The 1,153,433-nt window shown below is 42.3% G+C and overlaps 16 protein-coding genes, 9 long non-coding RNA genes, 11 other non-coding genes and 3 pseudogenes across 73 annotated transcripts; 22 read left to right on the top strand and 17 right to left on the bottom strand.

Moving 5' to 3' along the window:
• Positions 1–7,613: 7,613 nt before the first annotated feature.
• On the bottom strand, positions 7,614–16,410 carry LOC125408461 (uncharacterized). Of its 3 annotated transcripts, XR_015003733.2 has the most exons (4): positions 16,259–16,410; positions 13,368–13,500; positions 9,861–9,991; positions 7,614–9,195 (listed from the first exon to the last, which is right to left on the bottom strand). It is a non-coding gene; the product is annotated as an uncharacterized LOC125408461 (long non-coding RNA). The 3 variants fall into 3 exon arrangements; XR_007234468.3 differs by lacking the exon at positions 16,259–16,410 and having other exon boundaries at positions 13,368–13,580; XR_015003734.2 differs by lacking the exon at positions 16,259–16,410 and having other exon boundaries at positions 7,614–9,191; positions 13,368–13,580.
• LOC125408595 (U6 spliceosomal RNA) lies at positions 7,983–8,088 on the bottom strand. Its single transcript, XR_007234508.3, has one exon. It is a non-coding gene; the product is annotated as a U6 spliceosomal RNA (small nuclear RNA).
• Positions 10,023–11,732, bottom strand: LOC148120822 (uncharacterized). Its single transcript, XR_015738777.1, has 2 exons — positions 11,043–11,732; positions 10,023–10,593 (listed from the first exon to the last, which is right to left on the bottom strand). It is a non-coding gene; the product is annotated as an uncharacterized LOC148120822 (long non-coding RNA).
• Positions 16,411–37,985: 21,575 nt separating the features above from the next.
• LOC125408592 (U6 spliceosomal RNA) lies at positions 37,986–38,088 on the top strand. Its single transcript, XR_007234505.1, has one exon. It is a non-coding gene; the product is annotated as a U6 spliceosomal RNA (small nuclear RNA).
• Positions 38,089–54,807: 16,719 nt separating this feature from the next.
• On the bottom strand, positions 54,808–59,019 carry LOC146893238 (uncharacterized). Of its 2 annotated transcripts, none has more exons than XR_015738775.1 (3): positions 58,886–59,019; positions 56,568–56,742; positions 54,808–54,922 (listed from the first exon to the last, which is right to left on the bottom strand). It is a non-coding gene; the product is annotated as an uncharacterized LOC146893238 (long non-coding RNA). The 2 variants fall into 2 exon arrangements; XR_015738776.1 differs by having other exon boundaries at positions 58,639–59,000.
• Positions 59,020–59,116: 97 nt separating this feature from the next.
• Positions 59,117–71,121, top strand: Rnft1 (ring finger protein, transmembrane 1). Of its 2 annotated transcripts, none has more exons than XM_048446774.3 (9): positions 59,117–59,274; positions 60,676–61,126; positions 61,306–61,382; positions 63,561–63,661; positions 64,852–65,005; positions 65,874–66,032; positions 67,327–67,392; positions 69,702–69,803; positions 70,392–71,121. In XM_048446774.3, exons 2-9 carry the CDS (start codon positions 60,727–60,729, stop codon positions 70,524–70,526), a joined length of 1,194 nt encoding a protein of 397 aa, XP_048302731.1. In that variant the 5' UTR covers positions 59,117–59,274; positions 60,676–60,726; the 3' UTR covers positions 70,527–71,121. The 2 variants fall into 2 exon arrangements, with proteins under 2 accessions (XP_048302731.1, XP_048302732.1); XM_048446775.3 differs by having other exon boundaries at positions 59,120–59,274; positions 60,679–61,126.
• Positions 71,122–75,086: 3,965 nt separating this feature from the next.
• Positions 75,087–113,774, bottom strand: Rps6kb1 (ribosomal protein S6 kinase B1). 3 transcript variants are annotated; one of them, XM_048446769.3, is made up of 15 exons: positions 113,544–113,771; positions 104,385–104,434; positions 103,044–103,164; positions 101,951–102,019; positions 92,144–92,291; positions 89,886–89,943; positions 88,436–88,536; positions 85,758–85,848; positions 85,506–85,596; positions 84,548–84,655; positions 83,592–83,654; positions 83,359–83,436; positions 79,643–79,750; positions 77,120–77,232; positions 75,087–75,994 (listed from the first exon to the last, which is right to left on the bottom strand). In XM_048446769.3, exons 1-15 carry the CDS (start codon positions 113,682–113,684, stop codon positions 75,757–75,759), a joined length of 1,578 nt encoding a protein of 525 aa, XP_048302726.1. In that variant the 5' UTR covers positions 113,685–113,771; the 3' UTR covers positions 75,087–75,756. The 3 variants fall into 3 exon arrangements, with proteins under 3 accessions (XP_048302726.1, XP_048302727.1, XP_048302728.1); XM_048446770.3 differs by lacking the exon at positions 113,544–113,771 and adding an exon at positions 112,876–112,982; XM_048446771.3 differs by having other exon boundaries at positions 75,876–76,012; positions 113,544–113,774.
• Positions 113,775–113,986: 212 nt separating this feature from the next.
• Positions 113,987–143,213, top strand: Tubd1 (tubulin delta 1). Of its 4 annotated transcripts, none has more exons than XM_048446764.3 (9): positions 113,987–114,091; positions 117,992–118,211; positions 118,493–118,640; positions 120,684–120,900; positions 122,798–123,029; positions 126,198–126,362; positions 132,151–132,291; positions 135,911–136,094; positions 142,904–143,213. In XM_048446764.3, exons 1-9 carry the CDS (start codon positions 114,071–114,073, stop codon positions 143,196–143,198), a joined length of 1,623 nt encoding a protein of 540 aa, XP_048302721.1. In that variant the 5' UTR covers positions 113,987–114,070; the 3' UTR covers positions 143,199–143,213. The 4 variants fall into 4 exon arrangements, with proteins under 4 accessions (XP_048302721.1, XP_048302722.1, XP_048302725.2 ...); XM_048446765.2 differs by having other exon boundaries at positions 114,064–114,192; XM_048446768.2 differs by lacking the exon at positions 142,904–143,213 and adding an exon at positions 137,777–138,390 and having other exon boundaries at positions 114,073–114,091.
• Positions 143,214–156,547: 13,334 nt separating this feature from the next.
• On the bottom strand, positions 156,548–256,784 carry Vmp1 (vacuole membrane protein 1). The gene is made up of 12 exons (XM_048446779.3): positions 256,638–256,784; positions 243,297–243,398; positions 241,974–242,109; positions 240,385–240,475; positions 238,147–238,257; positions 221,344–221,511; positions 207,819–207,950; positions 183,350–183,430; positions 179,381–179,497; positions 173,897–173,958; positions 158,304–158,406; positions 156,548–157,344 (listed from the first exon to the last, which is right to left on the bottom strand). Exons 2-12 carry the CDS (start codon positions 243,370–243,372, stop codon positions 157,201–157,203), a joined length of 1,221 nt encoding a protein of 406 aa, XP_048302736.1. The 5' UTR covers positions 243,373–243,398; positions 256,638–256,784; the 3' UTR covers positions 156,548–157,200.
• LOC125408601 (U1 spliceosomal RNA) lies at positions 189,114–189,275 on the top strand. Its single transcript, XR_007234511.1, has one exon. It is a non-coding gene; the product is annotated as a U1 spliceosomal RNA (small nuclear RNA).
• LOC125408591 (U6 spliceosomal RNA) lies at positions 191,437–191,543 on the top strand. The gene has a single exon (XR_007234504.1). It is a non-coding gene; the product is annotated as a U6 spliceosomal RNA (small nuclear RNA).
• LOC125408470 (uncharacterized) lies at positions 231,633–238,110 on the top strand. The gene is made up of 2 exons (XR_007234470.3): positions 231,633–231,988; positions 237,962–238,110. It is a non-coding gene; the product is annotated as an uncharacterized LOC125408470 (long non-coding RNA).
• Positions 256,785–256,851: 67 nt separating the features above from the next.
• Positions 256,852–267,323, top strand: Ptrh2 (peptidyl-tRNA hydrolase 2). The gene is made up of 2 exons (XM_048446663.3): positions 256,852–257,015; positions 266,691–267,323. The coding sequence occupies exon 2, from the start codon at positions 266,712–266,714 to the stop codon at positions 267,234–267,236; it is 525 nt and encodes a 174-aa protein (XP_048302620.2). The 5' UTR covers positions 256,852–257,015; positions 266,691–266,711; the 3' UTR covers positions 267,237–267,323.
• Positions 267,324–271,955: 4,632 nt separating this feature from the next.
• Cltc (clathrin heavy chain) lies at positions 271,956–333,367 on the bottom strand. 2 transcript variants are annotated; one of them, XM_087910140.1, is made up of 33 exons: positions 333,073–333,367; positions 311,703–311,910; positions 308,427–308,695; positions 307,585–307,746; positions 305,715–305,828; positions 305,184–305,357; positions 303,820–304,017; positions 302,623–302,823; positions 299,455–299,607; positions 298,895–299,017; positions 297,597–297,734; positions 296,687–296,851; positions 296,417–296,597; positions 294,964–295,127; positions 290,431–290,556; positions 289,734–289,876; positions 289,280–289,514; positions 286,542–286,664; positions 284,880–285,025; positions 284,467–284,650; positions 284,064–284,256; positions 283,162–283,319; positions 282,283–282,447; positions 282,049–282,156; positions 281,801–281,968; positions 281,532–281,681; positions 281,313–281,444; positions 281,108–281,218; positions 280,220–280,390; positions 279,760–279,981; positions 278,596–278,616; positions 274,680–274,755; positions 271,956–272,981 (listed from the first exon to the last, which is right to left on the bottom strand). In XM_087910140.1, the coding sequence occupies exons 1-33, from the start codon at positions 333,112–333,114 to the stop codon at positions 272,857–272,859; spliced, it is 5,049 nt and encodes a 1,682-aa protein (XP_087766266.1). In that variant the 5' UTR covers positions 333,115–333,367; the 3' UTR covers positions 271,956–272,856. The 2 variants fall into 2 exon arrangements, with proteins under 2 accessions (XP_087766266.1, XP_087766267.1); XM_087910141.1 differs by lacking the exon at positions 278,596–278,616.
• A 70-nt stretch (positions 333,368–333,437) lies between these two features.
• LOC146893239 (uncharacterized) lies at positions 333,438–363,832 on the top strand. 2 transcript variants are annotated; one of them, XR_015738773.1, is made up of 4 exons: positions 333,438–333,699; positions 352,812–352,912; positions 353,259–355,820; positions 362,736–363,832. It is a non-coding gene; the product is annotated as an uncharacterized LOC146893239 (long non-coding RNA). The 2 variants fall into 2 exon arrangements; XR_015003737.2 differs by lacking the exon at positions 362,736–363,832 and having other exon boundaries at positions 353,259–354,547.
• Dhx40 (DEAH-box helicase 40) lies at positions 345,967–385,222 on the bottom strand. Its single transcript, XM_048446778.3, has 18 exons — positions 385,041–385,222; positions 384,064–384,231; positions 381,807–381,952; positions 379,586–379,705; positions 378,450–378,677; positions 377,996–378,062; positions 376,570–376,701; positions 370,456–370,555; positions 366,615–366,701; positions 366,295–366,477; positions 364,611–364,691; positions 361,583–361,740; positions 354,477–354,591; positions 353,449–353,557; positions 351,638–351,732; positions 350,016–350,085; positions 348,881–349,109; positions 345,967–347,264 (listed from the first exon to the last, which is right to left on the bottom strand). The coding sequence occupies exons 1-18, from the start codon at positions 385,150–385,152 to the stop codon at positions 347,125–347,127; spliced, it is 2,340 nt and encodes a 779-aa protein (XP_048302735.1). The 5' UTR covers positions 385,153–385,222; the 3' UTR covers positions 345,967–347,124.
• Positions 385,223–437,633: 52,411 nt separating this feature from the next.
• Positions 437,634–439,324, top strand: LOC125408471 (T-complex protein 1 subunit epsilon pseudogene; annotated as a pseudogene).
• A 63,484-nt stretch (positions 439,325–502,808) lies between these two features.
• On the bottom strand, positions 502,809–559,444 carry Ypel2 (yippee like 2). 3 transcript variants are annotated; one of them, XM_048446783.3, is made up of 7 exons: positions 559,185–559,318; positions 545,609–545,790; positions 544,888–545,046; positions 538,721–539,034; positions 511,376–511,419; positions 509,991–510,099; positions 502,809–507,248 (listed from the first exon to the last, which is right to left on the bottom strand). In XM_048446783.3, the coding sequence occupies exons 4-7, from the start codon at positions 538,835–538,837 to the stop codon at positions 507,159–507,161; spliced, it is 360 nt and encodes a 119-aa protein (XP_048302740.1). In that variant the 5' UTR covers positions 538,838–539,034; positions 544,888–545,046; positions 545,609–545,790; positions 559,185–559,318; the 3' UTR covers positions 502,809–507,158. The 3 variants fall into 3 exon arrangements, 2 of the variants coding, with proteins under 2 accessions (XP_048302740.1, XP_048302741.1); XM_048446784.3 differs by lacking the exon at positions 545,609–545,790; XR_015003738.2 differs by lacking the exons at positions 502,809–507,248; positions 544,888–545,046; positions 545,609–545,790 and having other exon boundaries at positions 510,006–510,099; positions 559,185–559,444.
• A 3,415-nt stretch (positions 559,445–562,859) lies between these two features.
• LOC125408599 (small Cajal body-specific RNA 3) lies at positions 562,860–562,997 on the bottom strand. The gene has a single exon (XR_007234510.1).
• A 25,452-nt stretch (positions 562,998–588,449) lies between these two features.
• On the top strand, positions 588,450–591,489 carry LOC125408385 (uncharacterized). Of its 2 annotated transcripts, none has more exons than XR_015738674.1 (3): positions 588,450–588,594; positions 589,401–589,513; positions 590,069–591,489. It is a non-coding gene; the product is annotated as an uncharacterized LOC125408385 (long non-coding RNA). The 2 variants fall into 2 exon arrangements; XR_015738675.1 differs by lacking the exon at positions 588,450–588,594 and adding an exon at positions 588,762–589,008.
• A 4,748-nt stretch (positions 591,490–596,237) lies between these two features.
• Positions 596,238–598,857, top strand: LOC148120821 (uncharacterized). Its single transcript, XR_015738673.1, has 2 exons — positions 596,238–596,559; positions 597,818–598,857. It is a non-coding gene; the product is annotated as an uncharacterized LOC148120821 (long non-coding RNA).
• A 1,818-nt stretch (positions 598,858–600,675) lies between these two features.
• LOC146893240 (uncharacterized) lies at positions 600,676–610,519 on the top strand. The gene is made up of 3 exons (XR_015003741.2): positions 600,676–601,120; positions 603,229–603,403; positions 610,053–610,519. It is a non-coding gene; the product is annotated as an uncharacterized LOC146893240 (long non-coding RNA).
• Gdpd1 (glycerophosphodiester phosphodiesterase domain containing 1) lies at positions 608,034–641,917 on the bottom strand. The gene is made up of 10 exons (XM_048446785.3): positions 641,638–641,917; positions 633,787–633,829; positions 629,282–629,417; positions 626,299–626,344; positions 620,604–620,722; positions 619,976–620,065; positions 618,562–618,695; positions 612,833–612,892; positions 609,814–609,865; positions 608,034–609,436 (listed from the first exon to the last, which is right to left on the bottom strand). Exons 1-10 carry the CDS (start codon positions 641,777–641,779, stop codon positions 609,314–609,316), a joined length of 945 nt encoding a protein of 314 aa, XP_048302742.2. The 5' UTR covers positions 641,780–641,917; the 3' UTR covers positions 608,034–609,313.
• A 2,952-nt stretch (positions 641,918–644,869) lies between these two features.
• Positions 644,870–652,469, bottom strand: Smg8 (SMG8 nonsense mediated mRNA decay factor). The gene is made up of 4 exons (XM_048446786.3): positions 650,681–652,469; positions 648,908–649,053; positions 646,468–647,340; positions 644,870–645,280 (listed from the first exon to the last, which is right to left on the bottom strand). Exons 1-4 carry the CDS (start codon positions 652,437–652,439, stop codon positions 645,083–645,085), a joined length of 2,976 nt encoding a protein of 991 aa, XP_048302743.2. The 5' UTR covers positions 652,440–652,469; the 3' UTR covers positions 644,870–645,082.
• A 1,550-nt stretch (positions 652,470–654,019) lies between these two features.
• Prr11 (proline rich 11) lies at positions 654,020–677,495 on the bottom strand. Of its 4 annotated transcripts, XM_048446797.3 has the most exons (11): positions 677,084–677,494; positions 673,416–673,511; positions 672,720–672,852; positions 670,656–670,806; positions 670,303–670,425; positions 667,879–668,151; positions 666,153–666,251; positions 664,542–664,657; positions 662,949–663,008; positions 662,565–662,661; positions 654,020–658,009 (listed from the first exon to the last, which is right to left on the bottom strand). In XM_048446797.3, the coding sequence occupies exons 3-11, from the start codon at positions 672,845–672,847 to the stop codon at positions 657,941–657,943; spliced, it is 1,116 nt and encodes a 371-aa protein (XP_048302754.3). In that variant the 5' UTR covers positions 672,848–672,852; positions 673,416–673,511; positions 677,084–677,494; the 3' UTR covers positions 654,020–657,940. The 4 variants fall into 4 exon arrangements, with proteins under 4 accessions (XP_048302754.3, XP_048302755.3, XP_048302753.3 ...); XM_048446798.3 differs by lacking the exon at positions 673,416–673,511 and having other exon boundaries at positions 676,995–677,495; XM_048446796.3 differs by lacking the exon at positions 673,416–673,511 and having other exon boundaries at positions 677,084–677,486.
• Positions 677,496–677,603: 108 nt separating this feature from the next.
• Ska2 (spindle and kinetochore associated complex subunit 2) lies at positions 677,604–702,181 on the top strand. 6 transcript variants are annotated; one of them, XR_015003745.2, is made up of 6 exons: positions 677,604–677,747; positions 684,529–684,615; positions 688,595–688,771; positions 690,295–690,325; positions 697,322–697,416; positions 701,781–702,181. XR_015003745.2 is itself a non-coding variant. In XM_048446800.3 (5 exons), the coding sequence occupies exons 1-5, from the start codon at positions 677,715–677,717 to the stop codon at positions 697,336–697,338; spliced, it is 345 nt and encodes a 114-aa protein (XP_048302757.1). In that variant the 5' UTR covers positions 677,604–677,714; the 3' UTR covers positions 697,339–697,595. The 6 variants fall into 6 exon arrangements, 4 of the variants coding, with proteins under 4 accessions (XP_048302757.1, XP_085551748.1, XP_048302756.1 ...); XR_015003744.2 differs by lacking the exon at positions 701,781–702,181 and adding an exon at positions 697,803–698,464; XM_048446800.3 differs by lacking the exon at positions 701,781–702,181 and having other exon boundaries at positions 697,322–697,595.
• LOC125408481 (uncharacterized) lies at positions 700,352–704,226 on the bottom strand. Of its 2 annotated transcripts, none has more exons than XR_007234472.3 (4): positions 704,009–704,226; positions 703,534–703,895; positions 703,046–703,142; positions 700,352–701,150 (listed from the first exon to the last, which is right to left on the bottom strand). It is a non-coding gene; the product is annotated as an uncharacterized LOC125408481 (long non-coding RNA). The 2 variants fall into 2 exon arrangements; XR_015738772.1 differs by having other exon boundaries at positions 703,792–703,895.
• A 136-nt stretch (positions 704,227–704,362) lies between these two features.
• Positions 704,363–835,632, top strand: Trim37 (tripartite motif containing 37). 7 transcript variants are annotated; one of them, XM_048446788.3, is made up of 25 exons: positions 704,363–704,688; positions 707,179–707,280; positions 709,682–709,722; positions 713,403–713,519; positions 716,696–716,783; positions 720,290–720,412; positions 721,803–721,926; positions 726,558–726,613; positions 734,478–734,602; positions 739,965–740,015; positions 743,461–743,542; positions 747,102–747,178; positions 750,037–750,216; positions 754,690–754,804; positions 759,894–760,112; positions 761,828–761,964; positions 765,006–765,091; positions 768,738–768,932; positions 774,509–774,817; positions 789,230–789,352; positions 790,222–790,411; positions 793,383–793,501; positions 802,248–802,358; positions 804,106–804,184; positions 835,356–835,632. In XM_048446788.3, exons 1-25 carry the CDS (start codon positions 704,554–704,556, stop codon positions 835,498–835,500), a joined length of 3,129 nt encoding a protein of 1,042 aa, XP_048302745.1. In that variant the 5' UTR covers positions 704,363–704,553; the 3' UTR covers positions 835,501–835,632. The 7 variants fall into 7 exon arrangements, with proteins under 7 accessions (XP_048302745.1, XP_048302744.1, XP_048302746.1 ...); XM_048446787.3 differs by having other exon boundaries at positions 726,558–726,625; XM_048446789.3 differs by having other exon boundaries at positions 726,558–726,625; positions 802,248–802,384.
• Ppm1e (protein phosphatase, Mg2+/Mn2+ dependent 1E) lies at positions 809,397–954,098 on the bottom strand. The gene is made up of 7 exons (XM_085695620.2): positions 953,497–954,098; positions 833,842–833,960; positions 827,259–827,458; positions 823,835–824,023; positions 820,132–820,275; positions 819,819–819,912; positions 809,397–814,271 (listed from the first exon to the last, which is right to left on the bottom strand). Exons 1-7 carry the CDS (start codon positions 953,940–953,942, stop codon positions 813,220–813,222), a joined length of 2,244 nt encoding a protein of 747 aa, XP_085551746.1. The 5' UTR covers positions 953,943–954,098; the 3' UTR covers positions 809,397–813,219.
• Positions 897,229–897,351, top strand: LOC125408597 (small nucleolar RNA SNORA70; annotated as a pseudogene).
• Positions 909,674–909,786, bottom strand: LOC125408596 (U6 spliceosomal RNA; annotated as a pseudogene).
• A 16,686-nt stretch (positions 954,099–970,784) lies between the features above and the next one.
• Rad51c (RAD51 paralog C) lies at positions 970,785–991,461 on the bottom strand. 2 transcript variants are annotated; one of them, XM_048446802.3, is made up of 9 exons: positions 991,274–991,461; positions 989,970–990,228; positions 989,004–989,170; positions 985,536–985,669; positions 982,875–983,006; positions 979,012–979,078; positions 977,192–977,252; positions 972,586–972,646; positions 970,785–971,007 (listed from the first exon to the last, which is right to left on the bottom strand). In XM_048446802.3, the coding sequence occupies exons 1-9, from the start codon at positions 991,389–991,391 to the stop codon at positions 970,906–970,908; spliced, it is 1,101 nt and encodes a 366-aa protein (XP_048302759.3). In that variant the 5' UTR covers positions 991,392–991,461; the 3' UTR covers positions 970,785–970,905. The 2 variants fall into 2 exon arrangements, with proteins under 2 accessions (XP_048302759.3, XP_048302760.3); XM_048446803.3 differs by lacking the exons at positions 977,192–977,252; positions 979,012–979,078.
• An 832-nt stretch (positions 991,462–992,293) lies between these two features.
• Tex14 (testis expressed 14, intercellular bridge forming factor) lies at positions 992,294–1,148,318 on the top strand. Of its 8 annotated transcripts, none has more exons than XM_087910131.1 (31): positions 992,294–992,420; positions 1,018,467–1,018,603; positions 1,066,780–1,066,894; positions 1,071,024–1,071,189; positions 1,072,366–1,072,502; positions 1,077,065–1,077,146; positions 1,079,071–1,079,201; positions 1,080,144–1,080,257; positions 1,082,602–1,082,725; positions 1,083,275–1,083,453; positions 1,094,703–1,094,854; positions 1,096,279–1,096,469; positions 1,096,969–1,097,119; positions 1,099,798–1,100,714; positions 1,104,491–1,104,597; positions 1,107,430–1,107,518; positions 1,108,534–1,108,815; positions 1,110,791–1,110,891; positions 1,120,770–1,120,836; positions 1,125,798–1,125,879; positions 1,127,376–1,127,438; positions 1,129,247–1,129,374; positions 1,131,151–1,131,356; positions 1,132,826–1,132,913; positions 1,134,301–1,134,369; positions 1,136,768–1,136,845; positions 1,137,562–1,137,655; positions 1,143,400–1,143,492; positions 1,145,503–1,145,612; positions 1,147,358–1,147,409; positions 1,147,958–1,148,318. In XM_087910131.1, exons 2-31 carry the CDS (start codon positions 1,018,468–1,018,470, stop codon positions 1,147,992–1,147,994), a joined length of 4,341 nt encoding a protein of 1,446 aa, XP_087766257.1. In that variant the 5' UTR covers positions 992,294–992,420; position 1,018,467; the 3' UTR covers positions 1,147,995–1,148,318. The 8 variants fall into 8 exon arrangements, with proteins under 8 accessions (XP_087766257.1, XP_087766264.1, XP_087766259.1 ...); XM_087910136.1 differs by lacking the exons at positions 992,294–992,420; positions 1,018,467–1,018,603 and adding exons at positions 1,064,733–1,064,880; positions 1,065,404–1,065,513; XM_087910138.1 differs by lacking the exon at positions 1,108,534–1,108,815.
• Positions 1,006,944–1,007,107, top strand: LOC148120820 (U1 spliceosomal RNA). The gene has a single exon (XR_015738966.1). It is a non-coding gene; the product is annotated as a U1 spliceosomal RNA (small nuclear RNA).
• LOC148120819 (U1 spliceosomal RNA) lies at positions 1,011,163–1,011,326 on the top strand. Its single transcript, XR_015738965.1, has one exon. It is a non-coding gene; the product is annotated as a U1 spliceosomal RNA (small nuclear RNA).
• Positions 1,028,863–1,029,079, top strand: LOC148120818 (small nucleolar RNA U3). The gene has a single exon (XR_015738956.1). It is a non-coding gene; the product is annotated as a small nucleolar RNA U3 (small nucleolar RNA).
• Positions 1,034,487–1,034,703, top strand: LOC148120817 (small nucleolar RNA U3). The gene has a single exon (XR_015738957.1). It is a non-coding gene; the product is annotated as a small nucleolar RNA U3 (small nucleolar RNA).
• On the top strand, positions 1,046,003–1,046,219 carry LOC148120816 (small nucleolar RNA U3). The gene has a single exon (XR_015738955.1). It is a non-coding gene; the product is annotated as a small nucleolar RNA U3 (small nucleolar RNA).
• LOC148120815 (small nucleolar RNA U3) lies at positions 1,064,926–1,065,142 on the top strand. The gene has a single exon (XR_015738958.1). It is a non-coding gene; the product is annotated as a small nucleolar RNA U3 (small nucleolar RNA).
• Positions 1,148,319–1,153,433: the final 5,115 nt, after the last annotated feature.

Raw genomic sequence — 1,153,433 nt, 5'->3', positions numbered from 1 at the left:
AAGGCAGTTTCTTTATTTCATTAAAGAAAGCAACACATACACAGAAGGATCTCCTACACCAGAAGATAAGAATTTCTGTCAGGATTTAAGATGGCCGAGGATAAATGAGAAACTCTTAAGAAAGCATTTAAACAGGATGTTGAATTTATAGTGTGTGAAGTCAACTTGGTAGTTTATGAAAAACATAAGTTCCAGAAGACAGAGTCCATATCTCAGCCATCATTGCTTGATGCACCTCTGGCATAGCAGATGTTCATAGACACATGAATAAAGAAAGGAATGACTAAATAAATAAAATTACTTTTAGTAGAGATATGTTCCTGGCCCTGGCTCAGATATATATAATTATTCTAGGTTGGTAAAATCTTTCTGAATGCTAATGTCACCAACCAGCATTTATAGTTCCTTAACTCTAATAATATTTTTTTAATATAATAGTACTTCTGAAATCACAATGCCTCTTATGGGTGATTTATTTAGGTAATGTAATGGTTTTTCTTTTTTCTTTTTCTGAAAACTGTTATTAAATCAGTGGTGATCATTGCCATCCCAGAGCCGAGGGAACTAACTTGTCAATAGCTTGCTGTAAAAGTTTTGTGATCTCAGAAGATGCAGGAGGCGTCCATGTGAATCATTTGAAATGTTGGTCATGTGGAAGACAGAGTCTAACAAGGATAAAGAGAAGAGCCTCACAGATCCAAAACTCACCTGCATGGGTTCAAGATTCAAGGTTCAATGGCAGCATGAAGGCAAGAAATGTAGGAGTTTTGATGATGTGCAAGGTTGGTAAAATCATTGATGTAGCCAGACATGGTGATACACTCCTGGAATCGCAGTGTTCAGGAGGGTGAGGCAGGAGAAGCCTGGGTCTGAAGTCAGCCTGGGCTACAGAAACAAATCAGTGCTCTGGAATGGATTTGTAGTCAGTTGGTAGAGTTCTTGTCTGCCATGCATAAAGCCCTGGTTCTGTGCAGCATTGCATGAACGGAGCATGGCATGGATTACACACCTGTAATCCCAGTAGAGACAGGAGGATCAGAAGCTCAAGAATATCCTCCAGTATCCATAGTCTCATACAGTCAGACTCTGTATCAAAAAATAAAATCATGTGGTATCACTAGGCCAAAGTTGTCAATAGGAAGAGGTTCCAATGCAAATGCAGACTCATCTCTGGCTGGGTGTGGTGGTGCACACCTTTACTCCCAGCACTCAGGAGGCAGAGGCAGGAGGATCTCTGAGTCCGAAGCCATCTTCTCTGCCTCCTGTCCAGAAACGTGCTAACTACATCTGCCCATATCTCATGCTTGAAGAGGGAAATATGCACACAAGCACGCAATGAAAACGAAAGGGATCCCAAACCTACGTTCTTACGGTTCCTTTGACTATGGGAGTCTATGATCAGTGTGAGATGACCGTTTGTCTACAAGGTTGTTCTCCAAAGACAGTGTTCAACAGAGGGGAGCCAATCACCATCGATGGCCTTTGCTGTGTAGATTCTTACCTCCACGGCAGCGATGAGGTCTGATCTCTGCGGAATGGACCTGCAGGGCCGGCAGTACTCCAGTCCCCGAGGTCCTGCAGTTCAAGCATGAGAAGAAACACTGGTTGGAAGGTCTGGGCACAGGAAGAGCCACACTGAGGCTCCTGGGCCTCTGTCCTGCTTGCCGCCTGCACTTGTGCCCTTTCTTTCCCTGTAGTCATGGCTGCTTGCTTGCTCCTGACTTCTTCCTCCAGAAGTATATTAATCCTCTCGACAACCCCAGAACGTAGACATTGGTATGTTCCATTTTCGAGGTGGGGGTGGGGGCATCAATTCTTCACTTGCTCACCCATCTCTCCCCCTACTGCTCCCTGTCATACCCGCTGCTGCCTGGGCCTGTTTATTTATCTGTGTTTGCTTACAGGGAGGCTTTGCCCGGCCCTGCCCTGTCAGATCGGCCATTCCTGCTGTTGCCTTGTCCCGTGTTTCCCAGGAATCTTCTACTTCAGCCAGTGTTTAACCCAGCCTCTCTCTTCTTGCTGCCCTGATCACCTCGTTTTGGCTTGGAGAATCTGACAATACAAAAATGCTGGCACATTTGGAAGACTTTTTGCGGGGTGGGGGGTGTAGGGCTGTCTCAGATCTGCGTCCTTTTAGGTAGGGTGTTGTTTCTACAGCACCTGCCCAGGGAGAGACAATAACTCCCCCTCCTCTGAGACAAACCGAGGCATGATTTCACCAAAGTCGACTCTGGGGAACCATTGAGTTTGGGGGGCTTAATAAGAGAATATAGAAAGGGGTTTCCTACAGGAGCATAGGTACTCCCGGCCAAAGGTCACACCAAAAAGTCTTTACCCAGCAGGGTGGTGTCTGTCTCATAGGCCCACAGAGGGACCCGCACACACCCCTAGTCCTCCCCAGCCTATACATTCTGGTCCCTCCCCAAGGCCACGTGCAGTTAGGGCAGAGGAGCCCACCACAGGCTGTAGTGAGCAGCCGGATGTTCAGGTGAGGCCCCAAGATGGCATTTGTTTGTGTCGGAGGACAGTCCTGTGCAACACGTGGCCATCAAGGCTCACTTCGCCCTGAGCACTCGAGATCGGCTCTAAACCTTCTGTAGATCCTGGATCTTTCTTTCATTTAATATTGCAAATGATTATTTAAGGTCTCTTCTCTGACAGAGAATCACGGAAATGATGTTTGGATATTCGCCTATATAACCACTCATTTATAAAAAATTTAAAAGTCTTAGAGCTAAGGCCCTGGGCATAGCTTCAGGCTCCCAGTGTGAGTTGATTAAAGGGGTGCTCTGTTCCCTCTTTCTTCCCCTCCCCTTCTTCCTCCTTTTCCCACTCCTCCCCCTCTCCATTCTTCCCCTCCTCTTCCTAACGCTCTCCTTTTCTTTCCCCTCTCCCTCCTCTTCCTAACCCTCTCTTTTTCTTCTTTCTTTTTTCTCTTTGAGGATAAGGGTCTCATTCTATTGCTGGACTGGCCTTAAACTCCCAGCTCTCCTGCTTAAGCCTGAACTGGGATTGCACACATCACTCCTGGCTGGAGTACGTCTAATGGTGCAGAGCTGAGCCAGAATGAGGCTCAAAGTGCTAATAAACACACCAAGACCCACTTTAAAGTTGCTAATCCCAGAATCTGCTTGCCTTGGCAATGGCCTCCAGGATTTATGATTTCCCGCCTGACAGTTTTCTCTTTTATTCCAATATGAAGGTAAGTCAGGCAAATTCACAGCCTTTTAAAAAGAGTCTTGGACAAAACGTTTTGACGAAACCAACAGCCGCATCAAAAGCAGAAGATGAGGACTGACTGGGGATGTACCCACAAAGTACTCCAGGAAACTGTGACCGGTGCGTTCAGTCAATCGCTGATCCTCTTCATCGGCTGCCCTGATTTCCATCTCCCTCCTCATCAGCAGGATTCACCCTGTCCATAGAGAAAAATCTTGCAGAGACCTCAGCAATCAAGGAGCGGCTCCACGGCCTTCTAGCCGGATTGTTCTATCTTATTTTAGCACCTTACATTTTCCTGCCCCCGCCGGCCCTGACAGTCCCGCATTGAAATCAGTCTGTAAAGTCACTCCGCGAAGGGAAGCGCTTGTCAGCCTCAGAAGATCTGAGCGGTCCCACACCTGGGCCTTTGCAGTGGGCACTTCAAAGGCAAAGCAATCTAGTCACAGAGGGAGGAAGGTTAACAGAAATTATGACTTTTCGGGGTCTGGACTACTTTGAAGACCAAAGCGTGTTTGATCCTCGCTCTGATACCGGCTTCCTGATCGCACCACGTGGAGCGCATTGAGTGGCAAGTGCTTCGTTCTCTCGTTCTCGCTCACGCCACCTTCCAATCAGCATAGCCTCGAGACAATGCTTACCAAATGCGGGGCCAGTACAGACCTCCTCTTCAGGGCAGAGTTTCCAATTCATCTCACTAAGTAAAAGACATGGGCATTCGTGACAGAAAAGCTTTAAACTGTCAAAAATAAGAAATCTTAAAGATCACGTTTACAGATATCATCCAAAAAAGATATCTCACCGCATCCCCTGTGGGGCTTTATTTATACACTTTTTAACAGCACTGGGATCATTCTAAAAATATACATATAGTGAGTATATATGGTTGTGCCCTATTTTCACTTCTAATTATAACACGAGGAAGAGGCGCATACTTTGGGAGCTGATGTGAGTTCAGGGTTTAGTGAAAATGCGCCTCTCATTGGAGCTGAAATTTGGGACTGTGTTATTCCGCAAGCCTCGTCATTCTGCCAGTTCCTTTCGCCTTAGTAAGTTGAATATTACATTTTCCCTAGATTTTAGAGTTAGATTTTGATTTTAGATTTTGAACAGTGAATATGATTGCTTGCAGTTAGACTTTATGACAAAATAAACCTGAATCTGAGACATTTTGGGAACCAGGTGTTGTAGTGTACACACCTTTACCCCCAGCACTCGGGATGTGGAGGCAGGAGAATTGCTTTAAATTCAAGGCCAGTAGGGCTGCACAATGAGACTTAGTCTCAAAAAAAAAAAAAAATGCCTCGTGCTTGGTGAGACAGCTCAGCCAGTGAAGGTGCTTGCCACCAAGACTGACAATTCAGGTTCAATGCCCAGGACCCTCCACGGAAGAGATGTGATCATCTACCTCCATGCATGTGTTGTGAAATGCGTGCACACGCACACACAAGATAGATAAACTAATTTTAGAGTTGTATTTTCTTCCAGTTTGCACTGGGTTCACTACTTATAAAATATGTTTATTTAATTCATTAGCACGTTACAGACATCTAGCTCTCCATTCGGTACACTCAGCTTCCCTGAGGCAATGATGTAGAGATTCCATATTACAAATATTTATTAAACTTTTCCATGTTATATCAGTTTTCCTCCCACACACCCATACTGCAGTCCTGGTACAAGACACACGAGGAGTGGTAATCAAGAATTAAATCTCTCTTTTCAAAAACTGTCAAAAGCTTGCTCCATCAGCACCCAGCGACAGGAGGAGATGTCTGCAGTCTACACGCCCCTGGGAGCCAGGTTTTAATTTGTTGAGAACGAAGGCAAGAGCCTATAAAAAAAATCTTGGCAAAACACAGAACTGCTAATTTAATCAATTTTAGTAGTTAAAGCAGTGACTCCAAGCGCTAACACAATCTGTTAAAGAACTACTTTCCAAGGTAGGGGAGATTCATTTATTTCTGCGTTTTCTTCCCAGTTTTCCAATCTCAGGCTAAGTGGGAAGCCATGGCTCTCCCACTGAAAGCCTCCTCCGCAGACAGCCGAGGAGCGGCTCTGCCGATCCCCTGAAGGGTTTGCAGGGACAGAACCACAGCTGACTGACCCTGAGGAAGACACCCATCCACGAGCACAGGAAGACGTGAAACTGGAAAGAAAACCATCCCAATATGTCACATAAAAAAAATTAAAATAAAATAAAATCCAGCGGGAGAACCATGAAGCTTCAGACATAGCAATTGTTTGAGGTTATAATTTTAAACTGGTATATGGGTTAGATCTCTTGATGGTTTTGATGCTTTGGAAAAAAGTCTAATTTGCTCAGAATAACCTGTAAATAAGGTCGTCCATTTAGCTGTAGTGAAAACTGGAGGCCAGTTACGTTCGTAGAAATAGAAAGTGGAATTAGAATAAGTTAGAATTCACTTTTTTTGTGTGTGTGGCATGGGGGTTGGGGTGAGAAGACAGGATCTCTCTATATAGCCCGGCTATCCTGGAACTCACTCTCTAGTCCAGGCTGGTCTCTGCCTCACGATTGCTGGAATTAAAAGCCTGTGCCACCATGCCCAGCTAAGAATTCACTATTTTTAACATAAAACATATGAACTGTGCTAAATACAATTTAGAGGCTTTAATCTATGTGAACTAAGTCTGACCTAAGTGTGCAAGGTGTACTTTTGTCCCAAGTAGCACCATTTGCTTCATTGCCTTGATTTCAAATTCTTTAGAAAAATAAAAGTTACTTATTAAAAAGAAAATAAAGTGCAGCCTGGTTTCCTAGTGAGTTCCAGGACAGCCAGAGCTACATAATGAGACCCTGTCTCAAAAAAGAAAAGAAAGAAGGAAGGGAAGGAAGGAAGAAGGAAAGAAAGGAAAGAAAAAGGGGAGAAAGAAAGGGAAAGAGAGAGAGAGAGAGAAATTGCCCTGAACCTGGGGAAGGGGCTAAGGCTTCCTGTGCCCCAGAAGGCTCCACCTCTTGCTGATTTTGACATTTCCCTGTTCTCATTGCCTCTCAACTGGATTCCTTCGGCCTCAGTATAGAAGTGCTAGGTTCCAAGTATGTTTGTCATTCCTGGTACATCCTTTGTACCCTCACAAAAAGCTGTACTCTCAATGAGACTCAGTACCTGGGCAATGGTTGCTATAGCAGAGAAAGGCTTTTGGGATACAAGAAATCAGAACACTGGCACTCTCAGAGCATGATCTTTTTGCAAGATCTATGTGTCCCCTGAGCTGGATAATGCGTCCTTGGACCAGAGGAATGAAGAACCACGAGCTAAGAAGCTTAGACAGTAGTCGTCAAAACTACGAGAAATCTAAGAGTAGAGAGATCCGTGTTGCAGACCCAAAGAGAGCCCCTGGGGGTTCAAGAACCCAAGCTTCTTACCCAGACTACCTAGGTTGGGAGACCACAGGGAGAACAGAGGTAGCCCTGAAGCATCCTCTTGGCGCTGGTGTGTTATGTGGAGAAATAAAAGGCTTTCCAAACATCTCCGAGTAACTCAGACTGAGGGAAGGGACTTGGGCACCCCACCTGGTTCTGTCCAGCTCAGGAAGTGTAGAACATTAAGGTAGAAAGAGGCTGTAACAGGACACTCCAGTCTGAAAACGCAGACAACACTATCTGAACAATGACGAGGAATCAGGAGATGCCAATGAGGACCGGTAGAAAGGGTGGGGCACTGTCTACCTCACTCTGACACTGTAGCATCAGTCCCTAGGTGTCAGAAGAAAAAGCCATGGGAATTCTAAAGTGACTAGATGGCACACACACACAAAAATTGAATAAACAGGGGGCTGGAGAGATGGCTCAGCAGTTAAGAGCACAGGCTGCCTTTCCCAAGGACCCGGGTTCAAACATTCCCAGCACCCACATGGCAGCTCACACCTGTCTGTAACTAAGTTCCAGGGAATCTAATACCCTCACACCAAGGCACATAAAATTAAATTATTCTTAAAAACAAACAAACAAACAGGGCCAGGTAGATGGTTCAGTGCATAAACATGCTTGTTAAGAAAGCGTGAGCTCTGAGCGTGACTCCGTAGAACATTAGTGATAGTCAGATGCCGTAGCAACAAGTGTCTATAATCTTAGGGCTTCTACAGGTGGGATGTGGAAACCAGAGAGCCCCTGGAAATCTGAGGGACAGGTAGCTTGGCGTATGCAGTAGAACAACAGCAAAGGGACCCCATCTCAGACAAGGTGGAAACTGGGGACTAGCATCCTGGGTTGTCTCTGGTCTCCAGAAATATGCTGTCGCACACACGTGTCCATACTCACACAAGTGAGTACACATGTGTGTGCGCGCGCGCACACACACACACACACACACACACACACACACAGAGAAATTTTTAAAATATATTTTTATAAAAAAAAGTTGAGAGGCTGTAATGATGTCTTAGCAGTCAAGAGTGTTCACTGCTCCATCAGAGAACCAGAGTTCAGGTGCTGGCACCTACAACAGGAGGATCGCAATGCCTGTTAACTCCAACTCCAAGAGATCCAGTACCCCCTTGTGGCCTTAGTAAGTGATTGCACCCACACGTACTACACACACACACACACAGAGAGAGAGAGAGAGAGAGAGAGAGAGAGAGAGAGAGAGAACTCTATTTTAGTCTTTTATTTTTTGAGACTGAAATCTACTTACATCATTTCCCACTCCCTTTCCTCCCTCCAAGCCCTCCCATATACCCCTCCTTGCTGTCTACTAAACTCATAGCCTCTTTTTACATTAATTGTTGCTACTTCCATCTATAAAAATATTGAACACTTTACGAATTTGCATGTCATCCTTGTGCGGGGCCATGCTAATCTTCTCTGTATCACTCCAATTTTAGGATACATGCTGCCAAAGCAAGCACTAAAATAAATACTTTTTTAATGAAGAAATCGAACTGGGGAGGAGTGGAGCCAGGTCCGTTTCTGCAATACTGGTGTAAACCGTGACATTTGTGCCAGGATGTGCCTCCTATAGATCCCCAAGGTGGTTCACTCCTGGAAACTGCTATGTTTCAGACTTTGACTATGAGTTGGACACACCATAGGATGAAAAAGAAAGATAAATCTTTGCTGTCTCTGGTCAGAATCATCCTCAGATCGGAATCACAGTCTCCTTTAGGGGTGGGGTTAATTATCTTAGTTTTTTTCAAGAACAAGTCGACTGATTCATCAGGATTCTAGAAAGAACCAAAGGATTGTCTTATGTCACCTGCTCTCATGAACTGCTCAGTTGGTTTGACAGAGTGCAGCGGTCATTTTTCTCCATTCCTGGGGCAAAATAACCCCACATGTCACTGTCATGGCTCCCCACCAGCTCTGACACCCCTGATGCCTTGGGATGCAGGCAGTGGGAGAGGCAAGGGACAGCAGAGGGGCTCCAGAAGTGTACTGGCTTCTCCTATTGCTTCCAAGCTGGTCTGTATCAAAACCATTCAAGATGAATGACCACATCCCATTCGCTTTCCCCCGGCACTGGGGATCAAACCAGGTCCTTGCACAGGCAGCTCCCACAGCTGAGCTACAGCCCCAGCCCTGTGGATTCTATTTTTAAAGATTTTTCGAGGAAGGCAATCTCCAATAACCTGTCCAGCACATGATCTATATTTTTTAATGTTCTTCCTTTTATCAAATCTAAACCTCAGCTTGTCCCCTTTTGCTCCCTTTTCAGTGAATTGTGATTTTTAAAGCTATAACATACAATTTCATTTTGAAATCCTATTTGGAGCTTAAACATTGGATTTTGGTTTATAGATAGCATTTATTCTGCCAGAGATGCTGGGCCATTTGAAACATCTCTGGTAAAATGGGGCTTCATGGCTTGAGTCTGAAAGGCAGGTACTGATCACCAGTGTATTGACTTGATCGGAGTCCGGGATAGGTGGATGCCGCTCCCAGTGTCTGTCTGTACTCGGAAGCTGTCTCCTGTGCACTCCTGTGCGGTGAGACCAGGAGATAACAGAAGAAGCTAGCTACCCCATCAGATGTGAGGAAGGGAAGAAAGAATAGGAAGCAGAAATTAAGCTCTGTGTGATGGCCGTTTACAGTCCCAACATTTGGGAGGCTGAGACAGGAAGTTGGTGCGTTCGAGGCCAGCCTGGACTACAAAAATGAGACACTGTCTTAACATAAGGAGAGCAGCTACCACCTGAGGCAGAACACCCCACGCAGGTCAGAACAGAAACAAAGTATGATGAAGAGCCGGGCGGTGGTGATGCACACCTTTAATCCCAGCACTTGAGAAACAGAGGCAGGTGGAGCTCTGAGTTCAAGACCAGCCTGATCTACAGAGGGAGTTCCAGGGCAGGCTCCAAAGCTATACAGAGAAACCCTGTCTCAAAAAAACAAAAAGAAAAATAAAATTGTGATGAAGACTATCCTATAGTCTCCACGGGAATCTTAGACGTACAGTTGAGACAGTAGGCGAGATGAGTTGGAAATGAGTGCTCCATTATAGGCTGATAAGACAGCCAGAAAGATGCTTAAGCGACAAAGGGTAAAGGTTAGTGTAAAGTGAGCATTAGGGCTTAGCTTTGCCAGTGATACTTTAAATTGCACGTGTAATATCAAAGCAGATTCTCTTTGTATATAGCAGAGTAAGCATGAGGATTATGGCAGCGTTGTGCTTGCTACTCACCCGCCATGTGGATGGTTTCTTACACAGGGTCGGTGGTGATGGCCGTGGAGGGGCAGACAGCAGGAGTGAGCAACTTCCTGTTCTTGGACACGTAGGTGCTCTATGGAGGATCACGGGGTGTTGCAGTCCAACTAAATCATGGCAAAATTCGGAGAAAGAACATACTGTTTTGCAAAATATTTTATTTTTTAAATTTGCAGTGTGGCTAGCATTTTTTTTATTACATTTATTTATCGTTACTCATTTTGTGCTCGTCTGTGCAGGTCAGAGGACAGTCTGTCAGTGTTCACCTCCTATCACAGGGGTCCTGAGGGCTGAGCTGAGTTCATTGGGCTTAGAGTCGAAGGGCTTTATTCACAGAGCCTCCTTGTCCGCCTCTAATCTGTCGTGTGTCTCTTCACAACTTCTTTGTTGTTATTCCTTTGGTTTTGTTTGTTTGTTTTGTTTTTGTTTTTTGAGACGGGGGTTTCTCTGTGTAGCCCAGACTGTCCTGGAACTAGCTCCATAGACCAGGCTGGCAAGGAACTCAGAGATCCTCCTGCCTCTGCCTCCCAAGTGCTAGCATTAAAGGCGTGAGCCACCATTATCGGACTTTTTTCTTTCTTTCTTCTTGTTTAACGTTAGGTCTTGGTGAGATGGCTCAGTGCGCGAGAGCAAGCAGGAGGACCTGAGTTCAGACTCCACACTGGGAAGGAAGCGAACTGCAACCACTTGTGAATCTTTGACTCCAACACTGTAGGGAAGAGAAAGGACCGCTGGCCTCTGGCTTACTGGTTGCCAGCCTCACTTCATGTTCAATGAGAAACAGACTTGTTCTCAAGGGTGAGTGGTAAATGTCCCCTTCTGGCTTCCATGGGCTCCTGCGCACACATACCCACATGTGCCTATGTACCACCCCCCAACACACACACACACACACACTCACACACACACACACATGTGCCTATGTACCACCCCCCCAACACACACACACACACACACACACACACACAAAGTGAAGAAAAAGCGTATGAAGACGAAGAGATCCACCCCTATGAACACTGGATCAGTTTGCTCTTCTATCTCTAGGCCGCTATGACAATTTCCAAATGGAATCCCTTCTTCCCTAAACCCTCGCCTACCCGTCTTCTCTTCCCCTCAATTCCGTCCCCTCTTCCTCCTCCAAACAGCTGTGAAACTTACTTTGTGAGGCCCCACCCTCTCATTTACTGAGGAATGAAGTCCCGATTGTTCCAACTGGCTCGTCCTGGAACACTCTAGAAAAGTCCACCAATCTCTTTGGTTCTAGCACCTTTCTCCTATAGTAGGTCCAGTGGAGACACCTGGGATATCACGTGCCTTGACCCTGGCTATTGATCTTGCAGCCCAAGAAGAGATGTCTTACAGACAGTAAGAACTGTCCAGCAAGGCAGAGCCCTCCTCAGGAAAGGACAGATGGCTGACGCTTACAGGGGTGGCCTCCTTCTTTAAGGGCATTGACCCAGGGGACTGTGAGTTCAGTGATCCAGATGTCCCTAGCCTGGTCAGAGTCCTAACTTGGTGTAGCAGAGCTGACTGGCTAGAGAGCGGCCTTCTTTGGAAATCCGCTGTGTGAGAATGAGGTCCTGCTCCTAGGCCTTCTGGCCCGCTGCAGGCGAGGGAGTGTCTGTTTTTGCTGCTTCACCTTGTTTAGGTGACTAATGATTGTTAGTTCTCCTTTTTCAATGGCACCAAAAGCCAGAGGGAGGGGCTGCGCGGCAGGCTCAGTGGCTAAGAGCACTTCCTGCTCTTCTGGAAGGCCCAGGCTCAGTTCCCAGCATCTATGTCAGGCAGCTCACAACTGCGTATGACTTCTGCTCCCGGGATTGCAACACCTCTGGCCTCTGCAGGCATTGGCACTCCTGTGGACACCGCACACGCACACAATTAAAAAATTAAATTAAATTAAATTCAAAAGAAAGCCAGAGAAAGCAGCCATTCAAATCCCAAATTGTTATAGAAATGTAATTTCCCTTGAAACTCTAAGTGCCTCTCCAGTTCACCTATTCTGGGTTCATCCAAGCACTCAGAATCAAACCCGGCACATGCCAGGCGAAGCTCTCTTAACACCTGAGCTACCCTCTCAGCCTTCTGCTGTCAGAAATCTTAGCGATTACACCACAACCTCTTAGAAGCAACGTTTATTATTAGTGACCAGGTCTTCATTGTAAGCCAGGAAGGACATGATCTTGTGCAAGACAGTGCACTGCAGTTGAAGGCATTTCTCAGCGAGGGGTCCAATCCCAACATAACCACGCTTCTTCAGTACACATACTGAGCCGGATTCTAACACGAGCTCCCCAGGATGCCTCTGCCTAGCAAAGTTCCAGAAACATGGGTGTAGTGGTGAGCTTACTGTCACTCTTACATGAGATACTGGATGCAGACAACCTGGATCTCATGAGGAGGTTTGTTTCGGATCATGGTTTTGGAGATTCTAGTCCAAGATCAAGTTGGCACATTGCTGTGGGCCTTGAGCAAGCCTCACAGCCAGGAAGTATACAAGTACCAGACTGGGGGGGGGGGGGGGAGAGAGAGAAAGAGAGGAAAGAGACTATGTCTCTCAGCGACCTAAAAACTTCCCACAGGGCTCCTTCTCAGGTACCACTACCACAGGGACCACATCTTTCCCACGGGGACCACATCTTTCCCATGGGGACCTTTGCACATAACCTTTGGAGGAATCTTCAATATACGAACTATAGCTATTGATTTTAAGCCAGTTCTCAAACTTGTGTGCCAGAACCACCTGATCAGCTCCCTTAAGCCCAACTTCTTGCTCTCCCCCCTCTGAATTTCTGATTGCAGGACTAAGTTCTAAGGCTGATGTTGTTGGTAACTTCTAGGCACTGCTGAGCTGTTTTTATTTTACAACTTCTACCTGTAGGAGGACTATTAACGGGACCTGGCAGCACACACCTTTAACCTCAGCACTCAGGCAGGGGCAAGCAGATACTTTGAGTCCAAGGCCAGCCTTGTCTGCAGATTGAATACCAGAACAGCCAGGGCTACACAGAGGAACTCTGTCTTCAAAAACCAAGTAACTGCTGGACAGTGGCAGTGCTTGCCTTTAATCCCAGCACTCAGGAGGCAGAGGAAGGCGGATCTCTGGCAGATCTTTGGTGGATCTCTGTGAGTTCGAGGCCAGCCTGGTCTACAAGAGCTAGTTCCAGTACAGGCACCAAAAGTACACAGAGAAACCCTGTCTCATAAAACCAAAGCCAAAATAAAAACAACCAAGTAACCAATCAAAAAATAACTCTCTCTCTCTCTCTCTCTCTCTCTCTCTCTCTTATATATATATATATATATATATATATATATATATATATATATATACATACATACACACACACACAACTATCTAAGTCAGGCATTGCTGGGAGTTTGAGGCTAATCTGAACTACATATTGAATTTAAGGTCAGCCTGGGCTATGTAATAACACATAAATATAAATATGTTAAATACTTAATGTATACAAAACATACCTGGAGATAACTAGGGTTGCCGCTGGCTCCCTTCTCTAAGGTGACATCAAGGACACTGGCTTTGCCTGCTCTGCCACCATTAGTGGACAGTTCACTTCTGGTCCCCAAGTAGCCATATCTCCAGTTTTCACACCTGTGGTCAAGGCAGGCTCTGAGAAGAGGGCCCAGCTACAGTCTGTTTCTGTTAAGAGGAAACAAGAGCTTCTTTGGAAGTTCCCCCGCTCTTGCAGACTTCTAGTTTTACTTTCATAAGTCCATATCACTTCAGTTATTGCAACAATGTCTGTATGTAATATATTCTTTCGAAAGCCAGTTTATGGAAAGGGGTCAAGACAATCCAAAGTCCTCCCTGAGAGTATCACAAAAATCCAGCAAATGAGGAAACACCCTTCACAGTGCTCACGTGTTCCTTCCTAGGAAGGAAGCCAGATACTTTATTTATTTATTATTTTTTTTTGGAGACAGGATCTCATGCATCCCAGGCTGGCCCCAAACTTGCTATATAGCCAAGACAACCTGGAATTTATAATCCACCAGTGCTGGGATTATCGGCAGGTTCCTTAGGATTTCCATTGCTGTGATGAAGCACCATGAGCAAAAGCAACTTGGGTAGGAGAGGGCTTATTTGGCTTCCACTTCCACACCACAGCTCATCATTAAAGAAAGTCCGGACAGGGTTAGGGACCTCCAGGAGCTTGGAGGCGGAGCTGAAGGAGCCATGAAGGTGCACTGCTTCTCTTGCTCATGAAGGAGCAAGCACTACTTGCTCCTCACCGTTCTCTCTGTTCAACCTGCTTGTTTGTTTTTTTTCTCTTTTTTTTTGTTTGTTTGTTTGGTTGGTTTTGTTTTTTGAGACAGGGTTTCTCTGTAGCTTTGGAGCCTGTCCTGGCACTCATTCTGTAGACCATGCTGGCCTCCCACTCACAGAGATCCGCCTGCCTCTGCCTCCCGAGTGCTGGGATTAAAGACGTGCACCACCACGGCCCGGCTCTTTTTGGTTTTTCAAGACAGAGTTTCTCTGTATAACCTTGACTGTCCTAGAATTTGCTCTGTAGACCAGGTTGGCCATAAACTCATAGAAATCTACCATCTCTGCCTGCCAAGTGCTGAGATTAAAGGTGTACACCACCATCACCCAGCCAGTGTGCTTCCCTATAGAACCCAGGACCATCAACCCCAGGGGAAACCCCACCCACAATGGGCTTGGCCCTCCCCCAACAATTACTAATTAAGAAAATACCATACAGGCTTACTGACAGCCCGTTGTTATGGAGGGAATTTCTCAATTGAAGCTCTCTTCTTCAAATGCTGTGTCTAGCTGACATAAAACTGGTAAACACAACAGGTGTGTGCCTCCGTGCCTGATTTATGAACTGGATTTTCTCACTTAAAAAGGAGGACATATACACTAATGAATCAAAACTGCGTTCAATGGAAACTACTTCTCTCTTCCATCCTAGATCCCTAGCGAGAGGAGGGAGGAATCTGAACCCATTCCTCGGCTACTGTTTCATTAGATCTCCAGGCCTGTGTTTAAGTATCTGAGAAGAAGACAGGGAAGAGTTAAAAGTGGGAGCTCTGTCTTCACTGAAGTTTCTGAAAGCATCTGGAGAGACAGCTAATCAGAGGGACCGTCTGGGCGGCCTGAGATCAGAGTGTAACTCCAAGAGTGTGACATTCTACCAGCAGACCTCACAGGTTTATGACAGTCGGCGGGCTCTGAAGGGCAGGGTAGCTTTGATACCACAAAGCTTCAAGGTCATGAGTGTCTTGGGTGGTAAAAGTCCAGCTCTGAGGCCCGGTGCCACCAAGCGCTTTTAATCAGATGGAGTGTAGTAGCACTCCTGGTGGAAGCAAAAGAGGGCTGTGGATGGCTGTCAGCTGGCAGAGTGCTTGCCTGGCATCTGTGAGACCCTGGCTTCAATCCCCAGGACCACATTGAACTGGACATGGTGGAGTATGCCTTGAAATCCCAGCATCGGGAGGTAGAGGCAGGGGGATAAGACATTTAAGGTTATCTTTGGCTACATAGTGTTCATAGCAAGGCTGAGGTAAGTGTGAGCCATATAAGACCCTGTTTCAAAACAGAGCAGGGCGGGGAGGGAGAGGAAGGGGCGGAGAGAGCAGAATCTGTACCTCATCCTCAGTGGTCACTGCAGCATGAGAGGACACCCCCACGGAGTGGCAGTGTGACTTTGGGGACAGGGTCCCTGGCCACTTAACCGGTTCCTACAGATGCCATCTCCTCCGGTGTTGTGAGGGTTTGCTCAGGTCACATGCTTAGCCATAGAGCCTTGTTCATGGCTGTCTCCCATGTGGGATTCAACCGGGTGTGGAGCTCCCAGGAAACCACCTTAGCAAAGGACAATGGATCAAGGGGAGGGAAAAAAGTCCAGCAATAGCAGATGCATGCAGGAGAGGGGAAGGGGTGGCCCGAGCCAGGAGAATGCTGTTTGTTTTCATGGAGGCAAATAGATGTCTCTGCTCTCAGGCCTCAGAGGACATAAACCACCCAGGCCAGACAGGGACTGAAGCTGGAATTCATGGAGGGTTTTGCCTGCTTAGCAGAGGAGATTGGACTTCATTTCAGGGGTCCGGAGAACAATTAGAACTCTATGAAGATTAATCCAGAGCTCTGTGCAAAGGAGTCAGAAAGGGGGTGCTCCGAGGAAGAGAGGGTAATTAAAAAGATGATGCACGGACTGTGGGAGAAAGCAGATGGCTCTGGAATCCGATGGTAGCACCGAGAATGGAAACGAAGAAACAGATGTGAAGGAGACGCTTGGCAACAGAGCCATCCCAGGCTATATAAAGCACCTGCCTGCCCAAGGCTTCCGTGGTTTCAAGTCCAAACACCAGAGTTTCAGAGACTTTTACCACAAGCGCCTTACCGTGTGCAGCCCACAAGCCTCTGGCCTGTTCACGGTTGCTCGTCGATACCGTTCTAAACAACTGAATGCTGCCCTGTGATCGAAGTTCCGATTGTTCCGAGCCACACACTGGACGGTGCTTTCCCCAGCAGGAGTATCTCCACTGATTTCCTGCTCCCCAGCCACTTTACATGTGCGGATTCTGTGCTATTTTACCATCTGCTCATGTTTAGAAACCAAATAAATAATTAATAAAAGTACACAATACGTAGCAAACTGACAAGCTATCGTTTCTGTACTGTCGCTAACAAATGTTCATTCTCACATCAGTGATTGATTTTCCATAGCTATTGATTTAAAATATTTATTCTCCATAAGGAAGATAGCGTTTAAAAATTGGGGGGGGGGAGTAATGTGCAAATAAATTCACTAAAAAGTGATAACCAGATCCTCCCCAGGATTTGAAGAAAACCTGTAACATGGTTTTGTTCTTGCCACTACCCTGGAATTCAGTTTTTTTCCTCATGTGCTTGTAGGTGAGTGGGGGCTGGGATGTGCGTGTATGTATGTTTGAACTTGTGAGTGTATGTGTGTGTATGAGTGTGTGTTTGACACTCAAGTTCCCCACTATCACTCTCCTCCTTAATCATTAGGGCAGGGTCTCTCAGTTGAACCCAGAACTTGTTAACACGGCTAGTCTTGCTGGCCAGCTTGCTCTGCGGATGCCCTGCCTGCCTGCAGAGCGCTGGGCCGCCACACCCACCCAGCAGTTACATGGTTCCTGGAGATCCAAGCTCCAGTGTCACGCATGTGCAGCCAAGTGCTTTGCTCATACGCCATCGACCCAGATCCGGGAAATCAGAATTCGGATGCTAAATTCAGAACCAAAAATTAGAAACCCGTAAGTCAGGAGTAGGGGCACACGCTTGTGATACCAGAGTGCCAGCGGCAGTAAAAACAGAAGACCGCAAGTTCAAAGTCAACCTCTGCTGCATAGAGAGTGGACAGTCAACCTGGGCACTTCTTGTCTCAAAAAAAAAAAAAAATTAGAAACACTTAAAATGATAGTATAAATGAACAAGTCTAAGGTTATAATTTATCTAGTAGCCCCAAAATAATACTACTTAATAGTTAGGTGATATTAAGCTTGATTTTTAAAAATATTTTACATCTTTATCTTCTGTGAATGAATGCTGTATCTACATGTACATATGTGCACCCTGTGCATGCCTGGTGCCCAGGGAGGCCAGAAGATAACAAAGGGTCTTCTGGAAGTGGAGTTACAGACGCCTGTGAGCTGCTATGTGGGTGCTGGGAATCAAACTCGGGCCCTGAAAGAGCAGCTCTTAACCAATGAGCCATCTCCAGCCTCTAACCCCGACTTCCTTGCTCATCTGTTAGTGGAGGGGAGTATTGCCTCCCTTTCTACGCTAAATGAAGCAATTCCTACTTAATTATACAACATGATACAAGTATTAACATGCTATTTTCCCGGTTATCTAAAATGCAGATACTGAGTGCATGTAACACTACCATTTATTCAGAAATCTAATTTTTTAAAATCAAAACACAAGTAAGGGTGTGGGAGGACTGGTGACCTGAATTCTATCCCCAGGATCCACAGGACCAACTCCACAACGGTAGTCTTCTCCAAACTCTCACTGTGGCATGCCTTCCTTCCCCATCACACACACACACACACACACACACACACACACACACACACACACACACACGGAGAGAGAGAGGGAGGGGGGAGGGAGAGAATAAATTCAAATTAAACAATAATAAAGTAGAAAAGCAAACTAAAGAGCACCCATGGATGTCCTCTGCTGTTTGCACACAGATGCAAAGATATGCACCCAATTTTTTTTTTTTTTTTACATCTTACTACATGCACAGATATCTGCAATGACCCAACAGAGCTGTGGAAGTTTCTGAGGGAGGGATTTCTCTAACTGGGTAGCAGGAGTGAAGAGGAAGTGTTAAGTCGAGGCTGTTGTTTGTTTATCTATTCCAGGCTCACCAGGCTGACCTTGAACTGACCTTCTGCCCCCCTCCTGAGAGCTAGGATGACAGGCTTGCACTATTGTGAAAGTTAATAATGCCAGCTGGACAGCATCTGGAATCACCTAGGAGACCAGTTTCTGGGCACATCTGTGAGGGGTAAGGAATTGTCCAGGTAGGGTCAATTGAAGTGGGAAGACCTGTCCACTGTGAGCGGCACTATTCCCTCGACTTGGATCCCAGACTGAATAACAGGGAGAAAAAGCTCTCTGAGTGCTAGCACTCAGCGTTCCCTGCTTTTGGACTATGTGGGTGAGGTGACCAACGCCTGCCACCTTGAGTTCCTCACCGTGATGGGCTGCACCCTAGCTCTTTGCCGTGATGGGCTGCACTCTAGTTCCTCACCGTGATAGGCTGCACCCTAGCTCCTTGCCGTGATGGGCTGCACCCTAGCTCCTTGCTGTGATGGGCTGCACCCTAGCTCCTTGCTGTGATGGGCTGCACTCTAGCTCCTCACCGTGATGGGCTGTACACTCAAACTGGAACTAAAACAAGCCTTTCCTTCCTGAAATCCCCTTTTCCAGATGTTTCTTTTTTTTTTTTTTTATCACAGCAACAGCAATCAAGACAACCACTATGCCTGGCTATACACATTTAAATGCGCTTAGAATTTTAGATCATGCTCATGTGTGACCTGTTTAAATTCTAAATCAGTCTTTGAGGATTTCACATTCGGTACAATTTACATCACAAGTGAAATGGGTTGCTCAAACAGAATCCAACAACAGGTTCTATCATCAATTTTTAAAATACTATTATTTAAAATACTATTAGTTTGACAGTCCTTTGTTCCTCCTTGGAAAGCGTCTTAGAGAAGATTCAGCTGGCTGAACCTGGAGTTAAAGCAATGTCACTATAGACATCTCCCTTTCGCGTACTAGGATATTCAAAACATCTCAGCCTGGCGGTCGATGGTGGTGCACACTTCTAATGCCAGCACTCAGGAGGCAGAGGAAGGAGGATCTCTGTGAGTTCAAGGCCAGCCTGATCTACATAGTGAGCCTCAGACCAGCCAGGGATACTAGTGAGATCCTACTTAAAAATAACAATAACTTTTTTAAAGCCCTTGTCTTATCCTGAGTTTACCACTCCCCTCGGATCTGCACAGCTCTGTGACTGTATTTGAAATTGAAAGTAGCAGAATGTACCATGTGGGGCGTGTGGCAGAATGTAAAACACAACTAATCTCAGCTCTCCAGGGAGTAGGGAGATCACTAACTCCCATATTCTTTTCAGTTTTCATAAGTGTAGTAAGCAATGACTTTTTAAAAGATCTCCCGACAGGTTACATGGTTTTCCATTAGAGATGAAACACTGGGCCTGGCTGCACGTTCCTGTAGTTCCAGCCACTTGGAAGGCCTGAGACTGGAGGACAGGCTAGAGTCCAAGAGTTCGGGTCCAGCCTGGGCAATATAGCAAGCTCCTTAGAAAAGGAAGTAAGGGCTGGGAATGAGGCTCGCTTAGTATGCACAGGGCCCTGAGTCTCCAGCACCACATGAACCAGGCATGGTGGAGCATGCCCATAGTTTAGCACTGGGCAAACCAAGGCCAATCAGAAGTTCAAGTCTCCTCGCTACCTGGCAAAGTTCAAGGTAAGTCTCAGACACTGTCTCAAAATAAAGCTTTTCAAAAGTGCAAAACTTTATGTTTTGTTTTGGTTTGGTTTGATTTGGTTTGTTTTTTCAAGATAGGGTTTCGCTGTGTAGCGCTGACTATCCTGGAACTCATTCTGTAGACCAGGCTGACCCCAAACTCACAGAGATCTGCCTGCCACTGCCTCCTGAGTGCTGAAATTACAGGCATATGCTACCACTGCCCTGCTAAAACTTTATGTCTAAATACTAATCAGAGCTGTATTGGAGAGACAGCTCAGCAGTTAGAGCACTTGCTGCTCTTTCCGAGAATCTGAGTTGGGCTCCCAGAACCCATGTTTGGCAGCTCACAACTACCTATAACTTCAGCACCAGAGGATCTGATACCCTCTTCTGGCCTCCGTGAGAATCTGCACTAACAGATACACATTCACATAAATAATAAATAAAATCTTTTTTTTAAAGAAAATATCATTCATGCAGGGCAGTGGTGGCGCATGCCTTTAATCCTAGCACTTGAAAGGCAGAGGCAGGTGGATTTCTGTGAGTTCAAGGCCAACCTGTTCTATAGAGTAAATCTCAGGACAGCAGAACTATACAGAGAAACCCTGTCTCCAAAAAACAAACAAGTATTAATCAGTGGATAACACATTAGACAGGCAGGCATGAGGACCAGAGTTCAAATCCCCACCTCCCATATAAAAACAAACAAACAAACAAACAAATCAGGCAAGTTTGGTGACCTACCTATAATCCCAGTCCTCGGGAATTAGAGCTGGAAGATCCCCAGAGCAAGCTGGTTAGCTAAACTCATTAAATAAACAAGTTGGGTTGTTAGATTAGGAGAGCTGATGAGCTCCAGGCTCAGCAAGGGGGCTCAGCAAGGGATGTTGCCTCAGTCAATAAAATGGAAAGTGATTGAGGAAGACCCCAGATCTCAAACTCTGGGCTCTACATGCGCACACACGCACGCGCACACACATACACACATATATATGCACATTTAAACCTGCACACATATATGTCCGTACACATGCATGTCCATACACATGCATGCACATGCATGCATACACATACCAAAAAAGTATTTTTATGAAAGTGTTGGAGAACTAGATGCTTTATTCAGGGACTGTGAATAGTTTCTTCACAAAATGTTGAGCTAGAATGAGGTTTATTTAAACATTATTGAAATGTCAGCTTGCATTATTAAATTGGGCAGCATTTTAAAAAAAAAAGAGAGAGAGAGAGATATGGAACTGGACTTAAATGGTGGCAAATGACTTTAACCCAGACAGAGGCAGCTTATCCTACATAGTGAGTTCCAAGACAGCCAGGGCTATGTAGAGATACCCTGTCTAAAAGACAAAACAAACAAACAAAACAACAACAGCAAAGACAGATGTGTGAAATTATTTCCCAGAAATTGTCAGATAATTGCAACAGAGCGATAATGAGATTGACCAGATTACAGAAAATACTCTTTTCCAACAACTGCAGTTTGTGCCCATCTGAGAGCCTTTCTGTCAGATGAGAAATACTTGAACTCTTTTTCTTTCAGATAAATTAAGGAATTGAATCTTTGCAACTCTTTTTTTTCTGAAAAGAAAAAAATGTGTTAAAATACAAGATTGCCAAGACAGATACTGGCTTTTGAAAGAATACTAATAACTTTTTTGTGGCTGAGAACTTCTTTTTATATACAGAAGGAAAAAAAAAACAACTCCTGCTATTCTTAAGTGTTTTGAAGATCCAAAGAAAGACTTTTGATTGAGGCTTGTACACAATGCCGCCGCTCTTTCTCGTGATGCCAGCGCTGAGGAGGAGGGTACAGCGCACGTGTGCTCTAACCAGCCTCTGAAGGGCTCTGCTTACAGCGGAGTTTCCAGGAAGAAATGATGAATGCCTGCCACATAAGGATATTGTGAAAAGAAGGGCAAAACTTGGTGGTGAAGTGGGCCCACTGGACCAGAAAAATGTTAAGTGGAAAAACACTTCTCGATGTTTGTCTCAGTCAGTCTCGATTCAGCAGAAGGAAGAAAGGTGACGCGGTGGGCGTTTGCTGGTGTCCTGGCTGCCTGCCTTTCTTTCTTCCTATCCGCGAGGGCTACTCCTCATTGTCAACTTGAATGCATTTAGGAAACTGGATGTGTCTGAGGATGTTTCCAGAGAGGTTTAAATGGCATGGGAAGACCCAACCTGATTATGGCCAGCACCATGACATGGATTAAGGTCCCAAATTGAATAAACAGAAGGAAGGGACAACATGGCTCACTGGGTAAAGGCACTTGTTGCCAAGTCTTATGACCACAGATCAATAACCTGAACCCACGTGGTAGAAAGAGAGAAACAAATTCTGCAGGCTGTCCTCTGATCTCTGTGTACATGCCTTGGCATGTAGACACACACAAGCATAAAACACATACATAAATACAGGAGAAAGTGAGCAGAGCACCTGTACTGTCTATCTCTGTGTCCTGATTACAGGCAACATGGCTGGGCATCTCATATACCTACTAGCATGTCTTCCCTGTCATGGCAGACTGCATCCTAAACCCAGGAGTCAAACAAACCCCTCTGTTATACACGGACTGTGAAAAGTCCCCAGAGGTGCATGCATTCTTTTTTTTAAAAAAAAATATATATACAGTGTTCTGCCTGCATGCATGCCTGCGTGGCAGATGAGAGCACCAGATCTCATTGCTGATGGTTGTGAGCCACCGTGTGGTTGCTGGGAATTGAACTCAGGACCTCTGGAAGAGCAACCTTTGCCTCTAGAGGCTCATGCATTCTAACATTTAGTTTCCAGCAGAAGTGCTGTTTTAGAAACTCAAAGAACTTTGAAGAAGCGGAGCCTCCATGGAGAATGTGAGTGACTAGAGGCAGGCCTAGGGGGTAACCCCATCACACTTCCTGTCTGCCTTCTGTTCCCTCATTGCCAGTTGTCATAGTCAAAGTCCTGTTGTTGTCAAGAGACACCATGACTATGGCAACTCTTATAAAGGAAAGCATGGAATTGGAACTGGCTTATCGTTCAGAGGTTTAGTCCATTGTCATCGTGGCAGAAAGCATGGCAGCATGCAAACAGACATGGCGCTGGAAGGTAACTGAGAGTTCTATGTGTGGGTCAGTAGGTAGCAGGAAGAGAGAGGCACAGGACCTGACTTGAGCATCTGAGACCTCAAAGCCCGCCCCCAATGACACACTTCTTCAAAAAGGATCATTTTATTACTCATATTAGGACTTGTGTTTGTTTTGCAAGGACATCAAAGGGCAGGTGAAAGGCCTTCTACTTCTGTGTGGGCATCAGAGAGTCAAAGACCAGGGACATCTGGGAGTCAGACTGCCACCAGCAGCAGCAGAGTGTCACGGTACTGTGAAGTCTGTGATCTCAACTCCACAGCTCTTTAGACCCAACTTTTTTCAAGTTTGTCATTTTGTTGGGCCCCTAACACTGATTTGTACATTGAGGTAGGGATTCAGATGTTGGAGATGTTTCAGCCATTAAAGGCTAGGTTCACAACCAAAATGTCAAGAGAAATGGATTCAGGTACATGTAGAAGAAACCAGCAACACTGGGCACTTAAGGCAAGAGTCTATTTTTCAAATGGGTATTGTCATTTAGGATGATAACCTCCCTGAGTGCTTCTAGATATCTGCTTTGCTATCCTGATGGTACAGACCACAAAGGTCCCACAAATCATGGGAAAGGGGGAGAAGTATATAATTCTACTCTTGAAGAATAAATCTAGGAAACTGTACATACTATTTGTACTTCTACTCCGTTGGTTAGCCAGACATAGCTGCAAGAGAGGCGGGGAAATGTGGCCTTCATTTTCAGAGGTCAATGTAAACTCTTCTAGTACTGAGTTTAAAAGGGAAGAATAGAAGCTAAATATTAACAAGAATGCTCCCACTCACCTTCTTTTCCTTCCATTTTATATGTGTGTGATGTATTTGTGCATATTTACACATATATGGGCATGTGTATGTGTTCATGCATGTGGAGGTCAGAAGTTGATGTCAGGAGTCGTCCTGGGTCACCCCTCCACCTTATTCATTGAGGCAGGATCTCTCATTCAAAACCCAGAGCTTCCCAATGTGGTGGTGACTCTCCCAACCAGCTTACTCTGCAGGTCCTGTCTCCACCTCTCAAGACTGGAAGTATAAGCAGGCAACCTGGCATTAACATGGGTTCTGCAGATCTGAATCCAATCATTATTCTTTCATGTCAAAGCGTATTTTGTTTGTTTGTTTGTTTTGTTTTGTTTTGCCAAGACAGGGTCTCACTATGTAGCTCTGCCAGTTCTGGAACTCAGTAGGTAAACCAGTGTACCTACTGAGATCCACTTGGCTCTGCCTCCCAAGCGCTGAGATTAAATGTGTGCATCACCACGCCTGACTCATGTCAAGGGCTTTAATCAGCCCTCATGCATATTTCAGAATTCCTTTTTTTTTTGGTTTCATTATTGCTGGTTTTGATTTCTTATTTGTTTGTTTGGTCGGTTTGGTTTTCCAAGACAGGGTTTTCAGTAGCTAAGGAGCCAGTCCTGGAACTCGTTCTGTAGACCAGGCTGGCCTCGAACTCACAGAGATCTGCTTGCCTCTGCCTCCTGAGTGCTGGCATTAAAGGCGTGCGCCACCACTGCCCGATTTCATTGGAGTTTTTGTTTTGTTTTGAGATAGAGCATCATGTAGTCCACGGTGGCCTCACACTATGTAACTGAGGTTGGCCTTGAACTCCTGATCTTCCTGCCTCCACCTCCCAAATGTGTCACCCCATTAGCCCACAATTACTTTTTTTTTTTTTTTGCTTAAATATCCAGAGATGGTTTCTGTTACTACAGACAGGGATGATGCATGACTCCATGAGAGAAGCCTAAGGTGACACAGAGAGGCAGGACTGGTTGGCCATGTCTGGCGTTGCCACAGCTCCCAAGATATATATCAGAAACAAAGCATAAATCACTGCCTCTGATCCTGAGTGCTGGTGTTATGAATGTGCCTCATACATTCAGTTAGTCTTTGATTCACCTTCCATAGTTTGCCACCCACTCAAGCATTCACTAGGCCGAGGGTTCAGTCCCATTAGAAAGAAGGGGGCTGGGGAGCTGATTCAGCGGCTAGAAGCACTGCCACTACTCTGAAGAGGACCTCGGTTCCGTTTCTACACCACACCTGCCAGCTCATAGCCATCTAGTATACACCCAGTTCCGAAAGCTGGCCTCCATGGGCACCAAGCATGCCTGGAGTGCACAGACATACAAGCAGACACTTACACATAAAATAAATTAACTTTTAAAGAAGAAAAAGGACCTTAATTCTGCACGCCTTCCTTCTCTTCTGTACTACTGCCACAGCCCAAGCCCTGGGCCACTCCCTTCCACTTCCTGCTTCTGCAACTCCTCCAGACACTCAGTTAATTCTGCTGGCCTGGCCTACACCCTTGGAAAACCCAACTTAAACCAGAGTGCTTCTTTGATTTTCACAAATAACTGATTCTTCTTCAAGACAGAATGTAAATGTGTGTGCATGACTGAGTGCCGGGGGAGGCATTCAAGGCCCTTTACCGTGTCCCTTTTTCTCTCGTGTCTTCTTCATTTCCTGTTTCCCATATGCCTGGTACCTTGGCCATCCTCCTCGTTGCTGAGGCCTGCTTCCTCTTGTTTGCATGTAGTATTCAAATAATCTGGTACTACAGGTGATTCAGCTTGGCAGGGAAAGAGGGAGAAAAAGCATGCTGTCTAGACAGACAAGAAATTAAGACTAGGCTGTGGCACACTCCTTTAATTCCAGCACTCTGGAGGCAGAGGCAGGCAGAGGCAGGCAGAAGACCTCTGTGAGTTTGATGCCAGCCTGGTCTACATAGCGAGACCCCGTCTTGGTGGCTAGCCCCTGGTGTCCTCCTCTCCTGCTTTTCTTGCCCTTCCTCTTCTCTCATTCGTCTTTCTCCTTCGATTTCTTCTCTCTGCCTGACAGCCCCACCTACCCTTGCTCCTGCCTCGCTATTGGTCATTCAGCTCTTTATTAGATCAATCAGATAACACAGCTTCACAGAGTTAAACAAATGCAACATAAAAGAATGCAACCCATCTTTGCATCATTAAACAAATGTTCCACAGCATAAATTAATGTAATATCTTAAACAACAGTCCCTGTCTTAAGGAGTATTTTATGAACGGAAAGTTTGAGGCCAGCCTGATCTAGAACAGCCAGGACTGCTGCACAGAGGAAAGAAAAAAAGAGAGAAAAAAAAAGTTAAGCCACTAGAAAGGATATTGACAATATTCTCTAAGAAACATCATTAAACATAACTCAACTGCAAATCATTTATCTATGAGTTCAGCTTAATTTTTTTTTAATTTTATTTTTTGTTTTGTTTCATTCATTTATTTATTTTCTTTATTTTTGGTTTTTCAAGACAGGGTTTCTCTGTGTAACAACTCTGGCTATCCTGGAATCCGCTCTGTAGACCAGGCTGGCCTCGAACTCACAGAGATCTGCCTGCCTCTGCCTCCTGAGTGTTGGAATTAAAGGCAGGCGTGTGCCACCACCGCCTAGCCCAGAGGTCATTTTTTGCTTTGCCAATATTCTGCACCATATATAGACATCAGTTAAATGGCCAATGCAATAACAAATCATTATACTCCGATGAGGAGAGAAAGCAGAAGAAAGAAAACAGTTAATATTCACAAATAGTGCTAATGATGAATATGAGATGAAGTGATGCTTTCTCATCAGGACCAGAGAGAGTAAAAGGAAACGACGGCCTGAGGACATTCACCGCAGAAGCCTTACCATGAGAAGAGCAACCACGGAAGTCAGAGGAGCTAGGATTCGAGGGAAAGGAAAACCCTAGAAGTCGATGTAATGAAGTTTCGGGTGGGAGATCGTTACAAGAACGGATTGCTGAGCACACGCAGGCTTTCCTTGGGATGGACGATTACCTGCCTAGGATGACTTAATTATGGAGGTGCCTAGAGGCCTGAGGCTGAATTCACAACTTCTGCGCCAGGGTTTTATAGTTCTATCGCCAAGAATGTAAAACCCACACAGTTTTAAATTTAAATTTATTGCATGGCTTATAGTTGAAGGCATCCATATAAAGATCAAATTGTTGATTTACAGACAGAAAATCTATAACCTGGATTCTGTGGCATCCAAGTTCTATACAAACTTTATAGAATGCTTCCCAGTAAAACGCCTGATATAAAAGGAATCATAAATTTGATAGGCCTTGGCAATCTAGTCCTTTCCTTCGCTTAAAGGTATACTACATTGAATTAATATGATATTGCACATAATTGATTTAAGTTGCTCTCTTATGCGCAAATATGAAATTAATCATCTATAAACCTAGCATTTCTGTGATGGGCGTGAGTGGGGTACAGTCAGAATTCTCCGTTCTCTTTAGGTGGCTGATGACATCGAGTGAGTAATTATTTATAAGTCAGATTCACGCGAGGGCAAAAACAATGTCAACATGGAGCCAGGGATGTTGGGAGTTCTGGGTGGGCATGGGAGAGGCCCCACGTTCCATCCAGCATGTTGGGTTTGGTGGCCTAAGCCTGTGGCGCTGGCACTCAGGAGGCAAGAGCTGGAGGGTCAGGAGTTCAAGGTTGTCTTCGGCAAGGCAGTAAATTCTAGGCCAGCAGAGGATGCTAGAGATTCTGTCCCTAATCAAAAACAAAACCATGGGTGATGGCTTTAATCCCAGCACTCAGGAGGCAGAGCCAGATGGATCTCTGTGAGTTCAAGGCCAGTTTGGTCTATGGAGTTCCAGGCCAAGGCTAGTTAGTGAGGCTTTTCTCCACTAAGAAAGAAAATAGCAAGTAAGGGGGTAGGGGATGCTGGGAGGTCTGGGATTGTGGATCCATGGAAGAGTGTTTGCCTGAATGTCTGAGGCCCCAAATTTGATACCACATAGAATCAAAGAGATAAGAAAAGGAAGTCAGTTTGTTTATATGTGCTAAAATGACAACACAGATGAGCCTGTTTAAGAGTCATAAACATGGGACTGAGGAGAGGACTTGGTGGGAAAGTGCATGCCATGTGAGCCTGAAGACCTGAGAGGCTATCCCTAGTGCCCACATAAAAGGCAACACGGTAGCCTGTGCCTGTGATCCTGGTGCTGGGGTGGCTGAGACCGAGGACGGAGGACCGCTGGAGTTGGTCAGCGGGTCTAGACAACTGGTGACCTCCAGGTTCAGTGGCAAATTGTCTCAAATTTAAAAAACAAGGTAGCCAGTCATGGTAGGTCACAGTAGCACACACCTTTAACCCCAGCACTTGGAATGAAGATCTCCATGGGTTTTAAGCTAGCCTGGTCTACATACTGAGAGCCAGGCCAGTCAGGGCTATGTAGTGAGGCCCTGTCTAAAAAAAAAAAGAAAGAAAAATGAGGTGGAGAAGGCCAGAGGGAGACACCAGACATACCTGACATCAACCTTTGGCTTCCATTCTGCATAGATTCATATCTCAATACATACATGTACACACACACACACACACACACACACACACCACAAACACATGCACACATACATACATACATACATACACACACCAAAATCATAAATATTAGGATTCATAGACATTACATACCAAGTATCACTCAAAATCTTTCAAATAAATAACCTGGCCTATTTCTCCCCAGTCTTACATACTGCTCTCATTTCTCTCTCTCTCTCTTCCTGTTTTCCTGAGACAGACGCACTTGTGTGGCCCAGGCTGGCCTCAGATCGCTCTCCTCCTGACTCCTCAGTCCCAAAGGCTGGGCTTAGAGTGCATCAGGCTTTCCTCCATCCTCCCCTTCCCTCCTCTCCCATGCCTCTTCTTAAAGATTTCTTTATGTGACTGTCATGTAATAACTAGAGAACTATTAATAATTAAATGATCCTCCTGCCTCCACTTCTCAAATGATGGGGTTACAGGCCTGCATCAGCTCGTTGAGCTGCTAGTATCCGATATTGATTATGCCTTACTGAAAAAAGCTGGGTCATATTTTGTACTTGGTTATACCTTTGTCATTTTATCTTCCTACATTTTTGAGACAGAGCATAGCTCTGCTGACCCCCAGCTCACAGAGATCCACCTGCCCCTGGTTACTGAGTGCAGGGAAAGCCATTTGCCTGCATAGCCGGCGGGTTATGTTTTCATTTCTTTAAAAATGTTTTCAATTATTTATCTTATGTGTATGAGTGTTTTGCCTGTATCATGTCTGTGCACCATGCTGTGGGAGTTCCTTCCTCTCCTTCAGCCAATCGCTGCTGAGTTACCAGCCCATTGGGGCGTGGTCTCTCTCTCTCTTTAAAAAAAGCAGCGGCTGTCCTCCACTCCCTCTTTGGCTTCTGGCTCCGCTTCCGGCTCCTGGACTCCTTTCCTGTTCGCGCAAAGGGGCTGTTGTCTGGGACGGTAATCTGTAAGTTTTTTCCCCTTTGAATAAATAACCATTCTATTAATCATAATTCCAAACTGGTGTGGGATTGTCTGTGACTTATGCCTTCAGCACCATGGGTGTGTCAGATAATCATGGAAGTCAGAGGAAGGCACTAGATCCCCTGGAACCGGAATGAAAGATGGTTGTGAGCCATCAGGTAGGTGCTGGGAACCAAATCTGGGTCCCACATAGGCAAACCTGGGTCCCACATAGGCAGTCAGTGCTCTTAAATGCCAAACCATCTTCTCCAGCTGGTTTTTGATTGTTTGAGATGAGGTTTAGATGTTTCTGAAGCTGGTCTTCAAATCCTGGGATCCAGTGGGTTGATTCTGGGTGTTTTGTTTTGTTTTGTTTGAGACAGGGTTTCTCTGCGTAGTCCTGACTGGCGTAGAACTCACTCTGTAGACCATACTGACCTTGAACTCACAGAGAACCACTTGGCTCTGCCTCCTGAGTGCTACAATTAAAGGTGTGTGCCACTATGTCCAACACACTGCTGGGGGACAATGGTCTGTACCCTGTCACTTGTATTTTAAATAAACGCTGATTGGCCAGTAGCCTGGCAGGAAGTAGAGGCAGGGCAAAAAGAACAGGAGAATCCTAGGAACAGGAAAGATTCAGTCTGCAGTCATCACCCAGAGGGAAAGGAAGCCAGACACAGAACAAGCAAGACGTGACTGCCTCGCCAAAAAAGGTACCAAGCCATGTGACTAACACAGACAAGAATTATGGGCTGATATAAGTTATAAGAATTAATTAATAAGAAGCCTGAGCTACTGAGCCAATCAGTTTATAATTAATGTAGCCCCTGCGTGTTTATTTGGGACTAAACGGCTGTGGGACCTGGTGGGACAGAAACCTCTATCAACACCACACTTATTTATTTGTGTGGTGGGGGGCACACATACCACAGAACACATGGAGGTCAAAGAACAACTTGCAGGGACTGGTTCTCTGCTTCTACCATGTAGGTTCTGGGCATTGAACTCAAGTCCTCAGGCTTGGTAGCAAGCGTCTTCACTTCCTAAACCATTTTGCTAGCACTATTAGGAACGATTTTTAATGTTTTAAGTATTTTGTTAGCTGTTGGCTTGAAATGTGTTTTTAATAATGCTAACGATATACTCTTGATCTGTGTGGTCAGAATCTGAGGGTCAGGTGGTAACTATCACCATTGTCAGCTAGTGTAACAGCAGGCGGCTGCGTCAGTCGTACACTACACACACCCAAGGGTATCAATCGCATTGCAGACCAAGTGCTGGTAACCCTGGAGTTGTTCAGTGCACTCTGCAGAGGAGTTACAGAAAACTGGCAGAACTGGTGTCCCTCTGTGGTGCACTGCTGTCCCTCCACAGCCAGTGCGGTCCGATTGCCTGCTGTCCCAAGCCCTGGGGTTAGACTGGCGTGCCCATTCCTGTGGTCTCTGTGCCCATGGCCAGCACATCAACTAACCCTAAACTAGTCCAGTCCTTTGCATGGTAGGACTCTTTGATGGGAATGCATATTCTTATAAGGTAATTTTTAAACGAAACCCTGATTCTTGCCTCTAATGGTACCTAAGGATGGAAATAATTACTGATAAAATTTGTCAAAATGAAGGATTTACACTTTTTCTTTTCTTTTCTTTTTCTTTTCTTGAGACAGTGTTTCTCTGTAACTTTGGAGTTGTTCTGGAACTCACTTGGTAGACCAGATTGACCTCGAACTTACAGAGATCCACCTGTCTCTGCCTCCCAAGTGCTGGGATTAAAGGCATTCACCACCGCCACCCAGCAACCACTGTTGTGTTAGTGTTCTTTAGAGAAACAGAGCTTATAGGATATATATCATATATAATATTTTATATCTCATATATTACATATAATGATGTTATATATATATATATATATATATATATATATATGTATATACAAAGGGGATTTATTAGAATGGCCTATAGGCTGTGTTATAGCTAGTCAAACGGTGGCTGTCTACCTATGGAAGACCCAAGAATCCAGTAGTTGCTCAGTTCATGAGGATGGATGTCTCTGCTAGTCTTCAATGTAGTCCAGAATCCTAAATAAGTATGCTCTAATGCCAATGAAGGGGTGGACTTGCTAGGGAGAGCAAGCAGGCAGGGAGGGAAAGAGAAAGAGGGAGAGAGAGATTGAGACTGATTCCTTCTTCCATGTCTTCTAGCAGAAGGTGTGGCCCACCTCAAAGATCTGGATTAGAAGAGGATCTTCCCACTTCAAATAATTTAATTAAGAAAAAAATTCTTCACAGGTGTGTCCAATCATTTGGGTTTTAGTTAACTCCATATGTAGTCAAACTGACAACCAAGAATAGCCACCATAACTGTCTTACATGGTCTTTCTCGGGCTCAATAGACACCGCTGAACTGAAGCTGCAGAGGGTTTACGAAAAATGCTCCCATGGCTGGACAGTGATGGCATGCGCTTTAATCTCAGCACTCAGGAGGCGGATCTCTGTGAGTTCAAGGCCAGTTTGGCCGAAGGAGCAAGTTCCAGAACAGCTAGGGCCACACAGAGAAACCCTGTCTTGAAAAACCAAAATAAATAAATACATTTTTAAAAAGTAAAACACAAAAACCAAAAAACAGACAGACAAAAAAAAGTGGTCACATGAAAAAGGCAGGGGGTATGATGTGAAATTCCCAAAGAATCAAGAAAAATAGGGGCTGGAGAGATGGCTCAGCGGTTAAGAGCATTGCCTGCTCTTCCAAAGGTCCTGAGTCCAATTCCCAACCACCACATGGTGGCTCACAACCATCTGTAATGAGGTCTGGTGCCCTCTTCTGGCCTGCAGGCATATATGCAGACAGAATACTGAGAATACTGTATACATAATAAATAAATAAATCTTTAAATATTTCTAAAATATTTAAAAATTTTAATATATATATTAAAAAATAGAAAAGAAGGGGCTGGAGAGATGGCTCAGAGGTTAAGAGCACTGACTGCTCTTCCAGAGGTCCTGAGTTCAAGTCCCAACAACCACATGGTGGCTCACAATCATCTATGAGATCTGGTGCCCCCTTCTGGCCTGCAGGTGTACATGCAGGCAGACCACTGTATATATAATAAATAAAATCTTTTTTAAAAAAATAGAAAAGAAAAAAAGAAAAAGGTTTCCTTGCCTTTAATCCAAGCACTCAGGACAGGAGGGCAACATAGAGAAAAGATGTCTCTGGAAGAAAGGAAGGAAAGAAGGAAGAAAGAAAGAAAAAAAGAAAGAAAGAAGAGAGAAAGGGAAAGGAAAGAAAAAGATACAGCTCAACGTTAAAGCTCTTTCTAGCATGTGCAGGATCTTGTATTCTATCCCAGCAATAAAGGGGAGACAGACAAACAGACACAGGGGTGGGGTGGGGTGAGGCGGAGATTGAGAGAGAGATTGAGATGTACCTGACTGAATGCAGGTTACTACAGCCTCAAAGCGACCAGTCAAGGGAAGAAGAAAACAGACAGAATATCAGGAGGTATGAGCTCCCATCTCCGTGTTTGGTGGCTGTGCCCACAGCCCACACAGTTGGTTTATCAGGTCTGGGGTGAAGAAGATTTAAATGGCCATTGGGAGCCTTAACAATGAATTCCATGTGGGCTTTTCAAGTAATAAAGATATTCAAACATGTGCATACAAACATGTGCATGCAAACATGTGCATACAAACAGAAACACGAATTACGTAGGCTGTGATCCCGGTTTTATCTTTCTTTGGGGGGTGGAGTTTGCAAGACTACGAAGGCCCTCTCATTTGAGGGCATCGTTCAACTCGACCACAACGCCAGAGCTTTGGGATTGTGAACCAGAATCTCGGGGGTCTTCTGCACAACATTGTGGAGATGTTCTTTTCTTTGTGCATTGTTATTTTTGTGTGTCTAATTTAAAAATTTGACAAACGCCTCTCCCCATATATTTTTCCCATGTAGCTATTGAGATAGAAGGAAGTACAGACACTTTTTTTGTGTTTTGTTTTGTCAATCACGGCTTTTGTTGCCCTGATTTATTTACAGATTGACAGTTTGTTGCTTCTCAGAGTTTGGAAATTAATGCTAAATCAATACTTTATATAAATTTATTCTGGTTTTTACTGTAGATTATTTCACAGCCGATTATTGGACTGGTGTAAGACTCCACCGTACGTAAGTGACAACATTAGGCTGGAGGTGGAAAGTCAGCCAGCGCCCTTGCATAGCACCTTTGCGTGAGAAGCCACACAGCATTTGCATGCAGCATATGGGGAATCCGTGCAGCCTGGGAGTTTGGAGCTAACGTGCCTGTCTCGGATCCAGCCAGACTTAAGCGTGAAGTTTACACCGCTGTGCTGAAGGCTGGAATCTGCCAGGGTGGTGCTCCAGGGCGCCATCTTCACGGAGCGAGTCTAGACTACTTAGCGTCTCTACACGGAAACGCTCCTAACTACAGGGGACTCCAAAACGCAGTTTTTCTTCACATTCCAAAGCTGTTCCAAAATCACTCTAACGTTTTGAGCAATCTATTTTTCCCCCCAACACAGGGTCTCTCTAGGTAGCCCAGGCTGTCCTGGGACTCACAGAGATCCTCCTGCCTCTGCCTTCTGAGTGCTAGGATTAAAGGTGTTCACGACTACGCCCAGTTCTGAGCTTTATGTTCTAAGACTGTGAGGTACTTTCAGTATAGAAAAAGACTTAATTTCTGACTTATGAAATGTAAACCCATTCGCACAGCCAAATGCATTTCCACGTTTAAACTGAGACATACACACAATGTAAGCATTGGCAAGGGTAAATGGGACACCAAGCTCATAAAATTCTACCATTCCCATAACCTCGCCCTCAAAGAAAGGCACTTTGTATCCAGAGATGGCTTTTGTTCAGTTTCGTCATTTACTTTGTCTTTTTGTTTTTGAGGCAGGGTTTCTCTGTGTAGCCTTGGCTGTCCTAGAACTCACTCTGTAGAGCAGGCTGACCTTGAACTCACAGAGATCTGCTCACCTCTGCCTCCCAAGTGCTGGGTTTAAAGGTGTGCGCCACTCCCCGCCTGGCTTTACTTTGTCTTTTTTTTTTAATTAATAAAACAGAATTGCATCATTTCGCACCATTCCCCTCCCGTCCTCTAGCTCCTCCCATACCCCAACCATACCCATGCACTCCCTCTCAAATTCCCGGTCTCTTTTTCTTTGTTATTTGCTGAATCCATTTAGTATTGTCCAGGATTGCATGGCTCACAACCTGGTATTGGATGGACTATGGGCTTGCCTGCGGGGGGGGGGGGGGGGGGGAGGACAGGACAATACTTCCACTCAGTGTCCCTCAGTGGCCTGTAGTTCTTTGTCTAGGGGCAGTGCCCTGTGAGACTGTCCCTTCCTCTTAGCACCTCTATTGGTGATGTCCTTGTTCAGATCTTGTTTAAGTAGCCACATTGTTAAAGTCACGAGAGAAGCCTTCCTGTCCTTCCTAGGTGATACAGTTTCACTGCAGGTTTCCTGGTCCCCTTGCAGCCCTCCACCCCTTCTTCTCTAATGCTCCCTGAGCCTTAGCTGCAGGAGTTGTGCTGTCGATGTGTCCCTTAGGGCTGGGTATCCCATCATCAGGTTCCTGGGTTTTGACCAGTTGTGGTCTTCTGTTATGATCTCTCTTTCCCAGAAAAGCTTCTTTGGTGAAGCTCTGGAACAACTCTTACTGTGGGTCTAAGGATGAGTATTTAGAAGGCATTTAGGAACTACGCTGTTTTAGGAAAGCAACAGTTGCAGGAGCTTCTTTAAGAGCTGTGATTTCACTGGCTCCGGTTAAGTGGCTAGCTTTCCAGTACTGGGCATGGTTTCCTTCCTGTTGAACAAGCTTAAGTCCAATAGACAGCTGTTGGTTACTGCCCAGATATGAGAGCCACTGTTGTGGCTCTAGGGATGTCTTGCCTTGCTGGTCATGTTCATAGGCCTCACAACTGTGTTAACTATTGGTAGCTTCCCTCCCTTGGCAGCTTACATTAGTACCTTCAGGGACTGTGAAGGTTCATCCTCAGAGAGGAGGATTTCAGTAGACCCAGCTCAGATCCTGCAAGCCCTGAGTCCACAGTGCCTGCGCCTTTAGCTTTAGGGCCTTACCTTCAGCCTCTGGGAGGCAACCAAGGGGAACAGTAAGAGTCTGTATTTGGGGAGTGTCTTGGACTCCCCTGACCAACAATTCGAAAGTGAGTTTTTCATGCCTGGTACTGTACAGTTGTTTTTGTTTGTTTGGTTTTTCAAGACAGGGTTTCTTTCTATAGCCCTGGCAGTCCTGGAACTAGCTCTGTAGACCAGGCTGACCTTGAACTCACAGAGATCCTCCTGCCTCTGCCTCCCAAGTGCTGCCATCAAAGGCACGCACTACCACCACCAATGGTACTGGGATTTTTATTAGAAGGTCTATGGCTCATGGAAGAAGTATTGTCAGCCCAAACAGCTTAACTTCATTTAAATAATATATGTTTACTTAGATGTATTATATGTAATTTGGGCTCAATAAAAATAATATAATCCCTTACAGCTTTTTCAAACACCCTTAGTCATGTTAAATTTTTTAAAGTTTTTAAAAAATATTTTATATATATGGGTATTTTGACTTCATGTATATCCATGCACCATGACTGAACCTGGTGCCTACTGAGGCTGGAAGGCATTGGAAGCCCTGGAGCTGGAGTTACAGATGACTCTGAGCCTCCACGCGGATGCTGGAAACCAAATGTGGGTTCTCTGAAGAGCAGTCGGGGCTCTTTACTGCATGGCCATCTCTCCAGCTCCTTCATTTAAATAATCTGATTTTATAAGGAAAAAAATCTTTGAAACCGCAGAAATGGGGGGACAGATCGGTGGCTGCTCCTGCAGAGGATCCGGGCTCAGTTCCCAACATCTGCAACTCCAGCTCCAGGAGACCCAGCTCCCTGCTTTAGTGTCAGGGGGCATAGCACGTGTGCGGTGCACACACGACATGCAGGCAAAACACTCATACACATCAAGTAAAAATAAACACTTTTTTTTTTCCCAAAAAGAAAAAGCAGAAATGGGCCAGGAGTGATAGCACACGCCTGTGGTCGAAACTGATGGATCTCTGTGAGTTTGAGGCCAGGCTACATAACCAGCCAAGGCTACATGAGATGACTCAGTTGTTCAGAGTACTGGCTGGTCTTGCAGAGGACCTGGGTTCAATTCCTAGCACCCACACGGGATCCCAGTCCCAGGGGATCCAGCACCCTCTTGTGCCCTTTGAGGGCATTGCACTTACACACAGAGAGACAAACTTAAAATATTAAAACAAAAAAAAAAAGCAAAAAAGGAAGGGGTGGAGGAGGCTGGAGGACAGATAAGCAGTTAAAGGACCTGAGTTCAAATCTCAGCACCCGCGTGGGTCACAGCCACCTGTAACCTCAGCTCCTGGGGGGATCCAGCCACTTCTGGCCTCCACTGGCATTCATGTGCACAGACCCACACAGAGACACTTAATTAAAGATAATAAAATAGATCTTTTGGCGGGGGAGATGGAGTTGGCAATGCAGAAACGTGGACCTGGACACTCGCTGGTGGAAGGAAGCAATCCCTTTCGTGACAACAGTGTTAAGTTGAAGAAATTCTGCCTGCAAAACAAATATTGTCACATGCAGATTAATGTTTGGAAAAATAATGTGTGTTCTATAGTCTCATCATGGCTTGCCCCTAATAAAATCTCTGTGGGCATTTACGGGCTTCTTCTAGCAAATCTATAGGTGGCCAGGTAGCTTTATATTTGCATGAGAGTCAAGGGATGATCGTCATAAGCCGGAGATGAGAAAAAGACTACAGTCATTTGGGGTCAGAGTCAGTCATAAAAGGCTTTCCCACATTGCACATGGTAGAGGAAAGGTCAGAAAAATAAACGTTTTGTTTTTTTGTTGTTGTTGTTTTACAATATTGGGGTTCAAACGTAGGGTCCCATTCATTCCAAGCAAAGACTCTTCACTCAGCTGCTTCTTGCCACCCATAAATGCTATCAACCAACTCATTCAAGATTTAAATACATCATTCCGGGCCAACAGTAAATGTTTCAAATAAAGATTTGCCAAAACAACAGTCAAATTCTCCAGTACAAATTCATTAACCAGGGACTGCACAGACTCCTTTGGAACCCTAGCGCCCAGCTCACGTTCCGAGAGCAGAGTCTGTTGACTCAGCAGCCTTCATGTTTCCGGCTGTGAAAGTTCAGCACAGCCTATTGACACCTCACAAACCTAGCTCAGCTCGAACCGACCGTTTCTGGCCGATGATGGCGCCCCCATGTGTACCTTTGTTGTAACGTCTTCCGAGTCTCAGGAACAATACCGTTTACAATACCTCTGTTCTCCCATCTGGGATTATTTTGAGAGAACACTGAAGAAAATGATTAATCCGATTAACGTTACCTATCGACTTGCTTTTTATTTCTGGGTGCGTTTTGTTTGTCTGTGTTGTTTTTGGGGACAGAACCACAAGTATCCCAGCCTGCCCTGGAACTCCTTGTATAACCTGAAGATGACCTCCTGCCTCCACCTCCCAAGGATTACAGGCTTGGGCCATCGTGTCTAGTTTATACAGTGGAGAGGATCCACGGCTTTGTGCATGCTAAGCAGGCACTCTACCAACTGACCTATAACCGCCCCCAGGTTGTTTCTATAAAATTTTAAAATTGGTGCTCGCTTCGGCAGCACATATACTAAAATTGGAACGATACAGAGATTAGCATAGTCCTGCGCAAGGATGACACGCAAATTCGTGAAGCGTTCCATATCTTAAAAAAATTTAAAATTGTTTTAAAATTATGTGTACATGCCTGTGTGTGTGTCCACAAAGCCAGTGCAGATGCCTGAGGAAGTCAGAGGCATCAGATCCGCTGGAGCTGGAGTTACAGGCGGCTGTGAGCCACTTACATGAGTGCCGGGGCTTGAACTCAGGTCCTCTGCAAGAGCAGTATGTGTCCTTACCCAGAGCCATTTCTCCAGTACCTACTCTGAAAAATTTTGGGGGGGGGGTGGTAAGTGAAGAGGGTAAAGAGGGTATGGGTTAGTTGGTAGCCCAAACTGGTGTCAAACTCACAATTCTCCTGCCTCAGCTTCCCAAGTGTGTAGGCCACCATTATTAACAGTCAAACATTGTACTTAACGAACTTTTCCCTGAGAATTGAGGGTACACTTTTTATCATAATGTTATTTTATTCTCGTGCCTAGAAGAGAAAGTAGTCAGTTAACTCATTGCTTTTAACACATGAGTGCTTGAAGCAACCTTTTAGAGGTTGCTAACAGTTCATGTGCTAATTCTAACTCATCTTTTTCAAATAAATACGAACTTACTTGAATCATTGTAAAGACACTTCTTCCTCCTCACAAAAAACTACACTGGATACGAACAGAAGGGACCTTGTTTCCTTTTTAATTGTATATTAAAAAAAAACACCTCATTGTCTCAAAACTCCACACACATATAAAGGAACCCACATTTTTTGAAGCCCCACTGTGTGTCAAGATCGTAAAGCCAAACTGGGAAGACTCAAGTTGCTAAAGAAAAACAAACAAAACCAAAAAGCAAACCAACCTATTTTCTTTTTCCTTCTGTGAAGCAGTAATGACTGCCTCACTCATGAGAGCAGCCATAAAAGCATAGACTTTGAAGGGTGCAGCACCTTAATGTTTACGAGGGAAGCCTTGGTGACTCCCAGCATAGATTTTATGGGTTGCTTTGTATATAGAAAAATCTCTGAATCTGAGATTTTTGCTGATTGGTTTTTTTATTTAAAATTTTCCTCACGGGAAATGAAGTTAGAAGACAGGACCATCACTCCTGAAGGAAAGCCTGAACTTACTAAAACCAGAAGGATCAGCTGAGAGGCCAGGCAGGCTACACTGGATGAGACAGAACACAGTAACATGTCTCCCCTGGCAGAAGCCAGTGTTTTTCTCTTCCAGCAGTTTCGAAACTGGACACCAGCAACCCGTGGGTTTCAAAGAGGGCAGCAGGAGAGCGCCTTAGAGGCACTCTGGTCATGGGGCCCTAAGGAAAAGAGAATGCTGTTTTAAATTTGTTGTGTGTGTGTGTGTGTGTGTGTGTGTGTGTGTGTGTGCACGTGTGCACGTGTGCGTGTGTACATGTGTTATACTCAGAAATGCCATGCTGGCTGCTGTGTGGAGGTCAGAGAACAGCTTGTGCACGTTGGTTCTCTCCTTTCACCAAGGGGATCCCGGGAATTCCGCAAAGGTGCTGAGGCGTGGCTGCGGGTGCCTTTACCGGCTAAGCCACCTCACTGGCCCTGAATACTGGCTTTGGTGTCTTCCCACCAGAGAACAGAAGCTGTCTTGGGCTTTCTGATTATTCTTTCCTGTCACCTGAGCACCCATGCTTCTCTTCCTGCTTTCCTTTACCCACCCAGAAGCCTCTACTCTTTCCAAGGAAAGCTGCAGGCCCACAATTCCCTCTGTTTTCCCCGTGACCCAGTTTAAACTCCCACGTTCTCACACTGCTCTTCTCATCGACCTCATCAAAGCTTAGCGATGCCCCCGCCAACTTTTTAACTTACTCTTCTTCTCCTCCTCTTCCTCTTGCTCTTCTTCTGAGACAGGATCTCACTGTTCGGCCCTGGCTGACCTGTAACTCTCTCAGTGTGCCAGGCTGGCCCTACACCTGCATCTGCCTCCTGAGCGCTGGAACTAAAACTGTGTGCCATTATACGCAACTTTGTTGGGGGTGGGGAGTAAGGCGGATAAAGGGGATGGAGCTGTAGCTCGTTTGGTAGAATGCTCACCTGGCAAACAGGAAGCCCTGATTTTTGTCCCCAGCACTGCATAAACTGGGTGTAATGAATGGCCCACGCCTGTAATCCCAGAACTTGGAGGGTAGGATCACAAGTTCAAGGGCATCCTTGGCTACACTAGTGAGCTCAGGGGCAGCCTGGTCTAGGAGATAAGCTCCACATGCCCACATGCCATCTCCTGGTGTCAGCATATGAGTTAGCAGGAATAGTGGTGAGACCCAGGAACGATCTCTAGTGCATGATGCTCAGCTCCCCAGTCAGGAAAAACAAACCAAACACAGCTGCGCTCTCCGTCTCACAGACTGGCAAATATTACAGGAACAACAACATCAGCAACAATGCTGGTTCCTGGAAAGGGTTCGCAGAGGAAATGCTACACAGGGAAAAACAGAAATCGCTACAATCAACCTGGAAGGCATTTCAGCTAGAGGTCCACTTAAGGTAAACACTTAAGGTTCACTTAAGGTAAACACTGCAGACACACCCTTACTGTCCCCACGGCAGCTTTTCTAGGCCTCCACCCATGTATGCCACTCTTGTGTGATGACATTTACTCTTGCTCACAAAAAGCCATGAAGTCTGTCTATCCACTGTAGTGATATTTGATTGTAAAATAACAAATAAAGCTTGCCTGAAGATCAGAGTGCAGAGTTAAACCACTAGTTAGCCATAGAGGCCATGCTAGGCACATACCTTTAATTGCAGTACTTGGGGAGACAGAAACAGATGGATCTCTGTGAGTTCAAGGCCACCCTGGCTACGCGAGATTGAGCCAGTCTAAAAGAGAAACAGAGCCAAGTGGTGGTGACTCACACCTTCAATCCCAGTACTTGGGAGTCACACACCTTTAATCCCAGCACTAGGAAGATGGGGACAGGCGATATGGCTGGTCAGAGAGAGGAATATTAGGCGGGAGTAGACAGGCGCTCAGATGCAGTCTGAGGATGCAGTCTAAGAGGCAGTCTGGAGATGCAGTCTGAGGACAGGACTCAAGGTAAATCCCAAGGTAAATGGAGAATGGTGACAGATCTAAGAGCTGTCAACAAGGTAATTCAACCTATGGGTCCGCTACAATCTGGAATTCCTTTGCCTTCTCTATTACCAAGAGGATGGCCTCTTATAGTTATTGATTTGAAAGATTGCTTTTTCACTATACCTTTGCAAGAAAAGGATAGAGAAAAATTTGCCTTCACAGTGCCTACTTATAATAATTCTCAGCCTACTAGGAGATATCAATGGACTGTCCTCCCACAGGGGATGCTCAATAATCCCACATTGTGTCAATATTTTGTTAATAAGCCATTGGAAATAATTCGTAAGCAATTTCCCAAGTCCATAACTTATCATTACATGGATGACATTTTATTATCTGATTCAAATAAAGATATTTTGGAAAGTAAGTTTGAAGAAGTAAAGAAAGTCTTGCCTAGGTGGGGATTACAAATCGCCCCTGAAAAGATTCAAAAAGGAGATTCTATTAATTACCTAGGTTACAGAATAGGGTTAGAGAAAATTCGAACGCAAAAGGCACAAATTAATGACTTCCAAAGATTGTTAGGAGACATTTCCAGTCTACGACCAGCTGTTGGGATAACACCTGATCTAATAGTTCATTTAAACAAAACCTTAGATGGTGATAAGGATTTGAATAGTCCCAGAAAATTGACAGTAGAAGCAGAAAAGGAACTGACAATGATTGAGGAAAAATTACAGGAGGCACATGTGGATAGGATCACCCCGAATCTTAGTTCCATCCTAGTCATACTGCCTTCCAGAATTTCTCCTACAGGGATTTTAATGCAGAGGAAAGATATTATTTTAGAGTGGATATTTAGACCTCATAAACCAAGTAAAAAATTAAAAACTTATGTAGAAAAGGTCTCTGAATTAATTATAAAAGGTAAACTGAGACTTCGTCAACTAGCAGGTATAGACCCAGCAGAAATTATAGTGCCTTTTACTACTGAGGAAATAAGAAAGTTATGGGAAGATAATGAACCATGGTAAAGAGCTTGTGCTAATTTTTTGGGAGAAATTAACAGCAACTATCCCAAAAGTGATAGACTTAACCTCATAAAGAGAACTTCTTGGATTCTTCCTAGAATTGTATGTGATGCTCCAATAACTGGAGCCCGGACATTTTATACCGATGCAAATAAATCAGGGAAAGCAGGTTATAAATCGGAAGAATTGAGTAAGGTGGAACAAAGCCCTTATAATTCTGTCCAGAAGGCAGAATTATATACCATTCTTATGGTGCTAAGTGATTTTAAAGAACCTCTTAATATAGTTACAGATTCACAATATGCAGAAAGAGTTATCTTGCATATTGAAACCGCTGAATTCATACCAGATGACACAGAGTTGACTTCATTGTTTATCCAGGTACAGGACATAATTAGGAATAGGCTTTGTCCAATGTACATAACACACATCCGGTCCCATACCGGTCTGCCTGGCCCTCTAGCACAAGGTAATGCTGAAATTGACAAATTATTGATTGGAAGCATTCTGCAGGCCTCAGAATTTCATAAAAAACATCAAGTCAATAGTAAAGGCTTAAAGAAAGAGTTTTCCATTACATGGTAACAAGCTAAGGACATTATAAAGAGATGTCCTACTTGTTCTTTCTATAATCAAACACCGTTGCCTGCAGGGAGTAACCCAAAGGGTACTCAAAGGAATGAAATCTGGCAGATGGATGTGTTCTACTTTATGGAATTTGGTAAATTAAAATATGTACACCACACCATAGACACGTATTCAGGTTTTCAATGGGCAACTACCCTGAGCTCAGAAAAGACTGATTCGGTAATCACACATTTATTGAAAGTTATGGCCATCATGGGTATACCTGCACAAATAAAGGCAGACAATGGTCCAGCATATGTATCTAAGAAAATGAAACGCTTCTTTGCTTATTATAATGTAAAACACATTACAGGTATACCAAATAATCCTACAGGTCAGGCAGTTATAGAAAGATCAAATCATACTATAAAGGATATGCTGAACAAACAGAAAGGGACAAAAGATACCCCCAGAAATAGATTGCATAATGCTTTATTAACCTTGAATTTTCTTAATGCTAATGAGAAAGGAACAACAGCAGCAGAGAGTCATTGGATAATGGAAAAAACTTCTGAACTAAACCAACCTGTTTATTTCAAAGACGTGCTGATCTCTCAATGGAAGCCAGGAGATGTGCTACGTTGGGGAAGGGGTTTTGCTCTTGTTTCCACAGGAGAAGAAAAATTGTGGATACCATCAAAATTAATAAAGGTTCGATTTGAAGAGGAGAAACCTCTTGGAAAGGAGAAATGACGGCTCATCTACAATGATGATATTTATACAGTTGGTAAGAAAAACATATAGAATGGGGGCAGGGTTCTGTTCTTATCTCCACAGGAAAACACTGATCTTTGAAAAGTTCAAGGGACCCTGGATATTTGAATACTGACAGATGGAAAATAACGGCCCAATAGGGACTATCAAGAAAACTGAATAGGTTCTGTAAGTAAAATATACTAAATCATATTTCTAAATTTATAGAGCTGGTTTTGGAGTTGGACTCTGGCTCAGTCCCTCTCTAATTCCAAGCCTGTTGTTAAAAGAAAAACCCAGAGTTTCTGGAGTTTCTGTCTCATGTCAAGAGCCATGATATGGGACAGAAAGAAATATGAGTTTAGAAAACATCTTTACTTTTCTTCATATCTATCATACCTTTCATTAAAGATATCTATCATGCCTTTCATTGAATATATGTATGTCTGTATATGTCTATATGATTACTGTTTAAGTTTTCCACAATGAACAATGAGTTTTTCCTGCAGTGACATTTGAAGTTTCCAGGAAGAAGATGGGGCCCCATAACAACAACTCCACCTGGTTGATACGACGTCATGATACTGATAGCGCTACTACAAGACCTGTTTTGGGTACCAGCTGCACAAGACGGTTCCAACGTGGTTAGCTGAAATGGTGCACATCTTGTACAACATTCTGGCCAGACCTCCACAAAATACTCAGAGACTATTTGCAATTTTAAAAGACATTGATCTTGAAATTTAACCATCATTTTACTTTTACAGGATCCCCCAGAAAGAACGTTGCCCCCATGACAGCTGGAAGTAATTCTAGAGAACGACGTCCCCTCTCCCAGTAAAGTTTGTCCCTAAACCCAAGGATTTGGTCTGAGCATTGGTAGAGGTAAGAACTCTCTAGTGGCTGACCACTCTGCTTCTCTGATCGGTCAGCTTTCACCTCCTAGTATCTGACTCCGAGTTTTTATTATTAAGACCAATTAAATTCTTGCTACAATCCACTTGGACTTTCTTAGGCTCACAGACCAACACAAATGTGGCACAATTAGAAGGCTCTAGATAGTACTGACACTCGCTCTTGTTTCAGAGTGCCCTTCCATTCCCGTATAATGGGAAGCATCCTGTCCTGGAACCTGAAAAGGCCCTGTGGGCTGCCTGCCACCCCAACCATCTCAACTGAGGTCCCAGTTAATGAGTGAGGCCACTCTCCAATCTGAGCCGAACTGGTCTAAAGATTACTAATGTAATGGTTAACCTGCTTTGGGGTGTGTGTGTTTGTGTGTGTGTATGTGTGTGTGTGTACATCTGTGTGAGCATCTCCTGGCATTGTAAATCAAAACCAAGCGTCCTTCCTCAAGTGCCTTTTGTCAGACATTTTGTTGCAGTGAAAACACATGTCATTAATCCACCAGTGGGCCCTTCGGACTGAGAGAAATAATAAAGATTTGAGGTTTTAAGACATTATAGTTATAGAATTTCATTCACTATAAAAGATACTTGATAAGTCAATAAAACAGAAATAAACCTGCAAAAGCCTCTGATGTAATTAACAGGGAAAAACAAATGAATGACTTTACCATATCCTGCCTATAATGTGGCAGTTAGTAAAGCTGTGTCTTCAACTCTAGTTCACAGACTTGCTATGTGGAAATTTCAAAGGAGCCACCTGTGTACTTTAAACATTTTTTGAATGGTCAAATTAAAAGCATGTTAATTTTAACACTGTTACTTTATTTAACTTAATTTACTTAAAATATCATTGCAACGTGTAGCCAATAAAATCCTGAGGTGTTTCACATTCTCATTTTTCTTGACTTTTAGAAATCTGGTGGGCAGCTCTCACAGCACAACTCAGTTTAGATTAGCGGTTCAGGTCTCTCCAAGCTGCAGGAGAACCGGCCAGGAAGGAGCCTGGCAACCCCAGCACCAAGGAGGCTGAGCAGGGGACACAGTGAGCTTGAGGCCCTGTCTCAGAAAAGAAGGAAACAGAGATAAGAAATAGAAAAGAGAGAAAGAGAGAGGGGGAGGGAGAGAGAGGTCATACATTGGGTATAGCTCAGCAAGACCATGCTTGCCTAGCATGCTCAAGGCCCCGGGTTTAGCTCTCAGCATTGAAGAAGAAAAAAAAAAAAAACACATACAGAAGAAAGAATTTCCCTAAGACCTATGGCAAAATCAATATCTTTAAACATTTTAGAATTAGATGCTAAAAATAAGTAGAAAATTACAGGCATTTTTTATGTATTGAAATATAAGTTCCATGTGGTGACTTTAAAATTATGTGAAATGGGTCAGGTAGTGTTGGCTCACACCTTTAATCCCAGCACTCAGGAGCTAGAGGCAGGCAGGACTCTGTGAGTTTAAGGTCAGCCTGGTCTACAGAGCGAGTTCCAAAGCTACACGGAGAAACCCTGTCATGTATAAAAAAAAGGGGGGGGGCACGAGTATTTTGTCTCTGTTACTGTGATACTTGTAATTATACAAATGGTACAAACAAACAAGGGAAAAGTGGGAAAGCAGGTCTCCCTGTAGGGACAGATGGGTTTGTGAGCACCCCAACAATAATCTGGACTAGCCATGCAGAATAAGGAATAGTACATGCATCTTGGCTTTGGGTATTCAAAAGCTAACACGGGTTTAGTTGATGGTGTGATGTGGTTACTGTGGTGTCATTAGTGTGGTATGGTTTGTGTGGTGTGGTTGGTACGGTGTGGTATATACTGGTTAGTGTTGTGTGGTGTGGTTGGTACGGTGTGGTATATACTGGTTAGTGTTGTGTGGTGTGGTTGGTACGGTGTGGTATATACTGGTTAGTGTTGTGTGGTGTGGCTGGTGTGTTTGTTTGTTTTCTGTCCTGCGCCATTCTTTCCCTTTGGGCTCATCCACGGCAGACACTCGAGTTCCTGTCCTCTACAGTGAATATCTGCACTATTGGCTGGCAGTGATGGTGCACACCTGTAATGACTGCATTTGGAAGGCGGGGACAAGGGGATCAGAAACTCAAAGTCACCCTCAGCTAGAAAGGGAGCTCACCGCCTGGGCTACAGAACATCCTGTCTTAGCATTAGATGCGCAACTATTCCTTCCATCCTGGGAAGCAAACACACAGGGTCTGATCTGGGCTTGTCTGGCCAGACTTCCCATAAGACTTCAAATCCCGAGTGAGGTTCCCAAAGGCACATTTTTGCTTAGTGTATTTTTCTTTTGGAGATAGAGTCTCACTCTGTAGCCCAGATGGCTTCAAATGTGGGACCCTTCTGCCTTAGATTCTCAAATGCTGGGATTAGAGATGTGTGCCTCCACGCTTGGCATCAGAATCCAGTTTTGATTGTGGTAGCCAGGGTCTACGCGCTGAGGTGGCAGGACCTTGCCACACTGTCCCGATGACACACCCTTGCGGTTTCCCACAGCTAGCCCTACTTCCTCACCATATTTTCTAAGCCTGTTTCTCCAGGTCCCGGGTCACCTCATGTGCTCTGCAACAGGCTCTCCTTATTTGCCTGGCTGAAAAGTCTCTCAGTAGATCCTTCACTGTCTACCTAAGACATCTATCAACTAACCCCTTAGCAACACAACTGGCACATCTCTGCGCTGGGGATGTGGGCCCCTGGTAGACACTTGCGCAGCGCATGTGCACTCTGATGGGGGTGAGGGGCAGATGATAAATGGCGAAGAATGTGAGAAAAACTGGAACCCTCACACAATCTTGTCCACGTGGCCGGTCTGCTGGGGGCATACCTACAGTGTTTCTATTTGGCAGGAGGATCATGAGTTTGGAGCCAGCCTGGGCTACCCGGCGAGAACCTGTCTCAACATAAAAACAAAACAAATGGCAAAAACCATTATACATGCATATTAATAGTCTCATTAACAATAATCAACAAGCGAAAACACCCAAATTCCCATCATCAGTACTGGTCCATCTATCCTATGGAATATTGTTGTACACTAAAAAATGAGAGATGTACTGGTAGGTCAGCATTAGAAAACCTGAAAACATTGTGTCAACTGAAAGAAGCCGGTGACATAAGCTCGTTGTTTATGACTGTTTATGTCAAATGTCTAGAAAGGGCAAGTCATAGGAAACAAAGTAGTGGCTGCCAGTGCTGGCGGGGGGGGGGGGGTGAGGAGATGGAAAGGGATGGTTTCTGCGAAAGGAAGAAAATATTCTACCTTTGTGACGAGGCTCATTGGACAAGTCTGTGAAAATAAAACGCACGGAGATGGGTATTTCTCCAGATGCAGGTTATGCTACATGAATTATAAACTGTTATTTAAAGACATACACGGGGTTCTGTCGTCTGGTACACAGAGGTGACCTTCAGATTCCTGCTGGTGGCAACAGCGGGGAGGAGCAACTGCCAGCAGAGCCTGCTGCTCAAGAAACGCCAGCGGTTTCTAATTTTAGCCTGTCCTATATTTGTTGCTTTTTGGAGCTTTTGACTCAGTGTATGAGCTGCCCAAACAGAAATGCCTTTTATGTTTTATTACAACGACTAAACTGGGAAATCAACTCACCAATTGCTTTTTTACAAAAGGAAATGAGCTAAAAACAACATAGATGTAACGCAGAGCCCAGTGGGATGAATGTGTTTGCGGGGGAGGGAGAGTCCACTAGCAAAAACGCGGGGTTTTGTTATTTTAAAAAGCATTTCGTTTCATTTACTGTAAATGGCCAGACACTGTTTGGAAGGCATGGTAAATCTGCTGGATGGTAAAACATGACGCGTATCTTGTTTCCATTTTCTTATTCCTTCCAGTTCATCTTCTCATTGTAAATCATTTTCCATTGTGGGAGGATATTAAATTTAAATCAAATTGACGGTGGAAAAAAATGCAGTGGCTGCATTAATCAATTCATTTCTCTTAGTCGCCCTGCCTCCTGCAACCCTTTTTAGCAAACACTATGGTCTGAATAGCTACAAAGCTACAATTTTTTTTTTTGGGGGGGGGGAGTTTCAAGACAGGATTTCTCTGTAGCTTTGCTGCCTGTCCTGGAACTAGCTCTTGTAGACCAGGCTGGCCTTGAACTCACAAAGATCCACCTGCCTCTGCCTTCCAAGTGCTGAGATTAAAGGTGTGCTCCACCACCGCCCAGCCAACTACAAATTTTAAAGAGTTTTCAAATTGATCTATCCTTCCTGGATCTGAACAAACAGGGAGTTTCTTTCCTTGAGCAAAAAGTTCATTTTAAGGTCAAGAAAAATTTTTACTGAATTATGATATGAATATTTAAAATGCATTTGAATATTCTCTCACAAGGAAAGCTATGGAACTAGTAAGCATTTGAGGGAGTGGCATTATAGCTGCTTTGTAAACATTAATAAAGTGTGCTCACCACGTCCTTAGGCTGGCCTAGGTGCTCGGCAGGAGGGCAAACACAGGCATCCCTGCAATTAGCTAAATAAACCAAAGTTCATCACCAGCCCGTGAAGATTCAGAAACGGAGACACAGCAAGGGCAGATCACAGCCCTGACTGAATCTAGGGGAGTTCAGCGCTGGCCTGCTGTCCTCTGTGAAAAGCTCTGAGAACTCTCAACAGCCACAGGAGCCCACCGCCTGTTCCCTACAGGCAGAGAAGCCAAGTACTTCTCCAGATAGGTTACATCTGCCTAAATTCTAGCGCTACGTAAAGGTCTAGAAAAGGGGGTGTCTGGGCTGGGTATGGTGGTATATAACTAATTCCAACAACCAGGCAGACACCAAGTTCTGGAACACACGCACACTCACACATGCACACACACGTGCACACACGCACGCGCGCACATGCACATTCACACACATGGGATGGGGAGCTGCAGGGAGGGGCTGTAAAATATAACTAAATCTGCTTTGAGCTCTCCTGACATAGCAAAACTCTTCAAATTTAATGACTAATTTTAACACCCTAGGGCTGGAGAGATGGCTCAGAGGTTAAGCGCACTGACTGCTCTTCAGAGGTCCTGAGTTCAATTCCCAGCAACCACATGGTGGCTCACAACCATCTGTAATGAGATCTGGTGCCCTCTTCTGGCTCTGACACATTGAGGCTGAACACTGTGTACATAATAAATAAATAAATCTTAAAAAAAAAAAAACCACCCCTTTTTGGGTCTGGGTTACCTTACTCAGTAAAGCGTTTTCTATTTCCATCCATTTGCATGCAAAATTCAAGATGTCATTGTTTTTTACCGCTGAGTAGAACTCTAATGTATATATGTTCCACACCTTTTTTAACCATTCTTCTATTGAGGGGCACCTAGGTTGTTTCCATGTTCTGGCTATTACAAATAGTGCAGCTATGAACATAGTTGAACAAATGCTTTTGTAGTATGATAGAGCATCTCTTGGGTATATTCCCAAGAGTGGAATTGCTGGGTCCTGAGGGAGGTTGACTCCCAGTTTCCTGAGAAACCGCCACACTGATTTCCACAGCGGCTGTACAAAGATTGCATTCCCACCAACAATGGATGAGTGTTCCCCCTCACTCCACATCCTCTCCAGCATAGGCTATCATTGGTGTTTTTGAGTTTAGCTATTCTGACAGGTGTAAGATGGTATCTCAAAGTGGTTTTGATTTGCATTTCCCTGATCGCTAAGGAGGTTGAGCATGTCCTTAAGAGTCTTCTGGCCATTCGAAATTCATCTGTTGTAAATTCTCTGTTCAGTTCAGTACCCCATTTTTTAATTGGGTTAATTAGAGATTTAGTGTCTAGTTTCTTGAGTTCTTTGTATATTTTGGAGAAAAAGAGGAATATGGTATGTACTCACTCATAAGTGGATTCTAGCCATAGTTAAAGGTCTGTGAGTCTATAATTTGTGATCCTAGAGAAGCTAAATAAGAAGGTGAACCTGAAGAAAATCATATAGTTATCCTCCTGGATATTAGAACTAGGCAAGAGTGCCAGGCAAACTCAGGTGCATGGGGGGTGGGGGGATGGAAGTAGGGGAAGATGGTTGGGGAGAGGGGAGAGGGGAGAGGGGGAGGATTGGGGATGGCTTGGGGGAATGGGAGGGGGGAGGGAGGAAGGATGGTTCTGGGAGCAGGGAAGTTTATATCTTAACTAAGGGAGCCATTTTAGGGTTTGCAAGAGACTTGATTCTGGAGGGGATCCCAGGCCCAAGGAGAGGTCCCCAGATTGTACTCTGGGCAGCAGAGGAGAGGGTGCCTGAACTGGCCTTGGCCCATAACCATACTGACGAATATTTTGCATGTCACCACAGAACCTTCATATGGCGATGGATGGAGATAGAGACAGAGACACATATTGGAACACTGGACTTAACTCCCTAGGTCCAAATGAGAAGCAGAGGGAGGGAGATCGTGAGCAAGGAAAGCAAAATCAGAGGGGGCCTTCATCCGACGATGGATGGAGATAGAGACGGAGACCCACATTGGAGCACTGCAAGTCAGGACCGCGAAGGGTGCGTTCACCCACTGATACAAGGGGACTGATCGAATGAGAGCTCACCAAGGCCAGCTGGACTGGGACTGAACGAGCATTTGATCAAACCGGATTCTCTGAATGTGGCTGACATGGGGGCTGACTGAGCCCCCGAGGTCCAAATGAAGACTGAGAAGCCATTGACAATGGCACTGGGTCTTGTTGCGTCTGCATGCACTGGCTTTTTGGGATCCTGGCCTGTTTGGATGCTCACTTTCCTGGACCCGGAGGGAGGGGGGAGGAACTTGAATTCCCCACAGGACAGGAAACCCTGACTGCTCTTGGGAATGGTGAGGGAGGAGGAGAGGGAGTGGGGGGAGCGGGAGGGTATTGGGAGGAGGGGAGGAAGTGGAAAGAGTGTTTTTGGATACTTGAATAAACAAACAAACAAACAAAAAAAAACCACCCTAAATGTTTCTTCAGTCGTCAGTAGGTGAGCTTAGGGTCATGTGTAAACACATCTAAAAAGATGTGTTGAAAGGTCAGGCAATTGGGAGCCAGAGGCGGGTGGATCTCAGTGAGTGTGAGGCCAGCCTAGTTTACATAGTAAGTTCCAGGACAGCCAGGGCTATATAGAGAGACTCTGCCTCAAAAAACCATAAATAAATAATCAAATACATAAATAAATCGTGTCTCAAAAAAACTATGAATCAATGCATGCACGCATGCATAAAATAAATAAATAAATTCAACTTGCCAAAGTGATGCCTACCTGCAATTCCAGGATTCTGAAGATGAGGCAGGAGAATTATGAGTTTATAAAGTATATTGAACATATTTAACAAGCCAGGCAGGATGAGAGACTAGCAGTCTTAAGGGCAAAAGAAGCCATTTTCACCCAAATGTTAACATGGAATGTTTCTGGTGCCATCAGGAAATAGACTCTTAGACTCGTAGAGACTCCGCTTCAGGTTGCACTTTGTTATTAGGAGTTCTTAAAGCTCTGAAGTGCCAGAGCTGGTCAGGTTCTGATTCCTCACGGAGATGATCTCTCTGTTGCCAGTCCTTTGAACACCATGGCGTCTGTTCTCCAAAAGTCACCAGGAGTGGAACAGCTTCAGAGCGCTCCTAGCGCGTGTGTTCTAAGAGCTCTGCCAAGGCCCAATCAGACGGTCTGATTGTTCTGTTGTCTTCAGTCAATAGACCTGGAGGTTTTCAGGTCTCTGTGAAGAACACAGTGTGGAGAGACAGAACACAGTCCCTTGAAGGTTTTGGTACGAATGGCTGGCAAGAGGGATCTGTGAACTCACGGCAGAGCCAGAACCTCAGTTCTTGAGGTCCATGAAAAGAAGTCTGAAGGGAATATAACCTGGAATCTTACGTCAGCACATCCCGAAGACTGTCTACATTTGGATTCTGTTGCTCTTTCAATAGAGGAATGGCCCGAATTGTAGTACTGGGTATGCCTTCCTGTTCCCTTTTGCGTCTGATGTCTCCACGGTCACCACCTGACCTGTAGTTTTATGTCAACTCTATACACAGCTGTAAGTGCCTACTTTGATTTTCTCTGGGTGCACAGTCCCCTGACAGGTTAGGACCCGCCCCACTTACTGTGCCGCAGCCCTGGCAGCTGCTGGTCTGCTCAGCGCCTCATGGAGCCACACAGGAGCGGGGTTACAGGTTCTTTACCATCTTTTCCTCGGGTGCGGGGATCTGAACTTGGTAAGATCTTACCCACTGAGCCGTGGCCTCGGCCTCCGCAGCCTTGTTTCTGAAGCTGCATGGTCATCCCGTCAACCTCCCCCACCTTGTTGTTCTCCCATTGGTTCCTGGAGACAGAGTCTCACTTTGAGGCCCAGGCTGCCCCGGAACTGAGTATGTAACAGTCGGGATTAGACTTCAACTAATAGTGATCCTCCTGTCTCAATCTCTCAAATGCTGGGATTATAGTCATGAACCACCATGCCCAGCTTGTTTCCCCCCACCACCACTATTCTTTTTTTGAGACAGGGTTTCTCTGTGTAGCCCTGGCTGTCCTAGAACTCACTCTGTAGACCAGGGTGTCCTCGAACTCACAGAGGTCCACCTGCCTCTGCCTCCCAAGTGCTGGAATTAAAGACATGCACCACCACTGCCTGGCACCCAGTTTGTTTCTTTAAGACAAGGTCTCATTATGTCACCCAGCCTGGCCTCAAACTCAGTTCTCTAATCTCGGCTTCCTGGATGCTTAGATTACAGGTATGTACCATTATTTCCTGTTTCCCACGTACAAAAAACAAGTCCTGGCCAGACACTGTGGTCTATGACTGTAACCCAGTATTCAGGAGACTAAAGCAGGTGAATCGCTACAAATTGGAGTCCAGTGTAGTTTATAGTACAGAACTTCAGGCTGGTCAGAGCTACACAGTGAGACTCTGTCTTAAAAAACCAAGGCCCAGGCAGGTGGGGATGGCACAGGCCAGCACTCGGGAGGCTAGAGGCAGGCGGATCTCTGTGAGTTCAAGGCCAGCCTGGTCTACAGAGTGAGTTCCAGGACAGTCACTTCACAGAGAAACTCTGTTTTGAAAGAGAGAGAGAGAGAAAGAGAGAGAGAGAGAGAGAGAAAGAGAGAGAGAGAGAGAGATGCACCAGTGGAATGGCTCAGCAAGAAGAGGCACCTGCCATGAAGCCTGCCAACCTGTTCATCCCAGGAACCCTGTAGTAGGAGGAAAAGACCAACTTCTTCAAGCAGTCAGTTCACACCCACACACTCACTGCAGCGTTCTCGCGTGCCCATGGAAGATGGGCGTGGCACACACTAAATACGTGTAATCAACAGTTTTAATTGGGGCCAGTGAGGCGGCTCAGTGGGTGAAAGCACCTGCCACCAAGCCAGACGACCTGGTTTCTATCCCTGCTCTAGTTTGCTTTTCGGTTGCTATGACAGAACTCTCTGAACAGCAGCTTCAGAGAGGAAGGGTTTATTTGGCTAGACTTCTAGGTCAAAGCCCACCACCCCCATCAGAAGCCAGAGCAGGAGTGCAAGCAGGAACTGAGTTCAGCAGCATGGAAAATCTCACTGCCTACTGACTTTCCCATTGGCTTATGCTCAGCTTTTTAAAAAATATAACTAAGCTTCTTTTTAATACATAGCCAATTTTTATTTTATGTGCATCAGTGTTTTGCCTACATGTATGTCTGTGTGAGGAGATCAGATCCCCTGGAACCAGAGTTACAGACAGTTGTGAGCTGCCATGTGGGTGCTGGGAATTGAACCTGGGCAGCCAGGGGTCTTAACCACTGAGCCATCTCACCAGCACCTCAGCTAGCTTTTTTTATACAACCCAGGCCCACCTGCCCAGGGATGATGTCACCACAGTGGGCGGGGGGGGCCCTCCCACATCAATCAGCAGTGAAGGCACTCTCACACATGGCTATGTTCTGAGCTCATTTGGGAAATTCTTCACCTGAGGTTCCCTCTTCCCAGATCTAGGTTGTGTCACATGGACAAAAGACAAACGAACAAACAAACAAAAACAAAAGCAAACAAACAACAAACACAAACCTAACCAACACTCCAAGGAACTCACTTGGTGAAAGGAGAAAAATGATTTCCTCAGCCGTCCTCTGACCTTCACATGTATCTCCACACAGATGCGCGCGCACACACACACACACACACACACACACACACACACACACACAAGCAAATAAAGAAAGACAGGGCTGAAGGGATGGCCAAGCAGTTAAGAGTTCTTGTTGCTCTTCTCAAGGACCTGAGTCCGGCTCCAGCACCCACTGTGGACAGCTGCAGGGGACTTACCACCTTCTGGCCTCTGCAGGCACTGGGCATGCGTGCCCACCTGGCACTCCACACGATATCATCAGTTATTCATTTATTCTCGTATGTAGAGTTTCCTAATGCTAACTTTCTCCCGCCACCCAAGCAAGGACTCATCCCTTTCCACCCCACATCTAATGGGTCACTACGGATCGGGTAAGTACTATTATGACACAGAGCTGGAGCTCTCCAAACCGGAGGCTTAAAATAAATGGTTTTTATTTCTTCGTATGCGCATGTTAACTGGTTGCTCTTTCTGGTCTGAATGACCTCGGTTGGAGCTGAGTCAAGGGTAGCCTTATGTATGTTTAGGGCCCCTAGGAGGAAGCAAAGAGAGGCAATCAGAACAAATCAGGACTTTCTCCAAGTGGTCCCTTGTCTAAGAATTGACTTCATTGGATCTCAAGGTCGCAAACATTTGCCAGCAGTAAGTTCTTGACACAATGTCCAAGAAGCTTTCAAGAGTCATTCATATAACCGTTATGACCCCAGCGACCAGTGCCTTTTGGTTGTCAACCTGACTGCACCCGGAAGCCAGTGAAGCGCAGTTGCTACGCTGCTTGCCTTCATCCTTCCGGCAAGTTCCTCTCTCCACGGTCCTGCATCAGGATCAGAACCGACTTCTTTGGGCTTCCGACGGAAGAAGTCCAAACACAGAAAGAAGATCAGCAGCTCTCTGGGAACCCTCCAGGCCTTCAGTGTGGGACAGCTGGGACATTCAGCCCTGGGGGCTGAGCCACTGCTGGAGTCTCAGTCTCAGCATGAGACCAGCATTATTGGACTACCCAGGCCGCATCCTGGAAGCCACTCTAACAAATCCAGCCTGATTTACAAGAGCTAGTTCCAGGACAGGTGCCAAAGCAACACAGAGAAACCCTGTCTCGGGGGGGAAAAAAAGTCTAGGTTTTAATTCAGAGGACCTGCAAACAAGCTTCTGGTCGAGAGAACATTTTATGACAATGCCAGGCGGTGTGGCACACGCCTTTAATCCCAGCGCTCGGGAGGCAGAGGCAGGCAGATCTCTGTGTGGTCGAGGCCAGCCTGGTCTACAAGAGCTTAATGTTCCTGTATGCAAATCTCGTTCTTCAGCCGACATCTCAAATGTCACAACTGTAAGGAAGTGCTTCTTGCCCGACAAAGTAAAGGCTCCTACGTCTTCCACGGCAAAGAGAACAAGCCTCGATTACAGTGTTCACTCCAGTACACTGTGACTGTTTGCAGGCCTGTCTGATGTCTAACCACTCACTTCCCTGTGGGGTTTGGACTATATCATTTTTTCTTTTTTTCTTTCTTCCTCCAGTAGTTGGAACAGTTTTTTCTTTTTTTTCTTCCTCCTTTTCTTTCTTTCTTTTTTCTTTTTCTTTTTGATAGTTTTTTTTTTGTTGTTGTTTTTTTGAGACCCTGGTTGTCCTGGAACTCACTCTGTAGGTCAGGCTGATCTCAAACTCAGAGAAATCTTTCGGCCTCTGTCTCCCAAGTGCTGGGATTAAAGGCATGAGCCATGCCAGCCCTTAGGACAATTCCTGACAATAAATATAGCAAATGCCTTTCTGTTTATTGGTTGGTTGGTTTGAGACAGGGTCTCACGCAGGGCTGGCTTTGAACTCCGCCTCCCAGTGCTCAGATTACAAGTTTGAATTTACATTATTTATTTTTTAGTAGACTATTTTTTATTATTTGACAATTTTATACACATAAATAGCACATCCATTCCCCACAAGGAGCCCTCAACTCCTGCCTGCCCTCTCCAGGCGCCTCCAGCACGTCTCCTGCCCTCTTCACAGTCACTTTTTTTTTGTTCTTGTCAGTAACCCATTGAGTCCAATTAGGGCTGCCTATTAGTTAACTACTCTCGTTAACTTGATCTTGATCACAGCTGCCTGAGTTCACGGTGCAACGACCACGTCACGTCCCCAAAACAAAATCTCACGCGCTCACCCCCTCCCATTCCCCGGTTTTTACCTCCTTTCTGCTCTTCTTCCCGGGCATCTCCTTAGCCTTGCAGGGAGAGAGGACTGATACACGGGACGGAGCAATCACCAGTCTCAGCACACTCCACCAAGTTATGAGTCTCATCATTAACTGCTGACGACTGCAGAGAGAAGTGTCTCGGGCCCAAGCTGAGAGCAACACTAATCTGCAGATAGAAGCATAAGCATTATTCAGAAGGCAGTTTGACAACATGTCCCTTAACAGAACGGCAGTAGGTTCCTCCTCAGGTCAGTGACTTCCTGAGTCATGGGGCTTCTGACGAGATTGACAGTCACCATTTTCACGGTTTATGCCCCGGCAATGCCAAGCATGCATGGGCAGCCCGTTTATGGCGGGTCTCCAGTTGTTCCTATCCTGGGCAGTCCTAAATGCTTGTGTTATTGTCATACTCAAGGTTCCACAGTCTTCCTTTATGCTGTCTGTCCAGTGTTTTTTGGGGGGCCTTCCTCTTCGCCTAATCCCGTGCATTCCTCCAAGCAGTGCTACCTTTGGGTATTTGCCCCAGGTTGATATACCAGATCTGAATTCCCTCCTGTGGAAGCGGCCTCAGATCCAATCCAAAGCAGTTAGTTATTCCCATAACTTTCATATCACCATTGCAATAGTGGGTACATCTTGCCTGGCACTAACCGTGCTTGCTTTTTTAAATAATTAATTAAAATTTAAATGTCCTTTTTGATATTCCAGATTCAAGTGGAAAGAAATCTTATCACAGAAATCAAATCTCAACTCACTGTTCCTCAAGTATGTGACCTTTTAATCAACTTATTTGAATAAAATATACTATTAAACTGCCAGTATGTACTCATATGCCTTCAATGTGTTACATGTCAAAATGAGAATGTAAACACTAGATATATTAAATTTATAAATGTGTCATATTAAAACAAACTGTTGTTACAATGTAGTTGGGGCTACATTATGTGGAACATTATGTGGTGTTCCTTCTTCCTAAACTTGCATTTTTATGTATGTGTATTTTTCTGAGACAGAGTCTCACTCTATACCCCAGACTGGCCTAGAACTCACAGCAATCTTCCTGCTTTGGCCTCAAGAATTCTGGGATTACAATTATGAGCCACCATACTCATCCTCCATTCATTTCCAAGCTTCACACAAACCTGGCAACCTTGGATGGATCCCTGGAACCCAACATAAAGGTAGGGTTGAAGAAAATTAGTTGAAGAAAATTAGAAAAGGCCGGGTGGTGGTGGTACCCTTCTTTAATCCCAGCACTCGATAGGCAAACGAATCTGAGTTCGAGGCCAGCCTGGTCTACAGAGCAAATTCCAGGATGGCCAATGCTACATAGAGAAACGCTGTCTAAAAAAAAACAAAACAAAAATAATTTTTTAAAAAGTGCTTTTCGACTTGAGAGAAATTTAAGTATAGTCTTGAGGTGAATGATTGGGGCTGAAAACAGTGGCTTCAATCATACTACTATGAAATAAAGTAAGACGACATTTCGCCGCTAAGGTGTCACACCAGTATCTGAAAGGTTTAAGCCAGGTGGTGACAGACAAAAGACAAAGTATACCTAACTCACAAAATGTCGCCCAGGTCCCTTCACCTAACCTCCCACGAAACACTTCATTTCAGGAAATCATAGGAACCCTGCTATTTACTTGATGTGTTAGATTTTTCTAGACGGACTTCTTTTTGTTTATAACTCCTCCACCCCACGCCCCGTCCTTTCTTTGTTTTGTTTTGTTGGGTTATTTCGAGACAAGGTTTCACTGTGTAGCTCTGACTATCCTGCTGACTATCCTGGAACTCGATTTGTAGACCAGGCTGGCCTCGAACTCACAGAGATCCACCTGCCCCTGCCTCCCGGGTGCTGGGATTAAATGCGTGAGTCACTACGCCCGGCAATTTTTCCCCTTAGTCTTTTAGGAGTCGAGTTCCCTTTCGTCAACAAGGGGTTTTCTAAATCTACTTCCACCGCCTCGCAAACTCCCCGGCGTTTCTGATATCCGGTTCTGGGACGAACTAGTGCGCTCTGGCCATTTTCAGGGTTTGAATGCGAATCCAGGTCACTCACAACCTCGCCCAGCCAGCCCAGTGGGTCTGAGTGGCTAGCAACAGGCAGCCGGAAGCCCGGGCATTGTCGTCGGATCCTGGCTCCGGGGAGGCGAGCAGACCCGGAGAGGCGAGAGCAGCCCCGAGAATGGAGCGGCCTCCCGAACCTACTCCTTCTCAACCTCAAGTCCTGCAGGACTCCGAGGAGTATGACGGATTGCAAATCCACGCAAGAAGTGACGGGCACGCAGACTTAATTTAGTGCATACATCTGCCACCTCGCCACTCGGAGAATAGTAGCAGGAGCTACGCGACTGGGCCGGACCAGAATGCTTAGACCCCGCTCGCCCTCCTCCTCTTCACCCTCCGAGTGGGGGCGGAGCCTAAAGGTTTCCGTCTCCGCCCGGAGAGGGCGGGGCCAGGATGAGCGCGGGGCGGGGCCTAAGGGCGCCCGCCTCCCGCGGGCGAGGGCGTGGCTTGGCGAAGGCGGGCCGCGCACGACGACGTCTGGGGAACGCGCGCGCCTCCGCGGGGCCAGGCCGGGCGTCGCTGCTGCTGGTGGCGTCTGAGTCTGAAGGCTTGGCGAGAAGGTCTTGCGGCGGCGTGTCGGGCTGTTGGTATCGTGGCTGCAGAGGCCACCCGCCCCTGGTCATGAGAGGTCAGGCCTGGGGAAGGGCGGTGAGGCGGAGGGTTTCCGGGGAGAAGAGCCGAGGTTCGGACGTGGGTGGAGAACTCGGTCTTCGCAGATTCCGGAAGAGTTGGCGTTTACTTTTCTTTCCCTTTTCCTTTCTCTTGTTTATGTATGAAGGAGGACAGGAAGGTAGTTGTTTGGGTGTCCCCCCCCCCTTTTTTTTATAGCAGAGACACAAACTGTCCTGTCCCAGGTCGCTCTTCAGAGAGTGAGGAGATCCGGCCGCCGAGGCTTCGGAGCCTCGCCGAAACGTCACACAGTAACTGCAAGGCTCCCGAACAAGCCCCGGCCGCAGCTTGCTCCCTCGCGGGAGAAACGGGAGAGGCCCGGCGGTGTGAACTCTGTGACTGGCACGCTCGTCCGAGATCCACTCTGGATCACGTAGGGATCTTGCCCTGCCCACAGCCTCCCTTCTGACACCCCTACCCCCGCCACACACCGCCCATCGTGGCATTTTTCTTCCAGAAGCTAACTCCTTATTCAGACTAAAACATCACTTAGCAATTACGTGATGACTCCCCCTAAGGACCCCATTTCAAAGGTATCTGAGTAACATTCTTTTGAGGAGTAACAAGACTATTAATTACTGGAAGCCTTATTAGCTTTGGAAAGGCTTTCCAACATAAAATGAAATGTCTAGTAGGTCACCCAAATGAAATGCTTATCTTTTGATGCTTAATAAGGCACTGATTTTTTTCCTTTTAAGCATTAGTGAATCTTTTAAAAATTTGTTACATTGATTTAGTGTGTGTGTGTGTGTGTGTGTGTGTGTGAGAGAGAGAGAGAGAGAGAGAGAGAGAGAGAGAAAGAGACCCCGAGAGACCGAGGGAGACCGAGGGAGGGAGGACAACTTGTGGGAGTCAGTTCGTTCCTCTACCATCTGGGTTCTGGGATTTAACTTCAGTGACTGAGCCATCTCACCTACCCTTAGCAAACTTCTTAATGTGGGCTCTTCTTTGGAGTCCATGTGCCTACATACGTACTCGGTATGAGTGTACTGCTCCTCATAGTGCTATCAGCTGGACACCCACTCTTGGACTTTTTGCTTATGTCTTTTGGCATTAGAGAAATCAAGACATCTGCGGCTCAAAAGCAAATGTTCACTAAATATGCTTTGTATTTTAGTAACCCCTAAATAAGTTAAACACATTGGTTTGCTAGATTGACTTTGGGGTTGGGGCTGTTTAGGATTGGGGTTGGGGGAGCAGAGCCTTGGCAGTAGCAGAGATGGAAGGAGTAGTGACAACAAACCTGAAAGACCATCTGTGACTAGCAGCTCCTCCCTCAGTGAGTAAAGGACACCTAATCACAGTATACTGCTTGTGATTAACTGTTAACTCACAGTGCTCTTTGATTTTATTTTTTAAGAAGACAGAGTCCTGAAGCAGAGACATCTTAGAGAAAAACTATTCCAGGGCCATGCAAGCCAGCTGTAGTCAACTGCATGATCCTCCAGGCACGGCAAGTGATGATGCGCCAGCCTCCCAGTGCGTTCACCCATCAAGATCAACAGAAGGTTCTTCTTTCCACCCTGGAGACATACATATCCAAATAAACTCCGGACCTAAAGAATATCCTGAAAATCCGAGCTCTAGAAATGCAAGGTCAGGTGCCTGTAGCTGTGCCCACGGATGTGCACATACTCGCTTCCGGAGTCACTCCCACAGTGAAGCAAGGCCACCTGAGGACTTTGCCACAGAATCTGGAGAACATGGAAGTGGCTCCTTCTCAGAGTTACGCTATCTCTTCAAGTGGCTGCAAAAAAGTCTTCCTTATATTTTGATTCTTGGTATTAAACTTGTTATGCAGCATATAACAGGTAGGAAATGACAAAATATTGACTAAATTATTGAATTCAGTTTCTCTTTTTACTGATAATTTTAACCTATGTATTTTGATTGCTAACTTTTAAAATTATGTTTTAATTTATATTATTAGCATATATAATCTTGGTTTTTTTTCTTTTCTTTCAATTAACTAGAACTTATTTTCTAACAGGAATTTCTCTTGGAATTGGGCTGCTAACAACTTTTATGTATGCAAACAAAAGCATTGTAAATCAGGTTTTTCTAAGAGTAAGTATAACAAGCAACTAAATTATTAACTGTTTCTCTCTACAGAATTAGAGATAACTTTGAGAGAAATAGAAATAACTTTCAAGAAGACTGGGAAGCAACAGGATAAGTTCTGATGTTCACCACATACTTAATTTGATTTTCTAAATGACTTGGAATAAGTTACCTGTCCTAATGCTTAGTTATCTCACCTTTTGTTGTTCAATTCTTAATAAGTAGATAAGAGGATTAAAAGACTTAGACCACACTATTTGATCTTGCTTGGCAAGGGCCTTTATACTTCATGAGTTAATTGAAACATATTAAGTAGTATGATATCATTAAAAACCTTAGTTGTTGTACCATAAGATTGAAAAAATAAGTAAAATGGAGCATTGAATGAATGGGCACTGGTCATTTTATGTGTCTATTTGTTTGAGACAGGGTCTTACTGTGTATCCCTGGCTGTCCTGAAATTCACAGTGTAGACCAGGCTGACCTCAAACTCAGAGACCCACCTGCCTCTGCCTTCCGAGTGCTGGGATTAAAGGCATGCCCTACCATGAATGGCAGATGTCTCTTAGTAAAAAAAAAAAAAAAGCTCAATTTTTCTAGTAATAAAAGTTTGAATCATATAAATCCTTAGAAGAAATTCCAAGAGTCTACACAATTTTAGCTCAAGAGCATTTTCTAAAAATGGATCATATCTGGGAATTTATAGTATAGCCTATTAACAAAAATTTAATGCAAAGTTTAAAACTAGCACAGGTTAATGCTGGGTATGGTGGTTGTGTTTGTCTAATTCCAGCACTGGGGAAGCTGAGGCAGGAGGAGTGCTGTGAACTTAAAGTCAGTCTGGACTGTGTAGTGAGCATCAGGCCAACGTGTGTTATGGTGAGACCCTGTCTTTAGAAGAAAAAAAAAAGAAACAAATAACAAAAATATTAATACAAGGTTGGGCATGGTGGCACATGCCTTTAATCCCAGCACTCAGGAGGCAGAGGCAGGTGGATCTCTGAGTTCAAGGCCAGCCTGGTCTACAGAGATTCACCTGCCTCTGCATCCTGAGTGCTAGGATGGATTAAATGTGTGCACCACCATTGCCCAGTGACATTTTTTTTTATTTAATATTTTTGGGGGGTGTTTCTCTGTGTAGCTTTGGAACTTGTCCTGAAACTTGCACTGTAGATCCGGTAGTCTCGAATTTACAGAGATTCGCCTGCCTTTGCTTCCCGAGTGCTGGGATTAAAGGCGTGTGCCACTACCACCCAGGATTTCTTTAATTTTGTGAAGTTTGCCTGAACATAATGAGGTGTCTTTCATGTATGTCTGCATTATCCATATAGTCTAGAGGCAGCTTTATATAGTATTAGTGTACTGGGTTTTGACTGGCAGTGAAATCAGGTGAGGAACTTTCCACATGGGCCATCATGTTAGTGCTCAAAAAGTTGGATTAGGATGCTCAACTGTAAAACTTTGAATTAAACGAGTAATTAAAACTTGAATTTCAAAGATCAAAATTATAGCATATTTATGAACTTAGTTACTTCAACATTCATTTTTTTTTTTAATTTCTGTTTTATGGAAGAGAAAGAAGCAGCAAAGGTAAAGATTGCTTTGGGCAGGTCCTTTATGTCAGTGCTTCTTTGACTTCTAGGTCTTGTGTTTTTAGATTCTTTGTGGGAGTGGTGACTTGAAACAGGGTCTCTCAACACATTCTTGGCTGTCCTGAAACCCTGTAGCTCAGGCCTCATACTCAACAGAGATCATCCTGCCTCTGCCTTCCAAGTACTGGGATTAATAAAAGGTCTGTGCCACTATGCCCAGCTTGTATTCTGTTTTGTTTCATTTTGAGTTTTTTTGTTTTGTTTTTCGAGACTTTGCTTTGGAGTCTGTGCTGGAACTCACTCTGTAGACCAGAGTGAGTGGCCTCAAACTCACAGAGATCCACCTGCCTCTGCCTCCTGAGTGCTAGGATTTAAGTATGTGTTACCACTGTCCAGCCCAGCTTGTAGTTTTAAATTTTGTTTATTAAGGACTAATTAACAAAAACAGTGGTTGTGACAATGAACAATTTAGCACATTAAATAATTTTAAAAAACATTCTAAAGTAATAAATTGATCATCAAGTTAAAATGATACTAGTAATTCTGGCCCAACATAACACTTACATAAATTACAAAATTGTTTCTTTTTCAGGAACGGTCATCAAAGATTCAGTGTGCTTGGTTATTGGTGTTCCTGGCAGGTTCTTCTATTCTTTTATATTACACCTTTCAGTCTCAATCACTTTATTACAGGTAATTAGAGATCCTAGTATACTTCTGTTGTTTATCATTTATTCCATGGCACTTTGACTGTATAATGAGTATTACAGGTCAGTCTCCTTTCATGATTGACAGGTGTGACCTTGGCACATAGCATGTGTTCAATAAATACTTTTTGATAAGTGGATTTGTTTGATCATTTTTTTTTGTTTTGTTTTGTTTTTTGAGACAGGGTTTCTCTGTGTAGCTTTGGAGCCTATCCTGGAACTAGCTCTGTAGATCAGGCTGGCTTCAAACTCAGAGATTCTCCTGCCTCTGCTTCTTGAGTGCTGGGATTAAAGGTGTGCGCCACCACCGCCCGGCTTGTTTTTTGTTTTTGAGGCAGAGTCTCACTGTGTAGTCCAGGGTGCCCTCCACCTTACAGTCCTCTTGCCTTGGCCTCTTGAATGCTGAAAATATAGGTATGTGCCATTTACAGTTTAATCAGTGTTTATTTAGTATCATTAGGTGGTTATTATCAACGTTTTGTTTCTAAAAATGAGTCATTAAAACACGTGGTTAAGATGCATTTTCATGACAGATATTCTGAATTTTCAGCTTTAATCAAATAATTAGAAGGCCTAGGTTCAGTGTAATCAATATGAACCAATCTGGGCTGTAAGGAGTGGTAGAGAGTGTGAACCTAGATTGAGTGTGAAACAAGGATGACCTCAGGCTGGAAAGACAGTGCCATGGCTAAGAGCATCTGCTGCTTTTCCAGGAAACTCCAGTTCAGGGGCTCAGTGATCTGATGCCCTCTGCACCTGCACTCAGACACGCACATCCCATCCCCACAACACACACAAACACATACTTTTAAATTTGTGTTTCCAGAACATGTCTAGTACTTAAAAAAGACTGTCTGGGCATAGCCTGTAATCCTAATGAGGCCTGCCTAGGTGGCAGTGATACCCGTCTGAAGTAACACACAAAACAAAAGGAGCTCACAGACCTGCACAAAATCAACCAGGAAAGGAAGATGGAGAAGAAGGCCCAGCCCGGACATGAAAGGCACTGCACCTCTTAGAGCTGCTGTAGGAGTGTATTGTTAGACGCCAGAAAACACAGACTCGGGGGTTGTTCACTGGTAGAGCACTTAACTGTATGTAAAATATGTAAAGTACTGCAGCAAGCTTTACATTTGTATATCACCTTCATAAGTGTTTATGCTTTTCTCTTGGTAGCTTAATTTTCTTAAATCCTACACTGGATCAGTTGAGCTTCTGGGAAGTTCTTTGGATTGTTGGAATTACAGACTTCATTCTAAAATTCTTCTTCATGGGTTTAAAATGCCTAATTTTATTGGTGCCTTCTTTCATCATGCCTTTTAAATCAAAGGTAAGAAACTAACTAATGCTTATTGGAATGATGTTAGCAAAACCTTCATTGAAATGTCTCTTTGAATGTCTCTTTGTCTTCATTCAAATGTCTCTTCATTTAGAGGCCAGAAGAGAGCATCAGATACCTTGGGACTGGCGTTAGAAGCATTTGAGCTGCCTAATGTGGGTGTTGGGAACCCAACTCAGGTCCTCTGGAGGAGCAAGAAATGCTGTTGACTGCAGCGCCATCTCTCCAACACAAAAATATCCCTGGCAACCATTTGTTCAAGTACTAACTTAATTGGCTAAAATCAGGATTACATTTGCTTCCGGCATAATTGAAAACTCAATCTTCATATTATATGTGGGAAAATTCTAGATTTGCACTTCTATTTTGCTCCAAGGCATTGCCAGTTTATAAAGCGATTACATAAGCAGTCATTTAATGACTTACTGTTACTATTAGAGACAAGGTTTCACTCCATAGCCTGAGCTACTCTGGAACTCACTGCAGTCCTACTACCTTAGCCTCCCAATTCTGGGGCTATGAATGTGAGTCACCAAACCCAACTTATACATCAAAACTTTTTCTTTCACATTTATTTACTTTGTGTATACTCTCCACCATGTGGAGACCCACTGAGTCATCTCGCTGGCCAACATTTGGGAAATGAGCCAATTTTGGAAATACTTGGAAAGCAAGCCATGTGATGACAATGGTATGTGATAGTCAATTTGAATTTGTCAGTGTTAATCATTATTCTGAAATATAATTTCATGGGATTAGTGTATTATATACTCGTGATGTTCTCCTTCAATATTAAATATCTACTGTGTGTTTAATACCTTGGGTGGCTGAATTTATTTCTTTTTCCTTGCTTTTTTAGGGTTATTGGTACATGCTTTTAGAAGAATTATGTCAGTGTTACCGAATTTTTGTCCCCATACCAGTTTGGTTTCGGTACCTTATAAGTTATGGGGAGTTTGGTAATGTAACTAGATGGAGTCTTGGGATATTGCTGGCTTTACTCTACCTCATATTAAAAGTAAGTAACATTATAACCCTGGCAGAGTGACTCTTCTGATCACTGATTTTATATTGCTACTAAGTTGCCTCAAAATTTATGTTCATATCACTAACTGAAAGTTATAACAGACTCTTAACTATTTAGAAATGTAGAGCTGGGGTATACTTGTAATCCCAGCTACAAAGGAGGCTGAGGCTGAGGCAGGAGAATCATGAGTTTGCCAGTGTTGGCAACCTACTAAGACCTTGCCTCCAGAGAGGTCCAGAAAGGGTAGGAGAAGGAACCTAGTGGTCTGGGGAAGCAGGTACCGCAGTGGTTCTTGTTCTGCTGCTCATGCATGGTGTCTTGGCCTCCTGAGCAACAGAGATTAAAAGTACCTGCCACCATGCCAAGCTCTGTGTCTCCATTTTTGCTGAGTTGCGGGGTAGACTTCCATACCTGTGTATCTATGGGAAATGAGTAGAAAACACACAAACCCTCACAGTACCGTTTGTGATACATGTAGTTCTCAAACCCGTGGGATATCTTGTCCTCCTCCCTTTATGCCCGATCTCTTCAATTTATTATTTTATCAATCTTTTTTTGGTTTGGCTTTTCAAAACAGGGTTTCTCTGTGTAGCCTTATGAAACTTTTTTTTTTTTCTTCTTCCAAGCAGTTTATTCAGGACCTTGTTACAACTTATGAAACTTTTTAATTGTTCTGTTTCTGGGGAGGTTGAGACAGGAACAGCTCTGGCTCTCCTGGAACTCATATAGACCAATGAAACTTTGTGGTTTTTTGAGACAGGGTCTCTGTGTATCCCTGGCTGTCCTGGAACACTGTAAACCAGGCTGGCCTTGAACTCAAAGATTCTCCTGCCTCTGCCTCCCCTGGGATTAAAGGTGAGTACCACTGCCACCACCTAGTGAAGCTTTCAAATCTAAATGCCAAGAGTATTTGAATCAAATTGATTTATTTTTTATATATGAGTGTTTCCCCTGTGTTTATATTTGTGTATCACATGAGTGCAGTGCCCGCAGAGGCCCGCAGAGGTGACATCCTGGGATTGGAGTTAGAGGTGGTTGAGAGCCTCTGTATGGGTCCCAGGGACGAATGGGAGAGCACTGTTAGTTTGTCTTCATTAGATTGTAGCTCTAGGTTAAGAGGTGGCTCAACTCTGCACTAGTCTGTTATGTTGAAATGACATATAATTGTCTGCCTCGCTGTGACATACAATGAATATTAGGTTAGGTGGGAACTGAATTTCACCTTTGGTCTTTAGATTTAGCATATAGAGGTTTTGAATTAATAAACTGTCTTTTCCTCTTCTAGCTTTTGGACTTTTTTGGACACTTGAGAACTTTCAGACAGGTTTTACGAGTATTTTTTACACGACCAGTAAGTACTTAGCAGTTAAGAAAATACTTCTGCCTTGCTTCACTCTCGTTTCTTCAGTAGTTTTACAAGTAGAAATTCAGATGTTTCTTTTCTACTTTGAGATTATTTTCTAATATTTTGGCACTTGGGATTATAATGATAAATTTTAATTCCTTGAGCCTGTCCTGGAACTCCCTCTGTAGGACAGGTTGGCCTCAAAGTCATAGAGATCCTCCTGCCTCTGCCTCTGAATTAAATGTGTGCACTACCACCGCCCGGCCCATGAGCAGTTTCTTAAATTTCATTGTCCACCAATGCTTATGTACTGAATGCCTGTTTGCCCTTTCAGTTTGTCGTTCTGGAGCTGAGGCTCAGTGGTAGATACCTCACATAGCCTGTACTAAAGCACAAAAGCAAACAATTCAGTCCCTGGACATCTTTTAGGATTCATAAATACTTTTAAAAATCCTGTCATAGACTTCTGTTGTTTTTTCTTTTTTAATCCACAGTGTTTTTTTTAAAGTATTTATTTATTTACTTATTATGTATACAATATTCTGTCTGCAGACCAGAACAAGGCACCAGACCTCATTACAGATGGTTGTGAGCCACCATGTGGTCGCTGGGAATTGAACTCAGGACCTTTGGAAGAACAGGCAGAGCTCTTAACCGCTAAGCCATCTCTGCAGCCCTCCACGGGTGTTTTATATAGTTTCATTAATACTTTCCCTATCCCACTTCAGCATACTTTTATTTTGAAGACAACTCAGTAAAAATCATGTCCCTTGCAGTTTTTTTTTTTTGTTTTGTTTTGTTTTAAGTTTTATTTATTGGTTATATGCAACATGTTTTCCTGCACACCAGAAGAGGGCATCAGATCCCATTACAGATGGTTGTGAGCCACCATGTGGTTGCTGGGAATTGAACTCAGGACCTTTGGAAAAGCAGTCAGTGCTCTTAACCTGTGAGCCATCTCTCCAGCCCCCCTTGCAGTTTTTTTTACTAATGAAAATTTCCTCTTACTCAATTCAGTATTAGAAAATTAAGTTTTCTAGGCAAGCATTCTACCAACAACTGTATCTCCAGTTCATAACATACTATTAAGACTTTTTTTTTTTTAGGGGGAAAAAGGATGGGTAGGGAAGAGCCCCTGATCCCAGGATTAAGTGATCCCAGCCTGAGTGATTTAGGATTTAACAATAAATCTGAAACAAGTAAATGGAAAAAAGTATCTACAGAGTAGTTCAAACTAACTGGCCAAGATACCTTTGCTTTAAGGTAATTGATGATATGAAAGGAAATGCTAGCTGGCTATGGTGGCGAATGCCTTTAATCTCAGCACTCAGCACTCGAGACAGAGGAAGGCAAGTCTCTTGTGAATTCAGTGCCAGCCTGGTCTACCTCGTGAGTTCTAGGACAGCCAGGGCTACATAGTGAAACCTGCTAAAATACAACAAAAAGAAAGTAAAAACTACAATAAAATTCAAGAGTTAAAAGCGTCAGCCATTTCACTTAGTTGAATCTAGTAAGATTAGTGCTGAAAATAACCTCATGAAAATGTCCTGTGGCTGTAACTCATAGCATGCTTGTCTGGCACATGTGTGAGGCCCTACATTCAGTATGCAACACAGAAGAAAAACAAAATATCAAACACCCTCATTGATATCTTCACTGTGAGACAAAGAGTAAAGAATCAGTTACTGATACAGATTTATTCTTGAGTCTCCCTAAGATATCCCGAGTACATATATGCATACATGTTGGGGTCTTCATCTAAAGGGATTCTCCAAACCACAAAAATAGTTGGTTTGTGATAGGGTTTCTCTGTGTGGCCCTGGCTATCCTGGAACTCGCTCTGTAGACCAGGTTAGCTGCAAACTGAGAGATCACCTGCCTCTACCTCCCGAGTGTTAGGATTAAAGCCATGCACAACTACCTCTCCAGCCCTAAAAAAAAAAAGGTATTCTAAAAACTTCAGGATAACTACCTGTAGTGTATTCTACTAAATAGCATTTTATTGAAGGGAAATTGACATCAAGACCACTAAACAGTATCCTGACTTGATTATTGTTTACCACCTTTCCCCTTCATATCTATAGAGAGCTTTCACTGTTATGGTTAACAATTAAACCCTACTGACTTTAGTAAGAAAGTCAAGACCTTAAAGAACTCAAACTATTTTTAGGACTTTTGAAGAAACTCTTTTTATTGGCACAGTACTGGGGAGTGAGCCCTGAGCCTTGCACGTGTGCTGCCACTGAGCCATACCCCAGCCAATTCAAAACCAGACTGTCCAGAGGAGCTTCTTCTAATGGAATTTGTCTTCATAGAGTTATGGAGTGCCTGCCAGCAAGAGACAGTGTTCAGATGCAGATGGTATTTGTTCAATATGTCAAGCTGAATTTCAGAAGCCAGTTCTTCTCATTTGTCAGGTAAAATTTCTAAGCAAACTACATAAAGCATTTTTCTTCTGACTTGAGAAAATTATGTTTATTATATGACAATATAAGGAATATAATATAAGGAATATTTAGTGGAAGATTGCATTCTGGGTACATATTGTTAATTTATTCGGGAAGGAGGATGTGATAGATTGTCTAAATCATGCCCCTTATGATGATGTTTTGATGATTTTTGTGCAGAGGAACCTATGAGGGGCGGGGGTAACCTGGTCAGTAACTTAGATACCAGAGCAGTTAGCAAACAGGTTCTATTTCTAACTGGATACTAGTCTTGATACTCAGTGGCAGCATTTGTTACTAAATATATAAGGAGGCTCCTTGCCATATTTCATAGTAACTGCAAGTAAGTTTCCACTAAGCAGGTAAGTGATCACATTTAAAAGGCAACACCTAGCAAAATAGTTCAGTGGCACAGTCAGAATACTTGTGATGGCTCTACCATTAAGAAAGTCACTTACTCATTTGTAAACTTCTGGGCCAGATGCTCTCTCAAAAACTTTAAAGAATTGGATCCTCTAGAGTGTGATATGTAAGATCTGGTTCTTCATTCCTTTACAGCATATATTCTGTGAAGAATGCATTACCTTATGGTTTAACAGAGAGAAAACTTGTCCACTGTGCAGAACTGTGATTTCAGATCGTATAAACAAATGGAAAGATGGAGCCACTTCATTGCACCTTCAGATATACTAAGTTGTATAAACTGTTAAGGCTACAAAACATTAATTTTATCTGGTTATGGTAACTATTGATAAAGGCATCATAATTGATTTCCAGGAGTAGAAAAAATGTTTCCAGATGGTTTTACGGTATTAAGAGACATGTTTGTAGTTCAGTTTCTTAAAGATTAAGTGCAAGAGCCATGTGTTTTTGGAGTATATATTAAATTAAAAAGTATACAAATATATTCCACTTATTTGACAGATAATTGCAGTGTTAAATTAGAAATGTTTTTTCTTGTTAATAATACCAAAACAGCAATTAGCAACTAGAACTAGCCACTTTAAAGGGGTGCAGGTCCTGTTTCCTGACATGGTTTTCAGAGTAAAGATTTTGCCTATTTTAAGATACATAATATCTGAAACAATTTTCTTCATCAGACTTTTGTAATCCCCATTCTAAAATTGCTTAAATTTTTCAGAAAATTGTATTTTTCAATGAAAGTTCTAAATGCTATATTTTACCTATATCACATTTTCTAAGTGAAGATTTATTGAGGATGATATATTTTAATACTGTATTATGCTCTATGACAAGCAATCAGTGAGAATAAATGATTTAGATTCAATCATTTTGTGGACCTCATATATGTGCTTCTTGCCGTCACTTGTACTGTTCAGTTTTGTGTTGACCTCTGACCTCTACACACATGTAGTGATACATACACAACAGTATTTTAAAGAATGGTTCTAATGTAGTGACATGTACCTTTAATAACAGGACGTAGGAGGCAGGGGCAGGAAGATCTCTGAGCACCAAAGAGAGAGCGATACTATTATATTTTATAAACTGGTAACTTCTGGGCTGGCAGATTAGCTCAGTAGATAGAGATGCTTGCCACCAAACTCAATGAATTTATTCCAATCCCTGGGACCCACATCATGGAAGGAGAGAACTCTTGTCTTCTGATGTTTACATGCATGCAGTGGCCTTTGCAAGCCCACAAACCTATGTGTAATAACTTTTTTTAGAGGTAACTTCAGTTGGAGAATTTCTGTACACCTTAGTGTGATATGAAGGCTTCAGAGATGGTAAGTTACCACCCAAAATGGTTATCATATACTAGACATTATATTTGCTACATTTCAGCACTACATTATTTTGTGCGTGAACATTACATTGTCAAAGGTAGCTATGAGGTGTAGGTAAGCAAACTGTTGATTATTAATATATAAAAAAGTATTCCCATGATTTTTATGTGAACTTAGATTCCACATAGCTTATTGCATATTTTTAAAAGGAAAGAATTCAAGTATATTCAAAATAACAAAGATGTTTAACATTTACTACATAAAGTCAACACTAAAATTTGTTATATATTTAATAGCTCTAATTTCTCAGGAGAAAGTTTTATAACTAATTGTTTCATACAAAAGTAGTTTATTAAATATGAGACCATGAACATATCTAACATGTTAATGAAAAATGTACATCTGGTATGTATACTATGGTAAATATGTATACTAATTTTTTCCTTTCGGGTAATAAAAAAAATCACTTCTATTTTATGTTCATTCAAATTTGCATTTAATTTCTATTTACATTCATTCAATCTGAAATCAAATATCTTAATACAGTAAACTAAATACAAGATGAAAAGCAGAAAAGGTGTTGCCCTTATCGCACTCATAATAAGGCAGCTGAAGAACTATTTAATAGATGCAAAGCCAACTTGGGGTAGAAGCAAACACAGTTTAAAGAGCAAACACTGTCAGAAACCCATCTTCCAGATGCTTCTCCAGAGAATCCAGGGAAATAATACTTGTGCTGTAGTGTTAAGAGTCACATGAGGAAAGTACTGTATTAATCAGCAACAGACCACAGGTCCTACGTGATGATTATGACTGTTTTGTCCAGCTAGCTAGTATCTGTCCCTACAACAAAGGCAGATGTTTTGGGTATTGACTCTTTTAGATACTAACCATTTTCAAAGCCTCAAAATCCATCCTTCATAAATTCAACAATTCTTGTGGGAATTATCTTCGATCTAGCCCTTGTAAGCTAGGAAATACAACTAACTGAATAGTTTTAAAAAGGTCCTATATTAATTATGATATCCAAGGCTCACGATATTAATACTAAGATGTTTTGTTTATAATTATTACCTATAGTACAGAATGTTGAATTTATGGAGTCTCACACATGCATCCTCCTGTCCCCAAATCTCAAACTATCTTCTAGCTCAAAAACAGTATGGAAAAAAAAAAGTCCTTGAAGTTAAGATCATAAAAGGGGAAGAAATAACATAATTTTCCTAAAGGTCTGGTTCAAGTTCAATAATTAATACACTGTTAATCACAGCTGGTTTATAAATCCCAGTTTAGTTATTCTGTAACACTACAAACCTTATAAAACAAATTTAGTAAACTTCAGTTCATTTTAATTAAAAAAATGGCATGTAGAAAATAAAAAAATATCCTGTAATAGCTGATTTTAAAGAAAATAATCAGGTAATAAAAGAAAAAGCACTTCATCTTTATACACTTACCTGGTACAAGCATGAACACCTCTTATAAACTCAAACTAGTATTAACATATACTTTACGCTTCAGTTTTTACAAATAAATACAGAGTAGGCCATATTGCATAGGCGTGTGCTTTCTGTCTGTGACACTCATGTGACACCTGACATGTTTTCACAGTCATAGTAGGGATATCCATTTATGAAACAATTTCTCAATCAACTTGTCACAGCATGAGAAATCAATTTCACTTAATGTTGTGATAGAAAAGCTATACATTATTTGTGTAGATGGAAGGTGTATAATTAATGCTTTCTATGCAAAAAAGCTGCAGTATTTGCCACTATTGCTGACACTACTACAGTTAAACAGTTTAATTAGGGGCAGTCACAGTGCACATATTACTAGCAACTAGGGCTGAGGAGGAACTGTTTGTAAAAGTTTTATGGAATTTGGCCAGGCAGTCAACGCTAGTCAGTAAACACATCTGGAAACAGATATCAGAGTAGCACAAGCCATTTGCAGTCTGAAATGATTCCTATATGCATCACCATAGGTGGGGTTTTGGGGGGAAGGGGGAGACTGTTTTTAAGGATATCACAAACTGTCAAAAAACAAAGAACTTTACAATTTCTGCTTTTAATCATCACCGCAGCTCTTCAGTTACTGCTGCCATTACAAGGTACTCACAAGCAGCTGCAGTCAGAAATCCAGGAGGGAGAATCAGATGATATAAAGCTTTTCTGTCCAAAGATGGATTTATCAGTTCTTTCATTTACTGCCACAATTGAAAGATTGTATTTCTAATCATCTGTCATGAGTTTTTTTTAAAAAAAAAAGATGTTTTATGTATTTCATGTATGTGGGTATTTTGTCCATAAATTATGCACACCAGAAAGGGCATCTGATTCCATTGGACTGCCGTTAGACAGTTGGGAACCACCATTTGGGTGCTGGGAATTGAACTCGGGACCTCTGGAAGAGCCAGTGTTCTTAAGCTCTGAACCATCTCTCAGCCCCTCAAGGTTCTATTTTTGCTCACTGTTAAACTTTCCTCCCATCTCGCTTCAATTGCAATTGAAAGAAACAAGCTTGGTCTCTCCTGACTGACTCTGACGTGCATAAGGAATTTTATGGCTTGGATCCTATGAAGAACATAGCAAGAGCATCTACGTAAAGAAACCCTAGGGCTGCAACTATACCAAATGAGCTGCACAGACTGGAGACATAAAGACCAACAAAGCGAAGTGACAAGACTCGCAGTGTGACCATCTACCTAGACCAGTATGCACTGAAGCATATTTTATAAAGCTCTGCAGTTATTAAACCGTCTCACCAGCTAGTCATGGAAATGCTCCTTAAGGCAGGAAGTATTTAAGAAAGGTAAAGTTACCTTTATTTTTATTCTTTGTACCTGTAAATCACTTATGTAGATTTTGTTACATTTTCAAAAACAATGTCTGGTTAACATGTTTCCTAAATTAAGCCACTAAGTTTTCTTATTCACTATGGAAGACATTCATCAAAAGGCCATCAAATATTTTTACAATTAAAAAATGTAGCCCCAGAATAAGAGGGAAAAAACACCATTTTTTCTTTTAAACTCTTGAGGGAAAAAATGTTAAGGAAGGTAAACAGCAAAAATAGTACAAAGTAAAACTGAAAACCTTCCCCATATGCTGAGAAGAGACTGACTGAGGGTGGACCATGGCAACCCTCTTCCCTGCAGGTCTCTATCTCTCCTGCTTACTGCCCTAGCTATGCACTTTAGCCTGACTTTCTTCTGTCTTTCCTCGGCCGTGGGCTTGACCCAAATACTGGCATAAGAACAGGTGGCGATTTTTTTCCAGTGCAGTGCAGGCCCAGGGCAAGGATGCAATGTAGAACATATAACTTCTGCCTTTCCCAAGGCTTGCAGTTACGCCTAGCACACAACAGTACTGCAAGTAGAAATGATTAAACAGATTTTTTTCTTCTAGTATTACAGAAAAGTATTGCAGCTAGGTTACTAAAACAAAAACAAAAGACGCCCCAGGTTTACCCCAAGCCCTCGTAAGAGCCACAGCTGTGGTTAACAATGGTTCATTTGTATTTTATTTCATCAAGAGAAGAAACAGAAGCTGGCTTTCTTCATACCAACCAATAATTTTGCATTTTAAAGTTTGGGATGTTTTCCATAATGAGCTGAATCAAAAATCTATTTGAAAAATATATATTTATATAAAAAAAAGATTCAGGTTGTTTGCACGTAAAACATCAATCGATAAGTTTCTTTTGTCTTTGATTCGTGTTGCTGGAAAAAGTTTGACAAAGCTTGCATGCTAATTTGTCCTTAGTTGCAAGTATTACAGGCAATCCCATACTTTGCCTATGAAAGGATGACCCTTCTTTGACATCTTCAGGCTTCAACGGGTGATTCAGAAGCAACATCCTACCCTTAATACTGTCGGTTTGGAGCCATCAACGTGAAAACCCTTGCTAATGCTGAGATGTCGCTAGATAGGAACCAGTCAATCGATGTGTCTGTGGGTTCCACAATACTATTTTGCTTGAGTTTTTTTTGTGGGTTTATATTTTTGCACCATTGATTGATTTTTTTTTTAATCCATGTGTATTTTTTCCTCTCTCCAAAGCATTCTAGGTAATAGCGCTGACTGCCATTTTGATTCTCATCTTGTAGGATGCTCAAACATCCTTCCCCGAATTGTTTTCTTTTTTGCATCAATAAAAGCATTGTTTTGTCATAGATTCATACGCAGGTGCTCTGGCCGTTTTGAGATCATAGGAAAAGCTTGTTTTTTGTATGGCCCAGAGTTCGGCTGTCGGATTGGAAGTGGTGCTGATGCTTCCCCGCTCACTGTCACATCCATCTGCTCTATTCCACTTGTTTCCATTGGGTACTCCACAGGTGTCTGAGGGTTTGCCGTGCTGGCTGAAGCACCTCGTCCCCAGAAATCCCCAGGAGAGAATTTGACCGGGCTTTAAGATAAAGAAGAGCTATCATTCATTTGTCTCAAGGATCATCTTAACAAGAAATATTCCCATCGTGTTTAAAGGGAGGGGCAATGTGACTTTTTTTTTCTTTTTTTGGTTTTTCAAGACCGGGTTTCTCTCTAACTTTGGTGCCTGTCCTGGAACTAGTTCTTGTAGACCAGGCTGGTCTCAAACTCACAGAGATCCGCCTGCCTCTGCCTCCCAAGTGCTGGGATTAAAGGTTTGCGCCACCACTGCCCAGCTGTGACTTTATTTTTCTAATTTTATTTTCAGGTGCCCTGTCACAAAGGCAAAAGCTGAACCATCTTACCCCTAGACTAATCACTAGTGTGTCCAATCAAGCCTCTCTGCCTCTGCACTTGACCCCTAAAGCCCTTGATGACATAACGTTAAGTCATTTTCTCTCCCACTTAAAACAGCTTCCCATTGTATTTAAAATAAAATACTTTCCCAAACCTTTGCCATTTTCCTCATTCACCACATTCCAGGAACTCTGACTTCTTATTTCCAAGAAAAGGCATGTTTCTCTCCTCAGGGGCTTTTGTACCAACTGCTGTTCTAACTGCCAGTACTTCTGTAACTTCTTTCCATAACGAGCTTTCTCCTTATTCCTAGAAGTTACTTCATCAGGGAGGCCATGCTGACCATAGTTAGTGAAAGCCTCCGCGTTTTTCCTTGCTTTCTACTACAACCTTTTTTGTTTTTTAATGTGCACACGTGTGTGCGAGTGCACTTGGCATAACTTGGTAGGTACATACACATTTGTGTATATTTCTATCTTAGTTTATTAGGCAAAATATGACAGTCTTTTTATTTATGTAACTTACATGCATTTCTTAAGCTATATTCTTCTAGGATTAAAAACTGTTTTCCGTGCAAGCACAGGATCTCAGCTTAACACCCAGAATCCATGTAAGAAACCAAGTGGGTGTTGTGTGTGGCACATGGTTGTAATCCCAGCACTGACTAACATACCAGACTAGTTCCAGGCAGTGAGAGAGAAACTGCATGAGGAGTACCACCCAAGCTGTCCTCTGTACGCAGTTACATACACATGAACATGCATACAGGTACATAAACATGAATAAAGAGTAAGAGAGTCTGAAATACCTGACAGGCGTTCGTGGGCTACCAATAAATCTTCGAGGTGATCGGATTTTTGGTTCAAAAGAAAACTTTTCTTTCACACTTTCAAGTACAGATGGAGCCACATATGTAAAACCCTGAAAAACAGCAACAGTGTACTACAGGATGACATTTTGTCATGCATATCAAGAAAATGGCTTTTTAGTCTGACATATCAACACAATGATATACAAAGAATATACTGTGTATATATTTCCTTATCCTTGATCTCACTTTTGTACCTTCTGATTTTAGCAAGACAGGGTCTCTCTACGTACTACTGATTGAACTGCAACTCGCTATTGTAGACCAGGCTGGCTTCAACCTCACACAGATCCACCTGCCTCTGCCTCCTTAGTGCTAAGATTAAAGGTGTACACCACCAATCTGCATTTTTATACCTTTTAAAGCCTCATATGTTAGCTAACAAAATTTTACCCAATTGTTGGGAGTAGGGAGGAAAAACTCAACAAGAAAAATACAGCTTACATAGTAAAATGCTGACTATAAAGAAAAACAAATAATTGGGGCATTGTCAGCCACGCATTGTCTATACACATATATTACATATATACACATATGCACACACATATATCTACATTTATAAAATCTGATAGGATTAATACTTCCAAGAGTTGCTCAAAACTAAGCCAAGGTAAAATCAGAATTCTCTGATTTACCATGTGGTGTTAGAGGTTTTTCTGTTTGTTGCTGCTTTCATTGGTTGAATAAAGAGATTGCCTTGGCCTTTTGATAGGGCAGCCTTTATGTGGGCGTAGCAGACAGAACAGGATGCTGGGAAGAAGGGCAGTGTGGCAAATGCCATGATTCTCCTGCCTGAGACAGAGGCTGGTTAGAATCTTGCCGTTAAGCCACGACCTCGTGGTGATATACAGATTATTAGAAATGAGTTGAGTTAGCCAACAAGAGGCTAGAAATAATGGGCCAGGCAGTAATTTAATTAATACAATTTCTGTGTGGTTATTTTGGGGGATAAGCTAGCCAGGCAGCGGGAGGCAGCCCGCTCCTCCTTCTACAAGCACGTGTGACCGACCTTTCCACTTTCACACCAGTAATTGTATGGAATTAATTTTTAAAATTTTATGAATGCATATATGTCTGTGTGTATGTGCACATGAGTGCAGATGCCTGAGGACACATGGCATCAGATCCTGTGAAGCTGCATTAAATGTAGTTATGAGCCTCCCAACATAGGTGCTGGGAGCTAAACTCGGGTTCCTCTGAAAGAAGACACACTATTATTCACTGAGCCATATGAGTTTCTTTTTGTTTTTGTTTTTATGGCCAAGTGCCAACATTATGAAAATCCCAGTGTACAGGGCACAGTTGCTGTAGTATTGGATTCAGTTCTGTTTTGAATCTTGCTATTAGACCCCGACTCTCATTTTCTTGCTGCATGTTCCTTTGTTCAAACCATTGGTCCTATTGCCTACCTGCTTTCCTCCTCATTATGTGAGCATTATGTATCACAGTAAATGGTACTCAGCAGGCTATGAGTGAAGCTCTAAGAGGAAGGTATAGTTCTGTATTTCAGAGGCCATTTCTCTGTATGTTTTGGTGGGCTAAAGACAAAGTTGCATTTTATTCAATTTTTAAATTTCCATTAGTTTTAATGAGACCTCATCATAAATTAAGTATCTGTTAAACCTGAGGTTGTTAAAATATACAAATAAGTGGGATCTTAATGGGTTTATTTAGTTATTTTTGGCTGTTCTGGAGACTAAATTTTTAGATTAATTTCTAAAGAGGCATTGACTAGAGATAGAGCCAGACACCTCTCCAATGAAAAAAAATAATACATTTATTATCAAAGATGAATCACTGTTTTGCTATCAAATATTAATAATTAACGTTATAGCTAGGTGGTGGTGGCACATGCCTTTAATCCTAGCAGAGACAGAGGCAGAGACAGGTGGATCTTGTGAGTTCAAGGCCAGCCTGGTCTATAAGAGCTAGTTCCAGGATAGGCTCCAAAGCCACAGAGGAACCCTGTCTCGAAAAACAAAACAAAACAAATTCAACATTACAAATTCCCTGCAGAGTCAGGCTGATAGTCACCATAATTTTGTTTTGTTTGAAACAGGGTTTCTCTGTGTAGCCCTGGCTGTTCTGGAACTCACTCTGTAGACCAGGCTGGCCTTAAACTCAGAGAACTGACTGTTTCTGCCTCAGGAGTGCTGGGATTAAAGGTGTGCACCACCACCACTCAATGATTAGTATTCATAATGAAATAGTTCTTGTGATGCTAAGCCAAAAATCATTTTAAATCACTAGCACTGAACCAAACACGAATCACTCCAAAGAGTCAAACATTCTTATTGTAATTTCTAAAACTGAATGTTAGATTATCAGTTTTTTTGCAGGGACCAGTTAAGTTACCAAGGAAATGGCTTAAAAGCAGAGTCACCCAGGTTTCCCACATGAACTTCTCATTGATCATCCTCATACTTAAATTTCCTATGGCAACTCAGAAATTCCTTCACTTACCAGAAAAACCTGGTTGGCACTTTCACTGAGAGTTGAGTCATCGGGGCTGTCAACAGGTGTCTGACGTGTAAACTTTGAATCAAATTGACTCACATCCTCTTCAGATTGCTTCATAAGAACAACATTATTAGAAAATGGTGACTAGTCTATATTATTCCTATCAATCAAAGGTGCCACAAGCCCTATAGACACTCTGCACAGAATAATCTTAGCAGCTACAGACAAGAAAAAAGATGAAGGTGAATGCCAATTATTTTAATCTTCAGTGTTTATTTTATGCATGCAGGTGTTTTGTGTATATCTGCATATCATATGTGAGCCTGGTACCCACAGAAGCTAGAAGAGGGTGTCGTATCTCCTAGAACTACAGGTACAGATGGCCGTGAGCCACCATGGGATGCTGAGAATCTCTCCAGCCCCACATCATCTTTTTGTGTGTTTGGTATCAGAGTTCAAACCTAGGGCTTTATATTTGCTAGATGAATACTCTACCAGCGAGCCAAAGCCTACATCTTCAAATTTTATATGTGAATTAACATAGATTTCGATATATATCCTTATTAAAACTCTGAATATCAGTCTCCCCCTCATCACTCTTTGGTATATCTAGTTCAGTCAATAAATTCCTAGAAATAATTTGCTTTATGGTCACTGTATGTCTACAGTAAGTATGGATACCTACTGAAGAAGAGTCCAAACACATCACAGAGATGTAGGTCAGTGGTAAAGCACTTGCCTGGCACATGTAATTCCCTGGTACAGGCGCCCCAGCACCAAACCCTCCCTAACCCACAGTGTCCTGAATTCTTATTGTGCATTACTTCACCCCTTATAGCTCTAAAGAAGTAGTTTATTCTGAGTATATTTTCTTGTTATAGTATCATATAATGACCAGATTCTTTTAATGTCTTCACTTTCATGATGTGTCTAGTCAGACTCATGGGAGCAATATAAGAAATAAATATCAATTTAAAAATATGATTTATGTAAGCATGGTGGTACATGCCTGTGATCTCAGAACTCAGGAGGTAGAAGCAAGAAGATCACCATTAATTCTAGGCTACCCAGGGCTATATAGTGAAACCTTATCTTAAAAACAAAAAACAGAAGCAGCAGCCAGGTGGTAGTGGCATGAGCCTTTAATCCCAGCACTCGGGAAGTAGAGGCAGGCCTGGTATATAAAATGAGTTAGTTTTAGATCAGTCATGACTACACAGAGAAACCCTGTCTCAAAAAGGAAAAAAAAATATTGCAAATATTAATATATTAAAACATCTGAGCTCATGACACTAAAACAAACAAAAAACCATATAACTCATTGTTCAATTTGGAAGATACTAAGGAACTATTTCATTACTCTGAAGATTAGTAAAGAGTCAAACATTTAGCCTGCCTTCCTGGTACCAACTATACCTAGGGTAACAAAACAATTGATAAGTTTGCTTTATGGAAAAATTCTGGCAATAAAGAATGAATAAGAAAACTGAATTGTGTAAATCCTGAATGAAAACAGAGAACTGGACTGGAGTTTTTCACCTCGGCACTACTGACATTTTGGACTTGATTTAATTCTTTTAATTTTTTATTTTATGTATCTATGTGTTTGCTTGCATGTGTGCATCACATGCATGCCCAGTGCCTGTAGAGGCCCGAGAGGGTGTAGGATCCCCTAAAACTGGAGTTACAGACAGTTGTGAGATACCATATTAGTGCTAGGAATTGAACCTAGGTAACTGAATGACAGTCAGTGCTCATTTTAACTGATGAGCCATCTTTCCAGCTTCTGTTCTTGATAATTTTTTTTATTGTAGGGAGCTGTGTGTGTACTGTAGTATTAGTAGCAGGGCCCTCTTGCAACACAACCAAAATGTTTCTAGACTTTGGTCTCAGATTAAGAACTACTAATTGACAGGCATTAGTTAATGAGTACTAACAACCTGATAGAAATAAAACTGTACTGTAAGTTAGGCCTCCTTATCAAAGCATACAGCATCAAGAGTTCCATCTGTATTAAATAATTTCCTTAATTACCCAGATTTTGGAAATAGATGAATATAGGATATGACACTATGGGGATAAAATTAGCAAAATGTAAGGAATTTGGGAATGGAAAATGGGTCAGCCATTAGGAGCACTGGCTACTCTTTCAAAAGACCAGGGTTAGGTTCCCAGTATCCACATTGTGACTCACAATCATCCATAACTTCAATTCCAGAAGATCCAATGCCCTCTTCTTCTTTTATTTTTTTAAAGATTTATTTATTTATTATGTATTCCATGTTCTGTCTGCATGTATTCCTGCAGACCAGAAGAGGGCACCAAATCTCCTTACAGATGGTTGTGAATGCATGTGGTTGCTGGGAATTGAACTCAGGACCTTTGGAAGAGCAGGCAAAGTTCTTAACCACTGAGCCATCTCTCCAGCCCCCCAATGCCCTCTTCTGACCTTCACAAACATCAGACACACACACATCTACTACATATCATGTTTGCAGCAAAAATAGTCATACATATAAAAAAACACAACACATTTTTTTTTAATCTGAGGAATTCTACAGGACAGATGATCCAGTTTCTTCAATTAATCACCAGAAGACATGAGAAGAGACATCTATATATATAATAAGGAGCATCTAAATTATGTATAGACTATGAATCCTTACTGAGGGGAAAAAAAAAACGGGTAAAAAAGAAAAATCAAAACATCAAAACAAACCAATGGAGAAATGGTCAACCTTCTAGATGTGATGATGGCTTAATTGTTATGTTTATGTTTATACAAGATGACCTGGTCATTTCTGAAGTTGGGCAGTAGGTATCTGGGTTAATTATCGTCCTTACAATTGTATATGCAGACATTTTAAGGTTATTTTATTTTATGAGCATTTTCTGTGCATGTGTGGCAGTGTACTATGTGTATGTCCTACCTAGTGTCCTTGGAGGTCAGAAGAAGGTGCTGGATCCCTTGGAAGTGGAGTTAAGGATGACTATGAGCTATCATATGGGTGCAGGTGCTAAACTTTGGTTCCTCTGCAAGAACAAGTGCTCTTAAGCAATGAAGCTATCTCTCCAGCCATGTGTATGTTGACATTTGAAAGCAGGTCATCTTATGCTCTGTGACAGAATAACCAGCCTCATTATCCTCATTTTCCACCTACATCCCAAGAAATGGAGAAAGTATATTTTCTCAATTTCTGAGGCAGAATACAGAAGCTAAATAAACACCAAGTTATAGACTGAACTATGTTCCCTTGCCCTCATATTCATGTTGACATTCAAAGCCCTGGCTCCTCAGAAAGTTATCTTACTTGGAAAGGGTCATTGCAGATGTCATTATTAAAGACACTGTCAGCTGGGCACTGGTGGCAGATGCCATTAATCCCAGCACTCAGGAGGCAGAGGCAGGTGGGTCTTTGTGAATTCAAAGCCAGCCTGGCCTACAGAGCTAGTTCCAGGACAGCTAGGGCTGTTACACAGAGAAACCCTGTCTTGAAAAAACCAAATAAATAAATAAGCAAACAAATAAAGACACTATCATACAGGAGTACACAACTATACCTGGTTTCTCTGAGACCTTTCTTATTTTAAAATTACCAGCACTCAGGTGTAAGTGTAGAGCATTTGCCTGGCACGTGGGAAGTCCTAGGTTCAATCCCCCAGTACTAGAGAACAAGGGTTACTGATCTCCCATATCACACACTTCCGTATATACATACCAACAGAGGCTTAAAAGGAGGCTCCACCTTCCGAGCTAGAAGTTCTTCCCAGTTAATGTGTCTGAAGAATGGGTGAGCCTAGAAAAGTCAAAGGAGACGACTGACATGGCAAACCACATTTTTAAGCTACAAATCACAAAACAAGCTAAACATATCTGAAGACACACATATAGCCATCACAAATAAGCAAAATTAGCATTGTTTTCCCAAACACCAAACATCTCAATTCCTACTTGGACTTCTCCAGCATCCCCAGGACCAGCTCCAAGACGAGAAGCAGCATTTCTTTTCAGCAGCTTTAGGGAAGAAAAGAAGCACTGGTGAAAATCCTGAATTAATCAAATTGATTTTTTCCTTTAGAGAATGTGGGCACAAATATGCTCCAGAAGATACAATTTATTAATACCAAATAATGTTTGAGAACAAAAGAAGATCTTGTAAATCTTTAAAAATTTACAAGTCTTCTGTATAGTATCTCTAATCAAAATATATGTTAAATTCTTAGATGGGGGAGGGACTTATGAAGCCCCACCTTTCATGAAGGATCTATTGGCAGTTGATGGTTGCATGGGAAGGCCAGTTGTTTTTCTTTGGGGCATAGCCACTGGTATATTGCCCATGCTCAAGTAGATGACTCCACACCCAGTTATACAGGCACCACTAACTGGACTGCATAGGTTATTTTAAAGGGGGGTGGGACAGTGGTGGCGCACACCTTTAATCCCAGCACTTGGGAGGCAGAGGCACACGGATCTTTGTGAGTTTGAGGCCAACCTGGTCTACAAAAGCAAGTTCCAGGACAACCAGGGCTACAGCGAGAAACCCTGCCTCAAAAAAACAAAAAGGAAAGCATGAAATTGGGGGTTAAGTGTTGGATGCATTAAAAGAAGTTGAAGAATAAGGATGGAGGTGTGACTAGATACACATGTAAGATTAAAAAAAATTATTACATATGAGCCAGGTGTAGGGGTGTACACCTTTAATCCCAAGATTTAGGAGACAGAAACAGGCAGGTCTCTATTGTTGAGCCCAGTCTGATCTATATAGTGAGACATAGTGAGTCTCAAAAACAAAACAAAAAACCAAACAAACAACAGGTGTGTGTGTGTGTGTGTGGGTGTGTGTGGTCTTTTGAGTGTGTATGTACATGTCTGTGCTGGCTGTTAAGGTTGCCATTTAAGAACCCTACCTTTTTAAGCAGATCTCGAGCTTCTTGTGTGAGGTAGGGAGGCAAATTAAGTTTACATTTGAGGATTTTGTCAATTGTTTTCTTTCTATTCTCTCCAGTGAAAGGAGGCTAAGGGTAAAAAAGAGTGGAAAATTAGCATATAAAAACAAATTTTAAGTAACATTATTATCTAGTTCCTGAATTGGACAGCTACACATTGCGATAAGAAAACATGTTGGGAACCAGGAGTGGTGGCACATGCCTTTTAGTCCCAGCACTCCAGAATTAGGCTGATCTACATGAGTTCAAGGCTAGCCTTATCTACAGAGTTTCAGGACAGCCAGGGATGCTATACAGAGAAACCATGTTTCAAGAAAGAGATAGAGTATTTTTAAAAGTATGGAATCCCAGGGCTTGAGAGATGACTCAGAAGTTAAGAGCATTCTGGCTGCTCTTCCAGAGGACCTGAATTCAATTTCCAGACCCATATCGTGACTCAAGGATGTCTGTAATTCCAGACATCCATGGGATCTGGTACCCTCACATAGACAAACATGCAGGTAAAACACAAATGCACATAAAATAAAAATAAATAAATCTTTTTTTTTTTTTAGTATAAAATCTCACAAAATCATAAACTACCACTAATGCTAAACCACTAATAACAGCCTGGTGGTGGCGCATGCCTTTGATACCAGCACTTCGGAGGCAGAGGCAGGCGGATTTCTTTGAGTTCAAGTCCAGCCTGGTCTACAGAGTGAGTTCCAGGACAACTAGGGCTACACAGGGAAAACCTAACTCAAAAGATCAAAACCAAACCAAACCAAAACCCAAAAAACTACTGATAACCAATTTGTAGGCTTTAAAAATAACTCTACTAGGAACATGTTCTGGAAGCATAGTCAAGTTCTCTTACTAAAATGTCCTAATAACTGTTCAGCACAGATCATGAAACATGCAACTTTTAATGTGCACCTACTGCTCCAGTCAGCATGTCATACATTAATGCTCCCAAACTCCACCAATCTACAGCACGATTGTGGCCACTTCTCATCAAGATTTCAGGGGCCCTAAAACGAAAAAAAAGGGGAAAAAAGTCTTAAAATTTATCCACTTTTATATCATTTGAATAAAACTATTAAACTAAGAAAACTAAGACACTATTTTAAACCAGGTAAAGTTAGATATTACCCCCAAACCAGTTATATTTCTTTTAACATGCAGCTCTCACATGTATTCTATTGTTCCACAAAATGTGTGTGTGACTGTTCCATCATGAATAGATTCTTTGCATAGTCCAAAGTCTGTTAGTTTCACATGACCTATAATGAAATATGATACCATGATTATTCTGAAAATTTCAAGTATCTGAACATAGCAAACAGATAATTCTTCCTTCAATTTAGCTTTTCCTTTATAAAACTTATCTTGAAGATGTCCTGCTCTACTATGGGGTAGTAACTACTTAAAGGCAGAGAAGTGGACATGATATAATCCATGCAGTAAGGAGAAAATACAGAAAATAATGAAGCTGTCTAAAGCTCTGGCTCTTTTCCTACACGCAGAATTCTGTTCCATACTGAGAAGATCTCTTTGAAAGTCTAGTTTAAGTAATACATACTCCTAATAAACATTCTGTATTTAAACAAAACTCATGGCATGCTTAAGCTCTACTGTTTCTTCACAGTGTATTTAAGTGACTTACAAACTCCTTAGTCTGAGAAAGTCACTGTATCGCTTACTATGGAAGCCAAATGCTATCAGTTAGCAAACAAATTAAATTATTTACTGCCAAAAGCTGCCAGTGAAGGGGAAGAACTAAAATTTGCATCAGATAATCATTTCTGTTCCAGAAGGTGGAATTCTACCTTACACAAAGATCACTTCAGATAAGTTTCTCTTGGTTGTCATTTAATTCATCAGTGGTTCCACAACACCAAAGCCCTATTATTCAAGGTCCCTTTCAGACAATGGCTTTTCAGGCAATGACTCATTTATTCAACTGTGAAAATCTACATTCTGGTACAAAAGAAGAAACAGGGCTATATTATTTATCTTTTATTTTCTCAAGTTTAAAAGTTTATGTGTGAATAATTTTGCCTGCATATATGTAAGTGCAATATATGTTTGCTTGGTGTCTAAATAAGCTGTAAGGCAGTTCAGGAACAATGAAAGTAGGGTTTCCAATGGTTGTGAGCCAATATGTGGTGCTGGAAACCCAGGTCTTTTCTTCTGCAGCACAGCACATGCTCTTAACCACTGAGCCATCTTTCCAGCCCCTGAGAACCCTTTTTAAGACAGGATCTGTTAGGTAGTCCACGTGGCCTGGAACTCAACTACCTATTCAGGCTACTCTTGAATTTGATCCTCTTTTATTTATACGGTGCAGTGCTGGAATTATAGGTGTATGCCACTACACCTGGCCACAGCCTTTATTCTCAAAGAACCAAATGGTATATTCAAGTTTACATGTTAAAAACATTATTTTACTATTGCACCATTCCTTTATTCTATCCTTTGCCTTAGAACTGAGAATCAGAAGGGTTGGGGCTATAGCTTGGTGGTAGCATGCACAAAGTTCAGTTCCCAGAACAGAAAAATAATTTTAAAGGAATACCTCAAAATCAACAACAAAGAATTCAGAATCAAAATCCTGGTCTGGAATGGGAAGGTAGGAATATAAACATGGTTCCCACAATGCACTCTGTCAATTCTATCCTTTTTCCATGAAAAAAAAAAAACAAGTTTTGCTTTTTTAATTTCACATGTATTAGTGTTTTGCCTATATGTATATATGAACACTACATGTGTGCCTGCTGCCAGCAAAAACCAGTTTTAGATTCCCTGGACAGACATTATAAGACACCACACGGTTACTGGGAACTAAACCCAGGTCCTTTGCAATAACAGCAAATACTTTTAATCACTGAGCCATCTCTCCAGCCCCTCACAAACAAATTTTTAAAAAACACTATTTGGAATATTTATATACGCTCCACCATTCTCTGTCTAATAACTATCTCATAAATCATTCTATGGAGATCTGGATCAGCAGCTGTTCACTTGAATATGTCTTGGTCTGCTAGTTTGTTCCTCGAGTAAACTGCAGTCTTCCCCAGTTCAGACTACAGCAGCAGAAATGGGAGCTGCAGGCACATGCAGCTGCAGCAGGCACTCACTTGGCTGTACCGAGAGATGTACAGAATGTTAGTCCCTCTGATTAACCTATGCTTAATATTTTGTTACTAGGGCTACACCAAATAATCTGGTTCAATTTTAGTCTTTCTCTTCCTCAGACATTAGTTAAAATTATAGAAAGTTTTCTTTTTAGCTGCATGGTATACACAAGTAATTCCAAAACTTGGGACACTGAGGCACGAAGACCCTAAGTTCAGTGTTAGATAGCTACGCAGCAATACTATGTCTAAAACAAGTTTTGCTTTTACAACTTACACATTTATGTCATTAAAAAAAATAAATGGCATAAATTAAAATTAACATTTTAATTGTTTTGGGGGGTCACAACATTTTTCCAAGTTGTAAAGAATGGCTAATATATTTGACTGGGTTTTTAAAAATAATTTATTTAAGTTTATCTTGTGTGCATTGGTGTGAAAGTGTCAGATCCCCAGAACTGGAGTTATAGTTGTGAGCTGCCATGTAGGTGAACTCAAGTCCTCTGGAAGAGCAGTCAGTGCTCTTAACATCTGAGCTATCTCTGCAGTCCCCTTTAATTCTGTTTAAGCTCAAATATAAATACTAAATAATTCAAAGTACCAGCAAGTATTACAGTGTTATATATTCTGTGGAGGAAATATGCAACAAGAGAGAGAGAGAAACATGGGAGCCTTGAAAATGGAGGGCTATCAGCGGATTATTTACTACAGAATGTTCATGATATAGCTCCACCTTGGTGATTAAGCATGATGTTCTCCGGCTTCAGGTCTCTGTAGATGATCCCCTTTTGATGTAAATGCCCCAAAGCCATGGAGATTTCAGCCAAGTAAAAGCTGGAAACAGAAGTGATTTAATAAAAATTTAAAAATCAATCTACCCAAAGAAGTTTATGTATGGAATAAAATTCCTTGAAAGAAACAGACATGCACCAAAGACCAAATTAGTGGGGGTGGAAGAATGTACTGGGAAAAGAGATGGCACAGGGGCATTTGTCACTCATTTAGTCAAACTATACCATGTTTTATTTTTCCATTAGAACATACTGCTAAAACTGCAAAGGTGTCCCATCTATTCTAACTATTATTGATTAAGTTCTGCTCTCTCTGTGTAGGAATTAGGCCAACAGTCATTCAGATCAAACAAGTACCTCCCACCCTCCCCCAAGTTTAAGATTCCACAGGAAATAGGGACTTTGTTATTCTTAGAGATCAAGTCTTGGTCCTTACAGCCTGACCTGTGGAAGCCCACTCATCCCTTACATAATATAGTTGTGCATTTACAAACAGCAACGCCCACAGTATCTGCCCACCCTCTTGCCAGCCAGCCCACAACTATAAACTGTGTGACACTCAAATTTATCTACCTCAAAAGAATAAAGGGCTGAATCAACCCTGTCTGGATTCGAAAAGCACAAAGCACTGCAATACTGGCTGTGTAACAATGTTGCAATCCTGCAGATTACTCCAGGATGGAGAGGGTGTGTCCTAGAGGACTGAGGCAGTTTCACAGCCAGCAGGACCACAGCCTCCAACAGGGCTCAGAGAGCCTCCTCCAAAAAAGGGCACTTCATCCCTAAGGTTCTTAAATGCAGCTTCTGTGTTAGAAAAGGCCTGAAATTAAACAATGGAATGCAGTTTGGTAATTAAGATAGAAAAAACATTTACGTGTTTTCTATTCAATTAATGTGTAGGTCAAACTGTTTACTGTTACCCAATACAGTCACTTCACAAAAGGATGTGTATATTTTTAATTTGAAGCAGATGCCATCTTACGAATAGGAGGGCAGATCCCATTCTGGCTATAAAATCAATCCACAGATGTGTGCTCAGGGTTATCACCTCCCTAAGACTGCACCTTGGGAACTGGAAAGTCTAAAAAAAAGAGGAGATGATTTCTGATACTTTCCATTGCTCCACATACAAAATTTCACTGGAAAACCACACTCACCCACAACCAAGACAGGCAGCTTACCAAGTCAAGGAAACTCTGCAGTGAAGAGCGGTCCACCCAAGTCCTGGGGGCAAAGGAATCATGTGACCTCCAATAGCTGCCCAGTCCCCCCTGGACGTTCTGAGTGACTGACTGGCTCCAGATCAATTTATGGAACAGTGTGGAAATGTAGTTTTGCCTTTAATTACATGAATAATTACCTGAATTCATACAGCCACAAAACTTCACTTACCAAGCTGTGTCTTCCATGAATATTCCCTCTCTTTCTAACTGCATAAATAGTTCTCCTCCTAGAAGGGAAAAGTATTAGAAATAAATATCTTACTTTCAACCCTCTTCTAACGAATCTTCACTTGTTTTTTGGAATAAATATCTTCCAACTCTCTTCTAATGAGTCTGCACTTTTTTCTATCTGTAACATTAACTCCTTAAAATTTTAAAAAAAAAAATCCTAAAATTGGAATGGGATTACAGCTTTTACACTTCAGGCCTAAAGTTTAAGAAAGTATTAATTAAAGTCTTTCCAGCACCTTTCAATATGTAAAAGAAAATGTTAGTACACAATTAAGTCTCCTAAATTTTAGTGACTGTGACTATTCCCCATTTTCAGAACCTTTATATAAACTGAATAAACCTGATAGTGGCATAATTTGAATATCGAAATAAATAATAATAAAGGGTTATACTGTCTGGAGTTATCTTAAAATCCAGGAACCCAAAATGATGTAAATAACTGAAGAGAAAGGAAAGCTCTGTGTAAGTGAAAGTGGAATGATGGAGTAAGAACACCCACTTGGCAAACACCAGTTAACTGTTATAGTCAAGAGTCAATGGATGCCAAGACTGGACCTGAAAGCATGATGAGATGAGACACTTCTAATTCCAAAGGGGACCTGGCAGACACCACCTTACACATGTGACACAGTGAACACCAACAGCAGTGGGACAACGATCTAAACACCACGCACCTCCTTTCTGAACTGCTGAGAAGGAACACAATGTCACTTGGACAGTCCTGTCAAAAATGCATAACTTGAATCTACTCCCAAAGATATATCAGATAAACCCAAATCGATGGCATTCTACAGAAACTGGGCTATATATACTCTTTTTAAAAATGTCAACATAATGACAAAGATAGACTAAGAACTGTTACAAATTAAAGAAAACTAGAAGATATATTATGTTAATTTCCTAATTATCTTATAATTCTAGTTATATAGGAAAATGTCCTTGAGTATAGGGAGTAAATGTTAGCGTCTTAGTTACAAAAATCTTTGACTGCCGGGCAGTGGTGTCGCATGCCTTTAATCCCAGCACTTGGGAGGCAGAGGCAGGCGGACCTCTGTGAGTTCGAGGCCAGCCTGGTCTACAAGAGCTAGTTCCAGGATAGGCTCCAAAGCTATAGAGAAACCCTGTCTCGGAAAAAGAAAAAAAAGTTTGAATAGCACAAAAAAATGTTGACTGTGTACGTGTGCATACGTATGTACACACATGCATATGCATCAAGGGGGAAGATAGGCACATGCAATGAGATGACAGAATGTGGAGGATCTATGTGATGGGCGCAGAAACTCCACAGAACCACAGAACCTTGTACTACTCAGAAAATCTTCTATATAAATTTGAAATTATAAAGTCATAAGCAAGTAGTATTAACAAAAAAAGTGGGAAATTCTGCAGCTTTCAGGTTCAGGTTAAGAGCTATGACAAAACCTGTTTCTCAGAAATCACAGGTATGCCAGGCTGGTGGCAAATGCCTTTAAGGCAGCACCCAGGTCCATCTCTGAGTTTGAATCCAGCCTGGTCTATGTAGTGAGTTCCAGGATAGCCAGAGCCATATAAAGAGATCCTGTCTTTAATAAAAAAAAAAAAAAAAAAAAAAAGACTGCCAGTTGTGTCTGCTAAAGATGCGGGCATATCTGTGATATAGATATGATATGGGGATGAGGATAGAAGGCTGAAGCAGCACTGCAAGCAGCTCAAGGCAGCATAAGTTATGCAGTGAGCTCCAGACAGCCTGGTTTGCAGTGAGATTTTAACAAAAACAAAAAACAAACAACAAGCAAACAAACAAACAAACAAAAAAAGACATAGGGTTGGTAAGTGTTGGTAGGTTCCCAGCAGGGAACAGTCTGTTGAAAATATGACTCAAAAACTTTCAATATCTCATAATACTCTCAGTAAGCATTCCCATTTCTATATAGGAAGGAATATGTGAACTACAGTAGATACCCCAGCTTATTAATGTGCTAAATAACTGGTTACAAAGAGATACAAATAAAATTTTACAGACAGGAAAACACCTTCCAAGTTTCTTTCATATTTGTCTATAAACAGAACCATTTGTTCACGTATGAATTTCCTTCTTCAATGTATCCATCAATTTTAAGACTTGTTCACAACAAGAAAAGCACGTTTCACTGGAAAATAATGTTTGAACCCAGTTTCTGGAGCAAATGTAAATAATTACATGAACTATGTACTAACCACTGAGATACTCAAGGATGAGGTAGAGTTTTCCACCGGTCTGAAAGGCATAAATTAAATCCACAATGAAGGGATGCTTTACTTCCTCCAGAATATTCCGCTCTGCTTTTGTATGAGCTGTATCTTTAGCATTTCTTACTATCATTGCCTAAAGGAAAAGAGATGATCTATAAGAACAAAATAGTGAACATTTTTATCCTATGGTAATTGGAAAAATCTATTTTATGCTTTCCTGGCCAATACAGAATGGTTCCTACTAGAAACTGAGATGGGGGTAATGGAAGCTAACTCACTACTTATAAATATCTAAACTTGTTAGGGCTTTGTAGTAAACATGTAAATGAAAACCTAGATGTGTTTCTTTAGCAATCTGTATACAGATCAAGTTTATGCGTATATTCACTTACAGTTCAGGGTTTAGTGTGCTCCCAGCTTTAGGCCAAGAGAACAGAACTAACACAAGGAATCCTGTCCTTGGAGTAAGAGCATCAGGAGAAAACATAGCAATGAAGGTAAGCACAGAACAAGTATGGGTAAGTGGGGGAGCTGCACTCAACCTGGCAGGAAGCCTTCCTCAAGATGATGATAGCATCCAACTGTAAAGTTAAGGTGAAACGCAAAGGTTAAGAAGCACCCAGGAGAAAAAGAGGCACGACTGAACAGGATGTGTCAAAGGAATACAAGGTAAGTATGTTCAAGAGTGCTTAGAGGTCCAGCTGGAGGTGGAGACAACAGGCCAGGAAATGGAAGGCTGTGCATCTCGGCAAAGGTGCTGAGATCTCAGAGGCCAAGGAGAAATACTGAGATGAGTGTGATGAATACCTCAGCTTTCAGTGAATTGTGGTGTGTAGGGAAGAAATGATACAATGCAGGCAGCCAGAACAAGAAACTAAGGAACGTGTCTTGTAACTAAAACAAAGAAGAAACAAAAATTAAGAAGGTTAAAGGTCTGTCGTTGGCACTTGTGGCCTTAGTTTTAAGAAATAATGAAAGATGGGTGTTTCAGCATACTCCTGACATTTCAGCACTTGGGAGAGACAGAGGCCAAAAGATCAAGAGTTCAGGGCCAGTTATGGTTATTAATAAGTTTGAGACCAGTCTAAAGTATGTAAGATCTTGGCTCTAATAATAATAATAACAATAACATAATAATAAAAGTATTTTTGGAAAAGAGTACAAATATAAGCTGGGTATGATGGAAAAGGCCCAGAATCAAAGGCAGAAGCAGTGGAACAGTAAATTTGAGGACAGTCTATGCTGAGCCAGCAGAACACAGTAAGACCTTGATTCAGAAAATAAGAACAAACATATATATGCTACTTGTATCCATAAAATTAAACACAACTAAGAAAGCCTCAAAGCTAACAGTAAAAAAAGAGTGGTCAGAGAATAAAACTTTAGAGTATATTTCCTGAAATAAAACCCCAATGATTTGGCCATCCACCATCTTGCTGAAATTCTTTATTACAATTACAGATTTTTTTTTTTTTTTTGGTTTGTTTTCAAGATAGCATTTCTCTGGGTAGCCCTAGCTGCTCTGGAACTCACTTAGTAGACCAAGTTAGCCTCAAACTCACAAAGATCTTCTTGTGTCTGCTTCCCCAGTGCTAGGATTAAAGGTGTGCGCCACCACCACCTGGTAGTAATTATAGAATCTTTGGTTTCTGAATGTTAATAATTTTATATATTTAAAGAATAAGATGAAACAAGGACAGAAATTTAAAAGAAAACTAAACACAACAGAAATACACAAATTTGACCATGCATGATAATGCACAGCTTTAATCCCAGCAGAGGAAGGTGGAATCTTTGAATTCAAGGCCAGCCTGGTCTTCATAGTAAGTTTCAGGATAGCTAAGACTACAAGAGAGGTTTTGTCTTAAAAAACAAAACAAAAATGAGTTAAAGACCAGTTTGGGTCATCTGAGACCCTGCTTTCCAAAAGGAACAACTGGAAAAGTCTGAACATAGCCACTACATTAAGAAACAGCATTGAACATTAACGTTAATATTTCCAAATACAATAATCATACTACAGCTAAAGTATGAAAACACCCTTATTCTTAACAGAATTTAGGGTGAAGTATTATAGTGTCCACATGTAACTCTCAAAATATATGGCAAAAACTGAATTAAAAAACTTGAATAGGCCGGGCAATGCTGGTGCACACCTTTAATCCCAGCACTCGGGAGGCAGAGACAGGTGAATCTCTGTGAGTTTGAGGCCAGCCTGGGCTACAAGAGCTAGTAGTTCCAAGACAGGCTCCAAAGCTACAGAAAAACCCTGTCTCAAAAAAACAAAACAAAAACACAATCCAAGACAGCCTGGAATCTTGCAGAGAAACCCTGTCTCAAAAAACAAAAAATTATTTTAGAAAACTTTCTAGACAATCCTAATCAATCCTAATACCAAAAAAAAAAAAAGAATAGAATAGATAAGAGTATTTCTTGCTTGCTCATTAAGAGGACCGAGTTCAGTAATGAGCACCCACCAAGGCAGCTCATAATCAATCCTCTGTAATTCCCATTACAGGGATTTGATGTGCTCTTGAGCGGAGTGCACACATGTGATGCACAAACATGCATGCAAGTAAAATATCATACACATAAATTAATCACTTTTAAATAAAATTTAAACATAGACCAACTCAAAAATTGAACGATTCAGGGACAGAGAGAAGGCTCATCAGTTAAAATTACAGGCTGCTCTCCCAGAAGAGCCAGGTTCGGTTCATAGCATCCACATGGTGGCTGACTCCAGTTCCAGACCTGACGACACTCTCTTCTGGCCTCCATGTACCAGGCATGCATGTACACGCAGGCAAAACACCCACACAAATAAAATAATAATTAAAAAAATGTCTCGGGGTGGAGAGATGGCTCAGCAGTTAAGAGCGTTGCCTGCTCTTCCAAAGGTCCTGAGTTCAATTCCCAGCAACCACATGGTGGCTCACAACCATCTGTAATGAGATCTGGTGCCCTCTTCTGGCCTTCAGGCATACAAGCAGACAGAATATTGTATACATAATAAATATTAAAAAATTTCTTCAAAAAGTTGAACAATTCCTCTTAAAAACTGTATGAACATCTGAATTTGGTGGTGACAGCAGAAAAGAACGGAGGGTGGAAAGACCAACTGTAGCAAATTGTCACCACTGTGGCACTGGGGGGGGGGGACAGCAATAGCTCTGCAAGCACAAGAACCTGAGGACCAGAGTTCAAATTCTCAGCACCCACATAAAAAGCTGAGCACAGTTGTGTGTCTTGAAGTCCAGAACTGAGAAGCAGGGACAAGTGGATCCCAAGAGCTTACTGCCCAGTCAGCCTTGTAAGAAACCATGAACTTCTAGTTAAGTGAGAACCCATACCAGGTCTCAGGACATTAAGGCCGGTAGAGAAGACACTGCTGGGCCTAGTGGCACATGCTTTAAAATCTCAGCACTCAGGAGGTAGAAGCAAGAGGATCTCTTCAAGTGTGAATGAAGCCTGGTCTACATAGGAGGTCCAGGCCAGCCAGAGCTGCATAGTGAGACCCTGTCTAAAGAATAAAAAGTAGAAACAAAATGCTGTGATTAGTGTGGCTGGAAAGACAGCAGAGTGGTTAAGAACAAGCACCTGCTTGTTACTGTTACAGAGGATCCAGGTTAGGTTCCTAGCATTCACATGGCAGCTCGCAGTCATTTGGAACTCCATGAGATCCAGGGTTCTCTTCCAGCTTCACAGGCACCAGGAATGCACGCTGTGCACAAACATGCATACAGGCAAATGTTTATACATGTAAAATAAAATAAGTAAATCTTCCAAAAAAAGACTTGCGGTCAACTGCTTCAGAGTCACTGATGACTTAGGGACAAGAATATCATTGAAATAGTAGAGTAACAAGCCAAAATACTATGAATAAAAAAAAAAAAAAACAGAAACAAAAAAACCAACAACCTGAAAAAGGTGGAGCTGGAAGACGGCTCAGCAGTTAAAATTACTTGGTGTCAAGTCTGATGACCTGAATTTGATCCCTGGAACCCAAACCTGGAAAAAGAGAACCAACTTCTACAAATTGTCCTGAGCTATATACATACTCCATGGAATGTGCACACACATATGTACATGCACATAATATGCACAGGTCGCATATAACGAATGAGAAAAAGAAGAAAAAGTAGAGGTGATAATGTGTACCCTACTTCTCAAGTTCTGAAGATCTAAAAGGAGATCTTGAGTGAAAGAAGGTTTTGCTTAAGCATGTGACAGGCATATTTAAAGAAAGAAAGACATCAAGGGAAGCTGGGCGTGGTGAAATGTGCCTGTAATCCTGAGGAGACTAAGGCAAGACGGACAAGTTTGATGCCAGCTACAGCAATTTAACAAACTCTTGACATACAGAGAAGTTCAGGGTCTTTCTGTTGACTCTTCAGGTAAAGGGCTTGCAATGTAATCCTGAAGCTTCAATTCTTGAAACCCAAATAAAAAAAGAAACCAGCTGTAGTAATGTACACTTCCAATTCTAGCACTCCCACTTCAAGATGGGAGGTAGAAATAGGAGAACAGACTGGAAGCTTGTAGGCCAGCTGCCTAGACTATGCACTGTGGCAGAACCAAGATGAAAAGATAGAATTGACTCCCAAAAGTTATCCTCTGACATTGACACGTTGTGGTGCCATGCATGAGTCCATAAAAACACAAATAATAAATAAATGTTTTAGAATAAAAAAAGAAAGTCAGGACAGAGGAAGAGTGATTGAATAACAGAGTAAAGTGTCCAAACAGGCTGAAAGGATAGGATCTAAAACAGCAGTTAGCTCCAGAAAAGAACACACTTCACTACAGAAAACATACAGGTAGGACAGTGCTGGAATAGGGACCAGGATGGGTAGCTGAAAGAAACCATAGATGACTGTCTCATGGGACGGACGGTTCTGGCTGAATAAATGAAAGGTCGAGAGTAAAAGCTCTAAACAGTAAAAGAATGAAAGGATTTGTGCAGGGAGATGTCAAATGTTGTTGGACACTCGGGGTCTAAACAAGTCATAAATTAGCTGGATTTTATGAATTTTTCCCAAAAGCAATCTATCGATTTATGTGATTTCTGCCAGAAAATGCTCAGCAGCAGAGAGAAGACTACAGGAGCAGTGAGAAACAAGCAGATTCAGATTAGCATTTTGCTGAACATAAGGTTAGTGGGGTAACAACTAAATCAAGTGGCAGGCTATGTTAACTTGGATGGTCTCTGGAACGGAAGTGGAAACTGTGGAGCTGACTGAAGGCCAGACTGCTGCTTAGGTGAAACAAAGGCAATGACACCCAGAATAACAAGACTGGACACAGAGGAAAAAGACTGAGCTACATCTTTCTGAAGTTGAAGAAAAAGACAATGAAACTAGGCACGTATATATGTATATACAAATGCATACCAATCTACCTACCTACATAGAACCTACCTAGGTTTAAACTCAATGGAGAAAGGGTTGACGGTAGGGTGGCTGAGTAATTTTAAAAATAAGCTTATTCATTCTTCCCTTGAAAGACAGAGCAAGTAAATTAGAAACAGAGAATACATTTCATCTAAATGAAGAATTTCACATCCAGTATTTCCACACTAGTTTAATAAAAGGTGGAACACAGGCAAAAGCAACCCTGTGAATAACAAAACTTTGGCCAAAGTCTCTAGCTAGAAAAATAGTTTGCTTCCAAAAAGGGCTACTGATAGTCTTTTCCTCATTATTCTGAGTAAATAACCAAATGACACCATTCCCACAAAGAGTAAAGTCTTATAAACCCAACAGAATTTCCAGACGTGAACAACTCACTGAAAATAATGGGACACCTCACTCTCCCCTGATTACATCCTTCAGTCTGTGAAGAATTCTTTCGACACACATTTAAGTCTAATAGATCAGGACTCTGCCTCTGTGATGCAAGAAAAACACTCTAAAGAGCCTACTATCATTTCATTTATGGGTTTAGGAATTAAAACTCTAGCTGTTTAAAGAAGCATGCTTAACCTGATTTAAATATTATGTAACACATATGTGCCCTGGGAGAGTACACGCGGGCCATGACGGCAGGTGACACGGCTCAGCAGGTAAAGGAGACTTCCACCAAGCCGGACAATCTGAGTCTGATCATCAGGACCACATGGTAGAAGGAGAAAACCAACTCCCAAACGTTGTCCTTTGATCCATATAAATAAAAACACAAAATTTTAAAAATGTAATAAAAATTTAAGATAATAGGATACTTATTAAGATAAATAAATTTTAGGGCTTTTGTTTGTTTGTTTTTGAGATAGAATCTCTCTATCTCAGTAGTCCTGACTGTCCTAGTGTTCACTATATACACCATTTTAGCCTCAAAACTCACAAAGATCCACATGCCTCTATCTCCCAAGTGCTGTGATTAAAAGTGTGTGCCACCACCCAGCCAGTTTAATATTTTTTTTTAAAAAAAAATTCATTTTTGCCAGGCGATGGTGGCGCATGCCTTTAATCCCAGCACTGGGGAGGCAGAGGTAGGCAGATCTCTGTGAGTTCGAGGCCAGCCTGGTCTACAAGAGCTAGTTCCAGGGCAGGCACCAAAAACTACAGAGAAACACTGTCTCAAAAATAAAAAAATAAATAAAAATTTTTAAAAAATTCATTTTTAAAAACACCAGTAGTTGAGTGGTGATGGTGCACGCCTTTAATCCCAGCATTTGGGAGGCAGAGGCAGGCAGATCTCTAAATTCGCGGATAGCATGGTCTACAAGAGCTAGTTCCAGGACAGGCTCTAAAGCTACAGAGAAACCCTGTCTCGAAAAACCAAATAGGAAAAAACTGAAAAAAAAAGGAAGTAAACAAACAGGAAGAGAAACAGAAGTTAAGAAAATCAGCTATTAGTCCAGGATCCAACATTAACTAACTGCAATTCCAATAGGACAAGACTGTGGAGAGGGAACTGTCAAAGACCTCACAGAAGCAAACTCCACAGGGCTTCTCAAGGAGCCTCACTTGGCTGGACACCTCAGACAGTGACTGGCTTTGCTTTACTCACAGGACTATTCCTGCTGTCAGGAGAAAATGATTAATCAAATACAAAAGAAGGTGATGGCCGGAAAGATAACTCAACAGAAGGAGAAAACTGACTCCTGCAAGCTGTCCTGACCCACCCATCCACCCCATACAAATAAATGTAATTAAAAATCGTAACTATGTAAGACATACTAGTCTCTTTTACCTTGGTTATTAGTATAATCACAAACCCATAGAATTCTTCAGCATGACATTTTGGATGAATGTGATCTAAACTCTAAATCCATTCATATTAAGAGGAAGTGGGGAAAGGCTAAAGATCTCAGGAAAACTTTGAAGTGGTCACCAGCATATTCATAATTGAACAGGAATGGAAGAGGACACATGAAAGAAGTATGGACTCATAGGACAACAGATTAGGTACCAGTTCTTTTAAGCTTGGAGGTTTGAGGCCAGCTAGGGCACAGAGAAAGATCCTGTCTTCAAAACAAAACAAAAGAAAGGACAGGCATAGTGCCTACACACCTTTAATCTCAGCACTCAGAAGGCAGAGGCAAACAGATCTTTGAGTCCAAGACCAGTTTGGTTTTATGTAGAAAGTTCTAAACTAACCAGGGTTGTGCAGTAAGACCTTACCTGAAAAAAAAAAAGTAAACTAAGATTTAAAAAAAAGAAGAAGAAGAAGAAGGAAAAGATGAAGGGGGAAAGAAATTAGCATTGCTCCCATTATTTTCTTTTTTAAAAAATATTTATTTATTTATTTATTTATTATGGATGCAATAGTCTGTGTATATGCCTGCAGGCCAGAAGAGGGCACCAGACCTCATTACAGATTACCTCATTACATGGTGAGCCACCATGTGGTTGCTGGGAATTGAACTCAGGACCTTTGGAAGAGCAGGCATGCTCTTAACCACTGAGCCATCTCTTCAGCTCCTGTCCTCATTATTTTCAACACCAAAAATATTCCCAGGGACTAAGCAGAGAGTGCAACACAGTAATAGCTGGCCTGCTTAGCAAGTATAAGACCCTTGGTTCAAACCCCAGCGTGCACACACACACACACTCCCTCCTTCCCTCTGAACAATCAAACAAGTACAAAGGTAGCATAGGACAGAAAGGAAAATTGCAAATTTGAGGTCAGGTAAGGTTACATAGCAAGACTCTGTCTCAAAAATATAATTCAAAAAATATGAATCTAAAGGAATGGTTCTAATTCTAGAACTCTAGAATCTGGAAGCAGAGGCAAGTGGTTTTATGAATCTAAGGCCAGTCTGGTCCATATAATGAAGTTCCAAGCTATAGTGTATCCAAAAAAAAAAAAAAAAAAAAAAAAAAAAAAAAAACAACCAAAAATATCAAAGGCTGGGGGGGTATGGCTAGTGGGCAAAACCCTTGCCTCACAGGTATGAGAACCTGGGTTTGACTGCCCAGAACCATGTCTGTAATCCCAGTGCGCTGCAGCAATGACAGAAGGCAGAGGACAGGAACAGCTCAGAAGTAGATCAGCTAGTCTAGTGCATACAGTGGAAATAACAAAAGACCTTCCCTTGAATAGGTGAAAAGCAAAGACCAACACCCAACATCTCCCTGTGACCTCCATATGAATGCCATGGTACATGAATACTCGAACTCACATACATAATCACACATTTGTGTACACAAAGATTGAAAATAAATAAAAATGTAAAACATGAATCAAATTTGTTCTAATGATATTAATGTAATACTAGGAAACAGAGTGAAGACTTAGGGCTCAAGAGCTCTTCCCGAGAGTTCCAGTAGCAGTCCTACCACCCGCTCCCAAACACAAATCTCTCACAGGACATCCCCCTCGACTTTGCGCCATACTTTTCTATCCAACATTCTGCTTGATATTGGTTTGGTTATCAGCTATATGGACTCAGCTATGAAAGAAGAAACATACCTAGCATGGTAATGCACACTGGTAAATTATGGCTGAATTTGGAGGCAACACAGTCATGAGTTCAAGGACAGCCTGGACTATATAGTGAGCCTGTCTCACCAACAACAATAACAAAAAACAATTACAAGCAAAAATCTTCAAGAATGTTTCCTCAAGGCAAGATGGTCACTGCAAGAAAATGGGGTATAAATAAAGAAATACAGAGTCACGACACGCAGAAAACAGAATGGAACAGTGAAGAACCAAGATGAAAGGACTGTGGCAAATGGAGTCTTTTAATGGCAGACATGTCTAGAGAGCTAACAGTATAGACTGGAACAGGGAATAAAAGGCTCCTAAGGAAGCTGGGCATAGTAGTGCACACCTGTGATCCCAAGAAAGAAGGGCCAGAAGTTCAAGGCCAGTCTTGGCTGTGTGAGACCCTGTCTCAAAAACAAACAAATGAACGAACAAACTAGAGACCACAATAGTAGTCAATAAAAATGAACCAAAAGGGCACAATAGAAAAAAGTTAGGATAGAAAAAAATTTAAATCTTTATCTTAATAGAAAATTACTATATAATCTAGAACTGCTGTATAAAAGTAATATTATGCTTACTACTTAGAAACATGGAGACCAGAAGCAGCTGTGTCCCTCAGAGAACTGACAGTGCTCTCCATCCTCATCAGAAATAAAACAAGTATGAAACAAAGCACATCTCACAATGTCCTTCCATTCTACAAACAGAGCTGTTATAATACCCTCCTTTTCCAGAGAAGAGGTGCTCAGATTAAACATGCACTCCACCTCAAGGGCCTAGAGACACAGTTTTCCAACTAAAATTTTTATAACAAGTAAGATATAGCATAGAGAGTGAAAAGGGGAAAGGAATCACCTTTTTAAGCACCTTCATGGCAAATATCTTCCCAGTATTTGCTCCTGTTACTTTTCGTACTTGAAAAACCTGGATAAAGAAAGGAGTGTTGACATGTTACCAAAAGCCAAACTACGCAGGCCATCTTCCATAATACCCATTTGCAAGAAACATGTCATACTATTGTTTATACTGTAAAAAGTATATCACAAAGGACTGTGCATAAAAAGGGTCAATTAGAAAAGGCCACATTTTAAGATTTACTAGAGAAAACTGTTAAATGTGAGACTTTGTGTGGTTTTCTGTCACCTGATGGTAGTGTTGAAAAATATTCAGCTAAACAGCACTCACAAAATCACTTAACACAAACTATCAGTGTCCCCAACTTAAAACGCAAATTTCTCAGTTTTTTACATAAATTTATACCAGGGATACAATTGTTATTATTTCGCACAGTACTAAACTAACCAACAGATTCTCACTTGCTGCATTAAGATGTCTACTAACCCAGCACTTTTAATCCACATGTAAGCTTCGAAGGGTTGCACATTCCAGCGTGCCTTAACCTTAAAAATAAACTAAAAAGTCACACTTCTAAAAAGTAACATTAGAATGGTATAGATAGTCCTTAATCTAAACAAGTTGCTAAACTCTCTTAGAAGGGAATGTCTGGAGTACAGTTGTCTTGGGCAGACATATAAAGATAAGGTCTTAAATTAGAAAGCCTAGGGCAAAACTATGAAACCCCTTTCTTACAGTCTTTCATCTATCCTATTTCTTAGACACTGCAAGTCAAAGAAAACATATTCAGATTCAAACCTCAGGAAGAGATAATTAAACGTGCATGAAGTGAGGAGTAGTCTACCCGTGTTTAAAGTGGAATCCTACACAAGGTGCCATTAGACCAAAGAACAGAGCACGGCTTCAACAGCAGAACTGGCTGGCAATATTAAGCTGCTAATATTAAGGGCCGACATTATGTCTGTGTGAGTGGTAGGAAAGGCGGGAACTCAACTTACACCCTCAAATTATACAAGTCAGAGTTAGATCCTGCACTGATGAATGGAATCAAGCCACCCAAGTCAAAGACAGCTATTTCAAAAACACTTCCTACCTTTCCATAGCCCCCTTTACCAAGTACCCGAAGTAGCTCAAAACATTCTGGTCTGATTTTTTCTGGCCCTCTGTTCACACTAGTTTCTGAGATTTCAAATTTCTCACAATGTTCCATGCCACTGGGAAGAAAAGCAAAACCAGAAGTAAATTTGCAAAAAGTTCAATTATATCCAGCACATTGTTAGAAAGAAGAAAAAGAAATATAATCCAATTAGGTAAATGACAGTAATGAGTACCTGATCTAAGTGAAATGATAACTGAGTCAATGACACAGGCTGGGTCAAGGTCAGGATGGACTGGAACTGTTCATCTGCTTGCCCACATAATATGATATTATTATTTATTTTCTTAAATATCAAGCACCTCAGCTAAACTAATAAAATTAGAACATGTTTACTAAGCTGATGAAGTAAACAAGTCTTCTGGTTATTCAAATTTAGTTCATTCAAAATGTTCATGGGATCACTTATTACCTAGCAGAAAATCTAGGATCTTTCAGAAATGACTCAATTAGTTATTATAGAACCCAGGCCTATCTCAAACTGATTAAGTAACCCAGGCTAGCCTCAAAGTCATCCTCCTGCCTCAATCTCCTGAATGCAGGATCATAGGCACTCACCACCACACCATGGATTGTTTTGTTTAAAATTCTTGATAATAAAATAAATCTGCATTTCTTCCTATGTCTGGCTTTTCGACGTTACTTGCTTAAAGTCTCCAAAAAAAGGGGTAGCAATTGTGTAGGTCACGTACACGCTTATGTGAGCAGCCGGTCTTCTGGCTCTCGCCAGGCTCTTTACTGAGGTAGGGTAAGGAGCCTAACAGAATCCGTTCAACCTGACTTAAAATTGCATTAATCTCTCTGTCTGAATATTGTATTAAAGCATTTTGGGGGCACTGTCATAATTTTTTCAATAAGAAAAAGTTACAAATACAGTTTTCTATATTAAATGAGTAAAAAATTCACTGGGTAGTGGTGGCACACATCTTTAATTCTAACACTTGGGAGGCAGAGGCAGATGAATGAATCTGAGTTCCAGGCCAGCCTGGTCTACATAGTGAGTTTCAGGGCAGCCATGGCTACACAGCAAACCATGTCTTGGAAAAAAATAAAACAAAAATTCCTAACCAACTTGAATCCCTACTTAGTATACTTTGAATTTTCATCTTTTTCTACACACAGAATATTAAAATTCTCATGTTATATTCAGCAACTAAACAAACAACTTTGTAAATATGAGCTGTGTTTAAAAACAGATTATTAGCTAGAATCCTTTGAGGTTATCAGCAGGTACAACCTACTTTAAAACACAATGGAAGTTTATTCAGATACACTTACAGTTCATATGGTCCAACTCCCCCATGGTCCATGCTTTCATTTAACTGACCCTGAAAAATATTTTAAGTTTTAGAAATAAATAACACCAGAAACTCAAAATTTAAGTTGTACAGTGCTTTATTTCATAATTCAAAGAGAATAAAAGAAATAAAAACATCTTAAAATTTCTACTTCACTATCAAACAAACATGCTACTAAACAAAATACTGTACACAAACAATACTATGGAGTATTTTAAAGTTTTTGAAGTTTTTTCTTGTTTGTTTGTTTGTTTTGACACACGGTTCCTCTGTGTACCCTTGGCTATCCTGGAACTCAATCTATAGACCAGGCTGGCCTCAAACTCAAAGATCCTCCTGCCTCTGCCCCGGAGTGCTGGGATTAAAGTGTGCATTACTACCACCTGGCTAAATGTTTTCATTTTATCCTGCTAACTACAACAGCTACTCATTCATAACCTAAACAAAGCCAAGTGAGTTTTCCTTCAGCAATTATACTTATAAGCTATTAAAAATATGATTTTTATTCTGAAGCCAAAGGCATTACATTCTAAGAGACTAAGTCAAATTATATGCTTCTGTTGGGTAGACCTACATGTCATGAGCTCAGCCTAAGGCAACCAACCGCAACTAGTCCAAGATATATAATGTGCACTGTGACTAAACAAAGCAAAATAATTGAACAGCCAATCTAATGATTAAACATCACACTAGCCACCAAGTAAGTGAAAACTGTAATTAACCTACTGTGTATTGGCAATGAACAACCCTAAAACTAAACTGAGAAAATGCTACTCAGAACAGAATTAGTAAAAATAGCATAGATGCCTTTGATACCAACACCTGGGAGGCCGAGGCAGATATTTCTCTGTGAATTCAAAACCAGCCAGGTCTACATAGGAGACCCTGTTTCACAAAACAAACAATGGCAAAACAAAATAAAAAAACACAACTTAGATGATGTGGGGCTGGAGAGCTGGCTCAGGAGTAAGAGAATGAGTGTGCTGTTTTTCCAGAGAACCCAGAACCAATTTCCAGGACCCAAAACAAGCAGCTCACAACAGTTTGTAACTGCAGCATGGGCAGGACTGGGGGAGAATTTGAAACCCTTTTCTGTCTTCCTCAGGCACCTCCAGTCATGGGCACAGACACACACATACACAAAATTTAAAATTTAAAAAATATATATGTACATGTATTTAAGTATAGCTTAGATGTTGAACATGGTACTGCACACCTGTAATCTCAGCATTTGAAAGATGCAGAAAGGAGAAATGCTTAAACAGTGAATTCCAGGCCAACCACGGTGAAACAGCAAGACTCTAAATAAATAAATAAATAAATACATGAAAAGGGTAGGGGGGAAAGCCACACCTGGCATAACAGGCCTGTAATCAATTCTAACTACTTGATTAAGAGACTGAGATCATAAATTTAAGACCTGCCACAGAGTACATTTACAGCCATCCTGAACAACTTGGTATATCAAAAAACAAAAGGTCTTGGGATATATCTCAGAGGTAGAGCACTGGGGTAGAATTTGCAAAGTCCTAGGTTTGATCCCCAGCACATCTAACTCCTCTACTCCCCTATAAGAAAAGATAAGAAAACCCACAGAAAAGGAATAAAAAGATAACAATTTTGAAAAACAAGTTAGGCTCTGAATAGGTTTTTTTCCAAAGAAGACATAAAATGAACAATAACCACACAGATATTCAGCATTAGTACTAGAAGAAAGATGCATAGAGACATAAGCTACATCTTCCCATTTACTAAGATTGTAGAAAAGGGAAGAGACGAGAGGGAAGAAACCATCATACCCTGCTAGTGTCAATGTAAAATGGTGTAAGTACTTCAGAAAATAGTCTGGCAATCTCTTAACAAAGACAGAGGGGCTTTGGAGATGGCTCTGAGGTTAAGAGCACTAACTTTTTCCAGAGGACCTGAGTTTAATTCCCAGCAACCACATGGTGGTTGACAACCGTCTATAATGAGATCTGGTGCCCTCTTTTGGCCTGCAGGGATACTGCATACATAAAAGTAATCTTTAAAAAAAAGTTCAACATAGTCTGATTGGACAGATGGCTCAGCAGTTAAGAGTACTGGTTGCTCCTCCAGAGAATCTAGGTTAAATTTCTAGCATCCACATAGTAGCTCACAAGTGTCTGTAATTCTAATTCAAGGAATCTGACATTTCCTGGCTTCTGGGGGCAATATACATGCAAGTGGCACATAAAACACTTTTTAAAAAGTTAAACAGCCAAGCGGTGGTGGCGCAAACCTTTAACCCTCGCACTTGGGAGGCAGAGGCAGGCAGATCGCTGTGAGTTCGAGGCCAGCCTGGTCTACAAGAGCTAGTTCCAGGACAGGTTTCAAAACTACAGAGAAACCCTGTCTTGAAACACCAAATAAAAAAAAAAGGGGGGGGTTGGCCAAAGTGGTACACCTTTAATTCCAGAACTCTAGATGCAGGAGAATATCTGAGTTCAAGGCCAGCCTGGTCTACAGTACCAAGACCCTATCTTAAACAAACAAAAAGATTAAACATAACCAGTCAGAGCTGGAGAGATAGCTCATTTACTAAGAGCAATGGCTGCTTTTCCAGAAGATCAGGGTTCATTTCCCAGAATCCATATGGCAGGTTTATAAGCATCAATAATTCCAGTCCCAGGGCATACAATGCCTTCTTCTGGCCTCCAAGCTACACACAAGTGGCGTGCAAGCAAAATAGCCATATGCATAAAAAAAAAAAAGTTGGGGGCTGGAGCAATGGCCTTAGAGGCTAAGAGCACTCCCTATTCTTCCAGGGCTCCTGAGTGCAATTCCCACCAACCACATGCTGGCTCACAACCATCTACAATGAGATCTGGTGTCCTCTTCTGGCCTGCAAGCATGTGCACAGGTAGAACACTGTATACATAATAAATCTTTTTTTAAAAAAAAAAGTTGTGCATGGCGGATAAAACTTTTAATTGCTACTGGAAGGCAGAGGTGGACAGATCTCTGTGAGTTCCAGGCTAGCCTGCTCTATACAGAGAGTTTTAGGTCAGGCTAGACAAGGCTTCATAGTCAGACCCTGTATCCAAAAACAAATTAAAAAAAAAACACCAATAAACCAGGGTTTTAATTTCTGGCCTCCATACAATCATGGCTGCACTTTAAAGACAAATGACTAACTTCTCTCAGATGTGATAAAACTGGTGTTACATAATTGTCTTTTTCTTTAATGTTGGCTTTACTTAATTCTAAATTAAAGATCACAGAGTAGTTAGCAGAGAGCCTCCTTGGAAACCACCTCAGCAGACATGCCCCCAGGCTGTGGCTCATTTCCGGAGCCTGCTCCACCACCTGCACTTGCACCTGCACTAACTTCCTACCCCTACCGTTACTTTCTAGAACACAGACTTCAGTGACACAATTTTTTTCTGCCACTCACCGTACTTCTACAAAAATCTCTATGGCATGTAGGTACACACTGAAATACACATTGACAACATTCTTTCAAATGAAATTCTTCCCTCAGAATTATTTCCGGCTACTGTAAGATTCACCTGTGTGGAGGCTGATGGCTCAGTGGTTAAGACCACTGGCTGCTCTTCCAGAGGTCCTGGGTTCAATTCCCAACACCATATATAACTGCAGTTCCATGGGATCCTGTAGTGATATTTCATTTGTGTTTTAATAAATAAAGCTTGCCTGAAGATCAGAGAGTAAAACAGCCACAGTGGTCGGCCTTACAGACCAGGCAGGGGTGGTACACACCTTTAATCCCAGTAGCCACACTAGTATGCCATAGAAGCTGGGCAGTATTGGTGACACACACCTTTAATCCCAGCACTAGAGAGGAATACAAAACGGGAACAGACAGGTCTCAGCTCAATCTCATTACCAGATGCAGGATTACCATTTCGGACTGAGGTAGAGGTAAAAGCCAGTAGGTGGCTGTTTAACTTTTCTGACCTTCAGGTTAAACTCAATATCTGTCTCTGGGTTTTTATTAATCGTGCTTCAGAATCCCATCCCATACCCTCTTCTGGTGTGCAAACATGCATGCAGACAAAACACCCACACACATTAGATAGATAGATAGATAGATAGATAGATAGATAGATAGATAGATAGATAGATAGATAGATAGGCCAGTCAGGTAGGCAAGCAGACAGATCAATCTTTTTGGGCAGTGGTGGCACATGCCTTTAATGCTAACATTTGGGAGGCAGAGGCAAGCAGATCTCTGAGTTTAAGACCAGCCTGGTCTACAAAGTGGGTGCCAGGACAGCCAGGGCTACACAGGGAAACCCTGTCTCAAAACACACACACTCTCTAAAAGATTCATCTGTATCAACTAGAATCCTGTTACGGCAAAGTATTATACAAGACAGACTGTGTCATATTAGCCTACCAGTGAATCTTTGCAAAATTTTAAATTAAAAATGTTATATAAAGAGGGTGGGGGGGTGGCGTGCGCTTTTAATCCCAGCACTTGGGAGGCAGAGGCAGGCGGATCTTTGTGAGCTCGAGACCAGCCTGGTCTACAAGAGCTAGTTCTAGGGTAGGCTCCAAAGCTATGGAGAAACCCTGTCTTGGGAAAAAAAAAATCAAACGAGTGCTTCTGTGCGCATGTGCATGGGTATATGTATGTGTACTTGGGCAAGCTCATGACATGGTACACAAGTGGAGGTCAGGGGTCAACTTATGGAAGTCAGTTCTCTCTTTCCATCATGTCGGTTCCGGGAATCAAACATTAAGCTTAGGTTGTCAGTGTGGCAGCAAGATCCTTTACCCACTGAGCTGTCAAGCTGGACCCTAATTTTTAAAAAATAAATAAATAAATTCTCTTCTGAGACTGGATCATTCTATGTACCCCTGGCTATTACTTGCATACTAGGCTGGTCTTGAACTCAGAGAACCCCCTGACTACTAGGATTAAAGGCATGCGCCATCATACCTGGCAGAGCAATAAATTTTTGTCAAACAAAAATCTGCTATCTCATTCTAAAATTTGTGAAGTATGTCTCAGCAATTATTTCAAATTTTTAACTGGCAGAAAAAGGAAAGACACAGCCAACATTTTCATAATCTAACATTTCTCTAGAGGAAAACTTTGCCTTAATTTCAGCTTATTACCACAGAAATATAGACAAATAGGAAGAAAAAACTCATCAAAGCCTTTTATTCATTCATGTGATTATTCATTACTTTATACTTTTAGGGCTTTTATTCTGTTTTTTTTTTTAATTTGGATAGTAGCCACTCAGTTTTATCTATAAGTTATTTATTTAGTTTTATCAATTACTGTCTGAAGAATTGACTATATAAATGCCTATACTAATATAGATTCACCCAGTACAAAATATCTACAAAGGTGTTATCTGTGTGATCAATCATTTAAAAAAATACTACCATTCTAAAAACATGCCAGTTCTGGTTTACATGCATTTGATACTGAGTGGCTAGGAAACGCTGAAGGCAAATTCTCATCACTCAGAACTTAGCAATGACTGGTGCTGATAAGCTACAGCCCATGAAACAGCAAACTGGACAATAAGTCAGGGTGTCTTGAGATACCCTCACTTTACAAAGAAGAAAAAAAATATCAGCTTACTGTAGATTCCATAGTTCATGAGTATGGCCAAAGAGATCTGTATTCCCTATTTTTCTTTTACTGAATTCTTTTACTGAATTCAACTTGACATACAATAGGCACACTGTGAATGAAGCTAATATAATATATGCAATCAAGAATGCAGGGCTGAGCCAGGCGGTGGTGGCCCAAGCCTTTAATTCCAGCACTTGGAGGCAGAGGCAGGCAGATTGTCCATGAGTTCGAGGCCAGTCTGTTCTATAAGAACTAGTTCCAGGACAGTTAGGACTGTTACACAGAGAAACCCTGTCTTAAAAAAAAAAAAAAAAAAAAATTGCAGGGCTGTGAGATACTTCTGTGTGTAAAAGCTTGTCACCAAGCCTGATGACTGAATTCATTCCTCTAAACCCACATACAGACAGGATGGAAGGAGAGAACCAACTCCCACAAGTTGTCATCTCACCCACAATGTGCACTATAGCACAATGCCACACACACACTCAAATGCATGCATACACGCACGTACACACACACACACACACAGAAATGTGTCTGCACATATAGAAATGCAGTAAGAGTCAAGGAAATGGCTCAGCTGGTATCAGTTGGTAAACACCCTTGCTGCCAAGTCTGTGGACCTAAGTTTGATCCTCAGATTCTCCACATGATGGAAAGAGAATTGACCTCTTCCAAACTGTCCTCTGACCTCCTATACATGTACTACTGCACACCTTCCTCATCAAAATAAATAAATGTGAAAGAAGGAATCCCTGTGCAAGCCAGATTTGGGGGGTGCAAACTTACAACCCAACACACAGGAGAGAGGATCAGGAGGATCAAGAAGAACCACAAGTTGAAGGCTAGGATAGCTACAGAGTAAGCTCGTGTCAATCAAATTTATCAAACTCAAGTCTTCAGCACAAAACTTGTTAGCAAGTGCCTTTACACACTGGGCCATCCATCTGGTCCAAGATATTTAAAGCTTATAATATAATCTACTGAACTGAGTCAGATGATAGTAATTGTGGGCAATCACTTTTCTGGCCTATGCCTCAGTTTCCTCATTATATAAGAAAGAAATGGGGCTGTTCTGACATGCCACCAATGTCAAAGAAAGATTTACATAAGAAACTAAAAGCTGCTGGCTCCATAGCTACTGAGAAACCCTGTCTTGAAAAGAAAAAAAAAAAGAAACTAAAAGTTGTACAATCACCATAGGAAACATAAGATTTTCTAAGAATCTAAACTGTTATCATACTTAAAAATTTTTAAACTTTTTTTTCCCCCAAAGTAATCTAGACTGATTCTCTTTAGGCAGCTGACCCAACTCCATACAACTCTTTCCCTTTTCCCACCTTGAGACGTTAAGACATCCTGTAGTAACACAATGAAGGCCTGGCAGGTGCACCCAGCCTGTATTCTTGGCACTCAGGAGGAGAATTTGGAGTTTGAAGCCACATGGCTACACAGTGACACATTGTTTTTTTTTTTTTTTTTTTCTTTTTTCTTTTTTTCACCTTAGTTTTTCGAGACTGGGTTTCCCTGTGTAGTCCTGACTATCCTGGCACTTACTTTGTAGACCAGCCTAGCCTTGAACTCACAAAGATCCACCTGCCTCTGCCTCACAAGTGCTGGGATTAAAGGCGTGCGCCACCACTGCCCAGCTCTGGTTTTGGTTGTTTTTTTTTTTTTTTTTAAAGAATGCACTCAAGAGAAACATTTCAACTCTAAAAGTACTCCTCTTCAAAATCATCTGTCATTACTTCTGCTCTTCCTCCTAACCCTTTCCCTAAGGTAGTGGTCACATTTCACTCTCTTACCCACTTTTTCTGCCCCAAGAGTAGGCCAGACCTGGAACTCCTACTGCTCTTGAAGTACATTAAGAAAGTGAAAAAAAAAAACAAACAAGGCTCCAGAGTTCATTCCAAGAATCACAATATTGTACTCTCAAAAAATGATGAACCCACAGACTGAAAATTCCACCAGTAACTAATGACAATATTCACATAAAGCCACTCTCCTCTGCAGTTCACTCTCTGGCCCGACTCCAAAGCCACTGCCATATGGAAACAATGTAACTGAACAGTGTATCATATTTATAATTAAAGTAATACTGTATTTGTTTCAAATTTAGTATCCACCATGTTTGATTAAAAGGTTAGCTGGAATTCCGCATTTAAAAAGTGTGTGTCTCAAAACCCACATTTGGACCTGTGTAATTCTGAGAGTCATTCAATTATGAAAAGAGCAATACTTTGTTGGCCCACTTAATTTCATAAAAGGTTCAGAGTCCTTTATACAAAGCCTTTCAATCTTTTGCCAATTTATTTACTAAAGAAGGAAAACTGGGGATGAGAAGAGAAAGAGCCCTTATGCAAATACAGCAAATACCTAACATTAGCCATAAATCCATATTCTTATACAGATAATGGCATGAAATCACTATAAGGTTTTTACTGAGGGCATTTGCCCTGAATCGGTTCTTCAGTTTGCCATCTCATTTTTTTTTTTTTGGCCCTCGGTGTAATATGTGTATGTTTCAATAAATGTTACTTTAGAAAAGGTGATATTCCATAAATAACAAACTCCTAGGACAGCAAAGGTAAAACCAAGATGTGCGTTAGGAAAAGTGATTCTAAATTTAAACTTCAGCAAGGAAAGCCCTCACACCACTATTCACAAGTCTCTGTTCAAGCAATTTATTTCGGGCGAGACAAATCACAGCTGTCAACGCTGGGTTTTTTCCCCACCCTACAATTACATAAATTATTCCGAAAAAAAAATATAGACATCTTCAACTTGAGGGAAATTAACTTACAAATGCCGTGTGTCATTATGAATGGTTTTTTTTTTTCCTTTAAAATGTCACACGGAAGGGGAGTTAAAAATAAAAGGCAAACAAACAAACCCTGGAAGATGCAGCAGGGCCCCCTTGCTCCCGAAATAAAACTTCTGGTGGCTGTAACAGCAGCGGCAGTGCTACTCCCGACAGAAGTTTTCAGCTGTCACTTCTAACAGCTGAGCGCTTCCTAGGAGAGAAGCGACAGGCCGAGAAGAGAGGTGGTTGTGGGGCGTCTGAAGAGCTCGAGACTTGCCATCTAACACTCCAGAGGGAAGCCCTTCCGCGCCTCACACCTGCACTTAGGGGACACCCAGCAAGAGCAGCTCCCCCCGCCCCACCCCGCAGCACACACTCGCACCACCCCGGCCACATTCAGGAGCCGAGCGCGCGCCGTTCCTCCTCGGCGGTCCCGAAACACATCGCTCGGGACTGCGCTGCTCTAGGGACCAGGGCGAGACCTGCACCTGCGCGCCCCGCAGAGGCCTCACACCTAGGGCCAGGTCCGCCCAGCCCGCCCGCCCGCCCGCCATCCCGCCTGCTCCCTCTCCCTCTCCCTCGTCCGCCGCGCGGCGCCTCGGCTCCTCCCGGAGACCGCTCGCGTTCCCCCGGGTCTCCGCGCCCTAGAACACACCAGGCTTCCCGGGCCCACGCCGCCACCCCGGCCCTGTCACCTCGTCGTCCCAGTTCCCCCCCACCGCACCCCGCGCCACATCCCCGGGGACCCCGGGCCTCACCCCCTCCTCCAGCTCATCCTCAGAGCCTGCGTCCTCTGGCTGGTCCAGGTCTATGTCAAACACTCCTGCCATGTCCTCAGCTTCCCTGTCTCGGAAGTCAGGCGCTGGGTAAAAGCCGTCCCGCCTCCGTCGTCGCCTCATGGGCCCGGACCCGCCGCAGACTCCACTGCTGCTGCCGCCATCACCAGCTGCTTAAGCTCAATGCGTCTGCGCCTAGGCCCCAGACTGGCTCCTCAAGTTCAGCCCCGGAGCATGCGTACAAGGGTCTGTGAAGCCAACTGTGGGCAGCGGACATGCGTAGCACTATCTCCCGGCTCCAGGTACTGGCAGAAACATGCGCAGATCACCAACCGAAGCCAAGCCCGGAAAGTGGAGCATGCGCGTTACTGTCTAAGGCGTTTTACTGGACACCGAGCATGCGTACCATATCTGAAATTCATGAATTAAAATTGAACATGCGTGATTAACTATTCTAAATAGGGGGAAAGAGAAAAAAAAGCCTCAGCAGAGCGATTTGTATAAGGAGCATGCGCATTAATTCATTCTCGGTAGTTCTTTTAAGAAGTATTTGAAGTGAGCATGCGCTGAGTGAGAGGGTTGGTCTTCTGAAGTTTGAACCGAACTGAAACTGCGGGTCGGAGAGCTGTCAGTGAGTGTGGGGCTAATGGGGAGCTGATAGGGCAGAAAGGCAAAGAGAACGTCTTGGCCTTGCTATTTGCTAATTCAGTGGCTTTGGAAAGTTTCATAACCCTTTGGTAACTCAATTTTCTTATCTGTAAAATGAGAATAGTATTACCTACAACGCAGGCTTTGCCGTTAAGTTGAAAATCTGGTCTGCTAGCCTCTGCTCATTTCCAGGGCTACATAGGATTGATGCATTTATCAAAAACACTCTTTTGCCGGGCATAGTGGCGCACACCTATAATCCCTGCTCTCAGGGAGTCTGCTTGAACCCTGCTTAGACTAAATAGCCAGTCCAGATCTGATTGGGCTACATGGGGGGGACCCCGTCTCAAAACAAAGAATGCTCTTTTGTTGTATGAAACTAATAAGACTTACTTTATTATTTTATCTGGCCTTATTCTAAGCTCCAACTTTGTTTTTGTTTTTTTTTTTCCGAAGCCAGGTCTCACTATGTAGCCCAGAATCTGCTGGAACTCACTCTAGACCAGGCTGACCTTGAACTCACAGAGATCCGCTTGTCTCTGATTCCCAAGTGCTGGAATTAAAAGCATGTGCCATTATGCCCGGCTCCAACTTTGTTTTAATACTGGAATTAGACAAAACATTCCTTACTGATCTTAATTGTACTTACCAGGCCAGAAGCTGCCTTGTGGAAAAAGAATAAGTCAGGAAGACAGAAAATTAATGTTCGATGGAAGTTAAGCTAACTTCCAGTGTCCATGTGGTGTGAAGTGAATACAAAGAATTCCTTCAATCAACATTATATTAACTTTAGATAATTTATGTGTGAGAGTGTATGTGCACATGCGTGTAGATCTGAGCACTTATGCAAATGCAGAGAAGAGGGCATCCAGTTGGTTATCACAGTATTCCCTTTATTACTCCTCACATATGCCTTTGAGAAAGTCTCTCTCTCTCTTTCTCTCTCTCTCTCTCTCTCCCCTTTCTTGCCCACCCCCATCCCTCCCTCCCTCTCTGAACCTGGGGCTTCAGCTTCTCAGGCAAACTGGAAGCCATCCCCAGGGGTCTTTCTGCCTGCACCTGCCTGGACCTGGAACTACAGGCCTGCACGGGACACTGGGTTGGTTGTGTGGATGCTCACATCTGAACTCCGGTTCTCATGATTACACATCCCCCTCAACCAACATTTTGTTTTGGTTTGGTTTCTTAAAACCATACTTGGGGAAAACAGTGAGTACAAATCATATTTGGAAACTATTGATCTATGTGTGAATGAATTTGAGTACCCTAGGTTCCCGCAAAATTATATAATGTAAGAGGATGTCTTTAAATGACTAGATTCTTAGATGGAGACAGGATAGAAAGATAGGAAAAATTATGAACATGGGAAGGTCAAGAATGGGATACTTTACCCCAGAATCTAGTGAGGTCTCAGCACCTGAAGGTCAAGATTGCAGCACAGGGGACAGGGAAATGGCGCGGGGGTGAAGCATTTGCTGTATAAGTGTGAGGATGTGAGTTCAAATCTCAGAACCTATTTTAAGCCAGGTGCAGTAGCACACATCTGTAATCTCAGCACTCCTGTGTAAAGATGGGGACTCACAGGCCACCTTGCCAGATCCACAGCTGCAAGCAACCAGAGAGTGACCCGGCCTCAAACCCCACAGAAAACAAGAGCCGCATACATGCACAGAATTAGCAAAAATCTCTGTGCAAGTTGCCGATGTAGAGACAATATTCATTTTATTTAGAGCTATCTCAAGTAAGAACGTTAAAATAGTAAGGAGCCATGTGTAAGGCCTAAGATTATACGAGTCTCCGGTGCAGCCTTAGCACAGCCTTTGTGCTGTACTGTTTTACCTTAGCAGCCTGTCGTCCTCGCCAGTGCACACTAGGAACCAAAAGAGAGGGAAAGAAAAATAATTCTCTTAGAAAGTCTGGACCGTGCAATCCTAGAAGACAATAAAATCCAGCTGAAGAGAGGCCTCAGCAGTTAGGAGAATTTGCTGTTCTTGCAGAGGATCCAGGTTCGGTTCCCAGCATCACATGTAGTTGATAGACATACAGGCAGCCCTAAAATATTCTCATTAAGAATAAAGTCACAGATGGGCAGTGGTGGCGCACGCCTTTAATCCCAGCACTCGGGAGGCAGAGGCAGGCGGATCTCTGTGAGTTCGAGGCCAACCTGGTCTACAAGAGCTAGTTCCAGGACAGGCTCCAAAGCTACAGAGAAACCCTGTCTCAAAAAGAAAAAAAGAAAAGAAAAGAAAAAGAAAAAAGATAGAAAGAAAGAAAGAAAAGAAAAGAAAAGAAAAGAAAAACCAAATAAATAAATTTACAGCCGGACAATGGTGACACACGCTTTTAATCCCAGCACTCGGGAGGCAGATGCAAGCGGATCTCTGTGAGTTCAAGGCCAGCCTGCTCTCCAGAGCTAGTTCCATGATAGCCAAAACTGTTTCACAGAGAAACCTTGTGTCAAAACAAATAAACAAACAAATTTACAGCACTCAGGAGAGAGAGGTAGGTGGATCTCTATGAGTTTGAGGCTAGCCTGGTCTACATAGTGAATTCCAGGACAGCCAGAGCCACACAGTGAGGCCCTGTCTCTATAAATAAATAAAAGGTAAGTAAAAAAATAACGAAAGCACATTAACATACGCAGTTATGGCTAAGTTATGGCTATTTAATGTGATTCCTTCTTGAGCAGTCCACGCCCCACACTGGGGATGCAATATCCTTTTCTTAAGTGCCTCTCTTTCCATCAACACCGTTACTTAAATCCGCTAAAATCCCTTCTTAATAAACATCAACACTGATTTCCTTCGCCTCTTTCTGAAGTGCTTTTTGATGGCAAAGTAAGAATCCTAGATTGCCGAGCATGGTGCTGCGTGCCTTTAATCCCAGCACTCCAGAGATAGAAGCAAACTGATCTCTGTGGATTCAAAGCCAGGCCAGCCGGAGCTATGTCATGAGACCTGTCTCAAAAACAAATGTATAAACACACAAACACATTTTAGACAGTCTCATGAGCTGACCTGGAACTAACAAAACTCTACATGCCTCTGCTTTCTGAGTGCTAGAATTAAAGGTCCAGGCCCAGACAAAAAGTTACTTGTTAATGTACATATATATGTTTTTCTTTTTTCTTTTTCTTTCTTTCTTTTTTTTTTTTTTTTTTTTTTTTTTTGAGTAGTCCTGGCTGTCCTGGAATTGACGTTATATAGACTGGGCTGGCCTCAAACTTAGGGATTCATGCCTCTGCCTCCCAAGTACTAGAATTAAAGACAAGCATACTACCACCTGGCTGATTTATTTATTTATTATGTATACAGCTTTCTGCCTACATGTATACCTGTATGTCATAGGAGGGGACCAGATCTCATTGTGGATGGTTGTGAGGAGCCACCGTGTGATTGCTGGGAAGTGAACTAGGGACCTCTGAAAGAGGAGCCAATTGTCTTAACATCTGAGTCATCTCTCCAGTCCCCATGTACACATATTTTTAATTTTCTAAAAATTTTATTTATCTTTATATTGTATGTGAATACCTATGTATCTGTATGTGTACCATGTGTATGCAATGTCTGGGAAGGCCAACAGGGGGCATTGGAGCCCCTAGAACTGCAGCTACAGGCAGCAGTGTAGGTGCTGGGACCCAAACCTGGGTCTTGTGCAGTAGGAGCAAGTGCCTTAACCACTGAGCCTCCCTCCAGCCCCTTCCATCTGTCTCATGAGCACATGGCGAATTGCTTGCTCTTGTTGGTAATATGGTGGTTTCTTATGTCTGTGTCTTTTTGCAGGTTATCCATTCCCTTGTGTTTTCGACTGGGCCTAGTCTGTGGCTGGGGATGTCAATAGTAACAGTGCAGCTTGGACAGTGTGGCAACCAGATTGGCTTTGAAGTGTTTGATGCTTTATTTAGAGACTCACACTGTTCCCAGGGACTCTGCTCTAAGAGAGAAAATGAGGCATATCAAGCCTCCTGCAAAGAAAGATTTTTCAGAGAGGAAGAAAATGGAGGTAGGTGTGGTCCACAGTCCTCTCCTTACCCTCCCTTGAACATCTTGAAAGTATCTAAGCCCATCCCTTCCAGCCCTCTAGGGAAGGCCTTTGCTTTTCTTTCCCCACCCCATGACCTCAGCAGGCTATGCAAGAACTCTACCTGCAGCCCCTGAATTAAAACAAAGCACAACAAAAGCACAAACAACTGAATCTAGGACTGGCAATACCGTTCAGGGACTTAGTGTGTGCTCTGTGGTACTAACATACAACACACGATTTCCCCCTTTTCCCTACTCTAGTTCCAGTTGCCCGGGCTGTTCTTGTTGACATGGAACCTAAGGTGATCAATCAAACGCTGTCCAGAGCTGCCCGGTCTGGCCGGTGGACATACGGTCAGCACGCGTGCTTTTGTCAGAGACAAGGATCCGGGAACAACTGGGCGTATGGGTAAGAGCAACGCCTCATGACGTCAGGGAAGGTACAGCTGTCCAGTTGCAGTCGACACAACATTTAATTGCCTGGCTTACAGTTTCAGAGGTTTAGTCCATTATCGTCATGGTGGGGAACATGACAGCATGCAGGCAGACGTGGTGCTGGAGAAGTAGCTGAGATTCTACATCTGGATCCAGAGGCAGCAGGAAGAGAGAGACACAGGACCTTGCTTGGGCTTTTGAAACCTCAAACCTCCAACAAGGCCACACTTCCTGCCACAAGGCTCCAGCTCCTAATGCTTCTCAAGTAGCGCCACGCCCTGATGACTAAGCATCCAAATGTTTGAGCCCAAGGGAGCCATTCTTCTTCAAACCACTTCATAGGCCACCCAAGGCTACCTAGTCAAATCTTGTCTCAAAGCAAAACTAAAATAAAATTAAGAATTTAGGCCAGGGAAATGACTCAGGGTAAAGACACCCCTGCCAAACCTGATAAACTCCGTTCAGTTCCCAGAACACACATAGTAATAAGGAGACACCTGACTCCTTCTGACATCCACACATGCGCTATGACACAGGTGCATAATATAAATATACGTCATAAAAAATTTACAATTTTGAATGTGTCAGAACTGATGATGCAAGCCTATAACCCCAGCTAATTAGCAAGCTGAGGCAAGAGGATCTCAAGTTTAATGTCTGCCTGAGCTATTTTTGCAATTTAGCAAAACTCCTGTCTCAAAATTAAAAGTAAGAACAGCCGGAGCTATTACATAGAGAAACCCTATCTCGAAAAAACAAAAACAAACAAAAAGAAAAAAAGAAAAGAAAAGAAAAAGAAGAAAAAGAAAAGTGGAAAAAAAAAACCCAAAAACCAAGACTTTCTGGGCCGGACAGTAGTGGCACACACCTTTAGTCCCAGCACTCAGGAGATAGAGGCAGGTGGATCTTTGTCAGTTCAAGACCAGCCTAGTCTACAAGAACTAGTTCCAGGACAGGCTCCAAAGCTGCAGAGAAACCCTGCAGAAAAGAAAGAAAGAAAGAGAGAGAGAGAAAGAAAGAGAGAGAGAAAAGAAGGAAGAAAGGAAGATCAAAATTAAAAGTATATAAGCAAAGGGGCCAAGGATATAGTTCAACAATAGAACCCTCGCCTGGTGTTTTTGAGGCACTAGGACCAACTTCCATTACCACCAGTAAATAAATAAGTATTCAGAATTTGATCTCATTAAAAACTCTTACTCTCTGCGTGCCTGTGCTCAGGTCAAGGTCATTGTTGAAGCCAAGGTCCTGGCAGTCTCCTTCTTATCCCGCTGCACACTTGGATCGGGCAGTGGCCTTACCTCGCAGGCTTCCAGCTCTAAAGCTGGTACAAGGCAGTAGTTCCTCAGTTTTGCTGTGCTGTAGAATTTCCAGAGGGCCAGATAATCCCAGCGTTGGGAGGCTGAAGCAGGAACTTGAGTTCCTGGGCTGCTCTCACAACATAGGTGAGGCCGGAGGGTGACTCAGGAGGGAAGGACAATGGCTGCCGAGCCCGAGGACCTGAGCTCAGTCATGGTAGAAGGACAGATAGATCCCATGGAGTTGTCTTCTGGTCTCCATACATGCACCATGGCCCACATTCACACACTCACACGCAGAACACACATACGATGATATTAATAACAGTAAGGAAAATAATTCCATTGTTCTCAAATTAAAAAGAACTTTCAGCCAGGTGGTAGTGGTGCATGCCTTTAATTGCAGCATTTGGGAGGCAGAGGATCTCTGTGTTTGAGGCCAGTCTGTTCTATGGAACAAGTTCTAGGACAGCCAGGGCTGCTACACAGAGAAACCCTGTTTTGAAAAACACACACACATAACAACAACAACACACACACATATAGCCACTCTATTCACCTGTTGAATATGTTTAATCTGTCTCTATTAAATGTTGTCAATCAGGGCCTCAGTCCCGTAGCTTTGAAAAGACCTCTGTCTCCTAAATGACCTTACTCTGTTGTACCACATCCCATTGGTTAAACTGACGGGTGCCATGTTTGTTCCTTCTGCTGTGGCTTAGCTACTCTGTGCATGGACCAAAGCATGAAGAATCTATAATGAACTTAATCCAGAAGGAGGTGGAGAAATGTGACTCTCTGAGTGGATTTTTCATCATAATGAGTATGGCTGGGGGAACAGGATCAGGGCTGGGAGCCTTCGTTACACAGAAGTTACAAGATCAGTACCCCAGTTCCTTGAAAATGAATCAGATTATATGGCCTTATGGAACTGGTGAGGTATGAACATGTTAATTAAAAGTTATGTATTTATTTCATGAGTGTTTTGCTTGTTTGTATGTATGTGCACAAATACATGCCTAGTTCTCAAGGAGGCTGGTAGAGGGTGTAAGAGTTCTGGTATTGGGGTCATAAGGTTGTGAGCCACCATGAAGGTGCTGGGAACCAAACCAGGTCCTTTGGAAGACAAGCCAGCACCCTTAACCATTGAACTATTTCTCCAGCCTCTAATCAAATGTTTTATGTTGTATAGTCTTTGTTCTTTTTGTTTGTTTGTTTGTTTAATCAAGGCACAATTAGGACTCTGGTATGGTCATATGCCATTTCTCTTTGATAAATACTTAATAGTAGAATAATTAAATCATAGTATGTGTTTTTAAATTTTATTTTTATTTTATGTATATAAGTATTTATATGAATGTATGTCTATGCACCATGTGGTGTCAGATCCCCAAGGACTGGGGGAGTTCGGTAGCTGTGAGCTGCCATGTGGGTGCTGGGAATCAAATCCTGGTCGTCTGGAAGAGAACCCAGTCCTTGACCACTGAGCCATTTCCCTCGTCCCTTAATTCTTTGATCTTAAAGTGAACATGGATAAATAATGGATCTTACTTTTTTGGAACTACTGAGTTCAATTTATGTGAATAATTCATTTAATTTTGGTTAAATTTCCCCAAATATATGAATTATTCTTTGTTTTTAAGTCTTTCTGTTTCATTATGGTCTTAGGTTTTTTGAGACAGTCTTAATTGCAGTTCAGACTGACTTCCAGCTAAGACCCATCCACCCAGTCCAGCAACAGGCATGTGCCACCATGTATAGCTGAGGTGTCTTTTCTTTTAACCCCAGTTCTCAGGAGGCAGAGACAGGTGGGTCTCTGTGGGTTCCCTGGCCTATATCTAGAACTCCAGGACAGCCAAAGCTATATAATAAAAAAAAAATCAAAGATGGCCAGTGATATAACTCATTAGAGCATGTGCTTAGCTCGTTTCCAGTCCCGGATTCTATCCCCAACACCAGGTGGTAGTAGGAATAACAACAAGGAATTTCAAAGATGACTGCACATCTTTCGGGAGCCCATTTTTTGAGTTGGTCCTTCTGGTGCTGCAAGGGGGGACCTTAAACTAACTCATATTGGGGTTCATGGTATTGTGGCTAGCCTTCAAATTTTAATTTATTTAAGTAAATTATCTTAATTTCTTTCTATTGAGACAAATTTGTTTGTTTGTTTGTTTTATTTATTATGTATACAGTGTTCTGTCTGAATTGCCTGCAAGCCAGAAGAGGGCACCAGATCTCATTATAGATGGTTGTGAGCCACCATGTGGTTGCTGGGAAATGAACTCAGGACCTTTGGAAGAGCAGTCAATGTTCTTAACCTCTGAGCCATCTCTCCAGCCCTGTTTGTTTGTTTTTTGAGGCAGAGTTTCTCTGTGTAGCCCTAGCTGTCCTGGAACTCAGAGATCCACCTGCCTCTGCCTCCTGAGCGCCAGAATTAAAGGTGTGCACCATGCCTGGCCTTAGTGCATGCTCTACTTGCATTATATCCTGCATCTTTCAGAGGCAGATATTTCCATCCCCATCTTACACATGAGGAAAGTAATGCCCAGAGGGATTAAATAACCTCAAAGCCATGCTGCTGAAAAGTAGCAGACCTTGAAGCCAGGCAGGGTGCCTTTGGAATCTACACCCTTTTGTTTCTGTTGTTGTTACTGTGTTAACACGGGGTCTCACTGTGTAGCCCTGGCCGTCCTGAAACTCAGTATGTAGACCAGGCTGGCCCCAGACTGAGAGACCTGCCTGCCTCTGCTTCCCAAGTGCGCCACCACTCACAGCTGGAGTCTCTGGTCTTCGTCATTCACCTCCCCTGTCCTGTCTCTGACCCCTCTCTCTCCAGGTTATCCTGCAGAATTACAACTCCATCTTGACGCTCTCTCACTTGTACCGGTCCTCAGATGCCCTCCTCATCCATGAAAATGACGCTGTCCACAAGATCTGTGCCAGACGGATGAACATCAAGCAGATCTCCTTCAGAGACCTCAATCAAGTTCTTGCTCACCAGCTGGGGAGTGTGTTCCAGCCCACGTACTCTGAGGACGGCTCATTTCACTACCGCAGAAATCCACTAGGTACCCGACCCCTCTGCGATCTGTAGAAAACCGTATGTTCTGAAAGTCCCAAAGTTATTTTCACTGTCTCCTCCCCTTTACCTAGAGCTACTGCCAAGATACACCCAAAAATCTGTCTTCAGGCCCGCCTTCATCTCTGAACTGTCTTACTGAAAATCTCAAAAAAGTTACTAAATTTCTCAAAAATTTCTCAAAAGCATACAATGTGAATTCTAGGTCAGTGGTTCTCAACTTGTGGGTCAAGATCCCTTTGGAGGTTGAATGACCCTTTCACAGGGGTCACCTAAGGCCATCAGAAAATATAGATATTTACATTACCATTCATAACAGTAGCAAAATTAAGGTTATGAAGTAGCAACACAAATAACTTTATGGTTGGGGGTCCCCACAACATGAGGAGCTGTATTAAAGGGCTGCAGTATTAGGAGGTTGAGAACCACTGAGCTAGGTGCTCCCCGCTGACCACACCGTCTGTGTAACCGCTATTCTCCCAGGATCTAGAAATAGCGAAAGAGAAATAGTGAGCACTTGATAAAATATTCACTGGGTGGAAATGCACGTTTTACACAGCTGGGGATAGAGGCTACGCTGTTACACACACTAAGCAAGTGTTACACCACTGAGCTACATCCAGCAGATAAAAAGTGTATAGATCTGGGGTTCAGGGAACTCATGTGGTTGGGCTGGGAAGACGACTTAGTGGTTAAGAACACTTGTTCTTGCAGAGGACCCAGGTTCTGTTCCCAGCACTTACAGTGGTTCACAACCATCCATAACTCTAGGTCATGGAGATCTGGCTCCTTCTTCTAACCCCTGGTGAACCAGGCATGCACATGGCACACATACATACATGCAGAAAAAGCATCCATACATATAATATATAAAAAAAAAAGAATCAATGTGGGGTTCTAATGGGAATTGGCATTATGTTTAAGGATTGAGAACCCAGAAGAGGGTTTGCTGCTACTCTTGACAGTGTTCTCTGACCTGTACTGTCATTTTGTTTGGATAAAGCATCCTTGCTCCTTTCAGTAATGAAGGGGGCGGGAAGGAATAGTAGGAAGATGAGGATGAGAAAAGAAAGAAAATTCAGGGCTGGAGAGATGGCTCAGAGGCTAACCGCACTGACTGTTCTTCCAGAGGGCCTGGGTTCTCTCTGGAGATCTCGTGCCCTCTTCTGACATGCAGGTAGAACACTGTATACATACGTGCAAGACAGAGACAGAGACAGAGGGGAGAAAAAGTCAGAGCTTCCAGGCTGCCATGTGGTGTCATATCTTATAGTGCTCTCATAGGAAAGGTGGGGAGTAACTGGCCCAAGATTAGGAATTTGCCAGAAAGAGGAAGACAGGCTGTCTGAGAAGGGAGGAAATCAGTGGATAAGGGTCTCAATCAGGTCCAAGGGTTGCTAGGCTAAGTCAGAGTCAGAGAGCTGCCTGCCTAGAGAGCTAGAGAGGTGACTTAATGGGGGATGGGACACGGACCCCAAAAGGCATGAATCACAGGTTGTTGCGACCTGTTCGCTCTTCTGGCTATTCTGGATCTTGCTCTGTTGGCTGGCTAGTCTTGAACTCCTGGGCTCACAAGATCCTCCTGGTCTTTTGCCTTAGTCTCTGGAGCAACTAAACCAGGCTTGCCTCATCCTGGGTGTCATGGTCTATTCTGTCCCTTTAAGAAACAAGCCCCTCCCACCCACCCCTCCAGGCAAGCGGATCTTCCTTCCACTTCCAGCCTCTCTTTTTCCATCTCTCCTCCAAAGACACAGCTTCTGCCTCACTCCTTTCTCCCCACTTCTCCCCTTCCCCCTTTCCTCTCTCTCTTTCTCTCTCTCTGGTTCTCTTTCTCTCTCTCCCTCTCTCTTTCTCTCTGCCTCTCTTTCCTTCTCTCTCTCCTCAATCCTCGTCCCCCTTCTCCCTCCCTCTCCCCTTCCCCCTTCCCTTCCGTAACCCACTAAATAAATACCCACTTTCTCCGCTCCACATGGGACTAGCTGCCCTGCTGAGGCTCGCCTGCCACGCCGCTGCCGCTGCTTACTGCCTGGGACTGGCTGCCTTCATGGCCCGCCATGGTCTTGTGGCCCGCTGCCGCCTCTCAGGGAACAGCACTGGCACCATTTTAGTTTTATCATAACATTTGGTGCCAAACCGAGTCGTGGCACCAAATGTTATGGTAAAATGCTGCAGGGAGTGGGTGGGGCTTCTCTCTTAAAGGCACAGGACAGATCATTACACCGGGAAGGTCTGTTTGGTGGCTTTCTAACACAAAACTATGTGTCTGTCTCCCAAACAGGTTTGATTGTCATTTAGCTAGATAAATACAAGATCTGGAACATGATCTAAGGAACTTTAGTTAATATAGGCTGACAAGAAAAGCAAATTAGCTCTCATAGCTTCGTGATTAGTCACTCTTGTCTCTATTCATATGTCTTTTGGCAAAGTGTAGGGTGTTTCTCTCTCTCTCTTTCCTTCTGTTCTCCCTCCTTCCCTCCTTTTCTCTCTTCATCCCATCTTCTTTCTTTGAGGCAGGGTCTCACTATGTGGCTCTGGCTGTCCTGAAACTCACTATGGAGACAAGACTAGCCTTATTTTAACTTATAGAAATCTGTCTGCCTCTCCCTCCTGAGTGCTGGAATTAAAGGTGTACACAACCATGTCTGGATATCTGTTTATGTTTTGAGCCTGAATCTTACAATGTAAGCCCTTGGGCTGCCCTGGAACTTGTGGGCCATTCTTCTGCCTCTGCCTCCTAAGTACTGGGATTACAAGTGTGAGCCACCATACCCACACCCCTTGTAAGTGTGCTTTTTCAGCCATGTAAAATGAAGCAAAGATCTGGGCATGATAGTACACTCTTTAATCCCAGCATTCCAGAGGCAGAGGCAGAAGGATCTCTGTGAGCTCAAGACAAGCCTGATCTATAAAGAGATATCTAGGTCATTCAGGGCTCCACAGTGAGGCCCTGCATCTACTACTACTACTATTATTAATAATAATAATAAGTAGTTTGTATCAGACATAGTCTCTGAAAATTCATCATTGTATTATTTTAGTAATTCTGGAGATGAAAAAGACATATTTGACTCAGAACATCATCAAGTCACGGTTCTGTAAAATGCCCCACTATGGATGAAGTAAATTTAGTTCACATTTTTGTTTTGTTTTCTCACAGGAGACTTAATGGAACATTTAGTTCCCCACCCTGAATTTAAAATGCTGAGTGTCCGTAACATTCCACAGATGTCTGAGAACTCTCTGGCGTACAGCACATTTACCTGGGCCGGCCTCCTCAAGCATTTACGACAGATGCTTATTTCCAGTGCGAAAATGGAAGAAGGTAAAGGGATATTTTAAAAATAGACAACCCACATACTGGGAAGGCGCCTGTCCTGGAGCCCTGAGTATAAACTTGGGCTGGTTGAAATAAAGGCCCCTTCTTATAGCCAAGGGGCCTTCTTCAGAAACTCCAGGGACATTTTGAGGAGGGCTTCTTGATGGCCTTTCAGTTTCACTTCAAAAGGACATTTAAGACAAGTGTCATGTTATTTCAAATCTTTATTTTAATCAAAGTAATATCTGAATGTAGCTTTAAAAAATCAAGTAGTTAGGGGCTGGAACTATAGCTCAGATGGAAGAGTGCTTGCCTAACATATAACATGTTCAGTCCTTAGCCCCATAAAAATCAGGGGCAGAAGTACATGCCTGTAATCCCAACACTCTAGAGGTAGAATCGGGAAGATCAGAAATTCAAGGCCTGATTCCACTCCATAGCTAGTTCCAGGTCAGCCTAGAGTATATTAGACCCTGCCTCAAAAGAAAAAGATCACGCCCCCATGAGGTGGCTCCAGGGTAAAGGTGCTTGGATCCAACCTGAGGACCCACATGGGGGAAGGAAAGAACCAACTCTACAAGTTATCCTCTGACCTCCACACGTGCCCTGTGGCACACATGAGCATGTGCCCACATGCACAAACACAGACTCACACACAAGCAAATAAATTATTTTAATTATTTTAAAAAGCCAAGTAATAGGGCTGGAGAGATGGCTCAGTGGTTAAGAGCACTGGCTGTTCTTCCGGAGGTCCTGAGTTCAATTCCCAGCAACCCCATGGTGGCTAATAACCATCTATAATGAGATCTGGTGCCCTCTTCTGGCCTACAGGCATACATGGAGGCTGAACACTGTGTACATAATAAATAAATCTTTAAAAGAAAAAAAAAGCCAAGTAATAACCCAGTAGTGGTGGCATACACGCCTTTAATCCCAGCACTAGGAAGGCTGAAGCAAGTGGTTTTCTGTAAATTCAAGGCCAGCCTGGTACACAAGCGAGTTCCAGGACATCTCAGGAGGTTACACAGAGAAACCCTGTCTTGAGAACAAAAAACAAAAACCAAGCAATTGTGTTATTAAAATTCACTTAAGCCTGATGGTAGTACAATTTTAAAATTTTTATTTATTTTATATGCATGATTGTTTTGCCTGCATGTATATCTGCACATACATGCTTGGTGCCTGTGGAGGCCAGAAGAGGGCCTTAGATTCCCGGGGATCAGAGTTACAGAGAGTTGTGGGCCATGGATGCTGGGAATAGAAGCTGGATCCTCTGGAAGAGCAGCCACTAAGTCACTCCGGCTCCAAGCAGAGCTTTTGCATGTGGGAGGTCCTGCATTTGATCCTAGTCGCACTAAAGACACATGTATGTGTCTCCAGCCCCCATATGTACAATTTTAAGAGTTTATTTCTCAGCCCCAGGGCTGGAGAGATGGCTCAGAGGTTAAGAGCATTCATTGCCTGCTCTTCCAAAGGTCCTGAGTTCAATTCCCGGCAACCACATAGTGGCTCACAACCATCTGTAACTAGGTCTGGTGCCCTCTTCTGGCCTGCAGACATACACACAGACAGAATATTGTATACATAATAAATAAAATAAATATTTAAGAAAAAAAATTTCTGTATGTGCATGTTATGTGTGGTGAGCATGTATGTGGGGGGGGGGGTTCACATGTATGTGTATCCATGCATGTAGAGGCTAGTGCTAGTTCACATGGTTGACATCAGGTATCCTGCACAGTCATTCACCGAAGCGAGATCTCATGCTGAGCCCAGGACTCACAGTTCGGCTAGGATTAGCCAGCTTGCCTCTGTCTCCCCAATGCTGGCATTGCAGGCAGCCCTGCATGCTGACCCTGCTTCCATATGGGTGCTGGAATCTGGACTCCAGTCCTCACACTTGGGTGGCAAGGGTTTTATTCAATGGTCCGTCTTTTTGTGTTTCTGGTTTTGTTTTTTTGAGACATGGTCTCATGTATTATGGGATGGCCTCAAACTCTGCTGTGGCTGGTCTTGAGTTCTCGATCCTCCTGCTTCCACCTTCCTGTTGGGATTACAAGATTATAAGTGTGCACCACTGTGCTCAGCTTTCTTTATACCTTTCTGTGACAGTGTCTTGCCATGTCCATCTTGGTGGCCTGGAACACACAGTGTGATCTTCCTGCCTGAGCCTCCCAAGTGCCACCCTGCTCATCCATTTGTTCCTAATATAAAAACTGCTAATTGAATCTTCTTATATCCTCTTTGCACACATGCACGTGCGCTCACGCGCGCACACACACACAAAATCATCACTCACTTTTTTTTTTTTTTTTTTTTTGTCTTTTGAGACAGGATTTCTCTGTGTAGTTTTGGTGTTTGTAGCCTGGCAATACATTCTTCTTTCTCTTATCACCTAACTATAACATACTTTCCATCAGCCTTTAGTATAAATATTACTAACAGTTGATCTGTGTGCTGTGTTCACAGGCCACTCTTTATTTCATGTATTATTTATTTTCCCCTGTAGAAAAATTAATGTTTCCTTTGGTTTTGTTTGTTTGTTTGTGGCAGGGTTTCTCTGTGTAGCCCTGGCTGTCCTGGAACTCACTACATAGATCAAAACAGGCTGGCCTGAACTCACAGAGGTCCATCTGCTTCAGCCTCCTGAGCAGTGGGGTTTAAGGAATACATCGCCGCTACGGCCTAAGAATCATTTTTCTAACTATTTTCCTTTTCAGTGCTGAGAACTGAACCCTGGGCCTTGTCAGCAATAAATAAATACTCTACTAAAGATACATCCCCAGTCCTTCTTTTGTTACTTTGAGATAGGCTCTCCTTAAGTTGCCCAGGATGGCTTTGAGCTCATTCTATAGCCTAGTAAAAATGTGGATTTGGGATCCTCCTGCCTCAGCTTCTCAGTGGTTGGGATTATAGGCCTCTGTCACTGCTGCTAGGTCCAGCTTCACCCAGTATTCTAACTTTTCATTTATATATGTTTAGATTATGTGTATGAATGTTTGCTTGTATATGTGTATGTGTAACATGTGTATGCAGTACCAGTTAAAGTGAGAAGACAGCAACATATCCCCCTGAAATCAGAGTTACAGATGGTCGTAGCCAACTGTGCAGGTGCTGGGAGCTGAACCCAGGTCCTCTGCAAGAACAATAAGTGCTCCTAACCACTGAGCCATCGCTCCAGCCCAAGTCCACACTCAGCACTTTATAGGCATTAGTCCAACATCTTCACTTCTTTTCTTGGTTTCTTGAGACAGGGTTTCTTTGTGTAGCCCTGGCTGTCCTGGAACTCACTCTGTAGCCCATGCTGGTCTGGAACTCAGAGATTCACTTGCCTTTGCCTCCCGAGTGCTGGGGTTATCGGTGTGTGTCACTACTGCCTGGAGCGTCTTCTCTCTTTATAGTGTCGTTGTTAAGAAGTCACATTCAGCCAGACAGTGGTGGCATACTCGGATCTCTGTGAGTTCAAGGCCAGCACGGTCTACAGAATGAGTTCTAGGACAGCTAGGACCATTTCAGAGAGAAAACTTGTCTCAAAAAAACAAAAAAGAAAAGTCTCATTTACTTTTTTAACTGTGGTCCTAGGGACAAAACTTCAAAGATTGGTTCCTTGACAAGGAGTAACATTGACAAGTAATATCTCCACAAGCTAGTGACCTGCTTAACACACTGAGAAATTCAGATAACATTTTATATACTTCATAGCGCTCTTATCGATAGAGAAGGAAAAATTAGGTAAATAAAAGCTAGAAAGGGTTGGGGGTGTGGCAATACCTCTGTCTCAAAACAAAACAAACAAAACCAGGCTGGATCTATTCTCAGTGGCTAAGAGGGCTCGCTGTGCGGTCGTGAGGACCATGGTTTAGGACCTGGTGTCCACAGTAGGCCCTCCTACTCATGCCTCTAGCCCCAGCCCTGAGAGGAGCAGAGACAAGAGAATTGCTGGGTCTTGCCCCAACCTGGGGGACAGGAGGAGAGGGATGGAGGAGGGCACCAGATGCCCTCTCTGACCTTCCCTCAAATGTGCACCTGTGCACATGCTGACATGTACTACATACATCACAGGGAAACTTCCCTGCCCTTGTGTATGTCCTCTATGTTGATGAGAGGAATCTCAAGGCAGCATCAGATAACGCATGCGGACTCAGCTGTAGGTTGGTGGTAGAACATTGGTGAAGCAGGCACAAGGTCTTGGGTTCAAATCACTGTCCAGACTGCAGTCTTCTCAGAGTTGGGGTAGGTGGAGCTTCCACACAGTGACCCAGTTTCCCATAGGATGTTAGGCATGACTGGGCCTAGAGACGGAAGCTGGCCTCGGTGGTTTAGCTTTCTCAGAGCAGAAATGCCCCTGTTCTTTTAGAAATGTCTGTCTTGCTCCCAGGACTTCTACAACCGTCCTGGTTGCTCAGTCAGCAACCAAAGTTATCCTGATGCTGTCTTCTCATCTGCTGCTCTTTTCCTGTGAAGACATCCTTTGTTGTGAAAATGGGAGTGGGAGAGACCATAGCCAGTGTAATCACTGGATGGAATTTAGCAGCAGGTACTATAGAGAAATGTAAATTAACAGATAGATTTTCTTTTTCTCTGCTCCAAACAGCGCATGTGTTTTGGATGGCAGTGCCAGAGTTTGGAGAGACAGCATTTATTAAAGAAATGTTTTCCAATGTTTTGGCCCCAGTGCTTGTGGTCCTAGCAATACCTGCTAATATCTCATGAAGCAATGCTCTTCAAGGGCGCCCTGCACTAAGCTCCCTCAGGTCAATAAAATGCAGTTTGCTTAGTCATTTTCCCAAATGGAACTGTAGGGTGTCAATGGTTTGTTTTTGATTTTGTGTTTTTGTTTTTTCAGTTTGCTATAGATGGACTTTAAGCATATAAAACGCTTTTGTGGTGCAGGGATTGACTTTAGAGTTACATACACTAGGCTAGTTTACTACCATTGATTCACATAGCCAGCCCTGAATGGTTTCCGTTTCTGAATACATGACTAAGGAGATGGGTAAACATATTTATGGCACAAACCAAGGCGAAGGATCTAGGTACAAACTGTTCGTGTTATCAGGTTGCTCTGTATAAAGACTGGCCCTGTTTCTGTCACCACCACTGTCCATCTCCACATGTCCCAGCAACAGACCAACAGGGAATGAAAGACTGAAGAGAATAGACTGCCAGACAGGATAGCTAACGCCTTCACTCCCAGCACTGGGAGGCAGAGACAAACGGATCTCTGCGAGTTCGAAGCTAGTCTGGTCTACATAGCGAGTTCCAGGACAGCCAGGGCTACTCAATAGGTAGAGCCCGGGGAGAAGGGGGGCGCAGAGAGATACAAAGAGAGGCAGAGCGAGGTTACAAGTGTCATTGCATACCTAGCCTCAAAGTTGAACATGGTTGTGTATGCTTGGAATCTCAGCATGTTGAGACAGGAGGATTGTGAGTTTGAGGCTACCCTAGAGCCACACAGTAAGACCCCATCCCCCCAAAAAAGTGGACATGGTGGCTATTACCTGTAACCCTCGCAACCTTGGCACTTCAGAGACCAAAGCAGAAGTTCCAGACCAAGCTGGGCTACATTGTGCGTTCTAGGCTACAGAGCGTGGCTCTGCTTCAAAAACAGACAATCAAACATATACCTCAATGTGCGGTGAATTTTCTAAGGGCCTTAAACTCCTGACTCCAATTCTCCTGCATTACCTGCCAAGTACTGGGTTTATAGACATGTGCTACCACACCCAACCTAAACATCTACATTTTTCTCATGTTGTTCACAGCTACTTATAAACTCTTTCTTTTGTGCTAGGTATTGACTGGCAGGTGCAGCCTCCTTCCTCAGGCCTTCCACCTCTTGGCAAAATGTCTGCCCACAAGGATCCTCATTTTAACACTTCCATTGCTAACTTGGTCATTCTCCGTGGGAAGGATGTGCAGAGTGCCAACGTGGGTAAGCATAACTCCAGGTAAAAAGTGAGGCGTATGTTTCGGGTCACGTGAGTGTTCAAAAACAACTTCTGGGACTGTCGGGATATACGGTGGGGAGAGGCACTTAGCTTATAAGCCTGACACACTTGAATTTGGCACCTGGAACTCATTCCTGTAAAGGTGGCTGAGGGAACCGACTCCACACACACTAAATACAGACTTAGTCATTTCTAGCTTTAACCACCTTTAATCCCAGAAGCAGGCAGATCTCTGTGAGTTTGAGGGCACCCTGGTCTACATAATGAGTTCCAGGCTATCCAGTGTTACATAATGAGATCCTGTCTTTAAAAACAAAACAAGACAACCTAATTTAGGGGGTGGAATACATAACCCACTGAGCCATCTTTACAACCAAGCCAGTATTCTTAACTTTGGAATTCAATAGGAAGAGTTTCAAGACTGTGTGTGTGTGTGTGTGTGTGTGTGTGTGTGTGTGTGAGAGAGAGAGAGAGAGAGAGAGAGAGAGAGAGAGAGACAGAGAATTTGTTGATCCTCTGCCCACTCTGTGGGTCCCAGAGATCGGATCCAGTCGTTAGGCTTGGAGCCAGTGTCCCTGCTGAGCCATCTTGCTGGCTCAAGAAGACATTACCAGCATAGGCTTAAGCACCGGGGTTTATAGAAAGAGAGGCATTTAGGGAGAGGATGTAGGCGTGAGCTTCTCAAGAGAGTCTTTACAATACCATATGTACAGTTTTTTGTAGGCAGACTTTTCTTTCCTGCTAACCACACAGAGATTTATTATTAATAAATGCTTGGCTAATAGCTTAGGTTTTTAGCTAGTTCTTATAACTTAAACTAATTTATTTCTCCTAGTCTGTGTGCTGCCCCAAGGCTTGTTTCCCTCATCTGCATACTTCCCACCCTGCTTGCTCTGCCTCTGGTGACTTCTCCCTGCAGCTCCCTCAGACTCCACCCTTCTTCCCAGCATCCTCCTAGTCTGTTCTCCTACCCAGCTATAAGGCAGTCACCTCCTTACTAACCAATGAGAGTAGTAGATATTTGCAGTGTAAAAAGAATGTTCCACGGCATTTTTTTTTTCAAGACAGGGTTTTGAGGCTCTACTCACACTCATTCTGTAGACCAGGCTGGCATTGAACTCACAGAGCTCCACCTGCCTTTGCCTCCTTAGTGCTGTGATTAAAGGTGTGTGTCACCACTGCCAGGTTTATGTACAATTTTTTTAAAGGTTTATTTATTTATCCTGCCTGTAGGCCAGAAGAGGGCACCAGATCTCATTACAGATGGTTGTGAGCCACCATGTGGTTGCTGGGAATTGAACTCAGGACCTCTGGAAGAGCAGTCAGTGCTCTTAACCACTGAGCCATCTCTCTAGCCCTTATGTACAATTTTTTAAAGGCTTATTTATTAGTTATGTATACAGCATTCTGCCTACATGTATCCCTGCAGGCCAGAAGAGGGCACCAGATCTTATTATAGATGGTTGTGAGTCACCATGTGGTTGTTGGAAATTGAACTCAGGACCTCTGGAAGAATAGTCAGTGCTGTTAATCTCTTGAGTCATCTCTCCAGCCCCCATATGTACAATTTTAAGAGTTTATTTCTAAGTGTGTGTGTGTGGTGTGTGCCCATGAGTGTGTGGATGCATATGCCCGTACATGTACATGCAGAGACCAGAGGACCTAGCGTGTCTTCATCTGTTGCTGCTCCCTGCCTTATTCCTCCGAGACGGGGTCTCTCACTGAACCTGACGCTTACCCTCTCAGCTCTGCAGGCTGGTTGGCAAGCTTCTGGGGTTTGCCTATCCCTGCCCCACTTATACATTAGTCTCTTACCCACTGAGTCTTCTCTCAGCCCTGTGATGTGTACAATTTTGGTGGCTTCTAAAGTCCCATTTCAAAGGGTTGCCTAGGGACCTGAGTGAGCATATACAGTGGGCCCGTGCACAGTGGGTCAGAGCTGACAAGGTAAGTGTACGGCTGGCTAGAAGAGGGAAATCTGGGGACTTAGGAAGGAAAGAGGGCCTCTCTCACCACCCCAAAACTGAGGGTTCCTGCATGACCAGCATTTGCTGTGAGACGGTCAGCACAGACGCGGTATTTTATACAGGAGCGGGCATAGTAAAGGAGTGGTGACCAGGTTAGGGCCTTCCTATCGTTGTTTTCAGTGAAGATGCCCTACCCTCCTTCATCCCTGCGATCTGGAGTTTCTCTAACCACCGTAATCTGTCGGGTACCCTGTGGCCTCATTCAAGTTCCTTAACAACTTCTTGAAAACTGTAACTTCAGAAATCACCAAAGTACTGTATAGACAATGGGGCCCAACTCTTTTACGGGTCCACACGCATGGGAATGTGTGTTGGGGTTGTGTGCACATAGCCTACATGTGTGTGGAGGTGAGAAACAATTTGTGGTTCTCTGTCTGCCCTGGTCTCTGCCTACCCAGTATTCTTATTCTCTGCCCGAGGACCTCATTCTGTTAAGCCTTGTACTTAAGCTCTATATGAGAAACATCTTTCATAAAGCCTTGCTCTGCATCCTGGCTCATTCTGAGAATTTTCTCCCACAAAACCAAGGATCCACTTTACCTAAGGGGTCTCCTCAGACTGAACTGATAAGACTCAAGATCAGGGAGTTAAGACTTGCTTTGAGCGTCCACAGTTTACGGTCTTGTTTGTGACATCCCAGAGTGCAGGTTCACATCTGAGAGACATACCTCAGCACAGCCAGACGCTTGGCCTCAAGCTTCATTTCTAGTTTAACATTCCTATCTGAAAGAGCTCTTCACAGATAATCTTCACAGCAAATTTTGTAAATTGTACTGATTTATTTTATTTCATTTACTTATTTTATGTGTTATGTTTTGCTTGCATGTATTTCTATGTACCGCATGCATGCATAGTGCCCAAAGATGCCAGAAGGTGTCAGATCCCCTAGGACTGGAATTACAGACAGTTGTGAATACCTCTATAGGTGCCAGGAATTGAACTTGAACCTGGGTCCTCTGGAAGAGCAGCCAATGTTCTTTCTTGACTTAAGCACTGGACTATCCTTCCAGCCCAGAAACTCTATCTGGAGTCTAGAGTGAGGGCCTCCTTGGCTTCTCCTCTCCTCTTAAATTTCCCTGTTGTTCTGTCCTTCTTCAGAATTACTGGGTGTTTTTCTTTTTTTTTATATTTATTTATTATGTATACAATATTCTGTCTGTGTGTATGCCTGAAGGTCAGAAGAGGGCACCAGACCTTATTACAGATGGTTGTGAGCCACCATGTGGTTGCTGGGAATTGAACTCAGGACCTTAGGAAGAGCAGGCAATGCTCTTAACCTCTGAGCCATCTCTCCAGCCCGTTTTTCTTTTTTTAACATGTGCATGTATCTGTGCTTGTGTACATGTGTGCTTGACATAACATGCACACATGTGCTCCAGCACACACGTGGCAATCAGAGAACAACTTGCAGGAGTGTCAGTTCTCTGCTACCGCCGTGTGGGTACCAGGACTTGAACTCAGGTCATCAGGCTGGGCAGCAAGCACTCTTCCTGAGCCATCTTGCCAGCCTCGTTATAACATCGTCACGCATACGTAAAAGGGACTTTGCTCATGTGTATGGCGTTTCTAATTCTAGAAGGATTTAAAGACCCAGCTCTCTACACTTCTTGGCTGGAGCCTCTTCATGCTTTCAGCACGTGGAAAACCCAGCGAGCCTTCGGCAAGTATGAGAAGTCTGCGGCACTGGTCAGCAATAGCCAGCTCTTGGTAAAGCCGCTTGACGTGATCGTCGGCAAGGCGTGGAATATGTTTGCATCCAAGTAAGTAAGAGATGGCCCTAGACTGCCTCGCCTCAGCCAGATATGCTGGATAAAGCATGGGGTGTGCTCTGGAGCTGCGAAGCCTTGACACGAGACTTAAAGGCTGCCCCTCATCCATGCAGCACGGATCCAATCAGATAATCATACAGAACACCTAGTGCACCACTTGGCTAGCAAAGGGCTCAGTCATTGTTCTGTGCTGTCATTTTATGTGTAGGGACACATGTGTGCCTGCATGTTGTCTGTGTACCATAGGCATGCCTAGAGCCCTGCGGGGCCAGAAGGTGTTGGATGCTCTGGGACTAGAGTTACAGACAGCTGAGAGTCTCCATGGAGGCCCTGGGAGTAGAACCCGGGTCTCCTGGAAGAACGCCCAGCGCTCTCAAGCACAAAACTGCTGTTACGCTGTAGGACTTGTTTACCAAGTGAACAGTTTCTAGGCAACATTCAAATTTTCATAAGATTTTTAAAAAAGATTCTTGGGAGTGGAGATGCTGCTCAGGAGAAGAGCACTTGCCTGTGTCTGTCCCTAGTACTGAGAGGACAAGAAAAAGGTCCTGGGGAGCGGAGGGGACTCTGGTCCTCCTTGGTGACAGACTACAATTCCTCAAATCACAGAACAGGGTTAGGATTCCCCAGGCCTCGCCACCCTCCCAGGCTGGTGCAGTCCGTCTCCTTACCTGGATCCCAAGTCCTCTTTTGGCTCGTCTTACTCTTGCTATGATGTCAATTTATCTCGGGTTGCCCTCGCTGGTCTTCTGGGTGCTGGGTTTCTCCTGACTCAGAACATTTGGGTGGGAAGGTGTTGTGGAAATTTTACTCTTTTGGCTCTTTTGAGGGGCCCACCACCCAGCTCCCAAGTAAATCACACACACAGGTTTATTCTTAGTTATGAATGCCTGCCTGGCCTTAGCTTGGCTTGTTTCTAGCCATCTTTTCTTATCTTACGTTATCCCGACTACCTTTTGCCTCTGGGTTTTTATCTTTCTCTATTTCTGTATACCTTCCTTTACTTCTTTCTCCGCGGTTTGCTGTGTAGGGGATGACTGGCCCCTGATGTCCTCCTCTCCTTGTTCTCTTATCGATCCTCATTCTCCCTCCTCCCAGGTTTCTCCTTCTATTTGCTCTCTCTGCCTGCTGGCCCCGCCTATCCCTGCTCCTGCCTCGCTATTGGCTGTTCAGCTCTTTATTAGGGCCATCAGGTGTTGTAGACAGGCACAGAACCACAGCTTCACAGAGTTAAACAAATGCAGCGTAAACAAAAGTCACACGTCTGAAAATAATATTCTCCAACAGGAAGGGTCTGAGAAAACCACAAGGCAGAGCCCTAGATTCATTTCTAATGTCAAACCCTCAGGGAAACTTCTGGGCTCCTTTTAGAGTTGATCTGGAGGCATCACCTCCTGTAGTGAACTGAACCTGTTTGCCTGGACTGCAGTCAGACATGCTCCCCCCCCCCCCCCCCCCCCCCCCCGACAGCAAAGGTAAAGGGAGCGTGGTGATAGGCTGAAAGTTTACTAATGCTGCTCACTGGTTCTGAGTAAACAGTGACCCACACATACGGTCCCTAAGAGGTTCTGTGAGCTTTGAACGCTCACAAGCCAGGAAAGGTCTACTTATTGTTTACAAATGTTTCTCATTTGCCTGGATTTGCTGATTTGACCATTTCTGCTTTTCACCAGAGCCTACGTTCATCAATACACAAAATTTGGAATAGAGGAAGAAGATTTTCTGGACAGTTTTACATTGTTAGAACAAGTTGTTGCTAGTTACGGTAACCTCTAACCCTAAACCAAGAGGGAAAACATCTCACAGGAGTTTCGAACTAAAATATTTTCAAAATTGAGCCATGTTCAGTGGAGGTCATGTGAGATCCCTGCGCTCTGGAAGAAGCCTGAGAACCAGAGCAAGGTCATCCTTAGCCACGCCAAGTATTCCAGGCCAAGCCTCTGGTGGCGCACGCCTTTAATCCCAGAACTCGGGAGGCAGAGGCAGGCAGAACTCTGTGAGTTCAAGGCCAACCTGGTCTACTACAAGAACTAGTCCCAGGACAGCCAGGATCCCTGTGAGTTCAAGGCCAGCCTGGGCTACAGAGCGAGTTCCAGGACAGGCTCCAAAGCTACAGAGAAACTCCGTCTCAAAAAAACTAAATAAATAAAAGTGTGTTCCGGGCCAACCTTGGGTCCATGAGACCGTCTCAGAATAGATAAATAAATATAAATACTTGTTCTAAAGTTCAGTCTGTTAAAGTAACAAACTAGAATGCTGAATTTAATAAATTGTTGCTGAGTCTTTTTTTCTGTTGCCAAAAAATTGCTTTTCCACTTATACGGCAATACTTATAAATGTGTGATTTGGAGGAATTGTTTCAACTCCTTTTCCTAATTTTTCTTCAGAATAGATTATTTCAACAAGTGATTTGTAGTGATGACCGTGTTGACTTCAATTTGGAGAGTAGTAGTTATGTTAAAGAGTAACCATTTGAAGTCAGGCGGTGGTGGCGCACGCCTTTAATCCCAGCACTCAGGAGGCAGAGGCAGGTGGATCTCTGAGTTCGAGGCCAACCTGATAGCTAGTTTCAGGACAGCCAGGACTGTAACACAGAGAAACCTGTCTTAAAAAACAAACAAACAAACAAAAAAAGAGTAACCATTTAAGGCTGGGTGGTGGTGATGCACACCTTTAATCCCAGCATTTGGGAGGCAGAAGCAGGACAGCCAAGGTTACACAGAGAAACCCTGTCTCAACAAAACAAAACAAAACAATGAAGTCTCTGTGATTTGGGAGCTGATTGGTGGCCCAGAAGAAAGCCTGCTACAAGCATGTATGTGGTATTTCATTTGTAAGGAAAAAAAAGCAATGATTCTATAAAGAACATCGTTTTGTTAGGACAGGTTCCCAAACTGTTGGGTTCAAGAGATCCTTCTGCTTCAGCCACCAGAGGCAGCTCTGTGCCCCTCGGAGCCTCATTTAAGAGAATTCCAAAACACTTGACAGATAGAGCTGTACGAATCCAAGGAGTTCTCCATGTTTCTAAATCTTCCCTCTTTACGCAAAAAAGACTTACTAAACATGACATAAGCGTTCATAGTTCAAATGAAAGCAAAAAAATTACTTTTAAGTATTCACCCGGGATTTAAAAAAAAGATTTGTGTGTGTGTGTGTGTGTGTGTGTGTGTATGCATGCACACTTGTGCATGTGCTGTGCGTGGCTGTGTACATGCATAAAAAGGTACCCGTGGAAGCCAGAAGGAGAAGTTATGTCCTCTGGAGCCAGAGATGGAGGTGCTAGTTCTGGGAACTGAACCCCGTTCTCTGCAAGAGCAGTAAGTACTCTTCACCCCGAGCCATCCCTCCAGCCCTAGCACGGGTTTTGTTTGTTTTTAAGGCAGGGTCTCTGTAGCCCAGGAAGGCCTGAAACTTGCTATGATTCTCGAGCCTCGGCTTCAGCCTCCTAAGTGTTAAGCATCAGCCACTACTTGGGTCTGAGAACTACAATTCTGTAAATGTATTTTACCTTTGGAAATGAATGCATTGAGCCACAAGAGGGAGATGTTGTCAAACACTACAGTGTGACCATCGACTCTGAACACAGTAAGCTACTTTTACACAGCTATTTAAAAATGAACATTGGAGCAGGGTGGTGGCCTTTAATTCCAGCACTCAGAAGGCAAAGGCAGGTGGTTCTCTGTGAATTCAAGGTCAGCCTGGTCTACAAGAGCTAGTTTCAGGACAGCCAGGACTATTAGAGAAACCCCTATCTCAAAAAACAAAACAATAATAATAATAATAAGGAACATTGGGGATATTTATTTTATATTTTTTCAAAATTTATCTGAAAGTAGAAAGGAGACCTAAACAGAAGTTCCAAATCTAAAACAGTAGATGCAAATGAGAGAGAAAATCTCCCTGGTACTAGCCCTGGCAACATTTCTTTATCAGAATAAAATCTCACATAAAAACAAAAGCAAAAAAGAACATTGGGTCAAGTGCAACTGCGTGCCCTGTACTTCCAGCACTCTGGTGGCTGGGGCAGGAGGATCTTATCAGTCAGGAGTTCAAGATGAGGCTGGGTCAAAAAGTTTAGACACTGTTGCAAACGGTTGAAATCCTAGCTCTTGAGTGATGGAGGCACGAGGGTCAGCTTGAGCACACACCAAGTTCCAGGTCAGACAGGGCGATACACACGGCAAGACCTTGTCTCAAAAACCAAAGCCAGGACTTGGAGGGATGCCTCAGCAGGTTAAGGCACCTGCTGCCAAGCCTGACAACTGAGATCCATCCCTGGCCCACATATGTACCATGACAAATGCATGCACCCACACATTAAATATTTATTTTGAAACAGGGTCTTACTGTGCAGCCCTGGCTGGTTTCAAACTCACTATATAGACCAGATGGATCTCAAATTCACAGAGATCCAATTGCCTCTGCCTCCTGAGTGCTGGAATTAAAGACTTGGCCACCACACCCAGCTTTTTTTTTTTTTTAATTAAAGTAAACAGGTAAATGTACTAATTGCTTTCCTTCAACCCCCTGGGAATGAGTGAACTAAGTTCACTGTCAGTTTGGCTGTGGACTGTAGAATGTCAGAGCAGAAACTGACTTTATTCAGCTGCTGTTCTAAAGACTACTAGATTTTGAGTTGCTACAGTCGGCAGCTTATATGTTTTTCTGTAAATCTGCATTATTTATTATTGTTTGTGTGAGTGTGTGGACATGCTTGTGCCACTGTGTGGATTCGGGAGTCAGAGGGCAACTTAGAGAAGTCGGTTCTGTGTCTGGAGGAGGATCACCCTCAGGTCATAAGGCCTGGTGGCAGGCACCTTCACCAGGCAAGCCGTTTTTGTTTTTGTTTTTTTTTTTTTCGAGACAGGGTTTTTCTATAACTTTGGAGCCTGTCCTGGAACTAGCTCATGTAGAGCAGGCTGGCCTCAAACTCACAGAGATCCGCCTGCCTCTGCCTCCCGAGTGCTGGGATTAAAGGAGTGCATTACCACCACCTGGCTCAAGTGAGCCATTCTTGTGACCCTAAAGTAAAAATACCACTCACCCATAGGTTTTTTGAAATTGAGAAAATTATCACACAGCCTATACAGTACTGAAATTAATAGAGGAGGATGTTGGTTTCACTCTGAAGAACCACAGGCACAAAAAAATTTGCCAGTATGTTTGAAGGAAACATTGTGTTTCAATGAGATACATCACACACACAGTGTATCAGCAAACATAACTAGGAGCATTGGCTATTTCTGCTCCGTATACCAGTAGGAACTTATTTTGCTACATGGAAAAACAATGGTTCCCAGCTTTGCTGCTTTCTTGCTTTTCTTTCCATATGGAAATGATTACCTTTCTGCTGTTTTTCTTATCAACTGTTGCTATGGTTTAAAATACTGGACTATATCTTATTTCAAAGGAATGCAGAAAGTGGTCTGTTTGGCTGTCAGAAGGCACACCCCACTGGCTGCGTTTTGTTAACTCAGATATACTTGAGAAATAATTAGATCATAATTCTCATAAGACAGAATTCTTCAGGACTTAACTTCCTGGACGAAACCAATGTTCATGAAGACCCGTGGCTGCATGAGCTCACTGGGGCAAGCTGACTCAGGGATATTGCTAGAAGGAGTGTGTGAGAGAAGTCAGCAGTTGAAATCACTTGATATTGGAGACAGGAATTCAGGAGGTACAAATGGGGCAAAGATATTTTTATCTGAAATCCATATAATCAAGAGCAGGTGAATATTAGAAGGAAATTCCTACAAGCACTCAGGCCCCATCCAATCCATATGCTTGAATATTTCCTTCAAGTACGCCATTATTTGACATATGTGGATATCAAAATATTTTAAGCTTGTTTTAAACATTTACACGGAAAATAGGGTTTTCAAAAAAATTTGTAATGATCTTTTTTGAGAGTTGCAGTTTTAACAAAAATTAACACTACAGGCTAGGTGTACTTAGAGTCTCAACTGTATGGGAGGCTGAGGCAGGAGGATCATTCGAACCCAGGACTGAGGTCAACCCTAGCAATATGTTGAGATGCTCCTGCCTCAACCAAACAAACACAATCCATGAGGAAGCTGAAGTCAAAGCTTTGGAATTTAAGATGGTATCAGAATTGCTCCTGTCAGAGAGAAAGCAAAGACTGGAACTCCCAGGTAGATTGAGAAAACTTGGAAATGTAATGCTGAAGTCAAGCATAGTGGCGCACACCTGTAATCCTGAGGCTTCAGGAGACTCAGGAAAGGAGGGCCAGCCTGGACTACAAGGACACACAGGTGAGGGGACAGCCTATGGCCAGTGGGTGTGGTGCAAGCACAGGCTGCTTTTCGGGCTTTCGCATCACCTTGTCTCCTCAGCCTTTTCCTCTAAGCTGCAGAACCCATCCCGTCTCTTCCCACTTGGCCCTCTGCTTCCCTTCCAGCTCCGGACTAATCCCCGTCCGTGCCCCCCCTCCCCCGCAGTCACAGTTCCATCCCTTCCAGCTCTGGACCCCCGCCCCGCCCCCGCCAGCAGCAGTCGCAGCTGCATGTAAAGTCTTGTCTTTCACTTCACCCCCATCAATCATTTAGAGTCCCCTGCTCTCAGCCAGTTCATTCATTCATTCAGCGATGTCTTCAGTGCTTGGTAGGCATCCATGGAGGTGTTCTGTATGGATGCTAGATCAGTACTGCAGGGGGATGGAAGAGCTCACAAGGCAGGGTTCCTTTTTTTTGTATGAAGCTATGATTCTGGCTTCCTAATTATTGCTTTTGACTGTGTATATATTCAACTTTTTTTTTTCTTTTTTGGTAATGGGAAAGAACACAGTTCCAGAAAGAAGAGCAAATGGGAGTGCTGGCCTGGGCTTTGGATGTTGCAATGTCTCTTCTGGCCTGGGACAACTCTGCAGCATGCATACCAGCGATTCCTCTTCTGACCACCATGTTTATCACACTTGAATACTTGTCCAGTGTTTTGTTTTCAAACATGCTCCATATGTCCCTCTCCCACTGTTCCCTTCCCATGAGCCCGCATCTGGCAGTCCACCCTAGCTTCGTCCTCCATCTTCTTACTAAATATGGGTTTCTCAGCCGACATGTCATTTTTGATGACTAAATATCTGAAAAGGCACTGTCTCATCCCTCATCAATCAAAAATATCTTGTGTGTGTGGGGTTAGGAATGTGAACTAAAAAAAACAGGGTCTGTATTTTTTATTTAATAATGTCCTGTTCCTACAGCCTGATGCGAGGTCACCCTTAGCAGCAGACAGAACTCCACTTCTACAAGCAGGAATGCATACACAGGGAGCTGAGATAAACCATGCGGATGCTTCCAGTTTCCTGGGAAACTGTCTGCCGGGTCGGGTTCGAGAAAATAGGGAGTTCAAGCCATGGAAACAAAGGAGAGAGGGAGAAGATGCCCCCAACTGCAGCTTACAAGCATTTCAAAAGTAATTTGTTTTTGTTTTGGAGACAGGGCCAGGCTAACCTTGAAATCACCGAGACCTGCCTGTCTCTGCTTCCCAAGTGCTGAGATCACCAGTGTGCGCCACCACGCCTGGTCTTTAAATTGCTGGCTTTACCTAAGGGCGAAGTCTAGGACTAGGTACCAAGAACAGTTTAAAAAAAGGCAGAGCCTAAGTGTTGTGGCCCTGTGAGAGCAGGAACAGAAACATGGGGGATTAAGAGGCGGCCTGGGCTCTATAAAAAACAAAAACTAAGAAATTATTTTAAACTCTTTAAAAGCTTTAAATGGCGCATCTCTGAGCAAGTAATTCTGCTTTGTCCGAGTTCTCTCTTGCCAGTGAAGTCATTGTCATAGATGTTTCTCTGGCTTTCTTGTTCTCCGTAACTTTAAGGTTTATTTTTATTTTATTTATTTATTTATTTATTTTGAGACTGGGTTTCTCTGTGTAGTCCTGACTGTCCTGGAACTCACTCTGTAGACCAGGCTGGCCTTGAACTCATAGAGATCAGTCTGCCTCTGTTCCCGAGTGCTGGGATTCAAGGCATGCGCCACCACAGCCTGGCAAATTTAAGTATTTAAGTGGTACACAGTTTCCATCTGTCCAGCAATATCACCACTGAGCACACGTGGTTAGTGCTATGAATGTAGGCTATGCATCAGACTTCTGAGACAGTACTGTAAAGGGGAGGCAGTAGACAGTTGGGATTTGGCCAGTGTGTGCAAGGCCCAGGGTTTGATCTCCCATGCTACAAGGGAAAAAGACTTGAATAGAAAAATATGAAATATTAATATTTCAAAATTCTCTTACAATGATTCTTTACATTCATTCATTTTAGTTTTTCAAGACAGGGTCCCTCTGTAGCTTTGGAGCCTGTCCTGGAAATCACTCTCTGGACCAGGCTGGCCTCAAACTCATAGAGATCTGCCTGTTTCTGCCTCCCAAATGCTGGGATTAAAGGCATGTGCCACCACCACCTGGCTGATGTTGTATTTTTATATGTGCATTGATGTCTTGCCTGCATGTATGTCTGTGTGAGAGAATAGGATTCTCCAGAACTGGAGTTATGGTTGTGGGATCTGGGAATTGAACCCAGGTCCTATGCAAGAGCAGCCAGTGCTCTTAACAACTGAACCATCTCTCCAGCCCAAAACATTAATATTTTAATTATTGTAATTTTATGAATATTAGGCTGGTAATAGTAACTGTATCTATTTCTCCTTAAAATTTAAAATTAGGCAAATCCTTTCAAATTAGGTTTTAAATGAGATATGCAGGACTGAGTTGTTCTAGATAGTTCCAGAGCAAAGTTCAGGAACTTGTAGAAGTGTGAAGAAAACTTCCTTATACTTACTAGGTGAGAGGGCAAGAGAGTAAGAAACCCAAGCCAGGCAGTGGCAGCACATGCCTTTAATGCAGGCAGAGAGGTGGATCTTTGAGTTTGAGGCCAGCCTGGTCTACAGAGCAAGTTCTAGGACAGCCAGGACTACACAGAGAAACCCTGTCTGGGGGAAAAAGGACATGAGGCAAAAGCATGGAGTTTTCTTTTTGGAAAAAAGGGCTTAGGCTGGACCTCTGAGATCAGTATGCAGGGGCAGGATGTGAGCTGAACTCGACAAACATCCACCGAACACCTGCAAGGAAAGACTGCTGAGTGGGGGGTACAGAGATGAGTCTAACCTGCCTCTGTCTGGAAGACACTCACCGCCTGCTATGTTCCATGCTGTCGAGCATATTCCTGGCTCACAAGAGACTCCACATTTACTGGACAGATGGATTTAGGCCTCTAGCTCCAGCTGTCAAGCGCCAGGGACATGGGGAAGCCTGTTAAGGTCTTCAGGACTGGACAGCAAGTGCTCCCAGCTGCTGACTCTCCAGCCTCACAACAGAATTAAAAATCACCCTGGTCTGGTGATGCAGGTCTGTAATCCCAGCACTTGGGAAGTGATGGCAGGAGGATCCGGAGTTCAAGCCTAGGGTTAGCTACATAGCAAGTTCAAGTCCGACCTGGGCTACAAGAAGCCCTATGTCAAACAAGTGGCTAAGATAGCAGAGCACTGGCCTACCATGTTTGAAGTCCTAGGTTCAACACCCAGCACTACATAAACTGAGCACAGTATACCTATAATCCCAGCACTCTGGGATCATCCTTGGTCGCATAGAAAATTCCAGGCCAGGCTGGGACATATGAGATCATGCCTCGCCTCTAAAACAGAACAGACCAGCAATGTAATTCAGCAGGTAAAGTCATGACCACCAACCTCATGACCTGAGTTCAGTTTCTCCAATCCATGGGGTGAAAGGAGAGAAATAACCCCCGTAAATTGTCCTTTGGCTTCCATGAGTATTAAGTAATAAATAGAATTAACAACCAAGTGTAGAACTGAAAAGGTAGTTCAGCAGTTAGGAGCGCGGGCTCTTCTTCCAAAGGGTCCTGTCTCCATGCTTAGTGGCTCACTCTGTTACCACAGTCCCATGACATCTGAACCTTCCTCTGTGGGCTCAGACAACATGCAGGCAAAACACCATTTGTATTTTTAAAAATTAAAACAAAAATTAGCTGGGTGGTGGTGGTGCACACCTTTAATCCCAGGACTTGGGAGGCAGAGGCTGGTGGATCTCAGTGAATTTAAGACAAAGTGAGCTCCAGGACAACCAGAGCTCCACAGGGAAACCCTGTCTCAAAAAAAAAAAAAAAAGTTAAAACAAAAATAGTGCCTCTGGGGCCATCTTACACACACACACACACACACATACACACACACGCACACACACATACACACACACACGCACGCACACACACACACACCACACACACGCACGCACACACACACACACACCACACACACACACCACACACACACACACGCACACGCACGCACACACACACACACGCACGCACACACACGCAACTGAAGACAGGTTTAAAAACATGAGAAATTCAGCCAGGAGTGAGGGCACACACCTTTAATCCCAGCACTCAAGATGCAGAGGCAGGTGGATTTCTGAGTTTGAGGCCAGCCTGGTCTACATAACTATTTTCAGGACAGTCAGGGTGACATAGAGGGCTATTTGTGTGTGGAGGTCAGAGGACATTTTGTGGGAGTTGGTTCTTTCCTTCCACTTCGTGAGTCCTGAGGATAGAACCCAGGTCATCAGCCTTCAGGGACAAGCACCTTTTCCTACTTAACCATCCTCCCTCTCCTCTCACTTTTGTCTGGAGACAAAAGTTATACCCAGGTTTTTCTTTTCTTTTCTTTTTTTAAAGACAGAGTTGTTGGGTCAGCAACTAAGAGCACTGGTTGCTCTTCCTAAGTACCTGGGTTGGAGTTCCAGTACCCACATGGTGGCTTACAACCTTCTGTAGCCCCGGTTCCAGGATCTAATGCCATCTGGCCTCCTTGGGCATCAGGTCCACACATGGTGCGCAGACCCACAAGGACAAACTGTCCACACATAAAGTACTTCACCAACTGTGTTATCTGGGATCACAGATGTGCACTGCCTTGTCTAGTCTAGGTGGTGTTAGGGAGCCCAAGGCTTCCTGCTTGCTAGGCAAACACTGTAATAATTGAGTTCTATCCCTGACACCTTGCCTCTCCCCGTGCCCCACTTGCTTGCTTTTGAGACAGAGTCTTGCTGTGTAGCTCTAGAACTTGCTATGGAAACCAGGCTAACCTCAAACTCACAAAGATGCGCTTGTGCTGTAGAGTCAAAGGTGTGCACAACCATGCCTGCCATCTTTGTTTTTGCTATCTTGCTCTGAACTTCTGGCTCCAGATGAGCTTCTTTCTGTCTCAGTCTCCCAAGTAGCTGAGACGTCAGGCTCAGGAAAATAATTTATTAAAGGATGTTACACCCACATGGAAACAGCCTGAAGAACAGAGACTGAAGTCTAGTGAGTCAGAAGCTTTAACAAAGGGTAAGAGGAGTTAATTAGGAAAAAGTACACCTCAAAGGACTTTTTACTTCCTTCTGCAGGGACTAGGGAGTTCCCCCTGCTGATAAGGTCTCAGGTATTCCAGGCTCATCTCTGATTTGCTGCGTCAGGATGACCTTGAATTTACTGTACTTAGGTGATGGATGTAAATGTGTGCCAGGGGTGCCCAGGTGCCTGTGAAGATGGAAGAGGGTACAGATTTCCTGGAACTGGGGTTACCACCACGGGTGCTGTCAGACAAACACGGGTCCTCTGGAAGAGGGGGAGGTGTAACCGTGAGTTTGTGATCACCTCCTCAGTCCTGGGATTCGGGCAGTGCAGGACAAGGGGTCCAGGGCTTCCTGCATGCCAGGCAAGCCCTCTACCACATACACTGCATCACCAGCCCTCCATGGATTCTTTGTACAAGTGTTTGGCTTGCAAGAATGTGTACCATAGCCATGCCCAGTGTTCATAGAGGCCGGAAGAGGACACTGGGTCCTTTGGAAGAGCAGCAGGTGCTTTCAAGAGCTGAGCTGGCACTCCATCTCCGGACTCCTTTACTTCTGAAACAAATGCAGAGAATCTGATAACTGACTGCTTCATTCGGAAAGGATTACGCAGCATCCCTCCTCAGAAATCCTTGTACACATCTTCACAGGAGCAGCGGCTACTTAGGCCAGGTTTCATGAGAACCCTAGAACAGCGATACCCCAATCCTCCTTGTCTTTGAAAACAGGACAGGAACCTGCAAGTGGAATTCGCTTTCACCCATTCTCCACCACGAGGGCATACACAAATCACACCGCTCCTGCTGAAGCCAGGTGCTCCCAGAGTGGTGTTGTGGTCACCTGCCATTTATTCTGAATGCCCAGTCGGCCAGCTTCAATAAGCAATAACTCATTTACTAAAGCATGTAAACGACCTCAGCACCAAAGCAGCCAAGTGGAAAACTGCCTTCACCACACACTCCAGAAGACGCTGCCTTTGGTTTTGGCAGAGGCGGCTGGGAAAAGCCCTCACTCTGCCTTGGAAACACATCTGGGCTCCTGGCTGCAGCTGTGATCCAGGAGAAGACAGCAACACCCGGCACCAACTTTTCTCCTTATATAGAAAGACCATCCACCCAGGGATCACCACCCTCCAGCCTCATAGGGAGGAGCCAGGGACAGACAGGAGAGGGGAAGTTTCAGTTTCCTGTGACTCAAAGCTCTACTCACAGTGGCATCTTTTCATCAAATGCTATACAAGTAAGTGAAGGCTGCTATGCTTACCGGAAAGCTCAGAGGACATTGGCTCAAAGTCACAGTCTCTCACGGAATTCACTGACTATCTGGGTTAACTGGACAGTGAACTCTGGGGACCCTCTGGTTTCTGCTCCCCTAGTGCTAGGGTCCAGATGTGGACGCTGGGGAATCCACTCAGGGCCTCATGCTTGTGTGACAAGCATTTGACCCACCCAGCCATCTCCCCAGCCTTTCCTCTCTTCTCTTGCTTCTTTTACTCCAGCCCTGCCCCCACACCCTGGCCTCTAACAGGGCAGTAGCTCCTAACTGGACAGCTGCGGCACCCACTCAGCACATGCTGTTGGCTGCACACACAATGGACCCTTAGAGATAATGTTCTAGGGGCAAAAGCAGACCCAACACTAGAAAATGGACAAAGTTAAGTACCCTTCCTTTTGTTGGTGGCTCTAGAAATTGAATCTACAGCTTTGTGTATGCTAGGTTCTACTATAAACCATGTCACGGTCCAGAGGACCCGCAAGAAAACAGACTGTAGTGAGGAAGAGATGATCCCAGTTGGTACACCCACTGATCTTGCCTCTTCTACACAACCCCACACAGCCCTACTATTATTGTTTCTCTCAAACTGGGGATTTCATCTAGGCCAGGTTGGCCTTCAACTCCTGGTCCTCTTGCCTTTCCCTCCCAAGTGCAGGGATTACAGGGCATGCCACCACACCTGGCTTCGTCCACTCTGGGTATCTGCTGCCAGCACTCAGGAGGCAGAGACAAGTGGATCTCTGTGAGTTCGAGACCAGCCTGGTCTACAGAGTGAGTTCCAGGACAGGATCTAAAGATACAGAGGAACCCTGCCTTGAAAAACCCAAACCAAAAAACCAAAACAAAACAAAAACCACCGAGGAGTACCACCATATTCTGCCCTCTCCCCTCTAAAGTGTGGCTAACAACATGCCATGAGGAAATTAAAAGAACCATTCAAGGTGTGAGAGCATTCTGAAAATGAAGAACGTTACATGGCTTTAATCCTAGGACTCGGAAGGCAGAAGCAAGCAGATCTCGGTAAATTACAGACCAGCCAGGGCCACAAAGTGAGACCTTGCTCTAAAGTTGGAAAAAAAAAGGCCTATATAAATACGAATTGTTTAGTAATCATTGTTACCACCCGAGCACTCTGGGAATCAGACCAGACAGGAAGGCTAGGGAGAGGAAACACTGCCTGACTTCTGAGGCAGTGGCCTTGGTTTTCTGCTGTCTTCCTTTCTCCACCAATTCAGTGATCACAAGATGCAGCTTGAACTTTTGCCCTGATTTCTACACAACAGGGTGCGTGAGCAGGGCAGTGCCAAGGCCTACAAGGCTACTTCCTCGTCCGTGCCCTCACCACCCACAAACTGCCGAACCTCCCGTTCTTAATGCCCTCCTGGGTTGCAGTAAGGATTAAATGATTAAGTACAATACACTCGACAAGACACTGAAAAGTGTTCGGTACAAAGCAAGCAATCATTATCAGTTAGAGCAACTCCCTGCTTCCTGGTTCAGGGTGTAGCAGAGAGGTCCCTGGGAGCCCTCAGACTGCCGAGTGTAAAGTGCCACGGTGGCCTGGGAGAGGGAAGGGGCCATGTACCGGGCAAAGCAGGTCCTTGGGGAGAGCATTGCCACACTGTAGGCGACTGCTGGAGGCCCAGGCGGGGCTTACTCTCCAGCTGGGAGGGAAGGAGGATGCAGGGAGAGGCTGTCTCACTTTATTTTTGGCCTTTTTGAAAAGTGACTGGGTCAGGCAGTGGTGGAGTACATTTCTAATCTCAACACTAGGGAGGTAGAGGCAGGTGGATCTCTGTGAGTTCGAGGCCAGGCCTGATCTACAGAGTGAGTTCCAGGACACCCAGGGCTATACAAAGAAATTGCCTCAAAAAAAGAAAAAAGCCAAAAGTGACTGGGTTGAGAATATGGGCCTGGGGACATGGCCAGCGAGCCAGGCTCAGGCCGAGGAGTCACTGTGCTGTTCTTTGTCCCCACACATGGTGAGAAGCTGGAGGACAGCGACAATCTAACCTCCAGGGAAAATCATGGTCACCCCCTTTTTCAAAGGCCTAACTGGCCTTACTACCTCAAAACATTTTTCTTTTTGATCTGAAACAGCCTAGAACACAATTAAGCAATGCTGGCCAGCTGGGTCAGTACAAAGAGGCCCACAGGAAAAGACTGTAAATGTCACATTGGGATAGTGGGGGAGGGCCACAGAGGCCTCCAGAAGATCATCAACTGTCTCTTGGCATAGATGGCTGAGAGGTCCAGGAGGCTGGAGCCCCCCAGAATTCTGGAATGCAGTTTCCAGTGCAAATAAGGGTTAGTTTGTAGGAATGGTGCTGGAATGTGTCCAGGCACTTCCTGTCTGTCCTTTGAGTCACTTGGAAATGGCTAACAAATAGGTTGGACACCTGGCTTCAAATGGAGAAGGGGATTTCCATACAGACCCTGCACCGTAAAATTCTCTTCCTTCCCGAAGCAACTGAGATCAGGACTGAAATGTCCCCTAAAGACTCCAGTGTCCTACAGTGGCTCATGGCGAAGTTAGACCAAATACTAGACTCAAGGGGACAGCTCTACACGTGTGAAAAATGCTGCTTGAGAAGACTCGATGTCCAGGTTTGAGAGCCACTAGCTGGTGGGTCTGGATAATGAGCATCCAAAGCTGCATTTCTGTCTGTTCCTAGGTCAGCCAGCCACGTGCAAACTGAGCATGCTCACTGGATTTGGGTCAGCCTCCGGACTGGAGAATTTAAGTTCAGCTCGGAAGTGAATCCTGGCGGAGAGCAGGGGCCATCTAAAACAACCTCCCTTTTATTTTAATATTAACACCCACACAGAAATCTGTGCAGGTCAGAGAGCAAGGATAGTTGGCACCTGCCTATCAAGCGCCGTGCAGTTCTCAAGGCCGAGGCAGCCCGGTAGCGCTGGCTTCAGTGAGGTCTTTTCCCAGAACAGGTTAAATATGCAAATACACGCTGGTGGGTATCTGCTGCAGTTCCTGGCCGCACCTCCAAGGCAAACACATCATTACCTCAGGTGGACTCTTGGCCCTGCAGGGAAGGGACTGGAACCCAAGCCCCTGTCAATCAAGCAGGACTCCTAAAATTGCCGAACTAGCACACTGCAGACTACAGGTCCTTTTGGGTTGTCTGAGAATAAAGGCAGGAGTGTTTTCAGACACAATAGTTCCCATAAAATATGGCAGAATGGCAGAGGAGGTTGGCTAATTTGAGAGATAGGAAATTGGCTTTAAAAAATAGTCCTAAATTCTTACTAGATTAATTCTTAGCTGCACATTCAAGGTAACAATTCAAGCTAGGTAATGTGTTACCTAACTATGATCGGAACAGTCCACAGGCCGAGGCAGACCAATCTCATATGCTACACTACCGCCAGCACTTGCACACGAACCAAGTTATTCATGAAGAAAATGAGTAGCTTTTTGTGTCTATTAAAAAAGATCAGGCTGGGTGTAGTGGTGCCTGCCTTTAAGCCCAGCACTTTGAGTTTGAGGCCAGCTTGGTCTGCAGCATTACGGGACAGCCAGGGGCACACAGAGAAGCTCTGCCTTGAAATAAGCAAAACAAAAAGCTCTGACATGCCGCCATCAAATCTTTATTTTTAAAAAGTGGTTTTAAGCAGGTTCACCTAGTAAGCCGTACCAGATAACCTGGATTTAGTTTATTCTAAGGTTTCTGAAAGCTGTTGCTTCTGTTTCAAACTCTTCCTAATGTTTACTTAAGCTGCATGTGTCTGCGGAGGTTCAAGGATAATTTGCAGGCATGTAAGGTTCTCCTTACACCACGTGGGTGGGTAGACTCAGCAGTGAGCACCTTATTTGCTCAGCCAATATGCAGGCCCTATGCCCTTTTTTCCTACCTTCTAGTAAATTCTTTTACTTTCAAAACCCCTCCCTACCCCCTTCCCTTCTTTTATTCTTTTCTTTTCTTTTTTTTTTCAAGATAGGATTTAACTGTGTGGCCTTGGCTGTCCTGGAACTTTCTCTATAGATTAGGCTGACCCCAAGCTCACAGAGATCTGCCTGCTTCTGAGTGCTGGGATTGAAAGCATGTGCCTCACACTGCCAGGATTTCTCCCTTTTGAGCTAGGGTCTTACTGGCATCAACTGCAAGACTGCAAAGCCTCAGATTCTCTGGCACTGAGATCATAGGGACGAGTCACCAAGTCTGCTTATTAATTTTGCTGTTTTCTCTTGATACATTATCATGTAGTCTTGGCTGTTCTAGGGCTATGTAGGTCAGGATGGCTTCAAACTTGGCAAAATCCCAAGTGCTGGGATCAAAGGTGAGTCACCATGACTAGCCTAATTTGAACTTTTTTTTTTCCGAGACAGGGTTTCTCTGTGTTGCTTTAGAGCCTGTCCTGGAACTAGCTCTTGTAGACCAGTTTGGCCTTAAACTCGCAGAGATTTGCTTGCGTCTTGCCTCCTGAGTATTGGGATTAAAAGTGTGCCCCCCCCAGGTGTTAACAGTCCTGGCTTGAAGAGTGGACTACTCTGATCTTGAACTCACTAAGATCCACCTTCCTTTGCCTCTCAAGTACTGGGATTAAAGGCGTGTGCTGCCATTGCTCGGCTCGAATTTAAACTTTTAAAAATACTTTTCTGGGCTTTGTGACAGAGGTGCCCAGCACCAAGACTGAAGACCAGAGGTGATTCCTGAGACTCGTGCAGTAGGAAGAAAGAACTGATACCCATAAGTTGTCCTTTGATTTTCATGAACTCACTGTGGTATGTGTACACTCACACAAAAAATAAAGTGCTGTTTACAATAATAAAACACTTCAGGCTGGAATGAAGTTTACAGGTATCATGTATGTAGCAAGACAAGGGTCCATCCCCAGCACTGGAAAGGAGGAGACACACACGGACACACAATCTCCAAAACATGGTACCCCTCAAAGCAAAGTAATAACTGTTTGGTCAAATACACTTTTTCACTTACTACAAAAGCCTGTCTAAGATGACATAGGCTCCGAGAGAGAACGTGAAAATGAGATGCAGCTCAGCAGCAGTGTGTGTGCTCAGCAGTGCCAGAAGTCTAGGTTTTACTGGGCAGAGACAGGAGGATCACTGTGAGTTCGAGGCCAGCCTGGTCTACAAGAGCTAATTCCAGAACAGGCTCCAAACAAAACCTGTCTTGGAAAAAAAAAAAAAAAAAAAAAGTCTAGTTTTTAATTCAGAGGACCTGCAAACAAGCTTCTGCTGGAGAGAACACATTATGACATTTCTGCATGTGTATGAGATAATCTTTGACAATTTAAAAACTGAAGACAAGAGCTGGAAAGCTGTTTAGGCCCCGGGTTCAGCTCCTAACACCCACAGAGTAGCTTACAATCACTTGGGATTCCAGGTCCAGGGCACGCAATGCCCTTTTTTGACCTTGTAATACATGCTCACAATGCATTAATTAAAAATAATACAGTCTTCTTGATGATAAGGTCATCTTATTGATGATCAGTCTATAAATCTGGAGCTAAGGTCAGGTGTGGTAGTCCTAGCACTTGGGAGGCTGAGGCAAGTAGATGTGTGAGTTTGAGGCTAGCCTGGTCTACCCAGTACCAAGACAGTCAGGACTACACAGAAAAATCCTGCCTCCAAACAAATGGATAAGCAGAAGAACAAAACAAAAACTGAAGTTTAGGGAACATTTACAGCAGGCAGCTCACTTAGCTTAATGCAGTGTTTGTACTTGAGGGGTGACGGCTGAGTGACTGGTGAACAGGATTCTCTTACCGTCCTTATGCCACAGAAGGCGAAGCATGCTGGGGACAAGGCCGGGGCTGGGAACACTCACTACAGGATGCACTCTCATACCTAGCAGGCATGAAAATGCCATTTGCATTCTTAACTTTTTCTAGACTGTTAGGAGCCTGTGGGACTAGGCCAGTAGTTCTCAACTTTCCTAAAGCTGTGATCCTTTAATACAATTCTTCATGTTGTGGTGATTATTTCATTGCTTCTTCATAACTGTAATTTTGCTACTGTTACGAATTGTAATGTAAATATCTTTGGAGACAGAGGTTTGTCAAAAGGGTCATGACCCACAGGTTGAGAACTACGGCACTAGGTGCCCATTATCCAAGCAAATGAAAACATCCTTTTCCAGAGCTCTGCCATTCAGAGCATGCATACATGCAGATTCCAGAAAGCCATGAAGTCGGGCCTGATGCCTCCCATTCTCATGGTAGTGCTTGGGGGAACAGACTGCTGCTGGGTCATTTAGCTGGGATGCGGTAAGGAAATGAGACTTATGTAGAAATAGAGTTGAGATGCCCAAGCCCACTCATGTTCCAGGACTATCAAGTCATCGCACTTGCAAGTCTTCTGGGCTCCTACTGGCTGGAATTAAGTAGTAATGTATTTTGAGGCATGTAGCTGTATCTAAGTGGTTAATGGAACCAGGCAACCACTGGACAGAAGGGTTATCACACTGCTCCAGCTGGGATCCAGGGCACGTGAACAGGGTATGGGATCTGATTAGTCTCCTAGACTTTGAGCTCGGGAAATAGTTTTTCTTTTTCTAATATTCTACCCTGAATCAAGTTTATAAAGAAATGCCAAAGATTTAACAAAGATTTAATATAATACAAATATGGTTCATATTCAGCCTCCTTTTTCTTCAAGAAAACACAAAATAAAATAGTGAAGGAGATAAAACAACAGGAACCCAACATGGGGATTCTGATGTTAGCTAGCCAAGAGTATCTAAGTTATATTGGTCTAAGTCCAGCATTTTTGAGTTCAAGACTAGCCTGGACAAATAGTGAGACCTTCCCTCAAATAAACAAATAAGTAAGTAAGGAAGTAAATAATCCATCTGTTAATTTGGGCACTGCTTTTCAAGTTTGGTCAGGCAACAAACTGTTAGTCCCTGAAAAAACCAAAACCAAAAAAAAACCCCAACCAAACAAAAATCAACCAGTCAACCAAGAACAAAGTTCAGTAACAACCTTTCCAAAATCCACGAGGCAAAATCACTTTTCATTTTGTTTATTTAGTTTTGATTGTTACTACCCCAATTTCCTAGTTAGTCTTCTCTCGATACTGCTGCAGTATCTTGGCATAAAGACTTCAAGTGTCATTAGATGTAGGGACCATATTATTGACTGTAAATCATGATGCTGGGTTATGTTTGAATGAAAACATTTGATGTGGATGATCAGATGAAAGATACCAAAATGTCAGACAGCCCATCGACTGCTGTTGCCATGAGATTCAACAGTCAACATCAGTCTGATAAGCTACCCGACAAGGTGGTACAGCCATGCAGATGTCACGACGGTTGGCAAGCAAGAGGTGCCCAGGCAGGACTTAAAGCAAAGCAAGTATCTCTGGCCTGCCGAGGCTTAACGCCAGTTCTAGGAAAGAAAGTGGTTTATTCTCCTACCAAGCAAAACAAAATGAATAGGGTCAATCAGAAAAATGTCAAAGGAAAATCACATTAAGAATAAAACACAGAAACACACAGAAGTAAACTTCCACCTGTTAATGTTAGATACAAACAGCTAAAACAAACACGAACATGAAAAAGTGGTTCTTGCTAGTGTCCTTTGATTTATACATCACTACTTCTTTTTTTAATATAAAGTAAGAGATTCCCATGCTAGGTGAACCTCACTCTCTGGGTCCAGCATAACAAGGTATCTTGGTGGTGGCTCTTTGAGGCAATCAATTAAAGCTTGGGCAATTCTAGTTTTAAGTATATTTGGCAAGGCTGCAACTCACTTGGTAGAAGTGAAAAAGAAACAAAAAACCATAGCACTAAAGAAAACGGACACAATTTCGGAATGATCAAAGATGTCTTTATAAAGTTTTTCACGACTTCATTCTAAATATACAGAATAAAAAATAGTGTACTCATTTGTGAGACACCAACCAGATTTTCCTTATACCTGTCTCAAAATTTAAAGATCAATTTCCCCAGAGGGTGTGCAATGCATCATAAAATGGCCTTTTTTGAGGGTGGGAAAGGAAGGCATATTAAATTGTTCCATGATAGACATGCAAAACTGCTATCCAATATATATAACTTATATACATTTGATGACTTAGAAAAAAAAAACAATCATTTGTGACAAGCCTAAAAAGCCTGTCATATTTAACATACTTTAGAACGTTTAGCGTGGCAGGAGTTCTCCAATTGTACCATGTGGGCCCTTTGAAAGTAACAGAAGGGCAATTCTTGTTGAGTCTGCAGCATAGCATCGCATCCACCCTAAGGAAATACAATGTGGATTGGACGGAGGGTGGAGACCTTACCTTAACACATAAGGAAAAGTATGTCAGTGTAAAATACGGACTAAACTGCTTCGGGAATAATGTTTTAAAAATCAATACAAGCTGGAAAAGGGGATCTTCCTTCCCGGTTAAAGCTCTCCCAATGTGAAGCAGGACCCCTCCATGCTAACTTATGGAGATAAAAACTTTCTCTGCTTATTTAGTTTTCTCCTCTGAGTTCAAGCGCTGCTGGACTCGTTTGGCGTAACTTTGTGCCATGGAGTTAATGATAGACAGGATAAAGTAACACACCATGACCACGACCAGCTTCTCAAACATCCAGGACAACCAGTTTTCTCCCTGCAGGAGAGAAAGCAGAACAATGCAAGAAAAGGCTTTCCACCGCTCACAGCCAGAAGGCATTACTTACATAATACTTCAAGAGAGATGTTGAGAACTTGAGGGTTGCCTAGACAACCCAAACAATTAGATACCGTTCTCTAGGTATCCTGAAATTTACACTTGGTCACCCTGATTCACTCAGCTGGATGCATAGCTGATGCTAACTTGTAGTTTAGGGAGCAGGTGGGGAGGAGGATGGGCTATTCTTTTATACTGGACCCTGGGAACAGTGGTTTGGTTAGGGTCTACTCTCTACAGCTGCCTTGCAGTCTTGCTGGGAAGGGGAAAAAAATAAGTTAGAGCTGCTTTTAAAACATAAATGGGAGCCGTGTTTGGACAACTGACGGCAGCAAAGGGCTACAGGAAGAGTCTAAAGTCAATGAAAACAACCGCGTTCCTCCGGGCTTCTTAGTTAAGGTTGCTCCTTACTTATCCCTGTTGGTTCTTTCCTCTCTGCCTCATAACTGCTGACAAAATGGCCAGGCTTAGTTTATTCAAGTTAGAAGGTCAGCTGTGGCAGGAGCCTAGCTTTATTTGAAAAAGTAAAAAGAAGAAAGCAAACAGTGGCTTTCTCACAGCAGAAATGAAAAAGGACATTCATGTTCATGTTACCTAATACTTGGTGATGGTAAAATCTATAACGTTTTTACCCGATCTGGAAGTGCATGTAATAACTCAATTAAGATCAAGACTACACTGTACACAACAGAACCACTGTCTTCCATTACCCTAGTCTTGTTTCTGAAAACACCCGAGAGACACAAAGACACATTCCCCAGTGGAGAATACACAGTGCCTCAACTCCTGCTACTACACTGACAAACAGCCTCACTCACTCTGTCTAGAAACCGGGAGAGAAGGGAATCTAATTTGAGTCTGAAGCTGTTGAGTGGGGGAAGCCAGAAGAGGATCCTCACCTGTGGGCTGCCCACTTCACTTCGGTGGTGGAGCTTCTGCCGCTGCGCCTCCAGGTACTCCTGAAAAGGTTTCTGCAGAGATGGACCTATGCCGGGGACAGCACTGAAAGCGGGTACCAAAGCACGAGCAAAGACACATTTGGGAAGAAAAGCAAGAGAAATGTTAAAGAAAATCCATTTACCCCTCAGACAAAAAAACAAACAAAAAAAACAAAACAAAAAAAAAACGGGGACTGCATAAAAAGAATAAACTACAAGTAGAGCAGAAACAATCCCCTGAAGTGTAGCTAGTGGATAAAATCCTCCTTCAAACAACTTCAAACAACATTAACATATCTGGGAGAAACTAGGAATGCAAGCCCAGAGCCACCGCGAGCGAGCGCAGCAGAGACTGCACGCTGGTGTGGCACAAAGAATAAAATGAATGACTTCTGAGAAGTCCCACATTTATCACCACTAGTTCCTGTAAGAACTGGTTTAAACCGATTAATAAGGAAATGACTTATGCTTGTGTCATCTCTAGTTAAAAAAGAAACTGCCCTCCCTCCCTCCGACTGTCCCATCTTCTCAGGGGGGTGGTGGTGGTGGTGTAGTGAGTGTGTGTGTGGGGGTGGGAGGTGCTTTCTCAATCTAAGTCCTTATTAGGACAATCCCTGCGTCATCCTTATCCAAAAGAATGCATTAGCACATTCGGAAGGCACCTCCCCCTCCCCAGAAGTCAGTGATTAACAAAGGAACAAAGAAGGAAGTACGGACCTTGAATCATTTCACGGCTTATGATGGATGTTTGCACAGAAACTTCTGTACACTACTAAACAGCCTGTTCCAAGATGTCTGGATAGCTCCCTCTGATAAGGCTCTGGACCAAGCAAGCTCCCCAGAGTCCGCGGAGCCAGGGCTGTAAAACCGGTCTAGCAACTGAAGCTCCCAGGCTCCCAGGTCTCTTTTTTCTTTTGATAGCTAACAGGCTTTTTAAAATGGGACTGTGGGGGCAGTTCTGAAAAAGTAAACATCCTTATTTCCTGTACCCTTTACTTTCTCATCTGTCTTATTTGCTAACAGGCAAACAAGCCTCTATTTTCCCTAGGGCCAGCGAGAGTACGGAAGGCGCACGTGTGCGGTGCACAGTGCTACTGGGAAGAGTACTGACTCCAATGAACTCTTTTTTTCTGGAACAATTAAGTTGCTGTTTACAAGAGCAGAAGAACAAAAGAAGACTTTTCTTCTTTCTTTCCTTCTTTCTTTTCTCTCTCTCTCTCTCTCTCTTTCTCTCTCTCTCTCTTTCTCTTTCTTTCTTACAGTAACAGCTTCCCAGCTGCTGGACATTCTATTTCTTTCCTTTCATTCAATTATCTATCAATCACTGAACACTTAAACGAGTCCCTGCTTTGTGTCCATGCTACAGAAAAAGGATAATCAAATCAAAACAAACATCTCAAAACAAAGTGCAGCTGGGCGAATTTTCCCACTCATGTAGTTCCAGCACTCAGAAGGCAGAGGCAGGTGGATCTCTGTGAGTTTGAGGCCAGCCTGGTCTACAGAGTGAGTTCCAGGACAGCCTTGTTTCAAAAAAGGAAAAAAACAGAAAAAGAAAATCTGTGGACAGATTCACTGACTTTGAATGAAGCAGGTGTGCAAGAACTGGGAGACTCACTCCTCTTCATGGGTCAGTTCAGGCAGGCTGCCTTCCTTTCCTTCCTTCCCCTTTTCTTTTTCTTTTTTCTTTTTGGGTTTTTGAGACAGGGTTTCTCTGTCCTGGAACTAGCTCTTGTAGACCAGGCTGGTCTCGAACTTACAGCTGTCTCTGCCTCCTGAGTGGGGGGAATCAATGACATGCTGTGCTACCACTGACTGGCTAATACAGAGCATTCTTGCCCCCCCCCTTTTTGGTTTTTAGAGACAGGATTTCTCTGTAGCATTGGAGTCTGTCCTGGAACTCACTCTGTAGACCAGGCTGGTCTGGAACTCACAGAGATCCACCTGCTTCTGCCTCCCGAGTGCTGGGATTAAAAGTTTGCGCCACCACCGCCAGGCTGATACAGAGCATTCTTAAAAAAACTTTATTATATTTTTATTTATTCATTGTGTGTATGTGTGCGTGTGTATGTGCATGTCAGAGGATAACTGTTGTTCCAGATTTATTTTATTTGTTCATTTATTTATTGGAAATGAATCGTGTGCTTCCCCCCCCCCCCCCGCCCAGACAGCATTTCTCGGTGTAGCTTTGAAGCCTGTTGTGGAACAACTCACTTTGTAGACCAGGCTGGCCTTGAACTCAAAGAGATCTGCTTGCTTTTGCCTCCTGAGTGCTGTGATTAAAGGCATGTGCCACCACCACCCAGCTTAAATGAGCGTTTTACCTACATGTATATATTTGCATGTGTGTATGGTGCCACGGGAGGCCAGAAAAGGGCTCTGGATCCCCTGGAACCGGGGACACGGATGGTTGTGAGTCAGCATGTGGGTGCTGGGAACTGAACCCTCTACACGCCCAACAGGGCTCCTAACTTCTGAGCAATCTCACCACCAGTCCTTTCTCCCTCCTTTGTTAAGATAAAGTTTCACTAAGAGCCCGGGATGGCCTGAAACTCACAGAGACCTGCCTGCTTCTGCTTTCTGAGTGTAAGGATTATGTACTAATATATGTACTAAAGATATGTACTAACATGCCCAACAGAGGACAACTCTCGGTTCTTTCCTTCCTCCTCCTGTGGGTCCTATCATTCTAACTCAGGTTGTTAGGCATCTCAACCTGCTAAGCCATCTCACAGGTCCCTACAAAGCTTTTTTTTTTTTTTTGGTTTCTTGTACTGGGTTTCTCTGTGTAGCCCTGGCTGTCCTGGAACTCAGAGATCCTCCCACTGCTTCCCAAGTGCTGGAGTTAGGCATGTGACACCATGCCCAGCATCACAAAGTATTCTTGTACCAGAGTTTTTGAAAGAAAGACAAAAAACATTGCAGCAAGTACTTTTACCACCAAGCCATCTTTCCACGGCCCACTTCCCCTACCTCCCCACCTTTTCAGACAGGGACTCAAGCAGCTCAGGCTGGCTAGAACTTACTATTCAACCTAGACTTAACTCTACCTCCAAAGTGCTGGGATTACAGGCCTGCACCACTACACCCTGTTTATTCAAGGCTGGGATTGGATTCCTAGCTTCATGATGCTAGAAAAACACCTACCAACTGAGCCACATACTCAGCCACAGCTCTCACTCTAAACACACATGTAAGACAAATTATAAGTTCATTCCTCAAGTTATGTGTGAGCAGGAGACCAGAAGCAAGAGTCTATTCTGACACGCTAGGAATAGGCGTGTGTGCATGCATGTGTATATGAGTGTGTGTGATCGCGTTGATTTATAGTTGTCATGCTGAAAGCATTAAGTTCAGGGCCCCCTTGTGCACACAGCTAAGAACTTTTTATGTCAACTCTCAGGAGTGGGTGAAGTCCTCCACCAGCCATTTGGTGGTGGAGTTCAAAGTGTTCAAAGAACTAGTTTGGTGATACAGAGGAATACAACGTTGAAGAAGAACAAATACAAACAGAACCATGCTTTAGTTCTTAACTTTAACTAGCTTTATAAATAGCTATTTGCTGCTGGGTGATGGTGGCACATACCTTTAATCCCAGCATTTGGGAGGCAGAGGCAGGCGGATCTCTGTGAGTTCGAGACCAGCCTGGTCTTCAAGAGTTAGTTCCAGAACAGGCTCTAAAGCTCCAAAGCTCCAGTGAAACCCTGTTTTTTCCTTTTTTTTTTTTTTTTTTTACAACAGGGAGAAAAAATTCTGTGGATGACTTGGGAGGCAGAGGGAACTTCCAAGATGGAGGTCAGCCTGGTGTACAAAATGAGTCCCAGGGTAGCCAGGGTTACACAGAGAAACCCTGCCCTGAAAATAAATAAATAACCCGCCCCCTAAATTAACTTTTTCTTTTATGAATGGTAGTATTTGATATTTTGTTTCTTGTTACTGACTTTTAGAACAACGGAGTATAAAAAAACAAAACAAAACTGAACTAAACAACAAAAACCAATCATAAACTCTTAAAAGAAAACCTCCAAGAAACTCTAACGCTCAGGACTCAAACTTGATTTAAGGTGTTTGACTTTTTCCCATGGTTTTGGACCTAAGTATATGTTAGCACAGACAGAAGTCAAACTTCTTGGCAAACAGTAATTACTGTTATAAAAAGAAGAAAGAAGAGGAGAAACCAGCTGTATGTAGTGTCTCACACCTGTAATTGCAGCACCTAAGAGGATGAGGCGGGATAAATGCTCGAGTTTGAGGCCACAGCAGCCACAGCCTGGACAATAGTGTGAGACCCCATCTCAAACCAAACAACAAACACAAATAATAAATACACTCAAAATAATATGAGGGGAAGAAAAGAGTCCTGATCAGTTTGTAAGTAAACTTTTATTTTTAAAATAATTTTTGGAGCACATTTAACTCTATTCACGTCTCTAACAAGACCGTGCATTCTGAACTCTCTTATATCTCCTCAGAAAGGCTTGCATTATTTTCTGTTCTCAGATATACCAGGAATGGTCAGTCCTGAGGAAGCCCCAGAGCTGGCAGAGATTGGGGAAGAGTGGGTAGGATGCACAAATTTTCATTTGTTGCTTAATACAGGTCCTATACCTTTTCCAGGTACACTAGAATCCCTCAGTTATTATTATTATTCATGGGCATTCTTTTAAACTTTGTTTCAAGTTGGTCCACCACATATAAAACCACACCTAATTACCTCTGAGCTACTTCTCCATCACGGGGAGAGCAACCAAGCTAGACCCTGCTATGAAACTGAGCCTTTCCTTACACTCATGACTCTGTTTGGACTTTCCTAGTCAGATGTGCTTTTTGCTAGTGTATTGTTGCGATATGGGGGCACTGTACTTAACAGAAATATGAGCTGAAAAAAAATACTGTTTTGCTGAAAATGGGAGAACATGCCTATAAAACCTGCACTGGGCAAACTGAGGCAGGAGGATAGCAAGTTCCAGATCAGGCTAGAGTACATGGTGAAACCTTGTCAAATAAGGCCATCCAGGCTGCTTAGCGGGCTAGGTGCTTGTCCACAAGCCTGACAGCCCATGCTTGGTCCAAGGTGGAAAGAACACGGATTCCTATAAATCTCACACACACACACACACACACACACACACACACACACACACGATAACCAACAGATGCTGGGCATGGTGGCATAAGCCTTTAATCTCAGCACTTGGGAGACAGAGGTCAGCCTACTCTAAATAGTGTGCTCCAGGACAGTCAGAGCTAGAAAGAGAGACCTTGTCTGTCTCAACCTGTCCCCACCAAAACAAACAAAAAACAAAACAAAAAAACCTCCAAACCAAATCAACAAAAATGTACTATCTTGTTAAGCAGTAGAATTTCCTCTGACTACTGCAGGGGACATGAATGAACTTCCCCCAGGATCTCAGCATATAAGTTATATCTTACTGTAAAAAACATACTGACATGGGTCCGAAATAGGAAATTATGGGTATAAGGTGATTTCTCTGTGCATCACTCTGAGGCTAAGTTATTTAGCAGCCCTCTGCTGAGTATCAGACAGTAATCATCTCAAGGTCTGAATATGGGGGTCGTTGAAAACTCACAAATGGGTCTTAGGGACACAACTTGGGCCATCATGTTTGGCATCAAGTGCTCTTACATACTGAGCTGTCTTACTGGCTTGAGACACGGTTTCATGTAGCCCAGATTGGCTTGGAACATAGCTAGGAATGCTCGTGAGCTCCTGATCCTCCTGTCTATCATATCCCAAGTGCTAAGATTAGAAGAACGGGTCACATCTGCCTTCTAAAATCCATCTTTTTTGTTTTTTGTTTTTCAAGACAAAGGTTTCTCTGTGTATCTTTGGCTATCCTGGAACTCAACTCTGTAAATCAGGCTGGTCTTGAACTCAAAGTGATTCCCCTGCCTCTGCCTCCCGGAGTACTGGGATTAAAGGTGTGTGCCATCACCACACGTTTCTAAAATCTATTTTAGGCTTAATTAGCAGACGAAATGTCCAGGAGGAGAGCAAGCTATTCCTACAAAATCAGTCTCCTCTCTTCCCCTTCCCTCTATATAGGCTGTCCTGCTGGAACTCGCAGAGACCCGCCTGACCCTGCCTCCAGAGTGCTGAGATTTCAGGTGTACTGTCATGTCCAACATTATCTTGTGTGTGTGTTTTTTTTTTCCTGGTTTTTCGAGACAGGCTTTCTCTGTAGCTTTTGGAGCCTGTCCTGGAACTAGCTCTTGTAAACCAGGCCTGCCTCTGCCTCCCGAGTGCTGGGATTAAAGGTGTGCGCCACTACTGCCCAGCTATCTTGTCTAACGGACAGCTATGAAGAGGTTTTTAGGAATCTGGATAGTCAAACCTGTGCTTACAACCTGTGCTCGAACAGAAAGCTTTTGTCTTAAGAATTTTCTGGATTCAATTAGTAAATTTCATTAGTAAATGAAATTTATCCTCTGGCTTCAGAGAATTCTTCCTTGCACTTTTTGTTTGTTTGGTTTTTGAGACAGGGTCTCAAAAAACAGTCTAGGTGGGCCTTGAATACACATCCTCCTGCCTGGGCTCCTTAAATGCTGGGGTTAGGGGCATATACTTGGATTTTCTGGAGAATTCTTTTATTTATGATACAGCTGGGATGCAGTCCAGAAGCATAGGAACACCGCCCTAAGTAGAAAACTATCTCCCTTTTCTTCTTCTTCTGCATGGGTGATGGTGGTGGACAGGATCTCCATATTGAATGCAGGCTAGCCTAGAACTCTCAAGTCTTCTGAACAGAATGAACCGGACATTTAAGGGAACAATGGGATGTGCTTGGGGATAAATAGGAGGCCCTTTCCATTCTGCTTCCATCATATGCAGACCTGTCTTCTACATAACGAGGAGCTAAGTCTCTTTCTTGGTAAGAGACTTGTAAATAATTCTGTTTTTAGAAATAGGTACACTCTAGTCAAACACTGTAGGGTTAAATTTTCCTCCTCGCCCTCCCCAGACAGTGAGTGCTCTAAACAGGCTTAACGGTTAGTATTTTAATGAGTTGTCATTTCCTGTCTGATAAAGATTCTCACAGTATTTAACCACCAGTTTCCCTGGGGACCAACCAATACTAGAGCTCTATTCACAGTGACTCAGAACCGACCTCAGACTCCTGGCCTTATTCAACAATGACAGATCCTCCTATGAGTGGGGGAATTTATCAAGAAGCCTTGTGAAGAGGCCAAAGGCCATCTCCTAGGCCTGCATTCATATTTACAGCTGTCCTGCCCTCAGAGATTAGAGGGAGAAATCAGAAGACCTCAGCTATGACCTAATAATGCAGGAGTAAGAGTGAATGGGCACTGACTGAAAATCAGGACTGCTGGTTTGGTGTTCTGAGGCAGGGTTTCTCTGGTTGTCCTGGAACTCACAGATATCTATCTCCTGAGTGCTGGGATTAAAGGCATGTGATGCTACTGCCCAGAGAAAGATAAGCATTTTAACCTAGTAAAAAGAAGGCCTAGTAATCCTGAGTATCTGGAATGAAAGGGTTACTATGGTTACAACCTAATTGAACACAGAATATAATCTATGAAGCTGATATTGTATGGGGAAATTGGTGACTTGTATATTTTACTTCCTTTTGGACCTGAACTGTGGTTTCTTTATACACCAGGATTTTGGAAGAGTACTCCAACATAAAATAAATCCAGAGTGAGGATTACAAACTACACTGAAAAACGCAGGCCTTCTTGTATGGCTTGTTAGGACTGATAGTCTCTGGCACCTTCTAAAATTTGCTGTGATTCAACCTCAGGGTTTGGGATTAAAACATCTTGAACTGCATTTGCATATGTGCCCCTCTGTAACAGTTAAAACTTCTTTTGTAGGGCTGGAGAAATGGCTCAGCGGTTGAGAGCATTGCCTACTCTTCTGAAGGTCCTGAGTTCAATTCCCAGCAACCACATGGTGGTTCACAACCATCTGTAATGAGGTCTGGTGTCCTCTTCTGGCCTTCAGGCATACACGCAGAAAGAATATTGTATACATAATAAATAAATAAATAAAACATTAAAAAAAACAACTTCTTTTGTATTCAACTTAGCTCACTGTGTCCCGGTGCTATTATTTATACACATGAAAACACCCTTTCTCCAGGCTGAAAGACTGCTCTACCTCATTCACAGACTTCAGAAGGATGGTTGCTACTGCCTCAGTGAGTTTCTAGCACACAGGGTTTTTTGCTTTTGAACATTTGGGATTGTTTCCTGTAAGAACCAGAACATTAGCTGCTCCTCTCTCCAGTAGAATGCAGACCCGAGCATGGAGGACAAAGGGGACTTCTGTCAGTAAATGAAGAAGGAGTTTACGGAGTGGTCTGCTGTGATGGGTAAAAACAATCTTCTGGCCCTATTCAAACAGCTGATTGAGACCGGCCCTCCACTGCCTTCTATTGTGCGGCCTCAGCACATCTTAGAAATACATCTTCATTCCAGTTTTCAAAGCACAGAAGCTAACCAATGCATCAGGTTGTGTTTATTGGAGACAGAGTAATATTCTGTAGGTCAGACTGACCTGGAAATCATGGTAATCCTCCCGTCTCAGCTTCCTAAGTGCTAAGATTACAGGGGTGAGCTATCAGGCAAGAATTCTGATCTATTTTTATTGGTATTTTCTCTTTATGTTGCTCTGACTATCCTAGAACTTGTTATGGAAACCAGGCTGGCCTCGAACTCAGAGATCCACCTGCCTCTGTCTCAGGAGTGTAGCGACTGAAGGCATGTATTCAGTATCAAACCTAGCTAGTTTTTATATTTTTATCATTTCTTTCTTTCTTTTTTCCAACCTCCTTTTAATTCCTCCTTTCTCCCTCAGGTGTATACCACCATACTCAGTTGCAAATTATGTTTTCTTTATTCTTGAAGTTTTTTTTTTTTAAAATATGTATGTGTGTGTGCCTGAGTGTATGTATGTATGTATGCACAGGTGCCTAAGAAGGCATGAATCCCAGGAAGATAGTTACAGACAGTTGCGCCTTGCCCAACACAGGTTCACCTGGGTCCACTGAAAAAACAGCAAGTGCTGTTAATCACTGAGCCATCTCTCCAGCCCTGTATGTATCTAAGAAGTATTTAAAGGGTAATTAAAATGTGTCAGGAAGTCCCTTTACCCTGTAAATTTGACACCATCTAACAAAACTGGTTTTCAGCTGTGCTACTCCACTGAAATGCTGATAGCTGTTTCTCATTGACAGTCTAACTATGCCACACCCCAGTGTCTATGACAGAAACACTGAAGGGTTTCTCTAGACTACCGCAGGGCAGGCATGAGAAGGGCTGCTCTTGTCACCTGCAGAGGAAGGTCACTTTAAAAGCAGTGGGTCGAACTGGATCCCCAACTTTGTTTATCCTTTCCCAGAAATGAATGCTTGTAGTCATTCAATAGCCTTTTAAAAAATTATTTCATAATTATAAATGTCAAAAAGAATCAGAGACACGAACTAGTTTACATTTTAGATTGAAAAGATAGTCAAGAAAGGTGGCCCACGCCTTTAATCCCAGGCAGAATTCTAGTGAGTTCCAGGCCAGCCTCGGCCACACAGGGAGACCCTCTCTCAACAACAACAAACTTAAACAGAAACAACAAAAAGAAAAGGTTGTGTTTTTCCTCCCATGGTCTAAATAGACTGACATAGCTCATTCTAACTACTTTCCATACAGGGAGGAACAAGAAACAACATTCCGATTTCAGCACTTAATTACTAACTGGTTCAAATGATCTCTCTTGCCACAGGCAAGCCTGACTCTGAGGTCAAACACCAAGTTAACTCAAAAATAGGAGACAGCAAAGAAGAGCATGGAACATTCTGTATCTGGTAAAAAGTCCCTGTTCCAGCCAACCCCATCCCCCAGCCCTCGAGTTCAATGACTGAGTTATGGAAACTTCTCTTGTGTGGTAAAACTGGGGACTTTGTCTTCCAATAAGACCCTGGCAAGCTGACAGCAAGCCAATGTTCTGCATATGGCTTGTTGCGAGTCATAGACTTAATGTTATTTTCTGGGAATTCTTAGTCTCTATTTGGTGAGAATTCTGGAACATGTCATTTTATAATTACAATTTTTATCATTTGGTTCTGTACTTCAAGAAATATGTCTTGTGAGAAATACTTCTCACAATGGAGAAAGTCTATAATTAAAAAAAAGCAGTTTTATGTCATCATAATAATATTCAGGCCACAAGAAATAGAATAATGCCTTTCAAGTTCTCAAGTTTCCTGGTGCTTTGAGGCTTTCGTCTGACTTTCTTCAAAGAGTGCAAAACAACATACAAGAAAACCTTTAAAAACAACTATAGAATTCTGTCTCTATCCCGCTAAATACACCTTAATATATCTGCTAAACACACCTTAAATTAGAAAGCTGTTCTCTGCATCCTAACTCTCAGAATATGTAAGTGACCCAGTACATCTGATTATTTACATGTATAAAAAGATCAGTCTATTGATTTAGAAGTTGATAATAAAGACTCTTTCCCTTAAACCTAGTGATACTGACAACTACTTTCTAGAATTGTTCTAAAAATAAATCTGTTAATTACAATTGGAGGATGGGCACTATTTAAATTAGGGTATCATATTTAGCTAGGTTACTCCATACTTAAATTATTAGGAATAGCAGTTCAAGCCAGGCAGTGGTGGTGTACTCCTTTAATACCAGCACTCAAGAGGCAGGGGCAGGTGGATCTTTGAGTTTGAGGGCAGTCTCGTCTACAGAGGGAGTTCCAGAACAACACAGAGAAACCTCGTCTGGAAAAACCAAAAACCAAACAATCAAAAACAAAAAAACAGACAGGAATAGGGGTGAGAAAGGAAGTATTCAAGAGCATTCTCAGCTATACAGCTAGCACCAGACAAACCTGAGCTACATGAACCCATGCCTTCATTCTTTAGTTTTATAGCAGTGCTAACACACACACTTTAGTTTTATAGCAGTGCTAACACACACACTTTTTTGGGGGGGAGGGATAGGGTGTCCCTGACTATCCTGGAACACACTCTGAAGACCAGCCTTGTCTCCAACTCAGAGATCTGCCTACCTCTGCCTCCCAAGTACTGGGATTAAAGGCGTGTACCAACACCACCACTTGAACATATATTTAAAAACATTTTCTATTTCAGTCAGGCACGGCAGTACAGGCCTTTAATCCTAGCGGAGGCGGATGATCTCTGTGAGTTTGAGGATGGCTCAGGCTATGCAGAGACCTTGTCTCAAAAGAGAAAACAAAACAAAAACAATTTTCTATTCCAAAACTTAGGAAATCAAATACTATCATGTTTGATTAGAGACTGTGATTATAAATTTATCCCTGACAAAATACTAAAAAGCTAGTTTTTGGCATCTGATAATGAAGTCAAATCTAACTTACATTATTTAAAGATATTTAAAATTTGTTTTTACTTGACCACTGAGCCATCAATCCTGTCCTATACTTATATGATTAAATAGTTAATCCAGAAGCTGAGACAATCCTTGCAGCTATTTCTTGGAAAAAGACAAAGATATCAGGAAATTCTATGTCTGAAAATAGTTTAGAAAACTAAGACTACCTATCTGATTCAATAAAAACACAAATCTAGTAACTCTTGAATGTATTAGAATAAAAATATTTTTTTTTTAAAAAAGGCAGTTTCTTGTAGCCAGTCTGGCCTCAATCTCTGGTAACTGCAGATGACCTTGAATTTCCAGCCCTCCTGAAGACAACCTCCCGAGCGCTGAAATATAGGGCAGCAGATACTACACCTGTTTCACACGGTGTTAGGGACCGAACCAGGGCTTTGTGCATGCTAGGCAAACATTTAAGCTACATTCCCAGATTTTCTAACTTTTAGAGAAAATAATCTTTGGTTTTTTTCAAGACAGGGTTTCTCTGTGTAGCCTTGGCTGTCCTGGAACTCACTGTAGACTCACAGATATGGCCTGCCCCTGCTGCCTGACTTATATGTAACTTTGATAATGTGTATGTATATGTCTGCATGTAGGTATGTGCACTAGTTAAGTTGCCCATTGACCTGGAGTTGCAGGTGGTTATGAGCCATCACTGTGGTGCTGGAAACCAAACTTGGGTTCTCTAAAAGTGCTCTAAACCAGAGCCATCTGTCTAGCCGCTCACTGTGATTTTTTTGAGGGACCAGGCTAGTGCAGTTTAAAAGAAAGGAGTTGGGGACTTGGAAAAACAAAATATATTACACTTTAACTAAGTTGTCCAAAGGCACTTCAGCTTCTATATACTGTAGAGAAATGGCAAAATTTCTTAGAAACTCCAAAATCTGAGGAAACAAATAAAAAAACAAGGGGTACACAAATGACCTGTTGACTTTTCTATTTAGATAGCATATGCTCATTTCTTGAGTACCTGCTATGTGTCAGTCAAGTGGTCAGATGCTCAGGCCAATGAACAAGAAAACATGCTCTCTGGTATTAGGAAGCTTACAGAGCTAGACATGGGGGCATATGCCTTTCATCCCATCACTTGGGTGGCAGAACAGGGGGATCGCTGTGGGTTGGTAGAAAAAAGATGCATCAGGGTTAGGAAGGTAGCTTGTTGGTAGAGTGCTTGCCCAACACATATAGTCTTACATTTGATCTTCAGAGCCACACAAAACTGAGTTTTGTGGGGAACGTTTATAATTCCAGCATTCAGGAGGTGGAGGCAAGAGGATCACAAGTTTAAGACCAGCCTCAACTCCATAAGAATATTTGAGGTCAGTCTGGGCAAGATAAGACTCCCAGAAAAAAAAGGGGGTGGAGTGCATCAAGACAAGTAATCAGATATTCATAAACATAAAAACAAAACTATAAGTGTATGTACTATATGTTGCTGTGCAGAGAGGTTCCTAGTTCAGAAATACTTGACCAAGTCAGAAGATTTTCTGAGGATAAAAGCTGCAATCTAATGGACATTCTAACTGTGGATGATGGATGGGGTTTATCCTACACACAACATTTGGCACCAGTGTGGAAAACACATGCACTTTTTGTGGTGCTGGGGAGCATATGTGGGACACTATACATGTGAGACCTATACTCTACAATTGAGCAATCCAGGCCTATAGAGCCTCAATATGCTGCCCAAATGGTATTCTGCTGAGCAATATCTTTAGGCCTTGGAATGACGTGTCAGACTGAGAGCTGCTAAGAGCATATAATGTGTAGAGGACAAGGGCATTGTTAGATGTTTTTTTTTGTTTTTTGTTTTTTTTTCTTTCGAGACAAGGTTTCTCTGTAGCTTTGGAGCCTGTCCTGGAACTAGCTCTTGTAGACCAGGCTGGCCTTGAACTCATAGAGGCATGTGCCACCACCGCCCAGCAACATTGTTAGATGTCTTAACAATGCATGGGGCAGTCCCTCATAGCAAAGAATTATTTGGCCTGAAACATCACGAGTGCAAGGTTAAGGCTTCACCCTAAGGCAGATGACTGGTGGGAATTGCAAGCTTCTGTGACACAGAGCAGGAGACAAGACACTCAGCTCTTTTTTAGGAGCTTTGGTTTTAAGAACAAAAGGAAAACAAGTGAGGGTGTTAAGCAAAAAAGAGTAGAGGATTGAGGATACTGTTGGTAACATCCCGGACTAAGAATTTTAGAAAGTTACTAATAGTGGTACATTGTAACAGATGGGGAAGGACAGGAACAGCTTCAGTAGATGTGACGGGAGCTCTGTAATACAAGCTTCTAGAAACTCCAATGGCGGGAGAAACATGACAATGGTAATAAAGCTGAAACCATGACCGAGGAAAGGAGAAATCAAGAAAGTGGGTGCCACATGCACTATCATTCTACAATGTGTAGGCACATATGACAGCTTACAATGTTATCATTCTACAACGTGTAGGCACGTATGACAGCTTACAATGTTATCATTCTACAACGTGTAGGCACGTATGACAGCTTACAATGTTAACATTCTACAACGTGTAGGCACGTATGACAGCTTACAATGTGTCTGCTCTTTCAGAACTGTCTCAAGGAAGGTGGAGTCATCTCCAAGCATAGGTGAATATTTTCCTCATATTTCAAAAATAGGAGACAAGAACATCTAGCTCTCCCCCTCAACCACATAGAAGACATACCTCAGGATGGCCTCAAACTCTGGACCCTAACTGAGCCTCCCCTAGGGCTGGGATGACAGGCCTGAATCAACAGGCCCACCTCCCCTTGTTTTGCTTTGAAAGTGATATAAGGTGACATATGAAGGATTTTGTTTATATAGATTCAGGCAGTAAAAAAAAAAACCAGAGAGGGTTCATATATAAATTATACCTATTATATATTATATATACATATTAATAATCAGAAACTTAAGAATTAATAAACCAATATTTGGTTCTACTTAATATAGTCAAGAATATATTTTTCCTTATTTTATTAGAGATGAGATAGAAAATACTGTAAAAACAATTTTTACTATAAAATATAACACATAACAGTAATTATGCTAGCCAGGCAGATCTCTGGGATATTAAGGTCAGCCTGGCCTACAGAGTGAGTTCCAGGACAGCCAAGGCTACACAGAGAAACTGTCTTGAAAAATCAATAGAGTATGCTATATAGTACACAGTTTAAAGAATAATAAACCACACACAAACTCATCACCAAATAGCAATTCATTTTAAATGGTAGAAAATTTCACAAATATCTGGTTGTGTCAGTGACTTTTAAGATGAAGATTTACATTAAGAATAAGCGAAATGCACTTCATCTTAGCATGCTTCCATCACAGCGCCACTCCATCTCTAAATGAAAGGAAACTATCTCTTGCAGAAAATGATTAAAAAAAAAACAAAAACAAATGAAGGATGAAGTAAGCAACTAAGAACCCAACAAGCCTTGGTTTTATTTCTAACACCTGACTTTTCAAATTCCAAAATTTGCATTTCTTTACTGTTTTGAAGACCCATAGCTGACAACTTTGTGATATTACCATTCAAACTGTATGTTAAAATATTATATTAACAACTTGTTGACCTGTAGCCAATGATTTTGTGACATTATCATTTGAATTGTAGGTTAAGACTGAAATCAATCAATCAATCAATCAATCAACAAACAAAAGCACTGGATTTTAGCACTTTAATTGGCCTAATTTTTCACTAGTAAAATAACAGCTTCCTACTTCATAAATTTTGAGAATATTTTAACATGCCACTGCACGCCCTTTAGTGAAACACTAAAACTTTATGATTTATATTCAACTTAACATGCAACTGTGTAGTTGGCCTAAAGCCCCATTAAACTGTAATGACACATGCATGCCTTTTCTACAAAGAAAGGCCACAGACTTTAACCCCAAAGCTCTTTGAAATCAAGATTTATGTGAACTGATACATATTTAGTTTTCAAAGAAGTGGAAAAAGTGAGCTTCATTCTTCCTTCAGTTGGGCAAGAATGTCTTTTCAATAACTAACAATAGGGCAAACACTTTTTGTTTCTCGAAAACAGTCGTTTCAAAATTTTTTATCCTACTTTCCTCTTCCACACACAATATTAATATTAAACCACAATATTAATATTAGTCTTTAAGGAATTACTCACCCAATGAAAGCCACCATCTGCTCCACAATGTGCTTGCTGAAAGTTATTATAACAAAGATTTTCTGTAAAGAAAACAGCAGTTAAATAGTCATTTAAAAGAACTACCTGTAAATTCTAAAGTGTAATTGTCTAAAAAAGACAAAGAAGTGATTACTGCCCCTAACAGTAATTTCATTACTTCTTTTAAAATAAGAGACCATTTAATTCAAGTGGTCCTTGGTATTTTAAAGATGCTCTTCCTTAAGCACAGCTGCAGTCTTTTACTGGGATACAGGAGTGTGTCTCAGAGGAATTGTGCGTCATGAAACCCGAGCCTGGGAGGAAATAGTGGAGACGAAGCTGCTCTGAGCATCTTAGAATCCAGTACCGAGCAGAAGCCACCAGCTGCCATACAGCTCCCACCAAGGACTAACAGTAGGAGCCTGGCCTAAGTCTACTTTAGATTTTAGAAAGACTGTCTATTGTCTTAGGAAGGTTTTACAGCAACCAGATCAAAGTGCCCAAAACCTGAAACAAGCCTGGCCTTCCAGGTTTAGGGCTAAAAGTTCCTCGTGACTTTCCAAGATTCTAGTCTGGTAGGTATGAAGTACTCTATTAAAGATATCGATACCTGACATTAAAGCAACAATACCAAAATACCTTTATGGCTAGAAGGTAGCAAATATTCTCAGCTTGATTCAACACATGTGAGCATAAAGTACTTAGTATGGGTAACATTAAGAAATATTAAGGGTTTTTAGGAAACACAAATCTGAGAACACTTCTTCAAAATCTTGAAGAACTTTCCTCATTTTTCTACAAATGGTAGAAAGGTGGTAATTACAGAAACACAAACTTTCTCTCTCTTTCACTCTCTGTCTTTCTCTCAAATGCCACTAGTAGTTAAAAGAAAAGAAAAAGGGAAAAGAAGCCAACAATGTAACATGGAATGACAGGCAAGGCAAAGGTCACATTTAAGTGTATGACTGATTAGGATTCAACAGCCTCTGTTTAACTTTAGCTTTTAAGGTCACACAATAATTCTCTAACTAAATATGCATAAAGTTGGGTTCCTGGAGTTTCTCCAAATTCCTGATAACAAACTCTTTAGTGCTCTGTTGCTGTTAAATGATTACTCTAGACAGTGTGACCAAAGGGGAGGGGTGAAAATAAAACACACAACAACAGCTTTCCTTTTTTTTTTAATCTTTCACTATAAAAGTGAAGAAGAGTAACACATCAAGATTATAGAAATGGTGGAAGGGGAAGGGGGCTGGAGAGATGGCTCAGTGGTTAAGAGCACTGGCTGCTCTTCCAGAGGTCCTGAGTTCAATTCCCAGCAACCACATGGTGGCTCACAACCATCTGTAGTAAGACCTGGCGTCCTCCTCTGGCATGCGGGCATATATGGAGGCAGAATGTTGTATACATAATAAATAAATCTTTAAAAAAAAAAAAAGAGAGAGAGAAAGCTGTCCTAATAAGACAACTATGGAGTAAGTTAGAGGGAAAGCACTAGCATAGGTGTCTACACCAGGGGCCGGCTGTTTGGAGCCCCAAGGCTTTCACTCATCAACAGAAATAATGGTGTGACTTTCAGTGATTTCAACACCACAAGCTTTCCCTACCATCATTGCCTAACAATGCAAAATCAGCCAGTGCCCGATAATTGCACAACTTCATTGCTTGAGAAACAAAACAAAATTTCCTTTTTATATGCAACAGCTTAAAAATTCACTGTGCTGGTAGGACATAAAACGTGTCAGCCATTTAAGAACACATGTCTCAGTCTACAAGGCTGGAGGTCTGAGTGGGGATTTTAGCTGGTAAACACAAGGCACAGATCATCTTTCCCACTCTTGTGCATACAAGAAACAAAGGAAAGGGCTGTGAGGGATAAAGGAAGTGAGCAGAGGAAACTAGCTGTGCTAGAGCAGACAAAGAAGGAAACATGTGCTAAGTGCCCTTAGTGGTCAAAGGTTAAACTGACCAGTTGTCAGATTGTTAGTGTGTGCCTACTACACTCCAGAGGCTACTCAGTGTTAGAAACCCTCAGCGAAAGTCAGGCCATGGTGGTGCAGGCCTTTAATCCCAGCACTCTGCCAGGCAGAGGCAGGTAGATCTCTGAGTTCCAGGCCAGCTAGTGATACACAGAGAAACCCTGTCTCAGGAAACCAACAAAACATCTCAGGGATACAAGGAAGAAACCTTTCTGGGGCTCAGAATCCACAAATGTAGATCCCCTTTCTTGGAGATGCAGACAGGCAAAAAACAAACAAAAAAAACCAAACACAAACAAACAACAGTCATGGTAAGTAAGTCAGATGAACACAGATAATCATGTTAATTTTCTTCATCGTTTGGTAGCAAGATGATGTCTGTAAGGATCCCGCTCTAGGCAGAGAAGCTGCATCTCCCTAATAAACAGGAAGATTCTAACCCAACACAATGGATGTGCTGATGGGAACCCTTTCTAGGAAGACTAACAGAAAGACATTCATAAAAATAATTTATTGAAAGGCTATCTAATGTTCAGCTGAGAAAAAAAGGGGATGAAAGAAAAGCAAATGAGAAGATATGTTTTAGTACAGCACAAAAAAGTTTGTGTGTGGGTGTTTCCCTGGACTTTGGAACTGGTCAGAATGTTTATACTACTCATTAATACTGCCTACTCAAGCAAAGAGAAAGACTTGTTCTCCTAAGCTACATCTGGATGCACATCAAGTGACATGCCTTTATAAGCATGTTACTATGTACAATGGAACACAGTAAACATACCCACAGTCAGTAGTAAAGGAACCAGATTCTTGCCTTTCAGAAACATAAATGGATTTTCTTTCTTTTGTCTCTACATAGCAGACAGAGAACAAACTTCAACTTCCAGAGCTTGTTTTGATTACCAGGTCTTAAGGCAAGCCTTTTTGCTCTAAACGTAAGCTTGTTCTCTATGAGACCTGCAAAACTACCTCATACCTGCAATCGGTCTGATAAACAGCAGGCAGTAAAGCCATTCACTTTCCTTTATCATATCAATAACTTTGTTAGGACAAGGCAAAAGAAAGAACACTGGACAGGTCACACAGCTTGACCTGGGTTCAAGTTCTAGCTGTCGGCACTCTCATAGACATGTATTACTTATTACTTATTAGTCACTCTAAGTATGACCATTGTACTCAGAGCATTTCCTTCCACTGAGTATGAGGAATTTAATTTCCATTAAAGTATGAGGTACAACATTAAAAAATATGAACTGGTATATCTTAGAAGAAAATCTTCTTAGGATGTTTAAAAACAATTTTGACCCTTTTTCTGAAACAAAAGGTTTGATTAAGCTATGTATCTACAGCTATAGACAAGTGCTCAGCATTGAAACTTTACAATAATTTTCTTTATGGGTGTGGCCCCTGGTAAGTCTACCATGCTCAAAGGAAAGGCCATATATTGATGAGTACATGGGCAGCACAAATTGACATGATGAATTAAAAATTAAAAAAAATAATTTAAAGTTTGGTGAGTATTGAAGGTGGTGGGGAGGGGTGAATGGGATAAAATATATTGCACAAAATTTTCAAAGAACTAATAAAAAAGAAACATGCAATAAAAAAATTTATGATAATCTAAAGAAAGTTACTTTACTATAGCAGAGTTAAATAAGACAGATAAAAATTTACAAATTATGGGGCTGGAGAGATGACTCAGTAATTAAGAGTTCTTGTTGGTCATGAAGAGGCCTAGAATTTGGTTTCACAGGACAGCCTCTTTCAGTCTCCTTGTGCACCAGGCATATGTATAGTACACACACATTACACGCAAGTAAAGCATTCAAACACAAAACAAAAGAGACTACAATTCAAACTGTTAAAGTAAGAATTGAAATGACTGGCACTTCCGTACTTACAACTCAAAAAGCTATGCTATCATTCTTTATCCCCCACACAAAAAAGGAGAGAAAAACCATCTTGAGAAATATTACAAAATACTACTAGTCAATAAAATATTTTATTCTTACATTTTTAATATAGTGATTATATTTTAAGCACGTTAAGTAGCACCGCAGTATTAAAAAAAAAACAAAACTTGTGTTCACTGAACTAAACATTTTTTTGGGGGGAGGTTTACAACCCCTGTAGCCTGAATCCTGGAACTCACTCTAGACCAAAATGGTCTCATACTCAGAGGATCCAACTGCCTCTGCCTCCTGAGTGCTGGGATAAAAAGTGCGTGCCACCACACATGACACTGACCTAAACACTTAATACAAGTGGGAAGAAATAAATGCCTGGAAGTAGGAAAAAGATATCCCTGATAGTTGAGTGATCATTTTGACAGCAGAAGACAGATGCAATGAAGCTCAAAGGCATGTTACTGTCATCGGTACCCTACCCCTTTTTGAGACAGGGTCTATCTATCTCTGGCTGGCTTGGAACTAGCTATGTAGACCAGGCTGGTGCTGAGCGGACAGGGAGTGCAGAGATTAAAGGCATGAACCAATATGCCTGGCACTCCTCCCTCCTTTTAAAAATTTTATTTATTTGTCTATGGGTGTTTTGCCTGCATGTATGTATGTGAACTATGTGCATTCAGTGTCTACTGAGGCCAGAAAATGTCAGATCTCCTGAGATTAGAGCTATACATGGTTATTAGTAGCCATGTAGGTGCTGTAAAATGAACCAGGGTCCCCTGGAAGACCAGTCAGTGCTCTTAACTGTTGAATCATTTCCCTAGCCCCTCATCCTCCCCTTTAAGAACCAGAGCCAGGGAAGTGTTAGGAAGAATCAATGAGGATAAATTTTTATTTTCAGAGACATCATTCCACTGTTCCTAACTTTCTTTTAGTAAATTCTTATTTGTTGTAAACCACACTGATTAAAAACACATTCTTTCCAGGTTAATTTTTATCAGTGAGAATTACCCTTAGATGAGAGAATTCACAGTCCAAGACACAATCATTTTTCTCTCAATTAGGTTCTTAGCCTTTTTTAATTTGTGTATCTTAAAGATAAAGGTAAGAGTGGCTTTGGGGGCTAGCAGAGTCTCACTTCCCTAACCACACAGCCAGCATTTCCTCATCTCCTCAGTTACCTCTCCCTCCCTCACACTAACCTCTGTCTGGTTTTGGGTAAAGGGTATTGGTGCCGAGAGGAAGTGCCATGTAGAGTATGTGACAGAAAATAAGAATCAATGAAAGGTGGCATGGCACCCTTTCATGTGGTGGTCAGGAAGGAAACTACGGTTTTTTGACTGTGTATAGGAAAATGATGCATTTTCTCACATGAGAATAATACTTTTATTTGATAGGTTTTAGATAGTTTCATGGAACAAAAAATAAAGCAAAAAGAAAAAAGGAGAAAGAGGAGGAGGAAGAAGAAAAAACAAACAAGGAAATTCACATATTTCTATAATTACGAGCTCTATTATCTAAGTAAGCAACTAACTGAGAGAAGCAGGAACTAAAAGTGCCTTGGTTCCATCAAGATCATTAAGCAGTGACTCAGCTCTAATTACCTGGATATGCATTTTAATGATTGCTTTTCCAATCAAGGTTGCACCAAAGAAGGTCCAGAACGGTACAAGGAAGTGTCCGCATGTTATTCCAGCCAGGTCAAACAGGGGATTTGGAATCTGGAGTGGGGAAGAGGGGAACAAAACAAAATTTTCATACATAATTCAAAGAAAACTTTAATTTGGTATGTGGTACTCTGCTTTAATCAGTACTTACTTACCATGTGACACAGAGAAGGTTCCCTGGTCAATGCAAGACAACATTTAGAAGACCATATGAGTACTCTGCATGTCTAACTACAGGTCAGAAGAGGGTTTCAGGTCCTAGTAAGATGGTTGTGAGCCACAATGTGGGTGCTGGGAATTGGACTCAGGACCTCTGGGAGAGCAGTCAGTGTTCTTAACTGCTGAGCCCCCTCTCCAGCACAACTGGGTAGGAATTCTAACATGAGTCCCTAAACTGGGACTCACATCCATAGTAGACTGTCATTCTTGATGGGGAATACTATTTTAAGGTGTGTGACTTGTTTATGCTGCATTTGATTAACTCTGTGAAGCTGTGTCATTTTGCCTGTCTAAAACACTTGATGGTCTAATAAAGAGCTGAATGGCCAATAATGAGGCAGGAACATGGATAGGCGGGGCTGGCAGGCAGAGAGGATAAAAAGGAGGAGGTGATGACAAGGATGATGATGAGGAGCAGCAGAGAGAGAACATGGAAAGGAGGACGCTAGGGGCCAGCCACTCAGCCAGCCATGGAGCATATACAGTAAGATATACAGAAGTAAGAAAAGGAAAAAGCTGGCAAGAAACAAGCTGAGCTCAGGCCGGGCATTCCTAACTAAGAATAAGCCTGTGTGTGTGATTTATTTGGGAGCTGGGTGGTAGGCCCTGCAAAAGCCAAAAGAGTAAGAGCAAAACCAACCAACAACACATTCTATAAGATCACAGCAAACTAAGCTGCACACTAACACAGCTTTTAACAAACAAGAAATGGATAAACCCATGGATCTGTAGAAATTTAATTCCTTTTAGTAGACTTCTGCTCATTTGGTGGCTCTTTTCTATGGGAAGGAATGAAGACAGTCTTAACATTATTGAAGATAGCCAGGTGGTGGTGGCGCACGCCTTTAATCCCAGCACTCGGGAGGCAGAGGCAGGTGGATCTCTGTGAGTTCGAGGCCAGCCTGGTCTTCAGAGTGAGTTCCAGGACAGGCTCCAAAGCTACAGAGAAACCCTGCCTCAAAAAACCAAAAACCAATGCCAAAAAACAACCAAACAAAAACAAAACAAAACAAAAAACCCCACAATGTAAACAAAGAAACAAACTAAAAAAAAATCCTACAGAATTGTTATAATTTAGGAATTTTATCTAAGTTTAAAAGCAGGGCAGTGGTGGTGTGTGCTTTTAATCCCACCACTTGGGAGGCAGAGGTAGGTAAATGTCTGTGAGTTCAAGGCCAGCCTGGTCTACAGGGCAAGTTCCAGGACAAGTTCCAAAGCTACACAGAGAAACCGTGTCTTGAAAAATCAAAACAAATTAATAAATTGTCCCTTTAATCTTAATTAAAAACATTTTAGAAAAAATTTCTAGGCAGTAAAACTTATGTTAACTCTTATCTGTACATAATCAAGAGAATGTCTAGAATGGAGGAGTGAATTTCCAACACACAGTTAAAATGAGTACTAATAAAGTTCATTTTCCCTAGGAATACTGAGACAACTTTTACCAAGTGTTCTGGACAGTTAGGTTGTTCTAAGCAGTTTGCCTTACCAACACACCTAACTCCATATGAATCTATTACACTTATTTTGCAGAGAAAAATGTTTAGGCAGAATAAGGCATTTCCCCTACAAAAAAGATCCGAACCCAGGCACTATAGCTCTCAGCTTGTTCTCTTGGCCTCCAATCAAGAACATTTTATCCAATAGGCTCCTCCATACCATAGTATTTTTCACTTAACATAATATCTTCCTTCTTTTCTTCTATCTCTTTCTGCCCCCACCCCCCAAAGAGACTTGGTTTCTGTGAGGCTCTGGTTGTCCTGGAACACACTCTGTAGATCAAGCTAGCCTTGCTCTCAGAGATCCACCTGTGTCTGCCTTGAGAAGTAGGGCTAAAAGTGTATATACCACCACAGCAGGCTAAACTTTTAAAGATTTATTTTATTAATTTTTCTGAGACAGGGTCTCTCTATGAACCTTTGGAACTCAGTGTATAGACCAGGCTGGCCTAAACTCACAGAGATTTGCCTTCTTCTGCTTCCCAAATTTGGAGTTTAAAAAGCAAGACCACCACACCTGGCTTCTAATACTGTATTTCAACTATCTGTACTCATTCTTCTTACCCTTTGAGATAGCAAACACCTTTCCCTTCTCCTTTCTTTCATCTGTTAAATTTTGGCCTATGCTACATGAACACTCTACCATGTAAGTACATACCAGAAACATTTACTACTTTGGTTCTTGAGGTTATTGTTTTGATTGACAGAGTCTTTTTGTGTAGTCCTGGCTGTTCTGTAACTCACCTTTACTTGGATTCTGGGGGTTGAGCTCAGGCCACAAGTGCCTTTACTTACTTATTCAATCATCTCATCAACTCACAAGCTGCTTTTGGAGATAAAGCCTCACGTATGCTAGGTGTAACCCTCAAGCCTGCTACGTCACCAAGGAAGACCCTGAACTTCTGATCCTCCTGTTTCCACTCCTCAGCTATGGCTGGGCTGTAGCTGTGCTCCACATCTGGTTTGTCACAGATCTCTCAATGTGCCATTTTTATTTGTCGTATCACTGTGATAGAAAGAAGCACACTATGAAAACTTCTAGTGTGTCTAGGATCAATATCAGTAATTTAGGCACATGGACATTATAGTTTAAGTGTGAGTGTGCGAGTGTGTGTGTGTATATCAGGGATCTGTCTGATTCTATTTCCCTCCTTGCCACTGTTGAGATTATAGGTACATGACACTACCTTGACTTTTTATGATTCTGAAAATCCCAACTGAATTCCTCTTTCTTCCAAGACAATGGCAACAATCTAAATAGGAGGTAAGATGTCTTAAGTCAGGTTTATATTTATGTGAATCTTCCTGTTAATACTCAAAACGCTGGAAAAAGACTTATCTAATTCATTTCATTATTAATTCTTTGGAGAAATAATGGATTTTATTTCTTTTGTTCTCGCTGAATCAAGTCTTTCAGATCTGAAGTCATTATTGCATGATGAAATGCTTGCAGTCAATAAACAAGACTGTGAACCTGTCCGATGCAAATAAGCTCAATTAATATACTCAGCAAAGGTGACAGCAACTGGGTATAGTGGGGCACACCTTTAATTATAGCATTAGTAGGTAGAGGCAGGAAGATGATTTCTGTGAGTTCCAGCCAGGAATACATTTTAAGATTCTGTTTCCAAAAGAAAACAAACAAACAAACAACAACAAAAAACAACAAAATTGCACAAACAACATTTTTGTTCACTCAGGAGTGTGTCTTTAAAAACAAACTGAGGGGGCTGGAGAGATGGCTCAGAGGTTAAGAGCATTGTCTGCTCTTCCAAAGGTCCTGAGTTCAATTCCCAGCAACCACATGGTGGCTCACAACCATCTGTAATGAGGTCTGGTGCCCTCTTCTGGCCTTCAGGCACACACAGAATATTGTATGCATAATAAATAAATAAATATTTAAAAAAAAAAAAACTGAGCTGCTGAAGGGACGGCTTGGAGTTCCCAGTTCAGTCTCCAGCACACACATGGAGGCTCACAACAGTCTGTCACTCCAGCTCCAGAGGATCTGACCCGCTTCTGACCTTAGCTGGCACCAGGAATGAATGTGGTACATGGACATACTTACAGAAGCACAAAACACTCATACACACAAAAAACAAATTGATCAAAATATATTCGCATCATTTAGTGAGATTTATATATGATTAATTAATTAATATATATTAATTAAATATAACCTACTTACAGAAGCACAGGCCAAAATTCCAAAAAATCCAACTTTCTGTACTAGGTTTTGAACTGCCAGTTTTGCCCGTGATGCAAAGTCCTGTGAAAACAAAGATTTAAAACATATCATTCAAGTTGGGTGGTGGTGGCGTACACCTTTAATCCCAGCACTCGGGAGGCAGGGCAGGCAGATCTCTGTGAGTTTGAGACCAGCCTGGTCTACAAGAGCTAGTTCCAGGACAGGCTCCAAAGCTACAGAGAAACCCTGTCTCAAAACAACAACAACATCAACAACAACAAAACATACCATTCATGTATTTGTGATTGTGTGTGTACATGTACACACATGTCTCTCTGAGTGCCAAGATTAAAGAAATGTACTTCCACATCTGGCTCATGCTGATTTATTGAAGGAACAGCGGGTTTCATGGGAAAACATACAAACAATTCTTCACAAAGTTTCACACTCTTAAAAGTCCACATTTAAGAATGAATTTCTGTATCTCTGGGGTTCTCTCTAGATGCTGTAAAGATGAACAGGATATTGTAAACCACATATCCCAAATCCTTCTGCTGGAAACCCTGGCTTACCCTATCTTTTTCTTTTCCCTTTATAACTTGACAGACTTAATGTCCAAATCACAGCATGGTAGAAAGCCAGAATTTCTCAAGACAATGAACACACGGAGGCCTAAACTAGTGACTTTGAAATACTTGGTTGTTGTACCACGCTACAGAATCTGGAAGCTATCCCTTTTACCCTATTGTACCCATCAGCTCTTCATCTCTCACTCCCCGTGCCCAGGAGAAAATGTAATCACTACACTTCTGCCTTCCTTTAGACCAACATTTTAGCTTCCACATATAACATATAAGTGCCAGTAGGGGTTATTTATCTTTCTGTCCCTGAACTTTTGTTGTTTGAGACAGGGTTTCTCTGTGTAGCCTTGGCTGTCCTAGAACTCAGAGATCCACCTGCCTTTGCCTCCTAAGTGCTGGGATTAAAGATGTGTGCTACCACTGCCTAGCTTCTGTCCCTGAATTATTTCACTCAACATATAATGTCCTCTGGCTGTTCATATTGCCTCAAAAATCCAAAATTATATTCTTTTCTATGTCTGAGCAATTTTCTGTCACAAACATCAAATGTTCTTTTTATATCAATGAAGACCTAGGTTCATTCAGTTCTATCATGGTATTTACATAATCCCCGATTCATAAAACTATACAAAATTAATTTTTGTACTTGGTGATTTAGACAAGATCAGCAGATTTAAACTAGCTGGGCAGTGGTGGCGAATGCCTTTAATCCTGGCACTCGGGAGGCAGAGGCAGGCAAAGGCAGAAGCTAGCTTGGTCTACACAGAGAAACCCTATTTCGAAAAACAAAATAAGAAAAAAAAAAACCAAAAAAACAAAAAGACTTAAACTGGTAAAGAGACATGCTGACACAGTTTATATAAATAAACAAAGGTTAAACATTATAGATACCATGCTATAGATATCACACTGGCCTATCATATTTAAAACTTTCCTTCTACAAAAGATAGGCTGGCCTGGAACTTCTGATCCTCCTGCATTAACTTCCCAAACAGTGACGATTATAGACATGGATGCCCAGCAGTTTTTTAGTTTGCAGAAATTGTCACTGGTCCTATTTTTGCTTTTTAATTTGAAGCTGACATTACAAGCAAAAATAAACAAAACATATTTTTAATGGGAAGTTTTTTAATAGTAAAAATAATCTATTAAAAGGATATTTTATAAGCTTTATGAATTTAACATATATATAGTCCTTTCAGCTCTTCTAATAGGTCTCAGGTCTTCTGTTCTAAGAATTAAAGTTACAATTATATGCCAAATAATTCATAAACATTAACTGGAGTCAATGTGAAATCTGCACTGTGTTTCATTATAAGAAACAATTAGGTGAATTAACATTCAGTTTCATGGACTCAACTATTCCCCTGCCAATGTATTAGTACTTGACCAAATCTAAAGTACTTTACACTAGTCAGGAAATTCAGGCTGGAGAGACGGCTCAGTGGTTAAGGCTGCTCGTTCAAAGGACCTGGGTTCAATTCCCAGCACCCACGTGGCAGCTCACAGCTGTCTGTAACTCCAGCTCCAGGGGATCCAATACCTTCACACCAGTGCACATAAAATAAGTTAAATAATTATATGAAAAAATAATTAGAAGCCGGACGGTGGTGGCACATGTCTTTAATACCAGCACCCGGGAGGCAGAGGCAGTGAATTTCTGTGAGTTTAAGACCAGCCTGGTCTATAAGAGCTAGTTCCAGGACAGGCTCCAAAGCTACAGAGAAACCCTGTCTCGAAAAACCAAAAACCTAACAAACAAACAAAAAACCAAAGAAGCAAAAATAAATTCGAAAAAAAATTCATGGTTATATTTCATAAACATAGTTATGTTACTGTATTTATTTTAATCTTAAAGCCACACAAATGGAACTTACTGATAATGTATGCATGCATACCACACATACAAGTGTGCTTCCCTGTGCAAGTATGTGCACAATCCATGGGTTTCCTGTTGCAGGCACCTCCCTCTATCATGGTTACTATGGCTACTATTAATACTGGAGACAGTGTCGCTCACTATTCTTCCTGAGATCTACCCATCTCTATCTCCCTAGTGCTGGGATTATAGTTGTGCATTACTATGCCTTTCTCTAACCTGTGTGATAATTCTCTGTACTTAGGTCCTCATACTTCCTCACTGAGCCATCTCCCAAGCCACACCAATTAAAGGTTTAATGGATTTATTTTTAATTTTGAATAGTCTTAATGATCAAACCCATGGCCCTCAAGTGCTCTACAACTGAAATATCCCAGATGTAAAAATCCAATTGGAACATCATTCTTTTACTTCCCCACATGTTCTACAACATAATGTAATTTTGCTTCCTGGTTGTCATATAGGTTAAAAGCCATGTATTTATTTGAGACAGGGTTTCAATGTATTACCCTGGCTGGCCTGGCACTCCCAGAGATCACCCTGCCTCTCTCTTCAGTGCTAGGATTAAAAGCATGTCCAACCAAGCCTAATGTATTTTTTTTGTTTTGATTTTATCAATGTTGTAAGTTATTTATTTTTTTTTCTTTTTCTTTTCTGAGACAGGGTTTCTCGGTGTAGTTCTGGTGCCTGTCCTGGAACTAGCTCTTGTAGATCAGGCAGGCCTCGAACTCACAGAGATCTGCCTGCCTCTGCCACTTCCTCCTGGGTGCTGGGATTAAAGGTGTGTGCCACCACTGCCTGGCTTAATTAAGGCATTTATTTATTTATTTGTTTGTTTGTTTAGTTTTTCGAGACAGGGTTTCTCTGTAGCTTTCTAGCCTGTCCTGGAACTAGCTCTTGTAGACCAGGCTAGCCTCGAACTCACAGAGATCCACCTGCCTCTGCCTCCTAAGTACTGGGATTAAAGGCATGCACCATCAAGTCCGGCAATTAAGGTTTTTTAAAGATGCCATTATGACCAAGTTTTTCAGGGTAAAATTTAGTTTAATAAAATCATATTATATAATATAAATAAATATGAATAAGAACAAAGTCTGGATTTCCAGTTGTTTGGCTTTTTGTTTTGTTTTGATTTTTGGTTTTTCGAGGCAGGGTTTGGAGTCTGTTCTGGAACTAGCTCTTGTAGATCAGGCTGGCTTTGATTCACAGAGATCCGCTTGCCTCTGCCTCCCAGTGCTGGGATTAAAGGTGTGCGCCACCACTGCCCAGCTGGATCTTCAGATTTCTCATTACAGTTTTTCGTCCCTTAATACTTAGGTGTGTGTTTGTGTCTGCCTCTGTCCCCTGAGTGCTGGTTCTAAAGGTGTGGATCACTATGACCAGCTAACTCTGTGGTTTAAATACTATTTAAGCTATTTCAGTACCAAATCCAAGAAGATCAGAAGATCCAAGATCTATTAGTTCAGAGTAATTTTTAGCATATCATCATTTTAGCATATAATCTTTACATAGCTAAAGAGGGTGGGTAGGGCTAGAGAGCTAGTCCAGTAGTTAAGATCACTTGCTTCCCTTCCGAGGGACCCAAGTTCAGTTCCCAGCACCCTGATCAAGTGGCTCACCAACTGACTGTACCTCCAGCTCTAGGGGAGCTAGTAACCACTTCTGGCCTTTCACTTGTACATATTTACATGCAGAAACACACACATACACATAAATAAAAATAATAAATCTTTGAAAAACGACAGGTTAGAGGCTGGAAAGATGGTTCAGCAGTTAAGATCATTTGTCCTTCTTACAGAGGGCCAGGTTCAATTCCCAGCACCCACCATCTGTAACTCCTATTCCAGAGGATCCAGTGCTGCCTGCTAGTGTCCATGGCACCAGAAACACATGCGGGGCATTGACATACATTTAGGCAGAACACACATCTTTTTTTTTCCTTTTTTTAAAAAATTCAATTAAAAGAAAAGAAAGCAGGTTACTCAAATTTCCTTAAGATTCTAAGACAATATACAGTATTTTCCTCCAGGATTGTTATATTCACTTAAATGCTGCTTTTGAAGAGGTCTTTTCCAGCTAGGTATACCTGGAACTAGCTCTGTAGACCAGGCTGGTCTTGACCTCACAGAGATCCGCCTGCCTCTGCCTCCCAGTGCTGGGATTAAAGGTGTGCGCCAGCATTAAAGGCCGGCTCTTAATCATATTGAAGAGCAGAGGCGGAAACAGGTGGATTACTGTGGATTCTATGCCAAGCTGGCCTGCAGAGCAACCTCCAAACAAACCAAAACAGTTAATAAAGAGGTCTTTCCGTGTGACAAAAAGTTTGCTGTTAATGTTTAAAGATAAATATTATTTAATTTATTTATACTTAAAATGTTAGAGTCAAAGATTAGCATTTTGCAGGCTAGTGATAATCAGCCCTGTAGTTTCTCTTCTCTGACAGTCCTAGAACCCTTCCTTAGAAGAAGTACAGAGCAGCAGTGACCTGGGGAATGGTAATTTAAAACTCTGTTTCCTTGTTTCTCCTTGAAGCCTCTGAGAGAAATAGCAGTCTTTTTTTTTTCTCCTTTGTTTTCTTGCAACATTGGAGAATTTGTGGCTCATATCTTTAGCTGTTTCAAAAGTGCAATTGGATAGATGCATGGTCACTATGGGTGGGGCTAGGAAATGGAACTTTCCTTATATTTGGTTTATAACTGAGAAAACCAGAAAATTGCGAATGTATGTTATTTATTTAAGTAGAGCTAGAGAATGATCATGTCCTTGCAGGCTCTTAAATTATGAAATAGATAAAGGTTATGAAATGTGAATACAGAGAAGTGAAACTATAAAAAGTTTTTTTTTTGTTGAACAGATTTTTTAATAAAATGACAATTAAAGAAGTAATCAAATTGAACTCTCCACATTTTCCCCATAAATACCACAAGATTATTAAAATGAAATGCACATTTCCTTTTATATTTAACTGGACCATGGAATGCCTAATATATAAGTTTCATTGGTAATCTTTCCCTTCTGTTTTTATTTAAAAAATATTATTGGTACATATTTCATTTGACTTATTCATTGTATTTGAAATAAAAGACAGCAACTTTGTTGAAAATGTTCAGGAGCTGCTTTAAAGCTTTAGGAACCCAGGTGTTTTCTGGTGGTATTGGTGGAGCTTCTGGGTTTTTACAGTGAGTTAATTGCCGAATAACATACATAGAATGAGATCTCTCACTTGATGTTTTAAAGGCAAGTTAAAATACATGGGCAGCATTACTCTAAAATCAACATGAAAAGAACTGTCGCCTTATATACAGTACTTAGCCAGCTAGGGACACCATGATCATGAAAGTGGTTTTCCGGGGACGAGGAGTCTCCATTGCACTCCGGGTGTGCTGACCCCTGCGATTTCCCAAAATGGAAGAAACTCAACTGCAAAATATGTGGTAGTGAGGGACTATGTTTGTACTTTCATCTGAATGAAAATTTATTTTTAAAAAATTGTATAAATGATAAAAGTACTAAGGGCTGGAGAGATGGCTCTGTGGCTAAAAGCCCTGGCTACTCTTGTACAGGACCCAGGTTTGTTTCCTCACACCCACATGATGGACCACGTGTTACTCCTTTGGCCCTGCAGGCACCCTGAATGCGCACGATACAGTTTCAATGTATAGACAAAAAGACCCATACACATAAAATGAATACATTTTAAAATATAAAAAGCAAATAGCTGTAAAGTTAAAAAAAAGAAAAAGGCAAATAACTGCCAGGCAATGGTGGCACACACCTTTAATCCCAGCACTCGGGAGGCAGAGGCAGGTAAATCTCTGTGAGTTCGACGCCAGCCTGGTCTACAAGAGCTAGTTCCAGGACAGGCACCAGAACTACACCGAGAAACCCTGTATCAGAAAAGAAAAAGAAAAAAAAAGATAAATAACTTACAACAATGATAAAATCAAAACAAAAAAATACATTAGGCTTGGTTGGACATGCTTTTAATCCTAGCACTGAAGAGACAGAGGCAGGGTGATCTCTGGGACTGCCAGGCCAGCCAGGGTTATACATTGACACCCTGTCTCAAATAAATACATGACTTTTAACCCTGTCTTGAAAAACCAAAAGAAAAACAAAAAACCAAACAAAACCAAAAACCCCAAACCAACCAGCCAACCAAACAAAAAAACCTTGGCATCACAGTTAACTGACAGTTGTGAGTCATCATGCAGGTGTTGGGAATCTGAACTCAGAGCCTCTGGAAAAACAGTCAGTGCTTTTAAAGACCTACTGAGCCATCTCTCCAGTCTCTGATACCATCTCCTTAATGAATAAAATAAAATAGAATAAAAATAAGATTACACACATGACATAAATATATACTGTGAAGCCAGGCGGTGGTGGCGCACACCTTTAATCCCAGCACGAGGGAGGCAGAGGGATCTCTGTGAGTTCAAGGCTAGCCTGGTCTACAAGAGCTAGCTCCAGAACAGGCTCCAAAGCTACAGCGAAACCCTGTCTCAAAAAACCAAAAATGAAAAGAAAAAAAAATATGCCGGAAACTTAATCCCCAATGCTAGAGTGTGGAGAGAAGAGCTCTTTAAGAGGCGATCAGCTCATGTAGCCCTGCATCCCTGTGAATGGGATCATCATAAAAGGGGAGTTACATTCCCTCCACACTCTATATTTTATTATATTTTTTGAAATTAAAATATAATTACATCTTCCACCTTCCCTTTACCCCCTCCAACCCTTCCTATATTCCTTCCTTTGTTCTCTCTCAAACTCATGGCCTCTTTTTCTTTAACAGTTTACACATATACTCTTGTGCATATTCCTAAGGATATAAACACGACCTGCTCAGTCCATATAGTATTACTTGTAGGAATACAATTGCAGAGCTAACCACTTGGTCCTTCCCTCTCTTTTACCAAGTGATATACTCTAACATATTCCCTGGCAACAAGGAGACCCTCATATGGTCTATGGCCCATCTGTCTTGAACATCCCAGCCTCCAGCTATAAGCTAAATAAAGTATTGTTGTGCATAACTTACCCAGTCTGTGTCATTCTGCTCTAGCAGGAGAGAACAGGTTACAATAGTATTTCTACAGATATTTATTCCAGTTACAATATGTAGGCTCTATAATGCAAAGTATAAAATTGGTATTGTGGGCTATAGCAAAAAATGCACCTAAACCATTGATCAAACCTCAACTTTGCCTATAGTGTGCTTCATGGCATTTTGCCAAAATCACACCTTCAAGTATTATATAAAAACTGATCATTTTTAATTTTCCCTGAAAATAAAATACACATGGAGCCTGTAAGAAAGCTCAGTGGATAAAAGGAATTGTGGCCATGAGACAACCTACTTTGATTCCCCAGAACCCAAATGGTGGAAGGAGAAAATCAACTCATGTAACTTGTTTCTGATTTCCACATACTAGTTGTGGCCATGTATGTATCTTCCCTGCTAATAACTACATGTGAAGGTGAATGTAGTGGTATACATTGTAATCCTGGTATTTAGTGAGACTTTGTTTCAAAAAAGAGTATGTAACCAAATTTACTTTTGTGCAGGTGCTGGGGAGACAGCTTGGCGGATAAGAATACTTGCTGAACAAACATAAGAGTTTAAATCTGTGCTCGCTTCAGCAGCACATATACTAAAATTGGAACGATACAGAGAAGATTAGCATGGCTCCTGCGCAAGGATGACACGCAAATTCGTGAAGAGTTCCATATTTTATAAAAAATTTAAAAAAAAGAAAAAAAAAAGAAAAAAAAGAGTTTAAATCTCAGGCTATAAAAGCCATGTGAGGCCTCACTGTGGGAAACGGTGGATCACTGGGGCTTGCTGCTTACCAGCAAAGTCCAGATTCAGGGAGAGATGCTGTCCAAAAGGAATAGGGCTGAGAGTGACAGAGTCAGGCCATCAGATACCCTCCTCCGGCCCAACACATACACAGGGGTGTGTACATGCACCTGTCCACACAAATGTATACACACACAATTTTTTTTTTGATACAGGGTCTTTCTATGTAGCTCTGGCTGTTCTGAATCTATGTAGTCCACACTGGCCTCAAAATCAGAGAGATCTGCCTGCCTCTGCCTACTGAGTGCCAGGATTAAATGTGTGTGAGACCATTTCTGGATCACATAAAATCTGTTCAAAACTGTACAACATATACACTATACAAATTGAAAATACATATTTTGGTTGATTTTATAAAAACACACCAATGTTAACCATCCACTGAGTGGAGAGAGAACACTACCGCTAAACTGACTCTTTTCACCAGAATAACCATCCTTCTTACTATTTAATGCGACAGATTCAGCTTTCCCTATTTTTGAGCTTTACATAAACAGGATTATTGCAGTATGTCCTCTTGCAGGTCTGGCTTCTTTAGTTTACTATTAAATATATCTAGTTGCTTGTTTCATGCTATCTATGTGGAATAAACCAATTTGCTGAAATTGATATGTGTTACTCTATTGTATGGATATACTACAATTTATTCTTCTTTTAGTCTAACACTTTGATTATTGTCAGTTTGGTATAATTATGAATAATACACTTGTTAAATAAAGTACTAGTCCAAAAGATTATTATTATTTTAGACTGGGTCTTACTACATAACCCAAGCTTGTCTTGAACTCTTGACCTCTGAGCATCACGTTCCAAAGTGTGTGGAGTATAGGCATGTACTGCCATGCCTGGCTTACTCTAGCTTACTACTCTTTTTGTTTGTTTTATTGTTTGTTTGAGACAGGGTCTTACTATACAAGCCTGACTATCCTTCAAACTCAGAGATCCATTTGCCTCTGTCTCCTGATTAAAGGTATGCACTTGCATAGTGTTTTAAATGCGGGTCTGAGAGGCTGCAGAGATGGCACAGATGTTAGGAGGAGAGCTTACTCTCAGAGGACCAGAGTTCAGTTCCTTGAACCCATGTTGAAGAGCTCACAAACTCCCTAACTTCAGCTCCAGGGGATCCAATACCTTCTATTGACTTCCATGACACCTGCGTATATATGTGCTTACATATACTCAAGCATACATTAAGAAAAATAAAATAAATCTTTTTTTTTTTTTTAAAAAGTCGGGCAGGGAAGACGGCTCAATTTGTAAAGCACTTGCTACATTTCAATTTTTAAAGATTTGTATCTAAGAATTTATTTTGGTTTGGAATGAGATTAAAATACATTTTTAAAAGTTATCCAGTTCATCAGCCCTAAAATAGTTTTGTTGTTGCTACATTTGTTATAAGTAAGGTTAATATTAGTTCTCATATTCAAGGAATTAAAAAGAATCCACAGCCAGGCGTAGTGGCACATGCCTTTAATCCCAGCACTTGGGAGGTAGAGGCAGATGGATTTCTGTGAGTTCAAGATCAAACTGGTCTACAGGCTAGCCAAGGCTGTTTCACAGAGAAACTCAGTCTCAAACACACACACATATGCACAAAGTGGTTGAATATGATGGAATACATAATTGTAATCTTGGTGCTCCACAGCAGGACTGCAAGCACAGGACTACACTGCACTACACAGAAAAACCCTGCCTCAAAAACCACCAAAGCAACACACACCTATGAATCCTCTATGCCAATAAATAACAGTACCAGCTAGTCAGTGGGGAAAAGAAAAAAGGTCACAATTGGTTCGGATGATCTTAAACACTCAAATGTATGAAAACTAAATTACAAAACAGCCAGAGACAGGAAATTTAGACTGATAAAGAGTAAGGCTGTTGAGTCTAGTAGCACACAGCTCTAATCCCAGCACACACGAGGCAGAGGCAGTGGGTCTGTGGAAACTGATGGAGAAGGACCACTCAGTGAGGCTGGTATAGGCTACATAGCAAGTTTAAGCTTGTACAGCAAGACTTTGCCTCAAGAAAACCAAAGGGTAAAGTAATGAAACGCATTATTCTAGATAATTAATAATGTTCACTAAAACACATACAAAAAAAAATCAAAGACATGGAGATTTGACAAAGAAACTCGAAATATAGTCACATACTCCCTAATGATAAAGACATATCTTGAGAAAGGCATAATTAGTGAATTCTATCACCATATAATTTGAATACCACCAACTAGGTTTATATGGCATCACCAAGTGATATAATCTTAAACTGTTGGACACACCATTATGTGGCACATGGCTGCACATGGCTCTGTGTGTGCACAGGCATGTACGTTTGTTCTAGGGGCTGAGTGAGGAATTTCACTGGTGCTGAGACCATGCTCTGCCACTAAAGCACACTCCAACAATTTGTCTGTAGTGCTAGTGATCAAATGTAGGGCCTGCACATAGTGTCTCAGTTTAAAAGCAGGACTGATGCGTTTTACATTCCAAGATGCAAAAGAGGTAAAAATGGAAAGAAAACTTAAAAGAAATTCCTAGCATGCCTAGCAAGAAAAGCTTCCAGATCTCTCACGCTAAATCAAATACCCTGGCTAACTGAAAGTCAACCCAGCTTTGTCATAGGAAATGGGCAATGAGAGTTATTCACTGTCCTTCCTTCCATCTAATTCTGACCTTGAGCCACAACTCCCTTGTGTGCTTAGCAGTTAGAGCACAGAGTGGACTTTCACTTTTAGTAGTATGGTACTGATGTAAAAACCCATCAGCAAAAACACAGAGCCACATACAGTCGGATCGTCCAAGTTTCAATAAAAGGGAACTTTCTAGAGGCATTTTACAAAAAGGTGTTTGAAATACAAAACCTGAAAAGAAGCCATTTGTAAGTGAGTTAACAAAGGTAACCTAATGCTTACCCACTACATAATTTTTTCTTTCGTATCCGTAACCAGGTGTGGAGATGAAAAGAACAAAGCAAACACAAAGCAAACATTCCACTCCGACTTCCAAAGAAAACCTTAACCTCCTGTGCTCCCCACTGACTGGGTTCTATCAACCTCTTATTTTTATTTGAAAACCATATGGTTTCAATTAGAAATGTTTCACCACTAAAACAAACAAAACTTTAAAAAAAATTAAATTTATCCCGAGAGTTAAGGATATGACTAGAACACAATTTTAAACATCCACTATTCTCTATTCTTTCTTGTCAGAAACAACTACTTCAGAATTTTCTAGAACATTTTCTCCTGTGTATATATTGCTGTAGAAGAGTAAGCAGAAAAAAATTATTAGAATCCATGTTGAGCATGAGATTCACAACTGCCTGTGACTTCAGTTTCAGAGGATCTAACACGCCTAGCACCTGAACACACGTGTGCATACACACATCCATAATTGATTGAAGATGACAAGATTAAATTTAGAAATGAACATGGAAGTCATGCGTGGTGTCAATGCCTGTAATCCTGGCATAGGGCTAAATTAAACCAACTCTCAAAAACAAAGCAAGGGCTAGTGAGAGGACTCAGTGGGTAAAAGCACACGCTGCATGAACCTGATGGCCTGAGCTCAGTCCCAGAATCCCATTGGGGGAAGGAGAGTTGTCTCTCATTGCCATACACATGCTGTGGCAGACATGTGTCCCAGCCTCCATGAGTAAATAAAAGGAAACTAAAACAAAAAACACACTAAATTAAAAAAAAAAGCAACTAAACTAAAATCCATAAAACTAGCATACAGAGAAAAGAAACTCAGGGACACACTAGAAATACACCAGGAGCAGACAACCTTCCCAGTGGCTATTCACTCTGCAGCTTAAATTAAGTCACAACTATATTTCCAGTACCAGTGAATACAAGAGTCAGAAAACCAAGAAAGTGTCAAACCTGGGAATGGAAGTGGCTGAAGAACAAGTTAGCATCAAGCAAACGTTTCTTGAGACAACAAATAAAAGAGGCCATGAAAAATCCTGGTGGCAGTGCATGCCTTTAATTCAACCACTCGGGAGGCAGGGACACAAGGATGTATGTGATTTTGAGGCTAGCCTGGTCTACAGAGCAAGTTCCAGGACAGACTCCAAAGTTACAGAGAAGCCCTGTCTTGAAAAACAAAACAAAACAAAACAAAGCAAGCAAGCAAACAAACAAAAAGCAGCCATGAAAAATTCAAATAAAACATGCTGTTTGCTCAAATGACAATTACCAAACATTAATATTTTTAAATTTGGTTTTGCATTGTTTGGGCATGCATGATGTGCCAGGCATCTCTGTTGGATCCCTGGAACTGGAGCTGCCATGTGGGTGCTGGAAATGGAATCTGTGTCCCTCTGGAAGAGCAGCAAGCACTCTCAACCCTCAGTCATCTCCCTAGCCCCCACTAGACATTTTTAGCGTTACCTTTTTTCATAAATAAAACACAATAATCTTTGGCACGCAAACTTAACAGCCCTAATAGTTGAGGTACTTTATAACAGAATCTCTCTAAGAGACCACTTAAGGGAGAGATGGCTCAGCAGTTAAGAATACTGGCTGCTCTTCCTCTGGCAGAAGGTCTGGGTTCAATATCTAGTACCCAAATGGTGGCTCACAACCATCCATGACTAGTTCCAGGGATCCAGCACCTTAATCTGACCCCCTACTCGTATGAAGTGCACACGCATTGCAAACAGGCAAACACACACTTAAAATAAAAATAAATAAATTTTAAACAACAGTAAACCCCTAAATGTTACTTTGTGTGTTTGGCTGAATCTGAAAGGAGAAACTACAGAAGGCTTGGTAGCTTTGACAAGTCTCTAATGACAATGTGCCTCAAAAGAGCATTTCTAAAATACTTCATCAGTTTAACTCAATGCAGATAAGCAGGAGCCTAGGAACTCCAGACACAACACAAAGGTAGCAGTTGCTGCAAAGCTTAATGCAAACCCTCCAGAGTCCCACGTTGACAAATTCTTTAACAAGCCCTGTGGTTACAGGGAAGCTGGTTTCATTCTGACTCACGCCTGCTCAAACAGTTTACTGGAAATGAAGGGGAGGGGGAATTTTCAGAGAAGTCATGTGATGGCCAGACAAACCACAACCAGCAAAAGGGTTCAACAGAGTCAAAAACAGGTCCCAGCAACAACTGGCACTCAGTGTTCAAATGACATTAAACGCCTATGAAAATGACCCTTGTTTAGTTTCAGATCATCTATACCATGAGCTCTTTCACAAATCTTTGTATGAAAAGGAACAGATACTTCACAGGGGGAAAAACCAGCAGTCACTGACATGGTGTACGCAACTGCAAACACTTCACAGGAAAATGTGCTCAGCAGAACAGAACAGAAATGCAATACTGAAGCACTTTGGGTGTCCAAATAACCATTATCAAATGCTTTCCCACAATCTCCAAACTCAAAAGATTAAACAAATATTCTATCATTATCAACAGAAGTCCAAAGAAACCCTCATTTACACTTTGTTCTTTGAAAGGGGAAATGTCTTTTCCTGTCTAATAAACCTAATGCAAGTAACTTGAAATTCCTGACAGAATAATGATCTTACTAGGTAAAATATTCTTTTAAGTCTTTAATACAAAGTAGTAAGGGAAATATACAATTTATATTTAATATGGGCATTTAGTTTCAATACATAGATTAAGGGCAAATATTAGTCAAACACTGTCAGCTAAAAGAGAATATTTTCTTGAAATAAGACAAATCTAGAAACTGTAAATTAGTCTTTAAAGAGATGTTCAATATAAGTAGTCACCAAGTCTGGGCTAGTGGCAAAGGCATCTAATCCCAGCTGCTGATATAGGAAGAATGACAGCCTGGACAACTGAGCTGAGACATTGCCTTAAAACTAAATCAAACCCAAAAGAAACAAGAGGAACTGGGAATGTAGTTTAGTGGTAAAACATATGCCTAGCCTCAGGCTGACTCTCCACAGCAAGGACAGGCAGAAGAAGACTCATGCATGATAGTTAACAGAAAGAAAAGCTGACTAGAATGAATATGGAGAAAAAAAATAGTCTACTAAATGGTGAAGTTAGTCTTTTACATTTCTGATTCTGGTAAGAATACAAAACAACACAGCAGAATACTGAAACAAATACATAAAAACAAATTTTACAAAATCAGCAATTCAGCATTACCCACCCCAAACAAAAACAAAAACAAACAAACAAACAAAAAACCCCCACAAATGGTAGGTCCTTTGGACAGATGGTATCAGGCAATCTGATAGACAGCAATCTTATCCAAGTAAAAATGCACAACATTCGTATTCTATTGTTTCAGCTGTACACACAAGAATAACACAGCCTGGCTAGACTCCCTTTCTATTGCCTTTGTAGTAGCCAACAAGATAATCTTTGAACACATCAAGAAAATGAGTTACCTCTGTTTCAAACTCTGCCTTGTACACACCAGGCAACTGCTCTAGCGCTGGGCTACAGCCTTTATCCTCTAAGGTGGTCAGCCTCCTTGTTATGTAGCTTATAGAATCAACAAATTACTATAAGAGTTTTCATGTTTCTTCAACTTTAGAGAGGGGGTGGAGATGGTAACTGTAACCAGGGCCTGGAGCAGGCTTAAGCACACTATCATTAAGCTACAAAAGTTGTTTTATTCAATATGAACTAAAACTTCCAGAAGCTGAAGTGATGGCTGGCTCAGTGGCAAAGACCACTAGTCTTCCAGAGGACCCACGTATGGTTCTCGGCACCCACGTCAGATGGTTCTCAACCACCTGTAACTCTCCAGCTTCAGGGGATTTGATGTCTTCTTCTGGCCTCTAGTGGTACCCAACACATATGTGTACAGACACACATGCATACACACTTAAAAATTTAAAGAAAACTGTAAGATATTTAAAAAAATTTAAAAAAGTTCTTACAGGGGCTAGAAAGTTGGCTCAGTGGTTAAGGGATTATGATCACTTGCTACAAAGGACCCTAGTTTGATTCCCAGCATCCACATGGAGGCTCTGTAATGATTTAGATAAAAAGTTCCCAGAGGGGCAGCCAAGACGGGTGGCCAGGTCCCACCACCCGAAGCTTCTGTGGGCCCCAGGTGGGCAGGTCCTATGCTGATCCTTAGTGATGTGAGAAACTGATAGACTTGCCACGCAGAAAGAGGGTTTGGATACAGTTTATTCAGTGGATGAAGGAAGGAAAGGGAAGTGGGAGAGGGGGTGGAGAGAGAGGAAGAGAGGAGTGGAGGCTGCAGCAACCTCTTAGGAAGAAAGACAGGGGCAGAGAGAGCACAGGATGGAAGTGGAAGGAAGATCCACTTGCCTTGGCAGAAGGGGGGAGTGGGTGGGGCTTGTCTCTTCAAAGGACAGGACAAGTCAGTAGCAGGTCATAACAAGCTCACCACCTCTTTGCGCACCAGGCATACGTATGATGCAGATATTCATGCAGGAAAATACTTAAACACACTTAAAAAAAAATGCCCTCACAGGCTGGGTAGGGTGGCACTTTAATTCTGGCAGAGGTTGAGGTAGGCAGAGCTCACAAGAAATCATATAGTAAGACCTTGTATCAAAAAACAAAAACCTTACAATTTAACTTGTTACCTTATATGTAATTTTTATCCCTCAACCCTTGCACCATAAAACTCAAAGATGCTGCCAGGTGGTGGTGGTGCACACCTTTAATTCCAGCACTTGGCAGGCGGATCTCTGTGAGTTTGAAGCCAGCCTTGTCTACAAAGTGAGTTCTAGGATTGGTTCCATAGCTACCGGGAAAACCTGTCTCGAAAAAACAAACAAAGAAACAAAAACAACAACAACAATCCTCCCCCAAACCAATACACACACACACACACAAAACACCAAACCAAAAAACACCCTCAAAGTTGCAAAGCCAGGCATAGTGGTGCACACCCCTCACCCAGCAGCCCAGAGGCAATGGCAGATACATTTCTGAGTTTAAGGCCAGTCAACACTATATGGTGAGTCTCTATCTTAACAAACAGTTAAATCTTCACGAGAAAATGACTTCAGTGCTCATCTAGGTTTACAATATGTGTTGTAAACCTGAATTTTATGTGAACATGTTTCATGCAGTGCTACTTTGTCTTAATTGATAGCCCACCAATTCTTCAAGGAATCTACTGAATAAACAAATATGTATACATAGGACTAGGCAGGCTCCTGTTTACAAACTCCTGCAGAGATAGAAGTCCATAAACAATTTTAAAAGAAAGGGATAAGTTACCCAAGAAAGACGTACCTGTGACTCCAGTGGAATTCAGAGATACATTTGGAGGAATGGAAGGGATAAATAAAATAAAGAATGAGAAGGAATCAAAAAAGATATTTCAGGGGGCTGGAGAGATGGCTCAATGGCAAAGAGCACTTGCTGTTATTGCAGAGGACCTGGGTTCGACTCCCAGCACCCTCATGGTGGCTCACAACCAGCAGTACGTCTGCTTCCAAGGGAGTCAAAGCCCTCTTCTACCTTCTGAAAACACTAGGCATGGAAACAGTACACATATGCACATGCAGACAAAACACAAATACATCTAAAACAAAAGAAAGCAACAACACCAAAAACCCCCAAAAGCAAAATTAACAGGTAGTTCAGGAAGAAAGGCCCCAACCCTAGTCAGCCATGTTGGCAAATGACTATAATGTCAAGGCTTGGGAGGTTAATGCAGAAAGACTCTGAGTTCAAAGCTACCCTGGGCTATTACAGTGAGACCTTAAAAACCAAACAAAAACAACAGTAACAACAATCAATTGCCTGGCATGGTAGTTTATACCTTTAATCCCAGCATCCATAGGGTAGGGCCAGAGGTGGACAGATCTGAGTTCAAGGATAGCTAGCTCAGTCTACTTAGTGAGTTCTAGACCTAGATACAGTGAGACCTTGTCTCAACAAACAAAAACTACCACCATTACAAAAAACTCCAATCAGTTGACCTACCAATCACACATGAAGCACAAAGAAGCCCCAGTATAGGAATTTGATTGGTAAGAACGAGCAGAGACACATGCAGCTGAATGGACATGACGCCCTTGCAAGCAGGTATGAAAAAGTGCTACATCACATGGCAGGAAAGGGAGGTGAAGGATTCTAATTCCTCAGAGCAGGGTAATGTATTTACAAGTTTAATAAATCATTACAGTGTATTTACTAAGAGCACTAAGCTCTGACCTCAGAAACTCCAGAGCTCGCTCTTTTCAAAGAAATTTAACACATGTTAAACAGGTATTCTAGAAAACCGATAGCCACTGCTGTTGGGTGGCAAGTGTAGCTCAATGGGAAATGGGTTTGATAGCATGTGTGAGGACCTGGATTCCATGTAAGTAAGCATCAATTAAACAAAACAGCGACAAAACCAAAATCAATGTAGCATCTAAAAAAACCGTTAAAGAGCCATTAGATTGCTTTTGTAGGTTTGGGCCAAGAAAAGTGTTATATTGTCTGGATTTTACACTGCATACAATTTGAGCAAAACCCAAATATTTCTGAATAGTCAAGTTCTTTTTTCTTTTGTAAAAGGGACTCACATTGCCCAGGCTAACCCCACGCTTTCAGTAGTGGAGGATGACCTTGAATTCCTCCTACCTGTACCAGCAGGCAGATGCTGCTAGGGGACCAAGCACAGCGTCCTGTGAAAGCCTTAGACAAGCACTCTACCAATTGAGTTCCACTTCTATGCCTGAGCAGCAAAATTTCAAGACAGGTTATTTATTGTTCAGAAAACTAGTTTTCTCTGGATGGTGCTGAAAAAAATTAGGGTGAAAATTAGTAAAGAGCAAGCCAATTAAGAAGCCACTAGGAAGCCAGGCAGTGGTGGCACACACTTATAACCCCAGCACACAGGAAGCAAAGGCAGGTAAATATCTGTCAATTCCAGACCAGCCTGGTCTACAGACTGAGTTCCAGGACACCCAGGACTATACGGAGAAATACTGCTTTAAAAAACCAAACAGCTGGGCTGGAGAGATGGTTCAGAGGTTAAGAGAACTGACTGCTGTTCCGGAGGTCCTGAGTTCAATTCCCAGCAACCACGTGATGGCTCACACCCATCTGTAATAAGATCTGGTGCTCAGAACACCATATAAACAAACAAACAAACAAACCACAACAGCCAGGTGGATCTTTGAGTTTGAGGCCTATCTAGTCTACAGAGCTAGTACCAGGACAGGCTCCAAAGCTACAGAGAAACCTGTCTCGAAAAACCAACCAAACAACGAAACAAACAAAAAAGAAACCACTAGAAATGTAAAGTAGGTACCGAGACATATTTGAAAGAGTCATTCAGAAGCAAAGGAACAGAGAAACGGTGAGGATGCTGTGGGAGTCACCCTTATAGGATGACTGGAGATGGAGGCAAGCGAAAAATTCAAGTGGTTGAAATAATATTAATCTGTTAGCAGCTTTCAAATTTTTATTTTTTTAATTGTATGAGTTTTGCCTGCATGTATTTTTCTTTTTAAAAATCTATTTATGTCACGTGTATGAGCATTTTGCCTAAATGTATGTATGCACAATATCTGTGTGTCTGTTAAGTGAGGAGGCCAGAAGAAGGTGTTGGATCCTCAGGAACTGGAGTTACAAATGGCGCTAAGCCATTACCTGGGTACTGGGAATTGAGCTAAGATCCTCTAGAAGAGGCTAGAACTCACAGAGATCCTCCTGCCTCTGTCTCCTGGGTGCTGGGATTAAAGGCATGCATCACCACCGCCCGGCTGAGACAGGGTTTCTCTGTAGCTTTGGAGCCTGTCCTAGAACTCACTCTGTATGCTGGCCTCAAACTCAGAGATCTGCTTGCCTCTACCTCTCTGGAATTGAAGACATGTGCCACCACTGCCCGGCAAGACCAATACTCTTAATGCTGAGCTATCTCTCCAGGTTCACTAGTTATATTTTTATTTTCTCAGTACTGGGAAATGGACCCAAAGATAAATCAGATTTAACTTGAGGTAACTATGGAGATGACAATGAGGTTACAGACGGGGGCTGGAGAGACGGCTTGGTGGTTAAAAGCACCAGTTACTCTTCCAGAGGACCTGGGTTCAATTCCTAGCTCCCACATGGCAGCTCAACATGTTTTGTAACTTTAGTTCTGGAGATCTTATCCCTTTTCTGGCCTCTTTGAATACTTGTCACCCACATCATTAAGCACACAGACATGCATGAAGGCAAAATACCTATGTAATGAAAATAAATAATTACAAAACAAGTTAAAGACAACAGGAACAAAGACTTATAAAGCTGTTCATGAAGAGAAAGATAAAATCGTGCATGAAAAGCCATCTAGAACATAACTGGAGGGAGACACTGAACATAAATCTGTGTGCTTGTGTGGCAAGTAGTATTCCTTCTCAGACTTTTTATTTTGAGATGGGGTCTCACCAAGATGCCCAGGTTGGCCTTAAACTTATGAGCCTTTAGCTTCAGCCCCCCCATTACTAACAGGGCTACAGACCTACATTACCAGCTTAGTTTAGAACTCAACTTTTGGAAACACTGGATGCTCAAGGCCATAGGAAGCTGCCCTCATTCATGCCTATCTCCCACAGACACAGAGTAAGAACAGCACAGAAAGCCAAGAGCAAAAGGAAGTCAATTTAGTGGAAAAATACTGTCTATTTTCAATACAGCACCCACAAAGTAACTGAGATAATTATAAGGAATCAAAATATAAATCAACACATCATTGTTCTTTCTCTCAAAACAGCTATTACATGAATATCCAAACATTAGTCAGAAGTAGAATTTAAGTAAATATGTAGCTTGAACATTGTTACTGAGCAACAATTTGAGTAAAATCTACACGTTCCCTTTAACCCACTTGGAAAGAACACGACAAAGCAACCAGTGCCAAGGTTATATATGTGTGTGTTTGATTTATTTAGACTTCCTGCTGATAAATTTATGCCACTAAAGTACTTTACCTTTAAGAACTAAAAATAAAATTTTAAAAATATTTCAAACAATCTTTAAATCTTTAAGTCATGTTTTACAGCTATTCATTTTACTTTATTGTTTTAATTATAGTTGATTCCCGTTCCGTTTACTGGTCCTATCAAAAGAGATGTTCTATATCTGTCTATATGAGCTGTCCAATGTTAGAGACGTTGTGTAATCATTCTGGTGTGATTACCAAAAAACTTTTAAACCACCATCAATAAGGCACCATGGAAGGCATGTCGGGCTAGCATGTCTTGAATATGTCATTAATAGCTGCTTAGTCAAAACATGAGGTAAAACTAAATCACCTGGAAGCAAGGCTGGTGGTACAGGGTTGTAATCCCAGCGACTCAGTGTTTGCGGCAGGAATGTAGCAAGTTCAAGGACTACTAGGGCTATCCAGAAAGTTGAAGGCCACTATGGGCACCTTAGTTTGACATCACCTCAGAATAAAAAGCAAAGAAGAGGGCTGAAAATACAGCTCAGTGACAAGAGTACTCACCCGGCACGTGCAAGGCCCTAGGATTGATCGCATTACAGAAAAGTAAGATGAAAATACCAAATTCATTTGGAGAGAAATTAGGTCCCTACATTGCATCACAGGTAGAATTATTTTGATGCTTAAACCTTTCATTTTACATGGTGTTCTCTGAGACAGTCTTGTTATTTAGCTCAGGCTGGTCCTGCTTGGCCTCACTGGAGCTGGAGATGCAGGTGGCTGTGAAATCAATACAGGTGTTAGGAACTGCTCTGGGTCCTCTGGGGGAACAGGAAGTGTCGTTAACTACTGAGCCGCCTCTCCAGCCCTTAGTTCTTCATCTTTCATTACACCTAGTGAAATTATTGCTAAATTGTGGTACGGTAAACACAACGCTAATCCCTAGAGCCAGAAAATGGGCTTGGACTTTGGCTAGGTGAGCCACTGATCCTGTGATCTTGAGTGTATTTCTTTGCTCAAATGAGGTATAGGCCAAGTGCAGTGGAACAATACCAGCTACTAGAGAGAGAAAGTCAGTCAGATTTTGTGTCTACTGCAGAAATGAAACAAAATTTCTTGTGCCTATTCTTTCTAAGTTGGGCCTAGCAGAACGGCCCCCACAAAGAAGGGTGGCAAGAAGACGAAGGGCCATTCAACCATCAAGGAGGTGGTCACTCAAAAACACACAATCAAGTTCACAAAATGTGCAATGGGCTTCCTGGAGCATGCCCCTTGTTCACTCAAAAAATCTGGAAATCTGCCATGAAGGAGATGGGAACCTCAGATGTGCACACTGATACCAGGCTCACTAAAGTCATCCGGGCAAAGGAGTAAGGAATGTTACATATCACATCCATGTACATTTGTCCAGAAAACATAATGAGGATAAGGGATCATCAAGCAAGCCCTACAGATTGGATTTACACGTCTGTTACCATGCGCAAAAATGTGAATGACAGCTAACCTTCTGATTCACAAAGCTGCAGAACTGCTAACAACAACAAACCAATAAGAACCAGGGATAAAGCCTTTTACTTCAGAGTATGGCAAGGTAATTTATTCAACTGTTTAATACACTGGTTTTTATTGATCTTAGAAAATAGTAAAAGCACAGTTATCATGTATGAGTTAATATTTTTCTTATTATTTAACTAAATCATTTTCCAGTTTGTATGGCAATTGATGTTAGCTATAAGTAAGATACTGAGTAAACATTTCAAAGAGATCACTCTTGTAGACCTGACTGGCCTCAAATTCAGAGATTTGCCTGCTTCTGCCTCGCGAGCGCTGGGATTAAAGGCGTGCACCACCACGTCCTGGCCTCAGATGGAACATTCTTAAAGAGCACAAGGCCGGGGATGTAGTGCAGTGATACAGTGTGTGTCCAGCAATGAACAAGGTCCCAGATTCGATCTTCAGCACAGCAAGAGGCAAAAGCTCTAGGTGTCCAATTTCTGATTTAAAGGATAAATAAGATGCATATAGTTTGCTTTCTTCACTTTTAAGATAAGCAAATATGAAGTTAGAGAGTAAGAAATGCATAGTTATCCTACAAATCATGTTTGGAATTACCGGCATAAAGTCAAAAAAGATTAAAAACAGCCCAAACCTCATAATCATTGAGTGCCATCTCATCTAATTTTCAAGGCTCAAAACAGATGAAGTCGAATTAGAAAAGATCCAATCAAAAGTAACAGAAATACTAGGGCCACATGAGAAGAATGGAAAGACGAGCACGCTCACGGTGGGGAGGGAAAGCCAAACTTGGCCGAGTCTTTAAGAACTTCAATTAAAGACACAAGATAAAGTATGACTGCTGTTTTTCTTCATCATATTCCAGGTCTGAAGTTTTGAAATTGAGCTTTTCAATGGCAGTAAGTGTATGGAATGCATTATCTCCAAATAAAAAAACTGCTAAGAATGAAATGAGCCGTAAGTCCGCTGCTCTAGTCAATGTAGGGAGTGGTAGGACAAGGCCTTTGAAAGGTTTTCCAGAGAAACAAGGCCCTCATTACACATCTGTGAGCAGGATGGACAGGTGTTCTTTTTTGAAACCATTAACTATTAATAGGGTGACTGTGTTATTTGGTTAATCAGATAACTGACAATAAAACAATTCCTACTTAAAAATAACCCAGAGATGGGTGATAGGACAACTGGTAAGGCTGGTAAAGCACTGGCTACAAGCACGGGGATCCCCGGCACTCCTGTGGAAGCTCAGTGTGGTGGCACATTGTCCTAATCCCAGCTGGAGATAGGTGGATCCTGGGACTCACTGGTCAGTCAATCCACCCTACCTGCTGAGCTCCAGGACAAGAGACCCCCCTCCTGGGTCAGTGAGATGGCAGCAGGTAAAGGAGCTTGCTACCTAGCCTGACAATCTGAGTTTGAGCTCCTGGACCCACACAGTGGAATGCAATCTAGTTGCCCTTTGATCTCCACATAGGCACAATGACATGCCTTATTCTGACCCCCGAACTAAATATTTCAACGCCAGAGCCTGAAAAATGCCTTCCATGATCAAGTACAATAAATGATTTTTTTTCTCTCCCAAGTTCCTCCTGTTTAATGTTTTCTTTTGGAAATAAGATTATTTTCTTAAGTTTCTGTTTCCTTTAATTTGAAATCAGAAAAATTCTAAATCTCAGTCATATGAGGTTTGTTAGACACAACTGTAGAGGGAGGGAGCAAAACGAATTCACTTAGCACAACGGTCACTGCCTTAATTCCTTTTTCTGTGGTGTTTTCTAAGGCCATCCTTTAAAGGTTCAACATTTGCCGATGTTCTGAGGCATTTTCCTACGACTAAACCACTGCTCCTTAGATTGAGCAAAAAGGTTGGCACATAGGCTCTATGAGAGGGGGGAAAAAGCTGGCCTAAGCCTGGAATTTGGGTTTTTACTGACCTGGCTCACCCTGTCTATACTGAGGATGATCTGGAACATTCAAAGGTAAAGAAGGACTGATTTGAATCGCAAAGTCCAATAGCAGAAGTTGCTTACTCACTTGATGCTTTCTAACTGTTCAAGAACATTACAAAATGTTTAATTTCCCCCAGCAAATACCTTCGAAGCTGTAAGCACTGTGTGTTTTCACATCGGGATAAAATCCCAAGGCTTGTTTTCAAGGAGGAAATGGCCACGGCAGAGCCAGCCAGAGCTGCAGTATTCACTGTACACCTGTAATCCTTACGAGTGCAAGTCATCTCAGGCTACAAAACTATCTTTATCTCAAGAAATAAACAAAACCCAATAGTAACTTACAAAAAGAACCTGGGTGTGGCGTGCACATGTACACAAACACACAGACACACATACACACAGACACACATACACTTTTTGAAGCAAATAAGTGACATTTATCTGTTCCTGGAGGGAGAAAAGTGGCTTTTGATTTTCTAACTACCAATCTGTCAGGAAAAAACAACCAACAAAGGCAGTGTTTAGGCTTCTCTCCTCCAAGAAGTAGGGACAGGACCTAGGGTCCCTTGCATGCTGTGCAAAGATTGTACCAGGAACCTATACTCCCAGTCTCTCTTTAGCATTTTTATTTTCGGTATTTCTGCATAGCCTGTCCCAGGTCATATTTTGTTTTGTTTTCACTTTGGCAGTTTTCTTTCTTACAGCAACTACTAACCATTAGACATTAGTAACAGCTGAGTCAGGGACTGGAGTCTATTCTCCCATGGTTCTTACTTGCACACCCTTAGCAGTAATAGCTGAGTTGGGGACTAGAATTCCACCCCCCAGTTGTTCTTACCTGCGCACCCTCTGCATGTTCCAGCATCTCTTCAAATTCCTGGTACTCTTCATCATCTGGTTCAGTTCCTGAAAGACGAGCTGCCCTGGCCATGAAATACGGAGGCAGCTCTCCAATGGCTGTACCAATACCCTGCGTGGAAAGACAAAAACAAAAACACCCAATGTGAGGTTTAGTTTTAGCACAGTGACACAATAAAACAAATTATTGTTTCTATATTTCCAAAAGCATTTGAGATAGAATGTGTACATCTGCTATATAATTCAAAGTTTGAGAGTCTGAGTCCTAGCCATAATTCTGACTTGTAAGCCAGGTAAGATAGTAAATAAATAGATTTGGAGACACTCCTGGGCACACGACAGTCTCAAATAGCGTCTTTCCTTAAGTTCTGGTGTTTTTCTTAGAACTTCCTTCACTTTTTAATCCAAATGATGTGATAAGAAGACAGTTGCTATCACTTGGAAGACACAGGCAAGAAGATCAGAAGTTGAAGCTAGTTTGGGCTACAAAGTAAAATCTATCTCAAAAACAAAACCAAACAAAACCAAACCCTTCAAACATGAAACAAAAATCATCAGTAAAGCTGTTAGATTAAAATTCTCTAGGATGTTTCAGGTAATCTTTTTTTTTCTTTCCTTTAAAAAAAAACACAAAAAACAAAACAAAACAAAAAAACAAAAACCTTGAGACAAACTGCTGCCAAGAAATCCCTGAAAACTTAGCATCAGGATGGGCCATTGTTACGACAGGATTTACAAATGTTTCACTTCTTCACAGTGATTCACATTTCAGTCACTTTGTAGACTTATGTTTTTGAAGAAAAGGTTTTCACTGTTGTTTTTCCTTACTCAGTTCAGGACATAAAGATGAAAACAAAGTTTAGATTTAAGTGGCTTAAATACCAGACAGGCCATAATAGGACAGAGACAGTCTCTGGAGAAACCTTCACCCTGAGCCAGACAGACCTTGTCCTCAGCTCTGAGTCACAGTGAATAAAAGGGCTTGCTAGCTCACAAAACAAACTTAACTCTTTCAGCTTTCTCTGCTTTAAATGCACTGGAAGGATCTTGAAGCGACGGAGAGATAGTTCTGTAGTTAAAAGTGCATACAACTCTTGTAGAGGCCCCAAATTTGGTCCCCAGCACCCGCATCAGGGACTTCACAACTGCCTGAATCTCCACCTTCCTTTGGCTTCTGCAGGCAACTGCACTCATATGTGCACACATCCACATATATACATATGATCAAATTATGATTAAAAATAAATTTAAAAAAGTCAGGTGTGGTGATGTACCCCTTTAATCCCAGTAACTCATCAGGCAGAGGCAGGCAGATGTCTGTGAGTTTAACGTCTTGTCTAAAAAGAATCCTTGAAGGAAATTATCAAATTTAAACATTTTGTGTCATTAGTGTGTAAAAACAGCAGTCTCCAAGTATAAATACATTATCTACATGTGAAATAAGAAGTTTGAAAAAGTCTTATCAAAAGCAATCTACAAATTCAATGCAATGCCCATTAAAATCCCAACAAGATTCTTCACAGACCTTGAAAGAACGGTACTCAACTTCATAAGGTAAACCAAAAATCCAGGATAGCCAAAACAATCCTGTACAATAAAAGAACTTCTGGAGGCATTACAATCCCTGACTTTAAACTCTACTACAGAGCTATAGTACTGAAAACAACCTGATATTGGCATAAGAACAGACAGGAGGACCAATGGGACGGAATAGAAGACCCGGATATCAATGCACACATCTTCGAACACCTGATTTTTGACAAAGAAGCAAAAAAAATCAAATGGAAAAAAGAAAGCATATGTAACAAGTGGAGTTGGCATAACTGGATTTCAACATATAGGAGAATGAAAATAGACCCATATCTATCACCATGCACAAAACTCAAGTCCAAATGGATCAAAGACCTCAACATAAAGCCAGCCACAGTGAACCCTATAGAAGAGAAAGTGGGAAATACACTTGAACGCATTGGCACAGGGAACCACTTCCTAACTAGAACCCCAGCAGAACAGACACTGAGAGAAAAAATTAATAAATGGGACCTCCTGAAACTAAAAAGCTTCTGTAAAGCAAAGGACATGGTCAATAAGACAAAATGACAGCCTATAGAATGGGAAAAGATCTTCACTAATCCTACATCAGACAGAGGTCTGATCTCCAAATACACAAAGAACTCAAGAAACTGGTCACCAAAAGAATACATAATCCAACAAAAAAAATGGAGTACAGACCTAAACAGAGAACTCTCAACAGAGGAATCTAAAATGGCTAAAAGACACTTAAGGAAATGTTCAATATCCTTAGTCATCAGAGAAATGCAAATCAAAAACAACTCTGAGATTCCATCCTACACCTGTAAGAAGGGCCAAAATCAAAATCACCGATGACAACTTATGCTGGAGAGGTTGTGGGGAAAAGGGAACACTTCTGCATTGCTGGTGGGAGTGCAAGCTGGTACAACCCCTTTGGACGTCAGTGTGGCGATTTCTCAGAAAAATTAGGAAACAACCTCCCCCAAGACCCAGTAATACTACTTTTGGTTATATATCCAAAGGATGCTCAATCATGCCAGAAGGATATGTGCTCAACTATGTTCATAGCAGCTTTGTTTGCCATAGCCAGAACCTGGAAACAATCGAAATGCCCCTTGATCGAAGAATGGATTAGGAAAATGTGGTACATTTACACAATGGAGTACTAGACAACAGAAAAAAATAATGACAGCTTGAATTTTGCAGGAAAATGAATGAAGTTAGAAAACATTATTTTGAGTGAGGTAACCCAGACCCAGAAAGACAATTATCACATGTACTCACTCATAGGTGGTTTTTAAACATAAAGCAAAGAAAACCAGCCTACAAACCACAATCCCAGAGAACTTAGACAACAATGTGGACACTAAGAGAGACTTACATAGATCTAATCTACATGGGAAGTAGAAAAAGACAAGATCTTCTGAGTAAATTGGGAGCATGGGGTCCTTGGGGGAGGGTTGAAGGGAGGAGGGGAGAGGCAGCGAGGGGAGCAGAGAAAATGTAGAGCTCAATAAAAGTCAGTAAGAAAAAGGAAAAAAAAAGAACTTTGAAAAAGAACATGCTTAAGTGCCTCAAAGTAAATCTGTGCTGAAGAAGAGAGGAAGAGAAAGGGGAAGGAGAAAAAGGTCAAGAGTATGGAGGGAAACAAACAAGAAGTTAATGTTGGTTAACTCTGTAGGACAATAGAGAAGCCATTAATTTTTAAAGTGCAAAGGATTAAATATTTATCCTCATTTTCATATATGAACTAATCTCAAGGTAACCAAACTGGTTAAGAGAAAATCTTTTCTATGAAAGTTTCCAACCTGGGTATGGAGGCACATGTCTGTAGGCCTGCCTATGAAGAGGCTGGAGAAGGGTACAGGAATTTGAAGACAACCTGGGCAGCAGAGTAAGACACATGATCAGAGGAGAAAAAGGTATTTTAGCCAATAACAAAAGAAAAATCAGATACTTGGAACAATACTATTTTTATTAACCATATTAAATAACAGACATAAATAATGGATTGCTGCCAGTGCTAATGACACAAAGGAGTTATTATTGCACGTTGTGACAGAAATACCAAAGCTATTCCCGTTAAAAACAAAGTATGTCTGGCCACTGTGGAGCACACCAGGCAGGCGGATTGCTCTGAGTTCCAGGATAGCCTGGTCTACATAGTGAGTTCCAGACAGCCAGAGCTACATAGTGAGATCCTGTTTCAAAATAACAACAACAACAACAACCAAAAACAAAACAAAAAAACAACTCAGCCAGGCGGTGTTTGTTTTTAATACCACTGCTTGGGAGGCAGAGGCAAGTGGCTCTCTGGAGTTCTAAGCCAGTTTAGGCTATAGAGCAAATCCCAGGACAGCCAGGAAAAAAAAAAGATTTTGTCTTGAAAAGCCAAAACAAACAAACAAACAAACAACTCTCATAAACTTCAAGGATCTGAATGTATCAACTCACAGAAAACACAGGGAAAGAGAAACAGCCAGTAAACTTGGCACTTGGTAAACCATTTGACAAACACTTTTACTCAATGAACAAGCTTGAAAATAAAAATAGCAGTTAAGAAAATTTAACCAGTCAGCATGGTGGCATATGCCTTTAACCCTAACACTTGGGAGGCAGGCGGATCTCTGTGAATTTGAGGTGAGGATGGTTTATAGAGCAAGTTCCTGAATAGCCAGGGCTACACAGAGAAAACCCTGTCTCGAAAAGCCAAACAAAACCAAACAAAAAAACTACTACTAATCCCTTTTAATATGTATATTAAATTCCTGTGATCTATTCTTTTAAGCCCTAAGGGTAATATATTCACACATAAAATGTATGGGACTAGTTTGAAGGTAACAGCGGGCCAAGCTAGGTGGACATAAAATATTAGTTGAAGTTTGGTAAAAGCACATTAAGTTCATTTTATTACTTTCTGTACTTTTTGGAAACTTAAATTAGTAGCACTGACACCTCAGATAAACCTCATTGGCTACACAACTGCCAATGTACAAAGCTGAACTTTCCCATAATAGAAAGTAGAAGAAGAGTTCATTACAACATTTTAGCTCAAATGTGAACTTCTTTAAATTCTAATGTGGAGTCAAACATCAACCATTCTGAAGCAATCTTCTGATTCAAACATGTGACCAATTTCCTGAAAGCTGTGAGGAAGTAGCATATAGAGTTAAATCGGGAGTTGTGTCTGCTATTAGTTGATCACACCGATTCTATATTCTAATACTTCATATTTTCATAATAGAAAAAGAATGGTAGTCATGTCACTAGTCAACTACTGTACAAATAAACAGAAAGAATATACTCACCCAGGCAGGCTCTCAAAACATATTACGTTAGACACAAAATTAGTTACCTCAAATTAGGCCCTGAGGACTCAGGCTTCTTAAAGTAATTGTATAAGGTTGAGGCTGTAGCTTACTTTGTAAGGCCCTGAGTTTGACCCCCAAAATAGGATAAACTGGTAAATGCCTATAATCTAAGCAGTTGAGAGACAGACAGACACAGGAGGAATAGACATCAAAGTCATCCTGGGCTATATCATGGGTTCAAGTCCAGTGTGGGACACATGAGACCTTGTCTCACTAATAACAATAATGATGGTAGTTTTCTAATTCCTTTTTGAAAGATTTATTTATTTTTAAATTGTGTAGCTCTGGCTCACATTCACTGGTCTCTCCAGTGCTAGGGTTTAAGGCATGCCCCACCATGCTCAATATTTTGAAATTAATTTTTAAAAATTAATATATATACAAAGATGGATATTAGTTTGAAATGGCCTTAAGAATGAAGTTCTGTTAATTCTAAGAATGGGCTAAACTTGAAAATATTACAAACTAAGGACAAAGGAGGCACAAACCTATGATTTCATTTAAGATATGCACAGCAGGCAAATCCACAGAAATGCAAAGTAGAGCAGAGGTTCCCAAGGTCAGGAAAGAAGAAGGAATAAGAAATTATTTTAAGAGAGGGGGGAGGAAGAGAGGGGAGCAGAGAAAAATACATAGCTCAATAAAAACAACTAAACAAAGAAATTATTTTAATTGTTTCAGAATTTCTTTCAGGAGACAGAAAATGTTTTAGAAATGAATACTGGAGACGGTTAGATAAAAATTGTAAATTTGCTTTTATGCCACTGAATTATATGGTTAAAATAGGAAACTTTGTCATGTATATATCCCAAAACGTGAAGCTTTTTGAGAGATGATGTGCATGTTGAACTCCCCTGCTCTGATAACATAGCAACCTCACTCCCACCTCCTCTTACTGCATTATCTGCGATCTCAAGTGAACTCAGATGAGGGCAGATTCCACTACTACACCATAAAATTCTTCATGGAACCTAGCACAGTTTCTGCTTACACTAAAACCTCCAGCCCTAGCTGGGCGGTGGTGGCGCACGCCTTTAATCCCAGCACTCAGGAGGCAGAGAAAGGTGGATCTCTGTGAGTTTAAGGCCAGCCTGGTCTATAAGAGCTAGTTCCAGGACAGGCTCCAAAGCTGTTTTTGACAACCCTGTCTGTCTTTTCTTCTTCTTCTTCTTCTTCTTCTTTTTTTTTTTTTTTTTTTGAGATCCAGGTATTTGAACAACCCTGTCTTGAAAACAAAAAATAAACAAACCCTTCAGCCTTTAAATGTTCAGTAACTATGTGTGGAATTCATGAATGAAAAGCAAATTTGAGAAGGCTTGAACTGGTATAAACATACAAATTATAGGAGTTCAAAAAGATGCTGATGGCAATGCCCATGCTACTACAAATGACCTGTCATCCATGCTCCTGTATGTAACAATAATAAAACTCCCTCCCTCCCAAATGGGGATGTGAAAGGGGACCTAGCTGGGTGGGGGGGAGATTGATGGGAAAGGGATAATGTTCTTGTACACAGTAAAGATTTGTCACTCATATTAGCTTTAATAAAACACCGGCCAGCAGCCAGACAGGAAGTATAAGTGGGGTGACCAGAATAAGAGAATTCTGGGAAGAGTTAGTCACCAGCCAGATGCAGAGGAAGCAAGAGGAGAATGCCTCACTGTGAAAAGGCACCAAACTGTGGGGTTAAATATAGACAAAAATTATGGGTTAATTTAAATTGTAAGAGCTAGTTAATAACAAGCCTGAGCTAATAGGCCAAACAGTTTATAATTAATATAAGTCTCTGGATTTCTTTGGAGTGAATGGCAGGGGGACCAGGTGGGGCAGAAACTTTTGTCTACAGGGGAGGTAATGTAGGGGGAAAGATGTAATTGAAATATATTAGATAAATGTATGAAAATGTAATGATGAAACCTACTATGTATCTACACTAATAAATACATTAAAAGAAGAATACTGACGGGGCACGGTTGTAGCTCAGTGGAAGAGCACTTACCTAGCATGCATGAGGTTGGTACTGTGTTTAGCACCACACCACTCCCTACTTCAAATGCTGCTATATTTTTTGACCTGGAATGGCGTCTAAAGGCCTATAAGGCAAGGGCTTGGCCCTAGATAGGGACTATTAGGAGGTGGAACCTTGATGAAGTGATGACTGCTGGAAGGTTTTAGATCACTCTAGTCTCTTTTGGTTTGATTCTCATATGCCATGAAGTGAGCGGCATGCTCCCACTTCATATGAACAAGGTAGAACCTATGAACAAGGCAGAAGTGAGGTAATAACTGTAAATGACATAAATGATAATGGCTTTGTTGATTTAACAACTCACGATAGTGAAGTCTTTAAGGTCATCTAAAATGATAACGGTTTTATTGGTACAACATATTCATGATAGTGAAGTCTATACTGATATTTCAATTTGAAAATTAGATTAAAAATATTAGCCACATATGGCCTCAGCCTTCCTCTCTGTCCTTTTGGCCCTATGAATTCAACCCATCTCTTGCTTTGTTTTATTTGAGATAGGGTTCCAATTCCTAGGAACTGAACATCTGCCTCCCGAAGAGGCAAATTCGGATGCCAAGATTCTGGAATAATAATAGTCACATCTGCAACTGTGTCTAATAATCCTTCCATTATAATGCTATTTATTAGTACCCTCAGCTTTGGTCTCTATCTTTTATAGTTTACCAAATATACATTATATACATACATACATACATACATACACACACACATATATATATATATCTTTTTTTGGTTTTTCGAGACAGGGTTTCTCTGTGAAGCTTTGGAGCCTGTCCTAGAACTAGCTCTTGTAGACCAGGCTGGCCTCGAACTCATAGAAATTCACCTGCTTCTGCCTCCTGAGTGCTGGGATTAAAGGCATGTGCCACCACTGCCCGGCACATTTTATATCGGAATTTTGATTCATCCTCCATGGTTATTCTATCATCTAGAGCAGTATGGAATTTTACAACAGGTACTGGATTTGCTAAATTTCCTGGAGTGGTGTGTCCTCCATAGTGACTGAGAATGGCTGAACCACTTTTGACCTGGAGTGTGTGAGAGACCACCCTCAAGGATTTTTTCAGTGGTAACTGGTTGTCTTGTTTGTCTCTTTTTGATCACATTCATTGATCCAATCTCAGCTTTTGATTTTAAGCAGGACATCATTAAGGCAAGCAAGACATTCTTTTTTAAAAAAAATATTTATTTATTTTGTATACAATATTCTGTCTGTGTGAATGCCCTAAGGCCAGAAGACCTCATTACAGATGGTTGTGAACCACCATATGATTGCTGGGAATTGAACTCAGGACCTTTGGAAGAGCAGGCAATGCTCTTAACCACTGAGCCATCTCTCCAGCCCCCAAGCAAGATATTCTTTAAAATAAAAATAAATAAATAAATAAAAATAAATAAAAAGAAGGAAGAAGCTAGCACTCAGGAGGCAGAGCAGGTGAATCTCTGTGAGTTCGAGAACAAGCTCCAAAGCTACACAGAGAAACCCTGTGTTGAAAAACCAAAAAAGAAAGTGAACACAAAATCAAACCATAAAATTAGGTAAACTCTCCCACTGTACATTCTAAATTAGGTTTCCATACCTAGGAACTATTGCTAATTAGTGTGTGCCACTAATAATAAAATTCATTGACATTCATTGTATTTACTAATGCTAAGTAATTATCACTGCTTTTAATATTTTTTCATCAAATAGAGATTCAGTACTTGGGGGTTGAGAGATGGCTCATTAGTTAAAAGTGCCTGGTGCCAGAGTCCAATTCCCAACAACCATGGGGGGTGGCTTACAACTGTATATAAATCCAGCTCTACACACTCTCCTGGCTCTCTCCACACTCTACAGTGATCACACACACACACACTCCTAAAAATAAAATTAAAAAACCTTGTCCTCATTAAGCATTAATAAAAAAAATTAAGTTAGCATACAAAGTAATGGGTTTCATTGTAGCATTTTTATATGTATTTTTCCCCTCAGGTACACTCTCTCTTTTTATTATATTTTAAAGATTTATTTATTTTAGTTATGTGTATAAGTGGTTTACCTACATGTATGACTGTGCATCAAATGTATGCTGGTGCCCACAGATATCAAGAGGGCACTGAAACCTCTGGAACTGAAGGATGATTGAGAGAAGCAAGGGCTCTTAATTGCTGAGCCACCTCTCCAATTCCTAATATAGCATTTTAAAGGGCTATCTATATTCAGCACTTACTGGAAAAAACTCTATCAAATGTCATGTCCTGGTCATATTCTACTGTGTACATACATCATATTTTGCTCATTCATTCATTCATTCATTCATTCATCTATTGAAGAATAACGGGTTGTTGTCCTACTTTTAATTATTGTGAGAATGCTGTTAACAATGACGCTCAATGGGCTGGAGAGATGGCTCAGTGGTTAAGAGCACTGGCTGCTCTTCCAGAGGTCCTGAGTTCAATTTCCAGCAACCACACGGTGGCTCAAAACCATCAGTAATGAGATCTGGTGCTCTCATCTGCTATGCAAGCATACATGCAGGCAAAACACTGTATAATAAATAAATAAATAAACAAACAAAAAAAACCAGTGATGTTCAAGTGTCTTGATTATTCTCATTTCTTTTTGGTATTTACGTAGATACAGAATTAGAAGAGAGTCATTAAGATCATTCTTATTTTAATTATTTCTCTGCCAATTTATTGCACATAGCAGCTAACAACTTTACATTTCTGCCACCAATTTCTTTACATCCTGGAAGTCACTTATTTTCCATTACATTGCTATCATCATCATTAATATTAGTAAAACCAACATTTTTATTGGTTTTCTCAGATAAGGTCTCACTCTGTAGCTCAGACAGTCTCAAGCTCATGGCAATATTCCTGCCCTAGGTTCTTGTGCACCACCATGCCTGACCTATTATCAATTTATTAATAATCATCCTAGTGTCATTAAGAAGGGATACCTCTTTATGGTTTGGATCTGCATTCCCCTAGCAACTAATTATGTTGCTCACCTTCTCATATACTTATTGACCATTTATGTATTTTCTTTGGATAAACACCTATTCAGATACCCCTACACAACACACTCTTCCTATGCTTTTGAACCTAAGACATTGCACATTCCAGGCATGTGTGCTATCACTGAGTGAAATCCCCCGCTGACTTTTTTTGGAGGGGGGGCAAGGGGAGTTTCGAGACAGGATTTCTTTGTGTATCCCTGGCTGTCCTGGAACTTGCCCTGTAAACCAGGCTGGCTTCGAACTCATGATATTCACCTGCTTCTGCCTCCCAAGTGTTGGGATTAAATGTGTGTGCCTCCAATGCTCGGCATTTGGATAGTTTTCAAACCTCATCACCTGCTCTGCAGGTGATCTTCCAGTCTCTTGGCGGTATCCATTGAGTGGCATATAATATATGACTTTAAATCTTTTCTTCTCTGTGCTTTTGTTATAAAATATAAGAAATCACTGCCAAATTCAGCAGCATGAAGCTTTTCTTTTTATTCTTTGTGGTAATATTCTGTTTGTGCTTTAATAAATAGAGCTTGCCTGAAGATCAGAGTGTGGAACTAGTCACACTAGTTAGTCATAGAGGTCAGACAGTGGTGGCTCACACCTTTATTCTCTGCACTTGGGAAATAGAGGCAGATGAATCTCTGTGAGTTCAAAGCTACCCTGGGCTTCATGAGATTGAATCAGTCTAAGAGAGAAACAGCCAAGTGGTGGTGGCTCACATCTTTAATCCCAGCACTAGGGAATTGGAGACAGGAAGTGATACCGTTGGGCAGAGAGAGGGATATAATGTGGGAAGAGACAGGAGCTCAGAATTCAGTCTGAGGACTTGTAGAGACAGGAAATCCCATTCAGTCTGAGGATTTTGTAGAGGTAAGAACTATTGGCTGGCTGCTCTGCTTGTCTGATCTTTCAGCTTTTACCCCCTAATATCAGACTCCGGACTTTTATTATTAAGACCAATTAGGATTTGTGCTACATCTCTTAGCTCAGCTTTAGGTTTCTGATATTTTTTAGTCAATTCTCACACATGATAAAGTAAAGGCTTAATTTCATCCTTTCAAATGTGGGAATCCAAATATGCAACAGCATTTAATGAAAAGGCTCTCTTGTAAACACCGAGGAAAACAGGCACCAATTAAAAAACAAAACAAAACTAGATATTAGCTGGGCATTGTGGCACATGCCTTTAAATGTAGTAGAAACAGGCACGCTGTGAGTTCTAGGCCAGCCGAGTGTCACACAGTGAGAGCTTGTGTCAACAGTAACAACAAACCACACAAAACCCACCAAAAGGAAAAACAAAGCCACAGTTGATATGTACTAGATTTTTATAAGACAAAAGACAGTTCTGACGAGGAAAAGAAAACACACATTAGATAAACCCCGTACTGTGGGTAAAGCATGGTGCTGATTGATGGCTGTGAGGAAACACTGAAGGCAATGTCTGTTTTCTTCAGGAGCCACTTGGTATCTAGCACGAACCTGGCTGAAGCAGCACTTCAGACGACGCACACAAGAAGAAGCTGAACAAGGCCAGGACTGCCAACCCCGATGGAAGCTTTGTGTTTGGCATTAGTATTGATCTAGCCACATAAATAACTTTTAAAGGACAAAATTAAATAGGGGCTGGGTGGTGGTGGCGGCGCACGCCTTTAATCCCAGAACTTGTGAGGCAGAGGCAGGTGAATATGTGAGTTGGAGGCCAGCCTCAGCCAGGGAGGGCTGTTACACAGAGAAACCCTGTTTTGAGGGGGAAAAAAAAAGAAAAAAAAAAAAGAAAGAAAGAAAAAAAAGAGCAAGCAAGGAAGAAATTGTATAGGTAGCCTCCTTTCTTCCTTCTTTCCTTCTTCTTTTTTCAAGACAGGTTCTCTGTCTGTTCTGGAACTAGCTCTTGTCGACCAGGCTGGCCTTGAACTCACAGAGATTCCTCTGCCTCCTGAGTTCTGGAATTAAAGGCCTGCACCACCACTGCCCAGCTGGTAGCCTCCTTTTTAGCATGTTCCAAATGTCTTCTGTTATTCTAATAATAATTTTCATAATAATCTCCTCAAATCTATAAAACATACAACTAGCATAATGAATCTGTATCTAATGTTTATAAACGCGCAACAGGAAGCATGACAGCTCTTCCTGCCTTTCACAGTCAACAGACTTAACAAATAGCATTTCCTTTAGAGTTTCTTCAAAGCACAACATGATTGCTGGGCTGAGGATGCAGTTTAGTGGAAGAACACTTGCTTTTAGCAAGTGCCAGGCTCAGTGTTCGATCTGTAGAATCACCAGTGGAAAAAGGCACTATCATGTGACTTTTAAAACTCTCTCTTCTACAGCTGGACAAAGGTTTAGTGGTTGAATGCTTGCACTTCTTTCCTAGAGGATCTGGGTTCAATTCCCGGAACCTACATGGTGACTCCCAACTTCAGTTCTGGGGTTCTAATGCTCTCGTTTAAACTCCACTGGTACCAGGTACACAAATGGTTATACATCATACTTGCAGGAAAAATACTTACTCACATAAACATATACATACACCCCAGAACCAAAAAACTTGCTTCTAAGTTATGGTGCCAATGCCTGCTTTAATGAATTAGAATTTTAATTTAATTTGTTTGTTTTCTTGAGACAGGGTTTCTCTTTCTCTGTGTGAGAGCTCTAGCTATCCTGGAACCGGCCTTGTAGACCAGGTTGGCCTCAAACTCAGAGATCCACTTGCCTGTTCCACCCAAATTCTGGGATTAAAAGTAAAATTAAGAATTTTTAAAAACTTTATTTGCTTATTTATATGTGTGTGTGCTCATGTATACACACCCATATGCTCATGTGTACATGCTTGTGTGTCCGTGCAAACGGATGCCATGGTATGGGTGTGGTCAGGGGCAGAGAACAATGTATGGCAGTGGCTCTCTCCTTCCACCACGGAGGTCCCAGGGACTGACTCAATACATTAGGCTGGGCAGCAGACACCTTTGCCCAGTGAACGATCTCACTGACTCCTGAGGTAAAATCTGTATCTGATCTTTTCTATATGCCTTTATTTCCTAAGAACCTTTGAGGAAAAGAAAAGTTAAGGGAATATAAACATAATGAAGAGTTTAAATTACACATGCACTAAAAGGAAATTTAAGTAAAACAGCAAGAGAATGAGTAGGACAACTGAGAAATAGGATTACTACGTAACTACGTAGTCTGAAATCAACACAGCAAGGAAGCTTGGTTTATACAAAGAATGGTGGATATTTTCACTAACAATGCTGAAAATGAAATAAATTCTCTAAGAACAAACACCGTGTTTATTTAATCTATTTGTGAAATACATGACTGCTTTTTTTTGTTTCTGCAGTCTAGTTTGACTGGGAACTTACAATCCTTCTGCTTAAGCTTCGAAAGTACCAAGATTACAGGCACGGGACACCATGTGCAGCCTTGTAACTACTTAAGGAGTCTTTGCCTTGGAAGTATGCAGCAAGTGGCCTCACAAATTCTTCACTGAGTCATATTCTTAAAAGGTTTGACATAGCATCAAGGTGGCAAGATTAGTTTAGTCAAATATGAAAACGCAGGTCTTACCCACATGCAGGCTTCAACTCTAACTTTTGAGATGATACTCCACAAAGAAACAGTTCCTTCAGTGCCTTCTTCATCTGGACAGATAATCTGCTCAGGGTACGGTGGCTCAGGGAAATTAACTGAATTGCATTCATAAGCAGCTAATGTAACTGAAGCGATATGTGGGCCCTAGAAAACAAATGTAAGAAACCTTTGATGAGAAATACTAATGAAAAAGGAATTCTGATGCATGCTATTTCAACATCACATTAATCACTATGAAATACAAGGAAAACAGTGTTTTCAGAGAACAAGATTCTGCATAAACACACATTCTAAGATGCAGTTAGTAATTGGGTAAAAGAATCTCTCCCAACCCAGCTCTAGGCAACCTATCTAATTTTTCACTTGATTTATATATTATTTATCCAGAATTACTTGTCAAAATGTTATCCCTGGGGGGCTGGAGAGATGGCTCAGAGGTTAAGAGCATTGCCTGCTCTTCCAAAGGTCCTGAGTTCAATTCCCAGCAACCACATGGTGGCTCACAACCATCTGTAATGGGGTCTGGTGCCCTCTTCTGGTATACAGGTATACACACAGACAGAATATTGTATACATAATAAAATAAAAAAATAAAACTTCCTTAAAAAAAAAAAAAGAAACCCTGTCTCAAAAAGGTTATCCCTGTAATAAAATTTTATGCACAATTTGAGAATACCTACCCTTTCCAGTGAGTTCCTAAAAAAGATGAAACATGTAACCACTTATCAATAAGTTGTACTTTTAAAAGTATTTTCCTATAGCAACTCTAACTCCAGCTACGGTGGATCTGATGCCCTCTCCAGTCTTCTATAGGTACTTGCACGCCTATATGCACGTGCACATGAGCACACACATGCACATATACACAATTACAAATAAAACAATTTAGAAAATCAACTGTAGGATTCGTAAAAATAGGGGGCTGGTGAGATAGCTCATGAATGTACTTGTTGTGCAGACCCAACGCAGTCCTCTGACTTGGTCTTTGTCTCTCTCTTCCTCCCTTCCTCCCTCCCTCCCTCCCACATTAATAATAAATAAAATAAATACAAGAATTGGCAAAACTGTAAATTCCCACATGTCCTAAGCATAGATTTGGTGGTTGTCTGTTAGTATATAATATATAGTAGTCATTATCTGTTTAAAGAAAAATACTTTCATTGAACAGGATTATATACACATGACATTTTGTACTGACCATATTGTGTGACTATTTCTGAATGTGAAGGTTTCTAGCAAAGATTTTTCCACTGACTTTTCATAAGTGATTCAGACCTAAAAAAGGTAATCATTATGTATCAAAGCCCTTTAAGGTCAGAGAATAAATGAATTTGTGGTTTAAAAAGTCAGCTATATAAGATGTATTGATGAAAATGAAGCATTTCAGGGGCTGACAGAATGGTTCAGAGGGTAAGGACACTTGTCATCAATTCTGATGTCTTGCGTTCCACTGCCAGAACCTACATGCTAGAAGGAAAGTGACACCTACTAGCTGTCTGAGATAGCCACGTGCACACTGATACGCGCGCTTGTAAACAAGCTAAAGTTCTTAAGAGAAAATAAATTATTACAGAAGTCCTACTTATTACAAAGATAACAAATTATTCACTTATTAAGAATTACTCATCTTTTTTCTTTTTTAATGCACACGAGTATATTGCCTGCATGCATCGGTATGTGTCTGGTGCATGAGAAGGCCAGAAGAGGGAGATGGATCCCCTGGAACTGAGGTTACCTCCTGGTTACCTCCTGGTTGTGAGGTACCATGGGGGAGCTGTCAAACAAATCTGGTCCTCTGCAAAAGTAGCAAGTGCTGCTAACCGCTAAGTTATTCTCCAGACCCCAAGATTTATTTCTATTACTTTTAATTATTTGTACTTGTGTGTGAGTATTAGCACATGAATGCAGGTGCCCAGAGAGGCCAGAGGCAAGGGACTGTCCTGGAACTGTGTGCCACCTGATGCGTGTGCGAGAAACCAAGCTCTGGAAGCACAGCAGACACTCTCCAACACCTCTCCCACCACTCCTTCCATGTTTACTCACTTGCTTGTTTTTTATACGTTGGTTTTTAAGAAAGATGTTTAAAATTCTACTTGACCTTTTTACTTTTTAGTCTTTGCTTCTTATTTTTTTCTTGGATTTTAATTCTTGGAAATTCTTATATAACAATATTCAAAATTTAAAATGTTGATGGTTTTAAAGACAATATATTTTTTTTTGTTTGGTTTTTTGAAGACAGTATATCTCACTATGTAGCCCTGGCTAACCTCAAAATCACAGATACACTTACCTGCCTCTGCCTCCCAAGTGCTGGGATTAAAGGCCTGTGCCACAACCCATGGCTAAAAAAAAATAATATTTTTATTTTGCCCCTTTATTTTAAAAATTTATTTATTCTTTGGCAATTCCAGACATGAATACAATATTCCGATTATATCAACATCCCAGAAGTCTTCTTAGGGACCCTCAATTAGGTTTTTAAAAATCATGCTTAACCATAAAAACAAAAACTTGGGTTTTTGTTGTTCTTTAAAAAAACATTAAATTTAGAAAATAGATTCCACAGTTGGAAGAAAAAGGATTATTTTCTGATCCTACCAAAAAGAAAACAAACATAACAAAATTTTGAATTAAAAGTTTAGATAGCCTTAACTCCAGAGTAACAACACAATGACATCTAGCAAATCCACTATAAAAACAGTAACTACAATCAGGCAGAGAGCTTCACCCTGAATTCTAGGGCAGCCCAGGATACATAGTGAGATCTAGTTTCAGAAACAGATTTTTTGTTTTGTTTTGTTTTGTTTTGTTTATTTATTTATTTATTTATTTATTTATTGTTTTTTGAGACAGGGTTTCTCTATGTAGTCCTGGCTGTACTGGAACTGACTCTGTAGACCAGGCTGGCCTTGAGCTCACAGAGATCTCCCGAGTGCTGGATTAAAGGCGTGCGCAACCACTGCCAAGTCAAAAACAACACTTATAACATAAGAAATCACAAGAGACATATGATGGCAGTAATTAAAAAGGAAGAAAATGCAAAAGGTGACTGTTTTTTCCTTTGGCTACAAATACAGCTGGACTTTTTATTTTTAAGGGGTGATGGGCGAGTGTAAATCAGAAAATAAGGCACCAATGGTTTAGAAGTGGTCCAGCTTCCCAACACCTGGGAGGCAGAGGCAGGCAGATCTTTGTGAGTTCGAGGTCAACCTGGTCTATAAGAGCTAGTTCCAGGACAGGCTCAGAAAACTACAGAGAAACCTGTCTCGAAAAAGGAAAAAAAAAAAAAAGTAAATTCTCACCAATTTCAGACTTTTCCCTAAAGGTGACTTCCAGGCTGAGGTATAGGAAAGTTGCTAAAGGTCTGCCGAGAAGGCACAAGGCCCTGGGCTCCGTCTCTACCATAGAGCAGGTGTGGTGACTCACAAGACTGCAATCCAGCACTCAGAAGGTGTAGGACAAAGGACAAAAGGTTTGTTTATTCCCAGTTACCTAGCAAGCTCTGCAACAATAGCCAGGCACAGTCTACTAAGGAGTTTCAGACCAGCTGGGGTCACATAGTGAGACCCTTTTTGTTCATTCATTCAACAGTGGTTCATACTTCCCATAGCCATTCTATTAAGTCATGATTACTCAGTTAAGAGGCAGATGTGGTGGTTTCCGGACAAAATGAAAGCTACAGCTTGGCTAACAACTCTATCCTCGCCTTCGTTCATTTTCACAGGTCTTTTGTAGCCTACACCTCGACATTTTAGGTTAGACGGCGTTTACTGAGAGGAAACCTTACACTTCTCAACTTTATACTTAATCGTTGCTAACATAACTAACTGGAATGAAGTTTACAACAAACAAGCAAGAACAAATGTGTTCTGAATACAATACTTCAGAAAATTACATATGTTCAAGTCACTCATGCTCTCTTTATAGAGCTGGGACTGAACTAGGGGGTCTCACACATGCGATGCAGGTGCTCTATCACTTATCCTTCTAGAATCCCTGGACCCGAAACCATCTTTTAAGCATAATTTTTAAAAAGTGCAGACCTTGAGGGAGGGGAAACTGTGGTCTGTATGTAAAATTAATTAAAAAAATATTTAAAAAAGTGCAACCCTCACCAATGTATTACATGAAAGTCATACTTTAGCTATATCAAAGAAATAAGTGAGCCAGACTAGAAATTATAGCACAAGAAAGGATTAACTAGATATAACCAGTATAAAATACAAAATAGGTCAATAGAAAGTACCCAACCTAAAGGATGTAGAGAGAAAGCACAGGGAAACAAACACTCAGTGGCCTGTGGGATAAAAATCAATCAGTATAATACACATATGGGAGATAATGGGTTTCAGAAAAGCACTAAAAGAAATAATGGTCAAATATTTTACAGATTTTATGAAAAACAACAACCCATGAAAACAAAGATCTAGGGAATAAAACAAACCTAAGTGAGAATCAATGGAAAGAAAGCGAAACAAGATGACGGAAAGAAAAGTGTAACAGTCAAAATGGCAGGCTCAGCCACCGGGAAAGCCTTCGAGACCAGGAGGGGAGACGGGGCCAGACTACAAGCAGATAATGGGAACGAAAGACAACAGAATTTACTTTTGTAAGATGCTGAAAGAACAAAGGAAAATACATGTAAGCTAGAATCCATGGAAAACATACTTCAAAAATAACATGTGATGTGGAGAACACTGGTAACACAGATCTTCCTCTTTATTGACTCTTTCATAAGATAAGGAGCTGTTTGAAGTGAAGGCTGGGCTGGTGTACAGCTCAGCTTACAGCACTTGCTCTGCATGGATGAATTCCTAGGGTGAATTTCTAACACAGGAAGGAGAAAAGTGTGGGATTACAGCAGCCTTTGGGGCCACGACCTCAGCAGAGGGAAAAGGGAGATAAGAAAAGCACACAGAGAAGAGAAGTGGAGAGCACAGCTCAGGTTATCACACCACACAGTTTAAGGTGCATCACCCGTCACAAACCTCACAGCAATCACTACAATTTTCTTTAAAGCTATGGTAAGTAGGCCAATAAGTAAGATGCTACTACCAATGTCAAGGAGACAAGTGGGGAAGAACAAAAGCTGACAAACCCTGAGAGCACTGTACCTAACTTCATCCAATCAGCTTGAGAACTGCATTAGTTGGAAATAGACCAAATCCACAAGTAAAAAAGGTAAGGATTCTTAGACTTGATTAGTTAATCCCTCTGACAGTCAGAGGGATGGCTCAGAAGTTAAGAACAAGGGAGGCTCTTCCAGAGGACCCTAGCTTTGCTCCCAGGACCCCACAGCAGCTTGCATCTGTCTACAGTTTCAGTTCCAGAGGATCTGACACCACCTTACCTCCTCAGGGAACAGATGCACACACATGTGCAGATACACACATGCAAGTGAAACACTCATACACATAAAATAAAATTTTAAAAAATCTTTTGAAAACTATATAGTTATAAATAGGAGCTGAGTAAAGTAAAATGGAAGCGTCAGCAAAGACAAACCTAAATACAATCATAAAAGATGGAGTGGCTATATTAATACTAGACAAACTTAAGAACAGAATAGGAGGACGTTTCATAATGATAAGAGTTAATTTTCAGGAAGCTAAAGAAATTTTAACATGTATATATTCAGTAACACTGGCAAATACAAAAAGCAACACTTGACAACTGAACAGAGGAATAAACAGCTTCCTGGCTACAGTAGGATTCCCCTCACCTTTTTTGGGATGGGGTGGTGGGATTAACAGACTTGGTTTTGAAAGTGTCACTAGTAGCCCAGACTGCCCCTGCACTCCTGATCTTGTTATTCTTCCTTGCAAAAGCTACTATTACAGTGTCCATAACTACGCTTAGCGGATCACTGAAAATTTCAACACCCAACGTGGTGGCCAGTTTTATATCAACTTGACAAAAACTAGTGTCATTTTGGAAAAGGGAACTTTGGGCAAGCCTGTGGTATATTTATTGATGGATGATTGACATGAGAGGAGAGGATCCAGCTCTTTGTGGTGTCACTCCTGTGTTGGTGTTCCTGGGTGCTACAAGGAAGCAGGCCGAGCAAGCCATGAGGACCCAGCAAGAAAGCACTCCTCTCCAGCTGCTGCCTTAGTGCCTGCCTCTGGGCTCCTTCCTGCAATGGAGCATGAGCTAAGAATTGCAAAGTGAACTAAACCCCTAAACCCTTCCCTTCCCAGTGTTTTTTTTTTTTTTAAAGACAAGGTTAAGTAGAATAAAAATTCAAATGGACACAGGAGATTTGAGCAACAAAGATGATAGAGCAAGGTCAGTACAGGAAATAGTTTTAGGGAAAAGTGGTAAAAAGATTTTAAGGTTTTATTTTGTTTTCTTCCAAACTCAAAATAATCTTTGTAATCCAACAAGAAAGTTTAGCTATTTGTGACACTGGACATCTGGATTTGCTTCATTTTGAAATTCCATATCTAGTCTCATAAATTGTATTTATTACACAATATTTCCCAAAGTTTGATTAATGAAATAATTCTGCTTTGGTCAGGATAATACACATAGCACTTGCTCAAGCAAGTCCATTGGGGTGAGAATACACCAAACTTAGATAGGAAGGTAGGATTTCTAACAAGAGCGGACATAAATATTTGTCTGTGAAAAAAAGTATTTCAGTCAGGCAGTGGTGGCACACGCCTTTAATCCCAGTGCTTGGTAGGCAGAGACAGGCGGAGCTCTTTGAGTTCAAGGCCAGCCTGGTCACCAGAGTTCAGGACTTCCAGGTATTTTAGGTTGTTTTTGCAGCTATGGCTCAGACTGACCTCTGACCTCAAATGACAGACTCTCCCGCCTCAGCCTCTCAGCTCTAAGACTACAGGCATGTGCCACAGACTCAATTCTTTTTACACAAATTTTAAAAAGTTACATTCCTACAGTTTATATTCTTTCCAGAGTAAAGTACAAAGAAAAAACTTACAACTTAGACAATTTTGTGGGATCTCTTTTTACTCTGGCTTTAGTAATAGGTACTGTTAGTTCTAAATTAAATTCAGAAAAGAAATTTAAGCCTTCATTTTTGTTATTTAGAGACAAGTTTTCATTGTGTAGCCCAGCCTGGTATTCACTAGTGAGATTAGGATGGGTTCCACCACATCCTAAAGAGTAAAAATCTAAAATAATAATAATAGTAAGAATTTAATTTTTAAAAAATTCCATGTATAATGGAGCGGGCTAGAGGACAACCTGTGCGTGGTGCTTTGTTCCCACCACGTGGTCCCGAGGCTCGGTGGTACAGTACACCTTTACCAGCTGAGACGTTGAGATGGCTCAAAAACACTTCCTTCTAAGTGATTGTCTCTAAGGTCATGTCAAACAGAACTACTGTAACCTGGGGGAAAAAGAAAGCTAAGTTATGCCTGCTGTCTATGGGACAGCTATACAAGTCCAGAAAAGACCTTTTGGTGTCACAACACAAATTAGGTTTTTCATTAGGAGGTATGAATATATTCATACTTCAATAAGTTAAAAATGCTATAATTATAAAATTATGAAATAGTATGTGTATTTCTACTTTAGTTCAAACAAACAAACTTCCATTTTCTAGGTTTTAAAATTTCTGAGTTCTTTGTATGGACACCAGAGCAGGTCATAACTTACTACAATTACACCCCTCCCTTTGGTGTGGAAGGCCATATTCTTACCAAGTTTCATTACACAGAATATGTAACCCTGGAAACCACGGAGAGCTGGAGATACCTTTGTGTTTACTTTTAGGGCTGGCTATCTTTTAAAGAATTATAAATTTAAAATGGTTATATGAGGTAACTAGGAGCTAATTTAGTCAAGCCTCTTTGTATGGTGTGTGTGTGTGTGTATGTGTGAGTGTGTGTGTGAAAGTACTCCTAAGAAGACAAGCTGACAGTCTTACACTCAAGGTGGCTGTCTTAAAACTGATAAAACATTCCTAAAGAGTGGCGTCGCTCCATAACATCTGTGAAGTCAATCATAGCTGAATCTATCATCTACATACAGAACTTAAGTGAGATCCCAAAGGCAAAATTTCCAATTAGTCTGTCTGGAAAACTCAGGGCAAAGGTAATAAAATTGAGTCCTGTGCTGATTCACTGGGAAAGCATGTGTCTCCTCACCGGTTCACTAAAGAACAAAAGGCCAGGGCTGGCCCGGACTCTTCGTCAGGGCTATCTGGGAGATAAGGAAGTGCAAGAGGATGATCAGTGGTTGTCTGGATGACTTGCAGCCTTTTCCTTCTTTTCTGAAGTTCAACTTTTAGGGGCCTTTAGAAGCCCTTTCTACACAGGAACTCTACTCCCCCAAAGTTGAAAACTAGTTATTGCTTTTCTCATCATCATCTATTCATCAGTCAGAAAACAACTTACTTAAAGTTATGATTGCTCTACAGCAAGTAGTTCATGGGTAGAATACAGAACTAATTTCTTTTTGTTTGTTTGTTTGTTTTGAGACAGAGTTTCTCTGTAGCTTTGGAGCCTGTCCTGGAACTAGCTCTTGTAGACCAGGCAGGCCTCGAACTCACAGGGATCCGCCTGCCTCTGCCTCCCGAGTGCTGGGATTAAAGGCATGTGCCACCACCGCCCAGGAACAACTAATTTCAAGTTGATGCCAAAAAGCTGACCTGCTCTTTTTTTCTTTTTAAATTTTATTTGTTGGGGTATTTTGTGTGCATGCATGCTTGTGCCCAGAGAGGTCAGAAGAGGGTTTCAGCTCTCGTGGGACTAGAATTACAGGGGATTGAGAGTCAGCTGCCATGTGGGTGCCGAGCCTCTGGAAGAATAGTTGGTGCTTTTAACCACTGAGTCACCTCTCCAGTCCTCAGACCCATTCTTAGATTCTTTTGGTCAAGTCTCAAGCCAGGCCCCAGGTCTCTATAAAATGCAGTATGGTATCTCTAAACACAATAACCTAGGCATTAGTTAATGTGAATGCCAGGTCTTTACATATGTTAGTAATTTAACAAGGTATAATTAGAATTCTGTCTTATCTTCCTAATATAACAAAATGTTTTAAAAAATGTAACAATGGCTGTGCTACCTAGGACAACAATATATAATTATATTTTAAAAGTATAAGTTCATAGTTGCTAGCTAAAACAAAAGAAGTGTACGCTATAATATTAGCTCATAAACCTTTTGGAAGTCATTTGATTGTAACGGATTAGTACATATAAAGGCAGACTTCATGTAACTCACAACAGCCTCCTCCTTAGCGCAGCTGGCAGCAGGGTCAGTCTCATAAAACCAAGTAACTTAAAACTGGTTTTAAAGATTTACAAATAATTGAATAGCATTAATTATAGTATGATGTTTTAGTATATTTATACATTATATATTGATAAACTCAAGATTTTTAACAGATACCTCACCTCAAATATTTGTCAATAAACCTGAGAGGGCCGACATGGCGACACCCACCTTTAATCCCAGCACTAGAGACCAGCATGGTGAGCTCTAGTTAGAGTTAAATATGAGACCCTTTCTCAAAACAAATAAACAAACAAACAGGCAAAAAACAAGAGAAAGCAACAACAAAAACTTAACTGTTTTGTTTCTCTTGTTGAGGTTTAAGCTAAGGCCCTCTAGCATGCTAGCGACAAGCTAGCGACATGCTGCGACATACTCTGCTGCTGAGCTTCATCCCTCTTCTCAGCAAGTTTTGATCATAAGTTGACTTGAGTATTCAGAATAAATGAACTACATATTTATCAGAGCTATTAAAAAAAAGTCAGTGCAAGTTGTTTAGTAACCTACTCTTTTAAGTACACAATTATAGATAATGGCTTAAGAGCGGGAAGCTATCCAGTCTGCACAAATCCCTATGTCCTAGAGACCTTGGTTTCCGCCTTTGATGTGGTGATGCTACGAGAGTTAATACACGAGTCATTCCTTGGTGAAAGACAGGGAGAAGAGCTATCATGCCCTCGTTCATCAAACAAAGGCAAATAGCATTTTTTTTTTTTCTAAAAAGGGGCTGCTGATCTTCCAGGAAAAGTTCTGACTCAGAGTGTTCATGATCAGTCACCATACCTATAGAAGTCAGTATTAAGGGACCCCAAAATCAAATGTGGGAAAATTTCTTCCTTATCTGTATTGAAGAATAAGCAGGTGACCAAGCTCTACAGTAATTACGGGAAGCAAAAATGAAAGTGAAGAAGAGAGCTAACGGTTTAGTTTTGAGAGAATCACATGTCAGGGTATTAACAAAAGAGCATTCACTAAATGAAACTACATTCCTACTTGGTTTTACTCCATATCAGTGATTTTTCCCAAATACTGATTTTTAGCAATAAGGAATCAAGAGTCACAGGATGGTGGTGACACACGCCTTTAATTCCAGCACTTGGGAGGCTGAGACAGGCAGATCTTTGTGAGTTTGAGGCCAGTCTGGTCTACAAGAGCTAGTTCCAGGACAGGCTCTGAAGCTACAGAGAAACCCTGATTTGAACACCCTGCCTACCCAAAAGGAATTAAGAGTCAAAAGGCTCCAGAAACATCTGTACCTAAGGAAACACAGCTTTAAAGGAGTCAAGGCTACTGGTAGGCACTGCCACTGAAGGAAATACAGAGCCATTCACAGCGATGTCTATCCATGAGAAAACAACAGGCCAGACTTCTAAAAGGTACAATTTCTGCCCCATTTTAAAATAAAACTGCTTAAACTTAAACATAAACAGGCTTCTGGCAGCAAATCTTTCGCATCTTTTTAAATTTAATTTCTACCAGAGTTATAGGTTTTTGTTGAAATGATGATATTAAGAATATGTCTCTTAAGTAGACCTTTTCAAAGGACAGCACCTTTTGGTTATTATTTCTAATAAAAGTTGGGTCAATTTTATAATATACCCCAGTTGTTCCAAACTTTCCTCCTTCCACACTGCGTTTAGAGGGAGAATGCTAATGCTTCTGGCAGATAGAATTTTTCCTACTTCGATCTCCAAATGTTAAAATAAAAGCCAGAAGTGAATTATGTTAAAGAGCACTTGTCTGTAAAGCTAGCGTCTCCTTAGAGAAGGATCCATGTCTTACAGACAGTGTGTGGAACTGGGCTGTGTAAAGTCTTTCTGCAGGAAACTGTGCCACCTAGTGTCAAAAACTGTCCATACATCACACAAGATAAGATTAAATTTTAGCCAGTGGAATTATTTCTTTTTGCTGTTGTTGAGATAGGGGCTCATGTAGGTTAGTGAACTCTAGGACTTCTCATGTAGCTGGGGGCCTTCAATGTGCTGAGATTACAGTCATGTGCCACCATACTCAGTTTTCTTATTTAAGTGTAAGACTTTATAAATCCTTAACAGCGCACAATAGACTACATAACCACCTTCTTGTCTGATAATTTAATTAATATAATTTCCCTATATATGAAAGAGTGTGTTTGAGATACATTAGCTTAAAAGAGTGGCTGGACTGGACAAAAGAAATTCTAAGGAAATAAGTCAGATTACTGGAACTTAAACTGCTTTTCACATGTGAGCTTTTAGAATTTAAAAGTTGGGCACTTCTCTCTGAATTTTCTATTTTTCCCCCACTTGCCAGGACAGGGTTTCTCTGTGTAGTCCTGGCTGGCCTTGAACTCAGTGACTTGTCCGCCTCTGCCTCCAAGGTGCCAGGATTAAAGGCACGCACTATTACTCAGCATGCATTTATTTTTATTTTTAGAGACAAAGATTCATTAAGCAGCCAAAGCAGTTAAGAATAGCTAAGGGCTGAGAGCTGGAGAGATGGTTCAGTGGTTAAGAACACTGGCTGCTCTTCCAGAGGACCCAGGTTCAGTTCCTGGTACCCATGCGGCAGCTCACAACTGTCTGCAACTCCAGTTCCAGGGATCTGCTGCCGTTACACAAACATGAAGGCAAAATACCATGCACATAAAATAAAACAAATATTAAAAAGAGAATAGGTAAGGGTGGACTATGGATGTAGTCAGTAGTAGATCACTTGGCAACCATGTTTAAGGCCACTGGTTTGACCCCTAGTACTTCGAAGGCAAAAAAACTGCTAGCACAAAGATTGAAAATGATTGAGAAGCCAGAGATTGCTTAGTGTTGGCAAAAGCACCTGTTGCACAAGCATGAAAACTTGAGTTTGGTTCACCGAATCCGTGTAAAAAGCCAAAGACAGCGGTGTGCATTTATAATCCAAGCACCCTGGTGAATAGGAGGTGAAGGTGGAGAAAGAAGAATTTGCTGGAAGCTCAAGTATGCAGCAAAGCCATAGAAACAACAAAACCCTGCCTCATAGCCAGGCTGTGGTGGCACACACCTTTAGTCCTAGTACTTGGAAAGCAGAAGAGAACAAGAGTAATAATAAAAACAAAAATATAAAAAAAAAACCCTGCCTCAAAATAAGGTGAAATGAGAGAACTGACTGCTGAAAAGTTGTCCTCTGACCTTTGCACACACACCGTGACATGCAAAACCCTCAGCGGTCTCCGACATTTCTCTTTCTTATACTCTCTCCTTAAAAATCAAAAGCCAAAACCCTGCAGCATAATGATATTAATTAACATAGCTGCAATACTTTTTTATTGACTAGATATCATGCTGGAAAAGAAACGTGTCATTTAACCCTCAAAACCATCATATGAGACAAGCACCATCACTATTGGAGTAGACATTCCGACGTAGCAATTTGCCTGTTTTTCTCATAATCAGAACTTCTGCATACTCTTGACTATTAATGGATGGAAATTCAAGGGATGTGGTATACACCTATAATCCCAGTATTTGGGAAGCTGTGATAGGAAGGATGCCGTGAGTTCAAGACCAGCCCAGGATATATATATCTATATATCTATATACACATCTATAGATATATAGATATAGCTGTGGGAACTAATTCATATGTATAAATATGCAAGTCAATGGGGAAAAAGGCTAACTGTAAATTACTATGTTGAGGACTGTGGAAAACTAGTAGGAAAAATTAACACTTTTAACTCTCATGCATTCACTGATCCTTTAAAAAGCTGTTTAGATTTATTCTGTATGTATTCGTGTCTTGCTTGCATGCATGTCTATAACATGTGCTTGCCCAGTAGTCAGGCCAGAAGAGGCACTGGGTTCCCTGGAATTAGCGTTACACACAGCCCCATCCACTAGTCTTATGTAAGCAAAATGTATAGACATGAATACAGAAAAACAACAAATCATGTCTCTGAGCTAAGAGAGTCACTTGATGGCTTGGGCTTTGGGTAAAGTTGCTCTATTGGCAAATATATAATGTATGACTGTGTTAGTGACGCCACCTAATGGCGACCATATAGATGCACTCAGACAAAAAAATTCTAGAAGAATGGCTTTCTTCTCTTTTTAAAAAGATCTTAAGGTTTATTTTATTTTATATGGATAGATGCTTTTCGTGTGTCTGAGAGACTGACGCCTGTGGAAGCCAGCAGAGGGCAGTATACTCCCTGGAACGGGAATTATGGATGACTGTGAGCTACCATGTAACCCAGGCCCTCTGCAAGTGCACAAGTGTTCCTAACTGCTGCGCCATTTCCCCAGGCCCCTCGAAGAATGATTTCAAAACACTTATGGATGACAGTCTTTGGAGCCATGTGACGACTGTAGGCTTTTCTCACCAGGAAAAGAAAAACAAAACAAAACAAAACAAAAGCTTATTCTTCTAGACACACAAAGTACAGTGTTTAGGAAATTAGTAAGCTGATTCACTGATGATTAAAATAAAGAGAACGAGCGACCTAACCTAGTGTTCCTACAAACCACGGAGCCACTTTGAGGATATGCATTTGCTTTCCCTTAATGACCCTTAGTTTTGTAACCACTTAAACAGCAACAATGCTTTAAGAATGATGAGGGTTCCAATACACCCCAATTTCAAGTAAAAACCTTTCAATTAAAATTAAAAATAAGGAAATCATTCATTAACTGAAAAACATGACTTTTAGTCTTTTAAGTGACCATTTAGTATAAATTCGATCATAATTAACAAAGTATAACCCTCAAAAGATAACTTTCACTGTGGAAAACAGTGGATATGAAGTACATAGCATTTTCATATTACTTTCAAGCCATGACCTTTAATAGATGGGATTATGATAAAGAATGAATTTAATATTTAGTCTTTAAAATTGGATTCTTAATCGCTTATTTTACTACAAAGTCTGCACAGAGGCTACTTTCCTACCACGGTTGCTTGGCCTCTAGACTAAGGGTTTTATGAGTGTAAGATGGAGGAGTCTACTTCACCAGCACTAGAGTAGGACACACAACAGCAACGTCATCACTTCGAAGTGAGGGCTCCCGAAAGGGCTTGTAAAAGAAAGATATGTAATCAGGACCTTCCCAAACACAATTAAATTCCATACATAGAATAAAATAAATAGGCCCAGCACAGTGGTGTCTGTCTTTGAGGTGGAGGCAGGATAATTTCTATGGGTTCAAGGTCAGCCTAGTCTACGCCTGAGTTCCAGGACAGTCAGGGCTACACAGTTAAACCCTATCTCCAAAAACAAAAAGAAAAAACCAAACAACAACAACAACAAACAACAAACAAACAAACAAACAAAAAACCAAAAGCCAACCAAACAACAAATGGAGATTCTTTCTTTTTTCTTTTGTACTTTTGAGACAATTTCTCTGGAGCCTGTTCTGGAACTAGCTCTTGTAGACCAGGCTGGCCTCAAACTCACAGACATCCGCCTGCCTCTGCCTCCTTAGTGTTGGGATTAAAGGCAAGTGACACCACTGCCCGGCTCAAATGGAGATTCTTAAATGTAGAAGGCTCAGAGGTCCTTGTGCTCACAGACAAGCACTAAAGAAACTAGGAATGTTAAACAAGCAGACAAAGATTATAACCTGTTTTCAGAGTAGAGGTGGTTAACAGTCTGGTGACCTTTGCACTGTGTGGCCCAGGCCACACCAGATCCTCCCCCAGACCCTTATCATAAGATTATTTTCCCCAATCACTCTACAGCACCTATCTTTATGGAAGATGTCACATGTACTTTACATAATTTCAACATGGGATTGAGATAATTATCACCAGGAATACTATTTCAACAATTGTGCTGTGCTTAAATATGCCTGAAAGAAGTTTGAATGAACACCAGCTACTAAATTGTGCTAAACAAAACATCTCATGTGCATGGACACTATTGGCCATGGTGGTCACAGAGACCCCCTGCAATTAAGGATAAGTCTGTTATGACTCAGAAAGGAAATAGCAAATTAAAAAATCTGCCAAGCGGTGGTGAGTTCCACAACAGCCAAGGCTACAAAAGACGCTTTGTCTTGAAAACCAACCACCCAAACAAACCAAATTTGATAAAACTAGGGGCTGGGGAGATGGCTCAGCGGTTAAGAGCAAGTGTTGCTCTTGCAGAGGTCCCAGGTTCAGTTCTTAACTGATTGCTCACAATCATGTGTAACTCAGTTCCTCCACAGGCACCAGACAACCATGATGAAGATACACACGCAGCCAAAGCACTAATATACATTAAAAATTAAAGCTGAGGAAACTCTAACCACATTCCATTAAACAGGCACACTGATCGAGGGTAGAAGTGCTGAAAACAAAGATTTTACTTTTCCTTTACATTAATTCTGAAGTAAACTTCATGGTTACCTTTTTTTTTTTTTTAAAACCTGGAGGGACAGCCGTGGGTGCTGGGAACCAAACTAATATATTTTTGGTTATGAGCCTAGCCTTTAACGGCTGACCATCCTTCAGGCCATTGTTACTTTTTATTATTATTATGTGGGTCTGTGTGAATGGGTATGTGTGTGTTATCGCACATGTGTGGAGGTCAGAGAGTAACTTGAGGGAAGGGTCAGTTCTCTCCCTCAACCATCTGGGTCTCAGTGAAGAACTCAGGTTTTCAGGCTTGAACTGAGCCATCTGGGTGGCTTTGTATGCTTGTATGTTTCTAGATCTTTTCCTGAGTACCTAGATCAGAGGAGAAATAATAATGCCCTCATATAAAAACATTTTACAATTTATTCATGTTTTTAATGCATATACAATAAGAAATAAATTTCATTGCTTCAAATTTACTTTTTAAATAAAATCTAGGCAGCTGGGTATGGTGGTGCACACCTTTAATCCCAGCAGAGACAGATGAAGGCAGATCTCTTTGAGTTTGAGGCCAGTCTGGTCTACAGAGTGAGTTCCAGGGCTACACAGAAAAACCCTGTCTGGAAAAACAAAGAAACAAAGAAATGGGTATGTCTTTGGAGGGTGTGTGTGCATGACTGCTATGGTGCCCATGCAGAGATCAGATGAAAAAGTCAGGTATTGATCCTCAAATTTCACGTTGCTTGAGACAAAGTCTATTATTTTCTGATACACACTAGCTGGCCTATGAACTTCTGTGAATTCTCCTGCCTATTGTCCCACAGAAACACCGAGATCACAATACTACCCCATCTAGCTTTTCATGCAGTCTGGGGATTCAAACTCGGGTCTTTACCCACTGAATTATCTCCCCAAATTTATATTAAAATAACAATTGTATAGGTGAAATAACTATTACTTCAAAATCAAAAACTGAAAGTTCTCTGGTTGAACTAATTTTAGCAAACAATCATATCTGCTTAACTGTTTCCCCCTTTTCTCTTTTAATTTTTCAGCTCCAAAGGAGCCGCAGAGCAAGACAAGCAGCTGAATTTCAGGCACTGGTTTTAGGATCACAACATTTACCAAACACTGAAGCAATTAAACACAGATTTTAGGGCTGCAGCTTCTGAAGAAAAAGCACCAATAAAGACAGAAGAATCTCCTTTGTTCTGATTCATTGACAGAAAGTCATTCTTACCAGATAAAGCAGAAAGGTGTGCAATCCTGTTCCAAGCCCAACCGAGGACAGAATTCCCAAGCCTATCCAGTAGGCATACAACAGAAACTGCTTCTCTATCCGCTGCACATACTGGAAAGAAAAGGGAAAGGAGATAAACCTGAACACTCTGTCCAGAAACACGCTACAGTAACCACCACCCACTGACCAGTCAGCTCAACAAAGCTCGGAGGAGGTAGAAAAACATTAAGACAAAAAATTCGTTGACGAGGTCTCATACTGTTAGTGTACTATAGCAGAGAGGACACAAATCAAAACACCCCCAAAACCAAACGAAAACAAAACCCCAACTCATTCAGGCAGAGTAAGTTAGCATAAGTGAAAATCAAAAAACAAACTATATATTAAAGTAATTTTTTTTTTTTGTCATTTCTTGAGACAGGATCTCATACTGTAGTCCAGCCTGGCCTGGCATTTTTTTATGTATACCAGGCTAACCTTGAACTTCAGTTGATCCTCCTACTTTTACTTGCTGAATGGTGTGATTATACATATACGCTATCATGCCCAGTCTAGTATACTGGTGCTAAGAATAAATACTTTAAAGTGACTTAAAAATTACAAACTTTAAGAAAAACATAAGACAGTGTTAAAGGAACAGTTATACAATATTTGTGAAGAGAAAACTTTAGGAATACACAAAACACAATGGTAAAGAAAAGGGGTGGGCTGGAGAGATGGCTCAGAGGTTAAGAGCACTGGCTGTTCTAGAGGTCATGAGTTCAATTCCCATCAACTACATGGTGGCTCACAACCATTTATAATGAGATTTGGTGCCCTCTTCTGTCATGCAGGCAGAACACCATGTACATAATAAACAAATAAATCTTTTTTTAAAAAAAAAAAAGAAAGAAAAAAAGCAAGCAAGCAAACAAGCAAGCAAGAAAGAAGGCAATGAGCTAAGTGTGGCGGTGCACGCCTTTAATCCCAGTGTTCGGGAGGCAGAGGCAGGGACATCTCTATGAGTTTCAGGCCAGCCTAGTCTACATAGTGAGTTCCAGCCAGGAAGGGCTATGTAGAAATCCTGTCTCAAAATACGGGCGGTGGAGTGTGTGGAGTGGGAAAAATCACACATTTTGTAAATAGAATACATTTTTCATCATTCAAGCAAATTTTTAACACCAGGTTTTTAAAATGTTTCAAATATGGGCAAAAATAAAGCACAGTGTAAGAAAGATACCTTGAAAGAGTTGATTTATTTCTAGACAAATTTCTAAATGTAAGTTAAAAAAAAAAGTCAGGGAGCTGATTACAAAGTGTTTTGTCTCCTTGGCTTGCTTGTTTGTTTATTTATTTATTTAAGAGGCAGAATTTCATCATGTATCCCTGGCTAGCCTGGCACTCTGTAAAATGGGCTAGCTTCAAACTCATGGTGATTTTCCTGTCTCTGTTGGACTTAGTGGCATGTTCCACCATGGTTAGCGTGACTGCAAATTCTTATTAACATATAAAGATTATCTACAGGAAATGCATTCAAAACTATAATAATAAAAAATACCTTTCCTGACATTAAAAGTAAATTAGTGGCACACACCTCTATTCCTAACACTTGGGAGGCAGAGGCAGGCGAATCTCAGTGAGTTAGTTCGACGCCAGCTTGGTCTACAAAGCAAGTTTCAGAACAGCCAGGGCTACATAGAGAAACCAACCAACCAAACAAAAAATTACTTTAAAATGATAGCTTTTTAGAAACGTTTCCATTAGAATAGATTAACATTTTGCCATTTTAATGAAAGGTGCTAACAAAATGTTAATCTGTTATTTTCCCATCAGTGCATGACTATAGACTACAGGGAAATGAAATGACCTTCCATAGAAATAAAATCTAACTCTCAATCCAGGATGCAATCTGTTGGCTGGATCATTATAGACATTATAGACATTATGAAGGTTTTGTGAGAGATGAAAGGATTCGTAAAGTTAGCATTCATACTGTTTTGACTGAATACTTTAAATCTTTTAAGGTAAAGAGGAAACCTAAATATTGAAATAATGTTGAACAGGTATGAAACAGTGCTCAGGTATTTTTAGTGTATGGAATAAGACATTAAGATACCAAGTCATCAGATAAAATTAAAGACACAAAAGTTTACTTATAAGTATATAGGGCATAAATTCTATGAAACTTACATTAGTCCCACTTTGAAATGTCATGTGATCACAGAATGCCGAGGAGCAGAGAATTACTCAGTGTCTTACCTGTTGATGGGCTCCTTCCACATAATACGTAGCTATAAGCATAGCAAGCAGCAGTAAAAAAGTCAACACAATGCTTTGACGATGCCATAACCTTAAAAACAAATAAAAACATCTCACATTAATCTTGCAATTTGCAGAAACAGCCTTTGGGATGTAAAAAGGAACCAGCAAAGGTACATGGGCCCAGAACCCGAGTTATCACCGTCTTACCACAGCCCTCCCTGTGCCCAAAGCCTGCTCTTGCTCATATCTCATGTTTTAATGTAGAGAGGTATTATAGTGCAACAGGAAGAACATGGGCTTCACGGGCTTTAAAGCCCGTGGGCTGGTTTGGCCACTTAGTGCTGCATTTTTAGCAGGACACTTAACCTTTCAGATTTTGGTTTTTGCTTTTAAAATAGTAATAATTATATATTTGCTTTTCCTTCTTCATGGACCTCCTACAGGATTAAATGAGCTGAAAATTGTTACAAAATGTTTTATAACTTTTAAGGACAACAAAAATGTAAGATAAGGGCTGGAGAGATGGCTCAGTGGTTAAGAGCATTGCCTGCTCTTCCTAAGGTCCTGAGTTCAATTCCCAGCAACCACATGGTGGCTCACAACCATCTGTAATGAGGTCTGGTGCCCTTTTCTAGCCTGCAGACATACACACAGACAGAATATTGTATACATAATAAATAAATAAATAAATATATTTTTTTAAAAAGATGTAAGATAATAGTATAGATAATTTAGAAGAACAAGAAAATAGTAGGGAGGCTGGAGAGATGGCTCAGTGGTTAAGAGCACTGTTGCTCTTCCAGAGAACCCAGGTTCAGTTCTCAACAACCAACTAACTCTCTCTAACTCCAGTTCAAGGGATCTGACACCCGCACACAGACATACAAGCAGGCAAAACATTAACGCACATGAAATGAAATAAATAAATAATTTAGAAAAAAAGAAAATAATAGGGTATGAAAGTTCAACTTGCTTTCTTAGATATTTCAAACAGGCAGGACACACTGCATGGCAGGGTTCTTTTTCACTGACTGTCAGTGAGCACCACATGCATCTTGAACCTGCTGCAGGCTTAGTGTATCTGCTGCATATAAGCCTCATTCCATTTCAAGATAAAAATCAGGAGAAAAAACCCACTATCTTCTTAATCTTTTCCCTTGGAAGACCCAAAGTGAAACAGGAGTCAACTGTAATAACCTGTCAAGTAAATAACGTTTCCTCCGTCATTTTTCTTCAAACCAAACACCCCAACCTATTGCTCTCCCTTTGGGGAAAGGGAGATAGTGGGGTGACAGTCTTTATCTAACCCAGGCTGATCTTGAACTATATAACAAAGGATGACCTTGAAAATTGGTGTGCTTGGTGTTGGCTTTGCATGAGAGACAAGGCCTCTTAATGAGCTACATCCCCATCCCCCTAGTCGAATTCTTTTTAAACTATATGAAGGAAAACACATGTTCCTACGATAATATTCTAAATTTAATGAATCCATTTTGGTGAAACAGATGGCAGGGAGTAGGAGATGGCTGAGGACTTCTAAAATTAGTAAATACGATTTATATAAAAAGTAACAGAAAACTCTTTACTTTGAGGTCCATTCCTTCAAAACTATAAGAGTTTCCAGAGAAAAATACTGCAAGGTAGTGAGTGGCTGTCTCCACAGGACAATGTTCTGTCTTTCCTCCCGATCCCTTCTCTTCTTTTCATGTACTGAAGAGGGGTCTGAAAAACAACAGCATGGACGTTAAAACACAATTCCTACCATCTGTGCCACATTTTCAAAGAATAAAAATAACACACCTTCCCATCTTATATCTCTAAGACTACATAAGAAAAATCTCAAAATAGAAAGGAGGTTTAACATTGAGACTGGGCAAAATGAAAGGGTCCAAAGTACTAATCTGAGAGGAACAAAATTACAACAAGTATCTAAATCTCTAACAAGAAGCCAAGGACTGTAGTACATACTGAATCCGCAACGGCTTCTCACATGTCTGTCCATGCCTACCTCTTTCCATCAGTGGCAACTTTGCAATGTATTCTTCTTAGCTATCATGGAGAGGGACAGCACAATGCATGGATGGATGAGAAAAGTTTCACCCATGTCCCAGGTAACCACTCACAGCAAGTCCTAGGGTCCCGAGACATGGCAACTGGTCCAAACTCATGAACTAACTGCCATGGTTGCCACTCATGTTTAGTACGGAGAACCAAATCCAGGACTTCACACATCCTGCGTATGCCCCTCTACCACTGAACTATATTACTGTCCCCAGGGCTGTTATTTTTCCCATCACTGTTACTTAGGTAACAACAACAAACACTGCAAATACAAAACAAAACATACAGTCCTATTCGTAGCCAGATGAGCTGTGGTGCTCATCTTTCATCCAGACACTTGGTAGGCAGAGGCAGGTGGATCTGTGAGTTTGAGACCAGTCTGGTCCACAAAGTGAGTTCTAGGACAGTCATGGCTACACAGAGAAATCCTGACATCTTGTCCCCCAAAAGCAAACAAACAGAAAAATAAAAATACCCAACCAACCAAAAACTCTTATGTACCCTCCTCTCCCCCACCCCCTAAAAAAACCAAGAATCCAGCAGAATGAAACATGTAGGCTAGGTATTTCTGCTGCAATATGTCTGTCTGTTTTGAGACAGGGTTTCACTATATAGCCCTGCTGTCCTAGAATTCACTATGTAGACCAGGGTGGCCTCAGAACTCACAGATATACATCTGCCTCTGCCTCCTGAGTGCTGGAATTAATGGCCTGTGGCATCTCCAATGTAAAGACAAACTACTTGGTCAGTGAAAGGATTCAGTGAGGAAATTTATGGAAAGCCCCAGAAGAATGACAGTCACCAAATACCCAGGCAGTTTGCTATTACCGCTACCGTAGATTCCTTACCTGGGAAACTCCCATTATGTTGCTCCTTACTCATTGCTACACGTCTCTGGTCACAATTTTTTCCATTCTCTGCCATTTCATAGATCAGTAACTCTGGAGGAGCTAATACAGAAAATAAATCCCAGTAATGCATTAGAGTTGTTTGCTTTGCAGCTGAGACTAAAACTGAATACAGGAGCAAAATGGCGTACATCCCACATGGTAACTGTATGATGTGTTCACACTACTATTTCCTTTTATAACCAAGAGTTGTATAAATAATTTATATAATTTCATAGAAAATCTTGTGGCTGTAAACATTTTCTAAATAGTTATTCCAGTGATTTGTTTTCCAGAATAAAATTTGGGTGCCTGGATGTGGTGGCACATGCCTTTAATCTCAGCACTTGGGAGGCAGAAACAGGTGGATCTCTGTGAGTTCGAAGACGCCCTGGTCTACAGAGTGAGTTCCAGGACAGTCAGAACTGTTACACAGAGAAACCCTCTTTCAAAAAACCAAAAATAAATAAATAAATTCACTGTAGTCACACAAATATCACAGGTCCAAGACCACAGGTCAGCTTTATGTAGAAAACACTGATTCAAATGGGAATGTGCACAGAAGATAAAATTTTCATGTTTAAAATATATTAGAAGTTCAAAGCCAATATGGGCTACATGAAAGCCTATCTCAAAGTGGGGGGTACATATCCAAATAATGTAATTTATTCACTCATAAGAGATAAAGTAGAAGCCACGCTTCATACACACACACACAAACACATGCACACAGAAAGGAGGGCACAAAAGAGCTGACATTATGAAGCAAACTTTCTACCCACCTACACAATCATACTGCTAACTGAACTCATTTCCCCTATTTATCCTTTCCCTTAGTGTCATCTTGAATGGACAAAACAGCTTGGGTCCATTTGTAACAGAATTTTTTATTTAAGCAAATAATCTGTTCTTATACAATATGCTAAAAATATCATATTGACATTTCTTTCTCAAAAATGCTCTCTATCAAACTTAAAATCTGAAATTTTATTTGTTAGAAATAACTGAGAGAAAACAGTTTTTTGTTTAGTTGGTGTGGTGTATTTCTTCACAAACAAAAAAATTCAGTTTTAAAAATAAGTTTCTAAAAATGTTTATTATTTCCAAAAGAAGAAATTACAACCTAAAAGCAATAAACTAAGAAAGAAGGGTTTGCACATCAGGTTATCAAAGCATCAGAAGCTCTCGGGTGTTAAGTTCAGTGATAACACGCAATGCAAGACCTTGGGTTTGCTAGCCAGTGCCACAAGTAAACCAGACAAACACCCTTTTGCATTTTGACCATTTAGGAGAGGCTAGCTGTGGTGATACACACCCGTAATCCCAACAACTGGTGACTGAAGCAGTAGAATGAAGACAGTCCCCACTGTCTTCCACATACCTAGATCTTGTCTCAACAGAAATTAATTCCTAATTTAAAGCATATTTTCTTTTGTCACAAAACTGTAGGACTAACTCTGCAAAGCTTCCATTTTCCTGGAATTAATTCTGCATTTTGAGATGTGTCTGAACAACTGAGCACAGCTAGAAAAATAAAAAACAACAGTACAGCCACTTTAAATTCACTGACTCAATGAAGATCTATCAAGTGTTCATTGGCTGCCAGTTATCATCTTAGATGCCAAACCTCAAACTTTAATTGATATTCACCCATTTTCCCAGCTATCAACGGAGTTTCATTTTTTTGGCGCTACTGGGGATGATCTTGGGACACCATGCATGTAAGCAGCTATTCCAGTGAGCCGCAGTCTCAGTCCCGGAGAGCCTTCAGTCCTATTAAGACACACTCCCACACAGGAACAGACCCTGTCAGCAAACACACATCCACACTAACTCTCTTTCACATTTCCAGGGACTTAGCTCACTTAGCTCATTCGGTTCTCTCTGTGCCGTCAATCTGGGCTTCTTTATTCTCTCTGGCAGATAAACATCATCCAGTACTCCGCATTCCCGTCCTTCACAGACACTGTTCTCCACAGCTGCATGCAGACAGTCTACACACACACTTCCTCAGCAGCACTGCGGGGAGCCTTCTGATTCCACGGATCAGGGAATCAGGAAATGTCTTTCATCAAGAGCACTAATGAATGACCTCCGTGCTGGCAAATGCAAGAACACACACCTTACTGAGCCTCTTACCTAGCTGGGTGCAGGTGAAGGGTCAGGTCTCTTTCCTACTCCTCTGGCTACTGACAGCTCCTTCTGCTTCTACTTCTTGAAGTTATTCAAAGCCTGGTCCTAGGTTCCTTTTTGTGTTCTCTTCACACTCTCTCCCTAATGATGTCATCTAGTCACTCAGCCTTAAATACCCTCTATATAGTGACAATTCTTTCTCTCTCAAAAGCATAATGTTCCACATGACAGTGCCTTATGAATATTCTGTAAGAATAATCAGATCACAGAAGGATCCCACAAAGTATTCAAGCCCAGACCACTCCTGTGATGCACACACAGGCAAGCAGAAGTAAACTGACTCAGATAATGTCACAGAACAAGTCACAACAAATCCAAAAGCAGCACCCAGACACAACTGGCTTTACAGTACAGAGTGTGCTGACTTGTTGGCAACACACGTTTCTTTCCCCAAACTAAATACAGATTATTTCTTAAAGACTTTTGAAAGAAACAATCTCAATTTACATATTTCTTTTGTAATATTAGAAAATTGAGCCAAACTCAGGTGGTGGCGGCGCATGCCTTTAATCCCAACATTTGGGAGGCAGAGGCACTTGAACCTCTGGGAGTTCAAGGCCAGCCTGGTCTACAGAGCAAGTTCTAGGACACCCAAGACCACACAAAGAAGCCCTGTCTTGACAAACAAATAGTCAAGAAAAAAAACATTGGTATTGTGATTTGTAAGGCTGGTTGGGATAATTCTAATTCTTAGTCTACTAGGCTGTATGTTTACTCACTCAAATTTCTAAACTACATAGCTGAGGCTCAGCCCCTGAACCATGGCATCATATCAAGTTCCAGATGCCCTGAGAGGACATTAAGCAGCTACCTACCTTTTACCTGAGAAATACACTCTGTCCTTGCTTCCTGTGTTTCTAGCTGCAGGTGGTTACCCAATACAGCATTAGCACACCCTATTAATCTCACTCATTATCATATTACTTGTTAGAGTGAAGGGCAATTTGTCCTTGAAAGTTACCAATACGTCCTGATTGAGTTGACGCCATCAGGACAAGGATCATTTGGATTACATATCCCATGCCCACTCCCTAAGACAGAGTTTACTTATTCCCTACCCCAATTCTGCTTTCCTTCTCAGCTCAAAATTGTTTAATTTTTTTACAGCTGTAAAAGAAAAAAAATTATCATCTCCACTTAAGTCTCCCTCTTCTAATTTTTTTTTTTTTAATTAAAAAAGATTGTAGGTGTATGGATCTTTTGCCTGCATGTATGTCTGTACTTCACCTGTGTGGAGTGCCTACGGAGGCCGGAACCAGAGTTACAAACGGCTGTGAGCCACTATGTGTTCTGCAAGAGCGGCTGGTGCTCTCAACTGCTGACTCATCTAGCTCTTAGTTTCTCTCTTTCAATGTTTCTTTAGGTAATTTAATCTTTTGCATTTGAGCATAATTGGATAACACCCCCATCTTAATTTTCATTTCATTCTTAAATGTTTTTCTTTTGCCTTCGGGGATTGTCATTAGTTTAGTTTTTCTATCTCAAGAGGAAGTATATAGATGTAGGCATCCTGATTTACTTGCAATCCCAGTATTTGAAAAGCTGTGGCAGTGGGATTGCCATGAGATTCACAATGAATTCTAGGCCAGTATGTACCACAGTATGAGATCCTATCTCAACGAAACAAAACAAGACAAAACACATGATGACACAAACTTGTAACCCTAGCACTCAGGAGGCAAAGCCTGGGTGATTCTCACAAGTTTCAGGCAGGCGAGGGCCAGAGCCCACACTAGAACCCATCACACACACAAACCAAAACCCAAAAACAAACAAAACCAATCAAATCATACAGGGAGATTACATTTAAGTGGCTAGCACTACTTCTCCATGCCCCCCCCCTTTTTTTCATGTGTATTACCAGGAGGTGGTGACACACACCTTTAATCCTAGCACTTGGGAGACAGAGGCAGCTAGAGGCAGGCAGATGAGTTCAAGGCCAGTCTGGCCTACAGAATTCCGGGACAACTAGGGCTACACTAAGAAACCCTGTCTTGAAGCCCCACACCCACTACCCAAAAAAGTTATTGGAGGGTAAAAGTCTAAAGTTGAATGCTGGAGAGATAGCCCAGTAGTTAAGAGCACTGGCTGCTCTTCCAAAGGATCCGGGGTTCTGTTTCTAGCACCTATACATCAGCTCACAACTGCCTATAACTTCAGTTCTAGAGGATCCAATGCCCTCTTTCCGATTCCACGGACACTAAGCCCACATGGTTCACAAACATACATGCAGGCAAACACCCACACAGATCAAAAAATAAGCCAAGGGTGGTGGTGCACACCTTTAATCCCAGTATTCAGGAGGCAGAGGCAGAGGCAGGCAGATCTCTGAGTTTGAGGCCAGCCTGGTCTACAGAGTGAGTTTCAGGACAGCAGGGACACACAGAGAAACCCTGCCATGAAAAACAAAAAGAACACAACAAAAAAATCTAAAAGAAGCCCATATAAGTAGGATAAGATGAAATAATAAGCTGCTTTCCACAATTCAATGCAGTAGGATCAATTTCAGCCACGTACCATGAAATACTGTCAAGTTCATGAATATGGAAGTAAATCCCAAGTATTCTTGTTCTGTTTAAAAGATGGAAATGTCCTCAACCTAGAACCTAGCACAAATTCTCGACCTTTAGTGGAGCCTACTTTGCAGTGAGGGTGCACAGTATAAGTTAGTCTTGCTTATAAGAGTGAGGCTGCTAAAATAAACCTATATTTCTTACAATAATGCAATTTTTCGATTAGGTCAAAAGGCAGAAGTAGAACAGAAGCATAACCCAGAACAAACAACATTTCAGACATGAGAAATGCCTTAAAAGGCTGTGTTTGAAATAAAGGTTAGTACTGAAATTTGTGCTGTTTTGTTTGTTTCTGGCAGGAATGCTTATAAAGCAACGCTAGGTCAGCTCACAAAGGTTCTCTGTAGGCTGGACGTTCAGTGCTAAGACTATAATACTCCATTCATTTTAAACATTAGCTCCATTTAGAACACAAAAACAAAACAAAACAAAATTATTTAGTCCCACAAAGGGACGGGGAAACCTACCAAGTTAGTAACAAACTTAATAGAAGCAGTACCCAGGTACAGCACGGCCCCAAATAACTGCCAGGAATATGCTGTTGACAGGGCACTTCTCTATCCCAAAACTAAAGCTTCGTGGGTAAAGGCACCTGCCACCAAGGCTAATAACCTGAGTTCAATTTCAGGCCTCACATGTAAAAGGAGAGAACCGACTCCTGTAAGTGGGCTCCTGACTACCACATGCTTTGGCATGAACGTGTACAGACCCATATGCAAACAAATAAATAAATATTATTTTTGAAGCAACGGTGTGACGACACAACAGCAATTTCCTTAGGTAAACGTTTCTGGGAAAATCAACAAGACAAAGGATAGAAACGTAAGAGCACTAAACCCACCAACTCTCATTTTCTTGGCAACATTATTCCACAATAAAATTAACATCCTTTCAAGTCAGGTTTCTTAATAACACATGCGAGCCATCAAAGATGTCAGCTTAGTCTCACCACCTTTTTTGCTTTCCAAAGTATTTGAAAGTGGAATGCTTAAGCATATATAGTTCTAGGCTAAGCCGGAATGGCTGCTGACTCCATACAGCTATAAAGATTAAGGACCTGCAAATCTGAGTGTTACAAATTGAATAAGCAATCTGGGTGAGCAATAAACCCTGACTCAATGTACAAAGAGATTACCAGCCCACCAGACTGAATAGGTAACAGAAACCATCAAACGGTGATGTCAATTAAAGAATGTGTTTTCTGAAAATACATGATTTGAGGGGGAATGCATGGGAAATCCCTTGAATGTTTTTGAACTTAATTTCTTAAGTCTTGGGGGTGGGGTGAACTCTCAAACTTCTAACCATTATCCTGCCTCAGACTTCCTCCTGAGTACTGGAGTTCTATGTATGCATGTATTTTGGTATCTGACAGGGATCCTGAAATCTGTCCATGTAGATGTAAAGGATGATTGTACCATAATGTTTACAAAGATTTTTTTTAATTTATCTTTTTTTTTATTTTATGTGCATTGGTGTGAAGGTGTCAGATCCCCTGGAACTGGATTTTCAGAGAGTTGTGAGCTGCCATGTGGGTGCTGGGAATTGAACCCAGGTCCTCTGGAAGAACAGTCAATGCTCTTAACCGCTGAGCCATTTCTCCAGCCCTACAAAGATCTTAAAACACTACCAGGGTCATGGAACTTTGAGTATTCTCTCTCCTATCAGTGCCTTTTGTAACCTACACATAAATATCTAAAGGTTTCTGGAAGAACTTGGGGTGAAGTGGTCCATGAAATGAGACAGCAGCATTTGACAAAACTGACTTCTTAAAGATATTCTGAGTACAAAAAAGCTTCCATGTATATAAGAAAATCTTGCTCCGATCTGTCCCTTACTTAAGTAGTATTCTCCTTGTACGATATATCCTTGTACGATAACTCTCCATCCACTGGGGGATGGAGAGATGGATCAGCAGTTAAGAGCATTGGCTGTCCTTCCAGAGGACCCGAGTTCAATTCCCAGGAACCACATGGTGGCTCACAACCATCTGTAATGAGATCTGGTGCCCCTTTCTGGCCTGCAAGCATACATGCAGACAGAACACTATACATAAAAAGCATGAACCACAACACCTGGCTTAAAAAAAAAAAGATATAACCACCGTGTCAGCTTTTTAAAACACTATATTTATTCTTTTTTAGATTTAGTTATTTTATACCTGCATGTATGTATGTGTACCATGTATGTGCCTGGTGCCAGCAAAGGCCAGAAAGTGTCAGATCTTCTGGAGCTGGACTCACAAACAGTTGTGAGATGGCATGTGGGTGCCGGGACCTGAATCTGGATCCTCTGGAGAGCAGCCAGTGCTCTGACCTGCTGAGCCATCTTTCCTGCCCCATCACCATAAGACAAGGCAATAAACCTCACTGGAAAACGATCTTTCGATGCAAAGAAAGTGACAGAAAAAACTGTTTGATGTCAAGATAGTTGGCTTTAGCTTCTAAATTCCATGTTATGACTTACAAATATAAACTGTTAATAGGGACTGGGGTGCAGTTAAGGGATACAACACTTGCCCAGCACGCATGCAAGTGTGTTAAACTCAAGCCTGAGTTCAAACCCATTGAGTTCAATCCTCAGAACCCATGCGGGGAAAGAACCAACCCCCTCCAAGTTAGACTTCTGCAGAAACAAACATAAAATAACTAACTAAATACAAAAATAAATGTTAAAAAGTCAAATTTTAAAAAAGAAAATAGCTGAGCCTAGTGACACATGCCTTTAATCCCAGCACTCACGGACAGAGGCAGGTGGATCTGACAGCCAGGGATACACAGAGAAACCCTGTCTCAAGGAAATAAAACCAACCAACCAAAAACAAAATAAAATGAAACAACAAAAACCAAACCCAAACCTGTCAACAATACAAAAAGGACAAATGAATGACTACAAAGATGGTTCTTTTCAACACGAGTTGTCAAACATTCAGTTGGGAAAGCGTCCTCAGCAACAGCTCAGAGTGCCAACAGATGGTGCCAACCATGCTAGGCCCTGTTCTCAATGCTTTCAGAATCTATTCATTGACCATTAGCAGAAAGGGCACTGACTTCACAGCCTATGAGGAAACTAAGACAACAAGAGGCTAAGTAACCAGCTCAGGAGTCAGGTAATAGAGCTGGAATTTGAACCAAAGCTTCAAATCCCTTTTTTTGTTGTTGTTGTTGTTTTTTTCCTGAGACAGGGTTTCTCTGCACAGAACTCTGCAGACCCAGACAAGGTTGGCCTTGAACTCAAGAGATCTACCTGTTTCTGCCTCCCCAGTGGGGGTGGGCACCACCATGTCCAACCCTCAACTCCGCATTCTGTACATTACTGATGTGGCTCTTCCAGATAAGACATGAAGACTACAGCTACACTGAAAGAATCCCACAAAGAAGAGAAAACACCACAGCAATCTACAAAACAGTCAGAGGACACTAGCAATTCTAGTAATTATAGGTAGATAAGCTGGAATAAAAGTACTCAAGGGATTGTCACCACTTAATTTAAACATGTGGGTGCTGGGAATTGAACTTGGGTCCTCTGGAAGAACAGCTAGTGTTCTTAATCTCTGAGCCATCTCTCCAGCCCTTCAAGGAGCACATTTTAAAATAAGCTTTATGTAAGGATTTATAAACTACATAATAACTTCAGTTAAGCAAATTCTATCCAAAGTTACCCTCCTAAACAAAATAGAGACTTTCGCCGGGCAGTGGTGGCGCACTCGGGAAGCAGAGGCAGGAGGATCTCTGTGAGTTCGAGGCCAATCTAGCCTACAAGAGCTAGTTCCAGGACAGGATCCAAAGCTACAAAGAAACCCTGTCTCGAAAAACCAAAGCAAACCAAATAGAGACTTTGCATTGTTGGTGGGAGTGCAAACTTGTATATCTACTTTGGAAATCAGTATGGCAGTTTCTCAGAAAATTGGGAATCAATCTACCTCAAGACCCAGTAATACCATTCTTGAGCATATACCCAAAGGACACAGACCCACACCACAACAACATTTGCTCAACTATGCTCATAGCAGCATTATTAGTAATAGCCAGAACCTGGAAATGACCTAGTTGCTCCTCAACCATAGAGTGGATAAAGAAAGTGTGGCATTTACACAATGGAGTACTACTCGGGGGTAAAAATGACATCTTGAAATTTTCAGACAAATGGATGGAACTAGAAGAAACCATCCTGAGTGAAGTAAGACTCAGAAAGACAAACATGGAATGTGCTCACTCAAAAGTGGATATTAGATATGAAGCAAAGGACAACCAGCCTACAGTCCACGACCCCAGAGAAGCTAGGTAACAAGGAGAACCATAAGAGAGGCACACATGGATCCCCTTGGGAAGGGAAAATAGACAAGAAAGCCATTATGGGGCTAGCAAGAAACCTCAAACCAGGAAAATTCCCAGGAATCCATAAGGATGACCCAGCTAAGACCCTAAGCAATAGCAAAGAGGGTACCTGAACTGGCCTTCCCCTGTAATCAGATTGATGACTACCTTAATTGTCATCACAGAAACTTCATCCAGCAACTGATGGACGCAGATGTAGAGATCCACAGCTAGCACTGGGCTGAGCGCCCAGAATCTAGTAGGAGAGGGAGGAGCAATGATAAGAGCAGAGGGATCAAGACCATGATGGGGATACCCACAGAGACAGTTGATCTGAGCTAGTGGGAGCTCACTGATTCCCGAATGACAGTGGGGGAACCCGCACAGGCCCAAATTAGGCCCTCTTAATGGGGGTGATAGTTGTGTTGCTGGGGCAATCTGCGGGGTGACTGGCAGTGGGACCAGGATTTATCCCCAGTGCTTGAACTGGCTTTTTACAAGCCATTCTCTTTGGAGGGATACTTTGCTCAGCCTAGATATAGAGGGGAGGGCCTTGGTCCTGCCTCAGAGTGATATGACAGACTTTGTTGACTTCCTATGGGAAGCCTCATCCTCTCTGAAGAGTGGATAGGGGTGGGGTGGGTGAACGGTGAGGGGAGCAGGAGGTGTAAAAGAGGGAACTGGAATTGTCATGTAAAATGAGAAAAGATTGTTTTAAAAAATTACAAATACAAAAAAGGGATAATACGTAAAACAAAACAAAAAAACAGAACAGAGAGTTTTTAGAGACAACACACTCTTTAAAATTTACTCTAGCAGGGAGCGGTAAAGCGCACCTTTAGCCCTAGCCGTCAAGAAGCAGGCAGAGCTCTCTAAGTTTCAAGCCAGACTGGTCTATATAATGAAGTCCAGACCAGCTAGGAGAGCGCTCTCTATAAAACAACAAAAACAAACAACCAAAAAAAAAAAAAACCCAAACAAAAAAGTTTACTCTAGGTGTTGGGGTTTAGCCAGCAGCTGAACCTATGATAGTTGGCACAAGGCTCTGGGTTCAATCCCAGCACCACCCCCACCCCCAAACAAGTTTACTCTGAAAGAATACTTGCACATCCCTGTGAAAGCAGACTATCAACATTATGACTGCTTCAGTGTGTCCGGTTCCCAGAGTTGCACTACCACTACTGCTTTCCGCGCAGAAGGAGCGAAATGCTGCTGTGTAGCCGGTGGAAGTAAAGGATCAAAACAAAGCATTTATTCTTCTACAAAGGCTCTTTACTTAGAATGACAGTTAGACAAATGGCCTTGTTTGTGAAAATTAATAAAATAGAGTTATCGGTATTCCAGCAGCTCAAAAAGTTCTTTATATCAGGAGGAAGGAAAAGAAAAAGCTCTCCCCTATGCATTGGTAACATCAGTAAGAGGCACATTACAGAGCTCCTGTCATTTCCACTTAAATGATGACATTTCACAATACCTGATACAATTGATGGTGAACTGAGACTATTCTGGAAAACATAAGTAATTTCCTTTCCTTAATACATCTTACTGAACAATTTTTAGAAATTTTATTTGCAACAGGTTCTTACTATGTAGTCCATCCCAGACTGGTTTTGAATGTAGTATCCTTCCACCCCAGTCTGCCAAGAATTGTGACCACAGGTGTCCCCACCCTGGCTTTCCCTATGAATCTCAATGAGCAGTTTGTTTCCCTACAATTTACTGGATTAAAGAAGCAAAAGTAGGGAGGGAATCACAGACATATAACACGTGTCCCTCTTCCATACATGAGAAAACAGTGTTATGCAAACCAGGCTATTACCAAAGCTCACCAGGAGGTCTCAGGACAACTTCAGAAGAATGGAAAGAGCCCTTGAGTCTACTCAAGATCTCAAGTCTACTCCAGGCTCTGGCATTACCTACTTTAGAAGTCCTGAGTCCAGCCAAGCACTGATAGTTTATAGGCCCTAATTTTCCCCTCTATTAAATGAGAAGGCACTAACTATGCATTAAAGAGTTAACTATAATTCTAAATATTGGTTTCTGGGCTCTTACTTAATGTAAGCAAAGATAGGCTACTTTTAATGACTAGTCAGTTATGCATACACACTAAAAACTTCAGTGTTTTCTGTACTTGGTAATTCTCACCTGACAATACATGATGACTGAGAAAGGTCAGAATTAAACTCTCAAATGCAAAGCTATGCATATCTGGTAGCCACTTACTTATTAACTAAGATGACTAATTTCAAGCTACTCTAGGCTAGCTTTCTTGTGTTCAAAAACAGGGCAAAGACCATCATCATAAGTACGGGTAAAAGTATATTCAGATTAATAAGACGTGATATAAATGGTTTAATTTTGAAATACTCCAAAGTAACATTACTCTCCACTTATGTATTTCTAGTTCCTGAATAAAAACACCATAGTTGAGCTTACAGAGAGACTTCATAAGGACTATCTCACCAAACACTTTGACAGTCCTACGAGACAGAGTGAGACCTTTAATCATCACAATCAAGAGGAGCTTGGAACGCTGGGTAATTTACCAATCACTACTTAGTAAGTGTTGAAGCCCAGACTTTAATCCAGGTCATCTGATTTAAAATTTAATGATCTTTCTGCATGCATTGGCCTTTAACCTCATGAGGCAGAGACAGGTGGATTGTGAATTTGAGGCCCTTCAGGGCTACAGAGTAAGACTTTGTCTCAAAATCCTAAAAGAGGGATTTGTGTCAAAGTTAGGAAGACAAAAACAAACAAAGGATAACACAACAAACAGAACATGAGATTTGGGCTGGGTGTGGTGGCACATGACTTTAACGAGACAGGAGGTTCTTTGTGAGTTCCAGGACGGCCAGAGCTACATACAAGAGTCTGTCTCAAAAAAAAAAAAAAAAACAAAACAAAACAAAACAAAACAAAAAAACCCAAGAGAAAGAAAAGGAAAAAAAAAGGAATTTGGTATTTGTGTAATCAATAAGTAAATTTACTAGATTTTAAAATTAATGATATATCAAACTTACAATTCCACTTGCCAAAAAACTTGTCACCTCGTTTCAAAGACAAGTGTCAACAATTTGTTAACTCAAAAACTACGAATAATCTGAGAAAATCAGATGAAACTAGCTGCAGTTAGATTGGTGAGCAGCATTGAACCATTTGCTAGAGTAGTTCAGACATGAGTTTATGTCTGAACTACTGCCACTTAATAAGTTAAGTTTCTCCCCTAAAATCAGACCCACTGACAACACAGTTCATAAATAGTAACAGCTGGAATACAGATGGGCCCAGAACTTGGGAGGCAGGCATGATATCTGAGTTCAAGATAGCCTGGTCTACAGAGAAACTCTGTCTCAAAAGAATAAAACAAAACAGTTGGAATGCTAAATTCTTCACTATGCCAAGAGAAATACCGGGAAAGATCTCTAAATGACCAGTCTGTCAAAATGTCTACAAACATCAAGGAAGAACTGAAAGTCAAGACAAGAAATTATACTGCCAATATACATGCACAGCGCCAATCTATGCATGATTTCTTTCTTTCTTTCTTTCTTTTTTTGATGGGGTAGAAGAAAAGCAAAGGATGGCTAGGAAAAATCAACTGAGAGTCAGAAGTGTTAGGTATTAGGAGACACAAGCCCATACACGCTTTTTGAAATTGTAAAGATTTTTAAGTAGACCACCCTGCCTTGCTGCAAAGTACTTCCAACTGCAGTGAAATACAAAATTTGGGGATTAGGGGTTTGGAAAGGGCAGAGAACCCTTTCTCTGACAGCTGGAAGAAGAGCCAAGGTTCACAGTAAGAGCTCTGAAAGACGAAAGCCCCTTCCTTTGGCAATTCTGTACCGTCAAGACACCCTCATGCCTGCGCTTCATGGGGACGAGAAACAGCGCATTGAAAGGTCCTGGAGAGGAGCTCGGTCATCAGCTCATTTCATCAGGACACTCCGGGAGGAGGGTGCTCTGGAGAAGCCAAGGGCAGCTTCCAAGCCTGGAACGAACGGTCGGGAGCGTCTGGGGCCAAGGTCCCGGTAACCAACCGCGGAGAGGTGTCCCACATAACCTGGCTACAGTCAGGCTGACACAGCCTGTCAGCAGTGACCTGAAACACTCCTCAAGTGGAAAACAGCGTGTTCTGTATCTGCACCGCCCAAGTGTGAGAGCCACGGAAGAAGTCGAGCTGGGGAGTGCGCCCCCGACTCCCGCTTTCGCCTACCTACCCGCTCAGACCCCGGCTTCTCCGGATCTCAGGATCCTGGAAGCGGCTCCCAGCACCGACTCTCACACCCGCCGCTGGGCTCCGGCCAACCGGAACTCACTCGCGTCACTTCCGGTCCTGTCCCCCGAGGAGCCCGCCTCCGAAAGAGAAATGTTCCACCTTCCTTGAGGCAACCCGAGAGGGTCCTCGCGGGATTTCGGTTCGGCTTTCTCAATTCGTATCCTGTGGGTGTGACAAGAGGAAGGATGACTGCGCTTTGTAGTTCCTGATCCGGAACTAGTTTCTCTGGAAACCCGGAAGAAGTGGTTGGCGCGCGCGAAGCCTGTTCCTTGTTCAGGAGCGGAGAACCACAAGGCGTGAACGACAAGTAGTGCTTCAGGTAAGTCTCGGTTCCTTCCAGGACGATAGAGAGGAGAGGAGTGCAGTTCTCTCTCTACCGGAACGTATCTTACCATCTTATGCCACAGTCTGCTCTCTTTTAGCTACCACATAAACTGTCTTAGTCTTGCCCGGTCTGCAAACCTTCCTTTGGAAGAAGAAACCAAGATGCTGCGAAGGGATAGAACCCAGAATTTTAGTGTCGAGCAAAGCCTTCTCGTTTAGGTGGCGTTGGTACGCTGTCCTAGCGTGAGAAAATGGAGAGCAGGCAGGACACTGTAAATACAAAATGTCCGTTTTCGAGTTGTTCAGCCTGCTCCGACAGGGAAAGAATTCTAAGGATGGATTCAAAAGTACTTTTATTTATTGGTATTGTGGTGCATGCACTTTGTGCATGCTAGGCAAGCGCTCTACATGGAGCTTGTTAATCCCATAGATGCGAGGAGAAAGACCATCGACCCATATCATAGCCAAATTAATTAAAGCAGGCTTTTTTAATTTGTGTACATGCGCAGTCTTTCCCTCGTGGAGTGACTCGGGAGATCAGCATTGGACTTGGGAAGAGAAGGAGCTTCACAGTTCAGGAGTCGAATGTTTCTAAGTGGGGCATTTGGCAGGCAGATAGTCAGGGGTTGCGGAAGCAAACCATAAGCATAAACCAAGTAGGTCCTAAGAGCCTTCCGAAACAAAGGCATGACTTCCATTTCCAGGAAGAGACAAGTACAGAGCCCTTTGTAGTTAAGGTTATAGGTGGGAGCAGGGCGGTGGTAGCCCAGGTCCTTAGTCCCATCATTCGGGAGGCAGAGGCAGGCAGATCTCTGTGAGTTCGAGGTCAGTTCTGGTCTACAGAGCGAGTTCCAGGACAGGCACTAGAGCTACACAGAGAATCCCTGTCTTGAAAAACAAAAACACACAAACAAAAAGTTATAGGTGGGCCACAGCTCAATCCTTGAGAGACAAATTTAATCATAAACAGAAACTAATATAGTTTTGTTTTTACTATAAGATGGCTTTCAAGTCGAAGATGGAGGCAGGCGGGTTTATCACTATACCTCATCAAGTTGCCCTGTCTGGTCTTGAACTTGGGATGCTCCTCCCTTAACAACTTCCCTCAAAGATTGGAGTTAGCAAAGTTAGAGGTTTTTGATAAGAAATAGTTAGGACACCGTCGATAGAAATAGTGGAGGTGGGCTTACAGCAATAAACACAGCAGGATTTGGTGACTGGTGCTATTGGAACACAGGAGGGAAAGTACAGATTTTTTTAAAAGTCAAGAACACAAGCCAGGGCTACACAGAGAAACCCTGTCTCAAAAAATAAAGGAAGAACACACAAAAGGTGTAATGCTCTTTACCCTGGGTTTGATGATCAGCAAAAAGAACTCAATCAAAACAAATATAAAAAATACTTGTAAACTCTGGGTGGTGAAATCTAACAGAAACTGGAGATCCACATGGTCAAAGCACCCTGTATGTGAAGGGATTTGGGAATAAATGAAATTGTTCATCTTGGTGCAGGATAGAAAGGAGACTGTAGGGACATGGGAAGAGGGATGAACCCCTCACTCTGGAATCTGGTCGAAGCCTTTTACCTGGGAGAAGCAAGCATGCTAACACAGCTAACAACTGCTTAAAGCCTGTGTCCCTCCCAGTTGTCTAGGAATCTCACGTGAAACCCCATTTAAAGGGAAAGAACTGTGTCCCAAGACTCTGTACAACCCTAGTGGCTTCTGATTGTTTCGTTGGTTAGTTTGAAGACAGATGTCTCTGTGTAGCCCTGGCTTCCCTGGAACTCACTTTGTAGACAAGACTGGCCTCCAACTCACAGAGATCCACCTGCCTCTGTCTCCCCAGTGTTGTGATTAAACACATTGGCCACTGCCACGCTGCAGACTTCTGTTGTTGTTTTTTTTGTTGTTGTTTTGTTTTTTAAGCAGGTTATAATTCTATCCAAGACACCTGTCCAAAGAGAGAAAGAGGAGAGAGTGAAAAATAATGTTTCTTGGCAGCCATCCTTTTAAGGTGTAACTTGAAAACCATCAAAATGATCTATGTGGCTAAGGCTAAGACAGTGTGAGTCTCCGTGCCTAGGAATGTCTTGCTTTCTGGGACTTTTTTAAGACAGGGCTTCTGTGTAGCTTTGGAGCCTATCCTGGAACTAGCTCTTATAGACCAGGTACTGGCCTCAAACTTAAAGAGATCCGCCTGCCTCTGCCTCCTTAGTCCTGGGATTAAAGGCGTGTGCCACTACGGCCTGACAGACTCTTCTTGAGCACATGTTCACATTTGGTTGTGTCTTAGGGAAGATACTGGATCTGTCTTGTCTGTCTGAGTGTTTCTGGGAGCCATTTCTAACTGGAGGTTTCTCTCCTGCCTGCCAGTTCCCAAATAACCACTCTGAGACTGAACATTGATTACAAACTAGCTGGTGGCTCAGGCTTGTTGCTAACTACCCTTTACATCTTAAATTAACCCATTTCTGTTATTCTATATTTTACCACAAGGCTCATGCCTTGTTACCTCACATCCTACTTCTCCAGCGGCTGCTGGCATCTCCCCAACTCCATCTTCTTTCTACTTGTATCTTTGCTTGCATTTCCCTCCTGGCTCTATTCTGCCTTGTTGTTGGCCAAATCAACTTCTTTATTAGCCAACAGTAATAAAACATATTCACAGCATACATAAGGGCATACCACATCATGTGTCTTTTTCTCTCAACCCTTGAGCTTGAAAGTCTATGTTTAATAAAATCTTGAGCTACTTTTGAAATTCTTTCTGTGATGAAGTCACAAATCCCAGTTTTGTTTGAGTTGAGTTCCCTAAAAGATGAAAGGAATTCCTGGGAGTGACAGTGTGTTGCGTGTCTCTGGTCCCTGTTTAGGGACAACCTGACTGACTTTATTGCTGTCAAGGCCAGCTGGAAGCAGGAGGAAGTCACCTTTGTTTTGAGAGCTCTCTCTTGAGGCTTTGCCACAGTGCCTGGAGCATAATGAGTCCTCAGAGAGTACTGATTGGCTGCTTGGTTGGTCTATTGATTGGTTGATTGATTGGAGAGGATTGGAAAAGAGCTTATAGACCAGTGCTGTCTTTATTGTGATTCTTACTTGGCCCCAAACACACACGAGGCTGTTGAAAGATGCATCAACTTGTCTGGTTTTGCAGGTTTCTTCAATAATAACAGTGTCCTCTCTCCCAGTTTGATGGAGTGGTCGCTAGCCACTTTGAGATTGTTGAACCTTAGAACTGAATATTTAACCATAAGTTGAATGTACCTAACTATATGACACTAGTGGCTACCACATTGGACAGCATAGATACAGACAGAAGGACCAACAATATAAGATTGTATAATATTATCCATATTTCCAGGCAAATACCAGGTAGTTTTTCTTAGGATACTATAAAAGTATCAGATAGGTAAGGTGAGCATTGGGTCAGAGTCATGTTAAATGATTTAAAGAGGAAGATTTAAAGTTTTAAAAGTCATTAGGGAGGGGTGCACAACACTCAGTGAAACCCAAAAAGATACAACTGTGGTGGCAATGACAATGTCTGGTTTTTTGAGACGGGTTTCTCTATGTAACCCTGGCTGTCCTGGAACTTGCTCTGTATACCAGGCGACCTTGGACTCACCTACCTCTGCCTTCTGAGTGCTGGGATTAAAGGTGTGCACCACCACTGCCTGGCAAATGCCTGGTTCTTTAGCACTTTTGGTAGCATAGGGGAAGAGGGGGACCAGTACGTGATGATTAGGAGAAGCAGATAATTGAGGTTGGAATTGAAAGAAGAAAATTATGCCATGGTGGGTCAAAAATTTTAGAAAGGAATTTTTTAAAAATATATTTATTTATTTATTATGTATACAATATTCTGTCTGTGTGTATGCCTGCAGGCCAGAAGAGGACACTAGACCTCATTACAGATGGTTGTGAGCCACCATGTGCTTGCTGGGAATTGAATTCAGGACCTTTGGAAGAGCAGGCAATGTTCTTAACCTCTGAGCCATCTCTCCAGCCCCAAGGAATTTTTTTTTTTAGGTTGGAAAAATGTAAAGAACCCGTGAAGTAGATCATTGCAAATAGCGTAGCCCAGGAAGTTATCAGAAGAGATCTGATGAAAACACTCTTGGTGAAGCAGGCTAATTAGAAGGCCCAAAGAAGAGGGTTTTATAGAGACACTTATTTTACTGGGTTGTTAAAGGTTGTCTGTGAGACTGACTATGAGCAATGTCAAACCCTGAGCTTATTGGTTTGCTTCTAGTGAGGATGCAGAGAAAGAGAGACAGACTGGAACACCCATGAGAGGAGTTAGTCTGAACAATCTGAGTTTTATTAGTGACCTCATGAAGTGTAGGGCCTGAGTAGGACGTTTTCATTGTTCTCTCCTTACCCTGCTTGTCACTGATGCACGGATTTTTAAATGAGATCGAGCAGCTTTTTGTAATGGCTGTTAGCTTTTTTAGAATTCAGCCATATCGTCTCTGATTGATCCTCATTTTCTCATCTTTAAAAATGAGAGTTAGAGCTTCCTTTTAATGTTCAGAACAATAAATATATCGCCCTAAGTAACTGATGGTCTGAAGATGGGTGAGCTTCTTTGAGAGTTTACATTGCTTTGGAGCTATGCATACCTTGGTAAATTGCATACTCATTAAAGGATATTGAGTCAGCTGTGGTCGAGGATGCCTTTAAGCCTTGCACCCAGGAAACTGAGGCAGGACAATCACAACATGCTAGGTTCAAACCTAGAGTCCTCCTGCAACTTCCTGCATGCTGGGACTACAAGTGTGAACCACCATGCCTGGGCCAAGGAATGAGTTTTGAGGAGACATGAACTACTTTGAATCCTAATCCTTGTCTACAAGGCTTAGTACCAAGTGTGATGTAAAGTCCAAGCTTGGGCAGGCACTTACTGAGCAGCTGTGCTTCTGTGTGTGCTTTTCATTCTGGCAGTCTTTAGTCATAGTTGGGAGATCCTCTTCTTTATAACCTCCTAGCTTTATTCCTAGTTGTGTACTGACAAAAGCAGTTCTATTTAATTTATTTATGTAGTTATTGAGACAGGGTCTATGTAGCCCTGGCTGTTCTGAAATGCTCTATGTAGAACAGACTCTACCTCCCAAGTGCTAGGGTTAAAGGCATGCACCCCCCCACACCAATGTGAATCCATTTTAGTTGACAAATGTATCGGTAAAGGTTGTAGTATATTACCCATCCTGTAGTAGACACTTTGTAGAGAGGTTAACTTTCCTTGGTCTGGTATATGGTATATTTGCTTACTTTGCCACCTAGAAATTGTGAGGACTACTAATTCCACCTGGCAGACAGCTACCAAACATCTGCTTTATTAGACTTCTCTTGGTTTTAGTTTCTCTGTTCCCCCACCCTTCTTTGGGGCTGTTGAATGCTTGAGTCATTAAAATCTGCGTACAATGTATACCTTGAAAAGAGTTATGAAGAGGGAGCTAGGTTTGTGGGCACATACCTGGAATCCCAGCTACTGGGAAGACTGAGGCAAAAGGATCGTGATCATGTTCAAGAGCAGTCTAGGCTACTTAGCAAGATGCAGTTTTAAGCAGCAGAAGCAGGGGTGAGTCTCACCAGTGCAGAGTCCTTACCTAATATGCAGGAGGCCCTAGAGCAGTGGTTCTTACCCTGTGGATCATGACCCCTCTGGGTTTGTACAACCCTTTCACAGGGGTTGCATAACAGATATTTATATTACGGTTCATAACAGTAGCTAATTTGCAGTTATGAAGTAGAAACGAAATAATTTTATGGTTGTGTGTGTGTGTGGGGGGGGGGGGTGTTCCACAGCGTGAGGAATTGTGTTAAAGTGTCAGTGAAGTTGTTTTTTTTTTTCTTTTTCTTTTCCGAGACAGGGTTTCTTATTCTCTCTAGTTTGGGAGCCTGTCTTGGAACTAGCTTGCGCAGACCAGGCTGACCTTGAACTCACAGAGATTTACCTGCCTCTGCCTCCCAAGTGCTGGGATTAAAGGCTTACCCACCACTGCCTAGCTGTAGTTGTTTTTTTTTTTTTTTACCCTAGCCCCATGCTGGAATGCCAAAATGTAGTTGTTGGTTTTACTCTTTATGGGCCCGCCACCCAACCCCAATTCAATACACACTCAGAGGTTTAATTCTACTTGTGATTGCCCGACCTTGGCTTGTTTCTAGCCAGCTTTTCCTAAATTACCCTATCTACCTTTTACTCTGGGCCTTTTCCTTTCTTTATTTCTGTATATCTTACTTTAGCTCTTATTCCAATACTGGCTGACCCCTAGCATCTCTCCATGTTCTCTTGCTCCTCCTCTTCTCTCTTCCCAAATTTCTTCTATAATTCTCTCTGCCTGCCAACCCCGCCTATCGTTTCTCCTGCATTGCTATTGGCTGTTCAGCTCTTCATTAAACCATCAGGTGTTTTAGACAGGCAGAGAATCAACAGTCTCACAGAGTTAAACAAATGCTTTAGAGGATGGGTAGTATACTATAACCTTTACCTGTAGGGTTGTCAGTTAAAATGGATTCACAACCAGATGGGTGGTGCGTGCCTTTAACCCTAGCACTTGGGAGGTAGAGGCCAATTTCAGGACAGCCAGGGCTACACAGAGACCCTCGATAATCAAATAAATAAAATCGAATTGTCTTTGCCAGTGAAAGGAAGAAAAGGGGTCAGTGAACTGCCACACTAGGAAAATGTGCTTGACCCCCTAGCCTGACAACCTGAATTCAACTTCCTGGACCCACACAGTAGAAGAGAACACACACTGGAGGAAAGTGGCCTCTGACCTCCATACATTCTCGTCCATGTGAGTGCACACCCTATCTGGAAAAAGAGAGAGGAGAGAGAGACACACAAAGAGAAAGGCATTGCTATTTAATTTCTGCTTTAATCACTGTAGACTTAGACTCTGGCTAAGTTGTGTGCGTTCTCTTTATGTATATTTCTATCTCTCTCTGATTTCCTTAGCTAACCTAATAGAAAAGTCAGGCTTTTATTTAATCATTTCCATTTATTTCAGCACTCTGAAAGGTCTGTGCTTCTAACCAAGTCTAATCCAGACATCTAGTTTGATGCTCTTTTTCAGGAGCTTGGTGCATTGTTACTATCTTTCTTAGATTCAGCACAGCACCACCAGCCCTGGATGGCTGCATCCCTGAAAAGTACTCATGTTGTAAATAATCTGACATTTGGATCAGAGTTTTTGTAGTATAAAGTCATCTCTCAGTTTGAGAGCTAATACTGACAATGTCATGTAATCATATGAATAATCAAAGCACGCATACTGACTCTTAAACGCTTGTAATTACTAATTCACTTGGGTTTAAATAGATAGCTGAACCATCTAAAGTTTCTACTATAAACTTTGACCTGCATTTCAACTACATAGTTCATGTGGCCACCTGATGTACAAATGAGCTTTATGGTATGTATCTCTTTAGTGACTAAGAACTGTAATTGAGGATTTGATGGAGTACTTGCCTAGCATCCATGAAATGATGGGTTTGATTCCCAGCATCACATAAAACCATTCATGGTGGCATATTCCTGTAATCCCAGCACTTGGGGTGTAGAGGCAGGAAGATAAGTTATTGGTCAGCTCTGTCTTCCTGTGGAGTTCAAAGCTAGCCTGGGCTATGTAAGACCCTCTTTCAAAAACCAAACCAACAACAAAACAAACAAAAAACTGTCTCTGAAGGAATCAGTTGTTCTAGGACATGCCTATAGTTCCAGCACCACTGAGGTTGGAGGGTCAGAAGTATGAAGCCAGCCCGGGTGACATAATGAGATCCTGTCTCAAAAAAAAAAAAAAAAGCCGATCCCAGTCTGTCATTGCTTAACTCAAAATATTCTTCATACCAATTCCCGTAGGAATATGATATAGATCTTGGTGGCTAGCTTCAGAAATGTAATCTAATAGTTTTGAGCAAGGCAGAGGGAATGGGAGAAAAGGCAAGGCCTGCCAGAGCCATGCTCTCTACGCTGGAGCTGGCCAGAGTCCCTTCACTTAGCATATGTTAACATGTATTTATGAAGAATAATAGGGAAATTTATGCTAAAATAAGTGTTCCTATCCATTTAGGTCGTGTATTGTACAGTTCTTAGAGTGTTACTTAAGTACTGTAAAAATGGTGGCTTCATGCTTGGACACTACACTAGAGGAAGAAACTGATGGTTGTTCCCATTACCATAGAAATCCAAGCCAGGCTGGTTGTTCAAATCCCAGCATTTGGAAGGTTAAGGCCAGAGGGTTGTGCAAGGCCTGTCTGGGTTCCAGGGCATGGTGTACTACAGGATGTGACCCTGTTAAAGGTGGGAAGGAGTGAAAGGAATTCAATGCCTCTAGGATAGCTACACTTGTAGAATTACTGAATTTAAGAACCCACTTCAAATACTTTGTGTTCAGATGTAACATGAATTTGTATTAGGATCTTGGATAAGTTTCCATCCATGCTCATTTCCAATGCTGAAACTTCGCTTATAGCATCTTGACTCATGGCCTAGTGCACCTCCTACAGGCTTACTATGACAGTGAGAACCACTGACTTATGAAGACAGAAATTTACATTGCTTTCCAGAGTTAGTTTTTATTGCTTTAGGATCCTTGAAGGGGGTCCCTATAGGTGTCATGCAGCACGGAAGCAAACCATGTCAAGAAATAAGAATGGAAACAGAGTGCAGATTGACCTCATCAACCTGGATCAGACTTCTGACAGTTCACTGTCAGCATATTTAAATACAGTACAATTTGGGGAAAGGTTTCCAGGCAACAATTAGTCCAATTCCAGGTGTGCGATAAAGCTTAAATTTGTGACTACATAGAAAGTCTTACAAAGTACATGTGACCGTGAGGGTGGGTTCTATAGCAAAAAGATCTAGAATCTAGTGTGGTCTCTGATTGATAGCATAGAGGTCAGCCGGCCATAAAGTACTTGTGACATCTATTCTAAGGATAGGGAATGGTCTAGGGAGGGAAGAGTCTGGAATAACCATTCTGGAGAATTAGGGTAAGGTCTGTCCCTTTGGTTAGCAGCAAAAAGGTCACCAGATTGTTGCTTTCTGGATGGAATGTAAGTATTTGGTTTGTATCTCTTCCATTGAGGAGACATGCACCTGTGTGATTAACATTCCTGGTTCTCTTAAGTGCTTCTCTGTGAGTACAAGGACCACTGGATCCCCAACAGTTCTTTTTTGATTTTTTGTTTTGTTTTTCGAGACAGGGTTTCTCTGTGTAACAGCCGTAGGTGTCCTGGAACTCACTCTGTAGACCAGGCTGGCTTTGAACTCACAGAGATCCGCAAGACTCTGCCTCCCAAGTCCTTGGATTAAAGATGAGCTCCATCAGTGCCCAGCTCCCTCAACAGTTCTTTACGCATATTGGCCAAGCCATCATTTCCTTTTCCCGTAGAATTTAAGGAAGACTGAATGGTAGGGTTTTTAACTGAAGAGTCTGCTGACTATTCAAAATGGCCCAAACTATTCCTTGTGGATCTTTGAATCATCTAGTACTTGGGGATGGATGGAAGCAGGGTCTGTGCATAAGACCCACAATGCATCTTGTCTTTCCTCTGTTTGACTTAGTGTGGTTCTCAAATATTGCTTGTTGCTTGTAGGTGGTTTATCTGAATAGCTTGAAACCCTAGTTTTAGATAACAGTTTTTTTCTTTTCCCTTAAGGTACTCTTCAAATTCTTGGTTATGGAGTATTTGGCTCATCCTGGTACACTCAGCTTGGCTGCTGGAGTTGCTTGTGGCATGTGCCTGGGCTGGGGCCTCCGGGGTCACATTGGCATGTTACCCCAGAACTCAACAAGTGAGACAAATGGAGACATCAAGACAGAAACCGAAGCAAGCATTCCTGGGGAGAGTGGGGAGTACAAAATGATTCTTGTGGTTCGAACTGACCTAAAGATGGGGAAAGGGAAGGTTGCTGCCCAGTGTTCTCACGCTGCTGTCTCTGCCTACAAGCAGATTCAGAGGAAAAACCCTCAAGTGCTCAAAGAGTGGGAGTACTGTGGCCAGCCCAAAGTGGTGGTCAAAGCCCCAGATGAAGAAACCCTCATTGCATTACTGACCCATGCCAAAGTGTTGGGACTGACTGTAAGTTTAATCCAAGATGCTGGACGTACTCAGATTGAACCAGGCTCTCGAACTGTCCTTGGAATTGGGCCAGGACCAGTAGAGCTAATTGATGAAGTTACTGGCCACCTAAAACTTTACTAGATGAGCTTTTATGTAATGGTGATTCTGTCTAAAAAGTATGAAGCCTGTCAGTAACAATAAAAGCTTAATTCTTGCTCCACTTTAAAATATGTTCCCATGTTCTTCTATCATGTACTGGACCATTAATATCTTGAGTTTAAAATACTTTTGACGGGCTAGAGAGTCGTTTCAGTGGTTAAGAGCCTTTGTTGCTCTTGCAGAGGACTCTGGTTCAGTTCCTAGTTATCGGGATGGCAGTTCACAACCACCGTAGTTGCGGTTCTCAGGCATCCAACACCCTTCCTCATCTCTTCAGTAACTAGGCATACATACAGGCAAAACCACTTCACACATAAATCTGAAGAGTAAACGCACGCCTTGCATCCCAGCTCTTTTGAGGCAGTGAGTTTGAGACCAGCCTGGTCTAGAGAGCTAGTTCCAGGACAGCCAAGGCTACACACGGATGCCCTGTCTCAAAAAAAAACAAAGCAACAAAAAAAGGAATAAAAATACACTTTTTAAATGCTCGAGTGATAGATGCTAGAACAATGATGACATTGGGTGGGAAAGGAGCCATCTTTCCCGTGTATAATTAGGTATCTGTGTGTTGATTACTCCAGTCAAACCATGCTGCTATTCCTGGCCTTTTTTGAGGACCTGGTTCAAGAATCATGGCAGTTTTTCCTTGAATGGCCGATAATCTTTTTTAATTAAGAGATCATTGCATGGACCCATCATGCAATACGTTAGACTTTATCTAGCTGAATGTTTTGGAGATGGCATTTCTCCTGCCTTGACCTCCCAGATGCTGGGACTGAAAGCATCAGTCATCATATCCAGTTAATTTCTATTTCAAAGTTGAAATTTTATGACCTGTGTAGCATTTTGATGCTTATTTCCGATCCGCTTGGATAAAGATACTTCACAGTAGTTCTAATATACAAGCTATAAAAATTCCTTTACATCAATGGTGAAACCAGTGAGTTTGTGAACTTTATGGACTCTGAACGTGGAAATGTGAGAATTTATGGTCACTAAAGGACTGTAGTTGTACGCAATCTCTCCTAAAATGTCAGGAACTAAATAATTTTATTACTTAAGGGCACTTTTTCTGACTAACCTGGAACTGTGTGGAACAGGCTGACCTTGAACTCAAGAGGTTCTCCTACCTCTTTCTCCCAATGCTGAGATTAAAGGCTTAGCCAGCATACTTGACTACATAAAGCTTTCTTGACAGTATTGCTAGAATCCATTGTTCTTGGTAGCTCCAGAAGATTGACAGTTATTTCTACGTTCACTATATCCTTTAATACTATGATGTCAAGGAGTGTAAGGTTGTAAGTGGAAACTAGGCAGAGTGATTAAACCATAGGCAGTTTCCAAGTTATAATGCTTGGCGCATTTTTATCATGCAGAAGCATAGATGGTTCAGGAGCAGTTTACACTGAATGATGCCACAGTAGCAACAGTTTCTAAACAGAATGTTTATACAGGAGTCGAGTGATGCAACCACCTGTAACTGAGTTGAACTCAACTTAAATACAATGGTTATGACTCAGGTAATTTATGAGACTTGCTGCAGACTACAGCATGACTCCACACTGACAGACTGCATTCCCAGCAGGATGTCTGGGGTAGCTGATTCAAGGACCTGTAACAGTGAAAATTGTTAATTCTGGTAACAAATCACAGTATTTGTTCACCTGTTCTTGATGCGTATTTCATACGCTCTTATCAAATAGCTCTCAAGGCATACTCTACAGAGCCCAAGGAGTCTTTATGTGACTGTATATTAGCTTGAATGAAAGGTATTGTCTTTTCTCTATCTAGTGTGCCCACTGATGGTCTACTTGAATGAGTAGTCATAGCTTACACAGTCCCACGTTGTAGTAGTCTCACTCGTCCTGAAGAAGCAGTTAAAAAGAGCAGTGCTTTTTCCTAGCATATGTAGGGGAGGGGCTTTGAGAACTGCAGAATGCAGGACAAGGGAGTCTTCAGAGAAGTCCTGGTAGGCTGCCCATGCTTCAGTAGATGGTCCAACATACAACTGCACATAAGCACTGACTTGGGAGAAAGTGGGGGTGTTAGGATCATAGTAAATTGAATACATGTATGAAATTCTAAATAAAAATTATTAAAATCATTTTTTACCCACGACTACTCATGTTAATGTCTGGTTGTCTAAAAGGCTAGTATATAGTGTCACTTATTTGTGAACTCAGTTTCATGGAATATTTTTACTTTTATAAGAACTGAAACAAGAGGCTGGGAAGTTAAAATCTTGAAAAGAACCCATGTTTGGTTTCTGGCTCGTAATGTTTCAGAGGATCCAGCATCCTTTTGTGGCCTCAATGGGCACCAACACTCAAGTTAACGTACTTATATAGACGAGCACACACATATAAACTTAGGGCTACTGAGTTGGCTCAGTGGGTAACTGGGTTTGATCCCTGGAACCTACAAAGCTGTCCTCTCATTCCTCTTGAGTGCCATCGCACTGAGCCACAGACAATAAAAAAATTAATAAAACCAACCAACCAGGAACCAGGTGTGGTGGCTTATTCTGCAATCCCAGCACTTTGAAGGCTGAGACCAGAGAATTTCTCCAAGTTCCAGGTTAACAGCAAGGTTCTTGTCTCTAGAATAAGAGAAAGGGATTATAATTGCCCCAAACCCACATGTGACAGTTGGTAAAAAAAAAACCTAAATGCGCTAGCCAATTCAAGAAAAACTGGAAGAAGTTTGGAGAACTTTTTCAGCCTCTCACACATCAGTGTTTGGGAACTGAACCATAGCAGCACAAAAGAACCCCAACTCGCTGCAGTGCTGGGGATCGCTCTCAGGCCTCACACACCAGGCAAAGCACTCCTCTGCTCCATACAGCAAATGAATGTTTTCTACATCGATATACAGAGCTTTGGTTTTTTGTTTTTTTTTCATTGTCACTGACAGAAATGACCAACTAAAGTCCAGTAGTTTGGTAGACAAGGCTCAGAGAAAGATGGTGGCTGTACTAGAAAAAGACCTAGAAGTGATACTTGCTGTTGCTCTAATATGTCCATGAGTACATAGTTGTTAACCACTAGCAGAGTTTGTTTATGTAGTGGCTATTTTTATATATCAGAAGATCAGATAGCTTGTCACAGAATTTCTCATTCGTCTTCTCATTTCTTAGTTCCAGCAACATTTAAGAACTGTTTAGTACAGTTTTACGTTTCTTATTCTAGAACGTACCCCAGTGATAAACTCAAGAGAATGTTAGTGAAGATACCTTGGCTGGGCACTTTATGATTTGAAGATAACCTGACAGGTGGTGCATACTTATAATCCCCACATGCAGGAGGCTTAGAAGAAAGGATCTCAAGTTCAAGGAAGGCCAGCATGGACTATATATGGAGACCCTGAATCAACAAACCAATAGGTTAGAGAGAATGTACAATTAAGAGCAATAGAGCCTGGTTCAATTCCAAGCACCCACATGGCGACTCACAACCATCTGTATGTAACTCCAGTTCCAAAGGATCCAGTGCCCTCTGCTGGTCTCCTTGATAATGAGGCACTGATATGGTGCATGAACGTAGAGGCAGGCAAAACACCCATACATATAAAATAATTTGCCCAGCAATTCTGAAAAGCACTTGGTACACTGATAAGAGAGTCAGCAGCCTGCTGATTGGCTGGCACATTACCAAGGTTTGTTTTATGTGTTGCCCAACACGGACAGTTTTAAGTGGCAACATGGCATCACAGGATAACACTACATGATTAGAACAGCGAATCTGTCGGGGAAAAATATCCTCAATAAAACAATTAAGAAAATAGAGTAGGGCTGGAGAATGGTCAGTGTTTAAGAGCAATGACTGCTCTTCCAAAGGACACAGGTTCAACAGGTTCAATTCCTAGCATCCACAGGGTACCTTAACTCCTATCTCAGGGGATCTGAGCTCCTCGAGGTTCTGGCTTCTGAGGGAACTATGCACATGGCATACAGACATACATATAGGCAAATCACCCTTACACATAATAAATACGATATTTCAAATTTCTTCTATTCAAGAAGGGAAAATACAACATCATTCCACAACTACAGGAAAAGTTAACAAACTGACTTATATATCTCTTGATTCCTTATGATGAAAGGTAGAAAGAGATCTGGGAACATCATGTAGCTCTGGCCTGAACAGGCCACATTTTCACTATGACAAACAAATGGTTTTCACGTTAACACAAATTTCCAATGGGTGTGTGTGTTAAAAAACTGTGAAGCTTAGGTAATTTGCCTGAGTGTTATAGAGCAATATAAGCTAGGCACTAAGGTAGAGAATTAAGTCATAATGAAATAAGTTTAATATTTTTAGCCATGGTAAATATTTAAATTTGGTACTCTTTAAGCTCATGATAAGAAATGTCATGCTAACTACTTTTAAAAAATACACTTTTATTTCAAGTTAATGTAACACGATTTAGTTAGGTGAAAATGCTTAAAACCTTGAAGTGCCACTTCATTAAAATGCTGGAAACATGACAAGTAGCCCAGTATTTAATTTAGAAACTGCTTTTAAGACTAAAGCATAAACTTTCTCAACTATACGCATGTAAATGACAAAATGCACGATTTTCTCCATAATTCCCTCTATGACACCCTGTAATGAATGCTCTTGCAGCATCCAGTATGAAACCATGGAAACCTCCGTTCTTCTGGTGTGAGATGTATTTAATTAAATACTGCAGTTCTACATGTTATTTCCACAGTCCAGTAATTTATTTTAAATTGGAGTAATTTCAAATTCCACAAACAAAACTGAAGAACAACAATATTTTGTTTGAATTCTCTCTTCTGTACACTCAGTGATCTAAAACACCACAATATCCAACATACACAAACCTCAGGGAAGGGTTAGTAAATACACACGTGTGGAATCATGGTGCTCTTTGTTCCTGAATGGAATGGTCCCACAGAAAAAGCACAGGATACAGCACAACATGAGGGCACCTGTTACACATGAAGTGAGCAAAACACACTAGCATTTTCTATATGCGCAATGGGGAAACCTGCATAGGTTAAAGGGCCTTTTATGCTCATTTAAAAATCATCAGGCAAGTTGTCTGTATGCATTTTCAAATAATTTGGAGAGCGCTGTGATCCAATGTAGCATATGCTGATTAGTGTTGTCTTTGTTGGCATTGACAGTCTTGCATGGTCACATACCAGTATTTTCACTTTAGCTTTTCTTTGAATAAAAGAGATTTAAATGCATTTAGACAATACATATTGAAAGCTGTTTACATACACTAAATTTAAGAGATTCAGTATTAGAGTTTCTTTGTTTCTTTAAACACTACAGAGTGCAAATCAGGTTCTTCACAAGAGATTGAATAGTAAGCAGTTCTTCAAAGAATGAGGGGGGAGAAAAAAGCCCACATGAATACTATTCCCCTTTGAAAAGAAGTTCTAATGATGCGGAATGTGAAAATAAGGTTTTAACATAGGCGATCCAAGTCTATAGTTAGAAACAAAAAAGTAGTCCTTCATGAAATAAAGGTTACGAGAACATGTTGCCTGTTTCCCCGTTTATAAACTGAGAAGTGGGTAGACGATGCTTCAGTATGAAAATAGGAGACTACAGGATCAGCTTCCATCTTACATGCTGTACCCAAAGCCAGGCTGTGGCTGCCCATATGGTGGTGCAGTGTAACCATAACCAAAAGGTGCCTGGGGAGGTACTGCCACACTGGGTCCTGCTGTTAGCATCAGCTGGGGCTGACCTAAAAGTGACACAGAGGAGGAGAATCTGTTAGCATCCAGGTTTAGCACTATAATCTTTCCCACTCTAGCAGCGCAATCACAATTCACTAAGTTGTGGGGGGGACTTTCGACTGTCCCGGTTTGGAATAGTCTCACCCTGAGAAGTTTCCTGTCTTAAAAAAAAAAGCCAATGGTGCAGGACTGAGGGCCACAACATCCTATATTTAAAGCAGTAACACATGCACATTTGACATTTATCAGGCCATACATCTGCCAACAAGCCTATTACATAATACACATTACATTTAGTGACTAAAATTTTAGCACAGGAAAACTTTACAAGTTGTTAATTTAAATTTCTGATTTTAAACATCTGAATGGTAATGAAACCTAATATGGTTCTAGCAAAGAATCCAGCGCTAATTTAGAGACAGCAATAGAAAAAACACATTCAAATATGCACTAGATATGCAATGCATTAGGCATGAAAAACATGAGAACGTATATACCTTCTATCAAATACTTGTTGATGAAGCTGAAATAGTTGCTGACCACATAGAGAAAACATGACATGTAAACAACTTTTAGAGAGAGAAACACAATACCTCCCTAGCCCTGCACATCATCTCCCGCTAGAACAGAAGCTATCTTTCTCCCAGCACAACAGGCTCCTTTCTTGTGGTACAACCAAAATTGTCTTCAGTAAGTTAGTTTTGGGGGTTTTTTGGAAACTGGCTTACCAAAGAATCACCCCTAGATTACCTTGAAAATTCTAACCCTAGTTCACTCAAACGCCATGAAGGCCAAGTCTGTGAATGCCTACTAAATAACCACAACTATCATTTTTTCCCTATTTCAAAGATGTCAAAACCTTATTTAACATGTTAGGTCTAACCAGCCCTTCATCAAAACTACCCTGTCCCCTAAATTCCTCCAAACAGTTTATCTGTAATAATAATAATAATAATGATTCCTATACTGTCATTTTCCTTAGTTGTCTGAGACAAAAATGATCATAATTTTATATTTCCTTCTAAAATACATCTGGCTATAAAACTTTTAATCATATTCCTCAACCCCAAGTTCACCAAGTATGAAATGCAAAGGGTAAGTAACCCGCACAGGCTAGTAGAAGAGGAAGTCAACTGCTTTAAATACTTTAGGGTTTGGACGTTCTACCTCTCTGGAAAGTTCTCAAATGGAAATTCAACCCCCATTCTCTGTCCTAGATAGATTTAAAGTGAGGATGGATTCTTTATGCAAAGCACACTGAAGACATCCATGGGATACTGGTTCTTCTAAAAAACGGAATTCATTGTTGTTTCTTTCTTACTGACTTAGAAACAAATAGATCAGTCATCAATCTAGCAACAGATGTTTTTTTTTTTTTTTTTGTTTTTCAAGACAGGGTTTCTCTGTAGCTTTGGAGCCTGTCCTGGAAGTAGCTCTTGTAGACCAGGCTGATTTCGGACTCACAGAGATCCACCTGCCTCTACCTCCCGATTGCCGGGATTAAAGGCGAGCGCCACCGCTGCCCGGCAATCTAGACCATCTTTAATAACTATTTTTGAGATATTCTATGCATGGAAAATTATTAGAGTGGAAAACATCAGAGAGTTTTAAACAGTCCTCAGGAGAATATGCTAATAATTGGAAGGACTATTCCTTAACTCAGCTTGCTACATTTAAGAAGGGTCTAACTTAAAGAGACAGATTACCATAAACGATGGGCTGTGTCTCTGTAGCTTGTTCTTCTTCTTTTCTCAATGACTCTGAAGCATCTAATTTATCCACCTAGAGAAAAAGAAATCATTTTAGTTAGAACCTCAAAAGCATTACAAACTTAGGTTTATGGCAGAGAGTGGAAAAGCCTTAGTATGTTAAATTCTGTCAAAATAAAACAGACTGGCAAGAACATTCTCAGGCCCCATCAAATTCAATGGCAATATTCATACTTCAGTAAGGGTGGTTTTCGGCACTGTTGTTAAAACCCCTCAGGCAGGAGGGGTTTATAAATGCATAAGAGCTCACACCAGGCTAAGACTGGACATGCTGGGATGCAGCCTGAGCAAGGGAGGAAGTAAGAAGGAAGTGCACACACTATCAGAGGTAATAAGAACTCACGAACCATCAAGACTTCCTTCCCCAAGGGAATAGGTTTGCAAAAAAGTGAACTGCGTCTAATGGCTAGATTAAGTACTTGAGCAGGATAAGCTGCTCTGCCAACTGTGCATAGCTCCTGCTGAGGCTTATATTTTACAGGCTGAGAAGTCTCAAGGAGCTCCATTTTCAATCTGACCATATAGTACCATTTTCTTTACTTGTCTGAGACAAAATGCAAAGATTAATGGCACATGTCTTTAAGTAACTAGGATTGCCTGACCTGGCTCTTTTAATAAAGCCAAAGAAATAAATGGCTTCTGTATACTAGCTAATCAAAGCAGGCAATATCACATAGTATCAGTCTCAGTGTACGACTGAAGGGCAGGATGGCTATTACCCAGCTAGGTGGGGGCTTAGCAAACCACTTTTTCATCCATTGGATTTCCTTCTCTAGAAAATGAGGCTGAAAGAAGCTAGAAGTTCTTTGTGGGGCTAACATAATTTCATTCTGTAAGTCTGGGACACACACTGAGAAAAATAACAGGATTCTGGCATTACAGAATCCTCTGTACCACTTAACTTCTATTGCCTTTACACTAGCCTATAATTATATTTCAAACTATATTCAAAAGTTGGCATCTGAACCAGTTTTTCTCTACAACTAAATTTCAAATCTTAGTGTTCTATGTACTGTTTTTAAGGCCAAAAGTGTGGTAAGATTGTGAGTGCAGAGAGGAACCTCATGTATTCTTCCAAAAGACAATGTGGAGAGGTGTGGTGGAGGAAGCACATGGGCAGACATGTACATCTGCGGAAAAGTTGTGAAAACTAGATCATTTTAAAATGCTAAAGCAGACCCCATGTTCTACTGGAAATTTAAAATAGCATCTTTGAGTATACACACAGGCACAGAGGGTTAGGACAGTACTTTTTGTAATTGTAAAAATTACATGTACTTATTTGGGGGCAAGAGGTGACAAACAGGTGCCATGGTGTGCATGAAGAGGGTGGAGGGCAGTTTGCAGAAGTCCGTTTTCTCATTGTACCATGTGGGTCCTAGGGACAGAATCAAGCATCAGTCAGGCTTGACGGCAAGTGTCTGTCCCAGCTGAAACAGCTCAAGACAATGTTTTAGACTTACTCTAATTGCTACACATTAAAAGCAATCTGAGTCTAACCCAGTCTTGTTAAAGGATTTCTAAGAAGTAAGCTTCAGTAGTTTGTCTACCTTAGGAAAATGGGTTTGTTTTGTTTTGTTTCAAGGTCTGTGGTTTGTTTTTTTTTTTTTTTCAGGGGAGGAGAAAGAGTTTCACTGTGTATCCCTTTTGTGAATGTGGTCTTTAAGTCAGTTTTTTTTTTAAAACTTTTAGAACTGGTTTAAGTCAGCATGTGGTGGTGGTTTGCTTTCATATACTATTTCCTTATTTTATAGCCTATATTATAATCATGTTACAAATTATCCTACTATCAAATTAAAGACTACCATGGAATGTAAAGCTCATGTGAAGTACCCATTATTTGGCATCCAAATTTACAAGAAAAATTATTCATCTGTAGAGTTTAAGAACAGCTATGCCATCAAGGTGATTTGGGGTTTGGTAACCTAGCTAATGTGTGAGACTAGTCTACAAAAGCTATACAGGAAACATGGATACCTGCATATAAATAATTTCTAAGATAAAGAGGAAAACTGAAACCAAAAAACCCAGCACTGCATAATACATCTCCAGACTTTCAAGGAATAAAAAAAAAAAACTTCAGTAAACAGACACATATAAAAGTTAATGTCTGATTAAATGTTGAATGCAGGTCTGCTAGAGAAATACCATGACTAAAAGAGCCAGCATTATCCAATTGCCCAGTCACTGACATAGGCAGGGAGGGAGGAGGAAAAACACAAATCCCAGAGGAGAAACACCAACATAAGCAAAAATGTTGATGTTTATATAATGGGACAGCCTCTGGCAAAGGAACATCCAATTTTTATTTAATAACCCAATTTAGATTGTACAAAAAGAAAAATCAGAGAAGGCTTTTTATGAACATAAGCTTTTGTTAAGAGCTGTAACAAAAGTTTCTGATCTTCAGATTGAAGAAGAAAAATTAAACATAATTATGTCACTGAAATCAGTTCCATTGGCAATATTGAAAATTCACTAAAATGCAAAAGGCTTTTCCACAAAGACTGCAATATGCTGCAGAGTAAAGTCAACATGCAGTCAGTTATTTCGGTGTATGTGTGCATGAAAAAAAGGCAAAAGTACTGAAGCAAGAAGTGAGATCTGAAGATGACTGGTGCCATACAGGCTCTCAAGAAACACACACAGCCCACAGCAATGCTCTATGTTTCAGAGTAGTATGATGTAATTGCAATGACTTGTACATGCTTGATTTAAAACAACGCATAACACTACAGTTCAATTACCCATTTTTCACACACACGCTTTCTAACTGCCTTGCTTACTAGCTGCTGAAGGGTCTCACACACAATGCATTTTACTCAGGTTTGCCCTAAGTTCCAGTGGTGACTCCAGTCTGATGAACAGAATCCCAAAGCATCAGACCCACCCAAGTTCATTTAAATTTAACACTCCTTTACTTCCCCACCCCTCCCTAGCCATAATTTTACACCAGGCTTAAGTTTTAAAGTTTGTTTTGTTTATACTGGGATGGAGACAAGCCAGTGAAGAAAGCAGCAACCAAACGGTGCCTAAATTTGGCATTCTTGGATATTGAGCCAACTAATCAACAAGACAGTAAATTTGAGGTGGTTTCTAAGGCAAGCCTTCTTACAGATAGGTATTAATATTGCCTTGTTATAAATATTAACAATCCATGTTGCTTAGCAACAGTTACAGCAAGCTTGGCTCTCTCATGATTGAAAAGATTTTGGTTCCTCTTAAAAATGGACTAGCACCATGAGAACTGGACACCTGGAGAAACATGAGGAAAGTCTCTTCTGAAGCAGCTAGTATCTCTTGTATCTACTTTCAGCAAAAAAAATTAGTAAGAATCAAGAGATCAGAAACTGGATCACAGTCCTTCAATACCACAAAAACCCCAGAAAACAAACAAACAAAAAAGCCCCACAGAACTCCAAAAGCCTCTTAGGGCATGTACATACAGATATAAATTCAACAACTGTCAGGCAAGCTCACAAAATAAAAAAGAAGATGTTTTAATTTATTTCAAATATTAAGAGAGTCCTACTATGGTCCAGATACCCTGATAGTTTGGAATTAGTATTGAAACTCACCATGCTCAGTTTTAATAATATATTAAAGAGAGACTGTGAACCAACTACTGATTAGCCTCCTGCCCTTCCTAAAGCCTATTAGCCGATTAGTAGCAAACATCTACTAATATCCTACAGCTCTATTATAGTTATGTTTCAAGGGACTTGCAGAGGCTTAGTGAAAATTTATTGGGGGGAAAGCAGCAGCAGCAGTGTAGAAAAGGAAGGAAAAAAATCATGCAAATTCCTTAGACTTAGTCCTCCAGACTTAAAGATGGAAAAGAATCAACTTTCACCTTTTCCTTTATTGCATCAACCTGCAAAGGAATTCAGAAGGTGCAGCTTAGAAAAAAAATCAAATTCCATATTGAGCATAAAAAGGTAGAATCAGCAACAAAGGTTCAAGGGAGAAACATGTACCCACTAAAAAAGGTAGGAGCGAAGTGGAGGTAAAGGGCATACGGAAGCAAAATTGAGAATCCTTTTTAACTTCAAAGCTCACTGCAGAAGTATTTATGCTAAGTCAGTGTGAAAGGAAGCAGTTTAATGGCTAGTAATGGACAGCACTTAGGTTAACAGCAGCCAAGTCTCAAAAGGTGGTATTATGCATAAGAAAAGAAGCTCGTCTCCCCTATGGCTAAGCTGTGGTAACTGTTTAATCACACTGAACTTACATATAAAATATTACTCCTTAAAAAAAAAAAAACAACAAAAAACTAGGTGCAACATGAGCTATGTGACCCCCTAAGGAAAATCTCTCTATACTGAGGGAGTTAGTAGTGTTTCCCCACTTGTACTCAGACACACTGAAGAGATCAGAAGTGAGACTTCAATTTTAAGCTTGATTTGCTCTGACAAAATTGATCTTTCAAAATCATTTACATTGTCTATGCATATCTAGTAACTCAGGGCAAGCAAAAACTATTCTAACATCAAAAGAAGATGCTAAAATGAACAGTAAATTTTATAAGGTGGCTGTATCTTCAGTTTATTTAATGTGTATTTAGGAAACATAGTTAACTGCAAATTACCTATGGTTTTTTAAAATTAGGTATCTGATTATCAAAAAAATCTGATGATTATTAGCAGGCTGTTTATACGATGCAGCTTTCCCATGGGAAACAGGTAAAGACATGAAGTCAGGAACTAAACAAAGGTAGTCTATAGAAGTATACATGGAAATCTGGGTTATAGGAGTTAATTTTAAAATGCTATTTTAAAAGATTTCAAACATTAAAACAGAAAGTGCTATTCACTTTAAGAATATAGAGGGTAAACAATGACAAATTTGAGTTCTCTTCCTAGCCATGGCATCTGTTATCTCTTAAGAAAAGTTCCATGTAATAAGAACATTTTATGATCAATAATTTCTACTCGAAAAAAATAAAAAATAATATGCATGTAGAATTGTAAATATCCTCAAAATTATTAGTTCTGAATATACTTCTGACCATCATTACCTTGGTCAAATATTCCTTCATAACCTGGATGAAATAGGGCATGGCGAAATCCATGATATTGTGCCTCCATGCAGTTTCCAGGACGACATCGGGCCTTAAGAGATCATAACAGGTAAAGAGACAAGCCCCAAAGCACTCTCTTTTTTCTTCCTGCAAAAACCACTGTAGGAGTTCTTCCGCCAATTCTGTATCTTTAGATTCAGAGGCATACTGCATTGCGTCCTGTTCAGAGGAAACAATGAAGGGCAGAGGTTAACCCAAATATGCTGACTTAAACCAGTCCTAAAAGTAAAAACAAAACAACAACAACAAAAAAAACCAAAAAAACCCCACTCACTTAAAGATCACATCACAAAAGGGATTCACACTACCAATTCTCATACCCATGACTAACAGCTCGATAACATCACTTGTAAGATACCATCTGAGTTGCTTGACAGCCCACCCCCACTTTATCAACCTTGTAAAGGCTGTCTTTCTTGCACAGCTCTACGCTCTGTTTCCAGCGATTGTTGCCTTTGAAGAGATAAGCAGCAATTCTTCTGAATTCAATGAGTTCATGTTTTTCCAAACGCTGAGCAAGTGAGATATTGTCAAAGTTGTCATATGCATCTATTGATGTTCGCAGAGCCTTAAGAGATGAGACAAAGTCATTCAAAAGTCAACTAAAGGCTTTCAGTTTAACATTTATTTTGCACAATTCATTTTGATGTAGGCAATTAGATGACAGCATGAAATATAGCAACATAGTTTCAAGCATCAAACTACAAAAGTTGTAGCCTATGTTCAGGTGTGAACTTTCTTCATCTACTTCTAAAACAATAAATAAAATCCTCAAATGCACTGTACAATTTTCTAAATGCACAATTTTCTTCAAGGTTTCCAGTATCTATATTAACTTGAATAGCTATGGAACTCAAGGAATATGTAATATGGACAAAAACTTATGCTGTCAGGAAACTATTCATATAATTTAACATGATATTCACCCTTACAGATTTGGCTCTGAGCCTAAAGGAAAATCATGGTGAGCCAGATGCCCAAGTCTGAGGCAAGCCTGGACTACCAGGCAAGTTCCAGTCAGGTCAACAATAAGTGAAACTAAAAAAGGCAATTATCTTAAAAGACAAATACTAAGATATTATGCAAGAAAAGTAATAATCAGTTAAGTCCACTTAATAGCAAGTAAGTTTTAAGGACTAACTGAAAGAACCTAGGCACCCACGCGTCTACTCTTTTATAAGCGTTAGGATAACAGGAGCTTTTACTACAGAACCTGTTTAAAGCCAACTTTAAGCCTAATCAGGACCTGATGTCTTAAGTATTTACAAGAATTCATAGGTTTTACCTGGTAATCTTCTTCTGTAATAAAGAGGTTGTTCAGTGATTCATTTACAGACTTGTTGTTATGGTTCTGGACAGAGCGCAAATATGGTTTCACCAGTGGTAGCTGTTTAACCTTTAAGATAAAGTTTATGTTGTAGAAGGTCTAGGACAACTGTTATCCAAGCATGGCAAAATCTTCACTATGAAACTCAGTTTAAAATGGTTACCTTGCTGAAATAATTGACTGCACGAGTGTGATCCAACCGGGGAGACAGCACCATGAGCAAGTCATTTAACAACAGAGGCTTGAATTCTAAGTAGAACTGGATTGCTCTGTAGTACAGTTCCACATTGGCCACCTAAAGTAGGAGAAACCCATGCATTAAAAATCAGTTGCTCCCTCAATGAGCCTTCTCCTTCCACAGCCCATACCTGAGGGTACATACCTTGGTGATGATATCTTTGAACTGCCCTTCCTTCCATGCATCGGTGGGATGATTCATCATGGTGATTATGGCATTATCATATTCTTCATACTTGTCATACAGGAACACCAGCTCTGCCCAAAGATGAGCTTGTTCTGCAGCTCTCAGCACCTGCATAAGAAAGACTGGTCGCTTAAGTTGTAAATCTAACTTCTGCTACCTATTAGCCTAATGAGGAGCATGGTGTTTTAAATTATTAGAGTTGCCTGGCAGTGGTGAAGACTGGTTACCTTAGGAATATTCACTCTCGACCAGAACAACTCCAGGTGTTCCCTCATTTTCTGTGGTTTGAATTTAGAATACAGAATAGCTAGTTCAGTAAACATTCCCATGTGAGCTCGCTCCAGTCCCAAGGCTGCTTCCAACATGGTGATGAGTTCTTCAAAGTATCCACGATCCTAAAAAGAGAAATAAACAATTAGAGGAGAGAACATGTACGCAAAGGTCTCAATTCATATGAAGTCCTGATGTTCATTACCTGATAGTAGTTGATAAGTTCCTCTAACTCATCTGCATGTACTACAATATGAAGTCCACACATCTGAGCAAGACGGAACTCTTTTCCATCTACACAGGCAAAGCAGACCTAGAATAAACATTTTTCATTATGAGAATCCAAATGTAAATGTAGACGATTATTCCAACTCAACAGTAGAAATAGAATTTTCAAACAGAAAACTTAAGTCAGCATTCAAACTTAGGTTTAGATTACCTCCTTCCAGGTCCGGGTACTATTAGCTTTTCTAGCACCATCAACTGCTGCCTGATATTCACCAAGGTGAACAAGGGTAGATGCCAAGCGTCCAAAGTTAGAAACATTATTGTACAACAGCTTTGCAGCATCATACATCTTTTCATCATAACAACGGTCACCAACCTAGGGACAAAGGCAATCCACGATCAATAAAATGCAAGTCTCAGCTCAATCCTTCTTTCAAATTCCTATCTTTGCACTGAACACATATACACTCTGTCTCTCTCTAAAATGTTGATTCTTCCAAAGCAACAAAGTTATTCAATCATTGATTTTCACATATGTTTAAAATCTGAAGGTAGTAAAATAATTCAGTTAGAAAAGTGCTTGCTTGCCTTGCAAACATCAGAATCGGAGTTTAATACCCACCACCCACATAAAAAGCCAGGTGAGGGGCTGGAGAGATGGCTCAATGGTTAAGAGCACTGACTGCTCTTCCAGAGGTCCCGGATTCAATTCCCAGCACCCACATGAAAACTCACAACGTCTGAAGATCCAGTTGCAGGGCATCTGACACCCTCACACCAATGCACATAAAATAAAGTTAAATAAACCATAAAAATTATTAAAAAAAAAAAAAAAGTCAGGTGAGATGGTGTGCTTGTGATTCCAGCACCGACACAGTGACAGAGCAATCCTTTACACTTGCTGGCCAGCTGGCCTAAACTACTTATTGACACCCAGGCCAACAAGAGACCCTGTTTTTTGTTTTGTTTTTAAAGTGGATAGTGCCTGAGAGGTAAAACAGAGCTTGTCTTCTGGCCTTTATATGCACCTACATACAAGCATCCCACTAAACACAAACACACACACACACACACTTAAACAGGAACCCACTTGCTGAATATGAGCGTTATTTGGCCCATTGATGAACTCTTCTAATTCTGCAAGGCGGTTTGTTTTAGCCAGCGCAAATATCAATTCTGTCTCCACATAGGACTCTCGAGCCTTCTTTCGTGCCATCTGCAAATACTTCACCAGTTCTTCCCAGTTTCCTAAATAAAGAGACAAATAAGTCATAAATTATCATCCTTATTTTATATTTCCAACCAAATATGTAAGATCTGCTATTTGTGCCCCCTACATTTTTTTTTTCTTTTTGAGAGAGTATCATGCTATGTTTATGTTTATGCTTACTGGCCAACTGGCCTAAATTACTTTATACCCAGGCCAACAAGAGAACCTGTCTTTTTTATTTTTTTAAAAGTGGATAGTGCCTGAGGGGTAAAAACAGAGCTTGTCCTCTGGCCTTTACAGTATCTACATACAAGCATCCCAGTAAACAAACACACACACACATTATGATGATGATGCCCAGGCTGTCCATGAACTTAAGACCTCCTGTCCCAGCTTCCCAACTGCTATGATGGCATATGTACATCACTTCACCAATTTAACTCCCTTTTCAAAGAAACAGTACACAGAACAACATATAAAAATGGATATGCCCAAAAGTATAAAAATTTCATCATATATGCCTGTATTATTATTGATCCAAAGAATATCTGATACCTTTGCCACACACTTAAAAGTTATATATATGAGCTCTATCAGACTTCAAACTAAAATTAACCTTCTCCATAGATCTTCTAAATTCACACAATGCAGTCAGTGTTAAGCTGGATTAAGATGCTGGGCTGCAAGTTTTCACAAGTAATTGAGAAGTATTGACCCTCTACACAAATACATGGCTTAGTAATTTTCTGAGGTCTGAAATACATAATGATTAGAAGTCATACCACTGGTGTTGGCAGCCTGAACAACTTCCATGTAGGATGAAGGATCATCAGCTTTGATGTAAGAATCAATGGCTTCCTTCACCATTCCTTTCTGCAACTGAGCTTTTGCAAGTTGACTCCAAACAGCAGGCTCATTGCAGCGTTCAGCAAACTCATATGCACGATCCAGGTTTCCAATATGTTCAATTAAGACCTGAGCAACATTTTTGAATTGGTGTTACAGTAAGATAGACCTTACATGTTTAAACCGATAGCATTTTATGATTATTTATGATTCTACTGTGATAGCAATCTGTACACACACTAATAGGACAATACACACACACTAATAGGACAATACATTCTTTACATCAAGAGAAGTTATTGTAGTTATTATATTAATTTACCTAATTTCAAGACCTACCTGAACTGCTGAAGTATTGACATCAAACTTTCGGAAAATAGCAAATGCTTCTTCAAACAGCTCGTTGCTGATGGCAATGTTTGCAATATCTGGAGCATCATAATTATCCAGGCGGTTAATATACTCCATAACACGTGTCCGATCAGCCTTAATTGCAGTGAGGATGAGGAGATTTTGCAGATTCCTTTAGAAACCAAGACATTCAACCACAATGTTTAAAAAGCGTATCAGTGGCAAGGAATAACCAGTATGGCACTAGAGGGTCATTTGTCTCAGGGGACAGGGTGAGAAGAGGGAAGAGTATTAGGAGAGTAACAGAAACTGCCTCTAATTTATTTTCTGTTCCTTCCCCAAACCAACAGGTCACATTGAAAGACTGAGCAGAAAAATCAGTGCAGTCCTCTGTAGCATACCTGTGTTCACTGAATACAGAGTTATCAAGTACAATTTTCTCCAGCAGTTCAATGAGTTCATTAGGAAGATCTGCTGTCATAAAAGCCTTCACAGTTACTGACACTTCTTCTGGGTCCTGAGTTTCAGACAAGGCTGTCTGTACAACCTACAGAGGATATACATGGTATAGTTATAAAAAAACAAAAAAAACCCAAGGTCTTCTTAACAATACATTGCCTAGTAAGAATAACTGATAACTTCTCATTAGAAAATGTCAAATAGGAGGAAACTACCTCTAATTTACTACTCAACGATCTTTGTACATAAATACACATGAACACATATTGTTTCTAATTATGCTACTAACATTAGCAATTACATAATCTTTACTTTCCCCTGATAAAACACTATCCATAATAACACTTATCACTATTACTTAATGGCTTCTTATTTTCAAGTCCCAGATGCAGATTATAAAATGAACAACCCTGGTTTTGGCTACTTTTATAAGCCCAGATGCCACAATGATTGCAGGAAGCTTTGTATCTATCTACTTGGGAATGTGCCTTGGAAATGCTTCCTGGGGTTAGTAAAAAACTCAGAGGTAGTAATCTGCTCTTCAAAATGCTGTACCTATTTGTCTACCACAAGAATTTAAGAATCATTATAATAACAAGTAATAATTAGCACTTTAAAATTCGAGATTTCAATATCATATAGGTATAAAACTTCAACTGTGGTGCTGTGGTTCTTCAGTTAGATTTACTATCATTGAACTGGGCACTGTGTGTGATAGTATGTACTATTCCTGTGGTTGTGTGTATGAATGTGTGTAGGAGCGTGTGCATGTGTCAAAGGTTGTTATTCCATGTCTTGCCCAGTTACTCCTCTACTTTATTTTTTTTTTATTTTTTTTTGATGAGAAAGTAATTTTATTAAATTATAAAAGTTTCCATTTCCGCCCCTCCTCCCAACACCCTCCCACTCCCCCCCTCTACTTTATTTTTGATCAAAGTCTCTCCCTGAAGCTAGGGCTCATCCATTTGCCTGGACTGGCTTACCAGAATGTACTAGAGGTCTTCCTATCAACCTACCACAGGGGCCCCTAAGCCCAGCTTGCATGTGGGTGCTAGGGATGTGAACTCACATCTTCACGCTTGCAAATGGAACCATCTCCATGATACTTACTTGGAGATAGGATCATGATACAGTCATAGCTCAAGGTGAACTCAAATTCACATTCTTCCTCTCTCAAACAACTAAGTGCTGGGACTTCAGGCATAAGCCGTATTTTCCTCCTCCCTCCAAAAAAATTACTTGGATTTTTTTTTTTGTATTTTGTATTTTGTATTATCAATCCTCATTGGGTGCTGACTTACATGAAGACGTATTTTAAATGTCTTCAATTTAGTCATGTGGTCAGGCAATAATTTGTAGTCAATCCTAATTTATTTTCTTTTAATTAAAGATGATGAATTTAAGGTAATTTTGTTTTAGATTTCACTTTCCTTATATGTAATATAAATCTGTATAATTTTACATTTACGTAGCAGAATTTTAATGTTCTTTCACTTTTTCTGCTTTCCACTATAGTTCTATATGACTCATTTGAGTATCTGGGTACATAGTGAAAGGAAAGTATTCCAAGCCAAAGAGAAGAGAAACACTTTTGCCATTTTTACCTGGTCAATTAGGGGTCTTCTGTACGGATTGCTTTCCAGTAGCACACTACCCCACAATTCTGGATCTTTTCGACGGACCAGGTAGCGGGAAAGGCTTTTGAAGAGGGAATTCTCATTACAAACCTAATTAAAACAACAAGGGTTAATGTCAACACTAGAAGTAAAGACTATAGAAGCCTGAAAGTTATCTGCAAACGAGATGACTCTTGGTTCTGTAAGACATCTATTACTTCTATAGAGTCTTGGGAATGGCACAGTCAGATGTACTCACTGAAACTCAACAATGGAAAAAAAGAATTTTTAGGGACTTTAAAAAAGCGTCCTAATAGTACATCATTTTTTTTTTTTTTGAGATGGTGGTTTCATATACCAGAGTTTCAAATTCCTATCCCCATGCCTCCATTTCCAAATGCTGGAATTACAGACATGCACTATCATACTCAGCTTATTTTCGATGTTCAAACAGTAGTATTGTATGACTTTAAGTTATAAAGCTTTGTGTTATACTTTAATACAGGGCTTGTTATCTCCAAAGCTTTCTTTTAGTATTTTATTAACTACTCTTACATTCTTACTTTCTATATATTTCCATATAGATATACAAAACTTTTGAAAGTATGTACATACATAATTAAGTTTCTTGGATCTGATCACTGAAATGATTCTAGAAACAAATATATCCCCAGTATAGAATGTGGTTGCTAATGGCATTCTTTGCTAGAAAGGGTGGGGGTCTCCTGGAAAAATGAGCAACTCTAAGCTTGGAAAGTTACAGAGTGATCCTGCTGTATTAATTATCAGAAATGAAGTGCCCCAACAAATCAGGCGACCATCTGAGTGTCAACAGAAGTAACAGTTGTTGCGGAATATTTGTTTAACCACTTAAAGATGTGTTGCTCTTTTAACTTGCCTGCCTAGCGCACCTGACTAGTCTACTATCAGCTGAATGGCCAATAGTAAGGGAGGAGGTGTAAATGGAGGCTTTACTTTAGTTTCCCAGCAGCCCAGACCAAAATACACAGGACATCCCATATCAAGGAGGTAAAAGTGAGACTTCCAGGCAAGATGAATAAGTAGGAGGAGGATTTAGGCTAAAAAAAAAAATAAAGAAAAAGAGACCAAGGAGAGGCCAGGGTCCTGGCAGGCAGACACAGAGGAAGCAGGAAAGTAGGACACACAGAATGAAAGGTAAAAAGCCCCGAGGCAAAATGCAGATCAATAGAAACAAGTTAAGGTAGAAGAGCTAGCGGGACAAGCCTAAGCTAAGGCCGGGCATTCATAACTGATATTAATAATAAGTTTCTGTTTCTTTATTTAGGCGCTAATTGGCAGCCCAAAGAAAATTCCAACTACAGCCATGACTATAAAGAGTAAAACAAGAATCTATGAATCCAGGCTGATAAATACAACAGTATTTTTTTTTTCCATTGCTAGGGATTATATCCAGGGCCTTGCTCATACCAGCCCAGTGTTCAGACAACCAGGAGAAAGGGCTGAAGCTTCACAGAGGCTAAGCAGAGTGGGGGAAGAAAATATGTGCACGGTCTACAGAGCATGCACATCTGTTTATAATGCGCTTCTGAATGCAGAAACATGGGACAACTGTGACTTAAGACACATCCTGAGTTGAAATGTATGATCTATATCCAAGCACAGAGAACCGTCACAGAAGCACTTGAGTACAGTCGACAAGTTAGGAAATGATACAGGGAAACTAAAATGAGAAATGTTTTACTTTTGGCCAGGCACGTGGCTCAGGTGATGCAGTCTCTCCCAGCATGCCATGAGGGGAAAGGAAAGGAGACTATATATCTATACAAAATGTATAGAGGTCAGCAAGATGGCTCAGTATGTAAAGGCACCTGTCATCAAGGCTGATGACCCAAGTCTAGTTCCCAAGAGACAACAGATTCCCAAAACTGTCCTCTGATCTCTACATACATGTGTACAAAATATAAATATTTTAGTTTAAAAAAATACAGAACAGGCAAATAAATCCACAAGGGTTGAGTGTGGTTTGGCATTTGAGAGGGTCTATGGAAATCGAGAGTATGGAGAAGCTTTACTGAAAAGAGGTGTCCTTTCTCAATGATGAGGGCCTGGAAAGTGGGAGAGAGCAGTGATTGTGTAACACTGTGGGTTTACTGATAACCACTTAATTGTTCTCTTTACAATGGAAAATTTGGTTATGCATTTTATTTCACCAATAAAATTGAGTTTTAGCAAAGGTATCTGTCATTAAAAAATACATTTCTAAGAACTGATTCAGAATAAAGACTAAAGAGAGAGGATACAATTATGATTACTGAACTACACACAAATCTGATAACACTGAAAGAAAACAGATTCTTCAAAGTACCCTGTTAATGTCATATTGGTTGTAGCTAGTATCTACGTGAAGATACTTTTCCATTCATAGAAAATAGACTCTAAACGGACACAAGTTCACGAGGTATGTAACAAAGAAAAAATGCTTATGTTCAGGATGTATGACAGTATACAAGAACATGTAAAGTTAATGGGGTTAACATGCCAAATCAGGAATGTATACAGACTTTACATTTTGGGCACTTTTAGGTTTATTTCTGTTTCCAATTAAGTTTTAAAAATGCACCTATCTGCCCAGAATTGCTCCGTAATACCTAAAATCAGACAGAAACTCAAATTCTCCTAATCAGATATACAATTAGCTGAAGAGATTCAGCTGCCTCTGCATATGCTCAGCAAACAGTACTTACATTGATGAGTTCCAGGTCACACTGACCACGTTCGTAAGCGACACAAGCCAGATGTGGGTCTCTCTTCTCACAATACTTTCCAACAACACGACTGTCATAATAGGGGTTTTCACGAAGAAATCTCTCTGGGTTGTTATTACTGTCGATGTATATTTTGGCTAATGCATTGTGAGTAGCAGGCTCCTCACAGCCCTCATGAATTCTGGCCTCAAGCCAAGGCAGAAGCAGCTTCAATCTAGTGAGAACAACAGAGCCCCACATACTATGTTACAGACAGCACAGTCCTCTCATAACTCCAGCGTCACATTATAGGAAAAAACAAAAACAACTCCTCCCAAAACCATTTCAACTCTGAAAGCTAGCTTGTCAGTGTCCCATCAGCTGTTGAGCAGCATCTCAACTATTACCGCACTCTCCAGACTCATGTCTTGTAATGGTGAAAACAGTACCACACCTGTTTCTCTTTTCCACTTCAGCAACAAGCTCATCAGTAGAGAATTGACCTCTCACAACAAGAATCAAATTTTTAATGACATCTTCAGAGCAGTCAACATCAAGCAACCCTCCAATAACCACAGGGAGTCGACTTGGATTTACCTGTATTTGGAAAAAAGAAATAAAAAAATATATATATCATTACATTAATAGGCAAAGCTGAGTTAAAACTTAAAGCCCAGTATTCAAAAATTAGCAATAAACTGTGCATCTAAATTTCTAGTCACATGAAGGGCTTTAGCACACGTCCAGCTAGAAGGGCTCGCAGTCTAGCAAGCACTGGAAGCACTTGCCCACAGTCTCCCATGCTTAATTAGCCCCACTTAAGAACTGCTCCAAATGCTAAGCACAAAAACAACAGCAATGATTACCAAATGCAAAAGCTTCAATTACGGCAAAACTGCCCAGCTAGAATATCTTAAGATTAAAGATAAAGTTTCTAATACATAAATCAAAAATTGTTACTACAGCAGTTCTATTCTCACGCTTCATATACTGGCATGGATATAAAATTTTAATCAAAGAAAAGACTGCTTGGACAAGAAACGCTGAAAGCTACTCTTGTAGACCATTCTTACCAGGCACAAAACCATCAAGAACAATTCAGAAAACTGTAATGATAAGGTCTAAATTATTTTAGGCATAAAAATATTTACCTTCTGGACATATATCTCTATATATTTTTGAAGATTGTTTCTATATAAATACAGCACCAGGTCATGGACAAAGTCAAACCGATCACAGACGATGATAAGTGGCAACTGATCTGTTAGTTTTGCCTCCTAAAAGAGGGGAGGGGGAAACAAACAGAAAGAAGCTTCAGTTTTCTGCTTGCACTAAGTAAAATATGAGATTCCTTTCTTTGCTGATGCTCAGAGATTCTTCTGTTAAAAGAAAGAAATGACCCCCAGAGCTGAGTATACATCTCCCCATTTCAATACATTTTACTAAGCAAAGTTTAGATTCACAAGCAAAATGCCAAGCCCTTCCCACACATCCTAAATAATAAAAAAAAAAAGACAAATTAAGATTTGTGAGCCACAAGTGAAGCACACAGGCTTTAAAATCTCTACATGGGGACGTCACTAATAAATAGCTGAATCTGGAAGTTGATATAGTCATTATCCTCACATTGGTGGCACAAATGCTCACATTTGTTTCAAGCTAATGATTTATTTTCTAGCCCTCCCCAATACCAAGCTATACACCCAGGCTCTAACAATCTACTATAATAAAGTCTATGAAAAAGTACTGTGATAATGGCCATGAATTAAAAACAACAAAGAATTTAAAGAAAAGACATATTTAAATTATAAACTGCTTTCACCATTACAAAGATGAAGGTACAGTCCTACTTAGAGACTGGCAAAGATGTTATAGACAGGAAAGGGTAAGACCTGTGTGGGGCAATTACCTGATACATGTCCTGTTATATTCCACAGATATACGGTACAGCACAAAAAACAACAGTTTCCATCAGGAATTCATTTATAACACAGACACACCCCTCAATAAATGATTCCTCTAAGAGTCAACTAAGGAAACAGAAACTAAGCAGGCTAGGACTTACCCAATGGTAGCCACTTCTTTTAGAGGTTAGAATAAAATAGTTCTTTTGTCTTTGTTTTTCTTTCTTTTTCTTTCCTCTAGTATTGGGGATTAGGCTGGAAAAGTGTTCTACCACTAAACAACATCCCCAGACAATAAAATGGATCTTTAGATTAGGCTCTAGCTACCCAATTATAAATTACATGAAGATTAGTCCATGAAATGGTCAAAAATAGCAGCAAAATTGAAGCTAAATTGAAAAAAAATGGCTATAAATTTGAAGTCAAAGTTCAACTGTAGGCTGTTCACATTAAGGAAAGTCAACGTTGAGTATTTACTTCAAAAAACACAGCTAACAGCTACTTCAATCATTTCTAGAAAGGATGTCTGCTTCTACAAATGCAAAGTTTCCAGGCCAATTTTCCCTCCTAAATAAATATTTAAAAACTTAGTGTATCACATGAACCTTCTGTGCACATAAAATACAGGCTGCATCACTTAGTGGAAAGCATGCAAGCGGATCACTTAGCTATTGCATTCTTGACAAGACTGTGGCAATTCTCCAGTTTCATGCTAGCTATACATTTTCAACTATTTACTAAGCTATTACCTATTATACTTGTTAGCAACCATTTTAAGACAAAAACTGGAATTGTGTAAATTCATATAGAGCTTTCCTACAACACGAATTTAACAATTATTTGCTGAGTATGTATCAGGCTCTTTAGCAAACAGTTCTGTGTCTCAAAGAAACTGCCTCAACGTGAGAAAAAAATGTATTTTCTTGAAGAGCAGAGGGTATTACAGCGAAAAGGAAGCAAGACAAGAGGAAAATCTGGTTACAAACATTCTATTGTTTGCCTATGTGATGTGGAGGCCAGAGGACTTGGGTGTCACTATTCATTTGTTTTAAGACAGTCTTTTCACTGGCTTGGAGCTCACCAAGGGATCTACCTTGCCAAGGATTCCCAGGCACCACATCCAACGTTTTCACTAGGGTTTGGGATCTAACTCAGGCCCTCAAGCTTGCATTGCAAGCACTTTACCAACTGAGCTAGCTAGCTCCCTAGCTCTAGGAGTTTCTATTTTAGGTTGAGTAACTTGAGAAAAACCTCTCATGACATTTGATCAGAAACCCAAAGGACAAGGAAGAAATCATGACGGTCTTAGAGAAAACCTGTCTGGGGCAGATACAAAGCTCCCAACAGGCTAGTTCCAGGAGCAGTGAGTGACCCGGGAGACTGAGGGCGTGCAAGAGACAAAGCACGGTGTGGGAGAAAGTAAGGTAACGGGGCAAGGAGTGGACCATGGCTCTGAAAATATTCCCACACTACAGTTTCCCACATCAGCCTGAAATGTTGAGGGGTTTTTTGTTTGTTTGTTTATTTTTAAAGTTTTTCAAGACAGTGTCCATGTGTGTAGCCCTGGCAGTCTCGGAACTCGTTCCATACACCAGGCTGGCCTCAAACTCACATAGATCTACCTGCCTCTGCCTCCCAAGTGCTGGGATTAAAGGCATGAGCCACCACTGTCTGGCTAAATGTTGTTTGTTAAACTTGAGAATGTCATACTTAAGTTGTGATAGTTTAGTTCTGTTTTAACATACAAATAACTCAAACATTATCTCCCAAGGTTGAAGAGAAATTAAAAGATGAGTGTAATTACAAAAAGAAATCTGACTAAGAATTTAATAATATTAAAAACCAAACCAAACCAAACCAAACCAAACAAAACTCAGATACTCAAGAGGAAGAAAGTTTTGTCCTGGGATGGTGTGGTACACTAGCAGTAGATCAACAGCGGACAACTCCTTGCATTTGGGAACCTAGAAAGTTTGACTTTCAGCATTATCGTGCTAGCTAGGTCTCCAGAAGAGTCACTTAGGCTAAGATGTGACTCTATTAAGTTTATCTTTCATTCTACAATGTAAGACAATTTCAGCACTTTGACTATTTTGTTACATTAAAAACCTCTATGAGTTCAGCTATAACACAGAGCCCAGATCAATTCAAGAGAACCAATCAATACAGCTATGAACTATCTCCACGTGATAATAGTTGGAGAGTAGGAAATGCAATTCTCATATAATAATAGTTTGTGCTCAACCTGTAATTCTCCCAGAAGACAAAAGTAAAATAATTGCATCTGTGTGACAGTGGGCAAGTGGTACTCTAAAGCCCTGCACTCTCTACTCCAGGATTCCCCGCCAGCACGTGTGGTCTCTGCTTCTCTCCAGCAGAATTCATGTCACACAGCCAAGTTTTCTTGACCCTTCTTGATTTATGAATCACACATGATTAATGTATTCTTTTCCGAATTCAGGCAGATTTGATGCTAGAAGTAAACCTGGATGTTTTCTTAACATCTAGTGAAGGATCCTGAAAATGATACCAAAGGTAAACTGATAAAAAAAGTAAAATAAAATCTAAGTCAGGGCTGCCAAGATGGCTTGGTAGTTAAAGGTGCTTGCCACTGAGACTAACACTGCGTTCTAGACTCCGGACCCACATAATGCAAAAAAAGAACTGACTCCCAGCAATTGACCTCTGACCTCCATGTGCTTGCCTGGGTACAAGAACAAGATCACCAACACAAAATAAAAACATATATTTTTTTTTTAAATAAAGAGAGAGAGTAAAAGAAAAGAAACCCAAGCCAGAACTGATGCACGTCGTTCAGCACCTATAGTCTTAAGCATCTGGAGGATGAGGAAACATGACTATAAACACAAGGCAGACTAGACACTGCAAAATGAGACTACAGCTCAAAAAATGGGAGGGCGGGTATGTGAGGACAGCTCAAAGGGTAAGGGTGTTTGTTGCCAAAACTGACAGAGTTTGATCCCTGGAACTCACATGACAGAAGCAGGAAACTAGCTCTTATACACATTCCTCTACCCACACAAAAAATTTTCAAGGCAGTAATAATTAAAAAGACAAAAACACCTGGGCCTTACCAATAAGAAAAAGAAAGAGAGAGAGAGAGAGAAAGAGAGAGAGAGAGAGAGAAGGGAGGGAGGGAGGGACAGAGGGAAAGAGAAGAGAAAAGAAGAGAAAAGAAAAGAGATGGAATCAAAGCATTCTAAGAACGAGGAGTTGGGATGATTACCTTCTCCCCCCATTTTGAGACAAAGTCTCACTATGTAGACCAGGCTGGTCTTGAACTCAGAGAACTGCTGCCCTCTGACTCCCAAGTGCTGACCTGTGTCTTTTAAAAACATTTTTCTTAAACTGGGCATAGTGGTGTGCACCTTTAATCCCAGCACTTGGGAGGCAGAGGCAGGCGGATCTTTGTGAGTTCGAGTCTAGACCGGTCTACATAGTGAGTTCCATGATAGTCAGGGCTACACAGTGAGACCTGTCTTAGGAAAAAAAAATTTTTTCTTTTGAAATTAAAAAAAAAGGAAATTCTTTGAAACTGAAACTGTTTTTCCTTCTTACTAACTTACTAATTTCCTTCCTTATTTCTTAAGAAACCACAGAGTTTTAGATTTGAAGCTCAGAAGAAAAAAAAAAACTAAGCATAGAGTTTGAGAATGCTAAGAGTTTCAAATGTAAGGAAAACATTTTCAAGCATAACTGAACCCTTAAAGAACTGCTGACCCTCAATCATACAGAAGAATGTTGCTCAACACCACCTACCTTGAGAAAGTTCTTGACGCGCTCAGGATCATAGCAGTTGCTTTCTCTGCAGATTCTTTCCACTTCTTTGATCTGCCCAGTCTTGCAAGCCGCCTGAATGTATTTAAAGTGCACATCTGGGTCCTGACTAAAGTTAACAATGGACCCCAGAAAATAAAAGAGACCTTAAAGAAACAGAAACAACTGAATTAAATGACATAAGCACACTCTCTCTTCTTATTTATTTGAGACGAGGTCTCACTGTGCAACCCTGAGCATCCTACTTTGTTTTCTGAGGAACTCTAGAGGCTGTGCTAGATTGTCCTGGATTCTGCTGTGTAAGCCAGGCTGGTCTCGAACTCACTATGATACTCTTGCCTCTGACTCCAAAGTGCTGAGATTAAAGATGTGTGCCACCAAGCCTGGCTACGTGGACATATTTGAAAACAATAAAACTAAAATTTAATTAGAAGCCATTGTTATGGTAAATGTCCCTAATATAATTGGTGATTTTAGAAGTTCAGTAAGAATACAAATTAATTCAGAAACCAGTTCAATAAAATAGAAAATTCTGTTTAAAAGTGTTTTTCTGTTTAGTTCCTTGGGAGGATATTGGAAAGATTGAGTTCAGGGTGTCCTTGAATCTGTGACCCTCGTGTCTCATTCTACTAAGTGCTGAAATACAGGCAAATGGCCCTAAAGTTTTCAAATAGCAAGAGATCAATAGTAAGGCGAACACTACATTCCATACGAGAGATTTTAAATGAAGTACTATACACCAGTGTTTTTCCACATAAAAGAGAAGACATGGAAAACAGTTTCAAAGGAATATAGTATGGTGCTGCTCAGAACTTTCTGCAAGGATGACAGTTACTCTCACCTAGACTGTCTGCTTCAGCCACTTAACCTCCCATGGTTCAGCTCAAGTTCAGTTAGACTGACTACACGTGGTCATAGCTGCTATGCGAAACAGTAAACTCAACATAGTCTTAGCACACCAATACCAAGGTAACTTAACAGAATCTAGCTCTTCTACCTAGAGCACTTATACTACAAAAGGCAGAGAAAAGGTTAGGGAGGGACCAGAGTTCAGCTAATGATCCTAAAAGCCACCTAATAAAGTGGTTAGATAATACAACTGCCAGAACTGATGTTACTGTGCAGTACCAACCCAGAGAAGCACTGCTGGGTTAATGAGGCACAAAATGCCCTTAAGAGAACTGCTATTACAAGAGGCAGACTATGAATGCAATATCACTATAACTAGTCATCAGCATTTTCATTTTACACAACACAAAGATAATGCATGTTTATCCAAAATTCTGCCCTTCATTTAAAAAATATCCAAGCAGATGGTCTTCTACACTGTATATCCATAGGATCTCATGTACCATAAAATTAAGTTTTTTAGAAAGACAGTTTTCAACAACTTGATTATGTCTCTCTTGTCTACCAATTCTTACATTCCTATTACCTTCAAAACTCTTGAACGATTCAAAGAGTTCAATCAGAGACTGAGTTGATAGTTGTTCATGATACTTAGAAGCCACTTGAACACAGATCTGTAGATTTTGACGAATATTAGCAGACAGCATGGCTCTGAGACATTCTAGGGAGTCTTCAACAGATAAGGATCCAAAGTAATTCACTAACCACTAGGGGGGAAAAATTTTAATTAATAATTTACTATCATCCAGCACCAACATACTACTTAATCACATCTAACAAATAAAAAACAAAATACCTCTGGGTTAAGAAGATGGGTATGAACAACTGCACGTTTTATATCATACAAATCGGTGAAGTGTTCTAATGCACGCTGAAGTAGGCCCGCCTTTTCACACAGCTGGGCGATATGCGCCCGGTCATAGTGGGTGAACATCTGATTCCCCAGAATAGCATCTGCAACCTAGAAAACCACAGAGAGGATGAGCTGCTCTCACCTGTTTTACAGCAGCATCCACAACACCCAGAAAACACATTAAGGTTCAACACTGAATGGATAAAACAAAGTATCAAAGAATGTTAGCTATTTTTTTTTAATTAACAATAAACACCTCAGCCTGGCAGTGGTGGCACATGCCTTTAATCCCAGCACTCGGGAGGCAGAGGCAGGCGGATCTCTGTGAGTTCTAGGCCAGCCTGGTCTACAGAGTGAGTTCCAGGACAGGCTCCAAAGCTACAGAGAAGCACTGTCTCGAAAAACAGAATAAACACCTCAAACTCTAAGTAACAATCTGAACTTCTGTATAATCAGTCACAAGAACAGGACTGGAAGCATGACTAAGAAGCACAACAACTGTGCTGGCTAGCTTTTACGTCAACTTGACACAGGCTAAGGTCATCTGGGAAGAGGGAACCTCAATTTTTAAAATGGCTCTAACAGATTGCTTATAGGCATGTCTTAGGGCGTTTTATTGACTAATGATAGGGTTGGGAAAGCCCACCAGGAACAGTGTCATCCTTGGACAGGTGACAACCCAATAAGCAGTGTTCCTCCATGACCTCTGCTTCAATTTCTGCCTCTAGGTTCCTGCCCTGAATTCTCAGTGATGGAGTGAAGAGTTTAAGATGAAATAAACCCTTTCTTCACAAAGTTGCTTTGGTCACAGTGTTTCATCACAGAAGCAGAAACCCTAAGACAGGACACATACTTGAGGTGCATGCATAAGGTTCATCTCAAGCAATCGTGTCTGTAAAGGACCTTCGGAGGGGCGATTGTTCTTCAAAGCGTCAAGTAAGAAGGCAGTACATTGCTGGATTAGATTGTATTCCATAAAGACATCCACAATCTATTAAAAGAGAAAAAAAAAATCACACAAGATATAAGATACTATTGAAGGGGGAAAAGGGGTACGACCAAGGAGTGTGATCCGCTTTTGGGGGGGGGGGTAAGATGAAAAACTACAATGTGTATGATGTAAAAAAATCATGCTAAAACTCATTTTTTTACATTAAAATTTTTAAAATTTCCAAAATATTATTGATAACATGTACACAAATTAACATTATCTTTTTATATATAAAAAATGTCAAGTATTAAGTACAAGGTTTACTTATTTCTAAGTCTTTTGATATTTACTTATTTCATAGGTATATCACATACACTCATATGTGATTTGAGTTTCTGCATGTATGAATGTATGTATGTGTATCATATGCGTGTCTGGTGCTTAGAGGTAAGAAGAGAACATCATATCCCCTGGAACTAGAATTAAGGATGTCTGTAAGCCACCATGTAGGAATCAAACCTGAGTCCTCTACAGGAGCAACAAGGGCTCCAAATTGCTGAGCCATATCTCCAGCCCCCTCCAAACACCAGATTTAAATAATATTATTTAGACAACCTGACCTCATACTTAAGTTCCAGACCAATCTGGTCACATATGAAATCCAGGCTTACAAAGTTACAGAGTAAGTCTTTGTCTCAAAACAAACTAAACCTAAAATAAAAGTTATTAAAAACGGAGTTACTTTGAGAAAAGGTTTAAAAAAAAAATCAAAGGAAACACAATATTGAAAATTGACTTACACTTGCTATATGCTCCTCTTTCCTCACCAGTGACAGACACCACTGTTTGTGTCATATAGTTTACATTTCACTTCTTGGCCTTTTGGACAAGATCATACATATGATTTTCATATATCCTTCCCTAATCAAATAGTACTTATTTTAAAACTGTTTACTGGACCAATGAAATAGTTCAGTGGACAGAGGCATGTGTGTGCTGGCCTAACTACCTGAGTCCAACCAGGTGACCAGAAAGAATGACTCCCCAAAGTTGTTCCCTGACCGCCATATACAGGCCACAGCACACATGTGCTTGCATTAACAGGCACAAAATAGTAAATATTTAGAAAATCTATTCTTCTGCAATACATTTTGTCCTTGTGAAAGTGAGACTCTCCAGAAGCTCCATCTGGATGAACTGCAGTCTTCCAGTGCCATTACCTGTGTGATATCAGCAAGCGGCTCTTCGTCCTGAACTAGCATCTGAGCAAACTGTTGTCCCTGATCTGGACTGATGCGCATTACGTTTCTCAGGAGAAAGATCCAGTCTGGAGTATAACCAACCTACAAATGGACAGACTTCAGTCATGCCTCAGTTTCATTTTTAAAGCCTTTTCCATAATAAAACATTATTAACAGAGAACTACTAATGAGGATAAAACATTATTTATAATTTACACATCCAATAAGACTTTTATAATGACATATCTGTCTAGATTATGTAACTATATTACTTCTAATCAGCAATGACCATTCCAAAAACTATACTAGCACGTTTAACATGCCTCTGCTATCTTAGAACTGTACTTGTTTTCATGCTAAAATTAACACTAGGTATGGACTCTACATATAACAGTTAAAGAATTTATTATGCTTTTCCAAGTAGGTCAAAGTTTTAAGGAAATTAACCAATAAAAATGAAGCAACTTAAGGCTAATTTCTTGTTTTCTTTCTTATTTAAAAAAATAATTTGTGTTGATAATTTGTTCCATTGAACTCACTTTTTTAGCATATAAAACAATCTTCTGGACTTGACCTGTCTCTGCAAAGCACTGGATGACTTTATTCGGGACATTGGCCCTGAGGTACACACTAAGTGCCAATGTTGGGTCCACAGACTTTACAAGATCACCCAGTTCTTCAGAACATTCCAGCTGTCCAAAAGAAAAAGAATTTGATTAGAGATCATTAAATGTTTTATAAACGAGTAGTTAATACTACTTCCCTATTAATATAACATATAGAAAATTCATACTCATTTTCTAAAAATATAAATATGCAAATATGCAGGGTTTGTGGTTGTTCAACTCTTGATACTGTTCTTACACTCATGGTTCTGTATAATTCTCCAGAATTCCTCCTTAACTAGGGATAGACAGCCACTGAGACTTTGTTTTTAGTAATTTCCCATGACCTTGTTGAGAACATACCTTTCCTTTACCCACAGAACCTTATGCATCTAACTAATAAGATTCAAATATAACAGTCATGTTTCAACTTCTCAAAAATAATGCCACTGGTTTTTCTACTGGTGTGTGTGCCTGTGGAGATCAGAAGAGGGGTGTCAGACACCCTGGAGCTGTAGTTTAAAATGATTGTGAGCCATATGACAAGGGTGCTAGAAACTGAACCCATGTCCCCAGGAAGAGCTTAATATATGCTATGAACCACTAAGCTATTTCTTTAGACCCCAGATAATACAACTTTTAATGTAGTATTGTCAAATAAAAACCAACAATGTCAATTAGCCTGTAATGTTAACACTTGGGAAGCTAAACAGGAGTTCAAGACCTGCCTGTGCCCCACAAAGAGACACTGTCTCTAAATAAGCAAATCATTAGAAACTGAGCTAAATGACAACCTTACTTACATAAGAGCTGTTCTAAAACTCTAAGGATAATTTTTAAACTAGTATATAACCTTTACATTAAACTCTGAGAATAATTTCTAAACTAGTATATAATGTTTACATTTCGAGAGCCTAAGATCCATCTTTTTATTTTTTTTTAATTTTAGGATTTGAGATGGTAGGTAGACACTAAACTTACAAAGTCAAACATACAAAATTTAAAAATTTCTAGTTAGTATACAGCAGATACATCTTCAAGATAGCTTCTTTAAATTTCTGCTTTGAGTCGAGGCAATGGTGACACACACCTTTAATCTCAGCACTCAGGAAGCAGAGGCAGGCGGCGCTCTGTGAGTTCCAGGACAGTCAAACCTGTTATACATGGAGAAACCGTCTCCAACCGCACCCCTCCCACACACAAAACTTTGCATAAGTTTCTATTCCCCCCCCCCCCTTTTTCTTTTTTGCAGTTTTGGGAAGAGAACCTACTAGGGCCTTGCAGATCCCAAATAAGTCGGTCCTCTACCATCAATCCACAGCTCCAGTCCACCTTTCTACTTTATTCTATATATACACATACACGAATGTCAGAGACTATGAAGGTCAGGCTATCAGATTCCCCTGGAAATTACAGGCAGCTGTGAGCTGCCTAGCATTTGTGCTTGGAATTTCACTTGATCCTCTGCAAAAGCAGTTATGTACTCTAAACTACTGAGCCATCTCTCAAGCCCCAATGGGAATTTTTAAAAGAGAGTAGCCCTTATAACTCAGCATTCAAAGAAGTTCTATCAATCTACACATCTTAACTGAACATGCTAACAAATGATTAATGAACTATTTTTACTACAAATGAGTTCCATCTGATTAACAAAAGGTAATGATATTAAAAAAGTTAATACCCTATTTCATAGGTAAACTCAGTTATCTGTGCTGTTCCCATTATGTTATTTTACCCCATTAAAACAGCTCTCAAATATGTGTTAGATTAGCTATTCTTTAGTAGAGAATGGTATGTGATCAAACCTCTCAAGTCTAAAGTACTATCCTCTAGTTTCCTGTAAGACAAGACTAGCAGAAGCCAGGTTAAGAAACATGAACTTAGACTCCAGAATTTACCAATACTGTCAATACACACTAATGTTGAAAAGTTTGATATCTTTGTATGTAATTCACTACAAGATTGCTACAAGCTAGGTGGTGGTAGCACATGCCTTTAATCCCAGCACTCGGATCTCTGTGAGTTCGAGGCCAGTCTGATCTACAAGAGCTAGTTCCAGGACAGGCACCAAAGCTTCAGAAAAACCTTGTCTTGAAAAAACAAACAAACAAACAAAACAAAACAAAAAACAGAAACTACAAGACTGTTATATCAGTTTTTGATAATGGCGTGAAACATGGTAACTCAATATTGTTACTTTAAGTAGGAAAGCTTTGTGTAACTCTAGAGAAATAATGATAAATTGTTTAAAAGCTGTTTGTTGCCCTTTAAATAATATTTGTTTGCTTTTCAGTCATTCTTCTACATTAAAAAAAAAAAATTGTGCTCTGCCAGACAATGGTATCCCACACCTCTAATCCCAGCACTCAGGAGACAGGGGCAGGCAGATCTCTGAGTCTGAGTCCAGCCAGGACTACAGAGTGAGCTCCAGGACAGCCAGAGCTACACAGAGAAACCTTGCTCTGCAAAACAATATAAAGTATGTGCTGAATGAATATAAAACACAAAGAAATTCTACAGTACAGAAAGCTAGTAAATATATTTTACAAAAGGCTTCTATATTTGAAGCCTTTTAAATACTTTTTCATGTAATACCATTTAGCATTTTATGAAATCACTGTCAGACTCTACCTCACTACATCAAATACAGCCAGCGTGGTTATCTCATAAACACATGAGTGATCTTACATTTTATATAACATGTTTTCCCTGAATACCCAAGTATATTTACTACATGTTGATGACAGTTTATAAATTCTTACAGAGAGAGACAGAGGGGACAGAGAGAGAGCAGAACTGCTAGGCATGCATGTCGAGTGTGTGTGTGGGGGGAGATTCACATGCCGGGCAATGTCAGATACACTGACAAATACGCCTGCACAAGGAAGCAAGCGTATGGAAAATTCTCCAAGGCCAAAAGGCTAGTAGTTTTAACTACCAAGCAATATTCCTGAATCAAATTTTAAAGTGGCAAGGTCTCTTCTCGTTCTATTTCCACAAACATTTAACAAATAACAGATGGAGATACTCGGATGGAAACTAATCATTTTAACTTGTTAGCACGGCACTTAATTAAAGGAAAAGTATATCAATATAAAGTACCTTATCTTCTTTCAACCACTTCTCCAAAAGTTGTTTCCGCCCTTGCTGAAGTACAGGTCTACACAATTCTAAGGATTCGTATTTGTTTAGCTGGCCCTGGTCCAAAAGGATTCCAAAGTACTGAAGTAGAGGTGACGTTTGACCTGGCTGAGCTGGGACACTCTGGAATCGACGGATGGTGTCTGGAGTACGAAGGATTCCCTTTAAGAAGAAATATTAAAGATTCCTCAATGGCCGAGTCACACTACTAACCCTACAGGTCTCTGGTCAATCTGGAGTGCATGGTTGATCCATGAACTCCACATTCCAAATATTCACCACATAGTGCAGATTCAATAAATGTCTGTCACACCTCTGGCTCAATGTCACAAAATTATTAATAACCAGATAATGATAAGGTAAATAATTATGCCAATGTATGAAACAATAAGCACAAAGAGTCCTTCCCAGGGAAGAGCACATCAATTGGTTACCTACTATCTAATGGTCAGCCCTGAAAACATGTACCTATAATGAGGATCAGACTAGGCAGGTTTAGGAACATGTTCATACACATATAGGTATGTGACAACAACTAATGAAGAGGTGAATGTAAAAAAGAGCAAGAAGAGACATATGGGAGGTTTAGAGGGAGGAAAGGGAAGGGAAATATGGTATTAATTTTAATTTCAAAAATTAAAAAGAAACTATAAAAAGAAAAAAGATAATCATGAAATGGTAACCGCTAGTCATTAAATCAAGTTCAATTAAGTACAAATTTTATAATTAACACTGGTTGGGAATGCAAGGCTTAAATTCAGTTTAACATAAACCAATGTAAAGTCTTATAGGAATAAATTCAGCTCATTTTCTGACAACTCTACAGACTACAAATTCAAAAGCATCTGTTTAGTGATTAGCTTTCCAAATTAAAATAGAAAGCCATCATTTTTGAGGTCAAACAGTGTTGTTCTTTAGTAACTGGATATGGTTGCACCTACATCTACCATAGGTCTTTATCTACATATCTTTTCTAAGATTCTGGGGTTTTAAACAACAACTCTAGAGACACTGAGAATTAGTTATCATATTCTATTAAAGGAAAAATATAACTGGAAAGTGGCTAGTTACTCTTACAAAGCTGGTTCCTCTTCTAGAAGTATCAGAAATAGAGAGTAAATACGTCGATCACAGCAACATCAGTCTCCTAACTTTTACCTTTGGTGCATTAGCGGCCACCTTTGCAGCCTCTGAGTAGTTTCCCTGGGCGAAAAGAGCATTAAATTTCCGGGCAAAGAGCTCTTCAGCACCAGCTAAGTTGTTGCGCACAGCCATTCTAAGGGCCAAATCAGGATTTTGTAGGACGTTGGTGATGTAAGGAATTATGTTTTCTTCTTCTACACAAACTGACAGAACCTGCAAATTAACAATTAGAGAATTGTTACACTGTGTTAAATCTTTTTAGATTACAACACAAAGGTAATCAGTTACTTTTGTGAAATTTTGACACTTCTTGTTTTGCCACCATGATTTCTAGAACCTTCACTATCAATGCTTACAGTTATGGTAAAATTACAGAAGGAATTCTAGGTTAACACCAACACAACAGCAGAAAGAAGGAAGCACTCCTGGCTCCACAGCTCCTGATTACCAAGTCACCCTAACCGACTTACTCTTGATTTCTTTCCATGAGAGACACATACAAACTGAACAGATAGATGAGAACTACTCATTTTTCAAAGATCATCTTTTGGTGGTGCTAGAAATATCATTAAACAAAAATAAGGCCCTTTCTTAAGGAAGACTGATGACAAAAACATCAACCAACTTCAATTCAGTATGGCAAAAATGTCACAAAGACAGATATTTTCAGGTCAGGGATGCAAAGCATCTGAGCCTAGAGCTGAGGAAAGAGACAGAATTGTCTCATGATAAAAATGCCACTTTTCAAAGACTGATTTTTTTAAAAATGGACACTACCAGGCACCCATGTGGTACACAGACATACATGCAGATAAAACATCCAGACATATAAAATAACAAAAACTAAATAATGACTCATACCATTTATTAGACCTAGAAATGATCAAGGTAAATATAATTAAGCCAATGCAAAAACAAATTAGATAACAAGATTATATCTTATTATTATTTTATGTTTTTTGAAACAGGTTCTAATTATATAGCCTTAGCTGCCTCCAAATCACAGAAATCCTTCTGCCTCATTCTTCCAAGTAGGAGGATTAAAGGCATGCATCCATGCCAGATTCTATATAACAATCTTTTAAATTATATTTATTTAGCAGGTGTTATGTGTGTATCCATGCATACACACACACGCACACACACACACACACACCTTAATTAATTTTATTAGCTTTAATGTTCTCCTTGGACAGGAGGCGCCTAAACTTCCATCTGCTATTTTATGTCCTGTGCCCTTTATCTCATTTGTCCTCTTTGCTTCCCCTTCCATGATGTACTCTTTTCTGATATCCAAAATTATCTTTCAAAGAACAAAAACAAAAAAACCCACTAATGATAACATGTTACTTAGATGCTTAATTTAAAGGCTTTCTTACCTGTCCCTTTCTGTTGACTCCTATTATTCCAGCTGTGGCTTCATGAGGCGCAGTAACGAAGATTGTTTCTCCACTGATTCTGTTCATGTAGATGCATGTGCCAGTCTCAAGGTCATAGAGGTGGATATAACCATACTTGGTAATCAAGAACACCACATCATGCTTTTCACTGATCTGAAGAGAAAACAAACACTTTCTATAAAACTCTGACACAAAACTTACAGAAAATATACTAAAGTAATACTAAGGTTTCCTTCATTACAGCTTGTTATTTATATGTGGGATACCTAAAGCTCAAACATAAAACACAAGAGTATGAATGAAAAATCTTACAGACAAAAGATAAGGTATATTCTGACAACTTAAGATAATCAAATTTACTTATTACATGAAAATAGGAGTGTCATTGTTATCAAATTTTACTAATAATTTTTATTTTAGAGTAATTCTTTCTTTTAAGCAACACTCATACCAACTATGAACAGGAATTAAGTTGAAATTTTTAAAAATCCAATTATTTTAATGAAATACCTGCATTGCAACAGGGAAGTCATTTTGTGCTTCTGGAGGAAAGAAAACATCCACTGCCTTCTTTGGAAAGGGCTGGTTCCCTGTGGGTGGTGTACCAACTTCAATGATATGCAACTGTTCAAAAGAAAATAAAATCTACTATCAACCTAAATCATTTATCAGTTGGTCATTGCAAGTTTTTTGAAACCCCCAAATGGAAATAGACAAAATGTCTACAATCAAAACTCTATTTGATCCATCTATACTATGGGACGTTCCTCCATAAATTAAAACTGACTAGGAGGAAGCTGACCTCAAAGTCACACATTTACTGTATGATTTCTGTTGCTGTTGTTGAAACGAGGTCTCACAATGTGTCCCTGGATGGGCTGGAAATCAATACATCAGAATGGCCTGGGACTCAGAAATCTGCCTGCATTTTGTATGCTGGGATTAAAGGTGTGCACCACCATGCACAGCAATATACCATTCTCGAAGTGGCAAAGTTATAGAGGTACGAAGTGGGTTTGACGCTAAAGTCATGATGGAGCTTGGCAAGATGGCTCAGCCAGTAAAAGCAATTATGGAATAGGCCTGACCCACTACTTAAATTCAATCCCTGGAAGCCATGTAAAAAGGTCAGATGCATCTGTAAAGCTCCCGCACTCTTAGGACTACTCGAAAGGTGACAGGAGAATCACTTGAGACTCCTGAGTGCTAGGATTTAGGTCACTGCAATCTTCTTCTTTATTCTTGAAAACTACCTACTAGGGTGACATGGGGTAGAGAACTGTAAAACAAAGATGAAGTTAGGGTTTTTCTGACTCTGGGATCCAGAGACAGAGGACAGTAGTCTACAAGTTCTGGAAGCAAGTAGAGCCACTCTTCCATTTTAGAAACAGCAAACGGTTGCTTTCCATGTCTCTCAGAGCTAGGATGCAAGCCATGTGACTTTGCCTATGTGGGACTTCAAAGAGGGAGCACAGGACATCAGGTTATTTTAAGATGGAGGGAGAGTCTACTCTGGAAGTGAAAATAGCAGCAGACTGAGTCACCAGGCATCCAGCAGTGCAGGCGTAACAAAAGCACAGTTCAAAGATCTGCAGCATGATTTCTGGCTGGCACCCTGGCTACTACCCATGCTTGCTCATTTCTTATTTCCCACACTTAGTGATACAGCTGTCCTAGCTACTGTCAGGTATCCGGTAACCTGTCAATAAATTTTTTATACTCTAATCAACCAGACCTTGTTTCTGCTGTCCTCAACTACGAATTCTAATACACAAAGTGCTTCAATCTGTCTAGGTAATTTCAATGTACAGCTAAGGATGAGACTCTCCAACTTAAGCTGCTGTCCATTCCATCGACATCAAGTCACCTAGGGGATTTAAAAAGGACAGCGCTTAACGAAATCAGACTTCATCTTGGACAATCTTAATGAATCAGACTTTAGACATGTAGCACACACACAAACAGGTATTTTAGCAACTCTAATGAGTCTATCCAGAATTAAGGGAAAGACATCAACAAAAAGCCTTTGATAAAGACAATCAAAATAAAGAATACAAAGAGCTCAAAGTTGGCACAATGGTATAAAGATCTATAATGCCAGCATTCAAGAGCCTGAGGAAAGAGGACCAACTTCAAAGCCAGTCTAGGTTATATAACAAGACACTGTTAAAAGTAAAACCCACAGATGGCAGAATAGGAAATAAAAATATTAAAAGAATGCCATCATTTTACACAAGTACTACCATACATACCATTTGTCAGTCACAAATCTGAATATTAATTATGAAATTAATGAGGAATAAAGATGACTATCTTGAACTTAGATAACAAAGAAGAGCAGAACAGACCCACTAAAATAATTATCACAGGCAAAACTTACCTTCCCTCCTGCCTGGCCCCGTACAGCAAAACAAAACAACGTTGATTCTTCTGCATTTCCTTCCATCTTAAATTGTGCAAAGCTAGCTGCATGTCCTTCGATAGGCTGAGACACTTTCCTATCTACAGAATAGAGCTGCATAGCTCCAACCACACGATTTTGCTACAAAGGATCAAAAATAAATAAATGAATAAATATCAGATTCAATCAGTGAAACGGTTATAATACTTTGCCATCTTCAGCATACTTGTTATTGAGTTTCTCAATGTAGAGCTGATACATCTTAAAATAAAGTTTAACTCCAAACATTATCTTATTAAAGCTGTGAATGTATAAAACATGCCTCATCTAATCATCTCTTTATGCTTTATCTTAAAAAAAAAAGATTTATTTATTTATTATGTATTCAGTGTTCTGCCTGCATACCAGAAGAGGGCACCAGATCTCATTATAGATGGTTCTGAACCACCATGTGGTAGCTGGGAATTGAACTCAGGACCTCTGGAAGAGCAGCCAGTGCTTTTAACCTGAGCCCTCTCTCCAGCCTCTCTTTTATGCCATCTTAATACAATACAGTAGTATTCACTTTGCAGTACAGACTCCATAATAAATTCTAAATCATTCAATCTCTACTTAATCTGCAAGAATTAAAAATTGGTTAAGAGTATTGACATTTTTATGTCAGGTTAAGGTTTAAGCCAGCAATCACTATTTTTAAAAAGAAAAAGTCTTTCAAAATCAGCCAAATTCAACAATATTGGGTTTAAAGACATAACTGAAGTGTGTGTGTCAACAGTCCCTTAGATGACTTCTTTATCAAAAACTAAAAAAAAAAAAGTTACCTGTGCAGATATGCCAGTCAGAAGCAACCACTTCTGCTTTGCATCTGTACGGTAATTGATAATCTGGCATCCTGCGAGGCTAGAATGACGATCAAACATTTTCACTGGCTGAGACTCTCCTTCCATACTCCAATGATAAACTGCATTATCCGTGACAAGAGCAACCGTATTCAAAGAGATCCATTTCCAGAAGGTGACATCATCAGTCATGGTATGTGCCTTCATTTTACTTTTCATTTCAATGTTAAATATCTGAAGAGTTTTTGCAGCTAAATACAGAATTAAAGAATGAGAAAAGCAAAGCTCAAAATGAATTAATACCTACCTAGACTAGCCCTTAACTTTCAAATTATGTGGTTCTATCCTGAGACTAAAAACTAACTACGCGAGTCACACTGCTAGAGCTACAGCCACTGAGGAGCTAATAGCTGAGACCAAGCAAACCAATCTACACCTACAACCTTAAGCAAAACTCTTACCTCTATGGACACTGTAACACTATAAGCACATGATTTCTACGGGATTCTATACCCCAAATGAAAACGAGACTAAGGAACAGCTTTCTTATTGATAAAAAGCAAACAAAGCTGTAACTTTCACTGCACAGCTGACGCATAAACTAAGGTAGCTGTATATACAAAGGACAAAGCAAGTCTATAGAAACACAAGGAGGAAATATCTACTTTTTAAAATGCAGTCATTTCTCATCCAATTCAATATTGTGGAAACTGCGTTTTGAAAAGAAGTTGTACTTCAACTTTGCCGTGTCACCACAATGCATGCTACATTGAACTGGTCTAAGATACAAAGGGAAAGAATAAGTGCTGGAGGAGAAAGGAAAGGGGGACAGGGAGGAGGATGGTTTCAGATGCTGTTAATATACTGGAGGTGAGAACAAGTTCAAGCTTCATCCAGTTAAGACAGCAAGCATTTAGTAAAAGGAGGGTGAAATTTGCCTCGAATGTTAAAAGTCCAGAGTCAGATGCAAAGGCTTATACCGGTCATGTGAAACCGACCACAGTCGAAAAGGTGATTTCACTGCAATGAACAGTGGCCAAAGCCCACAGCTATTATTAGGCTGTGAAGATTCATTCTTGGAGACTAAGGTAACTCCACTCCCGAGCCATAGACAATCTGGCTCCTAAAGGACAAAAGCTGTCAGAGTGGGAGAGTGACAGAGCTTTGTACCATAACCCACCTTACTTACTGCATAACAAAGCCTTCTTCTACAGGGCAGATTATAGGACTCCCATCCCACAGTTTATAAACCACAACCAGACTCAAGAAATTGTGAAAGTTATAGTCCTGTTTATAAAAAGAAGGCATGAAGTTTAAACTGGCTTCAGAGGAAAGCAGAATTTTGTAATGATTTGCTTTTCTTTGCTGTACCCACCAACCTCCAGATAACTAGACTTTCATTCTGTTTTACATGAAAGGGGCTGGAAAATGTGCAAGTTCAAGGGTCTGGGAGAGGAACAAGGGATAACAGTCATGATATAGACCAATAGACACAAAGTATAACATACTATTTTACAAAGCTTTAAAAAATTCTCAATGATTCTTTTTAAAGAACAGGACAATGACTAACACAATCTAATTTAAGGTAACTCACCATCTGCACACATAAGAAAGCATTAAGAAATATGATAAGATAACAGTAACATTAAAAATAGAAAAGAATTTGGCAAAATTTAGTTGATGCCCTTTAAAAAAGAAGTGTGATGGATGCTAAGCACTCGAATTCAAATTATTTAAGGAAGCTAAAGGACATTTAAAATGTAGTATACTTTTAGACAGAAGCAAATGTATACTGCCATAAAACATCTGGTTCCTGAAGATGAGACCAACTTTCGCCTGTGATAAATACTGATGATTTTGTTGACTATGCTATTCTTAGCTCACAACCTAGAATAGGTTAAATATTGACACTCCAAAATGTTCCAAAATCTGTACCATGAAACCAAAAGGTTTGGGTTTCTAATTTTCAACGTTCAGGTTAGTGATGCTCAAGAATAAAGTCTACGCAAAGATTCCCAAATGCAGGCCTATGAGATTGCTCAGCAGGGAGCTGCTGCCAAGTCGTCCCCAGGATCCACATGGTGGAACCAAAGAACAGACTTCCCCAAGTTGCCATCTGACCTGCGAATGTACACCCACATACAGAAACACACAAAAGAAACAAAATGTTATAAGAATTCTAAATAAACTCCCCAAAGCCAAAAAGCTCAATACTTCTAGAATTGAGCATTTCTAATAAGTTACTCAACATGTATTATTAGAGATTAAACAGGCGGGGCATGCTGCTGCAATCTAATTCCAGTACTACAGAGGCAGAGGCGGGTGGATGGGTCTTTGTGAGTTTGAAACCAGCTTGGTCTATACAGCAAGTTCCAGACCAGCCAAGGCTACTGTCAAAGAGACTTATCTCACCAAAAGAAAACAGAAAACAACCAAAGCAAGACCCCAAACAGAGTTTAAATGATGTGAAAGAAAGACTGGTTAAAAGTTCAGTACCTCTAAAAACTCATCCACACTTAGTTCAAAGGAAGAGAAAATGGGTTCTCAGATAATATGAGATTGTTCAACTCTATTTAAATTGATAAGCAGTATAGTTCCCCATGGAAACAAGTTAGTTTTGCTGGGCCTGGTTGCTCCCACCTATGATCCCAGCTACTCAAGAGACTTAGGCAAGAGGTTCAAAGCCACCCTGAAGAAGAGAGCAAGACTCAGTTAAAAATAAGTAAATAAATAAATGGGTAGATAGATAGGTAGATAAAAATCAAAGAAAACTGTACAGTTTGAATAAATGCAAACACCCTTGATTCCAAAGCTTGGTATGCATTCCTTCTCCTTCTTTCCCACCCTCTCTAACCAGGGTCAACTCAAGCCATTTTTAGAGCTTAATGATCTAAGAGGCCTAAAGGCACAGAATGGAGAAGCTGATTATCACAATAAACTCCGAAGTACTTAAGTCCTAATATTAAGCTATGACTTATTACAGAGTATTACTTTCATTACTCTATACAGAAATGCTTTTAGTTGTTTCATCATATCAGATATAAAACATAAATGTATTTATCCTAAAAACCTAAAATTATTCCAAGTACATCTATTCTAAGACATTTCACAGAAACATTCCATGTAAAAGTCATGAACACTAACTCAAGTTCAGGATTTAATTAAATTTACTCAACATACTAAAAGAGAACACCAATAACTATATTTGTATAAAATATACATAAGAATTTCAAGAAAAACATCCACAATTTTTTATACCTTTCAGGGCAATCACTTTGCTGGCAGGATTCATGATGGCACTGTCTGCTGAGATTGGTCTTCGAATTGGATTGCTTGGATCATTCATATCAATGATTACCACCTGGGCCTGTTCTCCTACTTTTTCTCTAATGCAGATGAACTTATCTGACTCCATAGTCAGGGTACTGAAGCCTATGTTTGCTGGGTTGATACCCAGGTTCTGGAGCTGAAAAGAAACATAGACCACGTTACCAAATATGAAAGTATAATTTGACATTCATATATTATCATCAATTTAAATCCTAGTTTAACCATCAATGCAAGGCCAACAGTGATGATGGGCAAGTAATAGACTTTCTTCATTGTCTGAAAAAATGTGGCATTCAACTGCTGCAGCTTAACTTCACATTACAACTAAGGAGCTTAGAGATGAAGTTAAAGGAAGAGCAACTTCTGAGTGCTGGTGTTTATGGTTCAAGGGATTTATGACCATTGTTTCTTGGTGAACTGTAAATCTTTGAACTATTGAACTTACTCTCTCTTACCCCCACTAACTTAGCATAATTATTTATCCCCCTGCATTAGGCTTCAGGTAAAATAATACTTTAAAAAGGAGAAAAAAATTTAAAATCACAGAGTTCTCAATCTGAAGAAGAAACATGGGACAGCAGGAGCAGACAAAGTTATGCTGTGCAAAGAGTCAGACAGGCTACGCAGAAGCGGCTGTCAGACGCCTCTATATAAGCAATACCTTCAAGAAACCAGTCCAGAGAATTCTCTCCAGGGGAAGCATGTGCTAATGCAAAGGCCTATGAAAATATCTGAAGGAGCTACAAGTACTTAAAATAACACAGAGAGTATAGACTAATAAAGGGTTGAGCAGGGAATAAAGATTATACAGGGAGGCAAGAAAGAACGGCTTGCCTGACAAGCTAAATTTACCTCCTAAGAATCCTGAACTTACAATACAGGTAAAAAGAACTACTTAAAAATTTTAACAGCTGAGCATGGTAGCACATGTCTGTAATCCAAACAAAAGCAGGAGATCTAAGTTGGAGGCTAGCCTGGTCTACAGATAAAGTTCCAGGATAGCCAGGACTACACAGAGAAACTCTGTCTTGAAAAACAAAAACAAAAATAAGGAAATTTTTGCTCTGTATGAATAGCAGACACTACAGTATTTATTCAGTAAATAGTTGCTCTATAGCTGGTACATCTTTGAAAGCAAATTAAGTATTTGAGTACAGAAGTCACCTGTGATTAGAATCTACTAGACTGGAACAGCAATTCTCCAGGTGGTCAAATCCTTCTAAAAGAGACTGCCTGAAAGGCTGGGTCTACTAGCCTAGACCAGAACATTCCCACACCCTTTTCTCCCTCCATGGTAGTAAATTGTCATGGTGTAAATTGAGAAAAAGCCCTTGTCCCCCAGCTACACAGCTTCCCTTCACTGCACTGGCTGAGCAATGTTAGTTGTATTTTACGGAACTCTTTCGTCAAACTCTTTCGCTACAAATAAACAGGCCAGGATCTGAAATAGATCCAGAACGAGCTTAAGAGCTTCTTTTACTTTCACTTCCCTTTAATTACTCAAACACTATAGTATAACCAGTTATAAAATGTAGTTCTAACTCAGACACAGCATTAGAGGGCAAAGAGCCAAGCAACTATCTAACCATTAACACACACACAGCATTAAAGTGGAATATTAACCAGCTTTATAAACTCAAGATATGCAACACCAGACAAATCAAAAGCTATATAATAGGTAACTTATAATGAATGTGGTTATAGTAAAACAGTATAAATTGATTTTTACTTCTTTTTGACATTAACCTATTTGAGGGAGGGGGTGGAGACAGAGTTTATCTGTGTAGTCCTGGAATTCTCTGTATATCAGGTTAGTCTCAAACTCACAGAGATCCACCTGCCTCTGCATCCTGAGTGCTGGGACTATAGGGTGTGCCACCACCACCTAGTTTCTACTTTTAACTTCAGATTTAGAGAAAGATGAATGGAAGTTGTCCCAATAAACAAATGGACCATGAGTTGGATTCTGAGACAAAGTCTTTTCTTTGGATACAAGTTATCCACCTAGTTCCCGAGGAAGAATACGCATCTGTTTTTCAGAATAGAAGGCCATTAGATTCTCAAAAGATTCATGTGGATAGTTTCTTTCTCAGTAGTTGGAAAAAGTGTTTCAATTGCTCAGAATTCACATAGCTATACACAGAAACACAGCACACTAGCTTCTGGATTACTTCATGAGAACTATGACACACACTCTCTATCCCAAACCTTCACCTACTGCACTTTTAAATTACAGATTATCATCGCTTAATTTTTTTTTCTGATTTTTTGAAAGTGTTTCTCTGTAGCTTTGGAGCCTGTCCTGAAGCTTGCTCTGTAGACCAGGTTGGCCTCAAAATCAGAGATCTACCTGCCTCTGCCTCCCGAGTGCTGGGATTAAAGGTGTGCGCCAACACCACCCAGCATGTTTAATTTCTTTAGTATCTAAAAAACTACAGACTTAAATAAAGTGTTAGTCAGAAACCAAAATTAAAAACAATATTGTAGGGAGGAGGACACAGTGGCTGCTAAGCTGCAATGATGAACACAGGATGAAGCAGAAGGACTGCCAGACTAGAGAGACCGGGTCTCAAAAAAGCTAAACCAGAGGCTGGAGGAATGGCTCTGCATTAAGAGAACTGACTATTCTTCCAAAGTACCTGGGTTTGATTCCCAGCACCTACATGTTAGCTCACAACCATCTGTCAACAAAAGTTCCAGTGAATCTGATGCCCTCTTCTGACTTCTGTGGGTATCAGAAATTCACATGATGCACAGATATACACGCAGGCCAACATCTAAATACATAATACTTTTTCCATTTAAAAAAAGAAAAATGATGCCATGCAGTAGTGGCACACACCTTTAATCCCAATACCTGGGAGGCACAGGCAGGAGGATCTCTGTGAGTTTGAGGCCAGCTTGGTCTTCCTTCAAAGTAGTTCCAGGACAACCTTCAATTTCAAAGGCAACTCCAAGACAAGAAGCCACTACTTGAAAAGACAGTAAAGCTAAAGAGCAGGCGGCTTGGTAGTTCCCTCTTGAAATCCCAGTACTTGTCTCAAAAAAATAAAGTGTAGTCAGTTTGAGAATGACATCCCTGAGGGTACTTTGGCAGGAAGTATTCAGATCTCAGAAAGGGGCTTAGTCTAGTCTCTTAGATTAGCACAGGTAAGGGCATTTTTATTAGGGGATCACTGGTAATAGGAAATTCATTATAAACTGAAGAATAGGTCATATAACTAAATATTTTAAGGATAAAGATGAAAGGACTTGAAAAGGACTCCAAATGGCTGAGTTTGGTAGCTTCTACCTGTGATCCTACTTACTTAGGAAGTTAAGGCAAAAGGTTCATTAACCTCTGTCTATGTCTCTTTCTATGTCTTGTGATATAGCCAACCTGAGCTATATCACAAGACATAGAAAGAGACATAGACAGAGACAGACAGACAAAGGGAGAACAAGAGAGCAAGCATGGAAGAGTGAGCATAAGAGACAGCATGAGAGAGAGCTTATGTGTGTGTAGGCAAGTGGATTAAATTGAAACTAAAACATCCAAATATGTTTAAAAACACATTTAAATTATGGCCATTTGTACAACTAAAAAAACTCCTCTTCCCTAGAAAGTATTTCCTGGATGTTAGCAAAAGACAGGAATTTCAAGGATCCTCCTAGTTAGCAGGAAGGCACACTTGCAACCCCCCTCTGCAGAGAAAGTTGGCAAGTTCTTTTCCCTTCCTGTTATCACCTGAGGCAATTATGCACCAATTCTGCTCATATTTTTCTATAATATAGGAAAGACAGAAAAATATCATAACAGTAACTAATAGGGTCAGCCACCATTAACTGTAATTCTGGCTTAGATGTACCCTTAGAGTAAGAGCACATAAAAGACTGCCATACTTGATAACTATGTTTAATAATATTTGTACAGGACTTAATCTTTCAAAATGTAGCAATATAGCTAAAGGTTTTATTTTCAAAACAACCAGAAAATATTCTTAAGTCAACTATAAAGGTGTAATGGTATATGATCAATGCCAGAGAACTGATGATTTCAGAAGGCAAATCTACAAATTTGCATCAATTTTCAGAAGACCCACAGCAATACCCAACTATAGCCGTATCTCAGTAGTCTTAGTTGACAAAACATTGCCCTTGAAGCTAAAGATATTCTACATTGAGATATGCTTGTCTGCTAGTTTTTGTTGTAAACCTGACACAACCTTGAGTCACCTCAAAAGAGGGAATCTCTATGAGGAATTATCTAGAACAGGTTGTACTGTGGAGGCTCATCCATATTGTTAAATGACCTGTGAATGGCACCATTCCCTAGGCATGGCATAATGAACTGTTTAAAAACAAAAGAAGCTAGATGAGCAGAACCAAGCAGTCAGTATCTGTGTGGTCTTTTCTCTGTGGCTATGGATGTGATGTGAGTTGCTATGTAAGTTCCTGCCTCCGTTTCCCTTAGTGATGTACTGTAACTTGGAATTGTAATCCCATAAGCCCTTTCCTCCCCTAAATTGCTTTCAGTCAGAGTACTTGATCACAGCAACAGAAATGAAACTTAGGAAAGCTTGAAAATGTCAATTATGAAGACATTTTTTTCTAAACTTCAAAGAGCTGTTTTGAGAATCTAGGAAAAAAATGCATTTGGATTCACATGCATATAGTATAGCATTCCAATAGCAAAAAAAGGTTCATTATAGTCCTGTAGTCCTGTGAAACCACTCACCCCATCAGTCTCTCATTCAGGCAATTAGGGATATTTTTCCCTAGTACAATTAAGAATATAATTCCATTCTAAGTTCTCGATCAAAAATTAATAGGACAATAAACAAAAACATACTAATTACCAACTGCTTCTTTCTGAGAAACACATGATCTTTGTAACCTATTATTTGGTTTCCAGGCTAGATTTTGGTTTGCCAAATGGCATTACTTTAGGACCTAAGCTTGAACTTAGCTTATAACCAACTCAAAACTTCTGAGTGCCCTGGAATTACCCAGTTATAAACAATATATAAACCTTTCCTTTATGCATAAGGCAGATGTGGTGGTGGAGCACACCACTACCCAGCACTGAGGAGGCAGAGGCAGGGGGATCTCTGAGTTTGAGGCCAGCCTGGTTCCAGGACAGTCAGGACTACACAGAGAATCCCTGTCTTGAAAAAAACAAAACCAAATAATTTCTTTGCTTCAAGTTGGATCAAACTGAGAGAGAGGGGCACTTCAGTCTTAAGATTCTGTAGTAGTAAGATATAGTATTTAAAATTTTCCATACTCTAGAGCGCAGACATTTCCTTAATTCAAGACAATTACAGTAAATTTTATGATTATAAAGTATCATCTAGAATTAATTGATTTTCTGGATTCCTCATAAAGAGTCCAAATCCTGGTTATTCCACTGAAATACCCATTTACGAGTTAGTATCTGTGTACAAACATTTGGAACTACAGTACATATTCTCAGAGTTGTGGAGACTTAAAGTGAAATACTAAAAACAATGCCCGACGCCACCAGGCCCTCAGTCAGCACTATCAGTGCAGCAGAACTGTGGGCCCGGCTCAAGCCAACTGTCTTTCATGGCACTTCATTATCTGCTTCGTTCAGCTGTCCATAGGTTGTGGGTGTGAATTTCATTTCACTACCTTGATAACAGCTAGAAGGCTCTCAAAATCTTACCCAAGACCCTGAAATTTTCTTTCTTTCTCCCTCCCTCTCCGTTTGTTTTTTTTTAAAACAAAAACAAAAACAAAAAAAAAAAAAACAACTTTGCTATGTAGCCCTAGCTGTAACAACATACTGTATACTCCAGATTGGCCTTGAATGGACACACAGTGAAGACTATGATTCTTCTACTTCCTGAAAGCAGACTGCAAGCATGTGTTCCCAAGTCTTTTTTTTCTTTCTTTTTGCGAAGGAAACTATACTCTAAGACTTGTAATTCTGCTATTTTGCTTATTAAATTCCAAAGAACAGAATCGTCAAAGCCATGCCACATATTCCTGATAAGCAACCCTATTAACTTTTTAATAGCAGACAGAACAGCATTACTAAAGTCTTCTATCAAAACTAACAAATGGCTCATGGAAGAGGAAGCTAGCAAAGCTAACGTCATTCAAGTAAACAATTACAACAAATTTCATAATTTGATTATGAAGTTCAAGTGGCATCTGAAATTAATTGCTGGAATCCTCATAAGAGTCCAAATGTCTGGTTATAGCCCTAGATTTTCCACTAAAATAATCACGGCTCAGTTAATATCTGTGTACTGTTTCTTCACTGCAAACATTTGGAACAACAGTATCTACTCTCAGAGTTGTGGGGACTTAATGGGAAATGCTAAAGCTAACATCAGGTTAGTTTCAAAGTTTCTTTCAACCTAAACACTCAAGACTAAGAAGGGCAAGTGGAAAGTAGGCACTCCTTTTTTCTTGTTGGTATACAAGAGTTGAGTGAAGCCACCGGTCCAAAGCCTAGACTGCTCCACACCAATTGCTGCCAGGTTTCCTGATCTGCCCATGCTCCACAATTCCAGGTTACCTTCAAAAATTCATCTTTAGGTTCTCCAAATAAAATAGCTTCTTTAGAAATCTATCATTGAGTTTTTTTCCTTATGTTTTCTCTGAATTTATGTCTGTGCTCCAAGTACATGCCTAAAACCCATGGAAGAGGGCAAGGGAGTTAGTTACAGGAGTGTAAATAACTAGAACTCTAAGTGGAGCTATGGATGGTTGTGAGCTACCATGTGGGTGCTAGGAACTGAACCCAACTCCTCTGCAAGAGCAACAAGAGCTCTTCTTAACTGCTAAGTCATTTCTCCACCCCTTCTACCACTGATTTTTAACATGCCTCTCTAATTAGTTTAGAACCTTCATTTCTCCACCCCTTCTACCACTGATTTTTAACATGCCTCTCTAATTAGTTTAGAACCTTCTTACTCAAAAAGACCCTCTAAATAAATTTTCAAGATAATTGTGGGTGGAAAGATAAAATCCAAGAGTTGACATTAAAAAACAAAAATAAAAAACTGGTAAGAAGGAAAAGCTGAGATGATTCAGTAGTTAAGAACACTGGCTGTTCTTCTGGAAGACCTGGGTTCAATTCCCAGTGCCCACATGGTGGTTCATATCATACATAACTACAGTTCCAGAAGATTCAATGGCCTCTTCTGGTCTCCAGAGGCACCAGACATGCAACTAATGCTCAGTTCTATGTGAAGGCACAACAATCATGCTTACTAAAAGGAGGGGGCTGTTATTTCTTTTTAAATGATTTAAATGATTCTTTTTAAAATGATTTATTTTTATTTTGTGTGCATTGATGTTTTGCCTACATTTATGTCCATATGAGGGTGTCAGATCCCTGGGAACTAGAAGTATAGACAGTTGTGAATTGTCATGTGGGTTCCCTGGAAGCACAGCCAATGTTCTCAATCACTGAGGCATCTCTCCAGCCCCTATTTCTTAATTTCTTATAGAAGAAAGCTAACTAAAAGGTGGCAAAATGGAGTTGGGTGGTGGTAGCACACATCTTTAATCCCAGCACTTGGGTTGCAGAGGCAGGAGGATTTGAATTCAAGGCTAGCCTAGTCTACAAGAGCTAGTTCCAGGATAGCTGGGGCTGTTACACAGAGAAAACCTGTTTCAAAGAACAAAAACAAAACAAAACAAAGTGGCAAAATAAACTGGACACATGACTCATCAAAAAGGTGCTTGCCACCAAGCTTAAGAATTTGAGTTTGATCCTTTGACCAACATGGCAGAAGGAAAGAACCCATTCCCACAAGTTGTCCTTCAATTTCCATATACATGTCACTTCACACATGCACATATACACAAAAATATATAAATGCAAATTTTTTATATTTATTTATTTATTATGTATACAATATTCTGTCTGTGTGTATGCCTGCAGGCCAGAAGAGGGCACCAGAGCCCATTACAGATGGTTGTGAGCCACCATGTGGTTGCTGGGAATTGAACTCAGGACCTTTGGAAGAGCAGGCAATGCTCTTAACCTCTGAGCCATCTCTTCAGCCCCTATAAATGCAAATTTTAAGTGGTGTAGTGTAGTAATCTCAGTGCACAGAAGGCCGAGACAGGAGGATCTCAAGGTTGGGGGCCAGTGTGAGCTTCTGCATAGTAAGCCACTCTCCCAAACGTGTGGAAGGAAAGGCAAAATTCTTTTAAATATAGACAACCATCACACTAACTGCTTTAGGAGAAAAAAAAAACAATGGATGCCAAAACTAAGGGATTTTAAGGAGAAATGGGAATCTGCAGACTCAACATTATCTTTCCCAGAAGATAACTACAGACGCAGAAAACTCAGCTCCAGCTTTCAGCAAGTTGTATCACAAGCAATGACTCGAACTGATGGCATATGCTTCCCACTTTAATGACACTGTGCCCAAATTAGACAACTCCAATCACAACCTACTAGATGGGCTCAAACTGAGGAACATTTCGCAAAATTATACACAACTATACCTTTCTAAAAATGTCTTGAAATACAGCACATTCTAGATATAAAAAATTTAAAGGCAAGTAGGACCACTAAATGTGACTGTTGTTTGAGCTATATTTTCATAGTCAACACCATTGGAAAAAATTGGTTAAATCTGAGTAAGACCTGAAGTAAACAAGTTCTGTTAATTCCCCGCTTTCTAAAAACTCTAACTGTACTGACTTACCACACCACACAGGACACTGTTATTTTAGGGAGTCCTGTCTTTATCGTTACCAAGCTCTAGAACTATAGCTTGTTTGATGCAGACTGTTCTGAAACAAACTGGTTTGGATGTCGTTCTACAATTTCCTAAGTAAACTTTGCCAGGACAACTGCTTTGTTCTTGTTTACTTGAAGAGATCAGGAAAACCTTGATAAGCCAAGGGACCAGGAAATGTGGTAGAGGTAAACCAGTGCCAGAATATAGTTTGGTTAAAACTGTGAACACACTGCTAAAGGACCACATGAACCATAACCATACACAATCTGGTAATACGCACACAGAACAAAATGCTAACAGAAGGCACACAACCAAACAAAACCACACTACGTCAAATAATAAAAGACAATTCCCCCACTAATACAATGGCTCAATTTCTGTCATCACTTGGAACTACATTTGTGCCTATTAAATAATAGGTTTGCTCTGCTTCATCCACCCAGCAGTTTTTACATGAATCACAAATCATCTTCTGTACAAGCACACCCAAGGAAGATGTATCCCTTTAACGCCTAGCAAACTTGGAGCAGAGCTCTTTAGCAGCTACATCAGCTGAAAAGTAAAATACAAGAAAGCTTGTGTTTCTGACAGCATTACTTAGGACTCATGTTTCACAATTATTGCTTGGCACCACACTTTTCGGATCCTTCTTCTTTGTTTCATCTGAACTGAGACAACGTCAGCAAGCATGAGATACTGTGTTCCAGACAAAGCTACTTTCTCAATGCTCTATGTACAGTTCCGCTAATTCTTGTAACATGAAGGACTTATTAAGATTAAAGGACTTATTAAGAATTTAAAGGTTGAAGTTTTAGAGACCTACAGTTGTTCTATAGTCATTATTCTACCATTACTTCCCGAGTACAGGTATTTTAAAGTATTTCATTCAGCCTAATTTCTTCTACCAACACCAAACGTCCTCTACCTTCCTCCAGCACTAAACACATAGAAAAAATGTTGAGCTGTCACTTCACTAGGATCTTCCTGGAAACTAGAAAGAAGAGTGTCAAAAACTGCAGTTGCTGTAGTCTGCAGGAAATGAGGAATGCTGAGAATGCAGCATGCCTGGGTTTATTCCATCAACAGGATGCCAGCCACTGTTTTTGTTGGCTCCACAAATTTCAAGCAACAAACAAACTTTTAAAGACTTTTAACCTTTGCTGATCCCACACTTAAAACATTTAGGTTTGTTTCTACTCTAGGTGAATCTTTGAAGGCATCACTATTTTTCTTGGGAGAACTTCTGACTCTTGGCAATAACTACAAATCGAATGCAATACAAGCGAAGATCTACAGACAGAGACAAGGACTGAAAAACATTAGCTTGACAGCACGAGAGTCTCCTAAATAATTTTTCCTACTGGTAACCTACTATTGACTGGGAGTTTTGTTGGCTTGTTTTGTTTTTCTTTTTCTGAAACAGGGTTTCTCTGTATAGCTTTGGCTGTCCTGGAACTTACTCTGTAGACCAGGCTGATGTCCAACTCAAGAGGTCTGCTGGCCTCTGCCTCCCAAGTGCTGGGATTAAAGGTGTGTGCCACCACTGCCCAGGTTAATGTATTGAATTTCTGTTTTGTTTTTTTCAAGACAAGAGTTTTTCTGTATAGCCCTGGCTGATCTGGAACATGACTGGGAATTTAAAAATGTTAAATTTGACTTATTCAAAGGAAAAATCCAATGATCAGATGAAATACTGACTTTGAAGACGGAAATGGCACACCAAGATTACGTCCTTTCTTGTATAATGGCCACTGTGTAGGCAAATAACACACCAAAGGGAGGGAAAGGGATTTATTTCAAGGCTCAAGAATGTAAAATTTAGTGTCAACATAAAGACCCTCAAAAGCTGAGACAGGACTGAGTTCAATGCCAGTGTGCAAGCGCAAGCATGAGGTCCTGGGGTCAGTCCCCAGGATTGTAAAAACCTTTCCTGTACAGCTGGGTAGACACCAGAGTTTCTTGGTATGGCTACCTGAAAACATTTTCTATGTCATAATTCCAACAGTACGCTGCTGCCTACACTCATTTAAATTTTCTACCATATGCTAACAGATCTGTTAAGAAATTAGATATCATGCTGTCCTACTCATTTCTGCTTGAATTACTAATTTATAGCATAACAAATTTACCAGTTTATCAAGTGCTACAAGTTACAAAACCAGAATCATTTTATTTTACATATTAATTACTGAAATATTTATTTTCTCGTGGCACAAATGCCGCAAATCTCAAGCTCACATAATGAATAAAATTGCATTCAACATCAAGAGTTAGTGACTAAAATATTAGCATTTCAAGGAGTTCAACAAGATTGTAATCACTATATAGTTTATTTGTCTTCATTTAATACCAACTGAGCACCTATTATTTTGAAATGATTTTTTTCTTTTCTTTTCTTTTATTTATTTATTTATTTTTTTGGTTTTTCAAGACAGGGTTTCTCTGTGTAGCTTTGGCACTTGTTCTAGACCAGGTTGGCCTCAAATTCACAGAGATCCACATGCCTCTGCACCTCCTGAGTGCTGGGATTAAAGGCGTGCACCACCGCCTTTTTCCTTCCTTCCTTCTTGCTTTCTTGCTTTCTGAGAAAGGATCTTAATTTGTAGTTCAGCCTGGCCTACATACTGAGACCTTATGCCTCAATCTCCCAAGTGATTTCCCCATGTTCATTTTCAATCCAGTATTTTAAGTATAACTTTTGTCAAACTTTTACTTTCATTAAATTCCAATTTTATCACTAAGGAAATTGAAGGGGGGAAAGTAGATTTTAGGCTTTTAGAAACTTGTATTTAAATTGTAGATCATGCTTTCCAAAAGAGGAAAAAAAAACATTTCAGTAAGTACAATCACTGGAACAGGTTTAAAAAAAAAAGAACACTGGTGTGGTGGAACACGTCTTTACTCCCAGCACTTGGGAGGCAGAGGCAGGTGGAGCCACACTGGTTTACACAGCAAGTTTCAGGCCAGTTAGGGTTATACAGTGGGACCCTGTCTCAAAAAGACAAAGAAGTATCTTGTTTTGTTTGGTCAAAGAGAAATCAAACTAATCTTGCTTCCTTCATGTAAGCAAAGCTTGTTTCCACAATCTAAAAATAACTTGTATTTATTTTGGTCACTTTAATTCCTAAATATGTAACCTGTTCTTGGCTAGGCATGGTAGTACATGTCTGTAATCCCAGCACTCAAGAGGCTAAGACAGGAAGAGGCCAAGCAAGTAAGCACCATATTGGGCTACACAGCAAAATCTTGCCTTCCCCTGCCCATACACACAGCAGAAACAAGATCAAACACAATGTATGATTCTTTTATATAAAATAGCCACAAAATTAAGTTCTTAGTGACAGAAAGTGGATTATCGGTTTGCCGTGCAATGGAAAGAATGAGAGGAAGATAGATTGATTGCTCAACAGGTAAAATTAACATCCCAGACAATGAAAATGTTCCAAAAATATACACCTAAATGACGTCACACTTAAACAAGTCGTTCAGTTTTTATTTGCTTAATTATTTATTTAGAAATAGGGTCTTCCTATAAAGTCTTGGCTGACCTCGCACTCAAATCCTCCTGCCTCAGCACCCCCAGAGCTGAGATTATAGAATGAGTGCTAAATTTCTCAGATTGTGCCACAAACATAGCACTGAATGCTGTTCACATTCATTATCATACTAAAACAGCTAATTTAGGTTTCCTGAATTTTAACAAAAACAAACAAACAATCTTGAAAAGGCTAGGGAGTTGACTCAGAAAACAGAGATTATGCTTAGCAGAGGGAAGGCCCTGGGCTTTACAACCAGCTAGTCAACACATATACACACTAGCATCACTTGCAAATGCTTAGCCCCTTTGAAAGCATAAACTCAGCTTAGACAGACTTAAATAATTCAGTCATTTGACTTTCTTTACATACAAAAAAGTAAACTTGTGTTGGAGAAATGGTGCAGAAGATGAGCATTCCTGCTCCTCCAGGGGACCAGAGATCAGTTCCCAGCACCCATGTTGGGTGGCTCATAAGTAGTGCCTCTAACTCCAGCTTCGGAGGCCTCTTCTGGCCTCATGGGTACCCCGAATCTATCCCCTACTTATTAAAATAAAAAAATAGCAACTTAAAAATATTTTTTATTGATTTTTATTGAGCTCTACATTTTTTCTTTGCTCCCCTCCCTTGTCTCCCCTCTCCTCTTCAACCCTCTCCCAGGGTCCCCATGGTCCCAATTTACTCAGGAGATCTTGTCTTTTTCTACTTCCCATGTAGATTTTTACACATCACATTTCAGAAACTTTAACTTTGCTATGCTTTGAATATAGTCCCCCCCCACACAAAGTTTACATATAGGAAACTAAAACCCAAATCATATATAAATCATATTGTTGTAATGGTGGGCCTTTGGGGGTATTATGGTTTTAATATGAAATGTCTCCTACAGGCTCACATGTTCAGTTACTTGATCCTCAGTTTCTTGGTAGCTTTATGTTGGAATTCTGGAGAAGTGAGGGGGACAGCACCCGCTTCTAGCAGTCATGACATGAAGAGCCCCTTCCCTCAATCATGAGGAGTAGACACCTACTGCCATGATTTTTCTTCCCAAGAATATGAACCCAAACAACCATAGACTGAACCCCAAAACCCATTTCAACCTTCAGGTCACATTCACAGATATCTTGGTCACAGCTACACAAAAAATAACACAGAAGGTAACAAAGATTAGATGAGGTGACATCGCTCTATAAGAGACAAGCCCAAAAGTTACTCTCCTCTTGCCATGTGATGCCTTCTGTAAGCAGACCCTTGCCAAATGCAATGTTCTTGCACTTGTCACCTCCCAGAATCATAAGAAAAATAAATTTCTAGTCTTTATAAATTACATGTTCTCGTGTGTTCTGTAATAGCAACAAAAATCAACAAACACTATTTTCATAAGCATTTTTTAAAATATCAGTGCTTTTATTAGTACCAGAAAATCATCTCTATCCCAAAGTGCTTTTTAAAAATCCATTATGGTAGCACCAAGTGGTGGTGGTGCACGCCTTTAATCCCAGCACTCAGGAGGCAGAGGTAGGCAGATCTCTGTGAGTCTGAGCCTAGCCTGGTCTACAGAGTGAGTTCCAGGACAGGCACCAAAGCTACAGAAAAATCCTGTCTCGAAAAATAAAAACAAACAAACAAAAAATCCATTATGGTTGCATTGGAGAGATTGCTCAGTGGTTAAAAGCACTAGCTGCTCTTCCAGAGGACCCAGGTTTGAATCTCAGCATTTGTATGGCAGTTCACAATCATCTGAGCTCTCTCTCTCTCTATATATAAATGTATAATATATAATACATATTATCTATTGATATGCTTATTAAATTTATTATGGTACAACCACAAAACTTTTAGACATGCTTCAAATTTCCATGTGCCTATCAGGGAATTTCCTCCCATTTGTCTTAGGATATAAGTTATCAGGGAATAGTTAAGATGTTTGTGACATCCAACATTTCCAATTGTGAGACCACATAAAAAAGAAGAAATTGTAAGATGTATAAAGTAGCCTTATTCAAATACGGGTGATTTCAGGCACATGGTAGTTTTTGTCAAATAATGTTTTGGTGTTCAAATAAGTAACTGTGAGAGGCTTAATAACAAGCAGAGTTCTGTTTTTCCAAACACAGTCTTGGTATATAATCATGGCTGGCTTGGTACTCAATACACAAGGTAAGCTGGTCTCAACTTGGACCATTCCTCCTGCTACCATGTCAGCCTCAGCAAGGCTCTTTTGCTGTAAAATCTAACTAATAGCTACAATAGCGCATGGGTTGAGTGTGTGCCTGTGTGCCATGACACCCGTGTGGAAATCAGAGAACAACTCTGTGGAGTTGGTTCTCCCCTTCCATTATGAGTTCCAGGGACTAGTGAGTCATCAGATTTCCACAGCAAGCACTTTTTCTTGCTGAGCCAACTTGCAGGTCCTCAGTAAGACTCTTAAAGCAATTCTTTCCCAAAAGATGTTTTAAGGTTAAAAGTCAAACAAACACCCAGGCGGTGGTGGCACACATCTTAAATCCTAGCACTCAGGAAACAAAGGCAGGGGATCTCTATGAGTTAGAAGACAGCCAAGGCTATGTAGAGAAACCTTATCTCAAACTCCACTCCCCCTACCCCACAAAAAAAAAAAAAAAAAAAAAAAAAACACCAAACAAACACAAATCCATCTTGTCTACATTTTGATATGCCCAAATACAAACTTGCAAAGCGGGGAAAGAGATGGGTTTTATAGACTTACAGGTTTCTTTTCACCTAATTAATCATCCTCAAATTAAAGTCCATTCAAAGTTCTATAAGCCTATATACTCATAAATTCTACAAGTTGAGCATGTGTAGTCTTTTGGTGGTTTCTCAGATGAGCCAGCTGATCAGAAATAAATGAAAGCAACTGTTAACCAACTCCCACTTTTCCTCTACTATGATTCCTGTTTCCGTAGATGAAGATCATCAAAACACTGTCATCTCTACGACCCTCTAGTGTGCATCACCATCGGGTTCTTCCCTTCCCTACTCCAGAAGTAGCCTAGGTATAGAAAACGGGAAACATTCTGGCAAAACTCCAAGATTTTGGCTACAATAACTGGGCAGACTGTAGTTTTCTCTTTCAACATGCCATGTATGTGTACCTTGAGTAGATAAAAGGACACTTCTCCAAGAGAGGTGAGAAGGATTAATATTTACAAGGTCTAAGTATTATACCAAACACACAACCTGTACTACAGTCTAACTTCACAGTTGCTGAGCAGTATGCTAATAAATGAGGAAGTTGGGACAAGCTAAAATCCTGACACAATCAAATAAAACCCAGACTGGCATTTTCCAGAACTGTACACTGCAGTTTAAAGTTTCAAGTATGATAAAATGTGGTTTTAATGAGTTTTGTTCCTATTCTTGCAGAAATAACCGGGGAAAAAAGCCTACTTTACCTAACTTAAAAGCAAGCAAATAAACAAATGAACAAAAACAACTTACCTATTAAGTCATAACAGGAAGTACTAACATAGCTGCCTCCAAAGCACAACCCGACAGATCTGCAACCATTTTCGTTCCTATCCCTATTCCTATGATACTCAAGCTGAGCAAGCATATTCTACTCTTCCCTCCCTGATCCTCAAGTACAACAAGGTCTTCTAATTCAAATTTTGCATTAGTATAAACCCCTAAGCATGAACATACAGTGATATAGACAACAGTGGCTTCTGAATGGAACACACTCTTGTCATTAAGAAAAAGGCAACAGTACTAAGTACTAAGTCCCAAAACTTCTACCTAATGAGGGATACAAATAATTCTGGTCACAAGTTAACTTGATCCTAATATATTGTGGATATTTTATCTGAGAACTTAGAGAAAACCTTCTTTAAAGTATCATTTAAATAATTAAAGCAAAGAGAAAATATTGGCTCATATAAAAACTATTATGCCCCCCAGACATGGTGGCACATGCCTGTAATTCTAGCCCTTGGGAGGCTAAGGTAAGAGAATGAAGAATTCAAGAACACTTAGTCTACATAAGAAGAAAGACCCTATCTTCAAAACAAAACCACCTAAACTAAAACTGCTGGGGCTGGAGAAATGGTTCCGCATTAAGAAGAAGCACTAGCTATTCTTCCAAATGACCTGGGTTCAATTCTCAGCATCTAAAGTGTAACTTTCAATTATCTGTACTCCAGATCCAGGGGACCCAAAGCCCTCTTCTGGCCTCTATGGGCATTGCACACATGTGGTACACATACCTACACACAGACAAAACACTCAAATGCATGAAAAGAAACACTACTAAATGTATGAATTAAAGAACACCTCAGTAAAACAAGCAATAGTGGCGTATTTTTTTTAATTTTTATTATGGTGTACATATGCATGATCACTATCTGTGTGGTCCCATAAGTTTACTGCTGTAACTTCAGCTTTCCTATCTATAAAGTAAGGGTAATCTCATCTATCCATAGACATAAAACATTTAGTAAGTTTTTAGTAAGTACATAGTAGGTATTTAAGTAGTGGTAAAAGTCAAGGGAGTTTGATTTTGTAGCTCAAATCTGTGGGCAATTATCCAAGCTTTTGGCCATTCCTACAAGTTAATAACATTAGAGTAGATGAGCTGATGGCAGACGCCTAGAGGTATGATTGCCCCTGGCTTATAAGATAACTTGATTTCATGTAGTGTTAGCATGGCAGATATGTAAAAGGAATTCATTCTAGTATAAAGGACTACCAACTATGAACATATTTCCTACTCCAGTGACTATATTCACTTCACCATTACCACTAAGACCATGAGCTTGAGACCAGCCTTCTTGACTACATAGCTAAGATACACCCTATCCCCTCCCCCACCCCCAAAAAACCACAAAACCAAAAAGCAAAAGAGTAGGGTGCAGTGGGGCAAAGGCTGCTATCACTCTAAATGGAACTATACAATTTCAGCAATTTCTGAGCTTGCCTGGTCTACAGTGAGATTTAAGGGGGTGGGGGAATACACTAATAAAGGCCTGGTTCTAATCAACTATCAGAACATCAAGGAAGTTGGACATGGTGGTGTATGCCTTTGGAATCCCAGAACTAGGGAATCAGAGGTAGGTGGATCTCTTTGAATTTGAGGCCAGTCTGGTCTACATGAGTTCCAGGCCACTTAGGGCTACATAGTAAAATCCATTTTGAATAAAATTTTAAAGAAAACCAAAATGTTCAAAAATAGCAAAATACCATGATAGCAAATTTATACTGATTACATAAAATAGCATTTTCAGTGTAATGAGTTAAATAAGACATGAATTCCACCTCTCTTTTTAGTTTTAATATGGCCACCACAGTGTAAAGCAAAGTGGCTCACTTTTCTGGTAGTCAGCACTTGTTTCACTAGCCTGAGCCCTGCTTTGTTCACTGTTATCACATCATGGACCACACTTTAAACAGGTAAGTTTAAAGAGCTAAGATCAAAGTCCAACAGGAACCAGCAGCAGTAGGAAATCTGAGGAGCTTTTTGCTCTCTTTTTTAAAAGATTTATTTATTTTATTCACAGGAGCATTTTGCCTGTATATGCACACTGTCCTCGGAGGTCAGAAGAGCTTCTGGAATTGGCGTCACAGATGACTGTGGGTTGTCATTTGCGTGTGAGGAACCAAACCCAGGTGCTCTCAGAGTAACAATCACTGGGCATCTCTCCAGTCCCTGCATAGCATCTCTTAAAGGCAACCACTGTAGCAGTGCATGGTGGCAGGCCTAGAACCCCAACACTGAGGAGGCTTGAGTCTGATGACACCCTGAGCAAATCAGCAAGATACTGCCTCAAAAATAGATGGTTTATGGCCAGGTGTGCTGGTATGTGCTGTAATCCCAGCACTCTGGAGCAAGAAAGCAGATCCCAGAGTTCAAGGCCAGCCTGGTAAGCATAGTGAGCTCCAGACTACTAGATAGTGCTACTTAGTAAGACCCTGTCTCAAAAAAAAAAAAAAAAGGAAAGAAAAGAAAAAAAAGAAAAAAAAAGGGAGAGGAATGGAGGGAAGCAGGGAAGGGAAGGGAAAAAAAAATCATTCCATGCTTCAAAATACTGTTTTTGAACTCCTAGGTATAGGTCCCGTTCTGACTACGGTCCTGAACACTACCTCAGTCCTCTTTCATTGTTAATAAGAGAAAGGGCCAAGGACTGAGCGAGGACAGGAAAGTGCCTAACAACACAAAAGGGACGGTCAAGAATCTGCTGTTCTTGTCACTCTCTGGTCCTCATTTATCATCACCATGTCTCTAAAGAGAGAAATCCCAGCTATGATCAGAAACAATTGCTCCAACAGCAAACTACCAAATTCCTAACACTACAAATTTCACTGCATTAAAATGAAAACTATAGTTTTACATACTTTAAAGTATTCCCCAATCCGAGCCCAAGTATTTTCATTAAAATTAGCTCAACTCCTTAAAGCTGAGAAAACTAACACTTAAGAAAATTTTGAAAAAAATCTGTCTTCAGTTGAGAAACTCTTTCCATGGTAGACTAATTCCAGGCAATGTGCTCTCCTAGTCCACCTAGCATTTACTTCATCCCAGCAAAACCCTGCTTTCTCTTTGAAAACCAAAACCTTAGCAAGAATCCTACTATTCAACTCAGCAACATACTGCATGCCTGCATTTATGGAAAAAAGGGAGAACAGAGTGGGGAGATTTGTAGACAAAAACTAAAAGTAAATCTGCAACTCTGACAAAAACTCCATCACATAAAATATTTACGTTTATAAAATGTGATGTGATGTGACGTTCCAAGCCTTGATGATAGATCTTCATGAAAATAAAGAGCAAGTTTTGTTTTGGTTTGGTTTTTCGAGACAGGGTCTCGCCTGTCCTGGAATTATCTCTTGTAGACCAGGCTGGCCTAGAACTCACAGAGATCTGCCTGCCTCTGTCTCCCGAATGCTGGGATTAAAGGTGTGCACCACCACTGTCCGGCTTAAGAGCAAGTTTTTATTTACAACATCTTAAAAGTTTAAACTTTTAAGTTTCACAAGTTAACTCCACACTCTCTAGTTCTTCATTTCCAATTCTCCTGTGTGTTTTAGAAAACTGTTTTCTGCTAAGCAAAATGGCTGAGGCTTGGAAATCAAAGACTTCAGATGTTAGCTGAATAATCCTTACAAGGATGTGTTCAAAGAGAGGGGATAAAAACCTGAGGTCAGGAGATACATTATCTTGGAAGAGAACAATGATTAGGGCTTTTGTTGCAATTGACCACTACCTACTGGAATGGAATCCTACCAGCCAAGCCTAAGCTTAAAGTGTAACATGGTCCTAGCCCCCTCCCCCAAAAAAATCAACATTCAAGAGCTTCAAGAATACTTGTAAAGCTATTTTATAAATATTCAAAACCTTCACATTTGAGAAGGAAACAGTTGCAACTATTTGCAGAAACTGCTACTCACATGACACACCTGCATCAAATCTATTTTAATTAAGGACAAGTTTGGATTCCAATCTGTAGGACCATTCAACAATTCTTGTCTCGTATTTAATAGAAATGAAAAATATTACTCAACCAACGATCAACAAATAAGATTTACCAAGGAGCAAACCATTGTCATGGGAAATGATTAGCGACTGCCTTTGCTTCTCTTGCGTATGGTTTATAAACATGTTTGCAGAAAAGTCTTTATTTCTGGTGCACTTTAATGCATACAAAACCATTGTTCACTAGGATGCAGGAACAGTGCAAAGGCACTAACTGTTCATATTCATTTTTAACAGAGGGAACCCAAACAAGTTTGAACTAAGGACAACAATTTCTTTCTTGATCAGTATTGTCATTTTTTAGACCTTTGCATAATTGTGATCTTATTGCCAATTATTTATTATTACTATTACCGGACCACTGCATCTTCTTTCAGAAATTAGCCCTTCAGAAGACAGAGCTGAAAGCAGGCTCCCTCAAAAGGATATTTGGGCGAGATACCTTAATATGAATAAATAATGATGTTAAAGAGTCAGGACAAGTGAACCAGGAAAATCAGCAGTTCTGAAGAAGCTTAATTCAGCGAAGCCCTCCAATGGTCACCTGTCTAGGCCAACTGCTGGCATGCTGCCAGGCTAGACAATGGTGTACTGACTGACTCCAGGATAAGGCACAGTGGGGGGAAGGACGCCCCAACCTACTAAAAAGAAGTCAGTTACAGATCAACTTGTTTGGTACTGACTCAGAGCAGGTATGCACTACCAGGCTCTGCCGAATTCCACACAGCCCTCAGAGACATACTCCTGCCCTAATCCCACAACTACCTGCTAGATTCCAAAAGGCCACAAATAGCCTCTAAATAGCACTGCCCACCTTACAGAATCAAAGTGAAGCTAAGAGCTAACGCACCCCACGAAGAAACCGAGAAAGGAAAAATGTGTACATTCCCCTTGGGACCTTGACCCCATACTCCCTGAGGCTGACACCGCCCCTAGCTGCCCCTCTATTCTATCTTCTTTCAGTTCCCGCAGTGAGTGACCTTCGGTTCCTTATAAATCCAGGGAAGGCAAGACACAAGACTCCAACCCCAAGGTGCCTTTCTCGGTTGCGAACTGCAGAGGGAGGATGAAGAAGGTTGCTCCTCCCCAAGCCACCCGCCACACAATTTCTGGGTGCAGACTCGATGTGGAAATGGGACTAGACCGGGGGAAGGTGACAGCCCTGCATCGGCCCGGGATTAACGAGAATTCGCGCTCCGGGAGAAACGAGAGACAGTCTCTCCCACCTACCCCCTTACCCAAATGAATGAACTGGGTAAAATGGGGAGGGGGTCTAGTTTAGTATGCGCAGTTCTTGCAATTCAGGAAGCAGAATAAGAGGCCGTCAGACGTAAGGCCTGGCCCCGCCGCCCTTTGCACTCCGATTCGTCATTTCCATCCTAGTCTAATATCATTTAACCCTCTAAGCTTTTAAGACAGTATCCCTTCCTCCATCTACGCCAAAACCGAACCCCCCCCCCCCACTTCTCTCCCCTCGATCCCTTTCGGGCCAGGCCACCAGCTTCTTTTTCCCACTACCCTCGGAAAGGCCCTCAGCAGCCCCGACCCACACACACCTGGAGATGCTCCTGAAAACGAATTGGCAGAATCTGGGCCATGGTGCTGTCGGGGGGTATGGTCTCCTCCTGTCACTGGGGCTACGGGGCAGAGCCTGCCCGGGCTCTCCAAGGGAGAGGAGGAGAAGGGGAAGGGGGGGAGGCTGGGCTCAGCTGGATACTCTCCGGGGACGCAGGAAACTGGCAGGCAGACGAAAGAGCTTGGGTCGGGGGCGGAGGCTTCAGGGGCCGGGAGAGCCGCAATGGCGGAACCGGGAGCAGCGCAGACTCCGGAAACGGCTGAGCCCTGCGGAAGGATCCCGGGGCAGAACTCCGCCCAGCCACCTCACCCCCTCCGCCTTATGTAGCCTTCCACGAGCGCCGCGCCGCGGTCGGGCGTAGGAATTCAGGGACGCAGTGCGCGGAGCGCTCTCCGCCGCAGCGACAGCGGGGAAACAGAGGAAGCCAGGGACTACTTTTTTTAGACTCATCACTTTCCCCAGGCTTCGATTGCTCCCTCCTCCCCTCCCCCCTCCCTCTTTTTTTTTTTTTTAACATTTTGCCACATCATGCGACTCGGGGCGACCGACGTCATTTCCGCAGGCGCTGTAGGACCCACCCACGCACTTCCCGGTGCACGTGATGCGGGTAGGGAAGGGTCGGTTGACGGCTGCCAGAGCGGAGGGCGAGGGCTAGGGAATGGCCGCGGCTTCTGGGAATGAGGTGGCGGTTGGGCCCCCTGCCGGCGTGGCGGCCGGGGAGTGAGGAGAGTGAGTTCCTGAGGCGGAGGCCGCGGCGTGGGCGCCGGGGTGACTCAGGAAAACGGCCTCGCCGCAGCGCTCTTCGGGCGGCCTCCCCCGCCCGGTTTCACGCAGTGGGTGGTTGCTGACACCTCAGGGAGGGGGACCATGCCGGCCCGCCAGCCTCCCTGTCCTGACGCACGCCCTGCTGACGCGGGAGAACCGGCCGGCTCTCCGAGTTCCACCTCAAAGGACACTGAAGGCCATGTGAGCCGTCTCAGGCTGGCCCTGGGGAGCGCTACCGCGGACATCTTGGTGGATTTAGATCCGCCTCGTGTAGAGATCAGCTCGGCCTTAGAGACTCAGATGACTTGTTTAGATCAAGGGGGGGGGGGCTGCTGCAAGAGACCTCTGGGGCTTTCTTGGAGCGGAGGGATTGACTGTCACATGCGTTAGGAGGACGTTGCCTGTAGGAGCAGTGTGGGCCCTGTAAGCACTGCAAAACCGGAGCACCATGTCTTCCCCCTCCGTTAAGGTACCTACCTGCAGCATCACTAGCGACTGACAGAGCCCTTGATAAACTAGAAGATGTAGTGTTTCACAATAGCACTAGTGTAAGAAAGGTTTATAGAGTTCAACCCCATGCCTTTCGTCTTTGTATTTTTTTAATTCCTCTGAAAGTTCTTGAGAAGACTATTTTCCCTGCCCCTTTCCCCTAAAGAACATAAGTCCCCACTGAGTATACAATAATTTCGTGTAAGCAGTTTTGCTTAGAGAAATCTGCCTAGTCATTTTAGTTGCTTTTAGTGTCTCCCAACACCCCACCCCACCCCCAGATCTTGTCTTTCATACCTAGGCTGAGAGAAGAAACTGGCCAGTAAGAGGGCAGTCGGAGATGGTTGTGAAGAACCTTGCCACCATATTGTAGGATGCTCTGTTTGCATAATTTCACTTTATTTTACTAAGACAAGCACTTGAATGGGCTTTGTCCTGCAGCGTTTGATATGACCATTTTAATACAATGCTTTAAGTACTTTTTTAGAAGTGGGCAAATTCTAAATTAAAATTCTAAGGTAGTTACTTTTTTATTGCAGACATGCCAGTAGCTAAATCGGATTGCATTTTCAGTCTCAGAATTTGGGATGTAAGAACTACATCATTAACAGATCACCACAATTTAATTTATTGACAAGAGTCTTGCATTTTCATACAGACCCTGTAATTTTAAGTATATTTACACTCTCCAAAGCAATTGAGTCCTGAGACTGTTGTGTCATCACACATAGAAATTTCAAGAATCGGTTGTTTTCAGAAATCATTTAGGAAGAAGAAAAGTAAATTGTGATATCCCAAATTATTTTGCTTATTAATAGAACTGCCTTCTTGCCTGCCTGAGCTTTCTCACATCCTAATTATGAAAGACAGTATTGGGGAAAAACACTAAAAGCAGCTAAAATGACTAAGCAGATTTCTCTCAGCAAAGGCACCTTAAATTTAAAAGTTAGTGTGCTTTTTTTTTCCCCAAAGAGAAAAGGGCCACAAGATAATCAGTTGTTACCCAATGCTGGGGGCATTGTGTTACACACCTTTAACCCCTACACTGGGGAGTTCTGAGGCAACAGGACCTAGAGTTCAAGATAACCCCATCACATAGCAAGACCCTGTCCCACAAAACTAAAACAGCCCCAAACTGGCATGTCTTTTTAAGATGAGTAACTTGTAACGGAAGATGTGTATTATGAGATTGTGCTATCTAAGTATTGATACCACATGGAGACAGGAGAAAGGCAGTTCCCTGCCTTCAAAACCAAGTCTCCTAACCTGTACCTGAAAGGCATGGTTTTAGGTCCTGCCTTAAAACAGAACCCAATAAGCCCTAAAACAAATTCTGCTATCCAGAGTAATTCTTCTACCCGGAACAGACTGCTGCAATGGATGACTCATCAGCCTGGCTTTAGTTTCAGATGATTTAGTAAAGAAGCCATGTTCCTAAATGATCAAGGTCTGAAATTAAAGCTATTTTTATAGTATTATGAATAGTAGCCCCTTTCATACTAAGTGCCTTAAAAAATACATTGCTTATCTATTATTTTGAGTAATTCTAGTTTCTCAAAACCTACACAAGAAAACTATATTATTTATTAGTACTTATATTTTATGCCAGGAACTCTGAAGTCTAAATATGTATAACCATCCTGGAAAAATAAAAATCTAAAAACACCACTTTTAGGATGGGTGTGGTGGTACATACATAGACTTCTTTAATCCCAGCACTTGGCACTTGGGAGGTTTCAGAAGGTGAATCAGGAATTCAAGGCTGTTTTTCTGTTTCAGTCAGGTTGAGCTACAGGAGACCCTGCCTCAAAACAAAAACTTTGATAGCCAGAAATCTGCACCTGGTTAGGTGAGGCAGGAGGATTGATGGCAGTTCAAGATCAGCCTAAAATAGGAACACTTTCTTTTAAAAAAAAGTGAATGAATGAAAAGACAACCCTTTTGTTGTAGGATTCCTTCCTAGTTTTTTACTTTTTTTCTTTTTTGGCTTTTCAAGACAGGGTTTCTCTGTGTAGCCTCAGCTGTCTTGGAACTCACTCTGTAGACCAGACTGGCCTCAGACTAACAGATCCACTTGCCTCTGCCTCTCGAATGCTGGGATTAAAGGCATGCACCACCACCGCCTGGACACAGTTGTTCATTTTAAGACAACCCCAAAACTAAAGTTTTTTTTCAAAAAACTGACTTTTTAAAAAGAACAGCTTAAGCTAACCACACTGTAAAAGTCACAGAGTAAAGGCATTCCTCAGATAGTCAAAGATTAATTTGAAAGCAGAACTCTAAAACTAATGCTTCATATCAAATATAATTCAGATTTTAATAAAATCATGAGACACACTTTGGAATTACACAGGTAAGATAACTGATTTTGTCATTTAAACAGCACCTCTGAAATTCCTCAGCCTTCTAGGGCTACTGATATAAATCCCAACAGGACTAGTCTAAGGCTTTAGCTTTTCATGCAAGATAAAAGAACACCATAGCACTTGCCTCTAAGAAAATGAGTATTGCTTGGGTCTCAGGAATTTGGTCAACATACTGTTTCAGTTCTTTATGATCAGGCAAAGTTCCTCAACAAGGATGAGGGTGGACAGAAACATTTGCAAAGCAAAGTTTAGTATGAAATGGAGTTTATAAGCTATCCTTCACTGTCAAACTTACTTTGAGCCACTGTATAGACAAGATTTATAATGTGTCAGAATGGCAGTAAGGTCTGAATGGAGTATTCACCTTATTAGCACGCGTATGTTGCAAGTGGGAGGCTAAGACTAGCTTGGTGGGAACCAACCAATCTGGTTACATTAAATAGGTCCCTTCCATATTTTCTGACACATCCTTGCAGAGGAAGGAAATAGCTTGGAACATTCTCTTACAAAGTTATTTAAGGCAGTGTGGTGGGTCACGCCTTTAATTCTAGCACTTGGAAGACTAATCAAGAGGAAGATCAGTCTTGAATTTGAGGCCAGCCTAGGCTATATAGTAAGTTCCAGATCAGCCTGGATTTACAGAATAAGACCTTATCTGAAAAACCACTCTCCCCCAAAGTAATCTTGGAACATTGGTTTAAATATAGAATCACAGACCATTGTGGAAACACTTTAACCATGCTGATCAATAAATGCCAGTCAAATCCCTTCCCCCACCTGGTAACAAGTCACAAAAGCTCGAGTGGTTCTGTTGAATGCCAAAGCAATGAGGGTAAAATAAAGGAATTATTTGTTGTTATTGTTTTGTTTTTTGAGACAGGGTTTCTCTGAAGTTTCAAAGCCTGTCTTGGAGCTTGCTCTGTAGACCAGGCTGGTCTCGAACTCACAGAGATCCTCTTGTCTCTGCCTCCTGAGTGCTGGGATCAGAGGTGTGCACCATCACTGTCAAGCCTAGGAGAGATTTGTTACAGGTCTTTCCCTCATGAATTTCTTATGTGTGTCTACACATAAGACAGTCAAAACGCCAATGTTCCTTAGGAACCAAACCATCCACCTTGCTTTGGTCTGTCACTGGGACCCAGGAGCTGAAGAGACAGCCTTCTCCCCCCACCTCTCCTCCAAGCACACACCACCATGTCTAGATTTTTTTTAAGATTCCCTTTAAAAAAAAAAATATGTGTGCTGAAGATCAAACTCCATGCTTGCATAGTAAGCATTTTATCTACTACCTCCCAGCTCCTTCCCCAAGTTGTAAATATGTAGAACTGTCTTTTTCATGCCCTAGAGGTATTACTGTTTCCAGGTCAAAGCAGAAAAGTTACCCACAAACATGTTCCTTCAAAAATCAATGTTGTCATACTGAAAGGTTAGATCTCAGTTGCAGTGTATATACCTTTTAATAAACTTTCACTACCTCAGGACAGAATAGTTAAGGACTGAAACTTAGTAAAGTTTTGGTTTATTAGTAATGACGGTTTAAGGAATTATAACCTAAGTTATGCTCTTAAATATTTTCCAGCATCTGTAAAGTCAAATATGCAGATGTTAAATTCTTTTGTAAAGACTTTTTAAAAAATTGAGATGGTGAGGTCTGTTAAGAGCCCTTGAAGAGGATCAGAGTTCAGTCCCCAGCACCCACATTGGGCAGCTCACAGTCATCTGTAATTCCAGCTCCAGGGGGTCCTATGCTAGCGTATATACTTAGACATTTTTAAAGTTCAGAAAATTGATAAAGAAAAGTAATTCTGAATCTTAAAGGTCTTATGTTCATCACAGTGGTGTTTTTATATAGTACCCCAACAAACATTATTACCTCGTCTCAATATGTACCAAACCAGGAGCACAATAGAAAGGAAACCTAGGGAGGGGACAGTGCCCTATCACTTACTTACATTCCCAACACTTGAGGGAGCAGAGGCAGGAGAATCAGTGTGACTTAGAAAAAGCTAGCCTGGTCTACATAGCAAGTTCCGGGCTAGTCACAAACATGGAAGACCTTTTCTTATCCTGTCACAACTTGTAAAAATGTATGCCTTTAATCCCAGCCTGTGAGAGGTAGAGGTAGGCGGATCTCTGTCAGTTCAAGGCCAGCCTGGTCTACAGAACTAGTTTCAGGACAGCCAGAGCTACACAGAGAAACCTTGTCTCGAAAAACCAAAACAAGAAAAAAAAATTTTATATGTCTGATGGTTGGCTTTTCCTGGTTGCTCATATTCCAAGTATTCGAGTTTAACATTATCCAAATAATACAACTATAAAACTTCCATTCATTCTGTGATACTGGAATGATTGAGAAATTTGTGGCATTCATGATATAAACTGTAGTACTTTGAATGAGAAATGCACAACTCATAGGCTTATACATTTGAATATGTGGTCCCTATTAGTGGTGCTATTTTGGGGAATTTTAGGAGGCACATTCTTTCTGGAAGAAGTATATCACTTGGGACTGACATTTGAGAGTGTATAGCTTCCCCAAATTCTACCATTCCACTTCAGGATTGCTATTAAAAGATTTGATCTTTTGGCTTCCTGTTGCTCCAGTGCCTGCGCCTTGTCATGCTTCTGTCCTGACATGATAGACATTTATACCTCTGAAGCCATAAATCAAAATAAACTCTGTCTTCCTTAAATTGCCTTTGGTCATAGTGTTTTATCACAGTAGTAGAAAAGTAACATACAGAGGTCTACTTCATACTGATATCAAATTTTTCTTTTTTGAGCCAGTGCTATTAACACCAAGAGTCATAAAAAGATTCTCTTTTATATCCACCACCCACACAAATATAACGAAGCTTTTAAATAAAAACCAACCTGACAAAACAGCGCTCTCTCTCTCTCTCTCTCTCTCTCCCTCCCTCTCTCCCTCTCTCTCTCTCTCTCTCTCTCTCTCACACACACACACACATATAATTTATGTATTTTTAATTACTATTTAGTTCAGTCTCCAGATCAGATCAGATGTGGTAAGATGAGACTCATTACTAAGGAAGACTTTAAAATTCTAGTTTTTAAAAGGGAAGTAAATTGATGAGCACACTGGCACACAGTGACAGACTGTAAGTACTACATACTACAAAAGAATAATCTCAGCCAAGGCTAACTTAAAAGTTTTCTCTAGACTGAGTGGCATTCAGGCTGGGCATATGTAGCTCCATTGGTAGAGTATTTACCTAGCAAACATGAAACCTTGTGCTGTGGGATAATGCTCTTGTACACTGAAAACTTGTATTGGTTTAATAAAACGCTGATTCGTCTAGTAAACAGGCGGGAACTAAGAGAATTCTGGGAAAAGGAAAGGCAGAGAGTAGTCACCAGCCAGGCACAAAGGAAGCAAGATGAGAATGCCTTATTGAGAAAAGGTACCAAGCCATGTGACTAAACATAGACAAGAATTATGAGTTAATTTAAGTTGTAAGAGCTTGTTAATAATAAGCCTGAAGCTGGGTGGTGGTGACACACCTTTAATCCCAGCATTCAGGAGGCAGAGGCAGGCAGATCTCTGTGAGTTCGAAGCCAACCTGGTTTATAAGAGCTAGTTTCCAGGACAGGCTCCAAAACTACAGAGAAACCCTGCCTCAAAAAACAAAAACAAAACAAAAGTCTGAGCTAATAGGCCAAACAGTTTATAATTAATATAAGCCTCTATGTGTTTCTTTGGGACTGAATGGCTGCGGGCACATCTTCCATCTACACCTTCTACACCCTGGGTTCAATATTCAGCACCACAGAATCAGTGTAGTAGTATATGGCAATAATCATAGAATTTGGGAAGTAGAAGTAGGAGCAGGAGTTCAAGGTCACCCTAAGCTACATAATGAACTTGAGTCTAGATAGATGAGACCCCAACTTCAAGAAAGTAAATGGCACTCAAACTATTACTTGACCTACTGAATGAAGACTGAAAACTGTAAAACCTTTTTAAAGCCCCTTCTCAGTACTACATTAAAATCTTTTCCATTGTTTAACTCTGGTTAACTATGTTGTAGAATATTAGTTAAAGATGTATTGCATTTGTTTATACTGTGGAACATTTGTTTAATGATGCAAAAATGTGTTGCTTTCTTTTATGTTGCATTTGTTTTGTTACTTTGGCTGTATAAAACACCTGATTAGTCTACTAAAAAGCTGAACAGCCAATAGCGAGGCAGGAGAAAGGATAGGTGGGGCTGACAGGCAGAGAGAATAAATAGGAGAAAAAGAGCTCAAGGTATGAGAGAGGAAGGAGAGGATTTCAGGGGCCAGCCACCCAGCTACACAGCAAGCCACAGAATAAGAAGTAAAGAAAGGTATACAGAAATAGAGAAAGATAAAAACCCAGAGGCAAAAGGATAGGATAATTTAAGAAAAGCTGGCTAGAAATAAGTCAAGCTAAGGAGGGGCGCTATAAGAAAGAATAAGCCTGGGTGTAATTTCTTAGGGAGCTGGGTGGCAAGCTCCACAAAAGCCAAGAGTAAAAACAGTTTGTTTCAGTTAAACCCTACTATTCCTAGATAACCTAGCTTAAAACTCATTTACTTTCTCTACCTGCTATTTATTGACTATTTTACCCCATTAACTTGACAACTATGTTAGTGTGCCAATAGCCACACCTGGACTTAACAGAACAAGCATTTACGTTTCCAGGGCCTTGGGGGTGTCTGTTAGTGGGTGTAGAGTGTTTGCCTAGTATGCACAAGTCTCAGAGTTCAATCCTCAGAACCACAAAACTGAGTATGTATGCAAGTGTTTCCCACAAACAAAACACCAATCTGATGCTAGAGTATAGTTTGGATTAGCCAATCCCATTTCATGTTTTAAATGAAAATCAAGTAACCTTACATTAGGGAACACAGGTGGATTTTATCTGAACACATTATTTTGAGAATCTTTAACAACTCACAAAGGACATTTTGTATTAATTTGTATTTTAAGTTTTAAGGAGCACTGAACAGTAATAAGGATTACTTTTAAACATCTTTGGGAGATGTTCAATTTAAATTTATTTTTAAATTTATTAGGGCCAATGAAATGGCTTAGTGGGTGCTGGTGCCTGCTCCCCAGGCTGATAACCCGAGTCCCAGTTCTGGTAACCACATACTGGAAGGAGAGAACCAAATCCCACTGTAGTCCTTCTGATCTCAATATGCACTCCATGGCATACACATGCCCATACACAAACACAAGCACACAAAATGAGAAAAGACATAAATTCATTTATTTCTGGTATCTCACTCACCCTGCTAAGAAAAAAAAAAAGACAGATTGGAAATCTTGCAAAAGAACATTTTAAAAGTTCATTCTTATTTTTAATGAAATGACTGATCATGTACTTTTTCTACTGTAACATTTGTTTCCTTTGTGTAGTAATTTGAGGCAAATTCTTATTCTTGCAAGAGCAAACCCTTCAACTATACTTTTACCCCCAGCTTCTATTCACCTTCATGCCTTAACTAGGTCAAGCATTCCCTTAATAGTCTTAATGGAAATTGAGATTTTTTTTTACTAATATTCTCATCACAATCATCTTAAAGATGTCATTTTCTTCTAACAAATGTTAGAATTTTGTTCCATAATTCCCAATCCACCGGTTTTCATGATCTGTGATTTCAGTCTTTTTATGTCATTACTTTCTTACATATATATTCTATGTACCAAGTAATGCTGTTAGTTAGTCACCCTTCTGAAATACCCCAAGGTTTTTGTTTTTTTGGAGGGACAGGATCTCACTGTGCAAACCTGCATGACCTGGAACAATTATGTAGACTAGGCCACCCTCAAACATAGATCTGTCTGCCTGCCTCTGCTTCCCCAGTGCTGGTATTAAGGACAGGTGCCACCACACTCAGCTTTCAGTCTTAATTATTAGTAGAGATATGTCTCTCTGCTTGGGTTTGTGCATTATGAGTGCATATGGAGGCCAAGAAAGGACATTGGATCCCCAGGAGCTGGAGTTATAGCTTATTGTGATCTACTAACGTGGGTGCTAAGAACTGAATGCTGGTCCTCTACAAAAACAGCAAGTACTCTTAATCACTAAGACATCTCTCTAGCTGGAATTTTTTTTTTAAATTGTGAGTGTATGAATGCAGATATGTGTAGTCCTTGAGCTTTCTAATTCTGTGTTAGTCCATGTTGTACCTAGAACTCATATGTTTACTGGAAGTTCTTTTTTTTTAAGGAACACACACACACACACACACACACACACACACCAATGTATACCAAGATGCCAGTATATACCAATAATATCAATACATACAATACACACACACTAAAAAATTCCCTGGAGCCAGAGATGTCAGAGGATAAAATGATTGTGTTTATGAGGCCCTGGGTTCAGTCCCCAACACTGTATAAAACCAGATCTGCTGGCAGATGTCTGTAATCCCAGCATTTAGGAAATGAAAGCAGAAGAATCAGTTTAGGCCAGTCTACGGTGTACATGAGACAATGTTTCATAACAAACAAAAAAAACTTCAAAAAAAAAATCCTTGAAGTTGATTCAAGCAAGAATCACCACCTGACCTAGATCTTTGTGTTTGTAATGTGATATTTTAATAATTCTAAAGTATCTTGCCTTCAAACTACTTTTTAAATTGAAAATATTTATTTCGATGTATGTGTAGGAATGATGTGTTTGTGTGGGCTTGTGTACCATGGCACATATATGGAGGTCAGAGAACAACTTTTTAGTATTAGTTGTCTCATTCCACTCTTTACATGGGTTCAGGGAATCATACTCGGTCTTCACTAGGCCAAATGCCTTTACCCAAAGAGCTGTCTTTCCAGCCCCGAAGTACTTTGGAATTTTTTAAAAAGATTTATTTATTTATTACATATACAACATTCTGCCTCCATGTATGACTGTGTGCCAGAAGAGGACATCAAATCTCATTATAGAGGCTGTGAGTCACTATGTGGTTGCTGGGAATTGAACTCAGGACCTCTGCAAGAGCAGCCAGTACTCTTAACCTCTGAGCTATTCATTGCTCCAGCCCTACTTTGAAATATTAAAAGTTGAAGAAATTTTGCGTAAAGACCATATAATAAAGATTAGTATCACTAATAAGGGCAAATACAATGCACTTTCAGCTATGATACCCTAGAAGAGATTCTGAGAGCTTAAGAAACATTCAAGTAAAACTATCTAACGGTGGAGCAGGGTAGATTTGTACAAGCATGAATACCTGAGTTCAGATCTTAGCACACTTGTAAAATACTGGTGTTGCAGCTCATCCCTGCACTGGTAGGTGGAGATAGAATGATTTCTGGGGCTTGCTGGCCAGCCACCCTAACTAGTTGGTAAGCTTTCAAAACAGTAAGGTGAAAGCGATAGACCTTAAGACCTGATGTCAACCTCTGGTTCCTCATGGGGTGGTATGCATGCACATACACAGCCTTAGGAAAGAGAGAAATCCAAACCAATGGTACCATATAAAATAACAACTCAGGGTTGTTTTTGTTATTGTTTTTAAAAATTAATTCTATAAAGTTAAAGACTGCAGATTTTTTTTTCAGATTGAAATGAGGGAAGGAAGAAGAAGAGCAGACCAAATATAGCACATGATCCTTTGCTGAATCTCAAACTGGAAAAAAATCTAAAAGATTACTAATAGTTGAGAGGTGTGGCACACACCTTTAATCTCAGCACTGAGAATCAGAGGCATGATGTGCGATTCCCCTCTGTATGCTGTGAATACCATTGGTGAATAAAGAAACTGCTTTGAGCCTATTGCAGAGCAGGGCAAAACTTAGGTGTGTGTGTGGGGGAGTACTGAATGCTGGGAAGAAGAAGGTGGAGTCAGGAAGAAGTCATGGAGCCTCTGCGAGAGACAGACATGCCGAAATTTTGCCAGTAAGCCACTGCCATGTAGTGATACACAGATTAATGGAGATGGGTTAAATTAATATGTAAGAGTTAGCCAATAAAAAGCTAGAGCTAATGGACCAAGCAATGATTTAAGTAATACAGCTTCTGTGTGATTATTTTGGGAGTCTGAGCAGCTGGGAAACAAACAAGTGGCCTCCTCCAATAGGCAGACAGATCTCTGAGTACAAGGCCAACCTGGTCTACAAAGCAAGTACCAGGACAGCCACTGCCATAGAGAGAAACCCTATCTCAAAATGAACAAATAACAATGAAAAAAGATTAGGCATATTTCTCCCTTAAAATTCCTCTCTGCTGAGAATTCCGCCATGTCTACTTTCATTCAACTTAAAAAAAAAAGAGAGAGATTATTTAGAACAAGTGATGAAATTAGAATGTGAACTATGATACAGAATTTGGTAGTTAATATTTACTGATTTAAAAAAGATTTTGGGGGAGGCTGGAGAGATGGCTCAGAGGTTAAGAGCACTGACTGTTCTTCCAGAGGTCCTGAGTTCAATTCCCAGCAACTACATGGTGGCTCACAACCACCTATAATGAGATCGGGTGCCCACTTCTGGCCTACAGGCAGGAGAGAGAGAGAGAGAGAGAGAGAGAGAGAGAGAGAGAGAGAGAGAGAGAGAGAGAAAGCTTTCAGGAATTAGAGAAATGGCTCAGAAAGTAAAAGCATGGGCTGCTCTCTTCCTGAGGACCCTGGTTTGATTACTAGCACCCATATGGAAGCTCACAATCATCTGTAATTCCAGTTACTAATGAACTCTTCTGGCCTCCAGAGGCACCAGGCATACATGGTACACAGTTTATGTGCAGAAAAATTGACACCTATACATATTAGATAAAAATAAATCTAAAAAGATTATAAAAGAGCTTGCATTCCAAGAATCCACCCATATCCCTATATCTAAGGATAATGTACTTATTATGTACCTGAAAAGAAAAACTGGAAGGACTAAATTATTTTAAAAAATAAATTAATAATGCTGCAAACATTCAAAGAAATTATCACTACTTACCATCAGTGAAAAGCAAGATTTGGGCTATCACCAATTTTCAGAAAGGCTTCAAGTACTTAACCACTGAACTTAAAACTTTTTAGATACCTAAGGATAGAATTACATAATAAAATAAATTTGATCCAATTTTTACACACACAAAAATATACAAAACTCTGCCAGGTATAGTGGCGTGTGTGTGTGATGTATGTGTGTATCACTTGAGAAGCAGAGGCAGGAGGATAACTCTGAGTTTGAGACCATCCTGGTCTATATAGCAATGTCAGGCCAACTAAGGCTATACAGAAATAAATAAATCCACATACTATCTATTGAGTTTTAGCGACACTAATAGCTTTATTTAACAAACACTGAGTGACTACTATGTGCAAAACACTATGCTAGTGCCATGAAAGATACAAAGGTGAAAAAGACATAAACCCTGCCCACCAGGAGCGTATAATCTAATGAGGCAGACAGACATATACACACATAACTACAATACAAGGCAGTAAACAAGAGTAGGCAAATGCTGAATGTGGCCTGAGTGTAATATTAGCCTTAAGGTTCAAATTTTAAATGCTAAAGTGTTGATTGCTTTGAAAATCCCAGATTAGCATAACAGGTGTTTAAATGGTCCTACCCAAACAGCGACCCAAACAGCTGCAGTCAGGAGTAGGCCTGGTGGAGGGGCTGCTTGAAAGCACTGTCACATCTACAGATACAGGGCTGACACAAGTATGTAGGAACAGGTGAAAAGAATTTGTGTGTTATATGTGTGTGTATGCACGTGCATGTGTATATATACATCTGTCCTTTGGTTAATGGCTATAGCTACTGTTTTAAACAATATACTTTTATATAAAAAGGAATTTGTATAATCCCAGAAAAATCAATTTAAGGAATAGGATTAATTTAAGAAAGAATCCTTCCATAGGCAATTTTATTTACTAATTGGGTCTTTAAATATCTATAAAGCTCTGGAGCAATTAAATGGTTAGATATCTAAGTATTGCTGAGTAAAAACCTCTTATGTAAGTTTAGCCTTCTGAAGGAAATGGTCACATACCTGATACAACACTATTCTAATAGCAATAAGAAGGCCTTGAAGAGATTTAAGGAAAATAATCTTTAATGCTTCAATGCAAATGGAATACACGCTGATTAAATACAATTCAGTGTTCTTTGAAAATAACTGTGACAGCATTTGATACCAGTTAAGGCCAGCAGAACAGAAGTGAGGAAAATATTGTATCATCTTTCATTGGTTTCATTACCATTGCCTGTGATTATGCAACCCAATCTTTTCTTTCAAAATGTCATTTGTTGGTATTGATGAGATGTGATTTATAAATTCTGATTTGCTTTTAGCTCACAGGCTAGGAACAGCGGCTGACCACTTCCTCTTGCAGTATTGTCTAAAATAACTGGCAAAACAGAAGCACATTTCCTGGCTGCTTTCCTACTTCCTGAATTGGATGGTCCACTGCTTAGCCTGTTTCCTTCAATGTGTCACTGTGGTCCTGGGTTCTCTGCTGCTTTCTCTCAAGGAAACGAGCCCGTGCATCTGAGATAGATTTGTCATCATTTCTTCTTTGCATTTTCTTTAGAACTTCTTTTGATATTCCATCTGAAAACAGTGCAAAGATATCCTGATTTTCAACATTAAGAAAATTGGGCTAGGAAGATGGTTTAGTAAGCATGTACTTGTATAGCAAAATCAGAGGTGGAGACAGACAAATACCTAGGAGCACCAAGCCAGCTAGACTAGAGCACATTGTAGCAAACAAAGACCCTGTAATCACCAATAACTGAGGCTGCCCTCTGACCTCTGTCCGCATGCACATGTTCACATATGAATACACACATCATAAACATACAGATATTATTTTTGGTTTTTCGAGACAGGGTTTCTCTGTGGCTTTGGAGCCTGTCCTGGACCTAGCTCTTGTAGACCAGGCTGGCCTCAAACTCACAGAGATCCACCTGCCTCTGCCTCCTGAGTGCTGGGATTAAAGGTGTGCGCCACCACCGCCCGGCTACAAATGTTTTTTAAAGAGAAAAGATCATCAAGGTAATTAAATGTTGTCTTGATTAAAGTCTGGCTGAAAGAGCACACAGGTGAGGATGCTGAGCTCAGTGGTACAATGTATACTTCACAAGAAGTCACAAACAAGACTCTAGGACTACCACTACAATAACAAAAAGTACATGGGCCGGCAGGTAAAGGTGCGTCTTGCCAGCCCTGCCAACCTAAATTTAATCACCAGGACCCATGTGACAGGAGAAGGCTAACTCTCACAAGTTGTCCTCTGCCCAAACTTACATAGAAAACACACACAAATAAATAAATGTAATAAATAACAATAACAAAAAGATTCATGAAAGGCCAACCAGTCAGAAAAACTAACCCTAATTCAAGCACATAGGACAGTATTATAATACTGCAATAAAACATCTAGTGATTACCATATTGAAAAACCTTTGGATTAGCCAGGCATGGTGGTTCGTGTACTTGGTGATACCAACACCTGGGAGTCAGCAGTAGATAGATCTCTGTGAACTTAGGCTGGCTAGGTCTACATAGCAATTGTCCAGTCAGCCAGAGTTACATGGTGAAGTTCTATTTCAACAAGAAACCTTTCTGTGACTTCTTGAGCAACATGTTCTACCATCTATTTCCCAGGGATGTTAAATATAATACAATTCATCATTCTGCCTCAAAAAGTTGTATCAAAAGGTTTTGAATGTATGTGAGTTAATTGTGTTTTATGCTATGGTTCATCACCACAACTGTTTATATCTTCCATCTATAGTCCTTACTGTTCAGAAAACCTGTTAGAAAAATAGAAGTTTGGAGGTAAAAAGTCACAAAATAAAAACAGTAAGTAAAACTGGGGAAAACAAAATTAAAAAAGTGAGCCAAGCAGTGGTGGTGTACATCTTTAATCCCAGTACACAGGAGACAGAGGCAAGCAGAACTCTTGAGTTCAAGACCAGCCTGATCTACAGAGCAAATTCCTGGACAGCCAGGACAATTCCTTGACAGAAGAACACTGTCCAAAAAAACAAAAACAAAAACAAAACAAAATAAAAACACTGGGAGAAGACGGTTTCAAAGTTAAGAGAACAATAATCCCAGGATTCAGGATGCTGAGACCACAGGATTACCACAACTTTGAGGCTACTCTGGTCTATAAAGTAAACCCCATCTCAGAAAAATAGTAGAACAAATGATTCACTCACCCTTTAGCTGCTTCACATTTTCCTTATTTGTCCATTTTCTTCTTGCATCTTCTCTCACTTCACGTCTAGCCACACTGCTTAAATCATGTGCATTAAGTTCATGTAACTTGGGTAGTAAGTCTCTCACCCATTCATAACGGATTGGACATACAATTCTTGCATAGACTTTGGTGGTAACTAATACTTCATGGAAAATAATCCATTCAAGTTTGGTTTCCTGTTCATGAAGCTATAAATAAATATAAGGCTTAAATGAATATAAAAATTTCATTTAAGGATAACTATTAGTAATTAGCCCTATTCTGCATTAGAGCAAGAAAATAAGGAAAGCCAGGACTATAGAGAGAGACTCTGGTTCCAAAATAAAAAGAAGATAATATCACGAAACCTTCTGAATGTTTTCTTCCTATAAAACAGAAGTCATAGCTGGGTGGTGGTGGTGCACGCCTTTAATCACAGCACTTGGGAGGTAGAGGCAGGCAGATCTCCTAGTTCAAGGCCAGCCTGTTCTACAAGAACTAGTTCCAGGACAGACTCCAAAGCTACAGAAAAACCCTGCCTCGAAAAGAAAACAAAAAAACACAAACAAACAAAAAACAGAAGTCATATGCCAACCAATACCCTTAAGCTCTACATAAAAGAGATGTAAAAATCTTAAAATGAAAACTAGAAGACACTGGTATGTTAGTACTACACTCTTATAAATGCCTACCTTTTTATTGAATATAAGATGCATTAGGGCTGGCAAGACCACTCAACTGACTAGAGTTGATTCCCCATGGTGGAAGGAGAAAACTGACTCCTGCAAATTATTTTCTGGCATTAACGTGTGTATGCCTCTCCACACTCCCCCAAAATGTAATTCTGTTTTTGTTTTTGTTTTTTTTTTTAAAAAAAAAGGTACTTTAAGGGCTTGGGATGTAAAGTTCCTGCCTTACATGTGCAAGGTCCCAGGTACTACAAGAGAAAACAGAACAAAAAACAAACAAAAATAAAAAACCCACAAAGGCAATTATTGCAAGGCAAGGTAGTGTAAGCCTGTAATCTGACTACTTGGGAGGTAAAGGCAAAAGAAGCTTGAATCTAGCCTAAGCTACACAGACATTCTATTTCAAAAAAAGATAAAAGTACTTACTGCTGAGGAAGGGTGAATATGAACTGGACTTCCACGCCCATCCATCGTGCAAAACGTTCTGCCAACAGATCTATACACAGAAAAAACAAAGGATAAAGACTAAAATAGCAAAGCAATAAGTTAACTGTTATATAATATTTTACTACTAAAATAAGCAGAAGTTTACCTGGGGAAGAAGAACCATTTAAGTAACAATATTGTCACAAGAGCTAGTTTAAAAGAGCCATATAAACATATAAGCTCAAATTATATATTCTCCTAATGAGTATCTATACAGTAAGAACATCTTTTTTCATCACAATTCTAAAGAAAGGAAGCTGTTATTACAGAAGAGAATTAACTAGTGGGTTTATACCTTATACCTTTAAAAATATATATTAATGCATGTGGGGAGGGGTGTATGCATGCTTTGTCATATGTGGAGGCCAAAGGACAACTTTGGAGTCAATTCACCTTCTACCTGTATTTCAGTTTCAGGGTTCAAACTGAGCTCATCAGGTTTGCAAGGCAAGCACCTTTATCCACTGAGCCATTTTACCAGCCCTACAATTATATGTTTATGCGAAAGTAACTTCAGAATGTTAGCTCATCTCAACATTCTCTTCAATAATTTAGTACGTGTGTGCATGTGTCCATGCATGTAAATAGGGAGACCAGAAGTCAACACACACACACACACACACACACACACACCTTTATAGCTGTCCACTTTATTTTTTAAGACAAGGGTCTCTCTCTGTACCTTAATCTCATTCTGAAATAAACTAAATTTACAGAAAATTACAAAGTAAAAGACAAAATAATTTTTTTACTAGAAGTATTGAACAGTAAATTGCCAACCCAATACCTCACCGTTGCATTATTACCACATGCTTTCCATTTTCCTTCCTAGTTAAGCCACCAAACCATAAAATTAACACTGATGCATTATTAACATCAAATCCTAAGACCCCACTGACATAGCACCACTGTCCTAATAATATCTTTTAAAGCAAAACGACTCAATTTAGAATCAGAACCACCTTTATTTTTCATCTCCTTCATGCTGGAACACTTGCTCATCCCGACTTTCATAGCAGTATCACTGTTCCCAGGCTCTCTCAGATGATAATGCCAGGAGACCAGGCATAAGCCACTATCCCTGCCAACTCTAAGTATATCTAACTCCTTTTGCCATTATCCTTACAATATTTACTTATGTGATCCATAATGAATTTCCCATTACCAGTGTTCTTACTTTCCTTACAAAGATACCCTTACTTTAACCCCTCTTAATTGAGTTCTGATATCCTGATAGTCCATGTATCTAAGCTTTGCCAGGGATGCCATTGTCTTGTTTGGCTCTTACACTCTACCTGGGGCCACAAAACTACAAAAATCCTTGTCATTTACTTTAGATGTTGACACATCTGCCTAGTATGTACTCTCTTCCTATCCTGCCTTGATTCCAGCACCCCAGTTTGAATAACAGTACTTCATTGTGCACAGATGACAATTATGAAAAAATTTCTTATAATTGTTATCATCACCACAGAATCTATATCAAACCTTCAATCTTGAAATATTTTATCACTGCAATTAGATACAGTAGTGTTTATGAACTCTCCAAGCATAATGCTCACCTTCGAGCAACATTTTTGAAGTAGCCTGCACAAAGACATCTTCGTAGTACTTCATGTTTAGGCCCTTCAAAAGTCTCTCTTGGGAAATCACTTTGCTGTAGAAAGAATATGTATTCAGTGATAAAGATCACAGGACAATATGATCTAATCTTTTTTCAAAGTTCACATTCCTAAAAGCTTCTGGGTAATATAGGATTAGATTTAGCCTTGTACCCAAAATAAAAAGAGACACAGTATAAAATAATTGACAGAATACTGTGTATCAGGCAACAAAAGGAGACATAGAACCAAGAGACAGGAAATTAATACCAATAAAAATTCTGACTATGGCATAAGAAAGAAAATCCAAAACCAGGCGGTAGTGATGCATGCCTTTAATTCCAGCACTTGGGAGTCAGAGATAGGTGGATTTCTGTGAGTTCAAGGCCAGCCTGGTCTACAAAGCAAGTTCCAGGACAGCCAGGGTTACACAGAGAAACCCAGTCTCAAAAAAAGAAAAAAAGAAAAAGAAAAATCCAAATGGAACCCAGAAGGAAACAGAGCCAAGAGTCTGAAAAGACCAAAGTGGCTGGAATTTTGGAGGAAAGAGTAAATTCAGGAGAGATATTCAGAAACAACACTGGAGATCTGCAGAAAATAAGTATCTGCCCAAGTAATTAACCTCCCAGAAAAATAAGAATGCTTGGAATCTCACAGGGCTAAGCATGATGCTATAAAACAAAACAAAACCTTCTAAGGCTTGGTTTTTGAATAGAGTATCTAGAAGGGGATTACCTTTAATACCAGCACTTCAGAGGCAGAGGCAGCAGATCTCTGACTTTGGGGTGGCCCTAAGATATATATGGAGTTCCAGGCCAGCCAGTGCTACATAATCAGACACATATACACCAAAAACAAAACAAAAAAATCCCAAACTGCACATACATAAAATATCATGAAACATTGAGAGGTTTTATTATTTTTAAAATATTTATTTTAAATTATGTAAATGTGTGTGTCTTCATGAATATGTGCAGGTGAGTACAGTAGAGAGGTCAGAGGCAATGGATTCCTGGGAGCTGGAGTTAAAGGCAGTTATGAATCACCTGATGTGGTACTGGGAACTCATCTGCAAGAGCAGTATGTGTACAGTCTGTCCTGCACTATTATTCTTTCTTCTTTCTTTTCTTTTTAGACTCTATTAAGCCTTGGCTAACCTGGAAACATAAACTAGGTTGTCCTCAATTAACAGAGATCCATCCATCTGTTTCTGCCTGGAAGGTGCTGGAATTAAAGGTATGCACCACCAAGCCCAGCCCAGCCCTGTTATTCTGATTTTAGTAATGCTTTAACAGGTATGTGCAGACGTCAAAACTCCGCAAACTGGGCATTTTTGTTAAGTGTTTTAAATGTATTCACATTTGCTTGGTGAGTGGACAGGTGGACATGCTCATGCCGAAGCATAAATATGTGTGGAGGTCAGAGAACAACTTTCGGGAGTTCCTGAGATCAGACTTGGGTCGTTAGATTTGGTGGCTTGCACCCCTACCTGCTGAGTCATCTCACCAGCCTCACACGTAAAGCTTACTATGTGTCAACTATTCTTCAGTACAACTATTTAAAAATATTTTCATTTCTTCAGATATATTTCTTTACTGCTACTAGGATTCACTGGGTCAGAAAGATGGCTGGACAAAGCAGCATGCAGATGGAAGGTGGCCGACTAGAAAAGGTGGCATAAATAAAATGGACATCACTGAAAGTTCAGTATGACATTGACAGGCTTAAAATGCATGTCAAGAAAACAAAACAATGCAAACTACAGCGATCACCTGTTTAAGTTTCCTGATCAGTTCCCGAAGTTGAGCTTCCACACGAAATGCAGAAAATAAGCACCGCCAGTGAATCCAATGCTTTTGGCACCACGAAGCTGGAGCTCCACTACAACACAAAAATACTGGTGTCTTGAAAATACCTTCTATAAACAAAAGACAAAAACGTCCTCATTTCCTTTACTAAAAATGGACAACATGTGTGGTATCAGGGTTAGGGTGGTTGCAACCTCAGCACTTGAGGTAAGGGCAGAAGGTTCAAGAGTTCAAGATCATCTATTAAATAGCAAGTCACTGCCAGCTTAGGCTATAGAAGACCATCTCAAAAAAAAAAAAAAAAAAACCAACAAAAAACAAAACCAATCAACCAACCAAACAACAATAACAAACCCCAAAAGGAAACCGATAAGCAAAAGAAGAGATCTGGACAAACACTAAAAGAAGCGTTTTAGAAAATATGACACAAAAAATTATCAGGGGCTGGAGAGACACTTGTTCTTCAATCTGGATTTGGTTCCCAGCACCCACATGGCAGCTCACAACCATCAGTAACTCCAGTTCCAGGGGATCCTACACCTGCTTTAGTTTCTATGGGCACCATGCAAGGCTGTAGTACACATACATACAAGCAGGCAAAGCACTCATATACTTAAATCTTCTCAAAGAAGGAAAAAAAATTGATAAAAAATAATGTCAGGCCCTCTGACTAAATTTTAAAAAATAATTTGTAAATGGGTTTCTTTTTACATATATGAATTAACAAATAAATATTTAATCTAAGTATTTACATTAAAAAATTCTGTAAAAATCATTTTCAGGAAGGATTTGAGAAAAGAGAAGAACTACCATTTTCAATAAACAGCTACTAAATGGCATGACAGCCTCCGGGAAATCTCACTGATGTTAAAAATACCTTGAAGTCAGTTTCATCCCATTGATCTTTACTGTCTAAGGTCATACACAGTAAATATGTAATGGAGCTGCAGAGCAGAGTGATGTTTTCCAGAACCAAGGACCAGCTCACATACCTTGATTTGCATTGTTCAAAAATGACAGCTAAAGTTGCAAAGTCATTAAATCCTCCAGCTTTTGCTGCCAATTCTCGATGTCTCTGTTCTGCTTCCTTCTGGTACTCTGGATCAACTAAAAGACAAATCAAGAGACAGTTTAGTTTTAAGTCAAGTGCCTACATTCACTTTGCTTTCCTTTTCACCATGTTCAACAAAATCTGCCTCACTCTTGAGGTAGAATTAAATTAGCTCTTCTTAGAGAGTCCAGTTTCTTCCATGAGTATTGTAATCATCCCGTGTCCTGACCCATTGTCCCCCACTTCCCCCACATTGTTTGCAAGACAGATTATCTCCCTAAATAGCTCAGCATGACCTGGAATTTGGAATATAGCCCACCATGGCCTTGAAATTCTCTTGCCCCTGCCTTCCAAGCACTGGGTAGTACAGAACTACAGAACTGTACCACCCACATAGCTATTTTTCTTCTTTTAAACGCATGCTAGAGATTTACAATAGTCAACATTACTTCTTTCAGTTCAGTTGTTTTTAAAATAGTATCTGGAATTTACTGTCTAAAAAAAAAATCATGGTATAAGCGTAGCCCATAGTTAAAAGGGGTATAAAGTTCCATGTCCAAAGTTTGTTACATAAGCAGTCTTCAGGGCTAACCACTATTAGAGATGGTCCCCAACTTAGAATAATCTAACTTTATAATGGTGCAAAAGCAATATATAATTTACATTCAGTAGAAACTGTACTTCCGATTTTCTACTTTAATCTTTTCCCAAATTTCAACACAACAATCTCTCCCAATGTTAGTACCATATTGAGCCTCTGCTCCTAGTCAGCCATGCAATTATAAGGATAAGTAAGATAAAAAAACAAAAACTCCATTACACCATGCAGCTTTGTTCAGTAGGTCAGTGGTTTTTTAATAATTTATTTAATTTTATCTTATGTGCATTGGTACGAAGGTATCATATAAGATCCCCTGGAACTGGAGTTACAGACAGTTGTGAGCTGCCATGTGGGTACTGGAAATTGAACCCAGGTCCTCTGGAAGAACAGCCAGTGCTCTTAACCAATGAGCCATCCCTCCAACCCTAGGTCGGTGTTTTAATGCATTTTTTACTTAGGATGTTTTCAGTATCACAAGAATTTAATTAGAATGTGTCCCATCATAAATCAAGGAAAATCTGTAGTAAATTTGTGCTCTGTCAAGTATTTTCTGCTTTTCTCCTTCTACCATGTGGATTCCAGGGATCAAAAAAGTGGTCAAGAGTCAGCAGGATTGCTCAGCAGGTAAAATTACTGGCCTCAAAAGCCTGATGACTTGAGTTCATCTCCAGAATCCATGTAAAGGTAAGAGAGAACTGACTTACAGTTTTGTCTTTAGACCTCTACATACGATGCCATGACAAACATGTACATTATACACATACAAAGAAGTGATCAAGCATTGATTGCCTAAATGTACAAAGAACATACACAATTTAACTAGACATTATATAACAAATTCAAAATAATATGTAATTAAACAGGACCTCCATATACATTAAGCATCCCTATTACAAGTATTCCCTAATTTTATAATAATGTATAACATATGTACAGAAAACTACTTAAGCTGTAAATGTATACCCCAAGAGGTAATTATAAACATAATGTAGCAGATCAACAACCATAAGCATCAGAGAAGCCTAATCACATAATAATATCTACTTTCCTCAGATGGGTAACCATAGCCTGACTTCTAACTCCACAGATGGGTGTTGCCTGTTTCTAACCTTTAAAAACATGTTTTTACATTTATTTTATGTGTGTGAGCATGCCACTGCATCCAATTTGGAGGTTAGAAGACAACTTTCAGGGACCAGAAACCAGTTTTCTTCTTCCATCATATGGGTCCCACTAATGAAGCTCAAGCTGTCCATCTTAGTAGTAGACACCATTGCCCACTGGCCCATCTTACCAGCCTTGCTTCTAACCTTTATATGAATGGAATCACACAGTATGTACTTGATGCATTTAGTTGCTTTTGTTCAACATTATGTTTTTAAGATTTAATTGTTTCGTTACTTTGATCCTATTTTTCTAAATCCACTACAAGACTGACACACTCTCTGGTCAAATTCCCCACCCAGAACTTTATCAGATTAATCTTCATTCTGCCTGGATCCCCTGGGTTATAAAGCCATAGAGAAGCTAACATATATGGCCTAATTTTTCTGTTCATTGTAGGCAATGCTACAAACCTTCAGTTGGCCTACTATAGTCATTTACACTCTGGCTCAGCCTCTTAAGGAGATAGCAGCTTCATTCTGCAAGTTCATAGTTGGTCTTGTCTATATGGGAAGTTTTAAACCAAGGCTACACAGACCCTGCCTCAAAAAACAAACAAATAAAAAATGCTAGGGAAATCAGTGGTATAGTGTTTGCCAAGCTTGGACCTAAGTTTGATCCCCAGAATCCAGATAATGAAAATAGACAAAATTTAAAGATTTAAATTAAATTTAAAATTTTAAATAATTTAATTCTAATTAAAATTTAAAAATTCAAATGTGGTAGTCTCTATTTGTAATGACAGTACTGGAGCAGGAGGCAGAGAGAGGTGGAACTTTGAGATTAACTGGCCAATCAATCCAAGTGCTGTGAGAATTTTTTTTTTTTTTAAGACAAGGTTTCTCTACATAGCCCTGGATATCCTAGAACTCACTAAGTAGACCAGTCTGTCCTGGAACTCACAGAGACATGCCTGTCTCTGACCCACCCAATGCTGGGATTAAAGGTATGTACCACCATACCCCACCCAGGGAGAATTCTTATCTCAGGAAAAAAAAAAAAAAGAAAAGAAAAGAGGATAATGCTTTAAGAATGGCACCTGAAATTGTTCTCTGGCCTCCATACCCAAACACACCTACACATATACAAGCATATAGACACAGAGTCAAAGGAAAAGACAAAACAAAGTCCATAGGTGGCACATACCTATAATTCCAGCACTTGGGAGGAAAAGGCAGGTGAATCTCTGTGAGAGCAAGAACAGCCTGGTTTACAACGTTCAGGCCAGCTATGGCTACACAGTGAGACCCTGTAAAATCTCTTGGTTAATCTACTAAATAAGCACATGAAAAACAACCATTATTTTTCAGGCATAATAGTTCACGCCTTTAATCCCAGTACTCAAGAGGCAGACAGAAATCTCTGTGCATTGCAGAGTTCCAGGTCAGTGGGGGCTACTCAGCGAGACTATGTTTCAAAAACAAAAACCTCATTATTAGCCATCACAAAACTGTAAAAGTGAAAATAAAGAAATACATAATACAGTGTATACAGTGCAATACCAATTGTGGAGGAGGATATGTGCAAGATAGTTCAAGCTACTTCCACAAACAGTATTTATGGAATATTTATTTTAAGTACAACTATTTTAAGAGTAAGATTTGGCTGTTTTGTTTGTTTTTGAGATCACTTTGTGGAGTGGGCTAGCTTCAAGCTCAAAGAGATCCTCCTGCCTCCGTGTTCTTAATGCTGGAATTAAAGGTACTAAATCCAGCTTGTTTCTTAATCATAAACTTGTTCAATAGCACAACAATTTCTTTCCCAGGTATTTTTTTTAAAGCTAAGCTAAATAAAAAATACAAAAGGCTCACACAAGAATTTATTCAAGAGTATTTGCAATATTTTACTCATAAACAGCACTAAATAAAAATAATACACATGTTCATAGACAGAATAATACATAATCAATTAATTGTTTATACAGTGGAAACTACTCAACAAAAGATCAAAATACAGACACATAAATAAAACAATACAGATGAATTTCACATGGAGTAAGTTCACCAAAAGTCTAATACACACCCAAAATTGCATACTGTATATTTCTACTTGTAATTTCAAAAAAAACCTAACATTTAAAGAATATTCCAGCTGGGTGGTGGTGGTATGCGTTTTTATTCCCAGCACTAAAAAGGCAGAGGTAAGTGGATCTCTGTGAGTTTGAGGCCAGCCTGATCTAAAGAGTTCCAGGTCAGCTGGATTTACACAGAGAAACCCTGTCTCAAAAAAAAAAAAAATGAATGAATGAATGAATGAATGAATAAAAAAAAATAAATTCCAGAAAAAAAACCAACTTGGAGCCAGGCAGTGGTGGTGCATACCTTTAATCCCAGTAGGGAGGCAGGGGCAGGCTGATCTCTATGAGTTTAAGGCCAGCCTGGTCTACAGATTAAGTTCTAGGACAGCCAAGGTTAAGAGAACCCTGTCTTGAAAAGCCAAAACAATCAAATCAATGTTTTTTCATGTTGGGGTGTGAGGCATGCACACACACACACACACACACACTACATGTCACTCTGCAAATGGAGCTCATAGGACAATGTGTAGGAATTTTCCCCTTCTACCCTGTGGATCCCAGAAATGAACTCAGGTTGTCAGTCTTGGTGGCAAGTGCTCACAACATAATTCAGTCATGTCACCAGTCGAAAACATTCTCTATCTTGATAGGGGTGCATGTTATATGGCTGTATTCATTTCACAAAATTCACTGAATTATACTAATGTGCATGCATTTCACTATATTCAAATTTTGCCTTTAAAATGTCAATAAAGACCTTCAAGATCACTTAATCTTGTCACCCAACCGGATTCTTTTTCTAGCCTTAACTATTGAACCCAATTCCCTGGTTTGCTACTGTTGTTTTTGTTTTGTTTTCTGAGAGAAGGTAAGAAAGTTTCAACAGAAAAACAGAGAAAGAGAGAGATGTTCATAAATTCACTATATAACCCAGGGTGGCCTCAAACGCCCAGAGTTCAGTCCTCCTGTGTTGCCTTATAAAATGCTAGGATTACAGGTATGTACCACTATAACTGGCTCTTTGGTTTTATAAATTAAAAACATGGGAGTCTGAGAAAGCTAGGCTCATAGTCAGGTAACAGAACTGTTAGAACACTCAATTCCTGACTTTCACTTCATACTCTCGGTAATCTTTAGGCTTGATATTCCCTAATGAAAGCCAATTAACATTATATATTGCACATACTATTTAACTGAAAAAAAAAGGTTGCAATTGGATATATTATGAGAATTAAAATTTTGTAAAAATTTGAGTACATTTTAAAAATTTATTTTGTGTTTGTGCATGTTCATTTGCCAAGACATGTATGTGGTATACATATATCAGAGGATAACTTATGGGAATTAATTCTCTCCTTCCATCATGTTCTGAATTCTGAGGAACTCAGGACGTCAGGAGTGGAGAGATGGTTCAGCAGTTAAGAGAATTACCTGGTTCTTTTCAGAAGCTACATGACAGCTCACAATTGTCTGTAACTCCAGTCCCAGAGGATCCAACCCCCGCTTCTGACCTCAATAGGCTCCAAGAAAGCACATGGTGCACAGATAAACATGCAGACAAAACACCCATACACATAAAAATGAATTAAAAACAAAAAACAAAAACCTCTGGACATCAGACTTGGCAGCAAGTGCCTTAACTCAATGAGCCATTGTGCGGGCCTAAGAATCAAAATTTTGACAGTTAAAAATGAGGTCTATTTGGGGTAGGCAGCAAACTGATTCAATAACAGTACTTTTACAGAAAAATGTATTTACCATTATAATCATAGCAATGACAAATCAGTCTGGACCCAACAATCATAACCAACAAAAGGAAAGGCCAGTGGAGTACGTAATCTATTGTTATAGCATTAGCTAAAGGTCTAGTGACTACTCTCCTTATGGTAAAAAGTTATGTCTCTAGATAAAAACAAAGCCAACACATGTTAAACTGTCTCATACTGACACACCAAGAAACAAAGAAAAAAAAGGAAAATAAATAAGGATATGGAAACCTAAAAAAAGAAAAAACGAATACCCTAAGGATAAAGGGCTAAACTACCTGTTCTTTTCATTCTAAGAAAACAAGTTAATATATTACTAATTTACCACAAGAGAACAAAGGTTCACCTTATTATCTAGCTTTATCCGTGAAGGGAAATTAACTTTTAGCTAAGAATGTTATATACTCCCTATGCCAAACAACTAAGTTAAAGGAGAACAAAATATAAAAACATTTACCCAGTTTCCTGCTCCACAGCTATATGGTTACCCCCCCTAAAAGACTCTGTGAATTACTGGAGACCAAAGTAAACAGCCAGACATCATGTACATGGTTAGAAACTCCATAGGGTAAGATGGCAGTTCTCCTAACTTGACCAGATCACACTACAATCCTTTTATGGACTTCAACTGACTCTGCAGTTCACGTGGAGAGGAAAAGAGTGAGAGCAGCCAGGGCAGTGTTGAAGGGGAGGAACAAAGTCAGGAACTCCCTTATCTAACTACAGAAGAGTGCTCAACAAGTTCAGTCAACTGCTCTATAACAGAGAAACAAAGATATTTCAATAGAGAAACTACAGTATTTTGACAAATGATCTTGAAACAAATGTATACCCAACCATTATATGACAACATTATGAGAAAATCTAAATGTCCATAGTATGGGAATGACCACATTGATATACTACCAAGAGCAAGATCCACAAAAGAAAACAGTTATATTAGACGTCATTAAAATCAAAATCGTCTGTCTGTCAAAGGCAATTCCAAAACAATGAAAGGATAAATCAAAGACTTGAAGAAAATACTTAACAGCTGGGTAGTGGTGGCTAATACCTTTAATTCAACACTTGGGAGGCAGAAGCGGCAGGATCTCTGTGAATTTAGGGTCAGCCTAGTTTACGGAGTGAGTTCCTGGACATTCAGGGCTATACAGAGAAACCCTGTCTCAGGAAAACAAAAAGACTTAACAAAATATATACTGGGGTAGATGAGGTGGTACATACCTTTAATCCCAGTACTCAAGAGGTAGAAGCAGGCAGATCTCTGTGAATTCAAGTCAAGCCTAGTCTACAAGTAACCATTCCCTTTAATAAGTGGATAAACAAATTCCATATAATAGAATGGAATACAATTCAGTGATAAAAAGAAATGAGCTATCATGCCACAAAAAGGGGGGAGGAATTACACACACACACACACACACACACACACACAAAATAATTAATAGATAAAATAATGTAATACAAAGAAAATCTTTAAAAATAAATAAAGTGCTTACCGGGTCTGATGAAGACATTTTCCACAGATAGCATTGCTGCTATTGGAAGCAGTAAATCTTCACAATCAAGAGAAGCAGCCTTGATCACTGCACATGTCAGATGTGGGGGGAGAGGAAACTCCACCATAGATAAACCCAATCTCGTCACATGACCACTCCTTAAGAGAAAGAAAAAGTTCTTAGGACTCTGGGACAATACAAATACAATGTTCATCATTCAGAATAAGTAAGATATAATTTAATTACTTAAACTCATCTCTAGAAAACCAATTCAAAGAATAAAACACCATGGTCACTGGTAAGAACAATGAAAAGTGGTTGGTGGTGGCCCACACCTTTGATTCTAACACTCCAGGAGGCAGTAGTAGGCAGATCTCTGAGTTCCAGGACATCAGGGCTACACAAAGAAACCCTGTCTTGAAAAACAGCTAAAAATAAATAAATCCTCCATTATTACAAGTTTTACTTTTCTTTCCCTTGTTGCATTCTTATTTATTAAATAATGAATATGTGCGCACATGAAGCAGCACGTATGTGGGGGTCAGCAGACAACCTGTGGGGATGGTTTTCCTCTTCCACCTGTGGTATCAGTTATCAGATTCAGGTCAGTCCAGATTATTTGTGTATTTGTTTATCTACTTATTTTTAATTTTTCAAGACAGGGTTTCTCTATGTAACAGCTCTGGCTGTCCTGGAACTGACTCTGTAAACCACATTGGCCTTAAACTCAAAGATCTGCCTGCCTCGGCCTCCTGGGTACTTGGATTCAAGGCAGGCACCGCTACCACATGGCCCAGAAAAATTATCCCCCCCCCCAAATAACTGTAATATAAAAGCTATAAACATTCAACAGAGCAGAGATATTCTTGAAGAAATGATGAGAAATGGTATAGATATGAATAATTTGCTTTGTTATGGATTTTAAGGTCAATTTTGTTATATGTATATATGTTTCTGATCTTGATTGAGGTATTGTGATTGTGTAGTTTGTTTAAAAATGCAATGTATAATTAAAAATATAGGTTGTTAATGGATAATACTAGCTTGTAGTAATGTTAGTCTGATTTTCTAGAAGTGCATAGATATATTTCAGATAGACATTCATATCTTTCAAAGACTACAGAACATGGCATTTAATGTTTTAATAACTTAGGACTTTTCATGACAATGAGACACGTCTGCTCCTGGCAGCACCAATCTACTTCAAGAGGAAGATGGGTATCGAAGAGGCTCCTTATGGAGTTGGTTAGCCATTTGGGCAAGAAACTGCTCTTGCCTGGACTGTTATATAAACTGGACACAGAGAACCCGCAGAGAGAGGACTGCTGAACTTGCCTAAAGGTGAGATGATCTTTCGGGGTTCCTGATTCATGAAAGAGTCTGCGAGACATTCTGGAGGACACAGCAGATAGTGACTGAATTGCCTTTGAAATTTCCTGCTTCATGGAAATGTCTCTGGATATTATGGGCCTGAAGGCCGAAGATGGGTGCCCCAACGATACAGAGGAACTTTGGGTGACTGTCCAGGCAGCAAGATGTCTCTGTCATTTCTAGAGTTTTGGAAGTTGCTTACTTCTTGTTTACTTAGGTAATATATCCTTCTGGAGTCTTTGATGGAGTTAAAGAATGGATAGTCGTAGTTATAGTTTTCCATTATTATGATAAAGATATAGTTATAAATATTGTGACTGTAATTCTTGCTTGATAACTGTTTTGTTATGTGTAATTTTACTATGTTAAAATGAAAGCCTTTCTTTTTTGTTTAAACAGAAAAAGGGGAAATGATGGAGAAGGGTTATCTGTCTATTGTGTTATTTTCATTGGTCAATAAAGAGACTGCCTTGGCCCTTTGATAGGACAGAAAATTAGGTAGGCGGAGTAAACAGAACAGAATGCTGGGAAGAGGGCTATGAGGCAGACGCCATGGAGCCAGCCACCAGGTCAGACATGCTGAATCTTTCCCGGTAAGCCACCACCTCGTGGTGCTATACAGATTATTAGAAATGGGTTAATATCAAGATATGAGAGTTAGTCAGTAACTAACTCTCTAGAGATAATGGGCCAGGCAGTGCTTAAATGAATACAATTTGTGTGTTATTATTTCTGGGACTAAGCTAGCCGTGCGGGAGCTGGGCAGGATAAAAAGCAGGCCTGCCTGCAGCCCCTTACAATAGAGAAACCAATTATCAAATCTTACCTCAACATACAACCATGACAATGAAGAGTCTTAGCATTCTTATGTAACTAGAATAATGCTTGGCACTGAGATGGTATTCAAAATCACTTGTTAACTAAAACCACATTTAAAAAGTGATTTAGTTTGGCCTTATCTATCTATCTATCTATCTATCTATCTATCTATCTATCTATCTATCTATTAGTTTTCAGAGACTGGGTTTCTCCGTAGCTTTGGAGCCTGTCCTGGAACTAGCTCTTGTAGACCAGGCTGGTCTCGAACTCACAGAGATCCACCTGCCTCTGCCTCTCGAGTGCTGGAATTAAAGATGTGCACCACCACTGCCCGGCTTAGTTTGGCTTTTTAAAATAAACTTTCATTTCTTCTTCTTGTTTACAGAGTTTTTCGGGTTTTGTTTGTTTGTTTTTTTGGTTTTGGTTTTTTTAGGCAGAGCCTCTCAAGGCTGGTTTCAAACTCCATACTACAGCCTCAGGCTCCCAGATATTGGGGTCACAGATTACAGGCACACACTTCCATTTCTGTTACAGGAAAATGTCTTTACAGCTCAGTGTTTGAGAACTGTGATAAAGACTAATATCATGTAAAACAATTCATCCACGTTGAAAAAAATTCCTTTCTACTTCTGAAGAAAGACTTAGAACCTTTTTTTAAATAACAAATCAAAAGCCAGGCACAAAAACTCACACCTGTAATTCTAGACTTGAGAAGCTGAGGCATGAGGACTATATTATTCAAGGTCAGCATGGACTATGTAATGACTTTCAGGTTAGGCTGAGCTACATAGCTACAAACAAAATAAGACTAACAATATGTTTACATTATATTATATACCTGTCAATAGCATCACACTGATAAAGCTGTTTAAGTGCTTCCAAAATAAGTCTCTCATTAGGTGGGTCCAAATATGGAAACCTGTGTAGGAGAAAGTCAAGATTATTCACAACAGAATTTAAAACACACTTGATAGAAACTTCCTTAAAAGGTTTTACTTATCCACTTCATTTTCTTTCATTTTGTTTTGTGGACAAGGTATCTTTTTACATAGCCCTGGTTGTCCTGAACTCAACCAAGCTGGTCTCAAACTTACAAACATTCCACTGCCTCTGCCTCCCAAGTGCTGGAGTTAGAGGTGTGCTTTACCATGCCCTGCCTCCATTTTTCAAGTCCTCCTCTCCCTGAAAACATTCTAGCACCATGGTCAGTATTCAAAAAGAGGAAAATTTTGCTTTTCTGGAATCACATTCCTCTCATTCAAAATATACCTCATTCTCCTTGGCTGCAATACTCCCATTTTTTATCTTTTTTTTTTTTTTTTTTTGAGACAGGGTTTCTCTGTTGCTTTGGAGCCTATCCTGGAACTAGCTCTTGTAGAACTCACAGAGATCTGCCTGCCTCTTCCTGAGTGTTGGGAGTAAAGGGTATGCCATATACATAAAATAAAATAAAAATCTAAAAAAAAAAAGCAAAAGAGTAGTAGCAATGTAGACAGTATTAAGTCATTTAAAATGGACCAATGCCTATTCATTCCTATTTTTCTAATGTGGTACTCTGTAGTTCTTTGAGAGTATGCTAGGAATTAATACCAAGCTTACTGGGCAGTTGCTTTCAGAGTCTCCTCTTCCTAAATAAGAATATTTCAAGACACTGTTTTGAAATCTAGATTTACATGAAAGTTTCCTATTTGGTCGTTTAGTTCTTTCAATGGCTTGTTATTTATTTCTCATTGGCATAATTTATTAATAAAGTTAAATTTTACATGTTCTCCTCTACATTCTTAATTAGAAAATCTCTTGTCTTGAGCCAGATATGGTGGTGCACACTTATAATATCAATAGTTAGAAGTCACAGTCAGGTAGATCACTGAGTTCAAGGCCAACCTGATCTATATAGTATGTTCCAGCCCAGACAGAGATGCATAATGAAACCCTGTCTTAAAGAGAAAAAAAAATCTAGTCTTACTTGAAAACATCTAAATTAGGCCAGGCGGTGGTGGCACATGCCTTTAATCCTAGCACTTGGGAGGCAGAGGCAGGTGAATCCCTGTGAGTTTGAGGCCAACCTGGTCCACAGAGTTAGTTCCAGAACAGGCTCCCAAGCTACAGAGAAACCTTGTATCGAAAAACAAAAAATAAAAAACAAAACAAAACAAAAATCAAAAACCTTAAAAGCAAGTATTAGTTTAACACTGTTTACTTCAAGATTCCTCAATCTTAAATTATAGCAATTTGAGACTGATGAAAATGTTCCGAAATTTGACAGTGGTAATAATCATGTAACGTGAATCTACTAACAACAATTTGTACTGCACATTTTAAAATGGCTAAAATACAGAGTTCTGTTTTAGGTAAATTAGTATTTTTGATTTAGTTTAATAGCAACCAACAAGAGAAGAAACCCTGGAAATAGATTAGTCTCAATTCCCAGGGACACATTAGTCAGAAAGTAAAAATGATTTCTGAGACATAACAAGGTTTCTTCCACTCTAGCCACATTTCTTTCGAGGTTGCCCACATACCTTATGACATCATGTATGGCAAGGCACTTTAATGTCAGAACTACAGATGTCAAACTAGTTCTCTTAATCTCTGGGATCACATGATCAGGCATACACTGGTTCCAAAAATCTTTACTATAAATCCGAAAGCATTTTCCTGAGGCAGTCCTGCCAGCTCGGCCACTTCGCTGTAATGCTTCACTTCTACAAAAGAAAACAAAAATAGTCCCCAAATGTTTTGTGGGTTTGCCAAGTAATTTACTTCTGATATTCAAACCAAGTAGAAATACTCTAATCAGCTAATTGTTCTTTGAATTTAAAAGCTTGATAAAGAGACTTACTTTGAAATAGGAACCACCTCCAGGATGTCCAACCCTAATCTGGGGTTGTGATTCAATTGCTTCACAAAGCCTCCATCCACTACATATCTAAGAGAACAAAAGCAAGTTAAATGTCTAGAAAATAAGGGGAGATGTGTTAATTTTTACTTTAATTTATGTGTATAGGTGTTTTCCCGTGTGCATTACTGTGCACCACATGCATGTCTGTTGCACAAAGTCAAGAAGAGGACCACTAGTAGATCTCCTGGAAATGGAGTTACAGACATTTGGGAGCTACCAAATAAGTGCTGGAAATCACAACTAAGCCCTCTGGAAGTGTAGCCAGTGCTTTTCACCACTAGGCTCTCTCTCCAGCTCCAAAACTTGTCCATTTTAACCACTTCAGGGTCTCCTTTTCTACCGCATTTACTGCACTATTTATGTTAAATATAAAAATTGGGATTCAACTTGGTGAGATGATTTGGAGATAGAAAAGGCACATGCCAACAATCCTGATGACCTGAGTTCAATCTTTGGAACCAGGATGATACAAGGCAAGAACCAACACACACAAGCGTGCACACATACACACACACACAAACACAAACAGTGTTAAATAATATAAATGAAAGTTAAAAAAAAAGAAAGAAAACAAAAAGGAAGTTGAAAGTCAAGAAATGGAATCATCATCATACATAGTTGATGACAAAGTAAAGTCCTCACAAACTAATGGTGGTAAAAGCCAATGAGGGAAACATTTTGGCATTTCTTCAAAAAGCTAAAATAGAATTACCATGTGATCTAGCAATTCCATTCCTAAGTACAGATACAAACGTACCAAAAAAAAAAAAATACAAACATTTGTAGAATTATCAGAAGTAATAACAAAAACCAAGAAAGTAAAAATTCACCAAATTGTTCATTAAAACCTTACAGACTGGAGACTAGAGAGATAGCTCAGTAGTTTCTCTTACAGATAAAATCACACAATGGCTCATAACCACCTGTAACTCTAGTCCAAGAGGATCCTACAGTCTTCTGGCCTCCACAGACACTGCATACATCTGATGTACAGACATAAATACAGGCAAAACACCCATACACATTTAAAAAAATCATTTTAAAAAAACCCTAACAGATTCAGAGCCAGCAAGATGGCCCAGTGGGTAAAGTACCCACTTAATAGACATGGGATTTTATTTTGAGTGAACAATATTTGGGAACTAGATAGAGGTAGTACTTATACAAAACTGTAAATGTATGAAATTTAATTTTTTTCCATTTTTAAATTTATTAAAACAGGGTTCAGAATGAGCTCTGAACTGTTGTAATAGATTCAAAATCTAATTCTTTAGCATCCTGTTTTAAGCCACTGTATAACAAGTTGGGTAAAAAGGAATAGCACCAAGTCTATCATTTTACTAAACAACAGGAAATATACAATTACAGAAGTCAATGTACTCTACTGCTCTAACCCTTTAGAGAAATCACTATATTTTAAATTTTATGTATCTATTTGTATTTTATTTTTGATACAAGGTTTTACGATATGGCCAAAGCTGACTCTGCAGTCACTACATGTACCTTAAGATGGCCTCAAACTCAAGATCTCCTGGCCTCTGTTTCCTGAGTGCTGGAATTACAGATATACTACAATTCAACATACCTGGATAAGAAACCATTATTTTTTGTTTTTATTTACTTTTTTAAAATTTGTTTTTCGAGACAGGGTTTCTCTATGTAGCCTTGGCTGTCCAAGAACTCCATCTGCAGACTAGGCTGGCATCGAAATCACAGAGATCCGTCTGCCTCTGCCTCCTGAGTGTTATTTATTGTTTAAAATTCTTTTTATGTATATAGATTTTTGCCTCTTTGTATATATGTGCATCATATGAAGGGACTGTCCACAGAAGCCAGAAGATGGCATCAGAACCCCTGGAACTGGAGGTACATACAGTTTTGAGTAGCCATGTGGATGCTGGGAACCAAAACCAGGTCCCCTGCAAGTACAGCAAGTACTCTTTTAAATCTCTCTCTGTCTCTTTCTGTATGTACATGTGTTCATCTCTCTCTCTCTCTCTCTCTCTCTCTCTCTGAGTGTGTGTGTGTGTGTGTGTACGTGTGTACGTACATGTTTTACCTGCAGGCATGTCTGTATACCACCTATGTGCCTGAGGCCTGCAGAGGCCAGAAAGGGGCACTGTATCCCATGGAACTGGAGTCACAGGCGGTTGTGAGTTGCCATGTGGGAGTTAGGAACTGAACCTGCGTGCTCTAGAAGAACAGCATGCTTAATTGCTGAGCTAACTATCCAGTCCATAATCATTATTTGTTTTTTTAAGTAGAAGAAATGTAATTTCTTTTTACTCATTCACCTAGAAGAAATATAATTGAGTCTTAGAGACTGTGACTTAGCTGTTGTGTGGCAGACAGTATGACTTAGTGAAAGATATAAAACAGATAAAGAATCCGAAAGGGATATAGCTTAGAAGCCTGAAGAATTTCACATTAGCTATAAATATGGAATTGAACTTTCCAGGTGATTCTCTACTAATTTTACTCAAAATCTGACTGCATTATTGATTGCATCCAAAAGCAATAGAAATTTGCACCATAATTCAATTTCACAAGGAAGTGAAAGAAACACTCCCTCCAGATAATCATTACATGGACAAAAGTACCAAATTGGGCTGGGGACAGAAAGGTGTATCAAACCATGTAAGGATTGATAATGACAGCTAGAAAAGCAGCTGGCTAAAACCTATGAAGCACTATAAATAATCTTGTATTTAGGAAAAAAAGGCTTCAAGTTAACAAATAATTAATTTAAAAGATTACACAATTCAGAGTGTATTTCCTACTCCATTTCTCACTCAAAGCAATCAGTAATTATAAAATATGGAAGGTGAGCTAGGTGTGGTGGCACATACCTTTAATCACAGCACCTGGGAGGCAAAGGCAGGCAGATCTCTTGAGTTTGAAGTCAGCCTGATCTACATAGTGAGTTCCAAGGCAGCCAGGTCTACACAGTGATACTCTTTAAAGAAAAACAAAAACAAAAACAACAAAGGTGAGAATAAGTTAAGAACATTAAAAAGAGGTTGAAGAGATGGCTTAGCAGCAGTTAAGAGCAGTGGCTATACAATCATGGGTATTTTAATTCTAGCACCCATGTAGCAAGCCAGGCACGGTCCTGGCATGCCTGTAACCCTAGCAGAGCAAGGAAAGACAGAATTGATGGGGCTTGCTACCTGCCAGCCTAGATGAAAAACAGGATCTCTATGTTCAGTGAAAAACCCTGCCTCAAAAGGAATAAGGTAGAGAATGAGAGAGGAGAACACCCAATGCCTTCAGGCCTCTGTGTATATGTACATACAACTAAAATTTTAAAAAAGAAAAAGTCGAGTGGTGGTAGCCTTTAATTCTAGCACTCAGGAGGCAGAGGCAGGCGGATCTCTGTGAGTTCATGGCCAGCCTGTTCTACAGAGCTAGTTCTAGGACAGGCTCCAAAGCTACAGAGAAAACAAACAAACAGATTAAAAAAAGACAAAATAAAAGAAAAAGGAAAGAAAACAAAACACTAAGAAATAGGTGAGAAAGGAATTAGTAAAAAAACAAAGGTTTGCAAACTCTGTAATGATTTATGTTAACTAAATGGTTTCCTTTACTTTTAGAGAATTTTCAGAAGTTTTAAACCTGGGCCAGCAAGACAGCTCAGTGGGAAAAGGAACTTGTATGTAAGTCAGGCCACCTGAATGCAATCTCCAATACCTAAATGGTAGAAGGCAAGAACCGGACCCTCAAATTGTCCTGACCTCCACAAGCATACATATGCACAAATAGGTTTTTAAAAAAGTTGTACCTTATTCCATCTATTGTCAAAGATGTTGCAGAAATATTGGTGGATATGACACACTTTCTAATTCCAGGTGGAGGTGGCAAAAATATTCTCCTCTGTTGATCTAAAATATACACAGAGAAAAAAAATACTAGTTTAAGACATGCTCTTGTCAACATCAATCTTTAAAAGAAATCATTTCTTTTCAGTAGAAGTTGTATTTTTATCACCTCTTCTTTCTTTATCTTTAGTATGTATTCCTGGATATTCTTCTATCCTGGTACTCTCTTCATAAACCAGGCTTACCTCCAATTTAGAGATTTGCTTGCCTCTGCTCCGAGTGCTGGAATTAAAGATGTGTGCCACTACATCTAGCTTATCACCTCTTAAATAAACTAGAATATAAGCTGAAATAACAAAAACTATTTCTTAATGTTTCACTATTAAGATTTTTAAATCTAGACTGGAAAGATATCTCAGAGCTTAAAGGAACTTACTGCTCGTCCTATGGACCCAAGTTTGAATCCCAGCACTGCATCTGTTGGCTCACAAAAACCTTTAACTGCAGTTCCAGAGGATCTGAAGCCCTCCTGCTTCCAAAGGTACCTGATCATGTGCACAGACCCACCTACCTACATACAATTAAACATAAATCTTTACTAACAGATTTTTTAAAAATATGGAATTATATACTGTTACTATTACAAAAATATCACTTACAGCTATGTCCTTTATCTAGGTTATAGCTCCATGTAAAAACATGTATAAAAGTATGAATTTACTTATTAAAAACCAAGGACATTCATACATACACACATATTCAAACTTCCTGAAGCTAATCCACAGATTCCAAACTAAGGATCTCTGTCATTCTTAAAGATTGATCAGCTAGCAAGTACCTTTAATCCCAGCACTTGGGAGGCAGAGTCAAGTGGATCTCTGAGTCTAAGATCAGCCTGGTCTACAGAGCAAGTTCCAGGACAGTCAAGGCTACACAGAGAAAGCCTGTCTCAGAAAAATAAAAAATATTGATCAGTTAAACAGTTTTTACTTTTGGGATATGTCTGCCTCCCTAATGTCTACCTCTCCGAAGAAGTAAGGCCACACTCATTACTAGTAGGGGTTGGGTAGCAATGCATATTGTACCTCCATGCTTGTGTCTCTGGTCTTACCAGGAATAAATATTTTCCCCTAAAAGAGTTGCATGGATGGATCATCTATGTCAATGACATCCAAAACAAGAACATGAGCTCAACTACTGGGACAAGAAGAAAATTTTGTTTGTTTGTTTGTTTGTTTTTTGAGATAGGGTTTCTTTGTATAGCCCTGGCTGTCCTTGAACTTGCTCTGAAGACCAGGCTGGCCTCGGACTCAGAGATCTGCCTTGTCACTTCACAGCTGAGTGCTAAGATTAAAGATTACACCAGGACCACATACCAAGAAGAAAAATTCTTAATTTGCATTTATGTTTTTCACATTCCTTTCAACTTTTTATGTTTATGATTATAAATAAGTTGTGTAATAGTTTCATTAAGACACAGCAATTATGGTTGCCTTCAACCCCCAACTTTCCTAATCACGGAATAGTCAGACACACCATAGCCCTCATAACCCAGCACCTGATAAGGGACTATAATAATCAGGAAGAAAAACTGGCAGAGGAAGAAACATTCCAAATCCTACCAAGAAATAAAGATGTACTTTTAAATATTTATTTGTTTTATGTGTACTGGTGTTTTGCTTGCATGTGTCTGTGTGAAGGTGTCAGATCCTCTGCGACTGGAGTTACAGACAGTTGTGAGTGGCCATGTAGGTGCTGGGAACTGAACCCAGGTCCTCTGGAAGAGCAGCCAGTGCTCTTAACCACAGAGCCCAAAATAAAGACTTTTTTAAAGAACCATTTAACACTCTTACTGAAATAAAGCTTCTGTGACAGATGTGATAAAAACTAATGGAATTCCCTGTCTAAATACTCTTACCAAAAGAGCCCAAAGCAGAAATATACTTGTTCAGGCATAGAGTATATGTGGATAAAAGGAATATAATTCAATGTAGTAAAACCTCAACAACTGCCAATCAAGAAGGAAAGAGTAGGATGACTGTGGAATGTAATATTTCCAAGTTCAAACTCTGCCCACCCTGAGAAGTCATCTGATGCATAAAAGAAATGCCTGGAGCATTTTTTTTACTGTTTTTTTTTAAATAATCAATCAAAATTTTCCCTCCCTACCCTGCCTTGAGCATTATTAACAACACATGAAAATCAACCTCCTGACATGAGAAAATCTTAAATAATTACAAAAATACATCTAAAAAATGATCAGAATAGAAAGAAACTACAGACATTTGAAGGACAGAGACTATGCAACATGAGAATGACTTATGCTAAAGAAATAGAGAAGCCAACAAAAGGGGCAGAAACTGCATTCAAAGACAAAATTCAAGAGAATTTCCTTGAAATGAAGCACTGAATCTGAAGACAAAGAGTACATCAGGGGTGTTTATCATGCTTGTGATTATGTAAGTAGACAAACTGCCAAAATTCAATGAATCATAGCTTTAAAATAATATTATATGTCTTATTTATTTATCATATGTAAATTATATCTCAAAAAGTTATTTTTAGGGACTGGAGAGATAGCTCAGCAGTTAAGAGCACTGGTTGCTCTTCCAGAGAACCTGAGTTCATTTCCGAGCATCCACATGGCAGCTCAACACTGTCTGTAACTCCAGGATCCAACACCCTCACACATACATACAGGCAAAACACCAACAAAATAAAAGCAAAATAAGAATGAGAAACGAAGCAGGGATAGCTGAGTTTGCACATTAATCAGTACTGCAGCAATTCCACCTGAATGCCTCTTTGTACTATTACAAGCTACTATAATTATGTTCATAATGGATCATAAGAACTTACACATGATAGTACTCAAAAGAAAAAAACAAACTGAAACCTCCAATAAGAGTTACATACATACTCATACAACATCATCATGTAGATAGACAGAAAAAATTGCATAGACCCAGAAATAAAGCTGAGCACAGCTTGTAGTCATAGTGAAACCAGAAGTATACTCTCAGACGGTATATTTACCACTGAAGCTCGATGGCAAATTAAATCAGGAAAATGAATTAGTAGACTACAGGAACAACTCAAAACACACACACAACTGTAGCAATGGTTAAAAAAGAAAGAAAGAATCAGCTAAAAGAACAGGAGCTCAGCGGTTAGGAGCATTGGTTACTCTTCCAAAGAACCTGGGTTCAATTCTCAGCACCCATATGGCAGTTCACACCTGTCTTTAACTCCAGTTTTAGGGAACCTGACACCAATGACAAAACCCTAATGCACATAAAAATTAAATATATATTTTTAAAAAGTGCTACTATTAAAAAAAAAACACCTCTACAAGTTGCTATTTACTTGGATTGAAAGATCTAGGTCGATAAATGCACAAGTCAGAAAGCTGACTTAGAAACCCAAGAGGCTTACAGCTCAAGAGCAAGAGAGAACTAGAAAAGGCTCTCAAGAGTCAGTCATGAAAGCGCAAAGTAAGGCTGACACGTTTGCCAAACAGAAACGGTTAAGAAAACAGCAAGTTAAAACTGAAACCTTAAGAAGCAGTCTCATTTCAGTGAGGGAAACAAAGCTGGGGAAGAAGGGCTAGCAATAGTCCCAGAAAACGAGTAGTCACAGGGGTTAGACACACATTGTCACACTTGGCTTTTAACCATGGTTTCTAAATTTTTTAGTTACAAAGTTAATTATGAAAGTCCAGAAAACAATGAGAACCTTAATAATTGCTCTTAAGCAATGGTGGAGCATACCTTTAATCCCAGTGTTCAGGAGGCAGAGGCAGGTGGATCTATGTGAGTTCAAGACCAGCCTGGTCTACAGAGTGAGTTCTAGACAGCCAGAGCTGTTGAACAGAGAAATGCTGTCCGGGGTGGTGGGAGGATGACTGCCTTTAAACCAGGTGGTGGTGCACACCTTTAATGGCACCACTCAGGAGGCAGAAGTAGGCAGATCTATAAATTCAAGGCCAGCCTGGTTTACAAATGGAGTTTGAGACAGAGAAACCTTGTCTCAAAAAAATCAAAACAAGCAAAACAAAACCAAAAACAAGTTGCTTAGTTTGTATATTACACCCAACAGTCCACAATCAGACAGAACCTTGTAACATCTAAGTTGGTCTATAGAAGTTGAATTAATTTTGGTATCTGTCCTTGAGACTTGGCCTTGGATTGAGTTGGAAGTTTCCAGACAAGTCTGGTTTATAGAGCAAGTTCCAGGATAGTCAGGGCTACACAGAGAAACCTTGTTTCAAACTCCCCTCCCCTCAAAAAATGAAAAGAAAAATAATTGCCTTTATGATGTAAAACGGAGATCACTATTTAATCTATGATCAAGAGTCTACTATCACAAAATAGTTCCAAAATAACACCTGGTCTATAGTTAACTACTAATGTAATTTTTAGCTTTTCTTTTTTTAAAATTATTTCTCATGGGATACTTTGATGACCTTGAGATGCTAAGGATTTCATAAGAAAACACAAAAGGGGAAACAGATAAATGTGGCTATTAAAATAAGAACTCTTGCTGCACAAGCATGCAGACCTGAGTTCAAATCCTCAGAACCCACATTAAGAAGCCAGTCACATGTGCTTGTAATCGCAGCATTAAGGACCTCCAGAGCTTGCCAGCCAGCCTACCCAAAAAGCTGCACTTCAAATTCAGTGCGAGACCTCTCTCTGGGTAATGAGGCAAGAATAAAATGTCAGTTGCAGAGGAAAGCAATCATAAAACATGATACCATCAACATAAAAAAATATGGGTAGAATAAAACAGAAATACTTGCTGAAGTGAATCAGGTACTGTTGAAGTTAGAGTTCTTAATTTAAACATTCTTTAAACCATATAGATGTACTTTAGGTCGAATCTGTTTGGATGGTTGATGTATTTCATTCAAAAATATAAAATAACTGAATTCTGTAGCAGCAAGATTAGGTGGAGGAGGGATTTTAAAAAATTGTTTCTATTTTTTTATGTGTATGGATATTTTGCCTACATACATGTTTGTTTACCTCATGTGTGTGGTGCACAAGGAGACCAGAAGCAGTTTTCAATCCTCTAGAACTGAAGCTACATATGGTTGTGAGCCACCATACGGTATCAGGTACTTAACCAGGGTCCTCTGGGAAAGCAGTCAGTGCTCTTAACTGCTGGGCCATCTTTCTTCAGCCACAGCACCCCTTTAAGTTTTATAAATTAACTCCAATAATAAAAGAAGTTTCACAGAAAAAATTCTAGGTCTCATTCAACAATATTGATTATAGCCAAATACCCAAATAAAAATTTGCATATCCTCTTTGAACATACACACGCACACGCACACGCACACACACACACACACACACACCAAATACATGACGATTCTTGAAAAGCAGCCAATATATGGCTACTTAATAGGGAATAAAAATCCACTCTTTACTGTAAGACATACCAGGACACCTAAGATTTCTATCAATTTTTCAGCAATGGCAGACTAAGTATTGAGAGACTATAGTCCTCATTTGAAAGAATGCCCAAAAGGAACTTTGTTCTGTTGGGAGACCACAAAATTCACTCTTAAAATACTGAGGAGATCCAAGGTTCTTGAAAGCTACCATGAAAGGACTTTAAACAAAATTGTTTCTCTCAAGGGATGATGACTCTCTTAACATTTTACTTCATGATTTGGGTTAAGACCTGGAAGTTACAAAACTGAGATCAGTTTGTGAAATTTTTTGACCCAAATACTAAAGATCTATATATGTTTTGTATATATACAGTAATTTATATACAGTAATTAATGAAAAACATTTTAAAAGGGCGCTGGAGAGATAGTTCAGTGGTCAAGAGCTTTTGCTACACTTTCAGGGGACCAGAGTCTGGTGCCCAACACCCCTATCAAGCAACATACTCCTTCCTGTAACTATAGCGCTAGATATGCAATGCCCTCTTCTGGCCCAGCTGGCTCCCACAAGCATGTACTCATACACTGACACACATAGAAATACATAAATAAAAAAACTAAATCGTTTTTAAAAAGTCGTTAAAAGCCTGTCATATTTTCTTTCATAGTAAGGAATTACCTGTTGTCATAGACCCATAACACGGCAATATCAATAAGCCATCTAGAGTGGTGTCTTGAACATCATAATCATAATCGACAGACTCAGCCATCTGAAAAAGCAGTTCACAACTCTTCTCTATTTCAAACTGACCTGGAATGAGAAGGAAGAACTTCAGGAACTGAACTGCAATTTTTTTGGAGCCTGTCCTGGAACTAGCTCTTGTAGACCAGGCTGGTCTAGAACTCACAGAGATCCGCCTGCCTCTGCCTCCAGAGTGCTGGGATTAAAGAAATACACCACCATCACACGGCCTGAACTGCAAATTTTAAAGATCTTTTTAAAGTCCAGTTTAAAATTAGCTTAAGGTTATGCTATATGACTTTTTTTTAATCATGTAAGGTATGCCCAACCTCAACAACAAAGTTCAAGCAGAAGTAAGTTTCTGATTCTAAAGAAGCAAAAGTGTTAATCATCTTCAAGCCCTCATGCTGTTGATACAGAGTTCAGGAAGATTACACACAGGAGAAACTAGTCCAGGGAATTACTGAATTCAGGTACATTGCAAAAACTTGAACTTAACTTTCAAACAGCAAAGATATAGTTTTAAAAGTCTCACTTCAGACATTAGTACAGGCAGAATAAGCTATTAGCAATGAAATAACTTGTTTCTGTTAGGATGCAGCTAGTTAAAAAGTTAAACTACTCTTGGTAACTGCTCTATTTTTGACACCCCAAATCTGCTACAGGCTTGTCTGTAATACATGGAATCTATATCGCATCTACACTGTGTTATTTCACCATTTCAAGGAATGACAGTTGAGATGTCTGAATAAAATAATTAATTATTCAGAACAAGGATTACTTAATCAAATTAGAGCTCTGACTATATTAATCCCCCCCACACACACAAAAAATACTTTCCAGACCTAATTTCTCTCTATGAAAAGGTGGTGTAGTTCATATGTTTTATTGGTGAGCCTAGTGTTCTGTCTACCTATTATCTAGCTGAGAATCATAAACGGATAAGGCAACAGCTGAGAAACAAGTCCAAATATCCTAGTAGAAGGGGCAGTCTGTCCACTCCAGTGTCATATTTCCTGCTTCCAAAAGAAAGACATCAACCAGGTGCAGTGATGTGTGCCTGCTCTCCCAGAATGGTCTGGGCAATATATCAAGAAAGACCTTGTCTCAAAAACCACAAAATCATTTCATTTACTTACTTATTTATTGAAGAATTGAGGATTTTGTTTGTTGTTGTCCCTCTTTGCTTTTGAACAGGGGCTTATCATATAGCTCAAAGCTAGTCTTGTATGTAGTCTGACCTATCTTTGAACTTGCAGCAATCATCCTGCCTCCGCCTCCAGAGTCCTGAGGTTAGTACCATGCACCACTACACATGGCTTAAAAACTATAGATATTATTAAACCTAGTAGAGAATGCTCACCAGTCAAGAAAACTAAAATGTCCCCAGCCATTTCATTCAAATGAATATCCATGGTCACTTTCACAATCTAAAGAAAAAAGCAAAAATACAATAATCATATGTTGGTATAAAATACTCATTCACTACCATATCTTCTTGTTCCACAAAACAAACAAAACAAAAAATAAGCTCCCTCAAAGTCCTAGCATTCATGAAGGCAAGATGGCTCAGTAAGCAAGGTGCTTGCCACACAAGCTTGATGACCTTAGTTTAATCTCTACAACCCACACAAAGGTAGATGGAGACAACAACCTCACAGAATTGTCATCTGACCACCATATGCATGCTATGGCATATGTGAACCCCCCGCAAGACATCATACACACCCGATAATAAATGAAATTTGTAAAAATAAGATAAATTGCCCAAGTAAAATCACATACACAAAAGACACAAAAAGATTGCTAAGTAATACCGCTTGAATATATGCAGTGTTTTCTCTGTCTCGTGGGCCAATCAAATTGCAGAATTTCTCTCTGACTGGATAGAGCCTTCCAGGTATATCAAATATGGGGCAGTTTCCAAAGAATGCAGAGAGTTTGGCTAGCTCCATAGTTGCTGACATCACCACCACCTTTAAATGTTCCTTCCTGTTAGGAGACTTGTCCTGAAACAGCTTCTTCAGTAAACCAAATAAGATATCCTGAAAGAAAAATCTAGTAAGCCACAAATGCTAGCATTTTATTATTTTACTTATTTGTTCATTTCTATTTATTTATTTTTGAAACCAGGTCTCACTGGGAAGCTCTAGTTGACTTAAAACTTACTAAGTAAGTTGAAGGTTGGCCTTCAACTCACAGGAACCTGCCTGCCTCTGTCTCCTGAGTATAAGGAATATTTATGTCTTTGAGACAGAGTTTCAAGTAGCCCAGGGCTGGTGTAGAACTAGATATATAATCTGGGATGACCCTGAATTTCAAATCCTCCTACTTCCCCTTCAAGAGTGCTGGGACTAAGGGAGTGTACAACCATGCCTATTTTTATGTGATATTGAAGATCAACCCAGGACTTTGTACATACTAGGCAGACACTCTACCAACTGAGCTCCATCCCTAGCCCAGCTAACCTATTTTATTTTATTTTTGTTTGTTGAAAAGGTCTCACTATGTAGCATGGGGTGGTCTGAAACTCGTCTGTAGACTAGGCTGGCCTCAAACTCTTAAGAAATCTGCTTACCTCAGCCTCCTGAGTGCTGGGATTAAAGTCATCTACCATCATGCCCAATCACAACCTATTTAAAATAGATTGCTACTATAACCAAAGAATTTCTATTTCAATAGAATAAAACGTAAGAGGAGGCGATTCTTGATACAGTAAAAAGTTTCCCCAAACTAATGACCTATTTTTTGCTTTTATTTTTTCGTTTTTCAAGACAGGGTTTCTCTGTGTAGCTTTGCAGCCTGCCCTAGAACTCGCTCTGTACACCAGGCTGGTTTCAAACTCACAGAGATTCGCCTGTCTCTGCCTCCCATCCAAGTGCTGGGATTAAAAGTGTGAACCACCACTGCCCTGCAAACTTCTTATTATATTAAAAAAAACTGAAATACTCACTGTTGTTAAAGTTCTTTCATGAGCTTCATCCAAAATAATGACACTGAATTTGTTAAGATTCGGATCTCCCAAAATATGTTTGAGTAAACACCCATCAGTCATGTATTTGATTGCTGTTTCCTAATGTTTGAAAGCAGAGTACAGCAACTTGTAGCATCACAAAACTTCACTAAGATTCAACTAATTCCCCATTCCCAAATGCACAGATCAAACCACCAAGTTCTACATTAAAAGAAACATAAAACTGTCTAACAAGGATGGTTAACTATAAAAGACACCACCAATATAAACAGGAACTAAGAAGTGTCCTGAGATAAAGCAAGTCACCAATAAGGAGATACAAAGAAGTCTGTGGAATGTGGTAAGATAACTTCTTACAGACAAGATAGGGGGATACTTTAGTGGCAGTGCATGCATTCTCTAGCATGCACAAGGCTCTAGGTTCTATCCCCAGGATGGCAAACAAACTAAAAAAAAACTTTGCTGACTTGGTTAATTAAGTTGCCAAGTTTTCCACTGACTTCAAGACCCAGTATTGGAAAAGCTGGTTAGTCTTTGTCAACTTGACATAAACTATAGTCACCTGAGAGGAGGGAACCTCAACTGAGAAACTGTCTCCAAAGATCAGCCTCTGGACATGCTACAGGGAATTTTCTTGATTAACTGAGGTGGATAGTGCCATCCTGGGACAGATGGTTGTAGAAGGTTATATGATAAAGCAAACTGGGCAAGCCATTGAAAACGAGTCAGTCAACAGCACTTCATGGCCTCTATGTCTATTGCTGCATCTAGGTTCCTGTCTTGGTTTCCCTTAATGATGGTCTGTAACCTGTAAGCCAAGTGAACTCTTTCCTCCCTAAGTCAGTTCTGGTTAACATTTTATCACAGTAATAAAAAAACAAACTAAAATAATGAATAGACTCTGAAAACAGCTAAGTATGATAAGAGGTACAAAGTAAATACTGTGTTATGCCACTTAGATACTTTGACTAGGCATGTTCATAGAAGTGAGAGCCACAGGGACTGAAAACAGTTTCTGTTTGAGATTGTAAAAAAGTTCTGGAAATAGCAGTGATAATTAAACAACATTGTAAACTGTGACTGTACCCAATGCTATTGAATTATACACTAAAGATGGTTAAAATGGCAAAGTTCATCTTATTTACATTTTAGTACTACAACAAAATAGTTTAAATATGAATGCCACCAACACTAGGTTTGAAGAGATGGTCTAGTGGTTAAGAGCACTTGCTGTTCTTGCAGAGGAGCCTAGTTTGGTTCCCTACACCTACACGGCAACTCACAACCGTCTATTAATTTCAATTCCAGGAAATCCAATGCCCTCTTCTGCCCTTCTCAGGTATCAGGCATGCATGTAGTACATGAACATACATGGAGACAAAAACAACTATACACATAAAATAGATTTTTAAGGTATAATTTTTAAATGCAAATAACTTAAGATTAAAAAAAAGTATCTTAAGAAAAATAAACATTACCTTCATTTGATAATGGATAAACTAGCTGAGGAAGGAGAAAAGAGGGTACTGGGTACCTAAGAGATAAAGCTTTAACCATATGCAACAAAATTAATTCTAGGGACTGGAGAGATGCCTTAGGAGTTAAGAACACTTGCCGCTTTTTTTCAGAGAAGTGGGATTCAGTAGCCAGCACCTGTAAGGTAGATCCATCCCATCTGTAATTCTAGTTGCAGGTACCTGGTGCCCTCTTTTGGACTCCTCAGGCACCAGGCATGCATATGGTGCACATATACCACACAGACAGGCAAAATACTTGCATGCATAAAAAGTAAAAAAATAAATAAATAAATAACAAAACAAAAATACCTTACTTTTTGTGAATTCTGAGGACTGAACTCAGGTCCTCATGCTTCAGGGCAAGTCCTTTACCAACTGAGTTGTCTCCCCAGGCCATACATCACCCTACCCCATCCCCCACTCTTTCAAGGTTTGCCTATTTATTTGAAGGAGCTAGCTTTTATGAAGGAGCTAGCCTACTTGGGGAGTTCTAGGCCAGTGAGAGGCCGTGAGTAAAAAACAAACAACACACATACATACACATGGCATTTGAGGGGCAACACTTAAAGTTACCCATTGACCACCACACATATGTGCATACAGGAGATCACAGAAAGACAAACATAAGAGTTAGGGAAGTAAGTTTACAGTACTTTAAATGTATACCAGTAAAACTTTTGTACCTTGGAGCTGCAATCATCAAAACGAACTTGGTATCCTACTTTAGAGCCCAAAGTGCATTTCATTTCTTCAGCAACCCTCTGAGCAACTGATATGGCAGCAACTTTTCGTGGTTGAGTCACGCCAATCATGCCATGTTGTGAAAATCCTACCAAAACCAGAAACAGACACACACAAAGTTAGTTAGCAATGGTTTCTTCCTACTGAACTAAAATTAAAATTGTTGCTGGTCAATCAATACAAATGGTATGAATGTTTCCAAAGGAAAAATCCTCCAAATTGCAACATATTGTAGCATATTTGCAAATACACTACAAATAAATCTATTGATTTAAAATAGAAATGCGCACTCAGAGACCAGAAAGATGGTTCAGCAGTTAAGCATGCTTGCCTGATGACCTGAGTTCTATCCCAGATCCCACAGAGGCAGGAGGGAACTGACTCCCTAAAGTTACTCTCTGACCTCCACATGCACACTGTGTCACACATCTGTCTATACAAACATATATACTGATATAAAAGGAAGTTAATTTTAAAAAATACACATGCATAGCCATTATAAATGTACAAACGTTAATTAGGTGTGAGGTTTTCATTTTTCAATTTTTAAAGATTTATTGTTTATTTTGTTTACAGTGTTCTATCTGCATGTGTGCTTGCACACCAGAAGAGGGCAGAAGATCTCATTACAGATGGTTGTGAAACACCATGTGGTTGCTGGGAATTGAACTCAGGACCTCTGGAAGAATAACCAGTGCTCTTAAGCGTTGAGCCATCTCTCCACTCCCCATTTTTCAACTTTTAAAATCATTTGTAAATAAGCCAAGATTCTGTATGTTTGGGTTGTTTGTTTTACTTTTTGACAAGGTCTCATTATGCTGTCATACTTCCCTCAAACTCCTAAGCTCTACTGATTGTCTTGGCTCCACCTCCCAAGTAGCTGGTACTATAGGCATAAAGACTGCACCTGGTTTAGGAAGTGTAAAACTGAAATCTAAAAACCTCCACACACTTCCTAAACTTTTCCTTGACACAGAAGTAAAACTGAACTTAAATAAACCACATTTCCATAAGTTTCTGAAGATGGAGATGCAATATATATTAGATAACACTTTTTTCTTGATAACATGAAAATAATGGTGTGCCTTAGCAGATGACAAATTAGGTTTGATGCATCAGATTAGGTTAATATAAGGGCCAGGTGTGATGGAGGCCAGCAAGAAGAGTAGATGGAGGCCATTCTCAAAATAAAATTAATTAAAAGTTGGGCAGTGGATGGTGCATTTCTTCAATCCCAGCACTTGGGATTGTCTGGCAGGAGTATGTCTGTGAGTTCTAGGCCCACCTGGTCTATAAGAGCTAGTTCCAGGACAGGCTCCAAAGCTACAGAGAAACCCTGTTTCAAAAAACCAAAAAAAGAAAAAAAATGAAAAAATAATTAAGTAAGTTTTAAAAGATATGTGTTCGTGTATAGTGTGTATATCTCTGTACTTGAATGTACACCTTCAGGTGCCCAGGAGTCCAGAAGAGGGCATCAGATTCCCCAGAGATAGAGTTACAGGTCTAATGTGGGTGCTGGGAACAGAAGTCTGGACCCTAGAAAAGCAGCAAGAACTCTCATCTGCTGAGCCATCTCTCCAGCCCCCCCCGCAAAATTAGTTTTTATTTTAATGTGAAACATATCCAATATGATTTTGCTCTTTTCCAACCTTAAGACAGAGAATGTTGTCATACTAGTGAAACAGACACTTTCTTGGTCATTTGTTAGCTTGATGCTGATAGAATCTGAGAATATTTATCTGATAAAGCTCTGATGGAAGAATAATAAAAATGCCAGCAACAGAGAACACCTATCTTTTCCCTTCACAATCGTTTCAGTTCTCTCTGGGTAACAAGATAGCCTTATTCTAAGAAGAAAATTAGCATTTTTTTTCTTCCTCACCATATAACCATAGCTGGCCTGGAACTCACTATATAAATTTTGTTAACCTCAAAATTCAGAGATGCCCTTGCCTCTAACAAGTGCTGGGATCAAAATATGTATTATCACACCCAGCCTTCTTCTATTACTACAACAAATAAAAATGGAAAAAAGTCACCAGCAATCCCTGTGCCTGAAATAAAGCAAAGGAGACAGAGCAAGTATGGGGAAATGGGGAAGTAGGCAAAAATGGGCATTTACACACTACAGCAGTTTTACTAGACCTTAAAGTTTTGTTTTGTTTCCTTCATGCTTCCAGGTGTATCCAAGAAGATTACCTGCTTCATAAAGGTATTTAGGGAGTTGAGTTGTTTTACCACTTCCTGTATTTCCAGTAACAATGAGGAACGAATTGTCCCTCACAGCTTGAATGAGCTTTTTTCTTTGTTTTTGAATAGGAAAAGTTGGAGTTGTTCCCCCCTCCTGCGATGTGCATCCTTTCTCTTCTGTAACAACACAAAAATAGTGCAATTAAAAGACCTGTGAAGCTGTCTCTGACAACGTCTCAGAACCGAAAGAAGAAAATCAAAGAAATCACACAACTGGAAGGCTCAATTCATGACTTTCCAGTGACGTCATCTAAGAGCAAATCACACGTCAAAGTTTATAAACTCAGAGTAACTTTTTGGTAAAAGTTAAACAACTTCAACATTGTTGATGTGTAACTCAAAGTACTTGACAAAGTCAGTCTAGCACTAGGTAACATGTATGCATGCATACCTCCACAGAAGCACAAAACTCAAGTTTTATTAGACAATAGAGCAAAAACCCGAACTCAGCGGAACAACTCTCGGAAGAATAAGAAGCCACCTGTATTTGCTTCTGATTCACGGTTCAAGTTAGGTCCCTGTTCAGAGTGACTGATATCCCAGAAGGCCAAGTGGTGGGTAACCATGGAAACTGGCTCCTAGAAACGGGCTCCCTTCATACCGTACCCAAAGGCAGGCTGGCGGCCCGGCGAAGGGGAGGGGGATGAACGGGTAGAGAACAAAGGCTTTATGAGGCTGCTTAAGAGCAGAACGCATTTTGGGCGTTTGGGTCCACTTTCTTACCCCCAGGCGAGGTTTTCACCCAACTTGGGTTTGGGACCGCCCCCTTCTAAGCCAAAGTGCTCATTGGACGCAAAGTTCGCCTTCAGACTTGAAAGACCAAAAGAACGTCTGAGCCTCCTCCCCATCTCCTCTGCCACCCAGAAATGTACTTTTCACCCCTCAAATAACTCCCGCCGGCTGCCACGCCGTCCCGCGGACCGCACCTCTGTCAGCGATGCGAACAGCTGACGGCCGCTCTTCCTGGAGCTCTCTTGGCAGTTCGCCTTCCTCCTGCCGCCTTGGCGCCCTGCCCGCGACAGCGGGAAACCGGGACATAGACCCGGTCCAGAGAAGAGGCGAGCACGTCCACCGAGCTGAGGAGATGGGAGGGGAAAGACGAGGGCGCGCCCTGATGACGTGCGGGTGTTTACTTCCGCGCGTGCGACTGGCACTGACGGGAGGAGGAGCGGCTCGATGACGTGGCGGCGGCCGCTTGGACGCGCACGGGCCCGCGCTCCTTGGGGGGCCTCGGGGCCCCGCCCCCAGAAGCGCCCCGCCCACTGCACGTGCCTCCGCCTGAGCCGCGAAGCCGCGCCTGAGCCCCTGAAGGCTAGTTCACGTTTTTTGGTTTTTTTTGTTTTGTTTTGTTTTGTTTTGTTTTTTAAATTCTAGAGTAAAGTAAGGCAGGACGACACCTCCTTTAGGTGCCACACCATCACCGGTCTCCTCTATCTCCACACACCCCATTGGAAATGACCTTTCCCAGGAGCTGTAGCTGTCCTACACACTGTGCTCCTGGGCAACTCACCACCCTCTCTCCTTTTCAGGACACACAGTTACTGAGTTTCCAGCCAACTTTTAGTGCTGTAGTTTTCAAAACTTAGATTCTCGTGCCGTTTCATCTCCCTCCTGGAACTCTACATTTACATTTATTTGCATGGTTTCCACAGGAGCCAGACTTTAAGAACACCATTATTCATTGTACACCTGCAGGTAGCAGTGACTCGGAGTGGCAGTCACGATCTGAAGAGGAGAGATGAATAAATGACGTTTGTTTTAGAAATAAACTGACTTAATGACAGTGTCTTCCTAATGAAATGGAACTGCTGAGAATTCTACAGATACACACTATCTGAGGTGGTGTGTGTGTGTGTGTGTGTGTGTGTAAAGATACTCTGGGGACTTGGTGTATAGTTCAGTAGTAGAGTACTTATCTACTCTGTGGGAGGCCTTGGGGTTCAATTCCCAGGATCACACACAAACTTTATCAAACTGAGTGTGTGGTTTGCATCCATGGCCGTAGTACTTGGGTTGTGGAGGCAGGAAAATTGCTATGAGTTCCAGGCCACCATTAGAGTACAGAATGAGACCCTGTCTCAGAGAAGGAGGAGGTGGATGAGTGGGAGAGAGAGAAAGAAGGGAAGGGAAGGAGAGGGGAGAAGAAGAAAGGAGAAGGGACAAAAAGGCAGGAGAGATGCTGTTGGACCAGATCTTCAGTTAAAATACCGGCTGATTCTCTACGTAGACTCAAGTGTAACAAAATGTGAAGGAAACCACCTCTTACACTTAAAATAAGATCACTATGTAGCCCAGGCTACCCTAGAACTCATCATCTTGGCTCAGCTACCCAAGTGTTGTGATGTCATCATTTCTGTCTGCTTCTTGTACTTTTCAATAGTTCCTGCTGTTAAAACAAATCAAAATTTCCAGGAAAGCAACAGAAATTGATGTCCCCTATCACCCCAACTCTTTGACCAAGATGAAAAAGATGTAAGGTTATTAGAATCCAAGACTTTGCTTTAAAGTGTATGTGTATCAACTCCTTTTCAACAGAACTGACCAACAAGTTTATCTACTCTATGGGAAGCCCTGGGGTTCAACTCCCAGTATCACACATAAACTTTATCAAAACTGAGTATGGTGGTTTGCACTCAAGGCCCCAGCACTTGGGAGGCTGAAGCAGGAGAATTGCTATGAGTTTCGGGCTGTAGTTTATCAGATTTTGGATGGTAGCAAGTTGAGTGTGACCTTCTAACAGCTTGCGTAGTTCAGCAATAGCCCTGGTAATGAGAGAACACTCAGGTTTCTCCAAAGCATTAAAGCCATCTCTGAACCTTCTTATTTCCATTGGGAATTCAAGCTATTATGTCAGAAAAGAACAGAAAAAAATGAACTAAGCTTTGGAAGTTGAGACAATTCCAATAAATGCTAGAAAAGCTTCAAGACAGAGCAAAATACAAAGGTACTATCAGATCATAATACTATCAAGGAATTTTGAGAAAGATGCAAAATTAATATTTTATCTCTAGCTATGGTCTCTGTAAATCTTGCAGTTGCCTGAAGGTGGCAAGCTGGGTTTGGGAAATTTCAGCAGCAACATTATGTAAAAGAAAAATTAGACAGTACTATTTCTCTAAAGTAAAACAACTTTCAATAGTGGGTTACAAAATCAAAAGAGTGGAAAGAAAATCAGACAAGGTCTGACAAGGTAGCCCAGTTTGACCTTGAACTCACAGAGATCCCCCTGCCTCTTCCTCCTGAGTGCTGGGATTTAAGGTGTGTACTACATGCTCTGTATTATTTAAATTTTATAAGTATTTAGTATATGCACATTTAGTGGTACAACTGCTTTTCATTTTAATATTTTAATTTGTATTGTCCTTCTTGACTTTTCTATTGTAATTTCTTCATAGGAAAAAAGGGAGCTGACAAGTATTTATTACCATTAAAATCTATGCTCAGCATTATTGAAAGTCCTGTATTGAATGGTCAGGTTTATTAAGATTGAATTAAAAAATATCATTTTAACAAGTAGTTTTGTGGCTCGTGTCATGTATGTACAGTTGTGTGACCAATGTCATCAATAGATATAAAACCGAAGCTGCCTAGACGGCTCAGCAGGTAAAGGCATTTGCCACCAAGCCCAACAATCTAAGTTCTTTTCCTTGGACCCACACAGTGGGAAGAGAGAACCGTCTCTCTCAGGCTGACCTCTGACCTTCACACCTTTGGTGGCATCTGTATACCAACATACGTATACACTTATACAAAATAAGCACATATCTTTTTAATACCAAATAGTCTAATCACTATTTTAACTGACACTTTAATTTTATTTTTAATTGTGTGTGTTTGTGTGTGGGGGTGTGTGTACATGACAAGAGTGCAGGTCTCTGAAGAGGACAGACACATGTCTCTTCCCAGGACCCACCAAGGACCACCGGGCCACAGGCATCCACCCTGCTACCGAGACATTTGACCCTGAGACATCACATGTTGATGAGGACTCTCCTCTCCTCAGCACCACTATCTCACAGGTTCTTCTAAACAACTGGATGTGGTTTTTGAATAAGAGCAGGGCCAAGCAAGGTGGGGAGAAACATTTTGCAATCACTCCAAAGGAATATAGCACTCAAAAGGAAGGAACTTATTTGAACTAAAAAAGATTGTTACCTAAATTGACATGTTTATTTGTTTTTTTTTTTCTTCTCATTATGGAGCAAGAGAGAAGCTCTTAGATGGTGTCCATCTAAGAAAATAAAAAGTAGTAATTTCTTTGCATATTGGTAAATTTCTGAGCCACTATACATACACAGGTGTGTGTGCTTATACACATGTGTATGCTTACATACCCAGAAGACAGCCTCTGGTGTCTTTCCTTAGGCACTGTCTTTTTTTTTTTTTTTTTTTTTTTTTTTTTTTAGTAGACTAGGCTGGCCGGCCAGTGAGCCTGTGGGAGGGGCGGCACGGGGTATGACTGTCTCTGCCTCCCATGGCTGGATATTTCACACGGGTTCAGCGGCGCTCAATCTGGTCTTCGAAGCACTTTACTGAGTTAGCCTTGGCGACACACACAGTTCTACAGGATTATTATACCTGGTTTTCCCCTCCTGGTGTTACCACTTTCCCTTAATTTGCATATGTTACATCCCTTTTGAAATTAACTATGGTCCATGCTGTGTTGGCCGACGACATTCCAGACGTGGTGGCTGCCATGTATTCTGGAAATGGCTGGTGTAAAGCATATATGCAAGAGTCAGTAAAATCAAGAAAAGATCCGTTTCTTTGTCCTCACGAGAAAATGCCTACCCTGCCATTCTCTGTTCCCTCCTGCTTCATTCTCCGTCTCTCTGCTTAAAATGCACTTGCAATTAGAATCATACAAAGCCATGGGCACTGCGATCGTTCCTTGCCACTGGGGCCATTCCCCCCCACGGAACGCAGAACATTTAATAAGCCTGTCCAGCGTCTAATAACAAAGGAGAGACACGTGGCAGATCATGATAATGATTTTGTGTCTTTATGGAAAGATGAAAGAAAAACCTGACCTTGCATAATAATCACTTTGTTATTCCGAGAAGTTAACTGGCATCTCATGAATTTTAATGTGCCATCCATTTTCTCACTCCTCCCCACAATGCTCTGTGAACCTTTCCAGGGCTTTATTCCCTTATCTCTTACTTTCCTTCAAGGAGGTAATTATCCTACTGGAGCCAGAAGACTTCAGGGCGCTGCCTTTTTGTTGGATTGGTCAGTAAACTGGTCTCCATTGATATTAAATAACTTAGAGCTATCCCTCGGTGCACCAATGGGTTTTGTACTTGTTCCTTATTGTATTTTGCTTGGTTTTAAAAAAAAAAAAAAGTTTATTACAGAATTACCTGGAACATCTTGTGATCATAAATCTGTGCCTTTCTACAGAAATCATAATTAGTGGCATTCATGAAGGTGCAGGGTTTCGCTCAGTCTTCTCCCAGTCCTGGAGCATATGGGGTCTTTCTCCTTCTTCATTCTTCTTTAGTGGGCACAGTTCATTCTGAAATTCAGTTCTGAGTGATGTATATGCAGCATAATAAGATTACATAAAACTCAACTCCATTTACGACTCTTTAAGGACATAGATTGATTCTTATCTGTGTATTCAATGAAGTAGCTTAGCCAAGAATTTCAAAACAGAAAGTCCTCATAAGAATTTGCATCCTATTAAGGGTAATCTTTTGAGCTCTGTGTAGTGGTGCAGGCCTTTAATCCCAGCACTTGCGAGTCAGAAGCAGGTAGATCTCTATAAATTCAAGGCCAGCAGACTGGTGTACTTAATAAGTTCCAGGACAGCCAGAACTACATAGTGAGACTGTATCTTGAAAAAAACAAAACAAAATAAAACAAAAAAAAAAGCAATTTTTTTTTTCCAGAAAACAAGCCAGTGGTTGTCATGTCCTGTGGGCGGGTGGCAGGGACTGACTTCAAAGAGATAGAGTGACTTTTACAACATGGAGCTATTTTCTCCATATTTGACCGCGGTGGTGGGTAATCTGTACAGTCATCAAAGAATTATACATTTCAAACTGGTGAATTTTATTACATATAAGTTACACCCCAATAACGCCAACCAAAGATCCTACGTTGAAAACAAATGTTCCTTATAGAGAATAAGCGGCAACAAATGCTGACTGGCACTCATTATGGGAATGCTAATACCAGGAAAAGTGTGCGGCTGGCCCGGGATTAGAGATGATTCTGCCTTCCATAAGGCAGTAACGTTAACACTGGTTAAGCTGATTGATTTTGGAAGCACAGCCAGTTACTAAGAAGAAGGTTCAGGCTTAATTTTGAGATGAGATGTGTGTGTGTGTGTGTGTGTGTGTGTGTGAGAGAGAGAGAGAGAGAGAGAGAGAGAGAGAGAGAGAGAGAGAGAGAACCCTTTTTTCTTACGTTGCTCTGTTTTTCACTCTCACTTCAAAGCTGACCTAACAAAACTGAGTTTTCAAGACTGGATGAATGCTCCTCCTTAGATTTCCATGTGGATGCCCGTCTCATTTCACTGAGGTCACTGAGGTCCCTGCTCAGGCTTTCTTCCCAAAGCGGGCTTCCTGAGCACGGTCCCTTAGACAACATCTGTCTATCCACTCCTTTTGGGTTTTGCTCATAGCATTGATTACCATCTCACATTATTTTATGGTTGTCATTAATTTAAACTTCTTAGGAGAAGGAATGAGTGGCTGGGGGAGGGTACAGCGTAGTGATTGCCTAGCATTTGCAAAGCTCTTGGTTCAGTCCCTAGCAGGGTACAAAGAACAGTCAGAAGAAAGAGGGGCTGGCAGGGCTGCTCAGTGGGTATGAGCACTTCCTAGATAAGCATAAGGACCCCAGCTTGAATCCCCAGCACCCATGAAAGTTATTCATGGTCATGAACCTATGCCTGTCACCACAAAAATAAGGGAAGCGGGAAACAGGAAGGTCTCTAGAGCTAGGACACATAAAAATAAAATTTGAAAGGAAGGAAGGAGAGAAGGAAAGAAGGGAGGGAGGGAAGGAAGGAAGGAAGGAAGGAAGGAAGGAAGGAAGGAAGGAAGGAAGGAAGGAAGGGAAAAACAAAGAAAAAGTGAAAGCAGAAAAGGCTATCCTTGGGAAAGGACCATATGTCTTATTTACAGTGTTGGGTCTTGTCTTAGTTCTCTATAGTCCAGTATTATAGCAAATCACCTGAGATAAACAACTTTCTCTTAAAAAAAATAATTTTTGAGCTGGGCAGTGGTGGGATACTCCTTCAATCCCAGCACCTCAGGAGGCAGAAGCAAGCAGATCTCTGGGAGTTCGATGCCAGCCTGGTCTACAAAGTAGGTTCCAGTACAGCCAGACACTGCCTCAAAAAAGAAATCCATTTTCAACACTGGGACAAGACCTAGATCCTCACACGTAGTAGGCAATTTCTCTACTATGTAGCCTGTAAAAAAGTTATTTTGGGTCAGAGCTTTGGCTCCATTGCTTTAGGTATGTAGTGAAACATTCAGGTGAGACCACATGGCAGAGAGCAAAACCTTTTAAAACAAGAGACAGGGAGCAAAGTGGGAATAAAGAGGTGGCTGGATGTTTTTCACTAAGTTGTTCTATTTACCAAAAAAGATTCGGGAGTCAGATGTTGGGGTGAAAACCTGATAGATCAGAGAAGCCAAGAAGCAACCAGCTGACCTTTCTTTTTGGCCAGAGGTCCAGCAAGAGCATGTCTTTTCACTGTCCCAAACCAAAGAAGACCACGAAAGTCTAAGTCCCTCCCTACTCCTCCTGTGTGTCTCTCTATCTGTATTCCTGGCTCCTCTGTCTCTCTATGGTTAATTCCTGTCAACTAGTTGCTGGCTCTACCTCCTGAGCCAAGACTGATTTTATTAACACAGTCTTGTGATTTCAAAGTGCAATAAAATATCCTGCAACATTTTCTCCCTTTTGTCTAAATAAAAGGAAAAAGTTTTAACTCCAACATAGTCAAGCTATATACAATAAGAGCAATTACCAGGTATTGTCTAAATAAAAATTAAAAGTATTAACTCTAACACAGTAAAACTATATGCAATAAGAACATTTATCAGTTAAGAATTACATTCACAACTGGGCGGTGGTGGCATATGCCTTTAGTCCCAGCACTTAGGAGGCAGAGGCTGGTGGATCTCTGTGAGTTTGAAGTCAGCCCGGTCTACAAGAGCTAGTTCCAGGACAGACTCCAAAAAGCTGCAGAGAAACCCTGTCTCGGAAAAAAAAAAAAAGAATTACATTCACAATGTCCAGTCCATTCAAATTCAGAGAAAATACTCTACTACCTATCTAACCTTGTTGAGTCCAAAGTTTTATATCTGAGAAGCAACCAGATGACCTTCCTTTTTGTCTGGAGACCCAGCAAGAGAGGCATCTCTTAACTTGTCCCAAACCAAAGAAGTCCGGGAATCTCCATTGTCTTTCTATCCGTATTCCTGACTCCTCCATACTCTCCATGGCTAACTCCTGTCAACTAACTGCTGGGTCAGCATTCTGATCCAACGTGGATTTTATTAACACAGTCTTGGGGTTTCAAAAGGCATGCTTTTACGGGCTTAAAAACCTCTCAGAAGGCCCTGCCTCTTAATGGCACCACAATTAGTTCCCAATAACACCACCCTCAGGACCAAGTCTTTACTGACATGTGGACATTAGAGGACATTCAACATCTGAATTATCACAGGTGTCTAGGATCAGGATTAGTTCTTTGTACCCTCTGTCAGCGACTGAGTCAGAGAGGCTTTCTGAAGCTCTCTCTGGTTATAGTAACTCTGCCAAGTCTTGAGGTCCTCACTTGAAATTCTGACAGTTTGCACTGCATGTCTTTTTTTAAAAAACTTTTGCCATTTATTAACATTTAACTCACTGTGAATTCAAAACTTTACCTATTTAGAGAAAGGCCCGCAAGGGAGAGAAGAAGTCTAAAATACCGTCTTGGAAGCATAATTCTTCTGAAGCTGAGCTGTGACACCACACATCCCTGTCTTCTAGGTCAGAGACAAGTTTCCCTAGAAAATATAGCTGTGGTAGTTTGAATGCCACTGACCCCTTAGGCTCACATGTTCGAACCTTGGTCCACAGTTGGGAACTGTTTGGGAAGGGTGAGGGGGTGTGGCCCTGTTGGGGGATGTGTGTTGCTGGAGGTGGTTTTTTAAAACCTCAAAGTGCAACTGGAAGGCAAAGGAAGATACCTTAACTGAGAGCACTGACAGGTGCAGTGGTGTGCACCTGTTGTCTTAGCTTAGGAGGCCACAAGCAAGCAAATCGCAGCCCATCAGAAGAAGGCGGCATGTCTTATAAAAGGCAGCAGTATGGGGCAGGGTGGGTGTCCTGAAAAGATGGGTCAGCAAAAAGCCAGTGCATTTATAATCACAGTGCTGGGGAGGCAGAGGAAGGGGGTCCCAGTCTAACCAATAAGTGACTGTTTTGTTTTGTTTTATTTTAAAAAAATAAGGTATAGAAGCAATTGGAGATGACATCTGATGTTGACATCTGGCCTACACACACAAAAGATAAAATAAAAAGAGGGAGAAAGATGCAAATGCACAGGTATTTATAATGTGCTTTTAAAGGAGTTACACAGAGACACTTTAATTAGTAAATTTCTACAACTTATAATTAACTCTTTGAGCACTAATGAGATACAAAAGCCAAGACGAATCACTCAATCCATGATTGATGCCCAGAATGTTTCTCTGTCAGGTGATCAGATGCCCTCCTCTGGCATTTGTGGATACCTTCCCTGATAAACAATACTTATCTATAACACACACACACACACACACACACACACACACACTTTTTTAAAATAAAGAAAACAAAAGTAGTTGTTCATAATTTTTTATCTACATGTTTTATTAATTGTGTTTCTTTTTCTTTTTTCTTTTGATATTTTTGAGACAGGGTTTCTCTGTGTAACCCTGTTGTGGTCCTAGAACAACTCTGTAGACCAGGCTAACCTCAGAGATCTGCCTGCCTCTGCCTCCTAAGTGCGGGATTAGAGGTGTGAGCCACCAGTGCCTGGCTAATTGTTGATGTGGGATGTCCTTCTGTATATGTGCTGCTTTTACTGGACAATGAATAAAACTGCTTTGGTCTATGGTAGGGCAGAATATAGCTGGGCTGGAAGAGATATATATAGAGAGTAGGCATTAATGAATCAATGAGGTGCCATGTAGCTGCCAAAGGATACAGATGTCGGAACTTTACCAGGTAAACCACAGTCTTGTGACAATATACAGAATAATAAAAATGGGTTAATTTAAGACGTAAGAGCTAGCTAGGAATACACATAAGCCATTGGTCAAGCGGTGTTGTAATTAATATAGTTTTTGTATGATTATTCGGGTCGGGCAGCCGGGAACGAAAGAGCAGTCTCCGTTTACAAATTGGATTTTCTAAAAAAAAGTTTTTTGGGACTGGTAAGAGGGCTCACCAGGTAAAGATACTTACTTTCAAAACTGGCAGCCTGGTTTCAATCTGTAGGAGCCACGCGGTGGGAAGAGACCTGACTCCACAAAGTTGTCCTCTGACCTCCATGTGTACACACTCTCTATATATATACATTTTTCTTAAATTTTCCTTCAATGTTCCTTCATAGACAGAGAGCCAGTTGCTCCACGTTGGAGAGAGGAGGAAGGAAAGAGGAAGTTTGAGAGTGGAAGACAGAACCTGAACAAATGTGAGCAGAGAGGAAGATGAGAAGCTACTGCATAAGGCAAGAAGTGCTGAGAGAGGGGGTGGTGCTCCTTGTGATGTTTTCTAACTCTCTTCTGTCTCCCTTGAAAACTTATATTTAAAAAGTTCACAAGCCAGGTGTATTGCCAGTGTTTGCGAGGCTGAAGCAGAGGATCACTAATTTCAGGCTAGTCTGGGCTACATAGTTAATTTGAAGACTTTTGGGCTATGTATCAAGAACTTGTCCCAACCTCTCACATGACTCTCCCGAAAAGTATCATTCATTCTTCTTGTGCGTTTCTCTATTGGCTGTGATAGACACAACACCGAAAGCATTTTAAGGATGATGGGGTTTATTTTGCTTACACATCCAGGTCACATTCTGTCACTGAAGGATGAACGAACCCGGAGGCAGGAACTAAAACAGAGTCTACAGAAGAACATTGCTAGCTGGCTTTCTCCCCCTTGCTTGTGTTCAGCTGGCTGTCTTATATAAGCCGAGAGTACCTGCCTGGGGATAGTAACACCCACAGAGGACTGGGCCCTCCTACTTCAGTCAACAATCAATACAGTTCCTTATAGACTCATGCCCACCCGCCAGTCTGATGTGGGCAGTCCTTCACTTGGGACTCCCTCCCACCTCCCTGATGATTTATGATTGTGTCAGATTGACAAAAAAAAAATCAAACAACAACAACAAAAAAAACCCTAACTAACTAGGACATTCATCTCTTTTTGTACATATTTCTTTCTCTTTTTATACATATTTCTTTTTCTTTTTTTTTTAAAGACAGGGTTTTCTGTAGCTTTGGAGGCTGTCCTAGAACTCACTCTGTGGAGCAGGCTGGCCTCAAACTCACAGAAGTCCACCTGCCTCTGCCTCCCTAATGCTGGGATTAAAGGCGTAAGCCACCACCACCCAGCATTTTTTTCCTTTCCTGCATCAGTACTCTAACCTGGAAATGTACGCTGTTGGATGAGATAGTGCCTTCTTAGGGATAGTGTCAGGGCCCAAGAGGCTCAGGACATTCACATTATGGGTCTGAAGGAGACTGACACTAACATACTGCACTTTCTATTAGTCGAACGGTCACAAAGCCAGAGGTCTGAAAGCTAAAATGGAAGGAAGGACTCCTCTCTTTCATGTTCATCACAGAGAAAGATGAGATGGTCTCTTATTTGTGTGCAATTTTTATCCAGCCTGTCAGTGTACACACAGTTACATCTTGCTTGCTCACACAGTAATTTCACAACCACCCCTGGAGTTCCTGCTTTGCTGGGAATGTGTTGTCTGTGGAATGGACACCTGAGAAAGCACACCAGGTGCTTGTCCTCTTGGCACTTACAGTCATCATACAGGGCGAGGACCAGGTCTCAGACAGTTGTAAATAAATACAAGTACTCCAGGCATGGCGACACACACCTGAACTTCCATCCACTCCGGAGCCTGACGCAGGAAGATTATTTGAGTCCAAGAGTTTGATACCCAGCATGGACAACTTTGTGAAACACTATCTCAAAAGGAAAATAAGAAGGGTGTGTTGGTGGGATGGCTCAGCAGGTAAAGGAAGGGGTGTTGGTGAGATGGTTCAGCAGGTAAAGGGGCTTACTACCAAAATTGATGACCTCTTTGATTCCCGGGATTCACACAGTGGAAGGGGAACACTTCTAGAAGTTGTCCTCTGACTTCTGCACACAGTGGCTTGTGCTTGTCTACACATATAAACGCATGGATGTAATAACTCACCTTGAAAAAACTAGGAAACAGGAGTGAAAGAGATGACTTAATGGGTAAAGGCACTCGCAGCAAGCTTGATCATTTGAGTTTGTGCATAGGACCCACATAGAAGGACAGAACTGGCTCCTCCTCTGGCCTCCACGTGTTCCCTGCGGCACCCACGTGCATGCTTACACAAACAATAGAGCATAACTCTTTTTAAAAGGTCATCTGTGGTGGCACACACCTTTAATCCCAGATCTCAGGAAGCAGAGGGAAATGAATCTCTGAGTTTGAGACTGACATAGTCAGCAACAACAAAGAGAAAGAGAAAAAATGAACGAAAGAAGAGTGTGTGAGTGTACCGGCTAGTTTAAGTCAACTTGAAACAAACTATAGTCATCGAAGAGGTGGGAACCTCAATTGAGAAAATGCCTCCCTAAGATCAGACTGTAGAAAAGACTGTAGAGCATTTTCTTAATAATTTATGTGGGGGCAGCTTCCTGTGAGAGGTGCCACCCCTGGACTGGTGTTTCTGGGTTCTATAAGAAAGCATACTGAACAAGCCATGAAGAGCAAGCCAGTAAGCAGCAACCCTGCATGGCCTCTGCATCAGCTCCTGCCCTGATTGAGCTCCTGTCCTGACTTCCTTCATTGATGGACTACAATGTGGAAGTGTAAGCTGAAGGAAAAAAAAAAACCCTCCAAGTTGCTTTGGTCATGGTGCTTCATCACAGCAATTGAAACCCTAAGATAGCAAGCTAGCATGTGGTTTGATGGGAGAGCACTTGCATGTAACAGAGTTCTATTCCTAGCACCCTAAAACAAATACAGCAGTTAAAGTGTTTTGTGAGTTCTGTTTTGAGAAATGACCATTCTGTAGCCCAGGCTGGTCTTGAACCCCTGCCCAAACCCAGGCATTCAAAACCAGCCTTGGCAAAATATGAAGACTACTACCTACAAAAAATTGGTATTTTTTGAATTGGGGGTGTGTATCTCAGTGGCAAAATGATTGTTTAACAAACTGAAGACCATGACCTAGCTAGCTCTAGCACTAACCTACACAAACCAAAAATAATAAGATAAATATAATTTTAAAACATCATTAAAGTATTTAATTTCAGCACCTACCTGGAAGCCTGACACTATTTACTTACAGATTAAAAATAAAGTGAGTCATTTACATATCTCCTAGAGACCAAAACTGTATGTAACACCTCAAGTAACTTGAATAATGCTGTGGGTTGAGGGTTTGGTTTTTTGTTTTGAACTCTAAGCCGTTTATCTCTTCAGAAGGACAACATATTCTAAGCCAGTGGGTTTTATTTAGTATTCTGCAGGCTGAAGAACTTTGACTCTGAGGAAAATATCCCATATAAGTAGGTATCTATTATTCAAGGGGTGAGGGGTGGATGAAGTGGGGGGTAAAGAACATCTTCTTTGGTCATTTTATCTCTTTAAAGAAGATTTAGTTTTATTTATGTAGGAGGTGTGTGTATGTGTGTGTGTGCGCGTGTGTGTGCGTGTGTGTGTGTGTGTGCATGTGTGTGTGTATGCGCGATGTGTCTGAGAGGAAGTTACAGACAGTTGTGAGCTACCTGACATAGGAGCTAGGAACAGAATTGGGGCTTCTGCAAAAGCAGCAAGTGCTTTTAATCTCTGAGCCTCCCCTCCAGGACCTGATCATTTTCTCTTGCAAACTAGGACTCCATGAAATTCTGAGGACTTAACAATGAGTTGAGACTGAGAGCCTGCCTAACTCCAGGTATATATATATATATATATATATATATATATATATATATATATATATATATATATACACTCTCTTCCCAGACACCAGTCACATGACCCTAAAACAAATCTCATGGATTTCTGAAGCAGGCTGCCCAGAGTACTGAAATAACCTAGACATACGATTCCTCCAGAAGGGAACAAGATCTTTCCAAAGACTGGTACGGATGCTTAGGCAATACAGTTGCTCTTTTTTCAGCAGGATTAGAGAAGCTGGAGCTGGGGGATGAAGAGATTAACTGTTCATTGATTAAGACATTGTTCTTGCAAAGGACCTGGGCTCGATTCTCAGAACCACATGGTGGCTCTCACAGTCATCTGTAACTCCAGTTCCAGGGATCCAATGCCCTCTTCTGATCTCCAGGGGGACCAGAAAGGTGCACAGTGCACGTATAAACGCAGGCAAACATTCACACATATTTTTTAAAAAAATTTAAGGAAATGAATAAATAAGCCAGGCCTGCCCTATGCTCATTTTGCTTCTGGGTAAAGCCTGCCTGAGATGAAGACAGCAGTGGTCGGAAGAAGAAGAGAGGTTTAATGGGAGGATTTGCACGGTTAGATCCTGATTGGCTTGGAGACGCCCTCTTTTCCATTCTCTTTGATGCTAACCCTAAACTGAGTGGAATTTCTATCAATAAATTTTATATCAAATAATTCCCACCCTTTGCCTTCAATGTCTACTTGAAGCATTTGTATGCAGTGGGAAATACCAACAACATACTAAATAGTAAATGTTGCTAAATTGTTCATTTAGCAACAGGGAGTTAGTACCAAACCATAAAACTTTTGTTTATTTTTCATTTCTTTCATTGTTTTGTTTTAAGGAAAACACTTTTCAGCCCAGGTCCATTATTTCTTTTCATACATTACGTCATGAATCCGTACTGCATGGGCTCCAGCAGCTCAGGCTCCCTTTCCTTCATGGCTTGAGGTACTATCAGGAGTCATGTTTATTGTTACAGCTCTATGGAGTTTCAAGGTCCCTGACACCACCAAGAAGCATGCTGGTGGCTATTCATAAACACCATTTAAGTGTTTTGTGGCAGAGCCTCTTAAAAGAGCTGCAAGATTTTTGCAGCTAAAGCTGAGTCAGGAAGCCTCTCTTAAGTTAGACACACTTGCCTCTAGCAAACAGAGCCCAGCTGAGAAAATGCTATTACCGAGAAGCCATGCTTAACTCTGTTCTTTTGTGTCTAGAATTGCTTCCCAAGCTCTCTCAAGTTTTATGTAGATGTAGTTTCCCCACCTTGGGCACCATCTATAAGCAGAGATTGTTCATTTGTTTTCCTGCCCATCAAACCTGAAATAATCACATAGAAACTATATTATTTAAAACACCACTTAGCCTATTAGCTTAGGGTTCTTATTCACTAACTCTTACATCTTAAATTAACCCATTCCTATTATTTTGTATTTTACCACAAAGTTCATGGTTTACCAGTAAGGTTACGGATGGGTGTCCTTCTCCTTCAGCAGCTACATGGTGTCTCTCTGACTCCACCTTCTTTTCTCCCAGAATTCAATTTAGTTTTTCCACCTAGCTCTATTCTGCCCTGCTACAGGCCAAAGTGGCTTCTTTACTTACCAAAGATAATAAAACATATTCACAGCATACAGAGGGGAATCACATATCACACTTGGACTGTGATAATGTCATTAAGCTGACAAACACCACCTGAAGATCAGTTTCAAACTACAACCTGCTCAGGACAACTTTGAAGCAGCTAGCTGAGAGGGCCCAGCCTTGCAGACTGCTCCATTCAGGACTTCAGATAAGCTCTGCACTTTCCCAGCACATAGAGACTGAACACCAAATGAGACAGCCAGCTCTCCCAGGACTTGACCATTATCCTAATTTTTCAGGATCCCCTAAAGATGCCATCACTCCCAAACAAAGTAACGTTAATTGTAAGATCATGATGCCCACATTCCTAAAAGGTAATGTGAGTTGTTTTGGTCATTTGGTGAGTTAGGAATGTTTGTTATTGTTCAGAAGGGCCAATTGCAAATTGTTATTGGTCATGGTCAAGAAGGAAACTAAACAAAGGAGGTTAGAGTAAGGAATTTCTTTCTTTTTCTTTTATTTATCCTTCTTTCTCTCCTATCTAGTGAAAAAGGGGGTACAGAAATGACAGGATAAAAGGATAGATTATTTATTGAGTGTACTTTTAAACAAAGAAGCAACTACTAGTCTCAAATATTTTACATTGGTATGGGTTTTTGTATATTCATACAAATTTAAGAGTATTTTGTTATAACATACTGTGTATATATTTCTACTCTTGCTTAATGTATTGTACCTATGCAGCTCATTTAAAAATGTAATGTGAAGTTTGAGTCCTTGAAAGCTATTATTACAAATTGTTTAGGATAATTAAGAAGTGTAGGTTAGTAGTGAATCATCTATAACAATCAAATGTGCAGTGGTGTTAGGTATGTTTTCAAGGTTAAGTAGAGATTTATTTTAGATAGATAGGTGGTCTTCAACACTTCAAAGATCTATGGAATATGGCATTTAAAATGTTTTAGGGGGTTGTTCTTTTTTGGTTTTTCAAGACAGGTTTCTCTGTGTATCTCTGGCTGTCCTGGAACTCACTCTGTAGACCAGGCTGGCCTCAAACTCACAGAGATCTACCTGTCTCTGCCTTCCTGAGTGCTGGGATTAAAGGCATGTGCCACTACCATCCATCTGCCACTTAAAATGTTTTAAGAACATAAGACTTATCTCTTTTTTGAGTGAGGTTGGATATTTATTAGGTGGGTTATGGAGGGGAAGGGAAAAGGGGAGAAGAACAGAGAGAGAGAGGAGAGAGAAAAGAGAGGAGAGAGAGAGAAGGAGGAGAGAAGGGAGAGAGGGAAGCTGCCTCTCTGAGAGGGAGACGGAAAAGAAAGAGCCATAAGACTTTTCATAACAGTGAGATGTGGCTCCTCCTGGCAGTACCAATCTACTTCAGAAAAGATGGTGAACATCAAAGAACCTCCATATGGAGTTTGCTTTCAATGTGGCAAAACTAGTCACTGGGCAAGAAACTGCCATTCCCTTGACTGCTGACAGTATGCTGTCCAAATTGGGCAAGCGGGACACAAAGGAAGTCAACTGTCCAACTTTGTCAAGACAAGGTAGGCCAGTCCTTCAAAATTCCTGCTTCACAGAAAAGTCTGTCAGATATTCTTGGCCTGTGGGCCAATGATGGATGCCCCAACGTTGCAGAGGAACTTGGGTGACTGTCCAGGCATGCCGCTGTCTCTGTCACTTCTATGGTTTTGGAAGTTGCTTTCTCTGTACTTCCTGTTTACTCAGGTAAAATTTTGTCCTTCTCAGGTCTCTGATGGGTTGAAGACTAGATATTTATACCATTTACTTTGTTACCAAATTCAGAAAAGAAACTTACAAAAGAGATATAAAATTTCTATTAAAAATTCTAGAAAAAACATAAAAGCTTAAGTTGCTTATTTAAGAAAATGTTTAAGGTCTAAAAAGATATTTTTAGGTTGGTAATGCAAGTTATGATAAAATGTGGTTTAGGTATAAAACTCTGGACTCACCAAGATAGAATAGAAAATAGATTTCTTTCTCTGAATTTGCCAAATACAAATGGACTGGACACTGTGAATGTAATTCTTACCTGATAATTATTCTTATTGTATACAGTTTTACTAAGAGTTAAAACCTTTCCTTTTTATCTAGACAAAAAATCGGAAATGTTGCAGGATATTTAATTATCCTGTGAACCCTGAGTTTGCATTTGAGTTAATTAAATAAAATCAATCTTGGTTCAGGAGGCAGAGCCAACAACTAGTTGACAGAAAGTAGCCATAGAGAATCAGGGATTCTGGAAGTCAGATAGAGAGGCACACAGGAAATAGTAGGGAGGGACTTTGAGTATGGCCGTCTTTTATGGTTTGGCACTGGTATGAGACACTGACAAAGAGGGAAAGTCAGCTAGTTGCTCCTCAAGCTCTCTGAGTTAGCAGGTTTTCACCCAAGCCTCTGACTATAAAGTTTTATTGATAAAGAGAATGATAGAAATTTAATTGAAAACTACACCTGGTCGCAGTGGCAGGAGGTGGATCCAGCAGGATGTAAACATCGTGCCCAGCCGCTACCTGAGAAGCAGGCCAGTGACTGTGGACCCACAACTACTGGATGAAACAGCAGTAGATTCAGGTATAGCTGCTGTGTCTGAGGAATAACAGGGCTGTCACTCAGTTGTTAAAGGTTCTTGCCTAGTGTGCACACAGCTCCAGGTTTGCTCCCAAGCTCACCATAAGTGGGTGTGGTGGCACATGCCTGGATGCCAGTGCTCAGGAGATGGAGGAAGGAGGGTCAGAAGTTTAAGGTTATCCTTGATTTTTATTGAGTTTGATGCCAGCCTGGGATGCATTAAATCCTGTTTCAAAGAAAATTTAAATAAGGAGCAGACACACCTGTAATTCCAGCTCTGTGAGGCTGAGGCAGGAATAGCAGAAGTTCAAAGCCAGCATCAGCTACATAGTGAGTTCTGAGGTCAGCCTGAACACATGAGACTGTTTCAAAAAGAACAACAACAAAACATATTCTACATAGAATGAAGAGGGCAATTCTGTGTTCTGGAAGATTCTTGCACCAGAGAAACAAACAGTCACTGTCCCACCCTGAGAGAGCACACAGTCTGAGAAAATGACCCAATTTGGAAAAATATAGATATAGTTTAAGCTTAGCATTTGGTAATATTTAGTCATAATGAGCACAAGATGGATTCTTTAATATTTTTTTCATTTTATCCCTCATATTTTTAGTAGCTTTATCCAATAATGTTCTTTATAAATTGGGAATGAGAGCATCTCTTACCCTCACTGAATGAAAGAAAATAATTGAAACTTTAATTTTCATTTTAAAAGAAGATGTATCAGTTCTAGACTAATTTTGATGATGTGGTCTTTATCAGACACCTGCCCTTATTGTAGATGGGACAGCATTTTTAACAGAAACTATTCTTGGTGAATATTTTGATCTTCAAAATAGAAAAGCCAATTTGAGGGTTACATATTTACCTAATGAGTGTGATGGAGCCAAGATAATTTAGGACAATAGGAAAAACAATCTATTTCTCACCTAGCTAATTATCAAAGCTGGCAATGACTCATATCCATGATAGCCGAATCAAAAAATCATAATGAACATAACCTTTCTTAGGGAAAAAGCTGTAGATTTTAATGAGAACCCATATATTATTTGAATAAGTTACTTATTTTAAAGCAGAGTTGGAGTTTGTTTAAATATCTCTCTCTCTCTCTCTCTCTCTCTCTCTCTCTCTCTCTCTCTCTCCCTCTCTCTCTCTCTCTTGGTTTTGGTTTTTTGAGACAGTGTTTCTCTGTGTAACTCTGGCTGTTCTGGAACTCAGTATGTAGACCAGACTGGCCTTGAACTCAGAGAGATCCTCCTTCCTCTGCCTCCCAAGTGCTGGAATTAAAGATGTGAGACACCACCACTGCCCAGCATTAAATTTTAAAGTTTAGTTGTTAGTGTGTGCGTATGTGTGTGTGTGCATGCGCTTGTGTATGCGTGTGTATGTATGCTTGCATGCATGTATGCATGTGTGTTGGGTGTGAGTGTACCTGTAGAGGTCAGAGGTCGACTTTCAGCAGTTGGTCTTCTTCTACTCTGTGGGTTCCAAGAATCAAATCGAGTCATCTTCGTTCTCACAAAAGAGATTTTTAGCATCAACTTAATCATGAGAGTTGACAGAAAGGAGACCCCTCAGGGGAACCCAAGTGTGGATGTGGGCTTCTTAAGGGACTATCATCTGTTACCTACTTATCGTGTGTGTGCACATGTCCATGTGTCTGCAGGTGCATGTGGAGGCTAGGCTGATGTCAGGTGTCTTCTTCAATCACCTTGTTTTTTGTCAGGGTCTCTCACTGAGCCTGGAGATTTCCACTCCACCAGGCGGCATGGCCTTTGAGCCCCTGGGATCACCTGTCTCTGCCTTATCAGCTCTGGGATTAGAGTGCATGCCAACACCCCTGGCCTTGTATGTAGCTGCTGGGAGTCCACATTCGGCACTCAGCCCTTCATAGCAAGCATTTCCCCAGCCTTCTTTGTTTGTGTATTGAGACAGAGTCTTACTGAATAGTCTTGGCTGGCCTGAAACTTGCTCTGTAGACAAAACTGGCCTCAAACTAGAAATTCGCCTACCTCTGCCTCCCAATTGCTGGGATTAAAGGCATGTGCCACTGATGTGAGATTCCCCTCAGCATGCTATGAATATGTTTTATTACCATTGGTTAATAAAGAAGCTACTTTGGCCTGTGGCAGGGCAGAATATAGGAAGGCAGAAACACTAAACTGCATGCAGGGAGAAAGAAAGCAGAGTCAGGCAGTTGCCATGTAGCTGCTCAAGAAGCAAGATGTGAGGTAACAAGCCACAAGCCTAATGGTAAACTATAAAATAATAGAAATGTATTAATTTAAGATATAAGAGCTAGCTAAGAATATGCCTGAGCTATTGGCCAAATAGTGTTGTAACTAATATAGCTTTTGTGTGATTAGTCGGGGCTGGGTGGCTGGGAACAAAAGTGCAGGCTCTGTTTCCAGGCCACTATGCCTAGCTATTTGTTTACATGTGAGTCAGTAGACCAAGATAGTCTCCAACTCTCAATCCTCCCACAGCAACCTTCTAAACTCTGAGATCACAGATGTGTGCCGCCATGACTGCATTCAAAAGTCAAGCTAAAATTATGAGGATTGCATTTGGAAATTATCACTGTAGGGCCATTGAGATGGCTTATCAAAGAAGGGCATTTGCTGCCAATCCTGTTGACCTGAGTTCAAATCCCAGGACCTGCATGGTAGAAGGACAGAACCAATTTCTGCAAGTTGTCCTCTGACCTCCACAAAAGTGCTGGGTCACATACACCCACCCCCCATATACACTCCCTCATACAGCCCCAAACAAATAAATGTAATAATTATTTAAAATTGCCTTGTAAAAGCCAGATGTGGTTGTACATGCTTATAATACCTGAATTTGGGAGGTTAAGGCAGAATGTTGCAAATTCAATACCATTGTGGGCTACTTGGAAAGAACCTGTCGCAGAAGCAATATTAGTGCCCAGCTTCTTCATGGTTAGAATAACTTTAGCTCACTAGAAATACTCGTGATTAAAACAGGAAGCGATAAGCCGGGTGGTAGTGACACACACCTTTAATCCCAGCACTCGGGAGGCAGAGGCAGGCAGATCTCTGTGAGTTCGAGGCCAGCTGACTATTTGTAGACCTGAGTTCAAATCCCAGGACCTGCATGGTAGAAGGACAGAACCAATTTCTGCAAGTTGTCCTCTGACCTCCACAAAAGTGGAGCGAGTTCTAGGACAGTCAGAGCTGTTATATAGAGAAACCCTGTCTCGGGGTAGGGTCGGGGAGACCCAGGAAGGGATGATGACTATTGGGTTCACAGTCTACATGACTGACGCTGCTCCACTGACATCACACATTTCTCTGAAGCCTCTCAACCAGCCGTTGAAGTGGCTCCGACGATTATCACCAGTGGGTAGAGAAGAAACCAGCAGTGGTAAAACCGGGCTCACGTTGAGCACCCAAGCTTTAGAGCAGGCCTCTCAGGCCTCTCAGTCTAAGTATCACCGAATGCAGAGCAGAGAGAACTTCCCAATCATTTTTAACCTCCAAAGATATCTATTAAGTCTCGTTGGTGACAAAAAGTCATAAATTCCAGAAACTCACACAGAAAAGAAGTTGCTCGAAGAATGTAATGATACTACAGAATTCACGGGAAAGCTGAACAAGCAGGCTTGTGTGGAAGCTGGGGGCAGGGCAGGGCTGGAGGATCAAGGGAAAGAACTACGGAAAGCTTAAAGGGCAAGTGGCCTGCTCAGGACCTCCTCCTAGCTGGGGTGCTCAGGTCCCAAACATCCATTGTCTACCCCTTGGCTCTGGAAATGAGTTACTTTGGGTGAATGTTTAATTTACTCAACTTTGCCCAGCTTGGAGCAGAAAAGACACAGGGGTCCCTGATAGCTATCTCAGTAGAGTGGAGCTTGGAAAACAGTCATTTTCAGTGCTGGGGATTGAACTCTGGACCCTGCATGCGCTCGACAAGGGCTCTACCACTGAGCTACTCTGTGGTTTAGTGCACACATATATAAAGTGGGAATAAGTGTAATCTCTTTCTATCTCTCCCTCTGTTTTGTTTTTGTTTGTTTTTTGAAACAGAGTCTCACTATGTAACTCAGATTGAATTCCAAGTCAACCTGAATTCTTGCCTTAGGCTTTCTGAGCCCAAGATTTGAGATTACAGGCTTGAACCACTCTCGTAGTCTAGAAGAATTTTACAGGTAGAGAGATGGTTCAGCTGGTAAAGGTGTTTTGCCACCAACCCTGATAACCTGAGTTCGCTTTCTGGAACCCTCATTGTAGGAGGAGCGAGCTGACCCTGAAAGAGTGTTCTCTGACCTCCACATGTGTGGTACATACACACTTTAACATGCACGAATGAATGGTATAAAAGTTAAAGTTTACTTTTACTGTATTTATTTATTTATTTTGTTGTTGTTTGAAACAGGCCTTCTTGTATCCCAGGCTGACCCCAAACTTGTTATATAGCCAAGGACTGTCCAGTCTAGGTGAAGTGCCCACACATTACCATGGCAGGAATCCATTTTCAGGACCATTTCCTAGGTCAGGGGTCTGGGTAAAATCATTGGCGGCATTGCAGAGCGCCAGCTCCCCTGGGTGTAGTTCTGACGCCTCCTTCCTAGGCATCGGAAAGAGATACTATCAAATGGTTTCTGCCACGTTGAGCAGAGTGCTACACTCTGAGGCTTCAGCCAGAAGCTCGAACCCACCTAAAGTCTTGCAAACCCACCTAAGGTCTTGCGGTACAAGGATTCATGGGGGTGGGGCGTGGAGGGAAAGGAAGCAGTGAAGAAAAGGGGGAAGTAAGGAAAAGTGAGAGATTCAGGTCAGCCCAGGCTACACAGAGAAACCTTGTCTCAAAGAACCAAAAAGAGAGAGAGAGAGAGAGAGAGAGAGAGAGAGAGAGAGAGAGAGAGAGAGAGAAAGTCACCCATATACATTGTTAATGGACTGAAGCATCGCTGACACCTCCGCCATTACACAGGCAGCAGCTTGTGTGAGAGGCGGGTGATGGGGCCGAAGAGGCAGCAAGGAGAAAAGCATGGAAACAGCAGCCGGAGGCCCCATCCCATCAAAGCTCTAGAACATTAGAACCATTCATGCTAGGACGGGAAGGCTGTTTAATGCCCTTTGTTGTGTCCTTCTCAATAAGAGGACAGCCAGTGTGAGCTTGTTATTGCCTTGATTCCCAAGGCACCCAAGTGACCTTGTCTGGTGATTGCTGTTACCGGGGGGCGGGGGGGGGAACTTTACGTTTGAAGGAACACTGTGAGGCCAGCTATAGGGTACCAGGGCCATTTTGTTTTCTTTATCTGCGTGTGTTCGTCTATGTGAACCCACACGCCTAAGAAAGCCAGAGGATGACATCAAGTGTTTGTCTCGTCTTTCTCCGCTTTATTATTTTGTTGTTGTTTATTTTGTCTGTTGTTAGATGGAGACTCATGGAGATCACAATGGCCTGGAACTCACAATGTAGCCAAGGGTAACCTAAACTTCTGGTCGTGCCTCAACTCCCTGAGAATTGGGATTACAGGTACAAACAACCCCACCACCTTTTAGGAAGTGGTTGGAATTGAACCTACAGCTTGGTGTATACTAAACAAGTGCTCTACCAACTCAGCCACATCTTGAATTCTATAACTTTATTTCTAAAAGATTTCATTTGTTTTTATTGTATGTGCCTCGCCATGTTTGTGCAGTACACTCGGAGGTCAGAACAGGGAGTCAGATCCCCCAGAACTGGAGTTATGAAAGTTTGTGAACTCCCCTGAGGGTGCTGGAGACCAAACCCAGGTCCTCTGAAAGAGCAGCCAGTGCTCTTAATCACTGAGACATCTCTCCAGCCCCTGCCACTTTGTTGTTTGTTGTTGTGTTTTGTTTGTTTGTTTTCTGAAACAGGGTCTCACTTACAGCATTAGCTGGCCCGGAGTTTACCCGATAGACCAGGCTAGCCTCAGACTTGCAGAGATCCCCCTGTCTCTGCCTCTGCCTCCTTAGCTGCTGTCACATTATTTGAGGCAGGGTCACTGAGTAAGGAATTTTCCAGATCTGCCTGTTTCAAGCCATCTTCTCACAGAACTGGGGTTAGAGATGCATGCTGGTATGTCTGGTGTGTACAAAGCACTCATGCTTGCTCAACAAGCACTTGACCAACAGAGCCATCTGCGTCATTTTCCCCCTCCATTTTTTCAGTCAGATATTAATCTAGGATTCTACAAAACTCATGTGACAAAGGGCAGGTAATGTGGAAGAAGGAGAAGCTCTCTGGGTCTGTACAGATGTCAAGCAGCTCCTGTAAATTGCTGCTTCAGGAATGCTCTTGGCCTGTTGACAACCCTTCCACAATTGACTGGGTCAGAGGTGAGAGCGAGCTGCTGCCCTCCAGTGGCTGCTATGGTAACTACATCAGTGGCTGCACTGCCCATGAAGAGCCATCAAGACAGGGCAGGACAAAGCAGGAGAAAATAGATGTGTACAGCAAAAGAGCTGGTCACATTTCAGGCACTACGGCTAATATGGCGCTACTAGTAATCCCAGCTCTGTGAAAGTTGGAAAAGTATGGATTACATGAACTGTAGGTTTTCAACAATTACATACTGCCTTTACAACCAGAGAAGGTGCGTGTAGAAGTGTTCATACTACACTGAAATCACAAAACCTAGACATACAGAATAATTAAACCAGATCTAGTGAGGCACACTTGCAACCCCAGCACTTAAGAGGCAGAACCAGGAGAATCAGGAACTCAAGGACAGCCCTGGCTAAGCAGTGAATTAGAGGCCAGCCTGAGCTACAGTGAAACCCTGTCTCAAAAACGACAAGGAGCTGGAAAGGTGGCTCAGTGTGGGGGCACTTGTTTCTCTCACAGAGGACCCAGATTCAGTTCCTAGCACCCACATGGTGGGCAACAACCAAGATAGCCCCAGTTGCAGAGAATCCGATACCCTCGCAAGGTCTCTAGAGGCAGGGCACACGTGAAGAGTACAAACACACGTGCAGACATAACACTCACATGCATAAAGTAAAAATAAACAAATCATTGATTCTTTGAGAAACAACCGAAGGCTGGAGAGATGGCCCAGCAGTTAGGAGCACTGGCTGCTCTTCCAGAGGACCCGGGTTCAATTCTCAGTACCCACATGGCAGCTCACAACTATCTGTAACTCCAGTTCCAGGGGACTCAACACCCTCACCACAGACACACATGCAGGCAAAACACCAATCCACACAAAATAAAAATAAATCATTTTTTAAAAGAAAGAAACAATCAAAAACAAGCAGTATCAAATGTTATATAAAATTTAAATATTTACTTAAATCGGAAGAGGATGTTGGGAAATTGAACTCTGTACCAAAGATAATAGTGCAACTGCTATGGAAAAAAATGGAAGCGCCTCAAAAATTAAGCATGTGGTACAATATTGATACAGCACTTCCACTCCCAAGTGCATATCAGCAATTGAGGTCAGGGACTTGACTAGATCATTGCAGCATTTTGTTGTTGTTGGTGGTGGTAACAACCAAAAAATTGAAACAACCCAAATGTCTACTGATAGACAAATGGGTAAACAAAAAATGTAAATACATTGAACAGACATTATTCACCTTGAAAAAGAAAAAAGTCCTTAGTCATGCTGCAAGGTGAACGGGTTGCCGAGACATTGTGTGGGGTAGGAAGAGGCGGACAAGTTCACGGAGGTAGAGAGCAGAATGGCAGTGGCCAAAGAAGAGGGGGAAGGGAGAACGACTCCTGTTTGCCAAGTACAGAAACTGCACGCGGTTTCCTTGTCGCTTTATTTCAGTTTTGAACTGGAGATGGAACCTAGGGTTTCCTGCTTGGTAGGCAGGCACGGTAGCACCGAGCCGTGCTGTACTTTCACCAGAAATTCTCCTGGGGTTCTCCAGCTGGGCAATTGTCGTGGCCTTACACAATTGCCAGTGCACTTAGGGCCACTAAAGGCAGGCCTTAGTCCCCTGTGCGACAGAGGATGATCTTAGAGTCCTGATCCTCCTGCCTTCCTCCCCAAGGGTTAAGATTCCAGGAGTGAACCACCACACCTGGTCTACGTGGAACTCAGGACCTTGCTAGGGCTAGGCAAACGCTCTGCCGACAATACTACATCTTCAACCCTTTCGTTGCATATTTCTGCCACAATAAAAAACATGACACTGGGTTCTACACAGAACCAGTTGTGCTAGATGGGTGACAGGTGGGAAGAAAATGCCCGAGCGTGGATGTTTTCAGTTTCTCCGATGATTGGTGGACACAATGGGACTAGAGGACCCTGCTGCTGGGGTTTGGTCTCTTTGTTGAGCTGGGTTTTATAGTAGTCCTCACCGGCATTTGCCCGGCCATCTTCTGCTTCAGCCTCCCGCGAGCTGGAATTCCAAGCTTGAGCTACTACGCTCTGCTAGCGTTCTGTTCCCCCAGACATTTAGGATATTAAAGATGACACACAAGAGAAAAGTGGAGATTGCCAACATTTCTCCCACAAATAACCACTTCATTGGATAAATTGCTTGAATCCAAATGACCAATAGAGTCATACTAATGCTTTCCTAGATTACTCTTTGCTGTTTATTAATTTTCTTCTTTCCCTAAAATGAATTAATCTTTTTACGAAATTTTATTTGACCTAAAATTAAGATTTTTAATGAATGATTCAATTCAGATTCTTATCAGAATACTGCGTATCTATATAAACAAGCTATATCTTTACTAAAGGCTATGTGCTTTGTTTTATTTTGTTTTGTTTTGAATGTCTTATTCTCCTGCCTTTACCTCACAAGTACTGGAATTACAGGTATGTGCCCACATTTAGATGCAAAAACCAGGCTGGCCTCAAACTTACAGAAATCCTCTTGGCTCTGCCTCTATACCCAGCCCAGAGAAGTTTTTAACTCAAGGTTTTATTACTTTAATTATTACATAATAATTATATTTTATTGATAAAATTATTTTAAGTTAATAAATTTGTAAGCATTAAAGGCAATTAGATTCATCACTTGGGGGGTTGAGGCAGGAGGATCTCAAGCTTGAGACCAGTCCACACCACTCTCTATATATCAAGTTCCAGGCCACTCTGAGTTAGAAACTGAAGCTGACACTCTCTCTTTCTGTGTGTGTGTGTGTGTGTGTGTGTGTGTGTGTGTGTGAGAGAGAGAGAGAGAGAGAGAGATTTAACTCCGCATAGGGGATTTAACTCAGTGGTGATAAAGACCTTGCATAGCATATGTAAGGCCCTGGATTTGAGCCCTAGCACCATGAAAACTAAAGCCAATTAGAAGGTTTTCCATCATGAAAGTGGGCAGTGGCACAGCAAAGGGAAAGTGTAGGTGAGTTTTCCTGGGTCCAGCGTTTCACAAAAAGGAAAGGGCTTTTAAAACTGTTCATTGTCTTGAACTACTGGAGATAGAGCTAGGCTACAAAATCAAGGCTCAATCAAAGATAAAATAGAAGATATTGGTAAAGGTTTCCTATTTAAGATAGTAGACTCGATGACTGTGAGACAAACAGTAGCCGTTTTCCAGCTGGGCAGGGGGGCATAGTTGAAATCCCAGCACTGGGCGGTACAGGCAGGACAATCAGAAGCTTGGTACCAGCCTCAGCTACCTAAGACCCTGTCAACCACCCAAGTAAGTTGCATTTATAAAACATACATATGATGTGAGTCTATTTCATATCAATACATAAATGAATAAATAATGTATCTACAAATGGTAAATATTATAAACAATAGTAAAACAACAACAACCAAGGCCATTTAAAGCCTCTCCAAAGCTCTCAGTTTCTTCACACGGTATTTTAGGTTCTGCACAACCTGATGCCTTCCTTTCTCTGTGCCCTGCCCCAGGCCCGGACATGTGCTCCCATGGTGTCTTAGCATCCAAAATAGGTCAGCGCTTGCTCACACCGCTGCACGCGGCTCCTGCTGCAGGGAGAAGAAATAACTGCTGAAGTGACGCCTCAGTTGTCACCTCCCCCCAGGAAGCCATGGCAACTCCCCAGGCCCGACAGACACCTCACCTTCGGTTCCCGAGAACCGGTGGGTGCTCATCTTCAGATCAGTAAAGGAAGAAGAAGAAAAGCAGATTTTAGAGGCTGAGCATTTCCATGGAAGTAGGCCGCCTGCCCAGGAGATTACCCTGTTTGGAAAAAGCTTTAAAAGCCCTGCTTTATGGTATAAAGGCTTGAGTTGTCTGCTCTCAACAGCACACGTCCTGCATCTATCTGGTCATTATTCTCGGGCCCAGCGCAATCCTCAGTTCATGGAAGGAAACAGAACATGAATGGAAATGGGACTGTGTTTATTTCTTACTCAGAGTCCTAGCTTCAGAAAGCTCCTTCCTGACCCGAGCATCCTGTTATTGCAGCTAAGCACACTTTACCCTTGTGAAGTTGCCCTTAACTGTGTTTGTTCCTCTTCCCTAGTGATTTATTGCCCACTCTCCGGATGCCTGACCAAGGGATTAAGGCTGTTTTCTCTGTATGAAGTAAGAACGTTAATAGCTCCTACTGCAGAGGTTTTTGTTTGTTGGGGGGGGGCAGAGGGTAATAAGGAATAAAAGGGAATAACATATGCAGAGCAGTTAGCACAGCGTCTAATATTAGGAAGTGACAAATGAATGTGTTAAAAATAATGACAGGCCAGTCAGGCGCAGTCACTTTTGCAGAGATGTTATTGCCCCCGTGAAGACAAGAATACAGGAGAGGGAGTTTGCAGCATGGTGCGGTGAGTCATCTCACAGGGCACACTTGCAGACTTAAGAGCTCATTCTCCTGCCTCACACTTCAGTGTTCTGTCCTTCCTGATTCAGCTGTTCCTCCCCTGCCACCGCACTAACCTACGTGGAATAATAATAATAGTAATAATAATAATAATAATAATAGAATCAGCGTACTAATGCAAACTCTGCCCCTATTTGGAAAAGTCTGTGCTCGAAGCTTTTCTTTAAATATTTGTCTTTCAAGTCCTTAGCATTTTGTAACGTTTAGTGGCTTCCCCCAAATGCTGATTTCCGAAATAGCTTAACTTTGATCACCACCCTGGCGCCTCCTCTTGATATCTGGTATGAGTTCACCAGTGCCAAAATGTAATCAGTTCCGTCCATCTCCAAGCGGAAGAGGTGAGGGTGAAATATTCAGGGTCTGGAGCAGGAAGAGCTGCAGACCAGCAGAAGGCTGCGTGTTGCTTAATCCTGAACAACAAAGGAGAAATATTAACTCCAAGCCTTGGCTACAGGCCAAGGCTGCTTAGCGATAATCCAGATGGACTCTCAGCTCCAACTGCTTGTCCCAACCCCTTCTAACCCTCCTCACTCAGCACATTTTTTCCCTTGTTAAAGGCCAATCGCTTTGAAAATGGAATCTTTACCTGCTTTAAACCTACAGGAGCTCCTGGGAGCTTCCTTGTTAACCTTTGGAGTCAATTATCTAGATCCTAACCGTGTGGCCTTCCCAAGCCTTGGCGCCAGTTCTGCTCTCAGGATCACTGAGAGGAAGATGTAGAGCTAGGGAGGTCTAGTCATTTTAGATCCACAACGTTTGAGCTACAGAGCCTAAACAAAGAAACCAGGTGGTGTGCACAAACTTATTACATTTGGGAGTGGTGGGGAGAAGAGGAGAGATAAGGTCTCATTCTGTAGCCTGGGCTGGTCTGGAACTCTCTATGTAGCCCAGAATAGTCATCCTCCTGCCTCAGCCTCTGGATGCAGTGATTACAGGTGTGAGCTACCTTGCACATCTGGCTCTCAGAGTTATTTCATCTTAAATAAAACAAGGACAAGAGCAACGCTGACCCAGATCTATTATGGGCCCTTTTGCCAGCCCTGAGAAGCTTTTGAATGCTTTTGGTTAGAAACCTAACCCCAGGAACCTTTCCATTGTCTCTGGTGTTTGAAGTGAGACTGAAACAGGCTATAGAGGGAGAGGCACAGCAAATCCCTTCCCAAGCAGAGGGAACTGACTTTACCAATGACGTGCTTATCTGGAACAGCCTGCCATGCTGCTGTGGGGTCAGATACGTGTGACTCTTTCAGACCTACAAAGCACATACCTACTAAACCCCACACACCAGTCTAAGTAAAGTGTTAAACATTATTGTATTGCTATCAGCTTCTTTAAAATACAGTTTACAATTATTTATCAGTGTATTTACACTTACTTTGTGCTGGAGAAATTGTACATATGTCACAGGGTGTGTGTGTGTGTGTGTGTGTGTGTGTGTGTGTGTAGGTCAAAGGACAACTTTTGGAAGCCAATCCTCTCTTTCCGCCTGGTGGGTCCCAAGGATTGAATCCAAGTCCTCAGGTTTGGCAATAAGTGCCTCACCCACTGAGCCATCCCCTCTTACAGATACAGTGAGGTTAAGCCCTTGCTTAATTTTGAATAAATCATTTAAAATTTTAGCTGGGCATGAGACACTCCCATATAATTTCTGCATACAAGAGGCTGAGGCAGAAGAAATGAAAGTTCAAAGCCATCTTGAACTACATAAGGAGACCCTATCTTGGTTTTTTTCTTTACATCATTTCCTCTTGTACCCAAATACAAAAGCAAGTTTTCTTCATACAAAGAGAATTTTGGAAATATTTAATTTTCTTTGTCGTGTGGATTGTTTTCTGAGATAGGTCCTAATTATATAGCCCTGGTTGGCCTGGAACTTGCTATATAGACCAATCTGGCCTCAAATTCACAGAGACCTACCTTCCAAGTGCTGGGATTAGAGATGTGTGCCACCACACCCAACTTCCACAGTAATTTTTTTCTTTTAATATTCAGGAAACACTTGATGATGACTCCTGGAGCACTTGCCATGCACCAGGCTCTGTTCTAGATCCTAGGGACACACGAGTGTGTCAGACCATTGTACAGTTGGGAAGAGATGGGGGGAAATGAAGGCCAGTAGGCAGCAGGCAAGATAACACACACTAAAACACCACCTTGCTCAACCCAGGGACAGATTCCCTGGCCTCCTGGTCTCCTCTCTGCCATCGGCACCTTCTATGGTGCTGATCACTCCCTAAAGTAATTTCTTTGTCTTTAGTGCTAGAGATGGTTTCAGGGATAAGAAGGACCTGGATTGGGTTCCCGGCATTCACATCAGGTGACTCACAACTGGCTATGACTTCAGGAAATCCAATGCCCTCTTTGGGCCTCTACAGTTATCTGCGTTTACACACACATAGATATACAAATGCACACATACACACATGCACACATATACACATGCACACATACACACGCATACAATAATTTTAAAGTATTATCTTCACTTTGTACAATAGCAGCTACCTCAGGTCTTCCTCAGTGTGCTTTTCCATCACGTCTTTGCCCCCTCTCCTCCTGGTCTCCAAACGCGGAGCACCCTGGGATGCAATGCTCACTTCCCCTCTCCGCCTTCATGTTTCATTTGGTCTTGTAGGTTTTGAAATACATATTGTTATTGAGTTGGGGGTGCATTGCACACCTGGCATGGCAAGCATGTGGAGGTTGTTATCCAGCTTTCTGTGGGTTCCAGGAATAGAACTTGGATCATTGGCCTTGTGCAGTCAGCATCTTAACCTGTGAGCTTGAAAGACTCACGGTGTGGGGAGACTCCCACTCAAGTCTCGGGATAACACGATCCCCCCCCCCCCCCCCGCCAGTAACTCACGAGAGACCGTCCTTGCTGCAATCACACAAGGTTTATTTGACAGGACAGGAACCAGTGCACTGGGGCCGAGACTCATAACCCACGCAGGGGAGGAGTTCGACCCCAAGTAGCTGGGAGAAGGGGTATTTAAGGGAAAAAACCACAACCCAGTAATCCAAAGGGGGTAGTGAGGGTGTCATTGAAAATTCCGAAAATACCAGTGATAATCACAGAGGGGTAACTCCCTGTTTCTCAAGATTATTCTCAAGATTACAATCTAACTTTATCTTCAGCTAGTTCCTGAAACAGAGTCACTGAACCGGCTAATCCTAGATTTTTGGCTCTTCTCTTCCTGCTAGAGGGATCTGGATTTATCTGGGTCTTTTAAGCTCTCCTGCAGGCCTGGAGTCCTGGGGTTTGTAATATCATCTTACTCTAGTGAACCTCAGACCTCCCTATGCTGTGTTGGAATGTGAAAACTAGTGTATCTAAGAGCCACCTGCCAGGATTACCATCTCCATCCTTTTTGTGCTGTTGTTTTTGAGACAGGGTTTCTCTGTGTAGCCCTGGCTGTCCTGGAACTCACTTTGTAGACCAGGCAGGCCTTGAACCCACAGAGATCCGCCTGCCTCTGCCTCCCAAGTGCTGGGATTAAAGGTGTATGCCACCATGCCAAGGAGAATTTCCATCTTAAGTGTCTCCCAGAAACTCCTGAGTAATAGGTGTAGCCCAAGAGCTTCAGAATCTGGTAGATGGGGTCTTGTGGAAAGTCCTTAGGCCACTGGAGGTGCCCTCAAGGAGGATTGTGGGACCCCTGTCTCATTCACTCCCTCTGGTTGCTTTGTTTGTTGTCTGAGACAAGGTCTCAGGTAGACAGGATGGCTTCTCAGTTTGTGACCTATCTTAATCTTGAACTCCTAACCTTCTAGCCACCATCTCCTATGCACGGGATTCCAGGTGTGCTCCACCGCATGCAGCACTCTTTAATGCCAGATCAACTGTGTGTGCTCTCAACTCCATCTCCTTGTCTGTTTCCTGGAAGATGCAATCCCTCTGTGACTTTAGGCAAATAAATTAAACTTTGAGCTAAGCTTTAGTCGTCTCTGAGGAAATCTTCTGGGTGATTAGAGGACTGAAATCTATAAAGTATTTAAGATTTGTATAAGAAATAAAAGAATACATGTAAAATGCTGGTAAACACTGTTTCATACATTTAAGCTTTTTAAATATTTATTTATTTATTATGTATACAATATTCTGTCTGCACGTATGCCTGAAGGCCAGAAGAGGGCCCCAGACCTCATTACAGATGGTTGTGAGCCACCATGTGGTTGCTGGGAATTGAACTCAGGACCCTTGGAAAAGCAGGCAATGCTCGTAACTACTGAGCCATCTCTCCAGCCCCCACATTTAAGGTTTTTTTTTTTTAAGAATTTAGACTTTTAAAACTTACAGATATGAATCCTTGGCCTGCACGTATGTATGTGAGCCATATGCATGCCTGGTGTCCTTGCATACAGAAGAGGACATCAGATTGCCTGGAACTGTAGTTACTGATGTCTGTGAGCCACCATGTGTGTGCTGGGAACCACACCCAGGTCCTCTGTAAGAGCAGTATGAGCTCTTAACTGCTGAACCACCTCTCAGTCCCACTAAATTCTTAGTCTAAAGCAGCAGTTCTCAACCTGTGGGTGGAGACCCCTTGGGGATCGAATGACCCTTTCACAGGGGTCACCTAAGACCATTGGGGAACACAGATATTTACATTATGATTCATAACAGTAGCAAAATTATAGTTATGAAGAAGCAATGAACTAATTCTATGGTTGGGGGTCCCCACAGCATGAGGAACTGTACTGAAGAGTCCCGGCATTGAGGAAGTTGAGAATCACTGTAGAAAATTTGCTGCGGGTAAGGATTCATTTGCTTTCTCTCCTTTATCATATATATTTGCACTTGATAAATGGCCTCTTTTCCCCATCAATTACCATGAACATCTTTACCTGTGGTGAGAAAAGCAGTATTGATTATGCAAACCCAGGAAGATTGAAAACAGACCCAAGGCCTATAAGGTAGCTCACTCAGTGTGAAAGCTTGTCCACCTGTGTTTGAAACCTGACACCCACATGGCGGAAGGAGAGAACCAGCTCCTACCAACTGTGATCTATAGGATGCTTCGCTTATGTACTCGAAATGCAAGCAGTGCTCCCAGAGGCCAGAAGGGGGCGCTGGCTCCCCTCGAACAGGAGTTACAGATGGCTGTGAGCCATTATGTGGGTGCTGGGAATCAAATCCAGGTCCTCTAGAGGAGAAACAAGAGTTCTTAACCCCTGGGCTATCTCTCCAGCCCTATAAATAATCTACCTATCTATCCATCCATTCATCCATCCATCTATCCATCTATCTATCTATCTATCTATCTATCTATCTATCTATCTATCTATCTATTTTTTTTGAGATAGGGTTTCTCTGTGTAGTCCTGGCTGTTCTGAAACATGCTTAGTAGAGCAAGATGGCTTCAAATTCAGGGATCTCCCTGCTTCTACCCACTGAGTGCTGGGATTAAAGGTGTGTGTGGCACCACGGTGGCCTTCTCCCCCTGAATTTTGAAATTTTGATTTAGGATTCACAAATCCATGACCATGACCCATTTAGTTCTCAACAATATGCTGCTGTCTTAGTCACTGTTCTACTGCTGTGAAGAGACACCATGACCTTATAAAAGAAATCATTTATTGGGAGCTTGCTTACAGTTCCAGAAGTTTAGCTCAATATCATTAAGACATGGAACACGGCATCACACATGTCACTGGAGCAGTAGCTGAGAACTACATCCTAATCAGCAGACACACACACACACACACACACACACACACACACACGCAGAGAGACAGAGAGACAGAGAGAGGGAGAGAGAGACAGAGACAGACAGACAGAGAGAGAGAGACAGAGACAGAGAGAACCGGGAATAAACTTTTAAAACCCCAAAGTCCACCCCAGTGATACACTCCCCGCAACAAGATCATATCTACTCCAACAAGGCCACACCTCTTAATTCTTATGATCCCTTCTAACAGTTCCACTCCTTGGTGACCAAGCATTTAGATATTATGGGGGTCGGGGATTCTCCTTCAAACCATCACAGCAACTTTCTCTTAGGATGAGGTGTGTTCAGCCTCATCCTCACATATAGGCATATATGTATCAGCTTATACATCTAAACAGCAATACATACATATACATACATGTAGTGGTGGGAGTGGTGGGCTGTAGCCCGGCTCCCAGCTAGCTTTACCCGAAACAATTACACGAAAACTGTATTCACTTCAACACTGCTTGGTCCATTATCTGTAGCCTCTTATTGGCTAACTCTTACATATTGATCTAACCCATTTTTAATAATCTGTGTAGCACCACGAGGTGGTGGCTTACCAGGAGGATTCTAACCTGCGGCTATCTCGGAGAGAAGAGTTATGGCGTCTGCCTCACTGCCTTCTTCCTCCCAGCATTCTGTTCTGTCTACTCCACCTATCTAAGCTATTGTCCTATCAAAAGCCAAGGCAGTTTCTTTATTAACCAATGAAAGTAACACATAGACAGTTAACTGGTGCGGGAGAATTATCTGTATTCTGTCAATCATATTTTAATAAAACGCTGATTGGCCAGGCAGGCAGTATAGGCGGGAAAGCCAGACAGGAAGTAGGGGTGGAGCAAAGAGACTGGGAGTATTCTGGAAGCAGAAGCTCTCTCTCAGTCATTCCTGTACAGACCACCGAAGAGGCAGCATGTAACTTGCCCAGCAGAGAAAGGTACGGAGCCATTATGGCTAACATAGATGAGAATAATGGGATAATATAAGTTATAAGAGTTAACAAGAAGCCTGACCTAATGAGCCAATCAGTTTATAACCTTATGGAGTCTTGTGTGTGATTTTCTTTGTTGCTTGCCGGCTGTTGGGGTACTGGGAGGGACAGAAACCCCAACAAGCCAGCCCTCATGTTACAGTTAACCCTCCTCCATCACATACATACATACATACATACATACATATATTGGCTCAAACAAATACATATCAACTTGAACAAAAGTAGAAATAAGAATCCCATTAGGGGGCTGGAGAGATGGTTCAGTGGTTAAGAGCACTGGCTGCTCTTCCAGAGGTCCTGAGTTCAGTTCCCAGCAACCACATAGAGGTTCACAACCATCTGTAGTGAGATCTGGTGCCCTCTTCTGGCCTGCAGGCATACATGCAGACAGAACACTATATAAAATTCCATTAGAGCTAGGCAGTGGTGGCACACACCTTTAATTCCAGCACATGAGAGGTAGGCAGATCTCTGAGTTGGAGGCCAGCCTGGTCTACAGAGGGAGAGTCAAGACAGCCGGGGCTACACAAAGGAACCCTGTCTCTGGAAACAAAAATAAAACTGACAGACAAAAGAGGAGGCTAGTTCAGTGAAACACACACACACACACACACACACACACACACACACACACCACTCACTGTCTTCCACTGGCCTCAAACTGCCTATTGTGTGGGGTTGATGCTGGCTTGAAAGCCCATCTGAATTAAATCTACAGTCTAAATAATTTTCAGCTAGAGGAATTAGGAAGCTGTCTCCTGCAGGACTTACTAATTATATTCTGCGTTTGATTTTATGGTAGAGCTAATCAGGGCACTGAACTAAACCCTGAGGTAGAAATAACTCTGCTAGGGGAGGAGCTGACACCCTATTATACTTCCTTTGCTAATTTTCTGACAACCACACCTTTTTCTGACTCTGTTGTGTTTAAAATTACTTTTGAAGAAATTTCCTTGCTGTAGGCGGACAGGTTGAAGATGATAAATTCTCACCTGGTGTACTTTGCTTAACCTTTTCACCAAGCACACCTCCCCACTTCCACGGAGATTAACAAATTTGAAGTTTGCATGCATACATCCTTTGGGGGAGGAGGGGACAAAGCAAAACCTTTGCTGTTATTTTTGCTGGTCTGATGAATTAAAAATGAAAATGGCGGTCTTTTCTGTTCTGTGTGTGAACCAGACCCCCAAAGGCATCTCTGGATCATCAGTTGGGTATAACAAGTTAGCACACCTGGTGGGACCCGGAGAGGTCGTTCAGTGACTATAGCGTGATGCTCTCGAGGAGAATCTGAGTTCAGTTCCCAGCACCCAGGTTAAGCAGCTCTTGACTGCCTCTGAACTCCAGCTCCAGTGGATCCAAGACCTCTGCTCTCCACAGACAGGCTGTACTCATGTGTTTCTACCCCCACACATACACAAAATTAAAAATAATAGGAATAACTCTTCTTAGAAAAAAAATTAACCTGAAGCCAGGCAGTGGTGGTGCAAGCCTTTAATCCCAGCACTCGGGTGGGCAGAGGCAGGTGGATCTCTGGATTCGAGGCCAGTCTGGTCTACAGAGTGAGTTCTATGACAACCAGGGCTACACAGAAAAACCCTGTGTCAACAACAACAGCATCCACACCTGATACAAAATAAAAATAATAAAAGCATCGCTCCACCATTCTACTTTAAAAATACGTGAATATATGTGTGTGTGTCAATATACATATAATGTATGTGTATAATGTATATGTGTATAAGAACATATACACAGAATACATGTGTATATATACATTACAGTATAAACTTCATGTCCCCACATAGTCACCAGCCCCTAGCGCACAGAAGTCGCGGCACGTGGTGTGAAAGCTTATCAAGTTCCACTTCTCTCCGTGCTGTCTAGAAGCTCCCCTTACCCCTGCGTTACTTCCAATACTGCACACTTCCTTCTCGTGCTGTCAAGTTCTGATCTTTTGTGAAAGATTCATTGCCAGCTATGGTTTCACAGCAGGAGCCTCCCTCAGGATGGAGCTGGCTCCTGTGCCTGCTAAGAACTAACCTAGGAGTGATGGGAAGATGATTCTAATCCATGTCATAGAGCATATGGGTTTCTGACGAGCAGCCTGCCAACTGGGACCCTCACAAACCCTTCCCAACCGCCAACAGCCGGTTGACTCAGCACCTGGACTCCTCATAGTTGAAAGAATGAGAGTCCAATCTCATACGTATTTCTCCACATTTGAGAGGTTTCTGAGTCAACACGGAGAGTTTCTGAAGCTTGGTTTCTCTGAGGTCTACACCAGTGTGTTTTCTCATCTTTTCTCATCTCTAGATGCAAAACTATTTATTTATTTACTTACTTATTTATCTATCTATCTATTTATTACCACATCCTTTAATCTGGCTGACTTGATAAGGTCACTACAAACATAGAGAAAGAAATGAGGCCATTTTAAACACATATGGCCTCATAAACACACAAACACATCATGAAGGCATTGGGTTTTCCTGTAGTGTGTATTTTTGATGGTTCTACCCCAACTGTATATAGCATGTCTAAAAGAGGGATAGTACTGTTAATTAGGCGGAAGCCAGAGGCATTTGGTGCATATTGTTAAGCATAAGGTCCCGGGTGATTCAATTAAGATCTCTATCATTACAAATTGGCTTTCCAAGTATTTTTTAAAACCTCATTGGCCACTCTGTTTCTCTTGAAATATATGCCAGGTGGCATCTAGGTATTTTAGGACATAATTTTCTATCGGGGCAACGCTGAGTACAGGAAAAATTTGAATTTTTCTCATAGTGTCTGTTTCAAACATTTGAAAGCATAGAGCAATTTGCCTCTTTTCTAAACAGCAGAAGGATAAAAATCCATCTTCTCTGAATCCTATTACATAGCATTCTATTATCTTTGAAGCTTAAATAAATCAATAAACACAATAAGCACATTGTGTATTTTCTGGTTACACAATGCAGAGAGAAGACAGATGGTGATATTATAATTAAGCAGTGTTTCCAACGTCCAGAACATTGGAAGCAGAGAGAAAAATGAATTGAAAATCCAGTTGCTGTTGTGGCTGGGGGGCTCCATTCACAGATCCAGGACCTAATTAACAGAGACAATCAATTAGGCAGCTGGCGCTGTATCCATCGGCCCCTCTGCTCCTATGGAAGCGTTCAATATAACCAACTAAGCTTTCAAGTTAAATTCTAAACCAAAGAATTGTAGAAAGGAACCGTACATTGACACCGCCATTTCCTCCAGCTGTTCTGAGCTGGCCCGGCTCCCACTGCTCCTCCAAGGTAAACCTGCACAGCCAACAGTCAGGAAGACCTGCATTCCATGAATTTGTCCTCCAGCATATGTCTGTAAAAGCTCCAAGATGACCAATCTCCCCGAAATAGACCCAGGAGCGATTTGGTATTTGTAGACCAAAATGAGTCAGCTACAGACGCTCTCACGCAGCAAACTGTTCAAAGAGGGATGAACACTGGAACCCAGTAAAATCATTTTGACTCCGAAAAACAGATTGCAGCGCTATTTTCCCTGCAACTGCTTTGACAGAACCTAGAAATCAAGAAATCAAATTTGGCCGAGTATTGGTTCCATAGATTTTGTGAAAATACTATGAATATCATCAATAAGTTTCATAATGCAATTTAGAAGGTGACCTAATAAGAGTACCATTTTCTTTTCCTTGAGTAGGCAGTGTCGTGCTTATTAATAAGAAAAACACTTCACCCACTTGTTCAGGATAAAAGCAGGCTCCAACGCCCCCAGGAACTGTGCTCTCGAGTTTATTACTGTTGGTTGTTTCAGATCAAAGCTGTGATGGTGGTTATAACTCTGAAATCCTAACACTTGGGAGGTAGAGTTAGAAAGCTCATCCTCAGTGAGTTCAAGACCAGCCTGGGTGCCATGAGACTCCTTTTCAGAACGACGAAAGCAATAAAGAAATAAAAAAATATTTTTCCTTGACCCACAGTAGGAAAAAAAATGGCAGCTATAATCCAAATATAAACTCCCACTGTGATTGACTGCTGAGATTTAGAACCAGCCTAAAACCCAGCTGCTGTGCTCGGCTCTCTCCTTTTGTCTCTCTCTCTGTGTGATTTAGGCGGACGGATATCCTGAAGACTGACTTATTCAGCTTGACTCCCTTGCTCGCCCCAGTCATGGAGGGGAATGGACCAGTCATGGCAGAGTAAGAAAAGATGATACAATTCTTGTCCTGGTTTGCTGTCACCTCTGAGACCAAGCGCCTAGATGGATGGAGGTCCCTCTTCCCAGCCTTGGTCTTCCTGGACTCTGCCCGTTCAGTCCTTTGTGCCCCCCCTCCCGCCCTCCGCACCTTCCACATACAATGACTTCCTGCTTTTGCCAGTCGGTATCTGAACATCTTCTGCTGGTTTTCTTAACTCAGCCCATCCCACACTCAATATTCTCCTCATCCAAATTCTCTGTGTGCATCTTCTGAACAGAACCCAGTCACGGAGCCCTGGCATCGAAGGGAGAAGAGGGGCACGCACCTTTCCTGGGAGGAGAGGTCCTCAGCAGATCTGCGGACAGACTCGCCCACCCCCGCTATGTACAGATGTTAATAGTGCCTCGTGTATGCCGTTCATCCTGAATATAAGATTGAATTCCTGCCCACAAGGAATTTCCTTTCCTAGTTGGGAGACAAACAAGAGTACAAATATGCAGACAAGGTAGCCACTTGTTCTGGAAAGTCTTATACAGATATAAACCAAGGGTCCTGATGGAGATTCACTGATGGAAGAGGGCAGTGCTGAATAGGATTGGTCAGAAGTTTTGTTTTTGTTTGTTTGTTTGTTTGTTTGTTTCTGAGACAGAGTTTCTCTCTGTAGCTTTGGAGTCTGTCCTGGAACTCACTTTATAGACCAGGCTGGCCTCAAACTCAGAGATCTACCTGCCTCTGCCTTCCGAGTGCACGGATTAAAGGCATGCGCTACTATTGCCCGGCTCAGAGGTCATTTTGAGGGGTTGGCACTTAACTGAGACTCAAGGATGAGAAGGAAATGGCCACCACAAGCTGGCAAAACCATGAATGGGTTCCAGGAAGAGGTGGAGAGTGTAAAGGCTTGGAAATGAGCGAAGAGCATTGTGGGAAAAGCAGGACCTGTGGCAACTTTTTTGACTTTGGAGGAAACTGAAGCCAGGCAATTTCAAGCCTAGTAGAGGGCAGTCAGGGGGTGGGGGTGAGATGAGTCTGGCTGAGAAACTGGAGTAGAGGGGAGTCTGGGGTAGAGGCGGGGGTAGGGGTGAAATGAGTCTGGCTGAGAAACTGGAGTAGAGGGGAGTCTGGGGTAGGGGCAGGGGTGGGGGTGAGATGAGGCTGGATGAGAAATTGGAGTAGAGGCTTTTATTTCATACATAAGGGGAAGCTACAAAGAATTTTTAAAGAGAACAGTTCTATGATTATTATCCCTTTTATTTCTTTTCCCTTTAATCTATTTTTAAATACTCATTTTTATTTGTGTGTGTGTGTGTGTGTGTGTGTGTGTGTGTGTGAATGCCATGTGTATGGGTGTTCCTTCAGAAGCCACATGAGAATGTTGGATCTCCCTGGATCAGCTACAGGCACTCGGGTCTTCTGGAAGAGCAGACAGCAGTCCTAACCACTGAGCAATCTCTCCAGCCTCAGGTCTATCCTTTGAAAAGATCACTGTGGTTTCTCGATGAGGAAGGGGAAGGAAAAAGAAGCCTAGATTAACTCAGGAAGCCGGTTCAGCTACAGATGTGCAGCCAGGTGTGGGCTCTAGACGTGCAGCCAGGTGTGGGCTACAGACGTGCACACAGGTGTGGGCTGTAGATGTGTATCCCCAGCACCAGATGGGCAGAGACAGATCTCAAGATTGAGGCCAACTCAATCAACTCTGTCTCAAAGGACCAAGAGAAGACTGGTGAGATGGCTCAGTGGTTAGAGTACTTGTACTTGCAGAGGACCTGCGTTCGTTCACCCACCCCACAGGATGGTTCGCAATTGTCCACAACTGCAGTTCTAGAAAAAAAAAATCTGACAATCTTTGCTCAGAAATACACAAGAGCAAAACACTCATACCAGAAAACAAAATAAGTCATTTTTTAAAAACCCAAATAACAAAAATAGAGGCAGAAGGCAGCTATGCTTTCACTGAAAGCGGTGTGTGGGACTGAAGGAGGAAAACACGTCTGTTCTAGTTTAGGACTTGGTAAGGATTGCAATGGAAAGAGGCAAGGGGGCGGGACAAATAAGAATGGCTCCCATTGGATGGGAGACTGGCTGCTTGGTGCACCTGTTTATGGAGAGGAGGAAGAGGAGGGCAGAAGGAGGGGACTATTGCCGAGAAGACCTGGAGACAGCCAGGGGAATGCCCAGGAGGCAGATGGAGGTGTGAGCTCAAGGCTAAAGTACAGGCTTTGGCTGCCGAAACTATTTTCCAGTCTCTTAGTGCTCAAACAGGCTTGGCTCAGGAGGATCTTGGACATACTAACCAGGACTCTACTTGGGTTTGATGTGAAACCCTGTTTAGACATGAAAACACATCCCTACACTTTGCTTTCTTTTCCTTGACACAAGACGTGAGGATCCTAGTTCCTTGACCATCAGAATCTTGTCTCTAGACTGTCAATTTCAATATGACTTAATGATCTAATTGAAGAACGGCCTCCAGAGTCCAGTGTGGCTGACATATAAAAATGTCCTTACAGGGAGCTATGTGTCCATAGCGAAGAAGTAAAAGGGAAGGTTCCAAGGTTTTCTGTTCTGGTTGTCATGGTGACAGCGGCCCGAACTCTGGAGGTGGTGAGGAGGAGGAGAGAGAGGGAAAAAAAAAAATCTCTAAACCGTGGGGGTTGTTAGTCTTTGGAAAACAATGAAAGATGATATATGTAAGCCACATAGAGTAAAGGTCCTGTTCGTCCATGGTGGTTACACAAATATACAATTTATGAGTGGACCAATTATTCACTCTAAGGACTTACAAAAGCGTTGTCTGACTCAGGCTGGAAGAACATCACAAATCTATTTTATCCATTGTGCCCAGAGGATTGCCTGGGGCTCTGGTTAACTGGATGAATAACTGAGGTTTCAAAAGGTGAGCACCTACTCCAGTTATCCCGTATGGTTGTGAAGTTGAGAGATGGTACGTAGATCTTTTGACTCAATATGTTATCTTACGTCAAAATCATGTGTGTATTGTGGTCGGTGGTTACAGATTGACAAGCTTTAAAGGCAAACTAATGAATCCAGGCATGGAGATGCCCATCTTTAGTCCCAGCACGCCAGTATTTGGAGGCAGACACAGGCAGATTTCTGTGAGTCAACCTGGTGTACACAGTGAGATCCTGGCCCCACCCACCCACCCAAAATAAAGACTAACCCCAAAGACCAAGTCAGACTCATGTCTATGCTCCTGGATACTCCAGTGCTGACCAGGAAGATAGCAGAGTTTGAGGCCAGCCTAGGGTACCGAGCCGCCTAAAACAAACAAAATAACAACAAATCAACAAAACAAAAGAAAACAAACTAAATTAAGTGTGGCTGCACACACCTGTAATCCCAGACTGGGAAGATCAAGGTATGAAGGTCAAGGGGTCAAGGTCATCCCTAGCTGTGTAGTAGGTTTGAGGCCAGTCTAGGCTACCAGATTCTGGTTCAAAACCAAACAAAATATAACACCCCAAATGAAACAACAACAGTCAGTGAACCCCAATAAACCAACTGAAAAAAGGAAATCCCACCCCCAGTTTTATGATTTTTTTTAAAATGCTGCAAGATCCCCGGCGGCAGTAGGCAGCAGAAATGCTGTAGGTCCCAAATGGTGGTAGCAGGCCATGTGGCGGCAGACAGCAGGCCCTGGGAGCAGCCAGTCCCAGGCAGAGACGGCTGCCGGTCCCAGAGCGGTGGCTGGTCCCAGGCAGGGAGACACATGGTGGGCGGGCAGGAGACAGAGACATGGATAGACATGACATGCAGAGTGAGGTTGAATATTTATTCAGGGGGTTATAGAGAGGGAAGGGAGAAGGGGGGGCAGAGACACACACACACACACACACACACACACACACAGAGAGAGAGAGAGAGAGAGAGAGGAGAGAGAGGAGAGGAGAAAGAGACAGCTAGGGGGAAAGTGGAGAAGTGGGGAGAGAGGCAGAAGCGAAGATGCCTCTCCGAGAGGAAGATGTAAAAGAGAGAGAGCTCAGGCTAGAAGATGAAGATCAGCCTGCCTCAGCGGATGGAGGAGGGAGTGGGCGTGGCTTGTCTTTTAAAGAGACAGAAAACCATTACACCCAGGAGTCAGTAAGGTGACTCAGCTGGTAAAGAGCTTGCTGCCAAGTCTAGAGACTTGGACTGCATCCTCAGAACACACAAGTTAGGAGAGAACTGACTCTTGAGTGTTGTCCTCTGCCCTCCATGTGTGTACATGCGTACCCTCAAACATCCTCCATATAACTATAAAATTTAAAAATAAAATACAAAAAGATATACTCAGAAGTTTCATTCTTTGGGGTTGATGCTAAGGTATTTTTTACATGTGTGTGCACACATGTGGAGGCCAGGGGTTAGCTAGAATATCTTTCCCAATTGCTCTTTGCCTTTCTTTTTGTTTTGTTTTGAGACAGGGTAGGCCCTCTTTCCTTGCTGTTCTAGAACTCTCTATGCAGACCAGGTTGGCCTGAACCTACAGAGATCCACCTACGTTTGCCTATGGAGTTCAGGGATTAAAGGCATATTGTTTGTTTATTTGTTTGTTTTTTGAGACAGGGTCTAACTTTGTAGATCCAGCTGTCCTAGAACTCACCATCTTGACCAGGCTGGCCTCAAACTCACAAAATCCATATGTCTCGGTCTCCCAAATGCTTCCTTGCTTGCTTCTTGAGACAGAAACTCATGTAGCCCAGGCTGGCCTGAAATTCACTATGCAGCTAAGGTTGACCTTGAACTCCTGATTTTCCTGCCTCCACCTCCCAGCTGCTGGGATTGTAAACGTGCCATGACATCCCAGCTGGAATTAAATTTTTAAAATTAAATATTGTCCCTAAATGGAGATAAAATGAAGCTATATAAGTTAAGAAAGGAAATTATATGATAAAGAATGCAGACAAACTGAGGAAGGAGCTCAGGAGGCCTCACCTCCACCTAAGAAGTTAATGTCGCTAGGGAAAAGAAATATTTTTTTCAGTGGTGTGACCACAAGCAAGAGGCTCCTGGGGCTGTAATTAGTCCCTCACCCAGGTCCCGTAAGCAGCCTTCATGGAACCCATTGGGTTCTACATAAACATAGACCCAGAAACAGAAGAGGGTTAGGTGAGGCAGGAAGGGGATCGGCAGAAACACAGGGGGGCGAATGTAATAAAAATTGATTGTGTTTATGTGGGGCTAAGAATGCTCACTGCTCTTTCAGAAGAACTGGGTTGGTTCCCAGCGCCCAGGTCAGGTGGCTCACAACCATCTGTGACTTCGGGGGACCTGATATCTTCTTCTGGTCTCCGTGAGTAACTGCACTCACATGCAGACACACACATACACACACACACACACAGATATACATATACTTTTATAATATATATGCATTCTGTATATTTTGAAAATGCTACAATGAGACTCATTATTATATACAATTAGCATATGCTGGTAAAATGGGTTTTTAAGATTTATTTATTTTTATTTTATGTGTATGATTGTTTTGCCTGCATGTATATCTGTGTGCCATGTGAGTGTCTGGTACTTATCAAGGTCAGAAAAAAGGGATAGATACCTGTGTCTGGAGTCACAGAAGGTTGAAAGTTGCCATATGGGTGCTGGGAACCAAACCCAGGTCCTCTGGAAGAGCAGGCTAGTGCTCTTGACTGATGATCATATCTCCAGCACTTGGTAATTTCTAAAAAAATTGTTTTATAGAAAGAACATAGCTGGGCGGTGGTGGCGCAGGCCTTTAATCCCAGCACTTGGGAGGCAGAGGCAGGCGGATCTCTGTGAGTTCGAGATCAGCCTGGGCTACAAAGAGCTAGTGCCAGGACAGGCTCCAAAAATATAGAGAAACCCTGTTTCGAAAAACAAAACAAAACAAACAAACAAACAAAAAAATATAAAAGCTGGGTGTGGTGACACACGCCTGTAATCCCTGCACTCAGCAGGCAGAGGCGGTTAGATCTCTGGTATTAGAGGCTAGCCTGGTCTACATTCTGAGTTTCAGGATAGCCCGTTACATAATGAGAGCCTGTCTCAAGATAAAAACAAACAAAGACTATAAATAAAGGTGAGTTGTAACATGAGAGCCAGCTTGTTGGGGTATCTGTTCCCGCCCGGTACCCCACAACCAGCAAGTCCCAGAGAAAATCAATCACACAGATATCTTTTTAAGTTATAAAGCTGATTGGCTCATTAGGTCAGGTTACTTATTAGTTCTTATAACTTATGTTACCCCATTATCCTTATCTACGTTAGCCACACGGCTCAGTACCTTTTCCAGCGGGGCAGCTTACATCTTTCTTCTCTGGTGGTCTGGGCAGAACTGCGGAGGGAGCTTCCTGCTTTCCAGAATACTCCCAGTCTCTTTGCTCCACCTCTACTTCCTGTCTGGCTTTCTCGCCTATACTGCCTGCCTGGCCAATCAGCGTTTTATTAAAATATGATTGACAGAATACAGACAATTCTCCCGCACCAGTGAGTCCTTGTCAACCCTAAAAACGCAAGAGACTTGAGGACTTTGAATTTTTCAAGAGAATGTAACATATCTGTTAAATTACAAATATCGAGACATTTGAAAGGAAAACCCCCAGTGCTGAAGACCCTTGGGTGCTGACAACAGAAAGAGCACAGCTATTGTCTCCAAAGTCAACACCTTTATTCGGGAGCCAAATATGACTGATCACGGCCTCCAGACACAGATCTGGGTTTCGTCAAATTTCATATTCCAACATTATAGCAGTTTCATGAAGTTGGCATAGTAACAGAATAACGAAAGTCGTCAATCAACAAGCTTCTCAAATACACTGGGGAAACATTCAGGGGGTGGGCTTAGTGAAACAGGGGAACTTCTACCATAGGCCTTAGGAGCTGTCTAACAACTTTCTGAGCCTTTGGATTGGTGAAGCTGGGGTGTCTGTTGCTACGTTTCAAAACTATTTCCCTAATTGTCTCGAGATGTTAAGTCACACAAAGGTGGGGAATGGATGATCAGTCAAAAGCTAAGCAGGCGGTAGGCTCGCATACTGTGCGCTAGGCTCGCGTACTGTGCGCTAGGCTCACATACTGTGCGCTAGGCTCGCATACTGTGCGGTGGCGCACACTGTTCCACCGTGGCAGCCACACTCTTCCTCCAAATCTCACTGTGCCTCCTTCTTACCTCCCAATCACGCCTCGTGTTCCCAGACAGAGCCTGTGCCCCTCCTCAGGATCTTTCCCCTTTGACCACCATCGACGGTCATTATCTAGCCTGTAGCCTGTTTTGTTTATCCCAATATGGCATCTTACTTGTTGAATCACTCATTACCTTACTCCCCCACGGGAATAAAAGTCCTAGGCTGCCGGCAGCCCCGGCAGTTCTAGCAGAAACAAGTATGCGACCAATACTTGCTTAGTGACTTGAATGTGGTAAAGAAGGCAGTGTGACTGGAGAAGGCGTACCACAGGAAACAGGCTGGCCTCAGGCTCACAAAAATCCACGTGCCCGCAGCATCCCAAATGCTTGTTTATTTGTTTTTTTGAGATAAAAACTCCTGTAGCCAGGCTGGCCTTAGATTCACTCCTAGCTGAGGTTGGCCTTGAACTCCTGATCTTCCTGCCTCCACCTCTCAACTGCTGGGATTATAAACATGTGCCATGACATCCCAGCTGGAATTAAATTTTTAAAATTAAATATTATTCCTAATCCAGACAGTGGTGGTGTACACCTTTAATCCCAGCACTTGGAAGGCAGAGGCAGGCAGATCTTTGTGAGTTGGAGACCAGCCTGGTCTACATAGCTAGTTCCAAGACAGCCAGGGCTACACAGAGAAACCCTGTCTCTAAAGACAAAAAAAAAAAAATCTGAACTATTATCACAGAAATTGTCATCTTGTCTAATTCATCTATAGGTTTTACCAACTACTTGCCATTAATTGATTCATACATTTGGGAAAAATAAGCAATTTTTGAAAACCTCTTGCTCTTTCTTGCTGAGAATAGCAGCTTTTCTGACCTGCTTTAAAAAGTAAAATGTTCTCTGAGCAGCCTGTTTCAGGCTGAGAAATTCCTCTTAGGGAATCTGAAATCTCTTTTGAAGAGCTACGTTTTATCATCTCCCCAAAGCAGAGTGACTTTAGGGAGCCAGAGCGTCTCCAGGGAGTGGTGACATGCTGGACAGTGTTTACACCACACGGCATTTAACATCCTCTCCTAACAAAAGAACAGGCCCCAGTGGCATTTGGAGGAAGTGTTTCTTTCCTTCTTCCAACCTATGCATTTTTATTATTAAATCTCATTGTAAACATAATGAATTTTATTATAATATCTTTGTACATCATTGCACTTGATGTAAAATGAATGCATTTTATTATATGTATATCATCGTGTTCAGTTGGAAGCTCCCCTTGAACTCCCCCCCCCATTCCAAACCCCACCCTTCTCAGAAAACCCACCAAGCATTGGTGCCTCCCTCTGAGCTGCTCAAGGCCTGGCCTACAGGGTATTGAAGCTCTGGTCCCCAGACCTGCCATGTGATTACTCCTCCTCCGTCCCCCACCTCCCTCTGGGAGCTTGAGAGTCACCCAGCAACACTTTGCTCATTAAACCTGGTCTTTTTGACTCAGCTTGATCTTGCTTATTGTATCAGTGGAGAAACCTACTAGCAGGGAGCCAAAAATACTTAGCACATTGAACTCAAACTATGCATTTTGTTGAATATGTGTTTGTGTGCATTTGTGTGTGTGCTCTCGTGTGCTGTGGTTGGAAATGGAGGTCAGAAGACAACTTCCAAGAGTTGTTCTTGCCTCTCATGCCGGACATGGGGACCAAGCTATGATCTTCAGACTTGGTAGCAAGCTCTTTTACCTGCTAAACCTTCTCACTAGCCTAGAAATTCTTTAGCTTTCTATTTGCTTGCCCTTCCAAAATTTCTTCCTGCAGACATAAACAAATGCAAATCGATTTCTATTTCTCCTCCTCTTGCTAGACAAATGGAAGTAAGTTTGTATTACTCTGTTCCACATGAGTTTTTAGTTTTTTAAAGATTTATTCATCTTAGTTTATGTGTGTATTATTTACCTCTATGTATGTGCATCATGTGTGTGCCTGGTGCCCTTGGAGGTCACAATGCATCAGATCGCTGTGACTCACCACGCAGTTGCTGAGAACCAAACAGGTTCTCTGCAAGAGCAAAACGCGTTGTTAACCTCTTAGCCAGCTCTCCAGTCCCATTTCACAAGCATTTCGTTTCTTCAGTCTGTTTATCCTGAGTACCCTTGCCTGCATTTCTATAGGCCTTTGATTATGTCAGGGACTCAGAACCTTATTTAGTCCTCTGATCCCTTCTCTGGTCTGTTACCCTGGAGGCATCTAAGTTTAATGCTTGCCGGGAAACCTATTTCATCAGCATTAGAGAACTCAAATCAGGATCCAAAATGTGAGGCTTACTTTAAACGTAGAGAGAAACAAACACATCTAGAAAGGTCATTCTGAAGGACACAGACAAACAGATGACTGGCGATGGGGAGCAGCTATGAGCACAGAAAACTTAGGGAATCTGAATCTTTAGAGCAAAAAGAGATCGTTACGAGATCCAGGTGTATTTCCAGGTAACACATGGCCCTTTTTTCTTAAGATTTGTTTATTTTTATTTTATAGTCATTGGTGCTTTGCCAATGTTTCTTTCCGGTTTTTTGTTTTCTTTTGTTTTGTTTTTTGAAATAAAGTTTCTCTAAGTTTCCCTATAGCTTTGGAGCCTGTCCTGGAACTAGCTCTTGTAGATCAAATCTGGTTTTGAACTCACAGAGATCCGCCTACCTCTACCTCTGAGTGTTGAGATTAAAGGTGTGCACCACCACTTCCCGGCTTGCCAATGTTTCTTAAGATTTGCCAGTGTGAGGGTCCTAGATTCCTTGGAACAGGAATTAGAGATTGCCATGTGGGATTGGGAATTGAACCTGGGTCCTCTGGAAACGAGCCAGTGCTCTTAATCGCTCAGCCAGTTCTCCAGCTTGGACACATGATCTTGAATATGTGTCAAATTCAGTCTCCTTGGTTGAGCAAAGGCATTTTGAAATATATGTGTATGTGCCCGCGTGTATGGGTGGGCACCAGGTGGGCACAGGAGCCCATGGGGATCAAAGGAGCTCGCTGGATATCCTGGAGCTGGAGTTACAGGCAGTAATGAGCAGTCATGTGGATGCTGGGAACTGTATCTTGCAAGAGCAGTAAGGAAGCCTCCTTAACTGCTAAGCCTCTCTCTTTTCTTTTTTTAAAGACAGAGTCTCAAGCAGCCCAGGTCAGCTTTGAACTTTCTATAGAGCCACAGGTGGTCTTAACTTTCTGTTCCTTCTGCCCTCACATCTGAAGTACTCAGAGACGGTGTGAGCTACCATTCTGAGATCCTTGCTGGCAGGTGTGGTGGCCGAGTCTAGAGGATCATTGAGTTTGGGACCTGCTTGGGTGATATGGTGAGACTCTGTCAACAACAAAACTAAAACAGCCAGGTGGGATGGCATGTGCTTTTAATCTCAGCACTCAAGAGGCAGAGATAGATGGAGCTCTGTGAGTTTGAGGCCAGCCTGGTCTACATAGCGGGTTCCAGGCCAGTCAGAGCTACAGAGTAAGACCCTGTATTTAAATATAATAATAATTCATCAGGCAGTGATGGTGCACGCCTTTAATCCCAGCAGTTAAGAGGCAGAGGCAGGCGGATCTCTCAGAGTTTGAGGCCAGCCTCATCTACAAGAGATAGTTCCAGGATAGGCTCCAAATACACAGAGAAACCCTGTCTCAAAAAGCCAACAACAATAATAATAATAACTCACTAAAGTAATATGCAGATCCACACGATCTTAAAGCCAACATTTAGTGTACTAACCCTTCCGATCAGCAGTGGCTTGAACAGGCCTGACCCCCTCTGCACTCTGACGTGGTGCCGTTAGACAATTTGCCTGAAGCAACAGAAAAGAACATTTTAAAATGGAACCTACACACAGTGGCTTTTCTAAAATTAATCTTTTCCTAAAAAAATTACATTCAACCTTCATTATGAAAGAAAATGTCTAAAAATATGAACCTCAGTGAAACAAAGTCTTGAAAAGAAAGGCAGCTAGAGGTGCATTAACACATCGCTGCAGAGAGGCCTGCTAGTTCAGTTCATCCTGTTAGGTTTTCTTGATCCTATTCCGCACTAGGATGAACCAAAGTTGGAGCTTGGCGCATCCTGGTTCCTGTTTATAGGTGAATGAAGGAACCAGAAAATGTCCCTGGGATTTGTCCACCATTTTACAAAACCCAGCCGCAGACCCGCACCTGCACGTGGTAACTTGGTTCACGTGGTAACTTGGTTCACGTGGGTATGCAGGCTCGGGATTCTTAGCTGTACTTCAGAGGAAAAGCTATTTCAAGAGCATTACCGCCAGGTCTTTTACTTTTAAAAATCCCATTTCCTTCCCTTATGTTACAAAACTGCAGGAACAGACCCAGTGGAGGTTCATGTCTTCTCTGGATTGGTTAGATTCCAAATGAGTTACACAAACACATTTCTTTTAGTTATTTTTTTAATGTGTGTGTGGGTGAAGCTGTGGGGAGATGTATTTTTATTTATTTAGTGTGTGTGAGTGTGTATGTGCGTGTGTGTGAGTGTGTGTGTGTGAACGGATGCAGATACATGAAAATGTATGAACCCGTGAAGGCCTGAGATCAACAATGGGTGTCTTTTTCAATTGCGCACCACTTTAAATTCAAGACAGGGTCTCTCACTGAACCTGGAGCTCACAGTCTGGCTAAGCTGGCTGGCCTGGCCGCAGCAGGCTTTTTGGTGGATGCTCATCCAGCAAATCCTGTGCCCACTGAGCATCTCCCGAGCCCCCCATTTCCAGCTTTCTGGTTTCGCACAGTTCTCCATCAAAGTAAGTGAATTAGACGGCCTCTCCTTTCCTCCTTTAGGAAAAGCTGTGTTCGGGCTGAGGAAGGTGCACAGGTGGAATCCCAGAACCGGGAGAGGGGGGCGCTGAGACAGGAGGATCTTGGTGAAGGCCAGCCTGAGCTACATAGTAAGAGCTTGTCTCAAAAAAAAATTTTTTTTCTTTAAAAATTATTTTCTTAGAAAGTAGTATTTATTGCTTATTTTTCTTTTGACCTTGAAAATTCAAATGATCACAGGGCTGGAGAGAGCTCAGCAGGTAAGAGCACATGTTGGCCTTGAAGAGGACCCTAAATCTGTCCCCAGCACCCATGCTGGGCAGCTTACAACTATTTGTAACTTGAGCTTCAGGGGACCCCGTACCGTCTTTGGACCTCCCTGGGCACCTCTCCTCACATGCGCACTCCACACCTATACATGCTCATAATTAAAAATAAAAATAAATCTTAAAAAAAAACCAGTCAAGTCTAGAGCTGTAATCTCAGCCCTTGGGAAGCGAGGCTGGAAGACCTGAGTTCCAGGACAGCCTAGTCTTCATGGGAGGTCTTCCTCACGCCCTGACCCAAGAAGGATAAGTAAAATATAATTCCTATTAGAGGGGTCAAGGGGTTGTGCGAAAAATATTTTTAGATTTTTAAGCAAACATAATTGCTGCTTGTGTTTTTCCAGCTACCGTCTCCAATGGGGGAAAAATGAAAATTCAAAACAGACATTCTCTAGGGGACAGAGTTCATAAAAATGTACTGTAGGGAGCTGGCATGGTATCAAACACCTTTGATCTCAGCATTCTGGAGTCAGAGGCAGATGGATCTCTGTGAGTTCAAGGCCAGCCTGGTCTACATAGTGAGTTCTAGGACAGTCAGGGCTACATAGAGAGACCCTGTCCGCTCCTGTCAAAAGAAAAATGTACTTTAGGGATCATTTGCATAGGACCTGGGTTTAGTTCCCAGGACTCACATGGTAGCTCAGGACCCTCTCGAGGAACCCACACTCTCTTCTAACCTTCCCCAGCTTCTGCACCTCTGCAATGCACAGACATACACTTAGGCACACATGTAAAAAAGAAAATAATGGCTGACAGCTGGGGAACCTGCATAGGACCAAACTAGATCCTCTGAATATGGGTGACAGTGTGTGGTTTGGGCAGTCTGTGAAGCCGCTCGCTGTGAAATCAGTATGTATCCCTAGTGCATGACCTGGCATTTTGGAGCCCATTCCCTATGGAGGGATACTTGGCTCAGTCTAGATACGGGGGTGGGAGTTGTGGGGGAGGGCCTTGGTCCTGCCTCAATATATGTGACAGATTTTGTTGACTCCCATGGGAGGCCTCATCTTCTCTGAGGAATGGATGGGGGGCTGGAGTTGGGGGAAGGGGTGAGGGAACAGGGGGGAGGAGAGGGAACTGGGATTGGTATGTAAAAATAAAAAGATTGTTTAAAAAATAAAATAAATATTGTGTTTTTAATTTTTTAATTAAATATAATTTAAATAAAATTATTTTATTAAAATATTAAATATTTTATTAGGGAGTGAGATGACTCAGAAAGTAAATGTTCATGCTTTGAAATGTCTAGTGGATTCCAGAGTGATTCATTGCCGGTTGTCGGGAAGCGCCTGTTCTAGTTCGGCCACCATGGCGTCCGTGGGGACCCTCGCCTTCGATGAGTATGGGCGTCCCTTCCTCATCATCAAGGATCAGGACTGCAAGTCCCGTCTCATGGGACTTGAGGCCCTCAAGTCTCACATCATGGCTGCAAAAACTGTGGCAAACACAATGAGAACGTCACTAGGACCAAACAGGCTGGACAAGATGATGGTAGACAAAGATGGCGATGTCACCGTAACAAACGATGGTGCCACCATTCTCAGCATGATGGATGTTGATCATCAGATTGCCAAGCTAATGGTTGAACTGTCCAAATCCCAAGATGTTGAGATTGGAGATGGAACCACAGGAGTGGTTGTCCTGGCTGGTGCCTTGTTGGAAGAAGCCGAGCAGCTGCTGGACCGAGGCATCCACCCAACCAGAATCACCGACGGCTATGAACAGGCTGCCCGAGTTGCTATAGATCACCTGGACAAGATCAGTGATCGTGTCCTTGTTGACATCAAGAACCCTGAACCCCTGATTCAGACTGCGAAAATCACGCTGGGTTCCAAAGTGGTTAACAGCTGTCATCGACAAATGGCTGAGATCGCTGTGAAGGCCGTCCTCACAGTGGCAGATGTGGAGCAGAGAGACGTTGACTTTGAGTTCATCAAAGTGGAAGGCAAAGTGGGCGGGAGGCTGGAGGACACCAAACTTATAAAGGGTGTGATCGTGGATAAGGACTTCAGCCACCCGCAGATGCCTAAACAAGTGAAAGATGCTAAGATTGCGATTCTCACGTGTCCATTTGAGCCACCGAAGCCAAAGACCAAGCACAAGCTGGATGTGACCTCGGTGGAGGACTACAAAACCCTGCAGAAATATGAAAAGGAAAAGTTCGAGGAGATGATTCAGCAGATTAAAGAAACTGGTGCTAACCTGGCTATTTGCCAGTGGGGCTTTGATGATGAAGCCAATCATTTACTACTTCAGAATGCCCTCCCTGCAGTTCGCTGGGTAGGAGGACCCGAGATTGAGCTGATCGCCATTGCAACAGGAGGACGAAAGGTCCCAAGGTTCTCAAAGCTTAGGTCTGAGAAGCTGGGCTTCGCCGGTGTGGTGCGTGAGATCTCATTTGGCACTACAAAAGACAAAATGCTGGTCACTGAGCAGTGTAAGAACTCCAGAGCTGTGACCATTTTCATCAGAGGAGGCAACAAGATGGTCACTGAAGAAGCAAAAACGATCCCTCCATGATGCCTTGTGCGTCATCCGGAACCTCATCCGCGACAATCGAGCTGCGTACAGAGGAGGGGCTGCTGAAATATTCTGTGCCCTGGCAGTCAGTAAAGAAGCAGATAAGTGCCCAACTTTGGAGCAGTATGCCATGAGAGCTTTCGCAGACGCCTTGGAGGTCATCCCCATGGCCCTTTCAGAAAACAGTGGCATGAATCCCATCCAGACCATGACTGAAGCCCGTGCCAAACAAGTGAAGGAGTCCAACCCTGCCCTTGGCATTGACTGTCTGCATAAGGGCACCAATGATATGCAGCATCAGCATGTCATAGAAACCTTGATTGGCAAAAAGCAGCAGATCTCTCTTGCCACACAGGTGGTTAGAATGATTCTGAAGATTGATGACATTCGTAAGCCTGGAGAATCTGAAGAATAAAATGTACCGTCCACACTGTGACTAAATAAAGGGGTGTCGTGCTGCGTCAAAAAAGAAAGAAAGAAAGAAAGAAAGAAAGAAAGAAAGAAAGAAAGAAAGAAAGAAAGAAAGAAAGAAATGCCTAGTGACCCGAGTGGGATTCCTGGAACTCACAGAAGGGTGGAAGGAGAGAACGGACCCACAGTTGCCTTTTGGCCTCCACATGTGCACTGTGTAATGCCTGCTCCTCCTATATTCGCGCCATAAAAGAATAGGAATGAAAATAATGATAGTAAAATTTATACTATAATCAGGTATACTGGTTTGTGCCTCTAATCCCAGCCATGGGGAGGCTGAGGCAGGAGGATAATTACAAGTTCAAATCTAGCCTGAGATACACAACAAGATCATTCCCAACAACAACGAGAAAAGGAAGAAAGGAGAGGAGAAAAGGGAAATGCATTGCGATTTCTGAATAGTTGCCTTAATAATTAAGCATTCACTGCATTCTCTTTCTTGATAATTCTTTCTTAATAACTCTTCCTTAATAATTTAGCATTCAGTGCATCCTCTTTCTTGATAATTCTTTCTTAATAATTTAGCATTTGCTGCATCCTCTTTTTCGTCCTGAAAAATGAAATATTGTCCACTGTGTTGGTGATGTCGGGAACACATTCCAGATGCTGGGCTCTTAGGAAACAATTATGGAACATACTTTATTCTAAAATATACGCGGTTTTAATTAAAGCAGATGTCTTACACTATTGTCAAATTTCAATACCTTTTGTTTTGGGGGCAATAAAACAATCAGAGGCTATATATCTTGGAACGGAAACTTTTGTTCTATCAAGGTACATTTTCCAAGGGCTAATTCGCCATTAGACCTGTTCCAGTCATAAATGTGCATACTCAAAGTGCAATTTAGCTCATAGACTAGCAGCTGTAAAATAAGCTGGGATCCAATTAAAAGTCAATAGGTTATGCCAAAGCATCAGTTAATTTTCACCCCGGGGCAAGAACTATTTCTACACTAATAGTCCCACTGACAGACTTTACTGTGAAGGTTCTGTTCCTTCACTAACAAACCATGTGTGAAGGAAAAAGAGCATTCTTGGCACAGTATGTTATACAACAGGGGCCTAATTACTCACATACGCTCTGACATTTAACAAAGCCCACATTGTCCTCCAAAGGTAGCATGGAGTGGATTAGGTTCTAGAGGTTAAACAACAGAAAAAGACATTAACTGTTTAAATAGACTGGGATATGTAGCCAAGGAACAATGGAGACAGTGCTAGTTTGTGGCTTTTGAGAATGTAATAAACACATGTCATTCAAGGGTGCATCATCAATCAAAAAATTTAATAATAATAATAAAAATATTCTGTGAGCCAGTGGTGGTGCACACCTGTAATCCCAGCAGTCGGGAGGCAGAGACAGGTGGATCCCTTAGTTCTGGTGTCAGGGCCAGCCTGGTCTACAGGGCGAGTTGCAGGACAGCCAGGGTTACACAAAGACACCCTGTCTCAAGAAACAAAAACAAATGCCAATACAAGTCTTTTGAGACAGAGTCTCACTATGTGGCTTTAGGGGCTCACCTGGGATCACTATGTAGCTCAGGATGGCTGTGAGCCCATAGCGATCCTCCAGCTTCAGCCTCCAGTAGGCTGGAATCACCGCCACTATGCCTGGCAGTGCGTGAGTCTGAGAACGAGTGCAATGCTGTGTTTTTCTCCTTTCCTCTCTCTTCACCGTGACCAAGCCCTCCGCTGCGGCTTCCGGTTTGTCATTCTTTGCTCATCACGGACCTTTGAGTCACTTTTATTCCGTACTAATTCACTCGGCAACGATGCCGCTATAAATACCAAATTGCTCTTCATGGAATTAGCTGCTTTATAATAACTCATTGTCACCATTAAATCCCAGCTCACTTCCTTCATACAAATGCCTTTATGGAATGACTCATTTTTCTTTCAGGGTTTCTTGGAACTGCTAATCAGTCATAATTCTTACGAATAATGTCAGGCTCAGCTGTAAGCCTCGAGTCATTTTATGGGGTGTTTAAGTCTAATCTACTTGTGCCCTTGCTGCATTCATGTCAAGCTTGTTCCTGTTGGAAATTAGGTTTTACCAAGTTGCCAATGAGGGATTATACTTAATTCAGGCCAGGCTTTTAGTGCCAATAATATTTTAATAATTTTATTATAATAACCCACGCAGTGGCTTACAACTGTCTGTAATTGCAGTTCCCGTGGTTCTGACACCCTCCTATGGACTCTGGCACCAGGAACACATTTGTACATATACATACACATGAGCAAAATGCTATAGAGGTGAAAAATTGTGGAGGGCCGGACCACATTCTCCATTGCTTCTAGGAACAAAGGTAGAGATTGACCTCTGTGACCCCAAGGTGTGGCGGTACACGCCTTTAGTCCTGATGCCTGGGCGGCAGAGGCAGATTGACCTCTGTGACCTCAAGGCGTGGTAGTACACGCCTTTGGTCCCAATGCCTGGGAAGCAGAGACAGGCAGATCTCTGTGAGTTCAAGGTGATGCAGCACACACCTTTAATCCCAGCGCACGTGCTTGGTAACTCTCTACTGCTGTGTCCCTGCCTACTCCCGAGGCATCATCTGGGATAATGGGCAGCGGACCAATCCAAGAGTGACACGTCAGAAGCGAGGACTGTTTCCTTTATAAGGGCTGGGTTCCCCTCATTCGGGGTCTCCGCCATGTAAGCTTATGCTCTCCCTCTCAAGACGCATAAAGCTTTACTGCAGAAGAATCCTAAGTGTCCCGCGTCGTTCTTGCGGGCGAGACGGTAGCGCGGGACAAAAAATAAAAATAAATATATTTTTTTAAAGTTTTATATATTTGGCTGGAGAGATGGCTCAGTGGTTAAGAGCACTGGCTGCCCTTCCTGAGTTCAATTCCCAAGAACCACATGGCAGCTCACAACCATCTATGGTCAGATCTGATGCCCTCTTCTGGCCTGCAGGCATGGAGGCTGAACACTGGATACATAACAAATACCTAAATCTTTTTGATGGCCTCTTTAGAGAGAATGAGCTATAGTAGCTATAATGAGCTCAAAGTGATGGGGATTCTCTTTGTCCCAGACTCACTTATTCACCACAGAGAACTCTTGGTTCGTGGCACCTGGCAAAGTGAAGCCACAATGATCAATATTCCACAGAATTCTGTCCAAAAAGCTCGTATCGAGTAGCCTTTTAAAATTTATTTATATAGTTTAGTTTAGTTTGTTTTCAAGACAAGGTTTCTCTGTGTAACAGCCCTTGGTGTTCTGGAACTTGCTCTGTAGACCAGGCTGGCCTTGTACTCACGAAAATCCACCTGCCTCTGCCTTGGAGTGCTGGAGGGCTTTTGTTTTAAGTACATGTGTGGGAGAAGAATGTCCAGAAAAGAACAACTCAGGTCATGTGAGGTTCATAAGCATCCATCCATTCTAAGGAGCTAATATTGCTCAGCTGGAGTTGCATCCGGGTCTAAGGAGAGCGAGCGAAATGCACCCTGAGATCCTTTGGAAAACTCGAGGCACAGAGCCACCATTTTCTCTTCCTGTGCCTACCTCTCAGCTCAAGCCTCCTGCTTCCCTCTAGACAGATGCTCAGGCCAAGTTCAGGTAAACAGCAGGTTTCCTAATGAGAAGCACTTCAGACACACCTTGCCTTGGCAGCTTTGGGTAGACTCCCAGGTCAGAGGCTGCTGTCAAAGGTATATGTTTTCTTTATAACCAGTCCTGGCCCTACCCCACTAGAGCATGTTTGGTTAAGGAGACTAAATCGGGACAGATTCCTTTCATTTAAAAAAAAAAAAAGGTTTGGGGACAAGTAATGCAATGTTTTTATAATAATTCAAACTGAAATCAAGAAAATATTCTGTTTAAAAAGCCACACACACACACACAAGCGGTAAGCTTCATTTGTTTATTTTTCAAGTTATTGCCAAGAAAAAGCAGTTCTTTATACAAACTCTTTGGACAGAGTTCTTAGGATAAAGGAAAAATGTTGAAGGGTCTGTTTTAAGAGGGACAATGTTACTGAACCAAGAGGAGGAACAAACTGACAAAGATTAATCACCGAGCAGAGGGGTCTGTCCTGAAGATACTAGACCGTGGGAGTATGTATTTGGTTTTATTTTCCTTTTTAAAGAAATAGACTTCTGCTAGTGTTTGTCTTTCATGCTTTGATCTTTTTGTGCATTCAAACCCAATTATTACTTGCTTGTGTGCAGGCACACAATGGTGTGATGTGTAGTGTGTGGGTGTGAGTGTGTGTGGTGCTGAACCCGCAGGAGGCATACTAAGTTTATGCTACCTTAAGTATAGCCTGACAGTCTTATCTTCCCTGGACAAGAAGCTTTATGTGTCCTGTTTCCTTCCCTCTTCTTCCAGTAACACCCGGCTTCCGAGCTGCTACATTGTCACATTGTCCTCCTCTCTATTTTGTAGGCTTACTCCTAAAAGCTGTTAATTTGTTAGGCAATGCTGATGTCCCGGGCACACTTCTAAGGCAACTCCTGGGTCCTTGGTCTCATCTTCCCCGCCACAGGCAGTCTACATCCATGCTGGCCTGCTCCCATTGCCCCTTAACTTCTCTTATCCTATTCCGTGTGTTCTCAGACTGTAAAGTCAAAAAACGCATCCATGCCCAAGGAACGGGAAAGCAGCCAAAGAAAATGCCTGTTTCCCTTTCTCATGTCTGTGGAGGAATATATATATATATAACAGGAGTCTGCCTCTGCATTATCTCTAGGTTTGTACAGTTTGTGAGAGAGATTCCTGGCTGTGCCCCTAACTGTCTGGGCAATCTTGGGCAAGTTACTTACCCAGATATCTGAAATGCTTTCTGGAACAAGGCAAGAACATAAATAAATAAATGGCCTTGCCCAGACTTCATTTCCCAATTATGGAGGAACTATGGCCCGGACATTAAAAGCACAGACTCATGCCTGAAATAGACTGGGGTGGGAGCCCTAGACTCCCCGCTGACTCACTCTGCGACCTTAATTTCCTCATTTGTGATATAGGAACAAAAATAATATGGACATCAAGGGCTTGTGAGGAGCAAGGCGGGAGATACTGCAGCGGGCTTTTAAAACAGAGCCTGGTGCTTTCTAACCACCGACTGTTTCCCCACCGTGCTCCTATTTTCAGTAGCATCACAGCAGTCAGACTCTTGGAGGCTCTTCACAAAATGAGATGCCACTTTATGGAAATGGTCCACATTAAAATACTTCTAAGTATATTTAAGTATTATCACCATTTTTTTTCCTTTTAGGACAGAGTCTTATGTAGCCCAGGCTGGCTTCCAACTTGCTAGGAGACTGGCTTTGAGCTCCTGATCTTCCTGTCTCTCCCTCCAGAGTTCTGAGATTATTGCACCCAATAGTGACTACAGAAGTGAACACACACTCATGTGCAAATGTTCTCATCTGTTTAGCGTCATTTGGGGGAAGGAATGGAGGCAAAGTCTCCCACAACCAAGATAACCTTGAATTGAGGATGACCTTGTGCTCCTGGTCCTCTTGCCTCTCCCCGCAACGCTGGGATTTCTGAGGTGTACCACCAGACCTAGTCTTATATGAACTGGGGATCGAAGCAGGATTCATGAATGCTAGGCAAGTACTTTACCAACTGAGCTATAGCCCTACATCAATATATTTATTTTTATTGAAGCAATTTGCTATTGAACTATCTAGAATTTAATGCCTATTTCCTCAATGAGCAGAATTCAATATTGCTTCTGCTGAGTAGAATTCACTATTGTATATTGTTACTGAATCAAATGGTCTACTTCTTTAGACACGATGACAAATAAGGATTGGGCAGGAAACTCAATGGTAGGGTACTTGCCAGCACGGGAAAGGCCCTTGGGTTCAGTCCCTAACTACTCCCCCGAAAGAGTCAAAGTCCATGAAGAGTTTCGGTGTTGGGATAAAGGGCAGTTGGAATGTTGTGGAGCCTGCCCCGCTGATAGCATGCCTAAATCCAGATCCCAACCACGTACCTCTAAGCGGTATTAGAACAGTCCTTTCCATCTGTCTACCCTGGCACCTAGCAATAGTGTTTCGTTCAGGTATTTGCTGAAAAATTAATAAAGAGGCTGCAGAGATGGCTCGGTGAATAAAAAGGCTCACCATACAGGCCTAACAACTTGAGCTTGACTCCCAGAACCAAGGCAGAAAGAGAGAGCTCTACTCCCAAAAGTTGACCTCCTCTGCCCAGGTGCACGAGGTTCCGTTCCCAGCACCCACAGGGCTCCCACTCACAGCTGTCCAGAACTCCAGTTCCAGGGGTTCCGACGTCATCTCCGGAACCCTCAGACACCAGGCACACATGGTGTGCACATGCATGCATTTAGTCAGAACACACATACACATAAAATAAATAAATCTCTAAAAGAAATTGAATTGTAGGAAGATTTGCTGTTTAGGGGCTGGAGATTGCCTCCTAAAGTACCCGCTGAGCAAACCTGAGAGCCTGAGTTCGATCCTCAAAACCCAAATAAAGCCAGATGTGGTAATGCAATCCCAGAACTCCTCTGAGGAGATGGAAAAAAATCCACGCAGGAATGACCCAGCTTGCATTTTACCTGTAGGTAAATGTAAACTAACCTTTAACACTAGCTGTTCAGTCTGTGGATTGGCAGCAGCATTGTATTACCTCAAAAAAAAAAGCAGGATCGATTTGTGTGTGTGTGTGTGTGTGTGTGTGTGTGTGTGTGTGTGTGTGTCCTTCGAGTGCACTGTCATTCTGCAATCTCGTTCCCACCAAATGTGATTTCATCCTCAGGTCTCTTCTGGAAACTTCCCATCAACCACCTTGATCTCACTGGATTGTTCCATCCAGAGAAGTGGAAAAGGACTTGGAGCTCTGGAATCCAGCAGGTCTGGTTTTGTTCCTGCGGGACCACCTCGGGGTTACAAAGGTGTGGGGGGGGCGGATCTTTCTCTGCACCTTGATTTTTCTGTTCATGGGGTTTAGAGTATGTTTCTCATAGATACAGGAGTTAAAAGGGATCATCTTTGTACACAGAATAAATCTTGCAAATGAATTGTTTTTCCCAAAAAGCAGGCAAGTCTGCAGCCAGAAGCATCTACACCAGCGGCTCACCTGGAGGAATTAAACACAGCTGTGTCCTCGAGCAGGTGAACCAGAAACTCACATTTACAGAATGCCTTTTGGGACTGGCTTGGACAAGGCATTGTGGGTAGAGGAGTAAGACGAGCTCCTTGGCACCAAAAGGCCTAAGACTAGAACAAGAAGCAGGGGCCAAAGGAAAGGTAGAACAGAGAATATGTTCAACGGACTGGCTGAACAGGGATGCCACCATTCTTCATGTGGCAATAAACACTTTGTATAAGAGCATTTAAAGAAGGTTGCAGGGACTGTAGGGATGGCTCAGTGGTTCAGAGCACACTGGCTGCTCTTCCAGAGGAACTAGGGTTCAATTCCCACCATCCACATGGCAGTCCGCAAAAGGCTACAATTACAGTTCCAGGGGATCTGGCGTCCTCTTCTGGCTCTCACTGGTACTGCAGGCACAGTATGGACATACAGACAGAATACCCATATACACTATATATATATATATTAACTTAAAGAAGGCTGCAACATCTGGGAATGAAGCTCAGTGGTAGAACACTTGTTCAATACCGCAAGTATATGGGGTTTGATCCCTAGCACCACAGAAGAAAAATAAATACAGATTGTAGACTCTTCCCTGCGTGACACAAAGGCATTATTTTGTCAAGATGCTGTCCCTCCCCAGGAACAGGACAAAGGCACACAATTTGCTACCACAGCAGTGGGAACAGTGGCTCCATGGTGAATCTTTCACTGGGTAAGATCTGCTTAGCTCAACAGAGATTATCACAGACATCTCCTGAGCCCATTCCAAACTAGATAGACACGTCAGCTGGCGGTGGGGGACAAGGAATGCAGGACAAAAGAGCAGACAGCATCAAAGCAGCCTGACCTTTGCCCTGGCCTGCTCATCAGGGATCTCCGGGCTCCTGAATGTCCCCCTGGCTATCAACATTTTTGTTTGCTTAGGAGCTTTGGCCATTGGAAAAACTAACATGAGATTTGGGATAGGAACTTTGGATCACAATGATATCAGTGGTGACCTTTAGAAGGACCTGGAGACTAAACGCCATAAGGACATTCTGTGGTCAGACCCCATTAAAAACCGGGCGGGGAAAGTCTTGGGTGAGCTTCGCTGCGGGAATACTGTGTGGATAGCATCACACCTCCGGGTGAGGACTCCAGGTCTCATGGGGAAAACATGACCAGAAGCGTGTGGGTGGACACCTCCTGAACTCTGTGTGCCCCTGCCCCTGGCTGATTTGGTCTAGTTCACTCTGATAAATTATCACCGTAAATATAGCAACTTGGAGCCGGCTGACTTGGGGGTTAAGAGCGTCAGCTGCCCTTGCAGAGGACTGAAGTTCAGTTCCCAGCACCTACGCAGTGGCTCACAGCCAACCACATCTCCAGTCTTGAGGGATCTGGCCCCTTTTCTGACCTCCTTGTACATCAGGCAGGATGGCAGTGTACAGCCATTCATGCAAACAAAACACTCATACACGTAAAATAATAAATACATTTTATCTGTGGGCCCCTTTTCTGAAGTCTGTGAGTCATCGTGAGGGCGGCGTCACTGTGAGGGTGGCTGTGGGAACCTCTACTTTGGTGGCCGCTCTTCTGAAGCAAGGGTTGTCCTGCAGACCTACCAACGAGACAGCAGAATCTAACACAAAAAGGCAGACTTAGGACGATTGGTCCCTCCCTCTGAATAGTCAGATAACTCAGAAACGCGGCTGAACGCTGAGGAGCTGCCAGGGCAGGAGGGAAACGTTGTGGGAACTGGACGCCCGTATGAGTTCCAGACCCCGCTTAGTTGTCTAGGCCCTGCTATGGCCTTCCTCCCACACGTGTAACCACACAGCACGCACTTCAGATCGGCACCTCTTGTCTGCGAGTGTCAGAGACCCATCTGACTTTAGAGTGCAGAGATTTACTGAGTGCCGGCCCAGTGACCTATGACCTGGCATCCTCGCCACGGGCAGAGACTGAACAGCCGGCAGTGACTGAACAGAGGAAAGCCAGACGAAGGGCTTACTTACTAGGCAGTACTTCCTTCCTAGGGCGGGATCAGTGTGGAGCAGAAGCAACGCCGGGGAGGCTCTCTGCTCTGTTTCCTATGGTTGCACAGATCCAACCATAATCACTGGGTTTCCGGTTGACTCCCTTCCCCCAGTACCCCATTCTGCTTTTTGGGTCCAGGTTACTTTCACTGTGCCAGGGGCCATGTTTTGCTATTTGCTTAAACCTAGGGTCTCTTAGGAAAGGCACCTTGCTGCATGCTTGGAGGTAACCATGGAAACTGACTGCCTTTATCAGATTAACTAAAGGCAAGTTGGTAAGGAGCCTGAATGATAACAAAGAGAAGGCTGAGAACAAAGACTTTGTGAGCCATATTAAACACCCATGTTCCAGACTTGGGTTGAAGATTTGGATTCCCGGAGAGTGGGCACCCAGCTCCATCCTGAGACCCCTTTCTCTTATATCACAAGCTTCTCAGGGCTTGGAACAGTCCCCATGGAGTTAAGCCCCTGTCACCGCCCACTGACTTTCAGGGATCTCTCTCTGCCTACCTGAGAGTCCTGAACATGTGATATTTATTAAAAAGCTCCAGTTTAGGAAACCAGGGCCAGATTGGTCGGAAGCATAGTAATACACTGGCTTGCAAGGCCACTATCACAAAATACCACAAGCTGGGTGACTTCAGTAACAAAATGTTACTGTCTTTAAGATCTGGAGGCCAAACACGTGAAATCAAAACGCCAGCTGCATGGGTCCCTTCTGAGGGTGAGGGGATTCTGCTCCCTGCCTCCCCCAGCTCCCAGGGGCTTGCTGGTGAGCTGTGGCCCTCTTTGATATGTGGAACCCTCACCCTACTCTCTGCCTTCCCCGTCACAGGATATTCTGTGTCTCTAGATTTCTTTCTTGTTTTAAATTCAATTTCATTTGCTTTTCTCTGTGTATGTCTTGCCTGCATGTATATCCGAGTACCATGTGTATCTCTGGTGCCCACCGAGGCCCGAAGAGAGTATTGAGTCTCCTAGAACAGGGGTTGTAGATAGTTGTGAGCCACCATGTGGATGCTGGGAATTGAACCCACGTCCTCTAGTAAAGCAACTAGTGCTCTTAATTACTGAGCTATCTCTCCAACTTTCTAACTTTCTTTTTGTCAGTACTAGGAACAGGGCCACTTTCATGACGCCTAAACTAATCCCATCTGTAATAGCTGTATTTCCAAGTCAGGGCATACACTGGGGTGCATACACTGGGGTGCATACACTGGGGTGCATACACTGGGGTGCTAAAGCTAAGGACTGTCACAAATCAGGGCATACACTGGGGTGCATACACTGGGGTGCTAGAGCTTAGGACCTGTCACTTGTGCTCCGGAGAGAGTGGCGTTCTAGTCCAGAGAGGGGGTACAGGCAAGGAAAGGCCACACCTCCACATCTGTCCTGTTTTAGTTTTGAGACAGGATCTTGCTATGTAACCCTGGCTATCCTAGAATTGACCAGCCTTCTACCCTTGATCTCTGAATACTGGGATTTCAGGTATGTGCCACCATTCCTGGGCTGGCTCAATTCTCTAATATTGAACCTTCTTGAATTTTTCACTACTGCATTCCCTAGCAGGGAGCCCTGGATATTTCGAGCTGGGCCTTGTGCCCAGAATGAGGCTTGCCAAGTTACCTGCTCCCCTTCAGCAATCTATTCCTATCTTTAACTCCCATCCCCTCCTGGACTGTAGGTGGACATCTCTGTGTTTCCCTGCTATGCTTACTTTCTGTATTTTATTACTGTGAACTGAACCCAGGGCTTTCTATATGCCGAACAGGGCTTGCCCACTGGGCTGCATCCCTAGCCTTCGTATGCCTGTCCTCCAAATGGTTCTGCAAGTCTGAGTGAACTTTCTCTAAGTGGAGCCTATGCTTGGACCAGGCTTTGCCTTGCAGAGTGGAGCTAGTTTGGGGGCTTGTTTTGCTGTACCATGACCTCTGTAGGTAGTGGCGTGAGCTGTGCTCCATCCTCAGGGAAACCAGCAACGCTGGAAGCTTGTAGAAGCCTGGCGAGAAGCCGGCACTAAGATCCAGGCAGGCAAAGTTCAGCGCTCCATGGCAGAAAGCTGCAGGACACAGGTAAGCAGAGTTACAGTGCAACCTGGTGGAGGTAAGGGGCTTTTCACCTTCCTTCTTTTTCTTGTATGGATGGCGGCTGTCCTCAAGGCTGGATATTGTCACATGAAAGCCTGCAACTGAGTCCAGCCTTAGAGAGGAGGGGGGACCGTCTAGGTGGCTAGAAACCTGGAAGTCGCCCTCGAAGCCTCAAATTCCACATGCATAAAATAAGACCTGTAAGAAAACTTATTTAAAGACACTTTTGTAGGGATTGAAAAAAACACTAATATGTGTCCTTAGCCTAGTGCCTTGTACAAACAAGCTTTCAGCACATACTGGTTCCTTTCTCCCCATGAAGACTGCTTTCGGTAGATGCCATATTTTTAGTGTTTCCACAAACAAACAAATAAAAATTAGATAAACTGTGGGGGGAAATGATCACGGCAGATATGGTGGCATATGCCTGTAACCCCAGCAGTTAAGATGTAGAAGCAAGAGAGTCAGGAGTTCAAGGCCAGTCTTGGCTACTTAGTGAGTTTGAGGGCAGCTTGTCTCAAAACAAACAAAAGGGGCAGAGAATGGCTGGGGAGGTGATTCAGTTTGGTAAAGTATTTGCTGCAGAGACATGAGGATTTGAGTTTGGATCACCAGTACCCACTGAAAGTCGAACATGGTGGTACTTATCTGTAATCTCAGCACTGGAGAGGCAGAGCCAGGAGGATCCTGGTACTCCCCCACACACACTCATAGACACACACACACACACACACACACACACACACACACACACAGAGAGAGAGAGAGAGAGAGAGAGAGAGAGAGAGAGAGAGAGAGGTCCCTGCTTTGGGTTGTCTCTACGCAGTAGAACCCTTGGGTTATGAGCGCTGCTCCATGACAGGAGCTATCAATTTGCCATCCACTCTGGGGCTTTTGCAGCTCTCCTGACATAAACAAGTGTCTTTTCCTTCCTTCCCCAGAGAAAGGGCATCTGAGATTTTAAACACTAGGCTGAAGCGAGGTCCTCTGAGTGCTAACAATTATCCTACACACTTCTTAAGTTAGCTCAAAAATACCCACACTTAAGAGCGGGTCAGGAGCACCTGATCGTTGTTGAGGAGATAATTTCCTTAGACGAGGCCTGAAGCAGATGAGCTGTCATTATGTACATCCTCCTCCTGCCCCTTAGAAGCTGAAATGGGATTTAATGTATTTCAGAAACTAAAGTTCAAAATGTGAGTTTCCCATGTGAGAAAAACAGTCTGTCAGGAGGCACTCAGAAGGGCACAGCAGACCCGCGGAAAACACCCAGGAGCAAGTCCTTGGCCTTCTTTTCTGCTTGCCTGACAATGTCATTCAAGCTGTGGCTCCTGACAGACTGCTTCCTACCCGTGACTGTGGCCTCGCCTGGTCCCTGAGGATCTGGGCTGGAGGGGCTGCTGGAGAGCCAGCGACAACTTAGAATATCAAAGTAACTCAGAGGGAGGCAGCCATTTCTGCTCTCTTCCAGACACACACACACACACACACACACACACACACACACACACACACACGCACGTCTCTTTTTACTGTTATGCTATTTGTGTTTATTGAGGAGCTAAGAAGTGAACCTGGGGCCTCACACATGCTGGGCACGTGCTCCTCCACTGAGCTATATTCCCAGCTGGACCTCCTTCTTTTTTTTTTAAATGGAAAGTACTTCCATCCTATTAGTCATCTAGGACTGGCTGCTAGGTGAGTGAGCCTTAGCCTTTTAAAAAGTATGTCTCCCAATGGGCAGTGTAGCGCACACTTTTAATCCCAGCACTCGGGAGGAAGAGGCAAGCAGAACCCTGTGAGTTCAAGGCCAGCCTGGTCTACAAAGAGAATTCCAGGACAGACAAGGATACACAGAGAAACCCTGTCTCGGAAAAAAAAAAAAAAGTTTCTCCATCATTTGACTGGCATGGAGCCTCTTCCCAGAATGGGCGTAAGTACCAATGCGAGTTTCAGGCCAGCCTGCATAGTGTCTCCCATCTCACGAGACCTGACTTTCCCTGCTTTTTTTTTTTTATGTTTTTTCCCTTAGTTTTGTTTTCTGAGACACAGTCTCAAGTAGTCCTGGCTAGCCTCAAACTTGCAATGTAGCTAAGAATGACCTTAAATTTGCGATCCTCCTGCCTCCATGTCCGGGTGCTGGGATTACAAGTATCTATCACTATACCCGTTTCCACAGGGAACGAACCTAGGACTTCATCACTGCTAAGCAAACCCTTTGTCGACTGAGCTACCCCACCCCAATCCCACGGCTACATCTTAATAATCAAAATGTCAGGCAGCCTGGTCTATAAGCAAGTTCCAGACCAACTAAATCTATGCAGTGAGATTCTTTCTTAAAAACACGAAATAAAAATGTCAGGGGGTCTTCAGTCTCCCCTTAAGCCACCCTGGTTTCTTACATTTTCTAGTAGTGTATGTCACAAAGCTTAAGGGTGCCGCCATGATAACACTCTTGCAATCCCAACATCAGAGAGACGGAGACAGGAGACTCATGAGTCGGAGGCTAACTTCAGCTATACAGCAGGGACTTGGCTGGAGAAGGGAAGTGGGGGGTTAGGGTGATAGAGAAAGCAAGGAGGAATATATAGGAGGATTTGAGGGGGGCAAAAGCAAAGAGGGGCAAGGAAAAATGATGCAGTTATATTAAAATCTCAAAGATAATTTCATAAAAGGAAATAAAGAGCAAAAAAGGAAAAAGTTGAAGGGTAGCTCGGGGCTTGCCTAGCACACAGGCAGTCCCGGGTTCCATCGCCAGCACTGAAAAATAAAAACAAATGAATAAATACCTCAGTGTCTTCCTGGCATAGAAGTAAATGTGTCTTTAACCTGCTATACAGAGCTTATCATTTCTGACTTCATTTTTATTTATTTTTAAGATTTAGGCTGTGTGTGTGTGTGTGTGTGTGTGTGTGTGTGTGTGTGTGTGTACAGATACCCTCAGAGGCCAGCAGAGGGCACTGGATCCCTTAGAACTGCAGTTGTAAGTGGCTCGTGAGGCACCAAGAGGATGCTGGAATCAGAACTCTGGTCCTGGGAAAAACAGAAGTGTGGATGGGGCCAGGATCAGTACAAGTAACCGTGAGGATGGAAAACCAACAGTGTCACAGGACGGTTAGGTTCCATTCCTGTGTGGCGTTCTGACTAAGGGCAGATATTGTGCTTTGAATTATTCATGCTCTAGCTCTGGTTTGCTTGTTTGTTTGTGACAAGGTCTTGCACGTAGCCTAGACGGGCCTGGAACTCGTTACTTCAAAGAGTCTGGCCTCTAACTTCTGGCAACCCTCCTGCCAGAAGGATGATAACCATGGACCAGCACACCTGGTTGGTCTGTTCTCTGCTTTTATTTATAGGCAGGGTTTCCCTATGTATCCCAGGCTGGCTGTGAACTCATTGTATTGTGAAGGCTACAGACAGGCAACCATGCTTGGTCTACACAGAGAGTTCCAGGACAGTCAAGGCTACACAGAGAAACCCTGTGAGCCAACGATAGTCTTCCCAGGCTGGTGCCTTTTGCTGTTCTGTACATAGAAACCAGAGTGAACGGAGGTGCTGACAAGATCGCTTTAGTTACGGATGTCAATGTGGTTTTAACAGAGACTTAAAAAGGCAGAGTAGGCTGCTTTCTTACTCACACCGTGGAAAAGAACTAGATCCATCCAGACTCATCAGAGACTCCTAGTTCCCACAAGCCCAGCACCGCCACAGTCAGGACCCCAAGGTGATGTGTTTTTCTCTGAGAACGCAGATGAGTCAGAGGCTGCCAGGGCAGTTGGAGGTTGGCCCTCTGTCGCCCTGCTAGCTGTTTTCTGGGGAACGGCTCCCTGCAGAGATGGGAAGGCAGCCTTGCCTGCCTGCCTTGGCTCCCTGAGGCCTCCGCAGATGCCAACACAGTACCTGGTACCCGAGGAGCTGGAGTGTACCCATGCTGACGGTCAAGGCTCTGTTCTTGGAGCAGTGGGGCTGGCAAAAGGAGTGAATCTTGGGGAGGATACCCTGTGCGTCCTCAGTGGGCTGAGAACTAGGGCCGCAAAGATGGGTTCCGAGGGCGACTCCACAGTACAAAGTGCGAAGAGGGTGGCTGGGTGGGGGACACTGTACTTGTTCAGACAGTACCAAGAATTTCATAGCTGGGGCTGAGCGAGTGCGAATGCTTGTCTAGCAAGGGCAAGGTCCGGGATTTGAGACACCGCACAAACCAGGCCTGGGGGCCCATACTTGTGATCCTAGGAGTCAGGAGGGGGAGGCAGAAGGACCAGAAGTTCAAGGTCATCCTTAGCTACTTTTTGGCAAAGGCGCTCACGTGACAGCATAGGTTGCATGCCCATGAGGCTGGTCTTGAGAGAAATAGAAAGTCACTGCCATCAGAGGGGCCTTAGTTCAGTGAGAAGGACAGACAAGCACACTCAATGATTCCTGGGATAAATAGTGTGGGCAGGGAAGGGAGGCTGCTAGTCTTGAACTCTCAGTGAAGCCCAAGATGGCCTTGAACTCATGTGGATCCTCCTGCCTCAGCTTCCAGAGGGCCAGGACTGCACATGTTGGCTGTGATGTTCAAATTTTGTGCAGGCATGTGTTCACTTTTTTTTTTTTTCTTTTATCCCTCTCCTTTTTTTTCTTTAGGCTTCTACCAAGAGTGGAGTTAATTGGTTACGTTGTAACTCCAGGTTGCTGGGTAAAACCAAAACCAACCAACCAAGAAAACAATAACAACAACAACAGAAAATAGAAGGACTGGAAAGAGGGCTCATTAGTTAAGAGAGCTTGCTGCTCTTGAGAGGACTGGAATTTGGTTCCCTGCACCCCAATCTGGGCAGCTCACGACCACATGTAGCTCCAGCCCCAGGGGATCTGAACTGGCATGCAGGCTCCACACGCTGACCTCACACGGTTCTCCTCGGCACATCTTGTATTTCTGATCGTGAGCCTAGCCTCTACCGGCTGAGCATCCCTCCAGGCCTCCCTCGGCGCATCTTATGTCGTCATTATTTGAAATCACATTGTGTTAAATTTGGCAAGTCAGCGCTCAAAGAGTTGAAGGGCCTTTAATTTAATCTATACGCCACAAAACAGGATGGACTACGAGGAAATGGAACTCTGAAAGACAGGCTAGTGTCAGGTATTGTTAAATACCTTTCGGGTAATCTGTCAGCATAATGTGTTTGCTACCTACTCCAGGGAAGCCTGTTGACAGGCCCTTTGATTTTAGAGAAGTTGCCTTGTTGAACGTTTTCTTTAGAACCTCATGTTGATGTATTATGATAGCACGTCTTCTGGAGAATGCCAAGGGCTTTTGATCTTTATATGTTATTTAGGTTGGAACAAGATCCTATTTCTTTATTTCTCCTTGGTGCTAGGATAGAACCCAAGACCTTGAACAAGAGCAAGGCAAGATCTTTATTATTGAATTACAACCCAGCTCGAGATTCTAAACTCTAACCTCTCAAGGTGGCAGAGGAAGAATTGGATATTGATACAGATCTGACTGCCAGACTCCCCTGCTTTTTCAGACCCGGAGTGGCTGATGGAATGTGTGAGTACGAGAAAACTCTAAATAGCTCAAATAGAGCCCAGTGTTCTGAGGCCTAGGGAGGTGGGGGAGTAGGAAGTTCCAGACCAGTTTCAGCTACATCGTGAGTTCAAGGCCAGCCTCAATACCCTGTCTCAAAAAACCCACCAACAACAAAAAAACTCAATGATAATGGCTTTACCCCAGAGAAACCATGTCTTTCCTCACAGAGTAAGAAACCCAAGGAAGCTAGGTGTGGTGGTGTGTACCTTTAACCCTTGCACTTGGAAGACAAAGGGGGAAGGATTGTTCCATGGTTCAAGTTTGAGGCTAGCCTGGTCTACATAGCAGGATCCTGAAAAAAATAAAAGTAAAAAAGGAGAGGATGGCCCAGTGACTCCGAGCAATTCCAGCTCTTAGAGAGGACGTGAGTTTGGTTCTCAGTTCTCACGGCTAGGAACTCACAGCCACTTCTAACTATAGCTCAGGAACTAGACGCCCTCTAGTGGATTCCACAGGCACCCCATTCATGCGTGTACACACACACACACACATTAAAAACCAATAAACCAATCTTAACAAAAGAATAGGCAAAGAAGAAAGTAAAAGAAACAAAGGCCTTCAGTTCAGGACTAGGAGAGCAATGCCATCAGCGCCCCAGCCCCATCCTTTGTTCAGCTTGTAGCTTCTGTTTTCATGATCACAGGACAATGGTTGAAGTACTTAGGTGTCACACATATGTTCTAGTCAAGAAGAAAAGAAATGACCAAGAGGCCAGACTGACTCATCCTTGTTGGAGAACTTTCTCCAAGGCCCTGAGCAGGTGCTTCCTGTCTTTTAGGCAACACTGGCACACGTGGTCTTTGCCTGTAGAAGGGTCTGTGGTGGATGAACACAGAAAGGAAGCTATGAGTAGTAGCTCATTGCTGCATAATAAGCAATCCTTCACCCCTGCAGGAACACCAGAGCATCTTCAGCTGATATTCCGAAAGGGTCCCTTCTAAAGGGGCTGGAGAGATGGCTCAACAGTTAGGAGCACTTGCTGCTCTTGCTAGAGGACCTGAGTTCAATTCCCAGTACTTACCTTAGGCAGCTCACACTGACTGTAACTCCAGTTCCAAGGGATCCAGTGCCCTCTTCTGGCCTCTATGGGCACTGCATGAATTAGTACACATAAATACACTCGACCCATGCACATAGATACAAAATAAATGAATAAGTAAATCTTTTTCAAAAGGGAAAGAAAATTATAGTAGCAGGTTTAATTTTTAAAATAAAATTAAAAATAAGAAAGCAAAATGCTACTCTATTTTACTCTCTTTAGATCATATTTTTGAAAGCTTCTAGTAGCCAGTCCTGGGGGACTCAGGGACAAACAGGTATGCTCAGGTCCTTTGGCCTCTCAGTGGCAGTTTCTAATCCCATCAAAGCAGAGAGGGGGTTACTCCTCCTTGGTGACCCTCCCACCCTCCGCAGTTCTTCCTCACTCTTCCTTAATAAGCCTTAACAAATCTATATTTGTTCAGCTTAAAAAAGAAAGAGCTGAGTCACTCCTTTAGAATAATGCAATCTTGGTAAAAAAATAAAATAGAAGTTAATGTTCTCTGGAAATGGCTCCCTTTGTGGAAATTATCTTAAGTCAAATTCATGTTCAGACAGCCTGGACAAATCAAGCACCTCCTCCAGTGGTTCTAGCGACTCCAGTCCACTGTCTATAAATTCCTTAAGCTAGATATGACAGCTAACAAGAGGGTTTGGGTACCAGGAGTGAGGATGTGGGTCATTAGTCTCACTCTAAGGAGGCAGGGGCAGAGTCTCTGAGTTTGAACCCATCTTGGTTTTCATAACGAGCCCAGGGCAGCCAGGGCTACATAGTGATTCTCTATCTTGAGAGAGAGAGAGAGAGAGAGAGAGAGAGAGAGAGAGAGAGAGAGAGAGAGAGAGAACTTGTTACATTGAGTATCCTAGTACCCTGCTTATAAGTATAACTTTAAAATCATAGGATGATGCCACCTTAAATTCTTGTCCTGACAGGCAAAATGCAATGCGTAGGTTTCCTTAATGAAAAATAGCTGTGGGGCATCAAGGTGGCTCAGTGGGCAAAGGTGCTTGTCACCAAGCCTGATGCCCTGAATTCAATCCCCAGGACCCTCAAGGTTGAAGGAGAAAAACAACTCTGAGCTGACAGTGGTGGCACACACCTTTAATCCCAGCACTCAGGAGGCAGAGACAGGCGGATCTCCGAGTTTGAGGCCAACTTGGTCTACAGAGTGAGTTCCAGGACAGCCAGGACTACCCTGCCTTGGAAAACAAAACAAAATAAAACAAATAAGAAAGTAGTTGCATTAGGCTGCAAACTCTCTTAAAGCTTGTCGGTTGGGATTTGACTCTGATCCAGACGCCAAATTTGGATTGTTGCCTGCTAATCAAAGACTTTTCCAGGGGCCCAGCCACGCCCATTGGCTTGTGTGGGGCCAAAATCTGCTTTGCAGCTACAGTGGTTGCCCTGAGTAGCTGTGATAGAGACTGTGTGGCCCTAAAAGTCTCCAGCAGAACCTGACTCCCCTCAAAAGAAAAAGATGAACTTGTCTTTACTTAGCATATTAGTTGGTGCTCAATAAATGTTTCTTTTTCTTCATTACAAAGGATTGTACCTAAGACCTTATGTATGCTAGGCAAGTGCTCTAACACTGACTTATACCCCAGATTCCTTTTTGCTTTTTATTTTGAGACAAGGTATCACTAAGCCATCTAGGCAGGCCTCAAACTTGACATCCTCCTGCCTCAGCCTTCTGAAGAACTGGGATTACAGGCCTCTATCACTGAGTCTAGCCAAAAACCGTTTCTGAAGTTCATGAATAAACACATCCAATGATTTCTGGTAGCATGTGGAATATTAACAAACTAGTTCTCTGTAGACTTCTAGGTATGACCGTCCGCGCTCATAAGTCTGAGTCAACGTGCTTTGCACATTTGCTCCCCCTTTATTCAGCATTTGCCTGACGGAGACCACACGCCTTGAAAGGGTCTTGTCAGTGTGTCACGATTCCAGAACACAAATAGCCCTTGATCCAAGTTTTCAGAGTTAGCCTTGGAGCTAAATATGCCTCATGACATGTTTTATTTGGCCCACAGAATGCTGCCTTTTTTTTTTTTTTAAAGCAACATTGGCTGCCAACACTTCAAAAGCAAGACTTCCCAGAAGAACCCAGGCTCCCAGCTCTGTAGACTCTGGAAGATCTGGCAACACAAAAGCACCATTTCGCTAGCATCAACCATCAATAGCTGGTGTCTCTTAGCTGGGACACGCGTTCTCCTGTACCACAGTCCCCCGCCACTCCCTACAGCCTTACCCGTGCTGTTTCCAGGCAGCTTTCATACATGTCTGGCCTTTCTGTAGCCGTGTGTACTCAGGATCGTGTACAGTCCGGGAGTGCCGTTTGCCACCAAGGCCCCCAGCCTGCAGCACTAGTCGGTAACGTTACCCCTTCGCCTCAGTTTCCCCGCTTGAAAATGGTTGTGTCCATAGGTACGGTAGCGCGTTCCTGAAACCTCAGGCAGGAGAATCTCTGTGAGTGCCAGGCCAGCCTGGTCTACATAGTGGAGAGATTCTGTCTCAAAAAAAAAGTTCAAGACATATAAGCTTGATTGGGCTGCTTGAGACCCTGTCTCAAATGAACAAATCATAATTTAAATAGATAAAGCTGAAAAGGCTGGCAGAGCCACCTGACAGCTGGCACCTGTTCCTCCTTTTTCTAACAAGTTTGAGGACTCAGCCTCCCTCCACCCACCTCATTGCCTGACTTGACTGTTGCTTCCCTTCAAGCCAGGGATACCCTCTCCCCGGCTCCCTGCTTCCTTCCTCCCCCCCCCCCGCCCCCTTCCTGGTGTTTTCTGTTTTCAGAGTTAGTCACGGTGGGGAAACAGTCCGGAAATAACAAGTAGGACACTGCGACGTTTGAAAAGGCTTGTCAGCCTTAGGGCCTGGGCTCTGTGGATGAGGACACCTGGAAGAGCAAGCAGCGGGATGGGTGGGTAGGGCCTGAGGGGGAAGGGACAGCCAGGGGGGCTTGGCCTTGACTGAGAAAGGCCGCTAGGTGGCAGCACAGGGTACATCTTTCCGTAACAGATGGACCAAAGTGAGGCACCGAATTTTCTAGGAAAGGATGACCTAGCACCGTATCAGGGCAGGCATTTGGGCTGAGACCAGCGAAACAGTGACTCAGTCAAGACTCACGGTGATACTGTGCTGTCCGGCAGCCAGCGGTGCATCGTGTGTCTGCGTTCCCTGGTACAGCAGACTTCAGACCTGATGTAATATTTCCACCCCAACGCCTAGATTTTATTTTAGTTTTTTTTATTTTGTTTTCTTGAAATAGCATCTCATGTAGCCCAGGCTGGCCTCAGATTCCCTGTGTGACCAGGAATGGATTTGAATTTCTGATCCTTGCTTCTACATCCAAGGGCTGAGATTACAGGTGAGTGCCACCTTCCCAACCCAACACCTTGATCTTATAGACATGCCTTCCAAAATCCTGGCATTGGCCTGTTCTCCAGTTCACACTGGCCCATCTCGTGTTGGCTCTGTGCTGGGAAACCATTCCAATGTGGCTTTACTAATGCCAGCTTGGGTTTCAAATTGTTTATGGAGGTCTACTTAGCATGAGTAAATTCCTATCAATCTGAGCCAGGTCTGGAATCTCAGCACTGGAGCAGTGGAGGTTGGGGAATCAGAAGTTCGAGGCCAGCCTCATCTACATAGCAAATATAAAGCCATCTTGGCTATAATGGCAAGTTCAAGGCCAGCCTGGGCTACATGACCCCCTATGTCTGGGGTAGCAGGGAGGGATTAATTTATGTGAAACTAGAGCAGAAATCTTTGTCCATGGTAAAGTGGAAGTGTTTGGAACATAGGTAAAGAAAACCAAGCTTTCTTTCTGCCTCCAGCTACCTAATCCTCTTGAGAGAAAAGTGGGGGCCTTTAGGCAGATAGTGGGGTCCCCGTCTCAGCACTCAGTGCTGGGTAGAACACATGCCTTTTTAGGGAACTAGCTGGTACGATTGTGGCTCTTCTTGGCCGGGGCCTAGCATTACAGGGCTGGCCCGTGTACACTCAAAATCACTCACCAATCCTCTCAGGTTTCATTAGTAAAACAAATGTATTCCTAAAATTTAAACACAGACTCAAACGGCTGCCCCTGTAACAAAACCATGTTCTCAGGCTTCAACTAACTTAGGGGACAGGCTAGTGATCAAAGCAGGGAAAGACCTTATTACAAGGTAGCATTTGCTTCAAGGGCTTGACCTCAGGGGGGAAATTTTCCTAGAAACAACTACCAATTCAAAGTTTACTGATTTATAAAAAGAAAAAGAAAAAAGGCCTAGGAGCTTCCAGCCGGCAGAGTGTGACAGCGCCAAGTCCCAAGAGCAGAATCAGCTGTCCCTCAACTGCCACCTGAAACTACAAAATGTGGGCATTCCCCAACCTTGGAGCAGAGTGGGACTCATAGGACCTCAGTCAGCATGTGGCAAACACTTGGGAGGCTGAGGCAGAAGGGTAATGAGTCTGAGGACCAGCCCAGGTTACATAGAGACTTTCACGCAAGCCTAGGCTATGTATACAGCAAGAATCGATCTCCAAAACTGAAATAAAGTCCTTACTATCTTGTACTGAAGCACTGTACTTGGTATCACAGGCCTTGCAAGGTGCAGGCAGGAGGATCGGGAGTTCAAGGCTACCCTTGGTTATGCGTCTAATTGAAGGCTAACCTGGGTCACATGTGACCCTTTCTAGACAACAAAAAGCACGCTGCTTTAGGATTCCCAAGAGAAAAGACCACCACCAACAGATGCCACGTCTCCTTTGCTAAAAATAGTCCTTACCTCACAGAAAATAGGTTCTGGGACACAAACCAAACATGAAAAATGGCAGGAAGAAATACCACATTGGGGAAAGAATAAATAAGAACACAACAAGAAACGTTAACATTCAGGTTGGTGAGCTGGCCTAACCGGTAAGGGCACTTGCCACCAAGACTGATGCCTGCATTCAGTACCTGGGACCCACATGGTGAGAGAGCTGCCACCCCCAAGTTGTTCTCAGATCCCCACAGGCACATCCCCCCCAACCACACTGAATTAAAAGTGGGGTTTTTTGTTTTTATTTCAAGACAGGGTCTCACTAGCTGGCCTGGAACTCACTATGTAGACCAGGCTGACCTCAAACTCACAAAGATCCTCCTGCCTCTGCCTCCAGAGTGCTGGGATTAAAGGAAGGCATGAACCATCATGACCTGAAGCAAAATTTTTTAAGTTAAAAAAAGGGGGGGTGGGAAAAAATACATCACGGGAACCAGATGTAGTGCCTCCTATACTCCTGAGGCTGAGGCAGGAGGATTGCTACAACTTTGAGGTCAGCATGGATTGCATAGTGAGACTTAAAAAAATAAAACAGAGAGAGAGAGAGAGAGAGAGAGAGAGAGAGAGAGAGAGAGAGAGCACGCGAGAGAACACTCACTAATGCCAGACAGTTGCCCTATTGGATGTATACAAAATGTGTCTTTGGGCCTGTAATCCCAGCTGCTCAAGAGGCTGAGACAAGAGGATCATCTCAAGTTCAAGAGCTGCCTGGGCAACTCAGCAAGACCTTGTTTCAAAACAGAATGTTCAGAAAAAGAAAACAGGAATAATGGTCGAGCTGGGGAATTGCTCCCAAACCAACCTGCTGGTTTTGATGCTATTCTGTAGCTACTCATGGCATGGATCCTGCAGAAGGCAAGTTGAAGAATACATGAGCCTTCTCTGTCCACTGTTTCTTTCTTTCTTATGTATTCAGTGTATGGCTTCCCTAGCATTCATTCATGAGGCCCCAGATTCAATTTTGATATTTTTTTTAAAAAAGGAAAGCAAAGAAAAAAGAACGCTCACAGCTAAGGGAGGTCAGTCCAGGCCGTGTTCTGCAGGCGGTACAATTTCCTGGGCTCTAGAATAAGGCCATAGCAGGTGCTACTGGGCCTGGAAAGCACAGGAGAGGGAGGAAGGGCATTCCAAGTGGACAGAGTGGGGTCATGCTGAGAGGTGGCAAGATGTCAATTCCAGGCAATTGCCTGCAAGTGAGCTAGTACCTCACAAATGTTCCCAGACTTTCATGAATCCTTGCACATATACACACAGACACACAGACACACACACACGCTGCCTACCTGTATACCCTCCCCATGGAAGCATAACTTCTGGCTAGTTCCTGGTTCTCCCGGGGATTCACCAAGTGTGTGCACCCATATGCAAACTATTGTCTCTTTAGCTTCCTACAGATGGGCCTGGGCCCTTTCTCCCCCTTGAGCCCTTGGCTGTTTTATAGTTCTTTTGCAATTTCTTTTGGAACATGGTAAATGAAACTCCTTCTGTGTGAATTCTTCCAAATCGATAGCCTCTCTCAGAGAAGGTGTGCCTCTTCTCTGCCAAAGCCCTTAATCAGATCCCACAAATGACAGACCAAAAGCGTTCATACTTGAGGACCAGGCCTTAATGGGAGAACAGGGAAGATGCTCTTGTTTCCCTATCTTTAGGGCTTGATTTACTTTGCCTAGTGAAAGTGATTCCACGGAAGGTGAAATCCAGAATTTTAGCGTCTGTCTTCCAAACGGCCTGGTGTGGTGGTCACGGTTTCACAAGGGAAACCTGACAACCCCGTGTTCTTCTAGAAGTGGGGGAACAGGGATGAACTGGAGAGTGCCACAGCGCCCCCACTGGATGCCCGGAGGAAAGCATGCAACGAGGGAGGGTGTGCCAGAGTCAGGGTTCAGAGAGAGCCATCAACACTTGGGGGAAATAATACCCTTACATAATTCATAATTCTTTCTCGGCCCCTCCCTGTCTCTCCACCATACACACGTAATGCAGTCCATGTGTGCGTGCATGTGATGGCCAGGCACTGATGTGAGACGGACGGCTGTCTTCCTCAACCGCTCTCTGCCTTATTTTCTGAGATAAGGTCTCTCACTGAGCCAGGTGCTGGCTGATTCAGTTAGACAGGCCAGCAAGCCTCAGCAAGCCTCAGGGACTCTGCTTCCCTGCCTCCACCTCCAGCACTGTGATTACAGGCATGCCACTGCACTTGGGTCTTACGTGGGTGCTGGGAGAGCCTAATTCAGGGGCTCAAACCCGCACAGCACACACTTTGCTGCCTGGGCTCTCCCCTATCCCCCCAATTGTTTAGGTCACACATCAGGTCAGCTGCTGCTCCCCTTGGATGAGCCCTTCTGGGAGATCGATCCCATCAGGACGGAGCAGGGAGACGGCCTAGGCTGTGTCTGCCCTGGGCTTTGGGGTTATAGATGACTCTGCCCAGCAACATCGACAGGGAGGAAGGCCTCACTGGCCCAGGGCAGTCAACTGTTCATCTCTGTCAGAGCCCATCAGACGGATGCCTGTCACCAGCTACCCGACACACAGGGGAGGGAAAAAATGTTTCTATATTCATACAGATAATTTGGGTGCACAGCATCAGGAAAAGAAAGTGGTGTATCAGATCAGTTCTTGAACTTCACAAATGAATGTTTTGGCTCTGGCTCTGGCTCTGTCTTGAAGGGTAGAGACACTAAATGAAATGGACAGTTTGCTCCCGAGAACAGAAAATTCATTTTTCTTAATGAGAGTCATCTAGAGACTTGATAGATTAAAGAAAAATCCATGGTGAGCGTCCCCCAACTGGGAAGTTTGCACTTGTTTAGCATCCCAGACAATAATGGGCTGAGCTGGGAGGACTGTGTGACTGTCAATAACACTGGTTGTCTCTCTCCTGAGACAAGGTCTCAGTATGTAGCCCAGGCTGGCCTAAAATTCTTTCCCACCTTCCACCTCCTGAGCGTTGGGGTTCACGTGTGAGCAGCCGTGCTCAGCAATAGTCATTCTTAAAAATCTGAGTGGTGACGCATGTCAACAGCCCCAGCTCTCAAGAGGCTGTGAGTTCGAGCCGGGTGGTGGTGGTGCATGCCTTTAATCCCGGCACTCGAGAGACAGACGGATCTCTGTGAGTTTGAGGCTAACCTGGCCTACAAAAGCTATAGAAGACAGGCTCCAAAGCTATAGAAAAACCCTGTCTCAAAAAACAAAACAAGCCGGGCGGTGGTGGCGCACGCCTTTAATCCCAGCACTCGGGAGGCAGAGGCGGGCGGATCTTTGTGAGTTCGAGGCCAGCCTGGTCTACAAGAGCTAGTTCCAGGACAGGCACCAAAGCTACAGAGAAACCCTGTCTCGAAAAACCAAAAAAAAAAAAAAAACCCAAAAAACAAGAGGCTGAGTTCAAAACCATCCTGGGCTATAGATACAGAGGAAGCCCCTGTCTCACTCCCCACCCCCACTGATTCTTCAGCAGGTATGGGGTATGGTGGTGTCGCTTATAGTAGCCCCAGCTCCACAGGAGATCCAGGTGGGAAGGTTACTCTGGCCTGTGAGTCTTTGAGACTGGGCAGGACAACGCATTGGGACTTTGTCTCTAGAAACGAAGGTAGGGGGATCTTTGGGGCAGCATTATCCACAAGAGCAAGCCAAATGTCTGCCCTGGATGAGCGAGAAAGTACTCTGGATACACGATGGAGAAGGTCCTCCAGCCTTAGAAAGGAGAGAAAACTGCTTCAACACTAGTGAAAAGGCACAAATGCAGTGAAAGAGGAAAAACCTAATGGGGATGAATGGCAATGACGTAACCGTGAGTAACATAAGCCAAGCATAGAAAGACAAGAGTCACAGAGTTCACGGATACCTGGAGCAATTCAGTTCTTAGGAACTAGCAGTACAGTGGTGGTCAGAGCTGGGCTGTGGGCACTATAGTGTATTCCAGTTTAGGAAGATGAAAGCACCCTGGAGCTGGGCATGGCGCTACTGGCCCGTAATCACAGTACTCAGAAGGTGGAGGTAAGCACGTCAGAAATTCAAGGCCAGCTTTGGCTGCGTAGTGAGCTTGAGGGTAGCCTCAGTTGTAGGAGAACCTGCCAAAAACAAACCGAAGCAGCAAAAGGTCGGTGGTGTTGAAGAAATGGCAGAACGGGGGGACTAGAGAGATGGCTCAGAGGTTAAGAGCATTGCCTGCTCTTCCAAAGGTCCTGAGTTCAATTCCCAGCAACCACATGGTGGCTCACAACCATGTGTAATGGGGTCTGGTGCCCTCTTCTGGCCTGCAGGCATACACACAGACAGAATATTGTATACATAATAAATAAATAAATAAATATAAAAAAAAAGAAAAAAAAAGAAATGGCAGAACGCTTGCAGAGGGCCTGGATTTGGACCCCAGCACCCAATCAAGTTGGTCACAACCACTTGTAACTCAAGCTTCAAGAATTTAACAGCCTCTTCTGAACTCCTGTTACCCACCAAAGCAAACATGTATCCCACACTTCCCTGACACTCAGAGACATAATTACAAATAAGGTAAATCTTAAGAAACAAACACCAAAGCGTAGCAGTTTTTCTTTTGGGCCACCAACCAGCTTCCAAATCATGACAAGGAGACTTCTTATTAGTCATGAATGCTCAGCCTTATCTTGTGCTTGTCCCACTAGCTCTTATAACCTAACCTGTTCTCTTCATCGATGTTGGCTTGGGATTATCATCTTTCTTTTATTTTGTATATCTTACTTCCACTGTTTCTCTCCTCAGACTGGAAACTGCCTAACTTCTGGGCCCCAATGTGTCTTCTTCTCTTTCTCCCTTGTTCTCTTTGTTCTTTCTTTTCTTCTCCCCTTCTTTCTCTCTCCCTCCCTCCCTCTCTTCTTCTCCTCCCTCTCTCTCTCCCCTAAATTCCTCCTATTTATTCTCTCTGCCTGCCAGCCCCACCTATCCCTCTCCTGCCTAGCTATTGGCCATTCGGCTTTACATTAGACCAATCAGGTGCCTTAGGCAGGCAAGGTGAAACAGTAACTCATCTTTACATAATTAAACAAGTTCAGCATAAACAAATGTAACACATGTCTACACCATTAACAAAAGCAGCAGAAATAAATGTAACACATTTTTACACAGAGTAATATTCCGCAGCATAAACAAATAGAACACATCTTTCCCTGGTTAAAATAATATTCCATAGGGCTGGAAAGATGGCTCAGTGGTTAAGAGCACTGGCTGCTCTTCCAGAGGACCTGGGTTCAATTCCCAACACCCACATAGCAGCTCACAACTGTCTGTAACTCCAATTCCAGGGGATCTGACAACTTTCCCACAAATGCACATAAAATAAAGTGAAATAAATTTTAAAAATAATATTCCATAACACCAAAGGAAAAAGAACACTGTGTGGATAATAGTGGTGATGGTGTTCAACTATGCCAATGCACAAAATTCACTGAGCCATAACTTAAAAATAAGTACAATGCTAGAAAGATGGCTCAGTGGTTAAGAGCACTGGCTGCACTTTCAGAGGACCTGGGTTCAATTCCCAGCAACTACATGGCAGCTCACAACTGTCTGTAACTCTAGTTCCAGGGATCTGACACCTTCACACCAATTCACATAAAATAAAGTTAAATAAATTTTTTAAAAAAGTACTTTTTTAAATAAGTAAGGCATGGTGGTAAACACCTTTAATCCCAGGACTCATGAGGGGAAGCAAAGCAAAGTAGGAGAAGCTCTGTGAATTCAAGACCAACCTGGTCTACATACTGAATTCTAGGATAGCAGGACTATAGAGACCCTGTCTCAGAAACAAAACAAAACAACTGAAAAAATGAATACAATGATGGCAACATAGGCCTGTAGCGATTCCAGCTACTCTGTGAAGTTGAGGCAGGAGGACCACAAGTTCAAGACCCTTCAGGGCTACAGAGGGAGCCCAGACTAGCCTGGGCAACTTAGTAAGAGCCTGTCTCATAATAAAAATATTTAAAAGAGTTTGGGATATATAGCTAAGTGGCAGAGGCTTGACTAGAATGCAGAAGGCCCTGGGTTCTGATACTGATAAAAAAAAATAAAATTAAAAAAAACATTTTTGAAAACTTAAAAAGAATGAGTAGAGTTTACTTTTGATAATAAATTTGTGCTCATAGAGGCTGACAAACTGATCATATGTCAATCAACCATGCAAAGCAAAGCACAGGTTGTGATAATGTGACAAAGTTTACCAGCCAGGCAGTCTCCTATCGTGTAGATCAGAGCTTTTCAAGCCCGAATGTGCACGGGGGTCACTCACTCCGGCATAGTTTAACAGATTCTAATACAGGAGACTGACGATGCGGCTGGAGATCTGTTTGTCCAGCCAGTTCCCTGGCGATGCAGGCACAGCAGAGGCCCCGTTATCTAGAACTCTCTCTGCAAAAAGATCCATGTTCAGCCCTTGAGGGTCCCAACTCCTTTTAAAATGGGAACACAGGCAACTTGGGGTGAGAGGAGGGTCTCTGGGTGAGAGGAATTATTTCTGGGACCCTCTCACTTTGCTTCTTATTTTAACCAAAACATGGGTTGCAAGCTGGCATGGTGGCACACACCTATGTTCCCAGTATTTGGGAGTAATAAGTTTCAGGCCAGCCTGAGCTACATAATGAGACCCTCTCTCAAAAACCTAAAGCTGAAAGTTGGGCCTGGTGGCACATGCCCTTAATCTCAGCACTCGGGAGGTAGAGGCAGGCAGATCTCAATGAGTTCCAGGCCAGCCTGGTCTACAAAGCGAGTCCCAGGACAGACAGAGAAACCCTCTCTGGAAAAACACCAAAAGACAAAACAAAACAAAAACCCCAGCATGGGTGGGAATTGGGTGTCTGGAATCTGTGGTTCTTAACTTTTTCCACACCAAAGCAAGGATAAACTATAAATAACCCCCTGCCTTTATCTTCCCCGGGGGACAGGCCAGACCAGCTAAGATTTGAAAGTACAAACAGAAATGAAGGAACAAAGAACAGAACGAAGAAAAACAGAAATAAAAAGTGGAAAATTGGTTCAAAATTAAATCTTAAATTAAAATTAATAAAATAAATAAAAATAATAAAAATAAATTTTATTTTGTATGTATGGGTGTTTTACTTGTGTGTGTGTCTGTGAACTACATGCATACAGTGTTCGTAGAATCCAAAGAGGGTTCAGGTTCCTCTTAACCCCCCAGAGGGCTACAGATTGTTGCAAGCCTCCACAAGGGGGCTGGAAATAGAACCCAGGCCCTCTGGAAGAGCAACAAGTGATCTTAACCATTAAGTCATCTCTCCAGCCCTGTAAAATGTTTTAAAAATATAAACAACAGAGGAGTAGGTCAGTTGCTTTGCTCAGTGGAACCCATGTGGTAGGAGACACACACAGACACACAGACAGACACATACACACACACACACACACACACACATGCACAAGTTGTCCTCTGACCTCCACATTTGGGATGCATGCTTGAGCTCGCTCTCCCCGCTCCCTCCCTCCCTCTCCCTCTCCCTCTCTCTCTCTCTCTCTCTCTCTCTCTCTCTCTGAGGATTGAACCCAGAGCACTGTGAATGCCAGGCAAGCACCCACAGGTGCATTCCAGCAGGTTCACACTCTAGAAGGGCCACAGGGGCCCACAAAGCCACCTGATACCACCTCTCCCCATTCATGTCTGACATCCTCCTCTCTGGACACTGTTTGGACACACTGGATTCTGTCTTTTGTTTTCACGGTTGGTTCTCCCCTGGACCTGGGTCCTCATCCTCCAGTGGATTATCTGGCGGGCACTGCCTCTTCTGTCTGTTTGGTTAGTTGGTTTGATTTGGGGTGGGTTTTTTGTTTTTGCTGTTGTTTTTGTTTTGCTGCGGGGTTTTTTTGTATTTTGTGTTTTGTTGTTGTTTGTTTTGTTTTGTTGTTTTTGGTTTTTTAAGACAGGGTTTCTCTGTGGAGCTTTGGAGCCCGTACTGGAACTAGTCACTCTGTAGACCAGGTTGACCTCCAACTCACAAAGATCCACCTGCCTCTGCCTCCCTGAGTGCTGGTATTAAAGGTGTGCATCACCACTGCCTGACTTTTTTTTTGCTTTGTTTAAGTTTTGGTGTTTTATTTAGACAGGGTCTCTCTGTATAATCCTGGCTGTCTTGGAACTCCTTGTGTAGAGCAGGCTGGCTTTGAACTCACAGAGATCCACCTGCCTCTGCCTCCAGAGTGCTGAGGTTAAAGTTGTGAACCATCAGACCTGGCCTTGGATTGGGGGGTGAGATAGAGTGTCATGTATCCCTGGCTACCGTGAACTTGTTAAGTAGTGGGTGACCTAGAACTCCTGATCCTCCTGCCTCTCCACCTCCCACATGCTGAGATTACAGACATGTGCCACCCACTTCTGCCTCTTCTGGAAAGACTTCTCTAGCCATGCTCATAGCCACGATACCCGCCTCTGCACTAGGACATCCTTTGTCCTCAGCTGCAGACTGGGCCTACCTCAGCAACAGTCCCGTTTAGATCTACTGGACAATGAGCTCCTTGAGAGATGAAAAGGCGCCTTTTGTCCGCCTTGCTCTCCGGGCCATTTCAGATATTCAAACAAGGCTGAAAGACAAGCAAATGCAAGGCACTGAAATGCTGCGTGACATTTGAAGATGCGGCTTAGTTCCTAGAACAGTGTGAAGGTGGCCTCACAACGACTTTTCTAAATGTCAAACAAATTATACCAATTCCTGTGTTCTAGAAACTTCCACTGAGCTCTCCTGTTCCAACAAACTACATTTTCACAGTATCTACAGTAGATAGTATTTAACATGTATGACTTCCTGAAGACCAAAAGCAAAGAAATATGCAGGGGGTACACCAGGTTTTTAGTAGAATTTGAAGATTAAAATACACACACACATATCTATACCCTCCCACCTCTCTCTCTCTCCTCTCTCTGAGACTGGGTTTTATTTAGCTCAAGCTAGCCTAGAACTCTCTAGGTAGAAGTGAATTTCTTAGTCCCCTGCTTCTACCTTCTGAGTACTGGGATTACAGGTCTATCCTCCATGCTGGTTTATGTAACACAGTGACTGGAACCCAGGGCTTCAGGCATGCAAGGCAAGCATCTACTAACTGTATTCTTTCTTTAATGGGGACATGGCACAAATGCTCTTTGGGAATTCTCTCTCAGCAGCTCTGCCCTAATGGCTGCCTCTTCTTGTTTGCTGTGGTCTCCTGGTTCTCCCGGCTCTTCTCTGGAGCCCTTTTTACCCCCACCTCAACCCCTGCCTCTCCGGTCACCTTCCTTGACCAGGCCACTGCGCTAGAGTCCCCTCAGGTCTGCTCTAGTGCCTCACCTCTATTGGTTCTTCAGCTCTGCCTAGTCTGTGCCAGGAGTCCACAGACAAAGCACCTACCCATGCCCAAGCCAACCTCTAGTTTCCATCTTTCTCAACGCTAAAGGCAGTATTTTAAAAAATATTTTGGCCCTGTGTGGTGGCACATACCTTTAATCCCAGCACTTGAGAGGCAATGGCAAACAGATCTGTTGTAGAGTATTATTTTAAGGTGTGTTACTTTTGTTTATGTTGCATTTCTTTAACTCTGTGAAGCTGTGTTACTGTGCCTGTCTAAAACACCTGATGGTCTAATAAAGAGATGAATGGCCAATAGTGAGGCAGGAGCGAGGATAGGCAGGGCTGGTGAGCAGAGAGGATAAATATGAGAAGTCTGGGGGAAAGGATCAGGAAATAAGAGAGGAAGGAGGAGGACTTCAGGGGCCAGCCACCCAGCCACCCAGCCACCCAGAGTAAGAAGGAAAGAAAAAGTATACAGGAATGGAGAAATGTAAAAGTCCTGAAGCCAAAGATAGATGGGATAATTTAAGAAAAGTTAGCACAGCCAGGTGATGGTGGTATATGCCTTTAAACCCAGCACTCAGGAAGCAGAGGCAGGTGGATCTCTGAGTTCGAGGCCAGCCTGCTCGACAGTGCTAGTTCCAGGACAGGCTCCAAAGCTACAGAGAAACCCTGTTTTCAAAACCAAAACCAAACCAAACAAAGCAAAAAGCTGGCAAGAAACAAGTCAAGCTAAGGCCAGACATTCACAACTAAGAATAAGCCTCCGTGTGTGTTATTTGGGCTGGGTGATGGCCCCCCCCCCCCAAAATCTAAAGAGTGAAGGAACTACAACACAGCTCAGTGAGTTCCAGGCCAGCTACAGTGAAGCCCTGTCTCAACCAAAAATAAGACAAAAATATTTTATTTTAAAATGAATTAGGTGGCTATGGAGATGGGGAGGTTACATGCTCTCATGCAGTACCCGCAGAGACCTGAAGATGGCATCAGATCCCCTGGAGCTGGGGTTACAGGCAGTTGCAAACTGCCTGGTGTAGGCACTAGGAACAGAATCCTGGTCCTCTGCGAGAGCAGCATGTACTTTTAACCTCCAGCCTCACGAGGAAGAAGTTACTAACTACAAATGAGGCACGTCCATTGGCTGTTCTGCAGACATCTTAAACACAGCACGTTATAATCTATCACCTGTAGTGGAGATTGGAGCCCCATTTCCTCAGCTGCACAGGTATTTCCAAATCTTTTTCTTTTTTTTTAATGCAACTCAGACTGGCCTTGAACTTGCATGATCCTCCTGCCTCAGCCTCTAGAGTGCTGGGATCAGGGACAGGGGCCATCACGTCCCTCCAGTTTTTTGCGTTATTAACTCTTTTCTCACATCCATGCCCACCTAGTGGACCAAGTCTGGCTGATTGGATCCCTCTGTTCTTCCTGGAACTCATCGAGTTCCTTCCCTTTCCAAATTCAGTCTTGAAGACCTTATCATTGCCCATCTTGGCTGCTGAAATAGCATTCCACATGACTTAAACCCCTCTTACTTTTCAGGCCCCATTTCCTGCACACCTGGGATCCTTGCATACCAGACTGCTTACAACAACCTTAGCACGCCTATCAGTTCCTCTATCAGGGGCTTTCCAGTCCCCCTGGAAATTCGGTGCTAGAAATTTCTTCCAGGTGACTTCCCTCTGAAGACGTCACCTCCAAGCACGTAGGGTGTGCTTCTGTTAGAGCATCTGTGAGACTTCAGTCATGATGTATGTGTGCCCCCCCCCACGACTGTTCTGAACTCCCAGCATGCAGAACCTCACTCGCTCTGCCTTGTAGCTGGCCCTTGGCGTGACTCCAGGTCAAGTGACCTTCTGTCATGGTTCAGTGAGCAAATGACCAAATAAGTAAGGGACTAAATCACCAACTGTGACACAAGTCAGCATAAGAGCAATAGAAAAAGTACAGATTGGCTACTGCCGTCGTGAGCAGAGGGCTGAGTCACACTCATGCAAAGACTTGGTATGACTGGCTAGATTCTCTTGACCTAACCTACTTGCCTATGGCTTAGTGCAAGGTCAGTTCTCAGGCACGACTTACGCGTTCTCCATCTTCTTCTCTAGAAATGAAACCAGTTTTGCCTTTTCTATTCCTGGAGTCCAGCCTCACCTTGACTACACTGCATACTCCAGGTGGGCCTCAACTCCAGATGCACCCCTTTAGCCTCCCAAATCCTGGCACCATGCTCTTATGCCACCACACACAGCTTGCATGTGGTTTCTTATTATAATTTATCCATTGGTAAGTATTTTTTTAAATTTTCAATAGTGTATGTGTATCAGTTGAGGGGCTACCCTTGGAGGCCAGAGGAGTCAGATCCCTTGGACTTAGAGTTATGCAGCTGACAGCCACTTGCTGTGTGTGCTGAGAACTGAACTCAGGTCCTTTGGAAGAACAGTAACTGCTCTTAAGTTGGGAGACATCTCTCTGATTCAGTGCACCCGTTCTTTTGTTTTAGTTTTGAGACAGGGTCTCTCTGCATATCCCTGCTGACCTGGGGAATTCCCTATGTAGACCAGACTGGCCTCCAATTCAGAGATCTGTCTGCTTCTGCCTCCAAGGTGCTGGGGTTAGAGGAGTGCCCATGTTTGAAAGGAGGGTTAGGGCGTTACTTAGTAACAGCCTATTTGGTAACCCTGAAGACCTGGATTCGTACCCAGCACTCATCAGGCACAGCAGCCCAGCAACCACATGGTGGCTCACAGTCATCTATAATGAGATCCGATGCCCTCTTCCTGGTTGCAGGCATACATGCAGACAGAACACTGTATACATAATAAAAATAAAAACCTTTTAAAAACCAGATTCAAGAGCCTGCTGCATAACCAGGTGGAGAGGGAGGGTCTGGTTGTGTACCATGGGAACGACTGTCACTAAGCTATATACCCCCAGTTCCCTGCTGTAGTTTCTTACATAAAAGGTACCTAAAACGTTTATTGGCCCAGCACTGGGGAGGCAGAGGCAGATGAACCCCTGGAAAACTAAGGAATTTGCGCAGGTACCACAGACACTTTGGAGCTGTGTGGCGGTTCTCACAGCTCCCACGATCCAGCAGCGGCGGTGAGCAGCGCGCTCCCTTTACACCGTGCCTCTGGCCGCACTCCATGGGTTCTCAGTTCGCTCGGGTTATATCTTGTTCACAGATCGTTTGAACTTAGAACACGGAGGGCCAGTGGATCTTCATGGCTCATAACTCATACAGTGCTGGTCTGCCCCAGGGTGGTTAATGGTTAGCCCTCACATCTGATAAAGTAACTACCCACACTAACAGGCGGCTTGAGTGGAGGGACTTTCGCCTGGATTATCTCCCAGCCTCTCGGGTGTGCACCCTCCTTTTAAAGCAGAAGGGTGTTGAACATGCTGGCACACCTGTGGTCTCTACCCTCGGGAGGTGGAGGCAGGAGGGTTTCCAAGATGATCCTTGGTTACAGAACAAGTTTAAGGCTAACCTGGGCTACATGAGAATCTGTTTAAAATCCCGAGGTGCTAGGGATGTAGTTCAGTGGGTAGACTGTGTGCCTAGCATGCACAAGGCCCTGGATCCACTGCATAAACCTGTCATGGTGGTGCAGTCAGGTAGAGCAGGACAGAAGGACAGAAGTTCAAGACCATCTTCAACTTCATAGTACATTTGAGGTTGGCCTGTTCTACATGAGACTCGGTACAAAAACGAATATTTTTTGAAGCCAATTTTTTCTACACACCTTTGGCTGGCCCAGAGCTCTCTATGTACACCAGACTGACTTTAAACTCAGAGATGCTGGAATTAAAGGCATGTGTCACCACAGGCAGTACACATACATATATGTGTGTATAATATTAATATTATACCTTATATTAATTATTAATAGATGATATATTGATATAATAATTACATAATATCAATATTATATATGTAAATATATTTTTTAATCAAAAAGGAAAGGGAGGGGAGGATCACAGAAGAGGAAATTCTGACCCAAGGACAGTTCCCGGGGGACCAGATCAAGAAGGGATGTCTAGGAATGGAGAGAACCCTTTACTCAGTCAGTAAAGAGCTTGCCTTGCAAGCCCTAGGACCTGAGTTCAGTCTCCAGAATCCACGTAAAAATGTTAAGTGTGGTGCTATCCACTTGGAAGCCCAGTGCTGGGGAAGTGGACACAAGAGGAACCTTGGGCCCTGCTGGTCAGCCAGTGTAGCCTAAAGGGTGAGATCCAGGTCAGTGAGGGGCCTGCCTCAAAGGAGGAAGGGTGAGTTTCTGAGAATGACATCCAAGGTTGTTCTGTGGTCAGCACATGCATGAGCAAACACACGTGTACATACGCCCATGCAAAAAAAAAAAAACCAAACCCAAAACCAAACAGTCTATTCATCCTGACAGTGTCCTAAGGATCTGCTTTTAATAACACCTGCATAGAATTTGCGATGTAAATTCTGGCTTCTCAGGCCTGTACCTGGCATACCAATTTGATCAGGGTCCCCCACACATTAAACAAATGTTCTGTTGCTGAGTTGTGCCCAGCATTCTCTCTCTCTCTCTCTCTTTTTTTTTTTTTTTTGAGACAGGGTTTCTCTGTAGCTTTGGAGCACGTCCTGGAACTCACGCTATAGACCAGGCTGGCCTCGAACTCACAGAGATCCACCTGTCTCTGTCTCCCGAATGCTGGAATTAACGGTGTGCGCCACCACCACCCAGCCCTCTTTTCACTTCTAATTTTGAGTTCGGGTCTCACTGTCACTGTGTTACCTGAGCTGGCCTTAAACCCTGCTTTTAACCCAGGCAGGCTCTGAACCAATAATCTTCCTGTCTCAGCCTCATGAGTAACTAGACCACAGCATGCATGACTAAGGTATAATCACTAAGTCTCTGAAATGTTCTGTTAGAAAATTCTCATTATATTTTTTGTCTTTTTCTTCTGTCATAGACTGCTATTGTGTGTGTGTGTGTGTGTTTGGTTTTTCGAGACAGGGTTTTTTTGTGTAACAGCCCTGCCTGTCCTGGAACTTACTTTGTAGACCAGGCTGGCCTCGAACTCACAAAGATCCTGCCTGCCTCTGCCTCCCGAGTGCTGGGATTAAAAGCGTGTACCACAACTGCCCCACCACAGACTGCTATTGCATGTTATATTAGTTACTCTCCTACTGCTATGATAAAGCGCCATGACTGAAAGCAACTTGGAAAGGAAAGGGTTTATCTTACCTGTCCAGATCATACTGCGTCACTGAGGGAAGTCATGGCAGGAACTCAGTTACAGGAACCTGGAGACAGGAAGGTAGGGGTGCTCACGGCTTGTTCATCCTGCTCGTCCCGCTTTCCCACAGAACCCAGGACCACTAGGCCAGGGACAGATCAGCCACAGTGACCGGGGCCCTCCCCCATCAAACAAAAGTCAAGACAGTCCCCCATGTACTTGCCCACAGGCTAATCTGGTGGAGGCGTTTTCCCAGCGAAGAGTCCCTCTTCCCAAATGTGTCTAGGTTGTGTCAAGCTGACCAAACAGTAAGCACTAGCGTTGTGGTCCCTTCTTCCTTCCACAGAGATGTCCAGATTGCTGAGCCCCACGTGATAGTTAGAGCTCATTGTCAACTTGACAGACTCTAGATCCACTTGAGATGGGCCTCTCCAGGTCAGGGGTTCCTGAATTGTACAAAGTGAGCTGAGCACTGTCATGGATTCCCCCATGACAGTGAATATGAATGTCACGTGACTACCTGCCTCGGGCTCCTGCTGCCTTGACGCCCCACCAGGATGGCCTGGACCTCTGAACCGTGAGCCAAAATAAACCCACATTCCCTTGTTTTTCTCAGAGTGCTTTTTTAATTAAAAACCTTTACGCATATGGGAGTCTCGCCTGTGTGTACGTCTGTGCACCACCTCTGTGCCTGGAAGAGGGTGTTGGAGTTCTTGAAACTGGAGCTACGGACAGATGGTTGTGAGCCACCATATGGGCACTGGTAACTGAACGCTGGCTGTCTAGGACAATAGCCACCACCAGTGCTGTTAACTAGAAAGCCACCCCTCCAGGCCCCTTTTGCAGAGTACGTCATCAAAGCAACAGGAAAAGAAACAGACAGAGTATCAGTGAGGTGGCTCAGCCGGGACAGGGTACTTCAGCTGGGCAGTGGTGGCACATGTCTTTAATCCCAGCACTTGGAAGGCAGAGGCAGGCAGATCTCTGTGAGTTCGAGGCCAGCCTGGTCTACAAAGTAAGTTCCAGGACAGGTTCCAAAGCTATGCAGAGAAACCGTCTTGAAAAACAAACAAAACAAACAAACAAACAAAGTTACCTCTTCTGGAACCACATAAAGGGAGAGAATGGACTCCACAAAATTGCCCTCTGACCTCCATTTGCAGTCTGTGACACATACACGTCCACACACACCATGCCCACAGACACACACATACACGATAATAAAATTTAAAAAGTCACATTTAAAGAGGTACTACACCAGGATGGGACCCTCTGGTCAGTGTGCATTGTCCTCTGAGAGTGTGACCCAAGATATCCTCAGAAAGTCTAGTCACAGAAAACCTCAGGAATTTGAAGGGGCAGCTAGGATGTGGGTCTTCACTACCTGGTAAATGGTACATCCAGTCTGCTGCAGCCAGAGCGGGAAGCACCAAGCTGCCGGGAGAGACAGAGAGAGGATCGACATCATGGGTGGCTCAAGAATGAGTCCAACCCAGGGAAAGCAGGGCCAAGGAAGGATGTGTGTTGTCTCAGCTCTGGCTCCAATCGTTCCCAGATTTCCAAAGAGCCAATCAATGTTTGAAATCACTTTATTTCATTTGCAACATTAAACACCACAATTGATACACCCTAGTTAGACTATAAAGTTCGATGGCACGGAGCATCTCTCCCCATCATCCGTGCATTCCTGGGCATGTGTTATGTCACCGCTGACACTACATCTCAGATGGGAAAACACCTTCCCACTCCATCTGCTCATTTGACAGCTAAGGAACCTGGCATACTAGAGATAAGTAATGAAGCACCAGCAGCCAGCTTCTCAGACTTAGCAGGAAGTTCCCAGTAAATCTGCTGGGGTCTTTGTGGGGGACTAAAAATAGCAGCCCTTCCCCTTCCCTGCAAGTTTCAAATGGAATCAGAAGGCACTAGTAAGTTAAATGAGAACCCAAAGTAATCTGCCGTACAGATCAACTGATAGGGAATGTGGCTCACGCTGCCAGGAAAAGGAGCTCCAGGGCTCCATCTTAGGATCAGACCATCTTGGCCACGGGGGTGGGGGGGAAGGACCCTGGGCCGCAGTGGACTCCTGTTTCCCACCCTGCACCTAGGAAGTCAGGAAAAGAGGGTGCTATGAGGCCTGCTTCCTCCTTCCTACCCATCAGTCACACTAAACTCCTCCTCCTTCTCAGGGAGGAGAGAGGAGGGGAAGACAAGAGTGCTCTGCTAATTGAGTTTCTTTCAGAAGAAAGAAACCACCAGCCAGGAAGGATTCTGGGCCACAGACCTGTAATCGAAGCTACTTGGAAAGCTGAGTCAAGAGGACCAGGAGTTGAAGACTATCCTTGGCTACAAAGCGAGTTCAAGACCAGGCTGGGCTAAAAGAGACCTTATCTTAAAGGAAAACAAAATAGGAAAAAGTGTCAGCTAGGCAATGCCTGGTGGTACAAAAATACAGTCCCAGCTGCTCCGGAGCCCGAGGCAGGAGGATTACAAATTTAAGTGCATCTGGGCTAGAGTGAGTTCAAGACCAGCCTGGGCAAAATTAATGAGACCTTGCTTCGAAAAAGAGAAGGAAAGGAGGGAGCATCAGGAGAGCAAGGGAGAGGAGGGGAGGGAATTAAAAGTGGGAAGACTGTATTGTCCTGTTGTGTACTGGGTGCGAATCAGTCAATAATTCTACTTTGCTTTCAGCCAAAAGGGATTCTTCTTCAAAGCTGTGGAGTTTGAATCTAAATCATCTATCTCCATAAATAGCTCATACACCATGGCAATCGTAAAAAAATAAATTCAGTTGGATAGATAGATAAGCGGTGGAGCCCTGTGGCTGTATTCATCCTGAGGTCTCATGGTAGAAGCTCCCACGAGTTGTTCTCTGACCTCTACACACACATATGCCTTGGTGTGCATGACGACATGAATGCATACATGTGCACACATGCACACACACAAATAAAAAATGGGGGGCAGGCACAGCGGTGGTGCATGCCTTTAATCCCAGCTCTCACGAGGCAGAGGCAGGTGGATCTCTGTAAATTCTAGGCCAGCCAGGGCTACATAGTCAGATTCTGTTGTGGGGGGGGGCATTAAAGCGAAATTCAGAAGAAGAAACTAGAATTCATGGAAAAAAAAAGAAATTACATAATTACATAACCAGGGGCACTAGGTGGCAACAGTCCTTTGTGCCTACTTGCCATGCCCATCAAAGGCATCCCGAGAGCACAGAAGCCTCACACACTTCCCACGCCAACTGTCAATGTCTTTCTGGATGATCTCAGAGCAGCACAAGTACGCATGAGTCACTCGGCAGCAGAACCAAGGCAGAACTCCTGCTGGCAGGGGAGGGTGCACTGGGACGGATGCTGGGAAAGGATCCTAGCAGTCAGCCGCGGTCCCCACTCTCCAGAGTGTCAGTGCTGGGGCACGAGCATTGTTCAGAGCAATGATCGGCCTGGCAGTGTGCCTGCCTGCCACGTGCTTTTAGTTTCTCTCCTGGGCACTCTTCTCTGCTCCCGTTTTCTAGGGGCTTACGTGGTGGTTTTGTTGTTTTGAACTAGGGATCTGTGGCGTTCAGGCCAGCCTCAGACTCACAACGCAGCTGAGATGGCTTTGAATTCCTGATCCTTCTGCCTCTACCTCCTGAGTGCTGGGATAGTAGGCATGTGCTTTTGCACTTGGTTTATCCTGGGGGTCAAATGTTGGACCTGAGAGCAAGCGAGGCAGGCAGACTACCGGTCCCTGAGCTGTAATCCCAGCTAACATTTAGCACTGTTCCCTTTTTCTTTAAAGTTCTTTTCTTGTTTTTCCAGACAGGATTTCTCTGTGTAGCCCTGGTTGCCCTAGAACTTGCTCTATAGACTAGGCTTGCTTCAAACTCAGAGATCAGCCTACCTCTATCTCCGAAGTGCTGGGATTAAAGTTGTGGGCCACCGACTCCTGCCCTAACTCCTGCCCTCAAGGATTGAACACAGGCCAACTGCTCTCCTACTGAATTACATCCCCATTTCTACCTTTTGTTTAGCTGTTGTTGTTTTCCCTTTGGTTTGGTTTTTGAGATACTTTGAATCCCTGGTGCCTAGAACTTGCTATGTAGACTAGGCTGGCTTTGAACTCAGAGATCCACCTGCCTCTGCCGATTGAGCACTGGAAATGAAGGTGTATGCCACCATGCCTCACCTGGTTTTGTTTTAAATTTTTATTTGCATGTAAGTATGTGCGTCTGTGTATGTCTATGCTACACATATGTATAGGGGTGCCTGTGGAGGCCAGAAGAGGGAGCCAAATCTTCTAGAACTAGAGTCTTGGGCTGTTGGAGCCACCTAACACGGGTGCTGGGAAGCAAACTCTGGTCCTCTTAAAGAGCCGCAAAGGTTTTTAGCTACAGAGACGTTTCTCCAGCCCCAGCTTTGGCTTTTGGGACAGTCTCACTCTAGCTCAGACTAGAGGTCACTATTTGGACTCTGTGGCCAGGCTAACCATGGAAAACTAGGACACAGCGAGCTGAGACAATGTATTCCCATCCTTGCTTCTCAAATGGGAAGCCATCTTCCCATCTACCCCTGCCCCGCTTGTACCATCCACGCTTTCCAGCTCCACCTTAGCTCTCCAAAGCTGGCAGTGAGTTTTGCACTAAACAGCTGCCCAGAATCAATCGAAACCACTTCCTCCAAAAGAGCCGACTGGGGGATTACTCAGCCTCCGACCTATCCTCTCATTCTTTTTTCCTTGCCTCCTACAAAATCATCTACCAGAAGAAGCTAAAACGGGAACCATTTTACCTAGATGCACAGTTCTGAGCAGGCATCGGATATTTGAGAAACGCTTGGGTTGACAGGCAAAGGAGCAACGGCTGCTCCAAGGAGGCGCTGGCAGCCAAATGAAGCGGTCGGTGTCCACTGGAAATCTCAGCACATGCGAGGTGGATGCAGGAGGATCTGAAGATTGAGGACAGCTTCCAGAGTTTCAGTTTGAGTTGAGGTAAACGTGGTAATAATAATAATAAACACCAAAATAATTTTTAACGAAGTTGTGCTATTTATAATGAATAAGAGCATACTCTCTCATAACTGTCTCTATTTAGAATCAAAGCCCCAGGAACAGTGTTGGGCAACAAACATGACTACAGGGAAAACCAGCAGAAACCTAATCACATCCCTGTAGAGAATTACCATCTGGGGTGGGCCATCTTCACCTTTGCTGGTTTCTTTCTTTCATGAACAAGATGCCCCCTAGGAAGCCTGACTTGCCTCTCCCCCATTCCCATGACAGACACAGGACAAGGATTTTTGGTTAGCTCCCCATAGTCTCTGTCAACTGGAGACATGGAAGGAGCTGGTCCTGTCTCTATGGTCTCAAGGTGACTCTAAAACAGAAGGCTGTTGACCTCCACTCTCTGGAGAACTAAGTGCTTTGGATTTTTAGAGACCTTCCACATTCGGAGTAAACACTTGCTTTCCTCTGCTCCCCATCTTGTGTCTGTGAGGCAAAACACGTGTCGTAGCGAAGCAACCCAGGAGAAGGTGTTTGACTGTGCAGGAGGGAGTGAGGGCCATGACCCGAGCTCCGGGAACCTCAGAAGGCATGGGGTTTTGTGGACCCGCCTTTCCCCTCGTGATTCCACTTGTGCATCTTTAAGTCAGCCTCAGCACCGTGGCTGTCATGTGGCCTGGTGTTTACAGCAGAGATAACGGAGCCATGGCGATATCTGTGTTTATATACTGACCCCATGGTCCAGGAACCATCGCCTGCATCGAGGGTAAACTCCGTCCCGTTTTTATCTGTGCAAAATAACAGGACGCCTCTGCCTCAAAGAGCTTGACCCTGCTGTCAGCTGCAGGGGGAAAAACACAGCCAGAGTTGCTATTTACACCCGAACTGTGAGCTGGGTAAAAATAGTGCTAGCAGCCGGGTCCGGCTTCAAACCCACTACAGAAAGAGGTTATTTTGGGAAGATTTTCCTTTCCACCCACAGATCTGAAAATGGTCACTTCTCTGGAAGAAAAGAGACAATCCCACGCAAAGGTGAAGCGTCCCCTTTTGTATGCCTCCCTAGGAGACTGCCCCAAGAACCAGCTGGCAATGTCCTCCTCCGATAGCCAGGTCCACCCCCAGTACAGACCTGCAGGTGACCTAGTTCAAGGTACAGCGAGAATTAATTAACTTTGGCCACAGTGGGCGAAGGCAGCTGTCTGGGCCTGGGTGCCTCTACTCTCGTGTTGGTTGGCACTGCTCTGAGGCCATTTACCTTTCAAAGCAAGGAGGGGAAGCTGCTTTCCATTTCTCTCAGGCTCTTTGCAAGCCTGATCTGACTGTACAGAGATGAACATGTTCCCAAAAGCCAGGGCTGAAAACCCTTGTGTATGGCTGGAGCCCAAGGCCTGTGCCCAGGGTCATGGGATCTCTTTCAGGCTCAGGAACTGACCCACATGACAATCAATGGCAGGAAAGCCACACCTTGAGATATCATTCTTCCCCCTTTGTTGGGAATTTTTTAAATTCATTTTATTATTTCATGTGTATGAGAGCTTGCCTGCGTGCTGTGTCCACGTGCATGCTTGGTGTCCACTGTGATCAGAAGAGGACATCAGATTCCCAGGAACTGAATTGACCAACGGCTGTGAGCAACCATATAGGAGGTGCGGGAAATAATCTAATCCAGGTCCTCTGGAAGAGCAGTCAGTGTTCTTAACCACTGAGCCATCTCTCCAGCTCCCTGTGTTGGGAATTTAACTCAGGTTTTAAAAGGGAAAAAAAGATTCTACAGATACATCTAAGTACACAGTAAGGACACCTAGGTAACTCTAAAAGAAGTAAATACACATGGATATCTGTTTGCTTAAGATAGTCCCAGGCTGGCCTCCAATTCACTAAGACGACCTTGAACTCTGAACCTCCTGCTTTCTCCTCCCAAATACAGGGTTCACAGGCTGTTGCCACCAAGTACAGCAATCTGGGGATCGTTCTTATCACAGGAAATGGTGCTAAGATGTGTTAGAAAGCTGTAGAAAAAACCACACCGACTCAGATGAACGTGGGAGTGAGGCACAGGCCTGTGATCTTAGCCACCCAAGGAAGCTGAGCTAGCACAACGGCAAATTCAAGCCCTGCTTGAGCTACTGAGTGAGTCAAGGCCAGCCTGAGCAGTTCAGGGAGAGTGGGTTGATAGACAGATAGAAAGACAGACAGACAGACAGACAGACAGACAAGCAAAAGGCAGGCTGAGGACATAGCTAATGGTAGTACACTTGCTGAGCACACACAGACACTACAAACAACCCCGGACAGACCAACGGTGTCATTAAAAGGCTCTGTGATCTTCAAGTACCCGGGTTACCCGGAGCTCGAGCCCAGTGGGTATTTAATCAACAGCTTATAGGAAACAGAAGACATCTTCCATGTCTCATCTCCATTCTCCTTTGTTGGGACCCTTTGGAGTCCTGGCCTCCAGCTGCTCTTCCCTGCTAGAGATCTTTACTTTCCTTCTGATCTGAGTTACTGAAAGCTGTGTCAAAGTTGTTTACCAGCTCTGCTTCTCGAGCACGCGTTGCCTTGGCCTTGAGGATCAGAGGATAAGGTTTTCACCTGTTGCCCACTTGACTGTTGGGTATATAAGCCTCCATGGTGCTACTGAATAGAGGGCTTCATACCAGTGACTAGAGGTCCTTGTCTCTGTCTCTCTGTGTGTGTTTGTGTGTTTCAACCTCCAGCCCCTTGCCCAACGCTCGCGAACTGTATGGTAGCGCATAGAGCGCAGACAGGCGTTGTGCGCTGCACTCTTTCAGTGACCCAGGAACTTTGGTCTTCCGGTTCGGGGAAACATACCTAACCAATGAGAAGAATTTCTTCTGAACATCTTTAGCAGGTCTCACAACAGACACAGACATGTGCACACATGTGCACGCGCACACACACATACGCAAATGCATGTGCACACCTGCATCCGTGTCCTCAGGGTGCGGATACAATAGTAACAAAGTGACTACAGCTGTCTGGGTGCAGATGCCGCTAGCTGTAGCCTGGCCTCTCTCCCTCGCTGTCACACAGGCTCAGGTTTTCATTCCCTCTCTGTCACCCAGTCACTCCACCGTTTACCTCCTGGGGGGTGGGGTTTATACCACTTATTGTACCTGGTGGCAATGTTGACTGTGAGGCAGTACTCAAGCTATGGGTTATGGTCTGACAGAGACTGGAGAGCAGGAGTCCAGCTCGAGAAGCCATTTCAAGTCTGCCACGACATCCTCTGGGCATGATTTGGGGCTCTATCCCATTTCCAGGTGCCAGATGATGCTGACATCACCGAGACCTGCGGAAGAGCAACTCAGTACACAAGTTACAAAGGATGTCTTGCGCCCATGCTTTAAGATCCCCTGTGGGCCCGCCTTCACCTTTCCACTCCCACCTGTCTCTAACAGCCACATCTTTGAGCCTCGTCACCAAGCCAGAAATGGAATCACCCTGCTCAGATGTCTCAGCCTCTGGGGAACTCTGACAAGCTAATGGTCGGGTCAGCACTGGCTGCCTGGCCAAAAGAGGCCACAGAAATGGAGCCCGAGTGCCCCTTTCCAAGTTCCATTGACCCACGGCAAGGAGAGAGGAGCTGCTGCTGAGTAACGGCCACTCCAGCTATTTGTGTGCAGGGCTCTGCGTCTCCCCATGGACCAGGGAGAGACAGCTAAATGTCCCTTAGCTCAGGACTGCTTCAGGTTTGCTATTTCCCAAATTGAGAAGTCCAGATAATGCTGATTGCCCCAGGAGGGAAATGAGCTCAGGTCTGTCCTATCCCCTGACCTCTTACACAGGATTGTAGGCCAAGGTGGCCCGGCTCCGCTCACCAGCCTAAGTCAGCTTCCTTCTGAGTCAGCTTTCTTCACCTCCCTATTAATAGCCACTGCTTTGGCTCACCCCACTCCCAGAATGATTACAGTTTAATAATACATCGCAAGCAAGGAAGCAGCGCCCTTCCTGAGCTGGGTTGCCAGGGGCCTGCAGGGAACACACGCTTCAGCCGGGAGTACAGACAGAGGCTATGGTTGGCTTTTCCCAGCTGAGGTGGTTTGGTACAGAGGCTGGGAGACTAAACCTACAAGCTAACTGCTGTAGGGTTTCAAGCCTGTGAATGTGACCCTGATTCGAAGCAGGAGCTGGCATTCAGCCTGTCATCTTACCCCCAGGTATTCCTGGGCACCACTGACAAAGTGTGGCTGCTGGCATGCAGATCCTTCAGCTACCTTGGATGTCCAGTTCTGTGCCAAACTGGAGTTAGTCTCTACCAAGGTCGTCCTTTCTCAGCCTCTGTGGTAATACAGTGACCTACTTACAGTTCTGATTGGCTGGATGGGATGGGGGCACTTTGAGTGCCCATAACTCTACCAAAAAGAATTTTTTTCTCATGCCTAACCCCCATCCAGTTTCTTCCCAGTAAAACCAGACAAGCTGAGAGCTAGAGATAAGATCCAGGGTTTAAGACCACTTATTTTTGGAAAGGATCTGAGTTTGCAGGTACGCACGCACGCATGCACGCACGCAGCCAGAAAGCAAAGGGCTCCACGGTTTCCACCATGTAGTGTTCCTCTATTTTCAAAGTTCTCATTAGAAGAACCAGGTCAACCAGGCCTCGGAAAAACACTTCTGCCCGGAAGGCCAAAGGAGCAACAAAGTATCACGATGATACTTTCAGCCTACAGAGAAGAGATCCGCCCTCAGAACCTGACTATTAGATAATGGTCTCTTGCATCCAGTACCAGGGGGCTCTTCTCGTCAAACTCCTTCGCCTGTGGGGGAGGGACCGGAAGACTGAGCTTGCTCCAGCTTGGCTCGCTTGTTTCTTGCTTGCCAGAAGCTGGCTTATGCTTGACAGCCAGAGGTCTTGGCAGGACGAAGCAGGGCAAGCCCCAGCATGACCTGCCCTCCACCCCTGTGTGCAGCCTCTAACCTGGCACTGACTAGGGCAAGTGAGGGAGAGGAGAGTGCTGGGTCTAACTGGGCTCAGGTGCCTTCCATAATCACAGTCCAGGCTGGGTGCTGGGCCACACCTTTAAACTGAGCACTCAGGAGATGGAGGCAGGTGGAGGAGCTCTGTTAGTGAGAGGTCAGCATGGAATACAGAGCAAGTTCCAGGCCAGCCAGGGCTGTATAGTAAGATTCTGTCTTAAAAGCGCAGCTCAAAATTCCCCTCTGTCGTAGGCATACTCAACATCCCTGAGAAAAGGGTCCAGATTTCTTTTCTATGCCTGTCCTTTATGTTCTCCCTAGTCTGGATCCACCTACAAACACTTGTTGAGGGGGGAACACACATTGGAATTTATTTGCATACCACAAAGGCTGCCCTAGGAAAGGACCAGCCACTCAAACACTTGTCCAGTTATTCTAACAAATCATAGTTTTGCTTTGTTTTGTGGCAGGGTCTCCTGACGTAGGCCTAGCTGGCTTGGAATGCTCTTCTCCTATGTAGATCAGGCAGGCTTCGAACTCAGATCCACCTGCCTCTGCCTCTCTGTACTGAGATTAAAGACCTGAATCAACACCTGTTCCAGGTTCTTCTTTTTCCGGGGGATAGGGGGAGGGAAGTGGTTTTTCTCAAGACAGGGTTTCTCTGTGTTACCCTGGCTGCCCTGAAACTCGCTCTGTAGACCAGGACGGCCTTCAACTCAGAGATTCAGCTGCCCCTGTCTCTGGAGTGTTAGGATTAAAGGTGTGCACCAACACCTCCTAGAGGGCTCTGCTCCAGGTTCTTAACACAAGATAATGAACTTTAAAAAAAAGTCTGTATCCTAGACAAGGAGCATGAGAATTATCAGGTGTAAATAATGAGAACCTTGGGAGATGCTAGTGAGAGAATTACAGCAACAGAAAGTAACGGTGGCGGCTCAAAGGGAAGGCCCAAAGGGTGGCACTTATGAGCTAAGGGACTTTAGTAACAATTGCACATGAATGTTTCTTTTCACTGTTCATTTGAAAGTCCCTGAGCCTGGCATTTATGGTGGTGGCTTCCCGAAACAAAAGCCCCAAGAAGAACATAAGGGTACCTCGGTCAGGGGTGCCTAGAAGTGAATTCTGGGAGAAGGGAGGAGGCTGAAAAACCTTTCTTCCATCTCTCTACTGAGAAGTATTTCCCTTCCTTTCTGTTCCACGGCCCCCAGCATCTCGCTGTCCTCAGTGCCAGGGCCTTTCTTGTCCTACACTTGTCTCCTTTGCCGGCTTTCTTGGTTCTGGCCCCCAGTATTTCCTTTCCTCTGTGAGGACACTGCCCTCCCTGGCATACTCCAGAGAAGCTCTTCACGGTCTCATCTCAGCATTTGTCAAAACCCTTTCCTTTGGGGACCCCACAGTCCTGCCCTTGAATCTCTAGAAGTCAAATAGCTCTGCATTTTAGCAAATAACTCTCCATTCCTGCTGGGCCAGCTAATTAGACTCACTTTTCTAGAACTCTTTATCTCGGGGTGTTGTTTTCCTAAATTGGCATTAGCCAGCTGATGGCTAAAGGATTGGGATAGTCAGTCTGCCATAAACCAGCTCAGAACATCAGGGCCGAACAGACCTACCTCTGAGCTTCATCTTCCATCAGTTTTTTGGTCTTGGACACATTATGCATCTTTTTGGGCTTTGGGTTTTTTTACATGCAAGATGAGGAGGATCGTTACCAGCTCTGCAGAGTCTCGTAGAAAAGGCCGAGAGGTTGGGAAAACGGCTGGGTTGGAAAAGGCAGACTACTGGTTGGGGTCTTAGTCGTTTATCAAGGTATAAAATGGTCTTTGCAGAAGTCAGGCCCAGTGCCACATGTTTATATCCCAGCCCTTGGGAAACAAGAGCAGGAGAATGTAGTAGAAGTTTTCTTTTGGATCACCAACGGCACCCAAATCATGACATGGAGACTTATTAGTTACGAATGCTCTGCCTTAGCTTAGGCTTGTCCCACTAGCTCTTATAACTTAACCTGTTCTCTTCGTCTATGTTTTACCTTGGGCCTTTTTTCTTTTTCTTTTTCTTTTTCTTTTTCTTTTTTTTTTTTTTCCGAGACAGGGTTTCTCTGTAGCTTTGGAGCCTGTCCTGGAACTAGCTCTTGTAGACCAGGCTGGCCTCGAACTCACAGAGATCCACCTGCCTCTGCCTCCCGAGTGCTGGGATTAAAGGTATCCACCACCGCCTGGATACCTTGGGCCTTTTTACCTTTCTTTTATTCTGTATGCCCTATTCAGTGCCCAGGTGTCTCCCCTCCTCCCTCTCATTCTCTCCTCCCTCAAGCCTAGATTCTGCCTCCTACTAATTCTCTCTGCCCACCAGTCCCACCTATCCCTCTACGGCCTAGCTATTGGCCATTCAGCTTTTTATTAGACCAAGCAGGTGCCTTAGGCAGGCAAAGTAAAACAGCAACACCTTTTTTACATAATTTAACAAATGCAGCATAAATAAATGTGGCACGTGTTTACATCGTTAAGCAAACTCAGCATAAACAGATGCTGCACACCTTTGCATATTTAAAGTAATAATCTACAACATAAACAAATGTAACACACCCTGACATAGCTAAATAGTCCACAACAGGAGGGCAGTGAGTTTGAGGACAGCCTGGGCTACACAGATGCTCCGAGACCCTGTCTCAATAACAGTAGCATTTTACTGCCAGACAGTCATCCTGGGTTACACGCTCCCTCAAGGGAAGAGCTTGTCTGCAGTATGGCTATCACACCCCATGAGGCTGAAGTTGACATCTGACAATGTAACCGTGCACAAACTTCCCAAGAAAAGCCAGACTCCTAGCCAGGTGGTGGGGCACACATTTTTAATCGCAGCACTCAGGAGACAGAGGCAGGTGGATCTCTGTGAGTTCGAGGCCAGCCTGATCTACAGAGCTAGTTCCAGGACAGCAAGGGCTACAGAGAAACCCTGTCTTGGGAGAAAAAAAAAAAAGACAAGCCAGACAGCCTCCCTCAGAGATTGGTATGGCCCAGAAGAGGTCACATGGTAATGTGCAAGTACATTTGTACTTGGCAATAAAATCTTGAGAATTTCAAAGTCCACAGGACTTGTTCCTGTACCTCCTGAGGTGTTCCACCAAGCAGCTGCCTTCTACAAGCATCTTGAGAGACAGAATGGATAATGATGCTAAGCAGAGACCTGAATTCAGATTGGCTCCTTCACCATAAGACTTTCCCTCAAGGCAGGCGGTGGTGGCACAGGCCTTTAACCCCAGAACTTGGGAGGCAGAAGTAGGCAGATCTCTGTGAGTTCAAGGCCAGCCTGGTCTATAGAGCAATTTCCAGGATGGCCAAGGATACACAGAGAAATCCTGTCTTGAAAAGCAAAACAAAAACCAATAGACTCCTCCTCTCTGTATCGTCACGTTGTAGTCCCCCACTACCACCACCCCAACCCCAGTTAGGAGTCATGTAGGTTCTGACTCCTGTACTCCAGCCATAAAATCACTTTAAATAATAGTTAACTAAAAAATAAAATCAGCAACAAAAGGATACTTGCCCAGCATCAATTTCTCGAGCCATTTGGCCACAATAGCTTTTAAAATCTGTATACTGTTAAAGCCTGAGGTCTGGCGTGGTAACACTCACTTTCAGTCCTAGCACTCATGAGGTAGAGGTGGGCAGATCTCAGTGAATTTGAGTTCTGCCTGATTTGCATAACATTCTGGGCCTCCAGGCTATACACTCTGTCAAAAAAAACAAACAAACAAAAGAAGAGGAAAGGCGAATACTTCAGGACCCAAGAAATGATGAGGCTCCCAGAATTCCAGCTGGTGCGGCTCAGACTGAACGTGGACGCTGGGTGATGGGGTTCTCTGCAGCATAGGAGGCAGCTGTCAGCCACACTGCCCTCGTGGAACCAGCTCACTGAAAGCGCCGCACCGAGTCCTCCAGTCAAACTGTGGACCATCTATCCTGTTCAAAGCACGGTGGGGTCATCCTGTAACCCATCCAGAGACAGTGGAAAGCGGGGAGAGAAGGAAAGGAAGGGAAGAAGGCTCTAGAGACAGGCGGTAGGAGGAACATGAAGCCCGGTTAAAGACATGACTAGGGTTAAAGAGCAAATGGAAGACAAAGAGGTGGTGTGGAGGAGCCACCCGATGGCTCCTGAAGTCCTGGACACCTGAGTCCAGCTGGGAAAGATCGTCCTCTGTGTTAAAGACCTCTGTGCCAAGTCCCCAGGCAGTGGGTGTGTTAGAGGCACAGATTCAAGGCCTACGATGTGGTCCGGTGTTGTCAGGCTTTGATTCAGAATATGTAGGGCCTCCAAGAGTTTGGCTGTGATGCAGTCACAGAGGAGTTGACAAGTTCTCGAGGACGTCAGGACTGGTGGGAAAGTACCAGAAGGAACAAGACAGGACGTGGGGAAACTGGCTGGTTAAGGAGACTACCGTGGTTCAGGCTTCAGAAGGTGGGAGGGGGCCTATCTAGTGTGCTTAGGACTTCTGGCCTCTTCCGCACTGGAGAGAAAGAAAAACACAAATATCCTAAACAGAAGGACTGGGGTGAAGCTCAGCTGATTGGAGAGGGTAAGAACTGCCAGGCTGTACAATGTGGGGCCTCACAAATGAGTCTGATGTGAGGGTTGAATGACAGAAAGAAAAAAAGAAAGGAAGGAAGGGAGGGAGGGAGGGAGGAAGGAAGGAAGGAAGGAAGGAAGGAAGGAAGGAAGGAAGGAAGGAAGGAAGGATAGGAAACCTAGTAAGCTGGGAGGGGAAGGTGCTGTTTAATGAGATGCGATCTTTGGGAGGCTTCTTTGTTCACGTCTGTCTCCTCCCTAGAGAACCTGGGGCATTCAGACACACCAGGGCTTTTTGTTATTGTTGTTTTGTTTTATTTTTTTGAAACAGGGTTTCTCTGTGCCCTGGCTGTTCTGGAACTCACTCTTCAGGCCAGGCTGGTCTCAAACTCACACGTCAGCCTGCCTCTTCCTCCTGAGTGCTGGGATTAAAGGTGAGCACCACCGCCTGGCTGAAGCATCAGTTTTTCTGTGGCTCCAAAAAATTACCACAGAGGCGGTTGTCTTTGGGTCATCGTGGTGGGAAGGGTGTGGCGGACCAGAAAGACTCATCTTGTGGTGCCCGGGAAGCAAAGGCAGGATGGCCCCATCACGGTAGTGAAGTTCCAACATACGAACTTCTGTCCTACACCGACACCCACCCCCTCCCATACACACAAAGGCCAGGCCATGGTGGTACTTGCTCATATTCCCAACATCAGCCACAGATTGACTTTAAGACAATCTGGGTCATGTGAGACTTGGTCTGAAAATAAAATCGAAGGGACAAAGAAAGGAAGGAGGGAAGGAAAGTGAGTTAGCAATAGTTAAGGGCTAGAGTGACAGTTAATAAGACAGGCTCCAAGGGAGTGTGACCACCAGCTCTTTTCTTTCCTTTGACCCCATTGTGCCACCATTATTTTTGGAATCAAATGCTTGAATTCTGGTTCTCAAATGTGGGTGCTTTATTTCATCAGAGTTTGTACGTGCCTTCATGCTGTGTCACCTGGGGCTCTGGGGGAAATGGACCCAAATAGATTCTAAAACGAGGAGGAAACTCTCGCTTCTGTGTTTTGATTTGCTGCCCAGAATCCAAAAGCAAGCTCTGCCAGCAGGTCACCTGGATTCTCCGACATGTCCAGCCTTAGGCCCCTGTGTCCCTTGTCTATTGTGCTTGGTTTGAAAGTGATGACTGACACAGTTCAGAAAACAGCAAGTGCTTTCGGCCTGAAGGAGGGAAATGAGACAGACACTTATCTCAGAGTGGGCCATGGGGTATTTTGTTACTGGGGGGGGGCAGATGGGTGTGGGTGGGTCCTGGTATTGAATATAGGGTCTTCAGTGTGCTAGGCACATGCTCTACCAATGAACTATACCCCTGGCCCTGTTTTGTTATATATGTTTGCTGCATCGTCCTACACACAGCAAGAAGAAATCTTTAACTCCTTCCCCCTCCCTCCCTCCCTTCCTCTTTCTCCCTCTCTTTCTCCCCCTCTCTCTTGCTCTTGCTCTCTCGCTATGTCTTCCTTTTCCAGTTCTCCCTACCTTCTCTCCTCCTTTCCTCTCTCTCTTTTGTTTTTGAGACAGTCTCTGTGATGTGGTTCTGACTGTCTTGGAACTCTTTATGTAGACCAGGCTGGCTTCCAACTCCCAGAGATCTACTGGGATTAAAAGCATGAGCCACCCACCCCAGGCTTCTTCCTTTTCTCTTCCTCCTCTCTTACCCCAAACTATCCCAGATATGGTTTTGGGAGTCAGTACTGTGAGTTCTGGGGATCAAATTCAGGTCATCGGGCTGGTACAGCTAGGGCTTTAAGCCTCTGAACCATCTCACTGGCCCTATTTTTGGGGTGAGGGTGGGGGTTGGTTTTCAAGACAGGATTTCTCTACATAACAATCCTGGCTGTCCTGGAACCCGCACTGTAGACCAGGCTGGCCTTGGACTCACAGAGACCCACATGTCTCTGCCTCCCAAGTGCTTGGGTTAAAGATGTGCGCCACCACTGCCAGGTTCCCTGTTTTTTAATCACTATAGAAACTCACCCTTGAGTTTCTTCTTGAATTAGTACTTCATTTTGCCAAATAGGATTTTATATACATTTATCTCAAGGAAGAAAAACATTGGTAAAAACCAGAGGCGGGGACCATGCACCTCTGTGACAATGACTAAACCGACAAATGAATGGATGGCTAATTCTAAATGTGACAGTGATGCTCAACCAAGAACTCCAAGATGCTGCTGAGAGCAAAATGATGCAACTGCTAGAAACGCAAGTTTGGTAGTTTCTTACACACTTAAAATCCCCGTACAAGATCCTGCAGTCGCACTCCCAGAAAGTCACCAAAGAGAACTTGTAAAAAAAAATTATATTTATACACAGACACACACATTTACACAAAACCAATCTGCAAATGTTCACATAGCTTTTCCATAGCAGATGAAAACTGGAAATCACACAAATGTCCATTGATAGTGGGTACACGGGTATATCCATACAATGGAGTGCTGTTCAGCAATTAAAAGGAACAACTTAAACCAGGCAGTAGTGGCGCATGCCTTTAAACCTAGCATTTGGGAGGTAGTGGCAGGCTGTGAGTTCAAGATCAGCCTGGTCTACAGAGTGAGTTCCAGGACAGCCAGAACAGGCTCAAAAAAAAAAATCTATCAACCTAGGCAAAAGAAAGTCAGTTGAAGGCTACATATAGAACCAGGCATGGTGGTTCATGCCTGTAATCTCAACATTCAGGAGGCTGAAGCAGAAAGGTTACCCTAAATCCAAGGTCAGGTTGGGCTATATAGTGAGTTCCATGCTAGCCTGGGCTATAGTGTGAAACCCTGTCTCTGTTAAACAAAACAAAGACAGCTACATTTGGGGCTGTGCATATAGCACAGTAGGACAGCTTTGGTTTAGCATGCTCAAAGTCCTGGGTTCAGACTCCAGCATTTCGGAGGCTGCAGGGGTAGGGTGGTACAGAATTATCGAAAAAGCAAAACAGTAAGAAGAGAAAACGGTGCTGTTAGGAGTTGGCCGCGCGAGGAGAACAGGACAGCCCTAGGTCTTTCCTCAAAGTTGCTGTTTGTAGGTGGCATTATTTATGTTGTTTTTTAAAATTATTTTTGAGGCAAGTTCTCTCAGTGGTCTGGGGCTCCATGATTGAGTGGATCTGATTAGTCAGAGAGACCTAGGAAACCACCTAGCTCCACCTCTCCCCCTGCCCCCACCCACAGTGGGATTATATGTGTGTGCCCCAAACCCCATTTTTTAAATGTGGTTTGCTAGGAATCAAACTCAAGTTTATGCTGCAAGCTCTTCCCCACTGAGCCTCTCCCTAGCCTCAACAGAACTTTCTTTGTTGTTTGAAACAGGATCTCATGTAGCCCAGGCTGGCCTCAAATTCTAGGTAGCTAAGGATGACCCTGAACTGCTTATGATTCTGCCTCCACTCCCTAATGCTGGAATTGCTAGTGTGCAAAAGCATGCCTGACATAGGTAGGTTTGGGAACTAAGTCCTTGGGGAAGGGAAAGTCTATACCTCTCCCCCCTTAGGAGCTACAGAGGGGATGGGCAAATACCACTTACTTGATAAGGGTGATTGATACCAGAGACCCCAGCTAAGAGCTTCAGGGACTGGGTGGAAGAGGGGCTGCAAAGCAAGGACCCTGGGAGAGCATTCTGCAACTCTTTACTTCTGCAGGGAGTGGGTGGAGGGCAGGCAGAAGCCAGGACCTGCATTTAGACAGAGCCTCTGTCACCAAGTTAAGGCCTCAGCTTACAACAGATGCCTTCTAGTCCAGACGGTAAACGCTGTGGCAACGCAGACCTCTCCTGCACTGGGCAAGTGAAAAAGGCATGCCTTCTGATAAAGAAACATTTCCACAGGGAACTGAGAAAACTGGGGCTTTCACCCTTTTTCTGTGGTTTCTGGGGGTGACAAACCTGCAACCCCAGCCTTGACAACACAGGGACAGGCCAACCTCAGCTATATGACAGTGTCCTCAAAGCTAAACAAAAACCAGGTTAGGAGAAGAGGGGTGTGTCTGCCATAGAACTGCTTGCCTAGTGTGGACAAGGACCCGCGTTCTGTCAGACTTACTGAGAAAACTGAGGTTCTTAGGTTCTTAGTTTTTGTTTTGTTTTGTTTTGTTTTTAATTAAACACATATTTTATAGAATAATTAGTTGTATGTATGTGTATAAACTTGCCACGACAATTCGATGCTTGGAGGGAGCCCGGGTTCTCAGCAAGGGCAGAAAGTATTCTTAATTGCTAAGCCATCTTTCCACCCCAGTTCTTAGTCTCAATGATTGTTTTTTTTTTTTTAAGAAATGAACTCAGAAGGAAGTTCAAGGACAATTTTGATGGACTTTAAAAGAGAAATCTAGAATGGGTTACTTGAAAAATCCTAGTAGCTACTATGAAGAGAGATGGAGGAAAAGCTTTGCCTTTTCAGAGACCGATGAGACAGAAAAAGAGAAAATTCACTAAGAAAGGGTGAAACACTCCAGCGGGCGTGGGAGGGAGCCCAAAGCATCCAGCCAGGGGTTTGGTCTTTCGTAGGTGCCATCCTCTCGGGTGGGCCTGTATTTCTCTCTGTTTCCCACCAGGTTCTCTTCCTTAGGTGATGCCAGAGAAAGGATGGGCTTCTGGCTTCTGTCGCATGTCCATCCCGACACACTTTCTGTCAGTTCCCACATCTGTCGCATGTCCATCCCGACACACTTTCTGTCAGTTCCCACATCTGTCGCATGTCCATCCCGACACACTTTCTGTCAGTTCCCACATCTGTCTCATGTCCATCCCGACACACTTTCTGTCAGTTCCCACATCTGTCGCATGTCCATCCCGACACACTTTCTGTCAGTTCCCACATGTCACATGTCCATCCCAACACACTTTCTGTCAATCACTTTTGTCACATCAGCACCACCAAAATAGAAAAAAAAATATTAAAGTGATAAACTTGTTTAGGAAGTGATACCAAAAAGGAAGAGAGAGAGAGAGCCTCCATTATATTACTCATATCTCTCTTTGTGTGGTTGTAGGATTGTTTTTCCATTTTAATGAACACACATCCAGATTTGCCCTCACCACTGCCTAAGCAGTGAGACTTCAGGTTGAGGATCCCAGATCTGCCTAAGTACTAGTATGCCTCCCTTGACGTGGTCTTCACAACTCTTTGAGTCAATTGAACCTTGGGGGGTAACTGACCCATCAGTGTACAGAAGCTGGAAATCTTAAGTCCGGGCATTTGTCCCAGGATCCCCAAAACTTGGGCAGGAGAGAGCTTCAACACAGCATAGGGTTGTTTTTTTGTTTGTTTGTTTGTTTGTTTGTTTTTCAGTTTTTCGAGACAGGGTTTCTCTGTAGCTTTTGGAGCCTGTCCTGGAACTAGCTCTTGTAGACCAGGCTGGCCTCAAACTCACAGAGATCCACCTGCCTCTGCCTCCAAAGTGCTGGGATTAAAGTGCCACCACCACCCGGCTCCATGTAGGTTCTTCAGTCTTGATGTACCCTGAAAGATACTGAGCCATGTGGCTAGCATAGATAAGAACAATGGGTTAATATAAGCTACAAGAGTTAACAAGAAGCCTGAGCTAATGGGCCAATCCGTTTTATAACTTATGGAGATCTCTGTGTGATTTTCTTTGGGGCTTGCCAGCTATAAAAAACTAAAAAGGACATAAACCCCAACAAACAGGCCCCTTCATGTTACAGAATGGCACCCAACGTGGATAACTTCATGTTACAGTACCCTTCATATTACACATGTTATAGTACCCCACCCTTTAAGGCAAGCCTCCCTCAAGCTAAACATGATGTTACCAGTGCAAGAGGAAGTGTCCAAAGCTCTGGACAGAGTGGGCCTGCACCAGTCACCTGGAAGGCAGCTCTTTCCAGGATGACTGTCTAATCCTTTTGTTAAACAGAAACTCCCTCAGGTCCATCCAGAAGGTCAATGGTTCCTCTCCCCCTGCAGTTTTCACTCTCAGATGGCTGACATTCTCCTTGGTAAACAATTTCTTTTATAATATCATTGAGATCTAAAACAAAATGAAATTGGAACATTGGCTATGTCTTGTTGCCATGGTAACGACGTCAAGCCTGAGAGCCTCCAGGAGATGTGGGTGCTGGGAGACCTCCTCCCAGCTGCGGGGGCAGTAAAGGATTGGGCCCTGGACAAGGTTAAACAGGTGTGTTCTTCCATTAGCAGAAGTTTGGGTCACACATACATCACGTTTGACACAGAGGTGTACCACCAGCAGCAGCACAATCCAGACTACAGTGTCAGTGTCTGTAGGGGGCTGGGTTGGTAGAGAATTTTGGAGACTGCGAACCACCAGACCCCGAGTTTCTTGTAAACAACTTGTTTTCCTCTGTTCCGAGCATGAGACCCTGACAGCAGGCTGGTGGATCTGCAGCTGAAAGATCCTGAGAGCTGGGGCGTGGCCAGAGCCCTATATAAGCTGCCCCTGAGCACAATAATGGGGGCCTTCTTGGCATTCTTGGATCAAGGATGACCCATGTCCCTGTGTCTCTGTCTGTCTATGTGTGCATGTGTTTTTAAGTCTCCAACTTAGTTCCCGGCTTGCATACCATCCCATAGTGCAGGCGCTACAACGGAACACACCAGCCAAATGAAGGACAGCTATTCCACATCTGCAAATGTATGTTTTAAACTCTATTAAGGTTCAAACAGGCGGGGGTGTGGATGGGGAGAGATAAACAACTAGAACTTTCTGTAGAAATAGTTTTGCTTCTGCTAATAAGAAACCAAAATTTCCCCCCAAGAAATTCCTTAATTAAGGCCATAAACAAAGCCTTTCTGATTCTTTAGCATGGCTGCTGTGTTTATATGGCTTCCCTCTGGCCCAGTGGGGGAACCAGAAGAGGCTGGAGAAATATGACTGACGGACAGGATTCTGACAGGAGTATAATGAGCCAATGTCGGTTTACTAAAGACCATAAATGTAGTGCCCATCAGAATCAAGGCTGGCCTTTCTGATCCCCTCTCTCCTCCATCTTCTCTAATGTAGTTTGTTCTAACGGTGATTGGAGTAGAACTCAGGGCCTTGTGTTCTACAGATGAGTCATGCCCCCAGCCTGCCTTCTTTTGTACATACTCCCTTCAAAAATCAAAACGCTTGACTGCCTGTGTAGGGTGTGAGTCTCATACTAATACGTTCGAAAGCCCAGAACCCTGAATTACGTAACCTGTGGGCGTTCCCTCCTTGTAGCCCTTAGGTTAGAGGACCGAATGCTGTACCTACCTACCAGCAGTGTCTATCGGACTGAGTAGTAACCATACCATGTGGAGACATGCACCAAAGTCTATGTGTGCCAGATACTACCTGGTGTTACTGTATTTGACTTTTTTTTTTTTTTTTGCTTGTTTTGTTTTGTTTTGTTTTTTGAGACAGGGTTTCTCTATGTAGCAGCCCTGGCTATGCTGGAACTTACTCTGTAGACCAGGCTGGCCTCGAACTCAAGAGATTAGTCGGCCTCTGCCTCCCAAGCACCGGGTGTATTTGACTTACTAACTTGAGTTGCTGCTGGCATCTCTGAGACCCAGAGAGAAATCTGCTTAATGTATGCAGTAACTTCTCAGAGATGAATGTCTGTGCATGCATCAGAGGACGTCAGGCTGTACATGACATAGGGATGTACAGCTCCTCGGAACTCAGGAGCCAGAGTTCTTATTGACTCTGATGATTGTGTGTATGCTTTGTGTTTGTTTTCCTTTTAATGTCGCTTAGGCTGGCCATAAAGCTGCTGTGTAGCCCAGGACGGCCTTTGCTCTGATCTTGCCTCTACTTTCCAGGCGTTGAGATTACAAGCAGCCACCACTAGATCCAGTTTGACCCTGAGTTCATGAACTTGAGATAAATCATTCACACTATTTTAATCCCCCCTCAAAACACTTAACTGTTCTGTCATGGGTTTCCAATAATTTGCTAAGAGCCTTCAGAATATTCTGGCTGTTCTATTAAAATGATTCTCATATCACTTGGAAATTAGAAATCTCTTCATGTGACATATGACATTTAATTAAAAAAAATAGTCTCAAGAAAAAAAAATCTCAGTATCTAGCCCATGCTGCTCCTCAATGTTCAGCCTCTTGCCTCTGCCTTCTCCTGCTGGGATTAAGGGGTGCAGCACCAAGCCTGCTGCTTAGTGATCTTTTGCAGGGCAGAGCAAATATCTACCCCCCCACCCCCTATAGAGTTCCCAAGATAGACCAAAGTAGATTATTACGCCAAGATGCAATTTTGGGAACCAATACCTTTGCTGGACTTTCTTACAGAGAAGCACGAACCTATAGTACTGACAGCCCTGTGGGACCCACAAATAAGCACAGCATTGAAGAGTCTCCACCAGTCACTGCATAGATGATGTCATACATTTGCTCCACCTTCCTGCCCGAGACCAGCCAGTACTACAGACAGCTGGAGGGGATCTACAGGAAGGCATGGCTGGGATTGCAGGTGAGGGTCACATGACCTTCCTCATTGCCTTCTGGGAGAGCATCCAATGGGCCCAATCACGAGGGCACCTGTAAGCAGTCACAGCTGCTTTGACGGCCATGGCTGTTATGCTCAGAGTCAGCCCCTAGCCTTGTTCGCAAGTCGACTGGCACCCGTGGATGCCAGGTATTGAGATATCTTGGTCACGTTCATATGGGCAAAGGTTGAGTTATTTTATTATTTTTTAATCATTCTTAATGGAAAACAACAGGTTTTTTTTTCTCCCTCCAAAACAAAACAATCAACAGTCCTGAAAAAAATGCTAGATGCAAGGCCAGCCTGGACTACAGAGTGAGTTCCAGGACAGACTTCAAAGGTACACAGAGAAATCCTGCCTCAAAAAACAAAAACGAAAAATGCCTGGATTTCTCTCAGGTCCTCAGACTTGACAGCAAATGCCACCTTCTCCCCTTCTCCACCAGATTTTTTAGGACGGGTCTCATCAACTGAACCTGGTCCTGGCCAGTATAGGTAGACCAGCTGGCCAAAAGTTGGCCTTTTTAAAAGTTTGTTTTGCTCTTGGTTTGTTTTTTAATAGAGGGCTTCTCTGTGTAGCTCTGGCTGTCCTAGAACTTGCTTTGTAGACCATGCTGGCAGAGAACTCAGAGATCTACCTGCCCCTGCCTCCCTAGAGCCAACACTACCACTTCCCAGCCCTTTTTATTTTGTTGACAGACTCCCCTGTGTCCAAGGCAGGCCTCACACTCAACTTGTCTCCAAGAAAGACTTTGACTTGTCATTCTCCAGCATGGTGTGCAGTGTTGAGACCAAACCCTGGGGCTCCTGCTTGCTGATCATAATCTTTGCTGAGCTGTATTCCTACCCTGAGACTTGGAAATTATAAATAATACCAATCCCTTTTTAAAAAAATGATTTATCTATTATTAATTTATAATATATACAGTGTTCTTCCTGCATGGCCAAAAGAGGCACCAGCTCTCATTATGGATGGTTGTGAGCCACCATGTGGTTGCTGGGAATTGAACTCAAGACCTCTGGAAGAGCAGCAGGTGCTTTTAACCGCTGAGCCATCTCTTCAGGCCGATGAACTCTCTCTCTCTTTTTTTAATTTGTTAAAGATCAAGGGGGAAGAGAATGGGAGAGAGAATACCATGACATCTTGTTGTATGTTTAACTTGTCAAAAAGGGTCCTATACAGAAATGCCATAGCAGCTGGTGCTACAAATGATTTTTTTTCATAAGTTGATTTGTATTTTTTGTTTTGTTTGACACAAGTTTCTCTCTATATAAGTCCTGGGCTGTCCTGGAACTCACTCTGTAGACCAGGCTGGTTTCAAACTACTTGCCTCTGTCTCCCATGTGCTGGGGTAGGTGTGTGCCACCACTGCATGGTCTTAGGCACTGTATGTATTTTCAAAAGTGTCTTACATGGTTGACCAGGCAGGTCTCAGTGAAATCCTCCCACCCCAGTCTCTCTAGTGCCAAGTTCACGGCATCACCAGGCCCACAAAATCCTAGCTTTGCCTTGGAGATTCATTTAAGGGTCTCAGAGCCTTGGTTTCCTCACCTTTAAATGGAAGAATTATTGTGAAAGCAAAATGGTGTGGAGAACAAGGGGGGCAGACTAGATTGTGCCTCGACAAGACAGACAATTTAAGGCTGGAGGGGAAGGGGAGCTGGGCCTTTGATCCCCAGTGCCTGTGTTCTAGGCTATTTAAGCTTACATAGTGAGATCCTGTCAGAAAATAAAACAGGGGCTAGAGAGATGGCTCAGTGGTTCAGAGCACCTGGTCTTGCGGAGGACCTGGGTTCAATTCCCAAGATCCACAATGGTGGCTCACACCTATTCCTAAGCCCAGTTCCAAGAATCCAAAGGGCATAAATACATGCATGCTAGCAACACATTTATTCACATAAAGTACAATAAATCAAAGAATAAACCCCAGCTTGAAACAGTGTAGGGGAAAACCCAAGAGTCGCGAAGTCAGATGTTCTGCTTCCTGACCCGTCCCTTGTAATCGGCATCTGCTTTCCTGTAAGGTGGCGAGAACTCCTAGGGGGATGTGAGGAAGCCCTGAGCTTAAGGACCCTGCTCCAGCTTCTGCAAGCCAAGCACCAAGAGTCACACAGGTCAGGCACGCTGTACTCTCCCCTCCCTGGTCACTGTAGGCAGCGAGATTAGAACAAGGAAGGGCCCAGGATGACTGACTGGCCTGGGACGGGCCGTCTACTGCGTGTATTTTTTTCTCCTCTCTGTCCACAAAAGGCAAACAGGAGTAAGATGATAACGGGAAGTTGACTGAAGCAAAACAGGTCACAGGAAGGAGATGATGCTCGGCGACAAATAAAAGACAGCTGCAGCTGGGCCTGGAGAAGATAGCTGGACACTTATGGGAAGCAAGCTTGGGGCTTTGTTTTACATACACATACACATATTTTCTCGGTGTGGCCCTGGCTGTCTTGGAACTTGCTCTGTAAACCAGGTTGCCTCAAACTCAGAACCACCTGCCTCTGCTTCCTGAGTGTTGGAACTAAAGGGGTGTGCCACCATGCCCATCCCTCCGAAGAAGCTTAAAATACAGAGCATGGGTGGGGACCTAGCTGGGAGAGTCCCTGCCTAGCCTTGCACGCATGAAGCCTTGGGTTTAAATGTAGAGTAAAATAAGCACCGGCACATAAGTACACGTAGGGCCTTACACATATAAGTACACGTAGGGCCTTACACATACGTACACGTAGGAACTTACAAGTGACTGGTTATTCAAGATTGTGTGCTTGGAAAACATACACAGCTGACTTATCACAGAGACAGAATTCTCGGGTTTGTAATCTCAATTTAATACCTGAACAAGATTTGATTAGGCCAGACAATGGTGGCACACGCCTAATCTCAGTCTCAGGAGGCAGAGGCAGGCAGATCTCTGTGAGTTCGAGGCCAGCCTGGTCTACAGAGCTAGTTCCAGGACAGGTAAGGGCTGTTACACAGAGAGACCTTGTTTGGAAAAAAATATTTTTTATTATTTTTTTTTCACATATTGTGATTGAAAATTCATCTCCCATTGTTAACCCCCACCCCCACGCCTTTAACGCAATCTTCCGTCAGAAAAGCTTTCAGAAGGTGGATCATGGCATAGATAACTGGAGAAAGCTTAGTCCGCACTTCTGATAGCTAAAGCCAGCTGAAAGGAGATGAACAGGAGACCTGAGATTCGCTCATGAACAGGCTTGTTGTCCTTAAAGAAATGCCCTTTATGGACTCAGCTAACAGGCCTGTGACCAGTGACAGACAGATGACCCAGATGACCCCGCAGTGTAAGTGTCAGATGTCAAGCTAATACACGTGTCAATGAAAACAGATGCGTTCGGCCCCAGAGTTAATATTTGAAAACTTTATTTTCTCAAATGAGCACCAACACAGATCGGAAACGACAAACAATGCAACTTCTCACTAATACTGAGTCATTATGTACAGATACCGAAAGGAGGTGAAGACGAATCACTCAAAAAACAATCGCCTTTGTTATTGGAGCAAAGTGCCCTGCGGAAAAAGATGCCACCAAGGACAACCGAAAACGAGAAGCAAAAACAATTTGAAACCCAACAATAGTTTGTAAACAGACAGACAGACAAACCTGTGGTATACAAGTCTCTGCAGACTGGGAAAGCGGACCGACTCCCGTCTTCACCAAAACATTGTAAAACACCGGGCAGAGCGAACCTTGGAGACAATAATGTCTTTCTTGGCTTGATCTTTTATTCTGGTACATTTCATTACTGTATAGTAATTTTAGAAATCAAACACGATTTTAAAAACAACCTTTCCCACTCACAGAACTATTTTCCATTGAGGCAGATTTTTTTTAAAATACAAAAGTTATGTTCAAAATTTGATTTGCCAGCCTCTGCCTAGACCTGAAGCAATCTGACCTTAAAAAAAAAAAAAAGAAAAAGGAAAGGAAAGAAAAGGAAAGGAAAGCTATCGTGTTATCAATGTCCTTTTAGCCTGAACCAGTTAACATTTAATATGACCTGGCTTCTAGAACAAGCAGAGCCCTGGGATGTGTGACTGATCTGTTCACGTCTCAGAAGCATGGACCTGACTTCGACTTCATCTTACAGGTTTGCTTTGCCGGCTCTAGATGCAGAGCGCACACCACCTCACGGAGAAAATCCTGCTCCATGCTGTTGGTCCACTCAGACATGGAAACCAGACAGGGAAACTACGTGCCCAAGGTGTAAACTGTAATTCATATAGTGTCCTCAGTAGAAAAGGAAACACACACACACACACACACACACACACACACACACACACACACACACACGATTCCAATTTCTCAGAAGTTCTCCCAACTACAGCAATTACTTCCAAGTTGTTACTACTGAAACTTGTTTCTTTTCTAGCCAAGACAGGGTAAGAAAGTATCAGTTCACAACCTGGTAATTTACTACAGTCTGTTCCACTGGGGAAAACGCAAACACAAAAATGCAAAAAAAAGTTTTAAAGCCTCAATCCAAGTTAAAGTGACAAATCTTAAAAAAAAAATCTTGGTGATTACTCTTTCCCTTAAAATGTACTTCAAGAAACACAGAGGAAGTCATAGAACTGAAAACAAACGTGCTCCCAGGGATCTGAGAATACAGCACCAAATATATTATTTAAAAAATTAAATATTATTTACAAAAGTATATTTCACAAGAGACTTGAAAACCTTATTATAAAGGGGACACCGCTTTAGTACACATTGATCTACTAGCAAAGATTCACTTTATCTACATGATCTGTCTAGGTGCTGGGGCGGTACTCAGCCAGGCCCAGCTGAGAGCCTGCGGGCATCAAGCTTGGCTACCCTTGACTCATGTTGATTCACCCATTAGCAGCCTAGGGAAATATGGGGGAGGGGGTGAATGTACCCCACGGTGGCCACGGCCCTATTACCTTTCAGTGGCACGGGGAGATGGAATGAGAGCTGGTCAGCTGGTCTTCAGTTCAAAACGAAGGCAGCTGGCGGCTGAGGTACAGAAGGCCCTTCCCTTTCTCTCTTCTCTGTTCACCCACCCCTGCCCAAGGTCACCCAATTAACTCCAATTCCCTGAACCTATGTGGGGTGAATGGATGAGGTCTTTGGTTATGCTGAGTCAATAATTTGGTGAGGAAAAAAAAGGAACTGACCGAGGCTTGGAGCACACTTGTCTCCCTTGCTCAGCTTAGCTAAGTGTTAGGCAGACAAGCCACAGATGGAGAGGAGAGGGTCGTACTGCTATGTGTTAGGCAGACAAGCCACAGATGGAGCGAAGGGCATAAGAAGCACTTCTGGTGTCACTGCCACAAAGAGAATCCTAATGGGTTTTGGTCCCACCCCCAAAGTAGCTATGGAAAAACCGACATGCTACTACTCCCCTTCGGCACCAAGTATAGTGCCAGACACCCACCCGATGCTCAACAGATAGCAGTTCAAGAAAAATCCAGAACGAGGCTTCTACTGGAGCTTGCTCTGGTCCAAGATGATCAAGGACCCCACCTAGGAAAAACAGTGGACACTGGTCTCCTTCTCTGACCCCTGAGAATGCAGGGCATCACATATCCAAGTTCTACGCCTCACTAATTTTAGTTTTAGAGAAAAACCATCCACCTAGGTTTAACTCCCACCCTCCATTAAAAAAAGAAGGAAAAGAACTTGTAGTAGAGCTGGGATATTCCCTGAGCAAAGGGTGTGTGTAATCAAATCCTTAAATGAAGGCCATTTCCCTCGGGCAGGATTGGGGGGTGGACGCAACAACGAGTGACTCTGGAGCCAGCAAGACAGTTTAGGAATGTGAAAGTGGGAAAATGTGTGTCGCTGAGAACTTGAGCCTGGGAGCCACCGAGTGGTTTTCAGGAAGCAAAACTTAGTCCTTCTGGGGCTTCAGTCCGTCCTGCAGTTCAGGGTGGTGGTGGGGGGGGGGGAGGCGGAGCTAATGTTCCAAGGCTCTGTATGCGGAGACTTGAACGAAATCCTGTTTCTAGGAATCCTTGGGTCCCACAAGATGAGCATCTGCTATTAAACAAAGCTGACCAGCTCTCTGCCACCTGGCCGTCACCACCAGCAGAACAGGGCAGGGCCAAGTCTCAGTTCTTTCATTCCCAGATCAGGACACAGGGGACAAAGCCAGGGAACCACAGCTCTCCTGCTGGGAATTTAGTTCTGTTGAAGATGAGATTTGGAAAATGCCCCGGGTCGGCTGCTTTAGTCTGAGTTAGCCAGTTTTACAGATTCTTATTCCCATGAACTCTTTTATTAGCCTTTTTTTAAGAAGTGACTTTTCCTGTAGGTCCAGCCTAGTTGGAGAACAATGTGTTGAGAATTATCTACTATGTGTGTATTTTAACATTATTTTCTGCCTAAGAAATGAAATTAATTCAAATGAGTTTCAGCCATGTGCCACATAATAGCTGAACTGCTGTAAAACATTCAGTGTTGATTCAAAGCAGTAAGTTCCTTATCGTCTCTGGAGACTTACAGGGAATTTTCCCCCATCGCTAATGCAAACCTTGGGTGGGGTGATGGGTGAGGGGGCAATAGTGAACCTATGAGTCCTCCCCACGGCAGGACCACACTGTCAAAAGATTACTCTCCCCACATAAGACATTCAGGTCTATTTTGCTTCCTAGGTTATGATGGAACTGGAGAAAAAAAGCAAACCAGAAACACTATGCACAAAGAGTTGCTAATCCCATGGAAGCTACTGCACACCGAGGAAAGATGTACTGAGCCCGGACTGGCTCAAACCTAAACTGTTCCTCCCAGAACCTCTCTCATTGCACTGTTCCCATAGAACTGCTGACTAGTTACCAATTTTTATTTTTCCTGCTTGTTATCAGGAGTTCCCAGGCTGCGACCCGTGCTCCCTGGCTTTCCTCCACTATGGATTTCAGGGTGCTGCTGGCTAAATGGAATATTTGCATCTTGCATCTCTCCCTTCGCCTGCGACAGTGAAGGAAACCAAGAAGGTGATTGCCCACAGGTGGGGTGGGGGCGGGAGGCATCAGAGTCACTAAAACCCATTTGGGCTTAACCTACCCCCCACCCACACTAGAAGGACATTCCACGGCCCAGAATGCCAGGGTCTTGCCCTGTCAGCAAGAATCAGGGCCATTTCTTGTGTTAATGTGCTATCCTGGCAACATTTGATATTAGGACAGAAGTCTGTTGTCAGAGAGAACATAGCCATGAGGTATTTTTTCTCTTTGTCCTTTAGAAAGAGTCAATTATTTCAAGCCAGGTCCCCAAGAGTAGCACAGCTTTGTTCTACCTCTACCCTCCTGCCCCTTCCCCAACCCCAGGACTCTCAGGTTCATCTTTGCTCTTCCCCGTGCCCAGGTGCCACTACTCTGAAGAGGCCATTGGGCAGCTCTCATATGGGCTGGGGGCCCTGTTCAAGGTGGACGCCACCACACGGCCCCACACAGCCAAGGATCTGTTCTGTTTGTCATTTTGTTTTCAGCCAACACTGGAACAGAGAAGCCAAGATCAACTCACAAACAGATACAAAGCAAAGAGACAGAGAGACAGCGATTCAGAGGCCAGTCACCGAAAAAGATGGCGTCAGGGTAGGAGTATGCCCCCTGATGGCAAGGCCCCTAAATGGATGGAACCAAGTGTTCAGTCACTCTCTCACGGTTGGGTAGAATGTTCAATTGGATGGCATTCGTGTGGATGCTGGAGCAGACGGACGCTGTCGGGTCAGTCCCAGCCATTGTCCTTGATCATGTGTGCTAGTTCAATGATGTATTTGCCTTCTTTATATTTCTGACTGCTTTCAAAAGCATGTTCCTATAAAACAGAGGAAGAGAAAGAACACTGAGTCATCAAAGGCAAACAGAAGAAGGCTTCTGAGGCACAGAAGCAGGGATGTTGCTGGTGAGAGGCACCAGGACAGCAAAAGTCAGGTCTACTGAAGATGCTAGCACACACGCATTCTGAGTTCCTGCACTTAACAGCACGACGGAGGGAACACCTGGGCTGCCTCAGTATTTCTTTGGCTCTTCTCTTAAACCTCTGCTTCAATGCCACCATCTTGGTAAGTTCTTTCACCTGTTGTGCCTTTGCCTGCTGTGCCACCACCTTCCCAGCTTCTTCCCTTATTTCTATCCACAGTAATCCATATTTCCCAAAGCACACAACATTCCCGTTCAGTTTCTATTGACTGTTATGCAAATGTTAAGGAAAGCAGAGATGTTCATGATTGTTTTTTAAAGATTTTATTTATTTGTTTTGTATACAGTGTTCTACCTGCATGTACGCCTGTATACCAGGACACCAGATCTCATTATAGACAGTTGTGGACCACCATGTGGGTGCTGGGAATTGAACTCAGGACCTCTGGAAGAGCAACCAGTGTTCTCAACCTCTGAGCCACCTCTCCAGCCCTGAGATGTTCATGTTTCTGCACTGCTATATCACTAGAAGATTAAAAGCCAGCTAACAGGCTAACGTGAATCGATGAAGTGCAGCTGTTGAATCTGAAAGTCAATTTGGAAGCTGAGTTGAGGACAAGGAGTTGCCTTCACGTGGAAGGCAGGGAAGACTAGAGTTGGCTTCATGTGAAGATCGTAAAAGATAAAACCAGGATTGGCAAGACTGTGCACATCTCTGATCCCAGCACACGGGAGGCAGAGGCAGGTGGATCTTTGGAGTTTGAGGCCAGCCTGGCCTATATATCAAGTTTTAGGACAGTCAGAACGATGTAATAGACAAATCCTGTCTCAAAACCTAAAAAAACAAAGCCTGCAATCCCAGCTCTTGGGCAGCAGAGGCAGGTCGGTTCTCTGTGAGTTCCAGGCCAGGTAGTATTCCCTGTCGCAACCTCACACGCGCATACACACACACACACACACACACACACACACACACACACACACTCACACTCGTGAGCTCCTTAGGTAACCCAGATTTCTGAAGCTTACTAGAGGTCTGTCCTACAGATGTATCTAAAGTTTCTGTATTATTTCCACTAGTTTCTAGGAACACAGGGAAGCCCGGTTATAATCTTTTTTTAAATGAAGGTTTAAAAATGATATTTTTATTGTATGTGCATTGGTATTTTGCTGGAGTTACAAGCAGTGGTGAGCTATCATCTGGGATCTGTAAAAGCAGCACCTAACCACTGAGCCATCTCTCCAGCCTTGGTTATAATCATAAAATGTACTTGTTCGGCTTGGATGGCAAGAGAAACAAGTAGTATGAGGCCAGCCTGGTCCTGTTTCCTTTTCTTGTTGTTTCCATATTAGATGAACCAAGTGTGTGCCTCTTTCCCCGCTGTGCTCCAAGGTGATGACGGAAGCTACATTAACCCCAGTACAGAGCCTGTCCCCACCCCATCCCATCCCTGCTCCACAGTGAGCCCCACAGAAAGCCATCTTGCCCAGGTGAAGGATAAAGGACTGAGAACATTGGTCCCTGGAGCCGAAACTCAGGGAATCTGAGGCATAGGGAAGTGGACAATTGTCTCTTCTGCCTGAGTCTCAGCCGTCAGTAGGAAACCAAACCCTGTCAGTGTTTCAGAACCCCTGGGCTTTAGTTATCTTGCTGACCAGAGAACTGTTCTATGAAGTGAGGAGCAAGAGGGGAAGCAGGAGAATGTAGTCACAAGACAGAGGGAAAGCAGAATAATTGTGTCCCTAGATGATCAGCATCACGACTGGGACCGCAAGGTGGTCCATGCTTGTAATTCTAGCTCGTGGCAGGCTGAAGAAAGGACCCAAGTTGCAGGCCAGTCTGGTCCTTCGCAAGACCTAACACCACTGCCTCCACGGTCCCATTGCTCATAACTTATTTCCCCACAATAAACGTCAATACTTTTAGAGCTTCCATTAGTTCCTCAGCAAGGCTGGCTAAGATCCTTCTGCCACCACCTACCATGCCCAGGGGGTACTGTATTCATTAGCACTTAAAAAGCAGAGAAGGAGGCCATAAAGTCACCTAAGAGACAGATCCGGGTTTGAACCTCATTCCAATGCTCAGAGGGAGGCTGTGGAAGCATTTGCCTATAATTTTTTTCCTTTATGCCTGGCTGTGAGTGTTAGCCACAGGTTAATGGCACGTGTCTTCCTCAGTTGCTTTGTTGAGACAGTCTCCCACTGAACCTGAAGCTCACCAATTGGCTAGATTAGCTGGCCAGCAAGACCCAAGTACTCTCTCTCCTGTTTATAACTACCGAGCTCTGGGATTACAAACATGTTACTGCACCCAACTTATTTTTTTCCATGAGTGCTGGGGATCAGAACTCAAGTCCTCATGCTTGTGGGCAAGCACTCTGCTGAGACATCTTACTGCTGTTGTTACATAACACATCCCCACACACGGTGCCCAGTCAGATGCTACTAAGTCCTGTTATAATTGTATACATGCGCACCAACAATGGTGTTCCCAGAACAGGTGAAGGACTGAGCTTAGAGGAGTCAGCTACTTGTCAAGGCCTGAGGGAAGCCTGTGGAAGAAAACAGCCCTCAGAAAGGAGGCCCTTTGCTATCTACCACTTCAGTCCCCTTCCACCCAGGCCCGTTTTGTACTTACGTATTTCCAGCCCAAAGTGGTTTTGCAGTTTTCACAGTAGATGTCTGCAACCGCATGGAGGCCTGTTAGCAACACCCGCTCTTCTGCAGGCCCACAGCCCACATTAACTCTACGCCAAAGACAGAAAGAGAGCGGGCAGTTAGTCATGGGTAAACAACCATTCGTCATTCAAACTGAGCTTCTGGCAAAAACTGACTAGACAAGACTGCTCCCAGGGAAGCCAGCACTGAGAAGAAAGTGGTCTAGAGCGGAAATGAAAACATCTCCTCAAAGGTAGCCATGTGGAAATATCTCAGAGGGAATAAATACTAGATCTGCAAGATTAAATTCTGCAAGCTTACCAAAACAGCCTTGGATGACAGTTTGCTTAGGGATTAAATTTTTCTGACACAGATTTATAATCTTGTAACCAAAGGAAAAACTGTATAACATTAATTTGTTGGGGGGACACATGTATGCTAAGGTGCATGTGGAGGCCAGGACAACTTCGGGAGTGGGTTCTCATCTACAATACAGATTTTCAGGGATCTGACTCATGCCGTCAGGCTTTTGGGCAGCATTGCCTTCACCTACCCAGTCAGCTCTTCTCCCCTAATCTGGCAACTGTACAGTAAGGTTCACAGCCTTGAGACAGCTCCTTAAAAGGTTCCAGAAGGCTGTTCCAGAGGGCTGAGCAGTGGTGGCACATGCCTTTAATCCCAGCACTTGGGGGCAGAGGCAGGCGGATCTCTGTGAGTTCAAGGCTACCCTGGTCTACAAGACCTAGTTCCAGGACAGGTTCCAAAGCTACAGAGAAACCCTGTCTCAAAAAACTAAAAAGTTGATGATGCCTAAGCTGGTAAGCAAGCCCATGTGTTTTATAGTCTTAGCATAAGGGCGGAGGGGTGGGGGGAGAGGCTAGACTACCAAACAAGCTCGGCTCCTTCACAAGACACCTGTTTCATGCTGTGCTACAAGTGTCTGTGAGCTTTGCCTTCCTATTCCAGTCAGAGGCTATGACTCGTGTGTCCATGGTTGACAATGGGCTTTGTAGACATCCTCAGCAGAAGGGATGAAGCCTTCCACAGGTTCTAGTCTCCCCTCCTCTCTCCCCCAATCATGAATCTCAGGTCTGGCTGACCTCCGTGCTGAAGATTCGACAGAAGCCCCAGTGTTTTCCTTGTGGGAAGACCCAGTGCTGGGCACTGCAGTGAGTACTTTATCGTTGGAGGGCAGACAACAAAATTTCACCTAAGGTACCTGACAGACACTGACTACTAGCCAATGCCCTAGGAGTCTTATTAATATTGAGAAGGCAGAGATCATGGCCCAATCACTGAGGAGTACTTTCCCCGCCCCTCAAGGATTTCACCCAATAAGCAGATGCTCCATTCAGAGACACTCACACTGAGTTAAAGAGGTATGCTCGTCCTTGACTTCCCTGGAACGACTGAAACACAAGAAAACAATCAATTGTTAGACATCCAAGTCTCCTATGCCCATCTGGGAAAAAACCCCAATCACAAGGCTGACCTTCCCTGCAAAAGGGAATTGGCAGAGTGCAGAGTCTAGCTGGCAGAGGGAATAGGGGAGAAGGTGAAGGCAGAACAAACAGTTCAACACAGATCAAGCCAGCCCGCATGGGGGCTAATTTACCAGCTCAGGTGAGATGAGGGACCAGGGTACAGGTTAAGCACCCAGGTTGGCATGGTGGTGCAGCCTCGAATACCAGCGCTACCATGGGGCACATTGAGAAACATGATCTTTATTTAACAACAGCAGAACTCTGGGTAACTAAATACCCCTCTGTTCTTGACACTGCCTGACAGCAAATTCACTGAGAGGATTAATCCACACCACCATTCCCAGTTTGAGTTGATGTCAGCCATCTGTGTCAGCCATCGCTTCACACAGCAGCTTGGCATAGAAAGCTGGGGGCAACAGTCTGCCCTCTTCTTACTCAGAGTCAGGCACAAGAACTGTTCTCATCACGCACCTGGGGCTGGTCATTTCCACCTGCCCCAGCGATTCGGGACCTGAGCAGGAGTCTAGGGCTCCAGTACTGGTGTGGAAGTGGCTTGGTCTCTAGGTCTCAGATGCTCACCCTGCAGAAGTCGCAGCATTTCAACCTCTAGCTGGGTCTGCCCTCTGGATGTCTAGTGGTAGAGTGACCAGGGATGGGGCAGAAAGGAGCCAGAGCTTGCCATGCAATCCGGCATCTACTTTCATTAGCACAAGCCTTGCCCGTGTTTCCCATCTCTAGTTTCACTGAGCTGCCTGGCTGACATGAGCCAGCCATGTTCTGTATTGCTGCTTGCATTTTTAATATGTGGTATGACAATTGTATCCGAATTTAACTTCCTAGTCAGCCTGGAAAAAAAGTATAAAAACAGACAAGGAAACAAGGAACTCTGAAGAAATCTGGGGCACCTAGTTGATAGATGACGAGAAGAGCCAGCAGGGTTCAGCTCACTGTGCCTGAGACAGTCATTTTGTCAAAGTACGGGTCTTTGGAAGTTGGTGTCTTTGGCCATAGAGAAAGGCAGCATTCCTGTGGTGAAGCGGCCATTGGAACAGCTGGATAGCTGGACGCCTTCCTGCCCAGGTGCAGCTCAAGGAGCAAGCAGATGCTCCCCAGCTGTTGCCCACACCCGAACCAAGTCTCCTGAAACATCGCCAAAGACCTCCTAGGCACAGCGACGCTGCTCTGGGTATTGTGGCCTCAAATACTGAACCCGGAGGTCCTGGTGACAGCCTAGACACAAACAGTCCAGCCCAACTGGTTCTCTGACCCGCTCAGGAAGATGCGCCACCAACACCTGTGCTCGGGCTTCCTAGTTCACGCGCTTTCTGCCTTCTCTGCATCTGGATTTAGCTTCAACTATGCTGTGAGTTTCAGAGGGCACGACCCACATCTTCAAGTCTCTCTGAACCCCCAGAACAGCGTGTGAATCTGGCACATAGTGATTGCTGATTTATTTATTTTTATTTTATGTGCATTGGTGTTGTGCCATGGGTGTCAGGTTCCCTGGAACTGGAGTTACAGACAGTTGTGAGCTGCCATGCGGATGCTGGGAATTGAACCCTGAATCAGGAAGAACAGTCAGTGCTCTTAACCACTGAGCCACCTCTCCAGTTCCCATGATTGCTGATTTTATTTTGAAGAGTCTCACGATGTAGGCCAGGCTGGCCTTGAACTCCCAGTAATCCTACTTCAGCCTCCAGAGCTGATAGGATCATGGGTATGAGCCATTACATCCAGTTCAGTCAGCAGATATTAAATACTATTCCAGTGAACTGCCTCTAATACTATTGGGGTGCATGAATTCATGTGTTCTGATATTTATATGCCTGTGAAGCGATCACCACAACCAAGATGAAGGATAATCACCAGCCTGGTGGCATTGATTTATAAGTAGCATTTCAGAAACCCAGTTTTGTTTTTTTTTGAGCCAGGATATCTCTCTCTCTCTCTCTCTCTCTCTCTCTCTCTCTCTCTCTCTCTCTCTCACACACACACACACACACACACACACACACACACACACCACAACCCTCATACACATAGTGAGGCCAGTCCCTGGCTGCCCTGGAACTCACTATATATACGAGGATGGCCGACCTCTGCCTGGGACTAAAAGCATGCACCACACATTACATTTTTATATGAAACTCATTGGTGTTAACCCCACCATCTCACCTCCCTTTCTTCTCAAACAACCAGTTACCAAAAGCGGATATACTCTATGATCTCAGAACATCACTTGGCATCTGTCTGTAAACAGTCTGATTATGGGCAGATGTGCATTTTCTCTAGGATTGTAGAATTCTAGAGTTAAAGACACATGGCACCACACCCTGCCTCAATTTCTGTTAGTTGAGGTTAACCTGGTCTACCTAAGAGTGTCCCAGGTTAGCCAGGGTGACAATACTGAGACAGACACAAAGGACAGATCACGGACTATACATCGTGCCTCAGGATTTCCTTGAGTCTCTCCTCTGCATCCCTTTCTCAATAATGGCTCTGCAGGAAGTCAATGCTTTCTGTCACTCATACATCGTGTAAGATTTTTTTGTTTGGCCTCTTTTACTCAGAATTATTTAAAACAAATTCTTAGGGTATATTTTATTTATGAAATGTATGTAATTGATGCCCAGAGGACAGGAAAGAGAGTGTGGACCTCCTGGAGCTAGAGTTATAGACGGTTGTGAGCCGTCTGATGTGGGTGCTGGGAACTGAACCCAGGTCCTCTGTAAGAGCAGCAAAAGCTCTTAGCCATGGGGCCATCTCTCCAGCCTCTAGCTCATCCATGTTGCTGGGTGGTGGTAGCATACACCTTTAATCCCAGCACTCAGGAGGCAGAGGCAGGTTAGCTCGGAGTTCGAGGCCAGCCTGGTCTACAGAACTTGTTCCTGGACAGCCAGGGCTGTTACACAGAGAAACCCTGTCTCGAAAAAAACAAAAGCAAAAAAACTAAAAAACAAAAAAAAAAAAAGAAAGAAAGAAAAGGCTCTACTTATGCACTTATGCATCTGAGGTACATGGGTGATTTATCTGCACACCAGAAGAAAGAATTGGATAGTGTGCTCACTGCCACGAGGGTGCTGGGAATTGAACTCAGGACCTCTGACGAGCAGCCAGTGCTCTTCACCGCTGAGCCATCTCTCCAGGCCCCATAGAAAGAGTTCCCCCCATATACACTTTATAGCAGTGCAATCATGGCACCCATGAATATGTACAGTAAACTTAGGCTCAAGCATTTTGCCAAAAGAGCGCTGCACTGGGAACGCCCATCTGCTACAGGGCATTGCCCAGAAGTAACTACTTGGAGCCTGACACAGATTAAAATTCCTAGAGAGCAGGGGCTGTGAGGTAGGATGCAAGGCAAAGAAAACAATCTCCCTGGGCTCAAAGGTGGCTCACAGGTATGCCAGGACAGATCCTCCAGGCCTGTTTGGTAAGAGTATGCTGGCAGAAGTCCAGGCCCTGCCAAGGGTGCTGGACCCAGCAGGGCTGTTGTGGTGGGAATACGTCTTCAGGTACGCTCTAAGAAGCAGAATCTGCCACTGTCTCCCCAGCCTGGCACTCACTGAGCCAGCTGCATTTTCTGAGGCGGAAGTCTGGACGCTCTTCCACTGTGGCTTCCACCACCCTGGGGACCCTGCCAACCCAACATTTATGATGAGAAAAACAGACAGGGAGAACAACGGGCTTCTTGCAAATAGACACAGACAAGAATAGCCTGGCTGGGTCACTGTATTCCATAGGGCTGGCCCAGCCCAGCCCAGCACAACCTGGCACAGCCTGGTGTTCCCTTGGGTGAGGGTGGTACCAAAGGTGGGGAAGCTAAAGGGAGCTAAGGAAGCAATTAAAACAAGGCAAATAGAACCGAGACCAGGAGATGCCAGACTGTCAGACACATTTGTTTGCTGTCATTACTGCCAGGCAACAAAGCAGTTCTTTTCCATGCTGTGTGTCAACCAAGGCTGGGGTGCAGGCCGGCACCAAAGGCTTTGTTCTGTTGCGTTTTGTTTAAGGCATACAAAACTTTTCTTCTGTCCTTCAAAGTACACTACCAGTGGTGGGCCCAGCCCTTTCAGGCAGCTAAAAGACACAGAAAGGGCCAAAACCGCTCAATTCTGGCCCTGTTGGAAGTCTGGAAGGCAGGAACTCCTTTTTCAAGGAGGGAACTGCTGAAGCTGGGTGTGGTGGCACATGCCTGCCACCCAAACTCTTGGGAGGCAGAGGCGGGAGGAATGCAGGGAGGCCAGCCTGGGTCACATGCAAGACCCTGCCTCAAAAAGAGTGAACACTGGAGCATTAGGGGTGGGGGTAGCAGAAGGCAGCGATGTGGGGAGCAGGCGCAGCCTCTTGCAATAGACTGAGCACTTGCTCCTCTGTGTAAGGTAGGAGGAGCTCGTCACTCCAGAAGTCCTGGGTTCCAGTCCTGACCATGACACTCCCTCACCTGCTCTCATTCGCACCTCTCTCGGCTCTCATTTTCATCTATAAATGAAAATCATGCCTATTTCAAAGGGCAGTTAAGAGAGGGAAGCTGCCGGGCGCACACATTTAATCCCAGGCAGAGGCAGGTGGATCTCTGAGTTCAAGGCCAGCCTACTCTACAAAGAGTTTTGGAGCAACCAGAGCTGCTGCAGAGAAACCCTGTCTCAAAATCCAGACCAAACCACCATACAAGAAAACCAGCAAGCCTCACATGGCAGATGCCGCCCAGAGTAAAACGCTCTGCTTCCAATCAAGGCTTCACAGGAACTCAGGGAAGAGAAGTTGACTTTTTAACTCTTCAAGGCTCTTCTCCTGAGGACTTGTCTTAAAAAAAATAGTTTGTGTCTGAGTATATGTACGTGTGTAAACATATGCATCACATGTGTGCCTGGTGTTCAGAGAGGTCAGAAGAGGGCATGAGATCCCCTGAAAATGGCTAGAGTTACGGATAGCTGTAAGCCTCCATGTGGAGGAGGCTGGAAACCAAATCCAGGTCCACTCCAAGGGCACCAAGTGCTTTTAACAGCTGCTCTCCAGCCCCTCTCTTACCAAGATGAAAGGTACGGCTTCCCCTCAAGTGTCATCATGAAAAGGGAAAAGAGCCGGGCAGTGGTGGTGCACACCTTTAATCCCAGCACTGGGGAGGCAGAGGCAGACAGAGCTCTGCAGGTTCAAGGCTAGCCTGATCTAAAAGAGCTAGTTCCAGGACAGCCGGAGCCAAATAGTGAAAACCTGTCTGAAAAAAACAGAAAAGAGAGAGAGGCAATGAGAATGAGGCTAGTGAGTTCCAGATCAGCCTGGGCTAGAATATAAGATTCTGACTCAAAAATACTGTTGAGACATAAAAAGGATGATGGAAATGTGTCTTTAAATATAAAATTAAGTGGATCTTGGTATAGTCTTAGGGTTGTACAATCATTATCATGTTTAATTCCAGAACATTCTCAGGCTCCAGAAAGAAATCTCAGCATCCTTTCTCTCTCTTGCCCCAGCCCCTGGCAGCCAGTCTCCTCTCCACCTCTACAGAGCTGCATGAGGCACTAACTATACTTATGAGGTGGTTAAAACTGACCTTTGAAACGCTTTCAAATGCTTCATCAGGATGGGAGCCAAGTATGTAGGTATAGGTACAAAGCAGGATCAGGGACCAGTAAGACCTTTTCCCTTGAAACTGTGGCTGGCGCCTCCCCGTACCCAGCAGGAAACAGATGTGGCATGTTATGAGAAAGGGTCAGGTCAGCCATTTTCCTATTATTCATTCTCGTCCTTTTCTCTGTCTATCGTTAGTGTCCGTGAGGTCACAATAAAACACAGCCATTGCAAAGGGCTGAAACCCAAGCGAAACAATGCTAGATCCTCCTGGACATCACCCTTGAAGAAGCATACAGATAAGTGAGAAGAGTGGTAGTAATGAACAATGCTAGAAACTTCCAGAATTAAACACACGTGTAGTTGATAGAAGCTGACTGTTTACTTAAGAGGAAAAGACTACTACAGGGGATTTCTTCCATCGTCTCGATGATAAAAACTGAGGAAATGGACTCACATGGAAATAGGGAGATGGTTAATTATGAAGGTATTTCCTGGCTGTGGTTTCCACAATGGGACATAGGTCACCAGGAAGACAGGGATAAAACAAAGCCATTCGTGTATCTTTATGATTTACCAAAAAAACTTCACATAGGGATCTAGCAACCTTAGTGGTGTGACATACCTATAATCCTAGCACCTGGAAGAACTAGCTACAGCTCTACGTGATAAGTACCATGTGACTCAGAGTTACACACGGGACACCCTGTGTCAAACAAACAAAAGGAAAGAGGGACTTCAACAGGATGGCTTCCTTGAGGTCCTACCTCTGTGCCTGTGGCCTATGGGTCTCACTGACCCTCATGTTCCTTAAGCACACACAAGGAGGGGCAGAGAAGGGACACTTTTTTTTGGTTTGGAGACAGGGCTTCTCTGTAGCTTTGGAGCCTGTCCTGGAACTAACTTTTGTAGACCAGGCTGGTCTCAGACTCACAGAGATCCACCTGCCTCTGCCTCCCAAGTGCTGGGATCAAAGGCGTGCGCCACCACTGCCCAGCAGAAGGGCCTTGTTCAAAAGGAAGAAACAGCTGCTGTGCACGGGATAATTCATGATCACTGTATGTGCAAAAGGTGGTCAGAGTCCCGAGTGCCTGATTTATTGCATAGTTGGGGATCTCCACCTCGGTGAGACCTTTCACTTCCCATTCCTGTTGACCCAAGTGCCCTGCAATTTCAAGGTTGGGCCTAAGGGCAGGGGGTGCCCAGCTCACCCAGTCATGTCTGCCTGGTGTCTGGCAAAGAGGACGCAGGCAGCTTCGGTGCTTGGGAAGCACTGGACCAGCTCTCCCTAGTGGCATGTCCCCGAGCAAGGCTTTTCTGAGTCTCTGACATCCATAAGTAGGATCTAGAAAACTACCTACTCCACAATATATACTAGTAAGAGGGGTGTTGTTCGTGTGTGTATATGGAGATCAGAGTCCAGACCCTACAGGTTCGTCCCCCCGCCCCCCCCCCCCCCCCCCCCGCTGTCCCAGGGAGTTGGCGGCTGTGGTTGTTCTCTGTTGCACTAAAGGCAGGGTAAGATTCTGAGCGTGTGGCAGTGGGTTCCAGTGTAGAGGCCAACGTAAACAACCAGGCAGTGAGAAGACAGTGTTGCCAGCTAGCAGTACCCTCCCTCCCTCCTTTCTCCCCTTGGAGAAGTAAGGTCTGGCAAATGCTCATTCTTCTTCGGACAGAGTAGAGGGTGCTCAAACTCACACACCCTGTCCCCCAGGACAAAGGCTGGCAAGTCATCCTCACAAGGCCTGCTCAGGAAGATGCCATTTTCTGAACCGGCCCCTGGGGGTGGAGGAATGATGTAATGGCAGCCGGCTACTGAACATCAAATTCAAATCAAATTTGCTTTAATTTTGATGCCATTGAACTATAAAACTAAAAACTTTTAACAAAGAGTATTCATATTGGAGCTCAAATTCCTCTCAAATCCTTTGGCCTTTGAAAACAATTCAGGGTTGCTACCATTTAAAGAAAAATGCTATTACTATGATAAAAGCATAAATATCAGTATATTTTAAATATACTAATCAAAATATAAGACTCCTATTTCCAGCGTCAATGAGGCATACGCAAATGAAATGTCCTCATGATCCTAAGGCAGGCGTGAGTCAGCAGTTAAAACCTACAGACTCCTATTGCTGTAAGAGCCCAGTGCCTTCCAAGGTAAGCTACACGCGATACAGAAGGAACTGCTTTCTAAATATTTCTAACAATCACTCAGAGAAATTGGACAGAGTCAGTAACATGAGATTAAAGTGGTTCATGTAAAGGACTGAATGGGTGGCAAGGTGGTTCACCGGGTGAAGACACTTGCTAAGTCTGATAACCCTGAGTTCATTCCCTAGGACCAACACCTGAAGGAGAGAACCACACAAGGTAAGTTAAAATGTAGCTTAAAAAAAAAAAGGTTGGAAATAAGTCCTGGCTCACACTGCCCTGTACTTACCATGGACCAGGCATGATCCAAACTGTGATCCAAACAGTCAGTCCTCTAAGCAATACAGTGAGGAAGGCTAAATCGCCCCCACTGTAAGGATGTAGAAAGCACAGTGTTTAAGGAATATGCCTAGAGTCAAACAACAACATGAGAGACTCAGGCAATTGGCACTAAAATCTGGGGGAGCACAAAGATGGGGTAACAAGGGTATGGTATAAGTGGCTTTCTAAAAAGAAGGGAATTAGTTTCAAATGTATGTTGGGCACCAGGATGTAGGACATTACAGATTTCACCTCCAAAACAGAACAAGGAACACCCAAAGTCACTTTGGTTCACTCAACTCGTTAAGTCAAGCCTAAGGCTTCTGACTTCCCACCCCAAGATTTCCCTAGCAGGCGTTCACTGGGAAAAGCTGTCTCTGTTGGGAGCTATTGGGGGCTGTGGACCCCTGGACCCTGAATTCCCTGCGAGCGGCTTGTTTTTCCTATGCCTGCAGCTGCTTGAGACCTTGATGGCAGGCTGGTGGGTCTGCAGCCGAAAGATCCCAGTGGCCAGAGCCCTATATAAGCGGCCCCTGAGCACAATGAACTTGGCATTCCGTATCAAGGATGACCCATGTCCTCGTCTCTGCGTGTTTCAGTCTCCAGTCCCTTGCCCGGAGACTCGCGAACTGTGGCAGTAGCACTAACCGTCCTTAACTGCAGGCGTAGAACTTTACAGTCTCTTTAATGAAAAAGAGATGGGTCAATCTGTCAGAACTGATGAAATCTCATAGGCCATTCAAATGCCTCTGCTCTGATGCCATGTTTACTTAATAGTCTAAATTTAACGCTCGCTCAAGTGGGTTTACCTTCAAGGAAGATAACACACGGTTCAAGCTTTCGGGATTAAGCGCTGAAAATTAATGAATTCGATTTCTGGCTTACCAGTCAGCTCCCCTATGAGTTGTGTTACCGTGAACTGCTTCAGAGTTTGGTCGCTCTTGAGCAAATGAAAACAAACAAACACCAACAACTTGATTTATGGACCTATGGTGTGTGAGGCTGGGGACCACCCAGGGGATGCTCTGCACCCCGGGCTAAAATCAGCTTTCCAGCTCACTACTGAAAGATTATTTCACAGCACTTGAAATAAATAATTCAAAGCTAAGAAGTTGGCTTTTAGCTTTTTAGCTCCTTAAAAATCCTTTCATTGGCAAAGAAGGATTAGAAGGCTGCTTGGGCCCTGTACAGCAAATGCGCCAGTAACCACAGTCCCTTGAAAGCCCCCATAGTGGGCTGCGCTCTGAGCGTCCTGGAAGCCCTCCAAACACAGAGGACTTCCTCTTGTTTATTTCACAGACCCACATGGCTCTTGCTCTTATCGCAACCAAATCTCCCAATGCTTTTTAGAGCAAACTCACTACCTTCTTCAGCCAATTAGCCCTTCACGGCCAAACTTCTTAAATGAGCTGAGTGAGCCTTTCACCTTAGGGTTGCCTATCTCAAGTTCTTCGGGTCTGCATCAAGCATCTATGAACTAAACACTCAGATGTTTGGTGTAGTAGATAAAGTAGAGCTAAGTCGGCTGGCACATAGCTTTAATTCCATCACCTGGAAGGCAGAAGCAGTTCTAGGGTAGCCTGGTCGATGGTTACTTGCAGGCCACCCATGGCTATATAATGAGAGACAGAGAGAGACTAACAGTTCCCTAGGAGTGGAAGGCATGGAGACCTAACAATCGTCTAGGTTTGCTTGTGAAAGTGCTCTGTGATGTCTGTACAAGGCTGAACTCTGGGGACAAATTTCTCAGAAAAGACTCTGCTGACACATGACTGTGCTTGGGTAAGCCAGGCTTTTAATTCCTGGTTCTAGCACTTTGTCACGAGCTTCGTGTCTCTGGTCCCACGTTCCTCCTCCGTACAGCAGAATGACAGTGTCTTCTTTCCTTCAACTATCCTTTGTGTTTTCTCTACCTAACTTGGCTTCACATCTCCCTGCCCATGCCCTAACTGTCAAATACCAACTCCTCCCGGAAATGTTAATCCATGTACAAGGTCTTACAACAATTAATTGCGCTTCAGGTTGGTCATATGAACTAAAAGAAGCTGATGAATGTGTTCCTTCCTGCGGTGGCAGCTGTCCAGCTTCTACCGTATTAGCATGTTCCCATCTCCAGTTCAGCAGATGCACGTATGAAGTCAGATATATTACTTAAAAGGTCATGATCAGCATCTGAGAGGGGGAGCTGAAGCAGGAGAAATGCCACAGATTGAGACTGGCTAGGCAGTGCAGTGAACTCCGGGCCAGCATGGACTCCAGAAAAAACCCAAGCTCAAGAAGCAGGTGTAGTGGGGCCCTCGGGGAGCAGAGGCAGGCAGAGCTCTGAGCTCCAGATGTTGTCTACATAGTCAGCAATGACAGCCAGAGCTCTGAGACCCTGTTTCAGGAAAGGGGAAGAGGACATGGTGGAAGCCACAGAAATCAGGCAGAGCGCGGAAGGCGCTGCGAAGGGGCCAAGCGGCACACACAATGAACCCCTGGCATTTCTGGCTCACCAGAAATAGAACATAACCAGATTGGAATAACCAGCCTGTTGGCTCCTAAGCTAGGAAAAACCCCATAACCTGCCTTTCCCGAGGAGAGTGTCCCCAGGGCTCAGCTGTGAAATGCAGGAGCTGAGAAAGGTCTCTTACAGAGCAGATTCCCGAGGCCATAGTCTCTAGAGAACAGCCACCTGGCACACTGAACGTTTCTGACTCAGCCAGTGTGGTACACGTCCTCTTTGCCGTTCACTGGCTGACCTATCTGATGATCCTTGGCTTAGGGCTCTCAGCACTCAGATGGAGAAACTAAAATTCCTGCCAGATAATCTGGTGTTCATCTTTCTTCCTGGGCCAACATGAAAGTATTGGGCTCACTGTGAATTATCAGGCTCTGGGAAAACATTGCCTAGTCAAAGGGAAAGGTGCCAATCTAGGGCAGTCTATGAAAGTAAACTGAGGATGTATAAATGGCCAGGGAGCAAGGGAGGGGCTCAGAACCGTGCGATGTGGTCACATGATCATACCAGTGCTCTTTATTTAAATCTGCAGGACCTGCTGGATACCATGGAGGATTTCAACTAGCTGCCTGTATACTGAAGGTGCTTATTACAATCTGGCCAAGCAGGAGACAGGACTAAAACACAAAACATGTTAACATAGTTAAAAGTTTAAAGATGGCTGGGGCCTAGAGAGGATGGGAGCGACAGTCTGGGGCTGTTCACAGGAGAGGGTGTTCCTCAGAGAGCAAAAAGGAATTAAATCTAAGAAGCCAGGAAAGTCAGCAGCCCAGCAACCTTCCCTATTGCACATTATAGAAACCAACAGTGGGCAATCCCAGCACCAGCCTGGTCTACAGAGTGAGTTCCAGGACAATCAGGGCTACACAGAGAAACCCTGTCCCCAAACGAAAAAAAAAAAAAAAAAACAAAAACAAAAATCAAACAAGTGGTCCAAACAGATGTTCAAATACAAGAGAGGATCTTGTTATGGAGATAGATAGATAGATAGATAGATAGATAGATAGATAGATATAGCCTAGGTAACCCTGAACTAATTGATCTCACCTCAGCCACCTGAGTCTATATGATCTATTTGTGGGCAAAATAAAGACCCCACCCCTTATATTTTCCACAATTTTATACCCTTGGGGGGTGGTCTTAAGCAATTTTTTAGATGTATTCGTTTATTTTGTGAATGTGCATACATGGAGGTCAGAGGACAGTTTCCAGGAAGCAGGGCTCTCCGTCCACTGTAAGTTGCAGGGTCTAAACTAAGGTCATTGGGCTTGCAGCAGACACCTTTAGCTTCTGCGCCATCTTGAAGGCCCCTAGGCACTCATAATTCTCACGAGAACCCTGGGACTATGTAGGTAGTATTATTTGCATTCCACGGGTGAGGAAAGGAGGTAGAAGATGGGGTCTAGACCACTCTTAGACCCCAAAGAGAGTCCCTGACCCCTTTCAGCCATCCACACTCTTCGGTGAGCCTTGTCTATTGTCTATTCTTCCAAACATCGGGCATTTTTATCCCTTAGTCCTCAACATCCCTGATGGGGTGGAGAAGGTGTGCCGTGTCTACCAGACGGGCAGGGAATCCCAAAGCAGAGCTTGTTAGTTTTTAAACAAGAAGTAGCCAGTGGGACAAGAAGTGGGAGTTCCAGGCTGTAGGGCTTTCATGTTGCTCCATGAGAACAGCCAGGACAGCAAGCCCTGGTGTTTGCAGTCCGTTACCAAGTCTCTGATTAGGTCTAGCAAGGGACTCAATTAGCATCATGGAAACATGGAGCAGATTTCAGAAGAAAGGTCAGCCACAAGTCCTAGCATTTGCTGTCAGCCATCTGCCAGGCAGGAAGTACTACTCAGATCTATTTTTAATCCTCTTCCCTGGGCTAGGACTCCTGGGAGGATGCAGAGGCTGGGGTTATTCCGAGACAAACATCTAATTGCCACCTTTCTATACACATCTGAACACTGGATCCTCAAGACCAGTGCAGACGTGGAGGCCCAGTCATTCTGGACTGGGCCCACAGGTCATCTCTGATAGCCATGGGAAAGTATCTTAAGACTGGTTGGGTCATGAATTCTATTAGGTAACTTGGTGATCTCTAGAACCGGGTTCCGAGGACTGAGTCTGGGAGGGACTCCGGCTAGGCTTCCGTGCGTTTTCCACAAGGTAGGCCTGTGGAGTGACATTGTAGGTTTCCTCACTGCTGCCATCTTTGTTTCTTCTCATTTGTCTCATCGGGTAACCTGAAACCAGTGCAGCTAGGCAGAAACCTCATTCATTACTCAGTATAGGGAAAGAGGAGAGAAAGGGGAGATGTTCCATCTCAGTCCCCAAACCAGACATCCAGAAGCAGGAACCTCTGTCCACTGGCTTCCTCTCCATCTGTTTCCACCACAGTCCTGTCTCATTTCAGTGCAGCCCAGGGGACTGGACGGGGAACCTGGCAGGACCAGGGGGATCATGCGAAAAGGGCCTGGTGGTTCAGGAAGCCCTTCTGTTGGAGGCTCAAACCTCAGAGTTCCCTCCTGTTCCCATCCAAGGGTAAAGCCTCGGTCCCAGCCAAGGGACTCCATCTGCCAGCTTCAGGGCAAAGGGGCCTATGGGGGGTGGGGGAGTTGGCCGTCTCTGCACCCTCCCCTTCTCCCCAGCAGCCTTATCTATCAGTGAGAGACACGTGGGAAAGGGAAGCTGACACAGCATTTGGTTGCAAGAGCTCAGCCTAAGGATGTGAAACAGGAGACTGGGCGGCAGAGCAACTCAACACCAGCACCAGCGGGGCCAGAGTGGGGGGAGGAAGGGAATGAATAGGCAGGTCTGTGCTTCACAGGTGGGGAACTCTGCTCCAGTGAGCTGGGGCATACATGTCTGGGGGGTGGCAGGGAACACTCCAAAGGTCACATTCCCTGACCTAGTTGGACCACAGTTCATTAAGGCTCCCAAGCCCTGCTGACTCCGGGTTTCCTCTTCTGATCTAGTTTCAGGAAAGCAGGGAGTTAATTAGCAAACAGCTGAAGACCAGTTAATCTCTACCCCTGCCAAAGATCGTGTGTTCCCTCTCCATCCCCTCCTGTGCCCAAGCAGGGCCAGACACCTCACTTTTAAACAAACAGGGACCAATGAGACAGTGCTCGCCATAAAGTCTGATAACCTGACTTCCAGGATGCACGTGGAGGGAGATTACTAACTCCTAAGTTGTCCTCTGACCTCCACACGTGGGATGCAGCAGGTACGCCCAAATATACACTCTATCCCTCACACTCACAGAAAATGTCGCAAGATTAAATAAATAGAGTCAGGCCTGCTGGTCCACACCTGGAGGTAAGACAGAAGGATCTAGAGTTCAAGGCCTGTCTAGGCTATATGGTAAGTCCTTGTCTCTAAACAGCCAAATATGGGCTAAGGAGATGGCTCAGTGGTAAGCTGATGGGTGTGCAAGAAGGAGGAGCCAGCATCCACAGCATCCACAGAAAAGCTGGGTATGGCAGCACACACCGATAACCCCAGTGGCGGTGGGGGCAGAAGAGTGGGGGAGGAGAGGGGAGGTATGGCTGGGAGACAGGCAGGGGACCCACAGCTGGTCAGCCTAGCCAAACTACCAAGCTCCAGGCCTCCAGCCTTACTACATATTCCTGCACAGACAAACTCACTGCATGTTCACGTACAAATAAATGTAATATATTTAAGAAATAGAAAAAAGCTTCCAAGTTAGGGGCTACAATCACCAGTTTTTAGTCATTCAGATACCCTTACTCAAGAAGTCAGGAACATCATGCTAGATGACAGTGCCCACGCCCTGGGAGCCTCTGGGTCACCACAGGTCTGCCACTCAAAGTCTCTCTGGCTTCCTGTCATTTGCAAATGATTTACCTGACTGCTGTTTAGCTGATGGCACCATTGGAAAGGGGTGGAGCCTGATGGTTATTAATTATCAACAGCCATGGCACATTATCGATGCTTTACCAGCTGCTCCACAGTATCAACAAAGCTCGTCACTCACAGCTCCAGGCCCCGCTTACAGAGGGGAAGCCGATTTTCCTGAAACCAACCATCCTATACTATGCTTGCCCAGTTCTAATAAAATCCTATTGTTCCCTCCCTAAAGTCGTTTAATGGTTCCCTATGGCACAGAGAATTAAGTCTAAACTCCTCAGCACGGCCTTGTGCACCGAGACCCACACCTGCTTAGAAGGGATAACCCATCACGAGCATGCAGCTATGGCGTACCCATCTATACAGTATACAGAACGATCAGGTGCGCAAGAAAGCCTGTGTTTCAACCCAGTTTATAACAGCTTAGCTGCTCGTCTTCTGCATTAGGAACGCAAGCCGTCTACAGGCATTAATTATATTCTAGTCACCTCTGTAGCCCCAGCGTTTCACACAGCAGTGCTCACTATATGCTTAATCATCAGTGAGGATTAAGATATTTGTCCAACACAGCGCTGAAAATTTAGTGCAAAGCCCGGCCTGAAGCAGAAGTGAGCTGACCCTTCCGTTCAGGGTTTTGAGAATGGTGCCACTGACTCTTTACCCAATAGGGCTATGCCATGTTTTCCAGTTAGAGTGAGCCTGGTTACACTGTCTGGCTCAGTCACCAGCTTAACCTATGGTGGGAACCTGTGGGTGCTCAGCGGCTAAAAATGAAGTGGAGCTAGCGGAATGGAATTTTCCATAGTTGCCTCAATTCCTGTACTGTCCATGTGGAGTCCTGTGGGGCCGCCACTTTCCCCACCATTCACTTCACAATAGGCATTTCAAAACAAACATCTGCCCGAAACACTAGCAAGGCCTGGAAGCACCGGCCACTCGTGCCTTTTGTAAAGGAGGTTTCCGGGGCTTTCTGCCTCTCTTGATGCTTTCTCCAGTACCACAGAGGTTAGCCGTGAGGACTCTGGGCTCGGCAAAGCCTAATGTTTACTATCTGGTCTTTCTATAGAGTCTTGCAGACCCCTGGTTTTAACCCAGAAAAGAGAAGATCAAGCTTCGAGAGCCCCTCCCTCCTGGGGCAGGCTCCTCTCTCACTCCCACCCCCAACTCCCTTTTGCAAGCTTTTTTGAATGAAGTCATTTCTTTTTTTAGCGCTGTTTTGCAAGCCTGGGATCCACAAGCCTGTCAGAGACATACAGGAGCCTGAAATACCTAGCACATGACCTGGCACCTAATGGTGCTCAATAAATGTTTATTGAATAAACCAAGGCATGGGAAGTCAGCCAGTCTAGCCCTGAACCAAAGGTCCACCCCCCCACCCTCCCTCAGTTTCAAGGTGACCAATCACACAGGTGGCTGGCAGCAGCCTGGTGACCTAGATGTGCCAGGGCTTATCTTATCGGCTTTCCTTCTTCCTCATGTACTTACCCAGCACCCCCACCCCTCAGTGCCCAGGGCAGAATGGCCTGTTGTTTTCAGAGAAACAGACAGGCAGGGAGGCGTTCTCCTCCCCCACAGATATATTTTTGCGGTCTTCTTTCTCCTGGTAGGGGGAGGATGAAGAAATATGATTTCATTTGCATCTACCCCTCAGGGTTCCTGGGTGAATCTGTATAAAGAACCCACCTCGGTGTCCTACCTGTCATTTGGAGCTTTCAGTATAGAGAGAAGAGGAGGCCACTAGGAAGAAACTTAGGCAACTTTTTAACAGGTCCAGAGTTGGGAACCAAGCAGCCACTGGTCAACAAGGAGAGGCCCTGAGAACAGACAGTTTCCCCAAACAGAAGCCAACAGCAGGCAGTTTTGCTAGACTGAGCTAGACCAAGGTCCTAATACTCTAGGATCGGAGGGGGAAGCTGAATGCGTTGGGATATCTCAGGTAAAGACAATCTGAACGAAAAACAGTATAGAGATACTGGCTTCTCGGTACCCGAGATAATGTCCGGGGTCAGGCCCAGAGTGAGGACTCCCACTGTGGCTGTCACCCACCAGTAGCCATAGGGTCCTGTGGGCCACTCCACTCCTCCAGGCTAAGGCTTCTATCTGTCTGCTACTGCAGACCCTGGGTCCATTAGCTAAGGCCAGGGCTCACAGCACGCAGCAGCTCACACACATCTCTCCCCATCTGTTGAGAAACTGATGCTAAAAAGAAAAAGAAAAATGAAAAATGCTTTAAATGGAGCCAACTCTAACAGGAAGGAAAAGGGGCTCCTAGTTCCTCAAGGTTGGACAATTTTTCTTCTGATGGTTATAGATTGCCTCCCAAAACAGACCCAAAGGGAGAGGAACTATAAGGAAAGGGGGACCACCTGCTATGGCCCCTGGCACTAATGTGGTCTAGAGAGGGTGTCTGTGGACAAGTGGATGCTGCTGTTTTTAGCAGCAGCTGGTGGAGCTTTCTCTACCACCCCGCCCCCACCTCTCCTGACACCAGCCATAGGCCAAGGAGAGGAGAGAACAGAGTTTGGTAGCCCTGACCTCAAAGATAATACTTAGGGATCACCAGGTCAAACCCTCCCCTCTGGAGTTTTGCTGAACTTTGGGAACAAAGATATCAGTTTTTGTTTTGCTTTGTTTTTTAAGATAAAGAAAATGGCTCCTTTCAAAAGGACCACCCCAACCCCCACCCTGCAGCCTCACAGAATGAAGCAAACCAACTGAGCAGTTCATAGCTAGGGACTTAACACCAGGCTGGAAGCCCTCTTCCAGATGTCAAAGCAGCAGTGGCCACAGTGGATTGAAGTCTCTGTAACTGGCTGAAATGTGGGTCAAAAGCACAACAAAAAAACCAAGCTCACTTGACAGATCATCAGGCAAGATGGGAGCCCCTCTGCTGCTTAGAGGCAAGGCCTCTGAAGGGCCCTGTTGCTAGGTGCTGCTATTTAATTACCTTAGAACTGTAAAGAAAACAGACTCCAGATTGGAAAGACCTCGGTAGATAACTGAGGATAACTGATGGCTAGCATGGCTAAGCCTCCCGCAAGACAAGAAGATACGGAGTGCCAGCCCCGTTTTCCGTCTGATTTTCCTCGGCAGAAGCTACTGTTGGCTATTCAGCTATTAAGCACACTGTGAACATGACCACCACTTACCTCATTTAATTTCTCTAAAAAATGCCCACCACATATCTCTCGATATATTCCTCTTATTTTGTCACTTACACCAAAGTCACTTAATTTGCACAACTACCAGGTGAACAGCCAAGATCTGAACACTTGGTGGACTGGTTCACGCCTTACTACAACCTTGGTGGGGGAGGCCGAAGGAAACTGTACTTACTGGGATGTGTACAGAAAAAGAGAGCCACAGTGCAGCAGTCTGGAAGAGCCCAGGCTGACACCTTCATCTCCCCGGCTGCAGGGGCTACGCCCAGCACTTAGAGCACTTATGTGCAGGGCAGTAAGCTCAGGTTCAAAGTATGGACCACAGTGAGACTCTGGGGGTGGGGGTGGGGTCTATAACAATTCAAAGTGAGGAGGGACTCTTACAGGCAGGGCAGAGCTCCTTGGGAAAAATTCTTAGGTGATCTTCGAGAATGGATAGTGTCCCCGGGATTTCAAGTAGCAGCAAGGAGCCTGCCCAGTGTGGGTGAGGCCCTAGGTGCCATGACAGGGCCCACCCCCAATGCTCCAACCCACCAACTCCAGTGTGTGGAAATTAAGTGGAGAAACACGGAAGATTCCCCAGGCACGGGCTATGTCAACAACACAGGGTGTATCCACCAACACTTCTACTCAATCACAGGTCAGCCAATGCCAAAGGAGCAGCCCGGGCCACACAGACAGGTTGTGGCGAGAAGAACTGGGCAGATCCGAAATGGCCTACATGACTTCTCTGTAACCTTGGCCTTAGGCAAGCCACCTGATGCCTACCTAGAAGGGATGTGGTAGGTATGAGAAGGAACAACACATCTGGGGAGGTGGACGCACAGACAGTCAACAGTGGCCACTCCTCAGCACCATTCTCCGCCCTCATTCCATCTCACCTGCTAACATCTCCCTCCAGATCTCACTATGGGGATCAGGGATTGAGCTGGTTTCATCTCCTCCTCCCTAGCTCCTAGATCAAGTGTTTAAAGAAGTATTATTCAGGCTGGGTCTGGGACTCCACCCTATAATCCTAGCACCAGGCAGGCTAAGGCAACGCTGGGAAACTAGCAAGACTGTCTTTATGAGGGGGGAGGGCGCGAGTAACAGAAAAGGAACATCACTGAACAGACAGCACAGGAGCAGGGGAGTCTGGGCAGGAGCCATACCAGCAGTGGGGCACTGATCATTCCAGAGGCCAGAGGGAGAGCCTGGGCTAACACAAATCCATGGGAGGGAACAGTGAAGTCTTATTCCTGACCATGAGCACTCCTGAGAAAGTCTCTCCCAGGAGGAGTGGTTCACGCCTACCTGTAATCTCAGCATTTGAGGCCAAGACAGAGGACAACAACGCAAGTTTGAGGGCTACACTATATAGGGAATTCTAAGCCAGCCTGGACTCCAGAGCAAGACCCTGTCTCAAAAATATAAATCATATGCAATATGATACATATAATGGTATGTATTATACATCTCTCCCAGTGTATTTTAAGTACCTGCAACCTCACTAGGTGTCCACAAATCTTAGGGCAGGCATTTATTTAGAAGCCACAGAGCAGGCTTGCAGGACACGCCTCATTTGGTCAAGTCAATATCTCTTTCTGGTATTTAAAATACCCACACAGAAAGGACCCCACTGGATCAGACTTGTGTTCCAGCTCCCTGTAGTCTGCAGCAAGACACAAATAGACGATTATCAGGTCCCCAGTCCCCAAGAAGCACCCCAGAAAGCAGACTGGTGAGCAGCACGACACATGCCAGGTCATTCACTTTCCCAGGAAGCAACCATGACTAAGGGACCAGTCTGACGCTCGGCTGAAGATGCAGAGCCGGAACTGACTCCCCTGGTTCATGCCAAAAAGGGAAGGAGTTCATGGTTTCAACCACTAACTGTACACTTTCTGCCAAACAGCGCTCTACAGTGGGTCCTGAATCACCATGCAGCTCAGGAACATTTAGACCGCAGCCGCGCAGCCGTGGACACAATCAAATCACCTTCCAGCCCCTCCTCAGAGGCTCATCTTCCACATGACAGTAACATGCATCACAAGCTGACCAGAGGACTTATCCCGTCTTCAGTAACATCCACCGCCAACAGGATGAAGCCTCCCTCCAACCTGGCTTCAACCTACCCCTCCAATCTGTTTTCACACACTTACTAATCCAGAAGATTGGCTTCCCCTTCAGGCTTTCTCCACTGCCCTTGTTCATGCTGCCCCTCCCATTACTTCTACAATGTCCTCCTGCCTTTGGGTCCTACGTGCTGGGATTCTCTGGCAAGTGCCACCACCCCTGGTTCAAGGGCACTCTTCAGGTATGCACAGACCCTCACTCTTGCAGATAGGGGTTTACATGGTTTCTTGTTCAAACAACCTCATAGACCGGATGGAAGTTATCGTCCTAAATAATACACGTGTGTACATACTTACACATGTAACTTCAGGGATTCCTTCAGTCACTCCACAGACCCTAGATTGCAACTCCGTAGTTGAAACCCTGCTTTGTGGTACTAATATTTTACTAATAGAAAATTTGTCAACTTGAAGCACTACACTAGAGGTAACGTGACATCATAAGTATCTCAAGTAACACATGGGCTGATGGGACACAGGTGTCAACATACTGGTGATAACTGTCTCAGGGACTCAAGCCTGGCCCCACTGTCATGACAGGATCAGCCTCAACTCACCCTGAAGATACCATCTACATGGTACAGTATTTCCAGTTCCAAATAGCTTTTTACTGAGTGTTGAAATCCAACCAAGTCACTTGGTCACTTGTTCAGAGATTTTTCTGTTCAGCTCTGTTACCTGCCCCCCAACTCCCCACATACACACCTCAGGCGGTCAGCAGACAGTTCTGGAGAAGGATGAAGGAGCTAATACTTCATTAGGAGACAGGGCTTTCGGGGAGCAAACACTTGAAATAAAGGAAATAATTTAAAGTTGGAAGTGTGATTCCCTTTACAAAGAAAGCCTAAGTGGTTAAAAATGCTTTGGAATAAACTTTGGGTATAGCTCACAAATGCTGCTGCTAGGGAGATACAGGGCTGGCTGCACAAGCATGGGGACCCAAGTCTGAATTCCACAAAGCATGTGAAAAGCTGGGTGTGAAGGAGAAAGATGGGTGAGAAAGAGAGAAAGCCAAGTGTGAGAGGCATGGTGGTGTGAAGGTGTGGGGGTGTGGAGATGTGGGGTATGGAGGGAGGTGTGAGGTGTGGAAGGAGGTATGGATGTGTGGAGGGACATGTGGGTGCGTGGGAGTGTGGGGGTACGGGGGTGGTAAGTGTGTGGGGTGTAGAGGGAGGTATGGGGGTGTGGAGGTGGAGTGGTATGGAGGTGTTGGAGTATTGAGGTGGTGGTGAGGCTATGTGGGTGTGGAGGTAGAGGTAGTGGTGTAGGGGTGTGGAGGTGTGGGAGGGCTGGAGGTGTGGGGTGCGGAGGTGAAGGTAGTGGTGTAGGGGTGTGGGCGGGCTGGGGGTGTGGGCGGGCTGGGGGTGTGGGAGGGCTGGGGGTGTGGGAGGGCTGGGGGTGTGGGAGGGCTGGGGGTGTGGGGCGCAGAGGTGTGGGTATGAAGATGTGGAGGTAGGGAGGTGGTAGTGTGGGGGTGGAGGTGGGGGTGGAGATATGGTGGTATTCACTTGTAATTCCAGCACTGGGAGACAGAGACAGGGAGGTTTCCCAAGTCACCTGGGTCAGTCAGGCAGCCAAGTGTGTGGGAGAAAAGGCGGGTAGCAGCTGAGGGACAACAATGAAACTGACTACGGCCCCACACGAAAGCACACACACACACACACACACACACACACACACAAACTTAAAAAAGAAAAACAGACGCAGAGGCACAAGACTCCCATCTAGGTCACACAATGATGGTTCAACCTCCCAATTCTGAGAGCCTTTTCATTACCAGGCAGAACTGGATCCCCAGTAAAAAACTTCTAAGAGATATTTATAGAACAAGCTTCAATCCTGTTTCCTCCCCATTGTCAAAATAGAAATACTAATTTTATTTCAATTTTTTTAAATTCAGTAGAGCATATATCCATTGGATTAAAAAACAAAAACAAAAAACGAAAGGGGCTGGAGTGACGGCTTAGCAGTTAAGAGCATTGGTCAGCCTTGCAAAAGACCAGAGTTCAATTCCCAGCACCCACATGATGGCTTAGACCCGTAACTCCAGTAACTCAGGGGATCCAGCACCCTCCTCAGGTGCCAGCCACACACGAGGTATATATACACTCAGGCAAACACACACACACACACTCACTCAAAATGAGAGTTCCACATGATTTGCAAGCTAGCGAAGCCCACAGCCCTGTGATGTGAACATGTTCATCAGGAGCTGCTGTGCTTTAGGAGAAACATGAGTACCAATCTTACACCCCAATGTCTACTTTGCTTGTGGATTTGCCTAAAGAAAAGGAAAGATAGACATTTTGTTTTCCCCTATATTCTTTATGTGATTTTTTTTCCTCTTTTGAGACAGGATTTCATGTAGCTCAGGACAGCCTCAATCTGTGTCCAACCCCTAGTGCTGGAATCACATGCACAGACTGCCATATTTTTGTGGTTCTGGGCATCCAATTTAGGGCTTCCTATATGCTAGATGCATCCTCAGCCCAGGACCTTAATACTTTCAAACATCGTTTGGGGGTCAAACGACCCTGAGGGTCAAATATCAGATATCCTGCATACCAGATATTTATAATCCACAACAGTGGCAAAATTAGTTATGAAGTAGCAATGAAAATAGTTTTATGGTTGTAGGTCACCATCACATGAGGAGCTGTACTAAAGGGCCACAGCATTAGCAAGGTTGAGAAACACGGCTTTAGAGTACATGTGGTTGTTTTTGTTGAGACGGGCTGTTTCTGTGTAGCCCTGGCTGTCCTGGAACTCGCTCTGTAGACCAGGCTGGCCTCTGCTTCCCAAGTGCTGGGATTAAAGGCGTGCGCCTCCAACGCCCAGCTAGAGTACTGAAAGCTCAGAATGGTGGGCAGCAGAAACCAGGAGAAACAAAGTCCTGCCTGACAGGATGGCCAGCAGGATGGGACAGATCTCTGCACCACATCAGCACCCCACCAGGTCCGCAACCTTTAAGCCACTGCACTGGAGTGAGAATAAGAAGGCTTGCTGGGAACCACAGGTGTGGAACACTAGGGCTCAAAGGCACAGGTAGGAAACTAAGGGCAGCTTAGCCCTTTAGCAGCCACTAGATCAATACAGCGTCAGCACACAGCGTCCTCCCGCCCCTCTTCTCAAAGCAATGCCACAGAAAATCTCTTAGCGGGAGGAGAGTTCAAATGCCAACACAGCCAGCCCAAGGAACCCCACAAGGAACAAAACCTGCCTCCCGAGTTCCCAGCCTTATTTAGAAGGCAAGTCAGCTCAGGGCCCTTTGCACAGAACATAGCCCAGACTGAGATAGAAATCGCTGGTTCAGAGTGCAGTGACCTAAGGCTGGTCACTGCCACACCCAGAACGGTTTCCTCACCAAAACTAGACAGTCTGCAGTCCTAGAACACCTGTCTCCAGAAAACAATCAGACCCACAGATCCGACCAAACAGTAACAAGTAGGTTGGGTGGTGAGCAAAATATTGCTTCCTTCCACCTGCCCGGACACCCACCCAACAGCCTCCCACAAAGCCCTTCCGATAAGGATCAAGTCTCGGAATGAAGTCACAAGTTTCCAAACGCCCTACCACTCAGTTGAGGGCTGGCGGACAGACAGCAAGGGAAGGCCTCCTAACAAAAGCTTTGTGAGACTGGACTTGGTGGCAGGGGCCTATAGATCTCGACTGCTTGGGAGGTTAAGGTATACGGACGGACTCACTGATCCGGTGGAAGCTAGTATATTTTTATGCTGGGGCTGACAACATTAAGAAACAACAGTGCGTGCGATTCCTCATGCCAACTCAAAACACCCCAGCATGGAGACCATAACACCTCTAGGAGAAAGGCTATAGGAGCCTCGGCACACTCCCTAGAGGGTTCTGTCAATTCAAATGTCTCCCCTCCCACAGACCAAAGGCTGTGTTACTGCCTATGGACACATTAGGCTCCCAACTGTCCCCTCTGTACATCCAATACCCATGCACCAGGTCCTAATGGAAAACACATGACTATTACCCAGAATACCCCTCCAACGTACTCCCCCTACTCTACATTTGCATGGGAAGATGAAGAAGAAATGGAACTATCTCATACTTACAAACCACCTATGCACCCCTGATCTCATTTGAGTTGTGTGGCGACCCCATGAGGTAAGCCTTGCTATGGAGGCACACGCTCAGTGCCGGTTACCTGCTCCCTGCTATGGGTCTGAATGCCACCGCCCCACCACCGTGTTGAAATACATGTATTGGGACATGTGGCCTTTAGGAAGTTATTAGGCCATGAGGGCAGAGCCCTCATAAGTAAGATTATTGTCCGGATAAAGAGGCCAGAAGAAGTCAAGCTCAGTAGCACATGCCCTGATACCTGGGAGGTCAAAACAGCAAGACCGCTTTAGCCCAGCAATTCAAAGACCATACCAGGCAACTCAGCAACTTTCTCAAAACACATACACAAAATATGAGAATACATAAATAAGCCAGAGAGAGATCCTTTGCCCCTCCCACTATGGAAGGCCACACAGTAACAAGAAGCCTTCTGTGAACTGAAAAGTGAACCTTGAGACAACCTTGAGTTTGCCAAATTTCCAGATCTGGGGTTTCCCCACCTCCAGAAGTGTGAGGAGTCAATGTGCCTGTTGATGATCCATTGTTACACTAGCCTTCACAGACGTCGGACTCCATTAACAGCGAATAACATTTTGCCCATTTTATGAGCAAGAAAGGAAGACTCAGAGGTTGGACTGCTGGCAGCTTATCTCCTGGGTATGTAAAGTGAGCTGGGAAGGAAGCAAACCCAGCACAGAGCTTCCCAGCACCAGAACCAACATACTCTGGCTGTATAAACTTTACAGTGCTGTACTTCCCTGATGGCTTAGCAATGCTGATAAGAAGGGAGCCTGAAATCCCCTGCTCACACTCTGTTCTCTAGACCTTTGCATCTCATGCACTATAATAAAGGCAGCCTCACTTATTTTGCCCCCCAAACAAAGGTCCAGCTCTCTGACTCAGGACCCCATTTCACATACAAAGCCTCATTTAGTTGCTCCACTGCACCCACCCCCGCTATCTGCTGCCCAGCTCTCAACTCCTACTGGGCAGACTCTGAAACCATACAGGAGATTAAGTCAAGAGGGAGAACAGGAGGGACATTCTCTCCTTGAACTTTCTTAAATGGAGGAGGGGGCACGAGAAAATAAAAGGCCCATTTTTCCAAGGAGGGGGCCGAGGCAATGATCTTTCCATTAGGCAGACGTGCATAAGAATGTATAGATTATTTAATGCTGGGGGTGGCTGCAGAGCAGAATAAAGGAAGCTTTGTACCTTGCCCAGCACACTTCCCTCACTCTTTCCTCAGCCAGGCATTTCACCCAGCTCTTTAAATCATCCAGCCCTGATGTACCCCATCTGTGCACTGGCTGCAGCCAATGAAATCAAGGCCTGTGCTGACTTTGGCCTGGACTTGTGAGCCTTCCTGCCCCAGGAGTGGGTAGGAAGGAGGACACGAGGCCAACCAAGCTTTTCTTTTTGCCTCATCTCCCAAGGCTCCATCTGCCCGTTTATTTGATCACTTACTGAGTTTTTGCCATGGGTCAAATTCTGATCTGGAGACTAAGTCAGACAGAACACAACAGAAGGACATGGAAGGGTACATGAGAAAGGGGGGCTGCTCTTGGCAGAGGCTTGAGACCCCCACCTTCATACCCACAGTGGCCGCTTGTGTCTCGTGGCTAACTGAAACAAAGCAAGGACGTGGCAGACCAAAGGCCCTGCCCACCTAACCAAATACAGGAGAGGTAACCTTGAAAGTCATTGCCATCTTCACAGAATATGGACTTCCATCCATCTTTTCAGCCCCAGCTCCAATGACTGAGACCTGCAGACAAAACCAGCTTCCCCGCTGGTATGGCGTGACCTCCCACCCACCTTAAGGAGTCACAAGGGTTAGTGGAATAGCATTTTTTAGTGTCAGTACACAGAAGATGCTAGAACGCACTGGTGACTTCTTACACCACAAACACTTCTTATGATGCCATAGATGTCTCCCTAGATAGAAACACTTATTTTGGAAATGTCTCCAGGAAAAGGTTGTGGAAGGGAGACAGCGCCAACTCAAATACGAGTTTTTGGCTCACATTCCATGCCAGGAGACTAGCTAGCTCTTCCAGGGACATGGCCTCCCACATCCAAATTTCGAGTCAAGAGTTTGCCCCAAAACTCCAAAGAACCCTGCACCAAGATGGTACAGTAGATAGCTAAAGGCTCACCTAAGTGTCAATAAAAGTTTGGGAACGAAGAAGAGTGGAACAGATGAACATTCAGCCAGGGCCCTGGGGCATCAAGGTTGAGCTTGTAGGTTACTAGGCAGCTTGGAATAGACCCACAACAGATTCTGTTCTAGGCCCTCATTTCAGAATCTATGTCTGCGGACTTGATTATTTGGTCAGCCTTCACGTGCCAGTCAAGTCAGCCAGCAGGAAGAGGAATGTTCTGTAACTGCTGGCTGGAGCTGTCACCCACCCTTCTTGGGCTGAGACTACCAAACCCAAGGAGAAGAAAGCAAGAGAGTCTTTGCCAGCTCTTAAACAGTTTGGGATTGCTAATTTTTTTTTCTTAGTCTGGGTCTGCGTAAGTATCTGTCTGTCCCTTAATTGTGTGGAGGCTAGCTTCTCAGGAAAGATGCTATTAAAGGGGGAATTCTCCCACGATCTTTTTCTCTTTGTCATCGAGCCTAGTAAAACCTGTTTCTCCTCCCCTGGGAACCCGGGGCCGGGAGGGAGATAGCTCCCCTGAGAATACTGCCCAAAGTATTCAGTTCCTGTATTACACAATTGAGAACCTGAGTTTATTCATTAGTAACCCCCAGCCCCAACTTCAGAAGCAGCTGTCAAGGCCTCTCTGGGAAAACAAGGACTCGTTCTTTAGCTGTGATCAAATGTCACCCTGTATCACTTCATATGTAGAGGTTCCTACAGGCCCGCAGCTCAGCCTTTCAACAGGCCACTTTTGTTCCTCCCCAAAGAACAAGTTTTCACGATGCCTCAGCCTGGCCACTTTCCTTGGGGCTTGACAGGGGCTCTCCCATCTGAGATAACAGTTGGGATGGAGCGTGGCTCTGTGGTAGAGTTCTTGCCTAACATACAGAGGTCCCCGATGGACCACAAAACTGTGAGCTACCAGGCCCCAAAGCTTCCCAACAGGGTTGACATCTAACTTCTAAAATAAGCTGCTCCGAGCTAGGCGGTGGTGACACATGCCGCCTTTAATCCCAGCATTCAGGAGGCAGAAGCAGACGGATCTCTGTGAGTTCCAGGACCAGTTCCTAAGCAACACAGAGAAACCCTGTCTCAAAAAAAATCAAAACAAATACAAACTGATCCACTGTTCTGTCCCTGCAATTCAGAGTTGATTCTCAGTTGACAGTCTGCAGGTCAGCCCACTCCTTATAAAAGACAGTATGCAAACATCCTAGATTGTAGGAGAGAGCTTGTAAGTCTGTGACCACAGGAACAGGAAATGCACCCTTACTGGGAGGCAAGAAAGGCCTCCGTGAAACCAGTACCTTGGAAATGAGTTCGTCATGATTGGCCAAGTGAGCTCTGCAGTGAATGCAGCTGTAGGTGCGGTGGCAGGAGGGCAAGTATGCCTGAAATGTCTTGGATCTTGTCATCTTCACCATTGGTGCAGCTGAGCGCGGGGCGAACTCTGGGGCAGCCCACGAGGCACTCCCACAGGACGGGTCGCACGGGAAACACCGGAAGACACAGGTAAAGGCCGTGGTTTGGCAGGGGGTGGGTGTGCGGCAGGCTCCACACACTGGTGACGTCTTCAGAGGAAGGACTCTCTAGCAGAGGCCTACAGCTGGTTCTCGGCAGCCTGCGGCAAAGGAAAACACCATCATCAGATGGAGCCAAGCTTCCGACAAGATGAGTGCAAGCGCCTGAGACGAATCAGCAGACACCGGCCACGGAAGACCCGTCCTCATCTCGGACCCTCACACACTACACCAGTCGTGCTGGCTTTGTGGATTCAGCATTAACACAGTAGTTTCAAGAATGACACAGGTGCCTAGCAAACTGGCATCATCAGCATCCCTGAACACAGAACTGAAGATGGGCTATTTGCAGCCCCCAGGGAAGACCATTTAGGAACCCACACCCCCAGCTATCCACCGCATCCAACAGTCCTGAAATCTCATCTATTTTCAGACACCAGGCGCCAACCAACACTTGAAGCCACCACCTGCAGGGAAGCAAACCACACCACAGCCTCAGCTGGAATAAAGTGTGGGACTAACTTCCCACTTAGCAATGCCCCGAAGGGTGGTAGCCAGCTTGTCTCTCTGCAACACCTTGCTCTGACCAGATGCCCGGTGTATGTGTTTGTGTATTTTAAAAGGCAAGGAAATGACCTAAAGCAAGCATAACATTTGAAAAATCATGACCGTGGAACTCACAATTCCTTTCCAATTCTCACGTCTCCCAATGCTGCCCACAGAAGACTCTCCTACCTGGTCTCAGCCTTCTCACTGGAATGGGGGAGAGGGATGGGGCTCCCAGTGGAGCCACGTGAAAGAATGCCTCTGAAGTTTTGCTTACCTGAGGCTCCGGCACCTGTCTATTCCCTGGACTTCACTAATGGGGGAGGCAGGCGTTCCCACTTGCCTGTCTTCCCAGGAGAGCCATGAGTGTTAATTAACATTTGCATCATGCTTTGCAGATTCGATGATTTAGAGAAATGGGGGAGGAAGACAAATAAAACAAGCTTTCCCTTCCTGGACTATAGGATCCACCTATACTTAACAGAAAACCTGTAAATCATACTCTGCTTTTTCCCCTAAATCCACTACCTAGAGCCAAGTCTCCCATGGGAGGCTGCTCCGACCCCACCCCTTTCATTCTCCCCACACAGCCAACACGTTTGCATGCTACACTTTTCTGATACATCACCACTGTCCAGCACCACCATGAAGATAAAAGTGGTCCCTAGTCCTTATCCAACAGTGTGAACAACTCTCTTCCCAGCATCCTTGAGCCACGTGGGCTCCATGCCCAACACACATCTCCTGTGTGACCTGTCTGATTTCTGAAGGGATTCAGACTCCGGCCCACAGGGGCCAGGGCAGGATGTCTTCTCTGCTCGGTCTCTCCCATGTTCAAGATGAATAACTGGGTTACTCTGGCAACACAGGAATCCTGGCAGTAGACAGAAACGGGAAATGATGCCCTAGACGGTGCTTCAGGCTTTGTCACAATAGACAGATGTGTGCCTGGGAACCCCAGGTCAGCCTGTGGGGAATAAAGGCGGACAAGGCTAAGTTACTATTTCCCCGCTTTTCCGCTGGGTTTCCTGATTTCCAATATTTCTGCTCAGTTGTTAGCAAGGACAAAAACCCCAGAAGAGGCAGAGGAAAGTGGAGGCAGCACCGAGTCCAGTCCACATCATCTGTCTGATTAGCAGAGTGGGAGCAGGGGGGCTCTATTTGTTTAGTCTGGGTTGTTTTTTTTTTTTTCTTCCCCATAGCCCAGGCAGGCCTGGAACCTCTTGCCTCAGTTCTGTAGAGCTGAGAGCACAAGTCTGTACCACCATGCCCAGCTGTCTAAGCCAAATGGTTCAAGTCCACAACCTTGGCTGCCCAGGGGCCAGTATGAGTAACATCAACCCCTGGGGCTTACACAAACACCAAGGAAAGAAGAGAAAACAATGCCCTGGCAGCCTCTCTGCTTTACAGAGGCCATAGAGTGTTTTCTTATGCACGCAGACAGCTTCTCAATTATGCATTTCCCTGGAGTAGAATTATTTCCTTTCTCACTTCTTCTCTGTAGGAAGCCTAAAAAAAGTACACAGGCAAAGGTTCCTGGTTATGCCCTAAATCCGAACACATTCACAGCTCCTACAGAAGCAGCACTTGCAGCATGCATTAAATGCTGAGTAGGTCACAAACATGGACCCATGCAATATACCTCACATGACTCTGAACTTAGAAAGGAGAGAAAATGCTACGATGTAGGTACTGGCTCAGGCTGCATGGTGCTGGAAAACCCTGGAATGACCCAGCCATGGACATCTGCCTTGTCTATGGCAGACTCACTGTCCTCTTAGTGGGAGGTGTATTTTGAGACAGGGTCTCGCTATATAACCTTGACTGTTTGAGACAAGTAAACCAGGCTGGCCTTGAATTCAGAGACCCAAAGTGCTCTGCCCCCAGAGCACTGGGATTAAAGATGTGCACTATCGCAGTCTTACATTACTGTTCTTTAGTAATTTCACAAGCATCCTATCCAAGGGACTTCTTCCGGGGGGGTGGGCAAGGCATACAGAAAGTATTAGAAATGTTACCATGTTCAACTAGGTAGCTAGAAAGACCAGGAAGAGAGGAGCGAGAGAGAACGCTGGTGAAATGAGAGGGCTAGAGAGATCGGCGGTTAAGAGCATGCACTGTACTGGCAGACTTAGTTTCCAGAACCCACATCAAATGGCTCACAGCAGCCTGTAACTCCAGCCTAGGAGGATCCAATGCCTCTGACCTCAGTGCTGCACCTGCACTCACTCACTCTCTGTCTGTCTGTCTGTCTGTCTGTCTGTCTCTCTCTCTCTCTCTCTCTCTCACACACACACACACACGCACTCTCTCTCAAAGAAAAAAAAATGATGAAACAGTGGCAAGATGCATTCTGTATCTAGTAAGAGAGAACACTGGCCACATAGGAAACCAAAGATGAACACCAGGCCCTAAACAAAACAAACAAAAACCCACCTAATCTCCTGGTCTTCTTCCTGTTTGTATTAGTCAGGGTTCTAGAGGAACAGAATTGATAAACACACACACACAGAATTATGCTGGTCCAGGGGTACACACACACATACACAGTAGTGAGTGGTACAGGCAGCAGTGCAGCTAGTCTAAGGGTTGTCGACAGAAAGTATGAGAATCCCGTAGTTGATCAGAGGCTGGATGTCTCCGCTGGTCTCCTGCATCAGTGGACTTGCTGTGAGAACAAGCAGGCGAAGAGCAAGAGCTTCCTTCTTCTACGTCCTTGCAGAAGGTGGAGCCCAAATTAAAGGTGAATCTCCCTACCTGAAAGATTCCAATTAAAGTGGGTCTTCCTATTTCAAATGAATTAAGAATAATCCCTGTCTCGGTATGGTGCATGCCTTTGATCCCAGCGCTGTGTGTGTGTGTGTGTGTGTGTGTGTGTGTGTGTGTGTGCACACGCACATGCACATGTGTATGTGTGGTGCGTGTATGTGTATATGTGTGTGTGTGTACCTGTGGATATATAATTTGAGTACAAGGCCAGAGGAGTTCCAGAATACCCAAGGCTACAGAGAAATCCTGTCTGGAAAAAAGTCAAAAGTAAAATAAAATAAATTTAAAAATTGCTTTATTTAATTCTCAATAAAGAAAATGCATTGATGTTCCTGAGGAGAAATGAATTACATATACGGGCACAGCACTTGGCACAATTTAATTTCTGAACTTTGGTCCCTGCTAATGGTGTCACCGTGTGCATAGATTACAAGAGTCCAACTTGTTGAGTATTTTTGCAAAGTTCAATTGATTTCCAAAAATAATCAAAAGCCTTAGGGTATGTGTACAATTTAAACAGCATTTTGAGTGAACCAACAGTGGAAATTAAAGGAAGACTTCCAACACCCCCAGCTGGCTCATGATGCTCACCATGGAAAGGAAAATGTGAAATATTATGATTAAAAACAAAGATCCCAGCTATACCATCTTGAGAGCCAAAGGCATAGGGAACCCTCCTGACTGACAGGCCGTTCCCACGGAGAGTCACAGTAGCCACTGGAATTCAAAACTGTCCCTCCCAGGTGTGAAGGGGAGGAAGAGTGACATGTACTCTTACTTTAGCTAAGCCATAAGGAACCTGAGAAGCCAGGCAGCATCTCACAACAGCCTCGGAAGCTGGTGACAGAAATGGCACAGGAAAGATACGGCTGTGCCTGTGCTGTTTAGGCAGAGCAGGCAGAAGGTGACTAGAAGTGGGCTCTAGAATGTCACAAGTGAGTTCTAGTCCTTCCTAGCGGGGTGACATATGGCAAAGTTCCTCAATTTGCTGACGCTCGCTTCCCCACTCCAAATGACAGGAGACAACTAAGAATGAAATGAGATGAGGTGGCCCAGGGCTCCCCAGTGGGCTCCCCAAGGGGCCAGTGAGACTGAAATGACGCCTCTTGGACGGACGCCCTGAACATGTGTGTGGCTCCAGCACACCATCCTCACACCCTCATCCACACTTCCACACTCCTGCTGCACTCGGCTACAGCCTTACCCTGGACCGTCACCAAACCCTCACTCGTGTGTTCTGGCTTAAGCCAACTAAGGCCCGCGTGGCCGTATTGGAAAACTGACTTTTGGCAGTCAAGATGGGAAGATGCCATGAGTTTGAGGAGAGTCTGGATGACACAGCAAAACACAGCAAAAAACAGCACCTGGAGGCAGGTAGACTTGGATTCGGTCTGGATTCTTCTCACACTGGGCAAAATGCCTGAAAGGAGGTAACAGTGCCTTCATCCCGAAGGAGACAAGTCACACGATAGAGTGAAGGCCAGGCAAATGGTTCTCAACCACCCTGATCAGCTACAATCACTCTCGCCAACTAGGGGCACAGGAGTTATTGTTCCCACTCCCAGGACCAAAGGCACCAGTGCTCCTGTGCCCCTGGCTGGCTCATGGTGTTAGGAGACTTCCAGGACAGCCATGAGATGGGTGTGAAGGCACAGGCCTACAATTCCAGCATTGCAGGAAGACCGCTCCAAGTTTGAGTCATGCTGGTCTATACTGCAAGTTTCAGGCCAGCCAGGGCTACACAATGAGACCTTCCTTCAAATTTACCCCCCCCCAAAAAAAAACAGGAAAACCCCAAACAAAAATCTCTCAACAGGACAAAAAAAAGCCTGTTATATTTTATTGATATCTCTTATATAGCCATGGGCAGCAAGGAGACCTGCCCCTTCTGAAACAAAGACAGCATCCATCACACCCTGGACATAGAGTTGAGTCTTGATTTGAGCAGGTGTCTGTCTCAAGACAATCATATATGATATCTGGGACTCCTTATCAGTTTGACAGGTTTCTCTGTGTAGCCCTGGCTGTCCTGAAACTATGCAGACAAGGCTGGCCTTGAACTCAGAGACCCACCTGCCCCTGCCTTTGGGATTAAAGGCGTGCGCCACGCTGCTCCTTCTCTCTTTAAAATCCTGACTCAACAATTTGTTGTTGCTGTTGTGCTGGGATTAAAGGTCTGCATGGCCATCCCAAGCCTGATTTTGTGGTTTCTAAATTTAAAAAAAAAAAATTGTTTGAAGGCAGTAGTGGTACATTTAATTCCAGCACCTGGGAGGCAGAGGCAGGAGAATCTCTGTGAGTTAGAGGCCAGCCTGGTTTACACAGCTAGTATCAGGACAGCCGAGGCTACACAAATAAGCCTTGTCTTGAAAAAAATCAAAACAAAAAATGTTATGCATGTAAGTATTTTATCTGCATGTGTGTGCAATGCCCTCAGAGGCCAGAAGAGGATGTAGGAGCCCCTGCGCAGGAGATATAGCTGGCTGTGAGTCACCATGTGGATGTTGGGAATCAAATCCAGGTTTTCTGAAAAGTACTACCCTTAACCACTGAGCCATCGCTCCAGCCCCTCTAATTCCGTGTTTTAGCGTTTAAGTAGAACCTTGTCCTACAGTATAAAGCACTTTCCATCCACCAACCTTCATTCTCTTAAGGCCTGCAATTTGGCACATTCACAGAGCACGCCGATCTCAGAAGTGGCTGCAGAATGGCGCCTCTGCCACATGTGAGCAGAGCAATGTATGGCGAGGCTCTTAGTGCAGCTCTTTACCTGGGGGAGCTCACTTCTGCCAGCACATCTGTGTGGGAAAAGAAACAGCTCCCGTGAACCTCCAATAGAAGTAGCTGGGTCTGCTTATCAAGAAGATCAAATATTACAACTTGTGTCTACAACTGCAAGATTTAAAATAGATTACAAAATTAGGATCAGGTAGTAAAATTAAGAAGTTAGCTCTCTCATATGAGGAATCAAGAATTAAATTGGAAAATATATATACAAGGTCATGAGAGTAGAAAAGGAACTGAGAGCAGACGAAGAGGTAGAAAGAACTCTTGTTAGAGACAGAGTTTCTCTGTAGCCCCGGCTGTCCTGGAACCCACTCTGTAGACCAGGCTGGCCTCGAACTCAAGAGATCCTCCTGCCTCTGCCTCCAGGAAGTGTATCAGTGGAGGTAGGCTTGCTTGAGGTCTCAGGAGAGGCCTCCAGTGCCCCGCTCTCTGCCTGTGGATCAGGGATACAGCTCTCAGTCACTTCTCCAGCACCATGCCTGCCTGCTACCATGTCCCTACCATGATGGCACCACTTACACATGCACACACAGACAATCTTTCAAAATATGAGTACATACATCACATGTGTACCTGTATGATAAGGAGGTCAGGCCCAGCTTGAAATGAATGCTCTTGAAACTGCTATACTACTGGAGTTCAAATGCAAGTTTGTCTTTGCACGCCTCACAATCAGGGAAAGCAGAAGAGAATACTCAACCTGCAGGGTTTATAAAAGTACCCTGGAATTGAGTGTACAGATTTTTGAAAATTTCCTGTTGAGGACAAAGAAGACAGTGAGAAATCTAACACACAAAATCCCAGCATAAGCCAGGCATGGTGACCCAACACTCAGGCTGAGGCCGGAGGACCAGCTAACCTACACAGTGAGTTCTAAGCCACCCTGGGCAACAGGGAGACCCTGCCTCAGAAACAAGATCATAAAGTTCATACCATGTGACCATCTTGGCTGTTGCCTGGAGCATCCCTCTATAAGCACAAACACCAAACTCTGGCTCAATGGGGACGTGGGGGTGGGGAGGGGAAAGGTCGTCATAGCAGAGCAGGCCAAGAATTCAAATTGCTGAGTGCCTTGCTGGATTCCAGGGTTAACACTACAGAAGTTCCCGGCAAAGCTTCCCGATTATCATAAATCACAATTAAGATTGAGTAACAAAAATATGGGCCAGTGTAGCAGGCGAGGTGCAAGCGCTAATGCATCATTTACCACTCGGCCGCGGTGAGGCATGCAGCTCCTTCCCCTAAGCTTTATGGACCCGAGCTGGGCAAGGTGGTGCATGCCTATAACTGGAGTACTCAAGAGGATTGCTAGTTTAAGAGCGGCCTAAACAACAGAGCAAGCTCCAGTCAGCCTGAGCAAGACCCTCTTTCTTGCAAACAAAGAAATATAGACTTTGCTTCCGTCATGAGGCTCTCCCAGCCTTCTCTCTAGACACTCAACTTGTGCACTCTGCCTCTGCACCTTTGACTTCCAGACAGGGTTTCTCTGTAGCTTTGAAGCCTGTCCTGGAACTAGCTCTTGTAGACCAGGCTGGCCTCCAACTCACAGAGATCCACCTGCCTCTGCCCTTCCAAGTGCTGGGATTAAAGGTGTGTGCCACCACTGCTCAGCTTTTTTGGTTTTTTGAGACAGGGTTTCTTTGTGTAGCTTTTGGAGCCTGCCCTGGAATTCACTCTGTAGCCCAGGCTGGCCTCAAACTCACAAAGATCTGTCTGCCTCTGCCTCCTGAGTGCTGGGATTAAAGGCGTGTGCCACCAACTATCAGCTAACCTCTTTTCTAAGAGGCACTTCTGATAAACTCCTAAGACACTTCAAATGAAGTTGACACCATGGGCTGGGATGAAGTTCAATGAAGAATACTACCTTTGGGTTTCTAGTGCTGTGAAGAGACACTATGACCATGGCAACTCTTACAAAGGAAGATATTTAATTGGGGAAGCTCACTTACAGTCTCATCATGATGGGGAATATGGCGGTATGCAGGCAGGCACAGTGCTGGAGCTGAGATTGCTACATCTTGCAGGCTCAGGAAGTCAACTGAAAGTCACACTGAGGAAGCTTGAGCAAGAGACCTCAAAGTCTACCCCACAGTGATACACTTCCTCCAACAAGGCCACACCTAATAGTGTCACTCCCTTTGGGGGCCATTTTCTTTTAAACCACCACAAGCACTTACCTACCCATGAGGCCCTGGGTTCAACTCCCTGCAGGTACTGCATTTTTTAAAACATAGCTTTATTATTGCATAAATGTGTGTATACATGGATGTGTGTATATATGCTTATAGCACCTACATGGGCACAAGGACAACACAGTTCTCCAGGCTTGCACCCACTGGGTCTTCTCACTCGTCCTTATAAGTAGTTTGTTTAGATTTTTTATATGTATTGAGTGTTTTGCCTTCGTGTTTATATTTGCACAGACTGCCTGGGGCCTGCAGAGCTCAGAGGGCACTGGATCCCCTAGAACTGGAGCTACAGACGGTTGTGAACCACCAGGTAGGTGATAGGGATTGAACCCAGTGCTTTACACGCTAGGCAGATGTTCAGCCTCCATCTCCTTAAAGACCCCACTGACCAAGCAGGCAACTTCTTTTCCTTTACTTAGTTCAGGTCTCCTAAACAGTTGACTTTTAGTTTTTTGTTGTTGTTTTTGTTTTGTTTTGTTGGTATGGTTTGGTTAATTAGCTGGGTTTTCTATAATGTGGGAATCACGCCCAGGGCCAGACATGCCTGGCCAGAACTCTACCACTGAGCTACATCCCAGACGGGGCTGTGTGTAATTTCTTCATCTGTGGCAGTCCTCCTTGGCAGTGGCACTACAAGCCCCATCCTTTCACCATGGGCCACCATTCATCCTTACTCCCTGACTCCCTGACTCAGCTCTTCTTCCTCCAGCTCATTCTAGAATTCTACTTCTAAAACATAATTTGAGTACATCTCTCTCGTGTTTCAAAACCCGTACCAGTTTTCTACCAGATTACAGGGCACGGTCCAACTGCCTCTGGTGGTACCAAGAGCCTGAGTCAATTTTCATGGCCTTCCTACTCTGAACCTGTCTAACAGACCACATCAGTTACTACACTGTTTCAAATTATTCCAGTTACCTGCCACATTCTACTCTACCTCCCAGGCCCTGTAAAGGCCTGCTCACCCCTCAATACCCAGCACAAATCAAACCCTAAGCAGAGCTGGCAGCCCCTTATCCAAGCCCACAAAGGTTGTCTTTCTCTGAGATAGAATTTATCCCACAAGACATGAAGGTGCCTGAAAAGGCCCAGTTTTCTGAGCCGTCCTCCATGGTGGTTTCTCTGGGACTCCACGTTCAGCACACTAGGGAGCCCTGAAACCTGGTTAACTCGGGACAATGAGCGACTCTGGGAACCATGCTGGTGGTTTTAAACCTTCTCCTGGACTTGCCTGCCCTCCTGCACTCTTTACAGACCCTCCCAAGTCTTATACCTAATTCTGGGCATGACTCCAACACAGGCAACTGACTCTTGAGGGGCTAAGTCACCAGGACTGGGAGATGGTGACTGAGACTCAGCACTGTGAGGTCATAGCCCAGATGAGTAGCGTGAACCTCTGTGTATTTATTTACCTGCCTGCTGCAGCACTATCTCTGCTCTGCCACCCTGGGCCTTCACACTCCACCATACCCATGAGAGCTTCCCACATGACCCTACCCAGGCTGCACATGCCTTCTGAACCCTAGAGAAGCTCTCGGGCTGCTCTAGACACCCTCCAGGCCAATTCTGCCCCCCTTTAGTGTCAGCCTTTACATTTGGTCACGCTCCCAGATGACAATCCTGGTTAAAATAAAACAAGTAGCATTCATTCTACATTCTGTGACCCGGAGCACTATCCATTCTTGTGCCCCTAGATAGGGCTAGACTTGAACTATAATGGAAAACAGACACTTAGAAGCTCTGTTGAGAACACAGCTTTAGACCACAAGAGACTCGGGCTAGCAGTGGTCTTGTCTGGAATCCCAGAACCCGAGAGGCAGAGGCAAGAAAACTGCTGTACACTTGAGGCTAGCCAAGGCAAGTGAGTTCCAGGCCCGCCTTAGCTAAATACGGAGACCTAGTGTGACCCCTATCTTACCTACTTCCCAAACGAAATGATATGGCCTCTCTTCAGAATTCTCCCTTTGCCTTCAAGCTCCAGGTCCCCTCCCCTCAGAACTCAGAGGCTAAGGAACGATCCAGCTCGATCCAGCTCCTTCCGTGATTGCTTGATGCTTCTGGGCTTCCCAAACTCAACTATCTGCAGGATTAATGAATGTCTGTTGGACTATGGGTGCTGCCACGACCTTGATTTCTCTCTCGGATGGGTCTCCAGGGCACAGCTGGGCCCCAATTAACTCCAAGCTATCCATCCCAGACCTGCCAATACTGTTCTGCTGTTCAGCTGTCAGCGAGCCTTTGGCTTGCTCGCTTTTATCCCTCGTTCACATAAATCCCACATTCTAGATACAGATTGTCTGTGGCTGACCTCCCTGCCTTTCCATGGCCGAAATCTGGAAACTGAACTTTAAAAATTGAGAGTGAGAAAGGGAAGAGGCAGTATCGAAAGGATGCCTAAGAATGAGCCAGCCAGCCTTGGAAGGACTCTGGTGAGTTTCTGGGCCTCTCTGTAGGCACGCAGCAGGTAGACCTCATTCACAAACAAAGCTGCTTTCCTTTGCGTGGAAGACGGACTCACACGCACTTTGCCAATTCAGCCTTGCCATTTAAGAAGCTCCCGCTAAGCTAGTTTGTGGGTCATCCCAGAGCCAGACATGAAGTACAAACCTGGAAGGCTCAGTTAGGTGGGTGTGGGGGGTGCATGCCTGAAACCCTAGCATTTAGGAGGCTGAGACAAGAGGATGGAAGTTCAAGGCCAGCCTGAGCAGGATTTAAACTGGTGAGGTAGCTCGAGATGACCCTGAATTCTGGCACCTTCTGCTCCTTCTTCCCTAGTACTGGGGTGGATCCTTTCAAATCAGAAGTCTGGGGAAATGTCGCCTTGGTCCCTGTGTTCTCCAGAGTTTAAGCTAAATGGAAGAATCTACATGCTAAGCAGTAGGATAGCACAGTCAAAGCCAGTCTGAGAGACTTACTAAGAAAGACACTGCCTCAAAATACAAAAACAAAATATAGGGTTAGAGATGTATAGATATAATAATATAGCTATAGGGATGGTGAAGTGCTTCCAAATGCAAAGGAAAGCTTTTAAAGTCTAATCCTTGGACTGAGGAATATAGCTCAGTGACAGAATGCTTGCCTGCCAGGCACAAGGCCTTGGGTTCAATTCCCAGCACCACAAAAATATAATAAAGTTTATACACACACACACAAATTATTGGTTTTGTTGGGGTGGGGTGAGGCTGGTCTTTCAGAATCGAAACAATCCTCTGACCTCCAAATGCTTAGACTATTGGTCTGCAACACATACCTATAATATATGCTAGAATATAATATGTATAATATAATATAATAACCTCAGATGTCACTGGAATACTATCAGATTCAATATTTCAACAATAAATAGCTGAAATGGAAAGATGGCTCAGCAGTTAAGAGCACTGGCTGCTTTTACAGAGGCCCTGGGTTCAATTCCCAGAACCTACATGATGGCTTCACAACCATCTATAACTTCAATCTCAGGGGACCCAATATCCTCTTCAGCACCAGGTGCACACACAGAGCACAGATAGACACATAGACAAAATGTCCACACATATAAAATAATCATTACAAAATTGAAGGAAAGCAGGAGGGAAAGGACTGGGGGGACAGCCTGAACCAGAAGGGAAGATTAGGCACAGGATCAAACTGGCTTCGGTTCTTATTAATGGAGTCTTTAGTCTTGAGGCTTTAGTCAGGTGTGCAGACAACCTTTTCCTGAAATCCTGAAGAAACCAGACATCTTCATATCCCAGCCTTGGAGGTGAAGGCAGGGGATTCAGGAGTTCAAAGTAGCCTGGACCACATGAGGCGAAGGGAGGGGGGATGAGAAAATGAGATAGATAAATATCTCTAGAGGTTTTCCACTGAGGACATGTACACCTACCTGTGCCAAGGAGCCGCTGTTCCAAGCTCTCCAAGAGTCACAGTTCACGCCCATCAAGTTGTCCCTTGCCACAGCAAAGGTACCCAGGCAGCAGTCACACACTCTCCAGTGTGCACTCTTGAGCATATACTGCCCTCACTATAGAGCCTCTTTATTTAGGATCACCTCCAGGCGCTCACCCTTCTTTCCCTGCCCCCATAAAGTCTTTCTAGTTTGTACCCTGCTTACTTATAAATATACCTTCATCACTGGTTGGTGGGGACAGGGGCATGTCTTAACTCATCCTTATGCCCCCCCAGCTCTTATTATCTGAGCAATGATTATTACCCATGAAAACAAAACAAAGAACACCAAGATTACATTTCAGCCCAAGTTAGAAGTTCTTCACCAGTGGTTGTGGCCAATGCTAAGCTCCCAAGCCCCAGGTATTCCCAAAAAGAACTGGAAAAACAAACCTACAATGATTAGGGAGTCTGTGTCGCCCAGGACAAATTTAAATCAACCAAAACAAAATAAAGCCAATTCGATACAACAAAGTTCAGCTGCCATTGCCCCAGAGACCCTCTCTGGTCCAGTGGTACCCATTGGCCATTTCACATCAACTCTCTTTTCCAGCCAGAAACATGAAAACTCTAGGCCTGCTTCCTTTTGAGCTGGCAATCTTGCCTGGACATGACCCATTCTCAAGACCAGAAAGAAGGGTTGCCCTATAGCTGGGAAGACAGAACAGCCATGCAGCAGAAATGCAGGTGGCAACATTGCACCACAGTGGAGAGATGCACTGGCATGGAAAAGGCTCTTTTTACCCATCTGGAAGGAAACATGTTTTGCTTAGGATTGAAACATTCTGGGCAATTTGGGGCTAGCTGAGAAGGGGGCACTCCTCTAAAATATGCAGGAATAGAAAGAACCTCTGACCTGAGAAACAGAAGGTATGGTCTGTACTTGGGGCTTTGATTTTTCTCAGATCCTGGGCTGACCAGGAACTTGTTGATGGACCTGCCTCTACCTCCCAAGTACTGGAATTACAGATGTGCACCACCAAGCCAGTTTATAAAACACAAACGTCGTGATCAGTTCCAGCTATCCCAAGTTACCACTGCTTCTGCCTCCACCTCCCCGGCACCCACTGAGCTGTGCTTTCCCTAAGCAAGCTCTTTTTGTCTGCTTAAGCCTCAAGGTTTAGATTTCTAAAACAAAATTATCTCACTAGATTTAATTCCCAATCCAGCATATATCGAGTTTGAACCTAATGTTACATACAAGTCATTCATATAAAATTAGAAATAAAACAAAAATTATAAGGTTAACCCTGAAAAGAAAAATAAAGATGAAGGCCTCTATGGAGTTAGTTAAATCAAGCCACAGTTTTTGGCTCTGTACCTCCTGGCAGTCAAAGCAAAAAGAGAAATATGAGCAGTTATAAATTTCCAATTCTCAAGACAAAAAAGCATACCAGTTCCTCTGGAGGGCCAAGGCTTTTCCTGGCACTGTGTTCTAAAAGAATTTCTCCCTCCAACTTCTTAAAGGAGACATTATAGGAGGCTGTAGCAAGTTTTCAACAATATAAATCCTGAGAGCTACAGAAACAAGTTACATAAAGCTCCTTCCCCTGTGTTTTCTGTGAAAGCAAGGCACTCAGGGAAAGCGCTTCTAGAGAGGACAGAAGAGGGCCTCAGTGTGCGGCTTCCCAGTCAACCCAGCTTGGTTAATCAAGGCTAAAACAAGAGTGGCCACAGGTAGACAGCATGTTTGTTTGTTTATGGTGGTATATTATAGCTCTGGGTTTTTATTGTTTCAACACAGGCTTTCTCTGTGTAGCTCTGGCTGTCCTGGCACTCACTTGGTAGACCAGGCTGGCCTTGAACTCAGAGACCCACCTACTCCTGCCTCCCCTTCCTCCCCACCACCCAGCTCACAGTATGGCTTTTCTAAAACTTTCACCAATATTCCTTCTTCCAAAGACACTAAGTCTTCAATAGGAAGCTACTGTAAGAGCAGCCAGCTGGAGCTAGTGAGCTCCCAGACAGCCCGAGTACAGCGAGACCCCATCTCAAGATTCAGAAGAAGAAAAGAGTTGGATAGCAGTCTGTATACAATTTGATGATCTCTAAATTCCAGCCAGGCATGGTGGTGCACGCCTCCAATCCCAGCACTCAGGAGGCAGAGGCAGGTGGATCTGTGATCTTGAGGCTGGCTTATATATACAGCAGGTTCCAGGCCGGCCAGTGCTACAGCGAGACCTTATCTCTAATATAATTTCCATTCTAGTTCTGTCCAACGTGTGGTTTTGACCTTTATTTACTTAATAAAAATGAAGACTTGGTAGTTGCCCACCACTCACTGCCAGATTAATTGATTGAGAATGGACTCCTGCCAGCCAGAAATGAGTCTACCCCATACTATTAATGCTGTTATTAATAGCAGGCCCCGAGTGCTTCCTAGGTGCCAAGCACTAGGCCTGGTTTCCCCTGCATTCTCTCACTTAATCCTCTCATAAATCCTGAGTGATAGCAACTATTATTAGTCCCATTTTACAAATAAGGACCAAAGATTTAGAGAATTGTAGACTGCCCAAGGTCACAGAGCTAATTATCCGATTCTTTCTGATTCCAAAGCCAGGCCCTCAGCTCCACCATAGGGCCTGCTGGTATTAATGAAATGTGTGATTACTGATAGAAATGCTAATGCATGTCAGGGAAAAAAGAAAGAAAAGAAAACCCAGCGAGGACCAGAGTGAGGTCAGTGGAAGAGGCAAGAGATGTTTATTAACAATGAGCGACCGTGGAGCTTTCAGAGACTGGCAACCTATAAATGGAATAAAGGAATTAAAAAATATTCTGTGGAAAATGCAAAGTGCGAAAGAAAAAAAATCAGAAAATACTATCTTCATTCCAAGAAAGAGACAAAAAAATTTCCTCATTCTCATATTCTCTTAGAAATGGTTGCACACTTTAATCCCAGCACTTGGGAAGCAGAGGCCGGTGGATCTCTGTGAACTGGAAGCCAAGCGAGGCAACAAAGAAAAACCTGCCTCAAAAAGCAAAAATAAATAAATAAATAAATAAGGCTTCCTGCTCTATAGAGATTAAAGCTTAAAGCTTGGCTGGTTTCTTTGGTCATTATGCTTTTAACCAACAGGTATTTATTTATTTATCCAGTATCTGCTGAATGCCAAGTATTGTTGGCAGTGAGCAAGTCAGAACGGAATCGATGCTCAATATTCCATTCCAATAAACAAGTAAACAATAAATTTCCACATGAAAGTAAATGGATTTTAAAAATAATAAAGTTGGAAACTGGGGATGTAGTTTAGCATGCATGACATTGGGAGACCAGCAAGACGTAGAACTCAGCCCGTAATTACACCATTAGGGAGATAGAGGACATAAATTTCAAGACCAGCCTCAGTTACGAGAGACCTTGTCAAAACAAAGTTAAGGGATTAAAAAGGCCTGTGGGCAAAGAAAGAGGTGAGCAGCTGCTGGTAACTAGTCAGGGAGGGGCAGGTTTTCCTCTGGAAAAGGAAAGGAACAGTAGAAAAAACAAACAAGCTGACTGGTAGTGGTGCATACCTTTTAATCCCAGCTCTTGGCGGGAGGTAGAGGCAGGCAGTACTGTGAGGGGAGGTAGAGGCAGGCAGTACTGTGAGGGGAGGTAGAGGCAGGCAGTACTGTGAGGGGAGGTAGAGGCAGGCAGTACTGTGAGTTCGAGGCCAGCCTGGTCTACAAGAGCTAGCTCCAGGACAGGCTCCAAAGCTACAGACAAATCCTGTCTCAAAAACAAAAAGAAAAAAACAAACAAACAAACATCTACAAGAGCTAGCTCCAGAACAGGCTCCAAAGCTACAGACAAATCCTGTCTCAAAAACAAAAAGAAAAAAAAACCAAACAAACAAGAACAAGCAAGGTTAGAGATTATGTCTCTTGTTGCTCTTGTAAGGGCCCTGGGTTTGGTTCGCAGCACCCACATGGTGGCCCATAACCATCCTAACTCCAGTTACAGGGGAGTTATGATACTCTCTTCTAACCTGGCACCATAAATACACGCAGACAAAACACTCATACAAGTGAAGTAAATCTTTGAAAAGAAAATGCTGTGACCCAGAAGAAAAAAAAAAGGCTTAAAAATTAGGTGTGGTGACGCATACCTATTATCCCAGCAGTCAGTGGTAAAGGCTTGAGGACCAGGAGATTCAAAGCCAGCCTGGGCACATAGCAAGTCTTCTGAAGACAGCTTGTGAGCATGGCATGTTTCAGAAAGGCCCAAGTAGTTGCAGCAGAAAAGAGGGCAGAAAGGCAGGTGATAAGGTGGGGCAAACCGGGGGAGGACACGGAGAATGAAGCTGCACCTGGCTGACGAGCATGAGGAAGAAATTGCTGCAACCCACAGGGAAATTCAGGAAGATGCAATCTTTTCCAGACCCAAGCAGACAGCACCTTTTGCTATGGATAACATCACCTGTCAGCCCTAACAAAATACCTTTGGCTGGCAGGCAGGCAGGCAGGAGGGCGCTGGCGGCCTCTCCATCACTATGGGCTAGGATTCAAGATGATACTTTGTACCTGTCAAGAGCACCCAGTGGTTTGGTTTGTAGACCCGGAGAAAGACTGAGATAGTTTACAAAGGGAACCATGCCTGATCTCCTTGCCAATCCTTTCCCCTCTGCTTCCTAAGACTCGTTAGCCCTTGCCACTCTTGCTGTTTTCATTTTTTTCTCTGTGCTCAAAACTGGATATGCTGAATATGAGCAGCTAGGCCAAATGGAGCGTTATTAAAGCTAATTTAAACAATCTCCCAGTGCCTGCTCTCCTAGAAGGCACCAGAGTAGAATCTGAATTTGGATAATTAAGTGTCCTTTGTAAAGCTAAACTGTAGCTTTGATTCAAAGAAACCTCTTCCACCAACCTGTTTGGACAAAGCAAGTGAAACTGAATGTACAGCTCCACCAGCGGCGTGTTTCTGTGTATCTGTGCTTAAAGGCAGAGGTAAAAGCATCAGGAACCGAATGACTAAGAAGACCCACCTGCACACACTGTGCCCATGCAATTCAAAGAGACAGCTGACTAGGCAAGAGAGGTGGGAACTTTAGTCTCTTATTAACATCTGATGATAGACAAGTCCCTGATTCCACCCACCACAACCCCCCCCAACCCCAAAATCAAAATAAAGTCACAGCCTGCCTTTCCCTCGGGCTATACAGTCTGGAATACCAGCCAGACACAAAACAAAATCAATCCTTTCTTCTGCTGGCCAGTTGTTAATCCCCCCAGGCACCGACTGCCTCAAAACCATTAACATCATTATGACAACGAAAACGCACACAATTTGTGAAGAGCACATCAGCATCAGCACAGCTCACAGCTACAGCCCCCCCCCCCACGCACTCAGAAGCATCCAGTGCTACAGAGCTGGGAGCAGCAGCTTCCCGGGAGCTAGAGTGGAGCAGGGCGCAAGGGCTGCCTGTTTACCTAAGCTTTTGAGCATGGTCCCACTCTGTAGTGCCAGCTGCTCTGGAACAAGCTATTATGCAGAACAAGAGATCTGACTGCCTCTGCCTCCTGAGTGGTGGAACCAAAGGTGTCCGCCACCATGCCAGGGCCCCTTTCAAAGGGCAACCGGCTAAGCTGAGCGATCTGAAAGCTTGCACCCAAGTGTGGGACAGCTTCCTGCCTTTGCACTTCACAACCATTCTCAGTGTGCACTGCCATCAACTCCCAGGAGACCAGTGTTTCTAATCAGCTACCTGCATTGTCCTCTAACGGGGCACAGGTTAACAAACGCAGCACCCCCAACTAGCAACTCTAAACAGGTTGTGTGTGGGGCCTAATGCCTGTAATCTCTATACTATGGAGGCTCGGGCTGGGGCTATTCACGGTGTTACAGGCCAGCCTGGGCTGCAGTATGAAAGTTAATCTGGAGTAATTAACACAGTATACAAATGCATATATATGTTTAATGTATAGGAAATACACAGATACACATATGTATTTCTTTTAACCACTCTATTTCTAAACTCTACTCTAGCCATCTTGCATTCAAGCTAGAGGACCTCCGCCCTAAACCAATGTTTCTCAAACTGAAGGTCGTGACCCGTTTGGTTAGGAAATCAAATTAATGAGTCATGACCACCCGTTGATTTTTTTTTTTCTAACGAAGCGGGAAAACAAACATCCCAGAATACTGCAGGTACTGCGGGTAATAGTTACCACTTCCCAGAACTTCTTTCAGTAGCTGGCCAGTGCACATTGCTTTAACATATTCCTTACTGCAGATCCACGAAAGTTTGAAAATCATGGTTCTAAAGAACTGAAAGATTTCTGTTTATTTTCTGAGACAAGAGGGTCTCCTTACATAGCCCTGTCTAGCCTGGAATCCTTTTATGCAGATCAGGCTGGCTAGAGTGATACTCCTGCCTCTATCTCCAAGAGTTCAGGGGTTGATCGTATACCACTATCGCTAGCTAGGAAAACTGTTTATTTTCCATTCCTCCCTCAATTCAAGCAGAGAGATCAGATCCAAGAAATGGTGTCACTGAATTCTAAACTGCTAAGGCCGAGCCCAACTGAGGCAGGGCATGAGCCCAGGTACCCATTCTATCCAATTTTGACTCTGTCATGGAGTAGGGAGCAAATGGTAGAATCAAAGTGACGTTTACCCAGCTCTCCTCATGCTGGGCTGTCTATCAGTATAAAGAACTCACTTCCACTCATTTCACAGCGCAGGACAAAAATGGGGGAACAGTCATAGTTGAGTGTGAACCAGGCACAAAGATACATACGTATGAAAATGGCATAATAAAGTCATTATTTTGTAAACTACAGAATTTTAAAAAATTATTTAAAAAAAGAATGAGACTTCCTTGGAGGTAAGACTATCAGCATTAAAAGCAAAGAAAGTTGACTGGATTCAGGTAAAGCCTATGGCAGTGTGTGGCAAAGGTGGGAAAGTGTGAACCCCATCTTACTGATCAGATTCTGAACCCCCAAGCCAGACTATCGCAGAGCTACAAGCCTGAGGTTTTTCCGTAATTCCCTTGTGTCTCTAATGATCTGTAAATGGGATACAGAAAAGTAATCCTAGTCTTGTCCAAAGCTCCGGGCAGAGCCCATCTTGCTAGAACGACAGGACAAAAGACCAGTAGCTAGGGCCCTTGTTAGCCCTTAGCCTTTCCAAGTCAGTAGCTCAAAGACACTCCAACGTGGCAAAAACAAATACATCAACAAGGAGGCAAAAAACAAACACCCAGCAGAGCTCCTGAGCAGCCCAATTTGCCATTTTCAGGCCGGACTGTGGAAGGTCGGGTAAACTGGGGGATGCCCACTCAGCTTTCTAGAACGGTGGGTAAAAGTGAGGTCAAGAGGCGGCAGGCAGTTGTTTGCACAAGGGGTCCAAAGGAGCAGGCATGGTCCCCCTCCTTAGTGCCAGCCACAAGACGCGAGTATTGTCGCGTGCCCCCACTCTTTCAGGAAAATCACCCGAAAGGAGTCAGCAAGCAAGCAGGTGAAACTTGAAGCCGGGAGAGACAGGAGCCAGCTCCGGGGAGGAACCCTCCGCAGAGGCCCCCGCAGCGGGTCTGGCAGCAGAGTTCGCGCCCACCCCTTGGCAAGGCCGCTGGGGAGGTGCCGGGAAGCGTCCAGGCAGGAACTTGCTGCGGTTCTTTCGGCCTGGGGCTGGCGTAGCACTCCGGGGACTTTTGAGGGCCGTGTGCCCCAGACCCAAGTGTCTCGGTGGAGACACAGACCACATAGCCCGTGTCACCGTGTGCCACCCGCGGGGGAAATCAAGCCAAACAAGGGAAGCGGCAGGTCGGTCTCCACCATCGCCAGTCAGCTCGCGGTCTTCCCCAAGCCCCGAACTCGGAGCGCGCGCCAGTGTTTGTAAACAAACCGGTCACGTGGCCGCGGCAGCCCGCTCCCCGCCCCTGGCGCCCCGAGAACCCTTGGGGAGATCCCGAGGGACCTCCCCAGCATCGCCCCAACCGAGCTGGGCTGCGTGGTGTGCGGGAGCCCGACCGCCTCCAAGGCGAACAGCTCGAACCCGCGCGGACAGCGCCCTACGCCCACGCGCAACCGGCCAGCAATCCCTTTACCTGGCGGCAGGCTGCCCGGTCCCGCCAGCGCCAGGCTCGGCTGCTCCGAAGTGCTTGGCGACGAAGGACTGCACGGCTGACTCTGGCGCTCCCTGAGCGCTCTTAAAGCCACAGTCTCCGCCACCGCCGCCGCCACTGCCGCTCCGCATCCCTCCGAGTCCGGGCCGGGGGCTTGCCGGGTGACAGACGCGCCCCCGCGCCTATCCCATCGGCTCAGCACATAGCAACACGCCACCGGTTGGTCCGGCACGGCCGCAGCCCATCAGCGAGGAGCCAATCAGCGGAGGACGGAACTCCGCCCCTGCTTCCCCTGCCTCCCGCCCCCAACCCCCACCCGCCCCTCTGCCCTGGTGGGGCGCGCGTGCGAGGAGTGTGGCGAGGTCCTGGTCCCGCCAGTCCGGGCAGCTAGCGGGCGGGGCTGAGAGGAGAGAGGATTGGGTTGGGTGAGCTCTCTGAGATAGCAGGCTGTTTGGGTTTACTGCGATTCCCAGGACCCGGGGCTACGATGGGACGTGGGATTTACAGTACTTCTTGGAAAACCTAGATAGTAATTCCTTCTTCCCTTCGCTTTTAATTCCTGACCCAGAGCCTATGTTACCAGAAGTGGCCCTCAGACTTCAAGGCAAGTGGATTTAATAAGATAGGAACAGTCTCAGCAGGCCCACCCATACCCTGCCCAGAAGCAGAGAGACAATTCTCTTTGCCCTGCTAGTCATTTCGACCAGATAAAACCAGAAAAAGGACGGTCTGGTGTGTGCCAGGCCCTGGGTTCAATCCCAGTACTGGGGGTGGAAGAGCATGCAGAAGGACTTTAGAGGAATAGGGGCGCCCTTTAGCAATAGGTTTTCCAGGGTCTACAGAAGTTAATGAGGTCGCTTAACACAACCAGAAAGTAGAATAAGAATGGTCAAAATGACCAAGGAGGAGGAGTCGGCATTCTGGGTCAGTGGGGTGGTGCTTTTCAAGGAAGAGAAGGTTAAAAAATAAACTCCTGACAATCGGGAAATCCAGGGAGGTACCAGGTGGGTGGAGTGGGGCAGAGTCTTCCAGCAGGAAAACAGGTCAGTTTGATAAAAAAATTCCTGCCAGAGCCAGAGGACAGAGCAGGTCTAGCCTTTCCACTGGGGTTCTGCATGGCGTGCAGAACATGTTTTCGTTAACATTTTAGAAAAGAGAAAATAAGAAGAAAATACATGGTAGCTGGCAGGGTAGTCCATGCCTTATCATGCAAGTGCTTGGGAAGTGGAGCCAGAAAAAGGAGCAGAAGTTCAAGGTCATGCTCAACTGCATAGCCAGCTCCTAGCCTGCCTAGGTTAGGTGAAAAAAAGTACATTTCTGGCTATGAGGTGCTGCAGGAGGCCCAGGTAACTTCTGTCTCATGACCTGCAGTAATTATTGCATAAACCCAGTATGGTGTTTGGGTAGATCCCCGGGTAACTCAAAATGTCACCTGGAACTCCACCCAGCTGTTTCTAATATACATGCAATCAACCAAGTTGTCTTCAGTTAATGGACATCACATGGTTGGGTATAAATGCAGACCCAAAGTTAGTAAAACCAAAACTGTCTGACGGTCGCTGGCAGCTATCAGTTTCAGTGTAAGAACACTGTCATTGTTTACAACTGATTACTTTGAGAAGTCTAAATTCTGGGTGCAAAAAGCCTTCAGCTAATTAATCACAAACTTGAAAGGTTTAAGTTTTAAGGACGTATATTAAATTCTTCAGATTTGATTACCAGCCCAGGCTGCCTCCCGGATAAGTTACTTTGTGTCCTTAGGCCTTAGTTCCCACAGCCTGAAATCAGGGGCTGGAGATGGACCTCTTGCCTGCTATGCTTGAGGCTCTAGAATCAATTCCTATTACTGCAAAAATAAATACGGAGGCTGAAATAAGATGGTTTCCGAAGTCCCTTCCAACTCTCAAGTTTCAAATAAAGAACCAGAAAATCAGCTGGGTGGTGGGGAGGTAGAGGAGGGCTGATCTCAGTGAGTTCAAGGCCAGCCAGCTTGGTCTGAAAAATGAGTTGTCCAGGACAGCCAGGACTGTTATACAGAGAAACCCTGTCTGGAAAAGAAAAAAGAAAAAAAAAGAAAAAAACCTAGAAAATCAAATTTGTTACATTTCTGCAATATTGTATTAGTGAATGTATTTGTTTCTACAGGTTCCCTACTCCCTAACAGTAGATTCTGTACACCCTAGGATACTGGTATGTTATGTAACAAAATTGGAGGCTACTGTTTTCTGTTTAAATAAAAGATTACATTAGCTAAAGAAGACCTGCCTGGTGTGGGGTGCTCTGAGGACCCCTGCAGGCGTGTTGTGTGATTGCAGGCAATTGAAGAGGCAACAAGAACCACCCGCTGGAAAACAATAGAAACAGCCCGCCAGCAAAAAAAAAAAAAAAAGATTAAGCCAGATCATGCCTCCTCCCAGGCAAAGGGGCCAAGCTTTGTGAGTAGAACTGAAACCAAGAAGCGGCGGGGGAGGGGTGATTGGCCTACATGCTAGATGTTCTCCTCTGTAAACCCAAACACCTTCTCTGGCCCTCAGTAGGTTTCCTCACTGCTCAGCTTGAACACCATATCCTGCTTGACAAGAATGTATTCTGAGAACCTATTGAGAGGAAAGAAGCGAGGGCCAATGAACTAGACAGATATTTATCCCGAGGGCAACAACAGAGATGAAGCGATGTGTAGAAAAGACAGCAACAAATGTACTCAGAGTCAGAAGACTCAGTTTAAAAAAAGAAGAAGCTGGGCGCCTGTAATCCCAGCACTCGGGAGGCAGAGTCTGGCAGATCTCTGTGAGGCCAGCCTGGTTCTACAAGAGCTAGTTCCAGGACAGCTAGGACTGTTAGATAGAGACACCCTGTCTCAAACAAACAAAAAGGAAAGAAAGAGAGAGAGAGAGAGAGAAAAGAAAAAGAACAACAACGACAACAACAACTGTGGCAATAAAAGTTCGAAAGGTTCCTGGTTTCCCAGGCAAATATATCATAGGGAGTTTTACTCCTCTGTGTGCTGCCAAGCCAAGTTTATTCATCCCCAAAGCCTTCACCCATTCTTTTCAATTAGCTTCAATTATCAGTCCTGTGTCCCCACTTTTGCCGTGTGTGTGTGTGTGTGTGTGTGTGTGTGTGTGTGTGTGTGTATGCCGCTATTGCTGTGAACAAAGTCACTTTCGGTTTTCTGTTTTTGTTTTCTCTTTTTATGTTTATTTGTTTGTTTTGTTTCTTGAGACAAAAAACTCAGTCTGTAGATCAGACTAGCCTTGACTCACAGACTTCCGCCTGCCTCTGCCTCCGGAATGCTGGGATTAAAGGCGTGTGCCACCACGGCTGGCTTCTCTTTTCATTTTTCAAGGTCGATTTTTAAAGCATATTTATTTTGCTCTCTCTGTGTGTGTGTGTGTGTGTGTGTGTGTGTGTGTGTGTGTGTGTAGAAGCTGTGAAAGGACAACTTGTGGGGCTCAGTTCGCTAATTCTACGTTGGCTTTGTTTATTTTACAAAAGTAGAAAGAGAAATTGTAGCAAGAGATTAAAGAAGTAGCTGTACTTGGTTTTCTTCTTTTTTGTTGTTTTGTTTGCTACTATAATCCAGTACACTTAATCCACAGAGATATTGAACAAAATAATAAGGGAAACAATATAATATTTAGAGCGGCAATTCAAAAAATTGTGCCGAGGGGAATGATCAGCCTTAGCCAGCTGTCCAAGTCAGACGGATCCATTTTTATGTAGGATCGCTGCCTTCTGCAGACCAAAGATAATATTTTCTCATTTGTCTATATGATTGACTCTGAAACTTTTATTAACTGTTTTTTTGTGTGTGTGTATAACTGTGTGCACATGTACCACGTGCGTGTGATGCTGACGGAGGTCAAAGAAGGTGTTCCATTGCCTGTAGTTGGAGCTACAGGCAGTTATGAGGCCCCCCCCCCCCCGCCCCATGTGGATGCAGTGAGTGGAACTCTGATCCGCTGGGAGGACAGCTTGTGATCTTAACTGCTCGGCCACTCTTCCAGCCCTTCAAGATAACTTCATTCAAAGCAAAGGGAGATTGCAGATTAGAGAGATACGGTGTAAGCATGGTGTAAGCATGGTATAAGCATTGTCCGCTACTGGAGAGCCCTCAAGTGTCAGCTGCCACCTCGTTGAGTAGATCACTCTTGTTTTTTCTTTTCACTGCTTGCTCCAGGCTACCTGACCTGAGAACTTCTGGCTAAGTTGCCACTAAACTCCAAGGGTTAAACTTAGGTTCTTAGTGTTCGGTTGGAAACTCCTGCTCACCCCTACATGATCTGGGGAGCCCCATTTCTCAGTCTCTCTGGCTCTCTCTCTTTCTCCAAACCCCACCCACTCTGTCTCTGAACAAAGGGAAGGCACTAAAAACCCCAGTTCTGCATTCTTGGTGGCTACTGCAGCTTCCTTCCCTGAAGTTACCAGCTGCCCACATCCCAGTTTAAAGCATTCAGCTTTTGACTATACGTGGACAGAAACCCAGCTTGTGACAGACATGTCATCACCCTTCACCTACAACCTATATAATTTCCTTGTTTTAATTCAGGTGTGTGACTTCTCTGGCCTCCATCTCTGGGACTGGAGAACCCATCTGGGAGTTGCTTTGCTCAAATAAACCTGTTGTTATACTTTTTTAATTCAGCTTGATCTGAATTACTGCATTGTTGGAGAAACCCATTATCACAGGGGCAGAAAATCTATTAGATTTGCATAAGCCCTTTTACCTTTGGAGCAATAGTTCCAGCCTCAAAATTACTTTTATATGTCCTAATTTTGTTTTGATGTTTAAGACAAAGGCAAAATCTGTAGGCCAGGCTGGCTTCATAGTCATAGCAATTCTCCTGCCTCAGCCTTCTAAATGCTGGAATTATAGGTATGTAGTGCCAAGTCAAGTTCTCCGTGTGTGTATATCTGTGGATGCCTGTCTGTGTGTCTTTGTTTGTGTGTGTGTGTGTGTGTCTGTGTGTGTGCAAATGCATCTGTATTGATATCATCTGTAACTCAGACTGACTTTGAACTCCCTATGAGTCACCCTACTTTGAAGTGCTGGGATTATAAGCATTTACCCACCATACCCAGCTTTATGTAGTACTGGGCCTCAGATCTAGGATTTAGTGTGCATCAGGCAAGAATTCTATCAAGTAAGTCCCAACTCCTCTTTTTTGTTTTTATTAACTTAAAATTAGCATATAAAGCAGTAGTTTATATTTTGGCTTTTTTTTTGGTTTTTGGTTTTTTGCTTTTGTTTTTTGAGACAGGGCTTTGTAGATGAAAGTTTCTGTCCTGGTCCTGCAGCCATTCAGTCCCCCCAAAATACACCAAGGCTCATATTAATTATAAACTGTTTAACCTATTGTTCAGGCTTATTACCAGCTAGGTCTTACAACTTAAATTAATCCATAATTCTTATCTGTTTTTAGTCATGTGACTTGGTACCTGTTCTCAGTGAGGCATTCTCATCTTGCTTCCTCTGCATCTGGCTGGTGACTGTGTCTCTGCCTTTCTTCTTCCCAGAATTCTCCTAGCCTGGTCACCCTGCCTATACTTCCTGCCTGGCTACTGGCCAATCAGCACTTTTTTTAAAAAAAAAAATTATTGATCTATTTATTCTTGTTTTATGTGCACTGGGTGTTTTGTTTGCATGTATATCTGTATGAGGGTGTCAGATCCCCTGGAACTGAAGTTACAGGCAGTTGTGAGCTGCCATGTGGGTGCTGGGAATTAAACCTAGGTCCTCTGTAAGAGCAGCCAATTCTCTTAACCACCAAGCCATCTCTCCAGCTCCCAAATCAGCACTTTATTAAACCACGAGTGACAAATCTTTACTGTATACAAGAACATTACCCCACAGCAGAGTTTCTCTGTGTGATAGCTCTGGTGGTTCTGAAACTCACTCTGTAGACCAGGTGGGCCTCAAGCTCACAAAGATCCACCTGCCTCTGCCTCTTAAAGGTACGCTGCACTGCCACTTGGCTACCTTGTAACATTCTAACACATATGCGTTATGCCGTACTGCCACTTGGCTACATCGTAACATTTTAATACATATGTGTTATGCTGTACTACCACTTGGCTACAATGTAACATTTTAATACATATGTGTTATTATGCTTTGCTCTAATTTGTCCCCCTCCCCACCAGCCCCCATTTGGATTTGCTTTTTTGATACAGGTCTCTTGGAAACCAAGCTAGCCAGAAACTCTCCCTATAGCTGAGGATGACCTTGAGCTACAGATGATCATTTTGCCTCCTGAGTGTGGGAATTCTAGGCCATGTGCATCATACCCAGCCCATTTTGACCTGTTTGTAGCATTTGAAAAACTCCCATCTTCTGTTCCCTTTCCCTCCACACCCTAATCCACCCTCAGGTCATGTCTGCCTCACAGTTGCAACATGGGCAATGAGGGCCATGTCATAAGGCATTTAGTCCCAGTGCTCAGGGGACAGAGGCAGGAGGATCTCTGTGAGTTTGAGGCCAGCCTGGCTTACAGAGCTAGTTCCAGGACAGTCGGGGCTGCACAGAGAAACCCTGACTCGAAAACTAAAAGCAAACAAACAAAAACCAAGGTTGTTTCCAGCAAGTCTGTTTTCACAGAGGCCGCCATGGTCTGAGCCTCTTGTTTTGAGGAAGTTACTGCACACAGTAGCTCTCCCTACTTCTAATTCATACTCTACTTAGCCAGATGGTATTTCTTCAAAACAAATTCCTTCTGGTAGTCCAGGGCCTCCTCACCAGGCCTGCCGAGCCCTTGGGCCCTCCAGGATCTGTCCTTTACTCCCCCTGAGCAAGTCAGGCTGGCCTCCCTTCCATTCCCAATATCCAGGCCTTGTCTTGTAGGATGTTCATGAGGCCATCCCTTGAAACCCACTGAGATTGGCTCCAACCCCCCCTCCATGTTGGTTCCAATTCCTGCAGATGTAGATGCTCACATCCCCGGGCACATCCACTGATGTACTTTACATATGTCTCATTTACACATGCTATATGTGTAATATATGCTATATAAACAGTTGCTAGATTATTGTTTAGAGAACGACAGAAAGTTTTTATCCGTTCACCAGAGGTCACAATTCTCTTTCTGACTTTCTGAGATATAGTCAAACCGTAATCTGTTGAGTCCGATTACATTAAGTGCCTCTACCCAGAACACTTTGCCTAAGAAACCTGGCTCCTTAACATGTGGATCTCGAGGCGGTGCTTCCTCGAGAGAGATCTCCATGAGCACCCAGTCTTACTCGTTCCCTGACCCCCAGGCGCTGTCATACCCAACTTATGTGCTTCCTACTAAGAGACTCCTGAGGTCATCTTGTTCACTTAGCTTGTTTTCTGTTCCACCTAGCTCAAAAGTGTAAATTCCACGACAGCACTGTCTTCCTCTTCCTCCCTTCCTCCCTTCCATCCACCCGTCCATCCTTCCTTCCTTCTTTTGAGACAGGACCTAGGTAACCCAGGCTGTCCTTCAACTCCTGATCCTCCTACCTCTACTTCCCAAGTGCTAGATGACAGGTATGTGTTACCATGCGTTGTTTATATGGTGCCGGGCAACCCAGGGCTTAGCGTATGCTGGGTAAACACTCCGCCAACTGAGTTATAATCCCAACCACTTACTGCATCGTTTTGTTACGATCAGGCTGGCTGTGAATTTAGATATACATCTGCCTCTGCCTCCTGAGTGCTCAGATTAAAGGTGTGTGCCACCACACCCAGCTTCCCTTCCTTGTTCTTGAATGTCAAGAATCTAAGACTTGGGCATGATACCCACCTCAGTCTTAACAATCTAGAAGACTGAGGCAGTAGAATGACTGCACATTCAAGGCTAGCCTGGGCTAGAGAGTGATCTCCTGTCCTAAAAACTCAGATTGGTGGTGCACTGAGGTGGTGGGAGCAGGTATCTGAGGCACGCAGATCTCTGTGAGTTCAAGGCGAGCCTGGAACACATAATGAGTTCCAGGACAGCTAAGGCTATGTAGAGAAATCTGTCTCAAAACAAACAAACACAGATCCCAAATAAAAAAAAAATTAAAAAGAAGCAGAGCATGATGGGTAACACCTGTAATCCCAGCACTCAGGATGCTGGGTAGAAATGTCTCTGAGTTCGAGGTCAGCTCGGGTTATGGTGTAAACGGCAGGTCAGTCTGTGTTACTGTAGAGGGGATCGACCATGCAGTATGCCCCATCTCTACATTCCCTAAGCTTTGAAGTTTCTAACCTTAATGGCCCCAAGGTGGGTTGGGACAATCAGATCAGCTTCCTATATCAGTTACTCCCTTATATCTTACCTAGTGGTCTTCACTGACCTGCTGATCTCAGAAACCCTGCCTCTTTGAGCTCAGAGACCCCTACCCTATAAAGTCTATATATAAACCTAGAGAATTTCCTGTGTTTTGCCAAGTGCTCCTGGATTACCACCCTAGCCCAGCTTCCCTTGCTGGGGGCGCCCAGTGTCTTTAAAGGACCCAATCACCTAGACTGTATCTCAGTACAACTATCTACCAAACCTGGAGAGACTCTTTAATATTTAAAACAAATAAATCATATTGATACCAATAATAAGGAAGTAGGAAGAGCTCAGTCGTACAGTGCTCAGGGGTTCAGACTGTTCAAGGCTCTGAGTTTGATCTCCAGTCCCGGAAAAGAAAAGAAAAGCTATTTGCCTGGTGACTCAGTCCAAAGAGCAGATCAAATGTCTCTTTGGAGGACTTTCCTTTACCCTCTCTAACGAAATTAATGTTTCTCTCCCCAGTGCCCTGAATAGCACTTTATTCATAGCTCCATTACATCAGCCAGCCCTCCACACTGCCTAGGAGGAGTTATCAGCATCTGCCTTCTCTGCCAGGCCCCGCTGGCAAGACCTTATCAGATCAACAGTGCGCTTTCGGCACCTGGCACCTGGTCGCTCTCCTGACAGGTTCCTGTCTGAGTCGGACCCAGCAGGAAGCAGGCGGGAATGGATAGGGTCTGCTCGCTGTGTGCTGATCTGAGGATAGCAGTCTTGCTTTCAAGTATGAACACATTGAACCTGAAACTTCAGGATGTTCTGTAATAAAATGGGCAGGCTTCATTAAAAAAAAAAAAATCACACAGTACAATGGGAACTTCCTGAAGGGTAAAGGCTGAAACTCTCACACTGACACCCCACCTGGGAACGCTTCCAGCTCTAACCCTGTGGGGGGAGGGGGTGGCCCTTCATAGGCTGACTGCATGCTCTCACCCCACACCCATCAGTAAAGTCCCGAGGCATTACGTCACAGAGGAGGGCCTGGTGCCATCTTCCTGTGTGGACAGACATTGTAACTGTGCTTTGTTTCTCTATGTACAATAAACGCTTTCAGCTCTGGCCAAGTCACTGCTTTCAGGCACAAATGTAGCTGAAGATGTGCCTTGTCGAGTACCTTGGACCTTTCTGGACATGAACTTGTTCTAATAAAATAGCTGCTTCCGTCCATCCAGAGTATCTTACATAGAGAGTGGTGTCTGATTCTTTGTTTTGTTTTATTTTGTTTTTCGAGACAGGGTTTCTCTGCGTAACTTTGCAACCTTCCCTAGGGCTAGCTCTGTAGACCAGGCTGGCCTTGAACTCACAGAGATCCACCCGCCTCTGCCCTCCTGAGTGCTGGGATTAAAGGCGTGCGCCACCACCTCTACCACTGCCACTATGCCTCTAGTCCTGTTCTATTTGTTCATTTGTTTTGAGACAGAATCTCAAGTGTAGCCCTGGCTGGCCTGGAATTCCCTAAGTAGACCAGGCTGGCCTTGAACTCAAGACCTGCTGATCTCTCCCTATCAGTTGGCATTAAAAACTTCTGTGTTCACACCTCACCTGCTGGGTTTGTCTTTTAAGATAGGGTCTCTTGTAACCTGGGCTGGACTCAAAGGTTCTTATAAGTGATCATGACCTTGCACTTTGTTCTTATTCTAGGTGTGTGTGCGTGTGTGTGTGCGCACGTGAGTGTTCTCTCGAGTGTGTGTGCATGCCTGTGGAGGCCAGGATTAGACATGAGATGTTTTCTCAAGCTCTCCACGTTGTCTATTTAGGCAAGATCTTTCACTTGACCCCAGAGCTCACTGATTCAGATTGTCTAGCTATCCAGCTTGCTCTGGGTATCCCTGGTTTCTGCCTCCCAAGCACTGGAAACTTAGGTAGACAGACAGCCATGCCTACTGCCATGTGGGTGCTAGCAATCTGGACTCCAGTCTTCTCTCTTGCATGGTAAATACTAAGTCATCTCCCCAGTTCCAACCTTAAAGATTTTGTTTGATTGCGTTGGTTTGGGTTTTATTGTTGTTGTTGTTTTGAGACAAGGTTTCTTTGTGTAGCCCTGGCTAGCCTAAAACTCATTATGTAGACCAGGCTGACCCCAGATTCAGAGATCCACCTACTGAGTGCCAGAATTAAAGGTGTGCATCACCATGGCTGGTGGACTTTCAATTCTGATCCCTCTGACTCCATCTCCCAACTGCTGGAATCGCAGAGGTATGCTACACTCCAAGCTATGGCGTTTTTTGAATGGGGTTAATTCATTAACCTGTATGTTAATTGATGATTTGGTCAGCTAGACACTGAGGCCCAGCTTACCAATGAAGGCTCACTAAAGAACATGACAGCCGAGGTAACCTGGTACACTGAGCTGGGTTTACATAGCCCAGAGCAGCTTCCGGGATGCCAGAACACTACCAGAGTACAGAGCAGTAAATAATCCTGTACCCAGCTACTCATCCTTTAGGGGGTGCTCTAGGCACCCCCGCCCTCAAACAATGCTGAAATGGATCTATTTCGAGCCATCAAAAGACATTATCATCTGGTGCCTAGCAACTTGATTAGCCAGACTTTAATTTAGTCTCAGTTGATGGCAGTATTCCAATTCCAGCAATTTCTTGGGGGGTAAGGAGCAGTGTCTATTGGCCAGGGATGGGAGCACATGCCTGTAATCCCAGCACTCTGAAGGCACATGAAGGTGAGTCCTGTGAGTTCAAGACCCTTTCTATATGAAGTTGGGCTGAATTTTTAATTTATTTATTGAGGTAGGGTCTCACTATGTAGCTCTTGCTAGCTAAAAATTATCAAGTAGTCCAGACTCTGACCTCTACATGTGTGCTAGATAGATAGATAGATAGATAGATAGATAGACAGATGATAGATAGAATAAAAATTAAATAATAACAAAGAAAGCTATGGAGGTGACAGGTGCAACCTCTGGTAAGACTATGGACTTGGGATCTTCATTTCACTTTTACCCGACACTCATACTGAGAACTGAACCCAGGGTCTCCAAAGTGCTAGGTAAATAGTATATTACAGAGTGCTCCCCCACATCTCTCTCTCCAAGACAAGGGCTCTCTATGTAACCCTGTGATTCCCTATATAGACGAGCCTGGCCTCCAACTCACAAAGATCTACCTGCCTGTGCCTCCTAAATGCTGGGATCAGCAGCATTAGAAACATTGCTGCCATGCCTGGTCACACCTGCTTTCTTTACTTTTTATTTTTAGAATCAGGACTGGCCTTGAACTCACTCTATAATCCAAGCTGGCCTTGAGCTTTGTGAGTTTTTATTCTTGTGCAGCCTCCTTATTAGATGGGACTGCAGCCTTGGTCTCTACTACCAGGACACCAGGCTCCCCTCCCCTCTCCTCTCCCTCTCCCCTTCTCAACCCTGGCCAGAGCTGGAGAGTAAACCTAGGGCCTTGTGTACACTAACACTCTCCCTAAACTGTCTATACTACAGCCTGAAGCTCTTGAGTTGTTGAGTGGGTTTGGGTTTGGTTGCAGGTGCACATATGTGTCATGCATGTAGAGGCCAGCGGTCAATGTCTGAGGCCTTCCTCTCCACCTTATTTTTTAGGTAGGATCTCTCACTAAACCCTGAGCTCACTGATTCAGTGGGACTGACTGGCCAATGAGCTCCAGCAATCCACCTCTCTCTGCACCCCCCTCCCCCCAGTGCTGAAGCTGGAGGCCCAGCTTTTACACTGCGCTGGGAACTCAAGCTTGGGGCCTCCTGATTGTGTCATAAGCACTTTAGGGACTGAGTTATCTCCTCAGTTCCATTGCTGTTTTGATACAGGGTCTCATACTATATCTCATTGTATTCAGTGGTTTTGTGTGTCAGCTTGACACAAGTTAGAGTCATCAGAGGAAAGAATGCCTCCCTGAGATCCAGCTAGAAGGCATTTTCTCGTTTAGTGACCAAGGCTGGAGGGCCCAGTCCACGGTGGGTGGTGCCATCCCTGGGTTGTAGACTGAGCAAGCTACGGGAAGCAAGCTAGTAAGCAGCTCCCCTCCATGGCCTCTGCATCAGCTCCTGCTTCAGGAATCCTCCCCTGTGTGAGTTCCTGTCCTGACTTCCTTCAGTGATGAACAGCAATGCTGAAGTATAAGCCTAATAAACCCTTTCCTCTCCAATTTGCTCTCGGGTCCTTTGTTTCGTCACAGCAGCGGAAACCCTAACTAAGACGCACACCCATGCTGGCTTAGAACCCACTCTATATAGCTCAGGCTGGACTCAGATTTGAGGCAATCTCCACGTACTCCGTGTCACAATTCACAGAAAGATGTGCCAGGGGCCACAAAAGCAGAAGTGCATTCCCCAGGCAACGGTGCCCTTCATGGGTTGCGGGACATCTCACACACTTTCGTCTGACCCTCAGGATAGCCCAGGAAGGCCAGCGAGGCAAGTGAGGAAATCTTTAGTGAGAGAATTTACAACTGGAGCCCAAGGAGGATCCATGCTTCTGGATCTGGTTTTCTTTTGATTTGGAAACTGTGTCTCACTACGTAACCCTGGCTAACCTGGAACTCAGTATACAGACCAGGCTGACCTCCAATTCCCAGAAACCCACCTGCCTCTGCTGGGGTTAAATGGCATGTGGCACCCTCCCACTCACTCCCCAGTGTCCAGCTTTACTAACATTTATTATAGTGAAGGCACCAATAAGTACATTTTAATCCTATTCTTTATATTTCCTGAGATTTTATACGATCTTTTTTTTTCCCTTCCTGAGACAGGGTTTCTCTGTAGCTTTGGAGCCTGTCTTGGAACTCATTCTGTAGACCAGGCTGGCCTCAAACTCACAGAGATCCTCCTGCCTCTGCCTCTTGAGAGCTGGGATTGAAAGCATGCACCACCATTGCCCTTAACTGTTCTGCTTTAACTGGCATCCTACCTGAGATATCAGACTATAATTTGTGTCTGTCATTTTTCTCCACAGTAGTTACAGAGTTACAGCACACACACACACACACACACACACACACACACACACATGTAACTTTTTTAAAAAAGAAAAATATAGTAGTATGTGTACTTCTTTAGAATACGCGCTGCATTTATTTGGGATTCTTTTGAACCAGCAGTTAATCAAATGCTTTAGTTAAACCTTTAGTCTCTCACTATCAAATAAACAATTTGGTGGTTTCCACAGCCCAATGTAGGACTAATTCATATCATAATGGGGTCTAGGGAGACCTCTTGTGGTGGAATTTGGGTATAGCCAGCCAGCACCTCCCTCTTCAAACCAGGTCATTCCTAATTAGTCTAAGAGGTTTCTCTTGGAACCCAGAAGTCCCCCACCCAAGTCAGCCTTAGGAAATGCCAAAACCTAAAGAGATTCTGGGAGCATCGCTGCTGTCGTCTAGTAAGTAGAGGTCAGAGACCCTGCTGAGCTTCCTGCAATTCTTAGGACAGGCACAATGAAGGATTCCCCTGACTGTATCCATAGAAACAAAGAAAACTGCTGTAATGGGGAGGAGAAAATTCTGGTCTGGGGAGTTGGGAGATACATTCTTTTATTTATTTAGGATTTTAAAAACAGGTTTTGCTTATTTTGTTTTGTTTGTGAGCCAGGGTCTTACTGGGCAGCCCAGGCTATTTTGGATTTTACTATGGAGTTTAGGTTAACCTTGAACTCTTAGCAAACCTTGTGCCTCAGTTTCCCAAGTGCTGAGGTTACAGGTGCGCATCGTCATGCTCTGACTTTAGAACAGAACAAAACAAAATAATCCTTTTTCATTTTGTGTGTTGGGGTGCTGTGCATACAGGTCACAGTGCCCGTAGAGGTCAGAAAATAAGTGTGAGAGGCGGCTCTCTTCCTCCACCAGCTGGGTTCTGGGGATCAAACTCGAGTAGTCACTGTTGATAGCAAGAACCTTTGCCTGCTGAGTCATCTTGTCCACCCCTCACTCCACTCCCACGGTCACCCATTTTTAGGCAGTGTCTCACAGGGGTCTGCCTCCCGAGTGCTGGGATTAAAGGTGTGCGCTGAACACCCACCACCCAGCAAACTTTTTCAGGCACTATATTTTCATTATGTTTTTCCCTTCTCCAATTCTTTCCAGATCCTTTCTACCTCCCTATCCACCAGATTTTATATTCTTTTTCTTAAAACACACACACCAGGCATTGAGTGCTGGCCTTAGTCCCAGCCAGTACTTGGGTCAGCCTGGTCTACATAGTGAAACCCAAACAAACAAAACAAAAACTATTGGCAACAAAATCCTCAAACAAGAAACAAACAAAAATTCTCCACAAAAAAAAAAACAAGCAAAACCGAAATTCAAAACAAACAGGCAAAAGATCAATAAGACAAAAAAAAAAAACCACAAAGCAAACCTAAGTAAAAAGTCTCTCAAAAATACCATGGCAGCTGGGCGGTGGTGGCGCACGCCTTTAATTCCAGCACTCGGGAGCAAAACCCTGTCTCAAAAAAACAAAACAAAACAAAACATGGCATTTGTTTTAGGTGCCTAGCAGTAGTGTGGTTGGTACCCAGCGGCCTCCACCAGATAAAACTTCTTTTCTCTGAGCCTGAGGGCATCAACAGCAGCTTCAGCTCCCTGTTTTATACACCCCATGCCTCGAGATAGTACCACTCACAGTGGGCAGGGGACTTCCGGAACTACGCTAAAAAAGAAATTGCTCAGCAGACTAGCCTGTGGGCCAATCTAATGAAGGCTTTTCCCCGTTGAGGCTCCCTCTTCCCGAATGACCCCAGTTTGTGTCAGGTGATAAACACTAACCTACACACTGAGTTGTCCTTTTAAAGGTGTGTGTGTGTGTGAGCTCTGAGGGTCAAACCTAGGGATTCTTCCAAGATAGAGTTGTACTCAACCACAGACTGCATCCCAGGCTCTTTTTTATTTTTGTTTGTTTTATTTAACTAATTAAATATGTGTGTGCTGGGTGGTGGCTCAGGCCTTTAATCCCTGCACTTGGGAGGCAGAGGCAGGTGGATCTCTGTGAGTTCAAGACCAGCCTGGTCTACAAGAGCTAGTTCCAGGACAGGCTCCAAAGCTACAGAGAAACCCTATCTCGAAAAAAACAAAACAAAACAAATAAATAAATGAATAAATAAATGTGTGTGTGTGTGTGTGTGTGTGTGTGTGTGTGTGTGTGTGTGTAGGGTATAGCTCCTAAAATCTTGTACATGTGAGGCAAGCATTATACAACACAGTTATATCTCCAGTCCTCCTTTCATTTTCTTTCTGTTTTCTTTTTTTTTTTTAAATTTTAAGATGGGGTTTCTCTGCCCTGGAACTTGCTCTGTAGACCAGGTTGGCCTCAGACTCACAGAGATCCACCTGCCTCTGCCTCCCGAGTGCTGGGATTAAAGACATACGCCACTTTTAATCCGCCCGGCCCTCTTCTTGTTTTTCTAAGAGTCCAGATGTTGCTCTTCTAAAAGATTACACCAAGATTTAATGCCACAGGCCACGCAAAACCTGGTCACTTTTTACTACAGCCTCATAAAAAGTTTTACAGTTTACCTAATTATTAGGGCTAGGTTTTTACTACCTTATTCTACTTTCATGGATGAAAGATAGTCCCAAAAGTGCAAAGCTGTCGGCAAAGCATCGTCTTGAAAACACTTTCACCGTAAGATACAGAAAGCTGGGGGCAGAGTTCTGAGACTACGACTGCCAAGCATCCCCGAGGCCCTGCATCCAGTCCCCAGCAAGGAGGAGCGGCGGCAAAGATCTGAAGTAGGTCTCTGGGGCCTCCATGAAAAACACCTGGAACTAGAATTTTTGTTTAATAACCTGTTGCTTCTGGGGGCAGTATTATCTACCTCTGAAGCTTTTTGGCTTGCTTGCTTGCTTTGTTTTTTGAGACAGGGTTTCTCGGTGTAGCCCTGGCTGTCCTGGAACTCGTTCTGTAGACCAGGCTAACCTTGAACTCACAGAGATCCGCCTGTCTTTGCCTCCCAAGTGCTGGGATTAAAGGTGTTTGTTACTACCACTGCCTGCATTTTTTTTTAATGTGGGTGCTGGGGACCATTTCTAAGGCCTTTTAATTAATTTGGGTACTGGCTTCAGACTCAGGGTCTCCTAATTGCCTCCCAAGTACCATATCAACTGAGCCATCTCCCCGTCCCACACGATGACTGTCCGTTGATGATCACTGTCTTCCTGGGACATGTCACCCATGGAACAGACATACTAAGTGTGGACAGAGTGTGGAGGAGGAACGAGGACAGCGGGAAGAGTGGGAGACGTGGAGCCGAGTGGAGACCGAGAGAAAGCAAGCCACACCACACTGTCACATCCAGATGGCTCCTCTCTTTCTTCTTCATTTCTTTTCTCTTAGGGTCTCTACGTAGAGCAGGCTGGCCTTGCACTCACAGAGAACCACTGGCCTCTCCATCTGAAGTGCCGAGGGACCAAGTTTGTGAACGATACACCCATCTATTCTTTGTTGTTGGTGGTTTGCTTTATTGTTTTGGTTTGGTTTTTGTGACGGAGTTTCTCTGTAGCTTTGGAGCCTGTCCTGGAACTAGCTCTTGTAGACCAGGCTGGCCTCGAACTCACAGAGATCCGCCTGCCTCTGCCTCCCAAGTGCTGGGATTAAAGGTGTGCACTACCATCCCCCAGTTGTTGTCTTTTTTTAATATTTATTTATTTTTATGGTGGTTTAGTGTTTGCATATGCACCAAGTGCATGTAATATCTACAGAGGCCAGAAGAGGGCACTAGATACCATGGAACTGAAGTTACAGACACTTGTGAGTCCCCGTGGGTGCTCAAGACTAAGCCTGGTCCTCTAGTAGAGAAGCTAGTGTTCTTAGCTGCTGAGCCATCTCTCCAGTCTCTTGGCTATTCTTTTTAGTTTTTCTTTAACTTATTTTTGTTTGTATAAGGATTTCAGGGTGTTTGATACAGCACTCATATGGAGGTCAGAGGAGAATCCTAAATAGTCACTTCTACCAAGTGGGTTCTGGGAATCAAACTCAGGCCTGGCACAAGTGACTTAGCCCACTGAGCCATCTCACCAATCTTGATTTTTATTTTGGATTTTTATTACTCTTGTTATTATTGAGACAGGTTTCTCTGTATAGTCCTGGTTGTCCTGGAACTCTGTAGATCAGTATGGTCACAAACTCCCAGAAATTGGCCTGCCTCTGTCTCCCAAGTGCTGGGATTAAAGGTTTGGGCCACCACTGCCCAACTTTGTTTTTGCATTTTTTAAAAAATATTGTTTGCAGATTTGTTTATCTTGTGTGTTGTGTTTTGCCTGTGTGGATGTCTGTGCACACATGAGTGGCTGATGCCTGCACTCTCTCAGTGGTGATTGTGAATTGCCACGTGGGTGCTGAGAAATGGAGTCGGGTGCCCTGCAAGAGAAGACAAGAGCTCTTGCCCACTGAGCTGGACGGGACGGCTTTGGCAGCTGCCCTAAGAACAGGCTGCAGAAGGAAAGAAGCATGGGGAGATTCTGCAGCAATGCAGGGAGGAAGTGGTTTGGGGTGATGTCACGGCTGTGGCACTGAAGGAAATGAATATGGGATTTGCTGGTCCTGGTGGTGTGGGCCTGTAATTCCAGCCGCTTGGGATGTCTGAGGCAAATGGTTCACAGGTTCAAGGCCAACAATTTAGCAAAACCCTGGCTAAGTAAGAAATTAGTTTTGTTTAATTGTTTTAGATTCATTTATTTTATTTTGTATATATGAGTGTTTGGCTCGCTGGAGTTGTAGGTGATTATGAGCCACCATGTGGGTGCTGGGAACGGAACCTGAGTCCTCCGCAAGAGCAGTAAGGGCTCTGCACGGCCAAGCCATCCCTCCAGCTATGTTTTGTTTTTTAAGAAAGAACAACTGGAATTCTAGGTCAGTGTGGAGACCTTGCCTGGTAGCAATGGTCTGTAAGGGAGAGGCCTCAGTCCTGCCTCCCAAAAGAGTCACTTAGGCTGGGGTAAGCCTGTAACCCAAGCATTGCCGAGGCAGGCCCAGAGGATTGCTTGCTACTTCACGGGCAGCTAATCCTCCCAGCAAGTGTCAGGCCAGTGAGTGGAACTTAGTGAGACCCAGTTTCAAAAGAAATGAAGTTGGGTGGGACTTGGAAAACAGTTCAGTTGGTAAAGTGTTTGTTGTACAAGTGTGAAACCTGTGTTTGAACCTCGAGAACCCATGTAAAGCCAGGGGTGTAGCCCACGTTGATAACCCCAGTGCCCTGAGAGTCAGACAAGACACAGAGACCAGAGCCAGCTAGTCTGTGGTCTGTAATGGTGAACAATGAGGAAACTTTGTCTCAAACCAGATTGAAGGCCCTGAGGTCACTGATAAGTATTTTCCGACCAACAAACTTCTCCATCGCCAACACAATAATTCCAATCAGACCAAATCAGATTGAATTAGAAGATGCCCAGGTTTAATGGGTGCTACCACCCCCAGGTGCTCTCTCCCTCCCCCACCCCCAGGAAAACACGGGGTGGTTAGAATAAGGACCAGAATGACCACCAGAGAGAGAAAAGGGGAGCCCACATATTTATTCTCTGGGCGGGGGGCAGTTTAAATAGCCTGTGGGAATGGTCTTGACCCTCCCTGGGGAGGGGTCACCGCTTGGCAGGCTTCCTCAGAGGTAGAGTCTGGACTGAGGCTTGGAATGGAGTTTTCTGTCCAACATTTCAAAAATGGATGCCCAGGTGCTACGGTGAAGCCTCCAACTAAATAGTCACCTTCTGACCTCTACATACACACACTATAAAGAGTGTACACACACGTGCACACACGCGCACACAAACACCGAGTCCTTTAAACTGAATGAATACCATTTGACAATAATTACTTCTTTACCGATCTTACCCAATGGTTCTACATAATTCACAAATCCACCCAGAGAATTGCATCACCCCTATGACAAAATCATTCAGAAGCAGAGAATGAACTGTAAACGAGGTCAAGAATGTGAGTCAGGAGAGCTAAAGTTTTCCATGCCCAAAGAGCTCAAAACTACCTGCAATGCTTAGAGAAGGCAGAGTGTTCTGAGGGCTGAGAAACGGCTCCAACAGGAAATGATGTGTGTCCACACCCAGTCTCCCATGCAAGGACAAGCCATCTGGAGTTGCTTAGGACATTCACAAAATGAAATACCCTGGCCAACAAAGAGTTCAAGATTAAAACAAAGTGTGGACAACACAGGTACCTGGAGAATTCCCTGCCGTGTTGGAGTCAGCTTCCCATCTGATGGCTGCATAGCCTATGCTCTTCAACCAGGTATGGTGGTGCATGCTTTAGTTCCAGTACTCTGGAGACAGAAGCAGGTGGAGCTCCGTAAGTTCAAGGTCAGCCTGGTCTGCATAGCCAGTTCTAGCCAGAGCTTCATTTTATTTATTTGTTTGTTTGTTTATTTATTGTTTTTTGAGACAAGGTTTCTCTATATAACAGAACTGGTTTGTAGACCAGGCTAGCCTCGAACTCAGAGATCTGCCTGACTATGCCTCCCTAGTGCTGGGATTAAAGGCATGTGCTACCATGCCCAGCTTTAGACCCTTTTTTCTTTTTTTAAGAAAAAATCCTTGTCTTTCCACCTTGATTGCCCTAATATGGGAATAAGAATAATATTTGACACACACAGTAATCCTAAGTAATCCTACTTCTCAGGAGGGAGTGGCAGGAAGCTCCTAAGCACAAAATCCGTTGATTACACACCAAGACCCTGTCTCAGAACCTTCTCAGGGCTGCAGAGATGGCTCAGTGGTCAAGACCACTTCCTGCTCTCCCAGAGGACCAAGTTCAGTCCCCAGCACACTGCAACTCCAGCTCCAGGGGATGTGATGTCTTCTGGCCTCCTCAGGTGCGCGAGTGTGCGCGTGTGCACGCGCACACACACACACACACACTATATATATATATATATATATATATATATATATATATATATATATATATATATATTAGCTGGGAAGTGGTGGGGCACACCTTTAATCCCAGCACTTGGGAGGCAGAGGCAAGTGAACTACAGAGTGAGTTCCAGAACAGCCAGGGATATACAGAGAAAAAAAAACCCTGTCTCTGGGAGGTTGGGAGTAGAGGTAGTAGGGGTTGTAGATGTAACTCAGTGGTAGAGAACTTGTCTGTCGCGCTTAATGAGCCCTGGACTTCATGAGATCGATCTAAAAAAAAAAAGAAAAGAAAAAAAAGAAATAAAGACAGAAATATCAAATGAACAATCTCATATATCAAAAGTATGAGGACATAGCCTAACAATGGGAAAACAGAAACAAAACTATTGCAGGGGGCTGCTTGGTCGTTCCCAGCAGCTTAGCTCCAAAATGATCACACAGAAACTGTATTAATTAAATCACTGCTTGGCCCATTAGCTCTAGCTTCTTCTTGGCTAACTCTTATATTAATTTAACCCAATTCTAATCATCTGTATATCACCTTGAGGTCGTGGCCTACCAGCAAAGTTTCAGCGTGTCTATCTCCTGCAGCGGCCCCATGGCGTCTCCCTGACTCTGCCCTTCCTTCTCCCAGCATGCAGTCCAGCTTTCCCTGCCTACCTAAATTCTGCCCTGCTACAGGTCCAAAGCAGTTTCTTTATTCATTAACGGTAATCACAGCACACAGAAGGGATCCCATATCACAAAACTGGTCCGTACTGTGTGTAGGCAACTTTTACCTGCAGCACTTGGCGCTCAGTCTTGAGAGACAAGAAAGGAAACAACCTCTGTCCCCAAAAGAACAGTCAGCAGGGCTCAGCACTTGGGACTTCTACTCCTAGGCTGTTGTCTTCACAGGGACTCAGCAAAAGAGAAGCAACGTATAGCTGGGCCCGACAACACACACAATCTTAGTTTAGCCATGCTGCATGTGGAAGGCTTTAAACTTTCATTGTGGACATTCAGAATAGGGACTGTGCCTGCACTTTTCACTACTGTATCCCTAGAACATGTTACATTGTAAGTAAGAAACTATTTATGGGATAAATCAAATGATAACGGGCTCTTTGCAAGCACTTTTGAAGAAGGGGGACAAGGAGAGAGAGGTAGAGAGAGAGAAGCAGGGGGAGGGGAGAGGAGAAGCTACCTCTTTGGGAGAGAGATGGAAAGGAAGGGGGGCTCCTGCTGGAAGCAGAAGGAAGATCTGCTTGCCTTGGCGGATGGGGGGAAGTGGGCGGGACCTATCTCATAAAGGGTCAGGACAAATTATTACAGAAATTACATGTCTTCCTAGTGCACAGGATCCATGTTTGTCTTCTCTATACCAATTTTAGGTAATGCAACACTACTTCAATTTTATTTTCTCTCTCTCTCTCTTTGTGTGTGTGTGTGTGTGTGGTGTGCATGTGTGTATATGCATATTCATATGTGTGCAAATGTACACTGCACTACTTGAATTTTTATTTTTTTCTATCTGCTTAAAAACTTATTTTATTATACTTTAGGTTTTTTTTAAGAAAAGATTTATTTATTTATTATGTATACAGTATTCTGTCTGTCTATCTGCTTGCTGGCCAGAAGAGGGCACCAGATCTCACTACAGATGGTTGTGAGCCACCATGTGGTTGCTGGGAATTGAACTCAGGACCACTGGAAGAGCAGTCAATGCTCTTAACCTCTGAACCATCTCTCCAGCCTTTTTTTTTTGTTTTGTTTTTTTGAGACAAGATTTCTCTGTAGCTCTGGAGCCTGTCCCGGAACTAGCTCTTGTAGACCAGGCTGGCCTAGAACTCACAAAGATCCGCCTGCCTCTGCCTCCCGAGTGCTGGGATTAAAAGTGTGCACCACCACCGCCTGGCTTTATACTTTATGTTTTATTCATTTTTATTTTATGTATATTAGTGTTTGCTTGAATGTATGTCTGTGTACCATGGACACACCCACAGAGACCAGAACAGGGTGTTAGGTCCCTTGGGACTGGAGTTACAGACAGTTGTGAGTCACTGTGTGCTGGAAACCGAACCCTGCTCTTCCAGAAGGGCAGCCAGTGCTCTTAGCCCCTGTGCCATCTCCCCAGGCCTCTACGTGGCATTTTAAGGGCATCTATCACATGTTTGATATGCATGTAGTTGAGGGAAAAGGGAAATGGTAGAAGTGATAAGATAACTTCCTCAAAAGATCAGTATAATAAAGTTTTGTGTGTGTGTGTGTGTGTGTGTGTGTATGTGTGAATTTTTGTCTTATCACCAGACTAGTGCGTCCCTAAAAGAAGTTCCTATTGAAAGAAACTTTTTTTAAAGAAATTAAGCTGCCTGTAGTTTATAACAATTTGTTTTTTAAAATGTTTCTAAACAAACTTTAAAGTGTTTGAGAGCTTTGGAAAGACTGAGGGGTGCGGGCTCCAGGAGCATTTCTCTGGAAGAAGGTAAGCAAGTTCCTCATTCTTTCCCGTGGATTTTGCTTCACACGTCTCCAGATCTATTTCCTTTGCACTGCCACACCCGCAAACCACAGAAACCAGCGTTTCAAATCCTCCCTGTGATGGGTGTGTTCTGGCTTTCTATACCTTGGACAATGTACCTTGGTAGCCTTTAGCCTTCTGGGAGGTTGGCTTTGATGCTAACTGAACAGTTGTTATCTGGTATATCTAGTTTCTCAGCACAGAAAAAGCAAACTCCTCAAAGCTCCTGCTCCAAAGGCTCCCAGGTCATGACCTCTGCCAGATCACAGGTGAAGACCACACAGACTTCATGAGAGTCCACAATCTAGGAACCTTAGGGGGGCAAGGTGGCTCAGCAGATAAAGCGCTTGCTGCCGAGCCGAATGACCCGAATTGACCGCAGGTGACTTCTGAATCCCCCTGGAAGAAGAACTGAATCCCGGAAGCTGTTCCTTTGGAGAGTGTGATGGTTAATGCCTTGTCTTGGCATGAACTGCGGTGTTCCATCAATGAGTGGAATAAAAAGCAGAAAGCAAACCAAGCACAAGAATTCCTCAGCCTGTTTCCTGACTGTGAATGTAACGTGACCAGCTGCCTCCACTCCTGGCGCCATGACTGCCTTGCCAACGTACCCTCAAACTGAGAGGCCAAACAAACCCTTCCTTCCTAAGTTACGTTTACCAGATACTTTAAAAAGCATTTTATTGCATTTATTAACTTTGTGCATGGAGTCAGAGAACCACTTGCAGGAAATGGTTTTCTCCCCTTCCACCGTGTGTGTCTCCATGATTGAACTCATCATGTCAGCCTTGGTGACAGACAGGTGCCTTTAACTGCTGAACCACCAGACAGACCCCTATCAGGTATTTTTTGTAGCAAAATAAGAAAAGTTATTAGCACAGTTATTTCTTAAAAAGAAAAAGGTGTGTATGTGTGTGTGTGTGTGTGCAATTTCTCTAGAGAGCTCATGCTGCCCTTGAACCTTCTGGCACCTGCCTCCTAAACACTGGACTACAAGCGCCTGCTCAAGAGATCTGCTGGTGCATTTTAAATCGTTAAAAGCAGTACAATATGTGACTATACCACACATGTCCGGGAAGATGGCCAAGGTGTTGTAAAGCCGTGCGAGAGACCTTGGCTGGGCAGGGACGGGTGAGGGACGGGCGAGGGACGGGCGAGGGACGGGCGAGGGACAGAGACGCCAGGCAGGCAGAATTTTATTGAGATAAAGGGAGTGGGGGAGGGAAGAGAGAAAGAAATACAGAGAGAAAGAGGAAAGGGAAGAAGAGGCAAGGAGCAGCCTGCTTCTTCAGAAGAGGAGGCAGGGAGCGGGCGGTGTGGGGGGGGGGGAAGTGGGCGGAGCTTGTATCTTAAATGGATAGGGTTCTGTCTGCCATGCATGCAGGCAGGGCGCAGGCCATGATGCCCTGTGCCAAGTTCCCAAGGTTCAGCAACATGGAACAGTTCGTTACAGGAAGTGACAAGCTCAGAATCATACTGGCACCTCATTAACTCTGGATTCCAGTTAATCACACTAACAAGACTGTAAAATGGCAAAGATATCAGGCAATTAAAGCTGTTAAGTATTTTTCAATGCTTACAAACAATAACAGGCTAATGCTTCAAGTTGGGTCAGAGGCTCAGGGAAAGAAAAGAGGAAAGCAAAAATCCAGAGCAGGGCTGGAGAGATGGCTCAGTGGTTAAGAGCATTGCCTGCTCTTCCAAAGGCCCTGAGTTCAATTCCCGGCAACCACATGGTGGCTCACAACCATCTGTAATGAGGTTTGGCGCCCTCTTCTGGCCTGCAGACATACACACAGACAGAATATTGTATACATAATAAATAAATATTTTTAAAAAATGCAGAGCAGTGGGCATGGCGGCACTCCTGTTGTCCCCATCACTTTGCAGGGTGCCAGCGGCAGGAGGGTTAGGAGTTCAGAGACCAGCAGGGCTATATGAGACCCTGTCTCAACAAAGTTAAGATTAACTATTAATATAGCCAGGCAGAGGTGGTGCACTTGGGAGGCAGGGGCAGGCAGATCTCAGTGAGGCTGAGGCCACCCTAGTCTACAGAGCAAGTTCCGGGTCAGGCTGGGTTACACAAAGAAACCCTGTCTCGAATTCCACTCCGCTCCCCCACCCCTCCCCCCCAAAAAAGGAATGGTGAGAGAACTCCTGAAATGTAGGTTTTATGCCATGGGGGAAAGTTCTGGAAGATTCAAGTTCGTGGAACTCTACTTGGTGACTAGAGGTTGGATTGCAGCCGTGTGGGAGTGCTGAGGTGGTTCCGATCTGTAGGCCAGACTGGCCTCTAACTCCCTGAGATCTGCCGGTCTCTGCCTCCTGAACGCTGGGATTAAAGGTGTGGCCACCACTGTCCATCCTGTTACAGCCTTTACAGTTAAGTAAAAACCAAACACCTCTGGGTCTCTACCCGAGTACTGATGTGAATACTCTTTTTTAATATTTCCAGTTAAATAATTAAAATAGTAATAACAATTGGGGCTAGAGAGATGGCTCAGTGGTTAAGAACACTTGTTGCTATTGCAGGGAACTGAGGTTCAGTTTGCAGCACCCACATGGCAACCCGCAACTCCAGTTCCAGGAGATCTGATGCCCTCTTCTGACCTCTGAGCATCAGGCACTCACATGGTATACTTACACACATGAGGAAAAACACTAATACACATGGAATGAATAAATCTGAAAAACTAACAATGAAAGTTTCTGACTGTACCTGGGGTATTTTTTAGACATACAACGGATGTATTTATTAGCTCACGGAAACTTAATTCACTTAGCATATAATTCCAGACTATTTATTTATAGACAAAGTCTTACAATGCAGTGAAGGCTGCGCTAGCCTAGTACTCAGTAATAGCTCAGGTTAGGCTCTGATTTATTATTCTTCTGCTTTAACCTTCAGTAGTGCAGAAATGACAAGCATATGCCAACACACCTGGCACCAATGTAATGTCTGTCTGCTTGTAGGAACAGTGTCTCACTCTGTAGGTCAAGCTGTCCCAGAACTCTATAGTCCAGGCTGGCCTCAAAATCCTCTGCTTCAGCCTCTCTAGCTCAGGGAATGTGGTGAGTGAGCCGTGCCATCCATTTTAATTTTCTTGATCTATTTTGACATAGGGTCTCCCAATATCACTTGGGCAGATCTTGAACTTACTATACAGTTCAGCCTACATGAATTGTATAGTATACAGACCATGAACTACAACTCCCCATGCCCCTACCTCTCAAATGCTTGGATTACAACTATACAACTCTACTCTACTGTATAAGGTACTGGGGATCAAACCCATCATGCCCATACATGACAGACAAGTGTGCTATCAACTGAACTATGTCTCCATCCCATCCCTTTTAATCCTGATGGAGTGGAAACACAGTGTAGACCTCTGTCAGCCCTGGAGAGTTGGCTCTTGGATGATTCCCACTTAGAATATGGGGGATGATATCTGGAACATCACATCTTTTTGCCAAGCGTGGCATGGTGTGCGACAATTGTCTGCATTCTGTCAATTATATTTTAAATAAACACTGATTGGTCAGTAGCCAGGCAGGAAGTATAGGCAGGACAACCAGACAGGAAGTAGAGGTGGGTCAAGGAGAACAGGAGAATTCTGGAAAGAGGAAAGCTTGGTCCAAAGTCGTGACCCATCCACAGAAGAAGTAAGATGTGACTGCCTCACTGAATAAGTTACCAAGCCATGTGGATAGCATAGACAAGAATAATGGGCTATTATATGATATAAGAGTTAATAAGAAGCCTGAGCTAATGGGCCAATAAGTTTATAACTAATGTAGACCCCTGTGTGATTTCTTTGGGACTTAATGATTGTAGGAACTGGGCAGGACAGAAAACTCAGCCAACAGTGGCAGACTCTTAGTCTTCACCCTGAACACCAAATATTTAGGAAAGTCCAAGTTGGGGAAAATATAACTATTTGAATAGGAAGTAAAATGAGAACTGGGCACACCTTTAATCCCAGCACTTGGAAGGCAGAGACAGGTGGGTCTCTGGAGTGTGAGGCTAATTATATCTATAATGCAAGTTCTTCTGAGAGCTGATGGTAGCAGTGGCTTTACTGGAGGCTACTGAGAATGTACAGCAAATGATAATTAATAGTTCAGGTGTCGACCCACCATATGGCTGTGATGGAGAAAACCTTATTAAGGAAGGCTTACAACACAAACTCTGAAAACTGGCCATTTCTGTCTGTAATTTTTCTCATGTGCATACATTCCTTTCATAATAAAAGCTATGGGTATTTTCCCCACTGCTTATTAGTTTATTTCATGTATATATTTCATCTTTGGGCACACATAAAGCTGTGGATAGTCAGGAAGATGACTCCTGCTTAATTGTATATGGAGATAGAGACAGAGATCCTCAGCAGAGCAATGGACTGAGCTCCCAAGGTCCAGTTGAAAGGCAGAAGGAGGGAGAAGATGAGCAAAGAAGTTAGGACCGCAAGGGGTTGATCCACCAACTGAGGCAGTGTGCCTGTTCTAATGGGAGCTCACCAAATCCAGCTGGACTGGGTCTGAATAAGCATGCGATCAAACCGGACTCTGATTGTGGCTGACAATGGGGGCTGACTGAGAAGCCATTGATAAAGTCACTGGGACTTATTTTTACGGCATGTTCTGACTTTTTGGGACCCTAGTCTATATGGATGCACAGCTCCCTAGACCTGAATGTAGGGGGGAGGGCCTTGGACTTCTCACAGGGCAGGATCCCTGGCCTTCTCTCAAGCAGGGCAGGAGAGGGAGGAGGGGGTGTGGGAGAGCGGGAGGGGATTGGAAGGAGGGAAGGAAGTGTAAATAATTGAATGGATATTTTTCATTACTCAGACTGACATAGGAAAGTAATAATAGTCTCAGTCACAAAGACAGCTAGTTTTAGACTTTAGAACAAATTCAAAGCAAACTGGTTGCCCCTGGAGACAAACACACAAGGACACATTCCCAGGTGTTTATTGCTGATTCAAAGTCAGGCATGCAGCAACTTTGGTAGACACAAACCCCAGCAGCAATGGACTTCTGCAGTTACTCCTAACCTCAAGGTTAAGTCAACCAACTGTTGTCTAAGTCCTGAATTTCAACGTCACTTTCTTTCTGGAACTCTGACCACTTAGAGCTACATGTATGGCCAAGTCATTCACTGGCAGGTCAGTGTGACATCCCTAGTCTGAGAGAAACTGTGTGATCAGTATGGCTCTGTTTCTTATTGTTTACTCAGGAAGTGCTGTGTGATCCTGAAAATGTGATTCATGTTTGTCTAGAGGCTTTGCTGTAGGAGGAGAACTGTGTGGAGATTTGTAACTGTGTGGAGAGAAGGAAGATACAGCTGTGTAGAAAGAGATGCGACTGTGTATAGAGGTGTGTGGCTGTGCAGAGGAGAGATGCATGTAGAGAGAGATATGTAGCCATCTGTAAAGAACGTAACTGTGTGGAGATTCTCAGAAAGAGAATTTTCAAGAAATAAAAGAGGAAGTTACTACCAGAAAGCATGTGTGTTTTCTGATTTTCCCTCCACAGAGAAGAAGTGTCCCTAAGTCTCGCGGCTCTCAAGGCACTCTTTCTGCAGCTGCGGTGCATGCTGAGAACTGGCCTCCTGAGTTGCATTGAGTTCCAGGACAACCAGAGCTGTCACACAGAGAAAGCCCATCCTGAAAAACAAAAGCAAAAACCAAAACAAAACAAGACAAAAAAAAAGGGGGGGGCTCGAAAGATGACTCTCAGGAAGCGCTGCACAATTAAACATAAGGACTTGAGTTCTATACTCAGTTCTTGAGTGTGGACACACGAGTGCCTATCATCCCAGTACTTGAGGGACAGAGACAGGAGGATTCCTGGAACCTTTTACCTTTCAGCCTACCCTAGAAAACACAAGATCCAATTCAGGGTAGCGATAAAGGACTCCCAGTACCTTTTTCTGGTCTCCACATGTGTGCACGGGCACACACATTTGCATATACTTGTTCACTTGCACATAGACACACACAAACACACAGGTCAATGGATAAGTAACTGTTGAGTGGTCTCTCCAGCTTCCAACTTGGTTTTTGAGACAATCTCTCACAGGCCTGGAGCTCACCAATTAGGCTAGACTAACTGGCTAGCTAGTCATAGGATCCTTCGGTCTCAACCTCCTGGATGCTGGGGCAACATAGGTGAACCAACATTCCTGGCTTTTTTACATGTGTCCTGGGGGTTGAACTCAGATCCTCATGATTGTTGTAGGGAGGAGGGCCCACATGTTTGTCCCAGCCACCCGGCTTGCTTAGCCCCGAAATAACCACACAGAAACTATATTAATTAAATCACTGCTTGGCCCATTAGCTAGAGTTTCTTATTGACCGATTCTTACATCTTAATTGAACCCATTTTTATTAATCTGTGTATTGCCACGTGGCAGTGGTTTACTGAGAAAGATTTAGCATGTCTGACTCTGGTGGCTCCATGGCAGCTCTCTCTCTCTACTTTCTTCCTCCCAGAATGCAGTTCTGTCTTCTCCGCCTACCTAAGTTCTGCCCTATTGACTAGGCCAAGGCAGTTTCTTTATTCATTAACCAATGAAAGTAACACATGAACAGAAGGACCTCTTACACCACATGTTTGTCTGTTAAATACACTACTGACTGAAATATCTACCAAGCTCCTGTTTTGGCTATTTTGGAGGCAAGGTCTCAAATGACTCAGTCTGACTTTGAGTTAGTTAGCTACACACCTGAAGCTGGCTTTGAACGCCTCGCTATTCTGCCTCACTTCCCAGGTACTGGAATTACAAAGTTATACCACCATGTACAGTTTCTAAACATTTCTTTCAGAATCACAAGACCTAAAAAAATGATGACATTGTCATGCACCCAACCGAAAGGGAAGTGGATCCGCTGTGAAGGAGGAAGGGTTGGGAAGAACATTTGCAGTGCACAGAGAACACTGTGTGCTAGTCCTAAGAATTACAGCTTCGTTGCTAGTAAAATTTATTTTTATTTTTAATCTAAAATTTTATTTAAAATATATGTACACCTACCTTATTTCATTGATTTATTTATTTCTTTGAGAAAGAATCTCACTGTGTAACTCAGACTGACCTGGAACTTACTATGCTCCATGTAACCCAGACTGGCCTCAAACTTGTAGCAATCCTTCTGCTTCAGACTTCCAGAATGCCAGGGTTACATGTGTGAGTCATATTCCCAATTTATGTCCTTTTTTGTTTGTTTGTTTGTTGTGTTGTGTTGTGTTGTTTCGAGATTTTTGTTGTTGTTGTTCATTTGGTTGGTGTTTGAAAGAGAGTTTCTCTGTGTAGCCTTAATTGTCCTGGAATTTACTTTGTAGACCAAGCTGGCCTTGAACTTAGAGATCTTCCTGTTCTGCCTTCCAAGTGCTGGGACTAAGGGCATGTGCCACCACATCTGACAACTTTGACTCTTCTTTGATGCAGCACTAATAAGAAATATATGTTTGCAAATCAAAAATGGTTGAGGTCACTTATGAGGCCTGAAGACTAACTGGTTTTACCTGCTCTGAGATTCGTCAAGCCTGACACCCATATTGTTTGCTTTCTTCTTTTAGATTGTTTGGTCATGCTGGGGACTGAATTCGGGCCCTCCCACATGCTGGCCTAGCAGTCTACCTCTGAACCACACTGTGCCCTGTGCTGGGTGCCAGCTCCTTGTGAACATCAGGTATGGTAGAGCATGCCCATAATCCTTCCTCTTGGGAAACAGGAGTTGAAGGCCACGCTTGGCTACATGAAACGGTGTTTGAGAAAGAGAGAGGAGAGAGAGAGGGAGGGAGAAGGGAGACAGGAGGAAAGAAGGAGGAGAGGGGAGGGAAGGAGGAGAAAATGTCCAGGGAAGTTTCTTGTGGTTAACTTCCCAGCTGACTTGGCCAGAGAACAAGCAGGAAATAAAGGCACAGAAATGAGAATAACAGTCGTTGTTTAACAGGAGGAACCTCCCGGAGGGTGAGACTCTCAGGCAGGAAGGGTGGCTCTCACACAGTGCAGACTGGAGAAAGCCTGCTTGTCCCCAAACTCAAGGGGAAAGCTTCCCAGGGATGAAGTCACCTCCAAACAGGCCCACCCTTCTGCCACAGGACTTTAGCCCAAAGTGATCCAAGATAGAGACCTGAGAGAATAAACATTAGCCTCTCTCTCTCTCTCTCTGGTCTCAGGTGGAGTTTCAAATGGGTGGAGTGTGGAACAGGGAAGGACTCAGATTGCCCTTTGTCTCCTTCAGCAAGGTGTTTCCTTCAGAAGAAAGAAACGAGGGCTGAAGAGGAGGATCAGTGGTTAGAGCACTGTCGGCTCTGGCAGAGGACCCAGCTTCAATTCCCAGCACCCATGGGGGCTCACAACTGTGTAACTCTAGTTCCAGAGGATCTGGTGCTCTCTTCTGACTTCAAGGGTACCACACACATGCAGGCTAAACACTGATGCACACAGATGTTAGGTTCACAGACGTTTAAGGTTTTAGGTTTTACACACACACACACACACACACACACACACACACACACACAGAAGATCTCATGTAGCCATGGCTAGCCGGATACTCACTGTGTAGCCCAGACTGCCTGTAAACTCTTGGCAATTCTTCCACCCCAGTGTCCTAATGTTGGGATTATGGGCGTGAGCCACCATCCCTGGCTTTGTTTTTTGCTCTTAAGATTGTTCTTTCTAGGGTGGGGATGAGGGACAGGGTCTCACTTTGTAGCCCAGGCTAGCCTAGAACTCACTAAATAGCTCAGGTTAGCCTTGATCTCATAGCAGTTCTCCTAATTCAGCTTTCAGAGTGCTGGGATGGCAGACCTGACAAGCTTGATGAAACATGTGTGTGTGTGTTTGCGTGTGTGTGTACGTGTGTGTGTGTGTGCATGTGTGTGTGTTTGCGTTGTGCATGTGTGTGATTTTTCCTTGCTATTGTTTGGGCGTACAGTGTGGAATGTCACGTTGTGCATATGGAGGTCACGGGACACCTTGTAAGAGTGTCATTTTTCTGCTTACCCTGAGGGTCCTAGAAATTGAACTCTGGTCATCAGACTTGGTAGCAGGAGCCTTTACCCACTGAGATGTCTCATTAGCCCTTTATTTCTTTTGTGAGGACTGCAGAGACCAGAGGAAGGGGCTGGAGTTAGAGGTGGCTGTGACCCACATGATGTGGGTCCTCTGAAAGAACAGCCAGTGCTCTTAACCACTGAGCCACCTCTCCAGCCCTACAGACATTCCTTGAGGGTTTCTCTGTGTAGCCCTGGCTGTCCTGGAACTGGCTCTGTAGACCAGGCTGACCTCAAACTCATAGAGATCCACCTGCCTCTGCTTCCCAAGTGCTAGGCTTAAAGGCATGTGCCCAATCCCCCCGCCCCCCGCCACCAAAAAAATATTGAAACCTGTGGGAAAGATTTTGCTATCTTCTAAGTTTCCAGCCTAAGAACTAATTATTCTGATTTATTAGCCCTCTGATATTACTAGCGGTCCCTTTTCTGACTAATTGCTAAAGACATATGCTTCCTTGCAATTAGTGACATTCGCTGTAATCTCCTCTGAGACATGTTTCATGATAGCTGCCAAGTTACCCATTGACGTAAGAAACCACTCCCTCTTTCCCATTGCCCTATACCTACCCTGTTTATTCCCCTAATAAACGAGACGTGATCAGAACCCTGTCCTGTCTCCATCTTCTGTGTCTTTTGTCCCTTCTAATTCTCACTCCCCGTTAGGGTCTCCGTTGACTGACCTGTGGGTCGGGGCAGAAACCATATCCTCTACCTGTCCTCTTAGAATGGTGAACTGAAGGTAAATCATAAAATCACAGTAGATGAAAAGTTTAAGAACCCAAGAGCACTTGCTGCTCTTCCAGAGTACCCACGTCAGGGGGCTCACAGCCACCTCTAACTCCAGCCCTTCCTCTGGTCTCTGCAGGCCCCTCCTAAGAGAAAAGAAATGAAGGGCTAGCGAGACAGCTCGGTCTTTCTGAGCTCTTGCTGCTCTTTCAGAGGACCTGGGTTACCAACACTCACGATGGCCTATGACTTCAATTTCAGGGGATCCAGTGCCCTCTTCTGGTCTTCCCAAGTACTAGGCACACATGTGGTGCACATACACACATGCATGCACACATTTATACACATGAAACAAAAGTAAATTAAAAGTAAATTAAAATCTAAGAAGAGAAGGAAGAGGATCCCAATTAAGTCACCACTTCCAGCCAGGTGACCTTGCAAATTACCTTTGAAAGTTTCATCTAAAGTTCAGTTACCATGTTAAAAAAAATACGATGTGACAAGGTCAACTACTCTGCCAGGTGATTTTACGAAACACATGTGAATACATGGAAACATGAATAAAATCTAAAGAGTATTGCTGTAAAAGAATAACCCTGTTAGGAGGTGGTGGCGCATGCCTTTAATCCCAGCACTCCGGAGGCAGAGGCAGGTAGATCTCTGTGAGTTTGAGGCCAGCCTGGTCTACAGAGTGAGTTCCAGGACAGGCTCCAAAGCTAGAGAGAAAGCTTGTCTTGAAACAAACACACAAACAGTCAAACAAACAAAAGAATAACCATGTTTTGAAAGAAAGAAACAATGAGTTTGACCTGGGGCACTGCTTCATTCCTTTGAGTGCCAAGTTTCTCTGTAGGAGAGGTGATGTTAACTTTAAGGTCACAGAACACAAGGTTATGTACACAAGGTCAGTACATTTCCTGGTTGTCTAGGTGGAGCATCAGGTATCGGAGCTATTGAAGGGAACAGGCAAAAGCACCTTGGCCTAAGCACTGCCGATTTTTTGACTTTAGACTTCAATTTACTTGTACAGTGAAATAAAATTCGGGTTCCCAAGTCCTAGGGGAAAATGGCTGCCCACCTTCCTCCTTAGACAGTAGAAATAGTCTGCTATGCCCCTTAGTTCTCTAAAACACAATGGCTGTTCCAAACAAGATAAAGAACAAATGAATCTGATTGGTTGGACCGAAAAGTTCCCATTTTGAGTCAGTTGACAATGATGGAACACACAGGAAACTCCCTAATCTTTGACTTCTGATTGGTGAAATTTGTAACTGTAACTTGGGAACAAATGTTTGTGGTTTTTGTGTTTATAAATCCTGCCTCTGCCCCTGTTTGGGGCTACCAGGAAAAGTAAGGCTCCTGAGTCCTTGCTCAGCAGCCCTCAGCAAGCAGAGACCCCACTTAAGTGGGATTTATTGAAATACTTGAAATCCATAGGATCGTCTTTCTCCTTCCCTGTGGTGCACAATGGACTGGGTGTAACTTTCGGAGGTTCCCCCAAGATGCTCCATTGAGGATTGGGATCCAGACACCCCATATCAGGAGTTGGGAAATCCTCCAGAGGCCAGAATGTTTTGGTGCCAAGGGTTATTACGGAGGCCGGACAAGACAGCACTCCCTGAGTCCGGGGAAGAGGAGGGACATCTCTCTCTTACACAGAGGTTCCCTGCTTGGTGAACCCATGTGTTGTTGTTTAATGTTGGCATGTTCCCTGGCAGGCTTGCAGAGCAGCTTCTAGTCCGACAAGGACAGCTGTGGGTCCCTGCAAGATCTCCAGCGTGGCAGGCTGGTCCCGCCATGCGGCCCTGAGAGCAGGCGGGTGGGTGCAGCGGACGGCGGAGTAAATAGACATAAGGATATACATAAAGCTAAACATTTATTACTTAAAGAGGCAAAGAGACAGAGAGACAGAGATAGAGAGACATAGAGACATAAAACATAGAGACAGAGGAGACACGTGTGCACACCGAGAGATGGGGATAGAAGAGAAGAGAGTTAAGATGGCGATGAGGGAGGTCAGAAGTGGCTGGGAGTGGGCGTGGCTTGCCCTTAAATGGACCAGAGCAAAAGAATAACACCATGTATCTCCAGTTACATGAGGTGAGACTGGTGTCCCAAGTGGGGCAGGATCCAGGGGGTTCCCAGACTGGGACCATTATTCAGGGGATGGTATCTTTTTTTTTTTTTTGTCTTCCCACTTCCTTTTTTTTTTTTAAAGATTTATTTATTTATTTATACAGTATCCTGCCTGTAGGCCAGAAGAGAGCACCAGATCTCATTATAGGTGGTAGTGAGCCACCATGTGGTTGCTGGGAATTGAACTCAGAACCTCCGGAAGAGCAGTCAGTGCTCTTAACTGCTGAGCCATCTCTCCAGTTTCCTGATGGTATCTTTTTTTTTTAATTCAAACATTTCTCATTTTACACGGGATGGTATCTTTATAGGCTGCAGTCTTGCCATCTTATTTGTCTGTCTTTCCCATTGTCTCCTCTGGTTTGTCTGTTTTACTGTTGTCTCAGTTGTCTGGATATCTGTCTGCTTTGTTTTCTCACCACTACTTCTGATTTCTCTTTCTCAGTTTTTTTGTTTTGTTTTGTTTTGGTTTGGTTTTTCAAAAAAGGGTTTCTCTGTGTATCTCTGGCTGTCTGGCCTGGAACTCACAGAGATCCGCCTGCGTCTGCCTCCCTGAGTGCTGGGATTAAAGGCATGTGCCACCACTGCCTGGCTTTTCTTGCTGTTCTTAAGTCAGCCTTGGTTTTTGATGTTGCTTCTCTGTGCTTGTCTCTGTCTTGTTTTAGGCTTTGAGATTATGGGGCAAACAATCTCAGCTTCTCTTACATTTCATCCTACAGGGTTTCAAAGATTTTCAAAGAAAAGTTTTATGATTGTGAGATATGGTCTTCTCAGGGATGATGCCTCATCTACCTCTTGGGCCCAGTTGATAGAGCAGAGGATGTCTGGGTCCCGCTGATGGGACATCTGGTGTGCCCCCCTCCCTACACCCTTGAAATTACAGTTGGAGGAAGTGAGGAAAGTTTTGTCTGACTGTTCTGAATGCATGAATGAGGCCACTTCATGCCTGTGTCTGACTGCTCTTAAGTGTATGAGCTTACTGTGTTCCATGTGTCTTGGTTACAGTTCAGCTGTTACTATTGTAGATAGCATCCTGGGCTCAGAATTTATCTTTGGACTTTCTGGCCATTGGATCTGATGTAATAGGGATTCAAATGTCATCTGGATATGAATAATATTAAAGTTGTTTTATGCTGTTCTGTTTTATTACAGAGCTGACTCTGAGATTGGCTTGCTTTTAAAGCCTCCATGACCGGGGTCAAAAACTGGCAGACAGGAAGAACAAGAGTGGAGAGGCTAAGAAATTATTGGCTTATAAATTACTATGTATGGTTAAAAATCTATTAATACTTGTAAAAAAAATGTTAACTTAAAACTTTAACACGGGGTTAATAATCAGGAGGCTACATCGGTAATCTTAAAACAAGAACCTAATCCATCAGTGTCTATAGTTCTGGGCAAATGTTCAAATGTGCTAACCTTGCTCTTAACCCTTTCAGTTCTGCTTCTGACTAACTGTTTTTGTTAACTGAAATATGCCAATCCAAAACATGGTTTTTATCCTTAAAGGCTCACCCTGAGAAAGTCTCAAGACTGCAATGGAATTCCAAACACCCAGTGTAATCACTGGCCAGCTAAAGTTAAGGCCACAACTAAACAACAGAAACTGGGATATTTCTGTGTTATGGTGTAATAAGATGGTGACCTTAAACAGTCCTGCAAAGAACTTGGAGCAGTTTCTGAGCCTATGTATCATGACCTTTTGGGGTTAAAAGATCTTTTTACAGGAGTAGTTTAGGGTGGCCTACATGCCAGACATCTGCAGAACAATGCACCATAAAAAGTTAAAAACCATTGGTTTAAAGAATGTCTCTCCTTCCTTTAGGTTTATTCAAGTTTACAAAAACATTAAAGAATGTATATATAGCTGGGAGGTAGGTGGCTCACGCCTTTAATCCCAGCACTGGGGAGACAGAAGCAGGTGGGTCTCTGAGTTCGAGGCCAGCCTGGTCTATGGGAGTGAGTTCCAGGACTGACTTCATAGTTACTGAGAAACCCTGTCTCGAAAAACCAGAAAAAAAAACCAAACTGTATCTATAACCTCTTTGTTTTTGCTAACATTGTTAAGTTGTAACTATTCTGGTTAAACTGAGTCATACAAGAAACTATTATATTCTATAATGGCATACTATGTAAGGATCAGGAAAGTTTCTAGTCTCTTTATGGACTATGCTTATAAGTTAGAAATCTTACCTTGATACTGAAAAAGCTTCAATTCAGAAGCTTTTTTTTATTTATAAACTGTTTTTTTATATAAACTGTTAAAGCTGATTAAGCCTCTAATGTTCAGAAATATACTGGTCACCATGCAAGTACTTACAGTCAAACACAGGAAAACTTTATTTAGTTTCTTATGTGTTTTCAAGGTATAACCTAAAACAAGCAACTAAAAACAAACCAGGGTTCTTTGGCTCAGGTCCTCAAACTGTCAGAGATTTGCTGAATATGGCATTTAAGATAATTAAACTTATATGACAGATGGAGACTCCTAGATTCTAGCAGTGACCCCTGAGTTCTCCAAGAAGACAAGGGACACAGCGATGGACCACTCTACCTGGGCTGTGGTAAAGCTAACTACTGGGCAAGACTGCCCCAATGCCTTGTCTGCTCGTTCAGGGTTCAGCCTGAGCTGTGGGCAAGTAGGATACTGGAGAGTTGATGCCACGCTTTGCCTAGACAAGATGATGTCAGTCCCTCCATGTTCCTTCTCCACAGAAAAACCTCTCATCTTCTAGGCCTGGCAGGCAAGACCACTGTACTGTTACCTCTGTTCTCATCACCATGGAGACCACAGGATCCTGGGATATCTGCCTAGGTACGGACCTTGGACTAGTCTCGGTCCTTTTGGTTAATCTTTTTCAAGTCTCTGATCACATTGACAGCAAGGCTAACCGTAGCTTTGTCAGTTGGGCAACAACAGACAGCTCCTTCCCTCAAGGCTACAGACACCGTGTTAGTTCATTAGTCAATTCATTAGTTAATTAAAGCTACTAGGTCTCTTGTTAAGAAAAGGTAAACAGGTTTACCTTGCTCACAAAGCTCTACGCTAAAGAATTAAACAGGTTTCCCGTGTAACGTTTCACTAAGGGAGCATAAGAACTTCTGGCTCTGGTAAATGATTAGATGGGAAGGAAAAAACTTCAGAAGCATTCATTCTTCAGCACTGAGTCTTTTTCTCATAAAACTCACTTTCTAATGATGTTGGGAGAGAAGATAATAATAATCAAATTAGTTCATATATAAAATGTCAAATGCTAATAAATATAATGCAAAGAAAATAGAAAAGAGAAAAGAAATTGCAGAGAACCATGGAATTGGCTTGGTCTAGCTGCCTTGAGAGGCGCGTGTCACAGGTTTTTCTGATCAGAGTCCAGGGCTCCTAGGGCACAATGTACCTTTCTGTTCCTGAGAGGCTGATGCACTCCCTCAGGCAGTGAAGGGTTCAGGCTGGCTTGTGTTTCTCTGTAAGCTCCCTTAGCAGTCCAAGAAGCATGAACGCATGACGGACAATTGGTCTTGGACATTAATCTTATATACCCTGTATGACTTGCAAACTTTACTATATCTGGCAACTCTGTATAATACAAACTGTAAAGGAATGTTGTTCCACTGAGATTTCAAGGGTTTAAAGTTTTAACATTGATAAATGGAGTTCGGCTAAACTAGAGAACACTGGCTACTTATTCAGTCACAAGTTCAAGATTTTAACTTCCTTTGGTTGTCTTCTAAGTATAGACTTAAAGGTGCTTTTCATCAGGGTAACCCAAAGCCATAGCTTTTGCTATATTTCCAAGGTGTAAATCTGTTCCATTTGTTTCACAGACACCTGTTAGCTTCCTTTTATACAATGTGGATTTCGGTACAATGAAAATGCTAATACTAATAGATATCTTTTATTTCCTTTGGTAAACTAAAAACTCACGTGAGTTTCAGGGAGTCACAAAAGTCATAAGGCTCAAACTCACCTGTCATAGGTCAAACAAACACCAGAGAAGCAAGAGTTCCAAATATAACATTTTCTTTTAAGTTAATAAACTTTAACATCTGTCCTTTATCCATCTTTGTCTCAGCAGGTTTAACAGACACCACCCAGGGAGCACCTGCAGACTGCAAACTGCTGAGCTCTGGACTTGCTGTAATCTGCTGTGAACCAGTCCAGCCAATGTGGTTGCTCCCTGTCCCTTTACCTAGGTCAGCTGATCAGATGCTCCTGATAAATGCCCTGTTGCCCAGCCTTTGCTTACCCTTTCAGCATTCCTGGACCCTGACAACCAACACCCCAGTTTCAACTGGAAGTATTTACAGAAGAGAGTACATTGTCCCTGGTCCTTAACAGGCTGAAAATCCTAAGTCAAGGCAAATTCCCTTTGGGGATCTCTGAGAAGAAACCTGTTTTTGACCCTGGCAATATCACCCTACTCCTTGGTATACACCTATGTCCTTGCAAGCTCAAAGATAACGCCCTCTTGGCTGCCCCCACATCAGCTTGGTTTGCCTGTACCTTTGGCTTAGCACCCTGGCATTCCCTAGTACATTCCACTGAGAATTAGTTCATATTGTGCCTCAAATCCTATACGATGAAGGGGAGGCAGGGAGGATGTGTATGGAGACTACATGCTTACTGCGCACCAGGAGGGCACCTCTTATTCTCTTCCCCCTCTTGATAAGAGCAGCCTTAATCACTGGGGACCACAACTTGCGAATCCTAAACTGACATGGGATTCCCCTCTGTAAGCTGTGAATACCATTGGTTAATAAAGGACTGTCTCGGGCCTGCACAGAGCACAATAGAGGTAGGCGGGGAAAACTAAACTAAATGTTGGGAGAAAGAAGGCAGAGTCAATGAGATGCCATGTAGCCACCAGAGGGGAAAGATGTGAGCTGCCAGCTGGAACCTTGCTGGTAGGCCACGAGCCTCGTGGTAAATATATAAAATAATAGAAATAGGTTAATTTAATATGTAAGAACTTGCTAGGACTATGCTATAGTGATGGGCCAAGCAGTGATTTAATTAATACAGTTTCTGTGTGCGTATTTCGGGAGTTTGAGCAGCCGGGAACCAAGCAGTCTCCTACAACACTAAGCAAATAAAACAACAGAGATATTTCTCATCTTCATTCTTCCATCTCTTTCCTAGAAAATCAAATTGACACACTAGCTGAGAGAGCCCTGTAGAAGCACTGTGGGCTGGACCTACTTTCCTTTAAGGAAGGAGGTTTCTGCGTGGCCCTGGGAGAAATACGTTGATTTTATGCCAGCCATCCCAGTGTTATTAGAGAGACCCTAACAAAAGTTAAAGAAAATCTCACTAGGGAGGAGGAAAGAAAACAGAGTTCCAATAGGTATGGCTCACATTTCAAATGGTTCCCCTGGCTGACAATCTTTATTACAAGCTTAATAGGTCCCCTAGCCCTCCTGCTCCTATTCTACTGTTTGCCCCCTGTGTTATCAACACCACTGTGTGCTTTGTTGAAGATCATATAGGCGTGCCAAGCTCATGATTCTAAGGGCACAATGTAGTCCCTTATTCGAGCCTCTCGATGAAGATTCATCTCAGTCCTAAGATATGGGGGCAGTGAAGGAAGCAGGCAAAAGCACCTTGGCCTAAGTCCTCCCATTGTGACCTCAGACTCCAGTTTACCTGTATGGTGAAAAATAAAGTTCCGTTTCCAAAGCCCTAGGGGAGCTGAGAACTTTCCAGTGACTGCCCGACTTCCTCCTTAGACAGTAGAAATAGTCTGCTATGCCCCTTAGTTCTCTAAAACACTATGGCTGTTCCTAACAACAGAAAGAACAAGTGGATCTGATTGGTTGGACTGAAAAGCTCCCATTTTGTGTCAGTTGACAATGATGGAACACACAGGAAAGTCCCTAATCTTTGACTTCTGATTGATGAAATTTGTAACTGTAGCTTGGCAACAAATCTTGGTGATTTTTTGTGCTTATAAAGCCTGCTTCTGCCCCTGTTTGGGGCTGCCAGGAAAAGTAAGGCTGCTGAGTCCTTGCTCTGTAGCCCTGATTGAGCAATGGCCCGCTTATGTGATGATTTTCTAAAGTCTTTGGAGCCCATAGTATTGTCTCTTTCCTCCCTCGTGGTGCACAGTGGACGGGTGTAACCTATCACCAAGCGGAGCTCTCTCTCCCACAGTGTTACCTCAGACAGTATTCTTAGCCTTAGGGCTGGCAAAGGCTAGAAACCTGCTCTACTTAACAACATATTCCCAGGAGAGAAGTTTATATCATAGTCAAGAGACCATGTTATCAGTTACAAAAGTGTCTATTCAATGTCTCCAGATGACCCAAGATAAGTCAGCCTCTTGTCTTGCAACATGCAACATTGCATCTCTCCACAATCACAGTGTGAGGTTAGTCAAGGTCAGCCATCTACAGAATCTTTGATACAGAGGCATCTACAGAGAAGACTAGTTCACAATTCTTCCGTAATTCTACGCTGCCCCCAGGCTCAAATTGTTCTTCATGTTTACTTATGTATTTTTTAAGTGCATGTGTGTTTTTCCTGCATGTATGCTTATGCCTGTAGAGGATGCCAGATCCCTGGAACAGGAATGGAATTAGGAACGGTTGTGAGCCACTGTGTGGGTGCTGTGAACTGAACCCAGGTCTTCTGGAAGAGTGGTGCCCTGAACAGCTGAACCTGCTCTCCAGCCCATCAGACGCCACTGTTTTCTGAAGCTTCATTTGGAGGCAAACATTTGAGACCATCTCCCCTTTCCAGGAGTCCACAGGCTTGTTTGGCCTTAGCGCTCTAAAATTCTCTAAGTAGGTGTCATGTGTAAATGTTACAGCGCTGATAGAAAGGTTTCCTGGCAGTCAGAAGCCAAGGAATACCCACAGCTAGGAAGGAAAAGTATTCCAACAGAAGCGTTTCAGCTCTGTTCTGGTAGCGGACAGTTTCCCCGGCAAAGCGTTATAGAACTTGCTCTGGGAAAGGTTTCCCTAATGTAAGCGTAACAACTCTGCTCCAACAGGGGAGGGTTTCCCCAGTGAGGTTGTTAAAACTGCTCTGCTCCCCTGAAGTGGAACATCTCGGCTCTAGCAAGGGAAAGTTTCCCCAGGCAAAGTGGCAAGTTCTGCTCTGCTCTGGCTCCCGTCCACTGGGCTCTGGTGAAGGCCGTTACTGCTCTGCTAAGGGAAAGTTCCTGGTGGAAATGGAGCCGCTCTGCTTCACTCCAGCAAGACCCATTACTGCTCTGCTCTGCTCAGCCGACGTTGTCACAGCTCTGTTCCGCTCTGCTCTGCTCCAGGAAAACAAACTCATTACAACACACCTCACTCAAGAGAGTTATTGGGAAGGAGGTGTCCAGGAGAGTGGCTGATTCTGCCAGGGTGGACAAAGGCAGCCACAAACTGAACAGGTACAGGACTTATATAGGGTTTCTTAGGGGCAGATCTTTCCAGGGTAAAGATTTTCTGGTTGGGAACTGGTAGGATCTCAAGTCCTAGGCTTGAGACAAGCTCAGAGATTGATTGGTTTTTTTGTGCTCAGGGATTGGTTGGCTTTCATACTCAGGGACTGGCTAGATTTCAAGTCCTGAGTTGCTTATGGGCGGGGCGTGTGTCCTTGGCTCTGGTCTCAGGGCCAGGGTGCTCTTTCACTGATCCTTCTTATCCTACATCATGGAAATCTCATTGCTGTGTCAAAATACCTGATGGAAGGAAGATTAGGGAAGGGTTTATCTTGACTCTGGTTTAAGAGAAGATACGGTCCATAGTGGCTGGAAGGCATTGGTGGCAGAAGTGCCAGAGAGGCCACAATCAGGAATGCTTAGCTGGCTTCCCTTTTTCCCTTTTAATTCTGTCTGGGACACCAGAGTACGGGATGGTCCCATTCACACTAGTCTTCCTTCATGTTAATCCTCCCAGACATACCCAGAAGTGTGTCTCCTGGGTAATATCAAATCAAGTCTGGGTGTCAGTGAAGAGGAACCATCACACCAACAAAGGCATAGTAACGTCTCTCTGACACTCTTAGGAATACTAGATTCCTGTGTTCTAGCCACTCATGGTTGTCAGCTATGAGATCTTTATTTCCAACTTCCCTACATTTCCTCAGTAAATCTTTCCAGTTTCAACCTACTCCCCAAAATAACCCATCTCCAGATTCCCGACTTTGACTTTTGACTTCTATCCCTGTCTGCTATAGAATGTCTACTCCCATTCAGTTCATCCATATGATCCTATAAAGCCACTGTATTTGGAATCAGAGCCTAAAAGAGGTAGCTAAAAATAAACTAGGCAATAAGGGTGGAGTTCGAGTCTGATGGAACCGACTACCTTCTTTCTTTCTTCTGAGGGTGCGTGTGTGCAGATCAGAGGCAACCCTATGTGTCTTCTGAGGGTGCGTGTGTGCAGATCAGAGGCAACCCTATGTGTCTTCTGAGGGTGCGTGTGTGCAGATCAGAGGCAACCCTATGTGTCTTCTGAGGGTGCGTGTGTGCAGATCAGAGGCAACCCTTACTTGCCACTTTGAGATATGGTCTGTTGTTCACTGCTGCTTCGTGTCAGACTGGCTGACCCTTGAGCTTCTGCAATTCTCCTGCCTCAGTTTCTTTTCTCCCTGTAGGGTGGCATTAGGATTACAGACGCTCACACTACAGTGTTCAGCTTTTACATGGGTTCTAGGGATCCAAACTCAGGTCATCATGCATGTACAGCAAGCGCTTTACTGTAGTGGGATTTTCTTGTTGGACTTTCTCTTGGGGACCGTCAGCTTCCAAATATTGACATGGAGACTTATTAATTATGAAAGCTTGGCCTTTAGATTAGGCTTGTTTCCAACTATCACTTAGAACTCAAAACTAACCTGTTCCTATTAATTCACATTCTGGCATATGGCTTTTTACCTTTCTTCCATTCTGTATGTCCAACTCCCTCCATGTCTTGCTGGCAGCTCTCCACCTCTCTTCTTCCGAGAGTTCCTCTCTCTTTCCCCCAGAAGTCCCATCTATTCTCTCCTGCCTAGCCACTGGCCATTTATCTTTTAAGTAAACCAATCACAATGACCTTTCTTCACACAGTGTAAACAAATACCCTGCAACACTTTACCCTCTGAGCCATCTTCCCAGTTTTTCAACAGGGTCTTGCTGAATAGTTATGGCTGACCTGGAACTCACTATGTAGATCAAGCTGGCCTCAGACTTGGGGCTGTTGTTCTAACTCAACTCCCAAACACTGAGATTACAGATTCCACCACGTCCAACGAGTTGAAATCCTTGTAGGAAAAGGGGCATCAGAGACCTCTCCAAGCTCCACTTGATTCAGCTATTTTATCCTCTTGTGTGTGTTTGTTCATTTACACATTGATGCAGGGTCTCATTGTGCAGCCGTGACTGGGCTGAAACCTGCTATAAAGACTCATGGGAATTCTCCTGCCTCTGTCTGTGTCTCCCCAGTGCTGGGATTCAAGGCCGCACCACTCTTGCTTTATTATTTAGCCTCGATTTTATTGTTGTTTCTGCCCCAGGGATGCCGCTCAGCAACAGGGTATAATGCTGTCCCCAGTACCCCGGCCAAAGCACCTGGATTCCTTTCCTGGCCATAAGCATCAAGGGCAGGCTTTTTACAGATGGTTCACAACTGTAATCCAGTGATCTGGCGAGGCAGGCATTCATCAGTGCTTGTTGAAGCCTTATAACCAGGTAAGTCTTAGCTAAAAGGTGAATTGACACAACTCAGAGGTGGCTTGCACCCTCCCTCCATAGGTCTTTCTCACACATTCATACATAAGCCTCTACTTTCAGAACACACCACACTGCTGCCCTTTCAAAGGTCCCGGTTCTCTCATTTCTTTGACTAAGTATTACCGGCCTCACTGAGAGCCACTCGATAGCCTCTTCCCTTTGTAGTTTGGTATCAGTTTCATCAAGGGGAGAAACAAAGGAACCAGTCACAGCTGCCTCCTGGAAACAAAATGCCACCATCCTTTCTCAGCCCTGGCCTCATTCTTTCACCGCCAATTTGGGGATCTACTGATAAACACCTTTTCTACAGGTTGAGGGCATTGTCCTCCTCCACTCTGTTTCCCAGAACACAGTTTCTTTTATTTTTTTAAACTATTTTTATTGAGCTATTTTTCTCTGCTTCCCTGCCTTTCTCTCCCCTCCCCGTCTACCCTCTCCCATGGCCCCCATGCTCCCAATTTACTCAGGATATCTTGTCTTTTCCTACTTCCCATATAGATTAGATCCATGTATGTCTCTCTTAGGGTCTTCTTTGTTGTCTAGGTTCTCTGGGATTGTGAGTTGTAGGCTCTGTTTTCACTTCAGGGTTTCTCTGTATATCTCTGACTGTCCTGGAACTCTGCAGGCCAGGCTGACCTTGAACTCACAGAGGTCTGCCTGCCTCTGCCCCCTAGTGCTGTGACTAAGAGCATTTGTCACAGTGTCTAGCTTTTGATTTGTTTCTTTTAAATGAAATCTGTTGGCATAAGAGAGTCAACAGGAGGCTGAGAAAGGAAAAGGACTAATACTTCTCCTTTTAAATAATGTTGTATTTGGAAGAGTATATTAATTATACATAATAATTTAACTCATGATCATTTTTTTCCTCTTTCCAATTAGTGTCCTTCTCCGTGTGTGTGTATCTGGGGGAAATTCACATGGCACACGTAGGACCCTTTACAGTTTTATATTGTGGTTTTACATATTGGAACATACTGATTTAACTGCATAGGGTGTGGGTGGGTGTTTCTCATTAGCCAGGACTCAGCCACTAGGCTGGGGTGTCTGGGTAACAAGTCTTGGGCATCAATCTGTCTTTTGTGTCTTCAGTGCCAGGATTCAGTGCCTGGGCCACCATGGCTGGTTTGTTTGTATTTTGTTTTATTTTGGATGTAGGTTCTTTCACAGCTGAGCTGTGAGCTATCTACCCAGCTGTTTCATTTGTTTTCTTTTAAAACATGGTCCCCCTGGTGGTAGTAGTGCACACCTTTAATCCCAGCACTTGGGAGGCAGAGGCAGGTGGATCTCTATGAGGCCAGACTGATCTACACGAGCTGGTAGGACCGGGACAGGATCCAAAGCTACACAGAGAAAAATCCTGTCTCGAAAAACAAAATAAAAATAAATAAGAAAAAATAAGAAAAAAGAAAAGGAGGAGAAGGAGAAGGCCGGGTGGTGGTGGTGGCGCACGCCTTTAATCCCAGCACTCGGGAAGTAGAGGCAGGCGGATCTCTGTGAGTTCGAGGTCAGCCTGGTCTACAGAGCTAGTTCCAGGAGAGGCACCAAAGCTACAGAGAAACCTTGTCTCGAAAAAAATAAAAATAAAAAAAGGAAGAAGACAAAGAAGAATTAAAAAAGCTGGGCAGTGATGGTGCACACCTTTAATTCCAGTACTTGTGAGGCAGAGGCAACCAAATCTCTGTGAGTTCGAGGCCAGCCTGGTCTATGAAAGCTAGTGCCAGGACAGCTAGGGCTGTTACACAGAGAAATCCTGTCTCAAAAAACTAAAAAAAAAAAAAAAAATTTTAAATCAAAAAACAAAAATAGACAGATAGATGGATAGATAGATAGATAGATAGATAGATGATAGACAGACAGATAAAACAGGGTCACCTATAAAGTGCGGTTCAGGAAGGCCTTGGGTTTGCAGTGTTCCTGACCTGGGGTCCACCTAGTACTGAGATTACAGGTATGTGCCACCATGCCCAGCTGTAGACCTTCTGTTGTCTTTTGTTTTTCAATTTTTTTGCTTCTTACATTGCTGGGGATCAATCCCAGGACTCTCCCATTTGTGGCAGCTACTCGTGAGCTACAAGCCCACTTAATGACTTTTATTTATTATTAGTATGTGTGTGGAAGTCAGAGGCCAACCTTTTGGGAGTCAGTTCTCTCCTTACACTCTGGGTTCAGGGACTCAGACTCAGATCAGCAGGTTTCAATACCAAGTACTTTTACTCAATAAGCCATCTTGCCTGCCCCCCGTTTATTTTTATCTCACGTGTGCATGCGTTATATGTGGAGGGGGTGCATTCATGTCCCAGGGTATTCATGAGATCAGAGGACAACTTTGTGGAGTTAGTTCTCTCCTTCCACCTAGTACAGCAAAGTGCCTTTACCCAACAAGTCATCATCTCAACCCCCACCCCCAACTTTTGACACAGGGTCTGGTGTGGGAGGTCCTTCTATCTATGTGTGGCTTTTATTGGTGAATGAATAAAACTGTTTCGGCCAGTGGCTTAGCAGAATAGGGCAAGGTGGAAATTCCAAGCAGAGAGAGAATAGACAGGGTCAAGGAAACACTATGTAGCTGCCATTCAGAACCTTGCTGGTAGGCCATGAGCCTCGTGGTCAAGTAAAAAATAATAGAAATGGGTTAAGATGTAAAAGATAGCTAGAAATATGCTAATAGGCCAAACAGTTTATAATTAATGTAGGCCTCTGTGTGTTTCTTTGGGACTGAACGGCTGTGGGATTGGGCAGGATAGTAACCTCTGTCAACAAGGATCTCTTTATTATGTAGCTCTGGCTGTTCTGGAACTTGCTATGTAGACCAGGCCGACTACTGAGTGCTAAGACTAAAGGCATGTGCCACCATGACAAGCCACTTTTTTTTTTTAAGAGAAGTCTTCTGCAGCTGAGAATGACTTGTTCCTGCCTCATATTGGGATTACAGACATACCATGATGCCTGCCTTTAATTTCTTTTACAACATGATAGTCCAACAGGAGAGCAGTATTCAGATGCTATCTGGTACTGAGTATCAAATCTGCTGTCATAGATATTATGCATCTGTGGTGTTCATGCATGTGCACATGTGTAATTTTGTGTCTGCATGGGTGCAGATGAGAGTGGAGGCCAGAGGCCGGCTCCCAGTATCGTCTCCCATCACTCTCCACTCTATACATTGAAGAGGTGACTCTCATTTGAAGCCTGAGCTCCCTGGGATCATCTAACCAGCCAGCTTGCTCAGGAGGGCCCATCCTGAGGCTGGGATCAGAAGCTGGCACATACACGGCTGCTGGTTATCTCAAGTGTAGCTCTCACGCTTGGACAGCAAGATTTCACTCATTGATCCATCCCCTGAATTCATCCGCTAGCCTAGCATGGTTTAAAAGTATTGTTTTTAGATTTGTTTATGAGTGTTTTGTCAGCGGTCTGTGTGGATGTCTAGAGATGGAGTTATGGATGGCTGGGAGGCACCGTGGGTGCTGGGAACTGAACCCGGGGCTCTCAACGCCGAGCACCTCTCTAGTCCCTTGAGCATGATATTTTTAAAAACATGATTGTCATTTTGGGTAATTTCTACTGACTGCAACAAAATATGTGCTAGTTTTACATAAGATGCAATATGTGCTCTGAATCATATGAAGCAAAATTTAAAAATAAACCATAGCTGGACAATTGTGACACACGCCTTTAACTCTAGCACTTAAGAAGCAGAGGCAGGCAGGTCTTGGAGTTCGAGGCCAGCCTGGTTTACAAAATGAGTTTCAGGACAGCCCGGGCTATATGGAGAAATCCTGTCTAAAAACCCCAAACAAATAAAACATAAAAAGAATTATTTTTAAAAAATCAGCTGCTAGACCTGGTAGCACAGGCCTGTAAATCTGTAACCCCTGACACTGGGGAAGCTGAGGCAGAAAGACTCAAAGCTCAAACCATAACTGGGATATAGAGTGAGTTCAGGATGGCCTGAGCAGTTTAGTCACAAAAATAAAATCAAAATAAAACAAAGAGAGCACTAGAAATACAATGGCAGAGGGCTTGCCTCTCCGGTGTGAGGTCCTGGGTTCAGTGTTCGGTATGGGGGACAGGTGGGTTAGCCTAGCGTGGTGGGGCAGGCCTGCAGTTCCAACACTCAAGAGGCTGAGGCAAGGCCCGTGAGATGGCTCTGCAGGTACCGGACACCCTGAATCTGATCCCTGGGACCTACTGAACAGGAGAAGGACAGAGCCAACTCCACAAAGCTATCCTCTGACCACCGTATGTGCAGCACACGCTCCCACACACATACATCATACAAACGCACATACAAAATAAATTTTAAAAAGGTGCTTGAGGTAGGAGCATCATGAGTTCAAGGCCAGCCTAGGCTACAAAAATGAGAACTCAGAGATGGATAAAGAGTAAAAGTCTGCTCTGATAGACTAGTTTGCACAGTTGTCCAAGCAAGAAGTAACTTCCTAATTTATAATTCTGTTTTCCTTTATTTTATTTATACTAGTGAGAACCCCCAGGCTTACTCATTTATTCTTTAATTACCTCATTAACTGAAAAATTATATAAAACACACTGGAATTACAAATGTAAAAGAAAATCAAGACCCTCGTTTTATTCTTGGAAAACTTTATTACAGTTTAAACAACAAAGCAACGGATGGGAGAGTAAGGCCATCCTTCACAGCTACCTGTGGCAAACCCCACACGAGAGACATAATTTAGGCAAAAGACGTTTACTGTCTATATCATAGTTACCTCCCAATTTGAGATCATGGGAAATCAGTCACACAGGTTAGAAACAGGTCTGCATCAAGTCCCACCAGAAAGCAGCAGAAGTGACGCCTAATGAGGCTAAGCCTGCCGGCATCTGATCCTCAGCACACTAAGCGCCTGAAGATGGAGAGCAGGCGGCTCACGTTAAAAACACCGCAATGGGGCTGCGCTCCCCCTGCCTTCACCTTTACTAGGACTGTGGTATCACAATGGGGTGGAGGTTCAAACAGTCAGGTCAAGCCCGAAAGGTAAGAATCGTCTATTTCTTTAGAGGACACACAAAAAACATGACTAATTGGATCTTCTCTTAATTTACAATTAAAAAGTCTATTTTTGAGGACATAAAAAATAGACACAGCAGCACTGTCTAACACCTGAAACGATTCCACACTGAGCAACCCCATTAAGAACCGCAACTTTGAAGTCTGTTTCAGCCCACAGAGGTGATTTCTGCGTGAGTAATGAACTGTTTACTTGGGCTTGCCTTCTAGCGACAGCACACACCTGGTCAGCTATTAAACATCTACTGCAGGGCTCTTCTTCCACTGCTTTTCCCTTTAATTAAAATGCACCTCAACATGACTGGACAATTCAAAGAGGCTCCAATGGCCTTTGATAATTTTCTTCTTCTTCTTTTTAATAAAAAAAAAATTAAAGTCAGGGGAGTTCACTATGTAGCCCAGGCTGGCCTTGAACTCATCAGCCTCAAGTGTTGGGATTTGAGTGCATCACCAAACCCAGCTCAATAATCTTTTACCGAAGCTGATCTTGTTCTCAGTGACAGCTAATGCCCAACTTGGCCTCAGTCTATGATTTTTAGATTTACAATAGAATACTGCATCATCACATACACATCCTGATCTGTGAGTGATCTACTTACATCTCATAGCCAGTTATCTTGCAAAACAAGTTACCAATGTAAAATATGCAATATTGTTGCAAAAAAATATACAATATAGAGAAGTTTCTACATTCCCATACAGGCTTTAAAATGAGGTAATGCAAACTTGACTGGTGAACCCTCTTTACCATTCGGGACGTCTCAGGGAAACTGTGGACACACCTTTCCTCAGATCTTTCCACGCCATGTCGCCTTTGGATGATGCTGAGGAACTTTCTATGCTGAAAAGTTATTTAGGAAATCCTTGAGCTTTGTGGGGTAGTCGGTCATCACGCCAGTGGCTCCCAAGTCAAACGCCCTTTTGTACTCATGTTCTTCGTTCAGAACCCAAACATACACCTGGAAATCGGGGTTTAGGAAACAGAAGAAGAAACGTTAAACAGAAATCCATTTTATATTTACCCACCATGATCTCTGCACACTTACAGGGAGGGAACCTTATGAAGGTTGTAATTTTAAGAAATCATTAAGCTCTGTTTTAGAACCTCCATTTCCTCATTAGATACACACTACCCCACCCCTCCGACCTCAACGGATCTCATTTACATTAGGAATCCAGCTAATGACTTATCACTAACTGCAAGGACGAGCATACAGTCCTCATTACAGTTGCAGCATCAAAGTCAGAGCTCAGACAGACTGAAAAACCCTGCACGTTGGCCCGAGTCAAACAAGTGAGCGCTGCTCTTTCGAAATGCACCAGTGCCCAGACTTACTTGGATGCCCCGGGCAGTGAGGTGGTCGAATAAAGCCTTCCGCATTAATAAACTAGGGGGAAAAAAGACAGCAGATTCAGGCACATCTTCATCTTCAGGACTAGAATTAACCATTGTCTTCTCTGTTGGTTTATAGAGTTTAACAATTGCTGGTTTAATCCCAATGCTTCAGCAATACAAGCAAACATCTCAAGTAATAATGGCTGTTACAAATTAATTTTCTTTCTTTTTTTGGACAGTCTCACTATGTAGCCCTAGCTGGCCTAAACTCCCTGTGTAGACCAGGCTGGCCTATCTGACCTCTGACCAGCAGAGATCTATCTGCTTCTCTCCTGAAAGGCCACACCCAGCTGGATGAATTCCTAGCTTCTGACTGCTGGCCACCCAGAGACTGCTCTGGGGCCAATGGATGCGCACAAGACCATTCTCCTTGCAGCAGCACTCAATGAAGTGGAGGCTCCTCACTGTGCCGGCTGGAGCTGGAATGAGAGTTAGAGTGAGCTAGAAGCCCTGTTCCTGTGCCCAACTTTCCAAGTTAAGTAAGGCTGGGAATTCAACTTAAGTTCTGAGCCATTACAGTTCCATCCCATATATTTTTGTATGTCTATTAGTTAATTTTCTGTGTCTATGGAAAATTATGTTAGACTATAAATCACTTAAACAAGATGGGAAGTAGTCATGCTGGAAAATTACAAATAATATTTTATTTAAATATTTATTTATTTATTATGTACACAGTATTCTGCAAGTCAGAAGAAGGCACCTCATTACAGATGGTTGTGAGCCACCCTGTGGTTACTGGGAATTAAACTCAGGATCTTTGGAAGAGCAGGCAGTGCTCTTAATCACTGAGCCATCTCTTGAGCCCCCTACAAATAATATTTTTTAAAAAATATTTTATTTTAAATTATGACTATGTGTGTGGTATCTGTGTAGATGGTTATGCACATACATGAGTGCAGGTGCATGTGGAGGCCAGAGGAGGCTGTTAGTTTTCTTGGAGCTGGTAGTACAGGAAATTGCAAGCAGCCTGACAGGGATTTTATAAACCAAACTATGTGCTAGGGCAGTCTGTACTCTTAACCACTGAGTCATCCCTCCAACCCCTGCAAGTTAATGCTATTCCTATCCATTTACATGTATTACAGTGATTAAATATGAAACTCTAGCAATCATGAGCTTTAGTACCAATTACAACATGTTCTTGAGGGATTGGAGAGATGGCTCAGGGGTCACGAGCACTGGCTGCTCTTCCAGAGGATCTGGGTTCAATTCCTGGCACTGTCACGGCAGCTCACAGCTGTCTGTAACTCCAAGATCTGACACCCTCACACAGACAAACATGGAGACAAAACACCAATGCACATAAAAAATTCTTAAAAATGTATTCTTGAAAACTAGGAATTAAAACAAGGAATAAATACAAAAGGAAAAGATTACTGCGAAATAAAAAGCTAAGGCTGATTTCCTAAGACTCCTGGACAGCAGGCATCAGGACCTTGGTAGATGTCAAGTGTTGGTGCAAATCTTTCCAAGACATGTGCCAGCAGGCACTACCCACTCTCACACATGTATGCTGCCACACACGCTTCTTTTCCCTGTGATGGACTGCGGGTTTGTGGAGCAAGGGAGTAGGCGAGGACTGTGGTTTTCGCAATCTGGCTAGTAACTAGCTACACAACCTTGACGGAGATCCCTTAAGTGAATAGGCAGTCGCTTGGTTTTCTCACGGAGGTTGAAGGGATCGTCTCTCCGGGTTCCCACTAAGGCTCTGTGACATGCAGATGCTTCGCCGGCCTGCTCTTACTGTGGACATGAGGACAGACTGCACCGTTCTCCAAGAGTAACACCCAGTAAATACAGCACCAGGGCAGTGACTCGGGCTGGGAGGTAAAAAAGCTTGCCAAGCCTGCCAAGTCCTATCCCCGGCACCCATGAAGTCGAAGGAGAGCCAGGCATGGAGGGGCGTGCCTTAAATGCCTGCATTGATTCTGGCACTGGCTGGTGGTGCATGCCTTTAGTCCCAGCCCTCAGGAGGCAGAGGCAGGGGATCTCTATGAGCTCAAGACCAACCTGGTCTACAGAGCAAATTCCAGGACAGCCAGGGCTACATAGTGAGACCATTTCTTGAAAAACAAAACAAAACAAAACAACACACACACACACACACACACACACACACACACACACACACACACCTCTCTAGAGATGTCTTGGAAGTTGGAAGTTAAGAGTACTTGCTCCTTTTTTTTTTTTTTTTTTTTTTTGGCTTTTTGAGACAGGGTTTCTCTGTAGCTTTGGAGCCTATCCTGGAACTAGTTCCTTGTAGACCAGGCTAGCCTCGAACTCACAGAGATCCCCTGCCTCTGCTTTCTGAGGGCTGGGACTAAAGGCATGCACCACCATCGCCAGACACACTTGCTACTTTTGCAGAGGACTCAGGGTTGATTCCTAACACCCATACTAGGCAGCTCATAGCTACCTCTAACTCCATCCAGTTTCAAGAGATCCAATGCTCTCTCTGGCTTCCTCAGGCACAAGGCCTACATACATGCAGGCTTGCACACATATACATGCAATTAAAAAACAATCTTGCCAGGCGGTGGTGGTGCACACCTTTAATCCTGGCACTTGGGAGGCAGAGGCAAGCGGATCTCTGTGAGTTCGAGGCCAGCCTAGTCTACAGAGCGAGTTCTAGGATAGCCAGAGCTGTTACACAAGGAAACTCTGTCTCAAAAAAACAAACAAACAAACAAGCTGGGCAGTGGTGGCACATGCCTTTAATCACCAGCACTTGAGAGGCAGAGGCAGGCGGAACTCTGTGAGTTCAAGGCCAGCCTGGTCTACAAGAGCTAGTTCTAGGACTGGCTCCAAAGCAACACAGAGAAACCCTGTCTCATAAAAAAGCAAAAAATGAAAACAAAACAAAAAAAAATGAAAACAAGACAAAAACAAACAAACAAAACCCCAACAATCTTTAAAATACACACACAGCCCCAGTAATAATTAAAGTACTTACGTATCAGAAAGCCAGATGAGAAACTTTTGACCTTGGGACATAGTGTGTGGCTCTTTCAGCCTAAGGGAAGCGAAAGAAGTACGAATCAGGAACACAGGAATGTACCAGCATGATAGAGCAAGACAAATTCAAACTGAAAACAGTACCTAGAGATAGACGGGAGGCAGAGGCAGGAGGATTGCTGTGAGTTCCCAGTCAGTCTGGTCTTCACAGTGAGTTCCAGGACAGAGAGAACTACACAGTGAGAGACCCTGTCTCAAAAACCAAACAATAAATAAATAAAATTTAAAAATACTTGTCAAAGGACAAAAAGAATAGAAATTTGCTTCTGTCTCCACTGGATTTAAACTGACTTACTAACACCAAACAAAGCTAAACAAAACTAATGAAAAATTAATTTACCAGTGCCCTGGTGCTTATCATATCTTATCTTTTGTTTTGACATATCTTTTTTCTTCTGTACTGCTTGTTAAATTTATTATGCGGTAGATTTAATAACAACAGAAGGATGGAGAGACGGCTCAACAGCTAAGAACATTGGCCCATCTCAAAGAGATCCAGGTTCGGTTCCTGGAACCCATATGGCAGCTCACAACTGTCAGTAATTCCATCTCCAGGGGATCTGACAGCCTCTTTGGCCTGTGTAGGTACCAGGCACACATGTGGTGCATAGACATATATTGGTAGAATATCCATCTATACATTAAAAAATTAAATTTTCAACACTCAACCACACTATCCTATGGATTGGCATCACTGGGTCTGGTGTGGTGGTGTCTATCTTTGGTCCTAGCACTAGGGAGGAAGAGACAGGGGCGGGGGAGAATCTGTCTCCGAGTTTAAGGTCAGTCTGGTCTACAAATAAGAGTTCTAGACCAGCCACGGTTAAATAGCGAGGCTCTGTCTATACACACACACACACACACACACAAGTTGGATGCTTTGCTGCTGTTTTCATTTTGATCTGGCTTCCTTTGGGACAAGGTCTTGACTCTGAAGTGCTGGGATTACAGGTATAGCCACTACACCTGACTACTGACGCTTTTTCTTTTTCTTTTTTTTTTTTTTTGAAGATTTATTTATCTATTATGTACCCAAAATTCTGCCTCCATGGATGTCTGCACGCCAGAGAAGGGAGCCAGATCTCATTATAGATGGTTGTGAGCCACCATGTGGTTGCTGGGGATTGAACTCAGGACCTCTGAAGAGCAGCCAGTGCTCTTAACCACTGAGCCATCTCTCCAGTCCCGGATGCTTTTTCTTTTAATGCTGGCTTTGCAGCTTTAATTTCCTTTATGCTTTGCGTATCCTGACCCCCCAGTCTCACTATGTAGCATAAGTTGGTCTTGAACTTGCAATTTCATCCTTTTGAGAGCTAGGGTTACAGAGTGCGGCACTCTGGCGGCCACAGATTTTATTCCTGTTTCTGTATTTGAAGATCTGGACTCTGGGCTTTTAAATGACCTTTCCTAAGAAGAAAGGTCAACCTGGCATTCAAGCCCCACCCTGAGCGCCTCCTTCCAGTTTCTGAGGTGGCCTGGAAATCTCTGCCACACCTCTCCCCTGCCAAGGCTTCTCTGTGCACTCCCAATTTGTCACTTGTCAAACAGGCTTTCCGTGATCCTCAGTTCTCCGTTTCCTGTTTCTATTCTGACTTCTGCTGACAGTCCTGCTGCCCTCTTCTCCCCACTCCTTCCCCGCCCCCCCCCCCGTGTTCTCACACACAGGCTAAGCTGAATGAACTAGAGGGATCATCAGTCTGTTTCCTACCAGCTTGTAGGTTACTGCTGTATACTGCTGCATCGCATCTGGCTTTACATGGGCACACTGGACCGGAACTCAGGTTCTCACGCTTTAGCGGCAGTCACTTTACCCACTGGGCCATCTCCCTAGCAACCGTATGTGGCACCACACTCAGTTTATGCAATTCTGGGATAAAATCTGGGGCATTATGGTTACTAGCCTAGAGCTCTAACAACCAAGCTGCATCTCCACCTCCAATTTTCTTTCTTTTGTTCTGTTTTTATTTTTCCAGACCTGGTTTCTCTGTGGAGTCCTGGCTGTCCTGGAACGTGCTCTGTAGACCAGGCTGGCCTTGAACTCAAAGATCTGCCTGCCTCTGCCTCCGAAGTGTTGGGATCAAAGACCTGGGCCATCACCACTCAGCCTGATTTTTTTTTTTTTAACAGAAACTTTCAGTATAAAGTTTTTTCTAGGGCTGGAGAGATGGCTCAGAGGTTAAGAGAACTGACTGCTGTTCTGGAGGTCCTGAGTTCAATTCCCAGCATCCACATGATGGCTCACACCATCTATAATGAGATCTGGTGCCCAGAACACTGTATATATAATAAATAAATTAAAAAAATAAAGTTTTCTCTAACGTTGGTCCAGATGGAAGAGTCCTGTTCAAAATTTCAGGAACCTAAGGGATTCATACCTCAAATATTAATTACATCACTAAATACAACTCCTAATTATTGTATTAAATGTCCAGGACACTGCACATAATATCAAAACAAATAGAAATAATATTCTAAGTCTTAAGTCATACTCACTGTATATATGTGAGGTATATGTCATGTGTGTTTGTGCAAGTGTGTGTGTGTGTGCACGTGAATGCCAGAGGCTGATAATGTGGAATCTTTCTTGATCGTTTTTCATGATCTTTTTTTTTTCCCTTTGAGACAGGGTCTCTCTCTCTAGACCTTGAGTTCACTGGCTCGGCCTAGCAGGCTGAGCAGTGAGCTCTAGGAATTTGTGTGTCTATTGTCTATGTCTATGAGCTGCAGATGGATGCTGCTGTACCCTAATTTTAAAAGGGTGTTAGGTCCTCAAGCTTGCCCAGCGGGCATTTTACCAACAGAGCCATCTCCTTGGCCCTTGCAATCACAGTGCTTCTGCATCCCATGTTTGTCCCTATAGAGTGCACTGAGCTATCTAGAGGACGTGGTGCTCCAGTGGAGACAGGAACAAGCTAAACACTTCAGTAATGAATGGTCAGAATCTTTCAGCGCAGCAGATGGAAACGACTTCTTTGCAGACAAGTGTTTTCTGAGCAGGGTGGAGCGTGCATGCCTGAAATCCCAACACTCTAGAGGCTGGGTAATAGAACTGCCATGAGTTTAAAGACGCCTGGGCTACACCAATGAGATGTGCGTGTGTGCATGTGAGTGAAAAGGTATTTTCAATTGTTTTGTCTAAGAAGTATCCATGGAGACTTTTATCAAATATAATTGAGAACTGATAAAGTAAAAAGTTCATCACTGAGGATCTCAAACAGTGAGAACGGCCTGCAACAGGAGCTAATCAGAATAGGGGACACGGGCCATCAAGATGGCTCAGCGAGGTGCTTGCTACCAACTCTGATGACCCACATGGTAGGAGAGAGAACTGATTGCTGATGGTTGCCCTCTGGCCTCTGTAAGATTTTAGACAATTCTGAAGCCATTTCTGACAATTCCAAACCCTCTCAGCCTCTGTGCCTCAGTGCTTCCCTTCCTCCCCTGGGAACCAAGGACCTAACAGCTACACATGCACGTACTCAGTTCCTGAACAATTACCCATACACGTATGTTTTGACTCAGTCCCCTGGGAAACGGGGGTCAAAATGACCTCTTACCTCATCTGATCTGACAATAGTTCTCCAGTCAATTATTGGTATTAGCCCTTTTCGAACAAGCCAATTATAATGGTCAAGGAACAACCCCTCTTGTTTTTATGGGGCCTTCTCCTTTAAAAGTAGACTGTACCAGCTAGTCGGGGTCTCTCGGCTTCCTGAGTGCTGAGGGACCCTGTCATGACATAATTAATAAAATCCTCATGCTTTTGCATCGGCTGTGGTATATGAGGTGGTCTCTGGGGGTGACTCCTTCTCGGTTTGGACACTAGAGTCCAACAGCCTCTACATGTGTGGTTGGGATTATGGGGTTGAGGAAATGGCTCAGACAGTTTAAGTGCACGCAAGCACAATGACCTGAGTCTGACCCCCAGCGCCCACACTAAAGGTGCACTTTGTAATCCTGCTGCAGGGAAGGTGGAGACAGGCGGATGCCTTGGGCAAGCTGGCAACTAGAATAATCCCTGAGCCCCAGGTCGTAGTCAAGAGACCCTGCCTCAAAAATAAAGTGGACAGCTCCTGAGGAACAATGTCAGAGGTTAACCCCCCCCTGAGGAACAATGTCAGAGGTTAACCCCCCCCTGAGGAACAATGTCAGAGGTTAGCCCCCCCCACCTGAGGAACAATGTCAGAGGTTAGCCCCCACCTGAGGAACAATGTCAGAGGTTAACCCCCCCCTGAGGAACAATGTCAGAGGTTAGCCCCCCCCCCACCTGAGGAACAATGTCAGAGGTTAACCCCCCCCCCGAGGAACAATGTCAGAGGTTAACCCCCCCCCGAGGAACAATGTCAGAGGTTAACCCCCCACCTGAGGAACAATGTCAGAGGTTAACCCCCCCCCTGAGGAACAATGTCAGAGGTTAGCCCCCCCCACCTGAGGAACAATGTCAGAGGTTAACCCCCCCCTGAGGAACAATGTCAGAGGTTAATCCCCCACCTGAGGAACAATGTCAGAGGTTAATCCCCCACCTGAGGAACAATGTCAGAGGTTAGCCCCCCCCCCCGAGGAACAATGTCAGAGGTTAACCCCCCCCTGAGGAACAATGTCAGAGGTTAGCCCCCCCACCTGAGGAACAATGTCAGAGGTTAACCCCCCCCCCCCGAGGAACAATGTCAGAGGTTAGCCCCCCCACCTGAGGAACAATGTCAGAGGTTAACCCCCCCCTGAGGAACAATGTCAGAGGTTAACCCCACACACACAAAGAAAATATGATCTAATGGTATTAGGAAGCTTTTGATATCAGAATTCTTTTTTCTGTGGGAGACTGAACCAAGGGTTTCACATTTGCTAGCAAGAGCTCAACCACTAAAATATATCCTAAGTTCCACAAACATCTATTAATTTCCTGAAAATATTGCTAATATATTCCTTGAAAATTTCATACATGTACTTTGATCACATTCTTCCCCGTCCCCATTCCCTTTGGACCATTTCTTCCTTCCACTAAACCCCGTCTTATGTTCATGCTCCGTCTATTTTTAAGCTCAGTTTAGTTAGGGTTGCTTACGTGAGCTTGGGAGTGGAGTCACTAGAGCAGGGACAAGGTAGCTATAGCATGGAGGAACGACGACCCTCTCCCCAGAAGCTGTCAGCTGCCTATAGTTGGGGTGGGAAGGTCTATTTTTTTTAATTGTTGATATTTACTTTAGTCTGTTTTCCTGTAGCTATAATAAAGGGTCAGAGGCTGGGTTCTTTACCTAAAAAGAGGTTCCCACAGTTCTAGAGGCACAAAGCACAGCACTGGTATTGGTTTGCTTCTTGTAAGGGCTTTAGGGCTGCAGGAAAGCAGTGGATGCTTGCAGAAGGGAGGCGCTCGGATGTGCGGAGAAGCAGCCGAAGGAAACAGGGCAACACTCATTCCCACAAGAAAGGAATCCATCTCCCTAAATTATCTAATCACCTCCTAGGGATTCTACCACCACTCAGCACAGATGAGAGCAAACCCAAGTTTAGTGGGCTAAGCCCCGTGTGAATTAGAGTGAAGATCAAGGTTAGAGCTGGGAGAATCCACCCACACCCAGCACCTAGAGTCAAGCCACAGTGATGGGGATGACCAGAAACCTTCCGTGAGCACTCAGTAATGGGGGACTGGTAAAATGCATAAGGACTTACTTCAGGATGATAGAAGGCATTGGAATTTCAAAAAACTGTTCTCGAATGGGCACAAAGGGCAAGAGGCCGGTGAAGAAAAGGCCAAGGATGAGCAGCACACGCTGCAGGCTGAAGAGTGTAGGAATATCTGAGTTCTGAAACACAAACAATGCTGGATGTTACTTTAGTAAACAGGACCATTTTATAAACCTCAGAACATATTTCCCAGACTATATGTTGATAACTCTTGCAGACACTTTCTGAATTATAAATATTCATTACAATACCAACTCAGAAATAGCTAGTCCATAATCCATAAGTACTGATCTACTTTGGAGCCCTGTGGAGCAGTGGATGCCGCTGAAGCCTCTCTGGGACTTTTGTAACATGTGGGTCTGTTGGTTACACATGAACGAGAGACTAGGAGGAACACACCAAAACAACAGCAAAAAAAGAAATGAAGCTGATTCCCGTTAAAAATGCACAGCTCATGCTGGGCAGTGGTGGCGCACGCCTTTAATCCCAACACTTGGGAGGCAGAGGCAGGCGAATCTCTGTGAGTTCGAGCAGCCTGGTCTACAAGAGCTAGTTCCAGGACAGGCTCCAAAGCTACACTGAGAAACCCTGTCTCAAAAAACAAAACAAACAAAAAAAAATGCACAGTTCATCGGGTGGTGGTGGTCGTGCACGCCTTTAACCCCAGCACTAGGGAGGTAGAGGCAGGCGGATCTCTGTGAGTTTGAGGTCAGTCTCATCTACAGAGTGACTTCCAGGACAGTTAGGACTATCTAGAAAAACCCTGTCTCAAAAACCAAAATGACAACAACAAAAACAAAACAAAACAAACCGACAAAAAGAGCATCTAGAGCGCACACAGGCACATCAGTATCGCTGCGGAGAAGTCACTGTTCTGCCCTGTTATGGATCGAGTAGGGAACATAAAGTATAGCACTGTGTACCGCACACCCAGCACAGGGGAGGCCTGATCAGGATGGGCCACACAACAGATGCAGCCTAATCAACCATCCTGAAGTTCAGGAGGGCACTGACTCTTCAGAGGCTTTGAAAGCCCCAAGCCTCAGGAAGGCCCTGGATGGTCAGCTTTCTGAGCCCCGCCCCACCCTACCCCGCCACCTCGACTTTACAGAGGGTCTTTTTCTTTGTAGCTTGCTGCTACCTGGGGGCACTTCTGACCTTTCCTGTCTTTTAATTCTTTAGCAGGCAGAGAAAAAAAACAACCCAGTCAAGGACCCCCCCCACCCCCGCCCCGGACTGTATCACAACAAACTTAAGCTGCCAGATGCAGTCCGCCATCTAGAGCAGCTTCTGGTTGGCTCCTTCCAAGCACACGTGAGCTGCGAGAGGAGCGGGTCTTGCCGACTCCTGTTCCTGTGAGCCAGACATAGAGCTGGCATCCCGGGTGTCCGAAGCTTACCTCTTTGTAGCACTTTTCTACAATTTCAGAGCTGGCATTGCCCCACACTGTTAGGTGCTCTCTCTTATACTGCTTCACCAATTCTGAGACCTACACAGGAAAATTCAAAATTTTACACATATGCCTACGTGTAAACCCACCTCTATCATTTTACTTTGAAAATGGGTTACAATCAATTATCTGCCAATAGATAGTATAATATTGTGGAAAAACTGGTGAGTAAACTGAGACTGTTTTATGAAATGCAAAATTATTTACAATCACCACTCTAAAGTGTATTAGAACAGGACTATTCAGTAATCTGACATAAACGAATCCCGAGTGAAACAACTTAAGACTGGTAGTCAATTACAGAAATGTCAGGATGGCTGGATCCATCCCGGACCGGGACAGGCCAGCTCACTCTGAAAACAGGGCATAGGAAAGTTTCGAGGTGACCTTTATGGGCATGACTTTAGACAGTGCCGAGTCCCAGAGATCCAGTTTCCTAGATCACTATCGGCCTCTCACCTACTCCAGCCTTAGTTTTTGAAATCAAACAATGCTGATCCCCGAAGTATCGCGTTTCCTTGCACACTAACAATCTGTCACATACCCTGACCTTACTGAGGCGCTGTCCCTACCGTACCTTCTTGATCAGCACATTGTTGTTGACTTTGATGTCGATGTTAATGGGGGTCTCAGGAAAGGCCTCAAACACCTCCTTCAACAGTGGAATGCGGTTATCTTTTCCTTCACACTTGCATGCTGAGAAAATAAGATTTTTTAAATGGTAACTTCCATTGTTAAAGGAGAACTCTTCCTTAATGGTTGGAATGTATAGTACATGTGCATGACAAAATAAGACCAAGTATAAAGGAAAGAAAGGTCATATGAAATATAACACAGACAAGTCATCGTGAGCACTTGGTAGTTTCCTTCTTTCCTTGCACCTTTTTTTAGCCTGTTAGTTTTATGTTATACTTTTAAATTTTGATTTCAATTTTTATCTTATTTTTGTTGTTTTTTGAAACAGGATTTCTCTGTGCAGCCCCAGCCGACCTGGAACAACTTCTGTCTATCAGGCTGGCCTTGAACTCTCAGAGATCTGCCTGCCTCTGCCTCAAGTGCTGGGATTATGCCACCATGCCCAGCTGTGATTTCAATTTTTAAAGTGATTACTAGAGTCACATGAAGACTGTAAGAAACAGTACACAGATCTACACACTCTTGGTCCAGCTTGCCCAATGGCAACGTCTTGCAAAACCATACACCATACAAATACTGATTGATACAATCCACCGATGCTATTTTCTCATTGGCTTCTTCTTGCCTTTTGCTTTATGCTGCTTGGAATAATGCCAGGGTCTCACACATTATAGGCATCTCTCTACCACTGAGCTACATATGCCCTGCTGATTTTTTTTTTTTTTTGAGACAGGATTTCTCTGTAGCTTTGAAGCCTGTCCTGGAACTTGCTCTTGTAGACCAGGCTGGCCTTGAACTCACAGAGATCCACCTGCCTCTGCCTCCCAAGTGCTGGGACTAAAGGCACGCGTGACCACTGCTTGGGTCAAATGAAAAACAAACAACCCAGAACAAAACCAAACAAACAAATCTTGGGATGGATATCTAGCACTTATACAAATGAGTTTAAATTTATCACAGACTATATAAATCATTTAAAAATCCCTATTTTTAAAAAGGAAAAACTTGGGCTGGAGAAATGGTTAGAAGAATTTGCTGCTTTTGCAAAGGACCTAAGTTGGTTCCCAGCACCCACATGGTGGCTCACAACCATCCCTAACGCCAGTTCCGGGAGTCCTGATCCCTCTTCTGAACTCTCAAAGCACCAGGCATGTAGTGCACATGCATACATAAAGGGAAAACATTTATACACATAAAAAATAAATCTAAAAATCATTCTTTAATGTAGAAAACTTAGGCTATGAATGCAGAGCAGTTGGTAGTGTTTGTCCAGCATGAGGCGGTGGGTTAGACACCCCCAGCACCGCCTAAACTGGTCACAGTGGTGAATGCCTGTAATCCCAGCACTTGTGGTGGCACACGCCTTTAACCCCAGCATTAGGGAAGCAGAGGCAGGTGGATTTCTGTGAGTTGGAGGCCAGTCTGGTCTACAGAGAGAGTTCTACCAACAGCCAGGACTACACAGAGAAACCCTGTCTTGGGGTGGGAAGAAGTTGCTGTGGTCATGGTGTCTCTTCACAGAAAAAGAAACCCTAACTAAAACAGCGCCACATGTTTGCAACTCCAGCACTTAGGAGGCTGAGGCAGGAGGACTGCTATGACTTCATAGCCAACATGTATGACAGCTAGTCTGAATTACACATCAATATCTTTGTTAGAGACGTAGAAGTGAAAACACACAAAGAGAAGTAGAAAGAAGGGCTGATACAAGGAGTCTTTTAGTATCTCCGGGTATTACATTTAATGTCAAAATCACTAATATCTAGTAAATCTGCTTTTTATTTTTAAAAATCCCTATTTACGCATTTGTGTGTGGGTGTTGGGTCCCCTGGAACTGGAGTTAAAAGTGTCACACATGGTTACTGGGAACTGAATCCCAGTCCTCTGAAGGGGCAATATATACTTTCAACTGCTGGGCATCTCTTCATCCCCTATAGTTTATTTCTTTCTTAAAGCTAATTTAAACTGATTTCTGTTACTAACAACCTAAAAATTGTAGGCATGATACCCTAGTTCTGTGATATTAAAGCAGTACCTACTGGCTGCATGGGGATACTTAAATTTAAAATACTTAGCCAGGCAGTGGTGGCACAGGCCTTTAATCCCAGCACTCAAGAGGGAGAGACAGGCAGATCTCTGAATTCGAGGACAGCCTGGTCTACAGAATGCGTTCCAGGACAGCTAGGGCTACACAGAGAAACCCTGTCTCACAAACCAGAAACGAACAAAATTAATAATAAAAATAATGATAGCTTCACATATGCCAGGTGCCATGGTGCATGCCTGTATTTTAGTCCTTGGGAGGTGGGCAGGATCAAGAGTTCGAGGTCAGCCTGGGCTGCTCAAGATCATGCCAAGGGACACAACAGAGGCAGGCCACAGCTGCTGTGACTCCCTGTCAATGTGCCTGCGCCAGAACAAGAAAGAGCAGAGCAACTCAGCGAAGGGAAAGCACTGAGATGATTGATGGGCGTTCTGCTGCTACCAGTAAGCGAAGGGAGGGCGGTGGCAAAAGCAGAAACAGGCAAACGAGAAAGAGGAACCCGGAGCTTTGTGTCCAACCCTCTCCAGTGCTCCTGCAGTCAGTCCCCACGATGGGTACGTGCGTAGCACTCACAGGTCCCAGCACCAAGGGCATTCCCTCTGCCCTGAGTCTGCAGTGGGTCCCCTTTGTGTTTCCTCCCCTTCAAGCAGACGCCCCCCAACCTCCCAAGTACATTAGGGGGAGTGAGGGGGTTACTCCTCCCCAGAGATTTTTATTCCTGTCAGGCACACTCCAAAGTAGCTTTATAATTAAAACACATTTTTAGATTTATTCTTTAAGTGCATTAGTGTTTTTCCTACATATATATGTGCTCCACATGCATGACAGTGCCCTCGGAGGTCAGAGGCTACCTGATCTTCGGAAACTGGAGTTACAGATGGTAGAAAGCCACCATACAGGTGCCGGGAAGTGAACTCCATCCAGTCTTCAAGGGCACCAAGCACTCAGAATAGCTGAGTCATCTCTTCAGCCACTCATTTTTTTTTTTAAATTCAGTTTCTCAGTTGTGCTAGTCATATCTTAAACTCAACAAACATGTGTGGCTATTGGCTGTCTCATATCAGAGCAAAGAAACACAGAATGTTCCCATCCCTAACTACAGAAGGTTCTATTTGGACAGTGATAGTCTAGTCTTCTATGTTCGGAAAACTCACATTCAAGTGAATTGCCATGAGGCGATAACTATTCATCTCCAAGTAAGATATACTCAAGGGAAACAGAAAATGGTCCAACAGATAAAACTAACGTTAGACAAAACAAACGATATATAGAGTTGAGTATCCCAGCACTCAGGAAGCTAAGGAAAGAGGATCTCGTTTAAAGTCAGCCTGGACTGCAGAGAGACCAGAAAGCATGGGATGGCCCAGTAGGGCCTAAAAGCCTGGGCTGTTGAAACTTGCTATGGACTAGGCTCAGAGACCAACCTACTTCTGCCTGGCCCAAACTTTCAATAGTCTACAATTAACTGATTAATAGTCTACAATACAAATAAAAGCGTTTTTGTTTGTTTTTATTCTTGAGCTTGGTGGCCCAACCTTTTAATCCCAGTACCGAGGAAGCAGAGGCAAGTGGATCTTTATGAGTTTGAAGCCAGCCTGGACAACACAGTAAGACCTTGTCTCAAAAAAACAAAACAAACAAACAAACAAAAAAAAACTAAAAAAAAAATTCCTACAGTTTTCTGAAACCTGAGCAGCTGCTTTTTTTTTTTTTTTTTTTTTTTTTTTTTTTTTTTTGATAACAGTCACAGCGAAGGAGAGAATGGTCTATTTGAGCACTAGCTGGGTAAGGTGGAAAGAATGTCAAGTTCTAGCCCAGCCCTTTACTTGTTACAGGACCTTGATCAAGTTAATCTCCTCCGTGACTTCAGTTTCCTTCTCCATGGAGGAGAGGGTTAGGTGGTGTCAGAGGTCTCTCCGCATCCACAAGTGACTTTATGAGGAGAGAGATCGGGATGCCTCCTCCCATCAGTGCCAGGATGATAGGTTATAGGCCTGTACCCTCACATTCCTTCAGTGCTGCACACACTCCACAGGCTGCGAAGTTCCAGTCCCAAAGGGCTTTTCCTTTGTTTTGTCTTTAAAAGAATCCTTTAACTCTCTGAAGCCTTGCCAGGTGTGATGGTGCACACCTTCAATCCCAGCACTCCAGACACAGAGTCTAGTGGAACTCTGTGAATTTGAGAACAGCCTGCTCTATATAGTGAGTTCTAGGCCAGATAATAATAATAATAATAACAACAACAACAATAATAAAATTCATGGTGTTGGCTGTGCTCTATAGAGGAAAAAAGCAAAAACATTCAAAATCTATTTTCAGCATTTAAAACTGAACAGAGTTGCTAGGCTTGGCAGCACACACCTTTAATCCCAAAACTTAGGGGGCAGACGCAGGTGGATGTCTGTGAACTTGAAGCCAGCCTGGTCTACAGAGTGAGTTCCAGAACAGCCAGGGCTACAAAGAGAAACCCTGTCTTGAAAGAGCATTTCCTCAAATCAATATAGATTAAAGATATTTAAGTGAAGACAAATCAAACACATGTTTGATTGAAACATGCTTTACAAATAGATGGTTTTCATTCTTATTCGATTATTATTTTTTATTCTATTTTAATTTATCTCTGTGTCTGTAAGAACATGTGTGTTTCCTGTGGGGGCTGGAGAAGGCCGGAGGAGGCCAGAGGAGGCATCAAATTCCCCGAAGCTAGAGGTAGGCAGTTGTGAGCAAACCAATGGGGGTGTTGGGAACCAAACTCAAAAAACTAAAAATAATAAATAAATAGTAAATAAATAAATGCTACTTTAAAAATTTTAACAAGTGTATCAGAATCAAGTTCCAGAATCAGAAAGGATCTACAAGAGGCCCTTCCTTTTCTTTCTTTCTTTCTTTCTTTCTTTATTTTTTTTTTTTTTTGGTTTTCTGGTTTTTTGAGACAGGGTTTCTCTGTAGTTTTGAAGCCTGTCCTGGAACTAGCTCTTGTTGACCAGGCTGGTCTCGAACTAACAAAGATCCGCTTGCCTCTGCCTCCTGAGTGCTGGGATTAAAGGTGTACGCCACCACCGTCTGGCTTAAGAGGCCCTTTCTATTCATTTATTTACTTATTTATTCTTCATTCTATTTCTAATGGCCAGCTACTATAAGTACCGGCAATGCCATCAGACTTGAGCTTTACAAGTACATAAGAAGCAGTCATCAAGCATGGTGGCTCGATTCTCCAACCCCCACCCCTCTGCAGGCTGAGGCCGGTCTGGGACAGATAGCAAATTCAAGATACAGTCTGAGACTATCATAGCGCACACACACCCTGCTCTACATCCACACCCTTAAAAGTAAAAGGTATCTCCAATAATCTAAATTCATATAATTATTATGGTATTCAGGCTTCAATTAGCTGTCAAGTGACTTTAAACTAAGTGATATAGTTCAATCTTCAGGCCAAATAGTCTTAGAATCAGACAGTCATCAAAGTTTTAGACTTGCAGGTCAGAGATCAGGTTAGAGGACAATACCATTAGCAAGAAACTACTACGATTCTCAACAGAAATGAATATACTTCAATGTCAGCATTTAAACCATAAAAAAGAAAGGTTACCTCTCTGAAAGGGGACATCCAGTTTGCAAAGGTAAGGTGGGAGCTCCTTAAAAAGATATGATGAAAAAATAGTTAGCTCTCAGAAACAAAAAGGACTTTGGTGGTTCACATGACATAAAGATTTAGTTTCTCTAAAAAAGATTAAGATGTAGCATACATTTAAACACAGCATCCTTCAGCTTTCCAGAGGCAAAGTCATGATAGAATTACTTAGACACCACCTACAAGAAATCTGGAAGACTTAAATTTATTGTATGTTTTTTTAAGTTTTTGCCTCCTCACATTTTTTAAAGATTTTTAAATTTTTTTAAATTATGTGTAGGTGTGTGTGTGTGTGTGTGTGTGTGTGTGTGTGTGTGTGTGTGTGTGTAGATGACCTTGAAGGCAAGAGGGAAAGAAGTGCTGGATACCCCAGAACTAACTGGCTGATGTGAGGGCTAGGAACTGAATTCAAGACCCTCCAAAACAGTAGTATATGCTCCTAACTGCTGAGACATCTCTCTGGGCCCTAAATTTGTATTATTATTATTGTTGTTGATGTTGTTTTGGACGATGATGATGATGATGAGACAGGGTCTCTCTGTGTAGTCCTAGCTGTCCTAGAACTTGCTCTGTAGACCAGGCTGGCCTCAAACTCAGAGATCCACCTGCCTCTGTCTCCTGTGTGGTGCGATTAAAGGTTGTGTGTCACCAGGTCAGGCAGAGGCACAACTTTGAGTGCTGTGATTATAGGCATTCGCCCTCACACCCACTACATTACAGAATTTGAAACACAACATACATAATTAATAGTGAATATAAAACTGTAGAAAACCAACAGACTATAGCATAGTAATGTCAAGTTTCCTCAGGGGACAGAAGCAGACACTAGTCTTAGTGTGCACTGTTGTGACCATTAGGTAGACTGTATGATTTGAACTGTTTCGTTACTTTTATCTAGCATGTGTGTGAGCCTGAGTGTACCGCGGTGCATTCACACAGTGTAGAGAGCACACGCAGGAGTCAGCTCTCTCCTTCCATGAGAGTTTCCAGGGATAGAACTCACGACTGTCAGGCTTGGCCTCCGAATGCCTTTAGCCACTGAGCCATCTTGCTGGCCCAGATGCTTTCCCTTTCATTAAATTTCTTTCATATAATCGGATTTTTAAAAGACTCTAAGCGTGGGCACCATGTGTGCCACAGCACACACGGAGGTCAGAAGAGAACTTCTGGAAATTGGGGTTCTCTTTCCACTTGTTTAGAAGTAGGGTCTCCTCTGGAGTTTCTGTTGCTCTGCATGCTTGGGGCTAACTACCTCCTATCTCGTGGTCGGCGTGCTGGGATCACAGACACACGGCACTTCATTTTTTCTTTCCTTTCACCTGGCTTCTTTTTCTTTTTCTTTTTAAATATATGGTATGCAGATTATTCTTAAAGATTTATTTATTTATTAAATATACAGCATTTTGCCTGCATGTGTACCCCAGAAGAGGGCACCAGATCTCATTATTGATGGTTATAACCAATCAATGATGGCTTATAACCATCAATAATGAGATCTGGGAATTGAATTCAAGATCTCTAGAAGAAGAGTCAGTGCTCTTAACTACTGAGCTATCTCTCCAGCCCCTTCACCTGGCTTCTTGATCTGGGCTCTGGAGATCAAACTCAGGGTGTCTGCCTTTCCTGGCAATCACCTTTCTCTGCTCAGCTATCTCACTGGCCCTTTAACAGACTTTTAAATGATGCTTTCCTACACTGGAAGGCTAAAACTAACTCCTATGTTAAATGTGACTCAAATACACAACTTGATTGGCAATGTAGTTTCACATTTGATGATGTATAATTTTATCAAAATATTTATGTAAGTAATTTTGGGGTGGAGATATAACACAGTTGGCAGAGTGCTTGCTAGTGTGTCTCTGAGGTCCTGGGATCTATCTTCAACACCCGCGTAAACTGGCATGGTGGTTGTGGTAGTTTGAGTGTTATCGGCCCCCATAATCCCACAGGGAGTAGTGCTATCAGGTGTGGTTTTTCTTGGAGTGGGCATGGCCTTGTTGGAGGAAGTGTGCCACTATGGGGGCAGACTTTGAGATTTCCTCACGCTACCGCCCAGTGTCTCAGTCGGCTTCCTGGGGCCTGAGAGAGGCAGAACTCTCAGCTACTCCTCCAGCACCATGTCTGTCTGCATGCCACCATGTTCCCTGTCATGATGATAATGGACTGAACCTCTGAAACTGTAAGCCAGCAACCACGATTAAATGTATTCTTTATAAGAGTTGCTGTAGTCATGGCCTCTCTTCGCAGTAATAGAAATCTTAACTACAGCAGTGGTGTATACCGACAATCCTAGCAACTGGGAAGTGAAAGCAGGATTATCAGAAATTCACGACTATCCACAGCTCCACAGGGAGTTCATGGCCAGCCTGGGCTATATGAGACTCTGTCTAAAGGAAGAGATGAAGCACTGGAACCACACAAATTCTTTGCTGCATGCCAAGATACTTTAACACCTTTTTCCCTTTTCACTTATTTTAATCACTGTCATTCCTTAGGGATTTCGTTGTTTGGGTGGTTTGGGTTTTGTTTGCTTCTTTTCTATTTTATAAGTATTTTGCCTGCATGGATGCCTGTGCACCACTTACATGTCTGATACCTACAGAGGCCCACAAAGTGTGTTGGATCCCCTGGAACTGGAGGTACAGGCAGTTGTGAGGTACCATGTGGGTGCTGCGAACAGAAACAGGGTCCTCTAGAAGAGCAGCCAGTGCTCTCAACCGTGGAGCCATCTCTTCAGTTCCTGTTCGTTTGAGACAGGAGCCCAGGCTGGCCTCAAGCTTTGGACAAGCATGCTTCCCAAGTGCTAGGATTACAGCTGTGAGCCATAAAATCAGCCTATCATCATCATTTGCAAAAGTTATTTATTGTAGTGACATCTGGCTCTTTTCTGCCTTAAATATTTTAGTCCGACACATAATGCCATTCGTTTATTTTTACTTACACAGTATTTGAGGTCAGAGACATTGACATTGATCCCAGTCGACCTCTTCAGATTCGCATCGTGCGACACTACAACTTGTTCATCTTTTGTGATATGGCAGTCCAGTTCCAACATATCAGTTCCGATGGTAACTGCACTGGAGACACAGCAGAGAAACGGCACTGTGAAAACCGATGAACATTTACTTTACACGTATCAGAGACAAACACTCTGATTTTAAAATCCAGGCCATCCCACAACAGTAGCTCAACCACATTTATCATCACTCATCAAAGTGATGCTATAACCTTAGAGTAAATTATTAAAATGTTGTGGCTTATAGTAAGTGAATCATGTTGTCTCTTCCAAAGCAGCTATGGTTAATTCTGGCATTTCAATACAGTGGGGAAAATACCTGACCAGAAACTAAGAGATTTGGGGTGGCAATTCCTGACACATTAGTAAAACTTGGGGTAAGTAGACTTTCCTCTTATGGTGTATTTCCACACCTATAACATGAAATTATTAAGAAATAAGACAAATACGGCTGCTTTTAGCATCTTCAGGATGATCCTCTTAGGCGGTGTGGTGGTAAAGTCCTGTAATCTCAGCACTGGGGAGAGGAGGGAGGAGGACAGCAGAGTGTAAAGTAAAACTAAAACTCCACTGATGGATTCCAACCGGAGGGAGATCTAGGAAACATCAGTAAAGGAAGAGAAGAACCAGGTGAGCTGGTGCAGTCTGTGATCCCAGAACTCGGGAGTGTGGCAGGGTAAGAAGTTCAAGGTCATCCTCAGCTATGGTGGGTGAAGTTCAGGGACAGCAAAAAAAAAAAAAGGAAGGGAAGAGAAAGGAAGGAGGAAAGGAATGAGTGAATGAATGAATCTGGAAAATAATACATGAACAAAAGAATTTGTCAAAGACATAGAATGATAACAATGAGAATAAGTAGAAATCTTAGAGATAAAATTCAATCACTAAACTTGAGCATGTAACAAAGTTTCAGAGTCACATCAATGAAGAATCATGGATGAGACTTTGCACAGAATAGGGTATCTCACTAACAAGGATTTACAAATGGCTAGTAAGTGAACAAACAGACATTCAACAGCAAAACCACTAGGAAAGGCTAGATAAAGTAGCTCACACCTGAAATCCCAGCACTGAAGAAGCTGAGGCAGGTGAATGCCCCCAGTTTGAGTCCAACCCAGGATATACAGTGAGTTCTAGATCAGCCTCACTGTGAGACCTGTTGAGGTAGGCTCACACAGCAAACAGTTTAGTGAACAGGCTGTACTTGGCTTAGGGGAAGCACAGCAAGCCCACTCTTCTAATTCATTTGGAAGTCTAGGTACTTTGCCTGAAAATTGCTACACACACACACACACACACACACACCCCTCCGAATGACACACCTAGTAGAACATTCTCCAGTCCCTACTTGTGCTGGGCTACATGTATATCCCCTTTGAATAAGTTTCTCTTCCTCTTAATGACCATCAAACTTGGGCAGCTTCTATTCAAATCTATCCATGCTACGTCAGGATACAGGGAAGACTGAGCCGGAACTTGCTCTGAGTGCATGTGCAATAAGGCAGAACTGTATCCTCAAGTGAATTTTTTCAGGGGAATCTCATATTTGTCATCTGTGCATATGATCAAAATCAGATGACTAGCCAGACATGGTAGCACATATCTCTAATCCCAAGCAGTCCACTCAGGAGGAAGAGGCAGGAGGATCTCTGTGAGTTCAAGGCCAGCCTGGTCTATACAGTGAGCTGCAGGACAGCCAGTACTATATGGAGAGATCCTGTCTCAGAGAGAAAGAGAAGACAGACACAGACACACACACACACACACACACACACACACACACACACACACACAGAGAGAGAGAGAGAGAGAGAGAGAGAGAGAGAGAGAGAGGCGCTAGGCATGGTGGTGCACATCTGCAACCCTAGCACTTGGGGGGTAAAGACAAGATGACTAGGAGTTCAGGTCCAGTTTCAGCTCCATGGCAAGGTAAGGGTTATATGAGTCTTGGTTATATGATCTTGCCCCCCTCCCCAAATCACAAAGAATAATGTGGAAAACAAAACAAAACAACAAAAATGCCACTGAAACAATGCACAAAACTTCCAAGGGCCAAAGAGCTGGCTCAGCAGGAAAGAACATGTACTGCTTGTGCAGATGACCCGGGGGTGGCCCCCGGCACACAGGAGTGCAGCTGTGTGCTTGCGCAGATGACCCCGGGGTGGCCCCGGCACACAGGAGTGCAGCTGTGTGCTTGCGCGGATGAGCCCGGGATGGCTCCCAGCACACAGGAGTGCAGATGTGAGGCCAGAAGAAGCAGCTGGAGCTGGAGGCCGAGGCTGGCAGCTGGGAGGGTCTTCTGCAAAAGCTGTTAACTGTTAATTCTTGAGGCATGTCTCAAACCCATAACTAAAATCAAAAACAGAAAACACATAAAACAACTTCCAAAAGATCCTGTTAAATTGATTTGAGCCAGGCAGTGGTGGTGCACACCTTTAATCCCAGCGCTTGGGAAGAAGAGACAGGAGCAGAGCGGTCTACAGAGAGTTCTGGGACAACCAGAGCCCCGCTTCGAAAAACAAACAAAACAAAACAAAAACAAAAACAAACAAAAAGAAGCAGAAAACTGACAAGACAAGATGGCTCACTGAGTTAGGGAGCCACATGGAAAAAGGAGAAACTGACTCCTGCCAATCTCCACACAGGAGATGTATACACACACACACATACACACACACACACACACACACACACGAGAGATGAGAGCCAGGGCAAACTTAATTATTTTGATTCTATGCCAAACTCTGCTTTCAGGCACTGCTGATATAACTTACTTCTTCTCCTACCATTCATATAAGTACCACAGGTATACTGTCCTCTTTGTAATTACCTATGTGGCCCAGTTTAATAACCTAGTTTTATTGGCTCTTACGAGTCAGGCTTTGCAGGGTGTGGTGGTACACGCCTGTAATCTTAGCGCTCAGGAGGTGGAGGTAGGAGAGTCGGTTTAGACACATATTCCTTTCAAGGGCAGCCTAGTCTATGAGAACCCATTTCAAAAATCAAAACGCCAGAATTTATACAGCCAACGACCTGGCAAACTCCGCATGTGCGTGCGGCACAATTCTTTACTTTCAGGTTCTATGCTCACTATGAAGGGGTGGCTGTATCCTTTTTGGTTTTTCAAGACAGGGTTTCTCTGTGTAACAGCCCTAACTGTCCTGGAACCATTTTGTAGACCAAGTTGACCTTGAACTCTCTGCCCTCTGGGTGCTAGGATTAAAGGCAAGTGCCACTACTACCCAGCTTTTCTTTTTTTTAATGATTTATTTATTTTTATTTTATGTGCAATGGTGTTTTTCCTGCATGTATGTCTGCGTGAGGGTGTTGGGAACCCTGGAACTGGAGTTACAGACCATTGTGAGCTGCCGTGCGGGTGCTGGGAATTGAACCTGGGTCCTGTGGAAGAACAACCAGTGCTGTTAATTGCTGAGCCATCTCTCAAGCCCTGAAATGATCTTTGAAGATATCACTGGTAAAAAGCAGAACTTAGACCAAATCCCGCTGGGCTGAGGGAGTACCTGGGCCATAGAGCACAAGTTAGCACGCAAGAAGCCCTGACTTCAATCTCCAGCATGACAGACAGACCAACCCTCCTGATTGGTCCTAGTTACATAAAAAATGTTTCCATATTGCCTCGGAGTATGGGACGACTCTGGTCAACACAGAGAGATGCCCAGCCCATCACAAAAAAATGGCTTAAAATTGTATTAGAATTATTTTCTCATTAAGTATGGATAGATAATGTCCTCCTTTCACTGACCTTGCTTCATATCCCATTTTGTTATCCAGAGATGGGAAATCAGGCTGACGGTAATCATCGGCTCCAAGACAAAGAACAAGGGCCCCAACCAGCATCTCCTGTAGCCTCTACTACTATGACAAAGCCTTGAAAAGGCCTCTGTATGAACTATGAATCCATTATTAATAGAAACAATTTAACTCATCTTACTAAAAAAATAACAGCAGCACACAAGAGGATCCCAAAAAGAACCCTGATTGCAGGTTCCGGCCAAACAGAAACTCTGGGCACAAAGACACACAATCCTACTCATAACCAGCAACCAATGTCACAGTTGGCTCTGGACAGGCACCAAAGCTACAGAGAAACCTTGTCTCGAAAAAACCAAACAACAACAAAAAATGGTTGGCTCATCTGCTCTTTCTGCAGCAGACCAACTAGCACTACTCACAGGTCTGTCCCTTGTCACCGATGTCTGCTTCCAGCTCCGGAAACAGAGTCTCTTTGGGCTACTCAAAACTGCTTTGACAATTACACAGAAGCCAAACACTCTGTGTCATACTTCAAACTATAACAAAGGCATTTTATAGAAACTGCTATCACAAGTGAGCGGCACATAGACACCATCTCCCTTCTCGCCATCACTTAACTTCAATGACAGGCTGTAGGAGGGACCTTCCTATGTACTTACTGCTGGAAGGCGGCCATTGTGTTCTCCAGGTTTTCTCCAGCACCTGTGGAAACAAGGAGTTTAAATTTCATTTACTTGCCACGTTGAACATTTTATTTCTCTAGGAACAGCAATGAGCCTTTTTAAAATGTGTGTGTGTGTGTGTGTGTGTGTGTGTAAGTGTGTGTGAGTGTATGAGAGTGTGTGTGTGATGGGCGAGATAGATGGAATCCTATTTTTCAGTTTGTTTTTTTCCCCTGAGGCAGGGTTTCTCTATGTGACCTTGACTGTCCTCTATGTGACCTTTATATGGATATATATATATATGATATATGATATATATGATATATGAGCTGGAGATATAGCTCAGCTAGTAGAGTGCCTAAAGTCTACAAAGCCCTAGATTCAATCTCCAGTACTCTGTGGTACCACAGACCAAGCATGGGAGCTCATGTCTGTAATCCCAGGACTTGGAAGTAAAAAACAGAAAGACCAGGAGTTGAAGGTCAGCCCGGGCTATGTCAGACAGTCTTAACAAAAAGCCCTCTTTAAAAGAGCTGTTGCTTAATCCAGTTGAGCTTTCAGCCCACAATTCTTTCATCTGAGCTTCTTTATGCCCATGATAACCATATTTACAAAACTTCAAAAATTTCCCTCTTAAGATCTTTGATGTCTATTTTTTTGTTTTTTGTTTGTTTTGTTTTTTGAGACAGGGTTTCACTGTAGCTTTGGAGCCTGTTCTAGAACTCATTCTGTAGACCAGGTTGGCCTCGAACTCAGAGATCCACCTGCCTCTGCCTCTCAAGTGCTGGGATTAAAGGTGTGCACTACCACTGTCCGGCCCAATACTAACTTTTGCAAACTAAGTACGTGATGGTGAAGAATACAATATCTACCAATGCATTTTGCACCATGGTTCTCATTCATGCTATAGCAACAGCAATTTTACCCACTGATGCTTTCCGAGTAGAGAGAGAAATACTAGCAACTGAAACTCAATTTTCAAGGCCTCAGATATGCAAGCATTACAGCACCACTGAGCTACACGCCCAGGCTTACTTATCCACACTTTGTAGTACTGGTGAGGATATCAGCACAGGAAATGAGGTGAACACTGTCTTAGGGACATAGCCTTGACCTTGCAGACTGATATAAGAACCCATAGAAGCCAGAGACCATGCTCTGAAGATGCCAGAAGAGTGCGTCAAGATGACTTCTGGGGACATGCGGTGATAAACAAGGGCCTTTTTGACAGGATCTCTATGTAGCCCAGGCTGGACTCAAACTCTCAATTTGCCTGTCTCCTTGGTGATGGAATTAAAGACATAATACTACCATTGTTCAGCTAACAAGGACTTGTGAAGTTCTGGAAATTTTTTTTATTACATTTAGGGCCAGGAATGGTGGTACACTCCTATAATCCCAGCACTCAGGAGGCCGAAACAGTGTTTGTGGTCAGCCGGGTCTTATAGTGATTTCCTAAACAGCTAGTACTACAGATACCCTGTCTCAAAAACAAAACAAAACAACAACAAAAAAGCAAACAACAACAACAAAACCAAAAATAAGTAAATAACTTTGTTTTGTTTTGTTTTATGAGACAGGGTATCTCTGCAAAGCCCTGGCTGTCCTGGAACTCTCCCTGCACACCAGACTGGCCTCAAACTCACAAAGATTTATCTGCCTCTGCAGAGATCCACCTGCCTCTGCTTCCTGAGTGCTGGGATTAAAGGTGTGCGCCACCACTGCCTGACTCATTTAACCATTTTTAGACAGGGTCTCTCTACATAGCCCTGGCTGTCCTAGAACCTGCTGTGTAGATTACGCTGGCTGTGAAATTTACAGAAATCTGCTCGCTTCTGACCCCTAAGTGCCAGGATCAAAGATGTTTGCCACCACACCTGGCTATAATTTGCTTTTTAAAAAATGTAAAACTGGTGGGTAATCTGGGCAGTGGCAGTATACTCCTTTAGTCCCAGCACTTGGGAGACAGGGGCAGGTGGATCTCCGAGTTTGAGGCCAGCCTGGTCTACAAATTGAGTTCCAGTGGGTAATTTCTTTAATGGATTTATGCCATTTAAAAATGTGTCTGAATGATAGACTTCTTTATATAACTACTCTTTGATTTATTACATCTATATTCTGAGACATTTAATATGTTTCCATTTTTGGTTATTTTAGATAATAGAGTACTGAAGATTTAATTTTTTAAAAGATAGTGAGATAGTGTCTCATATATCCCAAAGTGTAACCAAGAATGATCTTTTTCTTTCTTTCTTTTTTGAGACTGGGTTTCTTTGTGTAACAGTCCTGGCTGTCCTGAAATTTACTCTGTAGACCAGTGTGGCCTCAAACTCACAAAGAGCCACCTGCTTCTGCCTTCTGAGTGCTGGAATTAATTATTTGCGCTACCACCGCTTGGCTTTTTTTTTTTAAAGATAGGATTTTATTATATATTCCTGGCTGGCCTCCAAATCACAGAGACCTTCCTGCCCCTGCCTCTTAAGTGTTAAGATTAAGACCATATTAATTGATTAAATCACTTAGCTATCACTAATACTGAATAAGTGGTCAAGAGGCCTGGAGATATATGTCGGAGAGAAAGCTTGTCTAGTGTGCAGAAGGCCCTGGGCAGACAGGACACTTAGCATTTTCTGTATTTCACTAAGATCCTAACAACTATTCCTCTCCTGTGAGGTAATTAAACTTCCCCGGGAATTTTAATAGCAATGCAGGGCATGGTAGTTCACGGTTGTAATCTCCGCTGTACAAAGCCATGGAGAATTGTGAGATTGATGCTAGCCCAGATGACTACATAGTAAGATCCCATCTACAAAACAAAACAACAAAATACCACCACCCAAACAAGACATTAGCTCTCGAGCTACATAGATGGTACTTCCGAGCCTGTCTTTTTACCGTGAGCTACGCTGCATGGACCTTATGGTGCCATGCTAGCACCCAGATAGCCTCTTCCTTTTCAGTTTTACAGGCAAACAATTTCCATCTTCTTCCATTTGCTGTAAAACTAGGAAGTAGATTCCTCAGGGACTACTGCAGATTACTGAGATGCACCTGGTGAAGCCTGCAGAGTTCCCGAGGGACTAATTAAGAAACACAGTGTTCCTCTCCAAGGAATTATTTAGTGGTAGGTCCTCCCTCGTGAACTGGCTTGAATTCACTTTCTCTCAAATAATCATCATGTGACTCACAGAAACAGCCTAATTAATTTTTTGTTTCTCCTAAGAAGTAACTACAGTTTCCGGATCTACAATCAAACAATTCTACACACAAAATACCTTCTCTTCCCTGCGGTTTTGAGGCAGGGTCTCGTGCATTGCCAGTTAGGGCTGAACTCACTATGCAGCTGAGGGTGACTCTGATCCTTCTGTGTCCACATTTCAGCATGTGGAAACATGTACAGCATGTGCCACCACCATTGCTGGTTTACATGGGTCTGGGGATGGAACGTGGGTCCTTGTGTATGTTAGGCAAGTGCCAATTCCTCAGCTCCTCAAAACTGTCCTTAGACATTACATACTTCATGTTGAGTGTGCTGGGAGTACACACGCCACAATGTGCACATGCAGGCCACAGACACCTTGTTTGTCTATGATAAAGACCATTGCCACCCAAGGGGTTGTGTCAGCTGACACTTCTAGGTCACAGTCCATCACTGAAGGAGGGCAGGGCAGGGACTCAAGCAGAAGCCATGGTGGAACACTACTTACCTATGTGTCCCTCACAGCTTGCTTAGCCTGCTCTCTCATACATCTAGGACCACTTGCCTACAATTGACTGGGCCCTCCCTTATTAATCATTAATCAAGAAAACACCCAAAGACTTGCCTACAGGCTAATCTGATGGAGGCATTTTCTCAGTTAAGATTCCTTCTTCTCAGATACGCCTAGGTTTGTGTCGAGGTGACAAAAACCACCAACATATCTACCATGTGAGTCCCATCCATCAAATTCAGGTTGTTTGGCTTGGCAGCTGACATCTTTACCTACTAAGCCATCAACCAGTCCTACTATAGGTTTACTGAGATGGAATCTTACATTGCACAAGGTGGCTTCCAACTCACTACACATCTAGGGGATGACCTTGAACTTGTGTTTTTCCTGCCTCAGGTACGTTTATGTATCAGCCATCTCACTATGTGGACCAGGTTGATTTCAAACTTACAGCCTTCCTACCTTTCCAGTGCTAGGACTAACCTATTCATTTTATTTTATAGTTCCACTGTATACTTTTTTTTGTGTGTATGTATGAGTGTTTACGTTTGGAGGAAAACTTTAAGTGTCATTTCTAGTGCTAACACTTTTTTTGGAGATAGAATATCTCATAAGCCTGGAGCTCATCTGTTGTGGGATATTTGTGTACTGTGTGAAGATGTGTTGCTGTGAGTGGTGTAATAAAGAGCTAAATGGCCAACAGCTAGGAAGGAGAGGACAGACAGTGTTTCTGGGAAGAGATAGAAAGAGGAGGGAAGTTGGGCGTGCTATATTAAGAGGCGGGTGGTCCCCATGAGAAAGCACAACCATATATGGCGCCCAATACGGGATGCCAGATGAAGTATTTATCTAATTATTCTTTACCCATAAAATTTCAGGAGTCAGACATTGGGGTAAGAACCTGATAGATCAGAGAAACAGCCAGTAGCCTCCCTTCTCTCTCCTTCCTTGATCCAAAAGGGCCATGAATCTTTCCAAACCCCTCCCTACTACTTCTCATGTCTTTCTATATATTCTCAGTTCTCTAAAACCTCTATGGCTATTTGGGTCGGCTAGTAGCTAGCTCTACTCTCTTTATTGGCAATCTCAGGAGTGCCAGAGTACACGAAATATCCCCTAACACTCATCACAAAGACTATACTAACTGGCCAGAGTCCAAAGGAACTGTCTTCACCTCTTCAGCACTGGGAATACATGTACATACACCATGGCTCCTGGCTTCTTCTACACAGGTTCTGGGACTCAAACTTGGGTCCTCTTACCAACTGAGTAATCTACCAGTCCCCTGTGTTTTCAGTTTATATTAATTTTCCTCCTTTATGTAGTATTTCCTAATTACTTTGGATCAGTTCATCTTTGATAGGATAATGAAAGGAAACATTGCATTTTGCATCTTAACATAAGATTTTTAAAAACTTTTTTTAATCTTTTTTTTAATGTGCATTGGTGTCAGAACCCCTGGAACTGGAGTTATAGACAGTTGTGAGCTACCATATGGGTTCTGGTATTGAACCCAGGTCCTCTGGAAGAGCAGCCAGAGCTCAGAACTGAACTCTCTATCTCCTGAATAAGATGTTTTTAAACATTTACTTATTTTATGCATGTGTACACATATGCATGGAAGTCAGAAAAACTGGGACTCAGCTGTCCTCTCCTACCATGTTGGGTCCCTCAGATTGAACTGCCTGGCAGCAGATGTCTCTGCCCATCTCCCTGCCTGTGATCAAGATTTAAGTGCTGTGAAGGAAAGCAATAGTGGTTCAGCTCCTTCTACAAACTTTCAGATGTTTGTATATGAATTGATGTTTACTTTCCTTGGAGTTTTTGTCTGGCCACCATTATATCATCATTAATATCCTCATATATATGGCATATAGTGTGATAGTGCACTGTTTATAAAACCAATGAAAAACTGCAGCTTCAGCCACACACAAGAAAATAATCTTCAAGCCACGTGATGGTGGCATGCCTTTAATCCCAGCACTCAGGAGACAGAGGCAGGCTCTGTGAGATTGAGGCCAGCCTGGTCTACAGAGCGAGTTCCAGGACAGCTACGGCTACACAGAGAAACCCTGTCTCAAAAACCAAACCAAACCAAACCAAAACAACAAAAAACCTTAAATAAACTAAAATAATAATAATAACCTTCAAAAGGAAGATTGGGGTGACAAATACCTGTGATGGCAGCACTCAGGAAGCTGAGGCAGGAGTATCTCAAATTCAGAGCCATTCTGTTCAAAGCCAGCCTGAGCTAGATACAGTAAGACTATTTAAAAACAACAACAAAAGGGCAAGGACTGAGCTGGATAGCGAGCACAGTGGGTAAATTGTTTGCTTCAGATCCCCAGAACCCATGCACAGGCCAGAGCAGTAGAACCCAGAACCCACCCAAAAGCCAGAAGTAGTAGAACCCAGAACCCATGCATAAACTGGAATCAGTAGAACCAGCATCTGGTGTGTAATCCCAGTTCCCCTATTGCTGGATGGTACGTTCAGGAAGAAGCTTCAAGCCCCAACTCAAGTTTCCTAGTGAGTTCAGCTATGAACAACAAGAGGCTCCATTTCAAACAAGGTAAAGACAAGGACCAACATCTGATAGTGTCCTCTGACCTCTATGCATGTGCTCTAGTGCTAGAAAACACACCAGTCACCACCAGCTAGGCATGACAGCACATGCCTTTGATCCCAGCACTGGGAGGCAGAGGCAGGCAGTCAAGGCCACCCTGCTCTACGAAGTTAGTTCCAAGACAGGGAAACAACAACAACAACAACAACAACAAAAACCAACCCTGTCTTTAAAAACAAAAGTGGGAAACTGTGTTGAACTGACAAAACTATACAAAAGAATGATAATTCATTTCTATGCCGCATTTGTCATAATAAGAGTCATGGTCCCACACCTTTACTAAACCTAGCTCTGGGAAGGCAGAGGCAGAGTTCCAGACCAACCTGGTCTACATAGCGACTTGCAGGCCAGCCAGCAAGACCCATCTTTGGAAACTCTAAAAACAAAAATCATGCTACAACATCAAATTTTAGACTATAGAATTTACCATTAAACTGTACGAATTTTTTTTGTTTTGATTTTGTTTTTTGAGACAGGGTCTCTCTTGTCTTGCCCTGGCTGACAAGGAACTCACTCCAGCTGATCTGGCTTGAACTAAGAGATCCACCTGCTTCTGCCTCCTAAGTGCCACCACCACCATCAGCTCCATTTCAACCTATTTTAACCTGGTGTCACATTCGCCCTAAAACAAAATTGTAAAACACCTGAAACAATTTTATATTTTATATATTATTATTAAGATGTAATGAAGTCACATTATTAAAAGTAACGAAGAAGCAAAGACATGGCTCTTGAAGGAACTCCCCTTGATCCTTATAGCAATATACTTCTGCAAGGTAACCTTATCATCTTTTAAAAGATAATACTAATAAGCGAAATAATGTTTTAGTCTTTTAGAAACCACGAGCCATTGCTGGGGTAAATGGTGCTGTTCAAAATTTAAAACAACCAACCAAACAAAAAAGAAAGCAGGTACTAGGTTTGGAGTCCTCGGAACCAGAATCCTCCAAATTCCTTGTCTTAATTTAGTCCAAGCTCTAACTGTGACCTTGGAAAAGTCCCTGGTTTAGAGACATTTCTCTCCAGAGTTCAATTACAAATGCGTGGAGGGTGGGCCAGGTCGCTAGGCACCGCTTGCTTCTCGGCTCCCTTCAGGTGACTAGCGGATCCTCAGCCTTGCCTGAGCCCAAGCTCTTCCCCACGGACTCAGCCACCAGCTTGTTCCAAGCAGTCTGTTCCGTTCCTGGTTCCCCCTGCGGGTGTCTCCTGGATCTGCACCGGCTTTGTGCCTGGCTGCCAAGAAGGGTCCTTCCTTGGGCTGAGAAACGCCCCACTTCTCGTTCTCATCCTGCACTTCACCTTCTCACGGAAGCCCTGCCACCCTTGCTCCCCGAAGACTCCCACCAGAACTGGAACACGAGACCCTTTCCTTCCCCTCGGGACGACTCATCTGAGGAAGCCCTCCAGTCACTGGAGCCCATCCTTCCTCGGTCTCTCCGACACTCCCACCCTCTACCTCCTGCAAGGAAGCCACCCCCATCTCCGCCATCGGGTTCTGGGGACCCCTCTCACCTCCGCGGTGAGAGATGTGCCTACTGAGGAATCGCTGCTTCTTTTTCTGGTGCAACAACGTTGGGTATTTAAGCAACAAGAACGACGTGACCAAATACCCTCCCAGGGTAGAGAGAAGGCAAAACGCTGCGGTGGACGACATCCTCGGTCACCACCTTCTGGGCCTCTGAACCCCACTGCGCTGCGGCGGTGGCAACGGATGCGGCGCCGGAGGCTGCTCGAGGTCTGCTCGCCCCCAGCCGGCGCCCTCGGCGCAGCGCACTTGTTCGTGCGGGCTCACCACGCAGGCGCAACCCGACCCCGGTGCGGGAGCAACAAAGGGGCTCCGATACGCAGGCGCGCTGCGGCAGGGAGCGTTCGGCGTCCCACTGAACGTGTGTCCTGCGCCTAAGTGATTCTAAGAAGGTTCTGAGGCAAGAGGTTGGGCACTTGCCAGTGTCTTTATTTGTTTCGTTTTTGTTTTGGCATCCCTCAAGCGAGATAGCCTTCAGGAAAAATCTGACGTGATTGGGAAGTGTACATCAAAGGAGGATTCCAGGGCAAGTCCTAGCCTCCTTCTCTAGGAAATGCGAAGAATTGTTCCCAATGCCTCGAATTCGTTACGTACTCGAGAAATGTTCTCAACGGTTTGTTTAAGAAGCTTGGGACTGGAAGGCGTAGCCCAATTAGTAAAGCGTACCGGTTCAAGTTCCAGCACAAAATAAAGAGACTGGCAACGAAATCGTCTCCTAAAAAGGCTGGCAAATAAATTTTCTATTTCCCCTTTTCACCTCACACATTACAAACTTGGAAAACACTAGGAATCACGTTTTAAGGGGATAGGATGTTGGTTTTGTGAGGTGGGTACGGTCTTTCTTTCTTAGCCCAGTCTAGATTTGACCATGAGGTAGAGGAGAGAACTTTGAACTCCCTATTCTCCACCTCAGCCTCCAGAGTGCTGAGATTATAGGCATGCCCTGCTGTGGATCTTAGTTCATGCAAAGGAAATAATCACATCACAAGAGGCTGTAGCTGTGGCCCAGTGGTAGAGCACTTTCCTAGCAGGTTCAAGGCCTTGGGTTTGTTTCTTGAGATAAGGTCTCACTGTGTAGACCGTGCTAGCCTCAGATTCACAGGGTTCAGTTTGCCTCTGCCTTTCAAGTATTGGGGTTATTTACTATTTATTTTTGGAGACAGGGTCTCACTATGTACCCTTAACTGACCTGAACTCACCAAGACCAGGAAATCCACGTGTATCAGCCTTCCAAATACAAACCCCTCAAAACCAGAGGTTTGATTCTCAGTACGAAACAACCAGCAACAACATACTGATTCACCACCTTGTTTAGCTCAGGCTGGCTTCAAACTCTTATGGCCAAATAGTTGTCTTGCTTCATCCTCCTTCCTGATTGGCTGGAACTGCAGGCAAGGGCTGCTGCAGCTGATCTCATCGTTTACTTTTTATTTATTTTTTAAAAATATTTATTTATTTATTATGTATACAATATTCTGTCTGCGTGTATGTCTGAAGGCCAGAAGAGGGCACCAGACCTCATTACAGATGGTTGTGAGCCACCATGTGGTTGCTGGGAATTGAACTCAGAACCTTTGGAAGAGCAGGCAATGCTCTTAACCGCTGAGCCATCTCTCCAGCCCTCTCATCGTTTATTTTTATTTATTTACTTATTTTTGGTTTTTCGAGACTGGGTTTCTCTGTAGCTTTGGAGCCTGTCCTGAAACTAGCTATTGTAGACCAGACTGGCTTCGAACTCACAGAGATCCACCTGCCTCTGTCTCCTGAGTGCTGGGATTAATGGCATGCACCACTACCACCTGGCTCATTGTTTTTTTTTATGCTATGGGAGCTAGTTCTGTCCTTCCACCATGGGGGACCTGAGGTGGCAGCTCCTTTTCCTACTAAGCCATCTTGCTGGGTTAGGAAACAGCTTTTGGAAATGTGATAAACACTGTATTTCACATACATTAAGACTAAAATCTCTAATTGTGTTTGTATGGTATTTAAAATGTATCTGGGAAAATAGAATCAATTACACTACTTTGGATCTCCAACTTATTTTGTATTGATCTAATGGATGGCATAGCCACAATTGTTGATATGGTGGTATGTTGGGAAAAGTTACTGTAGATTGGTAAGATTTAAACACTTAGCAAATCATTTCATAGAATAGGTATTTAATTAAAGAATATTTATGCCAAGCCTGAGGGTGCAGGCCTGTAATCCCAGCTACTCCGGAGGCTGAGGCACAAGGATTTGAAGTTCTAGGCCTGCCTGGGCTACAGAATAAATTCAAAGCTAGCCCCAGCTAGGTACTGTCTCCAAATATAAAGAACAAATAGGAATAGCGATATAACTCAGTGGTATGCATGAGACCTGAGGTTCAGTGCATAGTACTGAAAAAAGTTTTTGTTAGCATACACTTGCAATCCCAGTATTAGACAGGCTAAATCAGGAGTGTTGAGAGTTTAAGGCCAGGGACTAGAGGAATGGCTCAATCAGTAAGAACACTTGGTGTTGTTTGAGGCTGGCCTCCAATTTGGGAGATCTGCCTGCCTCTGCCTCTCAAGTGCTGAAATTAAAAGGCATGCACCAACACTGCCCATTAAGAACACTTGTGTTGTTTTTCAAGACAGGGTTTCTCTGTGTAATAGCTCTGGCTGTCTTGGAACTTGCTCTGTAGACCAGGCTGGCCTCGCATATATCCACTTGCCTCTGCCTCCCAAGTGCTAGGATTAAAAATGTGGCCGGCCCACCACTACCTGGTTTAAGAGTACTTTTTCTTACAGAGGATCTGGGTTCACTTCCAAGATATTCAATGTCTTCTTCTGACCTCAGTGGGCACCATGCATGCATGTAGTATATATACATACAGGCAGGCAAAACACTCTTATATATAATAAATAAATAGGTCAGGTATAGTGGTACACACCTTTAATCCCAGAACTCTAGAAGCAGAGGAAGATGATATATGAGTTTGAAGCCTGCCTGGTCTACAGAGTGAGTTCCAGGACAGCCAGGACTAAACCCTGTCTCAAAAAACTAAAAAAGAAAAGAGAGAGGAGAGAGAGAGAGAGAGAGAGAGAGAGAGAGAGAGAGAGAGAGAGGAATATAAGGAATATCCCAACTGACACATCATTTTATCAGAAAGATGTAACACTAAATTATGATGAAAAATATGCCTTATATCATGGACAATGAAACAAAACAGATATATCAACTATACACTTTGTATCCTTTTTTCTAGAACAAAAACCTTTTATTGATTTTACAATAAATATCAACATAATGAAATAATGGAACAATTATTGTCCAAATACTATTGAATACTTCTAACCAAAACACATCTTGGTTTTGGAAAAACACACAACACACATTTAAAAACAAAATCTCACACACATTAAAACAAGACAAACATCAGCTCCAGCCTGGGACTGGATGGCGGGAAACTTATTGTGTCACTGCTTTCAGGACTCCCCGGAGCACCTTGTAGCTCATTAGCTGCACATTCTCCTTAGGAGGAAAACAAGGTCCCCTCTCAGTCACATACGCATAAGGAAATCTCAGAACCCAAAGGCCATCGGGTGGGAGAGTGATTTCTTGTTTTTCTGGGTAAAAGACTGGACATGGTGGTGGACCTGGTTGAACCTGAAAAACACAGGCAACAGAATTACTTTTGGATTTCTCAATAAGAAACACCTGGAAGATAAGTGAACAATGGGCCACACTGAACATGAAGGCAGACGCTGCTGCACTTTCCTGGGTCTTCACCTAATCCCCTTGGTGTCTTATTCCCTCTGCTCTCTTTTTTGTCGGGGTGTGTGTGTGTGTGTCAAAACAGGGTTTCTCTGTAGCTTCAGAGACTGTCGTGGAACTCACTTTGTAAACCAGGCTGACCTCGAACTCATGGAGATCTGCCTGTCTCTGCCTCCCAAGTACTGGGATTAAAGGCATGAGTCACCTCACCTAGCTTGTATTTTTGTTTTGTTTTGTTTGACTGCACTTCTAAATCAGCAGATGTTGGGAAAACTAGGGTTAAACTAAATTCTTACTAATGGTTGTCATAGTTAAATCGATAAAGATCTTGGATTTAAAAGAAATTAGGTACTAGAAACGTAACTTAGTGGGTAGAGGGTTGGCCTAGCATAGCAGTATGCACACAAACCACAAATTAATAGAGACAGATAAATAAATAAATGTAAACAAAAATATTCAAGTGGACATGGGGTTGGAAGACCATTCAGTGCTAGAGCACATCTGGTGGTAGAATTCTGAGTTCTAGGTCAGCCTAGTCTACGATTTGGGTTCCAGGACAACCAGGGCTACAGAGAGAAAGCTTGTCTCTAAATAAATAAATAAAAATAATAAATTAATAAATAAAAATGATCAGAACAAAGGGCTTGGGATATAGCTCTGTTGGTACAGTGATTGCCTAGCATGCACAGAACCTTCACTAAAGCCATAGAACTGCTTAAACTAGGTGTGGGTGTGTACCCTGCCATCCTGGCACTGAGGGAGGGATAAGAGAATAAGAAGTTCAGGGCTATCCTTAACTACGTAGTGAGTTTCCAGACGGTCTGGAGCATAGGAGACTCTCAACAAACATTAATCTAAATAAGCATCATGGGCTTGGGATGCAGCACGGTTAGTAAAGAAAAAGGTACACACCTAAAATCCCAGCACTTGAGAGGTAGAGACAAGAGGATCAGAAGTTCAAGGTCATTAAAAACTACACATCTAATTCCAAGTCAAATGGGCTACATGATTTGTCCCATAAAGACAACTCCTGGAAAAGTACTGTTTTGCTTGTTTAGGGGAAGGGTTTGATTTCTTACCTGTGGCATCAGTATTATCTGCAAAGGAGCATCAGGAACCACAACAAAAAGCCTCATAAGTTGGGCATAATGTGGTTTGAGCCCTCTGCCCTGAGACGAGGACAGAATGTACAGGGGCATATCACTGTTTAGGGCTTTTAAAGCTGATTCCTTTGGTCCACTTCCCATCACCTTCATTACTTTGTCAGGCCCTGAGCACATGAATCTCCGACCTCGAGAGTCTTCATACTCAAAGCCAACAAAGGCTCTCGCTATGTCATCCCGCCGCCGTCCTCGCCCCACGACAACCGCACTTCTCTTTCCAGGAATAGCTTTATTTGGAGCAGGCCAGGAATTTGTGTCTAAGTCTCCTTCATCTTCAGCTCTAGTCCTGATGACAATGTCCCAAGGCATAAGATAGTTTGTTCCTGGAACGAAGCCCTGTTGGTCCAAACCTGTATGAAAGTTGTAAGACTTGGCTGGGCCTAGTTTAACCAAAGACCAGCTAGAGAATTTGGGTAACAGACCTTTTGGGCAATTTGAATGTAGCATGCCTGGGAGATATTCAACTGTGGATGCCTGCCGATCAACCAAGTTTGGCCTCTTGTCAGATTTTACTTCTCCTTGACCGTGAACTTCTGGATTGTCTCCTCCGGCTTGTGGGTCAGCTGGATAGGTACCCAGGCTATCTGTTGACTGGCCCAAGCTCAAAGCTAAACTCAGGCTTGTGCTCTCTCCTTGGGTTTGAGGTTCTTTCTCTTTAAGTTTCTCGGCATCTGAGTCAGGCGGGGCAGGAGACGGTTCATTTTTGGCAGGAGCAGGATCTGGAGTACTTGGCTCAAATACAGGGAAATTGATATGGTCCAATTTTCCACAACACTTTTCTTCCAGAAGCTATAAGGAGAAAAAAGATGTGGAAACTTTTTATTTCAAATAATATGTTCTTATTTGTATGCTTAAGTAAGTAAAAACAAAAAACAAAAACAAAGCAAAAACCAAACAAACAAAATAAACATGTTACTGAGCAGAGAAGGGTAGTGCTTGCCTATAACACAGTTTTGGGAGGGCAGGCTGAGTGAAGCAGAACAGAAAGTTAGCTAGCCTGGGTCACACAACAAGTTCCAGACCATCCTGAGCTAGTCTGTCTCAAAATAAATGTAACAACACACACTTTATTCTAACAAGCAGGATTAGCAATCAATGTATTAGCAAAGACCATGAAGTTTTTTGTCTCTTCCTTTGTCAGTGGATATGTGAATTCAATTTTCTGGATACTGAAGTAGCAAGGACTACTTTTGTATTCCAAAAGAATCCAGTATGAGTTATTCCTTTGAGGGACGCCTCTGTTTTTAATCCCAGTGACCATTAGTGTGATAAGAAATAGACAGAGTCACTGAACACATTTACTGCATTGACCCACTGATTAAAAAAGGTGATTTAAAAAATTGTTTTGGGGAAGTCGCTTTTTATTTGTTTTATTTTTTGAGACAGGGTTTTTCTGTGTATCCCTGGCTGTCTTGGAACTCACTCTGTAGACCAAACTGGCCTAAAACTCAGAGTTCCATCTGCCTCTGCCTCTCAAGTGCTGAGATTAAAGGCATGTGCCACCACTTGGCTTTGGGAAGTGGTTTTATGACCCGAAATCTTCCCTTTTCACTTCTGTTTAAAACCGTATCAATGGAGATTAGAGAGGTGGGTCAGTGGGTAAAAGCGCCTGTTGTTCTTGTAGAGGATTCATTGATTCCCAACCCCCACATGGTGGCTCACAACCTTAACTCCAGTCCCAGGGGATCCATGTCTTCTTCTGAATTCAGTAGGTACATGTGTGGTGCACGCAGGCACATGCAGGCAAAACACTCAGACAAAATAAGTAATTCAAGTTCAAGTGGGTCCATAGGTATGTAACACAACATACATTCACATGCACACACATATATACTGAAATAAAAATATTACTGATGAGATATTTCAGTAAAAGGAGTAACAAATAAAATTGTGATAATGGATATTTTTGAGATGGATAATAAAGACTTCTTTCCAAGTCAGACACAGTGACTCATGCTTTTAATTCCAGCACTTGGGAGGCAAAGGCAGGAAGATCTCTGTTAGAGACCCGCCTGATCTACACTGTAAGCTCCAGGACGGCCAGAACTACATAAAGAGACCCTGTCCCAAAAATAAATAAATAAATAAATTTTAAGAAGCCTCTTTTCAAATAAATGAGTGACAATAAATCTTTTTAAAAACCTCTAAGTGTATCATTTTAATAGTTTAAATACTAAATATATATGCATAAAGTATGGTTAAGAAAAAAAAAATCAAGAAGTGCATGTCACAAACTTGCCCTTGTTTCTATACCACTGCAGTTACATTGGCTTTTCTAAGTGTTCTGCTTCTGAATATGTACTTTTACTTGGATAATATTCAGTAGCAAATAGAGCTTCAGAGTTTCAGAGTCTACCTGGTAAAAGTCATAGTTAGCGGCCTTGATGTCAAAGGGGTCATCTCGAGGTGCCTGCTTCCTTCCGCAGTTGCAGGCTCCGGTGGAGCGGGCTCGGCTATTGTGGTAGAGCACAGGTGGGTTTCTATCCGCCTCTGGTTTTTCTCCTGGAAGATGCAACTGTCATTATAAATCTCACAAAGACAATACAGAGCCGACTTTACTTTGTGTTTTACAACAGTCAACTTCCCAAGTTCTCTAGATAGTTCTCTGGCAATTAAAATACACACACACACAAAGAAGCAAACAAACAAAAATCTTGATTAAACACACAAACTTTAAGTTTTACCCCCCTTTTCAGTGCAGAGGATGAGACTAGGTACCTCACTCATAAATGCAATGCATTTATGCGCTGTCTCCTAGCTACACCCCATCTTCACCCTAAAAAGGTTGAACTAGCCAGAGTGGTGGGGCAATCTGGAGGCAGAGGCAGAAGAATCTTTAAGAGTTCAAGGCCAGGCTGGTCTACAGGGAGACCCTGTCTCAAAAATAAATAAATAAATACGTTGAATTTCTCAGTGACTTTTTCCTTCCATGTAACATCATGATGATTTTCCATTTCACTATATTCCTGTCAATTCAACAAATACTCTAAGATGAAGGGTAAACACACTTCATGAAACTTCATGCTTCTTAATATTTATTATCTACCAACTCACTAGAATTCATTTTTTAAATTTCAAAAAATAATAGTTATGGGTGATAGTTTCCTTTTAGAGGTAGAAGATAAAATTTAAGGCTGGAGCTGGCAAGATGGCTCATCTGGCATCTGAGATCCATCCCCAGGACCCACGTGGTAGGAGGGAACTGACCTGCACTCGAATGTCATGGCAATCACATATCTATAAACACACACACATACACACACAAAATGCAATTATAAAAATAAAAATAGATGGTAGCACGCACACTCCAAAGGCAGAAGCAGAAGGATTTCTGTGAGTTTAAGTCCAACTTGGCCTACAGAGTTCCAGGACAGTCAGAACTAAATAAAGACCTTGTCTCAAAAAAATAAAATACTGGGCAATGGTGGCGCACACCTTTAATCCCAGCGCTTGGGAGGCAGAGGCAGGCGGATCTCTGAGTTCAAGGACAGCTGGTCTACAGAGCAAGTTCAAGGACAGCCAGGGCTACACAGTGAAACCCTGTCGCAATAAATAAATAAATAAATAACAAAAAGCAGCAAAACAACAAAAACAAAGAAAGAATTTTTAAAAAGAGAATTTACCCTTAAATTTCTGCAGGGCTCTTTAAGAAACAAAAATACCGGGGGCTGGAGAGATGGCTCAGAGGTTAAGAGCATTGCCTGCTCTTCCAAAGGTCATGAGTTCAATTCCCAGCAACCACATGGTGGCTCACAACCATTTGTAATGGGGTCTGGTGCCCTCTTCTGGCCTTCAGGCATACACACAGACAGAATATTGTATACATAATAAAATAAATAGGTATTAAAAAAAACAAAAAAAAACCCAATGCATACCAAGAAAAAAATCATCTTAAAATAAGAGTAAAAACACAGCTCAGGTGCCAGTGAGCGGCTCAGCAGGTAAAGGGCTTTCTGCACTAACTATACGGGTTGGGTCCTTGGAACCCATGTGAAAGTTGGCATGTAAAAGTACATTGCCCCCCACCTCCACAGGTGCACTCCCATTAACATACACCACACAAGCACACAACAATAATAAAAGCACAGCTCAAGTTTTCGTTGCGAAATGCCGGAAACTTGGTAGCTACCTGATTTCGGTAAGGAGTGAAATTTGTGTACACAGTGCTGGTCGGTCAAACTTCTCTCTTCACAGAGCTGATGGCCGTTGCTCCAGAATTTGTAGCAGTCCTCATGCAATTGCATGGCGTATTTGTGAAAGGCCGGGCCTCGCGCGTGTTGACTGTATACGCGAAGGGCCTGAGCAAGCTGATTCTTATGGACTGTCATGGTGTAATTATGAGGCAAGTTGGACTGGTAGGCACTGTGAGCCATGGGTAAAGCTTTTTGGCACCGGTTTTCTGAGAACTTTGTGTCTATATCCAAAAACCCTTCTAAGACTTTAATACTACTTAAAATCTTAGAGGTTAGCTCCCCAGTGGGTGAGCCCAAATCCTCTTCTTTCCCATCAATAGCCACTTCATACAGTTTCGTAGCTGCTGAGATCCACTTCTGATAAGTGGGAAGTTCAAAATGGGAGGGCTGTGGGTTCCTGCCCACACTGTCATCGAAACCTTTTTTGCTTAGGACCAGCTCCACGTGCTGCCAGAGGAATTCTCGAAGGGTGAAATCCACTAGCTGGCCTGAAGAACTAGAGGTGCTGCTATCGGCGTGGAAGGAGAGCTGTTGTCTGCCGTGTTGTCTCATCACTTGATAACGCCTAGGTCCAGAGAGGGGTGCAGGCACCAACAAAGATTCAGGGTCCTTCACAGTACAGTGACTCCTAAGCTGGTCCAGCAACATGCCAACTGGGTCCTCCTCCTGGCTTCCTGGGACTATGTACACAAAAGCTTGGTTGGCAGGTACCGTAAAGAGGCAGTTGATACTCTGATTCGTCAAGACTCTACTCTTGCGGAAGATTCTGTAGATCTGATCCTCCAGGGCATGCTGCAGTCTTCTTTTGGGAGAATGCTTCTTGGGCTTATCTGGATGAGCTGTATCTTGGCTCCGAGGGGGTTCCACTTTAAGGGCTCCATTGAGTTGAAAGAGGAAAAGGAGTCTAGGCGGGCAAGGTCGGCAGTTTAACTTCCAGTCTTTGCCAACTGGACAATCCTTAATGGCTGTTTTAAGGAGAGGTAGTACTTTCTGTCTCAATCCATCCAGGGCTCTGAATACTCGATCATAAGTGATGTCAAAGGAACAAGTCGGATGGACCAGGAGCAATATATGACAGACAGAGAAAAGGTAAAGGAGACTGAGACACTGCAACTTCTCCTGATGCTTCCAGAACTCATGTGTTTCCGCATGAGGTAAAGAGAGGCCGCCACCAGCTTCTCCGCTCTGGAGAGCCCGACAAGCACGCAGAAGCTGTGAATTGTCACAGATGGAAGTGAGAATAAGATACAGGACTTTGCTTTCCTGGTTATAGTAAGCCTGCAGAAGGCTAAAGTCCTGGGGACCTGGCTCAGCTTGGTTACCTTCCGCGGTAGCCATACCTCCACGAAGTGAATCCCCGGCGGCAGCCCCCGGGTCCCCGGCTCCCCCGGCTTCTCCGACGGAGACCGTTTCCGTCTTGAATACAGGCCCGGGATCTCCAGGATCCTGGTGGTGAAAAAGAGGGAAAACCTGTCGGTCGCACACAGTGTTCACCAGAGAGAACTTCTCGGAGTTCAGGCGCAGAGCCGTCTTGCCGAAGATTCCCACCACGCAGATCTCATCTTCCCTCCACGGAGGCTCCGGCACGCCAGCCGCATTCCCTCCGCCTTCAGCGGGGGGACCTCCGGGACTCTCAGAGCCCAGCCAGGCCGACGCTCCCATGAGAAGTTCTCGCAAGCTTACCGGCCCCGCCATGACAGAGAATGAGCTTCCTCCAGTGTTTTTCCGGTCCCTCCCTAATCCCATCCAACCAGGTCCTACTGTGAAATACCTCCGCACGTCAATCCCTGCTTTTCTCACACTTTAGTTCCGGTGTCGTGTTCCGTGCCGTGTGTCACTGTGTCCGTCCCCTGTCGTCGTCGCCCCCCCCCCCCCCGCCTTTTCAAGTGTTCTACCAAGATTTTTCTTAGCCCTACATTTGCTCAATTCGAGAATATAGGGATCGAGAAGTCAAAAACTAGATTGAATGCAGTTTGCATTTTAATACGTCAAAAGAAAAATTCCAGCAGTTTTCTAACAGTTAGATTTTTCTAAGAGCTCAGCGGGGGTGGTTGCTTATACTCACCGTCTCTTGAAACTGAGGCACAAGGATTCCTTTTTTTGTTTGTTTGTTTGTTTTTCGAGACAGTTTCTCTATGTTGCCCTGGAATTCACTTCGTAAACCAGGCTGCACCACCGAGCAGCACTTTTTGTTTTTAAATTGTTTGTTTGAGAGAGTCTCTCGGTGTAACCTTGGCTGTACTGGACCTGTCTCTGTAGACCGGGGTGTAGGCCTCGAATTTAGAAATTCCCCAGCATCCGCCTCACAAGAAGTGGGATTAAAGGCTTGAGACAGACACCACCAGGAAAAGAGAGGGAGGAAGGATGAAGGGAAAATGGGGGAGAAAGGGAGGAGAGAGGGGTAGGGATGGGGGGGGGTCCAAGCATATTGTCACATCCCTGTAATCCTAACATTCAGAATGGCGAGGCAGGAGGATTGCCTTGAGTTCAAGTAATGCATCAGTAATTGAGATCACTGCGCTGGCAGAGAGGAGCTCTCATCTTGCAGTACCCATGGCTGGAAACTCCAGCTTCTGGAGAATCTGATGCTTCCGGCATTCCAGAGTATTTGTACCGAGGACCAGGTACTTGCAGTCAGAGATCCCCCTGACTCTGCCACCCCATTGTAGGGATTAAAGGCATGCATTACCACGCTCAAGTCTTTTCTTAAAAAATAAAAAAATAAAAAGGGAGGAGGGCTGGAGAGATGGCTCAGTGGTTAAGAACACTGGCTGCTTTTCCAAAGATCCTGAGTTCAATTCCCAGCAACCACATGGTGGCTCACAACCATCTGAAATGAGATCTGATGCCCTCTTCTGGCCTGCAGGCAGCCACACAGACAGAATATTGTATACATAATAAATAAATAAATACTTTAAAAAAATAAAAAGGAAAGAAACAACTTTTATTTATGATTATTACTGTGTATGTGTACATGATGTTGAAACAGAATTTCTCTGTGTAGCCTTGGCTGTCTTGGAACTCACTGTGTATACCTTGTTCACCTTGATCTCACAGAGATTTGCCAGCCTCTGCTTCCCCGGTGCTGTCATTAAAAGTGTGTGCCACCACTACCAGGGTCAAAAAAGATTTCTTTTTTTTTTTTAAGTTAAAAATGTGGTGTGGAGGTGCACGCCTAACAGGTGAATCTTTGTGAATAAGGCGTTCCCAGTCAGTCAAGAATAGATAGAGATACCCAGTCCTAAAACAAGCAAGACAGCATAAATACTGGAAGCTCATGAGAAGCAGTAGTTTAATGAAAGTATACAATGTGCAGAGTACTCAAATGGTTACAATGAAAAGCATATAAACTCTAAAATAAAAATTAGTAAACAATTTGAGTAGGGCATGTTTTAATACTGATACAACAGCAATAGCAGCTTTGTAAATATTTTACCTATAAAATTTCTATTTTTTGAGACAGGTTCTCACTAGGTTGCCCAGGTTGACTGCTGGCCTTGAACTTACATTTCCCTCCACAGTAGTCTTCCAAGTAGCTAGGATAACTGTCAGAAGCCACGATGTCCAGCCTATTTTATTTTTATTATTTTTATTAAATGAACCTTCTATGCCATAAGAATTATTACACTATTTCAGTTACATTGGTACAGTGTATATTGGTTTATTAATGTTGTAAACATTATAAGTGCTCCACAAAGTACAACTTTATTATGAATTCTTTATTTTCAGTAATCATTTCCCTTATTTTTACATAATACCAAACTAGCTAAAAGGTTTTCAAAAAAGCTCTGCTAGACTTGGTGGTACATGTCTTAATCCCAGCATTCAAGTGGAGGAAAGATCAGAAGTTCAAGGTCATCCCCAGCTAAATAGCTCTGGAACAGAATGGGCTACATAAAAACATGTCTCAACAAACCATAAACAAACAACCGTCTAGCTGGTTCACATTATAACTTTTCTGTATTATAAAAATAAATGTGAATCTCATAAATAGGCTGCCTCAAGGTGCTAAACACTGTCCCCAGGACTGAGTTCCAATCTGGTGACTTTCTGACAGTGTGATTTGACTTCTCAGAATAATGTCATTCAATGGAAGTACAGAGATTTGACATGGAGCTATAACTCAGTGGTAGGGTTTCTTACCTACTATGCAAGGCCCTGGTTCAATCCTCAGAACCAAAAAAACTTAAATAAAACCCTCCAGGAATTTTTAGGGGACTCCTAAATTACCTTTAGAGGTGCAGTGAACTGGAAAACTAAAATGTTAAGGCTGTTATCTCTGTGGCTCTTCCTATCAGACTAGAAAGTTGAGTGAACATCTGAAGTCTTTGGGGTTGTTTTTGCTTTTAATGGATAAGGGGGCCATTACCTTTATTCTTGGAAGCGTAGGGGTGGATAACAGCCATGAGAGGTTATCTTGGAAGTGATGGTATGGCTCAGTGGTGGAAGTACTTGCCTAGCATGCTTTAAGCCCTGAGTGCCCTCTGCCCCGGAGAAAAAGACAGTTACTTCTGCACCCTGAGTCACACTCACTTTATGGGAATTACCCATCTATTCTGCTTAGAACAGATGGATAGGATCCTGGTTGATGCAATACAGTGGTCACTGCCAAGAAGATATGTGTAGTAAACTGTGGGATCCCAGAAATAAACTGCAACTTTTCGGGGGTGGACAAATAAGGTAGCTAAGTAAAATATAAGTTCTCAGTTAAATGTGAATTTCGGGCAAACAATAACACATAAATATGTACAGATGGTTACCTATTAGTTACTCGTCTAGTTGCTGTGATGAAATAAATGCCTGTCTCAGTTTAGGAGGGAAGGGTTTATTTGGCTTACAGCTCTATTATACACTTCACCTGGAGGGAGGGAGAGGATCAATACAGCAGGAGCCTGAAGCAGCTGGTCACATGGCATCCCTGCTTAGGGGATGGTGCCACCCACAGAGGGTAGGTCATCCACCTCAATTAACCTAATCCAGATAATGTCTGAGAAAACCTATCTCCCAGGTGATTACAGATGATAGGAAATAGGCAACTGAGATTAACCATTATGTGTGTGTGTGTGTGTGTGTGTGTGTGTGTGTGTGTGCATGTGTATTGGGGATTGAACCCAGGGCTATGAACCTTCTAGACAAGTATTATATTCCCTGCAAAGTCCGAAATACATTTTTTTAAAAAAGAAAGTGCTCCTTATTCAATATTAAGGAGCTATTTCCACTAGCTCAGCATGTCCATGGACTTGAGTTTGATCTGTAATACTCAAGTATTTGTTGTTTAGTAGGATAGATTTACACTTAAAGCTTATTTGTGGTTTATCTATAATTCAAATTTAATTGAGTATCTTATAGTCTTATTTGCTAATTGTGACACTCTAGACTGGCAAGAATGAATGAAGAGCCAGGCGGTGGTGGTGCACACCTTTAATCCCAGCACTTGGGAGGCAGAGACAGGCGGATCTCTGTGAGTCTGAGGCCAGCCTGGTCTACAAGAGCTAGTTCCAGGACAGGTACCAAAGCTACAGAGAAACCCCATCTCGAAAAATAAAAAAAAAAAAAAAAAAAAAGAAATGAAGACCAGTGAGAGGCACATCATTATTGCCGGGGAATACCCAGGCTGGTAAAGACCAGGTAAAACCACCATGGACCACAAAGAATCCTTGGCAAAGCATTCTGGAAAATAGAAGTTTCATGCTGAAATCAAGAAAAATTTATTTGACTACAGGAAAATGGACAGGAGATATAAAAAATAGAGAATGCAAGGCTGAGGATATAGTTCAGGGTATATGTGTACTTAGCAAGTTGTGAGGCTCTGGGTTCAGCCCCAAAAAGAAGAAAAAAAAAAGTGTCTAGGGCTGGAGAGATGGCTCAGAGGTTAAGAGCATTTACTCTTCCAAAGATCCTGAGTTCAATTACCAGCAACCACATGGTAGCTCACAACCATCTGGTTCCCTCTTCTGGCCCACAGGCAGACAAACCACTGTATACTTATAAATAAATAAATCTTAAAAAAAAAAGTGTCTCAGTGAGCCAGATGAAACCAGCTACCTAAGGGGCCATGTCATTTTAGCAATGTGTCATTACCTTCTAGCCAGATGTGGTGGTTCACTCCTGTAATTCCAGCATTTGAGAGGTTGAGAACCGAGGATTTCCATGAGTTCCTGGCCATCCTGGGTTATAATTTAAGACTTCATTTCAAGCAAACACAGGGTCCTTTTGAATTTTTCAAGTCACATTGAATTTTGTTTTCTTTTTTTCCTTTTCCTCTAAATTACTTGTTTATTTACTTTAAGACTGGGTCTCACTGTATAGTCCTAGCTGTTCTGAAACTACTATACAGAGCAGACTGTCCTCAAACTCCCAGAGAACTTCAGGCTTCTGTCTTCTAAGTGCTGGGATTGAAAGCATGTGTCACTTGCCCAACTAGAGGGTCTTATTTTATGAATCAAGTTTGTAGCAATGAATGAATCAGCCTTAGATGAGCAGGAGCCAGGTTATGTTCTTTATTTTCTTTTTAAAATTTTATATTCTTAGTTACATGTCTGTGTGCCTATGCACATGTGAGTGCAGGTGTCAGTCTGGGCCAGAAGAAGGCAGTGAATCGCTTGGCTCTGGAGCTATAGGCATCTGTAAGCCACTTCAGTTGAGTGCTGGGACCTGAACTTGGGTCCTCTGCAAAAGCTGGAGTGCTCTTAACTGCTGAGCCATTTTCTCTAGCACTCAGACTATTTTCTTAATGTCAGAACTATGTTTATATAATAAACTAGTTATACCATTAATACTTTTTTTTAAACAAATTTATTAACTTGGTGTGTTGAAGGAAGCACATATCATAGCGTATATGTGGAAGTCAGAGGACCTCCTGTGAGAGTTCTTTCTTCCCTCCATCTGGGTCCTTGGTAAGTGCCTTTGCCTAATAAACCGTGTTGCCAGCCCCTATGAAATGAAATCTGAACAGCGACTCTAACCTAAATTGGCTAATTCCAGGGTAAACTTTACTTTGCAGATTACTATCATAATCATCAGAATATATCTAAATTCTCTGTTTATGTCACAATGTGTGTATGTCACATACATACTCACTCTGATTCTTCAAGTAGAATTACATTCATAGAGCTATACATATTTTAGTACATTAAAATTTAGGGGGCTGATCTGTCATCGTGTGGATTCCTCCTTGGAGTCAAGCAGAGCTGGTCTCAGTTTTGTTCATCGAAGCTGCTTGTATGAAGTGGCAGAGACTGAGTTGGGCTTTTAGGGTGCGCCAGCTATGTAAAAGAAAGTCACAGTTATAACATGAGTGATGTTTCTATGACCAACACAGGTCTTCTTCCTTGAACAAAGCTTTGATGCTTTTTGCAAGGTAGCATTAGCATTCCTAGCTACCTCCCCCAGCTTTCCTGATACAAACAGAAGCGAACAAGCCTTTTGTACGTGCTCTTTTTCCTTTCACTGAGATGTATATATACGACTACAGGAAGCAATGCCATTGTGCACCGTGAGGATAAAAACACACATCAAAGATGGAAGCGACGATGAAATGGTAACTCATGTCTGGAATCCCAACACTTGAAAGTCTGAGGCTGGACTGCTACAAGTTTGTGGCCAGCCTGGGCTACATAGTGAGAGTCTGCCTCAAAATCAAAACCAACCAAACAATAACAACAAAACTAAACAAAAGTAAAAGACTAAAGAGTAGGAAGGACACGATGAAACAGCTGCACTAACTGCGGACTTCCGTTTCCCAAAGGAATGTTCAGGTGAAAAATATGGATTGAGGCTGGGGTGGTAGCCCATGCCTTTAATCGCAGACAGGAGTTTAAGGCCAGCCTGGTCTAGGTAGCAAGTTCCAAGTCAGTCAAAGTTACAAGATAAGACCCTGTCTAAAAAAAAAAACCAAAGCGAAAATGAATTCCGGCATTTGGAGACTTAGCTCTGCTGAGAGCTATTATCATTTATTACAGGAGGTAGCAATTAATATTCAAGGTGTCAATTCGCCGGAAATAACTTCTGATAGAGGAATCTCATTTTGCAAGGCCTGCAAGGAATACAGACTCTAGAATGTCTTTTGCTTCTGTCTGTAATTTTGCATGTACTCAACTGCATTCTTTCCCTAGGGGCTACAGGGAATTCCCCACAGTCTGTATCTAATATGTGTGTATCTCATGAATACAATTCCAATCTACTGGAAATTTTCATCTGTGGATTGTTAAGAAGGTGGCTCCTCCTTAGCTGTATTGTCTAATTGATATTAATAATGTTAGCCTATACAGAGTTTTGATTAATAAAATAAATGCAAAAGGATGCTACCCAAGTCAGGGCTTAAAAGTTTCCATTAAGAACTATCTAGAACAAAGTTTAAGAAAACAGCTGTATTTTCCCTAGCTGCCAAGATAGCTGTATACTATCAACAGATAGTAGCTTTAGATTAGACCAGGTGCCTTGCTAATGGGTTTTAAGATAAACTATTCACAGAAAAATACAATCTTATTTACAAGGATACATAGCCAGCTGTCTGATTTGTTGTGTCAAGGTAAACAGTGCAAAGTGACTTAATTGTGGTGCCAGAAGACAGTGATTAACTCTCTGGACAAATTCTCACTTCAGTTTTAGTGGCTTTTGGTCAATTGCCACAGGAAAAGATTCCCAAACTGGCCAGGGCTACAAAATATAAACCTACTTGGTAGCCTTGAGAAAGAATTACAAGTCTCCCTTTTTATGGCCAAGGGCTAACATGGAAGACAGAAAAAATATATATATTTCAAGATTTAAAATGCTTTTAATGTCACTGTCCTTGGAGAGTGCTAAGTGAGCTTATCTGCGCCTGTGCCTCTGTCCCCTGCCCTGCAGCTCAGGGGCCTCTCAGCCCAACTCAGCATAGCATTCTCTCCGACTACACACTGCTTTTTCTAAACAGTCTCCAGTCCAGTCCAGGAAAGCCCAGCCTTTTATGAATGCTAATCACAAAATGTTAGTTTAAAATGTTTCCACACTTTAGTATAGGATATAGCACACAACTCCTCACTCCTCTTAGAATCCTCAGTAGTTTAGTATTATAAGACTACCTCTGTAGATTAGATAGCAAAAAGGCCTCTCCTTTTGCAGCTGTGGGTTACCGCCCACTGATTAGGGAGCTGACAGAGAGAAAGTGCTTCTCCCTTGTTCTGTGGCAGTTTATCTGGATTTATTACACTGTGAGCTGTTGGATGGACTCTGTTTCTCATCATTTTCTTAGACCTTAAAAGGCAATGCCTGAAAGATTTTGTAGGTATTTAATCTGTGAGAACAAAGGAGCAGCGTGGAGAAACTTGGGATATCAGGAAAGAGTCATCACGAGAGAAGGATAACAGCATGGATGAGAACTAGAAGGGAAACATCCAGAGCAAAGACAGAACTGGGATGAGAGACAGAGAAAGCAGGGAGGGGAACAAGGGAGCATTGTGAGAGCAACGTGAGAGAATAAAGAAGGAATCTATCAGAATAGGTGTCAGGTGCACTTTTCATAAAAAAAAAAAAAAATCCCTCAGATAGAAAAGGCCTTAGTTTCACGATGCTGTGGACCTTTTCTTTCGAGCCTTGCTTGTTGCCCAGAAGCTGGTTCTTTTGGACTGTGATATAGTTCAAAGTAGAATGCTTGCCGAGCAATTTTAACACCCTAGGTTTGGTTCTCAGCTAAGAAAAATAAAAAGGCAAACTTATAAGAAAAATGAGTTCATTGTAAGTAAACCTTAGTTACACGGCTACTTGAGACTGGGGGCAGTATATTTATATAACAATATGTACTTTTTTTTCTTTTTTGTTTTTCTAGACAGGGTTTCTCTGGGTAGCCTCCTGTTCTGGAACTTGTTCTGTAGATCAGGCTGGCCTCGAACTCATCAAGATCCACCTGCCTCTGCCACCTGAGCACTGGGATTAAAAACATGCGCCATCACCACCTGGCTCTATCATCTATCTATCTATCTATCTATCTATCTATCTATCTATCTATCTATCTATATTTATATCTATATATAAAATTGATACTTTGGTTAAGCCCTCTGTGGTCAAATTACTGTCACCTGTGCCTGGGTGCAAACTCTAGGCAGATTTGTTTTCAGTTAATGGAAGCATAAGAGGGCTGGGTGGGGAAAGCCACTCTAACAATCTTACTGCTGATCTTCCTAAGTGCATTTTTGGTAATACAACATAAGGCAAAATTTCATTTGTGACTTTTGCTATTGCACAACATGTGGGTTTATTATTATTATTATTATATTTTCATCTGTTTCCATGGTTCCTGGTATACTGTACTAGTTATTGTGTGGGTCAAGGATAGCAAGGGTTTTTGTGCTAACAGAGAAAGGAAGTGGCTAAGGCCTTCCCTTTATCTTAGGAGTCTGTGGGGCTTCTGCCCCACAGGAAGAAGGAACTACAGTGTTCAGAGCCACAAAGGCCAGCAATCAAGACCTAGCATTCCAGCAGCAGAGACAGGAGATGGCTTTTCTTCTGAACCAGTAATAGAGGATATCAGGAAGACTAAGACAAACAGGTGGGAAAAGAGGAGATCAAGGCCAGTCGCTTTCCTTGCTTTTCGTGGGGCTCATCAAGCAAGATGGAGAAAGCTGTCCAACCTTTCCCTAACAGTGCACAGCACAACCAGACTTATAGCTCGATCCTGCTTAGCAACTGTCAGGACTATTTTAGAGACAGCCACGTTGCCACTTTTCAGATTGATGTATATGCCTGGCAGGATGGGACACTGCTGTTCTCCTCTGGCTTAGATCTTTCTCCTCTCTGACATTTATGATAGGATAACTCTTTTCTTGTTCATTCCTATTCATTTTTTAATTGTCTCTGCCCGAATCATTACCTATGGAAATCTTCCAGGCTAGACCATCTTTGCTAGGTCATTTCCTGTTTCAGGTTTCCACACAATCTTGTTCCTTTCCTTAATAGCACTTACTATGGGATGGGACGAGAAGGGATTATTTGGTTCACTGGACTGAAAGGATCAGGGCAGCAGATCTGTGGAGGCCTTTTCTATAGTCTAATCCTGGTACTCTAGCACGGACCTCACCATTAAACCATCAGATACTCATTAACAAAGGGGAAAGGATAATCCTAGCTATATATCAAAACAGTTTTTCTTCACAGAATTTTATAACGTCAAATAGTTAAAGCATTTTGCAAAACATACAGAATGAAAATGATCATTCTTTGATTTGTTTGTTTGCGTTTGCAGTACGAGAAGCTGAACCCAGGTGTCCCACGTGCTGGGTGAGGGCTCTGCCTTTTCCAGTCTCTTTTGGCTGCTGCTGCTGCTTCTTCCTCTTCCTCCTCCTCTTCCCTTTTGTTCCCCCCCAAGACAGGATTTCTCCATGGCAGCCCTGGGTGTCCTGGAACTCACTCGGTAGACTAGACTTGCCTTGAACTCAGAGATCTGCCTGCCCCTGCCTCCCAAGTGCTGGGATTGAAGGTAACACCACCGCCTGGTGAACAGTATGCATTCTTAACCACCGAGCCCCTATTATATTAATTAATTACTATGAGAGCTACTTTAGGTAGTGGGACATGCCCATTATCCTAGAACTAGGGAAGTTGAGTCAGGAAGATTATGTACTTTAGGTCAGTCTGGTGGCTACATAGTGAGACTCTCCTTCAAAATATATAAATATATAGACTGTCCTTCTAAATAAATTAGCTTATTCTTCCTTCCTCCCTCCACCTTCCAGACTAAGCCAGGCCCCCATGCATGCTGGGCTGTACTCTCAGCACTCATATAAATTACTGTTCAGGAAAACAAACCGGAGGACTTAGTTTGGATTTTAGCTTTCACAGACTCACCTGGAACTTTCTCCTTAAGGCCCGAGTCATGACAGGAGTCAGTCCAGTTCCTGTTTCCATATTTTCTTTATTGGTAAGAGGGGTCCCACCTGGGCTCCTGGAAAAGCGTGGGAAAATATCAGAGCTGTGCTTTATCCCGCTTTTCTTTTTTTAATCTTTCTTATTTACTTATTTATTATGTATACCGTGTTCTGGGATGTTTGCTTACGTGCCAGAAGAGGGCACCAAAAGTAATTCTAGATGCTTGTGAGCCACCATGTGTTGGGAATTGAACTCAGGACCTCTGGAAGAGCAGGCAGTGCTCTTAACCTCTGAGCCAGCCTCTCCCCAGCTCTATTCCCACTTTTCAAACTGCCTTAGAAAACACAAGGATAAGAGACTTACCTGTCTACATCGACTTTCCTCAGCAGTTTCCGCAGATCTATTTGGCTTTTACCGGGAGTACTGAGAATAAAGATATAAACATTAAAACTTTCCAGATTTCACTACTTTTCCAAAAACAGATCAAATTTATAGGCAAGCTCCTAGAAAGCAGTTCTTTCTGTCACATTAAAAAAATAGAAGCTGTAGCCAGGCAGTGGTGGCGCACACCTTTAATCCCAACACTCGGGAGGCAGAGGCAGGCAGATCTCTGTGAGTGCGAGGCCAGTCTGGTTTATACAGCTAATTACAGGACAGCTAGGGCTGTTACACAGAGAAACCCAGTCTGGGGAAAAAAAATTGAAGGACAAAAAGAACTGAATTCGTCCACCATGCAGGAAAGACATGGCAGAGGGCGCATAGGGATCTGGTTACACTGCCATAGTCAGGAGTCAGAGAGAGGTTAATGAAATCCAAAAACAAAAAGTGTGTGTGTGTGTGTGTGTCTTTGTGCCACAGTTCACATGTGAAGGCCAGGCCAGAGAATAATGCAGATTTGGTTCTCTCTATACACCTCATGGGTCCCAGGGATTGAACTCAGGTCTTCATGCTTGGCAGTAAACACCTTTCTTTACCTGTTGAGCCTCTTGCCAGTCCTGAAACTGGAAGTTTGAAAACTGACTGTTTAAACAGAGTGTCACGTAGCTCTGGCTGGCCTTGAGCTCACTAGTAGCTGATGACAACTTTGAACTCCTGATCTTCCTGGCTCCTGTATCTACTTCCTGAGTGTTAGGATTAAAGGCATGTGCCATTACACATGGCTAAAAAACTTTTGTTAATATTTTATTTTTGCCTCAAATTTGTTATTAAATCAGTGATATGTCATATAATAGACAGCCTCTTGGGGGAGGCAATAAAGTGGTGAATGCTCAGAGAAAAAAGACTAGAATTATAAAAGTTAAACAAATAACAATAACAACAAAATCATCCAATATGTTATCAGTAGCTGTCTCTAATGATAGGAAGAACTTAGGTTGGAAGTTGAATGAATTACACAGATCCAAGTGAATTACCTACATGAGTTTTGTTTTTCTCTTTAATTTTTCTGTAGGTTTCAATTTTTTCTATAGTGAGTATATGTAATTTTAAAAGTTAAAAGTGCAGCAGGGTGTAGTGGCATATGCCTTCAACCACGGCACTTGGGAAGTGGAGCCAGGCAGATCTCTGTGAGTTTGAGGCCAGCCTGGTCAAAATATCAAGTTCCAGGACAGCAGGGACTTCATAGAGAAATCTTGTTTTGAGACAAATAAACAACACAAAACAGAAAGTTAAAAATGGCCCCAAAAGGGGTCAGTGAGATGTTTCAGTGGGTAGAGACACTTGCTGCCTAAGCCTGACAGCAATGTCTTGTCCCTGAGAATTCATGTAAGGGTGAAAAGGGAGACCAACTCTACAATATTGTCTTCTGACCTCCATACAAGGGCAGTGGCATGTACATGTTCCCCTACCCCAACATACACATACAACAATAATAAATTACATTTAAATCTTAAAAAGAAGCAAACGAAAATCAGCATTTTAAGTAGCAATGGAGCATAATAATGTGCAATTCCTTACATTAGGACATTTTTAACGCGTGTTGCTAATACCCTGGAGTTGGGCTTCAGAGTAATACGCTGCAGATCAGAGACAGTAACTAGTGGATTCCGTTGCTCTGGTGGCGGTGGTACAAGCTTTAAAATGAGACATTAAAGACACATATTCAAATATCATTCTAATGTAAACACACCGAAACAGCAAATGTTTCCCTGCCAGAGTGTACATTTTCCATGATTCCATTCTTTATTTCAAAGGTCAAGGGTGCTCTCTCGGGCTGGAGAGATGGCTCAGTGGTTAAGAGCACTGCCTGCTCTTCCTAAAGGTCCTGAGTTCAATTCCCGGCAACCACATGATGGCTCACAACCATCTGTAATGAGGTCTGGTGCCCTCTTCTGGCCTGCAGACATTCACACAGAATATTGTATACATAATGAATAAATAAATATTTAAAAAAAAAGGGTGCTCTCTCACACTCCCCCCTCTCTCTCTTGTGCTTTACTAGACAGGATCCCATTGGTTAGACCAGGCTGGCATGGAACTCATTACTGTGTGGCCTTGAATTCAAAGAAATCCTCCTGCCTCAGTCTAAGTGCTATGATTAAAAGTAGGAGGCACCACACTATCTAGTGTGTTTCTATCTTCAGTATGTCTCTCTGGCTGGCCTCTTGACTCTGAACTCCTGTTTCTTTGCCACTACCTCCTAAATGCTAGGATCCTTAGTGTGCACCGTTGTGCACGACGTGTGTATGAGTGTATATGATGCAAGTGTGTATCCATGGTTTTGTGTATGTGTGTGTGAATATGTGCATGGAGGTCAGAGGTCAATGCCAGGCATCTGCATTATCACTCACTATCATTTTGAGACAGGGTCTTTCACTGAGCCTGGAGCTGACCTGCTAGCCAGTGAGTTTTGGGGATGACTGTCTCCACCTCTCCAGTGTTAGGAGCATATGTGGGGCTGCTTTTTTAAAACATGACTCTTGGGGATCTGAACACAGCCCCCATGCTTGTATGACAAAAACTTTACCAACTGGGCCATCTCTCCAGCCTATTTATTTGTATTTTTTTAGTACTGGAGATTGAACCTAGGACCTCATTCATATTAGGCAAATGCTCTGTCATTGAATGTATACTCAGCCTCAACAGAATAACTTCGATACACAGGTTTACCATATTTTCCCAAAGGAACAATCAGGTTAAAAAAGATGCAAGGCATGGCATTGTTTCTAACACTTGTGAGGTTTAGGTATGAGGTATTCAAGGATGTGAAGCTGGCCTGAGTTAAGTAGCAAGAAAAACACACCTGTGAACTTGGGGGATAGCTCAGTTGGTATGGTATTTACAGTGTTAACCCCAGCATTTGGGAGGCAGAGGCAGGTAGATCTCTGTGAGTTTGAGACCAGTCTGGATTATTTAAATTAAAAAAGAAAAAAAAAAAGAGTAAGTCCCAGGACAGCCAGGAAATAAATAAATAAATGAATGAAAAAGTGTAAAGTGTAAAGTGATAGAGAAAGCCACCCTGTATTACCTGTGGTCTCCGCACATGCACCCACAAACACACAAATATAACACATACACTACCCCCCAGTCCCAAAGGAAGAAGGCCTTGCATGTACAATGTCCTCTTACCTTCTTCCTTTCTTCAATACTCTGTGTCTTTTTCAATTTTACAGTGAGTAGATCTTTAACTGTTATATGCATGGGTCCATCTTTCTTTAACGGTTCAGTCTTAAAATACATGGAGAGGTTTGAATTAAAATGGGCATCAGGACATCTAGTGAAACCCAAATCCAAGTTTACTTTGTAAAGATTCAGAGTTGAAAGTTAACTCGTTATTGTTATTTATTTATTTTTGATTTTTGCTTTCCCCCTACCATTATTTTTGAGACAGGATATTGCTATGTAGTCCTGGCTGTCTTAGTACTCCATATCTGGTTTAAACTGGCCTTAAACTTCTGGCAGTCCTTTTGTCTCAGCTTCCAGATGCTGGGGTTATAGGAATGTACCACCATACTCCTCTAAAGTTAACTCGTATTTACCCTAGGGATTAAACACATTCTATGCCAACAAGCAAGAATGACAGGGGTATGAGAGGTGATGGTGTAGGTGTGGGTGGGTGGGGTGGTGCCAGAGTACCTTAAAAGTTTTTATTTGGAGCTGGAGAGATGACTCAGTGGTTAAGGGTACTTACAGAGGTTCTGAGTTCTGTTCCCAGTACCCATGATTCACAACTACCTATAACTCCAGTTCCAGGGAATCCAACACCTTTTTCTGAGCTTTTCAGGAATGTACATGGTACACAGTCATATAAGCAAGCAAAATACCCATTCACATAAGAAAACAAAATTTTAAAATTAAAAAAAAATTATATATTTTAATGTACAGTTGTGTTTGTACTGCATTTACATATGGGCACGGCATCCATGTCTCATGGATGCCTTCAAAGTCTATAAGAGGATGTCAGATCTCCTGGAACAAGAATGATAGATAGTTGACTCTCACCATGTGGGTGCTAGGCACCCAACCCTAGTCCTCTGCAAGAGCAGTAAGTGCTCTTAACTGCTGAGCCATCTCTCCAGCTCCTCTGCACCAGAATCTTCTTTGTATGTTTGTTTTGAGACTGATCTCAAACTCCTAATATATCCATAAGCTCACTACATAACCAAGGGTGACCTTGAACTTCAGATCCTTCTACTTTTACCTCCCCAGTGCTAGGATTAGATATATGTTCTAGCCTTGGAAATAAAGCTTTGAAAATGTACAATAATTGGAGCAAGGTATAGATGTGTGTGTGTGTATGCACGCGTGTGCTTGCATATTATATATACCGTGTGTGTATGTATATTTTGTGGACTACAGTTCAAGCTTCTCAAAAGCTGAAGCAAAAGATCACAAGTTCGAAGCTAGTCTGTGCTACATAGTGAGTTCTCGGTTAGTCAGAGCTACAAATCAAGATCCAGTCTCAGAGAACAAATAAACAAAAACTTCCAACAACAAAAGCCTAAAACAAAACAAAGGAACAAGAAAACCCCAATAATTCCATTCCATTGGCATACACCGGTAAGGCCAGCTACTCGAAGACTAAAGCAGGAGGATTCCTTGAGCCTAATAGTTCAAGACTAGCTTGGGCAACATAATGAGACTACATCTAAAAACAAAAACTAACTTCAACCCTCCCATCCAAAAAATCAACAAAAAATTTATAACTAAAATCAGAACAATTAATAAAATTAAGATATAGAATCAGAACAAAACATAGCCTTCATAACCAGGCCCTGGGCTCAGCCTTGAAAGGCTGTTTGGCTTTATCCTCTCTCAGTCTGACTAAAACCCACTGCTCCTGACTGTCTCTTACCTGAAGTGTTCTAGCAGTGCCAGGTTTTCTGCGCAGCAGCAAAGGTGCTAGGGATGCTGGAGGTGGAGGGAGAGGAGGAGGAGGGGGAGGAGGAGGGGGAGGAGGAGGGGGAGGAGGAGGGGGAGGATGACTGACTGGCTGTGGCAGTGTAGGAGGAGGTACAGTTTGGGATTCTCCAGGGGTTGTTGGAGCACAGGCAGGCACGTCTGTAAGTTTATCACTCACGCCACACATATGACAACGGCTTGAATAAGAAGAATTTTCTGAGATGGTCTGGAAGATAATCATATTTGACAAATAGACAATAGATTAATTTGGTGGTGTGTGTTTGGATTTTTTCTCTTTTCTTCCTTCCTTCCTTTCTTTCTGAGACATTTCACACTCTGGCTCAGGCTGGCCTGGAATTTACCCAGAATGACCTTAAACTCAAGTTAAACTGTTTCCTATCCATCTGGGCATTAGGGTTACAGGATTCTGTGGTCATACCTGACAACAAATTTACTTCAAAAATCCCATTGCTCAAGGGGCTAGAGAGAAGTTTGGCAATTACAAGCCTGCAGCACCTATAGAGGAATGGGTTTCATTCCCAGAGGAAATGGGGCAGTTCACAACCGTCCAACTCCACTTCCAGGAGATTCGACACCCTCTTCTGGCCACCACAACCACACCCAGGCTTTGTTTTTTGTTCTTGTTTCCAGCAGTGAGGATCACACAACTGAAATATGTGTGTGTGTATGTGTGTGTAATAACTTGTATATATGTTCCTATATATAAGGACAAGTATCATGAATATCGAGTAATGCCTGCCTTGGGAACAGACAGGGACTATCGGGAGAACTCTTTCCCGCTAACTTAAATTTATCATGGTTACCCATAAATAAAAGGATAACCTCATTTCTTCAAAAAAAAGTATCATGAATATCTGTATCTATATCTCATACAAATATGTCCATTGACTTAATGAACTAGTTAGCTGATTAGCTATTTTGAGATGAGGATCTTGCTGATTAGCCAGTCTGGCCTAGGCTCATGCCATGTTCTTGCTATTTGGGTTTCTGAGACAGAGTCTCACTCTCTAGCTCAGAGTGACCTGGGACTCACTGTGAAGTCTGCTGGGCAATCCTCAGGCCTCAGCCATAAACTACGACACCTAAGGAAAAGTGTTGACACTGGCTGCAGGGGGATTCTTGGCCTCTCCTATTTCTTTTGTGTTTATTGCCAGGCTGAGGCATATTGCCAGTCTGTGCATGTCAGACAAACAGACTGCCACTGACCTACACCCTCAGGCTCATCAATGTTACATGTGCACACTCATCGCAAGCTAGTATTTATTACTTGAAACCCTCTCTTCCTTCACATTGGGGGGCACATGTGGCCCATGGCAAGCAAATGCTTTACCATTGACATATCCCAGCTAAAAGCAATTTTTGTGAGACAGGGTCTCAAGTATTTCAGGCTGGCCTTAAAGTCCCTGTACTGTTGGAGATGACCTTACTTCTAATCCTTCAGCCTTGACCTCCTAAATGCTAAGATCAGAGGTGCATACCACCATGGCTGATTTATGTAGTACTGGGGCCTCCTGCATGCTAGTTGAGCATCTACCGACTGAGCTGATCCCTAGCTATTTCTGCAAAAAACACAAGAATTTTAAAATATGTCTTCATTTTATGTTTTATGTGTGTGTGTGTGCCCGCTTGTCTGTATGTGCACCATGAGTGTAAATGCCTGAAAAGGTCAGAAGAGGGCATTAGATTCCCTGGAATGAGAGTTATTGGCAGTTTTGAACCAACAAATGTGGGTGCTGGGAACCTGGGTAATCTTTAAGAGCAGCAAGTGCTTTTAACCACAGAGCCGTTTCTCCATTCCCTCCAGCCCCAGCCGAAAATTTTGATAGCCATTTCCTTCACCATTCCCCAGTAAAGTTTCATTAATTTATGTTCTTCTCAATAATGTAAGAAAGTGTCTATTTTCCCCAATTTTTTTTTTTTAGCTTTTTTCTTTTCCCAATTTGATTAAGCTCAACGTTGTCCATCGAAATTCCTTTTCTACTTCTATTTTGTTTGTGTGGCTGAGATCATTAATTGTTCCTAATAGACATTTAAAAAATTAGTTTTTGATTTTAATTACATGGTTGTGTGTACATGTGCATACATAAGAACAGGTACCTATGGAGGCCAGGGGGGTTGCAGGTGTAAGACTCCTAGTGTAGGTGCTAGAACCCAAACTGGATTCCTTGCATGAGCAGTATACTCTCTTACCTGGGGAGCCATCTCTCCAGTGCCCCCTTTTGCCTTCTTCCTTCACTGAAGGAAGTCTTTCTGCCTGACATTTGAGAAAATAACCAAACTCAGATCCAGAGTCTTTTCCTATTGTAATAGTCTTTTCAGATAAACTCTTTGGATTTGTTTGTTTGACAACACCAACCTTCAGTGTTTCTTGGAGCTTGCATAAATCATTTTTCAAAACACAAAATTGTTGCTTTAGACTGTGAAGTTCTCTGTGGTAGACTCGGGAAGGGAAGATGGCATCTCTCAGTACTTCTAAACTCTGAAATCCATAAAGAAACAAGCCTGAATCTAATGAGCAGCATGCTAAAGAAAGCGGTGTCACAGAAGTTTACGTAAGCAAAGACAGGTGCAATCTCACAAAATAATCCTATCCAAGATTAGCCTCGGGGATATGTCAAACCGAAAAACCATACAAGAACATAAATACTAAGTATGGCAGAACAAAAACAAAAAAACATATTGCTGAGGACGGGTTGATAAAACCTATACCTGGGCTACACAGGTCTGACAGTGATTGTATATGCACCACGCTCTATTCGTCCAAAGGTTTAGTGCATCTTTGACGCTGGGAAATCTGAAGCTCCAAGGTTGTCTTAGCCAGTTTCTGCTTTGGGGTATATCTGTTGAAGAAGTAACCACTCTGTGGAAGAAACAAAACAAATAGAATACCATAGGTCTTGGCTGGGCATGGTGGTGAACACTCAGAAAGCAGAGGCAGGAGGATGGATGTTTGGCAGCTAGAGTTTCAGGCAGTTGTGAGCTGGCTCATTTGAGTGCTGGGAATCAAACTGGGGTTTCTTGGAAGAGCAGGAAGTGCTTTTAATCACTGAGCCATCTCTCTGGTTGATGAATTTTTAGTTTTTGAGATTGGGTTTTATGTACCCTATGCTGACTAAATCTGAACTCTGGTCCACCTGCCATTATCTCCAAGACAACATTCCCCCCAGGAATACAGGTGTGAGCTACAAGCCCAACTCTATCTATCTATCTATCTATCTATCTATCTATCTATCTATCTATCTATTTATTTATTGTGAGAGTGGTGCGGGAGAATTGTCTGTATTCTGTCAATCATGCATTTTAATAAAACGTTGATTGGCCAGGCAGGAAGTATAAGTGGGTCAACCAGACAGGAAGTAGAGGCGGGGCGATGAGAACAGGAATATTCTGGGAAGCAGGAAGCTCCCTCTGCCATTCCTGCCCAGACCACTGAAGAAGCAACATGTAAGCTGACAGCTGAAAAAGGTACCAAGCCATATGGCTAACATAGATCAGAATAATGGGTTAAGATAAGTCATAAGAACTAATAAGTAGCCTGACCTAATGGGCCAATCAGTTTATAATCTTATGGAGTCCTGTGTATGATTTTCCTTGGGGTATGCCGGCTGTGGGGTACCGGGTGGAAGAGACCCCAACAAGCCAGCCCTCACTACATAGGAGAATTGTCTGTATTCTGTCAATCACCTATTTTAACAAAACACTGATTGGCCAGGCAGGAAGTATAGGTGGGTCAACCAGACAGGAAGTAGAGGCGGGGTGATGAGAACAGGAATATTCTGGGAAGCAGGAAGCTCCCTCTGCCATTCCTGCCCAGATCACTGAAGAAGCAACATGTGAGCTGACAGCTGAAAAAGGTACCAAGCCATATGGCTAATGTAGATAAGAATAATGGGTTAAGATAAGTCATAAGAACTAATAAGTAGCCAGAGCTAAGGGCCAATCAGTTTATAATATAAGCTATAAGAGTTAATAAGTAGCCTGACCTAATGGGCCAATCAGCTTTATAACTTATAGAGATCTCTGTGTGATTGATTTTCTCTGGGACTTGCCAGCTGTGGGGTACTGGGCGGGAACAGATACCCTAACAAGCTGGCCCTCATGTTACATGAGAGCTTTAGAGTTAAAGGTATAGCTTAGCAGTAGGTTTTGTTTGTTAGTTTTGTTTTTTATGTCCATGATCGACACCCCGAATTTAATCCCTAGCATACCAAAAGTAAAGTAAAATCAGCTGGTTGTGGCGGCACATGCCAAGCAACTAGAGGAGAAATAGGGGAGGCGTTGAAGCTGGAGAATTCCAAAAGCTCAAGGCCAGGCTGGACTACAGTCTGTTCCAGGGCAGCCAGGACTGGAGATAGAAAGGCTCTCTCAAACAAAACCAACAAAGTAAGAACCTATCACTCTACACAGAGGAACCTTGTCTTGCAAAAACTACAAAGAACCTATCATCATCAACAACAACCTTTTGAGAGAGGGTCTCACTCCATAGTGCAGGATGGCCTGAAACTCACTGTATAGCCCAAGATAGCCTTCAGCTCTCAGCAATTCTCCTGCCTCAGCCTCCTGAGTGCTGGGGTTACAGTTAGCATGAACTACTGTGGCCAGCAATCATTGTAGTATAGACACATTTCAAATTTTACATGGGACATGCCTAAAAATGATTTATTTGAGGGATGCAACTCAAATTTGACTGGGTGTGCTATATTATCATTGGCTGAACTGGTAACTCTATGCTGATGAGATTTACTATTTCCTGTGTTCTCCATTATACCTTACCTTTCTGGTGTGGGTGGTGGAGGGGGAGGGGTCAATAGCTTAGGCTGGACTCGGGAGGCTTCTTTTTTCTTAAATAATCTTTTGGCTTTGGCTCTTAGCTTTCTTCTTCGTTGTTTGAACTTGGGCATGATTTCTGTAGAGAAAAATTTGAAATTAAAAAAAGTTATGTATGAATGTTTTGCCTGCCTGTGTGTGTGTCTGTCTTTATACCATTTGCATGCCTGCTACTTTCAGGGGCCAGAAGAGGGCATCATATCTCCTGGGAACTGGTGTTACAGATGGCAGTGAACTGCCATGTGGGTGCTGGGAATTGAACCTAGGTCCTTAAGAAGAGCAGCTAGGGCTCTTAACCTTGAGCCATTTCTCTAGTACCTGAAATATATATTTTTATTAAAGAATAATGTATACATATAGAAAATGTATAAGCCTTCAGGGCATAGTTCTATGAATTATGATATAGGACTGTTATATACCCTCATATACATCATCTTGGTTATTTTTGGTTTATTCCAATTTTTTTCCTTCTTCTCCAACCTTGAGTAAGAAATAAATTGTAGTTGTGGGCATGCTGGTTCAAACCTCTAAACCCAGTGCTGGGGGATGGTATTTGAGGCAGAAAGATGACTGTGAATTGGAGAACACCTCAAAGTGATTCTGTCTCCAAAACATCTAAAAAGCTGAGTAGAGTGTACATACCCGTAATCTCACTACTTGGAAAGTGAAGGCAGGTATATTAGGATTCAAGGATAGCTTCAGCTACTGAGTAAGTTCAAGGCCAGCCTGGGTGAGACTCTGTCTCAAAACAACAAAACAAAACAAAAACCAGAGAGAAAAAAGGTTATCAGTATTCTGGGAAGAAAATGTTAACTCAGATTTAAAGTGTCTCTGGAGAGTCTTCCTTGGAATTTACATTAGTCTCTCAATCAGCTTTTGTTGTATTCATTGATGAAATCAAACGAATTCTTCTTTATTCTCTGCAACCTCCTTCTCCCCAGCTGGAGACCAAACCCAGGGCTTTGCCCTTGTCTAGGCAAGTGCTCCACTATTGAGCTATGCCCCCTCTTTTTAAAAAGTCATTTTGAAACAAGATCCTATGCATCCCGGGCTGACCTTTGAACCCTCATACAGCTAAGAATGACTCCTGCCTCTGCCTAGACTGCTGACATTACCTCGAGACTGGCAATGTCACATTGGGGTTATTTAGTGCTGGAGATCCAAGCAGAGGCTTCCTGTATGCTAGGAAAACTGGCTACAGTACTTAGCTATTCCTTTCCTTATAGTAGGAAAATGGCTGTAGTGGATTATGGATTGATATTAAAAAGATAGACTTGAGATTCAGCAAGATAGAATGAACATCTACTATGATAGGCAGATGTCACAGTGGGAGGGATCATTTATAAAATGCCCCCATAAATGTGGGGTACATTCCCCTTTTCCTCTGTCAATCTTCAATCTCCTCAACTGACAAGGAGGATTTTAGTCCTAGTTTTATGCAAAAATAAGCTGAGGGTTAGATTAGATATCTGCCTAATGTAATACAATAAAGTATAAAAGCACAGACCTGTAAGTCTTCAGAGACCATGAATTTTCTTAATAGACTATGGGGCAATAGTCGCTTAAACAGGCTATATACACTTATCCAAAATCAAAGACCTGCTTTAAGACAGTTATTTTGAAGCACTAAAGATATTACTTAACATATTTATGTTTTAACATATACCCTTTTCTGGATATATAAAAAATTCTGGTCAGGCATTGGTGGAGCACGCCTTTAATCCCAGCACTCGGGAGGCAGAGGCAGGTGGATCTCTGTGAGTTGGAGGTCAGCCTGGTCTACAAGGGCTAGTTCCAGGACAGGTTCCAAAGCTACAGAGAAATCCTGTCTCGAAAATAATAATAATAATAATAATAATAGATAATAATAGTAATTCTGGGTTCCTTTGATCTGAAGCTCCAAACGGGCTTTGCTAGTTTTAGCTGTTGATCCCTGAGGAACAAAGGTGTTACTACTCTAGTAGCAGACATGAAAATGGTCTGCTTCAGATTTAGATATGAATAGGAAAAGTCAGTGAAACACACATTTAAGGCCCTGAGTGGTGGTGCACAACCTTAAAACCAACACTTGTGAAGCAGAGGTAGATGGATCTATGTGAGTTCAAAGCCAAGCTGGGCTAATAGCTTCTTCCAAGCAGGTCACAGCCATCTAGTGGGACTTTGTCTGATAAGTTAAGTCATTCCACTTCTGTTCACTTGATCACTTTTCGGAAATAGGTATTTGCATACACTTCCTCAGCCTTCAGATTATCAGGACACCTCTCCACTTCCTTTACAGATTAGAAAAAGTGGGAAGAGCCTTGGTATCAGCAGTATAGTCCTGACAGCTAACCCTCAGGTTAAAAGGTAACAGTGAAGTGAAAGCATCTTATTGGTTAACTGTCAATCAAATTTATAAGATTCAAATTTTTTTGAGACAGGGTCTTTGTTATGTAGCACAGGATGGTCTGGAACGCAAGATCCTCTTGCCTCAGCTCCTAAATGATAGGATTATAGGCACACAAGGCATACAAAATCATGACTGGCCTTAAACTAGATGTAGCCCAGGATGCCCTTGAATGCCCGCTCTTTCTGCCTTCATCTTCTAAGTGTTAGAGTTACAGTTGTGTGATTTCTTACCTTCCTATATTTTATTCATCTATTTCCTCAGCCTTACAACAAAGCAACAAACAATTTTTTTTTTCATTTTTTCAAGACAAGGTTTCTCTATATAACAGTCCTCGCTGTCCTGGAACTTGTTTTGTAGACCAGGCTGGCCTTGAACTCACTGAGAACCACCTGCCTCTGCCTCCCAAGTGCTGGGATTAAAGGCGTGACCCATCACCGCCTGACCCCATTACATGTTTTATCCAATAAAGGAATGAAAGATACCATCACTTTCCAGTATCAGTCAGCAACGATTCTCTTTTCACTTAAGCAATATCCTCCAAGTCTAATACTTTTAGGGTGTGTGTGTGTGTGTTGGGGGGAGGGGTTAGTTATTCAAACCAGATCATATCTTTACAGTTAGAGGGTGGATCAAAAACTTCCAAGTATGGGGGGCTGGAGAGTTGGCTCAGTGGTTAAGAGCATTGCCTGCTCTTCCAAAGGTCCTGAGTTCAATTCCCAGCAACCACATGGTGGCTCATAACCGTCTGTAATGACGTCTGGTGCCCTCTTCTGGCGTGCAGACATACACACAGACAGAATATTGTACACATAATAAATAAATAAATATTAAAAAAAAAACAAAAACTTCCAAGTATGAAGATTCAACAAATAGCAGAATGATCATTGGCTCATTGGCTGATCTAGCTCAGTTGGAAGAGTGCTAACCTCACATACAAGACGCTGAGTTTAATCTCCAGTGCCACGTCAATTGTCCCGTTGGCACACAGGCCTGTAATCCCAGAACCCCAGAGGTGGAAGCAGGGGGATTCAGAGTTCAGGGTCATCCTTTGCTTAGCCAATTCCTTGCCAACCTGGGTTACACAAGCTCATCTCAGAATAATAATTAGTCTTCTCATAAGCTGACACTGCTGCTTCTGCTAAAACTCCATCAGGTACATGAAAAGTTCTTCGGCTTCTAAAGCCGTGGCAGCAGCGGAAATGACAGTTGCCATTTCATCACCAACGTTCTAAAATACATTTTCACGCCCACAGAAATTGCCTTCTGTCAATTTAATTTCACCCTGATTACTGTGACATGATTACTGCCATTTTCCTATAGTTAGTTAATGTTGTTTTATTGTGAAGTATTGCTTTTTTCCCCCCGGTTCTTTTCTGTGTCTCTCTCAGAGTGACCACAGGTCTTTAGTGTCACCCAGCACAATATTAGCATGTAGTAAAAGGGTGCACTTTTATATCGATGTTGGAAGTAACTCTGTATCAAGGAACAACGTAAAACTACCCGTCAAAAAACATTCCTCCACAAACGTAAACGTGCTGAAGAATCGCGGGCGGGAGCATCTGGTTAAATACATATTCTTATCCAGTAAAATTGGATGCACCCCGATAATTTGCATTTGTCACTAGCGACCGAAGAAGCTAAAGCCGCTAGTCTGTGGACCCACTTTGAGACAGAGCAACGAAAAAGACTGAGCAAAAGGCAATAGCTTCAAAACATATATTGCAAGAGTGTTTAATAAAAATGTGGCTCGGATGTTGCCAGCGGAGCTCTTGTCCTGCCCCAAACCTTCCCATTTCTACTCCCTCTCCCTCCAAGTCCAGCTCAAGACCCACCTCCTTCAGCCGTAAGAACCCAACCATCAACAGTTCGAGTAACGGTAGATGGGACCAGGTAACAAAGAAAAAATCGTCCCTGCACTTACTAGTCTAAAAGTCTGAGGACTAGACGAAGTTCGGGTCGGAGCCTCTTCCACACCATAAAGAAAAATTCAAAATTAAATCCTTGCCGAGGAGTGACCAATCGTAGAAGTGTTCTCTACACGGTTCGTTGTCCTGAAAGGACCCAAATACAGCCTGGATTACGATTGGCTGAGGGCGCATCACATCCTGGCCAATTGGAATTGAGGCGCTTCTTGTATGAATAAGGGAAGGCGGGCGAGAAGGGGCGGGGAAGTCGAAGAGAAAAGAAGGTGTGTCACATCGCCTAGGCCGGCAGTGGAAGCTCTTATGGCATTGGCTGCTGCTGTTTCCGAGTACACCAATCGTAAACTCTTTCCCAAGTATGAAATTGAAAGTGGAGAACCGAAGGCAGCCAATGGGAATAATCACATATTCAGCAGCCAATCCTCCTACGGCGTTTTGTGTCTTTGCCCAACAGGAAAGTGTGTTTCATAAGGAGGGGCGTTACCCAATCGCCAATGGGCGGGGGCCGGCGGAACGGACCAGCCAATGAGCGCGAGACGTTGAGTGACAGCTGTCCAATAGAGACCCTCCGTGCTAGCACGACTCGCCGCTTAAGCGCCTCCGCGGTCTCAGGAATGTCAACTATTCAACATGGAGGCGGAGGTCGATAAGCTGGAACTGATGGTGAGTGGAGAGCGAAGGAAACCGATTGGGTAATTGATTTTCGCCACCGAAGGCCTAGAAGGCGAGGCGCCATTTGGAGGCGCCGGAAACCCTAGGTGGTGGAGGCTGGAATCTGGATCGACTTCCCTCCTCCTGCATCGAAGGGAGCCACGGCCGCCTTGGTCTCTTAACCGCCGCGGGGGAAGGGGTTACATCCGGGGAACTCAGGAGGGAAATGGCGGGAGATGTTGAGGGTGTGGGCCTTTGTAAATCCCCGCTCCTCGCCTTCACCTCCACCGGCTCCCGGGGCCGCGCCCGGTACAGACCCTGTCTAGTGCTTCCACCTCTGTGCCCCAGTGTGACTGGAACGGTCTTTAGGAGCCGGGCGGAGGAGAGAGGTCGTTCACGTTTCCCGAGCAGGGGGAAGGAGGATGAGGTGGGGCATGAGTCCAGGGGCGCCGAAATTCGGGCTCCATGCCGCACCTCGTCGCAGGCGAGCTGGGACGCTCGGAAAGAGGACGCTAGACTCGAGAAACTTCGCCGCCGTCCCGTCGAAACGGTTCGGAGCGCCTCGGAGGTGGCGTGGGAGAGGAGCCTGGAGCTCCTTCCAGGAGCGCGTGCGGCATCGCGCCAGGCCAGGCCGCGCTTTCAGCTGCCCCCTCTCTCTCCCCTGTGCCAGTAGCGCCCTGGACGAAGGACCTCGGTAACCGCTGGCGTGTCCGGCGTGCACTGGGCGCCCAGCCCCCGGGGCCTTCTAGTTGTCTCTGGGAGGGTTTCCCTAGTACTCGTTCTCTTTATTCTCGCCCTACCGTCTTTGCACTGGCCGCTTGGTCGCCGCGCCTTTTTTCTTAGTTCCCTTGTTCTGTCTTCAGTCTTCTTTTGCCTGGTCACCCCCCCCCCCACACACACACACAGATTGGAATAGCTCCCTCAAAAATACAGAATGTAAAGGAATCATTGAGGTTTCCCCCTTTAAATAACAACATTAATATTAAAAAAGTAAAACGCTTATTTCTTCGTCCTTAATCTGTCATTCCCTCTGCATAGGTATTCGTTGTGTCCGTGACACTCTCTCCGAGGAATATCTTGAGTCTATTACTTAAGCCTTGGAAAGGACTTTAGGGTGATCCTGAAAGATCATCCCTAAAGCATCCCTCCCTCCCCCTTCCCACTCCAGAAAGTGTGACGCCTCAGTTTCTTTCTCTTTCATTAATGAATTCAGGTGTTTCACATACGTTTTATTAGAGGGCTTTTGTTGCTTTTAATATTGTATTTTAAACTTTCTTTGTGGAGGGAGTGTGGGGAAGGGAGAACGGGGAGAAGAAATTTTTGCAGCTTTCCAAGTCTTCATAAATGAAGACTTCAAGGGTTTTGTGTGTGTGCGCGCTATTAACATATTAAACACACACACAGGACGTTAATAGGCGTGTGCTCTCCCACATTATGAATTCCTTCCTTTGAAGTAGGTGGAAATAGTTTTGCTTTGTTAGAGGCTAATTCTGTTTTTTTAAACAGGTTATTTTCTTTAGTTGGTGGAGCTTTATTTAGCCTTTCCAGGACAATCAATACTCAGACTTTTAAACAATACTGAGCAGGTTATCTTCAGGAAAACACAAGTAAACGTGCTGCAAAAAGTAAGCTTTAGGAAGTTATGAGATTGCTGAATTTTAGCATTTTTAGATATTGTATCAGTTATGGAGTAGCTTTAAACTTCTTTATGAAGAGGATGAAAGAAACAGAACTTTTCCTTTTGTGACATTTCCTGAAATATATTCATGGTAGCATTTTAATTTTCCAAGTTACTCATTATTTTTCTTAATTAAGGGCTTAAAAACGTTCAATTTTTTAAATCATGATTTTCAATATTAACTTTAGCTTTTTATTGACCAAACAGCAAAAGACATCTCATCTTCAAATGAACCAAATTCCTAAAAGGAAAAAAACAGTATCTGTTGAAGCTATCGTTCCCAAGCTGAAGATAAGTGATGTAAAAGTCTTAACATTTTTAAAAGATTTGCTAAGGAGCCCTTGGGTGTGTGATAGGAGTGCACGATGTTGTAAAGGTGATACTCTATCTCTGTTAAAAAAAAAAAGTGAGTTTTCCCCATATTTTTCTTGTGTTAATATCTAATTTAGAAAATTAAGTTTATCTTTTAAACACTTGTCTTTAAAACCTAGTGCTTGTCAAGAAAATATCCTGTAGGGGAAAGGAAAAAAAAAACCCAGTGCTTGGTTAGCAGAGTTAAATATTCCCAAATTTGAGTTTTGTGGCCCAGGATCCGAGGATACATTCCAGCTCTTTTGAGTCCATTTTTTAGTAGATTTAATCTGTCTAAGAAACTGAACTGGCTCTTTTAAAGAAAGGTCAATGAAAATAATGGGAATGTATTTTTGCATCAATCAACATTACTAATGGTGGAATAAACTCATTGTAGGATAATCTTTGTTCCTTGACATTTTCTCTTTGCCTGCTGATTGAGTGGTACTCCTGCCCTCCTTTTGTGATACTTGTAGGGATTGTTCACAAAAGGTAGTGTAATATGACACTTGCGTTCTGTTTCTTGGTTTACATTTGAGAGGGAAACTTTTATCCCTCTCACTGTTTTCTTTATTTCAAAGTTTGAAGGGAATGGATATGCTTTTCTTCACTACATAGGATATTTTAAGAGTTAAATGAAAATATTAAAAAATCCTTTTACCTAGTATTAGGTTAGGTTGGGTTAATGTCCAGTTAAGAATATATCAGTTCCCTGATAATCTCTCCTCTTTTTGTATTATCTCTCAAAAACTCTCGAGTTAAAGAGGCACAAGATTTGTGTTGTGTGTGTGCACGTGTATTAGATTCCATAGAGGTAAATTAGGTATATAGTCATTTATTTTCTTATTTTTTAAGATTTTTTTTATGAATATGAGTGTTTTGCTTGCATGTATGTATATCTGTGCACCACATGTGTGTCTGGTGCCCAAGGAGGTCAGAAAAGGGCATTGGATCTCTTGCAATTGTTGCAGATGATTTTGAGCCCCAAGTGGGTGCTAGGAATCGAACCCAGTTCCTCTGCAAGAACAAGTGCTCTTAACCACCGAATCATTTGCATTTGTTTTCTCCAGTCCTTTGCATTTGTTTTCTTTGAATTACTCAAATGACTTGCTTTCAATGGTAGGTAACCAATTGCTTTGGAAGAGGAGTAAGGCAATATTACTTTTCAGCAGAGAACAGAAATATTTTTTTCATACATTTGCCTCAATAGTAATTATAGCTTATTTTGTTGGTATTAGTCCTAAAGTATTACTGATGCCCATGTTAATTACTAAAGGCTCAGGACATCTTGTAAAATTACTTTACATCTGTGTGTGTTTATGTTTGATTGCTGCTACTTATCAGGTTAGTTATCAGAAACCAATTATTACTTGGGTTTTAAGTCTTTTGCTCTTCAAAAAATAAACCTTGGTATAAATGTTTTTAGGTTTTGAATGTCTTCTGACCAAAACTGTCAACTCAGCTTTAAGGTCTTTGCACACTGGAGCTTACAGTCCTTTCCTGCTCACTACTGCTGGCGAATGCTCTGACTTTATTGCACTACTGTACTTTACAGCTAGCAGTGCAATAGTATTGTCAAAGCATCCGAAAGCAGCTCACAGCTTTTGTGGCTCTTGTCTTACTTCTTTAGTATTGTGAAAATTTTTCTATAGCTTCCAGTGCTGAAAACTATAATTTTCTTACCATGTATATTTTTAAAAAGTCATCATTTGAAGAAGAAAAACCTTAATATTAAAAATGCAATTGCTGTATTGCACTGAGAATTCATTAATGTATATGTAAAGTAATGGCTTCTAAAAATAGTACTTTGTAATTTGCTTCTTTTTGTAACAGACTTGGATAGCAACTCTTAGGTCTCATTAGATTGTAAGTGACGAACAGTTTCATGTCTGCCTACTATGGTAACTCACTAAGTCTTAGTGTTAATTTTGGTATTACATAGGAAATGTTTAGATTTAAAACTCAGGAAGGGGACTAGAGAGATGGTTCAGCAGTTAAGGACACTACAGAGGACCTGCGTTCCCTTCCTAGCACCCACATCTAGTAGCTTACAGCCACTTATAACTCCAGCTCCAGGGGATTCCATGCCATTTTCTGGCCTCTGCTATCACATATTGATACATACACACAATAATAAAATCTTCAAAACTTAAAAATGCTTGATTATTGTCATTATAAAATATAAATCATCATTTTTGGTAATGCTTAATGCATATTTTACATAAGTAAAATTCAACTTTAAGTAAACACTTTGATGAGTTTTGGCAAATGTATATAATCATGTTACTACCTCCACTGCTAAAATAAAATATTTCCATCATATTGAAAAGTTACTTTGTGCCTATCTGTAGTTTTCTCAAACAGTAGTTTTCTATAATTTCTTAAGAATGAGCTGATACGGGCTGGAGAGATGGCTCAGAGGTTAAGAGCATTGCCTGCTCTTCCAAAGGTCCTGAGTTCAATTCCCAGCAACCACATGGTGGCTCACAACCATCTGTAATGAGGTCTGGTGCCCTCTTCTGGCCTTCAGACATACACGCAGACAGAATATTGTATACATAATAAATAAATAAATAAATAAAGATGTGTGTTACCATTACTTGGTCTGTAAGGCTGACCAGTGAGATTGTAAAAAAAAAAATAAACAAAAGAATGAGCTGATACATTATTTGGTCTTTTATGTTTACCTTTTGCACTTACTGTAACTGCTTTTGTCATTTTACCTTTATTGCATTCATTGATAATTGACTCATTTTTATTGCTGAGTAGTATTCCATTGTATAAAGTCTGACAAATTGTTTCTTGGATGGTTTTCAGGCTTTGCCTATTATGAATAAAATTGTTGCAAGCATTGAGTGTTTTTGTGTGGTCATAATTTCTTATTTCTGTTGTGGAAATACTGAGAATTATTTCAGTAATTGTAAATAGGATTACTAGGTTTTGTGAATATATATTTGATTTTGTAAGAAATTGCTAAAATCAACTGCGGAGTGGTGGCATATGCTGGAGCAGCTATATCTCTGGGTTTGAGGCCAGCCTGGTTTACACAGCTAGTTGGACAATCAGGGTTATATTGAGAAACCCTGTCTCAAAAAAATACAAAAAAGAAACAACAAAAAACAAAAAAGAGAAAAATTTGATAAAATATTTTCCATGATTGCCTTAATGATATTGAATATTTTTCATGTGTTTATTTGCAACTTATATATCTTCTTTTATTTTTTTGGTTTTTTTGAGACAGGGTTTCTCTATAGCTTTGGAGCTTGTCCTGGAACTAGCTTTGTAGACCAGGCTGGGCTCGAACTCACAGAGATCCACCTGCCTCTGCTTCCTGAGTGCTAGGATTAAAGGCATGCACCACTACCGCCTGGTGCAATTGATATATCTTTGTTGTCTTAAAGTCTCCTGGTATCTATGCATGTACATATGTGCATCCACATAACACACAGACACAAACACGTAATTTTTTCTCAATCAAAGGTCACTAATAATTTTTTCCTTGTAGTTTTGATTTGGGTGTGGGAGAGATGGCTTAGTGGTCTAGGGGGCCTCCTGTTCTCCCAGGGGGCTGGAGTTTGCTTTTCAGCACCAGTGTTGGGCACCTTGCAATCATCTGTAATTCCAACCTCAGGGAATCCTACACCTTCTGTCCCCTGTGAGCTAACTTCACACACGTGGCAAATATACTTACACAAACACATAAATTAAAAAGGTTTTTTTTTGTAAATTTTAAACTATTTCTATGTGTTTGTGTGTGCTTGCGTGGGTTTGTGCCCACCACATGTATATAAGAGCCAGTGAAAACCAGAAGAGGGTGCTGCATCTTCTGAAACTAGAGTGACAGATGGCTCTGAGCAGCCATGTAGATGCTGCATACTGAAGGAACCTAGATCCTCTGTAGGAGTAGTAACCCCTCTTAACCATTGACTCATCTCTCCAGCTGTCAAATTGATCTTAACAAAAAGATTGAAAATGGTCCTGTATTACACATCTTACGTGTATTGGTGCATATGCCCTGGTGCATGTGTTAGTCAAACTTGCATGACTTGGTTCTTCTATCACGTAGGTGTTTGAAATGGATGTAGCTTGGGGAAACATACAAGAGGCCTAGGGACCAGACCCCAGCACTGCCTGAAATAGGATAATGGAGGCTCATAAGTCTTCTCTAATCCCAGCCACTCCGGAGGGGTAGACTGGAGGATTAGGATTTCAAGCTCATTTTCTGCTGTAGCCAGCCCTCGGTATACCTGATTTATATTAAACCCTGTCTCAGACCAACAGAAAAAAGCATATGTCCTTCCCTCCATGTAGTTCCTGGGCTTGAACTCAGATCATTAGGCTTGACCGTAGGCCTCTTCACCTGCTAAATCGTCTCAACATTCAGTGCAGCCCTAGGTTTAAGTTTTTGGTTTTGTTTGTTCTTACAAACACCCTCCCCCCCCCCCCCCCCCCGGCCACCCTCCACAACTGGGTTTCTCTAGCTTTGGAGCCTGTCCTGGAACTAGCTTTGTAGACCAGACTGGCCTCAAATTCACAGAGATCTGCCTGTCTCTGCCTTCCGAGTGCTGGGATTAAAGGTGTGTGCCACCATTGCCTGGCCTAGGTTTAAGTTTTTAATAGAGCATAAATAGTATGGATATTGTTTGCTTTATATACTACAAGTTTAAAAGGAACGTATCCTATATTAAAATATTCAAGAGTGAATAATTATGCTTACTAATACATTTTTGTTAACTAAATAATATTATGTGTGCTGATTTTTAGTTCCAGAAGGCTGATTCTGATTTGGATTACATTCAATATAGGCTGGAGTATGAAATCAAGACTAATCACCCAGATTCAGCCGGAGAGGTAATTGGAAAATTAGCAAATTCTTTTGTTTTTTTTTTTTTTCAAGACAGGGTCTCACTAAGTAGCTCTGACTGTCCTAGAACTCACTATATAGACCAGACTGATGTTAGTGTCACAAATATCTGCCTGCATCTACCTCCCGAGTGGTAGCATTAAGGGTGTGCACCTCTGTGCCTCCTAGGTAGTTCTTTTTAATGGAATGCTTTGTACAAAGACTTTCTGGTAATATCTCTAATAGTAATATGTTCGCACCCAAGCTTTTCTTAAAAGATTTATTCATTATGTATACAATGTTCCTCCTGCTTGTACACCTCTATGCCAGAAGAGGGCACCAGACCTCTTTACAGATGGTTATGAGCCATCATGTGCTTGCTGGGAATTGAACTCAGAACCTCTGGAAGAGCAGCCAGTGTTTTTAACCTCTGAGCCATCTCTCCAGCCCCCTCAAGCTTTTCTTTTAAATGCTAGGTTTGTAGAGTCACAAAATCTTGTTTTGATGGAAGATTGCTCACGGTATACTGAAGTGATTCTACTTATTTTCCCAAGAGAAAAGAACATATGTTTAATAGAATGACATGTATGTAAATATTTTGTTGTTGTTGTTGCTTTTTGTTTTTCAAGACAGGGTTTCTTTGTTAGCCCTGGCTGTCCTGGAATTCACTTTGTAGACCAGGCTGGCCTTGAAATCACAGAGATCTGCTTGCCTCTGCCTGCCTAGTGCTGGGATTAAAGGCATGTGCCACCACTGCAGTCTTACATGCTAACTTTTAAAAACAGTTAAGGAACTCAAAAGTCATGAGGAAGCCTCTGAAGTGACAAGACAGAAAGTTCTACCTCTGAAATAGTGGTTTGTAACTGAAGGACGAAAGGTTAGTAGTCATGATAGTTCACTGGAAAAGATGATATGTTGTTAAGTTTGCTTTATTATAGATATGAACAGTGATTTTTGAATAAAGTTACGTAATTATTTTTACTGGTTCCTCCCTCCCCCTTTTCAACTTGACACAATCCATGGTCATTTGGGGGGAACGTCAATTGAAAAAAATACCTTTATCAGACTGACCTGTAAGCAGGCCTGTGAGCATTTCCTTTTTTTAATAATTGATGTGCATGGCCCAGCTCACTGTAAGCAGGGCCCTCCCTGGGCAGATGTCCCTGGGTTGTATAAGATAGCAGGCTGGACTAGTGATGGAAGCAAGTGAGGAAGCAGTGTTCCTCCATTACCTCTGCTTCCATTCCTGTCTCCCTCCAGAGTTCCTTCCCAGACCTCCTTTTAGGACGGACTGACTGGGATGAAAATGCTAAATAAACCTCCCAGACATGGTTTTGGTCTGTGTTTTATTACAGCAGTAGAAAGCAAACCAGAACAATATTGAAGGTTACATTGCTTAGAAATTACTAACTTTATTAATTTTGAGTCTCACTGTGTTGCTTAGGCTGGTCTTCATTTCTGGGCTTAAGTGAGATCCTCTGCCCCAGCCCCTGAGTAGCTGGAATTACAGGTGCATGCCCACTGATGCAGAGTTCTGTTTATGTAACATAATTCATGCCTTTTAAGCATATATGTCCATGGGAAAGGAAACAATCTCCATCTATGGTCTGTTGGTAGTATAGTCGACAGGATTTGACAATAGACAGGAAATAGCACATTTGAATTAAAAACAAACCCATACATTAAAGAAATTATTTTAGGCTGGACATGATACTGCTCACCCATAATTGTCAGTAATTGGGGGACAAGTTAAAGCATCACTATAAACTTTTAGCTAACCTCTTTATGTGTGTTTGGGGCAGTTAGGTCTACATAATGAGATTCTGTCTAAAAAAACCACAGAAGAATCTCAAACAAAACTTTGGTTTTGCAAGTTCAAGGCTAGCCTGAACTTTGAGCAAACAAACACAGTAAGGTATACAATTCTGTGGATTTTCGTTCTGTAGCTCTTCCCACAATAATTTTTTAAAAATTATATTACTGGACTGGGCTGTGGTGGTGTATGCCTTCAATCCCAACACTCAAGAGACAGAGGCAGATGAATTTCTGTGAGTTCGAGACCAGCCTAGTGTACAGTGTGAGTTCTAGGACAGATAGGGCTGTTAAGCAGAGAAACTGGAAGTCCCCCACTCCAAAAACATTAATAATAGTGATGTGGTGTGTGTGAGGAGGTTAGAGGACAACTTTTGAAGTTAGTTCTCCATGCGTTCCTCAGATTGAATTCAAGCCATCAGGCCTGCAGGGTAAGTACTTCATTTACTGAGTCATCACCAGCCCCTGCTTTAGATCTTAACTTTTACAATTTATATTACCCTACTTATTGAATGTCTTTATCATGAGAAAGAAACCTCATTCCCCATTACCCTATTCCCACACCTGCCAGTTCATGGCATCAATTAATTTATTTTATTCCCATACACGTATTACTGTAAACATTTTATAAAAATGGAAGTATAAGTATGTGGTTGTCTTACCTTTCACTTAGCATGTTTTCAGGGTTCATCCATGTTGTAGCATGAGCAGTCCTTAATTCCTTTCTATTGTTAAAATTATCTGTTGTATCCCATTTGTTATCCACTTATCAGTTAGATAGCAGTCTGGCCCAACTTTTAGGCTACAGAGAATAATGCCCCTATGAACGTTCATGTAGAAGTCCTGGGGTGCCACATACTTTCATTTCTGTGGGTGAAATTTCTGGCCATAGAAACAACTCATACTCGATATTTTGAAAAAACATCAAAATGTTCAAAATAGTTATCATTAAAACGATCCTTTTGGTAGTTTGAAACAGTTTCCGCATATAGTCTAAGTTAGCCTTAAGCTTCTAAAGCCCAGGCTGGTCTCAAATTTGCTATGTAACCCAGGATGCTCTGGAACTTCTTTCTATTTCAACCTCCCATTTGCTGGGGTTACAGACATCTGCCACTGTGCTTGACCTGGTAAATCTTTTGAAGTGTACTTTTCAGATGCTGTTGCACATTTACCTTGTGTAGCTCTGTCTGTCCTGGAACTCACTCTGTAGACCAGGCTGGCCTTGACCTCACAGAGATCTGCCTGCCTCCACCTCCCGAGTGCTGGGATTAAAGGTGTGCACCATCATCACCCAGCTATCTCAGCAAATTTTCATCTTTCTCAATTTAACACACTGTACTCATTAAACAGTAACCTTCCATAATCCTTTCTACCCAACTCCATCCCCTAAAACTACCATTCTACTTTTAGTCTTTGTGAATTTTACTATTCTAGATTCTGTATTTGTTCATTTGTGATTGGCTTATTTCACACATTTATGAATATCCTCAGGATATCCAGATTATGGGCTTTCCAAGCAGGACTAACATCCCGAGTTCAAATCCCTGAACCCATAGTGAAAGGAGAGAATTTACCCTTGAAAGTCATTCTGCAACCTCCACTTGTACACATACTTGATTCATTTATCATTGTCAGAATTTCCTTTAAAAATTTTAAAATATTTCCTTATGGTTTTGTGTGTAAGTGTGTGTATATATAAACAAGAGGAGGCCCTCTGTAACTTGGTATGGTGGTCCATACCTTTAATCCCAGCACTCAGAGGCAGAAGCAGGTGGATCTCTGAGTTCCAGGTCAGCCTGGTCTCTGTAGACCCGTTTTAGATCAACCAGAGTTGTATAGTAAGTAGTAGTGACTAAACTATTACAAACTACAAATGTGATAGAATGTGTTGTACAGGGGGCTGGAGAGATGGCTCAGCAGTTAAGAGCATTGCCTGTTCTTCCGAAGGTTCAGAGTTCAAATCCCAGCAACCACATGGTGGCTCACAACCATCTGTAATGAGGTCTGGTGCCTTCTTCTGGTCTGAAGGCATACATGTAGACAGAATATTGTATACATAATAAATAAATGAATATTTAAAAAAAAAGAATGTGTTGTACATATTACTTTCTAATAATAAGCTTAATTTTCTCACTACATCATTAACATATATTAACCTTATTTTTTCTGATATAGAAAAATCCAGGTGAAATTTTAAAGGAATTATCAGCAATAAAGTCTCGATATCAAGCTTTGTGTGCACGCTTTAAGCCACTTTCTGTTGAGCAAAAAGAGAACAAGAGCCGCATTTGTGCTACTCTGAGCAAGACAATGACCATTGTACAAGAACTACAAAAGCAAACAGACCTGGAGGTAATGTCCTTAGTTGACAGATTGGATTTATGAAGTTTTAGTTGTGAATATTGTTTTAAATATTAAAACCCTAATATATTGTGCGATGTCCAGGCACAACTTCCAGATACTTGGATGTGACTGAGTTGGTGAGGGAATGAAGCAAAGACAGACAGACACACAGACAGAAATGCTGGAATTTGGTAGCCTGTCCTCTTTAGACAAGCCTCAGCATCCCAGGAGTTCCGTGTTTTTTATGTAGAGTTGAACAGGGACAGAGTTATTGCACATGGCTGAACAAGGAAGTGGGTTTATTACATACAGAATTTATGGTATACAGCTAGATCAAGGAGACAGGCTTAGCTAATAGGAACAAGCCATCTCTACAGGAGGGCAGTTTTCAGGCCATAAATATCTAGAGCGGGAAAGCTATGGTGACATTTTCTGCACACACTGTCAACAACACACATTCACTCAGGACTTTAGTCACCAATGGCTCTACTTCCTACCATGTTGGAATGTAAAATTTAGTAGTCAGTTTAAACTATTGATAGAAATTATATTTTCTTGATTCCCTGAAACTTAATTGCTTTTCTTTTTAGTAAAAGATTAAAAAAAAAATCATGTCAATTTGAGTTAGTGAAAAGTACTGTCCTGTAACCATGACAGAAGAGAAAAGTTAAATTTACTCAACTTATAACATGAAGCAACTCTTTTTTTTGTAATTGGACACAGGATGGTCTCATTGTGTAGCACTAGCTTGGACTCAAAGCAGTTCTCCTGCCTCAGCCTCCTGAGTGCTGGAATTATAGACATGTGCCTCCACACTGGGATTCTCCTGGGTCAGACAGGAACTAGTAGTTGATGCAAAGTCAGACAGAGTGGCAATTACCTAATCCCAGCACTTGGGAGGTGGCAGCAGCAACAACAAAAAGTCCTCCTCTCTTCCCCCCAAAAGTCATAGGCTCATCTGATCTATATAGTGAGTTCCAGGACTCGGCAGTGAGACCCTTTCTTAAAGAGAAACCTAACAGCAAACTGTTTAATGGCAACCTGGGCTACAGAGTAAGATCCTGCCTCAACAACAAACCAAACCAACCAAACAAAAAAGCCCAGAAAGGACTGGAAATGTGTAGTGCTTACCCAACATGTATGAGGCCTCAGGTTCAGTCCCCAGAACTGCATGAACTGGGCATGGTGGGCTACATGTGTGACCTCAGCACTTGAAGCAGGAGGATTGGAAGTTAGAGGTCATCCTTGTCTACAAAGGGAGTTGGAGGCCAGTTTGTTATTCATGAGATCATATCTCAAAAAAATGGAAGGAAGGGAGTAAGGGGCCAGAGAAGCCCCATATTAGTAAGACATCAAATGTTGATGGTACACCCTGTAATCTCATCTCTTGGAAAACAGAAGCAGAAGGACTGCCATAATTCCAGGCCAGCTGGGACTACATAGCAAGACATTGTCTGAAAAAGAAATAGGAAAAATAAAAGTCATAACATACAGATGATTTTAACCTTTTTTATTGGTTTTGTTTGTTTCAGATGTATGTAGCCTTGGCTGGCCTGGAACTCGGTATGTAGATCAGTAGACCAGGCTGATGTTGAATTTAGAGAACTCTACCTGTCTCTGCCGTTCAAATGATAGGATTAAAGTCATGCACCACCATGCTCTAGACCTTCCAGTGTATGTATTGGGGGATCAAAGTCAGTGCCTTGTTCATACTTGCGAAGCACTCTACTATGGAGCTATATATATATCCTGCTGGGTTTTTTGTTTTGTTCTGTTTTGTTCTTTTAAATCTCCTTTCCTGGAGTGGAGTAGGTATAATTGACTAGGTCAGACCTTCTTCATCTTCTCCTTCCATCCTCCTCTCTATCTTATTTGATTTTTTAAAAAATATCTATTTAACTTTTTATTTTTTGTGTATTGGTATGATGGTTACAGACAGTTGTGAGCTGCCATGTGGGTGGTAGGAATTGAACCTGGGTCCTCTGTGAGAGCAGCGAGTCTCTTAACCACTGAGCCATCTCTTAAGCCCCAAACTATTTCTTTTTGGTTTTTGAGACAGTTTCTCTGTAGCTTTGGTGCCTGACCTGGAACTCACTTTGTAGATCAGGCTGGCTTTGAACTCAGAGATCTGCCTGTCTCTGCCTCCTGAGTGCTGGGATTAAAGGTGTGTGACACCACCACCTGGCCTTATTTGGTTTAAGAATTCTTAAAATTGTGAACTTACATTATTGATATGTAAAGACTCCTCAGATATGTTGTGATATAAAAACATCAGCTACTGTGCTAGGCACTAAGAGTTTGAACTGAGAACTGAATGATTTAGTAGGATTTTCATGCAATATCAATGAAAATTTGGGGGTTCAGACAGAAGAGATTTCTGTAGAAGGGATCAAAGAATAGAACTAGATTGGATAAAGATCTTCAGTTTGTTTGTTTTTGTTTTTGAGACAGGGTTTCTTTGTGTTACAGTCCTGGCTGGCCTGGAACTTGCTTGGTAGACTAGGCTGGCCTCGAACTCACTGAAATCCATCTTCTGCTTTCCTATTGCTTGGACTAAAGGTGTATGCCACCACCACCTGGCTAAGCTCTTCAATTATATTTATGGTGTTATTAGTACTGAATTCTCTCTTGAATTTTTTAAAGATTTATTTTTATATGTATGAGTGTAGTTTACATGTAGTTATGTAGTGTGTATGTACCAGATGCCCATAGAAATCAAAATGTGGGTGCTAGGAACCAAACCTGGGTTCTCTACAAGAGGAACAAGTGCTTTTAACCACTGAAACATCTCTAGCCTGACCTTGAGCTTCTGATCCTTCTGTCTTTACAAGAGTGGGATTGAATCCGAGGTTTGATGTATGCTAAGCAAGTATCTACCAACTAAACCACAGTTTAACCTGTTATTACCATTCACGTCACACTTTTGTCATTATGTTTGACCAAAATTTGACACTAGGAACACATTTTCTTGGGAAATAAATCTTGGAAACTATGTGACTTCACATGTCCTTATCAACATATCTACCTACAAAACCATGAAACTGTAGAAAAATTGGAGTGAGTGACCAAAGAGAAAAGTAATATTTTGTATGCCTTAGAATACAATATCTTGCTGGATATACTAAATAGTGCCATTATTTCTCACTAGATTATTAAGACATTCATTCAGCCACTAGTAGAAATATCTGAAACGAGCAATAATTATGTCACATAAAGACAACTCTGGGAACTTTAAGTTTTGGAACAGATTATGGCAAGTAGGGGAAATGACTGGAGAGCAAGTTATGAGCCTTGAAAAAGGAAGCTGTATTTTAGAGTTATGGTGGCCATTTGGGATGGTATGCATCTTGTACCATCACTTTAAAATGAGACAAACAGGGGGCTGAGCAATTAAGAGTGGTAAGAGCACACATACTGCTCTTCCAAAGCACCCAGAACCCATGAGAGGCTCACAACCTTGTGTTAACTCTGGTTGCAAGGGTTGTTTCCTTTGATCTAGGATATAATACATGTACACACCCACACACATATATACATATAATTAACAACTTTATCTGTTTATTTCTGTTTTTTGAGACAGGGTCTCAGTATGTACCTCTGTGCTACCACACACCATACACATAATTTAAAATGACAAAAATGAATGTAATTAAAATTTTTTAGACTATCTACCATGTTTCAAACAATTGTGAAAATTTTTGTTTTGTGTGCAGTGTTCTCTCCGTATTTAATGCCTGCAGGCCAGAAGAGGACACCAGATCTCATTACAGATGGTTGTGAAACAACATGTGATTGCTAGGACTTGAACTCAGGACCTCTGGAAGAGCAGCCAGGGCTTTTAACCTCTGAAAAATTTCTCCAGCCCACCGGAAGTAATATTTTTAAAAAATGAGATTTTAAAGTTCGGTGAAATTACAGATGTGGTATTCAGACTTAGAGACACTCAAGTTTAAAGGAGGTGGATTAATGAAATCCTTATATTGTCAACATGTCTGTTATTTAAATGTGAAAGAAAAGAGAATGCACTTATTGAGGGTTGAATAGCCAAAAATAGCTCTCAACCTAGAGCTTAAAGGACATGCAATTCAACTGTGAGTATAACTCAGTGGTTGGCATGTGTATAGCTCAGTGAGTATAACTTAGGTGTAGGTTAATGACTTGGCTTATGCAAGGCCCTGGGTTTGAACCTCAGTATTAGCAGAAAGAGACTTTTGTAAAACAAAGTCATGTAGAATATAATCTGTAAAAGAATTTCAAATTTCAAATTTAATTCTCCAGTAATGAGGACAAATGTTTGAGAATAAAGTCAAAGGCTACATTTAACTAAAGATTTGTTAAAATGCTCTAAAATAACCTAAAAGGCTTTTCCATTATTTTGTGAGCATGAAGAACAACAAAGTATGTTTAAGGAAACTGTTATTTTGTTTATATGCAGCAGAAAGTAAAACTGTTCAGGTATTGCTATAATCTTTTCCAGTGGCTTCATTAGGAAAGGCAACACAATGTCTTTGAATTAGCAGCATTCAAAAGGACACTTAAATTGAGCATCTTAATACATAGGAGCCAAGAACAGAAAAGGAAGTGGGGAAAAAGGCATTCATAGAAACTTCTAAGATATGGAGGTTTAAGTGTGCTCAATTATAAAGGTTGTTACTAGAGAGAGACATTTGTACCTAAACAAGTTGAGTATGGTGGTCATGCCTGTAAGTGCAATACTTGGAAGACCAAGGCAGGATTCATGTGAATTCCAAAACAGTATGGTCTACAGAGTGAGATTATGTTTGAAAACAGACAAAAAAATACCAAAACACCCAGAGCAAAAATATAATTATTGGCAATAAGAAATGCTTTAAAGAGTGTAGTTTTTTTTATTTATTTTATTTATTTTTTTCTTTTTTGTTTTTTGAGACAGGGTTTCTCTGTAGCTTTGGAACCTGTCCTGGCTCTTGTAGTCCAAGCTGGCCTCGAACTCACAGAGATCCGCCTGCCTCTGCCCTTTAAATGCTGGGATTAAAAGCATGTGCCACCACCGCCCGGCTTTTTTATATTTATTTATTTATTTATTTATTTATTTATTTTATTGATATTTATTGAGCTCTACATTTTTCTCTGCTCCCCTCCCTGCCTCTCCCTTCCCCCTTCAGCCATCCCCCAAGGTTCCCATGCTCCCAATTGACTCAGGAGATTTTGTCTTTTTATACTTTCTACTTCCCATGTAGATTAGATCTTTGTAAGTCTCTCTTAGTGTCCGCATTGTTGTCTAAGTTCTCTGGTATTGTGGTTTCTAGGCTGGCTTTCTTTGCTTTATGTTTAAAAACCACCTATGAGTGAGTACATGTGATAATTGTCTTTCTGTGTCTGGGTTACCTCACTCAAAATAATATTTTCTAGCTCCTTCCATTTTTCTGCAAAATTCAAGCTGTTGTTATTTTTTTTCCTGCGGTGTAGTACTCCATTGTGTAAATGTACCACATTTTTCTTATCCATTCTTCGATCGAGGGGCATTTAGGTTGTTTCCAGGTTCTGACTATGGCAAACAATGCTGCTGCTATGAACATAGTTGAGCACGTGTCCTTGTGGCACAATTGAGCATCCTTTGGATATATATCCAAAAGTGGTATTTTTGGGTCTTGAGGAAGGTTGTTTCCTAATTGTCTGAGAAATCGCCACACTGACATCCAAAGGGGGTGTACCAGCTTGCATTCCCACCAGCAATGCAGAAGAAGTGTTCCCTTTTCCTCACAACCTCTCCAGCATAAGTTGTCATCAGTGTTTTTGGTTTTGGCCATTCTTACAGGTGTAAGATGGAATCTCAGATTTGTTTGGATTTGTATTTCTCTGATGACTAAGGATGTTGAACATTTCCTTAAGTGTCTTTCACCCATTTTAGATTCCTCTGTTGAGAGTTCTCTGTTTAGGTCTGTACTCCATTTTTTTTTTAATTGGATATATGATCTTTTGGTGTCCAATTTCTTGAATTCTTTGTTTATTTTGGAGGTTAGACCTCTGTCTGGTGTGAGGTTAGTGAAGATCTTTTCTCATTCTGTAGCTATCGTTTTGTCTTGTTGACTGTGTCCTTTGCTTTACAGAAGCTTTTCAGTTTCAGGAGGTCCCATTTATTGTTTCTCTCAGTGTCTGTGCTACTGGGGTTATATTTAGGAAGTGGTTCCCTGTGCTAATGTGTTCAGTGTACTTTCCACTTTCTCTTCTATGAGGTTCAATGTGGCTGGCTTTAAGTTGAGGTTTTTGATCCATTTGTTTTTGATCCATTTGGACTTGAATTTTGTGCATAGTGATAGATATGGGTCTATTTTCATTTTTCTACATGTTAATATCCAGTTATGGCAGCAGCACTTGTTAATTATGCTTTTTTTTCCATTTGATATTTTTTGCTTCTTTATCAAAGATCAGGTGTTCGAAGATGTGTGGATTGGTGTCCTGGTCTTCTATTCGGTTCATTGGTCCTCCTGTCTGTTCTTATGCCAATACCAGACTGTTTTCAGTACTGTAGCTCTGTAGTAGAGTTTGAAGTCAAGGATTGTGATGCCTTCAGAAGTTCTTTTATTGCCCAGGATTGTTTTGGCTATCCTGGGTTTTTTGTTTTTCCAAATGAAGTTGAGCACTGTTCTTTTGAGGTCTTTGATGAATTTTGCTGGGATTTTGATGGGCATTGTGTTGAATCTGTTAAAGAGTGTATCTTATTTCATTGAAAGATGCTTCAAATAACTCTTTGTTGGGAAAAAATACTACAGGGATTAGAGAAATGATTCAGCAGTTAAGAGTACTTGCTGCTGTTGCAGAGCACCCGAAATGGGTTCCCAGCACCATGTGGCCGCATATAGTAGTTGTTCATGCCAGTTTTAAGGGATTGGAGACTCTCTACTGCTTCTCTGGGTCTGTACACATAGTGTACCTTCACACAGATATACATATACATAAAGAAAATACTTTTTTGCTTGTTTTTATGACAGGGTCTCTCTGTAGTCCTCGCTGTCCTGGAACTTGCTATAGACAGGCTTTCTTTGAACTCACAGAGAGCCTCCCAAGTGCTGAGATTAAAGGTGTGCCCACCACACATAGCCAAAACAAAAACCCAAAACAACAAGTTACATCAAACTTCAGACTGGTTAAGTTGGCCTTAATTCTAGGAAAAAGCCTTTGTGGACTTATTAAATATATTGCCTGAGAACTCTTCCCTAGTAATTGTAGGAACAATGGGAAATTATTGAGAATATGTGTTGTTACATTAATATCATTCCCTGATTTGAAGCAGATGATCTCTGCACGTGTTTCATTTGCAGAGTTTGTGCTCATAATATTATAATGTGAACATGTTGGGCTGATGTTGATCTGTCAAACAAGCTGCATAGAAGAGGAATGGGGTTCTGAGATCTTGGAGAATGAGGCTATCCCACAGCCACATATGGCTGTAGAAAGTTAAATATGATTACTTGAAACTGAAGATGCAGTTCTTCATCCCTGCTCCAGCAGTGCACACACAGATTATTTCCAGCACTGTGGAAAGTTTTAGAGGATGGTGGTGCCCTGGAGATGCTGATTCTGTAGTTCTGTCATGCTCCAGATTTGGCAGTCTCTCTAGAGATGACCTATATAATTAGACCGATTTGTAACTATTTTAGAGGTTTGAGCCGTCACTTGTGTTATTTTCCCACATAACCCTTTTCTCAGCCAACCTGTTGGTGTTCTCTGAAAATCCTTTATTGTTTATCCCTCTCTCCTTTTTGGCTCTTGCTCCCACCTGCTTTGAGTGGATGGTTATTTATGTTTTCTCATCATGTGTTCTTATTACCTATTAGAGTACTTGCTTTCTTTTCTTTTCTCTCTTTCTTTCCTCCTGAGACACAGTTTCTCTGTGTAGCCCTGGTTGTCCTGGAATTTACTCTGTAGACCAGGCTGGCCTCAAATTCAGAGAGTCTCCTGTCTCTGTCTCCCAAATGCTGGGATTAAAGGTCTTCACCGCTGACACCACTTGGCTTCTTATTTATTTTTAAAATAGTTTTTGAGATGAGGTCTTCAAAATTTAGAACAAGCTTATTTCCCTGGGGAAAATGTCATAGTGTTTTGTTTTTTTTCTCCCAAATACGGTATCCAAACATTAATTTAGCTCTGTTAAACAATAGTCCTTAATTTAATTTCTTTTTAAAAAATATTTTTATTTCATGTGCATTGGTGTTTTACCCTTATATTTGTCTGTGCGAGGGTGTCAGATCCTTGGAAGTTGTAAGCTGTCATGTGGGTGCTGGGAATTGACCCTGGGTGTCTGGAAGAACAATCAGTGCTCTTAACTGCAGAGCTAGTCCTCCAGCCCAATTTGTTTGATTTCTTGATCTTGTTTGTACAGCCTAATTGCAAGTTCTTTGAAAGCTCAATCACGGAATATAAATAGCCAAATGGCTATTGCTTTCCCTTGCCTTCCAAGTTTTATGATTAAATGTATAGTATAATCTTACAAAAACATTTGTGATACAAAGCAAAATTTAACTCGTTTAACAAGCTCTGACGTTTTTTGAAATAAATATTTTGTAATTTGTTTTCTAGCTGACTCTACTGACTGAAGAAGAGAAAGCTGTGACAGAGCAATTAAAATCTCACATGCCAGACTTATAAAAACCTGGAACTCTAATGGAAAAAAGGTCCGTTCCAAAGAGATTCAGCAAGATGTTGTATTAATGCTTGGTATCATTAATTCTCCAAGGGGTGGGAGGCTGATAAGGAAGATTGAGATTTTCCTTGAGTGTCAGAATCATGAGAGGAAATTATAAGAAGTGTAGATTATCATATGAATAAAAGCCAAAAGGTAAGGATATTTTAATGCTGATGTCCACAGTTAATTTTGTGATTACAAGTAATGAAATCCCCTAATACTATTTTTAATCTGTTTTCTTTTTGTATAGTTGGGATAATTTGAGATGTTTTGGGATTTTGTAAAGGAATATTCAAGTATATTTTCAATCAGATGTGAATGGGAAAAATACTTGTATATTATAATTACTCAGGTGTTGTTTGTTTTTTGAGACAGGCTCTCACCATGTAGTTCTGACTAGCCCTGGAGCTCACTAAGGAATCCAGACTGGCATGAATCCTAGAGATGCCTTCTTCTGAGTACTGGGGTTAAAGGCATACACTACCACACTGGGCATTGTTTCTCTCTCTCTCTTTGGGACAAGGTCTTATGTATCCCAGACTGGCCTCAGAATTGGTGTTGCCAAGGATAATCTTTTACTTTGCTACCACCTGGCCTGTATAATCTGACCCCTACACCCGAGTGCGGGGATTACTAGTGTGAGTCACCACATCTGGTTTATGTCATACTAGGCATCTACCTAGAACCTTGTGCATGCTAGGCTAGCACTGTACCAACCGAGCCACATCCTCAATCTTGTAATCTCCTTTTTTAAAAATGCACGTTACAGATGATAGCATATTTTTGTTGTGTGTCTGTGATGATCAGTATTTCACGAAACCTAACTAATATAATTAGTAGGCTGCTTTGTGAAAACTTTCCTTTTGTTTTTCCCCTTTTTCCCCATTGCTTGCTAATAATAAATGAGCCGTTTTCAAATGCTGTTTTAAACTGTTCATCTAGTATTGTGATAATGTTTACCTTTAGTCTAATTTTGTAGTTGTTCATTCTATATGACTGGTAAAACACTGAAATCACTAAAGGCTTATGTACTACTATCCATTGTGTATATGTGTGTGTGTATGTATATGTGTGTAAATCAATCTCACTATATTTTTGTAGTTCTGGGTATCACACATACTTGGGATGCAATTTATTACTGAGGTAATATCCCTAAGACCCCTTTATTTATTTAATTTTTTTATTTGCTTATGTTTTGAGACAGAGTCCTACTTTGTCCAGGATTGTCTAGGGTTCCTTAGTGACCTGCCTTTAATGTTGACATTACAGGGATGAGAAACCGTGCCCAGCTATTTGTTTTTGTTTTGAGACAGAATTTTACTATTTAACCCTGGTGGTCTGGAACATGTCATGTAGACCATAAAACTCTTAGATCCTCTGCTTCTGCTCTGCGTACTGGGATCAAAGGCTGGCCTTTTTTTCAAAAAGATTTTTATTTTATGTACATGTGTATTTTGCCTGCATGTATGTCTGCCTATTTTATGCCTGGTGCCCAGGGAGGTCAGAAAAGGGTGTTCGTTCCCCTGGAAGTGGCAGTATAAATAGTTCTGAGCTGCCATGTTGGTACTGTGAGTTGAACCTGGGTCCTCTGGAAGAACAGCAAGTGTTGTCTCTTAACTACTGAGCCACCTTTTAAAAGACAGTTTCTCTGTGTAGCCTTGGCTGTCCTGGAACTTGTTCTGTAGGCCTTGAACTCACAGAGACCCTCTTGCCTCCTCCTGAGTGCTGTGATTAAGGCAAGTGCTACCACTGCTCTGGTGCTGTTTCTTTTTTTTTTTTTTTTTTTGAGACAGGATCTCACTCTCTAGGCCATGCTGGCCTGCAACTGGAGATGATCTTACTTCAGCCGTCCAAGTGCTGTGATTACAGACAAGATCTATCATACCTGCTTTAAAATTTAAAACACAGAAGTCTGCCTGCCTCTGCCTACTGAGTTCTGGGATTGAAGGTGTGCAGCCACACCCACCCTGACAGATTACTATTTTGAAGTAGGTCCCAGCACATGGTGCATGATGACCTGGAACTGACGATCTTCTTACCTTAGGCACCTGTGAATGGCTAGCACCACAACCACCCAGCTTAAAGAATATACTGAGTCCCAAAAAGAGGAATATGGTATGTATTCACTCATAAATAGATTCTAGCCATAATTAAAGGTCTTTGAGCCTATTATTCGTGATCCTAGAGAAGCTGGATAGGAGGGTGAACCTGAAGAAAATTCAGGTAGTTTTACTCCTGGAGATTGGAAATAGACAAGAGTCCCAGATCCTTCATCTGGCGATGGATGGAGATGGAGACGGAGACAGAGACCCACATTGGAACACTGGACTTAACTCCCAAGGTCCAAACGAGAAGCAGAAGGAAAGAGAACGTGAGCAAGGAAGGCAAGATCAGAGGGAACCTTCATCCGATGATGGATGGCGATACAGACGGAGACCCACACTGGAGCACCGGACTGAGTCCCCCAAGGTCCAAATGAGGAGCAGAAGGAGGAAGAACATGAAAAAGGAAATCAGGACCGCTGAGGGGTGCGATCACCCACTGATACAAGGGGACTGGTCTAATGAGAGTTCACCAAGGCCAGTTGACTGGGACTGAGCGAGCACGTGATCCAGCCAGATTCTCTGAATGAGGCTGGCCCGGAGTCTTTCTGAAAAGCCATTGACAATGACACTGGGACTTGTTTCCTCTGCATATACTGGATTTTTGGGATCCAGTCTGTTTGGATGCTCACCTTCCTGGACCTGGAGGGAGGGGGGAGGAGCTTGAACTACCCACAAGGCGGAGACCCTGACTGCTCTTGGGGATGGAGAGGGAGGAGGGGAGGGAGTGGGGGGAGTGGGAGGGGGTTGGGAGGAGGGGCGGAAATGGAGACTTTTGTATTTTAATAAACTTTGAGGGAAAAAAAAAGAATACACTGAGAGTACATAGAAAATCATTTTAATTCTGTGAGTTCGAGGCTAGCCTGGTCTACAAAAGCTAGTTCCAGGACAGGCTCGAAAGCTACTACAAAGAAATGCTGTCTCTCTCGAAAAACTAAAATAAATAAATAAATAAAAAAGAAAATCATTTAAAGTAGGCTGAGAAGAGCCAAGAAGGTAACTATGATCATCACCTGGGTTTAAGGTGAGTTTGGGCTACACTGCAAGAATTAGTTTCAAAAGAAGAACAACAATAAAAAAAAGAATTAGTTTCAAACAAAACTCAGCAAATGTATATTTTTCTCTTTTACATCTGTTTTCTAATTCTTAAGACTTGGTGACTATTAAAAATGTAACTTATAGCCCTGGGCCAATATTTCCAGTAAAATTCTCTATACCTGAACATTTAAATTGAACATGCTCAGAGTGCTTGTTCTTTGTAACTTTATTAGTGGCCACTCTTCTGTTAGCTGGAACTCAAATCATTTTAATGCATTTATGTCCACTTATCTATATAATAAAACCTAAAATTGGTCATAATATACAACCTGGTTATATTATCTTAATCTTTACTACTCTAATTTAGAATTAGTACTCATCTATGATGTGGGGTTCCCCTCTGTATGCTGTGAATACCATTGGTTAATGAATAAAACTACTATGGCCTACAGCAGGGCAGAATTGAGTAAGGTGGGAATTCTAAGCAAATAGAGGAGGAAAAGAAGACAGAGTCAGGGAGATGCCATGTAGCTGCCAGAGGAGAAAAATATCCATGTGCTGGTACTGGTAAACTACGAGCCTCCTGGTAAAATATAAAATAATAGAAATGAGTTAATTTAAGATTTAAGAGCTAGCTAGAAATAAACTTAAGCTATTGGCCAAACAATATCGTTTCTGTGTGATTATTTTTGTATCTGGGCAGCCTGGAATGAACGAGCAGCCTCTGATTACACATCTACATGCTAATTTTCTGTTATCGTTTATTGTTGTTGTTGTTTTCGAGACAATGTTTCTCCGTAGCTTTGAAGCCTGTCCTGGAACTAGCTCTGGTAGACCAGGCTGGTCTTGAACTCACAGAAATCTGTCTCTGCTGGGATTAAAGGCGTGCACCACCACTGCCTGGCTTTATTATTGTGTTTTATGTTTTATTATAGTATATAAGATATTTAGAAATACAAGTATAATGCATATTTCCAGAAGTAATCTGCAATCAATTTCTTTATTTCTGTATGTATTCACATTGAATTTATAATAGTATTTAAGAAATTTAGAAATACAAGTATAATGATTTTTTAAAAAACGATACAGGTCAGTAATCATCCATTGCACTGTAGGTGTATATAGTTTTGACATTTTATTTTTTTTTAATCTTCTTTTTTATATTTATTTATTTATTATATATACAATATTCTGTCTTTGTGTATGTCTGCAGGTCAGAAAAGGGCACCAGACCTCATTACAGATGGTGGTGAGCCACCATGTGGTTGCCGGGAATTGAACTCAGGACCTTTGGAAGAGCAGGCAATGCTCTTAACTACTGAGCCATCTCTCCAGCCCCTAGTTTTGACATTTTAACTCTATGATTTCATGACCTATATCATATATTCAACATTCTTGGGTTTTTGTTTGTTTATTTTGGGTTTTGAGACACAGTTTCTCTAGGTAGTTTTGGAGCCTGACCTGGAACTTACTCTGTAGATCAGGCTGACCCCGATCTCACAGAGCTAGCTCTGCCTGCCTCTGTCTCCTGAGTCTTGAATCGAAGGTGTGCACCACTACCACCCGGCCTTGAATGTTCTCTTTAACATAAACTGCTGTATTGATATACTGTGATTTTGCTTAGTTTTGTTTTGTTTTGGGGGGGACAGGGTTTCATTGTGTAGCCATTGCTCAGTTTCTTATTGATAATCTGTATAGTTATACATTATAAAAGCAAAGACATTTTGGGAGCTGTCTTGTGAAAAAGGACAGAGCAAGGTCAGCCCTTTAGTGCTCCCTCAATTTTTTTTTTTTGGTTTTAAGATACAGCCCTGACTGGCTTTATTTCGGATTCTCAATCTTCTGCTGCAAGCTTCAGACTTCCCAACCCAGATCCTGACAAATGATCTTAACTTGACCAACTACCAATATCAACTTCCTAACCCAGATCCTGACGAATGATCTTAACTTGACCAACTACCAATATCAACTTCCTAACCCAGATCCTGACGAATGATCTTAACTTGGCCAACTACCAATATCTTTTTTGCCCAAGTTAACCACAGTCTGACTGTCCTTAGGATCAAAGACCCCTAACTAGTTGCAGATTTCTTTAATGTTTTATTATTAGAAACTAGATTGATAACTAATTCCTTAAACATTTTGGGTTGGTAGGCAAATATACCATAATCTATTTTTAATGTGTAATGTTGCCATCTGATATACTTGAGGGCAAGGATTTCTCCATTTTGTTGAGAATCCCAAGCGCCGTACTATTTCCCACAATCAATTTATTTTGACTGATTTTTGTGTTAGAATATGTAGCTCTAGCTACTACGTAGACCAGGCTAGCCTCAAACTCCTAGAGCTCTGTCTGTTTCTGCCTAGTCATTAAGGGCTAAAGGCATGCACCACCACATCAGGCCTCCATAAAATTTTTGAGGTAAAATTTACACAACAAAATTAATAATTTTAAAGTGTAAACAGGATGTGGCTCACCTTTGTACTATCCCAGCACCATGGAAGTGGAGGCAGGGGTTCAAGACCAGCATCTACTGCAAAGCAAGTTCCAAGTCAGTGCAAGCCACATGAACCCCTACATGAGAACAAAAACAAGCATGTTAATACAGACAACTGTCCAACTGTCAACCTGCATCTATTTCAATCATAGTGATTTGAAGCGAAAGCATTTTCAACAATTGTGTGTTGATTACTTTGGGTTATGTTCATATGTGTGCATGTGATTTCCGGTTTCTGAGGTGGCCAGAAGAACATGTCTGATCTGGAGCTGGAGTTACAGGCTATGAGTCCAGAAGCTTTGTTCTCCCTACAGCAGCAAGTGCTCTCACCCTCTGAGCCATCTGTCTAGCTTCTGTCAGTCTTGTGTATGATTCATGTAGTTAAAAAGAAAGTTGCTAAACACTAGACGTTTCTTTCTAGGTTATTCTCTAGATTGTAGTTTATAAATAACTATGTAAGGAACTCACGAGAAAAATTAAGATTTAAACATTTGACCTCCTGTTGTCTCACACACCCTCAATTTCTTCAACCTAACTCGTCTCTTCGGGCAGGCAATTAGAGGCGATAGCCTAGGAAAGATAAATACAGTTTTTTTGTTTTGTTTTTTAACGTTAATCCCCGGTAGCAAAAAGAAGAGAGCAGTGGGTGGGATGTGGGTCCAATTGTCTCCCTAAAATGAGAAGCAGCGCCTGCAATCTGACACTCAGGAAGCTTCGAGACTATACCATATATCCAGTTCAACATGAGATACAGAGCCAAAACAAAAGAAACCGCCTGGTCACAATTGGAGCTTTCGAACTGCATTTCGTATGGTAGAGGAAACGAAGTCCTAAAACAAAACAAAGCAAAAAAAAAAAATGCTTAAAGTTTGCGTTTCCTCCCAAACGCGGAAAGCAAACACCCTAACCACGAGTCCAGGGTTTCTTAAAGTGAGCCACAGACCTCAGACATCAGCGCAGAGGCTGCGGAGAGCAAACAGATCTCCCTGTTCCTACTACTTGGAGGCGTGGCTTCCAACTGAGGGCCTCTAGCTCACCAGGCGGCCACAGCCTTTGGGCGGTAAAACGTGAGAGTCGGGTGCAGACACCAGCCCCGCCGCACCGCCACCCCAAGCTTGTGAGCAGCACGCACCACGGGAGCCAGGGCCCCGCCTCCCCCACCCGCCCCGCCCCGCCGAGTGCGCCTGCGCTCCGCGCTCTCCCGGCTGCCGCGCCTCTAGCTGCCCTGGTTACCGTTGGTGTTTGCGAATTCCCTGCAGCGCCGGTTTTGCCGCGGACCCAGCCCCGCGGCCGTTCCACACGCGCGCGTCGGCGTCACGTGGGCCGAAGCTCCCACGCGGACGCCGGCCGGCGGCTGAGGCAATAGGAAAGCGCTGCGGCTACCGCTAGCCCACCGTCTCCGCCCCAGGGCTGGCGCGCGGATAAAAATGGCGAAATGGGGGTTAGCCGGCGGGGAACCTGACGGGATGGGGCACGGAGGTGGCACTGATGTGGAATCCTGCTGAGGTGGGCGCAGTTGAGCTGGCGACCTCGGGCCGGCGGCTGACAGCGCAGACCACGGAGTCCGGGGGTCGCCGAGGGCCCCGCCGAGCGCCGGAGGCAATGGACGAGCAGAGTGTGGAGGTGAGGGGCGTTTCGGTGCGTGGCGGTTGGGCTCCTCGCCATCGGGGAGCCTTTTCTATCCGGGGCGCCATGCTCTCGCCTTCCCTGTGGGAGGGAGGCTGGCCCCGGGCTTTCTGCTGCCCTCAGGCTGCCAGGTGCTGAAGCTGTTCCGCAGTCAGGTGCTGAGAGTTTGCAGCGCTGCCTTGGCCCGTCTGCTCGTCCCTGCTCGCAGGTTGAGCCTTTCCAGAGCAAAATTGCAAATTCATCGGAAGGACTTGCCCCGCTTTCGCGCCACGACTTGCTCGGAATGATTAAACATTTTCACCCTCAGCGGTCCATTTTGTAGGATATGCACACACTTCTCTCATACACTACTAGTCTTAAAGACTAGTTTCCAGCATTGGTTCCTGTAAAATGACTTCATGGTTGGGCTATTTCCATGAGAGCTAGAAGCATCAAAAAGATTGCTTTTTGAGGGGGATACAACTATGATATGTATTGATAATTAAAATTTGAACCTTTCATACACTAAAATACAATGTAATTTTGGCTTTTAAAAAGTAAGAAGGCCGAGCATTGGTGGCGCACACCTTTAATCCCAGCTTTCGGGAGGTAGAGGCAGTCCAGTTCAAGCCGGGCTTCAGGACAACCCAGAGAAATCCTGTCTGGGATGTGCGTGTTGGGGGGGGGGGGGGGCGGGGAAGGTGTAAGAGGTAACTTACTGAGTGAGCACTGCACTTGAGATTAACCCAGTTCACTCAATGGTTTTCTCAGAGCAATTTAGAGTTCCCTTCTCTCAGGTTCAGGCTTGCAGTAATGGTTAGAATCATTAATTACTTTTGTGAAAGTCATATAAAGGTTTTGTAAACTTTGCTTTTTTTTTTTTTTTTTAAGGAGGGTTTAATCCTTTTGGGATGGAGTAAAAACAAACGTCATTCTGCAAAAATAAACTTGAAATATACAGCAGCAGTATTTTTAGCTTTGTTTTTTAATTTTAACTTGTCAATTACTTTCAAGATAGAGTTCTCTGAAACTTGCAAAGAAGAATGGTATTGTGGGTTTTTTTTTTCTGTTTACAACCTTTTAAAAACCTTCCTGTTTACAATTTTTTTTTATTGGTCACTAGATGTCATAAGTGACACTAAAATTTTTAGTGGATGCAGATTCCCGGGCTCACATAATTAGTTGATTACATCAGGACAGAAATTCGGATTCTGAATTAGTTTCTCTTTGGACCAGAAAACTTTGCCACTAACCTAAATATCTTTCCAAATATGTTTTTATTTATTTTGAGTGAGCCTAGATAGGCATTCCTTGATGTGTTCGTGCGGCAGTCAGAAGAGCTGTCAGTTCTCCTACCGTGTGGGGCACCTCGGATGGAATTCAGGTCCTCGGGCTTGCTGGTCCAATCTTTGCTGCTCAGCCACCGTGCCAGCTCCTGCTTATCTTTGTGAAATTTTCCTCTTGTTTGGATGTGGTGGTGCATTCCTTTAATCCCCGCCCTTGGGAGGCAGAGGCAAGCAAATCTCTGATTTCTAGGCCAAGATGGTGAGTATAGGGAGTTTTCAGGCCATCCAGAGCTCTGTAGTAGACTGCTGTCTCCTAAAAACAAATCCCTCTTTGTAATTACGAAAGCCATTCATCTCTTTTGTGAAGCTGCAGAACTAGTAAGTTCTCATTGTGTATTTAGTCATGCAATCTTCCTTTGCTTCTTACTGCTACACACAGCTTCTGTACTACCATGTGTTTCTACATGCTGTCTGTGTAACTGCCATAGTTTACTTAATGTACCCCAGGGAAGATATTTCTACATAAAGTTTGTATTTGCAGTTCTTGTTTTCCTCATTGTGTGTGTGAGTGTATACATGTGTGTGTGTGCACATGTGTGTTCATCATGGTGCAAGTGTGTGTGTGTTTATGATACACATATGGAGGTCAGAGGAGACCCACTAGTAATTACATTCCACCTTTTGTTTGAGACAGGCTCTCACTGGCCTGGAACTTCACCAATTAGCCAGGCTAGCTGGCAATGAGTTTCTGGGGATCTGCCTGTCTCTGTCTCCTGTCTTGCCATAGCTGGGATGGCATACACCTGCCACCATACTGGATTCTTCCTGGATTCTGAGAATCCTAGATTCTTTTGTTTCCAAGGCGGGCTCTTCACTGACTCAGCCACTTTCTTAGTCCATATGTTTTCTTAGGGTCATCGTCAAGCTTGTGCATGTTTTCCAGATACTAGGGCTGGACACTATCAGCCCCAAGTGTAAATGCTGGGTCAATTGTTTTCTTTCTCTCTCTTTTCCTTTTTCTTGAGACAAGGTCTCACTGAGTAGCCCAGGGATGCCTAGAACTCACTATGTATAGTCTCAGACTGGCAGAGATCCTACTGCCACTGCCTCCTGAATGATGGGATTAAAGTTGTGCACCACTATGCCTGACCTTGTTTTTTATCTTGCTCTTTACTCTTGATTTGGTGTAATCTGAGAACCTCACTGTATCTTTTGTTTTCAGAGCATTGCTGAGGTTTTCCGATGTTTCATTTGTATGGAGAAATTGCGGGATGCTCGGCTGTGTCCTCATTGCTCCAAGCTTTGTTGTTTCAGCTGTATTAGGGTAAGTTGTATTTTTTTTTTATGTACATTCAGTTTTTGTTAACTGTTTTGTTTTGTTTTGTTTTGTTTTTGAGACAGGTCTTACAGTGTAGCTCTGGCTGGCCTGGAATTTACTCTGTAGACCAGGCTGCCTTCAAATTCACAGAGGTCCACCTGCCTCTTTTTCCTGAATGCTGGGACAAAGCTTTGTGTATTTGGTTTATATGTACTGTAAGTATTAACCATGTCCCTTTTTCTTTTTCTTTTCTTTCTTTCTCTTTTTTTTTTTTTTGGTTTTTCGAGACAGGGTTTTGGAGCCTGTCCTGGAACTAGCTTTTGTAGACCAGGCTGGCCTTGAACTCACAGAAATCCACCTGCCTCTGCCCCCTGAGTGCTGGGATTAAAGGCGTGCGCCACCACCACCCAGCTTCCCTTTCTCTTACCATATTTTGCATCCCTTTAAAATGTTTCTTTAATAAATGTTTCTCAACAGAGCACCATTTTAAAATGTACATTGTGTGTGTATGTGTTGCTTGCATACATGTCTGTGCATTATGTGTGTACTGTGCTCCTGGAATCCAGAAGAGTACATCAGATCTCCAGGGAGCAGAATTACAGACAGTTATGAGCTGCCATGTTGGTGGTGGGGATTGAACCTGGGCCCTCAGAAAGGCAACTAGTATTCTCAACCATGACAAGGTGATTTAGTACTTAGTAAGTCAACTACTTGTTTCTAAGCCTGGCGATTCGAGTTAGTTCTACAGTGTAAGAAGAGGACCAGCTAGTTCAGGGTGTCCAAACCTTCACAAGCACACAAAGAAAAAGAAAAAGAGAAAAATGTCCCTTTGTCTAGAGTAATCTCTATAGCATTCAAATGATTTTCTTCTAGTCACAGGACTAGCAGATATTGGAGCTGCATTGAATCTTTTTAAGATTAACTTAATTTAATTAAGTTTGTTTTAGAGTTCAACATATGAAACTGGTTGTCACATTGGTAAATGGGGAAACTTAATCTTTCTTAGTGTTGTTTCCTTAGCTGTAGGATTTAGGTGAATAATCTGCCAAATGACTAGTTGGGAAATAAGTGAAAAGATAATTGAGAAGTTAGAAAATATTACCCTCTTGTGAAGTTTTGTTCTAGTAGTTTATCACCCAGTGTACATGGTCTTTTAAATTATGAAATGCAGCTACAGAGATGGATTGCTCTCCATCACTATGGTGAAAGCTTGGTGGCGTCTATCTAGACTGAATTTCTTTGATTAAGGGCTTGGGAGTGCTTGAAAGTTTTGAAAGTGCCTGTGACCTCTGGGGATTGTGTTGACCTTGCCAGTTCTTTGTTACCTTTTCCTCTTCCTTCTTTCTAAATGCATTTACTTACTGTGAGATACTGGATTTACTTTTGCAGCTCTAGCTATCATCTATATATGGGTCCTGGATCTAGTCCTTTAGCATTGGTTTTATTTATTTTTGTGTGGGGTGTTGCTAAACATGGTGACCAGCAAGCACTTTACCACGAAGCAATGTTTTTAACACAGCATTGACTTTTAAGATGTCTTACTTCATTTCGTTCCAGAATCTTGAACTTACTTAGGATAATTTTTTTCTTTTCTTTTTCTATTTTTTTTTTTTTTTTGAGGGGGGTGGTTTCAAGAAAGGGTTTTTCTGTGTAACAGCCCTGACTGTCCTGGAACTCGGATTTGTAGACCAGGCTGGCTTCGAATTCCCAGAGATCCACTTGCCTCTGCCTCTCAAGTGCTAGGATTAAAGGCATGCACCACTGCCGCCCAGCTATGTTATTTTTTTCAAACTGACCCTGATGTCTTTTTGTCTTTTGTTTTGCCTGTTATTCAGACTGTTAACCTTGGACACCAGTGACTTTTTTTTTTCCCTCCAAGATAGGGTTTCTTTGTGTGTAGCTCTGGCTGTCCTAGAATTAGCGAACTCACAGAGATCCACTTACCTCTGCCTCCCAGCCATAGTGCTTACTTATGTTTTTAGAACTGATTTACATGCCCATAATGTGTACCTTATAATTAGTTTGCTTTTTACAAACTAAATTTGGTACTACCTTAAACTTCGTGGTTTGTAATTAGTTATATAAAAAGAAATCACTGCAGCTTACTTTTGAGAGCGGAGTGATGGCGTTATTATAAAGACTACATCTTCGTGAGTTATAGCTAGCCCTAGAATCCCTTGCTTTCCTTTGGGAGAGTAGCCTCTGAACTATTTTGGGATAAATTCTATCCCTTTGAAAATTTGTTCCTGTGATGGTAATGATGGGTAGTAGATTGCCTGTTATTTCTGTATCTCCAAGATAAATTTAGGCACTAGAGAGTTAAACTCATTAAATGTAGTTTATAATGATTAGATATATAAAGTAATGATGTTTTTATAATCAAACTTTAATTCTTTTGCCTCCTCAGCGCTGGCTGACAGAGCAGAGAGCTCAGTGTCCTCATTGTCGGTGAGTGCTTTGCTGTTTGCAGATATGGAAAATGGTAAAAGAGGATGCCCTGGGGTGCATAAATGCAAACTCTCCCCTCCCCTCCATCCCTGCAGTTTCCCACATTTCTTCCTTAGGGATAAAGCTGAATAGAAGATGATGAGTAGACTTAGAAGCAGAAGTGCAGGAACTGGATCCCTGGCTACATTTTATGTGTTGTGTAGTGATTGTGTAGCTTAACATTTTTTTTTCTTTCCAGACAGGATTTCTCTGTGTAACTGCACTGGCTGTCCTGGAACTCATTTTGTTGACCAGGCTGGCCTCGAACTCACAGAGAACCTCCTGCCTCTGCCTCCCAAGTGCTGGAATTAAAGGCGTGTGCCACCACTGCCCGACCTTCTTAACTTTTTAATTTAAACAAAAAAAATGTAAGCCAAGCTTGGTAGCTCAACCTGTGATCCTAGAACTCTGGAGGCAGGAGTTTTGCTATGCATTTGGGGTCAGCTTGACTATAGTGTGAGACCTTATCAAGTGGAAAAAAACACTTTCAGAAGAAATGGACAGGCATGCTCTCTTTATATGCCAGTGGTGGTGTATATTCTTACATACCTTTTCTTTTTTCTGTCTTTTTGTAGTTTTGGGACAGGGTCTCTTTGTGTCACTCTGACTGTCCTAGAACTAACTTGCTTAGTAGACCAGGCTGTCTTCGAACTCACAGAGACCCACCTGTCTTTGCATCCTGACTGCAGGGATTAAGGCATAAACCACCATCACCTGAAAGTTATATACCTTTTCTTAAACCAGACAAATATAGTTCTTGCTGTTTGTGATTCTCTTGCTTGTCATTTGTTTACTCTTCAGGATGGGTTCTCGTGTACCCCAGTCTGACCTCTACCTGTAAGGGTACTTGACGTCTTGGCAACCATGTTCTGTAGTGATAGAATTTACAGGAGTGTGCTCCATACTTAGGTTTGTTTGTTTATTTATTTATTTATTTTACTGATTTTTAGTGAGCTCTACATTTTCTCTGCTCCCCTCCCTGCCTCTCGCCTCTCTTTCAACCTTCTCTCATGGTCCCCATGCTCCCAATTTACTCAGGAGATCTTATCTTTTTCTACTTCCCATGTAGATTAGATCCATGTATGTCTCTCTTAGCGTCCTCATTGTTATCTAAGTTCTCTGGGGTTGTGAATTGTAGGCTGGTTTTCTTTACTTTATGTCTAAAAACCACATATGGGTGAGTACATGTGATAATTGTCTTTCTGGGGGGTTACCTCACTCAATATGATGTTTTCTACCTCCATCCATTTGCCTGCAAATTGCAAGATGTCATTTTTTTTCTACTGTGTAGTACTCCATTGTGTAATGTACCACATTTTCCTTATTCATTCTTCCATCAAGGGCATTTAGATTGTTTCCAGGTTCTGACTATGGCAAACAATGCTGCTGCTATGAACATAGTTGAGCACATGTCCTTGTAGCATGATTGAGCATCCTTTGACTATATACCTAAAAGTGGTATTGCTGGGTCTTGAGGAAGGTTGTTTCCTAATTTTCTGAGAAATCACCACACTGACATCCAAAGGGGTTGTACCAGCTTGCATTCCCACCAGCAATGCAGAAGTGTTCCCTTTATTTCACAACCTCTCCAGCATAAGTTGTCATCAGTGATTTTGATTTTGGGCATTCTTACAGGTGTAAGATGGAATCTCAGAGTTGTTTTGATTTGCATTTCTCTGTTGACTAAGAATGTTGAGCATTTCCTTAAGTGTCTTTCAGCCATTTTAGATTCCTCTGTTGAGAGTTCTCTGTTTAGGTCTGTACACCTTTTTTTCTATTGGATTATTTGTTTTTTTGATGACCAATTTCTTGAGTTCTTTGTGTATTTTAGAGATCAGACCTCTGTCTGATGGGGGTTGGTGAAGATCTTTTCCCATTCTGTAGGCTGTTGTTTTGTCTTGTTGACCGTGTCCTTTGTTTTATAGAAGTTTTTCAGTTTCAGAGGTCCCATTTATTAATTGTTTCTCTCAGTGTCTGTGCTGTTGGGGTTATATTTAGGAAGTGGTCTCCTGTGCCAATGCGTTCAAGTGTACTTCTCACTTTCTCTTCCATGAGATTCAGTGTGGCTAGCTTTAAGTTGAGGTCTTTGATCCATTTGGACTTGAGTTTTGTGTATGATGATAGATATGGGTCTATTTTCATTCTTATTTATTTATTTATTTATCATGTATACAATATTCTGTCTGTGTGTATGTCTGCAGGCTAGAAGAGGGCACCAGACCCCATTACAGATGGTCGTGAGCCACCATGTGGTTGCCGGGAATTGAACTCAGGACCTTTGGAAGAGCAGGCATTGCTCTTAACCACTGAGCCATCTCTCCAGCCCCCTATTTTCATTCTTCTACATGTTGATATCCAGTTATGCCAGCACCATTTGTTGAATATACTTTCTTTTTTCCATTTGATAGTTTTTGCTTCTTTGTAAAAAATCAATTATTCAAACATACCTAGATTTATAATTGAGTTTTTCCCCCTCCTAAAGTCAGTGGGAATATTTCACTGATGGTGTGTGTGTAAGTTATTTAAATGTGTTTGATAACTCTATAGGATGGTGTTCATATTGAGAGACATTTTCTAATTATTTAGTCAACAGTGCCATATTAGTTTATGCGAAGAGCACTATAAACTAGAATTTGCTGTAGTGATTGTACTCTACTACATACATTCCAGTGTGGCTACCAGCTTTATGTGCCTATGGAGCACTTCAGTTGTGTCTAATGTGATTCGTAATAACATTTTATTTTTTTATTGAGACAATCTTGCTTTGTCGCCCAGGTAAGCTTTGAACTCTTCCTCTTGCCTCAAATTCCTGAGTGTTGTCATATTAGACATTTTTTTTGTTGTTCACTTTTTGGTTTGGTGCTTGGGAGAAGGTTTCTTGTATAACTGTCCTGGCTGTCCTGGAACTCGCTCTGTAGACAGGGCTGGCCTCAAATTCACAGAGATCTGCTTGCCTCTGCCCTCTAAGTGCTGGGATTAAAGGTGTACACCACAAGTAACTGGCCCATCTTTTTTTTTTTTTTTTTTTTTTAAATGAAATAGCCACATTTGGCCAGTTATTGCCATTAATTTCTTGTTGTTTTGGTGGTCTACGGCTTGAACTCAGGAAGTAACTTATACTAATAGCATTTATATGCTGCTCCTGAACTATATTCCAGGCCCATGGCTATCATTTTATACAGTCCAATAAATTAAAAAGTTATAATTTAAATTATCGTTGTTATTGTTTGGTTGGTGCAGCTTGTTGTGTGTGTGATGTATGAATATGAGAAAAATAAATTACAAAACATACTTTTCATTGCCTCTTTGCTTTTTTGATACAGAACCTCCCTGTGTAGCCCAAGCTACACATTATTATTTACATGTATTATTATTATGTAACAGAATATATACATTATATAAATATATATTTATATTACTATTTATTGTATTTATATTAAATAATAACTTCTTAGTTCACTCAAATGGGCCTTAAACTCTTCAGTTCTGTACCCTTGGTGGTAAGATTACAGATGTGCTTTTCCATACTTGGCTTTTCTTACTGTTTTAATAATATTGTGGTGTCTTTTGAGGAATACTTATTTTAGAAAAATCTTGCTTGTCTGAGCTAGAACTTACATGTGTATGGATTTTCTTTTCAGTGCTCCACTCCAACTACGGGAACTAGTGAATTGTCGCTGGGCAGAAGAAGTGACACAGCAGCTTGATACTCTCCAACTGTGCAGTCTTACCAAACACGAAGAAAATGAGAAGGACAAGTACGTGCTTGGTCTTTTGTTCAGCAGTTAATACGCTATGCCATGTGCTGTTTTCTAGACAGAAGTTTCTGTCCCGCTCCCTCCTGGAGCCATTCATTCCCAAAGAAACACACAGAGGCTTAAATTAATTATAAACTGTTTGATCTTTTAGCTCAGGCTTGTTATTAACTAGCTCTTACAACTTAAACCATAATTCTTATCTATGTATAAACACATGGGTTGGTACTTTTCTCAGCAAGGCATTCTCATCTTGCTTCCTCTGCATCTGGTTGGTGACTGCATCTGTGCTTTCCTCTTCCCAGAAATGTGTTAGTCTTGTCATCCCTTCTATACTTCCTGCCTGGCTTCTGGCCAATCATTGTATTACTAAACTAACACGAGTGACAAATCTTCACAGTGTACAAGAGTATTATCTGTACACAGCAGTTTTATTGACACTTTATGTATCCGTATGCATATGTTTAAATGATTGACTTGTGTGTGTACCTGTGTTTGTACTGGGAATTGAATCTAGGGTCACATGCATGTGAAAGTGCTCCCTGACTTGAAGGTCTAATGACGCTGTATTGATAATTTTCTTTTATCTATAAGTGAGAAAGTTAATGCTAACCTTTTAAATTCTTTCATTTGTTGCTTAATATCTAAAGTTTTTCTTTATAGATTGCTTCTGTATTTATTTCATGACCACTCACCCACAGAGAAGCACAAAGTACTGCGCTATATTAGTAGGTACAAAGGCAAATGAATAGATGATTTCTATTTAACTGATTAACGGGAAAACAGCAATAATACAATGGTATGGGCTTGTTTGAAAGTACAGTGGGGGGCTGGAGAGATGGCTCAGTGGTTAAGGGCACTGCCTGTTCTTCCAAAGGTCCTGAGTTCAATTCCCAGCAACCACATGGTGGCTTCAAACCGTCTGTAATGAGATCTGTTGCCCTCTTCTGACCTGTATTCATACATTCAGGCAGAACACTGTATATATAATAAATAAATAGATGTTTTTAAAAAAGGAAGTATAGTGGAAGCAAATTTTGGATAAAAAAGAATGAGGCATTATATTGCATGTTACAGATATCAGTCATGCCTGTATTAGGGTAATTAGAAACAGATCAAAAATAGAAAGTTAGAGATTTCAGGAATGTTAAATTTTAAAAAATAACTATAAATAGTATGTTAAACAAATTTAGCATTATTATTATTGTTATCATTACTATTATATAGAAATAAAAGCATGGGGGCTAGAGAATTGAGTCAGTCGTGAAGAGTGTGTATACTGCTCTTGCAGTATACATCCCATCACTCATGTTATGTGGCTCATAACTCCCTGTAATACCAGCTCTAGGGGAATCCAGTGCCTCTCTTCCATGGGCACCTGCACTTAACATACCCACAAACAGATACATGTACACATAATTTAAAGTAATAAAAAGTAATATATTTTTTTTTTTTTAAAGAAGCAAAGTAAGTGACCACAGGAATGGGAGGATATTGAACTGGATTGTTCTTGGTTTTGTGTGTGAATGTGTGTGTGTGTGTGTGTGTGTGTGTGTGTGTGTGTGTGTGCACGTGTGCCAGCTTTTACTTTGTATCCCAGATTGACCTTTAAATCACTTTATAGGTTAGCCTTTCTTCCGCTTCAGTCTCTCTATACTGTACTCTCCGGTATAGAGATTACAGGTTTGTGCCACTTTGCTCGGTTGATGCTAAACGAGTCCATAATTATATAAAACTGAGTATTATTCTACTACTGTTCTAGCTAAACTGCGCTTTTTTTTTTTCCCTGATTTTGTTTTTTGAGACAGCATTTCTCTGTGTGGCTGTCCGGGACTTCACAGAGCTCTGCCTGCCTCTCCCTCCTGAGTGCTGGGATTGGAGCGTGCACCACCGTGCCTGGCTTACTAAACTGAACTGTTAAGGCTGTTTATTCAGCATTATGGTGGTCATACCAAAAAGAGTAATTTAAGTATAATAGCACAGCTCATCAGTGACTTCTTGAACATTTTTCCCTGTGGGTTGATGAGATATCAATGTTTAGAAAAGTCCTTTTTGTTGGGCTTTTACTTTTTTTCGTTAGTGCCTCTCATAAAAGGAATAAATGTCCCACAGTTTCCTAATCTGGCAATCTTTTGTTTTGTTAATTTTAAGCCTTAGCTTCCCATGTGTATTACAGATCTTGGGTTATTTTATTTATCAGGTAAAGTAAGTATCTATATTAATATGGTTGGTGACTGGGTGGTTTAAACAGTGGGATTTTTTTTTCCCTTCTGTAGTTTTAGAGACAGGAAATCCAAGATCAAGGTGCTTGATGAAAGGCTGGTTTCTCGTGAAGTGTCTATCCTTGACTCATACATGGCTGCCTTCTTACTAAGTCACTTTGATGGTTAAGACCTCATTGTAAGAATTTTGGGGAGAGCACAGTTATGTGTGTCACAGAATTGAACTTCGTTGTTTCCGTCTCATCTGGTCCCACAGCAGTTCAGTCCCAAAGAAACACACCGGCGTTTATATTAATTATAAACTATTTGGCCTATTAGCTTAGGTTTATTATTAATTAGCTCTTACAACTTAAATTAACCCATAATTCTTGTGTATATTTAGCCACATGACTTGGTACCTTTTATCAGTAAGGCGTTCTTGTCTTGCTTCCTATGCGTCTGACTGGTGACTGTGACTCTGCCTTTCCTCTTCCCCTAATTCTCTTAGTCTGGTTGCTATCCCTATACTTCCTGCCTGACTACTGGCCAATCAGCATTTTATTAAACCAATACTAGAGACAGATCTTTACAGTGTACAGAAGCATTATCCCATAATAAGTTGTATGAAAAGTACGTGTACATATACATACATGTGCTTTTGTCAAAAGATTAATATAAGTCTTTTTATTAAGCAGTAGTGGAATAGCATTTATTGTATATAGTGATAAAAGGAAGTGGTGCATGTATTTTACTTAGAAAGAAATCTGCAATTTGCTTGTTTAAGGTTTAGATTAATGAAAAAAGTACTTTAACAATTTTGTTCATGTGTAATTTAACCTAATTCTTTGAAGCTGTTGAATGCATTTTACCTTTTTTATGATGCTTTAACCATTTCAAATTGAGAGATCTGTTTGCTTTAGCTTAGAAGTTTCTTGAAAATTATATTTCAGTTTTAACTTTTCTTTTTATATTGTATAGATGTGAAAATCACCATGAAAAACTCAGTGTATTTTGCTGGACTTGTAAGAAGTGTATCTGCCATCAGTGTGCACTTTGGGGAGGAATGGTGAGCAGAACAAATTCAGCATATACCCTTTGGTTTAGATACTAGAAGACATTGGTACAATTAGTTGATTAGATGGAATAAAGCATCATTTTACTTTGTTGGGTGAAAAACGTTCTGTTTTATGCATTTTAGAGGTATTGTACCTTCTGCTGTTCCAGAAGATGCTTTTTGTTTAGGAGTGTTGATATAGGATGGATACTGCTTTCATAGCTTAATGTCTATAGAATATATGTTCACATTTAACTTTTATTTTTCTCCTTCCCTCTTTCCTCCTTCCTTTTTTTGTGATGTTGGCAATTGAACCCAGAGCTTATGCTTGCTGGGTCAGTGCCATGTCAGTAAGTTACATCCTCAAGCCAGGACCAGTGTCTTTGATATGGGTACTGGTCAGTTGATCTTTACACTTTAGATGCTTCTGAAGTAATGTGAGTGCAAATAGCTATATTATCTAACATTTTTATTTTTTAGTTTCTTTTTCTAATCTTGTTCAGAGGCCCTCACTGTTCCAGGGTTATTGCATCCTCCCACTTTAGCCTCCATGCAGAGGTGGGACTACCAGCATGCAGTCTTCTCCTTGGCTTAAAAGATGTTTGATTTTTTTTTTTTTTGAGACTGGATCTCACTATGTAGGATAGACACTAGCCTTAAACTTCAAGTTTTTCTGCTTCAGCTTCCCTAGTCCTGAAATTATATGTATATAGTGTCTGTCTAAAATTTTTTTTTTATTTTTATTGAGCTCTACATTTTTCTCTGCTCCCCTCCCTGCCTTTCCTCTCCCCTTCAACCCTCTCCCAAGGTCCCCATGCTCCCAATTTACTCAGGAGATCTTGTCTTTTTGTACTTCCCATGTAAATTAGATCCATGTATGTCTCTTAGGGTCCTCATTGTTGTCTGGGTTCTCTGGGATTGTGATTTGTGGGCTGATTTTCTTTGCTTTTTGTCTAAAAATCACTTATGAGTAAGTACATGTGATAATTGTCTTTCTGTATCTGGGTTACCTCAATCAATATGTTTTCTAGCTCCATCCATTTGCCTGCAAAAATCAAGATGTCTTTATTTTGGCTAAAATAACAACCTACCTTTATCAAGTCTGAGGCATTCATAGTAGCCTTCCTAGAAGCAGCTTTTGCTTAATATCTGTGTTCCGTTACTTAATATTCAATTAAATAATTTATATTTAGTACAACAGCATACATAGTTTGAGATTGAACACAATAAGAGTTTCTGGTTTTGTCCGTGTTGGAGATTCAGAACCTCCCATATGCTAGAAAAAGTGTTCTATCATTGGATTCTAACCCTAGACTAAAACAATAGATTCTTAGTGGGGAAGTAAAAGCTTATCTACATCAGTTATTGCCTAACTCTCATGTTAATTCTGGGACTTGATCATTGTGTGGCTATTAGGCTGTGTGTTTTACGGAGAACATGTCAGTGTGAGCTGGTTGAGTAATGCTCAGTCTAAAGAGCTTTGTCTGAGTTTGAATTCTTATGTACTGACTGGAAAATATTTAAATGCCGCAGTTTGTTGTCTAAGCTAGTTTTATAAGAGGCTCAAGAGACATCCTCAGAATCAACATTTAAAAATATTCATATCAGGGCTGGAGAGATGGCTCAGAGGTTAAGAGCACCGACTGCTCTTCCATGAGTTCAGTTCCCAGCAACCACATGGTGGCTCACAACCATCTACAGTGAGATCTTGTGTCCTCTTCTGGCATACAGAAAGAACACTATACATGTAATAAATAAATAAATTTTTTTAAAAAACCACATCAGCTGGGAGTGATGGCATATGCCTTTAATCCCAGAACTCAGGAGGCAAAGATAGGTGAATCTCTGAATTCAAGGCCAGCCTAGTCTACAAAGTGAGTTTCAGGACAGCCAGGGCTACATAGAGTCGTGGGATCTGCAAGGTTACTCAACAGATCAGTTGACATTTAGAAGGCCAACCCAACAGAGATTTACACATCTGATGGAGGTTGAATTCAAGTAGGCATGGCTCGTGAAAAATACTGCCTTTTGAATAGCTGGCTGTCTCTAACTGCAGATTCTTTTGTTTGATAACATGCTCCCCTGCAGTGTATAAGTCCTTCAGAGATTTATAGTGAACTAGGGCGGTATTGCAGGTGTTGTTATATCGTAGTCCCTCAAGAAATTAATAGCACCTGATTAATCGTGTCCAGATATTATTTTTTAACCACACTTAAGAAATATAAAATAGTACACAAATTCTTTGCCTCTTCCTTAGGTCTCTTCATTGGTTTAGTTTCTTCCCTTTTTAGCCGTGGTAGCGGCCCTTTAAGAGGTGACTGAGAGCTCCTCGTGGCTGCAGCTGTGGTGAGCTACAAACCAGTTGATTAAGTTGTGCTACATATCTTCAAAGAATGCCTGTGCCCTGAGAATTTTCCTTGTAGTTTTTTTATTACTAACAAGTTGTTAATGAGTGAATGTTAACACACACACACACGTACACACACACACAAGCACACACACACGTACACATGCTTGGGAATTGGAACAGCATAAGAAATAAGATTGGGAATTAATAAGATTGGAAGAGTAAAGAATGTAGAAGGAAAGAAAAATTTAGGAAAATGAAGAAAAGAGTGTAATTACAACAAGAATGAATTGGAACAGACATTTGTAACAGAGAATTAGAATTGGAATAGGAGTTAAGATAGAGAATTAGAACTAAGAAATTAAAGCAGAACTATAAAGAGACATGACTGGAGCTCCAAACATGTGAGTCTTTTCCTCAGGTTAGAGCTGTCCTGAGACCCCTTTTGCTACTCTGAGGCAACCTAACCAAACCCTGGGAGCAAGTCGGTTTCGATAACAGAGAAACTCTGTCTTGATGGAAAAAAAAAATCCACATCATATAGCTGAATAGTTGGTTCAACAGTTTAGAACACTTGTTGCTCTTGCAGAGGACCTGGGTTCAATTTCCAGTCCTACATGATGGCTTATAACCATCCATAACTTCATCTATATAACCATCTATAACTCCAGTTCCAGGGCATCTTCTGATCTCTGTGGGTACCAGGTGTACATGTAGTATACATACATAGACATTCAGGTAAAGGCTTCATACATATAAATACAAAACAAAACAAATTCACAATTTTTTTGAATTTACACATCAAAGACCATGGTGGGATGCTTTTGTTAAACAAGATACACCTGACAGGGTTTCTCTGTGGGCTGTCCTAGAACTCTTTGTAGACCAGGCTAGCCTTGAACTCAGAGATTCTTTGTCTCCCATGTGGTGGGATTGAAGGTATGTTTTGCCATGACTGTCTAGTATTTAGATTTTTGATGGATTTGCTACATTTTTCTAGGTAAGTTTTTGGGAGCACTGGCTTTTGTTAAGAAAATAATGGTGATATAAAAGATGAAATTCATTTGAAAATATTTACTAGTTGATTGTTGTCCATAGAATGCTAAAGAGAAATGTAAATGTAGCTGGAGTGCATGAAACCTCCTGACACTACTCATATTGACTTCTGTAGCATGGTGGACACACGTTTAAACCTTTGGCAGAAATTTATGAACAGCATGTCACTAAAGTGAATGAAGAGGTAGCCAAACTTCGTCGGCGTCTCATGGAACTGATCAGCTTAGTTCAAGAAGTGGTAAGATTACTTTTACATGAGATTGATAACCTTTTTTGATTCTATAATGTATATTATATAATTTATATGTTGAAAGTCATATAGTTTATATGTTACATGAGAGTCATATAACTTAGATGTCAAGATTTTCAAAGTTCAAAGATTGATGGGACAATAAACCTCAAGTCTCAGTCAGCTTCAAACAGTAGAAGAATTTGTACCCATCACTCTGGCATATAGGGATCAGTTGGAGCCTTAGAATTGCCTTTTTACTTCTTTCTTTCAAGATCAAATGTATTTTTTCTTATTATTGTGTGTATGTGTAACTGTGTGGGCGTACTTTTGCTATGGTGCACATATGGAGGTCAGAGGACAACTTTGTGGATTCTGGGGAGTGAACTTAGGTTGTCAGGATTGCACAGCAACTCCCTTAAGGTTCTGAGCCAATTCTCTAACCCAGGAATTGTTCTTTAGAGATAGAGAATCAGTAGCGAATTAGAAAAATCTACTTGTTATTGGGTAAATTGATGTCTAAGTAGTGCTATTATTGACACTGTGTTTGCTGGGGTAGTGGTGCATGCAAAGGCCTGGGTCATCCTTGGGTATCATTCCTCAGGGTCTCTTGCTGCAAATTTGTAGTCAACAATTAGTCGAGGCTGGTGGGCCAGCAAACCTTAGAGAACCCCCTCCCCTTCTTTGCCTCCACAGCACTGACTTTTGAATGTGGATGCTGGTAGTCAAACTTAGGTTCACATACTCACATAGCAAGCACTTTATTAACTGAGCCATCTACCCAGCCCCAGTATTGACTTTGTAATCATTCAGTTTTTCAATCCCCAGCTTTTGGGAGGATTCTGCTTCTAGTTAGTGAAGTATTTTAAAACATTTATTCTTTTTGATTTATTTTTTTGTTTTATGTGTATGAATGTTTTGCCTTTGTGTTTGTGTGTGCACCATATGCATGCCTGGTGCCCTTGGAGTTCAGAAGTAGGCTTTGGATTTCTTGGAACTAGAGTTATAGTTGGTTATGAGCCGCCATGGCTCTGTGTGTGTGTGTGTGTCTGTGTGTCTGTGTGCTTGTGTGCGTGTCTGTGTGTGCGTGCGTGTACGTTTGTACGTGCCCCTACTACCTACTATGACCTGTGTTCGGAAGTCAGAGGACATCTTGAAGGAATTGTTTTTTTCTCTACCATGTAGATTCTAGGGATTGTGTTCAGGTTGTCAGGGTGGGTGACAATCATCTTCACCTCCCAGGCCAACTTTCTGACCCCAAATTTATGGATTTTTTTTTAAAGCATCTTTACCTGTGCAGTACAAACAATTAAAATTTTGGCTATGAATTTTAAAAAAGTAATTAATGGATTTTAAGAGTAATCACAATGTTTGCGTTATGTTCTTGTTTATCTTCCAGGAAAGAAACGTAGAAGCTGTAAGAAATGCAAAGGACGAGCGTGTTCGGGAAATTAGGAATGCAGTGGAGATGATGATTGCACGGTTAGATACGCAGTTGAAGAATAAGCTCATAACGCTCATGGGTGAGTACTTTAGTCTGCTGGAGAGCCTGGTACCCTGACCTTGTTTGTGCCGCAGTCTTTAGGAGTAAATTGATGAGTTGTTAGGACTAAAAGGAATCTTAAGATTTTAGGCAGCTCCATGCTGTATAATCTGGACTACAAATCTGACTTCTATTGAGAAATTATCAAAGAGAAAACTTTTTCATAGGCACTATATGAGAATCCTAGATAGTCTGTGAACCTCAGTGAATAGGTAGCTTTTTTTCTTCTATAACTAAGAAAAAAAAAATCACTATCAATGTCTCTTTTCCTTTTATTCTGTCTTCATTGAAAGTGAAATACTGTTGGGTGTTGTTGACTTTAATCCCAGCACTTGGGAGGCAGAGGCAGGCGGATCTCTGTGAGTTCGAGGCCAGCCTGGTCTACAAGAGCTAGTTCCAGGACAGGCTCCAAAGCTACAGAGAAACAAAAAAAGGTGAAATACTAAGCTGGGTGGTGGTGGCGTACACTTTTAATCCCAGCACTCAGGAGGTAGAGGCAGGTGGATCTCTATGAGCTCGAGGTCTACAGAGTGAGTTCTGTGATAGCCAGAGCTACACAGAGAGACACTGTCTTGGGGAAAGGAAAGAGTGAAATGCTGATGTTTGTAAATATGAGCCATCTTAGCTTTTTCTGAGAGTTTTAAATTCAAGGTGTTTGATTTTACGTAGATCTTACCTTAAATATAAATTATATTTAATCATATTGCTTACTCTTTGGGTTCTTCAAAGGTTTTTTCATTCTTCTTGGGTTGTTTTTTTTTTTTTTTGATTATTGTTAGTTTGTTCATTTATCTTTTTAAAGATAGACTCTCATTGTGTAACCTCAACCAATCTGGTCTAGAACTGGCTTAAACTGTAATCTTAAATTATGCAGTGTTTTACTGATACAACTAGCTTTATAATTTTTATTATGACTCAAAATGATATATATAATCCTTAATAAGGTATAGCAATATTTTATGCTCTGTTCTTTCCCAAGGTTTTCATTGTATCTTTCAGTTTGGGTATTCCTGCCTTAGTTCATGGTTGTTTTCATATTATTAATTTATACAATCTGACTTCAGATTGTTTTTTATTTTTTAAAAAGTGGTAGTTTTAAAATATATTGTTTAGGCTTGGCATGGTGGTGCACACCTTTATTTCCCAGAACTTGGGAGGCAGAGGCAGTCTGATTTCTGAGTTTGAGGTCAGTCTGGTCTACAAAATGAGTTCCAAAACAGCCAGGACAGTTACACAGAGAAACCCTGTCTCTTTCCCCTCTCTCTCTCTCTCTCTCTCTCTCTCTCTCTCTCTCTCTCTCTCTCTCTCTCTCTCTCTCTGTGTGTGTGTGTGTGTGTGTGTGTGTGTGTATTCTTTTAGATTGAATGATACTGTTCATTCACCCAGTGGAGCAATTAGAAGAAATCTGCAAGAGAAAATCAGAGTGCGCTTAGGTCCACAGCTGCAGTCAGTCATGTGCATGAATTAGTTCTACTTTTTTCAGGCTTCTAGATCTGTTTGGAACTAGGAGAGGTGACACATGCCTGTATTCCAAAAGTTGTGAATTGGAAGCAGGAAGACCAGGTCTGTTTGAGGTCATGTGCTTTCCTATATAGTTAGTTCAAAGCTGGTCTGGGGTATATAAAACCCTGCCTTACAAACAAACAAACAAACAAAAAAACAACTCTTTACCTTTAACAGACCACACAGGGCTGAAGTTTAAATTGGAGCTTTTATATTATATTTTGTCAGTTTACCTTGTTTTGAGACAGGGTCTCACTGAATGGTCCAGGCTGGTTTTTCATATTCACTTTTTAGCCCAGGTTGACCTCTTTGCTTTACCTTCTAACTGCCATCGCTGGTGTGGGTTACCACGCTCAGCAAGACTTGAAAATGAGTCTTTAACGATGTTGATACATACCTGCAATCAGTTGTAGCATTCAAGGGACTGGGGCAGGTGGTTCATGAGGACCCCTCTAGGCTACACCATGAAAGCCTTTTTATAAAGTAAAACCAGCTGGGAAGACGACTCTTGATGAAGAGCTTGTTATGCAAGTCTGCTGACCTGAGTTCAAGCCCATGAATCCGCATAGAAGTAGAAGGGGGCCAGGCGGTGGTGACGCACGCCTTTAATCTCAGCACTCGGGAGGCATAGACAGGTGGGTCTCTGTGAGTTTGAGGCCAGCCTGGTTTACAAAGCAAATTCCAGAACAGACTCTCAAGTTACACAGAGAAACCCTGTCTTGAAAAAGCAAAAGCAAAAGAAGTAGAAGGGGAGAACCAACTCTACATACATAGTAATCCTCAGAATACACATTACACATGGCACACATTACACACACACACACATACACACCGCCACACACACATACCCACACCCCCACACACACACAATTAAAAAAAGATTCCTGCCAGGCAGTGGTGTCACATACCTTTGATCCCAGCACTCAGGATGCAGAGGCAGGAAGATCTTGGTGAGTCCCAGAACAGCTAGAACTACACAGAGAAAAACCTGTTTTGTCACCATGTCCTTCCAAAAAAGAAAAAACTCCTATTTGACAAGATGGCTCAGCCAGTAAAGGCCCCAACAGTTCAATTTGCACAGCCCACTTGGTGGAAGGAGAGAACTGACTCCCAAAGTTGCCCCCTGACTGCTATACACATGCTGTGGCATGAATGGCACCCACCTCCCACAATAAAAAAAGATTAAAATTGACCTCTCTGTTTTTTCTTGGAGACACGGTCTTACTAGTTTCTGGCTGTTCTGGAATTCACTATGAAGATCAGGCTGGCTTCAAACTCAGAGATGAGATCCACTTCTCTCTGCTGCTGAGTGCTAGGATTAAAAGCACCACTATGCCTGTTTGGTTAAAAAATAATAATAATATTAAGACAAATTAGCTACTTAAAGTATTTTTTACTTTTAATATGATTTTGAATAATTATCAAATGCATGCTTGCATGTAGTCTTGCCTTTTGTTTATAAGTTTTCCTCTTTAATCAACTAAAAATCAAGTATATCAGCAGTTTAGATTTTTAAAATTTAGTTAAGAAATATATGTCTGTATTTGTGGTATATGCATGTGTGTGTAAATACAAAACCTTGGATGTGCATATGTAGTGGTTAAAGGTTAAAGTTTTGGGTATCTTTCCCAACCCCTTTTTATTATTTTTTACTTTTTAAAGATTTATTTATTTTTAATTTTGTGTGGATATTTGTACATGTTAATGCTGGTGCCCAAAGAATCCAGAAGTGAGCATTTGATTATCCCCACCCGGAGCTGGAGTTGGTAGTTGTGAACTGCCCTGACAAGAGTGCTAGGAACCAAACTTGGTCCTCTCCAAGAGCAGTACATACTCTTAACTATTGAGCTCTTTCTCCAGTTTCTCCACCTTATTGTTTTGGGACTGTATCTCTATCCATCACTGAGCCTAGGATGCTGTTATGGGTGTCCTGACTGATCACTGAGTTCCCTTCACCCTCCAGCCCTGGAGTTACAGGCACATACTGCTGTCCTTGCCAGGTCCTAATGCTCCTGGAGCTAGTACTTTACTCATTGAGCCAGCTCCAGGGTCTCTTGATGTCATAATTGAACAACTTCTTGAGTTAGGGTTTTTTCCCAGTTAAATAATTGGCTTTGCCTTTGTGTGTTTTTTTAAAATTATTTTTTGTTTTATTTCTTTATTTATTTTGTTTTTTTCAAGACAGAGTTCCTCTGTGTAGTCCTGACTGTCCTGAATGTTGCTCAGTAGACCAGGCAAACTTAAAGATCCTCCTGCTTTTGCCTCCAAGAGCTGGGATTAGAGGTGTGCATCAACATTGCCCAGCTTGAATTACTTTTTTTTTTTATCATGAAAAGTTATTTTACTTTGTGGTTTTTCTTTCACTGGGTATATGGGATGGGATGACTTTGTCTCCCCCTCACACCAAGACAGGGTTTCTCTGTGTATCCCTGGTTGTCCCAGGACTTCCTCAGTAGACCAGGCTGACCTCAAATTCACAGAGATCTGCCTACTTCTGCCTCCTGAGTGCTGGGATCAAAGGTGTGTACTACCTGCTGATGACCTTGAATTCTTGATCCTTTTGTCTCCATCTCCTGAGTGCTTCTGAAATTAAAAATTTCCCCATACCAGGTTTACACCCAGATAAGCATTAACCTAGAGCTTTGTGCATGCCAGGCAAGCATTCTACCAAACTTTAACCCCTGCCCTGTAAACTTTTAAGATAAATTTTGTAGTCCTAAATTGAATTTTGCCTAAAAATAGGGTTACCTCCAATGTTCTTTTTCACAGCTACCTTTTAAAAATACTACATTTTGCTGGGCGGTGGTGGTGCACACCTTGAATCCCAGCACTTGGGAGACAGAGGCAGGTGACTCTGTGTGTTCAAGACCAGTCTGGTCTACAGAGTTGAATTCCAGGACAGCCAGGGCTGTTCCACAGAGAAATCCTGTCTCAAAACCTAAAAGACAATTATATTCAGCCTCTTAAAGCTCTAGGAAAGTTATTGGGGTAAGTAATGAAGTTTTGCTCAGTTGCTGTGGGTCTCTTAACTGAATATGTTCATAGGACACTATCTCACTCTTAAGTCTGTAGTGAACCTGAATGTTGTTTTTTGCTCTTTTTAAACAGGTCAGAAGACATCTCTTACTCAAGAAACAGAGCTGTTGGAATCTTTACTTCAGGAGGTAGAGCATCAGGTGATGAAATACATTTGTTTATGTGCTGCTGAGTGAGCCTTAAATATTAAATAGAATGAAATAGTCATGGCTGAGCATGGATTATACAGCTGTAATCTCTGGGAGGCTGAGACAAAAGGATCATGAGTTTGATTCCAGCCTATGCTATATAGAACTTTTGAGGCCATCCTAGTCACAAAGTAAGTAGCTAGACTTCATCTCAATAAAATAATATATTTATCTTTTCTTTATCCCTATTCTGTCTGTCTGTCTATCTCCCTATCTACTTACGTAGGTATTCATTGATTCATTCATTGATTGATTCATTCATTGATATCATACTGTGGCTTAAGGTGGCCTCAGACTTTTGGCACACTTGCCTTTGTTTACTGAGGGCTTTGATCACAAGGTGTGGTGAACTGAATGAGATGTCTCATATCATTAGGCATTTGAATTAGTCCCTGGTTGGTAGTGGTGTTTGGGGAGGCTTAGGAGGTGTGGCCTTACTGGAGTAAGTGTATGACTTACAGTGGACTTTGAGGTTTAAAGGCTTCCACCAACCCCTCACTCTCACCCCTGTTTGCTCTGTTTGCTTCCTGTTTGTGATTGGAGATGTGAGTGCCCAGCCCTCAGCTTCCAGCTCTGATTGCCAGGCCTTCCTGCTGTCATGCTTTCCTGTCGTGTTGGTGATGGACTGTTCTCTCTCTGGAACTATAAACCCCAAAGGAAACCCTCCCTTTTTTAAGTTTCACTGGTCATGGTGTTTTATAACAGCATTCGAAAAGTAACTAATATACCAGGACAAGATACTGTGCTCTATTTTAAAATATTCCCCTCATCTGGACGGTGGTGGCACACACCTTTAATCCCAGGATTTGGGAGGCAGAGGTAGGCGGGTTTCTGAGAGTTTGAGATCAGCCTGATTTATAGAACTGATTTATAGAACCCCGTCTTGGAAAAAAAAATTTCCCCCAGACCTTCTGCTGGAGTAATGGGAAAGGAGGAGATAGAAACTATGGCATCAAAAGATTGTGTGCTGTAGTGGATTTTTTTTTTATAGAGTAGGTATTATCTGATTGTTAAACTTTCTAAATAAGGTTTATGATATGTCAAAATAGGAAAATAGGAGGGTTTTTTTTTTTTTTTTTACAGACTTGGAACTTTCTATGTACACCAGACTGGCCTCAAACTCTCAGATATCTGCTTGTCTTTGCCTCCTGAGTGCTGGGAATTAAAAGTATGTACCACCACCATGCCTGGCTAGAATTGCTTTTTCGTTGGGAATAGCCCACAGACATTTGCAAATTTATAAAAGGTAAAATTTTTCCATATGACGTAAGTGATAGCTTTAAGATAGATGATTATTGCCATTTACCTAAATGTATTGATTTTTCCCTTAAACTTAGCATTGAGAAAATACCTGTTGTGTTTAGATAATAGGTATGATTTTAGATTTAAAAAATATTTTAGATATATGTGTGGGTATATGCATGTGAGTGCCAGTTCCTGTGGAGGCCAGAAGAGAGCATCAGATCCCCTGCTGTACTTATAGCTGGTTGTGAGCCACCCAGTGCCGGTGCTGAGAACTTTACTTTGGACTTCTGCAAGAGCAGTATGCACTTTTTAACTGCTGAGACGACTCTCCAGCCCCATTTTAGATGTTTGGGATATACCAGTGAACAAAATGGCAAAAATTCTTGCCTCATCAAATTTATTGGTGTCAGTTAATAAGCATAATAGAGTAAATAAAACATATCTCATAAATACTGTTACATTCACTTGTCTCAAATTTGTTTTTTTCTAATGCTTGTGTTTTAAAGGTGTGTGTGTGTGTGTGTGTGTGTGTGTGTGTGTGTGTGTAGTGTGTGTGAGGGGGTAGGTGTATGTTTGATTGTTCACATGATTCTGATAGTTGAACTTGGGTCAGAGTGGTAAGCACTTTTACTAGTGAGCCACCTCACTGGCCTAGATAGAAATGCTTGTGTTTTTCTGTGTACCTGTTGTGCAGCTGCCCTCCAGGGGTCTCTTTAATGGAAATTTTCTTCTTTTCTTGTGTTGAATCTTTATTTCTTAGTTTCTGTGGCTACTATAGACTTGGTTTATTCATTTGCTTTTGTTTTGCACTTCCAGTAGCTTCCCAGGATAGCTAATCAGAATGAACTTTCTGTTGCATGTCTGAAAACATTTATATTTTGTCCTTATGCTTGATTGACAGTTTGGCTAGTAAGGTTTGTTACATGCATAGTATTTAGTTCTCTTATTTTCTTCTCAGTACTCATTCTTGTTTGTTTGAGATGGGATCTTGATACCTAAGCCTATGGTATCCTGAAACTTGCCGTGTAACACAGAAGGGTCTCCCTCTCATGATCCCCTTGACTCAGCCTTCTAAGTGCTGAAATTACAGGAGTGTGTCCCACACACAGCACAGTAGTCCAGAGACTGGTTTATCCCTGACAAGGAATCTGGTGCCGTGTGCAGGTGTAACAGGGTAATTGTAGAGCAGCTGCAGTGTCCTGAGTGTCTGAGGATTTATGCATTTTGTTTCTAAACAACTGAAGTGCTGTTAACCATAGCACATGTGTTGAAAGTATGTCATTTGATACGTTTGACAAATGTGTGCATTTTAAAGCCATCACTGTTACATGGTTTACATATATATTTATTTTTATACATCTTTTTACTTTGTTCATCTTCCCTTCTCTCCATGTAGCTCCCAATTTCGTTTCTGTAATTATATGAAAAAATGAACTCTCATACACTCATTTTATGTTTAGTCTCTTTCAGAAAAATTACTTTTGGTTTCATTCATAGTACTGAATGCACCAATAATTCTTTCATTTCTATTGCTTAGTGTTCTCTTTAGATAAACATCACATTTACTTTTTCATTCAACTGATTATGTTCATTTGGGCAGATTATAAACTACAAAGGTGGGCTAGACAGATGGGTCAGAGGTTAAGAGCACTGACTGCTCTTCTGGAGGTCCTGAGTTCAATTTCAGCAACCACACGGTGGCTCACAGCCATCTGTAATGAGATCCGGCACCCTCTTCTGATGTGCAAGCATACACACAGACAGAACACTATGTACATAATAAATAAAAAATAGATAAATAAAGTAAACAACAAAGGCTTGTTTGGTGAAGTGACTATGAACATTCTTGTAAAAATCTTCCCATGGGTATATAGTTCTCTTCTTATTAGGTTCACTTAATACAGATGGCTGAGTCAAATGGTAAATGGCTGAAAAAATTTTTAGTAAAAAACTTTAAAAGTTATTTTTAATTTTTGAAAATTTTGTTTCATTTTTAATTTTGTGTGTAGTGTGTGTATGCACATGCGCGTGTGTGCCTAAAGAGGTTAGGTCCCTCTGGAACTAGAGCTACAGGTGTTTGTGGGTGCTGGGAACTGAATCTGGTCCTTTGGGAGAATAGTGCATGTTGGGAACTGCTGAGCCATCAGTCCCAAGTACAGGCCTTTATCTATTATCTATTTATATTTATTTGAGACAGGGTTTCTGTGTGTAATAGCCCTAGTTTTCCTGGAACTAGCTCTTGCAGACCATGCGACTTTGAATTCACAGAGCTCTGCCTACTTCTGCCTCCCGAGTGCTGGGATTAAAGGCATGCACCGCTGCCTGACAGCCCTTTATTTTTTAAATAACTGTAGTCTTCAGAATTAAAGTTGCCCATTTTTTATTCCTACCAGAATTGTTTGACTTAATAATACTTCTAGCACATGAAATAAATCTTCTTAATTTTAGTTGTTCTTGTAAAGTTTCTAATTATGGCTGTAATTTCTATTTGCCTGTGATTGATGGTGTTGAGAATCTTTTCTTATGTTTACTTGCCATCCATATTTGTTGAAGTTCTCTTCAAATCTTTGGCCTATAATTTTATTTTCTTTCTTTTGTTAAGTTTTTATAACTCTTTCTTGTTTATCTCAGCTAGGGTTATGTTAACTTTTTGTTACTTTGGCAAACTAAGAGAAAGAAAGTCCTTTTTTCACACTGTTTCAGAGGGTTTGGTCCATGGACCAGCGCCTCTGTTGCTTTGGGGGTCATAGCAAGGCAGTATGTACATCATGGTGCAAGAACACGTTTATCTTGCAACTGGGAATGAAGAAAGTGGCCAGAGTTCTAATATGCCCTTCAAGATATGTTCTAACTTTGATCCATTGGCCTTCACCCTTTCCTTCTTTCCTTCCTTCCTTCTTTCTTTCTTGCTTTATGTACTTTGGGGTTTTGCCTGCTTGTATGTCTGTGAGAATGCCAGATCCCCTGGGATTGGGGTTACAGTAGTGAACTGCCATGTAGGTGCTGGGAATTAGACCCAGGCCTTTGGAAGACAGCCAGTGCTTTTAACCTGAGCCATCACCTCTTAAATGTTCTGTCTCCTCCAGTAGCTCTATAGGTTGGTGACATTCTGTAGCACCTGCCCCTTTGGGTAAATTGAATGTCATCCATAGAGAACTTTGAAGTTGTATTTGTTTGCTATAGCTGGAATGACGGAATCCCACTGAATGGGATCTTGAACAGCAGAAATCTTATAATTCTAGATTCAGGCAGTTCAAGACCAAAGCGCTATCGGGTTTTGTTTTTCCTGAGGTCTCACAGAAATATTTGTGTGCTGAGAGCTCTGCTTACCTCATTTTAGCTAAATCAGCTCATCTTCATATACAGTTGAGGACTAGAGGTTTGGGCCCACATCATATAAAATTATAGATGAAAAAAGATATACTTCAATCCATAATGATACACAGGGCTTTTGTTTGCTTGTTTGTTTGTTTGTTTTCTTTGTTTTTTAGACAGCCCTAGCTGTATTGGAACTCACTCTGTAGACCAGGCTTGCCTTGAACTCACAGAGATCCTCCTGCCTCTGCCACCAGAGTGCTGGGATTAAAGGTGTGCACCACCACTGTCTGGCCAATAATACATAGTTTTGCAAAGCTGCCTCATGATCTTTGTAGCCAGTTGAAACAAACAGTGGCAGATACTATTCCAAATTATAGTGTAAAGTGCTAGAACTTCAGACTGGTTTTTTTAATTCAAAATCCATAGTCTTTTTTTTTTCTCAATTCATTTTATATATTAATCACAGTTCCCCCTCCCTCCTCACTTCAGAGAGGGTAAGGCCTCCCATGGTGAGTCATAGCTTGGCATATCAAGTTGAGGCAGGACCAAGCCCCTTATCGCTGCGTCAAGGGTATTGGCTTTAAAAAACTAGTTCATGCACCAGAGATAGATTCTGGTCACACTGCCAGTGACCCCACAGAAAGACCAAGGCACACAACTGTCACCCACATTCAGAGGCCTAGTTTGGTCCCCTGCAGGCTCCCCAGCTTTCAGTCCAGAATGCATGGACTCCCACTATCTCAGGTCAGCTGTCTGGGTTTCTCCATCATGATCTTGACCCACCCTTGTTCATATAATCCCTTCTCTCTGTCTCTGTTCCCCCCCCCCCCACACACACACAAACACACACACACTCCAGAGCTTGACTTAGTGCTTGGCCATGGATGATCTCTTCATCTGCTTCTAACAGTTACTGGATGAAGGTTCTGTGATGACTATCAGGGTAATCACTAATCTGATTATAGGAGGCAGTCTGGTTCAGTCTGTGTATCCACTATTGCTAGGAGTCTTAGCTGGGTTTATCCTTGTGGATTCCTAGGAGTTTCCCTAGCCCCAAGTTTTTCCCCTAATGGCTTCCTCTATCAAGATATCTCTTTCATTGAAAATCCATAGTCTTTTAATGGCCATACATATTTTACTACATTGGATTTCTCATTCCTTTTTATAAAGGGTTTATTTGATATGTTATGTATGTCTGAGTGCCTACGTATATGTATGTGCACCACATGTATGTCTGGTTCTTGAGAGGCTAGAAGGGGAGGTAGAATCCTTGGGAGTGAAGTTATGAGTTGTTGTGAGTCACCATATGGGTGCTGGGAGCCAAACCCAGGTCTCTTGCAAGATAAGCAAGGGCTCTTGAGTGCTGAGCCATCTCTCTAGCTCACATTTCTTTCTTTCTTTTTAAATATATCTTTATTTATTATGTATAGTATTCTGCCTGCATTTATGCTTGGACACCAGAAGGGGGCACCAGATTTCATTATAGATGGTTGTGAGCCACCATGTGGTTGCTGGGAATTGAACTCATGACCTCTGGAAGAGGAGTCAGTGTTCTTAACCTCTGAGCCATCTATCCAACCCTCTAGCCCACATTTCTCATTCTTTATCTCTGACTTTAATATTTCAAGAACTGACAAGATTGTTTGTGATATATGTGAATGACATTAGCATTTCTAGAGGCCACATTTAATTAGAAATACTTGTTGTTAAAGGAGTATCTGCTCATTAATATATAAAGTAGTTTAACTGTATCAGTGTGAACATATATTTGCAGTTGCTTTTTACTTAACCCTAAAATAGAGATTTTATTAAAATCCCATAAATGTAGTGATTTAGTTGCTAAATTGCAAAGAAACCTAGATTCTGCAGTTTCTTAATTTTTCAAACCCACTTTGCAATTTAATTTTTTTTCTTTAAATTTATTTTGTATGTATGTGATAATTTCTGCTTGTGTATGTACCACATGTGTGTCTGGTACTAAGGAAGCCAGAAGAGAGTACCAGATCTCCTATAACCGGAGCTATAGAAAACTGTGAACCACCATGTTGGTGTTGGGAACAGAACCTGGGTTTTCTGCAAGAGCAGTGAATGCTCTTACCCACAGAACCAACTCTCTAGTTCCTATTATATTTATTTATTTTTAGGTAGAGTCTCATGTAAGCACAAACTGACTTCAGTTTCCTCATAGAACTGTAGGATATCATTGAATTTCTAATCCTTTACCCTCCCAAGTGCTGAAATTGCAAGTGTGTGCTAACAGACTCAGTTTCTGCTCAGCTGTGGGTTAAACCTAGGGCTCCTTGCATGCTAGGCAAGAACTATTACCAGCCGTTACATCCCTACTCCTGAAAGTTATTTATTTTCTCTTTTTTGGATTTTCAAGACAGGGTTTCTCTGTGTAACAGTCCTGGCTGTCCTGGAACTCACTTTTGTAGACCAGGCTGGCACAGAGATCTGCCTGCATCTGCCTCCTGAGTGCAAGGATTAAAGGCATGCACCACCAAGGCCTGACTATTTTTTCACTAAATAATCAGATAAGCTTTGTAATTATTCACTGTTTTTTTAATGTTATTTTTAATATATTTTAATTAAAATATAATTAATTAATTTATATTATAATTAAATATAACCACTTGCCTCTATTCCTTTGCTTCCTCCATCCTCTCTCACATCTCTTCCCTTCTACTCCCAAGATTCCCCACTTTGGTAACTCCTTTTTCTTTGTTATATAAAAACACACTCTGTTGGATACATTTTTGTTGTTTGTGTGTCTGACTTCAGGACTGAACTTTGTATTGGAAAGCCATTTAAGGGGCTCATCCCTTGGAGAGGCTAATTCTTCTCAACTGTCTTTAGTTTCCAGGCTGCTCTGAAACTGACTATGTAGACTAGGCTAGCCTTGAATTCACAGATATCTGCTTCTCTATCTTCCAAGGAATAAGATTAAAGATGTGCACCACCACACCTGGCCTCAATTTTTCTTAATTAAAATTCTCTTATTTATTTGGGGGAAGGTTTTACTGTGTGGGCCTGGCTAACCTGGATCTTGATATGTAGGCCCAGACTGGCCTGGAACTGCAGTGTGGACCAGTCTGGCATAAAACTCACACAATTCTTCTGCCTTTGTATCCCAAATTCTGGGGTTAGAGGTATGGGCTTCTACACCTGACCCATTAAAAAATTTTGAAGTGTCATTGAACAATATTTTTGTTGGTTGAGATACTGTTTTTTCCTCCCGCAGTTGCGGTCTTGCAGTAAGAGCGAGCTGATATCTAAGAGCTCAGAGATCCTAATGATGTTCCAGCAAGTCCACCGTAAACCCATGGCGTCCTTTGTTACTACACCTGTCCCACCAGACTTTACCAGGTATAACAGTTTTAAATTTTTATTTTCATTTTAAGTTTGAATATATAAAGGTATGGACTTGAATATGCTAGTTTTTCTTTTTCTTCCTTTTCCTTTCATTTTCTTTTCTTTTTATTAAACAGATCAAATGTAGATTTATTAAGGAAACATGAGAAAGTATTCTGGAGAATGGAAGTGACTTCAAGAGATGCTGAATAAACTGTTTTTCTCAACTCATTTAAGAAATAGTCTCATGTAGCTGGGGGTAGTCTTAATTAAACTCACTAAGTAACTGAGGCTGGATTTGAACTCCTGATTCTCCTATGTCCACCTCCTAAGTGTTGGGGTTACAGGTGTGTGCTAACATTACTAGCTAACCATCTCCTTTAAAGGTACTGTTAATAATTACAGTGATATAATCTGGTAAACTCATAAATCTGATCTCAGAATGAAAGGCCTCTGAGATGGCTCAGTGGGTAAGGCTCTTTTACTTCATGTCCTGGATTGGTTTACCAGAATCTACGTGGTGGAAAGAAAGAGCATAACCGTTAAGACTGTGATGGCCTCATACTTTTGATGGTAAAGGGAAACTGAAAGGGAATTAGATACATCTTTAATCAAAGCTCCATTTTCCATAGAAAACAACTATCTTACTTTCTACACTTCCTTTCTTTCCTTTGTATGTAGGTAGGAAGTGGTTTCTGAATGCTGTGGTGCTCTTGAGGGCCAGAGGACAGCTTGGGGAATCTGTTCTCACTTTGCAGCATTTGATCTAAGGAATTGAATTCTGATGGTCTGGTTTGGCAGTAAGGGCCTTTACTGCTGCGCCCCCTCAAAGACCCTAGTCATTCTTTTATTTGCCTTTTCAATTAATGTGTATCTTGTTAATCAAAACATAAAAGTAGATAGGATACCAAAAAATTATAAAGGTGACATAGTAGCTCCAGATTTTAAAAGAAGTGGAAGGAAGCAATTAATAGAAAAAGCTTGTAGCTGGTTGGTGGTGCACATCTTTAATCCCAGTACTTGGGAGGCGGAGGCAGGCAGATCTCTGTGAGTTCAAGGTCAGCCTAGAATACAAAGTGAGTTCTAGAACAGCCAGGACTGTTACACAGAAAAAGCCTGTCTCAAAAACAAACAAAAAACAAAAAAGAAAGAAAAGAAAAAGTTTGCAATCTTGGTACTTTTTTTGATTTTTCAGTTTGGGTCGATTCTTCAAATTCCTTTCAACACCATATGTAGAGTCGCACTGTGTCATTGAACTATTAAAAATGAATTATTACCCCAGAGACAAGGTTTTATTGTGTAGTCTTCACAGGTCTAGAACCTGCTATGTAGAGCTGGCTAGTCTCCCTCTGCCTCTTGGGTGCTAGGATTAAATTCGTGCACTACACCCAGTTTAGATTAGTAGTTTGGTTTTTTTGTTTGTTTGGTTGGTTGGTTTTGTTTTTGTTGTAGCCCTGGCTGTCCTGAAACTTACTCTGTTGACCAAGCTGTCCTCAAACTCAAACAGAGATCCATCTGCTTCTGCCTCCTGAGTGCTGGGATTAAAGGCGTGCAACACCATCTCCCAACTAAGTGGCTCTTATCAGCATAACCATCATTTGGGATTCTTTTAAAAATTGACTGGTGGTAGTGCACGCCTTTAATCCCAGCACTCAGGAGGTAGAAGCAGTTGGACCTCTGTGAGTTCAAGGATGTTCTGGTCTACAGTGAGTTCCAGGACAGCCAGAGCTACACAGAGGAAACCCTGTCTCAAACAAACAAAAACTTGTCAGGGTTGCAGGGGAAGAGAGAGATGACTGGACGGTAAAGGGAGCAGAATTTCATCCACATGACCCTAGTTGAGTTCCCTGCACCATATCAGATGGTTCATAGCTACTTTTGATGCCAATCTCAAGGGAGCAGTGTCCTTTCCTGGTGTTTTTTTCTCTGAACCTCTTCCAGGCAGCTCTGCTGCTCTCCAGGAAGCTTGGCTTTTCTGAGAGTGACTCTCAAGGTTCTGTTGTTTATTCTTGGAAGGAAGAGGCATAGTGAATCTCAGTTACAGGGACTTCCTGAAGCTACTTTGAATTATTTACTCTGTTTTAAGGCAGTTTCCAGGGAGATGTAATATCTCCATCTTGGAGGGAATTGCTGCACAACACTGCATCTGTCCTGGAAGAGCCTTGTCATGAGACCGGCTGGTCGCGAAGCTTTAGTTTTTTGTTTTGTTTTGCTTCTTTTTGTTTGTTTGTTTTTCTTTCAGTACTTTATAGAATAGAGTGTGGTAGTGCACACTCTTAAAATTTCAGCACTTGGGAGACTGAAACAGGATGATTGATCATCCTAGACTATGTGAAACTCTGAGAAAAACAAAATTCATAAAAGAATGGTCTATGTGTATATGAATGAAAATTTTATCTTGGATAGACAAGGAAGTGATTTCAGCCAGAATTTAAAGCGTTGTTTATTATTGGGCATTGTAATGAGAAAACAACTCAGAGAGGACGTAAAGATAGAGGAGATTGTCGATCTATAGTCAGGTTTAGATATCTGGGAGGGGTGGTCAAGTTGGAAAGGGAAACTAGATTTTATGTAGCACTTTGGGTTCCCTCTTTCCCTTTGTTTGTGGTGATCTGATAAAGTTAGTGATCTAAACATTTAAAGATATCTTACTTGCAGATTTCCAGGATAGAGATAGTTTGAGACTACTTTCCCATATTCTGTGTAAACAGATGAATTGACACTCCCATGACGTGAATCCGTTTATAAGGACCAGAGTCATTTCAGGAGGACAGATAAGGGAACTGATGAAAAGCTAAAGCAATGCTGAGAGATCTGTGCTCGATGCTGGTTAAACTGTCTTCACTGGAGCTCCATTGCACTAACCCGTTACACTTCTTGTGTGTGGACCTTTGTATATTAAGACATACACATGTTCTGTGCTGGTGGGTTTCTGGCAACAGGACACATGTAGATACAGCTGGGAAGTGGGAGTTAAGTTGAGAAAATTTTTCTTTGTCATTGGCCTCTAGGCAGTTCTTTAGGACATTTTCTTGGTTAATAATTGATATGAGAGGATCTTGGCTACTGGGTGGTGCCACCCCTTGGCAGGCACCCTAAGAGCAAGCTGAGTGAGCCATGGGGAGCAAGAAAATAAGCAGCACCCCCCATGGCCTCTGCGTTAGTCCCGCCTTCCAGGTTCCTGCCCGAGTTTTCTGCCTTGAATTTCCTCAGAGATGGAGTAAAATTGTAAGCTCAATAAAACTCTTTCCCAAGTTGCTCTTGGTCATAATGTTTATCACAGCAATAGAAACCATTAAGACATAGAGAAATATCTCAGTCTCCAGTAGATGAATTTTTTGTGCTCTGAATCTGGCTTACAGCAAAAACAACACATGTCACTGGAATAAGCACATAACAAAAGAAACAGCATATAGATCAGACAACAGGATAGTTAAAGTGTTTACATTTTGGAGGATATAGTGAATTGGTGGGTAAAATGACCAACATATGATTATGTATTATCTTGGGTGATAGCCAAAAACATTACTTTTGGTTGAAATTTGAAAACTGTTTTTGAGATGATCCTTTTGGAGTTCTCATTAAGTTTATGGTGTCTTAAAAAAATTTCCAGGTACTAAATGCATAGGTCTCACTAATTGAGGTTTTATATGTTGGGTGATAGAATACATAATTGGGAAACATTAGAGCAGGCCTCTGGGTATTTGACTTCTTATGAAGGAGTAGGCAAGAATCATCAGGCACAGAAACATAGAGGTGTGGCATGTATGTCTTCTAAGAAGTGCCAACAGCTGCCTAGGGATTTTATAGGAGTGCTTGACAAGGTCAATTTGGATAGATACTATGGATAACACTCAGGACAAAGTACATCTTCTTGCTCTGGACAATATGTGATATATGAATAATTTCCTCTTTTATTGTTTTTGGGATAGGGCCTTATATAACCTAGGCTAACCTCAAACTTACTGTTTAACTGAGGCTAGACTTTGCTCCCTTCTAAGAGCTGCATGCCTTATCAACTTTTGATAAATTTTAGAATATTTTATTTATACTAAACATGTTCTCCTGGCATATCACAAATTACTGTAGATATAGTCTATCTGAAGATGTAGTGAAAATGATTTTCAGGGGCTGGAGAGATGGCTCAGAGGCTAAGAGCACTGACTGCTCTTCCAGAGGTCCTGAGTTCAATTCCCAGCAACCGCATGGTGGGTCACAGCCATCTTTAATGAGATCTGGCGCCCTCTTCTGGCATGCAAGCATACATGGAAAGAATGTTGTATACATAATAAATAAATCTTAAAAAAATGATTTTCAGTCTATTTTTTCAATTTATAATCATACCAAAATTATGGCAACATATTATAATGTTGTATATAGTACAATTTTATGTTAAATGATGTTTTAATGACAGTGCCACAAACTATCCACATGGTCTAAGGGTAGTTGGCTGCGAGATATATTATCCTCTAGCTCCTCCTAGGTTTAGTTCTTTTTAGAGGAGATTATATGGAATTTAGACTACTTGATGTCATTTTACCTTTCCAAGAGTGTCTTACTGTGCTAACCCATCTCAGTTATCCCCTCAATTATATATTCTAATCTTATAATGAAAGTGTAGGAGAGCGGTAGCCATGGCGCAGTGATAGAGTTGACTGAGTCATTGCCTGACATGCTTGAGGATTCCAGCAAAATAACCAAAGCGTATGGGGATATTTGCTAGTAAATAGGCTGAAGGAAATGTTCTAATTAGAAACTTGTTATGGTTTATGAACTGCTTTGATTTAATGCTCTGTTTAATCAAGATTTTGAAATATTTTATTGGTACTACTGCTGTCAAGTTTTCAAGATAATTCCAAGGAACTTACTTTATTTAAAAATTTTTTTTATTTTATTTTCAAGATAGGGTTTCTCTGAGGGCTGGAGAGATGGCTCAGAGGTTAAGAGCATTGCTTGATCTTTCAAAGGTCCTGAGTTCAATTCCCGGCAACCACATGGTGGCTCACAACCATCTGTAATGAGGTCTGGTGCCCTCTTCAGGACTTCAGGCACACATGCAGGCAGAATATTGTATACATAAGAAATAAATATTTTTTTAAAAAAAAGAAAGAAAGAAAGAAAGAAAGAAAGAAAGAAAGAAAGAAAGAAAGAAAGAAAGGGTTTCTCTGTAGCTTTGGAGCCTGTCCTGAAATTTACTCTATAGACTAGGCTGTCCTCGAACCCACAGAGACCTGCCTGCCTCTGCCTCCTGAGTGCTGCGATTAAAGGTGTGCGCCACCACAAACAAAGCTGTTTTTTTTAAAGTTTATTTTTTAACTAAATGTAAATTGTAAATTAAGGTCATTGATTTTTTTTTTTTCCTTTTGTTTCTTTTTAGTGAATTGGTCCCATCTTACGATTCAGCTACATTTGTATTAGAGAACTTCAGGTAAGAGGTTTTAAGAATTCTGAGTTTTTCTTGTGTATTTGTGTGCAAAAGTAAGAGACTAGATGGTCTTATGTGGTAAGAATGAGCTAATGAGGTCCCTAACTAAAGTTTCCTGTTAGAAGCAGAGCTGGTCTGGAGTGCCCATGCTGGGCTTCATTTCTTTCTTTCTTTCTTTTTTTTTTTTTAAATATTTATTTATTTATTTATCATGCATACAATATTCTGTCTGCGTGTATGCCCGCAGGCCAGAAGAGGGCACCAGACCTCACCACAGATGGTTGTGAGCCACCATGCGGTTGCCGGGAATTGAACTCAGGACCTCTGGAAGAACAGGCAATGCTCTTAACCACTGAGCCATCTCTCCAGCCCTGGGCTTCATTTCTTATCTCAGAGGGAAGACATATTTGGATTTCAGAGTTTAAAATATTTGCACATAGAACTGGATGTGGTGGTGCACACCTTTAATCCCTGTACTCTGGAGGCAGGGCAGTCAAATCTCTTAAGTTTGAGGGTAGTCTGGTCTACAGAACAAGTTCCAGGACAGTCAGGACTACAAAGAGAAACCCTGTCTCAAAAAATAGGGAGAAAAATGCATATAGATATTGAGATATCTTGGTTATGTAAGATTCAGTCTAAAGCAAAATGTATTTCTGTTTCATGTACACATTATAACATATAACCTGAAGGTAATTTCATAGAGTATCATCAATGGCTGTGCATGAAGTTGGGAATACATTTTTCTACTTGATGACCTCTTTGTTGGATTTCTTTTGGTTTTTCGAGACAGGGTTTCTCTGTAGCTTTGGAACCTGTCCTGGACCTAGCTCTTGTAGTTCAGGCTGGCCTTGAGCTCACAGAGATCTGCCTGCCTCTGCTGCATGCGACACCACCACCGGGCTCTTTATTAGATCTTTAAAGTTTGTTTTTTTGAGATGGGATTTCTCTGTGTAGCTCTGGTTGCCTGCATTTCATTCTATAGACCAGGCTTGCCTAGAACTCAGAGATCTGCCTGCCTTTACATCTTGAAGACTGTGATAAAAGGTGTGTGCCACCCCTGCCGGCTTTATAAATATATTTTTAAATTTTATTTTGTTTTATGTGTATGGGTGTTTTGCCTTTGTTTGTGTTTGTGCACCATGTGAATACTTGGTGCCGCGAAGGCCAGAAGAGACCATCAGATCTCCTGGAATTAGAGCTGCTGTGCTGGGAATTGAACTTGAGTTCTCTGGTAGAGCAGCAAGTGTTCCTAGCTGCTGAGCTATCTCTCCAGTTGCAAAGGAATTCTTTTTGTTACTGTTTTTTTTTTTTTTTTTCGTGACAGAGTTTCTTGGTGTAACAGTCCTGGCTGTCCTGGAACTTTGTAGACTAAGCTGGTCTTAAACTCAGATTGGCCTGTGTCTGCTCCGTAGTGCTGGTATTAAAGGTGTGTGCCACTATACCTGGACCAAAGGAAATATTTTAAAAATAGAGCACACTTAGCTTTTGTTGTTGAAAACTAGCTTCAACAAAACTCGTACGTTACAGGGTAGGAGCGGGAGGGTTAGTATTATTAGGCAAAAGGAACAGGGTTATAGGGGAAATAAGAGACTGAAACATAGGGCAGCATCGGGAGATACAGTCACTGAATACTGAATCCTCATTTAGTTTCCACATGCTTATATACTTCCTCCAAAACGGAAGAGAGGGGGGCGGGGTGCAACAGACTTCATTAGTATGACACAGAAATAGGCTTGAATTCACCAACTTTTGGTCCTGGTGGAGGGAATCTACTTCAGCACTCAAAATACTAATAACCAACCACACCCTAGGCCAGAATCTCTCCTTTGTAATCACAGCTGTTGTTAACAACCTTGAGAGAGCAAAATAAGCTCAGACACGGTGGACCAGCTCACATCTGTGTGTGCCCCAACATTTTGTATAAAAGAATTGTATATAAAAATTGTGGAAAGAAGGCTACTGGGTGTCTGTTTTTCTATGCTAAACGTGAAGAATCATGCATAACAGACCATTATTTTAAGACATGTATAGACTCTTTTGTTAAACTTCATGTTTCCTTTGACTTTGCTAATTTCCTTTAGAAACTTATTTATTCAATTATCTATCATCTATTCTCTCCCTCTCTCTCTCTCTCTCTGTCTGTGTGTGTGTGTGTGTGTGTGTGTGTGTTTAAGACAGGATTTCACTATATACCCAGCTAACCTTGGAACTTCCTATGTAGACCAGATTGGAATTAAAGGAATGCACCACCACACTGGTCTAGAAGTAAATATATGAAATCACAAAGACTATAAGAGACTTCAAGGACAGGACAATAAAGGGAACTTAAAATATGAGATCTTTGGGAAATAGTGGGAATAGGTACTGATAACTAAAAAGCCATACTTGTGCACCTGTTTTTACCCTGTGCTGGGGATGGGTGGTAGTGGTGGTGGTATGTGTGTTTAGTATATATTTGTATTGCTTCATGTGTGGAGGTCAGAAGACATCCTCAGGTGTTACCCATCGTTTTTGTTTTTAAATTCTGTGTATGTGTCTGTCTGTCTGTGAGTACACACAAGTGTGAGTACAGTTTTCAAGCAGTCCCGGAACTATTATAAACTACTTAATACAGGTGCTCGAAACTGAACTTAGATATTCTGAAAGAATAATAAATGTCCTGGAGTCGTCCCAAATGCCTTAGGCTGGCAGACCATCAAGGCTCAGGGATGCATCTGTCTCCATTTCCACAGTTTGGGCATTGCCAGTGCAAGCCACCATTCCTAGCAGCTTTTAACTTAGTTTCTGGGGTTTGATTTAAGTACTTGTGCTTGTGGAGGGCCTTAACTAACTGAGTTGCCTTCTCAGCCCATTTTGTCTGTTTTTAATGGTGTAGTTTTGTAACTAAAAACCTTGCTGAATTTCCCCTACAAATATTAAGGGTTGACACACATTCTTATTTCTCCATTAAAAGAAATGTGCTATACAGAAATGATCTGTTTCGTTTGTTTAATAATTTTTGGTGCTTAATATTGAGCTAAGACTGTACACATGCTAAACACATGCTGTACCATTAAGTTATTCTCCCATGTTTTTGTTTTATAAATAGTAAAGAATGGTTACTGAAGCAGAATTAAATGTGGAATACTTAGTGTACTCTGTTTTCCCTTAAATGGCAGTTTTTGAGTTTTTGTTGGGTTTTAATTACGAAGTAAAAGATACTGCTAAATGTTTAAGTATCATTAATTCATATGTAAGTACATCCAAGCTTATTTAGTAAGTCTGACTTGTTCGGTCACCTTCTGTTGTTCAGTTTTTATATATTATATTATTTATATTATATAAATATATCAGTTTTTATATATAGATTATATATTAGTTTAAGGTATGTAGTTGCTTTTTGGTTTTGCTTGTTGCCATTTCACAATAGTTTTGATGTTGGAATTTGGTTGGTTTTCTTTCTTTTCAGCACTTTGCGCCAGAGAGCAGATCCTGTTTACAGCCCACCTCTTCAAGTTTCAGGACTTTGTTGGAGGTTAAAAGTTTATCCAGTAAGTTTTTTATATTTCTAAATTTTCAACTTAATTTTGAGATTTTCTTTAGTGTTTTAAAGTATACTAGTTTACTTAGTAGAGGAGTATGAAAATTGGCAATTTTCTGTTTATGCTATTTATTACTGAATATGTACAAAATGTGTTAAATATGAATATATAAGCTCCAACATCACTAAATTTTATTTCTAGTTTGTAGGGAGATAAATACGTGTGGAAGACAGTTTTAGAGCTCATGATTCTTTTGCAGTAGCATTCTGAATTCTGGAATTATAGCTATAAATCATGATGCTTAGCATTAGGTACTTTCCTTTAGCAAGAATTAGTGTTCTTTTACTTTGAAATGTCTTGTGTTTTCTTTTGTGGTATTGATAACTATTGATGGTCATTTTCTGTGTCATTTAATGGTTGTAATGCTTTCATAGTGAATGTTTCCCTTCTATTATTTGGATACCTGTTATCACCCATCTCTCTTTTCCTCTCCCAATGTGTTTGTCAGATTTTCCTCAGAAAGCTATAGGTTTAAGTATTATGAACCATTGGATCTTTATATAATCTCATTGAGTTAGTGTGCATTTCTTGCCACGATTTTAGTAGATGTAAATGATTCTAGCTGTTTCTTTTACTTATTGTGTAGGATAAGTTAATCTAGGATCATTCTGTGTATTTGTGACTTTATGTCACAGTCACATCATTTTTTCCCATTATTTTGTTGTAAATTTTCGATTTTATTTAAACTTTTGAGCATTTATTACTTTTATGTGTATGGGTGTTTTGTCTGCATGTTTTGGTACCCATGTATATCATGAGCCCCCCATGTGGGTGCTGGAATCAAAACTATGGTCCTCTGGATGAGCAGCCAGTTTCTGTTAGCGGCTCATCCATCTACCGCGCCGCAAACAAAGCGTGAGCAACACGGTGTTGCTTCAAAGCTTTCCAACTTGCTAGGCACTATTCACGAAGAGCGGTCTGTTCTTCACAAGCTGACACACAGTGAAGGAGGTCTTCCCAGCCAGGGGTTTGTTTCTTCAGCAACCATGGAGCATTTGAAACTGAAAGGGCATTTCATGAATTTTGCCAAGTATGTCTGTACATAATCATACTTTTGGTTCTGACTGAGTGAGTTTATAATGATATAACAAGCAACGTTAAAGAATAAATAGCAAGTTGTAGATAGAGAGATGCAGAAAAATAGTAAAATATCATCAAATCAGGAGTTTACAACATCCTGCAGATAAACTAGGGTAGTGTGACTGAGAGAGCAAACAAATTTAACATCTAGTTGGAGCATAAAGTGAGCAGCTAGAGCTTAGTGAACCAGTGAGTCTATTGGGACTGGAGAAGTATAGGTGAGGTTTGCTTAGGAGAGAGATGGCTGGCTCAAAAAGCTGCATCACTGAAAAGCCCGCAAGTGCAGAAGCTGCATCCCTCAAGCCCCTTGCGTGTCTTGCAGGCAATGGAATTGTGGGAGAGTCACCTTTATGCAACAACTGTTTGCTGCCTCAGTAACCATGAGAGAGGGCTTGTGGATTTTTTTGTTTTGTTTTTTAAGATAGGGTTTCTCTGTATAGCCCTGGTTGTCCTGGAACACACTCTGTAGACCCGGCTGCCTTGAACTCATAGAGATCCTTTGCTTCCTGAGCACTGGGATTAAAGACGTACACCACTACCACCCAAATGAGTCTTAGAAACTTTAATGGAGCTCTTCAGGGTGGAATGTTTCAATTTGAAGTACATGGCAAATTCCAAGAATCTGGAGGCGGAGCAGAGACAGGTAAATTTTTGTGTTTGAGACGAACGTGGTTTAGTTTAGGGCCAGCCAGGACTAAGCAATGAGACCCGCCCCCCATCTCAAAAACAAAAGCAGAGGCAGGGTTTTGAGTTTGAGTCAAGTCTGAGTCTTATAGTGAACTCCATGCTAGCTTCCTCTAGTCCATGAGATCCTGTCTCAAAACACTAAATCAACTTTGAAATGCTCAGCTTTAAAAAAAAAGCTCTGTTTTTTCCTCCTAGCTTCTGATAGGTTCTAATTCTACATTCTGTTTCTCTGAATTTGACTCTTGTAATACGTAAGTGGAATGAATCACATAGTAATTTACTATGAGTGGCTTATTAGACCCATCATAATGAGCATTAATGTTCTTGTCCTCAAGGTTCATCTTTTATTTTTGGTAGCATAGAATTTTCATTCATTGATAAAGATGAATCCCAATATGTGCATTTCACATTTTGTTCACTGATTTTTTTTTTTCTACTGAGCCATTGTTCTACTCCCCTCCTTCCTTTTCTTGAGATGATCTTACTGTGTATCTCAGGCTACCCTCACCTCTTGGCTGCTGTTAACATAGATGCCACTCATCTCTTTTAAGAAACCGTTTTCAGGGCTGGAGAGATGGCTCAATGGTTAAGAACATTGGCTGCCTTTCCAGAGGACCCAGGTTCAAACACTCCCAGCACCCACATGGCAGCTCACAACAGTCTGTAACTCAGTTTGGATCAGGAATCTAACACCGTCACACTAATGTGCTTAAAATTAAATAAATTATTTAAAAAAGAAACTGTTTTCAGTTATTCTTGTAGACAAATATTCAGAAGTGGAATCACCGGGTCATAGAGTGATTGTTTTATTTTCTAAAGCAGCAGCATTTGGCGTCATTTTCGTCTTAGTATCAGCAGTGCAGGGATGCTTCATTCTCTTCAAGAACCTGTCGGCTCTTCTGCTGCACATTATCGTGAGGTCTTGCTCATCATGGTTCTGGTTAACATTTCTTAGTAATCAGTGATACAGGGCATGCAGTCACGTGTTTGTTCACTATTTGCATATTTTTGTAGACACAACCTAGTCAGGTCTTTTGCCCATTTTTAATCAGGTTTGTTCCTTTTCCTGTTAAGTTGTAGGAGTTCTGTTTATTCTGGATATCATCCCCTTATTTTAAAAATTCTTATTTGAATGTGGGAATGTAGCTCAATGGCAGAGTACTTCCCTGATATTCGTTTTGATACTTGCCACTCGGTTTCACTCACTTCTAGTGAAAATAAGTAGTCATTTGTTTTTTTTCACTGAGTTTTTGTTTTTTCTCAAGATTGGTTTGTAAGGAGTCTATAAGTGTTAAAACTCTCTAACTGTTTTTATGGTTTCCTTAATATGTTAATGTGAATATTTTTACTTTTTTAATGTATAAATTTTTTTAATTTTAAATATTTTATTTTTAAACAGCTACAAAAGCTTTATACAGTATTTCAACATAAAATCTCCTTAACAGAAATGTAGCAAAATGGGAATGATAGTGAGAGGTTAAAGTGGCACAAATTCATCAAACAAATATTAAATTACAAATTTTAAGAGGTAGATTACTTTTAAGGTTAAGTTAATGTATAAAATTTTAAAATTGATATGGACAAACATTTAGGTTTTTACATTTTTTTATTGGTTTTTAAGCTTAGATATATATCTCAACCCAATTATCAGATATTGGTTTGTAGGCTTCATCATTGCTTTAAATTTGTGTATTGGAATTGATGTCTGGTTTGTTTTGCATAACCTCTTTTCTTGTTTTAGGATGGAAATGGAGTTGTACGAGGCTACTACTTATCTGTATTTTTGGAGCTATCAGCTGGCTTACCTGAAACTTCCAAGTAAGCGGGTTGTTTTTGTTTTTGTTTTTGTTTTTGTTTTGTTTTGTTTTGTTTTGTTTTTGCGTGGGTACTGGGAGTGGGGTGGTGGGTGGGAGTGTTTGAGACTGGGTTTCTTTGTAGCTATGACTGTCCTGGAACTCACTCTGTACACCAGACTGGCCTTGAACTTACAGATCTGCCTGCCTCTGTCTCCCAAGTGCTAGGATTAAGAGCATGTGTCCCCACCACCCTGCCAGGTAAGCAATTTAATTAACTACTTTAATACAAGCTTACATGCTTCATGTCTTAGAGTTTCTTTCTATTGCTGCAATGAAGCACCATGACCAAAAAGCAAATTGGGGAGGAAAGGGTTTATTCAACTTACACTTCTGTTTAATGAACTATATTGATGTTAAGTACAAAAGGAAGTCAGGACAGGAACTCAAGCAGAGTAGGAACCTGGAGGCAGGAGCTGATGCAGAGGTCATGGGAGGGATGCTGCTTCCTGGCTTGCTTAGCTTGCTTTGTTATGGAACCAGCCCCAGAATTGGCACCTCCTACAATGGGCTAGACCTTCCTCCGTTAATTAAGAAAATGCCTTACAGCTGGATCTTATGGAAGCATTTTTTCAGTTGAGGCTCTTTTTTCTCTGATGTCTAGCTTGAGACAAGTTGACATAAAACCAACCAGTACAACCGACCCCTTGTCATCTTGACACACAAACACATCACTACTAAGCCACAGCCCTTCCTTATTCCTCCTCAAGATCTCACATTAAAAACATGACTTTAAAGTCCTGCGGTCTTTATAAATTCAAGCACATTAAAATTTCAGTTGCTTTAAAATAGCCAATCTCTTAAAATCCAACCTTTTTTAAAACTCAAAAGTTTCTCAATCGTGGGCTTCACTAAAATAAAAAAATGAATACTTTCTTTTTTCAAGAGAGGAAATTCAGGACAAAGTCACAGTCAAAGCAAAACCACCCTCAACTATCCAGTGTCTGGGATCACTCAGTCTTCTGAGTTACTTAGGGAAGCCTGACTTCCTTTTTTCCTGTCTCTGCTCCAAGCATGTTTCTCTAATATGTCTGGCATTACCTTATTCTTTTCCTAATGCTCCTCTCCACTTTGTGCCTGGCTTCCCAGCCTGCTTAAACAACATGGTTTTTTCTGTTTTCCCTTCTCCATTCTCCGCCTCCTGGTAGCTGCTGAGATTTACAGCTTGCTTGTTCTGGGATTTTTCGTCTAAACACTAATAAAATTGTCAGAGCTTAAAAAAAAAGTACACGTCAGTGGGTTCAGTTCTCACTCCTGGGATTAAAAACATACACCACTTTGCCTGGCTTTGCCTCTATTTCTTTCTTTTGGGAAATTTATGTTTTGTATCTTAAATTTTAATTTTTAAAATTTAAAATTCTAAGTCCTAAGGGGATTTTTATTTCTGTCTTTGATTTTTTTTTCTGTCTGTATTTTAACATTTTTATTATCTTTGGTACTGGATTCAGCTTGATGCTATTATCACTGACCAAACAGATGTCAGCACTTTAATTCATTTATTTATTTTGAACAAGAGACCGAGTCCAGGGTTTAGGGCTCTGTTACTGCACTACATCTCCAATGTCCATTTCAGGAGTTTTCTAACATTCACATTGGTTTAGAAATAGTAATACCTTACCATTGATAATGTTATATGTTCATAGTGCTGTGTTCAGAGAAGATTGGAATTTATATGTGTGTGCTTGTTGGACACTGTCTACATACTTTGATGTGAGTCTTCTATTTTGATAAATACAATTAATTAATTCATTTAATGCTTCAGGAAGCATACTGGGTTCTCAATCCTCTTCATTAAATGTTGAAATGGTGTTTAATTTTGCAGTTCAAGGTTTAGCAGTGGGTAGTTTAACTTCCAAGATGTAGAGTAAAAACATGCATCATTGTATAGCAATCTAGATAGCAGTCTAGTAGATCTGAGTATTACGTAGGGTCTGTAGAAACACTTCATCATTTTCTCAAGCCTTAATCTCTTTCTCAAGGTGTGTGTGAACATATACATGCATATAATACTTAAAACAAAATTATCACTTTCATAAGAAAAAACAAAACCCTCCAGGTTGCAGCCCTACTTGGATTCCTGTCCGAACTTCCTTCAGTTCCTGTCTTTTGTTCTTGTTGTTTTAAACTGAGGGTGTTAAACTTGATATAGCCAAGGATGCCTTGAACTCCTGGATATTTCTGCTTTCATCTCCCAGGTGCTGAGATTGCAGGTGTGGGCCACCTGAGACATTTTCTGAGAATCTCTCTCTCTCTCTCTCTCTCTCTCTCTCTTTCTTTTTTTGGTTTTACGAGACAGGGTTTCTCTGTAGCTCTGGAGCCTGTCCTGGAATTAGTTCTTGTAGACCAGGCTGGCCTCCAACTCACAGAGATCCACCTGCCTCTGCCTCCCAAGTGCTGGGATTAAAGGTGTGCGCCACCACCGCCCAGCGAGAATTTCTTTAAGGAGAGAGTAGAGTAGTTTTTCCTTATAGAGGTTTCCCTCCAGGTTCCTGTCCTGTTCGAGTTCCTGTCCTGACTGCCTTCAGTGATGAACAGTGATATGGAACTGTAAGCCTATAAACCCTTTCTCTTTTGAAGAGGTGTGGTTAAAAAACAAACAAACAAACAAAAAACCCTTTCCTTCCCAAATTGCTTTTATTGCTTTTGTTGCAGTGTTTAATCACAGTGATAGTAACCCTAACTAAGGCAGTGACCCATCTGAAATACTTTTGTTTCTGTAAATGATATCATTTCTGAAAGGAGTTCAGCTGGAGTAACAATTTTATTTTTGTATCGATACTTATTTTTACATTGCTGACTGTACTAATGGTGTCTGTATTTTAGGTATGAATATCGTGTAGAAATGGTTCATCAGTCCTGCAACGATCCTACTAAAAATATTATTCGAGAATTTGCATCTGACTTTGAAGTTGGAGAGTGCTGGGGCTATAATAGATTTTTTCGTTTGGACTTACTTGCAAATGAAGGATACCTGAACCGACAAAATGATACAGTGATTTTAAGGTAGTTTGAGATATTTGATAATATGACTTAAATTATGGAGAATAATGTCATCTAAACTTTATTTCAAAGTTTATTCATTTAACAAACATAAGTACTGAAATTCACACTAACTGTAACTTTTATTTCAGGAGTTCCGTGTATTTAGATGAATAATAAAAGTGAAAAAAATGGTTTGATACCTAGTTATTGATTCCATTAAAAAGGAAAATATTGCCACATGTGATGCCTCATCCCTATAATCCCAGTATTTGAGTTGTAGAGTCAGAAAAATTAGGAATTCAATGCCAGTCTAGGTTACATAACAGGTTTGAAGCCAGTCTGAGAATTTTTTTTTTTTTTAGGATGGCTTATAGTTTGAGCATACCTAACTAAAAATCCAGCATGCCCCCAAATCTGAAATTGTGTAGTGCTAATATGCTGCAGGTAGATAATTCCATACTTGGCTTCAAACGCAGAATCAGAGTGGTGTTATACTAACAAGAATCCTCATTATTAGCTTCAGCCTGTTCATGGAACGTGTAACTTAAAGGCTGTCTAGGAATAGGGAGGCATTGAGTGGTTTATTTTTTTCTTTTTTCCCCTGTTTGACAGAATAATATTTCAATGGCTGATTTTATGAGCTTAATTTTATAGAGCATCTTTCATTTTCTGATAAAATCATGTTAGAAGTAGGGGATCAGCTGGGCGGTGGTGTACACGCCTTTTATCCCAGCACTCAGAGGAGGCAGAGGCAGGTGTTCAAGTCCAGCCTGGTCTACAAGAGCTAGTTCTAGGACATGCACCAAAAATTACAGAGAAACCCTGTCTCAAAAAGGAAGGAGGGAAGAAAGGAAGGGAAGAAGGAAGGAAGGAAAGGAATCAGCACTTTATTAAACCAGTATGAGTGACAAATTTTTTTTTTCTTTTTGGTTTTTCAAGATAGGGTTTCTTTGTAGCTTTGGAGCCTGTCCTGGAACTAGCTCTTGTAGACCAGGCTGGCTTCAAACTCAGAGATTCGCCTGCCTTTGCCTCCCAAGTGCTGATATTAAAGGCGTGTGCCACTACTGCCCGCTTGGATAGTATTTTCTTGCATTAGGTGTAAAATCTTAGATAAAATTAATTTTTTTGTTTTGGAGACAGGGTTTCTCTGTATTGTAACAGTTCTGACTGTCCTAGAACTAGCTCTTGTAGACCAGGCTAGTTCCAAACTCACAGAGATTCACCTGCCTCTGCCTCCCGAGTGCTGGGATTAAAGGCGTGTACCACCACTGCCTGGCTTCAGTTGTTTCTATTTGATGGTTAGTTTTATTGTGGAATCACCTGAGAAGGCAGTGTCACCCACTAGAGCTTGTGTAGATTAGGTCGGCCTGTGGGTGTGTCTGTGGGGGATTATCTGATTGTGTTAACTGAGATGGAAAGACCTGCAGTTCACGGCAGCCCCATTCTCTTGGTTTGAGTCCTGGGCTCTATAAAGGAGAAGGTGAACTAAGAGCAGGCATACATGCCTGCATCCATTCTGTCTGCTTTTGTATTGGGATATAATTGTGTGTCTAATTTCTGCCTTGACAATAACGGACTGTAACCTATCCCTTCTCCCTTCAGGTTGCTTTGTTGCTTGTTTTCTGTTCCTGTAACAAGTGCCTGAGATAATCAATTTATAAAGTGTCTGGTTCATCATTTTGGAGGTTTCAGTCCATGATAAATTAGTCCCATTGCTTAGCATATATCATCACATTATGGTAGAAGCGTTTCATGAGGCAAACCAGTCACCTCATAGCTAGATTTGGAAGAGTATGGTGTCTAGTGTCCTCTTTAAAGGCATGCCCCAGTGACATGAATACCTTCTAATAATGCACTAAAGGGAGCACCCTTCTATGCTTGGGCTTTTGGGGACATGTTTAAGTTCTCAAGTAGCTAACACCACAAGGATGGCAGAGTGGAAGGACTAGAAAAGGTGAGAGAAGTACAGACTTAGCCTTGTGGCTCTTCCCTCAGGAGTATAGTTATACATGTACGGCATTTGTTCTTCACTTGGAGGAATCATGTTTGACTCTAAGAATGGGGTTTGTTTTTAATAAATATTGAGTTTTTTTTAAAAAATATGAACAACCAGGTTCATTAAAAACTTATTTGTTAGTATGATTTAATATAAATACTTTCTATATACCATTTTGTTGATGTGGGGAGTTTTGATTATAAGGAGAGGGTGAAGATAAAATTTATTGGAGGCATGCGACTCTTTTGAGGGTGGTGAAGTAGTGTTGGGTACTCAACCCATTATATGGATTATCCCAAAGGACAGGAAATATGTGGAACCTGGAGTATAACGCAGGAGGATCACTGTGTGACACTCTGCCTCAATAAAACAAAAGAAAAACGAAAATCAGATTAAGAATTTGGAGGGGCCAGGTGGTTGTGGCGGCATACACCTTTAATCCCAGTACTAGGGAGGCAGAGACAGGCAGATCTGTGAGTTCAAGGCCAGCTTGGTCTATAGAGTGAGCTCTAGAACAGTCAGGACTCACAGTGAAACCCTGCCTCAAAAAAGAACAGAGAGAGAGAGAGAAAGAACGCGCTTTGAAGTGTGAAACTAATTAGTCTTAATAAAAATCCTTAGATATTAGGGTAAAAGCTGAAAGATCAGAGAAGCAGAGCAGCCAGCCACCAGAAATTTCTTATCTCTACTAAAAATCTCCAACGGAATGACGTGAGATCCTGTCTCCACCCACTTTATATTCCTTAAACTCCTGTCTCTACAAATCCTCAGACCGAATCCACCTGCCTTATATTCCTGTCTTCACCTCCCTAGTGCTGGGATCAAAGGCATGAGGTCCCAAGTATTGGGGTCACAGGTGTCAGCCACCACTGCTTGGCTGTTTCTTATTTATTTGTTTGTTTGTTTGTTGTGGGGGGAGGTTTGAGACAGGGTTTCTATGTAGCTTTGGAGCCTGTCCTGGAACTAGCTCTTGTAGACTAGGCTGACCTCGAACTCACAGAGATCAGCCTGCCTCTGCCTCCTGAGCACTGGGATTAAAGGCGTGCACCATTGCCCGGCTATTTCTCTTTGAGAATGGTTCAATCTCACTAGCTCTAGGTGGCCTTGAACTCCTGATTTTCCTGCTTCCTCACCCCAAGTGCTGGGAAGAAAGGTGTGTGCCACCACTGCCTGGCCTCTGTGGTTAAATAGCACTGCCCTCTGATCTCCAGGCAAGCTTTATTTGTCAGAGCACAAACAAAATATCCAACAGGCTTGGAAAGGGGAGGAAAAAACAGCCTTAAATTGTATTTTCCTGGAACCTGACCTAGGCAAAGGGATAGGAAAGTGTTGTTTTCCTAACTATTCCTGTGTAGTATGGTCCTCTTTCTTTTCCAGCTTGAGATCATCACATTTGAAATATAGTTTTATAGTATCTATGGTTTGTGGGTTAACTTGGCAGCTTAATCTTGATATACAACATGATCTTTAGAAAAGTATAGCTTTGCGGCTGAATAGGTGGTTTAGAGGACCCAGGCTTGCTTCCTAGCACCCACATGGCAACTCATAACTGTCTGCAACTCCAGTTTCAGATGATCTGACACCCTCTTCTGACATGCATGTGATGCACACACCTACATGCAGGCAAAACACTCATACATAAAAAAGGGGAAAAAAAGGCCAATGGTGGTGACTCTTGCTTTTATTCCCAGCACTTGGGATACAGAGGCAGAAGGATTTCCGAATTTGAGGCCAGCCTGGTCTTCAGAGTGAGTTCTAGGATAACCAGGGCTACACAGATAATCCTGTCTCAAGGAAAACAAAAAACCAAAAATATATGGTTTTAATGGAGACAACTGGCATTTAGAGACATATGTCATTATGGTTTATGAGTACATGCGTGAATAGTGGGTAATAGAAACTCTGAATTCATTTGAAGTAGTTCTTCATCAAATGGGAACGGTGAAGGCGTAAGTCACAAACAATCCCACACCAGTTTGGAATTATGATTAATAGAATGGTTATTTATTCAAAGGGGAAAAAACTTAAAGATTACCGTCCCAGACAACAGCCCCTCTGCGCCTACAGGAAAGGAGTCTAGGAGCCGGAAGTGAAAGCCGGAAGCCCGAAGCCAGAGAGAGAGTGGAGGACAGCTGCTGCTTTTTTTTAAAAAATATATTTATTTATTTATTTAGTATACAATATTCTGTCTGTGTGTATGTCTGCAGACCAGAAGAGGGCATCAGACCTGATTACAGATGGTTGTGAGCCACCATGTGGTTGCTGGGAATTGAACTCAGGACCTTTGGAAGAGCAGGCAATGCTCTTAACCACTGAGCCATCTCTTCAGCCCCCACCCGCTGCTTTTTTAAAGAGAGAGAGACCACGCCCCAGTGGGCTGGTATCTCAGTGGCTATTTACTGAAGGAGCAGAAGGAGCTCCCGCAGCAGAACTGTAGAGTTTATATAATTCACAGATTCACTATGTAGATTATTCTTCATGTGGAACTGTTCTTTAAGGTTTCAGGTACGCTCACCAACATTTTTTCAGAAATGTCGGGATCAGCACTGGTACATTACTCAACTGGAAGCTGCACAAACTGGCTATATTCAGCAAATAAACAATCTTAAAGAGGTAAGACAATTGCGTTTCTTCTAATTTGCACAGTCTATTGTCCTTTTGGCCTGCTGCTTTTTTAATTTGATTTTGGCTATCCATTTTAATGTTGTGGCAAAACAAAATTCTAGTTCTCCTTTTCTCCACCCTTTGAGCTTCTAGATTCTGCACCACTCGATTGTGTAGCCACATTTAGCTACATTAGCTCAATTTAATTAACATCAACTATATTATTATTCCTTATTTATAGTAACTTCATTTCAGAGGCTTGTGTAGACACTCTAGATGTGCAATATTTTTATTATGCAGTGTTGTCTTATGCAGCACTACTCTGGTTTGAGATAAACATTGTGTTTCAGTAACTAAGGTAATTGTTTTCTACAAGCTGTATTGGATTTAAAGATTCAAAAGTAGACTTGTTGAAATTTGCCACACTTTGAATTCTTGCTGTTTTTGAACACTATAATAGATTGTTAATTAATTTTGATTTTGTAATAATGAAATTATGTTAGGAATTCTTTATGTGGAATTTGAACTGTCTTATGTTATATGTGTGTGGGGGGGTGCTCTTGCCACTGTGCACATTTGGAAGTCAGAACGACTTCTGGGAGTTGATTCTCTCTCCTTCTATCATGTGGGTTTAGGGATTGAACTCGGGTAGTCAGATCTGGTGGCAAGTGTTCTTACTCACTGAGACAGCCCCTTTGTATAGACTTTGGATAGAGTGGAAGGTTTGGATTGTGTCCTGCGCTCGGCCTCGCCTGCAAGAACCATGTGGGACACAGGATCCTTTTGTAGAAATGGCTTTAATCCTCTTGGGAGCTAGAGCATAAGCCACATGGCGGAGACCCAGATAAGATGGAACCCATCCCTTATATATGAAACAGTCCTAGCTTCGGACGTGTCACTCTTGGATTGGTCAACTGCTCCCAGTCCCAGGTGATACCTTGGGAGTAGTGGAAAGTTACCAACACGTGTGAGCTTTCTAGCTCACCTGGCGGTGCAGCGCCATCTATGGTGGAGAGTGTGGTTGCGGCCTTCTACATCTCCCCCTAATTTTACTTCTTTGCAGAAAGGCAACTCCCTCAGAAGGTAAAGATAGAGGTCGCATTTCCCAAAATGGAAACATTAAAATGGGCTTACACGGAATCTGCCCCTAGGCTCATGACATCTGGAACCTATCCGGCCTGCCCTCTGCCATTTTTCTGGGAAAGGGAATATATGGCAGGAAACCCTTATGCAGGACGACATATCTCTCAGAGAGGGCCATTCTCTGTGTGATGCTCTTTAGCTCGACAACCTTTAGGGCTAGCTAAGCCAAGCATTCCACCCTGTACCATGGACCATAGTCCTAGGGGTGCAGGAGCTGGTTGGCTTAAACCTTACTGTTTTAACATAGATAGCCACATATCAGTAGAGGCTCCCTATTCCAGGGCAGCCAGCGCTGTGTAATAACCATTTTATCCCTATGGCTTTGGGATTAGAGTCAGCAGACCATCTAGAGGAGAAACACTATTTCATAGCAGGACCGTTCCAAAACATTTCCACCCCCACCCATTCTTTGAAGTAGGGGATGAAGGACACGACCCAGGACTGGAATACTTTGGCCAGGCTTATGTCCACTCGCGTGGAGTTAATTATCATGATGGACCGTCTCAAGGAGGACAGCAAATCATCAAACTTTTCCTGCAAGATACAAAGACAATTCTCGGGACAAGTTAGCCATTTTTATAAAGTTTTCATATGGTACACTGGTCACATATAAGGCTGGAGTTTTCCATTCATAGTCCAGTTGGGCAAGCTGCCATAAGATATCCTTCTGTTCTTGTACTAGGTCAATTATTTGATTAAGAATCATTATTTTACCTCTAATAGATGTATCTATGGTAACCTGTTGATCCAGGGCTGTAGCCATTGTGGTAGATAACTGATTGAGGGTCTTTGTTTTTTATGATATAGGCCATGCTGCCATTTAAAAAATGTATAATGAACAGAGCATCAGGGGCAGTTCCTTTATTATTCCCCCCTTTTTTATTTAAATAGATATTTATCCAATTTTTAATTTGAATAACCATGGCATTTTGTAATCTGTCTTGAAGATACCCATAGTGTTTAGCAGAAATAACTGACAGGACAAGGGAAACTGATAGCAAGCAATAACTGACAAAACAAGGGGAAATCCAGCAGCACAGCAATGTACAGCAACAACAGCACAGCAGTAATTGACAGACCAAGGGCGGGAGCTGGATCATCCCTCAGGAATCCGCCAGCTCCGCAACAATCAGGTTAGACAGCTCCATAGCAGAGGCTTTGTCCTCAGGCCTCTGGACAGATGAATTCATAGCATGAATAGTACCCAGATGTATATTAGCATTTCTAGAAAAAAACCATCTCCCAAAATAACATTTAAGAGTATTAAAAAACTTAGTGTAAAAATTTAGCATAGTCAGTACTGGAAGTAGGCTGGTCTTGAACTTAGAGACCTATAGGTCTCTGTTTTAAAGAGCAAATCTAAGATTTATTGGCTCCCGTATTTCTTGCCGGTACGGTGGCCTTGGGCTCCAGAGCCCGCCCGCCATCCAAGGGCTGTGTGTGGCCCTGGGCCTGCTCGCTGCGCGGATCCCTGTGTCCCAGGCCAGGAAGTGGCGGCTCCACCCCCAGGCGCCCCCGCCTTCCCTGCGGGGCCAGCCCAGTCCTCCGCGGCTGTGTTGGTGGGGGAGTGTGGCGGGAGCCGACACCCAGACCGAGGCGGCACAGGCGGCAACATCTCAAGGTTCGCGCCAGAGCCGCTGTGGCTCAAGGGGCCGATGGGAGAGGCGGCGACCAGGGCCGCTTTTCTACTAGCCAACTCTCAACATCTGTGCCATAGCAAAAGCGGCTGTAAACTCTCATAGATCCAGCCAACGACCCAATCACCCCAAAATCCAAGGGCCCTTCGCATCCATCTCCCTGTGGATCCTGAAACACCAGACAAGCCAAGCGTATACACAGCAATCTTTTAGGAGGACTTGAGTTTTTAAAATGCTAAGCAGTTTTTAAAAACTTAAGTCGCATTATGTAGATGTAATATGGTACTGCCTGTTTATTGTGGCTAAACCTTAATTGCGCTTTTATTATGATAATTATGACCAGTCCTGTCTGAAGTTAGCATCGGTTAGCATAGCCAAATGGAACCAGAGCCATTTTAGCCTCAGAGACCCTCACAGTCCCAGGTACACTGTAAGCCCCCGGCTGCCTGTGGCACCGCTCTCACTCCGGGCACCGCCGTGACATCCTCCAGGCCAGGCACCAGCTGAGCCGGCGCAATGTGCCTCCCACCATAGCCATAGAGCAAAGCTCCGCTCCAGCTGCCCTCCAGCCCCAGCTGCACCCATTCCGAGCCCAAACCGGTGTACGGAGCAAAGCGGAACTCAGAAAAGCAGGCTTGCTGCTCTGCAACCATTGAAAGGACCTCATTTAATCTTTTAGGGAATTTGGGCGTCGTTAGTCTCTTTGGCTGCTTCCTGCTGTATTGGGCCGCTGCATTTTAGGGGTAAACATTATAACATTTTAGGAGGTCTCGGTGATTCAAACCACGTGGATCTCAAGCACATATTTAGGCTCCCATCCTCCGTGGAGGCGAAAATAGAACCTCTTTCCCAAAACATCATATCCTTAGCAGTTTTTAAATTTAAATATCTTTCTCCTATCCAGTACACAAAAGACAACACATATAACATAACATAAAGCTTTTGACCTTGTAAATCAGCCTTCTCCCCCATTTTTACTTTCTTAGAATCATTGGGGGGTCCTTTTTAACTTACCTGGGTGTGCGCGCATAACCTCCCACTGTTGTTTAGTTTTTGATATGCTCTCTGGACTTTAGAGCGTACCTCTCTGAGTATGCATGCCTGCAGTTTTGAAATCCTCCTGGTCTCCGGCGGTGTAAAGTTTTTCTTCTTCCCGGGTTTCGGCACCAGATGTCCTGCGCTCGGCCTCGCCTGCAAGAACCATGTGGGACACAGGATCCTTTTGTAGAAATGGCTTTAATCCTCTTGGGAGCTAGAGCATAAGCCACATGGCGGAGACCCAGATAAGATGGAACCCATCCCTTATATATGAAACAGTCCTAGCTTCGGACGTGTCACTCTTGGATTGGTCAACTGCTCCCAGTCCCAGGTGATACCTTGGGGAATAATGGAAAGTTACCAACACGTGTGAGCTTTCTAGCTCACCTGGCGGTGCAGCGCCATCTATGGTGGAGAATATGGTTGCGGCCTTCTACAGGATTGTGAAAGTGATAGTAGATGAAGCCCCTAAATATGAATGAATGTAGATTTCAAATTGCTGGTGCTGGACATGTAGATCAGTAATTAGCTGTTAACCTCATGCTCAAAATCCTGGGTTCTCAGCATCATCAAACAAAACAGATCAAAACCCTGCCTGTATTTTTTGTACAGTTTGTGAACTATATGTGTAGTTTAGACTGGATATGCAAAAGGCAGTTTATCTTTTTTTTAGGAGTTTTTCAGAAAGAAAACAGGAAAAAAAATGAAAGAAGTAAGAGAAATGGTTTTTAAAACTAGGAATGTACAGACCTGTCTTTTCCCCAGTGTTTTGAGACAGGGTCTTAGTGTGTAGCCGTGGCTGCCCTGGAACTATGTGGACCATGCTGACCTCAGACTCACAGAGATCTGCCTGTCTCTGTCTCCTGGGTGCTGGGATTAAAGCTACTCAACACTGTGCCCAGTTCCCACTCAAGTGCCATTGTCCACAGATGACAGGGCTTAGCCTTCTGGAGATTCCATGTGTACAAACATGTTCTCAGGTCCTTCCATACGCTAGTACTGTCGCATCCTACAGGTTGGACAAAGCTTCAGGAGCTTCCTATTGTATGTCACCTTAGCCATCTCTTCAACTCCAACATTATGGTTTTTGTTTGTTTGGTTTTTTTTGACTATGAAGACCAAGCTAGAGATCATCCTGCTTCTGCTTTCCATGTGCTGTGGTTGATGACATGTGCTGTCATGCTTATTTTATATCTGATTTTTAATGTAAACATCGTTTGCTTTGCCACTGAGTCACCTATTACAATTAGTATTAATTTGTGCTGTTCTTATTTTCAAAGAGACTGACTATTGAGCTGTCCCGAACTCAGAAATCAAGAGATTTGTCACCGCCAGATAATCATCTTAGCCCTCAAAATGATGATATTCCTGAGGCACGAGCTAAGAAGGCTGGGTCATGCTCTGACATGCTTCTGGATGGTGGACCTACTTCAGCTTCTGTAAGAGAGACTAAGGAAGATGAAGATGAAGAAGAAAAGATTCAGAATGAAGACTATCATGTAAGAATAGATTTAGACTGTGATATATATGGTAGGATTGTCAGCTCCAACATATAATGTAGAGCAGACAGTGTTCTAAACATCTTGTCCACTAGTTTTCGTTATTGATGAATGCATGTTCTGTACATTTCACACTTTGCAAAAGTTAATTATGGAAGACCATTATCTGAAACTGTGACACATGGCCTAGAAACTGTTTAAATTGTAGATTTGTAAAAATATGTTATTTTGGGAGCTGGAGATATGGCTCAGTGGTTAAAAGCACTGGCTGATCTTCCAGAGGACCCAGGTTGAGTTCCTGCAACCCACATGGCAGCTCACAACTGCTTGTAGCTCCACTTCTAGGGAATCCTACACCCTCGTACAGACGTACATACAGGTAAAACACTAATGTACATTTAAAAAAAAATCATAGAATGAACAACTATTTTTAAAAATATGTTCTTTTACTAACTGGTAAGTACTTTGTTTTCTGATAAGATGACTTATGATTTGGGATGCAATTAATTTTTGCCAATCCAAATAATAGCTAGATTAAGAACTCACTAAGTAGATTTTGTTTCTTTTTAGTTAAGATTAGAAGGACAGAGTAGATTTTCTGTAGTTGTTACTTTTAAAATGGGAGTGTAAGCAGAGACTGCTATTCATTTCCCGGCCACTCAAACCTGAATAAATCACACAGAAACTATTATAATTATAACATTGCTTGGCCAGTAGCTTGGGTGTGTTCCTTCCTAATTCTTATATCTTAAATTAACCCATTTCTATTAATCTGTGTATCGCCACCAGGCTGTGGCTTACTAGAAAGGCTCCTTTGGCAGCTACATGACTTCTCTCTGACTCCACCTACTTTATATCTCTGTTCAGATTTTCTGCCTGACTTTGTTCTGCTAATCCATTGACTGAAACATCTTTATTCATTAACCAATGGTAATAAAACATAGTTACAGCATACAGAAGGGAATCCCATATCATGGAAGACATGGGTTTTATGTTTCAGTGCCCTTACGGGGGAGAGATTGATGATAAGGTTAAAAACATTATTCAGCTAAGTAAAGAAAATAGGGCTCTGATTGAAACAGTCTGCTTTGATAGGTTGAGTAAAATGAATGGCAGAATTTCTATCTAAGACAACTAAAAGTTGGAGAAGGGGATTTTTTTTTTTATGTGGATGGGAGCAGAGATATGAGGATGAGAAAAAATGGAGGGGGGACTTAGGTGATAGATTGATATGTTTTTGTAGCCCAAGTTGGCTATAGTCTACAAGAACATCACAACGTAACAAAGGATGACCTTGGATTTCTGGTTTTCTTGCTTTCTTGCTTCTCAAGTCTGAGATCACATGAAGAGAAATTGCTGGAAGTTGACTTGGAGTATGTGAATTAGTCCTAGTTGACTTGAGGATGTAGCTCAAATTGATAACTGAATCAATCGTGGTACCAGTCAGTAAGGTTGTATAGCTTTTTTGTGGAATATTGAGCAGGGTAGACATAGGATTTACACTGGTAGTTCTCTGGTAATGTCCTAGATGGGATGACTAACTAAGTAGAAACATTTAGAACAGAGATCTTGTTTGTGCTTTCTTAACATCCTAGCACTCTAGAGGCTGAGATAGGAAGATTGCATGAGTTTAAGACCAACCTGGGCTACATAGTAAGTTTTGACTCAGAATTCTCAAAAAGGAATGAGAAGAAATCTTATTTGCCTTGTTTTAGCATGAGCTCTCGGATGGAGATCTGGATCTGGATCTTGCTGGGGAAGATGAAGTGAATCAGCTCGACGGCAGCAGCTCCTCTGCGAGTTCCACAGCAACGAGCAACACAGAAGAGAACGACATTGACGAGGAGACCATGTGAGCAGCCCGTGTCAACACTTTACATAGGAATCATTTAAGCACTGTGATTTATTTATTTGAAAAAAATCTTTTTATTGGACAGGAGAGATGGCTCAGTGATTAAGAGCTGTGGCTGCTCTCCCAGAGGACCTGGGCTCAATTCCCAGTGCCCACATGGCAGCTTACTGCAGTCCCAGGGGCTGTGATGCTCTCTTCTGCCCTCTGTGGGCACTAGGCACTCAAGTGATACCCAGACATATATACAGAGAAAAGACTCATACACATATGTACAGTTTTTTTTTTTTTTTTTACAAATTAAAAAGAAAGTGTGTGCATGTATGTATGTGTAATATGGGCATATGGAGGTCAGAGTTCAACTTTTGTGAGTTGTCTTCTCCTTCCTCTGTGGGTCCCAGAGATGGGATCAGATTTTCAGGCTGCAGTCAATGATTTTTACCACTGAGTTATAACACTGGCCCAGCCTGGGACTTGCTGATCAGGCTAGGCTGGCTATTGTATGTTTTTCTGATACTCTTTTATAGTCTTCTTCTTTTCTTAGTGGGGGAAAGAAACCAAAAACCAAAAACCTCAGGTCTCTGAACCTAGACAGAGGCAAAGGTACAATTCTCTGTCCTGCTTTAGACACTGGATATTGGGAGAACATGCCTTAGCCCTTTGCTTGTCTTGTTGGCCCTGATGTGTCTACTGGAGGAATAAAGTGTGGTAAGCACTGTAGATCTGAGCATTCTCAGGATACCTTCACCCAATAGAAGCTCTTCTGAATACAGGTCTGGACTTAAGGGTGCAAGTCTTTTTTGGCCACACATACCTGGCCCTTGGCATCAGGTTAGGTGTTGGAGACTACCTACAGAATAAGAAATGCTGCTGGTGTCTTACCCACTCCAGCAAACTGGAAGGCATATGCTCTTGGTTATGGTGACTTAGAGTGAAATTGCTTTTGGGCTGAAATAAGAGGGAAAGGATTAATCTTGACTTAAGTACTATTTATGCCCACTATGTAGTCTTGGTTGACCTAGAACTCAATCTGTGTATAGTCCACGCTGGCCTCAACTCAAAGGTACACCTCCACTTGCCTCTTCCTCTCGAGTGTTGTAATTAAAGTTGTGCACTGCCACCCCCAGCCCTATGCTCTTTTTTATTACCAATATTAATGCTTTTTTAAAATTTTCGTTTCTTCATTTTTCTATACCTTTAGGAATATTTCCAGAGTGCTTTCTTCTTCTTTTTTTTTTTTTTAGCTTTACTTTTTGAGGTTTTTTTTTTTTTTTTTTTTTCTTTTTTTTTGCCAGCATGTATGTCTTTGCACCATATACATGGCCAGTGTCCACAGCAGAGGGCATCAGATCCCCTGTAACTGAAGTTATAGATAAATGATTGTGAGCCATCATGTGGGTTCTTGGGAACTGAATCCAGGTTCTCTTTACAAGAAAGACGTGCTCTTAACCATGGAGCCACCTCCCCAACCCTTATTTCCAGAGTCTTGAGTGGCCTTTTTTGTTTGTTTGGTTGGGTTTTGTTTGTTTTTTGTTTTGTTTTTCAAGACAGGGTTTCGGGCTGGAGAGATGACTCAGAGGTTAAGAGCACTGACTGCTCTTCCAGAGGACCTGAGTTCAATTCCCAGCACCCACATGGTGGCTCACTGCCATCTGTAATGAGGTCTGGTGCCCTCTTCTGCCCAACAAACATACAGACAGAACACTGTATACATAATAAATAAATAAATCTTTAAAAAAAAAATACAGGGTTTCACTGTGAATCCATAGCTGTCTTGGAACTCTTTCTGTAGAACAGGCTGGCTTTGAACTCAGAGATCTGCCTGCTTCTGCCTCCCGAGTGCTGAAAACAAAAGCGTGCGTCACTGTCGCCTGGCTGTGCGTGGCTTTTAAATGTAATTTTCATCAATTTTACTTAATAGTGAGTCTGCCGAGTTCCTTACATATTAAGATTTCTTCAAATATATAAAACTAGCATTGTCTTTTTTACTATTTCAAATAGTACTTTGTAGTTTTATTTAAAGCAGTTTAAAGGTGACTTTTTAAGAACAAATAGGAAGCAGCACCCTGTTTTGTAAAGTTGTCTTTGTCATCTCTAGTAAATGTTCTTGATTGTTGTCTTTCCTTCCTCCCCCTTCTCTTTCTCTGTGTGTGTGTGTGGGGGGGGTGAAGGCAAGGTTTCAGCTGGCCTCATAGAACGTCCTGTGTAGTTTAGGATGGCCTTGAAATCCAGTTCTCCTCCTGGCACTTCCCAAGTATTGGGTATGCTGGCATGTTCCTTCTCTCCTGACTTGGACTTTTTTCTTTAATATTAAAATGTAAGGTGTTGTTTTTGGTCTGTCTTGTTATTTGTTTGTTTGGTTTTGGTTTTTCCTCATTGACTATTAGCATGTGTGCCTTCCCTGTTTTCCCTTTGAGAGGTCTCACCATAGCCTAAGCTGCTCAGAAATTTACTATGTAACATAGGATGGGAACTTCTGATCTTCCTGTCTCTACCTCCTCAATACTGAGATTGCAGATGTGTACTGCGCCACCACTCCTGGCTCCCTGTGGTGACAAAAGTCAAACACTAGGCTTCCTAAATGCTGGCTGGTTATATGAGCACCACTGTACTAACTGAGCCACATGCCAAGCAGTAGTGAGAAGTCTTCCCTCTTTACGGTGTTTTCCCAGATTTTCTGATATAAAGATCAAATATTTTTAGCTTATTTTGATGTTATTTAAAAGTTGTTTGGACATTAAATGCACAGTCATGATTCTGACTAAGATCATTTCATAGTTGTATTTAGGAACGTAACACTTATCAAAGTATGACAGATACAATTTTTTTAATTTTTAAAATTCATTTAGAATTTGGCCTGTGCACATGCACATGTATGTGCACACCTCTGCGTGTGTGAGAGTCAGAGGACAGCTTGGGAAACAGCTCTCTCTTTCTCCTGTGGGGTGGGGGAGTAGGAACTGTAACTCACCTTCTAATACAGCTGCATTTCCTTTGTGAGAATTATGAGTTTTCTGAACACGATGGATTTTGTCCATTCTCAGGTCTGGAGAAAATGATGTAGAATATAACAACATGGAATTGGAAGAGGGAGAACTCATGGAAGATGCAGCTGCTGCAGGACCTCCAGGTACAGAGGCTCCATGAGTCATCCTGGCTGTCATAGTTTAGTGGAGGGTAACCATTATTTATTTGTTTGTTCTTTTTCTTGACTTGGGATTTCGCTATGTAACCTGCCATGGTCTTTCCAGGGGTAGGATTACAGATATAGACTACCACATGTGGCAAAAATTACTTTATAGTTAAAGAAACTGGTGCACAGGTAAATTAGTCAACTTACCCTGTTTTCACAGCTTAGCAAATAAGGAGTAATTGGATCTTGAGGTTTGTATGGATTTTGTGTACACTTGACTCTGGGGTGTGAGTCTTATTTGTGTTAAGCATTGTTTACAGAATGATCTAAATAGCCGCATGAAATATGGGCTTACAAAGAATATTTAGAAAGCTGATTTTCAGAGCTACACAAGCTCATGTTTAGTTACCAGGTCACATATGTGGTTGTTGCTTTAATTAGGTTAGAACCCAGATTTTGTTAGACGCAGTCCTCCACCCTTCCCAAATCACACTGTTGCTCCTGAGAAGGTCTTATTTATGTAATGCTTTTCTTTATGTCTTTAGATCTGATTGTAAAAATTGGCTGGAACATTTAAAAACTACTTTTTGGCATTTATCTCTAATACTAACTCTTGGAAGGCCGAGGCAGGAGGATTAAGAATGCAGGGCCAACCTGAGGTAGATTACTCTTGAGGCCAGAAGAAGATCCCCTGGGACTGCAGTTAGTAAAAGTAATGAGCCACCATATCCTCTTAAATAGCAGAAGTGCCAGTGTGATCTACAGAGTGAATTCTAGGACAGCCAGGGCTACACAGAGAAACTCTGTCTCCAAAAACAAAAAGACAACAAAAAAAAGTATTTACTGGTAACTTAACGAGAAGTGAATACTGTTTGAATATGTGGATTCATATATTTATTCATATATTGAATAAATGTCACTCATGTTTTCATTTGTTTTTTTGTTTTGAAATTTTTTGCATTTATTTTCTGTAGCTCTAAATATTCTAATAAAATTTAGATACTTTATCTTAAATGTTAAAGATGTAAAGTGAACAAAGATTCTTATTTTCATTGTTGAACTTTACTGAAATTTATCTACTTAACACACATTGAATATCATAGTATATTTCTAGTTCCTGAGAAATAGAATGAAAAAGACTTCTGTACTTTATAACTAAAGGGGAATAAATGCAGGAATACTTAGCAAAAATATATAATAGTACACATGCAGATTCTAAGTCATTTTTTACAGACTCTTTCCTCAGAGAGATAGAGTATAACTCGCCCTTTTTTAAGTAAATGTTGTGCTGGGGGAAGCTTGACCACATCACATGTGACAGATGCATTTAGCATTGTCTGTGGTGAGACGTGTCCATGTGTAGAGAACATTTACCTCTGTAGTGTTAAATCAGAGAATCCCTTAACTGAGGGACGTTGTACAGAATTATCTAAATAAGGATAATAATCACAAACCGGAGAAGACTAGTTTGAAGTTCTGGATTAATTATAGAAGAGAAAAAGTGAACATGTGGGGAAAATTAATTATCTATACACAGTAGAATTTAGTTAGTAACTTAGTATATCAGTATTGGTTCATTCGTTGTGGTAAATGTATCATAGTAATGCAAGATGTTAACAGAGAAATGGGTGTGAAATATATAGAAGCATTCTGTACATTTTCTATAATTCAGACTTCTAAAAATTAAAAACAATGAATCAGTGATAAAAAGCTGGAGTAGGATTGTGCGCAGCATTCCCAAACCATGGGCCTGCCCAGCTGCACAGCAGCCAAACATAACATAAGAGACCCTGTTTCAAACAAAGTGCAAGGCGAAGAGTGGCAGGGGAATTTGTCTTCTGATCTCTGTAACCTTATTATGGCATATAGACACATATACTTAAAGGCAGACACGCAAACACACATTCACACACAGCAATACATTTCTAATTCAAATGGACATTGATAAGGTTATTACTCAAAACATTTGTTCTTTTTTGTTTTTGCTTTTTTTTGAGATATGGTCTTATGTTTTCTTGGCTGGTCTGAAGCTCAGTATATAGAACAGGATGGCCTTTATACTCGCAGAGATTTGCTGGCTCTGCCTTTCAAGTGCTGGCATTAAGCCTGGACTTTTTTATTGTTTGTTATTGTTTTAGGTTTGGTTTATGAAACCAGTGTTTTTCTTTGTAGCCCCAGCTAGCCTGCAACTTGCTGTGTAGATCAGACTGGCCTTGAACTCACAGAGATCTGCCTGTCTGTCTCCCCCATGTTGCGATTTAAGATGTGTGCCACTGTACCCGGCTTATTACGTAGTTTTTTGAGCATCTTGAATGAATAGATACATTTTATTATTTCCTTATGTATGTATTTATTGCATCTTATTTTGTAGCCTAGGTCTGCCTGGAACTCAAGTATCCTAGACTGGCGTCAAATTCATAGCAATTCTGGTATTGCAGCCTCCTGAGTACTGGGATTTTAAGCATGAGCCACCACACTTGACTGGTGAAAAGATTATCGTATTTCTCATCATATTTTGGAGTTCTTCATTTATTTTTTCAGATAGTTCTTTGTAGTTTTTTCATTCTTTTGTGACTTAGTTTTATGTTGCTATGTTTATAAGGGTTGCTAAAACTCTGTTTTTTTGTTTGTTTTGTTTTTGTAAGAAATGCGAAATTAGCCAGGTAGTGGTGGCATACACCTTTTATCCCAGCATTCGGGAGGCAGAGGCAGGCAAATTTCTGTGAGTTCGAAGCCAGCCTGGTCTACAAGAGCTAATTCCAGGACAGGCACCAAAGCTACACAGAGAAACTGTCTTGAAAAAAACCAAAACAAAACAAAAAGCCAAATTAAAACCATAGTAAGAAACCATAATGTTTAATATCTATTATTTAAATTGCTTTTTTTTTTCTTAAGCAGGTTTCATGTAGCCTGGATTGATTATAACTTGTTATGTAGCCAAAGATGGCTTTGAATTCCTAATCCTTTAACCTCCACCTCTCAAGTGCTAGGATTACAGGCGTGTGTAATTAACATACACCTAGTATGTAATTAACATACACCTAGTATGGTTAATATTTTAAACCTGGCAGTACTAAATGTTAAGTATATGAAAAGATGGGAACCCTTTTACTCTCTGATGGGAATGAAAACTTTTTCTTGTCTTGACCCTGGCCTGCACTGAGTCATGTATCTTTTTTTTTTTTTAATAAGATTTATTTACATATTAAGTATACAGTGTTCTGCCTGCATATACGCCTGCAGGCCAGAAGAGGGCACCAGATCTGATTATAAGTAATTGTGAGCCACCATGTGGTTGCTGGGAATTGAACTCAGGACCCCTGGAAGAGCAGTCGATGTTCTTAACCTCTGAGCCATCTCTCCAGCACCCCAAGTTGTGTATCTTGTACACATTTATAATTGTATGGTGCTTGAGATGAGGTTGGTGATTATTCTTGAATTATGGATAGTAACAAACCCCATGCTTAATCATTGTTTTGATGTTTATTACTGGGCAGTATGGTTCCTCTGTACTTTTCATTATGAATATAATCTAAGACACAGATCTGCAGACAGGTATTCATACACTAATTGGGATTTTTTTTTTTAAAAAAATAAAGCATGTACAGATATATACAGTATGTTTTCTCTATTTCTTTTGTAGGTAATAGCCACAGCTATGTGGGTGCCAGTAGCAGAATGTCAAGAAGAGCACATTTATGCTCTGCCGCTACCAGTAGCTTATTAGACATTGATCCTTTAATCTTAATACATTTATTGGATCTTAAGGACCGGAGCAGTATGGAAAATCTGTGGGGCTTACAGCCTCGTCCATCTACTTCACTTTTGCAACCCACAGGTAAAATAATATTTTTTTTTTTCCCTTTGGTTCTCTGGAAGAGCTATTGAATTTCTGTGTGTCTCATCTGAGTATTGGAACATAGTATGTTTCTCTAGTAAAATGATTTTTCATTCATGTCATATGAGTGATTTTTTTTTTTTAACCTGTCTACTCCCCACCCCACCCTCGACCCCTGTGTGTGTGTGTTCGGGATTGAACTCAGAATCCTGTTGTCCTGGGTGGACTGGACCTACAGCACTTTCCCGCATTCTCCCTGTTGCTCAAGAGTCGTGTCAAAAACAAACCTTTGAAAAGGTTTTGGGGCTAGGGTGTGTAGCTCAGAAGATAATAATGACCCAGCACACACAAATCCTTGTAATTGATCCCTAACACTGGAAAGAAAAACAAAGAAAGTTCTAAATGTTTACCTTCTCTTTGTGCCTAACTGCTAGTGTGAGCCATAGGAAGAAGTACAGTTGTCTTCTTTGTGAATGGATTTAGTTTTTCAGGCCTACCTTTCAAGGGGAAATGTGTCTAAATAGAAAAATACTTAATTATTCATTAAAGGAAAAATGCTTATCTCTGCCATGGTGGCACATACCTGATATAAGGATGGTAAAGAGCGAGTCATGAGGATTGTTCTGAGTTTAAGGTTAACCTAGGCTACCATAGTGAGTTCAAGTCTAGCCTGGACTATATTGTGTTACCTGTTTCAAGAAATCAAACAAGGCTGGTCATGATAACATGTATCTTTTATTCCATCAGTTGTGAGGCAGATCAGGTGGATCTCTATGAGTTCAAAGCTAGCCTGTTCTACATAATGAGTTCTGGACCAACCATAAGATACCTAGTGTAAGACCCTGTCTCACACACACTTATGCACACAAATGAACATCAAAACCTGAGAAAATGTTGTAACCTGAATAATAAAACCCAGAGACAGATTTTGGAGTTCAACCTAAATATCAGAAAAGCAAAGCAGCCAGCCACTGGCTCTTACCTCTTCCTCGGACCAAAAATGAAGGAGATCCTGTCTCTACGAATCCTGAAGACTCGACACACCACTGAGTTCCTGTCTTTTCCCCCTTATATTCTTTCTGCCCAGCCATATTCCTCCTTGTCTCCACCTCCCTAGTGCTGGGATCACCTTTGTGTGAGCTCTTTTTCTATTTTAGATACTCAATCTTGTGTAGCTCAGGGTGGCCTTGAACTAACAGAGATCCATCTACCTCTGTCTTCCTGGGATTTAAAGTGCCTACCACCACTGCCTCGCCTGTATGGCTGCTTTGCTCTGTGATCTTCATGCAAGTTTTATCTATTAAAACACAAGTAATATACTACTATAAAATGTATATTATTATCCACAGTATTTTATACCAAAGTTATTTAAGAGAAAATTATGCATTATTGTAGTAAGACAGCCATTTGTATAGTTCAGTCTAGGCTCTTTGAATTAGAGATAGAGTTGGTTTTTGTTTTGTTTGGTTTTTTGGTTTTTCGAGACAGGGTTTTTCTGTGTTGCTTTGGAGCCTGTCCTGGTGCTAGCTCTTGTAGACCAGGCTGGCCTTGAACTCATGGAGATCTGCCTGCCTCTGCCTCCCGAGTGCTGGGATTAAAGGCGTGTGCCGCTGCCACCACCTGGCGAGATTTTTTTTTTTTAACAGATAGTGATTTACCATTAATGCTATTACAGTTTAAAGACCAGTTTTAGTGGCCTTTGGTATTACTCGGTAGTAATGTGCTTGCCTAGTGTGTGCAAGGCCCCTGGTTCCGTCCCCCAGCTTCCTATTCCTGGGGTTGGAGAAGCAGCATTTTTGTTGGAGTGCTTTCCACTACGTCCTTGGTATGTAGTAAAACAGATTGACATTTCCCTTACCTTTCTAAATTGTGGTATTATATCCGACCATGATGTAGTCAGGGATTTTGGTGATTTCTCAAAGCAGCAGAGTTCACTTTCTGAACAAAAATCATAGAACCTCTGTGTAGAAAACAAAGCCTGAGCCACTGCAGCGGTTTGGAGGTTACAGCCTGAACCATTTCCTTTTTTTTATAGCATACTTCAGAAAATCTTACCCCTCCGTTTGAAAGACTATCTTCAGCTAGGTTCTGGAACAGTTGCTCTTCATTTATGGTTTGAGTACATTATATGTGAAGGTTCACTTAAACCAGTGGTTCTTAACCTTCCTAATGCTGCAACCCTTTAATATAGTTCCTCATGGTGTGATGACCCCAACTATAAAATTATTTTTGTTGCTGCTTCATAACTATAATTTTGCCTCTCTTATGACTCATATTGTGAATGTCTGACCTGCAGGGTATCTGATATGCGACTGCCAGGAGGGTTGCAATTCACAGGTTGAAAACTGTTGACTTGAATGATAGTTGGTGGTATGTGCAAAGTCCAAATGAAGCAGGTCAAGTCCGGCTCTATAATAAACATGTATAATTGACTTAGCTTTAAGAGGAACAATTTCACAATTTGATTTACGAATAGATTTAATAAATAGGTGAAATCATGTTTTTAAAAATATTGAATGTCATTGGAGTGCATACAGACTATTTTAACAGGAATAGTCTTGTTCTGGAATGTTTGGTTTTCTATGTAAAATTAATAGTGAGGCAACCTAAGTTTTAAATCCAGTTGACTAAAATAAGGGTAATAGCAAGAAGGATGTGGGGCAGATAATAAAAGGGAACAGCTAAGTCCTGGATCTAACTTTGGAGTAGGTTACCAAGGCTAAGAGCCTGCCACATAGCTAGAATATAGATAGTTATATTCTGTTAAAAAAATGAGCCAAATGGGCTGGGCAGTGGTGGTGCGCGCCTTTAATCCCAGCATTCAGGAGGCAGAGACAGGCTAATTCCCGTGAGTTTGAGGCCAGCTTGGTCTACAAGAGTTAGTTCCAGGACAGCTAGGACTGTTACATAGGGAAACCCTGTCTTGAAAAACCAAAAAAAGAAAAAAAAGAAAAAGAAAAAAGAAAAGAACCAATCAAACAATATCAGGAGCCAAGTCAAAATAACCCTGTGTGTGTGTGTGTGTGTGTGTGTGTGTGTGTGTGTGTGTGTGTGTCTGGGGGCGGTGTTTATAAAGTTAATAAAGTTGCAGAAAGAACCTTGTTTTTTTTTATTATTAAAAAGACTTGTGTGGAGTTTGTTAATTTCATTTCTCGGTATATTCATATTTTAATCATAAAGTTAATGGACATCTGTTATATGTTAAATTCATTGCCTGTTCGTGCTCTTAATTGCTGTTCCCAGGGGATGTCATAAGTGATAGCAGGGGATAAAGGTAGATACTTTAAGGTATCTAGAGCTAAATAAAATGAAGTAACCACATTGGTTCATCCTGTGGAAGTTCTTGAATGCTAGCTTGAATTTAATCATAGTAGAGGATAGAGAAAGAGAAGTTTGATTTTAGTAGTGGTTTGATTTAAACCTTACTTTAGAAAATGACCAGTACTGATTAAACAGATAAATGAAAGTTTTTGACAGGATACTTAGTCTAGGGATTTCATTTCTGGTATGAGAGAGTAAACTGGCAATTTTTAAGACATATGCTTAAGGTATATAGAGTGGGATAAACTCAGGTTTTTTTTTTTTTTTTTTTTTTTTTTTTTGGCATTAAAAAGTTCTAAGAGCTAAGGAAGTGGTCCAGTAGGTAATTAGATGCTCAGGCAACAAGTGTGAGGACCAAAATTTGCTTCCTTAGAACATGTTACTGTCGGGTGGATGTGGCAGCCTGCCTGTAATTTTAGTCTTTGGAGGTGAGGATAGAAATGGGTTTTCTGCAGCTACCTGGCTAGCTAGAGTTTATCATGACTCCAGAAGGTATATTGGGGACTCTTATTCCCCAAAACTGTAAGGAAACACTGTAAAAGAATTAATACAGATTGAAGTCACTTCTAATTAACCTTAGAACTGTGGGCTATATCTGTTCTGGAAGTCTTCACCTAAGTGTGACTCCAAGAAACTGGGGTGTGTGTGTGTCTAATAGAAGTTGAGACTAAAGCTATTGGTAGAATCTGGTAGTGTAGAGCTTGTTGTGTGCAATCCAGTACTTCCCATGTGGCTATTCTGAGCATAAAGTAATACCTACTTTGGTCTTTAGAAAACATTCTGACATCTTGGGACCAATAGATGATTAGGAACTGAAAAATCACACACAGGTTTGGGGTTCCAGGGGACACTGAGGAACATTTTTTTTGGGGGGGGAATAAGAAATTTATCAGAAGAGTTATTAATGTCATTGAAAGATAGCAGCATGGCGGAGCACTCTGAGGGGACTTTAGGCCCAAGAGGTGTGTGTGGGTCCCTTCTAACAGATTTCAGGAAAAAGAAAGCTTTCACAGCAGGAGTGTGCAGCCAGGCTGTTTCTGATGAGGTGGGAGAGGGAATTCTGGGAAGGAATGTGGTCCTTGAAGGATGTGGAGGAATGAATGAGGGGGAAGGATATCTAGTTGAAGTATACCTGTTACACAGGTGGATCTCTGTCACTGGTAGTTCTCTGATGTCACCCAGGAACCTAGTAGCCTTACATATATAAGCTTCATCGGGAGTGTCAGACGGTGTCTCTCATTCTCTGGTATCTGATCACCTGAGGGGTCTGTTTGCAGGCTTGGAGACAGGCTCTTAGTAGCATATTTTTTCTTCCTGTAGCCGCAGAGATTTCAGAATCAACTATGAGGATGGAGACAGGGCTGCTGATGGGCATTGTGTAGCTTGGGCATTGTTCCATCTGGAATTATATGTCTACATAGAAGAATATGTATAGCTGAGTTGATAACATGTTTGACTTCTAGGTTTTTCTTTTTCGTTTTTTTAGATTGTGACCATAAGAAGTTTAGAAAGAAACTGAGAAAAGTAGAAAAGCATTTAAAACATAATACAAGACAAATAAAACATAAGGCAGAACAACCTCTAAACTTTAGAATTTGGATATAATTCAGTGAAGTGATTGTGACCCAGACTCTTAACTTGAAGCTTTAAAGTTGGAATAAGGTTAAGATAGTTGGACCTGTGTTTTCTGTGGTAGAATTTAATGCACGCTCTAATTTTTTTATTTCATCTATTTGTATAGGTATGTATTGTGTACATGAGTATGTATGTGTCGTGGTGTATGTGTGAAGGTTAGAGGACAATTTGCAAGACTCTGTTCTCTCCTTCCACCATGTAGTAGAATCCTAGGTTTAGGCCTCAGATTATTCGGCTTGGCAACAAGTGCCTTTATCCACTAAGTCAGTGATTCCCAACCTGTGGGTTGTAACCCCTTTGGAGGCTGCGTATCAGATACTCTACATATCAGATATTTACATTAAAATTTATAACAGCAGCAGAACTACAGTTACAAAGTAGCAATGAAATGATTTTATGGTCGGGGGTCACCACACCATGAGAAACTATATTAAAGGATCACAACATTAGGAAGGTTGAGAACCACTGATACCAGCTGTCTCTCTAGTCTTGATGCATGTTCTTTGCTGATAACAATGAAGCACCTTACCACATTTGACACTTTAAATTTGTGGGAAAGAATGAGGTCATAAATGTTTAAATTTATATGAACGTGGTTTTTCACTTGTTTTCTTTCGAAGCATCATATTCTCGAAAAGACAAAGATCAAAGGAAGCAGCAGGCGATGTGGCGAGTGCCCTCTGACTTAAAGATGCTCAAAAGACTCAAAACTCAAATGGCTGAAGTTCGGTGTATGAAGACCGATGTGAAAACAACACTCTCTGAGATAAAAGGCACTGGAATTGCTTCTGGAGACATACAGGCAAACCTGTTTTGTGCTGACCAGGCAGCTCTGGCTACCTGTGGACCCGAAAACTCTGGTAGATTGCAGGACTTGGGAATGGAGCTCCTAGCAAAGTCATCAGTTGCTGGCTGTTACATACGGAACCGTAAGTGAAGACGTTCCTGTAATGTCATTTCTCCCATGAACTTTATGAAATCATTTGACTCGTTGTTTTCACTTAATAATCTATCAATGTCTCTGTTCTAGTGAGTTAAGTTAAAATTTTATTTTTTTAATGTACATGGATATTTTGCTGGCAGGTGTGTCTGTATAATATGTGTATGCCTGATGCCCACAGAGGCCAGAAAGAGTACATTGAATCCCCTGGATCTGGATTTATAGATTTTTGTGAGCGTATTAGTTATGGGTGTTACGATTTGAACCTAGGTCCTCTGCAAAAGTAGTAAGTGCTCTTAACCACAGGGTCATCTCTTCTACCCTTCCTATGAGTTAAAATAGCCTTTGTTTCTCTCCATCCAAAATTGATTGACGTTTTTTAAAAAGAATTTGTGTGTATTTGTGTGTGCGGGTGTGTGTGTGTGAGAGAGAGAGAGAGGGAGGAGAAGAGGGAGGGGGAGAGGGAGGATGTACAACACGGCACACTGCACTCTCCAGGAGGTAAGAGAACAGTTGTAGAGTCAGTTCTCTTCACACATGGGTTCCAGAAATGGAACTCAGTTCGTCAGACTTTAAAATGGTGAGTGCCTTTACCAGCCGAGCTAATTTTCCAGTCCAGTTCTAATATTTTCTTTTATATGACGGAACTGTAGTTGGACTTTCTGTGAATCATCAGCTCCCAAATAATGACATGGCGACTTATTAATTATGAATGTTTTGTCTTGGCTCATGCTTTTTCCCAACTAGCTCTGAAAATTTATGTTAACCCATTTATATTAATCTGCATTCTGCCACATGACTTGTCCCTCTCCTCAGTACTTTCTCAATATCTAGCTGGATTCTACCTTCTTCCCAGAGTTCCTCTGTCCCCGGAAGTCCCACCTATCCTCTGCCTAGTTATTGGCTGTTCAGCTATTTTTTTTTATTTTTTTTTTTTTATTGAGCTCTACATTTTTCTCTGTTCCCCTTCCTTCCTCTCCCCTCCCTCTTCAACCCTCTCCCATGGTCCCCATGCTCCCAATTTACTCAGGAGATCTTGTCTTTTTCTACTTCCCATGTAGATTAGATCCATGTATGTCTCTCTTAGGGTCCTCGTTGTTGCCTAGGTTCTGTAGGATTGTGATTTGTGGGCTGGTTGTTGTTGTTGTTGTTTGCTTATGTTTAAAAACCACTTATGAGTGAGTACATATGATAATTATCTTCCAGGGTCTGGGTTACATCATTCAAAAGATGTTTTCTAGCTCCATCCATTTTTCCTGCGAAATTCAAGATGTCATTATTTTTTTCTGTTGTGTGGTACTCCATTGTGTTTATGTATCAGATTTTTGTTATCTATTCTTCAGTGGAAGGGCATTTAGGTTGTTTCCAGGTTCTGGCTATGACAAACAAAGTTGCTATGAACATGGTTGAGCATCCTTTGGATATATACCCAAAGGTGGTATTACTGGGTCTTGAGGAAGGTTGTTTCCTAATTTTCTGAGAAATCGCCACACTGACATCCAAAGGGGCTGTACCAGCTTGCATTCCCACCAGCAATGCAGAAGTGTTCCCTTTTCCCCACAACCTCTCCAGCATAAGTTGTCATCAGTGTTTTTGATCTTGACCATTCTTACAGGTGTAAGATGGAATCTCAGAGTTGTTTTGATTTGCCTTTCTCTGATGACTAAGGATGTTGAACATTTCCTTAAGTGTCTTTCAGCCATTTTAGATTCCTCTGTTGAGAGTTCTCTGTTTAGGTCTGTATTCTTTTTTTTTTTTTTATTGGATTATGTGATCTTTTGGTGTCCAATTTCTTGAGTTCTTTGTATGTTTTGGAGATCAGACCTCTGTCTGATGTGGGGTTAGTGTAGATCTTTTCCCATTCTGTAGGCTATTTTGTTTTGTTGACCATGTCCTTTGCTTTACAGAAGCTTTTCAGTTTCAGGAGGTCCCATTTATTAACTGTTTCTCTCAATGTCTGCTGCTGGGATTCTATTTAGGAAGTGGTCTCCTGTGCCAATGTGTTTAAGTGTACCTCCCACTTTGTCTTCTATAAGGTTCAGTGTGGCTGGCTTTATGTTGAAGTCTTTGATCCACTGGACTTGAGTTTTGTGCATGGTGATATATATGGGTCTATTTTTATTCTTCTGCTTGTTGATATCCAGTTATGCCAGCACCATTTGTTAAATATGCTTTCTTTTTTCCATTTGATATTGTTTTTTTTTGCTTCTTTGTCAAAAATCAGGTGTTCAAAGGTGTGTGGATTAATATCCAGGTCTTCGATTTGGTTCCATTTGTCCTCCTGCCTGTTTTTATGCCAGTATCAGACTGTTTTCAGTTCATTACTGTAGCTCTGTAGTAGGGTTTGGGAGTTGTGATGCCTCCAGAAGTTCTTTGATTGCATAGGATTGTTTTGGCTATCCTGGGTTTTTTGCTTTTCCAAATGTCCAAATGAAGTTGAGTACCATTTTTTTTTTTTTTTTGAGATCTGTGAAGAATTTTGCTGAGATTTTGATGGGCATTGCTTTGAATCTGTAGATTGCTTTTGGTAAGATTGCCATTTTTACTATGTTAATTCTACCTACTGAAGAGCATGGGAGATCTTTCTACTTTCTGGTGTCTTCAATTTCTTTCTACAAAGATTTTAAATTCTTTTCATACAAGTCTTCTACTTGTTTGGTTAGAGTTACCCCGAGATAGTTTATGCTATTTGTGGCTATTGTGAAGGGTAATATTATGTTTCTCTGATTTCTTTCCCAGCGCTTTTATCATCTGTGTAAAGGAGGGCTACTGATTTTTTTTTTAAGTTAATCTTGTATTCTGCTACAGTACTGAAAGTGTTTATAAGTTGAAGAAGTTCCTTGGTAGAATTTTTGGGGTCGCTTACGTAAACTATCATCATCAGCAAACAGAGTTTGACTTCTTTTCCAATTTTATCCCCTTGATCTCCTTTTGTTGTCTTATTGCTCTAGCTAGGACCTCAAGAATTATATTGAATAGATATGGAGAGAGTGGACAACCTTGTCTTGTTCCTGATTTCAGTGGGATCTTTGTGACTTTCTCACCATTTAGTTTGATGTTGGCTATTGACTTGCTGTATATTGCCTTTACTATGTTTAGGTATGTTCCTTGTATCTCTGCTCTCTCCAAGACCTTTATCATGAAGGGATGTTGTATTTTGTCGAAAGCTTTTTCTGTATCTAATGAGATGATCATGTGGTTTTTATTTTTGAGTTTGTTTATATGGTGTATTACGTTGACAGATTTTCGTATGTTGAACCATCCCTGCATCTCTGGGATAAAGCCAACTTGATCATGGTGGATGATGGTTCTGATGTGTTCTTGTATTCGATTTGCCAGTATTTTATTTGGGATTTTTGCATCATTGTTCATGAGTGAGATTGGTCTGTAATTCTCTTTCTTAGTAATGGCTTTCTTTGGTTTGGGTATCAGGGTAATTGTAGCCTCATAAAAAAGAGTTGGCAATATTCCTTCTGTTTCTATTGTATAGAACAATTTGAGGAGTATTGGTATTAGTTTTTCTTTGAAAATCTTGTAGAATTCAGAGCTAAAACCATCTGGTCCTGGGCTTTTGTTGATTGGGAGACTTTTGATGACTGTTGCTATTTCTTCAGCAGTTATGAGTCTGTTTAATTTGCTTATCAGGTCTTGATTTAATTTTGGTAAGTGATATTTATCCAGAAAGTTGTCCATTTCCTTTAAGTTTTCCAATTTTGTGGAGTACAGGTTTTCAAAATATGACCTGATGATTCTCTGTTTTTCCTGTGTCTGTTGTTATGTGTCCCTTTTCATTTTTGATTTTGTTTATTTGGATATTCTCTCTCTCTGCCTTTTGGTTAGTTTGGATAAAGGTTTGTCTAATTTGTTGATTTTCTCAAAGAACCAACTCTTTGTCTCATTGATTCTTTGTATTGTTTTCTTTGTTTCTATTTTGTTGATTTCAGCTCTCAATATGATTATTTCCTTTTGTCTAGTTCTCTTTTGTGAGTTTGCTTCTTTTTGTTCTAAAGTTTTCAAATGTTCTGTTAATTCACTAGTGTGGGATTTTTCCAGCTTCTTTCTGTAGGCATTTAGCGCTATGAACACTCCTTTCATTGTGTTCCATAAATTTGGATATGTTGTGTGGTCATTTTCATTGAATTTTAAGAAGTCTTTAATTTCTCCCTTTATTTCTTTCTTGACCCATTGATGATTCAGGTGAGCATTGTTTAATTTCCATTTGTTTCTGGGCTTTTTGTTATTAGTATTGCTATTGAATTCTAGTTTTAAACCATGGTGATCTGATAAGATACATGGGGTTATTCCAATTTTTTGTATTTGTTCAGGTTTGTTTTGTTACTGAGTGTGTGGTCAATTTTTGATAATGTTCCATGAGGTGCTCGGAAGAAGGCATATTCTTTTATGTTTGGATGGAATATTCTATATGTCTGTTAAGTCCATCTGAGTCATAACATCTGTTAGTTCCCTTATTTCTCTGTTCATTTTTTGTCTGACTGAGTTGTCCAGTGGTGAGAGTGGAGTGTTGAAGTTTCCCACTATTAGTATGTGGGGTTTAATGTATGATTTAAGCTTTAGAAGTGTTTCTTTTACATGAGGGTGTCCTTGTATTTGGGGCATAGATGTTCAGTATTGAGATTTCCTCTTGATGAAGTTTTCCTGTGACTAATATGAAATGTCCTTCTTTATCTCATTTGATTGAGTTTAATTTGAAGTCTATTTTGTTAGATATTAGGATAGCTACACCAGCTTGTTCCTTATCGTTCATTTGATTGGAATATTTTTTCCCAACCTTTTACTCTGAAATGATGTCTGTCTTTGAGGTTGAGGTGTGTTTCTTGTATGCAGAAGGATGGATTCTGTTTTTGTATCCAGTCTGTTAGCCTGTGTCTTTTTATAGGTGATTGAGTCCATTTATATTAAAGGATATTAATGACCAGTGATTGCTATCTCTTGGTAATTTAGTTTTTGTTGTTGGTGATGTTAATTTGTGCGTTTTTCCTTCTTTGGGGTTTGCTACTATGAGACCATCATTTTTCTGTGTTTTTGTTGATGTAGCCAACTTATTTGGGTTGGAGTTTTGCTTCTAGTATTTTGTGTAGGGCTGGGCTTTTGGCTAGGTATTGGTTAAATCTGGTTTTGTCATAGAATACTTTGTTTTGTCCTTCTATAGTGACTGAAAGTTTTGCTGGGTATAGTAGTCTGGGCTGGCATCCGTGGTCTCTTAATGTGTGCATAATGCTTAACCACAACCTTCTGGCTTTCATTGTCTCCATTGAAAAGTCAGGTATCATTCTGATAGGTCTGCCTTTATATGTTACTTGGCCTTTTTCCTTTGCAGCTCTTAATATTCTTTTTTTATTCTGTATGTTTAGTGTCTTGATTATTATGTGACGAGAGAACTTTTTGTTCTGTTAGCTTCTGTATCTTCATAGGCATATCTTTAGGTTGCGAAAGTTTTCTTCTATGATTTTCTTAAATATATTTTCTGTGCTTTTGAATTGAATTTCTCCTATACTTATTATTCTTATGTTTGGCCTTTTCGTGGTGTCTTATATTTCCTGGATATTAGGGTTAAGCTTTTGTTAGATTCAATGTTTTCTTTTACTGATGAGTTTATTTCTTCTGTTGTGTCTTCAGCGCTTGAGAGTCTTTCATCTCTTGTATTCTGCTGTTCATGCTTGCGTTTGTGGTTCCTGATCATTTTCTCATGATTTCTGTGTCTATAATTCCCTGAACTTGTGTTTTCTTTATTGTCTCTATTTCAGTTTTCAGGTCTTGAATAGTTTCTTTCATATGTTTGATTGCTTTTCCTTGGTTTTCTTTAAGGGATTTGCTGATGTCTTCCAATTTTTTGTTTGACTTTTTCTCCATTTCTTTGAGGGAAATTCTCATTTCCTCTCTTTAAGAGTTTCTAACATTCTCCTGAAGTTATTTTTTAGGTCATTTTCTTCTGCTTCATCTATATTTGGTTGTTCAAGTCTTGCTGCTGTAGGGTCTTTTGGTTTTACTGGTGTCGTGTTGCTCTTTGTGGTGTTGCGTGTGTTCTTACCTTTTCTACTCACTTTTTCCTCTGATAGGTGTCTTTGGGACTGTCTGTAACTCTGGTGATTAATCTTCTAGATACCAGTGAATCCGAGGCTCAGATGCTTGTTTCTCTTGGTACTGTCACTGACACAGTTCTAGTTATAATGTTGGTCACTCCGTGTTCCTAGGTTGTCAGCTCAGACCTGTATCTTTAGCTTAATTTTTTAAAAATATTTATTTATTTATTTATTATGTATACAATATTCTGTCTGTGTGTATGCTTGCAGGCCAAAAGAGGGCACCAGACCCCGTTACAGATGGTTGTGAGCCACCATGTGGTTGCTGGGAATTGAACTCAGAACCTTTGGAAGAGCAGGCAATGCTCTTAACCTCTGAGCCATCTCTCCAGCCCCTTAATTTTTTTTTTTTTTTTTTGAGATAAGGTTTCTTTGTAGCTTTGAAGCCTGTCTTTGAACTAGGTGTTGTAGGCCAGGTTGGCCTTGAACTCAAAGGCAGGCCTGCCTCTGCCTCCTGAGTGTTGGGATTAAAGGCATGTGCCACCACTGCTGGGCTTCAGACCTGTTTCTGTAAATGCCTCTGGTCTGGATCCGTTCCTGCAGAAGAACCTGGCTTCTGGTTGGTCCTTTAAAGCACTCTGGCTCTGATCTACTCCCTTGAAGTTCCCAGGCTTTGGTGCCCTCAGACCCACAGAGGACCTGGCTCAGGCTTACTCCCTCAAAGGTCTTAGACTCACACTCAGACCCCACAGAAGTTTCTGGTTCCTGCCTATTCCCTTTTACGTCCCAGACCAATCCAGACTCACAGAGGACCTGGCTCAGGCTTACTCCCTCAGAGGTCTCAAACTCAAGCCTGTACCCGGAGAGATCTGTGGTTCCTGCCTACTCCCTCAGAGGTCCCAGATTCATGCCCAGACCCATAGAGGTCCTGGCTTAGGTCTATTCCCTTGTAGGTCCCAGATTCACGTCCGGACCTGCAGTGGTCTTGGGGTCTGGCTTACTTGCTCAGCGGTTACTCCCCTGTGGAGTTCGCTATCTTAGGTCTGCCCAGGCCCAGGTTGCTGGCTCAGTCCTGGTTCACAAATGTCCCTGGACTGGATCTGCTCTCACTCCCGCTTCCGTGAAGCTCGCTTTCTTAGGCCCACTCTGGCCTAGGTAGCTGGTTCAGTCTTGCTCCCGTAGAGCTCACCTTCTCAGGCCTGCTCTGGCCCAGGTCACTGGTGGTTGGCCATTCAGCTCTTTAATAAACCAATTAGAAGGTGCCTTGACTGAGACACATCTTCGCAGTGTACAGAAAGATTATTCAGCAACACAAAACTAAGGGGTTTTGACTGCTCAGTCTGTGCTTGGCACTAATGACACTTCACTGGCCTTGTGGATCCTGAGTTGTTGTGTTGAGAATCAGACAGTACACTCTGTGTACAAATGAATGAAGATAGTTTTAATGCATGCTTACTACTGTGAAACAGGAGTAGATGAAGAACAGCTTAGTTTTGGGGGGTAGTTAGAGAAAGTCTCTGTAAAGAACATAATTGAACTGAGCCCTTCAGCTGCATTGGGAAGCAGTGTTCTGTATAAACAGGACAGAAGTGAAAATTCTGTGGTACAAGATTCTCTTTGAAAGGTTGAAGGGAGACTAGCATGAGTGGGAATGATGGATAAGGCAGGCCGGCTAAGAGATTAAGTCAGAGATGGCAGGGTTTAACTTGGAATCTGATAAAACTTCATAAGGAGTTTGCGCTGATTATTCAGGAAGCTGCAGTGTGGAGGAAGATGTGCTAACACTTCAGAGCAGAAGCTCCAGGTTTAATACCAACCATTAGGGTGGCTTGTGTGTAGTTAGTGATGTAATCCAGAGCTAAAGCCATGGTTGACAGACTTGCACTGAGCCTCGCGGTCCTCTTTTACTGAGTGTCCCATCCTAAGTATATAACCAGCCCTGTTCTAGATGCAGAATCTAGTCTGTTTTAGGCCAGTAGGATTCAGGTCTGTCACAATTACAGTTATAAAAGCCTGGGTAGTTGAGAGAAAGACGGGAACTGAGAATATTTTTTTGACCTAAGCAACTTAGTGATTAGTGCTGTCCTTCACTTCAAAGCCAAGTGTGTGTAGGTGACCCTAATCCTAGCACACAGGAAGAGGGAGCAGGAGATCCTGAGATTAAGACTAATTTGAGTTGTGTGGTAAAAATTTGTGTTAGAGTGGGTAAGGTCAGAGTCAGGGGTTCTGTTTGAATATGCTGTTGTGCACCTGCTGTGGTGTGGTTGTGTGGAACTGTTCTAGGCAGGCATTATACTCAAGTCAAGCTGGCGAGAGGTAGCAGCTGGATGGAAACATGTAATGCTGTTTAAATCTAGGCAGAGCAGGGTCAATGGGTGGGGATCTTATTTATTAATTTATTTATGAGGTAGGCAGGGTCTCTTTACACCCTGTCTGAAATTTGATATGTAGATGAGGCAAGCCTGGAAATCGCAAATCTCTTGTCTTCAGCTCACAGATGCTCACAGTGCTAGGACTAAGGGCATGCCTCACTCCCAATAATATTGTTAATTTTTTTGTTTTGTTTTGTTTCAGTTTTTGTTTTTTGAGACAGAGTTTCTGTGTATATCTCTGGCTGTCCTGAAACTCACGCTATAGACTAGGCTGACATTGAACTCAGAAATTTTCCTGCCTCTGCTGGGATTAAAGGCCTGCACCACCATTCCCAGCAGTAGTGGTGATTTTAATGGAGAAGTCTTGGCACTGAGGCACTCATCAGACGTTTAGAGGTCTGGAGAAGAAAAGGGATGCAGAAGTTGACAACTGAAATTTAAAAGAACCATTAAAACAAGTGAAAAGCTATCTAGTATAGTTCCAAAATCTAAGCAAAGTGGAGAGATGACTCAGTGGTTAAGAACATTGAGTGCTCTTTCAGAGGACCTGGGTTCAATTCCCAGGACCCACATGGCAGCTAACAATTGTCTGTAACTCCAGTTCCAGGGGATCTGATATCTTCATTCAGACATACATGCAAGTAAAACACCAATCAATGTTCATAAAATAAAAATAAATTACTTAAAAAATTTAAAGCAAACATTCTAAAAGGCAGTATTACTGCCTCTGCTTTTTACTTTTGAGAAGTATCGACATAAAGCTTGGATGAAAGAGCACACCAGTTAGATCTGATGAGATGAGAAAAGAAAGCTTCTTTAACAAGTGACGTGTGAACTGAGGAGCATCTGATGGGCTGGGTGGATTGAGAGAGTTTGGTGTTGGGCACTGCCTATGTGTGTTCATTTCTGAAATCATATATGCTAGAAAAAAGTCTTTCTAATAAATTATGGTAAAGAATGTATAATGTAAAATTTGACATTTTAGCCTTTAGTTAGGGAATCACATGTGTTAAAATTTTCGGTAAAGTGTATGTCGTATAAAATGTACCGTTTCAGTCTCACAGTTGAGGAATGTTAGGCACTTTGGCATTGCTGCGCATGCCTCGCCACCGTCCATCTCTAAGAACACTCCTCACTCCAGACTGAAACTGCACCCATTTATCGGCACTCCCCACTCCTCTGATCCTGGGACCTGGGGACTGGGGCTTTGCTTCTGCGTCAGTGAGTGACTCTGTTAGGTGTCACATATGATTGGAATTGTTGCAGCATTTGACATTTGGGTTTTTTGTGATTGGCTTCTTTTTTCGTGTATCTCCATGGTTCATCCAAATGATAGCATCTTTCAGAACTTCCTCTTTAATGGCAGAATCCTACTCTATTGTATATGGAGAGAACATGTTGTTTATCCATTCATCCATCCTTTGGACACTTTGGAGACTTTCTTTTCTAAACATAGATATTTCCCTTTTGAAACCCCTTTTACACTCTGATTGACATTGCTAGATTATCCTATCCTTAGCTTTTGGGGCCAGGTGTGAGCTGCTGGGTATTTTCCTTAGCAGCTACACTGTCAACAGGGCACAGGTTCCTGTTCTCCACATATTCACAGCACTTACCTTTTTTTTTTTTCTCCCTTAAACTAGCCTTCACAATTAACATAGAAATAGAATCTTGTTTTTCATTTATATTCAAGATAGACTTTTGTTGTGTAGTCCAGGCTGGCATGAAACTCTTGATTGATCCTTCTGCCTCAGCTTACCCAGTTTAGGGATTTCAGTTATATACCATGATGCCAGTCCAAATGAGGTCTTTTATGTGTGTGTGTGTTTTTCTCCATTTCACATATACTTTTAAGGTTCATACATGTTGTGAGTTAATAATAATTTGTTCTTTTTGCTGGTCAAGGATATTTTATTTTGCTATATAGCTGTACCACATACTGTTTATCCACTATCAGTTGATAGCACGTTTGCACTTCTTGACTATAATCACTGATGTAGCATAATGTACTGTGATCATATATTATAAATTACTATGTAGACAATATTTTATTTTGAGTGCACACTTAGAAGTAGAGTTGACTTATCTCTAGCGACCATTTCCTGCTAGCAGGTTTTCCCCTCTGCACATATGGTAACTAAGACTTGAACTAGGAGCTTTGCTATAGGCCCCTACTGTCACGAAACCTTAGGATAGAATCATTCCACTTAATGTAAACTAGGGTTTGTCCCCAGGCTCCTTACTCCCTGAAGTCATCTCCCCAGGGCTGTCACCATTGTATGCTCCAGCCATCCCAGCCCAGGTCCCACTTTGGCTCCCTCCTCGCAGACCTACAATCCCAGAGGAAGAAGAACAACACCTCTTCCCTGTTACCGTTGAGTTGTCTTGACATCCTTGTTAACATCAAAGTATAAATTGCTTCTGGATTCTCAATTTTGATAGATATCTGTCCATATGCTGATACCACCCAGTTGTTTTGTCCTTTTTTTTTTTTTGGAATCTTTTTTTTTTTTTTTGGCGGCGGTGGGGGAGAGGCTCAGCAATGCTGAATGTGGAAATCGTACATTCTGGTTCTAACTGCACCATGTTCCTGCGTTGACCCCTCAGCCACCCACCTCTGTTTAAGACTGGATCTCGTTCTGTAAACCAGGCTGGCCTGGAACTCACTGTGCAGCCCGTTGAGGCTGCCTTTCGAGTCCGAACAGTCCTCTTATCTCAGCTTCCCTGGCGCTAGGACCTCAGGTGTGCAGCACTGCTCTTCTCAGCTTTCTTGCTCTATTGTTCTTGTTTGTGAGGCAGCATTAGAGCTTTTTGAGGGATTAGCGTTGCCATGCCCACTTAGTCCTGACTCCCCAGCTGCGGATCCACTTGTGGTGGGCTGGAAGCCTAAGGCTCAGGAGTCGCCCCTGGCAGTGGGTCTGAAAGGGAGTCTTCCTTTCGGGGTTGCTTTTGCTGTTCTAGATCTCTTAGAGTTTCATAGAAATTTTAGGAACCTGTGTTATTATTATTATTTACATTTCTTAGGGAAGAACCTTGTGTGGAGGTCAGAGGACGACGTAAAGGAGTTGATTCTTTCCTCCCACCCTATGGATTCTAGGGATTGAACTCAGGCTGTTGGAGTTGGCCAAGGTCCCTTATCAGCCTGGCCATCTTTCCAGACCCTAGATAATGGTTTTTTTAAACAACAATAATAAAAAAGGCATTTTTACGTAGATTGTGTTAAATCTGTAGATTAATTTTAGAAGTGTTCCTTTAGCAATACTGTCTCTGTCTGAACACAAAGCTGTCACTCATGTCATAAATGTCACTCATTCGTTTTCCTTTATAATGTGTAACAGGTTTTGATATGCGAGTCTTTTAAGTGTTACTGAGTACTTTGTTCTTTTTGATATTGTAAAAGAGATAGGTTTCTGTTTTATTTTATAAGCTTTGTTATAAAAAACTTGCAAATGAAAACATCACAGGTCTAGAAAAAGGATATAAAGCTTTTTTGTTTGTTTTTCAAGACAGGGTTTCTCTGTGCCCTGGCTGTCCTGGGACTCGCTTTGTAGACCATGCTGACCTCGAACTCACAGAGATCTGCCTGGCTCTGCCTCCTGAGTCCTGGAATTAAAGATGTGCATCACCACTGCCCATCTAATTTTTGTTTGTTTGTTTTTGTTTTGTTGGTTAAGCTATTTTATTTATTTATCTATTTATTAAAAATTTCCATCTCCTCCCCACCTCCCTTTTCCCTCCCCCTTTCCACCTCCCCCTCCTTTTCTAGTCCTAAGAGCAGTCAGGGTTCCCTGCCCCGTGAGAAGTCCAAGGTCCTCCCCCCTCCATTCAGGTCTATACAGGTGAGCATCCAAATAAACCAGGCTCCCACAAAGTCAGTCCATGCAGTAGAATAAAAACCCAGTGTCATTGTCCTTGGCTTCTCAGTCAGCCTTCATTGCCAGCCACATTCAGAGGGTCCAGTTTGATCACATGCTCCATCAGTCCCACTCCAGCTGGCCTTGGTGAGCTCCCATTAGATCAGTCCACCATCTCAGTGGGTGGACACACCCCTCGCGGTCCTGACTAAGATTGCCAGGCAAAAGTTGGGTGCATGGGGGTGGGGGGGGGTGGATGTTAGGGGAGATGGGTAGAGAGAAGGGAGAAGGAGAGGATTCAGGAGAGCTTGGGGGAATGGGATGGGTGGGATGGAGGAAGGGTAGATATGGGAGCAGGGAAGTAAATATCTTAATTAAGGGAGCCATTTTAGGGTTTGCAAGAGACTTGACTCTAGAGGGGTTCCCAGGTCCAAGGAGAGGTCCCCAGATTGTTCCTTGGGCAGCAGAGGAGAGGGTGCCTGAACTGGCCTTGTCCCATAGCCACACTGATGAATATCTTGCATATCACCATAGAACCTTCATCTGGCGATGGATGGAGATAGAGACAGAGACCCACACTGGAGCACTGGACTGAGCTCCCAAGGTCCAAATGAGGAGCAGAAGGAGGGAGAACATAAGCTATTTTTTTAAGTTCTAATTCTGTCAATGATTTTTGGTAGTGGTAGATGAGTACATAAAATATATTCAGTGCTAAAAGCATGAAATCGAATGTGAAGCTCCACTGTATAGCAGTTTACTGAGTTGTGTAGTCTTTGGGTCTGGCTAATTCTGCTGTGTGTTGTTTTTGATAGGAATAGTTTTTTAAAGTTTATATTAAGGGGCTGGAGAGGATAAGAGCACTTCCAGAGGTCCTGAGTTCAATTCCCAGCACCCACATGGTGTCTCACAACCGTCTGTAATGAGGTCTGGTGCCCTCTGCAGTGATCATGCAGGCAGAGCACTGTATATATAATAAGTAAATGAATAAATAAATAAGTCTTTAAAATATAAAGTTTATTTTAAAATTTTGTGATTTTTTTTAAAAAATCATATTCTTTAGGACAAAGCCAAGTGTGCTAACCCTGTTGTCAATAAATCTCCTGTGCTTTTCTGTATGTATGTGTGTGTGTGTGTGTGTGTGTATAAATTTATTTTATGTGCATTGGTGTGAAGGTGCCTTCTTCAGATCCCCAAAAACTGAAGTTATAGACAGTTGTGAGCTGCCATGTGGGTGATAGGAATTGAACACAGGTCCTCTGGAAGAACAGTCAGTGCTCTTAGACACAGAGCTGTCTCTCCAGCTCCTTTGGTTTGGTTTTTTGAGACGGGTCTCATATCACCCAGGCTGGCTCTGAATTCACAGTCTTCCTGCTTCTTGTCATCATTTTATTATTTATTATTTTGGTGATTTCTTGAGTGTGCCTGCACAGTTGATTAGTCCTTGCTGTGGTGGTGATGTTACTGTACCATCCTGTGTCTCCTCCCTGCCTCACCCTCTACATTTTGTTGTCATTACTGCTTTTGCCACAGTTTTTTATTTGGTCACAAATATTTTGAAGTATTATACTTATGATCTGTTTCAGATTCAGCATTGATTACGTTTTGATGGAATCAAGCACCGTTTCCAGTTGCTTAGATTAAAGCAGCAGTTCTCAACCTGTGGGCATGACTGCTTTGGGGGTTGCATAGCAGATAGCCTGCATATTAGATATTTACAATACAATTCATAACAGTAGCAAAATTAAAGTTATAAAGTAGCAACAAAATAATTTTATTGTTGGGGGTCACCACAGCATGAGGTACTGTATTACAGGGTTGCAGCGTTATGAAGGTTGAGAACCCCTGCATTAAAGGGTTATATTTTTGTTTATACTTCATTGTCTTAATTTATACAACTGTTTCAAAATGAGGTCATAGTTAATCTTATTAAGATTCTGTTTCACAAGAAACAAAATAGAAATATTTTTGTTGCAGAATGCTAAGTAAACTGTCAGGACCACAGAGTGCCCTATTGTTTTGGACATTGTAGTCAAAAAACCATCCACATGTGGTGAGGATTAGATGTTTCTCTGACTATATGGTGAGTTATATGATATTTTGCCATATTCAGAAATGCTTCTAAATGTTTTTGTAGCCACAAATAAGAAGAATTCACCCAAGTCAGCTCGGGCCATAGCAGGCAGTCTGTCACTCCGAAGAGCTATGGACTCTGGAGAAAGTAGCCGTTCAAAGGGAGACTGCCAGGCTTTGTCTGAAGGTGAATATGGGATTCGCAATAAAATTTTGCTGGGTACATGCTTGGATTTAGCTTTAACCTTGAAAGGCACCAAAGATGCTAAAATTATAGTTGAACTTCTGATTTTGTGGGACCCTTGTTTTCTCTCCAAGTTTATGTATTTCTTTTGTCTTATTTTTGGGTTTTAACTCTTGATTTTCCTTTCTTAGCCACCCTAGTTCTGGAATTGCTGACTTGGCTCCTGGGCTGTAATATTTGAAGTTTCTTGATCTCAAATCAGAACAGTGTTTCAACTATATGTTTTGCACTTGTTAATATTTAAGTAACTAGTCAAAAAGATTGGGATAACTTTTTCATTGTTTTGAAGTTTTAACCTAGCTTAAAATGTACGTATAGTAGGCTGGAAACATACATGGCTTATGGTTTAGGGCACTCTTTTGTTCATCGCAGAGGTCCTGGATTTGATTACCAACACCCACATGGTGACTCACAACTATGTGTAGCTCTAATTCCAGGGGATCTGGTGCCCTCTTCTGGCCTCCATTAACACACACACACACACACACACACACACACACACACAGTACACATTCATACATGCAGGCAAAACTATGCTTACATTAAAATTTTTTTTAGTTTTGTTTCATGCACACTGGTTTGCCTGTATGAGGGCGTTGAATCCTTTGCAACAGGAGTTACAGACAGTTGTGAGCTGCCATGTGGGTGCTGAGAACTGAACCTGGGTCCTCTGGAAGAGCAGCCAGTGCTCCCAACTACTGAACCATCTCTCTAGCCCCACATTTAACATTTTAAAAATTAATTATGCACATCAAGTAATTTTCTACACTAAGAAGCTTTCATGTTCACGGTCGTCTCCTCCTTTCCCGAAGGGTCCCCCGGAAACTCTCAGTCTGGGAGCAGACACAACTCTCCCCGAGCCCTGACACATAGCATCATTGGGGATATTCTGCCCAAAAGTGAAGACCGACAATGCAAAGCTTTGGATTCTGATGCTGTGGTGGTTGCAGTTTTCAATGGCTTACCTACTGTTGAGAAAAGAAGGAAAATGGTTGCCTTGGGGTAAATAATACTCTTTCGTTGTTTAGAATTTTAAGTCTATAATGAACAAAATCATTTCTATTTTGCTAGTGTTTGAGGTGTGCAGGAAGTTTATTTATTGCATTAAAATGTCATCCTTTTTTAAAATGATGTCATTCTGTTACTCTCCTCTCTCTACCCTTCCCCCAACCCCTGCAGAATGACAGCAGTCCTCCTGCCTCAGCTTCATGAGTACTGTTTTATAGAAGTGAGCCACTACAGCTAGCTTAGGGCTCTTTTTTGCTTACAACAGGCTAACCCGAGCAAACATTGCCTTGTGAGATGTGTGTATATTTCAGCTTTACATGTTGCTTTGCATTTTAATCTGTCATGCATTCTTCCAGAGGTCATGTGTCATTAAAAAAAAAAGTGTGTCACATATTTGTGTTGAGTAAGGTATTTCCAGTAATTGTATTGATGATTACTGTTGGTTTTGTTTGTTTGATTTGAGACTGGGTCTCATATAACCCAGGATAGCTTTCAGCTCTTGATCCTTTTGCCTTAGCCTCCCAAGTGCTGCGATTACAGACATGAGCCACATTCCTGGCTTAACTAACTGTTTTTAAAGCACTGCTTTTATCTCACTCTTTTGCTGTCTTTTGAAATCATTTTCTAAAATGCTAGTTAGAATTTCTAGATATGATAAATGGTGATCAACATCTTTATCTCTATTCAGAGCCCAGCATGCCGAGTATTGACTATAGAAAGAATGTATTGACTGTGGATGTGCTCGTTGAGCCATCAGTGTTCATCCGTCACATAAACATTGAGTACCTTTCTAATTTAGATAACGGAATAGTTTTCTGTGGAAACTTTGGAAGGGTCTTTATAGAAAGACCATCATCTTACGTTGGCCGATTACCAATTCCAGAAGGACAGACGGAGGCTTAACTTTGTTTTTAACTCAAGTCAACAGTAGAAAAGAAAGTCAGTAGGGAGCCTGGCATGGTACAAACTCTTGTGTCGCAGCTGCTGAGGAGACCAGAGGCCACAGGATTGAAAGTTGGGAGCCTCTGTGGGCAACCTAGCAAGATCTTGACTCAAAATTTTCAAAATTGCCTGGAGATTCAGCTCCTTGGTATAGCATATCTTAGCATGTACATTGCTGTAGCCATGGTTCAGTTCCCATTATTAGGGCTGGGGAGGAGGCTCTTAGTGGAGGGGCAACCAGGAAACTTACCTCCCCTATCACCTAGCCTGATAATACATTTCTTTCAAGTTAAAGATACAACTAACTTTCTTTTTTATTTATTTTACTTTAAAATTTTTTGATGTGTGGACATTTTGTCTGCATGTATGTCTGGTGCCCATGGAGGCTGGAAGAGAGTGTTATATTCCCAATACTTGAGCCACAGACATCTGTAAGCTGCTGTATGGATACTCGGAATCAAACCGGGTCTTCTGGTAGCCAGTGCTTTCAAACACTGAGCCTTAGCTTTCATTCATATTTTAACTTGTTATAGAGATATCTGTATCATTTAGTTATAACAACTATATGTTATATTCATATATACACACACATACACATATGTGTGGAACAAAATTTTGTGTAAAAGTTCAAAGTTCTTTCATAGCAGCTGGACTTTCTAACAAGATTGGGCCCATCAACACCTTGTCATGAAAGTGGGACATGCACACTGTGGCTGCCCGTCCCTCACCCCTTCAAGTTTAAAAATAGTTTGTAGTTGACAGGGAAGAGAGTCTTCCAGTGGTAAGGTACTTATACTCTTTACAAACAAACCCTTACCCATGCTGGTATAAGCAACGCTGATGAAATTCATTGCTTTCTCAAAAAGGGAAGGGAAAAAAGACATTAAAGTAGAAGGTAAGAGTCTTAATTACTGCCCTATTGCTGTGAACAGACACCATGACCAAGGCAAGTCTTATCGAATGAAAGCATCCTGGGCAGTGGTGGCGCATGCCTTTAATCCCAACACTCGGGAGGCAGAGGCAGGCTGATCTCAGTGAGTTTGAGACCAGCCTGGTCTACAAGAACTAGTTCCGGACAGGCTCCAAAAGCTACAGAGAAACCCTGTCTCAAAAAACCAATAAAATAAAATAAAATAAAAATGGAAGCATTTAATTGGGACTTTGTTTACAGTTTTAGAGGGTTAGTCCAAGATCATCATTGTGGGACACAGACAGGCATGGTGCTGGAGCAGGAGTTGAGAGTTTAAATTAGATCCTCAGGCTGCAAGTGAGAGATAGAGACAGAGACTGGGCCTGGTGTCAGCTTTTAAACCTTCTTCGTCAAGGCCACACTTGCTCCTAATCCTTCCCAGACTGTTCCACTAACTGAAAAGCAAGCATTCAAACCACCACAGTGAGCTAGTTAGGAATAGTGTCAGCCTGCTTCATATGGATACTCTCCTGCTTGTGTCTTTTCTTCCTCCTTGCTACATTTGTAGTAATAAGGCAAAATAATAATAATAATAAAGTAGTTTCCAGTGAAAATGGGAAAAACAGCAAGTGAAAATGTCCTCATTCTTGTTTCTGCCCCTGCCCTCACTCAGCCCTGCTACTCTCAGCTCTACATGTGTGTTGTGCCTTCTCTGCTCTATGCAGATTGAGCAGCGGTGGCAGTCTTTACCAGTAGTGCACCTTGATTTCTTACTCACTAATGCTTCTCTGTCTTTCAACAGTCGTGAGAATTGTGTTTATATCTATTCTAATGGATAATTACTTATTGACAAACCATTTTAAGAAATAGTAGAGAGGTCCCACATACCTTGTCTTTGTCCCCTACTGATAACATTTTGCAGAATTATCCATACATTGTCATAAACAAGATTTGGTAATTTGCCATTTCATAACCTTTTATTCTGAATCTTAAATGAAATTTTAAAAAATGGAAATTTAATATTATACAAATAAAAAGGAAAAAAGAAAATATAGATTATTATGTCACTTTTTAGACATTTGAAAATATCATGTTGTTTTTTCACTCTTTCAGGGCTAATGCAAAAGGAGGTCGCCTGGAAGGAATGCAGGTAGCAGATTTGGAAAGTCATTCTGAAGCTGGGGAGTTACAGCCCACACTACCTGAAGGAGCGTCAGCTGCCCCCGAGGAAGGTGAGGAATGAATAAGAACAGTCAGAATGATCATTGAGCCGGAGACACCGAGCTCTCAGTGGCAGTAATAGTAGGAAGTGACTGGTTAATAAAAATAACACAGAAATCTAACAGACATGTTTGAACACCAGATTCATTTGCCACTTATTGTGACTTACAAGGACATTGTATACAGGGAACAGAGAACAGCAAAAATGTGTAAGTTACTGCATAAAAGGATGTGTTTCGGGCCAGGCATGATGGTGGTACATGTCAGTAATACCAGCACTGGAAGTCAGGAGTAGCCAGATCTTTTTGAGGTATAGGCTAGCCAGGTCTACATATCTATCAAGTTCTATTCTAGCTAGGGCTTCATAGTCTCTTGGGAAGCAGAGGCAGGTATATCTCTCTGAGCCTGAGGCCTGCGTGGTCTACAGAGTGCCAGAAGCTTCAGGGCTGTGTAGAAACCCTGTCTCAAAAGAGGGAAAAAAAAAATTTTTTTTGACAAAGAAGCTAAAAATATCAAATGGAAAAAGAAAGCGTATTTAACAAGTGGTGCTTGTATAACTGGATATCAACATGTAGAAGAATGAAAATAGACCCATATCATCATACACAAAACTCAAGTTCAAATGGATCAAAGACAAACATAAAGCCAGCTACATTGAACCTTACAGAAGAGAAAGTGGGAAGTACACTTGAACACATTGACACAGGGAACCACTTCCTAAATTGAACCCCAGCAGCATAGACACTGAGAGAAACAATTAATAAATGGGACCTCCTGAAACTGAAAAGCTTCTGTAAAGCAAAGGACACGGTCAACAAGACAAAACGACAGCCTACAGAATGGGAAAAGATCTTCACTAATTCCACATCAGACCGAAGTCTGATCTCCAAAATATATAAAGAACTCAAGAAATGGGTCATCAAAAGAACAAATAATCCAATAAAAAAAAATAGAATACAGACCTAAACAGAGAACTCTCAACAGAGGAATCTAAAATGGCTGAAAGACACTTAAGGAAATGTTCAACATCCTTAGTCATCAGAGAAAGGCAAATCAAAACAACTCTGAGATTCCATCTTACACCTGTAAGAATGGCCAAGATCAGAACTGGAGAGATGGCTCAGTGGTTAAGAGCACTGACTGCTCTTCCAGAGGTCTTGAGTTCATTTTGCAGCAGCCATGTGGTGGCTCATAACCACCTATAATGAGATCAGGTGCCCTCGCTTGGCCTATAAGCAGGATACTATGTAAATCAATCAATCAATCTTCAAAAAAAAGGATGGCGAAGATCAAAAACACTGATGACAACTTATGCTGGAGAGGTTGTGGGGCAAAGAAAACACTCCTGTATTGCTGGTACAGCCCCTTTGGATGTCAGTGTGGCGGTTTCTCAGAAAATTAGGAAACAACCTTTCTCAAGGCTGAGTAATACCACTTTTGGGTATATAGCCAAAGGATGCCTTGAACTCATAGAGATCTCCCTGCCTCTACCTCTTGAATGCTGGTATTAAAATTGCATCAGCACTGCCTGGTTTGGGGACTGAGATCTGCTAAAGCAGCATAGATCTCTCATTTAGTCCGGGTACTCATAATACCCATTCCATGGGGAAAGCCTTGGCACAGCTGTTAGAAACATTGCTAGCAGAGTAGCTAACAACAACAACAAAAATCTGCAACTGTGATAGCTTGCTATTGCTGGTCACCTTTAGGGTAATCAAGATGAACTATCAAAAAAAGAAAAAAAAATCAAGCACTGGGAAGTGGGGGTACACGCCTTTAATCCCAGCACTTGGGGGCAGAGGCAGGCAAATCTCTGAGTTTGAGGCCAGCCTGGTCTACAGAGTGAATTTCAGCACAGCCCACAGAGAAACCATGTCTTGAAAAAAAAAAAAACAACAACAACAAGCAGCTGAGTCAAACAGTAATGAAAGTAACACTCTAGAAGTTCAAGTGAGACATGTATAACTGTGATAGGGTGGTTTCAGCGTTTGAAAATTTAGATGTTCATTGTGTATTTATTTTGTAGCCCAGGCTAGCCTCTGACTTGCTATGAGGTTGACCTTGAACTTTTGATCTCTCAGCTTCTTAAGTACAGGGATTACAGAGGTGAGTTATATGCCCAAGCTATGCTGTGTTGAGAGTGGAACCCAGGATGGAACCCAGGACTTCAGCACAGCTGCCTTCCACTTCCCCATTTTGAGAGCGGTTTTCTATCTGTATAGCCCAGAATGGCTGTGAACTTGTAAGTTCTTACTGCCTTCCCAGCTGCTTGATGCTGGGATTACAGGTGTGAGCCTGTACTTGATGCTGGGATTACAGGTGTGAGCCTGTACTTTTTTTTTCCCCCTCCTATGTCATCTCTGAATTAGAGGTCTTAGTGAATTGACTTAGCTTTTCTGAGGGTGACAGTTCAGTTGCAATTTTGGTAAGAACTCTGAATCACATCCTGGAATTCGTGGGAGTGTTGTTTATTCTCTGTGTCTCTGTCAACAAGGGAAGCTTTTCTCAAAACCAGTAAATCCTATCTTCATTTTGTAGCTTACTGCTCACCTCTAAGGAAAATTGCGAAGTTCGGTAACTTGGTCCCATTCCATGACTCCAGCCTTGCGGAGGAGGGAGGACTCGCAAACAGTGTGAAGCAGTGTAGAACCACTATCCTTTAGAACTGTGGTCTTCAACCTGCGGGTAATGACCCCTACAGGGTCACATAGCAGATATTTATAATTCATAACAGTAGCAAGATTACTTTATAACAACAGAATGCTTCTGTGGTTGGAGTCACTACAGCATGAGGAATCATATTAAAGGGCACCAGCCGTTGAGAACCACAGCTTTAGAAGGAGGGGAGAAGGGTAGCTGTAAATTATTAGTAGATAAAAAACAAATTGCCTGCCTCTTCATGAATTTCAAGCATCTGATATTGTTAAGGGGTGTGTGTTCCCAGTCAGCTTCAGCCGGCTGACATAGACAATTTCAGAATTTTTTATAACTACAGATTTCCTTCTCATTGTAGTATTTCTAAAACATCTTCTAGTTAATAGTGTTTCCTAAGCACCATCAGTGAGGGACGAGTCTAAAAAGTCAGGTGGAGAGCTGCAATTTGGAGAGTCAGCATGTGTTTTCAGGACTCAGTTCCATGAGAAGCCACAAGGTGGGAGTGCTGCTTCACAGATGGAGCTAGGGTTTGGTAAAATAATGTGTTCTAGCTGGGCACTGTGGCTCAAAGCCATCATCTTAGTACTTCGGAAATGAATCTAGGGGTTGACCTCAGTTTGGGGTCAGACTGAGCTGCTGTTAGTTTTAGGCCAAACTGCATTGTGGAATAAAACCGTGAGTGTCTCAAAACAAACCCAAAACTTGAATACTTGTATATTCCTTTCTTCGGAGCAAAAATGTTCCTTGTGTATGTGTTCTTTATGAAAAGGGCGGTGGTGACACACACCCTTAATCCTAGCACTAAGGAGGCAGAGGCCAGAAGATCAGAGGCCAGCCTGGTCTACATAGCAAGTTCTAGGACAGCCAGGGCTACACAGAGAAACTGTCTTAAAAACCAAAAACAGCTGGGCGATGGTGGATCAAGACTTTAATCCCAGCACTCAGGAGGAAGAAGCAGGTGGATCTCTGTGAGTTCAAGGCCATCCTAATCTATAAGAGCTAGTTCTAGTATAGGCTCCAAAGCTACAGAGAAACCCCTGTCTCAAAAAAATAAAAACAAAACAAAACTGGGAAGTACACTTGAACGCATTGGCACAGGGAACCACTTCCTAAATAGAACCCCAGCAGCACAGACACTGAGAGAAACAATTAATAAATGGGACCTCCTGAAACTGAAAAGCTTCTGTAAAGCAAAGGACACGGTCAACAAGACAAAACGACAGCCTACAGAATGGGAAAAGATCTTCACTAATCCCACATCAGACCGAGGTCTGATCTCCAAAATATGCAAGGAACTCAAGAAATTGGACACCAAAAGAACACATAATCCAATAAAAGAAAATGGAGTACAGACCTAAACAGAGAACTCTCAACTGGCTGAATGACACTTAAGGAAATGTTCAACATCCTTAGTCATCAGAGAAATGCAAATCAAAACAACTCTGAGATTTTATCTTACACCTGAAAGAATGGCCAAAATCAAAAACACTGGTGACTACTTATGCTGGAGAGGTTGTGGGGTAAAGGGAACACTTCTGCATTGCTGGTGGGAATGCAAGCTAGTACAGCCCCTTTGGACGTCAGTGTGGCGATTTCTCAGAAAATTAGGAAACAACCTTCTTCAAGACCCAGTAATACCACTTTTGGTTATATATCTAAAGGATGCTCAATTATGCCACAAGGACATGTGCTCAACTATGTCGATAGAAGCATTGTTTGCCATAACCAGAACCTGGAAACAACCTAAATGCCCTTCCACTGAAGAATAGATAATGAAAATGTGGTACATTTACACAATGGAGTACCACACAGCAGAAAAAAAATAACGATATCTTGAATTTTGCAGGAAAATGGATGGAACTAGAAAACATTATTTTGAGTGAGGTAACCCAGACACAGAAAGACAATTATCACATGTACTCACTCATAGGTGGTTTTTAAACATAAAGCAAAGAAAGCCAGCCTACAAACCACAATCCCAGAGAACTTAGACAACAATGTGGACACTAAGAGAGACTTACATAGATCTAATCTACATGGGAAGCAGAAAATATAAAAAGACAAGATGTCCTGAGTAAATTGGGAGCATGGGGACCTTGGAGGAGGATTGAAGGAGGAGCGGAGAGGTAGGGGGGGGAGCAGAGAAAAATGTAGAGCTCAATAAAGAAAAGAAAAAAAAAACAAAACAAAATAAGTAGAGACATTTCAGAAAACCCAGGTACAGCCTTTTTATTCTCAATTCTGAAGAAGAATCACCTAGGTGCTTGAAAACATCTTTTTTTTTTTAGGTTTTTTTTTTTTTTTTTTTAGTTTTTTTGAGACAAGGTTTCTCTATAGTTTTGGAGCCTGTCCTGGAACTAGCTCTTGTAGACCAGGCTGGCCTCGAACTCACAGAGATCCACCTGCCTCTGCCTCCCAAGTGCTGGGATTAAAGGTGTGCACCACCACCGCCTGTATTTTTAATTTTATTTATTTTTATTTTGTACTTTGGTGTTTTGCGGTGGGTGTCAGATCCCCTGGAACTGGAATTACAGACAATCGTGAACTGCCATGTGAATGCTGGGAATTGAACCTGGGTCCTCTGGGAGAGCAGCTAGTGTTCTTAATCTCTGAGCCATTTCTCCATCCCCTACAGTTTTCTTTGATGGAAAGTTTTTAAATTTTTAAATTCTCTTGATTCAGGTACATTGTTTGTATTGGTTTGGGTGTTTGGTTTTGTTTCAGTTTTTCAAGACTGGGTTTCTCTGTGCTAGAACTCAGTCTGTGGACCAGGTTGGCCTCAAACTCACCGAGATCTGCCTGCCTCTGCCTCCCGAGTGCTGAAATTAAAGATAGTTACCACCACTGCCCAGCTGCGTTGTTCATATTAAAGCACACCTTTTTTGAGACTCCTTCTTCCCCAATTATTCTTGTGGTCTGTCCTGGAAACTTTCTCAGAATTATTTGACATTGAGTATTAGTGGCAAATTTAGAAGTCCTTGTTAGTGGCCTGGAGAGATGGCTCAGCAATTAAGAGCACAGACAGGCTGCTTTTCCAGAGGTTCTGAGTTCAATTCCCAGCAACCACGTGATAGCTCACAGCCATCTATAATGGGATCTAATGCCCTCTTCTGGCATACAAGCATACATCAGATAGAGCAATCATGCATAAAATACATAAATAATAATTTTTTTTTATAAAGCCCTTGTTAGAGAATTCCAGTGTCTGTGTCACCATGGCATTCATTATTGATGCTCTTTCCAGGTTCTGGATTGCATCATGGATATTTTTGGCTGATCCAGTGGTAGCAGGTTCATCCTGGACATTTTCATATGATCTCATGAAACCTGAGTTGACTATTTTGTTGACACTTCAATATTTGACTGCAGCAATGTTCCTACTCCTGCTTAGTTTTCAGAGTCATTAAGTAGCTATGCCATGAATTTTGTCCAGTTTATTGCTGTTAAGTGAGAGCCTTCTCTCCAGAGAGGATGACTACATTTGCTTTATCCATATAACAATAGCTCCTGAACAGGTCTCATGGTAAATTCATGAGATTTGAACCTTGGCTTTAATCCCAAACCTAAAGGCTGCACATGAGCTAAATACCAGAGTGAATGCTTGGTGTGTGTAAGCCTCTGGGGACACTACTGACTGAAACATGGCACTTAGACCTGACTTTAATAGTTTTCTTCTCTTAATGAACATGGCATAAACACAAAATTTCTTGATCTTTTTTAATTTTGAAAGTTATACTTGTTTGTGTGTATTATGTGTGATGTCCCAGTGGCTCCCATGTGGAAGTTAGAGCAATCAACCTAGGGGATCTGCTTGAGGGAGTTGGTTCTCTCCCTCCATCATCTACAGACCCTCATTATTCTTATATCTATGGATAGACTTTGTTTCTGGTTTTTTGAGACAGGGTTTTTCTGTGACTTTGTAGACCAGGCTAGCCTTGAACTCACAAAGATCTGACCGCTTCTGCCTCCTGAGTGCTGGGATTAAAGGGATGCACCACACCACTGTCCAGCTTTGTGTGTGTGTGTGTGTGTGTGTGTGTGTGTGTGTGTGTGTGTGTGTTCTTTCAAAGAGAATTTTAATTTTGGGGGCTGGTGAGATGACCGAGCTGGTAAGGGCATTTGTTGCCAAGCCGGATGACCTGAGTTTGAGTCTCAGAATTCACATGCACATGTACACACACAAATACAAATACACACAAAAAAAGGTGCAAAGCACACACTTCAGAAAGAAGCCATGGAGGAATGGAGCTGGACTGACTTGGAAGCCTGCTCCCTGAAGTCTAACTTTATCCCACTAGAAGACTCTGCCCAGAGAGAAAAACAGTGGATAGCCCTGCCCAGCTGTAAGCCCTGCAAACCACAGCAGTGAGCAGGTACAGTAGTGGCACTTAATATCTTGGGGGTAGCCAACAGCTGTCTCACGGAACTTAAGGCCTTCTTACTAGGGAGAGTTCATGCTTGGGTCCTAGAGGCCTACTGCCACTTCCCTAAACGAATACGATTGTAGCTGCATTCTCCATGCTTATCCTTGTACCTGAAGATGAATGTAGCTCTTTCTACCTTTACTCATCAAAGAGATGGGTGGACCTCTTACTTATCAAAGAAACTTTTTCCTACAGCAGAGACCATTATGGAAAGCTATGACTGATCAAGGTGCCGAGGGCAGACTCGGGGCCTGGTCCTAATTGTTAACCTATGTAACACAAACTGAAGGCTCAGGGTATGCTACAGAAGGGACAGAATGTTTTTTGGCTTTGTGTGTGTGTGTGTGTTTTGTTTTTCCTAGACAGAATTTCTCTGTGTTGTCTTGGCTGTCCTAGAACTCGATTATTAGACCAGGCTGACTTTGAACTCAGAGATCTGTCTGCCTTTTCTGCCTGAGTGCTTGAATTAAAGGCCTGCACTACCACTGCTTGGTGGTACACAAAGTGTATTCCATATATAACAAGGAAACTATAAACAATGGAACACTATTCAGCTTTAAAAACAAATGAAATCACATCATTTGCAGGATAGATTGAACTGGAGAGTTTTGTTTTATTAAATATTGTTTTATTAAAGTAGGCACACAAAGAAAAAGATAACACATTTTCTCACTTATATATGGAAGTTAAAAAGTTGATCCTGAAGTGAACAATAAAATAGTGGCTACCAGCCGCGCAGTGGTGGCGCATACCTTTAATCTCAACACTCGAGGAAGGGGGGAGGGAGGGACAGAGGCAGGCGGATCTCTGTGAGTTGAGGCCAGCCTGGTCTACAAGAACTAGTTACAGGACAGGCTCCAAAGCCACAGAGAAACCCTGTCTCAAAAAAAACCCAATAAATAAATAAACAAAAAAATAAATAAATGGTGGCTACCAGAAATTGTGAGAAGGGTGGGTGGGTGGGTGGGTGTGGAGAATGAAGTGAGGATAGGTAATGGGCATAAAGAAACAGTTGAACAGCAGGGATAACTTAGTGCTCCAAAGTTCAGTAGGATAACTGGCAAACTATGATTAATATATATTTTATAATAGCTAGTAGAAAGTATTTGTATGTTCCCAACAACTATCCTGATCATTACATATTATAAACAGGCATTAAAGTGACACACTGCACCCTGTTTGTAATTACTGTGTGTTAATGAAAAATATATTATTGAATATCTAAAGTCAAAATTGATTGTACACACACATGAGAGACATAAATAGATCTAAAACCATTTATTGCTAGAATTCTTGGAATTTTTATTCATTTCTATTATGTATGTTTGTATTTGTGAATTTTTTTTTTTTGCTGGAAACCATTAGTCCTTATAATAAACTAGACCGAAAAAGTGCCTATTTCGGGGGTTTTGTTGTTTTGTTCTTACAACTTGCTAAGGAAACGTTAAATGTGGGAATTTTTTTCACCATCAGGTGAAATTTAATTGAAGAGAAAAGTAAAAGTGATGCTCTGAAAAAAGCAGAGCCTTGCCGCGCGTGTGGCTACTGTGTCCGTGTGTTTGGTGTGTGGGACTGCGGCGCAGAATCAGTAGGGCTCAGCTCGCCCTCGCCAGCTTTCCTTTTCCTTTCGCCAACAGTAGGTTCTTAACAGCCGTGTTCTCCCCTTTCTGCCTCCCAGGAATGAGTAGCGACAGCGACATTGAATGTGACACTGAGAACGAGGAGCAGGAAGAGCACACCAGCATGGGGTCCTTCAGTGATCCGTTCCTGGCTCCGCCCCCAGATGAAGGTGCCGCGTGTTGTCATTTTACACAGGTTCCTAAGAGCATCGCTGCTGCTGCACTCTCTGCTCTGCTGCTTTTCCTTCTTTTTAAAAATTTACTGTCATTTGTGAGAGAACGTTCTGTGTTAAACGACATGGTAAGGACTGAGAAAGTTGTCAGGTTGTTTGGCCAGTTAGCCACCTGAGTGCCACTTCCTGCCTGGTGTCGTGTAGCTGTGGCCAAGGACACTTCAAAGACTTTTCAGCAGGGACAGTGGGCAGGCTATAGCACCTAAATAGTTAATCTGCATCCTGTTATAGGAAGTGTTTCCCATCCTCTGCAGAAGTTTTATGTGGGGGGGATTTTTAGTTTTCGTTTTATGTTTTCCCCCTCTTCAGAACTTCTTCTGTTTGCTAGCATACTATAACTTTTAAAACCTTTTTATGTCTTATGCATGTATACAAATCCTGGAGTCAGTTTTTTATTCCTTCCTATTCCCTCTAGAAAAGAATTCTTAGTGAAAAAAAACTGAACAAGAGAAATCTATTTTTTTCTTTAAAAATTTTTTTTTTGTGTTGGGCGATGGTGGTACACGCCTTTAATCTCAGCACTCAGAAAGCAGAGACAGGTGGATCTCTGAGTTCAAGGCCAGTCTGATCTACAGACTAGGACAGCCAGGGCTATACAGAAAAACCCTGTCTTGAAACCCTACTCCCCCCACCCTCAAATTATTTATGCCAGGAGTGGTAGTGCATGACTTTAATCCCAGCAGGGATTTAGAGGTAGGCATATCTCTGAGTTCAAGACCAACTTGATCTACAGAGCAAGTTCCAAGACAACCAGAGCTATACAGTGGAACCTGATCTTTTTAAAAGTTTTTGTGTGTAAGTATGGGGTTGTGCATGTCAACGAGTATATGGGAATCAGAAGACAACTTTTGGGGAATCAGTTCTCTCCTTCCACTTGGTTTTGTGGCAGTCTTTCTTGACTCTGCCATTGCACTCTATACTCCAGACTGGGTGGCCTCGTGAGTCTGGGTGACTCTTGTCTCTGCCCCTATCTTGCCATGGAAATGCTGGGATTACAGATGTCTCTCATCAAATCCATTTCTAAGGATTTAGCTAAGGTGGTCAGGATTTAACTAAGGTTGTCAGGCAAACAGCAAGAGTTTATACCCACTGAGCCATTTTCCTGGCTCTTTCTATTTTAGGACAGCTTAATTTTCTGTGCTTTGATGGGATTTCTGCTGCACAGACTGAATGTAACGATACAGTATAAAAGGAAAGTACACTGTGAGGTACCAGACTTACGCTGGGGTTGCCTTCTCCTAGTTCTGGTTCCTTCTCAGTACAGCAACAAGTGTTTGGTGCTTTGCACGTACTGTGGCATCTTCAGTAATTCTCTCTGCTTCTACAGAAGTGTCCAGGTTTGAGGCAGCTTAGAATGCTGGTGGCATTTTGCTGTGATTACTGTCTAGGCAGTTTATTGTGTGAGGACTCTGAGACTGGAGAATGCCACCATCTTTGTTCCTTGGGCAGTGTCCCAGAAAGATGAGGTGTAATTATGGCTTTCCTCTTCTAATTGTGGGTGTCTATACATGTTTTTTCCTCCTTACGTACATTTAACTTAAATCACAAATTCTCTGAAGACAGGCTTGTTCCGTACCTAACATATCTTTATCAGTAAAACTTTTGGTAAGATCATGTAAAGACTGAGCAAAAAAAACATGCCTTCTGACATTTGCTTTTTTTTTTCTTTCAATTTTTTTCTTAGATTCACATTCCAGTTTTCCTGATGGTGAGCAAATCGACCCTGAAAATCTCCACTTCAGTACTGATGAAGGCGGTGGAAGGTAATTGCCAGACATGAGAGCCGAGTTACAAGCTACCTGGGCCCTGAAATTTGTTGCAAGTTGGTGCTCAAAATTGTCAGCAGTCAGATAATCAGATTTAGTCTCATTTGTTCACCATCTCTACCTGAAAGAGTAACTTTGAAACTGTTAGAAGGAGCCCAATTCTAGTACAAAACAGTAATAGTACATGGGGAAAAGATTAAGCAGGGAAAGGGTTCCTTCTGATGTCATGAACTAACTAACAGTGTAGTGCTCTGTTAATTTAGCAAATTAGCGCATTAACAAAGGCAGCTTGTCCCCAGTACTGAGAGCCAACTAAGTGCCAGAAAGCACCCAGAGGCAGTGCATGACTCTGATTCGTTCAGCTTCGGTGCTCTCTGTCTTAGGCTCGACACATGGTTTAGATGACCGTATTTAAGTTTTCATTAGTTTGTAGTTTCATTAGGGCCAGTATAACAGTGAACAGAAAAGTTGCTTATGAACAGTGGACACTTCCCCTGAGTAACTATAGCAACACTAGATTGACCCTTCTCTTTGAAATACGATGATAGCCTAAATTTTATTTATTTTTCTCACTTGTTCAAGTGCTGGCATACTGGTTAATGGCACATCTTCATGCAATTGTGCGACCTTTACAGGGGTCATTTGAGTCAGTTAAGGCATTGGTGGATAGGTTCTATGAACACATGTGAGGTCACTTGAAATTTTTTCATCTTTTCTGCTTCCTGAAACACTACTGTAGTGCAACTAATATTTTTAAACTATTTCCATTGGTTGGACATTGATTTCAGTGAGTGCATTTAAAGATTTATGCATATTGCAATCTTGCATCAACATGAAACCGTGTGTAAGACTTATTCTCATTCCTAATTACCCCAAATGATTGCCAAACTTTGCCACTGTGCTTCCAAGTTGTTTGAGCTATTATATGTTTGTGAAAGTTACACTTACAGTTGGCTAAGAGATTGTTCAGAAGCATGGCTTGTATGTACGCGAGAGCGCGCTCACCTGTTTGTTTTAGTGATTCTTGTCCACTCCCCATGGCTGATGGCTTGCTGAATGCTGTGATTTATAGTTTACTTTTTTCTAAACAGCTTGCACTTTTTGTTAATAAAATTAACTTGAGAGAATGTGCCTCTGCAATTTATTGACAGTGGGACCAGAAGGCCATGTTTTATTTTATTGCAGTGGCATTTTGTTAAGGGCTGGGCTTCTAGTCTAGACTTCCTTTTAAAAAACAAAAGATTTCTTCATAAATGACAGAAGTAGAATCTATGGAAAGAATATTCTTTTTGTGTGTATGTTTCGCAATAGAGTATCTCTGTGTAGCCTTGGCTGTCCTAGAACTCACTCTATAGATTAGCCTGGCCTTGAACTCACAGAGATCCACCTGCTTCTGCTTCCAGAGTGCTAGGATTAAAGGAGTGCACCACCAGCAGAAAGGATGGTTCTTACCCTCATCCCTAGCATCCTATATACCAAAGTATCCTCCTGGGTGGTGCTTTGCTTTTGGCATTTTGATATTGCTGGGAAAGGAGCCCAAAGGTTTGGCATCTAGACAAGCACATCACCCTTGAGCTGTAGTATCAGGCATACCAATGTTTTGACGGTGCCAGGAGAAACTGTGCCCACTGGGCTGTGCTCAGAGGCAGGTAGAAGGGCAGCGGCGTGAGAGCAGAACACCTGCGCTGCTGTTTGCCCTGTCTTCTTGCGCCTCTAGTTCCCTGATCATCAACCTTCCTACCGCTCTTTAAGAAAAAAAGTTTCTCTTTTTTTTGTTGGATGTAAATTTTATTGGCCTTTCTGTTGTACCTTTTTTATTAAGGTGTGTTTGTTTTGTGTTCATGTGTGTGCTCGTGTGTTCGCAGGTGCACATATATGTTGAGGTCAGAGGCTAACCTCAGGTGTCATTCCTCAGGAACCACCCACCTTCATTTTACTTGAAACCTTCCTTAAATACTTAGGTTTTTTTTTTGTTGTTAAGGATTCTTAAGTTTTCATTTATGTATATGTGATTTGGATGTCTGGCTAGGCCAGAAGGGGGCTTAAGACTTCGTTCTTGGAGTCACAGCCACTTGTGAACTGCCTGGCGCCGGTGCAGGTGTGGTGCTGGCCATGTCACTAATTTCAGCCTTTTTTTTTTTTTAAAAAAATTCTTGACAAGCTCTTACTATGTAGCCCTGGGTGGCCTAGAACTCACTATGTAGACCAGGCTGCCTCTGCATCCCAGGTGCTGGGATTAAAAGTGTGTATGTGATCCTATTGTTTCAGAATAATTTTGACAAGGTTCATTGAGCCCTTGTCATTTTTGAGATGGACAAGTTTATGTTGCCCCCACATGGGAAATTCAGGGAGATTATGCAATGCTCTGAATTTGGACACAATACTTTTTTCAGTTTATTTTGCTTAAGCAAACACAAATAAAAAGCTGAAAGATTGTCCTATTTTGTTGTTGTTGTTATTGTTTTTATTTTGAGATAATTTTAGATTTCTAAGAATTAGGAAAATTGTAAGAATTCCTATCTAACCTTGACCCAGCTTTTCCTTTTGTTAGTGCCATATGTAACCATAGCAATGATCATGTAATGAATCTTGTTTGCAGTACTTTATTTTTTTAAGACAGATCTAGGATTGTCATAGATGACATGGATGACACTGACTTTCTGATGCTTTTAGTCCTCCAGTCTCAGGAGTACTGGGATTACAAGACTGTGCCACCATGCCGTATCAGAGCTGGGGTTTGAACCTGGGGCTTTGTATATGCTGACAACTGAGCTGCATTCATTTTACCCTTGTAATGTGTTTGGTTTTGAGGTAGTCTCATTGTGTCACTTTGTCTGATTTGGCACTGTGTGTAGACGAGGCTAACCTCAAATTCATAGAGGTCTACTGCTCTGCCTCCCAAATTTTGTCCCCATGCCTGGCTCTAATGTGTCCTATTTTTACATTCTTTTTGGGGGGAAGGTTTCGAGACAGGTTTTTCTCTGTAGCTTTTTGGAGCCTGTCCTAGAACTTCCTCTGTAGACCAGGCTGGCCTTGAACTCACAGAGATCTACCTGCCTCTGTCTCCCAAGTGCTGGGATAAAGGTATGCACCATCACTTCCTGACTTGTTATTACATTCTTGTATTTTAATCAAAGGATCCAAAAGTTCACCTTGTGTTTTCTCTTCCATAATGAGACGATGTAGCCCTACCTGACCTGGAATCCATTATGTAGACCAGATTGACCTTGAGCTCACAGAGATCCATCCACTTCTGCCTCCCAAGTACTGAAATTAAAAGTGTGAGCCTCCATGCTCAGCTACGATTAAACTTTTTGAGGAACTTTTACTGAAAATCACATTAGAAACAAAATACCAGTGGAGGTGTGTGCTCACTGTCAGAGCGGTACTGTCACTCCGCTCAGCCGCTGGGTAGGTGTGCATATGAACTCTAGGCCATTCATGTAGCCCACACTGGGCCTGCCTCAGGCTCCTGAATACTAGGATCATGGGCATATGCCTCTATTCCCAGCTAAAGTGGTTTTTGGGAGGGTTTTTGTGTGTTTTTTTTTTACTAGAAAAAAAAATGTGGGTGAATCCTACAGGGCTCGTTGTAGGCTTTGCTGCGACTGTAATAGCCAACCATGTGAAATCTGGATCATTGCCTATGGTATATTATTTGCTTTCTTTCTTTTTGGGTGTTTCAAGACAGGGTTTCTCTGTGTAGTCCTGACTATCCTGGAACTCACTCTGTAGACCAGGCTGGCTTCAACTCAGATTCGCCTCCCTTTGCCTCCTAAGTATTGGGATTAAAAGTGTGTATTAACACGCTCAGCCCATGCTTTTTCCTTTCTATTTTTCTCTTTTTAACATTAAGTCAATTATTATTTATTCAATAATGATATATCTGACCTCTATACTTGTGGGGGGAAATCTTTTGACTATCACTTGTGTGTTTTTGAAATGGGGTTTTATATACTTCCCAGGCTGGCTCAAACTCCTCTGCTCAAGGGGCCCTCCTTCCTCAGTCTCCTCAGTATCTGGATCCATGCCCTGGTACCCAGTTGGTGTACAGGTCTTATAGTCTTCAGGTTTTCAATAGCATGTCATTTTTAAGTTCTCAACTTCAAGACTACTGTAGCACCTTTCTTTTCTGCTCTCTGTATTGTGATTCTGTGGTTCAATGTTACTAAAGTTAGATTGATCATGACAGTCTGCAGTCTTCTTAAGAATCCCCTGTGGTGGACGTTTGTAAGTCACACTTCCCCAGAGTTCTGGCTACCACTCTTCTTTGTCTGTTTAATTTTCCCTTTTCCATTGTGTCATAGAAATAGACGCACACAGTGTACAGCCACACAGTTCGTAAAGCACAGCACCTTTATCTGTCTTTGTGATCAGTACTTGTTTTTGCTTGCTTTGCCAGGGAGCATTCCACTAGTTGTTCCACTGTAATTCATTTGCCTGCTTAAAGAATTAGGGTCATTTACAGTCTTGCATGTTTCTGACCAGACTTTTATGTGAGCGGTTTTCATTCTGAAGGGGATTTTCTGCCTATGAGTAAGATTGTCATATATGTGATAATGTAGTCTTGGCTGTTCTGATCCATGTTCTGGGAAGTAGCTTCTAAGCCCTTGGACTCCCCTAGGTGACAGGAATCATATGGTTGGAAGCTGGTAGTTTATTCTAACAAACCTCAGGATGAGGCTGTCAACACCAGAAAGCCAACTGTGGGATTTGTTGATAAGGTTGTAGATCTTCTGAGACCAGGCAACTGATGGAAGTTCTCTCTCTCTCTCTCTCTCTCTCTCTCTCTCTCTCTCTCTCTCTCTCTCTTTCTCTCTCCAGCTTTGCAGTACTGCCATGTGGTGATACACAGATTAATAGAAATGGGTTAAATTGAGATCTAAGAACTAACCAATAAGAAACTAGAGCTAATGGGCCAACAGTGCTTTAATGAACATGGTTTCTGTGTGATTATTTCGGTTCTGGGCAGCTGGGACAAACAGTCTCCTTGCAACAACTCAGCACTTGGGAGCCAGAGGCAGGCGGATCTCCAACTTTGAGGCCAGCCTGGTCTGCATAGTGAGTTCCAGGACAGCCAATACTACATAGAAATAAAAGATTTTTCAAAGCCCCTGAAGATTGTGAGGGTTTTATTTAAGGCTGAATGATCTGTCTAGTTTAAGCACTGAGTAACTCAACTTAATACTTTATGAATAAGACAAATAACTATTTTTTAATTGCTGAGTTTTATTAAGATATTGGCAAAATTTCAACATACTCCTTACCTGAATAAATGGTTTTAATAAATAAAACATGAAAGATCACTTATGATTACAACTCAACTCAAAAGTGATCTGTAGAGTGGGTTTGTAAATCGTGACTTCACTCACTTCACTCCAGAGAGAATTCTTTCCAGAGAAATGTCATGAATAAGAGAAAGCTTGTCTCTCACCAAAGAGCACCTAGAGAGATTACAATGATGTATCTGCATTATCTAATACATCAAAGATAATTAAAGTATTTCCTTTTCAAGAGCGCTGCTGTGTCAGCAGAATCCCCTGCCCTCACTTGTGTTTCCAATTAGCAGAATAAATAGACTTGAATAGATAAAATGCTGCTGAAGGATGCAACGGCGTTTTTCCGGTCACTTCTGTTTGTCTGGCTGCTATAATACTGGCTATCATTTGTTTTGAAGAAACAACCATCTTTTCATAGATCAAAACAGAAGAGGGGGGGTTGTCTTTTATCCTGTTTTTGAAAGGTGAAAACAAATCTTTTAGTAATTTGTGATCCAAAGAAAAGTTTTCCAAACAAAGATCTGAACAAAACTGTAGTGTCCTCTTTTGTAGCCTTAGGTGAAAAAGCTCATTGAATGAGCAAATTAAGTTTAAAAATTAAAATAATTTAGATCTTTTTTTCACACAAGCCCAGCAAGCCTTTGATGGGAGGAAGTTCCTGAGCACAGCCGCTTATCTGCAACACTGAGCTGCGTCCTTTTCGTCTGCCCCTTGGATGTTGCACTTCTTACTGGCACAGTGTTCTAGCAATGACGTGTGGTGGTCATGAAAATGCAGTGTTGATGCTGTACCACTATAAATGTGGTCAGGGTTAGACTTAGTGTTGACATCGCTGACATTGTCCTTTGAAAAGATGTTGCTTTCAAGGTGCCTCCTACTTAAATTAAATGCAACATGGATTCTAATTGTATTACTTCAAGGACAATGGATGGCACTTGTAGGTAAAGAAAAAGTATATACATGCTTTTCTTCTGTTTGACCTCTGTTGTACAGACATAAATAGAATTAATAGCTCCAAGATTTGGTGCTGTAATGTTGCCAACCTCAGATAGCTTTCCCAATGTACATATCTAAAAAATAGTGAAAAAGGAAACGTTTGAAATTAGGGACTAATGCCCTTTGCAACTCACAGTGAATGTACAAGGAGTGGTACCCTCAGTTGGTGACTCCAAGTCTGCTTTCCTATCACTACTACACGTTCTTGTCTATATTTGTTTTGCTATTTCCTACTGTAACGAAACTGGTTTAGCAAGCAAACAAGTTGATGCAGATCATGGTAACTGAAAAAAGGACACTGCCACTCTTTAAGGATCGAGTGTTGAACTTTCACCACCACTAAATTGCACAATGAAATAGAGGTACAAAACACATAATTCACAGACTATACCTCAGCATTTACAGTGAATATATATTGTATAGATACTTTTATATCTGTCTAATATTTTTACAATCACCAGATACACCATCATTAAATATAAGTTACAGCAATGTATAGATACCATTAGTTAGAGGGTTACTTATTGCTTACATTAGCAAGCAGCAAATGAGGGCAGAGGATTTGAACTGAAGGGAACTACTTCCTATCACCAGTGGCATTAAGGTTTAACACTGCATTTCACAAAGCACTGCTTCTCATCTGGTTTATAGAACCAACAGCAGCATATATCAGGCCAATAACCACTACTTTAATATTATAGAATGTTATGTTAAAGGACTTACCGTACAAATGGTACCTAACTACCTTATAAATACGCACATTGTGAACAGATGAAGAGTTAGTTTTTACAGTATTGGTTTATTAACTTGACCACACTAGAAGTACTTTTCTCTATTTTCTAGAGAGCTAATGACATGAGAAATGGAGTTAACACTGCTGTGTATTCAGACCTACAGATCAGACCTTTCAAAAATGGGTCTGTTTGCCCCAGTTTCATCCACCCATCTTTACCCCACCAATAAAAAGCCTATCACCTCATTTTTTTCTTCTATTCTCCTTATTCTGATCAAAAACATTACCAGTAGATAACCACAGAAATTCTTCTGAATGTACTTAGCTATTTGGGGCTGTATGTGCACCTGTGTTCTGCCTCTGTTTTCTTGTTTCTTTAAAAATTGGGTTTGAAACTGGCCCTGTACCTGATGGGTTGTCAGCAAGATCTAGGCTTCAAGAAATGACCGCGAGTGAGGTCCATTTATGGGGCAGGCATCAGAAGGATGATGAAATCCTAATCGTGTTGAGGTGGAGCCACATTTATTCCTTCTCAGCAGTGTGTCACAAGACTGGAGAGAAGAATAAATGACTCCAAGGTCAACAGAAAACAAATACTGAAAGTCTCCACTTAGACTCAAAGTTTGAAAAATAAAAGCTGTAGGTTAACAGTTTAACCATTGCTGAAGAGCAGCCAGGATTTGGTCTTTGATGGTGTGATGTAGCTCTGCCGGTACCTGTGATATGCTCAAGTTATCCATGTCTCTGACACGGAGGATCTTCGTCTATATGGAGCGGAGAATGCTGCGTGTTATGTGGAGTACACAAAACATGATTAGGCAGTGGCTGTGCCTCCACTGTGTGAGCAATGGGTCCAGCTAGGCTACTTCTGCCTGTTGGCCCGGCTAGCCCATGGGTGATAGGGTGGGGAACATGGAAACATTCATGACTGAGATAAACCAGGCTGCCTCACTGAACATATCTGATAAGCGTATTTGCTGTCTTTATGTGAAGACATGTTTCTGGTTTGAAACTGTAGAAATGGCAAAAAAGTAGATGATTTTAAACTGTAGACTATAAGTATTGAAATGAGAAGCACATGACCTGTCAGTGTGGTCTGAAGCGGGTGGCCGGGCCCTCGGTAATTTGCATTGTCCTGTGCACATGGCCTCTGGGTTTGCACTCAGTCTCCTTCGTACCAATTACTTCATTCCCTTGGGGAAAACCATTTTAGAGAAGTTAAAACTGTCATGTTTTCATTACTCAAACTACGTTTTATATTATAGTCATATATGCCTTTGCTGTTTGTAAACTTCTTAAAAATCAGAAAATAGAGAAGTGCTATTTCCCCAGCTCCTTTAAATGGCATTTGAGTCTTCTGTCGTCGTGCCTGCCATCACCCCCACTGTCACCCTGAGCTGCCGGTCCCAGGTGGCAGCCAGCCGCAGGGGTCTCCACCAAAAGCACCATAACAGGTTATGAAACTTTCAAATAACTAAAACCCTGTGAAATAGTTTAATTAAAAATATTCATAGTTGCCTTTCATTTTCTATGAAAAATGAATACATTATCTTACTGCATACTGCCTTCAAGTCTGAGAAGATGGCACTTTGGTCCTGGTTCACTTCATCAGCGGTTAAGACCCGTGTGACTTTTAGTCCTTCACCCAAACAGTTTAATTCTGCACTGTTTCCTTTAGGTCAGGCACATCAGGCCAGATACCTGCGATTGCCATACCGTATATCCTGACTGGAATCACTTCCAAGCTTCCACTAGTGACATGAAGGGATGGTTGAGAGGGAGCTGTATGTAGGTGTAGAGACACATCACAGGGACCAGTTGTATGGTTTTGCTAGTGAAACCGCCAATACTTTTTTTTTTAAGATTGAAAACACTATTTTGAATTTCCTAGAGATCTATGTACATTTAAAGATTGAGCCATCAATGGATTCATAATGAAGCACATGTACCTTAGAAATGTCTACCTTGTTTCTACTGAGAGTTGTGTTTTGAGAGAACTAGCTAACCTACATTGAAGAAAAGTCTTATATTTTATAGCTCCAGGGAAGGTCTGGGCATGGAATATCGTTACGCTTTCTAATCTTCATGTTTCCGCTATATCCTTCCCAACTATTTTCCCTCCATGGCAAAGAACTTCTTAACATCTTGTTTCTCTTCCCACTTCGAGTAAGGGAGGAGAGGCTAATGCCTATTTTGTAAGAAGGCTCTTGAGCAGCAAGAAATGAATAAAACTTTGGATTAAACCTGAATCCACGCTGCCTTTTGGAGTAGTGGTGGCGTAAATGATACAATCTAGACGCTGTTTTCCCCAGGGATTTGAACTGTTCATTTTCCAACCCAGGACAGACAGGAGACAAGCTCTCCATTCTGCATATCTGTTGCCCTGTTGACCCCAAATTAAAAGAAGCCAGAAACTCTCCAGCCCCATTCCGTTCAGGCCATGATGACTTGACTGATCTCTCCTCCATTATTAGCTCAGTAAGATCTGCTTTCTTTGGTGCACCAGGACCAATCATCTCAACTGGTGGCAAAAACTGGGAATTATGAGGTTTGCTTGCTTCTATCTGTGTGAGATCTAAGTAGTCTGGGTCTTCCAGCACGTTGATCTGGGGCCCCGGGCTCAGGCTAGTTCTATCAGTGAATGAATCCACACGCCCCTCATAGCCTAGGTCGGCGGGTGCTGAGCACTGGTGCTGAGGCCAAGGGCGCTTGCACTCTCCATGATTCTCCTTATCATCCCCACCATCTTCTTGCCCTCCTTGAAAAGAGTTGTCTGTCCACTCTGATTCCTCACTAACATTTACAGCTTTGTTCATGTCCCTCAGGAATACCACAATAACAGTGATGTTATCACTTGACCCTGCATCACGAGCTGATGCTACTAATTTGTGGGCAACCATGCTGCTGTCTCCATTATTCTCTTTCAAGTGGTCAGACACAACCTTCACTGCCTCATCAGGGTTCACGGTATCATAGAAGCCATCACAGGCCAGAATGAGGTAGTCTTCAGTCCCATCCAAAACAGTTGAGGCAGAATCTGCATCTCCACAGATATATGGCTTATGTTCAGCATCTCCTGTGGGAATTAGAAGGGAAGGTCATCAGAAGGCAAGTGTGGCTCACTTATGTTTAGAATGCCTATGGTCAATACTAGGATTAGTTGTAATTTAGTGGGAAATTTTTATTTAAAAATTGTAACTGAAACACTTGAATTCTATGTTACTTTGATGTTGCTTATACTTTAATCCCAGTTTAAAAACTCCAAGTTGCAGGGCTCAATTCCTCAATCCCTGTATAGTCTCGACCTTGTGCCTCTGGCTACAGTTTAGACTTTATTGCTGTACTGAAAATATCACTCATACACAGGAGAACTGTCGGTTCGGGAGAGCTGTTCTCTTACTGGTGATCAGACTTGGTTTAATTGCAACTTGAGAACATGGGGGTGGGCTGAGTTCATTAAAGAATTTTCTATCACTCTTCTAGAAATTATTAAGTAGGTTCATGTTGTGAACATGGAGAAAGGTTTGAGTTACAAGAGACTTTAAAACCAAATGTGACTCCCTAAAGCTCAGGGAATGTGTGGGCCTTATCAACAGTCCCACACAGAGCTACAATATAGACTACTTGGTTTCTGGTGCTTCCCTTTGACGCTGTTTTATTTAATGGCTGGAGAAGAGACAGGAAGCTCACAGTAAATGTCTTCTTGTCTTCAGAGATGACCACCTGTGTTGACTGCTCACCCCTGACTGCACACACTTACTAACAATATAAGCAGACACAAGGCAGAGTTAGGGAGTGATGTCCAACACACTAGAGGCCTTGAGCCCACAGGTTTCTCTTACGGCTGCTGAGATCACCCATCTTCTAGAGAGATTTCGGAACTTGAAGATACAGACCTTACCAGATTCCTACATTGTTTTATTCTGTTATTTTTCTTTAGACACTTGGAAAAGAGCCAGCTGTTGTCCTTAGCCACCAAACGACAGTGAAGTAGCACCCTATAACTTAGTGTTTAGGATGGCAGCACTGGTGTCAGACTGCTAGCTCCCCCATTTGTTGTATACAAGTTCTCATTAGTTACCACCGTTCATTGCCCTAGACAAAGGATATACTATATACTTCATTAATTCTAGTATCTGATGTCAGACATGTCAGATAGCCTCAAAACACTTCAATAGGAGCCCTGTGGATAAGCTACAAACAGCGTGGGCTATATGCTGTATCCAGCATGTTGAATAGCTAGATATTTACTGGATATAATTATTTAGGTTAATGTATTTGTAAGTAAGAAACAGGGGCTTTTGACCTTATATATTCCCAGCTTCACGCCTGTTCTCACTTGGATAATTCTAATCCACTATCTTGCCTACTTGTTTTTTTGTTTGTTTGTTTTGTTTTTTGTTTTTTATTTTAGCCAAGGTCTCATGCACATAGCCCATGCTGGCCTCCAGCTTGCTTTGTAGCCAAGGCTTCCCCTGAATGTCTCTTGCCTCCACCTCCCAGCAGCTGGAATTGTAAGTGTGCACCACCACTCTTGCCTCTTAAAAGCATGGCTTTGACTTCATTTCTTACTGTGGTATCCCAAGAGACTGGTGAAGCTCATCCTAACTTCTAAAGGTAAGAGCAGTACCCTCACCAGTCCACTTTACTTCATTTCCCCTATTCTACCTGATAGAAATACTATTTTCTGAACTCTACTTCTAAAAATAAATGTGATCTGAGTTACACTATTCCAGAAAAATCTTGTTAGTGCTAACAATGAGAAGACTAGCACAGCTGTTGGTTTAGAACAGAACACACAAGATTTGCACAGCGGAAGCAGTGCCAGAACTCTGGCTTTTCAGTGCTCCAGTGTTGAGAGTCAAATTCATGGCATTTCGCCCCCAAATTTGGTAGGAAGGCACAAATACCCATCTCCTGGTAGAGATGGCAGCATCCTGTTGTTTTCAGCCTCCTCTGTCCATATGCTAGAAAACGTCCATGCCTCTGTCAGCTTTGGCTCATAGATGCAGGGCTTCTGGGGTGAGGCAGTGGAGAAGCTGGAAGTGGAGCCGAACTGTCCCTTTGTCCCTTCTCCTGTCCTGTGAGCCCCCAAATCCTCCTTATTCATCAATTCCTTAAGCCAATTAAACTAGATCTTGGTAGATTCGTTAATTTCTTAAAAGAAAATTGTAAGACTTGAATTTCCTCAATTTTTCTACAAACAAATTCAAAGGAAAAGCCCATAGTCCCCACCACCACTACTTTTGTTGTTGGGGGTAGGTAGAGTTGACCTCTATACCCGACCAGAGTCAGTTATTTTGTTCCCATCTCTCTGGAGCTCAGGCAAAGGACTCATTTTCAATGCTTTTCTTTTCTTTCTTTCTTGCTTTCTTTCTTTCTTTCTTTCTTTCTTTCTTTCTTTCTTTCTTTCTTTCTTTTTTTTTTTGGCTTTTCAAGACAGGGTTTCTTTGTAGCTTTGGAGCCTGACCTGGAACTAGCTCTTGTAGACCAGGCTGGCCTCGAACTCACAGAGATCCGCTTGCCTGTGCCTCCCGCGTGCTTGGATTAAAGGCATATGTGCCTCCACCGCCCAGCCCTTACGTACTCTCTTTCTACAAATATATTCAATTCTACTTTTTTTTTTAACACTGTACTATGTAGCCTAGATTAGCTGACACTAACTCCCAGTCCTATCAGCCTCCCAAGTGCAGGAATTGCAGGCATGTGCCACCATGTCCATCTTTCTATATCTTAATTAGTATATTCTTAGACCAACTTAAAACATTTCTCTCAGGTACTACCAATTATTTCCGATTTAAAATTTCATTTCTTTAAAAATTCATTTACGACATTCTTACTGCTCTCTTCTGGGGCTGTGTGCATCTCCCCATCTCTCTCTCTTTCTCTCTCTCCCTCTCCTTCTCCCTCTCCCTTTCTCTCTCTGCCCCCTCCCTTTCTCCTCCATAACCCCCTGAATAAATATTTCAATCTCACTCTAAAAAAAAAAAAAAAAAAAATTCATTTACGTGCACAAATGTCTGTGGATGTCTGTTTACCACTTTGTGTGCCTGGTGCTGGAACGTGTTAGAAGACGGCATCACATCTCCTGGAACTGGAACCAACAGAGGGGCATAGACTATCCTGTGGGTGCTGGGAATCAAACCTTTGCAAGAGCAACAAGTGCTAAGCTGTCTCTCCAGCCCATAATTCCATTTCTTTTTTTAAACCCATCTCTCACAGGACCTCTGCACCCCTGACTACCCAAGTCTAGAAACGCTCTTTTTCCTGGTTTTGTTCCTTGATCTAATAGTACAACCATTGTGGCTAAGATCCAGACTTAGACTGTGTGGCCACTGTGTGTGTTACTCTTAAGTCATGGGCCTCATCTTTACACAGTGTATGTTTTCTGGGCAGTGCTGCTCATGCCTGTAGTTACAACATGTGTGGGTGCACACATGAGAGATGAAATGTTGCCAGGATAGAATGAATTACTAATTCCTTGCTGCAGCTCAACTTTCAGCTAAACTCCAGATCTGTATTTCCAAGTACATACAAAATCTCTTCTAAGACATCCCGTCAGTACCTAGAACTGAAAATATGTCCAACTGAACTCACCCCCTGCCAGCTGCTACTGCTATATTACAAATGCTTAGCGTCTTCCTACTCACAAGTCGGAAACCTGGAAGTTGGTTTTCCTTGTCCTTACATACTATCATCTGTCTCAGCAGTCCACCCTCCCCCGTGTCTCCCTTTTTAGATGTCCTCGTCTCCAGCAGTGCACCCCAGCCTTCTACTTGGTCCCCAAGCTGAGCTATTCCACGCCGTCACTGCAAGTGCTCGTGTGGTCCCTTTGCTTATTTACCTAGGAAGTCCAGGATACTTAAGGTCAAATCTGAAGCCCATCACAGGCTGGCGGGAACACTTCTAATTGCCCACTCCACCGTCTGCTCTCGCCTGTACTCATTGCTATTTCTAAAAGTATTTCTCTCCCTGGGGTTTCCCTCCCTAAATGTAGTATGTCACCCTATCCAACTGAAAAGTCATTTTCTCTGTGATGTTGACCTTATTTCATCTTAGGTTGTCATTCTTACTCTGCTCTGGTTTTACCTTGTACTCTCTTTAGAATCAGGGCCAGCATCTATCTACTTTTTCTTATCTCCTGGCAAATACAGTCCAAAGGAAGATGAAGACGTCTTAAGCAGCTCTAGTTGTCAAAAATAATTGTATATATAAGAGTGTATTTTAGGCTTGCCAGGTGGTGGGGTGCACACCTTTAATCCCAGCACTTGGGAGGCAGAGGCAGCCTGGTCTACAGAGCGAGTTTCAGTTTGTTCCACAGATACTGAAAAACCCTGTCTCGAAAAACAAAACAAAAAAGGTGTATTTTAAGCTCGAGATTTTCCCCCCTTTGGCCCTGTCCCAGAGCACCGAATAGCTCCCTCCTTGTGAGGTGACACTGCTCTTCGGGGGGTGGGTGCTCTTCTAGCTCTGTCTCTCATTCGGCCCTGGTGCTCGTGTCTGGGCTGCGGTGCAGTTGGCCAGCAGCGCCTTTTCAAAGAGTGGGAAGAGCTTAAACAACTGAGGAAACTAAACCAAATCTTTTAGGTTTTCTTGTTCTGGAATCTTTGGTAACGATAAACTAAATTTGGTGATTAGATATGGACTTTGTGTATGCTAGCTCTATGTCCACTCACTTGTTTGGCGAGGTAAAATTTAAAGGTTACGGTGTGCATGCGTATCTGCTTAGCTACCTAGGAAACACACATTTAGTCTTCAAAAGCTGGCGATCCCAAGCAGTCAGCCCTCAGCACAGACATGAGCAACACTGAGTGGATTCTGTAGGCTTCCATGTGAGTCTGTGTTGAAGAAGAAAGAACACTGGGAAGCTGACAAAGGCAGGCACAGCCAATTCCTGAAGTCACACCTATAATTTTTCCCATCATCATTGAGCCTTTTTATAGCCACTTTGCCCTTTTAAACAGACTGAGTTTTAGGGAACCCAATTCCTTTGGAAGCTTGTAAGGGCCGGAAGTGGACCTGGGTGAGTAGAGCCCTTGCCTAGCATGATGAAGCCCTAGATTTGTTCCATAGCATGGATGAGGAGAAAGGAAAGAAGAAAAAATAAACTTGAACGCAGGATTATCTGACAAATTGTCTTTTCTGGGCCAGGTATGGTAGTGCACACCTTTAATACCAGCACTCGAGGCAGACCCTCTCTCCTAAAAGATAGTCTGTATTTAGAAAATAGTTTTGTATAAAAAGTGCGTTGTTTCTAAGAATTCTGCTCACGTCATTTTATAATTCACCGAAAAAGAAAGAGGTAAAGATAGAAACAATATGAAATTTGGAGAGGCTTCCATTTTCTGGAAATGTAGAATGAAACAAGCAGTGTGGTTTCAAGTAGGTTTGTACACTAACCTGGAGACCTCTATCAAAAGAATAGGACTGAACATTCCTTGAGATTTGAATGTATAAATAGCCAGGTGTACTTAAATCATTAAAAAGCATCCAGATATTATCTTAAACAGTAATAAGCACTCTGAGCAGATAAGTTAGCATCTCAAGTCCCTTCATATCAAAGTTAACACATGGCAGAGAGGTAGAAGATTTTGGAGAAACAAAATTAATGGTTTTTTCCTACCTATAGCTCTGGATACTGATAGACTTCCATTCACCCTCCAGGCACCAAACCAAACTACACAACCTCCAAGGGCCTCAATTCGCTGCTTTTCATCCTAGAGCAGTACAATAAAAAGCAAATAGTTGGAGTCAGGATTTATTCGTCCACTTTACAGTAAACAGATCCACTGCCCATCATCTCTGCGAAGAGGCTTTCTATATTTCTTCTTTAGGGGCGTGGTAGAGTTGTTGAGATTAAAGGCAATAATAGGAAGGAATCCTAGTAACTGCAGAACTGCCTTAGGACATGCTTGAGTAGAATGGACCATACATACCTCTCTGTCTGGCTTGTGTGGCTTCATTAGCTCGACAGCTTGACCCTTTCTTACAAGCATAACCTGGGAATCGCCCACCCATGCCACGTGGAGCATGTTGCCTCTGATAAAAGTCACTACTCCTGTGGTCCCACATCGTAAGCTCTGAAAATAATTTAAGACCATAGTCAAAGAAAATAAAAGACACCAAATTCTCATTGAGAAGCAATTTATAATTCATACAAGCTGCATTTGAGAAACAATTAGTAATTTGTTTCATGTTTCTCGGAGCATTTTCTTTATTTGGAATTTTGAATATTTTTATTTGTATTTTTAATGCTTCCTGAAATGAACATGCATTAATTTTGCTAAACAAAATTTTGCTAAAAACAACAGCTTTATAGCTAAAAAAAATCTTCAAAAGAATAAACTACTTTTGGTCACTAGTTGGGGAGGAGCTTCAGTTTTGTTTTATTTTTGAAATAAAGTCTCTCACGGTGTAGCTCTAACAGCCTGGAACTTGATATATAGACCAGACCAGCCTCAAAATTACACAGGTTTACCTGTTTCTGCTGAGATTAAACATGTATACCACCATTCCTGACTCAGAGAACTTTATGTGCATTTTTATACACAAATCTACTTGATCTGTGATACACTGGACAGGAATGATTATCAGTTTCATTTTAAGTATAGATTTTTTAAGAACTGGGCTTGCAGCTGGAGAGAGATGGTTCAGTGGTTAAGAGCACTGGCTTCTCTTCTAGAGGACCAAAGTTAGATTCACACCCCATAATGGCAATGGCCACAACCATGTGTAACTCAGTCCCAAGAGATCTAATGCCCTCTTCTGGCCTTCATGACCAGCGCATGCATGTGGTGCACAGATATACATAAAAAAAACCCATACTCATAAAATATAAATTAACTAATTAATTTAAAAACTGGATCAGGTAAGAAGATCAGAAGGTAAAGGCACTGCAAAACCTGATGACCATAGTTCAACCTCTGAACTATGTTCACCACTCAATATGGTGGACATAAAGAACCATCTCCTGAAGTTGTCCTTCCCTCCACATACATACTGTGGCATACACGCACCCCCCCACACACACACAATACACAAATGTGTGTTTAAAAACATGCCATATTTTGTGACTTGTCCAAGGACTGGTAATCTCTTTACTGTGCAAACACTTTTAAGTCTTTGTTCTTCGTGGTTCACTGTTAAATCCATTCTACCACCACCACCTCCTTTCTTTTAAGACTGGGTCTGATTGTCACTGTGGCTAGCCTGGAACTCATGGAGAATCTTTTGCCTCTGCCTCCCAAGTGCTGGGGCTAAAGGCGTGTGCTGCCACCCTTCCTTCCTTCCTTCCTTCCTTCCTTCCTTCCTTCCTTCCTTCCGTCGCTCACTTTCTCTCCCCCTTCTCTCTCTCTGTTTCTCTTTGTCTGTCTCTGTCTCTGTATCTCTCTCTCTCTCTCTCTCTCTCTCTCTCTCTCTCTCTCTCTCTCTCTCTCTCTGCTGTTTGTATATCAAGGCAGGGTTTCTCTGTGAAATAGCTCTGACTGTCCTAGAACTCACATTGTAGACCAGGCTGGCCTCAAGCACAACAGAGATCCACCTGCCTCTGCCTCCCAAGTGCTGGGATTAAAGGCGTGCACAATCACTCCCAGGCAGCCTTAGTCCTTTTTGTTTCTGACCTACTGGGTTGTCAGTGAGGTAAGAAAGTTGTTATGTGTGTTTGTGTGTGTGTACACAAAGTATTTTCTTAGTACAAAAGAAATGTCCCTAGTCTCTGGATATCATGGAGCTGAGACAGCATATACTCATTGAAGAAGATGCTTATATACCTTTAAAAACAAAAACCAGAACAATCTTCCCACAGTATTTTTAGGGAGCTTTGATTGGAAACACTGCATAGAGAACTAACAGCCCTGCCTGGGGCTTCACTGCAATAGCTACCGCAGTACTTAAAGCTCTTGATCCTGCTATACTAAAATGACATCTCCATTTGACATGAGTCACCACCAAATGAGCATGAGTCTGTTACTAAGGACCTGGCCCAAATTAGAACGAGTGCGTCAGGGTAGTGAAGGGCTTCTTCTATCCAATGAGAAAAACAACTTCTCTTTTTCCCTATATAGGAAAAGTTTGTTATAAATCCTCACCCACCAATAAAATGTCTTCCCACACAGAATGTTGAAAAGCTCAGCCCTCTGGAACACAGGATAAAGACACTTCAGTGCATATGCCCTGGAGAGAACAGGAGGGAGGGAGGGCTGCTCACAACAGGAATAGCTACTCCCCAGCAGTAAGGAGCACATGAAGGCACAAGAAGGAGAGAAGCGACTTCTGAGAGGACCCTGAATTATGTGGAGAACTCTGACAGGACTGAGATGGCACCACTGACAGAGCGAGCGAGGGAAGCACAGTCGGGACGTAGGAAACAGCACATAAGATAGAAAAAAAGACAAAATGACCAACCAGTGCTCACACTGCTGAATACAGGCCGTCCCCACCCCCAAGGCTCACTGTGTCCCTCCACAGAGGCAGGGCTGAGGAGAGGGCCGAGTCCACTGGGGTCTTGTGCAGCCCTAGCTCCATCTGTGGGTCCTGGTTGTTACTATAGTAATTTGTGTATTAAACCAAGCTTAGGGCTCAAGGGAGATACTTCTCTTGCTTGTTGCCAAGTAGTTCTGGATTCTTCTTTAATTTTAAGCCTCTCTATTGCTTTGCAGCATAATTGTAAGATCAGGGAAATGGAATCAAATAATTTTCTGGTCTTTTCATTTTAAAAGTTCACGTTTGAGTCATGTGGTAGAAGTGTTAACTTGTGCATATCTTAATATATAATTAGTTTTGAAAAGTGAAAAAAGTGCCTTTTCCTCTTGGCCCCCCAAGTTAAAAATCCAACATGGGGTACTATAGGTAATTATGTTTCATTGCATAGCATGATATACATATGGGTTTCTGTTTGTTTTACTTTTAGACTTTAATATAGAACCCCTCAATTTCATTCCAAGTAAAGTGCTTAGGTCTGACCAGCCTTAGCAATATAGGACATGAGCTCTGTCTTTTCTTCCTATTAAGAAGAAATCAGTTGTAGGATCATCTAAGGACTCTATCTAAGGTTAGCTCTCCATTGGGAATGTTCCCTGGAGACAGATACGCAGTGACCACTGCCTGCGCGTGCAGAAGGGATGGATGGAATTCATCCCAGTTTCTGTTTCCTTTGTAAAACTTGTTTTCAATTCTCCAGGTCCAGGCTCGAAGCTAACAGGTAGTAGGGAAAAAAGAAGTAATACTCACCTGCCAAATCCAGCAGCAATTCTAGAAAGGGGCCAGACAGCCACAGAATGAATTTCCTTTAGTGTTTCATTGTGTCCCACAAAATTATTCCTCAGGAGGGATCTGGGTTTAGAATTGAGCAGAGTCCAACAAGGTAGCTCGAGTAAGTGTGTGTGTGTGTGTGTGTGTGTGTGTGTGTGTGTGTGTGTGTGTGTACATACAGTTTAGAGAATGTGTACCCAGAAAGAGAAAAGGCCAAAGTGTGTGTGTGTATACAGTTTAGATAATATGTACCCAGAAAGAGAAAAGGCCAAAGTGTGTGTGTGTATACAGTTTAGATAATATGTACCCAGAAAGAGAAAAGGCCAAAGTGCCCTTCAGCCACAGAGACTGGATTGAACTCAGCTGGTGTTCACAAGGACGTGGGCATACCTCCCTGGCTGCCTTCTGCACAAACCGCTCATCTGTGACACGGAAGGCCCGGCAGAGAGCCTCAGCAGGATCATGGGGGAACATCTCCTGGCGCACTAAGTTAACATGTAGGTGAACGGAGGCATAAATGGCAGCGTCCACTCCCCCGTGGCCATCAAACACTGCAAAGTAAGCTTGTTCCTCCTGGTCCTGTCAATAAAGACACAAAACAGTTAAGGAATGGGGCACAGTACCATCCAAATGAGCCAATGCCCTGGAAATGTCCGTCCTCTACTGTGTCATTCAGATAAGGAGACTAATGTTTCCCTTTGCTGACACGCCCAATGAGCTGCCGCAAGCTGCGATGCTCGGGCACCTGTTTACACACAGCGCCCTGGAACACATCATGCCCAGTAGTGCAGGCGGAGGGCCCTCCCTGTGAAACTTGTTGTGTACCATGGAAACACCCAAATGCATTTGCTTCAAAACCATAGTCAGAGGTTGGGAGGAGGTAGAGGAAAGAAGGCATGGGGAAGAAGTGAGCAAAAGCTGTTCCGGATTGAGTACTTTGTTCAAAATACCAGAGAACATTAAAAAAATAACTGGCTTTCCAGCACGAGACCAGTTGTGTGCCGGGTATCTAAAATACATGGAGATAAAGACAGCCAAGTTAGACCTCTTTCCCACACCGTTCCTGCTCACACTGAGTTCCTACCATAAATAAGTCTCTAAACTTGTTAGCCAATCTCAAACTACGTATCAGATGCCCAAGTGCCCTGTGCGGCTGGCACCTTTGCTTCAGCTCAAATCTAAACATCAGCGTCTCATTTCTCAGAAAGGCCGGCTGCCAGCAGTGGCCCTTCTACCATCTGTTGTGTCTTGAGTTCACTCTCCAAGTGCCAAATAGTTGGCTGCTCTCTTCATTTTCAGCTCGGATGTTTGAGTCTTAGCTCTGCTGGTAACCTGCAGGTCACTCAAGTTTCATGGTTACGAAGTTCCCTTGAGGCAGCGGTAGCTAATGGCTTCATTTGGGAATCTTTATATTTTTTTCCTTGAGAGTCTGGGTTCTGTCATCCTGAACCAATCTTTTCTTTGGGGGATGTTTTTGCTTGCTTGCTTGCTTGCTTGCTTGCTTGAGTTTTTTTTTTTTTATTTTATTATTATTTTGTTTTTTGTTTGTTTTCTCGTTTTTGTTTTTACCTATTTGTTTATTTTTGCAGCAGTGTCAGGTAGCCCAGGTTGGACGCAGATGTGTTGAGTGGACCTCATTCTCCTGTCCGCCTTCACACCTGTGTCTCTGTGCTTTGGAAATAGCTCTAGCAGAAGCACTGCATCTAGCTGTCCTGAGAATAATGGTAACACTCAGAAATGGTGACGTCCTGTCTACTTACAGGCACTACCTCTAGTGTATCTTACATTTCAAGCAAAACAGTCTATGGTACCATCGAAGACTGACGAAGCAGAACTGTCTAAAAATAAATCCTGACACTTATAATTTATATCTGGACTAAAGTAGTACACAATTCCCAGCAACTCAGTATAACATCAGAAGAAACAGCAGCCAGGAGGGGTCTTGGCGAAGTGAGCATAAAGTCAGGGCTGTCGCATTGGTCGTGGAATCTCAGCATGCGTGATGCTGTATGTTTCACTGCACAAACTTTCTTTTAAAGCAGTGTAGTTTCTTAAAACAAAAAAAAAATGATAATTTATTAAAATAAAAAAATAAAGAAAATGAATGTCACTGTAACCCCACTATCATAGATAGCCCTGTATCTATACATTTGTGGCTGGGTTTTGTTTTGGTGATGGTGTTTATTAGGACTTTGGGTATAACGTTCTACATCTGTGTGTACGTGTTGGGGGGTGTGTGAGTGTGCTTTGGTTTCTGACACAGGGTCTTGCCTTGTAGCTATTCCCCTGCCTCAGCCTCTAAAGTCCTGGATTACAGGTGTATACCACCACACCTGGCTCTCTGCATTTTTTTTTTTTGTTTTTTTGTTTTGTTTTGTTTTTTTGTTTTTCGAGACAGGGTTTCTCTTTGGCTTTGGAGCCTGTCCTGGAACTAGCTCTTGTAGACCAGACTGGCCTCGAACTCACAGAGATCCTCCTGCCTCTGCCTCCTGAGTGCTGAGATTAATGGTGTGCACCACCACCGCCCGGCTGTCTCTGCGTTTTTAAAGTAAGGATCACACTATATATGAAATTTTATGTCCTGCTCTATGTCATTAACATTTCTGCATGTCACGTGTTATTCAAAGACAGTGTCTTGAATAAATTAAAATACATTTCCTTTAATGATTTTTAGATCATTTCTGATTTATTTTTATTAATAATGTTGAAGCACTTATCAAACACATACTTAAGACTTTGCTGTATTTTCGTTGTGATAAAGAATTTTAAATGAAATAAAGTTATCAGATCAAGGGTATAAGAATTTGTAACACTAAACAATCATAGCTCAGTCAGTTTCAGTCCCTGCTTTGGTTCATCAGGGTGGCTCTTTCTGAGACAGGCCTCTGCCTGTTTTTCACATTTGGAGACAAATGAAAACCAGCCAGGTCATCATCCCGAATAACATCCTTCAAGTAGGTGTAGTTTATGGGGACTTTTAGGAGGTAGCCTTTGCACCCCATGTGCACAGACACAGCACTGGGCACAAAGGTCACTGGCTGCTGTCTTTCTAAGCCCCAGCTGTTAACCTGCATTGCTCTTTAGCCCTGGCAGTCCATGAAGTTGAAAGTTAGTAGCTACGTGAAGGAAATATTATGCTGGGTATAAATTACTACACCGCAATTTTCAAGTTATAGACTTAGAAGAAAGAAAGGGTGAGTGACAGGCAGAGGAAGCAAGCCCACCTTTGTTTGCATTAGCATAATGCGCTTACTAGAAAAAGACGACAGCAAGAACGTGGTTATTAAGCTGACACGGCTCATATGGATCTAATCTGTCAGTCACAGAGACTTGTGGAATGTAATTCCAACTACTTCCTACCTCAGAGACCCAGATTTTAAAAAGAAAATCACATGTACTCAAGTTGTCTCAGCCTTAAATTTATTCTTTTATGTTGTGTTTTTTGTTGCTTCAGCAACATGGTGTTGTTCTGAGAATCCACTAAGTCACTTGACTTTACTACAGAAATATTCTCCTTTTAAAGAACTATATTTCAGTATAATGGTTTTCTTTGGTTACTAATAAAATGCTTTAGAAACTTCCAAAGAGACTGGTAACTTCCCTTGCTTTCCCAACTGGCTGGCTGTCCAGGAGAGGTTTTTACTCTCCCAATTTTGAACCATGTGAGCCTATTAAAAATAACATAATGTTCCTGGTTTGGAATGATCTGAACTTACTCAAAATAACAAAACAGTTCTATTTTGTAATGCAGTCCACCTCCCTCCGTCCGGCGAGTGACAGACCATGTTGCACCAGCTCCCAGAATGCCCTTTACCTCCAGGTTGAAGAGCATATTAAAGTCAGGGATGCAGACATGCTTGTCCTCCATTTTCCTTCGCATGTTTTTGATGGCATGGATTGACGTTTCATAATAAATCTGAGGCCTCCTGCGCAGAGGGAAGTCCTTCACCCAGCTGCAGCAAATCTCGTGTAGTTTGCTGAAGACAGAACGGGCCAGTTTCACTGTCTCAATTTCTGTGAAGGAAACAGACCCCCGGTGAAGAGCCATGTAACACTGCTTTCCTCTCCCCTGCTTGGGAAGGACAGAAGCAGCCACCCCAGCCATGTCCTTCTGAACTCAAGGAAAGGAACACTGCTTCTGAAGAGAAGAAATAACAGCCTGCCAGCTGCCACCAAGATACTGTATCCCTGGCAGGGGACCTGCAGTCAGGGCAGGCTTCTTCAGTGTGATCTCCAGCCCTCTGCCCTCTAGGCCAGAGCAGCCTTCCCTGGACGCCGCTGTGGTTATTGGGTGGAGAGCCAAGCCTTCTAGGCTTTGGAGAGCGCCTGAAACATGAGCGCTGGTTATGCAGCCAAAGGAGCAGGAAAGGCAGATGAGAACAGCTGGCGGACTGGCGGCTCGCTCTCACTTCCTCTTCCTGATCGCCTCTTATGTCTTCTCTCTACTGTAGTGAACAGACCATCATTTGGAACTGAGTTACATATTTTCTTTGATATATTTATTATTATTAAAGTTTTAAGCAGTAGTTTAGCCAATGGGGTAACTAACATGCTAAAGGTGTGTTTACTCCGGAGGACAACCTGAATTCTCTCTGTGTGTATTGTGGGAGTCTTCACCTAAGTGCACTACTTTGATTTTTAAAAAAATATTATTATTATGGTCTCATTATGTAGCCCTGGCTGTCCTGGAACTCACACTATAGACCAGGTTAACCACAGAGGCGCCTGACTCTACCTCTGGAGTGCTAGGATTAAAGGCTTTATTTTCAATTGCTTATTTATTTATTAAGCCAAAGTCTTGCTAGGTAGCTCAAGCCAGCCTTGGCCTTGAATAAGTGACATCCAGTTGCTTTACTTTCCCAAGTGCAGGGATTGCAGGCATGCGCCACCACAGCTGGCTTTCTATCGTCTTAACTGTACAGTTTGACACAATAGTTAACATGTGGCTGCTGTGGCAGACTTCTGTCCTGTGGCGCATGGCCAGTTTGTGTTGAAGAGACTACAGCTAACATCTTTAACCTTCTCTTCAGGCTGTCTTCCACTCTCTTTGTAGCTCCTCAACCAAAAGAGGAGGTTGTCGGTACTTTGGGTGTTCCTTCAGAAAGTTGCTTTACTAAATCCGACACAGCTTGGCAGCCTGAGGAAGTGTGTGGCAGACGGGCAATGGCTACAGATGCTTCCTCTAGCCTAGAACAGAAATCCCAAAAAGAGACTGTGTGTTCCTCAGCAGCATGGACTTAGGACTCCCATTTCTTTATTTCCAATCTTGCTTTAGCCTTGAATCTGTGACTCCATTTCTACTCTTGTGCATAATTCTTACATGATTTTCCTTGTTTTGTAGTGTTAGGAATAGAATTTGGGGCCCTGACCATGGCAGGCAGCATACGCACTGTATCCCCCTGTAGAGCCCAAGCTGGCCTCAAACTCAGAATCCTCCGCTGTAGACTCCCAAGTGTTGGAATTAGCTTCCCAAGTTGCAAATTGCCACACCCAGCACACACTCACCCGTCCTCCTCTGAACAGGGTTTCACTGTCCCCAGGCTGACCTGTTCTCAAACTCACTGTTCCTCAGCCTCCTGAGCTCTAGGTAGGTGTCAGCCACTGCCTCCAGCTCCATTTTCTTAATGATTATATTTAGAAAGCTAGTCTCAAGGGTTTTATTTCAGTTTTTCCTTATTATTAATATATAGTAGTCCTAGCCGATGGCTTTTGAGCCCTTTAACATTTTTCTGTGTTTCTTTTGGGACAGGGTCTTGTTGGCACAGGCTGCCTTCAGGTCCCAGTGCTGTGATTTGTGGGCAGGGACCACCATACCCGGCCTCCCTTCCTAATTTTATGTTACTGAAAAACAAGTGTGTATTTGAAAGGGAAAGAAAGTTCAAAGAGCAAATACTCCCTGAGGAGTTATGTACAAGAAATGAGCAAGCCAATAAACAGCCAAATATTTCTCTTGCTTTAAGTAACTCCAAATGTTTGCTTTTTGTTGTTGTTGTTTTTGATTTTTGTTTTTTGAGACAGGGTTTCTGTGTAGTTCTGGCTGTCCTGGAACTCACTCTGTAGACCAGGCTGACCTCAAACTCACAGAGATCCACCTGCCTTTGCCCTGGGTGCTGAGATTAAAGGCATGTGCCACCACCTTTTTTAAAGAACTCCCTCCCATGGAGAAACACACCCCATGCAGACCTGACATGTGTATGTCCTTATTTGACACAGTCACAAAAGAGGATTACAAAACAAATGGATCCAGAAACTTTAAGGGGAATGAGACTAGGTGAAAATTAATGACATGTTCCCAGAATCCCAGCTAATAATATTAACTGTTCATCATTCTTTTGTTTACATATTACTGCTACTATGTACACCAATGCTGTCCAATAAAGGAGCTAATAAAACAAATGGCAGGGGCTGGAGAGATGGCTCAATGGTTAAGAGCACTGGCTGCTCTTACAGAGGACCCAAGTTCAGTTCCCAACACTAACGCAGAAGCTGACAACCACCTGGAATTCAGTTCCAGAGGCTCCAGCGCTCTCTTCTAGCCTTTGGAACTGAATTCCAGGTGGTTGACATATAGTAAAGTAAGTAAATATTGGGGTTGACGAGACAAGATAGTTCAGAAGAAATGCTGCTCCTGGAGAGGATCCAGGTTTGGTTCCCAGCACCCACACGGCACTCACAGTTACCTGAACTCCAGTTCCAAAGGTTCCAATACCCTCTTTTGGTCTCCAAGGGCACACGCAGGTAAAACACCCATACACATAAAATAATAAATATTTTAAAATATAAAGTTGTTTTTCTTTCAAGTGTTGGATGATTAGGTGTGGTCCCTGCAGTCCCTCTTGTCCCAAGCTTATGTAAATTAATCTCATTATATAGGCCCAGCTGGCCCAGAACTCTCTATGTAGACCAGGCTGGCCTCAGATTCCTGAGTGCTAGGATTACAGGGCTGTGGCACCATACCCAGCTTCTCTGAGGTGGAGCAGCCCTGTCTCCATGCCATTTGCTCCTTGTGTTTGTAGTTCACTTTGTTCACACCGGTCATTGTAGCTCTTATTTTTTGAGATTTATTTTTAATTGTGTCAGGGGCTGGGTGTGTGTGTGTGTGTGTGTGTGTGTGTGTGTGTGAGCACTGAGGCCAGAGTCATTAGATCCTGTAGCTGGAGTCACCTGATGATGGGTGCCGTGAATTTATCCTGGTTGTCTGCAGGAGCAGCACACACGTGCTAAACCACCTCTCCAGCCCCGTTCTAACTCTGGAACCACACTGTATCACAGTCGTAGTACTTATAACATCTACTGGATATTCCATGTCGCTAGAATATTTCACAAAGGTAATAGACTGTTGTCATTGTGCTTGAAAAAGCATGGTCCAGCAGCTGGCATACAGCGAAGGCTCGATCAGACGGATAACCAACCCTGAGCGCACATCCAGAGCTCTTGCGTGTACACCCTCCCTGGGGTGATGAAGTACTGCAATATCAGAAGGCTAGTTTTCCTTTCTGTTGCTCTTAGTTTTGTTAATTTTTGTTTTATTTTTGTGTGTGGTGTGTTGTGTGTATGTGTATGTGTTCATGTGTAGTGTGGGGGACAGGTCAGTGTTAAGACCTTTCTGTTGTGTACCACCTTACTGTTTGAGACAGGGCTTCTTGCTGGATCTGGAGCATCTGGAGTTTCCTGTCTCCACTTGCCCAAAGCTAGAGTTACAGAGGCAGACGGTCATGTTCGGCTTTTACAGTTATTGAGGTTCTGGATCCAAATCCTAAGCTTGCATGTTCCTGAATGAGTCACCTTCCCAGCCCTTTGCCTTAGTTTTGAAAGATGTAATTTAGCCAGGCATGGCAGCCCAAGTCTATAATCCTCTGACCAAAGAGGTAGAGTCAGGAGGATTAGGACCAAGGCCAGCCTCTACCGCAGAGTTGGTTTGGGGCCAGCCTGAGCTACATAAAATCTTGTCTCACAAAAGCCAAGAACAAAGTTTTTTAAGGGGATGGAGAAATGGCTGCTCTTCCAGGGAACCCAGGTTACCTTTCTAGCACCCATATGGCAGCTCACAACCATCTGCCCCTCCAGTTCCAGGGGGTCTGATGCCCTCTTCTGGCCTCCATGGACACTGTAAGCACATGGTGTACAGAGGTATTTGCAGACAAAACACTCATGCATGAAACTAAAAAACAAAGTTTAAAAAAAGAGTTGTTTTTTTTGAAACAACCAAGAAGTTTTAAGAGGCACTTCAGTGGGGACCTCACTGCGTGTGCTGTAGACCCTACCCAGTATGCTTCTCCCCAATGTAAGCTGTGGGCCAACAGTGTCCCTGTAGAGTTCTCAGGGGGCTGAATGACCCTTTTACAGGGCCGCCTAAGACCATTGGGAAAAAACAGGTATTTATGATTCATACCAGTAGCAAGATTACAGTTAGAAAGTAGCAAGGAAAATAACGTTATGGTGGGGGTAACGTGAGGAGCCGCACTAAAGGGTTGCGGCAGCAGGAAGGTTGAGACCCACTGTCGTGGGCCCTTGTGCAGCTCACACCTAGTTATCTGTGCCGAGCGGATAAAGGATTTTCAGGGAGTTGAGAATCTCAGCAGCATGGAGGCATTTCTAAGCGATCACCTAGAAAAAAATTCAAACAGTGTGACAGTGCCATCCATTTAAAAAAAAAAATCCTCCCTGTTTACTTTTGTCACCTTGCAAGGCTGAGACGTTTCTCCTGAGCCAGCATTTAGGGCAGCAGCACTTCAGTCCTGAGACAGTCTCCAGCCAGGCTGCTGTAGAAAGAGCATTAGCGTATTCTAATAGCCACTTGAGATGGGAAAATAAAACAAGATAAGGGGCGTGGAAAAGTGGAAGCCATCCGAGTAGCAGCCCACCCCTCACGGCTGTGGTCACGTCAGTCGTTAATGTCCCTGTGCCGAGCTGGAGCTACGTCAGCCATCAGCCCGCTGCACTGAAGCAGAATCGAATCGCTCGTGTCTTCATTACAAGGGTTTCACTTGCATCTACATCCGAGAAAGACTGCTTTGTGGAGGGAATTCTACTCAGGTTGGCTCCAGGACAGTGTGGTTCTAGGTGAATCAATTATTCTCAGTTGAAAACAAGCAGCAGTTCCCTCCTGGATAGTTTCTGTCCCAGTCTGGAGACAGGAAGAGCGGGAACGCTGCACAGTCTCTGGGCCGTCTTTCTATTTATAGGGCATGCTTTGTTCCTCATGTACCGTGCTGACGGGCGAATGCTCTGAATAGAACAGATGCACTAGGCATGGTAACACGTGTTGTGATCCCAGCACTCAGGAGACTACGGCAGGGGACTGAAGCAAAAGGCCAGCCAGAGGCTACATAGTTGAGACCTTGTCTCATAGCTAATAAGTACCAATAAAATATTCCCCTTAAAATTTTGAAATAGTGAGCTAGGAATGTTACACACAGTTGGTAAAACACATTCTTACCGCTTAAGATACCTCAGGTTCCATCCCCGGCACCAAAAATCGAAGTGCATGGTGGGGTAGTCATACTCTGATTTTATAAAAATCACTTTTTAACTGCTTTCAAATATGTGTGAGCCCAGTGCATTAATGCCTGTAACCCGGCTGCCTGGTTTCAGGCCAGCCTGGGCAATTCAGCAAGACCCTCTTTCAAAACTGTGTATGTGTGTGGTGTGTGTGTGTGTGTGTGTGTGTGTGTGTGTGTGTGTGTGTGTCTGGAGATGTAACTCTGAAGGAGAGTGTCAGGTCCAAGGTCTCGGGCTCAGTTCTGCTGGTGCCAGGGGTGCGTGTAGGTGTGAGTGCTGAGCATCTTGTCCTTGCTATGAGCAAAGATCTGGAGTGACTGATGGAAATGAAGGGCGTGAAGCACCTGTCGGAGCTCTGCTGTAGGAGAAAACTGAACAAGATTGATGAGTTTGGTTATAACTGGCTTTTTAAAACATGTCTGTACTGTATTCAAGATCAGCTGAGCCTCTTAGACTAGAAAGGGGCCTTTAGGGTGGTGCAGCTGTGGGTAACCAATGCACTGCAGACAGGTTTTCCTCACACTCTGACTTTACTGTACAGACAAGGTCCTTGCATGAGCCTAAACTCAAGTGACCTTCCCACCTGGACCTCCCAAGTGTCTGGGACCCTAGGTCCGTGCTTCTGAGCCAACTCGTTGTGTGCTCTTATTTCTCACTCTGCCGTCTGTCTAGAAATCATGTCGATTTCTTATTTTCAATACTTTCCATGCACCAGTTCACCACTTAGATATATATGTGGATTTTTCTTTCTTCTTGCCTCCTTTTGCTGATGTTTAAGAAAAAACTCCTGGATAAATTCCTGGATAGCACTAGATAGTCTCCAGTGGGGGGTATATGTCCTGGAAATTGAAGGTGCGCAGGTCAGTGTCTGAACAAACAGTGGAGAAGGTGCTTACCCACAGTCCCTTCTGTGCCGTCCATCTCCTTTGGGATGCAGTGAGCAGAAAGGTCACTCTGGAGGACTTCGTCTGATGTGGCTCTGGCCAAAGCAGCAGCCAGAAAGGAAGGGCAGTTACTGAAAGAGAAACACAAGCAATCCTCAGTAAGAACTTAGACGTGAGGCTTTAGTGCACCGTAACACCTGCCGTCGTGTCTTATCCCAGAACTGCCCCTTAACATCCAGCAAATGACTGAGCGCGTTAGCTAACAGGCCCTGCTGGGCGCTGGACAGACAGTAGTCCATCTCCCAGGCTAGGTGGACAGGCGGTAAGCAGGGCAATCAAAAGATAAGCTTTATGAGAAGAACAACACAGTGGCTCCACAGTGGTGCCTACCTAGACTGGGTGCCAGTCATGCCATGCCCTTAAATATGAGAAAGACTGTTATGAGGAAGTGGTAGGCGGGGTGAAATACTCCAGGCTAGCATTGCCCAGACCATAAGAGCTTAAGAGAAGTCATGGGGATTTTTGAGCAGGTAAGTGCCACCATGAGAGAAGAGCTAAAGTATTCCCTGGTTTGTATGCCAAAGGAAATCAGAATGTAGCAGGAATGAAAATCCATGGAAGGGAAGAGGAGGAAGCGGGGAGGAGGAGGGGCAGGAAGAGGAGCGGGAGGAGGAAGAGTAGGAGGGTGTATTTTGGAGAAAGATGCTGTAGAACTTGCTGACAGTTGTGTCGAGGTGAGTGAAGGGCTGAGAGTGAGTCCTGAGTTTGTCTGAGCAGCTACGTGGGAGGGCAGGAACCAGGACAAGAGGTTTGAGGACGTGGGCTAATGTAGAAAACAAGAGTTCATTGTAGCTGTTAAGCTGGAAACAGCGATGAGATATTTTATAAAGGTATAAAATGATTAACTGGATTTTAGAGAGAGGTGCAGATGTTAGGAAATTGGGAATGACAAACTTTAAAGCGACAGGAATAGAAATAGTCACACAGGAGGAATCGGAACAACTGTGTTCTCCTTTGGAGTGGGACGGTTGCTCTGTGCCCTGCTGTTGCATATGCTGTGGAAAGCGGGGCAGCGGGTATCTGCCTTGTTAGTGCCTGAGTTTTCAGGTGAAGGCAACTCTAGACAAGGAGCTGTATTGTGGGGTCTCACTAGCACATAGGGAGATCTTGACTCCCAAGCCTGAGCCTCATGCAGTTGTGGATGAGGTTTTGGGAGACACTGGAGGGGGGGTCGCATGTGTGGATGCTGTGAACTGTGACCAGAAGGCCATGGCAGACTGTCTGTCTGTAGCAGGCCGTGGCAGTTTCTGCTCTCACATTGCTTTTGCATACACGGCTCCAACCCAGGCATGCTAGCCCAGTGCCTTGCCGTCGAGTCCCAGCTGCAGGACCCATGCTGCAGTTTGCTGCTGTTCCTTTACATGGGCTAAGACTTGGGAACTGTTTTTCTGGATTGGGGGGGGGGGGGGGCGTGAGTAGGCTCTTTGGCTATCCTGGCTTCTTGCTTTCTTCCTCTCTCCTTCTAGATTGCTTGTTCTTGGACCCCAGCAGCCGTACTGTGAGGAAGCCCAAACCAGCCAACTTGGAGAAACAGCATGTCAAGGGTCACATGGATATGAACTGAGGTCCCTGCCTCCAGCTAGCAGCCACCATCAGCTGCCTGATGTGTAAATGCACAGAGCTCCAGACAACACCAGTCTCCAGCCTGAGGCTTCAGATGTGGAACAGAGATGGGAACTTCGCTGTGCCAGTCTGAAATCCTGAGCAAGAAACTATAGTATAATAAATGACTTTATTATGTCACTAAGTTTTGTCATGATTTGTTAGATAGCCACTGTAACTGAAAACCCAGTATTTTAAAGCTTGCTAGAAGATAGGATCTGTTATAGAGACTAAAATAGCTAGGCATGGTAGTGTATAATCCCAGCACTCGAGAGGCAGGGAGTCTGTGAGTCGGTCCAGCCTGACCTACAGAGTGAGTTCCAGGCCAGCCAGGGCTACACAGTGAGACCCTGTCTCAAAATAAATAATACCCACCTCCCCACTCCCCCCAAAAGACTGAAAGAGGAACTCTAAGAGCGGAGTCGAGGGAGTTGAGTGTTTGAAGAGGGGAATGGCTGCTAAGGGGGCCAAATGTGGAAGGGAAAGGAATATTTAATATAACAACATGTAAATAAATCATCACTGACTGGGTAACAAAATAATGTAAAGGGAGGAAAAATGTCTCAAAAATGGAACCGGGGGGGGGAATTAAGCTTGATCCTCATATATAAAAATACCAATTAAAAGTGCATTGCAGGGGGGCTGCTTATGCTTGTCTGGTGTGCAGAGACCCTGAATTCAAGCCCTAATTGCTTCCTCTCTCCCCTAAAAAAAGAAGAGACGATTGACAGCAAGCATTAATCTGACATCAGACGCCAGGACTCTGTACACAGCTTAGTGGGCACAGAACAATGTGGCTGCTTTATCAGCAGCCTGGGATTCAATATAAAGTTACTGTATGGCGTGGCAAACCTCCTAGAGATAGATATGCCTTAGAAATGAGAGCACACGGACACACGTCACAGCAGAAATAAAATGCAGCAGATACAGAGCGTGGCATCTCTTTAATATTTATTTTATGAGTAGGGGTGCTTTGCCAGCATGTAAATCTGTGTACCGTGTGTGTGCCCGGTGCATGAAGAGGTCAGTAAGGATCATCAGATCCCTTTGAATTGGAGTTGCAGATGGTTGTGAGTCACCATGTGGGCGCTGGGTGCTTTTAGCCATTAAAAGGGGCAAAGCACTTACACATGCAACAGCATAGATGAGCCTTGGAGATCTGCTGGCAGAAGGCCACACTAAAGGCCGTGTATTATAGAGATGCAGTTGGGTAAATCTGTAGAAGGGAAGTGGTGCATCAGGGATGAAGTCCAGTCTATATGGAATACCAGCCTTTGACGGGATGAAGACAGTGCCTTAGATGAGAAAAGAAGGACGGACCTGGGTAGTGGCGCACCCCTTTAAACCCAGCACTCGGGAGGCAGAGGCAGCCTGATCTACAAAGTGGGACAGCCAGGGTTACACAGAGAAACCCTGTCCAAAAAAATGGTTAAAAAAAAAAAAAAAAAACAAAGGAGAGGGAGGGTAGCCAAGCAGTTAGTATATGTCCAGGTAGGTTTTCTATTTGCTATAGGGAAGTGAGGGCAATCACCTCTAACAGTGTGACTAAGAAACCCACCCAGGTGCTTTTCTGGGGCTTGCATGCCTGGTGCCAGGCTCTATTCTACTGCTTGAGATCTATATGAGCAGGAACCATAAGCCCCTGCCCTCCTAGTGCCTACACCAGAGGGAGGTTTCTCAATGGATCAGCTCTCAAACCTTTCCAGGCGTGAGGATCACCCATGGATCTGGTTAAAACACTAAAGGATTGTGGGGCCCTCCCATCGAGGTTCTCACTTAGCAGGCTGGGGGAGGCCAGAGAATCTTCACTTCTAACCAGTCCCTGGAGAAGGTAGGCAGTGCTCAGTGACTGGTGACGTGTGAGACACTGTCAGTACATAGGAAGTTCCTCCTGTCTGTGTTCCTGCGCTAGCGTGTATGCAGATAAAAGACTCGCCTTGTTTGCCAAGATTTGGGGTTTTACAGGGTGGCATAGTACAGCCAATTAAAGGTGTGGGAATTGCATTATCTTTTTAAGTACGTGATTATAATGGTAGGCCTTGGACTCGTAAGTTGTCCGAGAAAGAATAGATGTTGTAAACCAGTGTGGTCTAAATGAAAATGAAGAGTTGTGGGTGAAAGTACTTGGCTTCACAATCCAGGACACATGCTCTAATCTGAGACTAGGATGCCATGTGCACCATCTTGGAGTTGGTGCAGTTACTAGGGAGGTCGGGTGAGGCCAGAGACCTGGCTCAGAAACACGGAAACGCAGGGCTTACACTCCAGACCTCGAGGGAAGATAGGTCTTCAAACTCCCTTTCTCATTCCTTAGTACGTGTGTGTGTGTGTGTGTGTGTATGTGTGTGTGTGTGTGTTCACGTGTCCAGATGCATGCGGGAGGGTGTGTGTGTGTGAGGAGTACACATACACGTCTGCACGAGTATGTTCATTCTCAGGGTGACTGTCCACTTTTGCCTCCTTGGAGTTGGGGTTGACTGACTGGCTAGTGGACGCTGGGGCTCTGCTGTCTCTGTGGCCGCAGCACCGAGGTTACAGGCATTCTGGGAACCGACCTCGAGTGCTCACGCTGCAGGCACTCTCCAGGCTCTCAGCAGTCCTTTTTAAAATGTAGGTTATAGTGTAAATGAATAATGAAATGGCTGGAGTTGTGACCTGTTGTCTACGTTAGCAGCGTTGGGCATTGTCACCTGAACTGTGCCCTTTGCCCTTTTCCATTAGAAAACTTACAGCTGTTCATTCATTATTCATTCATTCATTCATTCATCTGTTCGGAGGGGGCGGGGAGCACATGCAAGTCAGAGGACAACCTGCTCCTTCCACTGTGTGGGCTCTGGGGATGGAACCCAAGTGATCAAGTTTGGTTGGAAACACCTGTAATCCCGAGGCCCCTGGTTCTCAACCCGTGGGTTATGACTCCTTGGGTCGCATATCAGAATTCATAGCAGTAGCAAAATTACAATTATGAAATAGCAACAGAAAAAATGTTATGGCCGGAGGTCACCACGACAGAGGAGCCGTATTAAAGGCTGCGACACTAGGGAGGTTGAGGACCCACTGGTGCTGCTGACCTTAGTTTTTATTTTGACATGAGGTTTCTCTCACGACACTGCCCAAACGAGTCCCGAACTTGAAAGCATTCTGAGACTGGGGTTTCAGGCCTGCACCCCACAATCAGTTATAACTAGCTGTCTCTGCTCTGCTTTGCTCTGGGTGTGGTCTACAGCTCCGTGCACGGTAGGCAAGCAGTGCAGCTGAGCGGAGTAGTATTCCAGGTGTGCTGGAGGTCACTTCTCACATCTGCTGCTCCTTAGCAGCTACGGAACGCAGGCTCAAAGGCTGCGTGAATCGGGTCTCCTCGCCTCCGTCATCGCTGTCTAGACGACTGACCTCCTCTTGGGGACTCGAAGGTTCCTGCCACCTGTATGGGTTGCCTTCACATCTTTCAGGTTTTACTCTGATCTAATCAGTTCCTTGTTTCTAAAGCTGTGTATTAAAATGACGCAAGAACTTCAGTGTGATCTAGCTCCCTGAGTTCCACAAGAAAATGATACATTTGGTGTAATTAAGCGATCAGTCTAGGCTCATCAAAGGTAACGACTGTGACGAGTGCAGAGAACACGGCGCACGTTCCTCTCATTAGTGTCATCTGCAGCCCATTTTTAGTTAAAGCTAATGTACTTTTTTAACTTTTGTCAGACAGAATGAAAATATTTTCAGTGAAGCAGGGAGGAGGATTAGCTCACTAAAGTGAGATCTCAAACATCACCTCCGTCAGCTCGGTCTACACGTCAGAACATGGAATCACCCGTATGAATCATTTCTTAGGGTTTTGACTAAACCGAAAGAAGCTGTTTCTGAGAAATCAGAATTGCAAATGTCTGAAGTGTAGTCACATCAGAGAATACTTGATACACCTCAAATGCAAACGTATCATTAGTGCTTGTCATTTTAAGAGAGTCACCAAGAGTGACTAACACAATAACACAGAAACTGCTTTCCTGCAGAATCTCTTGAAAATGCTTAGAAGACGTTGAAGATTGGCAAAAATGCAGTAAGCATAGCAAATAGCAGAAGATGGTCAGTCAGTAATGAGGCAGCGTGCAGACCTGGACCTAGAACTGTGGTTTGGGGCTGGAGAGATGGGTGGGCAGTTAGGAGTACTGGCTGCTCTTAGGGGATGTGGGTTCGAGTCCTAGCAATACCAGGCAGTTAGCAACTATCTGTGACCCAAGTTCCGGGGACCCAGTGTCCTCTGCTGGCCTCTGTAGGCACCAGGCATGCACACAGACAAACATGCAGACACACACACACGTTAAAGAAGTAGAGAAATAGCATCAGATGCTGCTGCATTGGAATCACTCGCTGTGGACTCGACCCCAGCAGTGCTGGCTGTGGGTGGCCTAGGTCTTCTAAAATCAACTTTGTCTTTTTAGGGTCCTCAAACACAATAAAATATTGCAGCTTTACTTGTTTTACACACACACACGCACAGAGAGAGAGAGAGACAGAGAGAGAGAGAGAGAACTATAAGACAAAGTCTTTGAAATACTCTCTGTTCTTATTTGCAAGCAGCTTAGACCCTGTGTGCAGAAAGAAGTGTTTCCTACGCAGCGGCTTGTTACTTCCTTTTTCATCTTTAACACTGAAGTACAGACTTTACATATTCACAGATAGGAATAGTCTCTTTTTTCTTTCTAAGTCATGTATTGTAGACACTTTTTGAACAATGCTGGAAATCATTCGAGGACCACTGACGTTGAGTCACAAGAAAGTAAAAGACTCTACTTCATTAAAGGTACTTATGTCAATGAATATGTGAGTGTAGACTTGGAATTTTAGACATACTTATTTTTTTCAGTGCTGTATATTATGAAGCCCCATTAACATCAGAAGCTGAGCTCTGTAAATAAAAAACAGGGTTTGCTTTAAGGTAAATATTTTTCAAACACATGCAGCCCCAGAAAACTGTGGTTCCTGCATGACCTGACTGCCCTTTCCTAGTGATCGCATTGACTAGCAGCAATGTGTTTAGCTTCCAAGTGTTTATTTGGAGAGGTCAATCTTGTCTTCAATTCTACTTCAGAAAGAAGGACCAAGAGTGCCCACTGGCAGGATATGTGCTCAGACTGTATAAGGGCTGGGTCCCCACCACCACCTCAAAAAAAAAAAAAAAAAGAAAAAAGAAAAATCCCCTGCCCCCATGCCTACCTTCCTTCCTTTTTTCTTTTCAGACAGGGTCTCACTATATAGCTCTTGCTGGCCTGGAACTTACTACATGGATCAGGCTGGCCTGGAACTCACAGAGATCTACCTAGCTCTGCCTCCCAAGGGCTGGGATTAAAGGCCATGCTATCACATGCACGGTGCTGGGAAAATTTGTAATTACAGAGCACAGCTGCACCCTAATGACCTTCAGCAGTTAAGCACTTTTCAGTGTTGACAGGATTTGTCTTACAGTGTCTGACAGTATTTTAGAAGGAAACATTAAATCATCATGGGAGCACCTGGATAATATCAGAAGCAGGCTGAGCTGAACTTGGCAAAAGAATGTATGCTTATTGTGCAGAAGGGAAGGCCCTCAGTTTACTCCTAACCGCAGGATGGAGGGAAGGCGTCGGGCTTAGCAGATCAGCAAGGGGAGCGAAATTCTAGTACTGAGCACGGTCATTCCTTTAGACCTCCAGACTTGGTAGATACTTCATACGCTCACTGTAAAAGTGGGTTTCTCTGTGCTGCTATGAAAATAAGAAACAAAGGCAGAGACGGCTGGGAGTGTAGCATTGCACACCATGTACAAGACCTTGCGCTGGATTTGAGAGAGAATGGACAACTGAACGCACAGTCGGCAGTGACCCTGGTGCCCAAACATGTAGCCACACTGCTTACACCAAGAGCTCTGAAATCCGAGCAGCTTGCCCCTGAAATGCTGCTGAGCTGACTTGTTGGAGGAGATGAGAGCAGACATAGAGAAGTTGGAGGAGGTGAGAGTCGGCATAGAGAAGCTGGAAAGGCTCCTCCCAGCTGGGGCCTCCGGGGTGCCAAACCCCAGGCTGTTGTTTACTCCATTGGAAAAGTAAGAAAATGGGGTAACTCCAAACTCCTCCAGGCCTAAAATGCTACCTCTGTAATTCTATTCCAAGTAAGCATTGTTTTTTCATTTCATAGATGGGTCAAAGGCAGCTTAGAAGTATAAACTCACTGTGGGAGGCAGACAGCAGGGTCCCAGGAGTCTAGACACTAGTTTAAGAATAGTCTAGGCAACAAAGCAAGACACCAACCCAAAATATTATTTCTATAAATCTATAAGGATATTCTGTTTTATGTATTAGATGTATTTTTTAAAGATTTATTTACTTATTATACAGTGTTCTGTCTGCATACATGCCTGCAGGCCAGAAGAGGGCACCAGATCTCATTATAGATGGTTGTGAGCCACCATATGGTTGCTGGAAACTGAATTCAGGTTCAGCCAGTGCTCTTAACAGTTTATCTCTCTAGGCCTTAGGTACATTCTTAAATTTGGATTGCTGGGCATAATAGTACATGTCTTTGATCCCAGCATGCATGCAGCAGATCTGGTGGATCTCTGAGTTTCAGGCTAACCTGGTCTACATAGAGAGTTCTAGGCCAGCCAAGACTATATAGGAAGCCCGTGTCTCGATAAATAAATGAATACTCATCCCCATAAGCACCATCGGTCTTGACAGTGCGTCCATTAGTTAGGACAGACTTCTTGGACTTTGTGTAGCATCTGTGCCATAACCTCATATGGAACAATACTGTTACCAAGTACTATGGAGCTTTTATTATTTTTTGATTTGTTTTTGAGGCAGGGTCTCTCTGGTTAGTCCTAGCTGTCATGGAACTCACAATGTAGACCAGGCTGGCCTTGCACTCACAGAGATCTGCCTGCCTCTGCCTCCTGAGCACTGGGATTAAAGGTGTGGACCACCACGGCCCAGCCAGAGCTTTGTATTTTAAACAACAATTCACCCTCCTCCCTCTTACAAATAATTCCAAGAGTTACTTGGAATTGCAGTCACTGGGTGCCCTACGTTAGCGATAAGGGAAGAGGATGGGGCTGGAATGATGAAGGCTGACTCTGAGCACTGGATGCTGTCATGGTATAAATAGATTAACACACCATAGAAACAATAAATCACTTCATTTTCAGATGCCAAGGGTGGATCTCTCCTCAGTCAGCTTGTCAGTTCTGTGCATATCGGGACAGTATACATTTTAAGGTTGCAAACTGAATAGGCCAAGCCAGGAAGCACTTTGATTACAATGCTAAACCTACACAAATCACCAAAGACGTTATTAGATAAATTAGAGGTTTAAAAGTACATCCTTCCTGACATTGGCAGTGTGGGCGTCTGCACATCACAGCGCCCACAGCTGTGTTTCAGCAGGCTGGGCAGAGCCCCCTAAGGTAACAGAAATTCTGGAAGGTGGGACGTTTCCATCAATTAACTCAGAGATTCCACTGAGCAGTTCCTAGCCCACGGGATCATGGCCGGCCCTCTTCTCAGCATGAGTCTGCCTGGGTGATGACGAGCAATGCTGATTCCTGGTCACCCCCATCTCCTCTAATCATAAGGATTTTAAGTCTAAAATAGCACATTCAACTAAAAATAAAGAAGGCCAATCCTCTACCTGACAGTATTCCTTTTCTTAGTGGGCTGTGTGGAGTTAAGGGGCTGGATTTTCGCCTGTAGGCTGTTCTTTGTCTAGCAACCTCTAGGAATGCCACCTGGAGTCAGATGACAGTGCCCACACAGCACTGGCTCTTTCAGGCTCATGGAGGGATCCAATGCCTAGAGGTGCCTCGCTCCTACCACACTCCAGGCTTGGGGTTCACAGCAGAAGGCTCCCTGCCCTGCCTATTGGCATATTCTCAGCAGCTATTTTTGCTCACCCTGACCAGGTTGACATTCAAGGGAAACCTACATTATTTCAGGCTTTCTGTGACTTCCAATTAGCTGCTACAAGGTCACCCAAGATGAGGCTAACAGTGGTACAAGATCACAGAGTGAAGTTGTTCTGGCAGGAAATCTGTCACCTTTCTCCCAAATGCAGACTGAACAGCCTATGTCCTGAGACAGCCCTGGCTCGAGTGTCCCCATGTGATCTTCCTGCTGGATCCTGTGTGCTCAGGTCTGTTCCTCAAGGGCTGCAGACAGCACCATGTTGCAGTTTCTTCCCTGGGTATCAGCACATGGCACCCTCCTACATTCCAGGGTGCTGTCTGCTCCGACGGGTCCTCTCTTCCTGGCTCCCGGATCCTTCTGAGGCTTTGTCTTTTAACACTAGCTTCCGTCAACTCTAACTCGCCACAGACACCTGTGCTGACCACGTGTCACTGCTGCGTCTCCCACACTGCAGTGGTCATCTGTGGCAAGCGCTGCCCAGGGCCTGAGTCTGTGCTCACACAGTGCGCACTGAGGAGCTGCTGGCCGGGACGGAAGTGCTGTCCTGTGCATCTCCACTTAGAATGAGTGTGTCCTTAAATTACACATTTTTTTGTGGGGACAGGGGGTGTGTGGAAGTCGGAGGGCAGTTCTGGGTCTGGGGCAGCTGTGAAGGTAAGGAGTCAGGGCAGGAAGTATTTCCAGAAGGAATGCAGGTGTGTGAGCAGCGTCATTCCAATGCGCTGCCATGCCATGCCACTGACATCCGTGAGCCATTTCTTTCCAGGCCCTTCTCTGTGGGCCTGAAACCTCTGTCACTGCGTGCACTTTGGATGGGATTCAGAGGTTCTGGTTAATGTGAGGTGTAACGACTGAGTGGTTTTGAGAGCTAACATCTAGTCAGCACGGATGTATGATGCGCTTACACTTGCTTCCATCCTTCCTGCTCCTGCATCCTTCACACACGCCCGGCACAGTCTGTGACAGGTTGCACAGTCCTCTCTAGTCTGAACAGCATATGTGCATTCACCAGAATTTAAATAAATCTCTGAGGAAGGAAAGTTGTGGGTTTATTTTCCTAATTTATTTTAACAATATAGAAATTCCGTTCTTTCAGATTCCTGATCTTTAAGTCATGCTGGATTGTCAGATTCTAGAAACAGAGGTCAGAGGAAGAACTTCAGCCATTGAAAATAATGACAATTTATCCTGGTTTTTTGTGGTTCTTTTGTTGTTGTTGTTGTTGTTTGGGTGGGGAGAGGAGTATCTCCCCATATAGCTCTGGTTGTCCTAGAACTCACTATGTAGGTTAGACTGGCCTCGAACTCACAGAGATTCTCCTGCTTCTGCCTCTGGAGTGCTAACATTAGGGTATGCTACCATGGTTGGCAAATTTATCACATTTGAAGACCTCCCAAAGCTAAAGGAATTGTAAACGAGTTGACATCAGGCTAACGTCCCACTGACATACACCAAACAAGGTGATGAACAGAGGAGCCCAGCATTCTGCTTCTGGGGAAACCTACCCCCACTAGAAACACATTAAACAAATGACATGGCATCCACAGGCAGCTGTACTTCTCTCCGTGCAGTAACTGGGGAGGTCTTGTCAGTGGTGTCTGAGGTGTTTTCCATGTCTCACTGTTCCATTGTGGAAATCTTCAAATATGCAAAAAGGTAAAATACTTTTGTTGTGGGATGTTTGCACACTATGTGAATGTGTGCTGTGATTTGTGCAGGCAGAGAGAACTCTGGAAGAAAGATGAGGTCACCAGCCAATGCGGAGAAGGCAGGAGGCAGTACAGAGTAAAAGTAACGGAACATGTAAAGGGCGTACAGGAAAAGACAGGGGCTAATGTAAACTGTAAGAGCCAGATGGGGACGAGCCTAAGCTAAAGGCCAAGCTTTCATAATAAGAAGTCTCCGTGTCATTATTTGGGAGCTGGCTGGCGTGACAGAGAAAGACGCACTACATACTTTCCCAGTGGAATTCATATGCCCGGTGCTGAGAGGCTGCCATTAACACTGCGCTCTTCATCCACTGATTGTCTCAATAGATCTGATTTTTCATGCACATGAAAGTGACTTACTGATGTCAGTGTGCTTCCTTCTAAATATCTCAATGTGCACGTCATGATCTAGAATTCAGAGTTTGTTTGTAGCTTTTACTAAAATCCATATATTACAGAATGCACAATGTAATGTGAGGCTATTCATGCAATATTGATAAATGCGTGTATCCAGGACCTCAGATCCCCACTGGAATACAGGGCCACCAGACTGCTTCCACCACATACGCCTGGCCTCTTACTGGCCTCGCTTTCTCCTCTGCAGATTGGTATATTCTCTGTGAACTTTGTACAGGTATGTCCCCTTTTGGGGAAGCTTCTTTCCATCCAGCAGTGTCGTGGAGATCTATTCATGTTGTCTGTTACAGTGCACTCCTTTTCAGTGCACAGTAGTCTCTCCTTTTATTACCACCTTAGCATGTTCATTTCCATGATGGACATGTGAGCTGTGTCCAAGTTTTAACTGAGGAATCAAACTGCTGTGGGCATTCGTGAGTCATTTTCTAGACACGGTTTTGTTTTTCTTGGGGAAATACTCAGAAGAGGCGTTAATAGGTTAGAGGAGGTATATGTTTAATTTTTTGTTATTGTTATTTTTCAGACAGGGTCTCACTACATAGCCCTGGCAGTCCTGGAGCTCACTATATAGACCAGGCTGGCCTTGAACTCACAAAGATCTGCCAGCTTCTGCCTCCTGAGTGCTGGGATTAAAGGTGTTTAGTCTTATAGGAAGCTACCAGACTTTCTTGGAATACCATTGTGTATGCGTGTACCTGCTCTGCCACATTTTGTCGGGGGTTTTTGTTTTGAACCAGGGTTTTCTTATGTTGTCCAAGCTGGCCTTGAGTGATCCTCCTGCCTCAGCTACTTCATTCACTGTGCCACCATGCCCAGGTCTTTGGTGGGTGCATACTAATTATCTTCCTATAATATTAACTTGTGAAAATATTTCCGAACTGAGAGGGTAAGAAGTGAGAACAAAGTATGTGACACATGTGTATGAAGATGCCATGATAAAACCCAGGTTTGGGTGCTAATCTGAAAATTTAATTTTAAAAACGGAAAATATCTTACACCTGTAAGAATGGCCAAGATCAAAACCACTGATGACAACTTATGCTGGAGAGGTTGTGGGGAAAAGGGAACACTTCTGCATTGCTGGTGGGAATGCAAGCTGGTACAACCCCTTTGGATGTCAGTGCGGCAATTTCTCGGGAAATTAGAAAACAACCTTCCTCAAGACCCAGTAATTCCACTTTTGGGTATATAGCTAAAGGATGCTCAACCATGCCACAAGGACATGTGCTCAACTATGTTCATAGCAGCTTTGTTTGTCATAGCCAGAACCTGGAAACAACCTAAATGCCCCTCAATCGAAGAATGGATAAGAAAAATGTGGTACATTTACACAATGGAGTACTACACAGCAGAAAAAAATAACGACAGCTTGAATTTTGCAGGAAAATGGGTAGAACTAGAAAACATCACTTTGAGTGAGGTAACCCAGACACAGAAAGACAATTATCACATGTACTCACTCATAGGTGGTTTTTAAACATAAAGCAAAGAAAGCCAGCCTACAAACCACAATCCCAGAGAACTTAGACAACAATGCAGACACTAAGAGAGACTTACATAGATAGACTCTACATGGGAAGTAGAAAGTAGAAAAAGACAAGATCTCCTGAGTAAACTGGGAGCATGGGGACCTTGGGAAAGAACTGAAGAGGGGAGGGGATAGGTAGGGAGGGGAGCAGAGAAAAATGTAGAGCTCAATAAATATCAATAAAAGAAAGGAAGGAAGGAAGGAAGGAAGGAAGGAAGGAAGGAAGGAAGAAAGAAAGAAAGAAAGAAAGAAAGAAAGAAAGAAAGAAAGAAAGGGAAAGGAAAAGAAAAGAAAGGGGCTGGAGAGATGGCTGGAGAGTAATTAAGAGCACTGACTGCTCTTCCAGAGGACCCGGGTTCAATTCCTAGCACCCACATGGCAGCTCACAACTGTCTGAAAATGCATTTCCACAAGATCTGACACCTTCTCACCAGTGCACATAAAATAAAGTTAAATAAATCATTAAAAAATTTTTAAAAAAAGAAAGAAAGGGAAAATAATGAGGGGCTGGAATACAGCACTTGGGGGGACTGGGATAATACAATAAATAAATAAGAGAATACATTATAATTTCTTTCTGATATGAAGTCATCCTAGAGCTGTGGCCGTAGCTTAGTGGCAGAGCACTTGCCCAGCGTGCAGGAGGCTCTGGCATCAACCCCCGCCAAACAAACGGAACATCACATAGTTGCCATGGTAAGAGGTGAGTACTCCATCTGAGGGGCTAAGGAGAGAGCTCTGTTGCCAAAGTGCTTGTTTTGCAAGGCTGAAAACCCAAGTTTAAGCCCTGAACCCCATGTACAAAGCTGGGCATAACAATGCCACCTGCAGTACAAACCTATAATCCCAGCCCTGGGGAAGCAAAGACAGGAGGATCCCTGGGCTCACTGGTCACCAGTGTGGCCTGACTGCTGAGCTGCAGGCCACGAAGAGACCCTGACTCAAAGGAGGTGGATGGTGGTCCTGGGAATGTCACCTGAGCTCATGTAGTACATAGTGCATACACCAACCCCCCAACACACATACACACACACTCCACACATGCACACACATTCTACTCCACATATACACATACACACAAGGAGAGAAGGAACGTTTCTGCTCTTATGCCAAAGAGGAACTTTTTCCTCACTGAGACTCTTTCAAGTTTCTGTCTATACCCCCCTTCTCTCTCTCTCTTTCTCTCTTTCTCTCTCTCTGTCTGTCTTTATTTTTATTTTTTGGTTTTTTGAGACAGGGTTTCTCTGTAGCTTTGGAGCCTGCCCTGGAACTCACTTGGTAGAGCAGGCTGGCTTCTGTCCATATTTCTTATAGACAGCACTGTATTTTTAAGCGGCCACACTGCTAAGTGACAGGCTACCCTGGACTCCTCCTCCAGCCTCCTGAATCCTCAAGGTTCTATCCCTGTATAGACAGGACTCGGTCATGCAAACTCATCTATGTTTGATGTTTGTGAACCTTCTTGATAATCAGCACCCGAATCATCTGCAGCTTAGAGCAGAAATGCTTACCTGCAGGTCACAAATGGAACTAAAATGACAGAAAATAGACCAGAGAGTTCCAGAACAAACTGACTCAGGTGGCCATTTGGGGGGATACAGCCTACAGAAGAAACATGATTTTTACATTAATAACTAGTGAATTCATTCTCAGAATTTCTGGATGCAGTAAAAGAAGTCTTCAGGGAGAGTGGAAATAACCTAAGTAGACACTGAAGCCAGTTCCACCAGCATGTCACATACAAAGAAACTACCCGTTTTTAAAAAAAGATTCTAATTTTTTAAATTTATGTGTCTGTGTGCTACAGTGTGTGTGTCATGTGTGTACATGCCATATTTGCAGGTATGTGAGGAAGAGGGTGTTAGAACCTCTGGAGCTAGTATGAGTTTTAAGATTCCCAAATAGGTGCTGGGAACTGAACTCACTCCTCCTGAGGGGAAGGAGATACTGAACTACTGAGCCATCTTTCTAGTCTCAAGGATATGATTTGGTTTTGTTTATTTGTGCACAGACAGGTTCTCACTAAATGTAGCTCCAGCTAGCCTGCAACTTGCTTTGTATATCAGACTGGTCTTGAACTCAAAGAGATCCTCCTGCCTCACCGAGTGCTGGGATTAAAGGTGTTTATCACCACTGCCTAGCCCTAAAGATATTCTTTTTTTTTCTCAGTTTTTTAAAAATATTTATTTATTTAATTTATTTATTATGTATACAGTATTCTGCAGGCCAGAAGAGGGCACCAGACATCATTTCAGATGGTTGTGAGCCACCATGTGGTTGCTGGGAATTGAATCAGGACCTTTGGAAGAGCAGGTAATGCTCTTAACCTCTGAGCCATCTCTCCAGCCCCTTTTTCTCAGTTTTTTTGAGACAAGGTTTCTCTGTAGCTTTGGAGCCTGTCCTGGCCTCAAACTCACAGAGATCTACGTGTTTCTGCCTCCCGAGTGCTGGGATTAAAGGTGCACCACCACTGCCTGACCGTAAAGATATTCTTAACATGACTTTCCCATAAACAATGGCATTAAAGCCAGGCATGGTGGCACATGCCTTTGATACCAGCACTTGGGAGGCAAAGGCAGGAGGATCTCTGTGAGCTGGAGCTCAACCTGGTCTACAGAGCGAGTTCCAGGACAGCCAGGACTACACAGAGAAACCCTGTCTTGAAAAACAACAACAACAACAAAAAGGTCAAGTGAAGTCATTGCTGTGGTTTGAATGTAATTTGTTTCCCCCTTAGACTGGTGAGTAGGGAATTCAGTTGCCAGGACAACAATGTTGTTAAACCTTTAAAAGCTCCTTAGGTCACTGGGGCAACTCTTGAAAGTAACAGTGGGACATCCAGCCATTCCCTATCGATGCAGCCACTCACTCCAGCACAGCCCTGGCAATGTGACCCACTGCTCACCATGACGACTTTACCAGAAACAACCCATGCAGGTGCCGTGGCGTTTAACCTCCAGAACTTTGAGCTCAAACTTTGAGCTCTCCTACAGTGAGCGCCTTCCAGTGTGTCACCGTAGTAAAGCTGCCTGACAGTCGTGAAGATGGCTCTTCATCCAGCACGAGTGGGGTGTGATGGTGCATGCCTGTATTCCCATGAAGCAGAAGAGCAAGTCTGAAGCCATCGTGGGCTACACAGAGACACCTGGCAGAGTCGGGGAGGATATCTGAGTGCAGATACATAGAACGAAGTCCAAGTGAAGACAGGGAGAAGCTACAGGCTGAGAGGAGCCTTGAAGACAGCACTGACACCCTGGCCTGCAGTTTAATGAGCGGTGAAGGGAAGCCACGGTGCTTGTCACAGCAGAGGAGCAGCGGTGGGGCACTTCCACACTCAAGTGTGCCAGTTACCTCTGCAACCTTTGTTCTGTTATTTGTGGACGGGTTTATTTAGGGCCCTGGCCTCTGCTAATTTAACGGGAGCTCTAGTTGAAAACCATTACAGAAATATGAACTGTCTGCCTTAGAAAAAGTCCTGAAAGATCCTGTCTTTGTGGCCTGGGAAGATGGCTCAGTAAGTACGGATACTTGCTTTGTAACTCTGAGGGTCTGATTCAAGTTCAAAGCACCCAGGAAAAGTAGACACGGCTTTGGGGAACATACACCCAGCTTCCTGCTCTGACCTCCATGAGTGTGTGTACTTGCATACTCACATGCATGCAACACACACTCATGGAACATGTCTTTGTGTATTATGTGTGTGGTGTATACATGTATGATGTATATGGGTGCATATGTGCTCCAGCATGTATGTGGAGGTATGAGGACGGCTCAGTGGAGTCTGGACTCTCCACATGTGGGTTGCTAGGGTTCAGACTCAGGTTGTCAGGCTTGAATGACAAACACCTTTACCCACAGAGTCACCTTGCTCAGTGGTCTACTATATGTCTTAGTTCGCTTTCTATTGGAAGCCCGGCAGTGGTGGCACATGCCTTAAGTGAGTTCAAGGCCAGCCTGGGCTACAAGAGTGAGTTTCAGGACAACTGGAGATACACAGAGAAACCCTGTGTCAAAAAAACAAAACAAAATAAAACCAGAAACAAAAACCACTAACCAAAACCACCTTGGAGAAGAAAAGATTTATTTCATCTTAGAACCCTCAGGTCTCTGCCGCCGAGGCAGTCAGGGCGGGAACTGAAGCAGGGCCCATGGAGGGGTGCTGCTGACGGGGATCCAGACACCTCCCCGCCTCCCCAGGGGCCAGGCCCTCCACATCAGTCACTCAAGGCTCTCGCCTGCAGGTCGGTGGGAGGCACTTTTTTCAGCTGAGGCTGTCTCTGTGCACATGACTATCTTGTGTCAGAATGATACGGGGTGGACTTGTGATGGCGACTCTTGGTTGTCAACGTGACTGCAGCTGGAGTTAACTGAGCCCCAAGCGGCTGTGACTCCTGTGAGGGGTTTTCCTGATCAAATTTGAAACAGGAGGATCCACACTTCGCCTGGGCCATGCCTTCTGGAGCAGCCCGACGGAAGCCATGGTGGTGTCAGCTTCTTTATAACTGATAATAGGCCAGGAACCCTGTAGGCCTTCAGCACTAGAGGGACAGGGCGGCATCCAGCCTTGCAGACTGCACAACCGCTGGACTTCCAGCCGCTCTGCTGTGGCACAGCCGTTGCTCACTACCCAGAAGGCATCCTGGAAGTCAGTCTGACAGCGTCCATCCTAATGTCTGTACTCAGTCTATCAGCGTTGTTCTTTAGATAGCCCTGCCTGACACCCACTGTACTTCATCTCTACAGCGTGGGGTTATACCTCAGGAAGCATCCCTGGTACCTGCTTGTCTTCCATGCTTTGGGCCTCACAGTAGTCTGTCATCAAACCGTAAAACTATGCTTCAAAGTCTAACCTTGGCGAATGAGATGTGTGAGCCTTCCAAAGATAGACAGCCGTACACAGTGTTAACCAACACGGTATTTACGGTGACACTTACAGTGACAAAGGCACCTGGTGTGTCTATTTTCAGAAACCGGGGACACAGAAGGAAGTACAGCACGAGGACTTCGCCAAGAGATCCCACATGCCCCAGAAAGGTCCCTGCAGGCCACAGCCAATCAGTGACAGCTCATTGCTGCACCATACAGACGGGCTTTACTTGAAGTCAGAGCCATTTAGGACAAAGTCTTATTTCCTGGCAAATCCCAATGATGTTTAAAAACTAAACTAAGTTAAAAAGAACACAAAATCTCTGGGACTGACCTTAGTCAACATCTTTTTAAAAACTGAGTTTGGGGCTGATGAGACAGCTCCTCAGACAAAGGCTCTGCCACAAGCCAGGTGGTCTGAGGTTAATCCCAGAGCACACATGGTGAACGGACAGGCTCCTCAGGTGCTGTCCGACCTCCATGCATGCACTGTGGCGCATGTGCATGTGCCAACACACATACAAACAAAATGTCAAAGCCTAAAAAAAATGTATATCATTTGTTTTAGGTACACATAGTCAATCCAGTTAGAACAATGAGGTTTTTAATGTATTAAATTTGAAGTGGAAGATGTTCTGATCTATATAGTACTTTTTTAAAGTCCATTTTTCCAAAAAAGTCTCAAGTGACTTTCCAATTGATAGAAACTGGGCATAGTTCATTAAGGATGAATATTACATGCAAAATATCAAGTAACACATCAGTCAGCTGTGGTCACCACAAATCTTGTTTGGTTTGTCTTTGCTTTTTCCCACTGTATGTGTGTGTGTGTGTGCATAAGATGTGTATGTGTACATGTATATGTGGTATATGTGCATGCAGTGTGTGTCGTGTGTCTGTGTGCATGAGGGAGGGGCATGCATGTGTGGACGTGATTGCATGTAGAATCTAGAAGTTTGGGTAGGAAGTCACCCACAATCACTCTTCCACCTTACTCATTGAGACCATGTCTGTCAGCTACACCCCGAGTTTGCAGACCCAGCTGGTCTTGGGAACCCACTGTCTCTGCCTTCTGAGGCTGGAATTGCAGGCAGGCTGCCATACCCACCCAGCATTTGTGAGGGTTCTGGGGGTCTCAGCTGCGTCCTCACACTGCACACAAGCACCGTAAGCAGAGAGCCATTTCCCTAGACCTGGCTGTGCTAGTTTAACATAACTACAGCCATAGTCATGCGCTCACCGAGTCCATCACAAGCTCGCCTTTAAACACCAAGGAATGTGAAAGGCCCAATAACCAGAGCAGGCACAGTCTCTTCCTCCGCTCCTGAGACTACCAGGGAGTCAGTTAGCAAACTCTGAAGCTAATGCAGCCCACCTGAGTAACATGAGCATGTACCTGCCGTTGGAGGAGGAGTGCTGAGCAACCTGTGCCCACGGACTGCTCCTCAGAGCCTTGCACACGTGTGTGCCGTATTCTGCACAGTAAGGGAGTGTGGAACCAGTCCAGGGACTGACACCAGCAATGGCTGAAGGAGACGTGGTGCGTACACCATTCCTCTCAGTCATCAAGAAGAAAAGTCATGCCGTCTTCAGGAAACTAGATACAGTTAGAGGTCATCATATTAAGCTTACGCTACACACGCTTGAATCTGTCTAAAACAGAAACAGAGCTCACACAAAGGTGATCCCAGCACTTGGGGGGTCAAGACAGGAGCCATATGACTGAGTGGAGAGAGAAATATAAAGGGAAAGAGACAGGAACTCGGTGTGGTGTGGAGTTTGAGGATCTGTGGAGACAGGATCTCGCCCCATTTTGGTTTGAAGTAGAGGAAGAGACAGTGACTAGCTGCTTTGCTTTTCTGATCTTGAGGTTGAACCCCAGTATCTGTCACTGGGTTTTTATTATTCGTGCTACAAGCTGTGATAGCACAGCCTTTAATCCCAGTACTCCTGAGGCAGAGGCAGGTGGGTCTCTGAGTTCAAGGCCAGCCTGGTCTACAGAGTGAGTTCCAGAACAGCCAGGGCACCACAGAGAAACCCTATCTCAGAAAACAGAAAGAAAGTGGGCAGGAGTGAAGGGTGCTCTATGTATAATATATACTTGCATTAAAGTGCTAATAATAATAATACCTTTTAAAAATGTAAATCAGTGGGGCTGAAGAGATGACTCCATGATTAGGAGCGTTGTGGGTGGCTCTTCCAAGGGACCTGAGTTCATTTCCCAGCACCCATCTGGCAGCTCACGACTGTCTGTAAGTTCAGTTATCCTCTCTGGCTTCGCTGGTATCAGACATTCAGACAAAACACCAATATACACAATAAAATAAAATAAAGCCTAAAAAAATCAGAGGATCTTCCCGAGGGCAAGTGACCCTGCAAACCAGAGCCTCTGCTGGCCTTGACAGTACAAGAAGGGGAATGGTTTAAAAACAATGTAAACACATCTGGGGTAGAGCTCGTGCCCACGCCCACAAAGGCCCAGGCTTCTACCCCAGCACTACAGAGAGTGAAACAAGGAAAGCCAAGGCCAGCATAATGTTGTCCTTGATAGCAGCGCCTCCCTGTAAGATGCTAACACTGCAGAGATCCAGGCCTGGCGAACACCTTGCTACCTTCAGACCTGCTTATTGCAAACCCAAAACCAGATCAAACATAAGTTTGAAACTAGGCAAGTCATGTCATGGTCACTTTTTTGTTTAAAGAACAAGGGCTCTGAGGGAAGGGGGGGGCTGCCTGCTGTTGGAGGCTTTTCAAGTTCAGCGACTGTCTCCCTGTATGGCCTCCTCGTGTCTGTGGGTTCCCATCCTCCACCAGGCTGTCCACAGGCTTTTGGTGCCACTGGCTTCTCTTCCTTTCCTCACGCCCTGGCTGTCCCTCCTGCTTCCCTCTGAGGGCTGCAAGCGTGCAGGCATTGCTTCGAAACTGAAAACTGACCCTTCCCGTGGTAGCACACTGCTAGTCGCGGCCTAAAGATGGGCCAGATGCCTTGGTGCATGTAAGAGCTGAGACGGTGCTCATAAAAGCAGCCTGTCCTCGGCTTCTTCTAGATTTAGACAATCAAGAAGGAAAGATCATGGCCAAGTCTGCGTATCTGTAAATATTATTTCTTTAGAAGCCTTCACTTTAAAAGTTTGGACATCTTTTAAGCTGGGCATAGTGGTGGTGCACTCACATTGCCAGCACCTGGGAGGCAGAGGCAGGCAGATCTCTGTTAGTTCAAGGCCAGCCTGGTTCACAAAGCAAGTTCCAGGACAGCCAGAGATGCACAGAGGAACCCTGTCTGGAAAAAACAAACAAAACAAAACTACTCTAGGGTTGGAAAGATGGCTCAAAGGTTAGGAACATGCACTGCTCTTCCGGAGGACCCGGGTTTGGTTCCCAGCATCCACACTGGCTGACTCACAACTGCCTGTAATTTCAGCTACGGGGAGTCCAGTGCCCTCTTCTGGTCTCTGGGAACAACTGCTCTTGTGTGCTTATACCCCACAAAGATGCATACATATGCATAACTAAAAGTAAACCTTACATGACTGGTTAGCTCAGTTGGTTAGAACAAGGTGGTTGGTTATCTGACTGAAAACTTATGTCCTAAATCCTGGCATTTTACTTAGGAAATAAAACGCGGGCTAATCAGCAGTCTTCTTACTGTAAGAGGGGACCACTCATCCTGTTTTTAGCTGTGTGTGTGCTCAACACGCATCCTCGGAGATGGTCCATTTCAGTAGATTAAAATATAAAAGCTTGCCATATGCCACAGCTCAAACCTGGGCCCCACACAGCAGGCAAGCATTCCACCACCGAGCCACTCCTCCAGTCCATTACAGGCCAGTAAGCAATTTGTAAAATAATTTCAAGCAAAAATACTCCTACTAGATAAGATGCTACCTGATCCTTACAGGCTGTTGGGGGCTTACCAAAGATCAAATACAGGCGATGCTTGGTACAATATATCTTCAATAAACAGGATCTGAAAGCCAGCAGAGGTAGAATTTTCTGTTGCTCTACTTCCCTAATCCTATTTGAATAAATGCTGAGTTCTGACGTTATCCTCCATAAGCCTTTAAGTATAAGTTGCCTGTCACTCAAGAAATTATAACAGAAATCAAACTAATCAGACATTAGGACGCAGACAACTCCTGCCTACAAACAGAAAGGCAGCTAGATGAGACCGGTGGACTTTCTTTATCTGGTTCTTTTGTGTGTGTTGAGGGGGAGACAGGGCCTCATTACCCCAGACCGGGCTTGAACTTGCTGTGTCTCTAAGAATGATGCCTGATCCTCTGCCTCAGCCTCCTAGCGCTAGATTACAGGTGTGAGCTGCCAGGCCAGGTTTCAACTTAGTTTTAAAACCTATTATATCTACCTTTGTAAGCGAAATCTGTGTGAAGATGTTTCACGCACCCCACTTCTCGCGTGGTGACCTTTCTGGTGCTGGTGGCCTGAGTCTGTCAGGAGCACAGCTGTGCTGCTGTTTGCAGGTCCCTCTCGCACTTGTTTCATAAAGAACGCTCTTCCATTCTGTGGACTCTGAGTTGTTCCTGAGGCCATGCCCGGATGTGTGCACTTCTTTTAAGGGCACATCTTTCTAGACGCCGTGGAAACAGACAGCAGCCTGCAGCCGTCTGCACACAGCCTGGTGCCTCTGCACTACGTCATGCAACCCAGAGACACAGCCCGTGGAGCCAGACAGAAGCAATGGCCAGAGACTGGCCCAACATGAGGCCGCTCTAGTGTCTACTGTCAGCTGGTTCTTATAAGACGGACAGACTCTTTGTTCTGTTCTGCTTCTCAGTTTAAAAGAAAAAAAAATGTCTTCTGGCCGTCATTTTTTTTATTATTCAAATTTTCATTTACTGACCCTGTCAGTCTTTTCAAAGTCAAAGTGCAATTTTATTCTCTGGTCCCATGTGGAGAGGCATTTGCAGAAAACTGCAGTGAATTACTCGACCCTCAGTTTAAATTTTATTTCAACCACAGTGAACAAAAGCTTTGTCCTCGGTGTTTTCCCAGAATTCCTTAGACTAGTTTCTCATTGCAGCATCGGGAGCCAGGCTGAGCTCCCCTCCTTGCCCCTTCTGTACGCTGTTATTTCCTGGGTCCACATGCCTTCCTCCTTTCTCTCTTTTCTTGCCTTCTTGTTTATTTTCTGAACTTAGCAGTGGGGACTCCACTTGGCTATGCTCGCAGCAGGTAATAAGTACCCTGGTGGTTCCTGGATCGCTTTCTCTGGATGCTTACAGAGGAGGAGGGTAATTAAGCTTTTCTCAAGCTGCCAACTGCATTGGAGGTTGGTGAGGTTTTTTTTCTTGTATATTTAAGGCTTATTTAAAAATAGTTCCTTCAAAAACTGAACTATTTAACCAGTAGCATTCCTAAGGGAATATTCCTTTATCAAATAGAAATCACTTAAGATTGCTGGAATTTGCCAGGAAGTGGTGGTGGATGCTTTTAATCCCAGCACTCAGGAGGCAGAGGCAGATGGATCTCTGTGAGTTTGAGGCCAGCCTTGTCTACAGAGTTCCAGGACAGCTGGATTGTTACATAGAGAAACCCAACAACAAGAAAAGAATTGCTGGAATCTGTATCAAGTGGAAGAGAGCCCTGACTCCCACAAGGCCACTCTGGGTGCTGGGCAGTCTTGTTCCCATTTATTTGGCCAATCTTTCTGACCTTTTCAGTGTTTATGATCTTGAATAGGGTATTTTTATGTACCATCAATTCTTTTTAAAGATTTTATTTTTAATTATGTGTACTTGTGTGTGTCTGTGTATGCATAAGTGCACATGAGTGCAGTTGCCCTAGGAGGCCAGAAGAGGGTGCTATGAGCTGCCCTGTGTATTGGGAACAAACTTAAGCCATCTGGAAGAACAGTGTACTTTAACCATTGAGCCATCTCCCCAGGCCTGCATCTTACGTTGTAAAGTAGATAAGCTACAGTGCACTTTAACAGGGAAAGATTTAAAAATCTCGAGCATACACAAATAAAAACTTGACTTTCAAAATTCTTTAAATTTGTAACAAAATTATTTAGTCATAATAATAGTACTTGGTATACTCATGAGGCATGAATGATAAATATGTGTATTCAAGGTGTTTACAAATGAACTGTTGAACATACATGACCCAATGAAGACTACTGACACTAAGGATAAACTTGCAGATGATACAAAGGCAGACACAGTCTGTTTTTGAAAAGCCAGGTGCTCTGCCCTTGCTTTTCCTCTGTCTTCCTTTCCCATGTCATACCACAAAATAACTATAATCTTTGGTGATAGCGAATAATCGTGTGGTGGTGGGGGGCTGGAGAGATGGCTCAGAAGTTAAGAGCACTGGCTGCTCTTCCAGAGGTCCTGAGTTCAATTCCCAGCAACTACATGGTGGTACACATCCCACTATAATGAGATCTGGTGCCCTCTTCTGGCCTGCAGGCACACATGCAGGCAGAACACTGTATACACAATAAATAAATAAATATTTTAAAAATCGTGGAAAATGTCAAAAATATAGAATTAATTTTGCCATATATGTGTATATTCTTTTTTGTTATTTTTGTTTTGTTTTATTTTTCAAGACACAGTTTTCACTGTCCTGGAACTTTCTCTGTAGACCAGACTGGCCTCAAACTCAGATACCTGCATCTGCCTCCTGAGTGCTGGGGTTAGCAGTGTGCCCACCATGCCTGGCTTGACATGTGTATTCATTCAGTCTGTGGAAAACCATAGAGTGGGTAAAGGTTTGGGTCTGGTTCAGAATATGACACCCCAAAGTACAGTGCCTTGGGTGAGTGGTCTAAGTTGAGAGAGACTGAAGACCGGGAAGCTCAATCACTGTGCTTACTCCTTCCCTCCTGTCCCTGCTCCCTCTGCTCCTCCCACCACCTCTGCAGCTGAGTCATAGAAGCAGAACAGCTCTTCCCCAAAGGTCTGCCACAGAAATTGTTAATTTCTCTCTTCAGATCAAACCGTAAGACCCAGAAGGGTCCATTTTCCCCTTCTTCCTTGAAGAACATCCCAGAGTCCTACACCACACCAGAGGAGGCTGCAGAGAGCCAGGGAGCAGAACTGACAGGCCTCGCTGGCCCTTTGGTCTCTGGCATTAGCTAAGACCATTTTGTTAGGTCATTTCCACACGGCTGTCCGTTATTCATCAAACCAAAGCACAAAGACACCTTCTCCTGGGTCTGTACTTCAGAAGCCCCCTGTGTCACGTGAAGCTTTGATGAAATAAATTCATTACGCTTTTCTCTTATTAACCTGCCTTTTGTTGCCATGTCGGCCCTGAGCCTTGGTGATGGATGAGGAGAGCTGCCACCTTCCTGCCCCACTCTTGTCTGGCAGTCAGCCTCGGTCACAGGTTATTTCTGTGCCAAGTTCACTCAACACCACATCTCAACGTGACAGCATTGTTGTTGTGAACCTTCACCTCAGACTTTTCAAAGTTCTTTTCTTTGGAAATAAGCTGGTCCAAACTCAATGCTAAGGTGGAGTTAACCCTTTCTTTCTCCTGGAGAAGGGCACTTCACCTCTGTGTTTTTCTTCTCCTCAGGCCACAGATGCAAACATCAGATAATCCCAAGTAGAAAAGTCTTCCCTGGAAATCTAGTCAGGACCCCCTACAACCGTTGAGCTCACAGAAGGACGGACAGACGGACCGAGCATCTGTCAGGACTAAGTGGGATGGGCATCCCAGATTGGACCCCCCCTCGCCCCCCCTCTCCCTGGCCCCGTTCCTCCCCACCAGTAGTCCTTACCCACTGAAGTGTTTTTCATAAGACCCTTGCCTGCGTCTGTATTTGTAAGTGGTATGCCACCAGCGCGGTCTAAGGACAGTAGGGAAGCTCAGCCAACAGTCAGCCGATGCAGGGGTCTCAGTTCTGTCACGAGTACCATGGCCACGTAAGCTGCTAACATTGAGGTAGGACGCATTTGGGAGGTGACTGGAATTTACCTTAGTGAGATTGTCCTTGTTTAGTGCGCACAAGGCCCTGGGTTTAATCCCCATGCAAACAAACAAAAACACTACTTCAAGAGCCACAGTGAGAAGGCCCGAGGAGGATGAACACGTGTCTGGCTGCGGATTTCGGAGGAAAGGCTTTCAGTTTCCCTGTGCACCTATAGGCCACAGCTTGTTCGCAGCTCACAGGTAGCACTATGCTGCTTGTGTTCTTAATTTCTTTGGGGCTTTTATCATGAAAGGATTCTGAACTTGACACAAGGTTTTTATCATGAAGGGATGCTGAACTTGACACAGGGATTTTCTGAGAACATCCACTGAGGTGATCTGTGATTTCTGTCTCTGAGTCTCCCTATGTCAGAACTCCTATATCAGTACTTTATTTTCTTAATTTTGAACCATCCTTGCATTCCTGGAATGGCCCTATGTAGCCATCCGGTCTAATCAAAGACTACATTCTTTTTTTGACACCATGAGGAAACCTGAGTAACTGCTAACTTCTCTTGCAATTTCCGAGAATCTCTCCAATACCAGACATAAAACCATAAATCCAGGAAACTCAGAGAGCACTAAGCAAAAGAATATCCCTACTCTCTCCCCAATAAAAATCCTACATCCAAAAACATAATTTTGAAACTACAGAACAACAAATATAAAGAAAAAGTCATAAAATCAGTCAGAATGGCAGGGAGGCCTTACCTACAGAACAGCGACAGTAAAGAGTCCCAGAATTAGCGCAGTTAGGAGGGGTTGCCTGCCACGCATGAGGCTGGAGCTAATTCCCAGCACCACATACAATGTCTATTTTGACGAATAACATTGATACCATTTATGTTCTTGTTTATATGCCTACATCTGCATCAACATGCGTACATGTATGTCAACTGTAACAAATGGCAGCAGTGACGTGGGCATGAGGAGGGGTCGGGGACCTGCCTTATCCCACTCTTGGTAGGGATAAGGCATACTCAGTTTTGCTTTATTGTATTGGCAGATTCTGTGTCCTTTAAAAACAGAAGGTTGGTGACAACCCTACATGAGCAAGTTACTCATGCCATGTGGCCAACAGCAGATACTCACTTCCTGTCTTTTTATCATGTTTTGAAAATTCTTATGACATTTCAAATTTTTTGCTTTTTTGCTTTTTTATTTCTCAAGAAAGGGTTTCTCTGTGGAGCTCTGGAGCCTGTCCTGGAACTCGCTCGGTAAACCAGGCTGGCCTTGAACTCACAGAGATCCGCCTCTGCCTCCCGAGTGCTGGGATTAAAGGCATGCACCACCGCCGCCTGGCTCATCTTCATTTTTCTGCTGCTCTGCACCCTGCCTTCCCTGGTGTGCACCCTGCCGTCCCTGGTGCTGTCACTGCTGCAGTGGTCTGCTGTGCCATGAGCTGGGCCTGTGTAAGTCTGGACCTAACTGGAAAACGCTGTCCCTGCTTTTCTCTTCTCCTTGGGCCTCACTATTCTCGGAAACACAATAATATTAAAATTAGACTATGTAATAACCCAACAGTGGCCTCTAAGTAATCAAATGAGAAGGCAAACCATACATCTCTCACTTGAAATCAAAAGCTAGACATGAATAAGCTTGGTGAGGAAAGCACGTTGCGTGCTGAGATGGGCCAGAGGCTGGGTCTCTGCCAAACAGTCAGCCAGGCTGCAGATGCAGAGGCGGGCACAGTGCTGCTCCAGTGAGCACACGGACACCGAGAACGCAGCCAGAGCCTTAGCGCTGACTGTAAGCGCATTAGTGTCTGAGCAGAAACCAACCGGCCACAGCATTCCTTTAGCCAAACTACTCCAGAGCAAGGCTCTAACTCTCTTCAGTTCTACAAAGGCTAAAAGAGATGAGCTGGAGAATCTGCAGTTAAGAAGCTGGTTCAGGGGGTGGAAGAAGCATCTCCATCACAGATGAATACAGACTCAAACGGGTTCACAGCTAGGTGGTAATGCCTGCTTGGAATGCTTGCAAGCCTGGATCTGACATACATTTTCTCTCTCTCTCTCTCTCTCTCTCTCTCTCTCTCTCTCTCACACACACACACACACACACACACACACACACACACACACGAGCGTGTGCACGCACACACAGTGAAATGCTGGTGAAGAAGCTGAAGCAGGTGCTAGATAGGATTAGTAACCCTGGAGGTCATGGAGGTTGGACCCCTCTCTCCCTGTTGATTTTGGCTCTCCTGTTTCCCTGGTAACACTAGAAAGGTACACTTGAACTTCTTAGACTTAGTCAAAAGAATGAACTGCCTCTGGCCTGTTCTAAAGATTAGAACATTACCAACTACTGTCTCTTCCCTTAAGAGTTAACTAACACAGCTGGCCCTGGCAGGGAGTCTGCCCACCATGGGAAATCTGATTCACCAGAAAGCATGCTCAGGACAGGACAGGAATAATTATCTTATCCCCATAATGAGATAATGGATCTATCCTTCCCAAAAGCCCCTTCCTCGGTGGATCTGTTTATGCGCCTCTGCTGTGGCCCGCCCCCCAGTTACTCGGAGACATGAAGCTCTCTTTCTCCTGAGCTGTCACTCTGGGCTTCCCACTCATCTGCTGAAGCACCCCCCTCCTCCTGTGGCTTCTTGCCAACCTCAACTACTGCTTTCTTGTACCCTAACTCAAAAAGGGGGTGACTTCTCTCTGCCCCTCCTCCGCCCACTCCACCAGCAGCTGCTGAAACTATACCGTTTGCTCCCCCTGTTTCTTTCAAACCCTAATAAAACTGCCCTCAAGTTTTCTTCCAGTCTGTTTTCAAATTATTTATTAAAGAAGCTAAGAACCCTGAAAGGGAACCCCAAATTTTCCTGGTAACTCTGAGGTGGTATCTGAAGGTGGCAACAGAAACAACAGATTTTCGGTGTGTAAAACACCCGGTCATTGGAAGGAAATGCCATGCAGGACTTTGACAGCCAGAGGGAAACCACTGCCTGCCTTTCCTGTTAGCAGGCGGTAAAGGTGGGAGTCTTAGTTGAAGCCAGTATTTCTCAGGTCCTTAAGAATTATGCCAAACTCACACTGTCTGTGGTCTGTAAACAGGACAATGGCATTTACATGACAGTGTGCCTATGCATGACAAAACAGAATTTAAAAGAGAAGCTTAATTAATACACCCAAAAGGGAAAGAAAATGGAGTCGTGAGATGCTTGGTTACAGTTAGAGAAGACAGAGACTGAGAAAACAGAAACGGGGGATGAGCAAATTAGAAAACTAATAAATGGTGGACACGAGACAACCGTGCCAGTTTTCACTTCCAGTTTATGATCAAAATTAACAATAGCAGATTGCTACCGGGCATCAATAAACAAGAACTTAACAAGTGGAGAGACTTCCATGTTCATGGATTTGAAGGGTTAATATTGTTAATATTGCTTTCTGTTTTGTTTGAGGCAAACTCTCGCCCTATAAAACTGTGGTCCAGTCTGGCGTGGAATTCACCATGTAGCCAGTTGACGTTAAACTTGCTGCAGTCCTCCTGCCCTCAGCCTCCCAAGGCTGGGATTATGGCATGAGCCACCACACCAAGATACTCTTTCTAGTTTGATCTAGAAGGTTCAATGCAATCCTAATCAAAATCTGAACAAACTTAAACCTCAACAATGAGTGAATAAACAAACAATTGTTTTTTAAATTGTCTAGGCATAGAATGGTAGGTAGCATATGCCTGCATTCCTGGATACTGGTGCACCTAAGACAAGAGGATCAATTTGAAGAGTGGGAGGAACTTAGAACTAGCCTGTGTAGCATGGTGAGACCTCAAAAAGGAAGAATAGGGAAGGAAAATAAAGGACAACAAAAATAATTCAGGAGCCTATATGAACCGTTACCATAGGATCCAGCAATGAGCAGAAAATCCATGTACATACAAAAAAAACTCTGTACATAAATGCTGATAGCAGTTTTTCATAATTGCTGTGGTGGTTTTACTATGAAATCGCCTTCCCAAAGGCTGTGTGTTGGTGGCACTACAGAGAGGGCGTGGATCAAGAGCCCAAGAGGCTCATCCACTGGGACACTCTACTGTTGAGTTCCTGGTTTGAGGAAGCGGCCCCTGGGGATGCAGCTTTTGAGGGGTGTCTTCTCCCTGAGCGCAATGATCTCATCCTGCCTTCTGTCCATGAGGTGGCCACTTTGTGCCCTCTGCCATCATGCATGTGTTGCCATGCAAGCCTAGAGTCACGTGACCAGGCCTGAAGTTGCCAAAACTTTGGAGTCAAATAAATCCTTCCGCCTACAGTTGTTTCCTTAGACACTGCTACACCAGTGAAAGGTGACTAACACAACCGCCAGAACGGCCCCCACCTAGAAGACCTTAACAGGTGCTCAGTCTGGTCCTGAATGTCCCCCAAAGGCCCATGTATGTCATAGTCCTTGCACTTTTCCCTCAGTTTTGCTGAAAGCCAAAAACTTATTTTTTTTTTAAAAAAAAGCTAGTCTCAAATAAGCAAACAAAAGCACAAAGTACACAGGAATTAACACAATGGGACAAAATGGGAAATCAAAGCCTGTTTTCAGTGTGTACACTGTGGGGTGGTGTCACCATGAAATGATTGCCACCAAACTACAGGGTTTTTTTTGGGGGGGGGGGGGGTATTTATTGTTTTTCTTTGAGTTTCTTAAATTTGGTAGGAGCATGTGTTATTCAAATTATAATGGTGCCAAATCCATATTCTAGTCTTTTTTCTCTTTTTTTTAATTGCTTTTATTATTGAGCTCTACATTTTTCTCTGCTTCCCTCCCTTCCTCTCCCCTCCCCTTCAACCCTTCTCCATGGTCCCCATGCTTCCAGCTTACTCAGGAGATCTTGTCTTTTTCTACTTCCCATGTAGATTAGACCCTTTGTGTCTCTCTTAGGGTTTTCTTTGTTGCATATTCTGGTCTTTGATTTCAGATCTTAACAGACTGTCAGAGCCTAGGAGCTGACAGCCACTAGCATCCCCCAAGTTCTAACGGGTGGGTACAGCACAGCATCTGGCAGCGTCCTTAGCTTTACCTATAGCAGAGCACAGCAAGCCTGGAGTGCTGACGTCAGCAGCCAACTGCTTCCGATATCACACTCCCATTCTCCGCCAAACTGTTCATACAGCAAGCAAGGTTGTTAGAAAGCAGCCAGAATGGTTCTCAGGAGCAAAGAGTGTCTTGTTACCACTAAAACCCCAGGCACAGCTCGGGTGATGTCAAGTGGTCAGAGTCACTACTGGCCCCCAAGGCCGCTACTCTTCTGGCTGTAGGTGTCAGGACGGGGGGCTTGGTGTGTCCTGAGCTTTTCCAGCTGAATCTACACCCATGAGCATACACCATACCATGATCCCTTTTCTGTGAGGGGCAAAGGAAGGTACACAACCTACTGGCCACCCTCAAGTAGTTTGTGACTCATTAAAAATATTAAGACATTGTTCTAATTTGCCAGTGTCACATGGAATTTCCTGGCATCTCTACTTGTCACGCTACGAAACATGACAGAGGGTAAGTGCCTTGCTCAGTCACACAGCCTAAGTGAGTATGATAAACTCTAGGAGGCCCCGGAGTAATCAGCAGCAAGAAGTCACTTTTGTCCTGCAGGCTGGCATCTTCACACTCAGGTCTGATTTATAGGCGTCTCCTTCAGTAGACTTCGTTCGCTAAAGGCTCCCAGAGCCTGCTGCACACTGCTCTTCCTCTTCCTGAGTTAGCTGCATTTTTTAGAAGATTTTTATCAGCTCCCACATTATGGCCAAAAATCTGACTTCAAATCTTGAATAAAATCTGCATTCTGGACTTTTCTGTGTGACCTTGAACAAGCCACCCAAGCTCCAGAACTTTTGCTAGTTTGTAAAAGGAAACTGCTGTCTGTATTTCAAAATATAGAGAGAATTACATGCCGTAATTCATGGAGTCCAGAACGCAGAGTCATGCTCATCACTACTGTGTCCAGATTCTCATAAATGATAAATAATAATCCTGTTTCCCTTGAGGGACTGCTATGGTATGGGATTTCCAACCAATTCATCTTGCCCCTATGAGGTCAGAATGAGGTCATCATAAGGTCATAAAATGGTACTAAGGGTCTCCTTTGTGCTCTGGGACTCGTCAGCCCTGTCCTGGGCCTGCTCACACTGTCACACATTTTATAAGAATATGCAATCTTCTTATTCATTTAGGGTTCCTCTCCAGGCTCTCCACCCCCACTGCGCCCCCAGGTAAGGATTCTCCGCATAGCCCTGACTGACCTCAAACTCAGATCTACCTGCCTCCACCTCCCAAGTGCTGGGATTAAAGGTGTGCACCATCACTGCCCAGCTCTGGTTTTCCTTTAGTATGTAAACTCAGTAGAAGCAGAGACCTTCACATTTCCATCTACTACCTTCTCCGAGTACCTGGGAAATAATAGTCAGTGCTGAACGAGTTACAGGTTAAGAACCAGCGGCATGAATGAGTGCATGCAGGAATCAGCGAATGTGCAAAGATGCTCTCTTCTGGGACAGTCTGAGTTTTAAAGGGAGCCCACGCTAGTTAAATAGGTCATCTCCACACAACACGAACACACACTGCCGAAATACAAGAGATGGCAGGAAAGGTGATGTCTCTCAGCTCTTCAAAGATGGCTTTGCTTTGATTCTCAGGGCAAAGGGGAAAACCCAGCCAATGGCTGGCTACCCAGCCTTTAAAATGCCCAGGCACTACTGCAGCATTTCCATCTGAAAACTCGTTCGACCTTCAGAACAGTTCTATAGGCAGAGTCCTGAGGACCCCAGAGCAGAGGGGGCCCCAAGCCACCTGCCACAGGTCACTAGACTCAAAACCAGGCATTCTGTACTGACCCATCCTAATGAGTCCTTTCCCAAAATATAATGTACTTTGTGTCTTTAATGAAAGAACACAGTGGTTTTGGAAGGAGATGGACTTTTAGAGGGACGTTGAGACCGTAGATCAAGAACCTGGCTGCTAACATCTCAGGATTCAAGTGCATGACCAGCTGCTACATTTATTTACTCTTTGTGGTTGTCGGTTTCCAAGGCTGTCTGTGCTCTCCACCTCTTAGCTTCACATCTCCTATACGCCCTTCCCTGCATGGTACCATACGTGCAACCCACAGATGGTGAAAGTGGCCATATGCCACATGGAGACACGGGGATAGATGAAGGACTTTGACTTTTGCCCTGGTGGCTGTCTCTTCTCTCTTGGATCATTTGTTCTGAGGGAAGCAAGCTGCCAGGCTGCAGGCTGCAGGCTGCAGGCAGCCTAAAAGAGGGGTCTACATGAAAGTTGGAACTGCCAGTTCCCATCAACTGTGTGTGATCTTGGAATCAGAATCTCTAAGTCAAAACAGTTCTGAAATAACCACAGTCAGTCCTGGCACACAGCCTAGCCAAAACCCTGAGAGAACTTTAAGCCAGACCACACGACTTAGTCACTCCTAGATTCCTGACTCTCGGAGATGGACGTGAGACCATGATGATCGGTTGTTGTTGTTGTTTTGCTTATTTGTTTGTTTGTTGTAAGACAGGCTCTCGGTTTGTAGCTCTGGCTAGCCTGAAACTTGCTATGTAGTTCTGGCCTTGCACTCAACAATCCACGCACTCTCTGACTCCCCAGGTGGAGCAGAACTGTGAGCCACCTTGCCTGGCCCAGCCTCAGATCAATGGAAGCAGAAAAGGGAGATGAAGACACACTCTTCTCCCTGTGCCCCATGACAGTTGTGAAACTCCATCTACCAGGTGGAGTAATTCAAAGTCAGCTTTAACTTATAAGAAGTAAATTTGTATTTCTTGGATAAATGAACTTTAGTTTTTCTACTAAAATGGTGATTCAGGTCTGTGGATGACATAGACCACTTTAATAAGTGTTTCCCCATTGCTCATCTTTTATGCTTTGAAATCTGACATCTGAATGGTTAAAATGCTGGTGTCTAGAAAGTCTGAGAGTTCTTACTTGGATAAAAAATAATGTTGTTTGGAGCAGCAGAGTTGGCCAGCTCTTCCAACAAGAATGTTGTGACTATAAATGAAATACTGTCAGAAAAGCTTAAATCTGGATTCCTGAAATATTATGAATATTTGCATCCAAATATATGAACCCACAGAGAAAGGGAGAGAAATGACACCCTCCTTAAGTGTCCCGTCAAAAGGTGTATCCGCAGAGCCCCATGACTGCTCCGGGGACTGGTTCACTCCCCACACACAGGACAAAATAAATACTACCTGGTGCATCTCACTTTCCAGCAATACGCTGTATTCTTAACCCACATCAGTGCTGCAGCATAGGTGGGTTAGCTGAAAAAAACCTCACAAAAGAAAAATAAAACACACTCTTGAGCATGGTCTTCATTTATTTCTCCCACAGAGAGCTACAGCGAATGCCAGGTTGCCTGGAGCCTTTCTTGGCAGTGAGAATAAACAAGTCCACTCACTCATAGCAAAATCTGAAATTTTCATCCAAATTAACTATAATTCTATGAATTTATTTCTTACTTTCTCTTTTGCTTTTCTCCTTCTTTGTCTCATCCTCATCATTTGGAATTTTTGTTTCCTTTTTTTTTTTTTTCAAGGTAAGATTTTCTGTGTAGCCCTGTCTCTCTTGGAACTTGCTCTGTTGACCAGGTTGGCTTTGAACTCAGAGATCCACCTGCCTCTGCCTCTGAGTAAGGAACATTCTTTTAAATTTTGCTGGGACATGGAGGAGGGGGGTGCTTGGAATCAAACTCAGTGCCTTACACACCTAGGCCAGTGCTGTATACACTGAGCATGTCCCCAGCACCCTTGAGTTTTTCCACTATATAATGTGCTCGGTTTTCAGTACATTAGTGCATTTTTAGCTGTTAAAATGTGAGAGTTTTAGATTATTTAAAATATTTTCAGGGGGCTGTAGAGATGAGTCCTGAGTTCAATTCCCAGCAACCACATGGTGGCTCATAACCATCTGTAATGAGATCTAGTGCCCTCTTTTGGCCTGCAGACATACATGTAGGCAGAACACTGTATACATAATAAATAAATAAATCTTTTTAAAAAAGAACAATTTTTCAGAGAAATGACAATGTAATTGTGTGAGAATGCACTAGAAAGTCAGACGAAGGGGACACACCGCAGTGCCAGCTTCTTGGGAGGCTGATGGAGGAGGCTCTAAATTCAGTAGCAACAGCTGCTGCCCGGCCAGTTCAGGTCTGTCTAAGCTATATGAAAACAAAATAATATAAAATAAACAATAATACTCTTAAGAATCAGTGTAAGTTTTTCAGAAAGGAATGGGCAGTGAGAGCTCCCTGATTAAAACCAAGGCATAATAAAGCCATGTTCTACTTCTGAGTTACACCCATACCCTGAAGCCATTTTTTATGAGGATTTTTTCTGTTTAGTATTTTCAACTTTGATTAAATCACATGAGACTCTGAGAAAGAACAAAGAACTCTATCATACAGTTAAGAAAACAAAACTAAGAATCCATAGAGAGAAGCAGAGAGAAACACTCAAAGCAGAAAATATAGTCCATGACATTATAGCACAACAGTCCTGAAATCTGGAGCAATAATCCAACCTCCAAACACAAGAGCCATTTATAACTTCAAATGCCTCTCCATGACATGGAGTCAAAATGTCAAAAATATAAAGCAAACTAATAATAATAAAAGTTGTTATGGAAAAATGCCAATTCATTTACAAAGGTAAATACATTGGAATAACACCAGTTATCTCATTAGCAATCCTAAAATCCAGAAAAAAGTAATGTATTTTTTTAAAGCATATGCATACATGTACATGAATGTAGTGCCTGCAGAGGCCAGAGGCGCCGGATCTCTGGATCTCTGGTGTTACTCAGGTCCTCTCCAAGGTGAGTGCATGCTCTTAACCACAGAGCCGTTTCTCTAGCCCCTGAAGTAATGTATCGCAAGCTTTGAGAGTAAATAACGACCAACCACGACTGCTATATCCAGGGAAGTTAGTGTTTAACAGGGGGAAGAGACAAGGGCAATGCTAAGATGACTGGGGACTAAGGTGTTCGTAACCACCATAACCAGCAGACCAGCACTGCAGAAGGTGCTTGTGCAGAGTCAGGCAGCAGGACAGACTCACTGATGAGAGCACAGGGAAGAATACACCGTATGAGATGAATGGGTAGACCGCAGAGAGTGAACAAAGCCTTCATCGTGACAACACTAAGCCAGCAAGACCTTATACTACCAACTAACCAAAAGTTAAGGTAACAAAAGTACAGGAAAAAGAAAAAATAGACTGAAAAACAAGATCCAACTACTATTGTTCCCAAGAAATAAATCTGTGGGTAAAGATGCCCACAGTCATCAGGTGCAGACGAAGACAATCAAGCAAAGCCCAACAGGTAAATTATCCTAATACCTGACCATGCAGACTTCAGCCCAGAATCAGATGAGCCAAAGAAGGGCACTATACTACATAGTAATAAAGAGAAAACTTAAGATGTATAAAATTGAAAGTCAGGCAGTGGGAGCACACACTTTCTGTCCCAGCACTTGGAAGGCAGAGACAAGCAGATCTGAGTTTGGGCCAGCCTGGTCTACAGAGCTAGCTCCAGGACAGCCAGGACTACACAGTGAAACCCTGTCTCAAAAAACAAAAATTGTAAATATATAGGCATCAAATGTTGAGGTTTTCAATTTAATAAAACACACACTAGTAAGTATGAAAGATCAAACAGGTTCTGAAACAATAGTGGAAGACTTCAACACTCCACGTTCAGTTTGAGTTAAGTCACCAAACCCCACACACACACACACACACACACACACACACACACACACACACACACCCCTGCAGTTGTATGCTCTACTGTCGGGCAAATAAACCCAGGTGTTACCTACTAGCCTGCATGTAGGGAATACACGTTTCTTTAGCAGTCCATGGAACCTTTTCTAAAATGGATCACATTGTGTTGTTGTTTTTGTTTATGATTGCTTACACTAAAAACTCAGCAAACTATCAAATAAGTGACTAAATGTATGCCCCGAGGTCTTGGAAAGACAAAAACAGCCGGGCATAAGCCATATGAGGATTTCAAGCCATCCTGGGTATCTGTGACTCTGTGTCAAAATAGAAAAGCAAAGCAAAGCAAAACAAACCCCAAAGCATTAGGCAGCAAGATATAATAAATACCAGGGCAGAGAGGAAAGAATGGAGATGAAAACAATGCATCGGCCAAAGAGTGGGTTCCTTGAAAAGCTAAGCAAGACCAGCAACCCCCTAGCCGCTCTTGCCAAATTTTATAAATTTAGAGATGAAAAGGAAATGCTGCAACAGCTTCAAATGAATAAGTCAGAGGATCACTGTGGAACACTTGGAGTATAATCCTGCACCCTGGAATGGGAAATCTGCATGTGTCTAGATGGATGGATCACATACCTATCAAAAGCAAGGCAAGAGGTTGTAAGCAGTCGAGGCAGAACTATAGCAAGGTTGAAGCATAATAGTCTCCAGAGAAAAGCCTGGAACTGGAGGGATCTGCTGCTGACATCTACCAAGTCTTCTCAAAGAGCTAACACTAGCGCTCCTCAAATTGTTCCACTGACTACAGACAGAAGAGATGCCACGAAACCTATCCTAGGAAGCTAGCCATACTTTGATACTAAAACCAGAGCAGTCGGGCGGTGGTGGCTCACACCTTTATCCCAGCACTTGGGAGGTGGAGGCAGGCAGATCTCTGTGAGTTCAAGGCCAGCCTGGGCTACAGAAATAATTCCAGGACAAGCTCCAAAGCTACACATAGAAACCCTGTCTCAACAAAACAAAACAAAACAAAAACAGAGGCTACAGTAACAAAAATAAAGCTATAGGCTGATATCTCATTAATGAAAGTAGAAATATTCTCCATAAAGTGCTTAAGTAGATTTAATAGTAAGAAAAGCATAGTTTTTAATAGTGAGAAAAGGTAGTTTCATTCCAGGGATGTAAGGATGATTCCAAATATGCAACTTAATAAATGCAATACCACACTTAAAAAGATAAAATTAGAAACCATATGATCACCTCAATAAATGGAGAAAAGTCTAACATCCCTTATCTATAAACGCCCTGAAGAATCTAGGAATAAAAGGAACACACACAGTGAATACAATAAAAGCCTGTAGAACAAGCCTACAGCCAGCAGTATGCTAAGTGAGGGGGAAATTTGAGTAGTTCCTCTAGAATCAGGAACCAGACAAGTACATTCACTTTCTCCATTCCTCTTTGATATGGAACTATCTTAGACAAAAGATAGGAATAAAAGGAATGTAAACAAGAAAGGAAGTCAAAATACCTATGTGCAGATGATGTGATCCTCAACCAAAAAGACCTATAAGCTGTCCCAGAAATCTTAGATTGTATAAGCACTTTCAGAAAGACATAGAATCAATATACAGAAATCAGTAGTGTGGATTAGAGACTAGTTAAGTGGTAGAGAATGTCCCTGGCAAGCACAGCATCCTGAGTTCAGTCTCCAGCACAGAAAAAAGAAAAAGAATCAGTAGCTTTCTGTTTATCAGTAACGAATTTCCCAAAAAAGAAATAAGGGAAAAATTCATCCACAACAGTTTAAAAATTACCTCTGATAAAACCTGGCCAATTAAATTTTAAAACCCTGAAGACATTTATAGAAGACACTAGAATATGGGAAGAATATCAATGATTCTGGGTCAGCAGAGTTAATATTGTGGGAATGGCTTTATTATTGAAATGATCTACAAAAGCAAAGCAATCCTGCACTAAAATTCCAATGACCTTTCTCCACAGAACTAGGTAAAAAAGAACCCTAAAATCCACATGGAAACACAAGAACCTAAATAGTTAAAGCAACCATAAGCAAAAAGGGCCACAAGGGAATCCCCCTAACACCTCCTGTCAAACTATGCCACAGAGCCATAGTAACAAAAACCAGTATTACACAGACCAGTGGAATCTAACAGAGGACCCAGAAAAAGACTCAGGTACAGCCAACTAATCTTCAGCAAAAGTGTCAAAAAACACATATTAGAAAAAGGTAGCTTGGCCCTGCCCTTCATCTGCCTTGTGGTGTGAGCAAGGCAGAGAAGCTCTCCCCTCTTCAAGACCTGTGACAGGAGGGAGAGCTGGCCCTGCCCCTCACCAGCTACAGCACAGGGCAAAGTGTCTCCTACACCTCCCCTGGGCAACGCAGTAGAGCTGGCCCTGGTGGTGTAGGTGTGGGCTAGTCAGGCCCCAACCCTGCTGCTTAGGGTGACCTAGCCTGGGCTGAAGAGCTCACCCTGGTGTTGAGGATGAGAGAGACCTGACAGGCTAACCAACCTTGCAACTACCCAGACCCAGAAGCAGGGCTGTGAGTTGGCCCATTCCATCATCCATCTATGATCTGCTGGAATACCTGAAGGGGCCAGTCCTGCAGACCCAAGGTTGCAGGATCTCCATGAGACAGGGCAACAGGATATCCAAGAGAGAGGGTCCAGTATCTATGGTGTAGCAGAAACCAGAGGCCTCGAACCAGACCAATGATTCTTTGCAATGAACACGTGCAAGCAACGATCTATTGACTAAAGGGCTTACTGTGTGACTCACTGCGTCACACTACAGCTTCCATGATGAGCTCTTTCTTTTAAATTTTACTTTGTTTCATCCTGGAGGGGAGACTGCAAGGGCAGAGGGGTGATACCAAGGGATGAGAAGATGAGTGGGATCAAGAAGCATGATATGAAATCCACAAAGAATCAATTAAAAGTTAAATTGGGGGAAAAAATAAAAGACAGTTTGTATAACAAATGGTGATAGAAAACTTGATATCCACATGTAGAGTGAAATTATATCCTGATCTCACCCCACAGAAAAATAAATTCTTTAGGTATGAGTTCCTATTAAAAATAAACAAATTACAAAACTAGTATTTAATGGCATAAAGTAAATTTTTGCATTCCAAAGGAAGGAGTAGGGGCATAGCAAAGAAACATCAGACAAAGGCAAGACTGAATCCAAGCAGGGCCAACCCCAAACCCTGGAGTCAGGGTCTAGTAGATGAGGTTCCAAGGCATCACATAGCAGCCATGACTCCTCTGGCCATCCAGCTCTTGTCCACTGATGGCCAGTTCTATTATTTGCGTCTGGCTTTCCTCAGCAGCTATCCCATGTTCCTGGCACCTACAGTATCTCAAAGGCCCATTACAACTGCAGCATTACCTTCATGGCATCATACACAGCTCATTTAGACACCAAATGTAAACAGAGACTGCTCAGTCACTTCCCAGCTGCCCAGACCTGAATAATCACACAAAAACTATATTTATTATAACAGTTTGGCCAATGGCTCGGGCATATTCCTAGATAGCTCTTACATCTTAAATTAATCCATTTCTTTTAATCTCTGTATCACCACAAGGCTGTGACTTATCTGGCATCTTTCTCCTTAGCTAGCTACATGGTGTCTCCTTGACTCCGCCTACTCTCTCTCTATATCTTTGTTCAGATTTCCCACCTAGCTTTACTCTGCTAAGCCATTAGCTGAAACAGCTTTATTCACTAGCCAATAAAAGCAACAAATATACAGAAGAACATCCCACATCAACCAAACAAAGAATTCAAACCTGCTATGCATTACCTGCCACGGGGTTTTCTGAAACCTTGGTTTAAGCCTCCATGAGTACAACTCCTGCATTTTACATGCCTGCAAGTTGCATTGATCTGGGTTGTTAAACCTCAGAAAACATTTCCCTAGGTAATATTTCTTTTTCAAAGCCTAGGAATTGAATCTCGGGACTCAGGCATACTAGATAATACTATCTCGGATCTCTATCTCCAGGTTGTCTTCAAACTATTCTTAATTTGATAAACAAAGCATATTTTTCAGTACTTAAGTAAGCAACATGTGCTGTTTGCTGCTGATAGTGTCTCTTGGTCACGTGGCTGCAACTGCGACACCTGCTGGCTAATAACAATTATTACATCTACTCCAATTCATTGTAATTACGACAGGTAAGATCTGAAAAACTACATAAAACAACTGATAACACTCAAGAGTTCAATAATTATGCTTATATTATGGAAGATATTGTATAAGACTTACACTATTTTCCTTACTATTATTTAATTCTAGGAATTAGTTTTGTTTTCAGTATTATCTCATTAAAAAAATGGTTCAATACTATGAAGAGGGGTAGCATCAATTTGACAAAATTTTCTGAAAGAATTTGTGCTGTTGAATCTAACTGTCAGAATTTGTTGAAAAGTCCAAGAATGAGACATTATCTTGACTGAACAAGTTGGAATCCTCAGTGAGGACATTAGAACAGAACACTGGACAGGAGATTCAGATTTTAAAAAAGACAGTAGTAAAAAAGATTTGAAAACTGACGAATTTATTGAAATTGATGAGCAGGGACAGAAGGTACAAGGACATGATTTAGCCTCATCAGTACATGCCAGACCCCTGAATGACTTACACAGAGTTTCAACTGCATTTATCAGGTAATTTCCTCAGAAAGACCATCTGGCACAAAGTACCCTAAGGTAGTCAAAGAATATGCATAGGAACCAATACGTATGAGCGATCAAAAAGAAATAAAACAAGCAGTAGTTTCTTATGGGCTACACTCACCATTTGTTAGGGAAATGGTGAAAATGTGGACTTCAAGCACTAAGGCAACCCCATGTGATTGGCTTCAATTAATCTCAGTGGTCCTAGAAAATGGCCCTCAGCTGCTTTGGAAGTGTTATTGGAGAGAAGAAGCAAAAAAAAAAATTTAGAGCAACAGGGGAAAGCAAAAGGATTTGAGACTTCCCAAGATCAAATTTTTGGTGAGGGACATTACTCTGATCCTCAGGAACAGGCTCACTATGATGAACACACCTTGTCCCTGTGTAGAACAGCAGCCTTAAATGCTTGGGACAGGATTCAGGAACTAGGAAAGTGGACTGAGTCATATATTAGGGTTAAGTAGGGCCAGAGAGAACACTTTACTGACTTCTTACAAAGATTAACTAAGGTTATACAATTAGGAGTGACAGACCCTGAAGGTAGACGTGTATTAATTGAATCCTTGGCTTTTGAAAATGCCAACTTAGAATGTAAGAATATTCTTGGGCCTTTAAAGGTTAGATCAGCATCCATAGATGAATGGATCTTGCATACAATGAATGTTGAAACATTTGACTATAGTACTGAAGCTTGGGTAGGAGAAGTGATTTCCAGTGGTGCGAGGAGACATCAAAAATGATAAATGTTTTAATTGTGGAAGAACAGGACATCTAAGAAGAGACTATAGACAAGGAATTCCTAGGAATAATTTCTACTTTAGGAATGGCAAGGAGGACTCAGTCTTCTGGTATATGTAGGAGGTGTGGCAAAGGCCAACTTTGGACTAACGAATGTAGGTCAACAAGAGACAGAAAAGGCAACCTGATACCACTGGTAAACTCCTTGGGGGGCCTCTCACAGACCTCGATGACAAACAAGGCTCTGTCATTCCCAATCACTGTAAAGAACATGTCTCACCAGGAAAATTAAACAATCCAGTGCCTACTATTAAAAAAAAAACTACACTGTTCTGGATGATGGAATAGACCTGGAGGATGAGTCAAAAACTCCAGTAGGAAATAGGAAACGTATATTTTGGCAGACTTCTATAAATGAGCAAAGACTAAAGCTAAGAGTGCATATAAATGACATTGTAATTGAGGGATTAGTAGACACAGGTGAAGATGTGACTATCATTATTCCAGAATCTTGGCATCCAGATTGGCCTCTTCAAAAGGCAGATATTCAATTTCTAGGAATTGAAAGCCTATCTTAAATAAAACAAAGTACGGGGTGGGTTGAAATGCATAGGACCAGAAGGACAGAAAGGAAGGCTGAGACCATATGTAGCTAATATTGCAGTGACCTATTGCAGCAATGAAATACCTAGGTTAACATTCCTGAAGTCCCCAAAACTCATGCTTCTGGGAAGGATATTATAAAATATTATATATAAAGAAAAGGTCACCAGCCATTCAGGCTGTACAAGAAGACAAAGCAACTAGCAAACCTTTAGAGGTACTAACAGCCTTTCCTTTAAAATTGTTAACTGAAAAACCCATATGGGTTAAACAATGACCTTTAATGGAAGATAAACTGCAGGATTTAGAACAGCTGATGCAGGAGCAATTAGATGCTCACCATATTGAAGAATCAACCAGCCCTTGGAATTCTCCTATATTTGTTGTTAAAAAGAAATTTTGAAAGTGGAGAATGGTGACAGATCTAAGAGCTGTCAACAAGGTTATCCAACCTATGGGCCCTCTACAGATTTGAATTCCTCTGCCTTCTCTATTATTAAAAGAATGGCCTCTTATAGTTATTGATTTAAATGATTGTTTCTTCACAATACCATTACAAGAAAAAGACAAAAATTTGCCTTCACAATGCCTACTTATAATAATTCTCAGCCTACTAAGAGATACCAATGGACTGTCCTTCCACAGAGAATGCTCAATAGCTCCACCCTATGTTAATACTTTGTAAGTCAGCCATTGGAAATAATATGTAAAAAATTTCCTAAATCTATAATTTACCATTACATGGATGACATTTTGCTATCTGATTCAAACATAGATACTTTAGAAAGAATGTTTGAAGAAGTAAAAAAGTTTTGCCAAAATGGGGACTATAAATTGCTCCTGGAAAAATACAGAGAGGAGATTCTATCAATTAATTACCTAGGTTATAAAATAGGTTTACAGAAAATTAGTACAAATTAGGAGGGACTGACAGTAGACTCTGAATGACTTTCAAAGATTGCTAGGAGACATTTCCAGTCTATGACCAGCTGTTGGGATAACACTTGATCTCATAGTTCATTAAAACAAAACCTTAGATGATAACAAAGACTTAAATAGTCACAGAGAATTAACAGCAGAAACAGAAAAGGAATTGATTGTTGTTGAAGAAAAATTACAGGAGGCACATGTGGATAGGGTGAATCCAAATCTTAATTGCATTTTAGTCATATTGCCTTCCAAAATTTTTCTCTACAGGAATTTTAATACAAAGGGAAGATATTATCTTAGAATGGATATTTTTACCACATAAACCAAGTAGAAAATTAAAAACTTATATGGAAAAAGTCTCTGAATTAATTATAAAAGGAAAATTGAGACTTCATCAACTAGCAGGTATAGACCCATCAGAGAATATAGTGCCTTTTACCGGGCAGTGGTGGTGCACACCTTTAATCCCAGCACTTGGGAGGCAGAGGCAGGCAGATCTCTGTGAGTTCAAGGCCAGCCTGGTCTACAAGAGCTAGTTCCAGGACAGGCTCCAAGGCTACAGAGAAACCCTGTCTTGGAAAAAAACAACAAAAAAGAAGAAATTAAAAAATTATGGGAAGACAGTGAACCTTGAGAAAGAGCTTGAGCTAATTTTTTTAAGGCAAGATTAACAGCAATTATCCTAAAAGTGATAGAATTAACCTTATAAGGAGAACCACTTGGATCCTTCTCCCTCATTGTACGGAGCACACCAATAACTGAAACCCTTAATTCTATACTGATACAAATAAATTAGGAAAGGCAGGTTACAAATCAGAAGGTTTAAGTAAGGTGAAACAAAGCCCTTATAATTCTGTCCAAAAGGCAGAATTATATGCTATTCTTATGATACTAAGGAATTTTAAAGAACCTCTCAATATAGTTACTGATTTCACTATGCAGAAAGAGTTTTCTTGGATATTGAAACTGCTGAATTTATACCAGATGATACAGAATTGACTTCATTATTCATACAGGTTCAAGATATAATCAGGAATAGGTTTTGTCCCATATATGTAACACATTCTATATGGGTCTGCCAGGTCCTCTAGCACAAGGTAATGCAGAAATTGATCAATTATTGATTGGAAGTGTGCTGAAGGCCTCAGAATTTCATAAGAAATATCATGTCAATAGCAAAGGTTTAAAGAAAAAGTTTTCTATTACATGGCAACAAGCTAAGGAGATTATAAAGAAATGTCCTACTTGTTCTTTCTACAATCAAACACCATTACCAGCAGGGAGTAACTCAAAGAGTACTCAAAGGAATGAGATCTGGCAGATGGATATATTCTACTTTACAGAATTTGGAAAATTAAAATATGTACACCACACCATTTATACTTATTCAGGTTTTCAATGGGCAATTGAAATGAGCCTTGAGCTCAGAAAAGGCTGATTCAGTAATCACATATTTATTAGAAGTTATGGCCATTATGGGTATACCTGCACAAATAAAGGTAGACAATGGTCCAACATATGTGTCTAAGAAAATGAAACAGGTTTTTTTTTTTGCTTATTATAATATAAAGCATATTACAGCCATACCAAACAATCCTAAAGGTCAGGCAGTTATAGAAAGGTCAAATCAAATTATAAAGGATATGCTAAACAAACATAAAGGGATGGAAAATACCCTCAGAAATAGATTGCTTTATTAACCTTGAATTTTTAATGCTAATGAGAAAGAAACAACAGCACCAGAGAAACATTGGATAATAGAAAAAACTTCTGAATTAAATCAGCCAGTATATTTCAATATATTTCAGTATATTGTGCTGAACTCACAGTGGAAACCAGGAGATATGCTACACTGGAGAAGGGGTTTCGCTCTTGTTTCCACAGGAGAAGAAAAGCTATGAATACCATCAAAATCGATAAAGATTCAGCTTGAAAAAGAGAAACCTCTTGAGAAAGAGAAATGAAGGCTCATCCACAAACAATCATAAGGGTTGGGGCAGGGTTCTCTTTTTGTCTTTGCAGAGAAATATTAATCTTCAAAGAATGAAGAGACCTTGGATATCTAGATGCTTAAAGATAAAAAGATAGCTATTCAGGAAGAATCAACAAGCAAAGAGAAATCTGCCTTATGATGTTGTATTATCAAATTTGATTATTTGGACACATATACATTTCTACGTAAAAATCAGAGCTGGCTTTGGAGTTGGACAATGGCTAGCCTTCTCTAAATCCAAGCATGTTGTTAAAAGAAAAATTCAGAATTTCTGTCTCATGTCAGGATTCATCTGATATGGGACAAAAAGAAGACAGATTTTAAGGAAATATTTTACTTTTCTCCATGCCCATTTTGTTTATATTGTATCTTTCATTGAGTATATGTCTATATGAATAATGCTTAAGTTGTCCACAATGAACAATAGACTTTCCTTCAGTAATCTTTGAAGCTTCCAGGAAGAAGATGGGGGCCCACAATGACTCCACCTGATTGATATGACATCATGATCCTGATAGCACTGCTATGAGACTAGTTTTTGGGTGCCAGCAACAGAAATGGTACACCTTCTTACAACGTTCTGGCCAGAACTCCAAATAAGAACTTCAAAATGAACAAACAAACAAAAATACCCTATTGACTACTCAGAGACCATTTGTAATTATATAAAACAGCAATCTTTAAACTTAACCACCATTTTACTCTTACAGGATCTCATAGAAAAAACATCACCCCCCTGAAAGCAGGAAGCAATTCTAGATAGTGAAAGTCCCTCTCCCAACAAAATTTGTCCTCATGGTTAGAAACATCATTTAGGGTTGATTATTACTCACATAGGATTAGGGTGGAAATTATGTAGGCCTAGAGATCTCCCCAAAAATAAAAAGGAAGATTGAATGGGATAATAGGTAATTTAGTGTGAACTTATTCACACTAATAATAATAGTAATGGAGTGAATACTTGTGAACTATTATTTATGAACAATTTATACTGGTATAGTTTCTTGTATATTGATACAAGTTCAAATTATATTTGTTATCTCTGTTTACAATATTTATACACCTATGCAAAGTTATTTTGTCATATTGTATGCATGCATGTTTCTACCTCTTTAAAACATTTTGTATATTGATACAATTTTAGGATAATTTCTCAATATAATAAAAATTTTAGGATAATTTATTATTTTATTTAATATGCTACATATTAAATTAAATGATACATGGTAATTTAATATGATACAATTTTAAGACTTTATCAATATGATAAAAACAATTTATCATAAAGCATTATATACTTATATTCTGATTAAGATATTTATACATTGTTTACATTTTGATGTCATTGTTCTCCTTTACTGCACCGTTGTTTAAAGATTGTTTAGTATTTTAATATGAAGTCTTAATCTTTAAGTTATATAGGTGTTAAGTAGTATAGGTCAATAGTCATTCATGCTTGGTATCCTTTTAGTCAGACTAATTAGGTTCTTTAGATTCACAAAGATTGTATTCTGCATAGATAGGTAACATTCAACCACTTCAAAGATCTGTAGAACATAGCATTTAAATAACTTAGGATTCTGTTGATATGAGACACGATTGCTCCTGGCAGCACCAATTTATTCCCAAAAGAGTATTGAGCACCAAAGACACTCCATTTGGAGTTTGTATTCTTGGCACAACTAGTCTTTGGGCAAGAAACTGCCCATGCCTTGACTACTGACAAAGTGCATGATGTCCAGACTGGACAAGCAGGATACAAGAAAAGAGACTGTCAAATCTTGCAAAGACAGGGTAAGATGGTTTTCAAAAAATTTCCTGCCTCTGAAAATGGTCTATCAGTTACTCTAGGCCTTAACCAAAGTTGGTGCTTCAACAGTGCGAATGAGACTTTGGGTGATTGCTCAGGCAGCCAGTTGTCTCTGTCATCTATTGCACATTTTGGAAGCTACTTGATTGCACTTCCTGCCTACTCAAGTAATCCCTTCTTAGGCCTTCGATGGGGTTGAAGATTAGATAGTCATAGTTACCATCCTCTTATGATTTAGCCAACCTATTTCCAAAATCCTTATATCTTTATATCCTATATCCTTAGGATAGAATGTTTATTAAAACATTTAACATATGTTCCCTTGCTTAATATTGTTTATGCTTGTTGTGATTCTAATCTTATACTTGATTTCTGTTCCTAGTGTATATAGTTTTGTATTGGGTTTGGAACTCTCTTATTTAAACAAAAGGGGGAGGTGCTGTGGGAGCTCTTTCTGCTCCTTCAGCCAATAGCTTTTAAGATACTAGCTCACTTGGGCATGGTCTCTTATACTATAAATGCAGAGTAAAGTGAGCACTCTGTCTTGCTTCTGGCTCTCACTTCCAGCTGCTAGACTCTGGTCTTGTTCCCCGTTCATGCAGAAGATTGTGATCTAGGACAGTGATCTGTAAGTCTCCCCTAAATAAATAACCCTTTATTACATGTAATTTTGAACTAGTGTGGGATTATTTTGTATCTTCTGCCATCAATAGACATGTTTTGCCAGGATGTGAATGAATGGCCTTGGGGCCAATTCCTGGCAGAGCCCTGAGGCCCTAGGATCCCTCATTTTGGTCTTTGAACAGCCCATCAGAATGGTCATTAACTTCTGCTTACAGACTTCTAGGGCTTTTTCAGCCTACATCTTGAAACCCTTGCACCTTCTAGTACATCAGTTCCCACAGTCCATGAACCACATGGGTTAGGATTACCACAGCGATGATCATACTTCTCAGCACCAAATTTCTGTATTAGTTGTGTTTCTCACTGCTATGATAAAATATCTGAAACACCTTCAGGAATGGTGAATTTGTTTTGATTCACAGTCTGAGAAAGTACAGTCCGTCATGGTGGGAAAGCATGCCAGAGTCCATGGCAGCTCCCTGCAACGGCAGCAGGAATGCAAAGCTGCTTGCTTACATTTCAGGGGACCCAGAAGCAGATGGCCAGGCAAAACTGGGGCTGGGTCACAACTATAGGGCACAAATTTGTCACTTCCTCTCTCTACCTGGAATCACCTCTTACAAGTTCTACAATTTCACAAAAACAGTGCCACCAGATTAGACCTACAAGGGCGTGTCATATTCAAACCATTAACATTAAGCATGCTGGGACATGCCTGAATTCTCACCACTTAGGAGACCAAGTATTATGAGTTCCAGGCAGCCCAGGATATAAAGTGGAAAAAAAATAAAATTTATGCCCTGGCAATGCTGAAGCATGCATGGACAGCCTGCGGTTCTGTTGAACTTGTCCACATTGGGTTTCATGGTCGAGGTTGATGAGGACAACTGACCAGGTCTCAAGAGGGCACCAGATCCCTTTACAGATGGTTGTGAGTCACCTTGTGGTTAATGAGAATTGAACTCAGGACCTTTGGAAGGGCAGCCCGTGCTCTTAACCGCTGAGCCATCTTTCCAGCCCCATATAAAGTGAGACCGTGTCTAAATAGGTGAATTAATAATAGGGGGAGTAAACAGAGGAAGCCTTTCACCCTTTGCCTTCCCTTCCACATGCTGGCTTCATTGGGATAGAATTAACATATCAAAGTCTTCTTTCTCATGGTCTTTCTATCACAGCCTTTCGATGCCCACATTAAAGACAGGCCAGGTTTCCTGCCGGCCCTAAGTGTGTGTGGCTGCCACGTAAGCAGCGACAGATGAGGTGTGCCAGCCAAGGCTGATTTTTGCACTGTTATGTCAACACTCTGTAATGGTTTTATGTATGCCTGCCTTCCTACTCTGAGACAGGGTCTCGCTGTATAGCCCTAGTAGCTTCCTGCCACTGCCTCTCCAGTGATGGGATTATAAGCATGCACCATGCCCGGCTCATAGGTATGCTTTGTATTATTTCAATACACTAAATTGTCAGGAAGAAGCCAGTGGCTGCTTGGTTGAGAGCTGGTAGACACCCCGCACTTCAACACACACATATACCAGGCAATAAATATATTAGGGAGCTGAACCAGTCACTTACAGGAAGGGTGAAAATCAAGGCCAGGCTGGGGTTATTATTGATGTCTATACTGTTCCTAAATTCAGCAGTGACTGCTCTGTGTGAACTGAAGTTCCTAGATGAGGGGTGGGGGCGGGGGGCAGGGGCCACGCCTGCAGTGAGGATTCTGCAAGGCTGACACACCGATCAGAACTTTGTCATTATGGAAGCTGAATGTTGCAGAGTCAGAGGCAAATTATTGTCAGCTCTTTCCAACTACTTAATAGCCATTCATTGTCCACCCTAATAACCTTATGACTACCACGTAACCCTCTGAGGTGAACTGGTCACTAGCTTCCACCAATCCAAAAGCTAAAATGTCATCAGATAGCATCTAATGACCAGTAGAATATTCTCTGCTCTGTTGTAACCTTCCTGTGATATTTCCATCCATGTGTTTGAAAAGTGCCTTGATGGTTGAACAAACATGCTTTTAATTTTTAATTAAATTTTTAATTAAATTTAATTTTCATGCCTCCAGCTTTCAGGAGGCAGAGGCAGGAGGATCTCTCTGAGTTTGAGGTCAGCCTGGTCTACATGATGAATTCCAAGCCAGTCAAGGCTACACAGTGAGCCCTTGTCTCAACCTCCACCCTCATCCCAAAAATACAATAAAAAGAAAACACCTTGATTTATAACTTTGTTCTGTAACTATAAAAACTTCATGAAACTTTCTACACCAGGACATGACATTTGAAGCAACCTGAAGCCATGTTCCTGGGCTGTGGTCAACTGTACTCTCTTATACCCTTTGACGTGTGATCTGTGTTTGTAGGCAACTGTGAGTGACGTTACAGATCCCTGAAGGTCAGCCACAGGCAGTTTGAATACTGCTGCTTTTGCTGTTTTTTTTTTTATTGATTTCATTGAACTATACATTTTTCTCTGTTCCCCTTCCTTCCTCTCCCCTCCCATTCTATCCTCTCCCATGGTCCCAGGGTTTCTCTGTGTAGCTCTGGCTGTCCTGAAACTCACTCTATAGACCAGGCTGGCCTCGAACTCACAGAGATTCGTCTACCTCTGCCTCCCAAGTGCTGGGATTAAAGGTGTGCGCCACCACCCCAGTGAGTGCTGCTGTTTTAATGAGGATTTGGCAGCTGCCAAACAGCCTGTGCCCTGAGCTGTCACCACACGGCTGTTTTCAACATTTCACAACCATCTCGGGAAGTTTCACCTCAGCTGCAGACACCTGGAGGCAGCTGTAAGCCAACTCAACTGCAGTGCTCAGGGAAAACTGATCCAGCCATGGAACACAAAGGTGAGCTGTGGTCTTTGCTCCAGAAGAGTCCACTGCCATCCTAGATGTTCCCACACCACACTGCAAGGGCTCTAGGCAAAGTCACTGTAAAATGGCAACTCTAGAAGGCTACAGATAACCTCACCTGCAACTGCTCGGCATCTCATATCTGACTGTCCCCATACATGTGACCCCAGCTCTCCACCCCCAGACTCATGAGGTTCTGGGAGACTGTCCTCCTGTGTGCACCATCCCCTGTGTTCAACAACAGATCCTCATAAAAAGCTTCTCCCAAAGTACTTTATTGCATACTCTATCTACCGGCGAATCCTGTTGAGCTCTTGAACGCAGCTTTCTGTAGCAGCAACAGCTAGAAGGAAGCTGAGGAGCTCTGGAGAGCTGCTGGGAAGAGAGCCTGCAGAGCCAGAGAAGTGTGGAAATGCTGAGAAGGTGAGAGATGGCGAGCTGAGACACAGAAGCAGGAGGCTGTGAGGAGCTGGGCTGGCACCAGGTGAGAAACTGCAAAAGAATAGAAGATCCCGACCGGAGCTGCTAGAAGAGCTCAGGGAGCTACCAGAAGCCGCCTAGAGTGCCTGAGAGCTGAGGACACACACAGCACAATACTAGCTGCAGGGTGCTGAGCCACTAGCACATAAAAGACTGGAGCAAGAGGCCTGAATGAACCACACTTCGAGTTCCTAAGCTCTGAGAATTTAGAATCATTAGTCTCCAGCTTTGAAGATGTAGGTTTTTTGCCTATTCACAATTTCTAACTGAATAGGAAGGGAAAATCTTAGCCATTTGTGTAAGAACTCAAGGAAAACCTCTTTCTTCCGAAGCTCCATTTGTGGGAACAGCACTGTACAAGAGAAGGTGATTGGGCAGAGTCTGCGAGTTAGTGCTGGCAGCGCTGGGCTCAGTCTTTCAGATGCTGGGCGTAAGCTCTACCACACTCACACACATGTACATGCTCATGCACACATAATACACACATACACACATGCAGGCACATGCACATGTGCATGCACACATATGGTCTACTACTGAGCAGCACTCTCAAGTCCTTAAAAATCTAATTCCTTCTATTTCGGGTACAATCTAGCCATAAACAAATGCATTTCAATTTGCCGGTACCTCAATTTCCCATAAAAACAAAAACTAAACAAACACACAAATCTAAAAATATACCAGTATGTCATCATTATAGCAGATTTCAAAGGATTACTCTCTGGTTATGGATTCTTTATTAATTGGCATGTTAGTTCTCTGAAGGAGAAAAAAGAAAAGCAACATATTGTTTAAATATGGTGACATGCTACCTAATCTGCTGGGAAAATGAGCACACAGTCTTCTAATGAAATATTCTGAAGTTCAATTAGGAGTTTATATAACGGGTCTGGGGAGATGGCTCTTGCAGAGGACACGAGTTTGAGTCCCAGCACCCGTTGTCAGGGAGCTCACAACTGCCTGTAACTCTAGTCCCAGGAGACATAGCAAGCTCTTCCAGCCTCCATGAGCACCCGTCCTCATGTGTATTTGCAGACACACACACATATTTTAACAAGAATTTATTTAAGGGTCAGGAAGATGGCTGACTCAGTGAGTGAAATGCTTCCCCTGCAAGACTGAAGTCCTGAATTCAATGATTGGAACCCATCATAAGGTGGGGGAGAGAACTAACCCCATGAAACTGTCTACATGTACACGTAGTGACATATGCATGTCTACACACACACCATACACACCAGTATAATTAATAAGGGGCCAGCATCTGGCTCAGCACAGAAGGATGCTTATCCCCAAGACTGACAACCTTCATTCCATACCTGGGACCCCATGATAGAAAGAAAGAACACGTTGTCCTCCTCCGGCCACCCCCTCCGCCTCAAGACCTTAAACGAGGGCTGGCAAATGGCTCTGTGTTTAAAAGTGCTGGAGGTTCTATAGACTGGAGACCAGATACAGCACTCAGTGGCTCACGGATGCCTGTAACTCCAGCTCTAGGAAATCTTATGGGTCTTCTGGCCTCTGTGGGCACTTGTATGTACACACAGTGAACACATATACACACACAGAAAATCTTTTTAAAATTCTCAAATGAACTCTTCTAGATCATGTCCATATCATACATACACTGCTAAATTAATAGTATTTTTGTCTGCCAAAAAAAAGAAACAAGATAAAACCTCATGTTCCTAGTATATTTAAATCATACAACGCAGCTAATCCCACCGTCAATGGGTAGAACTAAATGGCACATTCACAACAAGAACGCGAACCCCTTTGGTCTCTTCATTACCTGTAAAGCTGGGACCCTCCACCAGGATTCTCCAGAGCAGTGGGTGTCAACCTTCCTAGTGCTGCGTTCCTTTAACACAGTTCCTCATGTTGTGGGGACTCCAACCATAACATTATTTTGTTGCTACTTCATAACTGTAATTTTGCTACTGTTATGAATCGTAATGTAAATATGTGATAAGCAACCTCTGTGAAAAGGTCGTTCGACCCCCAAAGGGGTCAGGACCCACAGGTTGACCACTGATGTTTGGAAGTCTTTGTTCAGTTTGTTATAAACGGCCCACATAACTCCTTGGGATTCTCACTAGGATCCACACTAGCTGTGTCCCACCTTACTGGGTCACAGACGAGGAGCTCCCTCCACTTTCTCCCCATTACATAGCACTCACTGAACTGAAGGCATGACACAGGGATGCTCTCTCTGCCTTCCTCTGCCTAAAATCTGGATAGAAATTCAGACAAAAGGTTTGTCTATACAAGCACTTCCCACCTAAAGGCAGGGTAGAAATTTTCTACAACCTTAGTCAGCTCGGAGACAGTGCCGGAGAGTGTGGGAGCAGACTTTACTCCATCAGTTCATTTCCTGTCTATTTTCCTTCCCACAGTTTACTGTCTTTGGTAGCCTGGCTGCTTTATCTTGTCACTTCACTGAAATGTCTTGGTCTTTGTTGAAGACATTCATGAGAAGACTCTGGACAGTACCCCATCACAGCTGCACCCCAGCACCGTGAGCAGACTCCGGACAGTACTCCATCACTGCACCCCAGCACCGTGAGCAGACTCCGGACAGTACTCCATCACTGCACCCCAGCACCGTGAGCAGACTCCGGACAGTACTCCATCACTGCACCCCAGCACTGTGAGCAGACTGGACAGTACCCCATCACAGCTGCACCCCAGCACCGTGAGCAGACTCTGGACAGTACCCCATCACAGCTGCACCCCAGCACTGTGAGCAGACTGGACAGTACTCCATCACACTGCACCCCAGCACCGTGAGCAGACTCTGGACAGTACCCCATCACAGCTGCACCCCAGCACTGTGAGCAGGACTCTAGGTCACTGTTAGGAGAGTTTTTTTCCTCTTGTGGTGAAGAGGAAGGATCTATTTTGAGTCACAGTTTAATAGTGGCGAGGCATGACAACATTCAAAGAAGTGGGTGCCATTCCTGTCGGTGGCAGCAGAAGTATAAGAAAGCCTGCCCACATCTTGGCATATTGTTAACAGAGACCTTAGGCTGGAACCAGGGCCAGCTAGAATCCTCTAGCTCCATCCTACTCTTTAAACTAAGGCCCCATAATCCACAACCTCCTGAAACAGCATCACCATCTGGAGGCTAAGTGTTCAAACACACGAGGTGTGGGGGTAGTTCACATTCAAACTGTCCTGTCCCGCCCTTCGTTCCAGTAGGCTGATAGCCATCTACTATGTAAAATGTATCCAATACAACTTCAAAAATACCAACACATTTGAAAGTTTAAAGTCTCTCCTTTAAACTGAAAGTTTAAAGACTCAGGCAACCTTTGAACTGTGGACTATTGTAAAATCAAAACAAGTTACGTACTTTCAATATATAATGCATGGAGTGGCCTTCTTATTGCAAAATGAAGGAATGTGTTACAAGGAAAAATAGACCAAAGCAAGACCACAATCCAGAAAGACAAACACGAACCCTGCAGCTCCACCTGTGGCATCAGGGGCTTGAGTTGGTATGACTGAGGTCTGTCTTAGTTACCTTTCTATTGCCATAATGAAACACCCTGCAAGGCAATTTATAGAAGAAAGCATTTAATATGGGTTTACAGTTTCAGAGGGTGAATCTATGGCCATCACGACAGGGAGCATGGCAGCAGGCAAGCCTGGCACTGCAGAAACAGCTAAAAGCTTACTTGAACCATAAGCACAAGGCAGATAGAGAGAGCTAACTGGGAATGGCATGGGATTTTTGAAACCTTAATGCCCATCCCCAGTGACACACCTCCTCTAACAAGGCCACACCTCCTAATCCTTCCCAAATCATTCCACTAACTGGGGACCAAGCATTCAAATTTATGAGCCTATGGGGTCACTATCACTCAAACCAGCACAGGCTCTAACAAGCTGGAGTGGATATGCCTTTCTAGTCCTCCTGCATGCAGCATGCACGCATTCTCTCTAAAGTCAGTTCTACTTTGTGTCTTTAGCTTGATTTGGCAAACATCCCATATGGGGAAGGGGGAGGAGAAGAGGAAAGGGGAACTGAGATTGGTATGCAAAAAATAGATAGGTAGACAGACAGACAGACATCCCATGTCCCTACCACAATTTAGGATTCACTCTCACAGCTCCATGCATAGCTGGGAGTTCCATGTGAGCAGTGTGACCCTGCCACACACTGCCAAGCATCAGCAGCTGTCTAAAACCTTGGTGCAAATCTTCTGAACCCCATTGCTCTTGCATTCTGCATACATGCAAACCACCAAGTTCTGATGCCATCTCAGTATATAGTCTGTCCCCTTAGACCAGAGAGCCTTCCTAGGTTAGTCAGGGAAACACTTTCTAGGTAGCTCTGCTCAAGCGAGAGCCCCTGGAAACTCTCCAAGCACTATGCTGGTCAGCTTAAACTGCCAACTTGATACAACCTGCAATCACTAGGGAAGAGTCTTAACGAGGACTGTCTACATTAGGTGGTTCTGTGGGTGGTTTGTCTGTAGGGGGTGCCTTGACTATTAACTGATGTCAGAAGATCCAGCCCATGTGGGTGGCACCATTTCATGTGCTGGGACTGCGAAGGAGGCAGCAAGCAAGCAAACGTCATCCTCTTGAGGCTTCAGCAGGAACCATCTCCTCCCCTTTGAGGCCCCATCATGTTTAGACCTCCACGTACTGTGTTGTTTCTGTCTAATCCTCTCCCTCCTGCTTCGAGGCACAGCCCCAGCCTTGAGGCCCTTTAATTCTAATAAACCTCAGACTTGAAGGGAATTGGGAACTGTGTCAGCCTCCTTTCTGTACTGACCACTGCTGTTCATCTTTTATTACAGAAACTAAAACTTAATTACATTCAAATAAGATACTAAATAGAGTTCCTTGTTCAGCCAACTGCAATTGCCCATGAATCGGGATGCAGAATATATTGTATCAAATTATGAACAGGAATCTACACGTTTTCACATAGGCATTTATAACAGGGAGGACTGTAGTTGGATGATTAATTTTAGTGAATTGAACTTTGCTCAGCCAGGTGGGCATCACATTGGCAATACTTGAGACACTGGTTTCCAAGTACAGGGCACCCTATAACTGAGAAAAAGCACCGTTTCCACCAGAGATGAGGCAAGGAACATCAAAGTAAATCGGGACCCTAGCTTCATTCCAGGTGAGATCCAGGGGCCCCTCAGTTGAGCTTTTGTCCCCAATCCCTGCTCTTTCCCTCAGCCTCTCCTTTTCCTTCCTCAAGAGACCTCACTGGTAAGTAGAGCAATTAACACTGGTACAGTGGTTACAGTGTGTGGTACACACACACACACACACACACACACACACACACACACACACACTACTGAATAAAATACACAGCTATTTGTTTAGTATTGGATTGCTCGAAAATGACATCTACCTCATGTTCAGAATGAGTATAGTTAGTACTACTTCAATCCTACTTTTCTGTTTATAGTTTAGCTCAACAGAAAGCAACTCCATAGCTTTTAGAAAGAAACATTTTATGAGTTAGGACACATACCAAATCCCTCTTAACAGGCGGGGAGAGCAGGATGGGAGTCAGTGGGGAGATAAAGCATGACTTGGTTCTGTCTGTGAATGCATTAGTACTTCATACACGCTGTACATATAAAGATTACGGGCTACATTAGTTAATCTAGTATTCTATCAAGCTCAGTGACAGAGCACTAGCCCAGCCCATGAGACCAGAGTTGGATCCCCAATACTGTAAAACAACAACAACCACAACAAAAGACAAAAACATGTCAGGGAACATTGTATGAATGTCAGTTTTAGTTTTGATAACTTCTTAGATGTCCCTGGAGGAAACTGGGTGAACTTTATACTCTGAACTTTGTATGCTTTTGCAATTTCTTTTTGTATGAACTCTGAACTTTGTATGCTTTTGCAAAGTCTAAAATTAGTTCAAAATTGAAGTTTAGAATTGCTGTTACTTATGTAGAAAACCCCTTTCAACCTATGCCCTAGATTATTTTAAAAATGGGGCTGACACCAATTATTCCAATTTTTGAAAGACTTTCTGAAACCTGGAGCGATGACACGGACCTAAAGTCAGAGGCTGAGGGATTGCCACGAGTTCAAGGTCACCTCTATCTCCATAGCAAATTCCAGGTCACTTAGAGTTCCAGAGCAAGACAAAACTACACAAAGAAAACACACACACATACACACACACATACACACACACACACACACACACATCAGCGTATGACTTGAGTCTGCACATATAAACAGAGAACTTCTGGAAGGCTGAAATTTTTCTTTAATTTCAAGAAGATAAAACTCCGAGATAGAGAACAAACCTGAACTCAAGTTTATTTTTATGAGTCATTACAAATATAACAATATTTCAGAGAGAAATAATGTGTTTTACTCTGTTGCCCAGAGTCTAGCTGGAACCCTGCCTTCAATTCTGGGATCATTTTTTGTGAACAGTTAGTTCAGAGGCTAATGACCAGGATACTGGAGAAAACTGAAACACTGTCCTCTGAGGAGCAAGCGGGGCACTGACTCTACTGCCTCGGCCTTTTTACTCTCTCTCCAGAATGCCCATCCCCACCAGTCATGACCTCCACGCAACCTTAACCCAAATAGCAAGGCTCTCCCTCATCTCCATTTTCCTCTTTGGGGCAGCTGCCAAGATGTATAATTTACCTGGCCTGAGGTTTTTCTTTTAAACTTTAATTGTCCTTGGACTTAAAACAAAAACAAAAACAATGAGCAGAGGAACAAAGTCACACTTAGAGAAAACAGCTGAGTTCGGATCGGATCGCTGTCTTCAACTCTACAGGAGGGTCTCCTGTGACGACAGCACTCACCATCCTAGAACAAGTGTATGACGGGGAACTTGGATCAGTTGTTCTACAGAGGAAAGAAGGATAAGACAGCACTAAAGAACAGTTGATAGGAGAAGCGGACAGGCTGCCTCAGGAGATGGTGAGCTGCCTGCTGCCTGGGAGAATGAAAAGCAGTGGGGCAGTGTTGACATTTCGGGACTGCTGGCTAAGAATAGCAGACATACACATTCATTTATCTCAGCAATGCTCTGAAACGTGAAATTAAAATAACAGAAACACAGAAGATGGATTAAAAAAATAAAAGGGGGGCTGGAGAGATGGCTCAGCAATTAGGAGCATTGGCTACTCTTCTAGAGGTCCTGAGTTCAATTCCCAGCAACCACATGATGGCTCACAACCATCTTTTAAAAATAAATAACAAAAATAAAAGGAATAGTGGTGATGAAGGGATGGTGATCTTAGAGCAGAGAGCTTCGTCCTAAGGATCCACTGTCTGTCATCAGAGAACTGCAAAAACCTAAGGAACTGGAGACATGGATCATCTGAGACAGCCAGAGTGAGGATGCGTGTTAAAGAGACAGACATAAACCCACGAAGGAAACACCAGAGATATCAGTCCTCCCACACTGTCACACAAATGCTCTTCCCTCAGACTAGAGGGAAAAAAAAGGTTACTTTCTAATTAAACCAGACGTCTCTATATTAAAAGACTAACCACAGTTGGAGCTGGAGAGAGGTGGATGGCCAGGAGGCTTTGCTGTTCAGTCATGGACTAAAGTTCAGATCCCAGCACCACCCACAGTGGTTCATGTCCTGAAACTCCAACTCCAAGGTATCCTATGTCCTCTTCTGGCCTCTCCCAGCACCCATGCAATTGTGTGTACACAGACACACACACAAGCACACACATAAATAGAGTAAATCTCTCTTTTTAAAGTCTAGTAAGGTATGAAGGTAATGATTTAACTGAAAACAAGGATACTATGTGAAAAGTCAGCTCCTGAAACACTGCAGCCTCTGAAAACCTTAAGGAATCAAACACAGGACACATACAAATAGGACAGGGCTCAAAATGTTATCATTTTTTCAATAACAACAATGAAAATAACAAGATGATAAGAACAATGTCTTCAAAATTCTCTAGGAAAATGATATACAGACCTAAATTCTATGCCCAATTAAACTATCAATCAAGTAGAGGGGAAATAAAGACATTTCAGGTTGGTAAAAAAAATCAAAACACAAAATCCTTACAGCTGTGAATCTTTTAGGAAAAGACTACTAAAGGATATGCACCAGCAAAGTGAAAGAGGAAATCCAGAAGGAGAAAGACATGAAAACCAGAAAACCTGGAATCAATCCGAGAGAGACACAAAGGGACTTCAGACTTGATGGTAGAGCCCCAGAAGGGAAGCCGCACAGGAGGACACGCAGAGCAGGGGAGTGGATGCCAGACTCCAAATGGAAAGTCTTAAACATCTATGCTTTTAGCTCAGAGTGATTTAACAGTTACATCACAGTGTCTGAAACAGAAGTGATAAGTATACAGAAAACTGAGCAAATGAAATAGCAGTGATCATTAACTCCAGGGAAAAATAAACCATCGTACAGGAAGTAAAATGCAAACATTGTATATAGTGGCTAGGCTGTGAACGATAGTCACAGAATATGAACAATGTAAATGTTATTTTCTTCTAAATTATGATACAGTTATGGAGAGAAAGCATGTGAGGGCAGGACTCAGAGAAGATCTTTATCTTCATTCTTTTTCAGAGTTAGAAGCAGATAAATCATAAAGGAAACAATTTATACTATTTAAAACATAGTTGCCACAAAGGAAGACCATGGAGTGGGAAGAACAGGATAGAGACTACTCCTTTAGTGTAAGCCCATAGTACACTGTTTAGCTTTATTTTAAAATGCATGTATTAGGGCTGCAGAGATGATTCAGCAGTTAGAAGCACTGGCTGCTCTTGCAGAGGTCCCATGTTTGACTCCCAGCACCCACATCAGGCACCTTACAACCACCTTATAACTCCAATTCCAGGGGATCCAGTATCCTTTCCTAGACTCTGAAGACACCTGCACATGTGTGCATGCTCCTCCCACACCTGAGTGTGTGTGTGTGTGTGTGTGTGTGTGCGCGCGCGCATGTGTGCACACACACGCACATATACATGATTAAAAGTAGATCTTGGGGCTGGAGAGCTGTCCAGGCTCCTGGAGGACCTGAGTCTGGATCCTAGCATGCATGTCTGGACTCACAGCTATCTGTTAACTCCAACCCCAGGGGAATAAAGTGACGAAAAGACTGCTGCAAGGTATGGGCGAGGAGCCTTCTGTTGTAGATATGGCGGAGAGCACAGCCAGAGACATCTGGAAGAGTCCAGAGCATGGACAGAGAGTAGACTGAACATGGCCAGCAGACTGGACTGGACCATGAGAGGAAAGAGGGGAAGGAAGATGGGGAGAGGGGAAGAGAAGAAAGAGACTACCGAAAGAGAGGGGATCAAGGGAAAGCATGGCCGCGATGGTGGGATTCTATAGGAACGAGAAGCTGGGGGAAGGGAAGCCCCGCGAGCTGGAGGATTGAGAGTAGAGGCAGGGTGAGAAGAGCTGAGAAAGCCACAGGTAGTGAGTGAGCCTGGAAGCCAGCATGCTCTTTGGGATGCTAATAGGCACCACGGACAGCTGTGTGTCCCTTCTGACAGTGATGAGAATTGGCTCCTTTGGTAGAGGGGAATGGGTGCTAGAATTTAGGAGACTGGAGTTTCCTTTGTACCTGATGTAGGGGACGATGCTGTCTTCTGGACTCTACGGCAAACACATGCCTTACATAGACAGATACATGCACATAAATAAAAGTAAATCTACAAAAAAAATGCCTGCATGGCAGTGAATAAAAGTTACAACTTTTTAATCTCTTCTGGAAGAGGGATGCGGTGTATGCCTGTAATCCCAGCACCCAGGAAACTGAGGCAGGAAGATTATGAGTTCAAGGCCCACTGAGGTACATGACAAGTTCTAAGCCAGCTTTGGCTACCTGTCTCACCACCACCACCTCACCTCCCCACAACACACATGTCTAGCAGAAGATGTAGCTCAATGTCAAAGCACTGACATAGTATTTGCAAGGCACTGAGTTTTATCACCAGCAGCAAAACACAAAACTTCAGATTCTAGAATCTTACTTCCAGACCCAGTGAATAGAAACTGGTTTGCTTTTTTAAACATTGATCTGTATGTGTATATGTGTTTGCCTGGATGTATGTATGCGGTACCATGTGCATGCAGGTTTCCACAGAGCCCAGAAGAGGGTGTCAAATCTCATGGTATTGGAGTTACAGATGGTTGTGAGCTGCCATGATGGTACTGGGAATTGAACCTGTCTTCTCTGCAAGAGCAGCAAGTGCTCTTAACTACTAAGCCATTTCTCTAGTTTACAAAGTATTTCTTTTTGAATTTTGCTATTAGTGCAGGCTGACCTCAAACTTAGAATCCTTATACTTAGTCTGAGTGCTGAGGTTATCAGTATGCATCCCCATGTCCAGAAAGACCAACTTACCCAATGGCTTTCTAAGAATATGACTCTAAGTCTGCTTGAGTGAATCTTTCTGGCGAGGTCATGGACTTAAAACCCAGTGCAATCTTTGTCATATCCCAAGGACTCAGAAGCATACCTTGAGCCTTAGCCAGCAGATTTAAACAAGCACACAACTCATTACAAAAGAGCAGTTTGGGTCTGGGGGCATAGCTCAGTGGTAGGACATTTGCTGAGAATGTTGACGCCCTGTGCTCCATCCTCAACACTGCGAGACAGAGGGCTGGTGGAGGGGCAATGGGAGGAGGGTGAGCGTGAACAGCCAGCACACTCCACCAGTGCACAGGAGCCTTTAAAAGAATACTCAAGCCTATAATCTAGTGGGAGACTCTCTTGCTGAGCTAAAACTAATTTCTCTTTTAAAATCTAAAATGATAGATAGTGAGCAATAATTTCATTGTATAATGGGTTAAATGTACATTTAATGTACTCTCTTCCTTTAAAATAGCTTATCTTTGAGGTTCTGTGGAATTTTAGTTGCCATAACAACCTGAGTAAATCCTTCATTACTGTAGACATCTGCAGCTATTTTTATAAATGCAACAGCTGGATATGTCCAGGTAAAATTTCCTTTAGAAGACATCAAATTTTCACTTATTCTGGATAAAGCTAAGAAAAATTCAGGGAACACTAAAACTAAAACTATTATTCCAATATTTGAATATTAAATATTAAAATGAGCTATAAACGATGTAGAATAAAGCAGAGAGCGAAAGTCCTTACATTTTTATTTTGTTGTTTTTTATTCCTTGTCTGTGTGTGTATGTATGTGTGCATGTGTGTGCGGGTGTACCGTGAACACCTGTGGAGGTCAGAGAAGCAATGTTAACAAAACTTTCTAAACTATCAACTATTGTCAATGGAAATACGTTTATTTTTATTTAAAGATTTATTCTTATGTATATGGGTGTTTTGTCTTCATGTATGTATGTCTGTATATTACTTGCATGCTAGTGCCCATGGAGGTCTGAAGAAAGTCCTGACTCCTCTGGAACTGGAGTTACAGCTGTGAGTTCCCATGTGGGTGCTGGAAGGACAGCTCCGGAAGGGCTGCGAGCACTCCTGAATGCTGACCCATTGATTCAGTATTTTCAATTATGCATATGTGTGTGAATTTGTACAAATGTAAGCACAAGTGCCTTTGGCGTTGAAAAGAAAGTATCAGATGCCCAGAGCGGAAGTTACAGGCATTTGTGAACCACCTGACCTGGGTGCTGGGAACCGGACTCAGGTCCTCTGGAAGACAATTATGTACAGGTCAGTACCCAAAGGCATAAACACTGGGGTTTACATGAAACAATATTTAGTAGCTGTGCCAGCCTGAGTTCATTAGATAGTAACAACGACACAGGTACAGTGCTGCGTGCCTGCAAACCCAGGACTCAAGAGGCTGAGGCAGGACTGAGCCTTTAAATTCTACCTGGGTTACATGCTGAGACCATTTCAAAAGTAGAAATCAGAAGCCAATAAAGCAGACCAGTTTCCTTCCCTTATGTAGGCCTGGTGCAAACGGCAGCCTTCTTGGTGTGCATGCGGCCTGTCACTTACATGGGTTGCCCTAAGGGACCTTGGAGACAGTTTTCTTTTCTTTTTTCTTTTTTTTTTTCAAGACAGGGTTTCTCTGTGGCTTTGGAGCCTGTCCTGGAACTAGCTCTTATAGACCAGGCTGGCCTCGAACTCACAAAGATCCGCCTGTCTCTGCTCCCAAGTGCTGGGATTAAAGGTGTGCGCCACCACCGCCCGGCTTGGAGACAGTTTTCTTGTGACTGGTCATGTCTTTCATATCAGTGCTGTCCCAAGTCCAGGCTCCAGACAAGTATGCAGGGGGTTTGGGGAAGACTAAGGTACAGTCCAGGGTTCACATTGGCCAGGTCATTATGTCCATCCACACCAAACGGCATAATAAGGAACATGTAAGTGAGACGCTGTGGAGAGTCTAGCTCAAGTTTGCTGGCTGCCAGAAGATCCACACATCAAAGAAAAAGTGCTTCACCAAATTGAAGGCCGATGAGTTTGGACATGATAGCTGAGAAGAAGCTCATGCCTGGTGACACTGGGGTCAGATATATCCCCATCCATGATCCCCTACAAGGTGCTTAGGAGGCAGAGCAGGAGGACTGCTGAAGGTTTGCCAGCCATGTTTATACACCGAGTTCCAGGCCAGCCAGGCCTTTGCAATGAGAACAAGCTGACCAAAGAACTCATCCATAGGTGACCCAGACGACTAAAGAACTCATCCATAGGTGACCCAGACGACTAAAGAACTCATCCATAGGTGACCCAGATGCCTCCTGGCAATGTTATTTTCAAACTGGGGAGACTGATTCCCGATGTCCTGTTGGACTCTAGTGTCCAACCCGAGAAGGAGTCGCCCCCAGAGACCACCTCATACACCACAGTCGATGCAAAAGCATGAGGATTTTATTAATTCTGTCATGACAGGGTCCCTCAGCATTCAGGAAGCCGAGAGACCCCGACTAGCTGGTACAGTCTACTTTTAAAGGAGAAGGCCCCATAGAAACAAGAGGGGTTGTTCCTTGACCATTATATTTGGCTTGTTCGAAAAGGGCTAATACCAATAGTTGACTGGAGAACTATTGTCAGATCAGATGAGGTAAGAGGTCATTTTGACCCCGTTTCCCAGGGGACTGAGTCAAAACATACGTGTATGGGTAATTGTTCAGGAACTGAGTACGTGCATATGTACCTGTTAGGTCCTTGATTCCCAGGGGAGGAGGGGAAGCACTAAGGCACGGAGGCTGAGAGGGTTTGGAATTGTCAGAAATGGCTTCAGAATTGTCTAAAATCTTACAGTCTGAGGACCATCCTCTTGCATTTAAGGGACAGTGTGACAACAGTCCTGAGAACAACATCCTGTGTCTGGGATGTCAACCGTGTGTGTCTTTTTGGATGGATTTTTCACTTTTAAAATTGTTTTCCCATATGTTCAGTCTGTCCAGCAGTTAACCAGAGGTGCTTAAACAGCAGGAACATGCCCATCGCAGCTCCTCTTACACTAAATACAATTCTTAGGTAAGGGAAGTGAAGAGGCTCAGACCTATTTGTCTTTTGACTTTTTATGTAATTTTATGTGTATGGGTGTTTTGCCTGCATGGGTACATGTGCACCATGTGCATGCCTGGTGCCCTCAGAGCTCCAAAGAGAGAGCTGGATCCCTTGGAACTAGAGTGACAGGTGGTTGTTAGCTGCCATGCGGGTGCTGGGAACCAAACCTGGACCCTCTGCAAGAGCAACAAGTGCTCTTAACTGCTAAGCCATCTCTCCAGCCTCCAAGGCGAAGACTTTTTATATATTCTGCCTTGTAGCTTAAAAGGTGCTCACAACAGTTTTATGATCCCGTCTTCACAGTCCACGTTTCCACGAGTAGAGGAGATACCACTGCTCTCATTTTATACGTCAGAAAACAATCCAAGCTTGACAAGTTTGCCCCAGGTCAAGCAAGCAGAGCACTAACAATGCTAAGCCAGTCCCCTGAGACCTTTCTTTATCCTTTGCTACCTCACTGTTTTTCAAGTGACGAGGAGAGCAAGTGGGCAATGGACTTTGACAGCCTTTGGTTGTCACAGATCTGGAACAACAGAATCAATTAGAATCTGCTCTGACAGCAGATCCCAACAGCATGGTACTCCAGACTGACACCATAATTGGAACTATCAACTAAAGGATCAAACTTACATTCCTTATACTTAAGCATCAAAAGCACAATGAACTCCACACATTCTACTAATGGCCAGTCAGTGTTTTAAACAGAAATAGCTTTTATTCCCCTTGTTTGGTTTTTGGAGACAGGGTTTCTCTAGGTTACAGTTTTAGTTGTCCTAGAACTTGCTTTGTAGACCAGACTGGCCTCAAACTCACAGAGATTCTCCTGCCTCTGCCTCCTGAGTGCTGTGATTAAAAGTGTGTGCCACCACCACCACCCCTGGAAAAACAGGAATATCATAATGTCTATGGGGTACACCATTAGGAATGTGAACACATTCTATTTGCAGAATACTTAATCCTGACATAAGGCCAAACTAAAAGAGCAAGAGGAGGTAGTTTCAACGTTGACATCCTTCCTGTTAACCGTAGAGCAAACTCAGAGGCTGTTCTAATTCTTAGCAAACTCAGCAAAACCCAGCTTGATAACTACATAAGCGACAATCTCGCTCTGTAATGCTTACTGTTTATCTCAGTTGATACTCTATGCAGTCCTCTTAGGTCTCTCTCTCTCTCTCTCTCTCTCTCTCTCTCTCTCTCTCTCAGGTCTCTCTCTCTCTCACACACACACACACACACACAGTCACTTGTCTACCTCTCTTAATGTGTCCTTCCTTCCATCTTTTCTGTACTCCTTGTCTTTAGCTGAGCTGTCATCTGCAGCCTCCTTCCTGAAGCTGCTACTTCAACTCCCACTTCAAGCTGCGGCTTCATCATCTTAAGCATAAAATGATCCCTTTCCTCTGCCACCTTTTCATACCTCATTATCTCGATGCACGTCAGGTAGGCATCAGCAGCTGGTTGATGGACTGAGTTCACACTAAATGGCACGTGACTGGTGAATAACAGTCTAATTTTAGACTGGCTGGGGAATTGTTGAGAAAAGACCATGTTCACATGTGTTTAAAGTATGATCATGAGTAAGGGAAACTCCTTGTGCGAGTGAATCAGAACCTCAGCAGGGGCCTTGCCAATTTAGATAAGCAGATCATCATGCTGTTTGAACAACAGCCCTGAAGACCCAGTAGACAGCAAGATTCTGCCATCACACTGTCCAGCCTGCCCCACCCCAACCTTTAGTTATGTCATGGAACTAGTAAACCCAGGCTAACCCTTGTCGCAGTCCTCCGGCTCTCAAGAGTAATTCCACCCATCACTGGAGAGGATCTCAGCCACTGCTCTATTTCCATCGCTCCTCATTTCTCAAGGGGAGGAAGCTTTCTCAGTTGCACCGGAGAGCACCTGCCTGGTCCTCACCATCCACCACCTACCGTGTTTATATCTAAATGAAAGGATATGCTATTATTTTGGTCTCAAAGTAGCACCCACTGGAAAGGGGGCTTAAGTCTAGAAATATTCATATTTAGATAAACATTTTTTTCTATCAAATTCTTTCCTGCTCCAGGTCATTATTAAAATGTAAAGTTTAGCTGAAGAGCTATAATATTACATAGAATACAATTACCCTATATAAACTGCTTCCCATTTGCACTTTAAAAGTCTGATCTTACCACTGGAATTGAGCCCAGGGGTAAATGCTTCAAACTCAGTTATACTTTACTTGATAATGGCAATTCTGGTATCTATTAGGTCTTTGTAGCTTGTTATTCACACGGCATGATATCTCTCTAAAAATAGCAAGACCACTGCTACCAACCTTTAAGTCTGACTCATTTCCACAAGGAATTCCTTTAGTCATAGCAGAGTTTAAAATATATATATATATTCTTTTTCCTGAGACAGGACTGACATTCAGCTCCGTGTATAGCCAAGGTTGTCCTCGACCTCCACCTTCTGAGCACTGTGGTTACGGATCTGTGCTGCCATGCCCTGTTTTATGTGGTGCCGGGGATGGAACCCAGGGCTGATGTGTGCTAGGCAAGTGCTCTACAGACTGAGCTGCATCCAGAGCCTTACATATATTTTTATTATTTATTTTATTATTTTACATATTTTATTACTTTGCATACCTTAGTCTGGGCATGACAATGGAATAGCAAACACCAGTGTACACACAGTCTATTTTATTGGCTTTACCTTAGTCATAGTCTGGGTTTTAGCCATTGATATGCATAAGTGGAATAAAACAAACTGCCATTTTGTGTCCTAAAAACCACAATGTTTTAGTTCCTTGATCATATCTTCTACAATTGAATATTAAGTAATTTGAAATGGGAAAAAAGCAGTGAACCATTATGAGTCCTGCACTTATTTTACCAAATCAAGCATGTCATCTTCATAATCCCATAGCAGTGCTGTGGGTCAGCACCACAGCAGTCCCCCCTTACTACGGGAGATAAAGTCTAACACTCAGTGTATGCCTGAAATCAGGGATGACATTGAACCCCGCAGAAGCTATTTTTCCTTGTACATACAACTTGTAATTAAGTTTACTATCTAGGCACAGAAGAGATCAAATAAATATAATAATATTATACTATAATTAAAGTCATGTGACTCACTGAGCATGGTAGTGCACACCTTTAGTCCCAGCCCTCAGAAGGCAGAGGCAGATCTCTGAGTTCAAGGCCAGCCTGGTGTACAAACCAAGTTCCAGGTCAGTCTGGACTACACAGTCAGACCCTGTCTCAACACACACACACACACACACACACACACACACACACACACACACACACACACAATATGAATGCAGGCTCCCAAAATGGCGTGTTGTATAGCTTAGCAACCTCAGTATATCAGTTTCCTCTTTCCTGTCAAGTCAAGAATGTTCTGGTTTTCCTTGAAAGGAAGCGGTGCTCAGTCTTCAGAAGCCTATCTGAACTGCCAGCATCACCGCTGTGCTTAGGGATGCAGGGGTGTTGAGTGACATACAAAGCACTGCCACAACATCAGCTGCCCTGAAAACCAAGGTAGATATTATGTGACTATCAGGTGGGTAGTATATACAGCCTGGACACACTGCACAGGAGTGAACCTCATCCCAGGCAGATGGTGTGGGATTCTATCATGCAACTCAGAATAGCACACGAGTTATTAACTCTGGAATTCCATTTATTATTTTTGTATGGCAGTTAATTACAGGTAATTAAAACTGTATAAAGAAAGAAACACAAGGGACTGTTATATTATCAAAGGATCTTTTCCTGACAAGAAACTCAAGGCTTGAGACATTTAGTGCCTTGCCTAAGTTTACACAATTAATCCTGGGGCCAGGAACAATTTCAGGGCAGTATGACACCAAAATCCATGCCCTTTATCACTATGCTATATTACTTTAACATACTCATGAAAACATATATAATTACAAGTATGGCTATGGACAATTAGGGAGCAGAGATCAACAACAGTAATTAGTAGCAATTTCCATGATCTTATTTGACAAGGGTTTATAAAGAGGAAGCAGTGTATTGGGGGAGGACTGTGGAGGGAAAAAAACCAACAGAAACAAAGTATATATGAAAATCCATAACCTAGGGTACTAAAATAAACACCCAACTGAAGCAATGCATCTATATATTTATCATCAGATGTGTGCTGACCACTTACTACCAAGAACTCTTCAAAGACTCCTGTCTTTATGAGGCTGACATAAAGATATTTTTTCCAGAAAACACCAAGTTTCAAGGAAGTAGGGGAGAGAGTCACTACAGAAGCCAAAACAGAAAGCAAGTGACAAGTGTCGACATTGAGCCTCACTCGGGACCTGCGTGATCTAATTATCATTGACTCATGTATGAGCTGCCAGCACCTGAAATACCAAGAAAATAGTGAATCTGGAAACGACACTAATTAAAGCCCAGGATACGGAAGTCAGCCGTCTTCAAAGCACCTTGATGAAAGTTCAATTGCCTTGTTATAAGTGTGTCCGTGCAATATTCACTATGTGGGACTCAGCTTTCTTGTGAACTCCACACAGGATTAAAGATATTATCTTCATCATTAGGGCCAACAAGTGTCACTAAATAAACTTAAGGATGCTTTAAATTCAAAACCTACTGCTTTTTACTTGACTTGACCTTAGACACCATTTAACCTGTCTATGTGCCTTGTTTCCCAGGCGCACAATACAGTAAATACTTTGACTCAAAATGTGTTAGTGAGGGGATTAAATCAGAAAACGGTTCACAGTGCTTAGCAAAGGGCCTGGTATATAGTAAATACTAAAACCCTTTCCTGTGAAGTACTGCTTCATTTCTCCTGTTTAGAGTGCTTCTCTCTCTCCCCCTTCCTCCTTTCCTCTCCTCTCCTCTCCTCTCCTCTCCTCCCCTCCCCCCCCTCCCCTCCTCTCCTCCTCTTCTCTTTTCCCCATTTCTCCCTGCCCCACTCCCTTCCTGCACCAACTCTTCCCAGCCGAAACAGATTCTTGCTATGTAGCCCAGGCTAGCCTTGAACTCACAAGCTTACTCCACTTCAGTCTTGCCAAATGCTGGGGTTGCATCAGCATGCCCGGCTCATTGTTAATTATTTTCAAACCATGATATTGATAACAGATTGTATACAATGCAGACTTAATTTTGAAAACCACTACAATTTATACATATTTAGAAACAAGCATTTTGTGGGAAGTAAAAATCTAGAGTCAATAAGGTGACTCTGTAGGTAAAGGTGCCACCAACCTGACAGTTGTCCTCTGACTTCTACAAGAGCAACATGACATTCAGTCTCTCTCTCTCTCTCTCTCTCTCTCTCACACACACACACACACACGCACGCATGCACGCACGCACACACACTAAAATAAAATCTTTTTTCTTTTTAACAAGGAAAAGAAAAATCTAATGTTTTGTCATCATGTAAGTCTTAGATTGCTTGGGAGCCCTAAGTGTTAACTCTGTGGAAAGTGGCATGATCTATTTTTAGCGTGCTTCACGTGCTGCCGGAATGGAAACATCTTTCTAGCTTCTCAGTGAATGTATGCCAAATAAACCAGTACTGAGTGTTTGAAATCTAAAGAAGCGAAAAAGGAAATTCTAAAAGGGCAACTCGAGAAATGCTATTGTCTCCATATGGTGGTTTATGAAATCTTAAGACATTTCTTACCTTAAAATAAACAGTTAACGTTTAAAAACTAAGATTCTAGGGCTGGGGACGTAGATCAGATGCAGTGTGCTTGTTTAACACGCAGAAGCCCTGGGTTTGATCTCAGCACTGCACAGCTGGGCATACACTGCAATCCTGGTACTTGGGAGGTGGACACAGGAGGATCAGAAAAAAAGTTCAAGGTTATCCTAGGTTAGGTAGTCAGTTTAAGCCCAGTCTGGGTTACACGAGACCTTGTCTAAAAATCAAAAAATATTCTTAACTCTTAAATTATAATGTATACCACTGTGTAAAGGATTGAAAGCTTTTCAAATGTTAGGCATAAAATTACCATGTAATCCTGTAATTCTACTCCTACGTATATAACCAAAAGAACTGAAAACAGTATCTAAAAGCAGCATTATGAGGTAAGGATTAGCTCTGGTAAAGTGCTTGCCTAGTATGCAGGAGGCCTTCAGTTTATCCCCAGCAGCACATGGACACACACACACACACACACACACCTACCTACTATTCAGTCAATGAAATTCTGAAGATCTGAAGATGGGCATGATAGCTCATGTCTATAATCCAGCAACTCAGGAGGCTTAAGCAGGAGGATTGTAGGAAGTTTGAGACCAGCCAGGGATACAGTTTAAGACTAAATAAATAAATAAATGGTAAGGGGGAAGGGAAATGAAGGACTTCAAGGGGGAGGAGGAGAAGGGGAAAGAGAAGGAAAAGGGGAGGAAAGGAAGAAAAGAAATTCTGATAAATGTACAGCATGGATAAACCTTAAAACGCTAAGATATGGAAATTGGGATAAATATTGCCTGATTTAATTTGTTTTGTTTTGTTTGTTTGTTTATTTTGTTTTGTTTTTTCGAGACAAGGTTTCTCTGTAGCTTTGGAGCCTGTCCTGGAACTAGCTCTTGTAGACCAGGCTGGCCTTGAACTCACAGAGATCCACCTGCCTCTGCCTTCCAAGTGCTGGGATTAAAGGCGTGCGCCACCACTGCCTGGCACCTGATTTAATTTCTATGCAATATCTCAGGGAATGAAAAGGCAAACTTGTATGCAAGCAAAATTAAAAAAAAGGTTACCAGGGCCTGGGAGAAGGGTGACATTGTATAAAGTGACCAGAGTATAAATAGTGTGCCATAATACTAGTGTATTTCATATAATTTTACAATGCTATATCTCTTACCATAATAAAAATTTAAAGTTATATATATATATGCATATATATATATATATTTCCTATAAACTAAAGAAAATAAATTTAGAAATAGGAAATCAGTTGGGTGGTAGTGGTACATATCCTTAATCCCTGAACTCAGGAGGCAGAGGCAGGAGGATCTCTGTGAGTTCCAGAACAGCCTGGTCTACATAGCAAGTTCCAGGACAGCCAGGGCTACACAGAGAAACCCTGCCTCAAAAGAAAAAAAAAGAAGGAAAGAGAGAGAGAGAGAGAGAGAGAGAGAGAGAGAGAGAGAGAAAAGCAAAGAAAAGAAAAAGAAAAAGAAAAAAAAAGAAATAGGAAATCCTAGCTGGGTAAGGGTATACACATATAACCTAGCAGCTGGGAGGTAGAGGCAGAAAAATCACTACAAGATGAAAGGATAGCCCAGTATTTTTAATTTTTTATTTTTATTTTTGAGACAGGATCTCACATAGGCCAAGCTGTCCTCACTAAGAGAGGATGGCCTTAAATCCTGATTCTCCTGCTTCTATCTCCCAAGTGCTTAGATTGCAGGCATGTACCAATACTTCTAGCTTCAGCTTGCTACATTGGAAGTTCTGGGCCACTGGCACAGTGAGGCCTTGTCTCAAAACAAATTAACAACCATTAAAAAAATAGAAAATCCTACTCTATTTTGACATGATAACTATTGGAGGTGGATGCACAATCTGGATGTGATGGTGCAACCGTTTAGGAAGGCAGGCAGTCAGGCAGATCTCTGTGAGTTCATGGCCAACCTGGTCTGCATTACGAGTCTCAGATCAGTCAAGGCTACACAAAACAAAACAAAAAAGAATTGATGAATAAAGTTACTATGACAACGCAATGCAACATTATAATCAACCCTACAATGGAAATTTTTAAATAGGATTAGCCAATGATATCCTAAAAAGATCAATTAACTTGTTATTCTTCAATCAAGACTCAAATGAAGTGTCAGGGCCTGCAAGATAGCTGAGGGGGTAAAGGTGCTTGCTACCAAGCCTAAGTACCCGAGTTCTATACCTGGAACCCGCAAGGTGGAAGGAGAGGACCAAGTGTCAACATTAGTGATAGTTTAAAAGAAAATCAGCATTTGATTTATATAATCTGATAAGCAAACTTTTTGAATAACTGAGGTTTTAAAAAATCACAGAAAATATTTAAAGGGACAAAACTGTTTTGTTTCTTCCCAATTCAAGAGGAGCAGCCTCCACCACATGCTCCATCAGTCATAACTGAGAGCTCTACAGGGGCCTGAAAGCAATAGAGCTAATGACCTGTGATCCCTAAAGCAGGGAACCCAAATAAACCTTTCCAAAGAAACAAGTGTGATAGTCTGAAAGAAAATGGCCCCCAAAGGGAGATGTTGCTTTGTTGGAGTAGGTATGGCCTTGCTGGAGGACGTGTGTCACCGTGGGGTGGGAGGCTTTGAGGTCTCTTTTGCCCAAGCTTCTCTCAGTGTGATGCTGAGGCCATTTCCTGTTGCTTGCAAGATGTAGGGCTCTCAGCTACTTGTCCAGCACCATGTCTGCCTCCATGCTCCCCATCATGATGATAATGGACTGAATCTCTGAAACTGGAAAGCGAGCCACCCCAATTACATGTTTTCCTTGTCAGGGTTACTGCGGTCGTGGTGTCTCTTCAGAGCAATTGAAACCATCAGACGACAAGCAAGAAGATAAGGAACAGTGCTGAGAGGGCTCTAACTTTAAAAACCCTTACCAGCCCATTCCTTAAGTATTCCTAGCATAACATCTCTGATTTTTATTATTAACCATATTTCAAGAATGAGATCATGGTAGGTTGTCAGACATTATATAGATTTGGACGAATCAAGACATTATTACTATATAGTAATTCCGCGAAGTCAGAAGTTCCAAAGCAATACGTATTCCTTGCAGATAAAAATCCTTCCTAGTCAGCACAAAGCCCAATCAGCACGAGACCCTGAGCAGCCCGGTACTTGGGCTGTAGGCTGCTTGCCATGTTGTACATGAGGATGTTACTGCAGTGGGGCTCAGTTGCGATGTCTCAGCTGTAATTCCTACTTAGCCTGCCTGTAAGAATTCCAGAACATCTACATATTATAGCTCTTACTCACATACCTAATTATAGTTAATTTGATAGAGGATGGCTTTTATCTCCCAACTGAGGATTCTGGAGTTAAAGGGAAGGTTTTAAATGGTTGACTTAAGAATCCACTGGTCGGCTGTTATGCTGCAGGAACCACATGAGCTAGACTAGAAAATTAATACATTCTTACATTTCCTTCTTAAAATTATCTGTACCACAGAATTTCACACCTTAAAGGTTTACCATTCATGTTTTGGTCTGTTTGACTATCAAACTTCACAGTGTGGGTTAGTCCAACCCTGCCTGTGTTTTCAGAAATGGACATTTTCTTAGACTATACGTGCATTTCAAAGCTAGGCATGGGTCGGTCACAGCCTGGACTACAAAGCAAGACTAAAAAATAAAATAAAATAAATCTCACTTATATTTATACATTGGATGCTTTGTGCAACACTGGCAGTATTGAGTTGTAGTACCAGATACCTTGCGACTGGCAAAGCCTATACTGTTTACTGCTGGCTCTTTACACAAACGCACTGACAAGCCCTGGCCTGTGTGCCTGCTGCCCAGAACGAGGCAGTGCAGAGCCTATGCAGCAGCCCTGAAACAGTTCACTGGATACAGTGCACGACATACACGGCTGACAGTAATACCGAGAAACGTATCTCAGGTTGCACCCCTGAAGTGGCAATGTGTTCAAATCCCAGTCTCCCCAAATGAAATCATATAGGAGCATGAATGTATTGGAAGTTGAAACAAATGCCCCCCAAAACTGTTATAATTCTCAAATGCGTACATGAAAATACGATACAAATCTTTATTTCAATAATTATTAATACCCCAGGTTCACCTTAGATTCTCTTTATCCTCACATAAGGCTGGTATGCAGTAAACGCATGCACCCACATCTAGCCCTCCCTCACAGTGAGAGCCTGCCGGTCTCACCCTACCTGCTCCATCCATCAGCATGGCACTCCTTTTCTAGAACCAACTTAATTTTATACTTTATTGTTGAGATGGGATGTTTCTCTGTTGTCCAGGCTACTCTCAAATGCCTGAGCTCCGGTGAGCAATCGGAGCTTCTCAAGTAATTGGGACTACAAGTGGGGACAGCCGACAGACTTTTCATTCTCTGCCACAGCCTTGCACAACTCCAGAGATTTGACCTGAGCAAGGGGCAGCCAGGGAATAAAGAAATGACAGAGGTTATACAGATGAACAGGGAGGTGGGATTTATAATGACAGCCAACAAAGGAGGCGGGGTTTATGGTATACAGTTGAACAGGGAGGCAGGCTTTATGCTATACAGCTAACACGGAAGCAGGGTTTATGGTACACAGCTGAACAGAGGAGAGTCTAGCTCCTCCTTTGTAGGAACAGCCTCTGTGAGGGAGCGGTGTTCACGTCATAATCACCCAGGGAAATGCTCCTGTGGACATTTCTGCCCACACTATCAACATTCACACAGGAACCTGGTTTTGCCGTTATTGAGCCTTACTCGAGGGTTCAGCTTTGCTACTTTCCCATGGGTCTGAGGCCCTTTGATCCTTTACCTGGTCATGTCCATGCCAACAACACAGAGCCAACTCAGAAGCCAGGGCTCCCTGTTCCCCACAGTGCTCTGATTTTCTGAACAATACTCATTTTCTCCTATTCCTTGAAAACCCTGCTCAACATTTGTCTCATTCTATTTTCTTTTCTTTTATACCTTTAAGCACTTTAATCCACAATGTGATAAATCAGTTTAGATTAAAAACAAGTTGAAGGGAAAAACTGACCTTAGTAATGACATTTCAAAAAATAATGACTTTGATAAATGTCTATTATTTTAAACTCTATTAGTGAAATACATTACAGGTTTAAAATATGCTGTCAGATAAGTTTTATTTGACTCTCAAAAAAATATGAAACACTTCACATATCTGCAAGTCATTCCTGCTTAGGGACCATGCTAATCTTTTCTCTGTGTTGTTCCAATTTTAGAATTTTTTCTCATTCTATTTCCTATGATTCACTGATCTATTTTCATTTCTATTATATGTATGTTTTTCTTTTTGATGTTTTGAGATAGGTCCTCAGGTAACCCAGGCTGGCCTTGAACTTGATAGGTCACTATGTCTAAGGAGAGCCTTCAACTCCTGATCCTCCTATCCCCACCTTCCAAGTGCTGGAAATACAGGTGTGTGCCAGCATGCCCAGCTCTGCCAGAATATCTTTATGAAGGCTTGGGAACTTTGTAAGCATGCATATATTCATGAAGATGCTTTGTGTCCCACAGACTGCCCGTCACAGTTCCGCACCTGTAGTAAGCATCCACTGACTTGGACTGCCCCACACTGTGCACCTAGTTCTGCACTATGTCCCAATCTGTTGCTTATCACACCAAGCTAGGTTGCCTCCAGTACATCTGCCTACTTTCCAAAAAGGCAAGAGGAATGAAAGCAAGGAACTATTGTAAATGAAAGAGAGTTTTCGATTTCTGTGATGTTTTTGCATGATGTTCAATACTTTACGTATACTCCTCTTTATGACTGTAATTTCCCCTTAAAAGGCTAATGTTACATCAGGTTTAACAAGACAACCTTTTCCCTCATTTAATCTTGAAGCCAAATTGCTCGCACTCAGATCCCCTCATAAATAAGCACAATGTTCCAATTGAGTTCTTGGCAGCAGAATGTGTTCACGATGAGGAACCTTCACTGGCTTGGCAGGAATGACAGAATTAGCTAATTACAGTACAGTCTCCTATATCTGTTTTCATTGCGATAAGGGGCAATCTGGCGATATCCGAAGGCAAATGATCCAGAAAGACATCTTAGGATCCTTCTGCAAAGATGATAATCTCCCCAAGTCATCTTAGATTGGCCATTTCTCCACCTAAAATTTCCATGACGGTAAGAAGAACTCCAAGATGTTTTCATGAGAACGAGGTTTCAAAGTCCCACTGTACAAGCCAGTCAAGAACTGTTATTTTGGAGAGGCTGAAAACCTTTGGGTGCCAGATTTTAAGAGAGAGAGAGAGAGAGAGAGAGAGAGAGAGAGAGAGAGAGAAAGGTAAAGTACAGCCCCTGCCATAAAAGAGGTTGAATTTTCTTTGGGAGAGAAAAACTTAAACAAAAGACTATTTGAAAGCAAATGAACATATTTTGGAGGTAGCATTCAGAAATCTTTCTTTTGGGGAGCATTTCAGAGACTTAAAGCATCAAAAATAAAGAATTCAAAAAATTTAAGAATTTCATTTCTCACTGTTTGTGTTACCAAATATGATGACTACTGGGATGCTGGTCTAGGACAAACATGGATCACTGTTTTGGGTTTTAAGACTGAGCTACAAGAAGCTAGATGTGGTTGTGTACAACTTTAGACGCAGCACTTGAGAGGCAGAGGCAAGTGAATCTCTTGAGTTGGAGGCCAGCCTGGTCTACAGAGCAAGTTTCAGGACAGCCAGGGCTACACAGAGAAAGTCTGTCTCAAAGAAATTTAAAAATTAAATATAAAGAGTGAGCTACACAAGAGACACTTCTTTTTCCATGATTTATATTCTGCTTGCTTCTAAAATAGACAAGAGGAAACCTGCAGAAGAAAACAATGTGTGCTATTTATGGTTAAGACAAAATTTGCCCCTTAAACAATATAAGAATAAAGGTAGACAGTGAGGCGAGTCTAAGCTATCTGAGCAAAAGTACAGAAACCAGCTTCCGTTCCCAGCACTCTCCTACACGCGGCGTGGCGCTGTCAAGCACAGCATCACCACAGGGGCACATTACAATGCCCCTTCCCTTGGCGAATTTAGAGAATCAAAAGTAAAACAGAATTCTGAGACTTCTGTGCTGCCTTGATTTCCTTATCTTTTAACAACAAAGGATAAAAATGATAATAAAATCTTTCTTGGTTTGAGGGGGGAGCTTGGTTTTTTGTTTGTTTGGATGTGAGACCTTGCTACCCCAGGCTAGCGTCCTATGGTGACACTTCTTACTCAGCCTCCCAAACACTAGGGTTACTAGTAAGGATGCAAACTGCAAAAATAAAATTATGACAATAGAGCAGTGGTTCTCAACCTGTGGACTATGACCCCTTTGAAGGGGGTCACATATCAGATATCCTGCATATCAGATATTTAAATAATGATTCATAACAGTAGCAAAATTATAGCTATGAAGTAGCAACAAAATAATTTTATAGTTGGGGGGTCACCACAACACGAGGAACTGCACCAAAGGGCCGCAGCATTCGGAAGGTTGAGAACCACTGCATTAGAGGATGTCTAGTCAGGGTCACTGACCACTGCTGTGATACAATGCCATGACCAAAAAGCAACTTGGGGAAGAAAGAGTTGATTTGGCTCACATATCCACAGTCACAAACCCCTGAGGAAAGCCAAAGCAAGAATTCAAACGGAGCAGGATGTGGTGGAATGTTATTTTAACTAGGCAAAGATATATTATATTTGTTTTATGTTGCAGAATATTACTTTAACTGTGTAACGGTGTGCTACGTTTGTTTGTACGGCATCTGTTTAGCGATGTAAGGATGTGTGTTTAATTATATAAAGATGTGTTGCATTTGTTTCACTTGCCTACCTGAGGTACCTGATTGGTCTAATAAAGAGCTGAACAGCCAACAGTTAGGCAGAGAAAGGATAGGCGAGGCTGGCAGGTAGAGAGAATGAATAGGAAGAGGAATCTAAAGAGAGGAGGAGGAGATGAGAACAGGGAGAAAGAGGAGAAGCCTGGGGACCAGAAAGCTGCCAGCCAGACCGAGAAGCAGTGAAAGTGAGATATACAGGCAGAAAGAAAAGTAAAAAGCCCTAAGGCAAAAGGTAGATAAAAGAAACTGATTAATTTAAGTTAGAAGAGCCAGCCAGAAACAAGCCTAAACTGAGCTGAGCATTCAAAACTATACTAAGTCTTCGTGTTATGATTTGGGAGCTGGTTGGCCCAAAAGAAAAAGCCCAAAGCAGGAGAGGATGATAAAGCCACAGAGGAGTGTTGTTTACTGACTTGATCCCATGTTCAGCCTGCTTTCTTATAAAACCCAGGACCACACACCTGAGGTGGCCACGCCCACAATGGACTGGGCCATCCCCCATCAATCACTAAGAAAATACCCTTTAGGCTTGCCGACAGCCCAATCTTATGGAGCCATTTTCTCAACTGAGGTTTCCTCCTTACAGATGATTTTAGTTTATGTCAAGTTGACATAAAACAAGTCAGGACAAAGGAAGAGCAGAAACCCATTCACTTTGTGTCTATTAGTCAATAATCAATAACATCCTATAGACACAAGAAAAGGGAGATCTGGGGTTACATGGATGCCTATACTTTAAGACACCAGTTAGCAAATGTCTTTTTGTTTTGTTTGTTTTTTGGGATTTTTGTTTTGTTTTGTTGAATTTTCAAGGCAGGGTTTCTCTGTGTAGCCCTGGCTGTTCTGGAACTTGCTCTGTAGACCAGTCTGGCCTCAAACTCACAAAGATCTGCTTGCCTGCTAGGTAGGATTAAAGGCATGCACCACCACTGCCCAGTTACGTCTTCATTTTCTTCCTACCAATTTTGTTCTGATTGCACAGTCCATAGAAAGTAATAAACTCTGAACACAAAAAACAACCCAGACCAAGATCATCACTTTTGACACTATAATGCAAAAGATGAATTTAAATTTTCTATTTTAAAAGGCAAACTCCCACTTATGTTATTATAGATATTTAAGTCTTCCAATTTTCTCCCTAGTGAATCAACTATAAATATTCCAAACCAATAGAAGACTAATTTACTCTGAAAAAAAATCATACCAAGATAAGTCACCTAAAATGCTATCAAAAGTGTGGAAAACAGTCTTAAGATAAAGTATCAACAAACATAAATTCACTATCAAAGTCACAAAAAGGGGGTTAGCTATTAATATTTTTTAATATTAGCTATTTGGGTAACTGAGGCAGGAGGACTGTTGCAAGTTGAAATCAGCCTAAGCAACATACTGACTTTCAGGCCAGCCTGTGGCATAGTGTGGACCCTGTCAACAAACAAACAAATCAACAAACCAATAGGACTGGAGAGAGGACTCAGAGTTTAAGAGAACCCATTCATTACTTTGTGTGTGTGCGTGTACGTGTGCGTGTGTTTCAAGACAGGGTTTCTCTGTGTTACAGCCATGACTGTTCTGGAACTCACTCTGTAGACCAGGCTGGCCTTGAACTCACAGAGATTCACCTGCCTCGTCTCCCTGAGTGTGTGATTAAAGGCGTGCGCCACCACTCTTACGGAGGACCTGAGTTCCCAGGACCCATATAGTTCACAACCTCTCGTAATTCCTGTACTTCTTGGGAACCTCTACTCATCTGCACATATCGACACACGTATACATCATTTAAAAAATAAAGCAAGCCAGGTGGTGGTGACTCACGCCTTTAATCCCAGTGCTCAGGAGGCAGAGGCAGGTGGATCTCTGTGAGTCTGAAGCCAGTCTAGTCTACAGAGTGAGTTCTAGGACAGTCAGGAATACACACAGCGAAACCTTGTCTTAAATAAATAATAAAGCAAATGCTTTAAAACAACAACAAACCAACTGTGGTCATTTAGTGAACTATGAAAGATGACCCTCTTCCTCCTGAGAACAAGAAGAACAAAAAACAAACTAACATTGTTCTTGTTCATCAAGAATCCTTGCTGAGCCAGGCAGTGGTGGCAAATGCCTTTGATCCCAGTACTCAGGAGGTGGAGGCAGGGGGATCTCTGTGAGTTCGAGGCCCACCTGGTCCTCAACAGTTAGTTCCAGGACAGGGTCCAAAGTTACAGAGAAACCCTGTCTTGAAAGACAAAAACAAACAAACAAACAAAAGAATTCTTGCTCAAAGCTGACAAAGTACTTACACCTTTTAATTTACTCTGCCTGCAAAGTGTGAGCATCAGAGTTCACTTGATGTTATAGGCAAGGGTATGGCCAACATGATCCAGGGGAAACTCCTAAGGTGGGCTGCAAGAACACAAACAACTTTCCTGAGCAGTAACTCAGTGGCTAGGGAGCATTTGTCTAGCATGAGTGAGGCCTGGATTCGATTCCCAGCACTAAAGAACATTTTTTTAACTGAGTAAGAAGCCCAAAGAACCAAAGAACGAGTGTGTGGAGTGTTATGCCTGACACTGTCAGGACTGTTCTAGAATGTAACTGTGGTGCTCTGAGAACAGAACGCAATGTAGTAGCAAGTCAACTACATCAGCAGATGGCCCTGCCTGCCTGCCTGCCTCCAGCTGAAACACCCCAAACCAACAGCTGAGTTTCTCCTAATGTATTCGAAACTTCTCTTTTCTCCAGTCTGAATAAAATTGGACTATGGGTTTTCTGCAGAAAGTAGCATTTTGGACTTTCTCTTTATAAATCAGTTTCTGTTTTTTTTTGTTTAGTTAATTTTGGTCACCTTTAAAAAGTTAGCCCTTTCTGTTAAATAAATTGCAAAAAAAAAAAAAATCAAGTGTTCGATCAGATGAAGGATGTCTGGCACTGCCTCCGTCACCTCTGTCACTCCCCTTTCTTCCCGCGCACTGGTAGGTGGCATGTAACTTGACCAATTTGAGAAAAATTCTGCCTGTGTGGCATGAACAATTCATCTTGCTTCAATCAAGCACACCCATATAAACAGCCAAAGCATCATCTTTGAGTCACTAACATTACCAGAAATAATTATCTTTACATTTACTAATTAACATACAGTACATACTAATTAACATAAAATAATCTGTTAATTTTTCAAAATCTAATTATTCATTTTCAACTGATTCAATTAATTAGTTGAACTAAGCTTTAAATTAATACAACTTTCCTTTTCTCTTTATTTTCATGTGCACTGGTGTTTTGCCTGTGTGGAAGTGTCAGATCTTGGAGTTATAGACAGTGGTGAGCTGCCATGTGGGTGCTGGGAATTGACTCTGGGAGAGCAGTCAGTGCCTTTAACCACTGAAACTTTCCTCCAGCCCCCTAACAAAACTCTCTTAGTTTCAGTTTAACTATTCTAAATATGATGTGTACAGATTTTGGTAGCGAGAACCTGTCGCAGGCCAGGCATTAACCGGGGTGTTTTGCATAGAAATCACTTAATGATCACAGCCACCTTACCTTCCTATTTCCCAGATGAGGAAACTGAGGCAGCCAAAGAGGCAGAGCTGGCAAGTCTGCAGACTAGGCTCTTCTTCATGACTGCTCATGCTTGCTACTCTTGTTCATAATTCCTCCACTATAATGGTTCCTAAGACTATATAATACCCCATTTTATTGATATATGTTCATAGAATATATGTTCACTGGCTTTAATAGAGACTTTTCCTCGAGGTATATAATGTGCTTTGAGCACACCCCCACTATTCTTCCCCTTCCCATTTTTCCCAGTATTTTTGGTTTGTGGATATGGAAATACAAAGGAAATTCTGAAGAGACAAAAGCTTGTAACACTGGACACATATACCCAAGCACGGTAGCTGGAACCTGTAGTCCATTACTTAGCACACTAAGACAGGAAGACGCTTTGAGCCAGGAGTCTGAAATCATCTAGGAGACACCCTATAAACACAGCTCTGGGCTCAGCAGTTAAGAGCACATTCTGCTCTTGCAAATGTCCCAGGTTTGGTTCCTAGCAACTACATGGCAGCTCATAACTATCTGTAACTTCAGTTCTACGTTACCCAATGCCCTTTCCTGGTCTCTACAGACTCCTGCATGCATGTGTGCACACAAACTCATGCAAGTACACACACACATTAAAATTAATAAATCATTTAAAAGACCATCTCAAATAAACAGCATATAAATAACACTGGACACATACAATTGTCTCTAAAAGAGTGGAGGGGTGCTAGGGATGAAGTTAGGAGGATCAGGAGTGAGGGCAGCATGGGATACATAAGAATATGTCTCAGGAAGGAAAAGGAAGGGTGAAGGAAAGAGAGGAAGGAGGAAGGGAGGGAAGGAGAAAGGAAGGAAGAAAAGTGTCAGTAATAGTTTTTAAACAGTCAGTTCTCATAAAAAATGAATCAGTTCTCAACTTCTGATAAACTCCCTTCACACTTACCCTGATGCACAGTCTGAAGCAAGCACCTTCCCCAGAAAGTTAGCAACCATGCAGAGAACGTAAAATGGTCTTTCTCAAGGCTTCAGCTTCCTAGGTCTATAGAGCCATAGGGAACTAAACAGAGTTGGGCCCCACTTACTTAGGCAGATGAGATCATATGAATCTTCTTTTTTTTTTTCCTTTCTTTTTTATATTTATTTATTTATTATGTATACAATATTCTGTCTGTGTGTATGCCTGCAGGCCAGAAGAGGGCACCAGACCTCATTACAGATGGTTGTGAGCCACCATGTGGTTGTCGGGAATTGAACTCAGGACCTTTGGAGAGCAGCCATCTCTCCAGCCTCTGAATCTTCTTTTTTAATATTTTGTCTTTAATTGTGTGTGTGCACATGTGTGTTAGTTCCTATAGAGGGCAAAGGCCTACAATCCCCTTGGAGCTGGAGACAGAGCAGTTGTAAGTCATCTATCTGATGTAGGTGCCAGGAACAGAAATTTGAGTCCTCTGGAAGAGAAGCAAGTGCCCCTAACCCCTGAGCCATCACTCCAGTCCCTACAGTCTACCTCTTGCTTGACAAATTGATCATATTTTACAAGAACAAATTGTCAGGATTGATATATTAATTTATCAGAACAATCCAAACTTCACCTCAAAGCAATACCAGGAGTAAGTTGGGCATGACGGTGTACACCTATAATCACAACTCTGGTGGCTGAGGCAAGAGAATCATCAGTTTGAGGCCAACCTGGGCTACACAATGAGATTTGTCTTACAAAAGCAAAAACAGTTTACCAGTTCTGGTCTGGATCCATACTGAAATAAATCGTATGAACTGAACATGATGGCTTATACTTGGAGGCTGAGCTAAGAGGATCAGCATGGGCTTAAGACCAGACTGGGGATACCCAATGAGTTCCAGGCTTTCATGGACTACAGAGAAAACCTTGTCTAAAAAATCGGGGCAAAGGTGAGGGGAGGGGAATATGGTAAGAAAATCACACACCTTTAGGTTCGCTTTTTTTACTAAAGGTTAAAATTTTTTTTCAGACTTTTGATAATTGGAAAAGAAACAATTACTTTCCAAGGTAATTTTGGTGGAGCTGCATATTTGTTATTTCAGAATATCTTGCATGCAGTTCTATCAGTAAACAAGTGATGTGTTTATCTTTGTACAGATAGTGACATCATTAAGGAATAATGGCAAGCATCCGAGGACACGGTTCAGTAGCAATGTACATGCTTAGTATGCAAGAGACCCTGGGTTCATCCTCAGCATCACACAAACAGCAGCACCAAAAATAATGGCATGAAGCTTCTGTAATGGGGACTGTTTCAGAGTTATTGTGCCCGATCAAACTATTCAGAACTTGTACAAAGTAAATGGCAAAGCTGGGTACTGTGACAAACACCTGCTGTCCAGCATCTTGAGAGGCTGGCACAAGAGAGTGGCTCAAGCCCTAGAGTTCAAGGCTCCTGGCAGGCCTCAAAGGAAAAACTGATGATGATAAAGCAAAAGCAGATAGATTTCTAAAGTCTTATTATAATAATGAAATTTAATGAATCATAACCTGCAAGGTGAGAGCTATTCCTATTCACTTGAAATGCTAACACCTCCATGACTATATGAAATAATGAGCAACTATGTATACAACCCCAAAAGCAGGCTAAAGGAAATGTTTGATATGAACAAGAAAATAAGACAGGACTGAGGAGATGGCTCAGTTGGTAAAGTGCTTGCTACATAAGTATGAGGATCTGAGTTCAGAGCCCCGGCAGCCATGTAAGTGCCGGGTGCAATAGTGCACATCTGTAACCCTGTAAGTGCCGGGTGCAATAGATCACATCTGTAATCCTGTAAGTGCCAGGTGCAATAGAGCACATCTGTAACCCTGTAAGTGCCAGGTGCAATAGAGCACATCTGTAACCCTGTAAGTGCCAGGTGCAATAGAGCACATCTGATACCCCAGTGCTCTGGAGACAAGATGAGCCCTGGGGCTTGCCAGCCAGCTATTCTAGCCAATCGGCAAGCTCCAAGTTTAGGGAGAAACCCTTTTTTGAAATACATGGTAGATAAACAAGTGAGAAAGATGGGATATCCTGATGTTGACCTCTGGCCTCAATATATACATGCACACTTATGAACATGCATACACATGAACACATGATCAGACACATACAGAGAGAGAGAGAGAGAGAGAGAGAGAGAATGCAAAGTCAGGAACCACATTCCCTCATCTGTTTAGTGTATTACTTAACCCTAAGTCCTGGCAGCCTAGAAGAAAGGGGTGACAGAACACACTGTTCAGGGGTTGCTGGTGTTATCTCTGCCCCTCTGTAATTTTATTGCATACAGGTTCTGCTAAGCAGTCATTCTCACCAAACGGGAGATTGGTCTTTAGTTGTTTTAGTAGACAGAGGTGCTACTGGGGTTTAAGAAGTACAGGACGAGTATGCTGTTAAACATAACGCTGTTCCACAATAAAGAAATGCCAGCACTGCCCAGACTGAAAACCCCTGAACGGAGGCACACATAAAGTATGCACAGTTACATGTGGCATCTTTGCAATTATCATTCATAGTATATGTATGAACATATATATATACATATATATATATATATCTCAAACCATCATATTTCATACCTTAAGCATACATGCTGAACTCAGTTTGGAATCCTGCCTCTCATTCTCTTTGGTATTTGCCTGCTGGCATGCAACACCATGGCCAATCCAAAATATATAAGAAACTCACACAAATGAACAGCAAAGAGCAAATCATCCAATAAAAATAGACAGAGGATTTGATGGACATTTCCAAAGAAGACATACAAATGGCCAATAGGCAAATGGAAAGGTGTTCAAACATCATTATCCAGGTAAAAGATAAGAGATGAATGTTGGACAGGTTGTGGGGTGGGCGAGGATCTTTATAGAGCTGATGGAAGTGTAAATTAGCAAAGCCATTATGGAAAACAGTATGGGGATTCCTCTATTGGTTTTATATACTAAGAATAGAACTATCATATGATCGATCCAGCAACCCCACTTCTGGGTGCACAGCCAAAGAAAGTGAAGTCAGCATTTTATAAAGACGCTAGCTAGCATTCCCTTGTTCACTGCAGCATCATTTACAATAGCCAAAATATGAAACAAATGTCCACTGGATGATCAAATGAAGAAACACAGAGGTTACCCAGCAAAATAGCATCCAGGTATTTTTTTTTCAAGACAGGATTCCTCTATAAGCCCTGGCTCTCCTGGAACTCACTCTGTAGGCCAGGCTGGCCTCAAATTCAGAGATCTGCCTGCCTCTACCTCCTGGAATTAAAAGCATGTGTTATCACAACCACCTAGGAAGTGTCCAGATTTTTTTCAAAGATTTTTTAAAAACATGATTTCTTTATTGATTCTTTTGGAATATCACATTGTGCACCCTAATTTCGCTCACGTCATAGTCTCCCCATATCCTCCCCTCACTCCTGCAGCGCTTTCCAAAAAAGAAAATTAAAAAAAATCAAAACCCAACAAACAAACAAACAAAAACAAGACAAAACAAAATCCTCTTCCCTTCTCCTGCCCCACTTCTCCAACACCTCTTCATCCGTCCTGGTGGCACTGGGAGTGGTGTGTCATACAGCACACCCTTTTGTCCAATCAGCTTTACTAGCAAATGTTCATTGCAATAAGCCACTGGTCTGGTTCAAGGCCTCTGGTTTCTGGTCCCCCATCATCACTCGATCCTCACCGGAACTCCTCTGGATCTCCCATGGTCACCCCGCATCATAGAGATCCTGCCAGTATTGTTCCACAGCACAGTCCCTTCACGAGCTCCAGTGGGTCCTAGATGGAGTAGATGTTAGAGTGTGCCAACCCAAGACCCACCTGTGGGCCTGGGTGACAGCTGAGCTAGTTAGTTCAGGTCCCTGCCTTGGGCGAGAGGGTGGAGCCAGCTCCCCTATGCCCACACCATCAGGGTCTGCTTGGCGGCATCTCTTCTGAGTGCAAGTGTGAGTGTGAGGACCAGCTCTCCCGTGAGGGTCGGGGACAGCTATCTTGCTAAAGTGTTCAGTAAGAGTTAGGGCCAGCTTTCCCTGGGCCAGCACAGCATGACCTCTGATTTCAACATGCATAGTACCTTTGGCCCCCTGAGGTACAGTCACAGACATTAACACAAACCCAAGCTGCAACTGAACCATGGCCTTCAGCAGCAGCTTGAACCTGGATAACATCCTGGCTCTGCGTGGAAACACTGGCCACCCAGATCTGTATGGTACCAGCTGCACCATGGCCTCCAGACTCCAACAAGGTTGTGGCTCAGACCCCAGGCCTGTGTGTGTCCTAGTGGCAACCTGAGAACAGACTTCAACATAGACCCCAGCTGAGGCTGGACCATGGACTGGGTTGTGGCCCAGACCCCAGGCTTCCATGGGGTCTTTGTTGGCAACACGGGCCATGGATTTCAACACAGACCCTGGCTGCAGTAGCACCATGGACCAGGCATAGTCCTCAGCAGCAGCCAGGTCCGGCATCCAGCTTTTGCAAAGAAGGAAGCCTTGCTCTTTGGGCCAAAGGGATGAACACTGAAGAGTACACAGAAAGATAAAGATTTTTCTTTTCCACAGGTTCTTCATTAAGCTGACTCTGTATTAAAATTGCAGGCTTTTCCTTGTTATTCCCCTCCAAATGGCAATCTAACAACTGTTTGTATGACATTTACATGCATCAGTATTAAAAGTCATTTAAAGATTATTTAAAAAGATAAGCATTGGTGTGTGTAAGTTCTTTAAAAACTGTCTTTGTGCAGGTAGGCATGCACATGTGTGGAGGAGGGAGGGCAGCTTTTCAGAGACAGCTCTCTCCTTCCTCCATGAGTTTCAGGGACTGAGCTCGAGTCCTCAGGGTTGAGCACAAGCACTTCTAACCACGGAGCTATCTTGCCAGCCCTGTATGTGCAGATTCTACACCACTTCATAGGAGCAACTTGAACATCCTTGGATTTTGGCATCCACAGAGAGCAGCAGAATTCATCTGCCATGGAAACTGAGGGGTGGTAGTAATAATCGCTTCACATGTGGAACCTAAAATTACCAAGCTCATGGAAACAATGGAATGATGATAATCAGGAGCTGGGAGATGGTGGCAAGAGAAAGGAAGTGCAAATTTTAGGAGCTGTTGAGAGGGCTCCATGGAAAAAGACACCTACTTTCAAATCTGACAGTGGGACTTCAATCACGGAAGCCCTATGGTGGAAGGAGAGAAGCAGCTCCTGCAAGTGTCCTCTGACCTCCACGTGCGCACTGTGGCATGAGCATGACTGCACTCACACTCTCTCACACACACACACACACGTATATATATATATATTATATATATATATATATTATATATGCACAAATACCATACACACATACCTCAAACACACACAGAAAGTTAAAATTAAAAATTTTAAAGAATATTTCCTAAAGATGAAATAATTAAAATGCAGTAGGTAAGGCTGGGGTAAAGAATGTCTGCCTTGGGGGCTGGAGAGATGGCTCAGAGGTTAAGAGCATTGCCTGCTCTTCCAAAGGTCCTGAGTTCAATTCCCAGCAACCACATGGTGGCTCACAACCTTCTGTAATGGGGTCTGGTGCCCTCTTCTGGCCTGCAGGCATACACACAGACAGAAAATTGTATACATAATAAATAAATAAATATTTTTAAAAAAAGAATGTCTGCCTCAATTGCACAAAATCTTGACTTTAATAACCAGTACCGTGTAAATTAGGTATGATGGTGCAAATCCATAACCCTAGTACTCAGGAGGTAGAGGCAGAAGAATCAGAAGTTCATAACGCTTATATAAGAAAACAAGAAAGAGGGCTGGACATGGCAGTGCACCCCTTTAATCCCAGCACTTGGGAGCAGAGACAGGGAGAGCTCTGTGAGTTCAAAGCCAGTTTGGTCTACAAAGAGAGTTCCAGGCTAGCCAGGGCTGTTGCACAGAGAAACCCCATCTCAAAAAGCAAAAAAAAAAAAAAAAAAGAAAAGAAAAGAAAAGAAAGAAAGGAAGGAAGGAAGGAAGGAAGGAAGGAAGGAAGGAAGAAAGAAAGAAAGAAAAGAAAGGAAGAAAAGGGAAAAAAACAAGAAAAGTATACATAGAGACACAACCTTTAAAAGCTGGAGAGGGTGCAGAAGATTAAAGCAATGAAAGAAAAAACTGCAGTCAATGACATGGAACCAAGCAAACAGAAAAGGAACACAACCAAAATTGGCTCTTTGAAAGTTCATAATATCCTGCTAGACTAAGACAAGAAAAGGAACGTGAGAACTGGGTATAGCTCAGCTGGTAGGATGCTCACCATGGCAGCTTGAGTGAGAACGGCCCCCATAGGCTCCTATGTTTGAATGTTTGGTCCCCAGGCAGTAGGACATTCTGGAAGGATTAGGAGGTGTGGCCTCATCAGAAGAGGTATGTCATAGGGGCAGGGGAGCTTTGAGGTTTCAAAAGCCAATGCCAGATCCAGTCTTTCCCCCACTCCTCTCTCCCCTCACTCTCTCTCTGCCTGCTTCCTGTGGATCAGGATGTAAAGCTCTCAGTTACTGCGTCAGCACTGTGCCTGTCTGCTTTCCACCATAATGATCATGGACTAACCCTCTAAAGCTGTAAGCAAGCCTACAGTTAAATGCTTTCTTTATAAGACCTGACTTGGCCATGGTGTCTCTTCACAGCAATAGAACAGTGAATAAAACATTTCCCTAACATGCGTGGGAAGGTGACAAGAGTGGACTAGATGTTCAAGCATCCTCAGCTATATAACAAGATAAAGGCTACCTTGCGCTACATAAGATTCTGTCACCAAAAAATAAATAGGCCCTGGAGAGATGGCTCACCAGTTAAAAGTACCACTCTCGCAGAAGATTTGAATTTAGTTCCTTGTATCCACATCAAGCCACAACCACCTGTCAGTCCAGTTCTAGGGGTTTGTTGCTAAAACTTCTTCTCATGGGCAGACAATTCCAGGCCTCAATGACAAACCAAACTCAATATTACCCAAGTCCACCCTAGGGCATCAATGCACTTTTGTTGAGCTTGCTTGCAGAGCATAGGTGAGGTCCTCACCCAGCAGGGAACACTGACTCTCTACAGCTGCATAGATGAAGCTGCCCTCACCTAGTATTCCCTGACCTTTTTCTCTAGCCCATCCCCCAGGTCACATGCAATTATGGCAGAATTTTTTGCAACAGGTGGTTTGGAGTGGCTGGGTTGAGAATCTACTCAGGTAGGAAGAGTCTTGTGACCCTCTCTGCCCCTCCTACTACGAGAGGATGTCAGACAGCAAGTCCAGTTGGGATGATCTTTTGCAAGCGCGCACAGCCAAGCTCCTGACAGTGGCCTCAGTTGGATGGGAGGACAGCCCTGTACAATAGAGCCTGATACCATCTTCTGAGCACACCAGCACTCATGAGCACATACCTTACTCATAATTAAAAAATAAAGTCCTTAGGGACTGGAGAGATGGCTCAGTAGCTAAAAGGACTGATTGCCCTTCCAGAGAACATGGGTTCCATTCCCACCACCTACATGGTGGCTCACAACTATCTAATAACATCAGTTCCAAGAAATCTGATGCCCCCTTCTGGCCTCTGCTGGCACCAAGCATGCACATGACATACAGACATACATGAAAGCAAAATACCTGTGCACATAAAAATCAAATATTTAAAAAATATGTAAACAAATGCTAGCATATGAATCTAGAATAATACAATATAGAGAGGATAATAAATCACGAGGCTAAAGGGACTTGCTCTAGGAACTCAAACTGGCTGACTATATGAAAAACAATGTTCTTTACTTCTCCCCTCAGTGCTGACATTTAAACAAAAGTTCATACATGCTGGGCAAGCATTCTGGGTCTGGGTTACATCCCTGAACCTGTAATTCACCATATTAACAGAACAAAAGACAAGATCCAAAAAGGTACATAAGAAACATTTAACAGAATTCAACATCCATCCACTATATAAATGCTCAGAAAGTCAGAGGCAGAATGAAACTTCAATCTAATAAAGGACATGTAGAAATAGCAACAAGAAATCGGAGCAGAAACAAATTGAAGATTCTTTTAGGGGGAGTGGTTTTTTGAGACAGGGTTTCTCTGTGTATCTCTGGTTGTCCTGGAACTCACTCTGTAGACCAGGCTGGCCTCAAACTCACAGAGATCCACCTGCCTCTGCCTCCCTGAGTGCTGGGATCAAAAGCCTGAGCCACCACCGCCCAGCTTGGACATTCCTTTAAGTGTCATTAAAAAGAGAAAAACTGGGGGGCTGGAGGATTGGCTCAGCGGTTAAGAGCACTGCCTGCTCTTCCAGAGGTCCTGAGTTCAATTCCCAGCAACCACATGGTGGCTCACAACCATCTGTAATGAGGTCTGGTGCCCTCTTCTGGCCTGCAGACAGAATATTGTTAAATAAATAAATAAATATAAATTAAAAAAAAAAAAGAGAGAGAGAGAGAAAAACTGAGCAACTAAAGCCAGATGAGAAGGACTCAGAACTTTGGCACTGGGAGAAAGGCATCAACATATCTGTCCTGCCTCACCAGTCCACGTGAAAGACCATGTAGGCTCCTTCTGTCCTGAAAACAAATGATTCTATCACTATTCATCTTGAGGAAATCACCTAACTCTTGGTATGAAAATCAAGGAAAGGGTTTATGGAGTTTGATGGGCTGAATGGCTGTAAAAATAGAAATGTGAGCAAGAGCTTGTATCAAGAATTGGCATTTTCACGGTCTAAAGAAAACTGTTATTTCTATATGCAGCAAAACCTATCTTTAAAAACCATTAAATTTCAAAATTATAGTTTCTTTTTTAAGTTCAAGATTATTCTTGAGGTTTTCCTCATCATGAATGCATATAATAATTCTACAATTGAAACAGCTACTAACACCTGCACTCAGTTAACTTAATAAACATTATATATGAATCAGACATCTAAACTAAAATTTATATTTGTATATATTCTGTTTAAAATAATAAAATTTCTTTTTTTCAAAATTTCAAAGAATTTCTCAACTTTTAATTATATGTATGGGGGAGTGATCAGCATGTAAGGGAATGTAGGCACTGGGAAGAAAACCCAGGTCCTCTATAAGAGCAGTACTTGTTTGGTTTGGATTTGAGACAGGATCTCACTATATAGCCTTGACTGACCTGAAACTCACCATGGAGACCAGACTGGTGTCCACCTGCCTGCTTGCCTCAAGTGCTGAGATTAAAGGCGTGTGCCACCACACCTGGGGCAATACTCCTAACCACTCAGCAATTTCTCAAACTCCTTCTCCTCCCCTCCCCCCCACTTTAAAGATTCAAAACATTTAAAGTATTTATTCATTATGTAAGTCTTCTGCCTCAGGTATGGACGCGTACCCCAGAATGCCTTGTGCCAGAGAAGGTCACTAGAGGCCGTGAGTCCCTGGAGCTGGAGTTACTAATGTTTGTGAGTGGCCATTGAGTACTGGAAATTGAATCCAGGTCTTCTGCAAGAACAGTAAGTGCTCTTAATGGCTGAACCATCTCCCCAGCCCCAAGATTTTTTTAAAAGTCCATATTTATTTGTATCTATTCTGTATTAAAAAGGGGTCTCAGCATGGATATGAGGGTGAGGAGAGAACTCACGGGAGTCTGCAATCTCCCAGGAAGATGATCAGGTCTCATGGTAAACTTCACCCACCGAGTCATCTCAACAGCTTTCACAATAGTAAAGTTTGTATATTTAAGACATCTAGCTCTTCCAGAGGTCCCGAGTTCAATTCCCAGCAACCATATGTAGCTCACAACCATCTGTAATGAGATTTGGTGCCCTGTTCTGGCATGTAGGCATACATCCCAGAATACTATATACATAATAAATAATTTTTTAAAAATACATTTAGAAATTTAGATTTATGTCTTGGTACTAAATATTCCAAATTAATTTTTCCTTTTCTTTTTTGAGGCAGGGTTTCATTATGTAGCCCAGGCCAGCCTTGAACCTTGACATCAATGCTGGTATTAGGTATGTCAATCACACACACCCACATTCTTTTTACTGAAGCATTCACCCACTGAATGAAATAATTTCTGTATTAGTTATGGGTGTTCTCTATGACTGTGGAATGTCAAATGCTACACAAACGGGAGTAATTATTAGTCCATGAATTCCAAGAGAAATGAATTACAAAATCTTAGGAGAAAAATCAGTTTTTAAACTTTTTTTTTTTAACCTGGGCCTTAAGTGTCTTCCCAAACTTTAAATGACCTTGAACTTCTAGCCCTGCTGCCTCCGCACCACAGGTGTGCACCCTCTAGTTCAGTGCTGGGGGCGGAGCCCAGGGCTTCCTGAATTAGGCGAACACTGAGATACAGCCTCAGGCCCTAGGCTCTCATTTAAAAAAACTAAAATAAGATTAGGAGCAGCAGTAACAGTGATCATGTGTATTCAGAGAACGTCACGCAAAATACCTAACCTAATACAACCACTGTGGGAATTTACTGTCAAAACTGCTTCTAACCAGTTAGTCACAGTCATGAATACCATCTTTGTCATTTACTAGAGACTATGGGCAAAACTTCAAACTTTCCTGAGCCTTGGATTGCTTGTCTAGTTGAATTTATGTGAGAATTAAGTATAATTATGCAAAAATGATACCGATTATTGTCTGCGTCATAGGAAAGTTCAGCATCAGTTAGCAGTTACACTAAATGGGACAGACCTTCTCCCCCAGAATTCTCAAAATCAAAATTATATACCTAGTCTCTAGTTATTTCCAATGTTTGCAAGGAATCTTCCCAGAAATGTATCTAAGGAGATTATCCAAAGGAAGACTAGTAGCTTGGGTACAATGTTTTTTAGATTAAAAAAAATAAACTTCAATTTTCAAAATATGTGACTAACTTATCAAATTATGTATAACCTACAAAGGAAACATTAGGCAACAACATATCATTCAAGTGAAAAGGACAAAATAAATATGTGAGACAGTATAATTACAGTTCTGGGAAATTCAAGCCCATGGAAAGGGGACTGACAGGGAATACATAATGAGGCTGTGCCCGAGTTGCAGAACCACACACTGCTTTTCCCCACGTTGTCCCTGGCTTTATAATATCCTTTTAAAAATGAGAGTGCCAGCACAATCTGACAAGAGAAAGAGAAGGGACTCCGGCCAGCTCCAGCGTGGAGAGCAGAGAGTATGGCTCTAGCAGGCCTTGCCCTTCTCCCCTTCCCTTGGCCTTGCTCAAAACCATTCTTTGGCCACTTCCTCCTCCTGGCTGAAAACCAAGGTCCAACTATCAAAGTATTGAAGTCCAGCAATCAGAAGCCCCCTTTGACTCACCTAATTAACAGGCCCAATTAAAATTAAACACCTCATCCTAACACGGGGCTCCCCCTTTGTACCTTTATAAGCTGCCATTTTTCTATGTGCCATGTCTGTCTCCTCTCCATCCAGAGGCAGTCCTTTGTCCTCTGGGATAAATACCCCTGCTCCCTTGCCCTTGCTTCCTTCCCCTTCCCCTGTCTCTGTCTTTGTCTCTTATCCCTGCCCTGTTCCTGCAAATCAGTCTCCTGTGTGCTGAGAGCTAGGTCCTGGGGGTCCTGAGCTGATACTTATCTTTTCAGAAAGAACGGTTTTCAACATCTTCTGCTGTGGCAACCGGATATCCTCATGTAAAGTGTGGGTCTCCACTTCCAGAGTACACACAAATTATCTCAAAACGGACCTAGACACGGGCACTACGGCTACAAAACTCTTAGGAAACAGAAAAATCTATGGATTTGAGCTCAGGCAACATCAAAAGCAAAAGTGACAGGAGAAAAACCAGACAAATTGGGTTAAATCAAATCCAATGCCAGGCACCTACGAGGCCGAGAGTGGACACCAGAAATCCAGGGTTCAGAACAGCCTGGGTGACCACGCGCAGTGAGGCCTAGTCTCAGGAAATGGAGTACGACCCCACCCAATAAAACAAAACTCCCGTGTTGTAACTTTACCACAGGAAATAGGGCAGGGGAGACGGCTCAGGCTAGAAGCCAGCAGGCCTGAGTTCCGGACTGGAACCCGCACAGTGGAAGAGAAGCCTCGCAGCCGTCCTGCGACGTGGACCCCTCCCCACACAGTAAATGAATGAATGTGGGGCAGAGGCAAAGGATGTAAACCAAGCAGAAAGGTTAACTGTGGATTTGATTCCCAGCCCCACAAAACTGTGAGACAAGGGGGCAGCGAAGGGAGAACACAGGGCTAGGGAGAAGGCTCAGTCAGCAATGTGTTTCCTCTGCAAGGGTTGGGTCCCCTGAACCTGGAGGTGCAGACTTTTGTGAGCCTCCTGTCATGGGTGCTGGGAACCTGACTCAAATTCTCTGGAAGAGCAGCAACTGTGTTTGACCTCTGGGCCTTCTTGTCAGCCCCTCCCACATTATTGTTTGTCTGTTTTTTGTTTTGTTTTTTTTTTTGTCTTTAGACACGTTCTTCAGGTAGCCCAGAATGACCTCAATCCTGTGGCTATTCAACTGCCTCAGCTTCCTAAACTCTGGGATTGCAGGTGTATACCACCAGGCTTGGAATGGGCGAGGAGTGGGCTTTCCTCCGCACCCCCCACCCCTGAGACAGAGCTTGTAAGTAGAAGGCAAGAGCTCTCCCACTGAGCTCTACCCCAACCCACATCCTAGCTTTTAATCCAAGTGTCTTAACAAACTTAGAAATACATTTACAAACCCACCAATCTACCCAACTTGCATTCCTAATGTCTTTAATCACAAAGCAAAATGCATTTCCTATTGTGGAATTTGAATATAAGCACACTAAAAACCTTACATTTTAGGGTGTGGGAACAGGAGGGACTGAGCCCAGCGTGTGACACAAACTAAACACTGAGATACCGGCAGCTCTCACAGCAATCTTTTAACGTTGCCTCTCAGTATTTAATGACTTAGTAAAATGCCCAATTGAAAGTGTTAAATAAGGCCAGGCAGTGGTGGCACGGGCCTTTAATCCCAGCACTTGGAAGTCATTGACAGGCAGATCTCTGAGTTTGAGGCCAGCCTGGTCTACAGAGCTAGTCCCAGGACAGCCACGGCTACACAGGAGAAACTTGTCTCTAGTTTAAAAAAAAAAAAGTGATAGGCATGGTAGCCTCTGCGTATAACCTCAGCACTCTGGAGGCAGAGGCAGGAAGATCTCTGTGGGTTCCAAACCAATCTGGCCTACATAGTGAAATCCAGGACAGCTAGGTCTGCAAAGTGAAACCTTGTCTCAAACAAACAGACAAAAACAGGAGACAAAACTGTGTGTGTGCATAATCTCAATTTAGTTATATTTACATTTGTATAGAAGAAAAGGTGCCTGGCGTGGTGGTTGTTGCACGTCTTTAATCCCAGTGCTTGGGAGGCCGAGGCAGGCAGATCTCTGTGAGTTTGAGGCCAGTCTGGTCTATAAGAGCTAGTTCCAGGACAGGCTTGGACAGGCTCCGAAGCTACAGAGAAATCCTGTCTCCAAAAACTAAAAAGAAGAAGAAGAAGAAGAGGAAGAAGAAGAAGAAGAAGAAGAAGAAGAAGAAGAAGAAGAAGAAGAAGAAGAAGAAGAAGAAGAAGAAGAAGAAGAAGACAACTAGAGAAAAATAATATTTCTTAAGAGTAGCTTTTTTTTTTTATTTTTGAGACAGGGTTTCTCTGTAGTTATTGGTGCCTGTCCTGGAACTAGTTCTTGTAGGCCAGGCTGGCCTCGAACTCACAGAGATCTGCCTGCCTCCACCTCCCAAATCCTGGAATTAAAGGCGTGTGCCACCACTGGCCGGCAAGAGAAGCTATTTCATGCAGCAAAACACAAATAATTTTTCTGTTCTTTTTAGTTGTACCTTTCAAAAAACTCCTGAAATATGTACAAGTCTTACCTAGATAGGAAAAATGGGATAGAGTATTTAGGGTACATATTTAATTGTTATGTAGATCTAAAACAATGAAAATGGTACCATGTACTTACCATAAATCTTTCATGTACCAGGCACTGATTAACTAAAGAAAACACCCCTCCTGCCTCTCTGAGCTCATGCCCTACTGTGACACTCTAGAATGAAGATTAAATTCTATTAGAATCTAGAACATTTCCATTCTTTCAGTTATGAAATGCCTTGTGTTCTGTTCCAAAGGCATTTGCTCTTACCTCCACACGCCATAGTGGACTTTTCTGAGGCACCAGGCAAAATACTACTTTACTAAGAATCAGATTTTCATGGTTTTTATATTTAAATATTTAGGGTGGGTTTCATATTCATACCAAAAACTCATTCTTTCCCCACTTTTAATAAAATGACAAAATTTAGACCAAAATTAACATCTAGGAAGTATCTTCTTGTTTGAGACACGATCTCACTATGTAGCTCTGACTGGCCTAGAGTACACTGTGTAGACCAGTCTGATTCTTTGTGTTAACCAATGACGTCCTTGGACTCCTGACCCTCCTTCCTCCACCTCCCAAATGCTGAGATTACAAGCGCCTGCCACTAGGCCCACAAGAAATATCTTTTCTTGGGTGAAAATGGAGCTCAGGACTCCAGCCATGGGTTCAATTTCCAACATAAAAACAAATAAAAAAAGCTTCCCACGGAATAATCAGTAACCATTTTTAAGGATTAAATAACAAGCAAGGCCTCTCCTTCCTGTATAAAGATGAAAATGTAACCGACTAGCTTCTTGCTTCTGCCACCATGCCTTTCATGCCTGCTGCCACGATTTCCCTGCCATAAAGGGCTCAAGTCTTCCAGAACTGTAACCCAAAATAAGCCCTCTCTCCTCTTCCCTCTTTCCCAAAAAATAATTCAGTATTCACCCATACTCATTTAAATTTATTAGATTATACATTTTCACGAAGGGAGACATGTGCCAGTAAAAAGAGGCTAGGGAGGAAGTGCCCTTGTGTTTGAAGCCAACCTGGGCTACACAGTGAGTTCTTGGCTAACCAGGGCTACAAAGAGAGATCTCATCTCACAATAAGTAAGTAAACATCCATTGAAAATATTAAAATCGTGGTATTATAAGGCACATGATTTAAATCTTTGTTTTTATTTTATGTATATTGATGTCTATATGTCATGTGATGTGTGTGCAGAAGAGTCTAGAGGAGGCGGGCATCTGATCCCCTAGAATTTGAGTTGCAGACATTTGTGAGTCACCACGTAGGCTCTGGGTGGGAATCAAACCCAGGCCTTCTAGAAGAGCAGCCACGGCTCTTCACTGTTGAGCTGTCTCTCCAACTCCTCTCAAGCACAGCTATGAACTTACTCAAGATTCATAGAACCCACTTCTCCTCTTTTTGTCATGTTCAATTCTCATCTTTTCCCACCCTGAGCTTCTCTTTAATTCCGTTCTCTTCTTCTGAGCTGTCTTGAACAGACTTGGTATATTCAGTTCAACTATTTTCAGCAAGATGACTCAGTGGGTAAAGGCACAAGTCACCAGGCCTAATGACTGAGGTCAACCCCTGGGATTCATATGGTGGAGTCGAAAGATACCCACAAGTTCTCATACCTCCACAGACACACCATAGCATGCGCACACACACACACACACACACACACACACACACACACACACACACTGAGTGCTGACCCAAATACACATGTAAATAAAATAAAAGTTAAAATACATTATTTAAAGTACATGATATTTTCACAAATGTCACTGCAGGGAATTATGCCTAAAGTCTATGCAGACAGCAGTATTAGAATGTATGGATGCCATGTTCAATCCACTCTTTTAAAATCTTTAATTACGGGCTGGAGAGATGGCTCATTGGTTAAGAGTACTCACTGCTCTTCCAGAGGTCCTGAGTTCAATTCCCAGCAACCACATGGTGACTCACAACCATCTGTAATGAGATCTGGTGCTCTCTTCTGGCATGCGGGCATACATGGAGGCAGAATGTTGTATACATAATAAATAAATAAATCTTTAAAAAAATCTTTAATTACAAAACCAATGCGTTTTACATTAAATGCATTCATAGAAAATCATCATCAACATTCAAGATTATTTACAACTAATTATGGTTTCAAAGACAGTTTCAAAATATTAAGCACTAATCTTTAGTTACATTTAGAAAAACATACATTGGGGGCTGGAGAGATGGCTCAGAGGTTAAGAGCATTGCCTGCTCTTCCAAAGGTCCTGAGTTCAATTCCCAGCAACCACATGGTGGCTCACAACCATCTGTAATGGGGTCTGGTGCCCTCTTCTGGCCTGCAGGCACACACACAGACAGAATATTGTATACATAATAAATAAATAAATATTTAAAAAAAACATACATTGAAACATCCCCTTGTCATGCATCCACATAAACACCCACACATACTTACATACAAACCCACACATGAAAAAAATAGGAAGAAAAAAATTTCCTCGTAAGCTAGACATAGTGGTGCACACTTGTATACTGAGGGGCAGGAGGACTGCTTTGAGTTTGAGGTCAAACTGCCTCTGCTTCAGATGCAAAGTGAATAGTAGACCCGCTAGCGTTACACATCAAATCTTTGTCAAGCGGAGTAAATATCTTAATTTTTTTCTTGTATTTTGTACCATACCATATAGTAAATGTTAGATTGCTAATAACATTATTGTATATCTAAAGGATCATACAAGTGAAATATTAATTGGATCTTTGTGTTTTTCTTGAAACAGTGGTTCTTGGGCTTTCCTATACACCATGATCACAAAAGACTTCTTAAACTGTGGGGTGCGACCCTCAAATGGGGTTATCTGACTGAACGTGAGAGCCATTAAAAAAAATGGCAACAATAAAAGGATTCTGGGTCCACGATGACCAAGAATCAACCAAAATCAAATGCATAATGAATCCAGGGTTTTCTGGCTGCAGCCTTGGTTCTAAACACACAACAGGCATACTTTGCACAACTGTGCATGCTCCAGCCACACAGCACCAATGAACACTGTGAAACATCAGCTCAGAGTCAAGACTACTGTAAGTTATAAAGTACAGTGTTTTTACTGTACATATAATATTTTCTGCAAAGAACATAATGGAGCCAGGCATGCTGGCGCATGCCTAGAATTCCAGCAGGAAGGCAGAGGCCAAAGGATCTCTGTGTGTTTGAGGTCAGCCTGGTCTACAGAGTAAGTTCCAGGACACCCATGCCTACACAGAGAAACCCTGTCTTGAAAAACAAAAACAAGAGCCGGGCGGCGGTAGCACACACCTTTAATCCTAGCACTCGGGAGGCAGAGACAAGCGGATCTCTGTGAGTTTGAGGCCAGCCTGGTCTACAAGAGCTAGTTCCAGGTCAGGCTCCAAAGCTACAAAGAAACCCTGTCTCGAAAAATCACAAAAGAAGAACATAATGACATAACGAGGGCTAGAAAGATGGTTCGACTCAGTGGCTAAGAGCTCTTGTTGCTCTTATGGAGGACCCAGGTCTAGTTTCAGGGGATTAGATGCCCTCTTCTGAAATCCACAGGTACCAAGCATGAATGTGATACACATACATACAGTGCAGGCTAAACACTCACATATAAACTTTAAAAAACAAAATGAATAAATCTAATTCATTTTAAAAAACGATTTGTAGAGAACAAAGACATTCTATATTTTGTTGCAGTCATTCCTCAAAATGTGACTATCAAATTAACATATCTTTGGATTGGAGAGCATAAGGATGTTTGATTTTAAAGTGGTTGTTTGCATTGCTCACTTGAGTTTAATAAAAATTGCTAAATGAATTTTGGCTTGTGATTAACAGGGAACTGACAACCATTTCAAGAACAGCCCAAATATACCTCTGCCATTTTGTACTGTATATGCAAAGTAGCTTCCTCAACATGGACGACCATAAAATCAAATTATCAATTAACTGTGAAAAATGCTGAAGATGCTCTATGTCCTGCAGTATCAAATATTTAGCCAAGATTTAATTATTTATGAAAAATAAACAAGCATTAGCATGTTAATTTGCATTCATCTTTAATAAATGATAAAATTGTATGACTATCAAAGAACTGTGTTAAAATAGATTTCTTTATAATTTATTACAGCAAATATTTCATCTGCATACCAATTCTTCCCACCCATCTGCCTTTGATAGTTATGCTTCTCTGCTGCCATGATAAAGCCATGTCCAAAAGGAACTTGGGGAGGAAAGGGCTTATTACAGCTTACACGTTAGAATCAGGATAGGGGCTCTCGAGGAACCTGGAGAAGGAACTGAAACAGAAACCATGAGAAATGCGGTTCTGCTGTACCACGTGCACACCGGGTGCCCACAGACCCAAAAGAGGCAATCAGATCTTCTGGGGCTGGAATTAAGGATGGGTGTGAGCTGTGGTGATATCTTGTTTGTACTCGACAAACAAAGCTTGCCTGAAGATCAGAGGGCAGAGCTAGTCACTAGTTAACCATCGAGGTCTGGAGATCTGTACAGACAGACAGGAAGAGAAGGCAGAGAGGGGGATAGAAGGTGGGAGCAGACAGCAAGGTAAGAGTTAGTTGTGGCTTGCTCCTTTCTCTCTCTGATTTTTCAGCATTTGCCCTGTTATCTGGCTCCAGTTTTTTATTTTAATACCAATTAGAACTCATGCAACAGTGAGCTGCTTTGTGGGTACTAGAAACCAAAACCACCCATGACCTCTGAAGGAAAAGCCAGTGCTCTTAACCACTCAGCCATCTCTCCAACCCTCCTTGCCCCCCCAAAATATGTGTTTTCTTAAAGATGTTTTTAAAAAAGAGTTGTGACTGAAGCTACAGCTACATGGTGGAGTGGTTGCTTAGATGGGTGTTAGAGGTATAGGCCATAAGTAGAGCATGCATGAGATCCTGAGTTCAATTCCTAACATGGAAAAAAACAGTAAAAAGACACTGGTGTAGGTCAGGGGAGGGAATGGTACTTATGGCTCACCTCTGGGACATGCTTTTAGTAGGAGATGCCATTTGAAGTGAGGGTTGAGGGCTGAATCTCTAGATTGTAAAAGAGAAGAAAATAAACTAATGAATATTAGATGCTGACTTATCACCATGTGTTCACATGCACCCAGCCTCTGAGTGTGCTTCCGTCTCTCCATACATGGCCTTCATGGGTTTTAGCATTTTTGTACATCTATTATGTGCAAGATATGGTTAAACAGTTGAACGGATATAAAGAAACACTTAATCCCTTTTCATCTTTGAGAGGTAAATAGGATTTCAGCATAGTTGAAATGGGCACATTTTAGGGAGTCGTAAGTTCTAAAATCTTTACATACAGGTATAGGGTAGCACGAAGAAAGAAACGGGATGAAAGGAGAGGGAAGGAGAAGGGAGAGAGTTCATGAATTTACAAGTCTTTGTTTTAAAGGCCAAAGAAAACGAACTGGAAGTGTGAAATGAGAGTCAGTTCAGGGGCAGCAAGATAACAAGCACCAGACTTCCGATTCTGATTCTACTACACATCTTGTGTGACCTTGGAGAAATCACCTAACGTCCAGTAAATTATTTGTGTCTTTGTGAAGCAGAATAACAACACTGAGGTTTAGTGCACCGCTGCATCCAGGACAGACACTGACCCTGCTTAGGCTTGAGCAGCAGCATATCGCTGGCTTCCTGGTCTGACTTTAAACTGCATACTTCTTGAGAAAAGGGAACATGCTTATTTATTTCTATGAAGCAGCATTTAGCACAGTATTTGGCATATGGTAAATACTTATTATTAAGAATAAATATTATTCTCACTATAATAAAATTATCACTTGAAATCTTTTTTGTAGTAAGGAAAAAATAAGCTTCATGTATATCATTTAAAAAATAGTTTTTAATCATATTTTCTTAGAACTTACTGTTAATTATGCATATCATAAAATGTCAAATAATTTGTATTTTGTTTGAACATAGTTGGTCATCTATCCTGAAGAAACTGAATTCTATAATAATTTTCTATGATCTATGTCAACCACAAAAACTACCAGGCAACATAGAAAGCCATATTTATTTGACAACCACTTTAAAAAGTTAATATAATAAAAGGCTTTTTAAACCAAGGAAATTCTCAAAATGGAAAGCTCAATTAATTAAAATCTTTTATAGTCTTTGGGGAAATGAGAAGAAATTCAGTTTCATGGTTTGATGATTCTGACCTATGTAGGAATATAAAATGTACTAATTACTTAATGTTGTATTTAATGAACTTTTCCACTGTGGCGTTTAATTGGCTCATTTGACTAAGAGTATAACTTTAAGGTGCTCTTTACAATCATTTTACTTCATTCTGAGAGAATGTCTTTATTTTATACTTGATTTTTAATGTGTTTTACCTCTTCCTCCCCCTCCTTTTGTACTGGGATCAAACTCAGGGCTTCATGCATGCTGTCCAGTGACTTTTACCACTTAATTACACCCTAGCCCCTTGACCAACAATATAGTTTAAGCTGTCTTCTTTTTGCCCAGTTTTTGATAAGTGCTGGTAAGTGAACTCAAGGCCTTAGTACATGCTAATATCACTTAGTACATGCTAATATCACTTAGTACATGCTAATATCACTTAGTACATGCTAATATCACTTAGTACATGCTAATATCACTTAGTACATGCTAATATCACTTGGCCTACATTTGCTCTTCTTTTATAGTCAGTGGAATTCTGGCCTTTAATGACAAGCTTTGAATGGAGCCATTTTTAATACATTATTCAAGAGAAAAATGGTTTTACAGTAATGATTCTGAAGCTGTTATAGCAGATGGATGCAATGGTGAGGGTTATAATCCATGACATTTTAGAATATGTATCATCAATTATTCAGGTTACTTTATAATCTACAGCTTATTAGTGACCAGTATGTGTTTTGTTGGCTTCTAAAATATATGCTACATTTATGATATTTGTATAACTTGAAAACTCAAAAGTCTTTCTCCTCCTTTTTTAAGTAATTAAAAAATAGGAGCTGGAGAGGTGGCTCAGCAGTTTAGAGCACTCCTTCCTCTAAATTGAGCTCAATTCTCACAACCATCCCTAACTCCAGTGCCAGGGGATCCAAGATCCCTCTTGTGGCCTCCACAGGCACAGACATGCACATGGTGCATATACATATATGCAGGCCAAATGCTCAGACATTTTAAATAAAATGATAAAAAAAATTACAAAGCACCTAGGTGTGGTGGTACACGCCTTTATTCCCAGCACTAGGAAGAGGCAGGTGGATTGAGCTGGAGGACAACTGGTCTACAGAGTGAGGTCCAGGCCAGCCAAAGCTATGTAGTGGGAATCTATCTCAAAATATTAAAAAAAATAATAAAAAGGGGGCTGAGGTTGTACCTCATAGGTAGAGCACATGGTTGGCATGTGTGAAGTCTTGGAATCAAACATCAACACCAAAACAATAAATAGGAACTGAGAGATGGCAGTTGGCAAAGTGTTTGCTGTTCAAGCAAGGGACGTAAATTTGGACCATCAGTACCCACAGGCACAGGGTGCATTCCTGTAATTCCAGTGCTGGGGAGACAGACAGCAAAGAACCTAGCTGAATCAGTGCGCTTCATGTCAGTGAGAGACTCTGCCTCAAAAATCAAGGTGGGGAGCAATTAAGAAAAACATGATATTAACCTCTGACCTCTACACACATGGGCATTTGCAAACACAAACACACACACACACACATATATATATATATAATTAAATATTTTAAAAAGGATTGCTTTTCCAAACAGACGTGTGTTGAGTAGATGGTTATTGCATTAGGAATTAAAGTATAGAGAAAAAGGATGCCTCTGGCTACTTCAATAACAATTGAAATTTAAATTTTAAATAAGTTGCAGAATCAGTCAACTACTTAATAAAAAAAATATCCCCAGGCATCTAAGTAAATGAATGATTAACTTCTTTTTAAAAAATTGCTATCCCTATAAACTATACACCAAGATATGAACTTTTTTAATTTATTGTTTAAATTACTGCTGGATTTCAAATTCTGTTTGCAATGGCAGCACTAAGAACTTCTCTTTATAAAGTGAGGGGTAAAGGTGGAGAGGGCCTGCAAGTGAGGGTAGGGTTTGTACTTTTTAAATGATTTATTTATTGTTATGTCGTGTGCATTGGTGTTTTGCCTGAATGTATGTCTGTGTGTGGGTGTCAGATCTCTTTGAGCTGGAGTTACAGTTATGAGCTGCCGTGTGGGTGCTGGGAATCAAACCCAGGTCCTCTGAAAAAGCAGACAGTGCTCTTTAATTGCTGAGCTATCGTTCCAGCCCCACCTTTTTCTTTTATTAGAAGCAATAGTTTAGAATAGTATTTAGTGCAAAAAAAATCCTTAAAATGTTCTTTATCCATAGGTAGTCTCTGAACAGGATACCTTTTTGGATGAAAGACAAAATAAAAATCCCACATGCCCTCCCCCATCAAAAAGGAATGCTAATTATAGTTACCAGAAAAATGCCTGTTCTGCACAAAATAAACATCATCTACAATGACAGAAAGGCAGAGTCTGTCTCTGCAGAGTCTCTCAGAGAGTTAGACAGTGTTGGCTAAACTAGAGCTGGAGGAAGAAAAACCAATGGCAGCCAGGTGTAGTGGTGCAAGCCTTTAATCTCAACACTAGGGAGGGAGAAGCAGGTGGATTTCTGCATTCCAGGACAGCCAGGGCTGCATAGAGAAACCCTGGAGATAGAGAGACAGGAACAAAGATGGCACAATGACAGGGAAATTAGCTGGGAGGCTACTGGAGTAATGACAAGATATGGTAAAGCCCACACTAGAGCTGGGGAGATGGTTCTGTGGATAAAAGGGCTTGCTGCACAAGCGTGAGAACCCAAATCCAAACCTCTAAAAACCCATGTAAAAGCTAGAGATGGAGCCAGGCAGTGGTGGTGCACGCCTTTAATTCCAGCACTTGGGAGGCAGAGGCAGGCGGATCTCTGTGCGTTTGAAGCCAGCCTGGTCTACAAGAGCTAGTTCCAGGACAGGCTCCAAAACTAAAAAAAAAAAAAAATAGAGCTGGAGAGACATGAATCTTACAGGCTAGCTAGCCTAGTGTGCACAGTGGAAAAACATGGTAGAAGATGTCCTCTGACCTCCAGAGGTTCCTGCGCATGCACACACAGCAGGGTGGGGAGACAGAGAAATTTTAAAAGATAATTTGAATTAAGCAAATGGCAGTGATTAAAAACTCAAAAAATTATTATATCTTCATCTTCACTGAAACTTTCCTTGGCAGGAAATATATTTGTAATGTAACATGAGAATTATAAAATGGTCGCCATTAGCTACCATCCTTTATGTCATGTTTGCTAGATAATGGCACACTGATATACTGAGAGTCAAACGTCTACAAATCTGCCTTGACTTTCTCATCTGTAAAATTACTTACTAATAAAATGCATATATTTTCTGCAATGGTTAAAGGAGGAAATAAATATGAAACAGTGCCTATGTATACTATAGTAACAATAATGTGCACTATAGTAACAATAATGTGCACTATAGTAACAATGTGTACTATAGTAACAGTGCACTATTGTTAAAAGGACTGCAGTCAGTTTGGCTGCAGACAATGCTGAGTGTCACAAAATTTACAATTTTAACATCTTACACAAAGATACTTTTATTTACCAGTCCAAATTAGAGAATGCCCTGAGCAAAGAAAGTTTCCCCCACTCCCCAGAGAGGGTCTTGCTAATGTAGTGATGATAGCCTCAAACTTCAATTCTTGTATTTCAGCCTCCCAAGTGCTAGACTGGGCTTACAAGCATTTGCTATCAAACCTGGCTTGAGTTCTTTTTCTCTCCCCCATCCCCCTTTTGTTTCTGAGATGGGGTTTTTCTGTGTAGCCCTGGCTGTCCTGGAACTCACTCTGTAGACCAGGCTGGCCTCGAACTCACATAGATCTGCCTGCCTCTGCCTTCTGAGTGCTGGGATTAAAGATATGCAACATCACTGCCTGGCTCTTTTTCTTTTTAGTAAAAAAATTGTATTTGGGGGTGGAGATGTTGCCCAGTTGGTAAAGTACATGTCCAGCACGCCCAGAGTTCTGGCCTCTGTTTCCATTACCACCTGAAACCAGGAGCAGGGGTGCATACCTGTACTCTCAGCACTAGGGAGAGAAGAGGAATGGACAGCCTGGGCTATATGAGATGTGTAGACAGAAGTTTCTGTCCCTCCCAGTCCCAAATAACACAAAGGCTAATATTAATTATGAACTGGTTGGCCTATTATTCAGGCTTATTACTACCTGTTACAACTTAAATTAACCCATAATTCTTGCCCATGTTTAGCCATGTGGCTTGGTACCTTTGCTCAGTAAGGCATTCTCATTTTGCTTCCTCTACAAATAGCTGGTGACTTCATCTCTGCCTTTCCTCTTCCCAGAATTCTTGTAGTCTGGTTGCCCCGCCTATATTTCTTGCCTGGCTACTGGCCAATTTGCATTTTAATAAACCAATACAGTGACAAGTCTTTACAGGGTACAAGAGCATTATCCTACAGCAGAGATGCTGTCTCAAAGCACAACAACAAAACCAAAACCACCACAGAGCCCATGGGCTGGGGATACAGTTCAGTTGGTCGAATGGTTTCCTAATGTGAACCGAGCTTTGAGTTCAATCCCCAGTACTACAAAAAACTAGGAGTGGTGGAGCATGCCTGTAATCCCAATACTCAGCTGGTAGAGGCAGGAGGATCAAAAGTTAAATATTATCCTCAGCTACATAGCAAGGTAAGGCCAGTAACAATGTAATAGTCTTTAAAAAGAAAAAAAAGTGCTGATGACAGCTCAGGCAATAAGGGTGCTCGTCAACCTAATGACCAGAGCTCCACCCCAGGAAGACACATAGTGGAAGCTGAGAACTGACCTTCATGTAACCTCCAAACACATGCTCACACATATACACACATATAACAAACAGATAAATATAATCCTTTTACACTAGAAAGGAATAACTCTACTAGGAAGAAATATTTAGAATAAAACCTAACAGTTGAGTTGAGAAGTTGGTGGGGGGGAGCTGATTAGGTAAAGAAGCAAGAAGAACATCCAGGGTCTGCAAATTCAATCAAGATCACTACAATTACTGCATAGTCACTGGCCAGGAACACGGGTTAACTGAGGGAAGACTAGATGAGGGGTAACCAGGAGCAGTCTTAGGTAGGGCCCTACAGACTCACCAAACATGTTGCTACAAGTTGAACACACTGAGATGTGTCTTAAGCAGACAGAAAAGGAACACTCTGAAGGATGGAAAATTGTTTGGTTCTTTGTAGCCGGATGGTAGCTTGGACCAGGCTGGTGGGAATGGAGGCAGAACATTTTGTTTTCATTTAGAAATGAAATTAAAAGATTTCTAAACAAAATAATTAAAATGTTCCATCTTGCTTCTCTATGGTAGTGTAGAGAATTTCTGAAATGGCTCCCTAAAGATACACGGCTCTAAACGCGGAAACCTAGAAATATGAATGAGACATTACTCCTGATTATGTGCTCATTATGTTGTGCTATTTTTTTCCGGTGCTGGGGATTGAACTCAGGGGTCCCATACATGGAAGATAAAACTCTATCACTGAGTGAAGCCTCCAACCCCAGCATTTAAAAAAAAATATTGAGTCAAAACTAAACACACAGTTTGCTATGGTAGTCACTGGCCATCAGCACAGAGGCAGGCAGATTTCTGAGTTCAAGGCCAACCTGGTCTACAGAAGGAGTTCTAGGACAGCCGGGATACCACAGAGAAACCTTGTGTCAGAAGAAGAAAGAAGGAAGAAGGAAGAAGGAAGAAGAAGAAGGAAGAAGGAAGAAGAAGAAATAAAGAAAAAATAAGAAAATGAGAGACTTATTTATATCATCAAAATGTTCTCAAAGTAACCAAAAGTTTGGAATATATAACAGGTTCAATGGAATTCAGGTTAATTACTAAAAACTCACTAAAAAATCATAGAACATGATGAGAGGTGAGGGGAGGTGTGTGAAATATAGATGAGGCAAAATTGATATGCTCAGTGCATGTACTAGCTTTCTGGGATCCTAGTCTGTTTGGATGCTCACCTTCCTAGACCTGGAGGGAGAGGGGAGGAACTTGAACTTCCCACAGGGCAGGAAACCCTGACTGCTCTTAGGACTGGAGAGGAAGGAGGGGTGGGAGTGGGGGGGAAGAGGAGAGGGAGTGGGGAGAATGGGTGGGTAGGGGGAGGAGGGGAGGAAGTGGAAATTTTTATAAACAAATAAATTAATTAATAAAAAAAAGAAAAAAAATTCTAGGTTCTAGGTTCTAAAGAGACATCAGTTAACACTACAGAGAAAGAACCTGCCCTTATGTTATGGTACTTGAATCTCTCTCTCTCTCTTTCAAGTTCTTTCAGGTGGTGACAGAGTTCACTTCATTATGGCAGTTTGGATGAGGGCCATGCTGTCTTTCTTGTTAGAGACTAGATATCACCTACAGTTACTGGTGGCTGCCTTCATTCCTGAAGTCTGCCATGAATTCCTGGAGCCCACCTTTGGTTCCTAGATGGTACTTTTGTTTTATGAATGTTATCTTTGGTTCCTGGAGACCACCTGTGATTTCTGGAGATCACCTTGGTTCCTGGAGGCCATCTTTAATTCTTGGACATGACCTATCACACAGTGATCAAGGATTCCTATAAAGCATCTGTTGTTCTTGCGTACCACCCTTGTTTCCAAGAAGGCCATCTTCAGTTCCTGGAAGCCATCAGTTACAATTTTTATCACATGAGATTTCCTGACATGGCCTCTTACTCTATCGGGACACAAAAAGGAGTCTCTGGACTGAGTTGAATCTTCTGTGATGCAACCTGTTCAGAGCAAGAAGAACTCATCTCTTTGGCTATATCACATTGGTTACAAACAAATCAGAGGTCTCATTAACACCCAAGGAAAGGGAAAGTGTGAACACTGGGCAGGAGACTGAGGGAGCCACCTTTGAGTTTGTGCCGTCCATGGTTTGCTTGTTACAGATAAATGTAGGTGATTGGGATCACCCTGGCCTTATTGGAATCTGCCAGGGAACTGAAGAATCCACTGTGAACCCCGGGCACTTCTCCACAGTTACGGTTGGAGAAGCTGAGGGGTAAGACAGACCTCAGCTATGTGGTGGTTTAAATAAAATGACCCCCATAGGCTCATAGATTCAAATTCCAGGTCAACAGGGAGTGGCACTATCTGAAAGGATTAGGAGGTGTGGCCTTGTTGGAGGAAGTGTGTCACTGGGTGTGGCTTTGAAGTTTCAGAAGCCCAAGCCAAGCCAGAGTCTCCCTCTTCTTGCCGCCTGTAGATCTAGACGTAGAACTCTCAGTTACTGTGTCTGCTTGCATGCCACCATACTCCCCGCCATGATGATAATGGACTAAACCTCTGAAACTGTAAGCCAGTCCTAATTAAATGCTTTGTAAAAGTTAAAAAAAATTGATATGCTCAGGCTGTAATATACATACATACATAAACACACACACACACACACACAGAGAGAGAGAGAGAGAGAGAGAGAGAGAGAGAGAGAGAGAGAGAGAGAGAGAGAGAGAGAGAACACTATATATTGCCTGCATCTTAGAGGGACTTTGAACTTATGAACACTGTTGGAACTGTAAGACTATGGAAATCATGAAGTTGGACCAAGTATGTTTTGCATTACTAGATAGATCACAAGCCTATGGGAACAGGGACAGAAAATTATGGTTTGAATGTAAAATGCACACCATAAGCTCATGCATTTGAATACTTAATCCTCAGCTGCAGTTCTGTTTGGAGGTTGTGGAACCTTTTGGAATGGGGCCTAGTTGGAAGACACAGGGGTGTAGGATCAGGGTTTAAATGGTTATTGGTGGCCCCAGTTCTGGCCCAACATTTCCATTTCCTGATTTGTCCAGATAGAACATGTCACACCTAAAACTCTTACCACCATAGATGACATCCCATCCACCATGCCTCTCCTTACCATGAAACTAAACTAAAATAAATCCTTTCTCCCAGGTCACTTCTCTTGAGTATTTTGTCTCAGCAACAAGTCATATACACACACACACACACTCAAATATATGTGTAGAGATACACACACAAAGTGGGGCAGCAGATTTTGATACAGGGTATGATGGTGAATCTGTCAACTTGTCAGGGTCTGTGAGGGAGTTTCTAGATTGGTTTAAATGAGGTCAGAAGACCCACTATGGACAGCACAATTTCATAGGTCAGAATAAATAAGAGAAAGAGAGGTACCAGCAATCATTTTCCTCTGCTTCCTGACAGTGGATGCAATGTGGCTGGTTTCCTTATTCTCCTGCCCCTATGACTGTAGACTACATTTCCCTATGACCATAGACGGCATCTTCCCTATGACCGTAGACTACATCTTCTCTGTGACTGTAGACTATCTCCTTAAACCATGAGCCAAAATAAACCCTCCCTTCCCTTGTCTTGCTTTTGTCAGATATTTTGTCAGTGATGAGAAAAATAACAAATGCACAGGTATCTTCTAGTCCAGTTTAGCTAAACTCATCCTCTGCCTCGGTCCCCTCAGTACTGTGGTTACAGACGAGTGCCACCATGTCTGTCACTGTTTTGTCTGCAGTGCTAGGGATCATCTTACACATGTTACAAAGTATTTAACCACTGAGCCACTCTGCTCACCCTGCCCCCTATTTTTTCCCCCCTTTGGGACATGGCCTTACTCTACAGCCCTGGCTATCCTGGAGCTCACTCTGTAGACCAGGCTGGTCTCAAACTCAGAGATCATGTGTCTCTGCCTCCTGAGTACTGGTATGAAAAGCGCCACCAGTAGAATTTGCTAAAGCAGGCAGAGGCAGGAGATCACGAGTTCGAGGTCAGTCTGGGCCACATTTAAGAAGAAAAAAAAAGCATGTGCCACCATGCCCAACCAATACATTTCTTATATACCAATATTACATAATCTTTTTACTTGAATTTTAGCTAATTTCTGAAACACATTATTTTTTAGAAAAAGTATATGTAACTAAGAAAAGAAGAACATGTTTTATTCTTGTGTTACAAAGTTCAACCTTAGACTTTCAAAAAATTATTTATTTATTTGCATGTTGTGGGGTTACACAGAAGCCAGAAGAAGGAACCAAATCCCTCAGAGATGGCGTTGTGGGCATTTATGGGACACCTGTCTGTTACGGAGTGCCGGATTTGGACTCTGGCCCTTATGCTTCTGCAGGAAGCACTCAACCTAAGCTATTTCTCCAGCCCCTAATTGTTGCAAAAAATTAAATTATTTGTCCATTTTATGAGAACTAAAAATTTAATACAGGACATAAAATCCTTCAATCTGTTTAATCAGGCACAGGTGAACCACACAGTTTACAATGCCCTGAAAATTAGAGAAGATACACCACTGTCAACCTCTCAGCTCTCAGGTTTGCCATGAAATCAGTTGCATTCAGAGCAAATTACCAATCTCCATAATTACAGCAAATATTAATAGCACTCATTTCTTTATTTTTTTTTCTTTGCACTACTGGGAATTGAATCCAATGTCTTCCTATGCTAAACAAGTAATTACCACTCAGCTACATCCTCATACTCGGCTCTTGCTTTTTAGAAGTATGTGGTCTTGCTATGTGTCCTTAAACTTACTATAGCACAGTCTGACCTCAAACGGGCCATCCTCCAGCTTCCCTCTTCAGAATGCTGGAAATTACAGGAATGTACCACCATGCCTGGCTTAATTTCACATTTTGCATACAATAGATTTTCCCATTTTTTCCTTTATTCTCATGAATTATTTTAGATATACCTAACTGTGAAGATCACTGGCCGAATGGTGGAATTATAAACATTAGTTTCTCAAAAGATCTGAACAAAACATGAGCTTGCACAGGGAATGCGCACTGAGTGCTCTGGAAGGGCACACAGAAGAGACGCTTAGTTCAGTATAGATGTGGGGAGGATGAGGACAGGTTTTCTAAAGAAACTGGTGATAAATGGACACCTACACAATACACAAGAGATTAGACTGGCCTTGGATGGAGCAGGTGGCATCATCATTGCGGGGGACACTATTGTAAATGCGCAGACATTAAGGAGAGAATAACACATGCACACTAATACCTGAGTAGTCTGCAATAGCTGGAGTGTGGTTGCTACAGTGGGTAAAGCCGAGAGGGCTTCCAGAGCTAAGGCCGATGAGGGAAGGTGGAAAGCTTCACTGCCTTCCATCTGGAGACCAATGGGAATAACAATTGGGCTTTGCCTAAAGAGAGATCCAGACTCTGTCCCCAGGTCTAGGAGGAAAACTTTAAGTCCCCAGAATCCCTGATTACATCAAAAAATATTCTTAAATGCAAATGCCAATGAGAATTCTGAAAACCAGGGCTTGGGTGAGATTCTTAGATTTTCAGTACTCTGAGTGTGCTCGGTACAGAAGGTTAAGACATCCCCAAGCATAGGAACACTTGGCACCTGCCTCTCTACCTACAGCACAGTGTACCTCTTCCTCTGGCTGGCTTTAAGCCACAGCTTGTCCTTGCAACAAACTATATCCATAGTGGTCAATGAGCTCTATTTGTTTTTCTAGAGAATTGTTGGATTTGAGGGTGGTTTTAAGAAACTCTCAAACTTGCAGCTGGTCTCAGAGATGAGGGCGGTCTTATATGATCTCTTTCTTCTAAACTTTGTTAGAACTCTTTCTTTACAGTTAGAATCAGAAGTCTTGGATTGACTTGGAAGTTTAGGACTATGCCCTCAACTTTGCAGTTTAGTTAACATCAATTAAGGGTAAAAATGTCTAAGCTGTGACTGGCAAGATGGCTCAGAGGATACAGAAGCTTGCTTCCATATTTGATGACCTGATCTGAGTTCAGTCCCTGGGACTCACATGATAGGAGATAACTGACTCCCACAAGCACGCAAGCACGCACACACACACACACACACACACACACACACACACACACACACACATATATATATATATACTAAATATTTTAAATGTTTTAGTAAAGCACTTATACTATATCTATATAAATCTATATAATCTGAGCCTGGAGAAGTGACTTGGTAGTTAAGAGCACTGACTGCTCTTCCAGAGGACCAGGTTCGAGTCCCAGCACCCACATGGTGGCTCACAACTGTCTGTTAACTATGCACTAATATATATGTGGTGCACCAATATATATATATAGGCAAAGAACACATACACATAGAATAAATAAAACTTAAAAAAAGAAAGAAAAACTACATAGTCTAATCCTAGAGTGGTAACTTTGACTACAAAAGGGTAAATAAAATGGACCTGAGATGACAAGGACAGTGTGAATAGGAAGAGACATATTTATGAGATATTTCCAAGGCTAAATTGACAAATCAAATGTGAGGGGTCAAAGAAAAACCAGGGATGGATTCACTCCAAAGATTATCAGGCTTCAGGCTGGAGCCACAGCTGGGTGGTAGAACACTAACCTATGCAATCCCCAGAAACATATAAAACAAACGAAACAGAGTGCCCGGTTCTGTTTTTGTTTTAGGGATGGAAGAGGAGGCTGGGCATTAACTCTGAGAAGCCTTTTAGACATCTAGGTAGAAGTTGTTCCATTAGCAGTCAAAGTATGGATGGAGGCAGAGTTGGTAGCCATGAGCATAACCACAGCAGCCAATCATGTGAGTGAACGATATCGACGAAAAATATTAGACTTGGAAAGGTCGAATACAGAACATCAGTATTAAGAAGACAGGCCGGGTGGTGGTGGTGACACGCACCTTTAATCCCAGCACTCGAGAGGCAGAGGCAAACAGATCTTTGTGAGTTCGAGGCCAGCCTGGTCTACAAGAGCTAGTTCCAGGACAGGCTCCAAAGCTACGGAGAAACCCTGTCTCAAAAAAAAAAAAAAAAGAAGAAGAAGAAGAAGGATATTTAAAAATTTACAGCGAAGCAGCAGCCTCAAAAGCTAAGAGAAAGACTTGGGAACTATGATTAAGACTAAGCTGTATTTATATTGCCCTTTTTGCTTATGTAAACTTTCTCCACTTTTTGGTGAACACTTATTTTTTATAAGAAAATGTTTAATAATTGAAAGGAGTGATATAGTTTTCATTCACGTACTTTCCCATGTATATACACAAAACAAACAAAGGTGAATGACCTCTTCCAATGTCATTCATGATTCAACATAACTGGATTATTAGAGTCTATAACCAATGATTTTGTTTTCCAAACCATTCTTGATGTGCTATCTTCGATGCTACTGCAAACCATCTGGAACTACTTAACTTTGCCAGCCTGCTGTGATAGCTCTCTCTGCCTTGGGAAGCCTGTCCCAGCCGAAATGAATAACCGAGAAAACAACTTCTTTAAAATGTGATAACACACGGCTTTAAAATAAGATCAGCATATTTGTTTCTCACGGATCAAAACAAACTGATCCTTAGTATTGTATTATATTGTTGTTGTATTGTACTGTACACAGTACTGACATTAATCTACACAAGTAACCTCATACTCTCACATCCAAATTGAATATGACATTAGTTATAATTTTTTATTGGAGAATCAAAGGATCAGGAGATAGGGCTCAATGGTAGAATAGATACCTACCAGGAAACAAAAAACTTAGGCATGGAGGCACACCTTGTAATCCCACTACTTGGGAGATGGATGGCAGATCTTTCTCAAAGGTGTGTGTGGTGGGAGGGTTGTTGACATTTTAAAATTATCGTTCTTTCAAAATGTTACATGCTGTTTGTATATAGCAGAGTACACCTATGTACAAATTTTCCAAGTTGAAGTTTAAAGGTAAGAATTTTATCCTAAAAATTACTCTAAAAAACTTTCTAGCCAGGATGGTAGCCTATCTGTTCAAGTCCAGCAATTACAAGCCAGGCAGGCAGATCTCTGGGAGTTCAAAGCCAGCCTAGTCTATATAGCGAGCTGCAGGACAGCCAAGGCTACAGAGCAAAAAACCCAAATCTCCCCCCAAAAGTACTCACTTTTATTTTATGTATATGAGCTGTATATATACTACATTGATGCTTTGTGCCCACAGAGGACAGAAGAGGACCTGGATCCTCTGGAACTGGAATTACAGTAGTTGTGAGCCACTGGACATGGGTGCTGGGAACCAAATCTCCATCTGCAAGAGCAGCAAGTGCTCTTAACCACTGAACCTTCTCAACTTCTAAGACACTTTCAAGTTCCTAAACCTTCATTCTTTTCTTATCTATGTAACTGTTGTTGTTGTTGTTGTTGTTGTTGTTGTTGTTGTTTCGGGGTTTGTTTTTGAGACAGGGTTTCTCTGTGTAGCCCTGGATGTCCTAAAACTCACTCTGTTGACCAGGCTGGCCTTGAAGTCAGAGATCCTCCTGCATCTACCTCCTGAGTGCTGGGATCGAAGGTGAGCACCACTATCAACCGGTAATCTAGATAACTGTTTTTAAGTCACTTCTGAGTTTACCAAGATTAGGAATGATAGATGTCTGCTGTTCTTATTCTAAAAGTCAAGAGAACAAAATTATGGGGGGAAATGTGTTACTACACTACACTTCTTAAAGCATCATTTCAGCCAGGCACGGTGGCAAAGGGAGGCGGAGGCAGGCGGGTCTCTATGAGTTTGAGGCTAGCTTGATGATCTACATAGTGAATTCTAGGCCAGCCAGGACTACACAGTGTCTCAAACAAAAAAGGTAAAGTTTCAAACCCAACATGGTCACACAAACCTGTAATCCTTGATCTGGGGAAGCTGAGGGCTGTCTTTTGAGATCATGTCTCAAAACAACAACAGCAACAAAATGAAAAAGCAGACTAGAAGCTGGGTTTTTTGTTTGTTTGTTTGTTTTTGTTTGTTTGAGACTTTCAATCCCCTTAGCAGCAGATAGATTTTTCAAATATTGACAGGAAAAGACACTAGACATATAAACTGGTATCAAATTCAGTGTTAATTTTTTTCTGCAATCTTAAGGATCAAATTGTTTAATGTAATCCAAATTATCAAATTAAAGCTGGGGTTACAGCTCAGTGGTGGAGCATTTGGTGAGCATGCATAAGGCCTGAGTGAGGCTCAATTCCCAAAACTGGTGGAGGGGAAAAAAACTGAGAGAAGTTGAGGGGGAAAATATATGTGTGTGTGTGTGTGTGTGTGTGTGTGTGTGTGTATGTATAGTGTGTGTGTATATGTTTTGAAACAGGGTTTCACTGTGTTCGGGCTACCCTGGATCTCACTCTGTTGACCAGGCAGGCCTCTAGCTCACAGAAATTGCCTGCCTCTGCTGTGTTAAAGGTGTATGCCACCACCACCACCTGGCTGAAAAAAAATACATATTTTTAAGTCTTCATTAAGTATTTGCAGTCAGAATTTCTTTTAGGGACCGGAAAGGAGACTCAGAGATTAAGAGCACTTCCTGTTCTCAGAGGACAGGAGTTAGGTTCCCAACATCCACATGTAGGCAATTCATGCTTATCAGCCTAATCCGGAGGATTCTAGATCTCCGGCACCTGCACGTATACATACCCCTACACGGACACATACTTTTTAAAGAAGAAGAAGAAGAAGAAGGAGAAGGAGAAGAATTATTTCTAAGTATTTCCTCCGATATTTAAGAAGTCAACATCCCAACTATGTCAAGGTGTTTTGAGATTCAGCGATTAAGCTGGAAAGTGTTGGAATCATTTGTACATGACTTGTTTTTTCCCCCAAATCTGCACAGAGGCATAGTAATCTCACCTGTAAAATGAAGGGCCTGAATAGAAAATGACCTAACTCTTTAACAGAGTCAGCTGGTCCTGATTCTTGTGACTAAGTCTTGAGCTTTTTTTTAAAAAAAGAGTAAAAACTAAAAATGTCATTACACATTTTAAAACTTTTAACCCACTAAGGACCTTAAAGATACTTTACACAAGCAAGCCAGCCATTTTATCTCTGCTAGCATCGGAACAAAATATGGTACAAAGTCTGACCTTATGTGAAAAATCTCTGATTTGAGGGGAAATAATACTTTCTAACTTTAATTTTGCTAGTTTTATCTCAAGTACAAGCTTCTGCTCTCCATTGGTGACCACCTTATCATTTTAATCATTTTTCTAATTTATACGTACATTAAAATTAACCCTGTTTTCTATTCACATTAAGAAAAAAAAACACCCACATCTTACCATCTCATTCTGTACATCTCATCATGTCCATCTCAATTTTAAAGGCCTTGAAATGTTCAGGACTGTACTACATGAATGACAGGGTAGGGGAGCATTCGCTAATGCTTAGCCTCTGTGTCCCTTCAATTCTGGAAGTGCATATGTAAAGGTTAAAACTGTCCAAATAGTACTAGTCTGAGATAAATTCCTTCACTTTGGTAAACATTTCCATTATATTTTAAGCAGAAACTTGAGTGTCTTTGAATAGCGTATAAAAAAAACGGCATTTTGTAGGTCCTTTTCTTTGACAGTTTACAAAAGAACTACTCTAAACCGTTAATGCTGTTTACCCCTGGGTGGTGGTATTACACGCCATTTTATTTCTGCATTTCCCCCAAACACATTATTCCCTTGGTAATCGAACATTATTGTAAAATTAATTGCCAGATGGTTTATAAAGTGTGGCATCCACACGGTCCAATTCTACAGATCTGATCTGCTCAGTGGCTTTTTCTCTTTGAAGAGCAGCTGCCTTAACAGGAGAATGGTTTGATCAGGTGTCTACGAGGTCAGCCGACGACAGAAACAGCTTTCTTTTCCAGGCCCTTCTTTTAGGCTTTGGAGAAATCCAGGAAGTGGGTTTGAACTTAGCTGCAAGTGACTCGCAGTAGTAAACTTTTCGGGTGGTCAGAGTAACACCTTTCATTACAACTATTAGCCGAATGGCAAAAGACTCCCGGCTTTCCAGTGTGCAGAGGCATTATTTTGGAACAATTCCGTTTGGAAAGAAACGCACTTGTAAACCGTTTCTATTTCAAGCCCATAAAAAGCAGAACTCGGATGAAAGGCAAAGCCTTGACCTTTCTATTTTAGACTTTCATCTGGGTAGCTAAGCCATCTGCTTTCCCCCACCTCCCACCCCATCTACTTAATGGACTGAAAATACTGCACTTAATTGCAATTTTATCAAACCGGGTTGACTTTTCTACTTTAATGAATTACGACCGCATCTTTTCACCGAAAAGCTTGCTTGGTAGGGTTTTACCCTTCCTTCCCAATTCCTTCCCACCTCGCTCAATTATGACCTGTCAAATGTCTATAAAGTATGATACTAGGCACTCGCGTAGGAAAGCCATTACAGAGCTTTTCATTTCAACCGTGAGGACCTGATGGAAAAATCTAGGGGTCTGGGCCACTCTTGGACACCGGGACGGTATTAGCTTTGTTGTGGTTATGCAGGAAGGCACCTCCACCTCACAGTCCATAAAGGAGTCGCGCGTCCCCGTCGCCCAACAAGAAACGCAGCCCGGGAAAGGGCAGACAGACGAAGGTGGGAGGAAACCCCAGGAAGAAGGGCGCTGGGAAGAATGGGGAGCCCAAGACGGGAGGGAAGACCTTCTCAGGAAGGAGCCGGGGAAGGGTGTGCGAAGTGGCCGAGAAGCTGGCCGAGAGAGACGAAGAAGCGGGGCCGGGTGCAGGCGCGGGGACCCCGCCCGGGAGCCCCGCGGGGACGCGGGTGGCGGGGACTGGGACCCAGGCTGGCGACCCGAAGACGGCGGCCCACCCGCGGCCGAGCCCCGTTACTTAACTATTTGTAGAGCTGCTGCAGGCACAGGTCCAGGCTCTCGCCCTCCACCTCCTCCCGGGTGATGCGCTCCGACAGCGGCCGCGGGAGCGGGGGCAGCGGCGGCAGCTGGGGCTGCGGCGGCGGCGGCACGGCCGAGTGCCCCGGGGCCGCCGCTTCCTCCTCCTCCTCGCCCTCGGCCGCCGCCTCCTCCTCCTCCACCGCCTCCTCTTCGGGCTCGGGGTCTTGGTCCTGCTCCCCCTCCTCGGCCGCCGCTACTGTCGCAGCGTCCTCCCCCGGTTCTTCCCCCGAAGCCTCGGCCGCCTCAGCCGCGACCAGCTCCGCTTCGGGCTCGGGCTCGGATTCGGGTTCGGGCTCTGGCTCTCCACCGCCGCACGGTCCGCGGAACTCACCCAGGAACAGCTCCAGGAAGCGCCGGTAAGTTTTCTCCTCAGGGATGCAGCCCGCCATCGTTGCTCATGCCCTGAGGTCCACCGGGAAGTGGGTGGAGGATGAGCCCAGGAGGAGGAGGGGGCTTCTTCGGAGCCTCGCCTCCCGCTACGGAGGGGGAACGGCCGCACCGGCACCGGCGATCAGCACTGGGTTGCCTGGAGAGGGCTCCCGCAGGCGTGCGCGCCACCGAGCTCGGACGTGCGCGGCCCAGGGGCGGGGGCGGAGCGCGCCACCCCTCTCCGGTCTGGAGGGAAAGTTGGTGGCGGGCGCGCGCACAGGGTCCAGCGGCGGCCCACCCGCAATCCCTACCGAGAGCTCAGCCCACGCTGCCTAGAGACTGTCGCCATAGCAACCGGTTCTAATTAAGAATTCCAGGGTCCTTCCCGTCGAGTCTGTGGAGTGGTAAGGACACTGGACTCCTGCACTCCAACTTCGAATGGTCCTTATTGGATGAAGACCCCAGTTTCATGCTAAGAGTGAGCGAAAGCATTTCTTGGTTCCACTAGGAATGTATTGACTTCAGTTTCCTTCCTTGCCTTAGCATATCCGTTGATACTATAGTACACAGTAAACATCTTTTACTGAGGATACACCTCGAAATTAGACATGGGTGCATAGGCACCTAAAAGGGTAGTTTCCTTTGCTTAGGTTCCTTCATTTGATTCTAAGTATCCCCATTTCTCAAAAAGATGAATGTGAGAAATAAAGTAGTAATTTACTCGCTTTAAAGTCCAGACTTCCCAGCAGTGGCGTTGGTGTTGGAACCTAGATCTAAGTCTCGAAAGCTTTCACAGTCTTTTCCCTTAGCTTCGCTCTATGAAAATGTATCTGTGCCTCGTGTCCACACAATGCCTTATTTATATGGGGCTTTGCAGTTTATACGTGTTCATCTCTATAATCCTTACCACAGCCCTAAAGGATATTACTGTTATGATGTTATGATTCTGTTTTACACATAAGGAATCAAGCCTTAAAAAACAGTGACTTTGCTCAAGGTCAGAAGCAAGCAAAGCAACAAGGACTCAATCCATGGTTGAGATGGTAGATTTCACTCGTAAGTTTTTCATCACATTAAACTTCCCTCTCTAATTTCTGTATACTGAACATCACAGCCTTGAATATAATCTTTATTATTGTCTATATTTTGTTCTTCCCCACTACCTCCTGTGTCTCTTTTTTCTTTCTTGGGCTAAAACTGAAATGTCTTTAAATTATTCTAATTTTCTTACCCAACTCTACACAAACCCGTTATTTTCAGGCGTCGTGGTGCTGGCGTTGGTGGCGGGTGCTCGGGGAACTGGTGTTACACAGCTGTATGGATGTTAGCATCGTTGCTGCACACTCCCATGGCCGTGGCAGCATGTAATTCTGCACAAACATAGTGATTTTTCTCCTCTCTGAAAAACACGTACTCACAAATCATCCACTCCAGCCTCTCCATTTGTTGTTTCTGGGTTTCAGCTGGATTTAGGATCTGAAATACCATTTCCAGTCAGTTATTAATGGCAGAAGAGGGTGTCTTCTCGCCAACTGTTTTCCTATAATGCTGTATTTTTAAATCCCTGACCTGATACTGTTATTTTAAGATTAAGTAGGTTGGACTTACTAATGGTCTCATGTAAAATAGAGTTCTATGCTCTCTCTTAGGTCAAGATTAAATAATACATGATAGAAAGTGTATAGTAAATAATGCATTTGGAGTTTTTTTTCTATTGTTTCCTAAGATAAGTAAAAAGATTCAGTCTGTTTAAAGCAACTTCTCTGTGGAATGCCAAGAGCCTTTAATTCTGTTCTCAACCTACCTGTTCTCTGCCATTTCAGAAAAACTAGAAAAATCTGAGTGTGGTGAAGCAAGTCCTTAATCCCAGCGCTCTGACAGCAGAGGCAGGTGCGTGCTGATTCTAAGTCCTGCCTGGACTGCCTAAAGTTCCAGATCAGCCAGGGCTATGTAGTGAGATCTTGTCTAATTATAAAAATAAATAAATAATAACTAGGAAAGATCGACAACTTTTTAGGTTGCAGCAGCTTTAAATGTCCAATTTTACATTCCAACAAACCATTACTATCCCCAATTTTAACATAGTGACGTTTAGCTCAGGAGTGCGTAACTGTCAACGGTAACAATTCATGTCAAAGCTACATCTTCTTCCTTCATAATGGAGCTGCCTCCTTCATTTAGATGACATTTGTGACATTAATTTATGACTCAACCCACACATCAAAGAGAAATGATATATGTTGGTAAAACATTACTTCTAAGAATAAAAGAAAAAGCCCACACCTCTGTTACTGGAAATGAGAGGCGTCTTTGCTTGTATTAATAAAGATACTCCTTTACAAAGATCAATATGGATCCTATTGCATTCTTCTAGCAGAAGAGCTGTCAGAGGCTGCTGCCAGCAGTAGCAGGATCCCAAGGCAGCTGTGTAGGTGGCTTTGCCGTCAAGTCTTTTAGTCATTATTCTGCACCACTTCGCTTTCCTCCCTCCTCACACCTCTCCAGCCCATTCTACTTAGTTTTTGCTTAATAGAAATGTAATGAGTCCTGACCCATTCTTAGGCTCTTACAGTTCTACACCCAGCTGGTTTTTCTCAGGCCACCTGATAGTCCCTCCTGGCTCTGAACATAGTTTGTACTTTATTTTTATCCTTGTAGTTCCCTCATTATGTGCGTCTTCTCTAGAAAATAAGACTATACTGTCATTGGATTCAACAACAAATTTAGTTATTAGTACTTAGTATGATTTCAGGATTCGCTGAAATATGCAGCAAATTTTTCATTAAAATTCAAGTTATGAGAAAGCATAATGTATATAAATGTGAAGTGAGCTGAGATACTTTTCTTACAAGAAAATGTTCTTCTACTTCCTTATCTTGTTGAAGGAAATGCACCATGTCTTTTCATGGATTTTTTGTAGTAATATTTGTAAGGGTAAAAACGTTTAATTTAGTAGCTTCTTGAATAACCCAGACCTTTTCTCAGATGTTTACCCAAGAGAAATGACTTGTCACAAACACAAACACGAAAACTTGTGTACCAAAGTTCATAGTTGTATTTATAGCATCTCAGACATGGAAGTGATATAAAATACATGAACAGGTAAGATGGATAACTGCCATATGTTCATAGAACAAAATACTACTACTTGTCAATAAAAGTAGATGAACGAGGCTAAGAATGGTATATGCCTAGAATCCCAGCACTCAGAAAACAAGATTAAGAGTGCACATCTTTAATCTCAGATCTAGAAAGGCAGAGGTGGGTGGATCTCTGTGAGTTCAAGGCCAGCCTGGTCTACAAAGAAAGTTCCAGGACAGCTAAGGATATATAGTTAGACTCTGTTTCAGAAAATAAAAGGGGGAAAAGTTGAAGCCAAACCTTGGTTAAAAAGTGAGTTAAAGGTCAGCCTGGGCTATGTGAGATCTTGCTATGTCAAAACCACACATGTTGAGAGGGCTGGAGATATGGCTCAGCATTTAAGAGTACTCGCTTCTCTTGCAGAGAACTTGGGTTCAGTTCAGAACATCCACACGGAAGCTCAAAACTGCTTGTTAACTCTAGTTCTAGGGGATCCAATATCCTCCTCTCACCTCTTTGGGCACTGGACATATACTTGATACATATATATGTATGCAGACAAACACATACACATACAATAAAAATTTAAAACATACCAAAAACAAATATTGCACAAAAGAAGGACTAGAGGAATGGCTCAGTTGTTGAGAGCACTTATTACTCTTGCAGGAGACATGACTTTGATTCCCAGCACCCACACGGCAGCTCACAGCCTCCCACAACCCCAGTTCCAAGGAACTCAGTGCCCTTTTCTGCCTCTGCAAGTATGAGACATGTATGTGGTACACATACATACCTTCAGGCAAAATACTGATACACGTAAAATAAAAATATTTTCAGCTGCATAAAAGAATATAATATTTTACCCATATGATATCCTAATAAAAAAAAACAGGCAAGACTAAACCAAGTGTGTGTTGGTACATATCTATAATACCAGCATTCAGGAGGCTGAGACAGGAGGATCAGAAGTTTAAGGTCTAGGCTACATAGCCAGAACATCTCAAGAAAAACAATCAAATGAACAAAAAAGGCTTAACTAGCCAAATGTGAGGCAACAGGAAGAGCTGTAGTGAATACTGTGAGTTTATCAGGCATGTTCTCCATCACTGAGTGTGGCAGCACACGCCTTCAGTCTCAGCACTCAGGTGGCAGAGGCAGGTAGGTCTCTGTGAGTTCAAAGCCAATCTGGCCTACCATAATGAGTTCCAGAACAACCAGAGCTACAATCTCAAAAACAGAACAAACAATAATGCTCTCTATTTTAACTGGGTGATTACGTGAGTTACAAAATTATCGAAGTGTACTTTAAAGATAATAGGGATGTAGCTCAGTGGTGGAGCACTTGCCTAGCATGTAAAAGGCTTAAATATGCATTTAAAATAAACATAATGTACAAATATCAAACGTCAATAAAGTTGATTTTTTTTAAGAATTGACTTCAGTGTTAAACCTTACCCTTTTTGCCACCATGTCCACTTTTCCCTCCCTTGTTCCACTCTGTATTGCCACAGAGCTGACCCTCTCAGGGAACGTTTGCTGGGCTTCAGCGACAGTCACCTTTCAGTTGTCATTTGCCTAGTGGGAACCACTGACAAGAAACTGTGAGGAGAGCAAAAAAGCCCCAGTATTTCTTTCTTCTCCCTGTCTCAGTCCTGAGCCTGTTTTATCTCCTTTGTGACTTTGTTGCCCTTAAATGTCCACTGGATTTCGGGCTGTGGACAGTGATCAGTGTCTCTGAGCTCTGAAAACATCATCTTCCATTTTCCCTTCAGCCTAAGGATGGTGGCAACTTCCAAATTCCTAATCATTTAGAAATCAGAAAAAACTTTGTAAGTTTTGTTTTATCACGGTACCAACAAATTTCTGCATTTGTTTTAGCTAAAATGATATAGTAACAAAATCTTAAACTATGAAAAGATTATATGGGACAGAATTTAAAGTGGATTAAACTAAAGTTAAAGGAATTTTAGGTCTGGAAGATTCTACTGGAAGAGTTTACTTGAAGCAAAGTTAGCAATGGATTATTCCCTAAAATTAGAAGAACAGATTATCAGAAGCTCAGGGGGAATAGGGAGGATGCAATATGCAGGGTAAATAGAGCTTTTGAAAGCAATTCTGAAATGGTGAATGCAAGTCAGTAGTCCATATAATAGGCATGAGTGATCACTGATGTAAATATGGGCTTTGGTCAATAATACTAACACACCAGTGTTGGTTTATCAGTAAAATGCCAGGATGTTAGAAATGGGCGGAATGGGGGAGAGAAAGTATATATACTAACTCTATCCCAACTTTTCTGTAAACTTAAAAACACTCTAAAGGTACTCCATTAGTTTGAAATCATGCTTGCTATATGAATAATTAAGTCATGTAATTCTAAAAACCTGTAATTTCTTAATTTATCTCCAGTTGATATTCTCTAAGTTATGAAAATCTAGAATATATGTTCTATCTTTTCTAAAATATCTTGTTCTATCTTGTCTGTTTATAGGGAAAAATATAAACACTGTTTCTAAAAATCCCTATTGTTATATTTCTAATTCCTAAAGTCAATGATTTGTGCTAATATCATATCTCAAATAATAAAACATGCTTTATATTTCAAAGTTGTTTTATATTTTAAAGAAACAGCATAATAAGGTAAATGTACTTAGTTCACATCCAGGGGTGTACAAGTTAAAGCTAATGCAAATGCATTAGAAAGGTCTAATGATGAATATTAAGTTAAAATAGGTAGGTGGATCTCTGAGTTCAAGGCCAACCTGGTCTACACAGCAAGTTCTAAGACAACCAGGGCTACACAGGGAAACCTGTCTCAAAAAACAAACTAAACATATATGTTGTTATATTCCCTATTTTAAAATATTTGTTTTCTATTTTTAAAACTGAATTTTGGGCTGGAGAGATGGCCTTGTGGATTAGAGCATTTGCTCCCCCCCCAAAAAAAAAGAATGCATAAAAATGAATTCTATAGAGTCGGGTGATGATGGTACACACCTTTAATCCCAGCACTTGGGAGACAGGGGTAGGGGGATCTCCAAATTTTAGGCCAGCCTGCTCTACAGAGTGAGTTATAGGATAGTCAGGGCTTCATAGAGAAACCTTGTCTTGAAAAGCCAAAAGAATATAATAAAATTTAAATCCTATAGTGAAAATATAAAATCCAAGGTCAAGATCTACAGCTTCCATTCTGAATGGCTACTCTAACTGTATAGATAAGGTCATTGAGTTGTATAGTTTAAGGGTCTAGTTAATTTTAATAATGTGTGAAGAGTTTTGTTTTGTTTGGGGTTTGTGTTTTTGGTTTTAGAGACAGGGTTTCTCTGAGTAGCAGTGGCTGTCCTGGAACTTGATTGGTAGATCAGGCTGGCCTCAAACTCAAAGATCCACCTACATCTGCTTCCCAAGTGCTGGGATTAAAGGTACAGGCCACCACCACACAACAAAGTTTTTGTTTTTCAATTTGCAATGGTTTTTTGAGACAGGGTTTTCTATGTTTAACAGCCCTAACTGTCCTGGAACTAGTTCTTGTAGACCAGGCTGGCCTCGAACTCAGGGATCTGCCTCCCAAGTACCAGGATTAAAGGCGTGAGCTACCACCGCCTGACTGCAATGTTTTTTAGACAATAAAATTTAAGAACATAACTGAAGGATAATATGTAAATAACTCTAAAAATATTAATGTGATACCAGGCAGTGGTGGCGCACGCCTTTAATCCCAGCACTCAGGAAGCAGAGGCAGGTGGATCCCTGTGAGTTTGAGGCCAGCCTGGTCTACAAGAGCTAGTTCCAGGACAGGCTCCAAAGCTAAAGAGAAACCCATTCTCGAACACACACACACACACACACACACACACACACACACACAATTAATTTGCAGGACTGGAGAAATGACTCAGCAGTTAAGAACTGCTGCTCCTTGAGGAGGACTTGAGATTGATCTCCTGCCCATGTAAAGGAGCTCACAATAACCTCTAACATCAACCAGGGACCTGGACGCCCTCTCTCACCCTCCATAAGCACCTGCACACACACTAACACAAACACTGAAAAGAGTGGCATCTGCTCTTAACCACTGAACCTCCAGCCCCCATATACATAATTCAAAATCTTTCAATTTTTAAAATTCATTTAACTAAAACTTTTTTGGGGGGCTCTTGAGATAGGGTCTCACTATGTAGCTCTGGTGGTCCCAGAACTCACTATATAGACCAGGCTGGCCTCAAACTCAGAGATCCACCTGCCTCTGTCTTTCCACAGATTAAATGTGTGCTCCACTAAACCTGGCCAATTAAAATATTTTAATCTAAAAGAAAAGACAGTGTCATCATCAAATCATAGAGTAGCACAGATTATCTGACAACAGAGTACAGTAGAAATTACCTCAGGGACTGGAGAGATGGCTCAGCAGATAAGAGCACTGACTGCTCTTCCAGAGAATCTGAGTTCCATTCCCAGCACCCACATGGCAGCTCACAACTGTCTGTAACTCTAGTTCCACGGGATCTGGCATCTCACACAGACATACATACAGGCAAAACACCAGAGAATGTACAATAAAAATAGATTATTAAAAAATTATTTCAAACAGGAGCTTCAACCAATATCTATATTTTAAAAATCATCCCCAGTTGCTGCAAAAAATAACATGATTCCTATAATAATTTTTAATTCCTTTTCTCTTTCAGTCATTTGCAGGAATGGGTCAAAGATACCAAAATTAACATACACTCCAAGTAGTAACAAGCCATATGAACTAAATTTTACTAGTTTTAAAAGCAAATAAGTGCTCCAAACAGGTTTTAACATCTTTTTTTTTTTAGTTTTACCTATAGATAACAAATAGATCTAGCCACCAAAATATGGACTAGGACAGCCCTACAGATGGTTGTGGTGATATTTTGTTTCTACTCTAACAAATAAAGCTTGCCTGGAGATCAGAGTGCAGAGCTAGCCACTAGTTAACCATAGAGGCCGGGCAGCAGTGGCACACACTTTAATCCCAGCATTGGGAGGAGGACAGAGGAAGTGAGTTGGCTGGGCTCACTGAGAGAGGAAGTGATAAGGTGGGGCAGAGACACGAGCTCAGCCCTTTTTTGGCCAAAGAGTTAGCAAGGTAAGAATTAGTTGTGGTTTGCTCCTCTGTCTCTCTGATTTTTTATCATTTACCCCAATATCTGGCTCCAGGTTTTTATTAAGACCAATTAGAATTCATGCTACACTAGGTATTAAAATTTTACCTTTATTATCATCTAATTTTTATACATTTATATATTCACTTAGAATGAATACATGTAAAATTTCATGCTACTAAGCATGTCCTAGTTAGGTCAGCAGACGTCCATCACTCTGCAGCATTAAGACTAAAACAAAGCAAACAAAAGCCTCAACAACAGTAGCTTCGACAACGGAAATCGAACAGGCAACTACATCCAAAAAGTCCTAACCAAGGTGTTTTCTATACTTAGATATTGCTAAAACACTTTGTTTTCTACACGTAGATATTGCTAAATCCTTTCTTCTTAGCTGATGGAATTGAGCCACAGTAACATTTGTGACTGGAAGGGAAGATGAAATGACTCCATTAACCTAGAGTGCTGCAGCATATGGCAATCATAGGTGGTAGAAGAGCTGTGTCGGACAAGAGTAGAAACAAGCCATGTGCACAGACGTTATCAATTACCACACATGGTGACCATGCTGACACAATGCATCTTTTCCAGAAAGGAGATAACTTGGGCATATGAAGTCATCTGTTGCCTTGTGAAAGAGCAATCTATAAATGACATATCTGGCACCAAGAGAGCACACCCGGTTTTCAGTAATTAAAGTGAGGACTAGATTTGAACCTTTACTACATGCCTAAATAGTGATGCAGCACACTGCAGTTATTTGCAAAGGCAGCAAAACATATATGCAAAATAAACACGAGCCGTTCAAACATAAAATTATTTTCAAATCCTGGTATGATGGGACTTGCCTGTAATCCCAACACTTAGGAGTGGAAGCAAGAAAATTCCAGGATAATCTGAGTTACACACAATACCCTGTCTCAAAACAAAACTAAACACCCACTGGCTGGAGAGATAGCTTAGTGGTTAAGAGCGCTGGTTGTTCAATTCCCAGCATCCACATGGTGGCTCACAACCTTCTGTAACTCCAGTCCTGAAGTGCCCAAGGGCACAAGGTACACACGTGGTACAGAGACATGCAGGCAAAACATTCATACACATAGCTTTAAAAACCACTTATTTTTCAAATATTCTCAAATTATCACATGAAATACTGAATTTTTATATCACTGAAAATATATGCCAATAATTTTAAAACTCTTTAGGTATACAGCCTGTGGGGAAAGTTCAAGAATAGATCTAAGGAAATAAACTTGTAATTATTTCTTTTTTGTTTTGAAGTGTATTTTACTGGTAAAAATAACTTGTTAAAATTAATATCATCTAAAGAGATTTTTATTGGATTTCTTTTTAGGTCTTTATCCTTAACTTTTTTTTTTTTTTTGGTTTTTTGTTTCTAGAGCCTAGCCAAAGCTTCCCCTTCCCTACAGTAATTAGTTCTTCCCAGTACTGACAAAACTCTGCAATGCAAAGAAACATAAGCACTTTGCTTTAAGAAAATCTACTGGGAGCTGGGTGGGGCGCACACCTTTAATTCCACCATTTGGGAGGCAGAGGCAGGCGAATCTCTGTGAGTGCAAGACTAGCCTAGCTAGGGCTGTTACACAAACTCTGACTTGGGCGGGGGCGTGGGAGGGAGAAAATCTATTAGGTATTGGGCTCCTTGGTGCACACTTTTAAACCCAGTACTGGGAGGCAGAGGCAGGCCTTCTCTGTGAGTTTCCAAGTTCAGCCTAGGCTACAAAGTGAGACCCTGTCTCAAAAAAAAAAAAAAATTTTTAAAGACAGGGTTTCATGTAAATCAGCCTGCTCACCACTGCTACAGAGAGAAAGAATAGCCTCGGACTCCTGAGCCTCCTGCTGCAGAGAGAGAGAACAGCCTCGAACTCCTGAGCCTCCTGCTGCAGAGAGAGAATAGCCTCGAACTCCTGAGCCTCCTGCTGCAGAGAGAAAGAATAGCCTCGAACTCCTGAGCCTCCTGCTGCAGAGAGAGAATAGCCTCGAACTCCTGAGCCTCCTGCTGCAGAGAGAAAGAATAGCCTCGAACTCCTGAGCCTCCTGCTGCAGAGAGAAAGAATAGCCTCGAACTCCTGAGCCTCCTGCTGCAGAGAGAAAGAATAGCCTCGAACTCCTGAGCCTCCTGCTGCAGAGAGAGAGAATAGCCTCGAACTCCTGAGCCTCCTGCCTGGTTTATATCTTGATGAGGAGGAGCTATATGTCCAGCCCTAAGTAAATGTCATATACATTCCTTCAGATGGGTGTTGCATGGACTAAAAGAAGCTCAAGGCTTGGAATTAGTTAGCAATAGGAAATAATCAGAGTACAGACAAGAACACCATCAATGGGAATAAAGAGAAACAAATTTAAAAACACAAAACAGGAAGAATCGAAATTCTTAAACAATTCCTGCTGCTATCTGTGGTGCTCCACTGGTCAAACCAGTAAGTAGCCCTGTTAGAGCCTACTGTACCCCACCGTCTGTTAAAAGAGGAGAGAAATAATTTATTTTAAAGTACAGGAAGACACAATTTGGGCAGATCTAGCAGTCTACCCAGAAAGGTTCACAGGAATACGGTGCCAATTTTCTACTGCTTCAAAACAAACTGTACTAAAACCTGAATGTCTAGAACTGAAATCATCTCTCTGCCACAACTCTGGATGTTGTCTGGCTATGTGGCTCTCATTTGCAGGTCTCCAAAGCTATAGTCCACTTTCACTTTGTCTGAGTAAGTGATGGTTCAACAGGGCTACATGTCCAAGTTCACTTACATTATGCTTTTTTCACTTACATTGGAAACAACCAAATAGAAAAACGATTAATTGCAGGTGAGATGATCACATGTAGCCTAGGATGGCTTCAATGTCCTATGTACTCGAGGCTACCCTTCAATTCCTGAATCTCCTGCCTTTACCTCCCAAATACTGGAATTTATTATTATTTATTTATTTATTTATTTATTTAATTTTTGGTTTTTTGAGGCAGGGTTTCTCTGTAGCTATGGAGCCAGTCCTGGAACTTGCTTTGTAGACCAGGCAGGCCTTGAACTCACAAGAGATCCACCTGCCGGGGCTGGAGAGATGGCTCACAGGTTAAGAGCACTGACTGCTCTTCCAGAGGTCCTGAGTTCAATTCCCAGCATCCACATGGTGGCTCACAGCCATCTATAATGAGATCTGGTGTCCTCTTCTGGCCTGCAAGCATATATGGAAAGAATGTTGTATACATAATAAAACAAATAAATCTAATAAAAAAATTAAAAAAAAAGAGATCCACCTGCCTTTGCCTCCCAAGTCCTGAGATTAAAGGAATGTGCCACCACTGCCCAGCTTTTATTTTTTTTTAAAGATTTACTTTTATTCTATGAGTGTTTGCCTTCACGTATGTGTGTGCATCACATATGTACCTGGTTCCTATGGAGGCCAGAAAAAGTAGTTGGATCCCCTGCAACTTAAGGTACAGAAGGCTGTGAGCTGCCATGTGGTGCTGTGCCCAGGTCCTCTGCAAGAGCAGCACGTGCTCTTATTGCTGAACCAGCTCTACGGTTCCAGTGCCGGAACCTCAGTTGTGTCACTAATTTGTCTCTTAATATGTAATTACATTAGAAATAAGAACTTGATTTTAGGAGGTTAGAGAGATGGCTCAGCAACTGAGTACAGGATGCTTTCCCAGGGGACCTGGGTTCAACTCCCAGCAGCTGTTCATAACTCCAGTTCCTGGAGACCTGACACCCTCACACAAATATGCATATAAAATAAAAACAATTAAAAAAAAACCCCTTGATTTAATTGCTAAACTGGCAGTCGATGCTACTTGTTTACTGAGTTTAGCTACCGCTGTTCATTGAAATCCCACACATATAACTGTAACACAGCCTGCAGTAGACAAATTTCTCACAGTTACCTAGGACTTTTAAAAGTGCATGTTCTATCCAGGCCTTGCCTCCTATCCTGTAAGCTTAGCTACTCAGGAGGCCGAAATAAGAGCATCACCAGTTAAAGGCAATGTGGTTGAGAAGTTGGTGTCGTTTTGTTCAAGGTCAAGGACATAACTCAGTGGTAGGGCACTGAGGGGTAGGTCTGAGGGTCAACCTATAGTAAAAATAAAAATTAAGGAGTGTCGCAGTGAGGGGATGCAGCACTGCTGCTATCTGTGGTGCTCCACTGGTCAAACCAGTAAGTAGCCCTGTTAGAGCCCCACTTCTGTTAAAAGAGAGAAATAATTTATTTTAAAGTACTGCAACATTTATCTTCCTAAGTTTATGACACAGTTCAGAAACTTGGGAGCGCAGAAGCATGTTCTGAATCTGACTGCATAGAATATCATCTAGTGTGAGCACATCTACGGGAAACCAATGTATGAAGGCCACAATCGTGTGAATCACAGCAAGACCTATCAATTCCAACACGACTGGGCCACAGAGGCAACGCCTTTAATCCCAGCACTCCCAGCAGGCGGACCTCTGAGCTCCAGGCCCTCTTACCCCCACCAAAAAAAATATGTATTTTATGACTTCTACTTTTACTTTTCTTTTGGCGCAGGAAAAGCACTCAATTTAAAGAAAAGTAAGTAGACTTTTTTTTTTTTTTAAATCTCTAGCCACTTGGTTTCCTTTATTCTTTTGTCTTTTTTTTAAATTCCCTAGTGCTGGGATTGTCTCACCATCACTTGGCTGGTGTGTGTGTGGGGGACTTACTAAGCCACTTTATTTACTTTTGTCTTCATTACCATTTTTTCTCCCTAAGAACTAGTGTACTAGGGCTGGAGAGATGGCTCAGTGGCTAAGAGCACTGATTACTCTCCCAGAGGACCCGGGTTCAATTCCCAGTATCTACATGGCAGCTAACAATTGCTATAACTCCTGACACCCCCACACAGACATACATGCAAGCAAAACCAAAATGCATCTTAAAAAAAAAAAGACTAGTGTACTTCCTATTATTGAACCAGTTAGTTTTGCAATTATACTTCTCTCTTTGAGCCTCAATTTATATGGCTTTTATCATAAATTCTCTTTACATCATTGCTTGGTTTTTGTCCCTTATCTTGCAATTTCTTATTTTTAGAAGTAGGTAGGATATAATCTTGAGTTCTCCCTCCATTCCTTTTGAATGAGTATTATTTTTATATTTTTATATGTTACACATAAAAATCATAAAGTAATACAATGCTTAAAAACTCCCATCTCACTACATAGAATGGAAGTCAAATGGACATAAGTACCAAGAAGCCCGTGTCAAAGGTGAACTGGGACTGAAAACAAGCAAAGAAATAAACTGTGGTCAAAAATACAAGGAATCTTGTCAACATATTTTATGCCAAAATCAGTTCTAAGGGAGCAAAATGTTCTGTAAATTTTAACAGTAACAGTAAATTTAGGCACTGATGTTAACTAAAAATACATATTATGAACAGTCAGCTTCTCTCCTGTAACTCAGTATGTTTTCTAAAGCAATAAAATAATTCAGCTTTGTCTCAAAACTGAAATTCAACGTATTATAAGAGTAATGTGAATATTATTGATTTTTATGATGTTTTATTTGTTTTTTGACACAGGGTCTTGTACAGCTCAGGCTAGCCTGGAACTAGCAGCAATCCTCATGCCTTAGCTTTTGAGTGCTGGGATTACAGGTATGCAGCAACTACACTTCTGTGATCTTGAAAGTAAATGTCTTTTTTTCCAATATTTTCAGTGTTGATCATTTCCAGTGACTGTCTGCCATATAATGTCTCTATAAAAACAGAAGCCAGAAAATAAAACAATCATTTATAAACAATCTTCTTTATAAATAAGGCAGTAAAAATAAATATGAAAAATAAAGATGCCCAAATTGGCATGGCTTCTGGAAGTCTCAGGCAGAGTGAGAATGTGGGTTGAACTTTAGTTCTAGGATCATCCTAACAGATTATACTGTAACTTTACCAACAACCACAGAAACTTGATTAAGAACATTACTGAGGGCTGGAGAGATGGCTCAGCAGTTAAGAGCATTGCCTGCTCTTCCAAAGGTCCTGAGTTCAATTCCCAGCAACCATATGGTGGCTCACAACCATCTGATATGAGATCCGATGCCCTCTTCCGGCCTGCAGGCAGACACACAGACAGAATATTGTATACATAATAAATAAATATTAAAAAAAAGAACATTACTGACAAAAACAAAACACAGTGGGGCTGGAAGATGGCTCAGCAGTTAAGAGCATGCCCCTGTAATCCTGGCACTCCTGTGGCACATCTGGAAGCAGACAGGAGAATCCCTGGGAGCTTGCAGACCAGTGCAATGAGATGCTGTCTCAAACACGGTAGGAAGCAAAGACCAACGAGCTTGTCCTCTGACCACCCCATGAGAACTATGGGTCACATACAACCACATTCACCCACATACACAAATGTGCACACATGCATCACACAGGAAAGACACTGGCAGAATGATTTTCATGTGTGTGTCTGTGTGTAGAGGCCTGATCACATCTCAGAGTGTCATTCCCCAGCTGTACACCCTGGTCTTTTAAGACAGCCTCACTGGCTTGAAGCCCAGGTTCAGCTGTGCTGGCTGCTTCGTGAGACCCAGTGATCTGTCTCAGGTTTATTTCATGTAGGTCCCAAGGATAAAACTCGTATCTTCATGCCGGCACGGCAAGCATTTTATTGAATGAAATATCTCTCCAGCCCCTGATGAAATGATCTCTAAGTTTTTCTCTAACAATATAGATATGTAATAATTTTATTTAAAATGTTAAGCCTGTATTCTAAAAATAAACAAAACCAGGTGTTAAATTAGGTCATGTGAGCATTTAACTTTATATTTTAACATAATAAACACCTAAACTTACTTGGTATCAAATTGATTTTTCAAAGTACAGCAATAGATAATGTAAATTTCTAGTATTTATTCTTCCCCAAAAAAGTACTTTCTTGTTTTGTTTTGGTTTTTTGAGACAGGGCTTCTCTGAACAGTCTTGGCTGTCCTGAAACTCACTTTGTAGACCAGGCTGACCTCGAACTCACTGAGATCCGCCTGACTCTGCTTCCTAAATGTTGGTATTAAAGGCATTTGCCACCACCACCCTGCTCCAAAATGAGTTTTTAAAGTAAACTATATTATCAGCTTATATTGTATGAGCTGTGTCCACAACATGATAAAACAAGGAAATGACATTAAAAACACTGGAAATGAGTGTGATATACCTATGATGTCTTCATGAAAGGTGGTGGTGCATGCCTTTAATTCCAGTACTTGGGAGGCAGAAGCAGATGGATCTCTGTGAGCTTGAGGCCAGCATAGTCTACAAAAGTGAGTTCCAGGATAGCCAGAGCTATTACAGAGAAACCCTGTCTCAAAATACAAAAAGCACACAAAAATCATCATGAAACCCATTATTATGTACACTGAATATACCAATTTGGGGGACTGGAAACATGTTTCAGCAGTTAAGAGTACTTGCTGCTCTTACAGGGGACTTAAGTTCAGTTTCCAGCACCTCCATGGTATTTCAGAACTGCCTGTAAGAGTTCCTGGGGATCCAACATTCTCTCCTGAGCTTTACAGACATGGTACACAGATACGGACGCAGGCAAAACACTCATAAATCTTGAAAATATTTCTGTGTGCATACAAATCTATTTGTGTTAGCTTTTCATCACTATAATAGCTGAGATAAAAGGTTTATTTTGGCTCAGTTTTAGAGGTTGTAGCCCATGCTCAGACAAACTCAGTGCTTCCAGGGCTCTAGTGGGTTTGCCAGATGGCGACAGCTGATGTACACATGACAAGACTAAACTGTTCACCTCAAAACCAGGAAGCAAGAGAAAAAACAGACCTGGGGTCCCACAATCCTCTCTGAAATATACCCTCAATGATCTAAAGATTTCCTATTAGGCCCCACTTCTTGGTTTCTACTACCTTCCAATAATACCTCCCTGGAAGCAAACTTTTAGCCACATTAATCTTTGATGGCTACTTAAAAGTCATACTATCAATATTCATGTATGTACATCAATTACCAGAAAGGGTAATCATATTGATGACATGAAATAAAAGAAAATCTGTATCTTTTTAATTGATCATACAATCTAACTATAAAATGAAATCCAAATGCCAGGTAGACTTGTTTGTCCAAACTAACTGGAGACAGTAAGTAGAGAAAAAAAGACTGGATTCTCCCTCAGTGACAGGGTTTCTTTATATAGCCCTGGGTATCCTGGAATTCACTCTGTAGACTAGGTTGGCTTCATACAGAGATCCACCTGCCTCTGCCTCCCAAGTACTGGGATTAAAGGCATGTGCACCACGGCTCAGCATTAGGGAACATTTTTGGCTCTTGCAGAGGGCTGGGGTCTGGTTCCCAGCACCTTCATGGTGGCTCAGTATCATTTGTAACTTCAATTTCAGGGGATCCACCAACCTACTCTGGCTTTTGTATGCATCAGCATATACAGTGAACACACACACACACACACACACACACAGGAAACACCCATACAAATAAAAATAAATTAAAAAGGAAAGTGGAAGAGAAAATTGACTCCCCAATTTGTCCGCTTACTACAAGTACACCATGGTATACGCACACAGAAAAAAAAATTTTTTTCCAGAAGAGTCTTCTATTTCCCAGTCATATCAAATAATTCTGATTGACTCATGGCATGAGTGAATGTATCTATATTTTAAAGGATATGTGTTTCTATTTAAAGAGTATCAAAAACTTATATGTACTACAATGAATATCACATGGCGAGTCTAACTATATGCTGAGATTAGTTTTGGGTCAGCACTCTTCCTCTCGTTCTCGTGACCGTTTCCGGAAATTCAAAGACCCTCCTGCCTGTGACGAAGGAGCAGTGATGACAGCATCTCTAAATCCCTGAGGCTGCAAGATGAAGAATACACAAATACACTTAATGAACATTTAAAGCAAAAATTAATTTTCCAAATAGTTTTTAAATAACACTGGATAAGGATGTTCTCTAAGACTCTAATAGTGATGAGGCCCAACACCCTTTTGCCCAAGTTAACAACAAAAAAGTTCTCTAAAAAGAATCCTGGGCTGGAGAGATGGCTCAGTGGTTAAGAGCACTGCCTGCTCTTCCTAAAGGTCCTGAGTTCAATTCCCAGCAACCACATGGTGGCTCAGAGCCATCTGTAATGGGGTCTGGTGCCCTCTTCTGGCCTGCAGACATACACACAGACAGAATATTGTATACATAATAAATAAATATTAAAAAAAAAAGAATCCTAATAAGCCTTATGGTACCTGCTGGGAGAAGTGGGAAGTAGTCTGATCTATTTATCTGCTTTACAAATCATCTTCACAATAAAATATTCTGTCTGTCATGTGGTATGCACCTGTAATACTAAGCCCTCAGGCAGCTGAGGCAGGAGGATCAAAAGTTCAAAGTCAGCCTGGACTGTATATATAACCAGACCTCTTCTCAAAAAGACAAAACAATTAACGGCAGGTTAGTCTAAACAAGGGTAGTGTAAAAACTAAGTGGAGAATTCATTCTCAGAATTGCTTTCCATTTTTCTCTTTATCATTACAAAAATAAGATGGCTGCTTAGTGTGGTGGCTCACACTTTTAATTCTAGCACTTGGGAGGCAGAGGTAGGCAAATTCCTGAGTGTGAGGTCAGCCTGGTCTATAGAGTTAGTTTCAGGACAGCCAAGACTCAGTGGTTAAGGGCACTTGTTCTTGAGAAAGACCCAGGTGGAGGCTCACCCTCCTTGAACACCAAGCACACAAATGGTATATAAATTTAAAAATATATTGAATAATGAAGCTCAAGGTCACGATTAGCTTTGTAGTGAGTTTGAGGGCGACTTGGGCCTGGCATCTAGTGATGTAAGAGATTGACATGATAAGTGTGACAGCTACTACAGCCCAAAATTACCAATACCAGCATTTTCCTTTCTTGTTGTTGCTGATGTTTCTGAAACAGGACAATACACTAATTAGGCTAGTCTTGAACTACTGATCCCCATCTACCTCGATCTCCTAAGTGTAGGCCATCGTGTCCAGTTGTATCTTTTCCTTTCTGAAAACTTTTAACATAAAAATCTGTAGATTTTACAGATGCCATTAAACATAAATATTTCCTCTGTTCTCAAAGATAAATTTTTTTCTTTTTCTTTTCTGGTTTTTTGAGACAGGATTTTTCTGTGTAGTCCTGGCTGTCCTGGAACTAGCTCTGTGGACCAGGCTGGCCTGAAACTCACAGAGATCTGCCTGCCTCTGCCTCCTGAGTGCTGGGATTAAAGGCATGTGCCACCACCACCCAACTGTAACTACAGTATTCTGTAAGTACTGTTTTGGTGATGCTCTCCCATCAAAATTGTCTTCAAACATGCTTGCTGCTTATAAGATTAACAGAAACCATTTGTACATGACCCCTTCAGATATTTACTGCCCACCAACACCAAAATCCCACTCTGATTAAATAATACTAACTGTGATCTGAAATGGTACTGTGGACTCCTTCTGGCTTGGTGACTTGTACAATGTTGCAAATCTGTTTGAAGAAAAAAATACATATAAACATTACTTTAATAATTAGGTTGCATGGCTGATTTCACAATTTAAATGTGCAGAGTCTTATCAAATGTTCCTGAGAACATAATTGTAAAGAAATATTTAAAAACAGAAAACCTTCCCTCATAGGTTACCATGTGGATAACCTTTAGTTTCAAGTAGGCAGAGGTAGGATTTTTTTGAGTCCATGAGTTCAAGGCCAGTCTGTGTCTTAAAACAAACAAAATTCTTCTTTAAAAAAAATTCCATGTAAGCATGCGATAACTAATACATCCAATAAGGTTATTTGTATACATAAAAATTTAATGACAGATTTAAATAAATTACTTGATATGCAATGCTACTTATGCTAAAAATTAAAAGTGGTGAAAAATATGTAACAAGAAGAAAGTACTAGGGGCTGGAGAGATGGCTCAGTGGTTAAGAGCATTGCCTGCTCTTCCAAAGGTCCTGAGTTCAATTCCCGGCAACCACATGGTGGCTCACAACCATCTGTAATGAGGTACCTTCTTCTGGCCTACAGAATATTGTATACATAATAAATAAATAAATATTTTTAAAAAATAATAAATATTTTTAAAAAAAGAAGAAAGTACTAATAACACATGAAATAAGTTATATAATCACTCATCTTAAGTTATATGACAACACATTTTAAGTTATATATTATATGACCACAATCACTCAAGTCATGTGACCACATATTTTATATGACCACACACGTCATATGACTACACATCTTAAGTGACACATATAATAGCTGGTTAGTGACACTAGAAATACAGTAGTGTTTGATGAGCATGACTGTGGCTCTAGGTTCAATCCAAAGCACTGCCAAAAAAGAAAAACTGTGCTGGACAGTGGCAGTACACGCCTTTAATCCCAGCACTCAGGAGGCAAAGGCAGGCAGATCTGAGTTCCAGGACAGCCAGAACGATACAAGAGAAACCCTGTCTGGAAAAGCAAACAAAAAGACAAAAGACAAAAAAAGAGGGAAAAAAATTTAAAAACCAAAGCAACAAGAAAAGCTAGAAGCAGCAGGGACGGCGGTGGTGGTGCACATCTTTAATCTTAGCACTTGGGAGGCAGAGGCAGACTGATCTCTGTGAGTTCGAGGCCAGCCTGGTCTACAGAGTGAGTGTCAGGATAGCCAGGGTTACACAGTGGAACACTATCTCAAAAAACTAAAAAAAAAAAAAAAAAAAGGAAAGAAAGAAGAAAGGAAAATTAGCTAATCTTACAAAAAGTACATAAATCATCTTACATCTCCATCTCCAGTATGTGCTAAAAGGTGCCAAGTACATCTGAATTTTTGAGGAAATTATTAAGAAGTGATAACCTTTACTGTTCACTCACTCTTGGTGTAGGAAATATGGCCCAAGGGCTTTCTGAGACTGAGTATTACTATGTGCCTCAGACTGGCCATGAATTCCCAACCTTCCTCTCAAGTACGTTATACCATGCCCAAGTCAAAAAAAGTAGTAAGATTTTTTTAGGAAGCCTTTATACATTTAGTACAAATCATTAAATTAACACTAAACGTGGTGGATTGTGCCTATAATGCTAAAGCAGGATGCAGGAGGATTGCTAAGAGTTCCAGGCCAGCTTGGGCTATAGAACGGAAAAAGCAATCCTAAAGTCAAAAGGGAATTGATTAAGCTTTTAAGTTAGGAAATTCTCTTCAAATTTCTAGGTAAAAAAATCTTGTACATCATGTCAGCATCTCAAAAAGATCTTTTTTCCAAAGATCTTTTTAAACTAAACCAAAAAGAATCACTTGGCTCACAGCCCTAGCTGAGATGAAGCTTAACATATGGCTGAACTACATAGTTTGGGTCAGGAAGAAACAAGACAGAAGTACAATTTGTGCTCTAAAGCTGAGCACACATATGAAATGCTGTGTGGGGGTGTCAAGTATTACTCCACTCTACCACCAGATCTTCTTGGCAACGAGTGGTATAATTCTGAACAATCTTGGCCTCATATCATCATGAATATGCAAATTGGGGAACCCACATAATGTAAGGACACAGACATAATCATTTAATTGTTGGAATGCCATTCTATCATTTGTCAAAGGTTAAAAATCAGATGTTACTGGGTAGAAAGTGTTGGGGCACATCTTTAACCCCAGCACTGGGGAGGCAGAGGCAGGTGGATCACCACAGCAAATTCCAGACCCATCAGAGCTACACAGCAAGATCCTATCTTAAAAAAAAAAAAGCAAAATATAAAATCAGATGTTACTAGTCCATGAGATAATACCTAAGCTCAATTCATAATATAAATATTATTCAAGGTTTTAGGTTTTTCTGTTCACATTTAAAGTGTTCATTTTTATAATTATCAATTTATAAATTAATTTCCTATTTTTAAAATAAATTTCTAAAAAGTATGAAAGTATACAGCTTGATGGCAGAGTGCTTGCTTAGCATTTCCCAGGCCCCAATTCCCTAATATCAGGGGAATAAAGTGGGGTACTCTTTGGGAAATTCAGTATTTATGAGGTAGAAGCAAAAGCTTCAAGAATTAAGGCCATTCTATGCTATCTAGTAAGTTACAGGACAGCCTGGGCTACTTGACAGTCTATCTCAAAAACAAACAAACAACAAATAAAAAGCATGTAAGACTTCATGCAATCTTATGGATGGGTCTATAGCTCATCTATAGTAGGAGAGTTTGTATTGAGCATGCTCAAAAGTCCACATTCAATTTCTAGTACTCAATACCAAAAACAAACAAAACCACCATATTTCCTATATGCAAATATTTCACAAAACTTAAAGACAATTTAGTTTCACGAATAAACAAAAATATCTTGATTCTTCAGTGACTGAATTCTGATTACCATAAAGTATGCACATCACTGTCATATATCTACAGACTTGAAATCAACAATTCAGAGGAAAAGCACTCTACTAGGGAATAAAAGAATAAAAGCTATACATTGAGGGTTGCATGCAATATTATAATTATCTTCTAGAAGAGTTATTACAGGAGAAAGGGAAAGAATTCATGCCTGACCAAGTTAGGTTTTAGTGACTGCACTGGTGCACAGTCTTTTCAAACTGACTCACGCAGTCTCTACCTCCAGAGGCTACTGCACAAAGTCCGTACCTTCCTTTCCCTTACAGCCACAGTAAGGGCTGGAGAGGTGGCTGAGGAGTGCAGAGCACTCGCTGCTCCTGCAGAGGACTCAGGTTCAGTTCCCAGTACCCACAAGGCGGCTCACAACCATCTGTAATTCCAGTTCCAGGGGATCCAATGCCCTCTTCTGACCTCTGTTGGCACCAGAAATGCAAAAATCGGCAGGAAGACTACTCACATAAAATAAATAAATCCCTTTTTAAAAATTAAATAAAGCTGGGAGTGGTGGTGTACTCCTTTAATCTCAGCACTCGGAAGGCAGAAGCAGGCAGATCTCTGTGAGTTCAAGACCAGCCTAGGCTATATAGTGAACTCCACGACAGCCAGGGCTACATAGACAGACAAATAAATATATCCCCTCCACCCCCCAAAAAATTTTGTTCATGAAACAGAGTTTTATGATACAGCCTTTTCTGTTCTTTTTTATGGACTCTCGCTGTCCTAGGCTGACCTGGAACTACACAGCCCCGTCAGCCTCAAACTTAGACTATTCTCCTCAGTCTCCTGAGTGTTGGTATGTGCCAACATACCTAGCCACAGTATGGATTTGAAAGAGAATTAGAAGGTATGTAATGCAGCTTTCTAAAAATAAAATAAAAGCATAGTATCGCTAAGCTCAATATTGCCCTACATACTGCCTCAGTTTCCTTCGTTATTAGAGCACTTCCATACCAAGTTCTCTAGGTTATGTCAATTAATCACAAAGCAGAAAGGCTGGCATAAATCTGATTTTTTTTGAAGTTCAGAATAAAAGACTTCATAGCTTTCAATGGCCTACTTTAAAGAAAAGGAAAGCTGGTTCATTCACTTGCTCAGCAGCGTTAGAAACAAACACAAAGGCTTCATTCTGCCATGATTTTATTTTAAAGAACAATACTTGTGAAAGGCAGGTAAATACATGGGTAATAAAAGGGAAAAAAATGACAGACACAATTTCATGCAAGAACTATATTAAGCAACTAAGAAACACCATCCTATTTTCCACATGTATTAGTTCTAACGCTAACCTCAAAAGTTTTCCTTTTGTCCTGATTTTATTCTTCTTTCAATCCCTTCTGGGAACGCGGAGTACCACCTCCTTCTTCATAGCTAATAAGGGATTTCAAAGAGTATCAGAAGGCAGCAATTCCTTAGCCACCTACATGTTCCAGGTGCATTCACCCCATCATTTAAATGCACAAAGAATTCCCTATGTAGCTGAATGTGCAGTACTAACAGCGTGTTTCTATGTTTGCTATAACTGATGTCAAACAAGGCAACAAAAGCAGTGGTTTATGGGTCACTGCAAATCTCAAGCTGGGGACTAATGCTAGGAACCATTAAGTGCTCAGTGTAATTAGACTGATATTCTGAATTATGAACTTATTTCTATACTGACCTTTGCTTTTGTTCCCAATGAAAAATAAGCCTTATCGTAGCAGCATGCCCCCAGCTTTCCCCTAAAAAGGAAAAAAAAAAAAAGAATTACCTATATAATACCTTTAGAATTTTCAAATTGCTTAGAAGGTCTCTGGCCAAATACAATCTTATATTACCAAATTTAGAATAAAAATATTCTTGAGCCGGGCAGTGGTAGCGCACGCCTTTAATCCCAGCACTCAGGAAGCAGAGGCAGGTGGATTTCCTTGAGTTCGAGGCCAGCCTGGTCTACAAGAGCAAGTTCCAGGACAGCCAGAGCAGTTACATAGAAAAACCCTGTCTTGAGAAACTAAAAAAAAGAAAAGAAATATATAATAATAATAAAGCATTTACTTAAAAAATAATATTCTTGGTTTTGACTAGGCAGTGGTGGTGTTTACCTTTAATCCTAACACTCAGGAGGCAGAGGCAGGGGAATATCTGAGTTTGAGGCCAGCCTGGTTTAAAAAGTGAGTTTCCGAACAGCCAGGACTACAGAGAAAACCGTCTCTGAAAAAAACAAAGTACAAACAAAGCAAACCAAAGAATGTTCTTGGTTTCAAAACCTGTGGCACATGAGGAAGATCCCAAGAGTGATAGTTTTACTTCTCCAGGAGAGCAATGCAAACCACTGTCCTCTATTTGCTTTATGAAAAGGTTATAGTTCCAGTATATTATCAACCTTCCATTCTATAAGGCCAACTATGTATTTTTGACACCCAGTAACAGGGTCTCATTATGGTTCTGACTGACCTGGAATTTGATAGGTAGACCAGGATGGCCTTGAATTAAGAGAACCCAGTCTGCTTCTGCCTCTGGAGTGCTGGGATTAAAGACAAGTCACCAAGGAGGTTTCATTATGCAGTCCAGGCTTTTCTGGGATTTCTGGGTTAAAGTTCCTCCTACTTCAGCCTCATGAGGGGCTGGGACTACAGTTCTGTATCACCATGTTTGGCACACAGAATATTACTGGGTTTCAATAATACATCAAGATAGATCTTGAAACATTGTGTTCTAATAAAATCACATTAGAAATATAGTCATGGGCTGGAGAGATGGTTCAGTGGTTAAGAGCACAGACTGTGCTCCCAGAGGTCTTGAGTTCAATTCCCAGCAACCACATGGTGGCTCACAACCATCTGTAATGGGATCTGGTGCCCTCTTCTGGCCTGCAGGCATACATGCAGGCAGAACACTGTATACATAATAAATAAATCTTAGGAAAAAAAAAAGAAATATTGTCATACCTGTTTGCACTGGTATAATTTGTATTTAAATAGACTCATTCTTCTTCCTGCCTAAGATCGCGAGCTTAGGTTTTTTTTAAATTTCTTTTTTATTTTAAGCAGTCAGTGAGTGCTCTTAATAGTTAAGCCACCTCTCCAGCTCCTAAGACTGAGGGGTTTGCTTGTTTTTCTGAGACAGGGTTTCTCTATGTGGCCCTGGCTGTCCTGGAACTCTGCAGACTAGGCTGGCCTCCAACTCAGAGATATGCCTGCCTCTGCCTCTGCCTCCTGAGTGCTGGAATTAAAGGTGTGTGCTACCACTGCCCAGCAAGACTGAGGTTTTAATGTCTAGAATCCTATTTTGAATATTTACTTCTCAAGTTTCTAACATAGTTGCCAGATAACAGATACTCAATAAATGTTTGTTAAATTATGAAAGGATTAGTCGGACACTGCGCTTAGTGAGCAGATGAGTCAGTGGACAGTCTCTGCTTTCAAAGCTTATAATGTTCAAACAAATGACAAGGTAGGAAAATACTAAAATGAAAATGTTTTATCTAACTCATTTACCCACCTAATGCAGGAACAAGTAATGCTTGACTTTTATCAATCTTTGTTGTCATCTGATTTGTTAAAATAACCTATAAGAGCAAAACATAAGAAAGTTAGGATATGCTGGGCAGTGGTGGTGTGCACGCCTTTAGTCCCAGCATTTGGGAGACAAAGGCAGGTAGATCTCTTTGAGTTTGCGGCCAGCCTGGTCTACACAGCTAGTTCCACGACAGCCAGGGCTACATAGAGAAACCCTGTCTCGAAAAACAAAAAGTATGTAAACAGTCCTATGAGCTTAATATTCTGAACATAACAAGTTAAAGAAAATATATTAGAGGCTAGAAAGATGACTCAAATTCAGGACCCAGATTCAATTTCCAAAACTCACATGGTGGCTCACAATTTATAACAGTGGTTCTCAATGTTCCTAATGCTTTGACCCTTTAATACAGTTCCCTCACATTGTAGTGACCCCCCCCAACCATAAAACTATTTTTGCTGCTTTCTTTTTTTTCTTTTCTTTTTTTCCAGACAGGATTTCTCTGTGTAACAGTCCTGGCTGTCCTGGAACTCACTCTGTAGACCAGGCTGGCCTCGAACTCACTGAGATCCGCTTGCCTCTGCCTCCCAAATGCTGGGATAAAAGGTGTGAGCCACTAATGCCCAGCTTCATTGCTATTTAATGCCTATAATTTTGCTACTGTTACGAATCATAATGCAAATATCTGTGTTTTTGATGGTCTTGGGGGGTGGGTTATGACCCACAAGTTGAGAAGCTGATTTAAACTTCAAATCCAGAAACCTGAAACCCTCTTATGATCTCCTCTGGCACCAGGCACACAGACAAACATGCAGGTAAAACACTCATACACACAAATTAAATAAAGCTCTTTAAAATACAAAATTTTTTTCTAAATAAAGGTGAAAAGAAGAAGGGGATTTGCTCATTTGTTCGAAAATTTAAAAATAAAAATTTTCTGTACTTAGCTGCAAACATGTGTTATCAGAAAACATGATAAGAAAAATATGAAGGAACAAAGAATTCTTGTTTTTTATTTATTTTTGATTTTTAAGACAGGGTTTTTCTTTTTAACTGGCTGTCCTGGAACTCACTCTGTAGACCACCAGGCTGGTCTTGAACTCAAGAGATTCACCAGCCCCTGCCTCTCAAGTGCAAGTGCTGAGATTAAAGGCATGCTCCAACTCCAGGCCTATTTTTTTTTTAAGACAGGGTCTCTCATTGAATCTAGGATTCTTCTTTGAGTTGGCTGGCTGGCTGGCAAATCCTTTCCCTGCCCTCACCTTCACAACGCTGGGATCACAGGAGTGTAGTGCCATGTTCGGCTTTTATGTGGGTGCTGGGGTATTGAACTCAGGTCTTCACGCTATCAAAGCAAATACTTTATTCACTGAGCCATCTCTCCAGTACCCTACACTTTTTAAAATTCAAATCTTGGGGCCTAGTGGCATATGCCTTTAATCGCAGCACTTGGGGACAGAGGCAGGCATATATCTCTATGAGTTTGAGGCCAGCCTGGTCTAGATAGAGAGTTCAAGGGCAACCAGGGATACTTAGACCTATCTCAAAAAATAACATAAAAATTTTAGCCAAATATAGTGGTACATTCCTTTGGTCCTAGCACTTAAGTAGAAGCAAGCCGTAATGTCATACCTTAAATGCTTTTTTTCTTTTTGGTTTTTCCGAGATTGGGTTTTGCTGTAGTTTTGGCGCCTGTCCCGGAACTTGCTCTGTAGACCAGGCTGGCCACAGACTCACAGAGATCTGCTTGCATCTGCCTCTCAAAGATTAAAATCGTGAGGCACCACCACCTGGCATATCTTATACATTTTTATAAACTGCCTTGGTCAGGGAGGCACTGGAGGAAAGGAGGAAAGGGAAACTTTGGTAGGGATGTAAAAACAAAAATAAAGTATTCCAAATTTGCCTTGGTCACAGTGCTTTTGTCACAGCAATAAAAAGGTAAGACAGCAAGGCATAGTGGTACATTCATTTATTCCCAGCACTTCAGAGGTAGAAGCAGGGGCAAAAAGATCTGTTTGATACCAGCCTGGGGACATGAGTTTCAGAACAGACAGTAAGACCTTGTCTCCAAAAAAAATGTAAGATAAGAATTTAGTGTCATCCTTAGATGTATAGTGAATTCAAAGTCAATTTGAGCTAAATGAGACCCTGCCCTGAAAAAAACAAAATAAAACCCAAGTCATTATCCACCATCTTTAATTCCAGTATTAGTAGATCCAGTGCCCTCTTCTGGCCTCCTTGGAGACAGCACTGACATGGTACACAAACATCCATGCAGGTACAGCACCCATGCACATATAAAAGACTTAAAAGAAAAACACCAGGCAGTGGTGGTGAATACTTTTAATCTCAGTGCTTGGGAGGCGGAGGCAGGTGGATCTGGGTTCAAAGACAGCCTGATCTACAGAATGAGTTCTAGGACAGCCAGGGTTACAATAGAAAATCCCCGACTCAAAAAACAAAAACCAAAACCAGACAAACACAAAAAAACTAAAATTAAGGCAGAGAGCGACTGAGAAAGATAATCAGTGCTGACCTCTGGGCTCCACAGGCAAATGCACAATTGTACATGGGCCTACATGTATACACACAAACCAAAATTTATATACATAAAAGAGAAAGGGCTAAATTAAAATAGGGCAGGGGATATAGTTCAATGGCAGAATGTTTGCATAGTATGTTTGAAGTCTTGGGCTAGAGGAGCAGCACCAGCAGCAGCAAAACAACAGAACAAGAAAAATCCACCAGAACCTAGGAAACTATGACACTCTGCAGCCTGTTTGTCTTGAGCGCCCTTTACTGGGGGATCTTCAGGACACCAGCACTAAGGATGCTAAATCCCACTTAGCAGTACGAAATAATTCAAAAGGCACTATGCTTTGGCAAAAAGGATATGGTAAGATGGTAAAGTGGTACTCAGTGGGTAAAGGCACTTTCCATGCAGTCTGACAACTTAGGTTTGATCTCTGGGAAAACACAGTGGAGAGAACTGACTAATCCTAGCACTGGGAGGCAGAGGCAAGCGGATGTCTGTAAGTTTGAGGCCAGTCTGGTTTATAGAGTGAGTTCTAGGACTGGCTCCAAAGCTACCCTATCTCAAAAACATTTAAAACAAACAAACAAAAAAACAGAGGGGCTGGAGACGGTTCAGAGGTTAAGACTGTTCTTCCAGAGGTCTGAGTTCAATTCCCAGAAACCACCCGGTGGCTCACAATCATCTATAATGAGATCTGGTGCCCTCTTCTGGCCTGCAGGTATAACACTGTATATATAATAAATCCATAAATTTTTTTAAAAAAGACTAAGATGTGGAAACACAAAGAAAAAAGTGTATAGTTTAAATTTTACAGGGAAGTTTTTTATTTACATTTGGTATGTCACAGGCATGTGCTAACAATTTTCCTTAAAAGGTGTATATATATAAAAACAAACAAACAGGGTAACTCAGCATTTTTATCTCCCGTCTCTCTTCTGACAAGTGCATTTTTGTCAATGGGAGGATGTGCAGAGTGAAAATTAATGGCAAACAGGCAACCCTGCACTCTTTGGTTCACATATATTTGCCTACCGTGCATGAGGCTCTGGGTCTAATCTACTCATGCAAAATATGTATAAATTTAAACATTAATCTTTTTGTTTTGTTTTTCAAGACAGGGTTTCTCTGTGCAGTCTTGGCTGTCCTGTAACTCATTCTGTAGACTAGGTTAACCTCGAACTCAGAGACCCACCTATCTCTGCCTCCTGAGTATTGGGATTAAAGGTGTGCATCACCACCACGCCCAGCCAGACATCAATATTTCATAAAGTCTTAACTATAAAATTCTCTGACTAATAATACTTACAGCTAATCTGTGATTATTTGCGAGGCTGATCATTTGTTGGGCTAGGCCATTCAGTAACCGAGTACGAAGGGACAGATCCTCCAAGTCATGACGGAAAGGAAAAGCAATGCCATCTATTATCACTAACTGCACCTAAACACAGGAGAATGAAATTAGGCTTGGAGTTAGAATTACAATTACAATAAACATATACCATTACAGAAGTAAACCTTAAAACTGAGGGCTTAAAAAAGAAAGAAATCAATTTGGGTGGGGTGGCACAGGCCTTTAATCTCAGCACTCAAGAATCAAAGACAGGTGGATCTCTTTTTGAGGCCACCTAGTCTACAAAGCAAGTTCCGGGTCAGCCAGGGCTGTTACAGAGAAAGCTTGTTTGAGGGAAAAACAACTCCCCATCAAAAAAGAAAAAAAAAAGAAAGACAGACATCTAGTTTGCTAGCTGGACATTTTTGATGCAGTTGGAGAGATGGCTCAGCAAGTTCAGTTCCTAGTACCCATGTCAGGCAGTTCACAACTTCCTATAACTCCAGGTATCTGTATAGGTGATCCAATGCCCTCCTCTGGCCTCCAGTCACTTGCATAATTAAAAATAAAAGCATGGTGGTATATATCTATAATTTCAGCACACAGAAGGTGAAGAAAGAAGGATCGTGAGTTTCAGGCCAGGCTGGGCTATCCAGTGAGACTCTATCTCAAATTAAATAAAAATAGTTTTCTTTTATAATGCGAGGAATTAAATCTGTGGCCCACAGATGGTAAGCACTCTACTACTGAGCTACATACCTCACCCTAGGGTTTTATTATTCTATGCATATTAGTTTTGCCTCCATGTGTGTCTGTGCACCATGTTTGTGCCTAGTGCCTGTGAAGGTCAGAAGAGGGCAAGAGGTCCCTTAGAAATAAATTTATAGACAGCCACTATGTGGGTGTTGGCATTCCAACTCTGGAGAGCAGTCAGGGTTCTTAACCATCTCTCTGGCCCTCAAAGGCTTTCTTTCTTTTGGAAAGTATCACCCAATGATTCTACATTAATCATCACCTGAATACTAGCATTACATGCACATGCAAGGTTCGAGCTTCATTTCTGTTGCTGGAGATGGTTCAGCAGTTAAGAGCACTGGCTGCTCTTCCAGAGGAACCAAGTTCAATTCATAGCACCCACATGGCAATTAACAATCTTCTTTAACTCCAGTTCCAGGAAATCAGTGCCCTCTTTCAGGCCTGTGTGGACATTGCACATACATGGTACACAGACACAAATGCAATCAAAATGTCCATATATACGTTAATAAAAAAAAACCAAAAAATCATATGGTGTGGTGGTTTGAATGAATATTCCCGAGAGTCTAGTATCTGAATACTTGGTTCCCAGTTGGTAGCGCTGTTTGGCCAGGCTTAGAAGTGTAGCCTTGCTAGAGGAAGTACATCTCTTGGGACAAGTTTTGAGGTTTCGAAGCCATGTACCATTTCCAGTTTGTTCTCTCTGCTTCTGGCTTGCAGTTAAATATGTGAGCTCTCAGCTGTCCTGCTCCATCTCTGATGCTATGATTCCCTGCTATGATGGACTCTTAACCCTTTACAACCAAAATGTCCGTGCGTTGTCACAGCAACAGAAAACTCACTGTAAGAACCCCACACAGCCACGGAAATCCTGAAACTCACTGTAAGAACCCCACACAGCCACAGAAATCTTGAAAAGAACAAAGTTAGAGGACTCTTGCCTCCTAATTTCAAAATATACTAAAAAGCTATAGTAACCAAAACAGTCTAATAGTAGCTGAGAATCTGTAGAACACTTGCCTCACATGTATTAGACTTTAACTTTGAGCCCCATCAAAAATACAAAGAGACAGACAGAGTGACTAAGGAGAGGTAAACCGATTGAAATTAAAAAACAAAAAACAAAAAACAGTAGAACAAATGCCAGGCATGGTGGCACATACCTTTAATCACAGCACTCGAAGGCAGAGGCAGATGGAACTCTGAGTTTGGAGCTAGCCTGGTCTTAGTACAAGTTCTAAGAAAGCCAGGGCTACACAAAGAAACCTTGTCTCAGAATATTATTATTATTAACATTATTATTATTATTATTACAGGCTGAATATGGTAACAAAAGCCTGTATCCTGGCACTTGAGTGAAGACAGAATGATTGAGAATTCAAGGTCAGCTGAGCAGTGTGGCCCACATCTTTATCTCAGCACTCTAGAGGTGGAGGCAGGTGAATCTCAAGGCAAGACTGGTCTACAGAGTGAGTTCTAGGACAACCAAGGCTACACAGAAAAACCCTGTCTAAAAAAGCAAAACAAGACCTATACGCTGGGCGGTGGTGGCACACCACCAGCACTGGGGAGGCAGAGACAGGTCAATCTGTGAGTTCAAGGCCAGCCTGGTCTACAGAGCAAGTTCTAGGACAGGCTCCAAAGCTACACAGAGAAACCTTGTCTCAAAAACCCAAAAACAAAAACAAGACCAAAAGAACATAACAACCTATACACAAGAATATATATTTTGAAATGTATATAGTGTAGATATATGCAAAAAAGTAGAGTAAAATAAGTAAGTTGCAGGGCAGGGACAGAAGAGACTTTTGAACCATACTACACTTTATTTTTGTATTATCAACACTTTCAAAGACTTTATTTCAGTAGTATAATTGATACCTTTGAATGATCTGAAAGGAAATCTGGAAGGAGATAGACTTGTGCCAGCAGCTCAGTGTAATCATGACAACGGAAATAATAAATATGGGAAAGAATATTTTCAAGAGTGAAATCCTCCAAGGCTTTCTGATGTTCTGAAATAAACAACAAAGCAATCTGAAAACAGTTTAGTCTTTCTTTTCTTAATTGTCTGACAATCACAGATATGTTATTTGCACCCTTGTAAAACAACATAATTTCTAAAAGATGACAGAACAACCGCAGAAAAGCTGGAAACTGTGCTTTGTTGACTGCTGATCTTATCTATTTATTTTTTAATGTTTTCTATTTCTTTAAGAGTTCTTTCTGCTCTTGCAGAGGACCCTAGTTTGGTTCCCAGTACCCTCATAGCAGCTTACAACTGTCCACAGCTCCAGTTCCAAGGGATCTGATGTCACCTTTTGGTTTTCAGGAGCATCAGGCACAGGCATGGTGAGCTTACATGCAGACAAAATACCTAATCATATTAAAATATTTTTTTAAAAAATACATTTTAAAATGCAATAATTAGTTTCTCATTTCAAAACCAAACTTACTTTATTGTCTTTAATTATTTATTCACAAATAAACAAAATTCTTACTGTTTATCTCCAGCTATTGATTTCTACTTAACAGAAGTATCACAACTGAAGTTTCTCTTTCTTGTTTTTGAAGAATACAAATTAAGAATTCAAAGGAAAATCCAGGGGCTAGGGGGTGTGGCTCACACCTTTAATTCTAGCACTTGGTAGGCAGAGGTAAGCAGATCTCTGAGTTCAAAGCCAGTCTGATCTACAAACTGAGTTCAAGGACAGTCAGGGCTACACAGAGAAACCCTGTATTGAAAATAAAACAAAACAAACAAATTAAAAGAAAAAAACATTTTAAAAGAAAAATGTTCCAATGGAGTACATTTTCCCTTTAATACTCTAATCTTTGAGTAGTAACACTATGAAATCTTTTTTTTTAAAGATTTGTTTATTTATTATTTATACAGTACAGTGTTCTGCCTACATGTGTGCCTATACACCAGAAGGGGGCACCAGATCTCATTACAGATGGTTGTGAGTCACCATGTGGTTGCTGGGAATTGAACTCAAGACCTCTGGAAGAACAGCCAGTGCTCTTAACCTCTGAGCCATCTCTCCAGCCCCCCACTATGAAATCTTAACACTGGATTTTAAAAAGTCAGTATGGTTTAGAATTTAAGGCCACCTTGGTCTACACAGAAAGTACTGGGACAGCCATGTTTAAAAAAAAAAAAATGAATTAAAAAAAAAAAAAGCGGGGAAGGTGCTTAGAAAGATGGCTCAGTGGCTAAGAATACTGGCTGTTCTTCCAGAGCAACCAGGTTTGAGTTCTAGAACCTATGTGGCAGCTCACAATAGACGGTAGTTCTAGTCCGAGGAGATCTGATGCCCTCTGCTGGCCTCCAAAGGCAATGTACACAGACAGTGCATCCATACATTCAGGCAAAACCCAAACACATAAGAGAAAATAAAGCGAGTTTGGTTTTGAAATGAGAAACTAATTATCACATTCTAAAATGTATTTTTTAAAAAAGATTTTAACGTGATTAGGTGTTTCGCTTGTATGTAAGTGCACCTTGTGAGTGCCTTATGCCCACTGAGGCCAGAACTGGAGCTCATGAGCGTGCTGGGAACCAAGCCGAGATCCTCTGCAAGAACAGCAAGAGCTTTTAATGAATGAGCTCTCTTCAGTCCCTACGATGTATGTGATGGCTGACAAGATGATAACCTGAGTTCAATCTCTAGGAGCCACACAGTAGGAGAAACTACTCAAATTTTCTCTGATCTCCACACCTGAGCATACATATTAAGTAAAATGAGATGTTTTTTAAAAAGATTTATTTATATATATGGTGCTTTGTCTACATATACACTATAGTTGGTTGTGAGCTGCCATGCGGTTGCTGGAACATGAACTCAGGACCTCTGGAAGAGCAGGTAGTACTTTTAACCACTGAGCCATCTCTCCAGCTCAACAAATGTCAGAAACTGTTTAACTTGGGAGTTTCAGACCAGCTAACCTACATAGTTCCAGACCAATTTGGGTACAGAGTAAGATCCTGTCTCAAAAAGTCAAATAAAAAACGACTTATGCTTTAACATTACAAAACAAAACCAACAGGAGGCTGCAGTGGGAGGTGCTCGCCTACTCTGAGCAGGGCCCTGGTTCAATCCCTCGCATGTGTATGCACAAGAGCGTGTGTACAGAGATTCATTCACACAGAGAACAGGGGCTGGAATGACATTCAGTGATAGAGTGCTTGACTAACATTTCCAAGGCCTTGGGTTTGATCCCCAACATTGCAATAATAAACAACAAAACAAAACATCACAAAATTATCTGCAACCAGGAGCTCACACCTGCAGTCCCAGCAGGTGGGGACAGGAGGCAGGAGGCTCAGCTCCAGATCATCCTCGAGTATATAACAGTACAAGGATATCCTGGAAACTAGATTTCAGATTAGTAAACTCTGGCTTCTTCCAATATACACTAAGTTAGTAAAAAATAAAACAAAACAAACAAACAAACAAAAAAACCTTTAGTTTTCCTCATGCACCAATCATTAAAGCCTTCACATTCCAGTGCCTCAGCACATCTGTCCATACAGGACTTTCAAGTACAGACTGTGACGGGGTAAGTCATTTTAGACAGAATTATTTTGTCTTCTACCTTTCCAGAGTCTCTACTGAAAAGATCTAACAAAAGAAAATAGAATTTGGGAGAAGGGGAGGAGGTGGAAATTTTTAATAAATAAATAAATAAAATTAAAAAAAAAAGGAAAATAGAATTTTTTTTTAATGAACTGTGTGTGCATGTTTATGCAAACGTCACAGTGCATCTGTGGATTTCAGGGGACAATTTTCAGTTCTCTTCTTCTATTATAGCAGTTCTAGAGATCAAATTCACATCATCAAGCTTGGTGACAAGCACCTTTACCTGCTGAGCCATCGCACTGGCCAAGGCGTTTACCTTTTCAATTACTTACAAAAGTAATGGCTGCTGTGCTGGATAGGTGGCTCAGTGGTGAAGGACGTGAACTGTGCTGGGTGTGGCGATGAGCACCTTTAATCCCAGCACTTGGGAGGCTTGGCAGGCAGATTTCTGTGAGTTTGAAGCCAACCTGGTCTATAAAATGAGTTACAGGACAGCTAGGACTGTTACACAGAGAAACCCTGACTTGAAAAACCATAAAAAAAGAAAAATTAAATTTAAAAAAGCAATGGCTGCTAAGTTGGGTATGACACAGGTCTGCCATTCCAGCATTCTGGAGACTGAGGCAGAATGATCACAGATAGCTAGGCTTCAGGGAGAGTACTGTTAACTAGGCAGAAGCTTCAAGTTGGGACAACCTTAATGAAGTCTGAAAAGGCACAATTACAAACTGTACTTCTTGTCCAGGAGCACTATGTGCTAACTCACCTTCGTCCATGTGTGCTCCTGCTGTAAGACGCAGGTGCTGAATGCAGGCAGTTGCAAGGGTTGCCACTCTATCAACCATAAAACTTCCCTCTGTGTCAATAAATACTGCTTCACCAGCCACTCCTCCAAAGCATTCTGGAATCTGCACATCCACTGCCAATTGCATACTGTCAAGAAATCAGTCACATGACCGAATCATTATCATAACTATCAAAATGTCTTTTGTAAACTGCGTATAATCATCAGCTAAACCATCAAGTTTTCTAAATACAAATGTAGTACCCCAAGGCAACAGAGAAGGCTAACTCTCCATAGCTCCAAATAATTATGAATCCATAGATGCCTAGATTATAGTGCAGGTATTGCACAAAATTACGATGAAGTAACTCTTAGTGGTTTTTAGGTTTCTAGGAATTGAATGGTTTATATTTTCTCCCCTTTTTTTGAGTTAGGGTCTGGAAATGTAGCCCAGGCTGGGCCTTCAACTCTCAATCCTTCTATCTCAATCTCCAGCCTTACTGCTAGATTTACAGGAGTGTGTCACTACTCCAGGTAGACATACTTTTTTTTTTAAGATTTATTTATTTGAGCCAGGTGGTGTATGCCTTTAGTTCCAACACTTGGGAGGCAGAGACAGGCAGATCTCTGTAAGTTTGAGGCCAGCCAAGTCTATATATAAATCAAATTTAAAACATTTGACAGCTATAACTCAGAAGCCAACTAATTAGTAGAGAATCTGCTTACTCTAATGACCATATTGTATTATAAAAGAAACATTTCTGACATCAAAGCTGCTCTATCCCTTCACTAAGATGGTGCCTGAGATAATATGAACGGTAAGCTGACTGTTGCATGAAGTAGTAACACACGCTTTTTGTTATACTGACTACAAACTCACAGCACAATACTCTATTAGTTACATAAAATACTAAGTCAATCCTTAAGTAGAGAACGTCCTTATTTTACCATAATTGTGTTTTCCCAACACCTGGCACACCACAAACTTCTGTCGTTTTCGTTAGGGGTATTCCACCCCCGAGAATGTTATCTAGTGCTGAACAGAAGGTGATTATGAAGCCCTGGGTGTGTTCCTGTTCTAGAAGTTCCAGGGCTGTGCACTTCCTGACTGCCACAGAAGTACCAGCACATCTTGGGTTTTCTGTGCGACATTCTCTTCTTACGATCTGTAGAGTTTCTAAAGCTTCCTCTTTAGATATCCCAACTTCTGAAAATAAAATCGGGGGGGGGGGGGGAAACTGACATTAGAGATTTAAAAGTCTAACTCAGAGTCAAATGTGGTGGCTCACACCTTTAAGCTCAGCACTAGCAAGTTCCAGGACAGCCAGGACTACAAAGAGAAGCCTTGTCTCAAAAACAACCAAACAAAAGTCTACCTCGGTGATGAATTATCACACTAACTTCAAGGTTTATTTAATCGCTGATCAAACCCAGGGTCTTAAGCACCAGCGGCTAGTTAGTGCTCTCTCAGTTACTGCGCTGTTAGCAACATTACTGCTACTAAAACTCACACATTAGACGAGTGGTGCGGCCCTAATTTTAAGTAGAGCGCTGAACTAGCATTTGCAAAGCTAATTGCAAAGCATTACCAAACACTTAAACAAAACATTATATTCTGTCCTCTTTGGTGAACAGCAAAGAGTTGTGCACAGTATTAGTGGCACAGTGGATGATGCCAGCTTTACTTTTGTGTACATTAAGGATGCAGTGATTCCCACTTAAATGTAATCTGAAAAGCTCTGAAAAAACTGTTTGGGGCATTCCGTGAATCATAAAGGTCGTCAGTCGTCTTTCTAGGGCTTTCTCCTATTCCTTTCTCACTGAATCGTCTATTTCTAATCCTTCATCTCTCGAATCCAATTTCCATTCTCCCCACTCCCAGAATCTTCAAACAGTGAGAATTACATGGCTTGTCTGTTTTCCAATTCTAGAGCCATTATTACCCAACTTAGTTATCATGAAACCTCAAGATGAAAAATTGGTTTTAAAAAAAAAAAAAACAATAATAAAATAAAAATTGTTTTTTTGTTCATCTATAGATTAGACACCCTGGTCCAAGAGACTTCCTTTGAGCGTAAGTGAGGCAGTCCTCAAAGCATCCAGGAGGCGTGGACACAGAGAAAGCAATAGTAAATGTTTTTCCACATAGTTCCAACTACAAGCAAAGAGTCGCTTTACGTCGTCAACGCGGTGGCGGGAGAAGGTGCCTCCAGGCGGCCGCGGTGCATCAGCTGGCCGCCGGGAGTCGTTACCTTTGCTGAGCTCAGAGGGCTTCACCTCCAGGATGTCCTCGGCAGTCTGGAACCCTGCAGCCACCAGCTTCACGCGCACCGCGGGAGACAGCGGGAAACTCACTAATTCCCGCTGCATTTTGAAAGCTCAGCCCCTACGCACACGGTGACGTAGAGCGAGAAGCGCGCGAAGTCCTCGCGGCCCAAACCCCGCCCGCCCCATGCTGCGTGACGTCATGCGCACGGCGGAAGGGGCGGGGCTCGCGCGGCATAGCCTCCCGAGGCCCTGCTGTAGGAGACATCCCCCCCCAAAGTACCCAAGTACTCGTGTGTTTTCCTCTGTGACTCGTCTGAAGCACTTTGTGGGGTCCCTTTGCCAAGGGTATAGCCTGACAGGAAAAACGCGAGGCTGGAGACGCGAGGATGGTGATCAGGCCCAGTGGTCCCCGGATCACCATGCCGTGTTTCCTCTCCTCGCTCTCACCTGTTTCATGGGTCCATAGAAATCATCTCCCAGCCGCCGGTGGTGGCGCACGCCTTTAATCCCTGCTCTCGGGAGGCAGAGGCAGGCGGATCTCCGTGAGTTCGAGGCCAGCCTGGTCTACAAGAGCTAGTTCCAAGGCAGACAACAAAGCGACATAGAGAAACCCTCTGTCACAAAAACAAAGAAACAAAAAAAAAAAAAAGAAAGAAAAAAATCTCCCTAGGTGAAAGTAGCAGCAGCAGGAAAGTAGAAGCAGCAGCAGTTGAATACTGGTCAGTTGCCAGTTTCTTGCTGTGAAAAATTCAGAGCCCCTTGTTGTTTTGTTTTGCTTTTGATTTTTCAAGCCAGGGTTTCTTTGTAGCTTTGGAGTCTGTCCTGGAACTAGCTCTTGTAGCACTGTTGCCGAAAGCTTCTTACATGCCAGCACCACAGCCATGGAGGTGCCTTGGTTCTTCTTCCTAGCTGGCCCCGCGCAAGGGATTGTGGGACAGCCTCCCCCACCTTGAGGTGGGCGCTGTTAGCGGGGAGCCGTTGACGCTGTAGTGCGCGCCCACGCACCCACGTACCCGCGTGCCCACGCACACTTTCCGGTGGGTGAGAACCTGGGCGTTCTCTCGGGAGCGTGGCGGTTTCAGAGAGCTTTAATGTCCGCTGTCCTGCCTAGTGTATGAAGTAGCTGGAAAAGTAAGAAACTATACGCTTGTCTCGTAGTCTAGCGTGGTCCTCTGGTGTCCTGAGAGGGAGGGACTGGACTCCTTAAGTAGCAGCGGAAGTGACCGCTTCCAAAAGAGAACTTTTGGGGAGATTGGTAGTTTGGAAGGTGACTTATGAGTTCCTCTGCCTAGGAGGTATAGAGGGGGTGTGATGAAGTGTCTCGTACCCTACATTAAAATAAACCTCCTCTGCCGGGCAGTGGTGGCGCACCGCACGCCTTTCACTTGGGAGGCAGAGGCAGGTGCATCTCTGAGGTCCATGCCAGCCTGGTGTACAGAGCGAGTTCCAGGACAGCCAGGGCACCACAGAGAAATCCTGTCTTGGAAAATAAAATAAAATAAAATAAAATAAACTTCGTAAATTGTAGGATACGGGCATACAGAACCCTCCCCTTTTGTACTCTTCCTATCGGCAACAACTCTTTTTTTTTCGGTTTCTTTTTTTTTAAAATATATTTATTTATTATGCATACAATATTCTGTCTGTGTGTATGTCTGCAGGCCAGAAGAGGGCACCCGACCTCATTTCAGATGGTTTTGAGCCACCATGTGGTTGCTGGGAATTGAACTCAGTACCTTTGGAAGAGCAGGCAATGCTCTTAACCACTGAGCCATCTCTCCAGCCCCTTTTTTCGGTTTCTTGAGACAGGGTTTCTCTGTGAAACAGCCGTAGCTACCCATAGCTTTGTAGACCACCCTGGCCTCGAATCTACAGAGATCTGCTTGCCTCAGTCTCCCAAGCGCTGGGATTAAAGGCGATCGCCACCACCGCCAGGCAGCAATAACTCTTTATTATTACCCTGCTTTTGTGTGTATGTGTAGGGACACAGGCCATGGTGCTAGTGTGGAGGTCAGAGGAGTTGGTTCTCAGCTTCCATCCTGTGGGTCCTGGGGATGGAACTCAGGTCTCAGGTTGTCAGGCTTGGCAGCAAGGCCTTTCTTTTTTTTTCTTCTTCTTCTTTTTTCTTTCTTTCTTTTTTCTTTTTCTTTTTTTTTTTTTTTGTTTTTTTTTTTTTGTTTTGTTTTTTTTGAGACAGGGTTTCTCTAGCTTTGGAGCCTGTCCTGGAACAAGTTCTGTAGACCAGACTGGCCTCAAACTCAGAGATTCACCTGCCTCTGCCTCCCTAGTAGTGCTGGGATTAAAGGCGTGCGCCACCACCCGGCAAGGCCTTTTTTTACCTGCTGAACTATCTCACCTCTCTCTTGGCAATCGTTCTTAGCCTGGATTTTTATTCAGAGCTTTAAGGAACTCCTTAAATAGGGCAAATTAGTCTTTTAAATACTATGGGAGAAAGCAACATGTTGAGCAGTGTAGTGAATCTCATACATTTTAAATATGCATAGACATGTCATGAAGAGTACGAGGATGCTTAAAACTCAGCACGGTTTTCTTGAAGCTAAAATTTAAACCTAGAACCTTTTTTATTATCCTGAGCACTCTCCAAATTTTGTGCCTCCCTTCTGGGAGGGGGAAATGTTTGTATTTATCCCTTTTGATGATTCAAGGAAAGCCTGGTGGGCTGGACAAAAATCTGGTTTGTTTAAGTACCTTGCCTAGCTTATATAGGATTTACATTTGAGCAGTATTTATTAGATGTTTTCCCAGGGGGAATTCGTGCTTTATGTTTATAAAAGCAGTTGGGTTCTTGGGTGAAAAGATAGTGAACTTAAAAAGAGGGGAGGAAATGGTGTTAAAAGTGGGCGACTACGTGCTGTTAACATCTACCTTCTAATTTCCACTAGACAGAGTGGCACAGACTTCTAGTCCCAGCTGCTCAAGAGGTTGAGACAGGGTGATAACAGATCAGGGCTCACCCTGGCATGCAGAGTGAGCTCAAGCCCAGCTTGTGCAGCTGAGACCTAATGGCAAAGTAGAAAGAGGGCTGGGGACCTGTCTCAGTACTGCCTGGAATGTGAGGATATCACACACACACACACACACACACACACACACACACAGCAAAACCAGACAACACAAAACCCATCCTGTGTGTGTGTGTGTGGTTTTCATTATTCTCCCCTGAAATTTTCAGTCCCGCACCTCTCAGTCCCTATCAGTCGCTGTTCTGCTTTCAGTTTCGAGTCTGATTTTTATGAATAGATACTTGGTGCAAATGGAATGGTAGTGTAATTATTCTTCTGTGACTGTCCTATTTCACTTAGATGAGGTTCTCAGGAATAGTCCATGCTGTGGCATCTGTCAGAATTTCCCATTTCATTACATTGATTTCTATGTGTGTGCATGTGCTCAGGGTGGCGTGATCTGTCTTTGTAGTAGTCTGTCCTTCCACCATGTGGGTCCCAGAAATCCAGCTCAGGTCTTCAGGCTTGACTGCAAACACTTTTTTTTATCCACTCAACCATCTCCTCGACCTTTAGGTTTGTCTTAATTATTGCTATTATCATCATCATCAGTGCTGGATGTTCTGTTGGAAGATTCACCCCGGCCCTCTGGCATCCATATAACCGAGTCTGGAATATTCTGGTGGAAGCTCTACTCCAAGCCCCCTCCCCCATCTCTCTATGAACCCCAGAGATGCTCAAAACCACTCCCACAGGGTATTTAAACTGCCTCCCACCCCTGAAAACAGACATGTGGTTTTTTGGTCTCTCTTTTCAGTCTCCCCTCTGGGGAGTGGAAAATTATCTGGAGTGTTTTATCCATTAAACCTGGGCTTTTTCTAATTTGGTTTGATTTGGTCTGATTTGGATTGCTGCATTGCCAGAGAGACTTATCAGGGTGCAGAAACTGTTCACTGGGGATATACGTTGGGTAAAGTGTGTGTCTCATAAGCATGAAGACTTAAGTTCAAATCGCCAGAATCCTTGTAAAGCTGAGCATAGTAGCACTTCTATAATCCTAGGACTCCTACATTGAGATGTGAGGCAGAGATAGGAAACTCTTGGAAGCCTGTGGGCCAGCTAGCCTAGCATATGCAGTGGCGTCTTAGGGTTATCATTGCTGTGATGAAATACAATTACCAAAAACAAGTTGAAGAGGAAAGGATTTATTTGGCTTACGCTTCCACATCATAGTTCATCATCTAAAGAAGTCAGGACAGGAACTTAAGCAGGGCAAGAACTGATGCAGAGGCCATAGAGGAGTGCTGCTTACTGGCTTCCTCCCCATGGCTTGCTCAACCTGCCTTCTTATAGAACCCAGGACCACCAGCCCAGGGATGGCACCACCCACAATAGGCTGGGCCCTCCCACATCAATCACTAATTAAGAAAATGCCTAACAGGCTTGCCTACAGATCAGTATTATGGAGGCGCTTTCTTCCTTGGGATTTCCTCCTCTCAGATGACTTTAGCTCTGTCAAGTTGGTATAAAACTAGCCAGCACAATTGACTAACGAAAAGACCCAGTTTCAAAGTGGAAGGTGAAGACCAATAGTCAAAGTTGTTCACTGACCTCCACAAGCATTCCATAGCACTAATGTGCCCAGAGTACCTCACACAAATGCATAAGAAAAAATTATCAAAGGCAGGGCATGATGTCTCATATCTGTAATTCTAGCATTAAGAGGCTTAGGCAGGAAGACTGTCTCTAAGGACAGCCTGATGTATTAACAGGCTAGCCAAGGTTACATAACACTGGTCTCAAAAAAACTGAAAAAGGCCAGCCAGGTATGGTGTTTTACATCTTTAATCTAGGTGCTAGGGAGGCATGGGGTGACCCTATGAGCTCTATATAGCTAATCCTTTTTGTATCACTCTAGTGTTGGTATATTTGTTATCAAAGCAAACACTTAACATTTATTCCACACCAGAGAGATAATGTTTTATTTATAGATTGTATATATGTACATATGTAGGGGTATATCTGTATATATATATCTATATATATATGACATATACTTTATTTGAGGTAGAAGATGTGTGTGGATTTATAATTAATACCAGCACCCAGGAGGGAGGCAGAGGCAGGCAAATCTCTATAAAGTTTGAGGTCAGCTTGCTCAATACATTGAGTTCTATCTAGGGTAGCCAAGGCTAGTGAGACCCTGTCTCAAAAAAATAAAATAATAAAAAATAACTGGCAATAATTGTCAAAAGTAGATCAGTTACCTGGCACATGTGAGCCCCAGAGTTCAGTTTCTAGCACTTGAAAGAAAAAGAAAAGAGAAAAAGATTAGAATACTTTCTGCTTCCAGCACAGAATCCCTTCCCTGTGTCTCTCTGGTTTTCCCCCATGTCAGACATCTCTGTTTTCAATTGTTACTTCTTAATTTTTTTTTATTTTAACTTTATTTTATGTGCACTGGTGTCAGATCCCCTGGAACTGGAGTTACAGACAGTTGTGAGCTGCCCTGTGGGTGCTGGGAATTGGACCCAGGTCCTCTGGAAGAGCATCCAGAACTCTTAACTGCTGAGCCATCTCTCCAACTCTGTCACTTCTTAGTTTTAGTAAGATATTTAAAACAGCAGATTGTTAGGATGGAGAGATGGCTCATCAGCTAAGAGCACTGACTGCTCTTCCAAAGGATCCAGCACCCACATAGCACCTATACACATTTTTAAAAACATTGTTTCACACACATATTCAAATCAAAGATGGCTCAAGCTGACAAGGTGGGGAAACCTTTGTCCTCTCCGAGCTTGATAGCAAGTGCCTTTACTCGCTGACCCATCTCACTGGCTCTGTTTTTCTCTTTGTATGTTTGTTAAAAGATTTATTTTTAAATTATTTATTTTTTTGAAACAGGGTTTCTCTGTGTAGCTCTGATTGTCCAGGAACTCGCTCTGTAGACCAGGCTGTTCTGAACTAGAAAGATCTGCCTGCCTCTGCCTCTTGAGTACAGGGATTACAGGCATGCGCACCACATCCCATGCTGAGAATCAGACTCACAGCTTTATGCATACTAGGCAAGCATTCTAACAAGTGAGCTGTAGCACGCGTTCTAATTGTTCCTAATAAAACCCGGAGTCAGATATCGGGGTGAACGCTGAGAGATCAGAGAAGCAGTGCAGTCAGCCACTAGAGAGACCTTTTACCTCTATTGAATCCTCAGACCAAAGGGGCGAGCCCGTCCCCAGACTGCATCTCTAGACTGCCACCAAGCTCTTGTCTCTTCCTGTTTTATAGTCCTCTCTCTGTCCAGCTGTATCCCTTCCTGTTTCCACCTCCTTAGTGCAGGGATTAAAAGCATGGGACTCCTGTGTACTGGGAGTAAAGGTGTGGGCCAACACCACTTGGCTCTCTTTCTCTCTATTTATTTATTTTATTTATTTGTTTGTTTGTTTTACATACCAATCCCAGTTCTCCCTTCTCTCTTGCTCTATTCTTTGAGATGGAATCAAATTTTTTGTAGCCTAGGGTGGTCTTGAACTAACAGTAACAGAGATCTTTCTGTCTCTGTCTCTCAAATCCTGGGATTAAAGGTGTGTGCCACCACTGCCTGGCCTCTGGTGGTTTAGTTCTGCACTCTGATCTTCTGGCAAGCTTTATTTATTTATTTTAAAATTTATTTATTGTATATGTAGTGTCCTGCCTGCATGTATGTCTGCAGGCCAGAAGAGGGCACCAGATCTAATTACAGATGGTTGTGAGCCACCATGTGGTTGTTGGGAAGTGAACTGAAGACCTCTGGAAGAGCAGCCAGTGCTTTTAACCGCTGAGTTCTCTCTAGCCCGCAAGCTTTATTTGTTAGAACACAAAATATTACTACATTGAGCTACAGCCCAAGCTATATAGACCTATAGTTCTTAATATTTTGGTAGATATATAATATGCAATGTATTGCTTAGGTTTTAAAGTTTGGAAATTACTTGCCCTGGCATTGTAGAAGTCTATCCTAGTTTGATTTTTGTTGCTCTGGTAAGCACCATGACCAAGAACAACATGGTAAGAAAAGGACTTATTTCATCTTACAACTGACAATCATCGTTGAGGAAAATCAGAGCAGGAACTTAAAGCAGAAACCATGGAGGAACACTGTTTAATGACTTGCTGCCAGGCTCATGGTCCTTTCTTACATAGTCCATATGTACTTACACTTACCCATGGTACTGCCCACAGGGTCCTGGTCCCTCCCAAATTAGTTAGCAATCAAGAAAATGCTCTGCTGATATGTTCACAGGCCAATATGATGGAGAAAGTTCTTCAATTAAGATTTCCTCTTCTTGCTGGGCAGTGGTGATTTGTGCCTTTAATCCCAGCACTTGGGAGGCAGAGGCAGGTGGATCTCTGTGAGTTTGATGCCAGTCTGGTCTACAGAGCGAGTTCCAGGACAGGCTCCAAAGCTACAGAGAAATGTTATCTCAAAAAAAAAATGATCAGGCTTTTAAGACATGAAGCAAATTAGTGGTGCGATACTTGTTTTACCTATTGGTGGTTCAGAAATCGTCTGTGTAAAAGCTTATATTTGGCTTCTTTTTCTCCCTACAGTTTGGTATTATTCTACAACAGTTTACCACAGGTTTGATGGTTTAATTGATGTAAATTTATCACACATGTGGTGGATTGGAAGCCTAGCAGTATTGTAGTTCATTTGAATGTCATCCTACAACCAAAAAGTAGGACTGTATTCCAGGGATTTTTCAGGAGATTTACTACCTTGCAAGCTTTCAGAGGGTTCACATTCCTTAAGTATGACCGCCCTTTTCTGCCTTCCAAGCATGCTAATCAATTTATTGTCTTGTCTCTGACTTCTCTTCTTACCTCTGTATTTTGCTAGCTCTTTGCATGCTGTGTGGTTTGCTTTAGACTCACCTGGAAAATCCAGGATACTCTCTCCATCTCACATACTTATCACACCTGCAAATCCCCTTTGCAGTGATGGAAAGGAGACATTCACAGAGTCCCCAACTAGGGTATTTTTCGATGGATTATTCTGCTTGCCATATCAACAAAAAACTTACTTTCCAGCTGTTTTGACAGAAAAGAAGTTCTGTATATGCATATAAGCACAGTGTATTCTGGTCTTGTTCATATTCCATACATTTTTAGGATTCTGAAAATAATACTGTTCAAAAGTTCATCCAGCTTTTACAATTGGAAACGGCTTTGTGCCCTAAGTACTGGAATAACCCTAGGATGAAGAGACTTAACACATGTGTAAAGTGTTTGGAATCTCATGGTGATATGCTGGGTAACCAGTAACCTCTACTTACCTAATGGGTATATTGTGGAGGTGGTTTTCCCAAATGCTGGGAATTTGGTTATGTGTTTGGGTAGAAAATAGCTCTGTTTCTACTTCATTATATGTAATGTATTGTTCAACATCAGGTGTTTGGGATCTTTGTTTTGCTTATGTAGGTAGTTTGACCCGAACTTGGGAAGTTGGTGCAGAAGCAGCTTAATGATGGTTCCCCTTCATGGACAGCAGTCTCCTAAATGCTGGGCTTAATTAAAGACATGTGTTACCACACACTTGCCACATTTATAGTTTTGTTTGTTTTTTTGGTTTTTTGGTTTTTCGAGACAGGGTTTCTCTGTAGCTTTGGAGCCTGTCCTGGAACTCGCTCTGTAGACCACAGAGATCGATCCACCTGGCTCTACCTCCTATTGCTGACTATTTGAAGGTCCAGCCCCCAGAATTCGGCACCAGGGTATGTGAGAAAATCCAAATGTGGCAGGAACTGGACTTTTCTGTCTGAAGGGTGAATAAAGAAATACAGGCTTTCTGTTGATAACCTAAGGAAAAGAGACAAACTTTTCCCATGGTAACCTCTTTTATCTTAATCAGTCTCTACATACAGACATTTCCCTCCTGCCCAGTGACATGTTTCAATATTCAGTTACAGCATCTCTCTCCACGTGACTGCACATCTTCCTTTTCGATCCATCTCTCCTCTGCAGCTCTTTTCTGTGCATCCTGGTCTTCCTTGCCTCCACAGTTACAAATCTCCACACAGCCACAGCTGTGCATCTCATTTACATATCCTCTCGCCATACAGCGCTTTCCACAGTCCCTCGGTAAAGTTTTATGTAGCAGCAGCTCTTTCACACAGCTCTCTCACACTCGTTCACACACACACACACACACACACACACACACACACACACTCACACTCACACGTCTACCAGTCAGTCATTCTTTACTTCTCTCACCCTGTGTCTTCACGTCTCAGCCCTCTCTCCCACAGCAGCCTTCTCTCAGCATCGCCGCTCCTCTCTCTTTCTCTGCTCTGCCTCCTACATCTCTGCCCACTGCTGCCTCTGCGTTCTTGCTCTCTGCCTTGCTGCCTTCTTCTCTCTACTGTCTCTCCTCTCATAGCCAAACGCTGGACAATTATAGGTTGTTTTATAGGACCCTACCCAAATTCGAAACATAAGCCACATAGTTTCTGTCAGCTAGAAATGTCACAATTACCCATGTAGCTCTAAGTTGTTGAGGGTATCCAGACAGAAAATGACATTGGAAATCAACTTAACAATTACAATTAGTAATTCAGGTTACTTACTTGAATAGTAAAGAGTACGTGCAGACTAAAGTTGCTTTAAATCAGAACTCCGCCTTTAAATCAGTAAACAACACCTGGGGAAATGACCTTGCATATGTGTCTGTAGGGGCAACTAGCCTGCTTTGAATCTGCTGAGGTCTTGGATAAATGTATAAAAAGCTGTCTTTGTAGCTGAGTATACTCTTAAGTCAAAGTTATGAAAAATATCCTAGTATTATTTCTGTCCATCAATATTACATAGCAAGCAGAATCATCCTCTAGTTCATCCACAGCTATGTGTGTGCCCTTAGGTGGAATATATACTTGAGATAAACACCTAAAGCTGTTACTAGGGAAGAAATGAAGTACTTAGGGGAGAAATGAAGTGACTTATGAGAGAAATTATAAGAACAACTGGTTTCCACAGACAGGGACCCCATGACTTTTCCAGGTGGGGCATCACGCACCACCAGGGAATCACGCATCTGATAGGTTGGCTTGTTAAACACTAATTGTCACCTGCTGTATAGTCCCACAGCAGCTCTCTACAGCCTCCCACATGGATTAAAGGTGTGTGCCACCACTGCCTGGTTCACATCATAGTTTTTAGAATGTATATATGTGAGGCCAGGTGGTGGTGGCGCATGCCTTTAATCCTGGTGCTCTGAGGGCACAGGGACAGGATCTTTGAGTTTGAGGCCAGCTTAGTCTATATAGTAAGCTCCAGGACAGTCCAGAGCTACATAGTGAGACCCTGTTTCAAAAAAAAAAAAAGATGAGTGGTAACCCATCTTCTGTTGTTGGAGGCTGCTTATTCGATCCCACTGCTTAGACACAGGATAACCACACAGAAACTATATTATTTGCAATACTGTTTGGTCAATAGTTTAAGCGTATTGCTAGCTATCCATCCTAAATTAATTAACCCATCTCAATTAATTTGTGCATCACCACAAGGTCATGGCCTACCGGCAAAGTTTTGGCAAGCTCCAGTGGAGGTATCTGTCTGTCTGTCTGTCTGTCTGTCTCCTGTGGCAGCTACATGACTTCTCATTGATTGCGCCTACTTTCTCTTAGCATTTAGTTTAGTTTTCCCCACCTATTTCTATTCTGCCCTATCACAGGCTAAAGCAGCTTCTTTATTCATTAACCAGTAAAAGCATCACATGTACAGAAGGACTTTGAAATACTCAAACAATAAAACCAGAGGGAAGAAGCAGCATGGAAAAGTTTGTTTGCTTGGTTTACTGACCATTCTAATGCAGGTACAGATGTTAGGAGAGCCCATTAAAGGGAATCTTTGACCATCATAGCGCTGCCTGGTTTATGACATGGATAGTGGAGAAGACAGTGGTGGGGATTGGGAGGTAAGTGATAAAATAGATGAGAAGGATGGAGAAGATGACTTGTGAGAGCACTGAAGGACTCTAGCACAATCATCCCATTGGCGTGATGTTGCCTGAGGTTGGGGATGTCTTCTCTAGAGCACTAAAGAAGCAAAGACCTGGGGGAAGTACTCTCTGTTGTTTTGAGACAGGTCTCCTTTAGAAGAGGGTGGCCTCACACAATATATCGTCAGTAATGGCCTCTCTGAGTACTGAGTTCTGAGATTATAAGTAGCCACTACTATACACAGTACTGGAGAGCAAACCCACGGCATGCTAGGTAAGCAAACATTCCGCCTACTGAACTATGTTCTCAGACCAAGAGAGAACATAGTTTCTTTGTGTATACATGTGTTATACACATGTGATTGCACATGACTGGAGAGGCCATAGGCCAAAGTGTTAATGTTTGGAAGTTGTAGGAATGTTTTCTGTTTATTAGGTATTGGTTTTTATTGTTATTTTGAGACAGGGTCCCACTTTGTAGCCCTGGCTAACCAGGATTTGTTTTTTTTTTAAGATTTATTTATTTATTATGTATGCAATATTTTGTCTGTGTATGTGCCTGCAGGCCAGAAAAGGGCATCAGACCTCATTACAGATGGCAGTGAGCCACCAGGTGGTTGCTGGGAATTGAACTCAGGACCTCTGGAAGAGCAGGCAATGCTCTTAACCGCTGAGCCATCTCTCCAGTGGCTAACCAGGATTTGTAGACAAGGCTGGCCTTGAACTCACAGAGAAGATCTGTCTGCCTCTTTCTTCAAAGTGCTGAGATTAAAAGGGTGTGCCATTGTGCCTGGCCTACTTGTTGTTAAGACGGGGAAGACATGAGCTAGAAAGATAGCTTAATGATATAATAAATATTTTTTTTAAAAAAAAAAAAAGGATCTGGAGAGATGACTTGGAGGTTAAGAGCACTGACTGCTCTTCTGGTCTCTTCTGGCCGCAGGCACACATGCAGGCAGAATGCTGTATATATAATTTAAAAAATAAAAGATAGCTTAATGGTTAAGGGCACTGGCTCCTCTTCCAGAGGACCCAAATTCCCAGCCCCGACAAGGCTGCTCACAACTATCTGTACCTCTAATGCACAGACATATATATATGTCCAACACACACATACATATTAGTTAGATGCATGGGTAGTGGGTGGATGGATGGATAAATAGACAGATATATGTATCTGGATCGGTAGATACAGATAAAGAGATGAAAGGAAAAAATGTAATTGGGCCTGGAGAGATAGCTTAGCAGTTAAGAGAGCTTGCTGCTCTCTCAGGACCTATATTTGCTTCCCAGCACCTATATGATGTCTCCCAGTCATCTCTAACTTTAGTTCCAGGGAATCTGACATCCTCCTCTGGCCTCTTCAGATACAAGGCACACATATATACATGTACATATATACATGTAAGTGAAACACTCATACACATCAAATGAACCGAAAAAATAAAATTTCATATGTATAATTATTGTATATATGTCATGATGCACACTTGGAGATCATAGGGCATATTTCAGAAATTGGTTCTCTTCCACCATGTGGGTTTCAGCAATCAAATTCATATCATTAGACTTGGTGACAGGCACCTTTATTGACTGAGCTATCTCAGTGTTCCCTGTTTTTATTTAGATACAAGATCTCACATAGCCTAGACTGACCTTGAACTTACTTTGTAGTAGAGAATGACCCTGACTTCTATAATCCTGGGATTATAGGTGTGTATCTGTGTTTAGGGATGTTGTGTGTATTTTATTTTTATTTTTTGCAGTGTTGGTAATCAAACCCAGTGCTTTATGAATGTTAAGCAGTTGGTCCGTAGTCCGGTATCGGTTGTGCATGCCTTTAATGCCAGCATTCAGAAGACAGAGGCAAATGGATCTCTGCCAGTTCGAGACCAGCCTGGTCTACATAGTGAGTTCCAGGACAGCCAGAGCCACATAGGGAAGCCCTGTTTTGAAAAAAAAAATTGTTTGGGGGGAAAAAAAGAAATTGCTCTGCTACAGAACTATGCTCAACCCTTACCTATTGTAGCATTTGGTGACTTTGGTGTGTTTATATAGTTGCCTAGTCATCTAGAACAGTTCAGTTTTAGATTATATGTTGTGTGTTGGGGACTGGGCTTCACTTCACACTGTACCCCAGGCAGGGATTAAACTTGGAATTCTCCTGCCTCAGCTTCCTGAATAGCTAAAATTATATATAAGCTTAAACTATACTTGGCTACTGTTAGAATATTCTCATGACCATCAAAAAATTCCCCCACGAGAATTTGCACACTAGTTTCCATGTCCCAAACTCAGCTACAGAAAACAATTGATTACCACTCTTAGTATTTCTGCCTTTCCTAATATTTTATATAAAACATAATCATCATGTAGTTTGTAGTCTATACAGATCCATTCACTTAGTATATTTTGAGGTTCATGCATGATATCACCTGTGTTGCAAGTTCCTTTTCTTAGACAAGAGTTTTTCTAGGTAGTCCTGGCTGACTCAGAACTCATTATGTAGATCAGGCTGGCCTTGGACTCAGAGGGATCCCCTGCTCCTCTGCCTCTTGAATGCAGAGATTAAAGAAGTGTGTTACCATACCCTACATATATTTTCTTTTTATTACTGAATGTAATGTACTGTATAAATACAGGACTCCTTTTAAATGCCTGATCTTTCGGGACTATAATAATAGTTAATAAAAATAGCTTAGTTTGCATATATGTCATTCCATAAACATACGTTCCCAATTTCTCTTGAGAAAATATGTAGAAATGGAGTGACTACATCATTTGGAAGTATATAACAACTTTTTCAGAAACTATTGAACTGTTTTTTCAAATGACTACTGTTTTACATTCTCATCAGTAAAACATAAACTGTTTCTCTACATCCTTGCCAGCATTTATTATTTTGATAAAGGTCTCATCAGCCCTGCCTGCCCTGGAACTTGATTTATAGACCAATCTGGTTTTGCCTCTGCCTCCGAGGTACTGGGATTAAAGCAGTAGGTCACATATCTAATCTGCCAGCATTTAATATTGGCAGAAGTTTTACATATGTAGTGTTGGGGATCAAATCCACCACCCTCTGAGTACTAGATAAGCATTCTACCACTGTTTTAATTCCAAACCCCACTTTTATGGACTGTAGTCATTCTAGTTGGTGTGTAATAATAATAACATTATTGGTTTGGATTTTTAAAAATTTTTAACTGTGTATATGTGAGAATCTGTGTGTGAGAATGTGCACATGTGAGTACAGAGGCCTACAGAAGCCACAAGTGTGTTGGGTCTGGAGTTACATGTGGTTGTATCCTAATATGGATGCTAGAACCCCTCAGTCAAGCTTCTTAGAAGAAAATAGTCATGTATTGTGATGGTTAATATTTCAGTTAGACTTACTATGCTTGAGAGACCAGAAAGCAAACAATGCCTCATATGTATGTGTGTGTATGTATGTATGTGTGTGTGTGTGTCTCGAATGTCTAGTGTCACACCGGTAATCCTGTAGTCCCAGGACTTGGGAAACTAGGGCGAAAGAATCCTGCATTTTAAGACAGAGCCTGAGCTACATAATGAGAAAAGAAAAGTATTAACAGCAGAATATTAAATTAAATATTTGCAGAATATTTCTAAATCCAGGAGCCTATGCTATAGGTCCCCCCTTTGTGTGGCTAATCACTGATAGATGTCTACTTCACTTCTCCGTCTAAACTGTGTTCAGTGCTACAAACAGAGTCCTCATTCTCCTCTAGGGAAACCTTCGCAGCCAATCTAAACTGTAGACTGGCGTCCAGAGTCCTTTTCTGTCGTGCCCTGCTAGTCTTCTCTGAGCCAGTAGCCTGTAAACAGATACCCCTCCTGATCTTTAAGACCAGTGTAGTGTGTAGGTAAAACAGTTCTCTTTATCAACAGTGAGCATATTCTCATTTTTCTTTTCTCTTTAACATTTATTTTAATTATATCTAATTATTTAATTGTATTTAATTTATTATTATAGTTTAAATAATGAATAAACACTACTTGCAGCCGGATCTCTGTGAATTTGAGGCCAGTTTAGTCTACAGAGGGAGTTCCAGGACAGGTAGGACTGTTAGACAGAAAAACGCTGTCTCAAACCACTCCTTGCTCCCTCCCCCCAAAAAAGGAAAGCTAACCATTGTGAACGCATTTTCATGTCTGTAAAGGTGGAGATAATAGAAGTAACTGCCTTATAATTTGGAAAGATTAAATTTGTTGTAATATGGAAAGGAACGAATGGTCCCTGCGTGCTGCTGTTCTGCTGTTTTTGTTGTTACTCTTAATCATGATTCACACTAAAAGCTACGCATTCGATTCCTATGTTTATGAAAGAAAATTCCTACAGTGTTCTTGGAGGCTGCAAAACAAAAGGCACAGCAAACTGCCACCTGATAGGCTCATTGGTATTCTTGCGCTAACAAGGAGGCGGGCTTCCGATGTCGGGATTCCGACGGCGGGAAGTGAGTCACTGTGGAGGCGGTGCTATGTAGATAGAAAATTCAGGAGCCTACTGGGAAAAGCTACAACTTCCACATTTCTAGTTTTGGGGAAATTACAAGACTGCCAACCCTCTTAAGAGTTTTACAATGTTGGAAACCACTATGCTTAACGATATAGAGCTTTTTAATAAGGGCTTAAGTTTGCACCGTATCTTTAAAATGCTACGCACACCAGGCTGTTCAGGCTTCATGGGCCTGGGAACTCATACTTACCTGGCAGGGGAGATACCATGATCACGAAGGTGGTTTTCCCAGGGCGAGGCTTATCCATTGCACTCCGGATGTGCTGACCCCTGCGATTTCCCCAAATGCGGGAAACTCGACTGCATAATTTGTGGTAGTGGGGGACTGCGTTCGCGCTCTCCCCTGGTATTATGGTCCAACATTAGACAACAAGCATTCTTTAGCTTGAATCTAGCTAATTCTTTTCCTGCAGAAGTGCTGCTGTTCTTATAGCTGTCCAGTTGAGTTTATTACATGTCCAGAATTGTTGGACCTAAGTATCACCCTAAAAAAGCAAAACTGGTCATGTTTACACTGTTGAGAATTTAGGTGTGCTGTTTTCACAGTGTAGGCGTATTATTCCCACTGAATAAAATGTGGTTTGTAAATTTATACTTATCTTTAGGGAATAATCTGGGGGCTGGAGAGATGGCTCAGCGTGTTTAAGAGCACAGAGGTTCTCTGTTCAATTCCCAGCAAACACATGGTGACTCATGCCACAGGCACAGAACACTGTATACATACATAAGTCTTAAAAAAGAAAACAGTAATCTGAGTGACAGACACTTTTACTGATTTGTCCAGTTTCTGATTTGTAAACATTTGGAAGGCTGAGGTGAGGAAGATTGCCTCAAGTTTGAGGCCAACATGGTCAGCATACAGAGTACCCGATTAAGACTGTAAACGTAAAAGGGGAATGGAGTAGACTATGGGTTAGTAGAACGTTTGCCTAGCATGTTCAAGTCACTGAGTTCAAATCAGCACTAAAAAAAAAAAATAGTAAAAGGCTGAGTTCTAACTTTCTGTGTGTCTAAGTGTTTTGCTTACATGCATGTGCACCAGATGCACCTAAGGAAGTCAGAAGAGGCCATCAGATACCTGAGAACTACAGCTAAGGATATTTGTATGTGAGTCACCACATGTGGGTTCTGACACTTGGACCCTGGTCCTCTACAAGAGCAACAAGTGCTGTTAACCATTGAGCCATCCCTCCAACAATGTGAGCTCTAAGTCATAAGTTATAATGAAGCTGGGTGTAAGGCGTGCACAACTGTAGTTCAAACACTAGGGAGGTAGAAGTAAAAAGCTCATACGTTCATAGTCATCCTCTTCCACAAGTTGTAACCCGCCTGGATAGGGTCATATCTCAGCACCAGTAGTTATGATATATTAACAGTTTTAACTGTGCTAAACATACAGTGGCATTTTGTTGATGGGAGGGGATGCGGGTCTAAGAATCCCAGACTAACTTTAAAATATTTTAATTATATTTTCTTTATTATAAGGGGCAAACTCACAAAAACAGGAACGAGAAGGCCAACCTCAGCTATGTAGGGAGGGAACCAGAAAGCAAGAACCCTGGGCTGGCCAGTGTTTTTTTTCTGGGTAACCAAAGGTCATGCCCTAACCTGGTCCAACCTCTTAAAGATCATTGACTGACAAAGGTTCCCCATCACCTTCCCCTCTTGTCTAAATAAAAGTGTTCCAAGCCCAATACAAAACTGTATACACTAGGAACAGATATCAAGTATAAAATTAGGATTACAACCATTATAAACAATATTAATCAAGGAACACATGACAAATGTTTTATTAAACATTCTATTCTAAAGGGTCTAAGTCTTGCTTTGGAAATGGCTTGCCTAGATCATAAGAAGAATGTAACTATGACTATATAATCTTCAACCCCATCAAAGGCCTGAGAAGGGAGATAATATTACTTGAGTAGGCAGGAAGTGCAGTCAAGCAGCTTCCAAAATATGCAGTATATGACAGAGACAACTGGCTACCTGAGCAAAGTCTCATTTGCAGTGTTGAAGCAGCCAACTTTGGCTAAGGCCTAACATAACTGACAGACCATTTTTAGAGGCAGGAAAATTTTTAGAACTGTCTTACTCTGTCTTGGCAAGTTTTGGCAGCCTTTTCCCTTGTGTCCTGCTTATCCAGTCTGAACACCATAGACTTTGTCAGTGGTTGAGGCATGGGCAGTTCCTTGCCCAAAGGTCAAATTTGTGCCAAGAAGAAAACAGACTCCAAGTGGAGTGTCTTTGATGTTCAACACTTTTTTTGGGAATAGATTGGTGTTGTCAGGAACAATCTTGTCTCACGTTAACAGAACCCTAAGTTATTTAAATGCCATGTTTTACACATCCTTGAAGTGGTTGAAGATTATCTATCTATGCAGAATACAGTATCTATGTATCTAAAGAACCTAATTAATCTGACTATATGTATAACAAACATGAATGACTATTGACCTGTAATACTTAATACTTTCATAACTTAAAGACTAAGACTTTATATCAGAATATTAAACAATTTCTAAACAACTGTGCGGTAAAGGAGGACAATGACCTGAAAATGTCAGTGGGTGACCCTGATGCACACATCTTTATTACTTACTATGCTGTGTGTTCTTTCCAATTTAGACCATTCTTTCTCAGCTTACCCATATCTAGTTTCTTTCCTTTTTGTAGCTCTTCAGATAGTATAGTAATTTCTTTTTTGTTTGTCTTTTGAGACAGGGTTTCTCTTTGCAACAGCCCTGCCTGTCCTGGAAGTCAATTTGTAGACCAGGCTGGCCTGGAACTCACAGAGGTCCATCTGTCTCTGCCTCCCGAGTGCTGGGATTAAAGGTGTGCGCCATCACTGCCCAGCTTTAGTCCTTTTTCAGTAATGGCAAGAGCAGGCTCCTGCCTCTGGGGAATCTCTCGGTGTTCAAGTTAGGACTACAGCGTTTTTAAAGGCAAAACTGTAATTACATCAGTGCTCAGGGGAGGCGGGTTACATTAGTGAGGGATTTAGAGTGTCCTGTTAACAGTTGCTTTCTTTGCAAGGCTCAGAGGTGTCTTCCAGACACTATGTAATACATTTGGACCACGGCCAAGGTCATGGGCAGTCCTGAAGTGTTGCCAGGATGGAGGTATCTGCTGGAGGTGGAAGGCTGAGAAGTGATCTGGTAGACAAAAAATAAAGTTGGCACAGGATAGCATTCCTTAGTCATTTAATCGTGCTTTACCCATGAAGAAAGAACAATTCTTGTTCCTACCTGAAAGTTGTGAGAATTAAACTTGTAGTAGTTGAGGGAAACTGTTTCGTGTTTTTTCCTGACATTTTTAGTTTTGAAAACAGGTTACTGCTGACAAGACTTTCTGAAGCTTAGGAGTATTGTTTGTTCTTAATTTTTTTTAAAGATTTATTTATTTTATGTATATGGTGCTCTATCTACACATAGAGTGTACATGCCAGAAGAGGAGAGCATCAGATCTTATTATAAATGATTGTGAGCCACCATCTGTTTGCTGTGAATTGAACTCGGGACCTCTGGAGGCCCTGGCAATGTCCTTAACTGTTGAGCAATCTCTCTAAATCCATTTCCTACTTGTTCCTTTTAAGTTTCAATGAGAGTATTTAATTGGCCTGACTAGTTTGTTTTTAGCTCTGGTTGCAATGGGTAGAAGTATTCTTTTGGTCTGTGAAGGTACTGCCAAAAAGGTCCCATACACTTTTATAAAGTTCTATGTGCAGTCCGACATGGGTGCTAGGAACCAAACTCAGACTTCCCTGCCAAGAGCAGCAAAACAATGTCTCCAGCCCTACACTGGTCAGCACACTCCAGGGCTGCTTGTTTTGTGACAAGAGTCGATTTTAATCCAGGCAACATTTGACAAGTATTCAGTCCTCACGGAAATTTTGTGGTTGACAGAATTCTCTTGGCAATTTTGGGAAATAGAAACACCGAGGATTTGATTGATTCTCTTAAAAACAGCAGCGATCCTGACTTAAAACAACCTATCTTGCTGCCTTCTTGAGAGAGTCTTCCGACACTTCACGATAAACTCATGCCAAAGCTTTTGTTACCAGCAAAAGATGCAAGAAAAAATGTGAAATCTCTTTATCGTTGTGGTGGTAGCGAGTGGTTTAAGAGTTAACGCATCCGGAAGAGAAATGCGAAGGGGAAAACCTGGAGAGGAAAACGTCACAGAAAGGGGCGGGAATATGCAGATAGTGCAAAGCAGGTCTAGTACTTTTTTGCCCCGAAATATTTTTAGCAAGTGTTTAAAAGTATGTGCTCTCATCCGTATAACTTAAAAACTTGTGTAGTCTCGAGAGGAAGGGCAAAGGAATTTGTAATATAATTGACCGTGACTTTATAGTGTGTTGATGATCAGGGTGGAGTAGTACTGAGGCCCAAGCAACTCATACTTACCTGGCAGGGGAGATACCATGATCACGAAGGTGGTTTTCCCAGGGCGAGGCTTATCCATTGCACTCCGGATGTGCTGACCCCTGCGATTTCCCCAAATGCGGGAAACTCGACTGCATAATTTGTGGTAGTGGGGGACTGCGTTCGCGCTCTCCCCTGGTATAATGGTCCAACGTTAGACTCAAAACTACATATGTTTATAGCATTCGGAGGACTCCTTGTTCTTTTGTGAGATCTTATAAGAATTAGGAGTGGGAATGGGTTGTGAAGATTTCCATTTGTATGGGCGCCTGGCTGGGTTTACTGAGTGGTTTCCAGTAAATGCTACAAAGCTACAGAGAAACCCTAAAAAACAAAAAGCACTTTTCACATTTAGTCAGAGAATAAATTCAAAAATTGGTACTTCTCATCAGCAGTAATTCATAATCTTTGAATCTCCTGACTAAATTTAAATTATTTTAAAATTTTTCTCTGGCTTCATTTCATAATTTTAATTCCTCTTTATGTAGTCCATAGTCATGCCCTTGATGCTTGCGATTTTTGATTTGTGGAGATATTTGTAAAACCCAGGTTTTAACATTTATCTGATCTCCTTAGACTGAGCATTGTGATGACAGTGGTGTAATTTTAACAATACCAGTATCTGTCACAGTTAAGACAACTGTATGTGACTTAGTCTATTTTGCTTTAACAAAATGACTGGATAATTTATAATAGAAAATTCTTCGTGTGTGTGTGTGTGTGTGTGTGTGTGTGGTGGTTGAAATTAGAATGGCCTCCATAGGCTTATATGTTTGAATACTTGGTCTCTCCATTGGTGGGTGTTTGGAAAAGATTAAAGCGTGTTCTTTTTGGAGGCAGAGGTAGGCATATATCTGTTCCAGGCCAGTCAGTGCTACATAGTGAGACCCTGGCTACAAACAAAAGTAACAAAGATAGGTGATTTGTTTATTTTAGAAATGGCCTCTGTAGACTACAATAGCCTTAAACACCTGGCCTCAGCAGAATTACAGCATGAACTGCAACACCCTGCCTTTTGGAGGGTGGGGTAGGGGGCACAGATAGGGTTTCTTGTAGTTCAGGCTGGTCATTAACCTGTTGTGTAGTTGATGATCTTCCTGCCTCTAGTGTGACCTGGAGCTCCTGATCCTCCTGTCCCTACCTCCCAAGTAATAGAAGTACAGGAGTGCACCACCATGTCCACGCTTTGTTTTTGAGAAAGGATCTTACATAACCCAGGTTGGTCTGGAACTGTATTTGTAGCCCAGGCTGGCATCAACATTTGCAATGGTAATCCTACCTCAGCCTCCCAAATGCTGGGATTATTACAGGTGTTAATTGCCATGTCCAGTAGAGATTTATTTCTCATAGTTCCGGAAGTTAGAAGTCTAGAGGAGCTGCATCTAGTTGAGAGCTCTTTTGCTGCCTTATCCTATGGCATATGGCAAACAGAAGAAGAGGAAGGGAGAGAGAGAAACGGGGTTCTGACCATTGTTTGTAACTATACATCCCACTCCCTTGATAGCAAGTGTCTTTGTCCAAAACAGAACAACAAAAAAGCCTTGATTCGTTCATAAGCGTGGTGTCCCTTGACCCAAATGCTTGTAAAAGCTCTATCTCCCTGCACCTCTGCGTTGGAGGTCTAGTTCCCACCAGTGAGATTTGGAGGACCCATTCAGATTACACCACACGAAGAAAGGTCAAGTGTCTCTGTGTCATTTTGTCTTGGTCACTTACTGTTGTTCTATTGCTGTGAAAAGACACCATGACCAAGGCAACTCTTACAAAAGAAGCATTTAATTGGGGGTTTGTTTAGTTAGAGGGTTGGTCCATGGCAGGAAACAGATGGGCACGGTACTGGAGCAGTAGCTGAGAGCTTTACATTCTGATCCCAAGACAACAGACAGTGGAGGAGAGAATGGGGGCGGGCGGAGAAGGGAGAGACAGAGACTGGGACTGGCATGGGCTTTTGAAATCTGAAAGTTCATTCCCGGTGACACATCTCCACAACAAGCCTGCACCTACTTCAACAGGGCCACATTGAATCTTTTCTGAGCATCTCACCAGCTGGGAACCATGCATGCAAATGTGAGTGAGCCTGTGGAGGCCTTCTCATTTCAAAACACCATGTTCTCATGCACATTAATAGCTGTAGAGAACTTACTGGGGACCAGGCACAGTTCTAAGTGTTAACATGTATTAGCTCATTTAAACTTCTCAACGGCTCTGGTTATTTTTTTAAGCATTTCTTTTTTTTGCAATTTTATTTTATTTTATTTTATTTTATATTTATTTATTATGTATACAATATTCTGTCTGTATGTATGTTTGCAGGCCAGAAGAGGGCACCAGACCCCATTACAGATGGTTGTGAGTCACCATGTGGTTGCTGGGAATTGAACTCAGGACCTTTGGAAGAACAGGAAATGCTCTTAACCTCTGAGCCATCTCTCCAGCCCGGCTCTGGTTATTTTTATCCTCATTAACAGATGAAGAGTTGAGTATTTTCATTCGGTTGAATCATTTTTCTAAGGTTATAATTTTGGGGAAAGTGGGGTATCTTTAAGTTTAACAGAGGCTTAACTCAGGAGTTAGGGTGCCAGAAGCTCAAAGTTACACAGAATTTACACAAAGTCAGTGGCCCCTGTGCTCTTATATTGTGAATTTGAGGAATGAAATTCATGGACAGTAGAAGAATGGGTTTAGAAAAAAGTTTAGTTCTAGATTCCTAGATTGAGGGAAAGTAGACAGAACTCCTGCAGAGCAGGAGCAGATCCCAGAAATAGGATACTATTGAACTCCAATGTAAGGGTTTTTTAAAGGACTTAGGGCAGAAACTCAGGTGAGGAATGGGGAGGGAGATGGCTCAGTCTAGTTGGCTCAACCATGAAATGTCCAGGAGTCTCTTCATAGTTTCAGTCATATCTTGATGTACAAGTTCCAAGAAGGGTGCTCATTTAGGGAGAAAGAGAAAACAGACCTTCCTTGTGGCCAGAGCAGAACCAAAGACATTTTGGCATGAACATTTCTGGAATTGGGCAAGGGCCAGTGCTTTCATCCAAGGGAAAACTTTACTTTAGGGTCCTCTGCTGTAAAGCTACCTGGCCACTTTCTGTCCTGGTCTTACAGTCACACAGGGAGTAATCCAGCTAGGAAAAGAACTTGAGTCTAAATTGTGAACGTAACTCATTATATTATTTACACAGCAAGTAATAATTCCCTTTGTGTTTGTTTGTTTGTTTTGAAATCCGTTTGTAGTTTAATCTTTCAAAAAAAATCTTTTTTGGTTTTTCGAGATGGGGTTTCTCTTTTTGTAGACTTGGGTGTCCTTTAACAGTCTACAGACCAGGCTGATTTTTTAAACTCACAGAGATCTGCCTGCCTTTGCTTCCTAGGTGCTAGGATTAAAGGTGTGCACCACTACCAATGCCAGAATTTTTTGAGTTTTAAAAAAAATACAATTAAAATTTTGTGTGTGGATGCTTTCCTTGAACATATAAGCCTGTATAGCATGTGTTTCATGCCAAAGGAGATCAGAAAGTGGCCGTGGACCTCCTGAAACTGGAGTTGTGCATGGCTGTGAGCCACTGTGTGGGTTCTGGGGACCTGGCTCTTCTGCGAGAATAGCAAATGTTTTTAATTCTGAACTGGAAAATAGTTTTTTAATTGCATCTGGTTTCCTGCATGGTTTATGTCCATAATCCCAGCGCTTAGGAGGCTGAGGCAGGCAGTTTTCTTTGTGTTTGTGGCCAGCCGCCTGAGCTACAGTGGGAGGCTCCCATCTCAAGTAAACAATAAGCCTGGTCTGGTTGCACTTGACTGTAGCTCCAGAATTTGGGAGGTGAAAGGAGGCTCTAGAGTTCGTAGTATCTGCAGCTTCATAACGAGTGGTTGGTAGGTCAATGTGGGCTACATAGGACCCTGTCTCAATACAAACAAATAAAACCCAGCCGGGTGGTGGTGGCACACACCTTTAATCCCAGCACTCGGGAGGCAGAAGCAGGCGGATCTCTGTGAGTTCGAGGCCAGCCTGGTCTACAGGAGCTAGTTCCAGGACAGGCTCCAAAGCTACAGAGAAACCCTGTCTTGAAAAAACAAACAAATAAATAAATAACCCTCAAACAACAATAATCTGGGCATTGTAAGTCACACCTGTTATGCCAGTCAGCACTTCGAAGGTTGAGGCAGAAGGATTGATTGAAGCCAAGCAAGCCCGTTTCAAAACTTTTCAGCCAGCCTGAGCTGTAGAGTGAGATCCTGTCTCAAATTTACTGTCTTGGTGTTTTGTGTTGTTTGTTCTGTTGCTGTGATAAAATACGGTGACAAAAACAGCCTAAAGGAGAGGGCTTTTTCTAGCTCACGGTGGCGGGGGTGAGGGGGTGAGAAGGTGGGGGGTGATCGTCTGTCAGAGCAGAGAAATCACTGGGGTGATTTCTTGAGGTGGCTGATTTCAAAGCCTCTGTTGCAAGCAAACAGAACGACAAAGGCCTGTGCTCGACCCACTTTTTTCTTTTTATTCAGACCAGTGGGCGGGTCCTTCCAACTTCAGTTAACAAAGTAATCCCCACAGGTGTGCCCTGAGGCCCATCTCCAGGTGATTCTAGAGTCTGTCAGCAGTTAATCCTAATCACCACACCCCTTCACTCCAAAACTGCATCTCTAGTGAAAATGCACAGGCTTTTTCTGGGCCTTACTCTGTAAACCATGCAGCATGACAACTTTACACAGCATTTAGCTTGTATTAGATATCACAAGTAATCTAGATAGCATTTCAAATTTCCTAGGAACATACATATAAATTGCATGCAAATACTGCTCCGTTTTCTATAAGAGACTTGAGCATCTATGAATTTGGGTTAGTATCTATGGGGAATCCTGGAGCCATTCTTCCTCAGGTTTTAAGGGTCACCTACATCAATTTTCTAAGTGTGAAAGAACCTAAAACTAGGTCTGGTAGTTAATATCTAGAATCCTAGCTATTTCTGGAGACTGAAGCAGGAGAATTGAAAATTCAAGGCCTGCTAGCAATTTAAGATTCTGCTTGAATAGTAAAAAACAAAGCAAAACAAAAGTCTGGGGATATAATATAGCTTAGTGTTTGAGCCCTGGCTGAGCATATGTGAGAAGTAGGAGTCAATTCCCTTTACCACCAAGAAGGAAGTTGTCTTAGCCATTGTTCTACTGTTGGGTCCAGGGGGGTCGCGCAAAGATGAGAGCACCACCAAGTCTAATAAACCAAAAGCAAACTTTATTCCAGAAACCAGATCCCAGGAAAACCAAAAGCAACTCGGAAAAATAAAAAGCAAAAAGTAAAACACCGCGGGGCGCAAAAACTTATCAGCTAGCTGAGACCACAGGCAGAGTTCAGGCTTCTGACACTGTGGCAAACGGCTGGTTTTTGAACCTACTTTTTATAGCAGGGGCACCAGGCATTATCCCTGAACAAAAGAATTTTACAACCTTGCCCTGACCCTTGGGTTGGTCAGCGGAGACCCTAAAGAGGGGAGTGAGTGCTAGTGTCCATGAGTAATTAGGCAGCCATCATGAAATATGTTTTAGGAGAGACTACAACGAAAGTCACTAATTGCAAGAAAACAGATATCTTTAGCAATTCGTCAGGAAGGGGGCTGCTTGTAACACTAGAAGGTTAATAAATTAGGATTCTTGGGCTGAGAACTTAGAAGAAAAGTCTTTCACATTATTTTTAGGTAAATTTTTAGATATTGACTGCCATACTTTACAACTTTTATTATCAGAGCTCATTAATTAAACCTTCTTTTATTTATCCACTGTCTCCTGGTATCCCCGAGTACAAACTGAGGTCATGCCTCTCCTCTGGTAGTGCCAGTTTCCCATGACAGAGACAGTGTCTGACCCAGAGATCACATATCTCTGTCTCCTAAAGGTTATACTCAGTTCACATCTACTGCTTATCAAGGATAGTCAAAACACTAGCCTCTCCTCTGGTGGTGCCAGTCTCCCATAACAGAGACAGTGTCTGACTCAGAGGTCACATATCTCTGTCTCCTAAGGGTTAAACTCAGTTCACACCTACTGTTTGTTAAGGACAGTCAAGACACTACCCTCAGTTTACAGGGAGATGCTCTGGCCTTGTAATAAAACAGTCAGTTGTAAATAGCTAACATGACATGGCGGAGATTTCCCAGGCATCCGAGAAAGTAATCCCTGTGAAGATTGATCTGTGATCTGCTGAGAAAGTTGTTGGTAGTTTACTTAGGTTTACAGCTTTATGTATCCTTCTTCCTACATCCTAAACTTCTACCTTCTAATCTTTAGTGTCTATATTTTTATTTCTATATTTTTATTCTTGTCTTCAGACCCTTCACTACTGCTGGGAAGAGTCACTATGACCAAGGCAAATCTTCTTTTAAAAAGCATTTAGTTAGGGGCTTGCTTACAGTTTCATGGTATTAGTTTATTATCATAATGACCAGTGCATGGCAGCGTTCATGACCCTGGAGCAGTGGCTGAGAACTACATCGTGCTCTGCAGGCAGAGAGAAGGGAAGGGAGGAAAAGAAGAATACAAACGGACATGGGACCTGGCATGAGCTTTTGAACCCTCAAAGCCTACACCTAGTGACATACTTTCACAAGGCCACAAACCCTAACTTTTCTGATCTTTTTGAACAGTTCCACTCCCTGATGACTAAGCATTCAAATCTGTGAGCCTATGGGGGCCATTCTTAATCAAACCACCACAGTAATGTAAAAAAAAATGCAATTTTTATTTTATTTTATTTTATTTTAAATATTTATTTATTATGTATACAATATTCTGTCTGTGTGTCTGCCTGCAGGCCAGAAGAGGGCATCAGATCTCATTTCAGATGGTTGTGAGCCACCATGTGGTTGCTGGGAATTGAACTCAGGACCTCTGGAAGAGCAGGCAGTGCTCTTAACCGCTGAGCCATCTCTCCAGCCCAAAAAAATGCAATTTTTAAATTGGCAAAGGGAAATAAAAAACAGAAACTCAGTTCAACTTTAATGCCGAGAGCAGGCTTTTATGGACTTCAGAATGGTGCCTTAATACCCAGCAGTACATGCAGGAGAAGGTGCGAGATAAATCAGATCGCCTGTTTTGCAACCCTTGGGCTCCTGGATGTGTGGTGGGGGTTCACTGCTTTCAGGGAATCAGTGGATGGCAGATTTCCTGAAACCGTGGGTTTGTTTTAGGGTCCTGGTTCTGGGGGATTTCCCTTTAGGAGGGAGAAAAATCTTGCTTCTTTACGTGTATGAGGTATTAGAATAATGTATTATTTGTTCTCTTTTGAAACAGAATGTCTCGGGCTGTTCATTTTCCAGTCCCTTGTCCAGTGCAGCTTGGTACCTTAACCGATGATTCCTTGGAAGCTCAGCTTCATGAATATACCAGACAAGGGAGTTATGTGAAGGTGAAGAAGATCCTTAAGAAAGGTGAGTGCAGTGTAATATGGCAGAGGCAGCAGGACCCACATTTCTGAACAGTGTTTGGTAAATACAGTGCCAAGGCTGGGTTTGGTGGCCTACACTTTTAAAACTGCCTGACGAATGGCAGGCAGGTCTCTGAGTTCAAGGCCAGTTTCCTTTACAAACGGAGGTCAAGACCAGCCCATCTATATAATGAAATCCTGTCTAATGCAAAACAAACTAGTGCCAAGCTGGAGAGAGAACTCAGAGGTTAAGAGTACTGACTGCTCTTTTAGAGGTTCTGAGTTCAATTCCCAGCAACCACCATGGTAGCTCACAACCATCAGTAATGAGATCTTGTGCCCTTTTCGGGCATGCAGGCAGAACATTGTATATATAATAAATAAATCTTAAAAAGAACAACAAAAGAAAAACTAGTGCTAACAGTTCTTTCTCTAAAAATAAATAAAGAGGATTGGAGATCACCAGGATCAGTGTTTGCTTAGCATATGTGAAGACCTAGGCTCCATCCTCAGAACCGTGCAGAAAACCAGATGTATGGGCACCTGCCTGTACTCCCAGCACTGAGAAGCAGAAGTTTAAGGTCCCCCACTATCTAGTGTGTTAAAGCTAGCCTTGGCTAACTAGGACCCTGTCTCAAAAACCAAACAGCAAGATTGGAGGACTAGCTTCTGAAGTAGTTAAGAGTCCATACTGCTCTTCCATATCAGCTAGCTCACCATTGTAACACTGACTCCAGGGATCTGACACCCATGTCTTTCATGTGTACCTAGGCTCCTGTATTCTCTCATATTCACACACAATTAAAAGCAATAAAAATATGCTGGATGGTGGTGGTGGTGGCGGCACACGCCTTTAATCCCAGCATTCAAGAGGCAGAGGCAGGTGTATCTCTGTGAATAGAGGTCAGTCTGGTTTACAGAGTGAGTTCCAGGACAGCCAGGGCTACTGTCTTGAAAAACCAACCAAATAAACAAACAAACAAAAACCATAATAAAAGTAAAACCAGAATCAAAATAAGCCAAACAGATAAAAAAAAGCAAATAAAACTGGGTGCCCCCATGCCTAGCTCCTGCTGTTTGCTGTTTCTGATAAGAAAGTGAATGTCGTTAGAATCATTGTTCCTATGTAGTATTCTGTTTTTTAATTTTTTTTTAATTTTGCATGCAGTGGGTACAATCATCAGAGGCCAGAGGTGACAGGTCCTCCGAGTTGGAATTGTAGGTGATTCTGAGCCACCCGATGTGGTGCTGGTTCTGGGTTACAAACTCTGGTCCTCAGGAAAACTAACTTTCCAACCCCCAATATTTTGATTCCCCCTCCTTTTTGGTTTTTGAAGATAGTTTCTCTGTGTAACAGCCTTGGCTGTCCTGGAACTTGCTCTGTAGTCCACACTGACCTAGAACTTACAGAGATCAGAGACCCACCTGCCTCTGCCTTCCGTGTGCTAGGATTAAATGTGTGTGCCACCACTGCCTGACAATATTTTGTTTTTCTTTGGCTTCTTTGTTATGCCCAGATTATGGAGTCGTTCCCCCCCCCCCCGCAAAACCAACTAGTAGACCAAGTCCTGTATGTAAAAGCAAAGAGCTTTTATTCTTATACAAGTTTGCAAACTCAAACTCTCAGTGTGTCTAACATATTGGAGTGATCGGAGAGCCCCGAGCTCAGTTAGGGTTGGTTTTTTTTTTTTAAGATTATTTATTTATTTTTATTATGTATACAACATTCTGCCTCCATGTATTCCTGTGCGCCAGAAGAGAGCGCCAGATCTTACTTCAGATGGTTGTGAGCCACTATGTGGTTGCTGGGAATTGAACTCAGGACCTCTGGAAGAGCAGCCTGTGCCAGCCCTAGGGTTGGGTTTTTATAGTAGCAAAGGTAGAGGTGAGGGGTTTCTAAGGTTCAGGACCCCTGACTCGCTGACATTTATCTCGGGGTGTCCTGGTGAAAAGCAATGTGTGTGTGCTGACAGGTGATCCTATCTACAATGCTTGGAACATTAGACATCTGCTTTGGATGATCTGTTCCTGGATGGTGCCTGTGTGATCTCAGTTTGTGGTCTTTCTTGGAACCAGGTATTGCCTTAGGATAATCTACTGAGTCTTGAGCCTCTATTGAGCTTGTCACAGCTGGGTCCTACACCTTCAGAGTTTTTTTTTTTTTCCAGTGGTTTTCTGGTAGTGTGTTTCCATTTCCTTTCTCTCCTCTCCCAGGTCCCCTCTGTACTGGAAAGTAACCCAGACCTCAAAACAGTCTAGCTCTTCAGTTTCCTTCAGTTTTTTGATTTGTGTCGGTGTGTAGGTATACTTGTGTGTAGTGTGTGCTGTGCGGGTGCACATGCAGAGGCCAGAGGTGGCAGGTGTCTTCTTCTGTTACTCTGTTTTATTCATTTTGAATATAGAGGGCCAGTTGTGGTGGTGCACGCCGGTAAGATTTGCTGAAGGAGGCAGAGGCAGGAGGCCAGCCTGGTCTACACATTTCTGGGCTGGAGAGATGGCTCAGCAGTTAAGAGCACTGACTGCTCTTCCAGAGGTCCTGAATTCAATTCCCAATCATTCACATGGTGGTTCACCACCACTTGTAATGAGATCTGGCGCCCTCTTCTGGCCTGCAGGCATACATGTAGACAGAACATTGTATACATAGTAAATAAATATTTAAAAATATACAAAGAGGAAGATGAGAATATACATCATGTAAATGGGGTCACATGTTTTTCAGGTTACATCATATTTAAGAAACAGAAACTTATTCTTGAGTAGAAACCTATTTTTATAAAGTATGGGGCACCAGATGGTGACTCACGCCTTTAATCCCAGCACTGGGGAGGCCGAGGCAGACGGATCTCTGAGTTCGAGGCCAACCTGGTCTACAGAGCATATTCCAGAACAGCCTCCAAAGCTACACAGAGAAACCCTGTCTCGGGGAAAAACCAAAGAAAACAAAAACAAAACCCAATAAATAAATAAAATAAAGCATAGGGGCTTAATATAATGGGCTCCTTAATTTACTAGGTATGCTTCTCCTATTTTGGTCTCACATTTCTTACACATTTAAACATAATAGAACTTTGGGGGGGGTCTTCATGTGATAATTCTCATAACAAAGCTTCAGGGTCTGGTTACATCAAAATTCTCTTGCAAAGTAGCAAAACATCTGTGACCTTTCATAATAAGAATAATTTTTCCCCAAGAGAACAAGATTTTTTTGCTCTTTACAAAATCAATGTGGTAACCCAAAATTGGCAGCTAAACATTAGATTAAAAAGTCTCAGTGGTCGAGACTTACCACCCAGAACCAGTTCTCAGGTGTTGAGTGTCAAGATAAACCCTCTGGGAGCCTCTGTCCAGTCCTTGTGAGCCAACATTGGCACCTATGCAGAATCTAGGCAAATCTACATTTGCCCTGGGCCCTTTCCTGTGCAGACGCCCAGACCTGGCCGTGTTTGCTATCTTTGTTTATTACTGTGAAGAAAGAGCATGATTAGTAGCTGGGCGGTAGTGGTCTTGGGAAGCACTTGGGAGGCAGAGGCAGGTGGATGTCTGTGAGTCCAGCATGGTCTACAGAGTGAATTCCAGGATAGCCAAGGTTACACAATGAAACCCTGTTTTGAAAAAACAAACAAACAAATCCTCCATGACCAGGGCAAATTAGTATCTAATAGGGGACGTGCTTACAGTTTGAGGGCTAGTCCGTTACCATCGTAGCAGGCGTCATTGAGGACACAGGCAGGCAGTTTGCTAGAGAAGTAGCTGAGAGCTACATGCTGATCCACAGGCAGAGACACTTGACATCAACACCTCTAGTGACACAGCTCCATAGCTAATCCTTCCCCATCAACCGGGGGACAAGCATGTAAGTAGGAGCCTATGAGGATCAGTGTCATACAAACCAGTGGTACACCTGTAATCAGAGGGACTGAAGGCTTCACCCTTGATTGTGCTATGTATTTTTAGTTCCAGTTTGGGCTGAGAGCCTGGAATTCTCATTGTGGCTGGAATTTGCATTAGTTTTTTCCCCCCATCTAATGTATGGACAGTAAGTAAACACTCAGGTCTAGCACAGTAACTTAAGACTTAAGGAACAGCGATCTATGAATGGTGCTCACAGAGTATAAGAATGAATCTGCTGATAAACAGAGCTCAGGATTAGGGACTAGAAGGAGGGTGTGTGATAGAGTCTGTGGTGAGGGTATAAAGTACATGTGGCCTCTTTCATAGTGATGTCTTCTGTTTACTGAGAAACAAAGCTCAGAATATTGACCTAAACAATTCTCAGGATATTGGAGGGATTTTAGGTAGAGGCTGGCTCTTAATGGACTAGCGAAGGATCACCAGGCTGTTTGAACACATCTCTCCAGCATTTCAGGTGACCAGGCATCATGCATGTCTTTCCGTTGAAGAAAATAGGCCTGTGTGATTTACAATTCTGGTTTCTCCAATGCCTACTCTTAAGCTGTGCTTCATACATGTATGAGTGTTTTGTCTGTTTGCCTAGTGCTTAAGGAGACCAGACGAGGGTGTCAGATCCCCTGGAACTGGACTTACTGATGGTTGTGGACTGTTATGCAGGTGTGGCAAACCTGGGTCCTCTGGAAGAGCAGCTAAGGCTTTTACTGCTGAGGCACGGCGTCTTTTCTCAGCCCCTCCCTCGCTTGCCTTCAGAGAGGGTTTTTCTCTAACCCAGACTGCTCTGTGCTCACTTTTAGCCCAGGTTGTCCTTAAATTTATTGTTAATTCTCTTGCATTCTGCTCCTGAGTACTAGGATTATGGGTATGTTCTACCTTATCTGGTCTTGAACTTATAGTTTCTTTTTTTTCTTTTTTTTTTTTTTTCTGAGTACCCGGCTTACATGACATTCAGTAATAGTTTTCTTTTCTTCTCTTTCCTTTTCTTTTTTATCTCTCTCTCTCTTTCTTTCTTTCTTTCTTTCTTTCTTTCTTTCTTTCTTTCTTTCTTTCTTTCTTTTTTTAGTTTTTTGAGACAGGGTTTCTCAGTGTAACAGCCGTAGCTGTCCTGGAACTAGCTCTGTAGTCCAGGCTGGCCTCTGCCTCCCAAATTCTGGGATTAAAGGCATGCGCCACCACCGCCTGGCTTCTTTTCTTTTTTACCATCAAGGAATTTAGAGTTTATTGGAGAGAGACACATAAGTCAGTTAACACAATCAAAAAACACAATACAGTAACAGAATTCACATTTATGACAGAAATATGTATAGAACAGCACTCGGGAGGCAGAGGCAGGCGGATCTCTGTGAGTTTGAAGCCAACCTGGTCTTCAAGAGCTAGTTCCAGAACAGCCACCAAAGCTACAGAGAAACCTTGTCTTGGAAAAAAAATTTAAAAATTGCACAGAAAAGTATCTGTGAGTACATACAGAGCTCTCTTGTTTAGTGTGACAATCCTGAGCTGTGTCCCATTCACCACCCCCCCCCCCCAAGACAGGGTTTCTTTGTGTAACAGTCCTGGCTGTCCTGGAACTTGCTTTGCAGACCAAGCTGGCCTCAAACTCACAGAAGTCAAGGTGCGTCTGCCTCCTGAGTGCTGGGATTTAAAGGTGTGAACCACCACACCTGACTTTCTTGATAGTTTTCTTTATGTTTATTCTGCCTCTGGTTTATTGATTATCTTATATGTAGAAATTGGAATCATTTACCAAATTGAGCAACCATTTTGACATTATTTTCTCAGTTTTTCTGCTCCATTTTCAGTTATTTTACCTTGTGAAAATATGCTCAGATTAGACCTTCCAGTATTGACCCACAGCCTGGTCCTTACACAGTTTGGGTTCAGGAATGCTGACTAGGGGCAAGAGGATAAAGAAGTTATAAATACTAAAGAAACAGCAGACACATGGATACAGAACAGTTGGTGTGGAGAAGCTTAGCATGTTTATTATCCACAATTGAACACAGAGAAGAGGTTATTGCATACAGCTGAGCAAGGAAGCAGGGCTATTGCAGCAAAGAGGCAGGTCTAAGCTAATCTGGGTAAGGCATGCTTTGGGCTCTAAGTATGGGGGGAGGAAGCTATGGTGAAAATTTTCTATATGCACTGTCAACATTCAAACTTGAAGGCTTGGTCATCTCTGAGCCTCATGTCGGGAAAGCTTTGCCACTCCCAAAGGGCTGAGAGTTTTTGGTCCTTCAAATAGCTATGGTCATACAAACAATACATACTCAGGAATTCCCTTGAACCCTACACATGTTCATTTTATTTTTCTCTTCTCTATTCCTTAATGGGAGTTGTTTATGTTAACCATCAATTTTAGGTGAGCAGTACATGTCTCCAGTCACAGCCCTGGGGTGTCACCCCTGGCTAAATAAGAGACACCTATCAAAAACAAAACTACCTAACCCAGGTGTGATGGCTCCTACTTTTAATCGAAGCATGTGAGCGTTTTTGACATCTAGAGCTACACACTGGGAAGCAGAGGCAGGCTGGTCTACAAAGTGAGTTCCAGGACAGGCTCCAAAGGTACTAAGAGAAACCCTGTCTCAAAAAACAAAACAAAACAAAACAAAAAAGACCCTATCTCAAATCACACCCCAAAGCCAAAACCCACAGGTTTGCAGTCAGGAAACAGTGTCACGTGCTTACTGCCCTGGCAGCTGAGTGTAAGACTGTTGTTTGAGACTAGTAACACAGCAAGACCTCTTCACACGTGGAAAACAGAAGAGCTCCACAAATAGAGTGCATCGTGGGCAGGGGAGATCGTTCAGTGTGGAAAACACTTGGCCTGAAAGTATGAGGCGCCGAGTGTGACTCCTCAGAACTCAAAGCTTGGTTGCAGTGGCACGCAGCTGTCATCTCAGTGCTCCTACAGTGAGAGGTGAAGGGGAGAAAACGGAATCTCTGGGGGCTTGCAGACTAGCTAGCCTGTGCAAAGGAGCCAAAGAAGAGACTCTTCCAGACAAGGGGACTATGAGGACGGACACCTGAGCAGCTCTGTCTTAGCTACTCTGTTGTTGTGAAGAGACACCATGACCATAGCAACTCATAAAAAGTTTAATTGGGGACTTGCTTACAGTCTCAGTAGGTGAGTGGGTGATCATTGTGGAAGGGAGTATGGCGCCAGGCATGCATGGCCCTGGAGCAATCACTGAGAGTTTACATTTATAAAGAGGGGGCTTACTGCGAATGGTGTGGGTTTTGGAAACTTTAGAACCTATCCCAAGTAATGCATCTCCTCCAACACATTAGGCCACATCTCCTAATCTTTCCCAAACAGTTCCACTGACTGGAGACCAAGAATTGAAACATGTGAATGTACCTGTGGGAGCCATTTTCATTCAAACCACCATGTACAAAAAGCTGAAAAAATAAAATATGTGCACGTAGTTTAATAGGAGGAAGTAAATATATTTGCAGTTGAGTGAGCCATGCACATGCACATAGAAAGATAATTAAGATCACAAAATATATTGTGGTTGATCTGTAGTGGTGCATACTTTTAATTCCAGCACTCAGGAGGCAGAGGCAGGTAGATCTCTGTGAGTTCAAGGCCAGCATGATCTACATAGTGAATTCCAGGACAGATATTGATCCATAGTGAAATGAGACCTGTCTCAAAAACAAACAAAAAATACATTTTTGAAGAGCTCAAAAAAGGCTTTAAAGATGTAATATATTAAATATTTCTGTTTGATTTACTTTATCATTGCAAAATGAACGTAGGTTTTTTTTTGATTTATTATGTATAAAATATTCTGTCTGCTTATATGCTTGGAGGCCAGAAGAGGGCACCAGACCTCATTACAGATGGTTGTGAGCCACCATGTGGTTGCTGGGAATTGAACTCAGGACCTTTAGAAGAGCAGGCAATGAATGCTCTTAACCACTGAGCCATCTCTCCAGCTCTAGATTTTTTTTTCAAGACAGGGTTTCTCTGTGTTTAACAGCCTTAGCTGTCCTGGAACTAGCTCTTGTAGACCAAGCAGGCCTTGAACTCACAGAGATCCACCTGCCTCTGCCTCCCGAGTACTGGGATTAAAGGCGTGCACCACTACCACCACCTGGCTGAATGTAGATTTATTGTCCACTTGTATGTCTGTGCACCATGTTTGTGCTTGGTTCCTAGGAAGGTAGTAAGCCTCCATGTGGACACAGAGAATCAGATCCAGGTCCTTTGCAATCACAAGAAGTGCTCTTAACCACTGAGCCAGCTCTCCAGCCAGGCCCTGATTTCTTGAGGAAAAGAGAAAAATTTCCAAGAGTGGGAAGGGCTCCAAGAGAGGAATACGCCCTTTAATTATTTCTTAAACGTGTGTGTGTGTGTGTGTGTGTGTGTGTGTGCGCGCGCGCGCGTGCGTGCGTGTGTGCGTGCATGTGTGCATATATGTGTGTGCAGGATCCATGGAGGACAAAAGGGCATCAGATCTTTTGGAGTTGGAGTTGCAGGTATTTGTGACCTGCCTGTTGCAGGTGCTGGGACGCAGCCCTCTGATAGAGCGGCAAGCACTCTTATCTGCAGAACCATCTCTTCAGCACCCTGACAAATTTGAAGATGATTCTCACTCTGTTTCCCTAACTGGTATGGAACTTAGTATGTAACCTAATCTGGCCTCAAACTTGTGACTAATTCTCCTAGAGAGATGTTCAGATCCATGTGTTATTGGAGCATCAACTCAGAGGAGAGGAGGTCAAGGTATAGAATGTGTAGTGAGGAGTTTCTCAAAATGTGGAATGTAACCAGACCATGGTGGTACGATCCCAGCAACTGGGAGGCAGAGGCAAAGGGGTCTCTGTGAGTTTAAAGCCAGCCTGCTCTACAAAGGGAGTTTTAGGCCTATCAGAGCGACGTAGTGAGACCCTGTCTCAAAAGCAAACAACAAAAACAGAACAGAAAAGGTAGAATGAAAAAATGGAAAAGTCTTAAGTATTGAATTATCGTTACCACAGACCAGGGTTTGTATGGGAGCAGTCTTCACATATAAACTGTGGGAGGAGAGAAAGGAATGGTGGACATTTTCTTTACACACCATCAACATCTGCACATAAAGGAAAGGAAAGTTTTGCTATGACTCTTTTTCCATGAGTCTGAGTGGTCCTTACATGGATGTGCCCATGTCAACAACCACATTCATTCAGAATTTAACTGACTTTAGCTTTCCTCACTTTCCAACTTTGCATTGCTTTTAGTACCAGGAAGAATTAGAACCAACTTTTTCCCTGGGTATGACTGATAACAGGCAATGAAACATCTATAAGAAAGGGAAATAGCCCTTTTCCTATTGGTAAATGATAAAATGGTATGACAGATTAAATAATGATCAAGTATGTGTCCAGTAATTGTACTAGTAATTACCATGTGGCCGGAAGATTGCTTCACTTTGCCCTTTTTCCCGTTTCTCTTTTAGAGTAGAGGAAATAAGGAATCTCAGAACGCTGATTTGTTTGTTTTGATCTTTTTTTTTTTAATTTTTTATATATTTATTTATTTATTCTGTATACAATATTCTGTCTGTATGCCTGCAGGCCAGTAGAGGGCACCAGACCTCATTAGGGATGGTTGTGAGCCACCATATGGTTGCTGGGAATTGAATTCAGGACCTTTGGAAGAGCAGGCAGTGTTCTTAACCTCTGAGCCATCTCTCCAGCCCCTGTTTTGATCTTTTTAGACAGGATTTCATGTAGCTGCTGCTGGCCTCAAATTCTAAGACTGACGTCAAACTTCTAATCCTCTTGTCTTCACTCTCCAAGTGCAAGGATAACAGAGGTTATCCAACCCCTTCAACCACAGAATTTATTTAATAGAGTGTGTAGCCCTTGAACTGCCATTTTCCCGTCGTACTTTTTCGTTTTATTCGTCACGAAAGGACTCTGGCTTGGGTCAGGGGTCCAAGGCTGCGTGCGCCCGCGAACACCGGGCGGCTCCGGGGCGCCCCTGGCCGGGGCAGACTGGGACTGACGGCAGCGCGGCTCGGCGCAGAGCCGGGTGTGGCCGCCGGTGACTCGCGACCCGACGCAGGCGGAAGTGGGACGGGGCGACAGAGAGCTGGCAGTCGATTGGCCGTTTAGCGATCGTATGCTAATTAGCGACAGTGCCTCTTTCTCGCAGACTTGGAGAACTGTAGCAACTGAAATGTCCCGTGGACTTGGTAGCGGGCGATGTTCAGCGGGGAACGTGTCCCCGTTTGTGCAAATGCAGTGTGTCCGTAATAGCAGCGCCCAAGGGCAATGCGGCGAGCAGGTCGCGGAGCTCGCCGTGAGTAAGATGTGAGCTTGCTGGGTACAGTGTGTCGAGCTGGGCGGTGTGAGGTTAAGACTATACTTTCAGGGATCATTTCTATAGTTCGTTACTAGAGAAGTTTCTCTGACTGTGTAGAGCACCCGAGACCACGAGGACGAGACGTAGTGTTCCCTCCTGAGCGTGAAGCCGGCTCTAGGTGCTGCTTTTCCGCAGCTGCCTCTTGCCATTGATGATCGTTCTTCTCTCCCTTCTGGGAGGGTGAGAGGGAGGGAACGCAGTCTGAGTGGACTTCGGTTTACCTAATTGTAGTTAGCCAAAAGTAGAAGGTGGCTCCCGTAATGGTGTCTGTATGAGTCTTTGTGCTTTCTGTTAATATTCTAATCCTTATCCCTAAAGCTCACATTTTTGAGATGGGTTTTTTTGTAGTGTTTTGAACTTAACCTCATACATCAAGCTAGTTTTAAGACTACGTTCTTTTACAGCTTCCTGGGTGTTGAGATTAAAAGGTGTACATCCCCACCACCTATCTCACTTGGGTTTTTTTGTTTATTTTGGCTTGTTTTCTTTGGCAAGCCTTTAAGCTAACATTTTACCGAATGAGAAAAATCTAGGAGTTCCTCTTAGGGACTGGGTCTACTATATCTACTCTTATTGAGTATAATCGCTGAAGTCTTAGCGATTAGGGCCAAGAAAAAAAGAGAAAGAATACCGTTAGTGACAGGTATTTACACCTCTATTTACAGGTGTTGTGATGTTATACTCCAAATTCACCACGAGAAAATTCTTAGATTAGTAGACACTATGAGCACAGTAGTAGGATACAGAATCACTCTACATGTAAAGCCCGTCTCATTTCTTGTGTATTGCCACGTACTGGCCTCAAACTTACAGTGACCCTCTTGCCACCACCTCCCGAGTCCGGGTTGCTGACTTGGGACACCACACTTAGCATTTAGTAGCTTTTCTGTATGCCCAGTAAGGAGCTTGCTGAAAAAGAAATTAGGGAGTCGAATTATGGTAGAACATACTTGTTATCTCAGCACTTGGGAAATAAAGGCAGAAGATGTTCAGTTCTGGGTCGTCCTAAACTATATACCAAGCTTGAAGACCACCCTGCCTGGGTACATGAGGCCCTATCTCATAAATCACAATTACACAGAAGACCAGGAAAAGCCAGTCTTATATGGTGACTGATCTTGGTGATAAGCATTGATTATATCTGTACTAAGTAAGAGAAACATTTCTGGTAGGATCTGTGAGGATTTCTAGAATGATTAATTGGGGTGGGGGAGGACCCTCTCCAAGAGTGGGCTCCATCTTCCCTGGCGGCCTAGATATAAAGCAGTTTGAGACAAAGCCAGTGCTGCCTTTGCTCTTTGTGGTGAGTGCATATACCCTACCCTGTTTCTGTCGCTTGTTCCTGCCATCCTTTGACATCATTAACACAGCTTCTATAGCTTTTCAAGTGGAATCCTGCAGGTCTTCAGCCAGGTTGGGAATGCTGGAGATGTTACTCTTGTGGATTGAGCAACTGCTGGTTTCCCAACCTGTAGCCATGCAGATACCCAGCCCACACTATGTAAACCAATCTAAGACATTTCTTTGTTTGAGAAAGGGTTTCTCAGTGTAACAACCTTGGCTGTCCTCTGTGGGCTACCACTACCCAACTTTTTTTTTTTTTTTGACATTTCTTTTGTAATAAGTATTTATTCTGTTTCTTCTGACCATCTACAGAATCCCAATTAACACATAGTCCTAACAAGAAAGAGTAAAGTAGGACTTCATTTCAAATCATACTTCTAGTTGTGCATTGGTGATGCACCCCTTAAATCCCAGCACTCAGAAGACAGAGGAAGGTGGATCTCTGCGAGTTGAAGGCCAACCTGCTCTAAAGATTGAGTTCCATGATGGCCAGGGCCACACAGAGAAACCCTGTCTCAGAAAAAAAGAAAGGGAAAAAATCATACTTAAAGAATAGTCTAACGAAGATCTACATGACACTGGCAGAAATAGACAACATGGACCAGTGGAATAGAGAACACGGAAATTAACACACCAGCAGAGCTACATGTATTTAAAAATACCACTGAAGAAAAGACGATGCTGGGTGGTAGTGGCACACGCCTTTAATACCAGAACTCAGGAGGAAGAGAGGGTGGATCTCTGTGAGTTTGAGGCCAGCCTGGTCTACAGAGCTAGTTCCAGGACAGGCTCCAAAGCTACAGAGAAACCCTGTCTCGAAAATCCAAAAGAAAGACTGCACTGAAGTAAAGTGCTATAGGAGTGGTAAGCCTGGCCCCACAGCCATCTATCACAGTTAGGTGCAGTCAGTTATCACTGTTAACAGCCTCATTATTCCCCCGTGTCGCCCACCTTTTCTGGTGATAGCTGTAAAATTTTCTCTGAATCCTGTTCACCGGGCAAAGGTTGGTAGAAAGAGGTATTCCCAGGCCAGTGAGCTTTACTTGCAGTGCAGTTTTTACATTTAGCTACAAGAAAGAAAGAAAGAAAAAAGCTGGACACACCTTTAATCTCAGCACTAGCGAGGCAGAGGCAGGCGGATCTCTGTGAGTTCAAGCCCACCCTGGTCTTCAAAGCGAGTTTCAGGACAGGCTCCAAAACCCTCTCTTGAAAAACAAACAAAAAAAGGTGTGTGAGGGGGAATAAAATCGGTTCTGGAAGTGTCTAAGCTTCCATAAATAAATAACCTTAGTTTTTAGCATAGTGCTGGCCTTGGATTGTCTGACTTTGGAAACTATTAAATAACACTGAGTGATTTCTATATCCAGCCCACCTTGAACTTGCAGTTGAGTGGGAGTAGTGTTGGACACTGAAGTCCAACTACCAGAAGTCGCCCCAAGAGACCATCTCTCACACCACAGTTGATGTAAACGCATGAGAATTTTATTAATTCTGTCATGACAGGGTCTTTCAGCATTCAAAAAGCCAGAAAGAACCCGAATGGCTGGTACAGGCTACTTTTAAAACAAAAAGCCACAGAAACAAGGGGGGAGTCTGGGGTTTGTTCTTCAACTATTATGATTGGCTTATTCAAAGGGTTATTACCAATAAGTGGCTGGAGAGCAGTTGCCAGATCAGGTGAGGTAAGAGGAAACATTTGAAGATCACTTTGCCCCTTTCCCAGGGACTGAGTCAAAACACCAGAAACTGAGGAACCTAAGGGTTGTCTTGCCCCTGTTCAATAACTGAGTTCTATTTGGAGAACATTCACAAGGACTCAGGGAGATGGAAAGTTCCCAACATTTCAGTATGTGCATGTATAGTTGTTAGATCCTTGGTTCCGGGGGTTGGGGAGCACTGCTGGTGAGAGGCCTCAGCTTAAAGTTCTACAGTAGCAAACTGAAAAGACAGACATGTTGATGGTTTTGCCAGGGATATGGGGATAAAAGCCTAACACAGTAGCAGCTTCATCCCGCTGTTATGCTGGACATATAGATGTGATGGCAGAGGTGTAGAGCACATATTTTTCAAGAACTAACTCTAAGCCCAGAGTAAAAATCTGTGCTCAAGAGTTAGCATAAACCAGGTGGTGGTGCCACATGCCTTTAGTTACAGCACTTGGGGGCTGGATAGGTGACTCAGAGGTTGAGTTCAATTCCACAGCAATATCACAGCCCTAAAGATCTAGCTTTTGGGCTACAATCGGGGTTCAGAGAAGAAACTCCACATCCTAGTGACCTTAGAAATTCATCTGAGAAATTCCAAGGGAAAAAAGGAACAAGCATGCACTTTTGTTGATGGGAACACTCTTTATTTTCTCATGATGGATTCTGCCAGTTTCTCCCAGTTTATGCCATATTGAGTTCTGCCAGTTCCCCCCAGCTTTCTTTGTTCTACACAGCTTATAATGACCCACAACATTTGCAGGCATTGTATCTGAAACTCACATACCATTTCTTAAGTAAATGATAAGAAACAGTCCTCTCGACAGTTCTAAGCAGTAAATCCAGATTAATTGTCACATAGCAAAAAAGAGCACATTCTTTCAATGAACTCCCTAGTTAGTGGGCTGCAGACCGCAGCTACAAAAGGAGGCGTCTTTCTGTTTCTTAGTCTGTAGAGGTAGTCTTATAAAACTAAGCTACTAAGGAGGCCAAAGGAAATAAGGAAATCGTGTGTTATATCCTAATCTTTTTAGTGTTAAAACATTTTGTAGTTAGTGGTCATAAAAGCCGGCTTCCTCATACTAATTAATTAATACCTTTATTAATGAAGAGCCATTGTCGTCAGAAAGAGAGTGCAGCCTGCGCTGAGCCGAGCTGTAGCTGAGAAGCATCTTGTGGTGTGCTCTCCAAAGCACAGTGACATTAAAAGGTGTTTAACCCTTGACCGTGGAAAGGGAAGCTGTAATTCTTGGGACTGTGAAGTTAGTTTATATTTTGTAGCGAGCCCTGGCCAGTTGAGGAATCTTATCCCGTGGTGTCTGAACAAAGGCCGGAAAACTGAGTTAGGAATCCGTGCAGGGAGTTAATTACTGTACCTGGCACCTCAATTAGGTTACTTCACACTGTTTACCTTGGCTCAACAAATTACACACTGGCTACATGCCCTTGTAAATAAGATTGTATTTTCTGGTAATAGTTCCTTAAAATTCATAAGCAGGACACCTGGTCTGATCCAAAAGCTACTTTAATGCTTTATATCAGTTGATAGTGTTTGACAGTTGTAGTGATATTGGCAGCTGGGGAAATTACTTTTCCTTCTCCCTCTGCCCTCCTCCTCCTCCTCCTTCTTCCGCTTTCTTCTTTTCTTTTCTTTTCTTTCTTTCTTTTTTTTTTTTTTAATGATTTTATTATGGATGGCGTGCTCTGCCCTCATGTCTGCCAGTAGGCCAGAAGAGGGCATCAGATCTCATTTCAGATGGTTGCTGGGACTTGAACTCAGGACCTCGGGAAAAACAGCCATTGCTCTTAACCGCTGAGCCATGTCTGCAACCCCAAAATTTTATGTATTTTAAAATTATCATATACTTAGTTTGTATGCAACAAAAATAGTAAGCGTTTGAGTCTGGAGATTTTGGGCTGTTTTACAAACGGTTTCACTTTGTTTCTAACCAGAGCTGGCCGTACACTTGGGAAATTGCACTTGCCTTAATTTCCCTAGTCCTCCACCATGCAGTTTCTTTCATCAGTGTTTCTTTGGTCACAGTACAGAATTTATTTAATAGAGTGTGTAGCCCTTGAACTGCCATTTTCCCGTCGTACTTTTTCGTTTTATTCGTCACGAAAGGACTCTGGCTTGGGTCAGGGGTCCAAGGCTGCGTGCGCCCGCGAACACCGGGCGGCTCCGGGGCGCCCCTGGCCGGGGCAGACTGGGACTGACGGCAGCGCGGCTCGGCGCAGAGCCGGGTGTGGCCGCCGGTGACTCGCGACCCGACGCAGGCGGAAGTGGGACGGGGCGACAGAGAGCTGGCAGTCGATTGGCCGTTTAGCGATCGTATGCTAATTAGCGACAGTGCCTCTTTCTCGCAGACTTGGAGAACTGTAGCAACTGAAATGTCCCGTGGACTTGGTAGCGGGCGATGTTCAGCGGGGAACGTGTCCCCGTTTGTGCAAATGCAGTGTGTCCGTAATAGCAGCGCCCAAGGGCAATGCGGCGAGCAGGTCGCGGAGCTCGCCGTGAGTAAGATGTGAGCTTGCTGGGTACAGTGTGTCGAGCTGGGCGGTGTGAGGTTAAGACTATACTTTCAGGGATCATTTCTATAGTTCGTTACTAGAGAAGTTTCTCTGGCTGTGTAGAGCACCCGAGACCACGAGGACGAGACGTAGTGTTCCCTCCTGAGCGTGAAGCCGGCTCTAGGTGCTGCTTTTCCGCAGCTGCCTCTTGCCATTGATGATCGTTCTTCTCTCCCTTCTGGGAGGGTGAGAGGGAGGGAACGCAGTCTGAGTGGATTTCGGTTTACCAATTGTGGTTACCAAAAATAGCTGCGTTGTTCGTGTTGTTTTGTCTGTTTTTTTGTGCTAAGTGTATTTTGTATGTTTCAAAGTTTCTCTACTAAATGTTAGTTTTCTTTAGTTAAGCTTTTTTATTTAAAGAAGAGTTTATAACGTCATTCATATAATTCCATTCTTGTTTTTGTTTTTCAAGACGTGGTTTCTCTGTAGCTTTGGAACCTGTCCTGGAACTAGTTCTTTTAGGTCATGCTGGGGTTAAAGTCGTGTGCCACCAATGCCCGGCATAATTTTTCTTATGGTCATATGATGAAAGTTATAATATGAAGTCAGGTATATTTTTGTGTGGTTTAGCGGCGTTTTTTTTTTTTCATTTTCATTTTAATATTTAAATTATCTCACTCTCCCCCCGTCCCCCCCCCCCCCCCGTCCCCCGTGTGTGTGTGTGTGTGTGTGTGTGTGTGTGTGTGTGATTGAGGAGTGCACAGGCCTGCCCCTATTTGGAGTTGTGAACCACCTGACCTTGGTGTTGTCATTCAAACTGAGTCCTCTGGAAGAGCATCACATGCTTTCCACGGCTGAGCCATTATCTCACTAGTCTGATCATTTTGTTTTCATTTACTCTGTCACTTGCTCAATAGAGAGACCATTTTGCAGTACTGTGTGTAGGATATAGAAGTCATAACATAGCATCTTTATGAAGTCTGCTATTTAGCATGGAACAAACTACATTGAACTCTAGTGTAGTAAAAAACTCTTAAGTTGAAATGCTTATGACAGGAAGCTTATAAAAAAAGTCAGTTTGACCAAGTCAGCTGAGATTTCCTGAAGGAAATAATATTTGAGCTGAATTCAGAAATACTTCAAGAGCTGAAGCTGGCAGGGGTGTGTAAACTCTGAATCATGAAAACATTTTCATAGGAGCATACATTTCCTCTGTCTTAAGACATTTGTGTATCATGAAGAATCTATAGCTAGCATCCTCTCCTGGGCACAGTGCTGGCTCTCGGTATTGTTTTATTGCAGTGCCCATTTGTCTTTGAAGGCATTCCTTTGGGAAACGGAGAGAGAACAGTGAGTGATTTTTATTACAAGTTTACTTAAATTTTGTTTTTTAAATAGTGTCTCATGTGTGGTGGCGCACGTCTTTAATCCCAGCACTTACCAGGCAGAGGCAGGCAGATCTCTGTAAATTCAAGGCCAGTTTGGACTACAGAATTAGCATGAGTTCCAGAACAGTCATGCTACATAAAGAAACCTTGTAGATGGGGGCGGTTAAGAGAAGAAGGAGGAAGATGTGTAATTGGTTGTTTTCTTTTACTTTTTTGGCTCTTTTACTCTTTACTCTTTTGGGGGGCCTGCTACCCAGCTTCCAAATAAATATACAGAGGCCTATTATTTTCTTCTGAATGTCTGGCATTAGCTTGTCTTGTTTCTAGCCAGCTTTTCTTAAATTCTCTCTTCTTTCTTTTACCTCTGGGCTTTTATATCTATTTCTGTACACCTTTCTTTTCTCTGTGACTTGCTGTGTAGCTGGGTGGCTGGCCCCTGACATCTTCCTCTGCTTGTTCTCTCTTGCTCTTCCTCCTTCCCAGATTTCTACTCTTGTTTTTTTTTTTTTCTCTGCCTGCCAGCCCTCCTTATTCTTTCTCCTGCCTTGCTATTGGCCGTTCAGCTCTTTATTAGATTATCAGATGTTTTAGACAGCCAAAGTAACACAGTTTCACAGAGTTAAACAAATGCAACATAAAAGAATGCAGCACATCTTTGCATCATTAAAATAAATGTTCCACAGCATAAACAAAAGTAACACACCTTAAAATAATATTCCACAGCAAAGAGGAGGTATGATCTCATCGTGACATCTAGGCAGGTCTTGAAGTGGCAGTCTTGGCCTTAGCCTCCTGAGTGCTGAGATTACAAATATTAGCAGCTAATGCCTGGCTCTGCTGTTTGTTTTATTTTAGTGTTGGCGATTACATGCTTTCTTTTTGTTGTTTTCTAGAAAGTGTGTGTGGACTTGCTTTGATGAGAAATTACGTTCAGTTTTTGTTTTGTTTTGCTTATTTACCAACTGCTAGTCTTTCAACAATTTCTCAGACTGAATTTGTTTCTTTGTAAATTAGAGTTAGTAACAGATTGTTATAACGGTTAAATTAGATTAAGAAACTGGGCAAATGGATGGATCTAGAAAACATCATATTGAGTGAGGTAACCCAGACCCAGGAAGACAAATACAATATGTACTCACTTATAAGTGACTTTTAGACACAAAGCAAAGGAAAACCAGTCTACAGTCCACAATCCCAGAGAACCTAGACAACGAAGACGGCCCTAAAAGAAACACAGATGGATCTAATCAACCTAGGAACAGAAAAAGACAAGATCTCAGTAAATTGGGTGTGTGAGGAATCATGGGAGAGAGTAGAAGGGGAGGGGAGCAGAGAAAAATATATAGCTCAATAAAAACAATGAAAAAGATTAAGAAACTGTAGTAGTTCAATAATCTCTTATCCCCATTCTGAAAAGGTTCATCCCTTCAATTAGAAATCTGTTTTTAACCAGTCTTTAAGCAAGCAGTCTACCAGTAATAGATATCCTAAGTCTCCAGCATGTTACCTTTGAAGTCTCTTCTTCACCCTGCCCCCATCCCAGTGAGTCATGGGAATTCTTCTAGAGCAGGCAAAGTTTCTCCACTTCTTTACCATGCCCCAATCCGGGTGTCTTTTATAGATACCTTGTAGAAGCATCAGAACTGCTGACCACAGCTTCGAAACTCTCAGTGACTTCCCTTTGCATTTAAAGCCTTAGGAGGTGTGATGGTGCATGCTCAGGCAAGACGGTCTTAAGTTCAAAGCCAGCTGTGGCTACAAAATGAGTTCCATGGTAGCCAAAGCTTTGTAGTAAGGCTCTGTCTCAAAGGAAGTGGGAAGTGGTGATACAGGTCTATAGTTTCCTTTATTCTAGAGGCTAAGGCAGAAAGAACACAAATTGAAAAACTGCCTAGGCTACAGAACTACTTCAAGGAATGCTGGGATGGACAATTAAAGTAGACACTGGCTCAATAAAACAAAGAGCTGGGAAATGCTTAGTGACAGAGATTTTGTTTAGCATTTGAAAGGTTTAAGTTTAATTCTTAGTCCTACTGGGGGTGGGGGGCGGGGAGAACTTCCTCGCCTGTGGCTCCAGCCTAGAACACTTGCCTTGGACGTGTTTATTTGGTTCCTGCTGGCCCTTTTCCTTCTCCTTCTAAACCCTGGTCTCTTTTTCATTACCTTGTTTTGTTTATTTTTGGTTTTTTTTGTATTTTTTATTTGTTTTGTTTTGTTTTTTGGTTTTTTTTTTTTTTTTTGGTTATGTAACCTTGGCTGTCCTGAAACTTACTCTAGACCAGGCTGGCCTGGTCTAGATCCTACTGCCTCTGCTTTGAGTGCTGGTATTGAAGGTATAGGCCATCACTGCTCAGCCTAAATATCTACTATCTTCTCTTGCTGAGGACTTGACATTAATTTATTTCACTGATTAAAGTGCATTTGTCTCTCATCATCTGGATGATTACTTTTTAAAAGTGTGAGTGTGTGTGTATATGTGTGTGTGTGTGTGTGTGTGCAAGTGGAGGAGTGGAGGAGGAGAGCAGAGGAGTGTCAGATCTACTGGATCTGGCCTTACAGACTGTCATGAGCTTCCTGATGTCCTGCTGGGAATCACACTTAGGTTTTCTGCAAGAACAGTATGCACTTTTAGCCACTGGGTCATCTCTCTTGCCCCTGGATAGCTGCTTCTTAATCATTTAAGTCTTGTCTTAAATTTAAGCTCCAAAGAGGTGCTTTCTCCAACCACTGCAGTCTAGATATCAAGTCTCTCTCTGTTTCAGCCTTGTCTTCTTCATGCCCCATAATCCAGCATTCTTTTGTGTATTTATTTGTTGTTTGATGTGGGATTCCCCTCTGTATGCTGTGAATATCATTGGTTAATGAAGGAACTGCGTTGGGCCTGTAGCAGAGCTATAGGGGAACAGAGCTAGGCGGGGAAAACTAAACAAAATACTGGGAGAAAGGAGGCGGTCTGAGCAGTCAGGAACCAACAAGTGGTCTCCTTCTAACAAATTGATGCCCAATGTGGGGTTAACTAAATCCACTTAAAAACGTGACAGAGCTTAAAAGGAAATTCTAGACACAAAAATACAGAGTTTAACACAGTTTCTTGCTGTTTGCTGGCAACATGCCACAGCTCTTTTAAGAGAGCTGACTCAGCTCTGTTACCTGACTCAGCGGTAACAAAAAAAAAAAAAAAAAAAAAAAAAAAGCCATGCCATTTTAAAATGCTGCTTTCTGGGCTGTGCTGCCAGTGCAACCTCTGGCTCTTTCAGGAGACCGAGCATTTAAATGGGGTTTGGAACAACATGCTACAGCTTGCGTAGTGGCAACATGGACCAGCTGTGTGCTAGAGATGGGGCACTACGCATGGCTCCCCCATGCTGGTCTGGGCAGGGCAAGCAGGAGTGCCGTATTTTCCCTAGCAATGGTGCAGCAGCTTAAGTTTTTAAAAAGCTCTTCGAATTTTAAGAAGCACTCCTAGACAGTAAAGAATTACAGATACACAATAGGACAGATTCAGACATAAAAAAAAAAAAACTCTAAACAAGTCACAGTGTTGGATAAATGTACATAGGCTTGGGATAAAAGAGTAAAAAAACCAAAGTACAAAAAGTCATAGATTAAAGGAATAAAGATAATAAAATAAATGTTAAAAAGTAATAGAGTAAAAACAAAAAAGCCACGTAAAGATAAAATATACAAAAAGAGTCTACATTATTGTGTTTTCTTTAAATTTTTTGACTGTAAAGGAGTTAAGTAACCAACATACATACTTTAAAGGTATTTTGTCTTCAAAATTTGGGTCTAAGGATATGTTGTTTTAAAAAAAGAGGTTCTTCTTCTGTTTCCACAGAGGATAAAAACCTATAAAATTCTTCCAGACTAATGTGGTTTAATAGACTACAACTCTCCGAGCAGTCACTGTAAATATCCCCCCAAAATTACTTAGCCAAACTAAAAACAGAAAACAGTTTAAAAAAACCACTCCAATATTCCCAAATATTGTTTATAAATGTTTGTTTACATTTAAAGGGAGATATGCTATAGAGATTTGCATTGGTATGGATCTTGGTTTATTGATACAAATTTAAAATCAATGTTGTTATATATATATTTCTGCTCTTATTAAGGTATTGTATTTGTATAGCTCATTTAAAAATGTAATGTACAATTTAAAAATAGGTTAATAGAGAGTCATCTATAATAGTCAAGCTTGTAGTCATGTTAGTTAGATCTTCTAGATGGACAGATAGGTATTTCAGATGGATGGGCATTCATCAAACCTTTCAAAGACTACAGAAGATGGCATTTAAAATGTTTTAATAACTTAAGACTTTTCATGACAATGAGACACATCTGCTCCTGGCAGCACCAATTACTTCAAAAGGAAGATGGGCATCAAAGAGGATACTTGTGGAGTTTGCTAGCCATTTGGACAAGAAACTGTTCTTGCCTGGACTGCTTGATGGTATGCAATGTAAACTAGGCATGCAGCACCCACAGAGATTTGGCTTATGAATTTGCCTAATGGTGAGATGGTCCTTTGGGGTTCCTGCTTCATGAAAAAAAGATATAAAGAGTCTGCTAGACATTCTACAGGACACAAAAGAAAGTGACTGACAAACTGCCAATATAGACAAAACTGTTCTTTAAATTTCTGCTTCATGAAAAAGTCTGCCAGATACTATGGGCTTATAGGCTGAAGATGGGTGCCCCAATGGTACAGAAAAACTTTGGGTGACTGTCCAGGCAGTGAGATGTCTCTATCATTTCTAGAGTTTTGGAAGTTGCTTACAATGTACTTCTTGTTTACTTAGGTAATATTATATTCTTCTGGAGTCTTTGATGGAGTTGAAGAATTTGTAGTTATACTTTTTCTTAGTATAAATTTATATATAGTTACAAATTTATAAATAATATTGTAACTATACTTATTTCTTGATACCTGTTTTGTTATATGTAATTTTATTGTGTTAAAGTTAAAACCTTCCTTTTTCTTGAAACAGAAAAGGGGAGGTGATGTGGGATTCCCCTCTATATGCTGTGAATATCATTGGTTAATAAAGGAACTGGTTAGGGTCTATAGCAGAGCTATGGGGGGACAGAGCTAGGTGGCAAAAACTAAACAGAATGCTGGGAGAAAGGAGGCGGAGTCAGAGAAAAGCCTTGTAACCCCACCCAAGACAGGCACCAAATTTTGCCAGTAAGCCACTACCATATGGCCATATACAGATTAATGGAGATGGGTTAAATTAGTATGTAAGAGTTAGCCAATAAGAAGCTAGAGCTAATGGGCCAAGCAATGATTTAATTAATACAGTTTCTGTGTGATTATTTGGAGGGGTCGGGAACCAACAAACAGCGTTCTTCCAACAGTTGTCTCCCCTCTTACACTAAGGCAGTTTGATTTTGAGTAGAGACACACCTCTATACCTGATTCTGTAAACGTAACAATAGTGCTTAGCATTTAGAAGAGCTAGATAATTGTCAAGATAGAAATTTTTCACAACTCCTGACCTACGTGTGTGTGTGTGTGTGTGTGTGTGTGTGTGTGTGTGTGTGTGTGAGAGAGAGAGAGAGAGAGAGAGAGAGAGAGAGAAAGAATAATTTGAGATAGCTTATGTAACCCAGGATGGCCAAAGACTTGCTATGTAGCTGAGGCTAGTCTTGATCTCCAGGATTTATTTCTTCTCCCTTCCAAGTGTTGAGATTACGACATGTCCAGCCTGTGGGTTCTACTTAACACTTGCCACTTTAGTGACATGAGTTATTTAGTCTCTTCAAACCTCAGCTCTTATAAAACTGAGAGTTTAATTAATTGTATTTATTTATGTGAAGCATTCAGAATCATACTGGGTATGTGGCAGACCTTCAGTAGTTAGCAGTTAATTTTTTTAACAGTTAATATATCAAAGAAGAAATTAGCTTTATTTTAAAATTTCAAAAATTGTAACAAGTTGACCTGGACCAGTGAGTGAGTCATTCTTCAGTGGCAGGATCCTGAGTGGACTAGCAGATCAGAAGATGACAAAAATGTTTGGGATCAGAAGATCTTTCACAAGCCATGTTTTATGCCAAGGACATTTCCTAAGAAATCCAACACCTTACATCCTGTTTCCAGGGAAGAAATGGACAGAGTCAGAAGAATCCATCATACAGTGGGACAAGTGGGACATAAGTTGTTTTCTTATTTGCTCTTTACTCCTTGGGACTTTTTTTTCCTTTTGGGGGGGGCAGCACCAAGCTCCCAAATAAATCACACATGGAGGCTTATTCTTACTTATAAACACCCGACCTTAGCTTGCTTGCTTTTAGCCATCTTTTCTTAAATTATCCCGTCTACCCTCTGGGCCTTTTCCTTTTCTTCTGTATATCTTACTTTCACTCTTACTCTGTGGTTGGCTGGGTTCCTGATTGCTGGCCCCTAGCATCCTCTTCTCCCTGTTCTCTCTTGCTCTTCCCCCAGATTTCTCCTTCTGTTTATTCTATCTGCCTGCCAGCCCTGCCTATCTTTTCTCTTGCTTTGCTATTGGCCATTCATCACTTTATTAGACCATCAGGTGTTTTAGACAGGCAAAGAATCACAGCTTCACAGAGTTAAACAAATGCAACATAAAAACACATCTTTATGGGCTGGAGAGATGGCTCAGAGGTTACGAGCATTGCCTGCTCTTCCAAAGGTCCTGAGTTCAATTCCCAGCAACCACATGGTGACTCACAACCATCTGTAATGGGGTCTGGTGCCCTCTTCTGGCCTGCAGGCATACACACAGACAGAATATTGTATACATAATAAATAAATAAATACTTTTAAAAACACATCTTTACATCACTGAAACAAATGTTCCACAGCATAAACAAAAGTAACACACCTTAAAATAATATTCTACAACATACAGAAGGCTAATAAAGCAATATTGCACAAAGGAAACACAGGGTATCTCAAGAATATTGCTGACCCAGCAGCACATAGTGGCCTTGGGACTGATAACTATAGCCCTGTACACTAGCAAGAGTAGGGTTCTCAGGATCCAAAGCTGCAATTCTCACAAGGCCCTGACCCTAGGACATTATCTGTTGGTTCAGCCAAGCATGTTTCTGGTGTTAGAGAAGGAAGTACCTACCTTCTACATACGATAGTGCCTCAGAAAAGCTCCCAAGGCCCTGGCTCCAGGCTGTTACTGGAACTACCAAGATGTTCCTGGTTTTGAGAAGGAGCTGTGTTCTTTTGTTATATACCAGGGCCTTAGGGAATACCTTGGATCAAACATGGTACAAAAATCGAACAAACATGGTACAAAAATCGAAGATTCTGTTTCTGACCCCTAGGTTTCAGCTATATTGTGGCTTCTTTCATTATTATTTGTTTGTTTGTTTATTATGTATACTGTGTTCTGCCTGCATGTCAGAAAAGGGTACCAGATCTCATTATAGATGGTTGTGAGCCACCATGTGGTTGGTTACTGGGAATTGAATTCAAAGTCCATGATTCCTTTTTTGTTTTGTTATGTTTGTTTGTTTTTTGTTTTTTGAGACAAGGTTTCTCTGTGTAGCTTTGGAGCCTATCCTGGAACTCAAATCTGTAGATCAGGCTGTCATCAAACTCACGGAGATCTGCTTGACCTCTGCATGCGCCACCACTGCCTGGCTAAAATGTGTAGCCCAGGCTGGTCTCAAATTCGTGATCCTCTTGCCTCTGCCTCCTTCAGCAAATCCTACTGCTGTACACCACCACATCCAGCTATTTTTTATTTAATAAATAAAGCTTTTAAGCCAAATATGAGGGAATAAACCCGATTGATCTACAGAAAACAGAGAAATGATCACCTGTCCCTCCTCTCCACCTTCAACAGTCAAAACAACTTTGCATCTTTTAAGCCCCTCCTTGTTATCTCTGTGTCCTTTTATCTTCTAAGTTGGCCAGAAAACTTTATGGTCTACTCCATTGGCTGTAGGTGGAAGTTTCTGTCCTGCCCAGTCCTGCAGCCATTCAGTCCCAAAGAAACACACAGAGGCTTATATTAATTCTAAACTGATTGACCTGTTAGCTCAGGCTTATTATTAACAAGCTCTTACAATTAATCCATAATTCTTGTCTGTTTAGCCACACGGCTTGATTCCTTTTCTCAGTGAGGCGTCCTCATCTTTTTTCTTCTGCATCTGTCTGGTAACTGACTCTCTGCCTTTACTCTTCCCAGAATTCTGTTGGTCTGCTCACCCCACCTATACTTCAATATATATAATAATCATCCTGCCTCTTCCCCTCCAGTGCTGGGCTTACATGAGTATGTTATCACACTTGGTTTGTATTTGAGATCTTAGCAGAATATAAGGTCATTTATAGTCCCTACACTTCTGAATGCAAGTGGTAGGTATTTACTGAATTACCAAGCGTCAGAAGTATTTGACTCAGGTGGTCAAGAAAGGTTTCTGTGAAGCAATGATGCTTATACAGATGGTTGAACAATAATTGAAGTTAAGTTGGGAAGAGATAAAAGGCTGGAGGTTCCAAAAAAAAAATTACTCCTAGACAAACAGGTTTGTAAAGGTGTTGTGACAGAAGGGGCACATGGTGAATATAAAACTGGCCTGTGAGACTCCAAGAAGGCAAGAGTCTATAGAAGGCCAGAGTGACTGGAGTGAGGGAAAAGACGTTTATATCTAGAATCGTTTCTTTTTTTGGAGACAGTATCTCACACAGTAGTAAGTGCAGCTGGTACCTTAATCAGGACAGATCGTGGTCTCCCCAAGTGTGCCATCATGCCCAGTTTTATTTCTGGTACTTTGATCACAGAATGGAACTTATCCAATCCCCCAGAATGGAATTTATTAAATAGAGGCCAGACTTGGCATTTTGGCACACACTTTAATCCCAGCACTTGGGAGACAGTGGTAGATAGATATTTGTGGGTTTGATCAAGGCCAGCCTGGTTTACAGAAAGACTTCCAGTTCAGGGCCACAGTCAGAGCTTGTATCAAAAATAAATAAATAAATAAAAATAAAAAAGGTGTTGGGCCCTAAAGCCCCACCAAGGAGGAGGTCGCCCCAAGAGACATTCTCAGCACGGTTGATGCAATAGCAAGAAGAATTTTTATTCTGCTACAGCAGAGGTCCCTCAGCCTCGAGAGGAGAAGGACCCCGGCTTTGTCTATTACAGGTTCCTTTAAAGGGAAAATCACAGAATTAGGGAGGGGGTGGTACAGGGTACAGGGTGGTACAGAATCAGTACAGAGTGATACAGAATCAAAGGGAAAGTCCAGAAATCATTTGTCTACCATTTTGACTAGTTCATTTATCGGTTGGCTCACTTTAATTAATCAATGCTATGGTGATTACCTGCAGGAACACCTGTAGGTCGTCTCACCCTAGTTCCAGGGCCTGTGTCTATGGAAGAAAGATTACAATGGCAAGGGAAAGTACTCAAAGCTCCAACGCACTCGTGGTTAGTTACCTGGGTCTTGGTTCACAAGGAGGGGGATGTAGTAGTGTTAAGGCACCCCAAAGTTTTTCAAAGGAACAAATGGACACTAGACTTGCTAGTGTAATCTTGTAATCTAAACATTCTGAAGGCAGATGCAGGTAGGTTACTGAAATCCAAAGCCAGCCAGGGAATATAGGCTAGCAATATAGCGAAACCTTCTCCCAATTACATCAAATTTTTTTAAAATTAAAGAGTGTGCAATTCAAAATAAATAGTGTACAGTCTTTGAACTGCCATTTTCCCGTCGTACTTTTTCGTTTTATTCGTCACGAAAGGACTCTGGCTTGGGTCAGGGGTCCAAGGCTGCGTGCGCCCGCGAACACCGGGCGGCTCCGGGGCGCCCCTGGCCGGGGCAGACTGGGACTGACGGCAGCGCGGCTCGGCGCAGAGCCGGGTGTGGCCGCCGGTGACTCGCGACCCGACGCAGGCGGAAGTGGGACGGGGCGACAGAGAGCTGGCAGTCGATTGGCCGTTTAGCGATCGTATGCTAATTAGCGACAGTGCCTCTTTCTCGCAGACTTGGAGAACTGTAGCAACTGAAATGTCCCGTGGACTTGGTAGCGGGCGATGTTCAGCGGGGAACGTGTCCCCGTTTGTGCAAATGCAGTGTGTCCGTAATAGCAGCGCCCAAGGGCAATGCGGCGAGCAGGTCGCGGAGCTCGCCGTGAGTAAGATGTGAGCTTGCTGGGTACAGTGTGTCGAGCTGGGCGGTGTGAGGTTAAGACTATACTTTCAGGGATCATTTCTATAGTTCGTTACTAGAGAAGTTTCTCTGACTGTGTAGAGCACCCGAGACCACGAGGACGAGACGTAGTGTTCCCTCCTGAGCGTGAAGCCGGCTCTAGGTGCTGCTTTTCCGCAGCTGCCTCTTGCCATTGATGATCGTTCTTCTCTCCCTTCTGGGAGGGTGAGAGGGAGGGAACGCAGTCTGAGTGGATTTCGGTTTACCAATTATGGTTACTAAATGTAGAGAAGCGTTTTCCTTTGGTGTTTTTTGGTCATAAACATCCCCTTTTAGCTGGAGAAAAGGGAATAATCTAGGATTGATTGGCGGAGGAAAGGTTAGTCTGAGCTAATAGGTGAGATCTATTGGTTAGGTACCTTCTGGTGCAGGTTAGGGGAAGCTGCCTGAAGATGTCTGACCATCTGCTACTTATAGATCCTGGTTTGCCGCTGTTCCTTCTTCTCTCACTTCAAAGCTACAGTGAAGCCTATATTGAAAATTAAAAATATAATATTGTAAAAAAAGGAAAAAGACTGCACTGAAGTAAAGTGCTATAGGAGTGGTAAACCTGGCCCCACAGCCATCTATCAGAGTTAGGTTCAGTTAGTTATCACTGTTAACAGCCTAATTATTCCCCCGTGTCGCCCACTTTTTCTGGTGATGGTTGTAAAATTATCTCTGAATCCTGTTCACTGGACAAAGGTTGGTAGAAAGAGGTATTCCCAGGCCAGTGAGCTTTACTTGTAGTGCAGTTTTTACATTCAGCTACAAGAAAGGAAAAAAAAAAAGCTGGACACACCTTTAATCTCATCACTAGCGAGGCAGAGGCAGGCAGATCTCCGTGACTTCAAGGCCCAGCCTGGTCTGCAGAGCAAGTTTCAGGACAGGCTCCAAAACCCTGTCTTGAAAAACACCCCTCCCCCCAATAAGGTGTGTGTGTGTGGGGGGGGTGATAAAACTCATTTTGCACGTGTCTAAGCTTTCATAAATAAATAACTTTAGTTTTTACCATAGTGCTGGCCTTGGATTGTCTGACTTTGGAAACTTAAATAACACTGAGTGATTTCTATATCTAGAACACACAGTTGAGTGGGAGCAGCAAACTGAAAAGACAGACATGCTGATGCAATCGGGGTTCAGAGAAGAAACTCCACATCCTAGTGACCTTAGAAATTCATCTGAGAAATTCCAAGGGAAAAAAGGAACAAGCATGCACTTTTGTTGATGGGAACACTCTTTATTTTCTCATGATGGATTCTGCCAGTTTCTCCCAGTTTATGCCATATTGAGTTCTGCCAGTTCCCCCCAGCTTTCTTTGTTCTACACAGCTTATAATGACCCACAACATTTGCAGGCATTGTATCTGAAACTCACATACCATTTCTTAAGTAAATGATAAGAAACAGTCCTCTCGACAGTTCTAAGCAGTAAATCCAGATTAATTGTCACATAGCAAAAAAGAGCACATTCTTTCAATGAACTCCCTAGTTAGTGGGCTGCAGACCGCAGCTACAAAAGGAGGCGTCTTTCTGTTTCTTAGTCTGTAGAGGTAGTCTTATAAAACTAAGCTACTAAGGAGGCCAAAGGAAATAAGGAAATCGTGTGTTATATCCTAATCTTTTTAGTGTTAAAACATTTTGTAGTTAGTGGTCATAAAAGCCGGCTTCCTCATACTAATTAATTAATACCTTTATTAATGAAGAGCCATTGTCGTCAGAAAGAGAGTGCAGCCTGCGCTGAGCCGAGCTGTAGCTGAGAAGCATCTTGTGGTGTGCTCTCCAAAGCACAGTGACATTAAAAGGTGTTTAACCCTTGACCGTGGAAAGGGAAGCTGTAATTCTTGGGACTGTGAAGTTAGTTTATATTTTGTAGCGAGCCCTGGCCAGTTGAGGAATCTTATCCCGTGGTGTCTGAACAAAGGCCGGAAAACTGAGTTAGGAATCCGTGCAGGGAGTTAATTACTGTACCTGGCACCTCAATTAGGTTACTTCACACTGTTTACCTTGGCTCAACAAATTACACACTGGCTACATGCCCTTGTAAATAAGATTGTATTTTCTGGTAATAGTTCCTTAAAATCCATAAGCAGGACACCTGGTCTGATCCAAAAGCTACTTTAATGCTTTATATCAGTCGATAGTGTACGGCTATCTTGGCAGCTGGGGAAAAGCTGTTTTCTTTCTTCTTCTTTTTTAATGCTCAATGTAATAAATTTATTTTTTTTACAATTTATTTTAATTTTTTTCTTTTTACATACCATCCCCATCTACTCCATCCCCTCCTTCTCCTGCCCCACCTTCATATCTCCCCATCCCAACCCCATCCACTTTTCAGAGAGGCAAAGCCTCCTTTGGGAAGTCAACAAAGTCTGGCATACCAAGTTGAGGCAGGACCAAGCCCCTGCCTCCTGTATCAAGACTGAGTAATGTATCCCACCAATGAATTCAATTCTTTTTTGGGGGGAGGGTGGAGAAGGGCGTTCAACGTGAAGGTCAGAAAATCAAAACAGCCAGCCACTGACTCTTGCCTACACGTCTGTCTGAAATGGCGATCGTGCCTCCAGGGATCTCAGAGACTGTGTCTGAGAGTTGTCTCCTCCCATCTTTGTTGTGCCCAGATCACGCAGCCAACAAAAGGGAGACCACCAGAAACCAGAGCAGACCAGACTGCAGATTGCAAGTTTAACTCTTTTATTGCAAGTACAGGCGAGTACAGGCAATTACAGGCTGGCCATGAACTTCTTCACTACCCCGTAACAACAAGGAAGAGAGAAGTTAAATTTTTTTTTTTTTTTTTTTTTTTTTTTTTTTTTTTTTTTGTGGTAGGGTTAGTGTTTTTGAGGTGGAACTTTAGAAAGGCCTTTTGTTTAGAAAGAAGTTGTTTTGGCACGGGTGCAAGGTTTTTTTGCTCGCTCCCATTCTGCTAACTCAGTTTTCTCATTGTTTTCTTTATCACCAAGGTGGCTGGCTGGGCTGAGCTGAGTGTTCTTGTGCTTGGAAATGCGGGTGGGAGGGGGGATGGAAAGTGCTGTCTTTCTGGGAATGTGAGGCTAGTCTGTGTTTCTAATTTTAAAACATTCTGTTAGGAAATTCTCACCCCTTTGAGAATAAGGGGTGAGGGTCTCACAGTCTTATGTTCATCTGTAGGGCCGGGAATAGAGGTGTGCACTACTACCACCCGTTTTCTCTGGCAAACTAGTGTGGCTAATGGTTAAAGGTGTGTTTTAGCACTGCCTGGTCTGATCTTCAGACAAGCTTATTTCATTTTCTTTATTGATCTATATATTTTTCTCTACTCTTCCCCCCTCCACGATCCCCACACTACCAATTTACTCAAATCTTGTCTTTTTTATTTCTGATGTAGATTAGACCGTATATGTCTTTCTTAGAATCCTCTTTTGTTTTCTGAGTTCTCTAGGATTGTGAATTGTAGACTGGTTTTCCTTTGCTTTAGTCTAAAAGGCATTTATGAGTGAGTACATATTATATTTGTGTTTCTGGGTCTGGGTTACCTCACTCAATATGTTTTCTAGCTCCATCCATTTGCCTGCAAATTTCAAGATGTCATTTTTTTCGGCTGTGTAGTACTCCATTGTGTAAATGTACCACATTTTCTTTATTCATTTTTTTGGTCAAGGGGAATTTAGGTTGTTTCCAGGTTCTGGCTATTACAAATGGTGCTTCTATGAACATAGTTGAACACATGTTCTTGTATGATTAATCATCCTTGGGATATATACCCAAAAGTAGTCTGCTGGGTCTTGAGGTAGGTTGTTTGCTAATTTTCTGAGAAATCACCAAACTGACTTTACCAGTTTGCACTCCCACCAGCAATGGAGGAGTGTTCCCTTTACCACACATCCTCTCCAGCATAAGCTGTCATTAGTGTTTTTGATCTTGGCCATTCTGACAGGTGTAAGATGGAATCTAAGAGTTGTTTTTGCATTTCTCTATGACTAAGGGTGTTGAGCATTTTAAGTGTCTTTAGCCATTTTAGATTCATCTATTGAGAGTTCTCTGTTTAGGTCTGTACTCCATTTTTTATTCAATTATTTGTTCTTTTGATGACCAGTTTCTTGAATTCTTTGTATATCTTGGATATCAGCCCTCTGTATGATGTGGGGTTTATGAAGATCTTTTCCCATTCTGTAGGCTGTCGTTTTGTCTTGTTGAACGTGTCCTTTGCTTTACAGAAGCTTTTCAGTTTCAGGAGGTCCCATTTATTAATTGTTTCTCTCAGTGTCTGTGCTACTAGGGTTCTATTTAGGAAGTGGTTTCCTGTGCCAATGCATTCAAGTGTACTTCCCACTTTCTCTTCTAAGAGGTTCATTGTGGTTGGTTTTATGTTGAGGTCTTTGATCCATTTGGATTTGAGTTTTATGCATGGCAATAGATAGGGATCTGTTTTCATTCTTCTTCATGTTGATATCTAGTTATGTCAGCACCATTTGTTATATATGTTTTTTTTTCCATTTTATACTTTTTCTTCTTTGTCAAAAATCAGATGTTCGTAGGTGTGTGGATTGATATCTGGGTCTTAGATTCTATTCCAGTGGTTCTCCTGTCTGTTTCTTTTGCCAATACCAGGCTGTTTTCAGTACTGTAGCTCTATAGTAGAGTTTGAAGTCAGGCATGGTGAAGCCTTCAGGAGTTCCTTTATTGTACAGGATTGTTTTGGCTATCCTGGGTTTTTTGATTTTCCATATGAAGTTGAATACCCCTCTTTTGAGGTCTTTGAAGAATTTTGCTGGGATTTTGATGGGCATTGCATTGAATCTGTAGATTGCTTTTGGTAAGATTGCCATATTTAGTATGTTAATTCTACCTACCCATAAGCAGGGGAGATCTTTCCATTTTCTGGTATCTTCTTCAATTTCTTTCTTCAAAGATTTAAAGTATTTGTCATACAGGTCTTCTATTTGTTTGGGTAGAGTTACTCCAAGATATTTTATGCTATTTGTGGCTATTGTGAAAAGTGATGTTTCTCTGATTTCTTTCTCAGCCCATTTATCATTTGTATAAAAGATGGCTCCTTATTTTTTTGAGTTAATCTTGTATCCTGCTACATTATTGAAGGTGTTTATATGAGTTGTAGGAGTTCTTTGGTAAAATTTTTGGGGTCACTTATGTAAACTGTCACACCATCAGCAAATAGTGAGAGTTTGACTTATTCTTCTCCGAGTTGTATCCCCTTTATCTCCCTTTGTTGTCATATTGCTCTAGCTAGAGCCTCAAGAACTGTATTGAATAGATACAGAGAGAGTGGACAACCTTGTCTTGTTCCTAATTTCAGTGGGATCGCTTTGAGTTTCTCTTCATTTAGTTTGATGTTGGCTGTTGCCTTGTTGCCTTAATTATGTTTAGGTATGTTCCTTGTATCCCTGCTCTCTCCAAGACTTTTATCATGAAGAGGTGTTGTATTTTGTCGAAGGCTTTTTCATCATCTAATGAGATGATCATGTGGTTTGGTTTCTTTTCCAGTTTGTTGAAGTATGGTGGATTGCATTAACAGATTTTTGTATGTTAAACCATCCCTGAATCTCTACAATGAAGCTTACTTGGTCATGATGGATAATTTTTCTGATGTGTTCTTAGATTTGGTTTACCAGTATTGAGTATTTTTGAATCAATGTTCATGAGTGATACTGGATTGCAGTTTTCTTTCTTAGTAATAATGTCTTTGTGTGGTTTGGGTATCAGGGTAGTAATTGTAGCCTTGTAAAAAGAGTTTGGTAGTGTTCCTTCTGTTTCTATTGTGTGGAACAATTTGAGGAATATTGGTATTAGTTCTTTGAAAATCTTACAGAAATCTGTGCTGAAACCATCTGGTCCTGGGCTTTATTTATTTATTTTTGGTTGGAAAATTTTTGATGGCTGTTTCTATTTCTTTAGTGGTTATAGGTCTATGATTATAGGTCTATAGGTTATAGGTCTATCTGGTCTTGATTTAATTTTGGTAAGTGATATTTATCCAGAAAATTGTCCATTACCTTTAATTTTTTCAATTTCATAGAGTACTAGTTTTTGAAGTTTGACCTGATGATTCTCTGGATTTTCTTTGTGTCTGTTGTTATGTCCCCCTTTTTGTTTATTTAGATGTTATCTCTTTGTCTTTTGGTTAGTTTGGATACAGGTTTGACTATTGTATTGATTTTTCTCAAAGAACAAACTCTTGGGGATGGAGAGATGGCTCAGCGGTTAAGAGTATTGCCTGGTCTTCCAGAGGTCCTGAGTTTAATTCTCAGCAACCACATGGTGGCTCACAACCATCTGTAATGAGGTCTGGTGCCCTCTTCTGGCCTTCAGGCATACATGCCAGACAGAATATTGTATACATAATAAAAAAATAAATATTTTTTTAAAAAACGAACCAACTCTTTGTCTCTTGATTCTTTGTATTGTTTTCTTTGTTCCTATTTTGTTGATTTCACCTCTCAATTTGATTATTTCCTGCCATCTAGTCCTCCTGGGTGAGTTTCCTTCTTTTTGTTCTAGAGTTTTCAGGTGTTCTTTTAACTCACTAGTGTGGGATTTATTTTTTTTTTGATTTATTTATTTATTAACCATACAATGTACTGCTAGCATGGAAGGCACCAGGTCTTATTACAGATGGTTGTGAGCCACCATGTGGTTCCTGGGAATTGAACTCAGGACCTCTGGAAGAGCAACCGGTACTCTTACCCTCTGAGCCATCTCTCCAGCCTGATTTTTCCAACTTCTTTATGTAGGCATTTAGTGCTATGAACTTTCCTCATAACACTGTTTTCATTATGTCCCATAAATTTGAGTATGTTGTGTAGTCATTTTTGTTGAATTTTAAAAGTATTTAATTTCTTACTGTTTTTCTTCCTTGATGCATTGGTGATTTGGGTGAGTATTGTTTAGTTTCCATGTGTTTGTGGGCTTTCTGAAATTAGTGTTGCTGTTAAATTCTAAATTTAACATGGTGATCCGATAAGATACATGAGGTTATTCCATTTTTTTTTTGGTATCTGTTGAGGTTTGCTTTGTTACCTAGTATGTGGTCAATTTTTGAGAAGATTCCATGAGATGTTGAGAAGGAAGTATATTGTTTTATGTTCAGTTGGAATGTTTTATAGATGTTGGTGAGTCATAACATGTTAGTTCCTTTATTTCTCTGTTACTTTTTTTGTCTGACTGACCTGTCCAGTGTGAGAGTGGAGTGTTGAAGTCTCCCACTATTAGTGTGTGGGGTTTAATGTATGATTTAAGCTTTAGAAGTGTTTCTTTTACATATGAGGGTGCCCTTGTATTTGGGGCATAGATGTTCAGTATTGAGATTTCATCTTGATGGATCTTTCCTGTGACAAATTTGAAATGTCCTTTTTCTCTTTTCATTGATTTTAGTTTGAAGTCTGTTTTGTTAGATATTAGGATAGCTACAATCTGTCAGCCTATGTCTTCTTATAGGTGAGTTGAGTGCATTTATTTTTAAAGGATATTAATGAACAGTTATTACTAGTTCCTGCTATTTTAGTTTTCATTGTTGGTGATATTATTGTGTGTGTTTCCCCTTCCTTGGGATTTGTTGCTGTAAGATCATCAATTGTATTTTTGTTGATGTAGTCAACTTTCTTGGGTTGGAGTTTTTCTTCTCGTACTTTGTGTAGGGCTGAGTTTGTGACTAGGCAATGGTTAAATCTGGTTCTTTCATGGCATATCTTGTTTTGTCCATCTATGGTGATTGAAAGTTTTGCTGGGTATAGTAGTAGGGCTGTCATCCGTGGGCTCTTAAAGTCTGCATAACCCTTGATCAGGACCTTCTGGGTTCCATTGCTTCCACTGAGAAGTTATGTGTAATTCTGAAAGGTCTGCCTTTATATGTTACTTGGCCTTTTTCCTTTGCAGCTCTTAATATTCTTTAATTATTCTGTATGCTTAGTGTTTTATTATGTGACGAGGGGACTTTTTTTATTTTTTTTGATCCAGTCTGGTGTCCTGTAAACTTCTTGTATCTTCATATGCATATCTTTCTTTTGGTTGGGAAATTTTTCTTCTACAATTTGCTTGAATATATTTTCTGTACTTTTGAGTTGGACTTCTTCTATCTCTTCTTTTTAGGTTTTTTTTTTTCTTTTTTCATTTTTTTTTTCTGAAACAAGGTTTCCCTGTAGCATTGGTGCCTGTTCTGGAACTAGCCTTTTTTTTAAAAATTTTATTGATATTTATTGAGCTCTACACTTTTCTCTGCTCCCCTCCCTGCGACTTCTGTCACCCCTTCAATCCTCCCTCAAGGTCACCATGCTCCCAATTTACTCAGAAGATCTTGTCTTTTTCTACTTTCTACTTCCCATTGTAGATTATATCTATGTAAGTCTCTCTTAGTGTCCACATTGTTGTCTAAGTGGTTTATAGGCTGGCTTTCTTTGCTTTATGTTTAAAAACTACCTATGAATAAGTACATGTGATAATTGTCTTTCTGTGTCTCTGTTACCTCACTCAAAATAATGTTTTCTAGCTCTATCCATTTTCCTGCAAAATTCGAGCTGTTGTTATTTTTTTCTGCTGTGTAGTACTCCATTGTGTAAATGTATCACCTTTTTCTTATCTATTCTTTGATCAAAGGGCATTTAGGTTGTTTTGAGGTTCTGGCTATGGCAAATAAAGCTGCTATGAACATAGTTGAGCACATGTCCTTGTGGCATGATTGAGCATCCTTCGGATATATACCCAAAAGTGGTATTACTGGGTCTTGAGGAAGGTTGTTTCCTACTTTTCTGAGAAATCGCCACACTGACATCCAAAGGGGTTGTACTAGCTTGCATTCCCACCAGCAATGCAGAAGTGTTCCCTTTCCCCCACAGCCTCTCCAGCATAAGTTGTCATCAGTGTTTTTGATCTAGGCCATTCTTAAGATGGAATCTCAGAGTTGTTTTGATTTGCACTTCTCTGATGACTAAGGATGTTGAACATTTCCTTAAGTGTCTTTCAGCCATTTTAGATTCCTCTGTTGAGAGTTCTCTGTTTAGGTCTGTACTCCATTTTTTATTGGATTATGTGATCTTTTGCTGTCCAATTTCTTGAGTTCTTTGTATATTTTGGAGATCAGCCCTCTGTCTGAATGTGACATTCTGTAGGCTATCGTTTTGTCTTGTTGAACGTGTCCTTTGCTTTACAGAAGCTTTTCAGTTTCAGGAGGTCCCATTTATTAATTGTTTCTCTCAGTGTCTGTGCTGCTGTGGGTTCTATTTAGGAAGTGGTTCCCTGTGCCAATGCCTTCAAGTGTACTTCCACTTTCTCTTCTATAAGGTTCAGTGTGGCTGGCTTTATGTTGAGGTCTTTGATCCATTTAGACTTGAGTTTTGTGCATGGTGATAGATAGAGGTCTATTTTCATTTTTCTGCATGTTGATATCCAGTTATGCCAGTACCACTTGTTAAATATGCTTTCTTTTTTCCATCTGATATTTTTTGCTTCTTTATCAAAGATCAGGTGTTCGAAGATGTGTGGATTGATATCCAGGTCTTCTATTCGGTTCCATTGATCCTCCTGTCTGTTCTTATGCCAGTACCAGGCTGTTTTCAGTACTGTAGCTCTATAGTAGAGTTTGAAGTCAGGGATTGTGATGCCTCCAGAAGTTCTTTTATTGCACAGAATTGTTTTGACTACCCTGGGTTTTTTTTTCTTTTCCAAATGAAGGTGAGTACTGTTCTTTCGAGGTCTTTGAAGAATTTTGCTGGGATTTTGATGGGCATTGCGTTGAATCTGTAGTTTTCTTTCGGTAGGATTGCCATTTTTACTATATTAATTCTGCCTACCCAAGAACATAGGAGGTCTTTCAACTTTCTGGTGTCTTCTTCAATTTTTTCTTCAAAGATTTAATGTTCTTGTCATACAAGTCTTCCACTTGTTTGGTTAGAGTTATTTCTGAGATATGTTGTGCTATTTGTGGCTATTGTGAAGGCTGTTGATTCTCTGATTTCTTCCCCAGCCCTCTTATCATCTGTGTACAGGAGGGATACTGATTTTTTTTTTAAGTTAATCTTGTATCCTGCTACATTGCTGAAAGTGTTCATGAGTTGTCGAAGTTCCTTGGTAGAACTTTTGGGATCACTTATGTAAGCTATCATCATCAGCAAACAGTGAGAGTTTTACTTCTTTTCTGATTTGTATTCCGTTGATCTCCCTTTGGTGTCTTATTGCTCAAGAACTATATTGAATAGATATGGAGAGAGTGGGCAACTTTGTCATTTTGCTGATTTCATTGGAATTTCTGGGAGTTTCAATTTAGTTTGATGTTGGCTGTTGGTTTGCTGTATATTGCCTTAATTATGTTTAGGTATGTTCCTTGTATCCCTGCTCTCTCCTTGGATGCTCTCTCATCCTTTATCATGAAGGGATGTTGTATTTTATCAAATGCTTTTTCGGCATCTAATGAGATGATCATGTGGTTTTTATTTTTCAGTTTGTTTATATGGTGGATTATGTTGACAGATTTTTGTATGTTGAACCATCCCTGCATCTGTGGGATGAAGCCAACTTGGTCATGGTGGATGATGGTTCTAATGTGTTCTTGGATTTCATTTGCTAGTATTTTATTTAGTATTTTCGCATCCATGTTTATGAGTGAGATTGGTCTATAATTCTCTTTCTTAGTATTGTCTTTCTGTGGTTTGGGTTTCAAGGTATATGTAGTCTCATAAAAAGAGTTTGGCAATGTTCCCTCTGTTTCTATTGTGTGGAATAATTTGAGGAGTGTTGGTATTGGTTCTTCTTTGAAAGTCTTGTAGAATTCTGAGCTGAAACCATCTAGTCCTGGGCTTTTTTTGGTTGGGAGACTTTTGATGACTGTTTCTATTTCTTTAACTGTTATAGGTCTGTTTAATTTGTTATTTGGTCTTGATTTAATTTTGGTAAGTGATATTTATCCAGAAAGTTGTCCATTTCCTTTAAGTTTTCCAATTTTGTGGAGTACAGGTTTTCAAAATATGACCTGATGATCCTCTGTATTTCCTCCATGTCTGTGGTTATGTCCCCCTTTTCTTTTTTTTTAAAATTAAAATGTCCCCCTTTTCATTTCTGATTTTGTTAATTTGGATATTCTCTCTCTGCCTTTTGGTTATTTTGAATAAAGGTTTGTTTATTTTGTTGATTTTTCTCGAAGAATCAACTTTGTCGTATTGATTCTTTGTGTTGTTTTCTTTGCTTCTATTTTGTTGATTTCAGCTCTCAATTTATTTCCTGCCACCTCGTTCTCTTAGGTGAGTTTGCCTCTTTTTGTTCTAAAGTTTTCAAGTGTTCTGTTAATTCACTGTTATATGATTTTTTCCAGCTTCTGTATGTAGGCATTTAGTGCTATGAACTTGCCTCTAACACTGCCTTCATTGTGTCCCATAAATTTGGGTATGTTGTGTGGTCATTTTCATTGAACTTTAGGAAGTCTTTAATTTCCCCCTTCATTTCTTCCTTGACCCATTGATGACTCAGGTGAGCATTGTTTAATTTCAATTTGTTCATTGGTTTTCTGGTATTAGTATTGCTGTTGACTTCTAGTTTTAAAGCATGATGATCTGATAAGGTACCTTGGGTTATTCCAATTTTTTTGTATTTGTTGGGGTTTGTTTTGTTACCGAGTGTGTGGTCAATTTTTGAGAAGGTTCCATGAGGTGCTGAGAAGAAGGTATATTCTTTTCTGTTTGGATGAAATATTCTATAATGTGTCTGTTAAGTTCATTTGAGTCATAACATCTGTTAGTTCTCTTATTTCTCTGTTCATTTTTTGTCTGATTGACCCGTCCAGTGGTGAAAGGGGAGTGTTGAAGTCTCCCACTATTAGTGTGTGTGGTTTAATGTATCATTTAAGCTTTAGAAGTGTTTCTTTGACATCTGAGGGTGCCCTTGTATTTTGGGCATAGATGTTCAGTATTGAAATTTCCTCTTGATGGATTTTTTTCCTGTGACTAATACGAAATGTCCTTCTTTGTTTCTTTTGACTGATTTTAGCTTGAAGTCTATTTTGTTAGATATTAGGATAGCTACACCTGCTTGTTTCTTAGGTCCATTTGATTGGTATATTTTTTCCCAACCTTTTACTCTGAGACGATGTCTGTCTTTGAGGTTGAGATGAGTTTCTTGCATGTGGAAGAGGGGTGGATTCTGTTTTCGTATCCAATCTGTTAGCCTGTGACTTTTTATAGGTGAGTTGAGTCCATTTACATTAAGGGATATTAATAACCAGTGTTTGCCTTCTCCTGTTAATTTAATTTTCGTCGTTGATGATGTTAATTTGTGCATTTTTTTTCTTCTTTGGAATTTTCTGTAATGAGATCATCAATTCTCTGTGTTTTTGTTGGTGTAGCCATCTTCCTTAAGTTAGAGTTTTCCTTCTAATATTTTGTGTAGGGCTAGGTTTGTGGCTAGGTATTGGTGAAATCTAGATTTGTCATGGAATATCTTGTTTTTTCCTTCTATGGTGATCGACAGTTTTGTTGGGTATTATAGTAGTCTGGGCTGTCATCCGTGGTCTCTTAATGTCTGCATAATGCTTGACCATGACCTTCTTTCTGTCTTTCATTGTCTCCACTGACACATCAGGTGTAACTCTGATTGGTCTAACTTTATATGTTACTTGACCTTTTTCCTTTGCAGCTCTTAATATTCTTTCTTTACTCTGTATGTTTAGTGTTTTGATTATTATGTGGCGAGAGGACTTTTTTGGGGATCCAGTCTATTTGGTGTTCTGTAAGCTTTTTGTATCTTCATAGGCATATCCTTCTTTAGGTAGGGAAAGTTTACTTCTATGATTTTGTTTAATAAATTTTCTGTGCCTTTGAGTTGAACTTCTATACCTATTATTCTTAGATTTAGCCTTTTTATGGTGTCCCATATTTCATGGGTATTTTGGGTTAAGCTTTTGTTAGATTTAATGTTTTCTTTAACTGATGAGTCTGTTTCCTCTATTGTATCTTCAGCACTTGAGATTCTTTCTTCCATTTTTTGTATTCTGTTGTTCATGCTTGCATTTGTGGTTCCTGATCTTTTTCTCATGATTTCTGTTTCTATAATTCCTTCAGCTTGTGTTTTTTTTTTAATTTTTTCTATCTGTTTTCCAGTCCTGCATAGTTTCTTTTATATGTTTGAGTTCTTTTTCTTGGTTTTCCTTAAGTGATTTTCTGATATCTTCTAATTTTTTGTTTGTTTTTTTCCTCCATTTCTTTAAGGTAATTTCTCATTTCATCTTTGAGAATTTCAAACAATCTTTTGAGGTTATTTTTTAGATCCTTTTCTTCTAGTTCATTCATATTTGGTTGTTCAGGTCTTGCTTTTGTAGGGTCCTTAGGTTTTACTGGTATTGTGCTGCTCTTTGTGGTGTAGCATGTGATCTTACCTTTTCTACCCATCTTTTCCTCTAATAGGTGCGGTTGGGGCTGTCTAAGATTCTGTTGAATAATCTTCTAGGTGCCAGTGAATCCAAAGCTCAGATGGTTGTTCTTCGTGGTACAGTTAGTTTCACAGTTCTAGTTACCTCGTTGGTTATTCCTGTTCCTGGAGGTAGCTCAGTGCCCCTGTGCTTTGGTCTGCTCCCTTGGAGTTTGCTGTCTCAGGCCTACTTTGGCCTTGGCTGCTGGCTTTCATCTGTTTCTGTAAATCTTGGTCTGGATCTCCTCCTGCAGAAGTCTCTGGCTTGGAGTTGGACCTGTTGTGGTGGAGATCACTGGCTCTGGATCTGGTCACTGTGTCAATCCTGATCCACCCATGTCCCAGGACTGGGTTTGCTCCTGGCTTCTGCTCCTGGTGGTGCCTGTTCTCTGTGTCTTAGGTAACTGGTTCAGTCCCACTCCAGTTCTGGTGGAGATTGTAGACTCTGAGTCAGGTCGCTTGCTCAATCCTGGGCTGCCAGTGTCCCAGGACTGGGTTGGCTCCCAGGGCTGAATTTGTCCTGGCTTCTGCTCCCGGTGGAGCTTGTTTCCTCCGGCCCTCTCTGTCCTAGGAGTCTCGTTCCGTTGGAACTAGCTTTTGTAGGCCAGGATGACCTCAAACTCAGAGAGATCCTCTTGCCTCTGCCTTTTGTGTGCTGGGATTAAAGGTGTATGCCACCACTGCTCGGCTACGTTTGGTCTTTTCATGGTGTCTCATATTTCCTGGATCGTTTGTGTTAAACTTTTGTTAGATTTAATGTTTTCTTTGACAGATGAGTCTGTTTCCTCTATCGTATCTTCAACGCTTGAGATTCTCTCTTCCATCTCATACATTCTGCTCTTTATGCTTGCATTTATGGTTCCTGATCGTTTTCCCATATTTTTCCGTTTCCAGAATTTCCTCGGTTTGTGTGTTTGTTTTGTTTTGGTCTCTCAGTTTTCAAGTCTTGAATAGTTTCTTTCAACTATTTGATTGCTTTTTCTTGGTTTTCTTTAAGGGATGTGTTGATTTTTTTTTCCAATTTTTTGTTTATCTTTTTCTCTATTTCTTTGAATTTTTCATCTTTTCTTTAAGGATCTCAAACATTTTCCTAAAGCTATTTTTTAGGTCATGTTCTTCTGCTTCATCTGAATTGGGGTGTTCAAGTCTTGTTGTTGTAGAGCCAATAGTTTTTGGTGGTGCTGTGTTGCTCTTTGTGGTGTTGTGTTCTTACCTTGTCTACCCATCTTTTCCTCTGACTGGTGTAGTTGGGGCCATGTCTCTATTGACCACTCTTCCAGGTGCAAGTGGATCCAAGACTCAGGAGGTTGTTCCTCATGGTGGAGTTGGGGCTACGGTTCTAGTCACCCGGAGGACCACTCAGCATTCCCAGAGGTTGCTCGACACTTGCTGAGGTCCTTCTGCAATCTTGGATGTCATTCGGGTCTGCTCTCAAAGAGATCGGTGGCTTGGGCCAGCTCCGGCAGGTTACTTCCTGGTAATTCTACAGCTGTTTTCTTAAGGTGTGCTCTAAGACAGCTCCCCCATTTTTTTTACTTTTTTCAAGACAGGGTTTCTCTGTGTAACAGTCCTAACTGTCCTGGAACTAGCTCTTGTAGACCAGGATGACCTCGAACTCACAGAGATCCACCTGTCTCTGCCTCTCGAGTGCTGGGACCACCACCAAGGTGTGTGCCACCACCGCCAAGCTTAATACAGCTCTTAACTCCTGACTTGGGTTGCATATCTTTGTATTTATTTTATCCATCAAAACTCTGTATAGGCTTAATATTAATTGGACAATGCAGCTAAGGAAGATCTTCCTTCTTAACAATACATAGCTAAAATTGTTCAGTATATTGGGAAGTGTATGTATGAAATACTCATCATATACAGACTGTGGGGAATTCCCCACAGCAGCTAGGAAAAGAATGCAATTATCGCATTTAAAATTACAGGCAGAAGCAACAGATAATTTGGTGTCTGTATTTCTCATGAGCCTTGCAAATATGAGTTTTCCTCCACAGACAGAAGTTAATTTCTGGTGTGTTGATACCTCGAATATCAATTGTTATATCTAATAAATGATAATGGCACTAAGCACACATGATTGCTCATAGCCATCTATACTGAGATCTGGTTTGTCTTCTGGTGCAGGCATATGTGAAGACAGAACACCATATACATAATAAATAAATAAATATTAAAAATCCCAGCTCTTGTGAGGCAGAGACAGGCAGATCTCTGTGAGTTTGAGGCCAGCCTGGTCTATAGAAAACGTTCTAGGAAAGCCAGGGCTATACAGAGAAATCCTGTCTCGAAAACCACCCCCTCAGAAAAAGGCAAACAGAAAGAGCAGTTTAGATCCTAGAAATAGAAAGTGTAATTTTACACTGTCCAGTAAAGCTGGAAGGGGTAGGGGATATTGGCAAGCTGCACTGAATGAAATTAAAAAGCTCCAGATAGCAAGGGAAATAATGAGCAGAGGAAATAGACAAGAAAAAAATCCCTGCCAGCTGTATTATCTGACAGATTACGCTATAAAGAACTCCAAAGGTTAAACCCAAAAGAACCCAAATTATCCATGTATGGAGTGAACAAGTGAATTGAAAAGACCAATCTCCAAAGATGGAATACAGGATCCGGAGTAATGGCTCAGCGTTAAGAGCAGTTACTGCTCTTTCTGAGGGCTCTGGATCAATTTCCAGCACCCACATGGCAGGTCACAACTTCTGGAACTTCCAGGAGAATCTGAAGCTCTCTTCTGACTACACTAGTACCAGGCACACACATGGTGCATATACATACATGCAAGCAAAACATACACATACAGTAAAAATTTTAAAGATGAAATATAATGGCCAAGAAATATATGAAAAAGTGCTGAAGAGATGGCTCAGTGGGTAGAGGTATTTGCCAACAAGCCTGACGACCCGATTTGACCTAACGGGATCCACATGGTGGAAGGAGGTAACTGACTCTTACAAGTTATCCTCTCCTCTCCACATGTGTACCGCGGCATCCTAGCAATGCTCGCTGTACTCAACAGGGAAAATTAAAACTGCGGTGAGACCCCATCTCACTCAAATCAGAATGTCTATCATCAATAAAATAACAAGTGTTTACAAAGATGTGGGGGAACCAGGAATCTCTACTGCTTTTAGGGATATGGACTGATGTAGCCACATAGAAGCAGTGTGGTGACCTTGTGAACAAAAACGTGTGGGTCTGTGTATCTCTGGTTGGAAACCAGCAGGGGTGGTAGTGCCCACTTTTTAATCCTTTTACTTGGGAAACAGAGGCAGGTGGATCTCTTAGTTTGAGGCCAGGCTGTTCTACATAGCAAGTTCCAGGCCACACAGTGAGATCCATTTCTCTCTCTCTTCCTTCCTTCCTTCCTTCCTTCCTTCCTTCCTTCCTTCCTTCCTTCCTTCCTTCCTCCCTCCCTCCCTCCCTCCCTCCCTCCCTCCCTCTCTCTCTCTCTCTTTCTTTCTTTCTTTCTTTCTTTTCTTCCAGATCCATTTTCAAACAAAGGGTGGGAGACCAGTTTGAGCTTCATATGAGAGTCGAGGGCAATCTGAGCTGCATACTGGGGTGTTTCTCAAAAGCAAAATAGTTGGGTTCGGAGTTAACATGACACCAGTAAGAGGGTCACCCAAAATTCAAGGCTGTTCTTCCCTACATAGTGCATTCCAGGTAAGCCAAGGCCGTGGTCAGATAAGCATATGGGTACTATGTGTCCCTGGCCGGCCCGAAATTCATTGCAGAGATCAGGCTGGTGTCAGATTGTCAGAGCTCTAAGAGCCTTTGCTTTTGAAGTGCTGAGATTGAATGTTTGAGCCATCACTTCTGGCTATATTGAAGGATTTAAAATCAGCATGCAATAGACATAATTGCTACAATACAGTCTACATGCTGATTAATAAATGAATAGATAAAGAAAATGAGATATACATGCAAAGGGAAGTTTTAGTCAGTCTTAAAGAACTGTAAGCTGGGTGGGATGTAATGTCTATTCTCTTTGAGACAGATCTCTCTTACATAGTCCTGGGACTCACTATGTAGACCAGGCTGGCCTTAAACTCAGAGAGATCCACCCATCCACCCTCCCACTCCCCCAGGGCTGGGATTAAAGGCAAGCATCATCATGCCCAGCATTTATGTAATTTCAGCACATGAGAGATCAAGGCAGGAGGATTAGTAGCTCAAGGGCACCCTCATCTGTGTAGTGAGTTTGGGATTGGCTTGGGCTACATGAAACCTTGTTTCAAAAAAAACCATAAAATTACCATTTTCAGGGAAATGGATGAAGCTAGAGATCATCAAGTTGAGACTCAGAGAAACAGCTGGGTGGTGGTGACAAATGCCTTTAATCCCAGCACTAGGTAGGGAGACAGAAACAGGTGGATAGATATCTCTGTGGGTTTGAGGTCAGCCTGGTCTACAGAGAGAGTTCCAGGACAGGCTCAAAAGCTATGAAGAGGAACCCTGTCTCGAAAAACAAACAAATAAAACAACAAAGAGACTCAGAGAAATAGCACCTTTTTGTATATGGAAAGTAGAGGGAGATGATGAGGGAAGGCGGAACCAGGGGAAGGAGAGCCATAGGAGGGATTAATAGGAATAAAGTATTAATAGGAATAAAGTTCTAATAAATATGTATATGATTTCTTTTATGTGCTTTGCTTGCATGTATGTCTGTGTGAGGGTTACTGATCCCCTGGAACTATCAACTGTTAGCTGTCATGTGGATGCTAGAAATAGAACCTGGGTCTCTGCAGGAACAGCCATTGCTCTTAACCGCTGAGCCATGTCTGCAACCCCAAAATTGTATGTATTTTAAAATTATCATATACTTAGTTTGTATGCAACAAAAATAGTAAGCGTTTGAGTCTGGAGATTTTGGGCTGTTTTACAAATGGTTTCACTTTGTATCAAACCAGAGCTGGCCGTACACTTGGGAAATTGCACTTGCCTTAATTTCCCTAGTCCTCCACCATGCAGTTTCTTTCATCAGTGTTTCTTTGGTCACAGTACAGAATTTATTTAATAGAGTGTGTAGCCCTTGAACTGCCATTTTCCCGTCGTACTTTTTCGTTTTATTCGTCACGAAAGGACTCTGGCTTGGGTCAGGGGTCCAAGGCTGCGTGCGCCCGCGAACATCGGGCGGCTCCGGGGCGCCCCTGGCCTGGGGCAGACTGGGACTGACGGCAGCGCGGCTCGGCGCAGAGCCGGGTGTGGCCGCCGGTGACTCGCGACCCGACGCAGGCGGAAGTGGGACGGGGCGACAGAGAGTTGGCAGTCGATTGGCCGTTTAGCGATCGTATGCTAATTAGCGACAGTGCCTCTTTCTCGCAGACTTGGAGAACTGTAGCAACTGAAATGTCCCGTGGACTTGATAGCGGGCGATGTTCAGCGGGGAACGTGTCCCCGTTTGTGCAAATGCAGTGTGTCCGTAATAGCAGCGCCCAAGGGCAATGCGGCGAGCAGGTCGCGGAGCTCGCCGTGAGTAAGATGTGAGCTTGCTGGGTACAGTGTGTCGAGCTGGGCGGTGTGAGGTTAAGACTATACTTTCAGGGATCATTTCTATAGTTCGTTACTAGAGAAGTTTCTCTGACTGTGTAGAGCACCCGAGACCACGAGGACGAGACGTAGTGTTCCTTCCTGAGCGTGAAGCCGGCTCTAGGTGCTGCTTTTCCGCAGCTGCCTCTTGCCATTGATGATCGTTCTTCTCTCCCTTCTGGGAGGGTGAGAGGGAGGGAACGCAGTCTGAGTGGATTTCGGTTTACCAATTGTGATTACCAAAGACAGCTTTGATATTTGCGTTGTTTCTTTAGCCCATATTTTTCTTTTGTGATGTGGGCCAACTAGGATGTGATCTTTCTTGAGGTTCTTATTTTGTGCTTACCTACTTTAAGTTTTGCTTTAGGAATATGGAATAATAGGTCTTTTGCATTTGCAAGATTATCAGGAAGGTGACTATTACTAACTAGTAAGTGTTACGATAGCTTTGGGAAGTCATTCTGTACTGTTGTCCAGTTTTCAGTTCTCAGCACACTCAGGATGCTTTAAAATAAAGCAAAATTAGCTGACGCCTTACCGGATCAGTCACCCTGGAGTCACAAGATTTCCTGGAACTACAGATTGTTGTGAGTTTTCATGTGGTGCTGGGAATGGGTCCTCTGTAAGGGCAGTATCCTCTTGGATCCTTAACCTCTGAATCATATGCCCAGCCCCAAAGCAACGAAAAGTGGTTGGTTTGGCAGGGTCTTGCTATGATATGGATATGAAGCCTTTGACTGACCTGGAACTCTGTATGCAGGCCTTTGAAAGGCTCCCTTCCTTCCAGTTTATGGTGTAATGTTGAGTCACAATATGGGCTCTAGGAACCAAACTCCAACCCTCTGGAAAAGCATTCAGTGCTGTTAACCAATGAGCCATCTCTCCAGTCCCATAGAGCTTTTATTTTAAATAGACAAGTTCATTAAATAACAGAAAAATTAAAGATTTCTCCCTATGCAGTGTGCTGATACAGGCCTGTAATCACTTGGGAGGTGGATGTACCAGGTTTTTTCTTTGTTGGGCCACCAGCTAGCTCCCAAATAAAGACCAGAGACTTATTACTAGTTTTGACTGCTCACCCTAGCTTAGACACGTTTCTGGCTAGCTCTTTTAGCTTAAATTAACCTCTTTATCTACCTTTTATCTCAGGGCTTTTTTACCTTTTCTTACTTTCTTTTCTAGTCTGTCTGACTGCCAGCTGCTGGCTTCTGCCTCTGGGTGTCTCTCTCTTCTTTTTCTCTCATTCTTCCTTCCTTCTTGAGCCTAGATTTCTCCTCCTATTTATTCTTTCTACCTCATAGCCCTGCCTGTCCCTCTCCTGCCTAGCTATTGGCCATTCAGCCTTTTATTAGACCAGTCAGGCAAGGTGAAAGAAACGCAACATATCTTTAATAAGTAAACACATTCTTGCATCGTTAAATAATTGCAGCATAAACAAATGTAACACACCTTTACACAGTTAAAGTAATATTCTGCAGCATAAATGTAATACATCATTGCCTATGAAAAATAATATTCTACAACAGATAAAATAAGGTGGATTGGAGTTTAAGGTTTGTCTGGACTGTACAAGGTCCTGTTTCAAAAGTCAAAAAGCATGGGACTACAGAGATATCTCAGTGGTTAAGGGGGTTGAGAGTTTGGTTCCTAGCTCATAATCTCCTGTAACTACAGCTCCTGGGAATGTGTGTCCTCTTCTGACCTTCTCATGTACTTACCCACACATATATACATAAAATAAATTTTCCAAAAGTAAAACCACAAGAAGCAAAATTTTCTCTCAATATAAGTTTCAGCAGTCCCATTGCAGGATGGTTCTTGATATTTATATTGATTCTGTATTTGCTTTACAGGAATTTGTGTTGATGGAGTTAACAGCCTGGGCCAGTCGGCACTTTTTGTTGCAGCGTTATTGGGCCATATGAAATTAGTTGATGTTCTGGTGGATTATGGGTCAGATCCAAACCAGTAAGTATAATGATATTAATTTCTAAAAAACAAAGAATATGCATTAAAACACATTTATTTTTTTGAGACAGAGTCTTACTCTGCATCCTATGCTGTGTGAAACTTACTGTTTAGGCCAGGTTGTCCTTGATCCTTCCTTCAGCCTTCAGAGTGCTGGGATTACACCACCCAGCATTGCCTGATATCTCTCTCTCTCTCTCTCTCTCTCTCTCTCTCTCTCTCTCTCTCTCAGAAGATGGTGCCAGATCTCATTACAGATGGTTGTGAGCTACCATGTGGTTGTTGGTATTGAACCCAGGACTTCTGGAAGAGCAGCCAGTGCTCGTAACCTCGGAGCCATCTCTCCAGCCCGCCAGATTTTTCTAGTTGTAAATTAAAAGAATCTCAGTTTAATATTTGATACAAATTTTAATATGAAAGAACAGCAATGTAATGAATGACTCAGTAGCATATGAACGTCTCTTTAGGAAATCCTTGTCTCTCTCTAGGTAGTAACACTTGCTCACCTGAGCTATAATCCTTGACAGGGAATAAAAGGCAGGCACCTGCACAGTTCTCATTGAACAGAACTGTGAACACGCCTTTATGGGACTCCAGCTGACTTTTAAAGGAATCTCAGTATAGGAACAATCATACTTTTTCCTGTCTTACTTAAATAAGCCCTGTGTTATATACTCAAAAACTGTTCTGATGTTAACAGTTTGTATTGTTTCATAGAGAAAACTTGTAATCTTGTAAAAAAGATAATGATTCAGTTCTATATCCAGGGGTAGCAACATATGAACATTTTCTTGTCTTTCCTTCTAGATTTTTCCTAGTCTCACATCCATTTTGCTATATCCACTATATTGTGTAATTCCAAAGGCTTATCTGATAACTGCAGATACTACTCGCTTGGTTGGGATCCCCTGCAGTACTTAGGCAAAAGTGAACTTTTTCAGGTTCCTGCATTTATCTCTGTGTGGTTCATATTTAGAGCTAAGTTCTTTAAATATCAGATCATTTAAACTTTTTCAAGACAGGGTCTCACTATGTAGCAATGCAGACCTGGAACTATGCAGATGAGGCGTATGAGTGTTTGCTCGCATGTGTGCACACACTTGTTTATATACACACAGTTAAAAATAAAATGAAATCTGTGTTTAGTGTGCACACCTTCAACCCCAGCACTCAGGAGGCAGAGGCAGATGAATCTCTGTAAGTTTAATGCCAGTCTGGTCTGCATAGCAAGTTCTAGGACAGCCAGGGCTACACAGAGAAACTTTGTGTCAAAAAAGAGAAGGTGGAAAAGGAAGAGAAGAAAGAACTCTTTTAAAGTTGTCTTTATAAATCCATAAAGATGTAAAATTACTTGAAGGTTTTGTGGTTTCTTGCACAGGTCAGGTAAGTGTCTACCTCTGATCTCCAGCTCCAAAAACGACAAAGAACTTGAAAGGGCAGACATTGAGATACATAAACATTACAGGAACTAGTGGGCAGTGAAAGTCAAGAAGCTTTTTGTTTTTGTTTTTCGAGACAGGGTTCTCTGTGTAACAGTCCTAACTGTCCTGGAACTAGCTCTTGTAGACCAGGCTGGCCTCAAACTCACAGAGATCCGCCTGACTCTGCCTCCCAAGTGCTGGGATTAAAGGCGTGCGCCACCACTGCCCGGTGAAATTCAAGAATCTTATTTTGGGATTAAAACTTCTACATCGTTACAACACCAAGTGCCAAAATACTAAAATGATCTTAGTCAAAGAAAAGCATCTCATGAAAATTTACTTCAAATATTGCTAGACTAAACAAAATTTAGAATAAAAGGAGGTAGAAGTGTCTTTTTAACCTTAACAACTAAACCGACAAAAAGAGTTTAGCTAGTCATACAGCAATCGTAGGCGTTTTTTCTTTGAGACAGGAGTCTCTCTAAGTAGTCCTGGCTGTCCTTGAACTCACAGAGCTCCACCTGCCTCTGCTTCCCAAGTGCTAAGATTAAAGGTGTGTGCCACCACACCCAACTTCAGGTGCATTTTGATTCCCCTAACGCTTCCATTTTCTTATTTGGTCTAGTTTGGTGTCAGTAAACTATTACTCCTCTCTCAGCATTCATGGGAAATGAAAAACAATATCCTTTCCCCATACTCAGCTTTCCTACTAGTTGTAGGAGGAATAATTAGAGCAGGAATGTGTTTGATTAGGAATAATTAAACATTACACAGAACCACTGATCCCATCCAGACGCTGGGGTCCTGGCAGCCTCATTAACGTCACTCAAGAAACTTAGGAATTAAGCATACTTTCCTAATCCAAGGTTTGCAGATTATGACTTGTCAGTTGAGGTTAGTCTAAGAATAATTTTTAAAGAAAGATTTTATGTTTATCCCACATGTGAACTGGAGTTACAGGCACAAGGGTACTGAATCCACATTCTCTGGAAGAAGAACAACTGTTGAGCCATCTCTCCATTGAGTGTGTGTGTGGTTTTGTTTTGAGGTAGGGTCTCACTTTGTAGACCAGGCTTGCTTTGAACTCTTAACTTAACTGTCCTGCCTCCACCTTGCAAGTCCTGGAGTTATGGATGTGTATCTCCACGCCCACTCCAATTTTGATAGCTACATCAGTGCCCCATTGGCTAAATTATACTGGAGAACTATGCAGATGTTGAAAGGAAGTGTGCAGTGGCTGTCTCAGATGAAAGTTCTTCAATATAAGTAGAATGGTTTATATAACAGAAACTATTTCTTAAAAATTTTAATCTATTTTTAGTATGACTGTTTGGCCTGCCGCTTTCATGCCTTGTGCCTGTGGCAGTCAGAAGAGGTGTCAGTCCCCATTGAAACTGGAGTTCTGGGTGGTTGTGAGTCACCATGTGGGTGCAGGGAACTGAACCCATGTTCTCTGCAAGAGCAATGTGCATTCTTGGCATATTCTTTTGTTTTGTTTTGTTTTGTTTTGTTTTGTTTTTTTGAGACAGGGTTTCTCTGTGATTTTGGAGACTGTCTTGGAACTAGCTTTTGTAGACCAGGCTGGCCTCGAACTCACAGAGATCTGCCTGCCTCTGCCTCCCGAGTGCTGGGATTTAAGGCGTGCGCCATCACCACCCAGCAAGGCATATTCTTATTTAGACTTGTATATACACAGAAAAGGTCTAGAATACAGAACTTGTAATTTTTATTTGTAATTTTAATTAAAGCTTGTAATTTTAATTTAATTAAAGTCTGTAATTTTAATCGCCTCTGAGCAAGAAGACAAGTTGGAAAGGTTTTGTTTCTATTAAATTTTCTTTTTATTTCTGTTAAATTTTCTTAATGTTTTATTTTCCTTCTTCATTACTTTCTCTTACTTGCTTTTTCCGTTGTTTCCTTTTCAGTTAAAGGGATTGAGCTCTCCCATGTGATTCTTATGTGCACCTTGTTAAGAAAGCATGGCTAAGCCAGGCATTAGTGGCACAGGCCTTTAGTCTCAGCACTTGGGGGAGGGGAACAGAGGCAGATGAATCTCTGTGAGTTTGAGGCCAGCTTGATCTACAAGTGAGTTCCAAGAGAGCCAGGGCTACACAGAGAAACCCTGTCTTAGGGAGAAAAAAGAAAAAATAAAAAAGAAAGAAACCGTGACTATATACATTATATCCTCATTTTGTTGTGGACAAAGGCCATCCCTCATGCCTCAGCTAGTTTCCTAGCATTGGTGGAATTCTTGAGGAACAAATCCTTGACTGGACTGGTGATGCCAGTGTTGCTGGACTGTACCACTGAATTTGGTGCAGGCAGCAGAGCACTGGCTTCGTGGGAGGATGGTCTCTGTGCTAGTTAACCAGCCTGACCCCAAAATGCTGCAGACATGAAGAAAATGTTTCAGTAAAATTATTCCTAGGGGACAGTAAGGGAAGAACACAGCTTCAAATCCCTACCTGGGCGTGAAGCCCTTTTGATTCTTCATCTGTTTAGAGGATTGACATGAAGAGGGGATAAAATGATTAAAAAGAACGTGTGTAAAGCTCTTGCTGCCACAGATCAGGGTTTTCACAAACAATATTGTAATCTTCACTTCATCCCTAAAATGTACTGTCAATGACTGGAAGACCTTGAAACACTAAATCCTTCAGTGGAAGGAGGTTGTCATGGACACTCACTGTATTGCTTTCTGTTTCTAGCCGATGCTTTGATGGGAGCACCCCTGTCCATGCAGCAGCTTTTTCAGGCAACCAGTGGATCCTCAGTAAACTGCTGAATGCAGGGGGTGACCTTCGACTCCATGATGAGAAAGGTCGGAACCCACAGGCCTGGGCTTTGGCAGCAGGGAAGGATCGTAGCACCCAGGTAAACGTGGGCCTCCTTATCCAGCCATGCCAGTAAAAGAATTTAGACTAATAGGTAGGATCCCTGAGATCAGAACACACTTCATGGTAGTGTTAACCGGACATTAGAGACCTGAATTGAAACAAGTAAGTGCTTGTGGAGGCCAGAGATAGATGTCAGGTGTCTTTGCTTAATCACTCAACATCTTAATTTTTTTATCTTTTCAACTTTTTAAAAAATACTTATTTTTATTTACATTGGTGTTTTTGTCTGCACTTATATCTATGTGAGGGTGCCAATTCCCCTGGAACTGGAGTTACAGACATTTGTAAGCTGCCATGTGGGTCCTGGAAATTAGAGCCTGGGTCTTCTGGGAAGAGTAGCCAGTGTTCTTAATCACTGAACCATCTCTTCAGCCCCATCCTTTTAGATTTTAAAAGTATGTCTTTTCCTTTGTTGTTACTGTTTATTGTGTATTTATAATGTGTGTGTACCTTGGTGTGAATATGGAGGTCGGAGGACAACCTTCACAAGTTGGTTCTGCCGTGTGGGTGCTGGAAATCAAACCCAGGTCCTCTGGATGACTGAACAGCAAGTGCTTTTAACCACTGAGCCCTTTCTTCAGCCCTCCGTCTTTGCTTTTTGAGACAGGATCTTTCATTGAACCAGGCTAGTAGGCCTGACCAGTGAGCTTCTATGGTCTGCTTGTCTCCCGTCCCCTGATGTCCTCCACCCCCAGTGCCAGAATCACAGGCAACTTCTCATGTGGGTCCTGGGACTCTGAACTCAGGTCCTCATCCTTACATGGCAGGTACTTTACCAACTAAGCCACCTCCTTAACCCCGTGATATGTTTAATGCTTTATGTTTAATATGCTTAATGATATGTTTTGTTGTTTTAATAACATGTCAAATATAAAACAAAATAGCAGAGTGCCAGCGCCTCCTTGTATAGTTCCTGCCCTGCCTCTGGTTTTCACTCCCCTGCCTCAGCTTTATCATTCATTGTAGGACAGAACTGGAAGAAATGCTTGGCAGCAGGTTCTCTCCATGAAAACCTTCCATGTCTGTAGAAAATCACCAAGGCATTTCCCGTTGCAGAGATTTTCCTGTTGAGATCTCTCGGCTCCTCATCTGCATGTTGATTCCTGCATTCCCTGACAGTGTCAGCACTGAGTGTCTCCGTTGTGTGTTGCAGATGGTGGAGTTCATGCAGCGCTGCACTTCACACATGAAGGCTATTATCCAAGGCTTCTCCTATGACCTCCTAAAGAAGATAGACTCCCCTCAGCGCCTCATCTGCAGCCCACCCTGGTTTGGTAGCCTCATCCAGGGGTGAGCCCAGTCTTGATCCACTTCAGCTCTCCTGAAGGGAGCCTTGTGGGTCTTTAACAGCATAACAGGTTGAAGCAGGAAAGGGAAAGCCTGTCGCTGCTGAATCGCTAAAGGAGATAGGATCTATAGTATTTCCAAGAGCAGAATTAAAACACTCTTCCTTCTCCTCCTTCCTCCTTCCACCCACTTTTTTTCTAGCTTTTTGAGTCATGGTCTCTCTACATAGCCTTGATTGTCTTGGAATTCACTGTTCTGACCAAGCTGACTCAAACTCAGAAATCAGCCTGCCCACTTCTGAGTGCTTAGATTAAAGATGTGTGCCATCACACCTGGCAGCAGACTAGTTTTCATTCAGTCCGAGTTGAAACTGCTGAACCATCAGCTGAGCATCTGTTGCATGCCTGACACAGTGCCAACCTCTTAAAAACTAGAGAAATATAAGGCACTACTACTGTTTCCAGTCAAATTTGAGTTGATGGGACCCTGGTGTGCAGGTGGTTTGAGTGTGATAATGGGAAGACCAGTGGCTGGATGAGCAGCATTTATGTCTAGTCCTTGCAGATGTCCTCTGTCCTTTTGTGGGCTAGCAGATCTCCCTCCTTAGGCTGTGTTTTTCCCATCTGTAAAATGAAAAGTTGTAGAAGATATGCTTTAAGATTTTTTTAAAAAATATTTATATATTTATACAATATTCTATCTACATGCATGCCTAAAGAGGGCACCAGGCCTCATTACAGATGGTTGTGAGCCACCATGTGGTTGCTGGGAGTTGAACTCAGGACCTTTGGAAGAGCAGGCAATGCTCTTAACCGCTGAGCCATTTCTCCAGCCCCTATACTTTGAGATTCTTTCCAGCTCTGACCATTATTTGTGTCTGTTGATGCATGATGAATCACTTCTCAAATTTAACAACTTGAAGTATTATTTCTGATTTCACACATTTTCTATGGGTCAGGAATCAGAGAATGGGTTGAGGAGGTGCCATCATCTGAAGTCTTGCCTAAATGGGGGTTTATGACACACTAACATGGGCTGGCACATTATTGTTAGGGTTGGATCACGGGTGACTGATTGAATGTCCTCAAAGTTCCCCCGGAACCAGTGAACCAAGAGAGATCAGGACAAAAGTCAGGATAGATCTTACTTTGGTGGTGACTCATCATGTCTTATTTAGTATGTGTGTACGTGTGTGTGTGTGTGCGCGCGCAAATGCCATCATGTATGAGTGAAGATCAAAGGACAACCTGTGGGAGTCCATTCTTTCCCCATCATGTGGACCTTGGAGATCAAACTCTGGTCATCAAACTCAGTGGCAATCATCTTTATCCATTGAGCCGTCCTTCCTCCGCTCAAGTAACTGATTCCATTATTTCTGCAATATCCTACTGAATTAACAGAGCGGCCTGAAATGAAATGTGAGGGTGAGAATCACAGGTCCTTCCTCAGAGGGTGTCTATTACACCGTCTTCATTTTGTAATAAAAAGTCAATTAGTTATGTTCATTTGATTATACATGTACTAAGGTTGGAATACAGAGAAAATTACCATGGCCCCTGTGCTGAGATAGTGAAGTGTTTGCTATTTTTCTGTGTGGCTGTTGGCAGGAAGAAGACAGAGCCATTCACCTCAGTGCCAGTTTGCTGCCGCTGTGTGCCATCACTGCCTGTCGATAACCACTGTCCTTTGTCATTCCTACTCCCATAACTCAGGCTGGCCTCCAGTTTGCTATTTGGCAGAAGATAGCCTTGAACTCTGGATCCTCTGTTTTCACCTCCCAAGGATCGGGGCTACAGACATGTACAACTTTGCCCAGGCTGGCCTTAAACTCACTAGCTCAGGATGGCTACAAACTTGAGTTCCTCTTGCCTCAGCCTCTCAGATGTTAGAATTACAGTGTGTACTACCACTCTCAGCTGCCCAAAGTCTTTCCTCCATGTTTTGTGACAAGGTCTCAGATAGCCTCCTTGGCTGGTCTCAAACTTGATATATGACTAAGGATGACCTTAAACTCTGGATCTTCTGCTTCTATCTCCTAAGTGTTGGGATTACAAATTCTGTAGCCTGTGCTGACTTGGATCTTTTTGTGTAGCCTGGGTTAGCCTCAAAGCATCCATGGGTCTCTTACTTTAGCCTATTAGGTGTTGGGATTATACGCATACACTAGCTTGCTTGTCCCCAAGGTCTTTAAGGTAACCCTCTTTAATAATAATATAAAAAGATAGGACACAGGATAGGCATGGTGGTGCACGCCTTTAGTCCCAGCACTTGCGAGGCAGAAGCAGGGGATCTCTGTGAGTTTGAGGCTGGCCAGAGAGTTTCAGGACAGCCAGGCTACACAGAGAAACCCTGTCTCAGAAAGAAAAGAAAAATAATTGTTTGGTGGCTGGAGAGATGGCTCAGTGGTTAAAAAGCACTGGTTGCTCTTGTAGAGGACCCTAATTTTATTCTCTGGATACAGATGGCAGCCAACAACTGCCGTGACTCTAGACATATATGCAGGCAAAGCACCCATACACCTAAAAAATAAATTAAAAAATTTAAAAAGATAGGACTCAGCATGGTATGATGGCACATACCTTGAACCCTAGCACTCAGGAGGCAAAGGTAAGCAGATCTGAGTTCAAGGCCAGCCTGGTCTACAGAACAGAGTTCCAGGACAGCTAAGGCTACACAGAGAAACCCTGTCTCAAAAAGAAAAAAAAACTTTTTCATTTTTTTCCTTCCTTCCTTCCTTCCTTCCTTCCTTCCTTCCTTCCTTTTTTCTTCTTGTTAACTCGGGGTCTCATACTTAGCCCCTTCTGTTCTCCAACCCATAGCAGTCCACTTGTCTTGGCTTCCCAAGGGTCAGGGTTCCAGATGTGAGCATCCTGCCTGGCAAGCGATTATACTCTCAACAAGAAGTCAAGCGTGGAACGATGCGCAAGTTGTAACCTTTGTAGAGCTACTAGGCAGGAGAAAGGAAACAAAAAGGGCTATTTGCATCCAGGTATTTCTTCTTGGGCACCATATTGAACATAATGCATGTCTGTGTCAGCTTCCTCTAGCATAATCCATGCCCCACAATATCCTTTCTAAAGCAGAGAGAAAAACATCACTATTTTCTTTTTTCCTCTTTTATGTCTCCCCCAGTGAAGTTGCAGAGTTCTTCCCAACTTGCCTGTCCTGTTCTTTTGTTTAGTTTGTTTTGTTTTTTCAAACTTCAACAAATTGTCCTTGAGTTTTCTTCTGAATTTTCTTTTTTAAAAATATTTATTTATTTATTATGTATACAATTTTCTGCCTGCAGGCAGATCTCATTACAGATGGTTGTGAGCTACCAGCTGATTGCTGGGTATTGAACTCAGAAACTTTGGAAGAGCAGGCAATGCTCTCTTAACCTCTGAGCCATCTCTCCAGCCCCAACTTTTAATTTTTTTATAATTTATTTAACTTTATTTTGTGTGCATTGGTGTAAAGGTGTCAAATCCCCTGGAACCGGGGGGATATGGGGATTGAATCTGGGTCCTTTGGAAAAGCAGTCAGTGCTCTTAGTTGCTGAAAGAATTTTCTTTTAAGTTCTTTTTTTTTTCAAATTATTTATTTATTATGTATGCAATGTTCTGTCTGCATGTATGCCTGCCCACCAGAAGAGGGCACCAGGTCTTATAGATGGTTGTGAGCCACCCATGTGGTTGCTGGGAATTGAACTCAGGTCCTCTGGAAGAGCAGCCAGTGCTCTTAACCTCTGAGCCATCTCTCCAGTCCTCTTTTAAGTTCTTATGTCTACCAAACTAATACTTCCAAAAGACCCTGTGCTCCTCAGTGCCAGCACTTGAGGAGTGGGTAGAAGATCTCAGCCTGGGCTACATAAAAAGACCTGACAAAGAAAAAAAAGTCAGTAGTGCAAAGACAGCTGCCTTAGCTTGTTTTCTGCTTCTGTGATAAGTGTCATAACAAAATCAGTTTGATGAGGAAGTGGTTATCTGGTTTATGCTTCCTGGTCTCAGTCCGTCACGGAGGAACATCATGGCAGGAGCTCCAACAGGAGCAGAGGCAGAGGCAGGCACCAGGGAGGAACACTGTTTACTTGCTTGTTCCCAGTGGCTTATTCAGCTTCACTTCTTACACAGTGCAGGCCACTTTCCTAGGAATGGCTCTACCCATAGTGGGCTGGGCCCTCCTGTATCAGTTAGCAATTGAGAAATGACCCACAGCCGGGTGATAGTGGCACACACCTTTAATCCCAGCATTCGGGTGGCAGAGGCAGACAGATCTCTGAGTTTGCGGCTAGCTTGGTCTACAGGTTCTAGGACAGTCAGAGCTACACAGAGAAACCCTGTCTTGAACCACCACCACCCCCAACTCAAAAAGTAAGAAATGACCCACAGGCCTGGTCACAGGCCAGTCTGGTCTGGAGAGGTCTTTAATTGATGGTTCTGTTTACAAGTGACTCTAGGTTTGTGGTGGGTTGATGGCTGAAGCCGACAATGATAACAATTACACAGTCTTGAAACCTTGGGTTAGTTGCGTCCCTTTGGATATGAATAATAAATTCTTACTTTTTCCCTTTTAAATGTTTCTAGGAGTCCAAATAGTTCTCCTAACCGACAGCTGAAACCTGGAATCATTTCTGCCCAAAATATCTACAGCTTTGGCTTTGGGAAGGTAAGAGGTTGCTACTCATAGTCGAGGTTTGCTGGTCTACCTAGAGAATCATACGACCACATCTCTCCACCTTACTCAACTCTTCTCTTTTTTGGGCATGGGGTTTGAGGTAGGCCCTCAAACTTAGAGCAGTCCTGCGTCAGCTTCCCATTATTGGGATTGCAGGTGCAAACTACCCTATTCAGAGGTACTATTTGTCCTCAAAACATTACTCAATTCATTAAAAGCATTTCAGATACACTCATTAAACCTGTGGGAGGCAAGATCATTGGGGGGCAACCCCATAGAGCTGGAACAGTTTTCTGTCTCTTTATTAAGGGAGAGGGTCTGGGGCCTTTATGAGAAAGTTCTAAGTGCTCTTGCATCCTAAGCAAGTGCTTCGTCACTGAATTGTATGTGATCCCAGCCCTCGATTTCTCCCTCCTAGCCTCAGAGTATTTTTTCTCCTTTGCTCTTTTTTATGGTAGGAAAGATATTTCTTAGTGTTCCTGTCTTTACTGATTAATGATAAACACCATATAGAAATCATTGGAATGACTTTGGAAAGATAGGAAGTGGGTAGAACGTGATTTCCACTAGGGAACATTGGTGGGTGAATAAATTCTCTTTGCTTTTCTAGTCTCTACTGTTCTACCAAGGTGCTTGGGATGAGGGTGGAGGCGAAAAGAATTCTGGCTTTTTCCCTTCCTGTTGATGGGGGGTGAACCCAGGACCTTTAGCATGATATGCAGATACTTTACTATGTTGTATCCGCAACACAGGTATGTTCACTTTTGCTGTACCTAGGCCTCAATTCTGGAGAGGTCACAATAGGTCTCTGTCTTTGCTACATTTCTTTTTTAAAATAGTTTATTTTTATTTATTTATTTTTTCTTTTCTGAGGCAGGGTTTTTCTGTAGCTTTTGGAGCCTGTCCTGGAACTAACTCTGTGAACCAGGCTGGCCTCGAACTCACAGGGATTCACCTGCCTCTGCCTCCCGAGTGCTGGGATTAAAGGCATGTGCCACCACTGCCTGTTTGCCACATTTCTATTGCCATGACAAAACAGCATAATCCAGGCAACTTAGAAAAGAAAGCATTTTATTTGGGGGCTCATGGTTCCTAAAGCTTAGAGTCCATGACCCTTATGGTAGGGAGCATGGCATCTGGCAGGTGGGCATGCTGCAAGAGCGCTGAGAGCTTACATGTGGCCCACAAGCACAAGAAAACTGAGAGAGCTAACTGGGAATGGAGTGAGATTTTGAAACCTCAGAGCCTACCCCTAGTGAGTGACACACCTCCTCCAACAAGACTACATCTCCTAATCCTTTCCAAATAGCTCCAGTAACTGGGGACCAAACATCATTCTCATTCAGACTACCACAATCCCCTTAGTCCCAGTCATATCACTACAGGCAAGATGTCGGACTTCTGTCTGTGAACCACCTCAGTAAAAGGGTAAGAATATTACAAGATTCAAAATAGTATAAAGTCAGTTGTGGATCATGTAGGATCATGCCTATGACCCTACCCTTTAGAAGGATGTGTCATTGTAAAAAGAAAGGCCAGAAGTTACATGAGATGGCACATTCCTGTAATCCCAGTACTCCAGAGGTCGAGGCAGGGAGATCATGCGTTTGAAGTCTATGTGAGCTACATATTGAGATCTTACTAAAAAACAAGTAGTGCAACTGGGTATGGTAGTGCACACTTTTAAGCCCAACACTTGGAAGGCAGGCAGGCTGACTGATCTCTACGAGTTTGTGGCCAGTCTGGGCTACATGATAAGACCATGTCTCAAAAATCAATCAAACACCACCAACTAAGATAGTACATAGGTGTATTTACTAAGTAAGGAGCAGCTCTACGCTAAAGTGACAAGATTCTGCAGGCATTTTGCTTTCCCATTTTTTCCTCCCATTTTGAAGCTATTCCTTGGTTTCAGTTTTATCTCACTCCAGGGATGCAGCTCACCTATCCAGGATCTCTTCCAGTAATTGGAGAAAAGGAAGTGATTCAAGCTGATGATGAGCCTACCTTCTCTTTCTTCAGTGGCCCCTACATGGTCATGACCAAGTAAGTGGGAATGGCCAGTGTCCCCTGGGAAGAGTAGCATCCTGTGGATTGATAGCTTCTTCTCAAACAGAACTCATAGGTGTAAATTAGGGTTTCTCACTCTGCACATTTTTGACCAGATGATTCTTTGCTGTGGTCAGACCCGTGCTTTGTAGGATGTTCAGGAATGAGCCTAATCTCTGCCCACTGGGTCTTTAGCAAGACCATGGCCCCCTTGGTTGTGACAAGCAGACTGTCTATAGACACTATGAATTAGCTGCTCTCCAGAGAACAGCTGCTCTGAAATGGTCTCCTTTCAGTGTTGCTAACCTTTCTTCTTTCTAAAGAGTTAGAGGCAGTAAGATGGCGATTATCTAATCACTAGTCAAATCCAGGGATGGTGGCAGTAACAGGATTTGGATATGACAGAAGCCTTTTGGATGCGTTCACTCCTCAGAGACCCAGGCCTTGCAGGGTCAGAAAAGCTATCCTGACTTTCAGAACCTGGATGCTTCTTTCTTCCTCCAAAGAAACACACATCTAAAAAGCCTCTGGTGGCCCCCGCAAGGCCCCTTGTCCCCTTGTTTTTCTACTTATGCTGTGGATTTATTGTCAGGCCATTCCTCTACCTCATCACTGTGGCTCCTGTCTGTCCTAACAGCCTCGTAACTACTCTCTGTTCTCTGATCACCACTGCCCTATCCACTACCACACTGCCGTCACCACTAACAGAAAAACCTTATCAGATCACTCTCTTCCCTTGAATCCTTCCGTGACTTTTGCCTCTCGCTTAATCCTCCAGGTTGCTTTAAACCCGGGAAGGTGGTAGGAGCGAGGATCCAGCCTCTTAAGGGATGGTAGAGATGCTGTGCGAGCCTGGTTTCTGGGTCTGTGGGAAGGAAACCTGGCTCACTGAAGCAGTGGCTGCTCAACCCCTCCTTGCACTATTTCCGCCTCTTTTAGCCTTGTGTGGAACAGGAGCAGAGTCACAGTGAAGGAATTGAACCTCCCCACCCACCCTCATTGTAGCAGACTGAGATTGGCCGATTTGTTGATTGCTGAACAGGAGCACAGCAGGTAAGAAGGAGAACCAAGAACAAGACCCATTACAGGGCATACCTTTAATCCCAGAACTCTAGAGTTCAAGGCCAGCCTGGTCTACAAAGTGAGTTCCAGGACAGCCAGGGCTTCCTGACAACAACGTTTATGAAGAGAAAGAGAAAGAGAAAGAGGGACTAATGAATAGTATGAGGAATGTGGATTGTGATGGTAAGGGGCTCAGCTCTGTCAACTGTTTGATAACCCACGTCTTCAGGGGAACAGGCTCCAGGACCATTTGATTTTTCTGCTGTGGCCCCCGAGGCCTGCTCCATTTAGGAACCTGTACCCATCTGAAGAGCAAATGACTGTCCTGCTTTCATAGAGCATAGCACTCAATGAGAACTACATCTTGACTACTGAGGACATGAATCTCAGTTCCAAAGGCTTCCTGAAGTTCTAGAGTTAATGTTATTTAGGTCTTGGTGAGTCAGACACTGGATTCATGATTTCATATCAGCTAGCTCCTGAATAAATCCTTGTTTTGAAGAAGCTAGCCTGAATGACCTACACAGGTAGGTAGGCATGGTGTGTGCTTTGACGTGAGGCTGAGTAGGTATGTGACTTTGGCTACCAACTTTCTAGGAAAATTCTACCACTGATTGCTGTTTTTTTTTAATTTTTAAAAAGATTTATTTATTTATTATGTATACAGTATTCTGCCTGCATGTGTGCCTGCACCCCAGAAAAGAGCACAAGGCACACATGTGAGCTGCCATGTGGCTGCTGGGAATTGAACCTGGGTCCTCTGGAAGAACAGTCAGTGCTCTTAACCACTGAGCAATCTCTCCAGTTCTTGTCGTTTGTCTCACAAGATAGGATTTCTTTGTATAGCCACCCTGACTGTCCTAGAACTCACTCTGTAGATCAGGCTGCCCTTGAATTCACAGAGATCCACCTGCCTCTGCCTCCCAAGTGCTGGGCTTAAAGTTGTGCGCCACCACTGCCTGGCTTGGTTACTGCTTTTCTAAAGTGAGTAGGAGGGTGCATTTCTGAGATGACGTATGCAGCTTATGCAGGCTGTCTCAGGGTTTCTATTTCTGTGATTAAACATCATGACCAAAAAGCAAGTTGGGGAAGAAAGGGTTTATTTAGCTTACACTTCCATATAGCTGTTCATCATTGAAGGAAGTCAGGACAGGAACACAAGCAGGGCAGGAGCTGCTGCAGAGGCCATGGAGGAGTGCTGCTAGCTTGCTCAGTCTGCGGTTTTTTCTTTTTCTTTCAACCTCTCTCTCTCTCTCTCTCTCTCTCTCTCTCTCTCTCTCTCTCTCTCTTTCTCTCTCTTTCTGTTTTGTTTTTGTTTTTCAAGACAGAGTTTCTCTGTAGCTTTGGAGCCTGTCCTGGAACTAGCTTTCGTAGACCAGGCTGGCCTCGCACTCACAGAGATCCGCCTGCCTCTGCCTCCCCAGTGCTGGGATTAAAGGTGTGCGCCGCCACCGCTCAGCTTTCAGCCTGCTTTCTTATAGAATTCGGGGTCACCAGCCCAGGGATGGAGCTACCCACAATGGGCTGCCACCCCCACCCCCTTCAGTTACTAATTAAGAAAATATCTTACAGCCAGATCTTCTAGAACCATCTTCTCAATGAGGTTCCCTCCTTTCAGATAACTCTAGTTTGTGTGTCAAACTAGCATAAGACTATCCAGCACCCAGAAAGAGTGTCTTGTTTTGTAGGTTTTGACAACATTATTATTATTGTCACTGATAACTCTTGGGTTTTTTTGTTTGTTTGATTGGTGTTTTCTTTGTTTTTTTTTTGTTTGGCTTTTCTTTTTTGTTTCGTTTTTTTTGTTTGTTTGTTTGTTTGTTTTTTGAGACAGGGTTTCTCTGTAGCTTTGGAGCCTGCCCTGGAACTAGCTCTGTAGACCAGGCTGGCCTCGAACTCACAGAGATCCGCCTCCCTCTGCCTCCCCAGTGCTGGGATTAAAGGCATGCGCCACCACTGCCCGGCACCACTGATAACTCACCCTCTGAAGCCTCAGCATCTTCCAATAAATGTCTCCCCTTTTAGAACTCATTTTATTTTCTAAAAAAATGCTGTATATAAGTTGTGATTTGTTGGCTTTTGCTTTTCTGTGCTGTGTTTTTGAGACAAGATGTCATGCATTCCAGACTGAACTTGAGCTCACTGTGTAGTAGAGGATGAGTTTAAGCTTCTCCTGCTTCTGTGTCCCGAGTTCTGAGATTATAGGTTGAGCCACCATGCCTGGCTATAAGTGGAATTTGTGTAGAATGTGTTCAAATGATGTAAAGAATATCACCTGTGTTTTCATCATGCCCTCCTATGCCCTGTCCCTAATGAAGATTTTTATCTTTTGTAGCAACCTGCGGCACCCTAACCTGCTGCAGCTGATGGCTGTATGTTTGTCCCAGGACCTGAAGAAAATTCGCCTGGTGTATGAGCGTATCACAGTTGGCACCCTGTTCAGTGTCCTCCATGAACGAGTAAATGGTCTTTCTATAGATTTTCCTAGCTGCCTTACTCTTCTTCCTGCCCTCTTCCCTGCCATTTATGCAGAGTTCTCATTTAGGAGATGAATCTGTAAATTATTTTCATGTATTGTATGTGGTGTAACATGTCAGATAAGACTGGTAAGCAAATGTTGAAGTATTGTGATTTAATTGAGCTTCCAGGTTCTCCCAGCCACAGTATTGGTTAGGGAGGTGCCAGGGTAGTTTTACTGGTAGAAGTGAAGGGACCTCCCCTCCCTGGCAGTTTCCCAGGTTAAGCTGGAATGCACATACCAAGTTTACAGTACTTTCTTCTAATGTGTCATTATATAAAGCAGCTCACCTGTAGGAAAGGAGCTGAGGTTTAGAGCCAGCAGCCTGGATCAGTGGAACTATAGATCAGTCACTTAACCTCACTGACATTTAGGCTCCCCATCTGCTAAACGAGAATATCAGGAAGTGTGAGAATCAAATGAAAAGACTTTGGAAATGACACCAGGAGGTCTTTTCTTTTGGTTTTGGAACTTTTTCTCTTGCTTGCAGAGATCCCAGTTCCCAGTGTTGCACATGGAAGTGATTGTGCACTTACTGCTCCAGATTGCCGATGCCTTGATCTACCTCCATTCCCGGGGCTTTGTCCATCGCTCCCTTAGCTCCTACGCTGTCCACATTGTCTCTGCAGGAGAAGCAAGACTGACCAACCTGGAATATATGATGGAAAGGTAGGTATAGCCTCCAGTATAGTTTCTTTCTGAAGAGGGACTTCCTGGGAGACCTTTGTTATAGTGCTGAAATCTAAAGTGTTCAAGTTTCCTTGGTGGGAAAATGTCTGCCAGTACAGAAAGATTTACCAAATTCGGCTATAGATAGACTGTTTAAAAGTTTGTTTTGCGTTTTGTATGTATATATTTGTGTGTGTGTGTGTGTGTGTGTGAGAGAGAGAGAGAGAGAGAGAGAGAGAGAGAGAGAGAGAGAGAGAGGGAGAGAGAGAGAGAGAGAAGCTGTTTGCAAAGGCTATAGTTAGATTGCTTAAAAATTTGTTTTGCAGCTGGACAGTGGCACACACCTTTAATCCCAGCACTTGGGAGACAGAGACAGGCGGATCTCTGTGAGTTCGAGGCCAGCCTGGTCTACAAGATCTAGTTCCAGAACAGGCTCCAAAGATAGAGAGAAACCCTGTCTCGAAAAACAAACAAAAATTGTTTTGCATTTTGTGTGTGTGTGTGTGTGTGTGTGTGTGTGCGCGCGTGTGCGCATGTGTGAGAGTGGGGGGAGGGAGGGAGAGAGATGAGGAGAGGGCAGTTCAAGTCATCAGGCTTGCTGTCAGGAACTTTTCCCACTGAGGCCTCTCACCAGTCCTCCTTTTTGTTTTCTGAGATGGGTTCTTGTGTAGCTCAGCAGTATGTAGTCCAGGCTGGACTTGAATCCACAGTTCTCTTTTATCTGCCTCTCAAGATCTGTTGCAAGTATGTGTTGCCACATCTGGCTGGAAAGTTACTTCTGCTCAGGGTAGTCTCACTTTTATAGACATGTAACATGCCTGTATTAGCCAATGTATATGCACTCTAAAATTTTCCATTTTGTAAAACAGAGTATTATATTATCTTTTGGGTTTTTGAGACAGGGTTTCTCCATGTAACTCTGGCTGTCCTAGAAATCACTCTGTGCTCTGTAGACAGCCTCAGAGATCTTGCCTCTGCCTCCCAAGTACTGGAATGAAAGGAGTGTGCCACCACACTGGGCTGAGTTGTATGTTCTTACCTTGTAATCTTCCATGTGTGTTGAAATGGGCCTTGTTGCTAGGCAGTTGTGGTGCACACCTTTCATCCTAGTACTTAGGAGACAGAGGCAGGAGGAGTTCAAGGCCAGCCTGGTCTACAGAGCAAGTTCCAGTACAGGCTCCAAAACTGCACAGAGAAACCCTATTTCAAAAAACAAATAAAGCAACAACAACAAAAATTTTCAAAAAGAAAGGGGTCTTGTTATACATTTCTCCCGTTAGTGACCAGTCACCCTTAAGGCCTCAGTTGCCCACTGCATTCTTTTCATTGCTAGCCATGGAATAAGAGAAAGCAGATAGGGTACATAGTAAGATTTGGGGCTGGCCTGAAATGGCACATTGCAGCTTTCCACTTTCCACTGGCTAGAACCAATTACCTTCTTATTGGATGGAGGCTCAGAAATTTACCTTAGCTATAGAAGAGAGGAGATAATGGGAACCAGTGAGCTTTATCTTCTGCTGAGTAACAAAGGCATACTGTGCTCTCAAGGGACCCAAATACAGTTTGAGACACTTAAAACAGCTCCCTCATTCGAACACTGATAGTTGGGCTTAGTTTCCTACAGGGCTGAGACCAGAGATTGGCTGTAATTCTCCATGCCATGTTCTAGGAGGCAGAGGGCCTCTTCTGTCCATCTTCAGTGCCACCCACAGCTCTGGGCCTTTGGCACCACTTTGTTCTGTCGAGAACACTGCTCTTAGCCACTGGACAGACCCTGCTCGCTCTTCATCTTCTTCCTTTGCCCCCTTGCCTCCCATACCTGGTGCTTTGCTTCTGAGTTGAGCGTGATTTTGCTGCTGACATTCTCCAGTAATGTACTGCTGTCACTACATGCAGAGCTTAGTGGGGACATAAATCTGTTTTATTCACTGCTGGATCCCAGATGCCGAGAACAAGTCCCTCCTCATAAGCACTCGGTGCGACTGAAGCAGGTTTTGCCTTTCTGTGCACCAGTGGTAATTGCGCTCTATTTTGAAAGGAGTCAGGGCTTGTACTTAGTCCTGAGGACCTTGGTAAGGACTCTAAATTTTACCCTAGACCTTGAGATACTGTGAGGCGTGTTTTTAGAGTATTAGAGTATCGTAGATGATTTATGGGTTAAGTATCTCTCTGGCTCTTGTATGTTAAGGCACCAAGAGCAAGAGAGAGGCGAGAGAGGGCATGACTGGAACTGTTGGAGTTTTCAGTGAAGTACCACAGAGGTCAGGCAGCAATCATCAGTTATGTCTCAGGTTTGTCCCTTCACAGTCCCAGTTCAAACCCTCCAGGGTTGACCAGCAAGGTAGCTCAGCAAGCAAAAGTGCTTGCCACTCAAGCCTGACACCCTAAACAGGAGCCCCAGAGCCATGGTGGAAGGAGAGAACTGCTGTCTGAAAGCTGACTCTCTCCCCAGCCCATCCCGAGACAGGGTTTCTCTGTGTATCCCTGGTTATTCTGGAACTCACTCTGTAAACCAGGCTGGCTCTGAGCTCAGAGATCCACTTTCCTCTGCCTCCCTAGAGCTAGGATTAAAAGTGTGCACCACCTCCACTTGGCTATGAAAATTGTCTTTTGATCCCACCTCGTGCATGAGGGCACATGCTCGAGCACACTCACACATGCACACATACACACACTCACGCATGCACGTACCAAATTGAAAAAAAAACTTTTCAGGGGCTCCTTATTGTTCAGACACTTTGTTTGAAGTCCGGAAGTCATTCTAAGTGTGCACACTTCGCGGGAAGTACTCTGATAATACTGCACTGTCCTCCTTACCCTCTTCCATCTGGTTAGTTTTATTTACCTTTTTGAGACAGCGTCTCAAGTAGACCAGGCTAGTCTCACACTTGCTATATAGCCAAGAATGGCCTTGAGCTCCTGATCCTTTTGCCTCTACCTCTCAAGTGCTGCCTATGCTGCAATTCTAGACACTTCCTGGTTATTTGAACTCACCTTCAGTCTATTCCCTTTCTGTATTGCTTATCTGCCATATCCAGTAAACTTTATGTTTTGCTTTTCTTTTTAAAATTTTTTATTATTATTTTCATTTTTCAAGACAGATTTCTTTGTATAGCCTTTGACTGTCCTGGAACTAGCTCTGTAGACCAAACTCACAGAGATCCTCAAAACTCAAAGTCACAGAGATCCACCTGCCTCTGCCTCCTGAGTACTGAGATTAAAGATGTGCACCACCACTGCCTGGCTAAAAATTATTTTAAAGTATACATACGTATGTGTCTACATGTAGGTATGTGCACATGTGTATAAGTATCAGATTCCTTTGTAGCTGTAGTTATAGATGGTTTTGAACAACCCAATATGGGTGCTAGGAACTGAACTTGGGTCCTCTGAAAGAGCAGTACATGCTTTTAACCTTTGAGCCATCTTTTTTGCTGCTAAAGTCTTGATCTGTAACTCTGATTGGCCTGGAACTCATTGTGTATGCTTGGCTGGCCTCAAATTTATGGCAGTACTTTCTTATAAAGCAAATTACAAAGACCCAAATTACCAGTTTTAACCTAAGCTTAACATTACATACTTAAACAGTTTTCAGAACTGACGAATTTGCCAGCATCCATGCACAACTAGAAAATATTCTTAGTTTACACTAAACCAGAAATGTATTACCATTGATGCAGTAATAGTGTTCATTACTAAATACTGAAAATAAGACTGAAATATTTCTGCAGAAGGTTCATCTGGCAACGTTAGCTTCACAGCAGGCTGACACTACTCACTCACAGTTCAACACAATGGGAAGCAGATCCCTGCTGGTGTCAGAAAACAATCTCGTCCTAGCACTGCTCAATAGCACTGCTCAGATTATGGTTTTGTTTTGATTATTATTTGTTTTGGTTTATTTAAAGCAAAGTACATACAGAGGTTACAACAATTTTAAAGACAAAAAAATTGTCCTATTCTGTGGTCCCAACAACAAACTCAAAATCTATGACAAATAGGGACTGCGATGAACTGTTTTATAAATACTTTAGATTAGGTACAGTTATACAGAAAGTTGAGTTCGTTTGAAATCTTCAAAAAAAAAGTTCCTGTTATTCCTCAAGTGGTGCTTGTTATGGTTTAGCATTTCTCTTAAATGCATGTGTTGAATTACTTGCTATTCAATCATAACAGGTGATTCTTACCATTTATTTATTGTCAAGGACTTTAACTGTCCGTCTTCTTCAGCTTCTACTCTTTCTTGACCATTGTCCACAATTCTCTTTGTAGTGATTTTTTTGCCATTAACTATCTTAGTAGAAGTTGATATTTATTTGAAGTTGCCCATTCCACATGTGGCAGTACTCTTACCTCTGCCCCGAGTGTTGAGATTATAGCCGTGCCCATATCTAATTTTAAAATATGTATTTGTGTATGTGTGTGCATGCACATGTGTATGTGTGTGTGTGCATGAGGAAATTAGAGATAAGCATTAGGTGTTTTCTTCAGTTGCTCTCTACCCCAGGGGTCCTCTTGTCACTGGATCCCAGCACTGAGATTGTAGAGAGGCTGGGGCTTCAGTCTTCCCCAACAGGAAATTCTCAGCACAGTGATAAAGGAAAAGTTTCTGTTATTAGCACACAACTGTATCCTGTAGCTGTTTTTTTGTTTTGTTTTGTTTTGTTTTGTTTTTTCAAGACAGGGTTTCTCTGTAGCTTTGGAGCCTATCCTGGAACTAGCTCTTGTAGACTAGGCTGGTCTTGAACTCACAGAGATTCGCCTGCCTCTGCCTCCCGAGTGCTGGGATTAAAGGCGTGCGCCACCACTGCCCAGTTTGTAGCTATTGTTTAAAGAGGCCTAACCCCATCCAAAATATTTCATGATTTATATAAGATTAGGCATTGTCATGATCTGTGACCATTATCTTTCTGTCTCCACTTCAAAGGAGATTCCCCCAGAGCTAAGCAAGTTTTACAGAAGCTGAAATTTGCAAGATTTTCAATAAGACAGTTTTATCTTTAGCAAAGAGGACTTGCTGTCTAAGCAGATATTGGTGGCAGTCACTTTCTAAGGGAGATGAGCAGATGTCTCCTGTTCTAGAAAATAAGAAGGGGCAAGTAGGTTCACAGAGCAGAAGCCGGCAGTTCAGTGTTAGCTCTGCTGTCTCAGATCAGAGGTAGTTTCTTATTCCAATGTAACCTCATAATTAATATTAAAGCTTTCTATTCTCCTTTCCTTCACTCTTCTCTTTTGGAGGTGATTAATATAATATAAGGCTCCAATTTTATCATTCTACTTCATCAGGAGCCCCAGGCATCTGGTGTCTAACTGCTGTGGTACTAAATTGAGGGGGCTTAGAAGTCAATGCTGTTTGTAACTTTATAACTTCTCTTTTTATTGATATTTAATGAGCTCTACATTTTTCTCTGCTCCCTTCCCTGTATCTCCCCTCCCTCTTCAATCCTCCCCCAAGGTCTCCATGCTCCCAATTTACTCAGGACAGCTTGTCTTTTTATACTTTCTACTTCCCATGTAGATTAGATCTATGTAAGTCTCTCTTAGTGTCCTCATTGTTGTCTAGGTTCTCTGGGATTGTGATTTGTAGGCTGGCTTTCTTTGCTTAATGTTTAAAAACCACCTATGAGTGAATACATGTGATAATTGTCTTTCTGTGTCTGGGTTACCTCACTCAAAATAATGCTTTCTAGCTTCATCCATTTTCCTGCAAAATTCAAGCTGTTCTTATTTTTTTCTGCTGTGTAGTACTCCATTGTGTAAATGTATCACCTTTTTCTTATCTATTCTTTGATCAAAGGGCATTTAGGTTGTTTTGAGGTTCTGGCTATGACAAATAAAGCTGCTATGAACATAGTTGAGCACATGTCCTTGTGGCACGATTGAGCATCCTTTGGATATGTACACAAAAGTGGTATTACTGGGTCTTGAGGAAGGTTGTTTCCTACTTTTCTGAGAAATCACCACACTGACATCCAAAGGGGCTGTACCAGCTTGCATTCCCACCAGCAATGCAGAAGTGTTGCCTTTTCCCCACTACCTCCCCAGCATAAGTGATCGTCAGTGTTTTTGATCTTGGCCATTTTTACAGGTGTAAGATAGAATCTCAGAGTTGTTTTGATTTGCACTTCTCTGATGACTAAGGATGTTGAACATTTCCTTAAGTGTCTTTCAGCCATTTTAGATTCCTCTGTTGAGAGTTCTCTGTTTAGGTCTGTACTCCATGTTTTTAATTGGATTATGTGATCTTCTGGTGTCCAATTTCTTGCGTTCTTTGTATATTTTGGAGATCAGCCCTCTGTCTTATGTGGGGTTAGTGAAGATCTTTTCCCATTCTGTAGGCTGTCATTTTGTCTTGTTGACCATGTCCTTTGCTTTACAGAAGCTTTTCAGTTTCAGGAGGTCCCATTTATCAATTGTTTCTCTCAGTGTCTGTGCTGCTGGGGTTCTATTTAGGAAGTGGTTCCCTGTGCCAGTGTCTTCAAGTGTACTTCCCATTTTCTCTTCTGTAAGGTTCAGTGTGTCTGGCTTTATGTTGAGGTCGTTGACCCATTTGGACTTGAGTTTTGTGCATGGTGATAGATAGAGGTCTATTTTCATTTTTCTGCATGTTGATATCGAGTTATGCCAGCACCACTTGTTAAATATGCTTTCTTTTTTCCTTTTGATTTTTTTTGCTTCTTTATCAAAGATCAGGTGTTTGAAGATGTGTGAATTGATATCCGGGTCTTCTATTCTGTTCCATTGGACCTCCTGTCTGTTCCTATGCCAACTTTATAATTTCTATACAGGATGTAATGAACTGGAGCAGATGTTTAGGGTGTAGGGTCCAAATTATAGACTCAAAATGATCAGGAGGAAAGACCCTGCTAAAGGCATCAGCCAAAGTTTTTGATTCCAGGAGTCTCAGAGGTGTTTTTAGTGCTTTTCTTCCTTTGACTGTTTCCTTTTAACTGTTTAACCATTGTATCTCTGACCATTCCTGATTTGTTAGCACAATAGCAGCATTCTTTGTTTAAGGATGTCCAGATCCTCCCTTCCCTGCTGTTGGTAGATTTAGGCCTTTTCTGGAGAATGGCTTCTTCAAGGAGTCCACTTAGTCCTGTATTGTTCCCACTGCTTCTCTTGTCTCTTCCCTGTCCTCCCGAGCCTGGTTAGACAGATCACTGCAATGTATTTCTAAAGCTGCTCTTCCTCTGATTCCCAGGCCCACTGCTAGGGTATGAAAATTTTTAAGCCTGCCATGGGCTTCTACCTATAGTAAAGTAGGAGATTCATTTCCTTAAGCTATCTTAAGCTCATGCATTCATATAAACCAGAACACAAAGCTCCATTCACCTAGGAGGGCAGCTCTGGTGGGCCCATGTTCTTACAATGTCCAGGACCATCGGCAGCCTAGTTGTGGCTATCAGAGTCCACAGTGATCTGGGCCTTCCAGGAAAATTTACCACAGGATTGCCCACAGGCCAATCTGGTGGGGACATTTTCTCAGTTTAGCTCTCTCTTCTCAAATGACTGTAGCTTGTGTCAAATTGACAGTAAATATCCAGGGTAGTTGTTTGCTTAGTATCTGGTGCATGCTTAGATGAATCTAGGTGAAAAGAACACTTAATAGTACAAAAATTGGGGTTAACTACGTTGACTCTATAATCCAGGGCAGCTAGGGTTTTGGACTTTTTGCTTGATAGTCTTATCAGAGACTTCAAAGGCTGACAGAAATGACACCATTGGTCAGTTAAGAGTGCCATCTGCTGTTGAGAAGACAGCATAACAATTTATTCTGATTTTGCGTTTTCTTGGAAATAGGACTCCTAAGTGAAATACAGTTTGGAGATTGTCTGTCCCAACCCTAACTCCCCCCCCCCCTTTTTTTTCAAATTATGATGCTGGGAACCAATCACAGGGCCGCATATATGCTAAGCAGGTGCTCCACACCAAGCTACAGCTTCAGCCTAGCACCTGTCCTTTTATACAGGAAAGTGAAGTCCAGAGGAGTAAAGGGATGGTGTCCCAGCTAGTAGGTTAGGGGCATAACTGAATAGAGTCAGATGATAGGAAATGTCCCTAGGCCACAGGGAGGATGAACTGGAGGTTAATGCAGGAAGATCAGCTTGGAGACCCTGGAATGGAGCTTGGAGACCCTGGGTTGGAGCTAGGGGGCCACATAGAAAGATGTGCAATGCATTGAGGAGCTGGTGTTAACAGCTGATGAGGTTAGGCTTGGAGGAGAAGGAGGAAGGAAGGGAAAGGAAAGGAAAGGAAGGAAGGAAATGAAGGAAGGACAGAAGGGTAAGAGTTAGCTAGAGTTGATGAGGGGCATAATGGGCATGGTAGAAATAATGTGAGATTTGGGCTTGCTGATCTCTGATGGAACTTCAGGAAGAAATGACAATCAGGAAGTCATCATAGCTGCAACAGTATACCTTTCTTTGTAATGTAAGTTGATGAACCATGAGTCCAGATAGCTTTCAATTCTGCATTTATTTTGGGGAACTCTATATTTGGGCTCATTAGTTTAACATCTTGTCAATAGTAACATTCTATCTCCTGGCATGAAAGGGATGCAGCAGGTTTTTTCTACTCTTAATTCCTCAGCTGAATCTTTAGAGCAGTACACCACTTGACCCTGAAAGTGGTGTCACATAGAGTTATACCCAAATGTAATGTAAAAACTGAATCCCATAAAACTTCACTGCCCTACAGTGGCAGCCAGAACAGAAGGCTCTCGCCCTCAGCACCACTCCAGCCCTTTTCCATGTTGGCATGACACACAGGGCCTCTCATACGTTAAGTGAGCACTTGAGAGAAGGAAGGCTGGGAGAGAAGAAAGTAAGAATAAAAAAGAAAGAATTTGAATTCTGGTTATGACTTGTCCCTTGCTAGGACCTAACCTGAGCCCAAGAGGCCTGCAGTCCTTTGGAGAAATGCCCAGCTTGAAGAAGGAAGCGTGGTAGTTTCCCCCAAATACACTACAGACAGTAGAATACTCATTGCCTTTTGGGGGATAGCTGAGGAAGAGCGCTTGTCTAGCATGGATGAGGGTCTGTGTTTGATCCCCAGTTCCCCTATAAAACAAAATCATAGCCAGAAAAGACCTATTGACTTTTGTGGCACTAATGTAAGTTATGTTAATTTAATACATAATTATATAGTGGATATTCCAAATTTATACATTAAATATATAAATATTTGTATATTAAATATGTCTGAATATCACAAATCACAATTTCCCAGTTTATCATTTAGTGATACAAATAAAAACTAAGATCATATTTTCTAATTCATGATTTCCTGGCTTCACTGCTCTCTGTCAATGGCCGTGCTGGATGGACAGGGAACTGTGGGGGTGGGTGAAATGACAAAAAAAATACAGTGTATAAAGGTTCTCAAGGAATTAATTAAAATATCATTTAAAAAATCTCACTGGTTCAAACATATGAGCCTGTGGGGCGACTCTCATGCACACCACCACATGGAGATATAGGCATGTGTCATTCATCTCCCTGGCCTTTGCCCTTCTAGTAACAGCTCAAAAATTGTTTTTATTTTATGTGTATGAGCATTTTGCCCACATGTATGTATATATGTGTATCATGTGCATGCCTGGTGTCCACAGAGACCAGAAGACAGAGTTGGACTCCTGGAACTAGCGTTATGGGCAGTTGTAACCTACATGTGCTGGGAACTTAACTCAGGTCCTTTGCTGTACCTCCGAGGTGCTTAGATTACAGGTGTACTAGTACTGGAGCGTGAGCCCGGGGTTTCTTACACGCTGTGCAGGCTCTCTACCAACTGATCTCCAGCCCCAGCCCCAGGATAACTATCAGTGAGCAGTCATCAGACCTTTACCAAATGCCTGCCATTATGGCCTTATTATGTCCTACTTGATGGAATGAGTACTTTATGCCTACAGAGTGTAGCCACATCCATAATTTCATTTGAATACCAAGACAGCTATGGGTAGTCAGTACTGACTTCACTTCACCCTGAGGCCTCTTGTTGGCCTGGGAGACATTTATGATAGTCTGACTTGGCGCTTAAGATGTTTGGTTGGAAAGATAATTGTTTACACAAATCAGTGAACTTTGATGAACTGAAAGGGCTCATTCCCCAGAGGACTTGAGTTCTAAAAAGAAGTCATAGCCCAGGTGTCATGGTGCACCCCTTTAATTCCAGCACTCAGGAGGCGGAGGCAGGTGGCTCTCTGTGAGTTCTATGCTAGTCTGGGCCTTATCAGATAAAGGCTTTGCCATTAAGCCTGACAACTTGAGGTCATCCCCTGCATGTCACGAATAAATTGGTGCAAGTGTGTAGGTTGAAGCGGGTTCGTGAAATGAAGACTCAGAGACACGTTGAGAATGAACTTGGCCTTAGCAGCTGCAGGGGTTCCAGCCTTGGTGAAATGAAGCACTTTCCATTATCCCATCGCTTTTTATTTTTCTCTATATTTACACTTTAGCCAGTAGATTTCCATATCTCAAAAAAACCTGAATGAAGCTTCCAAAAATACAGTGCCAAGTGCAAAAACCTGATTCAGGAGGAACCACGGTTTTCCAGAGGGGAAAAAAGATGTGGCTACTCTCAGAGAGCTGAATGCAAAATATAATAACAATAAACTTAAGAAAAGTTGTTCTGCAGCTAATAAAACAGTACTACTTTTAAAGTAGATAATCAGGGAAGGGCTCCCTAAGGAAGCAACTTACTTACTTTTTCTTTCTTTCTTTTCTTTTTTTTTCTTTTTCTTTTTCGGTTTTTCATGGCAGGGTTTCTCTGTGTAAAAGCCCTAGTTGTCCTGGAACTAGTTCTTGTAGACCAGGCTGGCCTCAAACTCACAGAGATCTGCCTGCCTCTACCTCCGGAGTGCTGGGATTAAAGGCGTGCGCCACCACTGCCCAGCAGAGGCAACTTTCAAATTAATGTCTTGGCCACAAGAAACAGCCAGTCACTGAATATGTCAGGCAGAAGGAACTGCTCATGTGGAGTGGAAGTGGGAGTGTCTTCCTAGTGCAAGTGGACGATGGCCCCTGTGGTTTGAGTGGAGTGGGGAGTGGCCACATAAACTAGGGAAGGTAGGGCCAGTCAAGCAGGAATGATAAGGAATTGTATGCATTGGGAGAGCTCTGAGGCAGTGTATGGTAACTCAGTGTCTAGTTGAATTTGCGGAAGCGCCAGGAGATTGTTACCTCATAGGAAAATATTTATGTGTGCTATGTGGCCATCACAATGACTCGGCCTTGTGTTTCTTTCCATAGCCAGGACAGCGGCACACACAGGGACATGACACGAGTGCCCCTCCCCACCCAGCTCTACAACTGGGCTGCTCCAGAAGTGATCCTACAGAAGGCAGCCACTGTGAAGTCAGACATCTACAGCTTTTCCATGATCATACAAGAAATTTTAACAGGTGATCAAATGCATATATTCAAAGTTGATCTAAGTCCTTATTTTTAGGTTAGAGATTTCCCCCAAGGAGTTACTTAGTTTTATGAAAATTCATAACTTAAAGAAAAAAATCCTGATCTTTGTTTGTTTGTCTGCTTTTCTGAGATAGGGTCTCTAACATATAGCCCTGACTGTCCTGGAACTATCTATGTAGACCAGGCTGGCTTCAAACTTAGACAGTTTGCCTCTGCCTACTGAGCTCTGGGAATAAAAGCATGCAGCACCACACCTGGCTTCAAGGATCTTCTTTGTGCTTATTAGACACAAGATAGTTTCCAAGAAATCTTCCTTTAACTATTTATAACTCAGAAAAGCCCATAGATCAGCCTGCTGTTGATAAAGCACTTAAGCAAAATATAGAAAATGGTAGATGCATACTTGATGTCACTTGAAAAAAATGAAAGCCCCTTGAAACCTACATGACTTTGAGTAAAGTACTCACATAACTGAAGACAAAAGGACTCCTGAGAGAGAGAGAGAGAGACAGACACATCCATATGCACACACACACATGTAAAACCACATTCAAGGGAGTAGGCAGAGTCAGCTGTCTTTTTGATGTTTGGAATCCTAGAGGCAAAACTGCACTCTTCAGGAGATGAATTCATGATCTACTCAGCCTCATGCCCAAGCGTTAGCTTGTTTCCAAGTCTACTAGAGACACCCATGTATGCAGGAAGCTGACACTAACTATTTTCTGTGTCCGAGGGATTTCCCTGGCATATAGGTTAAATGACTCCTGTCCATAATTGGGCCAGGTGGTTTCTCTGGGAGAAGAAAGTAATGTTTAAAGGGACCAACTGACGTGACTAAGTTCTTAACCACTTCTGGTTTATTTTTTCTTTCTTTTATTTCTCTGTGTTACTCTGTATTTTTAAATGTTTTATTATATATTAATTATATATGACAATTGTTTTTATACATATATAAAATGTATTTTGATCATATTCACCCTCCTTGCTCTTTCTATTTTTAATTTCATTTTATGTGTATGTATATTTTCTCTACATGCATGTCTGTGCATGTCTGTGTACCTAGTGCCTGCAGTACCCAGAAGAGAGCATTGGATCCCTGGAAGTAAGGTTACTGGTGATTGTAAGCAGCCACGTGGGTGATGGGACTTGAACCTGGATCCTTTGGAAGAGCAGCCAGTGCTCTTAACTGCTGAGTCATCTCTCCAGCCCCTACATTACCCACTTTTGCCCCCCCTCACTCATTCCCAACTAGTCCCTTTCTACTTTCATGTCTGTTTGTCTTTTTTTTCCATGACCCCGTGAGTTCCATTAGGGTTGTTTACAGGAACATGGGCAAGAGGTTATTACAGAGACGTAGGCAACTTACTTGTGAATCTTAATCTTATTCCTATCTATTACATTTTACTTATAGACAACATACCCTGGAATGGCTTGGATGGCTCAGTTATTAAAGAAACCATAGCCTTGGGAAGTTATTTAGAAGCTGATGTCAGGCTTCCGGAACCTTACTATGATATTGTTAAGTCAGGTATCCACGCCAAGCAGAAAAATCGAACAATGAACCTACAAGATATCCGGTATATTATGAAGAATGACTTAAAGGCAAGCCCTGAAATTGGGAGAAGTTTGTTTCTGCTACCTACTTCATTGGGTTAGAGACCAGGAAGCTAGAGGCCCAAGTTTTAGAAATGTTTGGAATTGAGGACAGTGGTGCATGCCTGTAGATTCATGTCATGCGAGGACATGGGTTGGGGATGGGATAGAAAGTTCAAAGCTAGTGTAGAGGTACATACTGTGACTAGTTCTCAAAAAGTCCTCAAAGTTTTGGAAAGCCTTGTTTTATTATACTGTGTTGCTGAGGAAAGCCTCTCTGTTTAACTTAGAGAATGCATCAGAGAATTTAGGCGAGATCTGGAGAAGTTGTAGGGTATAATAAAAATAAAGTGAATGGCAGAATTGTACTAATAATAAACTAGCTAATTAGCCTTGATGACCAGTCTAACAAGAGAAAGAAGGAGATATTTGAGATATACATGTTTCTAAAAACACAGATAGCATTTGGATGAATTCAAATGTGTCATTGACAATGTTTTTGTTGTAGGAGTTTCTTGGAGCTCAGAAAACTCAGCCAGCTGAGAGCCCCAGAACGCAGAGCTATGAAGCCCATCCTGATGTTAACCCCTGTCTAGGACTAACTTCAGAATATCAAAAAGACATTCCAGACTTAGACATCAAAGAGCTAAAGGAAATGGGTATGACTTGAACACACAAAGCATTACTTTGATAACCGAGGGATGTTTTAGGTGTTTATGTTTTAGAATTGTGTGTATGTGTGCTGGTACACATGTGCTGTGATGCATGTGTGGAGTTAGAAGACAACTTTTCGGGGCTGGAGAGATGGCTAAGTGGTTAAGAGCATTGACTGTTCTTCCAGAGGTCCTGAGTTCAAGTCCCAACAACCACCTGTAATAAGATCTGGTGCCAACTTCTGTCTGCAGGGACACCTGCAGACAGACCATTGTTTACATAATAAATAAAAACAAACAAAAAACAAAAAAAGGTAACTCACAAATGGTGGATACCCACTCTGAGATATACCCACATTTCATCCAACAGAGGGTGGATACCCACTCTGAGATAGACCACATTTTATTAAAAAAAAAAAAAAAGACAACTTGTGTCAGGTCTCTCGGGTCCTGGGAATCAAACTTGCCACTGAGATCTCTCATTGACTCTTTTTTTTTTTTTAAAAAAAGAGAGATTTATTTTTATTTTATGAGTATTTTGGCTGCATGTATGCCTGAGTACCAGCATTCATGCCTGATGTCCGGGGAATCCAGAAGAGCTATATATTTGGTTGTGATCCACTATATAGGTGCTGGGAATTGAACCCAGGTCCTCTAGAAGAGCAACCAGTGCTCTTAACTGATGAATCACTTCTCCAGCCCTGTTTTTGGTTTTATTAAAGTTAGAGTCTCATAGCCTAGGCCGGTCTTGAATGCTCAATCCTTCTGTCTTAAGTCTTCCAAATGCTGGAATTATAGGCAAATGCCACTATACTGGGTATCAGTTTACTGTTTGTGAATCACATGGACACTAACTGTCTCTTTTAAATTGTATATATAACCTGTGCTGAAAAAAGATAGGTACTTTAGGAAAAAGCTAAGATCCTTAAAATTATTAAATTAAATCTTATAGGCTATATAAACACAAGGCTTATATGCAGAACTTAATAGTAACTGAATTTATAGTATGACCAGTCATAGGAATTTATGTAATTGCTTAGAAAAGAAAAATTTTAAAAAGATTGTTTTATATTTTATGTATATGAGTGCTCTGTCTACATGGACGTCTGCAGGCCAGAAGAGGGCATGAGATCTTATTACGGATGGTTGTGAGTTATGGTGTGGGTGCTAGGATTGAGCTCAGGACTTCTGGAAAAGCAGCCAGTGCTGTTGACCTCTGTGCCCTCTCTTCAGCACCATAAAAATAATTTTAAAAATGTAAAAGTCCTATGTGCTGACCAGCTTGGCACAGTGATATGGATTTATAATCCCACGATTTGGGAATGTGAGATAGGAGTATCACTTGAATTCTGCAGTTTGGGGTCAGTCTGAGCAACAGGACCTTATTTTTTAAAGTGCTCAGTCATGACACTCACTTGATGGCTCCTGTTCCAGCTGAGGAGACTGAAGATGCTTGGGATTGCAGAGCTTGTTTCCGAGTTGGAACTTTTTTTTTTTTTTTGGTTTTTCAAAACAGGGTTTCTCTGTAGTTTTGGAGCCTGACCTGGAACTAGCTCTTGTAGACCAGGCTGGCCTCGAACTCACAAAGATCTGCCTGCCTCTGCCTCCCAAGTGCTGGGATTAAAGGCGTGTGCCACCACTGGCAGGCAGGCCTTTTAATTATAGCCTAATCACTGTTTACTTGGACTCTCCTCTGACGGGTGGAAGCTTCCAGAATGTCCCCTTCCAAATTTTCATTATTTGTGTCCTTCATCCCATTTCCTGAAAGTTGTACCCTTATCAACTTAAGTTATGAGTGTGTCATCCCTCAAGTTATTCTTGTAGCCATTTATTTTTCCTGTGATACAGTAGCTTCTTAGGCAATAGTCTCCACCACTTTTACCCCACACTTACCAAAAGCATCACCTCAGCTGTTTTAATCACACATTTAATGCACAAAGGAAGTCGTGGGTGTAGTCCTTGGGTTCCAGGAACCTTGAATTTGAATGTTCTGTCAGTCAAACACATTTAAAATAGTATAAATGAAGCCTAGAACATTCTTAGAAATTAGACCTCCATAGCCCCAAATGTCTATCTTATTCGATGTCAAAATGGGAATTTTTACTTAGATTAGAAATATCCTTTCATCCTCTGCTGGCTGGGTGTGATGATACACACCCTCAATCTCAGCATTTGTGAGTCTAGAGGCAGCCCTCAATCCCAGCATTTGGGAGTCTGAAGGAAGCCCTTAATCCCAGCACTTGGTAGTCTGGAGGCAGAGGCAAGCAGATCTCTGGGTTCAAGGCCAGACTGGTCTACATAGTGAGATTGTGAGTTCCAATACAACCAGGGCTAGGCAAAGAGATCCTGTCTCAAACAACAGCAACAAAAAATAGCTTTTCATCCTCTGTTGTACCTATTGGTCTTCTGGTAGGATCTTACTCCTGGTAAGGGAGTTGGAAAAATAAAAGATGGTTTTTATGCCTTTTAAAAAGTTATTATTTTGTTATTTGAGACAGGCTCTCACTCTATGATTCAGACTGGCATCTAACTTGAGATCCTTCTGCCTCAGCCTGCCAAATGCTGTGATTAAAGGTGTGTGTGCCACCTGACCCAACTCATGGTGTATATCTTGAACAATAGCCAAGGCTGCTTACCTTCTTTGATTAGTTTAATCATCTGGGTATTGCTATTCTTTCCAACAGGTAGTCAGCCCCATTCACCAGCAGATCACTGTGTTCCCACTGGTAAAACAGTACTGACTCCTCCGGTCCTGGATTCAAGTCTGTCAGTCCAGGAACCTGAGAATCCAAATGTTCCTTCTCCTCCTGCTTCGTGTTTGACAGAAGAGGTCAGGAGCCCCACTGCAAGTCAGACCAGCCTCTGTAGCTTTGAAATCAACGAAATCTACTCAGGCTGCTTCAACTTGGGAACTATCAAAGAGGAAGAGTACCCAGGGACTGCTTTATCACCCGAGGGGGATAAGCCAGACCAGGTAGATGAACTTCCATCTCTGGAAGAAGAGCTGGATAAGATGGAGAGAGAATTGCATTGTTTTTGTGAGGAGGACAAGAGCTTTTCAGAAGTTGACACAGACCTTTCCTTTGGGGATGGCGACTGGCAAAGTGACTCCCTCAGTTCACTCAGCCTGACCGAACCAACTAGAGAAGACAAGAGCAAAACGAGCAGTTGGTCAAAGACTGATGAGTTTGTCAGTAAGTGTGTACTGAATCTAAAGATTTCACAAGTAATGATGCAGCAGAATGCTGAGTGGCTGAGGAAGCTTGAGCAGGAAATAGATGAACTTGAGTTGGCACAGAAGGAGCTGGACAATCAATGCAGGAGTTTGTGGGATGCTTCATTAAGATTTGCAAATGCCAAGTTTCTGTTAGCTGTGGGTCCTCCATCTTTGACTTATCCTCCTCCTGTTACGCAGTTATCAGAGCTCAGGCAGTCAGAAAATGGTGGTTATTGGTTGGCCCTAGTAAAGTCTCCAGGAGCGGAGAGAGACTTCCAAGAAGGACATTTTGGCAAAAAGCCTGAGAAACTAAGCTGTGACTGGAAGCCTTTCACACAAGTTTCTGAAGAAAGCAGAGAAGACCAGTCAGAGACAAACAATCAGGTACATTAAGTGGGTGGAAGGAACTACCTTTGCAGGATCCTTGAACCAATATTTCCTGTGACCTGTATGCAGTACCTATAAATAAATGTAGATAGCTCGTTAGCAAGGTCCTTTTGGTTTAGGAAATAAGGCTTCTATGATGGAATTCTGTGGTACATATTCTCTCTAACCCCTATTCCAAACCAAGCACAAAGCCTTTGTCCTTCTCCATAGTTTCAAATATATTAGGTTCAACTATGAGAAATTTGTTTTATAGATCAGTTAAGTACTAACAATTGATGCAATTCAACATGTATAAAATATTTTTGATATTTTAGGGGCTGGAGACATGGCTCAGTACTTAAATAGTACTTGCTGCTTTTGCAAAGGACCTGGGTTCATTTGTCAGCACTGATATGAGTCATCTTACAACCACTCATAACTTTAGTTCCAGGGGGTCCAGGGCCTTCCTCCGTACATACATGCACTCAAGCCCACACGCTTTAAAAAATTCTCTACTCTAAATTTCCCGTTAAGTTATTTAAAAATTATTTATATGGGACTGGAAAGATGTAACTGGAGGTTTCTCATCCCACCTGGTCCTGCAGCTGCTTTTAAAATACACACTGTGAGTCTTTTTTTAAATTTATAAAAGTTTATTAATTTATAAAAGTTTCCATTTCTGCCCCTCCTCCCAACACCCTCCCACTCCCCCCACTCCCTCTCCTCCTCCCTCTCTGTTTGGCCTATTACATACTGTTTGGCCTATTAACTCAGACTTATTAACTAGCTCTTACAACCTAAATTAACCAATTTCTCTTAGTTTATATTGTACCATGAGGCTCAAGACTTGTTACCTCACATCTTGCTTCTTTGGTGACTGCTTGCATCTCCTTCCACTTTGCCTTCTTTCTCTCTGCTTGGACTTCCCAACAAGCTATATTCTTCTCTGCTATAAGCCAAAGAAGCTTCTTTATTAACCAGTGGTAATAAAACATATTCACAGCCTACAGCAGGGTATCCCACAACATGGCTCAGCAGTAAAATGCCTGCCAGACAAGCATGAGAACTTGAGTTTGATCTCCAGCACTCATTAAAAAAAAATCAGTTATGTCAGTTTTTACCTAGTGCTGGGGCGGTGGAGACAGGAGGATCCCTGGAGTTTGATGGCCAACTAGTCTAGCTGAACAGGTGAGTTATAAGTTCAAGTGAGATGTCTTGTCTCAAAAAAGGTGGAGGGGCCTTACAAGAGATGGCTCAGGCATTAAGAGCACTGGCTGCTCTTCCAGAGGATCCAAGTTCAGTTCCTAGAATCTACATGGCATCTCACAACTGCCTGTAACTCCAGTTCTAGGGTCTTAGACCCCCCTGTTTTGACCTCTCTGGACACCAGGCATACGCATGATACACATGATACGCAGACAGACAGATATGCAGTCAGAACAGCCATATACATCAAATAAATAAATACATAAATAAGCAAATAATTAAAAAAGAAGTGAAAATTAAAGATATGCCCATTGACTGATGTAGGCGCACAAACACACACACACAGAAAGAGAGAGGGGGTGTAAATAAAACAAATATTTATAAAGTCAGAGGCTATATTAGAACCTGGCATATAATAGTGAATAAACCTGAGACTATGCCCATACTTACACACCAGTGTGTTTTAACTTCAACACAAAAGATGTGAGAACTCTGCTTTTCAAAGGAGACAGTTAAGTAAAAATAAACAAGATATCCCAGGAGCTGAAGGTGTCATTGCAGCCTGGTTCTTCTGTGGCTCTTTACATAGTTGAGGTACCTAGTCTGGTGCCTAATAATAACATCGAAGACACTTATCTGATCACTGAAGAATGCGAGAACAAATACAGAGCTTTGAACAAACTCACAGAGTTGAGTGGAGTACCTTTTGAGCCACACTTTAGATCTGGAAGCCCCCACGGCATGGAGCAACCCCTCCTTTTACAGTATGTGAAGTGCAAGCCCAATGACTGGAGTTTCCTGAGGCCTGGTGCTGTAACTAAAATGGGAGAGGGTAGTTGATGTCTGTTCCACTGGGAGAAAGAGTTTAATTCTGAAATGTCATAATTACTTGCTTTTATTGAGTTTTTTTTGTTAAAATTCTCTATTGACAATATAATCTTTTATTCTTAGTTGGGGCAAATAGCTCTATCCCTTGCCCATTAGCTTGCTGTACTTTTAACTAAGATCCAACCTGCTTGGTGCTCTCCTCCCTTCCCCTACCCCTCTCCAACTCTGGCTTTTTTTCATTTTGTCTTTTTGAGACTATTACATATAGCTCAGACTTGCCTTAAATTCTCTTATATCCCAGGTTGTCCTCAAACTCCAAATCCTCCTGTCGTAGCCTCCCAAGAGCTGACATAAGTATGTGCCAGTATTCATACTAGACAGGTTCTTGAGTATATAGCCCTGGTGGCCAGGAAGTCACTGTGTAAGTCAGATGTACTTCATGTTTAATGATTTCTCTCATTTCTGTGCATTTGATGCCATCCCTAAGGTCTTCATTTGTTGCTGTAAGCTAGGAGAGAGTGAGAACGTAAGCTTATTAAAATGAAGTAAAGGAAAAGCAAATGTTTCTCTTTTCAATCAAGGTCATAGCGTTTATTATTTTTTACTTCCACTATTTCCAAAATGTTATAACTTCATTCTATTTTGTTTTCACAGCACCCTACTGGTAGGCACTACCTTCTTTTTATGGATGATGAAACTGAACTAGAGACTTTTATATTATTTCCATCAAGAATTAGACTGGAATCCAGGGTTTAGTGGGCTTGCCATGAAAATCTCTGCCTTTCTGTTGCTGCATGGGAGAAATGCTTAGCAAAGTTTTTAAGTTTCTGATTTCTTTTTTATTTTAACTTTCTTTGTTTTTTTGAGACAGCATTTCTCTGTGTAGTCTTGGCTGTCCTGGAACTCGCTCTGTAGACCAGACTGACCTTAAACTCACAGAGATCATCCTGCCTCTGCCTCCTGACTGCTGGTATGAAAGGCAGGCACCACCACTGCCTGACTCTTACTTATCTTTTAAAGTCAAGGTTTCATTGTGTCTCTTAGGTCGGCCCTGAACTCACTATGTTATCCTGTAGTAGAGGCTGGCCGCAAACACCAGCATCCTTCTGTCACATCTTAGTACTGGACTCACACATGTGTATCATCGCACTCAGCTTCTGAGTCTAGGGTTTTTTGTTTTGTTTTGGTTTTGGTTTTGGTTTTTTTTAAAGACAGGGTTTCTCTGTGTAACAGCCCCAGCTGTCCTGGAACTCACTCTGTAGACCAGACTGGCCTCGAACCCAGCGATCCATCTGCCTCTGCCTTCCGAGTGCTGGGTTAAAGGTGTTTGCTACCACTGCCAGGCCTGGGTTCTGTACTCATTTTCTGCTTGCCCTCGCTCTCTCTGAGTTCTTGACTGCCTGGGTTCTTTTTTTTTAAATATGTATTTATTATGTATACAATATAGAGAGGGCACCAGACCTCATTACAGATGGTTGTGAGCCACCGTATGGTTGCTGGAAATTGAACTCAGGACCTTTGGAAGAGTAGGCAGTGCTCTTAACCTCTGAGCCATCTCTCCAGCCCGACTGCCTGGGTTCTTGAACTCCACATTCTTTAGTAAAAACTTCCAAGTTATTAGATATGAAACATACAAAGGATATAATCATAAATTGGTTTTGCTATTTCTACACTTAGAAAAAATGATTCTGAAAATACAGTTTGAGAGTGAAAAGAAAAATTTGCCACCCAAAGCAGTGAGACATGTTTGTTTTTTTAAGCTGCCAACTGTTCGTGATCCTGGGAAGCAGAACACAGGTGAACAGTTAGTATCCACTGAGGAAGCCAAGGAGAGTTTGGAAAGAAATAAAAACCAAAATAGCAGGAGGTAGGTTAACATTTACTGTTCTTTGTGTCATATGCCTTTATAGGCCCATGTGGCCTTAGGCCACTTTCTGACCTTCAGATATCTAATGACAAATGGATTGTGAATAATGAATAAAAGCAATGCAGAAACACCAGAATGGAAACTTATAGAAGACATCACAAGCAAAGTGCACAACAGGCTAAATCACAGGGAATCCATCAGTATCAGTAGTAAAGTATTTTGCCTTTTTAAAACTCTCTAGGTAATTTTAAAAAATTATTATTATATTATTATTTTAGAGATAGAATCTCACTATGTACCCCAGGCTGTTCTGAAACTCACTATGTAGACCAGAATGGTATCAAACTCAAAAAGCACTACCTGCCTCTGCCTCCCAAGTGCTAGGATTAAAGGTGTGTGCCATCATGCTGAAACACATTTATTTTTATTATTTTTAAACTATTTTTGTGTTGTATGCATTTGTGATTTGCCTACATGTGTCTCTACTGTGTGAGAGTGCTATATACCCTGACACTGGAGTTATAGACAGTTGGGAGCTGCTATGTGGATGCTAGGAATTGAACCCAGGTCCCCTGGAAGAGCAGCCAGTGCTCTTAACCTCTGAGCCATCTCCGGCCCCATTATTTTTTTCCAAATACTTATTTTTATTTTATGTGTGTGGATATTCTGCCTGCGTTTATATGTGTATACCACACGTGTGCAGTATCTGTGGATTCCCTTGAACTGGAGTTATGCTATTCCTTAACCACTGTGTTGTTGATGAGAATTGGACCTCAGTGCTCTGCAAGAGTGGCAAGTGCTCCTAACCACTGAGCCATCTCCAGCTCCTTTACATTTAGTTTATATGCATGTGTGCACGTGCATGCATGCACCACCGTACTCCCTCCCAAATAAATGAAAATGTAATAAAAATATGCAAAAGCACATAGTGGCACATGCTTACAATCCCAGCTCTTTGGAGGAAGAGGTAATTTAAAGCGAGCATGGTCTTTGTAGTAAGTACCAGGTCAGCCTGGGCTACATTGAGACCCTGTCTAAAAACAAACAAACAAAACAAAACAGAAAAGGGGGCTGAGATGGCCCAGTGGTTTAAAAACTTACTGAGGACCCAAGTTCAATCCTTAGGCACCACATAGCAGCTCACAACCATCCGTGACTCCCTCTTCCGGCCTCTGCAGGCACTAGGTACATATGTGGTGCATAGACATGTGACTCATGTCTGTAATCTCAGCACTAAAGGAGGGATAGACTATCGTGGGCTACAGAGTAAGATTCTTTAATAAAATAAATAAATACATTTCACTTACCATGCTATGCTATTTTTAAAAACTTTCATAAACTTATTTTGAAAAAAATATTTTTCTCATTGAGTTTTAGATTTTTTTATTTTGTTGGAAACAAGGTCATAGTTACTTTAAAATAAATGAAAATGTAATAAAAATATGCAAAAAACCCAGCATAGTGGCACATATCTTTGGTTCCAGCACTCAGGAGGCAGAGGCAGGCAGATCTCCCTAAGTCTGAGGCAAACCTGGTCTACAGAATGAGTTCAAGGATAGCCAGGGCTACACAGAGAAACCCTGTCTTCACGCCTGCAGAAGCCCAGAAAATAAAAAACAGTTTTCTTCTGTATTTTTGATTATGTATTTAGGATAATTACCCAGAAGCAGAATTATTAGGTTAAAGGTTTTGAACATCTAAGAGTTGTTGCCAAAAATCTCTTGAAAGCAGCTGTCAGATCTGAGCTCTTCTTTCTGGTCCAGCTGGGTAGTAGTGCACACATTTTGTTGTTTGAGACAGAGTTTCTCTTTGTAACAGCTCTGGCTGTCCTGGAACTCACTCTGTAGACCAGGCTGTCCTTGAACTCACAAAGATCTGCCTGCCTCTGCTTCCCAAGTGATGGGATTAAAGGCGTGCGCCACCACTGCCATGCCTGATCACACACTTTAAAAGAGTTATTTTATTTATTTATCATTACTATTATTGCTGTTATTATTTGAGACAGAATTTCACTTTGTATTCCTAGCCGGCCTGGAGCTCACAAAGGTCTGCCTACTCTGCCTGCAGAGGGCTGGGATTAAGTGCGTGTGCCACCATGCCCAGCCCTGAGGAGTTATTTTAATCAATGGCAAATAGTTATAATCATGGAATATTTAGAGGAAGGAAGACTGCAACTAAAGAAGCTTAGTCCAGAGAGACTGTTACTTACTAATGCAAGAAAGGTGACCTAGCAAGCAAGCAGGATCAGGGTCCTTGTGCCTTAAGAGCCTTGTTTCAGGGGTTAGCTATTGTGCTGTCAGTGCTATGGTGGACTTGGCACCAGAGAACCTCCACATTAACTGTCACTTGTGATTTGTCTGGGGACAGGGTGGACTCAGCTATAGTGAAGGACAGATTTTGTCAGAGGAAACTTTCTACTGTCAGTTTTTCTACTTTTGAAAATCTCCCAAGAACATTATTAGAATCATGAATTTGGAAATTAATAAAAAATAACCAACCTGTGGGAATCTTTTAGCCAAATCTTTTAATTTTTCATCCAGGAAAGGTCTAGGGAATCAAGTATCCCAAGTCAGGAGTTACTCAGCTAAATAGTGCACCCTTCCCCGAGTCAAGCCACTCCGGCAGACCAGGGTTATCCAGGATCAACAGGGCTATGCCAGGCTAGGGGGCCTGACAGTTGGAGATGATAGGGCGTTGGGTGCTAGCTGGTGGTGGGTAGAAGTCTGAGTGGGGAGGGATTGTGGGTGGGCTGGTGGACTTTGAACTGTTAGGAACTTGAACCAACATTTAATTTGTATCTACCTCACTCCTACCCTAAATGATGCAACTTAGGATCAGTATGGAATCTGCATCTTCTGAAATCTATAATACAAAGTCAAGAAATAATGAAGATGAGGGAGAGGCAGACTCAAAATGGAAAAGTGAGTATGAACTCATGTTTTTTTTGTAGATACTGTTTGTTTGTCTGTCTGTCTGTTTTTCTGTCTGTCTGTCTGTCTATCTACCTACCTACCTACCTAACTACCTATCTATTTTAAGGCAGGATCTCATTATGTAACTCAGGCTGGCCTTAAACTCACGACCCCCCTCCCCCTGCAAAAATATAGGCATGCACTGTCATGCCTAACTGAAGAATGAAATGTAATTCTTGATTATCATCACTTTTGTTTGTGTTATGGTTCTGGGGATTGAACCTAGGTATTGTGCATGCTAAGCAAGCACTCTACAACCAGGCAATTCCACCAGCACCTGTTTGATATCTCTTAAGTATAAAAACACATGTACCATTATTTAGGATCATAAATAACACTGTTGTTCACACACACACATACATACACACCCATACTCACCATCCTATGATATAAGCACAGCTCTTCTGATAGCAGACTGTAGAAGGAAAATGCTTTTCTATTTTTAAACTTTGTAGATAATACTTCTATTATTTGTATAAATATACATTGTATAACATTGTAGTGAAACAGTACACAGTATATTTACCCCATAAATATTAAAATGGAGAGCATACAATGTTACTATCACATATTCTGTAATACCCTTTTGTTGTGGTTTACTTGGTGTGTATCTTCTCCCAAAGATATTAGGGCTCAGTATAGTCTAGAAAAGTCAGGCAGATGATAATTACTATAGCCTGGGCATTTCAGATATTATCTTTCTCATTAAATCAGCAGTAGGGTCCATCTACATGTTCTCTACTGCTTCCTGCTGTTGTTTGGAGTCATAACTAAATTTTTCTATGTCTGTCGCAGTTCTAATCCCCTCCCTTTAAAGGCAAGCAGGCAAGGTAAGGGCGATGAAGCTGTGCCAGATCAATCACTGTTACCATATGGGTTAAGTAGTATTTATCTTTTAAGGTTGAAAGCTTTGGTTTCCAATGTTTACAGTGATGTTTTAAATGTTTCTTTCTCTTGTGCCCAGTGGCAGTAAAAGAAATGGCAGAGAAAGCAGTTTCTGGACAGCTCCTAGTACCTCCTTGGAGTCCTCAGGGCAGTGTGCCTTTTGAGAGTAAGAGTGAAAATGAGACCACTCGTTTGCCACGACCCCCAGTCCGAGGTCCTGAGAGCACACATTGGCAGCACATTGTAGAATATCAAAGGGAAAATGATGAGCCCAAAGGAAGTGTAAAGTTTGGCGCAGTGGACAACAGTGACTGTGACAGGAACAAGCACAGCAGACAGACAGGCCCCCGACGCTTCACCAGTAAGTTCACTAGAGGAGTTGGGTTAGGTGAACTCTGTCTACTTATCAGATCTCAAAATATGTGCACTTCTAGCATATTCCCTTTGTGTGGTCCTGTCTCCTACTTTTCAGAAAGCCTGTGTTCAAAGGTGAAGAGATTCATTAGTTTCCCTATTACTAAAACAAGGTCCCTTTGTCCAAAGGAAGTAAAATAATCTTCAAGTGCTGACCTTGTCCTGGGTCAACCTAGTAAGGAATCAAACCTTTCTTACCTGAGGGTGAGTTATCATTGCCTAGTTGATGTTTCTTTGTTTTTGCTGTATAGCCCAGGCTCACCTGGAACTTGCTATCCTACTCCCTCAGACTCCCGAGTGCTGGTATTGTAGGTAGGTGTATGCCATCATACCCAGCCAGCTTTTTCTTTTTTTCATTGCATTCTAAGTTGGAAATAAACTTACTGAGGCCATATGGCTTTCGATTCACAGTCAGATAATCAGATAATAATTTCAAGACAGATGTTGGAGTCAAACAAAAGACATCTAAAATTGACACTTAACTTTGCAGAAAATCTCTTGGCTTCTCCGTTTGTACTTTCCAAGGGAGGGGGGATCCCAAGGATATGGGCCTGCTGTGTAAGTGTGAAGCTTGAATTTGAATCCCTAGCACCTGATAAAATTCAAGCATGACTACCTAGTCCTAGAAATGACAGATAAATCCCTAGAGCATACTGAACACATAATCCATGCAATCTGTGAGTGCCAGGTCCACTGAGACAGTCTCAAGAGATAATGTGGAGATGTGTTGCAGGGTATTTGATCACACTGTGAACCACAGAATTGTGTTAGTTGCTCAAAAAACCTGCCTCTAGCTGTGGTGTGGTCAACCCTAGTACACATCTTTAATCCAGGAGCTTTCTGTTTATTGTATTCTATTATTTATTACTTAAATAAAATCAACCATAGGTCAAGAGGCAAAGCAAGCAACTGGTTGACATCAAGTAGCCATAGAGAGTAAGAGGAAGTCAGGAAGACAGATAGAGAGGTGAACAGGAAGCAGTAGGGAGAGACTTGCAGTTTGGCAGTCTTTTTTGGTCTGAGATGGCAGGAGAAGCTCACTTTCTGGAACATTGGTGAAGGAGGAAGGTCAGCTGGCTGCTTTCTCTGCCTCTCAGAGCTAGCAGGTTTTCATGCCAGCATCTGGCTCTGTATTCTTTATTGGTAAAATAAAAGGATAGAGACTTAGTTAAAACAGCATTTGCCTTTCTATGTGGAGGGGCCAGGCAGCAGCTACAGAGGCGCAGTCAGCAGCTGAGGCAGCAATAAGATCAGGTGTAGATGCTGTGCATTCATATCGACAGATATAAATAGAGGAAAATACCTAGCATCTTCCTCTGGCCTTCTTGTGTACTCATGTACCAGCATATACCTGTAGAGCCATATATATACTACACATATATGCAAATACCAAAAAGAGAATTGAAAGGCCACACAGAGTAGCATACACCTATAATTGTAACACTTGAGAGATGGAGGCAGGAGACTTAGAAGTTCAAGGTTATCCTTAGCTGCATAGCAAGTTCCAGGTGATGCTGGGCTACATGAAATCCTGGCCCAAAAAACCAAACCAATAAAACAACAGCACACGGAAAACAGTTGCTTGGGTTTTTTGGTTTTAGAATCTATTTATCAAGAATCACTGTTTGTCTGGGAGTGGTGGCACATGCCTATAATCCCAGCACTTGGGACACAGGCTGGCGGATCTCTGAGTTTGAGGCCAGCCTGGTCTACAGAATGGGTGGTCAAATGGCTAGATGTTCTAGGGCTACATTTTGGAACCAGGCTAAATTAATAGTGGCTACTTTCCGTGTCTTTGCAACTTAGAAAATTTGGCTACCCTTTGAAGAATATGTTTACATCTCTATTCTATTGTTACTTTTTGCCTTTTCCTGCTACATGAATATCACTGAATATGTCCCTGATTACATTATGATCACTAGGTATTATAAACCCACTCTTCAGAAAACATGAGCAGCCAGAGCATAGTGAAGCCTCTCAAGCAAGTTGTGACACATCTGTGGGTACTGAGAAATTTTACAGCGTAAGTACTGTAACCTGCCAGGACCAAGATGCATTCAAGGATCTAACAAAGTAGACCTGAGTTGCTGTTGTGTATCATGACACCAAAATGTTATCTACACAAAGTAGATACACTAACTCTTTAAGGCTATCATCACTTAAAGAGTATAGATGGCTTTCAAGGCCAGCCATGATCCTGTCTCAACCATGCCTCACAAAACCTAATAGGATGTGGTACACATAACTGTTGATATTGATACAACATATGAATATGATTGTAGCAGGTAGTGGTGGTGCATGCCTTTAATCCCAACACTCAGGAGGCAGAGGCAGGCAGATCTCTGTGAGTTCGAGATCAGCCTCGTCTACAAGAGCTAGTTCCAGGACAGGTTCCAAAGCTACAGAGAAATCCTGTCTCGAAACCCCCCCCCCAAAAAAAAGAATATGATTGTAGGCAGATATTTCTATCCCGCCAGCCGGCTCCCAAATAATCACACAGAAACTTCTTATTAATTATAAAAGCTCAGCCATAGCTTAAGCTTGTTACTAACTAGCTCTTACAACTTAAATTAGCCCATTTCTTTTAATCTACTGTCTTTTACATGACTTGGTTACCTTTATTCTGTACTGCCCATGCTGCCTCCTCAATGGTTCCTGGTGTCTCCTTGTGACTCTGCTCTTTTTCCCAGAGTTCTCTCTGCCCTCAAAATCTTGCCTAGCTATTGGCCATTCAGCTTTTTATTAAACTAATCCGAGTGACAAATCTTTACTGTGTACTAAAATATTATTTCACAACATTTCCCCCTTTTTGTCTAAATAAAAGGAAAGGTTTTAACTCTAACATAATAAAACTATAAGCAAAAACAATTATCAAGCATTACATTTACAATGTCTAGTTTATTTGTATTTGGCATATTTGGAGAAATTACATCATTATTTATTATAACTTGATGAGTCTAAAGCTCTGTACCTCATTTATCTTTTATCATAACTAAAGAAAACTATAACTATGACTATCTAGTCTTCAACTCTATCAAAGATCCTAGAAGGATATAATATTACCTGAGTAAACAGGAAGTGTAATATAACCACTTCCAAACATATAGAAATGACCGACATCTATCTGCCTGGACAGTCACCCAAGGTTCCTTTGTAACGTTGGGACATCTCTTTGGCCTACAAGCCTAGAGTATCTGATGGACTTTTTTGTGCAGCAAGAATTTTTAAAGAATTGTCCTACCCTGTCTGGCAAAGTTTGACAGTCACTTTTCTTAGTGTCCTACTGGTCCAGTTTGGACAGCATACTGTCAACACTCAAGGCCAGGGCAGTTTCTTGTCCAAATGGCTAGCTTTTGCAATAAAGAAAGCAAACTCCATATGGAGGTTCTTCAATGTCTATTATCCTTTTTTGAAGTAAATTGGCTCTTCCAGGAGCAGATGTGTCTCACTGTCATGAAAAGCCTTGTGTCATTAAAACATCTAAAATGCCATATTTTATAGATCTCTGAAGTGTTTGAGGACCACCTATCTAAAATATATCTCTGTATGACCTTGAAGACATACAGAAAATGACAAGTTTGGTTGTTATAGGTAACTAACTACTAACCTATATTTCTTATTATCCTCAGTAGTTTGTAATAATAACTTTCAAGGACTAAAAATTTACATTTTAGCTATATAGGCATAATACCTTAAACAAGACTAGAAATGTATGTTTAGTATGTTTTAACAAAAATAACCTTAAATATGTATTAATATGCAAAAATCCATGTCAGTGTAAAATATTTTATACTAGTGGTTGTTCAAAAGCAGACTCAACAATCCACCCTTTTATCTCATTTTATACTATATCCCCCTTTTCTCTTTAGAAAGAGATCCTTGAATCTGACTTCTTTGTTTAGTTGTAACCATCCCCCCCCCAATATGATAACAGACATCTATAACCCATCAAATGACCAAAAGCCACCCACCCCACCTCTTGGTAATGTGAGTGTCATGTTCTCTAGACTGCTTCCTGTTGTCTGGGGGCACTAGAATCTTTAGGAGACCCTAGGGAAATTGGGATAAAGGTCAAGTCCTGGGAGCATTAGCTGTATCATTTGTTGTCCAATCTCCTTGCAGTGGGAAAGTGTAAGGCTTATCTGAAGTCCTGGCTGGAGTAATCTGTGAGCCTAGACTGTCTTAGCCAGCAGCCTTGAAGTTGTTCTGGATACAGAACTCTGGGGAAACTGCAACAGAGGTGCTCTGAGAGACTGAATCACCTGGGCCACTCGTTTTATTGGTGTCTGGTCCCCTTGCTCTGAAAACACATAAACTTTCAAAGATAGCATACATATCTGTATTAGCACAAGTATGGAATGTGTGGCATGCACAAGTCAAAGATGATGTTTTATGTTTGAGCAGGTAAAAGGCATATGTCAACTTTATGAATTTGTTTGGACTGTATAATCAAGCTGTAAAGTAAATCTTTATCCATACCATATGAAAGGATGACATGAGGACTCTGTAGCCAACAGGATTTATTATGTCTCATCTCAAAGCTCTTCCTGTGTCGAGGGATCAGCTTATACATCACCTGTCCTGTAGTCTTTTTTGACTTCCTCCCCCATGTCTGTAGCCAAGATACTCAGGAGATCTCTTCCCCACGCCCCTGGTAAACATCTGAACTCTATTAATCTGGAAGGAATCCATAGCTTTTTGTTTCCACCGAACACAAAATCTCTTTCCCAATGCAACACATTGTCTGACTTTCTTTTGAAGTTAAAACATTTTAGAAATATGTAGGTTGGTTTAATTTAGCAGTTTCCATAATCCAATGTCTCTCAGCAGCTATTGTTTTTATATATTAACATTCAAAAAATTGAAGTTAATAAGATACCATATAGCTGGGCATTGGTGGCTTACACCTTTAATCCCAGCACTTGGGAGGCAGAGGCAGGCGGATCTTTGTGAGTTTGAGGCCAGCCTGGTCTACAAGAGCTAATTCCAAGCTACAGATAAACCCTGTCTCAAAAAACCAAAAAAAATAAAAGATACAATAGAGGATCCAGACTCCCTATGTATTTTCAATCCTTATGCGGCTTTTTTTCTGCTAATCTTTCAGAATGTTTTTTTGACAGTTACTGGACAAATATAAGGCATGTTCACAGACTCAGAAGTGAAGCACAAAGTTTGTTCATTCAGCAGCGCCTCTTCTTTGTACCAGATACTACAGTCTGCCCCTGTGCACTTGAATGTGTACCGCTCACAACTGTTAGAGCATGCAGACCATGTTCAGGGACCACCGTGGAGAATGTCTCAGAATAAGGAGTGAGCTGCTACAGACTAAGTCACTAGGCACCACAACTCACAGGGACACAAGTAGAAGGCGGCCAAACCTGCTACTGCAACAGAGAACACGCTGGAAAACATTTTTTGTTTCTTCATGTTTGAGAGAAATGGAGTATATCCAGGGTTCGTGTTTCTGTATTTGCCACTGCCTACAGGTCACTAAAAATACCTAGTTTTGAATAACTTCTAATGCACTTAGTTTTATTTCAGGTCACAATACAAGACTGCATGCAATACTTTCACAAAAGTCAAACACAAACAATTTAATAACACGAGCGCTCAGGACTGTCTGGTATATTTCTTTTTGGTGGTAGTGTAAGGATGGAGAACGATGGTGCCTGGTTCTGCACAGCGCCCGTGTGCTCAGCACTAGCTAGCTGGACACTTCTGAGCACTGACTGATGAGCTAATGAGACCAGCACAGAGATCTCAGTGTGAGCCTCAGGTGTGGGGCTGCTGTATACAGGTAGCTTGCTTCCAGGGTAAGAAAGTCTCAGTTCAAACTAATTTCAAACGTATTTTACAACTGGTTTCCAAAATGTGGACCAATTGGATCATAAGCACTTTAAAAGTTTAATAAGGGCCAGGTGGTAGTGGTGCACACCTTTGATCCCAGCACTTGAGAGGCAGAGGCAGGCAGATCTCTGTGAGTTTGAGACCAGCCTGGTCTACAGAGTGAGCTCCAGGACAGGCATGACTGTTAAATAAAGAAACCCTGTCTCAAAAAACCAAAATATAAAAATAAAATAAAAATTTATCAAGGAGAGCATGTAGTTCCAGGTAAGAACCAAAGACACTAAGAATCCTTACAATTGGTGCACTGTTTTCAGGGGGTCAGCAGCTCTTTCCCCAGGAAACTGCTCATCTCAGAGCTCTGCCCTGCAGCAGCCCAAACAATGCATCACAGAGGCCCATACACAGCTGTCACTTGTGTGGAACTTGATATGGACTGCATTCAAGACTCCATTGGTTAGCTTTGTGGTACTCAGGGCAAGAGTTTCACACTGTGTTTATACTGGTGACAGGACACTGCTGTTAAGCATCACACAAGTGAACGATGCATTAGTGAGGAGTGACTACCTATAGCAACAGGAAGGCATTCCCATCTGATGGGCTGGTTGGCAAGGATGCTGCAACAGGCTGCTCTCCTGAAAGCAGGTCCCTGCTGCCGCAGGTGAGTGTTCTGCCCTTTAAGCCACTGCTTGAAGCACCCTTTGTGAAACTTGTGCCTACATTTCAGCACACACATGTTTTTTGGCTTGAACATCTTGTGGCATATCTCACAGGAATTTGAATCTTTTGCAGGGCTCACAGGAATTTTTCTATTTTCTGGCCTTTGGTTTTAGATGATGGTCCAATGGCCAAGGGTGCACTCTAGGAGGACTTAACCACAGCAGCAGCAGAATGAGCTTCAGATGTTTTCTTGTCTTTTCCTGGATTTGCCTGTTTCTTTTTCTGTTCCTCTAGAATGTGCTCTGTTAAGCTTTCAACAATCTCCTCAATACTTAATCCAGAGAGCGAGCTCTTGTTTTTGTTTCTAACTTTTTAAACAAAACCAGCAAGCTCAGTGCTGGCATAATATGGGAATACCCCTAGTGGCTTATTTTTATATTACTTTATATTTTCTTTAAAGACTTTATTATTATTTATAAACTATTTACTTTTTCTATGACTGTTTATGCTCATTTTTTTCTGCACATATTTTTAAACACACTGTAACCTGTTTAGTTCTTTCCATCTGGATCTGTCTTTACATTGAATCTGTAACCTTTTCTGTCTACATGAGCAAAACCAAACACCTGCCATGTAGCTTAGTTCATGGTGCACTGGCGGCTCAAGCACATGGGCAGCTGCCAGGGGACGTGTCTGTTCCACCGCTGGCATGAGAGTGTGACTGGAGGTATCTCTCCTGCCACCAGTTCCTGAACAACCACTGAGGCTTAATATTAGTTACAGACTGGCTAGCTCTACATATAAATTAACCCATTTCTAATAATATGTATATTGCCACATATCCCATGACTTACTGATAAAGCTCTGACATCTTACCCCTCTGTTGGCTGCTGGGGTCTCTCTGACACCGCCTTCTTTCTCCCTGTAGCTGTTTGAATATCCCTCCTAGCTGTATTCTGCCCTGTCACAGGCCAAGGCAGCTTCTTTATTAACCAGTGGTAATAAAACATTTACAGCATATGGAAGGGCATCCCACATCGTCTCCCCTTTTTCTGTCTATTTAAAAAGGAAGGTTTTAACTTTAACATTATAAAGTTATATATAACAAAACAGGTACCAAGAAAAAGTTACAGTAACAATTTTTAGTCTATTTGTATTTGGCAAAATTAAAGAAAATATTCTTTCATCTATCTTTGCAAACCTAACATTTTATATCTAATTTATCTTTTATCATAACTAAGGAAAACTCTAATTATAACTATCTGGTCTTCAGCTCCATCAAAGACCCCAGAAGGATATAATATTACCTAAGTAAATAGGAAGTGCATTGTAAGCAACTTCCAAAACTCTAGAAATGACAGATAGCTGGCTTCCTGGAGAGTCAGTCACCCAAAGTTCTTCTGCAGCAGTAGTCCTTGAGTGTCTGGCTGATTACTCAGTGAAGCAGGAAATTGAAACTATCCTGCTTATATTGGCAGTTAGTTAGTCATTTTCCATCTAGAAGACTCTTACATGAAGCAGCAACCCTAAAGGACTCCCATCTTGTTTTGGCAAGTTCAGCAGTCATTTTCATGTGGATCCTGCATGTCCTGTTTATAGAGCATACACTCAAGCAGTCCAGGCAAGAGCAATTTCTTGCCTAAATGGTTAGGCTTTCCACATTGAAAGTAAGCTCCATAAGAAGCTTCTCCAATGCCCATCATCCTTGTGAAATAATCGGTGCTGCCAGGAGCAGACGTGTCTCACTGTCAAGAAAAGTCTAAGTTCTTAAGACATTTTAAATGCCAAATTCTGTAGGTCTTTTAAGTGTTTGAAGATTACCTACCCATTTGAAATATATTTCAGTGTTTCTAGAAAACCTAACTAATACTATAAGTTTGACTATTATATATGACTATTAATTTGTATTTAACTATATATTTTTAATGAACTATATAAACATAATACCTTAAACAAGAGTGTGTATATATATATATATATAGTATAACAAAATTGACTTTAATTTTGTATCAGTATGTCAGAATCCATATCAATATAAAGTATTTTGAGATTAGCAGTTGCTTTTAGATTAGATTTAATAATCTACTTTTTTATCATTTCTGTATCAATCAGTCCCCCTTTTTTCTTTAGAAAGAGATTGATTATGACCATTAAGTAATTATAACCATCCCTCTTTAAATGAAAGCAAACATTTATAAACAATATTAAATTGTTTATAAACAATGAGAATTTAGTCATAGTTTTCTATACTATTTCCTACGATTGGGGGCATTGGTAATTTTATGGGGATCCTGAGAAAATTTAGAATGATGGTTAGATGTTGACCGTAGTAGTCTGTGAGGCTGCATAGTTTCAGCCAGTTGCCTTGAAGCTGTTCTGAATGTCGAATCACCTGGGTCATCACTCCTATGGAGACTTCTCAGGGGGTCTTGCTTGATCAAACCATATTAGCCTGAAAGGACTCCACAGCTTCTCATCTTCTGTAGAAACAAAAGCAGACCCTCTTTTCCAAAGCAACAGCATATCCCTAGACCCAGATTTTGAAGTCAGGACACCTTTATATTGACTTAGCTTAACAGTTCTCATTGTCACATGTCTCTCTGCAATTAGCTCGTTAATAGTCAAAAATTAAAAGAAAACACAATAGTATATATAATCCAGGCTCTCTGTGTATTTTCCATCTTTTTGTGGGTCTTTTCTTTTATATTATTGTTATTGTGTCTTTAAAGACTTTGTTTTATTTTACAAAACTATTTCTTTTTATAACTGTCTATACTCTTTTTTTCAAGCCTGTGTACATTGTTTAAACATACTATGACCTGTCAAGAGGTTTGCTTGTTTGTTTTTGTCTGAATCCTTCTTTATTGTATATCTGTAATCATTTTTTGATCACTCTTTTAAACTGGTAAGTGGGCATAGCAAGAACCAAAGCAGCCTCTTTAGCTGTTGTTTTTACCCGGCTTGGCTTTTCAACATAGTGGAATGAGCATCACGCTTACCCCACCCCTACCCCAAGCTGCCATTAGGTAGCGTGCAACTGGTCCACAAACCTTTTTTGTGTGTATGAGCAAAAGCCATATCTGTCATATAGCGAAGGGTGAGTAGCCTTTCTGTACTGAGGCCTGTGTGAGACTACCTCATGGCAGCTAGTGTCCAGCTCCATCTTGTATGTAGCTGATTGGGAGACATGTCTCTGTGCTGCTGCTGGCATGAGACTGTAAGACAAGGAAGCCCAATGTGACTCCATTTCTGTAAATTTAGCGGTATTTTTTTAAGCTTTCTCAGGCTCTGTGGAAATTCGAGAGTCTCACGTTGGTACACCATTTGTAACTGGAGGTTTATCTCCCACCACCACTTCCCAAATAACCACTCTGAAGCTTAATATCAATTACAAACTGTTTGGCCTATTAGCTTAGGCTTCTTACTCACTAGCTTTACATATAAATTAACCCATTGCTAATAAACTATTTATCACCACATGTCCCATGACTTACTGATAAAACTCTGGCATCTTACCCCTCTAGTGTCTGCTGGCATCTCTCTGACACCACCTTCTTTCTTCCTGTATCTGTTTGAATTTCCTGCTTAGCTATATACTGCCCTGTCATAAGCCAAAACAGAGTCTTTATTAACCAATGTTAGTAAATTATTCAAACCATACAGAAGGGCATCCAATCCTACATCATGAGATACATGAGACTAGGAAGCCATGTTTGGCTTTGATTTTGATTGTTTAGAATGTTTTTTATAAGTTTTCTCAAGATCTATATGGATATATGTGGCCCCACATTGGGTGCCATTTGTAGGCAGATATTTCTGTCTCATTAGCCAGCTCCCAAATAATCACATGTTAATTGTAATAGCTCAGTCATAGCTTAGCTTAGGCTTGTTACTATTAAACTAGCTCTTTTTTGGGGGTTTTTTTTGGTTTTTTTTTTTTTTGGTTTTTCAAGACAGAGTTTCACTGTAATTTTAGAGCCTGGCCTGGGACTAGCTCTTGTAGACCAGGCTGGCCTTTAACTCACAGAGATCCACCTGCCTCTGCCTCCTGAGTGCTGGGATTAAAGGCATCCACCACCACCACCCAGCTACTAACTAGGTCTTAAAATTTAAATTAGCCAATTTATTTTAATCTATGGTCTTTTACATGACTTGGTTACCTTTATTCTGTACTGCCCATGCTGCCTCCTCAATGGTTCCTGGTGTCTCCTTGCAGCTCTGCCCTTCTTTCTAGTGTTTTCTCTGTGCCCCAAATCCTGCCTAGCTATTGTCTGTTCAGCTTTTTATTAAACTAATTCAAGTGACAAATCTTCACAGTATACAAAAAGATTATTCCACAACATATTACATGATAAAACAAGATTTTTTAAAAAACATTGAACTTATTCTGTTTTATTTTTCAAGATAGGGTTTCTTTGTGTAACAGCCCTGGCTATCCTGGAACTAGCTCTTGTAGACCAGGCTGGCCTTGAACTGACAGAGATCTGCCTGCCTCTACCTCACAAGTGTTGAGATTAAAGGCATGTGCCACCACTTCCTAGCCTAAATGTTGAACTTTTTAAGAAAATTTATTTTTATGTTCGTTGGTATTTTGCTTACATGTATGTCTCTGTAACGGTGCCAGATTCCCTGTTTAACTGGAGTTACAGACAGTTATGAACTGCCTTGTGGGTGCTTGGAATTGAACCTGAGTCTTCTGAAAGAGCAGCTGGTGCTCATAATCACTGAGCCATCTCTGTAGCCTACATTTGTGAGGTTTTAAAAAAATTATCATTGTGTGTATGATGCATATGTGTGGGCATATCTGCCATGGCTCATATGTAGAGGACATTTTGGAGTTGATTCTTTTCTTCCACTTTTGTGTAGGTTTTAGGGGTAAAATTCAGGTCATGAGGCTTATGTGGCAAGTCCTTTTACTTACTGAGCCATCTCACTAGTCCAGTGTATGAAGTCTTTTGAACAACATGGTACACAGTTATATTTACTTAGATCACACAAACAGGGAAGAACGTTCATTCTTTCTACCATCTGAGGGCTGGGAAGATGGGCTCTACATTGAACACACTGATTTAGCTGACAAGGCTCTCTAGTACTTGTTAAGAGTATTGCACAAGGGACAATGCTGGGAAGAAGTATAAGTCACAGAGTGGAGGTGGAGGGAGGGCTTGTTGTTGAGAGGAACACAACTCACAATATTGTCTGGAAAAACGCTCTTTTCCTGTACTTCTCAAGGTAACATCTCTTAAGAGGGCTTAGTATATAGCTCAATGGTAGAGCACTTCCCTAGCATGCACAGCACTGGGCCAACAAAACAAAAATATCAAAAAATTATCTTTACTTTAAAAAGATGTATTTGCCTTTAGTGAACCTATTTTCTTTGCTTATGTTTTTTTATAGACCTCAAGTCCCATAGAAGAGGACTTTGAAAGAATCCAAAATTCTTTGGCTGAACCTCAAGACTATGGTAAGTTCTAAGGCAGATTTCTTTAGAATCCTTTGCCTTTATTTTCTGTTGGATGTTAGATTGTAGGTATTTACAGCTTGAGATGGGGGATGCTTAGAAATAACCTTGTTCAGCCGGGTGGTGGTGGCGCACACCTTTAATCCTAGCACTCAGGAAGCAGAGACAGGCAGATCTTTGTGAGTTCGAGGCCAACCTGGTCTACAAGAGCTAGTTCCAGGACAGACTCCAAAGCTACAGATAAACACCATCTGGGGGGGGGGAGGAAGAAAGAAAGAAAGAAAGAAAGAAAGAAAGAAAGAAAGAAAGAAAGAAAGAAAGAAAGAAAGAAAGAAAAGAGAAGAGAAGAGAAGAGAAGAAAAGAAAAACCTTGTTCAGAGAAAACCAAGCAAGGCCCAGTGACCCTTCCTCATTAGAATGATTCCTTTTGGGGACTGGGGAGATGGCTCAGTGGCCAAGAGCACTGGATGCTCTTCTAGAGGACATGGGTTCCATTCTCCTCTTCCCCCCACATGTGATTTCTTTGTGTACCCTTGGCTGTCATAGAACTAGCTCTGTAGAGCAGAGATTGCCTGTGTCTGCATCCTGAATGCTGGAATTAAAGGCACCCCCCCACCACCCAGCCTGAATTCCATTCTTAACCTCCACATAGACGGTCACAGTTGTCTATAACATCAGTCCCAGGGTATCTGATGCCCTCTTCTGGCCCCCACAGGCACTGCGTGTACTTGGTGCACAAACATATATGCAGGTAAAACATCCATACACAAAATAAAAGTAAAGGTTAAAAGCAAAAGCAAAACAAAACAAAACAAAAAAGAATGAGTCCTCTCCTCAGCAGGCTCCCAGTAGTCACACGTTGTGTTATTTATACCCTCTGTACTTCTATGACATATTCTCTAATTGGTGCTCACTCACAGAGTTGTAGGTCCCTTGACGGCGTACAGCTGGTTATCTTTTTTGACCAAACTGAGGTATTTACACAAGTCACACAGCTGGTTATTGATAGCACAAAAATTAGAACTTGATTTCTGGTCTTTCTTCACCCTAGAAGTCAGAATGTCACCATCATTTTCCTTTGTTTAGCATCTTTTTTTTTTCTTTTAAAATTTATACTTTTAATCCCAGCACTTAGAAGCCAGAGGCAGTTGGAGCTCTTCAAACTCAGCTTTGTCTACAGAGTGAGTTCCAGGACAGCCAGGACTCCATAGAGAAACTTGTCTTGAAAAACAAGAAATAAAAAAACAGAATTTATTACACTTTAAAATTAGTGTAAAACAAGATTTTGTTGTGACGTTTTCATATTATACACACACTCTGCCTATAGTCAAGGATTTCCCACCTTGTTCCCCCATCTTGTTTTCCCCTGCCCATTCCCAGTGGTCCCCTTTTCATATATAGTCAGTCCCACTTCTATTTTCATAACATATACAATTTTTTAAAAATCTAGAATGTGCGTATGCTATAGGAGGCGGCTTGTTTGTTCCCTGTTGCTCAACCCCGAAATAACCACACAGAAACTGTACTAATTAAATCACTGCTTGGCCCATTAGCTCTCGCTTCTTATTGGCTAATTCTTATATCTTATTTTAACCCACTTCTATTAATCTGTGTATCACCAAATGACTGTGGCTTACCTGCGGTGGCTACCTGGCATCTCTCTGACTCTGCCTTCTTTCTCCCAGCATTCAGTTCAGTTTTCCCTGTCTACCTCTATTCTGCCCTGAACAGGCCCAAGACAGTTCCTTTGTTAATGTTATTCGTAGCCTACAGGCAGGAATCCCATATCATGCATATGAGATAAAATATGCAGTATTTGTCTTAAGAGTCTAACTTTTTTAACATTATTATCTTCAATTCTGTTTTCCTACAAATAACAGTTTCATTCTTCTTTATATCTGAATAAAACTTGTATGTGTACACAATAAATTTTCTTTATCCATTTGTCTGCTAATAACTATCTAGACTGATTCTATATTTTGGCAGTTTTCAATATGCTTACAGTCCTACAAAGCAATAACAGCCAACTTTGCAGATTCAGCTTACTATCCAGGAAGACTTTGGTTTGTCTGTCTTTTTTTCTCTTTGAAAGCAGAGTGGGGGTTTTATTAGTTATTAATATAGGCTTAAGCACTTGAGATTCAGCAAATAAGATGTACCTGAGAATCATGTGTGTGGGCTTGTCTGAGAGAGTCTCCTTTTTCTTTCCTGTCTCTTACTTTTTTACATTTATGTATGCATGTATGTGTGGAGGATAGCTCCACATGTGGATCAGAAGACAATGTGGAAATCAATTCTCTGCTTCTACCGTGTGGGTCCTGGGCCTCTAATTCTGGTTATCAGGTTTGGCAGCAGATGTCTTTACTTGCTGAGTTATTTTCCGTTTTCTTTCTCTTCCCCCACTCTGCCTTGATGCCAGCTTCACTATTTAGCCCCCTCTTTCCCAGATTGACTTTCAGGTCATGATCTCTCTGCATTAACTTCTGAGTTCAGAATTAGAGGCCTTCATCATCATGCCCAACTAGCAGCCCTTGATTTCTGTGTGTCTTAGAAAGAACTTTCCTTTACTAAGAAAGTAACAGTGGAGCAGCAGGCAGGTAGTGAGCTGTTGGTTCTGCAACAGAAGCTAGACCTGAGGCTGGGGCTATGGTTCAGTTAATAAAGTGTTTGCCATGCAAGCATGAGAACTGATTCTGATCCCCAGAGCCTGGCATGGTGGCTCACGCTTGTAATCCTTTCATCAGGGACCAGATACAGGTGGATCCCTGGGGGTTCCTGGCCAGCCAGCCTAGCCTACTCTGCAAGCTCGAGCCCAGTTAATGACTCTGTCTCCAAAAAGGGTGGATAGCTCCTGAGGAGCAACACTTGAAGCCGACTTCTGGCCTCTGCATGCACGTGCAGTATGTGCATACTCATGAACAGACATTTCGACGCAAAGCTGGAAATGATACCACACACATACTAGCAAATTATCAAGAACCTGTCTCAAAGTAAAAAGGCCTGTGGGTCAGGATGCATTTTAGTAGCAGAGCAGCTGCCTGTTGTGGGTATGTCCCTGTGTTCAGTTCTAGGACTGGAAAAGAGCTGCAAGCTTTAAGATGAAATTACATTCTCAGGATTTAGATTATGCGTATTAAAAGACCCCAGGGTTGAGCTAGGTGGTGGTGGCACACGTCTTTAATCCTAGCACTAGGAGGCAGAGGCAGGCAGATCTCTGTTCCAGGACAGTCTGGTCTATAGAGCTAGTTCCAGCATAGCTAGAGCTGTTACACAGAGAAACTTGTCTTGAAAAAAACCAAACCAAACCAACCAACCAACCAACCAACAAACAAAAAAACCCAGGGTCTAGGGACATCCATCTTTTTTGCAGTCTTTACCTATGATCACTTTCTGTGTGTCTGGTATAAACATGGCCACTGATTTGGATGAGTGTTCTGTTGGATGAAGGAATGGTAGAACAGTTAGAACAGAAGACCAGGGCCAGTTCTAAACAAACTTCTGAAGTATATGAAAATCCTTGGGCTTCTATTTTGTTCCGTTCTTACAGCCTTTCCCTTCATCTCCTTCTTAGGGCTCTGATGTATATCCCCTTCCCATTGTAGCAGAAGTGACAGTGAGAGAGGGGCCTGCTGGTTCTCAGCCTTTTCTACCTCTGACTTCTGTAGATCCTTGACCAAGCTACTTAATCTCAAGATTCCATTTTCCTCTCGTGCTAAAGATAGTAACAAATTGTGGTTACTAGTTTATGCTTTCTTGATGTTTATCTTTTTAAAGGAATGTCACAGGAAGAGGAATTCCAGCCCCCAGCATTTTTCTATTAGTCTGGTTTCAGAGCTTCTTCATGTCTGATATAGGCAGCGCTGTTCTGGTGGACCTTTCTGGGCCCATCAGCCAGCTGGACCTTAGGAGTGGGGAAATGGAATCTATAGTTCTTTCTGTAGGACAGTTTAACAGTGGAAAGAAAGTAAAATGAATGGCAGTCTGTTTGCCTACATACTTGAGAAGCATCTTACAGAGAATTGGGGAAGTCTAACTTCAGACACTTGATACCTGGAAAAACAGAAGACTTTAATTCCCCTCTCCCTGCTCTTCTGTCTTTAGAGGGTGTTGATAGCTAGGAGGCATATTTTTTGCTGTCTGGAAATCCCCAATTCACGATCTTCCCTGCAAACTCCTGGAGGTGAGAACCAAACCCAGGACCTTGCTCAAGTGCTCTACCACTGAGCTAAATCCCCCACCACTGCCACTTTGGATTTAGAATCTTTTGTTTGTTTGTTTGTTTTCAAGGGTTTCTCTATGTAGCCCTGGCTTTCCTAGAACTCACTCTGTAGACCAGGCTCTCCTAGAACTCCTGAGTGCTGGAATTAAAGGCATGTACCACCACCACCTGACTTTTTCTGTTGTTTTTTTTTCTTCAAGACAGGGTTTCTTTGTGTAGCCCTAGCTGTTCTAGAACTAGCTCTGTAGACCAGGCTGGCCCTCAACTCACAGAGATCCTCCTGCCTCTCCCTAAGTGCTGGGATTAAAAGCGTGTGCCACCACTACCAGGCCCAGTTTGGCTTCTTGAAAAGACAAAATAGCATTTGTTTGCAGAAATAACTGTAAATAGTTTGGTTGTATTTTGAGTGTTGGAATAAAGTTCTCCCTTCTGAGCTTGCGCACATGTGGAGGCCTGAAGACAACTCTTAGTTGGTTCTCTCCTGTCATTTGTGGGATCCAGAGACCTAATTTAGGTTGTCAAGCTTCTGGGCAAGTGTCTCTACCTTCTGCAGTATCTTGAAGCCCAACCCAAATGATGGTGATAATTTATTTTTTGAGACAGCATCTCCCTATGTGTTATTTAATCTGGCTGTCCTAGAACTTGCAATGTTAGCCAGACTAGTCTTGCGCTCACAGAGGTCTGCCCCCCTCTGCCTCCTGAGTGCTGGAATTAAAGTGAAACTACATTTTCTTTATCATTTCAGTTGAAGAAAAGTTTCAAATAAGAGAAATCTTTGGAAAGAATGCTGAGAGTTTGACTGAGCCTCAGTTCCAAGCTAAGCAAAGGTACAACTGTTATTTTTGTATTCAGTTTCAAGCTTAGAAGCAACATTTATTAGCAAAAGTAATTAGGTTTATATATTACTTACCTTAAGGTGTGTTATTCACTATCATACAAACTAGTTCTGTGCAACTTAAAAATATTAGGAATTGTTCAGCAGAATTTTATGGGTAGTGAAAGGGAGTAATTATTTTTATTCAGATCCTGGTTCTGACATTTTATCCATATGACTTTGGTCATAGGTCTCTGCCTCCTTCTGTCACATCTTTAAAATAGGAATGATAAAGTCAGGCCTCGGGGCATATGTCTTTAATTCTGGCACTATAAGTTCAAGGCAAGCCTGATTTATATAGCAAGTTCCAGGACAGGCAAAGATACACAGTAAGATCCTGTCTTAAAATAAATGAATAAAGGGGGCTGGAGAGATGGCTCAGAGGTTAAGAGCATTGCCTGCTCTTCCAAAGGTCCTGAGTTCAATTCCCAGCAACCACATGGTGGCTCACAACCATCTGTAATGGTGCCTGGTACCCTCTTCTGGCCTGCGGGCATACACACAGAAAGAATATTGCATACATAATAAATAAATAAATAAATAAATAAATAATAAAAATAATAAATGAATAAATAAAATAGGAATAATAATTCTGAGAATACTGACATAGGCATTAAAGGTAACTACAACTTCTGGATATTTGTTCCTAAGAAACAAACTCTTAAATCATCACAAAACATATGCATGAATATTTATAGCAGATTGATTTGTAATACTCCCCAAATGGAAACTCAGATGCCTCACTGAATGATGAGACAGTAGTACACATCTATACGTTGAATACTACTCAGCAGTAAAACGTGTCAGAAATGGTACAGGTGCACATTTTTAACCCCAACACTTGAGCAGAGGCAGGTAGATCTCTGAGCACCAGCGTGGTCTACAGAGTGAGTTCGAGGACATCCAGGATTACGTAGAGAAACCCTGTTTCAAACAAACAAACAAACAAAAAAAGATTTAGTGTGAGATCTGCTTATAGTTCTATGCCCCATGAGTACTGAAATTTAAGCTTAAGTATTGGTTGAAGTAGACATGGGTCAAGTTTGTCTTCAGTATCTCTTCTGGCCTCTCTTGGGGAGACCAAGAAGCTGTCTCAGAGTTGCTAAAGCCTTACGTCTGTGCCCTTTGCTCCATGTCTGCCTCCCAGCAAAGTTCCTGTGCGCCACTGGCTTTCTAAGGAACTTGCTCACTGTCACGTAGATCAGCTGGCTAATTTCAGAGCTGGGATCATCCTTAGAGAGTATTTGTCCAATCCATGGAATGATTGAGACCCAGATATGCTGAAGAACTTGAGACTGATTAGCACCTGAACCAGAACTAGAACTCACACTTTCTACTTCTGGATTTTGTGTTCTCTCCATTGCCTCTCCCCTTGACTGGGGAACTGGTATCAAGTTAGTGTACTTGACTGACAAGTACTCTTTCTTTTTCTTCTGTTTTCTCTCTCAGTGCTGAAGATGAACAAGAAGAGGCCGTAGAGGAGACACTGAAGGAACAGAAAGAGAAAGACATGTACGGATGCCAAAGAGTAGCTATGGAGATTTGTATGGTCTTGGTTTTACGGACTATTTCCTTGTTCTTAAGAATCTGTCCCTTCCATCATCATCATCATCATCATTAGAAAGACTCAGGCATGCTGTGCTGTGCATGTGGAGTGAAAGGACAGCTTTGTGGAGTTGGTTCTTTCCTTCCACCTTCATGGGTTCTGGGGACCAAACTCAGGTTGCCAGGCTTGCTCAGCAAATGCCTTACCCACTGAGTATCTTTCTGGCTCTTATTCTTACCATAAATATATTTAATATAACTATCTTTTGTCTTTCACAAAAAGTTGTTATTAAACTGATGATATGATCTATTATTAATAGCATCTTATAATCAAGGAAATACAGTAATGATAGTGATTATGGTAATAAGGTTACTACTTGAGATAGATTAAATGTACTTTCTACATAAATATCCTTTTATAAATGGGAAGTTTTATTTTGTCAGCCAAAATATGTTTCAAATTATATATTTTTTTGTCTTGTGAAACCAGGAACAGAACTCCAGGGCCTGTCTGTCACACACTTGGCAAGTGCCCTGCTGCTAAACCACATCCATAGCTCAGTATCTCTTTTTTGTTTGTTGTTTGTTCCTTGATTTAGGGGTGAAAGAGTTATAGGCATGTTCCACCGCTGCCCCTAACCCCACATTTGTTGTTTTGCTGATTATTCTTTTATTTAGCCTGGGGCCTTGGACTGACTGTGTAGCCCAGGCTCACCTTAAAGTTGAGGCAGTCCTTTTGCCTTAACTGCTGAAGTGTTGAAGTTGTGGGCATGAGCAAACTACCACTCCTGGATCCAGCATCTATTTTAAGATAGATATTTTAAATTTCTATTTTATTTGCATTGGTGTTTTGCATACAAATATGTATACTTGTGTGGTATGCCCAAGGAGGTCAGAGGAGGGTATTGGATTTCTCTAGAACTGGAGTTACAGATGGTTCTAAACTATTGTATGAGTGCTGGGGATGTTTCTTAATATTTTCTTTAAGATAGTCTCTGATATATTGGAAGTATAATCTTTTTTTTTTGAGACATGGTTTCTCTGTAGCTTTAGAACCTGTCCCTAGACTCCTCTCTAGATCAGGCTGGCCTCAAACTCACAGAGATCCGCCTGCCTTTGCCACTCAAGTGCTGGGATTAAAGGCGTGCATCACCACCACCCAGCGGAAAAGTACACTCTAAACATTCTTGTTAGAGCAGGACATGGTGGTCCACATCTGCAATCCCAACATTCAGGATTCTGAAACAGTAAGATCATGAGTTCAAAACCAGCCTATGGTGAGTTCAAACCCATCATAATAAAAGAAGTTCCAATCAGGAATGTAGAAATGTATTGTTCTGTTTTTCCAAATATCTCACATCATCTCACAATTGCTTTGTTCCTTTAAGACAGTCCTGAAGCTGGGTGGTGGTGGCACATGCCTTTAATCCCAGCACTCAGGAGGCAGAGATAGGTGGATCTTTATGAGTCTGAGGCCAGTCTGGTCTACAGTGTGAGTTCCAGGACAGCCAGGACAGCTGTTACACGGAGAAACACTGTCTCAAAATAATAATAATAACAATAACAATAGTAGTAGTAGTAGTAGTAGTAGTAGTAGTAGTAGTAGTAGTAGTAAAAAGACTGAGTCTTGCAATGTAGTTGGGTTGACTTTGAAATCACTGTAGCTTAGGATGATCTTGAAATCATGGCAATCCTCCTGCCTTAGCCTCTGAACAGGTGGGTTAACACAGTTATATCACCATGACCAGCTTACTCTGTGTTCTTTAATTCTTTAGATCACTGACAGACATTCAAGACCTGTCGAGTATCTCCTGTGAACAAGACAGCTATTTTAAGGAAACCTCATGCAAAACACCCAAATTAAAGCATGCACCTACTAGTGTCAGTACTCCCCTCAGCCCAGGTAATCATCCTCCACAGGGAGGAATGCTTTAGAAGATGAATTTGCAGGCCCTTCTCTTTGTCCTAGTTGGGCATAGTCCTGATGGCTGTTTCCTCCCAAAATGAAGGTGTGTTCTTTTCTTTACTTCTTTTTGTTGCTGTTTTGTTTTTCGAGACGGTTTCTCTGGGTAGCACTGGCTGTCCTGGAACTAGCTCTGTAGACCAGTCTGGCCTTGAACTCAGGGATCTGCTTGCCTCTGCCTTCTCAGTGCTAGGAGTAAAGAAGTGCCAAAATACTTTTTTTTATTGTATGTGTATGAATGTTTTGCTGTAGGCGAAAGGGTTGATTACTCATTTCCGGCTGCCCGACTAGCCTAGACCAGAAATAATTACACAGAAACTGGATTATTTAAATCACTGCTTGGCCCATTAGCTCTAGCTTCTTATTGGCTAACTCCTCTTACATCTTAATTTAACCCATTTCTATTATTCTGTATATCACCATGAAGTCGTGGCCTATCAGCAAAGTTCCAGCATGTCTTAACTCTGGCAGTGGCGCTCCATAGCATCTCTCTGACTCTTCCCTTCTCCCTCCCAGCATTCATTTCTGTCTTCCCCGCCTACCTAAGTTCTGCCCTATCAACAAGCAAGGCAGTTTCATTATTCATTAACCAAGAAAAGCAACACACAGACAGAAGGACCTCCCACACCATTTTGCCGGCACATGTTTGTGCACCACATGCTTGCAGTGCCCACAGAGACCTGAAGAGGGCGACTGATCTTTGGGTCTGGCATTTACAGCTGGTTGTGAGCCACCAAATGGTTCCTGGGAACAGAATCTAGGTCCTCTAGAAGAATGACAAGTATTCTTAACTGCTGCGCTATCTCTAGCCCTGCAAAGGTATTTTTTTTAAAGAGTCAGAGCTAAACAGTAACTCCATTGGCTTCTAGGTAGAGCTATAGTGTAACCATGTAGCAGACCCTCTCTGCTGGAGACAGCCTGCTGCAAATGGAGGCAAGTTGGTTTTTAGCACTGGGCTGCCTTCTCCTCAGAAACAAATATTCTCCTAGCTAAATAGCCATATCTCTTGAATTGTCTTTTTGTTTATTTTAATGTTGGGGATCAAATATAGGACTTTGCAAAGCCAGGCAAGTTCTCTGCCTCTGAAATATATCCCTAGAACTATCCTCTCTTGATATTTTATAAATTGCAAAAATTCCACAGGCATGGGAGGAAAAAATTAGGAATTCTTTATTTTCCCTTTGCTTTCTGATTTAGTAAAACTATAACAAACCCAGTTTCCGTTACCAATTTGTGTTTTTGATTTTCTTTGAGAATGCAGGGAAACTAAGGCAGAAGGTTATCTACCTGAGTTTGCATTGAAAGTGGTAATGGTGCAGTAGTTGTTATTGGAAGCAGTGTTAGATTGCAGTGGTGGAAACATTCCAGTGTGGAGCCTACTCTGAATCCACACACACCTAACTTAACTGCCGGAATACTAACCATACAGTCCTTGAATCCTGCTGTTACCACATATAACCAGCATCAAATAGTTTTGCTGCAGGGTTCTTATTTTTGGTAAATTTGTGACTTAATTTCCTTTTATTTCATTTTGATGACCAGCTTTTTATATATATTATCCTGAGATCCTAAGAATAGAGCTTTAGACCTGAGGAACTGTTTCAGATTCATGGTTGTTTCAGTTATTAACAATCTGGAAAATTCTGGACATAGTTCCAGCTTATGATTGTTTATAATGTAAAGAATTTAGACACTCACTGCCCTCTTTTCTCCTAGAGTCAGTTTCTTCAGCTGCTAGTCACTATGAAGACTGCCTTGACAGTACCACATTTCAAGTTAAAAGAGGATCTGCATTTTGTTGGAATGGTCAAGAATCTATGAGAATTTTGTCTGCCAAATTTACGACTGTCCGAGAGAGAGCAAAGAGCCTGGAGTCTCTCCTGGCTTCTTCTAGGCCTCTACCTGCAAAACTGGTTGATCCTGTGAGTGTCCAGTTTTGCGTTTCACTTTCATGAGGTCAGTCCAAGGCCCTCAGTGATAGAAAGGGCTGAGAATTCTCCAAATTCATTGAGAGGCAAGAACTATGCTACATTGCTCCCAGGCATCCCTGGGCTTCTCTCTGGAGTCTGTGTTCTGGGAGGTTTACGTTTTGCTTCTTGACACATGCTGCCTCCCTGAGTGCTAGCTGATCTCCTTGAACTTGTAGGAGAATTTATGTTTTAGCACCTTCTCCTCACCCATGAATTCTTTTTTCTTTCTCCCTCATATTGCACATTTAGTCTTTTTAAGAAAACCACAAATTCCTACCTAAAGTATTTACTTCTCATTAAAATCCTTTTGGCTGACTCTCTATATTAGTTGATTTCTGTTGCCAACGTAAAACACTGACCAAAATCAACTCAAGGGAGGAATGGGTTAATTTGGCTTATAGGTTATAGTCCATCAACTAGGAAAGCCAGGGCAGGAGCCTGGGGGTAAGATTGAAGCAGAAACCCTGGAGGAACTCTGTTGTCTTGGTTACTGCTATTGCTGTAATAAACACCATGACCAAGGAGACTGGGGCCTTGCTTACAGTTTGAGGGCTAATCCGTGAATATCATGGCAGAAGCGTAGCAGGCAGGCATGGTGTTGAGTCCACAGATCGCAGACAGAGCACAAACTGGGCCTAGCATGGGCTTTTGAAACCTCAGAGCCCACCCTCAGTGACACTCATTCTCTAACAAGACCATGCCTCCCGAATCTTCCAAAGCAGTTCACCAACTAGAAAACAGACATTCAGCTATGTAAGCCTGTGGGAGCCATTCTTATTCAAATCACCACAGTTGTTTATTGCCTCTCTCCTTCTGACTTTTCAGTTATTTTTCTTACATAGTCCAGGCCATCTGCCTAGGGGGTGGAACTGCCATAGTAGTCTGAGGCTTCCTATATCAGTTAGCAGTTAAGAAAATGCCTCCGACATTCCTATAGGAAAGTCTGATGGCGGCAGTTCTTCAAGTGGCAGCCAGGTGTGTCAGACTGACAACTAAAGCCAACCATGATGCCTTCTTGGGAACAGACTGGTTACATTCCTTAGCATTCGGTGGGAAACTGATTGTAAATGTTTTTGGTATTTGGCTCACAAGGTTCCACCCAGAAGTGAGAAAATAACAAGGAATCTTATGCTTTCACTCAACGAACTGTTAATTGGGCAGATTCTTAAGTTCCAGGCACCATATCCAAACCTGAATAAGAAAGATACAGGCCCTATCTAAAGTTACCAGTGGCTTAGTGAGGGAATAGGCCCAATGTGATTACTAAGTGCTCAGCAGAGAGAAAGCTTCCTGGGGAGGTACCTGTTGAATTTGTGACTTAGTCTCAAAAGTAAGTAGAAATTACTAAGCTGCATATATGCCTTTTCACCTAGTGCACATGATGCTTAACATATTTTATGTCTCAAATTCTTTTCTTATAGAAGAAATGGTCTGTGTATAGTGGAGTTGGTTCTTCTAACATTTCTATGACATCAGCCCATGTTACCCAGAGGAAGCGCCTATCCAGAGGTACCCTGTATTTAATATCAAAGAAGTGTGAGAGTAAGCCAATTTAAGAATGCATAGGTTGATGTTCATCAATGTCTGATGTGACCTTTGGTTTAAACAAAAATGTTATTTTTCTTGGATTATAAAGGTAAAACCGAAAACTTGGTGAATAAAGAAGTTTAAAAAATAATCAAATAATCATACCACAGCTTCTTGTGTTGTAGAGTTTGGGTACATTATCTTGTTTCATAGTTTGGGGAATATATATAACAAATACTTAGCTTTTGTAATCATGCTGTATATTAGTTCTAGAGTGTGTTTCTCGTTGGCATATGCTCAGCTTCCTTACCCATTCATTCATTCCTTATCCATGGATTCAACCAGTGTCAGATGAGAAGTATTTGAAAAAGATTGCATCTACTGTATTGAATATGTATAGCTGCTTTCTCTCATCTTTCTTCCCTAAACAGTGTAACATATCAGTGGTTTACATAGTGTTTGCATTCTATTAGGTATTATAAGCAATCAAATACTATGCCACTTTGCATAAGGAACTTGAGCACTCATGGATTTTAGTATTGCCAGACTGAATGATTCTGGAAATACTTATAAACAACAAATGCCAATTGTATTTTGAGCATTTCCTCTTAGAATTAAGAATTATTCATAAATATATAGTAGCTACATAATAATAGACTCTGAAAATACTGCTTAACCATTATCTTATTTGAAAATTTATATTGTTTTCCAAGTTTTGCCCCTTGTACATAAGTCTTACCTGAACCTCTGACTGTTCCTTAGGATAGACTTCTTAGAAGACAGTTTTTAATTACACAAGAATGCTAGAAACTTCTAGGGCATGTTACATTTGATGCAATAAATTTTATTATAGTAATAATTTTTTTGCAATGTCTAAGACCTTTCTTTGCTGTCACCCTTGGAACTCCTCTCCAGGGAAGAGAGATTCTGTCTGTTCTAGTGAAGGGCTTGTTATGTATAATTTAGCACTTGGGGAAAGACTCAAAATATGGTTGCTCCCATATCTCTTGGCTTGTTAATCTACAGAGAAAGGTCTCTTGCTTTGTGTTTTTGTTCATTTTGGCTTATCCAGAACCTCTATGTTCTCCCACAACCTGCTCCAGATCATCCCCAAGCCTCTTAGTAAGAATTTGTACCTTAATCTGATTCAAGTGCCTTAGAGAGAGGCAAAGAGTGGGGTAGATGGGATGAAAGTGGAGAGTAAGACCACACATATCTTAAGGAAGCCTCCACTGAGAGTGTCATGAGAGATGCTCTCATATGCCTTAGTTTATTTCACCACTGAGAAAGCCTTAAGTTCATGAAAGCCTAGAAAATTACAGTTCCAGGCTAGGAGGGTGTTAAGTCATTTCCCCTTATCTTTTTCTAGTGGAAACCACCTCTCAGCATCATGACAATGAGCTTCCACTGCCAGCTCAGGAGCTCCTTGATGAAATCGGTAAGAGGTGTTCAATACAAAATATACTCCTTGGCCCTGTTGGTTGTGGTCACTGACACCAATATGGTTTCTTTTTCTTAGGTATCAGCACTAGTACAAAAAAATGTAGGAAAGTGTGGTTGAATGCAGAATTCAGAAAGGGACAGTTTCTGAATCAAGTTGGCCACAGCGTGGCCCAGATAACTTGAGCATTTACTTTGTCATCGTTGCTAAAGGGTTATGGAAAGAGTAAAGGTGTAATAACAGCATTTGGATGTTGTTGGAGACACTGATTTTATTTTTGTGAGGTTTTTGTTTGATTTTGTTTACATTTTTTGAGATAGGGTCTTGCTATGTAGCTCAATCTGGTCTAGAGTTCACTTAATAGCCAGACTGACCTTAATTCTGTCTTTCTGCTTCAGCCTCCCAAGTGTACCACCATGTCTAGATGATAATCTCTTTTGATTAAAGGAATTGCTAATCTTTCTTTCAACTCAAACTAGATATTTCTTAGAACCCTGTAGTCTGGCTGCTCAGGCCAAGACATGTTTACTTCTAATTTTGCTAGTAGAGGAAGTGTTAAATGTATTAGGTTGTGAATAAATAAATAAATCCCTCTTATAATTGCCCAGAAAAAAACCTAATGAGACTAGAATTTTCTCTTTTGGGAGGCTACTGAGAAGTAGCTACTTAATTTTATTTACAGCTGGTCTGATAAAGCAATAGTGTCATGTTATAGAGATCTTGGGAGCAGGCAGTCTGCTTCTCCAATAGTCTGTTAGACCAGCCCTTATCTTTAATGGGTCCCTCTCATGTCTGTGCTGTGATGGTTCAGTTCTTGGTATAGGGCTTACAGAGAATTTCTCAAGCCAGTGGCAGTTGGTTTTCAGGATCTCTGAGGTCTTGTGAATCTTAAGGGATTAGGACTTAACGCTCTGACTCAAGGTACAGCCATCCTCTGGGCTTCTTAGCAAGCCCTCAACGCCTGTCCTTTGACCTAATGAACTCAGCTAACTGTGTTATCATCACTGTTGTTTGTTCTGAAAAGACCTCTAGGGAGATAGTCTGGATCTGTCCCCTGTTTTTTTGTAGGGTGTAACCAAAGGCTGCGCTCTTGTTTCCTGGCCACCCAGTTCAAAGCAATCACGCAGAAACTTATATTAATTACAAACTATTTGACCTGTTTGGTCAGACTTCTTATTAACTAGTTATTACAACTTAAGTTAATCAATTTCTGTTATTTTATATTTTGCTGTGAACTCATGCCTTGTTACCTCTCCTCTTGCTTCTCTGGTGGCTGCTTCTGTCTCCTTTGACTCCACTTTCTTTCTTTATCTCTGCTTGGATTTCTTACCTAGCTAAATTCAATGCTGCAGTAGGCCAAAGCAGCTTCTTTATTAACCAGTGGCAATAAAACATATTCACAGCATACAGAGGGGTATCTCACATCAGGAGGGTTTATATCCAGAGGTCTAGGCCCCGACAGGCGCCTTAAAGGGAAAGGTCTTTTAGAACTCTAGGATATAGGTGATCATTTAAGAGCAACAAGGGACCGATGGGGATAAAAGATCTGATCTGAATGATCTTACAGGTGTAATTGGTGCTCAAGAGCTGTCAGGCTCAGTTTACTAACAGTAGAAAGGGAGCAGACTAGCACCGCCTGGATACAGCTGCTCCCCCTCCTCCTCCTCAAAGTGAGTTTGTGGTGGCCCCAGCTGCTTCTCTGCTCTGCTCCGCTCTGCTCTGCATTTTGAAGGAAGCCGGCACCTAACAAATGCAGAGCAGCCGGTGAGCTCAGCATCTGCTGATCTCGGAAGTGGGAATATGGATATTCATAGTAAAAACGTGACATATAGGCCAGTAGAGATGGAGACACGTGTGGGTGGCTCTGCTTTTGAAAGAGTACAAAATCAAGATTAGAGGGCTGGAGAGATGGCTCAGCAGTTAAGGACACTTACTCTTGCGGAGAGCCTGGGTTTGGTTCTCTGCACCCACATGGTGGATCACAACCATCTGTAGCTCAGTTCCAGGGGATCTGAAGCCCTCTTATGATCTCCATGGGCACAAGGCACTTACAAACATACATACATACTCATACAAATAAAACATCTTAAATCTTCAAGTCTGTTTTTAAAACCAAAAGAACATAAACTTTAGAGCTAAGATTACCTGAATTCAATCTCAATTCCCTTACTTACCATTTTTATTTTTAACTACAAAAACTCGCGCTTCACTTCCCACATTTCAGCAGCTGTGTTCCCAGGCTCCTCCTCGGTTTTCATTTTTATTTCTACATTTCAGATAAGGAACAACAGCAATAATGCAGATTTGAGGACTGTCCTTTGAGAGCCCCTGTCCTAGAAAACTGTGTGCTATGGAAAGGTGGGATAAGCTGCCTTTTGCTTTTGTCCTGTTACAGAGCATCTGAAGCTGCAGCAGGTGTCACCCATGGTGTCACAGGAGAACACAGCACAAGGTCTGAGCGCCACTGAAAATGGTAAGCCAATATCCAGGTCTTTTCATGAAGTTTTTGTGGAATGCGTATGGAAGAGTGTGACTTAGGTCGGGTACAACTCCATTTTAATTCCAGTTCTACCAGTTAATTTTGTCTAAAAACTGTTTCATTTCTGTACTTTATCTCTCCTTGTCTATGTGATTGGAACAGTAGTTCCTGTCTCATGATCGTGATAGCTATGTGCACAGTGCCTGGTGCACTAATTAGCAAACGTTAGTTCTCTTCCTTTCATAATTCTGTTGGCCAATGAAAGGAGACAGTATTAGTAAAATTCTTGGCATTCATTAAAGGGTACATCCTTATCCCACACAAATTCCTTCCATGTAGTTCTACCATAGGAACATCTAAGAACAAGAAAGGGGAGAGCGCCCTAAAGCACAATCGTGTGCTTTATTTTTAGGGTTGCTCGTCTCCTCTGTGTGCCTCTTTCCTTTGCTTTATATAGTTCTTTGAACTTGGCACCGGCTAGGTTTCCTGCAGCTTCACCTGGCGTCAGAGAGCTCCCAAGACCCCAGAAGCAGCTGCTGCGAGTGCTGGTGCCCTGCAGACTGCCATCTGGCCCTCTGCTCTCGTGGGAAAGGGAGCTGATGCATTCATACTTGCAGAACTACTGATGGCTTTCATTTTTACAGTTCATTTTAAAACATGCTCATAACTACCTTTCATTTTAATAAAGTTAGCTCTCTCAACTGCTTTAGATAAAAAGAATTTGGAGGAACAAGAAACCAACAGTAGTAAGGACAGCAGTTTTCTTTCCACCAAAGAAATTCAGGATCTGGAAGACACAGAGAGGTAACAGAAAACTAAACTTTTGAAAGGATTTTAAAATTGCACTTGTGTATATTTGTTTTTATTATATTAACAAATAATAAGGAACAGAACAATTATTTTCTTTATTCTCCTTGCTTCATGACCAGGATTTTTGTTTTACATTAGCATGTATTAATTGTATATAATAAGTTTCATGTGTCTTTTCATACATGTATATAATGTATTTTTATCAAGTTCGTTTTTCTTTACCCTCTTTTGTCTCTCGCCTGCTCTCATGAACCTAACTAGTTCCCTTCTACTCTTGTGTCTTCTTTGGAGGGTGCATGACCTAATGAGTGTTTCTTATAGGACCACGGGTGAGGGATTATTTATAGGAACATGAACGCTTTGTCAGTGACTACACCGCTGAAGAACATGTCTCTCCTCTCCCAGCAATAATTAACTGTCTATAGATCCAGGACTAGATGGAGGCTTGTGAGCCCCTTCATCCTAGTTACACTTTGTGATTAAAGTACGTATAATATACGATCATCTTTCTTAACAAATTGAAAGTGCACAGCTCAATGTTAATTACATAGCTAATCATATAGTTGCCATCCATGATGATGCACTTAAAAGTTTTTGAAATAATTTTTGTTTGTTTTTGTTTTTTTTGAGACAGGATCTCAATATGTAGCTCTGGTTGCCCTGGAACTCACTATGTAGACCAGACAAGATCACAGAGATCTGCCTGACTCTGCCTCCTGAGGATTAAAAGCATGTACCTTGCCTGAAATAATTTCTGTAATTTTTTTTATCACATTTGAGTATGTGTCTGTCTTTCCAGCCCCTCATTACACTTTGTTCTTATTTGCACCCACACTACTTTCCTTTATCTGTCTTCCTCATCTTTTGCTGCTCCTTTTCCATCCCCTTAATAGTCCTTCCCTCTACTCTCACGCCCCGTACATTCCTTTGCCCTTTCTTGTTCATGAGCCCCCATCCTTAAACCTCCTTCCTTACAGTCCCCTTCTATTTTTGTAACACACACAGAGACATTTAAATATAGTTTTACATGTGAGAGGAATACATGAAATGTTTGTCTTAATATAATGATTTCAAGGCTCTATCCACTTTTTTGCAAATTTCATTCTTTTTTGGCTTTTTCTAGACAGAATTTCTCTGTAACTTTGGGACCTGTCTTGGAACTAGCTTTTGTAGAACAGGTTGGCCTCGAACTCACAGAGATCCTCTTGCCTTTGCCTCCTGGGTGCTGGAATTAAAGGCATGTGCAACCATAGCCCAGCCAAATTCCATTCTTTTAAAAGATAGGTGGGGGAGGGGAGGAAGGAAGGAGGGAGGGAGACAGAGAAAGACAGACAGAGAGAGAGAGAGAGAACACACCATAGTGTTCATAGGGCGGAACTTGAAAGAAGAAAACTCGTGGGTGCTGGGTCTCTCCTTCTACCATGTGGGTCCTAAGGATTGAACTTAGCCAGTCAGGCTTGAATGACAGACATCTTTATCTGTTAAGCCATCTAACTGGATCTTATTCTTCTTTGTGGAATGTATGCTTATCACTTCTTTTGTTTGCGACAGGGACTGACACTGTCACCCCACCTGGATTTGAACTTGTGGCAGGCCTCCTGCCTTAGCCCCGGGGGTGCTGGAACTGCAGGCTTGATCCATCACAGCTGACTTCACTTTTCCCCCAATTTTTTCTGTTGATACGTTAGGCTTGTTTTGAGGCCATGCTTTCAATTTTGTAAAGATTTGTTATTTTTGTGTATGTGTATGTACCAGTGATGTACATCGTGTGCACTCAGGTGTCTGAAGAAGTCAGAAGGGAATTGTATCATCTGACTCTCGGATTATAGGTAGTTGTGAGTCACCACATGGGTTCTGAGAACTGAACTCAGCTCTTCTCTAAGAGCAGTTAAGTACTCTTAACTCCTAAGCAGTCTTTCCAGCCCCTTGCTTTCAATTCTTTTGATCCATACCCAGAAATGATACTTCTAGATCATATGGTAAATCTATTTTTAATTTTTAAGTAACTGTCATACTTATTTCCCTTGTAGTTGTATTATAGAATGCTCTCATTTGTCATGTACAAGAGTTCCGGCTTCTGCTTGTCTTTGACACTTGCTGTTTCTTTCTCTCTGATACTGGCCAGCCTATAATATGAGGGGATGCCACATTTGATTTTCATTTCCTAATGAATAGTTGTTATATTGGACTTCTTAGTAGAAATGTTTATTAGAGGGGCTGGAGAGATGGCTCACTGGCTTAGAGATTTTGTTGCTGTTGCACAGGATCCAGGTCCAGTTCCCAGCACAGTTCTGGACGCTTACAAAAGCCCCAGGGGATCTGACATCCTCTTCAGACCACCATGGACACTGTATGACATGATGCACACACAGACATGGGCAAACATTCATAAACATAAAACGCTAATGCTCTAATGTTCATTAGACTTCTTTGTTCATTCTTTGGTAGTGATTTGTTTTTATTTTGGTTTGCTGGGTTTTTCTTTTTCTTTTTTTTTTCATTTTTTAAAAATTTATTTATTTATTGGAAATTTCCACCTCCTCCCATTTCCCTCCCACTCCCCCCACTCTCCCTTCCCCTCCCTCTCCAGTCCTAAGAGCAGTCAGGGTTCCCTGCCCTGTGGGAAGTCCAAGGACCTCCCTGCTCCATCCAGGTCTAGGAAGGTGAGCATTCAAACAGACTAGGCTCCCACAAAGCCAGTCCATTTTTGTTTTTCAAGACAGCGTTTCTCTGTGTAGCCCTGGCTGTCCTGGAACTAGCTCTATAGACCAGACTGGGCTTGAACCCAAAGATTCTCTGCCTCCCAAGTGCTGGGATTAAAAGTGTGTGCCTCCACCACCACCAGGCCTAGTTTTTTTTTAAACTTTATTTCATGAAGCAAACAGGTTTTAGCTTATTTCAGAAGATTTTACTCAAAGGTATTGGAAGAAACCTTTTGTTATTTATGATTACTAAGAAAAATTTGGGTGTCATCTGGACCTCAAGAAACCAGCATTTGGTCCTGACCAGAAACCCTCTTTACCTGTGTTGTAGTGTGGCCACCTGAGCTCACTCCCTTTGCCTCTTGACAGAAGAGGTGAGTCATAGATGCTTGAATGAAAGGCTAAAGGGGCACCAAAACCCCAGCAGCCAATAGAAGTAATTAAAATGGTTTTTAAAGAGTTATTTCTTTTATTGCACTCATATATACACACATACACACAGAGTATTGTGAGTATATGTCTATGTACTACATGCATGCCTAAGGCCTACAAAGTTCCGAAGAGTGCATTGGATCTCCTGGAAATAGAGTTACAGATGGTTGTGAGCCACCATGTGGGTGCTAGGATTCAAACCCAGGTATTCTGTGAGAGCAGCAAATGCTCTAAACTGTGGAGGTTTGAATAGGAATGGCCCCCATAGACTCATAGATTTGAATGCTTAGTCAACAAGGAGTGAGGGGCACTATTTAAAAGGCCTTGTTGGAGGAAAAGTGTCACTTAGGGTGGGTTTTGAGGGTTCAGAAACCCAAGTCAGGTCCAATGGCTCTCTTCTTCCTGGTACCTGTAGATCCAGATCCAGAGCTGTCAACTATTTCTCCAGCACTGTGTCTGCCTGCATGCTGCCATGTTTCCTGTAATCACGCCCCAGTTAAAGGCTCTTTATAGGAGCTGCTGTGGCACAGTGTCTCTTCACAGCAATAGAATACTGACTAGACACCCTCCCTCTGGTCTTAGGTAATGTTTTATATAATTTTAAAAAAGATTGAAGTTGGGGTTGGAGAGATAGCACAGAGGTCAAGAGCACTGGCTGCTCTTCCAGAGGACCCCAATTGTATTCCTAGCACCCAGCTAACAGCTGTCTGTAACTCCATTTCCAAGGGTTCTGACACCTCATACAGATATACATGCAAGCAAGACACCAATGCACATAAAAAATAAAAGGAATTTAAAAAAGATTGAAGTCAATGCAGACTAGTTCACAATGAACAGAATAAACTTTGAAAAGAGACAAGGCTTAGATCTGCGGTGGCACTTGCTCCTTTCCTCGTCCTACTGCTGATCTTGGTCCCGCATCTCCTCAGGAAAGCCATACACAGTTGTTTCAGCAGCAAAGAACAGAAAGTCCCACTGCCATGGTTAAAGGAGTTTTTCTCATTTAACAAGAAGTTCATGGGTGGAAGGCACTGCGAGTGTCATTCCGCCTGAGACAGACTTTTTTCATTTTTCTGCTCTATTTCCTGTGACATGTTGGCCTTTGCTCTGGCTTTATTTTTTCTGCCTTTCCCCCCAAACCTGTCTCCTGGTGACAAGATGGATTTTGTTAACACAAAGGCAAAGGTAAAAAGAGGGTCAGACAAAGTAATATGTTACTGGCATCCATCTTCTTTTATTTGGGAAGTAAAACCCTTCCAGAAGTTTCCCAGCAGACAGTCACTTATATTTCGTTGGCTAAACTGGAATCCAGCATTTGTCCCACTCTGATAGGCTAAATCATTCTTTTCAAGGAAGGATGAGAGAAACCTAAAACATTTGCAAAAGGAGATGAGTCTTAAGAGCCGAAACTTTTTTTTTCTTTCTTTCTTTTTTTCATTTTTGGTTTTTTGAGACAGGATTTCTCTGTGGCTTTGGAGCCTGACCTGGAACTCGCTCTGTAGACCAGGCTGGCCTTGAACTAACAAAGAATCTGCTTGCCTCTGCCTCTCGAGTGCTGGGATTAAAGGTGTGTGCTACCACGAGCCAGACTAGGCTTTCTATTTGATCCCCAGCACCACATAAACTGTAGGGACACATACCTGTAGTCCTAGCATTCAGAAGGTAGAAGTGGGAAGGTCAGAAGTTCAAGACCAGCTTTGGATGCATAGCCAATTAAAAGCCAGCCTGGGCTACATGAGATCCTGTCTCAAAAAAGTTACTGTTATTTCTTCCCTTTTTGACATCTATTTCTGTCTTTATTTGTGGAGGATGGTGGTGTGGCCATGGCACACACGTGGATGTATCAGAGAATAGACTGCACCATGTGAGTCGCAGGAGTCTGACTCAGGTCCTCAGGCAAACACCGCTACCCACTGAGCTGTCATTCCTGGAGCTAGCCAACCTGACCTGGGATCCCCATGTCTGCCCTCTAAATTCTGTGGTTACAGGTGGTCTGGCTTTTATGTGGGTTCTGGGGGTTCAAACTCTGATCTTCATGCTTATTTGAAAAGTACTTCTTTACTGAACCCTTCCCCAGACCCTTTGTCTTCATTTTTCAAAATGGCTGGCAGTGCTACCCACAAACAGGTCTCTCCCAGTGCTCAGGTGTCTCAGTGCTATGTGAATGGTTAGTCCTAGATACTACTATAGAATGGAAGATCTTTTTTCAGTTGGAAAGTGTACATTTTAGGCTTTTTTATTTTTTTTCATTTTAGGCTTTCTAAAAATACCTTTTATCTTCTATCAAAAGTAATTCAGAAAAACACATAAAAGCATGTACAATTAAAACCTCATATAGAAACTGAATTAATAACCTATAATTGAGACAGTTGGCATTGGAGGGAGTGATCTCATGGGTGCCAGGGTTTTGTCAAGGAGCTAATGGACTATTTGAGTGTCTGTATAAGTTAGATACAGGTGACCTCCAGGAGTCCAGACACAGTCTCACACCGTATGCTCTCAGCTCTTGTGAAAGCCCCGGATTTGAGGGCCCTTTACCGTGCAGTGATGTGCTGTGAGAGAAAATGACTCTTGTCACCTTTCTCTTTACTTGCTCCTGGACAGAGCTCATTCTTCTCTTGATGAGGACCTGGAAAGATTGCTGCAGTCACCTGAGGAGAACATGGCCCGGCTGGACCCTTCCAAGGGCTCTACAAGGTTGTCTTTCCCCATTAAGGAATCATTTTCTTAGGTTTCACAGAGAAAAGAACATACAAAGTGTTATGTACCTAGGGCATAGAACTCCATAGAATGAGGCTCCCAGTTCCTGTCTTTTTTTTTTTCTTCAGGAAGTAGCTAGGCTTTCGGCTTATTGGAGGACGATTGTCCGGTGACGGCTCTGCACAGCTGTAGCTCAGCCAGGCCTGACTTCATTTGTCTGCATGCGCACACCTGCCTCTCTCCCTCCCACCACCTACTCTCCAAGACCCCAATTAGGAGACTGATATCGGAGCTATAATACTGGATTTAGCCCAGTGTCTTTAACATTTTCATCAGTCATCTGAGTTAAATCAGAAAGGCATATATAACTAGTTTCCAGATAACCCAAATCTAGAAGTGAATGCTAATGTGACAGGCGATAGACTTAAAATCCAAAATTTTATTTTGACAGGTGCAAATGTTAACCACTCTAAAAGATAAAGACAAAGCCAGACATGGCTGCTGCAATAACCTGTAGTTTCAGTTATTCAGAAGTCTTAAGGGGGATGATTGTTCGAGCCCAGAAGTTCAAGGTCAGCCTAGGGACATAGGGCTACAAATGGCAAGTTTTAGATCCAAAAGTATACAGTGTGGGAAAGAAGACCTAACTTGATAATTTTTTTATTGGAAATTCTATTTACTGTAATTATGTTGAGGGCAGGAAGTCCATATGCCCAGCACTTAGTTTCTGAAAAGGTCCATATAGCATTAATGCAGGGTACACAGAAATGAATTGTTCAGATCAAGGAAGTGCACCAGGGGTAACAAATGTGCTGTGGGCGGGCTCCTAGGACACATTTCTAATGGATGTTAGTAGTCCACAGAGAGGACACAGAATAGTCACAGTCTGGAAACCAGGTCATGTGAGAACACCTGAGGAGCCAGGGCGACTCAGCCTGAAAAGAGCAGATGAGTGGAGAATTTGATAGCTTCCCTAAATGCCTGAAATGTTATCAAGTGAAGAGAAATCTACTTAATGTCTCCACCCCAAAGGCCAGAGCTGGTGACTAGATGTTGCAAAGTAACAGACTTTTCACTAGTGAAGCACAAACTTTGCGATAATCACAGCCATTGCAGAGAGGAAACAGCCTTTCCATTTCAACAGAAGCTGCAGCTGCCCAGGGGACTGGATGACTCTGTGGTCTTGAGTGTTTGGGCAGAAGTAGAAGATAAAGGCCTTTGCCTCTGATTGTGTTAATGAAAGTTAAGCGAGAACAAGCCCCCTTTGCTCTAGAAGACTCTGTCCCCTCCCATCTAGAGGGGTGGCTGTTTCTGTTCTCAAGGAGAATGTGGCTTTGAATTGTAAGATGCTTATTTAGACTTCCCATGTCACAGGGAGCTTGAGGGATATAAAGACAAGGTGATAATTTCAAAGAGAATGTTGATTATAAGGGAAATATTCTTTTTGTCCTTTGAGGCTAGCTATGTATGTCTAATGACTGAAAACAGAGTTTGATTGCATAGGCTATCTGGGTTAGATCTTAACTCTAGAACTTCTTCGTATGTCATTTCCCATGTCTTGGTTTTCACATCACACAATGTAGATGGGTAGCAGGAACTGCTTCATACAGTTCTGAAAATGAAGTGAGTTTACATATGTTTAAACTAACCTTGTTGGCATAGTGACACATGCCTTTAATCCCAGCACTCTGGCGACAGGCATGCAGATTGCTCTGAGTTCAAGGCCAGCCTGGTTTATTTAGTGAGTTCCAGGGCAGTTAGGCCTATATTGGGAAACCCTGTCTATAAATAAAATAAGTAGATAGATAAGTAAATAAATAATTAAAAATAAAATAGGAATTAAAGGTAAACAACTAAAAACCAAAAATACATAAGTAAATATACTAACACTTGACCCTGTAGGAACATCCCATCAGTACTAAGTACTCTGTGTTTACTTTGGAGCACAGTCTTGTTCCCCTGATAGTTATGTATGTGTTTAATGCCTCAAATCATTTGTCATTAAAGGGAGAAAGAACCCAAAGATCAAGACGTTGTTGATCAGAAGAAAGAAAGGAAAGAAAGCATCAGTCTGGAGAGAAGGAAATCAGACAGCGTTTTAGGGGTTTTGGAAGAAGGTATGGATGGATGACTGTTGTGTAGTGTGGTGTCATATCTTTTTTCTTAAACTTCAGTTCAGCATTTCTGAGAATTGCCAATCATAACTTCATCACAAAACAGTAACATCATCAAAATTTGGGGTTTTTTTTCCTCTTTGGTTTTTGTTTTGTTTTGTTTTTCCTTTTCCCCAAGACAGGATTTCTCTTTGTAGCCTCGGCTGTACTAGAACTTTAGAGCAGGCTGGCCTTGATCCATCTGTCTACCTCTCAAGTGCTGGGGTTAATGGTGTTTTGCCAGCACTGCCTGGGTGTTCTTTAGTTCTGTGAGACAACAGTTCACTCTGGCCTCACTCAGCATCTAAAAGTCAAAGCAGTCCTGTCACCTACCAGTGCTAGGATTGTGGGCACAAGCCAACACTCCTGGCTTTTCACTTCTATTTCTAAAACAAGCCATGGGCCAGCCTCAATTTGTTCATTGTCTGTAGAGCTGTTTTGCATTTAAATATATTCAAAAGCATTTTAAATTTAAACTGAGTGTGGTGATGCATGCCTCTGCACTCAGGAGGTAGGAGCAGGAGAATAACCCACAGATTTCAAAACCAACTAGGGATACCTTGCCTAAAAACAAAACAAAAATCAAGGGCTTTGAGGTTTCTCAGTGGATCTTGCCACCAAGCCTGAGGGACCTAGGTTTGATCCCCAGAAGCCACATAGAGAAAGTAGCTTCCCATCTGCAGTAAGCTGTCTTCTAGCCTCCATAAGCATGTGTGTGCACGCATGCATGCACACATACACATAAATGAAAGATAACATTTTAAGAGTTTTAAATTTAGCTCACGTCGGTACTGAAGAAATTATATATTACAGAATTTAAATGAAGTTTAAAAGTTATGTAAAAGTTATAAATTAACCTTTATTTCAAAGCTATTCTAATAGAATGTCAGGCTTCTGATGCCTTTACAAGTGAACTCCTGTGTTTATTTTACCCGGAGTGAGATAGTCACCCTTTCAGGTCATCTGGTCTTTGCATCCCATCCCTCGTCCCTTTTCATTCTCCTTCTCTGCCCTGTTTTATGTCTAGGATGCAGACCCTATGGACTGCATCTCCTTGGCTTTCTGTTAGTCGAGGGGGCCCAGGCAGAAGATCAGAGGGCAAGAGAATTGTTCATCACTTCCCTCCCCTACCTACTTGGGCACCTCGTGCCTGGTAGCCATGGTGTCCCTCCACAGGTGTCCTATCTTTCCCCACTCCAGTTCCTGCTCCAGTTTCCAGGAGCCACCCCGTCCCCACTGCTCAGCTGCCGTCCACCTCGGCCTCCCGCAGCTACCAGCCAGTAGATGCCTTGTCAATCCTTGTTTGTTCCCTTGACTCTAATTATACCTTTGTGTATAGCCACTTTGTTAAGAAATCTTTATCTGTACTAGTTTGTATACATTTTATTTCCTCCAGAACTCTGATTGGCATAGGGCCCAGAGTATATGGACATTTAGCCAAGATTGAATTCTCTGAGAAGATAACTCAGGGAATTTGGAACGGTCATGCAGGGACTTTTGAATTAGTGTCATTGCCATCACAGGGGGCTGTAGGATATTAGGAGAAGGAGCCTTTGGCTGTGTTTTCAGGAAAGTCATATCTTTATAGAGTAGAACAAACGAGTAAATGGCACACTAGAGAGCACTCTGATGTGAATACTGCATTCTGACAGCCCTTGACCTAGAAAGTAACCAGGCTTTTTTTCCCCTTCCTCTTGTGTTTCATCAAGATGAACTAAAGCCCTGTTTCTGGAAGCGACTGGGTTGGTCTGAACCTTCCAGGTAATGAGATAGCATATTTATAGGTCAGAGTTTGTTCTTTTTAGATTGCATGAGCAGACTTCAAATATTTACCAGTTTCTAAATAAATATCACTGACAGATTGTATCTACACGAAGCTGATCAGTTTATAGTTTTATATCTATAATTGATAAATATAAGGTGAAGTTAATGCAAACTTTGCTTAAATAAGTGATGTCTGCCTAAGGAAGGTTTCATCCATGGAATATGAAAGATGATAACTGTCAGTTGCTTTGTAGTCATTTTGCATTCCATGCTATGTTGTTGATCACTATCTGCTTTGATTATACAGACAAAATTCCTTTTCTGTGACTTCAGTTGAATAAGAAAAGTGTATGTGTGTGTGTATTCTAAACACACACACACACACACACACACACTGGGCTTAGGATATGAGCTGAGTGAGTGGCAGAATGCTTGCCTGGTTTGTATGAAGTCTGGGATGTGATTCCAAGCACTGCACAAGAAGTTTTTAAAGTATATATGAACTCAAAACTTCCCTTTTTTTTCTTTAAAATCTGTGCACACAGGATAATTGTGCTGGATCAGAGCGACTTGTCGGAGTGATTGGAACTGGATCGGAGGCAGTTCCAGCCTGAGTCCAGGCGTTGTGGCTTGTGGCCTCTGTTCTTCTTTGTTTGCATCAGTTGCCTCGAGGACAGTGGTTCCAGTTCTGTAGCTCACACTTCGTTCTGCTGCTACCATGGGCTCAATAATGTGATCCTATCATGTGTAGCATGCTTAATCATTTGTTTTGAATCAGGTTTCTGAAAAGTGCAAGATGTCCATAATGGCAAACATTTTACTGTGTTCAGAATGGCTTTTGATTTTATTGATGTAAATTTTTGAAACTAACTTTGTTATATAATAAAATGTTTACTTTTAATACTAGTTAGATACCAATTGTGTAAGATCTATTTCTGGGCTCTACTTTGGGGTTTGGGAAAAATGCTGTATTTCCCTTCTAGCTAGAACCAGCTTACTAGGAGATAGCAACAGAACCCTAATTAATGTTGAACTTTTTGAGGTAAACAGCATCGTCTCCCACATTTTGGATTGTACGCCTCACATCATCAGCATACTGGAAGGGTGGAACTGTGGTAAAACTAAAATCATAATGTTTGCTCTCATTTAGCCTCTCTGTGACTGTCAGCCAGATGCAGATCTGTATCTAGACTAGGATCTAGAGGATTTGTGTCCATGTGGAATTTTCACATACAAATAGCGACTTTCCTTGGACGCATTTTACTGTTGTGCAATACTGGCACTTTATTTTGTCTTGGTAGGTAGTAGTTTGTTGTGAAAACCTAATAGCTCCTATTGCGGATGATCATGTTCATACATTTTTAGATCACAGAAAACTCCCCAGCACAAATAAAATAAAAAGTACACATTTGTTTGGCTACCTTCAAACAAAGAAACAGTTGCTTGCTGTTTTAACCAGGGGAAAGAAGTAAGTTGCCTCTTGTGTGGTAATTCATGAATGCCTGCAATCCTAGCACTTGGGAGGCTGAGTCAGAAAGCTTGCCTTGATTCAAGACCAATCTGGGATACAGTGTGAGACCTTTCCCAAAGGAAAGCAGACAACAAGGGGCCTGCAAGATGGCTCAGTGGAAAATACACTTGTCCTCACGCCTACAGCCTGTGTTTGAGCACCAGGAACTGCATGGAGGATGGAGAGGGCTGGCTCCCAGAGGCTGTCCTCTGATCTCTCCACATACACACACAGTGAATAAACAAATATGATAAAAATTTTAAAAGCAAGCAAGCAACAAAATAAAACCACTCCCACGTTTACATGCAAGGAAGTGTGAGGACATAGAGACTTCTGGTACAGTTTTCCTCTGCGAAACTTGCTCTGTTTGATGAGACAACTATATATAAGAATGTGAAGACTAATAGCAGACACTACCTGAGAAGGGTGGCTTATATAATTTTAACTATCAGTTCATAATCATTAAGATGACACTAATGCCTGCTGACAAAAATTGTGCTGGAAATCCTAGCACTTGTGGAGAAAAGGCAAGTGGAGCTCTGTGAGTTTGCGGCCAGCCTCCTGTCTGGCCTGTGAACTACAGGTCGGTACTGATGATCACTAAGTTGGCAGAGAGCTCTTGTTGGTTACAGAGTAACCATTATCCATTATGTTCCAGGTACTGTGTACAGTCCTTTTCTTGCACGGGCGGGGTGGGGGCAGCAGGTGGGGGCAGCCCCACCATTTCTGTAGGGTGCTGCTTGTATGACTCTTGTCAGCCATTACCAGCTTCATCCCCTCGTTTCCCATTGGCTCGTACATCTAGCTTTATAAAGACAGTACAAGCCATTAACTCCTATCATGGCCACATCAGTCCCTGGAGAACAGATGCAGTCTCTGTTGAAGTACAGATCAGTGCGTTCTAGCTGTACTTGTTCCTCCAACTTTCTTTTATACTAAAGGAATGTCCTTCCTACCCAAGGACAGTCTTATCCCTGTCCATTCAGAGTTTTTTTTCTTATGTAGCATTTTTCAACTTTTTCTTTTTCTTTACACACATTTGTGTGTGTGTGTGTGTGTGTGTGTGTGTGTGTGTGTGTAGGCCCAAGGTTGATGTCAGGAGTCTTCCTTAGCTTCTGTCTGCCTTCCTCAATGAAGCTGCATCTCTCATTTGAACCCACAGCTCACTGATATGGCTAGCTTGTTCCTGGGATTCCACTGTCTTCCAAGCACTGGAATTATAGGTGGGAGACTGGTGGTTTGAAAGAAAATGGACCCAAAGGGAGTGGCAGGCACTATTAGGAGATGTGGCTTTGTTGGAGTTGGTGTGGCCTTGTTGAAAGAAGTGTGCCACTGTGGGGCAGGCCTTGAGGTCTCTTTTGCTCAAGTTTTCTCAGTATTAACTTATAGACCATGTCCTGCTGACTGCAAGCCAAGATGCAAAACACTTGGCTACTTCTCTAGCACCATGTCTGCCTGCACATCACCATGTCGCATCGTGATGGTAGTGGGCTGAACCTCTGAACTGTAAGCTGCCACCACAATAAAATGTTTTCCCTTAGAAGAGTTGCCGTAGTCTGCTGTGAAATAATCCTTTTGTATACTATGAAGATTTGTCACTGTGATTGGTTTAATAAGCAAGCTGACTGGCCAATAGCTGAACAGAATATGGTTAGGTGGGGAAAGCCAAACTGAGAATGCTGGGAAGGAGAGTTGCTGGCAGACAGAGAGAGAACAAGATGGGTGCACTGTACTGAGAAAAAGTACCAAGCCACATAGCAAAGCATAAATAAAAAATATGGGTTAATTTAAGTGTAAGAGTTAGCTAGTGACAAGCCTAAGCTACCGGCCAAGCATTTATTATAATTTACATTAAGTCTCCAAGTCAGTTGTTTGGGAAATGACTCCTGTTTTTTGGGAGCAGATGTTCAGGGCAGGAGAACTCTGCCTACATTGGTCATGGTGTCTCTTCGCAGCAGTAGAAACCCTAACTAAAGCAGAGGCCATTCCCACCTGGCACAGGTTTGGAGACCTGAACTCCAGTCCCACAATTGTGCAGCCAATGCTTTCCTCATACTCGATGTACATTGACATGTAGATTTTCTCATCTTTAAAAATTAGTCCCTGAGCTGGGCCTGGTGGTGTGGCACGCAGGATTCAAAGGCTAGAAGATTGCAATTTGGAGGCCAGGGTGGACTGCAGAATGAGTTCAAGACCACCCTGACTACGGTTTAGCAGTTAAGAGAACTTGCTGCTCTTTCGGAGGTTTGGAGTTAAGTTCCTTACACCCATATCAGGGAGCTCACAACTACCTATAAGTCCAGCTTCAGGAGATGTGACATCTTTTTTTGGCCTCCTCAGGTACCTAGATGAATATGTGACACACACATACATGTAAATTAAAATAATATTAATGACTTATCCAGCCTTGGTGGTGCATGCCTTTAACGTCTACACACGGGAGGCAGAGGCAGCCAGATCTCTGTGAGTTCAAGGCCAGCCTAGTTTACAAAATAAGTTTCAGGTCAGCTAGGAGCTACACAGTAAGAGACCCTGTCTGAAAACAAGCAAGCGACTACAACAAAAGCCCCAGGCAATGGAAATAAATCTCAGTAACAAAACAAGTGGCCGAGAGCTTCCCTCACAGGTTCAGCTCTCAGCATATGTAAAACAGCTGTCCTGGATTCCACCTCCCTCTCCAGTCACTGGCGGCTCTCACTGCAGTTCAGGAAACATTACACTTGATGTCTCTGGTCCTCACCTCCCTGTCTCCCCTCAGCACACCAGAATTTCAATTCCACTTCCATTCTCCAGAAGTTACTCAGGCCTCCAGTGTCTTCCATATTTCTAAATCACAGTCACGTGTCCCCATTATTAGTTGCTCTCAGCACCCATTTCCTCAGTGTCGCTGATGTTAGACTCTTGGTTCCTCTGTCTCTTTGGTTATTCGGCTTCAGCCTCCACCTCTCTTTTTTCTCTGAGTGTTCTTCCTAAGACACTGATGATTTGAGTGTGAACGCCCCCACAGGCCCATGTGCTCACGTGTTTGCTTGCTTAGTCCCCCGTTGTTGGGAAGGATTAGGAGGTGTGGCCCACACCCGATCCCGGGCTCCCCCAACTTCCTCTCTGCCTGTGTAAGGATGTAAGCTCTCCGTGCCACGCCTGTCTGCTTCCTGCCATGATGATAGTGGACTAACCCTCTCAAAATTTTAAGCAAGCTGTCAAATAAATGCTTTCCTTTATAAAAGTTACCTTGGTTATGGTGCCTCTTTACAGCAGTAGAAGAGTGACTAAGACAGTGACCTAGTTTATCTCCATGTTAGCATGTATGTTCTCACAATCCCAGATCTGTATTGTGAGTCTAGGAATCGGCCTCTCATCTGAGCTCATGTGCCTATCCATACAGTCAATGTTTGCTCTTGGATTTCCTTCTGGTATCTCACAGATACAGCCAATATTGAACTCAGTGTTACCTTCATTTGCTTTTAGCATTATCTATTTATTGTTATTTTATTATTTATTTATTATGTTAGTGTTCTGTTATCCACTCAAACCAGAGATCCATAAAACATCCTTAACTCTCATTACTTAACTCATTACATTAAAAAAAAAAATCGAGCCAGGCGGTGATGGCACATGCTTTTAAGTCTAGCATTCAGGAGGCATAAGCAGACAGATCTCTGTAAGTTCAAAGTCAGCCTAGTCAATACAGGGAGTTCAAGGACAGCCAAGGCTACACAGAGAAACCCTGTCTCAAAAAACAAACAAACAAAAAGACTTATTTGTTTCAAGTTGGGCATGGTGGCACAGAGTTATAATCTCAGCACTTTGGAGGCCAAGGCAGGTAGATTGTGATGAGTTCAAGGCCAGTCGGGCTACACCATGAGAAAAACAAGAGCAAAGAAACCCCCAGACATCAAGAAAACTTTAACCTCCAAAATACACGTTCCTTCTTCCATTTTTGTTGCCACTGTTATTCTTTTGGCCCTTTAAGGGGCAAGCCTCACCCACTCCCAGCGACACCCCCCCACCCCTGCCCCGCCATCTTGGACACACTCTTATCGTTCTCCTCTTGGGGTTGCACGCATCTCCCAGTTTCCCTCTCTTCTCTCTCTCTCTCCCTCTCCTTCTCCCTCTCCCTCTCCCTCTCTCTCTCCCTCTCCTTTTCTCTCTTTGCCCCCCTCCCTTTCTCCTCCATAACCCTCTGAATAAATATTTCAATCTCACTCTACATATTGTGTCTATCCAGTCTCTGTCTCCTGCCCGCCTGCCATGTTTCTGCTTGCCACTACATGGCCCCCCTGGGATCTTGCAGGAATCCACAGCCAGTCTCGGACGGGCAGATCACGAGCCACTCTCCCAGGACACGCATCTAGCGCATCTATCCGTGTCTCTGCCTGCCTGCACGCACTCGCTGCCGCTCTCCCGGGACACGGGATATGGGGATTTTTTTAAATCATAAAAGCCACTGTCCCTGCCCATGTTGCAATAGCCTTTTTTCCATCTAATTAAATCTAATTTAAGGCTGGCCT

This window comes from Myodes glareolus, chromosome 9, assembly GCF_982192425.1.
Source record: "Myodes glareolus chromosome 9, mMyoGla1.1, whole genome shotgun sequence".
NCBI classification, from domain to species: domain Eukaryota; kingdom Metazoa; phylum Chordata; class Mammalia; order Rodentia; family Cricetidae; genus Myodes; species Myodes glareolus.
This window is presented reverse-complemented; position numbering and strand designations above follow the sequence as displayed.

What these genes read in the sequence shown, in the direction of transcription:
- Rnft1 (XM_048446774.3), top strand. Translation starts at nt 60,727, where the DNA reads ATGCAAGCCAGCTGTAGTCAACTGCATGATCCTCCAGGCACGGCAAGT. An exon ending in TCTCAATCACTTTATTACAG is followed by an intron (nt 63,662 to 64,851) that starts GTAATTAGAGAT and finishes TTCTCTTGGTAG; the next exon opens with CTTAATTTTCTTAAATCCTA. An exon ending in TACTCTACCTCATATTAAAA is followed by an intron (nt 66,033 to 67,326) that starts GTAAGTAACATT and finishes TTCCTCTTCTAG; the next exon opens with CTTTTGGACTTTTTTGGACA.
- Rps6kb1 (XM_048446769.3), bottom strand. Translation starts at nt 113,684, where the DNA reads ATGAGGCGACGACGGAGGCGGGACGGCTTTTACCCAGCGCCTGACTTC. An exon ending in TGTGGAACAATAGAATACAT is followed by an intron (nt 85,597 to 85,757) that starts GTGAGAGCTGCA and finishes TTTTCGTTTTAG; the next exon opens with GGCCCCTGAAATCTTGATGA. An exon ending in CTCCTTTTAAGCCTCTGTTG is followed by an intron (nt 79,751 to 83,358) that starts GTATGTATATAC and finishes GTTCTTATGAAG; the next exon opens with CAATCTGAAGAGGATGTGAG.
- Tubd1 (XM_048446764.3), top strand. Translation starts at nt 114,071, where the DNA reads ATGCGCATTAATTCATTCTCG. An exon ending in CAGAGAGGAAGAAAATGGAG is followed by an intron (nt 118,212 to 118,492) that starts GTAGGTGTGGTC and finishes TCCCTACTCTAG; the next exon opens with TTCCAGTTGCCCGGGCTGTT. An exon ending in GGGAACAACTGGGCGTATGG is followed by an intron (nt 118,641 to 120,683) that starts GTAAGAGCAACG and finishes GCTGTGGCTTAG; the next exon opens with CTACTCTGTGCATGGACCAA.
- Vmp1 (XM_048446779.3), bottom strand. Translation starts at nt 243,372, where the DNA reads ATGGCAGAGAATGGAAAAAATTGTGACCAGAGACGTGTAGCAATGAGT. An exon ending in TTGAAGGAATGGACCTCAAA is followed by an intron (nt 240,476 to 241,973) that starts GTAAAGAGTTTT and finishes TTTGTTTTTAAG; the next exon opens with GTTATGGCATCGTCAAAGCA. An exon ending in ACACCTTTCTGCTTTATCTG is followed by an intron (nt 221,512 to 238,146) that starts GTAAGAATGACT and finishes TTTGTTTTCTAG; the next exon opens with GGCCCACATATCGCTTCAGT.
- Ptrh2 (XM_048446663.3), top strand. Translation starts at nt 266,712, where the DNA reads ATGGAGTATTTGGCTCATCCTGGTACACTCAGCTTGGCTGCTGGAGTT.
- Cltc (XM_087910140.1), bottom strand. Translation starts at nt 333,114, where the DNA reads ATGGCCCAGATTCTGCCAATTCGTTTTCAGGAGCATCTCCAG. An exon ending in GTACCCGGACCTGGAAGGAG is followed by an intron (nt 282,157 to 282,282) that starts GTAATCTAAACC and finishes TGTTTATTCTAG; the next exon opens with GTCTGCTTTGCCTGTGTAGA. An exon ending in CAGTCAATTATTTCAGCAAG is followed by an intron (nt 281,219 to 281,312) that starts GTAACCATTTTA and finishes TTTATCTTAAAG; the next exon opens with GTTAAACAGCTACCACTGGT.
- Dhx40 (XM_048446778.3), bottom strand. Translation starts at nt 385,152, where the DNA reads ATGTCCCGGTTTCCCGCTGTCGCGGGCAGGGCGCCAAGGCGGCAGGAG. An exon ending in TGATCAGGAAACTTAAACAG is followed by an intron (nt 351,733 to 353,448) that starts GTGATCGCTGTA and finishes TTCTTTCTACAG; the next exon opens with CAAAGTGATTTCCCAAGAGA. An exon ending in TTCAAAAATGTTGCTCGAAG is followed by an intron (nt 350,086 to 351,637) that starts GTGAGCATTATG and finishes TTCTGTGTATAG; the next exon opens with ATCTGTTGGCAGAACGTTTT.
- Ypel2 (XM_048446783.3), bottom strand. Translation starts at nt 538,837, where the DNA reads ATGGTGAAGATGACAAGATCCAAGACATTTCAGGCATACTTGCCCTCC. An exon ending in GCATACCTCTTTAACTCAGT is followed by an intron (nt 510,100 to 511,375) that starts GTGAGTGTCTCT and finishes TCTTTGGCGTAG; the next exon opens with AGTTAATGTGGGCTGTGGGC. An exon ending in CCACTTTGGGCTGGAAATAC is followed by an intron (nt 507,249 to 509,990) that starts GTAAGTACAAAA and finishes TCTGTTTTATAG; the next exon opens with GAACATGCTTTTGAAAGCAG.
- Gdpd1 (XM_048446785.3), bottom strand. Translation starts at nt 641,779, where the DNA reads ATGTCGTCCACCGCAGCGTTTTGCCTTCTCTCTACCCTGGGAGGGTAT. An exon ending in GGATGTCCCCTTTCAGAGAG is followed by an intron (nt 620,723 to 626,298) that starts GTAACCTTTCTT and finishes TTATTTTCTCAG; the next exon opens with CATGCAAGTGTGAAGGAAAA. An exon ending in ATGCCTTCTATCATCCTGAA is followed by an intron (nt 612,893 to 618,561) that starts GTAAGTCCTTAT and finishes CGCTTCCCTTAG; the next exon opens with GCTGAAAGAGCCACACACTA.
- Smg8 (XM_048446786.3), bottom strand. Translation starts at nt 652,439, where the DNA reads ATGGCGGGGCCGGTAAGCTTGCGAGAACTTCTCATGGGAGCGTCGGCC. An exon ending in TCACTCCTTACCGAAATCAG is followed by an intron (nt 649,054 to 650,680) that starts GTAGCTACCAAG and finishes TGCATCTTCCAG; the next exon opens with GAGAAAAACCAGAGGCGGAT. An exon ending in AGATAATACTGATGCCACAG is followed by an intron (nt 645,281 to 646,467) that starts GTAAGAAATCAA and finishes TGTGTTTTTCAG; the next exon opens with GTTCAACCAGGTCCACCACC.
- Prr11 (XM_048446794.3), bottom strand. An exon ending in GTCAGACCTGTGTAGCCCAG is followed by an intron (nt 670,426 to 670,655) that starts GTATAGGTTTTA and finishes TATGGATTTCAG; the next exon opens with AGTTTAGAAGTACTGAGAGA. An exon ending in GCACTGCTAGAACACTTCAG is followed by an intron (nt 666,252 to 667,878) that starts GTAAGAGACAGT and finishes ATGTATTTTAAG; the next exon opens with ACTGAACCGTTAAAGAAAGA.
- Ska2 (XM_085695622.2), top strand. Translation starts at nt 677,715, where the DNA reads ATGGAGGCGGAGGTCGATAAGCTGGAACTGATG. An exon ending in TCGATAAGCTGGAACTGATG is followed by an intron (nt 677,748 to 684,528) that starts GTGAGTGGAGAG and finishes GCTGATTTTTAG; the next exon opens with TTCCAGAAGGCTGATTCTGA. An exon ending in AAAAGCAAACAGACCTGGAG is followed by an intron (nt 688,772 to 697,321) that starts GTAATGTCCTTA and finishes TTTGTTTTCTAG; the next exon opens with CTGACTCTACTGACTGAAGA.
- Trim37 (XM_048446787.3), top strand. Translation starts at nt 704,554, where the DNA reads ATGTGGAATCCTGCTGAGGTGGGCGCAGTTGAGCTGGCGACCTCGGGC. An exon ending in TTTGTATTAGAGAACTTCAG is followed by an intron (nt 740,016 to 743,460) that starts GTAAGAGGTTTT and finishes CTTTCTTTTCAG; the next exon opens with CACTTTGCGCCAGAGAGCAG. An exon ending in AGGAAAATGGTTGCCTTGGG is followed by an intron (nt 790,412 to 793,382) that starts GTAAATAATACT and finishes TCACTCTTTCAG; the next exon opens with GGCTAATGCAAAAGGAGGTC.
- Ppm1e (XM_085695620.2), bottom strand. Translation starts at nt 953,942, where the DNA reads ATGGCGGGCTGCATCCCTGAGGAGAAAACTTACCGGCGCTTCCTGGAG. An exon ending in CTGCAGCAGCTCTACAAATA is followed by an intron (nt 833,961 to 953,496) that starts GTTAAGTAACGG and finishes TTTCTCTTTCAG; the next exon opens with TAACTGCCCTTCCTTTCTGG. An exon ending in TGCAGAAGGCAGCCAGGGAG is followed by an intron (nt 820,276 to 823,834) that starts GTATGCCCACGT and finishes AATTATTTTCAG; the next exon opens with AGCTTACGATGTGGGACCAC.
- Rad51c (XM_048446802.3), bottom strand. Translation starts at nt 991,391, where the DNA reads ATGCAGCGGGAATTAGTGAGTTTCCCGCTGTCTCCCGCGGTGCGCGTG. An exon ending in ATTACTTGTTCCTGCATTAG is followed by an intron (nt 977,253 to 979,011) that starts GTGGGTAAATGA and finishes TTTCCTTTTTAG; the next exon opens with GGGAAAGCTGGGGGCATGCT. An exon ending in CAGTACCATTTCAGATCACA is followed by an intron (nt 971,008 to 972,585) that starts GTTAGTATTATT and finishes TTCATCTTGCAG; the next exon opens with CCTCAGGGATTTAGAGATGC.
- Tex14 (XM_087910131.1), top strand. Translation starts at nt 1,018,468, where the DNA reads ATGTCTCGGGCTGTTCATTTTCCAGTCCCTTGTCCAGTGCAGCTTGGT. An exon ending in TATGGGTCAGATCCAAACCA is followed by an intron (nt 1,066,895 to 1,071,023) that starts GTAAGTATAATG and finishes TTCTGTTTCTAG; the next exon opens with CCGATGCTTTGATGGGAGCA. An exon ending in CAAAGAGCTAAAGGAAATGG is followed by an intron (nt 1,097,120 to 1,099,797) that starts GTATGACTTGAA and finishes TCTTTCCAACAG; the next exon opens with GTAGTCAGCCCCATTCACCA.